General features: G+C 44.6%; 5 protein-coding genes, 1 long non-coding RNA gene, 512 other non-coding genes and 1 pseudogene across 519 annotated transcripts; 1 reads left to right on the top strand and 518 right to left on the bottom strand.

Annotated features, from left to right (window-relative positions):
- Positions 1 to 28,833: 28,833 nt before the first annotated feature.
- Positions 28,834 to 31,930, bottom strand: LOC142777133 (uncharacterized). Its single transcript, XR_012887937.1, has 3 exons — positions 31,502 to 31,930; positions 30,710 to 30,967; positions 28,834 to 30,116 (listed from the first exon to the last, which is right to left on the bottom strand). It is a non-coding gene; the product is annotated as an uncharacterized LOC142777133 (long non-coding RNA).
- Positions 31,931 to 108,439: 76,509 nt separating this feature from the next.
- Positions 108,440 to 118,817, top strand: LOC142775203 (uncharacterized; annotated as a pseudogene).
- A 57,519-nt stretch (positions 118,818 to 176,336) lies between these two features.
- Positions 176,337 to 176,420, bottom strand: TRNAL-CAG (transfer RNA leucine (anticodon CAG)). Its single transcript has one exon. It is a non-coding gene; the product is annotated as a tRNA-Leu (tRNA).
- Positions 176,421 to 176,728: 308 nt separating this feature from the next.
- TRNAL-CAG (transfer RNA leucine (anticodon CAG)) lies at positions 176,729 to 176,812 on the bottom strand. Its single transcript has one exon. It is a non-coding gene; the product is annotated as a tRNA-Leu (tRNA).
- Positions 176,813 to 177,121: 309 nt separating this feature from the next.
- Positions 177,122 to 177,205, bottom strand: TRNAL-CAG (transfer RNA leucine (anticodon CAG)). The gene has a single exon. It is a non-coding gene; the product is annotated as a tRNA-Leu (tRNA).
- Positions 177,206 to 182,735: 5,530 nt separating this feature from the next.
- Positions 182,736 to 182,819, bottom strand: TRNAL-CAG (transfer RNA leucine (anticodon CAG)). The gene has a single exon. It is a non-coding gene; the product is annotated as a tRNA-Leu (tRNA).
- A 309-nt stretch (positions 182,820 to 183,128) lies between these two features.
- On the bottom strand, positions 183,129 to 183,212 carry TRNAL-CAG (transfer RNA leucine (anticodon CAG)). The gene has a single exon. It is a non-coding gene; the product is annotated as a tRNA-Leu (tRNA).
- Positions 183,213 to 183,914: 702 nt separating this feature from the next.
- TRNAL-CAG (transfer RNA leucine (anticodon CAG)) lies at positions 183,915 to 183,998 on the bottom strand. Its single transcript has one exon. It is a non-coding gene; the product is annotated as a tRNA-Leu (tRNA).
- Positions 183,999 to 184,305: 307 nt separating this feature from the next.
- On the bottom strand, positions 184,306 to 184,389 carry TRNAL-CAG (transfer RNA leucine (anticodon CAG)). The gene has a single exon. It is a non-coding gene; the product is annotated as a tRNA-Leu (tRNA).
- Positions 184,390 to 190,297: 5,908 nt separating this feature from the next.
- Positions 190,298 to 190,381, bottom strand: TRNAL-CAG (transfer RNA leucine (anticodon CAG)). Its single transcript has one exon. It is a non-coding gene; the product is annotated as a tRNA-Leu (tRNA).
- Positions 190,382 to 190,689: 308 nt separating this feature from the next.
- TRNAL-CAG (transfer RNA leucine (anticodon CAG)) lies at positions 190,690 to 190,773 on the bottom strand. Its single transcript has one exon. It is a non-coding gene; the product is annotated as a tRNA-Leu (tRNA).
- Positions 190,774 to 196,196: 5,423 nt separating this feature from the next.
- Positions 196,197 to 196,280, bottom strand: TRNAL-CAG (transfer RNA leucine (anticodon CAG)). Its single transcript has one exon. It is a non-coding gene; the product is annotated as a tRNA-Leu (tRNA).
- Positions 196,281 to 203,964: 7,684 nt separating this feature from the next.
- TRNAL-CAG (transfer RNA leucine (anticodon CAG)) lies at positions 203,965 to 204,048 on the bottom strand. The gene has a single exon. It is a non-coding gene; the product is annotated as a tRNA-Leu (tRNA).
- A 309-nt stretch (positions 204,049 to 204,357) lies between these two features.
- TRNAL-CAG (transfer RNA leucine (anticodon CAG)) lies at positions 204,358 to 204,441 on the bottom strand. The gene has a single exon. It is a non-coding gene; the product is annotated as a tRNA-Leu (tRNA).
- Positions 204,442 to 206,321: 1,880 nt separating this feature from the next.
- TRNAL-CAG (transfer RNA leucine (anticodon CAG)) lies at positions 206,322 to 206,405 on the bottom strand. Its single transcript has one exon. It is a non-coding gene; the product is annotated as a tRNA-Leu (tRNA).
- Positions 206,406 to 206,714: 309 nt separating this feature from the next.
- Positions 206,715 to 206,798, bottom strand: TRNAL-CAG (transfer RNA leucine (anticodon CAG)). The gene has a single exon. It is a non-coding gene; the product is annotated as a tRNA-Leu (tRNA).
- Positions 206,799 to 207,501: 703 nt separating this feature from the next.
- On the bottom strand, positions 207,502 to 207,585 carry TRNAL-CAG (transfer RNA leucine (anticodon CAG)). Its single transcript has one exon. It is a non-coding gene; the product is annotated as a tRNA-Leu (tRNA).
- Positions 207,586 to 208,679: 1,094 nt separating this feature from the next.
- Positions 208,680 to 208,763, bottom strand: TRNAL-CAG (transfer RNA leucine (anticodon CAG)). Its single transcript has one exon. It is a non-coding gene; the product is annotated as a tRNA-Leu (tRNA).
- Positions 208,764 to 209,069: 306 nt separating this feature from the next.
- TRNAL-CAG (transfer RNA leucine (anticodon CAG)) lies at positions 209,070 to 209,153 on the bottom strand. Its single transcript has one exon. It is a non-coding gene; the product is annotated as a tRNA-Leu (tRNA).
- Positions 209,154 to 209,856: 703 nt separating this feature from the next.
- TRNAL-CAG (transfer RNA leucine (anticodon CAG)) lies at positions 209,857 to 209,940 on the bottom strand. Its single transcript has one exon. It is a non-coding gene; the product is annotated as a tRNA-Leu (tRNA).
- Positions 209,941 to 210,638: 698 nt separating this feature from the next.
- Positions 210,639 to 210,722, bottom strand: TRNAL-CAG (transfer RNA leucine (anticodon CAG)). The gene has a single exon. It is a non-coding gene; the product is annotated as a tRNA-Leu (tRNA).
- A 310-nt stretch (positions 210,723 to 211,032) lies between these two features.
- Positions 211,033 to 211,116, bottom strand: TRNAL-CAG (transfer RNA leucine (anticodon CAG)). The gene has a single exon. It is a non-coding gene; the product is annotated as a tRNA-Leu (tRNA).
- A 310-nt stretch (positions 211,117 to 211,426) lies between these two features.
- On the bottom strand, positions 211,427 to 211,510 carry TRNAL-CAG (transfer RNA leucine (anticodon CAG)). Its single transcript has one exon. It is a non-coding gene; the product is annotated as a tRNA-Leu (tRNA).
- Positions 211,511 to 215,058: 3,548 nt separating this feature from the next.
- TRNAL-CAG (transfer RNA leucine (anticodon CAG)) lies at positions 215,059 to 215,142 on the bottom strand. Its single transcript has one exon. It is a non-coding gene; the product is annotated as a tRNA-Leu (tRNA).
- Positions 215,143 to 215,451: 309 nt separating this feature from the next.
- TRNAL-CAG (transfer RNA leucine (anticodon CAG)) lies at positions 215,452 to 215,535 on the bottom strand. The gene has a single exon. It is a non-coding gene; the product is annotated as a tRNA-Leu (tRNA).
- Positions 215,536 to 216,630: 1,095 nt separating this feature from the next.
- Positions 216,631 to 216,714, bottom strand: TRNAL-CAG (transfer RNA leucine (anticodon CAG)). The gene has a single exon. It is a non-coding gene; the product is annotated as a tRNA-Leu (tRNA).
- A 1,093-nt stretch (positions 216,715 to 217,807) lies between these two features.
- Positions 217,808 to 217,891, bottom strand: TRNAL-CAG (transfer RNA leucine (anticodon CAG)). Its single transcript has one exon. It is a non-coding gene; the product is annotated as a tRNA-Leu (tRNA).
- Positions 217,892 to 218,197: 306 nt separating this feature from the next.
- On the bottom strand, positions 218,198 to 218,281 carry TRNAL-CAG (transfer RNA leucine (anticodon CAG)). The gene has a single exon. It is a non-coding gene; the product is annotated as a tRNA-Leu (tRNA).
- A 309-nt stretch (positions 218,282 to 218,590) lies between these two features.
- TRNAL-CAG (transfer RNA leucine (anticodon CAG)) lies at positions 218,591 to 218,674 on the bottom strand. Its single transcript has one exon. It is a non-coding gene; the product is annotated as a tRNA-Leu (tRNA).
- Positions 218,675 to 219,380: 706 nt separating this feature from the next.
- Positions 219,381 to 219,464, bottom strand: TRNAL-CAG (transfer RNA leucine (anticodon CAG)). Its single transcript has one exon. It is a non-coding gene; the product is annotated as a tRNA-Leu (tRNA).
- A 309-nt stretch (positions 219,465 to 219,773) lies between these two features.
- On the bottom strand, positions 219,774 to 219,857 carry TRNAL-CAG (transfer RNA leucine (anticodon CAG)). Its single transcript has one exon. It is a non-coding gene; the product is annotated as a tRNA-Leu (tRNA).
- A 698-nt stretch (positions 219,858 to 220,555) lies between these two features.
- TRNAL-CAG (transfer RNA leucine (anticodon CAG)) lies at positions 220,556 to 220,639 on the bottom strand. The gene has a single exon. It is a non-coding gene; the product is annotated as a tRNA-Leu (tRNA).
- A 308-nt stretch (positions 220,640 to 220,947) lies between these two features.
- TRNAL-CAG (transfer RNA leucine (anticodon CAG)) lies at positions 220,948 to 221,031 on the bottom strand. Its single transcript has one exon. It is a non-coding gene; the product is annotated as a tRNA-Leu (tRNA).
- A 310-nt stretch (positions 221,032 to 221,341) lies between these two features.
- TRNAL-CAG (transfer RNA leucine (anticodon CAG)) lies at positions 221,342 to 221,425 on the bottom strand. The gene has a single exon. It is a non-coding gene; the product is annotated as a tRNA-Leu (tRNA).
- Positions 221,426 to 222,520: 1,095 nt separating this feature from the next.
- On the bottom strand, positions 222,521 to 222,604 carry TRNAL-CAG (transfer RNA leucine (anticodon CAG)). Its single transcript has one exon. It is a non-coding gene; the product is annotated as a tRNA-Leu (tRNA).
- Positions 222,605 to 223,309: 705 nt separating this feature from the next.
- Positions 223,310 to 223,393, bottom strand: TRNAL-CAG (transfer RNA leucine (anticodon CAG)). Its single transcript has one exon. It is a non-coding gene; the product is annotated as a tRNA-Leu (tRNA).
- Positions 223,394 to 224,098: 705 nt separating this feature from the next.
- TRNAL-CAG (transfer RNA leucine (anticodon CAG)) lies at positions 224,099 to 224,182 on the bottom strand. Its single transcript has one exon. It is a non-coding gene; the product is annotated as a tRNA-Leu (tRNA).
- A 703-nt stretch (positions 224,183 to 224,885) lies between these two features.
- TRNAL-CAG (transfer RNA leucine (anticodon CAG)) lies at positions 224,886 to 224,969 on the bottom strand. Its single transcript has one exon. It is a non-coding gene; the product is annotated as a tRNA-Leu (tRNA).
- Positions 224,970 to 226,067: 1,098 nt separating this feature from the next.
- TRNAL-CAG (transfer RNA leucine (anticodon CAG)) lies at positions 226,068 to 226,151 on the bottom strand. The gene has a single exon. It is a non-coding gene; the product is annotated as a tRNA-Leu (tRNA).
- Positions 226,152 to 226,461: 310 nt separating this feature from the next.
- On the bottom strand, positions 226,462 to 226,545 carry TRNAL-CAG (transfer RNA leucine (anticodon CAG)). The gene has a single exon. It is a non-coding gene; the product is annotated as a tRNA-Leu (tRNA).
- Positions 226,546 to 226,856: 311 nt separating this feature from the next.
- On the bottom strand, positions 226,857 to 226,940 carry TRNAL-CAG (transfer RNA leucine (anticodon CAG)). Its single transcript has one exon. It is a non-coding gene; the product is annotated as a tRNA-Leu (tRNA).
- A 703-nt stretch (positions 226,941 to 227,643) lies between these two features.
- TRNAL-CAG (transfer RNA leucine (anticodon CAG)) lies at positions 227,644 to 227,727 on the bottom strand. Its single transcript has one exon. It is a non-coding gene; the product is annotated as a tRNA-Leu (tRNA).
- A 705-nt stretch (positions 227,728 to 228,432) lies between these two features.
- Positions 228,433 to 228,516, bottom strand: TRNAL-CAG (transfer RNA leucine (anticodon CAG)). The gene has a single exon. It is a non-coding gene; the product is annotated as a tRNA-Leu (tRNA).
- Positions 228,517 to 228,826: 310 nt separating this feature from the next.
- Positions 228,827 to 228,910, bottom strand: TRNAL-CAG (transfer RNA leucine (anticodon CAG)). The gene has a single exon. It is a non-coding gene; the product is annotated as a tRNA-Leu (tRNA).
- Positions 228,911 to 229,615: 705 nt separating this feature from the next.
- On the bottom strand, positions 229,616 to 229,699 carry TRNAL-CAG (transfer RNA leucine (anticodon CAG)). Its single transcript has one exon. It is a non-coding gene; the product is annotated as a tRNA-Leu (tRNA).
- Positions 229,700 to 230,404: 705 nt separating this feature from the next.
- On the bottom strand, positions 230,405 to 230,488 carry TRNAL-CAG (transfer RNA leucine (anticodon CAG)). Its single transcript has one exon. It is a non-coding gene; the product is annotated as a tRNA-Leu (tRNA).
- Positions 230,489 to 230,799: 311 nt separating this feature from the next.
- Positions 230,800 to 230,883, bottom strand: TRNAL-CAG (transfer RNA leucine (anticodon CAG)). The gene has a single exon. It is a non-coding gene; the product is annotated as a tRNA-Leu (tRNA).
- A 310-nt stretch (positions 230,884 to 231,193) lies between these two features.
- TRNAL-CAG (transfer RNA leucine (anticodon CAG)) lies at positions 231,194 to 231,277 on the bottom strand. Its single transcript has one exon. It is a non-coding gene; the product is annotated as a tRNA-Leu (tRNA).
- Positions 231,278 to 231,980: 703 nt separating this feature from the next.
- Positions 231,981 to 232,064, bottom strand: TRNAL-CAG (transfer RNA leucine (anticodon CAG)). Its single transcript has one exon. It is a non-coding gene; the product is annotated as a tRNA-Leu (tRNA).
- Positions 232,065 to 233,948: 1,884 nt separating this feature from the next.
- TRNAL-CAG (transfer RNA leucine (anticodon CAG)) lies at positions 233,949 to 234,032 on the bottom strand. The gene has a single exon. It is a non-coding gene; the product is annotated as a tRNA-Leu (tRNA).
- A 309-nt stretch (positions 234,033 to 234,341) lies between these two features.
- TRNAL-CAG (transfer RNA leucine (anticodon CAG)) lies at positions 234,342 to 234,425 on the bottom strand. The gene has a single exon. It is a non-coding gene; the product is annotated as a tRNA-Leu (tRNA).
- Positions 234,426 to 234,735: 310 nt separating this feature from the next.
- On the bottom strand, positions 234,736 to 234,819 carry TRNAL-CAG (transfer RNA leucine (anticodon CAG)). Its single transcript has one exon. It is a non-coding gene; the product is annotated as a tRNA-Leu (tRNA).
- A 1,098-nt stretch (positions 234,820 to 235,917) lies between these two features.
- TRNAL-CAG (transfer RNA leucine (anticodon CAG)) lies at positions 235,918 to 236,001 on the bottom strand. Its single transcript has one exon. It is a non-coding gene; the product is annotated as a tRNA-Leu (tRNA).
- A 703-nt stretch (positions 236,002 to 236,704) lies between these two features.
- On the bottom strand, positions 236,705 to 236,788 carry TRNAL-CAG (transfer RNA leucine (anticodon CAG)). Its single transcript has one exon. It is a non-coding gene; the product is annotated as a tRNA-Leu (tRNA).
- Positions 236,789 to 238,281: 1,493 nt separating this feature from the next.
- Positions 238,282 to 238,365, bottom strand: TRNAL-CAG (transfer RNA leucine (anticodon CAG)). The gene has a single exon. It is a non-coding gene; the product is annotated as a tRNA-Leu (tRNA).
- A 705-nt stretch (positions 238,366 to 239,070) lies between these two features.
- On the bottom strand, positions 239,071 to 239,154 carry TRNAL-CAG (transfer RNA leucine (anticodon CAG)). The gene has a single exon. It is a non-coding gene; the product is annotated as a tRNA-Leu (tRNA).
- Positions 239,155 to 239,465: 311 nt separating this feature from the next.
- TRNAL-CAG (transfer RNA leucine (anticodon CAG)) lies at positions 239,466 to 239,549 on the bottom strand. The gene has a single exon. It is a non-coding gene; the product is annotated as a tRNA-Leu (tRNA).
- Positions 239,550 to 239,859: 310 nt separating this feature from the next.
- On the bottom strand, positions 239,860 to 239,943 carry TRNAL-CAG (transfer RNA leucine (anticodon CAG)). The gene has a single exon. It is a non-coding gene; the product is annotated as a tRNA-Leu (tRNA).
- A 703-nt stretch (positions 239,944 to 240,646) lies between these two features.
- Positions 240,647 to 240,730, bottom strand: TRNAL-CAG (transfer RNA leucine (anticodon CAG)). Its single transcript has one exon. It is a non-coding gene; the product is annotated as a tRNA-Leu (tRNA).
- Positions 240,731 to 241,041: 311 nt separating this feature from the next.
- On the bottom strand, positions 241,042 to 241,125 carry TRNAL-CAG (transfer RNA leucine (anticodon CAG)). The gene has a single exon. It is a non-coding gene; the product is annotated as a tRNA-Leu (tRNA).
- Positions 241,126 to 242,614: 1,489 nt separating this feature from the next.
- TRNAL-CAG (transfer RNA leucine (anticodon CAG)) lies at positions 242,615 to 242,698 on the bottom strand. Its single transcript has one exon. It is a non-coding gene; the product is annotated as a tRNA-Leu (tRNA).
- A 309-nt stretch (positions 242,699 to 243,007) lies between these two features.
- TRNAL-CAG (transfer RNA leucine (anticodon CAG)) lies at positions 243,008 to 243,091 on the bottom strand. The gene has a single exon. It is a non-coding gene; the product is annotated as a tRNA-Leu (tRNA).
- A 702-nt stretch (positions 243,092 to 243,793) lies between these two features.
- Positions 243,794 to 243,877, bottom strand: TRNAL-CAG (transfer RNA leucine (anticodon CAG)). Its single transcript has one exon. It is a non-coding gene; the product is annotated as a tRNA-Leu (tRNA).
- A 310-nt stretch (positions 243,878 to 244,187) lies between these two features.
- On the bottom strand, positions 244,188 to 244,271 carry TRNAL-CAG (transfer RNA leucine (anticodon CAG)). The gene has a single exon. It is a non-coding gene; the product is annotated as a tRNA-Leu (tRNA).
- Positions 244,272 to 244,579: 308 nt separating this feature from the next.
- TRNAL-CAG (transfer RNA leucine (anticodon CAG)) lies at positions 244,580 to 244,663 on the bottom strand. Its single transcript has one exon. It is a non-coding gene; the product is annotated as a tRNA-Leu (tRNA).
- A 697-nt stretch (positions 244,664 to 245,360) lies between these two features.
- TRNAL-CAG (transfer RNA leucine (anticodon CAG)) lies at positions 245,361 to 245,444 on the bottom strand. The gene has a single exon. It is a non-coding gene; the product is annotated as a tRNA-Leu (tRNA).
- Positions 245,445 to 246,146: 702 nt separating this feature from the next.
- Positions 246,147 to 246,230, bottom strand: TRNAL-CAG (transfer RNA leucine (anticodon CAG)). The gene has a single exon. It is a non-coding gene; the product is annotated as a tRNA-Leu (tRNA).
- A 309-nt stretch (positions 246,231 to 246,539) lies between these two features.
- TRNAL-CAG (transfer RNA leucine (anticodon CAG)) lies at positions 246,540 to 246,623 on the bottom strand. The gene has a single exon. It is a non-coding gene; the product is annotated as a tRNA-Leu (tRNA).
- Positions 246,624 to 247,325: 702 nt separating this feature from the next.
- Positions 247,326 to 247,409, bottom strand: TRNAL-CAG (transfer RNA leucine (anticodon CAG)). The gene has a single exon. It is a non-coding gene; the product is annotated as a tRNA-Leu (tRNA).
- A 309-nt stretch (positions 247,410 to 247,718) lies between these two features.
- On the bottom strand, positions 247,719 to 247,802 carry TRNAL-CAG (transfer RNA leucine (anticodon CAG)). The gene has a single exon. It is a non-coding gene; the product is annotated as a tRNA-Leu (tRNA).
- Positions 247,803 to 248,110: 308 nt separating this feature from the next.
- On the bottom strand, positions 248,111 to 248,194 carry TRNAL-CAG (transfer RNA leucine (anticodon CAG)). The gene has a single exon. It is a non-coding gene; the product is annotated as a tRNA-Leu (tRNA).
- A 697-nt stretch (positions 248,195 to 248,891) lies between these two features.
- On the bottom strand, positions 248,892 to 248,975 carry TRNAL-CAG (transfer RNA leucine (anticodon CAG)). The gene has a single exon. It is a non-coding gene; the product is annotated as a tRNA-Leu (tRNA).
- Positions 248,976 to 249,285: 310 nt separating this feature from the next.
- On the bottom strand, positions 249,286 to 249,369 carry TRNAL-CAG (transfer RNA leucine (anticodon CAG)). The gene has a single exon. It is a non-coding gene; the product is annotated as a tRNA-Leu (tRNA).
- Positions 249,370 to 249,678: 309 nt separating this feature from the next.
- TRNAL-CAG (transfer RNA leucine (anticodon CAG)) lies at positions 249,679 to 249,762 on the bottom strand. Its single transcript has one exon. It is a non-coding gene; the product is annotated as a tRNA-Leu (tRNA).
- Positions 249,763 to 250,854: 1,092 nt separating this feature from the next.
- TRNAL-CAG (transfer RNA leucine (anticodon CAG)) lies at positions 250,855 to 250,938 on the bottom strand. The gene has a single exon. It is a non-coding gene; the product is annotated as a tRNA-Leu (tRNA).
- A 1,091-nt stretch (positions 250,939 to 252,029) lies between these two features.
- Positions 252,030 to 252,113, bottom strand: TRNAL-CAG (transfer RNA leucine (anticodon CAG)). The gene has a single exon. It is a non-coding gene; the product is annotated as a tRNA-Leu (tRNA).
- Positions 252,114 to 252,423: 310 nt separating this feature from the next.
- Positions 252,424 to 252,507, bottom strand: TRNAL-CAG (transfer RNA leucine (anticodon CAG)). The gene has a single exon. It is a non-coding gene; the product is annotated as a tRNA-Leu (tRNA).
- Positions 252,508 to 253,209: 702 nt separating this feature from the next.
- Positions 253,210 to 253,293, bottom strand: TRNAL-CAG (transfer RNA leucine (anticodon CAG)). Its single transcript has one exon. It is a non-coding gene; the product is annotated as a tRNA-Leu (tRNA).
- Positions 253,294 to 254,779: 1,486 nt separating this feature from the next.
- Positions 254,780 to 254,863, bottom strand: TRNAL-CAG (transfer RNA leucine (anticodon CAG)). Its single transcript has one exon. It is a non-coding gene; the product is annotated as a tRNA-Leu (tRNA).
- A 310-nt stretch (positions 254,864 to 255,173) lies between these two features.
- On the bottom strand, positions 255,174 to 255,257 carry TRNAL-CAG (transfer RNA leucine (anticodon CAG)). Its single transcript has one exon. It is a non-coding gene; the product is annotated as a tRNA-Leu (tRNA).
- Positions 255,258 to 256,735: 1,478 nt separating this feature from the next.
- On the bottom strand, positions 256,736 to 256,819 carry TRNAL-CAG (transfer RNA leucine (anticodon CAG)). Its single transcript has one exon. It is a non-coding gene; the product is annotated as a tRNA-Leu (tRNA).
- A 1,090-nt stretch (positions 256,820 to 257,909) lies between these two features.
- Positions 257,910 to 257,994, bottom strand: TRNAL-CAG (transfer RNA leucine (anticodon CAG)). The gene has a single exon. It is a non-coding gene; the product is annotated as a tRNA-Leu (tRNA).
- A 1,095-nt stretch (positions 257,995 to 259,089) lies between these two features.
- On the bottom strand, positions 259,090 to 259,173 carry TRNAL-CAG (transfer RNA leucine (anticodon CAG)). Its single transcript has one exon. It is a non-coding gene; the product is annotated as a tRNA-Leu (tRNA).
- Positions 259,174 to 259,482: 309 nt separating this feature from the next.
- Positions 259,483 to 259,566, bottom strand: TRNAL-CAG (transfer RNA leucine (anticodon CAG)). The gene has a single exon. It is a non-coding gene; the product is annotated as a tRNA-Leu (tRNA).
- A 1,079-nt stretch (positions 259,567 to 260,645) lies between these two features.
- Positions 260,646 to 260,729, bottom strand: TRNAL-CAG (transfer RNA leucine (anticodon CAG)). Its single transcript has one exon. It is a non-coding gene; the product is annotated as a tRNA-Leu (tRNA).
- A 698-nt stretch (positions 260,730 to 261,427) lies between these two features.
- On the bottom strand, positions 261,428 to 261,511 carry TRNAL-CAG (transfer RNA leucine (anticodon CAG)). Its single transcript has one exon. It is a non-coding gene; the product is annotated as a tRNA-Leu (tRNA).
- Positions 261,512 to 262,208: 697 nt separating this feature from the next.
- TRNAL-CAG (transfer RNA leucine (anticodon CAG)) lies at positions 262,209 to 262,292 on the bottom strand. Its single transcript has one exon. It is a non-coding gene; the product is annotated as a tRNA-Leu (tRNA).
- Positions 262,293 to 262,602: 310 nt separating this feature from the next.
- TRNAL-CAG (transfer RNA leucine (anticodon CAG)) lies at positions 262,603 to 262,686 on the bottom strand. The gene has a single exon. It is a non-coding gene; the product is annotated as a tRNA-Leu (tRNA).
- Positions 262,687 to 262,995: 309 nt separating this feature from the next.
- TRNAL-CAG (transfer RNA leucine (anticodon CAG)) lies at positions 262,996 to 263,079 on the bottom strand. Its single transcript has one exon. It is a non-coding gene; the product is annotated as a tRNA-Leu (tRNA).
- A 1,092-nt stretch (positions 263,080 to 264,171) lies between these two features.
- On the bottom strand, positions 264,172 to 264,255 carry TRNAL-CAG (transfer RNA leucine (anticodon CAG)). Its single transcript has one exon. It is a non-coding gene; the product is annotated as a tRNA-Leu (tRNA).
- Positions 264,256 to 265,347: 1,092 nt separating this feature from the next.
- On the bottom strand, positions 265,348 to 265,431 carry TRNAL-CAG (transfer RNA leucine (anticodon CAG)). The gene has a single exon. It is a non-coding gene; the product is annotated as a tRNA-Leu (tRNA).
- A 310-nt stretch (positions 265,432 to 265,741) lies between these two features.
- TRNAL-CAG (transfer RNA leucine (anticodon CAG)) lies at positions 265,742 to 265,825 on the bottom strand. The gene has a single exon. It is a non-coding gene; the product is annotated as a tRNA-Leu (tRNA).
- A 702-nt stretch (positions 265,826 to 266,527) lies between these two features.
- On the bottom strand, positions 266,528 to 266,611 carry TRNAL-CAG (transfer RNA leucine (anticodon CAG)). The gene has a single exon. It is a non-coding gene; the product is annotated as a tRNA-Leu (tRNA).
- Positions 266,612 to 268,097: 1,486 nt separating this feature from the next.
- Positions 268,098 to 268,181, bottom strand: TRNAL-CAG (transfer RNA leucine (anticodon CAG)). Its single transcript has one exon. It is a non-coding gene; the product is annotated as a tRNA-Leu (tRNA).
- A 310-nt stretch (positions 268,182 to 268,491) lies between these two features.
- Positions 268,492 to 268,575, bottom strand: TRNAL-CAG (transfer RNA leucine (anticodon CAG)). Its single transcript has one exon. It is a non-coding gene; the product is annotated as a tRNA-Leu (tRNA).
- A 2,266-nt stretch (positions 268,576 to 270,841) lies between these two features.
- Positions 270,842 to 270,926, bottom strand: TRNAL-CAG (transfer RNA leucine (anticodon CAG)). The gene has a single exon. It is a non-coding gene; the product is annotated as a tRNA-Leu (tRNA).
- A 1,095-nt stretch (positions 270,927 to 272,021) lies between these two features.
- On the bottom strand, positions 272,022 to 272,105 carry TRNAL-CAG (transfer RNA leucine (anticodon CAG)). The gene has a single exon. It is a non-coding gene; the product is annotated as a tRNA-Leu (tRNA).
- Positions 272,106 to 272,414: 309 nt separating this feature from the next.
- TRNAL-CAG (transfer RNA leucine (anticodon CAG)) lies at positions 272,415 to 272,498 on the bottom strand. Its single transcript has one exon. It is a non-coding gene; the product is annotated as a tRNA-Leu (tRNA).
- Positions 272,499 to 273,577: 1,079 nt separating this feature from the next.
- Positions 273,578 to 273,661, bottom strand: TRNAL-CAG (transfer RNA leucine (anticodon CAG)). Its single transcript has one exon. It is a non-coding gene; the product is annotated as a tRNA-Leu (tRNA).
- Positions 273,662 to 274,359: 698 nt separating this feature from the next.
- TRNAL-CAG (transfer RNA leucine (anticodon CAG)) lies at positions 274,360 to 274,443 on the bottom strand. The gene has a single exon. It is a non-coding gene; the product is annotated as a tRNA-Leu (tRNA).
- Positions 274,444 to 275,144: 701 nt separating this feature from the next.
- TRNAL-CAG (transfer RNA leucine (anticodon CAG)) lies at positions 275,145 to 275,228 on the bottom strand. The gene has a single exon. It is a non-coding gene; the product is annotated as a tRNA-Leu (tRNA).
- A 309-nt stretch (positions 275,229 to 275,537) lies between these two features.
- TRNAL-CAG (transfer RNA leucine (anticodon CAG)) lies at positions 275,538 to 275,621 on the bottom strand. The gene has a single exon. It is a non-coding gene; the product is annotated as a tRNA-Leu (tRNA).
- A 1,089-nt stretch (positions 275,622 to 276,710) lies between these two features.
- Positions 276,711 to 276,794, bottom strand: TRNAL-CAG (transfer RNA leucine (anticodon CAG)). Its single transcript has one exon. It is a non-coding gene; the product is annotated as a tRNA-Leu (tRNA).
- A 308-nt stretch (positions 276,795 to 277,102) lies between these two features.
- TRNAL-CAG (transfer RNA leucine (anticodon CAG)) lies at positions 277,103 to 277,186 on the bottom strand. Its single transcript has one exon. It is a non-coding gene; the product is annotated as a tRNA-Leu (tRNA).
- A 702-nt stretch (positions 277,187 to 277,888) lies between these two features.
- TRNAL-CAG (transfer RNA leucine (anticodon CAG)) lies at positions 277,889 to 277,972 on the bottom strand. The gene has a single exon. It is a non-coding gene; the product is annotated as a tRNA-Leu (tRNA).
- Positions 277,973 to 278,281: 309 nt separating this feature from the next.
- On the bottom strand, positions 278,282 to 278,365 carry TRNAL-CAG (transfer RNA leucine (anticodon CAG)). The gene has a single exon. It is a non-coding gene; the product is annotated as a tRNA-Leu (tRNA).
- A 694-nt stretch (positions 278,366 to 279,059) lies between these two features.
- Positions 279,060 to 279,143, bottom strand: TRNAL-CAG (transfer RNA leucine (anticodon CAG)). Its single transcript has one exon. It is a non-coding gene; the product is annotated as a tRNA-Leu (tRNA).
- Positions 279,144 to 279,846: 703 nt separating this feature from the next.
- TRNAL-CAG (transfer RNA leucine (anticodon CAG)) lies at positions 279,847 to 279,930 on the bottom strand. Its single transcript has one exon. It is a non-coding gene; the product is annotated as a tRNA-Leu (tRNA).
- Positions 279,931 to 280,235: 305 nt separating this feature from the next.
- On the bottom strand, positions 280,236 to 280,319 carry TRNAL-CAG (transfer RNA leucine (anticodon CAG)). The gene has a single exon. It is a non-coding gene; the product is annotated as a tRNA-Leu (tRNA).
- Positions 280,320 to 287,359: 7,040 nt separating this feature from the next.
- TRNAL-CAG (transfer RNA leucine (anticodon CAG)) lies at positions 287,360 to 287,443 on the bottom strand. Its single transcript has one exon. It is a non-coding gene; the product is annotated as a tRNA-Leu (tRNA).
- Positions 287,444 to 287,753: 310 nt separating this feature from the next.
- Positions 287,754 to 287,837, bottom strand: TRNAL-CAG (transfer RNA leucine (anticodon CAG)). The gene has a single exon. It is a non-coding gene; the product is annotated as a tRNA-Leu (tRNA).
- A 694-nt stretch (positions 287,838 to 288,531) lies between these two features.
- TRNAL-CAG (transfer RNA leucine (anticodon CAG)) lies at positions 288,532 to 288,615 on the bottom strand. Its single transcript has one exon. It is a non-coding gene; the product is annotated as a tRNA-Leu (tRNA).
- Positions 288,616 to 289,317: 702 nt separating this feature from the next.
- Positions 289,318 to 289,401, bottom strand: TRNAL-CAG (transfer RNA leucine (anticodon CAG)). The gene has a single exon. It is a non-coding gene; the product is annotated as a tRNA-Leu (tRNA).
- A 305-nt stretch (positions 289,402 to 289,706) lies between these two features.
- On the bottom strand, positions 289,707 to 289,790 carry TRNAL-CAG (transfer RNA leucine (anticodon CAG)). Its single transcript has one exon. It is a non-coding gene; the product is annotated as a tRNA-Leu (tRNA).
- A 306-nt stretch (positions 289,791 to 290,096) lies between these two features.
- On the bottom strand, positions 290,097 to 290,180 carry TRNAQ-UUG (transfer RNA glutamine (anticodon UUG)). Its single transcript has one exon. It is a non-coding gene; the product is annotated as a tRNA-Gln (tRNA).
- Positions 290,181 to 290,487: 307 nt separating this feature from the next.
- TRNAL-CAG (transfer RNA leucine (anticodon CAG)) lies at positions 290,488 to 290,571 on the bottom strand. The gene has a single exon. It is a non-coding gene; the product is annotated as a tRNA-Leu (tRNA).
- Positions 290,572 to 290,880: 309 nt separating this feature from the next.
- TRNAL-CAG (transfer RNA leucine (anticodon CAG)) lies at positions 290,881 to 290,964 on the bottom strand. The gene has a single exon. It is a non-coding gene; the product is annotated as a tRNA-Leu (tRNA).
- A 308-nt stretch (positions 290,965 to 291,272) lies between these two features.
- Positions 291,273 to 291,356, bottom strand: TRNAL-CAG (transfer RNA leucine (anticodon CAG)). Its single transcript has one exon. It is a non-coding gene; the product is annotated as a tRNA-Leu (tRNA).
- A 310-nt stretch (positions 291,357 to 291,666) lies between these two features.
- On the bottom strand, positions 291,667 to 291,750 carry TRNAL-CAG (transfer RNA leucine (anticodon CAG)). The gene has a single exon. It is a non-coding gene; the product is annotated as a tRNA-Leu (tRNA).
- Positions 291,751 to 292,451: 701 nt separating this feature from the next.
- On the bottom strand, positions 292,452 to 292,535 carry TRNAL-CAG (transfer RNA leucine (anticodon CAG)). Its single transcript has one exon. It is a non-coding gene; the product is annotated as a tRNA-Leu (tRNA).
- A 1,096-nt stretch (positions 292,536 to 293,631) lies between these two features.
- TRNAL-CAG (transfer RNA leucine (anticodon CAG)) lies at positions 293,632 to 293,715 on the bottom strand. The gene has a single exon. It is a non-coding gene; the product is annotated as a tRNA-Leu (tRNA).
- Positions 293,716 to 294,025: 310 nt separating this feature from the next.
- On the bottom strand, positions 294,026 to 294,109 carry TRNAL-CAG (transfer RNA leucine (anticodon CAG)). Its single transcript has one exon. It is a non-coding gene; the product is annotated as a tRNA-Leu (tRNA).
- Positions 294,110 to 294,417: 308 nt separating this feature from the next.
- Positions 294,418 to 294,501, bottom strand: TRNAL-CAG (transfer RNA leucine (anticodon CAG)). The gene has a single exon. It is a non-coding gene; the product is annotated as a tRNA-Leu (tRNA).
- A 310-nt stretch (positions 294,502 to 294,811) lies between these two features.
- Positions 294,812 to 294,895, bottom strand: TRNAL-CAG (transfer RNA leucine (anticodon CAG)). Its single transcript has one exon. It is a non-coding gene; the product is annotated as a tRNA-Leu (tRNA).
- Positions 294,896 to 295,994: 1,099 nt separating this feature from the next.
- TRNAL-CAG (transfer RNA leucine (anticodon CAG)) lies at positions 295,995 to 296,078 on the bottom strand. The gene has a single exon. It is a non-coding gene; the product is annotated as a tRNA-Leu (tRNA).
- A 307-nt stretch (positions 296,079 to 296,385) lies between these two features.
- TRNAL-CAG (transfer RNA leucine (anticodon CAG)) lies at positions 296,386 to 296,469 on the bottom strand. Its single transcript has one exon. It is a non-coding gene; the product is annotated as a tRNA-Leu (tRNA).
- A 691-nt stretch (positions 296,470 to 297,160) lies between these two features.
- Positions 297,161 to 297,244, bottom strand: TRNAL-CAG (transfer RNA leucine (anticodon CAG)). The gene has a single exon. It is a non-coding gene; the product is annotated as a tRNA-Leu (tRNA).
- A 692-nt stretch (positions 297,245 to 297,936) lies between these two features.
- On the bottom strand, positions 297,937 to 298,020 carry TRNAL-CAG (transfer RNA leucine (anticodon CAG)). The gene has a single exon. It is a non-coding gene; the product is annotated as a tRNA-Leu (tRNA).
- A 313-nt stretch (positions 298,021 to 298,333) lies between these two features.
- On the bottom strand, positions 298,334 to 298,417 carry TRNAL-CAG (transfer RNA leucine (anticodon CAG)). The gene has a single exon. It is a non-coding gene; the product is annotated as a tRNA-Leu (tRNA).
- A 305-nt stretch (positions 298,418 to 298,722) lies between these two features.
- On the bottom strand, positions 298,723 to 298,806 carry TRNAL-CAG (transfer RNA leucine (anticodon CAG)). The gene has a single exon. It is a non-coding gene; the product is annotated as a tRNA-Leu (tRNA).
- Positions 298,807 to 299,889: 1,083 nt separating this feature from the next.
- TRNAL-CAG (transfer RNA leucine (anticodon CAG)) lies at positions 299,890 to 299,973 on the bottom strand. The gene has a single exon. It is a non-coding gene; the product is annotated as a tRNA-Leu (tRNA).
- Positions 299,974 to 300,276: 303 nt separating this feature from the next.
- On the bottom strand, positions 300,277 to 300,360 carry TRNAL-CAG (transfer RNA leucine (anticodon CAG)). The gene has a single exon. It is a non-coding gene; the product is annotated as a tRNA-Leu (tRNA).
- Positions 300,361 to 300,670: 310 nt separating this feature from the next.
- TRNAL-CAG (transfer RNA leucine (anticodon CAG)) lies at positions 300,671 to 300,754 on the bottom strand. The gene has a single exon. It is a non-coding gene; the product is annotated as a tRNA-Leu (tRNA).
- Positions 300,755 to 301,059: 305 nt separating this feature from the next.
- TRNAL-CAG (transfer RNA leucine (anticodon CAG)) lies at positions 301,060 to 301,143 on the bottom strand. The gene has a single exon. It is a non-coding gene; the product is annotated as a tRNA-Leu (tRNA).
- A 296-nt stretch (positions 301,144 to 301,439) lies between these two features.
- On the bottom strand, positions 301,440 to 301,523 carry TRNAL-CAG (transfer RNA leucine (anticodon CAG)). The gene has a single exon. It is a non-coding gene; the product is annotated as a tRNA-Leu (tRNA).
- Positions 301,524 to 301,830: 307 nt separating this feature from the next.
- On the bottom strand, positions 301,831 to 301,914 carry TRNAL-CAG (transfer RNA leucine (anticodon CAG)). The gene has a single exon. It is a non-coding gene; the product is annotated as a tRNA-Leu (tRNA).
- Positions 301,915 to 302,223: 309 nt separating this feature from the next.
- Positions 302,224 to 302,307, bottom strand: TRNAL-CAG (transfer RNA leucine (anticodon CAG)). The gene has a single exon. It is a non-coding gene; the product is annotated as a tRNA-Leu (tRNA).
- Positions 302,308 to 302,610: 303 nt separating this feature from the next.
- Positions 302,611 to 302,694, bottom strand: TRNAL-CAG (transfer RNA leucine (anticodon CAG)). Its single transcript has one exon. It is a non-coding gene; the product is annotated as a tRNA-Leu (tRNA).
- A 699-nt stretch (positions 302,695 to 303,393) lies between these two features.
- Positions 303,394 to 303,477, bottom strand: TRNAL-CAG (transfer RNA leucine (anticodon CAG)). The gene has a single exon. It is a non-coding gene; the product is annotated as a tRNA-Leu (tRNA).
- Positions 303,478 to 304,560: 1,083 nt separating this feature from the next.
- Positions 304,561 to 304,644, bottom strand: TRNAL-CAG (transfer RNA leucine (anticodon CAG)). Its single transcript has one exon. It is a non-coding gene; the product is annotated as a tRNA-Leu (tRNA).
- Positions 304,645 to 304,952: 308 nt separating this feature from the next.
- Positions 304,953 to 305,035, bottom strand: TRNAL-CAG (transfer RNA leucine (anticodon CAG)). Its single transcript has one exon. It is a non-coding gene; the product is annotated as a tRNA-Leu (tRNA).
- Positions 305,036 to 306,517: 1,482 nt separating this feature from the next.
- TRNAL-UAG (transfer RNA leucine (anticodon UAG)) lies at positions 306,518 to 306,601 on the bottom strand. The gene has a single exon. It is a non-coding gene; the product is annotated as a tRNA-Leu (tRNA).
- Positions 306,602 to 306,898: 297 nt separating this feature from the next.
- On the bottom strand, positions 306,899 to 306,982 carry TRNAL-CAG (transfer RNA leucine (anticodon CAG)). Its single transcript has one exon. It is a non-coding gene; the product is annotated as a tRNA-Leu (tRNA).
- A 308-nt stretch (positions 306,983 to 307,290) lies between these two features.
- TRNAL-CAG (transfer RNA leucine (anticodon CAG)) lies at positions 307,291 to 307,374 on the bottom strand. Its single transcript has one exon. It is a non-coding gene; the product is annotated as a tRNA-Leu (tRNA).
- A 1,082-nt stretch (positions 307,375 to 308,456) lies between these two features.
- On the bottom strand, positions 308,457 to 308,540 carry TRNAL-CAG (transfer RNA leucine (anticodon CAG)). The gene has a single exon. It is a non-coding gene; the product is annotated as a tRNA-Leu (tRNA).
- Positions 308,541 to 308,848: 308 nt separating this feature from the next.
- TRNAL-CAG (transfer RNA leucine (anticodon CAG)) lies at positions 308,849 to 308,931 on the bottom strand. The gene has a single exon. It is a non-coding gene; the product is annotated as a tRNA-Leu (tRNA).
- A 1,482-nt stretch (positions 308,932 to 310,413) lies between these two features.
- On the bottom strand, positions 310,414 to 310,497 carry TRNAL-CAG (transfer RNA leucine (anticodon CAG)). The gene has a single exon. It is a non-coding gene; the product is annotated as a tRNA-Leu (tRNA).
- A 4,970-nt stretch (positions 310,498 to 315,467) lies between these two features.
- On the bottom strand, positions 315,468 to 315,551 carry TRNAL-CAG (transfer RNA leucine (anticodon CAG)). The gene has a single exon. It is a non-coding gene; the product is annotated as a tRNA-Leu (tRNA).
- Positions 315,552 to 317,033: 1,482 nt separating this feature from the next.
- On the bottom strand, positions 317,034 to 317,117 carry TRNAL-CAG (transfer RNA leucine (anticodon CAG)). The gene has a single exon. It is a non-coding gene; the product is annotated as a tRNA-Leu (tRNA).
- Positions 317,118 to 317,414: 297 nt separating this feature from the next.
- TRNAL-CAG (transfer RNA leucine (anticodon CAG)) lies at positions 317,415 to 317,498 on the bottom strand. The gene has a single exon. It is a non-coding gene; the product is annotated as a tRNA-Leu (tRNA).
- A 1,080-nt stretch (positions 317,499 to 318,578) lies between these two features.
- Positions 318,579 to 318,662, bottom strand: TRNAL-CAG (transfer RNA leucine (anticodon CAG)). Its single transcript has one exon. It is a non-coding gene; the product is annotated as a tRNA-Leu (tRNA).
- A 311-nt stretch (positions 318,663 to 318,973) lies between these two features.
- Positions 318,974 to 319,057, bottom strand: TRNAL-CAG (transfer RNA leucine (anticodon CAG)). Its single transcript has one exon. It is a non-coding gene; the product is annotated as a tRNA-Leu (tRNA).
- Positions 319,058 to 319,363: 306 nt separating this feature from the next.
- TRNAL-CAG (transfer RNA leucine (anticodon CAG)) lies at positions 319,364 to 319,447 on the bottom strand. The gene has a single exon. It is a non-coding gene; the product is annotated as a tRNA-Leu (tRNA).
- A 311-nt stretch (positions 319,448 to 319,758) lies between these two features.
- TRNAL-CAG (transfer RNA leucine (anticodon CAG)) lies at positions 319,759 to 319,842 on the bottom strand. Its single transcript has one exon. It is a non-coding gene; the product is annotated as a tRNA-Leu (tRNA).
- A 306-nt stretch (positions 319,843 to 320,148) lies between these two features.
- On the bottom strand, positions 320,149 to 320,232 carry TRNAL-CAG (transfer RNA leucine (anticodon CAG)). The gene has a single exon. It is a non-coding gene; the product is annotated as a tRNA-Leu (tRNA).
- A 310-nt stretch (positions 320,233 to 320,542) lies between these two features.
- On the bottom strand, positions 320,543 to 320,626 carry TRNAL-CAG (transfer RNA leucine (anticodon CAG)). The gene has a single exon. It is a non-coding gene; the product is annotated as a tRNA-Leu (tRNA).
- Positions 320,627 to 320,934: 308 nt separating this feature from the next.
- Positions 320,935 to 321,018, bottom strand: TRNAL-CAG (transfer RNA leucine (anticodon CAG)). The gene has a single exon. It is a non-coding gene; the product is annotated as a tRNA-Leu (tRNA).
- A 310-nt stretch (positions 321,019 to 321,328) lies between these two features.
- TRNAL-CAG (transfer RNA leucine (anticodon CAG)) lies at positions 321,329 to 321,412 on the bottom strand. Its single transcript has one exon. It is a non-coding gene; the product is annotated as a tRNA-Leu (tRNA).
- Positions 321,413 to 322,111: 699 nt separating this feature from the next.
- On the bottom strand, positions 322,112 to 322,195 carry TRNAL-CAG (transfer RNA leucine (anticodon CAG)). The gene has a single exon. It is a non-coding gene; the product is annotated as a tRNA-Leu (tRNA).
- Positions 322,196 to 322,503: 308 nt separating this feature from the next.
- Positions 322,504 to 322,587, bottom strand: TRNAL-CAG (transfer RNA leucine (anticodon CAG)). The gene has a single exon. It is a non-coding gene; the product is annotated as a tRNA-Leu (tRNA).
- Positions 322,588 to 324,062: 1,475 nt separating this feature from the next.
- Positions 324,063 to 324,146, bottom strand: TRNAL-CAG (transfer RNA leucine (anticodon CAG)). Its single transcript has one exon. It is a non-coding gene; the product is annotated as a tRNA-Leu (tRNA).
- Positions 324,147 to 324,455: 309 nt separating this feature from the next.
- TRNAL-CAG (transfer RNA leucine (anticodon CAG)) lies at positions 324,456 to 324,539 on the bottom strand. The gene has a single exon. It is a non-coding gene; the product is annotated as a tRNA-Leu (tRNA).
- A 701-nt stretch (positions 324,540 to 325,240) lies between these two features.
- TRNAL-CAG (transfer RNA leucine (anticodon CAG)) lies at positions 325,241 to 325,324 on the bottom strand. The gene has a single exon. It is a non-coding gene; the product is annotated as a tRNA-Leu (tRNA).
- A 700-nt stretch (positions 325,325 to 326,024) lies between these two features.
- Positions 326,025 to 326,108, bottom strand: TRNAL-CAG (transfer RNA leucine (anticodon CAG)). The gene has a single exon. It is a non-coding gene; the product is annotated as a tRNA-Leu (tRNA).
- A 700-nt stretch (positions 326,109 to 326,808) lies between these two features.
- Positions 326,809 to 326,892, bottom strand: TRNAL-CAG (transfer RNA leucine (anticodon CAG)). The gene has a single exon. It is a non-coding gene; the product is annotated as a tRNA-Leu (tRNA).
- A 1,079-nt stretch (positions 326,893 to 327,971) lies between these two features.
- On the bottom strand, positions 327,972 to 328,055 carry TRNAL-CAG (transfer RNA leucine (anticodon CAG)). The gene has a single exon. It is a non-coding gene; the product is annotated as a tRNA-Leu (tRNA).
- A 309-nt stretch (positions 328,056 to 328,364) lies between these two features.
- TRNAL-CAG (transfer RNA leucine (anticodon CAG)) lies at positions 328,365 to 328,448 on the bottom strand. Its single transcript has one exon. It is a non-coding gene; the product is annotated as a tRNA-Leu (tRNA).
- Positions 328,449 to 328,757: 309 nt separating this feature from the next.
- Positions 328,758 to 328,841, bottom strand: TRNAL-CAG (transfer RNA leucine (anticodon CAG)). Its single transcript has one exon. It is a non-coding gene; the product is annotated as a tRNA-Leu (tRNA).
- A 701-nt stretch (positions 328,842 to 329,542) lies between these two features.
- TRNAL-CAG (transfer RNA leucine (anticodon CAG)) lies at positions 329,543 to 329,626 on the bottom strand. Its single transcript has one exon. It is a non-coding gene; the product is annotated as a tRNA-Leu (tRNA).
- Positions 329,627 to 330,326: 700 nt separating this feature from the next.
- Positions 330,327 to 330,410, bottom strand: TRNAL-CAG (transfer RNA leucine (anticodon CAG)). Its single transcript has one exon. It is a non-coding gene; the product is annotated as a tRNA-Leu (tRNA).
- Positions 330,411 to 331,110: 700 nt separating this feature from the next.
- Positions 331,111 to 331,194, bottom strand: TRNAL-CAG (transfer RNA leucine (anticodon CAG)). Its single transcript has one exon. It is a non-coding gene; the product is annotated as a tRNA-Leu (tRNA).
- A 1,470-nt stretch (positions 331,195 to 332,664) lies between these two features.
- Positions 332,665 to 332,748, bottom strand: TRNAL-CAG (transfer RNA leucine (anticodon CAG)). The gene has a single exon. It is a non-coding gene; the product is annotated as a tRNA-Leu (tRNA).
- Positions 332,749 to 333,439: 691 nt separating this feature from the next.
- TRNAL-CAG (transfer RNA leucine (anticodon CAG)) lies at positions 333,440 to 333,523 on the bottom strand. The gene has a single exon. It is a non-coding gene; the product is annotated as a tRNA-Leu (tRNA).
- Positions 333,524 to 334,223: 700 nt separating this feature from the next.
- TRNAL-CAG (transfer RNA leucine (anticodon CAG)) lies at positions 334,224 to 334,307 on the bottom strand. Its single transcript has one exon. It is a non-coding gene; the product is annotated as a tRNA-Leu (tRNA).
- A 1,475-nt stretch (positions 334,308 to 335,782) lies between these two features.
- On the bottom strand, positions 335,783 to 335,866 carry TRNAL-CAG (transfer RNA leucine (anticodon CAG)). Its single transcript has one exon. It is a non-coding gene; the product is annotated as a tRNA-Leu (tRNA).
- Positions 335,867 to 336,175: 309 nt separating this feature from the next.
- Positions 336,176 to 336,259, bottom strand: TRNAL-CAG (transfer RNA leucine (anticodon CAG)). Its single transcript has one exon. It is a non-coding gene; the product is annotated as a tRNA-Leu (tRNA).
- A 699-nt stretch (positions 336,260 to 336,958) lies between these two features.
- Positions 336,959 to 337,042, bottom strand: TRNAL-CAG (transfer RNA leucine (anticodon CAG)). Its single transcript has one exon. It is a non-coding gene; the product is annotated as a tRNA-Leu (tRNA).
- Positions 337,043 to 338,513: 1,471 nt separating this feature from the next.
- TRNAL-AAG (transfer RNA leucine (anticodon AAG)) lies at positions 338,514 to 338,597 on the bottom strand. The gene has a single exon. It is a non-coding gene; the product is annotated as a tRNA-Leu (tRNA).
- A 1,863-nt stretch (positions 338,598 to 340,460) lies between these two features.
- On the bottom strand, positions 340,461 to 340,544 carry TRNAL-CAG (transfer RNA leucine (anticodon CAG)). The gene has a single exon. It is a non-coding gene; the product is annotated as a tRNA-Leu (tRNA).
- A 1,471-nt stretch (positions 340,545 to 342,015) lies between these two features.
- TRNAL-AAG (transfer RNA leucine (anticodon AAG)) lies at positions 342,016 to 342,099 on the bottom strand. Its single transcript has one exon. It is a non-coding gene; the product is annotated as a tRNA-Leu (tRNA).
- Positions 342,100 to 343,962: 1,863 nt separating this feature from the next.
- Positions 343,963 to 344,046, bottom strand: TRNAL-CAG (transfer RNA leucine (anticodon CAG)). Its single transcript has one exon. It is a non-coding gene; the product is annotated as a tRNA-Leu (tRNA).
- Positions 344,047 to 345,126: 1,080 nt separating this feature from the next.
- Positions 345,127 to 345,210, bottom strand: TRNAL-CAG (transfer RNA leucine (anticodon CAG)). Its single transcript has one exon. It is a non-coding gene; the product is annotated as a tRNA-Leu (tRNA).
- A 697-nt stretch (positions 345,211 to 345,907) lies between these two features.
- TRNAL-CAG (transfer RNA leucine (anticodon CAG)) lies at positions 345,908 to 345,991 on the bottom strand. The gene has a single exon. It is a non-coding gene; the product is annotated as a tRNA-Leu (tRNA).
- A 306-nt stretch (positions 345,992 to 346,297) lies between these two features.
- On the bottom strand, positions 346,298 to 346,381 carry TRNAL-CAG (transfer RNA leucine (anticodon CAG)). The gene has a single exon. It is a non-coding gene; the product is annotated as a tRNA-Leu (tRNA).
- A 302-nt stretch (positions 346,382 to 346,683) lies between these two features.
- TRNAL-CAG (transfer RNA leucine (anticodon CAG)) lies at positions 346,684 to 346,767 on the bottom strand. The gene has a single exon. It is a non-coding gene; the product is annotated as a tRNA-Leu (tRNA).
- Positions 346,768 to 347,075: 308 nt separating this feature from the next.
- TRNAL-CAG (transfer RNA leucine (anticodon CAG)) lies at positions 347,076 to 347,159 on the bottom strand. Its single transcript has one exon. It is a non-coding gene; the product is annotated as a tRNA-Leu (tRNA).
- Positions 347,160 to 347,468: 309 nt separating this feature from the next.
- On the bottom strand, positions 347,469 to 347,552 carry TRNAL-CAG (transfer RNA leucine (anticodon CAG)). The gene has a single exon. It is a non-coding gene; the product is annotated as a tRNA-Leu (tRNA).
- A 1,093-nt stretch (positions 347,553 to 348,645) lies between these two features.
- TRNAL-CAG (transfer RNA leucine (anticodon CAG)) lies at positions 348,646 to 348,729 on the bottom strand. The gene has a single exon. It is a non-coding gene; the product is annotated as a tRNA-Leu (tRNA).
- Positions 348,730 to 349,433: 704 nt separating this feature from the next.
- Positions 349,434 to 349,517, bottom strand: TRNAL-CAG (transfer RNA leucine (anticodon CAG)). Its single transcript has one exon. It is a non-coding gene; the product is annotated as a tRNA-Leu (tRNA).
- A 311-nt stretch (positions 349,518 to 349,828) lies between these two features.
- Positions 349,829 to 349,912, bottom strand: TRNAL-CAG (transfer RNA leucine (anticodon CAG)). The gene has a single exon. It is a non-coding gene; the product is annotated as a tRNA-Leu (tRNA).
- A 1,091-nt stretch (positions 349,913 to 351,003) lies between these two features.
- Positions 351,004 to 351,087, bottom strand: TRNAL-CAG (transfer RNA leucine (anticodon CAG)). The gene has a single exon. It is a non-coding gene; the product is annotated as a tRNA-Leu (tRNA).
- A 5,161-nt stretch (positions 351,088 to 356,248) lies between these two features.
- Positions 356,249 to 356,332, bottom strand: TRNAL-CAG (transfer RNA leucine (anticodon CAG)). Its single transcript has one exon. It is a non-coding gene; the product is annotated as a tRNA-Leu (tRNA).
- Positions 356,333 to 356,633: 301 nt separating this feature from the next.
- Positions 356,634 to 356,717, bottom strand: TRNAL-CAG (transfer RNA leucine (anticodon CAG)). Its single transcript has one exon. It is a non-coding gene; the product is annotated as a tRNA-Leu (tRNA).
- A 302-nt stretch (positions 356,718 to 357,019) lies between these two features.
- TRNAL-CAG (transfer RNA leucine (anticodon CAG)) lies at positions 357,020 to 357,103 on the bottom strand. Its single transcript has one exon. It is a non-coding gene; the product is annotated as a tRNA-Leu (tRNA).
- Positions 357,104 to 357,413: 310 nt separating this feature from the next.
- Positions 357,414 to 357,497, bottom strand: TRNAL-CAG (transfer RNA leucine (anticodon CAG)). The gene has a single exon. It is a non-coding gene; the product is annotated as a tRNA-Leu (tRNA).
- Positions 357,498 to 357,808: 311 nt separating this feature from the next.
- Positions 357,809 to 357,892, bottom strand: TRNAL-CAG (transfer RNA leucine (anticodon CAG)). Its single transcript has one exon. It is a non-coding gene; the product is annotated as a tRNA-Leu (tRNA).
- Positions 357,893 to 358,199: 307 nt separating this feature from the next.
- On the bottom strand, positions 358,200 to 358,283 carry TRNAL-CAG (transfer RNA leucine (anticodon CAG)). The gene has a single exon. It is a non-coding gene; the product is annotated as a tRNA-Leu (tRNA).
- A 309-nt stretch (positions 358,284 to 358,592) lies between these two features.
- Positions 358,593 to 358,676, bottom strand: TRNAL-CAG (transfer RNA leucine (anticodon CAG)). The gene has a single exon. It is a non-coding gene; the product is annotated as a tRNA-Leu (tRNA).
- A 701-nt stretch (positions 358,677 to 359,377) lies between these two features.
- Positions 359,378 to 359,461, bottom strand: TRNAL-CAG (transfer RNA leucine (anticodon CAG)). Its single transcript has one exon. It is a non-coding gene; the product is annotated as a tRNA-Leu (tRNA).
- Positions 359,462 to 359,771: 310 nt separating this feature from the next.
- Positions 359,772 to 359,855, bottom strand: TRNAL-CAG (transfer RNA leucine (anticodon CAG)). Its single transcript has one exon. It is a non-coding gene; the product is annotated as a tRNA-Leu (tRNA).
- Positions 359,856 to 360,163: 308 nt separating this feature from the next.
- TRNAL-CAG (transfer RNA leucine (anticodon CAG)) lies at positions 360,164 to 360,247 on the bottom strand. The gene has a single exon. It is a non-coding gene; the product is annotated as a tRNA-Leu (tRNA).
- Positions 360,248 to 360,554: 307 nt separating this feature from the next.
- Positions 360,555 to 360,638, bottom strand: TRNAL-CAG (transfer RNA leucine (anticodon CAG)). Its single transcript has one exon. It is a non-coding gene; the product is annotated as a tRNA-Leu (tRNA).
- A 309-nt stretch (positions 360,639 to 360,947) lies between these two features.
- On the bottom strand, positions 360,948 to 361,031 carry TRNAL-UAG (transfer RNA leucine (anticodon UAG)). Its single transcript has one exon. It is a non-coding gene; the product is annotated as a tRNA-Leu (tRNA).
- A 698-nt stretch (positions 361,032 to 361,729) lies between these two features.
- TRNAL-CAG (transfer RNA leucine (anticodon CAG)) lies at positions 361,730 to 361,813 on the bottom strand. The gene has a single exon. It is a non-coding gene; the product is annotated as a tRNA-Leu (tRNA).
- Positions 361,814 to 362,121: 308 nt separating this feature from the next.
- Positions 362,122 to 362,205, bottom strand: TRNAL-CAG (transfer RNA leucine (anticodon CAG)). Its single transcript has one exon. It is a non-coding gene; the product is annotated as a tRNA-Leu (tRNA).
- A 310-nt stretch (positions 362,206 to 362,515) lies between these two features.
- TRNAL-CAG (transfer RNA leucine (anticodon CAG)) lies at positions 362,516 to 362,599 on the bottom strand. Its single transcript has one exon. It is a non-coding gene; the product is annotated as a tRNA-Leu (tRNA).
- Positions 362,600 to 362,907: 308 nt separating this feature from the next.
- TRNAL-CAG (transfer RNA leucine (anticodon CAG)) lies at positions 362,908 to 362,991 on the bottom strand. The gene has a single exon. It is a non-coding gene; the product is annotated as a tRNA-Leu (tRNA).
- Positions 362,992 to 363,301: 310 nt separating this feature from the next.
- Positions 363,302 to 363,385, bottom strand: TRNAL-CAG (transfer RNA leucine (anticodon CAG)). Its single transcript has one exon. It is a non-coding gene; the product is annotated as a tRNA-Leu (tRNA).
- A 310-nt stretch (positions 363,386 to 363,695) lies between these two features.
- On the bottom strand, positions 363,696 to 363,779 carry TRNAL-CAG (transfer RNA leucine (anticodon CAG)). The gene has a single exon. It is a non-coding gene; the product is annotated as a tRNA-Leu (tRNA).
- A 311-nt stretch (positions 363,780 to 364,090) lies between these two features.
- TRNAL-CAG (transfer RNA leucine (anticodon CAG)) lies at positions 364,091 to 364,174 on the bottom strand. Its single transcript has one exon. It is a non-coding gene; the product is annotated as a tRNA-Leu (tRNA).
- Positions 364,175 to 364,481: 307 nt separating this feature from the next.
- TRNAL-CAG (transfer RNA leucine (anticodon CAG)) lies at positions 364,482 to 364,565 on the bottom strand. The gene has a single exon. It is a non-coding gene; the product is annotated as a tRNA-Leu (tRNA).
- A 5,367-nt stretch (positions 364,566 to 369,932) lies between these two features.
- Positions 369,933 to 370,016, bottom strand: TRNAL-CAG (transfer RNA leucine (anticodon CAG)). Its single transcript has one exon. It is a non-coding gene; the product is annotated as a tRNA-Leu (tRNA).
- A 1,094-nt stretch (positions 370,017 to 371,110) lies between these two features.
- Positions 371,111 to 371,194, bottom strand: TRNAL-CAG (transfer RNA leucine (anticodon CAG)). Its single transcript has one exon. It is a non-coding gene; the product is annotated as a tRNA-Leu (tRNA).
- A 307-nt stretch (positions 371,195 to 371,501) lies between these two features.
- TRNAL-CAG (transfer RNA leucine (anticodon CAG)) lies at positions 371,502 to 371,587 on the bottom strand. The gene has a single exon. It is a non-coding gene; the product is annotated as a tRNA-Leu (tRNA).
- Positions 371,588 to 371,897: 310 nt separating this feature from the next.
- On the bottom strand, positions 371,898 to 371,981 carry TRNAL-CAG (transfer RNA leucine (anticodon CAG)). The gene has a single exon. It is a non-coding gene; the product is annotated as a tRNA-Leu (tRNA).
- A 699-nt stretch (positions 371,982 to 372,680) lies between these two features.
- On the bottom strand, positions 372,681 to 372,764 carry TRNAL-CAG (transfer RNA leucine (anticodon CAG)). Its single transcript has one exon. It is a non-coding gene; the product is annotated as a tRNA-Leu (tRNA).
- A 309-nt stretch (positions 372,765 to 373,073) lies between these two features.
- TRNAL-CAG (transfer RNA leucine (anticodon CAG)) lies at positions 373,074 to 373,157 on the bottom strand. Its single transcript has one exon. It is a non-coding gene; the product is annotated as a tRNA-Leu (tRNA).
- A 307-nt stretch (positions 373,158 to 373,464) lies between these two features.
- TRNAL-CAG (transfer RNA leucine (anticodon CAG)) lies at positions 373,465 to 373,548 on the bottom strand. Its single transcript has one exon. It is a non-coding gene; the product is annotated as a tRNA-Leu (tRNA).
- Positions 373,549 to 373,855: 307 nt separating this feature from the next.
- On the bottom strand, positions 373,856 to 373,939 carry TRNAL-CAG (transfer RNA leucine (anticodon CAG)). Its single transcript has one exon. It is a non-coding gene; the product is annotated as a tRNA-Leu (tRNA).
- A 306-nt stretch (positions 373,940 to 374,245) lies between these two features.
- On the bottom strand, positions 374,246 to 374,329 carry TRNAL-CAG (transfer RNA leucine (anticodon CAG)). Its single transcript has one exon. It is a non-coding gene; the product is annotated as a tRNA-Leu (tRNA).
- Positions 374,330 to 374,636: 307 nt separating this feature from the next.
- Positions 374,637 to 374,720, bottom strand: TRNAL-CAG (transfer RNA leucine (anticodon CAG)). Its single transcript has one exon. It is a non-coding gene; the product is annotated as a tRNA-Leu (tRNA).
- A 306-nt stretch (positions 374,721 to 375,026) lies between these two features.
- Positions 375,027 to 375,110, bottom strand: TRNAL-CAG (transfer RNA leucine (anticodon CAG)). Its single transcript has one exon. It is a non-coding gene; the product is annotated as a tRNA-Leu (tRNA).
- A 699-nt stretch (positions 375,111 to 375,809) lies between these two features.
- TRNAL-CAG (transfer RNA leucine (anticodon CAG)) lies at positions 375,810 to 375,893 on the bottom strand. Its single transcript has one exon. It is a non-coding gene; the product is annotated as a tRNA-Leu (tRNA).
- Positions 375,894 to 381,044: 5,151 nt separating this feature from the next.
- Positions 381,045 to 381,128, bottom strand: TRNAL-CAG (transfer RNA leucine (anticodon CAG)). The gene has a single exon. It is a non-coding gene; the product is annotated as a tRNA-Leu (tRNA).
- Positions 381,129 to 381,438: 310 nt separating this feature from the next.
- Positions 381,439 to 381,522, bottom strand: TRNAL-CAG (transfer RNA leucine (anticodon CAG)). The gene has a single exon. It is a non-coding gene; the product is annotated as a tRNA-Leu (tRNA).
- A 310-nt stretch (positions 381,523 to 381,832) lies between these two features.
- TRNAL-CAG (transfer RNA leucine (anticodon CAG)) lies at positions 381,833 to 381,916 on the bottom strand. Its single transcript has one exon. It is a non-coding gene; the product is annotated as a tRNA-Leu (tRNA).
- A 306-nt stretch (positions 381,917 to 382,222) lies between these two features.
- TRNAL-CAG (transfer RNA leucine (anticodon CAG)) lies at positions 382,223 to 382,306 on the bottom strand. The gene has a single exon. It is a non-coding gene; the product is annotated as a tRNA-Leu (tRNA).
- A 310-nt stretch (positions 382,307 to 382,616) lies between these two features.
- TRNAL-CAG (transfer RNA leucine (anticodon CAG)) lies at positions 382,617 to 382,700 on the bottom strand. The gene has a single exon. It is a non-coding gene; the product is annotated as a tRNA-Leu (tRNA).
- A 306-nt stretch (positions 382,701 to 383,006) lies between these two features.
- Positions 383,007 to 383,090, bottom strand: TRNAL-CAG (transfer RNA leucine (anticodon CAG)). Its single transcript has one exon. It is a non-coding gene; the product is annotated as a tRNA-Leu (tRNA).
- A 697-nt stretch (positions 383,091 to 383,787) lies between these two features.
- On the bottom strand, positions 383,788 to 383,871 carry TRNAL-CAG (transfer RNA leucine (anticodon CAG)). Its single transcript has one exon. It is a non-coding gene; the product is annotated as a tRNA-Leu (tRNA).
- A 699-nt stretch (positions 383,872 to 384,570) lies between these two features.
- On the bottom strand, positions 384,571 to 384,654 carry TRNAL-CAG (transfer RNA leucine (anticodon CAG)). The gene has a single exon. It is a non-coding gene; the product is annotated as a tRNA-Leu (tRNA).
- A 307-nt stretch (positions 384,655 to 384,961) lies between these two features.
- TRNAL-CAG (transfer RNA leucine (anticodon CAG)) lies at positions 384,962 to 385,045 on the bottom strand. The gene has a single exon. It is a non-coding gene; the product is annotated as a tRNA-Leu (tRNA).
- A 310-nt stretch (positions 385,046 to 385,355) lies between these two features.
- Positions 385,356 to 385,439, bottom strand: TRNAL-CAG (transfer RNA leucine (anticodon CAG)). The gene has a single exon. It is a non-coding gene; the product is annotated as a tRNA-Leu (tRNA).
- Positions 385,440 to 385,745: 306 nt separating this feature from the next.
- TRNAL-CAG (transfer RNA leucine (anticodon CAG)) lies at positions 385,746 to 385,829 on the bottom strand. The gene has a single exon. It is a non-coding gene; the product is annotated as a tRNA-Leu (tRNA).
- A 309-nt stretch (positions 385,830 to 386,138) lies between these two features.
- TRNAL-CAG (transfer RNA leucine (anticodon CAG)) lies at positions 386,139 to 386,222 on the bottom strand. Its single transcript has one exon. It is a non-coding gene; the product is annotated as a tRNA-Leu (tRNA).
- Positions 386,223 to 386,532: 310 nt separating this feature from the next.
- TRNAL-CAG (transfer RNA leucine (anticodon CAG)) lies at positions 386,533 to 386,616 on the bottom strand. Its single transcript has one exon. It is a non-coding gene; the product is annotated as a tRNA-Leu (tRNA).
- A 308-nt stretch (positions 386,617 to 386,924) lies between these two features.
- On the bottom strand, positions 386,925 to 387,008 carry TRNAL-CAG (transfer RNA leucine (anticodon CAG)). The gene has a single exon. It is a non-coding gene; the product is annotated as a tRNA-Leu (tRNA).
- A 310-nt stretch (positions 387,009 to 387,318) lies between these two features.
- Positions 387,319 to 387,402, bottom strand: TRNAL-CAG (transfer RNA leucine (anticodon CAG)). Its single transcript has one exon. It is a non-coding gene; the product is annotated as a tRNA-Leu (tRNA).
- Positions 387,403 to 387,707: 305 nt separating this feature from the next.
- Positions 387,708 to 387,791, bottom strand: TRNAL-CAG (transfer RNA leucine (anticodon CAG)). Its single transcript has one exon. It is a non-coding gene; the product is annotated as a tRNA-Leu (tRNA).
- Positions 387,792 to 388,872: 1,081 nt separating this feature from the next.
- On the bottom strand, positions 388,873 to 388,956 carry TRNAL-CAG (transfer RNA leucine (anticodon CAG)). Its single transcript has one exon. It is a non-coding gene; the product is annotated as a tRNA-Leu (tRNA).
- A 303-nt stretch (positions 388,957 to 389,259) lies between these two features.
- On the bottom strand, positions 389,260 to 389,343 carry TRNAL-CAG (transfer RNA leucine (anticodon CAG)). Its single transcript has one exon. It is a non-coding gene; the product is annotated as a tRNA-Leu (tRNA).
- Positions 389,344 to 389,653: 310 nt separating this feature from the next.
- TRNAL-CAG (transfer RNA leucine (anticodon CAG)) lies at positions 389,654 to 389,737 on the bottom strand. Its single transcript has one exon. It is a non-coding gene; the product is annotated as a tRNA-Leu (tRNA).
- A 305-nt stretch (positions 389,738 to 390,042) lies between these two features.
- TRNAL-CAG (transfer RNA leucine (anticodon CAG)) lies at positions 390,043 to 390,126 on the bottom strand. The gene has a single exon. It is a non-coding gene; the product is annotated as a tRNA-Leu (tRNA).
- Positions 390,127 to 391,992: 1,866 nt separating this feature from the next.
- On the bottom strand, positions 391,993 to 392,076 carry TRNAL-CAG (transfer RNA leucine (anticodon CAG)). Its single transcript has one exon. It is a non-coding gene; the product is annotated as a tRNA-Leu (tRNA).
- A 696-nt stretch (positions 392,077 to 392,772) lies between these two features.
- On the bottom strand, positions 392,773 to 392,856 carry TRNAL-CAG (transfer RNA leucine (anticodon CAG)). Its single transcript has one exon. It is a non-coding gene; the product is annotated as a tRNA-Leu (tRNA).
- A 309-nt stretch (positions 392,857 to 393,165) lies between these two features.
- TRNAL-CAG (transfer RNA leucine (anticodon CAG)) lies at positions 393,166 to 393,249 on the bottom strand. Its single transcript has one exon. It is a non-coding gene; the product is annotated as a tRNA-Leu (tRNA).
- Positions 393,250 to 393,944: 695 nt separating this feature from the next.
- On the bottom strand, positions 393,945 to 394,028 carry TRNAL-CAG (transfer RNA leucine (anticodon CAG)). Its single transcript has one exon. It is a non-coding gene; the product is annotated as a tRNA-Leu (tRNA).
- A 309-nt stretch (positions 394,029 to 394,337) lies between these two features.
- TRNAL-CAG (transfer RNA leucine (anticodon CAG)) lies at positions 394,338 to 394,421 on the bottom strand. The gene has a single exon. It is a non-coding gene; the product is annotated as a tRNA-Leu (tRNA).
- A 303-nt stretch (positions 394,422 to 394,724) lies between these two features.
- On the bottom strand, positions 394,725 to 394,808 carry TRNAL-CAG (transfer RNA leucine (anticodon CAG)). Its single transcript has one exon. It is a non-coding gene; the product is annotated as a tRNA-Leu (tRNA).
- Positions 394,809 to 395,507: 699 nt separating this feature from the next.
- TRNAL-CAG (transfer RNA leucine (anticodon CAG)) lies at positions 395,508 to 395,591 on the bottom strand. Its single transcript has one exon. It is a non-coding gene; the product is annotated as a tRNA-Leu (tRNA).
- Positions 395,592 to 396,674: 1,083 nt separating this feature from the next.
- On the bottom strand, positions 396,675 to 396,758 carry TRNAL-CAG (transfer RNA leucine (anticodon CAG)). The gene has a single exon. It is a non-coding gene; the product is annotated as a tRNA-Leu (tRNA).
- A 308-nt stretch (positions 396,759 to 397,066) lies between these two features.
- TRNAL-CAG (transfer RNA leucine (anticodon CAG)) lies at positions 397,067 to 397,149 on the bottom strand. Its single transcript has one exon. It is a non-coding gene; the product is annotated as a tRNA-Leu (tRNA).
- A 1,482-nt stretch (positions 397,150 to 398,631) lies between these two features.
- On the bottom strand, positions 398,632 to 398,715 carry TRNAL-UAG (transfer RNA leucine (anticodon UAG)). The gene has a single exon. It is a non-coding gene; the product is annotated as a tRNA-Leu (tRNA).
- Positions 398,716 to 399,012: 297 nt separating this feature from the next.
- TRNAL-CAG (transfer RNA leucine (anticodon CAG)) lies at positions 399,013 to 399,096 on the bottom strand. Its single transcript has one exon. It is a non-coding gene; the product is annotated as a tRNA-Leu (tRNA).
- Positions 399,097 to 399,404: 308 nt separating this feature from the next.
- On the bottom strand, positions 399,405 to 399,488 carry TRNAL-CAG (transfer RNA leucine (anticodon CAG)). Its single transcript has one exon. It is a non-coding gene; the product is annotated as a tRNA-Leu (tRNA).
- A 1,082-nt stretch (positions 399,489 to 400,570) lies between these two features.
- On the bottom strand, positions 400,571 to 400,654 carry TRNAL-CAG (transfer RNA leucine (anticodon CAG)). Its single transcript has one exon. It is a non-coding gene; the product is annotated as a tRNA-Leu (tRNA).
- Positions 400,655 to 400,962: 308 nt separating this feature from the next.
- Positions 400,963 to 401,045, bottom strand: TRNAL-CAG (transfer RNA leucine (anticodon CAG)). The gene has a single exon. It is a non-coding gene; the product is annotated as a tRNA-Leu (tRNA).
- Positions 401,046 to 402,527: 1,482 nt separating this feature from the next.
- Positions 402,528 to 402,611, bottom strand: TRNAL-CAG (transfer RNA leucine (anticodon CAG)). The gene has a single exon. It is a non-coding gene; the product is annotated as a tRNA-Leu (tRNA).
- A 298-nt stretch (positions 402,612 to 402,909) lies between these two features.
- Positions 402,910 to 402,993, bottom strand: TRNAL-CAG (transfer RNA leucine (anticodon CAG)). Its single transcript has one exon. It is a non-coding gene; the product is annotated as a tRNA-Leu (tRNA).
- Positions 402,994 to 404,476: 1,483 nt separating this feature from the next.
- On the bottom strand, positions 404,477 to 404,560 carry TRNAL-CAG (transfer RNA leucine (anticodon CAG)). Its single transcript has one exon. It is a non-coding gene; the product is annotated as a tRNA-Leu (tRNA).
- Positions 404,561 to 404,857: 297 nt separating this feature from the next.
- TRNAL-CAG (transfer RNA leucine (anticodon CAG)) lies at positions 404,858 to 404,941 on the bottom strand. The gene has a single exon. It is a non-coding gene; the product is annotated as a tRNA-Leu (tRNA).
- A 1,080-nt stretch (positions 404,942 to 406,021) lies between these two features.
- On the bottom strand, positions 406,022 to 406,105 carry TRNAL-CAG (transfer RNA leucine (anticodon CAG)). The gene has a single exon. It is a non-coding gene; the product is annotated as a tRNA-Leu (tRNA).
- Positions 406,106 to 406,416: 311 nt separating this feature from the next.
- Positions 406,417 to 406,500, bottom strand: TRNAL-CAG (transfer RNA leucine (anticodon CAG)). The gene has a single exon. It is a non-coding gene; the product is annotated as a tRNA-Leu (tRNA).
- A 306-nt stretch (positions 406,501 to 406,806) lies between these two features.
- TRNAL-CAG (transfer RNA leucine (anticodon CAG)) lies at positions 406,807 to 406,890 on the bottom strand. The gene has a single exon. It is a non-coding gene; the product is annotated as a tRNA-Leu (tRNA).
- Positions 406,891 to 407,201: 311 nt separating this feature from the next.
- Positions 407,202 to 407,285, bottom strand: TRNAL-CAG (transfer RNA leucine (anticodon CAG)). Its single transcript has one exon. It is a non-coding gene; the product is annotated as a tRNA-Leu (tRNA).
- Positions 407,286 to 407,591: 306 nt separating this feature from the next.
- Positions 407,592 to 407,675, bottom strand: TRNAL-CAG (transfer RNA leucine (anticodon CAG)). Its single transcript has one exon. It is a non-coding gene; the product is annotated as a tRNA-Leu (tRNA).
- Positions 407,676 to 407,985: 310 nt separating this feature from the next.
- On the bottom strand, positions 407,986 to 408,069 carry TRNAL-CAG (transfer RNA leucine (anticodon CAG)). The gene has a single exon. It is a non-coding gene; the product is annotated as a tRNA-Leu (tRNA).
- A 306-nt stretch (positions 408,070 to 408,375) lies between these two features.
- TRNAL-CAG (transfer RNA leucine (anticodon CAG)) lies at positions 408,376 to 408,459 on the bottom strand. The gene has a single exon. It is a non-coding gene; the product is annotated as a tRNA-Leu (tRNA).
- A 310-nt stretch (positions 408,460 to 408,769) lies between these two features.
- Positions 408,770 to 408,853, bottom strand: TRNAL-CAG (transfer RNA leucine (anticodon CAG)). The gene has a single exon. It is a non-coding gene; the product is annotated as a tRNA-Leu (tRNA).
- Positions 408,854 to 409,552: 699 nt separating this feature from the next.
- Positions 409,553 to 409,636, bottom strand: TRNAL-CAG (transfer RNA leucine (anticodon CAG)). Its single transcript has one exon. It is a non-coding gene; the product is annotated as a tRNA-Leu (tRNA).
- A 308-nt stretch (positions 409,637 to 409,944) lies between these two features.
- Positions 409,945 to 410,028, bottom strand: TRNAL-CAG (transfer RNA leucine (anticodon CAG)). The gene has a single exon. It is a non-coding gene; the product is annotated as a tRNA-Leu (tRNA).
- A 1,475-nt stretch (positions 410,029 to 411,503) lies between these two features.
- TRNAL-CAG (transfer RNA leucine (anticodon CAG)) lies at positions 411,504 to 411,587 on the bottom strand. The gene has a single exon. It is a non-coding gene; the product is annotated as a tRNA-Leu (tRNA).
- A 309-nt stretch (positions 411,588 to 411,896) lies between these two features.
- TRNAL-CAG (transfer RNA leucine (anticodon CAG)) lies at positions 411,897 to 411,980 on the bottom strand. Its single transcript has one exon. It is a non-coding gene; the product is annotated as a tRNA-Leu (tRNA).
- A 701-nt stretch (positions 411,981 to 412,681) lies between these two features.
- On the bottom strand, positions 412,682 to 412,765 carry TRNAL-CAG (transfer RNA leucine (anticodon CAG)). Its single transcript has one exon. It is a non-coding gene; the product is annotated as a tRNA-Leu (tRNA).
- Positions 412,766 to 413,465: 700 nt separating this feature from the next.
- TRNAL-CAG (transfer RNA leucine (anticodon CAG)) lies at positions 413,466 to 413,549 on the bottom strand. Its single transcript has one exon. It is a non-coding gene; the product is annotated as a tRNA-Leu (tRNA).
- Positions 413,550 to 414,249: 700 nt separating this feature from the next.
- Positions 414,250 to 414,333, bottom strand: TRNAL-CAG (transfer RNA leucine (anticodon CAG)). Its single transcript has one exon. It is a non-coding gene; the product is annotated as a tRNA-Leu (tRNA).
- A 1,079-nt stretch (positions 414,334 to 415,412) lies between these two features.
- TRNAL-CAG (transfer RNA leucine (anticodon CAG)) lies at positions 415,413 to 415,496 on the bottom strand. The gene has a single exon. It is a non-coding gene; the product is annotated as a tRNA-Leu (tRNA).
- Positions 415,497 to 415,805: 309 nt separating this feature from the next.
- TRNAL-CAG (transfer RNA leucine (anticodon CAG)) lies at positions 415,806 to 415,889 on the bottom strand. The gene has a single exon. It is a non-coding gene; the product is annotated as a tRNA-Leu (tRNA).
- Positions 415,890 to 416,198: 309 nt separating this feature from the next.
- Positions 416,199 to 416,282, bottom strand: TRNAL-CAG (transfer RNA leucine (anticodon CAG)). Its single transcript has one exon. It is a non-coding gene; the product is annotated as a tRNA-Leu (tRNA).
- A 701-nt stretch (positions 416,283 to 416,983) lies between these two features.
- TRNAL-CAG (transfer RNA leucine (anticodon CAG)) lies at positions 416,984 to 417,067 on the bottom strand. The gene has a single exon. It is a non-coding gene; the product is annotated as a tRNA-Leu (tRNA).
- A 700-nt stretch (positions 417,068 to 417,767) lies between these two features.
- Positions 417,768 to 417,851, bottom strand: TRNAL-CAG (transfer RNA leucine (anticodon CAG)). Its single transcript has one exon. It is a non-coding gene; the product is annotated as a tRNA-Leu (tRNA).
- Positions 417,852 to 418,551: 700 nt separating this feature from the next.
- Positions 418,552 to 418,635, bottom strand: TRNAL-CAG (transfer RNA leucine (anticodon CAG)). Its single transcript has one exon. It is a non-coding gene; the product is annotated as a tRNA-Leu (tRNA).
- A 1,470-nt stretch (positions 418,636 to 420,105) lies between these two features.
- On the bottom strand, positions 420,106 to 420,189 carry TRNAL-CAG (transfer RNA leucine (anticodon CAG)). The gene has a single exon. It is a non-coding gene; the product is annotated as a tRNA-Leu (tRNA).
- Positions 420,190 to 420,498: 309 nt separating this feature from the next.
- TRNAL-CAG (transfer RNA leucine (anticodon CAG)) lies at positions 420,499 to 420,582 on the bottom strand. Its single transcript has one exon. It is a non-coding gene; the product is annotated as a tRNA-Leu (tRNA).
- Positions 420,583 to 421,285: 703 nt separating this feature from the next.
- TRNAL-CAG (transfer RNA leucine (anticodon CAG)) lies at positions 421,286 to 421,369 on the bottom strand. The gene has a single exon. It is a non-coding gene; the product is annotated as a tRNA-Leu (tRNA).
- Positions 421,370 to 422,056: 687 nt separating this feature from the next.
- TRNAL-CAG (transfer RNA leucine (anticodon CAG)) lies at positions 422,057 to 422,140 on the bottom strand. Its single transcript has one exon. It is a non-coding gene; the product is annotated as a tRNA-Leu (tRNA).
- Positions 422,141 to 422,841: 701 nt separating this feature from the next.
- Positions 422,842 to 422,925, bottom strand: TRNAL-CAG (transfer RNA leucine (anticodon CAG)). Its single transcript has one exon. It is a non-coding gene; the product is annotated as a tRNA-Leu (tRNA).
- Positions 422,926 to 424,400: 1,475 nt separating this feature from the next.
- Positions 424,401 to 424,484, bottom strand: TRNAL-CAG (transfer RNA leucine (anticodon CAG)). The gene has a single exon. It is a non-coding gene; the product is annotated as a tRNA-Leu (tRNA).
- A 309-nt stretch (positions 424,485 to 424,793) lies between these two features.
- On the bottom strand, positions 424,794 to 424,877 carry TRNAL-CAG (transfer RNA leucine (anticodon CAG)). The gene has a single exon. It is a non-coding gene; the product is annotated as a tRNA-Leu (tRNA).
- Positions 424,878 to 425,576: 699 nt separating this feature from the next.
- TRNAL-CAG (transfer RNA leucine (anticodon CAG)) lies at positions 425,577 to 425,660 on the bottom strand. The gene has a single exon. It is a non-coding gene; the product is annotated as a tRNA-Leu (tRNA).
- A 1,471-nt stretch (positions 425,661 to 427,131) lies between these two features.
- On the bottom strand, positions 427,132 to 427,215 carry TRNAL-AAG (transfer RNA leucine (anticodon AAG)). Its single transcript has one exon. It is a non-coding gene; the product is annotated as a tRNA-Leu (tRNA).
- Positions 427,216 to 429,468: 2,253 nt separating this feature from the next.
- Positions 429,469 to 429,552, bottom strand: TRNAL-CAG (transfer RNA leucine (anticodon CAG)). The gene has a single exon. It is a non-coding gene; the product is annotated as a tRNA-Leu (tRNA).
- Positions 429,553 to 430,632: 1,080 nt separating this feature from the next.
- Positions 430,633 to 430,716, bottom strand: TRNAL-CAG (transfer RNA leucine (anticodon CAG)). The gene has a single exon. It is a non-coding gene; the product is annotated as a tRNA-Leu (tRNA).
- Positions 430,717 to 434,713: 3,997 nt separating this feature from the next.
- On the bottom strand, positions 434,714 to 435,950 carry LOC119186875 (uncharacterized). Its single transcript, XM_037435246.2, has one exon. The coding sequence runs from the start codon at positions 435,899 to 435,901 to the stop codon at positions 434,714 to 434,716; it is 1,188 nt and encodes a 395-aa protein (XP_037291143.2). The 5' UTR covers positions 435,902 to 435,950.
- A 308-nt stretch (positions 435,951 to 436,258) lies between these two features.
- TRNAL-CAG (transfer RNA leucine (anticodon CAG)) lies at positions 436,259 to 436,342 on the bottom strand. Its single transcript has one exon. It is a non-coding gene; the product is annotated as a tRNA-Leu (tRNA).
- Positions 436,343 to 436,648: 306 nt separating this feature from the next.
- Positions 436,649 to 436,732, bottom strand: TRNAL-CAG (transfer RNA leucine (anticodon CAG)). Its single transcript has one exon. It is a non-coding gene; the product is annotated as a tRNA-Leu (tRNA).
- Positions 436,733 to 437,034: 302 nt separating this feature from the next.
- Positions 437,035 to 437,118, bottom strand: TRNAL-CAG (transfer RNA leucine (anticodon CAG)). The gene has a single exon. It is a non-coding gene; the product is annotated as a tRNA-Leu (tRNA).
- Positions 437,119 to 437,426: 308 nt separating this feature from the next.
- Positions 437,427 to 437,510, bottom strand: TRNAL-CAG (transfer RNA leucine (anticodon CAG)). Its single transcript has one exon. It is a non-coding gene; the product is annotated as a tRNA-Leu (tRNA).
- Positions 437,511 to 437,819: 309 nt separating this feature from the next.
- On the bottom strand, positions 437,820 to 437,903 carry TRNAL-CAG (transfer RNA leucine (anticodon CAG)). The gene has a single exon. It is a non-coding gene; the product is annotated as a tRNA-Leu (tRNA).
- A 1,093-nt stretch (positions 437,904 to 438,996) lies between these two features.
- TRNAL-CAG (transfer RNA leucine (anticodon CAG)) lies at positions 438,997 to 439,080 on the bottom strand. Its single transcript has one exon. It is a non-coding gene; the product is annotated as a tRNA-Leu (tRNA).
- Positions 439,081 to 439,784: 704 nt separating this feature from the next.
- Positions 439,785 to 439,868, bottom strand: TRNAL-CAG (transfer RNA leucine (anticodon CAG)). The gene has a single exon. It is a non-coding gene; the product is annotated as a tRNA-Leu (tRNA).
- A 311-nt stretch (positions 439,869 to 440,179) lies between these two features.
- Positions 440,180 to 440,263, bottom strand: TRNAL-CAG (transfer RNA leucine (anticodon CAG)). Its single transcript has one exon. It is a non-coding gene; the product is annotated as a tRNA-Leu (tRNA).
- A 1,091-nt stretch (positions 440,264 to 441,354) lies between these two features.
- Positions 441,355 to 441,438, bottom strand: TRNAL-CAG (transfer RNA leucine (anticodon CAG)). Its single transcript has one exon. It is a non-coding gene; the product is annotated as a tRNA-Leu (tRNA).
- Positions 441,439 to 446,599: 5,161 nt separating this feature from the next.
- On the bottom strand, positions 446,600 to 446,683 carry TRNAL-CAG (transfer RNA leucine (anticodon CAG)). The gene has a single exon. It is a non-coding gene; the product is annotated as a tRNA-Leu (tRNA).
- A 301-nt stretch (positions 446,684 to 446,984) lies between these two features.
- TRNAL-CAG (transfer RNA leucine (anticodon CAG)) lies at positions 446,985 to 447,068 on the bottom strand. The gene has a single exon. It is a non-coding gene; the product is annotated as a tRNA-Leu (tRNA).
- Positions 447,069 to 447,370: 302 nt separating this feature from the next.
- Positions 447,371 to 447,454, bottom strand: TRNAL-CAG (transfer RNA leucine (anticodon CAG)). Its single transcript has one exon. It is a non-coding gene; the product is annotated as a tRNA-Leu (tRNA).
- Positions 447,455 to 447,764: 310 nt separating this feature from the next.
- TRNAL-CAG (transfer RNA leucine (anticodon CAG)) lies at positions 447,765 to 447,848 on the bottom strand. Its single transcript has one exon. It is a non-coding gene; the product is annotated as a tRNA-Leu (tRNA).
- A 311-nt stretch (positions 447,849 to 448,159) lies between these two features.
- On the bottom strand, positions 448,160 to 448,243 carry TRNAL-CAG (transfer RNA leucine (anticodon CAG)). Its single transcript has one exon. It is a non-coding gene; the product is annotated as a tRNA-Leu (tRNA).
- Positions 448,244 to 448,550: 307 nt separating this feature from the next.
- TRNAL-CAG (transfer RNA leucine (anticodon CAG)) lies at positions 448,551 to 448,634 on the bottom strand. Its single transcript has one exon. It is a non-coding gene; the product is annotated as a tRNA-Leu (tRNA).
- A 309-nt stretch (positions 448,635 to 448,943) lies between these two features.
- TRNAL-CAG (transfer RNA leucine (anticodon CAG)) lies at positions 448,944 to 449,027 on the bottom strand. Its single transcript has one exon. It is a non-coding gene; the product is annotated as a tRNA-Leu (tRNA).
- Positions 449,028 to 449,728: 701 nt separating this feature from the next.
- TRNAL-CAG (transfer RNA leucine (anticodon CAG)) lies at positions 449,729 to 449,812 on the bottom strand. Its single transcript has one exon. It is a non-coding gene; the product is annotated as a tRNA-Leu (tRNA).
- A 310-nt stretch (positions 449,813 to 450,122) lies between these two features.
- Positions 450,123 to 450,206, bottom strand: TRNAL-CAG (transfer RNA leucine (anticodon CAG)). The gene has a single exon. It is a non-coding gene; the product is annotated as a tRNA-Leu (tRNA).
- A 308-nt stretch (positions 450,207 to 450,514) lies between these two features.
- Positions 450,515 to 450,598, bottom strand: TRNAL-CAG (transfer RNA leucine (anticodon CAG)). Its single transcript has one exon. It is a non-coding gene; the product is annotated as a tRNA-Leu (tRNA).
- Positions 450,599 to 450,905: 307 nt separating this feature from the next.
- TRNAL-CAG (transfer RNA leucine (anticodon CAG)) lies at positions 450,906 to 450,989 on the bottom strand. The gene has a single exon. It is a non-coding gene; the product is annotated as a tRNA-Leu (tRNA).
- Positions 450,990 to 451,298: 309 nt separating this feature from the next.
- Positions 451,299 to 451,382, bottom strand: TRNAL-UAG (transfer RNA leucine (anticodon UAG)). Its single transcript has one exon. It is a non-coding gene; the product is annotated as a tRNA-Leu (tRNA).
- Positions 451,383 to 452,080: 698 nt separating this feature from the next.
- Positions 452,081 to 452,164, bottom strand: TRNAL-CAG (transfer RNA leucine (anticodon CAG)). Its single transcript has one exon. It is a non-coding gene; the product is annotated as a tRNA-Leu (tRNA).
- Positions 452,165 to 452,472: 308 nt separating this feature from the next.
- On the bottom strand, positions 452,473 to 452,556 carry TRNAL-CAG (transfer RNA leucine (anticodon CAG)). The gene has a single exon. It is a non-coding gene; the product is annotated as a tRNA-Leu (tRNA).
- A 310-nt stretch (positions 452,557 to 452,866) lies between these two features.
- TRNAL-CAG (transfer RNA leucine (anticodon CAG)) lies at positions 452,867 to 452,950 on the bottom strand. The gene has a single exon. It is a non-coding gene; the product is annotated as a tRNA-Leu (tRNA).
- Positions 452,951 to 453,258: 308 nt separating this feature from the next.
- Positions 453,259 to 453,342, bottom strand: TRNAL-CAG (transfer RNA leucine (anticodon CAG)). Its single transcript has one exon. It is a non-coding gene; the product is annotated as a tRNA-Leu (tRNA).
- Positions 453,343 to 453,652: 310 nt separating this feature from the next.
- Positions 453,653 to 453,736, bottom strand: TRNAL-CAG (transfer RNA leucine (anticodon CAG)). Its single transcript has one exon. It is a non-coding gene; the product is annotated as a tRNA-Leu (tRNA).
- A 310-nt stretch (positions 453,737 to 454,046) lies between these two features.
- Positions 454,047 to 454,130, bottom strand: TRNAL-CAG (transfer RNA leucine (anticodon CAG)). The gene has a single exon. It is a non-coding gene; the product is annotated as a tRNA-Leu (tRNA).
- Positions 454,131 to 454,441: 311 nt separating this feature from the next.
- On the bottom strand, positions 454,442 to 454,525 carry TRNAL-CAG (transfer RNA leucine (anticodon CAG)). The gene has a single exon. It is a non-coding gene; the product is annotated as a tRNA-Leu (tRNA).
- Positions 454,526 to 454,832: 307 nt separating this feature from the next.
- On the bottom strand, positions 454,833 to 454,916 carry TRNAL-CAG (transfer RNA leucine (anticodon CAG)). Its single transcript has one exon. It is a non-coding gene; the product is annotated as a tRNA-Leu (tRNA).
- Positions 454,917 to 460,277: 5,361 nt separating this feature from the next.
- On the bottom strand, positions 460,278 to 460,361 carry TRNAL-CAG (transfer RNA leucine (anticodon CAG)). The gene has a single exon. It is a non-coding gene; the product is annotated as a tRNA-Leu (tRNA).
- Positions 460,362 to 461,455: 1,094 nt separating this feature from the next.
- On the bottom strand, positions 461,456 to 461,539 carry TRNAL-CAG (transfer RNA leucine (anticodon CAG)). Its single transcript has one exon. It is a non-coding gene; the product is annotated as a tRNA-Leu (tRNA).
- Positions 461,540 to 461,847: 308 nt separating this feature from the next.
- TRNAL-CAG (transfer RNA leucine (anticodon CAG)) lies at positions 461,848 to 461,933 on the bottom strand. Its single transcript has one exon. It is a non-coding gene; the product is annotated as a tRNA-Leu (tRNA).
- A 310-nt stretch (positions 461,934 to 462,243) lies between these two features.
- On the bottom strand, positions 462,244 to 462,327 carry TRNAL-CAG (transfer RNA leucine (anticodon CAG)). Its single transcript has one exon. It is a non-coding gene; the product is annotated as a tRNA-Leu (tRNA).
- A 699-nt stretch (positions 462,328 to 463,026) lies between these two features.
- On the bottom strand, positions 463,027 to 463,110 carry TRNAL-CAG (transfer RNA leucine (anticodon CAG)). The gene has a single exon. It is a non-coding gene; the product is annotated as a tRNA-Leu (tRNA).
- A 305-nt stretch (positions 463,111 to 463,415) lies between these two features.
- TRNAL-CAG (transfer RNA leucine (anticodon CAG)) lies at positions 463,416 to 463,499 on the bottom strand. Its single transcript has one exon. It is a non-coding gene; the product is annotated as a tRNA-Leu (tRNA).
- A 307-nt stretch (positions 463,500 to 463,806) lies between these two features.
- On the bottom strand, positions 463,807 to 463,890 carry TRNAL-CAG (transfer RNA leucine (anticodon CAG)). Its single transcript has one exon. It is a non-coding gene; the product is annotated as a tRNA-Leu (tRNA).
- Positions 463,891 to 464,197: 307 nt separating this feature from the next.
- TRNAL-CAG (transfer RNA leucine (anticodon CAG)) lies at positions 464,198 to 464,281 on the bottom strand. The gene has a single exon. It is a non-coding gene; the product is annotated as a tRNA-Leu (tRNA).
- A 697-nt stretch (positions 464,282 to 464,978) lies between these two features.
- On the bottom strand, positions 464,979 to 465,062 carry TRNAL-CAG (transfer RNA leucine (anticodon CAG)). The gene has a single exon. It is a non-coding gene; the product is annotated as a tRNA-Leu (tRNA).
- A 306-nt stretch (positions 465,063 to 465,368) lies between these two features.
- TRNAL-CAG (transfer RNA leucine (anticodon CAG)) lies at positions 465,369 to 465,452 on the bottom strand. The gene has a single exon. It is a non-coding gene; the product is annotated as a tRNA-Leu (tRNA).
- A 699-nt stretch (positions 465,453 to 466,151) lies between these two features.
- On the bottom strand, positions 466,152 to 466,235 carry TRNAL-CAG (transfer RNA leucine (anticodon CAG)). Its single transcript has one exon. It is a non-coding gene; the product is annotated as a tRNA-Leu (tRNA).
- A 307-nt stretch (positions 466,236 to 466,542) lies between these two features.
- TRNAL-CAG (transfer RNA leucine (anticodon CAG)) lies at positions 466,543 to 466,626 on the bottom strand. The gene has a single exon. It is a non-coding gene; the product is annotated as a tRNA-Leu (tRNA).
- Positions 466,627 to 466,936: 310 nt separating this feature from the next.
- On the bottom strand, positions 466,937 to 467,020 carry TRNAL-CAG (transfer RNA leucine (anticodon CAG)). Its single transcript has one exon. It is a non-coding gene; the product is annotated as a tRNA-Leu (tRNA).
- A 306-nt stretch (positions 467,021 to 467,326) lies between these two features.
- Positions 467,327 to 467,410, bottom strand: TRNAL-CAG (transfer RNA leucine (anticodon CAG)). The gene has a single exon. It is a non-coding gene; the product is annotated as a tRNA-Leu (tRNA).
- A 310-nt stretch (positions 467,411 to 467,720) lies between these two features.
- Positions 467,721 to 467,804, bottom strand: TRNAL-CAG (transfer RNA leucine (anticodon CAG)). Its single transcript has one exon. It is a non-coding gene; the product is annotated as a tRNA-Leu (tRNA).
- A 306-nt stretch (positions 467,805 to 468,110) lies between these two features.
- Positions 468,111 to 468,194, bottom strand: TRNAL-CAG (transfer RNA leucine (anticodon CAG)). Its single transcript has one exon. It is a non-coding gene; the product is annotated as a tRNA-Leu (tRNA).
- A 307-nt stretch (positions 468,195 to 468,501) lies between these two features.
- On the bottom strand, positions 468,502 to 468,585 carry TRNAL-CAG (transfer RNA leucine (anticodon CAG)). Its single transcript has one exon. It is a non-coding gene; the product is annotated as a tRNA-Leu (tRNA).
- Positions 468,586 to 468,891: 306 nt separating this feature from the next.
- TRNAL-CAG (transfer RNA leucine (anticodon CAG)) lies at positions 468,892 to 468,975 on the bottom strand. Its single transcript has one exon. It is a non-coding gene; the product is annotated as a tRNA-Leu (tRNA).
- Positions 468,976 to 469,282: 307 nt separating this feature from the next.
- Positions 469,283 to 469,366, bottom strand: TRNAL-CAG (transfer RNA leucine (anticodon CAG)). Its single transcript has one exon. It is a non-coding gene; the product is annotated as a tRNA-Leu (tRNA).
- A 306-nt stretch (positions 469,367 to 469,672) lies between these two features.
- Positions 469,673 to 469,756, bottom strand: TRNAL-CAG (transfer RNA leucine (anticodon CAG)). Its single transcript has one exon. It is a non-coding gene; the product is annotated as a tRNA-Leu (tRNA).
- A 699-nt stretch (positions 469,757 to 470,455) lies between these two features.
- TRNAL-CAG (transfer RNA leucine (anticodon CAG)) lies at positions 470,456 to 470,539 on the bottom strand. Its single transcript has one exon. It is a non-coding gene; the product is annotated as a tRNA-Leu (tRNA).
- Positions 470,540 to 470,846: 307 nt separating this feature from the next.
- TRNAL-CAG (transfer RNA leucine (anticodon CAG)) lies at positions 470,847 to 470,930 on the bottom strand. The gene has a single exon. It is a non-coding gene; the product is annotated as a tRNA-Leu (tRNA).
- Positions 470,931 to 476,077: 5,147 nt separating this feature from the next.
- Positions 476,078 to 476,161, bottom strand: TRNAL-CAG (transfer RNA leucine (anticodon CAG)). Its single transcript has one exon. It is a non-coding gene; the product is annotated as a tRNA-Leu (tRNA).
- A 306-nt stretch (positions 476,162 to 476,467) lies between these two features.
- Positions 476,468 to 476,551, bottom strand: TRNAL-CAG (transfer RNA leucine (anticodon CAG)). The gene has a single exon. It is a non-coding gene; the product is annotated as a tRNA-Leu (tRNA).
- A 310-nt stretch (positions 476,552 to 476,861) lies between these two features.
- Positions 476,862 to 476,945, bottom strand: TRNAL-CAG (transfer RNA leucine (anticodon CAG)). The gene has a single exon. It is a non-coding gene; the product is annotated as a tRNA-Leu (tRNA).
- A 307-nt stretch (positions 476,946 to 477,252) lies between these two features.
- TRNAL-CAG (transfer RNA leucine (anticodon CAG)) lies at positions 477,253 to 477,336 on the bottom strand. The gene has a single exon. It is a non-coding gene; the product is annotated as a tRNA-Leu (tRNA).
- A 309-nt stretch (positions 477,337 to 477,645) lies between these two features.
- On the bottom strand, positions 477,646 to 477,729 carry TRNAL-CAG (transfer RNA leucine (anticodon CAG)). Its single transcript has one exon. It is a non-coding gene; the product is annotated as a tRNA-Leu (tRNA).
- A 699-nt stretch (positions 477,730 to 478,428) lies between these two features.
- On the bottom strand, positions 478,429 to 478,512 carry TRNAL-CAG (transfer RNA leucine (anticodon CAG)). Its single transcript has one exon. It is a non-coding gene; the product is annotated as a tRNA-Leu (tRNA).
- Positions 478,513 to 478,820: 308 nt separating this feature from the next.
- TRNAL-CAG (transfer RNA leucine (anticodon CAG)) lies at positions 478,821 to 478,904 on the bottom strand. Its single transcript has one exon. It is a non-coding gene; the product is annotated as a tRNA-Leu (tRNA).
- Positions 478,905 to 479,212: 308 nt separating this feature from the next.
- TRNAL-CAG (transfer RNA leucine (anticodon CAG)) lies at positions 479,213 to 479,296 on the bottom strand. Its single transcript has one exon. It is a non-coding gene; the product is annotated as a tRNA-Leu (tRNA).
- Positions 479,297 to 479,995: 699 nt separating this feature from the next.
- On the bottom strand, positions 479,996 to 480,079 carry TRNAL-CAG (transfer RNA leucine (anticodon CAG)). Its single transcript has one exon. It is a non-coding gene; the product is annotated as a tRNA-Leu (tRNA).
- Positions 480,080 to 480,387: 308 nt separating this feature from the next.
- Positions 480,388 to 480,471, bottom strand: TRNAL-CAG (transfer RNA leucine (anticodon CAG)). Its single transcript has one exon. It is a non-coding gene; the product is annotated as a tRNA-Leu (tRNA).
- A 306-nt stretch (positions 480,472 to 480,777) lies between these two features.
- Positions 480,778 to 480,861, bottom strand: TRNAL-CAG (transfer RNA leucine (anticodon CAG)). Its single transcript has one exon. It is a non-coding gene; the product is annotated as a tRNA-Leu (tRNA).
- Positions 480,862 to 481,171: 310 nt separating this feature from the next.
- TRNAL-CAG (transfer RNA leucine (anticodon CAG)) lies at positions 481,172 to 481,255 on the bottom strand. Its single transcript has one exon. It is a non-coding gene; the product is annotated as a tRNA-Leu (tRNA).
- Positions 481,256 to 481,562: 307 nt separating this feature from the next.
- TRNAL-CAG (transfer RNA leucine (anticodon CAG)) lies at positions 481,563 to 481,646 on the bottom strand. Its single transcript has one exon. It is a non-coding gene; the product is annotated as a tRNA-Leu (tRNA).
- Positions 481,647 to 481,956: 310 nt separating this feature from the next.
- Positions 481,957 to 482,040, bottom strand: TRNAL-CAG (transfer RNA leucine (anticodon CAG)). The gene has a single exon. It is a non-coding gene; the product is annotated as a tRNA-Leu (tRNA).
- Positions 482,041 to 482,345: 305 nt separating this feature from the next.
- On the bottom strand, positions 482,346 to 482,429 carry TRNAL-CAG (transfer RNA leucine (anticodon CAG)). Its single transcript has one exon. It is a non-coding gene; the product is annotated as a tRNA-Leu (tRNA).
- A 309-nt stretch (positions 482,430 to 482,738) lies between these two features.
- Positions 482,739 to 482,822, bottom strand: TRNAL-CAG (transfer RNA leucine (anticodon CAG)). The gene has a single exon. It is a non-coding gene; the product is annotated as a tRNA-Leu (tRNA).
- Positions 482,823 to 483,913: 1,091 nt separating this feature from the next.
- On the bottom strand, positions 483,914 to 483,997 carry TRNAL-CAG (transfer RNA leucine (anticodon CAG)). The gene has a single exon. It is a non-coding gene; the product is annotated as a tRNA-Leu (tRNA).
- Positions 483,998 to 484,697: 700 nt separating this feature from the next.
- On the bottom strand, positions 484,698 to 484,783 carry TRNAP-AGG (transfer RNA proline (anticodon AGG)). The gene has a single exon. It is a non-coding gene; the product is annotated as a tRNA-Pro (tRNA).
- A 310-nt stretch (positions 484,784 to 485,093) lies between these two features.
- On the bottom strand, positions 485,094 to 485,176 carry TRNAL-CAG (transfer RNA leucine (anticodon CAG)). Its single transcript has one exon. It is a non-coding gene; the product is annotated as a tRNA-Leu (tRNA).
- A 308-nt stretch (positions 485,177 to 485,484) lies between these two features.
- TRNAL-CAG (transfer RNA leucine (anticodon CAG)) lies at positions 485,485 to 485,568 on the bottom strand. The gene has a single exon. It is a non-coding gene; the product is annotated as a tRNA-Leu (tRNA).
- A 307-nt stretch (positions 485,569 to 485,875) lies between these two features.
- On the bottom strand, positions 485,876 to 485,959 carry TRNAL-CAG (transfer RNA leucine (anticodon CAG)). The gene has a single exon. It is a non-coding gene; the product is annotated as a tRNA-Leu (tRNA).
- A 307-nt stretch (positions 485,960 to 486,266) lies between these two features.
- Positions 486,267 to 486,350, bottom strand: TRNAL-CAG (transfer RNA leucine (anticodon CAG)). The gene has a single exon. It is a non-coding gene; the product is annotated as a tRNA-Leu (tRNA).
- A 307-nt stretch (positions 486,351 to 486,657) lies between these two features.
- TRNAR-CCG (transfer RNA arginine (anticodon CCG)) lies at positions 486,658 to 486,741 on the bottom strand. The gene has a single exon. It is a non-coding gene; the product is annotated as a tRNA-Arg (tRNA).
- A 1,483-nt stretch (positions 486,742 to 488,224) lies between these two features.
- Positions 488,225 to 488,310, bottom strand: TRNAL-CAG (transfer RNA leucine (anticodon CAG)). Its single transcript has one exon. It is a non-coding gene; the product is annotated as a tRNA-Leu (tRNA).
- A 308-nt stretch (positions 488,311 to 488,618) lies between these two features.
- TRNAL-CAG (transfer RNA leucine (anticodon CAG)) lies at positions 488,619 to 488,702 on the bottom strand. The gene has a single exon. It is a non-coding gene; the product is annotated as a tRNA-Leu (tRNA).
- Positions 488,703 to 489,012: 310 nt separating this feature from the next.
- Positions 489,013 to 489,096, bottom strand: TRNAL-CAG (transfer RNA leucine (anticodon CAG)). The gene has a single exon. It is a non-coding gene; the product is annotated as a tRNA-Leu (tRNA).
- Positions 489,097 to 489,797: 701 nt separating this feature from the next.
- On the bottom strand, positions 489,798 to 489,881 carry TRNAL-CAG (transfer RNA leucine (anticodon CAG)). The gene has a single exon. It is a non-coding gene; the product is annotated as a tRNA-Leu (tRNA).
- A 310-nt stretch (positions 489,882 to 490,191) lies between these two features.
- On the bottom strand, positions 490,192 to 490,275 carry TRNAL-CAG (transfer RNA leucine (anticodon CAG)). Its single transcript has one exon. It is a non-coding gene; the product is annotated as a tRNA-Leu (tRNA).
- A 701-nt stretch (positions 490,276 to 490,976) lies between these two features.
- TRNAL-CAG (transfer RNA leucine (anticodon CAG)) lies at positions 490,977 to 491,060 on the bottom strand. Its single transcript has one exon. It is a non-coding gene; the product is annotated as a tRNA-Leu (tRNA).
- Positions 491,061 to 491,760: 700 nt separating this feature from the next.
- TRNAL-CAG (transfer RNA leucine (anticodon CAG)) lies at positions 491,761 to 491,846 on the bottom strand. Its single transcript has one exon. It is a non-coding gene; the product is annotated as a tRNA-Leu (tRNA).
- Positions 491,847 to 492,152: 306 nt separating this feature from the next.
- TRNAL-CAG (transfer RNA leucine (anticodon CAG)) lies at positions 492,153 to 492,238 on the bottom strand. The gene has a single exon. It is a non-coding gene; the product is annotated as a tRNA-Leu (tRNA).
- A 306-nt stretch (positions 492,239 to 492,544) lies between these two features.
- TRNAL-CAG (transfer RNA leucine (anticodon CAG)) lies at positions 492,545 to 492,630 on the bottom strand. The gene has a single exon. It is a non-coding gene; the product is annotated as a tRNA-Leu (tRNA).
- Positions 492,631 to 492,937: 307 nt separating this feature from the next.
- On the bottom strand, positions 492,938 to 493,021 carry TRNAL-CAG (transfer RNA leucine (anticodon CAG)). Its single transcript has one exon. It is a non-coding gene; the product is annotated as a tRNA-Leu (tRNA).
- Positions 493,022 to 493,721: 700 nt separating this feature from the next.
- TRNAL-CAG (transfer RNA leucine (anticodon CAG)) lies at positions 493,722 to 493,805 on the bottom strand. The gene has a single exon. It is a non-coding gene; the product is annotated as a tRNA-Leu (tRNA).
- Positions 493,806 to 494,506: 701 nt separating this feature from the next.
- Positions 494,507 to 494,590, bottom strand: TRNAL-CAG (transfer RNA leucine (anticodon CAG)). The gene has a single exon. It is a non-coding gene; the product is annotated as a tRNA-Leu (tRNA).
- Positions 494,591 to 494,900: 310 nt separating this feature from the next.
- TRNAL-CAG (transfer RNA leucine (anticodon CAG)) lies at positions 494,901 to 494,984 on the bottom strand. Its single transcript has one exon. It is a non-coding gene; the product is annotated as a tRNA-Leu (tRNA).
- A 307-nt stretch (positions 494,985 to 495,291) lies between these two features.
- Positions 495,292 to 495,375, bottom strand: TRNAL-CAG (transfer RNA leucine (anticodon CAG)). The gene has a single exon. It is a non-coding gene; the product is annotated as a tRNA-Leu (tRNA).
- Positions 495,376 to 496,076: 701 nt separating this feature from the next.
- TRNAL-CAG (transfer RNA leucine (anticodon CAG)) lies at positions 496,077 to 496,160 on the bottom strand. The gene has a single exon. It is a non-coding gene; the product is annotated as a tRNA-Leu (tRNA).
- A 1,484-nt stretch (positions 496,161 to 497,644) lies between these two features.
- On the bottom strand, positions 497,645 to 497,728 carry TRNAL-CAG (transfer RNA leucine (anticodon CAG)). Its single transcript has one exon. It is a non-coding gene; the product is annotated as a tRNA-Leu (tRNA).
- A 5,142-nt stretch (positions 497,729 to 502,870) lies between these two features.
- TRNAL-CAG (transfer RNA leucine (anticodon CAG)) lies at positions 502,871 to 502,954 on the bottom strand. The gene has a single exon. It is a non-coding gene; the product is annotated as a tRNA-Leu (tRNA).
- A 309-nt stretch (positions 502,955 to 503,263) lies between these two features.
- Positions 503,264 to 503,347, bottom strand: TRNAL-CAG (transfer RNA leucine (anticodon CAG)). The gene has a single exon. It is a non-coding gene; the product is annotated as a tRNA-Leu (tRNA).
- A 704-nt stretch (positions 503,348 to 504,051) lies between these two features.
- TRNAL-CAG (transfer RNA leucine (anticodon CAG)) lies at positions 504,052 to 504,135 on the bottom strand. The gene has a single exon. It is a non-coding gene; the product is annotated as a tRNA-Leu (tRNA).
- Positions 504,136 to 504,836: 701 nt separating this feature from the next.
- Positions 504,837 to 504,922, bottom strand: TRNAL-CAG (transfer RNA leucine (anticodon CAG)). Its single transcript has one exon. It is a non-coding gene; the product is annotated as a tRNA-Leu (tRNA).
- Positions 504,923 to 505,228: 306 nt separating this feature from the next.
- TRNAL-CAG (transfer RNA leucine (anticodon CAG)) lies at positions 505,229 to 505,314 on the bottom strand. The gene has a single exon. It is a non-coding gene; the product is annotated as a tRNA-Leu (tRNA).
- A 308-nt stretch (positions 505,315 to 505,622) lies between these two features.
- TRNAL-CAG (transfer RNA leucine (anticodon CAG)) lies at positions 505,623 to 505,706 on the bottom strand. The gene has a single exon. It is a non-coding gene; the product is annotated as a tRNA-Leu (tRNA).
- Positions 505,707 to 506,410: 704 nt separating this feature from the next.
- On the bottom strand, positions 506,411 to 506,494 carry TRNAL-CAG (transfer RNA leucine (anticodon CAG)). The gene has a single exon. It is a non-coding gene; the product is annotated as a tRNA-Leu (tRNA).
- Positions 506,495 to 506,800: 306 nt separating this feature from the next.
- On the bottom strand, positions 506,801 to 506,886 carry TRNAL-CAG (transfer RNA leucine (anticodon CAG)). The gene has a single exon. It is a non-coding gene; the product is annotated as a tRNA-Leu (tRNA).
- Positions 506,887 to 507,192: 306 nt separating this feature from the next.
- TRNAL-CAG (transfer RNA leucine (anticodon CAG)) lies at positions 507,193 to 507,278 on the bottom strand. Its single transcript has one exon. It is a non-coding gene; the product is annotated as a tRNA-Leu (tRNA).
- A 308-nt stretch (positions 507,279 to 507,586) lies between these two features.
- TRNAL-CAG (transfer RNA leucine (anticodon CAG)) lies at positions 507,587 to 507,670 on the bottom strand. The gene has a single exon. It is a non-coding gene; the product is annotated as a tRNA-Leu (tRNA).
- A 310-nt stretch (positions 507,671 to 507,980) lies between these two features.
- Positions 507,981 to 508,064, bottom strand: TRNAL-CAG (transfer RNA leucine (anticodon CAG)). The gene has a single exon. It is a non-coding gene; the product is annotated as a tRNA-Leu (tRNA).
- A 308-nt stretch (positions 508,065 to 508,372) lies between these two features.
- On the bottom strand, positions 508,373 to 508,458 carry TRNAL-CAG (transfer RNA leucine (anticodon CAG)). Its single transcript has one exon. It is a non-coding gene; the product is annotated as a tRNA-Leu (tRNA).
- Positions 508,459 to 508,766: 308 nt separating this feature from the next.
- On the bottom strand, positions 508,767 to 508,850 carry TRNAL-CAG (transfer RNA leucine (anticodon CAG)). Its single transcript has one exon. It is a non-coding gene; the product is annotated as a tRNA-Leu (tRNA).
- A 1,089-nt stretch (positions 508,851 to 509,939) lies between these two features.
- Positions 509,940 to 510,023, bottom strand: TRNAL-CAG (transfer RNA leucine (anticodon CAG)). Its single transcript has one exon. It is a non-coding gene; the product is annotated as a tRNA-Leu (tRNA).
- A 701-nt stretch (positions 510,024 to 510,724) lies between these two features.
- TRNAL-CAG (transfer RNA leucine (anticodon CAG)) lies at positions 510,725 to 510,808 on the bottom strand. Its single transcript has one exon. It is a non-coding gene; the product is annotated as a tRNA-Leu (tRNA).
- A 308-nt stretch (positions 510,809 to 511,116) lies between these two features.
- On the bottom strand, positions 511,117 to 511,200 carry TRNAL-CAG (transfer RNA leucine (anticodon CAG)). The gene has a single exon. It is a non-coding gene; the product is annotated as a tRNA-Leu (tRNA).
- Positions 511,201 to 511,507: 307 nt separating this feature from the next.
- On the bottom strand, positions 511,508 to 511,591 carry TRNAL-CAG (transfer RNA leucine (anticodon CAG)). Its single transcript has one exon. It is a non-coding gene; the product is annotated as a tRNA-Leu (tRNA).
- A 1,090-nt stretch (positions 511,592 to 512,681) lies between these two features.
- TRNAL-CAG (transfer RNA leucine (anticodon CAG)) lies at positions 512,682 to 512,765 on the bottom strand. Its single transcript has one exon. It is a non-coding gene; the product is annotated as a tRNA-Leu (tRNA).
- Positions 512,766 to 513,072: 307 nt separating this feature from the next.
- Positions 513,073 to 513,156, bottom strand: TRNAL-CAG (transfer RNA leucine (anticodon CAG)). Its single transcript has one exon. It is a non-coding gene; the product is annotated as a tRNA-Leu (tRNA).
- A 1,089-nt stretch (positions 513,157 to 514,245) lies between these two features.
- Positions 514,246 to 514,329, bottom strand: TRNAL-CAG (transfer RNA leucine (anticodon CAG)). Its single transcript has one exon. It is a non-coding gene; the product is annotated as a tRNA-Leu (tRNA).
- Positions 514,330 to 514,637: 308 nt separating this feature from the next.
- On the bottom strand, positions 514,638 to 514,721 carry TRNAL-CAG (transfer RNA leucine (anticodon CAG)). The gene has a single exon. It is a non-coding gene; the product is annotated as a tRNA-Leu (tRNA).
- Positions 514,722 to 515,028: 307 nt separating this feature from the next.
- Positions 515,029 to 515,112, bottom strand: TRNAL-CAG (transfer RNA leucine (anticodon CAG)). The gene has a single exon. It is a non-coding gene; the product is annotated as a tRNA-Leu (tRNA).
- A 1,090-nt stretch (positions 515,113 to 516,202) lies between these two features.
- On the bottom strand, positions 516,203 to 516,286 carry TRNAL-CAG (transfer RNA leucine (anticodon CAG)). The gene has a single exon. It is a non-coding gene; the product is annotated as a tRNA-Leu (tRNA).
- Positions 516,287 to 516,987: 701 nt separating this feature from the next.
- On the bottom strand, positions 516,988 to 517,071 carry TRNAL-CAG (transfer RNA leucine (anticodon CAG)). Its single transcript has one exon. It is a non-coding gene; the product is annotated as a tRNA-Leu (tRNA).
- Positions 517,072 to 518,555: 1,484 nt separating this feature from the next.
- On the bottom strand, positions 518,556 to 518,639 carry TRNAL-CAG (transfer RNA leucine (anticodon CAG)). The gene has a single exon. It is a non-coding gene; the product is annotated as a tRNA-Leu (tRNA).
- Positions 518,640 to 519,339: 700 nt separating this feature from the next.
- Positions 519,340 to 519,423, bottom strand: TRNAL-CAG (transfer RNA leucine (anticodon CAG)). Its single transcript has one exon. It is a non-coding gene; the product is annotated as a tRNA-Leu (tRNA).
- A 1,090-nt stretch (positions 519,424 to 520,513) lies between these two features.
- Positions 520,514 to 520,597, bottom strand: TRNAL-CAG (transfer RNA leucine (anticodon CAG)). Its single transcript has one exon. It is a non-coding gene; the product is annotated as a tRNA-Leu (tRNA).
- A 308-nt stretch (positions 520,598 to 520,905) lies between these two features.
- On the bottom strand, positions 520,906 to 520,989 carry TRNAL-CAG (transfer RNA leucine (anticodon CAG)). The gene has a single exon. It is a non-coding gene; the product is annotated as a tRNA-Leu (tRNA).
- Positions 520,990 to 521,296: 307 nt separating this feature from the next.
- TRNAL-CAG (transfer RNA leucine (anticodon CAG)) lies at positions 521,297 to 521,380 on the bottom strand. The gene has a single exon. It is a non-coding gene; the product is annotated as a tRNA-Leu (tRNA).
- A 1,482-nt stretch (positions 521,381 to 522,862) lies between these two features.
- TRNAL-CAG (transfer RNA leucine (anticodon CAG)) lies at positions 522,863 to 522,946 on the bottom strand. The gene has a single exon. It is a non-coding gene; the product is annotated as a tRNA-Leu (tRNA).
- A 1,480-nt stretch (positions 522,947 to 524,426) lies between these two features.
- Positions 524,427 to 524,510, bottom strand: TRNAL-CAG (transfer RNA leucine (anticodon CAG)). Its single transcript has one exon. It is a non-coding gene; the product is annotated as a tRNA-Leu (tRNA).
- A 702-nt stretch (positions 524,511 to 525,212) lies between these two features.
- On the bottom strand, positions 525,213 to 525,296 carry TRNAL-CAG (transfer RNA leucine (anticodon CAG)). The gene has a single exon. It is a non-coding gene; the product is annotated as a tRNA-Leu (tRNA).
- Positions 525,297 to 525,604: 308 nt separating this feature from the next.
- On the bottom strand, positions 525,605 to 525,688 carry TRNAL-CAG (transfer RNA leucine (anticodon CAG)). Its single transcript has one exon. It is a non-coding gene; the product is annotated as a tRNA-Leu (tRNA).
- Positions 525,689 to 526,388: 700 nt separating this feature from the next.
- On the bottom strand, positions 526,389 to 526,472 carry TRNAL-CAG (transfer RNA leucine (anticodon CAG)). The gene has a single exon. It is a non-coding gene; the product is annotated as a tRNA-Leu (tRNA).
- Positions 526,473 to 526,781: 309 nt separating this feature from the next.
- Positions 526,782 to 526,865, bottom strand: TRNAL-CAG (transfer RNA leucine (anticodon CAG)). Its single transcript has one exon. It is a non-coding gene; the product is annotated as a tRNA-Leu (tRNA).
- A 307-nt stretch (positions 526,866 to 527,172) lies between these two features.
- On the bottom strand, positions 527,173 to 527,256 carry TRNAL-CAG (transfer RNA leucine (anticodon CAG)). The gene has a single exon. It is a non-coding gene; the product is annotated as a tRNA-Leu (tRNA).
- A 1,094-nt stretch (positions 527,257 to 528,350) lies between these two features.
- On the bottom strand, positions 528,351 to 528,434 carry TRNAL-CAG (transfer RNA leucine (anticodon CAG)). The gene has a single exon. It is a non-coding gene; the product is annotated as a tRNA-Leu (tRNA).
- A 309-nt stretch (positions 528,435 to 528,743) lies between these two features.
- Positions 528,744 to 528,827, bottom strand: TRNAL-GAG (transfer RNA leucine (anticodon GAG)). Its single transcript has one exon. It is a non-coding gene; the product is annotated as a tRNA-Leu (tRNA).
- A 1,083-nt stretch (positions 528,828 to 529,910) lies between these two features.
- TRNAL-CAG (transfer RNA leucine (anticodon CAG)) lies at positions 529,911 to 529,994 on the bottom strand. Its single transcript has one exon. It is a non-coding gene; the product is annotated as a tRNA-Leu (tRNA).
- A 697-nt stretch (positions 529,995 to 530,691) lies between these two features.
- TRNAL-CAG (transfer RNA leucine (anticodon CAG)) lies at positions 530,692 to 530,775 on the bottom strand. The gene has a single exon. It is a non-coding gene; the product is annotated as a tRNA-Leu (tRNA).
- Positions 530,776 to 531,860: 1,085 nt separating this feature from the next.
- TRNAL-CAG (transfer RNA leucine (anticodon CAG)) lies at positions 531,861 to 531,944 on the bottom strand. The gene has a single exon. It is a non-coding gene; the product is annotated as a tRNA-Leu (tRNA).
- A 698-nt stretch (positions 531,945 to 532,642) lies between these two features.
- Positions 532,643 to 532,726, bottom strand: TRNAL-CAG (transfer RNA leucine (anticodon CAG)). The gene has a single exon. It is a non-coding gene; the product is annotated as a tRNA-Leu (tRNA).
- Positions 532,727 to 533,422: 696 nt separating this feature from the next.
- On the bottom strand, positions 533,423 to 533,506 carry TRNAL-CAG (transfer RNA leucine (anticodon CAG)). The gene has a single exon. It is a non-coding gene; the product is annotated as a tRNA-Leu (tRNA).
- A 691-nt stretch (positions 533,507 to 534,197) lies between these two features.
- TRNAL-CAG (transfer RNA leucine (anticodon CAG)) lies at positions 534,198 to 534,281 on the bottom strand. The gene has a single exon. It is a non-coding gene; the product is annotated as a tRNA-Leu (tRNA).
- Positions 534,282 to 534,590: 309 nt separating this feature from the next.
- TRNAL-CAG (transfer RNA leucine (anticodon CAG)) lies at positions 534,591 to 534,674 on the bottom strand. The gene has a single exon. It is a non-coding gene; the product is annotated as a tRNA-Leu (tRNA).
- A 309-nt stretch (positions 534,675 to 534,983) lies between these two features.
- Positions 534,984 to 535,067, bottom strand: TRNAL-CAG (transfer RNA leucine (anticodon CAG)). Its single transcript has one exon. It is a non-coding gene; the product is annotated as a tRNA-Leu (tRNA).
- Positions 535,068 to 536,160: 1,093 nt separating this feature from the next.
- TRNAL-CAG (transfer RNA leucine (anticodon CAG)) lies at positions 536,161 to 536,244 on the bottom strand. Its single transcript has one exon. It is a non-coding gene; the product is annotated as a tRNA-Leu (tRNA).
- Positions 536,245 to 536,552: 308 nt separating this feature from the next.
- On the bottom strand, positions 536,553 to 536,636 carry TRNAL-CAG (transfer RNA leucine (anticodon CAG)). Its single transcript has one exon. It is a non-coding gene; the product is annotated as a tRNA-Leu (tRNA).
- A 310-nt stretch (positions 536,637 to 536,946) lies between these two features.
- Positions 536,947 to 537,030, bottom strand: TRNAL-CAG (transfer RNA leucine (anticodon CAG)). Its single transcript has one exon. It is a non-coding gene; the product is annotated as a tRNA-Leu (tRNA).
- A 696-nt stretch (positions 537,031 to 537,726) lies between these two features.
- TRNAL-CAG (transfer RNA leucine (anticodon CAG)) lies at positions 537,727 to 537,810 on the bottom strand. The gene has a single exon. It is a non-coding gene; the product is annotated as a tRNA-Leu (tRNA).
- A 690-nt stretch (positions 537,811 to 538,500) lies between these two features.
- TRNAL-CAG (transfer RNA leucine (anticodon CAG)) lies at positions 538,501 to 538,584 on the bottom strand. The gene has a single exon. It is a non-coding gene; the product is annotated as a tRNA-Leu (tRNA).
- Positions 538,585 to 538,893: 309 nt separating this feature from the next.
- TRNAL-CAG (transfer RNA leucine (anticodon CAG)) lies at positions 538,894 to 538,977 on the bottom strand. The gene has a single exon. It is a non-coding gene; the product is annotated as a tRNA-Leu (tRNA).
- A 308-nt stretch (positions 538,978 to 539,285) lies between these two features.
- TRNAL-CAG (transfer RNA leucine (anticodon CAG)) lies at positions 539,286 to 539,369 on the bottom strand. Its single transcript has one exon. It is a non-coding gene; the product is annotated as a tRNA-Leu (tRNA).
- Positions 539,370 to 540,460: 1,091 nt separating this feature from the next.
- On the bottom strand, positions 540,461 to 540,544 carry TRNAL-CAG (transfer RNA leucine (anticodon CAG)). The gene has a single exon. It is a non-coding gene; the product is annotated as a tRNA-Leu (tRNA).
- A 308-nt stretch (positions 540,545 to 540,852) lies between these two features.
- TRNAL-CAG (transfer RNA leucine (anticodon CAG)) lies at positions 540,853 to 540,936 on the bottom strand. The gene has a single exon. It is a non-coding gene; the product is annotated as a tRNA-Leu (tRNA).
- Positions 540,937 to 541,636: 700 nt separating this feature from the next.
- On the bottom strand, positions 541,637 to 541,720 carry TRNAL-CAG (transfer RNA leucine (anticodon CAG)). Its single transcript has one exon. It is a non-coding gene; the product is annotated as a tRNA-Leu (tRNA).
- A 307-nt stretch (positions 541,721 to 542,027) lies between these two features.
- Positions 542,028 to 542,111, bottom strand: TRNAL-CAG (transfer RNA leucine (anticodon CAG)). The gene has a single exon. It is a non-coding gene; the product is annotated as a tRNA-Leu (tRNA).
- A 309-nt stretch (positions 542,112 to 542,420) lies between these two features.
- Positions 542,421 to 542,504, bottom strand: TRNAL-CAG (transfer RNA leucine (anticodon CAG)). Its single transcript has one exon. It is a non-coding gene; the product is annotated as a tRNA-Leu (tRNA).
- A 308-nt stretch (positions 542,505 to 542,812) lies between these two features.
- TRNAL-CAG (transfer RNA leucine (anticodon CAG)) lies at positions 542,813 to 542,896 on the bottom strand. Its single transcript has one exon. It is a non-coding gene; the product is annotated as a tRNA-Leu (tRNA).
- Positions 542,897 to 543,204: 308 nt separating this feature from the next.
- Positions 543,205 to 543,288, bottom strand: TRNAL-CAG (transfer RNA leucine (anticodon CAG)). Its single transcript has one exon. It is a non-coding gene; the product is annotated as a tRNA-Leu (tRNA).
- A 307-nt stretch (positions 543,289 to 543,595) lies between these two features.
- Positions 543,596 to 543,679, bottom strand: TRNAL-CAG (transfer RNA leucine (anticodon CAG)). Its single transcript has one exon. It is a non-coding gene; the product is annotated as a tRNA-Leu (tRNA).
- A 1,484-nt stretch (positions 543,680 to 545,163) lies between these two features.
- On the bottom strand, positions 545,164 to 545,247 carry TRNAL-CAG (transfer RNA leucine (anticodon CAG)). Its single transcript has one exon. It is a non-coding gene; the product is annotated as a tRNA-Leu (tRNA).
- Positions 545,248 to 545,555: 308 nt separating this feature from the next.
- On the bottom strand, positions 545,556 to 545,639 carry TRNAL-CAG (transfer RNA leucine (anticodon CAG)). The gene has a single exon. It is a non-coding gene; the product is annotated as a tRNA-Leu (tRNA).
- Positions 545,640 to 545,948: 309 nt separating this feature from the next.
- On the bottom strand, positions 545,949 to 546,032 carry TRNAL-CAG (transfer RNA leucine (anticodon CAG)). The gene has a single exon. It is a non-coding gene; the product is annotated as a tRNA-Leu (tRNA).
- A 691-nt stretch (positions 546,033 to 546,723) lies between these two features.
- Positions 546,724 to 546,807, bottom strand: TRNAL-CAG (transfer RNA leucine (anticodon CAG)). The gene has a single exon. It is a non-coding gene; the product is annotated as a tRNA-Leu (tRNA).
- Positions 546,808 to 547,507: 700 nt separating this feature from the next.
- On the bottom strand, positions 547,508 to 547,591 carry TRNAL-CAG (transfer RNA leucine (anticodon CAG)). Its single transcript has one exon. It is a non-coding gene; the product is annotated as a tRNA-Leu (tRNA).
- A 310-nt stretch (positions 547,592 to 547,901) lies between these two features.
- TRNAL-CAG (transfer RNA leucine (anticodon CAG)) lies at positions 547,902 to 547,985 on the bottom strand. Its single transcript has one exon. It is a non-coding gene; the product is annotated as a tRNA-Leu (tRNA).
- Positions 547,986 to 548,292: 307 nt separating this feature from the next.
- TRNAL-CAG (transfer RNA leucine (anticodon CAG)) lies at positions 548,293 to 548,376 on the bottom strand. The gene has a single exon. It is a non-coding gene; the product is annotated as a tRNA-Leu (tRNA).
- Positions 548,377 to 549,857: 1,481 nt separating this feature from the next.
- TRNAL-CAG (transfer RNA leucine (anticodon CAG)) lies at positions 549,858 to 549,941 on the bottom strand. The gene has a single exon. It is a non-coding gene; the product is annotated as a tRNA-Leu (tRNA).
- Positions 549,942 to 551,034: 1,093 nt separating this feature from the next.
- TRNAL-CAG (transfer RNA leucine (anticodon CAG)) lies at positions 551,035 to 551,118 on the bottom strand. The gene has a single exon. It is a non-coding gene; the product is annotated as a tRNA-Leu (tRNA).
- Positions 551,119 to 551,426: 308 nt separating this feature from the next.
- On the bottom strand, positions 551,427 to 551,510 carry TRNAL-CAG (transfer RNA leucine (anticodon CAG)). The gene has a single exon. It is a non-coding gene; the product is annotated as a tRNA-Leu (tRNA).
- A 310-nt stretch (positions 551,511 to 551,820) lies between these two features.
- Positions 551,821 to 551,904, bottom strand: TRNAL-CAG (transfer RNA leucine (anticodon CAG)). Its single transcript has one exon. It is a non-coding gene; the product is annotated as a tRNA-Leu (tRNA).
- Positions 551,905 to 552,211: 307 nt separating this feature from the next.
- On the bottom strand, positions 552,212 to 552,295 carry TRNAL-CAG (transfer RNA leucine (anticodon CAG)). The gene has a single exon. It is a non-coding gene; the product is annotated as a tRNA-Leu (tRNA).
- Positions 552,296 to 552,994: 699 nt separating this feature from the next.
- On the bottom strand, positions 552,995 to 553,078 carry TRNAL-CAG (transfer RNA leucine (anticodon CAG)). Its single transcript has one exon. It is a non-coding gene; the product is annotated as a tRNA-Leu (tRNA).
- Positions 553,079 to 553,388: 310 nt separating this feature from the next.
- On the bottom strand, positions 553,389 to 553,472 carry TRNAL-CAG (transfer RNA leucine (anticodon CAG)). The gene has a single exon. It is a non-coding gene; the product is annotated as a tRNA-Leu (tRNA).
- A 310-nt stretch (positions 553,473 to 553,782) lies between these two features.
- TRNAL-CAG (transfer RNA leucine (anticodon CAG)) lies at positions 553,783 to 553,866 on the bottom strand. Its single transcript has one exon. It is a non-coding gene; the product is annotated as a tRNA-Leu (tRNA).
- Positions 553,867 to 554,569: 703 nt separating this feature from the next.
- TRNAL-CAG (transfer RNA leucine (anticodon CAG)) lies at positions 554,570 to 554,653 on the bottom strand. Its single transcript has one exon. It is a non-coding gene; the product is annotated as a tRNA-Leu (tRNA).
- A 307-nt stretch (positions 554,654 to 554,960) lies between these two features.
- On the bottom strand, positions 554,961 to 555,044 carry TRNAL-CAG (transfer RNA leucine (anticodon CAG)). Its single transcript has one exon. It is a non-coding gene; the product is annotated as a tRNA-Leu (tRNA).
- A 310-nt stretch (positions 555,045 to 555,354) lies between these two features.
- On the bottom strand, positions 555,355 to 555,438 carry TRNAL-CAG (transfer RNA leucine (anticodon CAG)). The gene has a single exon. It is a non-coding gene; the product is annotated as a tRNA-Leu (tRNA).
- Positions 555,439 to 555,745: 307 nt separating this feature from the next.
- On the bottom strand, positions 555,746 to 555,829 carry TRNAL-CAG (transfer RNA leucine (anticodon CAG)). The gene has a single exon. It is a non-coding gene; the product is annotated as a tRNA-Leu (tRNA).
- Positions 555,830 to 556,528: 699 nt separating this feature from the next.
- On the bottom strand, positions 556,529 to 556,612 carry TRNAL-CAG (transfer RNA leucine (anticodon CAG)). The gene has a single exon. It is a non-coding gene; the product is annotated as a tRNA-Leu (tRNA).
- A 310-nt stretch (positions 556,613 to 556,922) lies between these two features.
- TRNAL-CAG (transfer RNA leucine (anticodon CAG)) lies at positions 556,923 to 557,006 on the bottom strand. Its single transcript has one exon. It is a non-coding gene; the product is annotated as a tRNA-Leu (tRNA).
- A 310-nt stretch (positions 557,007 to 557,316) lies between these two features.
- Positions 557,317 to 557,400, bottom strand: TRNAL-CAG (transfer RNA leucine (anticodon CAG)). The gene has a single exon. It is a non-coding gene; the product is annotated as a tRNA-Leu (tRNA).
- Positions 557,401 to 558,103: 703 nt separating this feature from the next.
- On the bottom strand, positions 558,104 to 558,187 carry TRNAL-CAG (transfer RNA leucine (anticodon CAG)). Its single transcript has one exon. It is a non-coding gene; the product is annotated as a tRNA-Leu (tRNA).
- Positions 558,188 to 559,670: 1,483 nt separating this feature from the next.
- TRNAL-CAG (transfer RNA leucine (anticodon CAG)) lies at positions 559,671 to 559,754 on the bottom strand. The gene has a single exon. It is a non-coding gene; the product is annotated as a tRNA-Leu (tRNA).
- Positions 559,755 to 560,852: 1,098 nt separating this feature from the next.
- TRNAL-CAG (transfer RNA leucine (anticodon CAG)) lies at positions 560,853 to 560,936 on the bottom strand. The gene has a single exon. It is a non-coding gene; the product is annotated as a tRNA-Leu (tRNA).
- Positions 560,937 to 562,423: 1,487 nt separating this feature from the next.
- TRNAL-CAG (transfer RNA leucine (anticodon CAG)) lies at positions 562,424 to 562,507 on the bottom strand. Its single transcript has one exon. It is a non-coding gene; the product is annotated as a tRNA-Leu (tRNA).
- A 308-nt stretch (positions 562,508 to 562,815) lies between these two features.
- Positions 562,816 to 562,899, bottom strand: TRNAL-CAG (transfer RNA leucine (anticodon CAG)). Its single transcript has one exon. It is a non-coding gene; the product is annotated as a tRNA-Leu (tRNA).
- A 1,098-nt stretch (positions 562,900 to 563,997) lies between these two features.
- On the bottom strand, positions 563,998 to 564,081 carry TRNAL-CAG (transfer RNA leucine (anticodon CAG)). The gene has a single exon. It is a non-coding gene; the product is annotated as a tRNA-Leu (tRNA).
- A 705-nt stretch (positions 564,082 to 564,786) lies between these two features.
- On the bottom strand, positions 564,787 to 564,870 carry TRNAL-CAG (transfer RNA leucine (anticodon CAG)). The gene has a single exon. It is a non-coding gene; the product is annotated as a tRNA-Leu (tRNA).
- A 308-nt stretch (positions 564,871 to 565,178) lies between these two features.
- TRNAL-CAG (transfer RNA leucine (anticodon CAG)) lies at positions 565,179 to 565,262 on the bottom strand. Its single transcript has one exon. It is a non-coding gene; the product is annotated as a tRNA-Leu (tRNA).
- A 307-nt stretch (positions 565,263 to 565,569) lies between these two features.
- On the bottom strand, positions 565,570 to 565,653 carry TRNAL-CAG (transfer RNA leucine (anticodon CAG)). Its single transcript has one exon. It is a non-coding gene; the product is annotated as a tRNA-Leu (tRNA).
- Positions 565,654 to 566,741: 1,088 nt separating this feature from the next.
- TRNAL-CAG (transfer RNA leucine (anticodon CAG)) lies at positions 566,742 to 566,825 on the bottom strand. Its single transcript has one exon. It is a non-coding gene; the product is annotated as a tRNA-Leu (tRNA).
- A 1,090-nt stretch (positions 566,826 to 567,915) lies between these two features.
- TRNAL-CAG (transfer RNA leucine (anticodon CAG)) lies at positions 567,916 to 567,999 on the bottom strand. The gene has a single exon. It is a non-coding gene; the product is annotated as a tRNA-Leu (tRNA).
- Positions 568,000 to 568,308: 309 nt separating this feature from the next.
- Positions 568,309 to 568,392, bottom strand: TRNAL-CAG (transfer RNA leucine (anticodon CAG)). Its single transcript has one exon. It is a non-coding gene; the product is annotated as a tRNA-Leu (tRNA).
- Positions 568,393 to 569,095: 703 nt separating this feature from the next.
- TRNAL-CAG (transfer RNA leucine (anticodon CAG)) lies at positions 569,096 to 569,179 on the bottom strand. Its single transcript has one exon. It is a non-coding gene; the product is annotated as a tRNA-Leu (tRNA).
- Positions 569,180 to 570,663: 1,484 nt separating this feature from the next.
- TRNAL-CAG (transfer RNA leucine (anticodon CAG)) lies at positions 570,664 to 570,747 on the bottom strand. Its single transcript has one exon. It is a non-coding gene; the product is annotated as a tRNA-Leu (tRNA).
- A 308-nt stretch (positions 570,748 to 571,055) lies between these two features.
- On the bottom strand, positions 571,056 to 571,139 carry TRNAL-CAG (transfer RNA leucine (anticodon CAG)). Its single transcript has one exon. It is a non-coding gene; the product is annotated as a tRNA-Leu (tRNA).
- Positions 571,140 to 572,237: 1,098 nt separating this feature from the next.
- On the bottom strand, positions 572,238 to 572,321 carry TRNAL-CAG (transfer RNA leucine (anticodon CAG)). The gene has a single exon. It is a non-coding gene; the product is annotated as a tRNA-Leu (tRNA).
- Positions 572,322 to 574,987: 2,666 nt separating this feature from the next.
- TRNAL-CAG (transfer RNA leucine (anticodon CAG)) lies at positions 574,988 to 575,071 on the bottom strand. The gene has a single exon. It is a non-coding gene; the product is annotated as a tRNA-Leu (tRNA).
- A 1,487-nt stretch (positions 575,072 to 576,558) lies between these two features.
- On the bottom strand, positions 576,559 to 576,642 carry TRNAL-CAG (transfer RNA leucine (anticodon CAG)). Its single transcript has one exon. It is a non-coding gene; the product is annotated as a tRNA-Leu (tRNA).
- A 308-nt stretch (positions 576,643 to 576,950) lies between these two features.
- TRNAL-CAG (transfer RNA leucine (anticodon CAG)) lies at positions 576,951 to 577,034 on the bottom strand. Its single transcript has one exon. It is a non-coding gene; the product is annotated as a tRNA-Leu (tRNA).
- A 307-nt stretch (positions 577,035 to 577,341) lies between these two features.
- Positions 577,342 to 577,425, bottom strand: TRNAL-CAG (transfer RNA leucine (anticodon CAG)). Its single transcript has one exon. It is a non-coding gene; the product is annotated as a tRNA-Leu (tRNA).
- Positions 577,426 to 578,513: 1,088 nt separating this feature from the next.
- TRNAL-CAG (transfer RNA leucine (anticodon CAG)) lies at positions 578,514 to 578,597 on the bottom strand. The gene has a single exon. It is a non-coding gene; the product is annotated as a tRNA-Leu (tRNA).
- A 1,090-nt stretch (positions 578,598 to 579,687) lies between these two features.
- On the bottom strand, positions 579,688 to 579,771 carry TRNAL-CAG (transfer RNA leucine (anticodon CAG)). Its single transcript has one exon. It is a non-coding gene; the product is annotated as a tRNA-Leu (tRNA).
- A 308-nt stretch (positions 579,772 to 580,079) lies between these two features.
- Positions 580,080 to 580,163, bottom strand: TRNAL-CAG (transfer RNA leucine (anticodon CAG)). Its single transcript has one exon. It is a non-coding gene; the product is annotated as a tRNA-Leu (tRNA).
- Positions 580,164 to 582,030: 1,867 nt separating this feature from the next.
- TRNAL-CAG (transfer RNA leucine (anticodon CAG)) lies at positions 582,031 to 582,114 on the bottom strand. Its single transcript has one exon. It is a non-coding gene; the product is annotated as a tRNA-Leu (tRNA).
- A 309-nt stretch (positions 582,115 to 582,423) lies between these two features.
- On the bottom strand, positions 582,424 to 582,507 carry TRNAL-CAG (transfer RNA leucine (anticodon CAG)). The gene has a single exon. It is a non-coding gene; the product is annotated as a tRNA-Leu (tRNA).
- A 1,482-nt stretch (positions 582,508 to 583,989) lies between these two features.
- On the bottom strand, positions 583,990 to 584,073 carry TRNAL-CAA (transfer RNA leucine (anticodon CAA)). The gene has a single exon. It is a non-coding gene; the product is annotated as a tRNA-Leu (tRNA).
- A 308-nt stretch (positions 584,074 to 584,381) lies between these two features.
- TRNAL-CAG (transfer RNA leucine (anticodon CAG)) lies at positions 584,382 to 584,465 on the bottom strand. The gene has a single exon. It is a non-coding gene; the product is annotated as a tRNA-Leu (tRNA).
- A 1,099-nt stretch (positions 584,466 to 585,564) lies between these two features.
- Positions 585,565 to 585,648, bottom strand: TRNAL-CAG (transfer RNA leucine (anticodon CAG)). The gene has a single exon. It is a non-coding gene; the product is annotated as a tRNA-Leu (tRNA).
- Positions 585,649 to 586,742: 1,094 nt separating this feature from the next.
- Positions 586,743 to 586,826, bottom strand: TRNAL-CAG (transfer RNA leucine (anticodon CAG)). The gene has a single exon. It is a non-coding gene; the product is annotated as a tRNA-Leu (tRNA).
- A 1,083-nt stretch (positions 586,827 to 587,909) lies between these two features.
- Positions 587,910 to 587,993, bottom strand: TRNAL-CAG (transfer RNA leucine (anticodon CAG)). Its single transcript has one exon. It is a non-coding gene; the product is annotated as a tRNA-Leu (tRNA).
- Positions 587,994 to 588,697: 704 nt separating this feature from the next.
- On the bottom strand, positions 588,698 to 588,781 carry TRNAL-CAG (transfer RNA leucine (anticodon CAG)). Its single transcript has one exon. It is a non-coding gene; the product is annotated as a tRNA-Leu (tRNA).
- Positions 588,782 to 589,482: 701 nt separating this feature from the next.
- Positions 589,483 to 589,571, bottom strand: TRNAL-CAG (transfer RNA leucine (anticodon CAG)). The gene has a single exon. It is a non-coding gene; the product is annotated as a tRNA-Leu (tRNA).
- A 698-nt stretch (positions 589,572 to 590,269) lies between these two features.
- On the bottom strand, positions 590,270 to 590,353 carry TRNAL-CAG (transfer RNA leucine (anticodon CAG)). The gene has a single exon. It is a non-coding gene; the product is annotated as a tRNA-Leu (tRNA).
- Positions 590,354 to 591,832: 1,479 nt separating this feature from the next.
- Positions 591,833 to 591,916, bottom strand: TRNAL-CAG (transfer RNA leucine (anticodon CAG)). The gene has a single exon. It is a non-coding gene; the product is annotated as a tRNA-Leu (tRNA).
- Positions 591,917 to 592,999: 1,083 nt separating this feature from the next.
- Positions 593,000 to 593,083, bottom strand: TRNAL-CAG (transfer RNA leucine (anticodon CAG)). The gene has a single exon. It is a non-coding gene; the product is annotated as a tRNA-Leu (tRNA).
- Positions 593,084 to 593,784: 701 nt separating this feature from the next.
- TRNAL-CAG (transfer RNA leucine (anticodon CAG)) lies at positions 593,785 to 593,873 on the bottom strand. The gene has a single exon. It is a non-coding gene; the product is annotated as a tRNA-Leu (tRNA).
- A 697-nt stretch (positions 593,874 to 594,570) lies between these two features.
- Positions 594,571 to 594,654, bottom strand: TRNAL-CAG (transfer RNA leucine (anticodon CAG)). The gene has a single exon. It is a non-coding gene; the product is annotated as a tRNA-Leu (tRNA).
- Positions 594,655 to 595,740: 1,086 nt separating this feature from the next.
- TRNAL-CAG (transfer RNA leucine (anticodon CAG)) lies at positions 595,741 to 595,824 on the bottom strand. Its single transcript has one exon. It is a non-coding gene; the product is annotated as a tRNA-Leu (tRNA).
- Positions 595,825 to 596,134: 310 nt separating this feature from the next.
- On the bottom strand, positions 596,135 to 596,218 carry TRNAL-CAG (transfer RNA leucine (anticodon CAG)). The gene has a single exon. It is a non-coding gene; the product is annotated as a tRNA-Leu (tRNA).
- Positions 596,219 to 596,528: 310 nt separating this feature from the next.
- TRNAL-CAG (transfer RNA leucine (anticodon CAG)) lies at positions 596,529 to 596,612 on the bottom strand. The gene has a single exon. It is a non-coding gene; the product is annotated as a tRNA-Leu (tRNA).
- Positions 596,613 to 596,921: 309 nt separating this feature from the next.
- TRNAL-CAG (transfer RNA leucine (anticodon CAG)) lies at positions 596,922 to 597,005 on the bottom strand. The gene has a single exon. It is a non-coding gene; the product is annotated as a tRNA-Leu (tRNA).
- Positions 597,006 to 597,707: 702 nt separating this feature from the next.
- Positions 597,708 to 597,794, bottom strand: TRNAL-CAG (transfer RNA leucine (anticodon CAG)). Its single transcript has one exon. It is a non-coding gene; the product is annotated as a tRNA-Leu (tRNA).
- A 309-nt stretch (positions 597,795 to 598,103) lies between these two features.
- Positions 598,104 to 598,187, bottom strand: TRNAL-CAG (transfer RNA leucine (anticodon CAG)). The gene has a single exon. It is a non-coding gene; the product is annotated as a tRNA-Leu (tRNA).
- Positions 598,188 to 598,496: 309 nt separating this feature from the next.
- On the bottom strand, positions 598,497 to 598,580 carry TRNAL-CAG (transfer RNA leucine (anticodon CAG)). Its single transcript has one exon. It is a non-coding gene; the product is annotated as a tRNA-Leu (tRNA).
- A 308-nt stretch (positions 598,581 to 598,888) lies between these two features.
- On the bottom strand, positions 598,889 to 598,975 carry TRNAL-CAG (transfer RNA leucine (anticodon CAG)). The gene has a single exon. It is a non-coding gene; the product is annotated as a tRNA-Leu (tRNA).
- Positions 598,976 to 599,281: 306 nt separating this feature from the next.
- Positions 599,282 to 599,365, bottom strand: TRNAL-CAG (transfer RNA leucine (anticodon CAG)). Its single transcript has one exon. It is a non-coding gene; the product is annotated as a tRNA-Leu (tRNA).
- A 309-nt stretch (positions 599,366 to 599,674) lies between these two features.
- On the bottom strand, positions 599,675 to 599,758 carry TRNAL-CAG (transfer RNA leucine (anticodon CAG)). Its single transcript has one exon. It is a non-coding gene; the product is annotated as a tRNA-Leu (tRNA).
- A 306-nt stretch (positions 599,759 to 600,064) lies between these two features.
- TRNAL-CAG (transfer RNA leucine (anticodon CAG)) lies at positions 600,065 to 600,148 on the bottom strand. Its single transcript has one exon. It is a non-coding gene; the product is annotated as a tRNA-Leu (tRNA).
- A 5,320-nt stretch (positions 600,149 to 605,468) lies between these two features.
- On the bottom strand, positions 605,469 to 799,328 carry LOC119162279 (nose resistant to fluoxetine protein 6). Of its 2 annotated transcripts, XM_075878888.1 has the most exons (15): positions 798,893 to 799,322; positions 777,839 to 778,047; positions 775,854 to 775,971; positions 775,212 to 775,299; positions 775,017 to 775,114; positions 772,424 to 772,600; positions 758,153 to 758,246; positions 757,952 to 758,053; positions 753,503 to 753,668; positions 753,292 to 753,374; positions 748,460 to 748,582; positions 707,919 to 708,039; positions 618,498 to 618,684; positions 613,482 to 613,624; positions 605,469 to 606,565 (listed from the first exon to the last, which is right to left on the bottom strand). In XM_075878888.1, the coding sequence occupies exons 1-15, from the start codon at positions 799,164 to 799,166 to the stop codon at positions 606,371 to 606,373; spliced, it is 2,178 nt and encodes a 725-aa protein (XP_075735003.1). In that variant the 5' UTR covers positions 799,167 to 799,322; the 3' UTR covers positions 605,469 to 606,370. The 2 variants fall into 2 exon arrangements, with proteins under 2 accessions (XP_075735003.1, XP_075735004.1); XM_075878889.1 differs by lacking the exons at positions 605,469 to 606,565; positions 613,482 to 613,624 and adding an exon at positions 617,113 to 617,476 and having other exon boundaries at positions 798,893 to 799,328.
- Positions 607,021 to 608,624, bottom strand: LOC142776046 (dnaJ homolog subfamily B member 6-like). Its single transcript, XM_075878890.1, has one exon. It carries the CDS (start codon positions 608,491 to 608,493, stop codon positions 607,393 to 607,395), a length of 1,101 nt encoding a protein of 366 aa, XP_075735005.1. The 5' UTR covers positions 608,494 to 608,624; the 3' UTR covers positions 607,021 to 607,392.
- A 12,071-nt stretch (positions 799,329 to 811,399) lies between the features above and the next one.
- On the bottom strand, positions 811,400 to 864,424 carry LOC119161616 (nose resistant to fluoxetine protein 6). Its single transcript, XM_037414185.2, has 15 exons — positions 863,887 to 864,424; positions 851,883 to 852,091; positions 844,094 to 844,214; positions 841,209 to 841,296; positions 839,281 to 839,375; positions 835,514 to 835,690; positions 832,899 to 832,992; positions 832,691 to 832,792; positions 830,378 to 830,543; positions 824,051 to 824,133; positions 821,923 to 822,045; positions 820,626 to 820,746; positions 818,944 to 819,130; positions 814,300 to 814,442; positions 811,400 to 812,276 (listed from the first exon to the last, which is right to left on the bottom strand). Exons 1-15 carry the CDS (start codon positions 864,137 to 864,139, stop codon positions 812,055 to 812,057), a joined length of 2,184 nt encoding a protein of 727 aa, XP_037270082.2. The 5' UTR covers positions 864,140 to 864,424; the 3' UTR covers positions 811,400 to 812,054.
- Positions 864,425 to 903,020: 38,596 nt separating this feature from the next.
- LOC119162280 (nose resistant to fluoxetine protein 6) lies at positions 903,021 to 966,284 on the bottom strand. Its single transcript, XM_037414735.2, has 15 exons — positions 965,491 to 966,284; positions 934,599 to 934,810; positions 929,352 to 929,466; positions 926,459 to 926,546; positions 925,994 to 926,091; positions 919,898 to 920,077; positions 918,845 to 918,938; positions 918,641 to 918,736; positions 917,637 to 917,802; positions 913,969 to 914,048; positions 913,487 to 913,609; positions 912,888 to 913,008; positions 907,870 to 908,062; positions 904,881 to 905,023; positions 903,021 to 903,866 (listed from the first exon to the last, which is right to left on the bottom strand). Exons 1-15 carry the CDS (start codon positions 965,882 to 965,884, stop codon positions 903,588 to 903,590), a joined length of 2,382 nt encoding a protein of 793 aa, XP_037270632.2. The 5' UTR covers positions 965,885 to 966,284; the 3' UTR covers positions 903,021 to 903,587.
- Positions 966,285 to 1,109,606: the final 143,322 nt, after the last annotated feature.

Here is a 1,109,606-nt window from a genome sequence, read left to right on the forward strand (position 1 = left end):
TGAAGCACGTGCACTGTAGCGCTGCAAGCACGCTTGCATTTTCTCGGAGGATTGAATTCGTCCCTTCTAAATGCAACAATTGCAATATGTGTCGTTGACTCGTCGCTAACCCGTAAGTTTCATCGTCCGCAGCTGCTACCAACTAGGCAGCTAGCCCCTTATAACATCCACATAAATTGCTTACCTGGCTACCATGTTTCGTCGGGTGCACGCCGTCAGCTTTCAGCATCCCCATCAGCTCGCTTGTGCCGTCCACGAAACCGTAGCCGTTCTTGTGGCACAGCGCCTGCAAAATGGCATTCGTCTCCCCGGCATCCGTGTTGAACGCCTCCAATTCTCCGACAGACAGCGCCCACTGGCACTTGCGCAAACTCGCTTGTCTCGGCAGAATTGCAGACACTAGAACACGGATTGACATCAAGAATTCTGGAGATCAGTGATCGAAACCTGGCAATCAGCACGAGGGGTTCTTCACCGACATTGTTAGTGCCAACGTGAAGAACGACCACGTGCACATCTGCCAGAGAATGAGCAATTAAAGAGAACAATTTCTCGATCCGCACACCGCTGAATGAGCGAACCTCGACATGTGTCCTGGAGCTCAATGTGAAAGACCCTGCGAGGTACTTCAACATTGAGTCTCCGGCAACGAGTGCACGGGTGATGTTAGGGTTGGCTTTTCAGCAGCCGCACACGAACACTTCAAGCACACTTAGACAGAGAAATAAATGCGAACAATCTACAACGCGAAAAGTGCAACAAAATCGACAGGCACAACTAGAAGATCACATGCAATCTCCAACACGATACGGTAGCAGAATCGGCCGGCTGTCAACGGTTAGAATGGTCCGCACAGTCAACCGCACAACCAACGCCGACTGCGTTGACACAACTGACCACCACTGAACAACGAGGGCAGTAGGTCCGTTCGATTCACCTGCACCAATTCGAACCAGTTCACGACTGTGCACGCAAAGTTCAGAAATTGTGCAGCGTGAGTTCAGCGGTGCAGGCACAGCGCGACCCCCGAAACGAATGACGGTGAGCCAACAGTTTACGCCGTACAGCTAACACTGAACGATGGCGAACCACACATGTGGACAGTTTATGAGGCGCAAACATAATGGCGAAACACACCGCGTTTGTAGAGGCGGGTATGAAGCCTAAGCCACCTACGCTAAAGTGCTGCATCGTCTGCTCAGCTGCACATGCGGCTGCACCAAGCCAGCACCATCAGTGTAGGTGGTGCAGGAAAATCTTGAACCAGTGCTGCCCCTCTTCTGCACCTTTTGAAACGAATGACAGAGTTAAAAGGTCGTCAATGCTGCACCGCTGAAACGAATGACAAAGTGCAGCACCCTGCGAACTGGTTCACGTGGTGCAGGTGAATCGAACGGACCTAGTGCTAGGGAACAAAGTTCCGAAATAAGAGCTTTTGCCGGTATGCTTTCTGCGTGCGCGCCAAAGGCGGGCGCAAGGCAGTATGGGAAGGCGAAGCGCAAGCCGCTGCAGGGCTTCGGCCGAAGTTTTGTCTGCTCGACTTGCACCCTTGCTTGCAGCGCGTGGGAGCGTGTTGCGCTGTTGCAGCGCGTGCATGCGAACACGTTGTTGCAAGACTAACGCGGGTTTGTGAGTACGCAACGTACACATACCGATAAATCCACCGACAATAGACAGGATGCAGTATATTTGGTTCCTAAATGGGTGATCAAAAACTCCTTAAACAGGAATGGCTGTGCAGCTGGGCTGGGTCGTCCGGTGCTTCCTTAGTAATTTTTCATGGCAAATTCTGGTATCTAAGCGGCGTCTGCATTAAAGAAAAAGCAGCGTTAGGTGTCAGTGAAAATTCCAGGTATGAGCTAGCCGGAGGACGTTTGCACCTTTATGTTTTCCTTGCGGCACACAGCCCTTGCAGGAGCGAAACAGGCTATCAATACAGAGTTTCAGTGCGGCGGCTCCAAGTGGCTTGCGTATATGAGCCGTTGCGTTCTTCTGTATTCTCCACAGGTGCGGCGGTGAGTTCAAAGAAACGCAATAGCGTGCGCGTGCTACAGGCAGCTAGGGGTACCCGACAATAAAACGCGCATGTGCACGCACGCGTGCGCCCGTGTGGATGCGGATGCTGCTGTCGGGCACACACACACACACACACACACACACACACACACACACACACATATATATATATATATATATATATATATATATCATTGCCTTTCACTGTGTTTAAACTTTGCGCACCAGCAGATGGATGTGAAGAATCATTGTGGCTAACAGCGCCAAGACTCATTCATAGAGTATAAGTGGACATGGCGCAATGCCCAGTGCTTTATAAGCGCTGTGCCATGTCCTATCGTGTAGCTCGACAAAAGAAATACTGAACGCTGCATGTAACAGCAACGCGCGTCCTCGCGTCATGAAAGCATGCATACAGTTCCAAGTGCATAAAGGAACGAATTAACGCACATGTGAAGAGCAATACGAAAAGCTCTTTCACAGCATGCAGATTATGAATTATGAACAAAAAGGCGTCATACACAAACAGCCTTCTTGTGATTGGTTAAACCGAAGAAAGGTAATTCATATTTATTTTACCGTTGCTGTTTTACAAATGTGAGTAAAGATATACAGGCGAAGCATTTCTTCTATCTATCTATCTATCTATCTATCTATCTATCTATCTATCTATCTATCTATCTATCTATCTATCTATCTATCTATCTATCTATCTATCTATCTATCTATCTATCTATCTATCTATCTATCTATCTATCTATCTATCTATCTATCTATCTATCTATCTATCTATCTATCTATCTATCTGTCTGTCTGTCTGTCTGTCTGTCTGTCTGTCTGTCTGTCTGTCTATCTATCTATCTATCTATCTATCTATCTATCTATCTATCTATCTATCTATCTATCTATCTATCTATCTATCTATCTATCTATCTATCTATCTATCTATCTATCTAGCCGCTCACGTCTGGGTGCTCTCGTGATCACCTCCTTAACTTGGCGTGAACCAAAATTAGTATGGGAGAGTTCTATAGTTTGACGAATACGACACGCCGGTGAAGACATGAATAAGGTCACAATCCTGTTACGCGCGTCGTCAAACGCTTCCTGCTGAACAGTGACACATACCCGCGGGCGGCTATGTGCCCCAAGTAATTGACACTTAATTTTTTGCATCTACCCAGGAATGACGAGAACACACGTGGAAAATTTTGACGCGTGAGCATTGAGAAATTATGAACCATTCCCCCGAAGAGAACCCTGCTGGGATGCGAAGCAGCAGTGGTGCTCACGTCGTTGACCCAGTTGAAACGGGCGTCGACGCGGGTGCTGGAAGAACGGCTGGAAGCGAACTCGGTGTATTGTTTACTCGAGTAAACGTTTGTTTGAAACGCAAAGACATGGGAGGCGGGTTGGGTTTCGTGTAAGTTTCATCGCAGATAACGAGCTAAAAAAGTGTTTCCAATCGACGTGCGGTCGAGCGTTGCGGGTGGTGAAGAGGGTGAAGTGGGAGAGATGTGTGTTATGAGTGGCTGGAGGAGCCGGCAGCTGCTGCGGGTGAGACGTCAACGCGCAGCTGCGACTTGACTTACTTGGCAGCGCTCCAATACCTGCGGCGAGAGAAACGCGCTGCGGTGCGTTCGCACGGACGTACGTACGGCGTTAAACACGTGAGTCAGAGATGCTTTGCATCTAAAAAGCCTTACATCGGCAGCGCTGACCCGACGAATGCAAAGAATAAATGTCGCGGTCCCATCAGAAATCGAACCCAAGCATTCTGCGCGGCACTCAAGCATATTCTACAACAAAGCCACGCCAGATCTCGGATCTACTTTTCAAATAGCTTAATACCTTAATATGGTCATGAAACGTTAATAGTGGTTGCAGTGGTGGCAATCCAGCTTTATAAACATTACATATGTACTCCTATGATGCAGCTGTGATATCGGGTTGACGTCAATTGTTGCTAGGTGCCATGCACTGAAGTTGATTTATGCAGCAGCGTCCAGGGCTACCATTCTCACTAGCACCAGCACTTCATACCAGCTTATTGATTCTGGTGTTCCTAATGCTCAAGTTCATGTTTACATCATTGCACAAGTGCAAACAACTGGTTATATAAACACTTGGAAATCTTCAATGTATGTCTGTGTGTGGAACATTTGGACGTATATTTGGCATAATTTCATGACGTGCCGCTATAAAAAAATCACAACATGGTCACGCTAAGCATGCCTCCGCATGCTTCGCATAATGTCGATTCCGGAGCTACGTGGAATATGCTGAATTTTTCAGAAGTATCCTTGGGCAAGACATACTTTCGGCACGAATCTTGATATAAGTATGTGTCAGTTTTTTACAAGAAAATGTCCCTCTTAGAAATGCTGATTACCATATTTTTAATTGTATAGTCAGTGTACTTAACATTTTAGGCAGTACTCTCTTTTATATTCATACAAAACACAGCTGTAGTGTATGGCTCATAGTTGAGGAAAATGCTGGCAAAGCACAACTTGCACTTTTGCAGTTAAGACGACATAACTTAAGGGCCCACTGAACGTTTGTGTTATGCATGGTGTACTACTAAGTTATTACCGTTACTTCGTGCGATCAGGCTGACATTATGATCTATGCATGATACAGCTCCTCAGCTGCACGATAGTGATTTTCATTGCAAAGCTGTTTTCTGGCACGACAGGCATGAGAATTTTGGGAGAGGATGTGAAACGAGCATGTACGATAAATCTGAGTGCGCCGTCAATTCAGTCGATCTGTGTATAGGAGCGAAAATTTAGCCAGGTAACGGTAAAAAAGTGACGCACAGGGAAAAAACGAGGAGCCCTCAAAAATGAGGGCGAGAGAAGTTCAGTGTGCGTGTGCCTCCTTCTTTCTCTCTTTTCTTCTCTCTTTCTCTTTGAGAGCTCGCCTTTTTTTTCTTGCTCTGTTCCCTGTTTTATCTTTCCTCTTTGTTTTTTTTTCTGCCTTTGGATGCATCACTTTCTACATTCTTTCCTTTCAGGTGAAAATACTCCATGGTTTTAGTTCACTTTAACTGAAACCATGGCTGTATACAGCTGGGACTAAGTACAAGCCAACACATTAGCAACATGTTCCAGTTGGTCCCAGCATGAACCACTCGAGACTGAAAATGAAACCAGCTGGCCTGGAAATGGAATCAGCTGAAATCATTTGTTTTAATGAAACCAGTTGGTGTGAATTATTATTATTATTATTATATTATTATTATTATTATCTTCCTTATGGCCATTCTCTTCATCCCAGAATAGCTGTAGTGCAAGGCAAATAAGTGATAAGGGCTCATTGCCTTCATGATGGTTTTTTTTGTACATCTAATGCTGACAACATTTACAGTTCATTGTATGCCAGTACAAGTTTCATTTCAAAAAGGCACAGAGTATTTCAAGCAGTGCAAACAACTAAAAACAGTTTTTGTAAAGCACAGGACATATGCACAACCAAATATTGCTGTGTGCTGCATCGAAGTTTAAACGGGCTCGCACTCCCTTACCTCCTATTGCCTAGCACCTCTCTGCCAGAGGAGAACATGGCACCGCAATTTATAGAAAGGCATAAAGCTACTCTGAAAAGGTCTAACTGCTTTGCCTCTTACTGTCATCACCTGATCTTTTGGAGATAAGTTAAGGTTGCATGAAAAACAGGTAGCCGTGCATCAGTCATTCCCTAATACGTACCTCCTCCAAAAATCCAAAACATCCCAGGGATGTCCTGAAATTACGAAAATATTCTTGTCCTGTAGGGTGTGCCACAAGACTGGCTGATATATCTGAGTCCATTAAATGCAGTTAAATATGTAGGTCTTTGTAAGGACATTATAAATACTGCCTTGAACAGTGTAACAGTGAAATACAGATTTAATCAGTAAACTGCAAATCAAGTGCAGTGTTATCAAAGCAATAATAATAATAATAATAATAATAATAATAATAATAATGAACATATTACTAACATGATTATAATAGTATTGTGGGGTTTCCACATACAAAGTAACTAATTGCAAGGATTAAAAGGGGGTGCACAGGAAGGCAATGAGGTATATTTATAACAAATTCAATCTAACGAATTCTCCTACTGAGTTGCAAACGAAAGCTGGTCTATTAACACTACAAGGTAGGGCAAAATAGCAAAACTAAAGATTTTGTTTCAATTATTTCATAGTGACATAAACATCGACACGTCAAAAGTAATTTTTTCTGTCATTTTAAGTTAACACCTTACAGGCACTCACAAACACATAATAAATACTCTTTTAAATTAAGTTGCTATAAATATTCATACTTCCCCCAAACCATAAAAGAATGCAAACCAAATAAGTCATTTTGGTACTGATGCCTCATCTTTCACTGTGTCCTTAGATATGGTACAAGCATCACGCATAACCTAGAGGAGAGAAAACAAAGAAAGGAAGGCAGTATTTGCCGAACATTATAATAGACAGCGCTTTCATAAGAATTACATAGAAACTGCAGTTGGGTAAAGATAACTAGATGGCGCTCTACCCCTACTCTCAGATTGGCTGCATGGGGGGCTGTGCCTGGATATGCATAAAACGAGCGGATCTCTCAGTCTCCTTTATAGTCACCATACGTAGTGGATCGTTGGTGGGGCATGAACGAAGCAGAGTGGCGGGCACGTTAAAGACGCTTGCGCTCGGCTCCTTTGGCACACGTCTCATCGGTGTTACCCATGCGTCATCTGCATTCTCAAACGCGATTGAACGCATAGACGCATACATGGACGGTCACTTCCCCCCACTCATCATCAATCATTCCATGAATATGCTGTAATTTTTTTAATTTTCTTTTTTTCTTCTGAAATTTAAAAATTTATTATTATTTTTCATCATTTTAACTTGCACATATGTTGTAATACCACTACTATTATTATATTCTAACAAAGCTTATTCAGCAGCTAAGTACCTCTATATCACCCTACATTTCATACAACACTACGCAGCATAGATTTAAAACTACGCTTCAAAGTTAGACTCCACTTATTTACTCGTAAATTGTGCCATTCTCTTGATGGAGTGATTCATAGACTGAATTATTTTAGAGTTTTCTAACACATTTCACAAGGTCAGTCATAAACATTTACTTTAAAATTAAGCCATCTGGACCTTGGCACTACCGAACAAAGTTTAGTACTTTGAATGCTTTGCATGAAATCGAACTCACTTTGTGCTCAGCTAAGCCCAGCTTATTTCTTATTTTAACTGCCGATGCCCCTTCCTTGCTATCATCTAAATTTCGTCATGATTTGCTGATAATAGTGTTGTCATTTGTGAAATTACTAACAGAAACTATTTGTACCACATGTTATAGATATATTGTTAAAAAAATAGGCTGGAATTAATCTGAAACTCCCGCACTAACTATAAAGTTAGTGCGGGATAAATACCATATTCTTTCGTCACGATCGTAAAAATTCACGTGGCGGAGGCATACTCATCGCCACTAAAAAAGAACTATCATGCTCTCTAATCAACACATCTTCACAACTAGAATCATTATGGGTAATATGCCGTGCCCCTCCCGAAGCAATAATACTTGGCGTATGCTATAGGCCCCCTCGAACTGACCCAGACTTCCCCCGCAAACTTAATGAAATCTTATCCCAGCTAACTAATAAACACCCTAACGCACGTGTTCTGCTTTATGGGGATTTTAACTTTCCCTCCATTAATTGGCTCAATCAGGTTTCATCACACTCGGGAAATACTGAAGCAAGAGAATTCGTCGATGTTTGCCTCAACTTAAATCTCATCCAACAGGTAACCGAACTAACGCACGTCACTAGTGAATCCTCAAACATTTTAGACCTGGTATTAACAAATAGCCCCGAAAGCTTAAAATCTATTGCATACTTACGTGAAATCAGCGATCACAAAGTCATCTATACCATATTTAACTTCACCCCAAAATTACGCTACATTTTCCGCAAAACGATTCACTTGTATGATGAGGGTAATTATGAATTAATTAATCGTGAATTACGAGATTTCCTACCATAATTCGAACTCAATCTCGGTTCCTGTTCTCTCAATGACAGCTGGCTAATGCTTAAGGACAAGATAACTGACTTGACTAATGAATTCATCCCCACAGTGAGCTTCACTGCCAATAAAAATAAACCATGGTTTTCCACAAGTTTGAAAACACTTGAAAATAAAAAAAGCGCCTCTTCCGAGCTGCGAAGTTTAATGGTAATGCGTGCGCTTGGGGCAAGTACTATGCTGCGGAAGGTGCTTATTATGCTGAAATTAGAAAAGCGAAACAGACATTCTATCACAATGATTTATCTAAAATTCTGAAATCTAACCCTAGAAAATTCTCGGAAATCATAAACCTGCAACTAACACGAGACATCACGCTTACAAACGATAAAAATGAAGACGTAAGCGACACTGTTTGTGCCAATATCTTTAACACCGCGTTCTCATCAGTGTTCACTAAAGAAGCCAACGTACCGTTTCTTACGCCACCTACTACGACATTACCAGCGATGGCCCCTGTTGTGTTATCCGTTAGTGGCATTTCATCACTCATTGACAAATTAAAACTTTCATCATCAGCTGGCGTAGACAATATTAACTCTAAATTGTTAAAAAATACTAAGGAAATTATTGCAGTGTACTTTTCGATGATGTTCTCATTGTCACTCGAAACAGGAATTTTACCAGACGACTGGAAGAAGGGAAAGGTCATTCCAGTCCACAAATCAGGTAACAGACAGTCCCCCCTAAATTATTGACCCATCTCTCTAACAAGCGTCCCCTGCAAAATCATGGAACATATCATATATTCACACATCATGAACTTTCTTGACACCAACAATTTTTTCATTCTTCCCAGCACGGATTTCATAAATCATTATCCTGTGAATCCCAACTTGCTATATTTATTCATGATATACACTCTTCTCTCGACCATCACTTTCAGACCGATTCAATTTTTCTCGACTTCGCAAAAGCCTTTGATAAGGTACCGCACAAACGCCTACTGTTAAAACTTTCCCAGCTGAACCTGCACCCCAACATTCTTGCATGGACCACACAATTTCTTACTAACCGCTCTCAGTTCGTCTTCATTAAAAATACCCGTTTTAGCTCCCTCCCAGTAACATCCGGCGTCCCCCAACCCGGCGTCCAAGAGGGGTGCGAGGTGTACTCGCACCCCTCTTGTTCCTAATATATATTAATGATCTTCCTGTTCATGTATCTTCCCATATCCGTTTATTTGCCAACGACTGTGTCATCTATCGCACAGTTACTAACACATCTGATCAAGCTACACTCCAACAGTATCTGGATCTCGTGCAACAGTGGTGTGATCTCTAGGTAATGAAGGTTAACCCTACTAAATGCAAACTCGCCTCATTTCAACGCCAGCGTAATCCTTTATCATTCTCATACCTAATCTCTAATTCCGCTATCGAACAAGTTCAGTCATAAATACCTAGGCGTCACCTTAACATCTGACCTTTCCTGAAACACTCACATAAACAACATCATATCATCCGCGAACAGACCCTTCGGTTTCCTAAAGCGTCATTTGCGTCACGCACCACTAGACATAAAACTTCTGGCTTACAAATCGCTCATCAGACCTAAAATAGAATATGCAGCGCCCATCTGGAGCCCGCACCAGATATACCTAATAAACGAAATAGAATCTGTACGAAATCGTGCCACTAGGATCATTCACTCTTCATATTCATACGAAATAAGCATATCATCCCTAAAACATAACATTGATATTGATAATATTTCTGGGCATCACCGCATCGCCAGCCTCTGTTTGTTTCACAAGTTCTTTCACTGTTCCCTCAATAAAGCACCTTACATTATCCCACCAACGCGCATATCTCACCGTACAACCCATTCTTATTCAATCGCATGCGCACGCGCTCGCACTACTACTTTTGCTGCCTCATTTTTTCTTCGCACAGCAGTGGACTGGAATGGCCTTCCCCGTGACATCGCAGCCATCACGTGTTCATCAACGTTTGCGCAAAACATAAATACATATTGCTTGTCAGAAGATCACTCTCTGTAACCTCCATTTGTTAACCTACCCCTTATGTATTACCCCCTCACCGGGGTCTTAAAGATAATAAAGTGAAGTGAAGTGAAAGTTAGCAATGCTAACCACATGCTTGGCTTGTTCCAGAAATGTCGCACCACTCCTTCCTTTCTTAATGTTAACGTACAATCAAACCAAAACATGCGCACGCATGTGCCTTTAACACATTTTGTAAACAGATTTGTCCAATGCCTATGAACAAGCCTTACCAATGCCTTTTGGCCTGTTTGACACTTCAGGGACTTCGATGCACTGTAGGGGCACAAGAAAGCTTGTGGGTCTTAAAAGTGACTTGTTTCAAGACTTTGCAATATGATGGTTGATTGAAAGTGATAAAATACTGAAGTTGATAAATGAGTTAGTTGGGGTGTCTTGTATAATAATATGCATACTCTGTGAAAAAGAAGCAAGCATGCAAATTACTAAATTCATAATGAAAACATAATGACATCAGTGCAATATTGGTTGTTGTGGTAACTCACCTGCAGTTTGATCGTAATTATGGAATTATCATCATCATCATCAGCCTGACTACGTCCACTGCAGGACAAAGGCCTCTCCCATGTTCCGCCAGTTAACCCGGTCCTGTGCTTGCTGCTGCCAATTTATACCCGCAAACTTCTTAATCTCGTCTGCCCACCTAACCTTCTGTCTCCCCCTAACCCGCTTCCCTTCTCTGGGAATCCAGGTAGTTACGCTTAATGACCAGCGGTTATCCTGTCTACGCGCTACATGCCCGGCCCATGTCCATTTCCTCTTCTTTATTTCAACTATGATATCCTTAACCCCCGTTTGTAGTTATCCCCGTTTAAAATTATGGAATATGAATGTTTAACTATCTTGAGTTTTAATGAACTGGCATTTAGTTTGTGAATAACAGTATGCTAAAGAGCATGTACATATTCTTGTTTGGTTGTACAACAACAGCGTTAGGATATATTTTTAAAGAATGAGTGGTAAAAAATTTGTTGCACAAGCCAAGAACATTATTAGCATTGCTCATTTTGTAGCCAGCCTGGACATTCGAGAATAATTTAACAGATATCTGCCCAGCCAAGTATTTAAGATTACCAAGGATGTTTCAAGGGATGACTACATAATAATTGCACCTGCATGCACGAGCTCGGGTCTCTCAAGTTTCATGCATGTGCTTCGTCATGGCAGAGCATGGTGCAAATACACCCAATGGTTGTCGGCCACTGTTTGGTACACAAGTTGTGCAGCAAAACGAATTTGAAATAAAATTTAACACAAAGTGTTTCATTGCTATTTTCCAGTTGTTGTATTAATTCCATCGCAATATAAAAATAAGTACATCAAATACTGGCTGTATCTCCCTTTGCAGCTATGATAAGGACTCCTAGAAATTTTAAAAGCAGGAATCGAGTATCTGGCGAAAACATCAAGCCCTTAAAATCTACAGAAAAGTTAAGAAAGGGTAAGTTACAATTGTATAGGTAGCAAAATTACTTTCCTAGAGCGAAGCAGCCAGCTGCACTAGATAAGCTGTCATGTTTAATGGGTATAACCTGCCAGGGATGAAACTTATGATACTTTTACACATTCTCTCTTTATTTCAGTGCACTTAACATTTTAAATTTTATTAAACTAGTAAAAAATGTTTTGTTCTACAAATAATGGCGACTGAATCAAATAGAACAGTATTCAACATGGTGCGTGAAATCGTAGAATATTTTGCACACTCTTCGAATTTGGCAGTTGCAGAATTTCCCTGGGACGCATACTTCTCCATATGGGCTTTACATGTTTTCTAGAGAAAGCTTCTGGGCCATCATCGTGAAATAATTTTTTTAATTAAGCCATCATAGCAAGTGTGGTACTTCATTTGTTTTTTGCAAAGCAGTTGTAGGGTTCACATATCTCCATTTTCAAGAAATATGAAGTGAAAATGAAAGTATAGTTAGGCAGCTAACTGAATGATATAATGACCCGTATGGACTATGACCACTGGAAGGGTGGAGCGTGTGTTGTTACACGTGAACTTACAGGCTGTTAAGGGTTGATAGACAAATATGGCTGATTGTGTGTAAGTATTAGGGCATGTCAGTTCAGATTAAATATCAGACAAAGATTACAGGCAGCAGTCCTGATAGATGTGAACTGTTTGAAGCAGTTCAAGCTGGAAAAGAATTGGTGTATTTAATTGTGACACATTTGTTGAAACTTTGAAAACCAGGAAGATTTCTCGAGCAGGCAATGTTAAGTGATGTTTTTGATGACTGTGACTTTGCACACTGTCACTCTTCACATGTGTCTGTTTCCTTATATATTTTCTACCAAAGCCACAAACAAAGATAGATGGCAGTTAACTCGCGTCCTGCTCCCTTTCTTATGCAAGTGTCATTCTGCACTTTATTACCTTAGAAGTACTTGCTGCTAGGCAGGTTGGTATAACATTATTAGGGAAAATTCTAGACGATGCGAATGTGTGGTGCAGTGTAAATATTTTCTGTAGTTCAGCTGCGACCGATGCTCTTTTGCTGTGCTTTTTCATTTTTCCAGTGGTGCTTAGGCATCTATAATTTTCCCCCTTAGCTTAATTACCTCCCTGAAGCTATGCATTATCTTGCCCAATAACAACCATTGTTAAACTATTGTATGTGGCATTGTTGATGCAAAATGACCTTAGAGTATATGCTAAAGCTCCTGCAGGATCACCGGCTGAATGTGACAACCAGTTCACCATTTATAGGACCCGAAGTATTGACATTTTCAATATATCTGTTTGCACAGTGCTTCATTGGAGTCATGCAAGCTTAAAATATGGTGCTCCCACAGAGAAATTTTTCTTCCTGTGCTGTGACCAACGGGAAAACTATGTAGAGAATAATGAAAAGAGATCACAACTAGGCTTAGCTGTGTGATGTCTGCCTCAATAAAAATGTAATAAATTAATGCAAGTGTGCTTATATCAACATGGTGTTGCCAGTTTATTACTACATTTGATATGAATCTCTGCTCGCTCCACCATGGTGTTCCTAAGGGTGTACACAGTCTTAACTCTGAGACAGCATTGCCAGAACTAATTTCACTGTCACAATCTTGAACAGGTGTGCAACAAGCATGCGCCAGTGCAGAGAACACAAGAGAAGTGGTCACTGCTTGCATGTTCAAGGTCGTATGCATGCACACCGGACTATGATTTTGCAGTGTCTTACATTTTGAGTGGAGTATACATCGTGATGGCGGGAGCCATCTCTGTGGTCACCAGCTAGACAGTCACAATGTGCATATTGTTGCTTCAGACAACTGTTTAGGACAAAAAAAAGGCACCGTACAAAAAAATATTTTTAGGCTAATGTAAGAGCATGTGGTGAGGAGACTCTGAAAAGGTATATGGTGTGTCATCTTGCAATAGAAAAGCAACATTTATACCTAGTTTATGTTAGTAGGAGTCTGCTAAACATTGGCCATACAAGCTTGTGGCTAGAAAAGATGATGTCCAGAAGATGCACTCCTGAAATGTTAACCTGCATCGTCCTCCCTTGCCCTTCTTGGTGCACTGGAATTTTTGCCCTATAGGTACTAATTCCTTGAGTGGGTACTCTTGAAGGGCTTCTGAATAAGCTCACTCTTACCACCTGCTTTACCCAAGGGCAAATCCTACTGTTGGAACTTGTTTGCTTGGCAGAAATTTTTAACAGGAAAAGAAGCTTCACTCGTTACACAAATAAAGCTACAGCATTGCAAGATTACTATGATGTTACGTACACAGACCTCCCACATACAACTAACTAAAATGTCACCAATTACCTCTATGGTGAGCCTGATTATGCCTTAAGACAGCATGTAAGTTTCTTGATCCTATACTTTTTAATCAGTACATGAACCTTGAAAAAACAAGATCATAACGTGCAGTCCGTAAAACCAGTGCTTATGAACTGCAATGATGCCATCGAAAGCATCAGCGAAAGTAAATTCACCCTGCTGGAAAGCAAATTCTGCATGAAGCCTGTAAATGTACTGTTAACAAAGTCTTCTCGACAACTTCATTATGTCTATTTCTGCGATTTGCATAATCCTGTTTCATACATACCTTGCTGTTCACCCTATAATTATTGACCTCTGAGTGTTACTCAAGTAACCATGCTCATTTAACATACCTGCAAGCCTCAGTGCTAACCTAATGAAATTGGAGACTTTAATAAAGTAATGCTCTCTAATGCTCACCCCTTCAAAAAAAGTTTTTAGCAGCCCCTGAAAACCTATTCTTTAAAAATTTGATTATCAGAGATGCGATGTAGCTCCACACCTGATTGATATGTGGGGTTTAACGTCCCAAAACCACTATATGATTATGAGAGACGCCGTAGTGGAGGGCTCCGGAAATTTGGACCACCTGGGGTTCTTTAACGTGCACACAAATCTGAGCACACGGGCCTACAACATTTCCGCCTCCATCGAAAATGCAGCCGCCGCAGCCGGGATTCGAACGCGCGCCCTGCGGGTCAGCAGCCGAGTACCTTAGCCACTAGATTCACCGCGGCGGGGCTGTATCTCCACACCTGATGACAGACATTTGTCCAATTACAGCCACAATATAACAACAAGCAGCCTTTGTAAGATGCGTGAACACGTGCCATCATCTCAGGCCAACATGTTTCCTGAAACCAGCTTGCTCTTAGTTAAGCGACAGAATGGTTTTCATAAATCATTTTCTTGCTAAGCTCAACTTGCCCCATGACAAACTGTGTGTTTAATTTTACACCATTTTTGGGGAGCTATTTTTCTTAATAACTAAAGAAAGCCCGATAAAGTGAAGCATGAGCTTTTAAAAGGATATTTGCGAAACATGCACAATCGTCTCCAATACCTAGCCTGAGTATATATTTCACTAATAATGATCATTTTCATTTTAGAGCACATATCTGATGGCACAAAATCTAGAGTACCAAGGAGTCTGTCACAGGTATTTTTCACTTCTTTATTAGGGGCCATGCAACAATTTTAAATTATTCCTGCGATATACTAGAAGTTTACTGCAGTGTGAATCACTTGCCACAATTAAAAAAATAATTATGGGGGGGGGGAACATATGGACTCTTTACAAAGGTTGAAGTTGGTGCTGATGCCGTCTACCGCATGACCAGTAATGAGACAAAGCACGGCGCATCGCATTAGGCCTAATAGCAGTGCTACGCTTCCATTTCACACACACGCGCGCATAATGTATGCTTTACTGCAATACACTGCAAACAGTTCACCCCATGACACTGCTGTATTGCGGCAATGTTAACTTTTAAAAAGACCTTTACGGGTTAGCAATTGAAGCTCGACAATGCTCCCAGCAATGAAATTTCTATTTTATTACATTTTTTTTATTTTTATACACTTGCCTAAACTAGTGTTACCAGCCGTCCCGAATTTCGCTGGACTGTCCAAGACTTTGCCCGTGCGGTCCCAGTCGGGACAAATGTCCCCGATTTTTTCCGGACTGTTCAGTAAATGAAAAAAAAGAAACGTTTTGCGTTATAAAAGGCATGCCAAGTAACGAGCGTCCGTCTGATCACATAGACAAAAAAATGTTGCTGTGGTTAGCTGCAAGGAACTTTAAACACTTCAGCTGAACTTTAGCGTCAACTTTTACTATAGCATTCTAGAGCGAGAGGAAGTGTCACGAAGAGCACATAGCAAAATTCAGTGCCACATCAAGAGACCAACGCAATGAAGAGAAGAAATAACGGATTTGTTTGGAAGGCACCGCAACAAAGAAAACTAATTTCGTCGCCCACACACAACTACCTTCACTGTTGGTTACCCCAATCTAAACACACACTGCTAAGCAAACAAATTGCCATCATGTGCGACTGCTTAATAAAGCCACTCGCAGAAGAACGTTCTCTAATTCCAACTTGTGCATTCCGTATCTATCTCGCGCACTTACGCAAGAACAAGCTTCAATGAAAGCGTTGGCACAGTATATACTTCCTCCCAAGTGACACCAGCTGTTTGATCGGTCCTTAAGCAACACGCATGCACCTACCATACATCCGCGTAGTACATGCATCAGACCAACATTCACAAATCGCGTTCCAAAGACCTTTATTTTATGCTCGTTGTCATTGCTTGTAGATTTGGTGGCAAACACTTCGGGCTGGTAGGTGTTAATTCTCTGCTTCGGGCGAATGACGTTAACTTCTCGATAAGCACGGATAAGAAGCTCCTGAACACGGCGACATCACAGGAATTAAGAAAAGCGGCAGCCACTTGCGTATGAATCACTTTCTAACAACAGAAAGCGACCACGACCCCACGGGCAGAGGCGCTTCTCGCCATTTCAAACAGATTACAGTCCAATCCAACACCAACATCGGAGAAAAAAACTTCATGACTAGAATGCGATGAACCCGCCACAGACTGTGTCACAAGCTAGTGAGGAACTCTACCTGAACCACAGAATAAAGAACGCCCAAATCACCTGAAAAATGTTTTCCAACACACCGATTCTAACGCCATCTATTCATACACTTTAAGCCAAGTCAAGCCGGTTTTAAGCGGCTATTGGGTGAACCGAACCCTTTTGCCTCGAAAAGGTTCGTGCCACCGGGGGAACCGAAACACTTCCGTTTTTATTGAAAGCTAGTACATTGTTGCCACTTAATTAGTTTTTTTGGGGCTAGATTTGGCAGTTGTTCGAAATTTCACAAAAGTTATTGAATTCAATTATTGAATTCTCGTTTTCGCGGGACACACAGAGGCAATCATTTAGATTGGAATTTTCGTAGATGCAATTGAATAGAATAATCATGGAAAAGAACAAGGAAAATATGGTAACAAGAAAATAAATGCTGAGAAACAGCCCAGTAGAAAAAACGAAGACAAACAGCAAGCATCTGGTCGAAAAAAGAGGCCAGGAGGCCTGTACAGAGAAAGAGGGCCAGACACTAACCTTAGTAGAAGATCAGGGACGGAAAAACTTCAACACACCCGACTCAGACTATGAAGACGGTTGGTGGTCGTCAGACGAGGACACTCCAGAAACTTGGGAAAAGCTCACAAATGATACAGAACCCAACTGGAAAACCCGGACAAAAAAGAAAGATGAAAGGAGAGACAAAGATTCTCTAGGTGAAACCAGGGAACCACAGTCCCAGTGGGATTCGATGCAGTAGAGGACAGATCATAAAGAATACAAAAAAGACAAAGAAGATGGAGGAATAGACCAAGATCCCACAAGGAAAAGGTCATTGGTAAAACAAATGCTAAATACGCTGGCCAAAATTGACAAATCCTTTATGAAGGCCCTCTTGGAATTGGCCGCTGCAGAACAAGGAAAAGAACAGCTATTGGACAGTATTCTTACACACTTTTCTAAGATAAAAAACCTAGCCTTGGAAGCTACCCATGAGGTAGCAAGCAAGATTAGAAGGGAACCGAGAAAAGGAGCAAAACACAAGTGCAACGAGCCCATCATATGCGGACGTCCTCACAGGAAAGACAAGTACAGCAAGGGAGGGTAACCAAACCCCCGATGCTCCCCAAAGCGAGAATAGGGAGAGAAAAAAATCAAGTAACTAAAATTGCTCCTTTAGTATCATCGCATACTCTAAATTCAGCTGAAGTACAGACAGTACTAAAAAAACTGGTCGACCACAGGAGATCGGGTTAACCGACCCAGATATCCGTGTTGGGAAGCAAGGAGTGGTGGTTACGACCACTTCAAAAGAAGGACTAAAAATCCTAGAGAAGTTTATTGGACATGACCCCGAACTACGAACCAAAGTGAAGACACAGAGACCAAAAATGAAAAGACCGGAATTGAAGATTATTGAAATAGACGAAGAACACACTTCTCAAAAAATAATGCGGAAGCTCATTTCCCAGAACGGATTAACCTGCAGAGAAGAAGATTTAAAAATGGTAACCTCATGGAAGGGAAAAGTTGCTAAAACGATCATCTTAAGTTTGGAAAAGAAAGCCTGGGAACAACTACAACACAAGCAGTGGGTTAGTATAGAGTGTAACAGATGTCGAATCTTCGACAATACGTTTGTGCCTAGGTGCACCTACTGAACAAAATACGGACACACCCAGAAATGGTGTCAGGCTAGAACACCCCGATGTACCGAATGTAACGGCAGCCACCATTACCGAATGTGCATGTCCGAGGAGTATAAATGTAATGCTCGCCAACAGGAAGGGTTCGAACCCGAGATGATATCACACTCCATGATGTCAAATAACTGCCATATGTACAGGGGCAGAAGGAAGCGAGAACTCTATAGAATTGTTCACCAATTAGATTTAACAGAAGACAAAGCAGCCAGGGCTGTTTCCCATTCTAACTCAGTTTGTTACGTCGCTTTTCACTCTGTTAAAAAAATATGGCCAGAACAAAATCAAACTCCTTGGAAAATTTTGAAATCATACAGATAAACTTAGCAAGATCATATAAAGCCAACCAAAATTTAAGTGATTTTCAGCTACAAAAAACCATCATATTTCGTTAATTCAAGAACCATACTTCTGAAAGGAAAAAATATCCCGTTTCCGATAAAAGACAAAATCATAGCCCATAACGACAGTTTAAAAGTCGGCATAATTTCCCATTCAAACTTAATATATTTCCATTACAGATAGAACAAGATTTGGTAGCGAAATTATTAATTAAAATAAATAATATTATTCAAAAACACATATACAGAATATAATATTAGCAGGAAATTTTAATGCGAATAGCCATAGCTGGGGAGGAGACAAATTAAACGTTATATTTATGCATGTATGTATGCATAATGGTGGATTCCCAGCGACGATTTTGTCACTCAAGGAAAAAAAAGCAGTCCAAAACAGGAAAACACCGAGGCTTTACGGAGAGTAATATAACGTCCACCAAATCTTCCGATCTCTATGAGCCCATCATCCGTGAACAAATCCCCCAAAAAGAAAAAAAGGGGTTCAACCAAACCAAACCAACCATGAAGGCCCTGATTTCCAGGAGCTCCCAGTTGGTAAAACAATGGATGTCGCTGAGTGGCCAGGTGAAATCCGAAGGCTTCGGCCGCCAAGTAGACTGCATACAACCAGTCTTCAAAATGGAGACTGCCAGTTGGTAAGACACATGATGTGGCTGAGTAGCCAGGTGAAATCCGAAGGCTTTGCACATCAATTGGACTCCATACAACCAGTCTTCAAAATGAGACCAAATCCCGCAGTGGGACATAGGCCGCATATCTCGCACTGGTGGATATCGAGAACCTCAAGACGCCTAATACCAGTGGCATGTTCGTAGCTGGGAATTCGCTAGAGAAAACAAAACGAGAATGAAAAAAAAATAATAAGGATAAACCATTTCACTTGGACGGCCTTGGTCTAACGCAAACTAACAATGTCACAACAACAGGATCCTTGTGTCTAAAAAGGAAAAAAAATGTCCTGTAAAAAACTCAGACAAAAACAGGATGAAAGAAAAGAGAGAAAGCAAACAAAACAAAAAAAGAAAAGAAAAAAAGAAAAAAAAACGAAGAGAATTACAAGACAAAATAAATAGAGGAAAAAAAGGGGGAATAAAACAACACAGAGTGTATGAATTTTTTAATTCACATCAATTCCGTACTTATAGTGTAAATGAAATCAAACGTCAAATGTAAGGGCCTGAGCAGTGGTGAGGAAACCGTAGTGAGGGGAAAAAAGGGATCAACACAGTTGAAGAAGCGAGGAGGACCCCATGGAAAAGACATCAAGCGAAGACTACAAAGTGGTACAAGAAGCCTAAGGAACAAGGAGAGGACAACAGAAGAATAATTGTCAGTCAAGACGAAACAAGACAAAAGTAGTATGTAAATTAGTTTACACTAAGCGGACAAAAAAGAATCATTGTCAGTCAAGACGAAGATTGCACGTAGAATGGAAATTAGTTTATGGTATAATTACAAAATAAATTCCCTGATTTTCCCGGTACGCTCCCTTGGCTGCCGTTCCCCTAGTGGTAGTCATCCCTTTCTTTTATTCTTTTCTTTGATTTTATCAAAAAGTTTCTTTGACATGTCTTGTCCTATTTTAAAATTTTAATTCTGCAGCCTGCGATACTTCGGTGCAGCAGGCAGGGCTTAACACTTTATGTTATTTTAGGTAATTTCGAATTGCCCAACACCACTCTCTGTCTCTGTCTCTGAAGCTTTATCAAGAGTGCAAACATCAGAGACTTGTACGTACTCATGCAGCGATGCTACGGATGTTCCCTTCGCGACGTGCTGCAGCTCATTTCCAAAGTTAGTTAATAGGACATACGCACATCCATCACGAAGGCTCACCAGACCTCTTGCCACGCATGGTCCTTTTGCTAGTAGCAGTTTGATGTTTCCGTCTGCTAATCTGTCACAGTCACGGAGAACTTCACTCTTCACAAGAACGGTCAAATTGGAACGTGCCGGCACGGTTACATCTTCGTCCACAATGCGGAGAGGTAGAACGATTGGTTTCTCCATATGACAGATGGCGACGGCATTCTCCATAGAAAACGAAACCCGGGTCTCTTGCAAGTCGATGACTGCATTGTTTGTTTGCAAGTAGTCCATGTCTATAATCAGTTCACGGTAACATTCAGGAAGCACAATAAAGCTGCTGAGATACATGAATCCTCTTATTCCTATCCTTGCGGTGCATAACCCCACGGGACTAACTAAGTGCCCTCCAGTGGTACGTATCTGAGGTCCGGTCCATTCAGTCATCACTTTCTTCAGCTTCTTTGCGAGAGCATTACTGACAACGGGATAGTCTGCACCAGTGTCTATTAGCGCAATAGCCTCGACGTCGTCAATCGTGACTAATATCTCAGAGGTAACGTCGCTACTAATTGTCCGTCGTTGAGTAACTGCCGCCGTCCTGTCGGGCTAACAATGGAGGGTCTTCAGTTGTCAGTATATCAGCGGCCTACCTCCAGAGGTCGCTGGCTCTAGCTTTCCCGCCACGGGCTAGGTGAACGTGGTTTTCGGCGATTTGATGACGGACGAGGACTCGGCGATAGATAGGGCATCGGTGCTGTCGAACGTGACTCACATTGTTGCATGTCTTGAGGTGAATAGCGTGAAGACAAGTACTCTTCGATTTCGTAGGGTTGTTCACCGTTCCGCGGGCTTGTGCATCGACTGGAAAAACACGCAGCCCCGCTCGACGATACTGGCACTCCTGGTAAAGGTGACCTGCTTCTCCGCAGTGGTAGCAGAGGGGCCGCCGGTCTACAGTGCGCCAAACAACGCTCTTACGTGGTCTTGCTTCCGACATTGGTAGCGGCGTACTCGGAGAAAACGTCGGAGGCATCACAGCAGTCGTATCCGTCCGATTGATGCGTCCGAGGTCCAGTCGTACAACTTGCGCGTACGACAACTGAGACGGAGGCTCCGGTTGTGCGCGCTGTACACCTGAGGTTGTCGTTGAAGAACCGCTTGCCGCACTTCTTCGCGCACAACGTCGGCAAGCGAGGACATCGCTGGATGACCTTGAGTCATTAGTTTTTTCTGAAGTTCTTCCCTTATGACAGCCCTCACCATTTCACGCAAGAGGTCAATGTTACTCGTGAGGGTTGTCGACGCCGCGCCTACAGATGAGACGCTTACGTCCCTGTTGTATTGGCGAGCGCGCTGCTGCAGGGCCTTTTCTATCATTGTAGTCTTTGATCTGAACTCAGCAAAAGAGCGGGGGGGATTACGCACCAGGCTTTCAAAAACCTCCTCCTTCACTCCACGCATCAGGTGGCGCAACTTCGTTTCCTCAGCTATGTACGGGTCGGCCAAGCGGAACAGTCGGGACATGCCTTCAATGTACATGGCGACGCTCTCGTAGTTCCGTTCGTTTCGCGTCTCAATAGCGGCTTTTGCCTTTTCTTTGCAGTCCGTGTTTGGCTACGTAGCAAGAAACTCTTTTCGAAAGTCGTCCCACGACAACAAGGACGCTTCGTGGTTTTCGAACCCCGTACGCGCAGAATCTTGCAGTGCCACGTAGACGTACTGAAGTTTGCCGTCTTCATCCCAACGGTTCAGTGTAGCGACGCGTTCGAACCCGTCGAGCCAGTCCTCGGAATCCTCGAAAATATCACGATGGGAGACCTCTGGTATTCGGGGCGGGTCCATGACGATATCAGATGGGAATGAAGTCGCTTGGGCGGCAATTCCAGGGGTTCCCGAACTTACGGCCCCCACAGGTCTCGAAGAATCGAAGAGGGCCCCAAACTCGGGCTGCTCACCTCGTTGGCGGCGACTCGTGCATTGGTGTACGGGAGTCAACTGCGCTGGCTCCAACCTTCGGGGTTCTGGGCTGTGTTCGCTAACCTGAGATGGGCTTGGAATCATACCCACAAACCTCCACTATTTTGTAACGAACAAATACAACGCCGGAAGCTAAAACAACTATTTATTTATGATGAACTTCTGCCGGTCAACTAAATACACAAAGGTTGTCCTGAGCTCGCTAGTGAAAAACCTTGCCAACATCTTCTTTGTGCGTCTCGCGGCGTGCCGCTCCTTCGAAAAACCACCAGCCTTCTTTTTCCTGCGCGTGGTGTGGTGACGCGTGCAGCCAGCGTTGCATGGCGCGTTTAGCTTGGCGCGTTTAGCTTGTCAGTTGGTGTGGCAGAATTCATAAGGGCACGAAGCGGCGCAAGATTTCCGTTAGTGCCTAAAAAACATGCGGCAATATTGTCAAGGACGTGCTGACAGTCGGATATGTTCGTCGTGTGGCTCCTGTGAGACACTAAAACACGTCCTTTTAAGGTGACCTAAATTCGTTGTACAGAGAGCACTACTGAAAAAAACAAACTATGGACTCATTGGACCTAGATGCATGACCCTTGACGATTTCTTGTTCCCAGGAGGATGCACTTCTAGGCGTGACCAGGTTCGCAGAGCCCTCTTAATTCCTTAACGAAAAGGGACTTGGCGTCACGTTGATATACATTCGTCCTGTTACTATTTTTTGCACGTGTGCTTTTCTGCTCTCTTTTTTGACTGTTTTTTTCTTTCCTTTTTTCTTCACTTATTTCCTTTATGCCTCCTCTTTCTGAAGAAGCAGGCAGGCGTTGCGACCCTATAGGGGGCAGTTGTCAGCCTTTTTCCTTCTTATTTCTGGTGTCGTGTTTTCTATGTACTCAAACCAAATAATTCGCAATTCTGCCCCGTCATTTGATATTTAATAAATTCGTCGACTCTCTGTGCGAATGTAGTTGTGCACTTTTTCGCCTCCTGAAGTAACTACCAGAAATTACCTGAAAATCCTTGTGAAAGCAGTAAAATATTCCCTATACTCGCTGAAACTCTCGGTGGAGTAAAAAAATACTACCCTCCCTACGTTCGAAAACTCAGTTAGCATGAGAGTAAACTTTTTTCGACTTGTATTTGGTTAAAAAAACAGAAATGGTAGCGCTAGAGAACAAGCGGTTTGCCTAATGATGATATATAGGTTATAATGGCTCAAGGGCCATACTTGGCCAAAGAGCGCCATGAAAAATGCTGATAAATCAGAAGGATGCAAGATTTGACGCAATACATACAGGATATGAACTATGATACTGTTTTGTGGCTGTAAAGGGGCCTAAAATTCCACGCACTGAAGTGGGTTGAAACATACAAGTATTTAAAATCATGTCAGTGACGTGAAATGTATGTAGCGGAAGTAAAAGTCAATGTTCTTGGTGATAAAACTGGATTGAGGAGACGAGATTAGCACGAATGCCTCGTCAATGTATGCCCTTGAGCCCAAGGGCAGCGAGGCAGGTTCTGTCTTTAATGGAACCAGCGCAGCCTCGGCCTCTGTACAGAGGTCGTGCTACAGATCACCTAGAAATATAAAGTGAAAGCTATCTATATCTTTTAAAAACATGAACAGTGATTCAAGCCTAAAAAGAGGATCTCTATCGATGAACATAACTGGATGTAATGTAAGGTGCTGTCAGTAGGGTAATAAAAAGTGCTTTTTTAGAGAGTCTAGCTCATTGCACTGAACAAGTGTATGAAAAACCGTAAGCGGCTCCCCACATCTGTCACAGATGGGCTGGTCGCCGCCAGACAACAAATATGCTTGTGTGCTGTTTGTGTGACCTATTTGTAATCTTGTGAGCGTTACTTGTGTGTAGCGTGATCTGGATACTGGTGGCCAATTCCCAAATCTTGGTTTCATTACATGTAATTTGTTTTGTGTTTGTCTATCCCATAGCCGCTGCCAACACGCCCTGAGCTCCCGTTGAAGGAAGGGCTTCAGGTCAAGCGCATAAACAGCTACAGATGTATTGGTAGCAGCGTTGTTTTGGGCATATTCAGCAAGTTTTTCCGCCAAGACATTAAACCCGATCTCACGGTCTCCTGGCACCCAGCACACTACTACATGTTGTTTGAGTACGTAGATCGTGCACAAAAGACTGTAAAGTGGCACAAGGACAGGGGGCCGAATTCACAAAGCTTTCTCTTTGGCTACGCATTTTCTTAGCCAAACATTCTCTTATCTGGAGGGATTACTATAGCGTGGGTATGAATTTAACTTATTTGGCACTTAAGAGGGCAAAAAGGACACACGATAGCCGATGAAACGACAAGGAAAGAAAGAAGTGTGTGCCGATAATATCAAGGTAGCATGCAAAGCGTCTAGCATCGAGAGTATACGATGATAGCCAATGATTTGCTGCATCTAAGTTTCAGTTCCGCGAGCGTCTGCTACAGCGCTTACGTGATGCCGCGTACGTTGTAATAGGCGTTTTGGCGGGCTGTGCAAAGCCAAGCACTCGCCTTTCATCAACGACTGTAGCTAAAAACGAAATTGCTCGATGGCCTTAAGTTATCGAGCAATCCATGCACTATCTCGCCAAGTACAAGTAAACAACACTCCAGGTGCACCACATAAATGAAACTACACATAAATCGATGCATGCAATGTTTGAAAATGTGCCTCGAATGTCTTCCCCTATTTAACGCGACCAGTTACATTCGATTTCATTGAAGCTGCGCTGCTACTTAACTGATTCGGTGCAATCTAGCACGGTATAGTGGTGAACGTAAGGGTGTTTTGTAGCTAGAGTCAAAGGTAGCCTTGTTAATATTCTTATTACAAGACACATGAGTGACTTTGGTGCCTGCAGACGAATTGTGTGGAAATAGATAACAGCAGTAATCAAATGAAATTGTGAGCGCAATTTCGGTGGTTCCATGCACCGCAGCATTTTTATAAAGCCGGAATGCGAGAACGTGCATACGCTTACGCTTAGGTATATGTCTACGTGAAATGAGGGAGACTTGTCGGGAGGTGTCTCAGTGCTAATGCTTTTCACAAAACACGGTGCAAATATTTCGTCCAGCGTTGTTTGAGTGCGAAAACAAAGCAAGGGACGTGTATACGAGTCTTGAGGTCGAGAGACATTATCACACGTGCGAAAAGGATGAAAAGAGAGAGAGAGAGACTCTCTTTTCGGCTTCGCCAAAGCTTGAAATTGATAGATAATAAAGACAATTTTCTGGCCCAGCAGACGTCAGGGAAAGTCTCCGCAAAGCAGCGTCAGATGCTCGGAGAGCATAAAAAAGTGGAGTACGCGTTATATGGGAGTGACAGCCACTCAGAAAGCGAGATGAAGTGTGACTGTCCTTAGATGTGAGAATCAATGCTAATTAGGAGAGTTGAGTGAATGAGCCAGAACTTTCCTAAATAACAATAATGGAAGCAAACTGAGCGTTCATCTAGTGAAAGTGACACTAGTGACAGTTAACTCATAATAGTTGATTAGCGTTGTCACAGGCCGATATATATTTTTATTTTCTTATTTATATTTGGCAAACTATGAGAAGGTAGCCTACGTTAGAGCCGGCTATCCCAACGTCATGACAGTAATGTACAAGAATAAATAGCGCACGGTTATACAGTCACACGTGGCGGTTTCTATCTTCTAGTAACCTTGGGCAAACGCATTCTATTTTTTCTATTTTTGACAAAGTTTCGCCGGACGTTTTTGCATTTGGCTTCATTCGAAAGAATGACGATATATCAGCAATAGGGCGAATGCAAGCACTGCTGCAGTGTACGAGCGGTTACAGCGCTCAACTACAATCTAGGAGGTACTTGGTTCGATTCGCAGAATCACTGAGCACTTTTTTTTTCAAGAGCTTGCCCGGCCTGACGTTATGCGTGGTGGCGGGTACTAATTTTTTGAGAAGTAGGCTTTCGTACTTGCTTCTTTCACTCCCCTTTTGACCCAAAAGCGCTGTACTGTGCTCCTTCAAAAATTAAACAATTCCGGGTTCATAATTTTCTCCTCCATCCTCTCTTATCGCAAAAGTGTCCAGTGCTGAAATACCAATATCATACCTGGTATATTACTTTTCACGTGTTTGGATATTCGACCAGCAATAAGTCTTCACGGTGTTTAGAAGAAAATCTACACATGCAGTGAGCTAACTGCTTGCAGCCAAGTTGACTGCCTTTGTAGGGACACGCTTTCATGCTAATTTGGTGGGCATCATCACATGCAGCAAGACCAAAGAGCACGGACAGTTAGAGCTGACGCAAACAGAGTGATTAGTTTGTGTCTTCTCTCCCGCTATTTGTCATGCTGCACGCTTCAGTGTAATGTCGCTGTCAATGGTTAAAATGAACCATAGCAGTTAATCGAGTTCTGCTGAGAGGGTCCCCTATTGTCCAGAATGGAACAGAACAATGGCAATTTGATTTGTGTGATAAAGAGATACCCTGCTTTTGGTTACTAGAATAAATTTCTAAACTGAAGTTTATTTTTATTAACAACAGTTCCAGTGCTTATGAAAGGTGCATGGACAAAATTCGTGTATTCAGCTTGACTAGGTTTGTGACCTTAATTGTAATTGCGAACCGGTATCACAGTATGCATAAATATCACACACATATACAACCACGGCGGATAGCTTGCTTATTCTGATTAAAATTGAAAGGTTGAAATCGACATATTCAACCAACGCAATGTGTAAGAGATATGCCATGTAGAGTAGCTATGCTCTAAACTAATCTTCGCAGGTTCGTTCCATTTTACCCAATTTCTTGCCGATGACTGTAGGTTGGTAAATGAAACAACTTCTTCGAACACACATATTCTGTGTAAGGTTACATTTATTTTTATGCAGTACAAAACAAATTGAAATGTATAATGGCTCAAAAGAGAAATAACTAGAAACAAATTCAGCCAAATCATTACCAAACTTACTCACCAATGATAAACGGATTCTCATTTAAAAGATACATACATACATACATACATACATACATACATACATACATACATACATACATACATACATACATACATACATACATACATATATGCACACACACATATACATATGTACACCCATACATACATACACTCAGGTGTAAATATTAAAATGAATGGCTATAAAACAACAATTCTAATACACTCATCTTGAATATACTACAGAAAGTAACTTACGAGAGAAATCCACCGGCACAGTTATGTCTGAACACGGTGTTTCTCGAACCATCTCGCAAAAGCTTGATGCATAGTTTTCCGCTGCTGCCCAGTGACAAGCAGTTTTTATAAAATACACAAGAATAAAGCCCTTGACAATGTCATGCTAAAGAAAAGGGCTGTGCATCAATATTTTGTACATGTCTGCAATATCACTCTGTTTATTTACATAGCTTGGCTCATTCACAACCGACTAACAAAGCATGTTAGAACACTTGGGCTGAAAGTTGGCACAGCGCGAGTAAATTCCAGACAATACATGAATAATACAATTATAAGCTGCTAAGATCCTTGGTGCAAACAGTGTTTATATTGACAGCTATAGGTGCCATTTCGTTTCCCAAAAACACTTCTCAAAAGTAGAATCAACTTTATTTAGCTAAAAGTTTCTATTCTGGCGCGTCGTGGTGGCTCAACGGTGGAAGTGACTCTTTCGGCCAAGAAAACAAAGACCAATTATTTTTCCAGTTCGTAAATTCACCCCATGCTAACATTGAGGCAGCTGGTAGGAGTGCTTTTGGAGAGAGGAAACCACCACATTCCCACCAGTTGTGACCTTGGATAGCTACTTCACTTGGACAAAAATGATGAAAAACACTCCTCAAGAAGACTTCAAAGTTTGCACATCAACACAGTTCCCATACAGCTGTCTATTATTCTGCTTGAAAAATATTCAGTTTACTGGTGGGCAAAGACTGTACACTATGTGAGGTGATGCTCCAGTGCACTGCATGTATGTCTTGCTCCTGGCCTCAACTGCGATGTTACTCAGCACATATGTGTAAAATAACAACTAATACTATGCCACTGCAAAGTAATTATGCGTCATTTGCATGAAACAGGGACCACAATAAAAGAACATAACAACATTTGCCTTCACAAAGTTCAAAAAATGTAAATAAATTTCCACAGAGTTTTCACAGTTCATCTGAGGATAGTAATATTGGTTGTAAACACATTCTTACTTCCACTAACAAACTATTTTAAGATGCCAGATTCAATATTAGAGTATACCAGCACTTTTATAGGGCTAAACAATTTTACAGGCACCTAGAAAAACACAAGTGAATGCATGCAATAGCTAAATATAAAAATAAATACTTTTATTTCTAGTCTGAGTAGAGCTGCATAGATGATAAGTCACTTGCAATACATTATGACCAAACCTATCCGAGCAAAGTATACATTTAAAAAGTTACACTTACACAGTAGATAAGTAGGCTATTGAAGGACGGAAAGCAGTGGGATAATACCCAAGCACTAAAATCTACTGTTAAGATATACTAGGAGTAGTGATGATCCTCTTCCTTCCAAATAAAATAATCCACATAGATTCACTTCCCAGAGCTTATACACTCATGGCATCATTGGTGCTATACAAATGAGTGTACGCTGAAGGATTACATCGACTAAGTACATGATTACTGCATCCATGGCTTTACTTCTTGTACTACAAAGAACGCAAACACAGTTACCATTGGCGACCATGGATGCTGTGATTTCTGGCATGTAAATGTAGAGGCACGCAGGCACTTAACACACATGTTAAAAGCTTCAGCTCAAAAATATTTGCCCACTAACACTACAGCAGCCGTTAAATTAGTGTCATAGTTTGGTATCTTCCATGCAAAATTTAAATAACTTCGAATGCAAGCAAATGAACTGCTGAATAATGCATTGCTAAGAAGTTAAGCAGCAGCTGCTCCTGACATCACAATGTGCTCTTTCTGCTGTTGTAAACTTTGAGCAGGAGAACAGTCACTGGCAGTCTCTTTATACTTGTTGGTCTTCTGTGCTCTGTTCTTGATACACTGTACATGACCGTGGAACACCGAACCCCTTGTTACTGCTGGAACTTAGAAAAATACAGATCATTGTTACAACCATGCTACATGCAAGAGTGTATAGTTGTCAATTATGTGCTCATATTTACAGATATTGTATTTTCAGAAGCCAATGACAAGCCTCAACACACACACGCACAAGCAGTGAAGACTGAAAATATATTTATTATGATACAAGAGCAAAACTACAATGTTATAGATGAAGGCATGAAACTTCTGACAGGCATAAAAAGCCAATAGAGTTTCTTCTATTTCGACTTTAGACTAGGTGCGAGAAGTAGACCACAAATAAGTTCACTGAGAAACACAAGTTAGACTGCATTACAACACAACAGCCAATGTTGATAACTTTAAGGCTATCTAACATAGCCAGCTCACCATACTGCATATAGGAGCGAATGGGCAGTCTAGAAGACACAAAGAACTTGTGGATTATGAGTGTGCTTGTTGCTGACATCTATTATTCTAAATGAAGAAAACCTTTCAAAAATGCACTTCATCAAGGGAAATAATCATACGCAACAAACACGACGGGCTCCTACAGGTGCCACCAACACTTACCATTATTGTTGATACCAGTGTCTTGCCGGATGGATATGCTGCGTCCTGCACAGAACACCAAAGGAGCGCTCCATGACTTGGATTGCATGTGTGCTAGCTTCATCGCTCTGCTGCTGAAATAGGCTAGCCACAGACAGATCAATGAGAAGCCATGGCTTTGAAACACACTGAACGTCACCTTTAGAGATCAACAATGCATACTTAGGTCAGGTACAGTTTGTAGAAAAATATATATCACTATGCAATCGTGGTGAACATGTTCAGCTGAAACACAAGCAACAGCACTGAGAGAGAAAAAGCTACATTAAGTAAAAGATGCAGTTACTGGCCCTATGTCATCTGAGGCTTCTTCAATAGGTCTTTCTCCTTGCAAGTTGTGAACAGCCAGGCAATTTGCACCCACTTGCTATTTCCTTCCAGTGCACTTGATCCACAGAGGGAGTCACAAGCTCGAGAGCTCAATAAGGAATCAAAGTATTTGTGCTCGTTTCAAAGCACAGGCTTTTGAGTCTCAGATTATTGGAGTTTCATTCATAAGCTACAGGCTTTCAGCTTTCAACATTCTCAATTATCTTGCAATTTAGTTCTATAAATGTTGAATAAGAATTATGTGTAAGAACATTACAGGTATCCACTGAAAGCAACCATGCTTGGGTTTTCAATTTGTGCACAGTAAGTGGTGTTCACGTAATCGTATGTACTAAAGAAAAACTAACCTTGCAGCCAGCCGTTAGGCAGTTTTGTGCCCTTGAAGCTCCCAAGCAGATCGCAGTCCTTCCAGATGAGGCTGCCATGCATGTTTCCACGCCACATCCGCTGAATGATAACAGTCCCAGCAGTGACATAGGCTTGCACAGTTAGGGAGAACGTGTCCTTCCTATTTTCGTACAGGTGCTCCAAGTAATGATGAGGATTGATGTGCCAGAATGTGCAACCGATGCATCACAGGACCTTAACAAACCAATCTCTGCGATCTGTGAAGAGCCAAAAACGAGATATTTAAAAACAATCATCAAAAGCACTCACTTCTAATACTTATTTGAGGAAGCTATCACTTCGTTAAAGTAACCAAAATCTGCTATAATCACTTTGAAATAAACTGAAGCGTCGTGTAAAATTTACATATCGCATTATATATGTCCTACTGAAGTATAGTACTACCACAGTGGTAATCCTCTATAGAACTAATTTTCTAAAATAACATAAATTTTTTAAGTGCAACCTGGCTCCTGAAAAATAAATTCACATTAACTTTCCAACTATCAAACGTGGTCAATCGACAGGCCCAACCTCATAATCAAACAAGAGCTAACTTGTATCAAATCACAAAAAACTTTTGATGTATTTTCTCCATAATATATGTATGTATATAACAGTAGTAGCAAAATTTTCAAGCTTCAACTTACCATAGAAAAACATTACATCTGATGGGCTTAAAAACTTGCACGCGTTATAGAACTGCGTGAATTATAGTACCGGTGAAATTTAGTTCTGCAAGGTGAACTCACCGATGGCAGCATTTAGTAGCCGTCGGTGTCATGAGGAACCAAGTACGGCCAACAGGCAAAGGGCATCTGCAGGCTGGAAGCTGCCAATGACAGCAATGAAGGGCTGGTCAGGCGTGCACGTTCACTGATAAAGTGTAAGAACTGGCCATGACCGGCTGTTGTCAAGGCTCTAGTGCGTACAAAACGATGGCCAGAGGAGCTCGGAAACCTGTAGTTATGCGATATTGGCCTACAACTTCATCCAAAGCAAGGCACCGGTGAAATCTTTGCTTTTTCTGGGGGCCGGAGGGAAGCTTGACGTTCACGGGCTCTCGCTGCCACATAGAACTCTCAATTTGTTACCGAAGAACAGTCTAGGCGCGCTTCCAAAGTAACACGATCCACAACAGAATGTAGCATCTCGCAGTTTTGGTTGATCACATCACAGCGCTAGGATCAGAGCATGCTACAGGGGATTTGCCTTCGCAACGCTATTATTCTCAGGTCAAGTGGTCGCTGCGTCGCACAAAATACATGTCAGTGGCTCGCTCTACCTTTGAATGATGTTCGTGCGCCAAGTTAAATGGCTGGTAATTGACGCAGGAATGAATGCAGCCAAGGTTTGCTCCAGAATCGTGAGAATTTGCATATTTTCGGTGTCATACGAAGTTACTAGGGTCATTTCATTCCGATTGCTTGCCATTTTATCACGGTCCATATCGGTGTCTGAACAGTGAAGGTGAAGATGCATCATTTGGTTGTAGTTTCATGCGTAATCACGCGCACCCCTAATACGCTTTGGTTTACAAAGTACGCTTTGTTCCAGATCGTTCCAAAGTGTATCAACAGCTGTATTTCAGAGATCACTACCATTGGACAGTTAGAGCCAATGAAAGTACACTAGAGCACAAACTTTATGAAACACTCACTGAAAACTTCCTCTCATTTTTATTTCCAATAGCGTGCAAAGAATGTGCTCCAATTAACCTCTTTGGTGGTAATTTCCACCAATGAGGCAAGGATCTCGAGTCGCTCTTTTAATTGGATGAGATGGGGCGCAACACAACAACATAACAAATAAGGCAGATCCTATGCCATGCCGCGTTCGAATGCACCGACCATTCACGTATCACATTGGTTTTCATCCAACCACAAATCTTTACATGCGTAGTTTTATGCCGTTGACGCCCAATATAATTCTTCAATTACTGCGACTTCGACATATTGGACGATGGTGGTTGTCAACGCCATCCACTGCGTACAAGGGAAACAACACGCGAAGCTCAAAGCGCCGAAAGAAATGAAAACGCACCAGCAGTCATCAGGCAGCCCTTAATGGGCGTGAATTAACTCAAAACCAGCCAGGGCACCAAAGTATACCGCCGCGGCAGCAGGTTCTAAGTGGCCACATTGTTCCTAAGAGTGGTCCGGACCACTCTTAGAATTTTCTTTCAGCCATGCTGTTTTTACGCACAATTTCGCTTCGTGAATCCACTTACGAGCACTTTTCGGTGACGTAAGCAAACATAGCAACTGCATCACCATCGCTGACATGTTCCCGGGCAGTCACAGCGCGCTTTATTTGCAGCGGCCGATGTGACAACGATGGCCTCTTACGACGTTTTTTCGTTTCGTGAATCGACTTACGCAACAAAATTTCTCTTGCGCAAAAATGTTTTCGTAAGTGAGTTTTGTGAATCCGGCCCAGGGTTTTTATGTTTTTGCAGAGATTTTAAAGATTTTACGACGCTCAAGGAGTCTGTGTATATAACTGCGCGTTGTAATTTTGACTCCTGAATGCGCTTCACAGCCAAAAGTATCACATAAGCTTCTGCAGTAAAGATGCTTGAATAAGGGTCCAGAACACCCGAATCACAAAAATATGGACCAACGGCAGCATAAGACAGACCAATACAAGACTTTGAAGCATCTGTAAAATATTCAGGACAAGAGTATTTCAGCTGCAATTCGAGAAAGTATGCACGTATATGTGCAAGAACAGCGTGTTTAGTTATTTCAACGAAGGATAAATCACAGTCAACGAGCTGCCACTGCCATGGCAGTGGATATGTTGCAGGAGCCATTAGACAGTCTTCAAAAAGCGGTACCCCGGTTTCTTCAGTTAGGCCCCTCACGCAACGTGAGAAGGGTGGTCTCACCGAGGGACAGTTGTCAAAAAGAACATAATTGGACAAATCACTAGTTGTGGTGTTTGTGGGGTGTTCCTCATGCAAAATTATTTTCAAATAATACCAAAAGAACACATGGAATCTCTGAAGTTGGAGAAACCACTCAATGGACTCTACATAGAGACTTTCTACAGGGCTGGTGCGAAAAGCACCCGTTGAAAGGCGTATGCCAAGATTATGTACAGGATTCAGAATCTTCAATGCACTCGGTGTAGCAGACTGGTAGATTATGGCTCCATAGTCTAGGCGTGTGCGAATAGGGCTTTTATATATGTTCATCAGGCACTTCCTGTCACTTCCCCATGTTGTGCGTGATAGCACTTTGAGGATGTTCATTGTTTTCAGGCACTTGTTTTTTATGAATTGATGTGCATTATAAATGTGAGCTTCGAGTCCGAGATTAAACCTAGAAATTTTTGCTCAGCGTCTACAGGTATTCGATGCACAAGCAGCCCAATTTCAGGATTTAGGCGGATGCCTCTATTCCTAGAAAAAAGAACACCGGAGCTCTTTTGTGGTTTGTCCTTAATCCGTTATTATCTGCCCATTTAGCCACCTTGTTTAATCTAAGCTGGACCTGCTGCTCACAAATTCCTAAATTGCAAGACCTAAATCATATCTGGATGTCATCGACATATGTGCAATAGAACATGTTTCGTGAGATGCAAACGTTCAGAGAGTTCATTTTAATGATGAAAAGCGTGCAGCTAAGTACGCCACCTTAAATTATGGTACCCCATTTTCCTGTATGAATAATTGTGACAGGGCATTTCCAACCCAAACCCGGAACTTCCGGTTAGTCAATAGCTTTCATTACATTTAACATCCTACCTCGTATGCCTAAGTGCGACAGGTCTCTAAGTATTTCGAAAGGCAACGTGGTGTCTTAAGCTTTCTTCATAGCTAGGAATACCGAGAGGAAAAATTGTCTGTGGACAAATGTCTCGCAAATCTGACTCTATACGGTTTAGATGGTCGGTTGTGGATCGGCCTTCTCGAAATCCGCACTGGTTCAGGTCAAGCAAATTGTTTTTTTCGAGGAAATGTAATAAACAGCAGTTTACCATTTTTTCGAAGACTTTACATGGGCAACTTGTTAGTGCGATTTGTCTAAACTAGACACACTGGATAGCTCCTTTCGCGGTTTCTAGATTGGAATTATAATGGCCTCTTTCCACGCATCCGGAATCTCGGCAGAAGTTTATATAGTGTTGTAGAGGTGGAGGAGGGTGTTCTGTGTGTCAGCAAGTTCTTGATTGATATGTGGAGTTTAACGTCCCAAAACCACCATATGATCATGAGAGACGCCGTGGTAGAGGGCTCCGGAAATCGCGACCACCTGGGGTTCTTTAACCTGCGCCCAAATCAGAGCACATGGGCCTACAACATTTCCGCCTCCATCGGAAATGCAGCCGCCGCAGCTGGGATTCGATCCCGTGACCTGCGGCTCAACAGCCGAGTACCTTAGCCACTAGACCACCGTGGCGGGGCATGTGGAAAGTTCTTCAGCATTTGGTACATAACACGGTCAGAACCTGGGGCACATTCATTGCAGGAGTGTAGTGCTCTTTGCAGCTCAACCATGTTGAATGGATCGTTGAATGCCTCATTTTTGGTGCATTTCCTATCTAATTTATTGCTTTACATAGTTGCTTTGTGACGTTGAAACAAGTCGGAGTAGTGCAGAGAGCTCGAAATGAGTCGAAAATGTGCACCCAGAATGTTTGCTTGATCTTTCAGGCTGTTGCCATCAGTGTTTGCTAAAGGAAGAGACTGTGTTGTTTGGCCTCGTATCCTATTTACCTTGTTGCAGGCCTTAGCCTTATCTGTATAAGAGTTAATGCCCAATGAAAAATTGCGCCAGCTGTCCCTTCGTGCCTGTCGACGTGTTCGCTGACCTTGAGACTTAATCTGTTTAAAGTTCATAAAATTCTCAGCAGTGGGGGAGTCGCGCAGTAGTCCCCACGCTTTGTTTTGTTTTAGGGGCGAAGCTCCTTAGGGCGTGGGCTGTGCGTCCCCTGTAGCCTGTATGTAGCCACCTCTAGTTTAGTTCTTGCAGTGTTCACTAGATGGCGGTACCGTCCCCTGTATGTAGCCACCTCTAGTTTAGTTCTTGCAGTGTTCACTAGATGGCAGTACCGTCTCCTGTATGTAGCCACCTCTCGTTTAGTTGTTGTAGTGTTTACTAGATGGTGGTACTTGTAGCTGATGATGAAAAGATGCAAGATGTTATAAACTAGAAAGCGGTACTTGTAGTTGATGAAAGACGCGAGATCTTATAAAATAGGAATGATGTCACATATGGCGCGTGTCATTGGTTGAAGGCATTCGTTCGATTTAGTGCGGCGACGTACGCTAGGGGGAGCGATGTAATAAAATCGAGTGGGCAAAATTTACAGATGATTCATGATTTACCAGGTTTACCTCCGGAGCTTCGCCCACTCATCATCATTCACTTCGTGGATATGGCGGAATTTTTTTCCGAGCTTTCCGACAAACTTCATTCCACCATGGCACACAACGTTTGGCAGCAATACCACTTGACTGAGGAATACATTTCAAAGCAGCGTCCATAATAAAATCGGTAAAAAACGGAACAGTAGCATAAATTTATAATAATGACATCTCATGCCACGAGATACTTGTAAAAGGTATAAACTGCTCCCAATCTTCTGCTTCGATTTTCCACTTGGGAGCAAACGGGGGAGAATAATTTTCTATTGTTCTTAAGAGAATGGGCAAGTGGTTGCTAACGTAGGGGTCTTTTATAACGTCCCAGTTAAAATCGGGTAAAATGGTGGGTGAAACAATGCTGAGATCTATGCATAAATATCTTTTATTAGCAAGGCTTAAAAATGTTGCCTCCTTCTTATTGAGCAGACATGCACCAGCAGACATCAGGAACTGCTCACTCATACGGCCTCGGGCATCAGAGCGAGGATCGGCCCACAGGCCGGTATGTGCTTTGAAATTGCCAAGGACAAGGTGTATGGCTTTGGCAACTCATGAATAAATGACTGAAATTCATGCTTGTTTTGCTGGTAGTGGGGTGGGATGTAATGTGAACAGATGGTTATGAGCTTGTTGAAGAGGACGGTTCAGCCAGCCACTGCCTCCAAGGGCGTTTGCAGCTGCAGAGTCTGACAAGGTACGGTTTCGTCTATTATGATAGCAACGCCACCTGAGGATGCGAGAACATCTTGGTGGTCTTTGCGGAAGATGACATATTGTCGGAAAAAAGTGTGTGAATGTTTTAAGTGCGTTTCGTGTACACACAGCACTTTTGGTGTGTGTTTGTAAAGTTCTTGGACATCATCAAGGTTCCTAAAAAGACCCCTGACGTTCGATTGCATAATTTTAGTACTCATACTAAAAAAAATCTAGTGCTGTGTGTGCAAAAGAAAGGCATTTACTTGGGCTCTTTACAGGCCCCGTAACGCGCAACTTGTCCTTTTTGGAGCGGTCGACAAGGTCGCGCCGCTTCTTAGGCGCTCGATGCACTATCGAGATAACTGAAGTGTCCATTGCCTCTTCTTAGGTGCCGGACACGCGCTCTTGTGAGCAAGACAATGTCTGTGAAAGTCTCGCCTCTGAAGACGAGACCTTTGCGCCTTTCGTCTCGGGTGCCGATGGCGATTTCTTAGAGTCTAGACTCTGCCGGCTGTTTCTAGCACAAACAGGGGCTGGAATGGCTGGGGCAGTCTGGACTGCCGCCGCTGTAGGAATGTTCGAAAACCCTGCACTTTCGCTGTGCATTGAGCAGGCTCACATCAATATCTCGCTTTTAGGCAGCAACCCTGGAGTAATCAGACTTTGGTGCTGTTTGGGTACAGCAGACTGAACTACAGTCACCCCGGGAGCAGTTGCCCCAAGTGACAGCTCGTTGTGTGCGGGCTGTGCAGGTGGTGATAGCTGCTGCGACGCTGCCCCCCGACGCACCGCATCAGCATAAGATCTGTTGTAGAAAGGAGAGACCCTCTTCTGGGCTTCCTTGAACAATATATTTTCCTTGACTTTAAGATTGATTATTTTTTCCTTTCTTCCAGTTGGGACACGAACGCGAATATGCGGCGTGTTCCCCGTCACAATTTACGCGGTGAGGCGTAGTAACACAGTTATCAGATGGGCGTCATGGCTACCACATCTGGCACAAGTTTCTGGACCACGGCAGTTCTGCGAGCCATGACGAAATCGTTGACATTTATAACACCGTTTTGGATTGGGAATGTAGGGAAGGACAGAGAGTTTATGTAGTCTGTGTCTATCTATACATGAAGGCAATGTGCTGGATGGGAAAGTGAGTACTACATGTTCGGTAGGCATTTCTTTGTCGCGTATGATGACGATTCGTTTCCCATCCATGACATTTTGCTCTTTCCAGTCTTCAAGCAGTTCCTGTTCAGACATTTCAAGAAGGTCTGCTTCTGAAACAACTCCGCGTGAGGTGTTCATTGATCAATGAGGTGAAATGGATTCTGGGATACTACGAAAGGCTTCGAAACTGCCAAGTTTTTCATAGTGGTGTTTTTCAGGTAGCTCAAGGAGAAGGTCTCCGCTAGCCATCTTTGTCATCTTGTATCTTGGGCCAAAGACATCAGTCAGAGATTTGGCAACAAGAAATGGAGATATGGAATTTGGCTTGTTTTGTAGGATTTTCGCTGTGCACAACATGGAATTTGGGAAAGCATTGTCTGGGTTGGCTGAAAACTGATAATTCATCGGTGCCTCTCCTCTTAAGCGGGAGACAATCTAGGAGATGGGGAAGTGCAGGTGTTCCCATAGTAGTGTACTTTTTTCGGCAGCAATGGTGACCACCCATCATGGAGCCCAACCAGGGGACGGTGAAGCACTTAATAGCATAGGGCTACAGACGCCAGCCGTACATAGCAACTATAACCAGATATAACTACTCAAGGTTGAGTAACCACACAAGGTTAACCCTTGCCACCAGGAAAAATTGGAAGTAAACAGAAGGGATAAGTAGACAGGAAAGTATAAAAAGTGAGAGATAAAAACGAAGCATTAGGGGAGAGAGATAGGAAAAGGCGACTGCCGATATCGCCTAGGTGGGTCAGCCCAGGGGTTCCCTCTACGTGAAGCCGAGACCAAAGGGGTGTGTTGCCTCTGCCGGGGGGCCTTAAAGGTTCAAGCACCCAGCGTCGGCTCAGCCCCCAGGATCGCCTTTTCCCCGGACACGGCAAAGCAACGCACGGGTAGGCGTGGGGGGGAGTCTAAACTTGCCCGCTAGCTCGGGTACGTGGTGTCGCTACGCACCAAACGTCTACTTACGCACACGCCCCTGCGGGGAAGTGGTTTGCCTAGATTTTAGTTTATTTCAGGTTATTTAGTTTAGTGTGTGTAGTGGAGAAAGATAGTGTGCCTTCAGCGTTGACTGGAATGACTGCATTTAGTTGTAAGACGCACCAACATCACTTCGATCACTAGACAAGGCCCTTTTGAGAAAAGAGCGCAATTTTAAAACAACGAAGTAACAAATGGGACACTTGTTAGTTCGCACTCATATCTGTACCTGTGATTACATTTTGTGCGTCGTTTTTGTTTAAACAGCACGTTAAGTGTGGCGCAGTGAACGTTAGTGGGCTCGGATCATGTGTGTGTTTTCGTGCGTCAGTTGTGCGTAAGCAGCACGCTGCACATTTCGTTCTGCTTGCCGTTGTCAGAATACATTCTAAGTTTTTGCTATCGCATACGCCGCTTGGCCCTTGCGGTAAAGCTGTGACATTTTCTCAATGTCCAGAGTACCAAATATTTAAACTTGCTAGTTCGTTTGGAATTTCTTTTACCAAGAGTCATATTCTAATATTATTTTAAAGATAAAAGAATAGCACATGTGGACTGCATTGAGGACTGCATATGTACACTCGGGGCGTTGATAAACGAGTTTTTCTATTGCACCACTAATTATCCTTCACCAGTCTTGGTAAACTGTTCAGCGGTGAAATAGGAGTAAGTTACCACAATTGAATAAACGATAGTGCGACGACGACGACGGCAAAAAGACCAAGATGGTGCAATCGTGAGGTAAAAACACATCGACAACTACAGCACAATTATTGGGTGCTCGTGGTGTGCGAATGCAAGAAACCTATGAATTCATGAATGGTTCCGTATTATACTGAAACGACAGTTTTTGTATTCAAATTGTTCGAACTTGCCAACTTTAAAAACTTGTGATGCGTTGTTAGAGGGTAAAAGTCACAAAATGTTTTAATAATGTAGGCAGCATTGTGAGAAATGATGAATTAGACAAGGAGGTGGTAAGTTTTTTCCGAGCTGTAGGGCGAAAAAAATTTTAATCTAGCCGCAATAGCACCACTGAACGCCGCCATTGTGGTCTGCCCAAAAACCACTATTCCCAGTCTTCAAGTTTGCCACTTCTCCTAGCTCCGTCCGACTGAATTAATATCGTGAAATTTTGGCAGCAATATACATTCCCTAACACTTTTAGGTGAAAGCCTGCTGCCCATAAGCGACTTTAAGACGTAAAAAGAAGAAATAAGCGTGGTGCCTTTACTCTTTCTCTCTGTGGAGAACACCTCCGCAGCACCGCCCAAGAGAAGGGGGAATGGGAAACAAAGGGACAGAAGAAAAAAATATTGGCCCCGTATCTGCATATTGTCACGTGGGTCCTGCGAGAAAAATGAAGACGACAGTGCATACGCGCATGTGCACGCTTTTATGCAGAACGCAACACGAGAAAGACGAGGAATTTTCTGGTGCGCGGTAAATAAAAAGACCGACCCGCTGCTGTTTTCTCAGCGTCTTTAAATACGACCTCTGTCTTCACGTCACGACACTGGTGGAGGTGCTGGGGCCTGCAACCTGATGCAGGAAAGCGTTGCTCGGGACCGTCCACCCAGTCCGGAGCCTCAACATCTTGTTACGACTCCAGTACACCGATTCAGCCGGCGCCTACTAGGCCTAAGTTCAAAACTCTTGACTGCATCTCCTCTTACCAACATGCCGGCCCCTTCAACGTCTGCGAATCTTCCTCTGGCCCAGATGACTCTTCCTTACCAGAGAACTTTTGAGCCCCCTCGTGTTCCCGAAGTCTTCCGTGGAGAACCGTATGAAGATGTCGAGGACTGGCTCGACCAGTTCGAGCGGACCACTGTGGTGAATTGATGAAGCGCGCAATAAAAACTTGGCCGTGCCTACTTCACAGTGGAAAATAGCACTTGCACCTGGTACGAGAACAAGGAGCTTACCTTCCAAACCTGGGACAATTTCCGCCAAACGCTTCTTGAGACCTCCCTGAGTATGGAACGACGGGATCTCGCACAACAGATGATTGAAGCCCGCGTGCAAAAGCCGAACGAAATCGTCGCTATGTTCGCTGTGAATATGGCCCATTTATTTCGCCGCGCTGACCTTGACATGCCCGAGGCGAGGAGAGTTCGTCACCTGATGCGGGGAGTTGAGGAACCACTTTTCGCCAGCCTTGTACGAAATCCGCCAACAGTGGATGAATTTATCAAAGAGGCGACTGTAATCGAGCGGGCGCTCCGGCAACGATGGCGCCACTTTGACCGCCTGCCCGACCAAATGCCTGTTGGTGCAACCGCTCAAAACGCTGCCGTTTCCGAAAGCTCTCTACGGCAAATGATTAGGCAAATCCGGCGGGACGAGCTGCGGGCCATCGGCCTTCCGTCTACCAAGTCTCCAGTTGCTTCTGTTGCGGAAATTGTGCACCACGAACTACGGCAAGCTTTGCATTACTGGCGCCACCACCTGAACCAAGTCCATTGACCTATTCTGATGCCGTCCGCCATCATCTGCCTGCCCCAGAAGAAGCACCCTTTCAGCCACGGTCCGTTACCTTGCCTGGGTGGGAGTGGGAACCTCTGCGACGACCACCAGTACGCCGGATTAACCATGCCACATCTCGCGCTACTATCGTCATCAAGAAGCCCGGTTTGGAAACTTTTATCGTCGCGCTTCATTTTATTTTGAAGACCCTCATGACCATGGTGCTGATACCCTGCCGACCAACCAAGCGTCTTCACCAAGTCGTCACTGGCGGTCTCTTTCACCTGCACGAGGTCGCACTTCCCCGAATCAGCAAAGCTACGCTGACGCCATCAGAAACCGCTCCCCAAGCTTGTGCCAGGAAAACTAACTGCCGCGACCTCCGGGAGCAAGGTTGCCAATCGCCGAAACGTCAAAAAGGTCCCCTTGCTTCTACACAAAGACGACATGACGACGGTGATGATGAAGACGACGACAACCACGAGTATTAATGCCGATGAATTTGTACGTGCCGGCCTCAGCGTTATTATAGATGGACAATACGCAACAGTACTGGTTGACACTGGTGCTGACTTCTCTATTATGCGAAAGGAGCTCACCGACCGCTTTGAGAAGATCAAGACGACGTGGAGTGGGCCGAGCATAAAGAGTGCTGGTGGACAGCTTATGACGCCGAGCCTGCTCGGCTTGTAATCGGTGATTCGAGCTTCGTCGCCACTTTTGTCATTTTACAGCACTGTTGTAAAGAGCTGATTTAGGGTAAGAATTTTCTGCGAGAGTATGCTGCTGTCATCAACATTCCAGAACGTATCGTCACCTTTTTGCGCCCATTCTTACGTCAGTGCCACCACTGAACAACAACTGCAACGTTTACGTGTAGCTGATGATGTGATGCTCTTGCCGAGATCTTGCTGCCTTGTGTCGGTGTTATGTGAACGGCTGTGCCGCAGTGAGGTGATAGTGGTTTGAATAGACACGCTGTTGCTAACGCAAGGTATTTCAATAGCGAGAGGCGTTCTGGCACTAACTGATGGGCGGGCAGAAGTGCTCCTCACCAACCTCAGCAACGAGCGCCGTCACATCCAGAAGAGCACCGCTATTGCCTACGATGTAAACCAAGCCAGAGATTGCTTCGCTTTGCAGTCGGACGATGCGACCGTCCCTGCCTCGACACCTTTGTCTGTCAATATTTGCTCTACTTTGTCACCCTCGGATAAACAGCGCCTACTAGAGTTGCTGCACCAGTTCAAAATTATTTTTCGTGCACGTCAAAAGTCAAGCAAACACTACTAAGCCAGCACCGAATTGTTGTTGAAAAAAATACGAGGCAGACCCGACAAAACCCATACCGTGTGGCTCCGAAAGAATGCGAGGAGATCCAAAAGCAATTTAAGAAGGTGCTCCAAGATGACGTATTACAGCCTTCTAAAAGCCCCTGGGCATCCCCTGTGGTAATGGTTAAAACGAATGACGGCAGCTTGCGTTTCTGTATAGGTTACCGCAAGTTAAACCAAGTAACGAAGAAAGACGTCTACCCACTGCTACGCAAAAATGACTCTCTTGATCGGCTGCGGCATGAACACTATTTTTCATCCATTGACTTGCGAAGTGACTATTGTCAAATAAAGGTCGACAAGAGAGACCGTGAGAAAACTGCCTTCCTGACGCCCGACTGTCTTTATGAACCTAAAGTGCTTCCATTCGGGTCATGCTCAGCGTCAGCCACTTTTCAGCGTTTAATGGACACTGTTATCAGGACTGAAGTGGCAAACATGCTTGGTCTATCTAGACGACGTTATTGTCTTCACAGCTACATTCGAGGAACACCTAAGTCTATTATTCGCAGTTCTACAAACTATACGTTCGGCTGGCCTGATTTTAAAACCAGATAAGTGCCATTTCGGTTTTAGCGAACTTCACTTTTTAGGTCACGTGGTCAGCCACTTAGGTGTTCGACCTTACCCGGGCAAAATCGACGCTCTCGCTAAGTTTCCCGCACTGCATGACAAAAGAGCAGTGAGACGCTTCTTAGGCCTCTGCGCTTATTACCGACGATTCATCGCCAACTTTTCGTCTATTTCGGCGCCATTGACGCGGCTTACACGAGAGGATGTCCCCTTTCTTTGGGGCGAAAAGGAAGAAACTGCATTGAACAAATTACGCCAACGCCTCCAAACACCTCCGGTTCATGCGCACTTTGACCAGGAAGCGCCAACAGCACTTCACACCGATGCAAGCAATGCAGGCCTGAGCGCCGTACTGATACAATGGCAAGATAATTCCGAAAAAGTGATAGCCTATGCCAGCAGAGCTCTCTCTCTCGCACGGAAAAGAATTACTCGACTACTGAGAAAGATCGCCTCGTCGTGGTCTTGGCGGTTCTCAAATTTCCACCGTATCTGTATGGCCGCTCATTCAAGGTCGTCAGTGATTACCACTTGCTTTGCTGGCTAACTAACGTAGACCCATCTGGCCGTTTGCACGCTGGAGCCTTCGGCTTCAAGAGTTTCACATGACGATAATTTATAAATCAGGGAAGAAGCACACCGACGCAGACTCTCTCTCAGTCACCCGTCGAGCCTGCCGCTAATGATAACGAGTCTATGGACGCCGCATGCCATGATAAAGTCCCCTACAGTCATCTCGGCTACACTCGAACATTGTCCCGTCTGTAAAAGAGTTACTGCTGGCCGAATCTACCTGCTGCTGTAAAACATCATGTCCAAACCTGTGCCGATTGTCAAAGGCGCAAAGCACCCCCGAAAGGCCGGCAGGCTTATTACATTCCATCCAAGTACCAGCAAAGCCGTTCGCCCAAATCGGAATAGATTTTCTGGGCCCAATCTCAAATTCTAGCACAGGGAACAGATAGATTATTGTCGCCACAGATTACTTGTCTCGCTATGCAGAAACTAAAGCCATGCCGAGGGCCACAGCAGCAGAAGCGGCTCATTTCTTCAAGAAAACGTCGTACTTAGGCGCGGTGCTCCAACAATTCTCATCACGGATAGAGGAACTGCGTTCATTGCTGAAGCTTTGGAGTCTCTTCTCAGGCTTAGCGGTACAGCTCACCGGAGAACAAAGGCGTACCACCCACAAACGAACAGAATAAAAGAACGGCTTGATAAGATCCTTGCAGACCTGCTCTGCATATATGTCGACACAGAACACAAGAACTGGGATGAAATCTTGCCTTATGTGATCTTCGCTTAAAATACCGCCCGGCAGGAATCTACTGAAATGACGCCGTTTAGTTTAATACAAGGGCGCGAAGTCACTACAACGCTGGACGCTATGCTGCCGCACGAGTGTGACGACACTCATGCCGACGCCGAAGAATTCAGTAAGCTTGCCAAAAAAGCCCAACAGCTAGCCCGCGTGTGTATTTGTCACCAGCAACGCAAAGATGCGAAACGGTACGACCTACGACATAAATTGGTAACCTACACACCAGGCGACGAGTCTGGATCGCAATACGTCGACGGGGACTGTCAGAGAAGCTAATACGACGATACTTCGGCCCATATCGGGTCACCCGACGATTGAACGACATCAACTACGAAGTTATTCCAGATGGCGATTGTAGTTCCAGTCGCTGAAACCGCTCACCCGAGATCATGCATGTCATACGGATGAAACCCTACTTGTCCAGCTAACTCTCGTTTGTCCTTTGGGTGGCGGTGCATATGGTCGTTTTTGAAAAGGGGCAAATGTCACGTGCGTCCTGCCAGAGAGACAAAGGTGACAGTGCATACACGCATCTGCACGCTTTTATGCAGAACGCAACAACGAGAAAGACGAGGAACTCTTTGGCGCGCAGTAAATAAAAAGACCACCGACCCACTGCTGCTTTTTTAGCGTATTCAAATACGTCCTCTGTCTTCACGTCGCGCCAATATTTCACCGATTTGATTGATATGTGGGGTTTAACGTCCCAAAACCACTATATGATTATGGGAGACGCCGTAGAGGAGGGCTCCGGAAGTTTTGACCACCTGGGGTTCTTTAACGTGCACCCAAATCTGAGCACACGGGCCTACAACATTTCCGCCTCCATGGGAAATGCAGCCGCCGCAGTCGGGATTTGAACCCGCAACCTGTGGGTCAGCAGCCGAGTACCTTAGTCACTAGACCACCGTGGCGGGGCAATATTTCAATGCAAAAGTTGTCGAAAAACGATAGTCTTGCGTGTGCAGAGAGTGAACAAAAAGTTTTGTTGATGTTCTACGCGAGAAAATCGTTGAATTGTATTCTGGAAGTGCTGCGTTAGAGTTCCTCGATCTATGCAGCGAAGGTGAACGAGCGCATCGAGGCACGTTAGACACGAGCGCTTCGAAAACTTAAGAAGGCATTCGCGCTCACGGAGAAAGATGCGTGCCAGTCTCGGAGGCGATAATGTGCAGAACGCAGAGTGAGGGACAGGTGCCACTAAGGTGTCTTAGCAAAGCGTTGGAAACACTTGCCTTTTCGAGCATCGCGTTGCATTGTCAGCGCAGCGTGAAAATGCTACATTCCTTAGAATTACTTGTGTGAGCCTTCTCTAGTATAAAGACACACAAAACATCGACTTGTCTTTATGGTGGTTCAGATATGCGCAATAATTGATTTTCAATTGACAATCGGAAAAGTACGAATGCTGAAACTTTAGCAAAATTGGTAGATGCTGCGGATGAGTTTGGCCGTTTAAGGTGCCGTTTGGAGCATTGTTACCACTGATTTGATTGATTGATATGTGGGGTGTATAGTCCCAAAACCACCATTTGATTATGAGAGACACGAATTGTTACCACGGACAGACAAATGTACAGACAGATAGACATACAGACAGACAGATCAAAATTTTGACGTCGAAGGTCCCCAAGAAAGCTATATCGTCTTTAAAAAGTAAGGGTTGAGGAAAAAGGGGCATTTGATTTGCCCCACGTAAGCGCGCAAGAACACTCATGCGCCACACGCCGTCGACGAAGAAGACCATCGAGAAAGCCGGGAGTACAGTGATGTACACGTTTTAACACGGGCCAGAGGAAGAGAGGGGCCCACCAAACTCAAGGTGTAAGTCCAGCTGGCCTCGTTGGAAGCGCCCCTTCAAAGGCTAATCCATCGATTTGAGAGTGCCGTAGGCAAGCAGAGCCGCCACACACACATATCGAGTGATAGGGAATCCCCTGGTACAGTCAAGTATCGCACAAAGTGCTTGAGCAAGTCCAGCCCACATTGCGTCCTTCGGGTCGATGGCCGGAGCCGGATGAGTCGATGCCGCCACCAGCGACAGCATCGCGAAAGGAGTGACTTATCACGACCACCACGCTGCCACGCATGTCGTTGATTTGGACAGCAGCCCTGGCTTTCTGCAACGCTTGGCGGCACGTCACGAGGCCATCCGAAGAGGCAGTGATAACGGCGGCGTTGCGTTTAATCTGCCAGGAAGGGCAGCGTGGTTCGTCCGATGAGTGGTTTCCGCCGCAGGTAATGCCGCGTGGCGACGTCGTGGAGCACGTTCTCTTGTGATGCCTGCCACCACAACAGAGGCAGCGCTCTTCTCACGAGCAGGTCGTCATGGCGCGACCGAAGCAACCGCAGCGGCAGCACTGAAGGGGCCGTGGCTGGTGAAAGTGGTCTCCTAAGGTTGTACAGGAACACTAGCGGTGGAGCGGTGGTGCCCTCAAAGGTGAGAGCGAGACTGCCGCCTCACCGCACACAGGAGACGACAAGAACGACAGAGACCAGATTGCTCATGATGACGTCCATGTCGAGGTTTGCGTCTACGTTGAAGACAGTTCCGACGCTGGTGTTATTGGCGAGAAGTTTCTTTCTTACGTGGACCTCGCAGATCCGCCTGACATGGAGAAGAGGGGCTGGGTCCGCGAAAGGTTGAATGTCCCCTCCGACGAGCTTGCGTCGATAATTGACGGGCACGCACCGGGTGGACGGGAAGCCCAAAAATTGCCCGCAGCTTCCCTCGGGGGAACACTGAGGAGGATGCGGACCATATAATTGGTTAACGGGGTGTTAAAGTGCGACTTACTTGGGTCGATGGCTAAATTGGTTAACGTGGTTGTGAAATGGGTGTATAATTGCGACTTACTTGGGTCAATGGCTAAATTGGTTAACGTGGTTGTAGGAGGGGGTGTTAAATGAGTGAACACGTACACACGTATGCGAAAGGGCGGCGCTGGTCGAAGGGACGTCGATCATTGTGTTTGTGGATTCGTTGGAATTCATTTCACCGCGACCTTGGACGTCGACGCGCCGTACAAACCAACCGACGAGCGGCAACTGAGCGAGCGAGCGCCGACCTTGAGTATATATACAGCACGACGGCGCATGCACTGTCAGCTGTTGAATGTTCTCGAAGCGCGACGCCACATGCGCGTCCACTGGAGAATCAGGATAATTGTAGATGTCGAACGCGGTGTGTAGAGGAGGAAGGGTGCACAGATGGTGGAGGAGTGAAGCGCGCGCGGTGTGTAGAGGAGGAAGGGATGCACAGATGGTGGAAGAGTGGGCGACGGCGCGACGGCGCATGCGCGCGCGTCAGCTGTCGAATGTTCGAGAAGCGGTGCGGACGGCGCACTACAATGCGCGAGTATAAGATGCTCCGCATCTAAAAGAAAGGCCACGATGGCATCGCGGGTTGCCGTCAGAAGATTGGTCCTCTTACCATCAAAGTGAAATAAGGTGATTCCACCGTGATCTCCCACTGTTGCAAGAAGGGCCGGAAGCTTTGGCACGGGCGCGTTGCTGTTAAGCCAGAGCCCGCCTGTGGCGTGGTGCCACCACTCTTTTCTACTGTTGCAGAAGAGGACAGGGGTTGTGTAGGGTACCACTGGGGTGTCTGCATCTGCTTGTAGGGCGAGTGGGGTAAAGGTGTGGAAGCGGGAACTGAGGCCCCCGACCTCTTCCCACGCCCTATCCAAGGTGTTGGACATCCTCGAGGATGGCGTGCGATGTTCCTATGAAGAACTGGAGATAGACAATGATTTTACCTCGATGTTTTTGCGAGAAGTTCGTCTCTCGCTGGAAGCCACAGTCGTGGCAAGGGAGGAGGAAGAACAGGCTGTTGCTTTACCCTTGTTAGAAGCCTCGTATCGGGTGGTAGGGACATGGCTGCCGTTCTGCTGAAGCCGGGGTTTGTGTTTGGAACGTGCAGGTTTCGGCTGTCCCTGCTGCTGCTAGGCGAACGCCACTGTCGCGGAAATGGCTTCCTGTTGATTCGCTTTGCGGTGGCCTTTCGGTGTCACTGGTAGCCCTTAAAAGGACTGCGTGCAAAAGAACATGAAGTTTCCATAGTCGGGAGTGTAAAAAACACGTCCGCTTGCTTCTACTTTCACTCGCAGGAAAAACACTTGCTGCCGACATGGTAAGGCATTACGTAACACACTCGACGAGCAGACTTCTTACAAGACAACGAGCTGCAGCTGCGAAAGACAAGCATCGAGTTATCTTGACGTTCTGGGTGAAACAAATTGTTAAGATCGGCGCTTGAGTGAAGGAGGAAGGTGTGTTCGTGGTTCTGCGAACAAGTTGCCGAAAGGAAGCGGGCCTGCTGACAGCCGTCCAAATATGGGTATTGTCCTCCCCGCCGGCAACCGAGGCCCATGCAGTGGCGATGCCGCGCTAGCCGCACACGCGCTCCGCACAACCGCACAACCGCACCGCCCAAACGGGCCAGAGCGGCCGTCTCTGTGACGTCAGGATGAGTGGTTTTCAACTCTTGAAAGCCGCCAGCCGGCTTGCATGGATAGCATGTCGTTAGCTACTGTGAAAAACAGCCTTGACGGCGGTCCGGTCGGCTCGCTTGGCAAACATTGCGCCTGCTGAAGCGGGCGCTGCAGCGTCACAAAAAAAAACAGCTCATTTTATCGTTGTAGTCATCGCAAGCACTGCGAGACTCCCGGGGAGATATCGGTAGCCAGCCAGTGTTCACTACCCCGTCAGCACGTGCGATCCACAGCGGGAACGAAGAAACAAGCGCAGTGTACAAAGTGTGCAGATGTGAGTATCGTCGTTTTGTGTGTCCTGGGTTGTACCGTCAATCTTACAAGTGTAATCGCAAGGAACTTAGATCTCCGTGATGTAATCATCCACCTTTCTAGAGCAGGATATGCGTTCAGTGCGCGCCGAAGTACAGAGTTTGTAATCATCACAACAAGTGTTCGCGCCGGGTTTCTTCTGTGTGCGTCGTTTGCCGTAGCAAAAGGTATGCGTATATTTTGAACGCTTGCGAGCATTAGCTTCTGCTACGATGAAGAAGGGCGAGTTTTATTGCCTGTCATTGTTGTCATTCGTAATGTGCAACACTCTGCGAGTGCTGTTAGTATGTTGCGCTCTGGTGTAGTTCAGTGGAACTCGTCACATTTGAGCGATCCTGTTCAGTGCTGTGAAGTGTGCTCATGAAATGGAAACCGTGAATTATTTACGAGTGTACACCTTAGTTTCCGATTCGTGTAGTTGCGTGCATGTGGTCTGAAGAGGGGCTTGTATACAAGGCATTTTTGTGTATGTGCATGTAGCCCCCTCCCCCCCCCACACTTTTTTTAAGGTACGCATTATGATCAACTGTCTATGAGTGCGTGAAATGAGGTATTGTAGACCGAACTTAGACCAAGTGTAAGTTTTGCAATAGAATAGTGTTTGACAGTAGCTGTCAATACAGTGCCAATAATTTTGTCAAGATTGCATTGATTGATTTGTGAGATTTAACGTCCTAAAACCAACATATGATTATGAGAGACGCCGTAGTGGAGGGCTCCGGAAAATTTGACCACCCGGGGTTTTTAACGTGCAGCCTAATCTGAGCACAAGGGCCTACAACATTTCCGCCTCCATCGGAAGTGTAGCCGCCGCAGCCGGGATTGGATCCCGCGATTTGCGGGTCAGCAGCCGAGTACATTAGCCACTGGACAACCGTGGTGGGGCTGTCAAGATCGCAGGAAGTCATGCTACATTACTTGAACACCATCCCAACTCATATAACATGCGATGGTTATCTGCTTGAATCAAGCATTTAAAGTATGGTTAAACAATATTTTCAATATCCTGCCGAAATGCCGACGTCTGTTTTGTTAAACATGTCTCTGCCATCCCGAAAAGTATTGTCTGTAGCAAAGTATTTCAAGCACAAGTCAGATCAAGAAAACTTCAAGCAACAAAAATGCCTATTACTCTTAGCTCAGTGTTTGTAGTCTGTTCTTAGCCAATAGTGCAAAGAAATTGAAAAACGTACGCCTTCTCTCGAAAATAGGACGCCGTGTCTCAATCGGCTAAAATATTGTATCAATGAATTACATGAATACGAGGACAATTCATCAGTTTGGTCGGTTTCAGATATTTTGATATTAACTCAATGTAGCCGAAGGAACTTGTCGGCAATCCTGTAGACTGATCACCTTTCGTGGGCAGTTGCTGAGGCTTTTTGGGTAAATGAAAGTAGCATTATCTTCCAAGTGGGGTACAACAAATAAATTCAGCTCTTTGTGCATGTTTTTCCGGGGGAGGTGTTGCAAAGCTTTCTGGAAAAGGCTGGAGCTATTCCGTTCTGTGAAGGTGGGTGACCAGCCAAGCTGTGTCGCACAAGGGTTTTGTCTGCTTGCGTTTTATATTTATGCATATATTACATTTTTTCAATTTTTAGCATTTGCTTCTTTAAAGCAGTTTCACCTCAGTTTATGTAATCTAGAAGTGCAACGTGCAGTTTATTTACTTATGTACGCATAAATTTTCTTGCTAAATATTTTGCCATTCACCATTTTTTGTTTATTGTTTTATGAACCAGTAGCGAGTGGTAATGTTTGCCCCTATTTCTGTGATACATACCCACTAGAAGCTTTATATAGACTAGGTATAGATTAGTCACAGTACAGTCATACTTAATACTTTCATGGTTGCACTCACGTCAGTCGATCTGTCTAGTGCGTAAGCTGCCGTTTGAACTCAGTCTGAAAGCACGCAGTCTCTTAATTCAAAATGTGAATCTAGGAACAGTTGATGACGATAATTTTATGTTGAATATGTAAGTTTTCGTGGAGTTGCGTGGACTTGTACAGTAGAACCTCACTGATACTTTCTCGCTTACTATGATTTCTCAGCTGATTGATATGTGTCGTTTAAAGGCCAACTTCAGCGATTTTTAAACCATGTCAAGGTTATGGCGTTTTCATGTTTTTGAGACACTCTTGTTAAGAGCCCGATAGCCGAAACGCTCAGGAAATTTGAAAATACTGTTTAATAAGCAAAAATGTGCAATATCGAAACCGAAACCCAACCGAGCGCCCTACTGCGTATGACAAACTATTTGGTAGAGCCGGAGGCCATATACTGGTTCCACCGGCGTGGAGTATGAAAACTGAAAGCCTGTCCAGCGAAGCACAGGCCAAGCACCACAGAGGAAGGAAGAAAGCATTTCCGTGCTATACCCGTACCAAACATCACCGCCGTCATCTTGTGGAAAGCCCAACAAACGCTGTAGCGGCCAAAGTAGTGATGCCATCGGCTGCGTCACTACCGTTGACATGCCAAACATGACGTCATACAGACAGAGTTGTCAATATTTCTGACAAAGGAGGTGAACTTTTAGAGACAATTTTTAAATGATATGCAAACAATCAGCGCATCACTCAAACCTGTGATTTTGCATAAGGGACTAAAACGCGCGAAGGAACATACCCAGCGAAATTCATTGAGATTCATTGACCTCGAAAAATCGCCGTAGTGGGGATTCATTGACCGAAAAAATCGCCGGAGACGCCATAGTGGAGGGATCTGAAAATTTCGTCCACCTGGGGTTCTTTAACGTGCACCCAAATCAGCACACGGGCCTACAACATTTTCAACTCCACTGAAAATGCAGCCGCCGCAGCCTGGATTCGATCCCGCGACCTGCTGGTCAGCAGCCGAGTACCTTAGTCGCTAGAACACTGCGACGGGGCGATGATTTCCGGCTGCTACTCTCGCAATTGTAAAAATAAATTACACCACTTTGGATCATAAGTATTCTCAGATCCTGCGTTTATTCTACGCATTTTTCAGAAACGAATGAACAACGTTTTAGTGTGTATTGGTTGTCTACACCATGGATGCACTACATTATTAAAGATGTGAAACATGATTCCAACATTGTGACTTGGGTGACATTGAGGCAGTGTAATCACGCGGATATTAACATGTTTTGATGAGATAATGGTGTCGCTTGAATGTTGTTGGGTCTGTGTGCATCAATAACGAAGTAACAGCACGTAATGTACTGATATCACTGACGTAACACCAGAGCTCGCATCCCATTGTGTCGGTACTGCAACATGGCTGTTTTTGGGTTAGCAGTGCCAGCCATTCATAGCCTTGCTTTAAAGAACATTGGGAATGCTTGAGTGCAATGTGATAGCATTAGCAGCACCTAGTTCACTGTATTCACGTTTGCTTGTCATTTTCGATTTCTTTATGGACACGTGAACCATGCTGTGAATGGTGGAAAATTAGCGAGCATCGTGGAATATTGGCCGCTGTAAACTCTCTCAGGGTGCCAATTGCAACTGCAGCTGCAAAGTACATACTATGTGTCTGTAAAGGAAATTGTGCTCATGTGTAGCTGTGAATTTTTTGATGCTGTGATTGTTGACGACGAATTATAGCTGGACACTTTGTAACGGTCAGTCTTGCTATGACATTTTGGTGACCGATAAATAATTGGGAATTTCTTGAAGGGAACCTGAAACAGTTTTGGTGATTTTGTACAAAGACATTGGACGGGTAGATTAAGTCTGAAGTATTATTTAGAGACCAATTTGAGCGCTATGCGTAAACCGTAACTTATTACTACACTTTAACGCTGTAAAATGCTGAAAAACTGTGCAGATCGTTGCAACTTGGTCAAATGCCTTTTAAACCGCCCATTCACAGAGCAACATGCTCTGCCGAAAGCACGTCAGCAGCCACGTCAGCATGGCTGCTCATCTGATTGGCTGTCATGGGCGTTTCTCTTGTTATCTTATTTCTGCAATGCGATCTTATTTCCCCAATGTGCAGAATTAAGATCGACCAGCAGGGTGGCAGCACCTGTCAGAGCAAATAGCAACCACTTCGTGGTCCTTGTTTCTGTTGCCAGACGGCGTGCGTGCTGCCAGGCGCACCATGTGATAGCCTCCGAGACTGCACGTAACATGTCGGTGTGCCATCTTGGAGGTCTAGACTGGTAAAAGTTCAAAATGTCGAGCACGCTCATGAAAGCTCTGCGATTGCTAGCGTGCCTCACGAGTTGAGGTGGCCAGGCATAGGTGCGAAAGAGGGTATGATATGATTGTCTGTAGCGGTAGTAGTACACTGCGTGTCACAGAATTTTTGGTGATAATGGTTTGATGATGCTATAACCTAAACACTGAAAAAATTTCAAAGTACCGTTTCGGGTTCTCTTTATTAGGAGTTCGCCGAGTTGAATAAGTGTTGAAGTACAAGAATAGGTAGGGCTACATAGAGGCATGAATGAAGAATAGAGATTCAGGTGGGGGAGTGGCCCACGAGCAGAGTCGAAGGGGCAGACACTTGATCCTTTACGAGCTCGAAAAGGAGGAGGTCGTGGTAAAAATGAACGGAGAAGAGGGATGTGTAAATTTTGTAAGCGCTAAATGCACGTACGTGAGACCAGTGAAGGATACAGGACAAGCGGCTCGTTCGTTTTACGTACGTGCTTTTAGCGCTTACAAAAGTTATGGATCGATACCAACTAGCCCAAACACAGTGCCTTCTCAGACAAGGAGGAAGTGGAGAATTCCAAAGAAGTGTGCGGCATGTGTAAGATGCTGCAAATGATGGTTGTGTCATCTTTGTATCTTTTTTGTTACATCGATTTTTTTCTGAGGTCAATCTTTCAACCAACTGTGAAATCATAGAGCCTTTTTGGAGGCTCTATGGTTATTTATTTATTTATTGCATACCTGCATTGCCGCATTGGGCATTACATCAGGGGGGCTACATACAAGAACAAACAAAGCAAACACACTCACAAAGCGTGGTAAAATACGTCATTATTAAAATGTTTGCAACATCAGGCGAGAGAGCATTCCATCCTCCAATGGCTCGTGGAAACAAAGAATACCTGAACACGTCACACTTAAAAGGAAAATTGCGAACATTCATTGCATGGTTGCGTCTCGATGAGATGTAAGTGGGTAACTTAATAAGGTATACAGCATGAATGATATACAGCAGAATGGTATACAGCATGAAAATTTCAGTCTAAGGTGTTTCCACTGATCTTGAATAACCTGCCATGATAACTTACGTGTGCTTTCCGTCATGCTTATTGTTCTGTAACTTTTGAGTACAAACCGAACCACCTTATTTTGCACCCTTTCAAGCTCCTCCATGAGGTACACTGTGTGCGGACCCCAACAAACAAAACCATAATCAAGTATACTGCAAACATACTGGAAATACAATTGCTCTTTCAATTTATGTAGTAACTGTCTTGAATTATGGTGAAGAAAACGAAGTGCTTTTATTGCTTTATTCTTAATGCGCCGAATGTGTCTCTTCCACCTTAAATCAGACGTTATAAAAATACCTAGATATTTATATTCTTCAGCTTTATTTAGGGTCATATTAATCAGCATATATGGGCAAGACTAGAATATTCGTTTGCTTGAAAAGGTGACGGGAACACACTTTTGAATATTTAAGAACATGTCTCATTGATCACACGATTATCCACGGTGTCTAAATCAACCTGCAGTAAAGTTATATTGCAACAAATGTAGCAGCCTCACAACAACGATGTTTTATTTACACGGTTTATTAAGGGCGAACTTGTGCCCAAAGTGAACGACGCACAGCAATCAAGAAGATCCAAGGGCGGTAGTCCTCGTGAGCCTCTGCCTCGAGCACCCTCGTTCTCTTCTTCTTCACGCGCGTTGGCTGTTCGGCGGAGTACCGGGCGCATGCAGGGCCGGCTCGTGCATTGCGGCTGGCTTCATCGCTCGTGGCTAGCCGTGCCGTTGGCGTTTCTCTGGTGCCCAACGTCCGCGTTGCGCGGAGCAATGGTAATTTTCTGTGGCATTATCCCCCCTCTCAAGAGGCATCGCCCCGATGCTTTCGATGATAATGTATGCAGCGTTTCCGTCTCGGAAGGTTTGTAAGAGGGAAATGGTTGTCAGCAAGCAAGTGGGGTGGCTAGACTTCGTACCGGTCGTAGTACGGTTTCATGCACACAATGTGTACACACTTGGTGGGATCGCGTCGTTTAGAATGCCCATGTCCTGTAGGCTTGACTTAATAAACGAGGTCGCTGAGTCGCTGTACTACCTTGTAAGGACCGAAATATCGACAAATGAGTTTTTCAGACAGGCCTCGTTGTCGTACTGGGGTCCATATCCACACTTTGTCACCAACTTCATACAGTGTTTCACGTCTTCCTCGGTTGTAGCGGTCGGCATCGATTCCTTGTTGGTGACATATTCGGTACCTTGCTAATTGGCGGGCCTCCTCCGCTCTCTCTATATAGTTATCGAGATCAGAAGGGTAGTCATCTTGATCTATAGGTAACATAGCGTCCAGTGTTGTGGTAACTACACGACCACAAACTAGTTGAAACGGGGTAATCTTGGTATTCTCTTGTACGGCGGTGTTATAGGTGAAGGTGACGTATGGTAAAATTTCGTCCTATTTTCGTGTTCGACGTCTACATACATAGATATCATGTCAGCTAGAGTTCTGTTAAGGCGTTCAGTCAGGCCGTTGCTTTGAAGGTGATATGCGGTAGTTTTCCTGTGAACAGTGTGGGTCATGTTCAGCAGGCATTCCATGAGTTCCGCCGTGAAAGCCGGTCGGCGATCGGTGATTACAACAGTTGGAGCGCCATGACGTAGCAGTATGCTCTGTACAAAGAATTTGGCGACCTCAGCTGCCGTTCCTCGATGCAAGGAGTCTGTTTCCGCGTATCTCGTTAAATAATTGGGCGCTACAACGATCTACTTCTTGCCAAGTAAAGACGTCTGGAATGGTCCAAGGAGGTCCATTCCAGCTTGTTGGAAGAGTGCTTTCGGTGGGTCTATCGGGTGCAGGAGGCCGGCTGGCTCAGCACGAGGCGCTTTCGTCTTTGGCACTCGCGGCATGTTCTGACATAGCGCTGTACTGAAGACAATAGCTTGGGCCAATAATAGTGCTGACTGATTCGTGCAAGCGTTCGAGTGAGTGACCCCCAAATGTCCAGACGTAGGCTCATCGTGGCACGCTTGTAATATTTCTTGCCGCATAGTTGCGGGAACGACAAGCAGAAACTTTTCACGGTTGGGCTTAAAGTTTCTCTTGTAGAGGACATTTCCTCGAAGGCAGAACGATGCGAGGCTTCGTGAAAATATACGAGGTACTTGTACGTCAGCTCCTTTCAGGTGTTTGATGAGTGGGAGAAATTCTTTGTCCGCATGTTGAATTTCAGCTATCTGAGAAGTCTCAACAACAGCCACGAATGGAAAGTCCTCTTCATCTGATAGTGCTGTGTCTGCAGGTGCCCGTGACAAACAGTCGGCTTCGGTATGCTTCCTGCCAGATCAGTATACCACAGTTATGTCAAATTCTTGCAGTCTGAGGCTCCACCTTCCTAGTCACCCGGACGGGTCCTTGAGGTTGGCGAGCCAGCAAAGGGTATGGTGATCGCTGACTGCCTTGAATGGTCTACCATACAAGTAAGGCCGAAACTTACTGATGGCCCAGATTACGGCAAGGCATTCTTTCTCTGTGGCCGAATAATTGGTCTCCGCCTCTGTTAGAGCCCGGCTGGCGTATGCTATCACCTTTTCTTCGTCATTCTGCCTCTGTATTAGGATGCATCCTAGGCCGATGTTGCTGGCGTCTGTGTGTATTTCCGTGTCAGCTGTTTCATCGAAATGAGAAAGGATTGGGGGCTCTTGCAACCGTTTTCTTAATTCGTTGAAGGCACTTTGTTGCTCTGTTTTCCACTGGAAAGGTACATCTTTTCTCGTAAGTTTGATCAAGGGTTCTGCAATCTGCGAAAAATTTTTGACAAATCATCGGTAGTAAGCGCAGAGACCAAGGAATCTGCGTACTGACTTTTTTTGTCTGCTGGCACCAGGAACCTTGCAACGGCGGCTGTCTTTTCGGGATCATGGTGCACACCGTGGGCGCTGACAACGTGCCCAAGGAATCGAAGCTCTTCGAAACCGAATTGGCACTTCTCTGGCTTGATGGTTAAATCTGCCGAACGGATTGCTTCTAACACTGTTCGCAGGCGCTTGATATGCTCCTCGAATGTAGCGGCGAAGATGACCACGTCGTCAAGGTACACTAAGCAACACTGCCACTTCAATCCGGAAAGTACAGTGTCCATCATGCGTTGGAACGTTGCCGGCGCACAACAGAGACCAAAAGGGAGAGCCTTGAATTCATAGAGTCCGTCCGGGGTAACAAAAGCAGTCTTCTCGCGATCATGTTCATCAACTTCGATCTGCCAGTATCCACTTTTCAGATCTAATGATGAAAAGAACTTGGCACACCGAAGTCTGTCTAATGTGTCGTCAATACGCGGGAGGGGATATACGTCCCGTTTAGTCACAGCATTTAATTTCCGATAGTCGACGCAAAACCTTAGCGTGTTATCCTTCTTCTTGACAAGTACTACAGGAGATGCCCACGGACTGCTAGAAGGTTGAATAACATCATCTTCAAGCATCTCCTGTACTTGATTCTTGATGACTTCCCTTTCTTTTGGTGAAACGTGGTACGGGTGCTGGCGTACCAGCCTGGTTGTCTCGTCTGTTACGATCCTGTGTTTTGCAGTGGTTGTGCGTCGTACCTTTGAACTATTGGAGAAACAGCTGCCAAATTCCTGTACAAGGTCGTATAGCTGTTGACGTTGGATCACTGAAAGATTGGGATTTACGGATATTTCGTCGCAGACATCAGATGTTAATTTCATATCCATTGACGTTGTTTCAAGTCTGCATATTTCTGCGGCTTCACAAACCTCATGAAGAAAGGCTATGGCTGTCCCCTTTGCGATGTGCTGGAATTCGTTCCCAAAATTTGTCAGGAGGACGTCTGCGTACCCGTTTCGTAGCTGGATAATCCCTCGTGCCACACAAACACCTCTTTTCAGGAAAACATCCGTGTTGCTGTCTGCCACATCTTCGTAGTCACCAAACGTATCATTTCTGACTAGAACCACTACACTGCTCTGCGGCGGTACAGTCACATCATCATCGACGATGCGCAGTAGAGTGGTGTATTGCTCGCCTGCTCGAGCTACCTTTATAACTTGTTCCGTCGAAAATGATACGCTGGACCTCTGCAAATTAATAATGGCACCATTTGCTTGCAGAAAATCCATTCCGAGTATAACGTCTCTCGAACATACGGGCAGGACAACAAAGTCACCAACGTAAGTGAAACCTCGTATCTCAACTCTTGCGGCGCATCTGCCGAGAGGCGTAATAAGGTGACCGCCTGCGTACGCACTTGAGGTCCACTCCATTCGGTCAGAACTTTCTTGAGGCCCTTCGCTAAATTGTAGCTTATCACAGAGTAATCCGCACCGGTATCGATTAAAGCCATGAGCTCTAGCCTGTCAATTACCAACGGCAAGTCTGAAGTTATCTTCTCATTACTGCACCTCTTTACCTGGAGACAGTCGTCCTCGTCGTCACGCTGGTGTCGCAGTGGAGGATCTTCGTATTTCGGATCATCAGCGGCCTCGCCTTCACAGGTCGCCCACTTCAGTTCCCCGGGTTTGGACTAGGCGAACAATGCCTAGGTGCGTTTGGAAAGGAACGTGGGCTTGGCGAGCGCTGACGTAGAGGGGATGGTGACCGCGGTTGGTGACGACGATGCAAGTCGAAGCTCTGACGTGAGCACAGGTATTCCTCGATGTCGGACGGCCTTTCGCCGTTTCGCGGACACAGTGCGTTGACCGCAAATCCTCGAAGAACAGCTTGACGTTATCGGCAAAACCGGTAAAGATGGCCAGCCTCTCCACAGTGGAAGCACAGGGGCCTACGTTCCGCATCTCGCCATACATCGCTTTTCCGAGGTCTTGTCTATGTCGGAAGAGATGCGCTGCGAGTTGCCTCTATGATATGGCGCGGGCTACGTGTTGTCGGTGCGTAAGTACCAGTTGTCTCGATAGGTGCACAGTGGACAGCAGGCCGCCTGAGCATCTCAGAATAAGTTACCGCGCGTCGTGTCGGTGGTGCATTCCTTTTCGGCTCCCATATGGCCTGTCGAATTGCTTCTCGGACAACATCCGCAATAGACAGTTCCGGTGAAGCGGGTGGCTGCAGCTTGCGTAGTTCCTCCCTGACAACTGACCAGACGAGCTCCCGCAGAGTGTCAAGGTTATCGACAACGTTTGCCGAGAAGACCCGTGCTGATGTACAGGCTACGTCACGATTGTATTGCCGGGCTCTCTGCTGCAGCGTCATTTCTATTGTTGTTGCTTCCGACCGAAACTCAGCAACAGTGCGTGGCGGATTGCGAACGAGTCCCGCGAACAGCTCTTGTTTTACCCCATGCATGAGATGACGCACCTTCTTGTCTTGAGTCATGTTGGGATCAGCTCGCTTGAACAGGCGGGACATGTCTTCTATGTACATAGCGACAGTCTCATTTGTGCGTTGATTCCGTGCACGAAGAGCTGCTTCTGCCTTTTCCCGGCGATCATTGTTTTGCCAAACGTACACAGTAGCTGCCGCCGGAACTCTTCCCAGGACGTCAAAGATGCGTCGTGGTTTTCGTACCACACTCGCGCTGCGTCTTCCAAAGAGACGTATACGTTGCGCAACTTGCCTGCTTCGTTCCATTGGTTTATGTTCGCCACCCTCTCGAAATGATCCAGCCAGTCTTCGGCGTCCTCGAACGGGTCACGATGGAACACCTTCGGTATGACGGGCTGGCTGACAATGAGCTGTGATGGTGCAACTTGGTTAGTCATGGTGGTGGCGTTTCTTGTTTCCATCGCTGATGCCCTTGGCACAAGGGGAAGTGGTCCAAATTCTGGTGAATCCCCTCGAATACGGCGACTGATCCGTTGGTACACCGGCGTAAGCTCTATGGCTTGCGGATGGTCAGGGCTTGGACTTCGCTTTTTCGTGGGGGTTGGAATCATCTACCCATCACCTCCAACAGAAAATGTAACGAATGTAGCAGCCTGACAACAACGATGTTCTATTTACACGGTTTATTAAAAGCGAACTTGTGCCCAAAGTGAACGACGCACAGCAATCAAGAAGATTCAAAGGCTGTAGTCCTCGTGAGCCTCTGCCTCGAGCACCCTCGTTCTCTTCTTCTTCACGCGCATTGGCTGTTCAGCGGAGTACCGGGCGCATGCAGGGCTGGCTCGTGCATTGCGGCTGGCTTCGTCGCTCGTAGTCGTGCCGTTAGCGTTTCTCCGGTTCCCAACGTCCGCGTTGCGCGGAGCAATGGTAACTTCCTGTGGCAATATCACTATTTATGTCAAACTTTATAAATCACACAGTCATTCGCAGCATTCTAATTGAAGATTTGGTGGCATTTATAATATTATTAAAAATCAAAACTGGACCCAGAACTTATCACAGCGGAATACCTGAAGTTACTTGAGCATATACAAATGAGAAACAATTGAGCACGACAGACTGCCGCTTTGCACGAAGATACTCAGCAACCCATGCGACAACACTATCATCTAACTTGTATGATTGCAGTTTTGAGATGAGAAGATTCTGCGCAACTACATGAAATGCTTGTCTAAAATCAAGGAATATGCAGTCTATTATTTGTGTTACCTATCGCTGAAGCCAGATCGTACCAAATTCAACTAGTTAAGTGGAGCAAGAAAACCTTTGTCAAACACAATACTGACAAGAAATTGGAAGGTCGTTTTTCTCTAAATGTGACATAATCGAAGTATAAATTACGTGCTCCATTACATGTTATACTTGTCAAGGACACCGGCCTCTAATTAACAACAGGCATTTCTCGATCCACTTTTGTGAATCGGTGCAATACGTGTCAGCTTCCTATCGTGGGGTAATGAAGCATCTGATAAATATTTTTGAAACAAACAAGAAAAGTAGGAACACAATATTACAGAACAACTTTTAAGGATAGCTGCCGGAATTTTAAAGAATAGCTGCTGAGGTCCGGCAGAAGTTCCAGTCTGCTTCGGAGGAGATGTCTCTCTAACTGGCTCAGTGACTTCAACGTGTTGGTCTGAGGAAGTGCTTGCCCTGTTGAGTACTCGGTTCCTTCTCAGAATGCTGTCTTCTTCTGAACTTCATACGACCTGTCATCAGTTCTAATTATTGTCTTCGGCACAATTATCTGATTTTGTTGTTTGAACTGGCAAATGACTGACCCTCTCTAAAGCTTTGTGCATCCTTCGCTTGTCTGTGATGATAGCTCTTGTGTTTTTGCCTCTTCTGCATTTTTATTTCACTCACATTGACTGTTTCGGGTTGCAGTATCTATGAAGCTGTTGGCACAGTCATTTCAGCGTGGCAACTCATTAACACTTGTGCTGGATCCAATTCTGTTCTTGATGTGGTTTGTTTTGTTAATAAACAAAGGCCATTTTTGGGTCTGAGTGGCTTCTATGTGCTTTTTTTAAACAGCATTTTCGCCCTGATGACGGCTGGTTCAGCCCTTCCATTTGCACTTGGGTAACCCGAGTATCACGGTTTGTTTTTGAAGTTCCACCTCTTCGACGTTTTTGAATTCTTTGCTGGTGAATGGCAGATTATTGTCACTTATCGGAATTCATGATACTCAGTACATTGCAAAGGCAGTCCTTAGCTTCAGTATCAATTGGTTTGAGGTGATCTATTTGACTTCGTCAACTTCTCAAATGTTTCTGTAATAAATGACTAATCAAAACATTCTTTTTCTAGAATTTGAACGTGTCGCATCCCACCCGGTGGCATGGATACCTTGGTTCTGTATGGAGTCAAATAGTGTGTTTGCTGGGCTTGTGCGTACTTTTAGCATATTTCACACTTCATGATGAAGTGTTTCGATTCTGTGTTCATTCCTGGCCGGAAGACACACTCGCAAGCGCTTTGCAGATAGCTCTCAATTCCAAAATAAGCTTTCTATATTTTCACTTTGCTTTTACCTCACAGAAACATTACATTTATTCGGCATAATTCTTTGATAACCAGGTCATCCTCAACAAACCTAATTCTTACAAATTACTTTTGCAGAAAACACTATTTCTGTGTGTTGAGTATAAGCGCATGCCTTTTGTGACAGTCATGCACACGTGCGCCAGATTGGGGGCAACGCCCCTCGGCATAGAATGTATATATGAGAGCGCTATCGTTCAATAAACGTTCTTTCGACGCACATGACCCGTGCAAGCCACATGGTGTCAGAAGTGGTCGGACCGCAGCCGATACACGCAGCCGGCGAACGAACAGCGGACGCGTAGCAAGCCAACAGGGGCGGCTCGAAGGTCCCAACCAGCTACAAGCATGCAGAACGGGGAACAGCGCCAGCAGGCCAGCGGACCAGTCACCACGCTATTGCCACCGCCGAAAGCCCTGGACACCACAGGAGACGTATGGCGAAGCTGGAAGACATGGCGGCAAGAGTTCGAGCTCTTCGCAACGGCAACATACCTGAACCAGCAACCGAAAGAGGTACAGGCAGCCACCTTTCTTATGATTATCGGAGAGGACGCACGCAAGACGTACAGCACTCTTGATTTTGCAACTGACGAAGAGAAGTCGGACGTAGAAGTACTGAAAATGAAGTTTGAGGCATTTTACAAACCAGCTCTAAACTTAGCCTACCATGAGTTCCGCTTTGGAAAGTGCGACCAAAAGGACGGTGAAAGTTTCAATGACTGGCTGACAGACCTCAGAGTGCTAGCAAAAAGCTGCGAGTTTGGGCAGCTTGAAGAGCGTATGCTGAGAAGCCGTATTATTCTCGGAATTAGAGATAAAAAGCTGCAAGAAAAGCTAATCTCCGAAAATGCTTCTTTCACGAAGACCGTAGAAATGTGTCGCTCTCGTGAACATGGCAAAGAACAGTGTGAAGAGATACAGGCGCGCCCGAAAAGCGATTACGCAGCCGAGATGAACGCGCTATCTGAAGCGAAAGGTCAGCGTTGTACAAAGTGCGCAAAGGTTCATCAGACCGACCGTGTGTGCCCAGCAAAGGGACGCACGTGCAGGAAATGCGGTGGCAGAAATCACTTTGCGATAGCCTGCAAGAAGATGCAAAAAAGATTTCATTCGAAAGAGCACGCAGTAGCATCTGTCGATGCAGAAGAAGGCGATTTCTGGTTAGAAACGCTATCGCATGCCCGTGGGAAAGACGACCGCTGGACGGCTACCGTTGAGATAGAAGGAAAGCCTATTTTTTGCAAGTTAGACACAGGCGCAACATGCTCGGTTATAGCACGCAGCCAGCTGCAGAAAATAACAAACAAGCAGCCACTTGATTGCAACGTTGTTTTAAACACATTTTTTGGCTTCCAGAAAAAAGCGACGAAACAAGTTCGTCTTGAAGTGGCAACGAGAGAAAGCAAGATTCTGACAGAGTTTTTCGTCGTGGATGACGAAATCGCCGTGACCTTGAGCGGTACAGTTGCCGAAGAGCTTGGCTTGCTCCAACGTGTCTGCTCTGTCGACCAAATAGAGCTTTACGGCACTGCCAAGCCTTACGAAGACGTGTTTGAAGGTCTGGGTCAACTGGAGGGTATTGTCTACCATCTAAAGCTCAAGCCCGGGTCCCAGGGAGTAGTGAAACCAGCACGGCGGATTCCAATAGCATTGCAAAGCAAGGTGAAAGCTGAGCTCGACCGCATGGAGACTGCTGGAGTCATCGTGAAAGTGACCGAGCCGACAGAGTGGGCCAGCAACATGGTCGTTGTTACAAAAGGAGAGAAGGTACGCATTTGTCTTGATCCTTCCGACCTAAACAAAGCTCTGCTTCGCGAGCACTATCCAATGCCAACATTGGAAGACATAGCACCTTCGATAAGTGGGGCCCAGTACTTTACAACTTTGGACGCAGCCTCCGGTTTCTGGCAAATCAAGCTGGATAAAGAAAGCTCTAAGATTTGCACTATGTGCACTCCATACGGCCGTTATAGATTTTTGCGCATGCCCTTTGGAATCTCGTCGGCGCCGGAAATATTTCAGCGGGCCATGCACCGCGTGCTAGAAGGCCTCGAAGGCGTAGCGGTTGTCATGGACGACATTCTAGTGTGGGGCCGATCAAGAGAGCAGCATGATGCAAACCTTGAACACGTCCTACGACGTTGCCGAGAGTACAAACTGAAATTGAACAGAAAGAAATGCCGTTTTTTACAGGAGTCCGTCCGGTACTTGGGACACATTTTGACGCGCGACGGCCTGAGCCTGGATCCACAGCGGCTAGAAGACATCTTGCAAGTCCAGACGCCAAGCAACCAGAAAGAGCTGCAGACGTTCCTGGGCATGGTAAATTTTGTCTCTCGCTTTATTCCGAATATGTCGGACCTAACAGCACCACTTCGAGAATTACTAAAGAAGAATGTCGCGTGGCTTTGGGAGGACCGCCAAGATGCAAGCTTCAAGGCTCTGAAGGAAGCGCTTGCGACAGCCCCTGTACTAAGCTACTACGAGAAGGGGAAACCAATCAGGCTGTCGGTAGATGCCAGTCAGAACGGAGTTGGCGCAGTGATCATACAGGACGGGCATCCACTAGCGTATTCGTCGCGTTCCTTGACAGAAACACAGCAAAGGTACGCCCAGATCGAAAAGGAGATGCTGGCAATTGTCCACGGCTGTGAAAGATTCCGCGACTATCTTTTCGGGCAGCCTGAAGTTGTGGTAGAATCCGATCACAAGCCACTAGAAATTATATTTAAGAAGCCGTATTGCCAATGTCCTCTAAGGCTTCAGCGCATGCGCCTCAGCTTGCAGAGGTACCCGATAGTCGTCAAATACACACCTGGAAAACAGCTGTTTGTTGCTGACGCTTTATCACGGTCCCCGAGCCAAGCAATATTGAAAGAACAGTGCCTGAATTATCAGTTGAACACCATTGCTTGCCTGCAGGTTTCAGACAGACGGCTGAGCCAAGTTCTACAAGAGACCGACCAGGACCCTGTGATGGTGAAACTTCGACAGTACGCAAGCAGTCAGTGGCCGGAGAGCAAAGCTGACGTCAGCAGCGAGCTACGATGCTACTGGAGCTTCCGCGACGAGCTGCATACGCAAGATGGCCTTGTATTCAGGAGCAACCGCCTCATCATTCCGGCCAAGATGCGCAGCGAAGTTCTTGCCTGCCTTCATGCAGCGCATGGGGGAGCAGAAAAAATGAAAGCACGTGCTCGAGCTGTACTTTTTTGGCCTTCTATAAACAGCGATCTAGAGGAAGTTGCTCGACGCTGTGAGACCTGCCAAAAGCACAAGCCACGAAATCGGCGCTTGCCATTGATGAACCATGAAATTCCTAGCCTACCCTGGGAAGTTGTGGGAGCCGACATATGCTATCACAATGCTACCGAGTACTTGGTGGTTGTTGACTTTTATTCTTTCTTTTTCGAAATCAGGCCCGTGAAGACGACAGCCGACAAGGTGATTGCTGCCTTCGCAGACATATTCGCCACTCATGGCTTCCCGCAGCGCCTATGCACGGACAATGGACCGCCATTCAGCAGCCAGGACTTTCGTGAATTTGTCGGTAAGATTAGCTTGCACCATGTTCGCTCCAGCCCCTATCACCCTCGATCAAACGGAATGGCTGAACGTGCGGTGCAAGAAGCCAAAAAATTGCTGAAGAGGTATCGGTACGGCACAGTGGATTTTTGTGCTGCATTGCTTGAATGGAGAAACACTCCTCGCGATTCCTATTTGAAATCTCCAATGCAGAGACTCATGGGCCGAAATGCGAGGACGCTGCTGCCAGTCACGGAAACCCACCTGCGACCGCAGACCATACCGCCAGAGGAGGTTCAACGGCGGCTCCACGTCATCAGAAGTAGACAACGTTCCTACTACAACAGGGGTACAAGGCCGCTACCAGGACTTCCTGAGGGCTCCCGCGTCACAGTGTACAACGTACCATCAAAGACCTGGTCCCCTGCTACGGTTATCAAGCCTGCCAACAGTCCAAGAGCCTACATTGTTGAGACCGAAGATGGACTCCAGTTGCAGCGCACCAGAGAACATCTCCGTCTGGCCCCCACTCCACTGGTGCCCCCCACACAAGAACATCAAGCTGACGTGGGCCCCGCCGAGCCACAACTACGCAGAAGCGAACGCAATCGCCGGCCACCGCAAAGATACCCCATGCCGGAACTTTAGTCTTTTTGTTTGTTTAAGAAGGGAGATGTGACAGTCATGCACACGTGCGCCAGATTGGGGGCAACGCCCCTCGGCATAGAATGTATATATGAGAGCGCTATCGTTCAATAAACGTTCTTTCGACGCACATGACCCGTGCAAGCCACACCTTTGGTTAGTTCATGTTTGTTTTGTGGCTAGCCTGAAAAAAAGATTCACTTTAGTCTTGGCAGTAAGTCATCACACTCACTCACTGCTAGTTTTTTTCTTTTCTGAGGTTTCCTTTCTCACAGGGACGTATTGCACGACGTGGATGTTCTCAAGTGTTTTTGTTGAAAATAAAAGCCCTGTCAGCCAAGATTACTTCATTTCCAGGTGTGTGCTCAATCGCGATGTTGTGTCTCTGCATCTGAAAGATCATAATTTGCAGTCATCTTAGAACTATACACAATAGTTTCTTCAGGATTGCTTGCTTAAGTGGCTAAAAATTGCTCCATATTTTTCTTTTCCGAATGTATACTGATGAAACTTTTTAAGGCAAAGACAATGGCCAGCATTCCCTTTCTCTTTGTGCATTAACGAACTTGCATCGTTGTTAGTGCTCTGCTGACGAAGGAGATTTGCTGTCCACATTAAAGAAGAGCTACTCCTGGTCCAAAATCGCTCAAATCACATTGAATTTCTAGTTGCTTTCATCATTCAAAACAAGTCTAGAACTGAAGCTCTTGTCACGGACTCTGGCCTTTCTGATTGCTTCCTCCTACAGTTTCCCCGTCTGCTATGGTGCATCATTGAAAGCGAGTTTACTCAGAAGCCCCAATACGCGTGAGAATTTAGGTAGAAATCCCAGGAGGTTGTTCATTATAGCTCAGAAGCTCTTAACTACATGGAATACATTGTCTTTGGCATCTGCTGAATCGCCTTGACTTTATTTGGATCAACTTGGTTCTCCATTGCTAACATGTGTCCTAAGAAAATGACTCATCTGGTTAGAACTTGTGTTTTAATCCTTGTTGACAAAGATCACAATTTGTCGGCATCTCTGAAGTAGGTTCTTCAACTTCTTGTCGTGGCCCATTTGAGCATAATTTTTCACTCTCATCCATTCCGAGGACACAATCTTTTGGAATATTTTGCTGCTTAGCGCGAGACCACAGGGCAGTTGGGGCCATCGGTAACAATTTTTCAGAGTTGGGAAGGTGGTCAGCAAGCTTGTTTCGCCATAGTTAGCCCCTCTTGAAAATCCAATCTTGAGAAAACTTTGGCTTTAGCAAGATCTAGTAGATCATCAACAGCGGACAATGCGTGACATGCTCCTTGTAGAGTTTCGGGCACTTGTGGACAGATACTCGCATCCCCTCTTTTTGTTGCAAAAACAACCCACTTAACCCATCGTGTTGACTTTGATGTTGACACAATCAATTAGGTGAATGATGAATAACGCTTTTAATGACACCTCTGTTATTTAGGTTCATGAACATTTGTCCCAGATGCATTTTAATGTTGTGACTCGCACCATACAACTCGTTATTGCAATCGGGAGCAGACCAGACTTACTTATCAAATGAACAGTTCCCGGGAGTGCTCTTAAAGTGTCTCCATGGGCATCAGGGTACTTCTATACTATCTGAGGGGGAGGGCAGAGACAACAATTGAGTTCGGTCATGGGGGCACAGAGGAGGGAAGTTATGTGTTGTGTTGGGATAGGTTTTCTTTTAGGAGGGGCTCGAGTGCCACCCCTACTGCACTGGTTTTGCCGAAGGTTACAGCCTACAGTAATCAGGCCCATTTTATTAGCTCTTGTTCATTTAATCAGAGGAGTGAGGTCTTCTCTGAAGCCTACAATCTCGCTGTTCGTTTGCTGTGGTGACTTCTAGTTGAGTGTTGCTCTAGTATTGCACTTCACTTCAGTTCCACATTCGAAGTGTCATTGTGTATGGTTCTAGTCGCTATGCAATAAATTGTCTAGCTCGGATGACGTGAACAGTTTGTTCGCTGTCCATTTCAAGCTTTACTGATTTTTCATTCACTGTAAACAACGTGTGGTTTAAGCTTGGTTGGCTGCTTCGAATTGTCAAGATGGTTTCGTCCTCACCATCTACTGCGAGGTCTATCTACTTTGCCAATTTTACAAACTGCCGTGAAGCGATTTCGTTCCTTATACTTGCTGCATACCCTGTTTAAATGCTTGCATTTGAATTGCAGTTGCTTCATGAGCTCAATACAACTTTTCAGCCTTCCTAGTATCGGATCGTATCTTTAGAATATCTCCACGAGCGGTTTATTCGTAGATGCTATAGACGATTTAGTCAGGACCTTTTCCTTGTTCATTTACCGAGCGCGCAGTCATGCTCCTGGAGCTTCAAATAAGATATGATCTCAAACAGCTCTTCAGCCCTCTGTATGCGAGTTTTGAAGAAGTACCGTGAGTGCTACTTCCATTTGCTTTTGTAATGCTCGTCGAGAAGGCTGACGACTTCAGTATAGTTAAACTCCGGGTTAGGGTTGAGTCCGAAGTGTTGAATATATATCAAATAGTGAGAAGTCTCCAACAGTCAAAAGTGCTACTTGCTCATCAGATGACGCTCTGGCTGTGTTAGCCTTGAGATATAACGTGAAGCTCTGCTTGAAAGCTCGCCGTTGTCCCACAGCGTCGCCCCTGGAGTCAAATGTCGCTGGTGGGTGCAAGAATCATCCCCATGGCTGATGCATTGACCTTAGAAATGGTTATGTTTTGCTGCCATGAATTAATTTAGTGGCCGATAAAGCAGTGGGATTTCGTCAAGGAGGATTATTTAATAAGCATTGGCGTACATTAATGGGTGTGGCTACATGATGGTATGAATTCTGAGTGGACAGTTTCGAGGTGGATGAGCAGCCGGCTTGCCGGAGGATCACACAACACTTGATATTTTGTGAGCTCGAAGTTCATGGAAGATGAGGAAGTGAAAAGATGAGGAAGAGCAGAATTTCGAAGGAGCCCGCATTAGACAGTGCCCGCGATGGTTGCACTATCTCTAGATTCTTCGTGTAACTACTCTGGCACCTCTAAATGACCTACATTTGAACTTTTTGCTCTAAGTTGGGAGCATTTTTTTGGCTTAGGTTCAGGCGTGTTATAAGAAAGGTGATTTGCATTCTCCCTCAAAGTTACTTTTTCCGTATAGCTTTTTGTTGGGGTTTCGTGCGACACCTTGGTCTTACTACAAATAATGAATTGCCAGATAGGTTGGAAAGAAAGGATATTACAACATGCATACTGACAAGTAAGTATGAGCATGACGTGTACACTGCCCCCCTCAACAAAGTATCAATACCCACTTTATGTTGCTTTCATTGCAGTAAGTTACAATTGCCATGATTTGACAGGCTATGTCACTTAAAATCTCGTGCCTGGGACACAGCTAAGATTTTATTTTGAGGAAATCAGGAGTGGCAGGAAAGTATAATAACTATGTACGTACATGTATGAGTGTACATGATCTCACACGTTCAAACTGAATCATTTTAGGTGTTTTGAACCTATTATTTAGCTGCGTTCAAAGTCTCTACCATAAGCAGTATTGAAAGGAACGAGCATTACTTGTGAATTGTAGATTTGCGTGTAGTATGTGAACGCACAATCAATTAACATTCAGCACAATGACTTGGCTGCTTTATTTTATTACAGAATTCTTAAATCCTTTTTATAGTGCTCACTAGGCTGTTTTCGGACGAGAACCGGCGCATTCAGCATGGTATGGCCGATGGCCACTGGGCTGTTTTCATTATAGTTGCTTATATGAATAGCTTACTGCAAAACATGCTCACAGTATCACATTTGCACAGAACATATTCTGCACTGTTTTAGAGGGGTGCACAAAATTATGTGTGGCCAAAATGTGTGCCCAAATGTGTGCCAAATTATGTGCCCAAAATTACAACCGAAAAGTGACATGACATGTTTTTATTCGTACCCTATCTTTATTCTGTGCAAGCAGCTAATAACTACATTGTGTAATGCTACCATTATCGTCTTTTATTGGAGGATGCAAAAGTTGTTCAGACAAAATTATTGAATTGATTACCAATACCTTGCAGCAGGTTGCTCTTAGTATGACAGCACATGTGGCTTGATGTTCTACTCTACCTCATCTGCTGCAAGCTTTTATTCTTTCATTCATTTAAGCAGCTTGCTAGAAAGAATGTAGGTGTGCTAAAAGATAAACCTTTTGTTCTATGACACCACTGAACCCTTCCAAAGTTTTATCAGTGTGTTATCTTGTGTAGTTTGGAATAAAATACAAGTACTGGGCAGGTGTGCACGTCATTGCATTTCTTTTTCTTCTTTTAGTAGGTGCTGGCCTTTGACACTATCACTGTGCTGTACATTGCCTAATTGAAATGTAGTGGCAGATGGTCTGCCATCAGGACCTTGTTTTGTAGGTTTTGGTGGCCTTTCAGCTCTTGTAAAACTTTAGAGAAACTCAAACGCATGAATGAATTTTTACTATGAATCACCACGGTGAAAAGAAGAAATACAACAGGTGGATTCCCTTCTACTGTGTTATTTGTTCTCATAGTGGTGATGTCAAAAGGCAATCAATAAAATTGTCATGAAATTTCCGGGAGGATGCTGTGATAGTCTGGTTTGAGGTAAGGGAGGAGAATCAGCAAGATTTAAATTTACTGCAATTAAAAAACGTTTTTATCAATAACGTAGTTTTTTGAAGTAGTAGTTCAATGTGAAAACACCTAGGGACAGAGTATTTCACGTATTACAAAGGTAGTAAGACTGTAGATAATCATTTTCTTGGGCTGTTTACGAGACTTGAGCCACTTCTGATCTGCTTTATGGCAACAGTCTGTTACAGACCGGCACAATTTCTCATCATACTGACTCTAGAAGGGCTTGTAATTTGCTGATGGTGCTCAGTGTTATAGAAGCAATATGGAAGACACTTGAAAATATTAGCAAGAATAATTAGTTATGTCCTGCTAAATTTAGGTTTCTGCCCCAGGTGACAAAGAAATGACTCAATGGTCTAGTAAAGAACGATTGATATATAATTTTGGGCTGATATGACAAAAACATCAGCATGCCAATGCTCCATCTCACCTCTAGACGCCATAAAATGTCCACCCTGTTGTCATTAGAAAGAGGCCATGTATACACAACTTATGCATAATAGGGCAAGGCAGACAACGTTGCTGCATTCCAGTGTCATAGCCAGGGCTTTGTACAACGGGCTCATGCCACTCCCTCTCTTCGAATGTTTCACCGTAGTATACAGTGCACGAAATAATGCTCGATCACATCTACAGACCGGACTCCACTTAAGATCATAGTAATGCCCCTCCTTCAATTTTTCAGTGCAGTCCAACACACACACACACACACACACACACACACACACACACACACACACACACACACACACACACACACACACACACACACACACACACACACACACACACACACACACACACACACACACACACACACACACACACACACACACACACACACACACACACACACACACACACACACACACACACACACACACACACACACACACACACACACACACACACACACACACACACACACACACACACACACACACACACACACACACACACACACACACACACACACACACACACACACACATCTGCCTAAGCTCCTGTGTAGCCCACACACATTTTGGTGTTTGCTTCAGCGTTGTCAATCGGTGCCATGACCATGTGTGTGCAAAACGTGAAGACACACATTACATGCACATAAAGCATAGCAGGACAAGCGTACTACGGAAAAATAAATTGCTGAAGTTCAAACACTTTCTCCCCAGTCCGAATTCAGGATAATATGGCAGATTTTGCAAAACAGTCGATACTGGTTAACTTGGAACCCAGAACAGTAGACGCCATGAATTTTATCACAAGTTGCTCTCAGACAGATAGTAAAAGCCAAATCCATGCCTTTTGCCAGTAGAATGGTCTTGCACAGCACATTACACTACGTTGTGGGGCTGTTCCTAATTATACTGCCAGAGTCAAAGTGAGCATCAGTGTTCTCTTTGGCCACTGAGGGATGGGATGAACAAGTTTTGTATCTTCCGAAGCCTTACACATTTCATCATATTAACAGTTTCAGCAAGGTTTCTTTGCAAGAACCTTAGAGTTCATAAATTTCAGAAGCCACAAATGATTTGAATTTACTGATAGGGTTGTGCCCCAAAAAGATTGTCAGCCGAAAATGTTTCTCAGAAGGACATGTTTTGCACACCACGACATATCATAGATGCAAACATAGCCTTAGATGCAAACCATAGACTGCATTTGGCAGTCCGTGCTAGCTAGCGAAACCAGAGGAATTGAGGCTCCCCAGAAGATTTGATGTAGTGAAGACGCTGTAGTAGAGGGCTCCGGAAATTTCGACCACCCGGGGTTCTTTAGCGTGCACCTAAATCTGAGCGCATGGGCCTACAACATTTCCGCCTCCATCGAAAATGCAGCTGCCGCAGCCGGGATTCAATCCCGCGACCTGCGCGTCAGCTGCCGAGTACCTTAGCCACCAGACTACCGCGGCGGGACAGGCTCCCCAGAGGAGACAGATATAGAGTGATAATGAGAAAAAGATTTACCGCCGAGTAAGCACAAAAATGCGTTAATGAACAAAATTGATGGTTTCATTGGCGTCCAAAAAAAGGCATTTCATCCAAACACGCCTTTCACTAAACTCAAGCGGGGGGAAAGGGAGCTGAAGCACTAAATGTTTGTTACAGAACATCCATGGAACATTCAAGTGGGTGGAGACATCTAGGATGCTGGCACTACCCTCCCAAATTAAACCCTGGGTATGTCATCAGTGTTAGTCCATGAAGCAGTGAGGATGTATCGGGATATGTAATGATCCATATCGCCAATGGGATAAGATGTTGAGGGGAGCAACAGGAGTGTAGAATTTAATAGGTTCTAGCAAAGAAACTAAAACCTTCAGATGAGTTAATACAACAGCGCTGTTGGTGGTGTCATTTTGAACGCCAACAAAAAATGTGGACATGTGTTTTGACTGCAACAAGGTATCTTGCGAGCAGTGTATACAAACAGTATGTATGATTCATATTTGCATGCTTTTAAAAACAAGCTACGACATTTCTCATAATACATGGCTACTTCATATACACATACATTTAATGTCAGTTTTAATGAATATATCCCCATGGTAAACCTTTACTTCTCGGCTGAAACTTCAATCACTTCATATTTGCAGAGCTCTTTGTGACACGTTATAGAGCAAACGTGAATTTGTAAAGAGCAATGCAAACAGTGCGTCAACAAGCCGCTCACAATTATATAAACCTGCGCTCCATTATAAACATCACTGACCAGTCAAATTACAGAACTCCTTCGACTAATTGTAGATGCCATCGCGGAATTGCAGCGTGCAACGCCTTTGCTTTTCTCCGTTGTAATACAAAGCGTTTGTGCGTGTTGGCGCACGCATTCCTTCTAGCTATAGACGAGAGCTCGCCTATCTCGAACACAGGCGCCTTCGGCGGTACACCCTCGCTCCCAGAGACGCCATAATTTGCTTGCAACTGCCAAGGCGCGCCTCGCTAGCATGAAATTCAGTGGCTCTGGGAGTTTAAAATGCAAAAAAGCGCCTGTTCATGCTGCGCCTGCTTGAAAAATGACATCTGGGTACCACTGCGCTATCATTTCATGCGACAACAACAAGAACAAGAGGAAGAGTTTGCTGAGCACTGCCTGTGAAGTTCACAGCACATCGCGGGAATCGTGCCGATGTGCTGTTTTGCGACTGCGCAGATTTCCGTCCACAACGAAAAACGCCGAGCTCCACCGCCTTAGGTTACAGTCGCAATCAGCAGGAATAACTACGAGCCATGTGAAGTGTACGAGTAAGTAAACTAATTGTGTTTATTCAAGCGTGACTCCAGCTGTTTCACTTTACAGCAGACTTTTGCGTGCAGTATGCCTGTAGTATGAGGCACAAAGCTGTTGCCGTACTCTTTCGTAGGCCGCATGTTAATAATAGGATATACGTATTACGACTCACGCGTAGAAGCACGTACCACGGGTGTTTAGTACAACCGTAACGGCCTTCCATGGCGATGCGTGAACGGCGCGGAAAGCTTGACTTGACGCGGTCTAACTGCGACATGCCTTGACTGTCCCTAGGCGAATCTACTTGTGCTTTCGGCCGGCGTCACCACCGCATTTTAAAATCTTGTTCTGGCTGGCACTTTTGCACCGCGCGTGTGTTACGAGTACCCGGCAGGACTGGTAATTGATACACAAGGGGCGCATGAGCTAATTTGAAACCAGATTCTAGCCCTACATTGACGCCGCCTTACAGCACAAATTCTGCCTTGTCACAGCCAAGGCACGCCACAGTTCGACTGAGTCAAAAGCAACGCTTTCCGCTGTTCGCGTTTCTTTCAAGCGCAATAATACGTACCTGATGAAGCAGCTTCCGTAGTTTGCAATGCACGTGCTGCAGAGATTCCGCACTGTCGAGGAAGGTCTCCTCGACAATCACACGACATCAGCATAAACTTCCAGCAGAGCAACAGCGCGAAACATGCTTACAGCTGTCGCGCCAAATGCAACTCGAGCGATACGACTTGTAGGCAGTAACGACGACAACAACAAGAAAAGTGGAGCGCGTAATATTCCTCGAACACAGATAACTACGGCGACACAACACATGCGACCGAAACACGCGTTGTGAAAATGCAAAAGCCTCGATTTCATAATAAACGTGGCGGCTTGAACCGACGGGTTCAACAACTTGTCTGCGTGGTCTAGTGTTGGTGATAGTTGGCGACCTAGAAAACTGAAGCTCCGAGGAATGCTTGCCAGCCTCAACAGTCGTCGCTTCACCAAACCAGAGGGCGCATCAGAGCCGCTCCTGCAGCTAGCTCTTGTGTTGAATTTTGGCGCCAGGTCACCACAGAACACTTACCTGTTTAAAGAACGGAAACTCTCTTTGGGCTGTATCAAAATAACGCGCAAATACGTAGCGGCGGCGTACTGAACTGGAATACCATGAGGCGAGATGGCGCTGGTAGTACTATCATCACCAATAAACCGGCTCAATTTTTGCTGCAGCTTGGGGCTCATGGCTGGTTCGCGCTTCCTCTGGTATTTTTTTTTTTCGTTGCTAAATTGCGCTTCGCGTCTGGAATTATTGTCAAGTGACCTAACTGGCCTCGACTGGAAAAACAACGTCAATCAAGTAAGGTTTGCATTGTTTTTTGCGAGTGAAAGCCGGTAAAACCAAAGTATATGGTTGGAACAAGTTACGCATATATATCGAAAGCTTTCAACCCATGTCTAAAGACTCTTGATATCAAACAAGCATATGCATACAACTGAACATCGAGATCGCTGAATGAGCATCGCTGTCATTGTGTTGGGGCGCTCGAGTTTAATTAATAGCGTGGCTTCCCGACAAAGGTCCAATTCTGCCGTCAGATGCGGCACTTGCCCTGCAGTGTTGATCTTGAATTGATGTCAGTGCATATGATGTGGAATTGGGAAAGCAACTTGCACATTGCTGATAGATAGCTCGAAAAGTGAGAGCAACGTAGTTTTGCTAAGTTTTTAAACAAGCAAGTGCGGATGCATGCAGTTCTGAATCTTTTTCGCCCTGCAATGCTACAATAAGTTCATCACAATTGTTTAATGATGCGTCGTGTTGGCAGGGTAGGCACAAGTTTCAACTATAAGCCATGAGCCCATATCATAGGTAATATCTATTTAGGTGATGGGTCTAAAATTTCAGGCTTGTTACATTTATTGTTAGAGTTATGTTACACAGTTACTACAGCTAGAGTTTCTCGTCGCAAGTCTTGACTGGTATGCTGAGTATGCAGCAAACATGTATGCTAAAGGAAGAGAGGTATGAGGTGTGTGCTTACAGGTGAAAAGACCCAATTCTAAAAAAATAAGCTTAGGCACGCATTGTACATTTTTGTCGCTTGTAGATCTTTCTTGATGCTGTTACTGTGTACTAAACAACTGCTCAACTCTGAGCGCATTCTCTTTTTTGCATAGACTTTGCGATATAACTGTACCACTCTCTTGCAAGCAAGCACTCCTCAAATCAATTGGGGGTACATGATGTGAATCTGTCCAAATACTGCATCAATAAAGGTCACATTTATTATACGCTTGTTATTGTGTTTTCTTTTTCAGTATACTTGAAAGCTTAAGTTATTTTCTACCTGCTACTTTTAGAGGTTTGGACTTGATAAAAGTACTACCTTGCAGTGTGGCTGTGGATAAGTGAAGATCAATAATGTTTCAACTACTTGTGAGATTTCCTAGACTTTTTATTACAGTATGCAGACAATTTCACTTCGTAGTGTTAGACACTATAGCTATGACAACTTCATTTAAACAGACGCAAATGTGCTCCAATAAATATAGGACGTTTCTCTGCTATATGTGAAAAACCACCACCATATTAAATGAACACAATCTTGCTCATCACGACATTTCTCACGTATTTGAGGAAGCTTAGCTGCAAGTGCTCATCACCTTTATGATTTATTATTTTTGGAGCCCATTGAACATATGTGCAAAGCTAAAGCAATTGAGTGCAGCCTTATGAGCTTTGGCGTATCTTTTTTGTAAACTTGTATGAGCTAAACACGGTCAATTAAGACAAAACAGTGCTGGGTGTAGTTGGTAAAATGTCACAAGGCACAACTAAATGTCGCAAAACCTGTTAATGCCCTTCACTGTGGGGGTGTTAATTTTGTAATGCAGTTATTAATTTCTGACAACTCACATGCCAACTATGAAGTGATCATGAGTCTTACAGTAGTTGGCCAATTTTGATTGATTCTGGCTTCCAGGGGTTAAAACGAATGACGTTGTAGCCTCACAGGAGACAAGATTGCTTGTCGAAACATTTGCTCTGACACCACATGTTCACAGATTTTTCATATTTTCAAGCTTCCATCTTTTAAGGGTCAATTGAGTTCACCTGCACCAAAGGGAAGTGGTTCACAGCTGTGCACGAGAAGTTCAGAGCTTGTGCAGCAGGAGTTCAGCAGTGCCGCATCCCAAGTGAATTACAAGGAGGAATCCTTGTTTTGTTCGGTTAATTTAATGAGATGCTAACATCTTGGCAAAACACGCCGCGTTTGTAGATGTGGGAATGGCACCTACGTCCATGTAATATTGTTTGTTAAGCTGGGCGTGCGGCTGCACCAAACCAGCGCCATCATAGTAGGAGGTACAGAAAAGTAATGAACTAGATTTATTGCTGTACCTCTCCTGCGCTTTTTGAAACGAAAGACACGGTTCAGAAGATGCCATTGCTGCACCACTGAAACGAATGGTGAGGTGCATCACTTTGTAAAATAGATCATGTGGTGCAGGCGAATCGAACAAACCCTTAAGCACACAAGCGTGTTAGTGTTTCACCCCTTCGAAATATGGATACTGTAGCTGGAATCAAACCTGTGTTCTTAAGCTCAGCAGTGCCACACAATCTAATAGTTTTACAGTTTATACCATATTGAAGTTCAGATTCTATGCTTTTGGCCAATCTACAGCACCCCTCTACGATATGCGCGGCAAAACATTCACAAATTAATACAGGGTTCGAGATGACCTGTTGTAGTGGACGTTCAGATGTTTCAACCTGCTTGCAGAGTGGGCAAGCGGGGATAGTCATCCTGTCGTTGCATGGCAGTCTGGAAAAACAAGTAAAATCAACAGATATCAATGCATCGAATCAATGCATAATCAATGCAAAAAAGTTCCCAAAGTCAACGAATAAACTGAGGTAACTAGTAAACAGCAGTACTTAACACATATATATAATGGTACCTCATAACACGTGTATCACTCAGAGCTTCTGCTTCACAAGGCATGGCACGTAGCAGGTTCCTTGCCCATTGTACACAGCTGCTTCCATGTCAGGTGGGCCAGGAGGCTATGGCAGAAACAGAAGTATTTCTGATTTATGTGCCGCTTTCTTTGTGACACTATAGCAAAACAAAACCCATAATTATGTGATGTTTTTGAAATTCAACTGCGGTAAACTATCAACTCGTAGGTTTTGTGAACTAATATATGGGCTTGCGACAAAGACACACGTGAGGCGACAGTGATGTATCTGCTTTCTTTCAACGCAAATGTCTGGTTTTTGTTATGTGGCGACTGAATTTCAGAATTAACTATTGAGTCAGCGACTCGTTCCCACGTGAAGCCACGCCGCAAGTAACGTGTTTTTCCGCTGACGGATTCAGACGTAAATCAATTTTCAACTTTAATATTGCAATGCGCAGCCACCGTTGACGCCTACACAGTTATTGACAAAAAAAAACTACATGTGTTGAAATGAACCACCTAGCCCAGCAAGCAACCGTCCTTAAAGAACTGAAGTGGTTTATACTCACCGGCCCGGGCTTGCAACGGGTGTTCATCCGATGAAAGCATCAACGGTCGCTTCGTTCCGCTGGAGTCACTTGAATTCCCTTCGCGAAAGCATTTGAATAAGTCAAAATAAACAGAACGAGAAAGAGTGTGTCGGTCGGCAGAGCCTCGAAATATTTGCAGCGAAACAAAACAGTGTGAGACACATCCGAAAGTACCGCGAGCCGTTACCTGCCGTCGCATTCGTTGGCCGCCTTCCTCCATGTTTTTTTCCTTCCTCCGTGTCCGTCGTATATTTTGAAATAAGGATATCGATGTCGATAGGCTGCTGCTGACCTCGAGTCAGCTGGAGGAAAAACTATTACAAGAAATTGATGACGCAGCACATGTTTAAGAAAAACTACTTGCTATAAGAAAAACTTGTTTTTAATGTGTAGCGGTGGGCAAAGATGTGGTATTTGATCATTTTAGAATTGAAACTTGGCCGCGACGAGGGTGCCCCTACAAGAAAGTGCAACAGCGCGAGTGGCGAGACAGGTTAGTAGATTCACTTTGGGTGTTTGAAGCAGAAACGCGCCACGGTTGATTTTTTCGCCCCCTGCAAGTGATCACTTGAACTTTAGAGTTTCCGAAGCCCGGGGCCGCCATTTTGCTCCCCTTTTGCGGGTGGTAGGGGTCCCACCTCGTGCGGAGCAGGCGCAGGTTCGCGGCTAGAGCGTGGAACGGCTTGAAGTGTACAACGAGACGACCGAAATTGTTTCGGTCGAGACAATAGAGGATTTTAGTCTGTCCGGCGCACCGCTATACGGAAAAGAAGTTTGCGGATACCGGTTTACCGTGTCTGAACTGCGCATGCGCGTGCCTTACTGGCGTTTACCGGACACGCTCAAACGCCCAAGCACCCGACATGCTTCAAAGGTTGCCATTACCGGCTTCCCTTTCCTTTGAGCCGAGTCAAGTTGAGCCAAACGAAAACGTAAAATAACAAGATGGCTACTTTAAGGCCTGCTACCACCATGGCCCCGTGGACACGCTACTCGCCTATCGACGATAAAATTATCCTTGAAGAAGTTCTTGCGCTGAACCCGTTCGAGAATGCTTCACGGTGGCACACGATCACTGAAAGAGTGTCAATGCTACTGCGGCGGGCACTTAAATAACGAAGTGTGAAAGAGCACGTTGACCTTCTCCTGGCCCACTTCCTACGGAATGACGCGAAAAACAGAAAAAAGTAAGTAGATCGTATATTTCACGTTATCTTCAAGCCACCACGTTGTGGCCAAACTTTGTAAACGTGATTGTTTGCTTGACTAGATCGGGAACACAAGAAGAAAGAATACGCGGCAATCGACGTACTTCTCCAGCACGTGGCTGACCTCGCCGCCGAATACTCGTATCGGCCACCACGGTCGGCTGTTACGAAGCACCGTGCGAAGTACACTCCAGCTTCCGCATCAGAAACCACGCCAGAGTCTGCGTCGGGGTCCACTGCTAAGCGGGTCAGACCTACCGTGCTGGCCAGTTGGGACGACCGCCACATCGCCGCGCTGGAGTTCTATGCTGCTGAATTAGCAGCGGAGACAAGCAACCAATCTGGTGAAAATCTCGCTGCAATCCCCCCCTTTTTTCTTTTTGTTTCATAAGGTGTGGAGAAGGAAGCTCTGAAACATTGGCACTCATCTGCATCGTTCAATTAAATTAACTTGTACAATTCGAGGCCAAATATACTCTGTATTGGTTGACCCATATGATACATGTGAGTTAACATTATTATTCACACTTAATTCTGTCAATGTGTGACTTTATGAAAGTTTTTATTCCAGTTGATATGCACGAGATAATTGCTATTTTCACCTGATAAAGTTTTTGGAGTGAATTCCACGATGACACCATTATTACGGTCGCTACGAATGCCCCTCAATTATCTGATAATCCGTCTTCTTAACTACTTCAAAAGGAACAACAACCTATTGTTATGGCACCAATCTTTTAGCACAATGGGAACCCTAATAGTCAGAGTGTCTAATCACAGAATAGTAACAAGTAAAATGCTGTGAAACATGTGTAATAATTTGTTTCTATCTCCGGTGAATTTGCGGTTGGAGATGCACGTGACAACACATGCCTCAAACAGTGAGCGCAAGAGTGAATCGTGTCCGAGCAAGGCAGTACACTGCGCATGTGCACACTCTATGCGCTTACGCAGCAGCTTAACAAGGTGCACTGGCTGCTCAAAAGGCAGCACCGCTTTTCACCGTGCAGCTCCTTTTGCCTAGTAAATAAAACACAGAATAGAGCAGGCTTTGTTATACGTGCTGTAATTTTGATGATGGCATGCATGACAGCATGGGAATATGCAACTGCATACAGCAGCAAATCAGGAATCTAGCAGCGAGGGGCTTCTGGGCTGTAGGACATACCTGTTTTTGGTTGCTTTTAAAAAATGTTCAAAATATAAATCCTACCTACAATGCGAAAAGGCTGCTGTAATCTGTCACTGTTTTCATGTTTGTTTTTTATTTCTGCTTGGATGTAGTCACACATTTCTACCGGTTGTCAGTCCCATCAAGTAATTGCATTCACAAATTTGCAAACGATGTGCTGCAACAATGCTTTCTAGCGTTTAGGGTCACTGGTGTTGTTCAGGCTGATTGAAAGCAAATATGCACCTATTCCAGAGTGAAATGTTAAGGAACTTGTGTAACTAACATCCTTAAAGAGGCACTGGTTTTTGATTTCATGTGTTTTAATATTTTCCATCTGTACAAGGTGACACAGTGACCCCAGTGGCTTCACTGCTGCGTAGCATCTATGCAAGGGAGAATGAAGATACTGCAAATGATGTCGACGATCCAGGCACACGCTGTCATTTTGACTGGCCCTCATCAGCTGAGGCACATTGTATGTAAAATATTCAAGTTTCAACATAATTCACTATAACAAAGAATTGGTGAGGCATTTATACACATTTTTGCCAGCATACTCTTGCAAACCTGTAAAAGCCGTTGTTAGGTAAAACTGCCTTCACTTATTTTGCTCAGCAGTGTTCCTGTGCATGTGGACAGCGTGATCATCTGCCACATTTTCTGCATTGTTCTTATCATCTATATAGCTTACCGCATAACACTGTTTTGTTTTTGCTGTTGTTGGTTGAGCATATGCAGCCATACCATCTGGTAGCACTGAATGGATATTTTTAATGAATAGATGGCCTCGCTTTCTGTTGTGATAACTTCCCCAGACACCAGTGGCAATAGCTGGAATGGCGAATATTTTTTTCTACGTTGTTTAATTAATACTTCAGCAATCCTACTGGTGCAGGTGTTTTGTTGCTTCGTGTCACCCTGCTTAATGCAATGAGCCACTTAAAGGTTTACTTGAAATTATGTCATTACTTTGAAGAATCACACGTGTGCCCATAATGGGGTCAATTTTTCTAGCTCCCAACATGAGCGCAGCTGGCATTGCTGATGAGCGGACCCACACGCCAGCAACAACTGTTGATGAGCCAGCAACAACTGTTGATGGGCCCTCAACAACTGTTGATGAGCCAGCAACAACTGTTGATGGGCCCTCAACAACTGTTGATGGGTCCTCAACAGAAGTTCGTGGCAGCCATGCACTATCACCAGGTATATTATTATTGTTGTTTCCTTGTCATGTTTTTAATAGAAATTATTAGTGGGTTTTCATGTGCCACGTAAAATTTACCGTTTTCTTTGGTTGGGAGCACAGCTGATAGCATGATGAATACTTGGGCAAGTATACTGGTGTAAATGTGTTGCTTTTCGTAATGTTGCCTATTGTAACAAGCCAATAGGCTTACTTAAAATTATGTCATCACTTTTAAGAGTCCCGATGGGACTTCCCAAGCCACTCATAACCGTACACCATTGCGAAGTACATCATTTTGTGAACTTTATATCTCTGTTTGTTATGTTTTCAATAGCTACAATTTGTGGGATTTCGCTTGCAAAACACACTATATGAGCATAAGGTGTGTTGTAATGTACGCACTCGGCATTATTATTTACGACTTTCAGTTCTTTTATGTCAACCTCAGTAAAGTACACGAATGCCATTGCATTTCGCACACATTGAAATGAAGCCACAGCGGCCGAGATTTCAACCTACAACCTTGGATTAGCAGTTCAACAACTAAGCTTGTTTCATGTTTTGTTTGTTCTCTTATAAAGAAAACAGACAGTATTTGCTATGAGCATGCCACTGCTGCCGGTATGAATATCAGCATTTAATGATTCATAATACCATTCATAAAACATGACTGTCTGTTGACATATGGATACTTTTTGTCAGCTTGTGCAGAAATTATATTCGATGTGCCATAATGTGAGGTCATACAGAGACACAAGTATTCAATGCCATTTGGACATATTTTACAGCAATATTTTAGACACTTCCATTATTATCAGATGTCCATTATTATCAGACGTCTAATGATGGAAGTGCATTTTTACTTCTTGAAGTATACTTTGGAGCAGCCATAGGTGTTTTCGGAGAAGAAAAAAAACTGGTAGTTGAGAGCAGCCATTGGTGTTTTAGAAGATATTAAATTTGCCATACATTAGAACGAGTTCGGAGCATTGTCGAATAAGCTCTGAAGTATTATTTCTGAATAAACATATTTAACAGACAACAGTCATTGTAAATTAAATGTATCGTACAATAGCAGATTGTCCAAAATATGCTGTGCAATAAGCTGCAATTTAATATACTACCATGTGTGTCAGATATGAAATCAAACTGGAAAAGCTGAGCACCACATTTTAGAAGTAACCGCAGTCCCATATAACTGTTGCCAAATAAGCAGTAGATAATCGGCATCAGATAAAAGCAGTCCTGCTCATTTTCAAATTTCACCATAGTAGCCGGCATGTCTAGCTGAGAAAAAACAACAACATACGAGCTGTATGGTTCATATGCCAATTCTTGTCGCACATATGAGATCAGAACCAATAACGCTGCACACTAGTAACACACTGGAATGGTAGTACGCAGATTCTTTTTAGTTTCTTTAAGACTTGTGTGTCGGTGAAACAGTAAAAGTTCAGCATTCTCATACTCTCAGTGTCATCTCAGAGCAGGTTTGAAGCAATTAGTAACAAAGAATACTCTTCGGAGCAGCATTTTTCTTTTGGAGCAGTTTGGAGCAATTGAAGCAGTACTTCCATCACTGCGTGTCATCAAGCAAGCTGTGGTTTATGCAATAAACAATACTAGACTCCTCAAACATAGGCTGATTATGTGGTTATAATTAAAATTCACGTGACAAATCAATTTCAATTAGTGTCTGAAGTGCACATTTTCAGCGGCAGTAGACATAAAGCAATAAATATGACAATCTTGTGCATTTTCAGAGCTTTCAACAAATGTGCCACAGCCACTGCCTAGAGGCAGTGCACGAGCACAACTGGCTGCATCAACAGAACAGACCCCTCGACGACGCACACCACTAAGAGGTACATAACAAAGTTTTTGCTCTATCCAAATGAACCTAGAGCTTAAAGGGCTTGTCTGCCATGATGGCACCCAGGAAAGAATTCATTTCATCACAGCAAAGTAATATGTGCCATTGTGCAATCACAGCACCCACCAACTTTGACTTTACTACATTGTGGTTTTGAGCTCAAGTACAAATATGGATGCAACAGTAAATTTTTGAAGTCCAGAGTAATATTTCATATCTTATGGGCATATTATTCAGAAGCATAAAGCGGCCTTATCTTACTAAGTAGATCATGTATAACTTATTCACTATAGAAGTCCCAAGGCTGTCGAGAGAGCTAATGTTTGGTGCACTTTCTGTCGCATAGCTTGTTGCTCAGACATAAAGCCTTGCCATTTTCCACGGGATTGTAGAGCTGGCTAAAGTTTCTGAATTTTAATCTGGTGCTGCCAGCATAGCAGAACACAAAAATGTTTAAACTGATTTCAGAAATATAATGAGAATTTCAGTAATAAAGCCCGTTCAACTGAAATGTTTGCTATTCAGATATGTTCAACCGAAACATTTTTGCACGAGACAGATAGAAAAACCAATAGGAATTTACTAAAAGCATAAATAATTCTTAGATGTTTGTAAAAATTATGTTTGTAAATCTGAGTGTTTACTGTATATGGTACTGAGACCCCAGCAAGAGTGCTCGTCTTCTTCAGTTGATGCTAGATTGTTAATGCTTTTCAGGGGGCTACTTGGTTTGCAAGCACAGTAACGAAAGAACAGTGCAAGAAAACAGGGACACACTGGGCACACAGATGAGCACTGGCTCACACCTGATTTTTATTTGCCGCAGTGCATAAATATATATTCCATACACATGAAAATAAAAAGCTGTTCAACAACTCTTGCACTCGTCCGCTCATAGTGAACGCTTATTCACCCAAACAATGCAAATCTAGATATTCCTTTTTTTCTTTAATGACACCATGCTAACACAAGCACCTTCCTTTTTTTTTCAATGTGTGTAGCATCGATGATTAATGTAGTCACCTTGTCTGACGAGCGGCTAAGCACTGTCGTATCTTCCAAGTGAAAAATGCTTCACAATCTCGGCAATGCAACCAGGATGTATGCAGAATTTTATTTCAGTATGTGTCTGTTTGGGGGCGGGGATGAGTCACCACCTAAATCTGAAGGGCTGACCAGGCAGGCAAAGTTTTTGCTAAATGAGGGTTGTATCAACTGATTTCAGGAGCCAATCTTTCAATTTGCTTGACAATTAGAGTGGCGAAAATTTCATTCAGTATCCCTTTAGGTACTTCGGTATGTCAAGTTCAATGTTTCTTGTTTACATATTTTTGCAGCAGGGAGAAGCCAAAATGAGGCAACGCTGCCGTTTTTGGAGGCCAGGTATGATCCAGACGTAGAAATGCGCCTCCTCAGCTACCAGATCGACAGAAGAAAGCTGTACCTGAAAATTCGCCAGCACAAAGACAACATGAAGCTGCTACACCAGTGGCATGCCGACGACGTCAGATTAAGGGAAGCGGAAATGGAAATGAGAAGGATGGAAATGGTGGCAGTACTTGAAGAGAGGCGGGATAACGCAGCATACCAAGCATCTCAACTTGACTTAATCGAAAGACTCATTGAGGGAAAAAAAGAATAAATTATAATATCAATAGTGTGATTGCTAAAAACGAGGCAGTATTCATTTCTTCAAAGTTGCTATGTATTGAAGAAGTCCCTCCAATGACACTTCAAAAACCTGCAACCAATAGAAGTCACTGTCGGGGTCAGAAAGTGGTTATGACTACCTTATCTTAATATGATATGTGGTGTTTAACGTCCCAAAACCACCATATGATTATGAGAGACGCTGTAGTGGAAGGCTCTAAAAATTTCGACCACCTGGTGCTCTTTAGTGTGCACCCATATCTCGACACACGGGCCTACAGCATTTTAGTCATCATCGAAAATGCAGCCCCCACAGCCAGGATTCGATCCCGCGACATGCGGGGCAGCAGCCGAGTACCTTAGCCACTAGACCACTACGGCGGGACACGACGACCTTATGTTTATTCTGCGTCATGTCTCCTATCTTTCTCTGAGCTCCAGAAATATTATAATATATTGTGCACTATAATTCCTGAATTGTTGGTGCTGCTGTGGGTAATGGTATGCGTTCAAGCTATTTCATGTTGTCACAGGAATCGTCATTTGTAAAGTTGCAACGTGCGCCTCCGAAACTCTCTCTTTGGTAGCCATACAAACTAAAACGAAAACAATAGCTCTAGGTCCGTTCGATTTACCTGCACCACTTGAAATCGGTTGACGGCTGTGGACGCAAAGTTCAGAAATAGTGCAGTGCGAGTTCAGTAGTGCTGGCACAGCGCAACGCCTGAAACGAATCACGAGGTGCCGACAAGTTGCAGGCTTTATTTCTGTTCGCTGAATTCACATCGTTCAGCTAACACTGTACGATGACGAACTGCACATGAGGACATGCCTACACGATCCCTACAGGATCACTTGTAAAACATAACATTCTATTAATGAAAATAAAATGTTATACTTTTTGAACTGACACATACAAAAGCCTCTCTGTAAGCTGGCTGTGCAATCCAATTTTATTGTGATAGTTAAAAAAATGCACATATCTTGAAATGGCTGTACACGTTGGCTGGATTTCATATAAAATTTATCCTGCAACCTTCGTATGTTTGTAGATGGTTGTGTCATCTACCGCAAAATAACCAGCACTTTTGATCAAGCAGCACTACAGAATGACCTTAATGAAGTATTAACCTGGTGTGACCATTGGCTTATGACCCTTAATCCTAACAAATGCAAATTAGTTTCCTTCCACCGCCGCAAAAGCCCACTCCAATTTTCCTATGAAATTGCTAACATGCCAGTCGAAACAGCCGTATCCTATAAGTATCTTGGTGTAACATTAACCCCTGATCTTTCCTGGCGAACGCATATCACTAACATGATTTCATCAGCCAACCGATCATTAGGATTTCTAAAACGTCACCTACGTCACTCACCGTATCACGTTCGTCTTGTGGCCTATCAGTAGCTAATCCGGTCCAAACTAGAATACGCATCACCCATCTGGAGCCCTCACCAAGTTTATCTGATCAACGCTATCGAAGCAGTTCAAAATCGTGCCGCTCGCTTCATTCATTCTTCTTATTCTTACGATGTCAGTGTTTCATCCCTTAAAAATGAATCCGGTCTATTAAGTCTTTCCCTTCGCCGCAGAATTGCTACGTTGTCACTGTATCACAAGTTGTATCACAGCTCACTCCACCAACCACCTTACATCGCTCCCGCCGCACGCATTTCTCCCCGCACTGGCCATCCACTTCAAGTCTTCCGACCCCGATCTGGCACCTCAACATTTTCTGCATCATTTCTCTGCCGCGCCGCCAAAGAATGGAATGACCTTCCCCACGATGTTGTTTCAATCACCTGTCCATCACGTTTTATTCAAAGTGTGTCAATGCATCTGCAATGTTAACCTGTGGCTTTTGTATCTTTGTTGTACAACCCACCCCTTATGTAACACCCCCCCCCCCCCCTGTGGGGTCTTTAAGGAAATAAAGTGAAGTGAAGTGAAGTGAAAAAAGGTCCGACAAAAAAAAAAAGAACGAGACTAAGTGGGCAACTGTTTTGCTGACATCATCCCACACACATCCTCTATCCATGCGGCCAGTTCGGACTTAACACCGATCACACCAGTTGTGAGTGCAGTGCCATAAGTGAACACATGCAACTGTGTTATGAAAACAAAAATGTAATGTAAAAACTGAACTGAGGCTCAACATAAAGTTTCTTGTGAATTTTAAAAAAATCTTCTATTAAAACATGTCGAACAGTAAGTGAGGTTTATAGAGATGAAACGTCTCATGTATGTGTGTTTGAATGGCGTAAGTGGCTTTCAGGGGAAAGTAAGTGTGGAAGATGAACATTCTGTGGGCCCAAGGTCAACGATTGCAGATCCAAACATTTACAATGTTTCCGGGTGATCTGTGGTGACCGGAGATTAAGTGTTCATGCAGCAGTTGTTACAGGAAAAGCTTTTCAACGCATTTTAAAGGAGCAGTGCCACCCAATGTCAAACTTTAGATGTGGCGTTCATTCGATTCTATTTATATTTTGAGCGCAAAGAGCGTCCGAAGGCTGAATGGCGCATTCAAGGCCACGAGACATCGACAGTATTTTGTAGTGTTCAGCGAGCTCGTAGGCCATGCCTCAGGCACTGAGCGACTTCGAGCGAGCAGCGATGATGTCATGTCTGGCAACGGCTTCACGTGCTTTGTTTTGCTCTGTTCACTCGGCGCGTTCGTGTGACTTCTGCGTTTTCGTGATGCCACTTCGGGTGACTTATCATGGTGCTGTGAGCGTCGTTTTGGTAATTTCAAGCTACGATCATTGCGAGGTAACATTCACGCAGCGTTCGTATGTCTTACCAGCCAGCGTAGCCCAAACATGCGTTGCCAGCTGCCTCATCACTGCTCGGTCCAGCATTGTATGCAGAATTACAGCTCAGAAGAGGACAGAACTGAGAATGATTTGCCATGCCACGATTCCATATTCCTCAATTTTCTATCGTTGCTAGTGAATGTTGATGATGGAGGTGAGAACAATGGAGGTGGAAAAGGCATGCCTATACATGTGCACGCTGAGCAGAGGAAACGTCAACGGAAACTGGCACCCACACATGTCCACCCACCCACTGATGCCGTCCTATTATTTCCTTTTTTAGCCACTAGGTTTTGGGTTTTGGCACTGCAGTGCTGCCGTCACACTTAAGAACTCGACCACATGGTACAGCTCTATGCCAATGAGAACTGTCCATGATCTATGATTAAACAAAGCATTATGGTACCTATATATATAGTAATGGCGAAAGCACAATCAGAAATAGGTGCAATAGCCAGAAGAGCATCACACCCACTTTATTCGCTTAATTGAAAAGAAAAGGGAACCTATCTTTAGCTCAGTTGATGAGATTCAGTCAAAATATAGAATCCCCTGAAGGGCCTCCCGAAAACCTCATCGCAAAACTATCACCAGCCATAATAGCACTGTATGCAGAAGTGCGTGAATGCTGAAGGGGAATACTTTGAAGGTGATAATGTTAAGGAAGACTGTTTTTGCAAGTACAAGAAATTATTGTGCACTCTCATGTTATTCTTTTTTTTTCAGACTTTGTAGCCACTTTAAATCATGACATGATCATTAAAGCTACTACAGGTCGAACCCCGCTACAACTAAACTGACAGGGCATGGAAAAAATTTTGTTGTAGTGAAATAAAAAATATATATAGCTGATCTGAGCTAGCAGAACAAGGAAACGTTTATTCTCAATACTTAAAAAAATGCCCGCTGCTTTCTATTCTTTCCCAGCAGCGACACGACATGTTTCTCACCCTTGTATAGTGAGGCCATGCTCAAAAGCACGCTGAAACAACACCTGAAACCACCTTAGTGAACGAACCAAACAGTCGCATTAGCACATTAACACCAGCGGCTGTCCGCCATGAAAAGTATCCGACAACGCCGATATAGAGGCAGGGTATCGTGGAGCGGCGCCTTTTGCATTATTCTATACCATCTTCTCATCCATCACTCGCAGCTAGCTGATTTGTTGATAATGCAGACGAACAGCCGCTCTGATTAGTTACCACACTGGCCAAGCACCAACATAACGATAAGCATCGGAATCGGAAAAGGCATCGTTCCGAGGTTGCACCCAGCAGCTGCGCGAAGGAAACCATGAACTGAGCTTCAGCTTCGGATTGTCTGCGGCCCTAAAGCAAACCAGTAGCGAAAGTAGGGCTAGAGTGTACTAGCAGGGCAGTCTCATTACCACAGCCATCGAGCAATGGCGGCGCCCATGTTGCTGAACAGCCGCGGTCCTTGTGGTGCCAACATGTGTTTTAGACTTCGTTAACGAATTTTCAGGCTCTGAATATGCATCGAAATGTTAAAGATTGGGTTTGCTGCATAGCAATAAGTATCTGAGCCTCGAATTGCATCGTAAAATTTCAATAAAGCGGTACAATCGAAGAAAAAGTGTTCGTTGTGGTGACTATATTTATGCCTTGACTCCTATGGACTGCTGATGGGGAATCGTGAATTTTTTGTTGAAGCGGCGTTCGTCGTAGTGGAGTTTGACTGTACAAGATACTGTCATGATAATAGAATGAAAGTCAATGAAGTCGCGGTTATCAACAAGCCAGTTAAAATAGAGTCGAACGTCTTGGTTCTCTTCTACTAGCTGCCAAAAACAAAACTCGGCTACGCACAAATAGCAAACTGCCTTGCACAACAGACAGGAATCTATTGTATGCTGATGTCAGTGTGCTATGCTGGCATCTCAAATGGCACAAGGTATTCTCTGAGGGTGGGCGGAGTAATATCAAAATATGTAGACACTTGGCGGCCATACATGCAAGTACGGCAGTTTAAGAACAATGTTGCAACTATGTACATCCGACCCACCTTCTGCCGAGTCATTTTCTGGCCTTTATAAAAATCAACGAAGGCAAAGTCTGCAACGACTCTGCCGAAGCCTCACTCAACGGGCTGCCGCACTGAGCTCATGCGCTTATTGAAGTTAACCTCATGGGGACGCAAATAAGCACCCCCAAAAGGCTTGTAGAGCAGTGGCCGGAGTGGGTAGGCGGGGTCTCCATATATTACATATGTGCGGCCTTGAGTCACTGTCTCCAAGTTGCGGTAGAGGGCAGTCTCCTTTAGGATACCTGCGGAAAAAAACTGCTTAACAATACTGGACATTATATGGGATAATCAGCCATGGTATCCTGCTACAGAAACAGTAGACGAGCTTGCAGAGAAGAATGAGTGGTTCAACAGTGTTATTAAACTAGTGCCACCAAATTTAGTGTAGTAAAGAAAACTTGCTGAACTGCCAGTTGCAGATTTCCTCTGCTAGTTTTGGAGCTATCTTTGGACTGTACCAGCTGCTTAACCACACCTGTGCTCCATCATGGTGGTTTGTTCAGTTAACGCTTACAGACACAGGACAGTGAAGAGCATGGCAAGGTGAAAAAAAAACTGTGACCATGAGACAAAGAGGGAAGCAGCAGATATCCTGCTGTGTTCTCAAGATATGACTGAATATGTGAAATTGAAAAGGGTAGAGGGCTGTTGACCTCTAAGTGATTTTTCATGGCAGTGTGATCTTACTGGAAGACAGCAACTAGTCACTTGCTAGCAGCAGATCGACATTAAAAAAATAAATGTATATAAGGAGAGGTTGGTGCCAATGCATGGCGCCGGCTACTCCTCTTGCATAAAAGTCGACATCGCACATTTTGTAGCAAACACAAGGCTATACATATGTACATAGCACAACACTTACACATTGAGTGCACGTTTTTCAACACTGAGAGTCTGCACCACACAGAAATGTGTCCACACCACACTGAGTTTGTAAAAACACAAGTAATCACGCCAATTTAAGTGTTCACACAAAAACTGAAAGTTCAATAAAATGTCTAAGGTGATTTTGTCGCTCAAATACTGAACTGTTTTCAGCAAGGTTTTCCCAAAAATATTGTAGTAAAACACAAAAATACTGTTTGAAACATTCCGCGGTTAAAAGTGAAGTTTATTTATTTTTCGTTTAGTAATTTTGAGCTATTTCTGATCCAGAAAGTAAACGACTGCACGCGCTGCAGTGGCTTGTAGCTTTCTTTTTGGCCATCAGTTGCTTGTAATGCACATTAGCTACGATAAGACAGAAATCTTCCCGTGACCTTGACAGTGACTTGGGCAATTTAGGCGGCACCCAGAACGTAGACTTCACATACTCAGAGTAACTGCGCTGACTAGTTGACATGATGTTCATTGCAGTGAGGCATGCTAATGCTCTGCGATAAAAACTTTCAAATCAAAGAAAATATTTTGGATGTGTTCGCTTACCCCAGTGTGTGGGAAGCGTTAAATTGACTGCATAACAATGAAAGCGAAAATGTCTCAAATCATGTTAGTACACTTTTATGCTGCATACCAAGAAATAAAAAAAATGTCACTTGCAGGACATCCACAATTGTGTCACTGCTCCTTTAAGACACCTTGTCAAGTGTCAAGGGCAAGAAGTCGTTGGAGCAGAATAAGCCAATAAAAGATGGAAAATTTCAACTGCTTTAAGCCTAGTGAAGAAATAACATTACTAGTTGAACGTTTGTCTTTGCAAGGTTGGTAATAACTAGGAGCGTGCATAGTGAAATGTAGAAATGAACAAATACACATTGAATAGTGATCATACCTTATTCATGCCTAATTGAATAGAGTACTATTCAAATAGTAGTCGAACAGAAAGGCACCCATTTCCAAGCCAATCGTAGAGTGCCACAACCCATAATTCCAAGCAAATATCCACACTTTAATGAATGAACATCGCCATAATATTTGACCACTAAAATATACCATTATGTGAACTGACAGTTTACATACAGCAGTAGACAGCCTTTGAAGTATTTTTTTCATTTGTATGATGAACATAGAAGTTACATCAACATTGAACGAGGTACTTTCCCACCAGCTCTTCAATAACATCTCTTATCATGAATGTTATGGTAATGAATTGAGGTTACACTTTCTTCAGCAAAGCTGAAGTTTAAAGCAAAAACTTGATATTGCGGTGATGACTGAAGTCTTGGTAGTCCCGTAAAGGTGTGAAATTAATGTATATTCACAATGCAATCATTTAAAAGAGAGTTTTGATCTTTTGCTCTTCTAAAGCTTTGTTGCTTTAAGATTTCGCCATTGGTTATTTGCAATTATTGTAGTTTGAATAAACTCCAAATATTCATTCGATTAAAACACTAAATCGAACAAAACACTGTTTAATTTGTCATTTAGAATTTTTGAATAGTCAAACACCCTTATAATAATAAATGAGGGCAGACACAAATGGAGAAACGGGTACAAATGTGCCGTCTGAAATAAAGGTGTCTGTTCGAGCTGGTACAACATCATTTCATGATGAATTAACTTACCAAAACAGAAGTGTTAAGCATCAAGTGGGTACAATTATATGAAGTAGCATGCTTTTGAAATTAGGCTACATGAATTTTCTATCATAGAGGTGCATGCTACCTTGCCAGGACATGCCAATGTGTTTCATTAACAACATAGTATTCCATAGGGCATTTCAGTTAGTCTGGTACCTTTGCAGGAGAAATAAGAGAAAAGTTCACATACCAGCATCATGACGACGGCCGGGAAAGGCCCATCCAACTGACAGGTTATGTCATTTACGCACATCAATGCCTGAAACTTCAAAGCATGATAGCGTTTGTGCCCAGAAAAATAGTCTTCTTGTCTAGGTGATGGTCGATAAATTCGTCTAGCTGTTCCGTCAATAAATTCCTAGCAATTTTTCAATGGGGCACCTTTCCTGTGCACAGCCTGAAAAAGGAAATGGCAGCTGCAGAAAGCAACACATAGCACGACGTTCCAAGATCAAAATAAGTATAAGCTAAACTTTTCGCAGTAAATAAAGCTGCTTAAGGTGTAGTAGCTCTACCTGACAGGACGTGTGTTTGGCACTAACTCGATGCTTTGCATCACTGCAACAGGAATTAAGATCTCTCTCCCACAAAAAAAAAATTCAATGACACATACATGAAGAATTTTCCTTATCACATTATCAATCATAAGTGGTTCATGTGAATCTGTCATAATTATTCATTGATAGCAATTGCTAACACCTTTTATGCTGGTAGTTGGCGTCAAGTACTGTGTCTGTTGAAGTAATGGAGTCAACTGCATGCAAAAGTAGGTTGCCGACACAGAACAGCCAGTTATATAGAGCAATGGTGCCAACCTTGGAAGGCAGGCCGCTCATCGGCACAACACTGATATTTTTTAGTTTGAATGGAACTCGTGTTTTTGTGAACACTGATTAAATAAAGCTGTAAATAAAATTAGAAATAGTCTCGTTGGGTAGAAAAGTCTGAGAAATATGTCAAATGGCATTGGTACAGCAAGAAAGAAAACTGATTTATAAGGCATTGTTACAGTACAATTGTTCTCACACTGAAAACATCATGAGGTTTTTCTGGGAGCAGTAATGATAATGAGGAGGCAAAATAATGAAGGAGTAGGTGTCTGGTTCACAGAAATAACTGCTTTACAGTGTTGGGAATAAAGGGGATGTCTCCTGTGCTTTTTTTTGAAGCACGCTAGGAAATAATAATGGAACTGACGACAAATTCACGTATTAAAATGATGCGGCAAAATATTACTTAGGAGATGGTGATGTTGCTACGACATTGGTGGGGTTGAGGGGCGATTAAATGTGCTTGGTGTGCTATGAATATAGAAAGCCAGAGCCTTATTTTCCCTTCATAATGACGAGTTCGATTTGATTGATTTAATGTCCCAGAACCTCGATATGATTATCGTGGTTATCAATCTTTTGTCCAAATATCCTGCTTCAGATATCATGGCAAAGCTTGATTTGATTGATATGTGGAGTTTAACGTCACAAAATCACTATATGATTATGAGACACGCCGTAGTGGAGGGCTCCGAAAATTTCGACCACCTGGGGTTCTTTACTGTGCACCCAAACCTGAGCGCACATGCTTACAACATTTCCGCCTCCATCGGAAATGCAGCCGCCGCAGCCGGGATTCAATCCCGCGACCTGCGTGCGGGTCAGCAGCCGAGTACCTTAGCCACTAGACCACCACGGCGGGGCACGAATTACATTTATTGACCTCTACCGAAACACAGAGCTGTAGTGCGGCGAAGCATAAACATAGCGCTAAAGGCAGTCATGCAGTGCAATAGCAACAGCATGCCTTCTTACCTGAGAAAACAGCTCCAGTGATTGCAGATTGAGCCACCTGTGCACTGTAAGGTCCGCAAGGAGGTGCGCGAAGTAGTAGTCTATGTGGGCTAACACTTTAGACATCACACTTGATATTACGGAACTGTGGCGCCTAAAGAAGAGCTCCAGCTCCCAGAGACGATTAGGGTAGGCTAGACGCCGCAACGCCATGCACAGCGCCTCGCGACCAGACACTCGAACCTGTTGAGCGCTCACGACCTCTCCGGGAATCAGCAAGGCTTCCATCAAATCTTCCAGGTCTCCTTTTTGAAACCTGAACGAGCGGTAGAATGTAGTGAAGTCCATTCCGTCCAAATCGACAAGGCCGTTTATCTGGAGGTCACGGCGCGGTGCAGTTCGGAGCAAATACATATTCTCGATTTCTTTCCATCGCAAAGTTCGCAGGAGCAGTCGGTCGGGAAACACGCTGTACGGCATCGTTGATGCAGACACGACAACAGCAAATCACCGACACTTCGACGGGATCAATGGATCGCTGCGACCGATGCACAAAGGAGCACACAAAAAGTAGGCATGAGTCGCATGACGCTTGTGTCAGCAACTCGTGATGCCGATTCTGATGCCGATCACAGTGATGCTGATGTTTTCTTCATAGTTAGGTTCAAATCATAGCGCAATTAAAGAAAACAAACATAAAGTTCCGTTTTGTAACGGAGAAATTTATTGGCATTGCCCTATGTTTTTTTATTTTCAAATTTAGTCAGTAATTGCGAAGACTTTCTACTTTGCGCACACGCACATGCGGCGGCCACAGCCGCGAAGGCGTTGCAAGCATTTTTTTGGGCGTATTTTGGGCGGTACGGTCTGAAAGTACAAAAAGCTCTTTTCAGCGCTACCCGCATTGACGCCCTCCGGCAACCCAGTATACGCAAAAACGTACCGGAGTGCCGGACATACCAAAATCCTCTATTTTCCTTGCAGAGTGGGTGGTGACAGCATGAATTTCAGTCAGCCCCACAAAATAAGCGTGGCGAGCGTGGGTCCTTTGATGGGTAGCACCGGGAGGGTGGTGCGGCGGTAGTACGAGCGTAGGAGGCAGCACCAAGCGGCCTTCTCACTCAAAGCAGGAGACAACTTGGCGCCGGAGGGGGAGTGTGATGGCCATGACAATGTAAAATACGTTGACCAGAGCGGGTGTGTTCAGCACCGTTGAAAGTGACGTCACAGATGTGTGTCTGGTGCTTCGGCAGAAAAGTTTAATGTCATTCCCCATCTAAAGGTGACGGGAAAAGGACCTGATAACACGCCGGAATGGGCTCCTGAGAGAGCCTTCGAAGAGATTGTCACGGTGTGGAACAAAATCTTCTTCTAGATGTTTGTGATGTGGCGAAAAATACTCGCTTCTAAATATTGTAAAATAAACCTGCGTACAGTTTTCTTCATCAGTCTCAACATGTTTCGCGTCTTTTTTTCCCAGTCCGCGGTGCCGATAACGGCATTGTTCCAACAATTCAACAACGAATAGTAGTGATCGGATTCTGCTCAAAACCTTGGTTTCAACAACCTTTTTCATCCCCGCCTGAGCTTTTCTGCACTTAACGCTTTCTCGCATGACCTTCGGTATCGACGCACCTTCCACCAAGGGACGACTTGCAATTACCTGAGCATGTGACGTCACGAAGTTTCAATTTACATGATGAATAAAATTGTCACGTCGTACAACGACGCCATACAAAGTCGTAACTAGAGTTTGCAAACGAACGGCTCCGTTCAACGAGACACTCGAGCCTTTCGACTTAGAAAGCCTAAACATCGTTCAAAACTCTCCGACTGGACTCGCCTGCGCACATGTAGCCACTGCGTCTTCCAATCGGTCCGACGCTCTCGCCGTGCGTGCTACGTCGACGTGCGCTTTTTGCTCTTGGCCTGTTAAAGAAGGCACTGCTTTACAGCTTAAGAAATCGTCGCTGCAAAGTTTTGTGGTCGCACACATTGTGTCTTCTAAGATCGGCATTGTTCACTTTGACTTCCATTTATGGCTTCCGAATTCATTACTTTGGAAGCCGTAAACGCTAGTTTTTAGTGATAAAACGAAAGGCGCAAGGACTGCGAAGATCAAGCGCCTTCCATTGACAGTTATCTCCGACTTTCAAAAACACCTCGCACCGGCTTTTCGGACCAGCCGTTTAACATCAGTAACTTCAATAATGAGGATTTGAATTCCCGCCTCACTGTGATATTGCTATAGTTAGAATGCACACATATATATATATATATTTATGTGTGTGTGTGTGTGTGTGTGTGTGTGTGACGTAAGGAGGTATGCAGCAATAGCTAGTACAGGCCGAGAAGGAAGATGCGCTTTTAAATAAACAAGGCGTATGAGCCCCATTACAAAAGCTAGGAATAGAAGTCAATCTACCAGTACTTTTGTAACTGGGCGGCACTTAATTTGGTTACAGCCACAGGGATATATGCTCAACCATGTTTGATTACATCAATTCAACTAAAAGATTACCGTGTTAGTGAACCCTAACCTTTTCAGATCTTTAGTTTATAATTCGTAGCGATGTCTGTCAAGAACAAGGGATGTTTTGACCGCTTGCTCAGCAAACATTTTTGTTTATTGGCAGTATTATCTCTAGATTTCTCAGATTGGCTTTAATTTCATTTTAGTTTCATTTAAGTATCCTGCCGCCCGGTTCTTGGCCCATCCCCTTCTGTGGGTGAGCACCATCCATCTGAGATCATCAGAATGAGCATCAGCCAGGCCACGTTTCCCATTCATCATAGTGTCACACGAGTCAACGGGATTGAGACCTGCCTGCCTCTTCATCAGTCGCTCATCATCGACGCAATTTCCTACAAGACGCCTTGACCCTACATTTGCTCCCGAAGCATCTCCTACCAAGACACAACGACCAGAACCATGATAAATTCATCGGCCGACCTTGACATCCCCAAGTACACCGGAGTAGCAGACAATGAACCCGTGCAGAACTGGTTCTACATGTTTGAGCTCCACGCTACCGCTGCATCATGGTCGGAACGGGAAATGATGGCCAACTTCACTGACTACCTCTCCGGTGAGACATTTGAGTTTTACCTGACACACATATTAGAAAACGACGAATTATGGCAAAAGATCAGAGAAGAGATGATTGTCCGTTTTAAAGACTATGACAAGGACTTCCTCATTCCCGACCATCTTCGCACAACCACACTTGGTCGTCACATCCCACGCTCATTTCTCAAGGAAAATAGCTTTCCACCAGGTTTCTCTTCGCGAAAGCCAATATTTTCAAATTCGCCGCTCTAGCACACGACACAAGACGTTGCTTACCCATCTGATGCACTACATTCTTCGTCTCGCGTACGTGGTCCACCACCCGGTTTTCTATCACGCGGCTCCGTAAGCGCTCCTGACGCTCACCGTTTGCCTCATAAGGACGACGTGTTCACAATAGACGAGCTGCCGCACTGGGAAAATACCCTGTCGAGCCATGCTCCTTACACACGCGTTCATGGATCACCGTCTGGTACATACACACTCGACAGTCGAAGCAACGCCGAAGGCTCAGACACATCGAACGACGCACGCTGCCATGTGCAAGAACCTCTTGTAGTGAACAGAGTAGAAGATGATTTTGAAGAACTTTGTACCAACTTGGAAGCATTATCTTCATTGCCCGAACTGCATGACAATAGCCCTCAGACTAAAAGCTGCCGACCGTACACCACATCAAGTTGTCAAGAAAACCAGCGTGATGTTCAAGCAGGGCTTCCACCGCAATTCGTTCCACAGCAACATCAGCAACGCCAGCAAAAGCAAGTCCAAGAATCGCAAACACTCCAACGAATACAGCAACAAGGACGACAACGCAAAGCAAGCCTCTTAAAACAAATTCAAGACGGGAGGCATCTTCGCATAAGATATCGGCGCCAGAAACGCATTTGGCACAAGAGATCAAGACTGCGCCTAAGATTACAGCTCCGAAACATCAGAAAACACCGAGCAAGACAAGTGGTCAACAGTTCTACCTCACAGAGATTCAGGCACCATCCTATTAGCTAACGACAACGAGCACGCACACAGAAAAGACAGCGACGCCTACGAAAACCGATCTACCGAACCTGCAAGGCCTTCCAACGTCGTCCACTCATCGCAATAATGGCAGCAATTTCATCAGTTTCTACGCTCAGGGCATACTTATGTTTCCCCGAACGCAACAGCCAGCCTCGCCCACCAGAGTACTCGCTGACCGAACTGCTACCATCTCCCGCGAATTCGTTGTGCCAGTTTACGTAACCGCCTTGTGACATGGAACTATTTCATGTTTGGTCATTTTCCGCTTAAAGACTCGGATTCTTTTTTTTGTTGCTTATAACACGCGCATACTTTCGGGGGGAGGGGGAATCCTGTGACGTAAGAGGGTATGCAGCGATGACTATTATATATATATATATATATATATATATATATATATATATATATATATATATATATATATATATATATATATATATATGTGTGTGTGTGTGTGTGTGTGTGTGTGTGTGTGTGTGTCGTGAGCAACATGACTGGAACACTCGAGTGCGTGTGTCGCACAGCTCGAACCGTGGCGGGGGCGACACTCTTATGGCAAAGAGAGAGAAATAACATTTATACATCCTGCGTGTAGTAAGTCCCCGGCCTCACAGGGCACGGATGTACCCTATCTTAAGATTACGGCTATTAGAGTCCGATAATCTCAGAGCCTAGACCTCGAGGATGTTGTGCTCCGGCTAGGCGACAGTTACTCGGGTGCCTCCGCGCCCGTTAGACGGGTCGTCGGCTCCTTTTCTCCGTTGCTTCGCCAAACCCCCTCAAGCCGCTGGATGGTTCTTCGTTGCGTCTTTAGGCCTTCGGAGCGAATCCACGCTATCACCTTTTCGGGATGGCAACGAGTGCTTAACAGCGCAAACGGGAAGAAGGGATAGAAGATACGAGACAGAGCGCTGACATCTCATCAGCGCGGTGTGATGGCGCTTTAAAACAGAAAAACCAAACAAGGAGAAAGGGATTGTAAAACAAAAGAGCGAAAAATTAAGATGTGGAACAAGAGATAAAAGCGTAGAGAGGTTACCGAGCGCAGAAAGCCAGGAATAAGTTAGGCGACGAGGTCAGAAGTGCCGTAAGAGGAAGAACACACACAAAAAAAATTAGGGAACTTTAAAGCTTCGCCTTCAGGAGTTGAACGCGATAGCGATATCCTGATCCTAGTGCATAGTTCGAACACTTGGTGCATGAAACCTTTTAGAATTTCGTATGCACCCACTATACGTTGACTCAAAAAAATAGGAGCCGTAGCGTGTGCGCCTTTTGTAGTGGGGTACCGGCATTTAACCACGGAGCCATTATGATAATCACATTTTGACGCCCATTGGCAGTGGACGCTTGTACCACGCATTACTACTGCAATATTCCATGTTGGATTGTGAAGCACGTGTACAGTACGCGTGTGTTTGTGAAGTATGAAAGCTACTTTCACTGCATTTCCAACGGAGGAAGATTTTCACTATTTTCACAGCAGAGACGTGGCCGTGGTGATAGAACATCCGCTTGCCATACAAATGACCCGGGCTCGATTTAGATCGTTCTTAATTTTTTGGTCACGCATAGGATGATTTTTCGCTCACAACCAGCGACGCCGATGCCGGCCTTTCAGCGAAATGAGCACTTTAACGCTATCGCGTTAAAATGAGGTGGAATAAAAAAAATTGGCGACGCTTTTTGCGCGAATGGCTGTCACTCCCAGCTCGACCATTTTTATGACGCGTGTAATATACCACGCAAATAGCAGCTTGATATTGTAGCATCTGCTTGTGTGCAGCAAAGAGAGGTACCACTTCTTAAAATTACATTACGCTACATCTTGATTTTGTGCGTGACACGCACAATTGACTGCAAAAGTAGTATTTTGCACCGAGCTGCCACGCTGACCTTGTCACATCCGCCGAATAATCGTTAGCCGCCCACCATACACCAATTAGGTGCAGTATTTAAATTTTTGTTTACCTATACGAGCGTGACGGATTTAAACAGGACATAAATTCTTCCATACGTAGCCGCCTACGCAGAGGCACTCTCCCGATTGTCTCCATAACTTCGTAGATGCGAAAAACGGCATAGAACGGCATCAATGTATGACGAGCGTGGTTCACAGGTCACGATATCAGTAACGGGGCTTGTTCGTCACACGTCATGAAACGCTTTCCACCAGTCACCCCACAGCACATACCCGTATGCCAAGAGCATAAGGGTATGCACCACAGGTGTATCACCCAGTATATCAAACCCGAGTTTGAAAATACTACGATAACGGGAGGGAGCGCCCGGTGACGGGAACTCGGTTAGCGTCAACGTCCAGGAGTGAAAAATCCCCGTGAAAGCGAAAACAAGGATGACTGCTTCAGCCGAAATCGAACGCTGACCTTCTGGGTCACATTACGCCGCAATGCAACACAAGTGCCGCAAAGCAACATAAAATATTAGGCTCTCTTTTATATATAATTTTCATTAACGATCTGCCAAGTTATGTCCTGTTGAAATCCGCATGTATGCTGATGATTGTGTTTTGTATCATACGATTAAAACTTCTCATGATCACATCATCCTTAACGATTCATTTGCTTTATTTCAATCATAGTGTGACACTTGGCAAATGCAAATAAACTTCCGAAAAACGGTATTCATGTAATTTTTCAAGCGTTCTTCCCCCTCTACATTTACCAATTTGCTTAATGGTTGCCCTCTCGGAATTGTTTCACAATTCAAATATCTAGGTCTCCTTTTCACTCAGGATTTATATTGGTCTCAACACATTGATTTCATGTGCAACCGTGCGCTTAGAAAATTAGGCTGCCTACAACGCACTTTGCGTTCAGCACCTCTCAGCATACGACTCCTTGCTTGTGAAACACTGGTTCGTCCAATATTGGAATATGCATCTGTTGTGTACCCACACAAGATTTCGGACATCAATAAAATAGAATCTCTTCAGAAGAAAGCTGTTCGCTTCATTTATTGTCACTTTGACAGGTATTTTTCACCAAGTTCCCATCTTCCTATCTTACAGCTTACCAGTCTCTCTTCCCGTCTATACGTTGAATGTTTGAAGTTTCTTTATACCTTAATTAATCCCCCACGGTTCCCTCTACTCAGCAAATATATAGCACACGCTAGACCAACGACCACCCGAAATTACCATGAGTTAAACATGTCTACTTTCATTCATCGTACGGTGGCGTTCAAATATAGTTTTTTTGTTCATTCTATTGAATTGTGAAATTCTTTGCCTAGTTACGTTCGATCTTTATCACTGGCTGAATTTTTATTGCATATGACTAACCACTGATCTAGAGCGCACTTGTTATGCTCTTCTATGTATGTATTTGCGCACTCCTGCGATAGCCCTGCGGGGCTGCAGTATGTTGAAATATATAAAAAAATAAATAAGTGTTTTAATGTGCCTATGAAGACGACCGCTTATACAGGCGGGACGCTGAACTATGTCAAAAGGCCAGCGACGAGGTAAGGAACACGCGCTGGATTACCAACTCGCTCAGCGCTCCGTTCTTCTATGGACCTCTTCGATGTTTGTAAACAGGAGTAGGTGCCGTCGACATGCGGAGGCACTTGTAGCGACGTCACAGCGACTACGCGCCACGAAGTTGCTACAAGCGCCTCACTATGTCGACGGCACCTGGCCATGTGAACAAACATGATTGATTGATTTGTGAGGTTTAACGTCCCAAAACCACCATACGATTATGAGAGACGCCGTAGTGGAGGGCTCCGGAAATTTTGACCACCTGGGGTTTTTTAACGTGCACCCAAATCTGAGCACACGGGCCTACAACATTTTCGCCTCCATCGGAAATGCAGCCGCCGCAGCCGGAATTTGAACCCGCGACCTGCGGGTCAGCAGCCGAGTACCTTAGCCACTAGACAACCGCGGCGGGGCATCTAAACAAACATGGATTGGCTTAATATTACACACACACACACACACACACACACACACACACACACACACACACATATATATATATATATATATATATATATATATATATATATATATATATATATGTTGCTGTCATGTCGGAACAGCGCTTATTTTGATCGCAGTGCTCACTATCCGCTACAATGTATTAAACCTTTGATATGCACCTCTATGACTACGCGAACAATATAGCCAAGTGCGTGCTAAAAAAATGCACTGACGATTGCTACTTAACGACCGTTTTTGTAATTTGCAAGTGCTCTCTGCACTTCAGATTTTCCAGAGTAATGGCGGCACCTGTCGTGCTGACGCGGTTCCAGTTAAACGTGCTGGGGCTTGGCTATTACGTTTAAATCAGGAGAGCCGAGCACATTTTTTCCACGTCATAGCGTAAGCTATATGTGCTAGAACAGGCTGTTTGCAGTAAGTGACTAGCCGCCATTTGTTGTTCAAGCTGATTAGCAGAATAGACAACTTTACAATTCCTAAAAGGGTTTATTACGCCCACCATGGCGCCGATACCCATCATCGCACTGAATGTGCATTCGCTGCAATACAACTTGCGATTGTTATAGCATCAATGAAGACGTTACGTCAGAGCATCCATGAGCTACACCAGGGTAGTCAACGTGCTTGGCTAAGCCATCATATGCGCGACAATTCAATTTGCATAAAGACGTTGAACTCTTGGCAAAGAGCCAAAGCTTCGCCATAGGCTGCAACTGGCAGGCTCTTCGCATAAAAATGACTGTAGGACTTTTTAAATGCGGAGCATTTCTTAGTCGCACGATGTCACGCATAGTGCGTCGGCGGCGATGTCCACAGCCACCCCTACCCCTGCGCATGCTCGCGCCTCGCGTATCGTACCGTATGCTCGCGTCTCGTGGCAACTTTTTGCTCCCCCTCTCTCGCCTCGCAAGGCCGACGCCAGGCAGCCTCTGCTGTGAATACCGACTGCGCGAGCTGCACAACCTTTCACTGGCCACGCCGTAGGTAGCACATCAGCATCCCACCACTCGTTGAAGGCAACGCTTCTCCTTCATTCAATAAATTAGAATGATAAACACGGAATGACAACTAGGCATTCTCAGATCCTACCCAATCACGCAGCACTCAAACGAAAGCCTCCACCCCCCTCTGCGATGCATTTACTCGAGTTCGCCACGTGGGAAGACACAGGCGGCTTTTCTTTGTTTCCTTCGTTACATATTATATCTAATTTTTGCATATTGCTTGGAAGCTAGTGCGCATGTAAGGTTCTCCACATTTTTTCTCGTACTCAGCGTTCTCATTCTCGACGGGGATGAAGATCAAAAGCAAAAGCATAACGGGCCAGCGGAGGCCATTGCAGCATGTTATAAGAAAAAGCTGCGAAGTTAGCTGAACGAATTAACGGGAAAGATTGAAATGTCTGTATCAACGTCGCGTTAAAGAGGAATTCCGATGCATTTTCGACCATAGTGAGCTAATGTGGTTTTAAAATAGTATTGGCCGTCGTTCAACAGCTAAGGTTGTTCATTTCGCCGTGACACTTGTCAATAATTTTAATTAGGCTATGAAGAATCAATAAAGAAAACAAACAAACATGGAGCTGCTCAGCCCTCCATGGTGGGTATCGAATGGCATCACGAAATCCGCTGCACACCTCTAAGCCCATGGTGTAAACAGTTCACGTGCCTCTGCTGACGCGCGTAAAGCAAGTTGGCGATGTTATTCGGTGCGGAATCTAACTGTGCGAGTTTCTAACATCAGCGATGATTTCAGCTACTATCCATCTGAGAGTGAAAGCATCGTTCATTGTTTTCGGCCCGCCATTGCTTGACGCAGCTGACTTGCCCCACATACATTGAATATTAGTACGAGACCCCATGTCAATTATCACTAACACGCTGTGCAGCTGACAAAACTGAAATGTGCTCGCCTCGTCGTCGCCTGCCAGAAGAAAGCGCGCGGTGCATCTGTGGGCTGGGGACGCGGGCTTTTCAAAAAGAGCAGGCTCTTACGTTACATACATATGGTTGCCCGCGTTTACAAATGCGATTCTTGAATTGGCTACCGGTTTTTAAAATTTGTTTTCAAAAACATTACATCACTTACGGTTGTATAGTTTGGCGCATATCACCACGCTCCTGATAAGAGTACATGTTTGTAGTTTTATAAAAATCGGATCATACTGTAAAATGGCTGCAGTTATCCTTTAAGAGCAAAACGAAAGTAATAAAATAAGCAAATCCATGGAGTTAACGATGATGAGTGGGGAGAAGTGCCCATCCGTCCGTCTGTCTGTTTGTTCGTCCGTGCGTTCGTCCGTGCATTCGTGCGTTCGTCCTTCTGTCCGTGCGTCCATCAGGGCATCCGTGGGTCCGCCAGGGAATCCGTTCGTTCGTCTGCCTATCAGTCTGATATTACCGGTTACGCCTGAAGCAGGACAAGGTTAGACTAAAAGGAGCTTCGCCCCTAAAGGTATGGCTGCCAACTGCTTTTGCGAATGCGGCAGCTGTTGATCTAGGAGGCACAGTGCTGCCCAACGACTCAAACTCATATAGACCAACAAATTTCGGGCATGCATTTTTCAAATATTTTTACGCCTTTGGCAGGACGAGAAGATGGGACTATATTGTGGTAACTTTATACTTTACAGCAATTACGCTGTATAAAAATTCATCGGACGTACAGCGTGGCCAACAAAATGTCACCTCTGTGGTTAACCTCTCTGTTATTGCCATCTCTTACCGTGGAGGGCAAATGCTGTGATTTTGGGTTTCTCTCTCTCACAGACACCACCCAAGTCATGTTTTTACCCTGCCCCTCCTCTCTGCAAAGCTTATCCGACCCTCTCCCTTGGTTTCAAAAGGTTAGAGCCCATATTTTGCTTTCTATTCGCTACAACGTCAAGAAAATTATTCACGGGTGGCGTGGCTGAGTTCACAAATTACCACGCCCCTTTCTTGCTTTTGTTTCATATATTCGAGTTTCACCTGTGAGAGCTGTTAGCCCGCCTCTCGATTGTACAGCGCAACTGATCAATGTGGCACAGGAAAGACACAAACACAACAAAGCCCTGTATAGCGCTTCTTTGTGTGTGTATATCTTGTGTCTCGTCAATCACCTGCGCTAAATAATCTACTCGTGGGCTTTAGCAACACGTGTAGTCTTAACCTTGTTAGTCCGCGCCTAAATATTCCTGAGCTTAACAAGTGTCCGAGACTATTGTGTTAAGATCACGCGTAGGACGCAAATGTTCAGGTTGCTTTTTCGTGGTTCTTTTTCGAGAGCTTTCGCAATCACCAGCGACAACGCGAGAACCCTGGATGCAGCATCTATGAATACCGACGTGCCTTGCCACAGAAGGATAATCGACGGCCGACGCTTCTTCGCCGCTATCAGAGCTGTAGTGACACGTATCCCGAAGGAGTACGGCCACTAGCGTGGGTCCGGTCTTAGCGAGCCACGGGGAACGCGTTAACCGTCGCCGGGGCGATAACACGGTACTGCTCAAGGTCGCAACGCTTTATTGTCTTTGGCATCACCAAACGCAGTACAGCCCGTTGCAAAGGCACGGAGGGAAAGCAAATGGGCTTATCCACGCCTCTGGCGTAAAAGTATTACACAGGGTGCCACTAGTACGTCTCCGTGGTAAAGATGATTCACGGAGACACCGGGACCAAGGCCTGGTTGCTCGAGCGAAGGCAAAGGCGCTCGCGCCGGCATCGGAAGGAGACGGGTCGCGCATTTGTATTATGCAGTAGGCTCAACGCATGGCAACCGCAGCGGCGCGCTATTGGTCACACTCTCGCAGGGACGCCGCCGCGACGTGCGCCTAGCAACGGCCGCCGCGCCTCATGACGAAATACTCTCGTTTTCGGAGTGCGCCCTGAAGGAATCTCTCATGGCCGTTCCTTTTAGTACAAGATGGGAAGAAAAGGCTTGCGCTGTTTTGTTGAATGCACTCGCGCCCCCATGGAATTTTTGTCTCCGCCTGTGCACCGTGGACTGCTCTCGCGTTGACTGAGGAAGAGGCGGTTGGCGTGGCGTCGGACTACTTTGTGGTCTAGTGTGAATTTTTCGTGCGCGTGAATTTTTTTGTAGCGTTAGCTACACTGGCCTCGCTGAGCCAATTTCGCGTGGCACTGGTCTGCACATGCGCAATGATACTCCGCCGCCGCCGGCCTACGCGGCTCGCCGCCGGTGTGCGCGCTATTCGATGCGCTGCGCAGACGATCAGTGGTGTCACGCATCGGATCCGCCACCTCCCTCGCACTCGGCCGCGGCTGCGCGCGACTCACCGCCGCCGGTGTGCGCTTTCCAGAGGAGTGCCGTCATAGCCTTGGTAGACATTTGGAACGCCGACGCGCGCGCCTTCCCTGTGCAGTCGCCATCTGACACTGCGCTGGAGCCGCTTGATAGCGCCTCTGACTGGCGTTTGCTACTGTGGAATAGCCATGGAGAAGGACAGTGCAAATGCTGCTCAACGGTGCAGTAGAGCGGAGAAGCTTAACTAATCGGATCCCGAAGTACTTGCCTGGCAAAATAGATATACATGTGCCACATAATACATATACAGTGTGGGTGTCATTGGAACAGCTGTAAGCATGATATCAGGAAAGATAAGAATAATCAGCTGAACCTTTGCTAACGCTACGTATATCTTGGCATAGCGGAGCTAAGCCACTGCCATTTTTTTAATTGCGTGAACATTTGTGTTGACGCCTGCGCCTTTTTGCGCCCTTAGCCCTTCAGGAAGAAGTGATCTGCCGTTGTGTCCTACTGTGCGATTTTTTTTTACAGTGAACACGCTTGGCTTTTAAGTATACCTGTTGCCGCCAGTGTCCTGAGCCCTCGCCTTGTCGCTAGACGCGATCGCCTTTGTGTTAAACTGCTCGCCTCCCCCCCTCTTTTTTTTAATTTAGCGGTGCGGAAATGCTTTTGTGACCGCGCGTTCCAAGACGCAATCGCCGTGATCGCAGTGTGTTGTACGGCTATGGCCAGTGAAAGCAGCGCATGTGAGACATCGGCGCACAGCGCGATCGAATGCGTCAAAGAAAATGAGAGCTCATCGCCTGACGTCGACGTGCTTCGAGAAAACATCACCGATGAACGTCACGCCCGCAGCTGGGTAGAAGACTACGGCTTGAAGACGAATACGTCACGGGTTGTAGACTTCGTCAAGCCAACAGCGAAGTGGTGAAAGGTAATGCAAAATTGATGTTATAACATCAAAATAACTTACAACGTCGTCTCTGGTGATTAAACTTCATGTTTTGGGGATAATGTCTAATGATGCGCCATCTGAATGGTTGCAGACAACGTGCAGATGATCGGTACGAGAGGGCTAGACTCCGCTCATTCAGGGACATTTCTCAATTATATAGAAATAACGAAACATGTATTCCCACCTCCTAGCCGCAAACTGGATTCCCTTCAGGTGATTCACCGGAGATGCCTTCAACCCAAAACTTAATGCGCTTACAAGTGTCCTTGCATAGGGGGGCAGAATAGAGTGCATTTTTCTTTTTCTCAGAAACACTACAAAAAAGAACGAAAACTCAAACAAACGTGGTACAACATGGCCGTGTTTTCGCAATTACATCCCCGAGGCAAAACGTATCTTCTATAATAATAGAGGAGCCACATGAAAGAATATACCCTGGGACTGTGAAATAGTTGAGAAAAAGTTGTATGACCCCCCCCCCCCCCAAGATGAACTACAGGCACAGTAGAAACTGCAGTGACTAGCTTAGATCCCCAATACCAACTTTTAACATTGTGCCGATTCTAGGAAGCATTTATAAGAGTGTCTCTCGACTCCCCCCGGTTTGGCTAATACAAAAGTAATTCATTAGCAAAATATTTCGTAAAATTGTCTCACTCACCAATTACTGTGCCAGAAAACTAATTGATTAAATCTCCTTTTCTTGGAATTGTAAGAGCATCAAATGTTTACCATAAAGTTCCAGCTTGCACAAGTAAGAGCTGATGGTCACGATAAATTAAAATGCTTTACAACTGTGATCTCTTGTTCAAATTTCAAGTGTTGTGGCAAGCCTCTAAGATGTGTCCACGATAGCTAGTAGCTTTGCAGCAGGATTAGCATTTTCCGTGATTTATTTATTCTAATGATGACATTGCAGTCACTGAACAAGTGTAAATGAAAACACACGAGAGACACCCTAAGATCTGTAAGAGCCCCTTGATTACTACTAGGAACCTGTACTAGTCCCAAAACATCTCTCATTTGTTTTCGCCTAAACTTGTTGAGTGACTGGAACTTTATTATCATGTTTCCTCACCACTTGAACTGTCGTCAAAATCTAACCTACAAGCTGAAAATGTCTGAAATGTGCGTCGGTCATGCATAAAGTGAATTTAAAGAGTGCGTTTTTGGCAGGTTTGTTGAGTTAATCCTTTCATATGCCACCCGTGAAAAACTGCCTGTAAATGCGTCAAATTGTCACAACAAAATTTCAAGGCTTTCTATATTCTATTGCAACAACAATAATTTTATAATAGATTGATTTAGGCATTTCATAGCAGTTAATTGAAATTGATCTTTAATGAAACATCTACTTATTCTAAAGACATTTATATTTGATTCTTGCATACATGGAATGAAATCTCAGACTAGAAATATACTGGACATTGGTTTCTCATTTAGTGATATTGAGAGAAGGAAAAAGATATTTAAAAGTGGCTCCAGCGAAGCGCTGCATTGAACGAATCGTCGACTATGGTAGTGCTTCCGGAAAAGTGATAATATGCATTAGTAGGGTGAAAACTGAAGTTAAATACAAGTTTATTAGGGAGGAGGTTGATTAATTCATCTAAACCTCATTTTATCTTGCACTTTTTTAGCCCCTAGTTCACACAACTAGCAAAAACAAGTAATGTACACAATTGTAAACAAAGCGTCTAAAAGGGTTAAACACATTGCAAGGAGATTTGTGCAGGTACCTAGTAAGCGCTCAAGTAACTGGTGTATTCTTCCTTTGATCAAATGGCATTTTAAAGCAAAACAGACCCCTTTTGTTGCTGCTAATGTCACTGAAATTCTAAATATATACAGCTTTGCAGGATGGTGTTCCACAAAGTATGGCGCTGCAAAGAGGCAAAGCGTGAAGAATCATCTGGGGAGGCTGCAGCACACTGCCCAGCAAACATTGACCTAAAAATAAAGAAGGTCAACAGAAATACAAAGCGTAATGATGCCTTCCTACGTGGAGAAAAGCCACCGTCAGCTGTGATAAAGCTCTTTCATCACAAAAACCACAGCCACAGCACTGTAGCAGCAGACGCACTTTCTCGTCTTACTCCAACGATGCAGACCAGAGAGAGCTTTTTGGCATATTTTTACAACGGCATATCACCAGCTGAAGCCATCAGGCTTCACGAGAGCAAACTGTTTGTGCAAGAAGATGGGTATGCCCTTGTTGCCAACTCTGCAGTGAACCCATTGCCTCCTGCCATACACTACTGGCACAGGCTCTGGAGAGAAAACTTTGGAAAGGATGTAGACCCCCTCTTAAAGATCGCCGAGAAGATGCGACTCTATGCTAAACATGGTGAGTTGACTATTACAGCACTGCACTTGTCCCATAGGTTCCATACCTGCTGCAGCTGTCTAGTGGTTATGGTGCTTGACTGCCAACCCAAAGGTCACAGAATTGAATCCTGGCTGGGGCGTTGCATTTCAATGGAGCCAAGATGCTAGAGACCTGTCTGCTTAGATTTAGGTGTGCACTTAAGAACGCCAGGTGGGCAAAATTACGGTTGTCTCCATATATAGCGTCAAGATCATATCGTGGTTTCGAGACATAAATCATTATAAATGATTATTATTATTATTATTATTATTATTATTATTATTATTATTATTATTATTATTATTATTATTATTATTATTATTATTATTATTATTATTATTAATATAATTGTTATTATTATTATAGAATTGCATTACTAAAGGCTACTAAAATCCTAAGCCCTAATTTGCATGAATGTTTTGGAAGACTTCCAATTACAACAGATCTTGAAACCCATTTTCTAGAATGTTGTGTCAGTGCAGCACTTGATTCACAGATTTTGGACACTTCTAAAGCACTAAGAGAGCTGCAGAGGTACCAGACATAGCATTTTCAGTCACAAAAGATAATACATCCAATATAATAACAGTTCAGTAAAATTTACAATATTAACATGAGACATTCATGTAATATTGTGGCCAATGTTTCAAAGGGAATCCACACAGGTTCCTAGAATGAAAAGTGATACATGACGCAGTTGCATATAGTAGAAGAAGCACCATTATTGCCACTACTCACAAGCTCTAGATGACGCCCAATGCAAGCAAAAATGTTCAGCATCGAGTAATGGCGAAATGAGCTACTTTCTTTCGCAAAGGGTAATAATGTCATCACCAGGGCGCTGTAACAATGAGTAGCTGTTGCCGGATGACATGCCATAATTTTGCTTGTAACAAACATGAGAAGCACGCAATATCGGAGCACAAAGATCTCTTTATGAAAAAAAAATATTCAGTCCCACAGCGAAGACGGTTTGAATACTACAACATGCCTCTATACTAATTGCATACTAGGTGTCACTTAGTAAAAATGCTTGCCTGTTTATGAAACTTCAAGTGACGAATAGCTGAACAAAGTGAAACAAGTTCTGACTGTTTATTTTGCTCCACAATATTCATTTCCAGCTTAAGTTACTAAATTTTAAAGTGTTAAGAACACTGGATAATAAATTTGTGGCAAAACAGGAAATGAGTACGACATCCCAGAGCTTCATTTTTACAAAACAACTGAGTACCACACAATTTTTTCCATCCATCGCTTGGGCTAACTGCATCTCAGGTTACAAAGCTGCAGGCGGTGCTCCTCTGACTATTACTCATCAATGTTCTACAGTTAGCATTTGGAACTATATGTGGGCTATTAATGGCTTGTCACCGAACATTGGGGTCAACAACAGCTCAATGGTCACAGCACGCTACAGCTGCACCCTGCAGTGCTTAATTACAGCATTCACATGGTGTGGATGAGATTCTATCTCGCATCGTATACAACTTTTTAAAATTATACCATAAAAGCTGTCGTCAAATAAGTGGATCTGGCGCCCCTGCAGCCCAATGTAACACGCACTTTTTCATGAAAATAAATACAAAGGTCATATAAATCAATATTTTCATAACTAATTATTTAATCAGGAAATTCAAGTCTTCAAAAAATATGTCTTCCTGTGTTCTCCCTCACTCAACCCTTTTTCCGATGCTTGCTTGTATACCAATGTAAAAAGAATTCTTTCCATTGACTGTGCTTCAGTCATGTACCAGTTGCTGTACCTCTTCATGCGAATATTACTTCTTTCTCCCCAATTTTTCTTTGGAAGCATTGAGGCAACATGCACAGGTCTAAAACGCATAGAGCGAATGGCCTTCTTTTCACCCGTAAGTCATTAGTATCTGTAATTGTTGTGCAGGCAACGTTAGAGTGAGGACCATCATTCTGCAACATTACTCTGCAGACAGCATTCTCAACTACCTAGTTTTGATAAGAGGTATTCAATGAGCTCTTCCTGCCAGGCAGCGCCAGAGCAGGCGCTGCCATAGCCATGGTCTGTCAGCGTTCTGGGTTATGACAGCATGTTATTTGGTGGCGGTGCACATCACTAACCCATTTTCCTATGGAAATATCAGCAAATTACACACTGCCGAGAACTTTGGTTGTGGAATGACAATGTTTATGCGCGAAAGCACAAATATGGCGACTTCCGTGCTAGGACTCCTTGCATATGACGTCATATGATTACCTCCTTTATGCAAGAATAAGAGAGTGTTTTAGTAGATAAAAGGTACTATAGTTGAAACCCTTTATAAGAGACACTCATATAAGAGACAAATGGGCATAAGAGACACCAGTGTGCCTAAAGCAAAATACGGATTGACAGAAAAAATGCATACGTGGTAATCTGCTTATAAGAAACAAGAATTGCTGCCCGGAGAATGCCACTTATAAAGGGGTTTAGCAGTACTAGGCATGGTATCTGGAGAAAAAGTCAGTATTATGTAACAATAATTGTATCTCAGCAAAAGACGAAATCTGATACTTTTGCAGATGGTTGCTCACGATTCTGTAACCACATTTGTATCTTATCAAAAGGCGGAATCTGATACTTTTGCAGACGGTTACTCACAAGACTGATCCATTTAGTCATTTGACCACTGCATCTCGTTGTCCTTGTTTTTTTTACACTTGGTGGTTGGCCATGCTTACACCCCACAGCCTTAAAAACAATTGTTTTAGGAGTCATCGCTAGCAATTCACAGCATGCGATTCCCTGATACAGCTCTTGTATAAGCCACTGTGGTAACCATTTCGATGACACTACGAAGCTGCGGCACACCATAAACAGTGCGATTGCATCATCCACAGGTTACGTCCACAGATACTTAGTGACTTGCCTGCTGTGACTGCAGCAATAGTACCTTGCTGTTCAAATTGGATGCTTTCGACCTAAGAGAGGATGTGGCCGGCTGGTATTTTACTATAGAGCACCAGTGCTAGACTAAAATTTTTTTGTAAAATGACCATATAGAGGCGTCCTGTTCAGCAGTGAAGTGCGTTTACAGGAGTGAAATAGCAAGGTGGAAGAGTAGAATAACAATCATGGGTCACGCTATGTGAACTGCACAAGTTTTCTCAACTATCACAACGTGCTCATCGGTAATTCTTCAGTATCATTTGCCATAGCACAAACAAATAGACATAAAGCTTCAAAGATATGTAGTGGGTACCTCACTTCTTTGTAATATATTGAATAACTGCGCAGCGGGTGCTTCCCTAATTGAAAAAAAATATAATGATTTATGGTGTAGTAAGTCCCCTGTAAGTTCACTGGTAGTTACACCAAGAGAGGTTACAACGGGTTCTAGAAAGGCTGCTCTTCCAGCTTTTACTGTGACTGAGCTACACGTGTTGTGCATGCCTGGTTCCTTTTTATATACTTTTTAGAACATTAATAGTAAGGATGCTGCAAGCTTAAAAAACAGTCACAAAATTTCCTCAGCTTCGCACAAAAGTTATATCACACAAATTTATGCCTCACAATTGGCAGCTTATTACATATTTTCAAAAGTTTTGAAGATATAATTTACGTTCGATTAGTTACATTTTTTAACGCACGCAAGGTAATTACAATGAGTCAGTATGGCTTCCAAAAGAATAAATCCACTTAACAAGCACTCTTGTATATCAAAGATAAAATAAAAACTAATATTGAAGACAGAAACTATACGCTTGGTCTATTTTTAGATCTAAAGAAGGCATTTGATTCTATAGATCACAAAATTTTGTTACAGAAGTTAGAGAAGTACGGAATTAGGGGTGTTGCAAGTCGGTTGCTGATAAGCTATTTAAATAATCGTCAACAGTTCGTACGTATGCAGGATGTTTCGTCTAGTTATCTAACGCTTGAACGAGGCGTCCCTCAGGGCTTTAAGCTAGGTCCGTTATTATTCATAATTTTTGTAAATGATATAGTTAATATACCTGATTCCCCAGAACTAATAATGTACGCCGACGACACCAATCTATTTTTTAAATCATGGGACCTGAATGAATTAGAATACAGTGTGAATCACTAGCTTGTATCACTAGCTTGCTGGATGAATCGAAATAAATTCAATTAAACACTGAAAAAACAAAATACATTATATTCAGGTCACGCAATACTCCCATCGATAAGGAAATAACCATTACTTATGCAGGAATGAAACTGCAGAAAGAGACATACCAGAAGTGTCTTGGAGTGATGTTTAATGGAGAGTTAAGCTGGAACGCGCATATTAGCCAACTATGTGTAGACTTATCAAAAAGCATTGGCGTTATGTACAAAATTTCTAAACTGATTCCCCTATGGCTGAAACAACAGCTATACAATTGCCTTTTTTATTCTATGCTGTGCTATGGAGCTCTGGTGTGGGGAACAACTACGAAAACTAACTACAAGAAACTTGTACTTTTACAAAAAAAAGGGGTTCTCCGCATATACTGCAAACACCAAGGAAATTACGCAAACTTGAGGACAGCACCTTTATTTAAAAGATATCATATGCTTTGTGCCGATCAAGTCTATTATATGAAAATATTGCAAATCATATACAGCAAAAAACTGTAAGAGCCAACGAAGGAGCTAGACAACAGACTTATCCTACCGCCAAATCTTACGCCGTCCACAACGAACAAGAACAAATTATGGTAAACAAACTTTTACCCCTCAAACAACTTGCATATTAAACAAATTAGAACATAAGGTTAATTTTGATTGTACAGAAAAAGCATTTAAGGTACAAGTGAAAGAAGTGCTAATGCAGGAAAACATAATTTTTGATGGATCCTAAAAAATACTGATGTTAGAAATGGTAGTAGTCGGGTGATGGAAATCTTGTACTGTATGTATTTTATTAACTATAAAATATAATGGTATGTATCACATGTCTCTAATGTTCTAGTCTGATTCCTTCCTGAGTGATTGTTATTTAAGTATGTTATGTAGTAAGTATGTTACAAGATTTGTATAATCAGTCAGATTCAATGTAACATGATATTTTTTGTCAGCTATTCTTTGCTCTGTTGCTTCTTTTGTTCAAGAAGGACTGATGACGCGAAAGCTGTCTTTTTTATTTTTATTTTTTGATGTACGACCTGTGTACAAGGGTGTTGGGTCCTCTGTCAGGCTATATGCCTTTAGCCCCAACATCCTTTTGTTTCTTGTGTCTTGTACAAGAAAACAATAAAAACAAATTTCGAAAATTAAAAATTGAAATTGAAATATTTCAGTTAGAGTTACCGAACATAATAGCTGGTGCTCACAGGCAATACATTTGTCAACTGTCACTAATGTGGGCTGTCGTTTCATGTTTACACATGATAAGTTTAGTACTTTGGATCTATAAGTTTACGTCACATAAAGTTTGATTTATGGCCTTGTTTTGTTCAGCACTAACAAACTGAAATCACTACTCTGTTCTTGTGCACATAAATATGATGACATATAGCCTTGGGTTCAGTTTTTGTCGACACACAGATCTCTGCTCTAATCCATGTGTTTACTTCTATGTAGAGAATATGTTGCAGTGTTGTTTCTTTTTCTTCAAGTTTGAACCCTTTCAAAAAAAAATCCGCCATATCCACGAAGTGAATGATGATGAGTGGGCGAAGCTCCGGAGGTAAACCTGGTAAACCATGAATCCTCTGTACATTTTGCCCACTCGATTTTATTACATCGCTCCCCCTAGCGTACGTCGCCGCACTAAATCGAACGATTGCCTTCAACCAATGACACGCGCCATATGTGACATTATTCCTATTTTATAAGATCTCGCGTCTTTCATCAACTACAAGTACCGCTTTCTAGTTTATAACTTGTTGCATCTTTTCATCATCAGCTACAAGTACCACCATCTAGTAAACACTACAAGAACTGAACGAGAGGTGGCTACATACAGGAGACGGTACCGCCATCTAGTGAACACTGCAAGAACTAAACTAGAGGTGGTTACATACAGGGGACGGTACCGCCATCTAGTGAACACTGCAAGAACTAAACTAGAGGTGGCTACATACAGGCTACAGGGGACGCACAGCCCACGCCCTAAGGAGCTTCGCCGCTAAAACATTTTTGCATTTCTTTACTCGTTGCAGGGCTTGATGTGAAACTGGGCCACTCAGAGGATGGCCAGTATTGGGTGGTTTCGGTTGCAACACCGATCATGAGACGGGCACAGCAATTAAATGTAGCAAAATAAATTATTTTTATTGATTCGACATCATCGTGTGACACATTACGAAGCACCGTGATTGTTCTTCTAGCAGCCACGAATGCGTCTGCCGTACCCATCGCGGTATTAATTCATAATTCGCAGTCAGCCCAAGGCCATTGCACGGCCTTTACGCTTCTGAAGGACAGCTTCCTAATCTGCTTTGGAGGGCTCAGTGTAAGTTGCTTAGCAGATAAAAACTCCCAAGTTTGGATTCTTGTCAGCGTTCAAAATCGTGCAGGCTTTGGTGTAAAAGAACAGCAACCATGTGTACCTTAGTAGTTTACGACTAGACACCAGATCTTTACGCACTGCAAAAGAGTGTTTTATGTGCTAAAGATAAACAGAAAAAACAATTTTTATGTGTTGGAAATAGGCAGGCAAAACATTTTTTACTCCCCCATGTCGTAAATCCATACCAGGACATCCCAATCTTTATCTAGGACAGTAAATAAAAAAAATGTCGCACCATGTCAGCGCACTTGTTTGAGGTAGCCAGCACATCCCATTTCACCCCTGCTAGTGGCAGTTTTCCATAACCTGGTTTACCTAGAAGATTAGCTTAAACACCATGGAGTTCGAAACAGTCAATGTTGCCTGGACCTGAATAACAGTCTTAAAATGCACTCTAAAGTGAAATTTGGGGTTAAATAGTTATTATATAGGTGCCAATTGTGAATATAAGCATTGATAGCCACTTATCGGTAGTCAGTCACAAATGCCGAAAATTGGCACTTATACACCTTGTCAATGAAGGCTTTCCGGGTGCGGCATAAGACCCTCTAGGCTGTTGTTAACAAGCGTGACCCCTAAAAATTGCAGGACTGAAGCTGTGGTGTCGGGTTTAGTGGTCCAGTGCAAACAGGCAGTATAAAAGCATTTATCAACGTCTTATGCATGCTCATATATCAGAAGTGGTGCGATAGGAACACAGGGAACAAAAAAGGAATTAGCCTGAAATACGGTCTCTACTTAAGACCTCTAGTATAAAGATAATTTAAAAGCATTGTGCTTTTGCTATAAGCTTCTATGATATGTTTTCATATTTGGTTAATACGTATTTTTATCAAGTATTGCACACTTACTTTTCGGAACTTAAACAGTGATTCGAAGTAAGTCTCTACATTATGCTGTGTTGTGTTTCAATGTCACTAGAATATACAGCATAATCTTTCCTTCATTACATATTTGACAAAGTTTTACTTGTGTGTATTTTGCATTACGGGCCCACTCAGCCACCAGAAATAAATACCACACAACAGCACACAAAATTTAAACAAATAAAGGGAGTAAATTAGGATGATGCAAATGAAGTCAACAGGATAGGATTGTCCTGTCTCGAATAGCCCGCTCTTCATTTTAAAATTATGTTTCGCCACCTAGCCCAAAGAGTACTCATGAAAAAAGAAAATGTGTTGGAAAACATTCACAAAATTTCTTGGGCGATTTTCACCAAATGATGGCCTCGTGTGAGAGCCTATTGCAATTACTTAGTCAGCTGTTCTAAACGATTTCTTGCTTACTTGCAGTGTCCTGAAGCCTTCATGACTGATAACTCGGCAGCAGAAAAGGGAGCCTTGAAAGCAGTTTGGTCGCAAGGAAAGCAGCAGCTTTGCTTTTTTCATGTTGCACAAGGTGAATGGAGGTGGTCGATGGCAGTTCGAAATAACATAAGTGGAGAGCAGAGGAGGCATTTTATGTCAGCAATTTAGAAGGTTAGTATCTATGTTCAGTTTTGTTTTTACACAACATTCTTGTAAACATATGTTTTCTGCCAACAACTATACTCATACATGACTACATTGAGTTTCATACAATACCATATTTACTTGCACAATTGTGGCACTTTTTTGCCGGAAAATTGATGCAAAATTAGGAGGTATATATTAGGAGGAGCTATACAAATTAGGAGGTATTATATATATATATATATATATATATATATATATATATATATATATATATATATATATATATATATGAAAGTGAATGCGCTTTCACATAACAACTGTTTATTCTGCCGACGTTTTGACGGGAGCCCCGTCTTTTTCAAGGCATTATTATGCCTTGAAAAAGACGGGGCTCTCGTCGAAACGTCGGCAGAATAAATAGTTATGTGAAATCACATCTACTTTCATGTTTATAACCTTGCGGCAACCGAAGTTATTCTTCTGCACATAGGTTGTATATATATATATATATATATATATATATATATATATATATATATATATATATATATATATATATATATATATATATATGCTGTGGGAAAATTCAGTGGGTCTGGTACGTATAAGAAAAGAAGCTGGTACACGTACGAGAAAGCAAGCAGTTCCTTTGCATTTACGTTTCGGCCGTGGCACGGCCTTTACGGTTTAAAAATACAGTTTAAAAAATACTATGAGGTGAAAAAAATGTGCATTCACGTCGTCGCGCTATAGGTTTTTAAAGCCCCTATGTCGCATCAGCCTCCACAAAACTGCAGTCGGCGCATGTACTAAAGGCGAACATTATCCGAACACACTCTTCGTTGACGGCGGAGAATGTACACACCTGAATTATTTTTACTACATTGTGGTCTGTACTAGGAGAGGAGCACCAACAGAATTTGAAAAGTGCTAGCATTTTAATGTCAACAAAACTGTCCACACATTTATAGCCCTCTCATGTAAGAGATCTCTTTAAACGAACAAAGAAAAACAAAGCAAACTCTTAGGCAGGATTGGGTTCGAACATCAGCCCCCACGCTCCAAATGCAAGTGCCTTACCAACAGCCTATGCGCGCTCATGCTAGCAGAATATGAATATATGTATAACCGACTATGGGAATTAGTTGTACCCATGGTCCAAAGCAATGGTAAAAGAGCACTTTCTAATAAGACATTAATGAATTTTATAAAAGTGGAATAAAAGACCTGTGTGTGAAATCATATAAATTCAGCATGGAAAATGGCACAAATAAGGAAAATTTACACTATAAAATTTGATGCTGCGGAACTTGATTCTGTGCTTCTTGGGGACACGTTTCAAAAACCTATTCATGACCCTGACAGAAAATAGAAACAAGATAACAGATGGCATGCTGAGGCTGCCGAAAATAACATTATAGGGAAGGCTGCAACCATGTAAAGAAACTCTACGCTTACACATCACATACGCAAGTCTTGGAAAAGATTGTGAGCAGAATTTTTTAGAGACTAAATAAATGTGTTTTAGGATCATCTAAATATATATTAATATTTTTTGGAACACTACGGAAATGATTATGTATATAGGTAGTTGCACTGAACATATGCCCTGACTTACTTTTTGCACATCATGTATGCGGACAGCCCCAAAAGGCTAGAAGAGGCTATGAACAACCTCGAAGAGAGCTGTACTACTGAATACAGCAGCAAGAAAGTGAGGTACGTGCAAACTTCCACACTAAAGTAAATCAATTGTGTGTGTAAGGTTGATGCATCACTGAACTCTGCATAGCAATTTACACCCGCCCCGCCGCGGTGGTCTAGTGGCTAAGGTACTCGGCTGCTGACCCGCAGGTCGCGGGTTCAAATCTTGGCTGTGGCGGCTGCATTTCCGATGGAGGCGGAAATGTTGTAGGCCCGTGTGCTCAGATTTTGGTGCACTTTAAAGAACCCCAGCTGGTCGAAATTTCCGGAGCCCTCCACTACGGCGTCTCTCATAATCATATGGTGGTTTTGGGACGTTAAACCCCACAAATCAATCAATCATTAGCAAGCTACACCCAACTGGCTTAGTGGAAAGTAATGGGGCCCTGTTTGGAACTCATGGCAGAAAAGGACTGCATGAACTCATTTGTACAGAAGTGTAGAATAGCTACTGCCTTGTGCAGGTGTACAAATTGCAGGAATTGACGATCTGACTGAAAAATCTATGCACATTGTTTTAGCTTCTGCTTATGAAGCTGTACACATGATAATGATTTGCTGTGGATTTTTATATGCAAAGCAGCTTAGGGTTGAGCTCAATCCGACGTGCCGTGAGACCACCCTTACTAGACATGTGCGTCCGCCCACATCTTTCTTCTCTATGCATCCCTCCCCTTGATGTTTACACTACCTTTGTGCATGCTCCCCCTCTCCTACGCTCCCCCTCTCCTGCTTTGCAACACCGATGCAGGCAGTGCCTGCTAGTGAGTTTCTTGATTGAAAAAATCACATGCTTGCCCTGCACAACTATTCAAGGGCCATCCCATATATACAGCCACTGGTGCTCCAAGTTAGTGCCAGTGGGAGATTTCTCCAGTGTGTTGTTGAACAATAAAAATTTAACGTGTGCGTGTTAACGGTAAATGCGGACTGCAGGTCATTTATGCAGTTGAAGTATTCTGTCTCTCATTACTTATTAGGAGCAATTGGCATGTTCTAGTAGGAAAGCCCCATTTAATACTGCATGCTTTGCGCCTCCTCAGGTTTCTCTCCCGTACAATGACGCCACGAGTGCCACCACCAACGTCGCCACCAGTGTAAGCCTAGAGCCCGCTGCTTCGCATCTACACGATTCCCTTTAGTGGGAGATGGTGTAATTTTTGTCTTTATAGCAATATTTGTACAGTCCAATGAGTAAGTGTAGCAAGCAAATTTACTGACTGTGGCAAAAGTGGTTTTAAGGCAAACCCTTCATTGTGCGTGCGGCGCACGGAGCAATGGGGGCGGTTTTATTTTCTTATTTTTTGGGGGGGCGGGAAGGGGGGGGGGTCATGGGGCATTTTTTTACTGGCTCGCAGCTGGAAAGCAAACCTTTTCTCGCAAGTGATCTCCAACAGCTGTATTGAAAATTCATATGCGCACAGCCAATCTACAAACATCGCTAACTAAAGGCAATCAGGAAGTGCCATTTATGGTGGCTTGCCCAACTGCAGTAGCATTTTGCATGTTCAATGTTGAAAATTTGTGTACTGCTGCAACGCATTTTTCAGCATGAGGTAAATATAAGATATATACAATGGAACAGAGAATTTACAAAATATCTCTGTGACTTAACCAATTTGACTGAAAAAACTAGTGGCTTGACAAGGTTTACTGCTGGATACTTTCGTGAGTGAGGTAGTTCTCGCTACATTTTATGAGAAGTGAACTTAGTGTAAAAATACTGTGTGCCAACTGGCCCCAGTTATGATTTATTTAATATTATTCAATTCAAGAAGTGCTGACATGAATTTATAGTATTTTCTGGTTTTTTAAATACAAACACTTGTGTTGAGAACCCCAAAAAGAGTGTCAAAGTAACTGAGAATGCATTGAATTTATTTTAATACTGCAACTACTGCAACCTCAAAACAGGGATTTTGATTGCGGCAACGTGAGGGCAGCTTTGCATGGGCTTGTCAACAGAAGTCGTCAAAAAAGACTGCGGCTCGCAACATAGTAGCAGCAGCTGTCATTCTGCTGTCATATGCACATGTTCACCTAAAGGATGAATAAGATGTCATCCAAAGACTCTGACAGCGATTTCTGCTATTAAACTGCATGCAGGACACAGGTTTTGCAAACTCAGTAACTGTGCTGTTCTGTGGTAATGTCCACTGCAGAGGGACTGGCTTAGAGATGCTGGGCAATAAATACTTAGAAATCAAATTTAAATATTTCATTCATGTTGCCTGGCTCTGGTGTGCGAAGAGTGTTAATACGCCATAGAAATGAAAAATGTTTCTTTTCGGTGTCTGAAAATTGTGTCGGTACTCCTTTATGGCATGCAATTGTGAATGAATATGTGTTTTTGCTCCTTAAATTATGAGGTCTATGTTGATAAAAAAGGTATCTTCAGTGTTCTTAAAAAGTACTGAAGTGTGTGACTGGGAAACTATTGAAAAAATACCGTGCTTCCAGTATTTGAAAACCTAATGTTTGATGCTATACCTATAATATGACGGTTGTTATAGGATGTGGACAACAGCCTTGAAGCGCTGATTGAGCAGTTACGGCGAGTTCATGCAGAGCAGAAAAGCTATGCAGCCTACAGAAGGGACCTCCTCAGTGACACTAAACGCCTCCGAAGACTCCAGGAGCAGAAGCGCGGTGTTGGTGCTATGATGGCAATGGACGCTGCTTTAGGACTGGAGTTACTTCGCGGACAATATATTAAAATGCAGCCGACAGCAATTTCAAGACGACGTCCAGGACTAACTAGAGGCTCCAAGCGAGTAGCCGCAGGACGACCAGAGAGTGGCCCTTCACCCAAGCAGGCAAAGAAGAGGCGCCATGTGCTGCAGCACAGTGTGAGCCAGATAATTCCCCATCTAAAGCTGCATGGCTATGACCATTGAAGTGATGACCTAGTGGCTACCTAGTGACTACTCGGGGCAGAAGATTGAGTGTGTGTGTGTGTGCGATGGTGCGTGCGTGTGGCATTCCTGGCTGAGGCTCGATGTTCCCATGGATGCATACGGTCATGTTCATGATTTGACAAGACAGCAGCCCATGGTCCAATCTTTCAGGGATATTACATCTTGCAGATCATATACAGTAGACTCTCATTGAATTGAACCTGAAGGGACTGGGAAAATGTGTTCCATTTAACAGGAGTTCTGTTTACTGAAAGGTGAAATGGGTTGCAGCATTCCAGTATGAAACCGATCATAACAAAGAAAGTTGTGACATTTAAGCAGCAGTTCGGTTTTCACATATTTCCGTTTACTGAGAGTCTACTGTATGCTAGAAAAGACAGAAAATCAGGCATGAAGGCAACCCCAGTACAAGTGCAACATCTTTCCCACCAGCTTACGAAAGAAGCCGATCAATTGGCAAGCCTCTCAGTCCTGTTTTTCAACTATTTCAACAGCCTTCTTTTTTTCAACTACTCTACCTGCGGGGGTATTTTGCCAAAACAGTTGAGAAATTTCTTCACTAGGTTGCCGTCCTGGTAAAGGAGTTCTGCCACCTTATGATTGATGCCCACAGGATTAGCAATCTCTGGAGAGCTGTAACAGACGCCCTGACGGCAGCTCAATAGCAGCATGGTGTTTTATGCGCAATTGCTGGTTGCTTCCCACTGGCTAGGGTTACTCCTCTAGATGGCTCATCAGGCTTGCCAATTACCATTCCAAATGCCTGCTGATTCAGAGTTCTCTACCATATGTCCTGGCTGCTTCTTTCCTTGCACCAATTGATTGTGCACCAGTTCATTGGGGAGCCTATTGCCCCTCAATGAACTTGTGCTGTAACTTGGGCACTAAGAGAGATGCTGTCATACCTTCTCTTCTGATTCAAACAGCCACTTCCACACCTCGTTCAATTCCTAGGCTAATTTAGCACTTCTGACTTGTGCTCCTTCACCAAGTATGCTTGAGCAGCGTTCCTAATAATTTTCAAGCTTATAGTTTAATTTCTTACGATGTTGTCGCCCTTCAGAAAACAGGCATTGAAATTCATTCAGCTCGGTCAACCCATTTTCTTCTCGCACGACGTCGATCGGGGCTTGGCCATCCAGTGATTCTACTCACTCTATGTTATAGTAAGCATCAAATTGATGTGGAGCAGCGCCTTTCTTCTAGATGAGCTGCCTGCAGCTAGTGTACAATCTGGTTTTCATGTGGGGCTTCTCTTCTGAGAATGTAGACGCCATCACACATCATGGTGTTCAGAAGCTTCGCTCAGTGTTGTAGAGCCAAAAAGCTTCCCTCTTCAGACCGTCACTGCTGTTAGAGGGACCCTGATTTCTTTTTTTAGCGTTTAGGCATAATCAAACCATTCACACCACGAATTCAACAACACACCGTGTATTAAGGCCACTACGGACAATTATATCATACCCTTCATTTCACCTGTGCTTGTTAGACGTGCTGGCATCACACAACTCTCATGAGCACACTCGAGGGTTTGAGCTTCGCCCAGTTTAGACCTCCAAGATTGCACCCCGACAAGTTGCTCGTAATCTCGAAGGCTGTCACACAGTGCGCCCAGCAGCATGCACGCCGTCTTGGAAGAGACGAAGATCGCGAAGTGATCGATACCTGCTCCGAGAGTTGCTGTCACAATACAAGCCCATTCTATTTCCCCGCATTCCACAGCCAATCAGATCAGCAACCTGGGTGATGTCACTTTACTATAGCATGTCGTTCTGTGAATGGGCAGTTGAAAATGCGTTTTGAGGAGTCACAGCTGTCTGCAGTGCTTCACCAATTTAAAGCGATCTAATAAATTACACAGTTTATGCAGTGAGCTGAAATCCGCCTGTAAATGACTTAGGATTGGTCTACTGGCCCAATGTGTTTGTACAAAATCGTAAGAACTGTTTAAGGGTCTCTCTTAACTTTCCTTGCTACAGCTGTCTTGTACTTAGTTTTAATTGAATATACATCTTAGTGAGAGTAATCCAGCTTAGAGTAATCTTCTATGTCACACATACTTAAGGCATGGAGACCTTTGTACCTCAAGCAAGAGACCTTTCCTTCGCAGTTGCGCACCCTGTGGCCTTTATTTGTACATATGCTACAAGGACACTGTCAGCACTTGCTTATTTTGTGTCAGGCAAGTAGCAGTTTGACATGCTTCTGTTGAGTGCTGCCTTGATGTACAGAATCTACGAATCTCTGCAACATATTGAAGATTTCTGATGGAGTTTGTCAGTGAACAGATGAAGTAGGTTGGTCCCAGCTGTGATTTCGAGCTGGCTAGCTTGTCGCATGCTGATCACCACTGTCTCGTCTGTTGCTATTGCTGTATTCGCTCTTCTCCAGACTTTCCAGTTCGACTGAAAAAGCTTCAGAAGTCCGTATAGTTCCTAAGCATAAGCAGCGTTGTCCGAATACAACTGCTAGCTATTGCAGCACTCGTACGGCAACACTTTGGGGTAGTGCCCTGAGTATGATGCTGCAGAGCATCACTGAAAACTATGACCAATGTACACCTATTGACTTCAGCTCTCGGTTGTTAATGAGCACGTTGTCCTACTGTCAGAGGGCTGTGTTATCAGACAGTCAAACAGAAGTCCACTGATGCAATCTTCCAAAGTATTATTGTTGTTGGCACATCTTATCACCGAAGCTCTTCAGTAGCGTCTTGACAGTGTCCTTGTAATATGCTTCAGTCATTGGAAGACCAGTCACTAATCGAGCAGCACCTTTCAAGAACAGTCACATATATTAGATTTTTTCCGCCGTGGTCCAATTGTCGTTGTTATAAACAATGTGGACAAATAGTTCCCAGAACTCAATTCAGTTACACACATCTTCAGAGCAAGGCAATGTTGTAGCACGGCTGCCATCCTATCTAATGGTACATCACAGCATATAGGTGTATGTGTAGCAGACATACATTCCTCTTCTGCTTGTGTACTTGAGAAATGGCTCCCCTGCTTAGGAGATCGGCAATAATTTGGTTGTTGTGTTCGTACACTAGGACTGTATCATACTGTGCTTGGAAGTATTTATTCATGCCATGAAGAAATTCTCCAATTAGCCATTGATCTTCTTCAGATATTAGTTTTAAGCCATTTGTGAATGAATTCTAGCTGCTCATGTGTTGCAGACTGAAGGATCGTTGTGACATGCACCTCGCCTTGAGCTTGTCCAAAACATTCAGCCAACTCGTATATCTTCTATTTCCGTACCAACTCTTCCGGATATGCTGTCACCGGTGTCACTCAATGATATGGACTCTCTCAATTGCATCGATGTAGTTATGAGAGTCTCGGAAAAACATCACTACTCTCAACCTGGTTCAATTTGACCATTCTGTGCACACTGAGCTACATACGGTTGCAAATGACAAAAGTAATTGTGATAGTCATGATATGATAGCCATCTCCCATCAACCCCTGAGTGCAATTATCTCATGACAGAGTGTGTTTAAAAAATAAAAAAGGGGGAAAGGAGCAAGACGGGAAGATGGAAGCTTGCATTCTACCAAACACATAATGCTGCAATTTACTGCTAATTGCTTAAATTAGTCTTGACAAATATTTTGACTGATTCATCCTACTACCTACCAACTATTGGCACTACTCTCCACTATGGAAACCTCTTTTATGCGAACATTTTTGTAGGACACTCAGAATCAGAGCAGGCAAAATCATCTACAATAATACCTTTTGCCTATCTCTACCACGTATTCTATATTTTTATTATATAGGAACATAGCATGAGAGCACTAAACACATTCTTTGACCACTATAACAAGTTTCAATCTAGTAATAAATTCACTATTCACGTTCTTCTAGTGAAATTAACTTCCTAGACACGATGACATCTATTAAAAGAAGAAAATGAGAGACGAGGTTTTATTAATTTTTGTATTGGTGTTTGCGGTTTTATTTGTATAAGATTATTTGACATTATTCATACATGATTGTCTGCCATTTATGCTGATTTGCCGACGTGCGAACGGAATTGGGACTTTGCCAAGCTCTTAAACGTTTAGTCCTATACTCCTCCTAATCAAAAAAAAATTAAATGTTTGATTGATACACATCACATAAAATACAGATTTACTGTTACTGGTTGAAACGTTAAAGATCGAATGTTCATTGTCACAAGCGGTACGTTCGCAAAACAGGACAAGCTGTTAATGTTAGATTCAATAGGCATCGCATGGACCAAGGGAGAGAATAACCAAAAGCAGTGACTCAACATTTTAATGTAGCAGTTCACGACTTCAACTGTATACCTCAAACTTTACATCCTACAAGCTACTAGTCCCCAAGATATAGAAAATGTGCAGTCACACCATATTAAAAAGTTTATTACACTCTGACAACCATATTTCAAAGACACATGTACATTCCCTCCCGCCCCTCTTTTTTCGTGGAATAGCTTCTTCCCTAATATGTCGTGCAACCTCGGGTGTCATTTAAATACACCAGTGTGTTCACGATGCCTGTCTATGCCACTGGATGGATCTAGGTGTCCAATGATGTCCGTTTTCTGTAGCCAAACCGTGTGGCCACACAAGTCATGTGACTCATGTAATGCTTGCCAATAACCCCCTTTTCCCTTCCTTTAAAGATGTGGTAAAATAAATGTTGGACAACATTCTCTAGTATCGGCAGAGTTTCGTCTGCGTGTTGCCACTCTACACACCGTCTCATTGCTAGGCCTCTCCATCGGCCTGCCACAGGTAAAACCATACTACCTGGCAATACAACAGTTATGACCAACTCAATTCATCATTGTAGTCTGTCATCGTCTCCTTGTACCTCTTCCCCCACTTTTTTGCCATTGCCTTCTCCTCCTGCTTTGCTTAGATTGCGGGAGAGGGAATGAAGCCTACACACATAAGCGCTAAGGGAATCTGTTACAGCACTCACACTTTGTCAACCATTTTCTCATTACAGAGAGTGGGCAACACGGATATTTGGGCAAATTGGTTTCAATTCATTTTTAAGAGGGTGCATTAACAAGAGGACGTAGAAACAACGAGACAAACACTGATTCTATTTGGTCGGTTGCGAAAAGCTAACCACTTTTATATGGAAGACACTTCACTGCAGTCACTGAACACGTGACATGCTGGCTGACATTTTTGAAAAACGTATTCAGGCAGTTCGGTCAATGAGCTGTGCATGCAAACATTTTTGTACTCATTTATATATTCTATCATGTAGATTGCTTACTCGAACATCGTCAATAACCTTGATGATGCTGATGAAGAACACGAAGCATTCTATTATGTCTGTATTTGACTTGATTTATGAAGTGAAAGAACAACATGGTCCATTAACGCCAAAAATTATTAACCACACAAACCATCATCGAATGAAGACTGTGTTGACACTGTGCTCCATCAGTGCACTCCATACCACTGCTATTTCAGACTTCAAGAGCCTGACTTTGTCACTGCTATGCCTGAACCCTTGCATAGAAGCAACCTCACCGAGCTTCCCGATATGTCCACAGCTGAGGCCCTCTTCTATTCCTACTTTTTATTAACGACCTACCTAGTTCCCTTAATCATACTAACTGTCTTCTTTACGCCAATGACACTACTATTTTTACATCCCAGAAAACAACTGCTGAACTTGAAAGTAGCTTAAACTCCGATCTCTGTAAAATTTATCAATGGTGTGTTAACAATCATCTTTATATGAATCCCTCTAAAACTACATTTGTGGTGTTTTCATCCGCACAGAACACATTTCCCTCACCAGTTTCCGTATCTCTTAACAACCATATTATTTCCGTATCGGATCATGTGAAGTCCTTAGGCGTAATACTAGACAAGCATTTGAAATATAACTATCATGTACTCTCAATATTAAAAAAAGCTTCTTTTGGCATTCATGTTCTCATTAAAGCCCGCCCTTATTTTCAGTCACGCATTATTTTATGATTATACTATGCATATATTCATAGCCATCTTTCCTATTGCATTTCATCCTGGGGTAATACATATGCCAGTCACCTAGAGCCCCTTCTACATCTTCAGAAATGGGCACTACGTCTGATCGCCTTCGCTCCATTTCAATCGCCTTCTACGCCACTCTTTATTTATTTTTCCGTGCTTCCAATTAATCTTCTATTCACTCTAAAGTTAGCTATATTGATGTACCGCCTCATTTATCATGGTCTATGTGTTTCAGGGCTATCCACACAACACCTTGTCAATACTAATAACACCAGGTTTTCAGCCTGTCACAATTTCCTTCTCCCTAAAGTGCGTAGCAATTATGGAAAACTAACTCTTAAATTTACAGGTGTATCCGTATGGAACAACATACCACTTGAAATAAAGTTATGTCCCACATTCTATTCGTTTCGCAAAATGTTTAAAGAGTACCTAATCACAAAACGTGTTTTCTAAACTCTGCCGTCGTGCCTTACTCCTAATTTTAGTATTTTTTTTACTCACTATACCACTGGCTGTTACACAGAACTTTTTTTGCCTTGTTGTTATGAAATTTTAACCATTCTTTGTTTAATTCGTACAAAGTGTTTTTCACTACTTGCTGCATTGTTATCGCACTTGACTTATTCTCTAACGGAGGTCCCCCCGACAGTTTTCTAACTTCGGGACCTCCTCTGTACTGTAGAATTTTATTCATGTAATGTATGCATTCCTGAAATAAAGTTTGATTGATTGATTGATTGATTGATTGATTGAACATATTAGGTGGCGATGAGCAGTGCATGTGCTAGACTGTCTGCAATAGCTCCAGCTTGAGTTGCCTGGATAGGAACCATGTTCCTAGAAGGCATCTCTGTGGTTAATCCAAGGCACGTTCATCTTAGCACTGGGGCTCTGTCCCGATGTTCACCGGGATCTATGGTAAAAACGTCGCTGCACAGCTGACGTGCCGTGGGTTAGTGAGTGTGTTGTCGCTGCGTGAACAGATACTAGACTGGAGCATGTTTTATATGTTTCTGCATGTGCAACGTGCCTGGCAGTTCCATTCTGCATTCACATTGAAGCCTCTATCTTTTGGTGAAATTTTTCTTGTGTGTAAAAGACACAAGCCCACATCATTACCACAATCACAGACCTGAATTCTTTTCACAATATATATATATATATATATATATATATATATATATATATATATATATATATATATATATATTGTAATTTGACAACAAAAGTCTGCTCGAAATAAGCACTTTGTGTTTTTATGTTGAAGAGCTTCGCCATTTCGTCATTCCCATAACACACAGAACCAGTTTCTCGCGCAACTTTCAGCATACATGTGATGCAATCAAAGACTGCATGAGAGATCACCGAGCGCCATCTTCTTCCATATATTGTGCATCTGTGACGCCCAATAGCAATAATGTCCAAAAAGGTGACAAGTGTTTTTATGTGGGCTTTCTATTTACATCAGATTATATTTGACTGAGGGTTGCAGCTCATTACATATTTGCCCTAGGCATGGAGAATAAGTACTTGTGATACTTTTGCTGTTCCTTTGTCTAAAACAGTTGATCTAATTTGAGTAATAGTTCACTCGCATTACTAAGTGAAGTGCCGAGACATCTGAAGGCTTGTCAGTCTTTGTTATAAGTTCTGACGTTTCATACAACACTTTGTAATATGGCTTTCCCCATCTCGCACATCGTGTAGAACTTCGCATTTTCATGGAGCAAAGTTACTCGCACACTTCAGCATGCTTGGTAATTAATTCATAACGCCACCGAATTCGGTACTTTTTGAAACATCACTTGCCTCAACCCTTTTGAAGTAGCTCAAATGATACGAGCTACAGTATCCGCAGCAGCGCAAACACCATTACTGCGGATTTTTTTCTTTTTTTTGCTATGTGTAAACAGCATGCCTTTGCATAAGTGTGTGTGTGTGTGTGTGTGTGCGCGTGTGCGTGTGTGTGTGTGCGTGTGCGTGTGCGTGTGCGTGTGCGTGTGCGTGTGTGTGTGTGTGTGTGTGTGTGTGTGTGTGTGTGTGTGTGTGTGTGTGTGTGTGTGTGTGTGTGTGTGTGTGTGATCATGCTGCTCGACCAATAGGCGCCAAAAACTGCGGCAACTAATGCAGCGCACCCATCAGAAAAGTTTTCTGATGCTGTTGCGAGTAAAATATGGTCACCTGGTACAAGATGCAACTTACGAAAGCACCTGCACGAGTCCCTTGAGAAAAGAGCTACTACTGAACTGCAAACACATCACAAGGTAACATGTTACGCAGTACCAAAATCGGGTTTTCATCTAGTTCTGCAACAGACAGTAGTACCCGCACTTATTTCAAACACATTGGCGAGAATTAATCGTGGTTTTCTAAAGGAATCAGTTAGCAGCGCTATTTTTAGGTGACGCAACAGGGTCAGCTAACACGTTTTTAATGATCATTACAATTTTTGTGGGAAAGCGTTCAGATTTTTTGGCACCCCTAACAGCTTTCGTGTGGCACAAGGCTGACGTCCATCGTGTAACTTGTTTTATAAGAAACGGAGTTAATTCTGCACATTAAATACGTCTGGAACGTGCCCGAGAATTCTGCAGTCTGCCGCCTTTGTCGTTATTCGAGAAACAGGGCAGTAGTTGGTTACTGATAGCAAAACAAGCACAAACCTGTACTCCTGGTTTCGCGACTGGTTGGGGCTCTCTCCATGGTCCAAAATCAGCTTGTACAAACACTTTTTTATTTTCACACTCGTGCTAAACATTACCTGGTTATCAGAAGGGTATTTCTGCACCATAAATCATGAAACAACAGCAAATTTGTATGTGCAAACGCCACATGAGTCTTCCGCAACTGTACGCAGATGCCGTATTTACATACTGCCATCATTTTCTGTACTTTGCTGTTGATGTCGATGATGATGCCAACGCTTTTATTTTCAGACTTTCAAACTTTTTAACTGCTAACGTTCACAATAATCTCTAAAATTATAAAACGTCTTATTTTATTAGTTAATACTGTTCGTAATTTTGTGTAGCATTTCAAAATTGTATACGTAACATAAAAAAAGTTTGTTTTTTTACACTTACACAAGCTTTGGAGACAAAATTCGAGTCACGATAAATCAACACAAAAACAACATGGGCGCCTTCAAATGGTGCGTTCCCAGTGCGTGGTTGCTTGTTTTACAGACCTCCGTGTTTTGTAATGTCTATGGCGCCTACTGCCATTGACAACGCGTGTTTTCTAGCTCTGCCACGACTAACGGCGAAAAGCGAAAAGGCTCTAGCGTTGATAAAGACGTCCTGCGAAATAGCGGCTTAGTCAGGTTACTGTAGTCAGGTCGTCTGCAGCTCAGTGGAGTACGTCTTCAGCCACTTTCACTGTCACTGCCCTGCGTATATTTTATGCGTGCATTTTGGTTGTGCCTTCACATTTTTCTTCTAGCTGCTTTGATGCTACCATGTTTTTTTTCTTTTTCCTGCTGTTTCTGCTATTTTCGCATTGTGGTTATGTAACTCTTTTTTTCTTATTCAACAACGTTGTTAGCTCAACAAATTTTATTTTAGGCATTCATTTTGTCAACTTCATGTGTTGCCTCTATTACGCTCTTTCTAGTTGGGAAGAATTTAGTTCGCATCTTACCTGTGTGCACCATTGCTGCTACAGAAACCATTCCATTTCATTCGTTCTCGCTATGTCGTTATAATTTTGCTTTTCTGATTGATTGATTGACATGTGGGGTTTAACGTCCCAAAACCACCATAAGATTATGAGAGACGCCGTAGTGGAGGGCTCCGGAAATTTCGATAACCTGTGGTTCTTTAACGTGCACCTAAATCTAAGTACACGGGCCTACAACATTTCCGCCTCAATCGGAAATGCAGCCGCCACAGCCGGGATTCGATCCCGCGACCTGCGGGTCAGCAGCCGAGTACCTTAGCCACTAGACCACCGAGGTGGGGCTTTCCGTTTTCTAGTACATCTGTTCTGTTCTGTTTCAACTGTTTTGCTGTGGAGAGGTTGAGGTGCCTATTGCCTCAGCTACTCCATATCACAAAGTTCTGCAGCGAAAAATAAAATAATAATACAGAACGGTGCCCAAAAATTAACAATACGGAAAAGAAAAAAACATAATAGCACACTGAAACCAGTTCAAATATCATGCCAATACACAGTTTTCTTCACGCAGTTCACACAGTCATAAACTACTTACACGCACAACTTACTAATGTTATGTCAGTATATACATGACCACATTTTACATAATACCCATCTCTGGCTGTCAGTCATAGGCGCTTGTCCAGTCCGGTCTCCACTAAAAAGTCTGTCAGGAAGATTATTGCCTTTTTCTGGAGATGCATCTCAGGCAACGGTCCAAGTAGTTTATTGTGAGGGGCCGTCTGTCCAAACTTGCTAACTTGTTCTTTAATTTTTCTCTTTCATTCGCGTATTTAACGCATTCCAAAACAATATGGAGAACATTTTCTTCTGCATGACCACAATGGCATTCCGGTGAGTTGGATCGATGTATCTTGTGGAGGAAGCTGTTTGTGTATGCTACTTCCAATCTAAGTCGGTGGATCAATGTCTCTAGGTGTCGTGGGAGGTCTGTCGCTATGAAAAATTTTCTGTGTGGATCAACTTCATAGAGTAGCGTTTCCTTTGATTTAGGGCTCTCAAACCACTTCTCCATCGAACAAAGGTTAGCTCCTTGCGATATAAAATATCGAATATCCGCCCCAGACATAGGGATTGCGCAAGCCCGTCCTTCCTTCAATACTTTCTTCGCGAGACTATCAGCATCTTCATTTCCCTTTATTCCAATGTGGCTGGGTGTCCATTGGAATACGATGTTGTGACCCTGCGATGAGGCATATTCCACAGTTTCTGCGATACATTGTGCTATTTCACCATTTTTGTAAGGTGATCTTACATTTCTATCAGTGCATATCACCCATTTTCGTGGCTCAGGATTCTTGCAGATAAGCTTAACTGCTTCAAAGATAGCCACCAATTCTGCTGTCGTCGATGAAGTTTTGTGCGATAATTTGTACATCTTCTTTTTCTGAATTTCGGGTATAAAGTCCACACAGGCTGACGCTTCTTCTGTGCATGACCCGTCTGTATACATCTTCGTTTTTTCATTATGCATTAGATGAAGCTGATGAAGTACCAATTGTGCCGCTACTAGAAGTGCCATGTCTGCTTTCTTCTCTATGCCGTCCATTTCAAGGATAACGTTGAGAAGTGGCAGCGTCCAAGGTGGTTTTGAAGGTTTCCATTGTTCAAATTCTGGTACTACTGCTTGAAATGATGATATAGTATCCTGTAGTCTCGTTGCCGTCCTTTGTGTTAGTGCATCAGATAAAAGATGACTTTCTTGTTGCGTGAAAATTCTAAATAAATTTCGGGATGTTTCTTTAGTTTGGAGTACTGCCAAAGGTGGCTCTCGAGCCTCCGCATACACTAAAGCACTGGAAGTTGACCATGGTAAACCCAGACATACCCTCAAGCTCCTTGCCAATAACAAGTGAAGTCTCCTTTCGGTGGAGTCTGGGAGTCTGTGCAGCAGAGGCAGTGAGTAAGTTACGATGGTGCGTATTCAGGCAACATGTAGGGCTAATAACAACTCTGTAGTACCACCCCATTTGGCTCCGCAGAGATACCGGAGGATTCGAATGGCCTGATTCACTTTTTGTTCCAGGGACTGGACATGAGGCGACCATGTTAGTCTCCGGTCTAAAACGACTCCTAAGAATTTATGAGTTTTAATCATTTGAATAGGCTGATTCTAGTACATCGTACTATTTTTTAAGGGCTATCCTGGATTCATGCTAGTCGATCTCGGCAAATAGTTCTTGCCCTAATTTTACTCAAGTGTGCCAGTTTCTTAGTGGTTATAACAAATAACTTTTATCTTAGTCGGCATGGCTTCAGAAAAGGTTATTCGTGTGACACTGAGTTATTTAGGTTCACGACTAATATTAACTTCAATCTAGACACAAACGATCGAACCAATTGCCTCTTCTTTGATTTTGCTGTGCGTTTAATACTCAAACTAATTACCACTTAATTTATGCGTTGTCTGTCCTTTGTATTCCTTTATTACCACCATCTTGGCTACAAAAACTTTCATTCTTGGTGGTCAGCTACATGTCGTCTAATGTTTTCGACATCGCCTGCTGTCTTGCCCAAGGCAGTGTGCTCAGTCGGTTACTCTTTCTAATATACAATAAAGGGGCCCTGCAACACTTTTGAAATGGATGTCACTGTTGGCTCATGATGCCTCACAAATCACATGCCAAAATATTTTTTAAAATATGGCAATTACAAGCGGAGTTCAAGAAATTTGTTGAATACTTCAAGCGCTTTCTCCTTTCGTACAAACGAGTGCACTGAATGCAACTTGGAAATGGACACAAGGGGGCAAAAAGATGCACATTTTGTCAGCACATGTCATGACTTTGAGCACTTTCCTTTTTTCTTAAAACGCATGGCTACTTTCAGGGTGAGCACTAGCGCTGGCACATGGCAGCAGTTGAAGCGGCCACAGTATTTGCATATCCTATGATGCTCAAATCAGTCAATGGCTGTGGACTCGGGTATGACACAGTAATCCAGGTATAAGGCATCACCTGTAGAGAGATGAGGGAGCAATTGCTGGCCGACTTTGAGAAATAATTGTGAATTTTAGACTGCATGCTGCGCTCTAACATTTGGCTCATGTGCTCTTGGGAGCTGCGACTACTGATCAGCAGTGTTTTCTGACAATGCCAAAAATTGTGTTGCAGGGCCCCTTTAAGGACTTACCCGCTGACCTTTCATCCTGGATTTAGTTACATAACAAGTCTATCACCTATAGCAGTATTAATTTATGGGCTAGTTTTTCCTCTTTTTTGATGCTCATTTCATTTCTCAAATTACCTTAACCTGATGTTCAGGTAAAGTGAAACTCGGCAGAACTCACTCATTGTACGATTACCAATATCATTATTTCAGCTGCCCCTTTATACAAATAAATATCTTTGTGTTTAGCTTTCATCAGATTTATCCTATACTACGACGTGTAGCAGCTATCTCAGCAAAAGCTTCTCAATCTGCAGGTTACCTCCACAGAAACTTGTGCAATGCATTTTCTAATGTATATGCATTATCATATTTTATCTTTACCCACATTTAGAATATGCTTCATCTACAAGGTCACCATAACGACGTTTTCTAGTTCATATGTTGGAAGCCGTTACAAATAGGGCAGGCAGATTCACCTACAATAAAACATGACGTCATGACATCATAGAGTTTCCTAAATATACACTAGAGTGAACTCTGGCGCTAATTTTTATGGGAACTACAATGCATGGCGAATCAGCGAGCAAGGAATGATGCATTGTACACGGATTCGTCTAATCTTCATACTTCTGGATTCGTGTGTATTCGTGTGGCTTGGAGCTGTTTCCTCACAAAACAACAATCAGCAAATATTCAGTGATGGCACTTCACCACCTTGTTCTTCTAGGCTTACCATTTCAAATCAGGCCGTTAAGTTATAAAAAAGTTTGTTCTTTTCTTTGAAACAAAACCAAAACCAGCAATAAATGAAGCCACAAGTGGGGTTCGCCACCCGCAAGTACGAAGAGTAGGCAAATCTGTGTACTACCCATCATTCCCAGAGCTGCTGAACGATCACAGTGCCAGAGTCCCCTCTAGTTAATTTTAGTAAACTATGCATGACATGGCCCAGCCACATCACTGCTCTTATATGTCTCTTTCATGGTAGAGTATTGTGATTAATTTCAGTGCTGCTTTATCCTCCCGTGTACACGTCTTGGCACATTCACAGCACACTTATTCGCATGTGCAATCATGGTTACACGCAGGCATTTAAGTCGTCATTACAACCTAGGCTATTCCATATTTGAATCACAGCCTTTTGAATCACATTGAATTTAACGGCAATTGTAAAATTTTAGACTTTCTGTGATAATCTTGTTTCATTACATGTTAGTATTGTGTAACATTGTTGCCCCTTGCCATTTGTAGTCTTTGTTTTACTGTTTTTTCTTGTATTTTTTATCTGTTTTTCAGTTACTGATATCGGCGTGTAAGGTATTTTGAATAAATAAATAAACTGGCTCTTGGTCTTTTCACATTGAGGGCTACCCTCACCAGCCTATGATAATTACATTCTACCTTGACCCTAACTTCTCTTATGTGCATTGCCTGGGTCCCAGTATCATATAAAATCTACCACTCTGTTTCTCTGTGAGGACTTTCCATATCCTCTTCCAATTTATGTGATTTCAGAAAAAGGTGTTCATTATGCGGAGTTCATTTCATTCTTCTAATATGTGTATTATTTAAGGGTGTGGGAATATTCATTTTTAGAATTATAATTGAGTGCTTTGATTCGACTTTCAAATACAGTAAAAATATCTAAAAGGTCTAAACACAGGCTCATTGTGCAACTCTGTTAGGGCGGTGTCCCTAAAATTAATGCCAAAGTCATTACAGTAGGCTTTAAAACTTACACCGATACCCTGGTTTGAAAGCCAGCACATGTTTACCTTCAATGAGATTATGGCATTCCTGCATGTCGTGGCTCCAGCAAAAAAGGCAGGGAACATACGGGAAGACTGTTGTATTGCAAGCAAAAAAAAAAGTGAGATCTTCTAGTCAAGAAACTGAAAATTACTTCACCGAGCTTGTGTGCACTTTATACAGGTATTACGAAAATTGCTTTCTGATACGTTCCCATCTGCTGAGGTGGCCAGCGATCGCAAGTTTTTGGCTGCTGGAAACACGATGAGATTACGACGAGAGCCTGAAGCCTTGTAATGAGACATGAATTTTGTTTCTTCATGACAATGTGTTCAACAACAGTTGCTCACCGTATTGTGTGCTCGAGGACATGAGCAAATTTAATTTTCTTAGTTATTTCCTTTAATTGTCAATAAAACCTTTAGTATTTGATTTGATATTTTCGCCACTATATGACACTGCTTGATCCAAGATGAAGTCCTAGTATCAACACTAAATTTAATATTGTAGCTCATCACCTCGCCTTTCTGTTTCCTATCTTCACACTGAAGTCTTTCATGACTATGGTGTACTGAGTATGGTTCTCTTGCATTGCATATTCAATATACTTGCCTATTACTGCTTCTTCAGAGTAAAGGCCAAACAGAGGAGCAAACGCCTGCACCACTTTAAGTTTATATCTTATTTAGCTGGATGACTATGGTTGCCGGCCCTTCGCAGACGATATGCAATTCTTGAATGTTTCCGGCAATGTTTTCGTGAACTAGAAACGCCATGCCGCACTGTTTTATCGGAAAGCCCTCTGTAGCAGTGTGCCCATTAGTGCTGTGTGTGCCTTTCCAGTTCTAATATCTCTGAGGTCAATTATATTCCATTCGAAGTTTTCCAAATCTTGAAATAACTGTGCTAATCTAACTGCACTTGAGAAGGTCCTTGTGTTCAACATTGTGCAGGACAGATAACCACAGGTCAGTTAGCGCTACAGTATGGATACCAAGGGATGAATGCCATAGGCAAGGATGGCAGCGGGTTCATAAAGTCACAAAATTTGAAAGTTCACTCACACAAAATGAAACCAGCTCCCATAGAATAGGGTTAGTTGCATAATATGGGCAGAAGCCTTTGACCTAGAGTGCACATGAAAGAATAACCCAAAAATGATGAATGGCGATGATTTGCTGGAATCTAGTGCTAATATGGAGGGATGCAACAAGACGTATGAATTGTGTTAAAAATGCCAGGCGTGCACAGAAGACGGAGCACAGTCACAACAAAAACTAGAAGAGCGGCCTGTCAGAGCCTTTCAAAACACTCATTGGGTAACTACTACAAGCAAAGATGCATGATACCCACTAGGGCACTAATAGTGAAACTTCTTGGGTAGTAGGCCGACATTCACTATGCTATTTTCGTCATTTTTTCTGAGAAGCGTGTATCCGCTGAACACTTGCAAGAAATTTTGAGCAAATTGTTCACGCAGTGGCTGAGGACGATGAGAAATAATGGGTGAAGTGGGTATGTGCCACAGTTAATAGGGGAACAAGAAAAAAACTTTTGTAATTGGTTGGAGTATTCGATGACCCACTCGTTACACTATTCGCGTTGTGCAGCGACTGGTTGTTCTTTTGCTGTTTTAAAACGCTTTGTAAGTCGTATTAACGCGATTGCTTTTCCGACATTAAGCCTGCCTAATGCAAGTTTGCCAACAAGTCCCATGCACCGGTGTGGCTCAGTGGTACAATACTGGGCTGGCACCCAGCGGACGCGGGTTCGAGCCCCACTGTGTCATTCGTGCTAGGTTTAATTTTGAGCGATGTGGTTAAGGACACCGGCGGCGGTGGCGTACAACTGCACGTAACCCGAGTTGTGATGACATAACAGCTTTCGCTGTAAAAAAATATTGAACTTTCCTGATAGCTCACCAACTACCACAAGGAGCGGGCTGCAGCTACTAATTCCACATAGTGCCAGGTTTCACCAAAGCTGTCATTAGCCCCGTTTCACTCTGACCTTTGGTTTGCACGCTACAGCCGCTAAAGTAAGTACATGAGCTAGCTTTTTTTGAATTAGTGCCCAAATGGCAAAAAGCTCGAAGAACAGCGCGCGCGCGCGCGTGTGTGTGTGTGTGTGTGTGCGCGCGCGTGTGTGTGTGTGTGCGTGTGCGTGTGTGTGTGCAGTACAGCTAAATTTTGGGAAAACTTTCACATAAAGATTTGGTTGCTTCGTCAAGCATACGGGGAGCATTATAGGAGTTGTACTCAGTGCTATGAGTGGTTCAAGCATTCTGATAATGACAGAATGTAGATCGATAACGATGCCAAGCCTGGACGACCTTGTACATAAACAGATAATGACCACATTGAGAGTTAGTATAGTGATTTGAGGATAGCTCTATTGATTGTTGGAGAAATTGCTGACGAAGTAGGTGTTAGAATAGGTTAATGTCATGAAATTTCACTTTATTTTCTTTATTCCAAACATAAACTACATTGACAGATGGCATTTCTAAACCATACAGAAGGTCCTGGACAATACAAGAAGATACTTGTAGGCCATCAGTGCGTTCCAGGAAGCTTCCCGAAAATAGAAGAAAGGATAGGAACACTGTATTGCCAGTAGAGGGGAGTAGTTTGAGGGAAGCAATGCTTAAAGTGTTGTACCACAAGCAGTGAAGATGTTAGTGAAAAACGTTATTTTTTCTAACACACCTCGTATATGCATGAAACTTGTGGGAGTCGTTTCAAGTTTCATGAGTGCTCGTACACATGTGGGTATAAACAAAATGGCAGCTACCTTGGGTCAGAAAAACGAATTGAAATTTTCCAATTTTCTGAAGCACTTGGTTCAGAAAAATGTGACTGTGTCAAGGAGTTACAAGTGTGTGGCAAAATATGTGGTACTTGAAATAAAACATGTTAATCTTGATAATTATGCTCCTTAGATGATTGGAACCAAGCCACTCAGGGGAATTCGCCAAGACTCGAACAGATGATTTGATCTTGAGTACCTGAATTCATGCTAAAAATTATGGCATCTGGTAAAATGAACAGTTATTTTTAATTACTGAATTGTCGAATTTGATTAGACATCAAGAAACAGAAAAACGCATGCAACAAATCTGTGTTTTTGCAACGTAAGAATACGCTCTACGCAATAATATTGAGGAGAAGCGAGATGCAGTACACACTGAAAAGGCAATATATGCATTTTGTTGATGCTTTAGCTGATGACGAAATTATGGCTGAGCCATCTGTAATGGTTGGGCAGCTTTGATCACCCACCTGTTAAGTAACTTGCCTTTTATGGCACCTTGTCTTATTCTTCTAGCACACTATGTAACCTGTGTTGATCTGGTTCCTTACCTTATACGACACATGATTTGGATATTTTTGAAAAGTAGCTTCAAGCACCAACATGGCCCAGTGGTCCACGCTGGTGCTTGAAAACACTTGACTTGAAAACACTTGAAAACACTTGACTGCCTCGTGGAGTGCCCAGGTTAAAATCCCACACAATCGTAAACGTTTCTTTCCTTATTGTGCATGCCAGCGGTAGACAGCTATGCAAAAAATATTAGCTGTTGTCATGATCTCATAACTTTTTTTTAAAATCATGAGCAATTTATGAAGCATAAAATTCAAGTTTTTGACGCAGTTTCCACAGAATTGTGTATATTCTTGTCAAAGGGTGCCAGTATGGGATTCCCAAATGATAGAAGCACAATGGCATGCCAAGTTGCCGCATTATTTCATGCTTCATTTTTCAAAGGAGGTAATATGAATCTTGTAAACATTTTTGATGGCTTCGTGCTTTGTTTTCTCCATTTGTTGTCATTAGTACCATTAATATTGCGATATTGGAAGTGCAAGTTGCATTCCCTCCTCACAAATTTGTAACTCGTGAGGTATAAGCTTTTGAGGGTTTTGATTGTTTGTTAGGAGTACTACCAACTATCAAAAATATGCGTAGTTGTGATTGTTGCTGCACTGGTGTATAAATACATGACGTGAAACAATGCACAAAGCAAGGTAGTGCTAAGAAGTTGGAGCTCATTAGCATAAAGTGTCCTCCTTCGTGGAGCATGTTAGGCCGACCCAAACGAGAGGCATGATACTGCAGGTGACAGGAAAAGACATTGGTGACAGTACACGATCTGATGCACTCTACACTAAATGAAGTGCATACACATGCAGCGAGTGCTTTGATAAATCTTGTGCTACATTATTTAAAGCGCTCTGAAATGGCAATAACGGTTCACTATTCATATACTGTGATCAGTGAGGGTGGTGATTTGGGCTAGTTGGTGTGTTAGCATGACAATTGATGGTAGCGCAAACAAAGAACATCGACAAAAGAAGCCACATTCAAAACAACACAGTGCTATGCGTTTTCTAAAATGTGCCTTCTTTTACCGATATGTTTTGTCTGCAATGATGATAAATCACTGACAATTAACAGACTAGTGTAGTGAAAGATATAGCAATGTATATCACAAGACTACTGTTTCCTTCGACTAACTGCTAAAGCCAACACTGTATCAATTGTAAGAGTACAATAAAAATGAAATTGTTTTTCGTTGACTGGAGCTCTTTCGAAAGTTAAAAAATAATGAAGAGCTGCACATGAGGAACAGAGGTGGTTAAACATGAAGAAAAAATACAGAAAAGAACTCGGGAAGGAAAGTTAAGGATATTTCACACATTGTGGGAATCAATTTCATGCAAAGTAGTCCATAATGATGATGCCTATGATGCATCATTTGGCATTGAGCCAAGTGTCATTGCATGAATGAATGTGTTTTGATAAATATAGCAGTTTTATGCTCATCAAAGACTTACCAAGCACGTTAACTACACAAGAGTTCAAAGGGTAACTTATGGTCTGACACATTGGCACTAATCTTACAGCACAACCGCCAGTTTCATGACAACAAAGTGCATGCTATGGTACGACAATGTGAAGATTGTTCATTAGCATATTCCTACTTGGTCGCGCAACACTTTAATGTAGCTTGCCGAGTCATATGAAACGTTTCTTAGACTTACAAAAGTGGAGGACACCCTGGAACCACAATTGGCATTAACCCAACATGACAGCTGTATTTTAAGTACACATATCTCAAGTTTACTACCTTTTAATTAGACTACAGTGCCGGCCCTAAAGCCATAGTTAACATTACATTGATATGATGCGTGCATAGAATCTTTTTTCGAAAAGCCATTTCAAGACATGCCGTGGTTCTGGGGTAAAATACTTGACTGCTGCGCAGAATACCCGATTTTGATGCCTACTAGTAGCCCAATTGTTATTCTTTGTATTATTTTAGTCAATGCTGCCATTGCCAGATTTTATTAATGCTCTCACATTTACATTGCCAATATTTATAAACTGTCATCAGGTGCGACGCATACCCAGTGTACCGGCATATGCTACCTGTGACTGGAAAAAAGGGTTTCATGACGTACATAACAGGACACCCATTGTCCTGTTATGGACTGATGGGGCTGCCAACACCATTAATCCCTTTAAAGACTAACGGCACCGAGTCTAACAGTTGGTCACCTCAGGAGACGAACATTTAGTCTACACATTTACACCTTAGTGAGTAACCATTAGTCCCACAGTTCACCCCAAAGGACTAACATTTAGTCCTCACATTCGCACCTTATAGAGCAACTGTTAGTCTACACATTTACACCTTACCGGGCAACCGTTAGTCCTCAATTGCACCTTGCCGGACAAACGGTTGATCCGCTCAAATACTCCAATCGGATGAACTTTTGTCCCCAGTTCAAACATAGTTTTTTTGTTTATTTTCCACCAGGCCTAATACTTTTTTCGCCTGTTTTTCTGCGCAGTGAGCAACAAATTCCGCAGAAAAGAACACGCGAAAAAGTAGTTAGCCACCTATGTGTAACTGCTTTCACAGTCACGGCAACAACGAAAGACAAAAGTGAGACATCGAAATCTTTTATTTTTCTACATACACATGAAGTTTCCCCATTCTTTAAAGTGAATTCACGGTGAAGTGTACAACTCCAGTCTCGTTGTCAAATCTTGTTCACTCCTTGGGGAGCTCCTACGATGGAAGCGATAGAAGGCAGGCATTGCAGACACCAGTGCACGTAGCCTCCTGCCTGTTGTGTTCCCATGGCTGCACGTACAATAATATAGTAAAAATAGTAAGGCACACGTCAAAGAAGATCAAGATGCCCGCATATGACAAGTGCGTGCACGTTAATATAAAAACAAGTGTTAAACATGACACACAAATAACTTTACCTTGACATCTCGCACAGTCATTCTGAAGCTGCTCTGACGAAAGAGATGGATGACGGGCATCGCAGACGTCAGCGTACAGTCTTCTGCATGGTGTGTGCCCACGGCTGCACAATAACTATGTAAAATAGTGAGTCACACGTGACAGAGGATGAATACAAATGCATAAGAGAAATACGTGCAAGGTGAAATGAAAACATATGCGAGATATGACATGCTAATAATTTCACCGTGATGTCACACATCGTCAAATACTCATTTTGATCCCCGTAGTGCAACAGCTTAAGAGCGGCAGCCGCAGTCACAACTCCGCGAACCACCGTGCCGCTAACAAGTCGGCGAGTGCTAAGCGAGCGACGTCGTTCAGCTCGAGCAAGCGAACGCGAGACCAAACACGGCACTGAACGTGGAGTGTCTGCCGCCAGCGAACTTCGGACAGGATAGCGAGCGTACGCTTGGCCGCCGCCACGAACAGCGCCGAGCTGGTTTGGAGCTAGCGCCGAAGAAATCGATGGTAATGCGTCCCTTTTCCACAAACTCGAGCGAGTGCAGCGCGCGAACGCGAGTCTGCCACCACGGCCAGCGGACAGCTCCGAGCTGACTGCAACCGGCTGGCGGGAAAGCCAACTGTAATGGCGACCGATTTTCAGTGAGTTCAGACGCTAGCGAAATCCCCGCCAGCCCGTGCTAGTGCATTTACAGCGTGCGACACACTACAACCAAGCTCTTTACGAGAACCCGCAAGGTGTTTTCGATCGACGACTCCGAACACAGCGACGAGGTCTCAGCCCAATATTGTCAGCACGGAGCTCATCGCGGCGGCGAAGACAGGCGAGCACTTGATGAGCGAGCGTACGGGAGGCCGACGGCAATGGTGGACTGAGCTCAGGCGAACTGAAGACGCTGAAGCTGACCTTCGCGATGCATTTCGAGCGTGCGATATACAACATGACTGAGCCGTTGCCGGCGAGCGCGATCGATATCGCACACGCGACAAGTAGAGTAGAATAAAAAGGGATAACCTACTTGCCTTGGAGTCCAGCGCTGTTTACTGCCCCGAGTCGGACTGAAGTATATATATAATGAAGTGTTGTTTTGTTCGGCCGCCATATTGGCCTTCCCAACTGTTGCTGTCGTGTGTCGGTCGTGACTATCTTGAAACCAGAGATACAGCGTGGCGTGGTGACCTGTCCAGGCTTGCTCCAGACTTCATGGATGCAGCGAAACGCTAAATAAGCAGCCCACGCTCATCCAAGCGTACACACAAGGGCAAGGTTCCTTTTGGCGTTGCATAAATGGTTGCCAGACTGTTAGGATGGTTGTTGCCAGATTGCCGCTAAATTTGGCTAAAAAGTTTTTTTTGTAGTTGTGGCTTTTCCGTTAGAGTTTAGTGCTATCCGCGGTGCATTTCTTGGCTGAAAATTTTTTCCTGTATTTGTGGCTTCTTGGTTAGAGTTTGGTGCTATCCGCGGTGCATTTCTTGGCTGAAAATTTTTCTCCTGTAGTTGTGGTTGTGGCTTCTCCGTAAGAATTTGGTGCTATCCGCGGTGAATTTCACGAGTGCATGAGCGACGCTGGCCGTTTTAATTAACGGAATGAACCGAGCCTAGCAGAAGTCGAGCGTGGTGCTGCCGTGCAATGAAGAGGCCGTTCTAATTCCGTTTTAATTAACGGAATGAACCGCGCATTACAGAATTCGTTTTATTTACGGATTGAACCGCGCCTAGCAGAAGTCGAGCGCGGCGCTGCTGCGCAATTAAGAGGCCGTTTTAATTCCGTTTTAATTAACGGAACGAACCGCGCATTACAGAATTCGTTTTATTTACGGAATGAACCGCGCCTAGCAGAAGTCGAGCGTGGCGCTGCTGCGCAATTAAGAGGTCGTTTTAATTAACGGAATGAACCGCGCCTAGCAGAAGTCGAGCGCGGCACTGGTGCGCAATTAAGAGGTCGTTTTAATTAACGGAATGAACCGCTCATTACAGAAGTCGAGGCGCGTTCCTTGCTGTGTGCGCAGCTGTGCGATTAAGATATCGCGTCTCAGTATTAGGGATTACGGGGAAAACTGAATAGAGTCGCAGGAGGTGACGCGCTGCCTCCCTCCCCCCTTAGTTTTCTTTTTTTTCTCTCTCAGCTGATCGTGTCACGTCGACCGCGCGCTACGACGGGGGACGCTACGCTTCCCCTAGCTGTGTCAGCACAAGACATATCGTTCGGACTCGTATATACATGATGAATAAGCGTTCCAAGGCTGGTTAATCGGGGTGCGTTGGATACGCTACAGCTATGTACGCCTGGAAGGCTGCTTTATCGAAGCAGATGGAGCGAATTAAGCGCGACTTGTGCGTACCTGTAAATGGGACCCGGCCGACGAGCCGCCGTCGCTTACAGCCCCCCCCCCCCACAATAAGCACAAATTGTCTCTCAGCTCAAGAGCGCAGTATAAAACAATACGGTGGGTACATAGGAATAAAATGGCATAATATGTCTCACTACACGCTCATCACTCACGATATGGCAGGGATCCCTAAACGGGATATCGGCGAGCGATCACCTCCATTAATCGAAGAAAAGGGTCTTTCACGTTGAGACGTGCAACGACCAAGTACGTCTCGAGAGGCAAAAAAAAGAAGCCTTGCCCCTGTCTACCCTGCATCGCGAGTGTCCCGCGGAGCTGGGACAGCTAGCTGTTTCCTGCAACCATTGTACCTGAAGTGTGGATCTGCTCGTTTTTTTTGCAGGGGCGATTGTACGTGACGACTTACTGCGTCCTGGGTCACCATAATTAAGCCGAGGTCCTTGCGAATTCCCATCACTCGGATGTCGGCGGCCGCTTCTGTGCTGTTCCCGACTGTCTGCAGGTCGAACTGCCGCTCGAAGTGATGGCGTCTTCGACAGTCCAATAACGCGACGGCTCCTGAAATGGTAACAATGTATTTTGAACAACTAACGTTACGGCATTTCATAAGGATCACGATCCTAAAGCTTAGGGATTGCGACCGAGATAGGGAGCACCAAATCAGGAAATTTAAGAGGTTTACGTGAGCAAGTTAGGCCATGTCTCGACGCCCAAAGCACCGAGGTGGAGTACGTGCCCTGGGTGGTGTACTGTTTACGTTATACGTGGGTCACATCACGTAGCATCACGTAACGTCGTTCGCACTCCCGCTCAAGTCACCGTTGCTGTGGAGAAGGAGGGGCACCGAAGTGGAGTACGTGACCTAGGTGTTGTACGATTCAAGGCGTCTTCGCCTATCCCGTGTTTTAACACATATGCTCGCGTCGGCGCCGTGACCCACCCCCTCTTTCTCCGCAGACACTCGCGTCGCGTCGGGTCGGCGCCATGTCAACCAACGTTAGAGGTCCAAAAAGGTTTTTTATGTTTTTTTTTCAGGCGTCTTTGCCCATCCCGTCTTTCTCCGCAGGTGCTCGCGTGGCGTTAGGGCAGTGGCCCATCCACTCTTTCTCCGCAGATGCTCGCGCCACGTCGGCGCCGTGACCCACCCCCTCTTCCCCGCTGATGCTGCATCACCTGGGCGCCCTGTCAACGTTAATGCGCTCTATCTCCCTTTCACCTCATGACCCTTATAAAATGCCGTAACGTTAGCCATGCAAGCTACACTTTAATTTATTTATTTATTTTATTTATTTAGGAATACTGCAGGCCTTAATAGGCCCAGGCAGGAGGGGAAAAGTACGAACAAAAGTACAAAGTCTGCAAATATCAAGAATATATACAAGTAGGATCTATACTTACAAAGTAGTAGGATCTATACTATACAAAGCAACAACAAGGTGAATCTACTAACAAGTAAATGAGCACTAAAAGAAATGTGATACAAAGAAAAATAATATACAATATGAGAAGATAAACAATACAGAACTATCTAATCAAAGTACAAAGGAGTTAGTAAAATACTGGATCACTGTATTGAAAGAGGAAGGGCTAGATCTAAGATGAAATGGATGCGATAGAGTCGGTGTTGCTGAGTGTACTAAGAGATAGGCTGTTCCAGTCGGCTACTGTTCGAGGAAAAAAGGAAAACTTAAAGATGTTGGTTCTGGTATTGTAAGGCGTTAATGTGGCAGAGTGGCGATGTCTTGTTCGGCGAGCAGTGAGAGGCTTTATGTAAGGTTCAGGAGAAAGAGACAATTTATTTTTATACAGTAAGAATAGAAATTTAAGCCTGTGAATTTTTCTTCTTAGTTGCAAGGACTGAATGTTGTGTTGGGCCATTAGGTCACTTGGAGAGTCACTGGTGCGATATTTGGAGAAGATGAATCTTACTGCTTTACGTTGGATCCTTTCTAGCGCATCGATGTTAGTTTTAGTGTAAGGATCCCATACGATAGCTGCATATTCAAGCTTAGGACGGACAAGAGAGGTATAAGCGGTTAGACGGGTACCGGGAGGAGCATGTTTTAATTTGTGTCTGAGGTAGCAGAGTTTTTTGAAGGCTGAGTCGCAAAGGTGAGAGATGTGGGAGTTCCAACTGAGATTATTAGTTATGATGACACCCAGGTACTTATATTCATCAACCTCTGTAAGAGGCATGGATGCAAGATTATACGTAAACGAAAGTTTATTAATTTTTTTGGTGATTTTTATAAATACTGTTTTATCAATATTAAGCTGCATGTCCCAGCGTTCGCACCATGTTAAAATTTTTTGAAGGTTAGAGTTTAGGGTGATTTGGTCTTGCTGGCAGGTAATTTCATTAAAGAGTAAGCAGTCATCAGCGAATAATTTTATCTGTACAGGTTCAGTAATAGAGTCAACTATGTCATTAATGTATATATTAAACAATAAAGGTCCAAGAACACTTCCTTGGGGAACTCCAGAAGTAACAGCAAGGTCACTCGAACAGCAATTATCAATTGCAACGAATTGCCTACGGTTAGTGAGGTAAGCAGAAATCCAATTTACTAGGTATGAGGGAACGTCCAGATGAACAAGTTTTTCGATTAGTTTCGCGTGTGACACGAGATCAAACGCCTTCCTAAAATCCAGAAATATGATGTCAGTTTGTCCTGATTTGTCGACAACGCTAGCGAGACTGTGAATTACAGTAGTTAATTGGGTTACAGTGGAGAGGCCCTTCCTAAATCCATGCTGCATAGGAGTTAAAATAGCTCGATCATCAAGAAACCTAGTGATTTCGTTAGCAATAATGTGTTCTAAAAGTTTACAACAAGAGGAGGTTAGTGATATGGGGCGGTAGTTTTGAACTAATGATGGATCGCCTTTCTTTAGGATAGGAATGACACAAGCAGATAGCCAGTCGTTCGGAAGCACTGCTGAAGATAGTGATGCACGAAAGATGATAACAAGAAAACGCGATAGCATTTCGGCGTATCTGTGAAGAAACACGTTTGGTAAGTTGTCAGGCCCGGGTGATGATTTTGTTTTTATATTCAACAGCATAGAAAAGACGCCAGGCAAAGAAACAAAACTAAGGTCATCCTTCACCAATGTGTGATTCAGGCAACGGGGAACAGGCGAGTTTGAAAATATACTATTAAAATAAGCATTGAAGTGAACAGCGATCTCTTGTTTAGCGACGACAGGATTGCCCTCGTGCATAATATGGTCAACTGGTTTACTTTTTTTGCTGAGAAAGCTCCAAAACTTGCTGGGAGCAGTTCGGATGAAGTTAGGCAGGGTAAATTGAAAATAACGAAGTTTAGCTGCCCTAACAGCCTCGTTTAATTTAGCTTGGCATGGTACGATTTCGTCACGAGAAATACCCCGTCGTCTCAGACGTTTGACTTTTCTCTTCGCATGCACTATCTCACGCGTCATCCAGGGAGTAGGTTTGGATGTTTTTTTAGTTCTGCTTGGAATAAAGTTGTCGATACAGTGTATACAAATATTCTTAAATTCATCCCAAAGTTTAGCAGCGTCATGTCCCCCAAAAGCACTCAGACTATCATCAAGGTAATCTAGTACGCTCTCATCATTGGCACGTGAATAATCCTTTACAGAAACAGTTTTACAACTAGTAGACTTGGGAAGATCGATGGTACAGGAAAAAGCCACAAGTTCGTGATCAGAAATGCCTTGTTCAACAGAAACAGAAAACTCTTGAAAAGTCTGGCTAATAAATATGAGGTCAAGTATTGAAGCAGAAGCAGAGCTAATTCGTGTAGGCTCAGTAACCACTTGCTGTAAGTTATGCATCAAAATAATGTCACGCAAATGTTCATTGTTTACGCTCACATCAGCGCTATATGTACCGCGAATCCAGTCAATGCCCGGTAGATTGAAATCACCTATTAAAAAAATTTTATTGTGTACAAAAGATGCCATGTGTTCATGCAGATCTTGAAGAAATAGCGGAGGGGAATCAGGGGCTCGATAAACAGCAAATAATAGAAAAGATGTATTACGGCATAAAATTTTTAAAGAAAGCGTTTCAAGATTAGCTGTCTGACGTAGGAGAACTGCGGTGATATCTTGCCTCACCAAGACAGCAACACCACCACCCCTTGTATGCCTATCGCGACGGAAAGCACGGTAATCAGAGGGAAAAACGTCCGTATCATCTATTTCGTCATGCAACCAAGTTTCCGTGATGACGACCACGTGTGGGTTATGCCCAAGAATAACCGCTTCAAGCTTATCAGTTTTATTAAGAACACTTCGTGCATTAATGTTCAAAATTCGGAAATCACGAGGTGGAGGAAGTCAGTCCTTTTTTGAAGTGCTACGATAGTTATGAATTTTAACCCTGCTGTTGGTGGGATCGCTCCATATAAAGTAATCGTTATCGACTCGCAGTTTCTCGTCTATCAAAGCGACTTTCTTGCCATCTTTTTTTTCTGCTTTCGCACTGTCCCATAGCAATTTACGTTTTCTGAGTGTTTCACGCGAGTAATCGTTTTGTACGGAAAAGCTTGTCCCTTTTAGCTTGTAGGCGTTTTTTAGAACATCACGTTTTTCATTAAAGTTTTGAAAAAAAATGATAACTGGTCTTTGTTTACCCGGCTTTCCTAGACGATGGATTCTTCCAATCGAACTACAATTTACATTTAATTTCTCGGAAAATATATCGGTAACAACTTTTTGCTTAAGCTCAGTTTCCGTTTCACCGGCTTCCTCTTGAAGACCGAAGATCAACAGATTAGAACGCCTACTCCTGTCTTCTAAGTCCACAATTTTGGATTCTAGAGATTTTACGGTCCGTTCAAGATCATCTACACGAGCAGCACGTTTTTCTAATTCAGTGAACCGACGGCCCCAATCAGCGAAAATCTTTTCCATGTTATTTTGCTGTGTTCTAAGAGCCGCCACATCTTTAACCAATTTGGTTTGTCCTACCAGTAGTTCTTGCAGCATTTTTTCTATGTCGGGACCTGGATTTGTCTCAACATCACCGCACAATAGAAGCAAGCATGCACAGTACATTTCGTAAGCGATACTAGCACAACGCCGTGGGCACGGCAAGACCAAAAGGCAGCGGTAATCGCTCTTGAACGAAGCAGAGTAATAACTAACCTGCATTAAGCAGAGAAATGGCTTGTGAGGCCACATGCCCGCAGCTGGTCCGCCGTGCCCACTGAAGGTGTGCAGTTTCAGTCGTCCTTTTATAGAGTTGTCGACCGATGTCACATGACGTGCAGGTGGCGCTGGGGTTGACGTGGGTGTGACCAAGGCTGGCATGAGAAGAAAGGTTCCTTGATAAGCCTCCGTCGGTGATCCCGTGTTAAGAAACCACGTGGAAGGAACAGGCACGTTTTGACAGCTTGTAGATCTGGTAGAACAGAAGTTTGGATGATACGTCGCTCCGGTCAAACCAAAAACGAGCACCTGCATTAAGCAGAGAAATGGCTTGTGAGGCCACATGCCCGCAGCTGGTCCGCCGTGCCCACTGAAGGTGTGCAGTTTCAGTCGTCCTTTTATAGAGTTGTCGACCGATGTCACATGACGTGCAGGTGGCACTGGGGTTGACGTGGGTGTGACCAAGGCTGGCATGAGAAGAAAGGTTCCTTGATAAGCCTCCGTCGGTGATCCCGTGTTAAGAAACCACGTGGAAGGAACAGGCACGTTTTGACAGCTTGTAGATCCGGTAGAACAGAAGTTTGGATTACCAGTTCAGGAACTTTTACCAGTTCCTCCTGAACTTTTTTTTACCAGTTCCTCCTGAACCAGTTCCTCCTGAACTCCTCCTGAGTTCTTCCTGAACTTTTACCAGTTCAGGAAGCGTCTCGTCATGGCCACGCCACGGATAGACCCCAACATTGTCGAAATCGCCGACATCATAAGGTACCATAGCTGAGACGTCATAGCTGAGAGAAAAAAAAAGAAAAGTAAGGGGGGAGGGGGGCCGCGCATCACCTCCTGCGACTCTATTCAGTTTTCTCCGTCATCCCTAATACTGAGACGCGATATCTTAATCGCACAGCTGCGCACACAGCAAAATAACGCGCCTAGACTTCTGCTAGGCTCGGTTCATTCCGTTAATTAAAACGAATTCTGTAATGCGCGGTTCATTCCGTTAATTAAAATGCCTCTTAATTGCGCAGCAGCGCCGCGCTCGACTTCTGCTAGGCGCGGTTCATTCTGTTAATTAAATTGGCCTCTTAATTGCGCAGCAGCGTCGCGCTCGACTAGTGCTAGGCTCGGTTCATTCCGTTAATTAAAACAGCCAGCGTCGCTCATGCACTCGCGAAATGCACCGCGGATAGCACCAAATTCTCACGAAAAAGCCACAACTACAGGAGAAAAATTTTCAGCCAAGAAATGCACCACGATTAGCACTAAACTCTTACGGAGAAGCCACAACTACAGGAGAAAACTTTTCAGCCAAGAAATGCACCGCGGATAGCACCAATTTCTTACGAAGAAGCCACAACTAAAGGAGAAAACTTTTCCGCCAAATTTAGCGGCAGTCTCGCAACAACCACCCCGAAGTCTGGCAAGAGATTTATGCAACGCCAAAAGGAACTTTGCCCACACAAGCACCACGTCGTAATTCTTAGATCGCCGAATCCAGGCGGCCGTGGTCGAGCACTCCGAGCGCGACGCTTCGCGACCGCCGCCGGCACGGGCCGCCGGCGAAATACGGGGAAAGACTGAGCCAGCAGAGAAGGAGGACATGTGTTCTGTGGGGAAGGAGGGGTGGCCACCTTGGCAACGCTTTTCGCACTGCCTGCAATGCCCGGGCGGGTTCATTCCAGCAGAGACTAAGTGGTTTCGCGCCGCACGCTTCCCTCTGTGGTTGCTCCTCAACGATCCATTCGTTTATCGCGCACATCTATAGGGCTCCATTACTCCTTTTTTGGGTAATTTTGCCTTAGAGTGTGTTCGTAATACTACTAATGATACACCGCTTCAAACAATCTTCATCCCGATAGAAATTCACTTTTCTTCGTGTCACATAAGTACTAATTCGTTTGTCCCTTGAAAGCACGGTGTAAAAATAACTGAGGGGCTTAAATGCCCCGCAAGAAGGTGCGCGCAGATTTTGTTCATCGATGACCTTCGAACTCTATGTGGGAGTTAACGTCCCAAAACCACCATAAGATTATGAGAGACGCCTTAGTGGAAAGCTCCAGAAGTTTCGACTACCTGGGGATCTTTACCATGCAACCAAATATGAGCAGATGGGCCTATACAGCATTTCCACCTCCATCGAAAATGCAGCCACCGCAGCCGGGATTCTATCTCGTCACCTGCGGGTCAGCAGCCGAGTACCTTTTTAGCCACTTGACCACCGCGGCGCGGCTCACCAATGGTCTTGAGCTACGAGTAGTTGCTGTGGCGCAAGTTGAGATGGGGCTAATGAATGGGGCGCCATGTATTCGCGCAGCACTTATTCTGGAATTGTTGTGCGAAAGAACGTCTTAGTGAAAGCTTTGTGTGCATGTGATTTAGAAACGCTTCCCTGTGCCTGTGAGCCCTGCCAGTGCATTTGTTCAGCTGATTCACGCTTTCCGATTCAGTGCATGTACTCAGCATATGATTCCGAATTCGGGTCAGTGAGCGTATCGCTGGCTGCGCCTCGAAATGGGCAAGAGGTGTTTTGTTCAAAATGCAAGTAGGTGTAAGGAATTTGCACGAAGCGTGTGTCACTTTTCAAGGCTGTGCGTGAACCAAAGCGCTTAGATAAGTGGCGACGGACAATTCCGAAAGCTGATGCAGCCTTGCGGCCTATTGACGCGAATCGTTTCCCGGAAGAAGTGATCCCTGCATCATATCACGCAGAATACAAGGGAACCGTCCTGTTGCGCGCACCGAAAAAACCTACGCTCACTGCAAATGCTGAGGTGCCATTTTTCCGGGCTGTCGAAAATACCTGACCATGCAGGAAAAAACGAGGAAAGCTCGGGAAACAGCTGGCTTTACTGCGGACTTCTTGGAAACGGCGGAGGCGACAAGGTTCGACTACATCTGAAGTACCTAACACGACCGCTGAATGGACGCCAAATTTATTAAACGTATAGAAATGATTTTTCTACACAGCATGGTGATGATGAATCAGCAGGCACGCATGCAAAAGGTAGCGCGTTGACTTCAGCAGGGACGGGCCTTTTCCACGGAAAGAGGAGCATGCTTCTCAACACGACACAGTGTTCGCCTATGCATTACCGACTTGGTTCATCACGCCAGAAAAGTAATTTGTTGTTTCAAAATGAGATGCCACATTTGAGTAGCCCCATCTCTGCCTATCTTTACCAATGAAAATTAAATTTAGAATAACCAGTGAACAGAAATCATTGTACATACTGATTTCTATGATGCGGCCATCGTGATTATTAGTTTGCCATGCTTGATGTCGTCAAACCAGATTTGCTCGTTTTTTGGAGGCCTCTAGCACTTCATCGTCACCGTCTTGCAACATTGCAGGTGCACTTCCGACCACGGTACTTACGACACAACAAAGTTTACTTAGTACGGCGAAGGCCTTAGATATTCTTAGATGCCTCATCAAACGCGGAATATAATTGACGGCGTCCCGCGTCAGTGACGTAAGGGTCGAGCTGTACAAAATATACTGCGTCAGGTAGTGCACTCGTTTCCACTGTCTCATAAGCCCTTCATAAAGTTAAAGTCTGCGCGCCCTCATAAAATAGCGAAAATTACGACTGATGCCACTGACCCAGTAGTGCCGACATGGGTGTGGTACGAATTAACCCGTGCAGGGTTGACTTTCGGTACTCAGTGAAGTTTTCACACCTTACCATACTGCTTACGCTGCTAGAGGCCGAAATATGCGTGATGTTAACGACAATAGTGCCAAGGGTAGCGTGTCGATTTAGGATCCTAATAGAATGCATGTAAGTTTCGCGATACACTGGTTGAAAGTTTTTTGACGAAGCTTTCTGTTCATGAAGCTGAGCAACCAAAACGTAACAGCGATATCCGCACACATACACACGCAAACATAGCCTTCCTAATAGCTAGCGCTCCTTTTCCCTCGGGCAGCTATCCTTTTTTGCGAACCCCTCCAATTTCCTGTCACAGAAAACGCTGATTTTTTTGTTCTGAAACAAAGATGCCGACACTGACACCGCCGACCCCAGAATTTGAACGAAATGAGCTTATTAATGCAACCGCTCTCCACAGGCCAACGTTTGCTGCTGTCGGTTCATTTATAAGACAAAAAAGCTGTGAGCAAAAAGCTGCCTATACAATTCGGAAACAAAATCCGTTACAGCAGTCGGTGTATTATTTATTGACATTCAGGTATATCGAGCGTAATAAAGCAGATACGCTCCGCAGCAATAACCTTTGAACGTTTTCAGGTGCTGTTGTCTTCTACACGCTGATCGAGTCGCTCTCCAGTGAGCACCATCTGCCGCATCAAATGAAAACAACAAATGCGGCAAAAACAATCTAGTCACCGCTTCGGGCGCAGTGTTATCACCTAACTTATTCTTACACCGTGCTTAAAAGAGAGAAAAATTTTCGCACGATATGCACAAATGCGAACTGCTACGTGCCACCGCCAGTTTACCGTATCCAGAGAAAGTTTCAGCTTTCAACAAATAATTAAAAAAAATCAGGTGCTAGGCATGTTGAATTGGCATGGTATTGTTCCAAACCTTACATAGCACGTCAGATGGCATTTTTATTGGAAATATATCAACAGTGCCTGCTAGTTTTGGCCGTCACCGCAATATATATATATATATATATATATATATATATATATATATATATATATATATTTATTTAATTTATATTTATATATATATATATATATATATATATATGGGGGAGGATGCGCTAGCCTACTCTTCTTGCGGAGCGAACATAGCCTTTCCCTTCGGGGTCGTCTGCGCGCGCTTATCTCGTGAGAGAACAACGGGGGGGGGGGGGGGGCGCTTATTGTTGCCACACAATCATCGCGGCAACGAACAGCGTGTGAGTTGTGCCCCCAAAGCTGGCGGGAGCGCCTACAGGCTGCACTCTCAACACGAAAAAAACTATGCTAAATGTGTACCTGGAGAGACCGTGTTCTCTTAAGGCGCGTTTACACTAAAGAGACACGTCACCGATTTTTCGTCGGCCGACTGTCTTTGGGAGTTCCTTTTGTCTTGTCACATTTACACTAGAACAACACAAAAAGTCCTCCGATGGTCTCTGGACGATTCCATGCATGTGTTCACAGCCTTTCATTGGCCAATCTTGTAGTCACACTGGAGGCACACGCAGCGACACCGAGTAAACTTGTACAACTGCGTCTAATTTTCAGGCATGCTCCCTGCTCTGCCATTATCTCTCTCCGGCTAAGCCGCGAAGCCCCCGCCATAATCCACTGAGTCGAGAGATGGGGGCCGGAGATACACAAAAAGGGCGCGGAGACTTCCTTTGGGGCGCGCAAAATGCCTATTCAAACGCCATAAAAGCCTTGATGGGGGCGTAGTTTTCCCCCCAAGATTTCTCACTTCCTGGTTGTTTGAAGAGATGACATGAGCAAATTTTAACTCAACCACAGATCTCCCGACGACGGGTCTGCCGATGCGTTTTACTAGATTGCGCTGTGTCCTTACGTTACACTACGACGACAGGCTGTCTTTTGAGTCGTCGTCGGCGGCCTAGTGTGAGCATGGGATCTGGCGACTTCGTCGGTGGGCAACTACTCGTCGGCGAATGGTCTGCGTCTGCCTCGTGTTTTTGTCGGGGTTGTGTCAGTGTGGTGTCACTCTTGCGCAAACGCGCATTTACACCAGCGTTTTGTAGAGTTACGTGAGATCATTTGCTAGCCTTGCTTCGTAAAACATTAGAATATGTTGCGGTCGCAGCCATTTCTTCACGCCCCGCCGTGGTGGTCTAGTGGCTAAGGTACTTGGCTGCAGACCCGCAGGTCACGGGTTCGAATCCTGGCTGCGGCGGCTGCATTTCCGATGGAGGCGGAAATGTCGGCCCGTGTGCTCAGATTTGGGTGCACGTTAAAGAACCCCAGGTGGTCAAAACTTCCGGAGCCCTCCACTACGGCGTCTCTCATAATCATATGGTGGTTTTGGGACGGTAAACCCCACAAATCAAATCAGTCATTTCTTCACCCTTTTGACGAAACTGACTTTTTAGATTCCGCTAATGTTCAGTAAATAGGGAGTTTTACAATAGCGCACCAGGAGCCCTTGCGTTGTGATTGCTGCCACTGCGCGGACGTCATAATGCGAGTCTGCGTTCGCGGCCCACGCGCAGTAAATTCGAAATAGCGTGTGACCAACTCGGCCCGCAAACGGTGGTTTCGAGGCTACGGTGTCGCTTCGATTGAGGGTTGCAGTTTGCAGCAGGACAAACGCTATTCTAAAACTCATATGGCGCCCGCTACGCCCGCAGCGCTTGCAAATGGTATTCTAAAACTGCCTAATAAAGATTGCTTAACTAACTTATGAAATAGTAAATCTAGCAAAAGTATTCAGTCCAAAAGTTGTAGTGCGTCTTCATACTCAATGGATCTTCGAATCCGCCCTAGTATTGAACCGCCCATAGCATTTGAACCCCCGTCTCCTGCCTACCAGCCCAGCATTCTAACATTGAGGCAAGCCGGTGCTTTGAAACGGCGTGTAGAACTGGCCTTAGGCAGGCTTGATGTCTTGAAAACAATAGAGCTAATATGGGTAACAACGCGTTTTATGACAACAAAGGAACAACCAGGTGCCACACAATGTGAAACGAGTTACGAGTGTCGTCGAATGCTCCATTCCCCTACAAAAGCTTTATACTTACAAGCCATACTCTCCCGAACGGTCTCGCCACCTTCAGATCAACAATGCTATGTCACGCAGAAAACACGCGCGATGTTCATGACCTTCCTCGAGTGACGGCTCGATAGAAGACGAAGGTGTGTGTGGCGTGGCGGCTTAGTTAACTACGTGCACGGTGCTTTCCGAAAAATACCCAGATGTTACTAACGGACACTGCCATGCTGCGCCACCTGCCGTCAGCGTGGTGTCGAGGCTCTCGCGCCTGTCGCGCTTCGCCCTATTTTGCTATCAGTGTTCTCCCTAGGTATGAAGCGCCGCGTCGGCATCGCCACTCGTTTTTTTGGACTGAAATGATTGATGGAACACCCGAGCGTCTGTTGCGCCCCACACAGCGTTGTCTGAACAAACGTTTTCTTTCATGAATTTGCTTGTCGAGCATAATTGGTATTGCAAATTAAAAATGCCTGCACTACGAGGCCGCCATAGTGCCTATTCGTGCTGACCGCACTGTGCTGTTGAGACTAAAATTGCCGCTCGTGCACGTGGTCTTCGCCAGTTCGCGTTCCGTAGGACAAATAACCTCGCCTCTTTTAGGAAGACGAACCCTAACATTCATATGGGTTTGACCAGGAGATCTAAGTCGACAGTAGCACGAGTTGTAAAAGCTATTCGAAACAAAGGAAGTATAGCGGACGATCCTCACAAGAGACGGCAGACGGTAACGGAAGCAGATGTGGGAATTATTGACACGGCTGCCGACTGCGGGCACAATCCGAAGAAGCCTCATAGAAGCGCCGATAAGAAGCATCGGAGCACAGTAGTCTTTTCACCGTGAAGACCTCAAACAACCATCCTAGTATTTTACGAAACAAGTGACGATGGTGACGCGGCGTTTTAGTGCCCGCAGCGAGTGCGAAAGACTTATGACGCAGCATTAAGAGGAACTTAGCGGCGACTCACTGTTTCTCTTGATGCAGTGTGCGTGTCTTCCTTTCTGTGGTGTCATCTTGCGCTGTAAAATAAGGAAGCTAGAAACCAACTAGTCCAACAAATTTCTTTGCGTAAAATAAACCATGGTGCGAAACAGCATGGACGTTAGCGAGACGTGGCGGCACCATCGCCTACGTCGTTAATAAGTTGGTTGTTAGTTGGGGGTCATTGGTGTTGCATTATTAGGGAGTTTTAGAATAGCACACCGTTACTCACTGTGGTGTGGTCGCTGCTACTGCGCATGCGTCATAACGCGAGTCGCCGTTCACACTTCCAGTCCACCTGCTGAAAATTAGAAATAGCGTGTGGCCCGCAAAGTGCTGGGGTCGAGGCTATGGTGTACCTATTTGCCATGGTGTAGCTAATATGTGTTGTAGCACTGGTGTCGAGGCTATGGGCAAACGCTATTCTAACTCTCATATGACGTCCGCTATAACCACAATACCTGCGAACGCTATTTAAAACTATATCATCTAGGGGCGTGCAGCGCTAAAATGACGTGCACAAACGACATATAGGTGCGTGAAGCGCCTTTCGATTGTCCCCGTCGCCCTTGAGTGCTTGCCACCCCTCAGAGCGTTATAGTCTGTCCGGCACACCGCTATACGCCAAATTCTGTGCGTGTACCAAAACGCGTGATGTGAATTCCGCATACGTGCGCTCGATGAACATGGCCATGCCACCGACAGCAATTGCCGTTCAGCTCAAATCTATCAAGAGGCCGTCGTGTTCACTGTAGCTTGTTAGCTCCCAATTGATTTGCTATAGATTCATGTCCTTAAGCTCCGACAGCTAAGTACTCGCGTCGATTCGTCACTCTTTTCCAGAGACCTATTCAAATAATCAATGCTGCCCAAATGGAAACGTAACACAGATACTGGTCAACAGTTACGGATGAAGCTGCCGGCTTACCTCGAGCAGCGGCGGCCGTCCAGCAGTAACAGAATGAGGATGGGTAGTGGTCTCCGGAGGCTCCCAGCAAAACGGTGTCGCGGAAACTGAGTCTTGAACAGACTGCACTAGCATCCAAAGGCTCGAAAGTAGAGCCAGTAAATGCAGCGCACGGCGGCCTGTCGTGGAACACCAGAAGTGATATGCGCCTCAACCTTATCCCGCTTACGGCACGAATTGCGCTTATCATACAGCTGCGTCATTCAGCTGGATTGAAGGCGCGTGGCCCTTCAGAGGACACTTTTTGGGCGGGTATTTTAGGCACAGAACCATTCTTTTTTCGCGGAGATGAAAAAGCATGAGCCCGTAAAGTACAGCAGGCAAGGCATAGACCCAGGCGTTGTGTTAAGATAATATTTAGGTAAAACGGGAACGCGATCAACTACATATGATTGAATTGCTAGGATTGTCAACCGCGCACAGCGAATATCTATCGATTGGGCAACACAGCTTGCAAAACTGAAAAGGAGTTGTCTGAGTGCCACTATGGGGGAAGAGGCGTGGGGGTGCAGGGCGAACGAAATCATAGGCGTGCGGCGCCAGTTGCATTGTGGCATGGCATGACTTGATCCGATGCGCGTGGAATATTTAAGACGAGAGAACGAGGGACCCGCTTTAAATTCCCTCCAGGGACGTATAGCCAGGGGGTGACGCACCGAGCCCATGCCCCATTTTTCTACCATAGCATAGAGAGAGGGAAATGATTATTTTACGAAGGTGCCACACTCCCCCGAAAAACAATGGCTGGCTACGCCCCTGTTCTCTACTATAACAGCCACAGAAGAGTATTTGGCGAATCAGGGTCGATGATACCTTCGCGATTTATTGCAACGCGTCTCTCATTTTTTATTATGTCTGCTCTAAAGTTTATGGAGCCCGGTAGGCTATCCTGCACTGGTGTAGAGGTAGGGGGAAACGAGTTAGAGACGAGGAGAGAAAAGCCACTGCTGTTATCAGTGTAATAACAGTTCCGCGCTTGACATCAGATACGATGTATCAATCGAGTAGGGGAAATAAATCAGTGCTTATGTTGCTTTATGCAACCTGGGGAGCTATTATCGTGGTGTTTAATGCTTGGATATGTCGAATTAGGTCTCCCCTGGTATGCTGGACCGCATCGCCAGCTTGCAGTCTTTCTTCCGCAACGAGATTTTGACGCCACGCAGCTTTCACAACTCTCGACACAAATGAGAAAGACGGAATGCGCTTCGCTACAACCAATGCTGCTCCCAGGGATCCGCTTTTAGACGCACATCTGTGAGGCCATGCATAGACAAATCACGCGGCCGCCCGCCCTTGGAAATTCGGTTCGCATTCCACGCATCGCGTTAACACGTTGATACGCTCGTAAAGTCTTGTCAAGTTCGTTTAGGAGTCCTGTTGCTCTACATTTCGTCCACTTAGTTTCCTTTTACGTTGACAATGTGCTGACAGATTTGGTGCGCCGATGTGGTCAAGCGTGCTATGACGTCACGACTCGCCGTTTTTTTTTTTTTTTTGGCGTAACCGAACGCGTTTCGGCGAATCGGACGCGCCCAAGGACTGGGCACCGCGAAAATAGCTCCCTTGTATGCGTGGTCGCATCCACCCAAAATCTTGTCGATAGTGAAGCCTAGGTGAGGGGGGGGGGAATTCGATAATTGGTGAGGATATAGGTTTTTCCCTTGAATTCCGAAAAAAAAAAACTATGTTCCCCGAAAGGGCGAAGCAGGGAATGCAATGACAAGACGTTGTAGTGTTATAGCAAACTATTGTGCATTGTAACATTATAACGTGTTTTTATATGGTTAGCAGTCAACTCCTTTCGTTAATCCGATATTGCATAAGTACAAAAAGCTGGTGTATGGGAATACGGTCTTTTCAAAAAAAAAAAACAAAAGAAAAGCGGTGATCTTCCAGTTTGCTTATTAGTGGTCATAGCACGAAGCGGTCAGGTGATAGCGCGTATAAGAGTACACGAGCCGCTTGCTGATCGCTGCCGTGATAGAATACACGCCAGCACTCACGGCTGCGTTCTTATTAACCTCAGAGAAGTTGGAGTGGTGCTGCCTGGTGGGATGCTTGCATGACATCACGGCACAGACTCTTCGAATCTAGCAGTGGCGCGCGTATACATAAGACATGCTCGCTTCATACGCCGTTGCGCTGCCAGCGTTTGCTCTTTACTTGTCTCACGCTTAAAGTAAGTGAAGAAAGCAGCATCGCTGATGTGCCTGGTAAAACAATGAACTAAATGCTTTTTTTCCAGTAAAATTGCCAACGTTGTCTGCGCGCCAGCGTACAGGCTTTGATGAGGTTTGTTATGGTGTCGCGCTGCTTACCTCGAAGATGGGTTCGATTCTCGGCCACGTTAGACGCACACAGTAAGGAGTGAATCGCAAGACAATGCATGTGCAGTAAATTAAAAAAAATGCGAGGTGGCCACAATTACTTTGCAGCCTGTCTCGCAATCATGTCACGCTTCTGAAACATATACGACAGAGTGCTTGCATTTCAAGTTGCGTTGTTCCCAGGCGATTGAAAAAAGATCTAATTCTTACGCTTCCACAATTGATATTTGTATCGAAATCATGAGAGTAACTGCTGGCAGCATTTTATTTTTCCTGTGGTTGCGTGCTTAAGTTAGTATCGAGTGTCGCAAAATATCTCGAATGCGCTCGCCCGAGAATGCCGCCGCTGTTGTGTTAGATTTTCTTGTGTGTACAGTTGCTCATATTTGATCACGTTGTTTAGCTTCACGTTTTTTGTCAATAATTTCGGTGCTCCGCGTCACTACAAACACCATTTGGGTTTAACTACAGAAACTGCTACTGATTTCAGATCGTGTCTACTTGCAACGTTGTAGCAATTGCACCGTCAAGCTTGTAAGTACCAGTTTAGACAGCCATTAGATAAACTTTTAACTTTTCAAACGATTAATTACTCCTGAGAAGCATCAATCTGTATATTGCCATGACGTGCGAGAGCAATAGTTTCTTCATTGAGGCAAATGACTTTTCATTATCACGTGCGCTATGAAGGGGAGTGCGCCACCGAAAAAGTTTATTTCGACTTTCTGGCGTTTGTTCTGCAAACGATTGTTAATTTCTGTCAGCAATGCTCCTACGCGAAGTAAACATTACCGTTTATGATGTGGCGGTAGATCGAGTCAGCTGTTTGCGTAAATCAGGATATGCGACTACATAATGCTGGTGACTGTTGAGAAGAAATCTGCGTACATTAAATCCGAGAATAAGCACGTCTCAGAAGTGCGGAAACCATTGAGTGGGCCGCAGCTTTACTTTTTTTCTCCTTATTATAAGTGATTGTGTATGACAGCTGATTCATCTAAAGTCCCCTGCATCCCAACGCGGAATTCTGTCTAATGAGCTACATTACTTGCAGATTCAGATATAACGTGAAGGGTAAGTCGCAATGGTTTGAGTAAACAGAAAACAACGAAATTCCATTCGTAAGACTTTGACACACTTGTTTATTCGTGTATTCTTTGCGAAGTTTTAACGAAGTAATACCCATTAAGCGCAAATAGTTTCAGCATGAATTTCGTCGAGTACGTGCATAGTGAAAACAAATAATGTTTCACTGTCCTACTCCTTCATTTTCGAAGGGGATTCATACTTGCTGCAGCCAAGTTAACTTTTAATCGCAATAATTACCTTTACTTTTTACTTCTACAGATATACTGCTCGAAACAAAGACATCACCATCGTATCGCTGAAGAGCAGGTATACGGCGGGCTCGGAAAGAAGCGACCGTCGGCATGCGTTGGTGCCAAAGCAGGAGAATCCTTGCCGTGACGTCACTTCGCCGCGACTGCAGTGACGCCAGTGCTCGTTCTCGAGGCGAATATTCAAAGTTCACAATTGCGGCTCGAGCCACGTAGCTCCCCTACCCTGGCGTCCCATCATACTCCTTCGTTCAGCGAAAGATAGGCACGATTTCCTTTCTAGTTCAGCAGCAATCAATTGCGGGTTTCACATGTGGTGTGATGATATCGCATGCGCCCTACGTGTGATGGAGTAGGGCAGCTTGTTTCATCTATCTTTCAGCCATGTTCCTGGATAGTACTCACGAGGAACCCGCGGATACATCATGCAATGTTCCCAAAAAGTTGTTGATTGATAGTTTACACGGAACATGGCACGAACCTGAAAATCTATAAGGAATATCCACATAATCGTTACCCCAATAAAAAGTATACAAAAACGAGGAGCTGTTGCGTGTACGAATATACCCGATGAGCGAAGCTCCTTAGAAATTCGAAGCAAAGAACTACGCGCCTGCTCACGCGGATTCACGCCGCTGTCTATTGTGAAGGTGGTAGGGTGGAGAAAGCGTCTGCTGAGCTTGGTGGCGAGAATGACAGAACGAGTGAGTGTGCGTGGCGCAGCACACGCTCTCTGCTGCCACGCCGGAACACGCCGGTAGCGCGCACGTGTTGTTTTGCTCGGCGGTGTTCCCTGCGTTGGGAGCTTCGCCCGGCGCGACGGCAGAGTACCGGCCTAACACAGAGTACCCGCTCCTACAGCCACCATGGAGCGAAACTGAAGTAAGTGCTGCATTTAGTCTCAGCAACCAACAGTTAGTCTGCGGAGGGATTAACTGCAAGACGCGGGTGCCGTGTGCAAATTCAGAGGGGAATGGTGAGGCCATAGGGAGCAACGTTTATTCCCATTGAACTTTCCGGCACTGTGGCGGCCTTGAAGCAAGGATCAGCATAGGCGTAAGCAAATAGTTCTCTAGAGAAATCAGCTGTTAACAGTTTAATTTATTGTATATGATCGTGACTACTACGGCTTCTACAACAGCAGTAAAGTAAAATTGCTTATATAGCATCAAAAGAAGCGAGTGTGTAAGACCCCTCTTCCCCTAAAAACACAATATGAGTGCTGGCACTCTAGCTGTATCAATGTGCGGCGTCGTGTTCTCGGCAAGCTAACCGCAGTTGGTGTAGCGGCGTGTTCTGAATGTGTTGTCGTTATGTGGTTGTGATTGCTGTGAGTGCCCCTCTAATCTTTGTTTTCTCTGTTTCTTCCCTCCTCCCGAAAGAGTGAGCAGGCGTTGTGCCCCTTTAGGTGGCAGTTACCATTTCGCTCTCTCCCTCTTTCCTCTGTGTCCTTGTGTATCAATGTATGCAAATCAAATAAATAAATAGACAAAGTTGCTGTTTCTTGTGGTGCAATGAATCACAATTGCGCTGCAAGGGTAAACGTGAATCACTACTGGAATGAAGTTGTAGCACCGTGGTTAGAATTGGTTGCGCGGCAGTTAGTTAACTTTCACCTACTTTGTGCCGTAAGCTTGGGGAGGAATGTCAGCTGTTGGCAGGCAGAATTGCTTAGATGGCATTCAGTAGAAGTGTGTCCGACTGGATTTGCCGGGACCTCACAGACAGTACAGCGCAGTATGGTACCCCGCGTAGTTCAGTAGCGCCAAACACGGCCGAAGGTTTCGAGTTCCTGTTAACTCAGGAAAAAGAAACCGACCCCCACGGAGACAACAGGGATTAAAAACGTCATTGTGACGACGCCCTAATTTCCTCACGGGGAAGAAAGGTAATAGCTCACTAAAAACGAGGACACAAGGAAGGCACACACACATACATATAGCGCTATGCATGTGTGTGTGTTTGTGTGTGTGTGTGTGCGTGTGTGTGCGCCTTACTTGTGTCCTCGTTTTTAGTGCGCTATTACCTCTCTTCATCATGGTATATCAACATGCCCAGATGTCTACCTTGGTGCCTCACGATACTGGCAGTCGGCGCATCAATATGCCTCTTCCGGGACCCAGCGCGGCTCGGCAACTCCCCACGTCGTTTCAGCTGAAGCCCTGCCTCATGCAATGTTCACGCACGCCGTTTCGAGGCACGCGCGTTGCGATGACGTGGAGGTCACCGACAACCTTTTGCCACGGTCCGGCTTAGTTCTGGTGGCTCTCAGAAGCGGGCGAGTTTTCGCCACGTTAGAGCATTGCTGATGGCAATACATGAGGGCAATCGGGCGCCTGGTCGGAAATTTGGTGTGTATTGTCACAGTGGCATGTCTTCGACTGCTCCTGCAGTAATTCTTGCAAATGAGCTCGTAAGTGGAGCCACGGATGTAGTCGGCGATCTGCCCATAAAAACGGAGCCAGCCAAAGTCCCGGTGAGATGTCGAGTAGAGAGCGGGCACGGTTAACAGAAGCGTCTATTTACATTATATACAGGTTCAAGGTAGCGTGATACTACAATGTTTTTTGTAGTATGACTCGAGCGTCTCTGCGCTCGTGTTTTTGAAGTCCATGCCTTCCCAGGATTCCTTGCAGGGAAAACAATGAAACCCAGGATGGTGCAATCAAATTTTCCTGTTCACCTCCGGCCCCGAAACGGGTTGGTGAAACACCGCCTTTTATAACCCACGGAAAGAGGGGAGAGGCACGCGCAGTTCGCAGCATGGTGAGGGAGAAAACACTGCACAAACATCGCGCCAGGCGCATGACAGGCATTGCGCCATACTCCCGACCGGGCTGCAGAAATTAAGTGCATTTCTCCTCTTCTAACCACTACCACCCCCACCAGCACAGCGCGAAGATGTTGGGTTCTGTGTACAAATCAAGTCCGTAATTCGTTGCACGGAGGAGTCAATGGCGCCAGGCAAGCCGCGGTTTGTAGAAACGGTGGCATGGTGGCACCACAGAGAACTTGAGAATGCACTCGAACATGGACCTCAGTCGCTTGGTCCATTGTCCGTGGCACTCTTACGAGCAATGACGTACAAAGATAACCATCCCTTTTAAGCCATTTTGATTGTAAGCAGCCCTTCATAGGCTGTCAGTCAGGTGGGTGTGTTCACGCCAAGTAAGTTCAGGGGAGAAGTTCAGGTAAGTTCAGGTAAGTTCAGGGGAGAAGTTTGCGCCACGAAATTCCAAGCACGGTTAGCGTGTCGTTGTCGATTTTGGTTTATCTCTGGGAGCACTGTCCAACAACTGTCTCACGTCTAAGAGGCGCCATGCCAGGGAGGCCGATCATAACAGCCCATCCACCGTCACAGGAGGTCTCGAAGGGGATGCAGCACTGAAGCACTCCACAGAGAACATAGGCTTCCTAATTTGAATTCGTTGACGTAGGCAGAACCCCATTTTCGGACCTGGATAAAGGCTTGCTAGCGCCGGAAATGAACTAAGCAAAACCCGAGGAACAACAAACGGAGAGCACTGAACTGACCTCGAGAATTGCCAGGTTGGATTCTCAGATAAAAATTCCCTCAAAAGTTTTGTATTCTACATTTCCTCGTGAAAATCATGAATCAGCTCATAAAGCCAAGAAACACAGACCTACTAAGTGCAAGGGGCGTAAAACCTACTTGGCATTACACTGGAAAGACACGGCTGAGCCCATCAGCGTTGCAATTCTCACGCCCTTTCTTGTACCTTACATCGAAGGCGTGTTCCTGCAGTGGAAGGTTCCAGCGAAGCAACCTGCCATTCTTGGCAGACATGTTACGCAGCCAGGTCAGCGGGCAATGGTCTGTTTCTATGAGGAACCACGACGACCCTGCAAAATAGCTCTGCAGTTTTTGCACAGCCCATACAAAACAGGCGCATTCCTTCTCCGATGTGCTGTACGCCCGCTCATGCTTCGTTAGCTTTCGGCTCACGAATAATACCGGATGCTCTTCATCATTATCGCTTTTCTAACTGAGCACTGAACCCATCCCTCAATCACTTGCATCACACTGCAGAATGAACGGTCGTTCGTAGACTGGAGCTCTTAAGAGCGGTTTGTCGATCAGTGGTTGTTTGAGCGTGACGAACGACTTTTCTTTTTCGTCATTCCATGCTACCATCACTGGCTCATTCTTTCGCAGACTGTCGGTGAGAGGGCTAGTGATCTCGGAGAAGTTACGTATGAAGTGCTGGTAATAGCCAGTTGACCCTTAGAACGAACGAACGAACGAACGAACGAACGAACGAACGTCAGTCTTAGTTAGGGGCCTTGGATACTATGAATCGCTGCTACTTTTATCTCAGGGGGACGCCTGTATCCGCGGACAACCACATGTCCCAAGTAACTGACCTCAGATTTACCTAGCTGGCATTCTCGCCCTTGAGAGTTAAGCCGGCTGCTCGCAATCGTCCGAGAACGTCCCTGAGGTGACTCAGGTGTTCCTCCCAGCTGTGAGAAAATACAGCTATGTCGTCTAAATAGGGGAGAGGGTAAGCTTGCGTGCCTTCCAAGACGCGGTTCATGAGTCGGGAGAAACAGAACGGCGCGTTTTTCAAGTCGTATGTAAGGACAAGAGGTCGAAACGTACCCATGGGTGAGGTAAACGCGGCATATCGACTAGCTCGCTTGGTCAACGACACCTGCCAGTAGCCCCTAGTCAAGTCTAGTGTAGAAACATATTCAGGACTGCTAATTGTTTTCACTCGTTCCTCCAAATTAGGAATTGGATAATTCTGATCACGCGTAATGGCGTCTCGGCGGCGATAGTCAATGCAAGGTCTTGGGTTTTTCCCGTGAGCCTCTACCAGTATGAGCGGTGACACATACTCACTTTTGGACGGAACAATCAATCCCCATTATAACATACGGTGCAGCTCGCTTCTTAAAATTTCTTTTTGTCTAGAGGAAACTCGGTACGGTCTGCATTGGACTGGCTCATTCAAAGTCAGTTAAATATCATGCTCGATGAAGGTAGTCCTTTCCGGCCAGTCGGCGAAACATTCCTCAAATTGCCATAGAAGCTCTTTAAGCTGACTCTGCTTATCTGCGTCAAGATCAGAGCCCTGCGTTATCTTTTCCAAGACCTTCGCAAGCGAAACTGCAGAGGGGGGAATCAAATAGACAAACTCAGTTTCCACTTACTCGGGAGCGTTTAGAACGAGCTTAACTATAGCTTCGCGCCTTCTATAAGGCTTCATCAAGTTCGTATGATATATTCTGAACTATTTGTGTCTGCCTTGTAGTCTAACCACATAGTTTGTGTCAGACAGCTTTGTTACAACTTCAGCTGGTCCTTCCCACAGAACGTCTAGTTTGTTGTTTCGTGACGCTGTTAATAGGAGTACCTTGTCGCCCTCACGAAATACCCATTTTCTCGCGTTTATGTCATAGTTCAACTTTGCTTTGCTCTACGCGGCTTTCATGTTTGCCTCTAACAGTTCTTGACAGGATTCCAGACGCTGCAGTAGTTTCAATACGTACTGGACCACTGTTGAGTTCTCTTTACGCCCTTGCCATGCCTCACAACGTCTGAAAGGGTGAACAAAGTGACCTCCCGTATACAAGTTTCGCAGGGCTGAACCCAGTGGTTTCATGAGATACTGACCTCAAGGCAAACATAGTGGCTGCCAAACAAGCTTCCCAATCCTTTTGTTCGTAGCACAATGCTCTTAGCACTTTCTTTAAGACGGCATGCCATGCTTCAACACTATTGCTCTGCGGATGCCTTACAGAACTGTGTAATGTTAATGCCACAACTTTCGAGGAAAGTAGTAGTAAGAGCACTTGTAAAAACACTCCCCTGGTCACTTAAGCTCCGAAGCGAGGAGTCGCTTTCTAGTTCCGCAACTATCTTGTCTCTATCCACTTTTAATAGATCTAAAAAACCTTTCGAATGCGGCAATACCAAGGCACTTTCTTGTTGCTCTGCAATCATCGTTTCCCGAGACTCTAAGACTTCGCCACCCTCACACTGGCCGCGACATTCAGCTTGCGCATCACTTGAGCTTTCTTCTCCATGAATATCGTTGCGCTTCATCTAGGTATGGAAAAAAAGTAGGGATAATGCTTCGGCAGCTTTTGTGACACGGCGGCCTCTGTCACGAGCAGTCGGAAGGGTTCCTCAACCTCGACTCGTGCTATCGGCAGGCATACACTGTTTTCCTCGATTACTTGTTGGATCCACGCGCACTCGCCAGCAAAGTTTTCAGGTCTCACGTAGGATGGATGTAAAATGTCCATAGTTCCGGCAGAGCCACGCAGTACTTGACATGGCTTTTCGTTGACTGTTAGCCCGTAAAAGATATATAGCTATAAAAGATATTTATATATACAGATAATAGCTCTAATATATCATCGCTGTTGTCAGAAAAAGAAAAAAAACTGCTTTGGGCTTTTGGCAGCCTGTTGAAACATGACCATGGAGGCTCTTTGCACCTGTAACAAACGATTGGCTCTTTTGCTTCAAATGCCTTCTCTTTCTTTTTCCTGTTTCTTAAGCCACTTGTGCCAGTTTCAGTCTTGGCAGCTGCACCTATCTGTGGTTCTACCTTTACTGCTTCGGCACCCCAACTTTGAAAGGGTTGCTTCCTGGCGTCTGTGCGAAATTGTGACAAAGGCTTATTGCGTGCTCTTTCGAACTCGCGACGTGCAGCGAACTCATCCGCTAACTCTGCAGTTCGTTCCAAGTCCCCCTCGCCTATTCTGCCGTGCACCTACAGGTGCATTCCGGGGCTTAGTGCGCTGTAGAACTGTTCCAGACAAATAACCTCAACTACCCTTTTGTGGTTTTCGAATGCCTTCTCCCCCTTTAACCACTGAACTAAATCAGCGTTGAGTTTGTAGCTGAATTCCTGAAACAATTCATTCGATTTCTTAGCACCTTCCCGAAAACGGTGGTGGAAGGCGTCGGTGGAAAGGCGGTATTTCTTCAACAAGGCCGTTTTTACTTTATCATAGTCACCAGTATCCTCTTTCTTTAGCCTCGCGATTATTGCGGCCGCTCCGCAAGGTAGAACACTCAGAAGTCTCTGGGGCCAAGTTTCCAGCAGAAATTCACGGCTTTCACAGAGCCTTTCAAAGTTCACTAGAAGCAGCCCTATGTCATCATTGACCTTGTAAGGTTCCGTGAAACCTTTCATCTTTTCAGCTGGAGGTCTCCAGTTATTCGCGTTATTTGTTGCCTGTGACTCTTTCAAAGTCAAACGCCTTGATTAATTTTTCCTGTCCTCCTCGGCCTGTTTTCTGCCTCCTTTCGGCCTCTTTCTGCCTTTGTTCTACAACTTCCCCACACTCCTCAATTTCGTCGTCCTCAATCGTCGCCCCGAATCAGCTGTGGCTTTCTCTCTCCATTCTGCACCTCAATTTCCAGCTCTTCACACAGTAGCAACAGGTCTGGTTGCTTTAGGTTCTTCACCAACCTAATGGTCTTCACCCGTTTGGAGTTTCTTACCCACCGGGACATTAGGAAGGGAATAAGTGGAGCCTACACACACGGTAAAATTTACTGCCGGGTTTAGAATATGAAAGCTAAAATTTGGTGAATAGCTGTGACGTCTCGTAGCGGTACAACGAAGCCTATACGCAGAGAAGATTAGACGCAGTTTAGAAAAATTAAAAAGCTAAAACCTGGCAAATCTCAAAGAAAGTCTATCACTCACCATATCGCTGAGGCCTGAGTCAAGTATGGGACCTACCGTCACTGTCGACCAGTTGATGTAGTCGGGGGTCTGCCCATAAGACCGGAGTCAGCCAAAGTTCTAGAGAAATGTAGAGAAGAGAGCCAGTGCGGTTAACAGGAGCGTTTATTTACATTATATACCGGTTCAAAGTAGCGTGATACTACAATGTTTTTTTTGCAGCATCCCTCGAGCGTCTCTGCGCTCGTGTTTTTTAAGCCCGTGTCTTCCCAAGATCCCTTGCAGGGGAAGCATTGAAATGCAGGATGGTCCAATCAAATTGTCCTCTTCACCACCGCCCTCGAAATGGGAGGGTGAAACACCGCATCTTTCCCGACTCAGGGAAAGAGGGGAGAGGCACGCACAGTTTGTACCATGGTGAGGAATAAAACACTGCACAAACATCGCACCAGATGCACGACACAGCACAGCGCAAATATGTTGGGTTCTGTGTAGAAATCAAGTCCGTAATTCGTTGCAGTGAGGAGTCAATGGCGCCAGGCAAGCCGCGGTTTGTAGAAACGGTGGCATGGCGGCACCACAGAGAACTTGAGAACGCACTCGAACATGAAACCTCAGTGACTTAAATGTAAAAATTCGACAGAAGTCTGTCTGGTTGGGTATGAAACTGGGAGATGATTTAGACCCCAACCAAAAGTTTTGAATAAGCCTGACGTTTCGAAACCGACTTAGTTCTTTCCTCAGGGGCGACTGCGGAGGCTACGTAGCAGTGGCGTCTTGAAAGCACTCACGGGGCGAATAATGACCCCCCACCCTCTCTCTCTCTCGTTTTGCCATGGAGCGCAGTCCGTGTGTATACACTGGGGAAGAGAGAGTGGTTGATGTTATGGGCTGTCCTCTGTATGTGCCGCGAGTCAAGTAACAACCTTCTCCTCCAGTTCGGCTCACTTTCAAGGATGGCCGTCGCTTCGAAATTTATCTGGTGATCCAATGTCTCAGTAAGTTCGGCGACTGCGCTGCGCTCTTTGTAGAACTTCCGCACATTGTTCCGCACATCCGCACAGCCCATAACACTATAAACAAAAATAAGCCGAGATGGAGTTTCTCTAGCGCATGCCCCGAAGGGGGTTTTATTAACACCGTCCGGAGGGAGTGAAAACTTCACTTCCCAGGAGGAGGGGGTTTTGGATAGATTTAGGGGAAATTTTTTAACATCCACTGGGGAATTTTTTAAGGTCAGTGTGGGAGTAAACTTTTACATCCACTGAGAAAAAAAAATCACGTCCGCAGCCATACCATGCGCAAGCGTATCTAAAAAAAAAGAATGTCTTTGAACAACCTGGTGATAAGTGACTTTGTGGTGGTTTCATGATTGACATCCAGTGTGTAGTTAGTAAAGGAAATTACGAATATCATCACGGTTTTTCTAGCAGTCAGCGTCTTCTAACCTGTCTGGAACTGGGCACGTCACAGTGTGATATAATACCGCGTTTACTCGAGTGTGGCGCGAGTCTTTTTTTTCTTCTTTCAGGCTTTTCTACTAATGTCGACCATGTTATACCGAGTAGCAAAGTTCAAATTTTTTAGGGGCGAAGCTCCTTAGGGCGTGGGCTGTGCGTCCCCTGTATGTAGCCACCTCTAGTTTAGTTCTTGCAGTGTTCACTAGATGGCGGTACCGTCCCCTGTATGTAGCCACCTCTAGTTTAGTTCTTGCAGTGTTCACTAGATGGCGGTACCGTCTCCTGTATGTAGCCACCTCTCGTTTAGTTCTTGTAGTGTTTACTAGATGGTGGTACTTGTAGCTGATGATGAAAAGATGCAAGATGTTATAAACTAGAAAGCGGTACTTGTAGTTGATGAAAGACGCGAGATCTTATAAAATAGGAATAATGTCACATATGGCGCGTGTCATTGGTTGAAGGCAATCGTTCGATTTAGTGCGGCGACGTACGCTAGGGGGAGCGATGTAATAAAATTGAGTAGGCAAAATGTACAGAGGATTCATGGTTTACCAGGTTTACCTCCGGAGCTTCGCCCACTCATCATCATTCACTTCGTGTATATGTTTCTTTAGTATCTCTAACTTTTTTCTTCCTTGACGTAATAAAGTGTCACCCTTCACGTTAGAATCATGGTCATGTTATAATCAGATAAATACGGTTTGTGTAATATACGGCGCGATGCTTATGAAACCTAATTTTTCTTGTGCTTTCTTTAGCTTTTCAAGGCAAGTTTTAATAAAATATATACTTAGGATATTTTTTAGCACCAACCGTTGTGCATTGGGGAAAATCGACGCCGGCGGGAGTCAACTATTTACAAGCTCTGGATTATTTTTTCTTGTTATTAATATCTTTTTGTGGTTGTCACATTTGTGATTACAGCAATACGTCTACTCTAAATGCTTCTTGTTCTTCATCCGACAATCGTGCATGGCGGCATGGTTCACATTTGTATTTGTTTGTACGCCCAAATGATTCCGGCTGCGCTCGACAGGGCGGCACTCTATGTCCGCAGAAACTTAAGCGCTGGTTCCTCATAAAACGGTGAAAGCGGCTGGCTAAGCGCGGAGCCTGCCATGATTTTCAGGTAGTCGGTTACATTCTGTTATTTGCGTTTGCCCAATCGCAAACACACAAAATGCAGCGCAATCGATTCATCACGTACGATAATCATGCTACATTCTAAAAAAAGGGCAGACCATTGCATGGCAAAGCAAGGTATAGAAGTGGTATTTATGGTATCAGATCCAGCTTTCTTGGACAATAGCATTTAGTTCGCCTGTGTTCCACCACGTGCTGCAAGACATTGATCCTTCTGAATCTCTCGTGATGTCAAGAAATTTATCGCGGCAAGAAAGGATAAAAACTAAAAAAAGATCAAGACGAGGCTTGGTTTGCCGCCGTTCGTCGCCGACAGCGGCAGAGATAAGACCGGCGAGTTGTAACGTTACAGAGGCTAGTCAATCTCCGATGCTACCAGAGCGAATTGTTCTACGCATCAGAAAAAAAAATACGCTGTCTGACGGCACCAAAAATTTTGAAAGCGCAGCCAAGCGTATTATTCTTTTCTTGTTTTTTTTACAACATCAGCAATATGCCCACCGTTTATCCGGTTCGTGACGTAGAGAAGAAGTCATGACTCATGATTATGCTGGCACGGCGGGGACGTCAAGTAAAATTGAAAATGGCTGTGCTTAGCTAAAGCAAAGTAACCACAGGCAAGCTTTACAAAACCGTGTTGAGCATTGTAAAACCTAAAATTAGCTACGTATGACAAAGCTATTGGGATCACACTCTAATAAACCCTATTTAAGCTGAGCTGATATGCTTGTAGCCATGCTGCACAAAGTAAGATGTGTGTAGCTTAGTCTAATACTAATTAACACTGAGCCGATGTATAGTGCTAAGTCGTTTGAAAACCAAGCTAAGCTTAGTTTAACAAAAGATGTGACCAAATCAAGATCAAGCTTCCAATATGCAAATTAGGCCAATCCCTTATTTAGGTAAATAGTGTACTGCGCGGTGTGATTATGAAGCAATTCTCAATAGAACCCAATAGATACCTAGCCAATACTCGTGAATCGCAATATAATCACGTGAACATTTTGTGCGTGGGCCTGTGAGCGTACGTCTGGCTCTGGCTGGTCAAGCGTTGACCAGCCAGTGCTAACTAGCTTTGCTCTGCCCTAGCCTTGCAGGACTCCGCGAAAGCTGAGCAAATTTTTACCGCATCGAAAGGCTTCGCCGATGGCAGATCTTCAAGGAGTTGGCGTACATTTATTATGACCTAACATTTAAGTGGTAGCATTTGGCAATGTTGAGTTCTAGGTTACTTAGCTTGTACTGTAGGTTAATTTGCCGTGCGTGTGTTTTTCAAGCGTTTTTCTACTACTTAGCCTTCTCTGGCGAAAAAGAAAGAGGACATACATGCTATAATAATTATTGGGGGTCTTGCGTCCGAAAACGCGATATGAATTCGAAAGAGGCTGTAGCGAAGGGTGCGATAGTTCGATGACAAGGGGTTAACGTGCTTCTCAATCTGAGCACACAGGACTTTAGAAGATTTCGTTCATCGAAATGTGGTTGCCACGTCGGAGAGTCGGTCCCGCGAACACCGTGTTAACTAATGTATGGCTTAAAGTAGAAAGTACGGAGGCTGTGGCCACATTTTTTGATGAAGGTGACAATGCTTGAGGCTCATGTGCTTAAACAAGGTGCCCGATAAAGAACCTCACGTGGTCGAAATTTTGGGAGACCTACACTGCGGCATCTATTATAATATTATGGTAATTTTGGGAAGTTAAACCCCAGCAGTTACTATTGTTATTGAAGTAAAAATCATCGTTCTGGAACGATGAAAAATTTTTGTGCCGATAGGTATTCACATTTATCTGTATTATGGTTCCTAAATGTCTGTACCGGTACGCCCAGCCACCTAGCTAATAAACAATAGTCATTACACAGACAGCTGAAGCAAAACATAAGTGTCAGAAGTGGGATTCGAACCCACGCTCGGAAGACCGGACTGCGACCTGAACGCAGCGTCTTGGACCGCTCGGCCATCCTGACATGCGGTTTCGCTGCTTTTGTCGAGAAATAAAACTTATGACTGAAGCTATTTAAAAAAAGAACAGGTATTGCGCGCGATAGAAGCAGTAAATGACATCACAAGGCTATTTTAAAAAGTGGCCTATCAAGCGCGCTGGAGCTTTTGTCGCGAAAAAAGTGAAAGTAATGAACGCTGTGGAAAAGAATTTTTGTGCCAATAGGTATTCACATTTATCTCTATTATGACTCTTTAATGTCTGTACCGGTACGCCCAGCCACCTAGCTAATAAACAATAGTCATTACTCACACAGCTGAAGCAAAACATAAGTGTCAAAAGGGGGATTCGAACCCACGCCCGGAAGACCGGACTGCGACCTGAACGCAGCGCCTTGGATCGCTCGGCCATCCTGACGTGCAGTTCGGCTGCTTTTGTCGAGAAATGAAACATTACTGAAGTTTATTTAAAAAAAAGAACAGGTATTGCGCGCGATAGAAGAAGTAATTGACATCACATGGCTATTTTCAAAAGTGGCATATCAAGCGCGCTGGAATTTTTTTCGCGAAAAAAAGTGAGAGTAATGAACGCTGTGGAAAAAAGTTTTTGTGCCGATAGGTATTCACATTTATCTGTATTATGACTCCTAAATGTCTGTACCGGCACGCTCAGCCACCTAGCTAATAAACAATAGTCATTACTCACACAGCTGAAGCAAAACATAATTGTCGGAAGTGGGATTCGAACGCACGCCCGGAAGTCCGGACTGCGACCTGAACGCAGCGCCTTGGACCGCTCGGCCATCCTGACATGCGGTTCGGCTGCTTTTGTCGACAAATAAAACATATTGTTACGAGTGACTGTGTTTATTTACAGATGAGGTGAAAAGGCGTTGTGAAATAGCAGCGTACTTCTGAGAGAGGCCAAGAACGCTTCCACCCAACCACACAGTCCAGGCGCCGCGCCACTACTCTTCTTCTTCCGCGCCCCGTAGGCTCGCGCATCTTCGTTTCATTTCCCCCGGCGGCAGACGAAGCTCGCGGAGCGAGTTAAACAGGCCTATGAGGGTACTGTTTGAGGCGGGCTACGTGAACAACTTGCGTAGTGCGCGAACGCCGGTTATTGGCTGTGACTCGGGCGACAACGTAATTCACGTCACTGAGACGAGTGACTATCACGAATGGGCCGGAATAGTTTGCTGGAAACTTCCGGTACAATCCTTTTCTATGAACAGGAGTCCACAGCCACACGTAGTCACCAGGACAAAACTCTACGGGGATATGCTTGGCATCGTAGCGACTCCTAATGTGTTCTTGCGAAGACAATGTTCGAAGGCGCTCTAGTTGACGTGCTTCTTCAGCGCGACACAACGTCTGAGCGATGGGCAGATCTTCCTGATGCGAGAGAGGTAATAGAGTGTCCAGAAAACTCTGTGAATTTCGTGCGTAAAGCAGAAAGAAGGGCGAATGTCCAGTCACTTCATGCTTGGCGGTGTTGTACGCGTAAGTAACAAACGGTAAGACGGCGTCCCAGTTCCCGTGGTCAGCATCAACGTACATCGATAACATATTCGTTAGAGTTTAGTTGGTTCTCTCAGTAAGACCGTTAGTTTCGAATGTTAAGGAGTGGAGTGGCGATAAGAGGAGTCACAGAGGCGCGAAATTTCTTCAACCACATCGGCCATAAATTGTCGTCCACGGTCACTGATGACAACCCGTGGAGCACCGTGACGCAGTATGATCCGTTGTAACAGAAAAACAGAAAAGAAGAAACAGCGGCTGCTGTGCCCGATATCGGTGCGTCCGTTTCCGTATAACGCGTTAAATATACCACGCACACTATAACATATCGGTGGCCCGATGGGGTCTTAAGAAGGGGTCCGAGGAAGTCAATGCCGACTTTTTCAAAGGGGGATGTCGGTGGAGGGATGGGCTGCAAATAACCTGCCGGGGCAGTGGTGGATGGCTTGTGGTGCTGACATATAGCGCAGCTGGTGAAGTACTGTTTTGTGGTCTTCCACATTTTCGGCCAGTAGAACCTCTCACGTAGTCGATGCCGAGTACGTGTGAAACCGAGATGACCGGATGTTATGTCATCGTGCGCAGAACGAAGGACGACCGGGCGCAGGTTTTCCGGATCCACTAGAAGCAACGAGAGGCCATCGGCTGAATAGTTTTTTTTATACAGCAAGCTATTTGAAATTTTAAAGTGCTTGTCGACGGAGTTATGTGCAGCTTCGAGCAAAGGTTTCAGAGTAGGGCCGCGCTGCTGCTCACGTTTGAAGCTGCTGGTGTCTGGGAAGTCGGACGAGATAGAAACTAAATAGTCATCAATGTCATTGTCGTCAGCATTGGTGTGTACTGAAGGAAGGCGGGATAAGCAGTCGGCATCTGTGTGACATCGTCCACTCTTATAGGTAACAGAAAAGCTGTACTCTTGGAGGCGCAACGCCCAACGAGCCAGCCGGCCAGATGGCTCACGAAGTCCCACAAGCCAGCATAGTGAGTGGTGATCGGTCACTATTGTGAACTCGCGGCCATGTAGATACGGTCGGAACTTCTGAATGGCGAAGACGACTGCTAAGCACTCGAGCTCGGTGACGGTGTAGTTTGTTTCTGCTCTGGTCAGTGTCCGACTGGCATATGCTACGACGTGCTGGCGACTGTTGCAGAGTTGGACCAGCACAGCACCAACACCTAGCCCACTAGCATCAGTATGAAGTTCAGTCAAAGCATCAGGATCAAAATGCTTTAGGATGGGTCCTGAAGTCAATAAAAACTTCAGCTGTTGAAATGCAGCCTCACATTTATCATCCCACAAGTACGGTGAGTCTTTATGAAGAAGGGACGTCAGTGGGGAGGCAAGTTGTGCGAAGTTCTTAATAAATCGGCGGAAATATGAGCACAGACCCAGAAAACTTCGCAGGTCCTTCAGTGTTTGTGGTGGTTCAAAGTTGGGAACCACTGCAATCTTCTGTGGGTCTGGTCGCACGCCTTCTTTATCCACGAGAAAGCCTAATACGAGGGCTTGACGTTCTCCAAAATGACACTTCTTTGAGTTTAAAACAAGGCCAGCTTCTCGTAAGCATTCAAACACAAGCGACAAGCGGTGGTTATGCTCTTGAAAAGTCTTGCCGTAGATAATCACGTCATCTAAATAGCACATGCAAATTTCCCATTTTAGTCCACGGAGTACTGTATCCATAAATCTCTCGAATGTCGCAGGAGCATTGCACAAACCAAATGGCATAACGTTGAACTCAAAGAGACCATCTGGTGTTACGAAGGCCGTCTTATCTTTATCTGAGGGATGCATAGGAATTTGCCTATACACAGAACGCAAGTCAACAGAAGAAAAATAGGAAGCAGAATGCAGGCAGTCCATGGCGTCATCTATACGGGGCAAAGGGTAGACGTATTTTTTGTGATGGCATTTAGGCGACAATAGTCTACGCAGAATCTCCATGAATTATCTTTTTTCCTCACTAGAATGACAGGAGCTGCCCATGAACTACACGATTCTTGTATGACACCCTTCTATAGCATGTCTTCAACTTGCTCAGCGATGACTTTCCTTGCGGAAGGCGAGACACGATAGGGCTTCTGGCGTATTGGTGGTGCTTGGCCTGTATAGATGCGGTGTTGCGTACGTGAAGACAGTGGCGTAACGGTAGACGTCTCGTCTTGGGCGAAGTCAAAGACTGAGGCGTAGCGTGTGATTACCTCCTGCAGCAGCGACCGTTCAGTTGGTGAAAGTGACTTGTTAATCATACGGTCAATGCTGGCAGAATAGTCGCGGCACGAGTTGGCCGTGGGGTTTCTTCACATCCACCGACAGTTGGAGTGACCGTATGGTAAGAGTTCTTTGCTCTTGAAAGCTTGCCAATTTAAGTCCTGCAGGCAGATATATGGGCTGCGCGGAAACGTTCACAGTCCACAAATCGGCACAGCCATCGACGATGAGCACGAGGCAACGAGGCACAATAACGTTTTTCTTAAGGGCGTTACTGAAGTTTGGCTCGGCCAAACCATAGTAAGAACCAGCACAAGAACGCGAAGAGTTTACAAGCACAAACATTGCGGTATATGGGGCCAAGCAGACGTCTTCAGACACGGCAAATACTTCCAAGCAGTCATCAACGGTATCTTTTGTCAATGGAGGCGGCAACACGGGACGAAAAATAATCCCACCACTACCACAATCTAGAGTTGTACCACATTCCCGCAAAAAATCTTTACCTAGAATTAAGTCACGGGTCGCTCGTGCTAGCACCGTTAGTTCAGCTCGAAACGTTTGATTTCCTATAGAAAGTAAAACAGAACAAACTCATACCGGGCTCAACGTTTCTCCCCCTACGCCGCGGAACGTAGCACTCCGAGTCCAAGCAAACATTACTTTCGTCCCTACGCGATTTTTAAAAGACATGCTCATTATGGAAACGGCAGCACCGGTATCAACTAGGGCAACAGTACTCACAATGTCTACAAAAACACTCACTTTGTTCTCAACCATTACAACACAAGGGGGTCTTGCGGAAAATGATTTTGCGGCCTCGCCCCCATTGGTCCCACCAGTTAGTTTCCCAGCGGTGGTTGGTGGCGTCCCCGAGCGGCGACGCGGAGACGGGGATCGCTGTTGGCGTGCGGGTGGTGGGGTAACGCTGCGGTCGGAGCAAGGCGAGTCAGCACGTGCTGCTTGCTGTTCGAAAGAGCCATGAAACGGTCGAGACTCGCCAGCAGGTACATAGGGCGTGTACACGTTGAATCGTGGAGCTCACTGCTGGCGACGGTAGCAGTACCTAGCGATGTGTCCAGGTAGCCCACAGTTGTAGCAAGTACGGGTGTCGCGCCTAGTCGTCCCCAGCGCAGTAAACCTTGTCGGTTGATAAAAGCCGGGCGATGGTGGTCGAGGAGTAAATCGCTGTGACGCAGCTTGCCTGCGTTCCTGGTTTCCGAGTGGTCGTTCACTCCTCCGTTCGAACCGATTGGTGTATTTCGGGCAAGGCTCAAAGTAGCTCTGTCGCATCCGAGGTACTAGTGGTTCACGGGGCCGTTGGTCGAATGCACACTAATGGCAGACACCAGCGGTGTCCACAGCTTGCAGTTGAACAAGTTCTTCCTTAACCACTAGTCTTATAAGAGAAGAGATGTCGTCCTGCGATGGAAGGTTGACACTTGCAATCGTGGGCACATTCTCAAGACGTCCAAATTTCGGTAGGACTCTCCTCCTCTTTAGCGCTTCAAGCGCTCGGCAGTGTCTCCTTAGGTTGGAAGGTGTGTGTAAGTCTTCCTTAGTGATAAGGAAATTGTACACGTCTTCCGAGATTCCCTTGAGCAGATGACCTACCTTATCTTCATCACACATGGTCGCACTCACGATTCCGCAAAGCTTCAAGACGGCCTCGATGTAGGTGGTGCATGTTTCACCAGGTAACTGAGCTCTGCGTGAAAGCGTTTGATCCGCCTGCTTGACCTTAGCTGTTGAGTCACCAAAACACCTCTTGAGCTCGTCCACGAAAATGTCCCATGTGGTCAATGCACTCTCATGGTTGTCGAACCAAAGAGACGCGGTGCCGACAAGAAAAAACACCAAGTTCTCGAGCTGCTTAGCAGTGCTCCAGCGGTTGCTGCGACTCACTCAATGGTAGTGCTTGAGCCAGTCGTCAACATCGTCATCCGGCTGCCCCGCAAAGGTCCTCGGCTGACGTTCCGGCATGCCGCAGCGATCTTGTCCTGGCGGGTGAGCGTGTTGCTCATCAGCAACGAGGTTGCTATGGCCTGCTCCTGCGTCCTCCATGTCTGGTAGCTGCGGTGGCAAGCCTGCCAAGCGTCTGCTCCGTCACAAAATCGGTAGAGCTGGGTCATCCAGATCGATGTACCCCCCACCTTCCACCAAACTGTTACGAGTGACTGTGTTTATTTACAGATGAGGTGAAAAGGCGTTGTGAAATAGCAGCGTACTTCTGAGACAGGCCAAGAACGCTTCCACCCAACCACACAGTCCAGGCGCCGAGCCACTACTCTTCTTCTTCTTCCGCGCGCCGTAGGCTCGCGCATCTTCGTTTCAATATGACTAACGTTTATTTGGAAAAAGAACAGGTATTGCGCGCGATAGAAGGAGTAATTGACATCACATGGCTATTTTCAAAAGTGGCCTATCAAGCGCACTGGCATTTTCGTCGCGAAAAAAAGTGAAAGTAATGAACGCTGTGGAAAAAAATTTTTGTGCCGATAGGTATTCACATTCATCGGTATTATGACTTAAATGTCTGTACCGGTACACCCAGCCACCTAGCTAATAAACAATAGTCATTACTCACACAGCTGAAGCAAAACATAAGTGTCAGAAGTGGGATTCGAACCCACGCCCGGAAGATCGGACTGCGACCTGAACGCAACGCCTTGGACCGCTAGGCCATCCTAACATGCGGTTTGGCTGCTTTTGTCGAGAAATAAAACATATGACTAAAGCTATTTAAAAAAGAACAGGTATTGCGCGCGATAGAAGCAGTAAACGACATCACAAGGCTATTTTCAAAAGTGGCCTATCAAGCGCGCTGGAGTTTTGGTCGCGAAAAAAAAGTGAAAGTAATGAACGCTGTGGAAAAAAATTTTTGTGCCGATAGGTATTCACATTTATCTGTATTATGACTCCTAAATGTCTGTACCGGTACGCCCAGCCACCTAGCTAATAAACAATAGTCATTACTCACACAGCTGAAGCAAAACATAAGTGTCAGAAGTGGGATTCGAACCCACGCCCGGAAGACCGGACTTCGACCTGAACGCAGCGCCGTGGACCGCTCGGCAATCCTGACATGCAGTTCGGCTGCTTTTGTCGAGAAAAAAAAACATAACTGAAGTTTATTTATAAAAAGAACAGGTATTGCCCGCGATAGAAGGAGTAAATGACATCACATGGCTATTTAGAAAAGTGGCTTATCAAGCGCGCTGGAATTTTCGTCGTGAAAAAAAGTGAAAGTAATGAACGCTGTGGAAAGGAATTTTTATACCGATAGGTATTCACATTTCTCTGTATTATGACTACTAAATCTCTGTACCGGTACGGCCAGCCACCTAGCTAATAAACAATAGTCATTACTCACACAGCTGAAGCAAAACATAACTGTCAGATGTGGAATTCAAACCCACGCCCGGAAGTCCGGACTGCGACCTGAACGCAGCGCCTTGGACCGCTCGGCCATCCTGACATGCGGTTTGGCTGCTTTTGTCGAGAAATAAAACATATGAATAAAGTTTATTTGAAAAAAGAACAGGTATCGCGCGCGATAGAAGGAGTAAATGACATCACATGGCTATTTTCAAAAGTGGCCTTCAAGCGCACTGGCATTTTCGTCGTGAAAGAAAGTGAAAGTAATGAACGCTGTGGAAAAGAATTTTTATACCGATAGGTGTACACATTTATCTGTAATATGACTCCTAAATGTCTGTACCGGTACACCCAGCCACCTAGCTAATAAACAATAGTAATTACACAGAAACCTGAAGCAAAACGTAAGTGTCAGAAGTGGGATACGAACCCACGCCCGGAAGACCGGACTGCGACCTGAACGCAGGGCCTTGGACCGCTATGCCATCCTGACGTGCGGTTTGGCTGCTTTTGTCGAGAAATAAAACATATGACTGAAGCTATTTAAAAAAGAACAGGTATTGCGCGCGATAGAAGCAGTAAATGACATCACAAGGCTCTTTTAAAAAGTGGCCTATCAAGCGCGCTGGAGCTTTTGTCGCGAAAAAAGTGAAAGTAATGAACGCTGTGGAAAAGAATTTTTGTGCCAATAGGTATTCACATTTATCTGTATTATGACTCCTAAATGTCTGTACCGGTACGCCCAGCCACCTAGCTAATAAACAATAGTCATTACTCACACAGCTGAAGCAAAACATAAGTGTCAGAAGTGGGATTCGAACCAACGCCCGCAAGTCCGGACTGCGACCTGAACGCAGCGCCTTGGACCGCTCAGCCATCCTGACATGCGGTTCGGCTGCTTTTGTAGAGAAATAAAACATATTGTTACGAGTGACTGTGTTTATTTACAGATGAGGTGAAAAGGCGTTGTGAAATAGCAGCGTACTTCTGAGAGAGGCCAAGAACGCTTCCACCCAACCACACAGTCCAGGCGCCGCGCCACTACTCTTCTTCTTCTTCCGCGACGCGTAGGCTCACGCATCTTCGTTTCATTTCCTCCGGCGGTAGACGAAGCTCGCGGAGCGAGTTAAACAGGCCTATGATGGTACTGTTGGAGGTGGGCTACGTGAACAACTTGCGTAGTGCGCGAACGCCGGTTATTGGCTGTGACTCGGGCGACAACGTAATTCACGTCACTGAGACGAGTGGCTATCACGAATGGGCCGGAATAGTTTGCTAGAAACTTCCGATACAGTCCTTTTCTACGAACAGGAGTCCACAGCCACACGTAGTCACCAGGAGAAAACTCTACGGGGATATGCTTGGCATCGTAGCGACTCTTAATGTGTTCTTGCGAAGACAATGTTCGAAGGCGCGCTAGTTGACGTGCTTCTTCAGCGCGACACAACGTCTGAGCGATGGACAGATCTTGCTGATGCGAGAAAGGTAATAGAGTGTCCAGAAAACTCTGTGGATTTCATGCGTAAAGCAGAAAGAAGGGCGATTGTCCGGTCACTTCATGCTTGGCGGTGTTGTACGCGTAAGTAACAAACGGTAAGACGACGTCCCAGTTCCTGTGGTCAGCATCAACGTACATCGATAACATATTCGTGAGAGTTCGATTCGTTCTCTCAGTAAGACCGTCAGTTTGCGGATGGTAAGGAGTGGAGTGGCGATAAGAGGAGTCACAGGGGCGCAAAATTTCTTCAACCACATCGGTCATAAATTGTCGTCCACGGTCACTGATGACAACCCGTGGAGCACCGTGACGCAGTATGACCCGTTGTAAAAGAAAAGAAGAAACAGCGGCTGCTGTGGCCGATGTCGGTGCGTCCGTTTCCGTATAGCGCGTTAAATAATCCACGCACATTATAACATATCGGTGACCCGATGAGGTCTTGGGAAGGGGTCCGAGCAAGTCAATGCCGACTTTTTCAAAGGGGGTTGTCGGTGGAGGGATGGGCTGCAAATAACCTGCCGGGGCAGTGGTGGATGGCTTGTGGCGCTGACATATAGCGCAGCTGGTGACGTACTGTTTGTGGTCTTCCACATTTTCGGCCAGTAAAACCTCTCACGTAGTCGATGCTGCGTACGTGTGAAACCGAGATGACCGGATGTTATGTCATCGTGCGCAGAACGAAGGACGACCGGGCGCAGGCTTTTCGGCACCACTAGAAGCAACGGGAGGCCATCGGCTGAATAGTTTCTTTTATACAGCAAGCCATTTGAAATTTTAAAGTGCTTGTCGACGGAGTTATGTGCAGCTTCGAGCAGAGGTTTCAGAGTAGGGTCGCGCTGCTGCTCACGTTTGAAGCTGCTTGTATCTGGGAAGTCGGACGAGACAGAGACTAAATAGTCATCAATGTCATTGTCGTCAGCATTGGTGTGTACTGAAGGAAGGCGGGATAAGCAGTCGGCATCTGTGTGACATCGTCCGCTCTTATATATAACAGAAAAGTTGTACTCTTGGAGGCGCAACGCCCAACGAGCCAGCCGGCCAGATAGCTCACGAAGTCCCACAAGCCAGCATAGTGAGTGGTGATCGGTCACTATTGTGAACTCGCGGCCATGTAGGTACGGTCGAAACTTCTGAATGGCGAAGACGACTGCTAAGCACTCGAGCTCGGTGACGGTGTAGTTTGTCTCTGCTCTGGTCAGTGTCCGACTGGCATATGCTACGACGTGCTGGCGACTGTTGCAGAGTTGGACCAGCACAGCACAAACACCTAGCCCACTAGCATCAGTATGAAGTTCAGTCAAAGCATCAGGATCAAAATGCTTTAGGATGGGTCCTGAAGTCAATAAAAACTTCAGCTGTTGAAATGCAGCCTCACATTTATCATCCCACAAGTACGGTGAGTCTTTATGAAGAAGGGACGTCCGTGGGGAGGCAAGTTGTGCGAAGTTCTTAATGAATTGGCGGAAATATGAGCACAGACCCAGAAAACTTCGCAGGTCCTTCAGTGTTTGTGGTGGTTCAAAGTTGCGAACCTCTGCGGTCTTCTGTGGGTCTGGTCGCACGCCTTCTTTATCCACGAGAAAGCCTAATACGAGGGCTTGACGTTCTCCAAAATGACACTTCTTTGAGTTTAAAACAAGGCCAGCTTCTCGTAAGCATTCAAACACAAGCGACAAGCGGTGGTTATGCTCTTGAAAAGTCTTGCCGTAGATAATCACGTCATCTAAATAGCACATGCAAATTTCCCATTTTAGTCCACGGAGTACTGTATCCATAAATCTCTCGAATGTCGCTGGAGCATTGCACAAAACAAACGGCATAACGTTGAACTCAAAGAGACCGTCTGGTGTTACGAAGGCCGTCTTATCTTTATCTGAGGGATGCATAGGAATTTGCCTTTACCCAGAACGCAAGTCAACAGAAGAAAAATAGGAGGCAGAATGCAGGCAGTCCACGGCGTCATCTATACGGGGCAAACAGAGACGTCTTTTTTTGTGATGGCATTTAGGCGACGATAGTCTACGCATAATCTCCATGAATTATCTTTTTTCCTCACTAGAATGACAGGAGCTGCCCATGAACTACACGATTCTTGTATGACGCCCTTCTATAGCATGTCTTCAACTTGCTCAGCGATGACTTTCCTTTCGGAAGGCGAGACACGATAGGGCTTCTGGCGTATTGGTGGTGCTTGGCCTGTATAGATGCGGTGTTGCGTACGTGAAGACAGTGGCGTATCGGTAGACGTCTTGTCTTGGGCAAAGTCAAAGACTGAGGCGTAGCGTGTGATCACCTCCTGCAGCAGCGACCGTTCAGTTGATGAAAGTGACTTGTTAATCATACGGTCAATGCTGGCAGAATAGTCGCGGCACGAGTTGGCGTGGGGTTTCTTCACCTCCACCGACAGTTGGAGCGACCGTATGGTAAGAGTACTTTGCTCTTGAAAGCTTGCCAATTTAAGTTCTGCAGGCAGATATATGGGCTGAGCGGAAACGTTCACAGTCCACAAATCGGCACAGCCATCGACGATGAGCACGAGGCAACGAGGCACAATAACGTTTTTCTTAAGGGCGTTACTGAAGTTCGGCTCGGCTAAACCATAGTAAGAACCAGCACAAGAACGCGAAGAGTTTACACGCACAAACATTGCGGTATGTGGGGCCAAACAGACGTCTTCAGACACGGCAAACACTTCCAAGCAGTCATCAACGGTATCTTTTGTCAATGGAGGCGGCAACACGGGACAAAAAATAAACCCACCACTACCACAATCTAGAGTTGCACCACATTCCCGCAAAAAATCTATACCTAGAATGACGTCATGGGTCGCTCGTGCAAGCACCGTTATTTCAGCTCGAAACGTTTGATTTCCTATAGAAAGTAAAACAGAACAAACTCCAACCGGGCTCAACGTTTCTCCCCCTACGCCGCGGAACGTAGCGCTCCGATTCCAAGCAAACATTACTTTCGTCCCTAGGCTATTTTTAAAAGACATGCTCATTATGGAAACGGCAGCACCGGTATCAACTAGGGCAACAGTACTCACAATGTCTACAAAAACACTTACTTTGTTCTCAACCATCACAACAGAAGGGGGTCTTGCGGAAAATGATTTTGCGGCCTCACCCCCATTGGTCGCACCAGTTAGTTTCCCAGCGGTGGTTGGTGGCGTCTCAGAGCGGCGACGCGGAGACGGGGATCGCTGTTGGCGTGCGGGTGGTGGGGTAACGCTGCGGTCGGAGCAAGGCGAGTCAGCACGTGCTGCTTGCTGTTCGAAAGAGCCATGAAACGGTCGAGACTCGCCAGCAGGTACATAGGGCGTGTACACGTTGAATCGTGGAGCTCGCTGCTGGCGACGGTAGCAGTACCTAGCGATGTGTCCAGGTAGCCCACAGTTGTAGCAAGTTCGGGTGTCGCGCCTAGTCGTCCCCGGCGAAGTAAACCTCGTCGGTTGATAAAAGCCGGGCGATGGTGGTCGAGGAGTAAATCGCTGTGACGTAGCTTGCCTGCGTTCCTGGTTTCCGAGTGGTCATTCACTCCTCCGTTCGAACCGATCGGTGTAATTCGGGCGAGGCTAAAGTAGCTCTGTCGCATCCGAGGTACTAGTGGTTCACGGGGCCGTTGGTCGAATGCACACTGATGGCAGACACCAGCGGTGTCCACAGCTTGCTGTTGAACAAGTTCTTCCTTAACAAATCATCTTATAAGAGAAGAGATGTCGTCCTGCGATGGAAGGTTGACACTTGCAATCGTGGGCACATTCTCAAGACGTCCAAATTTCGGTAGGACTCTCCTCCTCTTTAGCGCTTCAAACGCTCGGGAGTGTCTCCTTAGGTTGGAAGGTGTGTGTAAGTCTTCCTTAGTGATAAGGAAATTGTACACGTCTTCCGCGATTCCCTTGAGCAGATGACCTACCTTATCTTCGTCACACATGGTCGCACTCACGATTCCGAAAAGCTTCAAGACGGCCTCGATGTAGGTGGTGCATGTATCGCCAGGTAACTGAGCTCTGCGTGAAAGCGTTTGCTCTGCCTGCTTGACCTTAGCTGTTGAGTCACCAAAACACCTCTGCAGCTCGTCCACGAATATGTCCCATGTGGTCAATGCACTCTCATGGTTGTCAAACCAAAGAGACGCGGTGCCGACGAGAAAAAACACCACGTTCTTGAGCTGCTTAGCAGTGCTCCAGCGGTTGCTGCGACTCACTCTTTGGTAGTGCTTGAGCCAGTCGTCAACATCGTCATCCGGCTGCCCCGAAAAGGTCCTCGGCTGACGTTCCGGCATGCCGCAGCGATCTTGTCCTGGCGGGTGAGCATGTTGCTCATCAGCAACGAGGTTGTTATGGCCTGCTTCCGCGTCCTTCATGTCTGGTAGCTGCGGTGGCAAGCCTGCCAAGCGTCTGCTCCGTCGCAAAATCGGTAGAGCTGGGTCGTCTAGATCGATGTACCCGGCACCTTCCACCAAACTGTTACGAGTGACTGTGTTTATTTACAGATGAGGAGAAAAGGCGTTGTGAAATGGCAGCGTACTTCTGAGACAGGCCAAGAACGCTTCCACCCAACCACACAGTCCAGGCGCCGCGCCACTACTCTTCTTCTTCTTCCGCGCCCCATAGGCTCGCGCATCTTCGTTTCAATATCACTAAAGTTTATTTGAAAAAAGAACAGGTATTGCGCGCGATAGAAGGAGTAATTGACATCACATGGCTAATTTAAAAAGTGGCCTATCAAGCGCACTGGCATTTTCGTCGCGAAAAAAGTGAGAGTAATGAACGCTGTGGAAAAAAAATTTTGTGCCGATAGGTATTCACATTTATCTCTAATAGGACTCCTAAATGTCTGTACCGGTACTCCCAGCCACCTAGCTAATAAACAATAGTCATTACTCACACAGCTGAAGCAATACATAAGCGGGATTCGAACCCACGCCCGGATGCCCGGACTGCGACCTGAACGCAGCGCCTTAGACCGCTCGGCCATCCTGATATGCGGTTCGGCTGCTTTTGTCGAGAAATAAAACATATGACTAAAGTTTAGTGAAAAAAAAAACAGGTATTGCGCGTGATAGAAGGAGTAATTGACATCACATGGCTATTTTCAAAAGTGGCCAATCAAGCGCGCTTGAATTTTCGTCGCCAAAAAAATGAAAGTAATGAACGCCGCGGAAAAGAAATTTTGTGCCGATAGGTATACACATTTATCTGTATTATGACTCCTAAATGTCTGTACCGGTACGCCCAGCAACCTTGCTAATAAACAATAGTTATTACTCACACAGCTGAAGCAAAACATAAGTGTCAGAAGTGGGATTCTAACCTACGCCTGGAAGCCCGGACTGCGACCTGAACGCAGCGCCTTGGACCGCTCGGCCATCCTGACGTGCGGTTTGGCTGCTTTTGTCGAGAAATAAAACATATGACGAAAGCTATTTAAAAAAGAACAGGTATTGCGCGCGATAGAAGCAGTAAATGACATCACAAGGCTATTTTAAAAAGTGGCCTATCAAGCGCGCTGGAGTTTTCGTCGCAAAAAAAGTGAAAGTAATGAACGCTGTGGAAAAAACAATTTTGTGCCGATAGGTATTCACATTTATCTGTATTATGACTCCTAAATATCTGTACCGGCACGCCCAGCCACCTAGCTAATAAACAATAGTCATTACTCACACAGCTGAAGCAAAACATAACTGTCAGAAGTGGGATTCGAACCCACGCCCGGAAGTCCGGACTGCGACCTGATCGCAGCGCCTTGGACCACTCGGCCATCCTGACATGCGGTTCGTCTGCTTTGTCGAGAAATAAGACATATGACTAAAATTTATTTGAAAAAAGAACAGGTATTGCGCGCGATAGAAGGAGTAATTGACATCACATGGCTATTTTCAAAAGTGGCTTTCAAGCGCACTGGCATTTTCGTCACGAAAAAAAGTGAATGTAATGAACGCTGTGGCAAAGAATTTTTGTGCCGACAGGCATACACATTTATTTTTTTTATTTATTTATTTAGGAATACTGCAGGCCTTAATAGGCCCAGGCAGGAGGGGAAAAGTACGAACAAAAGTACAAAGTCTGCAAATATCAAGAATATATACAAGTAGGATCTATACAAAGCAACAACAAAGTGAATCTACTAACAAGTAAATGAGCACTAAAAGAAATGTGATACAAAGAAAAATAATATACAATATGAGAAGATAAACAATACAGAACTATCTAATCAATGTACAAAGGAGTTAGTAAAATACTGGATCACTGTATTGAAAGAGGAAGGGCTAGATCTAAGATGAAATGGATGCGATAGAGTCTGTGTTGCTGAGTGTACTAAGAGGAAGGCTGTTCCAGTCGGCTACTGTTCGAGGAAAAAAGGAATACTTAAAGGTGTTGGTTCTGGTATTGTAAGGCGTTAATGTGGCAGAGTGGCGATGTCTTGTTCGGCGAGCAGTGAGAGGCTTTATGTAAGGTTCAGGAGAAAGAGAGAATTAATTTTTATACAGTAAGAATAGAAATTTAAGCCTGTGAATTTTTCTTCTTAGTTGCAAGGACTGAATGTTGTGTTGGGCCATTAGGTCACTTGGAGAGTCACTGGTGCGATATTTGGAGAAGATGAATCTTACTGCTTTACGTTGGATCCTTTCTAGCGCATCGATGTTAGTTTTAGTGTAAGGATCCCATACGATAGCTGCATATTCAAGCTTAGGACGGACAAGAGAGGTATAAGTGGTTAGACGGGTCTCGGGAGGAGCATGTTTTAATTTGTGTCTGAGGTAACAGAGTTTTTTGAAGGCTGAGTCGCAAAGGTGAGAGATGTGGGAGTTCCAACTGAGGTTATTAGTTATGATGACACCCAAGTACTTATATTCATCAACCTCTGTAAGAGGCATGGATGCAAGATTATACGTAAACGAAAGTTTATTAATTTTTTTGGTGATTTTCATAAATACTGTTTTATCAATATTAAGCTGCATGTCCCAGCGTTCGCACCATGTAAAAATTTTTTGAAGGTTAGAGTTTAGGGTGATTTGGTCTTGCTGGCAGGTAATTTCATTAAAGAGTAAGCAGTCATCAGCGAATAATTTTATCTGTACAGGTTCAGTAATAGAGTCAACTATGTCATTAATGTATATATTAAACAATAAAGGTCCAAGAACACTTCCTTGGGGAACTCCAGAAGTAACAGCAAGGTCACTCGAACAGCAATTATCAATTGCAACAAATTGCCTACGGTTAGTGAGGTAAGCAGAAATCCAATTTACTAGGTATGAGGGAACGTCCAAATGAACAAGTTTTTCGATTAGTTTCGCGTGTGACACGAGATCAAACGCCTTCCTAAAATCCAGAAATATGATGTCAGTTTGTCCTGATTTGTCGACAACGCTAGCGAGACTGTGAATTACAGTAGTTAATTGGGTTACAGTGGAGAGGCCCTTCCTAAATCCATGCTGCATAGGAGTTAAAATAGCTCGATCATCAAGAAACCTAGTGATTTCGTTAGCAATAATGTGTTCTAAAAGTTTACAACAAGAGGAGGTTAGTGATATGGGGCGGTAGTTTTGAACTAATGATGGATCGCCTTTCTTTAGGATAGGAATGACACGAGCAGATAGCCAGTCGTTCGGAAGCACTGCTGAAGATAGTGATGCACGAAAGATGATAACAAGAAAACGCGATAGCATTTCGGCGTATCTGTGAAGAAACACGTTTGGTAAGTTGTCAGGCCCGGGTGATGATTTTGTTTTTATATTCAACAGCATAGAAAAGACGCCAGGCAAAGAAACAAAACTAAAGTCATCCTTCACCAATGTGTGATTCAGGCAACGGGGAACAGGCGAGTTAGAAAATATACTAATAAAATAAGCATTGAAGTGAACAGCGATCTCTTGTTTAGCGACGACAGGATTGCCCTCGTGCATAATATGGTCAACTGGTTTACTTTTTTTGCTGAGAAAGCTCCAAAACTTGCTGGGAGCAGTTCGGATGAAGTTAGGCAGAGTAAATTGAAAGTAACAAAGTTTAGCTGCCCTAACAGCCTCGTTTAATTTAGCTTGGCATGGTACAATTTCGTCACGAGAAATACCCCGTCGTCTCAGACGTTTGACTTTTCTCTTCGCATGCACTATCTCACGCGTCATCAAGGGAGTAGGTTTGGATGTTTTTTTAGTTCTGCTTGGAATAAAGTTGTCGATACAGTGCATACAAATATTCTTAAATTCGTCCCAAAGTTTAGCAGCGTCATGTCCCCCAAAAGCACTCAGACTATCATCAAGGTAATCTAGTACGCTCTCATCATTGGCACGTGAATAATCCTTTACAGAAACAGTTTTACAACTAGTAGACTTGGGAAGATCGATGGTACAGGAAAAAGCCACAAGCTCGTGATCAGAAATGCCTTGTTCAACAGAAACAGAAAACTCTTGAAAAGTCTGGCTAATAAATATGAGGTCAAGTATTGAAGCAGAAGCAGCGCTAATTCGTGTAGGCTCAGTAACCACTTGCTGTAAGTTATGCATCAAAATAATGTCACGCAAATGGTCATTGTTTACGCTCACATCAGCGCTATATGTACCGCGAATCCAGTCAGTGCCCGGTAGATTGAAATCACCTATTAAAAAAATTTATTGTGTACAAAAGATGCCATGTGTTCATGCAGATCTTGAAGAAATAGCGGAGGGGAATCAGGGGCTCGATAAACAGCAAATAATAGAAAAGATGTATTACGGCAAAAATTTTTAAAGAAAGCGTTTCAAGATTAGCTGTCTGACGTAGGAGAACTGCGGTGATATCTTGCCTCACCAAGACAGCAACACCACCACCCCTTGTATGCCTATCGCGACGGAAAGCACGGTAATCAGAGGGAAAAACGTCCGTATCATCTATTTCGTCATGCAACCAAGTTTCCGTGATGACGACCACGTGTGGGTTATGCCCAAGAATAACCGCTTCAAGCTTATCAGTTTTATTAAGAACACTTCGTGCATTAATGTTCAAAATTCGGAAATCACGAGGTGGAGGAAGTCAGTCCTTTTTTGAAGTGCTACGATAGTTATGAATTTTAACCCTGCTGTTGGTGGGATCGCTCCATATAAAGTAATCGTTATCGACTCGCAGTTTCTCGTCTATCAAAGCGACTTTCTTGCCATCTTTTTTTTCTGCTTTCGCACTGTCCCATAGCAATTTACGTTTTCTGAGTGTTTCACGCGAGTAATCGTTTTGTACGGAAAAGCTTGTCCCTTTTAGCTTGTAGGCGTTTTTTAGAACATCACGTTTTTCATTAAAGTTTTGAAAAAAAAATGATAACTGGTCTTTGTTTACCCGGCTTCCCTAGACGATGGATTCTTCCAATCGAACTACAATTTACATTTAATTTCTCGGAAAATATATCGGTAACAACTTTTTGCTTAAGCTCAGTTTCCGTTTCACCGGCTTCCTCTTGAAGACCGAAGATCAACAGATTAGAACGCCTACTCCTGTCTTCTAAGTCCACAATTTTGGATTCTAGAGATTTTACGGTCCGTTCAAGATCATCTACACGAGCAGCACGTTTTTCTAATTCAGTGAACCGACGGCCCCAATCAGCGAAAATCTTTTCCATGTTATTTTGCTGTGTTATAAGAGCCGCCACGTCTTTAACAAATTTGGTTTGTCCTACCAGTAGTTCTTGCAGCATTTTTTCTATGTCGGGACCTAGATTTGTCTCAACATCACCGCACAATAGAAGCAAGCATGCACAGTACATTTCGTAAGCGATACTGGCACAACGCCGTGGGCACGGCAAGACCAAAAGGCAGCGGTAATCGCTCTTGAACGAAGCAGAGTAATAACTAACCTGCATTAAGCAGAGAAAAGGCTTGTGAGGCCACATGCCCGCAGCTGGTCCGCCGTGCCCACTGAAGGTGTGCAGTTTCAGTCGTCCTTTTATAGAGTTGTCGACCGATGTCACATGACGTGCAGGTGGCGCTGGGGTTGACGTGGGTGTGACCAAGGCTGACATGAGAAGAAAGGTTCCTTGATAAGCCTCCGTCGGTGATCCCGTGTTAAGAAACCACGTGGAAGGAACAGGCACGTTTTGACAGCTTGTAGATCCGGTAGAACAGAAGTTTGGATGATACGTCGCTCCGGTCAAACCAAAAACGAGCACCTGCATTAAGCAGAGAAAAGGCTTGCGAGGCCACATGCCCGCAGCTGGTCCGCCGTGCCCGCCGTGCCCACATGCGGTTTGGCTGCTTTTGTCGAGAAAGAAAACATATGACTAAAGCTATTTAAAAACGAACAGGTATTGCACGCGATAGAAGCAGTAAATGACATCACATTTATCTTTTATCATTTATCTGTATTATGACTCCTAAATGTCCGTACCAGTACGCCCAGCCACCTAGCTAATAAACAATAGTCATTACTCACACTTCTGAAGCAAAACATAAGTGCCAGAAGTGGGATTCGAACCTACGCCCGGAAGCCCGGACTGCGACCTGAACGCAGTGCCTTGGACAGCTCGGCCATCCTTACGGGCGGTTTGGCTGCTTTTGTCGAGAAATAAAACTTATGAATAAAATTTATTTAAAAAAACAACAGGTATTGCGCGCGATAGAAGGAGTAAATGACATCACATGGCTATTTTCAAAAGTGGCCTATCAAGCGCGCTGGAATTTTCGTCGCGAAAAAAAGTGAAAGTGATGAACGCTGTGGAAAAAAATTTTTGTGCCGATAGGTATTACATTTATCTGTATTATGACTCCTAAATATCTGCACCGGCACTCCCAGCCACCTAGCTAATAAACAATAGTCATTACTCACACAGCTGAAGCAAAACATAAGTGGGATTCGAACCTACGCCCGGAAGCCCGGACTGCGACCTGAACGCAGCGCCTTGGACCGCTCTGCCATCCTTACGAGCGGTTTGGCTGCTTTTGTCGAGAAATAAAACATATGACCTAAATTTATTTAAATAAAGAACAGGTATTGCACGCGATAGAAGGAGTAAATGACATCGCATGGCTATTTTCAAAAGTGGCCTATCAAGCGCGCTGGAGTTTTGGTCGCGAAAAAAAGTGAAAGTAATGAACGCTATGGAAAAAAAATTGTGCCGATAGGTATTCACAATTATCTGTAATATGACTCCTAAATGTCTGTACCGGTACATCCAGCCACCTAGCTGATAAACAATAGTCATTACTCACACAGCTGAAGCAAAACATAACTGTCAGAAGTGGGATTCTAACCCATGCCCAGAAGTCCGGACTGCGACCTGAACGCAGCGCCTTGGACCGCTCGGCCATCCTGACATGCGGTTCGGCTGCTTTTGTCGAGAAAGAAAACATATGACTAAAGTTTATTGAAAAAAAGAACAGGTATTGCGCGCGATAGAAGGAGTAATTGACATCACATGGCTATTTTCAAAAGTGGCCAATCAAGCGCGCTGGAATTTCGTCGCCAAAAAAATGAAAGTAATGAACGCCGCGGAAAAAAAATTTTGTGCCGATAAGTATACACATTTATCTGTATTATGACTCCTAAATGTCTGTACCGGTACGCCCAGCAACCTTGCTAATAAACAATAGTCATTACTCACACAGCTGAAGCAAAACATAAGTGTCAGAAGTGGGATTCGAACCCACGCCCTGAAGACCGGACATCGACCTGAACGCAGCGCCTTGGACCGCTCCACCATCCCGACATGCGGTTCGGCTGCTTTTGTTGAGAAATAAAACATATGACTAAAGTTTATTGAAAAAAGAACAGGTATTGCGCGCGATAGAAGGAGTAATTGACATCACAAGGCTATTTTCAAAAGTGGCCTATCAAGCGCGCTGGAGTTTTGGTCGCAAAAAAAAAGTGAAAGTATTGAACGCTGTGGAAAATAATTTTTGTGCCAATAGGTATTCACATTTATCTGTATTATTACTCCTAAATTCTGCACTGGTACGCCCAGCCACCTAGCTAATAAACAATAGTCATTACTCACACAGCTGAAGCAAAGCATAAGTGCCAGAATTGGGATTCGAACCCACGCCTAGATGCCCGGACTGCGACCTGACATTTTGGCAGTGGCGGTCGTGGCAGCAGGAAGTCGAGTCCACTGAGCAACGTTCTTCCTTTGCGCAGGTGCTCACTTGTGCATATCTTGACAGTTGTCTGGTTCGGCTCTTCGGGCTATCGGGATATTCTCTGGATTTCTCGACCCGTCTACTTGGAATATCTGGTCAAGCAACGTCACTACCCTGTCGCTACAGCCACAAAGATCGAAGTTTCTGCGCAAGCACGGACTGCGAGGACACCTACCGGAGACACTACTTAGGCTCAACACTGTGGTCGTGTAGCCACATTTTGGCAGTGGCGGTCGTGGCAGCAGGAAGTCGAGTCCACTGAGCAACGTTCTTCCTTTGCGCAGGTGCTGACCCTTGCATATCGTGACAGTTGTCTGGTTCGGCTCTTCGGGCTATCGGGATATTCTCTGGATTTCTCGACCCGTCTACTTGGAATATCTTGTCAAGCAACGTCACTACCCTGTCGCTACAGCCACAAAGAACGAACTTTCTGCGCAAGCACGGACTGCGAGGACACCTACCGGAGACACTACTTAGGCTCAACACTGTGCTCGTGTAGCCACATTTTGGCAGTGGCGGTCGTGGCAGCAGGAAGTAGAGTCCACTGAGCAACGTTCTTCCTTTGCGCAGGTTGGTTGTGCATTAATTGCACCGCTGATTTTTGCTTCTACTTTTATTGTCGCGACTGCTGCTGCCAGTGGTTATTGTGCTGTAGTCACTGTTACGTTTATATGATGCTGTCAAATGCTGAGCTGTCACGCGAAGTGCAACAGCTTCGAGCCGAAATTGAACAGCTTCATGAAAGTGTCTCTGCCATCAGCACTTTTTATGAAGAAATGAAAAAGAAGCATGAGCTCACCTCAGCCGAAAACAAGTCTCTTCAAAAATCAAATGATGAACTGGCTGCTAAACTGGCTGACTTGGAACAGCGTTCGCGACTTAAAAACGTTGAGATAAAGGGTGTGCCATTAAAAAAGGGGGAGGATTGCGCCACCATTCTTCAGAAAATGGGTGATGTATTTGACTGTCCCATAAAAAAGGATGATATCAACGCTGTGCATCGCGTGCCAGCAAAAAAGGACACTAACATAATCGCGAGGTTTTGTTCTCGGGTCAAGAAGGATGAATTTTTGCGCAAAGCACGCAGGGCACGTCGAACAACCGAGTCACTCGGTTTTGCTCAGTCACAAGGTGCGAATGTGTACGTTAATGACCACCTCACACCCAACAACAAAAGATTGTTTGCACAAGCGCTCTCACTAAAGAGAGAAAAGCAATGGAAGTTTCTGTGGGTAGACAATGGTCGCATCAAGGTGCAAAAAACTGAGGACAGCCGAGTTCACGTCATCGCCAGCGTGCAGGACCTCTCAGTAATGAGAGAATAGCCACTGTTAATGACCAAAGCGACTGTTACCTAAAGAGAAAGATGGCAGACAAAGATTATGTGACACTCGAAAAATTAGGCGCATTACTTTCCACGAAAAAGAATGGCTCTTCCTTCCTTCATCTCAACGCACAATATGCACGAAATAAAAAAGACCAAATAACCGCCCTTATTTCAACTATACGCTCTGAACCTCATGTTCTTATGATGACGGAAACAAGGTACAGGGATGAATCTGAGGTTCTAAGATCACCCGGCTATGAAACCTTCTTTTTGAATCGCCCAACAAAATAGGAGGTGGTGTTTTGATATGGCTAAAAACTCGGTAAAATGTAGGCTGGTTCACGAGTTTTCGCATGTCACTAATGATTATGAAATATTGACTGTACAAAGTGACGGTTTTGTTTATGGTGTGTTATACCACCCTCCTAGTGGTAACAAGTCGAACTTCTTAGTATTATTAGATACATACTTGCGTTGGGTTGGAGACACTGGTAGTACACTAGTTCTTGCAGGTGATCTCAATATCGACGTTGCAAAGCCATCAGAAAGTCAGTTAGAACTTTGTCAAGTTATTGAATCCAATGGGTTTTCTAATGTTATCACCATCCCAACCCACATTTACAAAAGCACTGCGACATTAATAGATATGTTCATTACTAACATAGAAGCTTCGAAATGTTTGTCTGGCGTACTGAGCGCACCCATCAGTGACCATCTTCCTATCTTTATACTGATAAACGAAACCGTAAACTGTGCGCCAGCCCAACTCAGAGAACCGATAGTTATTCAAGATATTAATGAATATACACTGGCTGCATTTCGCAAGGAGATATCGTTAACCGATTGGTCAGGCCTGTATTGCGAGCAAGAACCTGAATCCGCCTATGATATTTTCCATGACAAACTGGTAAGGGTGTACAAGAAATGCTTTCCGTACAAACAGCTCAAGCATACGCGCAAAGCCAAAAAACCGTGGCTGACTAAAAGTTGTCTTAATGAAATAAAACGCAAAAATAAATTGTTCGAAAACTTCCTGAAAAACAGGAACGAAGAAACGCTTAAACGTTTCAAAGCCCAGTGAAATAAAGTAAACAGCCTGTTGCGTTACAAAAAGAGAACGTACTTAAACAGCATCTTCAACAAAGATGTAATGAATAAACAAGACTTGGCTTGGTCTAGACTAAACAAATTTCTTGGCCGTAACGGTGATGACTTCAGGCCTACTGAGCTTGTGATAGACGGTGACGTTATTTGTAAGGATGATTTAGCAAACTTATTCAATGACTATTTTTTATCTCTAGCAAAGGAACAGTACAATTCAGCTTGTACCACATATTTGTCTGACAGTATCTCTGAGAGCGCGTTCTTGGCGCCAACAACAGCTGGTGAACTTTCACATGCTTTTTCGTCTGTGAAAAACAGCACGTGTTGTGACGCATATGACATACAGATTAAGCCTATCAAACACGTATTAGATATCATTGCTGAATTATTAGAGCATATCTTTAATCTTGCTTTTTCCACCGGAATTCTGCCACAAAAGTTACAAGTTGCAAAAGTGGTTGTGCTGTACAAAGGAGGAGATAAAAATGCACTAAACAATTACCGACCGATATCTATACTTCCAGTAATTTCAAAAGTTCTGGAAAAACTAATTCAAAAGCGTATGGTTTCTTTCCTAGATAAGCACCACATCATCACTCCTTCGCAGTTTGGTTTTATCAAAGGCCGTACGACTGAACTTGCTCTTTTAGAACAGAAAGAATTTATACTAAATGCTTTTGAACGCGAACTACACACTTTAGGCATCTTCGTAGACTATTCAAAGGCGTTCGACACAATAAATCACATTACGCTGCTAAAGAAATGGGCACACTATGGATTTCGAGGTGTTTTTTTACAACTCATTGAATCATACCTAATGTATCGGCAGCAGGAAGTAGTCGTCGGCAATTGTACCTCCAATTTACTAAAAATTTCAGCGGGTGTACCACAAGGTTGCATATTAGGGCCTCTGCTTTTTTGTATATACATAATTGATATTGTGAAAACTGACACGTCTGTAAAATGTATTATATACGCTGATGATACAGCCTTGCTTCTTACTGCTGAAAATTATACAAACTTAATTAATGACGCAAATGAGGTACTGGCGAAGTTGACCACGTGGACATGCGTTATCTGTTTAAAACTTAACACATCAAAAACAAAAGCTGTATATATCAGGCCGAAAAATAAACAAACCCCTTGTCATGTCCCATTAAAACTTGGCAGTTCAGAACTTGAGATAGTACGGCGTATTAAGTGTCTGGGAATAATTTTCGATCAACACATGTCTTGGAACGCACACACTGAAAAACTATATGGCACTATATCAAGGATTTCGGGCATACTATCCCGGGGGCGTTTCTCGCTACCTAAGGCAGTTAAACTTCTCATCTATAAATCCCTGTTTTTATTTCACGTCAACTACTGTCATCTGGTTTGGGGTACGACAACTCTTACAAATATCCGCAAACTGCACGTCATACAGAAAAGGGCTGTTCGTGCCGTTGCAAATGCTCCATATCGCAGTCACACCACTCCCATATTTCACGACATCAAGCTGCTACCTCTACCTGAATACTAGCGCGCAATAGTTGTGAAACGCTACCAGGCAGGATTAAAACGCGACAACCTTTTAGGAACCATTGCCAACCTAAACCACCGCAAAGTTCTTTATAACACGCGTTTCAATCACACATGGCTTATCCCGCGCACGCGCACTAACTACGGCAAAGAAATGCTGCGCTTCCTCCTGCCGTTTCACTTGAATGCCATATCGTCTTCCATTTGAGTGACTGTTCTGATTGTAAGTGTAGTAAGCGTATGGGCACATACCCCATATTTTTTTTTTACTTTGGTGCTAATCTTGCGATCTTCTTTTCTTGCATCGTTGCACTCTCTTATTGATATCGTAGGTGTAAGAAAATAATTACAGTCATTTCTTTGAGTTTATTACTTTTCAATCTTCATGCTCTATTATGCTTATGCTTTATTATGCTTATGCTTATTATACTTTATGCTTTATGCTTGCTCAAATTTTTGTACATTGTCACTGCAATAAAAGTATTGCCTATGCTGCCCATTTCTAAGGGGTCGTGGTCCCAGTCAAGCCCATTAGAGGCTTTTTGACCACGGCCCTCAGCATCCCGAATGTTGAAAAATAAATGAAGTTCAAAGTTCAAACACAGCGCCTTGGACCACTCGGCCATCCTGACATGCGGTTCGGCTGCTTTTGTCGAGAAATAAAACATATGACTAAAGTTTATTGAAAAAAAGAACAGGTATTGCGCGCGATAGAAGGAGTAATTGACATCACATGGCTATTTTCAAAAGTGGCCTATCAAGCGCCCTGGAGTTTTGGTCGCGAAAAAAAAGTGAAAGTAGTGAACGCTGTGGAAAAAAATTTTTGTGCCGATAGGTATTCACATTTATCTGTATTATGACTCCTAAATTTCTGTACCGGTACGCCCAACCACCTAGCTAATAAACAATAGTCATTACTCACACAGCTGAAGCAAAACATAACTGTCAGAAGTGGGATTCTAACCCATGCCCGGAAGTCCGGACTGCGACCTGAACGCAGCGCCTTGGACCGCTTTGCCATCCTGACATGCGGTTCGGCTGCTTTTGTAGAGAAATAAAACATATCACTAAAGTTTATTTGAAAAAAGAACAGGTATTGCGCGCAATAGAAGGAGTAATTGATATGACATGGCTATTTTCAAAAGTGGCCTATCAAGCGCACTGGAATTATCATCGCGAAAAAAAGTGAAAGTAATAAACGCTGTGGAAAAAAAATTTTGTGCCGATAGGTATTCACATTTATCTGTATTATGACTCCTAAATTTCTGTACCGGTACGCCCAGCCACCTAGCTAATAAACAATAGTCATTAATCACACAGCTGAAGCAAAACATAACTGTCAGAAGTGGGATTCTAACCCATGCCAGGAAGTCCGGACTGCGACCTGAACGGAGCGCCTTGGACCGCTTGGCCATCCTGACATGCGGTTCGGCTGCTTTTGTAGAGAAATAAAACATATGACTAAAGTTTATTTGAAAAAAGAACAGGTATTGCGCGCAATAGAAGGAGTAATTGATATCACATGGCTATTTTCAAAAGTGGCCTATCAAGTGCACTGGCATTTTCGTCACAAAAAAAGTGAAAGTAATGAATGCTGTGGAAAAGAAAATTTGTGCCGATAGGTATACACATTTATCTGTATTATGACCCCTAAATGTCTGTACCGGTACGCCCAGCCACCTAGCTAATTAACAATAGTCATTACTCACACAGCTGAAGCAAAACATAGGTGTCAGAAGTGGGATTCGAACCCACGCCCTGAAGACCGGACTGCGACTGAACGCAGCGCCTTGGACCGCTCGGCCATCCTGACATGCGGTTTGGCTGCTTATGTCGAGAAATAAAAGATAAAACTAAAGTTTATTGAAAAAACGAACAGGTATTGCGCGCGATAGAAGCAGTAAATGACATCACATGGCTATTTTTAAAAGTGGCCTATCAAGCACGCTGGAATTTTCGTAGCCGAAAAAGTGAAAGTAATGAACGCTGTGGCAAAGAATTTTTGTGCCGACAGGTATACACATTGATCTGTATTATGACTCCTAAATGTCTGTACCAGTACGCCAAGCCACCTAGCTAATAAACAATAGTCATTACTCACACAGTTAAAGCAAAACATAGGTGTCAGAAGTGGGATTCGAACCGACGCCCTGAAGACCGGACTGCGACTGAACGCAGCGCCTTGGACAGCTCGGCCATCCTGACATGCGGTTTGGCTGCTTTTGTAGAGAAATAAAACATATGACTAAAGTTTATTTGAAAAAAGAACAGGAATTGCGCGCAATAGAAGGAGTAATTGATATCACATGGCTATTTTCAAAGGTGGCCTTCAAGCGCACTGGCATTTTCGTCGTGAAAAAAAGTGAAAGTAATGAACGCTGTGGCAAAGAACTTTTGTGCCGACAGGTATACACATTTATCTGTATTATGACTCCTAAATGTCTGTACCAGTACGCCCAGCCACCTAGCTAATAAACAATAGTCATTACTCACACAGCTGAAGCAAAACATAGGTGTCAGAAGTGGGATTCGAACCCACGCCCTGAAGACCGGACTGCGACTGAACGCAGCGCCTTGGACCGCTCGGCCATCCTGACATGCGGTTTGGCTGCTTTTGTCGAGAAATAAAAGATAAAACTAAAGTTTATTTAAAAAACGAACAGGTATTGCGCGCGATAGAAGCAGTAAATGACATCACATGGCTGTTTTTATAAGTGGCCTATCAAGCGCGCTGGAATTTTCGTCGCCCAAAAAATTGAAAGTAACGAACGCCGTGGGAAAGAATTTTTGTGCCGATAGGTATTCACATTTATCTGTGTTATGACTCCTAAATGTCTGTACCGGTAAGCCCAGCCACCTAGCTAATAAACAATAGTCATTACTCACACAGCTCAAGCAAATCATAAGTGTCAGAAGTGGGATTCAAACCCACGCCCGGAAGACCGGTCTGAGACCTGAACGCAGTGCCTTGGACCGCTCGGCCATCCTGACTTGCGGTTCGGCTGCTTTGTCGAGAAATAAAACATATGACTAAAGTTTATTTATAAAAATAACAGGTATTGCACGCGATAGAAGGAGTAAATGACATCACATGGCTATTTAGAAAAGTGGCCTATCAAGCGCGCTAAAATTTTCGTCGTGAAAAAAAGTGAAAGTAATGAATGCTGTGGCAAAGAATTTTTTTACCGATAGGTATTCACATTTCTCTGTATTATGACTCCTAAATGTCTGTACCGGTACGGCCAGCCACCTAGCTAATAAACAATAGTCATTACTCACACAGCTGAAGCAAAACATAACTGTCAGAAGTGGGATTCGAACCCACGCCCGGAAGTCCGGACTACTACCTGAACGCAGCGCCTTGGACCGCTCAGCCATCCTGACATGCGGTTCGTCTGGCTTTGTCGAGAAATAAAACATATGACTAAAATTTATTTGAAAAAAGAATAGGTATTGCGCGCGATAGAAGGAGTAATTGACATCACAGGGCTATTTTCAAATGTGGCCTTCAAGCGCACTGGCATTTTCGTCGTGAAAAAAAAGTGAAAGTAATGAACGCTGTGGCAAAGAATTTTTGTTCCGACAGGTATACACATTTATCTGTATTATGACTCCTAAATGTCTGTACCAGTACGTCCAGCCACCTAGCTAATAAACAATAGTCAATACTCACACAGCTGAATTAAAACATAGGTGTCAGAAGTGGGATTCGAACCCACGCCCTGAAAACCGGACTGCGACTGAACGCAGCGCCTTGGACTGCTCGGCCATCCTGACATGCGGTTCGCCTGCTTTTGTCGAAATATAAAACATATGACTAAAATTTATTTGAAAAAAGAACAGGTATTGCGCGCGATAGAAGGAGTAATTGACATCACATGGCTATTTTCAAAAGTGGCCTTCAAGCGCACTGGCATTTTCGTCGTGAAAAAAAGTGAAAGTAATGAACGCAGTGGCAAAGAACTTTTGTGCCGACAGGTATACACATTTATCTGTATTATGACTCCTAAATGTCTGTACCAGTACGCCCAGCCACCTAGCTAATAAACAATAGTCATTACTCACACAGCTGAATTAAAACATAGGTGTCAGAAGTGGGATTCGAACCCACGCCCTGAAGACCGGACTGCGACTGAACGCAGCGCCTTGGACCGCTCGGCCATCCTGACATGCGGTTTGGCTGCTTTTGTCGAGAAATAAACGATAAAACTAAAGTTTATTTAAAAAACGAACAGGTATTGCGTGCGATAGAAGCAGTAAATGACATCACATGGCTATTTTTAAAAGTGGCCTATCAAGCGCGCTGGAATTTTCGTCGCCAAAAAAATTGAAAATAATGAACGCCGTGGGAAAGAATTTTTGTGCCGACAGGTATACACATTGATCTGTATTATGACTCCTAAATGTCTGTACCAGTACGCCAAGCCACCTAGCTAATAAACAATAGTCATTACTCACACAGTTAAAGCAAAACATAGGTGTCAGAAGTGGGATTCGAACCGACGCCCTGAAGACCGGACTGCGACTGAACGCAGCGCCTTGGACAGCTCGGCCATCCTGACATGCGGTTTGGCTGCTTTTGTAGAGAAATAAAACATATGACTAAAGTTTATTTGAAAAAAGAACAGGAATTGCGCGCAATAGAAGGAGTAATTGATATCACATGGCTATTTTCAAAGGTGGCCTTCAAGCGCACTGGCATTTTCGTCGTGAAAAAAAGTGAAAGTAATGAACGCTGTGGCAAAGAACTTTTGTGCCGACAGGTATACACATTTATCTGTATTATGACTCCTAAATGTCTGTACCAGTACGCCCAGCCACCTAGCTAATAAACAATAGTCATTACTCACACAGCTGAAGCAAAACATAGGTGTCAGAAGTGGGATTTGAACCCACGCCCTGAAGACCGGACTGCGACTGAACGCAGCGCCTTGGACCGCTCGGCCATCCTGACATGCGGTTTGGCTGCTTTTGTCGAGAAATAAAAGATAAAACTAAAGTTTATTTAAAAAACGAACAGGTATTGCGCGCGATAGAAGCAGTAAATGACATCACATGGCTGTTTTTATAAGTGGCCTATCAAGCGCGCTGGAATTTTCGTCGCCCAAAAAATTGAAAGTAATGAACGCCGTGGGAAAGAATTTTTGTGCCGATAGGTATTCACATTTATCTGTGTTATGACTCCTAAATGTCTGTACCGGTAAGCCCAGCCACCTAGCTAATAAACAATAGTCATTACTCACACAGCTCAAGCAAATCATAAGTGTCAGAAGTGGGATTCAAACCCACGCCCGGAAGACCGGTCTGAGACCTGAACGCAGTGCCTTGGACCGCTCGGCCATCCTGACTTGCGGTTCGGCTGCTTTGTCGAGAAATAAAACATATGACTAAAGTTTATTTATAAAAATAACAGGTATTGCACGCGATAGAAGGAGTAAATGACATCACATGGCTATTTAGAAAAGTGGCCTATCAAGCGCGCTAAAATTTTCGTCGTGAAAAAAAGTGAAAGTAATGAATGCTGTGGCAAAGAATTTTTTTACCGATAGGTATTCACATTTCTCTGTATTATGACTCCTAAATGTCTGTACCGGTACGGCCAGCCACCTAGCTAATAAACAATAGTCATTACTCACACAGCTGAAGCAAAACATAACTGTCAGAAGTGGGATTCGAACCCACGCCCGGAAGTCCGGACTACTACCTGAACGCAGCGCCTTGGACCGCTCAGCCATCCTGACATGCGGTTCGTCTGGCTTTGTCGAGAAATAAAACATATGACTAAAATTTATTTGAAAAAAGAATAGGTATTGCGCGCGATAGAAGAAGTAATTGACATCACAGGGCTATTTTCAAAAGTGGCCTTCAAGCGCACTGGCATTTTCGTCGTGAAAAAAAAAGTGAAAGTAATGAACGCTGTGGCAAAGAATTTTTGTTCCGACAGGTATACACATTTATCTGTATTATGACTCCTAAATGTCTGTACCAGTACGCCCAGCCACCTAGCTAATAAACAATAGTCAATACTCACACAGCTGAATTAAAACATAGGTGTCAGAAGTGGGATTGGAACCCACGCCCTGAAAACCGGACTGCGACTGAACGCAGCGCTTTGGACTGCTCGGCCATCCTGACATGCGGTTCGCCTGCTTTTGTCGAAATATAAAACATATGACTAAAATTTATTTGAAAAAAGAACAGGTATTGCGCGCGATAGAAGGAGTAATTGACATCACATGGCTATTTTCAAAAGTGGCCTTCAAGCGCACTGGCATTTTCGTCGTGAAAAAAAGTGAAAGTAATGAACGCAGTGGCAAAGAACTTTTGTGCCGACAGGTATTCACATTTATCTGTGTTATGACTCCTAAATGTCATTACCGGTAAGCCCAGCCACCTAGCTAATAAACAATAGTCAATACTCACACAGCTGAAGCAAATCATAGGTGTCAGAAGTGGGATTCAAACCCACGCCCGGAAGACCGGTCTGAGACCTGAACGCAGCGCCTTGGACCGCTCGGCCATCCTGACTTGCGGTTCGGCTGCTTTGTCGAGAAAAAAATTATATGACTAAAGTTTATTTATAAAAAGAACAGGTATTGCACGCGATAGAAGGAGTAAATGACATCACATGGCTATTTATAAAAGTGGCCTATCAAGCGCGCTAAAATTTTCGTCGTGAAAAAACTGAATGTAATGAATGCTGTGGAAAAGAATTTTTATACCGATAGGTATTCACATTTCTCTGTATTATGACTCCTAAATGTCTGTACCGGTACAGCCAGCCACCTAGCTAATAAACAGTAGTCATTACTCACACAGCTGAAGCAAAACATAACTGTGAGAAGTGGGATTCGAACCCACGCCCGGAAGTCCGGACTGCTACCTGAACGCAGCGCCTTGGACTGCTCGGCCATGCTGACATGCGGTTCGTCTGCTTTTGTCGAGAAATAAAACATATGACTAAAATTTATTTGAAAAAAGAATAGGTATTGCGCGCGATAGAAGGAGTAATTGACATCACAGGGCTATTTTCAAAAGTGGCCTTCAAGCGCGCTGGAATTTTCGTCGCGAAAAAAAGAGAAACTGATGAACGCTGTGGAAAAAAATTTTTGTGCCGATAGTTATTAACATTTATCTGTATTATGACTCCTAAATGTCTGTACCGGTACGTCCAGCCACCTAGCTAATAAACAGTAGTCATTACTCACACAGCTGAAGCAAAACATAGGAGTCAGAAGTGGGATTCGAACCCACGCCCTGAAGACCGGACTGCGACTGAACGCAGCGCTTTGGACCGCTCGGCCATCCTGATATGCGGTTTGGCTGTTTTAGTCGAGAAATAAAATATAAAACTAAAGTTTATTTAAAAAAAGAACAGGTATTGCGCGCGATAGAAGGAGTAAATGCCATCACATGGCTCTTTACAAAAGTGGCCTTTCAAGCGCGCTGGAATTTTCGTCGCGAAAAAAAGTGAAACTGATGAACGCTGTGGAAAAAAATTTTTGTGCCGATAGTTATTAACATTTATCTGTATTATGACTCCTAAATGTCTGTACCGGTACGCCCAGCCACCTAGCTAATAAACAATAGTCATTACTCACACAGCTGAAGCAAAACATAAGTGTCAGAAGTGGGATTCGAACCCACGCCCGGAAGACCGGACTGCGACCTGAACGCAGCGCCTTGGACCGCTCGGCCATCCTGACATGCGGTTTGGCTGCTTTTGTCGAGAAATAAAACTTATGACTAAAGCTATTTAAAAACGAACAGGTATTGCGTGCGATAGAAGCAGTAATTGACATCACATGGCTATTTTCAAAAGTGGCCTATCAAGCGCGCCGGAATTTTCGTCGCCAAAAAATGAAAGTAATGAACGCCACGCAAAAGAAATTTTGTGCCGATAGGTGTACCCATTTATCTGTATTATGACTCCTAAATGTTTGTACCGGTACGCCCAGCAACCTTGCTAATAAACAATAGTCATTACTCACACAGCTGACGCAAAACATAAGTGTCAGAAGTGGGATTCGAACCCACGCCCGGAAGACTGGACTGCGACCTGAACGCAGCGCCTTGGACCGCTCGGCCATCCCGACATGCGGTTTGGCGGCTTTTGTCGAGAAATAAAACATATGACTAAAGTTTATTTAAAAAAAGAACAGGTATTGCTCGCGATAGAAGCAGTAAATGATATCACATGGCTATTTTCAAAACTGGCCTATCAAGCGCGCTGGAGTTTTCGTCGCGAAAAAAAGTAAAAATAATGAACGCTGTGGAAAAGTATTTTTGTGCCGAAAGGTACTCACATTTATCTGTATTATGACTCCTAAATGTCTGTACCGGTACGCCCAACCACCTAGCTAATAAACAATAGTCATTACTCACACAGCTGAAACAAAACATAACTGTCAGAAGTGGGATTCGAACCCACGCCTGGATGCCCGGACTGCGACTGAACGCAGCGCTTTGGACCGCTCGGCCATCCTGATATGCGGTTTGGCTGTTTTAGTCGAGAAATAAAATATAAAACTAAAGTTTATTTAAAAAAAGAACAGGTATTGCGCGCGATAGAAGGAGTAAATGACATGACATGGCTATTTTCAAAACTGGCCTATCAAGCGCGTTGGAGTTTTCGTCGCGAAAAAATGTGAAAGTAATGAACGCTGTGGAAAAAGAAATTTGTGCCGATAGGTATTCACATTTATCTGTATTATGACTCCTAAATGTCTGTACCGGCACGCCCAGCCACATAGCTAATAAACAATAGTCATTACTCACACAGCTGAAGCAAAACATAACTGTCAGAAGTGGGATTCGAACCCACGCCTGGATGCCCGGACGGCGACCTGAACGCAGCGCCTTGGACCGCTCGGCCATCCTGACATGCGGTTTGGCTGCTTTTGTCAAGAAAAAAAAACATATGACTAAAGTTTATTAAAAAAAGAACAGGTATTGCGCGCGATAGAAGGAGTAATTGACATCACATGGCTATTTTAAAAAGTGGCCTATCAAGCGCGCTGAAACTTTCGTCGCCAAAAAATGAAAGTAATGATCGCCGCGGAAAAGAAATTTTGTGCCGATAGGTATACACATTTATCTGTATTATGACTCCTAAATGTCTGTACCAGTACGCCCAGCAATCTTGCTAATAAACAATAGTCATTACTCACACAGCTGAAGCAAAACATAGGTGTCAGAAGTGGGATTCGAACCCACGCCTGGAAGACCGGACTGCGACCTGAATGCAGAGCTGTGGACCGCTTGGCAATCCTGACATGCAGTTTGGCTGCTTTTGTCGAGAAATAAAACATGACTGATTTTATTAAAAAAAGAACAGGTATTTCGCGCGATAGAAGGAGTAATTGACATCACATGGCTATTTTCAAAAGTGGCATATCAAGCGCACTGGCATTTTTGTCGCGAAAAAAAGTGAAAGTAATGAACACCGTGGAAAAGAATTTTTGTGCCGATAGGTATACACATTTATCTGTATTATGACTCCTAAATGTCTGTACCGGTACGCCCAGCCACCTAGCTAATAAACAATAGTCATTACTCACGCAGCTGAAGCAAAACATAAGTGTCAGAAGTGGGATTCGAAACCACGCCCGGAAGACCGGTCTGAGACCTGAACGCAGCACCTTGGACCGCTCGGCCATCCTGACTTGCGGTTCGGCTGCTTTTGTCGAGAAATAAAACATATGACTAAAGTTTATTTATAAAAAGGACAGGTATTGCACGCGATAGAAGGAGTAAATGACATCACATGGCTATTTTCAAAATTGGCCTATCAAGCGCGCTGGAATTTTCGTCGTGAAAAAAAGTGAAAGTATTGAACGCTGTGGAAAAGAATTTTTATGCCGATAGGTATTCACATTTCTCTGTATTATGACTCCTAAATGTCTGTAACGGCACGCCCAGCCACCTAGCTAATAAACAATAGTCATTACTCACACAGCTTAAGGAAAACAAAACTGTCAGAAGTGGGATTTGAATCCACGCCCGGAAGTCGGGACTGCGACCTGAACGCAGCGCCTTGGACCGCTCGGCCATCCTGACATGCGGTTCGGCTGCTTTTGTAGAGAAATAAAAGATATGAATAAAGTTTCTTTGAAAAAAGAACAGGTATTGCGCGCGATAGAAGGAGTAATTGACATCACTTGGCTATTTTCAAAAGTGGCCTATCAAGCGCACTGGAATTTTTGTCGCAAAAAAAAGTAAAAGGAATGAACAACGTGGAAAAAATTTTTTGTGCCGATAGGTATACACATTCATCTGTATTATGACTCCTAAATGTCTGTACCGGTACGCCCAGCCACCTAGCTAATAAACAATAGTCATTACTCACACAGCTGTAGCAAAACATAAGTGTCAGAAGTGGGCTTCGAACCCACGCCCGGAAGACCGGACTGAAACCTGAACGCAGCGCCTTGGACCGCTCGGCCACCCTGACTTGTGGTCCGGCTGCTTTTGTCGAGAAATAAAACATATGACTAAAGTTTATTTATAAAAAGAACAGGTATTGCACGCGATAAAAGGAGTAAAGACATCACATGGCTATTTTCAAAAGTGGCCTATCAAGCGCGCCGGAATTTTCGTCGCGAGAAAAAGTGAAAGTAATGAACGCTGTGGAAAAAATATTTTTGTGCCGATAGGTATACACATTTATCTGTATTATGACTCCTAAATGTCTGTACCGGTACGCCCAGCCACCTAGCTAATAAACAATAGTCATTACTCACTCAGCTGAAGCAAAACATAGGTGTCAGAAGTGGGATTCGAACCCACGCCCTGAAGACCGGACTGCGACTGAACGCAGCGCCTTGGACCGCTCGGCCATCCTGACATGCGGTTTGGCTGCTTATGTCGAGAAATAAAAGATAAAACTAAAGTTTATTGAAAAAACGAACAGGTATTGCGCGCGATAGAAGCAGTAAATGACATCACATGGCTATTTTTAAAAGTGGCCTATCAAGCGCGCTGGAATTTTCGTAGCCGAAAAAGTGAAAGTAATGAACGCTGTGGCAAAGAATTTTTTTGCCGACAGGTATACACATTGATCTGTATTATGACTCCTAAATGTCTGTACCAGTACGCCAAGCCACCTAGCTAATAAACAATAGTCATTACTCACACAGTTAAAGCAAAACATAGGGTTCAGAAGTGGGATTCGAACCGACGCCCTGAAGACCGGACTGCGACTGAACGCAGCGCCTTGGACAGCTCGGCCATCCTGACATGCGATTTGGCTGCTTTTGTAGAGAAATAAAACATATGACTAAAGTTTATTTGAAAAAAGAACAGGAATTGCGCGCAATAGAAGGAGTAATTGATATCACATGGCTATTTTCAAAGGTGGCCTTCAAGCGCACTGGCATTTTCGTCGTGAAAAAAAGTGAAAGTAATGAACGCTGTGGCAAAGAACTTTTGTGCCGACAGGTACACTGTAAGCAAAAACTATCCGAGTTTGGGGTTTTTCCGGCTCATGACCTCTGAAAACTCTCTCGCGTTTAAAATTACTAGCTCGCGTAGGAGTAAAAGATGGTACATGACATAGTTTTACCACCACCTCTCAGGTAAGTAGTAAAAGGATGTCAAAATCCAGTTTTACCACTTAGGGAGTTTTCTATCACGTGATTTTTAACCTGCGTTTCAGAGTTTATTACCACGTGACTGCAAGGTGCAGCTGCTTCGGCGGCTTTTGCCCCATTCCCCCCTTGTGACGCTCTCAGTGAATACTGCAGGTACGCGAAGCCCACAGATGTTTTTCTTTGTTTTTTTTGTTGTTTTTTTTTTGCATCGCCGTGCCTCTGGACTGACCTCGAGTCAGCGCACTTTTACTGGAACTGGGGGCAGCATAAGCACAACAAGCGAGAACAGCATTCTTTGAACGAAAAAAAAAAGACGGAGTGGGGGGGGGGCCTCCCAAAAGAGAAAAAAAGAAAGAAAACCTGCTGTGGAAAGTTGTCCTGCATATTTTCGCAAATTGTTGCTTTTGCTCGGCGGTGGCTTTGGAGACAGACAGTGCAAGAAGCTCGGTATCTGTGTGTCTGGTTGGGCTGATGGATCTCACGTGTTTCCTACATCATCGAGCGACCGTGCTCTTCCGAGTGCCTCCGAACCTGCACGTCGCGGATATCTCCAGTTCGCGGGTATCTCCAGATCTGCCAGTGGTAACAAAATCAATCTGGTGTCCTCGTCCGTGCTTGCCTGCTGGAGAAGCAATAAGCAAAATGCTTCGCTCTGTCGTCGGCACCGAGCCGCGGCCACCAGTGACCAGTGGGAGTGTGTCGCCGGGGCAGGTGAAAGAAGCATCGCATATATTTTGTTCCACAGTAGGCGATGTCTGCACGAGTAAAGTGCTGCCCGAAATGCCCACCTCATGCACCAACTGTTCTCAAACATGTAGCACGAAGCCGATAAGAGGCAGACGGAACCAACAAGCGGCGGCCGGTGAGCACGAAGAAAACCCGGACCTGCCCGGATGGTGGTCTTTCGTTGGAAGTATGCATACACCGCCCCGTCTCCGCAAGATAGCGGTCACGTGTTCATCTGTGTCTGAAATGACGACGAAATTCGCACAGGATATGTGTTCTGTGATCGCCAGCTGTGTTTCATCGGATAGCCGTGCTCCTCGAAAAGGCCTAGAACGCCGTCGGTAACAAGCTTGTGTGCAGGCGTGCACCGCTCCTCTACGCCCGTTGTGATGAATACGTGCTGCTACTGTGTTTGTGCACCGTCGCTCAATTAAAATCATTGAGCTACCATGGTTTGTGTTTACTTAGGTATATTTTATCGACTTGTGCATCAGCAGTGCTAACACGCGTGGGGCAAAGAGCCCGGTGTGCCAAGCAATTATTGGATAATCAAAAAGGTGAGATCGTGTAGATTTATAATAAAAGGTTGGTGTGACATTCAGTGCCCTGCAGCCCACCTGAAGCTTACGCTTGCACCTTCAAGCATTGTTGTTAATCGATGGAAAAAAAGAGCTCTCCTACCGGTACTACTTGGCCGGTCAAAAAGTCGTGCCTATATATATACCGGATTGTCGAAGTGTATACATAGTCGAGTAACGCGTGTAGTCTGTTCTGGTGGTGTATTATTCTACATTTGTTGTGTGTGCGTGTTTGTCTGTATGTGAATCTATGTGTCACCAATTCTGCCGTTCAATAAATTCAATCAGTTCTGCTATTCAATAAATTTGTCGTCTCTGGCCGAATGCACCCGTCAATTTTTATTTTTTTTTACCACCAGAAATAACTCCCAGTAATCACCTCAAAAACCTTGTGAAGGTAGTAAAAATTTACTCCCTCTATACTCGCTGAAAACCTCACTGGGGTAAATATTTACTACTCTCCCTACGTTCAAAAACTCAGTTAACACGAGAGTAAATTTTTACCTCGGTAGTAGGTGGTAAAAAAACCCAGGAAAGGTAGTGCGCTAGAGGACAAATGGTTTACCCAGTTTTTGAGGTTATTTCAGGTCATTTTTGTTTAGTGTGTATACACATTTATCTGTATTATGACTCCTAAATGTCTGTACCAGTACGCCCAGCCACCTAGCTAATAAACAATAGTCATTACTCACACAGCTGAAGCAAAACATAGGTGTCAGAAGTGGGATTCGAACCCACGCCCTGAAGACCGGACTGCGACTGAACGCAGCGCCTTGGACCGCTCGGCCATCCTGACATGCGGTTTGGCTGCTTTTGTCGAGAAATAAAAGATAAAACTAAAGTTTATTTAAAAAACGAACAGGTATTGCGCGCGATAGAAGCAGTAAATGACATCACATGGCTGTTTTTATAAGTGGCCTATCAAGCGCGCTGGAATTTTCGTCGCCCAAAAAATTGAAAGTAATGAACGCCTTGGGAAAGAATTTTTGTGCCGATAGGTATTCACATTTATCTGTGTTATGACTCCTAAATGTCTGTACCGGTAAGCCCAGCCACCTAGCTAATAAACAATAGTCATTACTCACACAGCTCAAGCAAATCATAAGTGTCAGAAGTGGGATTCAAACCCACGCCCGGAAGACCGGTCTGAGACCTGAACGCAGTGCCTTGGACCGCTCGGCCATCCTGACTTGCGGTTCGGCTGCTTTGTCGAGAAATAAAACATATGACTAAAGTTTATTTATAAAAATAACAGGTATTGCACGCGATAGAAGGAGTAAATGACATCACATGGCTATTTAGAAAAGTGGCCTATCAAGCGCGCTAAAATTTTCGTCGTGAAAAAAAGTGAAAGTAATGAATGCTGTGGCAAAGAATTTTTTTACCGATAGGTATTCACATTTCTCTGTATTATGACTCCTAAATGTCTGTACCGGTACGGCCAGCCACCTAGCTAATAAACAATAGTCATTACTCACACAGCTGAAGCAAAACATAACTGTCAGAAGTGGGATTCGAACCCACGCCCGGAAGTCCGGACTACTACCTGAACGCAGCGCCTTGGACCGCTCAGCCATCCTGACATGCGGTTCGTCTGGCTTTGTCGAGAAATAAAACATATGACTAAAATTTATTTGAAAAAAGAATAGGTATTGCGCGCGATAGAAGGAGTAATTGACATCACAGGGCTATTTTCAAAAGTGGCCTTCAAGCGCACTGGCATTTTCGTCGTGAAAAAAAAGTGAAAGTAATGAACGCTGTGGCAAAGAATTTTTGTTCCGACAGGTATACACATTTATCTGTATTATGACTCCTAAATGTCTGTACCAGTACGCCCAGCCACCTAGCTAATAAACAATAGTCAATACTCACACAGCTGAATTAAAACATAGGTGTCAGAAGTGGGATTCGAACCCACGCCCTGAAAACCGGACTGCGACTGAACGCAGCGCCTTGGACTGCTCGGCCATCCTGACATGCGGTTCGCCTGCTTTTGTCGAAATATAAAACATATGACTAAAACTTATTTGAAAAAAGAACAGGTATTGCGCGCGATAGAAGGAGTAATTGACATCACATGGCTATTTTCAAAAGTGGCCTTCAAGCGCACTGGCATTTTCGTCGTGAAAAAAAGTGAAAGTAATGAACGCAGTGGCAAAGAACTTTTGTGCCGACAGGTATACACATTTATCTGTATTATGACTCCTAAATGTCTGTACCAGTACGCCCAGCCACCTAGCTAATAAACAATAGTCATTACTCACACAGCTGAATTAAAACATAGGTGTCAGAAGTGGGATTCGAACCCACGCCCTGAAGACCGGACTGCGACTGAACGCAGCGCCTTAGACCGCTCGGCCATCCTGACATGCGGTTTGGCTGCTTTTGTCGAGAAATAAACGATAAAACTAAAGTTTATTTAAAAAACGAACAGGTATTGCGTGCGATAGAAGCAGTAAATGACATCACATGGCTATTTTTAAAAGTGGCCTATCAAGCGCGCTGGAATTTTCGTCGCCAAAAAAATTGAAAATAATGAACGCCGTGGGAAAGAATTTTTGTGCCGATAGGTATTCACATTTATCTGTGTTATGACTCCTATATGTCATTACCGGTAAGCCCAGCCACCTAGCTAATAAACAATAGTCAATACTCACACAGCTGAAGCAAATCATAGGTGTCAGAAGTGGGATTCAAACCCACGCCCGGAAGACCGGTCTGAGACCTGAACGCAGCGCCTTGGACCGCTCGGCCATCCTGACTTGCGGTTCGGCTGCTTTGTCGAGAAAAAAATTATATGACTAAAGTTTATTTATAAAAAGAACAGGTATTGCACGCGATAGAAGGAGTAAATGACATCACATGGCTATTTATAAAAGTGGCCTATCAAGCGCGCTAAAATTTTCGTCGTGAAAAAACTGAATGTAATGAATGCTGTGGAAAAGAATTTTTATACAGATAGGTATTCACATTTCTCTGTATTATGACTCCTAAATGTCTGTACCGGTACAGCCAGCCACCTAGCTAATAAACAGTAGTCATTACTCACACAGCTGAAGCAAAACATAACTGTGAGAAATGGGATTCGAACCCACGCCCGGAAGTCCGGACTGCTACCTGAACGCAGCGCCTTGGACTGCTCGGCCATGCTGACATGCGGTTCGTCTGCTTTTGTCGAGAAATAAAACATATGACTAAAATTTATTTGAAAAAAGAATAGGTATTGCGCGCGATAGAAGGAGTAATTGACATCACAGGGCTATTTTCAAAAGTGGCCTTCAAGCGCGCTGGAATTTTCGTCGCGAAAAATGTGAAACTGATGAACGCTGTGGAAAAAAATTTTTGTGCCGATAGTTATTAACATTTATCTGTATTATGACTCCTAAATGTCTGTACCGGTACGTCCAGCCACCTATGTAATAAACAGTAGTCATTACTCACACAGCTGAAGCAAAACATAGGAGTCAGAAGTGGGATTCGAACCCACGCCCTGAAGACCGGACTGCGACTGAACGCAGCGCTTTGGACCGCTCGGCCATCCTGATATGCGGTTTGGCTGCTTTAGTCGAGAAATAAAATATAAAACTAAAGTTTATTTAAAAAAAGAACAGGTATTGCGCGCGATAGAAGGAGTAAATGCCATCACATGGCTCTTTACAAAAGTGGCCTTTCAAGCGCGCTGGAATTTTCGTCGCGAAAAAAAGTGAAACTGATGAACGCTGTGGAAAAAAATTTTTGTGCCGATAGTTATTAACATTTATCTGTATTATGACTCCTAAATGTCTGTACCGGTACGCCCAGCCACCTAGCTAATAAACAATAGTCATTACTCACACAGCTGAAGCAAAACATAAGTGTCAGAAGTGGGATTCGAACCCACGCCCGGAAGACTGGACTGCGACCTGAACGCAGCGCCTTGGACCGCTCGGCCATCCTGACATGCGGTTTGGCTGCTTTTGTCGAGAAATAAAACTTATGACTAAAGCTATTTAAAAACGAACAGGTATTGCGTGCGATAGAAGCAGTAATTGACATCACATGGCTATTTTCAAAAGTGGCCTATCAAGTGCGCCGGAATTTTCGTCGCCAAAAAATGAAAGTAATGAACGCCGCGCAAAAGAAATTTTGTGCCGATAGGTATACCCATTTATCTGTATTATGACTCCTAAATGTTTGTACCGGTACGCCCAGCAACCTTGCTAATAAACAATAGTCATTACTCACACAGCTGACGCAAAACATAAGTGTCAGAAGTGGGATTCGAACCCACGCCCGGAAGACCGGACTGCGACCTGAACGCAGCGCCTTGGACCGCTCGGCCATCCCGACATGCGGTTTGGCGGCTTTTGTCGAGAAATAAAACATATGACTAAAGTTTATTTAAAAAAAGAACAGGTATTGCTCGCGATAGAAGCAGTAAATGATATCACATGGCTATTTTCAAAACTGGCCTATCAAGCGCGCTGGAGTTTTCGTCGCGAAAAAAGTAAAAATAATGAACGCTGTGGAAAAGTATTTTTGTGCCGAAAGGTACTCACATTTATCTGTATTATGACTCCTAAATGTCTGTACCGGTACGCCCAACCACCTAGCTAATAAACAATAGTCATTACTCACACAGCTGAAACAAAACCTAAGTGTCAGAAGTGGGATTCGAACCCACGCCCGGAAGACCGGACTGCGACCTGAACGCAGCGCCTTGGACCGCTTAGCCATCCTGACATTCGGTTCGGCTGATTTTGTAGAGAAATAAAACATATGACTAAAGCTATTTAAAAAAAGAACAGGTATTGCGCGCGATAGAAGGAGTAAATGCCATCACATGGCTCTTTTCAAAAGTGGCCTATCAAGCGCGCTGGAGTTTTGGTCGCGAAAAAAATTGAAAGTGATGAACGCTGTGGAAAAAAATTTTTTGTGCCGATAGGTATTAATATTTATCTGTATTATGACTCCTAAATGTCTGTACCGGTACGCCCAGCAACCTTGCTAATAAACAATAGTCATTCCTCACACAGCGGAAGCAAAGCATAAGTGCCAGAGTCGGGATTCGAACCCGCGACCGGATGCCCGGACTGCGACCTCAACGCTGCGCCATGGACCGCTTGGCCATACTGACATGCGGTTCGGCTGCTTTTGTCGAGAAATAAAACATATGACTAAATTTTATTGAAAAAAAGAACAGGTGTTGCGCGCGATAGAAGGAGTAATTGACATCACAAGGCTATTTTCAAAAGTGGCCTATCAAGCGCGCTGGATTTTTCGTCCCCCCCAAAAAAATGAAAGTAATGAACGCCGCGGAAAATAAATTTTGTGCCGATAGGTATACACATTTATCTGTATTATGACTCCTAAATGTCTGTACCGGTACGCCCAGCAACCTTGCTAATGAACAATAGTCATTACTCACACAGCTGAAGCAAAACATAAGTGTCAGAAGTGGGATTCAAACCCACGCCCGGAAGACCGGACTGCGACCTGAACGCAGCGCCTTGGACCGCTCGGCCATCCTGACATGCGGTTTGGCTGCTTTTGTCGAGAAATAAAACATATGACTAAAGTTTATTTTAAAAAAAACAGGTATTGCTCGCGATAGAAGGAGTAAATGACATGACATGGCTATTTTCAAAACTGGCCTATCAAGCGCGTTGGAGTTTTCGTCGCGAAAAAATGTGAAAGTAATGAACGCTGTGGAAAAAAAAATTTGTGCCGATAGGTATTCACATTTATCTGTATTATGACTCCTAAATGTCTGTACCGGCACGCCCAGCCACATAGCTAATAAACAATAGTCATTACTCACACAGCTGAAGCAAAACATAACTGTCAGAAGTGGGATTCGAACCCACGCCTGGATGCCCGGACTGCGACCTGAACGCCGCGCCTTGGACCGCTCGGCCATCCTGACATGCGGTTTGGCTGCTTTTGTCAAGAAAAAAAAACATATGACTAAAGTTTATTAAAAAAAGAACAGGTATTGCGCGCGATAGAAGGAGTAATTGACATCACATGGCTATTTTAAAAAGTGGCCTATCAAGCGCGCTGAAACTTTCGTCGCCAAAAAATGAAAGTAATGATCGCCGCGGAAAAGAAATTTTGTGCCGATAGGTATACACATTTATCTGTATTATGACTCCTAAATGTCTGTACCAGTACGCCCAGCAATCTTGCTAATAAACAATAGTCATTACTCACACAGCTGAAGCAAAACATAGGTGTCAGAAGTGGGATTCGAACCCACGCCCGGAAGACCGGACTGCGACCTGAATGCAGAGCTGTGGACCGCTTGGCAATCCTGACATGCAGTTTGGCTGCTTTTGTCGAGAAATAAAACATGACTGATTTTATTAAAAAAAGAACAGGTATTGCGCGCGATAGAAGGAGTAATTGACATCACATGGCTATTTTCAAAAGTGGCATATCAAGCGCACTGGCATTTTTGTCGCGAAAAAAAGTGAAAGTAATGAACACCGTGGAAAACAATTTTTGTGCCGATAGGTATTCACAATTATCTGTATTATGACTTCTAAATGTCTGTACCGGCACGCCCAGCCACCTAGCTAATAAACAATAGTCATTACTCCCACAGCTGAAGCAAAACATAACTGTCAGAAGTGGGATTCGAACCCACGCCCGGAAGTCCGGACTGCGACCTGAACGCAGCGCCTTGGACCGCTCGGCCATCCTGACATGCGCTTCGGCTGCTTTTGTAGAGAAATAAAACATATGAATGAAGTTTATTTGAAAAAATAACAGATATTGCGCGCAATAGAAGGAGTAATTGACATCACAAGCTATTTTCAAAAGTGGCCCATCAAGCGCACTGGCATTTTGTCGCGAAAAAAAGTCAAAGTAATGAACACTGTGGAAAAGAATTTTTGTGCCGATAGGTATACACATTTATCTGTATTATGACTCCTAAATGTCTGTACCGGTACGCCCAGCCACCTAGCTAATAAACAATAGTCATTACTCACGCAGCTGAAGCAAAACATAAGTGTCAGAAGTGGGATTCGAAACCACGCCCGGAAGACCGGTCTGAGACCTGAACGCAGCACCTTGGACCGCTCGGCCATCCTGACTTGCGGTTCGGCTGCTTTTGTCGAGAAATAAAACATATGACTAAAGTTTATTTATAAAAAGGACAGGTATTGCACGCGATAGAAGGAGTAAATGACATCACATGGCTATTTTCAAAATTGGCCTATCAAGCGCGCTGGAATTTTCGTCGTGAAAAAAAGTGAAAGTATTGAACGCTGTGGAAAAGAATTTTTATGCCGATAGGTATTCACATTTCTCTGTATTATGACTCCTAAATGTCTGTAACGGCACGCCCAGCCACCTAGCTAATAAACAATAGTCATTACTCACACAGCTTAAGGAAAACAAAACTGTCAGAAGTGGGATTTGAATCCACGCCCGGAAGTCGGGACTGCGACCTGAACGCAGCGCCTTGGACCGCTCGGCCATCCTGACATGCGGTTCGGCTGCTTTTGTAGAGAAATAAAAGATATGAATAAAGTTTCTTTGAAAAAAGAACAGGTATTGCGCGCGATAGAAGGAGTAATTGACATCACTTGGCTATTTTCAAAAGTGGCCTATCAAGCGCACTGGAATTTTTGTCGCAAAAAAAAGTAAAAGGAATGAACACCGTGGAAAAAATTTTTTGTGCCGATAGGTATACACATTCATCTGTATTATGACTCCTAAATGTCTGTACCGGTACGCCCAGCCACCTAGCTAATAAACAATAGTCATTACTCACTCAGCTGAAGCAAAACATAGGTGTCAGAAGTGGGATTCGAACCCACGCACTGAAGACCGGACTGCGACTGAACGCAGCGCCTTGGACCGCTCGGTCATCCTGACATGCGGTTTGGCTCCTTTTGTCGAGAAATAAAAGATAAAACTAAAGTTTATTTAAAAACGAACAGGTATTGCGCGCGATAGAAGCAGTAAATGACATCACATGGCTATTTTTAAAAGTGGCCTATCAAGCGCGCTATAATTTTCGTCGCCAAAAAAGTGAAAGTAATGAACGCTGTGGCAAAGAATTTTTGTGCCGACAGGTAGACACATTTATCTGTATTATGAATCCTAAATGTCTGTACCAGTACGCCCAGCCACCTAGCTAATAAACAATAGTCATTACTCACACAGCTGAGGCGAAACATAGGTGTCAGAAGTGGGATTCGAACCCACGCCCTGAAGACCGGACTGCGACTGAACGCAGCGCCTTGGACCGCTCGGGCACCCTGACATGCGGTTTGGCTGCTTTTGTAGAGAAATAAAACATATGACTAAAGTTTATTTATAAAAAAAAACAGGTATTGCACGCGATAGAAGGAGTAAATGACATCACATGGCTATTTTCAAAAGTGGCCTATCAAGCGCGCTGGAATTTTTGTCGTGAAAAAAAGTGAAACTAATGAACGCTGTGGAAAAGAAGTTTTATGCCTATAGGTATTCACATTTCTCTGTATTATGACGCCTAAATATCTGTAACGGCCCGCCCAGCCACCTAGCTAAGAAACAATAGTCATTACTCACACAGCTGAAGGAAAACATAACTGTCAGAAGTGGGATTTGAATCCACGCCCGGAAGTCCGGACTGCGACCTGAACGCAGCGCGTTGGACCGCTCGGCCATCCTGACATGCGGTTCGGCTGCTTTTGTAGAGAAATAAAAGATATGAATAAAGTTTCTTTGAAAAAAAGAACAGGTATTGCGCGCGATAGAAGGAGTAATTGACATCACATGGCTATTTTCAAAAGTGGCCTATTAAGCGCACTGGCATTTTTATCGCGAAAAAAAGTGAAAGTAATGAACACCGTGGAAAACAATTTTTGTGCCGCCAGGTATACACATTTATCTGTATTATGACTCCTAAATGTCTGTACCGGTACGCCCAGCCACCTAGCTAATAAACAATAGTCATTACTCACACAGCTGAAGCAAAACATAACTGTCAGAAGTGGGATTCTAACCCATGCACGGAAGTCCGGACTGCGACCTGAACGGAGCGCCTTGGACCGCTTGGCCATCCTGTCAAGCGGTTCGGCTGCTTTTGTCGAGAAATAAAACATATGACTAAAGTTTATTTATAAAAAAAACAGGTATTGCACGCGATAGAAGGAGTAAATGACATCACATGGCTATTTTCAAAAGTGGCCTATCAAGCGCGCTGGAATTTTTCTCGTGAAAAAAAGTGAAACTAATGAACTCTGTGGAAAAGAAGTTTTATGCCTATAGGTATTCACATTTCTCTGTATTATGACGCCTAAATATCTGTAACGGCACGCCCAGCCACCTAACTAAGAAACAATAGTCATTACTCACACAGCTGAAGGAAAACATAACGGTCAGAAGTGGGATTTGAATCCACGCCCGGAAGTCCGGACTGCGACCTGAACGCAGCGCCTTGGACCGCTCGGCCATCCTGACATGCGGTTCGGCTGCTTTTGTAGAGAAATAAAAGATATGAATAAAGTTTCTTTGAAAAAAGAACAGGTATTGCGCGCGATAGAAGGAGTAATTGACATCACATGGCTATTTTCAAAAGTGGCCAATTAAGCGCACTGGCATTTTTGTCCCGAAAAAAAGTGAAAGTATTGAACACCGTGGAAAACATTTTTTGTGCCGACAGGTATACACATTCATCTGTATTATGACTCCTAAATGTCTGCACCGGTACGCCCAGCCACCTAGCTAATAAACAATAGTCATTACTCACACAGCTGAAGCAAAACATAAGTGTCAGAAGTGGGCTTCGAACCCACGCCCGGAAGACCGGACTGAGACCTGAACGCAGCGCCTTGGACCTCTCGGCCATCGCGACTTGTGGTTCGGCTGCTTTTGTCGAGAAATAAAACATATGATTAAAGTTTATTTATAAAAAGAACAGGTATTGCACGCGATAAAAGGAGTAAATGACATCACATGGCTATTTTCAAAAGTGGCCTATCAAGCGCGCTGGAATTTTCGTCGCGAAAAAAAGTGAAAGTAATGAACGCTGTGGAAAAAATATTTTTGTGCCGATAGGTATTCACAATTATCTGTATTATGACTTCTAAATGTCTGTACAGGCACGCCCAGCCACCTGGCTAATAAACAATAGTCATTACTCACACAGCTGAAGCAAAACATAACTGTCAGAAGTGGGCTTCGAACCCACGCCCGGAAGACCGGACTGAGACCTGAACGCAGCGCCTTGGACCGCTCGGCCATCCTGACATGCGCTTCGGCTGCTTTTGTAGAGAAATAAAACATATGAATAAAGTTTATTTGAAAAAAGAACAGATATAGCGCGCGATAGAAGGAGTAATTGACATCACATGGCTATTTTCAAAAGTGGCCTATCAAGCGCACTGGCATTTTTGTCGCGAAAACAAGTGAAAGTAATGAACACCGTGAAAAACAATTTTTGTGCCGACAGGTATACACATTCATCTGTATTATGACTCCTAAATGTCTGCACCGGTACGCCCAGCCACCTAGCTAATAAACAATAGTCATTACTCACACAGCTGAATCAAAACATAAGTGTCAGAAGTGGGCTTCGAACCCACGCCCGGAAGACCGGACTAAGACCTGAACGCAGCACCTTGGACCGCTCGGCCATCCTGACTTGCGGTTCGGCTGCTTTTGTCGAGAAATAAAACATATGACTAAAGTTTATTGAAAAAAGAACAGGTATTGCGCGCAATAGAAGGAGTAATTGATATCACATGGCTATTTTCAAAAGTGGCCTATCAAGCGCACTGGCATTTTTGTCGCAAAGAAAAGTGAAACTAATGAACGCTGTGAAAAAGAAGTTTTATGCCTATAGGTCTTCACATTTCTCTGTATTATGACGCCTAAATATCTGTAACGGCACGCCCAGCCACCTAGCTAAGAAACAATAGTCATTACTCACACAGCTGAAGGAAAACATAACTGTCAGAAGTGGGATTTGAATCCACGCCCGGAAGTCCGGACTGCGACCTGAACGCAGCGCCTTGGACCGCTAGGCCATCCTGACATGCGGTTTTGGCTGCTTTTGTCGAGAAATAAAACATATGACTAAAGTTTATTTATAAAAAGAACAGGTATTGCACGCGATAGAAGGAGTAATTTACATCACATGGCTATTTTTAAAAGTGGCCTATTAAGCGCACTGGCATTTTTGTCGCGAAAAAAGTGAAAGTAATGAACACCATGGAAAACAATTTTTGTGCCGACAGGTATACACATTCATCTGTATTATGACTCCTAAATGTCGGCACCGGTACGCCCAGCCACCTAGCTAATAAACAATAGTCATTACTCACACAGCTGAAGCAAAACATAAGTGTCAGAAGTGGGCTTCGAACCCACGCCCGGAAGACCGGACTGAGACCTGAACGCAGCGTCTTGGACCGCTCGGCCATCCCGACTTGTGGTTCGGCTGCTTTTGTCGAGAAATAAAACATATGACTAAAGTTTATTTATAAAAAGAACAGGTATTGCACGCGATAAAAGGAGTAAATGACATCACATTGCTATTTTCAAAAGTGGCCTATCAAGCGCGCTGGAATTTTCGTCGCGAAAAAAAGTGAAAGTAATGAACGCTGTGGAAAAAATATTTTTGTGCCGATAGGTAGTCACAATTATCTGTATTATGACTTCTAAATGTCTGTACAGGCACGCCCAGCCACCTGGCAAATAAACAATAGTCATTACTCACACAGCTGAAGCAAAACATAACTGTCAGAAGTGGGATTCAAATCCACGCCCGGAAGTCTGGTCTGAGACCTGAACGCAGCACCTTGGACCGCTCGGCCATCCTGACTTGCGGTTCGGCTGCTTTTGTCGAGAAATAAAACATATGACTAAAGTTTATTTGAAAAAAGAACAGGTATTGCGCGCAATAGAAGGAGTAATTGATATCACATGGCTATTTTCAAAATTGGCCTGACAAGCGCACTGGCATTTTCGTCGCAAAAAAAGTGAAAGTAATGAATGCTGTGGAAAAGAAATTTTGTGCCGATAGGTATACACATTTATCTGTATTATGACTCCTAAATGTCTGTACCGGTACGCCCAGCCACCTAGCTAATAAACAATAGTCATTACTCACACAGCTGAAGCAAAACATAACTGTCAGAAGTGGGATTCTAACCCATGCCCGGAAGTCCGGACTGCGACCTGAACGCAGCGCCTTGGACCGCTCGGCCATCCTGACATGCGGTTCGGCTGCTTTTGTAGAGAAATAAAAGATATAAATAAAGTTTCTTTGAAAAAAGAACAGGTATTGCGCGCGATAGAAGGAGTAATTGACATCACATGGCTATTTTCAAAAGTGGTCAATTAAGCGCACTGGCATTTTTGTCGCGAAAAAAAGTGAAAGTAATGAACACCGTGGAAAACATTTTTTGTGCCGACAGGTATACACATTCATCTGTATTATGACTCCTAAATGTCTGCACCGGTACGCCCAGCCACCTAGCTAATAAACAATAGTCATTACTCACCCAGCTGAAGCAAAACATAAGTGTCAGAAGTGGGCTTCGAACCCACGCCCGGAAGACCGGACTGAGACCTGAACGCAGCGCCTTGGACCTCTCGGCCATCCCGACTTGTGGTTTGGCTGCTTTTGTCGAGAAATAAAACATATGACTAAAGTTTATTTATAAAAAGAACAGGTATTGCACGCGATAAAAGGAGTAAATGACATCACAAGGCTATTTTCAAAAGTGGCCTATCAAGCGCGCTGGAATTTTCGTCGCGAAAAAAAGTGAAAGTAATGAACGCTGTGGAAAAAATAATTTTGTGCCGATAGGTATTCACAATTATCTGTATTATGACTTCTAAATGTCTGTACAGGCACGCCCAGCCACCTGGCTAATAAACAATAGTCATTACTCACACAGCTGAAGCAAAACATAACTGTCAGAAGTGGGCTTCGAACCCACGCCCGGAAGACCGGACTGAGACCTGAACGCAGCGCCTTGGACCGCTCGGCCATCCTGACATGCGCTTCGGCTGCTTTTGTAGAGAAATAAAACATATGAATAAAGTTTATTTGAAAAAAGAACAGATATAGCGCGCGATAGAAGGAGTAATTGACATCACATGGCTATTTTCAAAAGTGGCCTATCAAGCGCACTGGCATTTTTGTCGCGAAAACAAGTGAAAGTAATGAACACCGTGAAAAACAATTTTTGTGCCGACAGGTATACACATTCATCTGTATTATGACTCCTAAATGTCTGCACCGGTACGCCCAGCCACCTAGCTAATAAACAATAGTCATTACTCACACAGCTGAAGCAAAACATAAGTGTCAGAAGTGGGCTTCGAACCCACGCCCGGAAGACCGGACTAAGACCTGAACGCAGCACCTTGGACCGCTCGGCCATCCTGACTTGCGGTTCGGCTGCTTTTGTCGAGAAATAAAACATATGACTAAAGTTTATTGAAAAAAGAACAGGTATTGCGCGCAATAGAAGGAGTAATTGATATCACATGGCTATTTTCAAAAGTGGCCTATCAAGCGCACTGGCATTTTTGTCGCAAAGAAAAGTGAAACTAATGAACGCTGTGGAAAAGAAGTTTTATGCCTATAGGTCTTCACATTTCTCTGTATTATGACGCCTAAATATCTGTAACGGCACGCCCAGCCACCTAGCTAAGAAACAATAGTCATTACTCACACAGCTGAAGGAAAACATAACTGTCAGAAGTGGGATTTGAATCCACGCCCGGAAGTCCGGTCTGCGACCTGAACGCAGCGCCTTGGACCGCTCGGCCATCCTGACATGCGGTTTTGGCTGCTTTTGTCGAGAAATAAAACATATGACTAAAGTTTATTTATAAAAAGAACAGGTATTGCACGCGATAGAAGGAGTAATTTACATCACATGGCTATTTTTAAAAGTGGCCTATTAAGCGCACTGGCATTTTTGTCGCGAAAAAAGTGAAAGTAATGAACACCATGGAGAACAATTTTTGTGCCGACAGGTATACACATTCATCTGTATTATGACTCCTAAATGTCTGCACCGGTACGCCCAGCCACCTAGCTAATAAACAATAGTCATTACTCACACAGCTGAAGCAAAACATAAGTGTCAGAAGTGGGCTTCGAACCCACGCCCGGAAGACCGGACTGAGACCTGAACGCAGCGTCTTGGACCGCTCGGCCATCCCGACTTGTGGTTCAGCTGCTTTTGTCGAGAAATAAAACATATGACTAAAGTTTATTTATAAAAAGAACAGGTATTGCACGCGATAAAAGGAGTAAATGACATCACATTGCTATTTTCAAAAGTGGCCTATCAAGCGCGCTGGAGTTTTCGTCGCGAAAAAAAGTGAAAGTAATGAACGCTGTGGAAAAAATATTTTTGTGCCGATAGGTAGTCACAATTATCTGTATTATGACTTCTAAATGTCTGTACAGGCACGCCCAGCCACCTGGCAAATAAACAATAGTCATTACTCACACAGCTGAAGCAAAACATAACTGTCAGAAGTGGGATTTGAATCCACGCCCGGAAGTCCGAACTGCGACCTGAACGCAGCGCCTTGGACCGCTCGGCCATCCTGACATGCGGTTCGGCTGCTTTTGTAGAGAAATAAAAGATATGAATAAAGTTTCTTTGAAAAAAGAACAGGTATTGCGCGCGATAGAAGGAGTAATTGACATCACATGGCTATTTTCAAAAGTGGCCAATTAAGCGCACTGGCATTTTTGTCGCGAAAAAAAGTGAAAGTAATGAACACTGTGGAAAACATTTTTTGTGCCGACAGGTATACACATTCATCTGTATTATGACTCCTAAATGTCTGCACCGGTACGCCCAGCCACCTGGCTAATCAACAATAGTCATTACTCACACAGCTGAAGCAAAACATAACTGTCAGAAGTGGGATTCGAACCCACGCCCGGAAGTCCGGACTGCGACCTGAACGCAGCGCCTTGGACCGCTCGGCCATCCTGATATGCGCTTCGGCTGCTTTTGTAGAGAAATAAAACATATGACTAAAGTTTATTTGAAAAAAAAAACAGGTATTGCGCGCAATAGAAGGAGTAATTGATATCACATGGCTATTTTCAAAATTGGCCTGACAAGCGCACTGGCATTTTCGTCGCAAAAAAAAGTGAAAGTAATGAATGCTGTGGAAAAAAAATTTTGTGCCAATAGGTATACACATTTATCTGTATTATGACTCCTAAATGTCTGTACCGGTACGCCCAGCCACCTAGCTAATAAACAATAGTCATTACTCACACAGCTGAAGCAAAACATAACTGTCAGAAGTGGGATTCTAACCCATGACCGGAAGTCCGGACTGCGACTGAACGGAGCGCCTTGGACCGCTTGGACATCCTGACAAGCGGTTGGGCTGCTTTTGTCGAGAAATAAAACATATGACTAAAGTTTATTTATAAAAAGAACAGGTATTGCACGCGATAAAAGGAGTAAATTACATCACATGGCTATTTTCAAAAGTGGCCTATCAAGCGCGCTGGAATTTTCGTCGCGAAAAAAAGTGAAAGTAATGAACGCTGTGGAAAAAATATTTTTGTGCCGATAGGTATTCACAATTATCTGTATTATGACTTCTAAATGTCTGTACCGGCACGCACAGCCACCTAGCTAATAAACAATAGTCATTACTCACACAGCTGAAGCAAAACATAACTGTCAGAAGTGGGATTCGAACCCACGCCCGGAAGTCCGGACTGCGACCTGAGCGTAGCGCCTTGGACCGCTCGGCCATCCTGACATGCGCTTCGGCTGCTTTTGTAGAGGAATAAAAGATATGAATAAAGTTTCTTTGAAAAAAGAACAGGTATTGCGCGCGATAGAAGGAGTAATTGACATCACATGGCTATTTAAAAAAGTGGCCTATTAAGCGCACTGGCATTTTTGTCGCGAAAAAAAGTGAAAGTAATGAACACCGTGGAAAACAATTTTTGTGCCCACAGGTATACACATTCATCTGTATTATGACTCCTAAATGTCCGCACCGGTACGCCCAGCCACCTAGCTAATAAACAATAGTCATTACTCACACAGCTGAAGCAAAACATAAGTGTCAGAAGTGGGCTTCGAACCCACGCCCGCAAGACCGGACTGAGACCTGAACGCAGCGCCTTGGACCGCTCCGCCATCCTGACTTGTCGTTCGGCTGCTTTTGTCGAGAAAAAAAACAAAAGACTAAAGTTTATTTATAAAAAGAACAGGTATTGCACGCGATAAATGGAGTAAATGACATCACACGGCTATTTTCCAAAGTGGCCTATCAAGCGCGCTGGAATTTTCGTCGCGAAAAAAAGTGAAAGTAATGAACGCTGTGGAAAAAATCTTTTCGTGCCGATAGGTATTCACAATTATCTGTATTATGACTTCTAAATGTCTGTACAGGCACGCCCAGCCACCTGGCTAATAAACAATAGTCATTACTCACACAGCTGAAGCAAAACATAACTGTCAGAAGTGGGATTCGAACCCACGCCCGGAAGTCCGGACTGTGACCTGAACGCAGCCCCTTGGACCGCTCGGCCATCCTGACATGCGCTTCGGCTGCTTTTGTAGAGAAATAAAACATATGAATAAAGTTTATTTGAAAAAAGAACAGATAATGCGCGCGATAGAAGGAGTAATTGACATCACATGGCTATTTTCAAAAGTGGCCTATCAAGCGCACTGGCATTTTTGTCGCGAAAAAAGGTGAAAGTAATGAACGCTGTGGAAAAAATATTTTTGTGCCGATAGGTATTCACAATTATCTGTATTATGACTCCTAAATGTCTGTACCGGTACGCCCAGCCACCTAGCTAATAAACAATAGTCATTACTCACACAGCTGAAGCAAAACATAAGTGTCAGAAGTGGGCTTCGAACCCACGCCCGGAAGACCGGACTGAGACCTGAACGCAGCGCCTTGGACCGCTCGGCCATCCTGATTTGTGGTTCGGCTGCTTTTGTCGAGAAATAAAACATATGACTAAAGTTTATTTATAAAAAGAACAGGTATTGCACGCGATAAAAGGAGTAAATGACATCACATGGCTATTTTCAAAAGTGGCCTATCAAGCGCGCTGGAATTTTCGTCGCGAAAAAAAGTGAAAGTAATGAACGCTGTGGAAAAGAAGTTTTATGCCTATAGGTATTCACATTTCTCTGTATTATGGCGCCTAAATATCTGTAACGGCACGCCCAGCCACCTAGCTAAGAAACAATAGTCATTAATCACACAGCTGAAGGAAAACATAACTGTCAGAAGTGGGATTTGAATCCACGCCCGGAAGTCCGGACTGCGACCTGAACGCAGCGCCTTGGACCGCTCAGCCATCCTGACATGCGGTTCGGCTGCTTTTGTAGAGAAATAAAAGATATGAATAAAGTTTCTTTGAAAAAAGAACAGGTATTGCGCGCGATAGAAGGAGTAATTAACATCACATGGCTATTTTCAAAAGTGGCCTATGAAGCGCACTGGCATTTTTGTCGCGAAAAAAAGTGAAAGTAATGAACACCGTGGAAAATAATTTTTGTGCCGACAGGTATACACATTCATCTGTATTATGACTCCTAAATGTCTGCACCGGTACGCCCAGCCACCTAGCTAAGAAACAATAGTCATTACTCACACAGCTGAAGGAAAACATAACTGTCAGAAGTGGGATTTGAATCCACGCCCAGAAGTCCGGACTGCGAGCTGAACGCAGCGCCTTGGACCGCTCAGCCATCCTGACATGCGCTTCGGCTGCTTTTGTAGAGAAATAAAACATATGAATAAAGTTTATTTGAAAAAAGAACAGATATTGCGCGCGATAAAAGGAGTAATTGACATCACATGGCTATTTTTAAAAGTGGCCCATCAAGCGTACTGGCATTTTGTCGCGAAAAAAAGTCAAAGTAATGAACACTGTGGAAAAGACTTTTTGTGCCGATAGGTATACACATTTATCTGTATTATGACTCCTAAATGTCTGTACCGGTACGCCCAGCCACCTAGCTAATAAACAATAGTCATTACTCACACAGCTGAAGCAAAACATAGGTGTCAGAAGTGGGATTCGAACCCACGCCCGGAAGACCGGTCTGAGACCTGAACGCAGCACCTTGGACCGCTCGGCCATCCTGACTTGCGGTTCGGCTGCTTTTGTCGAGAAATAAAACATATGACTAAAGTTTATTTATAAAAAGAACAGGTATTGCACGCGATAAAAGGAGTAAATGACATCACATGGCTATTTTCAAAAGTGGCCTATCAAGCGCGCTGGAATTTTCGTCGCGAAAAAAAGTGAAGGTAATGAACGCTGTGGAAAAAATATTTTTGTGCCGATAGGTATTCACAATTATCTGCATTATGACTCCTAAATGTCTGTACCGGCACGCCCAGCCACCTAGCTAATAAACAACAGTCATTACTCACACAGCTGAAGCAAAACATAACTGTTAGTAGTGGGATTCGAACCCACGCCCGGAAGACCGGTCTGAGACCTGAACGCAGCACCTTGGACCGCTCGGCCATCCTGACTTGCGGTTCGGCTGCTTTTGTCGAGAAATAAAACATATGACTAAAGTTTATTTATAAAAAGAACAGGTATTGCACGCGATAAAAGGAGTAAATGACATCACATGGCTATTTTCAAAAGTGGCCTATCAAGCGCGCTGGAATTTTTATCGCGAAAAAAAGTGAAGGTAATGAACGCTGTGGAAAAAATATTTTTGTGCCGATAGGTTTCACAATTATCTGCATTATGACTCCTAAATGTCTCTACCGGCACGCCCAGCCACCTAGCTAATAAACAACAGTCATTACTCACACAGCTGAAGCAAATCATAAGTGTCAGAAGTGGGATCGAACCCACGCCCGGAAGTCCGGACTGCTACCTTAACGCAGCGCCTTGGACCGCTCGGCGATCCTGACTTGCGCTTCGGCTGCTTTGTCGAGAAATAAAACATATGACTAAAGTTTATTTATAAAAAAAACGGGTATTGCACGCGATAGAAGGAGTAAGTGACATCACATGGCTATTTAGAAAAGTGGCCTATCAAGCGCGCTAAAATTTTCGTCGTGAAAAAAGTGAAAGTAATGAATGCTGTGGAAAAGAATTTTTATACCGATAGGTATTCACATTTCTCTGTATTATGACTCCTAAATGTCTGTACCGGTACGGCCAGCCACCTAGCTAATAAACGATAGTCATTACTCACACAGCTGAAGCAAAACATAACTGTCAGAAGTGGGATTCGAACCCACGCCCTGAAGACCGGACTGCGACTGAACGCAGCGCCTTGGACCGCTCGGCCATCCTGATATGCGGTTTCGCTGCTTTTGTCGAGAAATAAAAGATAAAACAAAAGTTTATTTAAAAAAAGAACAGGTATTGCGCGCGATAGAAGGAGTAAATGCCATCACATGGCTCTTTTCAAAAGTGGCCTATCAAGCGCGCTGGAGTTTTGGTCGCGAAAAAAAGTGAAACTGATGAACGCTGTGGAAAAACAATTTTTGTGCCGATAGGTATTCACATTTCTCTGTATTATGACTCCTAATTGACTGTACCGGTTCACCCAGCCACCTAGCTAATAAACAATAGTCATTACTCACAGAGCTGAAGCAAAACATAGGTGTCAGAAGTGGGATTCGAACCCACGCCCTGAAGACCGGACTGCGACTGAACGCAGCGCCATGGACCGCTCGGCCATCCTGACATGCGGTTGGGCTGCTTTTGTAGAGAAATAAAACATATGACTAAAGTTTATTTGAAAAAAGAACAGGTATTGCGCGCAATAGAACGAGTAATTGATATCACACGGCTATTTTCAAAACTGGCCTATCAAGCGCGCTGGAATTTTCGTCGCGAAAAAAAGTGAAAGTAATGAACGCTGTGGAAAAAATATTTTTGTGCCGATAGGTATTCACAATTATCTGTTATATGACTTCTAAATGTCTGTACCGGCCCGCCCAGCCACCTAGCTAATAAACAATAGTCATTACTCACACAGCTGAAGCAAAACATAACTGTCAGAAGTGGGATTCGAACCCACGCCCGGAAGTCCGGACTGCGACCTGAACGCAGCGCCTTGGACCGCTCGGCCATCCTGACATGCGCTTCGGCTGCTTTTGTAGAGAAATAAAACATATGAATAAAGTTTCTTTGAAAAAAGAACAGATATTGCGCGCGATAGAAGGAGTAATTGACATCACATGGCTATTTTCAAAAGTGGCCCATCAAGCGTACTGACATTTTGTCGCGAAAAAAAGTCAAAGTAATGAACACTGTGGAAAAGACTTTTTGTGCCGATAGGTATACACATTTATCTGTATTATGACTCCTAAATGTCTGTACCGGTACGCCCAGCCACCTAGCTATTAAACAATAGTCATTACTCACACAGCTGAAGCAAAACATAAGTGTCAGAAGTGGGATTCGAAACCACGCCCGGAAGACCGGTCTGAGACCTGAACACAGCACCTTGGACCACTCGGCCATCCTGACTTGCGGTTCGGCTGCTTTTGTCGAGAAATAAAACATATGACTAAAGTTTATTTATAAAAAGAACAGGTATTGCACGCGAGAGAAGGAGTAAATGACATCACATGGCTATTTTCAAAATTGGCCTATCAAGCGCGCTGGAATTTTTGTCGTGAAAAAAAGTGAAAGTAATGAACGCTGTGGAAAAGAATTTTTATGCCGATAGGTATTCACATTTCTCTGTATTATGACTCCTAAATGACTGTACCGGTTCGCCCAGCCACCTAGCTAATAAACAATAGTCATTACTCACAGAGCTGAAGCAAAACATAGGTGTCAGAAGTGGGATTCGAACCCACGCCCGGAAGTCCGGACTGCGACCTGAACGCAGCGCCTTGGACCGCTCGGCCATCCTGACATGCGGTTTTGGCTGCTTTTGTCGAGAAATAAAACATATGACTAAAGTTTATTTATAAAAAGAACAGGTATTGCACGCGATAGAAGGAGTAATTTACATCACATGGCTATTTTTAAAAGTGGCCTATTAAGCGCACTGGCATTTTTGTCGCGAAAAAAGTGAAAGTAATGAACACCATGGAAAACAATTTTTGTGCCGACAGGTATACACATTCATCTGTATTATGACTCCTAAATGTCGGCACCGGTACGCCCAGCCACCTAGCTAATAAACAATAGTCATTACTCACACAGCTGAAGCAAAACATAAGTGTCAGAAGTGGGCTTCGAACCCACGCCCGGAAGACCGGACTGAGACCTGAACGCAGCGTCTTGGACCGCTCGGCCATCCCGACTTGTGGTTCGGCTGCTTTTGTCGAGAAATAAAACATATGACTAAAGTTTATTTATAAAAAGAACAGGTATTGCACGCGATAAAAGGAGTAAATGACATCACATTGCTATTTTCAAAAGTGGCCTATCAAGCGCGCTGGAATTTTCGTCGCGAAAAAAAGTGAAAGTAATGAACGCTGTGGAAAAAATATTTTTGTGCCGATAGGTAGTCACAATTATCTGTATTATGACTTCTAAATGTCTGTACAGGCACGCCCAGCCACCTGGCAAATAAACAATAGTCATTACTCACACAGCTGAAGCAAAACATAACTGTCAGAAGTGGGATTCAAATCCACGCCCGGAAGTCTGGTCTGAGACCTGAACGCCGCACCTTGGACCGCTCGGCCATCCTGACTTGCGGTTCGGCTGCTTTTGTCGAGAAATAAAACATATGACTAAAGTTTATTTGAAAAAAGAACAGGTATTGCGCGCAATAGAAGGAGTAATTGATATCACATGGCTATTTTCAAAATTGGCCTGACAAGCGCACTGGCATTTTCGTCGCAAAAAAAGTGAAAGTAATGAATGCTGTGGAAAAGAAATTTTGTGCCGATAGGTATACACATTTATCTGTATTATGACTCCTAAATGTCTGTACCGGTACGCCCAGCCACCTAGCTAATAAACAATAGTCATTACTCACACAGCTGAAGCAAAACATAACTGTCAGAAGTGGGATTCTAACCCACGCCCGGAAGACCGGACTGAGACCTGAACGCAGCGCCTTGGACCGCTCGGCCATCCTGACATGCGCTTCGGCTGCTTTTGTAGAGAAATAAAACATATGAATAAAGTTTATTTGAAAAAAGAACAGATATAGCGCGCGATAGAAGGAGTAATTGACATCACATGGCTATTTTCAAAAGTGGCCTATCAAGCGCACTGGCATTTTTGTCGCGAAAACAAGTGAAAGTAATGAACACCGTGAAAAACAATTTTTGTGCCGACAGGTATACACATTCATCTGTATTATGACTCCTAAATGTCTGCACCGGTACGCCCAGCCACCTAGCTAATAAACAATAGTCATTACTCACACAGCTGAAGCAAAACATAAGTGTCAGAAGTGGGCTTCGAACCCACGCCCGGAAGACCGGACTAAGACCTGAACGCAGCACCTTGGACCGCTCGGCCATCCTGACTTGCGGTTCGGCTGCTTTTGTCGAGAAATAAAACATATGACTAAAGTTTATTGAAAAAAGAACAGGTATTGCGCGCAATAGAAGGAGTAATTGATATCACATGGCTATTTTCAAAAGTGGCCTATCAAGCGCACTGGCATTTTTGTCGCAAAGAAAAGTGAAACTAATGAACGCTGTGGAAAAGAAGTTTTATGCCTATAGGTCTTCACATTTCTCTGTATTATGACGCCTAAATATCTGTAACGGCACGCCCAGCCACCTAGCTAAGAAACAATAGTCATTACTCACACAGCTGAAGGAAAACATAACTGTCAGAAGTGGGATTTGAATCCACGCCCGGAAGTCCGGACTGCGACCTGAACGCAGCGCCTTGGACCGCTCGGCCATCCTGACATGCGGTTTTGGCTGCTTTTGTCGAGAAATAAAACATATGACTAAAGTTTATTTATAAAAAGAACAGGTATTGCACGCGATAGAAGGAGTAATTTACATCACATGGCTATTTTTAAAAGTGGCCTATTAAGCGCACTGGCATTTTTGTCGCGAAAAAAGTGAAAGTAATGAACACCATGGAGAACAATTTTTGTGCCGACAGGTATACACATTCATCTGTATTATGACTCCTAAATGTCTGCACCGGTACGCCCAGCCACCTAGCTAATAAACAATAGTCATTACTCACACAGCTGAAGCAAAACATAAGTGTCAGAAGTGGGCTTCGAACCCACGCCCGGAAGACCGGACTGAGACCTGAACGCAGCGTCTTGGACCGCTCGGCCATCCCGACTTGTGGTTCGGCTGCTTTTGTCGAGAAATAAAACATATGACTAAAGTTTATTTATAAAAAGAACAGGTATTGCACGCGATAAAAGGAGTAAATGACATCACATTGCTATTTTCAAAAGTGGCCTATCAAGCGCGCTGGAGTTTTCGTCGCGAAAAAAAGTGAAAGTAATGAACGCTGTGGAAAAAATATTTTTGTGCCGATAGGTAGTCACAATTATCTGTATTATGACTTCTAAATGTCTGTACAGGCACGCCCAGCCACCTGGCAAATAAACAATAGTCATTACTCACACAGCTGAAGCAAAACATAACTGTCAGAAGTGGGATTCAAATCCACGCCCGTAAGTCTGGTCTGAGACCTGAACGCAGCACCTTGGACCGCTCGGCCATCCTGACTTGCGGTTCGGCTGCTTTTGTCGAGAAATAAAACATATGACTAAAGTTTATTTGAAAAAAGAACAGGTATTGCGCGCAATAGAAGGAGTAATTGATATCACATGGCTATTTTCAAAATTGGCCTGACAAGCGCACTGGCATTTTCGTCGCAAAAAAAAGTGAAAGTAATGAATGCTGTGGAAAAGAAATTTTGTGCCGATAGGTATACACATTTATCTCTATTATGACTCCTAAATGTCTGTACCGGTACGCCAAGCCACCTAGCTAATAAACAATAGTCATTACTCACACAGCTGAAGCAAAACATAACTGTCAGAAGTGGGATTCTAACCCATGCCCGGAAGTCCGGACTGCGACCTGAACGGAGCGCCTTGGACCGCTTGGACATCCTGACAAGCGGTTGGGCGGCTTTTGTCGAGAAATAAAACATATGACTAAAGTTTATTTATAAAAAAAACAGGTATTGCACGCGATAGAAGGAGTAAATGACATCACATGGCTATTTTCAAAAGTGGCCTATCAAGCGCGCTGGAATTTTTGTCGTGAAAAAAAGTGAAACTAATGAACGCTGTGGAAAAGAAGTTTTATGCCTATAGGTATTCACATTTCTCTGTATTATGACGCCTAAATATCTGTAACGGCACGCCCAGCCACCTAGCTAAGAAACAATAGTCATTACTCACACAGCTGAAGGAAAACATAACTGTCAGAAGTGGGATTCGAACCCACGCCCGGAAGTCCGGACTGCGACCTGAGCGTAGCGCCTTGGACCGCTCGGCCATCCTGACATGCGCTTCGGCTGCTTTTGTAGAGGAATAAAAGATATGAATAAAGTTTCTTTGAAAAAAGAACAGGTATTGCGCGCGATAGAAGGAGTAATTGACATCACATGGCTATTTAAAAAAGTGGCCTATTAAGCGCACTGGCATTTTTGTCGCGAAAAAAAGTGAAAGTAATGAACACCGTGGAAAACAATTTTTGTGCCCACAGGTATACACATTCATCTGTATTATGACTCCTAAATGTCTGCACCGGTACGCCCAGCCACCTAGCTAATAAACAATAGTCATTACTCACACAGCTGAAGCAAAACATAAGTGTCAGAAGTGGGCTTCGAACCCACGCCCGCAAGACCGGACTGAGACCTGAACGCAGCGCCTTGGACCGCTCCGCCATCCTGACTTGTCGTTCGGCTGCTTTTGTCGAGAAAAAAAACAAAAGACTAAAGTTTATTTATAAAAAGAACAGGTATTGCACGCGATAAATGGAGTAAATGACATCACACGGCTATTTTCCAAAGTGGCCTATCAAGCGCGCTGGAATTTTCGTCGCGAAAAAAAGTGAAAGTAATGAACGCTGTGGAAAAAATATTTTCGTGCCGATAGGTATTCACAATTATCTGTATTATGACTTCTAAATGTCTGTACAGGCACGCCCAGCCACCTGGCTAATAAACAATAGTCATTACTCACACAGCTGAAGCAAAACATAACTGTCAGAAGTGGGATTCGAACCCACGCCCGGAAGTCCGGACTGTGACCTGAACGCAGCCCCTTGGACCGCTCGGCCATCCTGACATGCGCTTCGGCTGCTTTTGTAGAGAAATAAAACATATGAATAAAGTTTATTTGAAAAAAGAACAGATTATGCGCGCGATAGAAGGAGTAATTGACATCACATGGCTATTTTCAAAAGTGGCCTATCAAGCGCACTGGCATTTTTGTCGCGAAAAAAGGTGAAAGTAATGAACGCTGTGGAAAAAATATTTTTGTACCGATAGGTATTCACAATTATCTGTATTATGACTCCTAAATGTCTGTACCGGTACGCCCAGCCACCTAGCTAATAAACAATAGTCATTACTCACACAGCTGAAGCAAAACATAAGTGTCAGAAGTGGGCTTCGAACCCACGCCCGGAAGACCGGACTGAGACCTGAACGCAGCGCCTTGGACCGCTCGGCCATCCTGATTTGTGGTTCGGCTGCTTTTGTCGAGAAATAAAACATATGACTAAAGTTTATTTATAAAAAGAACAGGTATTGCACGCGATAAAAGGAGTAAATGACATCACATGGCTATTTTCAAAAGTGGCCTATCAAGCGCGCTGGAATTTTCGTCGCGAAAAAAAGTGAAAGTAATGAACGCTGTGGAAAAGAAGTTTTATGCCTATAGGTATTCACATTTCTCTGTATTATGGCGCCTAAATATCTGTAACGGCACGCCCAGCCACCTAGCTAAGAAACAATAGTCATTAATCACACAGCTGAAGGAAAACATAACTGTCAGAAGTGGGATTTGAATCCACGCCCGGAAGTCCGGACTGCGACCTGAACGCAGCGCCTTGGACCGCTCAGCCATCCTGACATGCGGTTCGGCTGCTTTTGTAGAGAAATAAAAGATATGAATAAAGTTTCTTTGAAAAAAGAACAGCTACTGCGCGCGATAGAAGGAGTAATTAACATCACATGGCTATTTTCAAAAGTGGCCTATGAAGCGCACTGGCATTTTTGTCGCGAAAAAAAGTGAAAGTAATGAACACCGTGGAAAATAATTTTTGTGCCGACAGGTATACACATTCATCTGTATTATGACTCCTAAATGTCTGCACCGGTACGCCCAGCCACCTAGCTAAGAAACAATAGTCATTACTCACACAGCTGAAGGAAAACATAACTGTCAGAAGTGGGATTTGAATCCACGCCCAGAAGTCCGGACTGCGAGCTGAACGCAGCGCCTTGGACCGCTCAGCCATCCTGACATGCGCTTCGGCTGCTTTTGTAGAGAAATAAAACATATGAATAAAGTTTATTTGAAAAAAGAACAGATATTGCGCGCGATAAAAGGAGTAATTGACATCACATGGCTATTTTTAAAAGTGGCCCATCAAGCGTACTGGCATTTTGTCGCGAAAAAAAGTCAAAGTAATGAACACTGTGGAAAAGACTTTTTGTGCCGATAGGTATACACATTTATCTGTATTATGACTCCTAAATGTCTGTACCGGTACGCCCAGCCACCTAGCTAATAAACAATAGTCATTACTCACACAGCTGAAGCAAAACATAGGTGTCAGAAGTGGGATTCGAACCCACGCCCGGAAGACCGGTCTGAGACCTGAACGCAGCACCTTGGACCGCTCGGCCATCCTGACTTGCGGTTCGGCTGCTTTTGTCGAGAAATAAAACATATGACTAAAGTTTATTTATAAAAAGAACAGGTATTGCACGCGATAAAAGGAGTAAATGACATCACATGGCTATTTTCAAAAGTGGCCTATCAAGCGCGCTGGAATTTTCGTCGCGAAAAAAAGTGAAGGTAATGAACGCTGTGGAAAAAATATTTTTGTGCCGATAGGTATTCACAATTATCTGCATTATGACTCCTAAATGTCTGTACCGGCACGCCCAGCCACATAGCTAATAAACAACAGTCATTACTCACACAGCTGAAGCAAAACATAACTGTTAGAAGTGGGATTCGAACCCACGCCCGGAAGACCGGTCTGAGACCTGAACGCAGCACCTTGGACCGCTCGGCCATCCTGACTTGCGGTTCGGCTGCTTTTGTCGAGAAATAAAACATATGACTAAAGTTTATTTATAAAAAGAACAGGTATTGCACGCGATAAAAGGAGTAAATGACATCACATGGCTATTTTCAAAAGTGGCCTATCAAGCGCGCTGGAATTTTTGTCGCGAAAAAAAGTGAAGGTAATGAACGCTGTGGAAAAAATATTTTTGTGCCGATAGGTTTCACAATTATCTGCATTATGACTCCTAAATGTCTCTACCGGCACGCCCAGCCACCTAGCTAATAAACAACAGTCATTACTCACACAGCTGAAGCAAATCATAAGTGTCAGAAGTGGGATCGAACCCACGCCCGGAAGTCCGGACTGCTACCTTAACGCAGCGCCTTGGACCGCTCGGCGATCCTGACTTGCGCTTCGGCTGCTTTGTCGAGAAATAAAACATATGACTAAAGTTTATTTATAAAAAAAACGGGTATTGCACGCGATAGAAGGAGTAAATGACATCACATGGCTATTTAGAAAAGTGGCCTATCAAGCGCGCTAAAATTTTCGTCGTGAAAAAAGTGAAAGTAATGAATGCTGTGGAAAAGAATTTTTATACCGATAGGTATTCACATTTCTCTGTATTATGACTCCTAAATGTCTGTACCGGTACGGCCAGCCACCTAGCTAATAAACGATAGTCATTACTCACACAGCTGAAGCAAGACATAACTGTCAGAAGTGGGATTCGAACCCACGCCCTGAAGACCGGACTGCGACTGAACGCAGCGCCTTGGACCGCTCGGCCATCCTGATATGCGGTTTCGCTGCTTTTGTCGAGAAATAAAAGATAAAACAAAAGTTTATTTAAAAAAAGAACAGGTATTGCGCGCGATAGAAGGAGTAAATGCCATCACATGGCTCTTTTCAAAAGTGGCCTATCAAGCGCGCTGGAGTTTTGGTCGCGAAAAAAAGTGAAACTGATGAACGCTGTGGAAAAACAATTTTTGTGCCGATAGGTATTCACATTTCTCTGTATTATGACTCCTAATTGACTGTACCGGTTCACCCAGCCACCTAGCTAATAAACAATAGTCATTACTCACAGAGCTGAAGCAAAACATAGGTGTCAGAAGTGGGATTCGAACCCACGCCCTGAAGACCGGACTGCGACTGAACGCAGCGCCATGGACCGCTCGGCCATCCTGACATGCGGTTGGGCTGCTTTTGTAGAGAAATAAAACATATGACTAAAGTTTATTTGAAAAAAGAACAGGTATTGCGCGCAATAGAACGAGTAATTGATATCACACGGCTATTTTCAAAACTGGCCTATCAAGCGCGCTGGAATTTTCGTCGCGAAAAAAAGTGAAAGTAATGAACGCTGTGGAAAAAATATTTTTGTGCCGATAGGTATTCACAATTATCTGTTATATGACTTCTAAATGTCTGTACCGGCCCGCCCAGCCACCTAGCTAATAAACAATAGTCATTACTCACACAGCTGAAGCAAAACATAACTGTCAGAAGTGGGATTCGAACCCACGCCCGGAAGTCCGGACTGCGACCTGAACGCAGCGCCTTGGACCGCTCGGCCATCCTGACATGCGCTTCGGCTGCTTTTGTAGAGAAATAAAACATATGAATAAAGTTTATTTGAAAAAAGAACAGATATTGCGCGCGATAGAAGGAGTAATTGACATCACATGGCTATTTTCAAAAGTGGCCCATCAAGCGTACTGACATTTTGTCGCGAAAAAAAGTCAAAGTAATGAACACTGTGGAAAAGACTTTTTGTGCCGATAGGTATACACATTTATCTGTATTATGACTCCTAAATGTCTGTACCGGTACGCCCAGCCACCTAGCTATTAAACAATAGTCATTACTCACACAGCTGAAGCAAAACATAAGTGTCAGAAGTGGGATTCGAAACCACGCCCGGAAGACCGGTCTGAGACCTGAACACAGCACCTTGGACCACTCGGCCATCCTGACTTGCGGTTCGGCTGCTTTTGTCGAGAAATAAAACATATGACTAAAGTTTATTTATAAAAAGAACAGGTATTGCACGCGATAGAAGGAGTAAATGACATCACATGGCTATTTTCAAAATTGGCCTATCAAGCGCGCTGGAATTTTTGTCGTGAAAAAAAGTGAAAGTAATGAACGCTGTGGAAAAGAATTTTTATGCCGATAGGTATTCACATTTCTCTGTATTATGACTCCTAAATGACTGTACCGGTTCGCCCAGCCACCTAGCTAATAAACAATAGTCATTACTCACAGAGCTGAAGCAAAACATAGGTGTCAGAAGTGGGATTCGAACCCACGCCCTGAAGACCGGACTGCGACTGAACGCAGCGCCATGGACCGCTCGGCCATCCTGACATGCGGTTGGGCTGCTTTTGTAGAGAAATAAAACATATGACTAAAGTTTATTTGAAAAAAGAACAGGTATTGCGCGCAATAGAACGAGTAATTGATATCACACGGCTATTTTCAAAACTGGCCTATCAAGCGCACTGGCATTTTCGTCGCCAAAAAAGTGAAAGTAATGAATGCTGTGGAAAAGAAATTTTGTGCCGATAGGTATACACATTTATCTGTATTATGACTCAGGAATGTCTGTACCGGTACGCCCAGCCACCTAGCTAATAAACAATAGTCATTACTCACACAGCTGAAGCAAATCATAAGTGTCAGAAGTGGGATTCAAACCCACGCCCGGAAGACCGGTCTGAGACCTGAACGCAGCGCCTTGGACCGCTCGGCCATCCTGACTTGCGCTTCGGCTGCTTTGTCGAGAAATAAAACATATGACTAAAGTTTATTTATAAAAAGAACAGGTATTGCACGCGATAGAAGGAGTAAATGACATCACATGGCTATTTTCAAAAGTGGCCTATCAAGCGCGCTGGAATTTTCGTCGCGAAAAAAAGTGAAGGTAATGAACGCTGTGGAAAAAATATTTTTGTGCCGATAGGTATTAACATTTATCTATATTATGACTTCTTAATGTATGTACCGGTACGCCCAGCCACCTAGCTAATAAACAATAGTCATTACTCACACAGCTGAAGCAAAACATGAGTGTCAGAAGTGGGATTCGAACCCACGCCCGGAAGACCGGACTGCGACCTGAACGCAGCGCCTTGGACCGCTCGGCCATCCTGACATGCGGGTTGGCAGCTTTCGTCGAGAAATAAAACATATGACTAAAGCTATTTAAAAACGAACAGGTATTGAGCGCGATAGAAGCAGTAAATGACATCACATGGCTATTTTTAAAAGTGGCCTATCAAGCGCGCTGGAATTTTCGTCGCGAAAAAAAGTGAAAGTAATGAACGCCGCGGAAAATAAATTTTGTGCCGATAGGTATACACATTTATCTGTATTATGACTCCTAAATGTCTGTACCGGTACGCCCAGCAACCTTGTTAATGAACAATAGTCATTACTCACACAGCTGAAGCAAAACATAAGTGTCAGAAGTGGGATTCAAACCCACGCCCGGATGCCCGGACTGCGGCCTGAACACAACGCCTTGGACCGCTCGGCCATCCTGACATGCGGTTTGGCTGCTTTTGTCGAGAAAAAAAACATATGACTAAAGTTTATTGAAAAAAAGAACAGGTATTTCGCGCGATAGAAGGAGTAACTGACATCACATGGCTATTTTAAAAAGTGGCCTATCAAGCGCGCTAAAATTTTCGTCGCCAAAAAATGAAAGTAATGAACGCCGCGGAAAAGAAATTTTGTGCCGTTAGGTATACACATTTATCTGTATTATGACTCCTAAATGTCTGTACCGGTACGCCCAGCAATCTTGCTAATAAACAATAGTCATTACTCACACAGCTGAAGCAAAACATAGGTGTCAGAAGTGGGATTCGAACCCACGCCCGGAAGACCAGACTGCGACCTGAACGCAGACCTGTGGACCGCTTGGCAATCCTGACATGCAGTTCGGCTGCTTTTGTCGAGAAATAAAACATGACAGATTTTATTAAAAAAAGAACAGGTATTGCGCGCGATAGAAGGAGTAATTGACATAAAATGGCTATTTTCAAAAGTGGCCTATCAAGCGCTGGAATTTTCGTCGCGAAAAAAAGTGAAAGTAATGAACGCTGTGGAAAAAAACTTTTTGTGCCGATAGGTATACACATTTATCTGTATTATGACTCCTAAATATCATTAACGGCATGCCCAGCCACCTAGCTAAGAAACAATAGTCATTACTCACACAGCTGAAGGAAAACATAACTGTCAGAAGTGGGATTTGAATCCACGCCCGGAAGACCGGTCTGAGACCTGAACGCAGCACCTTGGACCGCTCGGCCATCCTGACTTGCGGTTCGGCTGCTTTTGTCGAGAAATAAAACATATGACTAAAGTTTATTTATAAAAAGAACAGGTATTGCACGCGATAAAAGGAGTAAATGACATCACATGGCTATTTTCAAAAGTGGCCTATCAAGCGCGCTGGAATTTTCGTCGCGAAAAAAAGTGAAGGAAATGAACGCTGTGGAAAAAATATTTTTGTGCCGATAGGTATTCACAATTATCTGCATTATGACTCCTAAGTGTCTCTACCGGCACGCCCAGCCACCTAGCTAATAAACAACAGTCATTACTCACACAGCTGAAGCAAATCATAAGTGTCAGAAGTGGGATCGAACCCACGCCCGGAAGTCCGGACTGCTACCTTAACGCAGCGCCTTGGACCGCTCGGCGATCCTGACTTGCGCTTCGGCTGCTTTGTCGAGAAATAAAACATATGACTAAAGTTTATTTATAAAAAAAACGGGTATTGCACGCGATAGAAGGAGTAAATGACGTCACATGGCTATTTAGAAAAGTGGCCTATCAAGCGCGCTAAAATTTTCGTCGTGAAAAAAGTGAAAGTAATGAATGCTGTGGAAAAGAATTTTTATACCGATAGGTATTCACAATTATCTGTATTATGACTTCTAAATGTCTGTACCGGCCCGCCCAGCCACCTAGCTAATAAACAATAGTCATTACTCGCACAGCTGAAGCAAAACATAACTGTCAGAAGTGGGATTCGAACCCACGCCCGGAAGTCTGGACTGCGACCTGAACGCAGCGCCTTGGACCGCTCGGCCATCCTGACATGCGCTTCGGCTGCTTTTGTAGAGAAATAAAACATATGAATAAAGTTTATTTGAAAAAAGAACAGATATTGCGCGCGATAGAAGGAGTAATTGACATCACATGGCTATTTTCAAAAGTGGCCCATCAAGCGTACTGACATTTTGTCGCGAAAAAAAGTCAAAGTAATGAACACTGTGGAAAAGACTTTTTGTGCCGATAGGTATACACATTTATTTGTATTATGACTCCTAAATGTCTGTACCGGTACGCCCAGCCACCTAGCTATTAAACAATAGTCATTACTCACACAGCTGAAGCAAAACATAAGTGTCAGAAGTGGGATTCGAAACCACGCCCGGAAGACCGGTCTGAGACCTGAACACAGCACCTTGGACCACTCGGCCATCCTGACTTGCGGTTCGGCTGCTTTTGTCGAGAAATAAAACATATGACTAAAGTTTATTTATAAAAAGAACAGGTATTGCACGCGATAGAAGGAGTAAATGACATCACATGGCTATTTTCAAAATTGGCCTATCAAGCGCGCTGGAATTTTTGTCGTGAAAAAAAGTGAAAGTAATGAACGCTGTGGAAAAGAATTTTTATGCCGATAGGTATTCACATTTCTCTGTATTATGACTCCTAAATGACTGTACCGGTTCGCCCAGCCACCTAGCTAATAAACAATAGTCATTACTCACAGAGCTTAAGCAAAACATAGGTGTCAGAAGTGGGATTCGAACCCACGCCCTGAAGACCGGACTGCGACTGAACGCAGCGCCATGGACCGCTCGGCCATCCTGACATGCGGTTGGGCTGCTTTTGTAGAGAAATAAAACATATGACTAAAGTTTATTTGAAAAAAGAACAGGTATTGCGCGCAATAGAACGAGTAATTGATATCACACGGCTATTTTCAAAACTGGCCTATCAAGCGCACTGGCATTTTCGTCGCCAAAAAAGTGAAAGTAATGAATGCTGTGGAAAAGAAATTTTGTGCCGATAGGTATACACATTTATCTGTATTATGACTCAGGAATGTCTGTACCGGTACGCCCAGCCACCTAGCTAATAAACAATAGTCATTACTCACACAGCTGAAGCAAATCATAAGTGTCAGAAGTGGGATTCAAACCCACGCCCGGAAGACCGGTCTGAGACCTGAACGCAGCGCCTTGGACCGCTCGGCCATCCTGACTTGCGCTTCGGCTGCTTTGTCGAGAAATAAAACATATGACTAAAGTTTATTTATAAAAAGAACAGGTATTGCACGCGATAAAGGAGTTAATGACATCACATGGCTATTTTCAAAAGTGGCCTATCAAGCGCGCTGGAATTTTCGTCGCGAAAAAAAGTGAAGGTAATGAACGCTGTGGAAAAAATATTTTTGTGCCGATAGGTATTAACATTTCTCTGTATTATGACTTCTTAATGTATGTACCGGTACGCCCAGCCACCTAGCTAATAAACAATAGTCATTACTCACACAGCTGAAGCAAAACATGAGTGTCAGAAGTGGGATTCGAACCCAGGCCCGGAAGACCGGACTGCGACCTGAACGCAGCGCCTTGGACCGCTCGGCCATCCTGACATGCGGGTTGGCTGCTTTCGTCGAGAAATAAAACATATGACTAAAGCTATTTAAAAACGAACAGGTATTGAGCGCGATAGAAGCAGTAAATGACATCACATGGCTATTTTTAAAAGTGGCCTATCAAGCGCGCTGGAATTTTCGTCGCGAAAAAAAGTGAAAGTAATGAACGCCGCGGAAAATAAATTTTGTGCCGATAGGTATACACATTTATCTGTATTATGACTCCTAAATGTCTGTACCGGTACGCCCAGCAACCTTGCTAATGAACAATAGTCATTACTCACACAGCTGAAGCAAAACATAAGTGTCAGAAGTGGGATTCAAACCCACGCCCGGATGCCCGGACTGCGGCCTGAACACAGCGCCTTGGACCGCTCGGCCATCCTGACATGCGGTTTGGCTGCTTTTGTCGAGAAAAAAAACATATGACTAAAGTTTATTGAAAAAAAGAACAGGTATTTCGCGCGATAGAAGGAGTAACTGACATCACATGGCTATTTTAAAAAGTGGCCTATCAAGCGCGCTGAAATTTTCGTCGCCAAAAAATGAAAGTAATGAACGCCGCGGAAAAGAAATTTTGTGCCGATAGGTATACACATTTATCTGTATTATGACTCCTAAATGTCTGTACCGGTACGCCCAGCAATCTTGCTAATAAACAATAGTCATTACTCACACAGCTGAAGCAAAACATAGATGTCAGAAGTGGGATTCGAACCCACGCCCGGAAGACCAGACTGCGACCTGAACGCAGAGCTGTGGACCGCTTGGCAATCCTGACATGCAGTTCGGCTGCTTTTGTCGAGAAATAAAACATGACAGATTTTATTAAAAAAAGAACATGTATTGCGCGCGATAGAAGGAGTAATTGACATAAAATGGCTATTTTCAAAAGTGGCCTATCAAGCGCTGGAATTTTCGTCGCGAAAAAAAGTGAAAGTAAGGAACGCTGTGGAAAAAAACTTTTTGTGCCGATAGGTATACACATTTATCTGTATTATGACTCCTAAATATCATTAACGGCATGCCCAGCCACCTAGCTAAGAAACAATAGTCATTACTCACACAGCTGAAGGAAAACATAACTGTCAGAAGTGGGATTTGAATCCACGCCCGGAAGTCCGGACTGCGACCTGAACGCAGCGCCTTGGACAGCTCGGCCATCCTGACATGCGGTTCGGCTGCTTTTGTAGAGAAATAAAAGATATGAATAAAGTTTCTTTGAAAAAAGAACAGGTATTGCGCGCGATAGAAGGAGTAATTGACATCACATGGCTATTTTGAAAAGTGGCCTATCAAGCGCGCTGGAATTTTCGTCGCAATAAAAATTGAAAGTAATGAACGCTGTGGAAAAGAATTTTTATGCCGATAGGTATTCACATTTCTCTGTATTATGACTCCTAAATGTCTGTACCGGTACGCCCAGCCACCTAGCTAATAAACAATAGTCATGACTCACACAGCTGAAGCAAAACATAACTGTCAGAAGTGGGATTCGAACCCTCGCACGGAAGTCCGGACTGCGACCTGAACGCAGCGCCTTGGACCGCTTGGCCATCCTGACATGCGGTTCGTCTTCTTTTGTCGAGAAATAAAACATATGACTAAAGTTTATTTGAAAAAAGAACAGGTATTGCGCGCGATAGAAGGAGTAATTGACATCACATGGCTATTTTCAAAAGTGGCCTTCAAGCGCGCTGGAATTTTCGTCGCGAAAAAAATTGAAAGTAATGAACGCTGTGGAAAAGAAATTTTGTGCTGATAGGTATTCACATTTATCTGTATTAAGACTCCTAAATGTCTGTACCGGTACGCCCAGCCACCTAGCTAATAAACAATAGTCATTACTCACACAGCTGAAGCAAAACATAGGTGTCAGCAGTGGCATTCGAACCCACGCCCGGAAGACCGGACTGCGACCTGAACGCAGCGCCTTGGACCGCTCGGCCATCCTGACATGCGGTTCGGCTGCTTTTGTCGAGAAATAAAACATATGACTAAAGCTTTTTAAAAAAGAACAGGTAAATCGCGCGATAGAAGGAATAATTCACATTACACGGCTATTTTCAAAAGTGGCCTTCAAGCGCACTGGCAAATTCGTCGCGAAAAAAATTGAAAGTAATGAATGCTGCGGAAAATAATTTTTGTGCTGACAGGTATACACGATTATCTGTATTATGACTCCTAAATGTCTGTACCGTTACGCCCAGCTACCTAGCTAATAAACAATAGTCATTACTCACACAGCTGAAGCAAAGCATAAGTGCCAGAATTGGGATGCGAACACACGCCCGGATCCCCGGACTGCGACCTGAACGCAGCGCCTTGGACCGCTCGGCCATCCTGACATGCGGTTCGGCTGCTTTTGTCGAGAAATAAAACATATGACTAAAGTTTATTTGAAAAAAGAACAGGTATTGCGCGCGATACAAGGAGTAAATGACATCACATGGCTGTTTTGAAAAGTGGCCTATCAAGCGCGCTGGAATTTTCGTCGCCAAAAAAATGAAAGTAATGAACGCCGCGGAAAAAAATTTTGTGCCGATAGCTATACACATTTATCTGTATTATGACTCCTAAATGTCTGTACCGGTACGCCCAGCCACCTAGCTAATAAACAATAGTCATTACTCACACAGCTGAAGCAAAACATAACTGTCAGAAGTGGGATTCGAATATACGCCCGGAAGTCCGGACTGCGACCTGAACGCAGCGCCTTGGACCGCTCGGCCATCCTGACATGCGGTTCGGCTGCTTTTGTCGAGAAATAAAACATATGACTAAAGTTTATTGAAAAAAAAGAACAGGTATTGCGCACAATAGAAGGAGTAATTGACATCACATGGCTATATTCAGAAGTGGCCTATCAAGCGCGTTGGAATTTTCGTCGCCAGAAAATGAAAGTAATGAACGCCGCGGAAAATAAATTTTGTGCCGATAGGTGTACACATTTATCTGTATTATGACTCCTAAATGTCTGTACCGGTACGCCCAGCAACCTTGCTAATCAACAATAGTCATTACTCACACAGCTGAAGCAAAACATAAGTGTCAGAAGTGGGATTCGAACCCACGCCCGTAAGACCGGACTGCGACCTGAACGCAGCGCCTTGGACCGCTCGGCCATCCTGACATGCGGTTCGGCTGCTTTTGTCGAGAAATAAAAGATATAACTAAAGTTTATTTAAAAAAAAGAACAGGTGTTGCGCGCGATAGAAGGAGTAAATGCCATCACATGGCTATTTTCAAAAGTGGCCTATCAAGCGCGCTGGAGTTTTGGTCGCGAAAAAAAGTGAAAGTAATGAACGCTGTGGAAAGAAATTTTTGTGCCGATAGGTATTCACATTTATCTGTAATATGACTCCTAAATGTCTGTACCGGTACGCCCAGCCACCTAACTAATAAACAATAGTCAATACTCACACAGCTGAAGCGAAACATAAGTGTCAGCAGTGGCATTCGAACCCACGCCCGGAAGACCGGACTGCGAACTGAACGCAGCGGCTTGGACCGCTCGGTCATCCTGACATGCGGTTTGGCTGCTTTTGTCAAGAAATAAAACATATGACTAAAGCTTTTTAAAAAAGAACAGGTAAATCGCGCGATAGAAGGAATAATTCACATTACACGGCTATTTTCAAAAGTGGCCTTCAAGCGCACTGGCAAATTCGTCGCGAAAAAAATTGAAAGTAATGAATGCTGCGGAAAATAATTTTTGTGCCGACAGGTATACACGATTATCTGTATTATGACTCCTGAATGTTACCGTTACGCCCAGCTACCTAGCTAATAAACAATAGTCATTACTCACACAGCTGAAGCAAAGCATAAGTGCCAGAATTGGGATGCGAACCCACGCCCGGATGCCCGGACTGCGACCTGAACGCAGCGCCTTGGACCGCTCGGCCATCCTGACATGCGGTTCGGCTGCTTTTGTCGAGAAATAAAACATATGACTAAAGTTTATTTGAAAAAAGAACAGGTATTGCGCGCGATACAAGGAGTAAATGACATCACATGGCTGTTTTGAAAAGTGGCCTATCAAGCGCGCTGGAATTTTCGTCGCCAAAAAAATGAAAGTAATGAACGCCGCGGAAAAACATTTTGTGCCGATAGCTATACACATTTATCTGTATTATGACTCCTAAATGTCTGTACCGGTACGCCCAGCCACCTAGCTAATAAACAATAGTCATTACTCACACAGCTGAAGCAAAACATAAGTGTCAGAAGTGGGATTCGAACCCACGCCCGTAAGACCGGACTGCGACCTGAACGCAGCGCCTTGGACCGCTTGGCCATCCTGACATGCGGTTTGGCTGATTTTGTCGAGAAATAAAACATTTGACTAATGTTTATTTAAAAAAAGAACAGGTATTGCTCGCGATAGAAGGAGTAAATGACATCACATGGCTATTTTCAAAACTGGCCTATCAAGCGCGCTAGAGTTTTCGTCGCGAAAAATAGTGAAAGTAATGAGCGCTGTGGAAAAGAAATTTTGTGCCGATATGTATTCACATTTATCTGTATTATGACTCCTAAATGTCTGTACCGGCACGCCCAGCCACCTAGCTATTAAACAATAGTCATTACTCACACAGCTTAAGCAAAACATAACTGTCAGAAGTGGGAGTCGAACCCACGCCCGGAAGTCCGGACTGCGACCTGAACGCAGCGCCTTGGGCCGCTCGGCCATCCTGACATGCGGTTCGGCTGCTTTTGTCGAGAAATAAAAGATATAACTAAAGTTTATTTAAAAAAAAGAACAGGTATTGCGCGCGATAGAAGGAGTGAATGCCATCACATGGATATTTTCAAAAGTGGCCTATGAAGCGCGCTGGAGTTTTGGTCGCGAAAAAAAGTGAAAGTAATGAACGCTGTGGAAAAAAAATTTTTGTGCCGACAGCTATACACATTTATCTGTATTATGACTCCTAAATGTCTGTACCGGTACGCCCAGCCACCTAGCTAATAAACAATAGTCATTACTCACACAGCTGAAGCAAAGCATAAGTGCCAGAATTGGGATGCGAACACACGCCCGGATGCCCGGACTGTGACCTGAACGCAGCGCCTTTGACCGCTCGGCCATCCTGACATGCGGTTTGGCTGCTTTTGTCGAGAAATAAAACATATGACTAAAGTTTATTTAAAAAAAGAACAGGTATAGCGCGCGATAGAAGGAGTAAATGCCATGACATGGCTATTTTCAAAAGTGGCCTATCAAGCGCGCTGGAGTTTTGGTCGCGAAAAAAAGTGAAATGAACGCTGTGGAAAAAACTTTTTGTGCCGATAGGTATTCACAATAATCTGTAATATGACTCCTGAATGTCTGTACTGGTACGCCCAGCCACCTCGCTAATAAACAATAGTCATTACTCACACAGGTGAAGCAAAACATAAGTGTCAGAAGTGGGATTCGAACCCACGCCCGTAAGACCGGACTGCGACCTGAACGCAGCGCCTTGGACCGCTCGGCCATCCTGACATGCGGTTCGGCTGCTTTTGTCGAGAAATAAAAGATATAACTAAAGTTTATTTAAAAAAAAGAACAGGTGTTGCGCGCGATAGAAGGAGTAAATGCCATCACATGGCTATTTTCAAAAGTGGCCTATCAAGCGCGCTGGAGTTTTGGTCGCGAAAAAAAGTGAAAGTAATGAACGCTGTGGAAAAAAAATTTTGTGCCGATAGGTATTCACATTTATCTGTAATATGACTCCTAAATGTCTGTACCGGTACGCCCAGCCACCTAGCTAATAAACAATAGTCAATACTCACACAGCTGAAGCGAAACATAAGTGTCAGCAGTGGCATTCGAACCCACGCCCGGAAGACCGGACTGCGAACTGAACGCAGCGGCTTGGACCGCTCAGTCATCCTGACATGCGGTTTGGCTGCTTTTGTCGAGAAATAAAACATATGACTAAAGCTTTTTAAAAAAGAACAGGTAAATCACGCGATAGAAGGAATAATTCACATTACACGGCTATTTTCAAAAGTGGCCTTCAAGCGCACTGGCAAATTCGTCGCGAAAAAAATTGAAAGTAATGAATGCTGCGGAAAATAATTTTTGTGCCGACAGGTATACACGATTATCTGTATTATGACTCCTAAATGTCTGTACCGTTACGCCCAGCTACCTAGCTAATAAACAATAGTCATTACTCACACAGCTGAAGCAAAGCATAAGTGCCAGAATTGGGATGCGAACCCACGCCCGGATGCCCGGACTGCGACCTGAACGCAGCACCTTGGACCGCTCGGCCATCCTGTTATGCGGTTCGGCTGCTTTTGTCGAGAAATAAAACATATGACTAAAGTTTATTTGAAAAAAGAACAGGTATTGCGCGCGATACAAGGAGTAATTGACATCACATGGCTGTTTTGAAAAGTGGCCTATCAAGCGCGCTGGAATTTTCGTCGCCAAAAAAATGAAAGTAATGAACGCCGCGGAAAAACATTTTGTGCCGATAGCTATACACATTTATCTGTATTATGACTCCTAAATGTCTGTACCGGTACGCCCAGCCACCTAGCTAATAAACAATAGTCATTACTCACACCACTGAAGCAAAACATAACTGTGAGAAGTGGGATTCGAACATACGCCCGGAAGTCCGGACTGCGACCTGAGCGCAGCGCCTTGGACCGCTCGGCCATCCTGACATGCGGTTCGGCTGCTTTTGTCGAGAAATAAAACATATGACTAAAGTTTATTGAAAAAAAGAACAGGTATTGCGCACAATAGAAGGAGTAATTGACATCACATGGCTATATTCAGAAGTGGCCTATCAAGCGCGTTGGAATTTTCGTCGCCAAAAAATGAAAGTAATGAACGCCGCGGAAAATAAATTTTGTGCCGATAGGTGTACACATTTATCTGTATTATGACTCCTAAATGTCTGTACCGGTACGCCCAGCAACCTTGCTAATAAACAATAGTCATTACTCACACAGCTGAAGCAAAACATAAGTGTCAGAATTGGGATTCGAACCCACGCCCGTAAGACCGGACTGCGACCTGAACGCAGCGCCTTGGACCGCTTGGCCATCCTGACATGCGTTTTGGCTGCTTTTGTCGAGAAATAAAACATTTGACTAATGTTTATTTAAAAAAAGAACAGGTATTGCTCGCGATAGAAGGAGTAAATGACATCACATGGCTATTTTCAAAACTGGCCTATCAAGCGCGCTAGAGTTTTCGTCGCGAAAAATAGTGAAAGTAATGAGCGCTGTGGAAAAGAAATTTTGTGCCGATATGTATTCACATTTATCTGTATTATGACTCCTAAATGTCTGTACCGGCACGCCCAGCCACCTAGCTATTAAACAATAGTCATTACTCACACAGCTTAAGCAAAACATAACTGTCAGAAGTGGGAGTCGAACCCACGCCCGGAAGTCCGGACTGCGACCTGAACGCAGCGCCTTGGGCCGCTCGGCCATCCTGACATGCGGTTCGGCTGCTTTTGTCGAGAAATAAAAGATATAACTAAAGTTTATTTAAAAAAAAGAACAGGTATTGCGCGCGATAGAAGGAGTGAATGCCATCACATGGATATTTTCAAAAGTGGCCTATGAAGCGCGCTGGAGTTTTGGTCGCGAAAAAAAGTGAAAGTAATGAACGCTGTGGAAAAAAAATTTTTGTGCCGACAGCTATACACATTTATCTGTATTATGACTCCTAAATGTCTGTACCGGTACGCCCAGCCACCTAGCTAATAAACAATAGTCATTACTCACACAGCTGAAGCAAAGCATAAGTGCCAGAATTGGGATGCGAACACACGCCCGGATGCCCGGACTGCGACCTGAACGCAGCGGCTTGGACCGCTCGGTCATCCTGACATGCGGTTTGGCTTCTTTTGTCGAGAAATAAAACATATGACTAAAGCTTTTTAAAAAAGAACAGGTATTGCGCGCGATAGAAGGAATAATTCACATTACACGGCTATTTTCAAAAGTGGCCTATCAAGCGCGCTGGAGTTTTGGTCGCGAAAAAAAGTGAAATGAACGCTGTGGAAAAAACTTTTTGTGCCGATAGGTATTCACAATAATCTGTAATATGACTCCTGAATGTCTGTACTGGTACGCCCAGCCACCTAGCTAATAAACAATAGTCATTACTCACACAGCTGAAGCAAAACATAAGTGTCAGCAGTGGCATTCGAACCCACGCCCGGAAGACCGGACTGCGACCTGAACGCAGCGGCTTGGACCGCTCGGTCATCCTGACATGCGGTTTGGCTTCTTTTCGTCGAGAAATAAAACATATGACTAAAGCTTTTTAAAAAAGAACAGGTATTGCGCGCGATAGAAGGAATAATTCACATTACACGGCTATTTTCAAAAGTGGCCTATCAAGCGCGCTGGAGTTTTGGTCGCGAAAAAAAGTGAAATGAACGCTGTGGAAAAAACTTTTTGTGCCGATAGGTATTCACAATAATCTGTAATATGACTCCTGAATGTCTGTACTGGTACGCCCAGCCACCTAGCTAATAAACAATAGTCATTACTCACACAGCTGAAGCAAAACATAAGTGTCAGCAGTGGCATTCGAACCCACGCCCGGAAGACCGGACTGCGACCTGAACGCAGCGGCTTGGACCGCTCGGTCATCCTGACATGCGGTTTGGCTTCTTTTCGTCGAGAAATAAAACATATGACTAAAGCTTTTTAAAAAAGAACAGGTATTGCGCGCGATAGAAGGAATAATTCACATTACACGGCTATTTTCAAAAGTGGCCTATCAAGCGCGCTGGAGTTTTGGTCGCGAAAAAAAGTGAAATGAACGCTGTGGAAAAAACTTTTTGTGCCGATAGGTATTCACAATAATCTGTAATATGACTCCTGAATGTCTGTACTGGTACGCCCAGCCACCTAGCTAATAAACAATAGTCATTACTCACACAGCTGAAGCAAAACATAAGTGTCAGCAGTGGCATTCGAACCCACGCCCGGAAGTCCGGACTGCGACCTGAACGCAGCGCCTTGGACCGCTCGGCCATCCTGACATGCGGTTCGGCTGCTTTTGTCGAGAAATAAAACATATGACTAAAGTTTTTTTAAAAAAAGAACAGGTATAGCGCGCGATAAAAGGAGTAAATGCCATGACATGGCTATTTTCAAAAGTGGCCTATCAAGCGCGCTGGAGTTTTGGTCGCGAAAAAAAGTGAAATGAACGCTGTGGAAAAAACTTTTTGTGCCGATAGGTATTCACAATTATCTGTAATATGACTCCTAAATGTCTGTACTGGTACGCCCAGCCACCTAGCTAATAAACAATAGTCATTACTCACACAGCTGAAGCAAAGCATAAGTGCCAGAATTGGGATGCGAACCCACGCCCGGATGCCCGGACTGCGACCTGAACGCAGCGCCTTGGACCGCTCGGCCATCCTGACATGCGGTTCGGCTGCTTTTGTCGAGAAATAAAACATATGACTAAAATTTATTGAAAAAAAGAACAGGTATTGCGCGCGATAGAAGGAGCAATTGACATCACATGGCTGTTTTGAAAAGTGGCCTATCAAGCGCGCTGGAATTTTTGTCGCCAAAAAAATGAAAGTAATGAACGCCGCGGAAAAACATTTTGTGCCGATAGGTATACACATTTATCTGTATTATGACTCCTAAATGTCTGTACCGGTACGCCCAGCCACCTAGCTAATAAACAATAGTAATTACTCACACAGCTGAAGCAAAACATAACTGTCAGAAGTGGGATTCGAACATACGCCTGGAAGTCCTGACTGCGAACTGAACGCAGCGCCTTGGACCGCTCGGTCATCCTGACATGCGGTTCGGCTGCTTTTGTCGAGAACTAAAACATATGACTAAAGTTTATTGAAAAAAAGAACAGGTATTGCGCACAATAGAAGGAGTAATTGACATCACATGGTTATATTCAGAAGTGGCCTATCAAGCGCGTTGGAATTTTCGTCGCCAAAAAATGAAAGTAATGAACGCCGCGGAAAATAAATTTTGTGCCGATAGGTGTACACATTTATCTGTATTATGACTCCTAAATGTCTGTACCGGTACGCCCAGCAAGCTTGCTAATAAACAATAGTCATTACTCACACAGCGGAAGCAAAACATAAGTGTCAGAAGTGGGATTCGAACCCCTCGCCCGTAAGACCGGACTGCGACCTGAACGCAGCGCCTTGGACCGCTCGGCCATCCTGACATGCAGTTCGGCTGCTTTTGTCGAGAAATAAAACATATGACTAAAATTTATTGAAAAAAAGAACAGGTATTGCGCGCGATAGAAGGAGTAATTGACATCACATGGCTGTTTTGAAAAGTGGCCTATCAAGCGCGCTGGAATTTTTGTCGCCAAAAAAATGAAAGTAATGAACGCCGCGGAAAAACATTTTGTGCCGATAGGTATACACATTTATCTGTATTATGACTCCTAAATGTCTGTACCGGTACGCCCAGCCACCTAGCTAATAAACAATAGTCATTACTCACACAGCTGAAGCAAAACATAACTGTCAGCAGTGGGATTCGAACATACGCCCGGAAGTCCGGACTGCGACCTGAACGCAGCGCCTTGGACCGCTCGGCCATCCTGACATGCGGTTCGGCTGCTTTTGTCGAGAAATAAAACATATGACTAAAGTTTATTGAAAAAAAAGAACAGGTATTGCGCACAATAGAAGGAGTAATTGACATTACATGGCTATATTCAGAAGTGGCCTATCAAGCGCGTTGGAATTGTCGTCGCCAAAAAATGAAAGTAATGAACGCCGCGGAAAATAATTTTTGTGCCGACAGTTATACACATTTATCTGTAATATGACTCCTAAATGTCTGTACCGGTACGCCCAGCCACCTAGCTAATAAACAATAGTCATTACACACACAGCTGAAGCAAAGCATAAGTGCCAGAATTGGGATGCGAACCCACGCCCGGATGCCCGGACTGCGACCTGAATGCAGCGCCTTGGACCGCTCGGCCATCCTGACATGCGGTTCGGCTGCTTTTGTCGAGAAATAAAACATATGACTAATCTTTATTTAAAAAAAGAACAGGTATTGTTCGCGATAGAAGAGGTAAATGACATCACATGGCTATTTTCAAAACTGGCCTATCAAGCGCGCTAGAGTTTTCGTCGCGAAAAAAAGTGAAAGTATTGAGTGCTGTGGAAAAGAAATTTTGTGCCGATATGTATTCACATTTATCTGTATTATGACTCCTAAATGTCTGTACCGGCACGCCCAGCCACCTAGCTAATAAACAATAGTCATTACTCACACAGCTTAAGCAAAACATAACTGTCAGAAGTGGGACTCGAACCCACGCCCGGAAGTCCGGACTGCGACCTGAACGCAGTGCCTTGGACCGCTCGGCCATCCTGACATGCGGTTCGGCTGCTTTTGTCGAGAAATAAAACATATGACTAAAGTTTATTTGAAAAAAGAACAGGTATTGCGCGCGATACAAGGAATAAATGCCATCACAAGGCTCTTTTCAAAAGTGGCCTATCAGGCGCGCTGGAGTTTTGGTCACGAAAAAAGTGAAAGTGATGAACGCTGCGGAAAATAAATTTTGAGCCGATAGGTGTACACATTTATCTGTATTATGACTCCTAAATGTCTGTACCGGTACGCCCAGCAACCTTGCTAATAAACAATAGTCATTACTCACACAGCTGAAGCAAAACATAAGTGTCAGAAGTGGGATTCGAACCCACGCCCGGAAGACCGGACTGCGACCTGAACGCAGCGCCTTGGACCGCTCGGCCATCCTAACGGTTTGGCTGCTTTTGTCGAGAAATAAAACATATGACTAAAGCTATTTAAAAAGAACAGGTATTGCGCGCGATAGAAGCAGTAAATGACATCACATGGCTATTTTCAAAAGTGGCCTATCAAGCGCACTGGAATTTTCGTCGCGAAAAAAAGTGAAAGTAATGAACGCCGTGGGAAAGAATTTTTGTGCCGATAGGTATACACAATTCTCTGTATTATGACTCCTAAATTCTTTACCGGTACGCCCAGCCACCTAGGTAATAAACAATAGTCATTACTCACAAAGCTGAAGCAAAATATAAGTGTCAGAATGGGACTCGAACCCACGCCCGGAAGACCGGACTGCGACCTGAACGCAGCGGCTTGGACCGCTCGGTCATCCTGACATGCGGTTTGGCTACTTTTGTCGAGAAATAAAACATATGACTAAAGCTTTTTAAAAAAGAACAGGTATTGCGCGCGATAGAAGGAATAATTCATATTACACGGCTATTTTCAAAAGCGGCCTTCAAGCGCACTGGCATTTTCGTCGCGAAAAAAAGTGAAATGAACGCTGTGGAAAAAACTTTTTGTGCCGATAGGTATTCACAATAATCTGTAATATGACTCCTAAATGTCTGTACTGGTACGCCCAGCCACCTAGCTAATAAACAATAGTCATTACTCACACAGCTGAAGCAAAACATAAGTGTCAGCAGTGGCATTCGAACCCACGCCCGGAAGACCGGACTGCGACCTGAACGCAGCGGCTTGGACCGCTCGGTCATCCTGACATGCGGTTTGGCTACTTTTGTCGAGAAATAAAACATATGACTAAAGCTTTTTAAAAAAGAACAGGTATTGCGCGCGATAGAAGGAATAATTCACATTACACGGCTATTTTCAAAAGTGGCCTTCAAGCGCACTGGCATTTTCGTCGCGAAAAAAATTGAAAGTAATGAACGCTGCGGAAAATAATTTTTGTGCCGACAGGTATACACATTTATCTGTAATATGACTCCTAAATGTCTGTACCGGTACGCCCAGCCACCTAGCTAATAAACAATAGTCATTACTCACACAACTGAAGCAAAACATAACTGTCAGAAGTGGGATTCGAACATACGCCCGGAAGTCCGGACTGCGACCTGAACGCAGCGCCTTGGACCGCTCGGCCATCCTGACATGCGGTTCAGCTGCTTTTGTCGAGAAATAAAACATATGACTAAAGTTTATTTAAAAAAAGAACAGGTATAGCGCGCGATAGAAGGAGTAAATGCCATGACATGGCTATTTTCAAAAGTGGCCTATCAAGCGCGCTGGAGTTTTGGTCGCGAAAAAAAGTGAAATGAACGCTGTGGAAAAAACTTTTTGTGCCGATAGGTATTCACAATTATCTGTAATATGACTCCTAAATGTCTGTACTGGTACGCCCAGCCACCTAGCTAATAACCAATAGTCATTACTCACACAGCTGAAGCAAAGCATAAGTGCCAGAATTGGGATGCGAACCCACGCCCGGATGCCCGGACTGCGACCTGAACGCAGCGCCTTGGACCGCTCGGCCATCCTGACATGCGGTTCGGCTGCTTTTGTCGAGAAATAAAACATATGACTAAAATTTATTGAAAAAAAGAACAGGTATTGCGCGCGATAGAAGGAGCAATTGACATCACATGGCTGTTTTGAAAAGTGGCCTATCAAGCGCGCTGGAATTTTTGTCGCCAAAAAAATGAAAGTAATGAACGCCGCGGAAAAACATTTTGTGCCGATAGGTATACACATTTATCTGTATTATGACTCCTAAATGTCTGTACCGGTACGCCCAGCCACCTAGCTAATAAACAATAGTCATTACTCACACAGCTGAAGCAAAACATAACTGTCAGAAGTGGGATTCGAACATACGCCCGGAAGTCCGGACTGCGACCTGAACGCAGCGCCTTGGACCGCTCGGCCATCCTGACATGCGGTTCGGCTGCTTTTGTCGAGAAATAAAACATATGACTAATGTTTATTGAAAAAAAGAACAGGTATTGCGCACAATAGAAGGAGTAATTGACATTACATGGCTATATTCAGAAGTGGCCTATCAAGCGCGTTGGAATTTTCGTCACCAAAAAATGAAAGTAATGAACGCCGCGGAAAATAATTTTTGTGCCGACAGTTATACACATTTATCTGTATTATGACTCCTAAATGTCTGTACCGGTACGCCCAACAATCTTGCTAATAAACAATAGTCATTACTCACACAGCTGAAGCAAAACATAGATGTCAGAAGTGGGATTCGAACCCACGCCCGGAAGACCAGACTGCGACCTGAACGCAGAGCTGTGGACCGCTTGGCAATCCTGACATGCAGTTCGGCTGCTTTTGTCGAGAAATAAAACATGACAGATTTTATTAAAAAAAGAACATGTATTGCGCGCGATAGAAGGAGTAATTGACATAAAATGGCTATTTTCAAAAGTGGCCTATCAAGCGCTGGAATTTTCGTCGCGAAAAAAAGTGAAAGTAAGGAACGCTGTGGAAAAAAACTTTTTGTGCCGATAGGTATACACATTTATCTGTATTATGACTCCTAAATATCATTAACGGCATGCCCAGCCACCTAGCTAAGAAACAATAGTCATTACTCACACAGCTGAAGGAAAACATAACTGTCAGAAGTGGGATTTGAATCCACGCCCGGAAGTCCGGACTGCGACCTGAACGCAGCGCCTTGGACAGCTCGGCCATCCTGACATGCGGTTCGGCTGCTTTTGTAGAGAAATAAAAGATATGAATAAAGTTTCTTTGAAAAAAGAACAGGTATTGCGCGCGATAGAAGGAGTAATTGACATCACATGGCTATTTTGAAAAGTGGCCTATCAAGCGCGCTGGAATTTTCGTCGCAATAAAAATTGAAAGTAATGAACGCTGTGGAAAAGAATTTTTATGCCGATAGGTATTCACATTTCTCTGTATTATGACTCCTAAATGTCTGTACCGGTACGCCCAGCCACCTAGCTAATAAACAATAGTCATGACTCACACAGCTGAAGCAAAACATAACTGTCAGAAGTGGGATTCGAACCCTCGCACGGAAGTCCGGACTGCGACCTGAACGCAGCGCCTTGGACCGCTTGGCCATCCTGACATGCGGTTCGTCTTCTTTTGTCGAGAAATAAAACATATGACTAAAGTTTATTTGAAAAAAGAACAGGTATTGCGCGCGATAGAAGGAGTAATTGACATCACATGGCTATTTTCAAAAGTGGCCTTCAAGCGCGCTGGAATTTTCGTCGCGAAAAAAATTGAAAGTAATGAACGCTGTGGAAAAGAAATTTTGTGCTGATAGGTATTCACATTTATCTGTATTAAGACTCCTAAATGTCTGTACCGGTACGCCCAGCCACCTAGCTAATAAACAATAGTCATTACTCACACAGCTGAAGCAAAACATAGGTGTCAGCAGTGGCATTCGAACCCACGCCCGGAAGACCGGACTGCGACCTGAACGCAGCGCCTTGGACCGCTCGGCCATCCTGACATGCGGTTCGGCTGCTTTTGTCGAGAAATAAAACATATGACTAAAGCTTTTTAAAAAAGAACAGGTAAATCGCGCGATAGAAGGAATAATTCACATTACACGGCTATTTTCAAAAGTGGCCTTCAAGCGCACTGGCAAATTCGTCGCGAAAAAAATTGAAAGTAATGAATGCTGCGGAAAATAATTTTTGTGCTGACAGGTATACACGATTATCTGTATTATGACTCCTAAATGTCTGTACCGTTACGCCCAGCTACCTAGCTAATAAACAATAGTCATTACTCACACAGCTGAAGCAAAGCATAAGTGCCAGAATTGGGATGCGAACCCACGCCCGGATCCCCGGACTGCGACCTGAACGCAGCGCCTTGGACCGCTCGGCCATCCTGACATGCGGTTCGGCTGCTTTTGTCGAGAAATAAAACATATGACTAAAGTTTATTTGAAAAAAGAACAGGTATTGCGCGCGATACAAGGAGTAAATGACATCACATGGCTGTTTTGAAAAGTGGCCTATCAAGCGCGCTGGAATTTTCGTCGCCAAAAAAATGAAAGTAATGAACGCCGCGGAAAAAAATTTTGTGCCGATAGCTATACACATTTATCTGTATTATGACTCCTAAATGTCTGTACCGGTACGCCCAGCCACCTAGCTAATAAACAATAGTCATTACTCACACAGCTGAAGCAAAACATAACTGTCAGAAGTGGGATTCGAATATACGCCCGGAAGTCCGGACTGCGACCTGAACGCAGCGCCTTGGACCGCTCGGCCATCCTGACATGCGGTTCGGCTGCTTTTGTCGAGAAATAAAACATATGACTAAAGTTTATTGAAAAAAAAGAACAGGTATTGCGCACAATAGAAGGAGTAATTGACATCACATGGCTATATTCAGAAGTGGCCTATCAAGCGCGTTGGAATTTTCGTCGCCAGAAAATGAAAGTAATGAACGCCGCGGAAAATAAATTTTGTGCCGATAGGTGTACACATTTATCTGTATTATGACTCCTAAATGTCTGTACCGGTACGCCCAGCAACCTTGCTAATCAACAATAGTCATTACTCACACAGCTGAAGCAAAACATAAGTGTCAGAAGTGGGATTCGAACCCACGCCCGTAAGACCGGACTGCGACCTGAACGCAGCGCCTTGGACCGCTCGGCCATCCTGACATGCGGTTCGGCTGCTTTTGTCGAGAAATAAAAGATATAACTAAAGTTTATTTAAAAAAAAGAACAGGTGTTGCGCGCGATAGAAGGAGTAAATGCCATCACATGGCTATTTTCAAAAGTGGCCTATCAAGCGCGCTGGAGTTTTGGTCGCGAAAAAAAGTGAAAGTAATGAACGCTGTGGAAAGAAATTTTTGTGCCGATAGGTATTCACATTTATCTGTAATATGACTCCTAAATGTCTGTACCGGTACGCCCAGCCACCTAACTAATAAACAATAGTCAATACTCACACAGCTGAAGCGAAACATAAGTGTCAGCAGTGGCATTCGAACCCACGCCCGGAAGACCGGACTGCGAACTGAACGCAGCGGCTTGGACCGCTCGGTCATCCTGACATGCGGTTTGGCTGCTTTTGTCGAGAAATAAAACATATGACTAAAGCTTTTTAAAAAAAGAACAGGTAAATCGCGCGATAGAAGGAATAATTCACATTACACGGCTATTTTCAAAAGTGGCCTTCAAGCGCACTGGCAAATTCGTCGCGAAAAAAATTGAAAGTAATGAATGCTGCGGAAAATAATTTTTGTGCCGACAGGTATGCACGATTATCTGTATTATGACTCCTGAATGTTACCGTTACGCCCAGCTACCTAGCTAATAAACAATAGTCATTACTCACACAGCTGAAGCAAAGCATAAGTGCCAGAATTGGGATGCGAACCCACGCCCGGATGCCCGGACTGCGACCTGAACGCAGCGCCTTGGACCGCTCGGCCATCCTGACATGCGGTTCGGCTGCTTTTGTCGAGAAATAAAACCTATGACTAAAGTTTATTTGAAAAAAGAACAGGTATTGCGCGCGATACAAGGAGTAAATGACATCACATGGCTGTTTTGAAAAGTGGCCTATCAAGCGCGCTGGAATTTTCGTCGCCAAAAAAATGAAAGTAATGAACGCCGCGGAAAAACATTTTGTGCCGATAGCTATACACATTTATCTGTATTATGACTCCTAAATGTCTGTACCGGTACGCCCAGCCACCTAGCTAATAAACAATAGTCATTACTCACACAGCTGAAGCAAAACATAAGTGTCAGAAGTGGGATTCGAACCCACGCCCGTAAGACCGGACTGCGACCTGAACGCAGCGCCTTGGACCGCTTGGCCATCCTGACATGCGGTTTGGCTGATTTTGTCGAGAAATAAAACATTTGACTAATGTTTATTTAAAAAAAGAACAGGTATTGCTCGCGATAGAAGGAGTAAATGACATCACATGGCTATTTTCAAAACTGGCCTATCAAGCGCGCTAGAGTTTTCGTCGCGAAAAATAGTGAAAGTAATGAGCGCTGTGGAAAAGAAATTTTGTGCCGATATGTATTCACATTTATCTGTATTATGACTCCTAAATGTCTGTACCGGCACGCCCAGCCACCTAGCTATTAAACAATAGTCATTACTCACACAGCTTAAGCAAAACATAACTGTCAGAAGTGGGAGTCGAACCCACGCCCGGAAGTCCGGACTGCGACCTGAACGCAGCGCCTTGGGCCGCTCGGCCATCCTGACATGCGGTTCGGCTGCTTTTGTCGAGAAATAAAAGATATAACTAAAGTTTATTTAAAAAAAAGAACAGGTATTGCGCGCGATAGAAGGAGTGAATGCCATCACATGGATATTTTCAAAAGTGGCCTATGAAGCGCGCTGGAGTTTTGGTCGCGAAAAAAAGTGAAAGTAATGAACGCTGTGGAAAAAAAATTTTTGTGCCGACAGCTATACACATTTATCTGTATTATGACTCCTAAATGTCTGTACCGGTACGCCCAGCCACCTAGCTAATAAACAATAGTCATTACTCACACAGCTGAAGCAAAGCATAAGTGCCAGAATTGGGATGCGAACACACGCCCGGATGCCCGGACTGTGACCTGAACGCAGCGCCTTTGACCGCTCGGCCATCCTGACATGCGGTTTGGCTGCTTTTGTCGAGAAATAAAACATATGACTAAAGTTTATTTAAAAAAAGAACAGGTATAGCGCGCGATAGAAGGAGTAAATGCCATGACATGGCTATTTTCAAAAGTGGCCTATCAAGCGCGCTGGAGTTTTGGTCGCGAAAAAAAGTGAAATGAACGCTGTGGAAAAAACTTTTTGTGCCGATAGGTATTCACAATAATCTGTAATATGACTCCTGAATGTCTGTACTGGTACGCCCAGCCACCTCGCTAATAAACAATAGTCATTACTCACACAGCTGAAGCAAAACATAAGTGTCAGAAGTGGGATTCGAACCCACGCCCGTAAGACCGGACTGCGACCTGAACGCAGCGCCTTGGACCGCTCGGCCATCCTGACATGCGGTTCGGCTGCTTTTGTCGAGAAATAAAAGATATAACTAAAGTTTATTTAAAAAAAAGAACAGGTGTTGCGCGCGATAGAAGGAGTAAATGCCATCACATGGCTATTTTCAAAAGTGGCCTATCAAGCGCGCTGGAGTTTTGGTCGCGAAAAAAAGTGAAAGTAATGAACGCTGTGGAAAAAAAATTTTGTGCCGATAGGTATTCACATTTATCTGTAATATGACTCCTAAATGTCTGTACCGGTACGCCCAGCCACCTAGCTAATAAACAATAGTCAATACTCACACAGCTGAAGCGAAACATAAGTGTCAGCAGTGGCATTCGAACCCACGCCCGGAAGACCGGACTGCGAACTGAACGCAGCGGCTTGGACCGCTCAGTCATCCTGACATGCGGTTTGGCTGCTTTTGTCGAGAAATAAAACATATGACTAAAGCTTTTTAAAAAAGAACAGGTAAATCACGCGATAGAAGGAATAATTCACATTACACGGCTATTTTCAAAAGTGGCCTTCAAGCGCACTGGCAAATTCGTCGCGAAAAAAATTGAAAGTAATGAATGCTGCGGAAAATAATTTTTGTGCCGACAGGTATACACGATTATCTGTATTATGACTCCTAAATGTCTGTACCGTTACGCCCAGCTACCTAGCTAATAAACAATAGTCATTACTCACACAGCTGAAGCAAAGCATAAGTGCCAGAATTGGGATGCGAACCCACGCCCGGATGCCCGGACTGCGACCTGAACGCAGCACCTTGGACCGCTCGGCCATCCTGTTATGCGGTTCGGCTGCTTTTGTCGAGAAATAAAACATATGACTAAAGTTTATTTGAAAAAAGAACAGGTATTGCGCGCGATACAAGGAGTAATTGACATCACATGGCTGTTTTGAAAAGTGGCCTATCAAGCGCGCTGGAATTTTCGTCGCCAAAAAAATGAAAGTAATGAACGCCGCGGAAAAACATTTTGTGCCGATAGCTATACACATTTATCTGTATTATGACTCCTAAATGTCTGTACCGGTACGCCCAGCCACCTAGCTAATAAACAATAGTCATTACTCACACCACTGAAGCAAAACATAACTGTGAGAAGTGGGATTCGAACATACGCCCGGAAGTCCGGACTGCGACCTGAGCGCAGCGCCTTGGACCGCTCGGCCATCCTGACATGCGGTTCGGCTGCTTTTGTCGAGAAATAAAACATATGACTAAAGTTTATTGAAAAAAAGAACAGGTATTGCGCACAATAGAAGGAGTAATTGACATCACATGGCTATATTCAGAAGTGGCCTATCAAGCGCGTTGGAATTTTCGTCGCCAAAAAATGAAAGTAATGAACGCCGCGGAAAATAAATTTTGTGCCGATAGGTGTACACATTTATCTGTATTATGACTCCTAAATGTCTGTACCGGTACGCCCAGCAACCTTGCTAATAAACAATAGTCATTACTCACACAGCTGAAGCAAAACATAAGTGTCAGAATTGGGATTCGAACCCACGCCCGTAAGACCGGACTGCGACCTGAACGCAGCGCCTTGGACCGCTTGGCCATCCTGACATGCGTTTTGGCTGCTTTTGTCGAGAAATAAAACATTTGACTAATGTTTATTTAAAAAAAGAACAGGTATTGCTCGCGATAGAAGGAGTAAATGACATCACATGGCTATTTTCAAAACTGGCCTATCAAGCGCGCTAGAGTTTTCGTCGCGAAAAATAGTGAAAGTAATGAGCGCTGTGGAAAAGAAATTTTGTGCCGATATGTATTCACATTTATCTGTATTATGACTCCTAAATGTCTGTACCGGCACGCCCAGCCACCTAGCTATTAAACAATAGTCATTACTCACACAGCTTAAGCAAAACATAACTGTCAGAAGTGGGAGTCGAACCCACGCCCGGAAGTCCGGACTGCGACCTGAACGCAGCGCCTTGGGCCGCTCGGCCATCCTGACATGCGGTTCGGCTGCTTTTGTCGAGAAATAAAAGATATAACTAAAGTTTATTTAAAAAAAAGAACAGGTATTGCGCGCGATAGAAGGAGTGAATGCCATCACATGGATATTTTCAAAAGTGGCCTATGAAGCGCGCTGGAGTTTTGGTCGCGAAAAAAAGTGAAAGTAATGAACGCTGTGGAAAAAAAATTTTTGTGCCGACAGCTATACACATTTATCTGTATTATGACTCCTAAATGTCTGTACCGGTACGCCCAGCCACCTAGCTAATAAACAATAGTCATTACTCACACAGCTGAAGCAAAGCATAAGTGCCAGAATTGGGATGCGAACACACGCCCGGATGCCCGGACTGCGACCTGAACGCAGCGGCTTGGACCGCTCGGTCATCCTGACATGCGGTTTGGCTTCTTTTGTCGAGAAATAAAACATATGACTAAAGCTTTTTAAAAAAGAACAGGTATTGCGCGCGATAGAAGGAATAATTCACATTACACGGCTATTTTCAAAAGTGGCCTATCAAGCGCGCTGGAGTTTTGGTCGCGAAAAAAAGTGAAATGAACGCTGTGGAAAAAACTTTTTGTGCCGATAGGTATTCACAATAATCTGTAATATGACTCCTGAATGTCTGTACTGGTACGCCCAGCCACCTAGCTAATAAACAATAGTCATTACTCACACAGCTGAAGCAAAACATAAGTGTCAGCAGTGGCATTCGAACCCACGCCCGGAAGACCGGACTGCGACCTGAACGCAGCGGCTTGGACCGCTCGGTCATCCTGACATGCGGTTTGGCTTCTTTTCGTCGAGAAATAAAACATATGACTAAAGCTTTTTAAAAAAGAACAGGTATTGCGCGCGATAGAAGGAATAATTCACATTACACGGCTATTTTCAAAAGTGGCCTTCAAGCGCACTGGCATTTTCGTCGCGAAAAAAATTGAAAGTAATGAACGCTGCGGAAAATAATTTTTGTGCCGACAGGTATACACATTTATCTGTAATATGACTCCTAAATGTCTGTACCGGTACGCCCAGCCACCTAGCTAATAAACAATAGTCATTACTCACACAACTGAAGCAAAACATAACTGCCAGAAGTGGGATTCGAACATACGCCCGGAAGTCCGGACTGCGACCTGAACGCAGCGCCTTGGACCGCTCGGCCATCCTGACATGCGGTTCGGCTGCTTTTGTCGAGAAATAAAACATATGACTAAAGTTTTTTTAAAAAAAGAACAGGTATAGCGCGCGATAAAAGGAGTAAATGCCATGACATGGCTATTTTCAAAAGTGGCCTATCAAGCGCGCTGGAGTTTTGGTCGCGAAAAAAAGTGAAATGAACGCTGTGGAAAAAACTTTTTGTGCCGATAGGTATTCACAATTATCTGTAATATGACTCCTAAATGTCTGTACTGGTACGCCCAGCCACCTAGCTAATAAACAATAGTCATTACTCACACAGCTGAAGCAAAGCATAAGTGCCAGAATTGGGATGCGAACCCACGCCCGGATGCCCGGACTGCGACCTGAACGCAGCGCCTTGGACCGCTCGGCCATCCTGACATGCGGTTCGGCTGCTTTTGTCGAGAAATAAAACATATGACTAAAATTTATTGAAAAAAAGAACAGGTATTGCGCGCGATAGAAGGAGCAATTGACATCACATGGCTGTTTTGAAAAGTGGCCTATCAAGCGCGCTGGAATTTTTGTCGCCAAAAAAATGAAAGTAAAGAACGCCGCGGAAAAACATTTTGTGCCGATAGGTATACACATTTATCTGTATTATGACTCCTAAATGTCTGTACCGGTACGCCCAGCCACCTAGCTAATAAACAATAGTAATTACTCACACAGCTGAAGCAAAACATAACTGTCAGAAGTGGGATTCGAACATACGCCTGGAAGTCCGGACTGCGAACTGAACGCAGCGCCTTGGACCGCTCGGTCATCCTGACATGCGGTTCGGCTGCTTTTGTCGAGAAATAAAACATATGACTAAAGTTTATTGAAAAAAAGAACAGGTATTGCGCACAATAGAAGGAGTAATTGACATCACATGGTTATATTCAGAAGTGGCCTATCAAGCGCGTTGGAATTTTCGTCGCCAAAAAATGAAAGTAATGAACGCCGCGGAAAATAAATTTTGTGCCGATAGGTGTACACATTTATCTGTATTATGACTCCTAAATGTCTGTACCGGTACGCCCAGCAAGCTTGCTAATAAACAATAGTCATTACTCACACAGCGGAAGCAAAACATAAGTGTCAGAAGTGGGATTCGAACCCCTCGCCCGTAAGACCGGACTGCGACCTGAACGCAGCGCCTTGGACCGCTCGGCCATCCTGACATGCGGTTCGGCTGCTTTTGTCGAGAAATAAAACATATGACTAAAATTTATTGAAAAAAAGAACAGGTATTGCGCGCGATAGAAGGAGTAATTGACATCACATGGCTGTTTTGAAAAGTGGCCTATCAAGCGCGCTGGAATTTTTGTCGCCAAAAAAATGAAAGTAATGAACGCCGCGGAAAAACATTTTGTGCCGATAGGTATACACATTTATCTGTATTATGACTCCTAAATGTCTGTACCGGTACGCCCAGCCACCTAGCTAATAAACAATAGTCATTACTCACACAGCTGAAGCAAAACATAACTGTCAGCAGTGGGATTCGAACATACGCCCGGAAGTCCGGACTGCGACCTGAACGCAGCGCCTTGGACCGCTCGGCCATCCTGACATGCGGTTCGGCTGCTTTTGTCGAGAAATAAAACATATGACTAAAGTTTATTGAAAAAAAAGAACAGGTATTGCGCACAATAGAAGGAGTAATTGACATTACATGGCTATATTCAGAAGTGGCCTATCAAGCGCGTTGGAATTGTCGTCGCCAAAAAATGAAAGTAATGAACGCCGCGGAAAATAATTTTTGTGCCGACAGTTATACACATTTATCTGTAATATGACTCCTAAATGTCTGTACCGGTACGCCCAGCCACCTAGCTAATAAACAATAGTCATTACACACACAGCTGAAGCAAAGCATAAGTGCCAGAATTGGGATGCGAACCCACGCCCGGATGCCCGGACTGCGACCTGAATGCAGCGCCTTGGACCGCTCGGCCATCCTGACATGCGGTTCGGCTGCTTTTGTCGAGAAATAAAACATATGACTAATCTTTATTTAAAAAAAGAACAGGTATTGTTCGCGATAGAAGAGGTAAATGACATCACATGGCTATTTTCAAAACTGGCCTATCAAGCGCGCTAGAGTTTTCGTCGCGAAAAAAAGTGAAAGTATTGAGTGCTGTGGAAAAGAAATTTTGTGCCGATATGTATTCACATTTATCTGTATTATGACTCCTAAATGTCTGTACCGGCACGCCCAGCCACCTAGCTAATAAACAATAGTCATTACTCACACAGCTTAAGCAAAACATAACTGTCAGAAGTGGGACTCGAACCCACGCCCGGAAGTCCGGACTGCGACCTGAACGCAGTGCCTTGGACCGCTCGGCCATCCTGACATGCGGTTCGGCTGCTTTTGTCGAGAAATAAAACATATGACTAAAGTTTATTTGAAAAAAGAACAGGTATTGCGCGCGATACAAGGAATAAATGCCATCACAAGGCTCTTTTCAAAAGTGGCCTATCAGGCGCGCTGGAGTTTTGGTCACGAAAAAAGTGAAAGTGATGAACGCTGCGGAAAATAAATTTTGAGCCGATAGGTGTACACATTTATCTGTATTATGACTCCTAAATGTCTGTACCTGTACGCCCAGCAACCTTGCTAATAAACAATAGTCATTACTCACACAGCTGAAGCAAAACATAAGTGTCAGAAGTGGGATTCGAACCCACGCCCGGAAGACCGGACTGCGACCTGAACGCAGCGCCTTGGACCGCTCGGCCATCCTAACGGTTTGGCTGCTTTTGTCGAGAAATAAAACATATGACTAAAGCTATTTAAAAAGAACAGGTATTGCGCGCGATAGAAGCAGTAAATGACATCACATGGCTATTTTCAAAAGTGGCCTATCAAGCGCACTGGAATTTTCGTCGCGAAAAAAAGTGAAAGTAATGAACGCCGTGGGAAAGAATTTTTGTGCCGATAGGTATACACAATTCTCTGTATTATGACTCCTAAATTCTTTACCGGTACGCCCAGCCACCTAGGTAATAAACAATAGTCATTACTCACAAAGCTGAAGCAAAATATAAGTGTCAGAATGGGACTCGAACCCACGCCCGGAAGACCGGACTGCGACCTGAACGCAGCGGCTTGGACCGCTCGGTCATCCTGACATGCGGTTTGGCTACTTTTGTCGAGAAATAAAACATATGACTAAAGCTTTTTAAAAAAGAACAGGTATTGCGCGCGATAGAAGGAATAATTCACATTACACGGCTATTTTCAAAAGCGGCCTTCAAGCGCACTGGCATTTTCGTCGCGAAAAAAAGTGAAATGAACGCTGTGGAAAAAACTTTTTGTGCCGATAGGTATTCACAATAATCTGTAATATGACTCCTAAATGTCTGTACTGGTACGCCCAGCCACCTAGCTAATAAACAATAGTCATTACTCACAGAGCTGAAGCAAAACATAAGTGTCAGCAGTGGCATTCGAACCCACGCCCGGAAGACCGGACTGCGACCTGAACGCAGCGGCTTGGACCGCTCGGTCATCCTGACATGCGGTTTGGCTACTTTTGTCGAGAAATAAAACATATGACTAAAGCTTTTTAAAAAAGAACAGGTATTGCGCGCGATAGAAGGAATAATTCACATTACACGGCTATTTTCAAAAGTGGCCTTCAAGCGCACTGGCATTTTCGTCGCGAAAAAAATTGAAAGTAATGAACGCTGCGGAAAATAATTTTTGTGCCGACAGGTATACACATTTATCTGTAATATGACTCCTAAATGTCTGTACCGGTACGCCCAGCCACCTAGCTAATAAACAATAGTCATTACTCACACAACTGAAGCAAAACATAACTGTCAGAAGTGGGATTCGAACATACGCCCGGAAGTCCGGACTGCGACCTGAACGCAGCGCCTTGGACCGCTCGGCCATCCTGACATGCGGTTCAGCTGCTTTTGTCGAGAAATAAAACATATGACTAAAGTTTATTTAAAAAAAGAACAGGTATAGCGCGCGATAGAAGGAGTAAATGCCATGACATGGCTATTTTCAAAAGTGGCCTATCAAGCGCGCTGGAGTTTTGGTCGCGAAAAAAAGTGAAATGAACGCTGTGGAAAAAACTTTTTGTGCCGATAGGTATTCACAATTATCTGTAATATGACTCCTAAATGTCTGTACTGGTACGCCCAGCCACCTAGCTAATAAACAATAGTCATTACTCACACAGCTGAAGCAAAGCATAAGTGCCAGAATTGGGATGCGAACCCACGCCCGGATGCCCGGACTGCGACCTGAACGCAGCGCCTTGGACCGCTCGGCCATCCTGACATGCGGTTCGGCTGCTTTTGTCGAGAAATAAAACATATGACTAAAATTTATTGAAAAAAAGAACAGGTATTGCGCGCGATAGAAGGAGCAATTGACATCACATGGCTGTTTTGAAAAGTGGCCTATCAAGCGCGCTGGAATTTTTGTCGCCAAAAAAATGAAAGTAATGAACGCCGCGGAAAAACATTTTGTGCCGATAGGTATACACATTTATCTGTATTATGACTCCTAAATGTCTGTACCGGTACGCCCAGCCACCTAGCTAATAAACAATAGTCATTACTCACACAGCTGAAGCAAAACATAACTGTCAGAAGTGGGATTCGAACATACGCCCGGAAGTCCGGACTGCGACCTGAACGCAGCGCCTTGGACCGCTCGGCCATCCTGACATGCGGTTCGGCTGCTTTTGTCGAGAAATAAAACATATGACTAAAGTTTATTGAAAAAAAGAACAGGTATTGCGCACAATAGAAGGAGTAATTGACATTACATGGCTATATTCAGAAGTGGCCTATCAAGCGCGTTGGAATTTTCGTCACCAAAAAATGAAAGTAATGAACGCCGCGGAAAATAATTTTTGTGCCGACAGTTATACACATTTATCTGTAATATGACTCTAAATGTCTGTACCGGTACGCCCAGCCACCTAGCTAATAAACAATAGTCATTACTCACACAGCTGAAGCAAAGCATAAGTGCCAGAATTGGGATGCGAACCCACGCCTGGATGCCCGGACTGCGACCTGAACGCAGCGCCTTGGACCGCTCGGCCATCCTGACATGCGGTTCGGCTGCTTTTGTCGAGAAATAAAACATATGACTAATCTTTATTTAAAAAAAGAACAGGTATTGCTCGCGATAGAAGAGGTAAATGACATCACATGGCTATTTTCAAAACTGGCCTATCAAGCGCGCTAGAGTTTTCGTCGCGAAAAAAAGTGAAAGTAATGAGCGCTGTGGAAAAGAAATTTTGTGCCGATATGTATTCACATTTATCTGTATTATGACTCCTAAATGTCTGTACCGGCACGCCCAGCCACCTAGCTAATAAACAATAGTCATTACTCACACAGCTTAAGCAAAACATAACTGTCAGAAGTGGGACTCGAACCCACGCCCGGAAGTCCGGACTGCGACCTGAACGCAGCGCCTTGGACCGCTCGGCCATCCTGACATGCGGTTCGGCTGCTTTTGTCGAGAAATAAAACATATGACTAAAGTTTATTTGAAAAAAGAACAGGTATTGCGCGCGATACAAGGAATAAATGCCATCACAAGGCTCTTTTCAAAAGTGGCCTATCAAGCGCGCTGGAGTTTTGGTCGCGAAAAAAGTGAAAGTGATGAACGCTGCGGAAAATAAATTTTGAGCCGATAGGTGTACACATTTATCTGTATTATGACTCCTAAATGTCTGTACCGGTACGCCCAGCAACCTTGCTAATAAACAATAGTCATTACTCACACAGCTGAAGCAAAACAAAAGTGTCAGAAGTGGGATTCGAACCCACGCCCGGAAGACCGGACTGCGACCTGAACGCAGCGCCTTGGACCGCTCGGCCATCCTGACATGCGGTTCAGCTGCTTTTGTCGAGAAATAAAACATATGACTAAAGTTTATTTAAAAAAAGAACAGGTATAGCGCGCGATAGAAGGAGTAAATGCCATGACATGGCTATTTTCAAAAGTGGCCTATCAAGCGCGCTGGAGTTTTGGTCGCGAAAAAAAGTGAAATGAACGCTGTGGAAAAAACTTTTTGTGCCGATAGGTATTCACAATTATCTGTAATATGACTCCTAAATGTCTGTACTGGTACGCCCAGCCACCTAGCTAATAAACAATAGTCATTACTCACACAGCTGAAGCAAAGCATAAGTGCCAGAATTGGGATGCGAACCCACGCCCGGATGCCCGGACTGCGACCTGAACGCAGCGCCTTGGACCGCTCGGCCATCCTGACATGCGGTTCGGCTGCTTTTGTCGAGAAATAAAACATATGACTAAAATTTATTGAAAAAAAGAACAGGTATTGCGCGCGATAGAAGGAGCAATTGACATCACATGGCTGTTTTGAAAAGTGGCCTATCAAGCGCGCTGGAATTTTTGTCGCCAAAAAAATGAAAGTAATGAACGCCGCGGAAAAACATTTTGTGCCGATAGGTATACACATTTATCTGTATTATGACTCCTAAAGTCTGTACCGGTACGCCCAGCCACCTAGCTAATAAACAATAGTCATTACTCACACAGCTGAAGCAAAACATAACTGTCAGAAGTGGGATTCGAGCATACGCCCGGAAGTCCGGACTGCGACCTGAACGCAGCGCCTTGGACCGCTCGGCCATCCTGACATGCGGTTCGGCTGCTTTTGTCGAGAAATAAAACATATGACTAAAGTTTATTGAAAAAAAGAACAGGTATTGCGCACAATAGAAGGAGTAATTGACATCACATGGCTATATTCAGAAGTGGCCTATCAAGCGCGTTGGAATTTTCGTCGCCAAAAAATGAAAGTAATGAACGCCGCGGAAAATAAATTTTGTGCCGATAGGTGTACACATTTATCTGTATTATGACTCCTAAATGTCTGTACCAGTACGCCCAGCAACCTTGCTAATAAACAATAGTCATTACTCACACAGCGGAAGCAAAACATAAGTGTCAGAAGTGGGATTCGAACCCACGCCCGTAAGACCGGACTGCGACCTGAACGCAGCGCCTTGGACCGCTCGGCCATCCTGACATGCGGTTCGGCTGCTTTTGTCAAGAAATAAAACATATGACTAAAATTTATTGAAAAAAAGAACAGGTATTGCGCGCAATAGAAGGAGTAATTGACATCACATGGCTGTTTTGAAAAGTGGCCTATCAAGCGCGCTGGAATTTTTGTCGCCAAAAAAATGAAAGTAATGAACGCCGCGGAAAAACATTTTGTGCCGATAGGTATACACATTTATCTGTATTATGACTCCTAAATGTCTGTACCGGTACGCCCAGCCACCTAGCTAATAAACAATAGTCATTACTCACACAGCTGAAGCAAAACATAACTGTCAGAAGTGGGATTCGAACATACGCCCGGAAGTCCGGACTGCGACCTGAACGCAGCGCCTTGGACCGCTCGGCCATCCTGACATGCGGTTCGGCTGCTTTTGTCGAGAAATAAAACATATGACTAAAGTTTATTGAAAAAAAGAACAGGTATTGCGCACAATAGAAGGAGTAATTGACATTACATGGCTATATTCAGAAGTGGCCTATCAAGCGCGTTGGAATTTTCGTCGCCAAAAAATGAAAGTAATGAACGACGCGGAAAATAATTTTTGTGCCGACAGTTATACACATTTATCTGTAATATGACTCCTAAATGTCTGTACCGGTACGCCCAGCCACCTAGCTAATAAACAATAGTCATTACTCACACAGCTGAAGCAAAGCATAAGTGCCAGAATTGGGATGCGAACCCACGCCTGGATGCCCGGACTGCGACCTGAACGCAGCGCCTTGGACCGCTCGGCCATCCTGACATGCGGTTCGGCTGCTTTTGTCGAGAAATAAAACATATGACTAATCTTTATTTAAAAAAAGAACAGGTATTGCTCGCGATAGAAGAGGTAAATGACATCACATGGCTATTTTCAAAACTGGCCTATCAAGCGCGCTAGAGTTTTCGTCGCGAAAAAAAGTGAAAGTAATGAGCGCTGTGGAAAAGAAATTTTGTGCCGATATGTATTCACATTTATCTGTATTATGACTCCTAAATGTCTGTACCGGCACGCCCAGCCACCTAGCTAATAAACAATAGTCATTACTCACACAGCTTAAGCAAAACATAACTGTCAGAAGTGGGACTCGAACCCACGCCCGGAAGTCCGGACTGCGACCTGAACGCAGCGCCTTGGACCGCTCGGCCATCCTGACATGCGGTTCGGCTGCTTTTGTCGAGAAATAAAACATATGACTAAAGTTTATTTGAAAAAAGAACAGGTATTGCGCGCGATACAAGGAATAAATGCCATCACAAGGCTCTTTTCAAAAGTGGCCTATCAAGCGCGCTGGAGTTTTGGTCGCGAAAAAAGTGAAAGTGATGAACGCTGCGGAAAATAAATTTTGAGCCGATAGGTGTACACATTTATCTGTATTATGACTCCTAAATGTCTGTACCGGTACGCCCAGCAACCTTGCTAATAAACAATAGTCATTACTCACACAGCTGAAGCAAAACATAAGTGTCAGAAGTGGGATTCGAACCCACGCCCGGAAGACCGGACTGCGACCTGAACGCAGCGCCTTGGACCGCTCGGCCATCCTAACGGTTTGGCTGCTTTTGTCGAGAAATAAAACATATGACTAAAGCTATTTAAAAAAGAACAGGTATTGCGCGCGATAGAAGCAGTAAATGACATCACATGGCTATTTTCAAAAGTGGCCTATCAAGCGCACTGGAATTTTCGTCGCGAAAAAAAGTGAAAGTAATGAACGCCGTGGGAAAGAATTTTTGTGCCGATAGGTATACACAATTCTCTGTATTATGACTCCTAAATTCTTTACCGGTACGCCCAGCCACCTAGGTAATAAACAATAGTCATTACTCACACAGCTGAAGCAAAACATAAGTGTCAGAATGGGACTCGAACCCACGCCCGGAAGTCCGGTCTGCGACCTGAACGCAGCGCCTTGGACCGCTCGGCCATCATTACATGCGGTTTGGCTGCATTTGTCGAGAATTAAAACACGACTGAAGTTTATTTAAAAAAAGAACAGGTATTGCGCGCGATAGAAGGAGTAATTGATATCACATGGATATTTTCAAAAGTGCCCTATCAAGCGCGCTGGAATGTTCGTCGAAAAAAAAGTGAAAGTAATGAACGCTGTGGAAAAAAAAAATTTGTGCCGATAGGTATTCACATTTATCTGTATTATGACTCTTAAAAGTCTGTACCGGCACTCCCAGCCACCTAGCTAATAAACAATAGTCATTACTCACACAGCTGAAGCAAAACATAACTGTCAGAAGTGGGACTCGAACCCACGCCCAGAAGTCCGGACTGCGACCTGAACACAGCGCCTTGGACCGCTCGGCCATCCTGACATGCGGTACAGCTGCTTTTGTCGAGAAATAAAAGATATAACTAAAGTTTATTTAAAAAAAAGAACAGGTATTGCGCGCGATAGAAGGAGTAAATGCCATCACATGGCTATTTTCAAAAGTGGCCTATCAAGCGCGCTGGAGTTTTGGTCGCGAAAAAAAGTGAAAGTAATGAACGCTGTGGAAAAAAATTTTTGTGCCGATAGGTATTCACATTTATCTGTATTATGACTCCTAATAGTCTCTACCGGTACGCCCAGCCACCTAGCTAATAAACAATAGTCATTACTCACACAGCTGAAGCAAAGCATAGGTGCCAGAATTGGGATGCGAACCCACGCCCGGATGCCCGGACTGCGACCTGAACGCAGCGCCTTGGACCGCTCGGCCATCCTGACATGCGGTTCGGCTGCTTTTGTCGAGAAATAAAACATTATGACTAAAGTTTATTGAAAAAAAAAACAGGTATTGCGCGCGATAGAAGGAGTAATTGACATCACATGGCTGTTTTCAAAAGTGGCCTATCAAGCGCGCTGGAATTTTCGTGGCCAAAAAAATGAAAGTAGTGAACGCCGCGGAAAAAATTTTGTTCCGATAGGTATACACATTTATCTGTATTATGACTCCTAAATGTCTGTACCGGTACGCCCAGCCACCTAGCTAATAAACAATAGTCATTACTCACACAGCTGAAGGAAAATATAACTGTCAGAAGTGGGATTCGAACCCACGCCCGGAAGTCCGGACTGCGACCTGAACGCAGCGCCTTGGACCGCTCGGCCATCCTGACATGCGGTTCGGCTGCTTTTGTCGAGAAATAAAACATATGACTAAAGTTTATTGAAAAAAAAGAACAGGTATTGCGCACGATAGAAGGAGTAATTGACATTACATGGCTATTTTCAGAAGTGGCCTATCAGGCGCGTTGGAATTTTCATCGCCAAAAATTGAAAGTAATGAACGCCGCGGAAAAGAAATTTTGTGCCGATAGGTATACACATCTGTATTATGACTCCTAAATGTCTGTACCGGTACGCCCAGCAACCTTGCTAATAAACAATAGTCATTACTCACACAGCTGAAGCAAAACATAAGTGTCAGAAGTGGGATTCGAACCCACGCCCGGAAGACCGGACTGCGACCTGAACGCAGCGCCGTGGACCGCTCGGCAACCCTGACATGCGGTTCGGCTGCTTTTGTCGAGAAATAAAACATGACTGAAGTTTATTTAAAGAAAGAACAGGTATTGCGTGCGATAGAAGAAGTAATTGACATCACATGGATATTTTCAAAAGTGGCCTTCAAGCACACTGGCATTTTCGTCGCCAAAAAAATGAAAGTAATGAATGCCGCGGCAAAGAAATTTTGTGCCGATAGGTATACACATTTTTCTGTATTATGACTCCTAAATTTCTGTACCGCTACGCCAAACCACCTAGCTAATAAACAATAGTCATTACTCACACAGCTGAAGCAAAACATAACTGTCAGAAGTGGGATTCTCACCCATGCCCGGAAGTCCGGACTGCGACCTGAACGCAGCGCCTTGGACCGCTTTGCCATCCTGACGTGCGGTTTGGCTGCTTTTGTCGAGAAATAAAACATATGACGAAAGCTATTTAAAAAAGAACAGGTATTGCGCGCGATAGAAGCAGTAAATGACATCACAAGGCTATTTTAAAAAGTTGCCTATCAAGCGCGCTGGAGTTTTCGTCGCCAAAAAAATGAAAGTTATGAACGCCGCGGAAAAACATTTTGTGCCGATAGGTATACACATTTATCTGTATTATGACTCCTAAATGTCTGTACCGGTACGCCCAGCCACCTAGCTAATAAACAATAGTCATTACTCACACAGCTGAAGCAAAACATAACTGTCAGAAGTGGGATTCGAACATACGCCCGGAAGTCCGGACTGTGACCTGAACGCAGCGCCTTGGACCGCTCGGCCATCCTGACATGCGGTTCGGCTGCTTTTGTCGAGAAATAAAGCATATTGTAACGAACAAATACAGTGCCGGAAGCTAAAACAGCTATTTATTAATGGCGAACTTGTGCCCGTCAACTAAACACACAAAGGTCGTGAGCTCACTGGTCAAAACCTCGTCAACTTCTCTTGCGTCTCGCCTCGAGCTGCTCCTCGAAAAACCAGCAGCGTTCCTTGTCCCGCGCGTGATGTGGAGACACCTGCAGCCAGCGTTGCATGGCACGTTGGCGCGTTTAGCTTGGCGCGTTTGGCTTGTCAGTTGGTGTGGCAGCTCCTCGAAAAACCACCAGCGTTCCTTGTCCAGCGCGTGATGTGGAGACACCTGCAGCCAGCGTTGCATGGCGCGTTGGCGCGTTTAGCTTGGCGCGTTTGGCTTGTCAGTTGGTGTGGCAGAATTCATAAGAGCAGGAAGCGGGGCAAGACTTCGGTAGGTGCCTAACAACATGCGGCATTAGTCCCCCTCCCGAAACGCATCGTCCCGATGCGTACGCTGACGTCGAACAGTTTTGTAAAGGAGTATTTATCTGATGTTTGAGCACATATATCAGTTGTCTCGTTCAGTGCCTTTCGTAGTACGGTTTCATTCGTACTACATGTACGACTTCTGGGCGATTCCTGCGTCGGGTTGAGCACACTTGCCCTTCAGGAATTACTTCGTAGTTTAGCGTGCCTAACTGGCGAAGTGCTTTGTAAGGGCCGAAATAGCGCCGCATCAGTTTTTCCGATAGGCCAGGTGCGCGTATAGGTGTCCACACCCACACTTTGTCTCCGGGGTTGTACTGTACGTCTTTCCGCTTCAGATTATAGCGACTTGCATCGGAGCCTTGTTGCAAAATGATACGATGTCTTGCCAATTGCCGTGCCTCTTCTGCCCTTTCTATGTAGTCACTGATGTGTGGGTCACTCTCATTCGAATCGTTGATAGGTAACATCGCGTCTAAGGTCGTTGTGACCGTCCGACCATAAACAAGTTGAAATGGCGTGAAGTGTGTCGTTTCTTGTACTGCGGTATTATACGCAAATGTTGCATAAGGCAAAATACTGTCCCATGTCTGGTGCTCAACATCCACATACATCGAGATCATGTCGGCGAGAGTTCTATTGAGCCTTTCGGTTAATCCGTTTTGTGCGGATGGTATGCTGTAGTCCTTCTATGATCGGTGTGGGTGAGCTTCATAACAGACTGCATCAAACGGGCAGTAAATGCTGTTCCTTTGTCTGTAATGACAACCTGTGGTGCGCCATGTCGAAGTACAATCTGAGTGACGAAAAACTGGGCTACTTCGTTCGCCATTCCTTTCGCGAGAGGTGATGTCTCAGCATATCGAGTCATGTAGTCTGTTGCTACCACAATCCAGCGCTTTCCCGATGAAGAGAGAGGAAATGGACCAAGCAAATCCATTCCCACTTGCTGAAATGGCCCTTTTGGTGGCTCTATTGGTTGCAACAGACCCGCTGGTTTCGATGGTGGTATTTTACGTCTCTGGCAATCGCGGCATGACTTAACATAATGGTGCACCGAATCCCTTAATTTCGGCCAATAATACTTGCGGCGAATTCTGGCCAAAGTGCGACTACTACCCATATGGCCAGCCGATGAGTCGTCGTGACACGCTTCTAAGATTTCTGCTCGCAGTGATGATGGTACAAGAAGCAGAAACGTCTCACCGGTGTTTACGAAGTTGCGCTTGTATAGGACGTCGTTCCGGAGGACATAGGATGTCAAACCACGGACGAAAACTCGTGGTACCTCAATTTCGTGACCCTCCAAGTATTGGATAAGCGGGCGTAGTTCCGGGTCCTCTCGCTGAAGACGAGCCATGTCCGACACATTCAGAACTCCAAGAAATGGGATGTCTTGTTCTTGGTCAGATGATGGAGACTCAACAGGTGCGCGAGACAGGCAATCCGCGTCATTGTGCTTGAGACCGGACTTGTAGACCACAGTGATGTCGTGTTCCTGCAGACGCAGGCTCCATCTAGCAAGTCTTCCTGAAGGGTCCTTGATGTTTGCCAGCCAACACAATGAATGATGATCACTGATTGCTCGAAACGGTCTGCCGTAGAGGTATGGGCGAAACTTGCTGATGGCCCATATAATTGCGAGACACTCTTTCTCTGTCGCTGAGTAATTAGACTCAGCATTCGATAGAGTGCGGCTCGCGTAAGCAATGACCTTTTCTTCTCCATTCTGCCACTGAACGAGGATGGCACCGAGGCCAACGTTACTCGCGTCGGTATGTATGTCTGTATCGGCCTCTTCGTCAAAATGTGCAAGTATTGGAGGAGACTGCAAACGGCGTCGCAACTCTGAGAAAGCCGCTTCTTGTTCCTCCCGCCAAGAGAATGGTACACTTTCTTTCGTTAGCCGTGTCAAAGGCTCAGCGATTTTAGCAAAGTTTTCAACAAAGCGTCTGTAGTAGGCACATAGTCCCAGGAATCGTCTGACGGCCTTTTTGTCTTGCGGTTTCGGAAATTTTTCAACTGCTGCAATCTTTTCCGGGTCTGGGCGGATGCCTTCCGCACTAACTATGTGCCCGAGGAACCGAAGCTGACGAAATCCAATGTGACACTTTTGCGGTTTGATGGTCAGTGCTGCCACGCGAATGGCATCCAGTACCATTCTCAATCGGTGGATGTGCTGCTCGAAGGTTGAAGAAAAAACCACTACATCGTCGAGGTAGACGAGACACGATTGCCACTTGAGTCCGGAGAGCACAGTGTCCATCATCCTCTGGAAGGTAGCGGGAGCAGAGCACAAACCGAAAGGGAGCACTTTGAACTCGTATAGTCCGTCTGGGGTCACAAACGCCGTCTTCTCGCGATCTCGTTCGTCCACCTCGATCTGCCAATATCCACTTTTTAAGTCCAATGATGAAAAGAAATGAGCATTGCGTAACTTATCCAAGGCATCATCGATCCGTGGAAGGGGGTAAACATCGCGCTTTGTGACTTGGTTCAGCTTTCTGTAGTCAACGCAAAACCGCAGAGTGTTGTCCTTCTTTTTGACTAGCACTACCGGTGATGCCCACGGACTGTTGGATGGCTGGATTACATCATCGTTGAGAATTTCCTGCACTTGGTTCTTGATGGCTTCCCTTTCTTTTGGCGCTACTCGGTATGGGCGCTGATGCACAGGTCTCACGTGTTCTTCGACCACGATACGGTGCTTTGCGGCGGGAGTACGTCCGACTTTCGACGAGGTGGAGAAGCACTCGGCGAACTCTGTGATGAGGTCAGCAATCTGTTGCTTCTGAGATGACGAGAGCTCTCTGTCAATGTCTACTGACTGGAGTACGTTATCTACTGTCTCTGAAGCTTTGTCAAGAGGGCAAACATCTGAGACTTGCACGTACTCATGCAGCGATGCTACGGATGTTCCCTTCGCAACATGCTGCAGCTCATTTCGAAAGTTAGTTAATAGGACATACGCACATCCATCACGAAGGCTCACCAGGCCTCTTGCCACGCATAGTCCTTTTTCTAGTAGCAGTCCGATGTTTCCGTCAGCTAATCCGTCACAGTCACGAAGAACTTCACTCCTCACAAGAACGGTCACACTGGAACGTGGCGGCACGGTTACATCTTCGTCCACAATGCGGAGAGGTAGAACGATTGGTTTCTCCGCATGACAGAAGGCGATGGCATTCTCCGTAGAAAAGGAAACCTGGGAATCTTGCAAGTCAATGACTGCATTGTTTGTTTGCAAAAAGTCCATGCCTATAATCAGTTCCCGGGAGCACTCAGGAAGCACAATAAAGCTGCCGACATACACAAATCCTCTTATTCCTATCCTTGCGGTGCATAACCCCACGGGGCTAACTAGGTGCCCTCCAGCGGTACGTATCTGAGGTCCGGTCCACTCAGTCATCACCTTCTTAAGCTTCTTTGCGAGAGCATTACTGACAACGGAATAGTCTGCACCAGTGTCTGTTAGCGCAACGGCCTCGACGTCGTCGATCGTGACTAATATCTCGGAGGTAACGTCGCTACTACTGCACTTGACCGTCGTTGCGTAACTGCCACCGTCCTGTCGGGCTAACAATGGAGGGTCTTCAGTTGTCAGTATATCAGCGGCCTCACCTCCAGAGGTCGCTGGCTCTAGTTTTCCCGCCGCGGGCTAGGTGAACGTGATCTTCGGAGATTTGATGACGGACGAGGACTCGGCGACCGATAGCGCATCGGTGCTGTCGAACGCGACTCCCGTTGTTGCGTGTCTTGAGGGGAATAGCGTGAAGACAAGTATTCTTCGATTTCGTAGGGCTGTTCACCGTTCCGTGGGCATGGTGAATTGACTGGAAAACCACGCAGTCCCGCTCGACGATACTGGCACGCCCGGTAAAGGTGACCTGCTTCTCCGCAGTGGTAGCAAAGGGGCCGCCGGTCTACAGTGCGCCATACATCGCTCTTACGTGGTCTTGCTTCCGGCGTTGGTAGCGGCGTACTCGGAGAAAACGTCGGAGGCATCACAGCAGTCGCAGCCGTCCGATTCATGCGTCCGAGGTCCTGTCGTACAGCTTGCGCGTACGACAACTGAGGCGGAGGCTCCGGTTGTGCGCGCTGTAGAACCTGAGGTTGTGGTTGTAGAAACGCTTGCCGCACTTCTTCGCGCACAACGTCGGCAAGTGAGGACATCGCTGGATGAGCTTGAGTCATTTGTATTTTCTGAAGTTCTTCCCTTACGACAGCCCTCACCATTTCACGCAAGAGATCAATGTTACTCGTGAGGGTTGTCGACGCCGCGCTAACAGATGAGACGCTTACGTCCCGGTTGTATTGGCGCGCGCGCTGCTGCAGGGTCTTTTCTATCATGGTTGCCTCTGATCTGAACTCAGCAAGAGAGCGCGGTGGATTACGCACCAGGCCTGCGAAAAGCTCCTCCTTCACTCCACGCATCAGGTGCCGCAACTTCTTTTCCTCAGCCATGTTCGGGTCGGCCCGGCGGAACAGCCGAGACATGTCTTCAATGTACATGGCGACGCTCTCGTTGTTCCGTTGGTTTCGCGTCTGAAGAGCGGCCTCTGCCTTTTCTTTGCGGTCCGTGTTTGGGTACGTAGCAAGAAACTCTCTTCGAAAGTCGTCCCACGATAATAAGGACGCTTCGTGGTTTTCGAACCACGTACGTGCAGAATCTTGCAGTGCCACGTAGACGTAGCGAAGTTTCCTGTCTTCGTTCCAACCGTTCAGTCTGGCAACGCGTTCGAAACCGTCGAGCCAGTCCTCGGAATCCTCGAAAATATCACCATGAAATACCTCTCGTATGTGGGGTGGGTCCATGACGATATGCGATGGAAGTGAACTCGCTTGGGTGGCCATTGCAGGGGCTCCGGAACTTACGTCCTCCGCTGGTCTCGAAGAATCGAAGAGGGCACCAAACTCGGGCTGCTCACCTCGTAGCCGACGACTCGTTCGTTGGTGTACGGGAGTCAACAGCGCTGGCTCCAACATTCGGGGTTCTGGGCTATGTTCCCTATGCTGAGATGGGCTTGGAATCATTACCCCGCACCTCCACCAGTTTGTAACGAACAAATACAGTGCCGGAAGCTAAAACAGCTATTTATTAATGGCGAACTTGTGCCCGTCAACTAAACACACAAAGGTCGTGAGCTCACTGGTCAAAACCTCGTCAACTTCTCTTGCGTCTCGCCTCGAGCTGCTCCCCGAAAAACCACCAGCGTTCCTTGTCCCGCGCGTGATGTGGAGACACCTGCAGCCAGCGTTGCATGGCGCGTTGGCGCGTTTAGCTTGGCGCGTTTGGCTTGTCAGTTGGTGTGGCAGCTCCTCGAAAAACCACCAGCGTTCCTTGTCCAGCGCGTGATGTGGAGACACCTGCAGCCAGCGTTGCATGGCGCGTTGGCGCGTTTAGCTTGGCGCGTTTGGCTTGTCAGTTGGTGTGGCAGAATTCATAAGAGCAGGAAGCGGGGCAAGACTTCGGTAGGTGCCTAACAACATGCGGCAATATGACTAAAGTTTATTGAAAAAAAGAACAGGTATTGCGCACAATAGAAGGAGTAATTGACATCACATGGCTATATTCAGAAGTGGCCTATCAAGCGCGTTGGAATTTTCGTCGCCAAAAAGTGAAAGTAATGAACGCCGCGGAAAATAAATTTTGTGCCGATAGGTGTACACATTTATCTGTATTATGACTCCTAAATGTCTGTACCGGTACGCCCAGCAACCTTGCTAATAAACAATAGTCATTACTCACACAGCTGAAGCAAAACATAAGTGTCAGAAGCGGGATTCGAACCCACGCCCGTAAGACCGGACTGCGACCTGAACGCAGCGCCTTGGACCACTCGGCCATCCTGACATACGGTTTGGCTGCTTTTGTCGAGAAATAAAACATATGACTAATCTTTATTTAAAAAAAGAACAGGTATTGCTCGCGATAGAAGGAGTAAATGACATCACATGGCTATTTTCAAAACTGGCCTATCAAGCGCGCTAGAGTTTTCGTCGCGAAAAAAAGTGAAAGTAATGAGCGCTGTGGAAAAGAAATTTTGTGCCGATATGTATTCACATTTATCTGTATTATGACTCCTAAATGTCTGTACCGGCACGCCCAGCCACCTAGCTAATAAACAATAGTCATTGCTCACACAGCTTAAGCAAAACATAACTGTCAAAAGTGGGACTCGAACCCACGCCCGGAAGTCCGGACTGCGACCTGAACGCAGCGCCTTGGACCGCTCGGCCATCCTAACGGTTTGGCTGCTTGTGTCGAGAAATAAAACATATGACTAAAGCTATTTAAAAAAGAACAGGTATTGCGCGCGATAGAAGCAGTAAATGACATCACATGGATATTTTCAAAAGTGGCCTATCAAGCGCGCTGGAATTTTCGTCGCGAAAAAAAGTGAAAGTAATGAACGCTGTGGGAAAGAATTTTTGTGCCGATAGGTATACACAATTCTCTGTATTATGACTCCTAAATTCTTTACCGGTACGCCCAGCCACCTAGGTAATAAACAATAGTCATTACTCACACAGCTGAAGCAAATGATAAGTGTCAGAATGGGACTCGAACCCACGCCCGGAAGTCCGGTCTGCGACCTGAACGCAGCGCCTTGGACCGCTCGGCCATCATTACATGCGGTTTGGCTGCATTTGTCGAGAAATAAAACACGACTGAAGTTTATTTAAAAAAAGAACAGGTATTGCGCGCGATAGAAGGAGTAATTGATATCACATGGATATTTTCAAAAGTGCCCTATCAAGCGCGCTGGAATGTTCGTCGAAAAAAAAGTGAAAGTAATGAACGCTGTGGAAAAAAAAATTTTGTGCCGATAGGTATTCACATTTATCTGTATTATGACTCTTAAAAGTCTGTACCGGCACTCCCAGCCACCTAGCTAATAAACAATAGTCATTACTCACACAGCTGAAGCAAAACGTAACTGTCAGAAGTGGGACTCGAACCCACGCCCGGAAGTCCGGACTGCGACCTGAACGCAGCGCCTTGGACCGCTCGGCCATCCTGACATGCGGTACAGCTGCTTTTGTCGAGAAATAAAAGATATAACTAAAGTTTATTTAAAAAAAAAGAACAGGTATTGCGCGCGATAGAAGGAGTAAATGCCATCACATGGCTATTTTCAAAAGTGGCGTATCAAGCGCGCTGAAGTTTTGGTCGCGAAAAAAAGTGAAAGTAATGAACGCTGTGGAAAAAAATTTTTGTGCCGATAGGTATTCACATTTATCTGTATTATGACTCCTAAATGTCTCTACCGGTACGCCCAGCCACCTAGCTAATAAACAATAGTCATTACTCACACAGCTGAAGCAAAGCATAAGTGGCAGAATTGGGATGCGAACCCACGCCCGGATGCCCGGACTGCGACCTGAACGCAGCGCCTTGGACCGCTCAGCCATCCTGACATGCGGTTCGGCTGCTTTTGTCGAGAAATAAAACATATGACTAAAGTTTATTGAAAAAAAGAACAGGTATTGCGCGCGATAGAAGGAGTAATTGACATCACATGGCTGTTTTCAAAAGTGGCCTATCGAGCGCGCTGGAATTTTCGTGGCCAAAAAATGAAAGTAGTGAACGCCGCGGAAAAAATTTTGTGCCGATAGGTATACACATTTATCTGTATTATGACTCCTAAATGTCTGTACCGGTACGCCCAGCCACCTAGCTAATAAACAATAGTCATTACTCACACAGCTGAAGCAAAACATAACTGTCAGAAGTGGGATTCGAACCCACGCCCGGAAGTCCGGACTGCGACCTGAACGCAGCGCCTTGGACCGCTCGGCCAACCTGACGTGCGGTTCGGCTGCTTTTGTCGAGAAATAAAACATATGACTAAAGTTTATTGAAAAAAAAGAACAGATATTGCGCACGATAGAAGGAGTAATTGACATCACATGGCTATTTTCAGAAGTGGCCTATCAGGCGCGTTGGAATTTTCGTCGCCAAAAATTGAAAGTAATGAACGCCGCGGAAAAGAAATTTTGTGCCGATAGGTATACACATCTGTATTATGACTCCTAAATGTCTGTACCGGTACGCCCAGCAACCTTGCTAATAAACAATAGTCATTACTCACACAGCTGAAGCAAAACATAAGTGTCAGAAGTGGGATTCGAACCCACGCCCGGAAGACCGGACTGCGACCTGAACGCAGCGCCGTGGACCGCTCGGCAACCCTGACATGCGGTTCGGCTGCTTTTGTCGAGAAATAAAACATGACTGAAGTTTATTTAAAGAAAGAACAGGTATTGCGTGCGATAGAAGAAGTAATTGACATCACATGGATATTTTCAAAAGTGGCCTTCAAGCGCACTGGCATTTTCGTCGCCAAAAAATTGAAAGTAATGAACGCCGCGGCAAAGAAATTTTGTGCCGATAGGTATACACATTTTTCTGTATTATGACTCCTAAATGTCTGTACCAGTGCGCCCAGCCACCTAGCTAATAAACAATAGTCATTACTCACACAGCTGAAGCAAAACATAGGTGTCAGAAGTGGGATTCAAACCCACGCCCGGCAGACCGGACTGCGACCAAAACGCAGCGCCGTGGACCGCTCGGCAACCCTGACATGCAGTTCGGCTGCTTTTGTCGAGAAATAAAACATGACTGAAGTTTATTTAAAGAAAGAACAGGTATTGCGTGCGATAGAAGAAGTAATTGACATCACATGGATATTTTCAAAAGTGCCCTATCAAGCGCGCTGGAATTTTCGTCGCAAAAAAAGTGAAAGTAATGAACGCTGCGGAAAATAATTTTTGTGCCGACAGGTACACACATTTATCTGTAATATGACTCCTAAATGTCTGTACCGGTACGCCCAGCCACCTAGCTAATAAACAATAGTCATTACTCACACAGCTGAAGCAAAGCATAAGTGCCAGAATTGGGATTCGAACCCACGCCCAGAAGACCGGACTGCGACCTGAACGCAGCGCCTTGGACCGCTCGGCCATCCTGACATGCGGTTCGGCTGCTTTTGTCGATAAATAAAACATATGACTAAAGTTTATTGAAAAAAAAGAAAAGGTATTGCGCACGATAGAAGGAGTAATTGACATCACATGGCTATTTTCAGAAGTGGCCTATCAAGCGCGTTGGAATTTTCGTCGCCAAAAATTGAAAGTAATGAACGCCTCGGAAAAGAAATTTTGTGCCGATAGGTATACACATTTATCTGTATTATGACTCCTAAATGTCTGTACCAGTACGCCCAGCAACCTTGCTAATAAACAATAATCATTACTCACACAGCTGAAGCAAAACATAAGTGTCAGAAGTGGGATTCGAACCCACGCCCGTAAGTCCGGACTGCGACCTGAACGCAGCGCCTTCGACCGCTCGGCCATCCTGACATGCGATTCGGCTGCTTTTGTCGATAAATAAAACATATGACTAAAGTTTATTGAAAAAAAAAACAGGTATTGCGCACGATAGAAGGAGTAATTGACATCACATGGCTATTTTCAGAAGTGGCCTATCAAGCGCGTTGGAATTTTCGTCGCCAAAAATTGAAAGTAATGAACGCCTCGGAAAAGAAATTTTGTGCCGATAGGTATACACATTTATCTGTATTATGACTCCTAAATGTCTGTACCGGTACGCCCAGCAACCTTGCTAATAAACAATAATCATTACTCACACAGCTGAAGCAAAACATAAGTGTCAGAAGTGGGATTCGAACCAACGCCCGTAAGACCGGACTGCGACCTGAACGCAGCGCCTTGGACCGCTCGGCCATCCTGACATGTGGTTTGGCTGCTTTTGTCGAGAAATAAAACATATGACTAATGTTTATTTAAAAAAAGAACAGGTATTGCTCGCGATAGAAAGAGTAAATGACATCACATGGCTATTTTCAAAACTGGCCTATCAAGCGCGCTAGAGCTTTCGTCGCGAAAAAAAGTGAAAGTAATGAGCGCTGTGGAAAAGAAATTTTGTGCCGATATGTATTCACATTTATCTGTATTATTACTCCTAAATGTCTGTACCGGTACGCCCAGCCACCCAGCTAATAAACAGTAGTCATTACTCACACAGCTGAAGCAAAACATAACTGTCAGAAGTGGGATTCGAACCCACGCCCGTAAGTCCGGACTGCGACCTGAACGCAGCGCCTTCGACCGCTCGGCCATCCTGACATGCGGCTCGGCTGCTTTTGTCGATAAATAAAACATATGACTAAAGTTTATTGAAAAAAAGAACAGGTATTGCGCACGATAGAAGGAGTATTTGACATCACATGGCTATTTTCAGAAGTGGCCTATCCAGCGCGTTGGAATTTTCGTCGCCAAAAATTGAAAGTAATGAACGCCTTGGAAAAGAAATTTTGTGCCGATAGGTATACACATTTATCTGTATTATGACTCCTAAATGTCTGTACCGGTACGCCCAGCAACCTTGCTAATAAACAATAATCATTACTCACACAGCTGAAGCAAAACATAAGTGTGAGATGTGGGATTCGAACCCACGCCCGTAAGACCGGACTGCGACCTGAACGCAGCGCCTTGAACCGCTCGGCCATCCTGACATGTGGTTTGGCTGCTTTTGTCGAGAAATAAAACATATGACTAATGTTCATTTAAAAAAAGAACAGGTATTGCTCGCGATAGAAGGAGTAAATGACATCACATGGCTATTTTCAAAACTGGCCTATCAAGCGCGCTAGAGTTTTCGTCGCGAAAAAAGTGAAAGTAATGAGCGCTGTGGAAAAGAAATTTTGTGGCGATATGTATTCACATTTATCAGTATTATTACTCCTAAATGTCTGTACCGGTACGCCCAGCCACCTAGCTAATAAACAATAGTCATTACTCACACAGCTGAAGCAAAACATAGGTGTCAGAAGTGGGATTCGAACCCACGCCCGGAAGACCGGACTGCGACCTGAACGCAGCGCCTTGGACCGCTCGGCCATCCTGACATGCGGTTCGGCTGCTTTTGTCGATAAATAAAACATATGACTAAAATTTATTGAAAAAAAGAACAGGTATTGCGCGCGATAGAAGGAGTAATTGACATCACATGGCTGTTTTCAAAAGTGGCCTATCAAGCGCGCTGGAATTTTGGTCGCGAAAAAAAGTGAAAGTAATGAACGCTGTGGAAAAAAAATTTTTGTGCCGATAGGTATTCACATTTATCTGTAATATGACTCCTAAATGTCTGTACCGGTACGCCCAGCCACCTAGCTAATAAACAATAGTCATTACTCACACAGCTGAAGCAAAACATAAGTGTCAGCAGTGGGATTCGAACCCACGCCAGGAAGACCGGACTGCGACCTGAACGCAGCAGCGCCTTGGACGCTCGGTCATCCTGACATGCGGTTTGGCTGCTTTTGTCGAGAAATAAAACATATGACTAAAGCTTTTTAAAAAAGAACAGGTATTGCGCGCGATAGAAAGAATAATTCACATCACACGGCTATTTTCAAAAGAGGCCTTCAAGCGCACTGGCATTTTCGTCGCGAAAAAAATTGAAAGTAATGAATGCTGCGGAAAATAATCTTTGTGCCGACAGGTATACACATTTATCTGTATTATGACTCCTAAATGTCTGTACCGGTACGCCCAGCCACCTAGCTATTAAACAATAGTCATTACTCACACAGCTGAAGCGAAGCATAGGTGCCAGAATTTGATGCGAACCCACGCCCGGATGCCCCGACTGCGACCTGAACGCAGCGCCTTGGACCGCTCGGCCATCCTGACATGCGGTTCGACTGCTTTTGTCGAGAAATAAAACATATGACTAAAGTTTATTGAAAAAAAGAACAGGTATTGCGCGCGATAGAAGGAGTAATTGACATCACATGGCTCTTTTCAAAAGTGGCCTATCAAGCGCGCTGGAATTTTCGTGGCCAAAAAAAATGAAAGTAATGAACGCCGCGGAAAAACATTTTTGTGCCGATAGGTATTCACATTTATCTGTATTATGACTCTTAAAGTCTGTACCGGTACGCCCAGCCACCTAGCTAATAAACAATAGTCATTACTCACACAGCTGAAGCAAAACATAACTGTCAGAAGTGGGACTCGAACCCACGCCCGGAAGTCCGGACTGCGACCTGAACGCTGCGCCTTGGACCGCTCGGCCATCCTGACATGCGGTTCGGCTGCTTTTGTCAAGAAAGAAAAGATATAACTAAAGTTTATTTAAAAAAAGAACAGGTATTGCGCGCGATAGAAGGAGTAAATGCCATCACATTGCTATTTTCAAAAGTGGCTTATCAAGCGCGCTGGAGTTTTGGTCGCGAAAAAAATTGAAAGTAATGAACGCTGCGGAAAATAATTTTTGTGCCGACAGGTACACACATTTATATGTATTATGACTCCTAAATGTCTGTACCAGTACGCCCAGCGACCCAGCTAATAAACAATAGTCATTACTCACACAGCTGAAGCAAAACATAACTGTCAGAAGTGGGATTCGAACCCACGCCCGTAAGTCCGGACTGCGACCTGAACGCAGCGCCTCCGACCGCTCGGCCATCCTGACATGCGGTTCGGCTGCTTTTGTCGATAAATAAAACATATGACTAAAGTTTATTGAAAAAAAGAACAGGTATTGCGCACGATAGAAGGAGTAATTGACATCACATGGCTATTTTCAGAAGTGGCCTATTAAGCGCGTTGGAATTTTCGTCGCCAAAAATTGAAAGTAATGAACGCCTCGGAAAAGAAATTTTGTGCCGATAGGTATACACATTTATCTGTATTATGACTCCTAAATGTCTGTACCGGTACGCCCAGCAACCTTGCTAATAAACAATAATCATTACTCACACAGCTGAAGCAAAACATAAGTGTCAGAAGTGGGATTCGAACCCACGCCCGTAAGACCGGACTGCGACCTGAACGCAGCGCCTTGGACCGCTCGGCCATCCTGACATGTGGTTTGGCCGCTTTTGTCGAGAAATAAAACATATCACTAATGTTTATTTAAGAAAAGAACAGGTATTGCTCGCGATAGAAGGAGTAAATGACATCACATGGCTATTTTTAAAACTGGCCTATCAAGCGCGCTAGAGTTTTCGTCGCGAAAAAAAGTGAAAGTAATGAGCGCTGTGGAAAAGAAATTTTGTGCCGATATGTATTCACATTTATCTGTATTATTACTCCTAAATGTCTGTACCGGTACGCCCAGCCACCTAGCTAATAAACAATAGTCATTACTCACACAGATGAAGCAAAACATAGGTGTCAGAAGTGGGAATCGAACCCACGCCCGGAAGACCGGACTGCGACCTGAACGCAGCGCCTTGGACCGCTCGGCCATCCTGACATGCGGTTCGGCTGCTTTTGTCGATAAATAAAACATATGACTAAAGTTTATTGAAAAAAAAAGAACAGGTATTGCGCGCGATAGAAGGAGTAATTGACATCACATGGCTGTTTTCAAAAGTGGCCTATCAAGCGCACTGGAATTTTGGTCGCGAAAAAAAGTGAAAGTAATGAACGCTGTGGAAAAAAAATTTTTGTGCCGATAGGTATTCACATTTATCTGTAATATGGCTCCTAAATGTCTGTACCGGTACGCCCAGCCACCTAGCTAGTAAACAATAGTCATTACTCACACAGCTGAAGCAAAACATAAGTGTCAGCAGTGGGATTCGAACCCACGCCAGGAAGACCGGACTGCGACCTGAACGCAGCAGCGCCTTGGACCGCTCGGTCATCCTGACATGCGGTTTGGCTGCTTTTGTCGAGAAATAAAACATATGACTAAAGCTTTTTAAAAAAGAACAGGTATTGTGCGCGATAGAAAGAATAATTCACATCACACGGCTAATTTCAAAAGTGGCCTTCAAGGGCACTGGCATTTTCGTCGCGAAAAAAATTGAAAGTAATGAATGCTGCGGAAAATAATTTTTGTGCCGACAGGTATACACATTTATCTGTATTATGACACCTAAATGTCTGTACCGGTACGCCCAGCCACCTAGCTAATAAACAATAGTCATTACTCACACAGCTGAAGCAAAGCATAGGTGCCAGAATTGGGATGCGAACCCACGCCCGGATGCCCCGACTGCGACCTGAACGCAGCGCCTTGGACCGCTCGGCCATCCTGACATGCGGTTCAACTGCTTTTGTCGAGAAATAAAACATATGACTAAAGTTTATTGAAAAAAAGAACAGGTATTGCGCGCGATAGAAGGAGTAATTGACATCACATGGCTGTTTTCAAAAGTGGCCTATCAAGCGCTGGAATTTTCGTGGCCAAAAAAAATGAAAGTAATGAACGCCGCGGAAAAACATTTTTGTGCCGATAGGTATTCACATTTATCTGTATTATGACTCCTAAAAGTCTGTACCGGCACGCCCAGCCACCTAGCTAATAAACAATAGTCATTACTCACACAGCTGAAGCAAAACATAACTGTCAGAAGTGGGACTCGAACCCACGCCCGGAAGTCCGGACTGCGACCTGAACGCAGCGCCTTGGACCGCTCGGCCATCCTGACATGCGGTTCGGCTGCTTTTGTCGAGAAATAAAACATATGACTAAAGTTTATTTAAAAAAAGAACAGGTATTGCGCGCGATAGAAGGAGTAATTGACATCACATGGCTGTTTTCAAAAGTGGCCTATCAAGCGCGCTGAATTTTCGTCGCAAAAAAAGTGAAAGTAATGAACGCTGTGGAAAAAATTTTTGTGCCGAAAGGTATTCACATTTATCTGTATTATGACTCCTAAATGTCTGTACCGGCACGCCCAGCCACCTAGCTAATAAACAATAGTCATTACCCACACAGCTGAAGCAAAACATAACTGTCAGAAGTGGGACTCGAACCCACGCCCGGAAGTCAGGACTGCGACCTGAACGCAGCGCCTTGGACTACTCGGCCATCCTGACATGCGGTTCGGCTGCTTTTGTCGTGAAATAAAAGATATGACTAAAGCTTAAAAAAAAAGAACAGGTATTGCGCGCAATAGAAGGAATAATTGACATCACACGGCTATTTTCAAAAGTGGCCTTCAAGCGCATTGGCATTTTCGTCGCGAAAAAAATTGAAAGTAATGAACGCTGCGGAAATTAATTTTTGGTATACACATTTATCTGTATTATGACTCCTAATCGTCTGTACCGGTACGCCCAGCCACCTAGCTAATTAACAATAGTCATTACTCACACAGCTGAAGCAAAACATAAGTGTCAGAAGTGGGATTCGTACCCACGCCCTGAAGACCGGACTGCGACCTGAACGCAGTGCCCTGGACCGCTCCGCCATCCTGACATGCGGTTTGGCTGCTTTTGTCGAGAAATATAACATATGACTAAAGTTTATGGAAAAAAAGAACAGGTGTTGCGTGCGATAGAAGGAGTAATTGACATCACATAGCTATTTTCAAAAGTGGCCTATCAAGCGCACTGGAATTTCCGTCGCCAAAAAAATGAAAGTAATGAACGCCGCGGCAAACTAATTTTGTGCCGATAGGTATACACAATTTTCTGTATTATGACTCCTAAATGTCTGTACCGGTGCGCCCAGCCACCTAGCTAATAAACAATAGTCATTACTCACATAGCTGAAGCAAAACATAACTGTCAGAAGTGGGATTCGAACCCACGCCCGGAAGTCCGGACTGCGACCTGAACGCAGCGCCTTGGACCACTCGGCCATCCTGACATGCGGTATTTTGTCGTGAAATAAAAGATATGACTAAAGCTTAAAAAAAAGAACAGGTATTGCGCGCAATAGAAGCAGTAAATGACATCACATGGCTTTTTTCAAAAGTGGCCTATCAAGCGCGCTGGAATTTTCGTCGCGAAAAAAAGTGAAAGTAATGAACGCCGTGGGAAAGAATTTTCGTGCCGATAGGTATACACAATTCTCTGTATTATGACTCCTAAATGTCTGTACCGGTACGCCCAGCCACCTAGCTAATAAACAATAGTCATTACTCACACAGCTGAAGCAAAACATAACTGTCAGAAGTGGGACTCGAACCCACGCCCGGAAGTCCGGACTGCGACCTGAACGCGCCTTGGACCGCTCGGCCATCCTGACATGCGGTTCGGCTGCTTTTGTCGAGAAATAAAAGATATAACTGAAGTTTATTTAAAACAAGAACAGGTATTGCGCGCGATAGAAGGAGTGAATGCCATCACATGGATATTTTCAAAAGTGGCCTATCAAGCGCGCTGGAATTTTCGTCGCCAAAAAAATGAAAGTAATGAACGCTGTGGAAAAAAAAATTTTTGTGCCGAGAGGTATTCACATTTATCTGTATTATGACTCCTAAATGTCTGTACCGGCACGCCCAGCCACCTAGCTAATAAACAATAGTCATTACTCACACAGCTGAAGCAAAATATAACTGTCAGAAGTGGGACTCGAACCCACGCCCGGAAGTCCGGACTGCGACCTGAACGCAGCGCCTTGGACCGCTCGGCCATCCTGACATGCGGTTCGGCTACATTTGTCGAGAAATAAAAGATGTAACTAAAGTTTATTTAAAAAAAAGAACAGGTATTGCGCGCGATAGAAGGAGTAAATGCCATCTCATGGCTATTTTCAAAAGTGGCCTATCAAGCGCGCTGGAGTTTTGGTCGCGAAAAAAAGTGAAAGTAATGAACGCTCTGGAAAAATTTTTTTTTGTGCCGATAGGTATTCACATTTATCTGTAATATGACTCCTAAATGTCTGTACCGGTACGCCCAGCCACCTAGCTAATAAACAATAGTCATTACTCACACAGCTGAAGCAAAACATAGGTGTCAGAAGTGGGATTCGAACCCACGCCCGGAAGACCGGACTGCGACCTGAACGCAGCGCCGTGGACCGCTCGGCAACCCTGACATGCAGTTCGGCTGCTTTTGTCGAGAAATAAAACCTGACTGAAGTTTATTTAAAAAAAGAACAGCTATTGCGTGCGATAGAAGAAGTAATTGACATCACTAGGATATTTTCAAAAGTGCCCTATAAGCGCGCTGGAATTTTCGTCGCAAAAGAAGTGAAAGTAATGAACGCTGTGGAAAAAATTTTTGTGCCGAAAGTTATTCACATTTATCTGTATTATAACTCCTAAATGTCTGTACCGGCACGCCCAGCCACCTAGCTAATAAACAATAGTCATTACCCACACAGCTGAAGCAAAACATAACTGTCAGAAGTGGGACTCGAACCCACGCCCGGAAGTCAGGACTGCGACCTGAACGCAGCGCCTTGGACCACTCGGCCATCCTGACATGCGGTTCGGCAGCTTTTGTCGTGAAATAAAAGATATGACTAAAGCTTAAAAAAAGAACAGGTATTGCGCGCAATAGAAGGAATAATTGACATCACACGGCTATTTTCAAAAGTGGCCTTCAAGCGCACTGGCATTTTCGTCGCGAAAAAAATTGAAAGTAATGAACGCTGCGGAAATTAATTTTTGGTTTACACATTTATCTGTATTATGACTCCTAATCGTCTGTACCGGTACGCCCAGCCACCTAGCTAATAAACAATAGTCATTACTCACACAGCTGAAGCAAAACATAAGTGTCAGAAGTGGGATTCGAACCAACGCCCGGAAGTCCGGACTGCGACCAGAACGCGCCTTGGACCGCTCGGCCATCCTGACATGCGGTTCGGCTGCTTTTGTCGAGAAATAAAAGATATAACTGAAGTTTATTTAAAAAAAAGAACAGGTATTGCGCGCGATAGAAGCAGTAAATGACATCACATGGCTATTTTCAAAAGTGGCCTATCAAGCGCGCTGGAATTTTCGTCGCGCAAAAAAGTGAAAGTAATGAACGTTGTGGGAAAGAATTTTTGTGCCGATAGGTATTCACAATTCTCTGTATTATGACTCTTAAAGTCTGTACCGGTACGCCCAGCCACCAAGCTAATAAACAATAGTCATTACTCACACAGCTGAAGCAAAGCATAAGTGCCAGAATGGGGATGCGAACCCACGCGCGGATGCCCGGACTGCGACCTGAACGCAGCGCCTAGGACCGCTCGGCCATCCTGACATGCGGTTCGGCTGCTTTTGTCGAGAATTAAAACATATGACTAAAGTTTATTTGAAAAAAGAACAGGCATTGCGTGCGGTACAAGGAGTAAATGCCATCACATGGCTCTTTTCAAAAGTGGCCTATCAAGCGCGCTGGAGTTTTGGTCGCGAAAAAAAGTGAAAGTAATGAACGCTCTGGAAAAATTTTTTTTTGTGCCGATAGGTATTCACATTTATCTGTAATATGACTCCTAAATGTCTGTACCGGTACGCCCAGCCACCTAGCTAATAAACAATAGTCAATACTCACACAGCTGAAGCAAAACAGAAGTGTCAGAAGTGGGATTCGAACCCACGCCCGGAAGACCGGACTGCGACCTGAACGCAGCGCCTTGGACCGCCCGGCCATCCTAACGGTTCGGCTGCTTTTGTCGAGAAATAAAACATATGACTAAAGCTTTTTAAAAAAGAACAGGTATTGCGCGCGATAGAAAGAACAATTAACATCACACGGCTATTTTCAAAAGTGGCCTTCAAGCGCACTGCCATTTTCGTCGCGAAAAAAATTGAAAGTAATGAACGCTGCGGAAAATAATTTTTGTGTCGACAGGTATACACATTCATCTGTATTATGACTCCTAAATGTCTGTACCGGTACGCCCAGCCACCTAGCTAATAAACAATAGTCATTACTCACACAGCTGAAGCAAAACATAACTGTCAGAAGTGGGATTCGATCCCACGCCCGTAAGTCCGGACTGCGACCTGAACGCAGCGCCTTGGACCGCTCGGCCATCCTGACATGCGGTTCGGCTGCTTTTGTCGAGAAATAAAACATATGACTAAAGTTTATTGAAAAAAAGAACAGGTATTGCTCGCGATAGAAGGAGTAAATGACATCACATGGCTATTTTCAAAACTGGCCTATCAAGCGCGCTAGAGTTTTCGTCGCGAAAAAAAGTGAAAGTAATGAGCGCTGTGGAAAAGAAATTTTGTGCCGATATGTATTCACATTTATCTGTATTATTACTCCTAAATGTCTGTACCGGTACGCCCAGCCACCTAGCTAATAAACAATAGTCATTACTCACACAGCTGAAGCAAAACATAGGTGTCAAAAGTGGGATTCGAACCCACGCCCGGAAGACCGGACTGCGACCTGAACGCAGCGCCGTGGACCGCTCGGCAACCCTGACATGCAGTTCGGCTGCTTTTGTCGAGAAATAAAACCTGACTGAAGTTTATTTAAAAAAAGAACAGCTATTGCGTGCGATAGAAGAAGTAATTGACATCACATGGATATTTTCAAAAGTGCCCTATAAGCGCGCTGGAATTTTCGTCGCAAAAAAAGTGAAAGTAATGAACGCTGTGGAAAAAATTTTTGTGCCGAAAGGTATTCACATTTATCTGTATTATGACTCCTAAATGTCTGTACCGGCACGCCCAGCCACCTAGCTAATAAACAATAGTCATTACCAACACAGCTGAAGCAAAACATAACTGTCAGAAGTGGGACTCGAACCCACGCCCGGAAGTCAGGACTGCGACCTGAACGCAGCGCCTTGGACCACTCGGCCATCCTGACATGCGGTTCGGCTGCTTTTGTCGTGAAATAAAAGATATGACTAAAGCTTAAAAAAAAGAACAGGTATTGCGCACAATAGAAGGAATAATTGACATCACACGGCAATTTCAAAAGTGGCCTACAAGCGCACTGGCATTTTCGTCGCGAAAATTGTGAAAGTAATGAACGCTGTGGAAAAAAAAATTTTTGTGCCGACATTTATCTGTAATATGACTCCTAAATGTCTGTACCGGTACGCCCAGCCACCTAGCTAATAAACAATAGTCATTACTCACACAGCTGAAGCAAAACGTAAGTGTCAGCAGTGGGATTCGAACCCACGCCCGGAAGACCGGACTGCGACCTGAACGCAGTGCCTTGGACCGCTCGGTCATCCTGACATGCGGTTTGGCTGCTTTTGTCGAGAAATAAAACATATGACTAAAGCTTTTTAAAAAAGAACAGGTATTGCGCGCGATAGAAAGAACAATTAACATCACACGGCTATTTTCAAAAGTGGCCTTCAAGCGCACTGCCATTTTCGTCGCGAAAAAAATTGAAAGTAATGAACGCTGCGGAAAATAATTTTTGTGTCGACAGGTATACACATTCATCTGTACTATGACTCCTAAATGTCTGTACCGGTACGCCCAGCCACCTAGCTAATAAACAATAGTCATTACTCACATAGCTGAAGCAAAACATAACTGTCAGAAGTGGGATTCGAACCCACGCCCGGAAGTCCGGACTGCGACCTGAACGCAGTTCCTTAGACCGGTCGGCCATCCTGACATGCGGTTTGGCTGCTTTTGTCGAGAAATAAAACATGACTGAAGTTTATTTAAAAAAAGAACAGGTATTGCGCGCGATAGAAGGAGTAATTGACATCACATGGATATTTTCAAAAGTGCCCTATCAAGCGCGCAGGAATTTTCGTCACAAAAAAAGTGAAAGTATTGAACGCTGTGGAAAAAAAAATTTTTTTGCCGATAGGTATTCACATTTATCTGTATTATGACTCCTAAATGTCTGTACCGGCACGCCCAGCCACCTAGCTAATAAACAATAGTCATTACTCACACAGCTGAAGCAAAATATAACTGTCAGAAGTGGGACTCGAACCCACGCCCGGAAGTCCGGACTGCGACCTGAACGCAGCGCCTTGGACCGCTCGGCCATCCTGACATGCGGTTCGGCTACTTTTGTCGAGAAATAAAAGATATAACTAAAGTTTATTTAAAAAAAAGAACAGGTATTGCGCGCGATAGAAGGAGTAAATGCCATCACATGGCTATTTTCAAAAGTGGCCTATCAAGCGCGCTGGAGTTTTGGTCGCGAAAAAAAGTGAAAGTAATGAACGCTCTGGAAAAAAAAATTTTTGTGCCGACATTTATCTGTAATATGACTCCTAAATGTCTGTACCGGTACGCCCAGCCACCTAGCTAATAAACAATAGTCATTACTCACACAGCTGAAGCAAAACGTAAGTGTCAGCAGTGGGATTCGAACCCACGCCCGGAAGACCGGACTGCGACCTGAACGCAGTGCCTTGGACCGCTCGGTCATCCTGACATGCGGTTTGGCTGCTTTTGTCGAGAAATAAAACATATGACTAAAGCTTTTTAAAAAAGAACAGGTATTGCGCGCGATAGAAAGAACAATTAACATCACACGGCTATTTTCAAAAGTGGCCTTCAAGCGCACTGCCATTTTCGTCGCGAAAAAAATTGAAAGTAATGAACGCTGCGGAAAATAATTTTTGTGTCGACAGGTATACACATTCATCTGTACTATGACTCCTAAATGTCTGTACCGGTACGCCCAGCCACCTAGCTAATAAACAATAGTCATTACTCACACAGCTGAAGCAAAACATAACTGTCAGAAGTGGGATTCAATCCCACGCCCGTAAGTCCGGACTGCGACCTGAACGCCGCGCCTTGGACCGCTCGGCCACCCTAACATGCGGCTCGGCTGCTTTTGTCGAGAAATAAAACATATGACTAAAGTTTATTGAAAAAATGAACAGGTATTGCGCACGATAGAAGGAGTAATTGACATCACATGGCTATTTTCAGAAGGGGCCTATCAAGCGCGTTGCAATTTTCGTCGCTAAAAATTGAAAGTAATGAACGCCGCGGAAAAGAAATTTTGTGCCGATAGGTATACACATTTATCTGTATTATGAGTTCTAAATGTCTGTACCGGTACGCCCAGCAACCTTGCTAATAAACAATAGTCATTACTCACACAGCTGAAGCAAAACATAAGTGTCAGAAGTGGGATTCGAACCCTCGCCCGTAAGACCGGACTGCGACCTGAACGCAGCGCCTTGGACCGCTCGGCCATCCTGACATGCGGTTCGGCTGCTTTTGTCGTGAAATAAAAGATATGACTAACGCTTAAAAAAAAAGAACAGGTATTGCGCGCAACAGAAGGAATAATTGACATCACACGGCTATTTTCAAAAGTGGCCTTCAAGCACACTGGCATTTTCGTCGCGAAAAAAATTGAAAGTAATGAACGCTACGGAAATTAAATTTTGGTATACAAATTTATCTGTATTATGACTCCTAATCGTCTGTACCGGTACGCCCAGCCACCTAGCTAATTAACAATAGTCATTACTCACACAGCTGAAGCAAAACATAAGTGTCAGAAGTGGGATTCGAACCAACGCCCTGAAGTCCGGACTGCAACCTGAACGCAGTGCCTCGGTCCGCTCGGTCATCCTGACATGCGGTTTGGCTGCTTGTGTCGAGAAATAAAAGATATGACTGAAGTTTATTTAAAAAAAGAACAGGAATTGCGCGCGATAGAAGCAGTAAATGACATCACATGGCTATTTTCAAAAGTGGCCTTCAAGCGCACTGGCATTTTCGTCGCGAAAAATGTGAAAGTAATGAACGCTGTGGAAAAGAATTTTTGTGCCGACAGGTTCACACATTTATCTGTATTATGACTCCTAAATGTCTGTACCGGTACACCCAGCCACCTAGCTAATAAACAATAGTCATTACTCACACAGCTGAAGCAAAACATAAGTGTCAGAAGTGGGATTCGTACCCACGCCCTGAAGACCGGACTGCGACCTTAACGCAGTGCCCTGGGCCGCTCCGCCATCCTGACATGCGGTTTGGCTGCTTTTGTCGAGAAATAAAACATATGACTAAAGTTTATGGAAAAAAAGAACAGGTGTTGCGTGCAATAGAAGGAGTTATTGACATCACATAGCTATTTTCAAAAGTGGCCTATCAAGCGCGCTGGAATTTTCGTCGCCAAAAAAATGAAAGTAATGAACGCCGCGGCAAAGAAATTTTGTGCCGATAGGTATACACATTTGTCTGTATTATGACTCCTAAATGTCTGTACCGGTGCGCCCAGCCACCTTGCTAATAAGCAATAGTCATTACTCACATAGCTGAAGCAAAACATAACTGTCAGAAGTGGGATTCGAACCCACGCCCGGAAATCCGGACTGCGACCTGAACGCAGCGCCTTAGACCGCTCGGCCATCCTGACATGCGGTTCGGCTGCTTTTGTCGAGAAATAAAACATATGACTAAACCTATTTAAAAAAGAACAGGTATTGCGCGCGTTAGAAGCAGTAAATGACATCACATGTCTATTTTCAAAAGTGGCCTATCAAGCGCGCTGGAATTTTCGTCGCGAAAAAAAGTGAAAGTAATGAACGCCTTGGGAAAGAATTTTCGTGCCGATAGGTATACACAATTCTCTGTATTATGACTCCTAAATGTCTGTACCGGTACGCCCAGCCACCTAGCTAATAAACAATAGTCATTACTCACACAGCTGAAGCAAAACTTGAGTGTCAAAGTGGGATTCGAACCCACGCCCTGAAGACCGGACTGCGACCTGAACGCAGTGCCTTGGACCACTCGGCCATCCTGACATGCGGTTTGGCTGCTTCTGTCGAGAAATAAAAGATATGACTAAAGTTTATTTAAAAAAAGAACAGGTATAGCGCACGATAGAAGGAGTAAATGCCATCACATGGCTATTTTCAAAAGTGGCCTATCAAGCGCGCTGGAGTTTTGGTCGCGAAAAAAAGTGAAATGAACGCTGTGGAAAAATATTTTTGTGCCGATAGGTATTCACATTTATCTGTATTATGACTCTTAAAGTCTGTACCGGTACGCCCAGCCACCTAGCTAATAAACAATAGTCATTACTCACACAGCTGAAGCAAAGCATAAGTGCCAGAATTGGGATGCGAACCCACGCCCGGATGCCCGGACTGCGACCTGAACGCAGCGCCTTGGACCGCTGGGCCATCCTGACATGAGGTTCGGCTGCTTTTGTCGAGAAATAAAACATATGACTAAAATTTATTGAAAAAAAGAACAAGTATTGCGCGCGATAGAAGGAGTAATTGATATCACATGGCTCTTTTCAAAAGTGGCCTATCAAGCGCGCTGGAGTTTTGGTTGCGAAAAAAGTGAAAGTGATGAACGCTGTGGAAAAAAAATTTTTGTGCCGATAGGTATTAAAATTTATCTGTAATATGACTACTAAATGTCTGTACCAGTACGCCCAGCCACCTAGCTAATAAACAATAGTCATTACTCACACAGCTGAAGCAAAGCATAAGTGCCAGAATTGGGATGCCAACCCAGGCCCGGATGCCCGGACTGCGACCTGAACGCAGCGCCTTGGACCGCTCGGCCATCCTGACATGCGGTTCGGCTGCTTTTGTCGAGAAATAAAACATTTGACTAAAATTTATTGAAAAAAAGAACAGGTATTGCGCACGATAGAAGGAGTAATTGACATCACATGGCTATTTTCAGAAGTGGCCTATCAAGCGCGTTGGAATTTTCGTCGCCAAAAATTGAAAGTAATGAACGCCGCGGAAAAGAAATTTTGTGCCGATAGGTATACACATTTATCTGTATTATGACTCCTAATTGTCTGTACCGGTACGCCCAGCAACCTTGCTAATAAACAATAGTCATTACTCACACAGCTGAAGCAAAACATAAGTGGCAGAAGTGGGATTCGAACCCACGCCCGTAAGACCGGACTGCGACCTGAACGCAGCGCCTTGGACCGCACGGCCATCCTGACCTGCGGTTTGGCTGCTTTTGTCGAGAAATAAAACATATGACTAATGTTTATTTAAAAAAGAACAGGTATTGCGTGCGATAGAAGAAGTAATTGACATCACATGGATATTTTCAAAAGTGCCCTATAGGCGCGCTGGAATTTTCGTCGCAAAAAAATTGAAAGTAATGAACGCTGTGGAAAAAAATTTTTTTGCCGATAGGTATTCACATTTATCTGTATTATGACTCCTAAATGTCTGTTCTTGCACGCCCAGCCACCTAGCTAATAAACAATAGTCATTACTCACACAGCTGAAGCAAAACATAACGGTCAGAAGTGGGACTCGAACCCACGCCCGGAAGTCCGGACTGAGACCTAAACGCAGCGCCTTGGACCGCTCGGCCATCCTGACATGCGGTTCGGCTGCTTTTGTCGTGAAATAAAAGATATGACTAAAGCTTAAAAAAAAGAACAGGTATTGCGCGCAATAGAAGGAATAATTGACATCACACGGCTATTTTCAAAAGTGGCCTTCAAGCGCACTGACATTTTCGTCGCGAAAAAAATTGAAAGTAATGAACGCTGCGGAAATTAATTTTTGGTTTACACATTTTTCTGTATTATGACTCCTAATCGTCTGTACCGGTACGCCCAGCCACCTAGCTAATAAACAATAGTCATTACTCACACAGCTGAAGCAAAATATAACTGTCAGAAGTGGGATTCAAACCCACGCCCCTAAGTCCGGACTGCGACCTGAACGCAGCGCCTTGGACCGCTCGGCCATCCTGACATGCAGTTTGGCTGCTTTTGTCGAGAAATAAAACATATGACTAAAGTTTATTGAAAAAATGAACAGGTATTGCGCACGATAGAAGGAGTAATTGACATCACATGGCTATTTTCAGAAGGGGCCTATCAAGCGCGTTGCAATTTTCGTCGCTAAAAATTGAAAGTAATGAACGCCGCGGAAAAGAAATTTTGTGCCGATAGGTATACACATTTATCTGTATTATGAGTTCTAAATGTCTGTACCGGTACGCCCAGCAACCTTGCTAATAAACAATAGTCATTACTCACACAGCTGAAGCAAAACATAAGTGTCAGAAGTGGGATTCGAACCCTCGCCCGTAAGACCGGACTGCGACCTGAACGCAGCGCCTTGGACCGCTCGGCCATCCTGACATGCGGTTCGGCTGCTTTTGTCGTGAAATAAAAGATATGACTAAAGCTTAAAAAAAAGAACAGGTATTGCGCGCAATAGAAGGAATAATTGACATCACACGGCTATTTTCAAAAGTGGCCTTCAAGCACACTGGCATTTTCGTCGCGAAAAAAATTGAAAGTAATGAACGCTACGGAAATTAAATTTTGGTATACAAATTTATCTGTATTATGACTCCTAATCGTCTGTACCGGTACGCCCAGCCACCTAGCTAATAAACAATAGTCATTACTCACACAGCTGAAGCAAAACATAAGTGTCAGAAGTGGGATTCGAACCAACGCCCTGAAGTCCGGACTGCAACCTGAACGCAGTGCCTCGGTCCGCTCGGTCATCCTGACATGCGGTTTGGCTGCTTGTGTCGAGAAATAAAAGATATGACTGAAGTTTATTTAAAAAAAGAACAGGAATTGCGCGCGATAGAAGCAGTAAATGACATCACATGGCTATTTTCAAAAGTGGCCTTCAAGCGCACTGGCATTTTCGTCGCGAAAAATGTGAAAGTAATGAACGCTGTGGAAAAGAATTTTTGTGCCGACAGGTTCACACATTTATCTGTATTATGACTCCTAAATGTCTGTACCGGTACACCCAGCCACCTAGCTAATAAACAATAGTCATTACTCACACAGCTGAAGCAAAACATAAGTGTCAGAAGTGGGATTCGTACCCACGCCCTGAAGACCGGACTGCGACCTTAACGCAGTGCCCTGGGCCGCTCCGCCATCCTGACATGCGGTTTGGCTGCTTTTGTCGAGAAATAAAACATATGACTAAAGTTTATGGAAAAAAAGAACAGGTGTTGCGTGCAATAGAAGGAGTTATTGACATCACATAGCTATTTTCAAAAGTGGCCTATCAAGCGCGCTGGAATTTTCGTCGCCAAAAAAATGAAAGTAATGAACGCCGCGGCAAAGAAATTTTGTGCCGATAGGTATACACATTTGTCTGTATTATGACTCCTAAATGTCTGTACCGGTGCGCCCAGCCACCTTGCTAATAAGCAATAGTCATTACTCACATAGCTGAAGCAAAACATAACTGTCAGAAGTGGGATTCGAACCCACGCCCGGAAATCCGGACTGCGACCTGAACGCAGCGCCTTAGACCGCTCGGCCATCCTGACATGCGGTTCGGCTGCTTTTGTCGAGAAATAAAACATATGACTAAACCTATTTAAAAAAGAACAGGTATTGCGCGCGTTAGAAGCAGTAAATGACATCACATGTCTATTTTCAAAAGTGGCCTATCAAGCGCGCTGGAATTTTCGTCGCGAAAAAAAGTGAAAGTAATGAACGCCTTGGGAAAGAATTTTCGTGCCGATAGGTATACACAATTCTCTGTATTATGACTCCTAAATGTCTGTACCGGTACGCCCAGCCACCTAGCTAATAAACAATAGTCATTACTCACACAGCTGAAGCAAAACTTGAGTGTCAAAGTGGGATTCGAACCCACGCCCTGAAGACCGGACTGCGACCTGAACGCAGTGCCTTGGACCACTCGGCCATCCTGACATGCGGTTTGGCTGCTTCTGTCGAGAAATAAAAGATATGACTAAAGTTTATTTAAAAAAAGAACAGGTATAGCGCACGATAGAAGGAGTAAATGCCATCACATGGCTATTTTCAAAAGTGGCCTATCAAGCGCGCTGGAGTTTTGGTCGCGAAAAAAAGTGAAATGAACGCTGTGGAAAAATATTTTTGTGCCGATAGGTATTCACATTTATCTGTATTATGACTCTTAAAGTCTGTACCGGTACGCCCAGCCACCTAGCTAATAAACAATAGTCATTACTCACACAGCTGAAGCAAAGCATAAGTGCCAGAATTGGGATGCGAACCCACGCCCGGATGCCCGGACTGCAACCTGAACGCAGCGCCTTGGACCGCTGGGCCATCCTGACATGAGGTTCGGCTGCTTTTGTCGAGAAATAAAACATATGACTAAAATTTATTGAAAAAAAGAACAAGTATTGCGCGCGATAGAAGGAGTAATTGATATCACATGGCTCTTTTCAAAAGTGGCCTATCAAGCGCGCTGGAGTTTTGGTTGCGAAAAAAGTGAAAGTGATGAACGCTGTGGAAAAAAAATTTTTGTGCCGATAGGTATTAACATTTATCTGTAATATGACTACTAAATGTCTGTACCAGTACGCCCAGCCACCTAGCTAATAAACAATAGTCATTACTCACACAGCTGAAGCAAAGCATAAGTGCCAGAATTGGGATGCCAACCCAGGCCCGGATGCCCGGACTGCGACCTGAACGCAGCGCCTTGGACCGCTCGGCCATCCTGACATGCGGTTCGGCTGCTTTTGTCGAGAAATAAAACATTTGACTAAAATTTATTGAAAAAAAGAACAGGTATTGCGCACGATAGAAGGAGTAATTGACATCACAAGGCTATTTTCAGAAGTGGCCTATCAAGCGCGTTGGAATTTTCGTCGCCAAAAATTGAAAGTAATGAACGCCGCGGAAAAGAAATTTTGTGCCGATAGGTATACACATTTATCTGTATTATGACTCCTAATTGTCTGTACCGGTACGCCCAGCAACCTTGCTAATAAACAATAGTCATTACTCACACAGCTGAAGCAAAACATAAGTGGCAAAAGTGGGATTCGAACCCACGCCCGTAAGACCGGACTGCGACCTGAACGCAGCGCCTTGGACCGCACGGAAATCCTGACATGCGGTTTGGCTGCTTTTGTCGAGAAATAAAACATATGACTAATGTTTATTTAAAAAAGAACAGGTATTGCGTGCGATAGAAGAAGTAATTGACATCACATGGATATTTTCAAAAGTGCCCTATAGGCGCGCTGGAATTTTCGTCGCAAAAAAATTGAAAGTAATGAACGCTGTGGAAAAAAATTTTTTTGCCGATAGGTATTCACATTTATCTGTATTATGACTCCTAAATGTCTGTTCTTGCACGCCCAGCCACCTAGCTAATAAACAATAGTCATTACTCACACAGCTGAAGCAAAACATAACGGTCAGAAGTGGGACTCGAACCCACGCCCGGAAGTCCGGACTGAGACCTGAACGCAGCGCCTTGGACCGCTCGGCCATCCTGACATGCGGTTCGGCTGCTTTTGTCGTGAAATAAAAGATATGACTAAAGCTTAAAAAAAAGAACAGGTATTGCGCGCAATAGAAGGAATAATTGACATCACACGGCTATTTTCAAAAGTGGCCTTCAAGCGCACTGACATTTTCGTCGCGAAAAAAATTGAAAGTAATGAACGCTGCGGAAATTAATTTTTGGTTTACACATTTTTCTGTATTATTTATTTATTTATTTATTTATTTTATTTATTTATTTACCCTCAGGGCCAAATGGCATTACAGAGGGGGGTGGGTTATTTACAATAAAATATTGAATTTAACAAAAAAAGCAGTGAATACGGTTAAATCGTACAAATAAATTTGGAAGAGCACAATGTTTGTTAATATGCTGTATAATAATACATGTTAGGTAATACAACAACAAGCCTAAATATACAATGTTAGCTGTTGCAACAAAACACAAAAAAAGAACTTATTACACAATGTTAGCTAAAGCATCACGGAACAAATTGTTATCAGTAATAGCAACAATGTCACCGGGAAGTCTGTTCCACTCCTTTGATGTGCGAGGCAAAAAAGAATTGAAAAAAGTTTTTGTGTTGCATGAAGGGATGCCTACTTTGTGATGGTGGTCAATGCGGTGGGAAATGTGCTGTGGGCGAAGTAGTAGTTGGGCATGCAAGATGGGATGATGGTAGATCTTGTGAAATAGAGTTAGACGGGAGACTTTTCTGCGAGATGCTAAGGAAGGAAGTGCAAGTGAAGTTTTCATGGTTGAAATGCTAGCGGTTCTGTTATAATTGGACAATATAAAACGAACGGAGTTATTCTGAACAAGTTCAAGGGAAGTTACCAGGTTATTATAGGTAGGGTCCCACACGGTTGTAGCATATTCTAGTTTAGAGCGTATTAGTGTTTTATAAAGTAGCAGTTTTAAACCATGTGGAGCGTTAAAAAAGTTACGTCGTAAATAGCCAAGCATGCGGTTAGCATTGATAATGATGTATTCAATATGAGTTGTCCAGTTGAGGTTAGTTGTTATGTGAACTCCAAGATACTTATAAGAGTTAACAGAATCCAAAGGAATGTTATTAAGATAGTAAATAGGTGAAGTAGTGCAACTTCTTGATACACGCATGATTTTACACTTTTTAATGTTTAGGTCCATTAGCCATTTATCACACCAGTTAGATATAGCGTTAAGGTCAGACTGCAATATATTAATGTCATTATCGGTAGTAATTTCTCGAAAAATAACACAGTCGTCAGCAAATAGATGAATTTTTGATGATACAACTGATGACAGGTCATTAATATAAATGAGAAACAACAAGGGACCTAAGACGGACCCTTGCGGAACGCCAGAATGAACTTCGCGAAATGGAGAATTATGACAGTTGGCAGTAACGAATTGTGATCTGTTAGTGAGAAAGCATTCAATCCACATTAGTAGGTTACCGTCAAGGTTTAGTTGGTGTAGTTTGTAAAGTAGAAGTCTATGGCAAACCTTGTCAAAAGCTTTTGAAAAATCTAAAAAAATACAGTCAGCATGGGATGATTTATCAAGGATCTGATGTAAGTGATGAGTGAATGATATTAGCTGTGTTTCACATGAATATGTTTTACGGAAGCCATGTTGTGCTGACGTGAAAAATGAATTTGATTCTAAAAAATTGACTATGTTTGTAAATATTATATGCTCGAGCATTTTACAACAAATACTGGTTAAAGAAATGGGACGATAATTATTCGAACAGTGTTTATTACCAGATTTATGGAGTGGAACGACTTTTCCGATTTTCCATTGACTAGGAATAGTAGAAGTATCTAGTGACTGTTGAAAAATTTTAGTAACTATAATGGAACTATAAGCGCTAGTATTTTTTAAAAATTTTGTGTTAATACCATCATAACCAGGAGATGAATCGTTCTTAAGTGATTCAATGAGACGTACAACTCCAGGAGTTTCGATAATCACGGATGACATGGGTGAATAATTGTGCAAGGTTGCGCTAGGTAAATCATTATGGCTATCTACGGAGAAGTTTTGGATAAAAGAATCGTTGAGAACAGAAGCGCAAAGGGCTTCACTAATTTCGTTACCGGATGAATCGATCAAGGAAATATGATTGTCAGATAGGGGGTTAATAACTCGCCAGAATTTTTTTGCATTTGTTTGTAACATAGACGGCAGGACTTGAGTGAGGAAGTTGTCTTTAGCGGATTTTAGTGCAGATATGTAGATGGATGATGCAGATTTGTAGGCAGCCCAGCGTGGGTGGTTAGTGGGTAAACATCTTGCTGCACGATAAAAACGTTTCTTTCGGTTAGATAAGCGTTTGATGTACGCGTTGTACCATGGCGCACGTGCGTTAGTTGTGATAGTACGGCAAGGGATATACTTATTGGTTAGTTGTTCAACTTCATCTGCAAACATATCCCAGTTACACTGCACTGAACGGGTATCAAAACTGCTTAGAAATATGTCTAGAAAAGTTGCTAGTTCACTGTTTATCTTGTCAAAGTTGGCTTTTTTATAGTCCCGTATCTTTTTCTTTTTTTTATCTCTATTAGGACAGGGTGCATTAAATGAAAATGAAAGTAAAGAATGGTCACTGATACCTGGTGCGTAGGTTATAGCGGTAACAAAGTCTGGTCGGTTTGTTAGTATCAGATCAAGAATGCTAGCACTGTTAGTAGTTGCCCTAGTCGGTAAGGCCACTACTTGCGTCAGGGAAAACGTTGAACATAGGTTAATGAATTCATTTGGTTGCGGCGAAGACGGTAAAGAGTAGGGTGCGTATGCGTTCCACATTATACTAGGAAAGTTAAAATCTCCGAGGAGAAACAGGGGATGTGATGGAAATCGTGTGCAAACTATATTAATTGCGTCGTGAAGTTCATCGACAAATGTTGAAGGTGAAGAGGGAGAACGATAGCATACACCTAATATTATCTTATGGTGTCCAATGGTTACTATAGCCCAGACTAGCTCTAGTTCAGTGTTAATATGAATACAGGAAGAAGGAGTGTCTTTTGAGACTGCCAGAAGAACGCCGCCTCCCCTGCGCACTGTCCGATCACAACGGTACATGTGAAAATTGGTTGCGTCATCAAAGATTTCTTGATCGCGGACATGCGCATGGAGCCAAGTTTCAGTCAATGCAACTATTTTTGCGCTACATGTATCAATAGCTGATGATAAAGAATTATATTTATTTAGTACACTTCTAACGTTAGAAAAAACGACAGATACCTGAAGATTTGATTTGTGGTCACCTCCCCTCGCGCAACCCTATGTAGTCGTGTTCACAGAAGAAGAAGCTCTCGCATTATTGACATAATTGGTACGTTTTTTCACCTCTAGAACTTTGTCGCACTCGGGAAAATACATGTAACATTTGTTATTTAGTAGTAACTTGTTGTAACGCAGCTTAAGTGGTGAAGAACCGGCCTGAGCTTTCCCAAAGTCAATAAGTTTTTTACGTGCCTGCCTCGTTGCCACAGAGAAATCGTCGCTTACTGAAATATTCTTATCTTTTAGTTGATTGCGCAGTGACAGCACTTTCTCTTTCGTTTTGAAGTCAGTGAACTTGGCGACGATGGGGCGGCACTTAGTGGGTGAAGGGTTACCCAAACGGTGCACCCTTTGAAATGACTCGCTGGAAAAACTGTCAAGAATAGCAGAAATAGAATTCGTCAATTTCGCCTCGGTTTCTTGCCACGTTTCTCTAGAGTCTGGAACACCATGAAAGATTAAATTGTCCCTTCTGGACCTGTCCTCTAGCTCGGTTAGTCTAGATTGCACGTGGTTATTCTCGTCGGTTAGTTCTTCTACGGCTTTTTGCACACTTGCTAATTCTTCAGTCATAGTATCCAGTTTGATCGATTTTTCTTCCAATTCGTCAAGCCGCTTCCGGATACCAGTAATTTCAACGTGAATGTTTTTTTGTCCGGCTTTAATTGCTTTTACATCAATAGCAAGCTCAGACTGACACTGTGAGCTCTGTAACGAACGCGAGTGCACGTCTTTCAACATATGGAATAAGACATTCATTTGTTCGGCAGGGTTTTCGGGTAACTCATGAAATTCTTGTTGTGTTGTGGCACGGGTATTGGGTCCAGGGTTAGTCTCAATGTCGCCGGAACAAAGCAAGGTGTGAGCCATTGAAAAACATTCACACAGAGTCTCGCACAACACCCGTGGGCACGGGAACAGCAGTAGACAGCGGTTGTCAGATTTTTTAGCGTGTAGTAAAGGAGTACACACCTGCATGGTGAAGAAATAGCGGCTTAGAGCTGTGCAGAGACCACTGCTCTCGTGCCCACTGAAGGCGGTGTCCAGGTGTTGCTTCTTAAAACTGTCGGTGGCGATTGCTGCTGTCGTCGATGGGGCTGGTGGATCCTCAAAGAGCACCCAAGGGGCGTCAGAGCTCGGCATGTGTTGATCGGCTACGCTGACGAGGTACATTGTCGGTAGCGGCGCACCTACATGCGCCAAGCCAGCAGAGCAAATTGATAACCACGGCAGGATGTTCGCAAAGAAGGCCTGCATGGTGAAGAAATAGCGGCTTAGAGCTGTGCAGAGACCACTGCTCTCGTGCCCACTGAAGGCGGTGTCCAGGTGTTGCTTCTTAAAACTGTCGGTGGCGATTGCTGCTGTCGTCGATGGGGCTGGTGGATCCTCAAAGAGCACCCAAGGGGCGTCAGAGCTCGGCATGTGTTGATCGGCTACGCTGACGAGGTACATTGTCGGTAGCGGCGCACCTACATGCGCCAAGCCAGCAGAGCAAATTGATAACCACGGCAGGATGTTCGCAAAGAAGGCCTGCATGGTGAAGAAATAGCGGCTTAGAGCTGTGCAGAGACCACTGCTCTCGTGCCCACTCATTATGACTCCTAATCGTCTGTACCGGTACGCCCAGCCACCTAGCTAATAAACAATAGTCATTACTCACACAGCTGAAGCAAAATATAACTGTCAGAAGTGGGATTCAAACCCACGCCCCTAAGTCCGGACTGCGACCTGAACGCAGCGCCTTGGACCGCTCGGCCATCCTGACATGCAGTTCGGCTGCTTTTGTCGAGAAATAAAACATATGACTAAAGTTTATTGAAAAAAAAACAGGTATTGCGCACGATAGAAGGAGTAATTGACATCACATGGCTATTTTCAGAAGTGGCCTATCAAGCGCATTGGAATTTTCGTCGCCAAAAATTGAAAGTAATGAACGCCGCGGAAAAGAAATTTTGTGCCGATAGGTATACACATTTATCTGTATTATGACTCCTAAATGTCTGTACCGGTACGCCCAGCAACCTTGCTAATAAACAATAGTCATTACTCACACAGCTGAAGCAAAACATAAGTGGCAGAAGTGGGATTCGAACCCACGCCCGTAAGACCGGACTGCGACCTGAACGCAGCGCCTTGGACCGCACGGCCATCCTGACATGCGGTTTGGCTGCTTTTGTCGAGAAATAAAACATATGACTAATGTTTATTTAAAAAAGAACAGGTATTGCGTGCGATAGAAGAAGTAATTGACATCACATGGATATTTTCAAAAGTGCCCTATAGGCGCGCTGGAGTTTTGGTTGCGAAAAAAGTGAAAGTGATGAACGCTGTGGAAAAAAAATTTTTGTGCCGATAGGTATTAACATTTATCTGTAATATGACTACTAAATGTCTGTACCAGTACGCCCAGCCACCTAGCTAATAAACAATAGTCATTACTCACACAGCTGAAGCAAAGCATAAGTGCCAGAATTGGGATGCCAACCCAGGCCCGGATGCCCGGACTGCGACCTGAACGCAGCGCCTTGGACCGCTCGGCCATCCTGACATGCGGTTCGGCTGCTTTTGTCGAGAAATAAAACATTTGACTAAAATTTATTGAAAAAAAGAACAGGTATTGCGCACGATAGAAGGAGTAATTGACATCACAAGGCTATTTTCAGAAGTGGCCTATCAAGCGCGTTGGAATTTTCGTCGCCAAAAATTGAAAGTAATGAACGCCGCGGAAAAGAAATTTTGTGCCGATAGGTATACACATTTATCTGTATTATGACTCCTAATTGTCTGTACCGGTACGCCCAGCAACCTTGCTAATAAACAATAGTCATTACTCACACAGCTGAAGCAAAACATAAGTGGCAAAAGTGGGATTCGAACCCACGCCCGTAAGACCGGACTGCGACCTGAACGCAGCGCCTTGGACCGCACGGCCATCCTGACATGCGGTTTGGCTGCTTTTGTCGAGAAATAAAACATATGACTAATGTTTATTTAAAAAAGAACAGGTATTGCGTGCGATAGAAGAAGTAATTGACATCACATGGATATTTTCAAAAGTGCCCTATAGGCGCGCTGGAATTTTCGTCGCAAAAAAATTGAAAGTAATGAACGCTGTGGAAAAAAATTTTTTTGCCGATAGGTATTCACATTTATCTGTATTATGACTCCTAAATGTCTGTTCTTGCACGCCCAGCCACCTAGCTAATAAACAATAGTCATTACTCACACAGCTGAAGCAAAACATAACGGTCAGAAGTGGGACTCGAACCCACGTCCGGAAGTCCGGACTGAGACCTGAACGCAGCGCCTTGGACCGCTCGGCCATCCTGACATGCGGTTCGGCTGCTTTTGTCGTGAAATAAAAGATATGACTAAAGCTTAAAAAAAAGAACAGGTATTGCGCGCAATAGAAGGAATAATTGACATCACACGGCTATTTTCAAAAGTGGCCTTCAAGCGCACTGACATTTTCGTCGCGAAAAAAATTGAAAGTAATGAACGCTGCGGAAATTAATTTTTGGTTTACACATTTTTCTGTATTATGACTCCTAATCGTCTGTACCGGTACGCCCAGCCACCTAGCTAATAAACAATAGTCATTACTCACACAGCTGAAGCAAAATATAACTGTCAGAAGTGGGATTCAAACCCACGCCCCTAAGTCCGGACTGCGACCTGAACGCAGCGCCTTGGACCGCTCGGCCATCCTGACATGCAGTTCGGCTGCTTTTGTCGAGAAATAAAACATATGACTAAAGTTTATTGAAAAAAAAACAGGTGTTGCGCACGATAGAAGGAGTAATTGACATCACATGGCTATTTTCAGAAGTGGCCTATCAAGCGCATTGGAATTTTCGTCGCCAAAAATTGAAAGTAATGAACGCCGCGGAAAAGAAATTTTGTGCCGATAGGTATACACATTTATCTGTATTATGACTCCTAAATGTCTGTACCGGTACGCCCAGCAACCTTGCTAATAAACAATAGTCATTACTCACACAGCTGAAGCAAAACATAAGTGGCAGAAGTGGGATTCGAACCCACGCCCGTAAGACCGGACTGCGACCTGAACGCAGCGCCTTGGACCGCACGGCCATCCTGACATGCGGTTTGGCTGCTTTTGTCGAGAAATAAAACATATGACTAATGTTTATTTAAAAAAGAACAGGTATTGCGTGCGATAGAAGAAGTAATTGACATCACATGGATATTTTCAAAAGTGCCCTATAGGCGCGCTGGAATTTTCGTCGCAAAAAAATTGAAAGTAATGAACGCTGCGGAAATTAATTTTTGGTATACACATTTTTCTGTATTATGACTCCTAATCGTCTGTACCGGTACGCCCAGCCACCTAGCTAATAAACAATAGTCATTACTCACACAGCTGAAGCAAAATATAAGTGTCAGAAGTGGGATTCGAACCAACGCCCTGAAGTCCGGACTGCGACCTGAACGCAGTGCCTTGGACCGCTCGGTCATCCTGACATGCGGTTTGGCTGCTTTTGTCGAGAAATAAAAGATATGACTGAAGTTTATTTAAAAAAAGAACAGGTATTGCGCGCGATAGAAACAGTAAATGACATCACATGGCTATTTTCAAAAGTAGCCTTCAAGCGCACTGGCATTTTTGTCGCGAAAAATGTGAAAGTATTGAACGCTGTGGAAAAGATTTTTGTGCCGACAGGTAAACACATTTATCTGTATTATGACTCCTAAATGTCTGTACCGGTGCGCCAAGCCACCTAGCTAATAAACAATAGTCAATACTCACATAGCTGAAGAAAAACATAACTGTCAGAAGTGGGATTCGAACCCACGCCCGGAAGTCCGGACTGCGACCTGAACGCAGCGCCTTTGACCGCTCGGCCATCCTGACATGCGGTTCGGCTGCTTTTGTCGAGAAATAAAACATATGACTAAAGTTTATTTTAAAAAAAGAACAGGTATTGCGAGCGATACAAGGAGTAAATGCCATCACATGGCTCTTTTCAAAAGTGGCCTATCAAGCACGCTGGAGTTTTGGTCGCGAAAAAAGTGAAAGTGATGAACGCTGTGGAAAAAAATTTTTTGTGCCGATAGGTATTAATATTTATCTGTAATAAGACTACTAAATGTCTGTACCAGTACGCCAAGCCACCTAGCTAATAAACAATAGTCATTTCTCACACAGCTGAAGCAAAACGTAAGTGTCAGAAGTGGGATTCGAACCCACGGCCGGAAGACCGGACTGCGACCTGAACGCAGTGCCTTGGACCGCTCGGCCATCCTGACATGCCGTTTGGCTGCTTTTGTCGAGAAATAAAAGATATGACTAATGTTTATTTAAAAAAAGAACAGGTATAGCGCGCGATAGAAGGAGTAAATGCCATCACATGGCTATTTTCAAAAGTGGCCTATCAAGCGCACTGGAGTTTTGGTCACGAAAAAAAGTGAAATGAACGCTGTGGAAAAATATTTTTGTGCCGATAGATGTACACATTTATCTGTATTATGACTCCTACATATCTGTACCGGTACGCCCAGCAACCTTGCTAATAAACAATAGTCATTACTCACACAGCTGAAGCAAAACATAAGTGTCAGAATTGGGATTCGAACCCACGCCCGTAAGACCGGACTGCGACCTGAACGCAGCGCCTTGGACCCCTCGGCCATCCTGACATGCGGTTCGGCTGCTTTTGTCGAGAAATAAAAGATATAACTGAAGTTTATTTAAAAAAAAGAACAGGTATTGCGCGCGATAGAAGGAGTGAATGCCATCACATGGATATTTTCAAATGTGGCCTATCAAGCGCGCTGGAGTTTTGGTCGCGAAAAAAGTGAAAGTAATGAACGCTGTGGAAAAAAATTTTTTGTGCCGATAGGTATTAATATTTATCTGTAATAAGACTACTAAATGTCTGTACCAGTACGCCCAGCCACCTAGCTAATAAACAATAGTCATTTCTCACACAGCTGAAGCAAAACGTAAGTGTCAGAAGTGGGATTCGAACCCACGGCCGGAAGACCGGACTGCGACCTGAACGCAGTGCCTTGGACCGCTCGGCCATCCTGACATGCCGTTTGGCTGCTTTTGTCGAGAAATAAAATATATGACTAAAGTTTATTTAAAAAAAGAACAGGTATAGCGCGCGATAGAAGGAGTAAATGCCATCACATGGCTATTTTCAAAAGTGGCCTATCAAGCGCACTGGAGTTTTGGTCACGAAAAAAAGTGAAATGAACGCTGTGGAAAAATATTTTTGTGCCGATAGATGTACACATTTATCTGTATTATGACTCCTAAATATCTGTACCGGTACGCCCAGCAACCTTGCTAATAAACAATAGTCATTACTCACACAGCTGAAGCAGAACATAAGTGTCAGAATTGGGATTCGAACCCACGCCCGTAAGACCGGACTGCGACCTGAACGCAGCGCCTTGGACAACTCGGCCATCCTGACATGCGGTTTGGCTGCTTTTGTCGAGAAATAAAACATATGACTAATGTTTATTTAAAAAAAGAACAGGTATTGCTCGCGATAGAAGGAGTAAATGACATCACATGGCTATTTTCAAAACTGGCCTATCAAGCGCGCTAGAGTTTTCGTCGCGAAAAAAAGTGAAAGTAATGAGCGCTGTGGAAAAGAAATTTTGTGCCGATACGTATTCACATTTATCTGTATTATGACTCCTAAATGTCTGTACCGGCACGCCCAGCCACCTAGCTAATAAACAATAGTCATTACTCACACAGCTGAAGCAAAACATAACTGTCAGAAGTGGGACTCAAACCCACGCCCGGAAGTCCGGACTGCGACCTGAACGCAGCGCCTTGGACCCCACGGCCATCCTGACATGCGGTTCGGCTGCTTTTGTCGAGAAATAAAAGATATAACTGAAGTTTATTTAAAAAAAAGAACAGGTATTGCGCGCGATAGAAGGAGTGAATGCCATCACATGGATATTTACAAATGTGGCCTATCAAGCGCGCTGGAGTTTTGGTCGCGAAAAAAGTGAAAGTGATGAACGCTGTGGAAAAAAAAAAATTTTTGTGGGTATTCACATTTATCTGTAATATGACTCCTAAATGTGTGTACCGATACGCCCAGCCACCTAGCTAATAAACAATAGTCATTACTCACACAGCTGAAGCAAAACGTAAGTGTCAGCAGTGGGATTCGAACCCACGCCCGGAAGACCGGACTGCGACCTGAACGCAGCGCCTTGGACCGCTCGGCCATCCTGACATGCGGTTTGGCTGCTTTAGTCGAGAAATAAAACGTATGACTAAAGCTTTTTAAAAAAAGAACAGGTATTGCGCGCAATAGAAGGAATAATTGACATCACGCGGCTATTTTCAAAAGTGGCCTTCAAGCGCACTGGCACTTTCGTCGCGAAAAAAAAATTGAAAGTATAGAACGCTGCGGAAATTCATTTTTGTGCCGACAGGTATACACATTTATCTGTATTATGACTCCTAAATGTCTGTACTGGTACGCCCAGCCACCTAGCTAATAAACAATAGTCATTACTCACACAGCTGAAGCAAAACATAAGTGTCAGGAGTGGGATTCAAACCCACGCCCCTAAGTCCGGACTGCGACCTGAACGCAGCGCCTTGGACCGCTTGGCCATCCTGACATGCGGTTCGGCTGCTTTTGTTGAGAAATAAAACATATGACTAAAGTTTATTGAAAAAAAGAACAGGTATTGCGCACGATAGAAGGAGTAATTGACATCACATGGCTATTTTCAGAAGTGGCCTATCAAGCGCGTTGGAATTTTCGTCGCCAAAAATTGAAAGTAATGAACGCCGCGGAAAAGAAATTTTGTGCCGATAGGTATACACATTTATCTGTATTATGACTCCTAAATGTCTGTACCGGTACGCCCAGCAACCTTGCTAATAAGCAATAGTCATTACTCACACAGCTGAAGCAAAACATAAGTGGCAGAAGTGGGATTCGAACCCACGCCCGTAAGACCGGACTGCGACCTGAACGCAGCGCCTTGGACCGCACGGCCATCCTGACATGCGGTTTGGCTGCTTTTGTCGAGAAATAAAACATATGACTAATGTTTATTTAAAAAAAGAACAGGTATTGCGTGCGATAGAAGAAGTAATTGACATCACATGGATATTTTCAAAAGTGCCCTATAGGCGCGCTGGAATTTTCGTCGCAAAAAAATTGAAAGTAATGAACGCTGTGGGAAAGAATTTTCGTGCCGATAGGTATACACAATTCTCTGTATTATGACTCCTAAATTTTGTACCGGTACGCCCAGCCACCTAGGTAATAAAGAATAGTCATTACTCACACAGCTGAAGCAAAACATAAGTGTCAGGAGTGGGATTCAAACCCACGCCCCTAAGTCCGGACTGCGACCTGAACGCAGCGCCTTGGACCGCTCGGCCATCCTGACATGCGGTTCGGCTGCTTTTGTTGAGAAATAAAACATATGACTAAAGTTTATTGAAAAAAAGAACAGGTATTGCGCACGATAGAAGGAGTAATTGACATCACATGGCTATTTTCAGAAGTGGCCTATCAAGCGCGTTGGAATTTTCGTCGCCAAAAATTGAAAGTAATGAACGCCGCGGAAAAGAAATTTTGTGGCGATTTGTATTCACATTTATCTGTATTATGACTCCTAAATGTCTGTTCTTGCACGCCCAGCCACCTAGCTAATAAACAATAGTCATTACTCACACAGCTGAAGCAAAACATAACGGTCAGAAGTGGGACTCGAACCCACGCCCGGAAGTCCGGACTGAGACCTGAACGCAGCGCCTTGGACCGCTCGGCCATCCTGACATGCGGTTCGGCTGCTTTTGTCGTGAAATAAAAGATATGACTAAAGCTTAAAAAAAAGAACAGGTATTGCGCGCAATAGAAGGAATAATTGACATCACACGGCTATTTTCAAAAGTGGCCTTCAAGCGCACTGGCATTTTCGTCGCGAAAAAAATTGAAAGTAATGAACGCTGCGGAAATTAATTTTTGGTATTCACATTTATCTGTATTATGACTCCTAATCGTCTGTACCGGTACGCCCAGCCACCTAGCTAATAAACAATAGTCATTACTCACACAGCTGAAGCAAAATATAAGTGTCAGAAGTGGGATTCGAACCAACGCCCTGAAGTCCGGACTGCGACCTGAACGCAGTGCCTTGGACCGCTCGGTCATCCTGACATGCGGTTTGGCTGCTTTTGTCGAGAAAAAAAAGATATGACTGAAGTTTATTTAAAAAAAGAACAGGTATTGCGCGCGATAGAAGCAGTAAATGACATCACATGGCTATTTTTAAAAGTAGCCTTCAAGCGCACTGGCATTTTCGTCGCGAAAAATGTGAAAGTATTGAACGCTGTGGAAAAGATTTTTGTGCCGACAGGTAAACACATTTATCTGTATTATGACCCCTAAATGTCTGTACCGGTACACCCAGCCACCTAGCTAATAAACAATAGTCATTTCTCACACAGCTGAAGCAAAACATAAGTGTCAGAAGTGGGATTCGTACCCACGCCCTGAAGACCGGACTGCAACCTGAACGCAGTGCCCTGGACCGCTCCGCCATCCTGACATGCGGTTTGGCTGCTTTTGTCGAGAATAAAAACATATGACTAAAGTTTATGGAAAAAAAGAACAGGTGTTGCGTGCGATAGAAGGAGTAATTGACATCACATAGCTATTTTCAAAAGTGGCCTATCAAGCGCGCTGGAATTTTCGTCGCCAAAAAAAATGAAAGTAATGAACGCCGCGGCAAAGAAATTTTGTGCCGATAGGTATACACATTTTTCTGTATTATGACTCCTAAATGTCTGTACCGGTGCGCCAAGCCACCTAGCTAATAAACAATAGTCATTACTCACATAGCTGAAGCAAAGCTAAAGTGCCAGAATTGGGATGCGAACCCACGCCCGGATGCCCGGACTGCGACCTGAACGCAGCGCCTTGGACCGCTCGGCCATCCTGACATGCAGTTCGGCTGCTTTTGTCGAGAAATAAAACATATGACTAAAATTTATTGAAAAAAAGAACAGGTATTGCGCGCGATAGAAGGAGTAATTGATATCACACGGCTATTTTCAAAAGTGGCCTTCAAGCGCACTGGCACTTTCGTCGCGAAAAAAATTGAAAGTAATGAACGCTGCGGAAATTCATTTTTGTGCCGACAGGTATACACATTTATCTGTATTATGACTCCTGAATGTCTGTTCCGGTACGCCCAGCCACCTAGCTAATAAACAATAGTCATTACTCACACAGCTGAAGCAAAACATAACTGTCAGAAGTGGGATTCGAACCCACGCCCGGAAGTCCGGACTGCGACCTGAACGCAGCGCCTTGGACCGCTCGGCCATCCTGACATGCGGTTCGGCTGCTTTTGTCGAGAAATAAAACATATGACTATAGTTTATTGAAAAAAAGAACACGTATTGCGCACAATAGAAGGAGTAATTGACATCACATGGCTATTTTCAGAAGTGGCCTATCAAGCGCGTTGGAATTTTCGTCGCCAAAAAAATGAAAGTAATGAACGCCGCGGAAAATAAATTTTGTGCCGATAGGTTTACACATTTATCTGTATTATGACTCCTAAATGTGTGTACCGGTACGCCCAGCAACCTTGCTAATAAACTATAGTCATTACTCACACAGCTGAAGCAAAACGTAAGTGTCAGAAGTGGGATTCGAACCCACGCCCGTAAGACCGGACTGCGACCTGAACACAGCACCTTGGACCGCTCGGCCATCCTGACATGCGGTTTGGCTGCTTTTGTCGAGAAATAAAACATATGACTAATGTTTATTTGAAAAAACAACAGGTATTGCTCGCGATAGAAGGAGTAAATGACATCACATGGCTATTTTCAAAACTGGCCTATCAAGCGCGCTAGAGTTTTGGTCGCGAAAAAAGTGAAAGTGATGAACGCTGTGGAAAAAAAAATTTTGTGCCGATAGGTATTAACATTTATCTGTAATATGACTACTAAATGTCTGTACCAGTACGCCCAGCCACCTAGCTAATAAACAATAGTCATTACTCACATAGCTGAAGCAAAGCTAAAGTGCCAGAATTGGGATGCGAACCCACGCCCGGATGCCCGGACTGCGACCTGAACGCAGCGCCTTGGACCGCTCGGCCATCCTGACATGCAGTTCGGCTGCTTTTGTCGAGAAATAAAACATATGACTAAAATTTACTGAAAAAAAGAACAGGTATTGCGCGCGATAGAAGCAGTAAATGACATCACATGGCTATTTTTAAAAGTAGCCTTCAAGCGCACTGGCATTTTCGTCGCGAAAAATGTGAAAGTATTGAACGCTGTGGAAAAGATTTTTGTGCCGACAGGTAAACACATTTATCTGTATTATGACCCCTAAATGTCTGTACCGGTACGCCCAGCCACCTAGCTAATAAACAATAGTCATTACTCACACAGCTGAAGCAAAACATAACTGTCAGAAGTGGGATTCAAACCCACGCCCCTAAGTCCGGACTGCGACCTGAACGCAGCGCCTTGGACCGCTCGGCCATCCTGACATGCGGTTCGGCTGCTTTTGTCGAGAAATAAAACATATGACTAAAGTTTATTGAAAAAAAGAACACGTATTGCGCACAATAGAAGGAGTAATTGACATCACATGGCTATTTTCAGAAGTGGCCTATCAAGCGCGTTGGAATTTTCGTCGCCAAAAAAATGAAAGTAATGAACGCCGCGGAAAATAAATTTTGTGCCGATAGGTATACACATTTTTCTGTATTATGACTCCTAAATGTCTGTACCGGTGCGCCAAGCCACCTAGCTAATAAACAATAGTCATTACTCACATAGCTGAAGCAAAGCTAAAGTGCCAGAATTGGGATGCGAACCCACGCCCGGATGCCCGGACTGCGACCTGAACGCAGCGCCTTGGACCGCTCGGCCATCCTGACATGCAGTTCGGCTGCTTTTGTCGAGAAATAAAACATATGACTAAAATTTACTGAAAAAAAGAACAGGTATTGCGCGCGATAGAAGGAGTAATTGACATCACATGGCTGTTTTCAAAAGTGGCCTATCAAGCGCGCAGGAATTTTCGTCGCCAAAAAATGAAAGTAATGAACGCCGCGGAAAAAAATTTTGTGCCGATAGGTATACATATTTATCTGTATTATGACTCCTAAATGTCTGTACCGGTACGCCCAGCCACCTAGCTAATAAACAATAGTCATTACTCACACAGCTGAAGCAAAACATAACTGTCAGAAGTGGGATTCAAACCCACGCCCCTAAGTCCGGACTGCGACCTGAACGCAGCGCCTTGGACCGCTCGGCCATCCTGACATGCGGTTCGGCTGCTTTTGTCGAGAAATAAAACATATGACTAAAGTTTATTGAAAAAAAGAACAGGTATTGCGCACGATAGAAGGAGTAATTGACATCACATGGCTATTTTCAGAAGTGGCCTATCAAGCGCGTTGGAATTTTCGTCGCCAAAAATTGAAAGTAATGAACGCCGCGGAAAAGAAATTTTGTGCCGATAGGTATACACATTAATCTGTATTATGACTCCTAAATGTCTGTACCGGTACGCCCAGCAACCTTGCTAATAAGCAATAGTCATTACTCACACAGCTGAAGCAAAACATAAGTGGCAGAAGTGGGATTCGAACCCACGCCCGTAAGACCGGACTGCGACCTGAACGCAGCGCCTGGGACCGCACGGCCATCCTGACATGCGGTTTGGCTGCTTTTGTCGAGAAATAAAACATATGACTAATGTTTATTTAAAAAAAGAACAGGTATTGCGTGCGATAGAAGAAGTAATTGACATCACATGGATATTTTCAAAATTTCCCTATAGGCGCGCTGGAATTTTCGTCGCAAAAAAATTGAAAGTAATGAACGCTGTGGAAAAAAATTTTTTTGCCGATAGGTATTCACATTTATCTGTATTATGACTCCTAAATGTCTGTTCTTGCACGCCCAACCACCTAGCTAATAAACAATAGTCATTACTCACACAGCTGAAGCAAAACATAACGGTCAGAAGTGGGACTCGAACCCACGCCCGGAAGTCCGGACTGAGACCTGAACGCAGCGCCTTGGACCGCTCGGCCATCCTGACATGCGGTTCGGCTGCTTTTGTCGTGAAATAAAAGATATGACTAAAGCTTAAAAAAAGAACAGGTATTGCGCGCAATACAAGGAATAATTGACATCACACGGCTATTTTCAAAAGTGGCCTTCAAGCGCACTGGCATTTTCGTCGCGAAAAAAATTGAAAGTAATGAACGCTGCGGAAATCAATTTTTGGTATACACATTTTTCTGTATTATGACTCCTAATCGTCTGTACCGGTACGCCCAGCCACCTAGCTAATAAACAATAGTCATTACTCACACAGCTGAAGCAAAATATAAGTGTCAGAAGTGGGATTCGAACCAACGCCCTGAAGTCCGGACTGCGACCTGAACGCAGTGCCTTGGACCGCTCGGTCATCCTGACATGCGGTTTGGCTGCTTTTGTCGAGAAATAAAAGATATGACTGAAGTTTATTTAAAAAAAGAACAGGTATTGCGCGCGATAGAAGCAGTAAATGACATCACATGGCTATTTTCAAAAGTAGCCTTCAAGCGCACTGGTATTTTCGTCGCGAAAAATGTGAAATTATTGAACGCTGTGGAAAAGATTTTTGTGCCGACAGGTAAACACATTTATCTGTATTATGACTCCTAAATGTCTGTACCGGTACACCCAGCCACCTAGCTAATAAACAATAGTCATTACTCACACAGCTGAAGCAAAACATAAGTGAAGGAAGTGGGATTCGTACCCACGCCCTGAAGACCGGACTGCGACCTGAACGCAGTGCCTTGGACCGCTCGGCCATCCTGACATGCGGTTCGGCTGCTTTTGTCGAGAAATAAAACATATGACTAAAGTTTATTGAAAAAAAGAACAGGTATTGCGCACGATAGAAGGAGTAATTGACATCACATGGCTATTTTCAGAAGTGGCCTATCAAGCGCGTTGGAATTTTCGTCGCCAAAAATTGAAAGTAATGAACGCCGCGGAAAAGAAATTTTGTGCCGATAGGTATACACATTTATCTGTATTATGACTCCTAAATGTCTGTACCGGTACGCCCAGCAACCTTGCTAATAAGCAATAGTCATTACTCACACAGCTGAAGCAAAACATAAGTGGCAGAAGTGGGATTCGAACCCACGCCCGTAAGACCGGACTGCGACCTGAACGCAGCGCCTTGGACCGCTCGGCCATCCTGACATGCAGTTCGGCTGCTTTTGTCGAGAAATAAAACATATGACTAAAATTTATTGAAAAAAAGAACAGGTATTGCGCGCGATAGAAGGAGTAATTGATATCACACGGCTATTTTCAAAAGTGGCCTTCAAGCACACTGGCACTTTCGTCGCGAAAAAAATTGAAAGTAATGAACGCTGCGGAAATTCATTTTTGTGCCGACAGGCATACACATTTATCTGTATTATGACTCCTGAATGTCTGTTCCGGTACGCCCAGCCACCTAGCTAATAAACAATAGTCATTACTCACACAGCTGAAGCAAAACATAACTGTCAGAAGTGGGATTCGAACCCACGCCCGGAAGTCCGGACTGCGACCTGAACGCAGCGCCTTGGACCGCTCGGCCATCCTGACATGCGGTTCGGCTGCTTTTGTCGAGAAATAAAACATATGACTATAGTTTATTGAAAAAAAGAACACGTATTGCGCACAATAGAAGGAGTAATTGACATCACATGGCTATTTTCAGAAGTGGCCTATCAAGCGCGTTGGAATTTTCGTCGCCAAAAAAATGAAAGTAATGAACGCCGCGGAAAATAAATTTTGTGCCGATAGGTTTACACATTTATCTGTATTATGACTCCTAAATGTGTGTACCGGTACGCCCAGCAACCTTGCTAATAAACTATAGTCATTACTCACACAGCTGAAGCAAAACGTAAGTGTCAGAAGTGGGATTCGAACCCACGCCCGTAAGACCGGACTGCGACCTGAACACAGCACCTTGGACCGCTCTGCCATCCTGACATGCGGTTTGGCTGCTTTTGTCGAGAAATAAAACATATGACTAATGTTTATTTGAAAAAACAACAGGTATTGCTCGCGATAGAAGGAGTAAATGACATCACATGGCTATTTTCAAAACTGGCCTATCAAGCGCGCTAGAGTTTTGGTCGCGAAAAAAGTGAAAGTGATGAACGCTGTGGAAAAAAAAATTTTGTGCCGATAGGTATTAACATTTATCTGTAATATGACTACTAAATGTCTGTACCAGTACGCCCAGCCACCTAGCTAATAAACAATAGTCATTACTCACATAGCTGAAGCAAAGCTAAAGTGCCAGAATTGGGATGCGAACCCACGCCCGGATGCCCGGACTGCGACCTGAACGCAGCGCCTTGGACCGCTCGGCCATCCTGACATGCAGTTCGGCTGCTTTTGTCGAGAAATAAAACATATGACTAAAATTTACTGAAAAAAAGAACAGGTATTGCGCGCGATAGAAGCAGTAAATGACATCACATGGCTATTTTTAAAAGTAGCCTTCAAGCGCACTGGCATTTTCGTCGCGAAAAATGTGAAAGTATTGAACGCTGTGGAAAAGATTTTTGTGCCGACAGGTAAACACATTTATCTGTATTATGACCCCTAAATGTCTGTACCGGTACGCCCAGCCACCTAGCTAATAAACAATAGTCATTACTCACACAGCTGAAGCAAAACATAACTGTCAGAAGTGGGATTCAAACCCACGCCCCTAAGTCCGGACTGCGACCTGAACGCAGCGCCTTGGACCGCTCGGCCATCCTGACATGCGGTTCGGCTGCTTTTGTCGAGAAATAAAACATATGACTAAAGTTTATTGAAAAAAAGAACACGTATTGCGCACAATAGAAGGAGTAATTGACATCACATGGCTATTTTCAGAAGTGGCCTATCAAGCGCGTTGGAATTTTCGTCGCCAAAAAAATGAAAGTAATGAACGCCGCGGAAAATAAATTTTGTGCCGATAGGTATACACATTTTTCTGTATTATGACTCCTAAATGTCTGTACCGGTGCGCCAAGCCACCTAGCTAATAAACAATAGTCATTACTCACATAGCTGAAGCAAAGCTAAAGTGCCAGAATTGGGATGCGAACCCACGCCCGGATGCCCGGACTGCGACCTGAACGCAGCGCCTTGGACCGCTCGGCCATCCTGACATGCAGTTCGGCTGCTTTTGTCGAGAAATAAAACATATGACTAAAATTTACTGAAAAAAAGAACAGGTATTGCGCGCGATAGAAGGAGTAATTGACATCACATGGCTGTTTTCAAAAGTGGCCTATCAAGCGCGCAGGAATTTTCGTCGCCAAAAAATGAAAGTAATGAACGCCGCGGAAAAAAATTTTGTGCCGATAGGTATACATATTTATCTGTATTATGACTCCTAAATGTCTGTACCGGTACGCCCAGCCACCTAGCTAATAAACAATAGTCATTACTCACACAGCTGAAGCAAAACATAACTGTCAGAAGTGGGATTCAAACCCACGCCCCTAAGTCCGGACTGCGACCTGAACGCAGCGCCTTGGACCGCTCGGCCATCCTGACATGCGGTTCGGCTGCTTTTGTCGAGAAATAAAACATATGACTAAAGTTTATTGAAAAAAAGAACAGGTATTGCGCACGATAGAAGGAGTAATTGACATCACATGGCTATTTTCAGAAGTGGCCTATCAAGCGCGTTGGAATTTTCGTCGCCAAAAATTGAAAGTAATGAACGCCGCGGAAAAGAAATTTTGTGCCGATAGGTATACACATTAATCTGTATTATGACTCCTAAATGTCTGTACCGGTACGCCCAGCAACCTTGCTAATAAGCAATAGTCATTACTCACACAGCTGAAGCAAAACATAAGTGGCAGAAGTGGGATTCGAACCCACGCCCGTAAGACCGGACTGCGACCTGAACGCAGCGCCTGGGACCGCACGGCCATCCTGACATGCGGTTTGGCTGCTTTTGTCGAGAAATAAAACATATGACTAATGTTTATTTAAAAAAAGAACAGGTATTGCGTGCGATAGAAGAAGTAATTGACATCACATGGATATTTTCAAAATTTCCCTATAGGCGCGCTGGAATTTTCGTCGCAAAAAAATTGAAAGTAATGAACGCTGTGGAAAAAAATTTTTTTGCCGATAGGTATTCACATTTATCTGTATTATGACTCCTAAATGTCTGTTCTTGCACGCCCAACCACCTAGCTAATAAACAATAGTCATTACTCACACAGCTGAAGCAAAACATAACGGTCAGAAGTGGGACTCGAACCCACGCCCGGAAGTCCGGACTGAGACCTGAACGCAGCGCCTTGGACCGCTCGGCCATCCTGACATGCGGTTCGGCTGCTTTTGTCGTGAAATAAAAGATATGACTAAAGCTTAAAAAAAGAACAGGTATTGCGCGCAATACAAGGAATAATTGACATCACACGGCTATTTTCAAAAGTGGCCTTCAAGCGCACTGGCATTTTCGTCGCGAAAAAAATTGAAAGTAATGAACGCTGCGGAAATCAATTTTTGGTATACACATTTTTCTGTATTATGACTCCTAATCGTCTGTACCGGTACGCCCAGCCACCTAGCTAATAAACAATAGTCATTACTCACACAGCTGAAGCAAAATATAAGTGTCAGAAGTGGGATTCGAACCAACGCCCTGAAGTCCGGACTGCGACCTGAACGCAGTGCCTTGGACCGCTCGGTCATCCTGACATGCGGTTTGGCTGCTTTTGTCGAGAAATAAAAGATATGACTGAAGTTTATTTAAAAAAAGAACAGGTATTGCGCGCGATAGAAGCAGTAAATGACATCACATGGCTATTTTCAAAAGTAGCCTTCAAGCGCACTGGTATTTTCGTCGCGAAAAATGTGAAAGTATTGAACGCTGTGGAAAAGATTTTTGTGCCGACAGGTAAACACATTTATCTGTATTATGACTCCTAAATGTCTGTACCGGTACACCCAGCCACCTAGCTAATAAACAATAGTCATTACTCACACAGCTGAAGCAAAACATAAGTGAAGGAAGTGGGATTCGTACCCACGCCCTGAAGACCGGACTGCGACCTGAACGCAGTGCCTTGGACCGCTCGGCCATCCTGACATGCGGTTCGGCTGCTTTTGTCGAGAAATAAAACATATGACTAAAGTTTATTGAAAAAAAGAACAGGTATTGCGCACGATAGAAGGAGTAATTGACATCACATGGCTATTTTCAGAAGTGGCCTATCAAGCGCGTTGGAATTTTCGTCGCCAAAAATTGAAAGTAATGAACGCCGCGGAAAAGAAATTTTGTGCCGATAGGTATACACATTTATCTGTATTATGACTCCTAAATGTCTGTACCGGTACGCCCAGCAACCTTGCTAATAAGCAATAGTCATTACTCACACAGCTGAAGCAAAACATAAGTGGCAGAAGTGGGACTCGAACCCACGCCCGTAAGACCGGACTGCGACCTGAACGCAGCGCCTTGGACCGCACGGCCATCCTGACATGCGGTTTGGCTGCTTTTGTCGAGAAATAAAACATATGACTAATGTTTATTTAAAAAAAGAACAGGTATTGCGTGCGATAGAAGAAGTAATTGACATCACATGGATATTTTCAAAAGTGCCCTATAGGCGCGCTGGAATTTTCGTCGCAAAAAAATGAAAGTAATGAACGCTGTGGAAAAAAATTTTTTTGCCGATAGGTATTCACATTTATCTGTGTTATGACTCCTAAATGTCTGTTCTTGCACGCCCAGCCACCTAGCTAATAAACAATAGTCATTACTCACACAGCTGAAGCAAAACATAACTGTCAGAAGTGGGATTCGAACCCACGCCCGGAAGTCCGGACTGCGACCTGAACGCAGCGCCTTGGACCGCTCGGCCAAGCTGACATGCGGTTCGGCTGCTTTTGTCGAGAAATAAAACATATGACTATAGTTTATTGAAAAAAAGAACACGTATTGCGCACAATAGAAGGAATAATTGACATCACACGGCTATTTTCAAAAGTGGCCTTCAAGCGCACTGGCATTTTCGTCGCGAAAAAAATTGAAAGTAATGAACGCTGCGGAAATCAATTTTTGGTATACACATTTTTCTGTATTATGACTCCTAATCGTCTGTACCGGTACGCCCAGCCACCTAGCTAATAAACAATAGTCATTACTCACACAGCTGAAGCAAAATATAAGTGTCAGAAGTGGGATTCGAACCAACGCCCTGAAGTCCGGACTGCGACCTGAACGCAGTGCCTTGGACCGCTCGGTCATCCTGACATGCGGTTTGGCTGCTTTTGTCGAGAAATAAAAGATATGACTGAAGTTTATTTAAAAAAAGCACAGGTATTGCGCGCGATAGAAGCAGTAAATGACATCACATGGCTATTTTCAAAAGTAGCCTTCAAGCGCACTGGTATTTTCGTCCCGAAAAATGTGAAAGTATTGAACGCTGTGGAAAAGATTTTTGTGCCGACAGGTAAACACATTTATCTGTATTATGACTCCTAAATGTCTGTACCGGTACACCCAGCCACCTAGCTAATAAACAATAGTCATTACTCACACAGCTGAAGCAAAACATAAGTGTCAGAAGTGGGATTCGTACCCACGCCCTGAAGACCGGACTGCGACCTGAACGCAGTGCCTTGGACCGCTCGGCCATCCTGACATGCGGTTCGGCTGCTTTTGTCGAGAAATAAAACATATGACTAAAGTTTATTGAAAAAAAGAACAGGTATTGCGCACGATAGAAGGAGTAATTGACATCACATGGCTATTTTCAGAAGTGGCCTATCAAGCGCGTTTGAATTTTCGTCGCCAAAAATTGAAAGTAATGAACGCCGCGGAAAAGAAATTTTGTGCCGATAGGTATACACATTTATCTGTATTATGACTCCTAAATGTCTGTACCGGTACGCCCAGCAACCTTGCTAATAAGCAATAGTCATTACTCACACAGCTGAAGCAAAACATAAGTGGCAGAAGTGGGATTCGAACCCACGCCCGTAAGACCGGACTGCGACCTGAACGCAGCGCCTTGGACCGCACGGCCATCCTGACATGCGGTTTGGCTGCTTTTGTCGAGAAATAAAACATATGACTAATGTTTATTTAAAAAAAGAACAGGTATTGCGTGCGATAGAAGAAGTAATTGACATCACATGGATATTTTCAAAAGTGCCCTATAGGCGCGCTGGAATTTTCGTCGCAAAAAAAATGAAAGTAATGAACGCTGTGGAAAAAAATTTTTTTGCCGATAGGTATTCACATTTATCTGTATTATGACTCCTAAATGTCTGTTCTTGCACGCCCAGCCACCTAGCTAATAAACAATAGTCATTACTCATACAGCTGAAGCAAAACATAACGGTCAGAAGTGGGACTCGAACCCACGCCCGGAAGTCCGGACTGAGACCTGAACGCAGCGCCTTGGACCGCTCGGCCATCCTGACATGCGGTTCGGCTGCTTTTGTCGTGAAATAAAAGATATGACTAAAGCTTAAAAAAAAGAACAGGTATTGCGCGCAATAGAAGGAATAATTGACATCACACGGCTATTTTCAAAAGTGGCCTTCAAGCGCACTGGCATTTTCGTCGCGAAAAAAATTGAAAGTAATGAACGCTGCGGAAATAAATTTTTGGTATACACATTTTTCTGTATTATGACTACTAATCGTCTGTACCGGTACGCCCAGCCACCTAGCTAATAAACAATAGTCATTACTCACACAGCTGAAGCAAAATATAAGTGTCAGAAGTGGGATTCGAACCAACGCCCTGAAGTCCGGACTGCGACCTGAACGCAGTGCCTTGGACCGCTCGGTCATCCTGACATGCGGTTTGGCTGCTTTTGTCGAGAAATAAAAGATATGACTGAAGTTTATTTAAAAAAAGAACAGGTATTGCGCGCGATAGAAGCAGTAAATGACATCACATGGCTATTTTCAAAAGTAGCCTTCAAGCGCACTGGCATTTTCGTCGCGAAAAATGTGAAAGTATTGAACGCTGTGGAAAAGATTTTTGTGCCGATAGGTATACACATTTTTCTTTATTATGACTCCTAAATGTCTGTACCGGTGCGCCAAGCCACCTAGCTAATAATTAATAGTCATTACTCACATAGCTGAAGCAAAGCTAAAGTGCCAGAATTGGGATGCGAACCCACGCCCGGATGCCCGGACTGCGACCTGAACACAGCGCCTTGGACCGCTCGGCCATCCTGACATGCGGTTTGGCTGCTTTTGTCGAGAAATAAAACATATGACTAATGTTTATTTAAAAAAACAACAGGTATTGCTCGCGATAGAAGGAGTGAATGACATCACATGGCTATTTTCAAAACTGGCCTATCAAGCGCGCTAGAGTTTTGGTCGCGAAAAAAGTGAAAGTGATGAACGCTGTGGAAAAAAAATTTTTGTGCCGATAGGTATTAACATTTATCTGTAATATGACTACTAAATGTCTGTACCAGTACGCCCAGCCACCTAGCTAATAAACAATAGTCATTACTCACATAGCTGAAACAAAGCATAAGTGCCAGAATTGGGATGCCAACCCAGACCCGGATGCCCGGACTGCGACCTGAACGCAGCGCCTTGGACCGCTCGGCCATCCTGACATGCGGTTCGGCTGCTTTTGTCGAGAAATAAAACATATGACTAAAATTTATTGAAAAAAAGAACAGGTATTGCGCGCGATAGAAGGAGTAATTGATATCACACGGCTATTTTCAAAAGTGGCCTTCAAGCGCACTGGCACTTTCGTCGCGAAAAAAATTGAAAGTAATGAACGCTGCGGAAATTCATTTTTGTGCCGACAGGTATACACATTTATCTGTATTATGACTCCTGAATGTCTGTTCCGGTACGCCCAGCCACCTAGCTAATAAACAATAGTCATTACTCACACAGCTGAAGCAAAACATAACTGTCAGAAGTGGGATTCGAACCCACGCCCGGAAGTCCGGACTGCGACCTGAACGCAGCGCCTTGGACCGCTCGGCCATCCTGACATGCGGTTCGGCTGCTTTTGTCGAGAAATAAAACATATGACTATAGTTTATTGAAAAAAAGAACACGTATTGCGCACAATAGAAGGAGTAATTGACATCACATGGCTATTTTCAGATGTGGCCTATCAAGCGCGTTGGAATTTTCGTCGCCAAAAAAATGAAAGTAATGAACGCCGCGGAAAATAAATTTTGTGCCGATAGGTTTACACATTTATCTGTATTATGACTCCTAAATGTGTGTACCGGTACGCCCAGCAACCTTGCTAATAAACTATAGTCATTACTCACACAGCTGAAGCAAAACGTAAGTGTCAGAAGTGGGATTCGAACCCACGCCCGTAAGACCGGACTGCGACCTGAACACAGCGCCTTGGACCGCTCGGCCATCCTGACATGCGGTTTGGCTGCTTTTGTCGAGAAATAAAACATATGACTAAAGTTTATTGAAAAAAAGAACAGGTATTGCGCACGATAGAAGGAGTAATTGACATCACATGGCTATTTTCAGAAGTGGCCTATCAAGCGCGCAGGAATTTTCGTCGCCAAAAAATGAAAGTAATGAACGCCGCGGAAAAAAATTTTGTGCCGACAGGTATACACATTTATCTGTATTATGACTCTTAAATGTCTGTACCGGTACGCCCAGCAACCTTGCTAATAAGCAATAGTCATTACTCACACAGCTGAAGCAAAACATAAGTGGCAGAAGTGGGATTCGAACCCACGCCCGTAAGACCGGACTGCGACCTGAACGCAGCGCCTGGGACCGCACGGCCATCCTGACATGCGGTTTGGCTGCTTTTGTCGAGAAATAAAACATATGACTAATGTTTATTTAAAAAAAGAACAGGTATTGCGTGCGATAGAAGAAGTATTTGACATCACATGGATATTTTCAAAATTTCCCTATAGGCGCGCTGGAATTTTCGTCGCAAAAAAATTGAAAGTAATGAACGCTGTAGAAAAAAATTTTTTTGCCGATAGGTATTCACATTTATCTGTATTATGACTCCTAAATGTCTGTTCTTGCACGCCCAACCACCTAGCTAATAAACAATAGTCATTACTCACACAGCTGAAGCAAAACATAACGGTCAGAAGTGGGACTCGAACCCACGCGCGGAAGTCCGGACTGAGACCTGAACGCAGCGCCTTGGACCGCTCGGCCATCCTGACATGCGGTTCGGCTGCTTTTGTCGTGAAATAAAAGATATGACTAAAGCTTAAAAAAAGAACAGGTATTGCGCGCAATAGAAGGAATAATTGACATCACACGGCTATTTTCAAAAGTGGCCTTCAAGCGCACTGGCATTTTCGTCGCGAAAAAAATTGAAAGTAATGAACGCTGCGGAAATCAATTTTTGGTATACACATTTTTCTGTATTATGACTCCTAATCGTCTGTACCGGTACGCCCAGCCACCTAGCTAATAAACAATAGTCATTACTCACACAGCTGAAGCAAAATGTAAGTGTCAGAAGTGGGATTCGAACCAACGCCCTGAAGTCCGGACTGCGACCTGAACGCAGTGCCTTGGACCGCTCGGTCATCCTGACATGCGGTTTGGCTGCTTTTGTCGAGAAATAAAAGATATGACTGAAGTTTATTTAAAAAAAGAACAGGTATTGCGCGCGATAGAAGCAGTAAATGACATCACATGGCTATTTTCAAAAGTAGCCTTCAAGCGCACTGGTATTTTCGTCGCGAAAAATGTGAAAGTATTGAACGCTGTGGAAAAGATTTTTGTGCCGACAGGTAAACACATTTATCTGTATTATGACTCCTAAATGTCTGTACCGGTACACCCAGCCACCTAGCTAATAAAAAATAGTCATTACTCACACAGCTGAAGCAAAACATAAGTGAAGGAAGTGGGATTCGTACCCACGCCCTGAAGACCGGACTGCGACCTGAACGCAGTGCCTTGGACCGCTCGGCCATCCTGACATGCGGTTCGGCTGCTTTTGTCGAGAAATAAAACATATGACTAAAGTTTATTGAAAAAAAGAACAGGTATTGCGCACGATAGAAGGAGTAATTGACATCACATGGCTATTTTCAGAAGTGGCCTATCAAGCGCGTTGGAATTTTCGTCGCCAAAAATTGAAAGTAATGAACGCCGCGGAAAAGAAATTTTGTGCCGATAGGTATACACATTTATCTGTATTATGACTCCTAAATGTCTGTACCGGTACGCCCAGCAACCTTGCTAATAAGCAATAGTCATTACTCACACAGCTGAAGCAAAACATAAGTGGCAGAAGTGGGATTCGAACCCACGCCCGTAAGACCGGACTGCGACCTGAACGCAGCGCCTTGGACCGCAAGGCCATCCTGACATGCGGTTTGGCTGCTTTTGTCGAGAAATAAAACATATGACTAATGTTTATTTAAAAAAAGAACAGGTATTGCGTGCGATAGAAGAAGTAATTGACATCACATGGATATTTTCAAAAGTGCCCTATAGGCGCGCTGGAATTTTCGTCGCAAAAAAAATGAAAGTAATGAACGCTGTGGAAAAAAATTTTTTTGCCGATAGGTATTCACATTTATCTGTATTATGACTCCTAAATGTCTGTTCTTGCACGCCCAGCCACCTAGCTAATAAACAATAGTCATTACTCATACAGCTGAAGCAAAACATAACGGTCAGAAGTGGGACTCGAACCCACGCCCGGAAGTCCGGACTGAGACCTTAACGCAGCGCCTTGGACCGCTCGGCCATCCTGACATGCGGTTCGGCTGCTTTTGTCGTGAAATAAAAGATATGACTAAAGCTTAAAAAAAAGAACAGGTATTGCGCGCAATAGAAGGAATAATTGACATCACACGGCTATTTTCAAAAGTGGCCTTCAAGCGCACTGGCATTTTCGTCGCGAAAAAAATTGAAAGTAATGAACGCTGCGGAAATAAATTTTTGGTATACACATTTTTCTGTATTATGACTACTAATCGTCTGTACCGGTACGCCCAGCCACCTAGCTAATAAACAATAGTCATTACTCACACAGCTGAAGCAAAATATAAGTGTCAGAAGTGGGATTCGAACCGACGCCCTGAAGTCCGGACTGCGACCTGAACGCAGTGCCTTGGACCGCTCGGTCATCCTGACATGCGGTTTGGCTGCTTTTGTCGAGAAATAAAAGATATGACTGAAGTTTATTTAAAAAAAGAACAGGTATTGCGCGCGATAGAAGCAGTAAATGACATCACATGGCTATTTTCAAAAGTAGCCTTCAAGCGCACTGGCATTTTCGTCGCGAAAAATGTGAAAGTATTGAACGCTGTGGAAAAGATTTTTGTGCCGACAGGTAAACACATTTATCTGTATTATGACCCCTAAATGTCTGTACCGGTACACCCAGCCACCTAGCTAATAAACAATAGTCATTTCTCACACAGCTGAAGCAAAACATAAGTGTCAGAAGTGGGATTCGTACCCACGCCCTGAAGACCGGACTGCAACCTGAACGCAGTGCCCTGGACCGCTCCGCCATCCTGACATGCGGTTTGGCTGCTTTTGTCGAGAATAAAAACATATGACTAAAGTTTATGGAAAAAAAGAACAGGTGTTGCGTGCGATAGAAGGAGTAATTGACATCACATAGCTATTTTCAAAAGTGGCCTATCAAGCGCGCTGGAATTTTCGTCGCCAAAAAAATGAAAGTAATGAACGCCGCGGCAAAGAAATTTTGTGCCGATAGGTATACACATTTTTCTGTATTATGACTCCTAAATGTCTGTACCGGTGCGCCAAGCCACCTAGCTAATAATTAATAGTCATTACTCACATAGCTGAAGCAAAGCTAAAGTGCCAGAATTGGGATGCGAACCCACGCCCGGATGCCAGGACAGCGACCTGAACGCAGCGCCTTGGACCGCTCGGCCATCCTGACATGCGGTTCGGCTGCTTTTGTCGAGAAATAAAACATATGACTAAAATTTATTGAAAAAAAGAACAGGTATTGCGCGCGATAGAAGGAGTAATTGACATCACATGGCTGTTTTCAAAAGTGGCCTATCAAGCGCGCAGGAATTTTCGTCGCCAAAAAATGAAAGTAATGAACGCCGCGGAAAAAAATTTTGTGCCGATAGGTATACATATTTATCTGTATTATGACTCCTAAATGTCTGTACCGGTACGCCCAGCCACCTAGCTAATAAACAATAGTCATTACTCACACAGCTGAAGCAAAACATAAGTGGCAGAAGTGGGATTCTAACCCACGCCCGTAAGACCGGACTGCGACCTGAACGCAGCGCCTGGGACCGCACGGCCATCCTGACATGCGGTTTGGCTGCTTTTGTCGAGAAATAAAACATATGACTAATGTTTATTTAAAAAAAAAACAGGTATTGCGTGCGATAGAAGAAGTAATTGACATCACATGGATATTTTCAAAATTTCCCTATAGGCGCGGTGGAATTTTCGTCGCAAAAAAATTGAAAGTAAAGAACGCTGTGGAAAAAAATTTTTTGCCGATAGGTATTCACATTTATCTGTATTATGACTCCTAAATGTCTGTTCTTGCACGCCCAGCCACCTAGCTAATAAACAATAGTCATTACTCACACAGCTGAAGCAAAACATAACGGTCAGAAGTGGGACTCGAACCCACGCCCGGAATTCCTGACTGAGACCTGAACGCAGCGCCTTGGACCGCTCGGCCATCCTGACATGCGGTTCGGCTGCTTTTGTCGTGAAATAAAAGATATGACTAAAGCTTAAAAAAAGAACAGGTATTGCGCGCAATAGAAGGAATAATTGACATCACACGGCTATTTTCAAAAGTGGCCTTCAAGCGCACTGGCATTTTCGTCGCGAAAAAAATTGAAAGTAATGAACGCTGCGGAAATCAATTTTTGGTATACACATTTTTCTGTATTATGACTCCTAATCGTCTGTACCGGTACGCCCAGCCACCTAGCTAATAAACAATAGTCATTACTCACACAGCTGAAGCAAAATGTAAGTGTCAGAAGTGGGATTCGAACCAACGCCCTGAAGTCCGGACTGCGACCTGAACGCAGTGCCTTGGACCGCTCGGTCATCCTGACATGCGGTTTGGCTGCTTTTGTCGAGAAATAAAAGATATGACTGAAGTTTATTTAAAAAAAGAACAGGTATTGCGCGCGATAGAAGCAGTAAATGACATCACATGGCTATTTTCAAAAGTAGCCTTCAAGCGCACTGGTATTTTCGTCGCGAAAAATGTGAAAGTATTGAACGCTGTGGAAAAGATTTTTGTGCCGACAGGTAAACACATTTATCTGTATTATGACTCCTAAATGTCTGTACCGGTACACCCAGCCACCTAGCTAATAAAAAATAGTCATTACTCACACAGCTGAAGCAAAACATAAGTGAAGGAAGTGGGATTCGTACCCACGCCCTGAAGACCGGACTGCGACCTGAACGCAGTGCCTTGGACCGCTCGGCCATCCTGACATGCGGTTCGGCTGCTTTTGTCGAGAAATAAAACATATGACTAAAGTTTATTGAAAAAAAGAACAGGTATTGCGCACGATAGAAGGAGTAATTGACATCACATGGCTATTTTCAGAAGTGGCCTATCAAGCGCGTTGGAATTTTCGTCGCCAAAAATTGAAAGTAATGAACGCCGCGGAAAAGAAATTTTGTGCCGATAGGTATACACATTTATCTGTATTATGACTCCTAAATGTCTGTACCGGTACGCCCAGCAACCTTGCTAATAAGCAATAGTCATTACTCACACAGCTGAAGCAAAACATAAGTGGCAGAAGTGGGATTCGAACCCACGCCCGTAAGACCGGACTGCGACCTGAACGCAGCGCCTTGGACCGCAAGGCCATCCTGACATGCGGTTTGGCTGCTTTTGTCGAGAAATAAAACATATGACTAATGTTTATTTAAAAAAAGAACAGGTATTGCGTGCGATAGAAGAAGTAATTGACATCACATGGATATTTTCAAAAGTGCCCTATAGGCGCGCTGGAATTTTCGTCGCAAAAAAAATGAAAGTAATGAACGCTGTGGAAAAAAATTTTTTTGCCGATAGGTATTCACATTTATCTGTATTATGACTCCTAAATGTCTGTTCTTGCACGCCCAGCCACCTAGCTAATAAACAATAGTCATTACTCATACAGCTGAAGCAAAACATAACGGTCAGAAGTGGGACTCGAACCCACGCCCGGAAGTCCGGACTGAGACCTTAACGCAGCGCCTTGGACCGCTCGGCCATCCTGACATGCGGTTCGGCTGCTTTTGTCGTGAAATAAAAGATATGACTAAAGCTTAAAAAAAAGAACAGGTATTGCGCGCAATAGAAGGAATAATTGACATCACACGGCTATTTTCAAAAGTGGCCTTCAAGCGCACTGGCATTTTCGTCGCGAAAAAAATTGAAAGTAATGAACGCTGCGGAAATAAATTTTTGGTATACACATTTTTCTGTATTATGACTACTAATCGTCTGTACCGGTACGCCCAGCCACCTAGCTAATAAACAATAGTCATTACTCACACAGCTGAAGCAAAATATAAGTGTCAGAAGTGGGATTCGAACCGACGCCCTGAAGTCCGGACTGCGACCTGAACGCAGTGCCTTGGACCGCTCGGTCATCCTGACATGCGGTTTGGCTGCTTTTGTCGAGAAATAAAAGATATGACTGAAGTTTATTTAAAAAAAGAACAGGTATTGCGCGCGATAGAAGCAGTAAATGACATCACATGGCTATTTTCAAAAGTAGCCTTCAAGCGCACTGGCATTTTCGTCGCGAAAAATGTGAAAGTATTGAACGCTGTGGAAAAGATTTTTGTGCCGACAGGTAAACACATTTATCTGTATTATGACCCCTAAATGTCTGTACCGGTACACCCAGCCACCTAGCTAATAAACAATAGTCATTTCTCACACAGCTGAAGCAAAACATAAGTGTCAGAAGTGGGATTCGTACCCACGCCCTGAAGACCGGACTGCAACCTGAACGCAGTGCCCTGGACCGCTCCGCCATCCTGACATGCGGTTTGGCTGCTTTTGTCGAGAATAAAAACATATGACTAAAGTTTATGGAAAAAAAGAACAGGTGTTGCGTGCGATAGAAGGAGTAATTGACATCACATAGCTATTTTCAAAAGTGGCCTATCAAGCGCGCTGGAATTTTCGTCGCCAAAAAAATGAAAGTAATGAACGCCGCGGCAAAGAAATTTTGTGCCGATAGGTATACACATTTTTCTGTATTATGACTCCTAAATGTCTGTACCGGTGCGCCAAGCCACCTAGCTAATAATTAATAGTCATTACTCACATAGCTGAAGCAAAGCTAAAGTGCCAGAATTGGGATGCGAACCCACGCCCGGATGCCAGGACAGCGACCTGAACGCAGCGCCTTGGACCGCTCGGCCATCCTGACATGCGGTTCGGCTGCTTTTGTCGAGAAATAAAACATATGACTAAAATTTATTGAAAAAAAGAACAGGTATTGCGCGCGATAGAAGGAGTAATTGACATCACATGGCTGTTTTCAAAAGTGGCCTATCAAGCGCGCAGGAATTTTCGTCGCCAAAAAATGAAAGTAATGAACGCCGCGGAAAAAAATTTTGTGCCGATAGGTATACATATTTATCTGTATTATGACTCCTAAATGTCTGTACCGGTACGCCCAGCCACCTAGCTAATAAACAATAGTCATTACTCACACAGCTGAAGCAAAACATAAGTGGCAGAAGTGGGATTCTAACCCACGCCCGTAAGACCGGACTGCGACCTGAACGCAGCGCCTGGGACCGCACGGCCATCCTGACATGCGGTTTGGCTGCTTTTGTCGAGAAATAAAACATATGACTAATGTTTATTTAAAAAAAAAACAGGTATTGCGTGCGATAGAAGAAGTAATTGACATCACATGGATATTTTCAAAATTTCCCTATAGGCGCGGTGGAATTTTCGTCGCAAAAAAATTGAAAGTAAAGAACGCTGTGGAAAAAAATTTTTTGCCGATAGGTATTCACATTTATCTGTATTATGACTCCTAAATGTCTGTTCTTGCACGCCCAGCCACCTAGCTAATAAACAATAGTCATTACTCACACAGCTGAAGCAAAACATAACGGTCAGAAGTGGGACTCGAACCCACGCCCGGAATTCCTGACTGAGACCTGAACGCAGCGCCTTGGACCGCTCGGCCATCCTGACATGCGGTTCGGCTGCTTTTGTCGTGAAATAAAAGATATGACTAAAGCTTAAAAAAAGAACAGGTATTGCGCGCAATAGAAGGAATAATTGACATCACACGGCTATTTTCAAAAGTGGCCTTCAAGCGCACTGGCATTTTCGTCGCGAAAAAAATTGAAAGTAATGAACGCTGCGGAAATCAATTTTTGGTATACACATTTTTCTGTATTATGACTCCTAATCGTCTGTACCGGTACGCCCAGCCACCTAGCTAATAAACAATAGTCATTACTCACACAGCTGAAGCAAAATATAAGTGTCAGAAGTGGGATTCGAACCAACGCCCTGAAGTCCGGACTGCGACCTGAACGCAGTGCCTTGGACCGCTCGGTCATCCTGACATGCGGTTTGGCTGCTTTTGTCGAGAAATAAAAGATATGACTGAAGTTTATTTAAAAAAAGAACAGGTATTGCGCGCGATAGAAGCAGTAAATGACATCACATGGCTATTTTCAGAAGTGGCCTATCAAGCGCGTTGGAATTTTCGTCGCCAGAAATTGAAAGTAATGAACGCCGCGGAAAAGAAATTTTGTGCCGACAGGTAAACACATTTATCTGTATTATGACTCCTAAATGTCTGTACCGGTACACCCAGCCACCTAGCTAATAAACAATAGTCAATACTCACACAGCAGAAGCAAAACATAAGTGTCAGAAGTGGGATTCGTACCCACGCCCTGAAGACCGGACTGCGACCTGAACGCAGTGCCCTGGACCGCTCCGCCATCCTGACATGCGGTTTGGCTGCTTTTGTCGAGAATAAAAACATATGACAAAATTTATGGAAAAAAAGAACAGGTGTTGCGTGCGATAGAAGGAGTAATTGACATCACACGGCTATTTTCAAAAGTGGCCTATCAAGCGCGCTGGAATTTTCGTCGCCAAAAAAATGAAAGTAATGAACGCCGCGGCAAAGAAATTTTGTGCCGATAGGTATACACATTTTTCTGTATTATGACTCCTAAATGTCTGTACCGGTGCGCCAAGCCACCTAGCTAATGAACAATAGTCATTACTCACATAGCTGAAGCAAAACATAACTGTCAGAAGTGGGATTCGAACCCACGCCCGGAAGTCCGGACTGCGACCTGAACGCAGCGCCTTAGACCGCTCGGCCATCCTGACATGCAGTTCGGCTGCTTTTGTCGAGAAATAAAACATATGACTAAAGTTTATTTTAAAAAAAGAACAGGTATTGCGCGCGATACAAGGAGTAAATGCCATCACATGGCTCTTTTCAAAAGTGGCCTATCAAGCACGCTGGAATTTTGGTCGCGAAAAAAGTGAAAGTGATGAACGCTGTGGAAAAAAATTTTTTGTGCCGATAGGTATTAATATTTATCTGTAATAAGACTACTAAATGTCTGTACCAGTACGCCCAGCCACCTATCTAATAAACAATAGTCATTACTCACACAGCTGAAGCAAAACATAAGTGTCAGAAGTCGGATTCGAACCCACGGCCGGAAGACCGGACTGCGACCTGAACGCAGCGCCTTGGACTTCTCGGCCATCCTAACGGTTTGGCTGCTTTTGTCGAGAAATAAAACATGACTAAAGCTATTTAAAAAAGAACAGGTATTGAACGCGTTAGAAGCAGTAAATGACATCACATGGCTATTTTCAAAAGTGGCCTATCAAGCGCGTTGGAATTTTCGTCGCGAAAAAAATTGAAAGTAATAAACGCCGTGGGAAAGAATTTTCGTGCCGATAGGTATACACAATTCTCTGTATTATGACTCCTAAATGTCTGTACCGGTACGCCCAGCCATCTAGCTCATAAACAATAGTCATTACTCACACAGCTGAAGCAAAAGTTGAGTGTCAGAAGTGGGATTCGAACCCACGCCCTGAAGACCGGACTGCGACCTGAACGCAGTGCCTTGGACCGCTCGGCCATCCTGACATGCCGTTTGGCTGCTTTTGTCGAGAAATAAAAGATATGACTAAAGTTTATTTAAAAAAAGAACAGGTATAGCGCGCGATAGAAGGAGTAAATGCCATCACATGGCTATTTTCAAAAGTGGCCTATCAAGCGCACTGGAGTTTTGGTCACGAAAAATAGTGAAATGAACGCTGTGGAAAAATATTTTTGTGCCGATAGGTATTAATATTTATCTGTAATAAGACTACTAAATGTCTGTACCAGTACGCCCAGCCACCTAGCTAATAAACAATAGTCATTACTCACACAGCTGAAGCAAAACATAAGTGTCAGAAGTGGGATTCGAACCCACGGCCGGAAGACCGGACTGCGACCTGAACGCAGCGCCTTGGACCGCTCGGCCATCGTAACGGTTTGGCTGCTTTTGTCGAGAAATAAAACATGACTAAAGCTATTTAAAAAAGAACAGGTATTGCGCGCGTTAGAAGCAGTAAATGACATCACATGGCTATTTTCAAAAGTGGCCTATCAAGCGCGTTGGAATTTTCGTCGCGAAAAAAAGTGAAAGTAATGAGCGCTGTGGAAAAGAAATTTTGTGCCGATACGTATTCACATTTATCTGTAATATGACTCCTAAATGTCTGTACCGATACGCCCAGCCACCTAGCTAATAAACAATAGTCATTACTCACACAGCTGAAGCAAAACGTAAGTGTCAGCAGTGGGATTCGAACACACGCCCGGAAGACCGGACTGCGACCTGAACGCAGCGCCTTGGACCGCTCGGCCATCCTGACATGCGGTTTGGCTGCTTTTGTCGAGAAATAAAACGTATGACTAAAGCTTTTTTAAAAAAGAACAGGTATTGCGCGCAATAGAAAGAATAATTGACATCACACGGCTATTTTCAAAAGTGGCCTTCAAGCGCACTGGCACTTTCTTCGCGAAAAAAATTGAACGTAATGAACGCTGCGGAAATTCATTTTTGTGCCGACAGGTATACACATTTATCTGTATTATGACTCCTAAATGTCTGTACCGGTACGCCCAGCCACCTAGCTAATAAACAATAGTCATTACTCACACAGCTGAAGCAAAACATAAGTGTCAGAAGTGGGATTCGAACCCACGCCCTGAAGACCGGACTGCGACCTGAACGCAGCGCCTTGGACCGCTCGGCCATTCTGACGTGCAGTTTGGCTGCTTTTGTCGAGAAATAAAAGATATGACTGAAGTTTATTTAAAAAAAGAACAGGTATTGCGCGCGATAGAAGCAGTAAATGACATCACATGGCTATTTTCAAAAGTGGCCTATCAAGCGCGCTGGAAGTTTCGTCGCGAAAAAAAGTGAAAGTAATGAACGTTGTGGAAAAGAATTTTTGTGCCGATAGGTATTCACAATTCTCTGTATTAAGACTCTTAAAGTCTGTACCGGTACGCCCAGCCACCTAGCTAATAAACAATAGTCATTACTCACACAGCTGAAGCCAAATATAAGTGTCAGAAGTGGGATTCGAACCCACGCCCCGAAGACCGGACTGCGACCTGAATGCAGAGCCTTGGACCGCTCGGCCATCCTGACATGCGGTTTGGCTGCTTTTGTCGAGAAATAAAACATACGACTAAAGTTTATTTAAAAAGAGAACAGGTATTGCTCGCCATAGATGTGTAAATGACATCACATGGCTATTTTCAAAACTGGCCTATCAAGCGCGCTGGAGTTTTCGTCGCGAAAAAAAGTGAAAGTAATGAACGCTGTGGAAAAGAATTTTTGTGCCGATAGGTGTTGAAATTTATCTGTATTATGACTCCTAAATGTCTGTACCGGTACGCCCAGCCACCTAGCTGATAAACAATAGTCATTACTCACACAGCTGAAGCAAAGCATAAGTGCCATAATTGGGATTCGAACCCACGCCCGGAAGTCCGGAATGCGACCTGAACGCAGCGCCTTGGACCGCTCGGCCATCCTGACACGCGGTTTGGCTGCTTTTGTCGAGAAATAAAACATATGACTAAAGTTTATTTAAAAAGAGAACAGGTATTGCGGGCCATAGATGTGTAAATGACATCACATGGCTATTTTCAAAACTGGCCTATCAAGCGCGCTGGAGTTTTCGTCGCGAAAAAAAGTGAAAGTAGTAATGCTGCAGAAAAGAATTTTTGTGCCGATAGGTGTTGAAATTTATCTGTATTATGACTCCTAAATGTTTGTACCGGTACGCCGAGCCACCTAGCTGATAAACAATAGTCATTACTCACACAGCTGAAGCAAAGCATAAGTGCCATAATTGGGATTCGAACCCACGCCCGGAAGTCCGGAATGCGACCTGAACGCAGCGCCTTGGACCGCTCGGCCATCCTGACATGCGGTTCAGCTGCTTTTGTCGAGAAATAAAACATATGACTAAAGTTTATTGAAAAAAAGAACAGGTATTGCGCACGATAGAAGGAGTAATTGACATCACATGGCTATTTTCAGAAGTGGCCAATCAAGCGCGTTGAAATTTTCGTCGCCAAATAATGAAAGTAATGAACGCCGCGGAAAAAAAAATTTGTGCCGATAGGTATACACATTTATCTCTATTATGACTCCTAAATGTGTGTACCGGTACGCCCAGCAACATGGCTAGTAAAATATAGTCATTACTCACAAAGCTGAAGCAAAACATAAGTGTCAGAAGTGGGACTCGAACCCACGCCCGTAAGTCCGCACTGCGACCTGAACGCAGCGCCTTGGACCGCTCGGCCATCCTGACAAGCGGTTCAGCTGCATTTGTCGAGAAATAAAAGATATAACTAAAGTTTATTTAAAAAAAGAACAGGTATTTCGCGCGATAGAAGGAATAAATGCCATCACATGGCTATTTTCAAAAGTGGCCTATCAAGCGCGCTGGAGTTTTGGTCGCGAAAAAAAGTGAAAGTAATAAACGCCGTGGGAAAGAATTTTCGTGCCGATAGGTATACACAATTCTCTGTATTATGACTCCTAAATATCTGTACCGGTACGCCCAGCAACCTTGCTAATAAACAATAGTCATTACTCACACAGCTGAAGCAAAACATAAGTGTCAGAATTGGGATTGGAACCCACGCGCGTAAGACCGGACTGCGACCTGAACGGTGCGCCTTGGACCACTCGGCCTTCCTGACATGCGGTTTGGCTGCTTTTGTCGAGAAATAAAACATATGACTAATGTTTATTTAAAAAAAGAACAGGTATTGCTCGCGATAGAAGGAGTAAATGACATCACATGGCTATTTTCAAAACTGGCCTATCAAGCGCGCTAGAGTTTTCGTCGCGAAAAAAAGTGAAAGTAATGAGCGCTGTGGAAAAGAAATTTTGTGCCGATACGTATTCACATTTATCTGTATTATGACTCCTAAATGTCTGTACCGGCACGCCCAGCCACCTAGCTTATAAACAATAGTCATTACTCACACAGCTGAAGCAAAACATAACTGTCAGAAGTGGGACTCAAATCCACGCCCGGAAGTCCGGACTGCGACCTGAACGCAGCGCCTTGGACCCCTCGGCCATCCTGACATGCGGTTCGGCTGCTTTTGTCGAGAAATAAAAGATATAACTGAAGTTTATTTAAAAAAAAGAACAGGTATTGCGCGCGATAGAAGGAGTGAATGCCATCACATGGATATTTTCAAATGTGGCCTATCAAGCGCGCTGGAGTTTTGGTCGCGAAAAAAGTGAAAGTAATGAACGCTGTGGAAAAAAAATTTTTGTGCCGATAGGTATTCACATTTATCTGTAATATGACTCCTAAATGTCTGTACCGATACGCCCAGCCACCTAGCTAATAAACAATAGTCATTACTCACACAGCTGAAGCAAAACGTAAGTGTCAGCAGTGGGATTCGAACCCACGCCCGGAAGACCGGACTGCGACCTGAACGCAGCGCCTTGGACCGCTCGGCCATCCTGACATGCGGTTTGGCTGCTTTTGTCGAGAAATAAAACGTATGACTAAAGCTTTTTAAAAAAGAACAGGTATTGCGCGCAATAGAAAGAATAATTGACATCACACGGCTATTTTCAAAAGTGGCCTTCAAGCGCACTGGCACTTTCTTCGCGAAAAAAATTGAAAGTAATGAACGCTGCGGAAATTCATTTTTGTGCCGACAGGTATACACATTTATCTGTATTATGACTCCTAAATGTCTGTACCGGTACGCCCAGCCACCTAGCTGATAAACAATAGTCATTACTCACACAGCTGAAGCAAAGCTTAAGTGCCATAATTGGGATTCGAACCCACGCCCGGAAGTCCGGAATGCGACCTGAACGCAGCGCCTTGGACCGCTCGGCCATCCTGACACGCGGTTTGGCTGCTTTTGTCGAGAAATAAAACATATGACTAAAGTTTATTTAAAAAGAGAACAGGTATTGCGGGCCATAGATGTGTAAATGACATCACATGGCTATTTTCAAAACTGGCCTATCAAGCGCGCTGGAGTTTTCGTCGCGAAAAAAAGTGAAAGTAGTAACGCTGCGGAAAAGAATTTTTGTGCCGATAGGTGTTGAAATTTATCTGTATTATGACTCCTAAATGTCTGTACCGGTACGCCCAGCCACCTAGCTGATAAACAATAGTCATTACTCACACAGCTGAAGCAAAGCATAAGTGCCGTAATTGGGATTCGAACCCACGCCCGGAAGTCCGGAATGCGACCTGAACGCAGCGCCTTGGACCGCTCGGCCATCCTGACATGCGGTTCAGCTGCTTTTGTCGAGAAATAAAACATATGACTAAAGTTTATTGAAAAAAAGAACAGGTATTGCGCACGATAGAAGGAGTAATTGACATCACATGGCTATTTTCAGAAGTGGCCTATCAAGCGCGTTGAAATTTTCGTCGCCAAATAATGAAAGTAATGAACGCCGCGGAAAAAAAATTTTGTGCCGATAGGTATACACATTTATCTCTATTATGACTCCTAAATGTGTGTACCGGTACGCCCAGCAACCTTGCTAATAAAATATAGTAATTACTCACACAGCTGAAGCAAAACATAAGTGTCAGAAGTGGGACTCGAACCCACGCCCGTAAGTCCGCACTGCGACCTGAACGCAGCGCCTTGGACCGCTCGGCCATCCTGACTTTTTTTTTTTTCTTTATTGCCTGTTTTCGGCTCACGTAAACAATATACATATTAACTGATACACAACACAATCCAAAACATTGTAAAAACCGTGGCTCAAATGATGTGGCCACGCATCTGTTAAAATGTTTTTATCGTCGATAGTAATTCGACGCGCGGCAACCATTCTGGGGGAAATTCCTCCAACTTTTGTTCATCCACAAAATTTCTTATATACTCTTTGAAGTACTGGGTGGGTGCTCGTGCATCTACATCAAAGTGCATGGCTGCCATCCTGGATTTCCAAATGCTATGAAGAGCCATAAGCATTATCATATCATATGGGGTACCATCGTCACTTTGTATTTGCAAATAGCGGATGCCATATGCATCAATGGGGAAATCTTTTTTGATCGTGCGCTGGAGCACGTCCCAAAGAAAAACAGCATCCCAGCAGTCAATGAATACATGCTCAATTGTCTCCTCCTTTCTGCATATTATGCAATGCGTGCCCCAAGGAACGTAAAACCCCTTTGCAGCCATCCAGGTTTTGACGGTCAGCGTACCGGTATGTAATTTAAAAAAGAAATTCTTAGCACCTGGCGATATTTTCATCGCCTTGACGCGCTTTAGTACAGTGTGGCCATGGCATACATTGTAAAGGGACCGATACAAAGGCACTGGTAAAAACACATCACGTAGGTCCTTGTACAACTTTCTTCGTCGGACTTGACTCAAGTATTCAAGTGAAAACCGCACTGACAGAAACCTACAAGAAAGTACAACTTCGCGGAGAAAGCCATAAACACCACCAGGTACGCTGCAGGTTGATACAACCATGTTAGGCAAGTGTTGCCCCAGGCGAAGTTGACAGACAGTGCGAAGGAATGGGTTGTCGACGTCTCTAAAGAAACAAAATCGATTGACTACCTGTCTTAAAAACAAATGCGACAAGCCGAGTCCTCCATTTCGCACTCGAAGAAATAAATTGGTCCGACTCGATCTTTCCCAAGACGATTCCCACACAAAGACAGCGAACACACGGTGAAATTTTTGGATGTTTACCCTTGAACAATGTAAGACTTGTAAGATATACCAAATTTTACTCACTAAGAATATGTTGCAAATTGTGGCTTTAGAAAACATAGACCAGTTCCAGCCATTCCACTTGTTCACTCTTTCCCGCAGGTTATCCACTTGGCTCCTCCAGTACGAGTCGCTGTCTTTGTAGCATTCGAGGGGGGCACCCAAGTATTTCACCGGTGTCGTAACAAACCTTATGCTGGCAAAACTGTCTGGGGTTTCTGCCCAGTCACCGTGCCAAAAGCCAAGGCATTTTCCCCAGTTTACAGCGCTGCCACTTGCAACACAGAAGTTAGTAACGCATTTGACAGCATCTGCTATGCTGTCAGAGTCCGCGCAAAAAATGGCAATATCGTCTGCATACGCCAACAGTCGGACTTCAACCTCGTGCAGCTTAAACCCACGAACACAGTCATTCTTTATGACACTCAAACAAAAGGACTCTATGTACAAACAAAACAATAGTGGTGAGAGAGGACAACCCTGACGGACCGAACGCTTGACTGGGATGCGCTTCCCCACCACCTTGTTAACGATTAGCCGCGTTGAGCAGTCTCGGTACGCCATGACAACCCCCTCTTTGATTATTTTCCCTAAATTCACATAATCTAGGATGCACAGCAGAATTTCATGAGGCACCCTGTCAAAAGCCTTCTCGAGGTCGATTTGCAGCATTGCGATTCGCGCACCAATAGCGTCGCAACATTCGAGGATGCTCCGGGCTGCGTTTATATTCGTGAGGATAGTTCGACCTTTAATGCCGCACGTCTGATGCGGCCCCACGAGCTCCGTAATGACTGTTTGCAACCTTTTAGCTAGGATTTTCATGAATATCTTGTAATCTCCATTAGTGAGGCAGATTGGGCGGTAAGAATTTACTTTGCGCAGTGCAACGGGGTCTTCCGATTTTGGTATAAGAACAGTGTGAGATGATGAAAAAGACGGGGGTAATATTTTCAGCTCGAATGCCTCATTATAAACGTCGGCTAAGACTGGTGTTATTTCAAACTTAAAACACTTATAAAAGGCGGAAGTCAGACCATCAGGGCCAGGCGATTTCCCGGGATGCATACTTTCAATAGCACTGTTAACTTCCTCTTCCGAAATGGGTTCCTCCAATAATTCTTTTGCATTATTGTCAAGCTTTGGCATCAGCGGTAAAAAATCTTTTTTAAAACGATCGACATCAACTGAGCTGGCGGCAAATAAACCATTGAAGTGCTCAAAGAAAGCACGCTCGATAACATCTGCGACATCGCTGACCTCACCCTCGTGTTCAATTTCTGTTATCTGATTACGACGCGCATGCCACTTTTCTGAGCCCAACGCCCTTTTTGACGGTGCTTCTGCCGTTATCAGTCGCTCGGCTCTTGCCCGAACCATAGCACCGCGGTATCTTTCGACATCAAACCGCTCAATTTTACTTTTCAACGCGCGAATATCTTCAAGAAACATGCCGGGCATTCTACATTCTTCGAGGAGCAATTTTTCCAGGTTTCTGCGCATGAGCTTTTCTTCTGCTCCTTTTTCTCTGCTTATAGCGCTCGAGCGTTCCAAAGCCTTCAATTTAACGACCTGCTTGAAGTTCTCCCATTTTTCTCTAAACGTCTTTTTACTGCGAACTTTCATTTTTTCAACTTCCGTCATTACTTCCTCCATAAATTTTTCATCACTCAGCAGATTCGAATTCGATTTCCATAGTTGCCACTCGAAGGCCCTTTTCGTTTCTTTCGTGCTAGCTACTACAAAGCTAACCAAGCAGTGGTCACTAAATGAAACGGCGTTAACACGGTATGCCTTGCAAATCGGTACCAATTCTACACTCACGTACGCCCTATCTAGTCGGGCATGGCTGGCTGCCTGAAAGTGGGTGTACTGCATAGTCCGGCCACCACCGAGACATTCAGCCACATCCTCCAAACCATGTTCTCTTACCATATCGCTTAAGACAGCCGTACTTGCATCCCTGTAAGGTCGTTCGCTAGTTTTGTCTTTGGCTGAAAGGACGCAGTTGAAATCGCCAATAATGATTAGGAGCCTATTACATTTGGTATACTGCTTCAGTCGTTCGAAAAATATGCGTCTTTCGTCAGTGACAGTCGGTGCGTACAAGCATATTACGCGCCATTCCAATCCCGAAAACAAAAGATCACAAACAATGAGCCGACCAGACGGACATGACGTTGACGCTTCTACTTTAGCACCCAGACTCTGTCTGACGAACAAAACGCAACCAGAAGAAGTCCCTATGGCATGGCTAACTACAACAGAATACCGCGGCAAGAATTGGCGCACCATGCCCCCAGTTTCATCGTCACCATGGACTTTAGTCTCTTGGACTGCCAGCATGTCAAGGTCGAGGTCACTTACTAGCCGATAAAGTTGACATTGTTTTCTCCGTGAGGCCAGGCCACGCACATTTAAAGTGGCCACACGGATTGAATTTTCTATTTGCACCATTGTAAGGCTACGAAAAACCCAGGGGCATGGCGCTTACCTTACAACTGCAATTCCTTCCTGAACGCCTTGTCCCAGTACAGTCCTTAAGTTGGCGAAGGCGGCGTTTCCGCCGTCTTGCGCTCCGACGAAATGTTTGGCCGTGGCCGGATGGTAGGCCGCCGAGCGGGAGTCGTCTTGGCGGGTGGTTCGTCCGGCGAGGCAGCAGTGGTGCCCTTCTCTTTTTTCCCTTCGTCACGGGGACGCTTCCCCGTCACAGTGCCACTGTCGCTTTCAATCCCAGTCATCGGTTCAGCCTCAGAGGGGGTCTCGTCTGCTGAGCCAAGACACGTGTCGCCGGTGCTGCTTGCATCCACCTTTTCACTACTTTCGCCTACGCCTTCATATGGAAGCCCGGCGTCGGGCTTACCTGGTGCTTCACACACGCCCTCTTCTTGACGGCATGACGACCCATCTTCCACAGCACAGCTCGGGTTAACTCCTGCTGTTTCTTCCGAGTCTGCTTCGTCCATGAGGTGCTCCAGTGCATCACTTTCCTCGCTGGTCCAGTCACACTGGCATATGTCTTCGCGCAGTCGGCGTCTTCGTGGCCGAAGCGGCGACAACGACTGCAGCGGGGTACTCGGCAGTCGCGACGTATGTGACCGGTACTCTTGCACCGTAGGCACAATGGTGCACGGCCTGGAACGACAACGAGAGTCAGCTCTCCGGCAATCTTGAGCTGGTGCGGAATGTCATCCACCTTGACGTCGGAGTGCAGCTTTAGTCCCACAGACCGCGTCGTTGAGCCCTTTTCTGTGATGCCCGGAGCTCGCCACTTCTCCCGTTTCACTTCGAACACTTTCCCATAGAGAGTCAAGGCAACACGCACGTCTTCGTCGGTCACGCCGTACAGCAACCAGTGAAGCTTCAAGCTAACCTCGCGGTTATTTGGGTCAATGAGCAAACATGGGCGATCCTTTACCTTCACATCGATGGCGGAGAGCAACTTCCGAGCAGCCTCAGCACTCGTCAGTGTCACAGCCCATACGTGGTTCATTTGATACGCCCCCAACGCCAAAACGTCGTCGAGCGCACCAAGCTTGGCCAAAGTGTCCCGGTAATCTTCCACGCGGTAAGGCCGGGCTCTCGGGTCACCATGCATGAAAACGGTATTCGCAGCGATGCGTCCGGAAGGCAGATTGGGCAAAATCACCTGATAATCGTCGGCGCTAGGCGCAAAAACCCTGTCACCGCGGCCCGGTCGGGCCGCTGATACCGCTCCGTCGGAGCCGAACATTCCGCGACCGTATCGCTCCAAAGCTGGAAGTGGAATCCTCGGCCATCCTGACAAGCGGTTCAGCTGCATTTGTCGAGAAATAAAAGATATAACTAAAGTTTATTTAAAAAAAAGAACAGGTATTGCTCGCGATAGAAGGAGTAAATTACATCACATGGCTATTTTCAAAACTGGCCTATCAAGTGCGCTGGAATTTTCGTCGCGAAAAAAAGTGAAAGTAATGAACGTTTTGGAAAAATGTTTTGTGCCGATAGGTATTCACATTTTTCTGTATTATGAGTCTTAAATGTCTGTACCGGTACGCCCAGCCACCTAGCTAATAAACAATAGTCATTACTCACACAGCGGAAGCAAATTATAAGTGCCAGAATTGGGAATCGAACCCACGCCCGGATGCCCGGACTGCGACCTGAACGCAGTGCCTTGGACCGCTTGGCCATCCTGACATGCCGTTTGGCTGCTTTTGTCGAGAAATAAAAGATATGACTAAAGTTTATTTAAAAAAAGAACAGGTATAGCGCGCGATAGAAGGAGTAAATGCCATCACATGGCTATTTTCAAAAGTGGCCTATCAAGCGCACTGGAGTTTTGGTCACGAAAAAAAGTGAAATGAACGCTGTGGAAAAATATTTTTGTGCGGTATTAATATTTATCTGTAATAAGACTACTAAATGTCTGTACCAGTACGCCCAGCCACCTAGCTAATAAACAATAGTCATTACTCACACAGCTGAAGCAAAACATAAGTGTCAGAAGTGGGATTCGAACCCACGGCCGGAAGACCGGACTGCGACCTGAACGCAGCGCCTTGGACCGCTCGGCCATCGTAACGGTTTGGCTGCTTTTGTCGAGAAATAAAACATGACTAAAGCTATTTAAAAAAGAACAGGTATTGCGCGCGTTAGAAGCAGTAAATGACATCACATGGCTATTTTCAAAAGTGGCCTATCAAGCGCGTTGGAATTTTCGTCGCGAAAAAAAGTGAAAGTAATAAACGCCGTGGGAAAGAATTTTCGTGCCGATAGGTATACACAATTCTCTGTATTATGACTCCTAAATATCTGTACCAGTACGCCCAGCAACCTTGCTAATAAACAATAGTCATTACTCACACAGCTGAAGCAAAACATAAGTGTCAGAATTGGGATTCGAACCCACGCCCGTAAAACCGGACTGCGACCTGAACGCAGCGCCTTGGACCACTCGGCCATCCTGACATGCGGTTTGGCTGCTTTTGTCGAGAAATAAAACATATGACTAATGTTTATTTAAAAAAAGAACAGGTATTGCTCGCGATAGAAGGAGTAAATGACATCACATGGCTATTTTCAAAACTGGCCTATCAAGCGCGCTAGAGTTTTCGTCGCGAAAAAAAGTGAAAGTAATGAGCGCTGTGGAAAAGAAATTTTGTGCCGATACGTATTCACATTTATCTGTATTACGACTCCTAAATGTCTGTACCAGCACGCCCAGCCACCTAGCTTATAAACAATAGTCATTACTCACACAGCTGAAGCAAAACATAACTGTCAGAAGTGGGACTCAAACCCACGCCCGGAAGTCCGGACTGCGACCTGAACGCAGCGCCTTGGACCCCTCGGCCATCCTGACATGCGGTTCGGCAGCTTTTGTCGAGAAATAAAAGATATAACTGAAGTTTATTTAAAAAAAAGAACAGGTATTGCGCGCGATAGAAGGAGTGAATGCCATCACATGGATATTTTCAAATGTGGCCTATCAAGCGCGCTGGAGTTTTGGTCGCGGAAAAAGTGAAAGTAATGAACGCTGTGGAAAAAAAATTTTTGTGCCGATAGGTATTCACATTTATCTGTAATATGACTCCTAAATGTCTGTACCGATGCGCCCAGCCACCTAGCTAATAAACAATAGTCATTACTCACACAGCTGAAGCAAAACGTAAGTGTCAGCAGTGGGATTCGAACCCACGCCCGGAAGACCGGACTGCGACCTGAACGCAGCGCCTTGGACCGCTCGGCCATCCTGACATGCGGTTTGGCTGCTTTTGTCGAGAAATAAAACGTATGACTAAAGCTTTTTAAAAAAGAACAGGTATTGCGCGCAATAGAAAGAATAATTGACATCACACGGCTATTTTCAAAAGTGGCCTTCAAGCGCACTGGCACTTTCGTCGCGAAAAAAATTGAAAGTAATGAACGCTGCGGAAATTCATTTTTGTGCCGACAGGTATACACATTTATCTGTATTATGACTCCTAAATGTCTGTACCGGTACGCCCAGCCACCTAGCTAATAAACAATAGTCATTACTCACACAGCTGAAGCAAAACATAAGTGTCAGAAGTGGGATTCGAACCCACGCACTGAAGACCGGACTGCGACCTGAACGCAGCGCCTTGGACCGCTCGGCCATTCTGACATGCAGTTTGGCTGCTTTTGTCGAGAAATAAAAGATATGACTGAAGTTTATTCAAAAAAAGAACAGGTATTGCGCGCGATAGAAGCAGTAAATGACATCACATGGCTATTTTCAAAAGTGGCCTATCAAGCGCGCTGGAAGTTTCGTCGCGAAAAAAAGTGAAAGTAATGAACGTTGTGGAAAAGAATTTTTGTGCCGATAGGTATTCACAATTCTCTGTATTATGACTCTTAAAGTCTGTACCGGTACGCCCAGCCACCTAGCTAATAAACAATAGTCATTACTCACACAGCTGAAGCCAAACATAAGTGTCAGCAGTGGGATTCGAACCCACGCCCCGAAGACCGGACTGCGACCTGAATGCAGAGCCTTGGACCGCTCGGCCATCCTGACATGCGGTTTGGCTGCTTTTGTCGAGAAATAAAACATATGACTAAAGTTTATTTAGAAAAAGAACAGGTATTGCTCGCCATAGATGTGTAAATGACATCACATGGCTATTTTCAAAACTGGCCTATCAAGCGCGCTGGAGTTTTCGTCGCGAAAAAAAGTGAAAGTAATGAACACTGTGGAAAAGAATTTTTGTGCCGATAGGTGTTGAAATTTATCTGTATTATGACTCCTAAATGTCTGTACCGGTACGCCCAGCCACCTAGCTGATAAACAATAGTCATTACTCACACAGCTGAAGCAAAGCATAAGTGCCATAATTGGGATTCGAACCCACGCCCGGAAGTCCGGAATGCGACCTGAACGCAGCGCCTTGGACCGCTCGGCCATCCTGACTTGCGGTTTGGCTGCTTTTGTCAAGAAATAAAAGATATGACTAAAGTTTATTTAAAAAAAGAACAGGTATTGCGCGCGATAGAAGGAGTAATTGACATCACATGGCTATTTTCAAAAGTGGCCTATCAAGCGCGCTGGAATTTTCGTCGCCAAAAAATGAAAGTAATGAACGCCGTGGAAAAGAAATTTTGTGCCGATAGGTATACACATTTATTTGTATTATGACTCCTAAATGTCTGTACCGGTACGCCCAGCAACCTTGCTAATAAACAATAGTCATTACTCACACAGCTGAAGCAAAACATAAGTGTCAGAAGTGGGATTCGAACCCACGCCCGGAAGACCGGACTGCGACCTGAACGCAGCGCCTTGGATCGCTCGGCCATCCTGACATGCGGTTTGGCTGCTTTTGTCGAGAAATAAAACATATTACTAAAGTTTATTTAAAAGAAGAACCGGCATTGCTCGCGATAGAAGGAGTAAATGACATCGCATGGCTGTTTTCAAAACTGGCCTATCAAGCGCGCTGGAGTTTTCGTCGCGAAAAAAAGTGAAAGTATTGAACGCTGTGGAAAAGAATTTTTGTGCCGATAGGTATTCACATTTGTCTGTATTATGACTCCTAAATGTCTGTACCGGTATGCTCAGCCACCTAGCTAATAAACAATAGTCATTACTCACACAGCTGAAGCAAAACATAGGTGTCAGAAGTGGGATTCGAACCCACGCCCGGGAGACTGGACTGCGACCTGAACGCAGCGCCGTGGACCGCTCGGCCATCCTGACATGCAGCTCGGATGCTTTTGTCGAGAAATAAAACATAACTGAAGTTTATTTAAAAAAAAGAACAGGTATTGCTCGCGATAGAAGGAGTAAATTACATCACATGGCTATTTTCAAAACTGGCCTATCAAGTGCGCTGGAATTTTCGTCGCGAAAAAAAGTGAAAGTATTGAACGTTTTGGAAAAATGTTTTGTGCCGATAGGTATTCACATTTTTCTGTATTATGAGTCTTAAATGTCTGTACCGGTACGCCCAGCCACCTAGCTAATAAACAATAGTCATTACTCACACAGCGGAAGCAAAGCATAAGTGCCAGAATTGGGAATCGAACCCACGCCCGGATGCCCGGACTGCGACCTGAACGCAGCGCCTAGGACCGCTCGGCCATTCTGACATGCGGTTTGGCAGCTTTTGTCGAGAAATAAAACATATGACTAAAGCTATTTAACAAAGAACAGGTATTGCGCGCGATAGAAGCAGTAAATGACATCACAAGGCTATTTTAAAAAGTGGCCTATCAACCGCACTGGAGTTTTCGTCGCGAAAAAAAGTGAAAGTAATGAACGCTGTGGAAAAGAATTTTTGTGCCGAAAGATTTCACATTTATCTGTATTATGACTCCTAAATGTCTGTACCGATACGCCCAGCCACCTAGCTAATAAACAATAGTCATTACTCACACAGCTGAAGCAAAACATAAGTGTCAGAAGTGGGATTTGAACCCACGCCCGGGAGACAGGACTGCGACCTGAACGCAGCGCCTTGGACCGCTCGGCCATCCTGACATGCGGTTTGGCTGCTTTTGTCGAGAAATAAAACATATGACTAAAGTTTATTTAAAAAAAGAACAGGTATTGCTCGCGATAGAAGGAGTAAATTACATCACATGGCTTATTTAAAAACTGGCCTATCAAGCGCGCTGGAGTTTTCGTCGCGAAAAAAAGTGAAAGTAATGAACGCTGTGGAAAAGAATTTTGTGCCGATAGGTATTCACATTTATCTGTATTATGACTCCTAAATGTCTGTGCCGGTACGCCCAGCCACCTAGCTAATAAACAATAGTCATTACTCACACAGCTGAAGCAAAACATCGGTGTCAGAAGTGGGATTCGAACCCACGCCTGGAAGACCGGACTGCGACCTAAACGCAGCGCCTTTGACCGCTCGGCCATCCTGACAAGCGGTTCAGCTGCATTTGTCGAGAAATAAAAGATATAACTAAAGTTTATTTAAAAAAAAGAACAGGTATTTCGCGCGATACAAGGAATAAATGCCATCACATGGCTATTTTCAAAAGTGGCCTATCAAGCGCGCTGGAGTTTTGGTCGCGAAAAAAAGTGAAATGAACGCTGTGGAAAAAAATTTTTGTGCCGATAGGTATTCACATTTATCTGTATTATGACTCCTAAATGTCTGTACCGGTACGCCCAGCAACCTTGCTAATAAACAATAGTCATTACTCATACAGCTGAAGCAAAACATAAGTGTCAGAAGTGGGATTCGAACTCACGCCCGGAAGACCGGAATGCGACCTGAATGCAGCGCCTTGGACCGCTCGGCCATCCTGACATGCGGTTTGGCTGCTTTTGTCGAGAAATATACGTATGTCTAAAGTTTATTTAAAAAAAGAACAGGTATTGCTCGCGATAGAATGAGTAAATGACATCACATGGCTATTTTCAAAACTGGCCTATCAAGCGCGCTGGAGTTTTCGTCGCCAAAAAAATGAAAGTAATGAACGCCGCGGAAAAAAAATTTGTACCGATAGGTATACACATTTATCTGTATTATGACTCCTAAATGTCTCTACCGGTACGCCAAGCCACCTAGCTAATAAACAATAGTCATTACTCACACAGCTGAAGCAAAACATAACTGTCAGAAGTGGGATTCGAACCCACGCCCGGAAGTCTGGACTGCGACCTGAACACAGCGCCTTGGACCGCTCGGCCATCCTGACATGCGGTTCGGCCGCTTTTGTCGAGAAATAAAACATATGAGTAAAGTTTATTGAAAAAAAGAACAGGTATTGCGCGTGATAGAAGGAGTAATTGACATCACATGGCTATTTTCAAAAGTGGCCTATCAAGCGCGCTGGAATTTTCGTCGCCAAAAAATGAAAGTAATGAACGCCGCGGAAAAGAAATTTTGTGCCGATAGGTATACACATTTATTTGTATTATGACTCCTAAATGTCTGTACCGGTACGCCCAGCAACCTTGCTAATAAACAATAGTCATTACTCACACAGCTGAAGCAAAACATAAGTGTCAGAAGTGGGATTCGAACCCACGCCCGGAAGACCGGACTGCGACCTGAACGCAGCGCCTTGGATCGCTCGGCCATCTTGACATGCGGTTTGGCTGCTTTTGTCGAGAAATAAAACATATCACTAAAGTTTATTTATAGGAAGAACAGGCATTGCTCGCGATAGAAGGAGTAAATGACATCACATGGCTGTTTTCAAAACTGGCCTATCAAGCGCGCTGGAGTTTTCGTCGCGAAAAAAAGTGAAAGTATTGAACGCTTTAGAAAAGAATTTTTGTGCCGATAGGTATTCACATTTGTCTGTATTATGACTCCTAAATGTCTGTACCGGTATGCTCAGCCACCTAGCTAATAAACAATAGTCATTACTCACACAGCTGAAGCAAAACATAGGTGTCAGAAGTGGGATTCGAACCCACGCCCGGAAGACTGGACTGCGACCTGAACGCAGCGCCGTGGACCGCTCGGCCATCCTGACATGCAGCTCGGATGCTTTTGTCGAGAAATAAAACATAACTGAAGTTTATTTAAAAAAAAGAACAGGTATTGCTCGCGATAGAAGGAGTAAATTACATCACATGGCTATTTTCAAAACTGGCCTATCAAGTGCGCTGGAATTTTCGTCGCGAAAAAAAGTGAAAGTAATGAACGTTTTGGAAAATTGTTTTGTGCCGATAGGTATTCACATTTTTCTGTATTATGAGTCTTAAATGCCTGTACCGGTACGCCCAGCCACCTAGCTAATAAACAATAGTCATTACTCACACAGCGGAAGCAAATTATAAGTGCCAGAATTGGGAATCGAACCCACGCCCGGATGCCCGGACTGCGACCTGAACGCAGTGCCTTGGACCGCTTGGCCATCCTGACATGCCGTTTGGCTGCTTTTGTCGAGAAATAAAAGATGTGACTAAAGTTTATTTAAAAAAAGAACAGGTATAGCGCGCGATAGAAGGAGTAAATGCCATCACATGGCTATTTTCAAAATTGGCCTATCAAGCGCGTTGGAATTTTCGTCGCGAAAAAAAGTGAAAGTAATAAACGCCGTGGGAAAGAATTTTCGTGCCGATAGGTATACACAATTCTCTGTATTATGACTCCTAAATATCTGTACCAGTACGCCCAGCAACCTTGCTAATAAACAATAGTCATTACTCACACAGCTGAAGCAAAACATAAGTGTCAGAATTGGGATTCGAACCCACGCCCGTAAGACCGGACTGCGACCTGAACGCAGCGCCTTGGACCACTCGGCCATCCTGACATGCGGTTTGGCTGCTTTTGTCGAGAAATAAAACATATGACTAATGTTTATTTAAAAAAAGAACAGGTATTGCTCGCGATAGAAGGAGTAAATGACATCACATGGCTATTTTCAAAACTGGCCTATCAAGCGCGCTAGAGTTTTCGTCGCGAAAAAAAGTGAAAGTAATGAGCGCTGTGGAAAAGAAATTTTGTGCCGATACGTATTCACATTTATCTGTATTATCACTCCTAAATGTCTGTACCGGCACGCCCAGCCACCTAGCTTATAAACAATAGTCATTACTCACACAGCTGAAGCAAAACATAACTGTCAGAAGTGGGACTCAAACCCACGCCCGGAAGTCCGGACTGCGACCTGAACGCAGCGCCTTGGACCCCTCGGCCATCCTGACATGCGGTTCGGCTGCTTTTGTCGAGAAATAAAAGATATAACTGAAGTTTATTTAAAAAAAAGAACAGGTATTGCGCGCGATAGAAGGAGTGAATGCCATCACATGGATATTTTCAAATGTGGCCTATCAAGCGCGCTGGAGTTTTGGTCGCGAAAAAAGTGAAAGTAATGAACGCTGTGGAAAAAAAATTTTTGTGCCGATAGGTATTCACATTTATCTGTAATATGACTCCTAAATGTCTGTACCGATGCGCCCAGCCACCTAGCTAATAAACAATAGTCATTACTCACACAGCTGAAGCAAAACATAAGTGTCCGCAGTGGGATTCGAACCCACGCCCGGAAGACCGGACTGCGACCTGAACGCAGCGCCTTGGACCGCTCGGCCATCCTGACATGCGGTTTGGCTGCTTTTGTCGAGAAATAAAACGTATGACTAAAGCTTTTTAAAAAAGAACAGGTATTGCGCGCAATAGAAAGAATAATTGACATCACACGGCTATTTTCAAAAGTGGCCTTCAAGCGCACTGGCACTTTCGTCGCGAAAAAAATTGAAAGTAATGAACGCTGCGGAAATTCATTTTTGTGCCGACAGGTATACACATTTATCTGTATTATGACTCCTAAATGTCTGTACCGGTACGCCCAGCCACCTAGCTAATAAACAATAGTCATTACTCACACAGCTGAAGCAAAACATAAGTGTCAGAAGTGGGATTCGAACCCACGCCCTGAAGACCGGACTGCGACCTGAACGCAGCGCCTTGGACCGCTCGGCCATTCTGTTTTTTTTTTTTTTTTTTTTCTTTATTGCCGGCTTCGCACAAAAGAAATACAATTTACGATCACTTTTAAACGAGTTTAAAAAAACACCAGCCTGGCTGTGACTGGTTTCATTTAAAACTGCTTCATTGTAGCCAACACATTCAACAACGACACCCATTCAGGTCTTTCTTCTCTGGAAGATAACACGTCTCTTATGTATACAATACTTTCCGTGAAGTATTCATGCGCACATCGGGCATCTTTATCTACGTGTCTTACTGCCATTCTAGTTCGCCACACGCTGTGAAGCACAAGCAACATAAACATATCATAAGGCACACCATCCTCATTTTCTACAGCCAAGAATCTAATACCGTGTGGTGTGATAGGCAAGTCCTTTTTCAAGGTACGCTGCAGAATGTCCCACAGAAAAACAGCATCCCAGCAATCAAGAAAAATGTGGTTGACAGTCTCGGGTTTCTTACAGATAAGGCAGTCCATCGACCACGGAACAAAGAAACCCTTTTCCTGCAACCATGGTTTTACGGGCAATGTTCCGCTGTGCAGCTGAAAAAAAAATGTCTTTGCACTTGCGCGTACGGTCATCATTTTCACTCTCTTCAATACGTCACGTTCAGCACCAACCTGGTATACTGATCTGTAGATAGGCTGAGGCAGCATTACGTCACGTAAATCTCTGTAAAGACGTTTTCTCTTTACAACAGATAAATATTCCATTGAAAATCTCACTTTCAGTATTTCATATGCCATTATAACTTCTCTTAAATATCCACGTAGGTTACATTTCACAGACATACTTGATACCACATAATCAGGAATCTTATTAGAAAGTACAATTTGTAGAAATGTTCTCACAAACGGGTTACATTGGTCGCGTAAAAAAATATATCTGGACACAATTTGCTTGAGGAAGAGGTGAGCCAATCCTAAACCACCATTTCTTAGTGAATGAAATAAGTTTGTTCGACTCGTACGCTCCCAAACCGACCCCCAAACAAACACAGCTAAGACTCGATGCAATTTCTGCACATTTGCTCTTGACATAAATAGGAACTGCAGAACATACCATACTTTGCAAACAATGAACCAATTGCATGCAGTCGCTCTAGAAAACATAGAAAGTTCCCTACCACCCCAGTTTCTTGTCTTCTCACGAGTGCTCTCACATATCTCTTTCCAGTAATCATCCGTGTTTTTGTAATGCTGGAGGGGTACTCCGAGATACTTCGTCGGTACAAGTGACCAGTTCATATTTGCAAAGTTTTGTGGGGTGGTCTCCCAAGAACCATGCCACAAGCCTAGGCATTTGTCCCAGTTTACTGCACTGCCTGTCATCTTGCAAAAATAGGCCACATGACGTATCACTTCACTGACACTTTCCTTATCGCTACAAAACACGGCAATATCGTCGGCATATGTTAGCATTTTAACTTCACTGTTCATTAGCTGATACCCTTTTATTGTTTCATTGCTAATAATCTTCATGCAGAAAGGTTCCATATATATTGCAAATAATAAAGCCGAAATGGGATCACCTTGCCGCACACCGTTTGTCACTTGAAAGCTTTCAGTAAGTCGCCCATTAATTACAAGACTCGTAAAGCACTCTCTATAGGCCATTTTTACCCCTTCCAAAATGACAGACCCTACATTAACATATTCTAGTATCAAAAAAAGGATATCATGATTTACACGGTCAAAGGCTTTTTCCAGATCTAATTGCAACATTGCAACCTTGCTACCAAACACATCGCAACTCTCCAGCACGCTTCTCGCTACATGAACATTTGTATTTATTGTGCGTCCTTTTATACCACAAGTCTGGTGTGGTCCAACTAGTATTTTCATCATCCTTTGCAACCTGCCTGCAAGAACCTTCATAAACACTTTATAGTCTGTGTTGGCTAAACTGATTGGTCGGTACGACTTGACGGACAATAATTTTTTGGGGTCGTCAGTTTTCGGTATGAGTATTACGTGCGTCTTTTTAAATGAGCCGGGCAGAACCTTTAATCTTATAGCCTCCGTGAAGACACGATGTAAGGCAACAGAAATAACACCTTTAAAAGTCTTGTACAATGCGGCACCAAATCCATCAGGTCCCGGTGCTTTGCCAGCCGCTAGGTCGTCAATAGCCTTTTCTATTTCGGACACTTCAATCGCTATCTCCAGCTGCTCTCTCTCGTTATCAGAGAGCTTTGGTATCAAATGCAGAAACTGATCCTCAAACCCTTCCTCTGCCTTCACTTTTCGGCCAAGTAAGCCTCGGAAATATTCAACAAATACTTGCTCAATTGCTGTCGCTTCACGTACAATACCGCTATCAGTTGCAATCGCTTTGATTTCATTTCGCTTGGCGTATCTTTTTTCATCCCCAAGTGCACGCTTTGTTGGTGTTTCGCCGAGAGATAATTTTTCTGCACGTGCCCTTATCACCGCACCTCTATATTCTTCAATGTCAATTGCCTCCAATTGGTTTTTTAACTGCCTTATTTCTTTTGTGTACTTTCCTGGCATTTTACTTTCTAGGCTCAATGCAAAGTCTAACTGACATTGCAAATCTTTTTCTTTTTCCTTTTTGGCTCTATGTAACACACCGGATCTTTCTATGGCTTTCATCTTTGTTACCTCCTTAAAACGCTCCCAGGCTTCAATCACGTTCGCTTGAGGCTCGGCTAACATTTGGTTAATGGAATCCTGCACAGCTTCAACGAACAATTCATCTTTTAATAATAAGTCGTTTAATTTCCACACGTCCCAGTTAAAGCGTGTCTTCTTCTTTTTATACCCTATAGTGAACATTACTAAACTGTGGTCACTGAAAGACACACTTTTTACTTCATAATTCGAACATACTCGCATTAACTCTACTGACACATAGGCTCTGTCTAGCCTCGCATGGCTTTCGTTCTGAAAGTGTGTGAAGTGCTCTTCTGCAGAGAACACATCACCAACATCTTCGAGATGACAATCTTGTACAATAGTGCAGAGTAGCGCTGCACTTTGGTCTTTTATGGCTGCTTTTTTTGCTCTGTCCTGAGGGTTGCAAACACAATTAAAGTCGCCGAGCATAATGACAATCCTGCCACAGCTAAGAAAAGTCTGTAAATTCTCAAACAATAATTTACGTTCAACTTCTTTGTTCGGTGCGTAAACACAGACAACTCGCCATTTTTTATTATTATATGTAAAATCGCAAACTATGAATCTCCCAGTACTAGACACAGTTACAGTCTCCTCAACTATACCAATAGAATTTTTAAGGAACAGTGCACAACCCGCCGACATTCCAACGGCATGAGACACACACACATCATACCGGGCTCTAAAAGGGGACACCATTCGGTCAGTCTGATCTTGCCCTTCAACTTTTGTTTCCTGAATGGCAATAACATCGAGATCACATTCAAGCATCAAACGACTTAATTGATACTGCCTTCGTCGAGCGGCAAGTCCCCTGACATTGAGAGTCGCAACTCTCAATTCTGCTTCGACGCTCATAGCCATTAGGACGTGAATGGCCGTCCCGGCCACATGGTTCTCACCTCTGATGCTCCTTTATCACCATCAGGTCCAAGGTTCGATATGGTCTGATAGGTCCCCTTTCTTTTGATCACAAAAGTAGAGCGCCACGCACGTTTCACGCAGCACATTATGCACACTTCACCACTGCGCTCCATTTGTTGGTGCTTCCGCCGGGTCAATACTTGTGTCACTTAATCCAGACCCCCACCTTACGGGGGCTTTTGATCTGCAGGGGGCCCCGCTGAAGGCCCCTTCTGTTGATGATCTGTCAGTCGCTGATGCAATGTCTGCTGATTCGGCACTGGTTGCTGCTGCGGCGGTTGTGTCTGTTGCACCTGGGTTGGTGGGAGGTTCTCGGCTATTCGACGTTCGCTGAGGATGTTAGGTGCCGGTCTACGGCGCACGTTCATCGCCTTGGCCGGTGGTTGTTCCACTTCTTTCGTTGTAGCAGCCTTCTCGCCTTCCGCGTCTTCCCTGGGCCTTTTACATGTATTTGACGTGTCCATGTTTTCCGACATTTCTTCCTGTGCTGCAAGCGCCGTTATATCTTGTGTGTTCCTCGTGGATTGCACGTCTTTTGTAGAACCCTTGTCTTTGTTAAGCGTCGTCTCAGCACCTGTGGGGCGTGGCGTAAGGGGCGTCAACTTGGGTTTCGGTTCCTCCCGACGCGCCCCTATCAGCTCTTCTGCTTCAGCCTCGTCCATGTGATGCTCGGAAAGTTCTTCGCCCCCCGCGGGCCCTGCTACACTTGCATATGTTCTCATACAGCCGCTCTCATTATGCCCAAAACGCCGACACACTGTACAACGTGGGGCTCGGCAATCCCTCCTAATATGACCTGTTCCGCGGCAACGCAGGCATAGCGGTGCTCTTCCCGCGACGACAACTAGCGTGAGGTCTCCGGCAATCCGCAACTGATGTGGGAGGTCATCCACCGTGAGGCCAGCTTTGAGCCTGATGCTCACCACTCGCGTCGAAGAGCCTTTGTCCGTGCATCCATACACGCGCCAGCGCTCTCGCACTATTTCGTTCACCTTGCCATAAGGAGCCAACGCTGCCCTCACCTCGTCGTCAGGAACGTTAAACAATAGCCAGTGTATCTTCAGCTTCGTATCCTGGTGGTTAGGGTCGATAGTGATACAGCGCTGGTTCTTCACCACAATGTCCCCAGCATCGAGTATTCTCTTCTTGCCCTCCTCGTCCTTGAAAGTGATGGCCCAAACATGATTCATTTGGTACGCCCCCAAGGCAGCAACCTCGGGAAGCAAAGCCAAACGAATAAGAGCGTCCCTGAAATCCTCAACGCGATACGGCCGCGCCTTGATATCGGCGTGCAAAAAGACAGTATGCAGCGTTGAATCATTTGATGGCAGTCGGGGCAAAATAATCTGATAATCCTGTGACGATTCGTCCATGTTCCTGGTACCACGACCGAGCTGGGCCGTTGATGCCGCTCCGATATCGCCGGAGCTCATGCCGCCACGTCCGTACACTACGGTGCCCGGAAGTGGAATCGACGCTCGGCCATTCTGACATGCAGTTTGGCTGCTTTTGTCGAGAAATAAAAGATATGACTGAAGTTTATTCAAAAAAAGAACAGGTATTGCGCGCGATAGAAGCAGTAAATGACATCACATGGCTATTTTCAAAAGTGGCCTATCAAGCGCGCTGGAAGTTTCGTCGCGAAAAAAAGTGAAAGTAATGAACGTTGTGGAAAAGAATTTTTGTGCCGATAGGTATTCACAATTCTCTGTATTATGACTCTTAAAGTCTGTACCGGTACGCCCAGCCACCTAGCTAATAAACAATAGTCATTACTCACACAGCTGAAGCCAAACATAAGTGTCAGCAGTGGGATTCGAACCCACGCCCCGAAGACCGGACTGCGACCTGAATGCAGAGCCTTGGACCGCTCGGCCATCCTGACATGCGGTTTGGCTGCTTTTGTCGAGAAATAAAACATATGACTAAAGTTTATTTAGAAAAAGAACAGGTATTGCTCGCCATAGATGTGTAAATGACATCACATGGCTATTTTCAAAACTGGCCTATCAAGCGCGCTGGAGTTTTCGTCGCGAAAAAAAGTGAAAGTAATGAACGCTGTGGAAAAGAATTTTTGTGCCGATAGGTGTTGAAATTTATCTGTATTATGACTCCTAAATGTCTGTACCGGTACGCCCAGCCACCTAGCTGATAAACAATAGTCATTACTCACACACCTGAAGCAAAGCATAAGTGCCATAATTGGGATTCGAACCCACGCCCGGAAGTCCGGAATGCGACCTGAACGCAGCGCCTTGGACCGCTCGGCCATCCTGACATGCGGTTTGGCTGCTTTTGTCGAGAAACAAAACATATGACTAAAGTTTATTTAAAAAGAGAACAGGTATTGCTCGCCATAGATGTGTAAATGACATCACATGGCTATTTTCAAAACTGGCCTATCAAGCGCGCTGGAGTTTTCGTCGCGAAAAAAAGTGAAAGTAATGAACGCTGTGAAAAAGAATTTTTGTGCCGATAGGTGTTGAAATTTATCTGTATTATGACTCATATAGGTCTGTACCGGTACGCCCAGCCACCTAGCTGATAAACAATAGTCATTACTAACACAGCTGAAGCAAAGCACAAGTGCCATAATTGGGATTCGAACCCACGCCCGGAAGTCCGGAATGCGACCTGAACGCAGCGCCTTGGACCGCTCGGCCATCCTGACATGCGGTTCAGCTGCTTTTGTCGAGAAATAAAACGTATGACTAAAGTTTATTGAAAAAAAGAACAGGTATTGCGCACGATAGAAGGAGTAATTGACATCACATGGCTATTTTCAGAAGTGGCCTACCAAGCGCGTTGAAATTTTCGTCGCCAAATAATGAAAGTAATGAACGCCGCGGAAAAGAAATTTTGTGCCGATAGGTATTCACATTTGTCTGTATTATGACTCCTAAATGTCTGTACCGGTATGCTCAGCCACCTAGCTAATAAACAATAGTCATTACTCACACAGCTGAAGCAAAACATAGGTGTCAGAAGTGGGATTCGAACCCACGCCCGGAAGACTGGACTGCGACCTGAACGCAGCGCCGTGGACCGCTCGGCCATCCTGACATGCAGCTCGGATGCTTTTGTCGAGAAATCAAACATAACTGAAGTTTATTTAAAAAAAAAGAACAGGTATTGCTCGCGATAGAAGGAGGAAATGACATCACATGGCTGTTTTCAAAACTGGCCTATCAAGCGCGCTGGAGTTTTCGTCGCGAAAAAAGTGAAAGTATTGAACGCTGTGGAAAAGAATTTTTGTGCCGATAGGTATTCACATTTGTCTGTATTATGACTCCTAAATGTCTGTACCGGTATGCTCAGCCACCTAGCTAATAAACAATAGTCATTACTCACACAGCTGAAGCAAAACATAAGTCTCAAAAGTGGGATTCGAACCCACGCCCGGAAGACCGGACTGCGACCTGAACGCAGCGCCTTGGATCGCTCGGCCATCCTGACATGCGGTTTGGCTGCTTTTGTCGAGAAAACAAAAATATTACTAAAGTTTATTTAAAAGAAGAACAGGCATTGCTCGCGATAGAAGGAGGAAATGACATCACATGGCTGTTTTCAAAACTGGCCTATCAAGCGCGCTGGAGTTTTCGTCGCGAAAAAAAGTGAAAGTATTGAACGCTGTGGAAAAGAATTTTTGTGCCGATAGGTATTCACATTTGTCTGTATTATGACTCCTAAATGTCTGTACCGGTATGCTCAGCCACCTAGCTAATAAACAATAGTCATTACTCACACAGCTGAAGCAAAACATAGGTGTCAGAAGTGGGATTCGAACCCACGCCCGGAAGACTGGACTGCGACCTGAACGCAGCGCCGTGGACCGCTCGGCCATCCTGACATGCAGCTCGGATGCTTTTGTCGAGAAATCAAACATACCTGAAGTTTATTTAAAAAAAAGAACAGGTATTGCTCGCGATAGAAGGAGTAAATTACATCACATGGCTATTTTCAAAACTGGCCTATCAAGTGCGCTGGAATTTTCGTCGCGAAAAAAAGTGAAAGTAATGAACGTTTTGGAAAAATGTTTTGTGCCGATAGGTATTCACATTTTTCTGTATTATGAGTCTTAAATGTCTGTACCGGTACGCCCAGCCACCTAGCTAATAAACAATAGTCATTACTCACACAGCGGAAGCAAATCATAAGTGCCAGAATTGGGAATCGAAGCCACGCCCGGATGCCCGGACTGCGACCTGAACGCAGCGCCTAGGACCGCTCGGCCATTCTGACATGCGGTTTGGCTGCTTTTGTCGAGAAATAAAACATATGACTAAAGCAATTTAACAAAGAACAGGTATTTCGCGCGATAGAAGCAGTAAATGACATCACAAGGCTATTTTAAAAAGTGGCCTATCAACCGCACTGAAGTTTTCGTCGCGAAAAAAAGTGAAAGTAATGAACGCTGTGGAAAAGAATTTTTGTGCCGAAAGATTTCACATTTATCTGTATTATGACTCCTAAATGTCTGTACCGGTACGCCCAGCCACCTAGCTAATAAACAATAGTCAATACTCACACAGCTGAAGCAAAACATAAGTGTCAGAAGTGGGATTTGAACCCACGCCCGGAAGACAGGACTGCGACCTGAACGCAGCGCCTTGGACCGCTCGGCCATCCTGACATGCGGTTTGGCTGCTTTTGTCGAGAAATAAAACATATGACTAAAGCTTATTTAAAAAAAGAACAGGTATTGCTCGCGATAGAAGGAGTAAATTACATCACATGGCTTATTTAAAAACTGGCCTATCAAGCGCGCTGGAGTTTTCGTCGCGAAAAAAAGTGAAAGTAGTGAACGCTGTGGAAAAGAATTTTGTGCCGAAATGTATTCACATTTATCTGTATTATGACTCCTAATTATCTGTGCCGGTACGCCCAGCCACCTAGCTAATAAACAATAGTCATTACTCACACGGCTGAAGCAAAACATAGGTGTCAGCAGTGGGATTCGAACCCACGCCCGGAAGACCGGACTGCGACCTGAACGCAGCGCCGTGGACTGCTCGGCCATCCTGACATGCAGTTCGGCTGCTTTTGTCGAGAAATAAAACATGACTGAAGTTTATTTAAAAAAAGAACAGGTATTGCGCGCAATAGAAGGAGTAATTGACATCACATTGCTATTTTCAAAAGTGGCCTATCAAGCGCGCTGGAATTTTCGTCGCGAAAAAAAGTGAAAGTAATGAACGTTTTGGAAAAATGTTTTGTGCCGATAGGTATTCACATTTTTCTGTATTATGACTCTTAAATGTCTGTACCGGTACGCCCAGCCACCTAGCTAATAAACTATAGTCATTACTCACACAGCGGAAGCAAAGCATAAGTGCCAGAATTGGGAATCGAACCCACGCCCGGATGCCCGGACTGCGACCTGAACGCAGCGCCTAGGACCGCTCGGCCATTCTGACATGCGGTTTGGCTGCTTTTGTCGAGAAATAAAATATATGACTAAAGCTATTTAACAAAGAACAGGTATTGCGCGCGATAGAAGCAGTAAATGATATCACAAGGCTATTTTAAAAAGTGGCCTATCAACCGCACTGGAGTTTTCGTCACGAAAAAAGTGAAAGTAATGAACGCCGCGGAAAAGAAATTTTGTGCCGATAGGTATACACATTTATCTGTATTATGACTCCTAAATGTCTGTACCGGTACGCCCAGCCACCTAGCTAATAAACAATAGTCATTATTCACACAGCTGAAGCAAAGCATAAGTGCCAGAATCGGGATTCGAACCCACGCCCGGAATCCAGGACTGCGACCTGAACACAGTGCCTTGGACCACTCGGCCATTCTGACATGCGGTTTGGCTGCTGTTGTCGAGAAATAAAACATATGACTAAAGCTATTTAAAAAGAAGAGGTATTGCACGCGATAGAACCAGTAAATGACATCACAAGGCTATTTTCAAAACTGGCCTATCAAGCGCGCTGGAGTTTTCGTCGTGAAAAAAAGTGAAAGTGATGAACGCTGTGGAAAAAAATTTTGTGCCGATAGGTATTCACATTTCTCTGTATTATGACTCCTAAATGTCTGTACCGGTACTCCCAGCAACCTAGCTAATAAACAATAGTCATTACACACACCGCTGAAGCAAAGCAAAAGTGCCAGAATTGGGATTCGAACCCACGCCCGGATGCCCGGACTGCGACCTGAACGCAGCGCTTTGGACCGCCCAGCCATCCTGACATGCGGTTTGGCTACTTTTGTCGAGAAATAAAACATATGACTAAAGCTATTCAAAAAAGAACAGGTATTGCGCGCGATAGAAGCAGTAAATGACATCACATGGCTATTTTAAAAAGTGGCCTATCAACCGCACTGGAGTTTTCGTCACGAAAAAAGTGAAAGTAATGAACGCCGCGGAAAAGAAATTTTGTGCCGATAGGTATACACAATTATCTGTATTATGACTCCTAAATGTCTGTACCGGTACGCCCAGCCACCTAGCTAATAAACAATAGTCATTACTCACACAGCTGACGCAAAACATAGGTGTCAGAAGTGGGATTCGAACCCACGCCCGGAAGACCGGACTGCTACCTGAACGCAGCGCCGTGGACCGCTCGGCCATCCTGACATGCAGTTCGGGTGCTGTTGTCGAGAAATAAAACATATGACTAAAGCTATTTAAAAAGAACAGGTATTGCACGCGATAGAAGCAGTAAATGACATCACAAGGCTATTTTAAAAAGTGGCCTATCAACCGCACTGGAGTTTTCGTCACGAAAAAAGTGAAAGTAATGAACGCCGCGGAAAAGAAATTTTGTGCCGATAGGTATACACATTTATCTGTATTATGACTCCTAAATGTCTGTACCGGTACGCCCAGCCACCTAGCTAATAAACAATAGTCATTATTCACACAGCTGAAGCAAAGCATAAGTGCCAGAATCGGGATTCGAACCCACGCCTGGAATCCAGGACTGCGACCTGAACACAGTGCCTTGGACCACTCGGCCATTCTGACATGCGGTTTGGCTGCTGTTGTCGAGAAATAAAACATATGACTATAGCTATTTGAAAAAGAACAGGTATTGCGCGCGATAGAAGCAGTAAATGACATCACAAGGCTATTTTCAAAACTGGGCTATAAAGTGCGCTGGAGTTTTCGTCGCGAAAAAAAGTGAAAGTAATGAACGCTGTGGAAAAGAATTTTTGTGCCGATAGGTATTCACATTTATCTGTATTATGACTCCTAAATGTCTGTACCGGTACGCCCAGCCACCTAGCTAATAAACAATAGTCATTACTCACACAGCTGAAGCAAAGCATAAGTGCCAGAATTAGGATTCGAACCCACGCCCGGATGCCCGGACTGCGACCTGAACGCAGCGCCTAGAACCGCTCGGCCATTCTGACATGCGGTTTGGCTGCTTTTGTCGAGAAATAAAACATATGACTAAAGCTATTCAAAAAAGAACAGGTATTGCGCGCGATAGAAGCAGTAAATGACATCACATGGCTATTTTAAAAAGTGGCCTATCAACCGCACTGGAGTTTTCGTCACGAAAAAAGTGAAAGTAATGAACGCCGCGGAAAAGAAATTTTGTGCCGATAGGTATACACAATTATCTGTATTATGACTCCTAAATGTCTGTACCGGTACGCCCAGCCACCTAGCTAATAAACAATAGTCATTACTCACACAGCTGACGCAAAACATAGGTGTCAGAAGTGGGATTCGAACCCACGCCCGGAAGACCGGACTGCGACCTGAACGCAGCGCCGTGGACCGCTCGGCCATCCTGACTTTTTTTTTTTTTTTTTTTCTTTATTGCTTTTTAATAACCACAAGCAAAGGAAATACATACAAAATATGTACACTTACTAAAACACCAGCTTCAACTTGGCCAGTGCACTTGGTTTAAAAAGGCTTCACAGAAGCCAATTGGTCGAGCACAGGTAACCACTCGGGGGGTTCAGGCAGCGCTTTAAACACGTCTCGTGTATACAGCATACTCTCAACAAAATAGTCTCTCGCTGAACGTGCGTCTACACGCATATGTCGAACATCCATTCTTGTCCTCCACACACTATGCATGCAAAGCAACATTAACATGTCACTCGGCACTTCCCCTGCAGCTGCACACGGAAGAAAACGGATTCCAAAAGCGTTGATAGGTAGTTCTTTTTTTATAGTCCGTTGTAGTACGTCCCACAAGAACACAGCATCATGGCAGTCGAGAAAGATATGATTTATCGTTTCTGGTTTGCCGCAGATTAGACAGTTGACGGACCACGGTACAAAAAGCCCTTTACTTTTTAGCCATGGCAGTACAGGGAGAGTGCCGGTATGCACTTGAAAGAAGAATGTTTTGACAGAGGGTCTGACCGGCATTCTCTTAACACGTTTAAACACGTCACGCTCAGAACCTAGCCTGCACGAAGCTCGGTAGACGGGCACTGGCAGGAAGACATCAAGAAGGTCACGATACAGTTTCTTTTTAGTCACGTCGGACAAGTATTCGTACGAAAATCTTTCCTTGAGCAGGCGTGTAGCTGTAACTACTTCTCGCAAATAAGGACTGAGTGGTCCAGCTTCGAAGGAAAAAGATGACACGACGAAATCAGATAAGGGGGTCTGCAGTCTTGCTTGGATCACAGTTCTCAAGAAATTGTCAGTTTGATCTCGAGCGAACATGAATCTGCTCACCAACTGCTTAAAAAACAAATGCAAAAGCCCCAGACCACCATATTTTACCCTATGAAATAAATTGCACCGGCTCGTGCGCTCCCACTGCGACCCCCATATAAAGGTCGCGAATACTCGGTGCATTTTCTGGACCGAAGTGCGGGTCATGGTTAACACTTGTAATACATAAAACACTTTTGCAATCAGAAATACATTGCACACGGACGCTTTTGCAAACATTGATAAATTGCGACCTCCCCACTTATCAGTACAATTTTTAATGCGTTGACGTTCCTCAGACCAATACTCCGTAGCATTGCGGTAGTGATCCAAAGGCACACCGAGGTACTTTCCGGGCATGATTTTCCAATTCATGTTACAGTAAACTTCGGGTGTGCTTTGCCACTGGCCATGCCAAACGCCTAGACATTTTGGCCAACTAATTGCGCTGTCCGTTGCTGCACAGAATTCCCTAGCTATTCGTACAACTTCTTGCACACTTTCTTTGTCACTGCAAAACACTGCGACGTCATCAGCATAGGCTAAAATTCTAATTCCACTGGTCAGAAACGTATACCCTCTTATACTTGGTGATGCAAGTATTCGTAAACAGAAGGGCTCTAAGTAAAGCGCGAAAAGGAGTGGCGACAAGGCACACCCTTGCTTCACGCTCGAGCGCACAGGAATTGAAGCACTTACTTCTTTGTTGATTACTAAATTAGCCCTGCAGTCATGATACACCATTCTAACGCCTTCTGTAATGACAGTTCCTACATTCACATGTTCCAGCAATAAAAACAAAATTTCATGTACGACTTTATCGAACGCTTTGTGCAGGTCTAGCTGAATCATGGCCACGCGGTCATTATTTGCATCACAGCATTCTAGAATACTTCTGGTTACGTGTATATTTGTGAATATGGTTCTGCCCTTAATCCCACATGTCTGATGCGGGCCGACAAGGGATGTGACAACACTTTGGAGCCGTCTTGCTAGGACCTTCGTGTATATTTTATAGTCAGTGTTGCTCAAACTGATAGGTCGGTAGGATTCCACTGAAAGTAGCTTTGCGGGGTCATCAGTTTTGGGGATTAATACTACGTGTGCTGTCCTAAATGAATGAGGTGTTTGCTGCTTGTCGTAGCATTCTCTGATCACTCGGTGTAATGCCAGTGCCATTTCTGTCTTAAAAAATTTGTATATGGCAGCACCAAGCCCATCCGGCCCTGGTGACTTGCCGTTACCCAGGTTATCTATAGCTGATTCAATTTCTGCCACAGTGATTTCTACTTCCAGTAGCTCCCGCTCAGAGTCTTCCAATCTCGGCATAAGGGTCAGAAAGTCCTCTTTGAATCGTTCGGGGTCATTGATTGTATGGCTAAGGAGTTGCGTATAAAACTCGACAAAGGCGTGCTTTATCTGTTCGCGGTCCCGGGTAATGTAATTGCGGTATCGAATTTCATTTATCTCTTTGTTTGCTGCATGTTTCTTTTCTTCACTGAGCACCCGCTTAGTGGGCGTTTCACCCATCCACAGCCGTTCAGTGCGAGCCCTTATCATTGCTCCGCGGTACTTTTCGTCGTCGATGAATTCGAGCTTTGCTTTCGCCTCCTTTATTTCTTTCTTAAATTTTCCCGGCACTTCATTTTCTACGCTTAACATGTAGTCTAGTTCGCTTTGTAACTGCCTCTCTTGTTGCCTTTCCCGATTACGTAATACACAGGCTCTTTCAATCGCTATCATCTTTATATCACACTTCATTTGCTCCCACACAGCTATGAAGTTATTGGTCTCCAAACGAAGAGCATTTGAAAGACATTCTTTGGTTTTTGTGACAAATATTTCATCTTGCAGCAGCTTTTCATTAAATTTCCATAGAAACCAATTAAACTTCGCAGCCTTACGTTTTTCGCCAATGTTGACCTTGACCAGACAATGATCACTAAAACTAAGATGTTGAATTTGATAAGATGAGCATAGTGGCACCAACTTTGCCGACAAATATATTCTGTCTAACCTCGCGTGCGAATGACCTTGAAAGTGCGTATATCCTACTTCACCCTCTCGCGTCATTACATAACCGACATCTTCCAGCCCTGTCTCGTTCACTATTTTATTCAACAGCTCAGCGCTTCTATCGCGCACATTGAAGCTCGTTGTCTTATCCTCAGCTCTACAGACACAATTGAAGTCCCCTAGAACCACAACATTTCTTTCCGTTTTCAAGAATCCTTCAATCGCTCTGAAAAAAAATTCCCGTTCGTGCGATCTATTCGGTGCATAAACACACACAACGCGCCAAGGCATTCCAGAAACACTGAAGTCGCACACAACCAGCCTACCGCTATCGCAGGTAGACACATTTTCAACAACCGCGATACTACTACGTATGAAAACGACACAGCCTCCTGACCGCCCAACAGCATGACAAACGCAGACATTGTACCTAGAGCGAAAAACTTGAACCATTTGCTCCGTTTGTTCTTCACTTTCCATTTTAGTTTCTTGTACAGCCAGGAGGTCTATGTCGTTTTCTAACAAAATGCGACTAATCTGGCATTGTCTCCTGCGCGAACACAGGCCTCTTGAGTTCAACGTCGCGATGCAAATACCAGTTTTAAAGTTAGTCGCCATTTCTTGAAGGTTGTTTCGTCAGGTGTCATACTCACGTCGCAACAGTGGTTGCGTGTGCTCAGCGTAGAAAGCCTCGGAACGTCTCCTCCGCTACGGCGGGGCCGACGTTTGAGTGCCCCTACGGTCAGGAGACAGGTTTGGTCGTGGTTTAAAGGTAGGCCGACGACCAGTCGCCGTCTTTGTTGGAGGTTCATTGATGGCCGACGTGTCAACATTTCCGGTACGGTCAGGTGTTTCACGAGCTCGCTTAAAAGCGATAGCACCGGCCTTGGTCATCTCGGCGTCCGTTGCTTCCGGGCCGCCCTCTCGCGCAGCTGAAGATGACTTGCTCGCTGCTGTAGCGTCGTTCTCTACTGCTGCCGTGTCTAAATTCGTTCCTGGCGCACCAGAGTGCTTGTCGCCTTTATTGGTAGATTCCAGTGCGGCCCCAGAAGACTGTTCAGGGGGCGTGGCAGGGCCTTCCGTATAACCGTCTTCCCTGCTCGCTTCTTCGGCATCCACGGCATCCATCAGGTGTTCAGACACTTCGTCTGTTTGGCCTGGGCCCGCAATGCTGGCGTACGACCTCACACAGTGGGCGTCATCGTGGCCATAGCGACGACAGACCCCACAGCGCGGCACGCGGCAATCCCGTCGAATGTGTCCGATAGCCCGGCATCGGAGGCATAGCGGTGCTCTGCCAGGAATTACGACGAGCGCCATATCCTCCGCAACTCGCAGTTGGTGTGGCAGGTCGTCCACGGACACGCCCGCGTGTAGCCTCAGCGTGACCGACCGCGTGGTTGAACCTTTATCATTGCAACCCTGCACCTTCCATTTATCTCTGCTTATCTCGGTCACTTTTCCGTAGGGCGTTAAGGCGACTCGCACAGCCTCGTCCGGCACGCCATGAAGAAGCCAGTACAACTTCAGCCGCACACCTCGATCACGGGGGTCAACCACCATACAGCGATGGTCCTTTAGATCAAAAGACTCCGCCGCCAGCATCTTCTTTTTACCCTCATCATCCTTGAACGTCACTGCCCATACATGATTCATTTGGTATGCCCCTAGGGCAACCACTTCCGGCAGCAGCGAAAGACGAGCAAGGCTGTCTCGGACATGCTCCACTCGATATGGCCTGGCTTTCAAGTTTCCGTGCAAAAAAACCGTGTGCAAAACGGAATCACCTGAAGGCAGCTGAGGCAGAACAACCTGGAAATCTTCGCCTGGCTTTTCGGTACACCTGATACCGCGGCCCACACGGGCCGCTGAAACCGCCCCTACGCGGGAGCACATGATAAACACGTCCGTTCACTGTCGTGGCCGGAAGTGGAATCTCGGCCATCCTAACGGTTTGGCTGCTTTTGTCGAGAAATAAAACATGACTAAAGCTATTTAAAAAAGAACAGGTATTGCGCGCGTTAGAAGCAGTAAATGACATCACATGGCTATTTTCAAAAGTGGCCTATCAAGCGCGTTGGAATTTTCGTCGCGAAAAAAATTGAAAGTAATAAACGCCGTGGGAAAGAATTTTCGTGCCGATAGGTATACACAATTCTCTGTATTATGACTCCTAAATGTCTGTACCGGTACGCCCAGCCATCTAACTAATAAACAATAGTCATTACTCACACAGCTGAAGCAAAACATAGGTGTCAGAAGTGGGATTCGAACCCACGCCCGGAAGACCGGACTGTGACCTGAACGCAGCGCCTTGGACCGCTCGGCCACACTGACATGTGGTTTCGCTGCTTTGGTCGAGAAATAAAACATATGACTAAAGTTTATTTAAAAAAAGAACAGGTATTGCTCGCGATAGAAAGAGTAAATGCCATCACATGGCTCTTTTCAAAAGTGGCTTATCAAGCGCGCTGGAGTTTTGGTCGCGAAAAAAAGTGAAAGTGATGAACGCTGTGGAAAAGAATTTTTGTGCCGATAGGTATACACATTTATCTGTATTATGACCCCTAAATGTCTGTACCGGTACGCCCAGCCACCTAGCTAATAAACAATAGTCATTACTCACACAGCTGAAGCAAAACATAGGTGTCAGAAGTGGGATTCGAACCCACGCCCGGAAGACCGGACTGCGACCTGAACGCAGCGCCTTGGACCGCTCGGCCACCCTGACATGCGGTTTCGCTCCTTTGGTCGAGAAATAAAACATATGACTAAAGTTTATTTAAAAAAAGAACAAGTATTGCTCGCGATAAGAGGAGTAAATTACATCACAGGGCTATTTTCAAAACTGGCCTATAAAGTGCGCTGGAGTTTTCGTCGCGAAAAAAAGTGAAAGTAATGAACGCTGTGGAAAATAATTTTAGTGCCGATAGGTATTCACATTTTTCTGTATTATGACTCCTAAATGTCTGTACCGGTACGCCCAGCGACCTAGCTAATAAACAATAGTCATTACTCACACAGCTGATGCAAAACATAGGTGTCAGAAGTGGGTTTCGAACCCACGCCCGGAAGACCCGACTGCGACCTGAACGCAGCGCCGTGGACCGCTCGGCCATCCTGACATGCAGTTCGGGTGCTGTTGTCGAGAAATAAAACATATGACTAAAGCTATTTAAAAGAACAGGTATTGCACGCGATAGAAGCAGTAAATGACATCACATGGCTATTTTCAAAACTGGCCTATCAAGCGCGCTGGAGTTTTTGTCGCGAAAAAAAGTGAAAGTAATGAACGCTGTGGAAAAGAATTTTTGTGCCGATAGGTATTCACATATATCTGTATTATGACTCCTAAATGTCTGTACCGGTACGCCCAGCCACCTAGCTAATAAACAATAGTCATTACTCACACAGCTGAAGCAAAACATAGGTGTCAGAAGTGGGATTCGAACCCACGCCCGGAAGACCGGACTGCGACCTGAACGCAGCGCCTTGGACCGCTCGGCCACCCTGACATGCGGTTTCGCTGCTTTGGTCGAGAAATAAAACATATGACTAAAGTTTATTTAAAAAAAGAACAGGTATTGCTCGCGATAGAAGGAGTAAATTACATAACAGGGCTATTTTCAAAACTGGCCTATAAAGTGCGCTGGAGTTTTTGTCGCGAAAAAAAGTGAAAGTAATGAACGCTGTGGAAAAGAATTTTTGTGCCGATAGGTATTCACATTTATCTGTATTATGACTCCTAAATGTCTGTACCGGTACGCCCAGCCACCTAGCTAATAAACAATAGTCATTACTCACACAGCTGACGCAAAACATAGGTGTCAGAAGTGGGATTCGAACCCACGCCCGGAAGACCGGACTGCGACCTGAACGCAGCGCCGTGGACCGCTCGGCCATCCTGACATGCAGTTCGGCTGCTTTTGTCGAGAAAGAAAACATGACTGAAATTTATTTAAAAAAGAACAGGTATTGCGCGCAATAGAAGGAGTAATTGACATCACATTGCTATTTTCAAAAGTGGCCTATCAAGCGCGCTGGAATTTTCGTCGCGAAAAAAAGTGAAAGTAATGAACGTTTTGGAAAAATGTTTTGTGCCGATAGGTATTCACATTTTTCTGTATTATGACTCTTAAATGTCTGTACCGGTACGCCCAGCCACCTAGCTAATAAACTATAGTCATTACTCACACAGCGGAAGCAAAGCATAAGTGCCAGAATTGGGAATCGAACCCACGCCCGGATGCCCGGACTGCGACCTGAACGCAGCGCCTAGGACCGCTCGGCCATTCTGACATGCGGTTTGGCTGCTTTTGTCGAGAAATAAAACATATGACTAAAGCTATTTAACAAAGAACAGGTATTGCGCGCGATAGAAGCAGTAAATGATATCACAAGGCTATTTTAAAAAGTGGCCTATCAACCGCACTGGAGTTTTCGTCACGAAAAAAGTGAAAGTAATGAACGCCGCGGAAAAGAAATTTTGTGCCGATAGGTATACACATTTATCTGTATTATGACTCCTAAATGTCTGTACCGGTACGCCCAGCCACCTAGCTAATAAACAATAGTCATTACTCACACAGCTGAAGCAAAGCATAAGTGCCAGAATTAGGATTCGAACCCACGCCCGGATGCCCGGACTGCGACCTGAACGCAGCGCCTAGAACCGCTCGGCCATTCTGACATGCGGTTTGGCTGCTTTTGTCGAGAAATAAAACATATGACTAAAGCTATTTAAAAAGAACAGGTATTGCACGCGATAGAAGCAGTAAATGACATCACAAGGCTATTTTAAAAAGTGGCCTATCAACCGCACTGGAGTTTTCGTCACGAAAAAAGTGAAAGTAATGAACGCCGCGGAAAAGAAATTTTGTGCCGATAGGTATACACATTTATCTGTATTATGACTCCTAAATGTCTGTACCGGTACGCCCAGCCACCTAGCTAATAAACAATAGTCATTATTCACACAGCTGAAGCAAAGCATAAGTGCCAGAATCGGGATTCGAACCCACGCCTGGAATCCAGGACTGCGACCTGAACACAGTGCCTTGGACCACTCGGCCATTCTGACATGCGGTTTGGCTGCTGTTGTCGAGAAATAAAACATATGACTATAGCTATTTGAAAAAGAACAGGTATTGCGCGCGATAGAAGCAGTAAATGACATCACAAGGCTATTTTCAAAACTGGGCTATAAAGTGCGCTGGAGTTTTCGTCGCGAAAAAAAGTGAAAGTAATGAACGCTGTGGAAAAGAATTTTTGTGCCGATAGGTATTCACATTTATCTGTATTATGACTCCTAAATGTCTGTACCGGTACGCCCAGCCACCTAGCTAATAAACAATAGTCATTACTCACACAGCTGAAGCAAAGCATAAGTGCCAGAATTAGGATTCGAACCCACGCCCGGATGCCCGGACTGCGACCTGAACGCAGCGCCTAGAACCGCTCGGCCATTCTGACATGCGGTTTGGCTGCTTTTGTCGAGAAATAAAACATATGACTAAAGCTATTCAAAAAAGAACAGGTATTGCGCGCGATAGAAGCAGTAAATGACATCACATGGCTATTTTAAAAAGTGGCCTATCAACCGCACTGGAGTTTTCGTCACGAAAAAAGTGAAAGTAATGAACGCCGCGGAAAAGAAATTTTGTGCCGATAGGTATACACAATTATCTGTATTATGACTCCTAAATGTCTGTACCGGTACGCCCAGCCACCTAGCTAATAAACAATAGTCATTACTCACACAGCTGACGCAAAACATAGGTGTCAGAAGTGGGATTCGAACCCACGCCCGGAAGACCGGACTGCGACCTGAACGCAGCGCCGTGGACCGCTCGGCCATCCTGACATGCAGTTCGGGTGCTGTTGTCGAGAAATAAAACATATGACTAAAGCTATTTAAAAAGAACAGGTATTGCACGCGATAGAAGCAGTAAATGACATCACATGGCTATTTTCAAAACTGGCCTATCAAGCGCGCTGGAGTTTTCGTCGCGAAAAAAAGTGAAAGTAATGAACGCTGTGGAAAAGAATTTTTGTGCCGATAGGTATACACATTTATCTGTATTATGACCCCTAAATGTCTGTACCGGTACGCCCAGCCACCTAGCTAATAAACAATAGTCATTACTCACACAGCTGAAGCAAAACATAGGTGTCAGAAGTGGGATTCGAACCCACGCCCGGAAGACCGGACTGCGACCTGAACGCAGCGCCTTGGACCGCTCGGCCACCCTGACATGCGGTTTCGCTCCTTTGGTCGAGAAATAAAACATATGACTAAAGTTTATTTAAAAAAAGAACAAGTATTGCTCGCGATAAGAGGAGTAAATTACATCACAGGGCTATTTTCAAAACTGGCCTATAAAGTGCGCTGGAGTTTTCGTCGCGAAAAAAAGTGAAAGTAATGAACGCTGTGGAAAAGAATTTTAGTGCCGATAGGTATTCACATTTTTCTGTATTATGACTCCTAAATGTCTGTACCGGTACGCCCAGCGACCTAGCTAATAAACAATAGTCATTACTCACACAGCTGATGCAAAACATAGGTGTCAGAAGTGGGTTTCGAACCCACGCCCGGAAGACCCGACTGCGACCTGAACGCAGCGCCGTGGACCGCTCGGCCATCCTGACATGCAGTTCGGGTGCTGTTGTCGAGAAATAAAACATATGACTAAAGCTATTTAAAAGAACAGGTATTGCACGCGATAGAAGCAGTAAATGACATCACATGGCTATTTTCAAAACTGGCCTATCAAGCGCGCTGGAGTTTTTGTCGCGAAAAAAAGTGAAAGTAATGAACGCTGTGGAAAAGAATTTTTGTGCCGATAGGTATTCACATATATCTGTATTATGACTCCTAAATGTCTGTACCGGTACGCCCAGCCACCTAGCTAATAAACAATAGTCATTACTCACACAGCTGAAGCAAAACATAGGTGTCAGAAGTGGGATTCGAACCCACGCCCGGAAGACCGGACTGCGACCTGAACGCAGCGCCTTGGACCGCTCGGCCACCCTGACATGCGGTTTCGCTGCTTTGGTCGAGAAATAAAACATATGACTAAAGTTTATTTAAAAAAAGAACAGGTATTGCGCGCGATAGAAGGAGTAATTGACATCACATGGCTCTTTTCAAAAGTGGCCTATCAAGCGCGCTGGAATTTTCGTGGCCAAAAAAAATGAAAGTAATGAACGCCGCGGAAAAACATTTTTGTGCCGATAGGTATTCACATTTATCTGTATTATGACTCTTAAAGTCTGTACCGGTACGCCCAGCCACCTAGCTAATAAACAATAGTCATTACTCACACAGCTGAAGCAAAACATAACTGTCAGAAGTGGGACTCGAACCCACGCCCGGAAGTCCGGACTGCGACCTGAACGCTGCGCCTTGGACCGCTCGGCCATCCTGACATGCGGTTCGGCTGCTTTTGTCAAGAAAGAAAAGATATAACTAAAGTTTATTTAAAAAAAGAACAGGTATTGCGCGCGATAGAAGGAGTAAATGCCATCACATTGCTATTTTCAAAAGTGGCTTATCAAGCGCGCTGGAGTTTTGGTCGCGAAAAAAATTGAAAGTAATGAACGCTGCGGAAAATAATTTTTGTGCCGACAGGTACACACATTTATATGTATTATGACTCCTAAATGTCTGTACCAGTACGCCCAGCGACCCAGCTAATAAACAATAGTCATTACTCACACAGCTGAAGCAAAACATAACTGTCAGAAGTGGGATTCGAACCCACGCCCGTAAGTCCGGACTGCGACCTGAACGCAGCGCCTCCGACCGCTCGGCCATCCTGACATGCGGTTCGGCTGCTTTTGTCGATAAATAAAACATATGACTAAAGTTTATTGAAAAAAAGAACAGGTATTGCGCACGATAGAAGGAGTAATTGACATCACATGGCTATTTTCAGAAGTGGCCTATTAAGCGCGTTGGAATTTTCGTCGCCAAAAATTGAAAGTAATGAACGCCTCGGAAAAGAAATTTTGTGCCGATAGGTATACACATTTATCTGTATTATGACTCCTAAATGTCTGTACCGGTACGCCCAGCAACCTTGCTAATAAACAATAATCATTACTCACACAGCTGAAGCAAAACATAAGTGTCAGAAGTGGGATTCGAACCCACGCCCGTAAGACCGGACTGCGACCTGAACGCAGCGCCTTGGACCGCTCGGCCATCCTGACATGTGGTTTGGCCGCTTTTGTCGAGAAATAAAACATATCACTAATGTTTATTTAAGAAAAGAACAGGTATTGCTCGCGATAGAAGGAGTAAATGACATCACATGGCTATTTTTAAAACTGGCCTATCAAGCGCGCTAGAGTTTTCGTCGCGAAAAAAAGTGAAAGTAATGAGCGCTGTGGAAAAGAAATTTTGTGCCGATATGTATTCACATTTATCTGTATTATTACTCCTAAATGTCTGTACCGGTACGCCCAGCCACCTAGCTAATAAACAATAGTCATTACTCACACAGCTGAAGCAAAACATAGGTGTCAGAAGTGGGATTCGAACCCACGCCCGGAAGACCGGACTGCGACCTGAACGCAGCGCCGTGGACCGCTCGGCAACCCTGACATGCAGTTCGGCTGCTTTTGTCGAGAAATAAAACCTGACTGAAGTTTATTTAAAAAAAGAACAGCTATTGCGTGCGATAGAAGAAGTAATTGACATCACTAGGATATTTTCAAAAGTGCCCTATAAGCGCGCTGGAATTTTCGTCGCAAAAGAAGTGAAAGTAATGAACGCTGTGGAAAAAATTTTTGTGCCGAAAGTTATTCACATTTATCTGTATTATAACTCCTAAATGTCTGTACCGGCACGCCCAGCCACCTAGCTAATAAACAATAGTCATTACCCACACAGCTGAAGCAAAACATAACTGTCAGAAGTGGGACTCGAACCCACGCCCGGAAGTCAGGACTGCGACCTGAACGCAGCGCCTTGGACCACTCGGCCATCCTGACATGCGGTTCGGCAGCTTTTGTCGTGAAATAAAAGATATGACTAAAGCTTAAAAAAAGAACAGGTATTGCGCGCAATAGAAGGAATAATTGACATCACACGGCTATTTTCAAAAGTGGCCTTCAAGCGCACTGGCATTTTCGTCGCGAAAAAAATTGAAAGTAATGAACGCTGCGGAAATTAATTTTTGGTTTACACATTTATCTGTATTATGACTCCTAATCGTCTGTACCGGTACGCCCAGCCACCTAGCTAATAAACAATAGTCATTACTCACACAGCTGAAGCAAAACATAAGTGTCAGAAGTGGGATTCGAACCAACGCCCGGAAGTCCGGACTGCGACCAGAACGCGCCTTGGACCGCTCGGCCATCCTGACATGCGGTTCGGCTGCTTTTGTCGAGAAATAAAAGATATAACTGAAGTTTATTTAAAAAAAAGAACAGGTATTGCGCGCGATAGAAGCAGTAAATGACATCACATGGCTATTTTCAAAAGTGGCCTATCAAGCGCGCTGGAATTTTCGTCGCGCAAAAAAGTGAAAGTAATGAACGTTGTGGGAAAGAATTTTTGTGCCGATAGGTATTCACAATTCTCTGTATTATGACTCTTAAAGTCTGTACCGGTACGCCCAGCCACCAAGCTAATAAACAATAGTCATTACTCACACAGCTGAAGCAAAGCATAAGTGCCAGAATGGGGATGCGAACCCACGCGCGGATGCCCGGACTGCGACCTGAACGCAGCGCCTAGGACCGCTCGGCCATCCTGACATGCGGTTCGGCTGCTTTTGTCGAGAATTAAAACATATGACTAAAGTTTATTTGAAAAAAGAACAGGCATTGCGTGCGGTACAACGAGTAAATGCCATCACATGGCTCTTTTCAAAAGTGGCCTATCAAGCGCGCTGGAGTTTTGGTCGCGAAAAAAGTGAAAGTGATGAACGCTGTGGAAAAAAAATTTTTGTGCCGATTGGTATTAACATTTATCTGTAATATGACTACTAAATGTCTGTACCAGTACGCCCAGCCACCTAGCTAATAAACAATAGTCAATACTCACACAGCTGAAGCAAAACAGAAGTGTCAGAAGTGGGATTCGAACCCACGCCCGGAAGACCGGACTGCGACCTGAACGCAGCGCCTTGGACCGCCCGGCCATCCTAACGGTTCGGCTGCTTTTGTCGAGAAATAAAACATATGACTAAAGCTTTTTAAAAAAGAACAGGTATTGCGCGCGATAGAAAGAACAATTAACATCACACGGCTATTTTCAAAAGTGGCCTTCAAGCGCACTGCCATTTTCGTCGCGAAAAAAATTGAAAGTAATGAACGCTGCGGAAAATAATTTTTGTGTCGACAGGTATACACATTCATCTGTATTATGACTCCTAAATGTCTGTACCGGTACGCCCAGCCACCTAGCTAATAAACAATAGTCATTACTCACACAGCTGAAGCAAAACATAACTGTCAGAAGTGGGATTCGATCCCACGCCCGTAAGTCCGGACTGCGACCTGAACGCAGCGCCTTGGACCGCTCGGCCATCCTGACATGCGGTTCGGCTGCTTTTGTCGAGAAATAAAACATATGACTAAAGTTTATTGAAAAAAAGAACAGGTATTGCTCGCGATAGAAGGAGTAAATGACATCACATGGCTATTTTCAAAACTGGCCTATCAAGCGCGCTAGAGTTTTCGTCGCGAAAAAAAGTGAAAGTAATGAGCGCTGTGGAAAAGAAATTTTGTGCCGATATGTATTCACATTTATCTGTATTATTACTCCTAAATGTCTGTACCGGTACGCCCAGCCACCTAGCTAATAAACAATAGTCATTACTCACACAGCTGAAGCAAAACATAGGTGTCAAAAGTGGGATTCGAACCCACGCCCGGAAGACCGGACTGCGACCTGAACGCAGCGCCGTGGACCGCTCGGCAACCCTGACATGCAGTTCGGCTGCTTTTGTCGAGAAATAAAACCTGACTGAAGTTTATTTAAAAAAAGAACAGCTATTGCGTGCGATAGAAGAAGTAATTGACATCACATGGATATTTTCAAAAGTGCCCTATAAGCGCGCTGGAATTTTCGTCGCAAAAAAAGTGAAAGTAATGAACGCTGTGGAAAAAATTTTTGTGCCGAAAGGTATTCACATTTATCTGTATTATGACTCCTAAATGTCTGTACCGGCACGCCCAGCCACCTAGCTAATAAACAATAGTCATTACCAACACAGCTGAAGCAAAACATAACTGTCAGAAGTGGGACTCGAACCCACGCCCGGAAGTCAGGACTGCGACCTGAACGCAGCGCCTTGGACCACTCGGCCATCCTGACATGCGGTTCGGCTGCTTTTGTCGTGAAATAAAAGATATGACTAAAGCTTAAAAAAAAAGAACAGGTATTGCGCACAATAGAAGGAATAATTGACATCACACGGCAATTTCAAAAGTGGCCACAAGCGCACTGGCATTTTCGTCGCGAAAATTGTGAAAGTAATGAACGCTGTGGAAAAGAATTTTTGTGCCGACAGGTATACACATTTATCTGTATTATGACTCCTAAATGTCTGTACCGGTACACCCAGCCACCTAGCTAATAAACAATAGTCATTACTCACACAGCTGAAGCAAAACATAAGTGTCAGAAGTGGGATTCGTACCCACGCCCTGAAGACCGAACTGCGACCTGAACGCAGTGCCCTGGACCGCTCCGCCATCCTGACATGCGGTTTGGCTGCTTTTGTCGAGAAATATAACATATGACTAAAGTTTATGGAAAAAAAGAACAGGTGTTGCGTGCGATAGAAGGAGTAATTGACATCACATAGCTATTTTCAAAAGTGGCCTATCAAGCGCACTGGAATTTCCGTCGCCAAAAAAATGAAAGTAATGAACGCCGCAGCAAACAAATTTTGTGCCGATAGGTATACACAATTTTCTGTATTATGACTCTAAAATTCTGTACCGGTACGCCCAGCCACCTAGGTAATAAGCAATAGTCATTACTCACACAGCTGAAGCAAAACATAAGTGTCAGAAGTGGGACTCGAACCCACGCCCGGAAGTCCGGTCTGCGACCTGAACGCAGCGCCTTGGACCGCTCGACCAACATTACATGCGGTTTGGCTGCATTTGTCGAGAATTAAAACATGACTGAAGTTTATTTAAAAAAAAGAACAGGTATTGCGCGCAATAGAAGGAATAATTGACATCAAACGGCTGTTTTCAAAAGTGGCCTTCAAGCGCACTGGCATTTTCGTTGCGAAAAAAATTGAAAGTAAGGAACGCTGCGGAAAATAATTTTTGTGCCGACAGGTATACACAATTATCTGTATTATGACTCCTAAATTTCTGTACCGGTACGCCCAGCCACCTAGCTACTAAACAATAGTCATTACTCACACAGCTGAAGTAAAGCATAAGTGCCAGATTTGGGATGCGAACCCACGCCCGGATGCCCGGACTGCGACCTGAACGCAGCGCCTTGGACCGCTCGGCCATCCTGTCATGCAGTTCGGCTGCTTTTGTCGAGAAATAAAACATATGACTAAAGTTTATTGAAAAAAAGAACAGGTATTGCGCGCGATAGAAGGAGTAATTGACATCCCAAGGCTGTTTTCAAAAGTGGCCTATCAAGCGCGCTGGAATTTTCGTCGCCAAAAAAATGAAAGTAATGAACGCCGCGGAAAAAAATTGTGCCGATAGGTATACACATTTATCTGTTTTATGACTCCTAAATGTCTGTACCGGTACGCCCAGCCACCTAGCTAATGAACAATAGTCATTACTCACACAGCTGAAGCAAAACATGTCAGAAGTGGGATTCGTACCCACGCCCTGAAGACCGGACTGCGACCTGAACGCAGTGCCCTGGACCGCTCCGCCATCCTGACATGCGGTTTGGCTGGTTTTGTCGAGAAATAAAACATATGACTAAAGCTATTTAAAAAAGAACAGGTATTGCGCGCGTTAGAAGCAGTAAATGACATCACATGGCTATTTTCAAAAGTGGCCTATCAAGCGCGCTGGAATTTTCGTCGCGAAAAAAAGTGAAAGTAATGAACGCCGTGGGAAAGAATTTTCGTGCCGATAGGTATACACAATTCTCTGTATTATGACTCCTAAATGTCTGTACCGGTACGCCCAGCCACCTAGCTAATAAACAATAGTCATTACTCACACAGCTGAAGCAAAGCTTGAGTGTCAGAAGTGGGATTCGAACCCACGCCCTGAAGACCGGACTGCGACCTGAACGCAGTGCCTTGGACCGCTCTGCCATCCTGACATGCAGTTTGGCTGCTTTTGTCGGGAAATAAAAGATATGACTAAAGTTTATTTAAAAAAAGAACAGGTATAGCGCGCGATAGAAGGAGTAAATGCCATCACATGGCTATTTTCAAAGTGGCCTATCAAGCGCGCTGGAGTTTTGGTCGCGAAAAAAAGTGAAATGAACGCTGTGGAAAAACATTTTTGTGCTGATAGGTATTCACATTTATCTGTATTATGACTCTTAAAGTCTGTACCGGTACGCCCAGCCACCTAGCTAATAAACAATAGTCATTACTCACACAGCTGAAGCAAACCATAAGTGCCAGAATTGGGATGCGAACCCACGCCCGGAAGTCCGGACTGCGACCTGAACGCAGCGCCTAGGACCGCTCGGCCACCCTCACATGCAGTTCGGCTGCTTTTGTCGAGAAATAAAACATATGACTAAAGTTTATTGAAAAAAAGAACAGGTATTGCGCGCGATAGAAGGAGTAAATGCCATTACATGGCTATTTTCAAAAGTGGCCTATCAAGCGCGCTGGAGTTTTGGTCGCGAAAAAGTGAAAGTAATGAACGCTGTGGAAAAAATGTTTTGTGCCGATAGGTATTCACATTTATCTGTAATATGACTCCTAAATGTCTGTACCGGTACGCCCAGCCACCTAGCTAATAAACAATAGTCATTACCCACACAGCTGAAGCAAAACATAAGTGTCAGCAGTGGGATTCGAACCCACGCCCGGAAGACCGGACTGCGACCTGAACGCAGCGGCTTGGACCGCTCGGCCATCCTGACATGCGGTTTGGCTGCTTTTGTCGAGAAATAAAACATGACTGAAGTTTATTTAAAAAAAGAACAGGTATTGCGCGCGATAGAAGGAGTAATTGACATCACATGGATATTTTCAAAAGTGCCCTATCAAGCGCGCAGGAATTTTCGTCACAAAAAAAGTGAAAGTAATGAACGCTGTGGAAAAAAAAATTTTTGTGCCGATAGGTATTCACATTTATCTGTATTATGACTCCTAAATGTCTGTACCGGCACGCCCAGCCACCTAGCTAATAAACAATAGTCATTACTCACACAGCTGAAGCAAAATATAACTGTCAGAAGTGGGACTCGAACCCACGCCCGGAAGTCCGGACTGCGACCTGAACGCAGCGCCTTGGACCGCTCGGCCATCCTGTCATGCAGTTCGGCTGCTTTTGTCGAGAAATAAAACATATGACTAAAGTTTATTGAAAAAAAGAACAGGTATTGCGCGCGATAGAAGGAGTAATTGACATCCCAAGGCTGTTTTCAAAAGTGGCCTATCAAGCGCGCTGGAATTTTCGTCGCCAAAAAAATGAAAGTAATGAACGCCGCGGAAAAAAATTGTGCCGATAGGTATACACATTTATCTGTTTTATGACTCCTAAATGTCTGTACCGGTACGCCCAGCCACCTAGCTAATGAACAATAGTCATTACTCACACAGCTGAAGCAAAACATGTCAGAAGTGGGATTCGTACCCACGCCCTGAAGACCGGACTGCGACCTGAACGCAGTGCTCTGGACCGCTCCGCCATCCTGACATGCGGTTTGGTTGCTTTTGTCGAGAAATATAACATATGACTAAAGTTTATGGAAAAAAAGAACAGGTGTTGCGTGCGATAGAAGGAGTAATTGACATCACATAGCTATTTTCAAAAGTGGCCTATCAAGCGCACTGGAATTTCTGTCGCCAAAAAAATGAAAGTAATGAACGCCGCGGCAAACAAATTTTGTGCCGATAGGTATACACAATTTTCTGTATTATGACTCCTAAATGTCTGTACCGGTGCGCCCAGCCACCTAGCTAATAAACAATAGTCATTACTCACATAGCTGAAGCAAAACATAACTGTCAGAAGTGGGATTCGAACCCACGCCCGGAAGTCCGGACTGCGACCTGAACGCAGTTCCTTAGACCGGTCGGCCATCCTGACATGCGGTTTGGCTGCTTTTGTCGAGAAATAAAACATGACTGAAGTTTATTTAAAAAAAGAACAGGTATTGCGCGCGATAGAAGGAGTAATTGACATCACATGGATATTTTCAAAAGTGCCCTATCAAGCGCGCAGGAATTTTCGTCACAAAAAAAGTGAAAGTATTGAACGCTGTGGAAAAAAAAATTTTTGTGCCGATAGGTATTCACATTTATCTGTATTATGACTCCTAAATGTCTGTACCGGCACGCCCAGCCACCTAGCTAATAAACAATAGTCATTACTCACACAGCTGAAGCAAAATATAACTGTCAGAAGTGGGACTCGAACCCACGCCCGGAAGTCCGGACTGCGACCTGAACGCAGCGCCTTGGACCGCTCGGCCATCCTGACATGCGGTTCGGCTACTTTTGTCGAGAAATAAAAGATATAACTAAAGTTTATTTAAAAAAAAGAACAGGTATTGCGCGCGATAGAAGGAGTAAATGCCATCACATGGCTATTTTCAAAAGTGGCCTATCAAGCGCGCTGGAGTTTTGGTCGCGAAAAAAAGTGAAAGTAATGAACGCTCTGGAAAAAAAAATTTTTGTGCCGACATTTATCTGTAATATGACTCCTAAATGTCTGTACCGGTACGCCCAGCCACCTAGCTAATAAACAATAGTCATTACTCACACAGCTGAAGCAAAACGTAAGTGTCAGCAGTGGGATTCGAACCCACGCCCGGAAGACCGGACTGCGACCTGAACGCAGTGCCTTGGACCGCTCGGTCATCCTGACATGCGGTTTGGCTGCTTTTGTCGAGAAATAAAACATATGACTAAAGCTTTTTAAAAAAGAACAGGTATTGCGCGCGATAGAAAGAACAATTAACATCACACGGCTATTTTCAAAAGTGGCCTTCAAGCGCACTGCCATTTTCGTCGCGAAAAAAATTGAAAGTAATGAACGCTGCGGAAAATAATTTTTGTGTCGACAGGTATACACATTCATCTGTACTATGACTCCTAAATGTCTGTACCGGTACGCCCAGCCACCTAGCTAATAAACAATAGTCATTACTCACACAGCTGAAGCAAAACATAACTGTCAGAAGTGGGATTCAATCCCACGCCCGTAAGTCCGGACTGCGACCTGAACGCCGCGCCTTGGACCGCTCGGCCACCCTAACATGCGGCTCGGCTGCTTTTGTCGAGAAATAAAACATATGACTAAAGTTTATTGAAAAAATGAACAGGTATTGCGCACGATAGAAGGAGTAATTGACATCACATGGCTATTTTCAGAAGGGGCCTATCAAGCGCGTTGCAATTTTCGTCGCTAAAAATTGAAAGTAATGAACGCCGCGGAAAAGAAATTTTGTGCCGATAGGTATACACATTTATCTGTATTATGAGTTCTAAATGTCTGTACCGGTACGCCCAGCAACCTTGCTAATAAACAATAGTCATTACTCACACAGCTGAAGCAAAACATAAGTGTCAGAAGTGGGATTCGAACCCTCGCCCGTAAGACCGGACTGCGACCTGAACGCAGCGCCTTGGACCGCTCGGCCATCCTGACATGCGGTTCGGCTGCTTTTGTCGTGAAATAAAAGATATGACTAACGCTTAAAAAAAAAGAACAGGTATTGCGCGCAACAGAAGGAATAATTGACATCACACGGCTATTTTCAAAAGTGGCCTTCAAGCACACTGGCATTTTCGTCGCGAAAAAAATTGAAAGTAATGAACGCTACGGAAATTAAATTTTGGTATACAAATTTATCTGTAATATGACTCCTAATCGTCTGTACCGGTACGCCCAGCCACCTAGCTAATTAACAATAGTCATTACTCACACAGCTGAAGCAAAACATAAGTGTCAGAAGTGGGATTCGAACCAACGCCCTGAAGTCCGGACTGCAACCTGAACGCAGTGCCTCGGTCCGCTCGGTCATCCTGACATGCGGTTTGGCTGCTTGTGTCGAGAAATAAAAGATATGACTGAAGTTTATTTAAAAAAAGAACAGGAATTGCGCGCGATAGAAGCAGTAAATGACATCACATGGCTATTTTCAAAAGTGGCCTTCAAGCGCACTGGCATTTTCGTCGCGAAAAATGTGAAAGTAATGAACGCTGTGGAAAAGAATTTTTGTGCCGACAGGTTCACACATTTATCTGTATTATGACTCCTAAATGTCTGTACCGGTACACCCAGCCACCTAGCTAATAAACAATAGTCATTACTCACACAGCTGAAGCAAAACATAAGTGTCAGAAGTGGGATTCGTACCCACGCCCTGAAGACCGGACTGCGACCTTAACGCAGTGCCCTGGGCCGCTCCGCCATCCTGACATGCGGTTTGGCTGCTTTTGTCGAGAAATAAAACATATGACTAAAGTTTATGGAAAAAAAGAACAGGTGTTGCGTGCAATAGAAGGAGTTATTGACATCACATAGCTATTTTCAAAAGTGGCCTATCAAGCGCGCTGGAATTTTCGTCGCCAAAAAAATGAAAGTAATGAACGCCGCGGCAAAGAAATTTTGTGCCGATAGGTATACACATTTGTCTGTATTATGACTCCTAAATGTCTGTACCGGTGCGCCCAGCCACCTTGCTAATAAGCAATAGTCATTACTCACATAGCTGAAGCAAAACATAACTGTCAGAAGTGGGATTCGAACCCACGCCCGGAAATCCGGACTGCGACCTGAACGCAGCGCCTTAGACCGCTCGGCCATCCTGACATGCGGTTCGGCTGCTTTTGTCGAGAAATAAAACATATGACTAAACCTATTTAAAAAAGAACAGGTATTGCGCGCGTTAGAAGCAGTAAATGACATCACATGTCTATTTTCAAAAGTGGCCTATCAAGCGCGCTGGAATTTTCGTCGCGAAAAAAAGTGAAAGTAATGAACGCCTTGGGAAAGAATTTTCGTGCCGATAGGTATACACAATTCTCTGTATTATGACTCCTAAATGTCTGTACCGGTACGCCCAGCCACCTAGCTAATAAACAATAGTCATTACTCACACAGCTGAAGCAAAACTTGAGTGTCAAAGTGGGATTCGAACCCACGCCCTGAAGACCGGACTGCGACCTGAACGCAGTGCCTTGGACCACTCGGCCATCCTGACATGCGGTTTGGCTGCTTCTGTCGAGAAATAAAAGATATGACTAAAGTTTATTTAAAAAAAGAACAGGTATAGCGCACGATAGAAGGAGTAAATGCCATCACATGGCTATTTTCAAAAGTGGCCTATCAAGCGCGCTGGAGTTTTGGTCGCGAAAAAAAGTGAAATGAACGCTGTGGAAAAATATTTTTGTGCCGATAGGTATTCACATTTATCTGTATTATGACTCTTAAAGTCTGTACCGGTACGCCCAGCCACCTAGCTAATAAACAATAGTCATTACTCACACAGCTGAAGCAAAGCATAAGTGCCAGAATTGGGATGCGAACCCACGCCCGGATGCCCGGACTGCGACCTGAACGCAGCGCCTTGGACCGCTGGGCCATCCTGACATGAGGTTCGGCTGCTTTTGTCGAGAAATAAAACATATGACTAAAATTTATTGAAAAAAAGAACAAGTATTGCGCGCGATAGAAGGAGTAATTGATATCACATGGCTCTTTTCAAAAGTGGCCTATCAAGCGCGCTGGAGTTTTGGTTGCGAAAAAAGTGAAAGTGATGAACGCTGTGGAAAAAAAATTTTTGTGCCGATAGGTATTAAAATTTATCTGTAATATGACTACTAAATGTCTGTACCAGTACGCCCAGCCACCTAGCTAATAAACAATAGTCATTACTCACACAGCTGAAGCAAAGCATAAGTGCCAGAATTGGGATGCCAACCCAGGCCCGGATGCCCGGACTGCGACCTGAACGCAGCGCCTTGGACCGCTCGGCCATCCTGACATGCGGTTCGGCTGCTTTTGTCGAGAAATAAAACATTTGACTAAAATTTATTGAAAAAAAGAACAGGTATTGCGCACGATAGAAGGAGTAATTGACATCACATGGCTATTTTCAGAAGTGGCCTATCAAGCGCGTTGGAATTTTCGTCGCCAAAAATTGAAAGTAATGAACGCCGCGGAAAAGAAATTTTGTGCCGATAGGTATACACATTTATCTGTATTATGACTCCTAATTGTCTGTACCGGTACGCCCAGCAACCTTGCTAATAAACAATAGTCATTACTCACACAGCTGAAGCAAAACATAAGTGGCAGAAGTGGGATTCGAACCCACGCCCGTAAGACCGGACTGCGACCTGAACGCAGCGCCTTGGACCGCACGGCCATCCTGACCTGCGGTTTGGCTGCTTTTGTCGAGAAATAAAACATATGACTAATGTTTATTTAAAAAAGAACAGGTATTGCGTGCGATAGAAGAAGTAATTGACATCACATGGATATTTTCAAAAGTGCCCTATAGGCGCGCTGGAATTTTCGTCGCAAAAAAATTGAAAGTAATGAACGCTGTGGAAAAAAATTTTTTTGCCGATAGGTATTCACATTTATCTGTATTATGACTCCTAAATGTCTGTTCTTGCACGCCCAGCCACCTAGCTAATAAACAATAGTCATTACTCACACAGCTGAAGCAAAACATAACGGTCAGAAGTGGGACTCGAACCCACGCCCGGAAGTCCGGACTGAGACCTAAACGCAGCGCCTTGGACCGCTCGGCCATCCTGACATGCGGTTCGGCTGCTTTTGTCGTGAAATAAAAGATATGACTAAAGCTTAAAAAAAAGAACAGGTATTGCGCGCAATAGAAGGAATAATTGACATCACACGGCTATTTTCAAAAGTGGCCTTCAAGCGCACTGACATTTTCGTCGCGAAAAAAATTGAAAGTAATGAACGCTGCGGAAATTAATTTTTGGTTTACACATTTTTCTGTATTATGACTCCTAATCGTCTGTACCGGTACGCCCAGCCACCTAGCTAATAAACAATAGTCATTACTCACACAGCTGAAGCAAAATATAACTGTCAGAAGTGGGATTCAAACCCACGCCCCTAAGTCCGGACTGCGACCTGAACGCAGCGCCTTGGACCGCTCGGCCATCCTGACATGCAGTTTGGCTGCTTTTGTCGAGAAATAAAACATATGACTAAAGTTTATTGAAAAAATGAACAGGTATTGCGCACGATAGAAGGAGTAATTGACATCACATGGCTATTTTCAGAAGGGGCCTATCAAGCGCGTTGCAATTTTCGTCGCTAAAAATTGAAAGTAATGAACGCCGCGGAAAAGAAATTTTGTGCCGATAGGTATACACATTTATCTGTATTATGAGTTCTAAATGTCTGTACCGGTACGCCCAGCAACCTTGCTAATAAACAATAGTCATTACTCACACAGCTGAAGCAAAACATAAGTGTCAGAAGTGGGATTCGAACCCTCGCCCGTAAGACCGGACTGCGACCTGAACGCAGCGCCTTGGACCGCTCGGCCATCCTGACATGCGGTTCGGCTGCTTTTGTCGTGAAATAAAAGATATGACTAAAGCTTAAAAAAAAGAACAGGTATTGCGCGCAATAGAAGGAATAATTGACATCACACGGCTATTTTCAAAAGTGGCCTTCAAGCACACTGGCATTTTCGTCGCGAAAAAAATTGAAAGTAATGAACGCTACGGAAATTAAATTTTGGTATACAAATTTATCTGTATTATGACTCCTAATCGTCTGTACCGGTACGCCCAGCCACCTAGCTAATAAACAATAGTCATTACTCACACAGCTGAAGCAAAACATAAGTGTCAGAAGTGGGATTCGAACCAACGCCCTGAAGTCCGGACTGCAACCTGAACGCAGTGCCTCGGTCCGCTCGGTCATCCTGACATGCGGTTTGGCTGCTTGTGTCGAGAAATAAAAGATATGACTGAAGTTTATTTAAAAAAAGAACAGGAATTGCGCGCGATAGAAGCAGTAAATGACATCACATGGCTATTTTCAAAAGTGGCCTTCAAGCGCACTGGCATTTTCGTCGCGAAAAATGTGAAAGTAATGAACGCTGTGGAAAAGAATTTTTGTGCCGACAGGTTCACACATTTATCTGTATTATGACTCCTAAATGTCTGTACCGGTACACCCAGCCACCTAGCTAATAAACAATAGTCATTACTCACACAGCTGAAGCAAAACATAAGTGTCAGAAGTGGGATTCGTACCCACGCCCTGAAGACCGGACTGCGACCTTAACGCAGTGCCCTGGGCCGCTCCGCCATCCTGACATGCGGTTTGGCTGCTTTTGTCGAGAAATAAAACATATGACTAAAGTTTATGGAAAAAAAGAACAGGTGTTGCGTGCAATAGAAGGAGTTATTGACATCACATAGCTATTTTCAAAAGTGGCCTATCAAGCGCGCTGGAATTTTCGTCGCCAAAAAAATGAAAGTAATGAACGCCGCGGCAAAGAAATTTTGTGCCGATAGGTATACACATTTGTCTGTATTATGACTCCTAAATGTCTGTACCGGTGCGCCCAGCCACCTTGCTAATAAGCAATAGTCATTACTCACATAGCTGAAGCAAAACATAACTGTCAGAAGTGGGATTCGAACCCACGCCCGGAAATCCGGACTGCGACCTGAACGCAGCGCCTTAGACCGCTCGGCCATCCTGACATGCGGTTCGGCTGCTTTTGTCGAGAAATAAAACATATGACTAAACCTATTTAAAAAAGAACAGGTATTGCGCGCGTTAGAAGCAGTAAATGACATCACATGTCTATTTTCAAAAGTGGCCTATCAAGCGCGCTGGAATTTTCGTCGCGAAAAAAAGTGAAAGTAATGAACGCCTTGGGAAAGAATTTTCGTGCCGATAGGTATACACAATTCTCTGTATTATGACTCCTAAATGTCTGTACCGGTACGCCCAGCCACCTAGCTAATAAACAATAGTCATTACTCACACAGCTGAAGCAAAACTTGAGTGTCAAAGTGGGATTCGAACCCACGCCCTGAAGACCGGACTGCGACCTGAACGCAGTGCCTTGGACCACTCGGCCATCCTGACATGCGGTTTGGCTGCTTCTGTCGAGAAATAAAAGATATGACTAAAGTTTATTTAAAAAAAGAACAGGTATAGCGCACGATAGAAGGAGTAAATGCCATCACATGGCTATTTTCAAAAGTGGCCTATCAAGCGCGCTGGAGTTTTGGTCGCGAAAAAAAGTGAAATGAACGCTGTGGAAAAATATTTTTGTGCCGATAGGTATTCACATTTATCTGTATTATGACTCTTAAAGTCTGTACCGGTACGCCCAGCCACCTAGCTAATAAACAATAGTCATTACTCACACAGCTGAAGCAAAGCATAAGTGCCAGAATTGGGATGCGAACCCACGCCCGGATGCCCGGACTGCGACCTGAACGCAGCGCCTTGGACCGCTGGGCCATCCTGACATGAGGTTCGGCTGCTTTTGTCGAGAAATAAAACATATGACTAAAATTTATTGAAAAAAAGAACAAGTATTGCGCGCGATAGAAGGAGTAATTGATATCACATGGCTCTTTTCAAAAGTGGCCTATCAAGCGCGCTGGAGTTTTGGTTGCGAAAAAAGTGAAAGTGATGAACGCTGTGGAAAAAAAATTTTTGTGCCGATAGGTATTAACATTTATCTGTAATATGACTACTAAATGTCTGTACCAGTACGCCCAGCCACCTAGCTAATAAACAATAGTCATTACTCACACAGCTGAAGCAAAGCATAAGTGCCAGAATTGGGATGCCAACCCAGGCCCGGATGCCCGGACTGCGACCTGAACGCAGCGCCTTGGACCGCTCGGCCATCCTGACATGCGGTTCGGCTGCTTTTGTCGAGAAATAAAACATTTGACTAAAATTTATTGAAAAAAAGAACAGGTATTGCGCACGATAGAAGGAGTAATTGACATCACAAGGCTATTTTCAGAAGTGGCCTATCAAGCGCGTTGGAATTTTCGTCGCCAAAAATTGAAAGTAATGAACGCCGCGGAAAAGAAATTTTGTGCCGATAGGTATACACATTTATCTGTATTATGACTCCTAATTGTCTGTACCGGTACGCCCAGCAACCTTGCTAATAAACAATAGTCATTACTCACACAGCTGAAGCAAAACATAAGTGGCAAAAGTGGGATTCGAACCCACGCCCGTAAGACCGGACTGCGACCTGAACGCAGCGCCTTGGACCGCACGGAAATCCTGACATGCGGTTTGGCTGCTTTTGTCGAGAAATAAAACATATGACTAATGTTTATTTAAAAAAGAACAGGTATTGCGTGCGATAGAAGAAGTAATTGACATCACATGGATATTTTCAAAAGTGCCCTATAGGCGCGCTGGAATTTTCGTCGCAAAAAAATTGAAAGTAATGAACGCTGTGGAAAAAAATTTTTTTGCCGATAGGTATTCACATTTATCTGTATTATGACTCCTAAATGTCTGTTCTTGCACGCCCAGCCACCTAGCTAATAAACAATAGTCATTACTCACACAGCTGAAGCAAAACATAACGGTCAGAAGTGGGACTCGAACCCACGCCCGGAAGTCCGGACTGAGACCTGAACGCAGCGCCTTGGACCGCTCGGCCATCCTGACATGCGGTTCGGCTGCTTTTGTCGTGAAATAAAAGATATGACTAAAGCTTAAAAAAAAAGAACAGGTATTGCGCGCAATAGAAGGAATAATTGACATCACACGGCTATTTTCAAAAGTGGCCTTCAAGCGCACTGACATTTTCGTCGCGAAAAAAATTGAAAGTAATGAACGCTGCGGAAATTAATTTTTGGTTTACACATTTTTCTGTATTATGACTCCTAATCGTCTGTACCGGTACGCCCAGCCACCTAGCTAATAAACAATAGTCATTACTCACACAGCTGAAGCAAAATATAACTGTCAGAAGTGGGATTCAAACCCACGCCCCTAAGTCCGGACTGCGACCTGAACGCAGCGCCTTGGACCGCTCGGCCATCCTGACATGCAGTTCGGCTGCTTTTGTCGAGAAATAAAACATATGACTAAAGTTTATTGAAAAAAAAAACAGGTATTGCGCACGATAGAAGGAGTAATTGACATCACATGGCTATTTTCAGAAGTGGCCTATCAAGCGCATTGGAATTTTCGTCGCCAAAAATTGAAAGTAATGAACGCCGCGGAAAAGAAATTTTGTGCCGATAGGTATACACATTTATCTGTATTATGACTCCTAAATGTCTGTACCGGTACGCCCAGCAACCTTGCTAATAAACAATAGTCATTACTCACACAGCTGAAGCAAAACATAAGTGGCAGAAGTGGGATTCGAACCCACGCCCGTAAGACCGGACTGCGACCTGAACGCAGCGCCTTGGACCGCACGGCCATCCTGACATGCGGTTTGGCTGCTTTTGTCGAGAAATAAAACATATGACTAATGTTTATTTAAAAAAGAACACGTATTGCGTGCGATAGAAGAAGTAATTGACATCACATGGATATTTTCAAAAGTGCCCTATAGGCGCGCTGGAGTTTTGGTTGCGAAAAAAGTGAAAGTGATGAACGCTGTGGAAAAAAAATTTTTGTGCCGATAGGTATTAACATTTATCTGTAATATGACTACTAAATGTCTGTACCAGTACGCCCAGCCACCTAGCTAATAAACAATAGTCATTACTCACACAGCTGAAGCAAAGCATAAGTGCCAGAATTGGGATGCCAACCCAGGCCCGGATGCCCGGACTGCGACCTGAACGCAGCGCCTTGGACCGCTCGGCCATCCTGACATGCGGTTCGGCTGCTTTTGTCGAGAAATAAAACATTTGACTAAAATTTATTGAAAAAAAGAACAGGTATTGCGCACGATAGAAGGAGTAATTGACATCACAAGGCTATTTTCAGAAGTGGCCTATCAAGCGCGTTGGAATTTTCGTCGCCAAAAATTGAAAGTAATGAACGCCGCGGAAAAGAAATTTTGTGCCGATAGGTATACACATTTATCTGTATTATGACTCCTAATTGTCTGTACCGGTACGCCCAGCAACCTTGCTAATAAACAATAGTCATTACTCACACAGCTGAAGCAAAACATAAGTGGCAAAAGTGGGATTCGAACCCACGCCCGTAAGACCGGACTGCGACCTGAACGCAGCGCCTTGGACCGCACGGCCATCCTGACATGCGGTTTGGCTGCTTTTGTCGAGAAATAAAACATATGACTAATGTTTATTTAAAAAAGAACAGGTATTGCGTGCGATAGAAGAAGTAATTGACATCACATGGATATTTTCAAAAGTGCCCTATAGGCGCGCTGGAATTTTCGTCGCAAAAAAATTGAAAGTAATGAACGCTGTGGAAAAAAATTTTTTTGCCGATAGGTATTCACATTTATCTGTATTATGACTCCTAAATGTCTGTTCTTGCACGCCCAGCCACCTAGCTAATAAACAATAGTCATTACTCACACAGCTGAAGCAAAACATAACGGTCAGAAGTGGGACTCGAACCCACGTCCGGAAGTCCGGACTGAGACCTGAACGCAGCGCCTTGGACCGCTCGGCCATCCTGACATGCGGTTCGGCTGCTTTTGTCGTGAAATAAAAGATATGACTAAAGCTTAAAAAAAAGAACAGGTATTGCGCGCAATAGAAGGAATAATTGACATCACACGGCTATTTTCAAAAGTGGCCTTCAAGCGCACTGACATTTTCGTCGCGAAAAAAATTGAAAGTAATGAACGCTGCGGAAATTAATTTTTGGTTTACACATTTTTCTGTATTATGACTCCTAATCGTCTGTACCGGTACGCCCAGCCACCTAGCTAATAAACAATAGTCATTACTCACACAGCTGAAGCAAAATATAACTGTCAGAAGTGGGATTCAAACCCACGCCCCTAAGTCCGGACTGCGACCTGAACGCAGCGCCTTGGACCGCTCGGCCATCCTGACATGCAGTTCGGCTGCTTTTGTCGAGAAATAAAACATATGACTAAAGTTTATTGAAAAAAAAACAGGTGTTGCGCACGATAGAAGGAGTAATTGACATCACATGGCTATTTTCAGAAGTGGCCTATCAAGCGCATTGGAATTTTCGTCGCCAAAAATTGAAAGTAATGAACGCCGCGGAAAAGAAATTTTGTGCCGATAGGTATACACATTTATCTGTATTATGACTCCTAAATGTCTGTACCGGTACGCCCAGCAACCTTGCTAATAAACAATAGTCATTACTCACACAGCTGAAGCAAAACATAAGTGGCAGAAGTGGGATTCGAACCCACGCCCGTAAGACCGGACTGCGACCTGAACGCAGCGCCTTGGACCGCACGGCCATCCTGACATGCGGTTTGGCTGCTTTTGTCGAGAAATAAAACATATGACTAATGTTTATTTAAAAAAGAACAGGTATTGCGTGCGATAGAAGAAGTAATTGACATCACATGGATATTTTCAAAAGTGCCCTATAGGCGCGCTGGAATTTTCGTCGCAAAAAAATTGAAAGTAATGAACGCTGCGGAAATTAATTTTTGGTATACACATTTTTCTGTATTATGACTCCTAATCGTCTGTACCGGTACGCCCAGCCACCTAGCTAATAAACAATAGTCATTACTCACACAGCTGAAGCAAAATATAAGTGTCAGAAGTGGGATTCGAACCAACGCCCTGAAGTCCGGACTGCGACCTGAACGCAGTGCCTTGGACCGCTCGGTCATCCTGACATGCGGTTTGGCTGCTTTTGTCGAGAAATAAAAGATATGACTGAAGTTTATTTAAAAAAAGAACAGGTATTGCGCGCGATAGAAGCAGTAAATGACATCACATGGCTATTTTCAAAAGTAGCCTTCAAGCGCACTGGCATTTTTGTCGCGAAAAATGTGAAAGTATTGAACGCTGTGGAAAAGATTTTTGTGCCGACAGGTAAACACATTTATCTGTATTATGACTCCTAAATGTCTGTACCGGTGCGCCAAGCCACCTAGCTAATAAACAATAGTCAATACTCACATAGCTGAAGAAAAACATAACTGTCAGAAGTGGGATTCGAACCCACGCCCGGAAGTCCGGACTGCGACCTGAACGCAGCGCCTTAGACCGCTCGGCCATCCTGACATGCGGTTCGGCTGCTTTTGTCGAGAAATAAAACATATGACTAAAGTTTATTTTAAAAAAAGAACAGGTATTGCGAGCGATACAAGGAGTAAATGCCATCACATGGCTCTTTTCAAAAGTGGCCTATCAAGCACGCTGGAGTTTTGGTCGCGAAAAAAGTGAAAGTGATGAACGCTGTGGAAAAAAATTTTTTGTGCCGATAGGTATTAATATTTATCTGTAATAAGACTACTAAATGTCTGTACCAGTACGCCAAGCCACCTAGCTAATAAACAATAGTCATTTCTCACACAGCTGAAGCAAAACGTAAGTGTCAGAAGTGGGATTCGAACCCACGGCCGGAAGACCGGACTGCGACCTGAACGCAGTGCCTTGGACCGCTCGGCCATCCTGACATGCCGTTTGGCTGCTTTTGTCGAGAAATAAAAGATATGACTAATGTTTATTTAAAAAAAGAACAGGTATAGCGCGCGATAGAAGGAGTAAATGCCATCACATGGCTATTTTCAAAAGTGGCCTATCAAGCGCACTGGAGTTTTGGTCACGAAAAAAAGTGAAATGAACGCTGTGGAAAAATATTTTTGTGCCGATAGATGTACACATTTATCTGTATTATGACTCCTACATATCTGTACCGGTACGCCCAGCAACCTTGCTAATAAACAATAGTCATTACTCACACAGCTGAAGCAAAACATAAGTGTCAGAATTGGGATTCGAACCCACGCCCGTAAGACCGGACTGCGACCTGAACGCAGCGCCTTGGACCCCTCGGCCATCCTGACATGCGGTTCGGCTGCTTTTGTCGAGAAATAAAAGATATAACTGAAGTTTATTTAAAAAAAAGAACAGGTATTGCGCGCGATAGAAGGAGTGAATGCCATCACATGGATATTTTCAAATGTGGCCTATCAAGCGCGCTGGAGTTTTGGTCGCGAAAAAAGTGAAAGTAATGAACGCTGTGGAAAAAAATTTTTTGTGCCGATAGGTATTAATATTTATCTGTAATAAGACTACTAAATGTCTGTACCAGTACGCCCAGCCACCTAGCTAATAAACAATAGTCATTTCTCACACAGCTGAAGCAAAACGTAAGTGTCAGAAGTGGGATTCGAACCCACGGCCGGAAGACCGGACTGCGACCTGAACGCAGTGCCTTGGACCGCTCGGCCATCCTGACATGCCGTTTGGCTGCTTTTGTCGAGAAATAAAATATATGACTAAAGTTTATTTAAAAAAAGAACAGGTATAGCGCGCGATAGAAGGAGTAAATGCCATCACATGGCTATTTTCAAAAGTGGCCTATCAAGCGCACTGGAGTTTTGGTCACGAAAAAAAGTGAAATGAACGCTGTGGAAAAATATTTTTGTGCCGATAGATGTACACATTTATCTGTATTATGACTCCTAAATATCTGTACCGGTACGCCCAGCAACCTTGCTAATAAACAATAGTCATTACTCACACAGCTGAAGCAGAACATAAGTGTCAGAATTGGGATTCGAACCCACGCCCGTAAGACCGGACTGCGACCTGAACGCAGCGCCTTGGACAACTCGGCCATCCTGACATGCGGTTTGGCTGCTTTTGTCGAGAAATAAAACATATGACTAATGTTTATTTAAAAAAAGAACAGGTATTGCTCGCGATAGAAGGAGTAAATGACATCACATGGCTATTTTCAAAACTGGCCTATCAAGCGCGCTAGAGTTTTCGTCGCGAAAAAAAGTGAAAGTAATGAGCGCTGTGGAAAAGAAATTTTGTGCCGATACGTATTCACATTTATCTGTATTATGACTCCTAAATGTCTGTACCGGCACGCCCAGCCACCTAGCTAATAAACAATAGTCATTACTCACACAGCTGAAGCAAAACATAACTGTCAGAAGTGGGACTCAAACCCACGCCCGGAAGTCCGGACTGCGACCTGAACGCAGCGCCTTGGACCCCTCGGCCATCCTGACATGCGGTTCGGCTGCTTTTGTCGAGAAATAAAAGATATAACTGAAGTTTATTTAAAAAAAGAACAGGTATTGCGCGCGATAGAAGGAGTGAATGCCATCACATGGATATTTACAAATGTGGCCTATCAAGCGCGCTGGAGTTTTGGTCGCGAAAAAAGTGAAAGTGATGAACGCTGTGGAAAAAAAAAATTTTTGTGGGTATTCACATTTATCTGTAATATGACTCCTAAATGTGTGTACCGATACGCCCAGCCACCTAGCTAATAAACAATAGTCATTACTCACACAGCTGAAGCAAAACGTAAGTGTCAGCAGTGGGATTCGAACCCACGCCCGGAAGACCGGACTGCGACCTGAACGCAGCGCCTTGGACCGCTCGGCCATCCTGACATGCGGTTTGGCTGCTTTAGTCGAGAAATAAAACGTATGACTAAAGCTTTTTAAAAAAAGAACAGGTATTGCGCGCAATAGAAGGAATAATTGACATCACGCGGCTATTTTCAAAAGTGGCCTTCAAGCGCACTGGCACTTTCGTCGCGAAAAAAAAATTGAAAGTATAGAACGCTGCGGAAATTCATTTTTGTGCCGACAGGTATACACATTTATCTGTATTATGACTCCTAAATGTCTGTACTGGTACGCCCAGCCACCTAGCTAATAAACAATAGTCATTACTCACACAGCTGAAGCAAAACATAAGTGTCAGGAGTGGGATTCAAACCCACGCCCCTAAGTCCGGACTGCGACCTGAACGCAGCGCCTTGGACCGCTTGGCCATCCTGACATGCGGTTCGGCTGCTTTTGTTGAGAAATAAAACATATGACTAAAGTTTATTGAAAAAAAGAACAGGTATTGCGCACGATAGAAGGAGTAATTGACATCACATGGCTATTTTCAGAAGTGGCCTATCAAGCGCGTTGGAATTTTCGTCGCCAAAAATTGAAAGTAATGAACGCCGCGGAAAAGAAATTTTGTGCCGATAGGTATACACATTTATCTGTATTATGACTCCTAAATGTCTGTACCGGTACGCCCAGCAACCTTGCTAATAAGCAATAGTCATTACTCACACAGCTGAAGCAAAACATAAGTGGCAGAAGTGGGATTCGAACCCACGCCCGTAAGACCGGACTGCGACCTGAACGCAGCGCCTTGGACCGCACGGCCATCCTGACATGCGGTTTGGCTGCTTTTGTCGAGAAATAAAACATATGACTAATGTTTATTTAAAAAAAGAACAGGTATTGCGTGCGATAGAAGAAGTAATTGACATCACATGGATATTTTCAAAAGTGCCCTATAGGCGCGCTGGAATTTTCGTCGCAAAAAAATTGAAAGTAATGAACGCTGTGGGAAAGAATTTTCGTGCCGATAGGTATACACAATTCTCTGTATTATGACTCCTAAATTTTGTACCGGTACGCCCAGCCACCTAGGTAATAAAGAATAGTCATTACTCACACAGCTGAAGCAAAACATAAGTGTCAGGAGTGGGATTCAAACCCACGCCCCTAAGTCCGGACTGCGACCTGAACGCAGCGCCTTGGACCGCTCGGCCATCCTGACATGCGGTTCGGCTGCTTTTGTTGAGAAATAAAACATATGACTAAAGTTTATTGAAAAAAAGAACAGGTATTGCGCACGATAGAAGGAGTAATTGACATCACATGGCTATTTTCAGAAGTGGCCTATCAAGCGCGTTGGAATTTTCGTCGCCAAAAATTGAAAGTAATGAACGCCGCGGAAAAGAAATTTTGTGGCGATTTGTATTCACATTTATCTGTATTATGACTCCTAAATGTCTGTTCTTGCACGCCCAGCCACCTAGCTAATAAACAATAGTCATTACTCACACAGCTGAAGCAAAACATAACGGTCAGAAGTGGGACTCGAACCCACGCCCGGAAGTCCGGACTGAGACCTGAACGCAGCGCCTTGGACCGCTCGGCCATCCTGACATGCGGTTCGGCTGCTTTTGTCGTGAAATAAAAGATATGACTAAAGCTTAAAAAAAAGAACAGGTATTGCGCGCAATAGAAGGAATAATTGACATCACACGGCTATTTTCAAAAGTGGCCTTCAAGCGCACTGGCATTTTCGTCGCGAAAAAAATTGAAAGTAATGAACGCTGCGGAAATTAATTTTTGGTATTCACATTTATCTGTATTATGACTCCTAATCGTCTGTACCGGTACGCCCAGCCACCTAGCTAATAAACAATAGTCATTACTCACACAGCTGAAGCAAAATATAAGTGTCAGAAGTGGGATTCGAACCAACGCCCTGAAGTCCGGACTGCGACCTGAACGCAGTGCCTTGGACCGCTCGGTCATCCTGACATGCGGTTTGGCTGCTTTTGTCGAGAAAAAAAAGATATGACTGAAGTTTATTTAAAAAAAGAACAGGTATTGCGCGCGATAGAAGCAGTAAATGACATCACATGGCTATTTTTAAAAGTAGCCTTCAAGCGCACTGGCATTTTCGTCGCGAAAACTGTGAAAGTATTGAACGCTGTGGAAAAGATTTTTGTGCCGACAGGTAAACACATTTATCTGTATTATGACCCCTAAATGTCTGTACCGGTACACCCAGCCACCTAGCTAATAAACAATAGTCATTTCTCACACAGCTGAAGCAAAACATAAGTGTCAGAAGTGGGATTCGTACCCACGCCCTGAAGACCGGACTGCAACCTGAACGCAGTGCCCTGGACCGCTCCGCCATCCTGACATGCGGTTTGGCTGCTTTTGTCGAGAATAAAAACATATGACTAAAGTTTATGGAAAAAAAGAACAGGTGTTGCGTGCGATAGAAGGAGTAATTGACATCACATAGCTATTTTCAAAAGTGGCCTATCAAGCGCGCTGGAATTTTCGTCGCCAAAAAAAATGAAAGTAATGAACGCCGCGGCAAAGAAATTTTGTGCCGATAGGTATACACATTTTTCTGTATTATGACTCCTAAATGTCTGTACCGGTGCGCCAAGCCACCTAGCTAATAAACAATAGTCATTACTCACATAGCTGAAGCAAAGCTAAAGTGCCAGAATTGGGATGCGAACCCACGCCCGGATGCCCGGACTGCGACCTGAACGCAGCGCCTTGGACCGCTCGGCCATCCTGACATGCAGTTCGGCTGCTTTTGTCGAGAAATAAAACATATGACTAAAATTTATTGAAAAAAAGAACAGGTATTGCGCGCGATAGAAGGAGTAATTGATATCACACGGCTATTTTCAAAAGTGGCCTTCAAGCGCACTGGCACTTTCGTCGCGAAAAAAATTGAAAGTAATGAACGCTGCGGAAATTCATTTTTGTGCCGACAGGTATACACATTTATCTGTATTATGACTCCTGAATGTCTGTTCCGGTACGCCCAGCCACCTAGCTAATAAACAATAGTCATTACTCACACAGCTGAAGCAAAACATAACTGTCAGAAGTGGGATTCGAACCCACGCCCGGAAGTCCGGACTGCGACCTGAACGCAGCGCCTTGGACCGCTCGGCCATCCTGACATGCGGTTCGGCTGCTTTTGTCGAGAAATAAAACATATGACTATAGTTTATTGAAAAAAAGAACACGTATTGCGCACAATAGAAGGAGTAATTGACATCACATGGCTATTTTCAGAAGTGGCCTATCAAGCGCGTTGGAATTTTCGTCGCCAAAAAAATGAAAGTAATGAACGCCGCGGAAAATAAGTTTTGTGCCGATAGGTTTACACATTTATCTGTATTATGACTCCTAAATGTGTGTACCGGTACGCCCAGCAACCTTGCTAATAAACTATAGTCATTACTCACACAGCTGAAGCAAAACGTAAGTGTCAGAAGTGGGATTCGAACCCACGCCCGTAAGACCGGACTGCGACCTGAACACAGCACCTTGGACCGCTCGGCCATCCTGACATGCGGTTTGGCTGCTTTTGTCGAGAAATAAAACATATGACTAATGTTTATTTGAAAAAACAACAGGTATTGCTCGCGATAGAAGGAGTAAATGACATCACATGGCTATTTTCAAAACTGGCCTATCAAGCGCGCTAGAGTTTTGGTCGCGAAAAAAGTGAAAGTGATGAACGCTGTGGAAAAAAAAATTTTGTGCCGATAGGTATTAACATTTATCTGTAATATGACTACTAAATGTCTGTACCAGTACGCCCAGCCACCTAGCTAATAAACAATAGTCATTACTCACATAGCTGAAGCAAAGCTAAAGTGCCAGAATTGGGATGCGAACCCACGCCCGGATGCCCGGACTGCGACCTGAACGCAGCGCCTTGGACCGCTCGGCCATCCTGACATGCAGTTCGGCTGCTTTTGTCGAGAAATAAAACATATGACTAAAATTTACTGAAAAAAAGAACAGGTATTGCGCGCGATAGAAGCAGTAAATGACATCACATGGCTATTTTTAAAAGTAGCCTTCAAGCGCACTGGCATTTTCGTCGCGAAAAATGTGAAAGTATTGAACGCTGTGGAAAAGATTTTTGTGCCGACAGGTAAACACATTTATCTGTATTATGACCCCTAAATGTCTGTACCGGTACGCCCAGCCACCTAGCTAATAAACAATAGTCATTACTCACACAGCTGAAGCAAAACATAACTGTCAGAAGTGGGATTCAAACCCACGCCCCTAAGTCCGGACTGCGACCTGAACGCAGCGCCTTGGACCGCTCGGCCATCCTGACATGCGGTTCGGCTGCTTTTGTCGAGAAATAAAACATATGACTAAAGTTTATTGAAAAAAAGAACACGTATTGCGCACAATAGAAGGAGTAATTGACATCACATGGCTATTTTCAGAAGTGGCCTATCAAGCGCGTTGGAATTTTCGTCGCCAAAAAAATGAAAGTAATGAACGCCGCGGAAAATAAATTTTGTGCCGATAGGTATACACATTTTTCTGTATTATGACTCCTAAATGTCTGTACCGGTGCGCCAAGCCACCTAGCTAATAAACAATAGTCATTACTCACATAGCTGAAGCAAAGCTAAAGTGCCAGAATTGGGATGCGAACCCACGCCCGGATGCCCGGACTGCGACCTGAACGCAGCGCCTTGGACCGCTCGGCCATCCTGACATGCAGTTCGGCTGCTTTTGTCGAGAAATAAAACATATGACTAAAATTTACTGAAAAAAAGAACAGGTATTGCGCGCGATAGAAGGAGTAATTGACATCACATGGCTGTTTTCAAAAGTGGCCTATCAAGCGCGCAGGAATTTTCGTCGCCAAAAAATGAAAGTAATGAACGCCGCGGAAAAAAATTTTGTGCCGATAGGTATACATATTTATCTGTATTATGACTCCTAAATGTCTGTACCGGTACGCCCAGCCACCTAGCTAATAAACAATAGTCATTACTCACACAGCTGAAGCAAAACATAACTGTCAGAAGTGGGATTCAAACCCACGCCCCTAAGTCCGGACTGCGACCTGAACGCAGCGCCTTGGACCGCTCGGCCATCCTGACATGCGGTTCGGCTGCTTTTGTCGAGAAATAAAACATATGACTAAAGTTTATTGAAAAAAAGAACAGGTATTGCGCACGATAGAAGGAGTAATTGACATCACATGGCTATTTTCAGAAGTGGCCTATCAAGCGCGTTGGAATTTTCGTCGCCAAAAATTGAAAGTAATGAACGCCGCGGAAAAGAAATTTTGTGCCGATAGGTATACACATTAATCTGTATTATGACTCCTAAATGTCTGTACCGGTACGCCCAGCAACCTTGCTAATAAGCAATAGTCATTACTCACACAGCTGAAGCAAAACATAAGTGGCAGAAGTGGGATTCGAACCCACGCCCGTAAGACCGGACTGCGACCTGAACGCAGCGCCTGGGACCGCACGGCCATCCTGACATGCGGTTTGGCTGCTTTTGTCGAGAAATAAAACATATGACTAATGTTTATTTAAAAAAAGAACAGGTATTGCGTGCGATAGAAGAAGTAATTGACATCACATGGATATTTTCAAAATTTCCCTATAGGCGCGCTGGAATTTTCGTCGCAAAAAAATTGAAAGTAATGAACGCTGTGGAAAAAAATTTTTTTGCCGATAGGTATTCACATTTATCTGTATTATGACTCCTAAATGTCTGTTCTTGCACGCCCAACCACCTAGCTAATAAACAATAGTCATTACTCACACAGCTGAAGCAAAACATAACGGTCAGAAGTGGGACTCGAACCCACGCCCGGAAGTCCGGACTGAGACCTGAACGCAGCGCCTTGGACCGCTCGGCCATCCTGACATGCGGTTCGGCTGCTTTTGTCGTGAAATAAAAGATATGACTAAAGCTTAAAAAAAGAACAGGTATTGCGCGCAATACAAGGAATAATTGACATCACACGGCTATTTTCAAAAGTGGCCTTCAAGCGCACTGGCATTTTCGTCGCGAAAAAAATTGAAAGTAATGAACGCTGCGGAAATCAATTTTTGGTATACACATTTTTCTGTATTATGACTCCTAATCATCTGTACCGGTACGCCCAGCCACCTAGCTAATAAACAATAGTCATTACTCACACAGCTGAAGCAAAATATAAGTGTCAGAAGTGGGATTCGAACCAACGCCCTGAAGTCCGGACTGCGACCTGAACGCAGTGCCTTGGACCGCTCGGTCATCCTGACATGCGGTTTGGCTGCTTTTGTCGAGAAATAAAAGATATGACTGAAGTTTATTTAAAAAAAGAACAGGTATTGCGCGCGATAGAAGCAGTAAATGACATCACATGGCTATTTTCAAAAGTAGCCTTCAAGCGCACTGGTATTTTCGTCGCGAAAAATGTGAAAGTATTGAACGCTGTGGAAAAGATTTTTGTGCCGACAGGTAAACACATTTATCTGTATTATGACTCCTAAATGTCTGTACCGGTACACCCAGCCACCTAGCTAATAAACAATAGTCATTACTCACACAGCTGAAGCAAAACATAAGTGAAGGAAGTGGGATTCGTACCCACGCCCTGAAGACCGGACTGCGACCTGAACGCAGTGCCTTGGACCGCTCGGCCATCCTGACATGCGGTTCGGCTGCTTTTGTCGAGAAATAAAACATATGACTAAAGTTTATTGAAAAAAAGAACAGGTATTGCGCACGATAGAAGGAGTAATTGACATCACATGGCTATTTTCAGAAGTGGCCTATCAAGCGCGTTGGAATTTTCGTCGCCAAAAATTGAAAGTAATGAACGCCGCGGAAAAGAAATTTTGTGCCGATAGGTATACACATTTATCTGTATTATGACTCCTAAATGTCTGTACCGGTACGCCCAGCAACCTTGCTAATAAGCAATAGTCATTACTCACACAGCTGAAGCAAAACATAAGTGGCAGAAGTGGGATTCGAACCCACGCCCGTAAGACCGGACTGCGACCTGAACGCAGCGCCTTGGACCGCTCGGCCATCCTGACATGCAGTTCGGCTGCTTTTGTCGAGAAATAAAACATATGACTAAAATTTATTGAAAAAAAGAACAGGTATTGCGCGCGATAGAAGGAGTAATTGATATCACACGGCTATTTTCAAAAGTGGCCTTCAAGCGCACTGGCACTTTCGTCGCGAAAAAAATTGAAAGTAATGAACGCTGCGGAAATTCATTTTTGTGCCGACAGGTATACACATTTATCTGTATTATGACTCCTGAATGTCTGTTCCGGTACGCCCAGCCACCTAGCTAATAAACAATAGTCATTACTCACACAGCTGAAGCAAAACATAACTGTCAGAAGTGGGATTCGAACCCACGCCCGGAAGTCCGGACTGCGACCTGAACGCAGCGCCTTGGACCGCTCGGCCATCCTGACATGCGGTTCGGCTGCTTTTGTCGAGAAATAAAACATATGACTATAGTTTATTGAAAAAAAGAACACGTATTGCGCACAATAGAAGGAGTAATTGACATCACATGGCTATTTTCAGAAGTGGCCTATCAAGCGCGTTGGAATTTTCGTCGCCAAAAAAATGAAAGTAATGAACGCCGCGGAAAATAAATTTTGTGCCGATAGGTTTACACATTTATCTGTATTATGACTCCTAAATGTGTGTACCGGTACGCCCAGCAACCTTGCTAATAAACTATAGTCATTACTCACACAGCTGAAGCAAAACGTAAGTGTCAGAAGTGGGATTCGAACCCACGCCCGTAAGACCGGACTGCGACCTGAACACAGCACCTTGGACCGCTCTGCCATCCTGACATGCGGTTTGGCTGCTTTTGTCGAGAAATAAAACATATGACTAATGTTTATTTGAAAAAACAACAGGTATTGCTCGCGATAGAAGGAGTAAATGACATCACATGGCTATTTTCAAAACTGGCCTATCAAGCGCGCTAGAGTTTTGGTCGCGAAAAAAGTGAAAGTGATGAACGCTGTGGAAAAAAAAATTTTGTGCCGATAGGTATTAACATTTATCTGTAATATGACTACTAAATGTCTGTACCAGTACGCCCAGCCACCTAGCTAATAAACAATAGTCATTACTCACATAGCTGAAGCAAAGCTAAAGTGCCAGAATTGGGATGCGAACCCACGCCCGGATGCCCGGACTGCGACCTGAACGCAGCGCCTTGGACCGCTCGGCCATCCTGACATGCAGTTCGGCTGCTTTTGTCGAGAAATAAAACATATGACTAAAATTTACTGAAAAAAAGAACAGGTATTGCGCGCGATAGAAGCAGTAAATGACATCACATGGCTATTTTTAAAAGTAGCCTTCTAGCGCACTGGCATTTTCGTCGCGAAAAATGTGAAAGTATTGAACGCTGTGGAAAAGATTTTTGTGCCGACAGGTAAACACATTTATCTGTATTATGACCCCTAAATGTCTGTACCGGTACGCCCAGCCACCTAGCTAATAAACAATAGTCATTACTCACACAGCTGAAGCAAAACATAACTGTCAGAAGTGGGATTCAAACCCACGCCCCTAAGTCCGGACTGCGACCTGAACGCAGCGCCTTGGACCGCTCGGCCATCCTGACATGCGGTTCGGCTGCTTTTGTCGAGAAATAAAACATATGACTAAAGTTTATTGAAAAAAAGAACACGTATTGCGCACAATAGAAGGAGTAATTGACATCACATGGCTATTTTCAGAAGTGGCCTATCAAGCGCGTTGGAATTTTCGTCGCCAAAAAAATGAAAGTAATGAACGCCGCGGAAAATAAATTTTGTGCCGATAGGTATACACATTTTTCTGTATTATGACTCCTAAATGTCTGTACCGGTGCGCCAAGCCACCTAGCTAATAAACAATAGTCATTACTCACATAGCTGAAGCAAAGCTAAAGTGCCAGAATTGGGATGCGAACCCACGCCCGGATGCCCGGACTGCGACCTGAACGCAGCGCCTTGGACCGCTCGGCCATCCTGACATGCAGTTCGGCTGCTTTTGTCGAGAAATAAAACATATGACTAAAATTTACTGAAAAAAAGAACAGGTATTGCGCGCGATAGAAGGAGTAATTGACATCACATGGCTGTTTTCAAAAGTGGCCTATCAAGCGCGCAGGAATTTTCGTCGCCAAAAAATGAAAGTAATGAACGCCGCGGAAAAAAATTTTGTGCCGATAGGTATACATATTTATCTGTATTATGACTCCTAAATGTCTGTACCGGTACGCCCAGCCACCTAGCTAATAAACAATAGTCATTACTCACACAGCTGAAGCAAAACATAACTGTCAGAAGTGGGATTCAAACCCACGCCCCTAAGTCCGGACTGCGACCTGAACGCAGCGCCTTGGACCGCTCGGCCATCCTGACATGCGGTTCGGCTGCTTTTGTCGAGAAATAAAACATATGACTAAAGTTTATTGAAAAAAAGAACAGGTATTGCGCACGATAGAAGGAGTAATTGACATCACATGGCTATTTTCAGAAGTGGCCTATCAAGCGCGTTGGAATTTTCGTCGCCAAAAATTGAAAGTAATGAACGCCGCGGAAAAGAAATTTTGTGCCGATAGGTATACACATTAATCTGTATTATGACTCCTAAATGTCTGTACCGGTACGCCCAGCAACCTTGCTAATAAGCAATAGTCATTACTCACACAGCTGAAGCAAAACATAAGTGGCAGAAGTGGGATTCGAACCCACGCCCGTAAGACCGGACTGCGACCTGAACGCAGCGCCTGGGACCGCACGGCCATCCTGACATGCGGTTTGGCTGCTTTTGTCGAGAAATAAAACATATGACTAATGTTTATTTAAAAAAAGAACAGGTATTGCGTGCGATAGAAGAAGTAATTGACATCACATGGATATTTTCAAAATTTCCCTATAGGCGCGCTGGAATTTTCGTCGCAAAAAAATTGAAAGTAATGAACGCTGTGGAAAAAAATTTTTTTGCCGATAGGTATTCACATTTATCTGTATTATGACTCCTAAATGTCTGTTCTTGCACGCCCAACCACCTAGCTAATAAACAATAGTCATTACTCACACAGCTGAAGCAAAACATAACGGTCAGAAGTGGGACTCGAACCCACGCCCGGAAGTCCGGACTGAGACCTGAACGCAGCGCCTTGGACCGCTCGGCCATCCTGACATGCGGTTCGGCTGCTTTTGTCGTGAAATAAAAGATATGACTAAAGCTTAAAAAAAGAACAGGTATTGCGCGCAATACAAGGAATAATTGACATCACACGGCTATTTTCAAAAGTGGCCTTCAAGCGCACTGGCATTTTCGTCGCGAAAAAAATTGAAAGTAATGAACGCTGCGGAAATCAATTTTTGGTATACACATTTTTCTGTATTATGACTCCTAATCGTCTGTACCGGTACGCCCAGCCACCTAGCTAATAAACAATAGTCATTACTCACACAGCTGAAGCAAAATATAAGTGTCAGAAGTGGGATTCGAACCAACGCCCTGAAGTCCGGACTGCGACCTGAACGCAGTGCCTTGGACCGCTCGGTCATCCTGACATGCGGTTTGGCTGCTTTTGTCGAGAAATAAAAGATATGACTGAAGTTTATTTAAAAAAAGAACAGGTATTGCGCGCGATAGAAGCAGTAAATGACATCACATGGCTATTTTCAAAAGTAGCCTTCAAGCGCACTGGTATTTTCGTCGCGAAAAATGTGAAAGTATTGAACGCTGTGGAAAAGATTTTTGTGCCGACAGGTAAACACATTTATCTGTATTATGACTCCTAAATGTCTGTACCGGTACACCCAGCCACCTAGCTAATAAACAATAGTCATTACTCACACAGCTGAAGCAAAACATAAGTGAAGGAAGTGGGATTCGTACCCACGCCCTGAAGACCGGACTGCGACCTGAACGCAGTGCCTTGGACCGCTCGGCCATCCTGACATGCGGTTCGGCTGCTTTTGTCGAGAAATAAAACATATGACTAAAGTTTATATAAAAAAAGAACAGGTATTGCGCACGATAGAAGGAGTAATTGACATCACATGGCTATTTTCAGAAGTGGCCTATCAAGCGCGTTGGAATTTTCGTCGCCAAAAATTGAAAGTAATGAACGCCGCGGAAAAGAAATTTTGTGCCGATAGGTATACACATTTATCTGTATTATGACTCCTAAATGTCTGTACCGGTACGCCCAGCAACCTTGCTAATAAGCAATAGTCATTACTCACACAGCTGAAGCAAAACATAAGTGGCAGAAGTGGGATTCGAACCCACGCCCGTAAGACCGGACTGCGACCTGAACGCAGCGCCTTGGACCGCACGGCCATCCTGACATGCGGTTTGGCTGCTTTTGTCGAGAAATAAAACATATGACTAATGTTTATTTAAAAAAAGAACAGGTATTGCGTGCGATAGAAGAAGTAATTGACATCACATGGATATTTTCAAAAGTGCCCTATAGGCGCGCTGGAATTTTCGTCGCAAAAAAATGAAAGTAATGAACGCTGTGGAAAAAAATTTTTTTGCCGATAGGTATTCACATTTATCTGTGTTATGACTCCTAAATGTCTGTTCTTGCACGCCCAGCCACCTAGCTAATAAACAATAGTCATTACTCACACAGCTGAAGCAAAACATAACTGTCAGAAGTGGGATTCGAACCCACGCCCGGAAGTCCGGACTGCGACCTGAACGCAGCGCCTTGGACCGCTCGGCCAAGCTGACATGCGGTTCGGCTGCTTTTGTCGAGAAATAAAACATATGACTATAGTTTATTGAAAAAAAGAACACGTATTGCGCACAATAGAAGGAGTAATTGACATCACATGGCTATTTTCAGAAGTGGCCTATCAAGCGCGTTGGAATTTTCGTCGCCAAAAAAATGAAAGTAATGAACGCCGCGGAAAATAAATTTTGTGCCGATAGGTTTACACATTTATCTGTATTATGACTCCTAAATGTGTGTACCGGTACGCCCAGCAACCTTGCTAATAAACTATAGTCATTACTCACACAGCTGAAGCAAAACGTAAGTGTCAGAAGTGGGATTCGAACCCACGCCCGTAAGACCGCACTGCGACCTGAACACAGCGCCTTGGACCGCTCGGCCATCCTGACATGCGGTTTGGCTGCTTTTGTCGAGAAATAAAACATATGACTAATGTTTATTTAAAAAAACAACAGGTATTGCTCGCGATAGAAGGAGTAAATGACATCACATGGCTATTTTCAAAACTGGCCTATCAAGCGCGCTAGAGTTTTGGTCGCGAAAAAAGTGAAAGTGATGAACGCTGTGGAAAAAAAAAATTTTGTGCCGATAGGTATTAACATTTATCTGTAATATGACTACTAAATGTCTGTACCAGTACGCCCAGCCACCTAGCTAATAAACAATAGTCATTACTCACATAGCTGAAGCAAAGCATAAGTGCCAGAATTGGGATGCCAACCCAGGCCCGGATGCCCGGACTGCGACCTGAACGCAGCGCCTTGGACCGCTCGGCCATCCTGACATGCGGTTCGGCTGCTTATGTCGAGAAATAAAACATATGACTAAAATTTATTGAAAAAAAGAACAGGTATTGCGTGCAATAGAAGAAGTAATTGACATCACATGGATATTTTCAAAATTTCCCTATAGGCGCGCTGGAATTTTCGTCGCAAAAAAATTGAAAGTAATGAATGCTGTGGAAAAAAATTTTTTTGCCGATAGGTATTCACATTTATCTGTATTATGACTCCTAAATGTCTGTTCTTGCACGCCCAGCCACCTAGCTAATAAACAACAGTCATTACTCACACAGCTGAAGCAAAACATAACGGTCAGAAGTGGGACTCGAACCCACGCCCGGAATTCCGGACTGAGACCTGAACGCAGCGCCTTGGACCGCTCGGCCATCCTGACATGCGGTTCGGCTGCTTTTGTCGTGAAATAAAAGATATGACTAAAGCTTAAAAAAAGAACAGGTATTGCGCGCAATAGAAGGAATAATTGACATCACACGGCTATTTTCAAAAGTGGCCTTCAAGCGCACTGGCATTTTCGTCGCGAAAAAAATTGAAAGTAATGAACGCTGCGGAAATCAATTTTTGGTATACACATTTTTCTGTATTATGACTCCTAATCGTCTGTACCGGTACGCCCAGCCACCTAGCTAATAAACAATAGTCATTACTCACACAGCTGAAGCAAAATATAAGTGTCAGAAGTGGGATTCGAACCAACGCCCTGAAGTCCGGACTGCGACCTGAACGCAGTGCCTTGGACCGCTCGGTCATCCTGACATGCGGTTTGGCTGCTTTTGTCGAGAAATAAAAGATATGACTGAAGTTTATTTAAAAAAAGCACAGGTATTGCGCGCGATAGAAGCAGTAAATGACATCACATGGCTATTTTCAAAAGTAGCCTTCAAGCGCACTGGTATTTTCGTCCCGAAAAATGTGAAAGTATTGAACGCTGTGGAAAAGATTTTTGTGCCGACAGGTAAACACATTTATCTGTATTATGACTCCTAAATGTCTGTACCGGTACACCCAGCCACCTAGCTAATAAACAATAGTCATTACTCACACAGCTGAAGCAAAACATAAGTGTCAGAAGTGGGATTCGTACCCACGCCCTGAAGACCGGACTGCGACCTGAACGCAGTGCCTTGGACCGCTCGGCCATCCTGACATGCGGTTCGGCTGCTTTTGTCGAGAAATAAAACATATGACTAAAGTTTATTGAAAAAAAGAACAGGTATTGCGCACGATAGAAGGAGTAATTGACATCACATGGCTATTTTCAGAAGTGGCCTATCAAGCGCGTTGGAATTTTCGTCGCCAAAAATTGAAAGTAATGAACGCCGCGGAAAAGAAATTTTGTGCCGATAGGTATACACATTTATCTGTATTATGACTCCTAAATGTCTGTACCGGTACGCCCAGCAACCTTGCTAATAAGCAATAGTCATTACTCACACAGCTGAAGCAAAACATAAGTGGCAGAAGTGGGATTCGAACCCACGCCCGTAAGACCGGACTGCGACCTGAACGCAGCGCCTTGGACCGCACGGCCATCCTGACATGCGGTTTGGCTGCTTTTGTCGAGAAATAAAACATATGACTAATGTTTATTTAAAAAAAGAACAGGTATTGCGTGCGATAGAAGAAGTAATTGACATCACATGGATATTTTCAAAAGTGCCCTATAGGCGCGCTGGAATTTTCGTCGCAAAAAAAATGAAAGTAATGAACGCTGTGGAAAAAAATTTTTTTTGCCGATAGGTATTCACATTTATCTGTATTATGACTCCTAAATGTCTGTTCTTGCACGCCCAGCCACCTAGCTAATAAACAATAGTCATTACTCATACAGCTGAAGCAAAACATAACGGTCAGAAGTGGGACTCGAACCCACGCCCGGAAGTCCAGACTGAGACCTGAACGCAGCGCCTTGGACCGCTCGGCCATCCTGACATGCGGTTCGGCTGCTTTTGTCGTGAAATAAAAGATATGACTAAAGCTTAAAAAAAAGAACAGGTATTGCGCGCAATAGAAGGAATAATTGACATCACACGGCTATTTTCAAAAGTGGCCTTCAAGCGCACTGGCATTTTCGTCGCGAAAAAAATTGAAAGTAATGAACGCTGCGGAAATAAATTTTTGGTATACACATTTTTCTGTATTATGACTACTAATCGTCTGTACCGGTACGCCCAGCCACCTAGCTAATAAACAATAGTCATTACTCACACAGCTGAAGCAAAATATAAGTGTCAGAAGTGGGATTCGAACCAACGCCCTGAAGTCCGGACTGCGACCTGAACGCAGTGCCTTGGACCGCTCGGTCATCCTGACATGCGGTTTGGCTGCTTTTGTCGAGAAATAAAAGATATGACTGAAGTTTATTTAAAAAAAGAACAGGTATTGCGCGCGATAGAAGCAGTAAATGACATCACATGGCTATTTTCAAAAGTAGCCTTCAAGCGCACTGGCATTTTCGTCGCGAAAAATGTGAAAGTATTGAACGCTGTGGAAAAGATTTTTGTGCCGATAGGTATACACATTTTTCTTTATTATGACTCCTAAATGTCTGTACCGGTGCGCCAAGCCACCTAGCTAATAATTAATAGTCATTACTCACATAGCTGAAGCAAAGCTAAAGTGCCAGAATTGGGATGCGAACCCACGCCCGGATGCCCGGACTGCGACCTGAACACAGCGCCTTGGACCGCTCGGCCATCCTGACATGCGGTTTGGCTGCTTTTGTCGAGAAATAAAACATATGACTAATGTTTATTTAAAAAAACAACAGGTATTGCTCGCGATAGAAGGAGTGAATGACATCACATGGCTATTTTCAAAACTGGCCTATCAAGCGCGCTAGAGTTTTGGTCGCGAAAAAAGTGAAAGTGATGAACGCTGTGGAAAAAAAATTTTTGTGCCGATAGGTATTAACATTTATCTGTAATATGACTACTAAATGTCTGTACCAGTACGCCCAGCCACCTAGCTAATAAACAATAGTCATTACTCACATAGCTGAAACAAAGCATAAGTGCCAGAATTGGGATGCCAACCCAGACCCGGATGCCCGGACTGCGACCTGAACGCAGCGCCTTGGACCGCTCGGCCATCCTGACATGCGGTTCGGCTGCTTTTGTCGAGAAATAAAACATATGACTAAAATTTATTGAAAAAAAGAACAGGTATTGCGCGCGATAGAAGGAGTAATTGATATCACACGGCTATTTTCAAAAGTGGCCTTCAAGCGCACTGGCACTTTCGTCGCGAAAAAAATTGAAAGTAATGAACGCTGCGGAAATTCATTTTTGTGCCGACAGGTATACACATTTATCTGTATTATGACTCCTGAATGTCTGTTCCGGTACGCCCAGCCACCTAGCTAATAAACAATAGTCATTACTCACACAGCTGAAGCAAAACATAACTGTCAGAAGTGGGATTCGAACCCACGCCCGGAAGTCCGGACTGCGACCTGAACGCAGCGCCTTGGACCGCTCGGCCATCCTGACATGCGGTTCGGCTGCTTTTGTCGAGAAATAAAACATATGACTATAGTTTATTGAAAAAAAGAACACGTATTGCGCACAATAGAAGGAGTAATTGACATCACATGGCTATTTTCAGATGTGGCCTATCAAGCGCGTTGGAATTTTCGTCGCCAAAAAAATGAAAGTAATGAACGCCGCGGAAAATAAATTTTGTGCCGATAGGTTTACACATTTATCTGTATTATGACTCCTAAATGTGTGTACCGGTACGCCCAGCAACCTTGCTAATAAACTATAGTCATTACTCACACAGCTGAAGCAAAACGTAAGTGTCAGAAGTGGGATTCGAACCCACGCCCGTAAGACCGGACTGCGACCTGAACACAGCGCCTTGGACCGCTCGGCCATCCTGACATGCGGTTTGGCTGCTTTTGTCGAGAAATAAAACATATGACTAAAGTTTATTGAAAAAAAGAACAGGTATTGCGCACGATAGAAGGAGTAATTGACATCACATGGCTATTTTCAGAAGTGGCCTATCAAGCGCGCAGGAATTTTCGTCGCCAAAAAATGAAAGTAATGAACGCCGCGGAAAAAAATTTTGTGCCGACAGGTATACACATTTATCTGTATTATGACTCTTAAATGTCTGTACCGGTACGCCCAGCAACCTTGCTAATAAGCAATAGTCATTACTCACACAGCTGAAGCAAAACATAAGTGGCAGAAGTGGGATTCGAACCCACGCCCGTAAGACCGGACTGCGACCTGAACGCAGCGCCTGGGACCGCACGGCCATCCTGACATGCGGTTTGGCTGCTTTTGTCGAGAAATAAAACATATGACTAATGTTTATTTAAAAAAAGAACAGGTATTGCGTGCGATAGAAGAAGTATTTGACATCACATGGATATTTTCAAAATTTCCCTATAGGCGCGCTGGAATTTTCGTCGCAAAAAAATTGAAAGTAATGAACGCTGTGGAAAAAAATTTTTTTGCCGATAGGTATTCACATTTATCTGTATTATGACTCCTAAATGTCTGTTCTTGCACGCCCAACCACCTAGCTAATAAACAATAGTCATTACTCACACAGCTGAAGCAAAACATAACGGTCAGAAGTGGGACTCGAACCCACGCCCGGAAGTCCGGACTGAGACCTGAACGCAGCGCCTTGGACCGCTCGGCCATCCTGACATGCGGTTCGGCTGCTTTTGTCGTGAAATAAAAGATATGACTAAAGCTTAAAAAAAGAACAGGTATTGCGCGCAATAGAAGGAATAATTGACATCACACGGCTATTTTCAAAAGTGGCCTTCAAGCGCACTGGCATTTTCGTCGCGAAAAAAATTGAAAGTAATGAACGCTGCGGAAATCAATTTTTGGTATACACATTTTTCTGTATTATGACTCCTAATCGTCTGTACCGGTACGCCCAGCCACCTAGCTAATAAACAATAGTCATTACTCACACAGCTGAAGCAAAATGTAAGTGTCAGAAGTGGGATTCGAACCAACGCCCTGAAGTCCGGACTGCGACCTGAACGCAGTGCCTTGGACCGCTCGGTCATCCTGACATGCGGTTTGGCTGCTTTTGTCGAGAAATAAAAGATATGACTGAAGTTTATTTAAAAAAAGAACAGGTATTGCGCGCGATAGAAGCAGTAAATGACATCACATGGCTATTTTCAAAAGTAGCCTTCAAGCGCACTGGTATTTTCGTCGCGAAAAATGTGAAAGTATTGAACGCTGTGGAAAAGATTTTTGTGCCGACAGGTAAACACATTTATCTGTATTATGACTCCTAAATGTCTGTACCGGTACACCCAGCCACCTAGCTAATAAAAAATAGTCATTACTCACACAGCTGAAGCAAAACATAAGTGAAGGAAGTGGGATTCGTACCCACGCCCTGAAGACCGGACTGCGACCTGAACGCAGTGCCTTGGACCGCTCGGCCATCCTGACATGCGGTTCGGCTGCTTTTGTCGAGAAATAAAACATATGACTAAAGTTTATTGAAAAAAAGAACAGGTATTGCGCACGATAGAAGGAGTAATTGACATCACATGGCTATTTTCAGAAGTGGCCTATCAAGCGCGTTGGAATTTTCGTCGCCAAAAATTGAAAGTAATGAACGCCGCGGAAAAGAAATTTTGTGCCGATAGGTATACACATTTATCTGTATTATGACTCCTAAATGTCTGTACCGGTACGCCCAGCAACCTTGCTAATAAGCAATAGTCATTACTCACACAGCTGAAGCAAAACATAAGTGGCAGAAGTGGGATTCGAACCCACGCCCGTAAGACCGGACTGCGACCTGAACGCAGCGCCTTGGACCGCAAGGCCATCCTGACATGCGGTTTGGCTGCTTTTGTCGAGAAATAAAACATATGACTAATGTTTATTTAAAAAAAGAACAGGTATTGCGTGCGATAGAAGAAGTAATTGACATCACATGGATATTTTCAAAAGTGCCCTATAGGCGCGCTGGAATTTTCGTCGCAAAAAAAATGAAAGTAATGAACGCTGTGGAAAAAAATTTTTTTGCCGATAGGTATTCACATTTATCTGTATTATGACTCCTAAATGTCTGTTCTTGCACGCCCAGCCACCTAGCTAATAAACAATAGTCATTACTCATACAGCTGAAGCAAAACATAACGGTCAGAAGTGGGACTCGAACCCACGCCCGGAAGTCCGGACTGAGACCTTAACGCAGCGCCTTGGACCGCTCGGCCATCCTGACATGCGGTTCAGCTGCTTTTGTCGTGAAATAAAAGATATGACTAAAGCTTAAAAAAAAGAACAGGTATTGCGCGCAATAGAAGGAATAATTGACATCACACGGCTATTTTCAAAAGTGGCCTTCAAGCGCACTGGCATTTTCGTCGCGAAAAAAATTGAAAGTAATGAACGCTGCGGAAATAAATTTTTGGTATACACATTTTTCTGTATTATGACTACTAATCGTCTGTACCGGTACGCCCAGCCACCTAGCTAATAAACAATAGTCATTACTCACACAGCTGAAGCAAAATATAAGTGTCAGAAGTGGGATTCGAACCGACGCCCTGAAGTCCGGACTGCGACCTGAACGCAGTGCCTTGGACCGCTCGGTCATCCTGACATGCGGTTTGGCTGCTTTTGTCGAGAAATAAAAGATATGACTGAAGTTTATTTAAAAAAAGAACAGGTATTGCGCGCGATAGAAGCAGTAAATGACATCACATGGCTATTTTCAAAAGTAGCCTTCAAGCGCACTGGCATTTTCGTCGCGAAAAATGTGAAAGTATTGAACGCTGTGGAAAAGATTTTTGTGCCGACAGGTAAACACATTTATCTGTATTATGACCCCTAAATGTCTGTACCGGTACACCCAGCCACCTAGCTAATAAACAATAGTCATTTCTCACACAGCTGAAGCAAAACATAAGTGTCAGAAGTGGGATTCGTACCCACGCCCTGAAGACCGGACTGCAACCTGAACGCAGTGCCCTGGACCGCTCCGCCATCCTGACATGCGGTTTGGCTGCTTTTGTCGAGAATAAAAACATATGACTAAAGTTTATGGAAAAAAAGAACAGGTGTTGCGTGCGATAGAAGGAGTAATTGACATCACATAGCTATTTTCAAAAGTGGCCTATCAAGCGCGCTGGAATTTTCGTCGCCAAAAAAATGAAAGTAATGAACGCCGCGGCAAAGAAATTTTGTGCCGATAGGTATACACATTTTTCTGTATTATGACTCCTAAATGTCTGTACCGGTGCGCCAAGCCACCTAGCTAATAATTAATAGTCATTACTCACATAGCTGAAGCAAAGCTAAAGTGCCAGAATTGGGATGCGAACCCACGCCCGGATGCCAGGACAGCGACCTGAACGCAGCGCCTTGGACCGCTCGGCCATCCTGACATGCGGTTCGGCTGCTTTTGTCGAGAAATAAAACATATGACTAAAATTTATTGAAAAAAAGAACAGGTATTGCGCGCGATAGAAGGAGTAATTGACATCACATGGCTGTTTTCAAAAGTGGCCTATCAAGCGCGCAGGAATTTTCGTCGCCAAAAAATGAAAGTAATGAACGCCGCGGAAAAAAATTTTGTGCCGATAGGTATACATATTTATCTGTATTATGACTCCTAAATGTCTGTACCGGTACGCCCAGCCACCTAGCTAATAAACAATAGTCATTACTCACACAGCTGAAGCAAAACATAACTGTCAGAAGTGGGATTCAAACCCACGCCCCTAAGTCCGGACTGCGACCTGAACGCAGCGCCTGGGACCGCACGGCCATCCTGACATGCGGTTCGGCTGCTTTTGTCGAGAAATAAAACATATGACTAAATTTATTGAAAAAAAGAACAGGTATTGCGCACGATAGAAGGAGTAATTGACATCACATGGCTATTTTCAGAAGTGGCCTATCAAGCGCGTTGGAATTTTCGTCGCCAAAAATTGAAAGTAATGAACGCCGCGGAAAAGAAATTTTGTGCCGATAGATATACACATTTATCTGTATTATGACTCCTAAATGTCTGTACCGGTACGCCCAGCAACCTTGCTAATAAGCAATAGTCATTACTCACACAGCTGAAGCAAAACATAAGTGGCAGAAGTGGGATTCTAACCCACGCCCGTAAGACCGGACTGCGACCTGAACGCAGCGCCTGGGACCGCACGGCCATCCTGACATGCGGTTTGGCTGCTTTTGTCGAGAAATAAAACATATGACTAATGTTTATTTAAAAAAAAACAGGTATTGCGTGCGATAGAAGAAGTAATTGACATCACATGGATATTTTCAAAATTTCCCTATAGGCGCGGTGGAATTTTCGTCGCAAAAAAATTGAAAGTAAAGAACGCTGTGGAAAAAAATTTTTTGCCGATAGGTATTCACATTTATCTGTATTATGACTCCTAAATGTCTGTTCTTGCACGCCCAGCCACCTAGCTAATAAACAATAGTCATTACTCACACAGCTGAAGCAAAACATAACGGTCAGAAGTGGGACTCGAACCCACGCCCGGAATTCCTGACTGAGACCTGAACGCAGCGCCTTGGACCGCTCGGCCATCCTGACATGCGGTTCGGCTGCTTTTGTCGTGAAATAAAAGATATGACTAAAGCTTAAAAAAAGAACAGGTATTGCGCGCAATAGAAGGAATAATTGACATCACACGGCTATTTTCAAAAGTGGCCTTCAAGCGCACTGGCATTTTCGTCGCGAAAAAAATTGAAAGTAATGAACGCTGCGGAAATCAATTTTTGGTATACACATTTTTCTGTATTATGACTCCTAATCGTCTGTACCGGTACGCCCAGCCACCTAGCTAATAAACAATAGTCATTACTCACACAGCTGAAGCAAAATATAAGTGTCAGAAGTGGGATTCGAACCAACGCCCTGAAGTCCGGACTGCGACCTGAACGCAGTGCCTTGGACCGCTCGGTCATCCTGACATGCGGTTTGGCTGCTTTTGTCGAGAAATAAAAGATATGACTGAAGTTTATTTAAAAAAAGAACAGGTATTGCGCGCGATAGAAGCAGTAAATGACATCACATGGCTATTTTCAGAAGTGGCCTATCAAGCGCGTTGGAATTTTCGTCGCCAGAAATTGAAAGTAATGAACGCCGCGGAAAAGAAATTTTGTGCCGACAGGTAAACACATTTATCTGTATTATGACTCCTAAATGTCTGTACCGGTACACCCAGCCACCTAGCTAATAAACAATAGTCAATACTCACACAGCAGAAGCAAAACATAAGTGTCAGAAGTGGGATTCGTACCCACGCCCTGAAGACCGGACTGCGACCTGAACGCAGTGCCCTGGACCGCTCCGCCATCCTGACATGCGGTTTGGCTGCTTTTGTCGAGAATAAAAACATATGACAAAATTTATGGAAAAAAAGAACAGGTGTTGCGTGCGATAGAAGGAGTAATTGACATCACACGGCTATTTTCAAAAGTGGCCTATCAAGCGCGCTGGAATTTTCGTCGCCAAAAAAATGAAAGTAATGAACGCCGCGGCAAAGAAATTTTGTGCCGATAGGTATACACATTTTTCTGTATTATGACTCCTAAATGTCTGTACCGGTGCGCCAAGCCACCTAGCTAATGAACAATAGTCATTACTCACATAGCTGAAGCAAAACATAACTGTCAGAAGTGGGATTCGAACCCACGCCCGGAAGTCCGGACTGCGACCTGAACGCAGCGCCTTAGACCGCTCGGCCATCCTGACATGCAGTTCGGCTGCTTTTGTCGAGAAATAAAACATATGACTAAAGTTTATTTTAAAAAAAGAACAGGTATTGCGCGCGATACAAGGAGTAAATGCCATCACATGGCTCTTTTCAAAAGTGGCCTATCAAGCACGCTGGAATTTTGGTCGCGAAAAAAGTGAAAGTGATGAACGCTGTGGAAAAAAATTTTTTGTGCCGATAGGTATTAATATTTATCTGTAATAAGACTACTAAATGTCTGTACCAGTACGCCCAGCCACCTATCTAATAAACAATAGTCATTACTCACACAGCTGAAGCAAAACATAAGTGTCAGAAGTCGGATTCGAACCCACGGCCGGAAGACCGGACTGCGACCTGAACGCAGCGCCTTGGACTTCTCGGCCATCCTAACTTTTTTTTTTTTTTTCTTTATTGCCTTTTAATAACCACAAGCAAAGGAAATACATACAAAATATGTACACTTACTAAAACACCAGCTTCAACTTGGCCAGTGCACTTGGTTTAAAAAGGCTTCACAGAAGCCAATTGGTCGAGCACAGGTAACCACTCGGGGGGTTCAGGCAGCGCTTTAAACACGTCTCGTGTATACAGCATACTCTCAACAAAATAGTCTCTCGCTGAACGTGCGTCTACACGCATATGTCGAACATCCATTCTTGTCCTCCACACACTATGCATGCAAAGCAACATTAACATGTCACTCGGCACTTCCCCTGCAGCTGCACACGGAAGAAAACGGATTCCAAAAGCGTTGATAGGTAGTTCTTTTTTTATAGTCCGTTGTAGTACGTCCCACAAGAACACAGCATCATGGCAGTCGAGAAAGATATGATTTATCGTTTCTGGTTTGCCGCAGATTAGACAGTTGACGGACCACGGTACAAAAAGCCCTTTACTTTTTAGCCATGGCAGTACAGGGAGAGTGCCGGTATGCACTTGAAAGAAGAATGTTTTGACAGAGGGTCTGACCGGCATTCTCTTAACACGTTTAAACACGTCACGCTCAGAACCTAGCCTGCACGAAGCTCGGTAGACGGGCACTGGCAGGAAGACATCAAGAAGGTCACGATACAGTTTCTTTTTAGTCACGTCGGACAAGTATTCGTACGAAAATCTTTCCTTGAGCAGGCGTGTAGCTGTAACTACTTCTCGCAAATAAGGACTGAGTGGTCCAGCTTCGAAGGAAAAAGATGACACGACGAAATCAGATAAGGGGGTCTGCAGTCTTGCTTGGATCACAGTTCTCAAGAAATTGTCAGTTTGATCTCGAGCGAACATGAATCTGCTCACCAACTGCTTAAAAAACAAATGCAAAAGCCCCAGACCACCACATTTTACCCTATGAAATAAATTGCACCGGCTCGTGCGCTCCCACTGCGACCCCCATATAAAGGTCGCGAATACTCGGTGCATTTTCTGGACCGAAGTGCGGGTCATGGTTAACACTTGTAATACATAAAACACTTTTGCAATCAGAAATACATTGCACACGGACGCTTTTGCAAACATTGATAAATTGCGACCTCCCCACTTATCAGTACAATTTTTAATGCGTTGACGTTCCTCAGACCAATACTCCGTAGCATTGCGGTAGTGATCCAAAGGCACACCGAGGTACTTTCCGGGCATGATTTTCCAATTCATGTTACAGTAAACTTCGGGTGTGCTTTGCCACTGGCCATGCCAAACGCCTAGACATTTTGGCCAACTGATTGCGCTGCCCGTTGCTGCACAGAATTCCCTAGCTATTCGTACAACTTCTTGCACACTTTCTTTGTCACTGCAAAACACTGCGACGTCATCAGCATAGGCTAAAATTCTAATTCCACTGGTCAGAAACGTATACCCTCTTATACTTGGTGATGCAAGTATTCGTAAACAGAAGGGCTCTAAGTAAAGCGCGAAAAGGAGTGGCGACAAGGCACAACCTTGCTTCACGCTCGAGCGCACAGGAATTGAAGCACTTACTTCTTTGTTGATTACTAAATTAGCCCTGCAGTCATGATACACCATTCTAACGCCTTCTGTAATGACAGTTCCTACATTCACATGTTCCAGCAATAAAAACAAAATTTCATGTACGACTTTATCGAACGCTTTGTGCAGGTCTAGCTGAATCATGGCCACGCGGTCATTATTTGCATCACAGCATTCTAGAATACTTCTGGTTACGTGTATATTTGTGAATATGGTTCTGCCCTTAATCCCACATGTCTGATGCGGGCCGACAAGGGATGTGACAACACTTTGGAGCCGTCTTGCTAGGACCTTCGTGTATATTTTATAGTCAGTGTTGCTCAAACTGATAGGTCGGTAGGATTCCACTGAAAGTAGCTTTGCGGGGTCATCAGTTTTGGGGATTAATACTACGTGTGCTGTCCTAAATGAATGAGGTGTTTGCTGCTTGTCGTAGCATTCTCTGATCACTCGGTGTAATGCCAGTGCCATTTCTGTCTTAAAAAATTTGTATATGGCAGCACCAAGCCCATCCGGCCCTGGTGACTTGCCGTTACCCAGGTTATCTATAGCTGATTCAATTTCTGCCACAGTGATTTCTACTTCCAGTAGCTCCCGCTCAGAGTCTTCCAATCTCGGCATAAGGGTCAGAAAGTCCTCTTTGAATCGTTCGGGGTCATTGATTGTATGGCTAAGGAGTTGCGTATAAAACTCGACAAAGGCGTGCTTTATCTGTTCGCGGTCCCGGGTAATGTAATTGCGGTATCGAATTTCATTTATCTCTTTGTTTGCTGCATGTTTCTTTTCTTCACTGAGCACCCGCTTAGTGGGCGTTTCACCCATCCACAGCCGTTCAGTGCGAGCCCTTATCATTGCTCCGCGGTACTTTTCGTCGTCGATGAATTCGAGCTTTGCTTTCGCCTCCTTTATTTCTTTCTTAAATTTTCCCGGCACTTCATTTTCTACGCTTAACATGTAGTCTAGTTCGCTTTGTAACTGCCTCTCTTGTTGCCTTTCCCGATTACGTAATACACAGGCTCTTTCAATCGCTATCATCTTTATATCACACTTCATTTGCTCCCACACAGCTATGAAGTTATTGGTCTCCAAACGAAGAGCATTTGAAAGACATTCTTTGGTTTTTGTGACAAATATTTCATCTTGCAGCAGCTTTTCATTAAATTTCCATAGAAACCAATTAAACTTCGCAGCCTTACGTTTTTCGCCAATGTTGACCTTGACCAGACAATGATCACTAAAACTAAGATGTTGAATTTGATAAGATGAGCATAGTGGCACCAACTTTGCCGACAAATATATTCTGTCTAACCTCGCGTGCGAATGACCTTGAAAGTGCGTATATCCTACTTCACCCTCTCGCGTCATTACATAACCGACATCTTCCAGCCCTGTCTCGTTCACTATTTTATTCAACAGCTCAGCGCTTCTATCGCGCACATTGAAGCTCGTTGTCTTATCCTCAGCTCTACAGACACAATTGAAGTCCCCTAGAACCACAACATTTCTTTCCGTTTTCAAGAATCCTTCAATCGCTCTGAAAAAAAATTCCCGTTCGTGCGATCTATTCGGTGCATAAACACACACAACGCGCCAAGGCATTCCAGAAACACTGAAGTCGCACACAACCAGCCTACCGCTATCGCAGGTAGACACATTTTCAACAACCGCGATACTACTACGTATGAAAACGACACAGCCTCCTGACCGCCCAACAGCATGACAAACGCAGACATTGTACCTAGAGCGAAAAACTTGAACCATTTGCTCCGTTTGTTCTTCACTTTCCATTTTAGTTTCTTGTACAGCCAGGAGGTCTATGTCGTTTTCTAACAAAATGCGACTAATCTGGCATTGTCTCCTGCGCGAACACAGGCCTCTTGAGTTCAACGTCGCGATGCAAATACCAGTTTTAAAGTTAGTCGCCATTTCTTGAAGGTTGTTTCGTCAGGTGTCATACTCACGTCGCAACAGTGGTTGCGTGTGCTCAGCGTAGAAAGCCTCGGAACGTCTCCTCCGCTACGGCGGGGCCGACGTTTGAGTGCCCCTACGGTCAGGAGACAGGTTTGGTCGTGGTTTAAAGGTAGGCCGACGACCAGACGCCGTCTTTGTTGGAGGTTCATTGATGGCCGACGTGTCAACATTTCCGGTACGGTCAGGTGTTTCACGAGCTCGCTTAAAAGCGATAGCACCGGCCTTGGTCATCTCGGCGTCCGTTGCTTCCGGGCCGCCCTCTCGCGCAGCTGAAGATGACTTGCTCGCTGCTGTAGCGTCGTTCTCTACTGCTGCCGTGTCTAAATTCGTTCCTGGCGCACCAGAGTGCTTGTCGCCTTTATTGGTAGATTCCAGTGCGGCCCCAGAAGACTGTTCAGGGGGCGTGGCAGGGCCTTCCGTATAACCGTCTTCCCTGCTCGCTTCTTCGGCATCCACGGCATCCATCAGGTGTTCAGACACTTCGTCTGTTTGGCCTGGGCCCGCAATGCTGGCGTACGACCTCACACAGTGGGCGTCATCGTGGCCATAGCGACGACAGACCCCACAGCGCGGCACGCGGCAATCCCGTCGAATGTGACCGATAGCCCGGCATCGGAGGCATAGCGGTGCTCTGCCAGGAATTACGACGAGCGCCATATCCTCCGCAACTCGCAGTTGGTGTGGCAGGTCGTCCACGGACACGCCCGCGTGTAGCCTCAGCGTGACCGACCGCGTGGTTGAACCTTTATCATTGCAACCCTGCACCTTCCATTTATCTCTGCTTATCTCGGTCACTTTTCCGTAGGGCGTTAAGGCGACTCGCACAGCCTCGTCCGGCACGCCATGAAGAAGCCAGTACAACTTCAGCCGCACACCTCGATCACGGGGGTCAACCACCATACAGCGATGGTCCTTTAGATCAAAAGACTCCGCCGCCAGCATCTTCTTTTTACCCTCATCATCCTTGAACGTCACTGCCCATACATGATTCATTTGGTATGCCCCTAGGGCAACCACTTCCGGCAGCAGCGAAAGACGAGCAAGGCTGTCTCGGACATGCTCCACTCGATATGGCCTGGCTTTCAAGTTTCCGTGCAAAAAAACCGTGTGCAAAACGGAATCACCTGAAGGCAGCTGAGGCAGAACAACCTGGAAATCTTCGCCTGGCTTTTCGGTACACCTGATACCGCGGCCCACACGGGCCGCTGAAACCGCCCCTACGCGGGAGCACATGATAAACACGTCCGTTCACTGTCGTGGCCGGAAGTGGAATCTCGGCCATCCTAACGGTTTGGCTGCTTTTGTCGAGAAATAAAACATGACTAAAGCTATTTAAAAAAGAACAGGTATTGCGCGCGTTAGAAGCAGTAAATGACATCACATGGCTATTTTCAAAAGTGGCCTATCAAGCGCGTTGGAATTTTCGTCGCGAAAAAAATTGAAAGTAATAAACGCCGTGGGAAAGAATTTTCGTGCCGATAGGTATACACAATTCTCTGTATTATGACTCCTAAATGTCTGTACCGGTACGCCCAGCCATCTAGCTCATAAACAATAGTCATTACTCACACAGCTGAAGCAAAAGTTGAGTGTCAGAAGTGGGATTCGAACCCACGCCCTGAAGACCGGACTGCGACCTGAACGCAGTGCCTTGGACCGCTCGGCCATCCTGACATGCCGTTTGGCTGCTTTTGTCGAGAAATAAAAGATATGACTAAAGTTTATTTAAAAAAAGAACAGGTATAGCGCGCGATAGAAGGAGTAAATGCCATCACATGGCTATTTTCAAAAGTGGCCTATCAAGCGCACTGGAGTTTTGGTCACGAAAAATAGTGAAATGAACGCTGTGGAAAAATATTTTTGTGCCGATAGGTATTAATATTTATCTGTAATAAGACTACTAAATGTCTGTACCAGTACGCCCAGCCACCTAGCTAATAAACAATAGTCATTACTCACACAGCTGAAGCAAAACATAAGTGTCAGAAGTGGGATTCGAACCCACGGCCGGAAGACCGGACTGCGACCTGAACGCAGCGCCTTGGACCGCTCGGCCATCGTAACGGTTTGGCTGCTTTTGTCGAGAAATAAAACATGACTAAAGCTATTTAAAAAAGAACAGGTATTGCGCGCGTTAGAAGCAGTAAATGACATCACATGGCTATTTTCAAAAGTGGCCTATCAAGCGCGTTGGAATTTTCGTCGCGAAAAAAAGTGAAAGTAATGAGCGCTGTGGAAAAGAAATTTTGTGCCGATACGTATTCACATTTATCTGTAATATGACTCCTAAATGTCTGTACCGATACGCCCAGCCACCTAGCTAATAAACAATAGTCATTACTCACACAGCTGAAGCAAAACGTAAGTGTCAGCAGTGGGATTCGAACACACGCCCGGAAGACCGGACTGCGACCTGAACGCAGCGCCTTGGACCGCTCGGCCATCCTGACATGCGGTTTGGCTGCTTTTGTCGAGAAATAAAACGTATGACTAAAGCTTTTTTAAAAAAGAACAGGTATTGCGCGCAATAGAAAGAATAATTGACATCACACGGCTATTTTCAAAAGTGGCCTTCAAGCGCACTGGCACTTTCTTCGCGAAAAAAATTGAACGTAATGAACGCTGCGGAAATTCATTTTTGTGCCGACAGGTATACACATTTATCTGTATTATGACTCCTAAATGTCTGTACCGGTACGCCCAGCCACCTAGCTAATAAACAATAGTCATTACTCACACAGCTGAAGCAAAACATAAGTGTCAGAAGTGGGATTCGAACCCACGCCCTGAAGACCGGACTGCGACCTGAACGCAGCGCCTTGGACCGCTCGGCCATTCTGACGTGCAGTTTGGCTGCTTTTGTCGAGAAATAAAAGATATGACTGAAGTTTATTTAAAAAAAGAACAGGTATTGCGCGCGATAGAAGCAGTAAATGACATCACATGGCTATTTTCAAAAGTGGCCTATCAAGCGCGCTGGAAGTTTCGTCGCGAAAAAAAGTGAAAGTAATGAACGTTGTGGAAAAGAATTTTTGTGCCGATAGGTATTCACAATTCTCTGTATTAAGACTCTTAAAGTCTGTACCGGTACGCCCAGCCACCTAGCTAATAAACAATAGTCATTACTCACACAGCTGAAGCCAAATATAAGTGTCAGAAGTGGGATTCGAACCCACGCCCCGAAGACCGGACTGCGACCTGAATGCAGAGCCTTGGACCGCTCGGCCATCCTGACATGCGGTTTGGCTGCTTTTGTCGAGAAATAAAACATACGACTAAAGTTTATTTAAAAAGAGAACAGGTATTGCTCGCCATAGATGTGTAAATGACATCACATGGCTATTTTCAAAACTGGCCTATCAAGCGCGCTGGAGTTTTCGTCGCGAAAAAAAGTGAAAGTAATGAACGCTGTGGAAAAGAATTTTTGTGCCGATAGGTGTTGAAATTTATCTGTATTATGACTCCTAAATGTCTGTACCGGTACGCCCAGCCACCTAGCTGATAAACAATAGTCATTACTCACACAGCTGAAGCAAAGCATAAGTGCCATAATTGGGATTCGAACCCACGCCCGGAAGTCCGGAATGCGACCTGAACGCAGCGCCTTGGACCGCTCGGCCATCCTGACACGCGGTTTGGCTGCTTTTGTCGAGAAATAAAACATATGACTAAAGTTTATTTAAAAAGAGAACAGGTATTGCGGGCCATAGATGTGTAAATGACATCACATGGCTATTTTCAAAACTGGCCTATCAAGCGCGCTGGAGTTTTCGTCGCGAAAAAAAGTGAAAGTAGTAATGCTGCGGAAAAGAATTTTTGTGCCGATAGGTGTTGAAATTTATCTGTATTATGACTCCTAAATGTTTGTACCGGTACGCCGAGCCACCTAGCTGATAAACAATAGTCATTACTCACACAGCTGAAGCAAAGCATAAGTGCCATAATTGGGATTCGAACCCACGCCCGGAAGTCCGGAATGCGACCTGAACGCAGCGCCTTGGACCGCTCGGCCATCCTGACATGCGGTTCAGCTGCTTTTGTCGAGAAATAAAACATATGACTAAAGTTTATTGAAAAAAAGAACAGGTATTGCGCACGATAGAAGGAGTAATTGACATCACATGGCTATTTTCAGAAGTGGCCAATCAAGCGCGTTGAAATTTTCGTCGCCAAATAATGAAAGTAATGAACGCCGCGGAAAAAAAAATTTGTGCCGATAGGTATACACATTTATCTCTATTATGACTCCTAAATGTGTGTACCGGTACGCCCAGCAACATGGCTAGTAAAATATAGTCATTACTCACAAAGCTGAAGCAAAACATAAGTGTCAGAAGTGGGACTCGAACCCACGCCCGTAAGTCCGCACTGCGACCTGAACGCAGCGCCTTGGACCGCTCGGCCATCCTGACAAGCGGTTCAGCTGCATTTGTCGAGAAATAAAAGATATAACTAAAGTTTATTTAAAAAAAGAACAGGTATTTCGCGCGATAGAAGGAATAAATGCCATCACATGGCTATTTTCAAAAGTGGCCTATCAAGCGCGCTGGAGTTTTGGTCGCGAAAAAAAGTGAAAGTAATAAACGCCGTGGGAAAGAATTTTCGTGCCGATAGGTATACACAATTCTCTGTATTATGACTCCTAAATATCTGTACCGGTACGCCCAGCAACCTTGCTAATAAACAATAGTCATTACTCACACAGCTGAAGCAAAACATAAGTGTCAGAATTGGGATTGGAACCCACGCGCGTAAGACCGGACTGCGACCTGAACGGTGCGCCTTGGACCACTCGGCCTTCCTGACATGCGGTTTGGCTGCTTTTGTCGAGAAATAAAACATATGACTAATGTTTATTTAAAAAAAGAACAGGTATTGCTCGCGATAGAAGGAGTAAATGACATCACATGGCTATTTTCAAAACTGGCCTATCAAGCGCGCTAGAGTTTTCGTCGCGAAAAAAAGTGAAAGTAATGAGCGCTGTGGAAAAGAAATTTTGTGCCGATACGTATTCACATTTATCTGTATTATGACTCCTAAATGTCTGTACCGGCACGCCCAGCCACCTAGCTTATAAACAATAGTCATTACTCACACAGCTGAAGCAAAACATAACTGTCAGAAGTGGGACTCAAATCCACGCCCGGAAGTCCGGACTGCGACCTGAACGCAGCGCCTTGGACCCCTCGGCCATCCTGACATGCGGTTCGGCTGCTTTTGTCGAGAAATAAAAGATATAACTGAAGTTTATTTAAAAAAAAGAACAGGTATTGCGCGCGATAGAAGGAGTGAATGCCATCACATGGATATTTTCAAATGTGGCCTATCAAGCGCGCTGGAGTTTTGGTCGCGAAAAAAGTGAAAGTAATGAACGCTGTGGAAAAAAAAATTTTGTGCCGATAGGTATTCACATTTATCTGTAATATGACTCCTAAATGTCTGTACCGATACGCCCAGCCACCTAGCTAATAAACAATAGTCATTACTCACACAGCTGAAGCAAAACGTAAGTGTCAGCAGTGGGATTCGAACCCACGCCCGGAAGACCGGACTGCGACCTGAACGCAGCGCCTTGGACCGCTCGGCCATCCTGACATGCGGTTTGGCTGCTTTTGTCGAGAAATAAAACGTATGACTAAAGCTTTTTAAAAAAGAACAGGTATTGCGCGCAATAGAAAGAATAATTGACATCACACGGCTATTTTCAAAAGTGGCCTTCAAGCGCACTGGCACTTTCTTCGCGAAAAAAATTGAAAGTAATGAACGCTGCGGAAATTCATTTTTGTGCCGACAGGTATACACATTTATCTGTATTATGACTCCTAAATGTCTGTACCGGTACGCCCAGCCACCTAGCTGATAAACAATAGTCATTACTCACACAGCTGAAGCAAAGCATAAGTGCCATAATTGGGATTCGAACCCACGCCCGGAAGTCCGGAATGCGACCTGAACGCAGCGCCTTGGACCGCTCGGCCATCCTGACACGCGGTTTGGCTGCTTTTGTCGAGAAATAAAACATATGACTAAAGTTTATTTAAAAAGAGAACAGGTATTGCGGGCCATAGATGTGTAAATGACATCACATGGCTATTTTCAAAACTGGCCTATCAAGCGCGCTGGAGTTTTCGTCGCGAAAAAAAGTGAAAGTAGTAACGCTGCGGAAAAGAATTTTTGTGCCGATAGGTGTTGAAATTTATCTGTATTATGACTCCTAAATGTCTGTACCGGTACGCCCAGCCACCTAGCTGATAAACAATAGTCATTACTCACACAGCTGAAGCAAAGCATAAGTGCCGTAATTGGGATTCGAACCCACGCCCGGAAGTCCGGAATGCGACCTGAACGCAGCGCCTTGGACCGCTCGGCCATCCTGACATGCGGTTCAGCTGCTTTTGTCGAGAAATAAAACATATGACTAAAGTTTATTGAAAAAAAGAACAGGTATTGCGCACGATAGAAGGAGTAATTGACATCACATGGCTATTTTCAGAAGTGGCCTATCAAGCGCGTTGAAATTTTCGTCGCCAAATAATGAAAGTAATGAACGCCGCGGAAAAAAAATTTTGTGCCGATAGGTATACACATTTATCTCTATTATGACTCCTAAATGTGTGTACCGGTACGCCCAGCAACCTTGCTAATAAAATATAGTAATTACTCACACAGCTGAAGCAAAACATAAGTGTCAGAAGTGGGACTCGAACCCACGCCCGTAAGTCCGCACTGCGACCTGAACGCAGCGCCTTGGACCGCTCGGCCATCCTGACTTTTTTTTTTTTCTTTATTGCCTGTTTTCGGCTCACGTAAACAATATACATATTAACTGATACACAACACAATCCAAAACATTGTAAAAACCGTGGCTCAAATGATGTGGCCACGCATCTGTTAAAATGTTTTTATCGTCGATAGTAATTCGACGCGCGGCAACCATTCTGGGGGAAATTCCTCCAACTTTTGTTCATCCACAAAATTTCTTATATACTCTTTGAAGTACTGGGTGGGTGCTCGTGCATCTACATCAAAGTGCATGGCTGCCATCCTGGATTTCCAAATGCTATGAAGAGCCATAAGCATTATCATATCATATGGGGTACCATCGTCACTTTGTATTTGCAAATAGCGGATGCCATATGCATCAATGGGGAAATCTTTTTTGATCGTGCGCTGGAGCACGTCCCAAAGAAAAACAGCATCCCAGCAGTCAATGAATACATGCTCAATTGTCTCCTCCTTTCTGCATATTATGCAATGCGTGCCCCAAGGAACGTAAAACCCCTTTGCAGCCATCCAGGTTTTGACGGTCAGCGTACCGGTATGTAATTTAAAAAAGAAATTCTTAGCACCTGGCGATATTTTCATCGCCTTGACGCGCTTTAGTACAGTGTGGCCATGGCATACATTGTAAAGGGACCGATACAAAGGCACTGGTAAAAACACATCACGTAGGTCCTTGTACAACTTTCTTCGTCGGACTTGACTCAAGTATTCAAGTGAAAACCGCACTGACAGAAACCTACAAGAAAGTACAACTTCGCGGAGAAAGCCATAAACACCACCAGGTACGCTGCAGGTTGATACAACCATGTTAGGCAAGTGTTGCCCCAGGCGAAGTTGACAGACAGTGCGAAGGAATGGGTTGTCGACGTCTCTAAAGAAACAAAATCGATTGACTACCTGTCTTAAAAACAAATGCGACAAGCCGAGTCCTCCATTTCGCACTCGAAGAAATAAATTGGTCCGACTCGATCTTTCCCAAGACGATTCCCACACAAAGACAGCGAACACACGGTGAAATTTTTGGATGTTTACCCTTGAACAATGTAAGACTTGTAAGATATACCAAATTTTATTCACTAAGAATATGTTGCAAATTGTGGCTTTAGAAAACATAGACCAGTTCCAGCCATTCCACTTGTTCACTCTTTCCCGCAGGTTATCCACTTGGCTCCTCCAGTACGAGTCGCTGTCTTTGTAGCATTCGAGGGGGGCACCCAAGTATTTCACCGGTGTCGTAACAAACCTTATGCTGGCAAAACTGTCTGGGGTTTCTGCCCAGTCACCGTGCCAAAAGCCAAGGCATTTTCCCCAGTTTACAGCGCTGCCACTTGCAACACAGAAGTTAGTAACGCATTTGACAGCATCTGCTATGCTGTCAGAGTCCGCGCAAAAAATGGCAATATCGTCTGCATACGCCAACAGTCGGACTTCAACCTCGTGCAGCTTAAACCCACGAACACAGTCATTCTTTATGACACTCAAACAAAAGGACTCTATGTACAAACAAAACAATAGTGGTGAGAGAGGACAACCCTGACGGACCGAACGCTTGACTGGGATGCGCTTCCCCACCACCTTGTTAACGATTAGCCGCGTTGAGCAGTCTCGGTACGCCATGACAACCCCCTCTTTGATTATTTTCCCTAAATTCACATAATCTAGGATGCACAGCAGAATTTCATGAGGCACCCTGTCAAAAGCCTTCTCGAGGTCGATTTGCAGCATTGCGATTCGCGCACCAATAGCGTCGCAACATTCGAGGATGCTCCGGGCTGCGTGTATATTCGTGAGGATAGTTCGACCTTTAATGCCGCACGTCTGATGCGGCCCCACGAGCTCCGTAATGACTGTTTGCAACCTTTTAGCTAGGATTTTCATGAATATCTTGTAATCTCCATTAGTGAGGCAGATTGGGCGGTAAGAATTTACTTTGCGCAGTGCAACGGGGTCTTCCGATTTTGGTATAAGAACAGTGTGAGATGATGAAAAGGACGGGGGTAATATTTTCAGCTCGAATGCCTCATTATAAACGTCGGCTAAGACTGGTGTTATTTCAAACTTAAAACACTTATAAAAGGCGGAAGTCAGACCATCAGGGCCAGGCGATTTCCCGGGATGCATACTTTCAATAGCACTGTTAACTTCCTCTTCCGAAATGGGTTCCTCCAATAATTCTTTTGCATTATTGTCAAGCTTTGGCATCAGCGGTAAAAAATCTTTTTTAAAACGATCGACATCAACTGAGCTGGCGGCAAATAAACCATTGAAGTGCTCAAAGAAAGCACGCTCGATAACATCTGCGACATCGCTGACCTCACCCTCGTGTTCAATTTCTGTTATCTGATTACGACGCGCATGCCACTTTTCTGAGCCCAACGCCCTTTTTGACGGTGCTTCTGCCGTTATCAGTCGCTCGGCTCTTGCCCGAACCATAGCACCGCGGTATCTTTCGACATCAAACCGCTCAATTTTACTTTTCAACGCGCGAATATCTTCAAGAAACATGCCGGGCATTCTACATTCTTCGAGGAGCAATTTTTCCAGGTTTCTGCGCATGAGCTTTTCTTCTGCTCCTTTTTCTCTGCTTATAGCGCTCGAGCGTTCCAAAGCCTTCAATTTAACGACCTGCTTGAAGTTCTCCCATTTTTCTCTAAACGTCTTTTTACTGCGAACTTTCATTTTTTCAACTTCCGTCATTACTTCCTCCATAAATTTTTCATCACTCAGCAGATTCGAATTCGATTTCCATAGTTGCCACTCGAAGGCCCTTTTCGTTTCTTTCGTGCTAGCTACTACAAAGCTAACCAAGCAGTGGTCACTAAATGAAACGGCGTTAACACGGTATGCCTTGCAAATCGGTACCAATTCTACACTCACGTACGCCCTATCTAGTCGGGCATGGCTGGCTGCCTGAAAGTGGGTGTACTGCATAGTCCGGCCACCACCGAGACATTCAGCCACATCCTCCAAACCATGTTCTCTTACCATATCGCTTAAGACAGCCGTACTTGCATCCCTGTAAGGTCGTTCGCTAGTTTTGTCTTTGGCTGAAAGGACGCAGTTGAAATCGCCAATAATGATTAGGAGCCTATTACATTTGGTATACTGCTTCAGTCGTTCGAAAAATATGCGTCTTTCGTCAGTGACAGTCGGTGCGTACAAGCATATTACGCGCCATTCCAATCCCGAAAACAAAAGATCACAAACAATGAGCCGACCAGACGGACATGACGTTGACGCTTCTACTTTAGCACCCAGACTCTGTCTGACGAACAAAACGCAACCAGAAGAAGTCCCTATGGCATGGCTAACTACAACAGAATACCGCGGCAAGAATTGGCGCACCATGCCCCCAGTTTCATCGTCACCATGGACTTTAGTCTCTTGGACTGCCAGCATGTCAAGGTCGAGGTCACTTACTAGCCGATAAAGTTGACATTGTTTTCTCCGTGAGGCCAGGCCACGCACATTTAAAGTGGCCACACGGATTGAATTTTCTATTTGCACCATTGTAAGGCTACGAAAAACCCAGGGGCATGGCGCTTACCTTACAACTGCAATTCCTTCCTGAACGCCTTGTCCCAGTACAGTCCTTAAGTTGGCGAAGGCGGCGTTTCCGCCGTCTTGCGCTCCGACGAAATGTTTGGCCGTGGCCGGATGGTAGGCCGCCGAGCGGGAGTCGTCTTGGCGGGTGGTTCGTCCGGCGAGGCAGCAGTGGTGCCCTTCTCTTTTTTCCCTTCGTCACGGGGACGCTTCCCCGTCACAGTGCCACTGTCGCTTTCAATCCCAGTCATCGGTTCAGCCTCAGAGGGGGTCTCGTCTGCTGAGCCAAGACACGTGTCGCCGGTGCTGCTTGCATCCACCTTTTCACTACTTTCGCCTACGCCTTCATATGGAAGCCCGGCGTCGGGCTTACCTGGTGCTTCACACACGCCCTCTTCTTGACGGCATGACGACCCATCTTCCACAGCACAGCTCGGGTTAACTCCTGCTGTTTCTTCCGAGTCTGCTTCGTCCATGAGGTGCTCCAGTGCATCACTTTCCTCGCTGGTCCAGTCACACTGGCATATGTCTTCGCGCAGTCGGCGTCTTCGTGGCCGAAGCGGCGACAACGACTGCAGCGGGGTACTCGGCAGTCGCGACGTATGTGACCGGTACTCTTGCACCGTAGGCACAATGGTGCACGGCCTGGAACGACAACGAGAGTCAGCTCTCCGGCAATCTTGAGCTGGTGCGGAATGTCATCCACCTTGACGTCGGAGTGCAGCTTTAGTCCCACAGACCGCGTCGTTGAGCCCTTTTCTGTGATGCCCGGAGCTCGCCACTTCTCCCGTTTCACTTCGAACACTTTCCCATAGAGAGTCAAGGCAACACGCACGTCTTCGTCGGTCACGCCGTACAGCAACCAGTGAAGCTTCAAGCTAACCTCGCGGTTATTTGGGTCAATGAGCAAACATGGGCGATCCTTTACCTTCACATCGATGGCGGAGAGCAACTTCCGAGCAGCCTCAGCACTCGTCAGTGTCACAGCCCATACGTGGTTCATTTGATACGCCCCCAACGCCAAAACGTCGTCGAGCGCACCAAGCTTGGCCAAAGTGTCCCGGTAATCTTCCACGCGGTAAGGCCGGGCTCTCGGGTCACCATGCATGAAAACGGTATTCGCAGCGATGCGTCCGGAAGGCAGATTGGGCAAAATCACCTGATAATCGTCGGCGCTAGGCGCAAAAACCCTGTCACCGCGGCCCGGTCGGGCCGCTGATACCGCTCCGTCGGAGCCGAACATTCCGCGACCGTATCGCTCCAAAGCTGGAAGTGGAATCCTCGGCCATCCTGACAAGCGGTTCAGCTGCATTTGTCGAGAAATAAAAGATATAACTAAAGTTTATTTAAAAAAAAGAACAGGTATTGCTCGCGATAGAAGGAGTAAATTACATCACATGGCTATTTTCAAAACTGGCCTATCAAGTGCGCTGGAATTTTCGTCGCGAAAAAAAGTGAAAGTAATGAACGTTTTGGAAAAATGTTTTGTGCCGATAGGTATTCACATTTTTCTGTATTATGAGTCTTAAATGTCTGTACCGGTACGCCCAGCCACCTAGCTAATAAACAATAGTCATTACTCACACAGCGGAAGCAAATTATAAGTGCCAGAATTGGGAATCGAACCCACGCCCGGATGCCCGGACTGCGACCTGAACGCAGTGCCTTGGACCGCTTGGCCATCCTGACATGCCGTTTGGCTGCTTTTGTCGAGAAATAAAAGATATGACTAAAGTTTATTTAAAAAAAGAACAGGTATAGCGCGCGATAGAAGGAGTAAATGCCATCACATGGCTATTTTCAAAAGTGGCCTATCAAGCGCACTGGAGTTTTGGTCACGAAAAAAAGTGAAATGAACGCTGTGGAAAAATATTTTTGTGCGGTATTAATATTTATCTGTAATAAGACTACTAAATGTCTGTACCAGTACGCCCAGCCACCTAGCTAATAAACAATAGTCATTACTCACACAGCTGAAGCAAAACATAAGTGTCAGAAGTGGGATTCGAACCCACGGCCGGAAGACCGGACTGCGACCTGAACGCAGCGCCTTGGACCGCTCGGCCATCGTAACGGTTTGGCTGCTTTTGTCGAGAAATAAAACATGACTAAAGCTATTTAAAAAAGAACAGGTATTGCGCGCGTTAGAAGCAGTAAATGACATCACATGGCTATTTTCAAAAGTGGCCTATCAAGCGCGTTGGAATTTTCGTCGCGAAAAAAAGTGAAAGTAATAAACGCCGTGGGAAAGAATTTTCGTGCCGATAGGTATACACAATTCTCTGTATTATGACTCCTAAATATCTGTACCAGTACGCCCAGCAACCTTGCTAATAAACAATAGTCATTACTCACACAGCTGAAGCAAAACATAAGTGTCAGAATTGGGATTCGAACCCACGCCCGTAAAACCGGACTGCGACCTGAACGCAGCGCCTTGGACCACTCGGCCATCCTGACATGCGGTTTGGCTGCTTTTGTCGAGAAATAAAACATATGACTAATGTTTATTTAAAAAAAGAACAGGTATTGCTCGCGATAGAAGGAGTAAATGACATCACATGGCTATTTTCAAAACTGGCCTATCAAGCGCGCTAGAGTTTTCGTCGCGAAAAAAAGTGAAAGTAATGAGCGCTGTGGAAAAGAAATTTTGTGCCGATACGTATTCACATTTATCTGTATTACGACTCCTAAATGTCTGTACCAGCACGCCCAGCCACCTAGCTTATAAACAATAGTCATTACTCACACAGCTGAAGCAAAACATAACTGTCAGAAGTGGGACTCAAACCCACGCCCGGAAGTCCGGACTGCGACCTGAACGCAGCGCCTTGGACCCCTCGGCCATCCTGACATGCGGTTCGGCAGCTTTTGTCGAGAAATAAAAGATATAACTGAAGTTTATTTAAAAAAAAGAACAGGTATTGCGCGCGATAGAAGGAGTGAATGCCATCACATGGATATTTTCAAATGTGGCCTATCAAGCGCGCTGGAGTTTTGGTCGCGGAAAAAGTGAAAGTAATGAACGCTGTGGAAAAAAAATTTTTGTGCCGATAGGTATTCACATTTATCTGTAATATGACTCCTAAATGTCTGTACCGATGCGCCCAGCCACCTAGCTAATAAACAATAGTCATTACTCACACAGCTGAAGCAAAACGTAAGTGTCAGCAGTGGGATTCGAACCCACGCCCGGAAGACCGGACTGCGACCTGAACGCAGCGCCTTGGACCGCTCGGCCATCCTGACATGCGGTTTGGCTGCTTTTGTCGAGAAATAAAACGTATGACTAAAGCTTTTTAAAAAAGAACAGGTATTGCGCGCAATAGAAAGAATAATTGACATCACACGGCTATTTTCAAAAGTGGCCTTCAAGCGCACTGGCACTTTCGTCGCGAAAAAAATTGAAAGTAATGAACGCTGCGGAAATTCATTTTTGTGCCGACAGGTATACACATTTATCTGTATTATGACTCCTAAATGTCTGTACCGGTACGCCCAGCCACCTAGCTAATAAACAATAGTCATTACTCACACAGCTGAAGCAAAACATAAGTGTCAGAAGTGGGATTCGAACCCACGCCCTGAAGACCGGACTGCGACCTGAACGCAGCGCCTTGGACCGCTCGGCCATTCTGACATGCAGTTTGGCTGCTTTTGTCGAGAAATAAAAGATATGACTGAAGTTTATTCAAAAAAAGAACAGGTATTGCGCGCGATAGAAGCAGTAAATGACATCACATGGCTATTTTCAAAAGTGGCCTATCAAGCGCGCTGGAAGTTTCGTCGCGAAAAAAAGTGAAAGTAATGAACGTTGTGGAAAAGAATTTTTGTGCCGATAGGTATTCACAATTCTCTGTATTATGACTCTTAAAGTCTGTACCGGTACGCCCAGCCACCTAGCTAATAAACAATAGTCATTACTCACACAGCTGAAGCCAAACATAAGTGTCAGCAGTGGGATTCGAACCCACGCCCCGAAGACCGGACTGCGACCTGAATGCAGAGCCTTGGACCGCTCGGCCATCCTGACATGCGGTTTGGCTGCTTTTGTCGAGAAATAAAACATATGACTAAAGTTTATTTAGAAAAAGAACAGGTATTGCTCGCCATAGATGTGTAAATGACATCACATGGCTATTTTCAAAACTGGCCTATCAAGCGCGCTGGAGTTTTCGTCGCGAAAAAAAGTGAAAGTAATGAACACTGTGGAAAAGAATTTTTGTGCCGATAGGTGTTGAAATTTATCTGTATTATGACTCCTAAATGTCTGTACCGGTACGCCCAGCCACCTAGCTGATAAACAATAGTCATTACTCACACAGCTGAAGCAAAGCATAAGTGCCATAATTGGGATTCGAACCCACGCCCGGAAGTCCGGAATGCGACCTGAACGCAGCGCCTTGGACCGCTCGGCCATCCTGACTTGCGGTTTGGCTGCTTTTGTCAAGAAATAAAAGATATGACTAAAGTTTATTTAAAAAAAGAACAGGTATTGCGCGCGATAGAAGGAGTAATTGACATCACATGGCTATTTTCAAAAGTGGCCTATCAAGCGCGCTGGAATTTTCGTCGCCAAAAAATGAAAGTAATGAACGCCGTGGAAAAGAAATTTTGTGCCGATAGGTATACACATTTATTTGTATTATGACTCCTAAATGTCTGTACCGGTACGCCCAGCAACCTTGCTAATAAACAATAGTCATTACTCACACAGCTGAAGCAAAACATAAGTGTCAGAAGTGGGATTCGAACCCACGCCCGGAAGACCGGACTGCGACCTGAACGCAGCGCCTTGGATCGCTCGGCCATCCTGACATGCGGTTTGGCTGCTTTTGTCGAGAAATAAAACATATTACTAAAGTTTATTTAAAAGAAGAACCGGCATTGCTCGCGATAGAAGGAGTAAATGACATCGCATGGCTGTTTTCAAAACTGGCCTATCAAGCGCGCTGGAGTTTTCGTCGCGAAAAAAAGTGAAAGTATTGAACGCTGTGGAAAAGAATTTTTGTGCCGATAGGTATTCACATTTGTCTGTATTATGACTCCTAAATGTCTGTACCGGTATGCTCAGCCACCTAGCTAATAAACAATAGTCATTACTCACACAGCTGAAGCAAAACATAGGTGTCAGAAGTGGGATTCGAACCCACGCCCGGGAGACTGGACTGCGACCTGAACGCAGCGCCGTGGACCGCTCGGCCATCCTGACATGCAGCTCGGATGCTTTTGTCGAGAAATAAAACATAACTGAAGTTTATTTAAAAAAAAGAACAGGTATTGCTCGCGATAGAAGGAGTAAATTACATCACATGGCTATTTTCAAAACTGGCCTATCAAGTGCGCTGGAATTTTCGTCGCGAAAAAAAGTGAAAGTATTGAACGTTTTGGAAAAATGTTTTGTGCCGATAGGTATTCACATTTTTCTGTATTATGAGTCTTAAATGTCTGTACCGGTACGCCCAGCCACCTAGCTAATAAACAATAGTCATTACTCACACAGCGGAAGCAAAGCATAAGTGCCAGAATTGGGAATCGAACCCACGCCCGGATGCCCGGACTGCGACCTGAACGCAGCGCCTAGGACCGCTCGGCCATTCTGACATGCGGTTTGGCAGCTTTTGTCGAGAAATAAAACATATGACTAAAGCTATTTAACAAAGAACAGGTATTGCGCGCGATAGAAGCAGTAAATGACATCACAAGGCTATTTTAAAAAGTGGCCTATCAACCGCACTGGAGTTTTCGTCGCGAAAAAAAGTGAAAGTAATGAACGCTGTGGAAAAGAATTTTTGTGCCGAAAGATTTCACATTTATCTGTATTATGACTCCTAAATGTCTGTACCGATACGCCCAGCCACCTAGCTAATAAACAATAGTCATTACTCACACAGCTGAAGCAAAACATAAGTGTCAGAAGTGGGATTTGAACCCACGCCCGGGAGACAGGACTGCGACCTGAACGCAGCGCCTTGGACCGCTCGGCCATCCTGACATGCGGTTTGGCTGCTTTTGTCGAGAAATAAAACATATGACTAAAGTTTATTTAAAAAAAGAACAGGTATTGCTCGCGATAGAAGGAGTAAATTACATCACATGGCTTATTTAAAAACTGGCCTATCAAGCGCGCTGGAGTTTTCGTCGCGAAAAAAAGTGAAAGTAATGAACGCTGTGGAAAAGAATTTTGTGCCGATAGGTATTCACATTTATCTGTATTATGACTCCTAAATGTCTGTGCCGGTACGCCCAGCCACCTAGCTAATAAACAATAGTCATTACTCACACAGCTGAAGCAAAACATAGGTGTCAGAAGTGGGATTCGAACCCACGCCTGGAAGACCGGACTGCGACCTAAACGCAGCGCCTTTGACCGCTCGGCCATCCTGACAAGCGGTTCAGCTGCATTTGTCGAGAAATAAAAGATATAACTAAAGTTTATTTAAAAAAAAGAACAGGTATTTCGCGCGATACAAGGAATAAATGCCATCACATGGCTATTTTCAAAAGTGGCCTATCAAGCGCGCTGGAGTTTTGGTCGCGAAAAAAAGTGAAATGAACGCTGTGGAAAAAAATTTTTGTGCCGATAGGTATTCACATTTATCTGTATTATGACTCCTAAATGTCTGTACCGGTACGCCCAGCAACCTTGCTAATAAACAATAGTCATTACTCATACAGCTGAAGCAAAACATAAGTGTCAGAAGTGGGATTCGAACTCACGCCCGGAAGACCGGAATGCGACCTGAATGCAGCGCCTTGGACCGCTCGGCCATCCTGACATGCGGTTTGGCTGCTTTTGTCGAGAAATATACGTATGTCTAAAGTTTATTTAAAAAAAGAACAGGTATTGCTCGCGATAGAATGAGTAAATGACATCACATGGCTATTTTCAAAACTGGCCTATCAAGCGCGCTGGAGTTTTCGTCGCCAAAAAAATGAAAGTAATGAACGCCGCGGAAAAAAAATTTGTACCGATAGGTATACACATTTATCTGTATTATGACTCCTAAATGTCTCTACCGGTACGCCAAGCCACCTAGCTAATAAACAATAGTCATTACTCACACAGCTGAAGCAAAACATAACTGTCAGAAGTGGGATTCGAACCCACGCCCGGAAGTCTGGACTGCGACCTGAACACAGCGCCTTGGACCGCTCGGCCATCCTGACATGCGGTTCGGCCGCTTTTGTCGAGAAATAAAACATATGACTAAAGTTTATTGAAAAAAAGAACAGGTATTGCGCGTGATAGAAGGAGTAATTGACATCACATGGCTATTTTCAAAAGTGGCCTATCAAGCGCGCTGGAATTTTCGTCGCCAAAAAATGAAAGTAATGAACGCCGCGGAAAAGAAATTTTGTGCCGATAGGTATACACATTTATTTGTATTATGACTCCTAAATGTCTGTACCGGTACGCCCAGCAACCTTGCTAATAAACAATAGTCATTACTCACACAGCTGAAGCAAAACATAAGTGTCAGAAGTGGGATTCGAACCCACGCCCGGAAGACCGGACTGCGACCTGAACGCAGCGCCTTGGATCGCTCGGCCATCCTGACATGCGGTTTGGCTGCTTTTGTCGAGAAATAAAACATATCACTAAAGTTTATTTATAGGAAGAACAGGCATTGCTCGCGATAGAAGGAGTAAATGACATCACATGGCTGTTTTCAAAACTGGCCTATCAAGCGCGCTGGAGTTTTCGTCGCGAAAAAAAGTGAAAGTATTGAACGCTTTAGAAAAGAATTTTTGTGCCGATAGGTATTCACATTTGTCTGTATTATGACTCCTAAATGTCTGTACCGGTATGCTCAGCCACCTAGCTAATAAACAATAGTCATTACTCACACAGCTGAAGCAAAACATAGGTGTCAGAAGTGGGATTCGAACCCACGCCCGGAAGACTGGACTGCGACCTGAACGCAGCGCCGTGGACCGCTCGGCCATCCTGACATGCAGCTCGGATGCTTTTGTCGAGAAATAAAACATAACTGAAGTTTATTTAAAAAAAAGAACAGGTATTGCTCGCGATAGAAGGAGTAAATTACATCACATGGCTATTTTCAAAACTGGCCTATCAAGTGCGCTGGAATTTTCGTCGCGAAAAAAAGTGAAAGTAATGAACGTTTTGGAAAATTGTTTTGTGCCGATAGGTATTCACATTTTTCTGTATTATGAGTCTTAAATGCCTGTACCGGTACGCCCAGCCACCTAGCTAATAAACAATAGTCATTACTCACACAGCGGAAGCAAATTATAAGTGCCAGAATTGGGAATCGAACCCACGCCCGGATGCCCGGACTGCGACCTGAACGCAGTGCCTTGGACCGCTTGGCCATCCTGACATGCCGTTTGGCTGCTTTTGTCGAGAAATAAAAGATGTGACTAAAGTTTATTTAAAAAAAGAACAGGTATAGCGCGCGATAGAAGGAGTAAATGCCATCACATGGCTATTTTCAAAATTGGCCTATCAAGCGCGTTGGAATTTTCGTCGCGAAAAAAAGTGAAAGTAATAAACGCCGTGGGAAAGAATTTTCGTGCCGATAGGTATACACAATTCTCTGTATTATGACTCCTAAATATCTGTACCAGTACGCCCAGCAACCTTGCTAATAAACAATAGTCATTACTCACACAGCTGAAGCAAAACATAAGTGTCAGAATTGGGATTCGAACCCACGCCCGTAAGACCGGACTGCGACCTGAACGCAGCGCCTTGGACCACTCGGCCATCCTGACATGCGGTTTGGCTGCTTTTGTCGAGAAATAAAACATATGACTAATGTTTATTTAAAAAAAGAACAGGTATTGCTCGCGATAGAAGGAGTAAATGACATCACATGGCTATTTTCAAAACTGGCCTATCAAGCGCGCTAGAGTTTTCGTCGCGAAAAAAAGTGAAAGTAATGAGCGCTGTGGAAAAGAAATTTTGTGCCGATACGTATTCACATTTATCTGTATTATCACTCCTAAATGTCTGTACCGGCACGCCCAGCCACCTAGCTTATAAACAATAGTCATTACTCACACAGCTGAAGCAAAACATAACTGTCAGAAGTGGGACTCAAACCCACGCCCGGAAGTCCGGACTGCGACCTGAACGCAGCGCCTTGGACCCCTCGGCCATCCTGACATGCGGTTCGGCTGCTTTTGTCGAGAAATAAAAGATATAACTGAAGTTTATTTAAAAAAAAGAACAGGTATTGCGCGCGATAGAAGGAGTGAATGCCATCACATGGATATTTTCAAATGTGGCCTATCAAGCGCGCTGGAGTTTTGGTCGCGAAAAAAGTGAAAGTAATGAACGCTGTGGAAAAAAAATTTTTGTGCCGATAGGTATTCACATTTATCTGTAATATGACTCCTAAATGTCTGTACCGATGCGCCCAGCCACCTAGCTAATAAACAATAGTCATTACTCACACAGCTGAAGCAAAACATAAGTGTCCGCAGTGGGATTCGAACCCACGCCCGGAAGACCGGACTGCGACCTGAACGCAGCGCCTTGGACCGCTCGGCCATCCTGACATGCGGTTTGGCTGCTTTTGTCGAGAAATAAAACGTATGACTAAAGCTTTTTAAAAAAGAACAGGTATTGCGCGCAATAGAAAGAATAATTGACATCACACGGCTATTTTCAAAAGTGGCCTTCAAGCGCACTGGCACTTTCGTCGCGAAAAAAATTGAAAGTAATGAACGCTGCGGAAATTCATTTTTGTGCCGACAGGTATACACATTTATCTGTATTATGACTCCTAAATGTCTGTACCGGTACGCCCAGCCACCTAGCTAATAAACAATAGTCATTACTCACACAGCTGAAGCAAAACATAAGTGTCAGAAGTGGGATTCGAACCCACGCCCTGAAGACCGGACTGCGACCTGAACGCAGCGCCTTGGACCGCTCGGCCATTCTGTTTTTTTTTTTTTCTTTATTGCCGGCTTCGCACAAAAGAAATACAATTTACGATCACTTTTAAACGAGTTTAAAAAAAACACCAGCCTGGCTGTGACTGGTTTCATTTAAAACTGCTTCATTGTAGCCAACACATTCAACAACGACACCCATTCAGGTCTTTCTTCTCTGGAAGATAACACGTCTCTTATGTATACAATACTTTCCGTGAAGTATTCATGCGCACATCGGGCATCTTTATCTACGTGTCTTACTGCCATTCTAGTTCGCCACACGCTGTGAAGCACAAGCAACATAAACATATCATAAGGCACACCATCCTCATTTTCTACAGCCAAGAATCTAATACCGTGTGGTGTGATAGGCAAGTCCTTTTTCAAGGTACGCTGCAGAATGTCCCACAGAAAAACAGCATCCCAGCAATCAAGAAAAATGTGGTTGACAGTCTCGGGTTTCTTACAGATAAGGCAGTCCATCGACCACGGAACAAAGAAACCCTTTTCCTGCAACCATGGTTTTACGGGCAATGTTCCGCTGTGCAGCTGAAAAAAAAATGTCTTTGCACTTGCGCGTACGGTCATCATTTTCACTCTCTTCAATACGTCACGTTCAGCACCAACCTGGTATACTGATCTGTAGATAGGCTGAGGCAGCATTACGTCACGTAAATCTCTGTAAAGACGTTTTCTCTTTACAACAGATAAATATTCCATTGAAAATCTCACTTTCAGTATTTCATATGCCATTATAACTTCTCTTAAATATCCACGTAGGTTACATTTCACAGACATACTTGATACCACATAATCAGGAATCTTATTAGAAAGTACAATTTGTAGAAATGTTCTCACAAACGGGTTACATTGGTCGCGTAAAAAAATATATCTGGACACAATTTGCTTGAGGAAGAGGTGAGCCAATCCTAAACCACCATTTCTTAGTGAATGAAATAAGTTTGTTCGACTCGTACGCTCCCAAACCGACCCCCAAACAAACACAGCTAAGACTCGATGCAATTTCTGCACATTTGCTCTTGACATAAATAGGAACTGCAGAACATACCATACTTTGCAAACAATGAACCAATTGCATGCAGTCGCTCTAGAAAACATAGAAAGTTCCCTACCACCCCAGTTTCTTGTCTTCTCACGAGTGCTCTCACATATCTCTTTCCAGTAATCATCCGTGTTTTTGTAATGCTGGAGGGGTACTCCGAGATACTTCGTCGGTACAAGTGACCAGTTCATATTTGCAAAGTTTTGTGGGGTGGTCTCCCAAGAACCATGCCACAAGCCTAGGCATTTGTCCCAGTTTACTGCACTGCCTGTCATCTTGCAAAAATAGGCCACATGACGTATCACTTCACTGACACTTTCCTTATCGCTACAAAACACGGCAATATCGTCGGCATATGTTAGCATTTTAACTTCACTGTTCATTAGCTGATACCCTTTTATTGTTTCATTGCTAATAATCTTCATGCAGAAAGGTTCCATATATATTGCAAATAATAAAGCCGAAATGGGATCACCTTGCCGCACACCGTTTGTCACTTGAAAGCTTTCAGTAAGTCGCCCATTAATTACAAGACTCGTAAAGCACTCTCTATAGGCCATTTTTACCCCTTCCAAAATGACAGACCCTACATTAACATATTCTAGTATCAAAAAAAGGATATCATGATTTACACGGTCAAAGGCTTTTTCCAGATCTAATTGCAACATTGCAACCTTGCTACCAAACACATCGCAACTCTCCAGCACGCTTCTCGCTACATGAACATTTGTATTTATTGTGCGTCCTTTTATACCACAAGTCTGGTGTGGTCCAACTAGTATTTTCATCATCCTTTGCAACCTGCCTGCAAGAACCTTCATAAACACTTTATAGTCTGTGTTGGCTAAACTGATTGGTCGGTACGACTTGACGGACAATAATTTTTTGGGGTCGTCAGTTTTCGGTATGAGTATTACGTGCGTCTTTTTAAATGAGCCGGGCAGAACCTTTAATCTTATAGCCTCCGTGAAGACACGATGTAAGGCAACAGAAATAACACCTTTAAAAGTCTTGTACAATGCGGCACCAAATCCATCAGGTCCCGGTGCTTTGCCAGCCGCTAGGTCGTCAATAGCCTTTTCTATTTCGGACACTTCAATCGCTATCTCCAGCTGCTCTCTCTCGTTATCAGAGAGCTTTGGTATCAAATGCAGAAACTGATCCTCAAACCCTTCCTCTGCCTTCACTTTTCGGCCAAGTAAGCCTCGGAAATATTCAACAAATACTTGCTCAATTGCTGTCGCTTCACGTACAATACCGCTATCAGTTGCAATCGCTTTGATTTCATTTCGCTTGGCGTATCTTTTTTCATCCCCAAGTGCACGCTTTGTTGGTGTTTCGCCGAGAGATAATTTTTCTGCACGTGCCTTTATCACCGCACCTCTATATTCTTCAATGTCAATTGCCTCCAATTGGTTTTTTAACTGCCTTATTTCTTTTGTGTACTTTCCTGGCATTTTACTTTCTAGGCTCAATGCAAAGTCTAACTGACATTGCAAATCTTTTTCTTTTTCCTTTTTGGCTCTATGTAACACACCGGATCTTTCTATGGCTTTCATCTTTGTTACCTCCTTAAAACGCTCCCAGGCTTCAATCACGTTCGCTTGAGGCTCGGCTAACATTTGGTTAATGGAATCCTGCACAGCTTCAACGAACAATTCATCTTTTAATAATAAGTCGTTTAATTTCCACACGTCCCAGTTAAAGCGTGTCTTCTTCTTTTTATACCCTATAGTGAACATTACTAAACTGTGGTCACTGAAAGACACACTTTTTACTTCATAATTCGAACATACTCGCATTAACTCTACTGACACATAGGCTCTGTCTAGCCTCGCATGGCTTTCGTTCTGAAAGTGTGTGAAGTGCTCTTCTGCAGAGAGCACATCACCAACATCTTCGAGATGACAATCTTGTACAATAGTGCAGAGTAGCGCTGCACTTTGGTCTTTTATGGCTGCTTTTTTTGCTCTGTCCTGAGGGTTGCAAACACAATTAAAGTCGCCGAGCATAATGACAATCCTGCCACAGCTAAGAAAAGTCTGTAAATTCTCAAACAATAATTTACGTTCAACTTCTTTGTTCGGTGCGTAAACACAGACAACTCGCCATTTTTTATTATTATATGTAAAATCGCAAACTATGAATCTCCCAGTACTAGACACAGTTACAGTCTCCTCAACTATACCAATAGAATTTTTAAGGAACAGTGCACAACCCGCCGACATTCCAACGGCATGAGACACACACACATCATACCGGGCTCTAAAAGGGGACACCATTCGGTCAGTCTGATCTTGCCCTTCAACTTTTGTTTCCTGAATGGCAATAACATCGAGATCACATTCAAGCATCAAACGACTTAATTGATACTGCCTTCGTCGAGCGGCAAGTCCCCTGACATTGAGAGTCGCAACTCTCAATTCTGCTTCGACGCTCATAGCCATTAGGACGTGAATGGCCGTCCCGGCCACATGGTTCTCACCTCTGATGCTCCTTTATCACCATCAGGTCCAAGGTTCGATATGGTCTGATAGGTCCCCTTTCTTTTGATCACAAAAGTAGAGCGCCACGCACGTTTCACGCAGCACATTATGCACACTTCACCACTGCGCTCCATTTGTTGGTGCTTCCGCCGGGTCAATACTTGTGTCACTTAATCCAGACCCCCACCTTACGGGGGCTTTTGATCTGCAGGGGGCCCCGCTGAAGGCCCCTTCTGTTGATGATCTGTCAGTCGCTGATGCAATGTCTGCTGATTCGGCACTGGTTGCTGCTGCGGCGGTTGTGTCTGTTGCACCTGGGTTGGTGGGAGGTTCTCGGCTATTCGACGTTCGCTGAGGATGTTAGGTGCCGGTCTACGGCGCACGTTCATCGCCTTGGCCGGTGGTTGTTCCACTTCTTTCGTTGTAGCAGCCTTCTCGCCTTCCGCGTCTTCCCTGGGCCTTTTACATGTATTTGACGTGTCCATGTTTTCCGACATTTCTTCCTGTGCTGCAAGCGCCGTTATATCTTGTGTGTTCCTCGTGGATTGCACGTCTTTTGTAGAACCCTTGTCTTTGTTAAGCGTCGTCTCAGCACCTGTGGGGCGTGGCGTAAGGGGCGTCAACTTGGGTTTCGGTTCCTCCCGACGCGCCCCTATCAGCTCTTCTGCTTCAGCCTCGTCCATGTGATGCTCGGAAAGTTCTTCGCCCCCCGCGGGCCCTGCTACACTTGCATATGTTCTCATACAGCCGCTCTCATTATGCCCAAAACGCCGACACACTGTACAACGTGGGGCTCGGCAATCCCTCCTAATATGACCTGTTCCGCGGCAACGCAGGCATAGCGGTGCTCTTCCCGCGACGACAACTAGCGTGAGGTCTCCGGCAATCCGCAACTGATGTGGGAGGTCATCCACCGTGAGGCCAGCTTTGAGCCTGATGCTCACCACTCGCGTCGAAGAGCCTTTGTCCGTGCATCCATACACGCGCCAGCGCTCTCGCACTATTTCGTTCACCTTGCCATAAGGAGCCAACGCTGCCCTCACCTCGTCGTCAGGAACGTTAAACAATAGCCAGTGTATCTTCAGCTTCGTATCCTGGTGGTTAGGGTCGATAGTGATACAGCGCTGGTTCTTCACCACAATGTCCCCAGCATCGAGTATTCTCTTCTTGCCCTCCTCGTCCTTGAAAGTGATGGCCCAAACATGATTCATTTGGTACGCCCCCAAGGCAGCAACCTCGGGAAGCAAAGCCAAACGAATAAGAGCGTCCCTGAAATCCTCAACGCGATACGGCCGCGCCTTGATATCGGCGTGCAAAAAGACAGTATGCAGCGTTGAATCATTTGATGGCAGTCGGGGCAAAATAATCTGATAATCCTGTGACGATTCGTCCATGTTCCTGGTACCACGACCGAGCTGGGCCGTTGATGCCGCTCCGATATCGCCGGAGCTCATGCCGCCACGTCCGTACACTACGGTGCCCGGAAGTGGAATCGACGCTCGGCCATTCTGACATGCAGTTTGGCTGCTTTTGTCGAGAAATAAAAGATATGACTGAAGTTTATTCAAAAAAAGAACAGGTATTGCGCGCGATAGAAGCAGTAAATGACATCACATGGCTATTTTCAAAAGTGGCCTATCAAGCGCGCTGGAAGTTTCGTCGCGAAAAAAAGTGAAAGTAATGAACGTTGTGGAAAAGAATTTTTGTGCCGATAGGTATTCACAATTCTCTGTATTATGACTCTTAAAGTCTGTACCGGTACGCCCAGCCACCTAGCTAATAAACAATAGTCATTACTCACACAGCTGAAGCCAAACATAAGTGTCAGCAGTGGGATTCGAACCCACGCCCCGAAGACCGGACTGCGACCTGAATGCAGAGCCTTGGACCGCTCGGCCATCCTGACATGCGGTTTGGCTGCTTTTGTCGAGAAATAAAACATATGACTAAAGTTTATTTAGAAAAAGAACAGGTATTGCTCGCCATAGATGTGTAAATGACATCACATGGCTATTTTCAAAACTGGCCTATCAAGCGCGCTGGAGTTTTCGTCGCGAAAAAAAGTGAAAGTAATGAACGCTGTGGAAAAGAATTTTTGTGCCGATAGGTGTTGAAATTTATCTGTATTATGACTCCTAAATGTCTGTACCGGTACGCCCAGCCACCTAGCTGATAAACAATAGTCATTACTCACACACCTGAAGCAAAGCATAAGTGCCATAATTGGGATTCGAACCCACGCCCGGAAGTCCGGAATGCGACCTGAACGCAGCGCCTTGGACCGCTCGGCCATCCTGACATGCGGTTTGGCTGCTTTTGTCGAGAAACAAAACATATGACTAAAGTTTATTTAAAAAGAGAACAGGTATTGCTCGCCATAGATGTGTAAATGACATCACATGGCTATTTTCAAAACTGGCCTATCAAGCGCGCTGGAGTTTTCGTCGCGAAAAAAAGTGAAAGTAATGAACGCTGTGAAAAAGAATTTTTGTGCCGATAGGTGTTGAAATTTATCTGTATTATGACTCATATAGGTCTGTACCGGTACGCCCAGCCACCTAGCTGATAAACAATAGTCATTACTAACACAGCTGAAGCAAAGCACAAGTGCCATAATTGGGATTCGAACCCACGCCCGGAAGTCCGGAATGCGACCTGAACGCAGCGCCTTGGACCGCTCGGCCATCCTGACATGCGGTTCAGCTGCTTTTGTCGAGAAATAAAACGTATGACTAAAGTTTATTGAAAAAAAGAACAGGTATTGCGCACGATAGAAGGAGTAATTGACATCACATGGCTATTTTCAGAAGTGGCCTACCAAGCGCGTTGAAATTTTCGTCGCCAAATAATGAAAGTAATGAACGCCGCGGAAAAGAAATTTTGTGCCGATAGGTATTCACATTTGTCTGTATTATGACTCCTAAATGTCTGTACCGGTATGCTCAGCCACCTAGCTAATAAACAATAGTCATTACTCACACAGCTGAAGCAAAACATAGGTGTCAGAAGTGGGATTCGAACCCACGCCCGGAAGACTGGACTGCGACCTGAACGCAGCGCCGTGGACCGCTCGGCCATCCTGACATGCAGCTCGGATGCTTTTGTCGAGAAATCAAACATAACTGAAGTTTATTTAAAAAAAAAGAACAGGTATTGCTCGCGATAGAAGGAGGAAATGACATCACATGGCTGTTTTCAAAACTGGCCTATCAAGCGCGCTGGAGTTTTCGTCGCGAAAAAAAGTGAAAGTATTGAACGCTGTGGAAAAGAATTTTTGTGCCGATAGGTATTCACATTTGTCTGTATTATGACTCCTAAATGTCTGTACCGGTATGCTCAGCCACCTAGCTAATAAACAATAGTCATTACTCACACAGCTGAAGCAAAACATAAGTCTCAAAAGTGGGATTCGAACCCACGCCCGGAAGACCGGACTGCGACCTGAACGCAGCGCCTTGGATCGCTCGGCCATCCTGACATGCGGTTTGGCTGCTTTTGTCGAGAAAACAAAAATATTACTAAAGTTTATTTAAAAGAAGAACAGGCATTGCTCGCGATAGAAGGAGGAAATGACATCACATGGCTGTTTTCAAAACTGGCCTATCAAGCGCGCTGGAGTTTTCGTCGCGAAAAAAAGTGAAAGTATTGAACGCTGTGGAAAAGAATTTTTGTGCCGATAGGTATTCACATTTGTCTGTATTATGACTCCTAAATGTCTGTACCGGTATGCTCAGCCACCTAGCTAATAAACAATAGTCATTACTCACACAGCTGAAGCAAAACATAGGTGTCAGAAGTGGGATTCGAACCCACGCCCGGAAGACTGGACTGCGACCTGAACGCAGCGCCGTGGACCGCTCGGCCATCCTGACATGCAGCTCGGATGCTTTTGTCGAGAAATCAAACATACCTGAAGTTTATTTAAAAAAAAGAACAGGTATTGCTCGCGATAGAAGGAGTAAATTACATCACATGGCTATTTTCAAAACTGGCCTATCAAGTGCGCTGGAATTTTCGTCGCGAAAAAAAGTGAAAGTAATGAACGTTTTGGAAAAATGTTTTGTGCCGATAGGTATTCACATTTTTCTGTATTATGAGTCTTAAATGTCTGTACCGGTACGCCCAGCCACCTAGCTAATAAACAATAGTCATTACTCACACAGCGGAAGCAAATCATAAGTGCCAAAATTGGGAATCGAAGCCACGCCCGGATGCCCGGACTGCGACCTGAACGCAGCGCCTAGGACCGCTCGGCCATTCTGACATGCGGTTTGGCTGCTTTTGTCGAGAAATAAAACATATGACTAAAGCAATTTAACAAAGAACAGGTATTTCGCGCGATAGAAGCAGTAAATGACATCACAAGGCTATTTTAAAAAGTGGCCTATCAAGCGCACTGAAGTTTTCGTCGCGAAAAAAAGTGAAAGTAATGAACGCTGTGGAAAAGAATTTTTGTGCCGAAAGATTTCACATTTATCTGTATTATGACTCCTAAATGTCTGTACCGGTACGCCCAGCCACCTAGCTAATAAACAATAGTCAATACTCACACAGCTGAAGCAAAACATAAGTGTCAGAAGTGGGATTTGAACCCACGCCCGGAAGACAGGACTGCGACCTGAACGCAGCGCCTTGGACCGCTCGGCCATCCTGACATGCGGTTTGGCTGCTTTTGTCGAGAAATAAAACATATGACTAAAGCTTATTTAAAAAAAGAACAGGTATTGCTCGCGATAGAAGGAGTAAATTACATCACATGGCTTATTTAAAAACTGGCCTATCAAGCGCGCTGGAGTTTTCGTCGCGAAAAAAAGTGAAAGTAATGAACGCTGTGGAAAAGAATTTTGTGCCGAAATGTATTCACATCTGTATTATGACTCCTAATTATCTGTGCCGGTACGCCCAGCCACCTAGCTAATAAACAATAGTCATTACTCACACGGCTGAAGCAAAACATAGGTGTCAGCAGTGGGATTCGAACCCACGCCCGGAAGACCGGACTGCGACCTGAACGCAGCGCCGTGGACTGCTCGGCCATCCTGACATGCAGTTCGGCTGCTTTTGTCGAGAAATAAAACATGACTGAAGTTTATTTAAAAAAAGAACAGGTATTGCGCGCAATAGAAGGAGTAATTGACATCACATTGCTATTTTCAAAAGTGGCCTATCAAGCGCGCTGGAATTTTCGTCGCGAAAAAAAGTGAAAGTAATGAACGTTTTGGAAAAATGTTTTGTGCCGATAGGTATTCACATTTTTCTGTATTATGACTCTTAAATGTCTGTACCGGTACGCCCAGCCACCTAGCTAATAAACTATAGTCATTACTCACACAGCGGAAGCAAAGCATAAGTGCCAGAATTGGGAATCGAACCCACGCCCGGATGCCCGGACTGCGACCTGAACGCAGCGCCTAGGACCGCTCGGCCATTCTGACATGCGGTTTGGCTGCTTTTGTCGAGAAATAAAACATATGACTAAAGCTATTTAACAAAGAACAGGTATTGCGCGCGATAGAAGCAGTAAATGATATCACAAGGCTATTTTAAAAAGTGGCCTATCAACCGCACTGGAGTTTTCGTCACGAAAAAAGTGAAAGTAATGAACGGGGCGGAAAAGAAATTTTGTGCCGATAGGTATACACATTTATCTGTATTATGACTCCTAAATGTCTGTACCGGTACGCCCAGCCACCTAGCTAATAAACAATAGTCATTATTCACACAGCTGAAGCAAAGCATAAGTGCCAGAATCGGGATTCGAACCCACGCCCGGAATCCAGGACTGCGACCTGAACACAGTGCCTTGGACCACTCGGCCATTCTGACATGCGGTTTGGCTGCTGTTGTCGAGAAATAAAACATATGACTAAAGCTATTTAAAAAGAAGAGGTATTGCACGCGATAGAACCAGTAAATGACATCACAAGGCTATTTTCAAAACTGGCCTATCAAGCGCGCTGGAGTTTTCGTCGTGAAAAAAAGTGAAAGTGATGAACGCTGTGGAAAAAAATTTTGTGCCGATAGGTATTCACATTTCTCTGTATTATGACTCCTAAATGTCTGTACCGGTACTCCCAGCAACCTAGCTAATAAACAATAGTCATTACACACACCGCTGAAGCAAAGCAAAAGTGCCAGAATTGAGATTCGAACCCACGCCCGGATGCCCGGACTGCGACCTGAACGCAGCGCTTTGGACCGCCCAGCCATCCTGACATGCGGTTTGGCTACTTTTGTCGAGAAATAAAACATATGACTAAAGCTATTCAAAAAAGAACAGGTATTGCGCGCGATAGAAGCAGTAAATGACATCACATGGCTATTTTAAAAAGTGGCCTATCAACCGCACTGGAGTTTTCGTCACGAAAAAAGTGAAAGTAATGAACGCCGCGGAAAAGAAATTTTGTGCCGATAGGTATACACAATTATCTGTATTATGACTCCTAAATGTCTGTACCGGTACGCCCAGCCACCTAGCTAATAAACAATAGTCATTACTCACACAGCTGACGCAAAACATAGGTGTCAGAAGTGGGATTCGAACCCACGCCCGGAAGACCGGACTGCGACCTGAACGCAGCGCCGTGGACCGCTCGGCCATCCTGACATGCAGTTCGGGTGCTGTTGTCGAGAAATAAAACATATGACTAAAGCTATTTAAAAAGAACAGGTATTGCACGCGATAGAAGCAGTAAATGACATCACAAGGCTATTTTAAAAAGTGGCCTATCAACCGCACTGGAGTTTTCGTCACGAAAAAAGTGAAAGTAATGAACGCCGCGGAAAAGAAATTTTGTGCCGATAGGTATACACATTTATCTGTATTATGACTCCTAAATGTCTGTACCGGTACGCCCAGCCACCTAGCTAATAAACAATAGTCATTATTCACACAGCTGAAGCAAAGCATAAGTGCCAGAATCGGGATTCGAACCCACGCCTGGAATCCAGGACTGCGACCTGAACACAGTGCCTTGGACCACTCGGCCATTCTGACATGCGGTTTGGCTGCTGTTGTCGAGAAATAAAACATATGACTATAGCTATTTGAAAAAGAACAGGTATTGCGCGCGATAGAAGCAGTAAATGACATCACAAGGCTATTTTCAAAACTGGGCTATAAAGTGCGCTGGAGTTTTCGTCGCGAAAAAAAGTGAAAGTAATGAACGCTGTGGAAAAAAATTTTTGTGCCGATAGGTATTCACATTTATCTGTATTATGACTCCTAAATGTCTGTACCGGTACGCCCAGCCACCTAGCTAATAAACAATAGTCATTACTCACACAGCTGAAGCAAAGCATAAGTGCCAGAATTAGGATTCGAACCCACGCCCGGATGCCCGGACTGCGACCTGAACGCAGCGCCTAGAACCGCTCGGCCATTCTGACATGCGGTTTGGCTGCTTTTGTCGAGAAATAAAACATATGACTAAAGCTATTCAAAAAAGAACAGGTATCGCGCGCGATAGAAGCAGTAAATGACATCACATGGCTATTTTAAAAAGTGGCCTATCAACCGCACTGGAGTTTTCGTCACGAAAAAAGTGAAAGTAATGAACGCCGCGGAAAAGAAATTTTGTGCCGATAGGTATACACAATTATCTGTATTATGACTCCTAAATGTCTGTACCGGTACGCCCAGCCACCTAGCTAATAAACAATAGTCATTACTCACACAGCTGACGCAAAACATAGGTGTCAGAAGTGGGATTCGAACCCACGCCCGGAAGACCGGACTGCGACCTGAACGCAGCGCCGTGGACCGCTCGGCCATCCTGACATGCAGTTCGGGTGCTGTTGTCGAGAAATAAAACATATGACTAAAGCTATTTAAAAAGAACAGGTATTGCACGCGATAGAAGCAGTAAATGACATCACATGGCTATTTTCAAAACTGGCCTATCAAGCGCGCTGGAGTTTTCGTCGCGAAAAAAAGTGAAAGTAATGAACGCTGTGGAAAAGAATTTTTGTGCCGATAGGTATACACATTTATCTGTATTATGACCCCTAAATGTCTGTACCGGTACGCCCAGCCACCTAGCTAATAAACAATAGTCATTACTCACACAGCTGAAGCAAAACATAGGTGTCAGAAGTGGGATTCGAACCCACGCCCGGAAGACCGGACTGCGACCTGAACGCAGCGCCTTGGACCGCTCGGCCACCCTGACATGCGGTTTCGCTCCTTTGGTCGAGAAATAAAACATATGACTAAAGTTTATTTAAAAAAAGAACAAGTATTGCTCGCGATAAGAGGAGTAAATTACATCACAGGGCTATTTTCAAAACTGGCCTATAAAGTGCGCTGGAGTTTTCGTCGCGAAAAAAAGTGAAAGTAATGAACGCTGTGGAAAAGAATTTTAGTGCCGATAGGTATTCACATTTTTCTGTATTATGACTCCTAAATGTCTGTACCGGTACGCCCAGCGACCTAGCTAATAAACAATAGTCATTACTCACACAGCTGATGCAAAACATAGGTGTCAGAAGTGGGTTTCGAACCCACGCCCGGAAGACCCGACTGCGACCTGAACGCAGCGCCGTGGACCGCTCGGCCATCCTGACATGCAGTTCGGGTGCTGTTGTCGAGAAATAAAACATATGACTAAAGCTATTTAAAAGAACAGGTATTGCACGCGATAGAAGCAGTAAATGACATCACATGGCTATTTTCAAAACTGGCCTATCAAGCGCGCTGGAGTTTTTGTCGCGAAAAAAAGTGAAAGTAATGAACGCTGTGGAAAAGAATTTTTGTGCCGATAGGTATTCACATATATCTGTATTATGACTCCTAAATGTCTGTACCGGTACGCCCAGCCACCTAGCTAATAAACAATAGTCATTACTCACACAGCTGAAGCAAAACATAGGTGTCAGAAGTGGGATTCGAACCCACGCCCGGAAGACCGGACTGCGACCTGAACGCAGCGCCTTGGACCGCTCGGCCACCCTGACATGCGGTTTCGCTGCTTTGGTCGAGAAATAAAACATATGACTAAAGTTTATTTAAAAAAAGAACAGGTATTGCTCGCGATAGAAGGAGTAAATTACATAACAGGGCTATTTTCAAAACTGGCCTATAAAGTGCGCTGGAGTTTTTGTCGCGAAAAAAAGTGAAAGTAATGAACGCTGTGGAAAAGAATTTTTGTGCCGATAGGTATTCACATTTATCTGTATTATGACTCCTAAATGTCTGTACCGGTACGCCCAGCCACCTAGCTAATAAACAATAGTCATTACTCACACAGCTGACGCAAAACATAGGTGTCAGAAGTGGGATTCGAACCCACGCCCGGAAGACCGGACTGCGACCTGAACGCAGCGCCGTGGACCGCTCGGCCATCCTGACATGCAGTTCGGCTGCTTTTGTCGAGAAAGAAAACATGACTGAAATTTATTTAAAAAAGAACAGGTATTGCGCGCAATAGAAGGAGTAATTGACATCACATTGCTATTTTCAAAAGTGGCCTATCAAGCGCGCTGGAATTTTCGTCGCGAAAAAAAGTGAAAGTAATGAACGTTTTGGAAAAATGTTTTGTGCCGATAGGTATTCACATTTTTCTGTATTATGACTCTTAAATGTCTGTACCGGTACGCCCAGCCACCTAGCTAATAAACTATAGTCATTACTCACACAGCGGAAGCAAAGCATAAGTGCCAGAATTGGGAATCGAACCCACGCCCGGATGCCCGGACTGCGACCTGAACGCAGCGCCTAGGACCGCTCGGCCATTCTGACATGCGGTTTGGCTGCTTTTGTCGAGAAATAAAACATATGACTAAAGCTATTTAACAAAGAACAGGTATTGCGCGCGATAGAAGCAGTAAATGATATCACAAGGCTATTTTAAAAAGTGGCCTATCAACCGCACTGGAGTTTTCGTCACGAAAAAAGTGAAAGTAATGAACGCCGCGGAAAAGAAATTTTGTGCCGATAGGTATACACATTTATCTGTATTATGACTCCTAAATGTCTGTACCGGTACGCCCAGCCACCTAGCTAATAAACAATAGTCATTATTCACACAGCTGAAGCAAAGCATAAGTGCCAGAATCGGGATTCGAACCCACGCCCGGAATCCAGGACTGCGACCTGAACACAGTGCCTTGGACCACTCGGCCATTCTGACATGCGGTTTGGCTGCTGTTGTCGAGAAATAAAACATATGACTAAAGCTATTTAAAAAGAAGAGGTATTGCACGCGATAGAACCAGTAAATGACATCACAAGGCTATTTTCAAAACTGGCCTATCAAGCGCGCTGGAGTTTTCGTCGTGAAAAAAAGTGAAAGTGATGAACGCTGTGGAAAAAAATTTTGTGCCGATAGGTATTCACATTTCTCTGTATTATGACTCCTAAATGTCTGTACCGGTACTCCCAGCAACCTAGCTAATAAACAATAGTCATTACACACACCGCTGAAGCAAAGCAAAAGTGCCAGAATTGGGATTCGAACCCACGCCCGGATGCCCGGACTGCGACCTGAACGCAGCGCTTTGGACCGCCCAGCCATCCTGACATGCGGTTTGGCTACTTTTGTCGAGAAATAAAACATATGACTAAAGCTATTCAAAAAAGAACAGGTATTGCGCACGATAGAAGCAGTAAATGACATCACATGGCTATTTTAAAAAGTGGCCTATCAACCGCACTGGAGTTTTCGTCACGAAAAAAGTGAAAGTAATGAACGCCGCGGAAAAGAAATTTTGTGCCGATAGGTATACACAATTATCTGTATTATGACTCCTAAATGTCTGTACCGGTACGCCCAGCCACCTAGCTAATAAACAATAGTCATTACTCACACAGCTGACGCAAAACATAGGTGTCAGAAGTGGGATTCGAACCCACGCCCGGAAGACCGGACTGCGACCTGAACGCAGCGCCGTGGACCGCTCGGCCATCCTGACATGCAGTTCGGGTGCTGTTGTCGAGAAATAAAACATATGACTAAAGCTATTTAAAAAGAACAGGTATTGCACGCGATAGAAGCAGTAAATGACATCACAAGGCTATTTTAAAAAGTGGCCTATCAACCGCACTGGAGTTTTCGTCACGAAAAAAGTGAAAGTAATGAACGCCGCGGAAAAGAAATTTTGTGCCGATAGGTATACACATTTATCTGTATTATGACTCCTAAATGTCTGTACCGGTACGCCCAGCCACCTAGCTAATAAACAATAGTCATTATTCACACAGCTGAAGCAAAGCATAAGTGCCAGAATCGGGATTCGAACCCACGCCTGGAATCCAGGACTGCGACCTGAACACAGTGCCTTGGACCACTCGGCCATTCTGACATGCGGTTTGGCTGCTGTTGTCGAGAAATAAAACATATGACTATAGCTATTTGAAAAAGAACAGGTATTGCGCGCGATAGAAGCAGTAATTGACATCACAAGGCTATTTTCAAAACTGGGCTATAAAGTGCGCTGGAGTTTTCGTCGCGAAAAAAAGTGAAAGTAATGAACGCTGTGGAAAAGAATTTTTGTGCCGATAGGTATTCACATTTATCTGTATTATGACTCCTAAATGTCTGTACCGGTACGCCCAGCCACCTAGCTAATAAACAATAGTCATTACTCACACAGCTGAAGCAAAGCATAAGTGCCAGAATTAGGATTCGAACCCACGCCCGGATGCCCGGACTGCGACCTGAACGCAGCGCCTAGAACCGCTCGGCCATTCTGACATGCGGTTTGGCTGCTTTTGTCGAGAAATAAAACATATGACTAAAGCTATTCAAAAAAGAACAGGTATTGCGCGCGATAGAAGCAGTAAATGACATCACATGGCTATTTTAAAAAGTGGCCTATCAACCGCACTGGAGTTTTCGTCACGAAAAAAGTGAAAGTAATGAACGCCGCGGAAAAGAAATTTTGTGCCGATAGGTATACACAATTATCTGTATTATGACTCCTAAATGTCTGTACCGGTACGCCCAGCCACCTAGCTAATAAACAATAGTCATTACTCACACAGCTGACGCAAAACATAGGTGTCAGAAGTGGGATTCGAACCCACGCCCGGAAGACCGGACTGCGACCTGAACGCAGCGCCGTGGACCGCTCGGCCATCCTGACATGCAGTTCGGGTGCTGTTGTCGAGAAATAAAACATATGACTAAAGCTATTTAAAAAGAACAGGTATTGCACGCGATAGAAGCAGTAAATGACATCACATGGCTATTTTCAAAACTGGCCTATCAAGCGCGCTGGAGTTTTCGTCGCGAAAAAAAGTGAAAGTAATGAACGCTGTGGAAAAGAATTTTTGTGCCGATAGGTATACACATTTATCTGTATTATGACCCCTAAATGTCTGTACCGGTACGCCCAGCCACCTAGCTAATAAACAATAGTCATTACTCACACAGCTGAAGCAAAACATAGGTGTCAGAAGTGGGATTCGAACCCACGCCCGGAAGACCGGACTGCGACCTGAACGCAGCGCCTTGGACCGCTCGGCCACCCTGACTTTTTTTTTTTTTTTCTTTATTGCCTTTTAATAACCACAAGCAAAGGAAATACATACAAAATATGTACACTTACTAAAACACCAGCTTCAACTTGGCCAGTGCATTTGGTTTAAAAAGGCTTCACAGAAGCCAATTGGTCGAGCACAGGTAACCACTCGGGGGGTTCAGGCAGCGCTTTAAACACGTCTCGTGTATACAGCATACTCTCAACAAAATAGTCTCTCGCTGAACGTGCGTCTACACGCATATGTCGAACATCCATTCTTGTCCTCCACACACTATGCATGCAAAGCAACATTAACATGTCACTCGGCACTTCCCCTGCAGCTGCACACGGAAGAAAACGGATTCCAAAAGCGTTGATAGGTAGTTCTTTTTTTATAGTCCGTTGTAGTACGTCCCACAAGAACACAGCATCATGGCAGTCGAGAAAGATATGATTTATCGTTTCTGGTTTGCCGCAGATTAGACAGTTGACGGACCACGGTACAAAAAGCCCTTTACTTTTTAGCCATGGCAGTACAGGGAGAGTGCCGGTATGCACTTGAAAGAAGAATGTTTTGACAGAGGGTCTGACCGGCATTCTCTTAACACGTTTAAACACGTCACGCTCAGAACCTAGCCTGCACGAAGCTCGGTAGACGGGCACTGGCAGGAAGACATCAAGAAGGTCACGATACAGTTTCTTTTTAGTCACGTCGGACAAGTATTCGTACGAAAATCTTTCCTTGAGCAGGCGTGTAGCTGTAACTACTTCTCGCAAATAAGGACTGAGTGGTCCAGCTTCGAAGGAAAAAGATGACACGACGAAATCAGATAAGGGGGTCTGCAGTCTTGCTTGGATCACAGTTCTCAAGAAATTGTCAGTTTGATCTCGAGCGAACATGAATCTGCTCACCAACTGCTTAAAAAACAAATGCAAAAGCCCCAGACCACCATATTTTACCCTATGAAATAAATTGCACCGGCTCGTGCGCTCCCACTGCGACCCCCATATAAAGGTCGCGAATACTCGGTGCATTTTCTGGACCGAAGTGCGGGTCATGGTTAACACTTGTAATACATAAAACACTTTTGCAATCAGAAATACATTGCACACGGACGCTTTTGCAAACATTGATAAATTGCGACCTCCCCACTTATCAGTACAATTTTTAATGCGTTGACGTTCCTCAGACCAATACTCCGTAGCATTGCGGTAGTGATCCAAAGGCACACCGAGGTACTTTCCGGGCATGATTTTCCAATTCATGTTACAGTAAACTTCGGGTGTGCTTTGCCACTGGCCATGCCAAACGCCTAGACATTTTGGCCAACTGATTGCGCTGCCCGTTGCTGCACAGAATTCCCTAGCTATTCGTACAACTTCTTGCACACTTTCTTTGTCACTGCAAAACACTGCGACGTCATCAGCATAGGCTAAAATTCTAATTCCACTGGTCAGAAACGTATACCCTCTTATACTTGGTGATGCAAGTATTCGTAAACAGAAGGGCTCTAAGTAAAGCGCGAAAAGGAGTGGCGACAAGGCACAACCTTGCTTCACGCTCGAGCGCACAGGAATTGAAGCACTTACTTCTTTGTTGATTACTAAATTAGCCCTGCAGTCATGATACACCATTCTAACGCCTTCTGTAATGACAGTTCCTACATTCACATGTTCCAGCAATAAAAACAAAATTTCATGTACGACTTTATCGAACGCTTTGTGCAGGTCTAGCTGAATCATGGCCACGCGGTCATTATTTGCATCACAGCATTCTAGAATACTTCTGGTTACGTGTATATTTGTGAATATGGTTCTGCCCTTAATCCCACATGTCTGATGCGGGCCGACAAGGGATGTGACAACACTTTGGAGCCGTCTTGCTAGGACCTTCGTGTATATTTTATAGTCAGTGTTGCTCAAACTGATAGGTCGGTAGGATTCCACTGAAAGTAGCTTTGCGGGGTCATCAGTTTTGGGGATTAATACTACGTGTGCTGTCCTAAATGAATGAGGTGTTTGCTGCTTGTCGTAGCATTCTCTGATCACTCGGTGTAATGCCAGTGCCATTTCTGTCTTAAAAAATTTGTATATGGCAGCACCAAGCCCATCCGGCCCTGGTGACTTGCCGTTACCCAGGTTATCTATAGCTGATTCAATTTCTGCCACAGTGATTTCTACTTCCAGTAGCTCCCGCTCAGAGTCTTCCAATCTCGGCATAAGGGTCAGAAAGTCCTCTTTGAATCGTTCGGGGTCATTGATTGTATGGCTAAGGAGTTGCGTATAAAACTCGACAAAGGCGTGCTTTATCTGTTCGCGGTCCCGGGTAATGTAATTGCGGTATCGAATTTCATTTATCTCTTTGTTTGCTGCATGTTTCTTTTCTTCACTGAGCACCCGCTTAGTGGGCGTTTCACCCATCCACAGCCGTTCAGTGCGAGCCCTTATCATTGCTCCGCGGTACTTTTCGTCGTCGATGAATTCGAGCTTTGCTTTCGCCTCCTTTATTTCTTTCTTAAATTTTCCCGGCACTTCATTTTCTACGCTTAACATGTAGTCTAGTTCGCTTTGTAACTGCCTCTCTTGTTGCCTTTCCCGATTACGTAATACACAGGCTCTTTCAATCGCTATCATCTTTATATCACACTTCATTTGCTCCCACACAGCTATGAAGTTATTGGTCTCCAAACGAAGAGCATTTGAAAGACATTCTTTGGTTTTTGTGACAAATATTTCATCTTGCAGCAGCTTTTCATTAAATTTCCATAGAAACCAATTAAACTTCGCAGCCTTACGTTTTTCGCCAATGTTGACCTTGACCAGACAATGATCACTAAAACTAAGATGTTGAATTTGATAAGATGAGCATAGTGGCACCAACTTTGCCGACAAATATATTCTGTCTAACCTCGCGTGCGAATGACCTTGAAAGTGCGTATATCCTACTTCACCCTCTCGCGTCATTACATAACCGACATCTTCCAGCCCTGTCTCGTTCACTATTTTATTCAACAGCTCAGCGCTTCTATCGCGCACATTGAAGCTCGTTGTCTTATCCTCAGCTCTACAGACACAATTGAAGTCCCCTAGAACCACAACATTTCTTTCCGTTTTCAAGAATCCTTCAATCGCTCTGAAAAAAACTTCCCGTTCGTGCGATCTATTCGGTGCATAAACACACACAACGCGCCAAGGCATTCCAGAAACACTGAAGTCGCACACAACCAGCCTACCGCTATCGCAGGTAGACACATTTTCAACAACCGCGATACTACTACGTATGAAAACGACACAGCCTCCTGACCGCCCAACAGCATGACAAACGCAGACATTGTACCTAGAGCGAAAAACTTGAACCATTTGCTCCGTTTGTTCTTCACTTTCCATTTTAGTTTCTTGTACAGCCAGGAGGTCTATGTCGTTTTCTAACAAAATGCGACTAATCTGGCATTGTCTCCTGCGCGAACACAGGCCTCTTGAGTTCAACGTCGCGATGCAAATACCAGTTTTAAAGTTAGTCGCCATTTCTTGAAGGTTGTTTCGTCAGGTGTCATACTCACGTCGCAACAGTGGTTGCGTGTGCTCAGCGTAGAAAGCCTCGGAACGTCTCCTCCGCTACGGCGGGGCCGACGTTTGAGTGCCCCTACGGTCAGGAGACAGGTTTGGTCGTGGTTTAAAGGTAGGCCGACGACCAGTCGCCGTCTTTGTTGGAGGTTCATTGATGGCCGACGTGTCAACATTTCCGGTACGGTCAGGTGTTTCACGAGCTCGCTTAAAAGCGATAGCACCGGCCTTGGTCATCTCGGCGTCCGTTGCTTCCGGGCCGCCCTCTCGCGCAGCTGAAGATGACTTGCTCGCTGCTGTAGCGTCGTTCTCTACTGCTGCCGTGTCTAAATTCGTTCCTGGCGCACCAGAGTGCTTGTCGCCTTTATTGGTAGATTCCAGTGCGGCCCCAGAAGACTGTTCAGGGGGCGTGGCAGGGCCTTCCGTATAACCGTCTTCCCTGCTCGCTTCTTCGGCATCCACGGCATCCATCAGGTGTTCAGACACTTCGTCTGTTTGGCCTGGGCCCGCAATGCTGGCGTACGACCTCACACAGTGGGCGTCATCGTGGCCATAGCGACGACAGACCCCACAGCGCGGCACGCGGCAATCCCGTCGAATGTGTCCGATAGCCCGGCATCGGAGGCATAGCGGTGCTCTGCCAGGAATTACGACGAGCGCCATATCCTCCGCAACTCGCAGTTGGTGTGGCAGGTCGTCCACGGACACGCCCGCGTGTAGCCTCAGCGTGACCGACCGCGTGGTTGAACCTTTATCATTGCAACCCTGCACCTTCCATTTATCTCTGCTTATCTCGGTCACTTTTCCGTAGGGCGTTAAGGCGACTCGCACAGCCTCGTCCGGCACGCCATGAAGAAGCCAGTACAACTTCAGCCGCACACCTCGATCACGGGGGTCAACCACCATACAGCGATGGTCCTTTAGATCAAAAGACTCCGCCGCCAGCATCTTCTTTTTACCCTCATCATCCTTGAACGTCACTGCCCATACATGATTCATTTGGTATGCCCCTAGGGCAACCACTTCCGGCAGCAGCGAAAGACGAGCAAGGCTGTCTCGGACATGCTCCACTCGATATGGCCTGGCTTTCAAGTTTCCGTGCAAAAAAACCGTGTGCAAAACGGAATCACCTGAAGGCAGCTGAGGCAGAACAACCTGGAAATCTTCGCCTGGCTTTTCGGTACACCTGATACCGCGGCCCACACGGGCCGCTGAAACCGCCCCTACGCGGGAGCACATGATAAACACGTCCGTTCACTGTCGTGGCCGGAAGTGGAATCTCGGCCATCCTAACGGTTTGGCTGCTTTTGTCGAGAAATAAAACATGACTAAAGCTATTTAAAAAAGAACAGGTATTGCGCGCGTTAGAAGCAGTAAATGACATCACATGGCTATTTTCAAAAGTGGCCTATCAAGCGCGTTGGAATTTTCGTCGCGAAAAAAATTGAAAGTAATAAACGCCGTGGGAAAGAATTTTCGTGCCGATAGGTATACACAATTCTCTGTATTATGACTCCTAAATGTCTGTACCGGTACGCCCAGCCATCTAGCTAATAAACAATAGTCATTACTCACACAGCTGATGCAAAACATAGGTGTCAGAAGTGGGTTTCGAACCCACGCCCGGAAGACCCGACTGCGACCTGAACGCAGCGCCGTGGACCGCTCGGCCATCCTGACATGCAGTTCGGGTGCTGTTGTCGAGAAATAAAACATATGACTAAAGCTATTTAAAAGAACAGGTATTGCACGCGATAGAAGCAGTAAATGACATCACATGGCTATTTTCAAAACTGGCCTATCAAGCGCGCTGGAGTTTTTGTCGCGAAAAAAAGTGAAAGTAATGAACGCTGTGGAAAAGAATTTTTGTGCCGATAGGTATTCACATATATCTGTATTATGACTCCTAAATGTCTGTACCGGTACGCCCAGCCACCTAGCTAATAAACAATAGTCATTACTCACACAGCTGAAGCAAAACATAGGTGTCAGAAGTGGGATTCGAACCCACGCCCGGAAGACCGGACTGCGACCTGAACGCAGCGCCTTGGACCGCTCGGCCACCCTGACATGCGGTTTCGCTGCTTTGGTCGAGAAATAAAACATATGACTAAAGTTTATTTAAAAAAAGAACAGGTATTGCTCGCGATAGAAGGAGTAAATTACATAACAGGGCTATTTTCAAAACTGGCCTATAAAGTGCGCTGGAGTTTTTGTCGCGAAAAAAAGTGAAAGTAATGAACGCTGTGGAAAAGAATTTTTGTGCCGATAGGTATTCACATTTATCTGTATTATGACTCCTAAATGTCTGTACCGGTACGCCCAGCCACCTAGCTAATAAACAATAGTCATTACTCACACAGCTGACGCAAAACATAGGTGTCAGAAGTGGGATTCGAACCCACGCCCGGAAGACCGGACTGCGACCTGAACGCAGCGCCGTGGACCGCTCGGCCATCCTGACATGCAGTTCGGCTGCTTTTGTCGAGAAAGAAAACATGACTGAAATTTATTTAAAAAAGAACAGGTATTGCGCGCGATAGAAGGAGTAATTGACATCACATGGCTATTTTCAAAAGTGGCCTATCAAGCGCGCTGGAATTTTCCGTCACGAAAAAAGTGAAAGTAATGAACGCCGCGGAAAAGAAAGTTTGTGCTGATAGGTATACACATTTATCTGTATTATGACTCCTAAATGTCTGTAACGGTACGCCCAGCAACCTTGCTAATAAACAATAGTCATTACTCACACAGCTGAAGCAAAACATAAGTGTCAGAAGTGGGATTCGAACCCACGCCCGGAAGACCGGACTGCGACCTGAACGCAGCGCCTTGGACCGCTCGGCCATTCTGACATGCGGTTTGGCTGCTTTTGTCGAGAAATAAGAGATATGACTGAAGTTTTTTTGAAAAAAGAACAGGTATTGCTCGCGATAGAAGGAGTAAATTACATCACATGGCTCTTTACAAAAGTGGCCTATCAAGTGCGCTGGAGCTTTCGTCGCGAAAAAAAGTGAAAGTAATGAACGCTGTGGAAAAGAATTTTTGTTCCGATAGATTTCACATTTATCTGTATTATGACTCCTAAATGTCTGTACCGGTACGCCCAGCCACCTAGCTAATAAACAATTGTCATTACTCACACAGCTGAAGCAAAACATAGGTGTCAGAAGTGGGATTCGAACCCACGCCCGGAAGACCGGACTGCGACCTGAACGCAGCGCCGTGGACCGCTCGGCCATCCTGACATGCAGTTCGGCTGCTTTTGTCGAGAAATAAAACAAAACTGAAGTTTATTTAAAAAAAAGAACAGGTATTGCGCGCGATAGAAGGAGTAATTGACATCACATGGCTATTTTCAAAAGTGGCCTATCAAGCGCGCTGGAATTTTCGTCGCGAAAAAAAGTGAAAGTAATGAACGTTTTGGAAAAATGTTTTGTGCCGATAGGTATTCACATTTTTCTGTATTATGACACTTAAATGTCTGTACCGGTACGCCCAGCCACCTAACTAATAAACAATAGTCATTACTCACACAGCGGAAGCAAAGCATAAGTGCCAGAATTGAGAATCGAACCCACGCCCGGATGCCCGGACTGCGACCTGAACGCAGCGCCTAGGACCGCTCGGCCATTCTGACATGCGGTTTGGCTGCTTTTGTCGAGAAATAAAACATATGACTAAAGCTATTTATCAAAGAACAGATATTGCGCGCGAGAGAAGCAGTAAATGACATCACAAGGCTATTTTAAAGAGTGGCCTATCAACCGCACTGGAGTTTCCGTCACGAAAAAAGTGAAAGTAATGAACGCCGCGGAAAAGAAATTTTGTGCCGATAGGTATACACATTTATCTGTATTATGACTCCTAAATGTCTGTACCGGTACGCCCAGCCACCTAGCTAATAAATAATAGTCATTACTCACACAGCTGAAGCAAAGCATAAGTGCCAGAATTGGGATTCGAACCCACGCCCGGAATCCAGGACTGCGACCTGAACACAGCGCCTTGGACCGCTCGGTCATCCTGGCATGCGGTTTGCCTTCTGTTGTCGAGAAATAAAACATATGACTAAAGCTATTTAAAAAAGAACAGGTATTGCACGCGATAGAAGCTGTAAATGACATCACAAGGCTATTTTGAAAACTGGCCTATCAAGCGCGCTGGAGTTTTCGTCGCGAAAAAAAGTGAAAGTAATGAACGCTGTGGAAAAGAATTTTTGTGCCGATAGGTATTCACATTTATCTGTATTATGACTCCTAAATGTCTGTACCGGTACGCCCAGCCACCTAGCTAATAAACAATAGTCATTACTCACACAGCTGATGCAAAACATAGGTGTCAGAAGTGGGTTTCGAACCCACGCCCGGAAGACCGGACTGCGACCTGAACGCAGCGCCGTGGACCGCTCCGCCATCCTGACATGCAGTTCGGCTGCTTTTGTCGAGAAATAAAACATGACTGAAGTTTATTTAAAAAAAGAACAGGTATTGCGCGCGATAGAAAGAGTAAATGCCATCACATGGCTCTTTTCAAAAGTGGCCTATCAAGCGCGCTGGAGTTTTGGTCGCGAAAAAAAGTGAAAGTAATGAACGCTGTGGAAAAAAAATTTTGTGCCGATAAGTATTCACATTTCTCTGTATAATGACTCCTAAATGTCTGTACCGGTACGCCCAGCCACCTAGCTAATAAACAATAGTCATTATTCACACAGCTGAAGCAAAGCATAAGTGCCAGAATCGGGATTCGAACCCACGCCCGGAATCCAGGACTGCGACCTGAACACAGTGCCTTGGACCACTCGGCCATTCTGACATGCGGTTTGGCTGCTGTTGTCGAGAAATAATACATATGACTAAAGCTATTTAAAAAGAAGAGGTATTGCACGCGATAGAACCAGTAAATGACATCACAAGGCTATTTTCAAAACTGGCCTATCAAGCGCGCTGGAGTTTTCGTCGTGAAAAAAAGTGAAAGTGATGAACGCTGTGGAAAAAAATTTTGTGCCGATAGGTATTCACATTTCTCTGTATTATGACTTCTAAATGTCTGTACCGGCACTCCCAGCAACCTAGCTAATAAACAATAGTCATTACACACACCGCTGAAGCAAAGCAAAAGTGCCAGAGTTGGGATTCGAACCCAGGTCCGGATGCCCGGACTGCGACCTGAACGCAGCGCTTTGGACCGCCCGGCCATCCTGACATGCGGTTTGGCTACTTTTGTCGAGAAATAAAACATATGAATAAAGTTTATTTAAAAAAGAACAGGTGTTGCTCGCGATAGAAGGAGTAATCGATATCACATGGCTATTTTCAAAACTGGCCTATCAAGCGCGCTGGAGTTTTCGTCGCGAAAAAAAGTGAAAGTAATGAACGCTGTGGAAAAGAATTTTTGTGCTGATAGGTATTCACATTTCTCTGTATTATGACTCCTAAATGTCTGTACCGGTACGCCCAGCCACCTAGCTAATAAACAATAGTCATTACTCACACAGCTGAAGCAAAGCATAAGTGCCAGAATTGGGATTCGAACCCACGCCCGGATGCCCGGACTGCGACCTGAACGCAGCGCTTTGGACCGCCCAGCCATCCTGACATGCGGTTTGGCTACTTTTGTCGAGAAATAAAACATATGACTATAGCTATTTGAAAAAGAACAGGTATTGCGCGCGATAGAAGCAGTAAATGACATCACAAGGCTATTTTCAAAACTGGGCTATAAAGTGCGCTGGAGTTTTCGTCGCGAAAAAAAGTGAAAGTAATGAACGCTGTGGAAAAGAATTTTTGTGCCGATAGGTATACACAATTATCTGTATTATGACTCCTAAATGTCTGTACCGGTACGCCCAGCCACCTAGCTAATAAACAATAGTCATTACTCACACAGCTGACGCAAAACATAGGTGTCAGAAGTGGGATTCGAACCCACGCCCGGAAGACCGGACTGCGACCTGAACGCAGCGCCGTGGACCGCTCGGCCATTCTGACATGCGGTTTGGCTGCTGTTGTCGAGAAATAATACATATGACTAAAGCTATTTAAAAAGAAGAGGTATTGCACGCGATAGAACCAGTAAATGACATCACAAGGCTATTTTCAAAACTGGCCTATCAAGCGCGCTGGAGTTTTCGTCGTGAAAAAAAGTGAAAGTGATGAACGCTGTGGAAAAAAATTTTGTGCCGATAGGTATACACATTTATCTGTATTATGACTCCTAAATGTCTGTACCGGTACGCCCAGCCACCTAGCTAATAAACAATAGTCATTACTCACACAGCTGAAGCAAAACATAGGTGTCAGAAGTGGGATTCGAACCCACGCCCGGAAGACCGGACTGCGACCTGAACGCAGCGCCTTGGACCGCTCGGCCACCCTGACATGCGGTTTCGCTCCTTTGGTCGAGAAATAAAACATATGACTAAAGTTTATTTAAAAAAAGAACAAGTATTGCTCGCGATAGAAGGAGTAAATTACATCACAGGGCTATTTTCAAAACTGGCCTATAAAGTGCGCTGGAGTTATCGTCGCGAAAAAAAGTGAAAGTAATGAACGCTGTGGAAAAGAATTTTAGTGCCGATAGGTATTCACATTTTTCTGTATTATGACTCCTAAATGTCTGTACCGGTACGCCCAGCGACCTAGCTAATAAACAATAGTCATTACTCACACAGCTGATGCAAAACATAGGTGTCAGAAGTGGGTTTCGAACCCACGCCCGGAAGACCGGACTGCGACCTGAACGCAGCGCCGTGGACCGCTCGGCCATCCTGACATGCAGTTCGGGTGCTGTTGTCTAGAAATAAAACATATGACTAAAGCTATTTAAAAAGAACAGGTATTGCACGCGATAGAAGCAGTAAATGACATCACATGGCTATTTTCAAAACTGGCCTATCAAGCGCGCTGGAGTTTTCGTCGCGAAAAAAAGTGAAAGTAATGAACGCTGTGGAAAAGAATTTTTGTGCCGATAGGTATTCACATATATCTGTATTATGACTCCTAAATGTCTGTACCGGTACGCCCAGCCACCTAGCTAATAAACAATAGTCATTACTCACACAGCTGAAGCAAAACATAGGTGTCAGAAGTGGGATTCGAACCCACGCCCGGAAGACCGGACTGCGACCTGAACGCAGCGCCTTGGACCGCTCGGCCACCCTGACATGCGGTTTCGCTGCTTTGGTCGAGAAATAAAACATATGACTAAAGTTTATTTAAAAAAAGAACAGGTATTGCTCGCGATAGAAGGAGTAAATTACATAACAGGGCTATTTTCAAAACTGGCCTATAAAGTGCGCTGGAGTTTTTGTCGCGAAAAAAAGTGAAAGTAATGAACGCTGTGGAAAAGAATTTTTGTGCCGATAGGTATTCACATTTATCTGTATTATGACTCCTAAATGTCTGTACCGGTACGCCCAGCCACCTAGCTAATAAACAATAGTCATTACTCACACAGCTGACGCAAAACATAGGTGTCAGAAGTGGGATTCGAACCCACGCCCGGAAGACCGGACTGCGACCTGAACGCAGCGCCGTGGACCGCTCGGCCATCCTGACATGCAGTTCGGCTGCTTTTGTCGAGAAAGAAAACATGACTGAAATTTATTTAAAAAAGAACAGGTATTGCGCGCGATAGAAGGAGTAATTGACATCACATGGCTATTTTCAAAAGTGGCCTATCAAGCGCGCTGGAATTTTCCGTCACGAAAAATTGAAAGTAATGAACGCCGCGGAAAAGAAAGTTGTGCTGATAGGTATACACATTTATCTGTATTATGACTCCTAAATGTCTGTAACGGTACGCCCAGCAACCTTGCTAATGAACAATAGTCATTACTCACACAGCTGAAGCAAAACATAAGTGTCAGAAGTGGGATTCGAACCCACGCCCGGAAGACCGGACTGCGACCTGAACGCAGCGCCTTGGACCGCTCGGCCATTCTGACATGCGGTTTGGCTGCTTTTGTCGAGAAATAAGAGATATGACTGAAGTTTTTTTGAAAAAAGAACAGGTATTGCTCGCGATAGAAGGAGTAAATTACATCACATGGCTCTTTTCAAAAGTGGCCTATCAAGTGCGCTGGAGTTTTCGTCGCGAAAAAAAGTGAAAGTAATGAACGCTGTGGAAAAGAATTTTTGTGCCGATAGATTTCACATTTATCTGTATTATGACTCCTAAATGTCTGTACCGGTACGCCCAGCCACCTAGCTAATAAACAATTGTCATTACTCACACAGCTGAAGCAAAACATAGGTGTCAGAAGTGGGATTCGAACCCACGCCCGGAAGACCGGACTGCGACCTGAACGCAGCGCCGTGGACCGCTCGGCCATCCTGACATGCAGTTCGGCTGCTTTTGTCGAGAAATAAAACAAAACTGAAGTTTATTTAAAAAAAAGAACAGGTATTGCGCGCGATAGAAGGAGTAATTGACATCACATGGCTATTTTCAAAAGTGGCCTATCAAGCGCGCTGGAATTTTCGTCGCGAAAAAAAGTGAAAGTAATGAACGTTTTGGAAAAATGTTTTGTGCCGATAGGTATTCACATTTTTCTGTATTATGACACTTAAATGTCTGTACCGGTACGCCCAGCCACCTAGCTAATAAACAATAGTCATTACTCACACAGCGGAAGCAAAGCATAAGTGCCAGAATTGAGAATCGAACCCACGCCCGGATGCCCGGACTGCGACCTGAACGCAGCGCCTAGGACCGCTCGGCCATTCTGACATGCGGTTTGGCTGCTTTTGTCGAGAAATAAAACATATGACTAAAGCTATTTATCAAAGAACAGATATTGCGCGCGATAGAAGCAGTAAATGACATCACAAGGCTATTTTAAAGAGTGGCCTATCAACCGCACTGGAGTTTCCGTCACGAAAAAAGTGAAAGTAATGAACGCCGCGGAAAAGAAATTTTGTGCCGATAGGTATACACATTTATCTGTATTATGACTCCTAAATGTCTGTACCGGTACGCCCAGCCACCTAGCTAATAAATAATAGTCATTACTCACACAGCTGAAGCAAAGCATAAGTGCCAGAATTGGGATTCGAACCCACGCCCGGAATCCAGGACTGCGACCTGAACACAGCGCCTTGGACCGCTCGGTCATCCTGACATGCGGTTTGCCTTCTGTTGTCGAGAAATAAAACATATGACTAAAGCTATTTAAAAAAGAACAGGTATTGCACGCGATAGAAGCAGTAAATGACATCACAAGGCTATTTTGAAAACTGGCCTATCAAGCGCGCTGGAGTTTTCGTCGCGAAAAAAAGTGAAAGTAATGAACGCTGTGGAAAAGAATTTTTGTGCCGATAGGTATTCACATTTATCTGTATTATGACTCCTAAATGTCTGTACCGGTACGCCCAGCCACCTAGCTAATAAACAATAGTCATTACTCACACAGCTGATGCAAAACATAGGTGTCAGAAGTGGGTTTCGAACCCACGCCCGGAAGACCGGACTGCGACCTGAACGCAGCGCCGTGGACCGCTCCGCCATCCTGACATGCAGTTCGGCTGCTTTTGTCGAGAAATAAAACATGACTGAAGTTTATTTAAAAAAAGAACAGGTATTGCGCGCGATAGAAAGAGTAAATGCCATCACATGGCTCTTTTCAAAAGTGGCCTATCAAGCGCGCTGGAGTTTTGGTCGCGAAAAAAAGTGAAAGTAATGAACGCTGTGGAAAAAAAATTTTGTGCCGATAAGTATTCACATTTCTCTGTATAATGACTCCTAAATGTCTGTACCGGTACGCCCAGCAACCTAGCTAATAAACAATAGTCATTAATCACACCGCAGAAGCAAAGCAAAAGTGCCAGAGTTGGGATTCGAACCCACGCCCGGATGCCCGGACTGCGACTTGAACGCAGCGCTTTGGACCGCCCGGCCATCCTGACATGCGGTTTGGCTACTTTTGTCGAGAAATAAAACATATGACTAAAGTTTATTTAAAAAAAGAACAGGTATTGCTCGCGATAGAAGGAGTAATCGATATCACATGGCTATTTTCAAAACTGGCCTATCAAGCGCGCTGGAGTTTTCGTCGCGAAAAAAAGGGAAAGTAATGAACGCTGTGGAAAAGAATTTTTGTGCTGATAGGTATTCACATTTCTCTGTATTATGACTCCTAAATGTCTGTACCGGTACGCCCAGCCACTTAGCTAATAAACAATAGTCATTACTCACACAGCTGAAGCAAAGCATAAGTGCCAGAATTGGGATTCGAACCCACGCCCGGATGCCCAGACTGCGATCCTAACGCAGCGCCTTGGACCGCTCGGCCATCCAGACATGCGGTTTCACTGCTTTGGTCGAGAAATAAAACATATGACTAAAGTTCATTTAAGAAAAGAACAGGTATTGCTCGCGATAGAAGGAGTAAATTACATCACAGGGCTATTTTCAAAACTGGCCTATCAAGCGCGCTGGAGTTTTCGTCGCGAAAAAAAGTGAAAGTAATGAACGCTGTGGAAAAGAATTTTTGTGCCGATGGGTATTCACATTTATCTGTATTATGACTCCCAAATATCTGTACCGGTACGCCCAGCCACCTAGCTAATAAACAATAGTCATTACTCACACAGCTGAAGCAAAACGTAGGTGTCAGAAGTGGGATTCGAACCACGCCCGGAAGACCGGACTGCGACCTGAACACAGCGCCTTGGACCGCTCGGCCACCCTGACATGCGGTTTAGCTGCTTTGGTCGAGAAATAAAACATATGACTAAAGTTTATTTAAAAAAAGAACAGGTATTGCTCGCGATAGAAGGAGTAAAAAACATCACAGGGCTTTTTTCAAAACTGGCCTATAAAGTGCGCAGGAGTTTTCGTCGCGAAAAAGTGAAAGTAATCAACGCTGTGGAAAAGAATTTTTGTGCCGATAGGTATTCACATTTATCTGTATTATGACTCCTAAATGTCTGTACCGGTACGCCCAGCCACCTAGCTAATAAACAATAGTCATTACTCACACAGCTGAAGCAAAGCATAAGTGCCAGAATTGGGAATCGAACCCACGCCCGGATGCCCGGACTGCGACCTGAACGCAGCGCCTAGAACCGCTCGGCCATTCTGACATGCGGTTTGGCTGCTTTTGTCGAGAAATAAAAGATATGACTAAAGCTATTCAAAAAAAAACAGGTATTGCGCGCGATAGAAGCAGTAAATGACATCACAAGGCTATTTTAAAAAGTGGCCTATCAACCGCACTGGAGTTTTCTTCACGAAAAAAGTGAAAGTAATGAACGCCGCGGAAAAGAAATTTTGTGCCGATAGGTATACACATTTATCTGTACTATGACTCCTAAATGTCTGTACCGGTACGCCCAGCCACCTAGCTAATAAACAATAGTCATTACTCACACAGCTGACGCAAAACATAGGTGTCAGAAGTGGGATTCGAACCCACGCCCGGAAGACCGGACTGCGACCTGAACGCAGCGCCGTGGACCGCTCGGCCATCCTGACATGCTGTTCGGCTGCTTTTGTCGAGAAATAAAACAAGACTGAAGTTTATTTAAAAAAAAAACAGGTATTGCGCGCGATAGAAGGAGTAATTGACATCACATGGCTATTTTCAAAAGTGGCCTATCAAGCGCGCTGGAATTTTCGTCGCGAAAAAAAGTGAAAGTAATGAACGTTTTGGAAAAATGTTTTGTGCCGACAGGTATTCACATTTTTCTGTATTATGACTCTTAAATGTCTGTACCGGTACGCCCAGCCACCTAGCTAATAAACAATAGTCATTACTCACACAGCGGAAGCAAAGCATAAGTGCCAGAATTGGGAATCGAACCCACGCCCGGATGCCCGGACTGCGACCTGAACGCAGCGCCGTGGACCGCTCGGCCATCCTGACATGCAGTTCGGCTGCTTTTGTCGAGAAATAAAACAAGACTGAAGTTTATTTAAAAAAAGAACAGGTATTGCGCGCGATAGAAGGAGTAATTGACATCACATGGCTATTTTCAAAAGTGGCCTATCAAGCGCGCTGGAATTTTCGTCGCGAAAAAAAGTGAAAGTAATGAACGTTTTGGAAAAATGTTTTGTGCCGATAGGTATTCACATTTTTCTGTATTATGACTCATAAATGTCTGTACCGGTACGCCCAGCCACCTAGCTAATAAACAATAGTCATTACTCACACAGCGGAAGAAAAACATAAGTGCCAGAATTGGGAATCGAACCCACGCCCGGATGCCCGGACTGCGACCGGAACGCAGCGCCTAGGACCGCTCGGCCATTCTGACATGCGGTTTGGCTGCTTTTGTCGAGAAATAAAACATATGACTAAAGCTATTTAACAAAGAACAGGTATTGCGCGCGATAGAAGCAGTAAATGACATCACAAGGCTATTTTAAAAAGTGGCCTGTCAACCGCACTGGAGTTTCCGTCACGAAAAAAGTGAAAGTAATGAACGCCGCGGAAAAGAAATTTTGTGCCGATAGGTATACACATTTATCTGTATTATGACTCCTAAATGTCTGTACCGGTACGCCCAGCCACCTAGCTAATAAACAATAGTCATTACTCACACAGCTGAAGCAAAGCATAAGTGCCAGAATTGGGATTCGGACCCACGCCCGGAATCCAGGACTGCTACCTGAACACAGCGCCTTCGACCGCTCGGCCATCCTGACATGCGGTTTGGCTGCTGTTGTCGAGAAATAAAACATATGACTAAAGCTATTTAAAAAAAGAACAGGTATTGCACGCGATAGAAGGAGTAAATTACATCACAGGGCTATTTTCAAAACTGGCCTATCAAGCGCGCTGGAGTTTTCGTCGCGAAAAAAAGTGAAAGTAATGAACGCCGCGGAAAAGAAATATTGTGCCGATAGGTATACACATTTATATGTATTATGACTCCTAAATGTCTGTACCGGTACGCCCAGCCACCTAGCTAATAAACAATAGTCATTACTCACACAGCTGAAGCAAAGCATAAGTGCCAGAATTGGGATTCGAACCCACGCCCGGATGCCCGGACTGCAACCTGAACGCAGCGCCTTGGACCGCTCGGCCATCCAGACATGCGGTTTGGCTGCTTTTGTCGAGAAATAAAACATATGACTAAAGCTATTTAAAAAAGAACAGGTATTGCGCGCGATAGAAAGAGTAAATGCCATCACATGGCTCTTTTCAAAAGTGGCCTATCAAGCGCGCTGGAGATTTGGTCGCGAAAAAAAGTGAAAGTGATGAACGCTGTGGAAAAAAAATTTTGTGCCGATAGGTATTCACATTTCTCTGTATAATGACTCCTAAATGTCTGTACCGGTACGCCCAGCAACCTAGCTAATAAACAATAGTCATTATTCACACCGCTGAAGCAAAGCAAAAGTGCCAGAGTTGGGATTTGAACCCACGCCCGGATGCCCGGACTGCGACCTGAACGCAGCGCTTTGGACCGCCCGGCCATCCTGACATGCGGTTTGGCTACTTTTGTCGAGAAATAAAACATATGACTAAAGTTTATTTAAAAAAAGAACAGGTATTGCTCGCGATAGAAGGAGTAATCGATATCACATGGCTATTTTCAAAACTGGTCTATCAAGCGCGCTGGAGTTTTCGTCGCGAAAAAAGTGAAAGTAATGAACGCCGCGGAAAAGAAATTTTGTGCCGATAGGTATACACATTTATCTGTATTATGACTCCTAAATGTCTGTACCGTTACGCCCAGCCACCTAGCTAATAAACAATAGTCATTACTCACACAGCTGAAGCAAAGCATAAGTGCCAGAATTGGGATTCGAACCCACGCCCGGATGCCCGGACTGCGACCTGAACGCAGCGCCTTGGACCGCTCGGCCATCCAGACATGCGGTTTGGCTGCTTTTGTCGAGAAATAAAACATATGACTAAAGCTATTTAAAAAAGAACAGGTATTGCGCGCGATAGAAGCAGTAAATGACATCACAAGGCTATTTTCAAAACTGGCCTATCAAGCGCGCTGGAGTTTTCGTCGCGAAAAATAGTGAAAGTAATGAACGCTGTGGAAAAGAATTTTTGTGCCGATAGGTATACACATTTATCTGTATTATGACTCCTAAATGTCTGTACCGGTACGCCCAGCCACCTAGCTAATAAACAATAGTCATTACTCACACAGCTGAAGCGAAACATAGGTGTGAGAAGTGGGATTCGAACCCACGCCCGGAAGACCGGACTGCGACCTGAACGCAGCGCCTTGGACCGCTCGGCCACACTGACATGCGGTTTCGCTGCTTTGGTCGAGAAATAAAACATATGACTAAAGTTTATTTAAAAAAAGAACAGGTATTGCTCGCGATAGAAGGAGTAAATTACATCACAGGGCTATTTTCAAAACTGGCCTATCAAGCGCGCTGGAGTTTTCGTCGCGAAAAAAAGTGAAAGTAATGAACACCGCGGAAAAGAAATTTTGTGCCGATAGGTATACACATTTATCTGTATTATGACTCCTAAATGTCTGTACCGGTACGCCCAGCCACCTAGCTAATAAACAATAGTCATTACTCACACAGCTGAAGCAAAACATAGGTGTCAGAAGTGGGATTCGAACCCACGCCCGGAAGACCGGACTGCGACCTGAACGCAGCACCTTGGACCGCTCGGCCACACTGACATGCGGTTTCGCTGCTTTGGTCGAGAAATAAAACATATGACTAAAGTTTATTTAAAAAAAGAACAGGTATTGCTCGCGATAGAAGGAGTAAATTACATCACAGGGCTATTTTCAAAACTGGCCTATCAAGCGCGCTGGAGTTTTCGTCGCGAAAAAAAGTGAAAGTAATGAATGCTGTGGAAAAGAATTTTTGTGCTGATAGGTATTCACATTTCTCTGTATTATGACTCCTAAATGTCTGTACCGGTATGCCCAGCCACCTAGCTAATAAACAATAGTCATTACTCACACAGCTGAAGCAAAGCATAAGTGCCAGAATTGGGATTCGAACCCACGCCCGCATGCCCGGACGGCGACCTGAACGCAGCGCCTTGGACCGCTCGGCCATCCAGACATGCGGTTTGGCTGCTTTTGTCGAGAAATAAAACATATGACTAAAGCTATTTAAAATGAACAGGTATTGCGCGCGATAGAAGCAGTAAATGACATCACAAGGTTATTTTCAAAACTGGCCTATCAAGCGCGCTGGAGGTTTAGTCGCGAAAAAAATTGAAAGTAATGAACGCTGTGGAAAAGAATTTTTGTGCCGATAGGTATACACATTTATCTGTATTATGACTCCTAAATGTCTGTACAGGTACGCCCAGCCACCTAGCTAATAAACAATAGTCATTACTCACACAGCTGAAGCAAAACATAGGTGTCAGAAGTGGGATTCGAACCCACGCCCGGAAGACCAGACTGCGAGCTGAACGCAGCGCCTTGGACCGCTCGGCCACACTGACATGCGGTTTCGCTGCTTTGGTCGAGAAATAAAACATATGGCTAAAGTTTATTTAAAAAAAGAACAGGTATTGCTCGCGATAGAAGGAGTAAATTACATCACAGGGCTATTTTCAAAACTGGCCTATCAAGCGCGCTGGAGTTTTCGTCGCGAAAAAAAGTGAAAGTAATGAACGCTGTGAAAAAGAATTTTTGTGCCGATAGGTATACACATTTATCTCTATTATGACTCCTAAATGTCTGTACCGGTACGCCCAGCCACCTAGCTAATAAACAATAGTCATTACTCACACAGCTGAAGCAAAACATAGGTGTCAGAAGTGGGATTCGAACCCACGCCCGGAAGACCGGACTGCGACCTGAACGCAGCGCCTTGGACCGCTCGGCCACCCTGACATGCGGTTTAGCTGCTTTGGTCGAGAAATAAAACATATGACTAAAGTTTATTTAAAAAAAGAACAGGTATTGCTCGCGATAGAAGGAGTAAAAAACATCACAGGGCTATTTCCAAACTGACCTATCAACCGCACTGGAGTTTCCGTCACGAAAAAAAGTGAAAGTAATGAACGCTGTGGAAAAGAATTTTTGTGCCGATAGGTATTCACATTTATCCGTATTATGACTCCTAAATGTCTGTACCGGTACGCCCAGCCACCTAGCTAATAAACAATAGTCATTACTGACACAGCTGAAGCAAAGCATAAGTGCCAGAATTGGAATTCGAATCCACGCCCGGAATCCAGGACTGCTACCTGAACACAGCGCCTTCGACCGCTCGGCCATCCTGACATGCGGTTTGGCTGCTGTTGTCGAGAAATAAAACATATGACTAAAGCTATTTAAAAAAGAACAGGTATTGCACGCGATAGAAGCAGTAAATGACATCACAAGGCTATTTTCAAAACTGGCCTATCAAGCGCGCTGGAGGTTTCGTCGCGAAAAAAAGTGAAAGTAATGAACGCTGTGGAAAAGAATTTTTGTGCCGATAGGTATTCACATTTATCTGTATTATGACTCCTAAATGTCTGTACCGGTACGCCCAACCACCTAGCTAATAAACAATAGTCATTACTCACACAGCTGATGCAAAACATAGGTGTCAGAAGTGGGTTTCGAACCCACGCCCGGAAGACCGGACTGCGACCTGAACGCAGCGCCGTGGACCGCTCCGCCATCCTGACATGCAGTTCGGCTGCTTTTGTCGAGAAATAAAACATGACTGAAGTTTATTTAAAAAAAGAACAGGTATTGCGCGCGATAGAAAGAGTAAATGCCATCACATGGCTCTTTTCAAAAGTGGCCTATCAAGCGCGCTGGAGTTTTGGTCGCGAAAAAAAGTGAAAGTGATGAACGCTGTGGAAAAAAAATTTTGTGCCGATAGGTATTCACATTTCTCTGTATAATGACTCCTAAATGTCTGTACCGGTACGCCCAGCAACCTAGCTAATAAACAATAGTCATTAATCACACCGCTGAAGCAAAGCAAAAGTGCCAGAGTTGGGATTCGAACCCCCGCCCGGATGCCCGGACTGCGACCTGAACGCAGCGCTTTGGACCGCCCGGCCATCCTGACATGCGGTTTGGATACTTTTGTCGAGAAATAAAACATATGACTAAAGTTTATTTCAAAAAAGAACAGGTATTGCTCGCGATAGAAGGAGTAATCGATATCACATGGCTATTTTCAAAACTGGCCTATCAAGCGCGCTGGAGTTTTCGTCGCGAAAAAAAGTGAAAGTAATGAACGCCGCGGAAAAGAAATTTTGTGCCGATAGGTATACACATTTATCTGTATTATGACTCCTAAATGTCTGTACCGGTACGCCCAGCCACCTAGCTAATAAACAATAGTCATTACTCACACAGCTGAAGCAAAGCATAAGTGCCAGAATTGGGATTCGAACCCACGCCCGGATGCCCGGACTGCGACCTGAACGCAGCGCCTTGGACCGCTCGGCCATCCAGACATGCGGTTTGGCTGCTTTTGTCGAGAAATAAAACATATGACTAAAGCTATTTAAAAAAGAAGAGGTTTTGCGCGCGATAAAAGCAGTAAATGACATCACAAGGCTATTTTCAAAACTGGCCTATCAAGCGCGCTGGAGTTTTCGTCGCGAAAAAAAGTAAAAGTAATGAACGCTGTGGAAAAGAATTTTTGTGCTGATAGGTATTCACATTTCTCTGTATTATGACTCCTAAATGTCTGTACCGGTACGCCCAGCCACCTAGCTAATAAACAATAGTCATTACTCACACAGCTGAAGCAAAGCATAAGTGCCAGAATTGGGATTCGAACCCACGCCCGGATGCCCGGACTGCGACCTGAACGCAGCGCCTTGGACCGCTCGGCCATCCAGACATGCGGTTTGGCTGCTTTTGTCGAGAAATAAAACATATGACTAAAGCTATTTAAAAAAGAACAGGTATTGCGCGCGATAGAAGCAGTAAATGACATCACAAGGCTATTTTCAAAACTGGCCTATCAAGCGCGCTGGAGTTTTCGTCGCGAAAAAAAGTGAAAGTAATGAACGCTGTGGAAAAGAATTTTCGTGCCGATAGGTGTACACATTTATCTGTATTATGACTCCTAAATGTCTGTACCGGTACGCCCAGCCACCTAGCTAATAAACAATAGTCATTACTCACACAGCTGAAGCAAAACATAGGTGTCAGAAGTGGGATTCGAACCCACGCCCGGAAGACCGGACTGCGACCTGAACGCAGCGCCTTGGACCGCTCGGCCACTGACATGCGGTTTCGCTGCTTTGGTCGAGAAATAAAACATATCACTAAAGTTTATTTAAAAAAAAACAGGTATTGCTCACGATAAAAGGAGTAAATTACATCACAGGGCTATTTTCAAAACTGGCCTATTAAGCGCGCTGGAGTTTTTGTCGCGAAAAAAAGTGAAAGTAATGAACGCTGTGGAAAAGAATTTTTGTGCCGATAGGTATACACATTTATCTGTATTATGACTCCTAAATGTCTGTACCGGTACGCCCAGCCACCTAGCTAATAAACAATAGTCAATACTCACACAGCTGAAGAAAAACATAGGTGTCAGAAGTGGGATTCGAACCCACGCCCGGAAGACCGGACTGCGACCTGAACGCAGCGCCTTGGACCGCTCGGCCAACCTGACATGCGGTTTAGCTGCTTTGGTCGAGAAATAAAACATATCACTAAAGTTTATTTAAAAAAACAGGTATTGCTCACGATAGAAGGAGTAAATTACATCACAGGGCTATTTTCAAAACTGGCCTATCAAGCGCGCTGGAGTTTTGGTCGCGAAAAAAAGTGAAAGTGATGAACGCTGTGGAAAAAAAATTTTGTGTCGATAGGTATTCACATTTCTCTGTATAATGACTCCTAAATGTCTGTACCGGTACGCCCAGCAACCTAGCTAATAAACAATAGTCATTAATCACACCGCTGAAGCAAAGCAAAAGTGCCAGAGTTGGGATTCGAACCCACGCCCGGATGCCCGGACTGCGACCTGAACGCAGCGCTTTGGACCGCCCGGCCATCCTGACATGCGGTTTGGATACCTTTGTCGAGAAATAAAACATATGACTAAAGTTTATTTCAAAAAAGAACAGGTATTGCTCGCGATAGAAGGAGTAATCGATATCACATGGCTATTTTCAAAACTGGCCTATCAAGCGCACTGGAGTTTCCGTCACGAAAAAAGTGAAAGTAATGAACGCCGTGGAAAAGAAATTTTGTGCCGATAGGTATACACATTCATCTGTATTATGACTCCTAAATGTCTGTACCGGTACGCCAAGCCACCTAGCTAATAAACAATAGTCATTACTCACACAGCTGACGCAAAACAAAGGTGTCAGAAGTGGGATTCGAACCCACGCCCGGAAGACCGGACTGCGACCTGAACGCAGCGCCGTGGACCGCTCGGCCATCCTGACATGCAGTTCGGCTGCTTTTGTCGAGAAATAAAACAAGACTGAAGTTTATTTAAAAAAAGAACAGGTATTGCGCGCGATAGAAGGAGTAAATTACATCACAGGGCTATTTTCAAAACTGGCCTATCAAGCGCGCTGGAGTTTTGGTCGCGAAAAAAAGTGAAAGTGACGAACGCTGTGGAAAAAAAATTTTGTGCCGATAGGTATTCACATTTCTCTGTATAATGACTCCTAAATGTCTGTACCGGTACGCCCAGCAACCTAGCTAATAAACAATAGTCATTAATCACACCGCTGAAGCAAAGCAAAAGTGCCAGAGTTGGGATTCGAACCCACGCCCGGATGCCCGGACTGCGACCTGAACGCAGCGCTTTGGACCGCCCGGCCATCCTGACATGCGGTTTGGATACTTTTGTCGAGAAATAAAACATATGACTAAAGTTTATTTCAAAAAAGAACAGGTATTGCTCGCGATAGAAGGAGTAATCGATATCACATGGCTATTTTCAAAAGTGGCCTATCAAGCGCGCTGGAATTTTCGTCGCGAAAAAAAGTGAAAGTAATGAACGTTTTGGAAAAACGTTTTGTGCCGATAGGCATTCACATTTTTCTGTATTATGACTCTTAAATGTCTGTACCGGTACGCCCAGCCACCTAGCTAATAAACAATAGTCATTACTCACACAGCTGAAGAAAAACATAGGTGTCAGAAGTGGGATTCGAACCCAGGCCCGGAAGACCGGACTGCGACCTGAACGCAGCGCCTTGGACCGCTCGGCCAACCTGACATGCGGTTTGGCTGCTTTGGTCGAGAAATAAAACATATGACTAAAGTTTATTTAAAACAAGAACAGGTATTGCTCGCGATAGAAGGAGTAAAAAACATCACAGGGCTATTTTCAAAACTGGCCTATAAAGTGCGCAGGAGTTTTCGTCGCGAAAAAAAGTGAAAGTAATGAACGCTGTGGAAAAGAATTTTTGTGCCGATAGGTATTCACAATTCTCTGTATTATGACTCCTAAATGTCTGTACCGGTACGCCCAGCCACCTAGCTAATAAACAATAGTCATTACTCACACAGCTGAAGAAAAGCATAAGTGCCAGAATTGGGAATCGAACCCACGCCCGGATGCCCGGACTGCGACCTGAACGCAGCGCCTAGAACCGCTCGGCCATTCTGACATGCGGTTTGGCTGCTTTTGTCGAGAAATAAAACATATGACTAAAGCTATTCAAAAAAGAACAGGTATTGCGCGCGATAGAAGCAGTAAATGACATCACTAGGCTATTTTAAAAAGTGGCCTATCAACCGCACTGGAGTTTCCGTCACGAAAAAAGTGAAAGTAATGAACGCCGTGGAAAAGAAATTTTGTGCCGATAGGTATACACATTTATCTGTATTATGACTCCTAAATGTCTGTACCGGTACGCCAAGCCACCTAGCTAATAAACAATAGTCATTACTCACACAGCTGACGCAAAACATAGGTGTCAGAAGTGGGATTCGAACCCACGCCCGGAAGACCGGACTGCGACCTGAACGCAGCGCCTTGGACCGCTCGGCCAACCTGACATGCGGTTTAGCTGCTTTGGTCGAGAAATAAAACATATGACTAAAGTTTATTTAAAACAAGAACAGGTATTGCTCGCGATAGAAGGAGTAAAAAAAATCACAGGGCTATTTTCAAAACTGGCCTATAAAGTGCGCAGGAGTTTTCGTCGCGAAAAAAAGTGAAAGTAATGAACGCTGTGGAAAAGAATTTTTGTGCCGATAGGTATTCACATTTATCTGTATTATGACTCCTAAATGTCTGTACCGTTACGCCCAGCCACCTAGCTAATAAACAATAGTCATTACTCACACAGCTGAAGAAAAGCATAAGTGCCAGAATTGGGAATCGAACCCACGCCCGGATGCCCGGACTGCGACCTGAACGCAGCGCCTAGAACAGCTCGGCCATTCTGAGATGCGGTTTGGCTGCTTTTGTCGAGAAATAAAACATATGACTAAAGCTATTCAAAAAAGAACAGGTATTGCGCGCGATAGAAGCAGTAAATGACATCACAAGGCTATTTTAAAAAGTGGCCTATCAACCGCACTGGAGTTTCCGTCACGAAAAAAGTGAAAGTAATGAACGCCGTGGAAAAGAAATTTTGTGCCGATAGGTGTACACATTTATCTGTATTATAACTCCTAAATGTCTGTACCGGTACGCCAAGCCACCTAGCTAATAAAAAATAGTCATTACTCACACAGCTGACGCAAAACATAGGTGTCAGAAGTGGGATTCGAACCCACGCCCGGAAGACCGGACTGCGACCTGAACGCAGCGCCGTGGACCACTCGGCCATCCTGACATGCAGTTCGGCTGCTTTTGTCGAGAAATAAAACAAGACTGAAGTTTATTTAAAAAAAGAACAGGTATTGCGCGCGATAGAAGGAGTAATTGACATCACATGGCTATTTTCAAAAGTGGCCTATCAAGCGCGCTGGAATTTTCGTCGCGAAAAAAAGTGAAAGTAATGAACGATTTGGAAAAACGTTTTGTGCCGATAGGTATTCACATTTTTCTGTATTATGACTCTTAAATGTCTGTACCGGTACGCCCAGCCACCTAGCTAATAAACAATAGTCATTACTCACACAGCGGAAGCAAAGCATAAGTGCCAGAATTGGGAATCGAACCCACGCCCGGATGCCCGGACTGCGACCTGAACGCAGCGCCTAGGACCGCTCGGCCATTCTTACATGCGGTTTGGCTGCTTTTGTCGAGAAATAAAACATATGACTAAAGTTTATTTAAAAAAAGAACAGGTATTGCTCGCGATAGAAGGAGTAATCGATATCACATGGCTATTTTCAAAACTGGCCTATCAAGCGCGCTGGAGTTTTCGTCGCGAAAAAAAGTGAAAGTAATGAACGCTGTGGAAAAGAATTTTTGTGCTGATAGGTATTCACATTTCTCTGTATTATGACTCCTAAATGTCTGTACCGGTACGCCCAGCCACCTAGCTAATAAACAATAGTCATTACTCACACAGCTGAAGCAAAGCATAAGTGCCAGAATTGGGATTCGAACCCACGCTCGGATGCCCGGACTGCGACCTGAACGCAGCGCCTTGGACCGCTCGGCCATCCAGACATGCGGTTTGGCTGCTTTTGTCGAGAAATAAAACATATGACTAAAGCTATTTAACAAAGAACAGGTATTGCGCGCGATAGAAGCAGTAAATGACAACACAAGGCTATTTTAAAAAGTGGCCTATCAACCGCACTGGAGATTCCGTCACGAAAAAAGTGAAAGTAATGAACGCTGCGGAAAAGAAATTCTGTGCCGATAGGTATACACATTTATCTGTATTATGACTCCTAAATGTCTGTACCGGTACGCCCAGCCACCTATCTAATAAACAATAGTCATTACTCACACAGCTGAAGCAAAGCATAAGTGCCAGGTTTGGGATTCGAACCCACGCCCGGAATCCAGGACTGCGACCTGAACACAGCGCCTTGGACCGCTCGGCCATCATGACATGCGGTTTGGCTGCTGTTGTCGAGAAATAAAACATATGACTAAAGCTATTTAAAAAAGAACAGGTATTGCACGCGATAGAAGCAGTAAATTACATCACAAGGCTATTTTCAAAACTGGCCTATCAAGCGCGCTAGAGTTTTCGTCGCGAAAAAAAGTGAAAGTAATGAACGCTGTGGAAAAGAATTTTTGTGCCGATAGGTATTCACATTTATCTGTATTATGACTCCTAAATGTCTGTACCGGTACGCCCAGCCACCTAGCTAATAAACAATAGTCATTACTCACACAGCTGATGCAAAACCTAGGTGTCAGAAGTGGGTTTCGAACCCACGCCCGGAAGACCGGACTGCGACCTGAACGCAGCGCCGTGGACCGCTCCGCCATCCTGACTTTTTTTTTTCTTTATTGCCTTTTAATAACCACAAGCAAAGGAAATACATACAAAATATGTACACTTACTAAAACACCAGCTTCAACTTGGCCAGTGCACTTGGTTTAAAAAGGCTTCACAGAAGCCAATTGGTCGAGCACAGGTAACCACTCGGGGGGTTCAGGCAGCGCTTTAAACACGTCTCGTGTATACAGCATACTCTCAACAAAATAGTCTCTCGCTGAACGTGCGTCTACACGCATATGTCGAACATCCATTCTTGTCCTCCACACACTATGCATGCAAAGCAACATTAACATGTCACTCGGCACTTCCCCTGCAGCTGCACACGGAAGAAAACGGATTCCAAAAGCGTTGATAGGTAGTTCTTTTTTTATAGTCCGTTGTAGTACGTCCCACAAGAACACAGCATCATGGCAGTCGAGAAAGATATGATTTATCGTTTCTGGTTTGCCGCAGATTAGACAGTTGACGGACCACGGTACAAAAAGCCCTTTACTTTTTAGCCATGGCAGTACAGGGAGAGTGCCGGTATGCACTTGAAAGAAGAATGTTTTGACAGAGGGTCTGACCGGCATTCTCTTAACACGTTTAAACACGTCACGCTCAGAACCTAGCCTGCACGAAGCTCGGTAGACGGGCACTGGCAGGAAGACATCAAGAAGGTCACGATACAGTTTCTTTTTAGTCACGTCGGACAAGTATTCGTACGAAAATCTTTCCTTGAGCAGGCGTGTAGCTGTAACTACTTCTCGCAAATAAGGACTGAGTGGTCCAGCTTCGAAGGAAAAAGATGACACGACGAAATCAGATAAGGGGGTCTGCAGTCTTGCTTGGATCACAGTTCTCAAGAAATTGTCAGTTTGATCTCGAGCGAACATGAATCTGCTCACCAACTGCTTAAAAAACAAATGCAAAAGCCCCAGACCACCATATTTTACCCTATGAAATAAATTGCACCGGCTCGTGCGCTCCCACTGCGACCCCCATATAAAGGTCGCGAATACTCGGTGCATTTTCTGGACCGAAGTGCGGGTCATGGTTAACACTTGTAATACATAAAACACTTTTGCAATCAGAAATACATTGCACACGGACGCTTTTGCAAACATTGATAAATTGCGACCTCCCCACTTATCAGTACAATTTTTAATGCGTTGACGTTCCTCAGACCAATACTCCGTAGCATTGCGGTAGTGATCCAAAGGCACACCGAGGTACTTTCCGGGCATGATTTTCCAATTCATGTTACAGTAAACTTCGGGTGTGCTTTGCCACTGGCCATGCCAAACGCCTAGACATTTTGGCCAACTAATTGCGCTGCCCGTTGCTGCACAGAATTCCCTAGCTATTCGTACAACTTCTTGCACACTTTCTTTGTCACTGCAAAACACTGCGACGTCATCAGCATAGGCTAAAATTCTAACTCCACTGGTCAGAAACGTATACCCTCTTATACTTGGTGATGCAAGTATTCGTAAACAGAAGGGCTCTAAGTAAAGCGCGAAAAGGAGTGGCGACAAGGCACAACCTTGCTTCACGCTCGAGCGCACAGGAATTGAAGCACTTACTTCTTTGTTGATTACTAAATTAGCCCTGCAGTCATGATACACCATTCTAACGCCTTCTGTAATGACAGTTCCTACATTCACATGTTCCAGCAATAAAAACAAAATTTCATGTACGACTTTATCGAACGCTTTGTGCAGGTCTAGCTGAATCATGGCCACGCGGTCATTATTTGCATCACAGCATTCTAGAATACTTCTGGTTACGTGTATATTTGTGAATATGGTTCTGCCCTTAATCCCACATGTCTGATGCGGGCCGACAAGGGATGTGACAACACTTTGGAGCCGTCTTGCTAGGACCTTCGTGTATATTTTATAGTCAGTGTTGCTCAAACTGATAGGTCGGTAGGATTCCACTGAAAGTAGCTTTGCGGGGTCATCAGTTTTGGGGATTAATACTACGTGTGCTGTCCTAAATGAATGAGGTGTTTGCTGCTTGTCGTAGCATTCTCTGATCACTCGGTGTAATGCCAGTGCCATTTCTGTCTTAAAAAATTTGTATATGGCAGCACCAAGCCCATCCGGCCCTGGTGACTTGCCGTTACCCAGGTTATCTATAGCTGATTCAATTTCTGCCACAGTGATTTCTACTTCCAGTAGCTCCCGCTCAGAGTCTTCCAATCTCGGCATAAGGGTCAGAAAGTCCTCTTTGAATCGTTCGGGGTCATTGATTGTATGGCTAAGGAGTTGCGTATAAAACTCGACAAAGGCGTGCTTTATCTGTTCGCGGTCCCGGGTAATGTAATTGCGGTATCGAATTTCATTTATCTCTTTGTTTGCTGCATGTTTCTTTTCTTCACTGAGCACCCGCTTAGTGGGCGTTTCACCCATCCACAGCCGTTCAGTGCGAGCCCTTATCATTGCTCCGCGGTACTTTTCGTCGTCGATGAATTCGAGCTTTGCTTTCGCCTCCTTTATTTCTTTCTTAAATTTTCCCGGCACTTCATTTTCTACGCTTAACATGTAGTCTAGTTCGCTTTGTAACTGCCTCTCTTGTTGCCTTTCCCGATTACGTAATACACAGGCTCTTTCAATCGCTATCATCTTTATATCACACTTCATTTGCTCCCACACAGCTATGAAGTTATTGGTCTCCAAACGAAGAGCATTTGAAAGACATTCTTTGGTTTTTTTGACAAATATTTCATCTTGCAGCAGCTTTTCATTAAATTTCCATAGAAACCAATTAAACTTCGCAGCCTTACGTTTTTCGCCAATGTTGACCTTGACCAGACAATGATCACTAAAACTAAGATGTTGAATTTGATAAGATGAGCATAGTGGCACCAACTTTGCCGACAAATATATTCTGTCTAACCTCGCGTGCGAATGACCTTGAAAGTGCGTATATCCTACTTCACCCTCTCGCGTCATTACATAACCGACATCTTCCAGCCCTGTCTCGTTCACTATTTTATTCAACAGCTCAGCGCTTCTATCGCGCACATTGAAGCTCGTTGTCTTATCCTCAGCTCTACAGACACAATTGAAGTCCCCTAGAACCACAACATTTCTTTCCGTTTTCAAGAATCCTTCAATCGCTCTGAAAAAAAATTCCCGTTCGTGCGATCTATTCGGTGCATAAACACACACAACGCGCCAAGGCATTCCAGAAACACTGAAGTCGCACACAACCAGCCTACCGCTATCGCAGGTAGACACATTTTCAACAACCGCGATACTACTACGTATGAAAACGACACAGCCTCCTGACCGCCCAACAGCATGACAAACGCAGACATTGTACCTAGAGCGAAAAACTTGAACCATTTGCTCCGTTTGTTCTTCACTTTCCATTTTAGTTTCTTGTACAGCCAGGAGGTCTATGTCGTTTTCTAACAAAATGCGACTAATCTGGCATTGTCTCCTGCGCGAACACAGGCCTCTTGAGTTCAACGTCGCGATGCAAATACCAGTTTTAAAGTTAGTCGCCATTTCTTGAAGGTTGTTTCGTCAGGTGTCATACTCACGTCGCAACAGTGGTTGCGTGTGCTCAGCGTAGAAAGCCTCGGAACGTCTCCTCCGCTACGGCGGGGCCGACGTTTGAGTGCCCCTACGGTCAGGAGACAGGTTTGGTCGTGGTTTAAAGGTAGGCCGACGACCAGTCGCCGTCTTTGTTGGAGGTTCATTGATGGCCGACGTGTCAACATTTCCGGTACGGTCAGGTGTTTCACGAGCTCGCTTAAAAGCGATAGCACCGGCCTTGGTCATCTCGGCGTCCGTTGCTTCCGGGCCGCCCTCTCGCGCAGCTGAAGATGACTTGCTCGCTGCTGTAGCGTCGTTCTCTACTGCTGCCGTGTCTAAATTCGTTCCTGGCGCACCAGAGTGCTTGTCGCCTTTATTGGTAGATTCCAGTGCGGCCCCAGAAGACTGTTCAGGGGGCGTGGCAGGGCCTTCCGTATAACCGTCTTCCCTGCTCGCTTCTTCGGCATCCACGGCATCCATCAGGTGTTCAGACACTTCGTCTGTTTGGCCTGGGCCCGCAATGCTGGCGTACGACCTCACACAGTGGGCGTCATCGTGGCCATAGCGACGACAGACCCCACAGCGCGGCACGCGGCAATCCCGTCGAATGTGTCCGATAGCCCGGCATCGGAGGCATAGCGGTGCTCTGCCAGGAATTACGACGAGCGCCATATCCTCCGCAACTCGCAGTTGGTGTGGCAGGTCGTCCACGGACACGCCCGCGTGTAGCCTCAGCGTGACCGACCGCGTGGTTGAACCTTTATCATTGCAACCCTGCACCTTCCATTTATCTCTGCTTATCTCGGTCACTTTTCCGTAGGGCGTTAAGGCGACTCGCACAGCCTCGTCCGGCACGCCATGAAGAAGCCAGTACAACTTCAGCCGCACACCTCGATCACGGGGGTCAACCACCATACAGCGATGGTCCTTTAGATCAAAAGACTCCGCCGCCAGCATCTTCTTTTTACCCTCATCATCCTTGAACGTCACTGCCCATACATGATTCATTTGGTATGCCCCTAGGGCAACCACTTCCGGCAGCAGCGAAAGACGAGCAAGGCTGTCTCGGACATGCTCCACTCGATATGGCCTGGCTTTCAAGTTTCCGTGCAAAAAAACCGTGTGCAAAACGGAATCACCTGAAGGCAGCTGAGGCAGAACAACCTGGAAATCTTCGCCTGGCTTTTCGGTACACCTGATACCGCGGCCCACACGGGCCGCTGAAACCGCCCCTACGCGGGAGCACATGATAAACACGTCCGTTCACTGTCGTGGCCGGAAGTGGAATCTCGGCCATCCTAACGGTTTGGCTGCTTTTGTCGAGAAATAAAACATGACTAAAGCTATTTAAAAAAGAACAGGTATTGCGCGCGTTAGAAGCAGTAAATGACATCACATGGCTATTTTCAAAAGTGGCCTATCAAGCGCGTTGGAATTTTCGTCGCGAAAAAAATTGAAAGTAATAAACGCCGTGGGAAAGAATTTTCGTGCCGATAGGTATACACAATTCTCTGTATTATGACTCCTAAATGTCTGTACCGGTACGCCCAGCCATCTAACTAATAAACAATAGTCATTACTCACACAGCTGAAGCAAAACATAGGTGTCAGAAGTGGGATTCGAACCCACGCCCGGAAGACCGGACTGTGACCTGAACGCAGCGCCTTGGACCGCTCGGCCACACTGACATGTGGTTTCGCTGCTTTGGTCGAGAAATAAAACATATGACTAAAGTTTATTTAAAAAAAGAACAGGTATTGCTCGCGATAGAAAGAGTAAATGCCATCACATGGCTCTTTTCAAAAGTGGCTTATCAAGCGCGCTGGAGTTTTGGTCGCGAAAAAAAGTGAAAGTGATGAACGCTGTGGAAAAAAATTTTGTGCCGATAGGTATTAATATTTATCTGTAATAAGACTACTAAATGTCTGTACCAGTACGCCCAGCCACCTAGCTAATAAACAATAGTCATTACTCACACAGCTGAAGCAAAACATAAGTGTCAGAAGTGGGATTCGAACCCACGGCCGGAAGACCGGACTGCGACCTGAACGCAGTGCCTTGGACCGCTCGGCCATCCTGACATGCAGTTCGGCTGCATTTGTCGAGAAATAAAACATGACTGAAGTTTATTTAAAAAAAAGAACAGGTATTGCGCGCGATAGAAAGAGTAAATGCCATCACATGGCTCTTTTCAAAAGTGGCCTATCAAGCGCGCTGGAGTTTTGGTCGCGAAAAAAAGTGAAAGTGATGAACGCTGTGGAAAAAAAATTTTGTGCCGATAGGTATTCACATTTCTCTGTGTAATGACTCCTAAATGTCTGTACCGGTACGCCCAGCAACCTAGCTAATAAACAATAGTCATTAGTCACACCGCGGATGCAAAGCAAAAGTGCCAGAGTTGGGATTCGAACCCACGCCCGGATGCCCGGACTGCGACCTGAACGCAGCGCTTTGGACCGCCCGGCCATCCTGACTTGCGGTTTGGCTACTTTTGTCGAGAAATAAAACTTATGACTAAAGTTTATTTAAAAAAAAGAACAGGTATTGCTCGCGATAGAAGGAGTAATCGATATCACATGGCTATTTTCAAAACTGGCCTATCAAGCGCGCTGGAGTTTTCGTCGCGAAAAAAAGTGAAAGTAATGAACGCTGTGGAAAAGAATTTTTGTGCTGATAGGTATTCACATTTCTCTGTATTATGACTCCTAAATGTCTGTACCGGTACGCCCAGCCACCTAACTAATAAACAATAGTCATTACTCACACAGCTGAAGCAAAACATAGGTGTCAGAAGTGGGATTCGAACCCACGCCCGGAAGACCGGACTGTGACCTGAACGCAGCGCCTTGGACCGCTCGGCCACACTGACATGTGGTTTCGCTGCTTTGGTCGAGAAATAAAACATATGACTAAAGTTTATTTAAAAAAAGAACAGGTATTGCTCGCGATAGAAAGAGTAAATGCCATCACATGGCTCTTTTCAAAAGTGGCTTATCAAGCGCGCTGGAGTTTTGGTCGCGAAAAAAAGTGAAAGTGATGAACGCTGTGGAAAAAAATTTTGTGCCGATAGGTATTCACATTTCTCTCTATAATGACTCCTAAATGTCTGTACCGGTACGCCCAGCAACCTAGCTAATAAACAATAGTCATTAATCATACCGCTGAAGCAAAGCAAAAGTGCCAGAGTTGGGATTCGAACCCACGCCCGGATGCCCGGACTGCGACCTGAACGCAGCGCTTTGGACCGCCCGGCCATCCTGACATGCGGTTTGGCTACTTTTGTCGAGAAATAAAACATATGACTAAAGTTTATTTAAAAAAAGAACAGGTATTGCTCGCGATAGAAGGAGTAATCGATATCACATGGCTATTTTCAAAACTGGCCTATCAAGCGCGCTGGAGTTTTCGTCGCGAAAAAAAGTGAAAGTAATGAACGCCGCGGAAAAGAAATTTTGTGCCGATAGGTATACACATTTATCTGTATTATGCCTCCTAAATGTCTGTACCGGTACGCCCAGCCACCTAGCTAATAAACAATAGTCATTACTCACACAGCTGAAGCAAAGCATAAGTGCCAGAATTGGGATTCGAACCCACGTCCGGATGCCCGGACTGCGACCTGAACGCAGCGCCTTGGACCGCTCGGCCATCCAGACATGCGGTTTGGCTGCTTTTGTCGAGAAATAAAACATATGACTAAAGCTATTTAAAAAAGAACAGGTATTGCGCGCGATAGAAGCAGTAAATGACATCACAAGGCTATTTTCAAAACTGGCCTATCAAGCGCGCTGGAGTTTTCGTCGCGAAAAAAAGTGAAAGTAATGAACGCTGTGGAAAAGAATTTTTGTGCTGATAGGTATTCACATTTCTCTGTATTATGACTCCTAAATGTCTGTACCGGTACGCCCAGCCACCTAGCTAATAAACAATAGTCATTACTCACACAGCTGAAGCAAAGCATAAGTGCCAGAATTGGGATTCGAACCCACGCCCGGATGCCCGGACTGCGACCTGAACGCAGCGCCTTGGACCGCTCGGCCATCCAGACATGCGGTTTGGCTGCTTTTGTCGAGAAATAAAACATATGACTAAAGCTATTTAAAAAAGAACAGGTATTGCGCGCGATAGAAGCAGTAAATGACATCACAAGGCTATTTTCAAAACTGGCCTATCAAGCGCGCTGGAGTTTTCGTCGCGAAAAAAAGTGAAAGTAATGAACGCTGTGGAAAAGAATTTTCGTGCCGATAGGTATACACATTTATCTGTATTATGACTCCTAAATGTCTGTACCGGTACGCCCAGCCACCTAGCTAATAAACAATAGTCATTACTCACACAGCTGAAGCAAAACATAGGTGTCAGAAGTGGGATTCGAACCCACGCCCGGAAGACCGGACTGCGACCTGAACGCAGCGCCTTGGACCGCTCGGCCACACTGACATGCGGTTTCGCTGCTTTGGTCGAGAAATAAAACATATGACTAAAGTTTATTTTAAAAAAAAACAGGTATTGCTCACGATAGAAGGAGTAAATTACATCACAGGGCTATTTTCAAAACTGGCCTATCAAGCGCGCTGGAGTTTTCGTCGCGAAAAAAAGTGAAAGTAATGAACGCTGTGGAAAAGAATTTTTGTGCCGATAGGTATACACATTTATCTGTATTATGACTCCTAAATGTCTGTACCGGTACGCCCAGCCACCTAGCTAATAAACAATAGTCATTACTCACACAGCTGAAGAAAAACATAGGTGTCAGAAGTGGGATTCGAACCCACGCCCAGAAGACCGGACTGCGACCTGAATGCAGCGCCTTGGACCGCTCGGCCAACCTGACATGCGGTTTAGCTGCTTTGGTCGAGAAATAAAACATATGACTAAAGTTTATTTAAAACAAGAACAGGTATTTCTCGCGATAGAAGGAGTAAAAAACATCACAGGGCTATTTTCAAAACTGGCCTATAAAGTGCGCAGGAGTTTTCGTCGCGAAAAAAAGTGAAAGTAATGAACGCTGTGGAAAAGAATTTTTGTGCCGATAGGTATTCACATTTATCTGTATTATGACTCCTAAATGTCTGTACCGGTACGCCCAGCCACCTAGCTCATAAACAATAGTCATTACTCACACAGCTGAAGCAAAGCATAGGTGCCAGAATTGGGATTCGAACCCACGCCCGGATGCCCGGACTGCGACCTGAACGCAGCGCCTTGGACCGCTCGGCCATCCAGACATGCGGTTTGGCTGCTTTTGTCGAGAAATAAAACATATGACTAAAGCTATTTAAAAAAGAACAGGTATTGCGCGCGATAGAAGCAGTAAATGACATCACAAGGCTATTTTCAAAACTGGCCTATCAAGCGCGCTGGAGTTTTCGTCGCGAAAAAAAGTGAAAGTAATGAACGCTGTGGAAAAGAATTTTTGTGCTGATAGGTATTCACATTTCTCTGTATTATGACTCCTAAATGTCTGTACCGGTACGCCCAGCCACCTAGCTAATAAACAATAGTCATTACTCACACAGCTGAAGCAAAGCATAAGTGCCAGAATTGGGATTCGAACCCACGCCCGGATGCCCGGACTGCGACCTGAACGCAGCGCCTTGGACCGCTCGGCCATCCAGACATGCGGTTTGGCTGCTTTTGTCGAGAAATAAAACATATGACTAAAGCTATTTAAAAAAGAACAGGTATTGCGCGCGATAGAAGCAGTAAATGACATCACAAGGCTATTTTCAAAACTGGCCTATCAAGCGCGCTGGAGTTTTCGTCGCGAAAAAAAGTGGAAGTAATGAACGCTGTGGAAAAGAATTTTTGTGCTGATAGGTATTCACATTTCTCTGTGTTATGACTCCTAAATGTCTGTACCGGTACGCCCAGCCACCTAGCTAATAAACAATAGTCATTACTCACACAGCTGAAGCAAAGCATAAGTGCCAGAATTGGGATTCGAACCCACGCCCGGATGCCCGGACTGCGACCTGAACGCAGCGCCTTGGACCGCTCGGCCATCCAGACATGCGGTTTGGCTGCTTTTGTCGAGAAATAAAACATATGACTAAAGCTATTTAAAAAAGAACAGGTATTGCGCGCGACAGAAGCAGTAAATGACATCACAAGGCTATTTTCAAAACTGGCCTATCAAGCGCGCTGGAGTTTTCGTCGCGAAAAAAAGTGAAAGTAATGAACGCTGTGGAAAAGTATTTTCGTGCCGATAGGTATACACATTTATCTGTATTATGACTCCTAAATGTCTGTACCGGTACGCCCAGCCACCTAGCTAATAAACAATAGTCATTACTCACACAGCTGAAGCAAAACATAGGTGTCAGAAGTGGGATTCGAACCCACGCCCGGAAGACCGGACTGCGACCTGAACGCAGCGCCTTGGACCGCTCGGCCACACTGACATGCGGTTTCGCTGCTTTGGTCGAGAAATAAAACATATGACTAAAGTTTATTTTAAAAAAAAACAGGTATTGCTCACGATAGAAGGAGTAAATTACATCACAGGGCTATTTTCAAAACTGGCCTATCAAGCGCGCTGGAGTTTTCGTCGCGAAAAAAAGTGAAAGTAATTAACGCTGTGGAAAAGAATTTTTGTGCCGATAGGTATACACATTTATCTGTATTATGACTCCTAAATGTCTGTACCGGTACGCCCAGCCACCTAGCTAATAAACAATAGTCATTACTCACACAGCTGAAGAAAAACATAGGTGTCAGAAGTGGGATTCGAACCCACGCCCAGATGACCGGACTGCGACCTGAACGCAGCGCCTTGGACCGCTCGGCCAACCTGACATGCGGTTTAGCTGCTTTGGTCGAGAAATAAAACATATGACTAAAGTTTATTTAAAACAAGAACAGGTATTTCTCGCGATAGAAGGAGTAAAAAACATCACAGGGCTATTTTCAAAACTGGCCTATAAAGTGCGCAGGAGTTTTCGTCGCGAAAAAAAGTGAAAGTAATGAACGCTGTGGAAAAGAATTTTTGTGCCGATAGGTATTCACATTTATCTGTATTATGACTCCTAAATGTCTGTACCGGTACGCCCAGCCACCTAGCTAATAAACAATAGTCATTACTCACACAGCTGAAGCAAAGCATAAGTGCCAGAATTGGGATTCGAACCCACGCCCGGATGCCCGGACTGCGACCTGAACGCAGCGCCTTGGACCGCTCGGCCATCCAGACATGCGGTTTGGCTGCTTTTGTCGAGAAATAAAACATATGACTAAAGCTATTTAAAAAAGAACAGGTATTGCGCGCGATAGAAGCAGTAAATGACATCACAAGGCTATTTTCAAAACTGGCCTATCAAGCGCGCTGGAGTTTTCGTCGCGAAAAAAAGTGAAAGTAATGAACGCTGTGGAAAAGAATTTTTGTGCTGATAGGTATTCACATTTCTCTGTATTATGACTCCTAAATGTCTGTACCGGTACGCCCAGCCACCTAGCTAATAAACAATAGTCATTACTCACACAGCTGAAGCAAAACATAGGTGTCAGAAGTGGGATTCGAACCCACGCCCGGATGCCCGGACTGCGACCTGAACGCAGCGCCGTGGACCGCTCGGCCATCCTGACATGCAGTTCGGCTGCTTTTGTCGAGAAATAAAACAAGACTGAAGTTTATTTAAAAAAAGAACAGGTATTGCGCGCGATAGAAGGAGTAATTGACATCACATGGCTATTTTCAAAAGTGGCCTATCAAGCGCGCTGGAATTTTCGTCGCGAAAAAAAGTGAAAGTAATGAACGTTTTGGAAAAACGTTTTGTGCCGATAGGTATTCACATTTTTCTGTATTATGACTCTTAAATGTCTGTACCGGTATGCCCAGCCACCTAGCTAATAAACAATAGTCATTACTCACACAGCGGAAGCAAAGCATAAGTGCCAGAATTGGGAATCGAACCCACGCCGGATGCCCGGACTGCGACCTGAACGCAGCGCCTAGGACCGCTCGGCCATTCTTACATGCGGTTTGGCTGCTTTTGTCGAGAAATAAAACATATGACTAAAGCTATTTAACAAAGAACAGGTATTGCGCGCGATAGAAGCAGTAAATGACATCACAAGGCTATTTTAAAAAGTGGCCTATCAACCGCACTGGAGATTCTGTCACGAAAAAAGTGAAAGTAATGAACGCCGCGGAAAAGAAATTTTGTGCCGATAGGTATACACATTTATCTGTATTATGACTCCTAAATGTCTGTGCCGGTACGCCCAGCCACCTAGCTAATAAACAATAGTCATTACTCACACAGCTGAAGCAAAGCATAAGTGCCAGATTTGGGATTCGAACCCACGCCCGGAATCCAGGACGGCGACCTGAACACAGCGCCTTGTACCGCTCGGCCATCCTGACATGCGGTTTGGCTGCTGTTGTCGAGAAATAAATTATATGACTAAAGCTATTTAAAAAAGAACAGGTATTGCACGCGATAGAAGCAGTAAATTACATCACAAGGCAATTTTCAAAAGTGGCCTATCAAGCGCGCTAGAGTTTTCGTCGCGAAAAAAAGTGAAAGTAATGAACGCTGTGGAAAAGAATTTTTGTGCCGATAGGTATTCACATTTATCTGTATTATGACTCCTAAATGTCTGTACCGGTACGCCCAGCCACCTAGCTAATAAACAATAGTCATTACTCACACAGCTGATGCAAAACCTAGGTGTCAGAAGTGGGTTTCGAACCCACGCCCGGAAGACCGGACTGCGACCTGAACGCAGCGCCGTGGACCGCTCCGCCATCCTGACATGCAGTTCGGCTGCATTTGTCGAGAAATAAAACATGACTGAAGTTTATTTAAAAAAAGAACAGGTATTGCGCGCGATAGAAAGAGTAAATGCCATCACATGGCTCTTTTCAAAAGTGGCCTATCAAGCGCGCTGGAGTTTTGGTCGCGAAAAAAAGTGAAAGTGATGAACGCTGTGGAAAAAAATTTTGTGCCGATAGGTATTCACATTTGTCTGTATAATGACTCCTAAATGTCTGTACCGGTACGCCCAGCAACCTAGCTAATAAACAATGGTCATTAGTCACACCGCGGATGCAAAGCAAAAGTGCCAGAGTTGGGATTCGAACCCACGCCCGGATGCCCGGACTGCGACCTGAACGCAGCGCTTTGGACCGCCCGGCCATCCTGACATGCGGTTTGGCTACTTTTGTCGAGAAATAAAACTTATGACTAAAGTTTATTTAAAAAAAGAACAGGTATTGCTCGCGATAGAAGGAGTAATCGATATCACATGGCTATTTTCAAAACTGGCCTATCAAGCGCGCTGGAGTTTTCGTCGCGAAAAAAAGTGAAAGTAATGAACGCTGTGGAAAAGAATTTTTGTGCCGATAGATATTCACATTTATCTGTATTATGACTCCTAAATGTCTGTACCGGTACGCCCAGCCACCTAGCTAATAAAAAATAGTCATTACTCACACAGCTGATGCAAAACCTAGGTGTCAGAAGTGGGTTTCGAACCCACGCCCGGAAGACCGGACTGCGACCTGAACGCAGCGCCGTGGACCGCTCCGCCATCCTGACATGCAGTTAGGCTGCATTTGTCGAGAAATAAAACATGACTGAAGTTTATTTAAAAAAAGAACAGGTATTGCGCGCGATAGAAAGAGTAAATGCCATCACAGGGCTATTTTCAAAACTGGCCTATCAAGCGCGCTGGAGTTTTCGTCGCGAAAAAAAGTGAAAGTAATGAACGCTGTGGAAAAGAATTTTTGTGCCGATAGGTATACACATTTATCTGTATTATGACTCCTGAATGTCTGTACCGGTACGCCCAGCCACCTAGCTAATAAACAATAGTCATTACTCACACAGCTGAAGCAAAACGTAGGTGTCAGAAGTGGGATTCGAACCCACGCCCGGATGCCCGGACTGCGACCTGAACGCAGCGCCTAGAACCGCTCGGCCATTCTGACATGCGGTTTGGCTGCTTTTGTCGAGAAATAAAACATATGACTAAAGCTATTCAAAAAAGAACAGGTATTGCGCGCGATAGAAGCAGTAAATGACATCACAAGGCTATTTTAAAAAGTGGCCTATCAACCGCACTGGAGTTTCCGTCACGAAAAATGTGAAAGTAATGAACGCCGCAGAAAAGAAATTTTGTGCCGATAGGTATACACATTTATTTGTATTATGACTCATAAATGTCTGTACCGGTACGCCCAGCCACCTAGCTAATAAACAATAGTCATTACTCACACAGCTGACGCAAAACATAGGTGTCAGAAGTGGGATTCGAACCCACGCCCGGAAGACTGGACTGCGACCTGAACGCAGCGCCGTGGACCGCTCGGCCATCCTGACATGCAGCTCGGCTGCTTTTGTCGAGAAATAAAACAAGACTGAAGTTTATTTAAAAAAAAGAACAGGTATTGCGCGCGATAGAAGGAGTAATTGACATCACATGGCTATTTTAAAAAGTGGCCTATCAACCGCACTGGAGTTTCCGTCACGAAAAAAGTGAAAGTAATGAACGCCGCGGAAAAGAAATTTTGTGCCGATAGGTATACACATTTATCTGTATTATGACTCCTAAATGTCTGTACCGGTACGCCCAGCCACCTAGCTAATAAACAATAGTCATTTTCACACAGCTGAAGCAAAGCATAAGTTCCAGAATTGGGATTCGAACCCACGCCCGGAATCCAGGACTGCGACCTGAACACAGCGCCTTGGACCGCCCGGCCATCCTGACATGCGGTTTGGCTGCTGTTGTCGAGAAATAAAACATATGACTAAAGCTATTTAAAAAAGAACAGGAATTGCACGCGATAGAAGCTGTAAATGACATCACAAGGCTATATTCAAAACTGGCCTATCAAGCGCGCTGGAGTTTTCGTCGCGAAAAAAAGTGAAAGTAATGAACGCTGTGGAAAAGAATTTTTGTGCCGATAGGTATTCACATTTATCTGTATTATGACTCCTAAATGTCTGTACCGTTACGCCCAGCCACCTAGCTAATAAACAATAGTCATTACTCACACAGCTGATGCAAAACATAGGTGTCAGAAGTGGGTTTCGAACCCACGCCCGGAAGACCGGACTGCGACCTGAACGCAGTGCCGCGGACCGCTCCGCCATCCTGACATGCAGTTCGGCTGCTTTTGTCGAGAAATAAAACATGACTGAAGTTTATTTAAAAAAGAACAGGTATTGCGCGCGATAGAAAGAGTAAATGCCATCACATGGCTCTTTTCAAAAGTGGCCTATCAAGCGCGCTGGAGTTTTTGTCGCGAAAAAAAGTGAAAGTAATGAACGCTGTGGAAAAAAAATTTTGTGCCGATAGGAATACACATTTATCTGTATTATGACTCCTAAATGTCTGTACCGGTACGCCAAGCCACCTAGCTAATAAACAATAGTCATTACTCACACAGCTGACGCAAAACATAGGTGTCAGAAGTGGGATTTGAACCCACGCCCGGAAGACCGGACTGCGACCTGAACGCAGCGCCGTGGACCGCTCGGATATCCTGACTTGCAGTTCGGCTGCTTTTGTCGAGAAATAAAACAAGACTGAAGTTTATTTAAAAAAAGAACAGGTATTGCGCGCGATAGAAGGAGTAATTGACATCACATGGCTATTTTCAAAAGTGGCCTATCAAGCGCGCTGGAATTTTCGTCGCGAAAAAAAGTGAAAGTAATGAACGTTTTGGAAAAATGTTTTGTGCCGATAGGTATTCACATTTTTCTGTATTATGACTCTTAAATGTCTGTACCGGTACGCCCAGCCACCTAGCTAAAAAACAATAGTCATTACTCACACAGCGGAAGCAAAGCATAAGTGCCAGAATTGGGAATCGAACCCACGCCCGGATGCCCGGACTGCGACCTGAACGCAGCGCCGTGGACCGCTCGGCCATCCTGACATGCAGTTCGGCTGCTTTTGTCGAGAAATAAAACAAGACTGAAGTTTATTTAAAAAAAGAACAGGTATTGCGCGCGATAGAAGGAGTAATTGACATCACATGGCTATTTTCAAAAGTGGCCTATCAAGCGCGCTGGAATTTTCGTCGCGAAAAAAAGTGAAAGTAATGAACGTTTAGGAAAAACGTTTTGTGCCGATAGGTATTCACATTTTTCTGTATTATGACTCTTAAATGTCTGTACCGGTACGCCCAGCCACCTAGCTAATAAACAATAGTCATTACTCACACAGCGGAAGCAAAGCATAAGTGCCAGACTTGGGAATCGAACCCACGCCGGATGCCCGGACTGCGACCTGAACGCAGCGCCTAGGACCGCTCGGCCATTCTTACATGCGGTTTGGCTGCTTTTGTCGAGAAATAAAACATATGACTAAAGCTTTTTAACAAAGAACAGGTATTTCGCGCGATAGAAGCAGTAAATGACATCACAAGGCTATTTTAAAAAGTGGCCTATCAACCGCACTGGAGATTCCGTCACGAAAAAAGTGAAAGTAATGAACGCCGCGGAAAAGGAATTTTGTGCCGATAGGTATACACATTTATCTGTATTATGACTCCTAAATGTCTGTACCGGTACGCCCAGCCACCTAGCTAATAAACAATAGTCATTACTCACACAGCTGAAGCAAAGCATAAGTGCCAGATTTGGGATTCGAACCCACGCCCGGAATCCAGGACGGCGACCTGAACACAGCGCCTTGGACCGCTCGGCCATCCTGACATGCGGTTTGGCTGCTGTTGTCGAGAAATAAAACATATGACTAAAGCTATTTAAAAAAGAACAGGTATTGCTCGCGATAGAAGGAGTAATCGATATCACATGGCTATTTTCAAAACTGGCCTATCAAGCGCGCTGGAGTTTTCGTCGCGAAAAAAAGTGAAAGTAATGAACGCTGTGGAAAAGAATTTTTGTGCCGATAGATATTCACATTTATCTGTATTATGACTCCTAAATGTCTGTACCGGTACGCCCAGCCACCTAGCTAATAAAAAATAGTCATTACTCACACAGCTGATGCAAAACCTAGGTGTCAGAAGTGGGTTTCGAACCCACGCCCGGAAGACCGGACTGCGACCTGAACGCAGCGCCGTGGACCGCTCCGCCATCCTGACATGCAGTTAGGCTGCATTTGTCGAGAAATAAAACATGACTGAAGTTTATTTAAAAAAAGAACAGGTATTGCGCGCGATAGAAAGAGTAAATGCCATCACAGGGCTATTTTCAAAACTGGCCTATCAAGCGCGCTGGAGTTTTCGTCGCGAAAAAAAGTGAAAGTAATGAACGCTGTGGAAAAGAATTTTTGTGCCGATAGGTATACACATTTATCTGTATTATGACTCCTTAATGTCTGTACCGGTACGCCCAGCCACCTAGCTAATAAACAATAGTCATTACTCACACAGCTGAAGCAAAACGTAGGTGTCAGAAGTGGGATTCGAACCCACGCCCGGATGCCCGGACTGCGACCTGAACGCAGCGCCTAGAACCGCTTGGCCATTCTGACATGCGGTTTGGCTGCTTTTGTCGAGAAATAAAACATATGACTAAAGCTTTTTAACAAAGAACAGGTATTTCGCGCGATAGAAGCAGTAAATGACATCACAAGGCTATTTTAAAAAGTGGCCTATCAACCGCACTGGAGTTTCCGTCACGAAAAATGTGAAAGTAATGAACGCCGCAGAAAAGAAATTTTGTGCCGATAGGTATACACATTTATCTGTATTATGACTCCTAAATGTCTGTACCGGTACGCCCAGCCACCTAGCTAATAAACAATAGTCATTACTCACACAGCTGACGCAAAACATAGGTGTCAGAAGTGGGATTCGAACCCACGCCCGCAAGACTGGACTGCGACCTGAACGCAGCGCCGTGGACCGCTCGGCCATCCTGACATGCAGCTCGGCTGCTTTTGTCGAGAAATAAAACAAGACTGAAGTTTATTTAAAAAAAGAACAGGTATTGCGCGCGATAGAAGGAGTAATTGACATCACATGGCTATTTTAAAAAGTGGCCTATCAACCGCACTGGAGTTTCCGTCACGAAAAAAGTGAAAGTAATGAACGCCGCGGAAAAGAAATTTTGTGCCGATAGGTATACACATTTATCTGTATTATGACTCCTAAATGTCTGTACCGGTACGCCCAGCCACCTAACTAATAAACAATAGTCATTTTCACACAGCTGAAGCAAAGCATAAGTTCCAGAATTAGGATTCGAACCCACGCCCGGAATCCAGGACTGCGACCTGAACACAGCGCCTTGGACCGCCCGGCCATCCTGACATGCGGTTTGGCTGCTGTTGTCGAGAAATAAAACATATGACTAAAGCTATTTAAAAAAGAACAGGAATTGCACGCGATAGAAGCTGTAAATGACATCACAAGGCTATATTCAAAACTGGCCTATCAAGCGCGCTGGAGTTTTCGTCGCGAAAAAAAGTGAAAGTAATGAACGCTGTGGAAAAGAATTTTTGTGCCGATAGGTATTCACATTTATCTGTATTATGACTCCTAAATGTCTGTACCGTTACGCCCAGCCACCTAGCTAATAAACAATAGTCATTACTCACACAGCTGATGCAAAACATAGGTGTCAGAAGTGGGTTTCGAACCCACGCCCGGAAGACCGGACTGCGACCTGAACACAGCGCCGCGGACCACTCCGCCATCCTGACATGCAGTTCGGCTGCTTTTGTCGAGAAATAAAACATGACTGAAGTTTATTTAAAAAAGAACAGGTATTGCGCGCGATAGAAAGAGTAAATGCCATCACATGGCTCTTTTCAAAAGTGGCCTATCAAGCGCGCTGGAGTTTTTGTCGCGAAAAAAAGTGAAAGTAATGAACGCTGTGGAAAAAAAAATTTTGTGCCGATAGGAATACACATTTATCTGTATTATGACTCCTAAATGTCTGTACCGGTACGCCAAGCCACCTAGCTAATAAACAATAGTCATTACTCACACAGCTGACGCAAAACATAGGTGTCAGAAGTGGGATTTGAACCCACGCCCGGAAGACCGGACTGCGACCTGAACGCAGCGCCGTGGACCGCTCGGCCATCCTGACATGCAGTTCGGCTGCTTTTGTCGAGAAATAAAACAAGACTGAAGTTTATTTAAAAAAAATAACAGGTATTGCGCGCGATAGAAGGAGTAATTGACATCACATGGCTATTTTCAAAAGTGGCCTATCAAGCGCGCTGGAATTTTCGTCGCGAAAAAAAGTGAAAGTAATGAACGTTTTGGAAAAATGTTTTGTGCCGATAGGTATTCACATTTTTCTGTATTATGACTCTTAAATGTCTGTACCGGTACGCCCAGCCACCTAGCTAAAAAACAATAGTCATTACTCACACAGCTGATGCAAAACATAGGTGTCAGAAGTGGGTTTCGAACCCACGCCCGGAAGACCGGACTGCGACCTGAACGCAGCGCCGCGGACCGCTCCGCCATCCTGACATGCAGATCGGCTGCATTTGTCGAGAAATAAAACATGACTGAAGTTTATTTAAAAAAGAACAGGTATTGCGCGCGATAGAAAGAGTAAATGCCATCACATGGCTCTTTTCAAAAGTGGCCTATCAAGCGCGCTGGAGTTTTTGTCGCGAAAAAAAGTGAAAGTAATGAACGCTGTGGAAAAAAAAAATTTTGTGCCGATAGGAATACACATTTATCTGTATTATGACTCCTAAATGTCTGTACCGGTACGCCAAGCCACCTAGCTAATAAACAATAGTCATTACTCACACAGCTGACGCAAAACATAGGTGTCAGAAGTGGGATTTGAACCCACGCCCGGAAGACCGGACTGCGACCTGAACGCAGCGCCGTGGACCGCTCGGCCATCCTGACATGCAGTTCGGCTGCTTTTGTCGAGAAATAAAACAAGACTGAAGTTTATTTAAAAAAAAGAACAGGTATTGCGCGCGATAGAAGGAGTAATTGACATCACATGGCTATTTTCAAAAGTGGCCTATCAAGCGCGCTGGAATTTTCGTCGCGAAAAAAAGTGAAAGTAATGAACGTTTTGGAAAAATGTTTTGTGCCGATAGGTATTCACATTTTTCTGTATTATGACTCTTAAATGTCTGTACCGGTACGCCCAGCCACCTAGCTAATAAACAATAGTCATTACTCACACAGCGGAAGCAAAGCATAAGTGCCAGACTTGGGAATCGAACCCACGCCGGATGCCCGGACTGCGACCTGAACGCAGCGCCTAGGACCGCTCGGCCTTTCTTACATGCGGTTTGGCTGCTTTTGTCGAGAAATAAAACAAGACTGAAGTTTATTTAAAAAAAAGAACAGGTATTGCGCGCGATAGAAGGAGTAATTGACATCACATGGCTATTTTAAAAAGTGGCCTATCAACCGCACTGGAGTTTCCGTCACGAAAAAAGTGAAAGTAATGAACGCCGCGGAAAAGAAATTTTGTGCCGATAGGTATACACATTTATCTGTATTATGACTCCTAAATGTCTGTACCGGTACGCCCAGCCACCTAGCTAATAAACAATAGTCATTTTCACACAGCTGAAGCAAAGCATAAGTTCCAGAATTAGGATTCGAACCCACGCCCGGAATCCAGGACTGCGACCTGAACACAGCGCCTTGGACCGCCCGGCCATCCTGACATGCGGTTTGGCTGCTGTTGTCGAGAAATAAAACATATGACTAAAGCTATTTAAAAAAGAACAGGAATTGCACGCGATAGAAGCTGTAAATGACATCACAAGGCTATATTCAAAACTGGCCTATCAAGCGCGCTGGAGTTTTCGTCGCGAAAAAAAGTGAAAGTAATGAACGCTGTGGAAAAGAATTTTTGTGCCGATAGGTATTCACATTTATCTGTATTATGACTCCTAAATGTCTGTACCGTTACGCCCAGCCACCTAGCTAATAAACAATAGTCATTACTCACACAGCTGATGCAAAACATAGGTGTCAGAAGTGGGTTTCGAACCCACGCCCGGAAGACCGGACTGCGACCTGAACGCAGCGCCGCGGACCGCTCCGCCATCCTGACATGCAGTTCGGCTGCTTTTGTCGAGAAATAAAACATGACTGAAGTTTATTTAAAAAAGAACAGGTATTGCGCGCGATAGAAAGAGTAAATGCCATCACATGGCTCTTTTCAAAAGTGGCCTATCAAGCGCGCTGGAGTTTTTGTCGCGAAAAAAAGTGAAAGTAATGAACGCTGTGGAAAAAAAAAAATTTTGTGCCGATAGGAATAGACATTTATCTGTATTATGACTCCTAAATGTCTGTACCGGTACGCCAAGCCACCTAGCTAATAAACAATAGTCATTACTCACACAGCTGACGCAAAACATAGGTGTCAGAAGTGGGATTTGTACCCACGCCCGGAAGACCGGACTGCGACCTGAACGCAGCGCCGTGGACCGCTCGGCCATCCTGACATGCAGTTCGGCTGCTTTTGTCGAGAAATAAAACAAGACTGAAGTTTATTTAAAAAAAAGAACAGGTATTGCGCGCGATAGAAGGAGTAATTGACATCACATGGCTATTTTCAAAAGTGGCCTATCAAGCGCGCTGGAATTTTCGTCGCGAAAAAAAGTGAAAGTAATGAACGTTTTGGAAAAATGTTTTGTGCCGATAGGTATTCACATTTTTCTGTATTATGACTCTTAAATGTCTGTACCGGTACGCCCAGCCACCTAGCTAAAAAACAATAGTCATTACTCACACAGCTGATGCAAAACATAGGTGTCAGAAGTGGGTTTCGAACCCACGCCCGGAAGACCGGACTGCGACCTGAACGCAGCGCCGCGGACCGCTCCGCCATCCTGACATGCAGTTCGGCTGCTTTTGTCGAGAAATAAAACATGACTGAAGTTTATTTAAAAAAGAACAGGTATTGCGCGCGATAGAAAGAGTAAATGCCATCACATGGCTCTTTTCAAAAGTGGCCTATCAAGCGCGCTGGAGTTTTTGTCGCGAAAAAAAGTGAAAGTAATGAACGCTGTGGAAAAAAAAATTTTGTGCCGATAGGAATACACATTTATCTGTATTATGACTCCTAAATGTCTGTACCGGTACGCCAAGCCACCTAGCTAATAAACAATAGTCATTACTCACACAGCTGACGCAAAACATAGGTGTCAGAAGTGGGATTTGAACCCACGCCCGGAAGACCGGACTGCGACCTGAACGCAGCGCCGTGGACCGCTCGGCCATCCTGACATGCAGTTCGGCTGCTTTTGTCGAGAAATAAAACAAGACTGAAGTTTATTTAAAAAAAAGAACAGGTATTGCGCGCGATAGAAGGAGTAATTGACATCACATGGCTATTTTCAAAAGTGGCCTATCAAGCGCGCTGGAATTTTCGTCGCGAAAAAAAGTGAAAGTAATGAACGTTTTGGAAAAATGTTTTGTGCCGATAGGTATTCACATTTTTCTGTATTATGACTCTTAAATGTCTGTACCGGTACGCCCAGCCACCTAGCTAATAAACAATAGTCATTACTCACACAGCGGAAGCAAAGCATAAGTGCCAGACTTGGGAATCGAACCCACGCCGGATGCCCGGACTGCGACCTGAACGCAGCGCCTAGGACCGCTCGGCCATTCTTACATGCGGTTTGGCTGCTTTTGTCGAGAAATAAAACATATGACTAAAGCTTTTTAACAAAGAACAGGTATTTCGCGCGATAGAAGAAGTAAATGACATCACAAGGCTATTTTAAAAAGTGGCCTATCAACCGCACTGGAGATTCCGTCACGAAAAAAGTGAAAGTAATGAACGCCGCGGAAAAGAAATTTTGTGCCGATAGGTATACACATTTATCTGTATTATGACTCCTAAATGTCTGTACCGGTACGCCCAGCCACCTAGCTAATAAACAATAGTCATTACTCACACAGCTGAAGCAAAGCATAAGTGCCAGATTTGGGATTCGAACCCACGCCCGGAATCCAGGACGGCGACCTGAACACAGCGCCTTGGACCGCTCGGCCATCCTGACATGCGGTTTGGCTGCTGTTGTCGAGAAATAAAACATATGACTAAAGCTATTTAAAAAAGAACAGGTATTGCTCGCGATAGAAGGAGTAATCGATATCACATGGCTATTTTCAAAACTGGCCTATCAAGCGCGCTGGAGTTTTCGTCGCGAAAAAAAGTGAAAGTAATGAACGCTGTGGAAAAGAATTTTTGTGCCGATAGATATTCACATTTATCTGTATTATGACTCCTAAATGTCTGTACCGGTACGCCCAGCCACCTAGCTAATAAAAAATAGTCATTACTCACACAGCTGATGCAAAACCTAGGTGTCAGAAGTGGGTTTCGAACCCACGCCCGGAAGACCGGACTGCGACCTGAACGCAGCGCCGTGGACCGCTCCGCCATCCTGACATGCAGTTAGGCTGCATTTGTCGAGAAATAAAACATGACTGAAGTTTATTTAAAAAAAGAACAGGTATTGCGCACGATAGAAAGAGTAAATGCCATCACAGGGCTATTTTCAAAACTGGCCTATCAAGCGCGCTGGAGTTTTCGTCGCGAAAAAAAGTGAAAGTAATGAACGCTGTGGAAAAGAATTTTTGTGCCGATAGGTATACACATTTATCTGTATTATGACTCCTGAATGTCTGTACCGGTACGCCCAGCCACCTAGCTAATAAACAATAGTCATTACTCACACAGCTGAAGCAAAACGTAGGTGTCAGAAGTGGGATTCGAACCCACGCCCGGATGCCCGGACTGCGACCTGAACGCAGCGCCTAGAACCGCTCGGCCATTCTGACATGCGGTTTAGCTGCTTTTGTCGAGAAATAAAACATATGACTAAAGCTATTCAAAAAAGAACAGGTATTGCGCGCGATAGAAGCAGTAAATGACATCACAAGGCTATTTTAAAAAGTGGCCTATCAACCGCACTGGAGTTTCCGTCACGAAAAATGTGAAAGTAATGAACGCCGCAGAAAAGAAATTTTGTGCCGATAGGTATACACATTTATCTGTATTATGACTCCTAAATGTCTGTACCGGTACGCCCAGCCACCTAGCTAATAAACAATAGTCATTACTCACACAGCTGACGCAAAACATAGGTGTCAGAAGTGGGATTCGAACCCACGCCCGGAAGACTGGACTGCGACCTGAACGCAGCGCCGTGGACCGCTCGGCCATCCTGACATGCAGCTCGGCTGCTTTTGTCGAGAAATAAAACAAGACTGAAGTTTATTTAAAAAAAAGAACAGGTATTGCGCGCGATAGAAGGAGTAATTGACATCACATGGCTATTTTCAAAAGTGGCCTATCATGCACGCTGGAATTTTCGTCGCGAAAAAAAGTGAAAGTAATGAACGTTTTGGAAAAATGTTTTGTGCCGATAGGTATTCACATTTTTCTGTATTATGACTCTTAAATGTCTGTACCGGTACGCCCAGCCACCTAGCTAATAAACAATAGTCATTACTCACACAGCGGAAGCAAAGCATAAGTGCGAGAATTGGGAATCGAACCCACGCCCGGATGCCCGGACTGCAACCTGAACGCAGCGCCTAGGACGGCTCGGCCATTCTGACATGCGGTTTGGCTGCTTTTGTCGAGAAATAAAACATATGACTAAAGCTATTTAACAAAGAACAGGTATTGCGCGCGATAGAAGCAGTAAATGACATCACAAGGCTATTTTAAAAAGTGGCCTATCAACCGCACTGGAGTTTCCGTCACGAAAAAAGTGAAAGTAATGAACGCCGCGGAAAAGAAATTTTGTGCCGATAGGTATACACATTTATCTGTATTATGACTCCTAAATGTCTGTACCGGTACGCCCAGCCACCTAGCTAATAAACAATAGTCATTTTCACACAGCTGAAGCAAAGCATAAGTTCCAGAATTGGGATTCGAACCCACGCCCGGAATCCAGGACTGCGACCTGAACACAGCGCCTTGGACCGCCCGGCCAACCTGACATGCGGTTTGGCTGCTGTTGTCGAGAAATAAAACATATGACTAAAGCTATTTAAAAAAGAACAGGAATTGCACGCGATAGAAGCTGTAAATGACATCACAAGGCTATATTCAAAACTGGCCTATCAAGCGCGCTGGAGTTTTCGTCGCGAAAAAAAGTGAAAGTAATGAACGCTGTGGAAAAGAATTTTTGTGCCGATAGGTATTCACATTTATCTGTATTATGACTCCTAAATGTCTGTACCGTTACGCCCAGCCACCTAGCTAATAAACAATAGTCATTACTCACACAGCTGATGCAAAACATAGGTGTCAGAAGTGGGTTTCGAACCCACGCCCGGAAGACCGGACTGCGACCTGAACGCAGCGCCGCGGACCGCTCCGCCATCCTGACATGCAGTTCGGCTGCTTTTGTCGAGAAATAAAACATGACTGAAGTTTATTTAAAAAAGAACAGGTATTGCGCGCGATAGAAAGAGTAAATGCCATCACATGGCTCTTTTCAAAAGTGGCCTATCAAGCGCGCTGGAGTTTTTGTCGCGAAAAAAAGTGAAAGTGATGAACGCTGTGGAAAAAAAAATTTTGTGCCGATAGGAATACACATTTATCTGTATTATGACTCCTAAATGTCTGTACCGGTACGCCAAGCCACCTAGCTAATAAACAATAGTCATTACTCACACAGCTGACGCAAAACATAGGTGTCAGAAGTGGGATTTGAACCCACGCCCGGAAGACCGGACTGCGACCTGAACGCAGCGCCGTGGACCGCTCGGCCATCCTGACATGCAGTTCGGCTGCTTTTGTCGAGAAATAAAACAAGACTGAAGTTTATTTAAAAAAAGAACAGGTATTGCGCGCGATAGAAGGAGTAATTGACATCACATGGCTATTTTCAAAAGTGGCCTATCAAGCGCGCTGGAATTTTCGTCGCGAAAAAAAGTGAAAGTAATGAACGTTTTGGAAAAATGTTTTGTGCCGATAGGTATTCACATTTTTCTGTATTATGACTCTTAAATGTCTGTACCGGTACGCCCAGCCACCTAGCTAAAAAACAATTGTCATTACTCACACAGCGGAAGCAAAGCATAAGTGCTAGAATTGGGAATCGAACCCACGCCCGGATGCCCGGACTGCGACCTGAACGCAGCGCCGTGGACCGCTCGGCCATCCTGACATGCAGTTCGGCTGCTTTTGTCGAGAAATAAAACAAGACTGAAGTTTATTTAAAAAAAGAACAGGTATTGCGCGCGATAGAAGGAGTAATTGACATCACATGGCTATTTTCAAAAGTGGCCTATCAAGCGCGCTGGAATTTTCGTCGCGAAAAAAAGTGAAAGTAATGAACGTTTAGGAAAAACGTTTTGTGCCGATAGGTATTCACATTTTTCTGTATTATGACTCTTAAATGTCTGTACCGGTACGCCCAGCCACCTAGCTAACAAACAATAGTCATTACTCACACAGCGGAAGCAAAGCATAAGTGCCAGACTTGGGAATCGAACCCACGCCGGATGCCCGGACTGCGACCTGAACGCAGCGCCTAGGACCGCTCGGCCATTCTTACATGCGGTTTGGCTGCTTTTGTCGAGAAATAAAACATATGACTAAAGCTTTTTAACAAAGAACAGGTATTTCGCGCGATAGAAGCAGTAAATGACATCACAAGGCTATTTTAAAAAGTGGCCTATCAACCGCACTGGAGATTCCGTCCCGAATAAAGTGAAAGTAATGAACGCCGCGGAAAAGAAATTTTGTGCCGATAGGTATACACATTTATCTGTATTATGACTCCTAAATGTCTGTACCGGTACGCCCAGCCACCTAGCTAATAAACAATAGTCATTACTCACACAGCTGAAGCAAAGCATAAGTGCCAGATTTGGGATTCGAACCCACGCCCGGAATCCAGGACGGCGACCTGAACACAGCGCCTTGGACCGCTCGGCCATCCTGACATGCGGTTTGGCTGCTGTTGTCGAGAAATAAAACATATGACTAAAGCTATTTAAAAAAGAACAGGTATTGCACGCGATAGAAGCAGTAAATTACATCACAAGGCTATTTTCAAAACTGGCCTATCAAGCGCGCTAGAGTTTTCGTCGCGAAAAAAAGTGAAAGTAATGAACGCTGTGGAAAAGAATTTTTGTGCCGATAGGTATTCACATTTATCTGTATTATGACTCCTAAATGTCTGTACCGGTACGCCCAGCCACCTAGCTAATAAACAATAGTCATTACTCACACAGCTGATGCAAAACCTAGGTGTCAGAAGTGGGTTTCGAACCCACGCCCGGAAGACCGGACTGCGACCTGAACGCAGCGCCGTGGACCACTCCGCCATCCTGACATGCAGTTCGGCTGCATTTGTCGAGAAATAAAACATGACTGAAGTTTATTTAAAAAAAGAACAGGTATTGCGCGCGATAGAAAGAGTAAATGCCATCACATGGCTCTTTTCAAAAGTGGCCTATCAAGCGCGCTGGAGTTTTGGTCGCGAAAAAAAGTGAAAGTGATGAACGCTGTGGAAAAAAAATTTTGTGCCGATAGGTATTCACATTTCTCTGTATAATGACTCCTAAATGTCTGTACCGGTACGCCCAGCAACCTAGCTAATAAACAATAGTCATTAGTCACACCGCGGATGCAAAGCAAAAGTGCCAGAGTTGGGATTCGAACCCACGCCCGGATGCCCGGACTGCGACCTGAACGCAGCGCTTTGGACCGCCCGGCCATCCTGACATGCGGTTTGGCTACTTTTGTCGAGAAATAAAACTTATGAGTAAAGTTTATTTAAAAAAATAACAGGTATTGCTCGCGATAGAAGGAGTAATCGATATCACATGGCTATTTTCAAAACTGGCCTATCAAGCGCGCTGGAGTTTTCGTCGCGAAAAATAGTGAAAGTAATGAACGCTGTGGAAAAGAATTTTTGTGCCGATAGGTATACACATTTATCTGTATTATGACTCCTAAATGTCTGTACCGGTACGCCCAGCCACCTAGCTAATAAACAATAGTCATTACTCACACAGCTGAAGCGAAACATAAGTGTCAGAAGTGGGATTCAAACCCACGCCCGGAAGACCGGTCTGAGACCTGAACGCAGTGCCTTGGACCGCTCGGCCATCCTGACTTGCGGTTCGGCTGCTTTGTCGAGAAATAAAACATATGACTAAAGTTTATTTATAAAAATAACAGGTATTGCACGCGATAGAAGGAGTAAATGACATCAGAAGGCTTTTTTAAAAAGTGGCCTATCAACCATGCTGGAGTTTTCGTCACGAAAAAAGTGAAAGTAATGAACGCTGTGGAAAAGAATTTTTGTGCCGCAAGGTATTCACATTTATCTGTATTATGACTCCTAAAGGTCTGTACCGGTACGCCCAGCCACCTAGCTAATAAACAATAGTCATTACTCACACAGCTGAAGGAAAGCATAAGTGCCAGAATTGGGATTCGAACCCACGCCCAGATGCCTGGACTGCGACCTGAACGCAGCGCCTTGGACCGCTCGGCCATCCTGACATATGGTTCGGCTGCTTTTGTCGAGAAATAAAACATATGACTAAAATTTATTGAAAAAAAGAACAGGTGTTGCGCGCGATAGAAGGAGTAATTGAAATCACATGGCTATTTTCAAAAGTGGCCTATCAAGCGCGCTGGAATTTTCGTCGCTAAAAAAATGAATGTAATGAACGCCGCGGAAAAGAAATTTTGTGCCAATAGGGATACACAGTTATCTGTTATATGACTCCTAATTGTCTGTACCAGTACGCCCAGCCACCTAGCTAATAAACAATAGTCATTACTCACACAGCTGAAGCAAAGCATAATTGCCAGAATTGGGATTCGAACCCACGCCCGGATGCCCGGACTGCGACCTGAACGCCGAGCCTTGGACCGCTCGGCCATCCAGACATGCGGTTTGGCTGCTTTTGTCGAGAACTAAAACATATGACTAAACCTATTTAAAAAAGAACAGGTATTGCGAGCGATAGAAGAAGTAAATGACATCACAAGGCTATTTTAAAAAGTGGCCTATCAACCGTGCTGGAGTTTTCGTCACGAAAAAAGTGAAACTAATGAACGCTGTGGTAAAAAAATTTTACGCCGATAGGTATTCACATTTCTCTGTATTATGACTCTTAAATGCCTGTACCGGTACGCCCAGCCACCTAGCTAATAAACAATAGTCATTACTAACACAGCTGAAGGAAAGCATAAGTGCCAGAATTGGGATTCGAACCCACGCCCAGATGCCTGGACTGCGACCTGAACGCAGCGCCTTGGACCACTTGGCCATCCTGACATGCAGTTCGGCTGCTTTTGTCGAGAAATAAAACATGACTGAAGTTTATTTAAAAAAAGAACAGGTATTGCGCGCGATAAAAGGAGTAAATGCCATCACATGGCTCTTTTCAAAAGTGGCCTATCAAGCGCACTGGGGTTTTGGTCGCAAAAAAAATTGAAAGTGATGAACGCTGTGGAAAAAAAAATTTTGTGCCGATAGGTATTCACATTTCTCTGTATTATGACTCCTAAATGTCTGTACCGGTACGCCCAGCCACCTAGCTAATAAACAATTTTCATTACTCACACAGCTGAAGCAAAACATAGGTGTCAGAAGTGGGATTCGAACCCACGCCCGGGTGCCCGGACTGCGACCTGAACGCAGCGCCTTGGACCGCTCGGCCATCCTGACATGCGGTTTGGCTGCTTTTGTCGAGAAATAAAACATGACTGAAGTTTATTTAAAAAAAGAACAGATATTGCGCACGATAGAAGGAGTAATTGACATCACATGGCTATTTTCAAAAGTGGCCTATCAAGCGCGCTGGGATTTTCGTCGCCAAGAAAATGAAAGTAATGAACGCCGCGGAAAAGAAATATTGTGCCCATAGGTACACACAGTTATCTGTATTATGACTCCTAAATGTCTGTACCGGTACGCCCAGCAACCTAGCTAATAAACAATAGTCATTACTCACACAGCTGAAGCAAAGCATTAGTGCCAGAATTGGGATTCGAACCCAAGCCTGGATGCCCGGACTGCGACCTGAACGCAGCGCCTTGGACCGCTCGGCCATCCTGATATGCGGTTTGGCTGCTTTTGGCGAGAAATAAAACATATGACTAACGTTTATTTAAAAAAAGAACAGGTATTGCTCGCGATAGAAGGAGTAAATGACATCACATGGCTATTTTCAAAACTGGCCTATCAAGCGCGCTGGAGTTTTCGTCGCGAAAAAAAGTGAAAGTAATGAACGCCGCGGAAAAGAAATTTTGTGCCAATAGGTATACACAGTTATCTGTATTATGAATCCTAAATGTCTGTACCGGTACGCCCAGCAACCTAGCTAATAAACAATAGTCATTACTCACACAGCTGAAGCAAAGCATAAGTGCCAGAATGGGGATTCGAACCCACGCCCGGATGCCCGGACTGCGACCTGAACGCAGCGCCGTGGACCGCTCGGCATTCCTGACATGCGGTTCGGCTGCTTTTGTCGAGAAATAACACATATGACTAAAGCTATTTAAAAAAGAACAGGTATTGCGCGCGATAGAAGCAGTAAATGACATCACAAGGCTATTTTAAAAAGTGGCCTATCAACCGCGCTGGCGTTTTCGTCACGAAAAAAGTGAAAGTAATGAACGCTGTGGAAAAGAATTTTTGTGCCGTAAGGTATTCACATTTCTCTGTATTATGACTCCTAAATGTCTGTACCGGTACGCCCAGCAACCTAGCTAATAAACAATAGTCATCACTCACACAGCTGAAGCAAAGCATAGGTGCCAGAACTGGGATTCGAACCCACGCCTGGATGCCCGGACTGCGACCTGAACGCAGCGCCTTGGACCGCTCGGCCATCATGATATGCGGTTTGGCTGCTTTTGTCGAGAAATAAAACATATGACTAATGTTTATTTAAAAAAAGAACAGGTATTGCTCGCGATAGAAGGAGTAAATGACATCACAAGGCTATTTTAAAAAGTGGCCTATCAACCGCGCTGGAGTTTTCGTCACGAAAAAAGTGAAAGTAATGAAGGCTGTGGTAAAAAAATTTTATGCCGATAGGTATTCACATTTCTCTGTATTATGACTCTTAAATGCCTGTACCGGTACGCCCAGCCACCCAGCTAATAAACAATAGTCATTACTATCACAGCTGAAGGAAAGCATAAGTGCCAGAATTGGGATTCGAACCCACGCCCAGATGCCTGGACTGCGACCTGAACGCAGCGCCTAGGACCGCTCGGCCATCCTGACATGCGGTTCGGCTGCTTTTGTCGAGAAATAAAACATATGACTAAATTTATTGAAAAAAAAGAACAGGTGTTGCGCGTGATAGAAGGAGTAATTGAAATCACATGGCTATTTTCAAAAGTGGCCTATCAAGCGCGCTGGAATTTTCGTCGCCAAAAAAATGAAAGTAATGAACGCCGCGGAAAAGAAATTTTGTGCCAATAGGTATGCACAGTTATCTGTATTATGACTCCTAAATGTCTGTACCGGTACGCCCAGCAACCTTGCTAATGAACAATAGTCATTACTCACACATCTGAAGCAAAACATAAGTGTCAGAAGTGGGATTCGAACCCACGCCCGGAAGACCGGACTGCAACCTCAAAGCAGCGCCTTAGACCGCTCGGCCATCCTGACATGCAGTTCGGCTGCTTTGTCGAGAAATAAAACATGACTGAAGTTTATTTTAAAAAAAACAGGTATTGCGCGCGATAGAAGGAGTAATTGACATCACATAGCTATTTTCAAAAGTGGCCTATCAAGCGCGTTGGAATTTTCGTCGCCAAAAAAATGAAAGTAATGAACGCCGCGGAAAAGAAATTTTGTGCCAATAGGTATACACAGTTATCTGTATTATGAATCCTAAATGTCTGTACCGGTACGCCCAGCAACCTAGCTAATAAACAATAGTCATTACTCACGCAGCTGAAGCAAAGCATAAGTGCCAGAATGGGGATTCGAACCCACGCCCGGATGCCCGGACTGCGACCTGAACGCAGCGCCGTGGACCGCTCGGCCATCCTGACATGCGGTTCGGCTGCTTTTGTCGAGAAATAACACATATGACTAAAGTTTATTGAAAAAAATAACAGGTGTTGCGCGCGATAGAAGGAGTAATTGACATCACATGGCTATTTTCAAAAGTGGCCTATCAAGCGCGCTGGAATTTTCGTCGCCAAAAAAATTAAAGTAATGAACGCCGCGGAAAAGAAATTTTGTGTTAATAGGTATACACAGTTATCTGTATTATGACTCCTAAATGTCTGTACCAGTACGCCCAGCCACCTAGCTAATAAACAATAGTCATTACTCACACAGCTGAAGCAAAGCATAATTGCCAGAATTGGGATTCGAACCCACGCCCGGACTGCGACCTGAACGCCGCGCTTTAGACCGCTCGGCCATCCTGACATGAGGTTTGGCTGCTTTTGTCGAGAATTAAAACTCATGACTAAAGCTATTTAAAAAAGAACAGGTATTGCTCGCGATAGAAGGAGTAAATGCCATCACATGGCTTTTTTCAAAAATGGCCTATCAAGCGCGCTGGAGTTTTTGTCGCGAAAAAAAGTGAAAGTGATGAACGCTGTGGAAAAAAAATTTTTGTGCCGAAAGGTATTCACATATCTCTGTATTATGACTCCTGAATGTCTGTACCGGTACGCCCAGCCACCTAGCTGATAAACAATTTTCATTACTCTCACATCTGAAGCAAAACATAATTGTCAGAAGTGGGATTCGAACCCACGCCCGGAATACCGGACTGCAACCTGAACGCAGCGCCTTGGACCGCTCGGCCATCCTGACATGCAGTTCGGCTGCTTTGTCGAGAAATAAAACATGACTGAAGTTTATTTTAAAAAAAAACAGGTATTGCGCGCGATAGAAGGAGTAATTGACATCACATAGCTATTTTCAAAAGTGGCCTATCAAGCGCGTTGGAATTTTCGTTGCCAAAAAAATGAAAGTAATGAACGCCGCGGAAAAGAAATTTTGTGCCAATAGGTATACACAGTTATCTGTATTATGAATCCTAAATGTCTGTACCGGTACGCCCAGCAACCTAGCTAATAAACAATAGTCATTACTCACGCAGCTGAAGCAAAGCATAAGTGCCAGAATGGGGATTCGAACCCACGCCCGGATGCCCGGACTGCGACCTGAACGCAGCGCCGTGGACCGCTCGGCCATCCTGACATGCGGTTCGGCTGCTTTTGTCGAGAAATAACACATATGACTAAAGCTATTTAAAAAAGAACAGGTATTGCGCGCGATAGAAGCAGTAAATGACATCACAAGGCTATTTTAAAAAGTGGCCTATCAACCGCGCTGGAGTTTTCGTCACGAAAAAAGTGAAGGTAATGAACGCTGTGGAAAAGAATTTTTGTGCCGTAAGGTATTCACATTTATCTGTATTATGACTCCTAAATGTCTGTACCGGTACGCCCAGCCACCTAGCTAATAAACAATAGTCATTACTCACACAGCTGAAGGAAAGCATAAGTGCCAGAATTGGGATTCGAACCCACGCCCAGATGCCTGGACTGCGACCTGAACGCAGCGCCTTGTACCGCTCGGCCATCCTGACATGCGGTTCGGCTGCTTTTGTCGAGAAATAAAACATATTACTAAAGTTTATAGAAAAAAATAACAGGTGTTGCGCGCGATAGAAGGAGTAATTGACATCACATGGCTATTTTCAAAAGTGGCCTATCAAGCGCGCTGGAATTTTCGTCGCCAAAAAAATTAAAGTAATGAACGCCGCGGAAAAGAAATTTTGTGCCAATAGGTATACATAGTTATCTGTATTATGACTCCTAAATGTCTGTACCAGTACGCCCAGCCACCTAGCTAATAAACAATAGTCATTACTCACACAGCTGAAGCAAAGCATAATTGCCAGAATTGGGATTCGAACCCACGCCCGGACTGCGACCTGAACGCCGCGCTTTAGACCGCTCGGCCATCCTGACATGAGGTTTGGCTGCTTTTGTCGAGAAGTAAAACTTATGACTAAAGCTATTTAAAAAAGAACAGGTATTGCGAGCGATAGAAGCAGTAAATGACATCACAAGGCTATTTTAAAAAGTGGCCTATCAACCGTGCTGGAGTTTTCGTCACGAAAAAAGTGAAAGTAATGAACGCTGTGGTAAAAAAATTTTACGCCGATAGGTATTCACATTTCTCTGTATTATGACTCTTAAATGCCTGTGCCGGTACGCCCAGCCACCTAGCTAATAAACAATAGTCATTACTATCACAGCTGAAGGAAAGCATAAGTGCCAGAATTGGGATTCGAACCCACGCCCAGATGCCTGGACTGCGACCTGAAAGCAGCGCCTTGGACCGCTCGGCCATCCTGATATGCGGTTCGGCTGCTTTTGTCGAGAAATAAAACATATGACTAAATTTATTGAAAAAAAGAACAGGTGTTGCGCGCGATAGAAGGAGTAATTGACATCACATGGCTATTTTCAAAAGTGGCCTATCAAGCGCGCTGGAATTTTCGTCGCGAAAAAAAGTGAAAGTAATGAACGCCGTGGGAAAGAATTTTTGTGCCGATAGGTATTCACATTTCTCTGTATTATGACTCCTAAATGTCTGTACCGGTACGTCCAGCAACCTAGCTAATAAACAATAGTCATTACTCACACAGCTGAAGCAAAACTTAGGTGTCAGAAGTGGGATTCGAAGCCACGCCCGGAAGACCGGACTGCGACCTGAACGCAGCGCCGTGGACCACTTGGCCATCCTGACATGCACTTCGGCTGCTTTTGTCGAGAAATAAAACATGACTGAAGTGTATTTAAAAAAAGAACAGGTATTGCGCGCGATAAAAGGAGTAAATGCTATCACATGGCTCTTTTCAAAAGTGGCCTATCAAGCGCGCTGGAGTTTTCGTCGCGAAAAAAAGTGAAAGTAAATAACGCTGTGGAAAAGAATTTTTGTGCCGATAGGTATTCACATTTATCTGTATTATGACTCCTAAATGTCTGTACCGGTACGCCAGCCACCTAGATAATAAACAATAGTCATTACTCACACAGCTGAAGCAAAACATAGGTGTCAGAAGTGGGATTTGAACCCCCGCCCGGAAGACCGGACTGCGACCTGAACGCAGCACCGTGGACCGCTCGGCCACCCTGACGTGCAGTTCGGCTGCTTTTGTCGAGAAATAAAACATGACTGAAGTTTATTTAAAAAAAACAGGTAATGCGCGCGATAGAAGGAGTAAATGCCATCACATGGCTTTTTTCAAAAGTGGCCTATCAAGCGCGCTAGAGTTTTTGTCGCGAAAAAAAGTGAAAGTGATGAACGCTGTGGAAAAAAAATTTTTGTGCCGAAAGGTATTCACATATCTCTGTATTATGACTCCTAAATGTCTGTACCGGTACGCCCAGCCACCTAGCTGATAAACAATTTTCATTACTCACACATCTGAAGCAAAACATAAGTGTCAGAAGTGGGATTCGAACCCACGCCCGGAAGACCGGACTGCAACCTGAACGCAGCGCCTTGGACCGCTCGGCCATCCTGACATGCAGTTCGGCTGCTTTGTCGAGAAATAAAACATGACTGAAGTTTATTTAAAAAAAAACAGGTATTGCGCGCGATAGAAGGAGTAATTGACATCACATAGCTATTTTCAGAAGTGGCCTATCAAGCGCGTTGGAATTTTCGTCGCCAAAAAAATGAAAGTAATGAACGCCGCAGAAAAGAAATTTTGTGCCAATAGGTATACACAGTTATCTGTATTATGAATCCTAAATGTCTGTACCGGTACGCCCAGCAACCTAGCTAATAAACAATAGTCATTACTCACGCAGCTGAAGCAAAGCATAAGTGCCAGAATGGGGATTCAAACCCACGCCCGGATGCCCGGACTGCGACCTGAACGCAGCGCCGTGGACCGCTCGGCCATCCTGACATGCGGTTCGGCTGCTTTTGGCGAGAAATAACACATATGACTAAAGCTATTTAAAAAAGAACAGGTATTGCGCGCGATAGAAGCAGTAAATGACATCACAAGGCTATTTTAAAAAGTGGCCTATCAACCGCGCTGGAGTTTTCGTCACGAAAAAAGTGAAGGTAATGAACGCTGTGGAAAAGAATTTTTGTGCCGTAAGGTATTCACATTTATCTGTATTATGACTCCTAAATGTCTGTACCGGTACGCCCAGCCACCTAGCTAATAAACAATAGTCATTACTCACACAGCTGAAGGAAAGCATAAGTGCCAGAATTGGGATTCGAACCCACGCCCAGATGCCTGGACTGCGACCTGAACGCAGCGCCTTGGACCGCTCGGCCATCCTGACTTGCGGTTCGGCTGCTTTTGTCGAGAAATAAAACATATGACTAAAGTTTATTGAAAAAAATAACAGGTGTTGCGCGCGATAGAAGGAGTAATTGACATCACATGGCTATTTTCAAAAGTGGCCTATCAAGCGCGCTGGAATTTTCGTCGCCAAAAAAATTATGTAATGAACGCCGCGGAAAAGAAATTTTGTGCCAATAGGTATACACAGTTATCTGTATTATGACTCCTAAATGTGTGTACCAGTACGCCCAGCCACCTAGCTAATAAACAATAGTCATTACTCACACAGCTGAAGCAAAGCATAATTGCCAGAATTGGGATTCGAACCCACGCCCGGACTGCGACCTGAACGCCGCGCTTTAGACCGCTCGGCCATCCTGACATGAGGTTTGGCTGCTTTTGTCGAGAAATAAAACTTATGACTAAAGCTATTTAAAAAAGAACAGGTATTGCGAGCGATAGAAGCAGTAAATGACATCACAAGGCTATTTTAAAAAGTGGCCTATCAACCGTGCTGGAGTTTTCGTCACGAAAAAAGTGAAAGTAATGAACGCTGTGGTAAAAAAATTTTACGCCGATAGGTATTCACATTTCTCTGTATTATGACTCTTAAATGCCTGTACCGGTACGCCCAGCCACCTAGCTAATAAACAATAGTCATTACTATCACAGCTGAAGGAAAGCATAAGTGCCAGAATTGGGATTCGAACCCACGCCCGGATGCCTGGACTGCGACCTGAACGCAGCGCCTTGGACCGCTCGGCCATCCTGACATGCGGTTCGGCTGCTTTTGTCGAGAAATAAAACATATGACTAAATTTATTGAAAAAAAGAACAGGTGTTGCGCGCGATAGAAGGAGTAATTGACATCACATGGCTATTTTCAAAAGTGGCCTATCAAGCGCGCTGGAATTTTCGTCGAGAAAAAAAGTGAAAGTAATGAACGCCGTGGGAAAGAATTTTTGTGCCGATAGGTATTCACATTTCTCTGTATTATGACTCCTAAATGTCTGTACCGGTACGTCCAGCAACCTAGCTAATAAACAATAGTCATTACTCACACAGCTGAAGCAAAATTTAGGTGTCAGAAGTGCGATTCGAACCCACGCCCGGGTGCCCGGACTGCGACCTGAACGCAGCGCCTTGGACCGCTCGGCCATCCTGACATGCAGTTCGGCTGCTTTTGTCGAGAAATAAAACATGACTGAAGTTTATTTAAAAAAAGAACAGGTATTGCGCGCGATAAAAGGAGTAAATGCCATCACATGGCTCTTTTCAAAAGTGGCCTATCAAGCGCGCTGGGGTTTTGGTCGCGAAAAAAATTGGAAGTGATGAACGCTGTGGAAAAAAAATTTTTGTGCCGATAGATATTCACATTTCTTTGTATTATGACTCCTAAATGTCTGTACCGGTACGCCCAGCCACCTAGCTAATAAACAATTTTCATTACTCACACAGCTGAAGCAAAACATAGTTGTCAGAAGTGGGATTCGAACCCACGCCCGGGTGCCCGGACTGCGACCTGAACGCAGCGCCTTGGACCGCTCGGCCATCCTGATATGCAGTTTGGCTGCTTTTGTCGAGAAATAAAACATATGACTAACGTTTATTTAAAAAAAGAACAGGTATTGCTCGCGATAGAAGGAGTAAATGACATCACATGGCTATTTTCAAAACTGGCCTATCAAGCGCGCTGGAGTTTTCGTCGCGAAAAAAAGTGAAAGTAATGAACGCCGCGGAAAAGAAATTTTGTGCCAATAGGTATACACAGTTATCTGTATTATGAATCCTAAATGTCTGTACCGGTACGCCCAGCAACCTAGCTAATAAACAATAGTCATTACTCACAAAGCTGAAGCAAAGCATAAGTGCCAGAATGGGGATTCGAACCCACGCCCGGATGCCCGGACTGCGACCTGAACGCAGCGCCGTGGACCGCTCGGCCATCCTGACATGCGGTTCGGCTGCTTTTGTCGAGAAATAACACATATGACTAAAGCTATTTAAAAAGAACAGGTATTGCGCGCGATAGAAGCAGTAAATGACATCACAAGGCTATTTTAAAAAGTGGCCTATCAACCGCGCTGGAGTTTTCGTCACGAAAAAAGTGAAAGTAATGAACGCTGTGGAAAAGAATTTTTGTGCCGATAGGTATTCACATTTCTCTGTATTATGACTCCTTAATGTCTGTACCGGTACGCCCAGCAACCTAGCTAAGAAACAATAGTCATTACTCACACAGCTGAAGCAAAGCATAGGTGTCAGAATTGGGATTCGAACCCACGCCTAGATGCCCGGACTGCGACCTGAACGCAGCGCCTTGGACCGCTCGGCCATCCTGATATGCGGTTTGGCTGCTTTTGTCGAGAAATAAAACATATGACTAACGTTTATTTAAAAAAAGAACAGGTATTGCTCGCGATAGAAGGAGTAAATGACATCACAAGGCTATTTTAAAAAGTGGCCTATCAACCGCGCTGGAGTTTTCGTCACGAAAAAAGTGAAAGTAATGAACGCTGTGGTAAAAAAATTTTATGCCGATAGGTATTCACATTTCTCTGTATTATGACTCTTAAATGCCTGTACCGGTACGCCCAGCCACCTAGCTAATAAACAATAGTCATTACTATCACAGCTGAAGGAAACCATAAGTGCCAGAATTGGGATTCGAACCCACGCCCAGATGCCTGGACTGCGACCTGAACGCAGCGCCTAGGACCGCTCGGCCATCCTGACATGCGGTTCGGTTGCTTTTGTCGAGAAATAAAACATATGACTAAATTTATTGAAAAAAAGAACAGGTGTTGCGCGTGATAGAAGGAGTAATTGAAATCACATGGCTATTTTCAAAAGTGGCCTATCAAGCGCGCTGGAATTTTCTTCGCCAAAAAAATGAAAGTAATGAACGCCGCGGAAAAGAAATTTTGTGCCAATAGGTATGCACAGTTATCTGTATTATGACTCCTATATGTCTGTACCGGTACGCCCAGCAACCTTGTTAATGAACAATAGTCATTACTCACACAGCTGAAGCAAAACATAAGTGTCAGAAGTGGGATTCGAACCCACGCCCGGAAGACCGGACTGCGACCTGAACGCAGCGCCATGGACCGCTTGGCCATCCTGACATGCGGTTTGGCTGCTTTTGTCGAGAAATAAAAGATATGACTAAAGTTTATTCAAAAAAAAGAACAGGTATTGCGCGCGATAGAAGCAGTAAATGACATCACAAGGCTATTTTAAAAAGTGGCCGATCAACCGCGCTGGAGTTTTCGTCACGAAAAAAGTGAAAGTAATGAACGCTGTGAAAAAGAATTTTTGTGCCGATAGGTATTCACATATCTCTGTATTATGACTCCTAAATGTCTGTACCGGTACGCCCAGCCACCTAGCTGATAAACAATTTTCATTACTCACACATCTGAAGCAAAACATAAGTGTCAGAAGTGGGATTCGAACCCACGCCCGGAAGACCGGACTGCAACCTGAACGCAGCGCCTTGGACCGCTCGGCCATCCTGACATGCAGTTCGGCTGCTTTGTCGAGAAATAAAACATGACTGAAGTTTATTTTAAAAAAAACAGGTATTGCGCGCGATAGAAGGAGTAATTGACATCACATAGCTATTTTCAAAAGTGGCCTATCAAGCGCGTTGGAATTTTCGTCGCCAAAAAAATGAAAGTAATGAACGCCGCGGAAAAGAAATTTTGTGCCAATAGGTATACACAGTTATCTGTATTATGAATCCTAAATGTCTGTACCGGTACGCCCAGCAACCTAGCTAATAAACAATAGTCATTACTCACGCAGCTGAAGCAAAGCATAAGTGCCAGAATGGGGATTCAAACCCACGCCCGGATGCCCGGACTGCGACCTGAACGCAGCGCCGTGGACCGCTCGGCCATCCTGACATGCGGTTCGGCTGCTTTTGGCGAGAAATAACACATATGACTAAAGCTATTTAAAAAAGAACAGGTATTGCGCGCGATAGAAGCAGTAAATGACATCACAAGGCTATTTTAAAAAGTGGCCTATCAACCGCGCTGGAGTTTTCGTCACGAAAAAAGTGAAGGTAATGAACGCTGTGGAAAAGAATTTTTGTGCCGTAAGGTATTCACATTTATCTGTATTATGACTCCTAAATGTCTGTACCGGTACGCCCAGCCGCCTAGCTAATAAACAATAGTCATTACTCACACAGCTGAAGGAAAGCATAAGTGACAGAATTGGGATTCGAACCCACGCCCAGATGCCTGGACTGCGACCTGAACGCAGCGCCTTGGACCGCTCGGCCATCCTGACTTGCGGTTCGGCTGCTTTTGTCGAGAAATAAAACATATGACTAAAGTTTATTGAAAAAAATAACAGGTGTTGCGCGCGATAGAAGGAGTAATTGACATCACATGGCTATTTTCAAAAGTGGCCTATCAAGCGCGCTGGAATTTTCGTCGCCAAAAAATTATGTAATGAACGCCGCGGAAAAGAAATTTTGTGCCAATAGGTATACACAGTTATCTGTATTATGACTCCTAAATGTGTGTACCAGTACGCCCAGCCACCTAGCTAATAAACAATAGTCATTACTCACACAGCTGAAGCAAAGCATAATTGCCAGAATTGGGATTCGAACTCACGCCCGGACTGCGACCTGAACGCCGCGCTTTAGACCGCTCGGCCATCCTGACATGAGGTTTGGCTGCTTTTGTCGAGAAATAAAACTTATGACTAAAGCTATTTAAAAAAGAACAGGTATTGCGAGCGATAGAAGCAGTAAATGACATCACAAGGCTATTTTAAAAAGTGGCCTATCAACCGTGCTGGAGTTTTCGTCACGAAAAAAGTGAAAGTAATGAACGCTGTGGTAAAAAAATTTTACGCCGATAGGTATTCACATTTCTCTGTATTATGACTCTTAAATGCCTGTACCGGTACGCCCAGCCACCTAGCTAATAAACAATAGTCATTACTATCACAGCTGAAGGAAAGCATAAGTGCCAGAATTGGGATTCGAACCCACGCCCGGATGCCTGGACTGCGACCTGAACGCAGCGCCTTGGACCGCTCGGCCATCCTGACATGCGGTTCGGCTGCTTTTGTCGAGAAATAAAACATATGACTAAATTTATTGAAAAAAAGAACAGGTGTTGCGCGCGATAGAAGGAGTAATTGACATCACATGGCTATTTTCAAAAGTGGCCTATCAAGCGCGCTGGAATTTTCGTCGAGAAAAAAAGTGAAAGTAATGAACGCCGTGGGAAAGAATTTTTGTGCCGATAGGTATTCACATTTCTCTGTATTATGACTCCTAAATGTCTGTACCGGTACGTCCAGCAACCTAGCTAATAAACAATAGTCATTACTCACACAGCTGAAGCAAAACTTAGGTGTCAGAAGTGGGATTCGAACCCACGCCCGGGTGCCCGGACTGCGACCTGAACGCAGCGCCTTGGACCGCTCGGCCATCCTGACATGCAGTTCGGCTGCTTTTGTCGAGAAATAAAACATGACTGAAGTTTATTTAAAAAAGAACAGGTATTGCGCGCGATAAAAGGAGTAAATGCCATCACATGGCTCTTTTCAAAAGTGGCCTATCAAGCGCGCTGGGGTTTTGGTCGCGAAAAAAATTGAAAGTGATGAACGCTGTGGAAAAAAAATTTTTGTGCCGATAGGTATTCACATTTCTTTGTATTATGACTCTTAAATATCTGTACCGGTACGCCCAGCCACCTAGCTAATAAACAATTTTCATTACTCACACAGCTGAAGCAAAACATAGTTATCAGAAGTGGGATTCGAACCCACGCCCGGGTGCCCGGACTGCGACCTGAACGCAGCGCCTTGGACCGCTCGGCCATCCTGATATGCAGTTTGGCTGCTTTTGTCGAGAAATAAAACATATGACTAACGTTTATTTAAAAAAAGAACAGGTATTGCTCGCGATAGAAGGAGTAAATGACATCACATGGCTATTTTCAAAACTGGCCTATCAAGCGCGCTGGAGTTTTCGTCGCGAAAAAAAGTGAAAGTAATGAACGCCGCGGAAAAGAAATTTTGTGCCAATAGGTATACACAGTTATCTGTATTATGAATCCTAAATGTCTGTACCGGTACGCCCAGCAACCTAGCTAAAAAACAATAGTCATTACTCACAAAGCTGAAGCAAAGCATAAGTGCCAGAATGGGGATTCGAACCCACGCCCGGATGCCCGGACTGCGACCTGAACGCAGCGCCGTGGACCGCTCGGCCATCCTGACATGCGGTTCGGCTGCTTTTGTCGAGAAATAACACATATGACTAAAGCTATTTAAAAAGAACAGGTATTGCGCGCGATAGAAGCAGTAAATGACATCACAAGGCTATTTTAAAAAGTGGCCTATCAACCGCGCTGGAGTTTTCGTCACGAAAAAAGTGAAAGTAATGAACGCTGTGGAAAAGAATTTTTGTGCCGTAAGGTATTCACATTTATCTGTATTATGACTCCTAAATGTCTGTACCGGTACGCCCAGCCACCTAGCTAATAAACAATAGTCATTACTCACACAGCTGAAGGAAAGCATAATTGCCAGAATTGGGATTCGAACCCACGCCCGGATGCCCGGACTGCGACCTGAACGCCGCGCCTTAGACCGCTCGGCCATCCTGTCATGCGGTTTGGCTGCTTTTGTCGAGAAATAAAACTTATGACTAAAGCTATTTAAAAAAGAACAGGTATTGCGCGCGATAGAAGCAGTAAATGACATCACAAGGCTATTTTAAAAAGTGGCCTATCAAGCGCGCTGGAGTTTTCGTCACGAAAAAAGTGAAAGTAATGAACGCTGTGGTAAAAAAATTTTATGCCGATAGGTATTCACATTTCTCTGTATTATGACTCTTAAATGCCTGTACCGGTACGCCCAGCCACCTAGCTAATAAACAATAGTCATTACTATCACAGCTGAAGGAAACCATAAGTGCCAGAATTGGGATTCGAACCCACGCCCAGATGCCTGGACTGCGACCTGAACGCAGCGCCTAGGACCGCTCGGCCATCCTGACATGCGGTTCGGTTGCTTTTGTCGAGAAATAAAACATATGACTAAATTTATTGAAAAAAAGAACAGGTGTTGCGCGTGATAGAAGGAGTAATTGAAATCACATGGCTATTTTCAAAAGTGGCCTATCAAGCGCGCTGGAATTTTCTTCGCCAAAAAAATGAAAGTAATGAACGCCGCGGAAAAGAAATTTTGTGCCAATAGGTATGCACAGTTATCTGTATTATGACTCCTATATGTCTGTACCGGTACGCCCAGCAACCTTGTTAATGAACAATAGTCATTACTCACACAGCTGAAGCAAAACATAAGTGTCAGAAGTGGGATTCGAACCCACGCCCGGAAGACCGGACTGCGACCTGAACGCAGCGCCATGGACCGCTTGGCCATCCTGACATGCGGTTTGGCTGCTTTTGTCGAGAAATAAAAGATATGACTAAAGTTTATTCAAAAAAAAGAACAGGTATTGCGCGCGATAGAAGCAGTAAATGACATCACAAGGCTATTTTAAAAAGTGGCCGATCAACCGCGCTGGAGTTTTCGTCACGAAAAAAGTGAAAGTAATGAACGCTGTGAAAAAGAATTTTTGTGCCGATAGGTATTCAAATTTCTCTGTATTATGACTCCTAAATGTCTGTACCGGTACGCCCAGCAACCTTGCTAATACACAATAGTCATTACTCACACAGCTGAAGCAAAACATAAGTGTCAGAAGAAGGATTTGAACCCACGCCCGGATGACCGGACTGCGACCTGAACGCAGCGCCCATGACCGCTCGGCCATCCTGACATGCAGTTCGGCTGCTTTGTCGAGAAATAAAACATGACTGAAGTTTAATTAAAAAAAGAACAGGTATTGCGCGCGATAGAAGGAGTAATTGACATCACATCGCTATTTTCAAAAGTGGCCTATCAAGCGCGCTGGAATTTTCGTCGCCAAAAAAATGAAAGTATTGAACGCCGCGGAAAAGAAATTTTGTGCCAATAGGTATTCACATTTCTCTGTATTATGACTCCTAAATGTCTGTACCGGTACGCCCAGCCACCTGGCTAAGAAAAAATATTCATTACTCACACAGCTGAAGCAAAACATAGGTGTCAGAAGTGGGATCCGAACCCACGCCCGGAAGACCGGACTGCGACCTGAACGCAGCGCCGTGGACCGCTTGGCCATCCTAACATGCCGTTCGGCTGCTTTTGTCGAGAAATAACACATATGACTAAAGCTATTTAAAAAAGAACAGGTATTGCGCGCGATAGAAGCAGTAAATGACATCACAAGGCTATTTTAAAAAGTGGCCTATCAACCGCGCTGGAGTTTTCGTCACGAAAAAAGTGAAGGTAATGAACGCTGTGGAAAAGAATTTTTGTGCCGTAAGGTATTCACATTTATCTGTATTATGACTCCTAAATGTCTGTACCGGTACGCCCAGCCACCTAGCTAATAAACAATAGTCATTACTCACACAGCTGAAGGAAAGCATAAATGCCAGAATTGGGATTCGAACCCACGCCCAGATGCCTGGACTGCGACCTGAACGCAGCGCCTTTGACCGCTCGGCCATCCTGACATGCGGTTCGGCTGCTTTTGTCGAGAAATAAAACATATGACTAAAGTTTATTGAAATAAATAACAGGTGTTGCGCGCGATAGAAGGAGTAATTGACATCACATGGCTATTTTCAAAAGTGGCCTATCAAGCGTGCTGGAATTTTCATCGCCAAAAAAATGAAAGTAATGAACGCCGCGGAAAAGAAATTTTGTGCCAATAGGTATGCACAGTTATCTGTATTATGACTCCTAAATGTCTGTACCGGTATGCCCAGCAACCTTGCTAATGAACAATAGTCATTACTCACACAGATGAAGCAAAACATATGTGTCAGAAGTGGGATTCGAACCCACGCCCGGAAGACCGGACTGCGACCTGAACGCAGCGCTTTAGACTGCTCGGCCATCGTGACATGAGGTTTGGCTGCTTTTGTCAAGAAATAAAACTTATGACTAAAGCTATTTAAAAAAGAACAGGTATTGCGAGCGATAGAAGCAGTAAATGACATCACAAGGCTATTTTAAAAAGTGGCCTATCAACCGTGCTGGAGTTTTCGTCAGGAAAAAAGTGAAAGTAATGAACGCTGTGGTAAAAAAAATTTTACGCCGATAGGTATTCACATTTCTCTGTATTATGACTCTTAAATGCCTGTACCGGTACGCCCAGCCACCTAGCTAATAAACAATAGTCATTACTCACACAGCTGAAGGAAAGCATAAGTGCCAGAATTGGGATTCGAACCCACGCCCAGATGCCTGGACTGCGACCTGAACGCAGCGCCTTGGACCGCTCGGCCATCCTGACATGCAGTTCGGCTGCTTTTGTCGAGAAATAAAACAAGACTGAAGTTTATTTAAAAAAAGAACAGGTATTGCGCGCGATAAAAGGAGTAAATGCCATCACATGGCTCTTTTCAAAAGTGGCCTATCAAGCGCGCTGGGGTTTTGGTCGCGAAAAAAATTGAAAGTGATGAACGCTGTGGAAAAAAATTTTTCTGCCGAAAGGTATTCACATTTCTTTGTATTAAGACTCCTAAATGTCTGTACCGGTATGCCCAGCCACCTAGCTAATAAACAATTTTCATTACTCACACAGCTGAATCAAAACATAGTTGTCAGAAGTGGGATTCGAACCCACGCCCGGGTGCCCGGACTGCGACCTGAACGCAGCGCCTTGGACCGCTCGGCCATCCTGACATGCGGTTTGGCTGCTTTTGTCGAGAAATAAAACATGACTGAAGTTTATTTAAAAAAAGAACAGGTATTGCGCACGATAGAAGGAGTAATTGACATCACATGGCTATTTTCAAAAGTGGCCTATAAAGCGCGCTGGAATTTTCGTCGCCAAGAAAATGAAAGTAATGAACGCCGCGGAAAAGAAATATTGTGCCCATAGGTATACACAGTTATCTGTATTATGACTCCTAAATATCTGTACCGGTACGCCCAGCAACCTAGCTAATAAACAATAGTCATTACTCACACAGCTGAAGCAAAGCATAAGTGCCAGAATTGGGATTCGAACCCAAGCCTGGATGCCCGGACTGCGACCTGAACGCAGCGCCTTGGACCGCTCGGCCATCCTGATATGCAGTTTGGCTGCTTTTGTCGAGAAATAAAACATATGACTAACGTTTATTTAAAAAAAGAACAGGTATTGCTCGCGATAGAAAGAGTAAATGACATCACATGGCTATTTTCAAAACTGGCCTATCAAGCGCGCTGGAGTTTTCGTCGCGAAAAAAAGTGAAAGTAATGAACGCCGCGGAAAAGAAATTTTGTGCCAATAGGTATACACAGTTATCTGTATTATGAATCCTAAATGTCTGTACCGGTACGCCCAGCAACCTAGCTAATAAACAATAGTCATTACTTACACAGCTGAAGCAAAGCATAAGTGCCAGAATGGGGATTCGAACCCACGCCCGGATGCCCGGACTGCGACCTGAACGCAGCGCCGTGGACCGCTCGGCCATCCTGACATGCGGTTCGGCTGCTTTTGTCGAGAAATAACACATATGACTAAAGCTATTTAAAAAGAACAGGCATTGCGCGCGATAGAAGCAGTAAATGACATCACAAGGCTATTTTAAAAAGTGGCCTATCAACCGCGCTGGAGTTTTCGTCACGAAAAAAGTGAAAGTAATGAACGCTGTGGAAAAGAATTTTTGTGCCGTAAGGTATTCACATTTATCTGTATTATGACTCCTAAATGTCTTTACCGGTACGCCCAGCCACCTAGCTAATAAACAATAGTCATTACTCACACAGCTGAAGGAAAGCATAATTGCCAGAATTGGGATTCCAACCCACGCCCGGATGCCCGGACTGCGACCTGAACGCCGCGCCTTAGACCGCTCGGCCATCCTGACATGCGGTTTGGCTGCTTTTGTCGAGAAATAAAACTTATGACTAAAGCTATTTAAAAAAGTACAGGTATTGCGCGCGATAGAAGCAGTAAATCACATCACAAGGCTATTTTAAAAAGTGGCCTATCAAGCGCGCTGGAGTTCTCGTCACGAAAAAAGTGAAAGTAATGAACGCTGTGGAAAAAAATTTTTGTGCCGATAGGTATTCACATTTCTCTGTATTATGACTCCTAAATGTCTGTACCGGTACGCCCAGCAACCTAGCTAAGAAACAATAGTCATTACTCACACAGCTGAAGCAAAGCATAGGTGCCAGAATTGGGATTCGAACCCACGCCTGGATGCCCGGACTGCGACCTGAACGCAGCGCCTTGGAACGCTCGGCCATCCTGATATGCGGTTCGGCTGCTTTTGTCGAGAAATAAAACATATGACTAACGTTTATTTAAAAAAAGAACAGGTATTGCTCGCGATAGAAGGAGTAAATGACAACACAAGGCTATTTTAAAAAGTGGCCTATCAACCGCGCTGGAGTTTTCGTCACGAAAAAAGTGAAAGTAATGAACGCTGTGGTAAAAAAATTTTATGCCGATAGGTATTCACATTTCTCTGTATTATGACTCTTAAATGCCTGTACCGGTACGCCCAGCCACCTAGCTAATAAACAATAGTCATTACTATCACAGCAGAAGGAAACCATAAGTGCCAGAATTGGGATTCGAACCCACGCCCAGATGCCTGGACTGCGACCTGAACGCAGCGCCTAGGACCGCTCGGCCATCCTGACATGCGGTTCGGCTGCTTTTGTCGAGAAATAAAACATATGACTAAATTTATTGAAAAAAAGAACAGGTGTTGCGCGTGATAGAAGGAGTAATTGAAATCACATGGCTATTTTCAAAAGTGGCCTATCAAGCGCTCTGGAATTTTCGTCGCCAAAAAAATGAAAGTAATGAACGCCGCGGAAAAGAAATTTTGTGCCAATAGGTATGCACAAATATCTGTATTATGACTCCTAAATGTCTGTACCGGTACGCCCAGCAACCTTGCTAATGAACAATAGTCATTACTCACACAGATGAAGCAAAACATATGTGTCAGAAGTGGGATTCGAACCCACGCCCGGAAGACCGGACTGCGACCTGAACGCAGCGCCATGGACCGCTCTGCCATCCTGACATGCGGTTTGGCTGCTTTTGTCGAGAAATAAAAGTTATGACTAAAGTTTATTCAAAAAAAGAACAGATATTGCGCGCGATAGAAGCAGTAAATGACATCACATCGCTATTTTCAAAAGTGGCCTATCAAGCGCGCTGGAATTTTCGTCGCCAAAAAAATGAAAGTATTGAACGCCGCGGAAAAAAAATTTTGTGCCAATAGGTATTCACATTTCTCTGTATTATGACTCCTAAATGTCTGTACCGGTACGCCCAGCCACCTAGCTAATAAACAATATTCATTACTCACACAGCTGAAGCAAAACATAGGTGTCAGAAGTGGGATCCGAACCCACGCCCGGAAGACCGGACTGCGACCTGAACGCAGCGCCGTGGACCGCTCGGCCATCCTAACATGCCGTTCGGCTGCTTTTGTCGAGAAATAACACATATGACTAAAGCTATTTAAAAAAGAACAGGTATTGCGCGCGATAGAAGCAGTAAATGACATCACAAGGCTATTTTAAAAAGTGGCCTATCAAGCGCGCTGGAATTTTCGTCGCCAAAAAAAATTAAAGTAATGAACGCCGCGGAAAAGAAATTTTGTGCCAATAGGTATACACAGTTATCTGTATTATGACTCCTAAATGTCTGTACCAGTACGACCAGCCACCTAGCTAATAAACAATAGTCATTACTCACACAGCTGAAGCAAAGCATAATTGCCAGAATTGGGATTCGAACCCACGCCCGGACTGCGACCTGAACGCCGCGCTTTAGACCGCTCGGCCATCCTGACATGCGGTTTGGCTGCTTTTGTCGAGAAATAAAACATGACTGAAGTTTATTTAAAAAAAGAACAGGTATTGCGCACGATAGAAGGAGTAATTGACATCACATGGCTATTTTCAAAAGTGGCCTATCAAGCGCGCTGGAATTTTCGTCGCCAAGAAAATGAAAGTAATGAACGCCGCGGAAAAGAAATATTGTGCCCATAGGTATACACAGTTATCTGTATTATGACTCCTAAATGTCTGTACCGGTACGCCCAGCAACCTAGCTAATAAACAATAGTCATTACTCACACAGCTGAAGCAAAGCATAAGTGCCAGAATCGGGATTCGAACCCAAGCCTGGATGCCCGGACTGCGACCTGAACGCAGCGCCTTGGACCGCTCGGCCATCCTGATATGCGGTTTGGCTGCTTTTGTCGAGAAATAAAACATATCACTAACGTTTATTTAAAAAAAGAACAGGTATTGGTCGCGATAGAAGGAGTAAATGACATCACATGGCTATTTTCAAAACTGGCCTATCAAGCGCGCTGGAGTTTTCGTCGCGAAAAAAAGTGAAAGTAATGAACGCCGCGGAAAAGAAATTTTGTGCCAATAGGTATACACAGTTATCTGTACTATGAATCCTAAATGTCTGTACCGGTACGCCCAGCAACCTAGCTAATAAACAATAGTCATTACTCACACAGCTGAAGCAAAGCATAAATGCCAGAATGGGGATTCGAACCCACGCCCGGATGCCCGGACTGCGACCTGAACGCAGCGCCGTGGACCGCTCGGCCATCCTGACATGCGGTTCGGCTGCTTTTGTCGAGAAATAACACATATGACTAAAGCTATTTAAAAAGAACAGGTATTGCGCGCGATAGAAGCAGTAAATGACATCACAAGGCTATTTTAAAAAGTGGCCTATCAACCGCGCTGGAGTTTTCGTCACGAAAAAAGTGAAAGTAATGAACGCTGTGGGAAAGAATTTTTGTGCCGTAAGGTATTCACATTTATCTGTATTATGACTCCTAAATGTCTGTACCGGTACGCCCAGCCACCTAGCTAATAAACAATAGTCATTACTCACACAGCTGAAGGAAAGCATAATTGCCAGAATTGGGATTCGAACCCACGCCTGGATGCCCGGACTGCGACCTGAACGCAGCGCCTTGGACCGCTCGGCCATCCTGATACGCGGTTTGGCTGCTTTTGTCGAGAAATAAAACATATGACTAACGTTTATTTAAAAAAAGAACAGGTATTGCTCGCGATAGAAGGAGTAATTGAAATCACATGGCTATTTTCAAAAGTGGCCTATCAACCGCGCTGGAGTTTTCGTCACGTAAAAAAGTGAAAGTAATGAACGCTGTGGAAAAGAATTTTTGTGCCGATAGGTATTCACATTTCTCTGTATTATGACTCCTAAATGTCTGTACCGGTACGCCCAGCAACCTTGCTAATACACAATAGTCATTACTCACACAGCTGAAGCAAAACATAAGTGTCAGAAATAGGATTTGAACCCACGCCCGGAAGACCGGACTGCGACCTGAACGCAGCGCCTTGGACCGCTCGGCCATCCTGACATGCAGTTCGGCTGCTTTTGTCGAGAAATAAAACATGACTGAAGTTTAATTAAAAAAAGAACAGGTATTGCGCGCGATAGAAGGAGTAATTGACATCACATCGCTATTTTCAAAAGTGGCCTATCAAGCGCGCTGGAATTTTCGTCGCCAAAAAAATGAAAGTATTGAACGCCGCGGAAAAGAAATTTTGTGCCAATAGGTATTCACATTTCTCTGTATTATGACTCCTAAATGTCTGTACCGGTACGCCCAGCCACCTAGCTAATAAACAATATTCATTACTCACACAGCTGAAGCAAAACATAGGTGTCAGAAGTGGGATCCGAACCCACGCCCGGAAGACCGGACTGCGACCTGAACGCAGCGCCTTGGACAGCTCGGCCATCCTGACATCCAGTTCGGCTGCTTTTGTCGAGAAATAAAACATGACTGAAGTTTAATTAAAAAAAACAGGTATTGCGCGTGATAGAAGGAGTAATTGACATCACATCGCTATTTTCAAAAGTGGCCTATCAAGCGCGCTGGATATTTCGTCGCGCAAAAAATGAAAGTAATGAACGCCGCGGGAAAGAATTTTTGTGCCGTAAGGTATTCACATTTATCTGTATTATGACTCCTAAATGTCTGTACCGGTACGCCCAGCCACCTAGCTAATAAACAATAGTCATTACTCACACAGCTGAAGGAAAGCATAAGTGCCAGAATTGAGATTCGAACCCACGCCCAGATGCCTGGACTGCGACCTGAACGCAGCGCCTTGGACCGCTCGGCCATCCTGACATGCGGTTCGGCTGCTTTGTCGAGAAATAAAACATATGACCAAAGTTGATTGAAAAAAATAACAGGTGTTGCGCGCGATAGAAGGAGTAATTGACATCACATGGCTATTTTCAAAAGTGGCCTATCAAGCGCGCTGGAATTTTCGTCGCCAAAAAAATGAAAGTAATGAACGCCGCGGAAAAGAAATTTTGTGCCAATAGGTATACACATTTATCTGTATTATGACTCCTAAATGTCTGTACCGGTACGCCCAGCCACCTAGCTAATAAACAATAGTCATTACTCACACAGCTGAAGCAAAGCATAATTGCCAGAATTGGGATTCGAACCCACGCCCGGATGCCCGGACTGCGACTTGAACGCCGCGCCGTAGACCGCTCGGCCATCCTGACATGCGGATTGGCTGCTTTTGTCGAGAAATAAAACTTATGACTAAAGCTATTTAAAAAAGAACAGGTATTGCGCGCGATAGAAGCAGTAAATGACATCACAAGGCTATTTTAAAAAGTGGCCTATCAAGCGCGCTGGAGTTTTCGTCACGAAAAAAGTGAAAGTAATGAACGCTGTGGAAAACAATTTTTTGTGCCGATAGGTATTCACATTTCTCTGTATTATGACTCCCTAATGCCTGTACCGGTACGCCCAGCCACCTAGCTAATAAACAATAGTCATTACTCACACAGCTGAAGGAAAGCATAAGTGCCAGAATTGGGATTCGAACCCACGCCCAGATGCCTGGACTGCGACCTGAACGCAGCGCCTTGGAGCGCTCGGCCATCCTGACATGCGGTTCGGCTGCTTTGTCGAGAAATAAAACATGACTGAAGTTTATTTAAAAAAAGAACAGGTATTGCGCGCGATAGAAGGAGTAAATGCCAACACATGGCTGTTTTCAAAAGTGGCCTATCAAGCGCGCTGGAGATTTCGTCGCGAAAAAAATTGAAAGTGATAAACGCGGTGGAAAAAAAATTTTTGTGCTGATAGGTATTCACATTTCTCTCTATTATGACTCCTAAATGTCTGTACCGGTACGCCCAGCCACCTAGCTAATAAACAATTTTCATTACTCACACAGCTGAAGCAAAACATAGGTGTCAGAAGTGGGATTCGAACCTACGCCCGCAAGGCCGGACTGCGACCTGAACGCAGCGCCTTGGACCGCTCGGCCATCCTGACATGCAGTCTGCGGCTTTTGTCGAGAAATAAAAAATGACTGAAGTTTATTTAAAAAAAGGACAGGTATTGCGCGCGATAAAAGGAGTAATTGACATCACATGGCTATTTTCAAAAGTGGCCTATCAAGCGCGCTGGAATTTTCGTCGCCAAAAAAATGAAAGTAATGAACGCCGCGGAAAACAAATTTTGTGCCAATAGGTATACACAGTTATCTGTATTATGACTCCTAAATGTCTGTACTGGTACGCCAAGCAACCTAGCTTATAAACAATAGTCATTACTCACACAGCTGAAGCAAAGCATAAGTGCCAGAATTCGGATTCGAACCCACGCCTAGATGCGCGGACTGCGACCTGAACGCAGCGCCTTGGACCGCTCGGCCATCGTGACATGCGTTTTGGCTGCTTTTGTCGAGAAATAAAACATATGACTAAACTTTATTTAAAAAAAGAACAGGTATTGCTCGCGATAGAAGGAGAGAATGACATCACATGGCTATTTTCAAAACTGGCCTATCAAGCGGGCTGGAGTTTTCGTCGCGAAAAAAAGTGAAAGTAATGAACGATGTGGAAAAGAATTTTTGTGCCGATAGGTATTCACATTTATCTGTATTATGACTCCTAAATGTCTGTACCGGTACGCCCAGCCACCTTGCTAATAAACAATAGTCATTACTCACACAGCTGAAGCAAAACATAAGTGTCAAAAGTGGGATTCGAACCCACGCCCGGAAGACCGGACAGCGACCTAACGCAGCGCCGTGGACCGCTCGGCCATCCTGACATGCTGTTCCGCTGCTTTTGTCGAGAAATAAAACATAACTGAAGCTTATTGAAAAAAAAGAACAGGTATTGCGCGCGATAGAAGAAGTAATTGTTATCACATGGCTATTTTCAAAAGTGGCCTATCAAGCGCACTGGAATTTTCGTCGCGAAAAAAAGTGAAAGCAATGAACGCTGTGGAAAAAAAATTTTTGTGCCGATAGGTATTCACATTTCTCTGTATTATGACTTCTAAATGTCTGTACCGGTACACGCAGCCACCTAGCTAATAAACAATAGTCATTACTCACACAGCTGAAGCAAAACATAGGTGTCAGAAGTGGGATTCGAACCCACGCCCGAAAGACCGGACTGCGACCTGAACGCAGCGACTTGGACCGCTCGGCCATCCTGACAAGCGGTTTGGCTGCTTTTGTCGAGAAATAAAACATATGACTAAAGTTTATTTAAAAAAAGAACAGGTATTGCTCGCGATAGAAGGAGTAATTGACATCACATGGCTAATTTCAAAAGTGGCCTACCAAGCGCGCTGGATTTTCGTCGCCAAAAAAATGAAAGTAATGAACGCCGCGGAAAAGAAATTTTGTGCCAATAGGTATACACAGTTATCTGTATTATGACTCCTAAATGTCTGTACCGGTACGCTCAGCAACCTAGCTAATAAACAATAGTCATTACTCACACAGCTGAAGCAAAGCATAAGTGCCAGAATTGGGATTCGAACCCACGCCTGGATGCCCGGACTGCGACCTGAACGCAGCGCCTTGGACCACTCGGCCATCCTGATATGCAGTTCGGCTGCTTTTGTCGAGAAATAAAACATATGACTAAAGTTTATTTAAAAAAGAACTGGTATTGCTCGCGATAGAAGGAGTAAATGCCATCACATGGCTCTTTTCAAAAGTTGTCTATCAAGCGCGCTGGAGTTTTGGTCGCGAAAAAAATTTAAAGTGATGAACGCTGTGGAAAAAAAAATTTTGTGCCGATAGGTATTCACATTTCTCTGTATTATAACTCCTAAATGTCTGTACCGGAACGCCCAGCCACCTAGCTAATGAACCATTTTAATTACTCACACAGCTGAAGAAAAACATAGGTGTCAGAAGTGGGATTCGAACCCACACCCGGGTGCCCGGACTGCGACCTGAACGCAGCGCCTTGGACCGCTCGGCCATACTGACATGCGGTTTGGCTGCTTTTGTCGAGAAATAAAACATGGCTGAAGTTTATTTCAAAAAAGAACAGGTATTGCGCACGATAGAAGGAGTAATTGACATCACATGGCTATTTTCGAAAGTGGCCTATCAAGAGCGCTGGAATTTTCGTTCCCAAGAAAATGAAAGTATTGAACGCCGCGGAAGAGAAATATTGTGCCCATAGGTATACACAGTTATCTGTATTATGACTCCTAAATGTCTGTACCGGTACGTCCAGCAACCTAGCTAATAAACAATAGTCATTACTCACACAGCTGAAGCAAGGCATAAGTGCCAGAATTGGGATTCGAACCCAAGCCTGGATGCCCGGACTGCGACCTGAACGCAGCGCCTTGGACCGCTCGGCCATCCTGATATGCGGTTTGGCTGCTTTTGTCGAGAAATAAAACATATGACTAACGTTTATTTAAAAAAAGAACAGGTATTGCTCGCGATAAAAGGAGTAAATGACATCACATGGCTATTTTCAAAACTGGCCTATCAAGCGCGCTGGAGTTTTCGTCGCGAAAAAAAGTGAAAGTAATGAACGCCGCGGAAAAGAAATTTTGTGCCAATAGGTATACACAGTTATCTGTATTATGAATCCTAAATGTCTGTACCGGTACGCCCAGCAACCTAGCTAATAAACAATGGTCATTACTCACACAGCTGAAGCAAAGCATAAGTGCCAGAATGGGGATTCGAACCCACGCCCGGATGCCTGGACTGCGACCTGAACGCAGCGCCGTGGACCGCTCGGCCATCCTGACATGCGGTTCGGCTGCTTTTGTCGAGAAAAACACATATGACTAAAGCTATTTAAAAAGAACAGGTATTGCTCGCGATAGAAGCAGTAAATGACATCACAAGGCTATTTTAAAAAGTGGCCTATCAACCGCGCTGGAGTTTTCGTCACGAAAAACGTGAAAGTAATGAACGCTGTGGAAAAGAATTTTTGTGCCGAAAGGTATTCACATTTATCTGTATTATGACTCCTAAATGTCTGTACCGGTACGCCAAGCCACCTAGCTAATAAACAATAGTCATTACTCACACAGCTGAAGGAAAGCATAAGTGCCAGAATTGGGATTCGAACCCACGCCTAGATGCCTGGACTGTGACCTGAACGCAGCGCCTTGGACCACTCGGCCATCCTGACATGCGGTTCGGCTGCTTTTGTCGAGAAATAAAACATATGACCAAAGTTTATTGAAAAAAAGAACAGGTGTTGCGCGCGATAGAAGGAGTAATTGACATCACATGGCTATTTTCAAATGTGGCCTATCAAGCGCGCTGGAATTTTCGTCGTGAAAAAAATTGAAAGTAATGAACGCCGTGGGAAAAACTTTTTGTGCCGATAGGTATTCACATTTCTCTGTATTATGACTTCTAAATATCTGTACCGGTACGCCCAGCCACCTAGCTAATAAACAATAGTCATTACTCACACAGCTGAAGCAAAACATAGGTGTCAGAAGTGGGATCCGAACCCACGCCCGGAAGACCGGACTGCGACCTGAACGCAGCGCCTTGAACCGCTAGGCCAAACTGACATGCGGTTCTGCTGCTTTTGTCGAGAAATAAAACATATGACTAAAGTTTATTTAAAAAAAGAACAGGTATTGCTCGCGATAGAAGTATAATTGACATCACATGGCTATTTTGAAATCTGGCCTATCAAGCGCGCTGGAGTTTTCGTCGCGAAAAAAATTGAAAGTGATTAACGCTGTGGAAAAAAAATTTTTGTGCCGATAGGTATTCACATTTCTCTGTATTATGACTCCTAAATGTCTGTACCGGTACGCCCAGCCACCTAGCTAATAAACAATAGTCATTACTCACACAGCTGAAGCAAAACATAGGTGTCAGAAGTGGGATCCAAACCCACGCCCGGAAGACCGGACTGCGACCTGAACGCAGCGCCTTGGACCGCTAGGCCATCCTGACATGCGGTTCAGCTGCTTTTGTCGAAAAATAAAACATATGACTAAAGTTTATTTAAAAAAAGAACAGGTATTGCTCGCGATAGAAGGAGTAATTGACATCACATGGCTATTTTCAAATCTGGCCTATCAAGCGCGCTGGAGTTTTCGTCGCGAAAAAAATTGAAAGTGATTAACGCTGTGGAAAAAAAATTTTTGTGCCGATAGGTATTCACATTTCTCTGTATTATGACTCCTAAATGTCTGTACCGGTACGCCCAGCCACCTAGCTAATAAACAATAGTCATTACTCACACAGCTGAAGCAAAACATAGGTGTCAGAAGTGGGATTCGAAGCCACGCCCGGAGGACCGGACTGCGACCTGAATGCAGCGCCGTGGACCACTCGGCCATCCTGACATGCAGTTCGGCTGCTTTTGTCGAGAAATAAATCATGACTGAAGTTTATTTAAAAAAAGAACAGGTATTGCGCGCGATAGAAGGAGTAAATGCCATCACATGGCTCTTTTCAAAAGTTGTCTATCAAGCGCGCTGGAGTTTTGGTCGCGAAAAAAATTTAAAGTGATGAACGCTGTGGAAAAAAAATTTTGTGCCGATAGGTATTCACATTTCTCTGTATTATAACTCCTAAATGTCTGTACCGGTACGCCCAGCCACCTAGCTAATGAACCATTTTAATTACTCACACAGCTGAAGAAAAACATAGGTGTCAGAAGTGGGATTCGAACCCACGCCCGGGTGCCCGGACTGCGACCTGAACGCAGCGCCTTGGATCGCTCGGCCATCCTGACATGCGGTTTGGCTGCTTTTGTCGAGAAATAAAACATGACTGAAGTTTTATTTAAAAAAAGAACAGGTATTGCGCACGATAGAAGGAGTAATTGACATCACATGGCTAATTTCAAAAGTGGCCTACCAAGCGCGCTGGATTTTCGTCGCCAAAAAAATGAAAGTAATGAACGCCGCGGAAAAGAAATTTTGTGCCAATAGGTATACACAGTTATCTGTATTATGACTCCTAAATGTCTGTACCGGTACGCTCAGCAACCTAGCTAATAAACAATAGTCATTACTCACACAGCTGAAGCAAAGCATAAGTGCCAGAATTGGGATTCGAACCCACGCCTGGATGCCCGGACTGCGACCTGAACGCAGCGCCTTGGACCACTCGGCCATCCTGATATGCAGTTCGGCTGCTTTTGTCGAGAAATAAAACATATGACTAAAGTTTATTTAAAAAAGAACTGGTATTGCTCGCGATAGAAGGAGTAAATGCCATCACATGGCTCTTTTCAAAAGTTGTCTATCAAGCGCGCTGGAGTTTTGGTCGCGAAAAAAATTTAAAGTGATGAACGCTGTGGAAAAAAAAATTTTGTGCCGATAGGTATTCACATTTCTCTGTATTATAACTCCTAAATGTCTGTACCGGAACGCCCAGCCACCTAGCTAATGAACCATTTTAATTACTCACACAGCTGAAGAAAAACATAGGTGTCAGAAGTGGGATTCGAACCCACACCCGGGTGCCCGGACTGCGACCTGAACGCAGCGCCTTGGACCGCTCGGCCATACTGACATGCGGTTTGGCTGCTTTTGTCGAGAAATAAAACATGGCTGAAGTTTATTTCAAAAAAGAACAGGTATTGCGCACGATAGAAGGAGTAATTGACATCACATGGCTATTTTCGAAAGTGGCCTATCAAGAGCGCTGGAATTTTCGTTCCCAAGAAAATGAAAGTATTGAACGCCGCGGAAGAGAAATATTGTGCCCATAGGTATACACAGTTATCTGTATTATGACTCCTAAATGTCTGTACCGGTACGTCCAGCAACCTAGCTAATAAACAATAGTCATTACTCACACAGCTGAAGCAAGGCATAAGTGCCAGAATTGGGATTCGAACCCAAGCCTGGATGCCCGGACTGCGACCTGAACGCAGCGCCTTGGACCGCTCGGCCATCCTGATATGCGGTTTGGCTGCTTTTGTCGAGAAATAAAACATATGACTAACGTTTATTTAAAAAAAGAACAGGTATTGCTCGCGATAAAAGGAGTAAATGACATCACATGGCTATTTTCAAAACTGGCCTATCAAGCGCGCTGGAGTTTTCGTCGCGAAAAAAAGTGAAAGTAATGAACGCCGCGGAAAAGAAATTTTGTGCCAATAGGTATACACAGTTATCTGTATTATGAATCCTAAATGTCTGTACCGGTACGCCCAGCAACCTAGCTAATAAACAATGGTCATTACTCACACAGCTGAAGCAAAGCATAAGTGCCAGAATGGGGATTCGAACCCACGCCCGGATGCCTGGACTGCGACCTGAACGCAGCGCCGTGGACCGCTCGGCCATCCTGACATGCGGTTCGGCTGCTTTTGTCGAGAAAAACACATATGACTAAAGCTATTTAAAAAGAACAGGTATTGCTCGCGATAGAAGCAGTAAATGACATCACAAGGCTATTTTAAAAAGTGGCCTATCAACCGCGCTGGAGTTTTCGTCACGAAAAACGTGAAAGTAATGAACGCTGTGGAAAAGAATTTTTGTGCCGAAAGGTATTCACATTTATCTGTATTATGACTCCTAAATGTCTGTACCGGTACGCCAAGCCACCTAGCTAATAAACAATAGTCATTACTCACACAGCTGAAGGAAAGCATAAGTGCCAGAATTGGGATTCGAACCCACGCCTAGATGCCTGGACTGTGACCTGAACGCAGCGCCTTGGACCACTCGGCCATCCTGACATGCGGTTCGGCTGCTTTTGTCGAGAAATAAAACATATGACCAAAGTTTATTGAAAAAAAGAACAGGTGTTGCGCGCGATAGAAGGAGTAATTGACATCACATGGCTATTTTCAAATGTGGCCTATCAAGCGCGCTGGAATTTTCGTCGTGAAAAAAATTGAAAGTAATGAACGCCGTGGGAAAAACTTTTTGTGCCGATAGGTATTCACATTTCTCTGTATTATGACTTCTAAATATCTGTACCGGTACGCCCAGCCACCTAGCTAATAAACAATAGTCATTACTCACACAGCTGAAGCAAAACATAGGTGTCAGAAGTGGGATCCGAACCCACGCCCGGAAGACCGGACTGCGACCTGAACGCAGCGCCTTGAACCGCTAGGCCAAACTGACATGCGGTTCTGCTGCTTTTGTCGAGAAATAAAACATATGACTAAAGTTTATTTAAAAAAAGAACAGGTATTGCTCGCGATAGAAGTATAATTGACATCACATGGCTATTTTGAAATCTGGCCTATCAAGCGCGCTGGAGTTTTCGTCGCGAAAAAAATTGAAAGTGATTAACGCTGTGGAAAAAAAATTTTTGTGCCGATAGGTATTCACATTTCTCTGTATTATGACTCCTAAATGTCTGTACCGGTACGCCCAGCCACCTAGCTAATAAACAATAGTCATTACTCACACAGCTGAAGCAAAACATAGGTGTCAGAAGTGGGATCCAAACCCACGCCCGGAAGACCGGACTGCGACCTGAACGCAGCGCCTTGGACCGCTAGGCCATCCTGACATGCGGTTCAGCTGCTTTTGTCGAAAAATAAAACATATGACTAAAGTTTATTTAAAAAAAGAACAGGTATTGCTCGCGATAGAAGGAGTAATTGACATCACATGGCTATTTTCAAATCTGGCCTATCAAGCGCGCTGGAGTTTTCGTCGCGAAAAAAATTGAAAGTGATTAACGCTGTGGAAAAAAAATTTTTGTGCCGATAGGTATTCACATTTCTCTGTATTATGACTCCTAAATGTCTGTACCGGTACGCCCAGCCACCTAGCTAATAAACAATAGTCATTACTCACACAGCTGAAGCAAAACATAGGTGTCAGAAGTGGGATTCGAAGCCACGCCCGGAGGACCGGACTGCGACCTGAATGCAGCGCCGTGGACCACTCGGCCATCCTGACATGCAGTTCGGCTGCTTTTGTCGAGAAATAAATCATGACTGAAGTTTATTTAAAAAAAGAACAGGTATTGCGCGCGATAGAAGGAGTAAATGCCATCACATGGCTCTTTTCAAAAGTTGTCTATCAAGCGCGCTGGAGTTTTGGTCGCGAAAAAAATTTAAAGTGATGAACGCTGTGGAAAAAAAATTTTGTGCCGATAGGTATTCACATTTCTCTGTATTATAACTCCTAAATGTCTGTACCGGTACGCCCAGCCACCTAGCTAATGAACCATTTTAATTACTCACACAGCTGAAGAAAAACATAGGTGTCAGAAGTGGGATTCGAACCCACGCCCGGGTGCCCGGACTGCGACCTGAACGCAGCGCCTTGGATCGCTCGGCCATCCTGACATGCGGTTTGGCTGCTTTTGTCGAGAAATAAAACATGACTGAAGTTTTATTTAAAAAAAGAACAGGTATTGCGCACGATAGAAGGAGTAATTGACATCACATGGCTATTTTCAAAAGTGGCCTATCAAGCGCGCTGGAATTTTCGTCGCCAAGAAAATGAAAGTAATGAACGCCGCGGAAGAGAAATATTGTGCCCATAGGTATACACAGTTATCTGTTTTATGACTCCTAAATGTCTGTACCGGTACGTCCAGCAACCTAGCTAATAAACAATAGTCATTACTCACACAGCTGAAGCAAAGCATAAGTGCCAGAATTGGGATTCGAACCCAAGCCTGGATGCCCGGAATGCGACCTGAACGCAGCGCCTTGGACCGCTCGGCCATCCTGATATGCGGTTTGGCTGCTTTTGTCGAGAAATAAAACATATGACTAACGTTTATTTAAAAAAAGAACAGGTATTGCTCGCGATAGAAGGAGTAAATGACATCACATGGCTATTTTAGAAACTGGCCTATCAAGCGCGCTGGAGTTTTCGTCGCGAAAAAAAGTGAAAGTAATGAACGCCGCGGAAAACAAATTTTGTGCCAATAGGAATACACAGTTATCTGTATTATGAATCCTAAATGTCTATACCGGTACGCCCAGCAACCTAGCTAATAAACAATAGTCATTACTCACACAGCTGAAGCAAAGCATAAGTTCCAGAATGGGGATTCGAACCCACGCCCGGATGCCCGGACTGCGACCTGAACGCAGCGCCGTGGACCGCTCGGCCATCCTGACATGCGGTTCGGCTGCTTTTGTCGAGAAAAACACATATGACTAAAGCTATTTAAAAAAGAACAGGTATTGCGCGCGATAGAAGCAGTAAATGACATCACAAGGCTATTTTAAAAAGTGGCCTATCAACCGCGCTGGAGTTTTCGTCACGAAAAAAGTGAAAGTAATGAACGCTGTGGAAAAGAATTTCTGTGCCGTAAGGTATTCACATTTATCTGTATTATGACTCCTAAATGTCTGTACCGGTACGCCCAGCCACCTAGCTAATAAACAATAGTCATTACTCACACAGCTGAAGGAAAGCATAATTGCCAGAATTGGGATTCGAACCCACGCCCGGATGCCCGGACTGCGACCTGAACGCCGCGCCTTAGACCGCTCGGCCATCCTGACATGCGGTTTGGCTGCTTTTGTCAAGAAATAAAACTTATGACTAAAGCTATTTAAAAAAGAACAGGTATTGCGCGCGATAGAAGCAGTAAATGACATCACAAGGCTATTTTAAAAAGTGGCCTATCAAGCGCGCTGGAGTTTTCGTCACGAAAAAAGTGAAAGTAATGAACGCTGTGGAAAAAAAATTTTGTGCCAATAGGTATGCACAGTTATCTGTATTATGACTCCTAAATGTCTGTACCGGTACGCCCAGCAACCTTGCTAATGAACAGTAGTCATTACTCACACAGCTGAAGCAAAACATAAGTGTCAGAAGTGGGATTCGAACCCACGCCCGGAAGACCGGACTGCGACCTGAACGCAGCGCCATGGACCGCTCGGCCATCCTGACATGCGGTTTGGCTGCTTTTGTCGAGAAATAAAAGATATGACTAAAGTTTATTAAAAAAAAGAACAGGTATTGCGCGCGATAGAAGCAGTAAATGACATCACAAGGCTATTTTAAAAAGTGGCCTATCAACCGCGCTGGAGTTTTCGTCACGAAAAAAGTGAAAGTAATGAACGCTGTGGAAAAGAATTTTTGTGCCGTAAGGTATTCACATTTATCTGTATTATGACTCCTAAATGTCTGTACCGGTACGCCAAGCCACCTAGCTAATAAACAATAGTCATTACTCACACAGCTGAGGGAAAGCATAAGTGCCGGAATTGGGATTCGAACCCCCACCTAGATGCCTGGACTGTGACCTGAACGTAGCGCCTTGGGCCACTCGGCCATCCTGACATGCGGTTCGGCTGCTTTTGTCGAGAAATAAAACATATGACCAAAGTTTATTGAAAAAAAGAACAGGTGTTGCGCGCGATAGAAGGAGTAATTGACATCACATGGCTATTTTCAAATGTGGCCTATCAAGCGCGCTGGAATTTTCGTCGTGAAAAAAAGTGAAAGTAATGAACGCCGTGGGAAAAACTTTTTGTGCCGATAGGTATTCACATTTCTCTGTATTATGACTCCTAAATATCTGTACCGGTACGCCCAGCCACCTAGCTAATAAACAATAGTCATTACTCACACAGCTGAAGCAAAAGATAGGTGTCAGAAGTGAGATCCGAACCCACGCCCGGAAGACCGGACTGCGACCTGAACGCAGCGCCTTGGACCGCTAGCCCATCCTGACATGCGGTTCAGCTGCTTTTGTCGAGAAATAAAACATATGACTAAAGTTTATTTAAAAAAAGAACAGGTATCGCTCGCGATAGAAGGAGTAATTGACATCACATGGCTATTTTCAAATCTGGCCTATCAAGCGCGCTGGAGTTTTCGTCGCGAAAAAAATTGAAAGTGATTAACGCTGTGGAAAAAAAATTTTTGTGCCGATAGGTATTCACATTTCTCTGTATTATGACTCCTAATTGTCTGTACCGGTACGCCCAGCCACCTAGGTAATAAACAATAGTCATTACTCACACAGCTGAAGCAAAACATAGGTGTCAGAAGTGGGATCCGAACCCACGCCCGGAAGACCGGACTGCGACCTGAACGCAGCGCCTTGGACCGCTAGGCCATCCTGACATGCGGTTCAGCTGCTTTTGTCGAGAAATAAAACATATGACTAAAGTTTACTTAAAAAAAGAACAAGTATTGCTCGCGATAGAAGGAGTAATTGACATCACATGGCTATTTTCAAATCTGGCCTATCAAGCGCGCTGGAGTTTTCGTCGCGAAAAAAATTGAAAGTGATTAACGCTGTGGAAAAAAAAATTTTGTGCCAATAGGTATACACAGTTATCTGTATTATGAATCCTAAATGTCTGTACCGGTACGCCCAGCAACCTAGCTAATAAACAATAGTCATTACTCACACTGCTGAAGCAAAGCATAAGTGCCACAATGGGGATTCGAACCCACGCCCGGATGCCCGGACTGCGACCTGAACGCAGCGCCGTGGACCGCTCGGCCATCCTGACATGCGGTTTGGCTGCTTTTGTCGAGAAATAAAACATATGACTAACGTTTATTTAAAAAAAGAACAGGTATTGCTCGCGATAGAAGGAGTAAATGACATCACATGGCTATTTTAGAAACTGGCCTATCAAGCGCGCTGGAGTTTTCGTCGCGAAAAAAAGTGAAAGTAATGAACGCCGCGGAAAACAAATTTTGTGCCAATAGGAATACACAGTTATCTGTATTATGAATCCTAAATGTCTATACCGGTACGCCCAGCAACCTAGCTAATAAACAATAGTCATTACTCACACAGCTGAAGCAAAGCATAAGTTCCAGAATGGGGATTCGAACCCACGCCCGGATGCCCGGACTGCGACCTGAACGCAGCGCCGTGGACCGCTCGGTCATCCTGACATGCGGTTCGGCTGCTTTTGTCGAGAAAAACACATATGACTAAAGCTATTTAAAAAAGAACAGGTATTGCGCGCGATAGAAGCAGTAAATGACATCACAAGGCTATTTTAAAAAGTGGCCTATCAACCGCGCTGGAGTTTTCGTCACGAAAAAAGTGAAAGTAATGAACGCTGTGGAAAAGAATTTCTGTGCCGTAAGGTATTCACATTTATCTGTATTATGACTCCTAAATGTCTGTACCGGTACGCCCAGCCACCTAGCTAATAAACAATAGTCATTACTCACACAGCTGAAGGAAAGCATAATTGCCAGAATTGGGATTCGAACCCACGCCCGGATGCCCGGACTGCGACCTGAACGCCGCGCCTTAGACCGCTCGGCCATCCTGACATGCGGTTTGGCTGCTTTTGTCAAGAAATAAAACTTATGACTAAAGCTATTTAAAAAAGAACAGGTATTGCGCGCGATAGAAGCAGTAAATGACATCACAAGGCTATTTTAAAAATTGGCCTATCAAGCGCGCTGGAGTTTTCGTCACGAAAAAAGTGAAAGTAATGAACGCTGTGGAAAAAAAATTTTTGTGCCGATAGGTATTCACATTTCTCTGTATTATGACTCTTAAATGCCTGTACCGGTACGCCCAGCCACCTAGCTAATAAACAATAGTCATTACTATCACAGCTGAAGGAAAGCATAAGTGCCAGAATTGGGATTCGAACCCACGCCCAGATGCCTGGACTGCGACCTGAACGCAGCGCCTAGGACCGCTCGGCCATCCTGACATGCGGTTCGGCTGCTTTTGTCGAGAAATAAAACATATGACTAAATTTATTGAAAAAAAGAACAGGTGTTGCGCGTGATAAAAGGAGTAATTGAAATCACATGGCTATTTTCAAAAGTGGCCTATCAAGCGCGCTGGAATTTTCGTCGCCAAAAAAATGAAAGTAATGAACGCCGCGGAAAAGAAATTTTGTGCCAATAGGTATGCACAGTTATCTGTATTATGACTCCTAAATGTCTGTACCGGTACGCCCAGCAACCTTGCTAATGAACAGTAGTCATTACTCACACAGCTGAAGCAAAACACAAGTGTCAGAAGTGGGATTCGAACCCACGCCCGGAAGACCGGACTGCGACCTGAACGCAGCGCCATGGACCGCTCGGCCATCCTGACATGCGGTTTGGCTGCTTTTGTCGAGAAATAAAAGATATGACTAAAGTTTATTCAAAAAAAGAACAGGTATTGCGCGCGATAGAAGCAGTAAATGACATCACAAGGCTATTTTAAAAAGTGGCCTATCAACCGCGCTGGAGTTTTCGTCACGAAAAAAGTGAAAGTAATGAACGCTGTGGAAAAGAATTTTTGTGCCGTAAGGTATTCACATTTATCTGTATTATGACTCCTAAATGTCTGTACCGGTACGCCAAGCCACCTAGCTAATAAACAATAGTCATTACTCACACAGCTGAGGGAAAGCATAAGTGCCGGAATTGGGATTCGAACCCCCACCTAGATGCCTGGACTGTGACCTGAACGTAGCGCCTTGGACCACTCGGCCATCCTGACATGCGGTTCGGCTGCTTTTGTCGAGAAATAAAACATATGACCAAAGTTTATTGAAAAAAAGAACAGGTGTTGCGCGCGATAGAAGGAGTAATTGACATCACATGGCTATTTTCAAATGTGGCCTATCAAGCGCGCTGGAATTTTCGTCGTGAAAAAAAGTGAAAGTAATGAACGCCGTGGGAAAAACTTTTTGTGCCGATAGGTATTCACATTTCTCTGTATTATGACTCCTAAATATCTGTACCGGTACGCCCAGCCACCTAGCTAATAAACAATAGTCATTACTCACACAGCTGAAGCAAAAGATAGGTGTCAGAAGTGAGATCCGAACCCACGCCCGGAAGACCGGACTGCGACCTGAACGCAGCGCCTTGGACCGCTAGCCCATCCTGACATGCGGTTCAGCTGCTTTTGTCGAGAAATAAAACATATGACTAAAGTTTATTTAAAAAAAGAACAGGTATCGCTCGCGATAGAAGGAGTAATTGACATCACATGGCTATTTTCAAATCTGGCCTATCAAGCGCGCTGGAGTTTTCGTCGCGAAAAAAATTGAAAGTGATTAACGCTGTGGAAAAAAAATTTTTGTGCCGATAGGTATTCACATTTCTCTGTATTATGACTCCTAATTGTCTGTACCGGTACGCCCAGCCACCTAGGTAATAAACAATAGTCATTACTCACACAGCTGAAGCAAAACATAGGTGTCAGAAGTGGGATCCGAACCCACGCCCGGAAGACCGGACTGCGACCTGAACGCAGCGCCTTGGACCGCTAGGCCATCCTGACATGCGGTTCAGCTGCTTTTGTCGAGAAATAAAACATATGACTAAAGTTTACTTAAAAAAAGAACAGGTATTGCTCGCGATAGAAGGAGTAATTGACATCACATGGCTATTTTCAAATCTGGCCTATCAAGCGCGCTGGAGTTTTCGTCGCGAAAAAAATTGAAAGTGATTAACGCTGTGGAAAAAAAAATTTTGTGCCAATAGGTATACACAGTTATCTGTATTATGAATCCTAAATGTCTGTACCGGTACGCCCAGCAACCTAGCTAATAAACAATAGTCATTACTCACACAGCTGAAGGAAAGCATAAGTGCCAGAATTGGGATTCGAACCCACACCCAGATGCCTGAATTGCGACCTGAACGCAGCGCCTTGGACCCCTCGGCCATCCTGACATGCGGTTCGGCTGCTTTTGTCGAGAAATAAAAGATATGACTAAAGTTTATTCAAAAAAAGAACAGGTAATGCGCGCGATAGAAGGAGTAAATGCCAGCATATGGCTATTTTCAAAAGTGGCCTATCAAGCGCGCTGGAATTTTCATCGCGAAGAAAAGTGAAAGTAATGAACGCCGTGGGAAAAAATTTTTGTGCCGATAGGTATTAACATTTCTCTGTATTATGACTCCTAAATATCTGTACTGGTACGCCCAGCCACCTAGCTAATAAACAATAGTCATTACTCACACTGCTGAAGCAAAACATAGGTGTCAGAAGTGGGATCCGAACCCACGCCCGGAAGACCGGACTGCGACCTGAACGCAGCACCTTGGACCGCTCGGCCATCCTGACATGCGGTTTGGCTGCTTTTGTCGAGAAATAAAAGATATGACTAAAGTTTATTAAAAAAAGAACAGGTATTGCGCGCCATAGAAGGAGTAAATGCCATCTTATGGCTATTTTCAAAAGTGGCCTATCAAGCGCGCTGGAATTTTCGTCGTGAAAAAAAGTGAAAGTAATGAACGCCGTGGGTAAGAATTTTTGTGCCGATAGGTATTCACATTTCTCTGTATTATGACTCCTAAATGTCTGTACCGGTACGCCCAGCCACCTAAATAATAAACAATAGTCATTACTCACACAGCTGAAGCAAAACATAATGTCAGAAGTAGGATTTGAACCCACGCCCGGAAGACCGGACTGCGACCTGAACGCAGCGCCTTGGACCGCTCGGCCATCCTGACATGCAGTTCGGCTGCTTTTGTCGAGAAATAAAACATGACTGAAGTTTAATTAAAAAAAAGAACAGGTATTGCGCGCGATAGAAGGAGTAATTGACATCACATCGCTATTTTCAAAAGTGGCCTATCAAGCGCGCTGGAATTTTCGTCGCAAAAAAATGAAAGTATTGAACGCCGCGGAAAAGAAATTTTGTGCCAATAGGTATTCACATTTCTCTGTATTATGACTCCTAAATGTCTGTACCGGTACGCCCAGCCACCTAGCTAATAAACAATATTCATTACTCACACAGCTGAAGCAAAACATAGGTGTCAGAAGTGGGATCCGAACCCACGCCCGGAAGACCGGACTGCGACCTGAACGCAGCGCCTTGGACAGCTCGGCCATCCTGACATGCGCTTCGGCTGCTTTTGTCGAGAAATGAAACATATGACTAAAGTTTATTTAAAAAAAGAACAGGTATTGCTCGATATAGAAGGAGTAATTGACATCACATGGCTATTTTCAAAACTGGCCTATCAAGCGCGCTGGAGTTTTGGTCGCGAAAAAAATTGAAAGTGATGAACGCTGTGGAAAAAAATGTTTGTGCCGATAGGTATTCACATTTCTCTCTATTATGACTCCTAAATGTCTGTACCGGTACGCCCAGCCACCTAGCTAATAAACAATAGTCATTACTCACACAGCTGACAGAAAGCATAAGTGCCAGAATTGGGATTCGAACCCATGCCCAGATGCCTGGACTGCGACCTGAACGCAGCGGACCGCTCGGTCATCCTGACATGCGGTTCGGCTGCTTTGTCGAGAAATAAAACATATGACTAAAGTTTATTGAAAAAAATAACAGGTGTTGCGCGCGATAGAAGGAGTAATTGACATCACATGGCTATTTTCAAAAGTGGCCTATCAAGCGCGCTGGAATTTTCGTCGCCAAAAAAATGAAAGTAATGAACGCCGCGGAAAAGAAATTTTGTGCCAATAGGTATACACAGTTATCTGTATTATGACTCCTAAATGTCTGTACCAGTACGCCCAGCCACCTAGCTAATAAACAATAGTCATTACTCACACAGCTGAAGCAAAGCATAATTGCCAGATTTGGGATTTGAACCCACGCCCGGATGCCCGGACTGCGACCTGAACGCCGCGCCGTAGACCGCTCGGCCATCCTGACATGCGGTTTGGCTGCTTTTGTCGAGAAATAAAACTTATGACTAAAGCTATTTAAAAAAGAACAGGTATTGCGCGCATAGAAGCAGTAAATGAAATCACAAGGCTATTTTAAAAAGTGGCCTATCAAGCGCGCTGGAGTTTTCGTCACAAAAAATGTCAAAGTAATGAACGCTGTGGAAAAAAATTTTTTGTGCCGATAGGTATTCACATTTCTCTGTATTATGACTCCTAAATGTCTGTACCGGTACGCCCAGCCCCCTAGCTAATAAACAATTTTCATTACTCGCACAGCTGAAGCAAAACATAGGTGTCAGAAGTGGGATTCGAACCCACGCCCGCAAGGCCGGACTGCGAACTGAACGCAGCGCCTTGGACCGCTCGGCCATCCTGGCATGCAGTTTGCGGCTTTTGTCGAGAAATAAAAAATGACTGAAGTTTATTTAAAAAAAGGACAGGTATTGCGCGCGATAAAAGGAGTAATTGACATCACATGGCTATTTTCAAAAGTGGCCTATCAAGCGCGCTGGAATTTTCGTCGCCAAAAAAATGAAAGTAATGAACGCCGCGGAAAACAAATTTTGTGCCAATAGGTATACACAGTTATCTGTATTATGACTCCTAAAGTCTGTACCGGTACGCCCAGCAACCTAGCTAATAAACAATAGTCATTACTCACACAGCTGAAGGAAAGCATAATTGCCAGAATGGGGATTCGAACCCACGCCCGGATGCCCGGACTGCGACCTGAACGCCGCGCCTTAGACCGCTCGGCCATCCTGACATGCGGTTTGGCTGCTTTTGTCGAGAAATAAAACTTATGACTAAAGCTATTTAAAAAAGAACAGGTATTGCGCGCGATAGAAGCAGTAAATGACATCACAAGGCTATTTTAAAAAGTGGCCTATCAACCGCGCTGGAGTTTTCGTCACGAAAAAAGTGAAAGTAATGAACGCTGTGGAAAAGATTTTTTGTGCCGTAAGGTATTCACATTTTTCTGTATTATGACTCCTAAATGTCTGTACCGGTACGCCAAGCCACCTAGCTAATAAACAATAGTCATTACTCACACAGCTGAAGGAAAGCATAAGTGCCAGAATTGGGATTCGAACCCACACCCAGATGCCTGAATTGCGACCTGAACGCAGCGCCTTGGACCCCTCGGCCATCCTGACATGCGGTTCGGCTGCTTTTGTCGAGAAATAAAAGATATGACTAAAGTTTATTCAAAAAAAGAACAGGTAATGCGCGCGATAGAAGGAGTAAATGCAAGCATATGGCTATTTTCAAAAGTGGCCTATCAAGCGCGCTGGAATTTTCGTCGCGAAGAAAAGTGAAAGTAATGAACGCCGTGGGAAAAAATTTTTGTGCCGATAGGTATTCACATTTCTCTGTATTATGACTCCTAAATATCTGTACTGGTACGCCCAGCCACCTAGCTAATAAACAATAGTCATTACTCACACTGCTGAAGCAAAACATAGGTGTCAGAAGTGGGATCCGAACCCACGCCCGGAAGACCGGACTGCGACCTGAACGCAGCACCTTGGACCGCTCGGCCATCCTGACATGCGGTTTGGCTGCTTTTGTCGAGAAATAAAAGATATGACTAAAGTTTATTAAAAAAGAACAGGCATTGCGCGCCATAGAAGGAGTAAATGCCATCTTATGGCTATTTTCAAAAGTGGCCTATCAAGCGCGCTGGAGTTTTCGTCGCGAAAAAAATTGAAAGTGATTAACGCTGTGGAAAAAAAATTTTTGTGCCGATAGGTATTCACATTTCTCTGTATTATGACTCCTAAATGTCTGTACCGGTACGCCCAGCCACCTAGCTAATAAACAATAGTCATTACTCACACAGCTGAAGCAAAACATAGGTGTCAGAAGTGGGATCCAAACCCACGCCCGGAAGACCGGACTGCGACCTGAACGCAGCGCCTTGGACCGCTAGGCCATCCTGACATGCGGTTCAGCTGCTTTTGTCGAGAAATAAAACATATGACTAAAGTTTATTTAAAAAAAGAACAGGTATTGCTCGCGATAGAAGGAGTAATTGACATCACATGGCTATTTTCAAATCTGGCCTATCAAGCGCGCTGGAGTTTTCGTCGCGAAAAAAATTGAAAGTGATTAACGCTGTGGAAAAAAAATTTTTGTGCCGATAGGTATTCACATTTCTCTGTATTATGACTCCTAAATGTCTGTACCGGTACGCCCAGCCACCTAGCTAATAAACAATAGTCATTACTCACACAGCTGAAGCAAAACATAGGTGTCAGAAGTGGGATTCGAAGCCACGCCCGGAGGACCGGACTGCGACCTGAATGCAGCGCCGTGGACCACTCGGCCATCCTGACATGCAGTTCGGCTGCTTTTGTCGAGAAATAAATCATGACTGAAGTTTATTTAAAAAAAGAACAGGTATTGCGCGCGATAGAAGGAGTAAATGCCATCACATGGCTCTTTTCAAAAGTTGTCTATCAAGCGCGCTGGAGTTTTGGTCGCGAAAAAAATTTAAAGTGATGAACGCTGTGGAAAAAAAATTTTGTGCCGATAGGTATTCACATTTCTCTGTATTATAACTCCTAAATGTCTGTACCGGTACGCCCAGCCACCTAGCTAATGAACCATTTTAATTACTCACACAGCTGAAGAAAAACATAGGTGTCAGAAGTGGGATTCGAACCCACGCCCGGGTGCCCGGACTGCGACCTGAACGCAGCGCCTTGGATCGCTCGGCCATCCTGACATGCGGTTTGGCTGCTTTTGTCGAGAAATAAAACATGACTGAAGTTTTATTTAAAAAAAGAACAGGTATTGCGCACGATAGAAGGAGTAATTGACATCACATGGCTATTTTCAAAAGTGGCCTATCAAGCGCGCTGGAATTTTCGTCGCCAAGAAAATGAAAGTAATGAACGCCGCGGAAGAGAAATATTGTGCCCATAGGTATACACAGTTATCTGTATTATGACTCCTAAATGTCTGTACCGGTACGTCCAGCAACCTAGCTAATAAACAATAGTCATTACTCACACAGCTGAAGCAAAGCATAAGTGCCAGAATTGGGATTCGAACCCAAGCCTGGATGCCCGGAATGCGACCTGAACGCAGCGCCTTGGACCGCTCGGCCATCCTGATATGCGGTTTGGCTGCTTTTGTCGAGAAATAAAACATATGACTAACGTTTATTTAAAAAAAGAACAGGTATTGCTCGCGATAGAAGGAGTAAATGACATCACATGGCTATTTTAGAAACTGGCCTATCAAGCGCGCTGGAGTTTTCGTCGCGAAAAAAAGTGAAAGTAATGAACGCCGCGGAAAACAAATTTTGTGCCAATAGGAATACACAGTTATCTGTATTATGAATCCTAAATGTCTATACCGGTACGCCCAGCAACCTAGCTAATAAACAATAGTCATTACTCACACAGCTGAAGCAAAGCATAAGTTCCAGAATGGGGATTCGAACCCACGCCCGGATGCCCGGACTGCGACCTGAACGCAGCGCCGTGGACCGCTCGGCCATCCTGACATGCGGTTCGGCTGCTTTTGTCGAGAAAAACACATATGACTAAAGCTATTTAAAAAAGAACAGGTATTGCGCGCGATAGAAGCAGTAAATGACATCACAAGGCTATTTTAAAAAGTGGCCTATCAACCGCGCTGGAGTTTTCGTCACGAAAAAAGTGAAAGTAATGAACGCTGTGGAAAAGAATTTCTGTGCCGTAAGGTATTCACATTTATCTGTATTATGACTCCTAAATGTCTGTACCGGTACGCCCAGCCACCTAGCTAATAAACAATAGTCATTACTCACACAGCTGAAGGAAAGCATAATTGCCAGAATTGGGATTCGAACCCACGCCCGGATGCCCGGACTGCGACCTGAACGCCGCGCCTTAGACCGCTCGGCCATCCTGACATGCGGTTTGGCTGCTTTTGTTAAGAAATAAAACTTATGACTAAAGCTATTTAAAAAAGAACAGGTATTGCGCGCGATAGAAGCAGTAAATGACATCACAAGGCTATTTTAAAAAGTGGCCTATCAAGCGCGCTGGAGTTTTCGTCACGAAAAAAGTGAAAGTAATGAACGCTGTGGAAAAAAAGTTTTTGTGCCGATAGGTATTCACATTTCTCTGTATTATGACTCTTAAATGCCTGTACCGGTACGCCCAGCCACCTAGCTAATAAACAATAGTCATTACTATCACAGCTGAAGGAAAGCATAAGTGCCAGAATTGGGATTCGAACCCACGCCCAGATGCCTGGACTGCGACCTGAACGCAGCGCCTAGGACCGCTCGGCCATCCTGACATGCGGTTCGGCTGCTTTTGTCGAGAAATAAAACATATGACTAAATTTATTGAAAAAAAGAACAGGTGTTGCGCGTGATAAAAGGAGTAATTGAAATCACATGGCTATTTTCAAAAGTGGCCTATCAAGCGCGCTGGAATTTTCGTCGCCAAAAAAATGAAAGTAATGAACGCCGCGGAAAAGAAATTTTGTGCCAATAGGTATGCACAGTTATCTGTATTATGACTCCTAAATGTCTGTACCGGTACGCCCAGCAACCTTGCTAATGAACAGTAGTCATTACTCACACAGCTGAAGCAAAACATAAGTGTCAGAAGTGGGATTCAAACCCACGCCCGGAAGACCGGACTGCGACCTGAACGCAGCGCCATGGACCGCTCGGCCATCCTGACATGCGGTTTGGCTGCTTTTGTCGAGAAATAAAAGATATGACTAAAGTTTATTCAAAAAAAGAACAGGTATTGCGCGCGATAGAAGCAGTAAATGACATCACAAGGCTATTTTAAAAAGTGGCCTATCAACCGCGCTGGAGTTTTCGTCACGAAAAAAGTGAAAGTAATGAACGCTGTGGAAAAGAATTTTTGTGCCGTAAGGTATTCACATTTATCTGTATTATGACTCCTAAATGTCTGTACCGGTACGCCAAGCCACCTAGCTAATAAACAATAGTCATTACTCACACAGCTGAGGGAAAGCATAAGTGCCGGAATTGGGATTCGAACCCCCACCTAGATGCCTGGACTGTGACCTGAACGTAGCGCCTTGGACCACTCGGCCATCCTGACATGCGGTTCGGCTGCTTTTGTCGAGAAATAAAACATATGACCAAAGTTTATTGAAAAAAAGAACAGGTGTTGCGCGCGATAGAAGGAGTAATTGACATCACATGGCTATTTTCAAATGTGGCCTATCAAGCGCGCTGGAATTTTCGTCGTGAAAAAAAGTGAAAGTAATGAACGCCGTGGGAAAAACTTTTTGTGCCGATAGGTATTCACATTTCTCTGTATTATGACTCCTAAATATCTGTACCGGTACGCCCAGCCACCTAGCTAATAAACAATAGTCATTACTCACACAGCTGAAGCAAAAGATAGGTGTCAGAAGTGAGATCCGAACCCACGCCCGGAAGACCGGACTGCGACCTGAACGCAGCGCCTTGGACCGCTAGCCCATCCTGACATGCGGTTCAGCTGCTTTTGTCGAGAAATAAAACATATGACTAAAGTTTATTTAAAAAAAGAACAGGTATCGCTCGCGATAGAAGGAGTAATTGACATCACATGGCTATTTTCAAATCTGGCCTATCAAGCGCGCTGGAGTTTTCGTCGCGAAAAAAATTGAAAGTGATTAACGCTGTGGAAAAAAAATTTTTGTGCCGATAGGTATTCACATTTCTCTGTATTATGACTCCTAATTGTCTGTACCGGTACGCCCAGCCACCTAGGTAATAAACAATAGTCATTACTCACACAGCTGAAGCAAAACATAGGTGTCAGAAGTGGGATCCGAACCCACGCCCGGAAGACCGGACTGCGACCTGAACGCAGCGCCTTGGACCGCTAGGCCATCCTGACATGCGGTTCAGCTGCTTTTGTCGAGAAATAAAACATATGACTAAAGTTTACTTAAAAAAAGAACAGGTATTGCTCGCGATAGAAGGAGTAATTGACATCACATGGCTATTTTCAAATCTGGCCTATCAAGCGCGCTGGAGTTTTCGTCGCGAAAAAAATTGAAAGTGATTAACGCTGTGGAAAAAAAAATTTTGTGCCAATAGGTATACACAGTTATCTGTATTATGAATCCTAAATGTCTGTACCGGTACGCCCAGCAACCTAGCTAATAAACAATAGTCATTACTCACACTGCTGAAGCAAAGCATAAGTGCCACAATGGGGATTCGAACCCACGCCCGGATGCCCGGACTGCGACCTGAACGCAGCGCCGTGGACCGCTCGGCCATCCTGACATGCGGTTTGGCTGCTTTTGTCGAGAAATAAAACATATGACTAACGTTTATTTAAAAAAAGAACAGGTATTGCTCGCGATAGAAGGAGTAAATGACATCACATGGCTATTTTAGAAACTGGCCTATCAAGCGCGCTGGAGTTTTCGTCGCGAAAAAAAGTGAAAGTAATGAACGCCGCGGAAAACAAATTTTGTGCCAATAGGAATACACAGTTATCTGTATTATGAATCCTAAATGTCTATACCGGTACGCCCAGCAACCTAGCTAATAAACAATAGTCATTACTCACACAGCTGAAGCAAAGCATAAGTTCCAGAATGGGGATTCGAACCCACGCCCGGATGCCCGGACTGCGACCTGAACGCAGCGCCGTGGACCGCTCGGTCATCCTGACATGCGGTTCGGCTGCTTTTGTCGAGAAAAACACATATGACTAAAGCTATTTAAAAAAGAACAGGTATTGCGCGCGATAGAAGCAGTAAATGACATCACAAGGCTATTTTAAAAAGTGGCCTATCAACCGCGCTGGAGTTTTCGTCACGAAAAAAGTGAAAGTAATGAACGCTGTGGAAAAGAATTTCTGTGCCGTAAGGTATTCACATTTATCTGTATTATGACTCCTAAATGTCTGTACCGGTACGCCCAGCCACCTAGCTAATAAACAATAGTCATTACTCACACAGCTGAAGGAAAGCATAATTGCCAGAATTGGGATTCGAACCCACGCCCGGATGCCCGGACTGCGACCTGAACGCCGCGCCTTAGACCGCTCGGCCATCCTGACATGCGGTTTGGCTGCTTTTGTCAAGAAATAAAACTTATGACTAAAGCTATTTAAAAAAGAACAGGTATTGCGCGCGATAGAAGCAGTAAATGACATCACAAGGCTATTTTAAAAAGTGGCCTATCAAGCGCGCTGGAATTTTCGTCGCCAAAAAAATGAAAGTAATGAACGCCGCGGAAAAGAATTTCTGTGCCGTAAGGTATTCACATTTATCTGTATTATGACTCCTAAATGTCTGTACCGGTACGCCCAGCCACCTAGCTAATAAACAATAGTCCTTACTCACACAGCTGAAGGAAAGCATAATTGCCAGAATTGGGATTCGAACCCACGCCCGGATGCCCGGACTGCGACCTGAACGCCGCGCCTTAGACCGCTCGGCCATCCTGACATGCGGTTTGGCTGCTTTTGTCAAGAAATAAAACTTATGACTAAAGCTATTTAAAAAAGAACAGGTATTGCGCGCGATAGAAGCAGTAAATGACATCACAAGGCTATTTTAAAAAGTGGCCTATCAACCGCGCTGGAGTTTTCGTCACGAAAAAAGTGAAAGTAATGAACGCTGTGGAAAAGAATTTCTGTGCCGATAGGTATTCACATTTCTCTGTATTATGACTCTTAAATGCCTGTACCGGTACGCCCAGCCACCTAGCTAATAAACAATAGTCATTACTATCACAGCTGAAGGAAAGCATAAGTGCCAGAATTGGGATTCGAACCCCCACCTAGATGCCTGGACTGTGACCTGAACGTAGCGCCTTGGACCACTCGGCCATCCTGACATGCGGTTCGGCTGCTTTTGTCGAGAAATAAAACATATGACCAAAGTTTATTGAAAAAAAGAACAGGTGTTGCGCGCGATAGAAGGAGTAATTGACATCACATGGCTATTTTCAAATGTGGCCTATCAAGCGCGCTGGAATTTTCGTCGTGAAAAAAAGTGAAAGTAATGAACGCCGTGGGAAAAAATTTTTGTGCCGATAGGTATTCACATTTCTCTGTATTATGACTCCTAAATATCTGTACCGGTACGCCCAGCCACCTAGCTAATAAACAATAGTCATTACTCACACAGCTGAAGCAAAAGATAGGTGTCAGAAGTGAGATCCGAACCCACGCCCGGAAGACCGGACTGCGACCTGAACGCAGCGCCTTGGACCGCTAGCCCATCCTGACATGCGGTTCAGCTGCTTTTGTCGAGAAATAAAACATATGACTAAAGTTTATTTAAAAAAAGAACAGGTATCGCTCGCGATAGAAGGAGTAATTGACATCACATGGCTATTTTCAAATCTGGCCTATCAAGCGCGCTGGAGTTTTCGTCGCGAAAAAAATTGAAAGTGATTAACGCTGTGGAAAAAAAATTTTTGTGCCGATAGGTATTCACATTTCTCTGTATTATGACTCCTAATTGTCTGTACCGGTACGCCCAGCCACCTAGGTAATAAACAATAGTCATTACTCACACAGCTGAAGCAAAACATAGGTGTCAGAAGTGGGATCCGAACCCATGCCCGGAAGACCGGACTGCGACCTGAACGCAGCGCCTTGGACCGCTAGGCCATCCTGACATGCGGTTCAGCTGCTTTTGTCGAGAAATAAAACATATGACTAAAGTTTACTTAAAAAAAGAACAGGTATTGCTCGCGATAGAAGGAGTAATTGACATCACATGGCTATTTTCAAATCTGGCCTATCAAGCGCGCTGGAGTTTTCGTCGCGAAAAAAATTGAAAGTGATTAACGCTGTGGAAAAAAAAATTTTGTGCCAATAGGTATACACAGTTATCTGTATTATGAATCCTAAATGTCTGTACCGGTACGCCCAGCAACCTAGCTAATAAACAATAGTCATTACTCACACTGCTGAAGCAAAGCATAAGTGCCACAATGGGGATTCGAACCCACGCCCGGATGCCCGGACTGCGACCTGAACGCAGCGCCGTGGACCGCTCGGCCATCCTGACATGCGGTTCGGCTGCTTTTGTCGAGAAATAACACATATGACTAAAGCTATTTAAAAAAGAACAGGTATTGCGCGCGATAGAAGCAGTAAATGACATCACAAGGCTATTTTAAAAAGTGGCCTATCAACCGCGCAGGAGTTTTCGTCACGAAAAAAGTGAAAGTAATGAACGCTGTGGAAAAGAATTTTTGTACCGTAAGGTATTCACATTTATCTGTATTATGACTCCTAAATGTCTGTAGCGGTACGCCCAGCCACCTAGCTAATAAACAATAGTCATTACTCACACAGCTGAAGGAAAGCATAATTGCCAGAATTGGGATTCGAACCCACGCCCGGATGCCCGGACTGCGACCTGAACGCCGCGCCTTAGACCGCTCGGCCATCCTGACATGCGGTTTGGCTGCTTTTGTCGAGAAATAAAACTTATGACTAAAGCTATTTAAAAAAGAACAGGTATTGCGCGCGATAGAAGCAGTAAATGACATCACAAGGCTATTTTAAAAAGTGGCCTATCAACCGCGCTGGAGTTTTCGTCACGAAAAAAGTGAAAGTAATGAACGCTGTGGAAAAGATTTTTTGTGCCGTAAGGTATTCACATTTATCTGTATTATGACTCCTAAATGTCTGTACCGGTACGCCAAGCCACCTAGCTAATAAACAATAGTCATTACTCACACAGCTGAAGGAAAGCATAAGTGCCAGAATTGGGATTCGAACCCACACCCAGATGCCTGAATTGCGACCTGAACGCAGCGCCTTGGACCCCTCGGCCATCCTGACATGCGGTTCGGCTGCTTTTGTCGAGAAATAAAAGATATGACTAAAGTTTATTCAAAAAAAGAACAGGTAATGCGCGCGATAGAAGGAGTAAATGCCAGCATATGGCTATTTTCAAAAGTGGCCTATCAAGCGCGCTGGAATTTTCGTCGCGAAGAAAAGTGAAAGTAATGAACGCCGTGGGAAAAAATTTTTGTGCCGATAGGTATTAACATTTCTCTGTATTATGACTCCTAAATATCTGTACTGGTACGCCCAGCCACCTAGCTAATAAACAATAATCATTACTCACACTGCTGAAGCAAAACATAGGTGTCAGAAGTGGGATCCGAACCCACGCCCGGAAGACCGGACTGCGACCTGAACGCAGCACCTTGGACCGCTCGGCCATCCTGACATGCGGTTTGGCTGCTTTTGTCGAGAAATAAAAGATATGACTAAAGTTTATTAAAAAAAGAACAGGTATTGCGCGCCATAGAAGGAGTAAATGCCATCTTATGGCTATTTTCAAAAGTGGCCTATCAAGCGCGCTGGAATTTTCGTCGTGAAAAAAAGTGAAAGTAATGAACGCCGTGGGTAAGAATTTTTGTGCCGATAGGTATTCACATTTCTCTGTATTATGACTCCTAAATGTCTGTACCGGTACGCCCAGCCACCTAGCTAATAAACAATAGTCATTACTCACACAGCTGAAGCAAAACATAATGTCAGAAGTAGGATTTGAACCCACGCCCGGAAGACCGGACTGCGACCTGAACGCAGCGCCTTGGACCGCTCGGCCATCCTGACATGCAGTTCGGCTGCTTTTGTCGAGAAATAAAACATGACTGAAGTTTAATTAAAAAAAAGAACAGGTATTGCGCGCGATAGAAGGAGTAATTGACACCACATCGCTATTTTCAAAAGTGGCCTATCAAGCGCGCTGGAATTTTCGTCGCAAAAAAATGAAAGTATTGAACGCCGCGGAAAAGAAATTTTGTGCCAATAGGTATTCACATTTCTCTGTATTATGACTCCTAAATGTCTGTACCGGTACGCCCAGCCACCTAGCTAATAAACAATATTCATTACTCACACAGCTGAAGCAAAACATAGGTGTCAGAAGTGGGATCCGAACCCACGCCCGGAAGACCGGACTGCGACCTGAACGCAGCGCCTTGGACAGCTCGGCCATCCTGACATGCGCTTCGGCTGCTTTTGTCGAGAAATGAAACATATGACTAAAGTTTATTTAAAAAAAGAACAGGTATTGCTCGATATAGAAGGAGTAATTGACATCACATGGCTATTTTCAAAACTGGCCTATCAAGCGCGCTGGAGTTTTGGTCGCGAAAAAAATTGAAAGTGATGAACGCTGTGGAAAAAAATGTTTGTGCCGATAGGTATTCACATTTCTCTCTATTATGACTCCTAAATGTCTGTACCGGTACGCCCAGCCACCTAGCTAATAAACAATAGTCATTACTCACACAGCTGAAGGAAAGCATAAGTGCCAGAATTGGGATTCGAACCCATGCCCAGATGCCTGGACTGCGACCTGAACGCAGCGGACCGCTCGGTCATCCAGACATGCGGTTCGGCTGCTTTGTCGAGAAATAAAACATATGACTAAAGTTTATTGAAAAAAATAACAGGTGTTGCGCGCGATAGAAGGAGTAATTGACATCACATGGCTATTTTCAAAAGTGGCCTATCAAGCGCGCTGGAATTTTCGTCGCCAAAAAAATGAAAGTAATGAACGCCGCGGAAAAGAAATTTTGTGCCAATAGGTATACACAGTTATCTGTATTATGACTCCTAAATGTCTGTACCAGTACGCCCAGCCACCTAGCTAATAAACAATAGTCATTACTCACACAGCTGAAGCAAAGCATAATTGCCAGATTTGGGATTTGAACCCACGCCCGGATGCCCGGACTGCGACCTGAACGCCGCGCCGTAGACCGCTCGGCCATCCTGACATGCGGTTTGGCTGCTTTTGTCGAGAAATAAAACTTATGACTAAAGCTATTTAAAAAAGAACAGGTATTGCGCGCATAGAAGCAGTAAATGACATCACAAGGCTATTTTAAAAAGTGGCCTATCAAGCGCGCTGGAGTTTTCGTCACAAAAAATGTCAAAGTAATGAACGCTGTGGAAAAAAATTTTTTGTGCCGATAGGTATTCACATTTCTCTGTATTATGACTCCTAAATGTCTGTACCGGTACGCCCAGCCCCCTAGCTAATAAACAATTTTCATTACTCACACAGCTGAAGCAAAACATAGGTGTCAGAAGTGGGATTCGAACCCACGCCCGCAAGGCCGGACTGCGAACTGAACGCAGCGCCTTGGACCGCTCGGCCATCCTGACATGCAGTTTGCGGCTTTTGTCGAGAAATAAAAAATGACTGAAGTTTATTTAAAAAAAGGACAGGTATTGCGCGCGATAAAAGGAGTAATTGACATCACATGGCTATTTTCAAAAGTGGCCTATCAAGCGCGCTGGAATTTTCGTCGCCAAAAAAATGAAAGTAATGAACGCCGCGGAAAACAAATTTTGTGCCAATAGGTATACACAGTTATCTGTATTATGACTCCTAAAGTCTGTACCGGTACGCCCAGCAACCTAGCTAATAAACAATAGTCATTACTCACACAGCTGAAGGAAAGCATAATTGCCAGAATGGGGATTCGAACCCACGCCCGGATGCCCGGACTGCGACCTGAACGCCGCGCCTTAGACCGCTCGGCCATCCTGACATGCGGTTTGGCTGCTTTTGTCGAGAAATAAAACTTATGACTAAAGCTATTTAAAAAAGAACAGGTATTGCGCGCGATAGAAGCAGTAAATGACATCACAAGGCTATTTTAAAAAGTGGCCTATCAACCGCGCTGGAGTTTTCGTCACGAAAAAAGTGAAAGTAATGAACGCTGTGGAAAAGATTTTTTGTGCCGTAAGGTATTCACATTTTTCTGTATTATGACTCCTAAATGTCTGTACCGGTACGCCAAGCCACCTAGCTAATAAACAATAGTCATTACTCACACAGCTGAAGGAAAGCATAAGTGCCAGAATTGGGATTCGAACCCACACCCAGATGCCTGAATTGCGACCTGAACGCAGCGCCTTGGACCCCTCGGCCATCCTGACATGCGGTTCGGCTGCTTTTGTCGAGAAATAAAAGATATGACTAAAGTTTATTCAAAAAAAGAACAGGTAATGCGCGCGATAGAAGGAGTAAATGCAAGCATATGGCTATTTTCAAAAGTGGCCTATCAAGCGCGCTGGAATTTTCGTCGCGAAGAAAAGTGAAAGTAATGAACGCCGTGGGAAAAAATTTTTGTGCCGATAGGTATTCACATTTCTCTGTATTATGACTCCTAAATATCTGTACTGGTACGCCCAGCCACCTAGCTAATAAACAATAGTCATTACTCACACTGCTGAAGCAAAACATAGGTGTCAGAAGTGGGATCCGAACCCACGCCCGGAAGACCGGACTGCGACCTGAACGCAGCACCTTGGACCGCTCGGCCATCCTGACATGCGGTTTGGCTGCTTTTGTCGAGAAATAAAAGATATGACTAAAGTTTATTAAAAAAAGAACAGGCATTGCGCGCCATAGAAGGAGTAAATGCCATCTTATGGCTATTTTCAAAAGTGGCCTATCAAGCGCGCTGGAATTTTCGTCGTGAAAAAAAGTGAAAGTAATGAACGCCGCGGGTAAGAATTTTTGTGCCGATAGGTATTCACATTTCTCTGTATTATGACTCCTAAATGTCTGTACCGGTACGCCCAGCCACCTAGCTAATAAACAATAGTCATTACTCACACAGCTGAAGCAAAACATAATGTCAGAAGTAGGATTTGAACCCACGCCCGGAAGACCGGACTGCGACCTGAACGCAGCGCCTTGGACCGCTCGGCCATCCTGACATGCAGTTCGGCTGCTTTTGTCGAGAAATAAAACATGACTGAAGTTTAATTAAAAAAAAGAACAGGTATTGCGCGCGATAGAAGGAGTAATTGACATCACATCGCTATTTTCAAAAGTGGCCTATCAAGCGCGCTGGAATTTTCGTCGCCAAAAAAATGAAAGTAATGAACGCTGCGGAAAACAAATTTTGTGCGAATAGGTATACACAGTTATCTGTATTATGACTCCTAAATGTCTGTACCGGTACGCCCAGAAACCTAGCTAATAAACAATAGTCATTACTCACACAGCTGAAGCAAAGCATAAGTGCCAGAATTCGGATTCGAACCCACGCCTGGATGCGCGGACTGCGACCTGAACGCAGCGCCTTGGACCGCTCGGCCATCCTGACATGCGGTTTGGCTGCTTTTGTCGAGAAATAAAACATATGACTAAAGTTTATTTAAAAAAAGAACAGGTATTGCGCGCATAGAAGCAGTAAATGACATCACAAGGCTATTTTAAAAAGTGGCCTATCAACCGCGCTGGAGTTTTCGTCACGAAAAAAGTGAAAGTAATGAACGCTGTGGAAAAGAATTTTTGTGCCGTAAGGTATTCACATTTATCTGTATTATGACTCTAAATGTCTGTACCGGTACGCCCAGCCACCTAGCTAATAAACAATAGTCATTACTCACACAGCTGAGGGAAAGCATAAGTGCCAGAATTGGGATTCGAACCCATGCCCAGATGCCTGGACTGCGACCTGAACGCAGCGGACCGCTCGGCCATCCTTACATGCGGTTCGGCTGCCTTGTCGAGAAATAAAACATATGACTAAAGTTTATTGAAAAAAAGAACAGGTATTGCGCGCGATAGAAGGAGTAATTGTTATCACATGGCTATTTTCAAAAGTGGCCTATCAAGCGCGCTGGAATTTTCGTCGCCAAAAAAATGAAAGTAATGAACGCCGCGGAAAAGAAATTTTGTGCCAATAGGTATACACAGTTATCTGTATTATGACTCCTAAATGTCTGTACCAGTACGCCCAGCCACCTAGCTAATAAACAATAGTCATTACTCACACAGCTGAAGCAAAGCATAATTGCCAGATTTGGGATTTGAACCCACGCCCGGATGCCCGGACTGCGACCTGAACGCCGCGCCGTAGACCGCTCGGCCATCCTGACATGCGGTTTGGCTGCTTTTGTCGAGAAATAAAACTTATGACTAAAGCTATTTAAAAAGAACAGGTATTGCGCGCATAGAAGCAGTAAATGACATCACAAGGCTATTTTAAAAAGTGGCCTATCAAGCGCGCTGGAGTTTTCGTCACGAAAAATGTGAAAGTAATGAACGCTGTGGAAAAAAATTTTTTGTGCCGATAGGTATTCACATTTCTCTGTATTATGACTCCTAAATGTCTGTACCGGTACGCCCAGCATTCTTGCTAATAAACTATAGTCATTACTCACACAGCTAAAGCAAAACATAGGTTTCAAAAGTGGGATTCGAACCAACGCCCGGAAGACCGGACTGCGACCTGAACGCAGCGCCGTGCACCGCTCGGCCACCTGACATGTGGTTCCGCTGCTTTTGTCAAGAAATAAAACATAACTGAAGATTATTTAAAAAAAGAACAGGTATTGCGCGCGATAGAAGGAGTAATTGTTATCACATGGCTATTTTCAAAAGTGGCCTATCAAGCGCACTGGAATTTTCGTCGCGAAAAAAAGTGAAAGTAATGAACGCTGTGGAAAAAAATTTTTGTGCCGATAGGTATTCACATTTCTCTGTATTATGACTCCTAAATGTCTGTACCGGTACGCCCAGCCACCTAGCTAATAAACAATAGTCATTACACACACAGCTGCAGCAAAACATAGGTGTCAGAAGTGGGATTCGAAGCCACGCCCTGAAGACCGGACTGCGACCTGAACGCAGCGCCGTGGACCACTCGGCCATTCTGACATGCTGTTCGGCTGCTTTTGTCGAGAAATAAAACATGACTGAAGTTTATTTAAAAAAAGAACAGGTATTGCGCGCGATAGAAGGAGTAAATGCCAACACATGGCTCTTTTCAAAAGTGGCCTATCAAGAGCGCTGGAGATTTGGTCGCGAAAAAAATTGAAAGTGATGAACTTTGTGGAAAAAAAATTTTTGTGCCGATAGGTATTCACATTTCTCTCTATTATGACTCCTAAATGTCTGTACCGGTACGCCCAGCCCCCTAGCTAATAAACAATTTTCATTACTCACACAGCTGAAGCAAAACATAGGTGTCAGAAGTGGGATTCGAACCCACGCCCGCAATGCCGGACTGCGACCTGAACGCAGCGCCTTGGACCGCTCGGCCATCCTGACATGCAGTTTGCGGCTTTTGTCGAGAAATAAAAAATGACTGAAGTTTATTTAAAAAAAGGACAGGTATTGCGCGCGATAAAAGGAGTAATTGACATCACATGGCTATTTTCAAAAGTGGCCTATCAAGCGCGCTGGAATTTTCGTCGCCAAAAAAATGAAAGTAATGAACGCCGCGGAAAACAAATTTTGTGCCAATAGGTATACACAGTTATCTGTATTATGACTCCTAAATGTCTGTACCGGTACGCCCAGCCACCTAGCTAATAAACAATAGTCATTACTCACACAGCTGAGGGAAAGCATAAGTGCCAGAATTGGGATTCGAACCCATGCCCAGATGCCTGGACTGCGACCTGAACGCAGCGGACCGCTCGGCCATCCTTACATGCGGTTCGGCTGCCTTGTCGAGAAATAAAACATATGACTAAAGTTTATTGAAAAAAAGAACAGGTATTGCGCGCGATAGAAGGAGTAATTGTTATCACATGGCTATTTTCAAAAGTGGCCTATCAAGCGCGCTGAGTTTTCGTCGACAAAAAAATGAAAGTAATGAACGCCGCGGAAAAGAAATTTTGTGCCAATAGGTATACACAGTTATCTGTATTATGACTCCTAAATGTCTGTACCAGTACGCCCAGCCACCTAGCTAATAAACAATAGTCATTACTCACACAGCTGAAGCACAGCATAATTGCCAGATTTGGGATTTGAACCCACGCCCGGATGCCCGGACTGCGACCTGAACGCCGCGCCGTAGACCGCTCGGCCATCCTGACATGCGGTTTGGCTGCTTTTGTCGAGAAATAAAACTTATGACTAAAGCTATTTAAAAAAGAACAGGTATTGCGCGCATAGAAGCAGTAAATGACATCACAAGGCTATTTTAAAAAGTGGCCTATCAAGCGCGCTGGAGTTTTCGTCACGAAAAATGTGAAAGTAATGAACGCTGTGGAAAAAAATTTTTTGTGCCGATAGGTATTCACATTTCTCTGTATTATGACTCCTAAATGTCTGTACCGGTACGCCCAGCATTCTTGCTAATAAACTATAGTCATTACTCACACAGCTAAAGCAAAACATAGGTTTCAAAAGTGGGATTCGAACCAACGCCCGGAAGACCGGACTGCGACCTGAACGCAGCGCCGTGCACCGCTCGGCCACCTGACATGTGGTTCCGCTGCTTTTGTCGAGAAATAAAACATAACTGAAGATTATTTAAAAAAAGAACAGGTATTGCGCGCGATAGAAGGAGTAATTGTTATCACATGGCTATTTTCAAAAGTGGCCTATCAAGCGCACTGGAATTTTCGTCGCGAAAAAAAGTGAAAGTAATGAACGCTGTGGAAAAAAATTTTTAAATTTTTGTGCCGATAGGTATTCACATTTCTCTGTATTATGACTCCTAAATGTTTCTACCGGTACGCCCAGCCACCTAGCTAATAAACAATAGTCATTACTCACACAGCTAAAGCAAAGCATAAGTGCCAGAAGTGGGATTCAAACCCACGCCCGGATGCCCGGACTGCGCCTTGAACGCAGCGCCTTGGACCGCTCGGCCATCCTGACATGCGGTTCGGCTGCTTTTGTCGAGAAATAAAACATCACTGAAGTTTATTTAAAAAAAGAACAAGTATTGCGCGCGATAGAAGGAGTAATTGACATCACATGGCTATTTTCAAAAGTGGCCTATCAAGCGCGCTGGAATTTTTGTCGTGAAAAAAAGTGAAAGTAATGAACGCCACGGAAAAGAAATTTTGTGCCATTAGGTATACACAGTTATCTGTATTATGACTCCTAAATGTCTGTACCGGTTCGCCCAGCAACCTTGCTAATAAACAATAGTCATTACTCACTCAGCTGAAGCAAAACATAGGTGTCAGAAGTGGGATTCGAACCCACGCCCGGATGCCCGGACTGCGCCCTGAACGCAGCGCCTTGGACCGCTCAGCCATCCTGACATGTGGTTCGGCTGGTTTTGTCGAGAAATAAATCATATGACTAATGTTTATTGAAAAAAAGAACAGGTGTTGCGCGCGATAGAAAGAGTAATTGACATCACATGGCTATTTTCAAAAGTGGCCTATCAAGCGCGCTGGAATTTTCGTCGTGAAAAAAAGTGAAAGTAATGAACGCTGTGGAAAAGAATTTTTATGCCGATAGGTATTCACAATTTTCTGTATTATGACTCCTAAATGTTTCTACCGGTACGCCCAGCCACCTAGCTAATAAACAATAGTCATTACTCACACAGCTAAAGCAAAGCATAAGTGCCAGAAGTGCGATTCAAACCCACGCCCGGATGCCCGGACTGCGCCCTGAACGCAGCGCCTTGGACCGCTCGGCCGCCATCCTGACATGCGGTTCGACTGCTTTTGTCGAAAAATAAACGTATGACTAATGTTTATTGAAAAAAAGAACAGGTGTTGCGCGCGATAGAAGGAGTAATTGACATCACATGGCTATTTTCAAAAGTGGCCTATCAAGCGCGCTGGAATTTTTGTCGTGAGAAAAAGTGAAAGTAATGAACGCCGCGGAAAAGAAATTTTGTGCCATTAGGTATACACAGTTATCTGTAATATGACTCCTAAATGTCTGTACCGGTTCGCCCAGCAACCTTGCTAATAAACAATAGTCATTACTCACTCAGCTGAAGCAAAGCACAAGTGCCTGAATTAGGATTCGAACCCACGCCCGGATGCCCAGACTGCGTCCTGAACGCAGCGCCTTGGACCGCTCGGCCATCCTGACATGCGGTTTGGCTGCTTTTGTCGAGAAATAAAACATATGACTAAAGTTTATTGAAAAAAGAACGGGTATTGCGCGCGATAGAAGGAGTAATTGACATCAAATGGTTATTTTCAAAAGTGGCCTATCAAGCGCGCTGGAATTTTCGTCGTGAAAAAAAGTGAAAGTAATGAACGCCACGGAAAAGAAATTTTGTGCCATTAGGTATACACAGTTATCTGTATTATGACTCCTAAATGTCTGTACCGGTTCGCCCAGCAACCTTGCTAATAAACAATAGTCATTACTCACTCAGCTGAAGCAAAACATAGGTGTCAGAAGTGGGATTCGAACCCACGCCCGGAAGACCGGACTGCGACCTGAACGCAGCGCCTTGGACCGCTCGGCCATCCTGACATGCGTTTTGGCTGCTTTTGTCGAGAAATAAAAGATATGACTAAAGTTTATTTAAAAAAAGAACGGGTATTGCACGCGATTGAAGGAGTAAATGCCATCATATGGCTATTTTCAAAAGTGGCCTATCAAGCGCGCTGGAATTTTCGTCACGAAAAAAAGTGAAAGTAATGAACACTGTGGGAAAGAATTTTTGTGACGATAGGTATTCACAATTCTCTGTATTATGACTCCTAAATTCAGTGCCAGTACGCCCAGCCACCCAGTTAATAAACAATAGCCATTAATCACACAGCTGAAGCAAAGCGTAAGTGCCGAAATTGGGATTCGAACCCACGCCCGGATGCCCGGACTGCGCCCTGAACGCAGCGCCTTGGACCGCTCGGCCATCCTGACATGCGGTTCGGCTGCTTTTGTCGAGAAATAAAGCATATGACTAATGTTTATTGAAAAAAAGAACAGGTGTTGCGCGTGATAGAATGAGTAATTGACATCACAAGGCTATTTTAAAAAGTGGCCTATCAACCGCGCTTGAGTTTTCGTCACGAAAAAAGTCAAAGTAATGAACGCTGTGGAAAAGAATTTTTATGCCGATAGGTATTCACATTTTTCTGTATTATGACTCCTAAATATCTGTACCGGTACGCCCAGCCACCTAGCTAATAAACAATAGTCATTACTCACACAGCTAAAGCAAAGCATAAGTGCCAGACTTGGGATTCGAACCCACGCCCGGAAGACCGGACTGCGAATTTAACGCAGCGCCTTGGGCCGCTCGGCCATCCTGACATGCGGTTCGGCTGCTTTTGTCAAGAAATAAAACATCACTGAAGTTTATTTAAAAAAAGAACAAGTAATGCGCGCTATAGAAGGAGTAATTGACATCACATGGCTATTTTCAAAAGTGGCCTATCAAGCGCGCTGGAATTTTCGTCGTGAAAAAAAGTGAAAGTAATGAACGCCGCGGAAAAGAAATTTTGTGCCATTAGGTATACACAGTTATCTGTAATATGACTCCTAAATGTCTGTACCGGTTCGCCCAGCAACCTTGCTAATAAACAATAGTCATTACTCACTCAGCTGAAGCAAAACATAGGTGTCAGAAGTGGGATTCGACCCCACGCCCGGATGCCCGGACTGCGCCCTGAACGCAGCGCCTTGGACCGCTCGGCCATCCTGACATGCGGTTCGGCTGCTTTTGTCGAGAAATAAAACATATGACTAATGTTTATTCAAAAAAAGAACAGGTGTTGCGCGCGATAGAAGGAGTAATTAACATCACATGGCTATTTTCAAAAGTGGCCTATCAAGCGCGCTGGAATTTTCGTCGTGAAAAAAAGTGGAAGTATTGAACGCTGTGGAAAAGAATTTTTATGCCGATAGGTATTCACAATTTTCTGTATTATGACTCCTAAATGTTTCTACCGGTACGCCCAGCCACCTAGCTAATAAACAATAGTCATTACTCACACAGCTAAAGCAAAGCATAAGTGCCTGATGTGGGATTCAAACCCACGCCCGGATGCCCGGACTGCGCCTTGAACGCAGCGCCTTGGACCGCTCGGCCATCCTGACATGCGGTTCGGCTGCTTTTGTCGAGAAATAAAACATATGACTAATGTTTGTTGTAAAAAAGAACAGGTGTTGCGCGCGATAGAAGGAGTAATTGACATCACATGGCTATTTTCAAAAGTGGCCTATCAAGCGCGCTGGAATTTTCGTCGTGAGAAAAAGTGAAAGTAATGAACGCTGTGGAAAAGAATTTTTATGCCGATAGGTATTCACATTTTTCTGTGTTATGACTCCTAAATGTTTCTACCGGTACGCCCAGCCACTTAGCTAATAAACAATAGTCATTACTCACACAGCTGAAGCAAAACATAGGTGTCAGAAGTGGGATTCGAACCCACGCCCGGAAGACCGGACTGCGACCTGAACGCAGCGCCGTGGACCGCTCGGCCATTGCAGTTCGGCTGCTTTTGTCGAGAAATAAAACATAAGACTAAAGTTTATTTGAAAAAAGAACCGGTATTGCGCGCGATAGAAGGAGTAATTGACATCACATGGCTATTTTCAAAAGTGGCCTTCAAGCGCACTGGCATTTTCGTCAAATTGAAAGTAATGAACGCAGTGGAAAAGAATTTTTGTGCCATTAGGTATACACAGTTATCTGTAATATGACTCCTAAATGTCTGTACCGGTTCGCCCAGCAACCTTGCTAATAAACAATAGTCATTACTCACTCAGCTGAAGCAAAACATAGGTGTCAGAAGTGGGATTCGACCCCACGCCCGGATGCCCGGACTGCGCCCTGAACGCAGCGCCTTGGACCGCTCGGCCATCCTGACATGCGGTTCGGCTGCTTTTGTCGAGAAATAAAACATATGACTAATGTTTATTCAAAAAAAGAACAGGTGTTGCGCGCGATAGAAGGAGTAATTAACATCACATGGCTATTTTCAAAAGTGGCCTATCAAGCGCGCTGGAATTTTCGTCGTGAAAAAAAGTGGAAGTATTGAACGCTGTGGAAAAGAATTTTTATGCCGATAGGTATTCACAATTTTCTGTATTATGACTCCTAAATGTTTCTACCGGTACGCCCAGCCACCTAGCTAATAAACAATAGTCATTACTCACACAGCTAAAGCAAAGCATAAGTGCCTGATGTGGGATTCAAACCCACGCCCGGATGCCCGGACTGCGCCTTGAACGCAGCGCCTTGGACCGCTCGGCCATCCTGACATGCGGTTCGGCTGCTTTTGTCGAGAAATAAAACATATGACTAATGTTTGTTGTAAAAAAGAACAGGTGTTGCGCGCGATAGAAGGAGTAATTGACATCACATGGCTATTTTCAAAAGTGGCCTATCAAGCGCGCTGGAATTTTCGTCGTGAGAAAAAGTGAAAGTAATGAACGCTGTGGAAAAGAATTTTTATGCCGATAGGTATTCACATTTTTCTGTGTTATGACTCCTAAATGTTTCTACCGGTACGCCCAGCCACTTAGCTAATAAACAATAGTCATTACTCACACAGCTGAAGCAAAACATAGGTGTCAGAAGTGGGATTCGAACCCACGCCCTGAAGACCGGACTGCCACCTGAACGCAGTGCCTTTGACCGCTCTGCCATCCTGACTTGCGGTTTGGCTGCTTTTGTCGAGAAATAAAAGATATGACTAAAGTTTATTTAAAAAAAGGACGGGTATTGCACGCGATAGAAGGAGTAAACTCCATCATATGGCTATTTTCAAAAGTGGCCTATATAGCGCGCTGGAATTTTCGTCACGAAAAAAAGTGGAAGTAATGAACGCTGTGGGAAAGAGTTTTTGTGACGATAGGTATTCACAATTCTCTGTATTATGACTCCTAAATTCAGTGCCAGTACGCCCAGCCACCCAGTTAATAAACAATAGCCATTAATCACACAGCTGAAGCAAAGCGTAAGTGCCGGAATTGGGATTCGAACCCACGCCCGGATGCCCGGACTGCGCCCTGAACGCAGCGCCTTCGACCGCTCGGCCATCCTGACATGCGGTTCGGCTGCTTTTGTCGAGAAATAAAACATATGACTAATGTTTATTGAAAAAAGAACAGGTGTTGCGCGTGATAGAATGAGTAATTGACATCACAAGGCTATTTTCAAAAGTAGCCTATCAACCGCGCTGGAGTTTTCGTCACAAAAAAAGTGAAAGTAATGAACGCTGCGGAAAAGAATTTTTATGCCGATAGGTATTCACATTTTTCTGTATTATGACTCCTAAATGTCTGTACCGGTTCGCCCAGCAACCTTGCTAATAAACCATAGTCATTACTCACTCAGCTGAAGCAAAACATAGGTGTCAGAAGTGGGATTCGAACCCACGCCCGGATGCCCGGACTGCGCCCTGAACGCAGCGCAGCGCCTTGGACCGCTCGGCCATCCTGACATGCAGTTCGGCTGCTTTTGTCGAGAAATAAAACATGACTGAAGTTTATCTCAAAAAAACAGGTATTGCGCGCGATAGAAGGAGTAATTTACATCACATGGCTATTTTCGAAAGTGGCCTATCAAGCGCGCTGGAATTTTCGTCGCGAAAAAAATGAAAGTGATGAACGTTGTGGAAAAACATTTTTGTGCCGATAGGCATTCACATTTCTCTGTATTAAGACTCCTAAATGTCTGTACCGGTACGCTCAGCCACCTAGCTAATAAACAATAGTCATTACTCACACAGCTAAAGCAAAGCATAAGTTCCAGACTTGGGATTCGAACCCACGCCCGGAAGACCGGACTGCGACCTGAACGCAGCGCCTTGTACCGCTCGGCCATCCTCACATGCAGTTCGGCTGCTTTTGTCGAGAAATAAAACATCACTGAAGTTTATTTAAAAAAAAGAACAAGTATTGCGCGCGATAGAAGGAGTAATTGACATCACAAGGCTAATTTCAAAAGTGGCCTGTCAAGCGCGCTGAAATTTTCGTCGTGAAAAAAAGTGAAAGTAATGAACGCTGATGAAAAGAATTTTTATGCCGATAGGTATTCACATTTTTCTGTATTATGACTCCTAAATGTTTGTACCGGTACGCCCAGCCACCTAGCTAATAAACGATAGTCATTACTCACACAGCTAAAGCAAAGCATAAGTGCCAGAATTGGGATTCGAACCCACGCCCGGATGCCCGGACTGCGTCCTGAACGCAGCGCCTTGGACCGCTCGGCCATCCTGACATGCGGTTCGGCTGCTTTTGTCGAGAAATAAACGTATGACTAAAGTTTATTTGAAAAAAGAACAGCTATTGGGCGCGATAGAAGGAGTAATTGACATCACATGGCTATTTTCAAAAGTGGCCTTCAAGCGCACTGGCATTTTCGTCAAATTGAAAGTAATGAACGCAGTGGAAAAGAATTTTTGTGCCGAAAGGTAAACACATTTATCTGTATTATGACACCTAAATATCTGTACCGGTACGCCCAGCCACCTAGCTAATAAACAATAGTCATTACTCACACAGCTAAAGCAAAGCATAAGTGCCAGACTTGGGATTCGAACCCACGCCCTGAAGACCGGACTGCCACCTGAACGCAGTGCCTTTGCCCGCTCGGCCATCCTGACTTGCGGTTTGGCTGCTTGTGTCGAGAAATAAAAGATATGACGAAAGGTTATTTAAAAAAAGAACAGGTACTGCACGCGATAGAAGGAGTAAATGCCATCATATGGCTATTTTCAAAAGTGGCCTATCAAGCGCGCTGGAATTTTCGTCACGAAAAAAAGTGAAAGTATAGAACGCTGTGGGAAAGAGTGTTTGTGACGATAGGTATTCACAATTCTCTGTATTATGACTCCTAAATTCAGTGCCAGTACGCCCAGCCACCCAGTTAATAAACAATAGCCATTATTCACACAGCTGAAGCAAAGCGTAAGTGCCGAAATTGGGATTCGAACCCACGCCCGGATGCCCGGACTGCGCCCTGAACGCAGCGCCTTGGACCGCTCGGCCATCCTGACATGCGGTTCGGCTGCTTTTGTCGAGAAATAAAACATATGACTAATGTTTATTGAAAAAAAGAACAGGTGTTGCGCGTGATAGAATGAGTAATTGACATCAAAAGGCTATTTTAAAAAGTGGCCTATCAACCGCGCTGGAGTTTTCGTCACGAAAAAAGTCAAAGTAATGAACGCTGTGGAAAAGAATTTTTATGCCGATAGGTATTCACATTTTTCTGTATTATGACTCCTAAATATCTGTACCGGTACGCCCAGCCACCTAGCTAATAAACAATAGTCATTACTCACACAGCTAAAGCAAAGCATAAGTGCCAGACTTGGGATTTGAACCCACGCCCGGAAGACCGGACTGCGACCTTAACGCAGCGCCTTGGGCCGCTCGGCCATCCTGACATGCGGTTCGGCTGCTTTTGTCAAGAAATAAAACATCACTGAAGTTTATTTAAAAAAAGAACAAGTATTGCGCGCGATAGAAGGAGTAATTGACATCACATGGCTATTTTCAAAAGTGGCCTATCAAGCGCGCTGGAATTTTCGTCGTGAAAAAAAGTGAAAGTAATGAACGCCGCGGAAAAGAAATTTTGTGCCATTAGGTATACACAGTTATCTGTAATATGACTCCTAAATGTCTGTACCGGTTCGCCCAGCAACCTTGCTAATAAACAATAGTCATTACTCACTCAGCTGAAGCAAAACATAGGTGTCAGAAGTGGGATTCGACCCCACGCCCGGATGCCCGGACTGCGCCCTGAACGCAGCGCCTTGGACCGCTCGGCCATCCTGACATGCGGTTCGGCTGCTTTTGTCGAGAAATAAAACATATGACTAATGTTTATTGAAAAAAAGAACAGGTGTTGCGCGCGATAGAAGGAGTAATTGACATCACATGGCTATTTTCAAAAGTGGCCTATCAAGCGCGCTGGAATTTTCGTCGTGAAAAAAAGTGGAAGTATTGAACGCTGTGGAAAAGAATTTTTATGCCGATAGGTATTCACAATTTTCTGTATTATGACTCCTAAATGTTTCTACCGGTACGCCCAGCCACCTAGCTAATAAACAATAGTCATTACTCACACAGCTAAAGCAAAGCATAAGTGCCTGAAGTGGGATTCAAACCCACGCCCGGATGCCCGGACTGCGCCTTGAACGCAGCGCCTTGGACCGCTCGGCCATCCTGACATGCGGTTCGGCTGCTTTTGTCGAGAAATAAAACATATGACTAATGTTTGTTGTAAAAAAGAACAGGTGTTGCGCGCGATAGAAGGAGTAATTGACATCACATGGCTATTTTCAAAAGTGGCCTATCAAGCGCGCTGGAATTTTCGTCGTGAGAAAAAGTGAAAGTAATGAACGCAGTGGAAAAGAATTTTTATGCCGATAGGTATTCACATTTTTCTGTGTTATGACTCCTAAATGTTTCTACCGGTACGCCCAGCCACTTAGCTAATAAACAATAGTCATTACTCACACAGCTGAAGCAAAACATAGGTGTCAGAAGTGGGATTCGAACCCACGCCCGGAAGACCGGACTGCGACCTGAACGCAGCGCCGTGGACCGCTCGGCCATTGCAGTTCGGCTGCTTTTGTCGAGAAATAAAACATAAGACTAAAGTTTATTTGAAAAAAGAACCGGTATTGCGCGCGATAGAAGGAGTAATTGACATCACATGGCTATTTTCAAAAGTGGCCTTCAAGCGCACTGGCATTTTCGTCAAATTGAAAGTAATGAACGCAGTGGAAAAGAATTTTTGTGCCGACAGGTATACACATTTATCTGTATTATGACGCCTAAATATCTGTACCGGTACGCCCAGCCACCTAGCTAATAAACAAAAGTCATTACTCACACAGCTGAAGCAAAACATAGGTGTCAGAAGTGGGATTCGAACCCACGCCCTGAAGACCGGACTGCCACCTGAACGCAGTGCCTTTGACCGCTCTGCCATCCTGACTTGCGGTTTGGCTGCTTTTGTCGAGAAATAAAAGATATGACTAAAGTTTATTTAAAAAAAGAACGGGTATTGCACGCGATAGAAGGAGTAAACTCCATCATATGGCTATTTTCAAAAGTGGCCTATATAGCGCGCTGGAATTTTCGTCACGAAAAAAAGTGGAAGTAATGAACGCTGTGGGAAAGAGTTTTTGTGACGATAGGTATTCACAATTCTCTGTATTATGACTCCTAAATTCAGTGCCAGTACGCCCAGCCACCCAGTTAATAAACAATAGCCATTAATCACACAGCTGAAGCAAAGCGTAAGTGCCGGAATTGGGATTCGAACCCACGCCCGGATGCCCGGACTGCGCCCTGAACCCAGCGCCTTCGACCGCTCGGCCATCCTGACATGCGGTTCGGCTGCTTTTGTCGAGAATTAAAACATATGACTAATGTTTATTGAAAAAAGAACAGGTGCTGCGCGTGATAGAATGAGTAATTGACATCACAAGGCTATTTTCAAAAGTAGCCTATCAACCGCGCTGGAGTTTTCGTCACAAAAAAAGTGAAAGTAATGAACGCTGCGGAAAAGAATTTTTATGCCGATAGGTATTCACATTTTTCTGTATTATGACTCCTAAATGTCTGTACCGGTTCGCCCAGCAACCTTGCTAATAAACCATAGTCATTACTCACTCAGCTGAAGCAAAACATAGGTGTCAGAAGTGGGATTCGAACCCACGCCCGGATGCCCGGACTGCGCCCTGAACGCAGCGCAGCGCCTTGAACCGCTCGGCCATCCTGACATGCAGTTCGGCTGCTTTTGTCGAGAAATAAAACATGACTGAAGTTTATCTCAAAAAAACAGGTATTGCGCGCGATAGAAGGAGTAATTTACATCACATGGCTATTTTCGAAAGTGGCCTATCAAGCGCGCTGGAATTTTCGTCGCGAAAAAAATGAAAGTGATGAACGTTGTGGAAAAACATTTTTGTGCCGATAGGTATTCACATTTCTCTGTATTAAGACTCCTAAATGTCTGTACCGGTACGCTCAGCCACCTAGCTAATAAACAATAGTCATTACTCACACAGCTAAAGCAAAGCATAAGTTCCAGACTTGGGATTCGAACCCACGCCCGGAAGACCGGACTGCGACCTGAACGCAGCGTCTTGTACCGCTCGGCCATCCTCACATGCAGTTCGGCTGCTTTTGTCGAGAAATAAAACATCACTGAAGTTTATTTAAAAAAAGAACAGGTATTGCGCGCGATAGAAGGAGTAATTGACATCACATGGCTAATTTCAAAAGTGGCCTGTCAAGCGCGCTGAAATTTTCGTCGTGAAAAAAAGTGAAAGTAATGAACGCTGATGAAAAGAATTTTTATGCCGATAGGTATTCACATTTTTCTGTATTATGACTCCTAAATATTTGTACCGGTACGCCCAGCCACCTAGCTAATAAACAATAGTCATTACTCACACAGCTAAAGCAAAGCATAAGTGCCAGAATTGGGATTCGAACCCACGCCCGGATGCCCGGACTGCGTCCTGAACGCAGCGCCTTCGACCGCTCGGCCATCCTGACATGCGGTTCGGCTGCTTTTGTCGAGAAATAAACGTATGACTAAAGTTTATTTGAAAAAAGAACAGCTATTGGGCGCGATAGAAGGAGTAATTGACATCACATGGCTATTTTCAAAAGTGGCCTTCAAGCGCACTGGCATTTTCGTCAAATTGAAAGTAATGAACGCAGTGGAAAAGAATTTTTGTGCCGAAAGGTAAACAAATTTATCTGTATTATGACACCTAAATATCTGTACCGGTACGCCCAGCCACCTAGCTAATAAACAATAGTCATTACTCACACAGCTAAAGCAAAACATAAGTGCCAGACTTGGGATTCGAACCCACGCCCTGAAGACCGGACTGCCACCTGAACGCAGTGCCTTTGACCGCTCGGCCATCCTGACTTGCGGTTTGGCTGCTTGTGTCGAGAAATAAAAGATATGACGAAAGGTAATTTAAAAAAAGAACAGGTACTGCACGCGATAGAAGGAGTAAATGCCATCATATGGCTATTTTCAAAAGTGGCCTATCAAGCGCGCTGGAATTTTCGCCACGAAAAAAAGTGAAAGTATAGAACGCTGTGGGAAAGAGTGTTTGTGACGATAGGTATTCACAATTCTCTGTATTATGACTCCTAAATTCAGTGCCAGTACGCCCAGCCACCCAGTTAATAAACAATAGCCATTAATCACACAGCTGAAGCAAAGCGTAAGTGCCAGAATTGGGATTCGAACCCACGCCAGGATGCCCGGACTGCGCCCTGAACGCAGTGCCTTGGACCGCTCGGCCATCCTGACATGCGGTTCGGCTGCTTTTGTCGAGAAATAAAACATATGACTAATATTTATTGAAAAAAGAACAGGTGTTGCGCGCGATAGAAGGAGTAAGTGACATCACAAGGCTATTTTGAAAAGTGGCCTATCAAGCGCGCTGGAATTTTCGTCGCCAAAAAATTGAAAGTAATGAACGCCGCGGAAAAGAAATTTTGTGCCGATAGGTATACACATTTATCTGTATTATGACTCCTAAATGTCTGTACCGGTACGCCTAGCAACCTTGCTAATAAACAATAGTCATTACTCACACAGCTGAAGCAAAACACAAGTGTCAGAAGTGGGATTCGAACCCACGCCCGGAAGACCGGACTGCGACCTGAACGCAGCGCCATTAACCGCTGGGCCATCCTCACATGCGGTTTGGCTACTTTTGTCGAGAAAAAAAACATATGAATAAAGTTTATTTAAAAAAAGAACAGGTATTGCTCGCGATAGAAGGAGTAAATGACATCACATGGCTATTTTCAAAACTGGCCTATCAAGCGCGCTGGAGTTTTCGTCGCGAAAAAAAGTGAAAGTATTGAACGCTGTGGAAAAGAATTTTTGTGCCGAACGGTATTCACATTTATCTGTATTATGACTCCTAAATGTCCATACCGGTACGCCCAGCCACCTAGCTAATAAACAATAGTCATTACTCACACAGCTGAAGCAAAACATAAGTGTCAAAAGGGGGATTCAAACCCACGCCCGGAAGACCGGACTGCGACCTGAACGCAGCGCCTTGGACCGCTCGGCCATCATGACATGCGGTTTGGCTGCTTTTGTCGAGAAATAAAACTTATGACTAAAGTTTATTTAAAAAAAGAACAGGTATTGCTCGCGATAGAAGGAGTAAATGACATCACATGGCTATTTTCAAAATGTGCCTATCAAGCGCGCTGGAATTTTCGTCACGAAAAAAAGTGAAAGTAATGAACGCTGTGGGAAAGAATTTTTGTGACGATAGGTATTCACAATTCTCTGTATTATGACTCCTAAATGTCTGTACCGGTACGCCCAGCCACCTAGCGAATAAACAATATTCATTACTCACACAGCTGAAGCAAAGCATAAGTGTCAGAAGTGGGATTCGAACCCACACCCGGAAGACCGGACTACGACCTGAACGCAGCGTCTTGGACCGCTCGGCCATCCTGACATGCAGTTCGGCTGCTTTTGTCTAGAAATTAAACATGACTGAAGTTTATTTTAAAAAAATTTAAGGTATTGCGCGCTATAGAAGGAGTAATTGACATCACATGGCTATTTTCAAAAGTGGCCTATCAAGCGCGCTGGAATTTTCGTCGTGAAAAAAAGTGAAAGTAATGAACGCTGTGGAAAAGAATTTTTATGCCGATAGGTATTGACATTTCTCTGTATTATGACTCCTAAATGTCTGTACCGGTACGCCCAGACACCTAGCTAATAAACAATAGTCATTACTCACACAGCTGAAGCAAAACATAACTGTCAGAAGTGGGATTCGAACCCACGCCCGGAAGACCGGACTGCGACCTGAACGCAGCGCCTTGGACCTTTCGGCCATCCTGACATTCGGTTTGGCTGCTTTTGTCGAGAAATAAAACATATGACTAAAGCTATTTAAAAAAAGAACAGGTATTGCTCGCGGTAGAAGGAGTAAATGACATCACATGGCTATTTTCAAAATGGGCCTATCAAGCGCGCTGGAATTTTCGTCACGAAAAAAAGTGAAAGTAATGAACGCTGTGGGAAAGAATTTTTGTGACGATAGGTATTCACAATTCTCTGTATTATGACTCCTAAATGTCTGTACCGGTACGCCCAGCCACCTAGCGAATAAACAATATTCATTACTCACACAGCTGAAGCAAAGCATAAGTGTCAGAAGTGGGATTCGAACCCACACCCGGAAGACCGGACTACGACCTGAACGCAGCGTCTTGGACCGCACGGCCATCCTGACATGCAGTTCGGCTGCTTTTGTCTAGAAATTAAACATGACTGAAGTTTATTTAAAAAAAATTTAAGGTATTGCGCGCGATAGATGGAGTAATTGACATCACATGGCTATTTTCAAAAGTGGCCTATCAAGCGCGCTGGAATTTTCGTCGTGAAAAAAAGTGAAAGTAATGAACGCTGTGGAAAAGAATTTTTATGCCGATAGGTATTCACATTTCTCTGTATTATGACTCCTAAATGTCCATACCGGTACGCCCAGCCACCTAGCTAATAAACAATAGTCATTACTCACACAGCTGAAGCAAAACATAAGTGTCAAAAGGGGGATTCAAACCCACGCCCGGAAGACCGGACTGCGACCTGAACGCAGCAGCGCCTTGGACCGCTCGGCCATCCTGACATGCAGTTTGGCTGCTTTTGTCGAGAAATAAAACATATGACTAAAGCTATTTAAAAAAAGAACAGGTATTGCTTGCGATAGAAGGAGTAAATGACATCACATGGCTATATTCAAAACTGGCCTATCAAGCGCGCTGGAGTTTTCGTCGCGAAAAAAAGTGAAAGTAATGAACGCTGTGGAAAAGAATTTTCGTGCCAATAGGTATTCACATTTATCTGTATTATGACTCCTAAATGTCTGTACCGGTACGCCCAGGCACCTAGCTATTAAACAATAGTCATTACTCACACAGCTGAAGCAAAACACAGGTGACAGAAGTGGGATTCGAACCCACGCCCGGAAAACCGGACTGCGACCTGAACGCAACGCCTTGGCCCGCTCGGCCATCCTGACATGCGGTTTGGCTGCTTTTGTCGAGAAATAAAACATATGACTAAAGTTTATTTAAAAAAGAACAGGTATTGCTCGCGATAGAAGGAGTAAATGACATCACATGGCTATATTCAAAACTGGCCTATCAAGCGCGCTGGAGTTTTCGTCGCGAAAAAAAGTGAAAGTAATGAACGCTGTGGAAAAGAATTTTCGTGCCAATAGGTATTCACATTTATCTGTATTATGACTCCTAAATGTCTGTACCGGTACGCCCAGGCACCTAGCTATTAAACAATAGTCATTACTCACACAGCTGAAGCAAAACACAGGTGACAGAAGTGGGATTCGAACCCACGCCCGGAAAACCGGACTGCGACCTGAACGCAACGCCTTGGCCCGCTCGGCCATCCTGACATGCAGTTCGGCTGCATTTGTCGAGAAATAAAATATGACTGAAGTTTATTTAAAAAAAGAACAGGTATTGCGCGCGATAGAAGGAGTAATTGACATAACATGGCTATTTTCAAAAGTGGCCTATCAAGCCCGCTGGAATTTTCGTCGCAAAAAAAAATGAAAGTAATGAACGCCGCGGAAAAGAATTTTTGTGCCCATAGGTATACACAGTTATCTGTATTATGACTCCTAAATGTCTGTACCGGTACGCCCAGCAACCTTGCTAATAAACAATAGCCATTACTCACACAGCTGAAGCAAAACATAAGTGTCAGAAGTGGGATTTGAACCCACGCCCGGAAGACCGGACTGCGACCTGAACGCAGCAGCGCCTTGGACCGCTCGGCCATCCTGACATGCAGTTTGGCTGCTTTTGTCGAGAAATAAAACATATGACTAAAGCTATTTAAAAAAGAACAGGTATTGCGCTCGACAGAAGCAGTAAATGACATCACAAGGCTATTTTAAAAACTGGCCTATCAACCGCGCTGGAGTTTTCGTCGCGAAAAAAGTGAAAGTAATGAACGCTGTGGAAAAGAATTTTGTGCCGATAGGTATTCACATTTATCTGTATTATGACTCCTAAATATCTGTACCGGTACGCCCAGCAACCTTGCTAATAAACAATAGTCATTACTCACACAGCTGAAGCAAAACATAAATGTCAGAAGTGGGATTCGAACCCACGCCCGGAAGACCGGACTGCGACCTGAACGCAGCGTCTTGGACCGCTCGGCCATCCTGACATGCGGTTAGGCTGCTTTTGTCGAGAAATAAAACATATGACTAAAGTTTATTTAAAAAAGAACAGGTATTGCTCGCGATAGAAGGAGTAAATGACATCACATTGCTATATTCAAAACTGGCCTATCAAGCGCGCTGGAGTTTTCGTCGCGAAAAAAAGTGAAAGTAATGAACGCTGTGGAAAAGAATTTTTGTGCCGATAGGTATTCACATTTATCTGTATTATGACTCCCAAATGTCTGTACCGGTACGCCCAGCCACCTAGCTAATAAACAATAGTCATTACTCACACAGCTGAAGCTAAACATATATGTCAGAAGTGGCATTCGAACCCACGCCCAGAAGACCGGACTGCGACCTGAACGCAGCGCCTTGGACCGCTCGGCCATCCAGACATGCGATTTGGCTGCTTTGTCGAGAAATAAAACATATGACTAAAGCTATTTAAAAAAGAACAGGTATTGCGCGCGATAGAAGCAGTAAATGACATCACAAGGCTATTTTAAATGTGGCCTATCAACCGCGCTGGAGTTTTCGTCACGAAAAAAGTTAAAGCAATGAACGCTGTGAAAAAGACTTTTCGTGCATATTAGGTATTCACATTTATCTGTATTATGACTCCTAAATGTCTGTACCGGTACGCCCAGGCACCTAGCTAATAAGCCATAGTCATTACTCACACAGCTGAAGCAAAACGTAAGTGACAGAAGTGGGGTTCGATCCCACGCCCGGAAAACCGGACTGCGACCTGAACGCAGCGCCTTGGACCGCTCGGCCATCCTGACATGCGGTTTGGCTGCTTTTGTCGAGAAATAAAACATATGACTTAAATTTATTTAAAAAAAAGAACAGGTATTTCTCGCGATAGAAGGAGTAAATGACATCACAAGGCTATTTTCAAAACTGGCCTATCAAGCGCGCTGGAGTTTTCGTCGAGAAAAAAAGTGAAAGTAATTAACGCTGTGGAAAAGAATTTTTGTGCCGATAGGTATTCACAATTCTCTGTATTATGACTCCTAAATTCAGTGCCAGTACGCCCAGCCACCCAGTTAATAAACAATAGCCATTAATCACACAGCTGAAGCAAAGCGTAAGTGCCAGAATTGGGATTCGAACCCACGCCAGGATGCCCGGACTGCGCCCTGAACGCAGTGCCTTGGACCGCTCGGCCATCCTGACATGCGGTTCGGCTGCTTTTGTCGAGAAATAAAACATGTGACTAATATTTATTGAAAAAAAGAACAGGTATTGCGCGCGATAGAAGCAGTAAATAACATCACAAGGCTATTTTTAGAAGTGGCCTATCAAGTGCGCTGGAGTTTTTGTCGCGAAAAAAAGTGAAAGTAATGAACGCTGTGGAAAAGAATTTTCGTGCCAATAGGTATTTACAATTATTTGTATTATGACTCCTAAAAGTCTGTACCGGTACGCCCAGGCACCTAGCTATTAAACAATAGTCATTACTCACACAGCTGAAGCAAAACTCAGGTGACTGAAGTGGGACTCGAACCCACGCCCGGAAAACCGGACTGCGACTTAAACGCTGCGCCTTGGACCGCTCGGCCATCCTGACATGCGGTTTCGCTGCTTTTGTCGAGAAATAAAACATATGACTAAAGCCATTTAAAAAAAAGAACAGGTATTGCGCGCGATAGAAGGAGTAAATGACATCAGATGGCTATTTTCCAAAGTGGCCTATCAAGCGCGCTGGAATTTTCGTCGCGAAAAAAAGTGAAAATAATGAACGCTGTGGAAAAGGATTTTTGTACCGATAGGTATTCACAATTTCTCTGTATTATGACTCCTAAATGTCTGTACCGGTACGCCCAGCCACCTAGCTAATAAACAATAATCATTACTCCACACAGCTGCCCCGCCGCGTTGGTCTAGTGGCTAAGGTACTCTGCTGCTGACCCGCAAGTCGCGGGTTCAAATCTCGGCTGCGGCGGCTGCATTTCCGATGGAGGCGGTAATGTTGTAGGCCCGTGTGCTCAAATTTGGGTGCAGGTTAAAGAACTCCAGGCGGTCGAAATTCCCGGAGCCCTCCACTACGGCGTCTCTCATAATCGAATGGTTGTTTTGGGATGTTAAACCCCACAAATCAATCAATACCCACACAGCTGAAGCAAAACATAAGTGTCAGAAGTGGGATTCAAACCCATGCCGGAAGCCCGGACTGAGCCCTGAAAGCAGCGCCTTGGACCGCTCGGCCATCCTGACATGCGGTTCGGCTGCTTTTGTCGAGAAATAACTCATATGACTAAAGTTTATTTAAAAAAAGAACAGGTATTGTGCGCGATAGAAGCAGTAAATGACATCACAAGGCTATTTTAAATGTGGCCTATCAACCGCGCTGGAGTTTTCGTCGCGAAAAAAGTGAAAGTAATGAACGCTGTGGAAAAGACTTTTCGTGCCAATAGGTATTCACATTTATCTGTATTATGACTCCTAAATGTCTGTACCGGTACGCCCAGCCACCTAGCTACTAAACAATAGGCATTACTCACACAGCTGAAGCACAACATAGGTGTAGGAAGTGGGATTCGAACCCACGCCTGAAGCCCGGACTGCGCCCTGAACGCAGCGCCTTGGACCGCTCGGCCATCCTGACATTCGGTTAGGCTGCTTTGTCAAGAAATAAAACATATGAGTAAAGTTTATCTAAAAAAAGAACAGGTATTGCGCGCGATAGAAGGAGTAAATGACATCACAAGGCTATTTTAAAAAGTGGCCTATCAAGCGCGCTGGAGTTTTCGTCGCGAAAAAATTTGAAAGTAATGAATGCTGTGGAAAAGAATTTTTGTGCCAAGAGGTATTCACATTTATCTGATAACAGATATAGGATCTTCGCGTCCGTTTATTATACTTTGAAAGTTAGCCAGAATAACAGACACACTTGATTTGAAAGACATCACGTCATCTCATGAAGTCCTATTGTGTCGCGGTCTTCGGGCTGTTACGAAGCCGTCCAGGTGGGCTCTCACGAGTTATTTTCTTAACGCTATCTGTTTGATAGTCGTAGATGTAATATTCTTTGTTAACATGCAGCTTCTTACACCTGAGTTGATAAGCAGGTGATTGCGCCAAAGATTTGGCGAAATCGGCAAGTTTATTTTTAACCTCTCGTGTTGCCGGTGAAAAATATTCGTTCACAGAAATGATTTTTGACCTTTGGTCACCGCGCGACAACCAGACAGAGTTCTTAGCCTTGAAAAAAAAAACAAAATTTCACAATCACAGGAGGGCACTTCGGCGGTGAACACCTACTCATTCGGTGGGCACGCTCAACAACGTCAGGCGTAACTTCTCGGCCGTGGGCTGAAGAAAGCACTGCGAGTGTTTTTTTTTACTCTGTGTCCTGCCATGATTCTTTTTGATCGGCAATACCATAAAAAGTTAAATTATTTCGCCGGGCTCTGTCTTCCAAGTGGTCCAGACGAGACTGGGTACTGTGTAGATGATTCGCTAATTGGTCGACAGTGCTCTCAACAGCCGCAAGGCCTTCTTCAAGGTTATTTATGATAACAACGTTTGCTTCCAAGGCCTCAAGACGTTCGAAAATTTTACCGTGCTTTACCTCAATACTCAGTTGACAAGCTTTGATATTCTTAACATCGGCCTTTAAATAAACCAGCCCTTCAGCAAGGTCAGATGTCTCAGGTCTAGTTTTTCCGAGCATCTCCGTAATAGTGGTTAACAGGTCTGTCTCATTCCCAGCGTTAGAACAAATGTTCTTGGGGCCTGGATTACATTCAACATCACCCGATAGAAGCAGCAGAAGCGTTTCAGCCTACTCGCGCATAATTGCACAAAACATTTGCGAGCTCGGAAACAGGAGAAGACATAAATTACTGCTCTTGTTTGCGTACAGCGGAGAATGACTGCAAACATGTGGGCTGAAGAAGAGATAAAGAGCCATTCCACTGCGTGTGCTGATTCCGTGCACACTGAAGGTGAAGGTCTCTTGAGGGTTGCTTCACGGCTTGCGTTGTTATCGTTGACCATGGCGCTGGCACGTCTGCGAAGAGCGCAGTAACAGACAGGGGGTAGTCGAAAGAAGCACCGATGTAATCGCCAGGACAAACCGCACATGCAGTTTCGTAGTACGTGTCGTTCTTGACTGATTCGCAAATATATTGGCAAATTGATCCTTTGATTTGGATGCAGTTGAGATTACAGTAAGTAAACACGATACTGATATTGCCATTGTGCTACCAAAACACAATGGAAACTGAGATGAGTAAAAAGTAGACGATGACAACTCAGGCACTTTCACTGTGAAAGAGGCGAGTAGTGAATGTAGGTCGGCTAATTGAAGCCCTATTTATTTCACACGCACCTTATTATTTCACACGCACCTTATTTAAGTGAAAGGACCAGGGCACCCAGTTATTTAGCGCGTAACTGCGCTTCGGTTGACCCCCTCATAAATATTCGTGTAATATAGTAATAACTTATGAGTCAGAATAAGAGAGCAATACGATTCAACGACGATAATTAGTCCAGTTTTCCCCCATACAGCTCTCTAGAGGAAAGGAGGAATACTAGAATATCTCTGTATTTTTGAAATCGAGGTATTTAGCACTGAGGCGAAACAGACCGAAATTAAAAAAAGTAATACTGCCACAGACGAATCGATAGCATTTTACAATTACCAATCAGGAAAATGCAGCAGTTGCCAAGCTTTTCTTCGCAAATTGGACCAAAATAAATGCAGTAACACTAAGAATAATACTTTCCTTCAGTTCAGCTAGAAGATCTTGGCGGTGATTCTTGTTTGTAAGCGGAAAAAAAACATGCGCATGCTGAAATCTCGTGCGCCTTACTGTATGTCATTTTCTGAAGCATCGCCGAAACCCTCACTCAATGCGCCCTCTCGCGGTTGCCGTATGCGCGAGGTGATACTCGTTGGTTTTGCTTGGGAGCGCGGCGATTGGGACAGCCGCAAGGAAAGATGTGGTACGCCCGCCATGTTAGAGGCCATGCTGTTGGTGATAGAATGTTGTCTCTCTGGTGTGCTCAAAAAAATTGACTACCACGACAGCAGTAGCTCACGACGGACGATGCACAGTACACGCTGAGACCTATAGGGTGGCTCGGCCCTAGCAGACCATACAAAAGCTTCATTTCGGGGCATCGCCTATATTTTGTTCTGGTAGTTTCGGCTATCCGCATTTAAAACAACGCAATAAGCAATAATATGTACACCTATGACTCCGCAAGCTGCACTCTAGCGTTGTTCGAATACGCCTACGACCATCACTTATAATATGCCCATCAAGGCAGGGTTGCGCGCACTACGTTCACACAAAGCATGTCTCCGTCTAACGAGAGTACCCACGTTTTGCTTGGCTAAGAGCTGCTCTTTGCATGCCAGTGCGTTCGGTGTGCCTGTTAAGGCCATAATACGCGCAAAACTACTGAATTTATACAATGAACTCGATCCACTTCGTAAGGTTTGGATAAAAGATCATAGTCTCACCTAACGGTTGTCTGCTGACAGCAGCGCATGAAATATATTTCGACGATGGGCGGAATCCGCTCCATTTTTTTATTACTGCATTCATTCAAATAATCAAGCTAGGCCTTAGACGCCCGCTAAAAAAAGAAGAAAAAGAATATATCGTAGATGTCTTGCGCACACGCTTTTTCATATTTTTTTCAAATATCGGCATAACTTCTAAAGTTACGAGGCATGCCCTAGTAGTGTCCCCGATCTATTCTCACATCCTCGGTTTTTTAGCCTGACTATAAGTAAATTGTGGCTTTTGCACATCGACTCCATTGACATGCCACCGCCGTGACTTCGAATCGAGCCCCCGTCCTCGATCTTGGCTGACTGATACCTCACCTATTAAGCTACTACGGCCGAATACCTGTAATGAGGAAATATATTTGACATTAATGTCTAATGAAAACATTGAATTTTATTTTGTGTTGTGGACGAATAACGTGTGATTATGTTTCTTAGAAATTTTAGATTTTTGTTGGTATGTAAATAAAAGTCTAAAAATAAATAAATACTCGTGGAGACACATGCATTAGAACAACCTATCGCAACCTCAGCATGCGCTGTTCAGTACTTGAAAAAAAATGGTCGTAATATTTATTTTGTTCTAGAACTACCACAAGCCCGTTTTATTTGCCTTGAAATGTCAATACTCCATAACATACACAGCCTAGAAGATGTAGAAAAAGGTTCCTCTGGAGCCACAGAGTTTAACTAAACAGAGACAAATGCAAGAACGTTAAATGACACAGCACAGCTGATCACTCTGTAATATGCAATAAGTTGAGAAGTGGAAAGTGTGCAGCAGTAGTTGACTCGTATGCGTTAATGCGCTTTAGAGTATGCGTTAATGCGCCAGAGCTAGGAATTTAATTGCGAACTTCATTTACCAAGGTTGCTTTGACACAACAATTTGTTCACTGCCTGAACCGCGGTAGTTATTGGTGATCCTCCAATAACAGAAATGCCCGTAATTGATAAGATTCCTAATCGTACGTCTCTGTGGAAGAGAAGAAAGTTGCAAGCTGTAGTCATGCAAACATACACTTTAGCGTGCATACGTGCACTTGAATATTGTAGAATGTACCATGCAAACGGTCTCATTTTGGCTTCTGTGAATCACGCAGATGAATCTCGTGTCCTTGGTTCGTATTACTATATACTGACGAACTGGTGATTGAGGCCTCTGCACTCTGTGTAGCACATACTGTAGTTGTTCGGCTAACGAGCTTTCTCTCGGTCCAGGATACCCGTTTGCGTGCCAAGAGGAGTTCAGTATGTGGCTTTGACAGAAGTCTTAAGTTTTTATTTTTGATACACTTCTTTCAAGTCCGTAGTCTCATGATTACGAGTACCACGCCACCGCGGCGAGAGAATCGATTGAAATAAAGGCACGCGCTATGCCTTAACAGTGAGCAATTGGTTCAAGTGGAGTTGAATTTCGACGGATAACTGCGTCCCTTTGGGATATCAAGTTTCTTACAAGCTCGAACAATAGTCACACGGTCGACTTCTGGATGATGTCCACGTTTGAGCTAAAGGGCTTTCCGTTGACGGGTGTCGCTGCTATAGTGTCGCCGGTGTCTCCTTCGCGCAGCAGCTTCTCGAGTCGCACAGTGGGTGCCTCGACGCACACTTGCAGCAGGTATGCAAACACCACGCTCAGCAAGAACACTCCCAAGGCGGTAGTCAGCTGCGGCCAGCGAAAGAACAGGAAAGAGTTACTGAGATTACACAATTTCAGACGGCGCGTTTGCTTTACGACCGCTAAAATCCAACAATACTAGTACAATACAAGTGAACTAAACAAGACAAGTCCTTTTCCATGGTATACGATAGGAAACTCTAGACGAGGTTTGTGTCACCAGTGCGTAGAAAAGCATACTTAACTGTACCATAACAATCAGAAATGATATAAGTACATAAAGTTTAATAAAAAAAAGCGGAGCAACGATCCACTGCACTACTTATCTAATCGCGAAATATCGTTGAACAGTGACTGTCGTTGGAGCCATCGTTCCGACAAGAAAACCAGCCTTCGTCAGTGCTGAAAGGCAGTGCAGCCTCCATCAATGCTTTGATGGAACTTGAAAAGGCGAACATTTACACACACACAAAAAAAAACTCAAGCGTTGGCCGATACATTCAGATGACTCGTGGACAGTGAACACACACGAAGTTTCAGTCTCTTAGCAAAAAAACTTTATTGTAAATAATTGTTTGCTGGTTAGTTTAAGGTAAATAATTTTTGTTTCAGCAGACGAAGAAAGTAGAAGCTAGCGGGTTTGGTTTTAAGCACCACATAGGGCACCTTTCAGCGAACGTTCAAAGATTTGCATGGTCGGCAGGCTATTGTAATTTGAACTGTTCTGTCATGGAGCTCGTGCACTGTCTTTAGAGCGTGTGTGAGCTCAGGTGCATCGCTGAGCGCCTACTGCTTGTTCGCATTGTCTCATTTTTTTCTTGCCTCAAGAAGACTTGTTAGCAGTCCCTCCATTTGTACAACAGTTCGCTTAACAACTAGGATTTTCTGCATCTCGACTTGTCGTGCCGCGAGGAATTCGAAGATGCTGTACAGCTTGACGTATCAGGTGTGTCCTTCCTAGCCACCGGTAGTCTTCTGCTCTCTTTGCCTCCCTTGTGGATTTTGCTAGAGTGACTTTTGCTCCTGCCGCCTTTGCTCGAGGCCTTCGATGGAGACGGAGCACTGCAGGAAACGCTAGCCTTGCTACCAAAACTCATCTTGGGACTGCTACATCCTGCGGGTGCTCTGCTTTGAGTCCGCGAGGGTCGTGTTGTTGCCGAGCTTGGCTGTGCTGACATCCCGCATCCGTACAGTGACGACTGCGAGAATTCAGGCACGTCTCTGCGTTGCTGATGGTAGGGCGGCTCTCTGGAGGAGACTGGTGGCGCTTCTTCCGCCGCCCCATACACTCCTTGCCCGGGGCCTTCGACAGTGCGTGAGATCAGCTGGCCATCCTCGAAGCAGAGCACGGTCTTCACGCCGTCCTGTATGATGGTACGCGTCTCGATGCGCTTACCATTCACGTAGCGAACCGAAGTCAGCTCCTGCGTCGGCATGGTCCCGAAGCCCGCCGAGACGCCTCCCATGCCAGCGGTAGGCATGCGCTGCCCGAACAGCAAGTCGTCTAAATCGATGATGAAGCCCGACCGAAAGAGGCTCCCGAAGTTTTGCTGATAGAAAGGAAAACCACCGGTGAACACCGTGGCACCGCGCTGGCCGCCATGAAATCCCCGGAACAGGTCTCGAAAAGGGTCCGACGAGCCGAAGAACTCGCGGAATAACTCCTCGGGGTCGCGAAATGTGAACGCGAAGGCACCTGTGCTGTGGTATGCGTTGCCACCACGGGAGCTCCCGTAGTCTGCATGGCGGTCGGCATCGTGTCCTCCGTGGCCGTAGATGTCATACTGGCGCCGCCTGGACTCGTCGGATAGCACTTCGTAGGCTTCCGAGATTTCCTTGAAGCGGGCTTCAGCCTCGGCCTTGTTGTCGGGGTTCTTGTCGGGATGCCACCTGAGCGCTAGCCGCCGGTACGCCCTACGGATGTCCTCCGGGGACGCGTTGCGCGGCACCTCGAGCAGGTTGTAGTAGTCGCTCATGGCTGAACGGAGGCACGAAAGTCGATGCAGATGAAGCAGCACAATTTCGGAAAGGCCCTGCTAAGTATCTTCGATTTTGGACACTGCCGATATGGCGACGGCCGCCCACGAGACCGGTGCAATGGCGCTGCTGCTTCCCTACTTCTTCTTTTTATTCAAACGAAGAAGACGAGGCGTGAGAGCCGCAAGCGAATATGTGCAAATATGGAGGAATCAAATCAAAACAAATTATGTAAGCAAATATTTGCCGCTAAATTACCATAGAATCTCACCACCAAATAAGCAGCTCAATTTTTAAAGTAATAAACTATAGTTCTTTGTGTATAGACCCTAATTTTTTACTTTACACATGCGCATAAGGATTTGGTGGGTATAACCGCAGAGCAGATGCTTGATTGAACTTTGTGGTAATAGGAGTATATCGTGTTTTGGAACAATGTGAATAAAGATAATTTGCATTGGGTGAAAAGTAAAAAAAGAGCAAGCAAAAAATACTCGCTCAACTCCTCTTCGCAGGGGGCGCAGTAATGAGGCACCTTCCTGATCGTTTAAAAAAAGATATATAGTGGGTATGCGCCACGATCAATAGGTGAAGAACAAGAACAACAACAAGTTCCATTAAGAATTTCCTTGTTTGAAGAGTTTTATGAGCACCCCCACATAAAAGATGAGAAAATGTTTCAAAAGCTGTGAACTATGTGCACAACCAGACCACTCCATCATTAGGGCGAAGAGCAGCAGCTGTCTTTATCGTCTTGCCTTGCACACCCGAATGCTCGTAACGGTTTAGAGCTAGAAACATAAGCTACAGTTCAAATATCCTCAATGATATTGTATCCAACGCTTACAGATTGCATCACAGCAATCGTTGTGTGGATTGCATTCAAGTGTTAACACCGAAAATAAAAAAAAGCAATAAACCGAACTAGCTCTTTCAGCTGAAATACCTCGTATACGCATTTGGGTCAGCGTTCCTCGTAAGCAAGAAGAAGACGAAATTAGCACCCCACCCGTGCTTCACATACCTCGTATACAAATCGGTCTCATACACCGACATTTCCGCAACGATTTTACAGCGAAAGCTGTTGTGAGATCAAGCCAACAGCTGTTTTTGGCAACGTAGTTGTCAGCCGTTGCCACCGCAGCCCGTAACCACAATCGCGCAGAAGAGAAAAAGAAATATCCGCAGTATAAAGGGATTTTGCCCGTGATCTCGGCGGTGCTGTCGAATATATTACCACAAATCCACGCTGGCTCTTGAAACTCTTCAGCAAAGAGACCTTATACAGGTGTCATATCGGGCAAGAAATCGTTTGGACACAAAGATGCATAGCACGGTAGAAGAGCGAATGGCAACCAGGCATCACACGACGCGAACTGTGCAGCGAATGTGTGGTTTAATGCTCACCCCCCATCATAAAGGGATCAGCAAAAACTCTTCATCGTCATTAGCCACAGCTTCAACAAAATGAATATAATGTCTTACAAATGTGCACCCGGTGACTGGCTTCACAGAATAAAGAACAACACACTAAACAAAAATGTCCTGAAATAATCTCAAAAACTGGGCAAACCACTTGTCCTCTAGCGCGCTACCTTTCCTGGATTTTTTTCCCACCTACCTTCGAAGTAAAAATTTACTCTCGTGCTAACTTAATCTTTGAACGCAGGAAGGATAGTAATTATTTACCCCAGTGAGGTTTTGAGTGAGTATGGAGAGAGTAAATTTTTACTGCCTTCACAGGGTTTTCGAGGGGATTTCTGGGAGTTATTTCTGGTGGTAAAAAAATAAAAATTGACGGGTGGATTCGCCCAGAGTCGACAAATTCATTAAATATCAAATGACGGCAGAATTGAAGACACGTAGATTCACATACAGACAAACACGCACGCACAACAAATGCAGAACAAAACACCAATCAAACAGACTGCACACGTTACTCGACTGCACTTTGACAACCCCGTATATATAGGCATGACTTTTTGACCGGCCATGTAGTACCGGTAGGAGAGCTCTGTTTTTTGCATCAATTAACAAGAACGGTTGAAGGTGCAAGCGTAAACTTGAGGTGAGCTGCAGGCCGCTGAATGTCACACCAATCTTTTATTATAAATCTACTCGATCTCACTTTTTTGACAATCTAGTAATAAGTTGGCACACCGGGCTCTTGGTCCCACACGTGATAGCACTGCTGATGCGCAAGTCCATAAAATATACCTAAGTACGCACAAATCATGGCAGCCTAATAATTTTCTTTGAGTGACGGTGCACAAACACAGTAGCAGCGCATATTCATGACAACGGGCGTAGAAGAGCGGTGCACGCCTGCATACAAGCTTCGTACCGACGGCGTCATAGGCCTTTTCTAGAAGCACGGCTATGCGATGAAAGACAGCTGGCGATCACAAAACACATATCCTGTGCGAATTCGATATGTGGGGTTTAACGTCCCAAAACCACCATATGAATATGAGAGACGCCGTAGTGGAGGGCTCCGGAAATTTCGACCACCTGGGGTTCTTTAACGTGCACCGAAATCTGAGCCCACGGGCCTACACCATTTGCGCCTCCATCGGAAATGCAGCCGCCGCTGTGCAAATTTCGTCGTCATTTCACACACAAATGAACACGCGTGCGCTATCTTAGGGGGACGTGGCGATGTATGTATTTCCAACGAAAGAGACGGACCACCATCTGGGTTTTCTTCGTGCTCACCGGCAGCCGCTTGTTGGTTACGGGGACGGGGCGATGTATGTACTTCCAACGAAAGAGACGGACCACCATCTGGGTTTTCTTCGTGCTCACCGGCAGCCGCTTGTTGGTTCCGTCTGCCTCATATCGGCTTCGCACTACATGTTTGTGTACAGTTGGTGCATGAGGCGGGCAATTCGGGCAGCACTTTACTCCAGCAGACATCGCCTTCTGTGGAACAAAATATATGTGATAATTCTTTCACCTGCCCCGGTGACACACTCCCACTGGTCACTGGCGGCCACAGCTCGGTACCGACGACATAGTGAAGCGCCTTGCCTATCGCTTCTCCAGGAAGCAACCAAGGACGATGACACCAGATTGATTTTGTTAGCACTGGCAGATTGTCGCGATTCGACATGGAAGCGAAGTATCCGCGACGTGCGGGTTCGGAGGCGCTCGGAAGTGCACGGTCGCTCGATTATGTAGGAAACACGTGAGCTCCATCAGCCCAACCAGACACACAAATCCCGAGATTCTTGCACCGTATGTCTCCAGGGCCACAGCAGAGCAAAAGCGAACAATTTGCGAAAATATGCAGGACAACTTTCCGCAGCAGGTTTTCTGGGTACCCTCCGCCCCCCCCCCCTTTTTTTTTTCATTCACAGAATGCGGTCCTCGCTCTTTGTGCCTATGCTGCTTCCAGTTCGTGGTTAAGTGCGTTGAATCGAGGTCAGTCATGAAACACGACGATGCAAAAAAAAAAAAATCTGTGGTCCTCACGTACTTTCCGGATTCACTGGGAGCGTCATTAGGGGGGTATGGGGCAAAAGCCGCCGAAACAGCTGCACCTTGCAGTCACATGGTTATAAACTCTGAAGCGCAGGTTCAAAGTCACGTGATAGAAAAATTCCTGCATGGTAAAACTGGATTTTGACATCCTTTTACTACGTGCATCAGAGGTGGTGGTAAAACTATGCCATGTATCATCTTTAACTCCAACACGAGGTAGCGATTTTAAACGCGAGAGAGTTTTCAGAGGTCATGAGCCACAAAAACCCCAAACTCGGATAGTTTTTGCTTACAGTGAACGACATAGTAGGGGCATCGTGCTACCTAAACAGATGTATGATGTATCACGTATACCGAATATCTATCAGGTGTGCTTGTATTAAATGCCTTAAGACGGGATCTAGAAAAGTCGCTTTTCTACCTTTCGTTGTGACTGAGCGGTACGTTCCGCGCAGGCTTTGTGTTTTTCTTTCTTCGGCTTGGATAGCTCAATTTATATATCAGTTGTTTCACCCCTTGCTACGAGGAAGGATTCGTATCATGCCCATGCTAATGTTAAAAATAACAAGTTTTACTAACAAACTACCTAAAAACAAGAAATCTGCAGGGAGCGCCGGCCTTCTTGTGATTCCTACTTTGCTGTATAACGCTTATTGTCACTGACAATAAAAAATATGTGGCGTTTAACATCCACAAATAGTCATATGATTATGAAAGACGCTGAAGCAGAGGGCTTCGGAAATTTCGACCACCTGGGATTCTTTAACGTGCTCCTAAATTTAATTACACGGGTCGCACACATTTTTGGCTTCACTGAAAATGCAGGTGCTGTACCCGGGATTCAATCGCGCAACCTTCGGGTTAGCAGTCGAGTGCCATGACCTCTATATAGGCCACCACGTCAGGGCCACCTGTTGTCAAAGAGTCACGCACAAGGTGGTGAACAGCGCATGTTTCAAAGATTTCAAGTAACCATAAAACGGTGATTGCACTGGAGAGATGGTGGTGGGGACAATATGGTGGTGGCGGATGTATGTAATTAGTGACAAAATAACCCATTATGTTAATTACACTTAGAGACATTAGGCATATATCAGCCTACCTATACTCGTGAAGTTAAATTAGGCGATTTGTAACAGTCATATGACTTTCTGAATATACGTGCGTGAAAGCGCCGCCAGTTGCCCAAGTGCAAGCGTGGGTGCGCTCTCCTAAAACAGACGTCGCAGCCGACTTCACCGATTGGCGGGCAGTCACGACGAGGCACCGATCAGCTCGGCGGCTCCGTTAGCGTCGTGCGGCTTGTGGAACAGTAGAGCGCACGCCTGGTGTCGCTATATTCGTGATTGTTCGACGCACGTTGAAGTAAGCAGCATCGTTTGTATGCAAAGACGTGGCTAGGCACGCGCCTCAGACCACGGTTGCCGTTCTGCGAACACAATTTTCTCCTGCGGTACGCCGACATAGTACGTAAATCGTATTTTTACCTCGCAGTTTCACTTACCTGAAAGAACTCGTCCGTGTTGATGTAGCTCCTCAGGCGAAGCATGCGCGTTATGTAGAGCAGCACGTGTATTAGGTAGATCTCATAAGTCAGCCTCGAGAGCGGCAAGAAAAACCTCCAAGACAGCATATTGTTCAGGATACCTGCGTCATGAAAATCGATACCGCAAACACTGGGGTAAACACTTTTAGATGCGTACGTCATCTGCTTATAATGGCACAGACTAAATAACTGACAGTTGGTATGAATGCGCTTAATGGAAATTTAATTTCGTGCATTTGTTCTATTTTGACACCAGTGCATTACTCACGTTTGTGCTTCTTTACAAAAAAAATGAAATAAAACATCGCCACTAGAACACTTCATGTTGCACTTGTGAAGAAACCCAGTACGACGCCCAAAGTGATGACGTGCTCATATGTCACCGTTCCCGCTTTGTTTTCGGCAGCACCACACGATTATCGACCGAATGAAGTTCTCCCGCTATTTTCCATGTGCTCTCAATTATAATCATTGCCGTCGTTTTTACATTGCAATGCTTGTTTTCTACGCAGACAATCGTGGCAAGAACAAGCTCGAATGTACGTATAATAACTAATGTTTATCGGTTTTCTACACCACAGAGCTATAGTTTACCCGGCCCTCAACCCTTTGGTTTTTTCTTTTTATCCAAATGTTTATTCCTAGACACCATGCCGTACTATATCAATTGGTAATTGTGATATATTTGTATACCAGTCGCTGAGTTCTAGTTGCCTTTTGTTTTTTGCTTCAACACATCACATATATACATATACTTGTAAAGGCTCTTTCAGACCTGCTACTAGGGGTGCGATGCGTTATGGCCTGCCTGAGCTTCTCGGGTAGACGAGTTTGCTTTGAGCTCGCTTTGCGGCGGCTATGGCATGAAGACAGTGTGGAGTGCGTGATAGCAGCGTTGAAAAAAATGGCTACAGGAACGCGCGTGGCGTTGAAAATGCATGTGGGACACTTGTGGTGGTTATCAAAGAAACACCGCATGCAAATACGCAAGCGCCGCCACTCAGTGAACAAGTTTACAGTGCAGCGACATCAGCGGGATTGTAGCGTTATCTTTTTGCCAACTCAACACGTGCCTCCCACATGCTAGTTCGTGGGTGCACGTCTTCTTTCGGACAAGTTCTTTCGTTCCACCTGTAGCATGGAAATTTACACTTTAGAATGCAGCCAGGGCGCACCCGCAGCACTTTCGTGATTTTCTTTTTGCTACTATCAAATATTGCAGATAAATATAAGGACAGGTGGTCACCAGGGGCACTCGCATAATGTCGGCAACGCAGCTGTGATTGGCAACGTCGTGAGCGCGGTGAAATTGAATGCGAGACATCGTAGCCGCAAGTTAATATCACTTTTACTTCTGTGTGCGTGTGTGCATATTCTGCGCGATAAAGCTGATAGATAAATCGTGCCACTCGACATGAGCACTGCAAATTGGCAAGAGCAAACGTGGTGGGCATACGTTATCTCCGCCTCGGGCGTCTCCCAATCAAACTGATCAACGCGTGAACTTGAATATGAACTCGTTGATTCTGAGAAATCCCGAGTTCAACTCGGCACTGTGAAGGTGCTAGTGTGACTGTCAAGCGTTTGCTGCCGTGAGCGCTAAGCGGCAGCTTTTTTCCACATAAAATAATTAGGTGAGCTTACAGTACTTGTGCAAGGCTGGAGCCATGGAGAAGCTTGTGATAAACTACATTTTTGCAGCGTTTTAGTTGGTCGTCTACTCACGTGTGTGATCGGCTTCGAAGTGAAGACCACACCAGCTTTTTCTCAAGTTTCATTGAACTAATTGACTGAGGCTTAATGACCATTACACTGAGCTGTCTTGTCTTCAATGGTAAGGCTTCAATTGAAATGCAATTATCTCGGGTGCAATTAGCAAGGCATTGGACAGTATGAAGCTATTAAGCATAATCTTGATTAGCAGGATACTGATTGTCATAATATTAGTAAGAACTAATTAGCATGATTTAGCGTGCTCAAAATTAACGCCGCCTTAGTTACCATAGTTAAATTAGCTAATCAGCTAGCATGCATTAGTCAGCCCGGTTCAAGCGTTAATGGCTTCATCAGTACGGTCTTCTTAAAATGTGGCGTAATTACCGGGACCTTACCATGACTTGGCGTAATTAACTTGGTCATAGCATGTCCTGGTCTAACTGGCGAAGTATACGGTTCAGCCAAATTGCTAATTCGGTGGCCACACGTGCTCGGGTACCACCACGGGATAACAACAAAGACGACGCACACCGGCTTAGCAGCGCACTTGAATGTACGCTGACTCGTGGCCTCGCTAGAATGTACAGACCGGCACGTGACCTCGGAAGCAGCTGCGGTTGCGATGTTGTAAGACGCTCGGCCAGTACTGATCTCAGAGGCCATCGTGCAGATTTTTCTAAAACAGACATAGTGCAAGTAATAAAAGCTTCAAAATAAATTTAAACACCCCTGCCTCTGAAAAATTTCATCACAAAAATTTCTGACACTTTTATTGCACGGGTGCATATCTGGACTCAGTGGAACGACAAGCAAATGAAAGATGATGCTTCTGGTTTGAGAACACCGCACAACTTAGTAGATTGTCCTTGAAGCGGTGACTGGTGCTATCGTAACCAATGAAAGGCAGCGCTTTCAACGGTGAATTTGACTATCGCGTACTGCTGGCTCGTTAATAAAAAAGTGTCTCCAGAGCTCGGTAATGTCCCAAAATTTGCAGAACTCGACCGATCCTGCATAGAGCCGTAGCATCATTCGCGCGACCAAGTACGTCGTGAAACAGTTGGCATGATTGAAGGTTCGGCGAGTCGGTTCATATAAATTGCTTGAAAATTCGCGGAAAGATGGTCACAAATGAAAATCGATTAACATGGGACGACGCACTACTGACAACTGATTTTGTTTATTCCTAACGCACATTCATATAACGCAATATAATAATCCCCTGTTATGATGGCCAACTAAAGATAGTTACCTGAAGCAGCCCGTCATCTGCTGGTAGGTGTCGTTGTTAGAACTGTTGTGACCGGTCTTTGTAGGCACCGCAGATCAGGTATGAATATGTCGAGGCAGCAGGAAGTTGGACTTAACAAAGGATTTATTTACGTTATGTACATAGCAAGAACTCTCTGGCCCAAAGCTCTACATCGAAAAAGCTCCCTAAGCAGCCCTCGAGCGCTGCTTGAAATCTTGTTTCCCCAGATCTCTAGATCGGGGAACTGGTCCACACTGCACTGTCTAATAACATATCCCACAGCACTCACGAGTGTCATTATGCTGGCACCACTCCCAACATGCACACATACACAACCAAAACACGTGTATTGTTCCGGTGAAGCTGTCTCATCCAGCGAATCTTGCTTCCAGCAAGTGGGGTGTGATGAGTCCGTCATCTCACCGCTGGAGCTGACCACCCATGCTGTCGAATAGCGATCGAAGGCCAGAATCCTCCGAGGGCATGTGCCTGAAGATCTGGCGCTGACTTGAGCGCCGGCGGCCTATCAGTCAGAAACGCACAGCGTGGTGGTCCGACGTCCATCTTCGGCAGAAACTCGGCATTCTGGCTTTTCCTGGGGCACAAAGCCGCCACGAGCCGCATTTATGCGGCAGCCCCAGCGACAGCAGTGCTCTGTCGAGTAATTGTAACCACGCACCGCCCAGTACACGAAGAACAGCAGGACGCCTTCACGCTACTCCTTATTGCCACAAAGTGAGGCGGCTGCCTTTATTCTGTCCCGGCGACAGCAGCAACTAGTGAATCGCCGATCGCAACAGAACCCTATCCCTGCTTCATGTAAACTGATGCAGGGGTGGCATATGCACCCCAAACTATCTTGCCTGATGTGAAAGGACCCGGTAATTTCTTTCCAAGTTTTCGCTTGGTGCTTGTAAACCACTGTGGTTTTTTCGAACAGAGGCCTGCAGCCGCTCTTCTTGCAGTCCTTGCAGTGCACGACCAACTGCGTGAAAAACCTGCTAATCAAGGAGCTGTGTGTGTTGAGGCACCATCCGATCACCTCTGAACTAGTCAAGCGCGCAAGAAAATGACGTCAGGTTATCTTACGGGGCAATGGTAATGCGAACATACTTTAATTGTTTGCGGTAACGGGTAAAGGTTGTACGCAGGTGGGAACTTTGGTCGCATTGAATTGCTTCTTTGTTGCCAGTCGTAAACGGGCATGCACTACCAGGGCTAGCCGCAGGTGTGAATGAGTCTTAAGAGTAGCTCGGTAGCTACCTTCTACTGGTTGAATAAGTGGATATGGCGTTGCGTTGCTAAGTACGAAATAGAGAATCCTTGCCATTTCTTGGGCTTCGTTGAAGCGCTGCAAAAAGACATGGACGCCCGAAAAAAGAATGTACTGCGACACACAGCACTCGTACTAATGTTCCTGGTGTGAATGTCTCTTTCCACGCAACGAAGAAATGATACACTGTCAATAAGGTTACGTAATCAACCTTATTAACAGGCTCCTCGCCAAGGCGTTAGCATTTTGAGTGGAGAAAAATACAAAAAACTTGATGTGCATACAGTCAGCTAGAAGCTACAAGGAACCCAAAGCAACCCAATTTAATCCACCGTAACCAAACTACGGCCTATACCGTTTACGAATGCCGTAATTTGAGCGTGTATATTGGATAGATTGGACACCTAAGTTGAGCACTAATAGTTGCACGGTTAGTTTTGCATGGTTTAACAGCCCAAATCGGCACACGTGCTATGAAAACCGCTCAGACTCGATGAATAATTTCAATGACATAGCAATTTTACCAAGAACGAAGAGCCCGCTGCACTGCACTTTTGCGTCCTGCCCCATTGAAGCGTGGCTACTTGACCGACTATCAAACTTTGCCATCTATTGCTGGGTAGCCGTAAGCCGCTGTGATAGCCATTGATCCTATTGGGTGGGCTGCGCCCAAATCAGGCCCGAAATCGTGTGTGGTGTGTACAAGGTATTGTATAACACTTTGCGTACATACCACCACGACCCGTGGCGCAGGCGTACGACGGCCAGAAGAAGGCGAGTGCCCAGAGGAGCCGGTGGAATCCTCCGTAGAGAGCATTGGTCACGGCGTCTGGCAGATGACCTTGATTCCAAGGGAATGAGACGAACAAGACGCCGCAGGCCAGGGCTAACGATACCAGCCACAGGCCCATCTCCACTTTCTGGAATGATGCAAATTCAAACAATGGGCGTCTTTGCGATACCATTGTTCTGGGTAGGTATTTCTCTATATTACAGAGCTTATTCAGATATGACTCACATGAAGTGTTTCGCACTAGTTTTTATGCAAGCAGTTTGTTAAAGTGCTACGCACATGTGTTTTGTTAGCCTTATAGCAGTACTAGTTAGTTTTTTATTGGCATTTATCACCTACCCTATGGTTGCTGGACCGTTAAAGGCTGTCTAAGAGGTACGATTGAGGTCTCACTATGGAGAAGTTTCGCTTTCTCAGGGAACGGAGTAGCAATATGCTGACATATGGACATAGGCATATGAAGGAAACAGATAATGAAACCGTCACCATGGTAGTACATGGTTACGTGGCTTGGCTGTTGACCCGAATGTCACAGTTTCGATATAAGCTCCGTCACAGTGGTTACAATTTGCTTGAGGCGAAATTATATAGTGGTCTGTGAACTGAGATTTAGAAAAAAAAATTGCCCGCAGCTTCCCTCGGGAGAACACTAAGGAGGATGCGGAGCATATAATTGGTTAACGGGGTGTTAAAGTGCGACTTACTTGGGTCGATGGCTACATTGGTTAACGTGGTTGTGAAAGGGGGTGTTAAATTGCGACTTACTTGGGTCGATGGCTAAATTGGTTAGCGTGGTTGTAGGAGGGGGTGTTAAATGAGTGAACACGTACACATGTATGCGAAAGGGCGGCGCTGGTCGAAGGGACGTCGATCATTGTGTTTGTGGATTCGTTGGAATTCATTTCACCGCGACCTTGGACGTCGACGCGCCGTACAAACCAACCGACGAGCGGCAACTGAGCGAGCGAGCGCCGACCTTGAGTATATATACAGCGCGACGGCGCATGCGCTGTCAGCTGTCGAATGTTGTCGAAGGAGAAGCGCGCGCGCGGCACAGATGGCGACGGCGCGACGGCGCATGCGCTGTCAGCTGTCGAATGTTCTCGAAGGAGAAGTGCGCGCGCGGCACAGATGGTGGGCGACGGCGCGACGGCGCATGCGCGCGCGTCAGCTGTCGAATGTTCGAGAAGCGGTGCGGACGGCGCGGACGGCGCACTACAAGGCGCGAGTATAAGATGCTTCCGCATCTAAAAAACGTTAAAGTACAGAGAGAGGTCAGAGTTATTCAATCAAATGAGTTGTGACACTGCGTTCCGAAACCCGCACACGCCACTGGCCGGCCTAGCGGGATTGAGCAGATCGTCGCGCCCCCTGAGAGCAACGATACAAAACACTGCATTGGCACTTGTGCGTTCGCTTCTTTTTAGGCTGCTCAACACCGGGTGCAACAGTGAGTGGCGTCGCCGCCTCAATAACTGACCTTGGCTTGCACGGCGCCCGCCGCCACTATGAGCTGTTTTCGATCTGCAAAAGCATAATCAAAGCCGGATCAAAGCGTCAAGTTTTATTTCGTCGAAGGTGGTGCTTGCAATTTTGTGCTACGATGGTTCTAACGCTGCGCCCTGACTATTTCTATTACTCATCGTTTGCTCGTTTGAAAATGTGCGCTTGAGGTCCATTGCTCACGGGAAGTTTGACGAATCCTTTCAACTGTGCCACTCTGTGGTTCACGATGTGTCTCACTAACACGACGTGAGTGACGGTCGCACAAACGAGACATAGATACGGTAGAGTGCAAACAAAAGCACAACAGTACCGATCAGTACTTACCGCGAATTGGTCGCTTTGTCATGCACGCCGCGGTCAAATTCTACTAATCGCGAAATCAATGAGACACTGGCTGTGATACCATATAAATATAAAAGCCCAACGACAAGAAAGTGGGAACATTGAACATTGCTATTTACTTGCAACTAGAACTGCAAGCGCTCTTTTCAGGTGCGATGTTCATAGAGTCTTTTCAAAGGCACCAGCGTTTTCTGCTCGTGCAACGTCGTCAGCTGCCGTTGACAGACTTACAGGGTGGATCCACCTGGATCCACGCTGCATTCCGCTTGCATCACGCCTTTCCACTCACTATTTTGCCGAAATGTAAACATCATGGGCTCTCCACACGAATCTGATAAACTACCGACTTCGCTGCACCGTCCATTCACGGTGTGCTAGCTGTGTAGCACACGAACACGCCACTTGTACAAACGTTACTTCTAGCGCAATGCTGAAAACAAGAAAAAAGGACAGATCACCAAGAGAACAAGCAGCTCTTCTGTCCTTTATCACGTCTCCACTACTGCGACAAAGTAAAACGTTCAGCACCCTTACGCACCAACTCACCTAAGAATAAGTTATAGGCGCTGCCAAGCTGTTTGGCAGAATGCGGTGGTGCTCACTATCTTGCTAAACGCGAAAACACAAAATATTGCGTTTTCTTGTTAGCTTTGTTGTCAAGAGCAAGCGCTGTATTCTACTCACATCCGCCATTTCGGCCAATGCCATGTTTGGATTTTCATACATCGAGCCTATGGGGAGCTTCGGAACTCGTATGATTGAATAACTCTGGTCGAAATGTCCTGATCCCTCAACTACGGTGCGCCTCTTAGCAATATCGTGGTTTTGGCACATAAACCTTCATCAAATATAATGCAATATTACAGCTAAAAAGCATTAGGGGTGTTAACCGAAGTGATGAAACTGATGTTTAGTAATACTCAAATGAAAATATCAATTAAAAATGCCTGTGATGTGCACCAGCCAGACAACTTTCGAATTACGTAGAGATTCTTAAAGGGAAAAAGAAGAAAGAAGCACGGCGTTGTTACTCTCTATATATATAGAGGACATGAAGGAAGGGAAAAATTTCCTTCCTCCATGATGGAGGATGCCTCTAAAACGCCATGCGGGGATGGTGAGGGTGAGTCAAAGGAGGAGGAGGATTACGCGTGCGATGCTGTACCGACTTAGCTGCATTCTCCCGTCCACCTTTTTTGTTATTTCTCTATGACCTTCAGAGTGTCAACCGGCGCCCCTCATCACCATGGTGGCGATTGTGAAATATTTTTTTTTGGCAGATGATGTGATAGAGCATGTGTTCTTTTTACGAATTGGCAGCTGACATATATACATTTGCATGTTAGTTATTAGCATCCTACATGCTCAATATTGTTGCTCACAATAAATTAAACAAAAAGGATTGGGAATGGATTGAAAGGCATGTTTCTTTTTTAGTTTTAACATGAAAGTTTATTATGCCGCGTCCACAATGGTTCTACTGACCTATTTCTGTCACGGATACGACGTACAACAGACTAACATATTGCAAAGAAAAAAAGACTAGAATAAAAAGCTCCATTCTTGAGCGTCAAAACTACAACTACTCGCTTCTCAGTTCGGGGCGCGAATTGCAAAACCAATCAGTAAGAGGTATGTGGCAAATCCCGTTGGTGACCCTCAGAGCTCGATAACTTCAGTGCGCTTTCGTCGTCACTAGTGAGATGGCGCGAATGGTGCGGGGAACTTAAACATGCAGGAAGAAAAAAAAAAAGGGGGAGCATTACGTCACATCAGTGAAGGCATGTGAAGTCCACCATGTCGGCCCAGGACGTCATAAAACGTCAGAGCGTGTGGTTCGTTGTAGTACTCTCGGCGCTGTTTTGTTTTTGAACCTCCTGTCTCAGCCCGTCGCTCTGCGCCGAACAAGCACGTTTCCATAAAAAGCTACCAGGTGCCATGCCCCAAAGTCTCGGTAAGTGTCATTGCTTGTGTAATCTCACCGCAGAAGGTCACGTGTTGGGCTGACACAGCTGGCTTCAAAACGGGTTGGCTTATCAACACTGGCGGCATGGCGTAATGCTGCTTCCTTTCTTTTTCCTTTTCCATGAAGGTAAAGTCTTTTGATTGTGGAATGTTGCAAAACGAGAAAACTCTCCACCGCTAACGCGTTTTCTCCTCGATTCTCCTCGCCCGCCGGCTGCATAGGCATGGTGCCATTTTTCGCCGAAGATCTCACGGACGCACCGAGAAATTTAATGAAGACCTGGAATTTCGGGTGACTTGTATGCCCTAGTGATGTAAAAACATCCGAAATGATGATAACACGATTGAGAACACCTGAATGAACGTTTGTAAAAAGACGCTTCTTTCAATACTGGTGTAAATTAGGCTTGCTAACTTAAAAGAACCTTCATTACCTTGTGTTCGTGTTTGCGCACCCTGTTTCTTTAACATGAGTAGCAACCATCTCAGCTCTTTGACAGTCTTTGCAGATGATTTTTTTTTTGCAAATGACAACTTTTTTCAAGTTTGCATCTGATATGGTATTGACTGCAGTGCGACTGTCTATGCTTGAATTTTAAAACATGATAGTGTTTATGTCAGGGTCCACCAAGACTTAAGTGACGCTTTTTCGTCCCGAATAAGACGCTAATGAAAGCGTGTCACCAAACTAGAAAGAAAAAAAGCTTTTAGAAAAAATTACACCATCTCTCGCTAAAGGGAACCGTGTGTAGATGCGAAGCAGCGGGCGCTGAAGCTTATACAGGAGGCGACGGCACGCTGGCGCTATTTGCGGCGTTCTGCAGGAGAGAAACGAAGGGAGGTGCAAAAGACGCAGTGAGGAACCGGTATTTTCTACTGGAACATGTAAATCGCGGCTAATGAGCATTAAAGGAAAGACGACACCCATTAGACACAGAGACCTACAGTCCACTTTTAATAACGCGCACGCTGAGAATGTCTATTGTTAAACAACCTGGGACAAGATCATGGATGTTTTCGACTCTTCGGTCATAGTAATCACCGTCACAGAGTGATGTGGAAGCAAGGTAAAGACAGGAGCAGCATCACGGGCAAACTATAACTAGATTTCAGCCGACGCCACCATCGGGGCTGCCGTTGCAGAGATAGCCTCCAACCCGGCCGCCGCGCCGATTCATCCATGGTCTAACACAATGAAGACTGCAGCGGCTTCGGCCGAGGCTGGCGTGCACCACCAGACCCGCTGCTGTCAGTAAGTTGTGAATGCTGAGGGTACTGCTGATAGATATCCGCGGAAGCCTTTCCTGGCGACTGCCCAAGCTACCGTGGGAACAAAAACAGAGGCTGTGATGTCCTCGGGGGACCACGAGACGAGTGCATCCTGCCGCGTGGCCCACTCTGGCTCTAACTTAACCACGCTCTACATGAAAGAGCATCCGCATAAACCGGCGTTCAAGCAGTGCTGGCCTGCTGTGATCAGCCCTGCCATGAGACCTCCAGGTAGAGCACAGCAGCGTACAGTAGGGCGCAATCTCTGTTCTTTAACAAGTTTCCCCTGAGCGACGAGCACGATGCACTTCCACACCAGCAGCACTCTCTCAGCATTGAGGTGCTCGTCGGCTCTAACAGGCTTCACGTCAGCCCAACTACGTCTACGGTTGGCGACACCGAGCTCCCGCTGGTCGAAGATGGCCTCAACCGTGGATGTCGTGCTTTTTTCTACTTATATGTTTCTTAATTCGTCCAAAGACCGAGGTGGTGGCGTTGGTGTTGTCTTTCATAAAAAACACATACCCTAAATAAATATGACTAAGAAAGGCCTGTTTACTTCAAAAGTTGTTTTATGTGTTATGCTATATTGCCCTCAATGAGGTTGCGTTTAGAGGTTTTTTATACATTTGAGTCCGTGATAAATTTTACTCAAGACCATCAACTGGAGGTTATTTTTGGGAAAATGTAAATATAAAAATGCCTAATACATATCTAACTCTAAAGAAGTCAGATATCCTGCTGAAAGACAATGGATTGTGTGACCTCTACAAAGACCAATACGTATTATCATCTGTAGACTCTGCTTGGCCTCTTCATCAAGAACACTATCCTTAATTGAAGCTGGAATTTTTATTTTCAATTTCAGTGACCAGGAACAACATTTCTTTTTTATTTACCAAACGTGCATAGTGAACGAGAAAAGGTCGTTTTAAATTATAGAGTCTGTAACATAAAATACAAAAGTTAAGAAACGTACTTTGAAAAATCTTGGGGAGTGAGGTACTTAATAGGGACCCGAAGAGAGCATGCTATCGCTTTTTCTAAACTTTTTTCAAAATTACAAGACATTCTTCACTGCAAGGAAGCAACAAAGACAGGAACACCATGAAAAGGAAATGCAGGAATGCTACCTGTCAAGGAGGACTAATGTGCTACCCTCCACAGAGACAGGGGGTGGGGAAGGTGCGAAGAGAGATATCGAGGGAGAGTTATGACTCTAAAGTATGACTTTGCGTGCTTTTCGGTAAAATAATAAAACATGGACGACGTCCTCGGCAAGCATACATTACGCATCAACTCCTAATTAAGTGAAAAAAGAAAAACTAGCTGTATCATCAATTCATTAAAACAAAGAACCTGTAAGTTACCTTACGGTTTTAAAACGCTTTGAAATTGTGTTAAAAAAGACCTTCAAAAAGAAAGGTGGGGTTACTATAACAAGCAGTTTGCTTGTACTAAAGAATGCGCGGATGCTTTCTAGGATAAGCTAATTATAATATTGCACATAAAGATTGTTCCGAGCTCAATTCTATAAAAATAGTTCGGGTAAAGTATCGGTGCAAGCTCTATAGGTAATACATTTATTGAGTACTTCTTGAACCTTTCCAGCCATTTACTTACGTGTAACAACTTTAGTGGTGTCTAACCAGTAAAAGAGACCATTTTTCTTGATCTGTTATTTGCTAATGTGGTTATGCAAATCTTCAAACAACTGAACAAAAATTAGGAGACACTAAAGCTTTGCCTTTAGAAGTTTAACGCAATGGCAACATCCTGCTCGTAGTGCGTAGTTCAAACCCTGACTGCATGAAGCTTTTCTAAATTCTGCTATGCATCCACTGTACACGGCCTTAAGGGAATAAGAGGAGTAGCGTGTGTGCCTTTTGTAGTGGGGTACCGTCGTTTCCATTATGAGAATCACATATTTTGACGCCCGCTGGCAATGAACGCTTGTACAACACATTATTACTGCAATATTTCATAATGCATTGTGAAGTCAGGACGCGTGTGTTCGTGAGGCATGAAAGCGACTTTCACTGCATTTGGAAGCAGAGAAATTTCTTTTCACTGTTTTCACAAGCACGTATCTGACCGTGTGGTAGAACATTTGCTTGCCAAGGAAACGACGAGAGTTTGATCTCCACTCAAACCCAAAGAAATCTGGTTCAGTCTCCACTCTGATCCAGGATTTTTATCTTTATTTACTTTTTTTACATCATTCTCAATTGTTTTGTGTCATGCAAAACATGGTGATTTTTCGCTCACAATCAACGACGCTGACAATGGAATTTTCGCGAAACGAGCTCTTTAACGCTATTGCGTTAATACGACCCAACGAGATATTGATGATCTTCAACTGCAACCTTTAAAATACGTTTTCAACATGATCTTGCCTTGTTTACCATACATTTTAAATTTGTACTTTGCTAAAGCAGTGATCCCTTCTAGAATGCAAATTTGTTGCGTATCTGTGATTTCCAGGAGAGGCGACGAGATCGACTTGGGTAACTACTGGCCCATATGTATGCTTTAGGTGTTTTTCTGAAATATATGAAAAAAATTATGCCTGGTTATATGAACTTGAAGGACAACCTCAAATCTTGAGAAATGCTCCGTACGAATTTCATGAACGTTTTCCAAAAAAATCTGCGCTTGTAGAACAAAGATATTACATGTTAAAAGGCTTGAAGAAAACCAAACTCTAATTGGAGTTTTGTTTAGTCTGCAAAAGAACTTGACCTCCTTGATCCCATTCTATTAATTTAAAAAATCAGCTGTTAGGGTTTCATGGGCACGAATAAGATTTACTGAAACCCTACTTAAAAATTGGACGCAGGCAATAAATATTGGTGAATCACATTAGAGAAGGAGGAATTTCAATGCGGAGTTACACATAAAAAGTATATTGTTATGCGGTAGATGCGCTGTACTAAGAAGATGTAGCAGAAGAATTGAGAATAGTTAAGAAGATATCTTAGTAGTTTCTTCTATCTCCCTGAGTGGGTATGAACCATACGTTCAAACAAACGAACAAATAAACAAAGTTTGGTCTGGTATAGGCTTACCATCCTAGCCTTCCATGCCCGAAAGGCCAACTGTGGACAGAGTGGAAACTATCCGAGCAGTTTTCTCTTTATGTCGCTTTTTTGTTGTTATCTATAATTACTATATAAAACACCTCAAAATTGACATAAGCAATTTTTTGCCAGTCCCCATGAGTGGGTATGAGCCTTGGTAGAGGTATCATCGTCATTATCATCATATGCAACACGGATTCTCACGACTCGGCCAATCCCGTGCGTTGGATACAAGCCATGAGATGGGGAGAAGAAGGGGGACACGTCAGCGGGATCCAACCGTGTCCTTTCGCTGCTTCCTTCTACAGAAAAATGACGAGGGTCGCCCTTCACACTCAGATCGTGTCTGTGTCCCTCAGAAGCCAACTCGATCACAGTAAGGAGTACTGTGGATTGCTTACCTGCTCTTGGTTTTTTTGGTGTTTGGCTGTTTTCGGCGCCTGGGTGGATGGCTGTTTTCTTTGGCTGTTTTCGGCGCCTGGGCAATGGCCGCAAACTTCCCGAGGTTTGCGGCCATTGCGGGTGGTGCTGACGTAAGCTCAGCTGACTGATGCCTGACCCGTCTCTTGGCCAGGGAAACTCTGCCTGGTCGGCAACTCTGACTAATGGTAATTTACGCAATGGCCTTTTCTTGCGCAGTGGGCTCAGCAACGTTCTGGTGGCTCTGGTCCTTACAAATGGGCATTATATTCGCACCTAAAACCCAAAAAGCATCCAGGAGGAGCAACGGAAGGTGACTGAACACTTCCCATTCATCACCGAGGTGCCAAAAATTGGTCGTGGAGGGATTCTGTGCTGTTTCCTTTATCAAACCTTCGTATCAGATCTGCTCGTTCGCCTTTCTCCAGGTGAGCTCTTTTGTTCCTCCTCACGTGGCCTGTGTGAAATGTTTGGTTCATGGAGTCGACTTGAACCTCTCTCCGCCTGAAATTCTAGAGACGTTTTTTGTAGTAGGCGCGGTAGCAGTCTTCCGTTCTTCACTTAGCGTCGACAGCAGAAAGGTCCCAACCAAGTCGGTGATAGTTACATTGCAAGTAGTTCTAGACCAACAGTAATCAAAGCGTTGCCACTGATATATCGGGTCGAAGTGCTATCTTTTTGTCCACTGCAGTGCCATAAATGCTGGGGTATGGCGCATAGCTATAAAAGGATACCGCTAAGTAGAGCGGCGTGAAATGCGTGCAGGACAACACACCGCTAATTGATGCACAGTTCAAGAAAGGTCTTGCTGTCTCTACGGTGGCTTTCACCCAGCCGATCATGGTACATGCTTTGCGAGAGCTCAGGAGATCCAGCTTATAGAAATAATTGAACAATCCCGTTGTTCATGACGCGAATCTCGAATTTTCATCACAGAGCACTCTCACGGGTACGCTGGTGCTACGATTCGTAATAACCATGTCACAAATTTATCACTCTCAGAAGTGATAGCCTCGGCCGTTGAGAAAACATTGTTAGTTAAGGCAAAGATGTTCCGGGTATTCGCAACTTCTGTTTGGAGAAAGGAAGATCAGCTCAGACAGGAGTCTGAAATCGAGGCGCGTTTCAAAGCGCTGGAAGTTGAGGCGCGTCATAAAACGCTAGACGAAAAGATCGCGCCAGAAAGGGGCCCGCGTATTCCTGAATACACTCAGGTAGAGCTTGTTTAGAGTGAGGCCTTGGCTGGTCGGAAGGTCAAAGTGGTCTTCGAAGACGCTCCTTGTGAGGATGGGGTGGGCCCCAGCAGTCCTAATGAGCTCATTAAGGAGCTCGAAACGTTCATCATGCCTCGAGAGGTTGTTCTGAGATCATCAAAAGTGGTCATTGTTAGCGGTAGTGGCTGATTAGAGCAAGAACGCGATGCATCAGGAGTGCAGCGATGCCAGCGGAGAGGGCCCAGTGAATTATCTCATGAGCGTTGATAAAGATTATCAGACCCGACGTGATGATTGCATCGAGAGAAAGGAGGCACGCAAACATCGCCTAAAGAGAAGCGAAGGCGTTTGGCACTGCGTAAGCCGTCCCGAAAAAGAAGAAAGAGAGTGCCATCAGTTCGCTTGGGGAGACGTCAGTTGCGGCGTTCATTGAGGCGCAAGCGGCTAGTCAGGTGCAAAGGGGGAAAATGTGGTGCGTCACCCCAACGAAAGACGTGATTCAGTTCATCAACTTAGGGAAAGTGACTATGCCCGAAGGGTCAACGCCGAAAGAACGAAATGGCTAAATACCGCGTCGTGGCGAGCACAGAAACAGTGCCCCTGTTTTCCATTTGTTTTTCGCGTCCCTGTAACAATCCGGAGGAGATCCGGCCGAAGTGCCGAATGAGTTGTGACAGCAGGACAGAGGTTAGCGTTCACGAATTTTGTAGCCTCTGGCGTGCTCGAAAACCACCGGGACCATGACCCCATTATGTGCTATTCAAAAGAATCTAGTTGAAAAGAGGGGAACAGCCCGATTGAGTAACATTCGTACGGCCGTGCTAAGTATGGTTATTCAGTGTTACTTTGTAGATGCAGATTTCAGTCATTTTATATTTGTATAGGTTACCAGAGGTGGTGTAAAGTTTTCAGAAAGAAAACAGCATAACTATAGGCTGCAATTGAACATTGAAGTGATTTATTCATTACTACAAAAACGTGCGTAAATTGAAAAAACAACAACAAATGTGTTGTTCTAGTGTTTCTTAGGTTCAGTGAAATATTGTAAGCCTTCACTATGTAATGTGAATAAGCCATGAATGGGCACTTGAACGAAGGAGTTGTTAGAATAGGGCGAAAAATTTCAGAAAATAATGAAGCTTGGCGCGACACGGTGGAGTTATCGTTATTCGCTATGGGAATCGAGAAACTCATGCATATGTTGAGAGGTGCATTTGATGTGTATGGCACATAGTTTTTTTTTTCATTGTACACGGTTTGTTGCAACGTCATGTAAGAATGAGCATTTAGACAAATTGTGAGTGATTACCCGTTTGGTTAATAGTGCCGGGCATTTTGCAGCACTGTTGGAATGAAAGTATGTGAAGCGCTCAGGAGAGCCCAGTAGTTTTTACTCAGAGGCTTTAGCATAGGCAAGTAGCTTTAACGGAACTAACCTGCTGCTAGGCAGTGTTTGTTGTTTTACTTTGAAGAATACTTGATCGAGTGATCAGACGAGCAGATCGTTAAGCTTTCCCTAAACGCTGAGGTAGACCGTGGACTATAGTTCACAGCGTAGGCTAAAGTGTCCCTGGAACGATTTTTCAGCATTGTGAGAAAACGCTGCCAATCGGTAGTAGATGCTCCCGGCAACACGCAAGCCAATTATTATAGCGTAGCACGCGGCCTGGAATCCACACTAAATGATCAAAATCAGCTGAAAATAGCTTTCTCTTCTCTCAGCAAATCACGAAATATGCCCAAAAGTTACACGTAGCAAGAACATCTACCAGCCATTGGCTGTCTTGAACATGGCGTGCTCGTTTATTACAGAGATCGCCGCGGACGCTGATACTTGTCCACGCGTGCGCGTGCGATTACGCTGACAAAGCCGCGCATTGGAAAGAAGAAAACGAAAAAAAAGTGCTCAAGGTCACGAGGCGCGTGTGAAGTTCTTCTGTGGCCTTGCCATTCTTCCTTGCCGAGCTTTCAGCGCCTTCGTCGGAAGAGAGAAGAGAGAATGTGATATGCCTCCCAACCTCAGCCAGGGGGGCGCTGCGCCGCACACGTTTCGCCGCCTTTCTAGCAAAAGGTGGTAGCTCAGTACCCCCCCCCCCACCTTTTTTTTACCTGCACGTTCTCAGCACATTCACGCCTTGTTATCTGGTCGCCATGCGCGTGCACCGTCACCTCAGCCTGTGACTTGCTCCGAAGTTTTAAATAGAATGTAACAACGATTTCATGCTGTGGATCTCTCGAGAATCGAGAGCGATTTATTGATAACCTTTGCGTGACCAAGCTAGTCGAACACGAGCCCCGCCGCGGTGGTCTAGTGGCTACGGTACTCGGCTGCTGACCCGCAGGTTCGGGTTCGAATCCCGGCTGCGGCGGCTGCATTTCCGATGGAGGCGGAAATGTTGTAGGCCCGTGTGCTCAGATTTGGGCGCACGTTAAAGAACCCCATGTGGTCGAAATTTCCGTAGCTCTCCACTACGGCGTCTCTCATAATCATATGGTGGTTTTGGGACGTTAAACCCCACATATCAATCAATCAATCACGATGTCTTTAAGCGAGTGCTATATATAGATGGGCATGTCGATCGTGAACAGCCGCCTTTCTATGACAATAAAAGTGAGGTGACAGTGCGAATTCTATATGTATGTTACCGAGAAAACACGCATTTGCAGCGGCAGTCGTGTCTTCTCGGAGTTGACGGCAAACCAATACCACGCTTTCGCGCGCGTTTGTATATAGCGTGCGGATTTCGACTAAGTAGACGCCAAGTATGTAATGTGGCTTTAAATCAATTCTATATATGACCACCAGTGTGAAGGGACCCAAATTATGTGTGCTTTCTTTAGTTCCTGGCGCCACTGCAATACGCAGTGTTCAGTTACTTAAAAGTTTCACTTTTGCTGAGGTTTTCATCGGATGTTAACAACGTCGTTTCGTGAGTTCAATGCCACTTTGAACTTTTTTACAACTCCTTCGAAAGCATAATGATGCGCACAAAAAGTATTTTATGTTTACTTCAACCACGCATGTTTCCTGCTGCGCATGTTTCATTTCGGATTTATCACGCCGCGTGTTCACTGATTCGAATGCCACTTTGGTTGTTTTGACAGCTCACTTGATCCTCGTCATAATATACCATACCCACTAGAATCTAGCATATTTTTTGTTTCGCCGAGATTTTCCCCTGGTAACCACGCCTAATTTTTTGAAACCATCGAAAATTTTTTTGCTGACTTGGTTGTTTTTCCAGTTCGCTTTCATAGCGGCAGCTGTATATGGCCCACAGCTCGGGCGAATGCAAGGATATAATATTTTACGTGCAAAAACCATGCTATAATTTGAAGTCACGCCATGGCGTCAAACACTAGATTGTTTCCGGCCCCCTGAAGTTTTTCAACGTGCACCTAAATCTATTTGAACAGTAAGGCGCGATGGCGACAACAGAGAGAAGTTGCACGCACACCGAGTGCCACTTCTGTTTACATTGAGCGTCATCCCACCGTACGCTTCAAATATGCAATACCAACACGCCCTGTCTGCCATTTTTGCACGTAAATCAAACTACAATGTTACTACGTTGCGCTTCCATGGAAATGCAGCTTGCGTATTCGGAAATCGAATTCGTGACTTTGAAATAGCATCGCTACACCTCAGCCTGCTCAGTGGGTGTTGCTTGAAAGATCTGTACAAATAAACGTGCAGCGGGAACATTCAGCATAAATCTGTCGACACTGAGCGGCGACAAGAAGTCTACAGCCATCAGGTGAATAAAACATTTGCATGGGTCACGGTACGGTATTTTAACAGTGCTGTGTAAACAATCAAGCTCAGACAGTTTCGCATTACAAATGGTTGTCTCGAAAAGATGGTGCCCCATCTGAAAATGCACAGCAGTTGTGTATTTGCTGTAGCTTCAGTGTGCAAACGCACTTACTTTCCATATGTTGTCCAGCCATAAAGGTTCTCCTTGTTAATAGTTGGTAATACTGTACACGACAAAAAATTCCTCAAAGTTACAAGATCACGGAAGTATCGACGAATTGCTATATTCCACTCTTGGTACCTTTGCTTCTCGCACTACTTGCATAGAAAACAGTAGAACTTCACGGGTTTTCAGCTCTTCGACATTTTAAAAGTTTTGCAGCGAGTCACAGTGCAGCAGGAGTGCATTTCTGTTTTCCAGTATGATGAAGCAGCGGCGCCCATAGCGTTTAAAATGCGGAATAAAAGCCACAAGAAACAAGTTTTTCGTGCGAGCAATGGAAAAACCAAGCAAGCACAGCCCGTCCGAGCGACTGGAGCTTTGCCCTCACTCCGCTAGGGTGGTGAATGGCACATCGCAAACTTGAGCCTGTAGAAGCAGATGTAGAGCGGTTGTAGAAGCGGATGGAGAAGAGGCTGATGCGAAGTGTAGGCAGTGTGAGGTCGAGGAAAAAATGGAGAAAATGATGGTTGCCCAAAGTGAACTGCTGGTGAGAACGATGAGCTCGAGACTGCGTTGGCGACAGAGCAAGAAAAAACGAGGGCAATGGGAGAAAGACTGAAGTCCACCGAGGAAGCACTAGCGAAGCTGAACAAAGAAGCGGCCTACGGAGAGAACAGTAGAGGACCGGCAACCAGAATGGTGGAGAAGAAAGAGCAAGCAAGTTTGGAAAAAACAGGTTTAGCCGGTTCAACTGTCGCAAGGCCCAGCTTCAGCGAGGTAGTGGTGGGGCTGGGAGGGGAGAAAGCAGCCGGCGTCACAGGTGAAAGTAGCCTCCAGGTGCAGGACGCTCCAGCTGAAAAGTCACAGCATGTGATAATCGCCGGAGACTCGAATTTAAATCGATGCACAGAAGCCATCAAAGAGAGGGTAAGAGGTGACAAGATGGTTGCAGTAGGGGCGTTCCCAGGACGCAAGCTGGAAGCAGTCATGAGGCAAGCGAGCACAAAACTCAAAACTACAGCTGATAGACGAAACCTCCTGATAATTTGAGGTGGTTTAAATGATGTCTTAAATGAAGATACAGCAGGACTAGCAGCAACACTGGCGAAAGGCGTCGATGACATGGGCGCCACTTCTCCTAAGGTACAGGTAGTGATATGCACGATACCGGAGGTACCAGTGCGTGATAGCAACCTGCAAAGAGTGGTTGTCAACGCAAACCAAGAGATATGGCGGATGAGTCGAGAGAAAGGCTTTGAGGTGGTGGAAATAAACAGAGAGGTGCATAGGTGGGGTGGTTTTCAACGAGACAGAATTCACTTCGATGGGTGGCTAGGTCATGAGGTGGGCTGGCGACTTGCAGGACGCGCAGTAGCTTTTTTGGGGGGCAAGCGAGCCCTTCGAGGTGCAGGATAGCTAGTAACGAGGAAAACAACCAGGGAGACTCTTCGACAGGTGTTATGGACAGATACGATTCCAAAGTGGCACCAATGTCTAAGATAGGTAGAGTCCGGGGCATAAATAGACGTAGCCACGAGCGCCGAGCCCATTCAGACATAGGGTATATTAACATGCAGGGTGGTAGGAACAGGCTGAAGTGGGAAGAAATAGAATAACAGCTAAGGGAAGAAAGGCCGATGGTATATGGTTTTGTAGAAACAGATCTCAGGGACATGGAACAACCTCCGAACAATCCGGACTACGCGTGGGAATATTGTAGTAGAACAGAAGGCAGCAGAAAGGGGGGTGGTATTGGGGCATTTATTCATAAAAGTACAGACTGGCAAAGGGTCAAGCAGGAGTGCAAAAAACATTTCTGGCTAAAAGGGAAAGTGGCAGGTCAAATGACACTCCTTGATTTTGTATACTTGTGGACGGGAGCAAAGGCCATAGAGGAAAACCAGGCAATGGTAGAGTGTATATCAAAGGACATTCAGGAGTTAGGAAGAGAGTGCGAGATAATTATACTAGGAGACATGAATTCGCACATAGAAGATATAGATAGGTATACCGACTCGACAGGCAAAATGATCATGGATATGTGTGAAAGGCTTGTTTTGATCATTTGCAACAGTACCGAGAAGTGTGAAGGGCAAATAACATGGGAGGTAGGAAGGCTGCAGTCGACGATAGATTATGCACTGATGTCACATAAGATGTATGATAAGCTCAGGGGAATGCACATAGATGAAGGTGGCTCCGGAAGTCTGGGTAGTGATCACAAACGTATCAAACTAAGTTTTGGAAGAGCAGTGAAAGTGAGAAGGAGACAAGATGAGCAACTACAGGAAAATTCTTATTCAGAAAGGCAAATTGAAATAGCCACTAAACAAATTGAGAAAGTAATCACGGAGGATAATAAGACAGTGTGGACATACACAAATCTAATTAGACTCTTTGAGCTAGAGCTTGCTAAGACGCGTAACAAGTCACCCCGGAAAAGAAGACACAAACCCAAACGTTGGTGGGATGAGGAAGTTAAGAGAGCCATAGCAAAACGTCAGGAAGCCTCTAGGGAACACAGACATGCTAAACAGCGGGGTGAACTGAATGATGATGTTGAAAGAAAATGGGAAACCTTTCTAAGCTGTAGAAGGGATGCATCCCTTCTGATCAATGAAAAGATTAGAAGGAAGGGAGCTCAGTGGCTGGCAGAAGTACATAAAAAAGATAGAAAGGCAGCTGCGAAATTTTGGAACCATCTAAACTCCCTAAGAAATGAGACGAGCCTAGAGCAGAGATTTATAACTACAGCCCAAGGTGCTAGGCTAGAAGACACGAAGCTATTGAATATATAAGAACAAAAGTAACAGAAAAATTTCAACAAAGAAGTACTTTATGCACCACAATAGACAAGGACGAATCAAGTGGTGCAAGGGCTCCATTTTCACAACGAGAGTGGGAAAGGGCTGAGAAAAGGGTTCCGAGTAGTACATCAACAGGATGGCGTTCCAATTATGCTGATAAAGACATTAGGTCCGAAGTCTAAGCAGGCTTTGAGAGAGGCAGTGAGCAAAATAATAATCGATGGTGAAGTTCCCGATGGATGGAAACTTAGCAGGATGAGCATGATCTATAAAGGAAAGGGGGACAAAGCTGACATAAACAACTACCGTCATATAACAGTGACATCAGTGGTCTACAGGCTGGCGCTGCAGATTATAAAGGAGAGACTGCAGGCATGGATAGAAGATGAGGGGGTGCTGGGGGAACTGCAGAATGGGTTTCGGAAACACAGGAGGTTGGAAGACAATCTGTTCTCCCTCACGCAGTGCATCAAAATAGTAGAAAAGGAACACAGGCCCCTGTGGCTTGCATTCTTGGATATCAAGGGAGCGTACGATAGCGTGGTTCAAGAGGAATTGTGGGGAATACTGGACACACTAGGCGTGGAACATGTAGTCACTAATCTTTAAAGGGTATCTATAAAGGTAACAAGGTAATTATAAAGTGGGAAAAACAGGTATCCAAGCCTGCAGAGGTAAAACGGGGGCTTAGGCAGGGGTGCCCCCTGTCACCCTTATTATTCATGATGTACCTACAAGGATTAGAGGCAAAATTAGAAGGAAGTGGGCTGGGCTTCAACCTCTCTTTAGTCAAACAAGGAAAACTTATTGATCAGGCACTACCAGCATTAATGTACGCAGATGATATAGTGCTAATGGCCAACAACAAGGAAGATTTGCAGAGATTGATGGACATCTGCAGTAATGAGAAGATAGGTTAGATTTTAGATTCAGTAAGGAAAAATCAGCAGTCATGATTTTCAATGACAACGAAGGTAGTGAGCTTAGAATACCGGAGGTCACGCTAGAGATAACATATAAATTCAAATATCTGGGCTTATGGATAAGCAATGGGACCGAGTACCTGAGGGAACACGAAATATACGTGACGACTAAAGGTAACAGGAATGCAGCAGTGATGAAAAATAGGGCACTGTGGAATTACAATAGGTATGATGTGTTGAGAGGAATATGGAAAGGGGTCATGGTTCCTGGGCTGACGTTCGGCAATGCGGTCTTGTGCATGAGATCAGAAGTTCAAGCAAGATTAGAAATTAAGCAACGTGGAATAGGTAGGCTTGCTTTAGGAGCTCACGGGAATACACTAAATCAGGGAGTACAAGGTGATATCGGATGGACATCATTTGAGGGCAGGGAAGCTAGCAGCAAGATAAAATTTGAGAAGCGATTGAGAGAAATGAAGGAAGAGCGTTGGTCTAGGAAGGTTTTCAGCTACTTGTACATGAAGAATGTCGATACAAAATGGAGGCAGCGAACCAGGAAGTTGACTGGTAAATACTTAGAAAACAGCAGGTGGCCAAACCAAAAAGAAGTATCGGTTAAGAAGAAAGTGAAGGAAACGGAAACTGACATGTGGAAAATGGGCATGATTAAGAAGTCCGCACTAGAGATTTATCGAACTTTTAAGCAAGAAATTGCCAAGGAAAGGATCTATGATAATACTCGGGGTAGTTCTCTACTGTTTGAGGCAAGGACGGGAGTACTGCGAATCAAGACATATCGGGCCAAATACGAAGGGGTAGACACAGTATGCAGTACGTGTGGAGAGGAAGAAGAAACTGCCGAACACTTGATAATGTTCTGTAAAGGGCTTTACCCTATAGTTCAGGATGATGGCGCAGAGTTTTTCAGAGCACTGGGGTTTAGGGACCGGGAGGGCAAACTAGACTTTAAGCAAGTAGACTTAAGTACAAGGAGGTTATCTGATTGGTGGCTAAAGTCAAGGCACAAGTGAAAATTAAACTCTTCACTGCAAAGCACGAATCCTCAAACTCACCTTTGTAGGAAAAAAATAAATATAGTTTTGGGTTAATTAGGTATTACGGCTTGGTGGCGCTAGCCACCGCCCGATCTAAAGGGTACAGCCATATCCATCCATCCACCCATCCATCCTGTCTTCCTTAATGCTGCATGCGACAAACATTTGTAACTCCATTCGCACTGTACAGATTCTTAAAATCATTGCGGTGTTGAATTTGTGAGGCAATAAACTCTTCCAGTAAATTCATTCCATGGTTACTTGAAGAAGTGTTTCAGGGCCCCTTTAAGGCTTCCGGAGGGCTGGCGAGCTTGATGTCTATGCAGGAGACAATTATTAGCGGCCTATAAAGCAGCCGAACACAAATAGGGAACGTTGGGACAATTTTGGCGATGACTGATTCCAGTGCAAACCAACACTTTCGCGAGGGAAAGGGGACAGGCCTAGCTCATTCGGGCGTCAGCGAGCATATATATGTATATACATATATATATATATATATTGTAGTGTAGAAAAGGGAGACAGCATCTAGTCGAAGCAGCTAGAAGACAACTACGACGAAGAGCTGAGCTCGTGAAAGTGACTGACGCCCCTAAAACCAGGCAGTTGGTTTTAGTCAATAAACCCTTATAATTTGGCCTAAGTGCTGGGGTAGTCTTCGAAGCTTGAACTGCGAAGTGTCACCTAACCCACTGTGCCAGCAATGCTGTAATAACCCTCCAATCAGGGTGCCTCCCAAGTTCGCGCCTCTACACGTCCTGGCGTGCGGCCACTGCGTTACCCACCGATCTTCAGCGGCACTGAAGGCCAAGACGTTGAGGAGTGAGGCTACTTACCACAAGGTGAGCGCAGTGAACAAGTGAAATGATGCGGCTAAGCTGACTCATATAAGCTTTTACTTGTCCGGCGTCGTTAGTATCTGGTTGCGCAATCACGAAGCCGACATTGCCAGCTGGGATTCGTTCAAGACATCCTTTTCGCAAGTCTTTGACCACCCTGCTGTGCAAAAGCTCCGCGCAGAACAACGACTTCGTGAGCACGCTCAACAGCCAGAAGAGACCTTTACCAGCTACATTGAAGACGTTGTTGACTTGTGCAAGCGGTTAAGCCCAGCGATGCTTGAAGTCGGCAAAATCAAACAAATCCTCAAGGACATATGCAATAACGCATTTCAAATGTTGCTGGCGAAGGACCCACAAACCATAGCCAATCTCGTCAGCTTGTGCCAGAGCTTTGACGAATTGCGCAAGCAGCGCGCCCTAACGTAGCACTCTCTGGAACAACGTGCCTCGATCGCGGTCTTGACTCTCGGAGACCAGAATGGAATGTTGGCTTGCATAAAGCAGTTCGTGCATGAGGAGGTCACTCGGCAGCTCTCCATTTTATCGAGCACGCCCGAACCAGCACAAACGCATCCTCTGGCCCCGGTCATAAGGCACTTCATGCAAGATGCGGTAGCTGACGTCTTGCCTTTCGCTCATTTACCACCTCTGGAGGCCGCACTTTTGACGCATGCGCAAGGCGTTGCAGCCAGAGCCTCTCGACAGCCCACTTATGCTACCTCACCGGTACCTGTTTGGTCATATAGGGCTCCGTTCAGCCGGCCAATCGCGGCGTTTCCGAATCCGTGGCGCACCGCAGACAACCGCCCGATTTGCTATTCTTGGAGCTACGCAGGACATGTGGACATGTGGCCGCCACCACCCTCTCATTCACAGTGACACCATCCAAAGATTGTTGCACGACTCTCGGCGCTTTAACGACACAGCACTTCAACAAGGACCCTCTTCACCGGACCGCCCCCTCTTAGTCACTCACCGATATCCATCTCCCCGACGTCGCTCCCTGTCACCTATGCACGGTCAACCCTGCCCTTCAGGTGCGGAAAACTAAATGTCGCAGTTCCCGAGGCACGAACTGCATTGTCGTCGAAGGAATCAAGTCCTCGCATATCTCCGACAAACCTCATCGACGTTTTTGTTGATGGTTACCGAACCCTTGCGCTTGTGGACACTGGTGCTGCGGTTTCAGTATTTGATTTAAAACTTTGCCGGCTGCTTCGGAAGATTACCACAACGCCATAGCGATTGTCCTTTTGTGCTCACCATATTCGACCATCAGCTGCCTGTATCGCCCACGTTCTCATGCAAGATGTTTTGTGTACCGTTCAATTTCTTGTGCTACAGGCGTGTACTCATCATGTGATCCTCAGCTGAGATTTTCTGTCTCTTAATTATGGGGTTATCGACTGCGCTTGTGCTGAAGTGGCCTTGTCCGCGTTTTGTGCCTCGTCTCCGGAACTTGCGTTGAACAAGCTATTTTTCGCCGACGACATCGACATTCCACCGACTAGCGCAGCCTTTGTTCCCGTGTCTTGTGGCGATGTGTCTAAGCTTGCAGTGTTGTTTAGGCCTTCCCAAACATTTCAAATTCGCAAGTGCCTCGTGTTGCCATTTGCTGTTCTAGACATTTCTGCGGGCGCTACCAATTTGGTTCTCACGAATCCCTTGCCGTCTCCCACAACCTTGCGTCGCCGAGAATGTATTGGAACATTGCAAAACTTAGACGTTTCCACCATCTTCGGCCTGGACGGTGAAAGTGATTTGCAGCCTAATGCACTGACGCCATCTGCCTGTTCACCTGTTTACGAAAACAGGTTGGCCCCTCAATTGATGGCGAACTTGAAAATACCACACCGCGAGAAGCTTCTAGAACTTCACCAGTTTCACGGCTTATTCGATAGCCAGCAGACATCCTTAGGCCGAACGCGCACCGTTATCCATCACATTAACACCGGCTCCAAGCGCCTCTGTGCAGCGTACCTGCCATGTATCTCCTGTTGAGCGTCGTGTGACCACCGAGCAAGTGGCCGACATGCTTCAACGTGGCGTCATTCGGTCGTCCAGCAGCCCCTGGTCTTCACCTGTGATACTTGTGAGGAAAAAAGATGGCTCGATTCGTTTCTGCGTCGATTGCCGCCGTTTAAACAAAGGTACGCTTAAAGACGTACACCCTTTGCCGCGCATCGATGATGCCCTGGGGTGCCTGCAAGGCGCCGAATTCTTCTCATCATCAGACCTACAGTCAGGTTATTGGCAGGTCTCCATGGCACCTTCAGATTGCCCAAAAACAGCTTTTGTGACGCCTGAAGGGCCATACGATTTTTATATATGCCCTTCGGCCTTTGTAATGCGCCGGCAACATTTGAAAAGATGATGGATAGCGTCTTGCGTGGGCTAAAATGGAAGAGATGCATATGTCACTTGGATGATGTCGTTGTTTTTTCTCCTGATTTAGATAGCCACCTCCATCGTCTCAGCGAAGTCTTGAGCTGCCTCACAAGCGCATGCTTTCAACTAAGCATCAACAAGTGCCACTTTGGAGCTCGTAAGCTCACAATACTTGGCCACATTGTCTCAAAACATGGCGTCCTCCCAGACCCAGAGAAGCTTCGTGCTGTCACTGAGTTCCCGAAGCCTACAACTGTGAAAGCGCTTCACAGCTTTGTCAGACTATGCTCATACTTTCGCCCCTTTGTGAAGAAATTTGCTTCAATAATTGCACCACTGACACAGCTGATCATTCGCGATGGACATCTTTCTGATTGGTCGCATGCATGCGATGATGGATTTGCAACATTACGCCATCTCCTTACTTCAACACCTATTTTACAACCAAGCGAGGTGCACAACCAAGCGAGGTGTACACGCATGCCAGTGGCATAAGACTTGGCACTGTCCTTGCTCAACGCAAGCTTGGCTTCTCAGAGTATGTGGTTCCGTATGCCAGTCGCACCCTGACAAAAGCAGAGCACAAATACTCGGTTTCCAAAAAGGATTGTTTGGCAATTGTTTGGGTATTACAAAACTTTTGTCCTTATTTATACGGACGCCCATTTGATGTCATTACAGATCATCATTCCCTCTGTTGGCTCGCTTCATTGAAGAATCCTTCGGGCCGGCTTGGACGTTGGGCGCTGCGTTTACAGGAACTTGATATTCACGTTATTTACTGCTCAGGCTGAAAGCGTACCGACGCAGACGCTCGTTCTAGTTCACCCCTTCGTTCAGCCGTTCCACCTGTTTCTTTTGCCGAAGCTACCACCGAGAGCATCGATACCGCTGACATGCCTTCGCAACAACGCAAGGACCCTTGGATAGCCTCGCTCATCGACGTTCTCTCCTCGTCTTCGATGACACCACGCTAGCGTCTACCTCGTGCACTACGTCGGCAACTTCCCTCTTATGCGATACGGGATGCCATGTTGTACCGTCGCAACTATCAGCCGGGTGGTAGGAAATGGCTTCTTGCTATACCTCGCCATTTGCGCTCCAACATGTGCGCGTACTTCCACGCATACCCTAAAAACGCCCACGCTGGTGTTTTGAAAACATACGACCGGCATCGCCAGCGATTTTTCTGACGTGGAATGAACTCGTACGTTTGCAAGTACATACGTTCCTGCAATGAGTGTCAGTGACGGAAAACAACTTCCATGCCTCTGGCGAATCACAACCATTGCCGTGTCCAGCACGGTTGTGTCATAGAATTGGCATCGACCTCTACGGCCCACTACCTTGTACTCTCGCTGAAATCACTAAATTATTGGGGCCGGTGACCATCTAACCCGTTACGCTGAAACCGCCGCCTTACCAGCCGCTGCTGTTCGTGATGTCACCTTGTTTATCTTCCGTAACTTTGTTATTTGCCATGGCGCGTCACGTGAGGTGCTTTGTGACCGTGGGGGTGCGTTTCCATTGCAAGTCGTCCAGGAGCTTCTCAAAGAGTGCAATATTATTCGTCGCACCACTACCAGCGATGACGCACAGACAAACGGTTTGACGGAGTGCTGTAACGGCACGCTCAGTGATATGCTATCAATGGACATATCTTCCGACCATTGTTTTTGGCACTTGGTGCTCCCTTTTGTGACGTATGCGTATAATATGGCTACGCAAGCAACTACTGTGTTTTCACCTTTTTTTCTACTGTACTGACGTGAGCCCTCGTCTGCGCTTTTCACGATACTTATACTTACCGCCCAGATGCTTCAAAATACCGCGCAGCCTCCGAACTTGTTCAGTGTGCCGAAGAAAGCCGCCAATTAGCGCATTCACAAGGTCTTCAAAAAAAAAACGACTCGACCAAGACAAGCCTGCTCACAGATTCCCTGTAGACTCATTTTTATGGCTTTCGGTTCGAATCCAGTCGCCCGGCCTCTCCGAAAAGTTCACACCCAAGTACAATGATCCGTACCGCATCGTTCAATGCACATCACCAGTCAAGTACGTCATGAAACCAGTGACACCTGTCGATGACAGACGATGCCGTGGTCGTGAGAAAGTCAACATCAGCCGCTTAAAACCTATGAGCTTCTTTTGCTTGCTTCGCCGTGAGTCGCCAGGATGGCTCCTCTTCACTACCGGGGCAAATGTAGTGGGGAAGAAGAAGAGAGAAAGTATCTAGTCGGAGCAGCTAGAAGACGACTACGAAGAAGAGCCGAGCTCGTGACAGTGAATGACGCCGCTTAAACCAAGCATATATACTTATATATATATATATATATATATATATATATATATATATATATATATATATATATATATATATATATATATATATATATATATATATATATATATATATATATATATATATATTAAAATAGAGGTGTTGTACATCGAGAAAGATTCAGACCTAGCTTGTCGAAAGGTGCTTTATAAGGCAGATCTAGCTACTGGCAAGCGACGTGCGCGACACAGCTACCGAACATCATCACCTTCTTCAGTAAGAGCAGAGTGTCCATCATTCAGATTCATTACAATTACTCCCCGTGAAATAAGTAGTCATCCTGGTGACCTATGAAGAAGTAAACACGGGATGGTCATAGCAGTGCTTAAGTCTCGTCATGTGGACAATTTCCTGACCACGACAACGTTGGTCAGAAGATGACTCCAGTGGCTCGATGGGGTAGTTCACTGGTGACGTTTTTTGTAGTATACAATATGGGCCATGATACTTTGGGACCAACTTCGTAGAAAGGCCACGTGTACCAGAAGAGACATGTAGCCAGATGAGCGAATCTGGATCGTAGGAAGTAGTGTTAATTCATGTGTCATTGTGGTGCTTTTGGCGTCCTTGGTCTTCTGTTGTGAATAATATTGCCAGTTGGTGGCATTCTTCAGCGTAAGTAGTGGATTGAGACAGAGTCGTGAACTCTGAGGAGTCAGATTTGTACGAAAAAATGGTGTCCATAGTGCAGGAAGGTTCGCGTCCGTAAAGAAGGAAAAAAGGAGAGAACCCAGTACTGCTTTGAATGGCGGTATTTATAATAGTCGAATGTGACAAACGGAAGCACTTGGTCCCAATTTGAGAGGTCTTATGAAAGTACACAGACAGCATGTCACCGAGGGTGTGGTTGAAGCGATCTGTCATTTCATTTGTCTTGGGATGATAGGCGCTTGTAGTGTGGTGAACGACGTGGCACTCACGCAGCAATGCTGTGATGACGTCTGACAAGAATATGCGACCACGATTACTCAGTAACTCTTGAGGTGCTCAATGGCTTAATACGAGGTTGTGAAGAACGAAAGTCGCAACGTCTTTTGCTGTAGACAAAAATAGGGATGAAGTTTTGGCATACCGCGTGAGGTGGTCGACAGCAGCTATGATCCAGTGGTTACCATCTGCAGTGTTAGGAAGGGGACCATAGATATCGATGCCGACACGATCGAACGGTCGGGAGGGGCACGGTAAAGATAATAAGGTACCGCTGGCGTGATGAGGAGGAGTCTTTCGTCTCTGGTACGTCGAGCAAGGCCGAACGTACTGTCGAATAAAACGGTACATGTCACGCCAATATTATCGGAGCCGTATGCGAGAATAAGTCTTCAGGAAACCTGCGTGGCCATATTGGGGGTTGTCATGAAACGTGAAACCAATTTCGGATCACAGATGACGTGGAATCACGAGTAGTCACTGACATCCACCGGGTGCGCATTCGCGTCGGTACAGCACGTCGTCGGGAGTGGTGAAGTGCTTGAGTTGCCGACGCAACGTGCACGTAGGGGGAGAAGCCATCCGCCCAGACAGGATATCTAGAATCGAAGCAACCCAAGGGTCCTTGCATTGCTCAGATGGCATGTCGGCGATGGTGACTGCCGTGGCATCCCAGATACGACTTTCATACCAGGCAAGGTCAGGGGGTAGGCGGCGACGTGAGGAGGCGGCGCAGTTTATTGAAAAAATTTTCACAGGTGGCAGACCAGGCCGAAATGTTCCTAGAGCCGGCGAGGAGCTTGGTCAAAGGAGCGATGATCATCGCGAAATTGCGGACGAATTCCGGAAGTAGGGGCAAAAGCCTATGAAGCTTCGGAGCTGTTTCGTGCTGGTTGGTTTGGGAAACGCTGAAACGGCTGTATTTTCGCAGGGTCAGGAAGAATACCGTTCTTCGAAACCACGTGGCCAAGGATCGTAATCTTTCGAGTGGCAACATGGCACTTCTTCAGATTCACCTGCAGCCCCGCGGCAAATAGACAAGCGAGGACGTTCTCGAGGTGGGTTAAATGTGTTGTTCAGTTGAAAAGAGGGCAATCAGTTGAAAAGACGACCATGTAACCTAATAACAAAAACAAACGTTCAATTTGAGGCCTCGAAAAATAGCGTCCATCATTCGCTCGAAAGTAGCTGGCGCGTTGCAGAGCCCGAAGGGCATGACTGTGAATTCGTGCAGCCCGTCGGGCGTAATGGATTCTCTTTTTTCGCGGTCGACCTCTGCCATGAGTAACTGCCAGTATCCAGAGCGCAGATCTAAAGAGGAGAAAAATTTGGCTCCTTGTAGACAGTCCAAGGCATCGTCGATGCGTGGCAGCGGATAGACATCCATGCGCGTGATTCGGTTGGGACGTCGGTAGTCCACGAAGAACCTGATAAATCCGTCCTTTTTTTTTCACCAGCACAACTGGAGAGGTCCAGGGACTACTTGACGGTACGAGTACGCCACGTTTCAGCATATTGTCGACCTGTTCATTGATGACACGGCGTTCGGCAGTTGACACACGACATGAGCACTGTCGTAATGGTGTCTTTTGACCGGTATCCATGAGGTGAACAGATGACGCTCGACCTAAAGAAGGCTGACTGTGACCAAAGGAGGCTTGAAAACGCTGGAGGAGCTTGATCAGCCATTCCTGCTGCCCAGGCGTGAGGCGGCAATCAATGAATTTGCGGATTACATCCACAGGGTCTTTGGCGTCAGTTGCTGGTGTAATGGCACAAGTCGATAGAAATGGTTTGTCTGGATACATGTTTTCTAAAATACAATCTAAAGTCTCGAGGCTTCCCAGATGGTTGCCACGTAGCCGGATGTATGGACTAGCAGAGACTTTGCACGCATAAAGTACCGCGGAACCGTTGTAAAAGTCGATGACAGCAAACAGAAGGACGATGGTTTGGTGGTGCGCACTAGCTATATATGGTTGGAGCAGGAGCGTCGAGTTAGTGGCATCAGGGGAAAACACAGGCATTAGGGCGGCGGACAAAGTCGCGATGCGGACATCAGCTGCGGCAAACACTTTTGAAAGACTGTGGTGGTCAATATCAAGGCACAGATTCGTCAACGTAAGTTCAGCACGAGCGCAGTCGACGAGGGCGTGATGGGTAGCAAGAAAATTCCATCCTAGTATGACTTCGTAAGATAAACGTGGAAGAACAACAAACTTGATGGCGTACCAAACATCTTGAATGAGAACACTTGCTGTGCACTGAGCCGTCGGCGCGATGAAATAGGAGTTGGCTGTACGCAGGGCATGATTCGTAAGCGGCGTTGTAACTTTTCTCAAATCTCGAGACAGTTTTTCACTAATCACAGAAACGACGGTGCCTGTGTCAACAAGAGCACGTACAGCGACACCTTCTACTAGCACATCAATTCCATTGGGTAGACAAAGAGGAGGTCTTGGAGAGTTCGACGACGACACATTTCTTGCCCCCGGGACTGCGGTTGTCAGTTTTCCTCTCGAGTGGGGCTCGTGTAACGAAACATCGGGGAGACAGACTGGCCACGGGGCTGTAATGACCAGCGAGAGTCGAGAGGGCGTCGTGGGTACAACGAGCCAGCGATAGGGGAAGATGGTCGCTGGGGATTCTGCGCAGCCTGGTAATTTGCGAAATTCCCTCAGTCCGCAGGCTGGAAGTTGCCATGGCGGCAGTAGATGCTATATGTCCCACAAACCCGCATGCAAAACAGATGGGGCGATTATTGAATGTGCGCCATGGGTTAACGACAGAAGGTGCAGGGGGCGAGTATGATGGGGTACCGTGTATGTAGGCAGCGTAGTAGGTTAGGAGGACCTGGTGCCCCGGTATGCGCCACAGACAGGTGGGGCTGGTGGTCTAGCAACGACGGCAGCGTAGGTCAGCAGCGTCGGGACAGATGGTGATGAAGACAGTACCTGCATGACCTGTGTCTCAATGACGTTGCGTAGACGTGGTTCAAACGAGGTTGCTGGCTCGGATGCTTCAGTCACAAGAAAAAGTTGACGCGCAACTTCTTCACCGATGAATTTTTTGATGTGGGGCAGTAAGACGGTTTGATCAGCAGCGACGTCATGCACGAGAGTGGAAACTTCAGCTGTATCTTCAGCGGGCCTGCGCGTCGAGAAACGCTGCTTACGCAACTCGTCGTACTCCCGACAGAGCTGGACTACGTCGGTAACAGTCTGTGGGTTCCTAGCGACGAGCACCTGGAAGGTATCATCGTCAAATCCTTTGATGATGTGCTTCATTTTGTCTTGTTCCGCTAGAGATGCGTCGACGCGCTTACGAAGAGACAAGACATCATCATCATTTATTGAACCCTTAAAGGCCCCTTGCGGGGAAATACATAAGGGGGAGGCAAAACACAATTCAACAGATGCATGATTCTCAATGGTACAAAGCATAATCCGAAGTGAACTACATGATAAAAAAATCATTGTCAACAGAAGGAAAAATATATATATACGTGGAAGAAAACGGCAACAATTGTAAATTAACTAACATATCAAGTGATTTGTGATTAGCTGTTTAAATTTTAAGGGGTTTTGTTCGTACACTATGGATTCAGGCAGGTTATTCCAGTCTTAAATGGCAGTAGGTAAGAATGATTCATTGAAAGCGTTAGTTGAACCATGTAAGCGCTGTAAACTTAGGGAGGTAAAGAGGCGACGCAATGAACGGGCGGGAGGTAGAAGAACGGAATTGCGTTGTGACGGGAAATTATAGTATAGTTTGTGCAGAAGGCAGAGCCGAGTGACTTTGCGGTGAATTTCTAGAGGAGGGAGGTTGAAGGATAGTTTGATACTGGTAATACTTAAGCGAGAACTGTATTGTGAGGTGATGAATCTGGCAGCGTGTTTTTGAATTGCTTCTAATGCGTCGATTAGGTAATTTTGGTGAGGGTTCGAAATAGCAGAAGCATATTCAAGTTTAGTACGCGTGAAGGTTTCGTAAGCTAATTTTCGGATTTGCGGTGGGCAGGGCGTAAGCGATCTTTTAATGTAGCCAAGTGATTTTGCTGAAGCGGTGACTAGTTGTTCTATGTGCTCGGACCATGTTAGTTTACTTGTTACTATTGCGCCAAGATAACGATAGGAGTCGACCTGGGCTAAGGATTGGAAGTTCACAGAATAATGGAAGGAAAAGTTAGTGCGCTTACGCGAAACTTGCATGAATTTAAATTTTTGTGTATTAAGCTGCATTAGCCACCGCGAACACCAATTATGTATGTTAGATAAGTCATTCTGCAGTGTAATTTGGTCAGTGCAACATGAGATGCGACGGTAAAGCACACAATCGTCTGCAAAAAGGCAGATGGTGGATGAAATTTTGTCTGGAATATCATTAATAAAGATTATAAAGAAAAAAGGCCCAAGACCGGAACCTTGCGGTACACCGGAAACTACATCAATGCGGGTTGATTCATTATTCGCGACAACAGTATACTGAACACGACTGGTTAAAAATTTTTTAATCCGAGATAGGGCTAAGGGGTCTATACTGAGAGAAGAAAGTTTACTTATTAGACGGCGGTGGGGAACACGGTTGAAAGCTTTGGAAAAGTCGAGGTATATTACGTCTGTTTGAAAAGAAGAGTCTAGGTTAAAATGAAGGTCAGTAGAAAATTCGTACAGCTGTGTCTCACACGACAGTGCACGCCGGAACCCGTGCTGGTTAGAAAAAAAAGAAGGAATTTCGCTCCAGATGAGTTGCAATGTGAGAGTAGATTACGTGTTCTAGCAGCTTGCAGGCAATGCATGTTAACGAAATAGGACGATAGTTTGAGGGGTCTGAAGGGCTTCCTGATTTAGGCACGGGGGTGATTTTACTTATCTTCCAGTCTTTAGGAATAAAACCAGTGTCAAGGTATTGGTTAAAAATAAATTGTAGGATAAGACTGGATATTATTTTTGTGCTTTTCAGAATTTTAGGGGGTATATTGTCTGGGCCAGGGGAACTCGAGAATTTAAGGTTGTCGACTAGATTTGCTACTCCTTCGCTTGTAACAAAAATGCGTGGCATCTGCGGGAAGTCTCTGGGCGGTAAGGACAAGGACGGAACCTCGGTGGAGGGTTCATGCGTGAATATAGATGAAAAATGAGAATTCATGATTTCGGCAGAGTCAGTGGCGGAAACGGCCGAACCATCGGGATTAGTAAATGAGAAGTTTTGAGCAGCGTTGTTTTTAGGAGACAAATACTTCCAAAATTTTTGTGGGTTGTCGCGCAAGATGCCGAGGAGATCATGACCGAAGAATTGCCTTTTTGCATTTTTTAACAGTGAAGTGTACTCGCGCAAATATGTGTGATACTTTCAACTTTTAACAGGGGATTTCGATAACTTGGCTTCTCTGCATAGGCGTTTTTTTTTTCTTTTTTGACAGCCTCCTCAAGGAATTAGAGTACCATGGTCTTTCGGCATCCCCGCGGATACAGATTATAGGTACATGTCTGTCAATTAAGGACAGCAATTTTTTTAAATAACACCCAGTTTTGTTCGACTGTTCGCAAAGCAGCACAATGAAAAAACGTTTCATAGAAATCTGCCAGTTCTTCACTAATTTTGGAAAAATTGGCTTTGTTATAATCGCGGATGTACTTATTGAGAAGTGGTCGGGTAGGAATAGGAATGCCCCGCCGTGGTGGTCTAGTGGCTAAGGTACTCGGCTGCTGACTCGCAGGTCGCGGGATCAAATCCCGGCTGCGGCGGCTGCATTTCCGATGGAGGCGGAAATGTTGTAGGCCCGTGTGCTCAAATTTGGGTGCACATTAAAGAACCCCAGGTGGTCTAAATTTCCGGAGCCCTCCACTACGGCGTCTCCCATAATAATATGGTGGTTTTGGGACGTTAAACCCCAGATATCAATCAATGAATTAGGAGTAGGAATAGAAAGGCCAATTAATAAAACTTTATGGTCACTGATACCATCTACGCATTGAACTGAGTTTACAAGATCGGGAGTTGAGACCAAAAATAAATCGAGTATGTTGGTACCACGAGTGGGCATAGTAACCATTTGGGCAAAATTAAACATAAGGCACAAATGTAGAAAGTTTCTTGAAAGGGGTGAGTGAGCAGCTAGGTGAACCCAATCAATGTCTAAGAAATTGAAGTCGCCACACAACAAGAAGTTCTAACGGGGAAAGTGAGAAGTTAGGTCTAAGACAACAGAGTAGAGTTCTTGTGTAAAATTATCGTCAGAGTCGGGGGCTCGATAACATGTGATTAGTACTGTTTTATGGTTGAAAAAGTTAAATTTACGCACAGGATTTCATGACGGCATTCTGCATCAATTCCGGAAGAAGGCAAACTAGGCTCTACAAGCGCCACAACCACGCCTCCGCGGCGACCCAGCCTATCTTGCCTGTGAATACAGTATGAAGATTTTGCGGAAAGTAGTTCGTCATCCTGAATATCCGGGTTAAGCCAAGATTCAGTAAATATCGCGAGATCAGCACTGTTATCTTCCAGTAGAGCTTCAACGGTTTCTCTTTTGGGCAGGTAGCTCCGGACGTAAGTAAGCTTTACAGTTGCGTTATGGAAAGCTGAAATGGTTGTGAAGGGCTTGCTTGGAACGTTAGCATGGGAGAGAGGGGACTTGTGAGCACGTGGAAATTGCTATGTGGTTAGTTCAACAACGAAATCGGTCATTGCATTGTAGGTGTATTGTTTCTTATCAATTGTCAGTTTGTCAAAGCTGATTTTAAAGGTTGCGTTACTTTGCTGCCCAAAAGAGTATAACTTTTGCCTTGCGAGGCGCACGCGTGCTGAATAGTCTTCCCGTAAAAAAAAGGTTGTTTCCTTCAGTTTCCGTGAAGACTGGAGGATTCTAGATTTATCTTTGAAGTGCGCAAACTTCACGATAATTGGGCGCATTTTTTCAGCGCAGTAGTGACCGAGCCGGTGCGCACGCTCTAAAGCTGCGTCGGTGATGATTATTTCGAGGTTCGTGGCGCAAAAAAAAATTATTTTTGCTTCAGATTCGGCCCAAGTTTCTCTATTTTTGTCTTTAATTCCGAAGAACAATAGATTCGATCGGCGTAGGTGGTTTTCAGCGTCATCACATTTGTCAGCGAATTGTTTTACCCCAGAAGAAAGAGAAGCGATCTCGGAGGGAGAGGGGGGGGTTCGAGGGGTGGGCTTTTGCACTGGTTTATGTCGAATTTTTTTCAACCTCATCTAGACGCGACGAGAGGTTGCCGACAAGATTTTTGATGTTAACATGAGGCAAGCGGATAGTTGCAAGTTCGTCCCGAATGGTAGTTTGCGTAAGTTTGAAACAGGATACCTTTTCTGCAAGGCTTTCTAATGTTTCCGGGGGTCCCGGGTTCATCTCAACATCACCCGACAGAATTAGAAGTATACTAATAAGGTGACACGTTGCACAATATTCAAAAAGGGATTCTCACACAGTTTTGCGGCAGAAGTCAAGCACTTCAGTGGGGCACGACACCGCTAACAAAAAAGGATCGTTAGAACGAATACAGAAGGCGCGGGGTACGTAACCAACCTGCATGAAGAACGACAATTTAAGGCCATGCTCGCCGCGGTAGCGTGCCCCAACTGGCTACGAAGGAAGGGGGGCTTTTGTAGTCGTGCAGATAAAACCACCGCGCTGATTGTGGCTTGTGGTTGCCAAACCAGGTAGCGGGGTGAGTCTAGAATCGGCGGGAAGGGCCAGAAGTTATCGCGGGTGTCCGCGTTGACGGATTCGAAGACGGGCCTAGTCGGCTGTGGGACGAGGCGAAACGGGCATGCTTCGGTGTTGACGAGGTTTAAGGGCAAGGTTGCTGACCATGACAGGAGCTGCATGAAGAACAACAATTTGAAGGCCATGCTCGCAGCGGTAGCGTGCCCCAACTGGCTACGGAGGGAGGAGGGCTTTTGTAGTCGGGCAGATAAATCCGCCGCGCTGATTGTGGCTTGTGGTTGCCAAACCAGGTAGCGGGGTGAGTCCAGAATCGGCGGGAAGGACCAGAAGTTATCGCGGGTGTTCGCGTTGACGGATTCGAAGACGGGCCTTGTCGGCTGTGGGACGAGGCGAAACGGGCATGCTTCGGTGTTGACGAGGTTTAAGGGCAAGGTGGCTGACCATGACAGGAGCTGCATGCAGAACGACAATTTGAAGGCCATGCTCGCAGTGGTAGCGTTGCCCAACTGGCTACGGAGGGAGGAGGGCTTTTGTAGTCGGGCAGATAAATCCGCCGCGCTGATTGTGGCTTGTGGTTGCCAAACCAGGTAGTGGGGTGAGTCCAGAATCGGCGGGAAGGGCCAGAAGTTATCGCGGGTGTCCGCGTTGACGGATTGGAAGACGGGCCTAGTCGGCTGTGGGACGAGGCGAAACGGGCATGTTTCGGTGTTGACGAGGTTTAAGGGCAAGGTGGCGGACCATGACAGGAACTGCATGAAGAACGAAAATTTGAAGGCCATGCTCGCAGCGGTAACGTGCCCCCAGTTACATCGGTTTTACAGTTTTACAGTTACATCTTTTACAGTTAGAGTTTACAGTTACAGTGTACAGTTTTACAACTACATCTTCGATGTAACTTGTAAAGGTCTCGTCCCTGCGCTGGACTCGACCACACAGACGCTGTTTCGCACAAAGCCGGCGCACGGTGAGACCACCGAAGACCGCGGCGATGGTGGTCTTGAAGGCGGACCAGTTTGTCATTCGCCTTCGTGATTCTTGAACCAGTGGCTGGCCACATCAGCGAGGTAAAAGCACACGTTCGTGAGCTGGTCGCAGGTGTTCCATTTGTTGAAAGTGCAAAGCTTACGATTTCGTACTCGATCAGCCAGTCCTAGACGTCATGTTCGTTGTTGCCGCAAAAAATTGGTGGTTCGCGTCGCCGAGGAACGCCATTACAGAAGACTGTCGTTGGTGGGGCAGCTTGAGAAGGGACAGGAGCAGTCATGGTGAACGGTTTGGGTAGCACCAGATTGCAGATTTCCAGGCTGATAGAAACCCCGGCTATGTATATATATTGAGATAGAGGTGTTCTACGTCGAGAAAGGTTGAGACGTAGCTTGGCAAAAAGTGCTTTATGAGGCAGATCTGGCAACCGGCGAGTGGCTTGCGAGAGCCACAGCCACCGATCATCATCGCCTTCTTCAGTAATAGCAGAGCGTCCATCTGAATATATATATATATATATATATATATATATATATATATATATATATATATATATATATATATATATATAAGGGAAAGAAGCGTATACTTAAGGGCTCGTTTTTCCATGTTTTGAATAAGTAATAGTTAGATATAAAGACAATAATGCCAAGGAAAGTATACGGTAAGTTATTAAAGCGAAGCGTCGAGTTAGTGGCACCAGGGGAAAACACAGGCACTAGGACGGCGGACAAAGGCGCGATGCGGACATCAGCTGCGGCAAACACTTTATATATATATATATATATATATATATATATATATATATATATATATATACATATATATAGGAGTGAAAGCTTCGTGGATGCACTCGCACATTTATATGAATTTGCATACACAGAGGTGACGCAACGCGCTTTCTTAGATACGCTACCATGAGGTTCAATTACATTTCAACAGGTCGATAATGGCAGCCTTAGCCCACCTTCCGCGTTCTAATATGCGATGCTCATCTTGCTATCACGCCTCTTTCTATGAGTATGCTTTGGTAGTTAAAAGTTAGAGATACTACAATAGTTTCTTTATTAAAGTTATCATAGATGTTTGACGTCGGGATGAAGATCCACTAAGCGTGAACGAGGATATATCCACCTTGAACGGCGCTATAGCTGCCGAACACCAAACCATGATTGATTTGTTTGGTGCGAAGGGATTAACGTTCCAAAACCACCATATGATTACGAAAGACGCCGTAGTGGAGGACTCTGGAAATTTGGACCAGCTGGCGTTTTTTAACGTGCCCCATATATGAGCCCACGGGCCTACATTTTCGCCTCCATCGAAAATGCAGCCGCCGCAGTCGCGATTCGATCCCGCGACCTGCGGGTCAGCAGCCGAGTACTTTAGCCACTAGACCACCGCGGCAGGGCTAAACACCAAATCATACATTCGGCAAACCCTCCTTTATCAATGTACAGTACACAATTATTATCCCTGTAAATGCACGTTTTACTTTCGTGTTATAAGCGAATTCCCATGATGGAAAGATCTACTAAGCTTTTCCAACGAATGATTGCTGCTATATTTTTCATAATAAGTAATACACTTTCTTGCATATATTCATGCTATTTCGTGTTATAATATATCTTGTTTGCCAATAGTCTGCACACTGTTTCTAGGGCGTGTATTTATTAGTAATATTGCTATTGTTAAAGTACTGTTGTTAATTTATCACAAACTTTTCAACCCTTCTCTTTTAAAGTGTATACCTTGTATTGTTAGGGGCGTAGTACATTGTTTGCACTCATTGTATTTGCATTAACGTTTCTTAAGGGGCCCCCAAGCACCTGCATAAATACGCCAATATAAATGGTATTAACAAAGCTTTCCTTTCAAAGAACAAATTGTGGACCAATATAAGGTTAAAATATCTCTCGTTGCTTCCTTTCGAGAGGGTCGTTAGCTGTACATGATTGGTGCAAACAGTTTATGTCATACACAGAGCACCAGCTTCTTACGTGAAGCAACAAATGGCGCAAAGATGATCCATCGCGTAATGACCACTTCTGCACGACCACGTAAAAAATAAGAAGATAAGCTACTTTCTATACGGCATATTCTTTGCCGTTGGCTCATCGTCATTTGAAATTTTCTCTGCGCCACGAAATCACCTGCTTGTTACATGACGTCACGAAGACGGGGAGCATCTCCTTCTAAATGTAATTCAAGTTGGCTAGCTGCCAATCACATAAGTGGCGGCTACCTATAGCAGCTGCCGAGATGGATTATGAGTATAAAATATAGTACCACTTGCAGCATAACGATATTTAGTAGTTTGTGCCCGTATACATATCTGTGAGCTCATAATTTCTGAAAGAGGAATAGAGAGAAATAAGCAGCGCGGCATGCGTGTGCTTATTTGCTGTCAAATATGTATTTTGAGCTGTAAAACACAATCCAAGTTGCGTGAAAACGAACTAACCCGACTCCCAACAAAGCCACCGTAGTGCTAAAAACCACGGCTTTTCACCTTTTTCCTGGTTGGGTGGATCAAGCTGTGAGGAAAGCTTAAAGTCAAGCTTCCTACTGAGCTCGAGTCCACTGCTCTAATCGTAGATACTTTGCAAGCTGCCACTATGGCTCCAAGTTACCATAAGCAAGGCTGATCAGGTTTATCAGAGACTAAAGCAGAAACAAGCTTTGGTGTTCAGTACGAAATAACTTAAACAACAATTAATTTAAAAGCGATTCATCACACTAATCGGTTAGCAACAACTTCGACAGAGCAGCAGTGATAACATATACTTTTTGAAGAAAATTATTTTCCGAAAGCACCAAAAGCAAATGCTTCGACCGGTCTTCAAAACGTTTGCTCATTCCCATCCGTAACTGCATCAACAAGTCGCAGCAGAAAAAATGTATGAACAAGTGATGTAATATTATAGGGCCCCTGTTCGGCGCTTGTGGGCTCTGCACTACAGCACAATTAGACGCGAAATCGTCGCATAGGTGACCCACACCACAAAGAACCTACAAGAAAAATCATCTCAGCAAACCTTTTCGCAAAATTTCACATTTCTGTAACATTCCCTCGTTATATTTTCATTCTCCCGTAAGAACACAATTGAGTGATTACTGTTGTGACGAAAACTTTGCCTTACTTGTTGGTTTCCCCAGCGTACAGCCACGAGTGACCACAGTCGAAAGTTGGGGGGCTCAGCTCCCCAACCTTCGGACTGATGCTGTCGGCGGGACAGAAACGATGACAGTGCTGAGTAATGAAAGGAAGGAAGCAACTTTCTTAAGCCTAAAGGCAGCATTGATCAGCCATACGGTTTTGGGAGCTCCTGTTTATGACCGAGAATACCCGGTCTAGTGCGATGGAGTTGATCGGGGCCTAGGTGCCGTTTTAGGTTACAAGGACGACAGTGGTAACGAGCATGCAGCGCTCTACTTGAGCCAGAAATTGGGCTTTTGTGAGATGGCGTACTGCGCTTCAGAAAAGAGTGCGTTTTTTATTCATCAGTTGCAGTGCTATCTCGGAAGTGCAAAATTTACAGTACAGAGAGACCATTGTCTTCTTACGTGGCTGCAAACCGCGACATCGAAGAACAGTCACATTTTGAGGTGAAGCTTGGTTGTTCAGCAATACAATTTTGACATTAGTTAAAAAAAGACCACATTGAATGGAAACGCTGACGCGCTCAGACGCTCTTTTTAAGCAATCCAAGGGTTCTCTTGACAATGTCTCAAAATTGATAATTGAATTTTTTTCGTGCAACGTATTGTGTGAATGAGTAATGTAGCACGTTTGGTTTTTCAGCTTGATTGAGTCCTGAGAGTTTTGAGTGTGAGATTTACGTTTAAAGTTATTAATGAAAATTGGTTTGTCACCCCTGTTTAGCTTTGGTTTGTTTGGAGGGTCCGAGTGCTTTATTGTGCAGGTGGTCGAGGTTCAGAGACGCTTTCAAAGTTTTCGGCAATTACGCAGACAATGCGACAAGCGATGGCTAGTTTCTGGCATTCAACTGTGGAGACTTTCATCGTTCCTTCGTGCAGCAGTGCTGACTATACCTGTTGCTCTCCTTGGCTCATCTGGCGAGAGGGAGGCTGTTGTGACTCTCGTCAGTGGGCGCCATGCTTGCCATGAGAATCATAGCCGGGCCACGTTCCCACGTTAGGAAGCCCCAGTGCTCTTTTCTCAGAACGAGCGTCCAGCAGCGGGAAGAAACAAAGGGATTATAATGTGGCAACTTCGACTGTCCGTGAGCCAAATCCTTACATGGCTTGTTTGGAGAGATGACGAGGCATGCAGACTGTCTTCGCAGGTCGTGTCGAAGTGATTAAAAGTCGCCAATTCCTTGCTGTCTTTCCAGAGAAATATGGCAGCAGCAACCCGACCGCCAACTTGTCTCGTGAAGCACCCCACTTCTTTCTGTTCAGTGAAACTGACCGGAGGAGCATTGCGTCAGGAGGTGCGATTACTATTCGGTGACTGTGTATTATTGACTGATGCCCTAGTGAGCGGTGTTATGTGTGTGATTGGCGCTTCAATCAAGGAAGAGAAGCCTTACATGGCTTAAAACGACGCTGCAAACTGCGGGACGTTGCTCTGAACCATGTTTTAATTGTTCATGCACCACGCTCGTGGTTTGCGGAGCTCGTAACCTCTTATGCTGTGAATATTTGTAAATAGTGCCAGTAAACCTGTTTGTTTTTTGTTTATTCAACTTGTCAACATCACTTATTCTACCCCGAGTTGCTCCACGCTACCGCAGGAGTCGGGGTTCGACGTACCCGGCCTGACGTCTCGGCTACCCACGTCAGCGGGAAAGCGTTGGGTGAGAACTCGGTCCGCAATATCACCTAAATGCCATTTTGAAAGAACACGTGGCAAGATTAGAATTAAAAATTGTATTAGCAACTCATGCCTCAGTTTAGGCAGAAAAGGCAGGAGTCGGAATTTAATCTTCAGGGTTGGATTGGTCTTGTTAAATTTGTTGATTTGATTTTACACCTATTTATCAAGCAGAAATACTTGATATTGTCCTAGAATTACGGAAATCTCTCAATACATAACACATGGTATCATTCTTACCTGTCTATGTCTGTGTGTACTTCATTAACTGCGCCTATTATGTACCATGCTTCGGAAGTGTTTTACGGCCTTGCCTGAAGACAATTAGGAGTCCTTCGCTTACTGTGAATACCAGGGCATAAAGGTTTAACCCTCAAAGAATATGCAGATGTGCTTGCAGTTGCCTAACATTATTGTCCCATAATTTTTACAATGCCGACGCTAGCGTTTACTGTCATGGCACGCTTTGAAAAATTTCTGACATTAGACATTTTTTAATAGTCTCACTTGGCAACATCTGATATTTCTCAGATAAGTACTCCTGGAAAAATCAATGGTGCTCCTCTAGAAGGGCGGAGATATCAATTACGAGACTACGATGCCGAGTCCGTCCACTTATTATTTATCTGCCCAGGTCTGGTCATGTACAGTCCCCCTATGCCTCTACTGCAACGAGAGTGAATCTCTGCATCATTTCCTCTTAACATGCAGGTTATTTTCAAAAAAAGTCTTAGAAGGACCTCTCCGTAGGTTGGCTTTGACTTTATCCCTTTCGTTGGCCTTTCCTCTGAAGCAAATTAAAAGGGATTTAGTCACAAGAGCGTTTGCGAGTCCGTGTGTGATTTTCTGAAGAAAACAATACGAATATAAGGTGAAGCTTAGGCATAAATCCACTTCCCACCATACTAGCTTGTGAAGGTTTCTATTTCACTACCTCTATTTATTATATTTCTACTCCATGGTTTACCAATTTGTTCTTTGTTAAAACATCTATATCTAAACATACTGTCTGGTCAAACGATTCCGTCTCAAATATGAGGTACCGTCCGTTTCATGGACAATCCCTTGTGGTGGGTTGCGCCCAGACTCTGAGGACCGACCGACCGACCGACCGACCGACCGACCGACCGACCGACCGACCGACCGACCGACCGACCGACCAACCGACCGACCACCAACCGTTGACCAACTGACTGACTGACTGACTGATCGACCGACCGACCAGCCAACGAGCCAACCAGCCAGCCTGCCAACCAATCAGCCAACAAACCTACCTACCTACCCACCTACCTACCTACCTACCTACCTACCCACCTACCTACCTACCTACCTACCTACCTACCTACCTACCTACCTACCTACCTACCTACCTACCTACCTACCTACCTGTCGATGCTGTCAATGATGCTAGTGTCAATGCATAAAAAACGCGTCTTTGAAAAAATTATTTATGCTATTCTAAAACTTTGTTTCGGAAATTCATAATTTATGCCGGCAATACGAGCATGTTCTTTTCTGGTAAGGATTCAAACGCCCTAATTGAAACCACAAATCATACATTAGAGGAACTACAAAGATGGCGCGAAACATGGATAAAGTTTGAACGTTGAGAAAATAAACGTCGCTTTATTTAGAGCAAGGAATGATAAAATAGTTCAGTCAACTTAATGAATTTCCTTTAGCTACACCTTGTGAGAAATCTTTCATATCTTTAGATGTTTGGCTGTCTTGTTGAACGAATAAACCTCCTGGAATGGTCACGTTAGTTGCATCACCTCTAAGTTATCTCAAGTAACAGCGTCAGTTTCTTAAATAAGCAAGTTCTTTTGTAAAGCATCATTATTTTATGTTAATTGCGTTTTGAGTCTGGATTTATTTGCTGACAACACATTTTCTGGTAATAAATAAAAAAAACTACTTGAAGACTGTATGAATCCTGCAAAAAATGAAACTAGGTTTGTTTCATATGTCGCTAGACTACAGCATAATGAAGAGATTTTCACAAATATAAAATACTTCCGGGTTCCAAAACTAAATAAATATCGTTTATCTATAGCCTTAACTTAAAATAATAATTTAAAACACAATTTTTTGCGACAGATTTTGTTCAAAATTTTCTGGAATTGCCAATGCCCCCACACGACATGGAAAACTGGTGAATGGTGTGTTCAGACATAAGAAAAAAAAACGATAGGGTTGGCAATTACCAGGAAACCTTTTCTGTTGACCACCCACAATCCACAACTTTAACATAATTTATGCAGAAATAACATAATTATAGAAAACAATACATAAAAAGTAATTTCTGAATGTTTTTACGAAGATGCCTAATATTCCTAAAGTGATGCATTGTCTCTTGTTAGAATAAAATATTTACATATTGTGATGGCGGCAGTTTTCAGAAAATGACCATCTTTTCTGCTTACTTTTTAATTGAAATCTTACTTTGCCACCTTTATTTTGTGTATCCATAACAGAAACCGCGAATCTCAATTATTATATTCTTGTTCTGATGTTGTTCCTTTTTGTTGCATTTGTTTTCATTGTTCAAGCTTATAATGCATAACCGCTTAGCACAGTGTAAAGTCTTTATTTATGGCTTCTTTCCATTCGCCTGATACACCGCCAAGGAGTTTGTTGTACGTATTCAAGGTGTTGTCGAACTATCGAAAATAGTTCTAACCGTGGGCTTCTCAGATAGTACGTTTATTTTTGTTTGCTGGCGAAAATAAACTGAATTTAAATAAAAGGTCAGCTTACCCACCACATGCTATGCCAATGCTCCTGGACATCAATAAGTGCAACAGCGTTGTGCAGTTTCTACTATGACCTATAGCTGTATGCGGCGGTGAACAACAGATGGCTAACCATGTGCACCGTCGTCGTACCATCGCCTTTCATAGCTGAGACTGCGTCAAGAGTGATGCGCTCCTGCTAGATACATGGCGCCGACGGGTCGGGTTCGCGTGTCGGGTTCGCGGCTCTGAACAGTATCTTTACATCGTGAACCTTCCCTGCTGTGGTAATAACAGAGCCGCTTACCTAAGCCCCACTGGTTCCGGACGGTTCTTCACTTTGGCGACCAGGACTTCTGACGCACCCTTTCGTTCCTTAACCTGAACATTCTTGCTTATATGCTCTCAATATTCTTATTCTGGTTTTATTTTTGAGGCAGGTGCGAGTAATTTGTAGAGTCATCATTGTCGTAATTCATCATCATTATTTTCAACTATGGCGCCACACCTCTCACGCAGCTGAAGACGCGAGCCCGGCAGAACGAGCTCACTCTCCTGGACGCTCGCAGCCGCCGCCACCTCACTTCGGCTGTTTTTGTGCCAAAGGTAGCAGGGTGCAGATTTCAGTGGAAAGAGAAGAATCTCTCACGCAAGAGTACAGAGACTGGAAGATTGGGGCCTGTTTCTTCGGACAGAACGTCTAACGTCGAGTACTTGCTCCAGAGCGAGGATGAAGATAACGAGTGGGCAGTGAAGCACAGCTCGCCGCCCTGTCGTAATCTGCTCTAACGTCAAACGACCCACCACGAGGGTTCCAATTGTGGCAGTGAGGAGTACTCGGTTGCCGCCTATCAATGGTACCCAAAAAACTGTATGACTGGAACACGATCATGGATTTGCCATCTCTTCGACCATAGCAGTCGCCGGCGCAGAGCGATGCGGAAGCAAGGCAATAACTGGCACAGCATCGAGGGCGCTCATCTACAACTGCTCCTGGTGGATGCACGATCACCAAGGCGCAACGACGGTTCGAGTAAGGACACCTGCAGTAACACGGCCCTGAAAAGCTGTGCCAAGGTGTACACCGACACCACCGTGAATGCTGCCATCGGAGAGGTAGCCTCCAACGAGGCTGCCGCTGCCATGCATCTAAGGTCTACAACAATTAGAGCATCAAGGGCTGCGACCGATATTGGCCTAAATGGTGCCACCGCTGCAGAACCCGGAGTTGTCGGTCAGTTATTGAGTGCTGACGCAACTACTGGTTGCAATCAATGGGGGGCCATTCTTGGTGACCACTCAAGCTATAGTAAGACAAAGATTGATGTTGTTATATACTATGGGGATGACGAGATGGGTTACTCTGGCCGTGTGGCCCGCTAGGATGTCGATTTCAACGCACTATACATGTAAAGGTATCCCCAGAAGCTAGTTCTCAAGCAGCGTTCGCCAACCGAGACCAGCACTGCCTTGGGAATTCCCGGTTGAGCACATCAGTGCAGAAGAGGGAACTTGCGGTACTTCTACGAGTTCCCACTGAGCGACGAGCATGATGCATTGCGACCCGAGCAGCCCTTACTAGCATGAAGGCGCTTGTCGACTCTAACTGGCTTCACATCACATTGACTGCGTCGAAGGTTCGGGCACCGAGTTCAGGCTGGTCGAAGATGCCGTCAGTCGTATATGTAGTACTTTTTTCAACCTATACTTTCTCAAATTAGTCTATAGCAAAAATAGTGCAGTTGGTGCTTGGTTCCACAAAGAACATATCTCTGAAATAAAGATGACATTGTAATGCCTGTTTGCTTCTAAAGGTGTTTCTATGTTGCATTAGAATGCTTTGAAAAGTTTTTATATGTTTGATTCCGCCATAACTTTTACTCGATACCATCAGCGAAAGCTTTCTTTTGGGGGAAATGTAAATACGAAATTGCTTAGTACAGATTCCACAGTCAAAAAGTTAGATATCCAGCTGAAAGACAGTAAATTGTGTGGCCTATACAAAGACCAACAAATATTAATGCTCATCTCTCAACTCTGCTTGGCCTCTTCATCACAACCACAATCCTTAAAGTAGGAATATTTATTTCCGATTTGAGTGACCAGGGAGTGCCTTTTTTCTTTACAAAATATACATAGTAAACAAAAAACTTTGTTTTATACATTGTAGTCAATAACTTAAACAATATTCAAAATTTGAGAAACGTACTTTGAAAATCTTGGGGAGTGAGATATTTAATGAGGACTCGAACAGAGCCTGTGAATGCTTTTTGTAAACATTTTTTTTTTCAAATTACAAGACATGCTTCACTGCAAGGAAGGAAGGAAGGAACATTAAGAAAAGAAAATGCAGAGAAGTTAACCTGTCAAGGAGTAATGGTGTGTAACCCTACACTGTACCATGGCGTGGGGCAGTAGCAAAGATGGAGATCGACATGTAGTTATGACTCTAGAGTATGACTTTATGAGCTTTGCTGCAAAATTTTTAAAACATAATCGACGTCCTCGGAAAGCATACATTCCACGTGAACGCCTAATTAGGTTAAAATATAAAAACAAGTTGTACAATCACTTTATTAAAACAAGAGAGCTAAATCACCTTAAGGATTTAAAACATTTTGAAACTGTTTTAATAAAGACCTTTAAAACGAAAGAGAGAGTCATTATAAGAAGGAGTTTGTTCTAAAGAACGTGCGGATACGTTGTGGGAGAATCTAAATCATCTCATTACACGGAAAGATTGATGCGTGCCTAACTGTATGAAAATAGGCCATAGAGAAGCATAGAAAAAAGCTCTATAGGTAATGCATTTATTGAGTACTTTCTGAACCTTTCTAGTATTTGAAGCACGTGTAAGAACTTTAGTGGTATCAAACCAGTAAAATAGACAATTTTTCTTGATACATTAAGTGATGATGAAATCATGTAAATTTTCGAACAACTCAATACTACAACCCAACAAGATAGTGATGATCTGCAACTGCAACCAACTAAATTTGTGTTCGACATTATGTCGCACCTGTTAACGAACATTTCCAATTTAAGCTTTGCTAAAGCAGTCTTTCCTTCTAGAAGGCAAATTCCTCGCATATCTGATTTTCAAGAAAGGTGACTAGAACGACTTGGGTAACTTGAGGCACATATATTTACGACATATATTTACATTCAGTATTTTTCTAAAATGTTTAGAAGAATTTATACAGGGTTAGGTAAATTTGAGAGTAAACCTCACAACTTCACAAATGCTCAGTATGGTTTCGTAAACATCTTCAAAGAGAATGTGCGCTTCTAGAACAAAAAAAATATGTTGAGAAGGCTTGAACAAAATCAAATATTATTTAGCTTTTCGTTCATTTTACAAAATAATTCAACCTGCTTGATCACTCATCGCTTGTACTTCATCGTTTTTCACACCACGTCGCGTACAGATTTTGATGCTGTGCATCATAAGGTACATCACATCTGCAGACTTTTCCTGAGGTTTCACCATGATCAACGTCCAGGTACTTATCGATTTACCGACAGTCAATTCTTTTAGCCCTGTAATGCTGCTTTCATGCACTAATGATTCGGGAAAGCTTTTAAGAAAAAAAATTACCCAGCGTAATCTCACGAAATTGCAAACGAAAAAAGGTTGTCCTTCCGTACATACCACTAAAGTGCAATTAGCGAATAACTTCTAGTTGCGCTACAATTCGCTTGTCAAGAATCAACCATACTATTTAAACGAATACACAAGATTTTCTCGGGAAAAGCATCCAGCCGGCCAATTAAAACTAATTGGGTTGTACAGTATAAAGACGTTGTCATCATTAAGTGACTGAAGTGCAATTATCGAAAAGTTAGGCATTGCTCAGTAATAATTTTTTGAAAAGCTCCTTCTTGGCGTTACGCCCAGCGCTTCCCTTTGGGGTCGGCTCCCCCGCACTAGTCGATGTCCCAGATTGCTGGACATGATTAGGTTAAATGAGAAAAACAAGTTGTATCATCACTTTAATAAAACAAAAGACCTAAATGAACTTATGGTTCTCAAAACGTTTTGAAGTCACTTTAACAGAGACCTTCATAATGAAAGATGGGGTCACTATAACAAGCGATTTGCTTGTACTAAAGTGCACGCGGATACGTTGTGAGATAAGCTGAACCATCTGATTACACATAAAGATTGTGCAGAGCTTAACTGTGAAAAAATAGGTCGTGTAGAAGTATGGAAGCAAGCTCTATAGGAAATGCTTTTATTGAGTACTTTGTGAACTTTTCTAATATTTGAATATGTGTAACGACTTTAGTGGTATGAAACTAGCTAAAGAGACCATTTTGCTTGATCCAGTAAATAATAAAATTATGCAAATCTTCGAACAACTCAATATTACGACCCAACTAGACATTGATGATCTTTGACTGCAAGCTTATTTCTCTTGATTTTTCAAAAGGCTTTGATCGCGTTTCAGATAAAAAATAAATACTAAAATTTGTACACACATTAGGTGAAGGTTCCATAAGTGGATGAATAAGAACCTACCTCTCGAACCAAACGCAATTTGTACAAATTACCCGCACCAATTCTAATCTCACTAAGGTCCCCTCTAGAGTCCTCAAAGGTAGCGTTTTGTCTCCTGCACTCTTTCTCATCTTTGTCAATGATTTACCTACTGAAATCCCTTTAAACATAAGACATTTTACTGACGACTGCATACTATACAAAAAATTACTTCTTTAGTTCACCATATTACTTTATTAATATTCTAAAAACAGTTTCCGCATGGTGTGTCAACTGTCAACTGACTAAATTAAAAAAAAATTCTTTTGCGAGTAACAAGAAAACACCACGTAGAAGAGTTTCCTTACACCATAAATGATGTCCCACTAATCCTCATTTTCCAGCACAAATAACTTAATATACCAATAACTTCTGACTTTAGATAGGATTGCCATGTCAATACTATTACCTCAACGGCATTTAAGCGGCTCTTCTTTCTTAAATGATGCTTCCATAGAGCACACCGTGACACTGAATTACTAGCTTATAATTCAATCATTAGATCAGTGTTAGAATATGCTGCTCCGGCGTGGTTTCCATCAGCCAGTAAATCAATATACAATATAGTGGGAATATAAATAAAACTAATTATACTCGTTGTTAATAAATATAAGCTCAGAGACTCTCCCAGTGCTTTGATCAAGTCGGGCGGATTACATACAACTGTAAACCGCGCTACGCAGGCACTATTCAAATTGCTTCATCATAACAAAGTAAATATAAAAATTCTAAATACATTTCTAATGCAGATGCAAGAATACCTAGACTAAAGCATTCATACAACCTAAATGAATACCGTTTTTGCTGTAATTGTTATAAATACTCTTCTTCCCGCTAGCCATAAGACAGGGGAACAACTTACCTTCCACTATCACCAATACCTACTCAGAAACCACTTCACAATCACTACTTGAAAAATACTTGCATGACTCACAAACATATAACTACCAACATTTTGCACCATTCTTTAACAATTGATTTTACCCTAAGTATTTGTACCCACATGCCACTAACCACCATTGCAAACTATCCTTTTCTGTACTTTTTTCGTTAACATTATGCACGTGTGACTGATTGTATAACATAATCATAACTATATTGATGTGTTATACCACGTCAGTGCTTTCAAATTCGCTTTTACAGTTTTATATATACGTTTTGCACGTGTGGTTTTTATTGATGATTACATTGCCATTTGCAAAAAAACTGTTCTGTTATTTTAGCTGAATTCTCCTTCAATATTTAAAAAAACTTTGTTATACTATTAATTTGTGCCCTTCTTGCAATAATCCCTAATGGGCATGGCAGTATGTACTAAAGAAACTCCGTTTTTGACTTGATAGTGTTCTGGTTTACGTACATTTTCAATTTGTGCTTTGCTAAAGCAGTCTTCCCTTCTAGAATGCGAATTCGCCACCTATCAGTGATTCTCAAAGAAAGCGACAAGAACGAGTTGGGTAACTACAGGTACATATGTTTACTATCAGTGTTTTTCTGTAGAGTTTAGAAAAATGTATGCCCGGTTAAGTAAGTTTGAGAAAAAAACCTCACAACTTCGAAAATGTTCAGTATGGTTTCCGTGAAGATGTTACAAGAGAATCTGCGCCTCTAGAACGAAAAAATATATGTTGGAAAGGCTTGAAATTCAAATAATAATTGACCTTTCGTTAATTTTACAACAGAATTCGACCTTCTTGATCACACTCAATAATAAAAAAATACATTTTTGGGGTTTCGCTGTCACAGAGAAGATTTAATTCAATACAACCTATATATTCAAGGCAGATATCCAACAATGATGGCGTCGCATAAGAAATAGAGGAAGTTAAAATCGGAGTTCCACAAATAAGTATATTACGTGGTTGATTCGCCAGACTAAGAAGAGGAAGAAGAAGAATTGAGGGGAGTGAAAGAAGAAGAGGTCCTGGATAACATTTAGTTGATTCCGCTTGCTTCAAACTTGGATAAAATGTTTGAAAAAAAAAACTCTTCATAGCAAGCTCAGTGAATTTATTGCTCGTTATAGTATTCTTTCATTAAGGCTGATGTGATTTAGACAGGGTTTTCCTATATAGTCGGCTCATGTTAATTTGGAAAACTGAATTCAACTTGCAAAAGTATCTGGTGATATTTCTGTGTTAGTCATATTAGATATTAAAAAAGGCTACGATAATGTTGAGCACAGTATATTTATTTCCAGATTAGTGAGCTGTGATGTGCCCAATTTGATTATATCTTGGGTTCAGGAGTTTCTCTTCCAGAGAGAATTCTTTTGTTGCCACAAGGGAATTACTTCTGCCTCTTATAAGCAATGATGATAGTTCTACCAGCGCCATTTCTAGGTCGGATAAGTTAGTTCACAACGCCACCGCTATCTTTATTTTCGTTGAACTGTCAAAGGTACAGTTTCCCATCATTAATTGTTAACATGGATGGATGGATGGATGCTATGAGCGTCCCCTTTATAACGGGGTGGTGACAAGTATGCCACCAGGCTCGACAAAAAAAAAATCTTTTTTTTTATGTTGGCCTAATGCCTCAACTTCGATAAATTCTATCTTAATGGAAAAAAGGTAAATTTTCAGCTTAAGTTCTCTGCCATTTACGGCACACTGTCCATATTTTATTTTTCCAATATTTATTTTTGTCCTTTCTCTCTAATTTTCTGCCACCAATACTCTAACCGTCTCTTACTTATTTCAATCGCGGGTGTGTTCAGCTTTCCATTGTTGTCCCTAAAACCCAAGGCTTCCTGTAGGCTCGTGCCCAAACGTACACCTGGGTGGATATCTCCACATTCAATCAGAACATGCTCCGCCGTTTCCTTATCTTTCCCGCAGCATGTGCATTGTTCTTCTTCTTTACTGAATCTTGCTTTATAACTACGCGTTCTAAGGCAACCCGATCTCGCTTCAAACAGTAAAGCGCTTCCCCTTGAATTATCGTAAAATCCCTCCCTCCTTATTTCATTTTTGCCCTTTCGGTAGTTACTCAAAGCCGGTTTTTTCTCCATAGCTGCCATCCAGTAAATCCTCTCCGCCTCCCTGACTTTTCCCTTAACGCTCTTTGTTGACATATGGCTCACAATACCAGCCGTATATTTACCAGTGAGTCTTCTAGTTCTTTTTCTCCACTGTGTGTCCACGCTCTTCCTATACAAATAACGGAACACCTTCTCTGCCCATCTACTCTCCTTCATATTTCTTAGCCTTTCTTCGAACCTTATTTTGCTCTGCGCTTCCCTCGCCTCAAAACCTGCCCACCCCATATCGCCCTTTACCGCCTCGTTTGTCGTCTTCCCGTGAGCACCCAACGCGAGGCGTCCCACAGTCCTTTGATTTACATCCATTCCCGATTGCACCTCTGCCCTCATGCACACCACTGAGTTCCCAAAAGTAAGCCCTGGAACCATTACACCCTTCCACAGACCTCGAAGCACCTCATACCTATTGTATCCCCACAACGCTCTGTGCTTCATTATTGCCGCATTCCTCTTTCCTTTTGCTGCCGAGGCTTTTTCCTGTACCTCCATGTATCTATCACTCTCATTTACCCATACTCCAAGGTACTTGTATTCACTTACCCTCGGTATTTCTTGGCCTTGTATGGACACCGTCTGATCACAGGGATCATTGAATACCATCAATCCACACTTCGTTACACTGAATCCTAGTCCAAGAGCTTCACCTTCCCTTCCGCATATATTCGCCAGCTGCTGTATATCATCTCGACTGTCCGCAAATAAGACGATATCGTCCGCATAAAATAAACCTGGAAGCTTCTGCTCAATCATCATGCCGCCCTGTTTGTGTGACAGATTAAAACCAATGTTGCTACCTTCTAGCGCTTTTTCCATACTCACCATGTACAGCATGAATAACAGCGGAGACAAAGGACATCCCTGCCTCAGACCCCTGCTAACCTCAACGTTCTCTTTGCTACGCATTCCTTCCCACTCTATGCAAACTGTATTTTCTCGGTATATCTCCCTCAAAAGCTGTATACAGTCGTCGCCCATGCCCATTCCTTTCAATATATCCCACAAAATTTCCTGATTAACGTTGTCGTATGCCCCAGTGATGTCTAGAAAAGCCACGTACAAGGGCCTATTCTCTATTTTAGATATTTCTATACACTGAGTGAGAACAAACAGGTTATCGTCTAACCGCCTGTCGACTCGAAATCCGTTCTGAAGTTCTCCCAAAATATCGTTATGTTCGGCCCATGTTTCTATTTTCATTTTTACTGCTTGCATCGCCATCCTGTATAGTACCGATGTAATGGTTAGTGGTCTATACGAGCGAATCTTGTCCTTTTCTCCCTTGCCTTTATAGATTAAGTTCATTCTACTTTGTCGCCAACTGTCCGGTATTTGTCCGTCCTTTAAGCTTTTTTCTACTGCTTTTAACAATGCTTCTTTAGTGTTATGTCCTAGTTCGTTAATGAGGCTAACGGGAATCCCATCTAAACCCGCGGCAGTGCGCTTTGGAATTTTTCCTTCGGCCTTTTTCCAGTTGAAATTATCAAGTACTAGCTCTTCCTCTGTTGCTTTCTCCGCCACACTTTTACTCACCGGGGAGATCCCCTGGACGCTCTTTTGAAACGAATCGGCTGTTACCTTTTGGATGTAACCTAGCGCTTCGTACCCTTCCAATTGATTTCCTCCTTCATCTAGAATATGTTGTTGCGTTGTGACAGACTTCCTACCTAGCGCCTTTATGTGGCTCCAAAAAATCCTAGGCGCGGCCTCCTTTTTTTCGTGTATCTCTGTCATCCAGCGTTCACTTTCACCTTTAATTTTTGCCTCTACCAATTTCTGTACAAGTGATTTTTTCTCTAAATATATTTCCCATATTTTTTTGACTTCGTCCTGCGGCCGCTTCTCCTTTTTTGCCTTTCTATGCTCCCGTGATGCTTCGCGTCGCTTCTCGATCGCCTCCCGGATTTCCTTGTTCCACCAACTTTTTGGCTTCCTTTTTCCTTTCCAGCAAACAGTTTTCTTCTCTTTCCCTATCTCCTTCGTCATTAGATGTAACAGCTCACTATACTCCCAGTCCTTGCCTGGTATTTCGCCAACTTCTTCCTCGACTCTTGCGGCTATATTTATTATTTGTTTGTCATTTAAATACGAGCTGCCAGACTTTGATTCCATGCTCATATTTTCAGTTTCGTATCCCATTTGTAATGTTATTCGTTTATGATCACTACCCAAGCTGTTAATGCCTTCCTCGTCTATCCTCATTTCTGTCAGTTTGTGGTAAATTCCTTCAGTCATGAGACAATAATCAATACTTGATTGCTTGTTTCCGACTTCCCATGTGATCTGGCCGTCACATTTAGGCCCCGTGTTAACTATCTCCAGACTATGTTGCTCGCAAAGATCTAGTAATAACTTCCCATTGGTGTCTGAATATCCGTCAAGGTCATGTATGTGGGCATTCATGTCCCCTAGAAGGATGATTTCGGCCCCATTACCAAATTCCTTAATATCCGCACTCATGCAATCCACTATCTCCTGATTCTTTTCTCTGCAGTTATTCCCCGTCCACAAGTAGGCTACCCCTAGCCACGTTTCCTTTCCACCTACTGTGCCCAGAACCCAGAGGTGCTCTGAACACGTCTGTTTCACTCTAACCCATTTGGCTCCGCGGTGAATTAGCATTCCTACACCCCCACCTTTCCTTTCCGATATGGTCCTGTTACACCCTTCCCAAACCTTAAGGCTATATGAGGCTAACGCTAACCTATATGAGGCTAACGCTAACGCTATAAACGCTAACATATAGGCGTTTTGTGCGCCCCCTACGGCCATCGTTGGAACTTGAGAGTCTCTGGGGCCGTTCCGCACTTACAGATAAACGTGGTGAGTGACACCATGTGGGTGTTGTGCGTAGTGAATGACCCGTTGTTGGTTCTATCGAAGTCGTTTGGCGGAGTGAATTCCTCAGACCACTTTCTGAAGTGATGTTTAAAAAAACCATCTTAACGTCGAGGATTTTTCACTGGACGTAGATGGTTGTCAGTGGGCTGAGAGTGACAGCGACGATGAACTATCAGCTGCTAGTTCATGAGCAGAGAGTTGCACTTCACGTACCATCATGCGTTAATGTTTTCTTCATGCTCTTAAGTCGCTTTCATTGTATTTATTGTGTAATATCCATCAGCGAGGTCAAAATAAAAGCACTGATTGATATGTGAAGTTTAACATCCTAAAACCACAATATGATTATGAGAGACATCGTAGTGGAGGACTCCGGAAATTTCGACCACCTGGGGTTGTTTAACGTGCACCTAAATCTGAGCACACGGGCCTGCAACATTTCCGCCTCCATTGGAAGTGCAGCCGCCGCAGCCGGGATACGATCCCGCGACCTGCGGGTCAGCAGCCGAGTACCTTAGCCACTAGACTACTGTGGCGGGGGCGAAATAAAAGCATACTTTTTCTTGTGCATTGAACGTATCCCAATTACAGTGGAGATTACAAAGCGCCGCATGCCGTCAACACACTACAGCTTGACCAGCGAAACGAAATCGTTAGAGCAATGAAATGTGCTGTTACGACTACAGTCCACGCTTTCTCCTACACTTCACTGGTGCCGTCCGAACGACGTTGTAGTTCGACAAATGTTAGCAATTGTGACGTTGTGAAAAGCGTACGCGCGTATTCATTTCGATATCCTTGTTTCGGTCGCGCTGATGAAACCTGCAACATGCAAGTGCAGAGAATCGCGCACTGTTAGTAACTGATCATGGCTGGGACATAAGTGATACTTAGTGGCAAGTTAAAGGCTTGTGTTTCATTGAAGAAGCACCTACATAATTGTTACAGCGCAAGTACTGACGGCGTCATATGTTTGCAAACTATCACTACGTTAAACATTGCTTCCTGTGCAGCCGCGATGGTGCACTAATCGCTAGTGGCCTACTACCGCGGCGTATCCGCCACACAGGCTCTGCACAAGTTATCTCGGAGTGACGTTCAGTTCAAACGCGAATTCTGGTTCACGCAGTTTTCTGTAGCTCGCACAGGATTACGCAAAGCATCGTTGATACACAGTAGATCAGCTGCCACGACCACCCTTTGCACTGTGGCGAGAAATGAGGTAGCGAATATTCAGCAGTTCATATTGGTTAGGCAAGTACTTTGGTTCAATATAGATTCACTTGACGATCAAGAGTTAATCCGGTGAAAGCGGCACGGGTAGTACGTCCGTGAGTCCTATCTTTTCTATTGCGAGCTCACGGGTTGATCATCTTTCCGCAGCCATCTTGGATTGCATGGCGCACCACCTATAAGCCATGGGAATTGCGAAGTGTTCCTGGCGTCGACATCAACATGACTCCAGCAGAGGTCCTAGAGATGTTTTCTGAGGCTGGTGCCATGGCAGTTTATAGGTGCAGACGAGTAGTAGAAAAGAATAATATCCTAACAGAGTCTGTGATCGTCCCACTTCCGGGTCAAATCACCCCACTGAAATCAAGGCGTGGCCTCTAATATGCAGAGTGGAACAGCTTTCACTTAATCCCCTCCAGTGTCAACAATGTGAGCGCTATGGGCACACCCTAAAATGATGGAGGTCAGCTCCCAGATGCCGAAGCTGTGGGGAGGCGCATAACGGAAATTAATCCACTATTTTTGACAAAAAGTGTTGTCTTTGTCATGAAGCGCAATGCGCAGATAATGCGAATTGCTCAGCCAAAGCACGTGGGATTGCAATTCTGGAAGTTGTTGATCGGAGATGATGCTCACAGAATGACGCCGTCGCTGAAATTCAGGCTATAACCCAGGGTTATGCTGGTGATGAAGCCCAACATAATGCAACTTTGGAAGCCTCTCTTTCAGTGTTCATTGCGGAAATGATCTAAAAAGCAATGAAGAAAGCTATAAATCGCCTGGCTACCACCGTTTGTGAATCCTTCTCTAAAAATCTAGCCAATAGGCTGACACAAGTATATAGATCGCCGAGTGATATTGGTAATGCTTCACAGGATGCTGGTGTTACTCTCCCGCCAAGTGAAGCAGAATCAGAGTCACCTCCTTCCAATGTGCAGGTTGCAGGGCCCTCTCGTACAGACAATCAGAGGATAAGTGATCACATACTAGAGAATGGTCAGAATTCAGAGGATATGGACATGGACATCAAATCCCTAAAGGACACTCCATCCCCTGTCTTCAAACATGTTGGCTCTTCAAAACATTCAAATATAACAAAAATACCAGAAGGACAACTTATCAAAGAGCGATTTTTTAAAGAAAGTATTTCAGACAAGGTTGTTGCTGAAACAATTCTGTTAAATTTATAGGTTCTCTCAAAACTCTTCATTACAACGGCCGATCTATTCATTCAGCTAGAACAGATTTATTGTATTTGTCTTGTAAATTCACTCCAGATGTCACTGCAAGAAACTTGGCAGTCAGCACATTATTTGCTTTGCTTACCTAGTTTTCGGTTTTTCCACCTAGATCTTCCATCCAAAGGTGGAGGTTTAGCGGCCTTTGTCAATACTAAAATTAGTTCAAAGGTCTAAATTTCGTGCCAACATATATCCCCCCAATGCAAAATTTTCGCTTTATACATTACCTTGCCTGAATGCCCGGCCTTTTTTCTAGTAAATGCCTACTTTCTTGTGGGCGTACAAGACACGCAATGTTTAGACATGGCTGTTAAGTTGTGGTGCAAAGAAAAAATTATGGTCAGAGATTTTAATTCTCACCACACTAGTTGGGATTTGAAGATGTTGAATGTGAAAAACATTTGTGGGACTGGTCTACAGAACATAATTTATCATGCCTCAACGTTAGAACTCCCACATTTATCCGAGACCAATCCCGCTGTGTCCTATATTTAAGCTTTATAAGCTCGGGTATTCCTAACGTATCTTGTACTACCCTATACTGCGCTAGGAACAGCGACCATTTACCAGTACTGTTTGAAATTACTTGCCCCTATATTCATCATTTTTTCAAGGTCGAACCTTTATAAATCTTCCTAATTGAAGAATGACCTAAAAGTTGCTTTGGCTTTTCCCACTGGAGACAACGATGACACTTAAGCCATAAAATTAAGCGCGGTAAATAAAAGAAAGTTCGAAAAGCAGAATTTTGTATTGGTCTGCTAAGAGGTGTGCCTGGAAGCCAATGGTGGAATTACGATTGCTCTCGTTATCAGACACGACGACAAGCAGCCTGGAAGCAGCTAATTCGTTATCAGTGCTTCAAAAACTGGGCGTATTACAAATATTTTGCAGCTACGTTTAAACGCACAGTGGCTCAAGCTAAAGAATCCTATAACAAAGGACATTTCGACTTTCTTTCCAAACCTATAAAAAAAGGATTAATTTCATACATGATATCATGCAAAATCCTACCGTTTCTAGCAAACTCTGATTATGAAAGGTTATCTCGGAAGAAACGGCAAATTTTTTAGATTTATTCAGTAGAGGTCTAGCAAACAGACTTTCTTCGACTTATGCAATGAATTGACAAAAATTTTTCTTAAAGACTGACTACGACAAAGTGATATTGTCTGAAGTCTCAAGCGCAACTAGCATTTTACCTTCGTCAGGTGCTGGTCCTGACAGTATAACAGTTCCCATGATTAGAATTTACTTCAAATTATGACCCGGTCACGTATTAACCTTATAAACTATTCATTAAGCAATGTCTGGGTATACCAGGACTGGAAAATAGCCAGAGTAGTTCCCATATTAAAAAAAACGATGGTCAGGTTTTAACATCGCCAATATCAGACCCATCTCTCTACATCTCACCTGGTTAAAATTATAAAGAGGGTTTTAAGTAACAGAATAAATGTTTGTATGGCTGTCAAGCTAATATTGAAGGCAAACGAAATTGGTTTTCATAGCAAGTACTCAATTCGGTGTGCTCATGCCGACTTAGACAGCCGAATACAGCTTGCCCGAAAAAGACGGCACTACGCGGTGATAGTAACACTACACATCGCTTAAGCTGATAATCACGTCGAGCATTTAATTTTATTGAATGCATTAAAAGACAAACTTTTCACGATATGTTGTTGAGTGGGTAGCAGAGTTTCTAAAATCAAGGGAATTTTATTGTGCAAAGGATAGATGCCGCTCATCCAAATTCAAACAGCAACGCGGAGTTAATCAAGGGGCGGACCTATCTCCGCTATTAATAAATATTCCGTTGAGCTCTAATCCCATTGAACGAGATATCACTACATTTATGCAGACAATATCGTGTTCTCCGCTGCAGACAGTGACATTGATCCTTTCCATAAAGAATTGCGAAGGTATACGTATTTCCTCGAACTTTGGCTGCAGGCAATTCGATTGTCTCTAAACATCAGTAAAAGTGCTCTCCTGGTGTTTCTACTAGAAGACTCTCTTCATATTTCTGTATTATATAAACAGGAACCAATTCCACAAGTCGAGTCTATCGAATATTCGGGCATTATTCAAAATGAAACTTAACTGCAGCCCTCACATAGAATATATTGTGGCAAAGGCACAACGAGCTTCAGGCTTAATGCGCAGGTCGAGTAACAAGAAATATGGGTTACGTAGACACGCCTTATTATTGATGTACAAAACGTACATGCGCCCTATATTGAATTTCGGTGCCTGATATTTTCGGTTGGCCATGCGCACATAACAAAACCTTTAGTTCTGTTGCAGCGAGAAGCGCTACGTTTGTGTTTGAGACTCCCGAGCTACATCGCTATTAATGTAATATATCAGGAAGCCCGCATACGAACTATTCTTTGCCGATTCTGTATCCTGACTGTACAAACATTGTTAAAATTTTATAGCTTATCCGCTAGACAATCTGAATATGCTTTTATTAGTGACCCTGGCGCCTTCTTTCTTGCTCAGTGGTCCGCTTTGGTGCTCCCCAGGTTAATTTTGTACAAAAAAAAACTTGAAAGCATAAAGGTTGATATCAGATCGGTAATTGGAACTAAAGCATAAAATCACAATGTTACGAAAGAATATAATGGAATTTTCCCGCCACTATACAAGTTTCAAACTTTGAGTTTTTCGAACAACAGGTTAGAAGATTACATAGCTCATGCAGATATAAAGAATATAATAGCTATAGACGCTTCTATGGATAAAGAAGAGGCAGCAGTAGGAATTCCGTCTGGGTCATCCTCAGTAAGGCTGCCAGACTTCACTCCAGTTTTCGAAGCTGAGCTCTTGGCTATTAGTTTGGTGCTGCGAAAACTGCCTTAAAACGCAGACAGTGTTATCATCATTACAGATTCTCTTTCGGTGTGTACTGCTGTAACAGCTTCAGAACAATCCAGTGCCCTAGTGACGATGCACTTATTAGTTCCACACCAACTGAAGCTCCTGAAGTTAGTATGGGTCCCAGGCCGCTGTAGCATATTGTTGAATAAAATGCCTGATTCATTAGCCGAGCGGCAATTGATGGCCCTGTGATCTCGGAACTCCCAGAAATAGAACACATATGGTCCTTCAGATATACAAGTTAAGCCATTTATACGGATATGATGAAAATAATTACTGAATGAATGAACTATCAGCACCTAAGATATCTCTGAAAACCTCAGCGCATTCAGTCTAGAAAGTTAGACGTTATTTTAACCAATGTTTTATTTCTTTTTCCCTTATTAGGCTTTTATTTACACAGAGCTGCTCTGGCGATACATCCCCAGTTGCCATTCTGCGAAGAAAAAGAAGCAATAGAGCATTACTTTATTTCATATAGGAACTATACATTATATGGAAAATATTTATAGTGATTCTGTTTTCAACAGTAGGTCTAAATTTAACTGGAGATAATGTTCTCAGTTTTGGCACCTCTGACTAAGAATCTAAGCGAATGTCAATAGAACGCCAGCTTAAATATAATCTTGACGAATACTTGTGACATGATTGATCATGTGAATAGAAGTCGCTCATTCATTGGGTTTTGACCAGGTCAGGTAAGCTCAACTGTCTTGTCTACTCAAAATTTCTTTTTTATAATACCGTATAAGCTCTCTTTTTCTTTTATGAATTCATCTTTGTTTTATTACTTCTTTAGTTTATATACACATATATATATATATTATTTTATCACTTTTGTTCTTTTAAAAACAGGCTCTCAGTGTATCACATACAGGCTACTAAAAGCTTTCATGGTCAATCCCAATCCCCTAGAGTGGGTATGTGCCAGTACTTACAGGCAACGAACAAACAAAGTTTGCCTGCGTTTGCCTGCTCTAAGGGTTTGGCCAAGAATTAAATAGTTCTGACTGAAATTTCTTCTTGATAGGCGTTCCGCTAGGGTGCTATTCCATTAGCGAGTGTGTTTGTTCTCGGATAGTAAGGCCAGACAGATGCCGTTTTCTTCACCTGGACCAGGGGCTTTTCTCTGGTCTGCTTCTCTTCCTCCTCAAGAATCACCAGTCGACTTAGTTCTACGCAATGACGTCTCATCACTGTATGCGGCCTTAGTCCGAAGCAACGAAGGTATCATAGGGAGGAAGAATCCAAAAGTGATTCAGACGGAGCTGCGAGCCGCTACAGCCAACTATCAAAGCGTCACAGGGGTCGCAAATTTCGGCAAGGGAGGCATTCTCTGCTTCTCGTCTGACCAGCTATGTGTTCGAGACTTACTAAAATGTTCGGTGTTCGCTACCAACCCCGTGAGCGCATTCATTACACTTTACCTAGCTTGCACCAAAGGCCTCGTTCTTGGCCTCGATGTCAACTTCGCTCCAACTGAGATACTAGGTATGTTTTCCGAAGCAGGCATGATAGCGGTTTATAGATGTAGTTGAGTTGTGGATAAGACCAAAGTCCCAACTGAATCCGTGATTGTTACATTCGCCGGGTCGAGTCACCCAACCGAAATCAAGGCGTGGCCTTTAATATACAGAGTGGAGCCGCTATCACCTCGTCGCCTACAGTGTATAAAGTTTTGACGCTATGGGCACACAGTGAAAGGTCAGGTGAGTACCTAAATGCAAACTGTGTGGTGAGACGCACACCTCCCGTGACTGTAGTAGTAATGAATGCAAGTGCTGTTTTCGCCATGAAGTACACTGTGCTGATTATCTAAATTGCCCGGCCAAGTCACGTGAAATCCCAATTATGAAAAGTGTAGACAGCGTACGATGCTTCGGAAAGGATGCCATCACCGAAATTCAAGCCATAACTCGAGGGTACACCGATGCTGCAGTCCACCATAACACAGAAATGGAAGCATCGCATCCCCTGTCCATTGCAGACAAGATCAAAAAGGCTGTGGATAAGGCTATGGAACGCCTTGCTACCACCCTCGGTGAGGTTCTGTCGCATATAATGAATAACTAAACGGCACAAGTTTATAGAGCACAGATACATATAAGTACGGCTTAACAAAATGCTAAGTCAGCGCACCCGACAAGTGATCCAGAATCTGAGATAACTACGTCGAATGCACAGTCTGTAGGGCCTTCTGGAGAAAGGCATTCAGAGGCAAAGCGAGGGCATAGAGGAAGTTTCTTAAGAAGTTTTTCAGGATACACATAATATGTACATCGACCTCAAATGCCGAAAGCGTTCTAGATCCACTGTCTCGAAAACATCTGGCTCGCCGAAACATGTAAAAAGCAAAAAATACCAGAAGGACAATATTTCTAATACCGATTTTATAAAGTAAGGTGTTTGAGTTAAGGTCGTTGTTGACGCAATTCTCACGAAATTATAGGGTCTCTTAAATTATACATTGGAATTGCCGATCTATTCACTCAGTTATAACATATCTATTGTACTTGTCTTCCAAATTCGATCCCTATAATAATGCATTGGAAGAAACTTGGCTTTCCACACAACACTTGCTTCAACTACCCGACTTCCAATCTTTTCGACTAGACCATTCATTCAAAAGTGGAGGTTTAGCGTTTTTTTATAAGCAGTAAAATAAGTTTAAAAGTTAAAATCTCATACAAATGTATGTTTTCTGAATGCAAAATTTTCGCCTTAGATTTTACCTTGTCAATGTACTTCTACTTTTCTGTGGGCGTACAAGCCACGCCATCGTTATAAATGGCTGCTAACTCAAGTTGTATAGAAGAAATTCTAGTTGGCGATTTCAGCTCTCATCATACATGCTAGGATTTTAGAATGAATCAATGTGACCAACGCTTGTGGGACTGTTTTCTAGACAACCATTTATTGTGCCTCAACGCTAGAACTCCATTTATTCGAGGTCGTTCACGCTGCGCCTTAGATTTAAGTTTTGTAAGCTTGGTTATTGCTAGTACGTCATGGACAGCCCTTGATTGCGCCTCCAGCATTGACCACTTTCCTGTATAGTTCGAGATTGCTTGTTTCTTTAAACCATCATGTTTCCATACCCGAATCTTTATAAATTCTTCAAAGTTTACACATGACCTAAAAGGTGCTTAGAATTTCCCTCTTAAGACGACAATGACACGAAATATATGAAATTAGGCCCAGTAATTAAAGTGCATTAAGAAAACTGAATTCGCTGTTGAATTTGTGAAGAGAGTATTCTGTAGCCTATGGTGAAATTCCGACTGCTCACGTCATGAAAGATGATGACAGGCAGCTTGGAAAAAGCTAACTCATAATCACTTCCTAAAAATTGGTCACATTATAAATTTCTTGCCACTGGATTTTAACGCACAGGGGCCCACGCTAAAAAAAGTATGACCAGAGACATTTCGACTTTCTTTAGAAACCTAAAAATAGGAAATATTAATTTCAGTATATGCGATCTCGCAAAATCCCGCCGCCTACAGTAAATACTGATTATGAAAGGCTACCATCGGAATAACGGCGAACTCTTCAGTGTCAATTGGCAGAAGTCTAGAAATTAGGTTTTCTTTGACCATGGCATTCTACCAGAAAACATCTAGCATAAACGCTGACTTAGCAAAGGTCATGCTGTCTGAAGCATCAAAAGTCATTCGACATTTACCCTCATCACCAGCTTGTGTCCTGATGAAATTACAGTTACAATGATTAAAATTTTAATTAAGCTATCATCTGATGACGTCCTCAATCTTTTAAACTACTCTTTAAAGAACGCCTGGATACCGTATGACTGGAAAATAGCTAAGGTAAGTTCATTACTACAAAAGCAAGGATTAGGTTTAACATAGAATTTATCAGATCCATCTTACTATTGTTCAACATGGTCAGACTCATAAGTAGGGTTCTAAATGGTTGAATAAATGTTTGGATTACGAATAAGTGAATATTAAAACCAAACCAAATAGGCTTTCTCAGTGAAAGCTTAATTTGGTGTGCCCATGTGGATTTATTAAGTCGAATACAGCTTGCTCTTAAAAGAAAACAATACTCCGCATTAGCAACTCTCGACATAGCTGAAGCATATAACCGAGTGGAGCACTTCATACTACTGCACACTCTGCAGAGCCTAAATTTTTCTCATTATATTATTCTCATTATAATATTAAGTGGATTGCAGAATTCGTAAAATCAAGAGCATTGTATTGCGTGAAGAATTGATGCTAGTTACATAATTCAAACAAAAACATAAAGTTCCCCGAAGCCCTCCTATCTCCAGTATTATCATATATACTAATGAGCTCTATTCAATCTGACCAGAATGTGAACGTCAACATTTCGCGCATGATATCGCGTACTTTGCAGCAGACAGCGACATTTACTCATTGCACCAAAAATGCCAAAGATATAATATTACTCTATTGGTTGCAGTCGATTTCATTATCTACAAACATTAGTAAAAGTGCGCTCTTGGTGTTTTGCATAGCAGAGTATATTTCAATTTCTGTACTATATAACAAAGGACCTATTTCACAAGTGGGTTCAGTCAAGTACTTCGGAAAGATTTATATTGGAGAAGTTAACTGGAGCTCACACATAGAACACATATCAGCAAAGACACAATGGGTGTTAGGTTTATTAGCAGGCCAAGTAACAGAAAATACAGGTTTCGCAGAAACACGATGTTAATGATATATCAAATGTACATGTATGACCGCTATTAGAATTCGGTTGCGTATTATTGAGGGCCGTGGATTATAAATTGAAACCTCGAGTAATGTTAGAGTGAGAAGCCCATCAAATATGCCTGAGACTTTTTTGGTTCGTGGTGTTTATAGTATTGTATCAGGGAGCACACTTGCCAACACTCCTCTGTCGATTCAGCATCCTAACGGTGCAAGCCTTCTTAAAGTTCTACAGTTTACCGTCTAGAAAATCAAAGTATGCCTTTATTGCGACCCAATGTCCTGCTTTCTTGCTCATTGGCCTCAATTTCATACACCTCAAATATTTTTATTTAAAAAAAACTGGATTGCATAAATGTACATATTTTCCAATTGAAACGATCCGTATGCGATGTCTCATAATTTTTATGCTTTCGTAATAATCTTACGGAAATATATGGAAAATATATAGGAAACATATATATTCTTACGGAAACATGCGGAATTATTGGACATCACATACGGAACGTTTCAGTAGAGATATTGCAACTCATTTTTGAACCCTCAACATTAGGATAAAGTGTGATGAAATCTTCCCCCAAAAGCCAAGTTGCATTCTCTAAAATTTTGAGCAATACAATAAAAGATTACCTGGTGCATGCAGATACAAATAATGAAGTAGCCACCAATGCTTCTTTGAGTAATGAAAAGGCAGGCATGGTAATTGCCTCTGAGTTCCTCAACTGGTCTTTCTCAGTGAGGCTTCCAGATTTCACTGCTATATTTAAAGCCGAGCTAGTAGCCATTATTCCAGCACTTCAAAAACTTCCTTCCACTGAAGCCAGTGCAATCATCCTAACAGATTCACTTTAGGTGTGTGAAACTCTGACAACCTCAGAACAATCTCGTGCCCTAGCAGTGTTCCACAGATGAGCACCGCCGCAAATAAAACTCCTGAAATTATTTTGGGCGCCCGGTCACTGTGGGTTACAATTAAATGAACTGGCAGATGCTTTGGCGCGAACATCACTTCGTGGACCTATATTTCCGGTACTTCCAGAGTTGGAATACTTAGTGGGTTTTTGATATAGAAAATTCGATATTTTACACATAGGTTGGAAAATATCACAATGTGGACAGATTATCAGCAACTCAAGATTGCATGGAAACCTCGGTGAAATAAGTAAAAAAAACTTCAAGTTATTTTCTCCAGATTTTGCTGCCGTGTCCCTCCTCCATTAAATTTTTATATATGCACAGCTGGTCTGACACTCTCCCCCATTTGTTCGTTATGCGAATAATCGGACACCTTTGAACATTATTTTGTCTAATGTCGTTAATACACAGTAATTTGAAAAAGACTTCTAGCTATTTCGTTTGCGAAGCTACGTTTAAGTTTAACTACAGAAGCTGTTGTAAATTTTGGGGCCTCATTTTGGAAAAATTACACAAAGAAGTATTTGACGCATTGTGTTATTTCATTTACGCCACTAAATGTATTTCAACATAATGCCCACTTTAACAAATACTCAAAAAAAGAAAAGAAGACGGAAAGTTATGTTTAAAATGTGGATGAATATGAAACATACATTCCAAATTATTCAGGCATGGCAAACTCTGCTGTCTGGTCGGCTCCCAAAATCAAGGTATAGTTAGTTTATCAGTGGTTACTTGTTTTTTCTCACTCTATGAATATTTCGTTTTTTTAACGTCTTCTTTATTCTACATTTGTTTTAGTAAGCAATGGTTCACTTACCGCCCTTAAGATACTATATGTTTTTTTGCCAATCCCCTAGAGTGGTAGTGGGTATGCCTGTGATATAAAGCGCTACAAACAAACAAACAAACAAACAAACAAACAAAGTTCATTCATTCAAATGAAGAATCTCGAAGTGGTCCAGGCGCAGCATAGAGCTGCTACATCTCACTTCCACAGCATCACAGAGGTTCGCCAGTTTGGCAGAGGCGGTATTCTATGCTTTTCATCTGATCAGCTATGTGTCCAATACCTTCTAATGTGCTCGATGTTCACGACAAATCCTACGAACGCCTTCATTTCTCCACATCGGGTATGTATGAAAGATATCTTTCGCAGCGTTGATGCTAATATGACCCCTTCTGAGGTATTAGAGATGTTTGCCGACGCTTGTGCGATCTCTGTTTACAAGTGTGCACGTATCGTAGAGAAAAAGAAGATGCCGATTGAGTCTGTAATTGTAACCTTTGCTGGAGCGAGTCTCTCAAGCGAAATCAAGGTGTGGCCACTAATATACAGAGTGGAACCGCTATCACTGCGACCACTTCAAGGAGCGAAGGGCTGGCGATATTATCGCACTGTATACGTCTCTGCCATACGCCATTCTGCCACCTCACCAAGATACTTTTGGAATGGTCGTTTGCAATCCTAGCTCATGCCCTCTCACCTTAAGAGCTCACGAAACACTGGGCTATGTTTTTCCTGTTGATGACAACGTTATTGTACGTATTGAGTCCCACGACCCTGGCCAGCAACTTCAACTGAACGCTGTTACTCCTCTTTTTACGCAGGATGACTACTTCTCGGATATCTTCAATCGCTCCATCGACAGCAAGCTTCCTCCGGATCAATGGGACCAGCTAATAACCCTTCTGCATGAATTACGAGATTCATTTGACCTTCCTCAAAAGGCACTGAGTCAAACGAACACCATCGCTTACACATTCTACACTGGAACGCACCCTCCTTTGCGGCCACGCCCCTACAGCGTATCACCTAAGGAACGAAGTGTAATTGCAAAGCAGGTTGACGATATGCTTCAGCGAGGTGTCATCAAGCCATCTTCTAGCCCTTGGTCTTTACCTGTTGTGCTAGTGAAGAAAAAAGACGGTTCGATTAGATTTTGTGTCGACTACCAGCGACTGAACAAAATTACACGGAAAGATGTACACCCTTTTCCCCGCTTCGACGACGCTATCGATTGCCTACAAGGTGCGGAACTGTTTTCTTCATTGGACTTACGTTCCGATGGCAGAGTGTGACCGTCCTAAAACAGCGTGCGTTACGCCGGATGGCCTATACGAATTCACAGTTATGCCATTCGGTCTGTGCAATGCACCTGCAACGTTTGAACGAATGATGGACAGTGTTTCACGCGGCCTTAAATGGCAGATATGCTTATGTTACCTTAATGATGTTATAGTATTTTCTCCTGATTTCTCTACCCACGTCGATCGTTCGCGCACAATTCTTCAGTGCATTACTAAAGCAAACTTCCAGCTTAACCTAAAGAAGTGCCGCTTCGGGCCTCGCGAACTTACTATACTTGGTCATGCTGTGTCAAAGGATGGAATTCGCCCCGACCCGGACAAACTTCGAGCCGTAACCGGCTTTCCGAAGCCGACTTCACTCAAAGAACTTAGGAGCTTGGTAGGCTTGTGCTCGTATTTTCACCGTTTCGTCCACAACTTTGCATCAATAATAGCCCAACTTACAAAACTACTGAATGGTCCAGCTAATCTTTCTAAGTGGACTCCGGCATGTGACGAAGCCTTCCTTTCACGGTGCCGCCAGCTTACGTCACCACCAATTCTACGCCATTACAACCCAATTGCCCGCACTGAAGTGCACACAGACGCCAGTAGCGTTGGCCTGGGTGCAATACTCGCGCAACGAAAGCCCCATATTCCAGAGTACGTCGTTACATATGCAAGTCGCGCACTCACGAAAGCGGAAATGAACAACTCAGTCTCTGAGAAAGAATGCCTCGCAATCGTTTTGGCGTTAAGCAAGTTTCGTCCTTACTTGCATAGACAGTATTTCGACGTTGTGACAGACCACCACGCACTTTTTTGGTTGCGCGTCGCTAAAATATCCTTCAGGTCGCCTTGGACGTTGGGCTCTTCGCCTACAAGAATTCAACATTCGTGTCGTCTACTGCTCAGGACGAAAGCACTCTGATGCGGACGCCCTCTCACGATCACCAGTGAGATCAAGCGCAGACCAACATTCGGACGCTAACTTCCCCATCACTCCCATCTTCGTCTCAAGCACGTCATCTGAACAGCGGAAAGACCTATGGATAACATCTCTCCTTAACATTCTTTCCGACTCTTCAACGTCTGCGTACCCACGCGCTCTTCGCCGCCAAGCCAGACATTTCGAGATACGGGACGTGCAACTATACCGCAGAAACTACCACGCGGATGGTCATAAATGGCTTTTGGTTATAACACGCCACATGCAATCTGATGTCTGTGCGTATTTTCATGCCGACCCACAACATGCTCACGCTGGTGTGTTGAAAACATATCACCGGATCCGCCAGCATTACTACTGGCGTGGTATGTACACCTTTGTACAAAACTACATTCGGTCCTTTTCTATATTTGTCACAGAACGAGCGCTAAAAAGAGAGCGCGCCGCCAAATCCTTGCGACAACGGGCGGTAGAAACGCCGCGAGGTAAAAAGAAAAAAAAAAAGAAAGCAAACATCCAAGGCTCCCGGGCGCGCGCTCTCCCCGCAGAAGCACGGCTTCGCAGACGAACCTCCTCACCCCACAGCGGCGGCCGGGCAAGCGCTAGAAATTTCCAGAACGAAGGAGGCGTGGCTACGCCGAGCTGAGTCACCCGACGCGGAGGGCTGACAAACCGTCTCGCCTCTCTCCAGCCTTCGCTGCGTATCGCGCCGACGAAAGGACGAGAAAATTCTGGAAAGTGGCGCGGAAGGTATTTAATCGAGCGGCCGAGACGACAGAACAGGTGGTGACGGAAGTTAACGCCAGAGCGCGTAGGAATTCCGCCGTGGAGTCGGCGAAGGTTCTGCCCGTAGTGACAGAACAGGAGGAGACGGAAGTGAGCGCCAGAGTGCGTAGAGAGTCCGCCGTGTAGTCGGCGAAGTTTGTGGTCCGTAGGGACGGCTCGAGCTACAGGCAAGAGCGTGGGTTTACCGCTATCGAGCGAAGACGCGGGCAACAGCTGCGTGTGTGAAGCCGACGGGTTCCGGCGAAGAAGTTGAAGTTTGAAGAGTGGCCAATTGAAGACGGGAGGTTTCCTGGAAGAGAAACTCCAGAGAGCTGCGGAACGACAACAACGCTGGACTTTGAGTGAGTGATTCTCGGAAGAGTATCATTCAGACTTTTGTTCCAAGGACTTTGGACTGAATAGGTTTTCTATCTCTTTAGTCCTTAAGTGTCTTGGTTGTTCAATGCATGTGACTGCATCGTAGTGCGTATTGTTGTCTGTGTCCGTTGTTTCAAGTGTGGTTGATTGTACTGTGTAGTACATTGTCTGTTTGGTGACGTATTGTATGTAACTATTGTGGAGTGTGCATACGTGTGTATTGTTTTTGATCTGCCGTTAATGAGAATATAATTTTGTTTGTTTATCATCTCTCGGCTCTGTCTTGTTCTTTGGGCCACAGCCGGCGTCCGCTGGCGCACCAATAAGGACCACTTCTAAATTGTCCACGCTTTCGTGGTGCGGTTCGGGGGGCCGATACTTCGGCTCTTGGAATTAGCCCGGCGATCGCCTCCCTAATAAACGGGACAGGTGTGACAATTAATCTGGCGTCCGCGAAACAGGACCTTTTGGTGCACAGTGTGTCCAAAGTAGTGAGAAAGAGCCTCGAGTTGTTGATAGTGCTATCGGAACGATTTTGTGTGTTGTTTAGTGTTCTCGTTAACGAGTGCAGGAGAGTGTTCCGATAGACTATTTAGGCAGATACTTTTTGCACGCGGCAAGGTTTTAGTTGCGAGTTGCGGGACACAATGGATCTCGAAAAGTTAGTTGCTCTTGGTGAAAAGATGGGTCTTTCTGGCGCCGAACTACGGAAGTGGGTCACCCAGAAGGAAAAAGAAGAAAAAGAGAGAGCCAAAGAAGAAAAAGCAGCCGAGCTGGAAAGAGAGAGGTTGGCGGCAGAGAGGGCCAAGGAAGAAAAGGCAGCTGAGTTGGAGAGAGAAAGGCTGGCCGCTGAAAGGGCGAGAGAAGAAAGAGAAGCAAAGGAGCGACAGCTGAAAGAAGAAAGAGAGGCAAAAGAGCGACAGCTGAAGGAAGAAAGAGAGCAGCAATTGAAGTTGGAGCTGGAGAGAGAGAGGTTGGCAGCTGAAAGGGCGAAAGAAGAAAGAGAGGAAAGGGAACGGCAGCGACAGCACGAGATAGAACTCGAGCGGCTCCGTTTGCAACAGCGAAGTGAAACTCCGGTCCAAGCTAGAGTGGAAAGCAGCGAACGAGAGGATCACGGCTTCCGCTTGAACCCAAGCAAGCTGCTCGTAGCGTTTGATGAAAGGAAGGACGACCTAGACGCGTACCTCCACCGATTTGAGACGATTGCGAAGAGCCAGAATTGGCCGGAACATCAATGGGCAACTGCTTTGAGTACTTGCTTGAGTGGTGAAGCGCTCAGTGTGTACGGTAGGCTGACGCCGACCGATGCAGCCAACTATGCAAAGGTGAAAGCTGCTTTGTTGAAGCGATTTAGATTCACTGTGGAAGGGTTCCGGGACAGATTTCGGACAGGAAAGCCAGCTGATGGTGAGACGGCTACGCAGTATGCCGCCCGACTTTGCCATTATTTCGACAGATGGATTGAACTTTCAGGGACAGCACAGGAGTACGATGAGCTTAGAGAACTGTTAATTAAAGAACAATTTCTTACTAGTTGCCACCCAAGCCTGTCGCTGTATTTGAAAGAGAGGAAGGCGGAGTCATTTGAAGGAATGCTTGAATTGGCTGATCAATTCTTAGAAGCGCAAGGAGGAACTAATTTGGCCAAGGTCAAGAAGGATTGTCCCGAGGATTCGAAGAAATTGGCTACTGAAGAAAAGAAGCGTGTACCAGAGAGCATGCAGCGATGTTTTCTGTGTAACCGAGTGGGTCATCGCGCGAAAAACTGTCGAACGATCTTTACGAGCCCTACGGTTGTAAAATGTTTTAAGTGTGGTCAGACTGGGCACAAAGCAGACGCTTGTCGGAACGGAGTGAGTCAAACTCACCAGGTATCTTGTGTGCAAGCGGCACCGAAATCTGATAATAATGCCGTCACCGATGGATTCGTAGAGTTGAAGAATGGGGAGAAAATTCCTATTGTGGGGGCTGTAATGTCAAAACAGCCAACCGGTGTTATGAAGGGAATGCCAACGCTTCCTGGAAAGATTGCAGGCAAGAAGATTACGGTTCTAAGAGACACCGGTAGCTCCACGGTTATCGTGAGAAGAAATTTGGTACGGGAAAGAGAGTTGACAGGCAGAACGAAACCGGTTTGCCTAATTGACCGTACGGTCCGGATGCTTCCCGAAGCAGAAATTGAGGTTGAAACCCCGTACTTCAGCGGGAAGGTTACTGCGTTATGCATGACGACCCCCCTGTATGACCTTGTCATCGGAAACATCGACGGGGCGCGAGGGCCAAGTGATCCAGAATGTTTGGGAGAAGACCCGAAAATAGAGCCCTCGCCAACACAGCGGCCGCGAGATACAGTGGAGGAACATCCCGTGACGGGTCTCACTAGAGCCCAAGGGGAAGCTGCGGCGCAAGAGACAGCGAAGGAGAAGACGATCGTGTCGAATCAGTTCACGGGCCGAGCAACCGGACTTACGTCGGCACGCCCTCAACCGACCGACAGTGTAAAGGAGACGGAGTTGGCCAGTCGGGAAAAATGTAGAAGTATGATCAAGCGGGTAAATAAACAGACAGGACCCGTCGAATGGAATGACGCGTTAACGGTGTCGGAAGAGACAACGATGGCTGAGACGACGCCTCAGATATCGTCGTTGGAAAGGGCTCGCCGAAAGGGAACGTGGAAAAACAAGAAGTCGAGCGAGCACCGCAAGAAAGGGCGCAAGCGCTGTTCGAAGTACTCAAGATAGGTGCTGAGGTGGAATCAGATTGTGTTTGGCAGGGTTGAGTGCCATATGTTGTGTTATTGTTCTTGTTATCCTGTGTCTCAAGTGTATGTCGAGCGAGTCAGTGTTCTGTGCGATGATGTGATGTAAAGTGTGGTATAATTGTTGTATCGACAGAACTTTGTACGTTTGTATTGTTTGGAATGTGGGATGAAGTGTTGTAGGCATGTACCTGTGGCTATATTTCATGTGTTGTGGAATTGAACTACAATGTAAGATTGTATTGCGTGATCTATTGTGAATGTGAAGTGTTATGAGCGACTGATGGTGTTACAGTCTGTGAGAGTGTGTGGTGACTTTCCGCGCTCGTTTGTGTGGTTTTGAATATTATGAGATAATATTCTTAAAGTGGGGGGCAGTGTCACAGAACGAGCGCTAAAAAGAGAGCGCGCCGCCAAATCCTTGCGACAACGGGCGGTAGAAACGCCGCGAGGTAAAAAGAAAAAAAAAAGAAAGCAAACATCCAAGGCTCCCGGGCGCGCGCTCTCCCCGCAGAAGCACGGCTTCGCAGACGAACCTCCTCACCCCACAGCGGCGGCCGGGCAAGCGCTAGAAATTTCCAGAACGAAGGAGGCGTGGCTACGCCGAGCTGAGTCACCCGACGCGGAGGGCTGACAAACCGTCTCGCCTCTCTCCAGCCTTCGCTGCGTATCGCGCCGACGAAAGGACGAGAAAATTCTGGAAAGTGGCGCGGAAGGTATTTAATCGAGCGGCCGAGACGACAGAACAGGTGGTGACGGAAGTTAACGCCAGAGCGCGTAGGAATTCCGCCGTGGAGTCGGCGAAGGTTCTGCCCGTAGTGACAGAACAGGAGGAGACGGAAGTGAGCGCCAGAGTGCGTAGAGAGTCCGCCGTGTAGTCGGCGAAGTTTGTGGTCCGTAGGGACGGCTCGAGCTACAGGCAAGAGCGTGGGTTTACCGCTATCGAGCGAAGACGCGGGCAACAGCTGCGTGTGTGAAGCCGACGGGTTCCGGCGAAGAAGTTGAAGTTTGAAGAGTGGCCAATTGAAGACGGGAGGTTTCCTGGAAGAGAAACTCCAGAGAGCTGCGGAACGACAACAACGCTGGACTTTGAGTGAGTGATTCTCGGAAGAGTATCATTCAGACTTTTGTTCCAAGGACTTTGGACTGAATAGGTTTTCTATCTCTTTAGTCCTTAAGTGTCTTGGTTGTTCAATGCATGTGACTGCATCGTAGTGCGTATTGTTGTCTGTGTCCGTTGTTTCAAGTGTGGTTGATTGTACTGTGTAGTACATTGTCTGTTTGGTGACGTATTGTATGTAACTATTGTGGAGTGTGCATACGTGTGTATTGTTTTTGATCTGCCGTTAATGAGAATATAATTTTGTTTGTTTATCATCTCTCGGCTCTGTCTTGTTCTTTGGGCCACAGCCGGCGTCCGCTGGCGCACCAATAAGGACCACTTCTAAATTGTCCACGCTTTCGTGGTGCGGTTCGGGGGGCCGATACTTCGGCTCTTGGAATTAGCCCGGCGATCGCCTCCCTAATAAACGGGACAGGTGTGACAATATTCCAAAGACGAAAGACAGCGGCCCATTCACTTGGATTATTACAGACTCTACCGTGTCCAGTGCTCCCTTTCGACAGCGTTGGAATTGATCTATATGGTCCCCTTCCGTACACTGCCGCTGAAAATTGATGAATCATTGTCGCCGTCGACCATCTGACGAGGTATGCTGAAACAGCTCCACTACCTAAGGCTGGTGCACGTGACGTAGCTAATTTCATCTTGCGACGCTTCATACTGCGTCACGGGGCACCACGTGAACTACTGAGTGATCGAGGGCGCGTCTTTTTATCGGAAGTAGTACAACTCCTTCGGGCATGCCGCATGGTTCACCGCACCTCTACAGCCTACCTCCCACAGGCCAACGGTCTAACTGAGCACTTCAACCGAACGCTAGGAGACATGCTCGCCATGTATGTCGATTCCGACCAATCGAGCTAGGATATCATTCTCTCATTTGTGACTTATGCGCACAACACCGCGACGCAGTCAACCACAGGCTTGTCGCCTTTCTTTCTTCTATATGGGCGTGAGGCATTGTCCACCCTTGACACCATTTTTCCGTATCGTAACGACGTCTCAGGGTTCAACCCTCTTTCTTAAACTGTGCACCACGCTGAAGAGTGTCATCAGTTGGCCCGATCATTCACCTCGAACAAGCAAGCATTTGAAAAAGACCACCACGACTATGACCAGAAAGTCGAGACTTTTGCCGTGTGCTCACTCGTCTGGCTTTGACTGCCCTTGCACTCTCCAGGTATGTCCTCCAAGTTTGCTCCCAAGTTTCACGGCCCTTATCGCGTCGTTGAACGTCGATCTCATGTCACATAGGTGATGGAGCCGGTCACGCCATCTACAGACAGACAATGCCTTGGTCGTGAGACTGTCCACATGTGTCGTCTCAAGCCCTATCACGACCCACTCCTACTCTCGTCACCTTGACTTGCCAGGATGGCTCGTCTTCGTCGCCGGGGTATTGTAGAGAGGAAGAAGATTATGTGCCGCAGTAGGTCACGCCTTTAGCGAGAGGAGCCGAGCACGAGCCATGGCCCCGAGCACTGCGATTCCTGTGTCGGTTGCTACCGCCCGTTTGCCGTATCAATAGACATGCTGTACAAGTACTACTTATGCCAATAAACCCCGTTTCACTAACGACAGCGCAACAGTGGTGCGTGGCACGACTGCGCTGTGCGTTGCGCTAAAAACATCACAATCAATTGTGTTGGCGTATCTATCGCATGAGCATAGAAGGGTCATAAAGGCTGAACAGATATCGCGCTTTGAAAGGAGCGAAAAACGAATAATAAACTTGGCAGTAACCACTGATAAACTCTACCTGCTCCTCAGTCCACTGAGACTCAGTCCACTGGGTCTTGCGGTTGTAAATTGTAACAAAAACAGCGTCTTTGCCATTATCGCAGTGGCAATTGTTACAGGCAGCAGTTGTTCGTGTTTATCAAATATGCATATTTTACTAGCAGGCGCAGATCCCGTCCATTTCGAGTAAGCGACAAAGAAAACTGAAGTTAAACAGTGACTTTGTGAGTTAACTACTTCTTTAACACGAAGTTTTCACCTGTCGGCGTTGCGCAGGGTGGCCAGTTATGAATCTGGGAGTCGCAGGTTCGATTCTGCGCTGTCGCACCTTTTTTTACGGGTGCTTTCTACATCGTTTTTAATACAATTGTTTTTACTATTTCTTTAGTGACAGCTCGTCACAGTGGTTCTGACGCTGCTTCGCGCTCCAGCATTGCCAGCTGGAGCGCGCCATCCACCATCTGCTCCATCATACGCCTCCATACACCATGTGCCACCAACATTTCCAGCACCATAATCCACCATTTCTATGGTGGACGTTTTTTCAATAGGGTGTAAGTAAAATTCTGTTCAATTTATCGCCCAGTGACGTCACTAACGTTGTAAACTACTCCTTAATAAAACTCATGGGTACCGCAGGATTGGAGGATAGCGAAGGTCATTCCTACACTAAAAAGCCAGGATTAGAATTTACAGTCGGTACTATCAGACCCATCTCTCTAACATGTAAGATGGTCAAACTAATAGAGAGGGTCCTACATGGCAGGTTAAGTAAGCGGACGACAGACAACTTAGTATTACAACCGAACTAAATAAGTTTTCGTGGTGACTGCTCTCTGTGGTGTAGCCATGCGGATTTAGAGAGCCGATTTGAGCTTGCTAGAAAAAAAAAAGGATAGGCTGCATCAGTAACGCTTGACATAGGCAAAGCTTATGACAGTATAGAGCACTTTATTTTCATGAATAAGCTAAGGAGATAACGCTTTCCACAATATTTTATTGGGTGGATATTGGGTGAATAGCAGAAATTTTAAAAACAAAAGAAGTCTTATGCGTCAAGGATTTCTCATGTAAATTGAAACAAACACGAAGAGTTCCCTAAGAAGCAGTTTTATCTGGAGTATTATTCAAGTTCTTATTGAGCACAATTCCAACAAAACAGGAGGTTACTGTCTACATTTATGCTGATGACATCGCGTTCTTCGCTGACGACTATGATATTCACTCACTACAGCTTACATTGCAAAGATACATTATTATGTTAGAAATTTGTCTGCAGTCGATTGCATTGTCATTAAATGTCAGCAAAAGTGTGCTCTTGGTGTTTCCGTTTGTAGCATCAATTACATTTTTAATGCTATATAAAAAGGAACCCATTCAGCAAGTAAACTCTATAAAGTATTTGGGAATCAATTATAACAAAATGCTTAACTGAAGTGCACACATAGAGTATATAACTGCCAAGGCACAACGGGCCTCAGACTTGCTGCATTGCTGTGTAACCGTAAATACGGGTTACGGAGGCACACCTTGATAATGTTGTACATGATTTAGACGCGTCCTATCTTGGAATTTGCATGCATACTATTCTCGGGTCGCCCTGCTTTTATAACAAAACCTCTGGTTGTCTTGGAGTCAGAAGCAATGAGAATGTTTCCGGGACTTCCCAGGTTTGTGGCTATAATTCTACTGAATCAAAACAGGTGCCTGCCTACTCTACTTTACCGATTTCACATTCTGACAGTAGAGGAATTTTTAATGTTTTATAGATTACCGGCAAGAAGTTCTCAATATGCTTTTATCTCAAACCAGGACCCCTTATTTTTTGCTCATTGGCCATGGTTTTACACATCCCAGATAATATTTGTACAAAAAAAACTACAAAATATCAATGTGAATATTAGAAATATATTAGAGAATAATGACTCGAATTGTAATCTTATACTTGAATGTGATATTATCCCCCCAAAAAAACCAATTTCCAGTCTCTCAAATTTATGAAATATTATATTAGTGAATTACCTAAAGCATACAGAAACAAATATAATACCACTGATGCTTCAGTGAATAATCAAAAGGCAGGTGTAGGCATTGTCTCTGGTTTACTTGACTGGTCTTCTCAGCGAGAGTGCCCGAATTTACTCGTTTTTGAATCTGAGCTCGTGGCCGTTATTTTAACAGTTGAAAAACTTTCGTTGAATCAAAACAACGCCGTCATAATGACATATTCGCTTTTAGTTTGTGTAGCTTTAACAGCTTTGAGAACTCTCCAATTCTAAAGACATTCCGAACATTAGTACTCCCGCCATTGGGACACCAGAGGTTACTACGGATTTCAGGACACTGCGGATTAAATATAAATGAACTGGCCCATTCCTTAGTATGAGCCACGCTTGATGCCCCAATATTATCTGTATTGCCAGAATCGAATATATTACCTCGAGAAGATATAGGAAATTGGGGGATCTAAAAGAACCCTGACACTTTTTGAGCATGGTTAAAAAGCGCTGCCCACCGGTAGTAGAGGCTCCCGACAACACGTGAGCCAAATATTATAGTACAGCACGTGCCCTGGAAATCACAATAACTCATCCGCAAACTAAAAACAGCTTTCCATTCTCTCGACAAATCATGAAAAATAAGGCCAGTATGCCCATCCATCAGCCATAGGCTGATTTGAACACGATGTGCTTGGTAATTCCAGAACTAGCCGTGAGAGGCCGTCCCTTGTCCACGCATGCGCATGGCATTGCACTGAAAAACCCACGTATTCGAAGGGAAAAAACAAAAGACGTGCTCAAGGTCAGGAGGGGCGCATGAGGTTTCTTGTTTGCCCTTCCCATCTCTCGCTGCTTAGCTTCCAGCGCTTTCGTCAGGACGAGAGCAGGGAAAATACGATTGCAGTATGTGACAAATCTTTGTAACTCTGCTCATACTGAACGGATTCTTAAAATTCTTGGGGTGTTGAATTTGTGAGCCAATAAGCTCTTCTGGTGAATTTATGTCACGGTTATTCAAAAAGGTGTTTCAGGGCCCTTTTAAGCTTCGCTTTCGGGAGTTTAGCGCGATAGCGAAATCCGGCCCCAAGTGCGCCCTTCAACGGGTAAGTGAATACTTACTACTATATTTTGTCTCTCTCTCTCGCACACACACACACACACACACTCACACACACACGTATCTCTAATGATGCAGTGACTATGCAGTGTGGCCACTTCCCTCTGCCTTAAAGAGTCTCACAATGCCTCACAGACGGCAGCACATTATCTAGCATTTGATGTTTGCTTGATCAATGCAACGCCTCTTCTACGCCTCTAGAATGGCATGATATGTTTGCCGCTAGATGAACATAATTGTCCATTTGTATATCTGTTTGAAAGCTCATTTGTGTTTTTAACGGTGATGGCTGTGCTATCCCGGCCTTTCTCGACGTAGTTGGATGGCCTCTCAAATGCGCCTACAAATCGCCCAATGTGCTCGCTTTCATCGTGACACCAGTCGAACGAAATGCGTTAAGGAGACTTTTTTCACTACATGACAATTATGTAGCGTTTCTTTTCCGCGGAATCTGCAATTAGCATCATGGCATCGTGGTAGAACATCTGCATGCCACGCGAACACCTGGGTTCAATCCTCAACGAGACCGAAAATTCAATTATTTCTTTTATTTGCTTATTTCTCAATTTTTCGCTCACGGATGCTTTTACGCTCACAACCAACGATGCCGACGCCAGCAGCGGACTTTCTGCGACACAAGCTCTCTAACGCTATCACGTTAAAATAAGCAATATGCACGGATATGACAGAAACAATAACTACATGAGAACAATATAACCACCTAGAGTTTCTATGGTGGCCTCAGTGGATTAGGATTAAGACGTTGTAGGTAGCTGGCGGATCTAGCCTTGCATAATTTGCACGTGATTTCCCAGCCCGGTTTTCTCTTTGCTAATTTTATGTAATGTCCTTTCGATTGTTGGTTTTTTAACTATAAGCACAAGCAGGCTTAATAAAAATCACGCATAGCGTGACGTAAGCCTGCATAAGCCGGCAGCCTGTGTGCTATCCCACATGCAGTAGTGTGCCGGTACTCTATTTCACTGCACCATACTCAAAAAATTGCCACTCATCACTAGTCATATGTGAGGTCTGTAGCATTGAAAATTTTCAAAATAAGTCGCGACACCTGTTTCCTGAAGATCGAGTAACCACGTGGGAACACAATATTAGTCACGCTGTCACATGGCGAGCCTAAATGTTGCAGTTACTCAGATAAACCTTGGCGTTCCTTCTTAAGCTCATGACACAATACTATTCTATATCACCGTTTTCCTTGTACTTCGAGCACAAGGGCGTCACGAAGAGTCTGATCTTGTGAAGCCATACTGGTGTACGGGCTGATCTCGTTCGGATGCGATGAAGCAAGCAGGCCTCTTCCATTGATAGCCCCTTTTTTGCACATGGCTTGTGAGGCGTCAGCCACGAATGGAAGCGCTTATTGACAGCTTCTCGTAAAAGACGCTCACTGTCTTTGGGAGCCTTCTTCGTTGGTGTAAGCTCCAGAGCACTCCGGGCAAGTCTGTCACCCACCACATTACTAGATTTAGATGCCGTATCTCCCCTCTAAACCTATATCTACACAAAGTTAATGAGGTAATATTACCCCTCTGTGCATTCTGTTGAGAAATAGAATCGATTGTGCATTAATTATCTTGTCGCCGGTACTCATACTTAGAAAAAGACTTCTAGTTAATCTCTTTCTTAAAATAGGCATTAGATTGACGGCAGAAACTGTACTGAATCTTGGTGCCTCAGTTTTGGGACATTTCCACAGGGATGCTTTAAATGCCGTTTGTGATTTTATTCAGGCATCCAAACGTATCCTATTGTAATCCCCAATCAAAAAATTATTATCGTGTATCACCAAGAGTGTTTATTCTGAATATCTAGGTGAAGGAATCGCAGCTGTATGGTCATCTCTTCACCTTAAATCTCGAAATTTCTTAAATTGACTTTTCTATTTCTTCCCTTTTCCATTTTGTTTTTGTGGTTTTTCTTACATTAGTTATATTAAAATTTAAATGCATTATTACACATAGTTGTAATGCTCACATAAAAAGGACACTTCGCTTTCTTGGCCAATCCCCCTGAGTAGATGTGAGCCATAATTTCAAGGAAACATACAAAAAACAAAGTTTGGTCTGGTATGGACTCGCCATCCTAGCCTTTTGTATCTTCAAACACGAATTTGGAACAGAGTGGTAACAATCCTAGCACTTTGTTCTCTCTTAGGTACGTTTCCGTGCTCTGATGTTATCAATTATTATTACATAAAATACCTAAACTATGAATATAATCAATTCTTCGCCAGTCCCCAGTAGAGGTATGAGGCTTGTTAGAGGTATCATCATCATCATCATAATATCTAACAACGGATTCGCATACGACTCTGTAAATCCCGGGGGTATGACCCATGAGATGAGGAGAAGGAAAAGAAGAAGGAAGACGAGGACCAAGTCAGCGCGTTTCGCCTGATTCTTGGTTGATCCCCCTTTGTGGGTGTGCACCAGTATTATAAAGATTATCATCATCATTATCATCATTATAAATTGCGTCCCTTCGATGCAGCAAGTGTTAATTTACTAATGAGCACTGTTCCACGTAAAGAGTATATAGCAACTGATGTTTTTGCAGACGATATCGCGGTTTTTGCAATGGCAAATAACATTCAGACCTTATATGAACGGCTGCAGACTTATTTTAATATATTGGAGAGCTGACTTGATGGTAACTGCTTTCTACTTAATCCGAGGAAATGTACCCTCCTTGTTTTTCCGCTGCAATAACCTGTGCACTTCTCTCTGTCTTACCATCATGAGGATATTATACCACAGGTGGAATTTGTTAAATACGTTGGAGTAATTTACCACACATCGCTTAACTGGCGACCTCATATCGAATATATCGCCGGAAAAGGTGTGTGGGCCATCGGAATATTTACGTAGGCTAAGCAACTACCGCATAGGTGTGAGACGAGACACGTTGGTAATGATATATCACATGTACGTTCGTCCCATTTTGAAATTTTGTTGTTTAGTTTTCTCTGGAATTCCAGTTTACAAGTTGCGGCCTGTGTTTCTTGTGGAAAGAGAAGCTTTGCGCTTATGCCTTGGCCTGCCCAAAACAGTTGCTAACAATGTGTTGTATGTCGAATCGAGGGTCCCTCGCTTTGATGTAGAAATTCGCCTTCTGACTGTTCAGGCATTCTTAAGAATTTATGAATGACCATTAGGACATTCTGAAACAGCCTTTATTTCCACCCCGGATACATTTTTTGGTGCTAGATGGCCGGGATTTCACACCCCACAAATTATATTTGTGCAAAATTTACTGCAGCCTCTAAACGTACGTATATGCGACATTATGCCAAGTCGTGATAATTCATACTCTGTGGAAATCTGATTTGACGCCATTTTTTCTAATAATGCCAAATTACTTCCACTTATTATTTTGGATTGTTTACTATAAGATCACGTGCGCAATATTACAACGAACGTTTTTATTGCTACAGACGTATCGCAATATGACGAAAAGTCTGGGGTTGGTATGTTCAACCCGATTTTATATTTGATTTATTTCCTTCGACTACCCGATTTCGTACCCGTTTTTGTGGCTAAATTTATGGCAGTAGTGCTCGCCTTACGCAAGTTACATAGAGCAATTACATCAGCTGTCATAATAACAAATTCCCTATCTCTCTGTGCGGCACTCTCTATTAGTGCTGATAATCAAGTAACAAAGGCGTTCCGTGCCCGCGCATTTGAGAAAAGTACGATTAGTTTCGGTGCCTGGACATAAAGGTTTATTTCTAAATGTAATAGCTGACGCCTTAGCTAAGTCATCAATTTGCGAAACGATTCTACCGCACTCTCCATCATTCGCTTATGTGACCGCTTCTCCATTCCGCAGACGTACACTAATGGAAGTCTTTAGAGGTACAGCACTAACAAACTCTACAGAATATCGACATTTATTATATCCCTGGCGAAGAAACTTTTGCCGCACTCGTAAACAAGAAGTAGCTATCACAAGGCTGCGTTACCGGGTACCAAATCTAAATGTTTAAAAACAAAGGTCTGCTCAGACACCTTCGCTACTATGCGCGTTCTGTGATGAACTGGCAACAATAGATCATTTCTTTTTGACCTGCAGGCGGTTTAACACATCATGGACTTATCTGTGCCGGTCATTTTATCTTTTGGAGCTTCCATTTCTGAGTTCTCTAATGCGACAATATGCGCGGCCGCCCAGGAATATGCTGATGAAACTAATAGGTTGACTAATTAATTTGTTTCATTATCCTAACATGTCCACAAAATTATATACACATAAAAATTGGAATATTGCTCTATTCTAAGAATAAATTCGTTTATGTAAATAATTGTATGCATTACATTAGGCACCACACTTTCTTAGGCTATCGGTAATCTTTCGATTATACCTCCATTATTAAAAATCTGATGAGTAATTTTTTAAAACCACTCGATTCTTGGCCAATCCCCCATATTGGGTATGCGCCACGATAAATAGGTGAGCAAGAACAACAACAACAAGTGTCGCATACGACACCTGAGTTTGACGTCATGGACCGCGCCCAAAGTGACCCCGAAGTTTGCGGAGCTAAAACCTCCAGAACCCGACATCTCCGCACAATGGTTCGGCGGTCGCAAATCGCTTGCACACCCTGTGCCTCAGCCAAGGCGCCTCTTCCTGACTGCCGCTCAGGAAGAGTCAAACATGATCCGCGCATTGGCCTACTGTTGCATAGAGGAGGATAGCCACGAATAACATTGAATTGTATGCATGGACCCTGTGAATGTTTCACCTCTGAGGTCGTTCAAGAAGTTCGCCGACCGTGTCTCATCGAACCTGGACGCCTAACGCGGCATCTACTTCGTCCTGTTGCTCTTTCCCCATGTGTTAGTGACGATTGGACGTTGGTACCGGCCATCGTCGTGGTGGTGCTGGTCTGCGCTGCGCTCATCTTGATGAGAAAAGTACCAAAGTGACGTTCTGGGCCACCGAGACTGCCATGGTTGGGGGCGGGAATCACAGGCTTGTGGTAGCCGCTGCGGTGGCGCTACTGTTCCTGTAAATTGTGGACATATGGACCACAGTAAACATGTCTTTCGGAGCGATCGCGGCCATTGGTTTCTATCACGCTTTTGTGCACACCGGGCCTGGAGTCACCGCAGAGAAGTGGCGAAGCCTCGATATTGCGTCCTTTCAAAAAAATTATTATTGACACATTGAAAGCCTACTTTGCGAAATTCATACATTAGGCCAGCAATATGAGCATGTTCTTCACCGGTAACAACTTAGGTGTCATAATATACACCACGAATTACGCATTAGAGGAACTACATAGATGACGCGAAAGATGGACTATGTATGATTGTTGAGAAAAGAAACGTTGCTTTATTTAGAGCAAGGAATAATAACAAAATAGTTCAGCCAAATCTACAATTTAGCTTTAACTACTGCATATGAGAAATCTTTCTATGTTTTAGAAGTGTGCGTGTCCTGTTTAATAAATCGATGTCCTGGAAAGAACACGTTAATTACATCATCTCCAAGCGATTTCAACTAACGTGTCCGTTTCTGGAGTATGCATGCTCTTGCCTAAAGTTGATTTTAAATGAATAGCGTTTTGCGTGTCTATTTGTTTACATCAAATTTATTTTGCAGTAAGAAAAAAACGACTTGAGGAAGCTATGTATTCTGCAAAATATTATTAGGAATGATGCATATGTTGCTGGACTAAAGCATACTAAAGAGCTTTTTCACAAGCCTGAAATTTTCTTCGTTCAAAAATCATATGAATATAGTTTATCTGTAACCCTCAAACTTGAAATATTAACAGAAAGCACATCCTTCTTGCACAAGGTTTTCTTCTATAGTTTGTTGAAACGCGAACACATCCGTACAATTCAGAAAACCAAATAAATTGTTCCTTAAGATGTACGAAAAACAGCTGGGTCGGCAATTACTAGAGGAGCTCTTTCTGCGACCACTGATGGTCTATAACATTTAAATAGACTATGCAAAAACACAATTAGAGAAAACGTTTCAGAAAAAAAGGAAATTTTGAATATTTTTACGAAGGTGCTCCAGATTTCTAAACTGCATTGTTTCTTGTTTGAATTAAATATTTACAGATTGTAGTGACGTAACTTTTTAAAAACATGTCTATTTCTATTGCGTACTTTTCAAATAAAGTCTTAGTTTTCAACCTTTCAAGTTTTGTGTCCGTGACAGAAACTGTGAATTCCTATTATTATATTCTTGTTTGGATGTTGTTTGTTATTGTTGCATTTGTTTTTTATTGTTTAAACTGATAATTTATAACCGCTGTGCACAGTGTGAATTTGTTTGTCTATGGCTTATTTTCATGCACCTGTGACACCGGCAAGGTGTTTGTTGTACGTGTCCAAGGTGTTGTTGAACTATCGAAAGATAGCTTTTAAAGTAGGTTTGTTTGCTATCACGTTTTTATTTGGCTGGTGAAAATAACTTCAATTCAATGAAAACGTCAGCCTATGCACCACTTGATATGCCAACTATCCCGGACATCAATCTGTTCAGCAACGTTGCGCTGTTTTTACTGCGAGCTATAGTTCCGCGCGGCGGTGAACAAGAGAGGGCTGGCCATGTGTGCCGCCGTCGTGCCCCAGCCCTCCATAGCCGAGCCGAGACTGCCTCAAAAGCGATGTCCTCCTGCGTGCATGACACTTGGTGAGAACCACACATCTACCGCTGAATTTCACGTCACACGTCATCGGTTCTCTGACAGGTTCACTACTCCAGACAGCATCTCTACACCATGAGCCTTTCCGCTGTTGCATTAGCAGAGCCGCACACCAGAGTCCTACTGGTTTTGATGGTTCTTCGCATTGACGGTCTGCACAACTCCAGGTTTTTAAGCAAGAGTTTCCAGGTTTTTTGACCTGAAAACTCTTGCTTATATTCTGGTTTCATTTTCGCAAGAGGGGTGAGTAATTTGTAGCGTTAACATAATCGTAATTCATCATCATGATTTTCTAACTATCACGCCAGGCTCTCGCGCAGCTGGAAGCGCGAGCCAGGTAGAACGCGCTCACGCTCCTGGACGCTCGCAGCCGCCGCCGCTTTGCTCCGGACGCATCCGTGCCAAGGTAGCAGGCTGCCGATTTAGGTGTAAAGGGAGAAATCTCTCAACCAAGAGTACAGAGACCAGAGGATTGTGGCTTGTTTCATTGAAGATAACGTCGAGTTCCTGCTTCAGAGCGTGAATGAAGATGACGAGCAGGCGGTGAAGCACCACTCGCTGGCCTGTGGTAATCTGCTTTGACGTCAAATGATCCACCAAGAGAGGTCAGATTTCGGCAGTGAGGAGCGCTCAGCAGCCGCCTGTCAACGGTACTCAAGAAACAGCATGACCTGGAACAAGATCATGGATATTGTCGACACTTCGGCCGTAGCGATCGCTGGCACAGAGATTTGCGGAAGGGATGCGATGACGGGAGTTCACGACAGTTCGAGTAAGGACACCTGCAGAGGCAAGGCAAGGCCCTGGCAAGCGGTGACCAGGTGTCCGCCAACAACACCGTGCCATCGGAGAGATAGCGTCTAGCGCAGCCGCCGTTGCGATGCGTCCATGGTATATAACAATTAAGGTAGCAACGGCTGTGGCCGAGACCGGCGTAAATGGTGCCACTGCTACCGGGCTCTATGCTGTTGGTCACTTGTCGAGTGCTGAGGCTACTCGATCCTGACGGAAATTTGTGCGGCAGGCCTTGTCTGGTGACCACTCAAGCTATCCTGGGACAAAGATGGATGCTGTGATGTCCTCGGGGGACCACGACACGGGTGACTCCTGCAGTGCGGCCTGCTCAGACACGACTTCTCAGCAATCTACATATAAGGGCATCCCCCGAATCCGGTGCTCAAGCAGCGCTGGCCAGTGGAAACCAGCGCTGCCTTGGGACCTACCGTCAAGCACATCAGCGCACAAGCTACACTCGGTGTCTTTTTACACGTTCCCACTTAGCGATGAACACGAGGCACTGTGACCCCAGAGCAGCCCTCCCTCAGCATGTAGGCGCTCATCAGCTATAACAGGGTTCACATCACCTCGACAACGTCCCTGGTTGGCGGCACCAACCTCCGGCTGGTCGAAGGTGCCACCACCGCGCGGATACGTTGCGGGATAAGCTACACCGGCTCATTGCACATAAAAATAGAGCCGAGCTTAACTCTATGAATATAGGTTGTGTATAAGTATCAGAGTAATCTCTATAGATAAATCTAGGCAAGCACACTTGCCTAGTATCCACTACGACTTTATTTATAATAAATTCTCTGTAGTAGGCCAGCATTCGCTATGCTATTTTCGTAATTCTTCTGAGAAGCATTGTATTCGCTATATGCTTGCAAGGAATTTTGTGTCAATTGTTCTTGCAGTGTATGACCATGATGAGGAATTATACCTGAGGTGGGTATGCGCCACAGATATTGGGTGATCAAAAACAAGCTTTTGTAAAGGTTGAAACATTGTACAACCCACTCGTTACGCTATTCACATTGTGGAACGCCTCGTTGTTCTTTTGCTGTTCCAAAACGCTTTATTACTCATATTAACACGATTCATTCAGTGACATCAAGCCTGCCTAAGGCAAGTTTGCGAAGAATTCCCAATCACCGACGTGGCTGAGTGGCATAATACTGGACTGGCACGTAATAGACCTGAGTTCAAACTCTACTGTGTCCTGGGTACTGCGGTTCTTTTTTTTATTTCGCGGAAGTGATAACAAACACCGGTGTTGGTGGACTACTACGGCACTGCGCGTCACACGAGTTTTGATCTCATAACAGATTTTGCTGTAAAAAAAATAAAGTTTTTTTAATGTATGTAAGGAGAGGTTGAAGATAAAGTTACTATAACAAGCAGTTTGCTTGTACTAAAGAATGCGCGGATACGTTGTGGGAGAAGCTAAACCATCTCATTTCACAATAAAGATTGGGCCGAGCCTAACCCTGTAAAACAGGTCGTTTAGAAGTGTCGGAACAACCTGCATAAGTAATCCATTTATTGAGTACTTCGTGAACTTTTCCAACAATCTAATTACGTGTATTGACTTCAGTTGTATCAAACCAGTAAAATAGACCATTTTTCTTGATCCAGTAAATGATAATGAGATTATGCAATTCTTCAAACAAGTGTCTAATATGACCCAGCGAAATATTGATGATCTTCAACTGCAACTTCTAAAATCTATTTTTACATTATCTTGCCCTGGTAACGCACATTTTTGTTCGTGCTTTGTTGAAGCAGTCTTTCCTTCTAAAATGCAAGTTCGTCGCCTATCTGTGATTTTCAAAAAAGGCGTCAAGAACGACTTCGGTTACTAGAAGCCCATGGATATGTTCAATTTCACAGTTTTTCTAAATTGTTTGAAAAGCTATACTCTCGGTGAAGCAAATTTGAGAGAAAACATCACATCTTGACAAATAATCAATATTGTTTCTGTGAACATCTTTTAAGACAATCTGTGCTTCTAGAACGAAAAGTAATATACGTAAAAGACTTGAAGAAAATCAAACAATATTTGGCGTTTCGTTCAATTATAAAAATGAATCGACTTTTTTGATCACACTCTAATAATAAAAAAAATCAGCTTTTAGAGTTTTGTTGGCACGTAGAATATTTACTGAAATCTAAACTTAAAAATTAATGCAGGCGTTCTACATTGATTGCTTCACATCAGAGATGGAGGACGTTCAATGCGGACTTCCACAAAAAAGTATATTGTTACGTGGTGGATGTGCCGGTCTAATAAGAGGAAAAAGGAGAATGGAGGAGAGTGAAAGAAGAGCATCTCTCAGTGGTTTGGTCAGGTATGTACTAGCCACCCTAGTCTTCTATACCCCAAACGGCAACTGTGTTCAGAGTGTAAGATTTCTAGCACTTTTTTCTGTTTTAAGTACGTTATCTTTGTTTTTATCAATATACAATATATGAAATGCCTAAATGTTTTCTACGGATTATTCTTGGCCAGTCGCCATAAGTGGGTATGAGCCATGGTAAGGGGTATCATCATTATCATCATATCCAACAATGGATTCGCATACAACGCGGTCAATCCCGGGAATTGCCTATGAGCCTTGAGATATTTTTAGCAAGGGAAACAATTGCGACCAAGACACTTTGTTAGTTTGTAGCCTGAAATCCGTGGCACATACGCACTCGGGAGGGTTGGCCAAGAAAACATATAGTATCGTACGGACCGAAACTTCACTATCGCTTACCAGAGAAAAAGATGTGCAGGAAGGAAGGCATTATCAAAAAATTCAGAGTGTGAGAAAAGAGAAAGTAGTGACTAAGTAATAACTTTCACTTGATTTTGAGAGCCAACCAGACAATCGAGTTTGCCAAACCCGATTGATTTGGCATAGTGAACTTTCGTCCAAACTCAGTATATGGTTCAGAGCAGATTTCTCGTGGCGAAGCAAAGCCTAGTTCCTTGCATCGCGAGGATGATCACCACCGTCTTCGTAACTTTTCCCTGGAGGAACACGCCTTCACCGCTGGACGTTTTACAAATAAAATTTGTACAAAACAAATTACAATGCAGAGATGTCAGCAAAAGTATGACCTGCAATGGTGCTGGTGTCTAGCTGGCAAGCTTTACCAGCAGCAAAAAAAAAAACGTCTTTTCCCGGGCTCTCCATTTATCCCCCCGGCCTCGTTGCCCGTGGCCCTCGTCGACACCGGCCAGGCAGTTTCATGGAAGGAGAAGGGTAGGCAGAAGAGGCTGCAGGGCGCCGTTTCTCGGGAACGCGTCAAGCGAGCGCGGAAGGGATTGCCCCGCTGAGCCGGTTCCGTTTCTCGGGAAGACATGTTACCAAGAAGGAAGGGGGCGGGGGATGTTACGCCGAGCGTGACCTTACAGGGATGTATGTCTCATATTTATTCACATTCTAAAAACTACCTCCTGACTCCGTTTATTGAGTATTTTTAAAGTGCGCATTATGTGTAAATACGTTTATTGTATTGAATGAAATTACTCACCGCATCAAATACATCTCTCTGGCATTATCCCAAAACAAAGTCACCAAAATTTAGAACAGTTTCTGTGCTTAAACTTAAACCTAGCTTCACAAACGAAATAGCTAGTAGTATTTTCATAATTACTGCGTAGTTACGACATAATACAAAATAATGTTCAATAGTTTCTGATTCTTCTCAGAACGGACATAGGGGGGGGGGGGAGAGTCGGACTAGCTTTCTGTAAATAAAAATTTGATAAGGAGACATGGCACAGGATTCTGGAGATAGCTTGAAGTTTTTTCGACTGAAAATTTGTCTCTTTTGTAATATTTTCTAAGCTATCTGTAAAAATAGTGACTTTTCCTTATCGAACCCCTGCTAGGTATTCTAACCCAGGAAGTACTGATATTACTGGTCCATCAAATATTTTTCGCGCCAAAGCATCTGCCTGCTCATTTATTTGTAACCGACTGTGAACTTAGACCCACACTAATTTCAGGAGTTTTAGTATCAACGGTGCTAATGTGCGCAACGAATCGAGGGCTCTAGGTTGTTCTGACGTTGTCAGAGCTACACACACCGAAAGTGAATCTGTAAAAATGATTTCCTTGGTTTCGGTAATTGCTAAAATAATGATTCTAGCTTGACTTCAAATATAGGAGTGAAATATGAAAGCCCCACTGAAAAAGGCCAGCCATGGAAATCAGAGGCTATTCTTAAGCCTGCCTTTTCATTGCTGACAGAAGCATCTGTGCTCTTATATTATGTGAGTCTGCATGTACCAGGTAATATTTTAATCTATTGTTCAAAATCTAAGTATTTGCAACTTTGGCTTGTGGGGGGAAGATTTCATCATACTCTATCTTAATATTGAGGGTCGAGGAATTAGTTTCAGTTACCGTTTTAATGTCTAGATTTATGCAATCCAGGATCTTTTTAGCAAAAAATATCTGAGTTGTACGAAATTGCGGCCATTGAGCAAGAAACAAGAAGTCAGGGTCACTGATAAAGGCGTACGTACTCTGATCTTTGAGAAGGTAAGCTGTAAAGCTTTAAGAAGGTTTGAACTGTTAGGATGCGAAATCAATAAAGGAGTGTTGGCAAGCGCGCTTCTTCATACATTACATCGATCGTCACGAACCTGTGAAGTCCCAGAAATATTCACAGAGCTTCTCGCTCTAACATTATTTGAGGTTTCACTTAATAACCAGCTGCCCCCGAAAACAATAGGAACCCGAATTCCAATATTGGTTCATGTACGTTTTATATGCTATTAGCATCTTGTCTCGGTGCAGCCCGTATTTTCTGTTATTAGCCTGTGTAATAAACCTAAAGCCCATTGCACCTTTGCTGCAATATATTTTATGTGTGGGCTCCACCTAAGCTTTTCATTAAAAATAATTCTTAAGTACTTGACTGAATCTACTTGTGGAATAGGTTCTGGATTATATAATACTGAAATTGAAATTGAATCTGCTATAGAAAAGATGAAAAGTGCACCTTTACTGATATTTAGTTTTAGTGAAATTGACAGCCACCAAATTACTCTAGTATTATATATCTTTGCAACGGATACTCCAATGAGATTGTCGACTTCTTCTCCGGCCCCGAGGAGGTAAAGTCAAACACCATCCCCCTTTGAACCAAGCAAAGGGGGAAAAACACGCCCAGTTCATTGTACGGTCAGGAGAAGTACACACATTACTCTTATGCGACAGCATGGCACATTTAGCATAGTGTGATGACGAGAAATCCCACGCGCAGATTCGATCCATCGGTGTGGCAAGGTTCACATTTGACTCATCAATAGCTGCTAGCTCCCGGGCAGGCCACGAAGACACAAATGCACCAATGAATGTGGGAAACGTCCTCGTGAACGTAGGCCAGACGCTCGGTTAATTGTTTGGTGTTGTTTGACGGCCGAAGGCACGCAGATATCGCCCCTTTGGGGCAGAGTATCGGTCAGGCGTGTCTAAAGGTTTTTTGGCGAACCAGCCGACGACCCTGCAGAATTCACCGTACAACTACTGTGTTGACGCCGCTTCGAAGTGTCACTTTACGTTGATAACGACTATTGCCGGTCGACCACCAAGGCAGCGGCACAACAGTATCTGGCTGGTGCCTATTGAACAGATCCGTCAATTCACTCCTAGCTCCTTGTATACTTTTGAAATAATCCAAATACTCAACTTCAAATGTGGATATCACGAAACATGCTTTTTAGAGCTTATGTTATTTTTTCTAATCGACCACATTATCTAGAATCGTAGTTTTCGGCTAGTATTTATACAACGTAATAGAAAATATACTGAATCAGATTTACAGTCATGTGAGGAAGTGCTTTCAGCCACACGACATCTATAAACACGAGATTAAAATTTATGCTGTAGCTTTCTTTCCCTCGCTCTCGTGGCGAAACAATGCGCAATACGTTGTCAACTACACCTGAGAAAGCACGTTTCAGTTTCGTGTTATACCGATTCCAATGACATGTATTTTTTTCTTTTTGTTAGGCTAAATGATATGAAGCTAAGAGATAACGAAGATCAGAAAAGCATACGAGTCTTTATTTCAAGTCATAGAGTGGTGTAGTAAATACGAGAGGAAAGTAGAATGAAGATGAACGAAAGAGCAGCTCGCCGGCCGAGGTGGCCAATCCCAGAACCTAATATCAAAATAAAGCTACAAAGCACAACATCCAGTCTTATAATGAATACATGTGACAGCTATAATTGCCAGTGAGTGTGGAACTTGATGCTTGAGCAGCGGCGAAGTCTCACAGTCACATGAAAATTTGTGGTTGAGTAGGTCTTGTTAGAATACTGTAGCATGCGGGACTTACCGGCTTTATTGTGACGTTTTTGTACTGTGATGCTACGTAGCCGCACATGACTCCGGCAATGTACGGGCCAGCATGCGTGAAGGGCCGGAAGTAGATGAGCTCCAGCGTGTCTTTTACTCTTCTGGGTGCAATGAAAGAAAAGAAATGACTAAACGAGCATTTTTCGCGCAACACGAGCATGCGTATACTTACTATCAAGAGGTAATGTTGGGCATCAAACTGATTACGCGCAATTTATAAGAACACACTTCTTTGCAAATAGTCAGAGGACCCTTATTTTCGCTTACAATTATACGCAACGTGGATGAAACATAGAAAGTACTGCACCCTATCGCTTAATACTGTATAGACTCTGTGTGTTCAAACCAATCCTATTGTTTCGTACATGTTTGTGGCACCCGCAATTTTATCGGGAAAATATCTTTTCTAAATTAGGATGTTTCACTTTGTTATTCAAGCAGCCATCGATGGTACCCTGCAAATCATTCCTAAAGAAGGCTTTATGAAAGCGTGATATACAAGTGAGCTAATGCTTTAGAATTAGTGAGTGAGTCAGTGAGTGAATGAAGAAAATATTATTTGGTACATCAAAACTTGACAAAACGCGCACCCGACTAATCCTACAACGGAACCGACAAGTCTAACCTGCCGGCTCAATCACGGGCACGCTGCACGGTCAGGATTTGGTCTTTGAAGACGGATCTCCGCAAGAGTGTGTCCCACTCTTGCTTGTTGAACGTCGGGCCCAGCGAGTCGCACTCCCAAAGCACATGAGACAAAGCAGCAACCCCGACACATGCCGTGCAAGAACTATTCGTGTAAATTTCTGGATAGATACTACTATGGAACGCAGGCTTAGGGTAAGAGTTGGTTTGCAGACGTCTGAGTGTGACCACCTGCAGTCTAATATTTAGCTTGGTGGCGGGAAGAGCCTTCTCTTTTTTAAAAGAATTTTGTTATCTGAATGTGCGTGCTAGGCACGTCCTTGTGTCAAAGAGCAAAGTCACTCTATCCGAAGGCAGCGCCGTCAGTAAAGCCACGCGCAGCCGCGTGGGCATACTCGTTAAGGTTCAGAGGAACCCACTTAATAGCATCGACGTGAGCAGGGAACCAGAAGATGCTGTGTCTGGCGCTGTCACTGTTCATAACGCCTCTAAGAATATGAACTACCTGCCGCGCTACCCGGCCTTTCTGAAATGCCCTGACGGCTGTTTTGTAGTCGCTATACATGCTGTCTTTCTGACTGTCTTCCATGGCGAGTGCAATGGCCGCTTGCTCGACCACATCGGGGTCCATCATCTGAATCGACGCACAGTCGATGATTCTCCCTTATTTCTCTGGGTAATTATGTGTTACCAGACAAATTCTTACCGGGGGCGAGTTCGCGTTCTTTTAGAATCCGCGTTTCGGCCTGTGTGGTAGAGATCCGAAATAGCTAGGCCCGTTCCTGAGCCTCGCCTATCTCCTCCATGATGTTGCGTATACCAAGCCGAAGGAGGTCCTCCATGTGCGTTCTGACGTGCAGCCCGAGGGCTCTCTAGACGATTTTTTGAATGAGGGCATTGAGCTTTTCACGCACTGCGCTGGCCAGTTGTGCATGGCCACCATGTAAGTGAACAGAAGCAGCACAAAGGCGTTGATTAGCCAAAGCAGGTTGTCCTCCTTGATACCCTGACATCTAGAGTATAAAGTTGGGCATGTTGGTAAGACATAATTAATCGACGTAGCGCGTTTTGAAACATAGGACAAGGGAAGGGACAGAAGGGAGCGCTTCTGTCCTTCCCTTGTCCTAAGTTTCAAAACACGCTACGTCGATTAAGCCTGACATCTGTTCGTGACTCTTCGAAGGAGGCGAAAAGATTTCTCAGTTTTTGCAGTGATCTTGCGCAACGCAGTGCCATTGCCGCCCCGTGATTCGATAAACATACCTAGGACTCTAATGGTGTCGACCCTGGGAATGTGGTCACCACTCCACGTGAACAGGTGAATGTCACTTTCAGAGACCAGCGTCCAACCCTTGGGACTGCCCCCTTTTTTCAAAGCAGGAGTTCGGACTTCGTCGGGGAACACCTGAGTCCAGTAGGCAGGAGGTACTGTTGTGTTACGCCTACGCCTTCTTGCATGACACTTTATACTTGCCCTTCACTACCTCCGGTGCACGAGATCGTGATGTCGTCGGCGTGAATATTGTGGCTGAAAGTTTTGACTTGAACCAGTTTTCTCGAAAGGCCGACCATGCAGATGTTGAACAGATGGACAAAATGACCGAGCTTTGCGGTTTACCCTGCGGGCTCAGCAGCATCTCCTTAGAGACATAGCCACCAATCCGCAGTTTCGCTTTCCTTCCGTTCAAGAACAAACGGACGTAGTTATACAGTTTGGGGCATAGCTCGACATCCGTGGCGAAGCCAGGATGCAGGAGTGGAGAGCACTGTCGAACGCCTTCTCGAGGTCGACTCCGAGCAAGACCCTGGCTCCCTGGTACTGATGTCAATTATTGGATGCTTGATCAACTTCATGGCATCCTGCGTCGACAAGCCCCGCTGAAAAGCCAGCCATGTTGTGCGTATAGACGTTGTCTTCCAGATATCGACTTAATTGGTTAAGGACGACGCGCTCCGCCACTTTCCCAACGCAGAAAATAAGAGAGATTGGTCGCAGCTTATTATTATTCAGAGTTTTGCCTGATTTAGGGATCAGGACGGTCATGGCGATCTTCCAGTTTTCTGGAACGTTGCCATTTCTCCACGTCTCGCTAATCATCTCTGTGAGTTATTCGACTAAACCACCACCAAGACTCTACAGCATCTTATTGGTGATGCCATCGGGACCTGGCGTGGACTTGTAATTAAGTGCAAAAATTACTTGCCTGGGTTCCACCATCGTGAAGTTTTCGTTCAACTCCGGACGGGCCGGGCAGACGCAGCAGATGATGTTTAACGTCCCAAAACCACCATATGATTGAGAGACGCCGTAGTGGAGGCCTCCGGCAATATCGACCACCTGGGGTTCTTTAACGTGCACCCAAACCTCTCCATCGGCGATGCAGCCGCTGCAGCCGAGATTCGATCCCGTGACCTGCGGGTCAGCAGCCGCGTACCTTAGCCACTACACCACCGCGGCGGTGCTCTGATTCGACCTTGCATTGTCCTCATTGAGAAAATGTTTGAGCAAGCGCAGGGACTTGCCATTACGCATCTGGCCATCGATTGAGTCACGGGACTCGTCCCATCGTTGCTTGCAGAGGATTTGACAGCGATCCTTGATAGTGTTGTCGAACTCCGAGATTTTTTTCTTTTTAGGATTCGGTTCGATTTATGTGCCTTCCATCGGAGAGCAGTGCATGCTTGGCTTCAATCAGATGAGCTAGTCTGCTATCCATCATCTCTACCTCAAAGGTCGGTGGCGATTTTCTTGGTGGGTAAGTCCGTATTGCGTTTAAATAAAGAGGGTGCGAGCCGTATCTCTCATACTTTACTAAACAAAGTATGCATGTAAACAGCAACGGTTAACGTGTAGTTATTGCATAGCAGTTAACATTGTTGCAAGTGGTGTGTAGTTTACGAACGAGCGCCAAGACGAGCTCCCGAAGCCCGCAAACAGGCTTGGGCGCCTTTAATTTTCATATATAGCGCTCCATCTTCCCGGTAGCTTCGTCAATCGTTGCGCCACACCGACGTCACTATACGCGACATGGCCCCAGATTTCACTTCGAAAAGAACGCAGTGGGAGTTGGCAGGCGCAACAGCTGCGGTTGCAAGCTTGGCTTCACCAAACTGTTGCATGATCGAGTACTCCAAAAGTAACAAAAACAAAACAACTATGTCGTTATATATAGGCCGCCGACACGCCATAGAATGAGAGGTGACTTCAATCATGATACGATGTAAAATCTGGGCAGCAGTGCGTGTCAACGCTGAGGAAGTTAGGCTGAGAAAGAGACAACGGTTTCGGCAGACATTCGCTTAGACTGTCGCTACTAGATTTCGAGCAAAAACGCTCACAAAATCTCTCTTGCGTGTAGTAAAAGCACAATCAGATAGCACAGGTGGGGAAGTAAATAAAAAAACCAAGCAAGCACCAACTATATGAATTTCCCCACCTCTGAAACACGTTTTAAACGGAGGCAGTAACTATATAATAACAGAAAGAACCAGCACTAGTGCAGAAGCTCTCTTGTGTATTGACTGCTACTTGAAGAAGACACTCTTGCGATATATATATATATATATATATATATATATATATATATATATTGTAACAGACTAGAAAAAGGTAAAGAAGAGAAGCAGAGGAAGACGAAGAGTCTTGGCACGATCGCAGTGTGCTGCCGCAAATGAGCATCGTTCACCTCCTGTAAATAAAACCATCTTATCACAGCTCGCTGTTACAGTTGTGGTGGAGGTGCTGGATAATCGACACCCGAAGACGGAAGGTGAACCGCAAGTTCTTCGACGGAGCCGTCGCGCTGCTGGACTTCCACCGAATCCATCTGGGCTGGACATGTCCCACAACACAAATCAACAGCGACCCCTCTCGACTTCTGCGCCGACCAGTTCGGCTCCACAACTGAGAGATGCTCGTCCCTTTGCCGGCAGACCAGTCGAGGCTTGGCTCATCCATTACAAACGGGTGAGCGCCGCTAACAGATGGGATGCCGCTTCTCAGCTTTTGTACGTCGCGTTCTTTCTGACGGATACTGCATTAATGTGGTACGAGAATCGGGAGGAAACGCTAACGACGTGGGACAGATTTCTTTCTGAAATCAAAGAGCGTTTCGGCGACCCAACAACGATAAAGAAAAGAGCAGGACAGACGCTAATGCAACGCGCTCAAGTGCCAGGTGAAACTTGCACGACCTACATTGAGGAAGTCATAAAGCTATGTAGGACCATTGACTCCGGAATGTCTGAGGAAAACAAAGTCGGGCACATTCTAAAAGGAATCGCCGAGGATGTTTACGGTTTCCTCATCGCGAAAGACACCTCGACATCTGTCACCGATGTCATTCGTCATTGCCGCAATTTCGAGCATTTAAAGACGACGAACATCACGCCAAAGTTTGGCAGGCTACCCAATGTGACGACCATCGCAAGCATAGACAGCAACCAGGCGCTTGATCTTGGAACAACAATCCGGCAGATAGTACGTGAAGAACTCGGCCTGTACGCGCAAGTGGCAAACCACCCAAGCACTCATCCCCCCTATCAGCCACCAGAGTTCGAGCGAAACGTTGCTTCATTCTCCTCGCACCGAGTGGCGGAGGGCTTTGAAGATTCTGATGCCACACCTCAGTATCAGCCACGTCTATACGATAGAGGCCCTGCCTATGACGCACGATCACGACGAGCACAGCCACATTCTTATACTCAGGGCTCTCAGCCGGACTACGTCCCGCTGCGGCAAGGAGAGTACCAACCCTACTACCAAGATGTGACTTACAACGAATACAATGAATTCCAGAGAGTGGCAGAAACCCGTTCTTTGCGTGATAACGAACTTCCTCGCCGACAGCAGCGGCCGAGGATTCGTTCCAATGAATATGGTATAAACCGTGACCCTCCAGTGTGCTACAACTGTGGTTTTACTGAGCATATTGCTCGGTATTGCCGCCAACAACGCCGCCAATCACGAAGGACACCAGCCATGTCTTCACCACCAAGACCCAGTGAGTGCTTCATATGACCTGCGGACAACCGACTTGTTTCCAAGGGACCGTTTTTCGCGCGAGACCAGACGCAGTTATTCGCCAGCATCCGAGCGGAGTTTGACACCACCATCCAACCGTCCTCGTCGCTCGCCGTCTCCTCTGCGTCGTTCTTCTGCGCCGCCGGGAAACTAGCATCCGCGACCAATGGAGGTGAGGTCGCCGGACGGTCTTTTCAAGATATACCTCTGCCTATTGTTATGATCAAAAACAAAGTGAATGTGTTGATTGATGGAATACCGACGATGGCGTTAGTTGACACTGGGGCGACTGTGTCTGTGATGAGCCTACCCTTCAGAAACCGCTTAGGTTGCAACGTTATGTTTTCATGGGACGATACAATCACCTTTCGTGGTGTAGGCGGCGAGTGGCTTAATCCTCTTGGTGTATGTGCTGTCAGTGTTTCATTGGCTGGAAAAGTATTTGTATCAGAATTTCTGGTTCTATCTCGTTGTTCGCACGATGTCATTCTTGGTATCAATTTCCTGGAGCAATGCGGTGCTTCCGTTGACTGTGGTAGTGGGGAAATATCACTAAACAATTCGTTTCTACCGTCGCTTTCCGAAGAAGACTACCGTGGCGAAGACAGGAACACACTTAGTGTGATTGATGAAGTGATAGCACCATCTTGGTGCCTGACACCCGTTCGAGTCTCTTCCACGGCGGTTGATGATGCTTGTGTTGACCTCGTAGTGGGGCCTCTACGCAAGAACTGTTTTAAGAAGGACATACTTGTGCCTTGTTCTGTTGTGTGCATGACAAAAGGAGTAGCAACATTGTGGGCGCTGAACTGTTCTGCCACGCCGGTTGTGCTTCCTCGCGGGATGAAGATAGCTCTCTTTAATGAAGCCTGATGCAACTCGATAGCAGCAATAGCTACGGACCTCCCCACCTCTTCCTCTGCTTGTGATATTCCCCATAATGAAGATCTAATGCTCGCTATGATCAGCAAGACTCTCAGTACGACGGAACAGCAAGCGCTGGTGCAGGTCCTTTCCCGGCATGTTGCTGCTTTCGACTTCAAACATAGAGATGCACCCCTTCAGTTACCCTCGTCCCGCGCTCGTCACAGAATAGACACTGGCTCTGCACACCCCATCCGCCAAAAGCCCTACCGAGTGTCATCCTCTGAGCGCAAAGTTATCGCCGAACAAGTAAAGGACATGCTGAACAAAGAGGTCGTGCAAGAGTCATCCAGCCCGTGGGCAGCCCCGGTAATTCTTGTCAGGAAAAAGGATGCTTCCTGGAGATTCTGCGTAGATTACAGGCGTCTAAACACTGTGACGAAGAAAGATGTATATCCCTTACCACAGATTGATGACGTCATAGATTGCTTGCATGCCGCTTCCTATTTTTCAACGCTTGATTTGCGGTCAGGTTATTGGCAAATACCTATGGAACCCGGCGACGAAGAAAAGACTGCTTTCATAACTCCGAATGGCCTATTTGAATTTAATGTCATGACTTTTGTCCTTTGTAATGCTCCAGCCACCTTTGAAAGATTTATGGACACAGTATTACGTGGTCTAAAATGGGAGATATGCATGTGCTACCTAGACGATGTTGTGATCTTTGGCCGTACGTTTGAAGAACATAACAACCGTCTCAGTCTTGTTCTCGACTGCATCGAAAAAGCCGGGCTGGTTCTGAATTCTAAAAAAATGTCGCTTTGGCGAACGCCAAACTCTCGTGCTGGGGCACTTGGTCGACAAGGATGGCGTCAGACCTGATCCTCGCAAGATAGAAGCAGTGAGCTCTTTTAAATCACCGCAGTCCGCACGAGAATTTCGCTCAATTGTCGGCCTATGCTCATATTTACGTCGTTTTGTTCCACGATTTGCGGAGATCGTGTATCCGCTAACAAACGTCTTGCGACAGGATGTAGCCTTCAACTGGACACCAGAGTGTGACGCCACATTCGCACAACTTAAGTTTGTACTAACGTCAGCACCACTGTTGCGTCACTTCGATCCATCTTGCCCGACTGAGGTCCACACGGACGCTAGTGGTATCGGTGTAGGCGCGGTGCTTGTACGACGCCACAATGGTGCAGAGGATGTCGTGGCATATGCCAGCCGTTGCCTGAGCAAATCAGAACGCAATTACACAGTTACGGAACAGGAATGTCTGGCAGCTGTTTTCGCTGTACAGAAGTTTCGTTGTTATCTTTACAAGAGGCCATTTAAGATAATTACCGATCACCATTCGTTATGCTGGCTGGTTGGTTTGCGTGACCCCTCTGGCCGCCTCGCACGTTGGGCGCTGTGACTTCAGGAATACGACTTTACGGTGTCGTACAAGAGTGGTCGTCGTCACGCTGACGCAGACTGCCTTTCCCTGATTCCTCTTGCGACTACTGACTGCGATGCTGAGAATTTTGACGACTGCCTTGCTGCTGTTACAAGCACGTTCCCCAACGCGGCTGATTTCCAGAGAGAACAACGCAATGATCTCAACTTGGATCCTCTTTTTGCCGCCGCACGTGCCTCCCAACACAGCGGTCGCTTTACTGTCCGAGACAAGTTGCTCTATAAAACTAACTACTCCTGACCTAGAGCACGTTTTTTTTAGTTGTCCCCGAGAGCCTTCGCTTCGATGTTCTACGTGCCATGCATGACGATGCGACGTCCGGTCACTTCGGCTTCATTAGAACGCTGAACCGCACGCAGGAACGCTTTTACTGGCCCAAGATGTACGAAACGACGAAGCGTTACGTCACTAGCTGCGAGACTTGCCAACGTCACAAGCGCCCGGCCACCGCTACACCAGGTCCCCTTCAGCCGTTAACACCACCCAGTACACCTCTTGAACAAGTAGGAATTGACATTATGGGTCCATTTCCGTTATCTAACAATAAGAAGCGTTGGATAATCGTCTGCGTAGATCATCTCACGCGGTATGCCGAAACCCCAGCTATTCCCTCTTCTACCGCTGCATCCGTGGAGGACTTCTTGCTTCACTCCGTGGTCCTTCGCCATGGCCCACCGCGTGTTATTATCAGCGACCGTGGCCGCCAGTTCACTGCCGATGCCGCTGAAGAATTACTACGCATCTGCACGACACAGTTCCGTCATTCCACACCGTATCACCCACAGACGAATGGCCTCGTTGAACGGACAAACAGAACGCTGACCAACATGCTTGCCATGTACGTTTCTTCCAATTACAAGAACTGGGATGAAGTGCTGCCTTTTATCACGTACGCGTACAACACGACAAAACATGAAACAACGAACTTCAGCCCATTTTATCTGTTGTACGCCAGGTTGCCACTAAGCCCTCGAGACACTTTCTTACCCTTCATTCTACACAATGACGACTCTGTATCAAACACCCTGTGCCTCGCGGAAGAAGCCCGTCGAATCGCTCGACCTTTTTCTAGTCTGTTACAATATATATATATATATATATATATATATATATATATATATATATATATATATATATATTGTCACGTTACACTCGACAAACTAGATAAAAATGGGCTCGTTTAGTCGACTACCCAAGCAGCGGCACAGAGAGATCGTCTTTGTCTTCTTTTACTCTTCGATCTCACCGAAGCAAACCATGTGGCATAGTCCCCCCCTTTGAAAGCATCGACTCGATGCTCGTAAATAAAAAAAATGAAGGTATACACACGCAGATATAGAGAACCAAAAGAGGGAGAGTGCCACTACTCGCCGCGCAAATGAGGAAGTTTCGCCAACGCTTGCGCCAAGCGCAAAAAGAAAAGGCATAAAAACACTGGAGAACACAAACAGCAGCAGCAACGCAAAGTCATGGCATGCCGTAGCACGTAAAACCACAAAGGCTACTGTGTGAAGTAGGGCTTCAGCCGAACGACATGCACGGTTTCGGGCCGAAGCTGTCGACGAGAAGACGCTGCGCCGTCCGGAAATACCTCGTAGGTAACATCTATGACTCGTCTAACAACCTTGTACGGTCAAAAATGACGGCTTAGGAGTTTTTCGGATAAGCCTGGTCGCCGGACAGGAATCCACACCCACACTCGGTCCCCAAGGTGGTAGGTGACATTTCGATGGCGGAGGTTGTAACGTAGTGCGTCTGCCTATTGTTGGTGACTGGAGCTAGCTGACGAGCTTCTTCGGCGTATTGAGTGTATTGCTCAGTATCTTGAGCAAGTTCATTGCTTTGGTCGCACGGAAGCATAGCATTGAGCATGGTTCGCACGTTGCGTCCGTAAACAAGTCGGAAAGGCGGAAATCGCGTTGTTTCTTGCGTTGCCGTATTGTAAGCAAACGTGATGTATGGAAAAATCTCGTCCCAGGTTTTGTGTTGTACGTCCACGTACATTGACAGCATGTCCCCTATGGTCTTGTTAAGCCTCTCTGTCAGTCCATTGGATTGCGGATGATAAGCCGTTGTTTTTTGATGACTTGTGCAGCTCAGTTTAAAAATGTCCTCCATCATTCGTGCTGTAAACGACGTCCCTCTGTCCGTAATCATGCATGACGGGGCACCATGCCGTAGGACGATTTGGTGCACGAAGAACTGCACGACTTCAGAGGCCGTGTCACGGGGTAACGCTTTTGTTTCAGCATAACGCGTAAGATAATCTGTCGCAACTATAATCCATTTGTTCCCAGAGGACGACAAAGGGAAGGGCCCGACAAGGTCCATTCCCACAAGGTCAAACGGTGTCCGTGGTGGTGCGATCTGCTGGAGTAGGCCGGTGGGTTTCACAGGCGGAGTCTTGCGGCGCTGGCACTCACGGCAGCCTTTCACATATCGATGTACACTAGTTAATAGTCGCGGCCAGCAATATTGTTGGCGTACTCGGGCGAGAGTTCACAAATAGCCCAAATGTCCTGACGTGGGCTCGTCGTGGCACGCAAGGAGGATCTCATCACGCATGTCGGTAGGAACAACGAGTAGGAAGGCTTTGTCGCTAGCACGGGCGTTTTTCTTTTAAAGAATGCCTCTTCTTAGACAAAAAAAGGACAGTTCGCAAGCAATGTGTTGAGGAACCTGAGAGTTGCGGCCTTCCAGGCAATCAATGACTGGGCGTAATTCGTCGTCTGTCCGCTGCTTTGACATAAATTCGGAGTCGCTAACTGCTCCGAGAAAGGCATCTTCATCTTCGGAGCCCCTGACAGCGTTCCCCACAGGTGCTCGAGAAAGGGCGTTGGACTATTCGTGTTTGCGCCCTGACCTGTACACAATCGTAATATCAAACTCCTGCAAACGCAAACTCCACCGTGCGAGACGGCTGGATGGATCTCTGAGATTTGCCAGCCAGCAGAGCGAGTGGTGGTTAGTCACCACTTTGAAGGGACGACCTTAGAGGTAAGGCCGAAATTTGGTCGTCGCCCACACGACTGCGAGGCATTCTTTTTCTGACGTAGAATAGTTGGTCTCGGCTCGAGAAAGAGTACGACTGGCGTAAGCTATCACATGCTCAACGCCGCTGTGTTGTTGTACAAGGACAGCGCCAAGCCCGACGTTGCTGGCATCTGTATGAATTTCTGTAGCAGCATCGCCGTCAAAATGGGCAAGAACAGGGGCTGTTTGCATTCTGTGCCGTAACTCTGGGAACGCTGTATCTTGTTCTGCGCCCCAAGTAAAGGGTACGTCATCTCGGGTGAGTCGCGTAAGAGGTTCAGCTATCTTCGAGAAGTTGGCGATAAATCGGCGATAATACGCGCATAAGCCGAGGAAACGGCGTACTGCTCTTTTATCTGATGGAACAGGGAAGGCGGCGACAGCAGCAGTTTTGTCTGGATCAGGCCGCACTCCATCCGCACTAATGACATGTCCCAGAAATTTCAGCTCTTCATAGCCGAAATGGCATTTTTGGGGTTTCAGTGTGAGTTCAGCTGTGCGAATGGCTTCCAGAAACTTTCTCAGACGCTTCAGATGTTCTACAAAGCTCTCGGAAAAGATGATCACATCATCGAGGTAGACAAGGCAGCTTTGCCACTTTAAGCCAGCGAGAGCTGTGTCCATCATCCTCTGAAAAGTGGCTGGTGCAGAACAGAGGCCGAAGGGAAGAACTCGGAATTCGTAAAGTCCTTCTGGAGTCACAAACGCAGTTTTTTCTCGGTCTCGTTCATCCACTTCATTTCGCCAATAGCCACTCTTTAGATCGATGGACGAAAAATACTTCGCATGTCGTAACCTGTCGAGGGAGTCGTCGACCCGTGGAAGCGGGTAGACGTCCTTTTTTGTGACGCTATTAAGCTTCCTGTAGTCAATACAGAATCGCAGTGTTCCGTCTTTTTTCTTTACTAGAACGACTGACGAGTACCAAGTGCTGCTGGATGGTTGAATAATCGCGTCATCGAGCATCTCTTTTACTTGTGTCTGAATAGCCTCGCGTTCTTTGGCAGAAACGCGATAAGGCTGCTGCCGGATGGGGCGGATGTCATCGTCGATAATAATTCGATGCTCCGTGAGGTGTGTTTGACGGACTTTAGAAGAAGAGGCGAAGCAAGATCGAAACTCCCTTAAAAGGTCATAAAGTGCAGCCTTTCTCTCGTCTGACAGCGTCGAATTAATGTCGATGCGGTCTAGAAATTCCTCATTCTCATGCGTTTCCTCGGACGCGAAGCATTCCGTTACGTCGGCAACAGGGTCTCCATAAGCTAGGGTGCTTCCGCGGAAAAGATACCGGTGCTCATAATTGAAGTTCGTAGCTAGTACCGTTGACTGTCCGTCACGGACGCGCACAACACTTCGGGCAGCGCATACACCTTGGAGCAGCAGAAGTGATAAGTTGCTTTCAGCCACCACGTCGCCGTCTTGGAAGTCTTCACAAGTGACTTCGATGGGAACAGTTGCTCGAGGTGGCAGCGTCAGTTTGTCGTCAGCAACACGCAGCGCAGGTCTACGGCAGTTATCAGCATCTCGATCTGTTGCGCCTTGAGTCGAGAAGGTCACGATGCGCTCACGGAGATTTATGATGGCACCGTATTCCCGAAGGAAGTCCATGCCGATAATCAGCTGACGCGAACAGTCGCGAAGAACGAGGCGGCTGAGCACAAATGTTGAGGCACGAATTTTCACTCTTGCGGTACAGCGACCCAGCGGTGTTACAACGTGTCCTCCAGCTGTTCGAGTTGGCGTTCCATTCCACGGCGTGATAACTTTCCTGAGATCTTTCGCCGGCCTTCCGCTGATGATCGAATAGTCTGCACCAGTGTCTACCAATGCACTGACCTGAAGACCGTCAACCAGCACAGGTATGTCGAGTGACACGCGGTCACTAGGTTCAGATGTGGATGTCGGCGTTTCTTCGGCACTGCAATTATTCTCTGACGAAATGCCTTCGGCGTTGCCTGCAAGCGTCGATGGGAGGTCTTCCGCACTTTGAGTCCTAGCGACCTTGCCCCCGAAAGCCGCTGCCTTCAGTTTTCCTGACAAGGGCTCGGGGAGCGTTCCCGTTCCATCCCCCCGAAACGTGGCCCAGTGGCTGCGGGTCTCCTCGGAGATGGTGACCGCGATTGCTGTCGTGTAAAGGGTGCACGGTGTTGCGCGAGATACTCTTCGATATCCCTTGGCCTTTGACCAATTCGCGGACGAGGGGAATGGACGGAAAATCCGCGCAGTCCAAGTTGCCGGTATGGGCATTCGCGGTAAATGTGACCAGCCTCACCGCAATGATAGCAGAGGGGTCGTCTGTCTGGCGTAAGCCAGAGATCAGACTTGCGCGTCGGTGCACGGCGACTATCGATGTCCAAATCAGCGTGCGCTGACTGAATCGCGACTGACGGCATCATTGTCTGGATCGGGACGTATGGCATTGTCTGGATCGGGACGTGCGGCACTGTGTGGATCGGGACGTGTGGCACTGGCTGGATCGGGACTCCTTGACCCAAAAGAGGAGTGGCAGGTCGCAAGGCTTCTGCGTACGTACAACGGCGGCTGCCAGTAGACACAGGAGCCGTTTCCGGATCAACTGACGTGGGCGGAAAACGATGGGCGTGCAACACCTGCTGGACCTCGTCGCGGATAACACTGGTGATAAAACCAACATCGATTTGCCTTGTCCCGTACATCTTTTCCATTTCTTCCCGGACGACAGATCGAATGATCTCGCGAATCCATTCGGGGCTCTTGCTCTCAGGGGTGGCGAAAATTTCGGGAGTTGAGGCAGCATTCACTTGACAGTCAAACAGAGCAGACCGTTGGTGCAGTACTCGCTCCATTGTTGCCGCTTCAGTAAGGAACTCAGCAACACTTTTAGGGGGACTACGCACCAAACCAGCAAAAAGTTGTTCCTTCACACCACGCATGAGGTGGCGCAACTTTTTTTCTTCTGCCATAGCAGGATCCACTCGCTTGAAAAGCCGTGTCATGTCCTCAACGTACATCGAGACGGTCTCGTTGGGCATCTGGATGCGTAATTGTAGTGCACGCTCCGCCCATTCGCGGTGGTCGGGACTCCTGTAGGTCTCCAGGAGGCGACGCTGGAACTCGCGCCAAGATGTCAGAACATCATCCCTGTTCAAAAACCACGTCTTGGCACCGTCTTTTAGGCAAGTGTACACGTTCCGGAGCTTCGCGGCATCATCCCAGTAATTGATCGCTGCGACACGTTCGAACTCACTCAGCCAGTCATCAACATCTTCATGCTGCTCTCTGTGAAAGCGGCTAGGCCTTAGCGGGTTCTGGACGGTGCAGTAGATTGGCTTGGAAGGTGTCGGAGCTTGCATGGGATCCTGTGTCGAAGTCATAGTCGCTGCGTCAGTGGTTGGTGTCTCAGGCGGTAGGCCTCGTTTGCGGCGGCTTACTCTATGAACAGGAGTGTCCACGAGTGCAGGGCTTGTGTTCCGGCTGCTGGACGGGGTCTTGGACATCGGGTGGATCGTGAGACGTTGTACCCCGCACCTCCACCAGTCTTGTCACGTTACTCTCGACAAAATTGATAAAAATGGGCTCGTTTAGTCGACTACCCAAGCAGCAGCTCAGACAGATCGTCTTTGTCTTCTTTCACTCTTCGATCTCACCCAAGCAAACCGTGTGGCAATATATATATATATATATATATATATATATATATATATATATATATATATATATAAATATGTACAGCGCCGGTGTCCCAGATAACTTGAGCTAAGTATTTGAAAATGAAAGACACTTCAGAGGCTAATTGAACCAAACGCGTACTACTCCAACTAGCCTGTAGGTACTCAGGCTATTTTTTATTTCTCCCCATAATAATTTTTTATTATTTCTGCATTATTTAGTTTTTAGTTATGGACTGGAAACCCAAAGCATGAACACTGAGATGTAGGACACTTTCAGAAACCACCGTACAAATTGTTTTCTGTACGATATTTTTCCGCGTTGTAAAGAAAATGCATGAGGTTGGAAAAAAAAGCCGTGTGACGGACCGCGAGCGCACTGCTCTAGTGCTGTTGTAGGCTTTATATATATATTGTTCAGCGCCACTCGACTTCACACAGCCAGATTTCCCGGCAGCGTCTCGGCGCCTGCACAAGCACTACGTAGACGTGGACTCCGAGCCGTGAGCGCACGTACGCTCGGCGTGGTTTCCATGAAGCGTTGCTTCGACGATCATTCAAAAAGAACAAAAGTGAGCTCGTGTGCCGGGAACGCGTAGCAACGCATCGCCAGCGAAGAGAGCGAGCCGAGACACGAGTGGCGTTGGACGTAGCCGATCGAGCACCGGCAACGAATCCCGTTTCCTTCTACATGTAACCACTGCCGATTCACTTGTAACTTTAGTACAATACAGATTTCTTAAAAATGAAGCCCTGCCTCAACTCCATCGTTCGCCCATCGCTGACATGGCGCAGCCGACAACAGCATACGAATCGACCAAGCTGCATGCGGAAGGGGAAACTACGCCCCGAGAATGAGCGACACCATGCCGTACATCTTCACGGGACTCAGAAGCGAGCATCATCGAAAGTGTGCTCACGACCCTAGATAGCAGCATGATGGCCAACGCTATGAAAAAGCAACTCGTCGACGAGCTGAATATACGAAGTCTACTATGTTCCGGACGAAAGGACGATGAGATCGCACGACTTATCTACAACACCACTCGCCAAGCTCTGGAGCCGACAGACTCGTCAATGAACGAGCAGGCTGCCTACGACGATGACAGGCCGGCGCACCTGGAGATGCTGTCCGCCGACAATGCGAGGCTTCGTGCAGAACCGAACAGTCTGTGAGTTCAGCTAAACCATGCGACTACGAGTGAACAACGTGAGACTGCATACAACGCAAGTCACAATGTTTGAATTCCAACGAAACGGGTGACAACTCCAACCCACGGGCTGCACATTTCCGTTTCTGCGAACACAACGATGTCCTCGGGTTGGACGTGGTTACCGTCACTGAATGACAGCACCAACCAAGACGCGGCACGCCTTGCCGTGCCGACCATTTCAACGCACGAGGGAGAACCATCCATGGCCCAGATCGTTGCAGCGCTTGTGAACACGCAGGTTCTGCTCACCAACACGCTGTCGAGATGTACACCGACGACGAGCCCGATCCAGATTCATTCCACAAGCAATACGTCATCCTCAATCACCCTGTTCGATGGGACGCCGCAACAAAGTGCCCACGAATGGATTAGACAAGTGGAGACAATCGTAGCGCTCGCCCACTGGACGCCATCGCTCACATTGGTGACAGCAGCAAGCTTCCTGGTGGAATCCGCGAGGATTGGTACAGTTCCTACGGCTTGCAGCATGACAACTGAGAGCAATGGAAGGAAGCGTTAATTCCCCGATTCAAATGGAAGCTGACAATGCAGGAGTTCTTGAAACTGCCTTCATAGCCGCCTTCAGAGCCACGAGACCATTGTCGAGTACATGTACCCAAAGAACGCCATTCTGAACAAGACGCCATACCATTTGGCGGAGAAAAAACGAATTTCCCTCATTCTCAGCGGCATCAAAGACGACACATGGGCGAACCCACTGGCAGCACAACTGTGTGGCACAGTGACTGAACTTATTGACAGAGCGGCTTTGCTCGACACGACGCGTCACATGACCGTGTGTGCCGAGAATAATAAGAAGCCGCTTCCGTCTACAAGCCGTGGTCAGGGTTTGAACGAGTGGGTGCCAGCCAACAGCTGTGCCCACTTGCCAATGGCCGACTCGCGCAGAAATTTTTTGGAAGCTCCGCGCCCACGGCCTCTCCCTGATAAATGGTGTTCTAAGTGCAGCGACATCGATCACCTGTTCCGTGATTGTAGCAAGCCGAAAACGCCAGCAACGATCGGAGTGGACGAGAAACGAGCGAAGAGGGACAAAAGCAGCCACGGAACAGGGACTACGTCATTTAGGCAAGCGAACAGTTTTTTTTGCAATCGACGGGTGGCATATACCAATAATGTCTGGTAATGCTAACAACCCAACCGTCCGCGTGTGCATTGACAGTGGCGCCAACGTATCTATCATGAATGCCAATACTTCGACTGACGACATTTTCACGCACGCATGGGTATCGCGCGAAGACATTCAAGTTCTCAACCGTAGCATACGTCCGACTCTCGCAGCGACGCTTGATGTTACACTGGGCACCACGAATGTGTGACTCGAAGACATCGCGGTAACACAACCGCCCAGTGGCATCGACCTGATTCTGGGATCGGGCTGGTGACGAGTCGTGAACGTCGACGTAGCGTTTCACATGTCCAACGATGTGACTATTGTCCCAGTCGAGCCCACCAGAAAACCTTCATCGTTCAAAGTGCCACCCCCGAAACAAGGCACGCCACACCGCACCGTGGAAGCGCTTATCGCGACATTCTGCCGGCAACCGGGTGAGATCGTTTCCAAAGACGAAGGGTTCATGCGTCTCAACACGAAATGTCCCGCACCCGACGAAGACTTCACGAGTCTACTTAAAGATGCCACACGGAGGATATTAAAGATGCCACAGAGGCAGAGATGGAACAACTTCTTTCAAATCTGTTAATACATCACCCAGCGTTTACCTCCAAAGGCGACACTTTGGGCATGCGTCCTCACACTGAACACAGCATCGAACTCAGAGATGATATACCCGTGTCATCGAGACCATGCAGTTGCTCACCGGCTGACCGCAACTTCATCCATGAACAGGTGAATCACTACCTCCCCAAAGGTATCATAAGGCTGAGCGAAAGCGAATACGGTGCTTCAACGATAGTCGTCGACCAACCGCATCACCCGACAACTCCACAAAGAAGAGTACACAACTGTCGCAAGCTCAACGAGAAAACCATCAACCCTTCTTATCCCATGCCTGTTATGAAAGACGTGATTGACGTTGTCATGCGTGACAGATCGGCTTACTTCACTGTGTTGGACGTGAAAACGGTATTTTCGACGATACAAATGAAGCCGTACGATGTCCACAAGACTGCACTGTCACTCCATATAGAAAGTAGGAATACCTCCAAATGGCCTTTCAGTTTTTCAAGGCCCCTCAGACCATGCAAAGAGTCGTGCGTCGCACGTTCGATAGCTTACCTAAAACATCTACATGTATAAAAGATGTCGGGCAGGGAGCCACAACAGTGAGGAAGGTGTTGGATTTGCTGAACGAAGCACTAAAGAGAGTCGTGATCAACGGCTAGTGGATCTACGGAAATGCCAAGTGATTCAAGACAAAGCATCTTTCCTGGGTTACATGATCTTCGGCGAAGGACGAGCACTGGACGAATGCAGAGTTGCCGCTGTCGAGAAGTGCGAGCCGCATCACAACGCAAAGAAGCTGTACTCCTTCCTGCAGTTAGCTAACCACTATGGAAAGTTTATACCGGAGTTTGCTAAAGTCACGCACAAGCTACGGCAGCTTTCGGCGAAGGACATTCCTCTCGTCGGACCGACGCTCACGAAGGAATCGTCAACGCCGTAAAACACGCCCTAAAGAACCCGCCAATTTTGACAAGCTTCCGCCCAAACTGCCTTACTAATGTTCTCGTCGACGCTTCGGAAACGAGGCTGGGTGCAGTGCTTTCTCAAACTCAAGACGGAAAGAAGCGAATCATAGAGTATGCCATCAGATCACTAAACGAGCACGATCGTGGTCTACACTCTAACATGGTCGAGTGCATGGCGCTCCACTGGGCGATGATTGAGAAATTTTAGGTCTACCTGAGAACAGGCCCTTATTTCACAGTGTTCACAGACAACTTCAGCAAGCCATACCTTGTTCAGAAGGGAGCCAGCAACCACAGAATTGCAAGGTGGACGCTCGGCTTAGCAGAGTACACCTTGGACGTCAAACACAATCCAGGACGCCAGAACTCTTCTGCTGACGTGCTCTCGAGGCAGTTATAATCTGCGGAAGCTTTAGACCAGGAAAGTTTTGACCCGAGACCTCCACTGCTACGCAGTAGTGATCAGCAAACACAGTCGCATACGCGAGTTTATAGGGAGGGATACTGATTGCAAAATATTTTGCGAGGAGGCCAAGCTCAAATCTTCAGATTACGAGATCGAAAAAGACATACTGGGGAAGAAATTTCTCGAGGAAGGGCGGGTTCGTCAGAGGGTGATCATTCCCGCTGCCCTCCGAAGCTGTGTGATGATCGTTTTCCACAACAACGGCCACTTAGGCGTCGTGAAGACAAGAGATCTGACCCAGTGAAAGTACTGGTGGCCATCAAGGAGAAAGGACATACGCGAGTATGTTGACTCCTGCCACACGTGCCAAACTATCAACACCCGCAAGACACGGAATGAAGGTTGCCTCAACCCACACAATATCCCTGCTAAGCCAAACATAGTGATATCCCTGGATCACATGGGTCCTCTAAACGAGAACGGAGACCACATCCTCGTGTGTATTTATCACGCAACGAGATACATTGATGCCGTGACCGTACCGAGCACCTCGTCGACGCACCATCTTGGCTTCATGACAAACCAGTAGATTCTGGGATTTGGAGTTCCCAGCGTCATTATTACGGACCATTCCAAGGGATTTGTGAACAAGAAAACGAACCAATTCCATCACAGACTGGGAATAACTCATCAGAACTTCCCACCGTACTGGCCACAATCAAACGAACTGATTGAGCGAATGGTCGGTACATTGAAGAAGGTGCTACGCAAGATGCTAAAGAACAAGGACAAATGGCAGAAGGAACTACCCCGAGTGACGCTAACAATCAACGCCACGAAGCATCGTCACAGCGGCCACAGACCGTTTCGACTCATGCATGGCTACGAGCCAAAACTGCTAGGAGAGCTCAACCTCGCCTCGGTCGAGGGAGACATCGACGAGTCTCATATACTGCACGAATTGGACGGCGAAGGGACGCACGGAAAGGAGAGTCCGCGCAAAACAACGGTCCGATACGGCGAGAAGCGGCGAGCTCCGAGGTCAACATCAGGGGACCTTGTCCTGCTCGAGTTGAGCGCTCTAGGCGCATTAGTTCCTCGCTATGAAGGTCCGTTCCAGATAACGGCTCTTATTGGAAGGAACGGGACTGAGATCGAGAGAGTACCCCGAACACCGGGCAAGATCAACCAAAAAATCGTCAACGTGGAGCAGCTTCGTAGATATAAGGAACTGCTCCTAGAAGTTACGGAACCATCGCCATTGAACGACACGTGCGCCGCGCGCAATTTTCGGGAGCGCCGTGTCAGCGCCACTCGACTTCACACAGCCTGATTCTCAGCCAGCGTCTCTGCGCCCGTACAAGAAACGCCACACTACATAAACCTGGACTCTGTGCCCTGAGCGCGTCCACTCGGCGCGGTTGCCATGAAGCATTGCTTCAACGATTATTCAAAAAGAACAAAAGTCAGCTCGTGAGCTGGTGATGCATAGCAACGCATTGCCAGCGAAGAGAGCGAGCCGATATACGAGTGGCGTTGGACGTAGCCAATCGAACTCCAGCAACGAATCCTGTTTCCTTCTACATGTAACCACTGGCAATTCACTTGAAACTTTAGTACAATACAGTTTTATTCTTTAAAATCGAACCGTGCCTTAACTCCAACATTCGTCCATCGCTGACAATACATATTGTCACGGGGTCGTGACGCGGACGAATGGAGCACACTGCGAGCCAAATGAACTGTTTATTTGGGCAAACCTGTACCCAGTAAATGAAAGCCGGACTACAGTAGCAGTGTTGGACTGATACAAAGAGAAGTTTATTAACTTCAAACTATAAAAAACTCTTTACATCATTTTATACATACAGTGCTCGTTTAGACACCCCTCTTTTGCACTAAGGGGCATACAAACTCCATTATCCATAGAGGAAACTAGCGGCACATACACAGATATATATATATATATATATATATATATATATATATATATATATATATATACAAGTTTGTGCTAAACTATGCATACATTCATAAAAAAACCACAAATATATATTTACAATCATATATATATATATATATATATATATATATATATATATATATATATATATATATTTACAATACTTCGACTGGCGCTATACATACACTTGTAACACAATTTTTTGGGGAGAAGGGGTTAGTAGGGGATTATGGGGGTACGGAGTTTCGCACCTCTGACGAAAAAAAACTTTGTGTGCCAGCGGCGAAGGAACTGGTCCTCCCAGCCAGCTTCCAGTTGCTTGGCCAAGTACTGCACTATTTTCTGCCTGATCATGGCTAGTGCTGGGTAGGCCGCTCTCACTGGGGTGTTCTTTACCTCAGCAAGGCACCGGCGTTTCCAAATCACAAAGAGTGTGATGGCAATTACCAGCCTTACGAAGCAGCCCCTATTCCTTTCGAGGGCCGGGGGTGGGCGGATGCTGAAGCACCTCGCAACCAGGCGCCATACCGACTTGGCCGCCCCGCATTCTAACAACGCGTGGGAGATCGTTTCCTCAGCGCGGTAATTAGGACACTGGCTATTCGGCGTGATGCCGAACCGGTGCAGGCGATGTCTCGTGGGCAAAACTTGCCACTTGCGCTTCCACTCGAAGTCATGTACTTCGCACGGTCGGTACTTATTGCTTGTTTGTTTGCATATTCCTAGGCTTTTGATCTGCTTCTTTTCTTCTTCGGACAACTGGTTTTCTGTTATCGCTTCGACGATTCGGGCGGGTGAGCCCTTGTCAATGTCGCAGTTCGGAGCTTCTTTTTCTATGATCTTTGTCGTAGTTGCCGCCATCCTGTAAAAGTGTGAGGGCGCTTCTGGGCGTGGGCCAGTGTGTTTGTGGTTTTTTAGATAGTGCGTGATGGTGCTTGTCCAGTAGTTGATTAGATTCTTCCCAACGCAACTCGCTGCGTAATAAAGCATGCGGGTAATCTTGAGGGCCACTATCTGGCTGGTCATTTGTACGTGTGGAAGGCTGGGGCCACCTTTGTCCTCGGGTAGTTGAAGGAGGTGTCGCTTGACTGGTGCCGGTTTCCCTTTCCATAGCAAATAGATGATCACGGCGTTCAGATGGCTCGCGGTTTTCCTAGGAATCACCGCTACCCTACTGGCGTAGAACGCAAACGCGCAAACGGTGGTCGTTGCTGCCAGCGTTTTTTCACGTAACGTGAGGTTTAGGAGGCGAATGAGGTCGGCTGCCTGCTTTGCCCTCTCGAGGGCTCTTTGCCACGTGACTGGTGCCACCCCTTCACTGGAGAAGTAGATTCCCAGTACTTTAACGATGGACACCACTTCGATGTTTCCTAGGGCTTCTCTGGGGAAAGTTCCATATAGCATGGCCTTGCTCTTGTCCGCATTTATCGCTGCTCCGGATGCCTGCGCGTATCTTGTGAACGTCACACTGAAGGCTTGGAGGCTGCTTTCATCCCGAACAAACAGGGAAATGTCGTCCGCGCATGCCAGCACTTTCACTTGCTCCTGGCCCATCAGTGGGAAGCCCCGAATGCCTTCATGCGCAATAACACTTGTGATCAGCGGCTCGCACGACATGACAAAAAAGGTCGGGCCCAATGGGCATCCTTGCCATATGCCTCTGCTATACTTGAATGCCGGCGTTGCGACTCCGTTTATCACAACGGTGCAGGTTAGGTCCTCGTACAAAGATTTTGCCAGTTTTATAAAACTTGCCGGTAAGCCAAACTCCTGCATCACGTCGAAGAGGTAATGGTGTCGTACCCTGTCAAAAGCTTTAGCCTGGTCTACGGAAATGAAAACACCATGGAAACCTCTTGTCATCGCGTATTCGAAAGAGTCACGGATCACTGTGAGGTTCGCAAAAAGCGACCTTCCTGGAATCGCGCACGTTTGGTACGAGCTAATGATGTCCGGTAACAGGAGCTTGAGTCTGTTGTTCAGTATAGTGGCTACCAGCTTGTAATCGGTGTTCAAAAGCGTGATTGGACGCCACGCCGTGGGCTCGTTTGGTTGTGCCCCCTCTTTCTGTAGTAGGACAGTTTTACCAACTCCGAAGGAGTCGGGTTTCTTAAAGGACCTGAAGATTGCATTCAGCATCGCGAGCAAGGGTACTTCGAGAACTTCGAGAAAACTCACATAGAAGGCTGCAGTCAGACCATCAGCACCTGGGGCAGAATTGGGGGTCATGCTTCTTATGGCTTCGCGAAGCTCTTCAGCGCTAAGGGTTGCTGGCTCCTCCTCCTCCTTAATTCGTTGCAGATGTTTGCAAAGTTCTTTGACATGGTCGGGTCCCCGATTGGTGTCTATTGGTTCGGTGTCTTGGAACTGTATGCTGAAGTACTTTCTGAAGATGTTCTCAATTTCTGCTGGCTCTTCAGTTACAGAACCGTCTAAGCGCTTTGCCTCCGTAATTTGCAAACAGCCATTTCCACGTACTTCCCTCACATCAACTCCGGTCGCAATGCCCAACAGTCTATGCTCACTTCTAGGTCGCCTCATGGTATCTCTGAGGAGTTGGTTGTATTGCTCCTCGAGCGAGGTCAGGTACTCTGTTGTACATGAGGTCAACGTGTCGGCTGCCCTAATGATCTGCATTCGGCGAAGAAGTTCTTTCATCGTTTGTGTATGACGTCTTTTTCTGGCTTTGCCTTCTTTTTGTAACAGGGCCTTCCATTCTTCCTTAATTTTATCCCACAGAGGGGGGTAATATGTCCGGCATTTTCTACTGATGCGCTGATGGCAGCTTTCAAGTTTTCTATGCAAGTCTCATCTCTCAGCAGCTCAGCATCTATTCTCCAGCTATTGTTATCAAAGTGCGGGCCGGGGGATCCCTTTACCATCGTGACGAGCGGGGCGTCATCCGTCTTCTCTTTCAGGTTGGCCGGGAGCGCGAGTACTTCGCATTCTTCAACCAAAGGGAGGAGGAGGTCCGGAAAGTACATCCGGTCTATTCTACTTCCTGCTGATCTAGAGGTACGGGTTGCTACGAATCGGTCTTTATGGAGGTGTACCCATATGTCCGAGAGGTTTAGGTGCCGAAGGGTTTTCACCAACTCTTTTGCATTGTAGATTGATCTTCCTTGGCTTGGCCCCCTCACGTCCCGGTTAGAATCTACCACGCAATTAAAATCACCGACCAGTACGTGGAGAATGGGCTCTAGGAGGAGTTCGTGCATCTCTTGAAAGAAGTTATTCGTATCTTTTCTTGTCACGGGGGCATAGACGTTCACAATGCGTATCTTTTTGCCTTCGATGAAATTGTCAATCATTATGTACCGGCCATTCACCCCGAAAATGCAATAGGATTTTGATCGAAATTTGCTTGATACGAATATTACTCCGACCCCGCATGCTCTCGTGGTCGCCAGAGAGAAAAAGGCGTCGGTCTGATGATCTCGGCGGAAATTAACCACATCCAGCGGCGTTCGGAAATTCGCCTCTTGAATAAAGAGGAGGTCTATGTTCTGGTTCCTAGCGAAACCTAGGATCGCTGATTGTTTCGCCCTATCTCTAAACACTCGGATATTCCACGTAGCCAATTTCAAAAAGGCCATCAAAAACCTTAAAAAGAAGAAAACAAAATGCGGGAAGTATCGAGCTAGCAAGCAGCGTGGCCGTCATCCGCCGATTGGGCGCGATGCCAAGCGCTGGAGGGGAGAAGGAAAGAAAGGTGAGCGAATGCACCGAGCAAGATAGGCGACAGCCGCGTGCTGACAGAAAGGGGCGAGGAGGGTGCTGCACCAGAAGGAGAAGGGAAGGCAAGTGGGACGTAGTGCGGCCAGAGCGAATGAGAGTAAGGGAAAAGGGCCGTGAAGCCGACAGGGCAGGTGCGCCGCTTCAGTGACGTGCGTCTCGGGGCTTGGGGGGTGGTTCCCCTTTGCTTACACCGTCTTTCTCAAGCTTCTGAGCCTTAGCGTGTGGTGGAGCATCGCTATCACTGTTTTGACCTGCTGGCCCGGGTCTACGCTGCCGCGCCTCCTTGCTGGCTGCCTTCTCACCCAGATACCGCTTATCGTCATGAGGGCGTCTTCGTGAGCGCGAGCGAGCTCTCTGCTCTAGCCCAGTGGCCATGTGTCCAGTTTTCGCGTCCGATTTCCGGCTTGGGCGTGCCGAATGGGAGGCGGGGGAGGAAGTCGATGCAGCATGGTCGCATTCGCTGTCACCGGGTAGAAAGTAATACCCTTTACTTTTTATGGGGGCGTTGTCGCCGGCTGGGTCTCGGGTACCGGCCTCCAAGGCCAGGCTGGTCACTAGGGCCCGGACGTTGACGGGTGTGTGGGATACAGCGAGGAGAGCCTCTTCCTGCTCGTTGGACTCGGGGGTCGCTTCAGCCGCGGTCAGCGAATTCCCACAGTCATCCCGGCTCGCCGAGGGTGGAGGCGGCTTAGGGGGGGATGATTGCGACGAACCCGTCTCGATATCGCTCGACTTTGTTTCGGTCGACCTGGTGGTAGTCTCGTCAAAACTCCCGGGCCTCTCCCCCTCACTGGCGGACGGATCGCCCATGCCACTGCCTGAAGTCAGATCGGAAGTCGTGGTCCCCGGAAGGGGATCCCCCCTCGGTTGTGCGGGATGCGGACTTGGACGTAAGGACCTGCATACGCGACGAGTTGCTCGGGCAGAGGCGGGGCCGCTTGACTGAGAGTGTGACGAAGCGGATTCAGATAGCGAGGGGAAGCCGCGGGCGGCCGAAGCGTATGAGCGCTTACGAAAGCACTCGCGTGTTCCGTGGTGACCCCCGCAACGTTTACAGTCTGCCGAGCAGCCCTCAGTATCGTGGCCGAAGGTGCCGCACCGCTTACAGTACGCCGTGGTGCACGCAGTCGCCATATGCCCAACTTCACCTCAACGCACGCACACCCGGCGCATGTCTCTGTACTCGCACATGACTTTGTGCCCCGCAATAATGATGAAGTTGGGGACTGGGCGGCACATCTCAATTTTAACTACACGTACCCTGTTTAACTTGGTCTGGCGAGTGGCTAGGGTGGCGAACGTAATGCCCTTCACTTTACCAAACTGGGCTAAGGCGTTGCTAAGGGCCTCGTCTGATAGAAAAGCGGGGTAACGGTAAACGTTCACATATGTAACCGGCGGCCCGACGGCCTCTACTGGCACCCTCGCCCCGTTCACTTCAAATCCTTCCGCCACCATTAGCCTCGTCGCCTGGCCAGCATTGCGGGTGCATACAAGAAACTTTGCGCCCCCCATATGTTGCAGTACTAATACGCTGTCGTCACCAGCTGTCTCTTCAATTGCGTCAATTAACTCATCGACAGAGATATCGCCCTCGGGCGCGGAAAACATGAAACAATTCTCCCTCACCAGGAGCTCAAATGGCGTGGCCATTCTGGTGGGCGGACCCCGCAAGCCGCCGGTTGGGCGTGGCTTGTGGGTGACTTGTAACGTGCACTCGAGCTGCACTCTGGTAGGACGTGGCTCAGCCTAGGTGGGCGCCGCGCAGGTCTCGGTGGTACCAGGTGGACCGTAGGGGGACTCCGGGACGGCGGGTGTGAACCGGGGACCTTGCACCTCCTCCTGGCATGGGGTAGGCGGGCTTCAGGCAGCAAGGCCCGAGACCCAGGGGCGGTGGTCGCGCGTACAAGACGCCGGTGCCACGTAGACTTCTTTTGCAAACTTGAACCTCTGGGGTCGACGTCCGCGTGACGTGACCCCGGGTCTCGCACGAGGACTCGAGAAGAGACAGCTAGATCGGCGAACGGAGCGTCGGCCCTCGATCAACTACTGACAAGCGGCGAAGTGCGTCGGCATTTATACTCTTGCCATCGAATGTTCCAGCATTATTGCTGGCGGTGACGTAAATTCCGGAATAATCTCTACAGTTCACGGAGTGGGCGTGATCTTATCGAAATGATCTACTACAGTCCTGAAGCTTCTCGTAAACTGCAGGCACGGTTTGCGCTGAGATTGTGTAGTGTATTTGGGGCGATAAGAAAATTTGATGAGGAATGGAACGTCGCAATATATATATATATATATATATATATATATATATATTTATGTATATATATATATATATATATTGCTAGGGGCGCCACAAATGAACATATTAGGAAATATGGCGATGTTTAGTGCTAGATCGTGCAGACTGGGCTCCATATTGTATGCCTGCCTGTTTATCTAAAGTAAAATTATTTTTCAGACGACTTCTTCTTGTAACATTTTGGTGGACAGTTCGGGTCTTCTCACAGTCAACATCCACGACGATTCTACGCAGCGGACGTTCCTTGGCTGCCTGTGCGATGACTGATGAAGACGTGAACGACGATTCTTGGGAGACTACCCCAACCGTCCTTCGTTCAACTACGCAGCACCCAACTGCACCGCATCCAGCCGCTACTAACCGCACCGTCATCTTGACCCAAACGCATGACCCAGGCATCTTTTCGGGCAGTGACAGTACTGACGTGAAGGAATGGCTTCAGCTGTACGAACGGGTGAGCGCTCTGTAAAACTGGAATCCGATGCTCACGTTGGCCAATATTATTTTCTACCTTGATGGCACAGCTAAAGTTTGGTTTTCCAACCACGAAGAGGAAATCACGAATTGAGACATCTGCGAACAGAAACTCATCGATCTCTTCGGCAAGCCCATTGGGCGGCGTCCTGCTGCACAGAAAGACCTAGCTTGCCGACTCCAGTCCTGCACCGAGTCATACATTATATACATACAACATGTGCTCGCCCTCTGCCGGAAGGTTGACGACAAGATACCGGAATCTGAAAAAGTCGCGCACATCCTCAAAGGAATCGCCGATGACGCCTTCACACTTCTCGTGTTTCGAAACTCATCGACCATAGACGACGTTAATAATGAATGCCAACGCTTCGAAGACGCTAAACGTCGTCGTATCAATCCACACTTTTCACGTCTTCCCAACACGGCTGCAACATCTACCTGCGAGGATGCCCGTCTGCCACCAGCCTTCTGCTTCCGACAATATTGTGCGCATCGTGTGCCACGAAAATAAAGCAGCATCTCCCCTGTCTGACCAAGTCCGGGCCCCCGACTACCCTCGCGCCACGTTTTCTTTGATCAAGAGTGATGTGCGCCAGGAACTAGCCAACGCCGTACTTCAGACGCTATGCTCCGTTGACCAACCTGACTACCGACTGCCCAGTGCACTTAACATGTTTTGCGGACCGAGTACGCCGAGTTCCGGTAACCGCCCACGTTACCGGAACTCGGCAGAATGGCAAACTTCCGATGACAGCCCGATCTGCTTTAACTGTAGACGAGTCAGCCATAATTCACGTTATTGCCGCACTTCCTGGAATCGGCAGCCATGGTCGCATTATGCCAACACCCGACGCCCACCTGCTGGTTCTCGGATTCCGAACCACGTGGAACAAGACGATGCTTCGCCATTTAGGACCGGCCAACCGAACCGTTCCCCGCCGCCCTCTGTACGCATGTCCCGCTCAACTAACCAATGGCGCTCTCCCGCACCCTCCTACCACCAGCCCTCGGAAAACTGACGGGCGCAGCTCCTAGAAGTGAGCCTGCTTCGACGACCCGACCCGAAATTCTTATACACACGATATCCGCGCACAACAGCTATTAAAGTGAATGTTGACGGTACTTCTGTGGCAGCACTCATTGACACCGGCGCTCACATATGAGGCATGAACTCCATCCAGCCTTTGTGCTCGACTCAAGAAAGTGTTCACTCCTGCTCCAATCACTGTTGTCCGAGTCACTGATGGTGCAACACCAGCGGTCACTGAGATGAGTGCCACCCGCGTCACTGTTGCTGGACGTCATATCACACTCTAAGGCAAAAGTACTCGGAAAAGGAGTAACGGAGCCCAATAGGCGCACGCGATGAACGGATAGACCACTGAGGAGCAACCAAAAACGGAAGCGTGCCGCGTGCAAACCACTTAGTCTCCAAACACGCACCAAAAGGATTAACCACCCGGGAAATGCAGGCAGTGCACAAAGCGTTGCCAAGGTCACTACCATCCTCCTCCTCTCCTGGCTCAGTTTTTCCCCGTATTTTGCTGGCGACGGTTGGCGTTGCGTCGCGCTCGGAGTGCTCGACCATGGCCGCCTGGATTCTACCATCTAGAAATCATGACGTGGTGCTTACATGGACGCTTGGATGAGCGTGCGCTGCTGCTTTTACTTTTCGCCCCACCCATGAATTCTGGAGAAGGTCTTGACACGTCACCACGCCGCGCTGTAACACACGACAGCAACACTTGGGAAGGCCAATATGGTAGCCGAGAAGACAGCACGCCTATCGGATACATTACTTCAGTCCGACTCAGCGCAGAAATCAGCGCCGGATTCTTTCGCAAGTAGGTGATGCAAGTAGGTGATCCAGGGATTAATTCTACTCTACTTGTGGCCTGTGCGATACGGATCGTGCTTGCAGGCAACGGGCTTGGTCGTCTTGTATATCGCACGCACAAAATGCACCGTGAAGGTTAGCTTGACCGTCTGCAGTTCGCCTGTGCTTTGCGACCGCCAGGAAATTGGCCACCATTGCCGCTGGCCTCCCGTTCGCTCGCTCATCAAGTGCTCGCCTGTCTTCGCCGCCGCGATGAGCGGCGGGCTCACGATATAGGGCTGAGACATCGTCGCTGTGTTGGGAGTCGTCGAAAACGCCTTGCGGCTTCTCGTAACGAGCTTGCTTGTAGTATTTCGCGCGCTGTAAGTGCACCAGCACGGGCTGGCGGGGCTTACGCTAGCATCGGAACTCGGTGAAAATTGGTCGCCTTTCAGTTGACTTCCCCGTCAGTCGGTCGCAAGCAGCTCGGAGCCGTCCGTTGGTCGCGGCGGTGGACTCACGTTTACGCGCTGCACTTGCTCGAGTTTGTGGAAAAGGGCCGTATTACCGTCGATTTCTTCGGCGCTAGCTCCCAACCAGCTCGGCGCTGTTCGTAGTGGCGGCCAAGCGTACGCTTGCTTTCCTGTTCGAAGTAAGCTGGCGGCAGACACTCCGCGTGCAGCGCCGTGTTTGGTCTCGCGTTCGCTTGCTCGAGCTGAACGACGTCGCTCAATTAGAACTCACCGACTTGTTGGCGGCTCGGTGGTTCGCAGAGTTGTGGCTACGGCCGCCGCTCTTAAGCTGTTGCACTACGGGGATCGAAATAAGTCTTTAACGATGTGTGACATCACGGTGAAATTATTAGCATGTCAAATCTCACGTATGTTTTTATTTCACCTTGCACGTATTTCTCATATGCATTCATTTTCATCCTCTGTCACGTGTGACTCACTATTTTACATACTTGTGCAGCCGTGGGCCCACACTGTTCTGAAGGCTGTGTGCGCTGGCGTCTGCGATGCCTGTCATATATCTCTTTCGTCAGAGCAGCTTCAGAAGTGCTGTACGAGATGTGAAGGTAAAGTTATTTGTGTGTCATATTTTACATGCATGCTTTTGTATGAACGTGCACGTACTTGTCATATGCGTGCGTCTTCATCTTCTGTCACGCGTGTCTAACTATTTTTACAATCTTATTGAACGTACAGCCGCAGGAACACAACAGGCAGAAGGCTGCGTGCGCTGTCGTCTGCAATGCCTGTCATCTATCGCTTTCGTCGGAGGAGCTTCCAAAGGAGTGAACAAGATGTGACAACGAGACTGCACTTGTACCCTTTACCACGAATTCATTTAAAAGAATGGGTAAACTTTATGTGTATGTAGAAAAAAAATGTTTGAACTGGGGAGAAAAAGTTCACCCGATCGGATTATTTGAGTGGATCAATCGTTTGTCCGGCGAGGTGCAACTGTAAGGACTAACAGTTGTCCAGTAAGGTGTGAAGGTGGGTATTAACAGTTGCCCTAAAAGGTGCAAATGTGAGGAATAAATGTTAGTCCTTTGAGGTGATTTGTGGGACTAACGGTTACTCACTAGGGTGTAAACGTGAGGATTAAATGTTCATCCCTTGAACTCGCCTATGGGGACTGTTGGACCCGGTGTCGTTAGTCCTTAAAGGAATGAATGGTTCTGGCTGCCCCATTAGTCCCCAAAAAGACGAACCACACGCCTTTTTAGCACACTTTTGCCTTAGAGTGCACTATTCCTTTTTACGTACTGGACTACTGCCCACATGACATCATTTTGAGACTCGATTTTCTGTCGTAGCATACCGCCCTAATTGACTGCTCTGCTGGTGTTGCTCAGCTCATTTTACGCCACGCCGTTGACCCCCCTGATCCTGCGCCGCCAAAGCTATGCTCCATCGACTTTATTCGCATATCTTGTCGAGCTGTGACGTATATCGCCGTCTCTTCTGATCCACCTGTGGCTGACGTTGATTATGTCATTTCACCTAATCCTACAGTCCTGTGTTCGCTCAATGTGCGTTCCCCCACACCATCATCAAAATCAAGGACAACGTGGCATGTCTTCCCATTGTGAACTTGGACTTTGCTCTGAAGTGCTGCCACGAAGGATATCCCTTGCAACCCTTGCCCCGGCCGGCGACTTCGACATATCCGCCTTAGCAGAGAATACACCGTGGTCTGCCAGTATTCATTTGGGCAGTACACTAGACTGCATAACTAATATGATTGCCTCTGATCTCCCGGTCGACCATGTGTCTGCGATTCGTGGCCTTCTTGCGTCGTATCAAGACGTCTTTGATCTTTCTGACCAACCCCTAGGTCAAACGACCTTTATAAGGCATCGGATCAACACCGGCGATGCAAATACAGTACACCGGTGACCCTATTGGTTTCCTCAACCGAGCACCACGTGATCCAGCAAGAAGTCGACAAAATGCTTACCCGAGACATCATTGAACCGTCTTCAACTCCTAGGGCTTCGCCCGTTGTCCTTGTGAGAACGAAGGATAACAGCTGGCGCTTCTGTGTCGACTACAGAAATCTTAACAAAGTTTTAAAAAAAGACGTGTATTCTCTGCCACGAATAGATGACGCTCTTGACGGCCTTAGTGGAGTAAATTAGTTCTCTTCCATCGACCTTCGTTCCGCGTACTGGCAAATAATAATTGAAGATCTGGACCGTGAAAAGACAGCATTTATAGCTCCCCATGGGATATATCATTTCAAAGTAATGCCATTCGGCTTATGCATTGCCCCGGCTACATTCGAACGAAGGACGGACGCCCTTCTTCATGGTTTCAAGTGGTCAATCTGCTTATGTTACCTTGATGACGTCATTGTTTTTCGCCAACTTTTGAAACGCACCTGGAGCGTCTCTCAACAATTCTTTCAGTTTTCCGCAAAGCAGGGCTCACACTAAACTCGTCAAACTGTCGATTCGGCCGCCGGCAGCTCACTGTCTTTAGACACCTTGTCGATTCTTCTGGTGTCCGTCCCGATCCTGAGAAACTTAGCACCGTAGAGGATTTCTCTGTGATTTCTCTGTGACATCTGTGAACGACGTTGGAAGCTTTGTTGGCTTTTGATCTTACTTTCGTACATTTGTGCAGAATTTCGCTGACGTCGCACGCCCGCCCACTCACGGAACTACTAAAAAATGACGCTTTGGTGTGGGGACCTGAACAAATCAGAGCGTTCGTTGAACTGACGACCAGACTTACAATGCCACCGATTCTCGGCCACCTTGGCATGTGCGCTCCAGTGGAAGTGCGTACCGTCGCCAGTGGCCACGGAATCGGAGCCATTTCGGCACAACGACCGCACGGCTGTGAGCACATTACTGCATACGCTAGCCGTCTTTTCCCGCCAGAAGAACCAAATTATTCCATCACGGAACACGACTGCCTCCCACTCATCTGGGCAGTGGCTAAATTTCGGCCTTATTTGTATGGACGCCCGTTCTCAGTTGTCAGTGATCATCACACCTTATGCTGGTTGTCGTCCTTAAAAGATCCTAATGGACGTCTAGGCTGGTGGGCTCTACGGCTATAGCAATATTCCTCACGGTTTTCTACAAATCAGGCAGCACCCACGAGGACGCTGATTGCTTGTCGCGTCATCCAATAGACCCAGAAGACCTTTCTGAGAGCGACGAGTCAACTTACGTTTTGGCACTTTCCGCGTCCAGCAACATCGGAGATAAGCAATGCCGTGATCCTCACCTCAGAGATATAATCCTTCGGCTCGGTGGTCCCACAACTCCTCCGCCTCTCCATATGTTTCTGCTCCAAGATGGCGTAATATATCACTACAGCATGCATCCTGACTGACCTGAGCTGCTGTTAGTCATACCACAACATATTCGTCAGACTGCCCTTGCACAGTTGCAAGATATTCCGACAGCCGGTCACCTGGGAATTTCAAGAACTTATGACTGCGTTTGACGTTGCTTTTTTTGGTCCGGTATTTACTGATCCGTCTGCCGTTACGTTGCCTCATGCAAATCCTGTCAACACCACAAAAAAAACCAGCAACCCTTCCAGCGGAACGCCTTCAGCCCATTCAGGTCCCATCCGAACCATCTTACAGGGTAGGTCTTGACTTACTAGTACCGTTGCCTTTATCGGCCAGCGGAAACAAGTGGATAGCAGTCGCCACGGATTACACCACTCGATATCCACTCGGTATCACGCGGGCTGTTCCTAACAGTTGTGCGACCGACGTCACTGACTTCCTCGTAGAAGACGTCATAGTACACCACGGCGCTCCTCGGCGCTCTACATATTACACTCTTGCGCTACAAAGCACAAGTTAACAACGGCGTATGACCTTCAAACCAATGGGCTCATAGAGCGGCTAAATAGAACTATCACGGACATGCTCCCCATGTACGTTTCTCCCGACCATCGTGACAGGGACTTCACCCTCCAAATTTGGACATTTGCCTTTAATACGTCTGGGCATGGTACTGCGGGTTCCTCGCCCTTTTTTCCTCCTGTACGAAGGAGAACCCACGTTGCCTTTTGACACGCTCCTTTCTGCCCTTAGCCACACGCCAGAATATGCCCTAGATGTGATCTCTAGAGCTCTAGATGCACGTGAGATTGCTCGCCTGCGTCTGGGCAATTCGCAGAAACGACAATGACTGGTCTACAACGCGTGCCATCCTGATGTCCACTTCAGTCGTGGAGACACAGTCCTTCTGGGGATGCTGTCACGGCGAGTTGACCAGTTCGAAAAGTTGACCTCACCGTACTCGGGTCCGTACCGTGTGGTGCGCCAAGTCACCGACGTGACATATAAAATTGAACCTCTTGACGCCACCAGCGCGCGATCGTGTTCTGACGTTGTTCACGTCACACCAGTGAAGCGATATTACTCGGACAAACCAAGCATCAAGACGGTGCCCTCACTGCCGGTGGTGATGCTACGGGGCGCCACAAAGAAGTATAATAGGAAAGAGAACGATGTTTAGTGTGAGCTCGTGCAGACTGGCTCGATATTGTATGCCTGTTGCCTGCCTGTTGTATGCCTGTTGTATGCCGATATTGCTTGCCTGTTTATTTAAAGTAGAAGTGTTATATATATATATATATATATATATATGTATATATATATATATATATATATATATATATATACATATATATATATATTGTTATGGCGTTTATTAGCCGGCACACAGCGAGTCTACACAATGGCGACAGTAACGGCCAAAACACGGGGTCTCCGCGCGAGCGGCGTTCTCTTTGGGCAGACCCACTAGAAAGCACATAAGAGTTCGACCCACTTCAGTGTTCGGCGGCTTCTGTACAATTACCCCGGGGTCGAAGAGGGAGCCGCCTGGCGACCTAACAGCTTGTCACTACGAGCGGGTCATAGTAAGCCTTCAGACGCTCCACGTTGACTATGTCGCGCCCGCGGCGGCGCATGTCCGAAGATTGTTCAATTGGCTCGATAAGATAGTTGACCGGAGATGTGCGCTCGATCACACGGTAGGGACCTTCATATTTCGGGAGTAGTTTGGAAGAAAGGCCAGCTACAGAGGTCGGGATTGAGAGCCATACAAGGGAACCAGGAAGGAAGGTGGGCTCAGAAGTGGCGGAGCCATCACGAATACTCTTCTGCCGCTCTTGCTCATGCGTCGTAAAAGTCTTGGAAAGCTCGCGACACTCTTCAGCAAGCCTGGCGGTCTCGGAAATAGGTGTACACTCAGATGGATTCGGCGTGTACGGGAGTATCGTGTCGATGGTGTGTGACGGGTGCCTTCCGTACAGCAAAAAGAAAGGTGAAAAACCAGTCGTGCTCTGAGGGGCGGTGTTGTAGGCGTAAGTGACGAAGGGCAGTATGGTATCCCAATTCGTGTGGTTGGCGGCGACGTACATCGACAGCATGTCGCCGAGGGTGCGGTTAAAGCGTTCGGTCAGACCATTCGTCTGCGGGTGGTAAGCAGTAGTTTTGCGATGGACAGAATGGCACTCAGTGAGAATGGCATCGACGACTTCTGACAAGAAGACACGGCCTCGATCGCTGAGAAGCTCCTGGGGTGGACCATGGCGCAATATAAATCGATGTAGTAGGAAGGACGCAACATCACGCGCAGTAGCCGCAGGGAGAGCGGCGGTTTCGGCGTATCGCGTTAAATGATCTACGGCGACGATGGCCCAGCGGTTGCCAGTGGACGTCAGAGGAAGTGGTCCGTACAAATCGATACCTATGCGCCCAAACGGACGGTCAGGGCAAGGTAGCGGTTGCAGACCGGCTGGTGACATGTGTGCGGACGGTTTGCGGCGTTGGCAAGTGAGACAGGAGCGAACGAACTGCTGGACGTAGCGGTACATCCCGCGCCAGAAGTAGCGTTGTCTAATGCGATGGTAGGTTTTGAATACCCCAGAGTGCGCGCACTGTGGATCAGAATGGAAGGATTCACATATCTCCGACCGCAGACTGCGGGGTATCACGAGTAGCCACTGCCGGCCATCGGCGTCGTAATTGCGTCGGTGTAGGAGGCCGTCACGAATGGCGAAATGGTGAGCTCGACGACGCAAGGCACGCGTGGATGGCGTTGCGGACGGATCAGAGAGCAAGTCGATCAGTTGGGCGATCCAATTATCCTTTCGCTGTTCGGTAGCGATGATGTCAACATCAATGGCAGAAACAACAACCGAGGATACTGAGCAGAGCACGTTAGCTTCAGGCAGAGGGGAGCGCGAGAGGGCGTCGGCGTCAGCATGCTGGCGTCCGTTGCGGTAGAGGACGCGGATGTCGTAGTCTTGTAAGCGAAGAGCCCAACGGGCGAGGCGGCCTGAGGGATCCTTGAATGATGACAGCCAGCATAGTGCATGATGGTCAGTGACGACATCGAATGGGCGACCATACAAATAAGGTCGAAACTTTGTAAGAGCCCAGACGATTGCCAGGCACTCTTTTTCCGTGACGGTGTAGTTTGTCTCGGCTCTTGTGAGCGTACGGCTTGCATATGCCACAACATAATCAGGGAACCCGGGTTTGCGCTGCGCCAGGACAGCGCCGAGGCCTACACCACTGGCGTCCGTGTGCACTTCTGTTGGGGCCGTAGGGTCATAGTGGCGGAGAATGGGAGGAGACGTCAACAAGTGGCGGAGCTTGAAGAACGCGTTGTCGCACTCTGACGACCACGAATTGAGGGGCCCGTTACTTCCGAGGAGCTTCGTCAGCGGTGATATAATCGTGGCGAAGTTTCGTATAAAGCGTCGGAAGTATGAGCACAGGCCCACGAAACTACGCAGTTCTTTGACGGACGCAGGTTTTGGGAATTCGGCCACGGCCCGAAGCTTGGCTGGGTCAGGAAGAATGCCATCCTTGGACACGACGTACCCCAGGATGGTGAGTTGGCGTGCTGCAAAGCGGCACTTCTTCAGATTTAGTTGCAAGCCGGCATTGCTCACACGTGCGAAAACTTCTTTTAGACGTTGGAGATGGGTGGAGAAATCTGGAGCGAAGACAACAACGTCATCGAGGTAACACAAGCACGTGTGCCATTTCAAGTTGCGCAGTACGGTGTCCATCATGCGCTCAAATGTCGCAGGTGCATTACACAGACCAAACGGCATGACGTTGAATTCGTACAAGCCGTCGGGTGTGATGAAGGCAGTCTTCGGTCGAGCGTCATCAGCCAGGGGTACTTGCCAGTACCCCGAGCGCAGATCGAGAGAAGAAAAAAATTTGGCTCCGTGAAGGCTGTCAATTGCGTCGTCGATGCGCGGCAGTGGGTAGACATCCTTGCGAGTGATCTTATTGAGCCGTCTGTAGTCCACACAGAACCGCACAGAACCATCTTTCTTCGCAACAAGAACAACAGGAGACGCCCATGGACTGTCCGAGGGCCGAATGACGTCGCGTCGGAGCATATCGTCAACCTGCTCGTTAATTTGCCGGCGTTCAGCAGGCGACACGCGGTATGGACGTTGCCGTAATGGTGGATGGGCACCAGTGTCAATACGATGCGTAACAGTGGACGCGCGACCGAGAGAACTTCGCCCGACATCGAAAGAAGAACGGCATTCTTGCAACAGGTCTAGAAGCTGGGAACGCTGCACTGACGTAAGGTTGTCATCAATGAATGGGCCAAATACATCAGGAGATGATGGGTCAGAAGTAGAAACAGCACTGATGGTACGTGAATCGGGACAACGCGAGTCTTCGGGTACGTCCAGGACTTGTGCGTCGTCGACTGCTTCCACTCTGCCGAGACATTCCCCTTGAACCAAGGTAACAGTGTACGGGGATGGGTTGGTCACAAAAATAGCGGCGTTGCCTTGGGTGATTTGCACGGTCGCGAAAGGTACTAGCAACCCTTTCCTCCTGGAAGCACGGTAGGATGGCGAAACAAGTGCAATTGTGTCGGAGAGACCGGTGCAGTAGACCGATACGCCCATCGTCGAGCTTGGAGGCACTATAGTATCGTCTTTCACAAGAATCTTGTTCAGTGTCGAGGGACCGTCTTCTGGCGTCAAATGCGAGAAGGGCGAGAGTTCAATTTCGGCGGCGGCACAATGAATGACGGCGTCGTTGCGGGAGAGAAAATCCCATCCCAAGATGACGTCATGAGAGCATGCAGGAATGATGATGAATTGGGCGACATACAGAACGTCCTGAACGACAACGCGAGCTGTGCAGCCTGCTGTAGGATTAATACGATGTGAGCTAGCGGTACGAAGGGACAGTCCAGAAATCGGCGTCGTCACTTTTCGAAGCAAGCGGCAAAGGTTTTCGCTCATAACTGATACCGCAGCTCCAGTGTCAATAAGAGCAGATGCATGAACACCGTCCACAAGCACGTCAATGACATTAGATGGGCGGCTCTGAGGGCTTTCACAATGCGATAGCGTCGCAGTCCTTGCCTCTGGGACTGCGACGACTAGTTTTCCCGCTCATGAGCAGAAGAACTTGGCCGCATGGGGGACAGAGACCGACGTCGTGGAGACGGCGACCTTCGAGCAGACGGACCTGGGCGAGACGACAGTGGCACAGACGGCAGTTCCTCGTTATACGAACGGCTAAGGTGGCCAGCAACAGGAGAAGTGGGAGCCGGCTGTAGTCGAGAGCAATAACGGGCTACGTGACCGGCGTAACCGCAAGCAAAGCAGATGGGCCGGTTGTCGGGTGTGCGCCATCGGTTTGCCGGGGTGGGTCTCGCCAGGAACGGTGTCTGGAAAGGCTGCATGGTGGGCTGAAAATGAGGCTGAGGGGTTGCGCCAACATATGCAGCCGGCATACCCGCTGCAAAGGACGGAGGTCGTGCGGCAGCTTCGGCGTAGGTCACTGGTGCAGGTGCTTGAACGACTGGAGGTGGCCTTGCGACCACTTGGGCGTAACTTGGGGGTGCAGGGGCCGGAAGTTGTTGTGGGTGGTACGCAGGCATGACCTCCGCTATTTCCTGCTCAATCGCTCGGCGGATGGGTGGAAGAATGGTAGGGGCCGATTGTTGAGCAGCCGATGGGTGGGCAAAGGGCAGGAGAGAGAACTGCCGCGCGATTTCCTCACGTATGAAGGACTTGAGATCTGCCAGCAGTGCCACCTGATCACAGCTCGCTTCCAAGCCTGCAAGCCCTGCATCTCGTGATGTGGAGCGACGGGTCATCGAACGCTGCCGGCGGAGCTCCTCCTAGCTCTGGCACAGCCTGATGACCTCAGCTACTGTGCCTGGGTTTTTGGCAAGCAGCATTGTGAAGGCATCATCGTCAATGCCCTTCATGACGTTCCGGATCTTGTCTGATTCGGACATGCTGTCGTTCGACTTCTTGCACAAATCCAGGACATCTTCAATGTAACTGGTGAATGACTCACCGGCCTGCTGAGCGCGTTCGCGTAAGCGCTGCTCGGCTTGCAGCGTGCGAACGGCAGGGCGGCCAAAAACGTTGGTGATAGCAGTCTTGAAACCGGACCAGGTTGCAAACTCGGACGCGTGGTTGGTGTACCACAAACTTGCAACGCCCGCAAGGTAGAACACCAAGTTTGTCAACTTGCCGTCCTCGTCCCATTTGTTGGGGACGCTTACGCGCTCGTAAATGGCGAGCCAGTCCTCCACGTCAGTGCCATCGGCGCCCGTGAAGATGGGTGGATCGCGGATCCTGGGGACACCGGGACATGGGGGTGGCATGGGAGGAGGCGTTTGCTGAGAGGCGTCGTGGGACATTGTAGATTGCAGCGTACGTGAGCGTAGTTCCAAGGGCATCGAAGGGGATCGTAGCACTCTCCACCAATTTGTTATGGCGTTTATTAGCCGGCACACAGCGAGTCTACACAATGGCGACAGTAACGGCCAAAACACGGGGTCTCCGCGCGAGCGGCGTTCTCTTTGGGCAGACCCACTAGAAAGCACATAAGAGTTCGACCCACTTCGGTGTTCGGCGGCTTCTGTACAATATATATATATATATATATATGTCCTTATTATCTCGTGCTATCTTCTTATTTGGTGCGTCAATGTTGCGCTTATCCACAGAAGGAGATATTGCACTCGCATTACTGTTATTCGGCAGATCATGGACGCGAACTAGATTCGCGTTAACTCGGTTTCGCGTTAACATTTCATTGTACTTAGTGTTTACATTATATGACGTATTATGCCAAGTGATACTACGTACAATTTATACTTAAAAGATATTGGAAGTTTTCTTGTGCCAATTTAAGCGCGGACTAATTGCCGTAACTTTTGTGGAAGACAGAGAACATGAAGAGGGGGGACGCGTTTGACAAAAGAATTACCGAATCAGACACACTCTTATTACTATAATTGTGCCAGTTCCTAGCCCATGTTATTTTTTCTATATATTCGATTGCCTTTGCTTTGTAAGGATGTTTTATTTCCACATTTGTTGAGCTGTATCCACCGGAATAACAGTAAAGTCATCATAGTGGGTATGAGTCACCAATAGAAAAATACACTGCGGACTGTACGCTGTAGACAGTCTTGTTCTCAGTGTCGATTCAATTTCACGTACTGGTCGGTGTAGACACAGACTAATTAAGGGCCAGATTCAAGCTTACAGACACTTTGTTAGCAAATAAACTGTATAGTGCGCAAGAAACAAAGAAATTACAATTGTGGGAAACCATCATTGGGGGAAACTATCACCCCTTGTTCTGACAACGCGCGTCGTTACCGGAATATTGTCACCTGTCCAAGAGACATCCATGGTGGCAGCGTCCTATAAGCGAGATAAATGAATGGCACTCACCTCATGTCATTGGACCCGCTCGTGAAAGCGTAGAACAGGTCCCACGAGTAGACCTGAACGCAAGTCATAAGGCAGAACACAGTGGCCGTTAGAGCTCCGGTGATGGTGGCCGCTGTCGGATGCCTGTAGAGAACAGTGAATGTGTTGCCCTAAAAGGTTAACGTGTATGTTGTGGCACGTTTGGAGATGAAAAGTGCACCTCAAATTTTCAAAACGAATGCCAAAATTTTGCAAACGGCTCTTGCGAGATACGAAAAGAACGATAAAGTATGTCAAAACAAACGCCGGAGCACAACTAAGAATTAAACTTATGTTGTGTAGAGAAAGTATATTATACAGGAGGATCCCGTCTGCCCGAAATCTCCCTGCAGTGTCGTAATTTCAAAGTGCACTTTGTTTTTAAAGAAATAATGAGCAGTGCAGATACGGGACGAAGCAAATGAAACACACGTGGATAGGCACTGACGGCCAACTGGGGATTTATTCAAAGAAACCATCATAGACACATGAAAAAGAACAAGATGTGAACATAGAATATGCAAAACTTTCAATCATGAAAGTTTCATCAGGTATAGCGGATTTCAATGTCTAATAAGTCAAGACTGTTCTGTTTTAACTGTATTGCTGTGGAGAGGTTGAGGTGCCTATTGCCTCGGCTACTCCATATAACAAAGTTCTGCAGCGAAAAATAAAATAGTAATACAGAACGGTACCTAAAACTTAACAATACGGAAAAGAAAAAAACATAATAGCACACTGAAACCAGTTCAAATATCATACCAATACACAGTTTTCTTCACGCAGTTCACACAGTCATACACTACTTACACGCACACCTTACTAATCTAATGTCAGTGCATACATGACCACATTTTATATAATACCCATCTCTGGCTGTCAGTCATGGGCGCTTGTCCAGTCCGGTCTCCACTTAAAAGTCTGTCAGGAAGATTATTGCCTTTTTCTGGAGATGCATCTGAGGCCATGGTCCAAGTAGTTTCTTCATTGTGAGGGGCCATCTGTCCAAACTTTCTAATTTGTTTTTCAATTTTTCTCTTTCATTCGCGTATTTAACGCACTCCAAAAGAATATGGCGAACATTTTCTTCTGCATGACCACAATGGCATTCCGGTGAGTTGGATCGATGTATCTTGTGCAGGAAGCTGTTTGTGTATGCTACTTCCAATCTAAGTTGGTGGATCAATGTCTCTAGGTGTCGTGGGAGGTCTGTCGCTATGGAAAATTTTCTGTGTGGATCAACTTCATGAGGTACCGTTTCCTTTGATTTAGGGCTCTCAAACCACTTCTCCCTCGAACAATGGTTAGGTCCTTGCGATATAAAATGTCGAATATCTACCCCAGACATAGGGATTGCGCAATCCCGTCCTTCCTTCAATGCTTTTTTCGCGGGACTATCAGCATCTTCATTTCCCTTTATTCCAATGTGGCTGGGTATCCATTGGAATACAATGTTGTGACCCTGCGATGAGTCATAATCCACAGTTTCTGCGATACATTGTGCTATTTTGCCATTTTTGTAAGGTGATCTCACATTTCTGATTAGCTGAAGAGCAGGTTTGCTATCAGTGCATATCACCCATTTTCGTGGCTCAGGATTCTCGCAGATAAGCTTAACTGCTTCAGAGATAGCCACCAATTCTGCTGTCGTTGATGAAGATTTGTGCGATAATTTTTACATCTTTTTCTGAATTTTAGGTATAAAGATTGCACAGGCTGACGCTTCTTCTGTGCATGATCCGTCTGTATATATCTTCGTTTTTTTCATTATGCATTACATGAAGCTGATGAAGTACCAACTGTGCGGCTACTAGAGGTGCCATGTCTGCTTTCTTTTCTACGCCGTCTATTTCACGGATAACGTTGAGAAGTGGCAGCGTCCAAGGTGGTTTTGAAGGTTTCCATTGTGTAAATTCTGGTACTACTGCTTGAAATGATGATATAGTATCCTGTAGTCTCGTTGCCATCCTTTCTGTTAGTGCACCAGATAAAAAATGACTTTCATGTTACGTGAAAATTCTAAATAAATTTCGAGATGTTTCTTTAGTTCGGAGTACTGCCAAAGGTGGCTTTCGAGCCTCCGCATACACTAAAGTACTGGAAGTTGACCGTGGTAAACCCAGACATACCCTCAAGCTCCTTGCCAATAACAAGTGAAGTCTCCTTTCGGTGGAGGCTGGGAGTCCGTGCAGCAGAGGCAGTGAGTAAGTTACGATGGGGCGTATCCAGGCAACATGTAGGGCTAATAATGACTCGGTAGTACCACCCCTTTGGCCCCGCAGAGATGCTGGAGGATTCGAATGGCCTGATTCACTTTTTGTTCCAGGGACTGGACATGAGGCGACCATGTTAGTCTCCGGTCTAAAATGACTTCCAAGAATTTATGAGTTTTAACCATTTCAATAGGCTGATTTTGCAGAATAATCTGGAAATTTTCAGGTCTTTTTAATGTAAACAGAAAGAAGTGTGGCTGTTTTAACCAGACTCTGTGCCATACCTCTTTTTTTAGAAAACGGTCTACATAATCCAATCCTTCTTGTAGAGTTTGTTGTACACCCAAAAACGATGGACCAGACGTCCATATACTTATATCATCAGCATATACTGAACATCTGATGTTAGGTGGAAGATTATATGGGAGCTGCGCCATGACTGCAATAAAGAGAGTAGGGCTTAGCACGCTGCCCTGTGGCACTCCTTGGTTGACGACATGTTCGGACGTTGGGCCCTCCTGCGTAACTTCAAAAATTTTCCCGTGCTTCAGGAAGTCAGCGATCTAACGCAGTATCTTGCCCTTGAAGCCCTGTAACGCCAGGCCTTCCAGAACGTGAACGTGACTCACTGTGTTGTATGCTCGGTGGACATCAAGGAATACAGCGACAGTAATATTTCCTTGCGTTCGTTGGTTTTCCACATCTGTGACCAAATGCAGAATGCTGTCCATTGTGCATCTTTCTCTTCTGAAGCCGGCTATGCTTTCTGGTAGTAGTTTTTTTTATGTCTTGCCACCATAAAATTCGTTCATTGATAACTTTTTCCATCAGTTTTGAAAAACAACTTGTCAAACTAACCGGCCTAAACGAGTCCAACTGCATAGGGCTCTTCCCTGGCTTTAGCAACGGTACTACTTTTGATATCTTCCAACTTTCCGGAACTTTTTCTTCTTGCCAACTTTTATTATCGATGCCAACAGGTGTAATTTTCCTTTTTTGCATAAGTTAGCAAAAGCAGCGTATGTAACTCCATCTGTTCTTGGTGAACTTGTTCGTTTTACTGAAGACAGCACATATTGGAGCTCCTCTGGTGTGAAGCTGTCATCCAGATTTGTGGAACTGATCGCAGAGAACTCTGTTACAACCGCCGAAGCTGATTCTGCTAAGGATTTATATTCGCTAGTTTGGGTGGTCTCTCTGTTTCTCAGTATAAGATCGCAAAATTCTTCGGCAATCACACGTTCGCTAAATCCTCGAGACAGCGCTAGAGCCTGTAGTGGTCTCGAGTGGACTACTGGCTGTCGGAGGGCGTGTACCATGTTCCACAGTTGAGGCGCCGAGGTAAATAGAGAAAGTGAGGCACATAAATCTTGCCACCTTTTGGTTGAAAGCTTCTGCAGTTGGTTATGCATTGCAGAATGTACTTTCTGTGCAACCTTGAAATCTTCTAAATTACCCGACCTGCGATATCTTCTTTCAGATCGGCGTCGTATTGCCTGAAGCCTCTCATACTCATAGGTCAAGACGTGGTACGCTGGTACACATGTCCCCCTTTTCGCCTATAACATAGGCCTCAAATACTTCTCTAGCACGCCTGTCACGATATATCGTTTAAAAAGGGTATCGTAAGACAGGCTGGTGGTGCATCTGTGATTGGTGCAATTTGCCGCGAAATAACTTACAACGCTATTTTTTATTAGCATGTTCTCACAACTAATCATTCATGCACCACCCACTCTTTCCCACGTACACGCTTCTTGCTATCTTGCAATCCAGGTCAGTTCAGCGCTACCTTGAGTGTCATAAAAATTACCAACTCGCTCAGTTTGCTGTCATCATTTGAGTAATGAATAGAACCTGGGCTTCTGGACAGTGCTCGGGGAACGAGCAGAAAATACCAACTGCCTCCTTTCGTCCCTTCTCCTAAAATGCAAAGCATATTTATGGGCGTCTGTCAGTAAAGCAACTCATTTTTCTGACATTGTCTAGACGCCCATTAAATATCACATTGTGGAAACTCATATATTCTTGTGTTAAAGAATAGGCTGGCATGGGTCACGATAGCAGGGTCATATTACGACTGGCACTAGGCTCGTAGTGAACAGTCGCACATCGAGACAGAGCATCCATATATCATAAATTGAATAGGTGCCCGAGCAAATTTCGAAATATTGGCTTCCTCTTCAATTGGCTTGAAGCCAGGTGACTTCCCTTTCTTCCCCCACCACTTTTTGGCTTTATTTACATTAATGACACACCTGCTTTCAAAATTTCAAAAAATGGCAATACTGTTATAAAGAGCTAACAGCAAAGTTTTTAGAAAGTTTGATGTAAGTTGTAGAAGACAAGAAACAGCGAGACTAATTTGTTCCTTTCGGGGAACTACAGTGGGAAGGCCTGATCTGATTGCGTAGTGTTACACTTACAGCCTGCTTCTTTTTGAAGGGACAAGAAGTAAATCCTGATGGGACAATCAGTAACTTTTGATATCTTTTCATAGATTCTTTACCTACTGCATGTTAACGCACGCTGACTGTCAGTCGCGTTTGTATCATAAACGTTTTTGCTAACTCCCAAGCTAGAGGAAACAAGATCACTTACTTGATAAACAGTAGCGCGAGAGGAAATGCGACGACTAGGAATATTTGAAGTTCTGCGCTGATGTACCACATGTGTTTCAAGCACTGTAAAAGGGTAAAAAAGCATTAATAAAAGTGGGGAGTTGTTTAGGCGTCGCAGCAAACTTCTGGCCCTAAGGCACGACGCGACTGCTCTGTAAATGTGGAAGAAACAAAAACGTGAAATGTCATACCACGTCCTCTGAGTTATCGAAGTTATTCGCCTGCAATAGCACGATCCACCATTTGCTGTAGCAGCCGTGTATGTACTGCCTGTACGCGTCGTTTGACCCTGGACCGTAGGCGAAGAGTGGTAGCAGAAAAGCCACAAGTATTGTCACCATAGCAGGCACTACCAACCTGCGCAGTAGCATGCATAGGTATTTAGGCGAGGAGATAAGCCGCCAAAGAAATCTTCTCACAATGATGCACATATACGTTTGTGTTGATAATGATATGTGGGGTTTAACGTTACAAAGCCACCATATGTATATGAGAGACGCCGTAGTGGAGGGCTCCGGAAATTTCGACCACCTGCGGTTCTTGAACATGCACCCAAATCTGAGCACACGGCCTGCAGCTTTCTCGCCTACATTGAAAATGTAGCCGCTGCTCCAGGGAGTCAATCCCGCGACCTACGGGTCAGCAGCCGAATATTTCAGCCACTACACTACCGAGGCAGGGCCACATATCCGTTTGTTAAGGGGGAAAATAGCGAAATAGAAAAAAAGTTTTACTTAGTGCCATAAGTCGGAAAAAAAGCAATTCCCTTAAGAAATATATGTTATGTTGTGAGCTCACTCGTACTCCGACTCACCAAAAGCTTCCTCAGTCGGTCTGACTCGCACTCAGACTCAGTAAAACTTTTTTCTATTGGACTCACTTGGACCTAAACTGAGTGAGTGAGACACTAACACTGAAAGCTTAGTGCGAGTGAAGATGAGTCTGAGTCAGTCGACTCTTGAGTGAGTTTGGCGACCTATGCGCAGTCTACTCATATGAGCGTTATAAGCAAGACGGCACTGCAGGACCTAATACACAGGAATGAAGACTCTTATTAATGAAGGTGGTTCTCGACAGCTGCAGCTTTGTTGGTTAGCAGCCATGTGACTGGCTGTGACAGCAGAAGTGTTACCAATTTAGCTAATTTTTAGCAAGACCTAGCCTCTCTATGACTCGGCTAGCCACGAAAAATTATATTTAGCTATGAGTAGCTAGTTTAGCTTTTTATTCAATATTTAGCTCGTAATCCTGGTATTTTATCTAATACTTCTTTAAGTGTTTAACAAATATTTCAAGGAAATCACAGGACATGAAAAAATGACCCTTTCCGCCGATGTAAATGATGATTTTTCATCTGCTCTAGTCTTTTTTAATTTGCATCAAAATGTCGCACAAAATATACAAGGCGACACGAGCTTGCCAAGTCATTGAACTCAGAAAATGGCACAACAGCATCATATTCAGCGGAAAATGATGACATCTCCAAATGGCAGATATTGGGTGTGTTCCAATACTCACCATAGACGGCTAAATAGACACCTAAGTGGACAGCGGCCATCTTAAGTCTCATTCCAATTCTCACGTAGGCGCTAAAATGACAGCTTAGAGAAGACGGCTTCATAGGCATATACGATGCAGGTGTAGTGCCTACAATAATGCAGGCTATTTTGCTCTAAAGGCAAGATGACGGCTGAGCAAATTGCTCGAATTGTTCACATCTCACCAGAATAGTCGTCTGCACAAAAACAGACGCTTCTCCAGACGCTCAATGTGAGTAACTTTCAATTTTTTGTTAGATTTTACCACGAAATAAGCTAAAAACTAACAGTTACGTTTATTTATTTTAGCTGTCCCTTCTAGACGCGACGTGGCACCTGATCACGTAGAAGCCATTCAGACGTGTTCCATTTCTTCGCGGAGGAAGGAAGGGAAGGAGAGGGCATGCCCAGCAGGCGCGCTACGTGAAAAATGTGGAGAAAATTATGTCATGGCGGCCATATTCTCTGGGCACAATGGCGACGTTGTTATGGTTGCATGTTGAGCAGCGTAGCTTGTCTGACAGTGAGCGGCGGCGGTGGCGGTTGCATGTGTGCCTCCATAGGTCTCGTACTGAGCCGTTGCAGACAATATCTGTGTTCTGTGCTGCGTTATTAGTTACGCAGTGTTCTCCCGGCAGTTGTTAAACTCCTAGCAACGTTTATAAACACATTTGTTAGCCACGGGGACTGAACAGTTCATAAAACGAGCGCATATCCATGTACCCTGGGGCCGATGACATGGATGAAATACTCGAAGTGTTCCGCGAAATTGCATTTAGGCACCATGACGAAACGGAACCACAACGAACACGTTGGAGCTAGGTCAATGATGTTTGTGCATTTTTCGTGCTTGTGACAACGAATTATACTTTTGGCCACCAAGACTCAACGAGGACCATGTGCACATAGGCAGTTTCGCGTTTGGTATGTGTACAATAATAACTTTCATGTGCGTATTAAAACACCTTATCTGTTTCGCTTGCTATACTCGCCCTCAGCATTGTTCTCTTGCCGTTAGAGTTACCACGTTCAAGTGTCTCTTACACCGTGCTTAAAATCACCGCAGTTGCACAATGCTGACGCCGGTGAGTTTTACGTGGAGCACGGGCACGGTGACTGGGCGCCGCGTTGGCCGCTTGAGAGACGGAATGCAACCGCAGAAGGTGGTCCACGGCCTACCCACGGCTGTGTTACAGTGCATTAATTAATGACGTGAAAACACTAACGTTACACTCACCGCTGTCAGTGCATTCAGCGCGCCTTCTATCGTGCTGGCTTCGTTGTCAGCGAGCTGTTCCTTACTCTTAACACTCGGATGAAATCATTTTGCCAACGGTGTGGCAATGGCCTAGCGTGTTAAGCGCTGTTCCGGTGGTTTAGGTTTACCTCCACGCGCGTGCTGTGCAGTGTATGTGGTTGTCGTGCCGGAGAGAGAGTCGCACCTTCTTAGAATTCTGGTGCAAACAAAAGAGAAGAATAGGCCAAGTCAATATGGCCAACACAATGAGCGACGTCAGACCATCTCCTCAGTTGTTTTCTTCCTCCATGCAATTCTCATACAACAAAGATTTGGTGCTGTCTTATTGGCTGTTTGCGTAGACTGTCTACCATGCTTTCTTAGAATTGGATCACAGCCATCATCGAATATTTGCATGCACCACAATACTTATGGCTGTTTACCACCGCAGGTTTATACCTGCACTGCCCTTTCAGAAATTTTGAGAGCGACTGCTTTCTGCGTTTTTTTACATTATGCTAGTGCGTATTCTAAATCATTTTCGTGTACTGTACATACGTAAACTCTATTTATCACACTGGTAACCAGCCAGAACGCGCAAGGTAAATATTGTTTGACGAATAAAGAATATGAATCTTAAAAAAAGTTAGGGGATCGCAAATAAATTCGTTTTCGTGACACAAGAGTTTCAAGCAAAAAAAAAAATCTTTCACGCAGTGATGAGCAGTTTCGATATTCCTGTAAAAGTTTCACATAGTGTTGCTTCACCTGCATGCGCTTTGACTGGCAGGCATCTTGGTATTTCACTAATCAAAACAGCAAACAGTATCCTTGTTGCTCCAAGACGTTGCTGTATTGGTGCTTTCTTCTTAGCAATTGTTATTCATAAATAATTCGAAAAATATATTTGGTTGTTCAATTATGTCCTATTGATTTTTTACTCGAATTTGATTGATTGATATGTCGTGTTTAACGTCCGAAAACCACCATATCATTATGAGAGACGTCGTAGTGGAGGACTCCGGAAATTTCGAACCCCAGTGGTTCTTTAACGTGCACTCAAATCTAAGCACACGGGCTTACAACATTTCCACCTCCATTGGAAACGCAGCCGCCGCAGTCGGTATTTTCTCCCGCCACCTGCGGGTCAGCAGCCGAGCACCTTAGCCTCTAGACCACCGCGGTGAGGCAATTATTCACATTTTCGAGTATTTGCTCACCCCTAATGTTTACAGAGATCTGTGCATATGCAGCTCGTCTTTGATTAGCGCGGTAGCCTGTACGCCTTTCTAAAGACCACAACTGCCATAATTTATTAGAATGCACTGAATACGCTTTTCTTTTCCTACATATATTCTGTGTAGCTGCGTTCAGGAAGATGTCACTTGATAGTTCTATTCAAACTGGATAACACAACCGCGAGTAAATTCGTTGCCATCTTAGAATACGGCTAAAATGCTTGAAACTTTAACTTAGCTACTTTTTCATCTCCTTGCTAGATTTTTTAGCGACTTCTAGGTACTTTCACGCTGCCATCTATAGCTATTTTTGTCCTCCTATATTTGGCAACACTGGAGAGCACGTATTCTGATTTTCGAAGTCGATCAAGTTTTTTGCGGTGTAATTGTCATACGAAACGGTGCTGTGACGCGCGCTTTCTGATCAAATAAATTTTCTATGTTTGAATAGGATTTTTCCATCTTCTTGAGTAGCATATAGTTACCGGGCGTTATTTTAAACATATATTTTCAAACTGTGAGAAAACTATGGAGAAGAGCTGCAAAGTGCCGCAATAAAAAAAGTTAACACTGAAAAAATTGACTTACACAGACGAATAGCAGCATTGATTTGAAAGGTACGCGTACCTGATATATCGTTGCGATGTTCGCACAATGTAAATGAGAAATGGGTTCGTTCTTGCAAGAGCTTCACGAGATGCCGCGGTGACGTACGCCAGCAGGAACCCACTGCGTTGTAAAAAACAAAGACGTATTTGAAGTGTTGGGGTGTTATATATGTATATCCTAAATATCGTAATAACCAACACAAAAAGTAAAAATAGTCACCTTAAAAAGAAGAAAACTGTGACGCTGAGGAATGCGTTAGTGATAAACTGGAATGTAAAGTTCTCCGTCATGGAATCCATTGCGAAAACCGCATCTAAGTAAAAGAAAAGACTGGTGAGTAGGCTGATGGGTTGCACGGCAGCGTTCTGATTGAACTAGTAAAGATGGTAACTACATTCTATGTAGGATCTGTAAGTGTCATATATTTTTTGATGCGAAAGATTTTTTATCCTACTACAGACACTTTTTGCACATCCATTCATCCATGCATCCGTCTATCCATCCATCCATGTGTCCATCCACCCGTCCATTCATCCATTCATCTATCCATCCATCCATCTATCCATCCATCCATCCATGCGTCCGTTCATCCGTCTATCTAGCCGCCTACGTCAGGGTGCCATCGGGATCACCCTCTTAACTTAAGTAAACCAAAAGTAGTATGTGTGTGTGAGATGGCTTGGTGAATATGGCTCTCTGGTGATGACATAAATACAGAGACAATATCGTCCTGTATATCGTCAAATCCTTGCCACCAGACACGTGTGACACATACCCATAAACCATAAGTGGGTATGTATGTGCCACAAGTATGTGATACGTACCAAGAGTATTTGACAGTTTATATCTACCCAGAAACGGCGAGAACAGACATTGGTAACTTTAACACGAGAGCTTTGAGAAAAATCGGACATTGGCCACGTTTACCAAACGAACGCGATGAATAAATGTCAGGGTCCCAGCAGGGATCAACCCCAAGCATTCTGCCTGGAAATCAGGTATTCTGCCACAGAGCCACACCAGGTCTTGGAACTGCTTGTGGAATCGTCCGTACTGTTCGTGATAACGTCAGTGGGTGGTGGTTGCAGTGCTGAATATATCACTCTTGGACCATATATATATATATATATTGCCACAAGGCAGTAGTGGGATTGGGGCATAAAGCGGTAGAGGGTCCCTGGCTACAAGAGAAGACTACGAAGTGAATAGAGACTGGTTCCAGCCCGCCAGTGCGCCAGGCATTGTCATCGCGTGTAATCGTTGTAAATATCTGTAAATATACGTTTTCTTGTAAGATTATTGGTGGAGGTGCGGGGTACGCCTACCTGGCTTTTCCGGCAAACCAACACGGAACTTCGGAGTGGTCGCCACCTTCATTTTTCTGCAATGGCTCAACAGGCCCACCCACAAGAGCAACAGCAGCCGCAGCTGCAGCCTGCTGCAGCAGCAGCAGCAGCACCAGCAGCACCAGCACCAGCACCAGCAGCACCAGCACCAGCACCAGCAGCACCAGCACCAGCAGCAGCAGCTGCCTCCTCTGATTCTCCTGCCTCCACGAGACCCCGGAACCTTCTCGGGCACAGGCAAGGACAAGGTGAATGTTGAAGATTGGGTCGCTTTGTACGAGCGCGTGAGCGAATACTATAGGTGGGACCCTACGTTGATGCTGGCCAACGTTGTATTTTACTTGCGGGATACGGCGCTCACCTGGTATGAGACGCATGAGTCGGAGTTGACCAGCTGGGACGTTTGCAAACTGAAGCTTCTCGAGTTATTCAGCAGGCCATTTGGGCGACAGCAGGCCGCGAGGAAAGACCTGGAATGTCGCGTGCAGACATCGACAGAATCGTATGTATCTTACATACAGGACGTATCGGGCCTCTGTCGAAAGGTGGACGAGAACATGAGCGAAACTGACAAAATCGCTCACATATTGAAGGGAATTGCCGATGACGCGTTCAATCTGTTGATCGTTAAAGATTGCGCCACCGTCGACGCGGTTGTGAAGGAGTGTCAGTGCTTCGAGCACGCCAAGAACCGTCGCATAACCCGCCAGTTTGCGCGTCTGCCTAATACTGCAGCCACTTCGACCTGTGAAGACAGCCCCAAGTTCACGCAAGCTACATCGTCCGAAAATGTCACCCGAATCGTTCGTCGCGAACTCGAAGCAATGGCTCCTGCAGCCATCGCCTCTGACGGTCCTCAAGACAACGCATCCACCGTCTCCCTCATCCAAGCCGTCGTTCGCCAAGAAATAGCAAATCTCGGCATCACACCTGTTTGCGCTGTTCGCACCACCGAGAGCTCGGCTTCTGTTAACCAGATTCCGGTGTACCCTTCACGCTACCCTTCCCGCTACCGGAACCCTGCTGAATGGAGAACGTCGGATGATAGACCAATCTGCTTTCACTGCTCTCGCGCCGGCCACATTGCACGCTACTGTCGCAATCGTTGGTCATCCAATTCATCTTGGAACACTGGGACATGGCGTCGCTTTGAAGGCAGTTCTCGCCGCTTTTCTACTCCGTACGATCCACAGCCTGCTCCTACTAACGTTCAGGGCCGAAGGTTCAGCCGGTCGCCATCACCCCAAGGCCGCCGATCTCTCTCGCCGATGATTTCTCGATCCAGGTCCCCTGCACGACCTGGGCCCTCAACCTCGGGAAACTAGACCATGCAGCTCCCGGAGGTGACGCTGCATTAACGACCCATTCTGCAAATCCTCTGTTGACGATTCCTACACGCCGCAATATTTTGGACCTTTTGGTGGATGACGTTACCGTTACAGCCCTGATAGACACTGGTGCACAAATTTCAGTCATGAGCGCTGCTCTCTGTACTAAACTGCGAAAAGTGATCACGCCTCCTATTAAGTGTGCAGTAATGCTTGCCGATGGGAGCACATCTGCCGTTCTCGGCATGTGTACCTCTCGCGTATGTATTGCTGGGCGCCAGACCGTCGTATTGTTCACCGTGCTTGAGCAGTGCCCACATGACGTGATTCTTGGCCTCGACTTTCTCTCTGTGCACTCCGCCCTTATCGACTGCTCGACAGGTCTTCTTCAGTTGGAACTGCCTTTTGACGCCGCTGTTGCCCATGACGCTCAAAGTCGCCTTTGTGCCACCGAGTTCTTGCATCTTCCGCCGCAAGCCGCGACTTACGTGCAGCTCGTGTGTGATCCGCCTGTGCGCGATGGTAAATATGTCGTTTCACCTATTACCGACGTTGTGCTAAAGCACTCCATTGCTGTCCCGCACACCGTGGTGAGAGTATGCCACAATCAGACCCATCTGTCACTTTTGAACTTTGGTTTCTCCACGCATGTGCTGCCTGCTGGTATTAAACTAGGCGTCATGTCGTCGCTGCAAGAGTGTGATATTTCTGAACTGTCGGCTCAGCAACCTGCTCCGCATGTCAACTTGCTCACTGCGCCCAACCTGTCAAGCATTGACATTGCCAAAATGATAGCGCCAGATCTTTCGCCCTCCGAAGCACAAGACCTCCACCGTCTGTTGACATCCTATGCGGACATATTCGATCTTGACAACCGCCCTTTAGGCCAGACATCAGTTGTGACCCATCACATCAACACCGGCGATGCCAACCCAATTCATCGCCGCCCTTACCGCGTCTCCGCCACCGAACGCTCTGTCATCCAGAAAGAGGTCGAGAAAATGCTCGCCAAAGGCGTCGTCGAACACTCATCTAGTCCGTGGGCATCCCCGGTAGTGCTTGTCAAGAAGAAGGACAACACATGGCGGTTTTGCGTCGACTATAGACATCTCAACAAGGTCACTAAGAAGGACGTTTACCCTTTACCAAGAATAGATGACGCCCTTGATTGCCTTCATGGCGCAAAGTTTTTCTCCTCCATTGACCTTCGATCTGGTTATTGGCAGATCGCTGTTGACCCACGGGACCGAGAAAAAACAGCATTTGTAACCCCCGATGGGTTATATCAATTTAAAGTAATGCCATTTGGGCTTTGTAATGCGCCGGCCACCTTTGAGCGCATGATGGACTCCCTTCTGCGCGGCTTCAAATGGTTCACTTGCTTATGCTACTTGGATGATATAATTGTTTTTTCACCGACGTTCGCAAGCCATCTAGAGCGACTGTCCAGTATTCTCCAAGTATTTCGCAACGCTGGTCTCCAGCTGAACTCTTCCAAATGCCGTTTCGGCCGTCGCGAAATAACTGTACTTGGTCACCTCGTTAACGCATCTGGGGTACAGCCCGATCCGGACAAAATTCGCGCATTGACTCAATTTCCCGTGCCCTCTTCTCATAAGGATGTCCGGAGCTTCCTTGGTTTGTGCTCCTATTTTCACCGCTTCATCCGAAATTTCGCCGATATTGCGCGGCCTCTCACCGAGCTTCTTAAAAAAGACGTCCCATTTACTTGGAATTCGCCTCAGAGTGCTGCATTTTCGGCGCTCATTGCAGCCCTCACGACTACGCCAATATTAGCCCACTTCGATCAGACTGCCCCGACAGAAGTTCGTACGGACGCGAGTGGCCACGGAATTGGTGCTGTTTTAGCTCAGCGTCAGCATGGACGTGACTGTGTCATCGCCTACGCCAGCCGCCTTTTATCCCCTGCCGAGAGGAACTATTCAATCACCGAAAGAGAGTGTCTTGCTCTTGTTTGGGCTATCGCTAAATTTCGCCCGTACCTCTTCGGCCGCAGTTTTACTGTTGTAACTGATCACCATGCACTCTGCTGGCTTTCCTCGCTAAAGGATCCCACGGGACGTCTCGGTCGTTGGTCTCTACGCCTCCAAGAATACACCTTCTCGGTCGTGTATAAATCTGGTCACCTCCATCAAGACGCCGACTGCCTGTCACGGTATCCAGTGGATCCACCAGACGCCACAGAGAGAACTACGGAGGCTTGCGTCTTATCAATATCAGACTTTTTTGATATCGCTTCTGAGCAACGCCGCGACCCGGATTTACTTCCCATCATAGAAAGCCTGAGTTCCGCTACTCCACCCACTTCTCTGAACTTGTATTTCCTTCATGAAGGAGTTCTCTACCGCCACAACATGCGCCCTAACGGCCCTGACCGCCTTCTCGTCGTGCCTTCCCATTTGCGTGTAGATGTTCTCCGACAGCTTCACGATGAACCTGCCGCTGGTCACCTGGGAGTCACTCGCACTTATGATCGCGTCCGGCGCCGTTTTTTCTGGCCACGCCTATATCGCTCTGTGCAAAAGTATGTTGCCAGCTGCGACCTTTGTCAACGTCGAAAACGACCAACATCGCTTCCAGCTGGCCTTCTTAACCCTATTGAGATCCCTGCTGAACCATTCTACCGCGTAGGGCTCGACCTTCTCGGGCCATTTCCCACTTCTGCATCCGGGAACAAATGGGTTGCCGTGGCGACCGACTACGCGACACGTTATGCGATCACCCACGCTCTTCCAACCAGCTGCGCTACCGATGTCGCCGATTTTCTGCTACATGACATCATATTGCATCACGGCGCTCCTCGACAGCTCGTTACTGACCAAGGCCGATACTTTTTATCTCGCGTCGTCCAGGATATCGTACGTTCCTGTTCCACGAACCACAAGTTCACAACGACATACCATCCACAAACTAATGGACTTACAGAGCGCCTGAATCGCACTATCACGGACATGTTGTCAATGTATGTTTCTCCAGACCACCGTGACTGGGACGCAACGTTACCCTACGTCACCTTCGCTTACAACTCCTCCAGACATGACACCGCAGGCTATTCCCCGTTCTACCTTCTTTATGGACGGGAACCCTCTCTGCCTCTTGATACACTCCTTCCCGCTGGTTCAAGCTCCCCTGTCACATACGTCCGCGATGCCATAGAGCGAGCCGACGCAGCACGACAGATTGCCCGAGAACGACTCATGCTTTCTCAAGCCTCTCAGAAAGATCGATACGATCGTCACCACCGTGAAGTTTCGTATGCACCAGGTTCTCTCGTACTCTTGTGGACCCCATGTCGTCACATCGGCCTCTCCGAAAAACTTTTATTTCGCTATGACGGACCATACAAAGTCCTTCGCAAGATCAGCAACCTCACCTACGAGATACAGCGAGTCGTCGACGAAGCGCACTCAATGCCACCACCATCCACTGTTGTGCACGTCGTAAGACTGAAGCCTTATGAGTCACCCAACACTCCCCTTTCGTGACAAGCGCCGGGTCGGCGCTTTAACGCCGCGGGGTAGTGCCACAAGGCAGTAGTGGGATTGGGGCATAAAGCGGTAGAGGGTCCCTGGCTAAAAGAGAAGACTACGAAGTGAATAGAGACTGGTTCCACCCCGCCAGTGCGCCAGGCATTGTCATCGCGTGTAATCGCTGTAAATGTCTGTAAATATACGTTTTCTTGTAAGAATATATATATATATATATATATATATATATATATATATATATATCTATATATATATATATATATATATATATGTATATAAATTGTGAAGAAGAAAACGCATCGTTGGCAAACAACATCGCCACCGCTTGGGTACTGGGTGCTTGGCTTCGCTCGCTCGGCTCGTGCTGATCATCGCCGGCATCTGCTCGACCGTTGCTGTTGTCCGATCGTGTTTCATCGTAGGACCACCGTCGCAACAGTCGCCAATAAACCCTTTTTCAATTGGTGGAGGGTGCTGACATTCCCCGTCGCCTGAACCTGGGTGCTGCCATTCGCCGTCGCCTCAACCTGGAGCTGCGCAACCGAACGCTACCTACCATCATGGCTACCAACAACGCGCAACCTGGCTCTTCCACTCCATCCCCCAGCAACCCCGGCGTTCTTCGTTTGCGAGAGCCCAAAGTCTTTAGCGGAGCTGATGAGACTGACGTGGAAGACTGGTTCGCTAACTACGAACTGGTAAGCGCAAACAACAAGTGGGATGACGCGGACAAATTGACTTACGTCATCTTTTACCTCACTGACGTAGCCGAAATGTGGTATAACAACCACAAAAACGACATTACGACGTGGTCCATCTTCAAAACGTTGTTCGCTGACGTTTTTGGCCGACCCGCTGTCCGCAAGTCCAGAGCCGAACAACGCTTGCGGACTCGCGCACAAAAACCAACGGAATCTTTCACAAGCTACATTGAAGACATCATTGGACTTTGCAACCGACTGAACACCACCATGCCCGAGTCGGAGAAGATTCAACACATCCTCAAAGGGATAAATGACGGTGCATATCAGCTGCTCCTCGCCCGTAATCCTGCCACCGTTGCGGAACTTGTTACTTTGTGTCAAAGTTTCGACGAGTTGAGCAAGCAGCGCGCCCTGACTCGGCCATTTTCCTCACACGCCGACTCGCTCTCCAGTCTCACTTCCGTTCCCGACCGCGCACCAACCCTGCAAGAGATTAAAGACTTCGTGCGTGAAGAAGTAGCTCGGCAACTGTCGTTGATTCCCTTCACGCATCAGCCGCCGTCCCCTCGTCTGCCCTCACCACTCCGCGACGTTATTGCCGAAGAGGTAGCTCAGGCTGTTCCCGTCGCTGCCCACCAGCAGCCTGTGGCCGTGACTGTTCCCCATGCGCCGGCTATGCAGCCCGTGGCCGCGCCTCTTACTTATGCCCAGGTGGTACGCAGCAGACCCCGCCAGCAGCTTTTGCCACCCATGCCTGCAGTTGCTCCCCACTCTACCCCTCTTTCGACACCTTGGGCTGCACCGCGAGTCAGCAATTCCTGGCGCACTGCTGACAATCGACCAATCTGCTACGCCTGCGGTACTCCAGGACACGTGGCACGATATTGTCGTCGTCGTTTCCAATCGCAACACAACGCTACTTGGCCGTTACCGTATGATCCGCCGCCCACGCACCTACCTGCTCCCTATCCTTCACCGCAGTATGGCTACACTAATCTTCCCGGGTCTCAGTCACCCCAGCGCCCAGCTCCGACTCACTCTTCCCGCTCGCCGTCTCCTCGCAGGCGATCTCTGTCCCCAATGCGTCCCCGACCCGCTTCTTCCAACCGGGAAAACTGAACGCCGCAGTTCCAGAGGCAAGAACTGCGCCGTCATCGAAATGCCCAAGTCCTCGCACTTCACCTGCTAACGTCGTCGCCATATCTGTTGATGGTGTTTCTACATTTGCCCTCATCGACACAGGTGCTGCCGTTTCTGTTATAGCCGCCCAGCTCTGCCGCTCCCTACGCAAAGTGACCACGCCGCTCTCTGGACTATCGCTTCGTACGGCTAGCGCACAGCCAGTCAGACCTCTCGGCACCTGTACAGCCCGCATTTTCATCCAAGGCTCTATGTACGTTGTCGAGTTCATCGTCCTTTCGGTGTGCTCGCATGACGTTATCCTCGGGTGGGACTTCCTGTCACAACATCATGCCGTCATCGACTGCGCACGCGCTGAAGTTCAATTTTCGCACCTGTATGACGAACCTTTGCACGAAACTCTTGAGCGGTCTCCAAAACTCGTCGTACGTGAAGACACTGAAATTCCGCCAGCCTCTCTTGCCGTTGTCCCTGTTTGCTGCGATGACCATAACGACGCTACAGTAATGTTTACACCTTCCGACATTTTCATGAGCCGCAGAGCCGTTTCCTTGCCTTTCGCTACACTCGACGTCACTGCGGGCCGAACCAATATTTTCGTCCACAACCCCCTTTCTGCACCGCTTACGCTACTTGCCGGCGAATGTCTCGGTCGAGTGGAGTACCTCGATTCCTCTTTATTCCTTAACATGCCAGACGAATCGTGCAGTAGCGCCTCGACCGAACTTCATGCCCTTTCCCCACTGGAATGCTCATCGAGTGACACCTTCTCGAGTTCCATCGCCGACACCTTAAGTGCCCATGAACGCGCCGAGCTTCTTAATCTTCTCCAGCACTTCGCGAATTCATTCGACGTTTCTCAGCCGCAATTGGGTCGGACTTCCGCAGTGCACCACTACATTGACACTGGTTCGCACCAGCCATTGCGTCAAAGACCGTACCGTGTCTCTGCAGCAGAACGTCACGTCATCAACGACCAGGTCGAAGAAATGCTACGCCGTCGCGTTATTCAACCATCGCACAGTCCTTGGGCATCTCCTGTCGTTCTAGTTCGAAAGAAGGATGGATCGATTCGATTTTGCGTCGACTACCGGCGATTAAACAAGGTGACGCGGAAAGACGTCTATCCATTACCGCGCATCGACGACGCCCTTGACAGCCTCCAAGGAGCCGAATTCTTCTCCTCCTTAGACCTACGATCTGGATACTGGCAGGTTCCTATGGCAGAAGCTGATCGCCAGAAAACTGCGTTCATTACACCAGATGGCCTGTACGAATTTAACGTAATGCCATTTGGGCTTTGTAATGCTCCTGCCACGTTTGAACGACTCATGGACAACACACTGCGTGGACTGAAGTGGTCTGTGTGTCTATGCTACCTCGACGACATTGTCGTTTTCTCTCCCGATTTTCCTACACATCTGCGTCGGCTCCAACTGGTGCTGACGTGTTTAACCAACGCTGGGCTCCAACTGAACCTTAAAAAGTGCCGCTTCGCCGCGCGAGAGCTGTCCATCTTAGGGCACATCGTGTCCAAGGATGGTGTTCGACCCGACCCTGCAAAACTGCGAGCAGTCGCTGAGTTCCCGAAACCTACTACACTGAAAGAATTACGCAGTTTTGTCGGACTATGCTCGTACTTCCGGCGCTTCGTGCGAAATTTTGCGTCGATCATGTCACCACTGACCAACCTCCTACGCGGTGATGCAGACCTTTCATCCTGGTCTTCTGACTGCGACGTCGCGTTTGCCACGCTCCGTAGTCTGCTAACATCTCCTCCAATTCTTCGGCATTTCGACCCAACAGCTGCAACGGAAGTTCACACAGACGCTAGTGGGGTTGGTCTAGGCGCCGTCCTCGCCCAACGCAAGCCGGGCTACTCCGAATACGTCGTCGCTTATGCGAGTCGCACACTTACTAAAGCTGAGGCCAATTACAGCGTCACTGAAAAAGAGTGCTTGGCGCTAGTGTGGGCGCTTCGCAAGTTCCGCCCTTATTTGTACGGTCGCCGATTCGACCTGGTAACGGACCACCATGCACTTTGTTGGCTCGCCACATTGAAAGATCCTTCTGGCCGCCTAGCTCGGTGGGCACTGCAAATCCAGGAGTACGACATTCGTGTCATCTATCGCAGCGGACGCAAGCATTCTGACGCCGACGCCCTGTCGCGTTCGCCTTTACCTCCCGACTCGGCCTGCGAAACCACTGGTACCAACTCCGTCGCATCTCTCGACCTCGACTCTTTTACCGGTGAACAACACAAGGACCCGTGGATCGCTTCCCTTTTTAACTGTCTCTCTGGATCGTCAACCACTGCGGTACCACGATCTCTCCGACGTCAAGCTGCTCATTTCGCGATTCGTGATCGGCTGCTACACCGACGCAACTACGCCCCCGAAGGTCGTAAGTGGCTCTTGGTTGTCCCGCGCAGCTTGCGATCACACATCTGCGCCTCCTTTCACGACGATCCCCAATGTGGTCATGCCGGAGTTTTCAAAACTTACGAACGCATTCGCCATCGCTTCTACTGGCGCGGAATGTATAATTTCGTTCGAAAATTCGTTATGGGCTGCCCTGACTGTCAACGCCGCAAATCACCGCCTTTCCACTCGTCCGGTGCGCTTCAACCGCTCCCGTGCCCTGCCAAACCTTTCGATCGGATCGGAATTGATCTCTATGGCCCTCTACCGACAACATCAGATGAAAATCGGTGGATCATAGTCGCTGTGGACCATTTAACACGCTACGCTGAGACCGCCGCCCTTCCAAGTGCCACTGCGCGGGACGTAGCATCCTTCATCCTTCATCGCTTCATACTAAGACATGGTGCACCTCGAGAGCTACTAAGCGACCGAGGTCGAGCCTTCCTATCAGAAGTCGTCACGTCTCTGCTTTCTCAATGCCATGTTGTTCATCGCAAGACCACTGCATACCACCCGCAAACTAACGGGCTCACGGAAAGATTTAACCGCACCCTTGGCGATATGCTCGCCATGTATGTGACATCCGATCATACTAACTGGGATCGCATTCTTCCATTCATCACGTTCGCATATAACACCGCGGCACAGTCTACCACTGGATTTTCACCTTTCTTTCTTCTTTATGGACGCGAACCATCCCACACCATCGACACTCTCCTTCCATACCATCCTGACGCATCCGAATGCCCATCTGTGTCCGAAGCTGCCCGTAATGCGGAAGAGTGCCGTGAACTCGCACGCACCTTTACGTCGCAAGAACAACAGCGCCAGAAAGAAAACAACGCCGACTCTTCACAAAGCCCCAGCTATTCCTCGGGATCACTTGTATGGCTGGCTGTTCCTTACCAAAGCCCCGGCATATCCTCAAAACTCGTTCCAAAGTACGAGGGCCCATACCGCGTTTTGGAGCAAACCTCGCCGGTGAATTTTCTCATCGAGCCACTTTCCCCATCTGACGACATGCGCCGGCGTGGACGTGACATCGTCCACATCGCCCGCCTTAAGCCATATCATAGCCCTCTGCCTCCAGACTCTTAGGTCGCCAGGATGGCTCTTTTTCGGCGGGGGCAAATTGTGAAGAAGAAAACGCATCGTTGGCAAACAACATCGCCACCGCTTGGGTACTGGGTGCTTGGCTTCGCTCGCTCGGCTCGTGCTGATCATCGCCGGCATCTGCTCGACCGTTGCTGTTGTCCGATCGTGTTTCATCGTAGGACCACCGTCGCAACAGTCGCCAATAAACCCTTTTTCAATATATATATATATATATATATATATATATATATATATATATATATATATATATATATATATATATATATATATATATATATATATATATATATATATATATATATATATAATACAGCTATCATGTTGGGTTATTGTTAATTGTAATTAAGCGCCATCTACTAACGTTCATTTATGAAGCGGTGTCGGCGGCGGCGGCTACCATCCTCGCGGGCACAAGCGGTACATGTTAGACTACCAGTTCAGGTGTTGCCTACAGTATATATATGTGGCTGTTGGCATCGTTACGCAACTGCAAACTGGTTATATAAAACATGTGTGACGGTTCACCTCATGGCTGTGCGTACAACATTATTACATGTCTTTAGCGTCATTTCGTAATGTTTTGCTCAATGAAAGATTACAACACAGTCACTTTACTCCGCAAGCCTCGCATAACAATAATTTCCAAAGGTACGTGGGATCTAGCGTATTTTTTTTTTTTGAAGACATCGCTAGCTTCAGCCTGCACTAAACGTTTTTACGTGACATTTAAAAAAATATGTGTAGGCTTTAAATTTGATTGGTAAAGCTTGAAACATTATCACTCTGCTAAATGAAACATATTTCTAATGACTGTGGACATTCTCGATACCACGTGGGCACTTCTCCTCCTAGTATTGTAGCTCCATGGAACTATAAGCGTTATGCCTTCACACGGCACGAGTTCGGCGTGATTTACGCGGACTGAATAATAATTATCAATCGATACCTGACGTACTATTTTAGGCATGACAAAATGGCTCAGAAGCTATACCAATAACGGTATATTTGTTCTTTGGACAGAATTGAATGCAGTGTAGATCCTAGCAAATAAGAACCAGCTTAGTTTCTGTTTCAGGGCCGAGAGAGTAGCTGTGGGCTGATCTATGGCTATAGAATTGATTAAGATATGCTTTCTTGCTTCGGTTTGAACACCTCGTTAGGTTAGGCCTGAGTTAGGTTTATGGCACTGAAATAGTCGTGTACTAGTGCCAAATACGCTTCTATATGGCTCGGTTTCCACTGACCATGGTCCGCCGCAGTGGTCTAGTGGCTAAGCTACTCAGCTGTTGCCCCGCAGGTCACGAGATCAAATCTAGGCGGCGGGGGCTGCACTTTCGATGGACTCGAACTTATGGTAGGTCTGTGTGCTGAGAGATGGGTGCACGGTAAGGAACCCCTGGTGGTCGACATTTCCGGAACACTCCACAACGGTGTCTCTCATAATCATATGATGGATTTGGGACGTTAAATCCTACATAATAACCAATCCACTGACCGTGAAAAGTGCGCAGTCGTAACATCTGCGCACCCTATCGCACGACAAAAATTAGATGCCTTCGTCCCATGACCTATTATTATGTTACGTGCCGCACGATGCTTCATGATCAAATTCTCGTCTTCGCACCGCAGTGCTTGTTACTATTTGTAATACTCTTTCCTCATTACGTTGATTTAATTCGTGAAGTTTAAGACGAGGGTGAGAATTTATATTTTCAACAAGTTACCGTCTCAAGTATACATAAAATACGAATTGAAATGCTACGGCTATTTCAAATTAACAAAAAGCAATACTCTCAGTTTGCAATACATGGGGCCTGCAAAAATGTTTCCTCTAGAGCCCTTTCAGGTGTTAGAAGGTAATGAAGACATGCGTATTCAACACGTAGAGCCTAAGCATAAACCTGACGAGCATTTCCAAACTGTGTTATTTTTAAATGTTCAGATCTCGCATTCACAAAAACGAATTAAGCTCAATATCCTCGTAAGAGAATGCTTGAGCCAATTCTGATGACGGATAGTAGATGAGAGCTTCGTGAATGCAGCCTCTGACGTAGCTGCAGTCTACTTATAGCCACCACTACGTCTTCCTACTTCGGTTGGTGTGCATGCGAGTCAGCCGTTCATCTGTTGCGAGTGTACTGAACTTCGCACTGCTCAGGGCTCCAATATAGCCAGGGCTTATTCACGCTTAAAAAATGACTCAATAGGTCACAAAGAAGAACGCAGTTATGAAATTCATTTTGGTTTCCCTGATAGTTTCAGCTATATACTTACCTTGAGGTGGAAAAAACAGAAATAATTGCAAAAGCAACCTATGATTTATATATTACGTACATCTCAATTCCTAATAAAAATAACGGAAGCCAGACTTGATTATTTTAAACAATTTTAAAAGTAAGCACTATTACCAGTTCTTACGCAATACAGAGAGTGAAAAAAATGTTTCAGCTTAGCCGCTGTGATAAATCTTAGACGACTTAGTTTTTGCATAGAAGCGCTCATTTGACGAAAGCGCGATTTAGGGCTAAAGAAAAGGATGCACGAGAGAGTACCGGACAAGTGCTTGTCTATTCGTTCATAGTGTGTTCGTACTTTTAGCTCTAAAAGCAAGATGTTTTAACTACTCAACTATATGCATATCAACGAGTTCTTGTTAAGTGGTGTCCAATGAACCATGCAATTTTTTGTGTAGTGCTAAGAGATAAAAAGAGAAATAAGCCTGTTGCAACTTTTCTATTATTTTGACAGGATATTGGTTCATAATATCGGGAAACATTGCCATTGCCATCAAGAAGGGTGTCCTAATTTCAAACAGCGCAGTGACTGTGGAAACTCTACAACAGTATCTTTTTTTTTCCCCACATAATATGTTCACGCGTATGAGAAGTGTAAAAAGTCACTTGAAAGAGGCAAAATAAACTCACGGAAATATCCCATCGGCAGAATGATGTAGGCGTGTCCGAGTACCACCCAAAATGTCATGATAACTTTCAAGCCACATATAAATTTCAACGCTTCGTTTTGTGGCTTCACTGTCGTTCTTAGGAGGATCTTGGTGTTCGTTATCGCCGAGAAGACCAAGATAACACGCCTTACGTTGGCTGAAAAAACAACAAAAAGTGGGTCCACAAACGTAGTGTGTGATTCGTCAAGAAAGCAATGCTCCCTGCTTTATGCCTGTATATCAGAGTACACCATGTATCGGTAGGTTTTATACATTATACGTATACATTAGATGACTTCTTAGCAGAGCGCATCAAAAGCTTTCCTTATACGTTTAAGGTGTGAAGCGCTATGCAGGGAAGCTTTTTCGGCAAAAAAGTTTTTGAGAGAATTTTGTAATGATGGAGACAGAAGTAACTTAAATGTCCGAAACAAACTGTGTGATGAAATCTGCGCAACAAAGGTTTGCTCTCTCTGCTTAATACACAACCTTGATTGGGCGTTATTCTCATACAAATGTTGAACTAGATTTTAAGATGCTGAATCACTCTATGGTGCCTTCTGTCACATCAAAATAAAGGGCACCTTCGGTTTTGTTACAACACGCGCTTTGGATTGTTTATTTGCTTTTCTTGAGGGTGCCTGCCGTTTCCTCATGCGTTTGACGGAAATTACCGAGTTGTTATTGCGTCACGATGGTTGTTTCATGAATGGTAGGCTCCAGACGTGTCCGACACCATTCTCATGGCATGCCGAGTTCTTCTGACGAGAGCTAACGGGCTTTGTTTAAATATTCAGTTTTCTATTGGCGTATTGCATCAGTGTAACATTTCTGAAATAACCTTGTCCCCATGTTATCTATGTACAACGTTTGCACGTTTGTATTGCCCGAACATGGCGGGGCCCTTTAGGAAAATTTATGAAAAGATATTTTCGCAGTTTGTTTTTAATACGAGTTGAGTTTGATGTATTGATTTACATGAAACACATCCGTGCAGGAATCAAGAGCGTCAGCAATTTATTTACTAATGGCTTTGAGATGATTGCTGTCTGTTAGAGAAAGTATTTTCTGGAGAAATATCAAAACAGAGAAACAGTGCACTCGAATGAAATGAATGTTACGCGCCTTATGTTCCTTATTTCAAATTAAATTTGCAGAAGCACAACAACTGATAAGCAACTGTTTCTTCAAACCACACGAATGCCACATGCTCTTCATAATTTTGCAGTTTATGAATGGCAGCGCATGCCAGTGCAGCTAAAAAGCTAATCTCATGCTTTTTTCCGGAACTTTATTAGCATATGTGGTGTAGGCACTTAGAGCCAGGGATGTTTTTTTTTGTGAGATGATGTTGAAGTGCATTTAGAAAAAAAAGAGACATATTAATTGGCTAGACGAGCAATGCAGGAACTGATCAAATTTCAAGAGCACACCTCACAAAGATGACTTGTGAGATGACTGCATCATCTAAACTTTTTTCTGTGTGCAGCCAAAGTTTACTCAACTAGTACTGCGTGGTTAGCCTCCCTGCCTTTCTTTTGCATTTCTCTCTCTCTCTCTCTATGCTCGAACGAATTATTAATTTCCAAAAAGGGTTTCTTATTAAACTAAAACTAGAAAAAGAACTGCGACACTCTTTCATGAGACGCGAATGTCGTTGACGTGATGCGTGCAATCTTGTCCAAAACAATATTTCGAGCTTCTTTGATCGATACTAAGTATTGAACTGCATACGGTACTATGTATATACACCACTGCCTGAAAAAAAACATCCTGAAGCATATTCAGAGTCTGTAAGCATTATTCTGCTGGGTATTTTAAGTGCGCATCACTTTAAGGAGCTGGCCTGTCGTATGCTGTTTTATGCTTTCGTATGTTGTGAGTATATTATGCTGTCGTATTCACTTGGAGTAACGCAGGCAGAACCACGCATATCGTAGCCAGCCCTAGCGTATCAGCGTGCTGTTGCTCCCAAGAGAAGTTTTTTTGCTCTTGTTCTTCAATCACCTTGACGATGATATTAATTGCAGACATTACTGATATAGCTATGGAAACAGACGACATATACCACGTATAAAGATTGAAACAGGCAGCAAGCAAAGATTAGAAAGAGAGAAAAAAATATTGAAACGAAAGTAGAAATAATCAAACTAAAGAGAAAAAACACAAAATAAACTGGAAAAGAGAGCAAGAAAGAAGGCGAGAATGAAAGAAAGACAAAACTGAAAAGAAAAAAACAAAGAGCTCCGCACTTTTTTTTTTTTTGGTTCAGCATCCCCACAGGGCGGAGCTGCCTTGATCTCCATTTATCGCCTAGCATAAAAGATTGTGAGCCGAGTTAGAAAAATCAAGTGAGTGTTGAAACCACTGGGCATAACATGTTCGACAAATTAAATATTGGGGTGCTCACCTAAAGCAAAACGCCAACCAATATTAGTCTTATTTACTTTTTTAGTCGTTACTAATCAATTAACACTTAAGAACATAAAAACGTCGTTTGTACCATACAGATGCCTTCTGTTATTTTGAGGGTGTATATAAGTTAGCCAAATGGAAAGAAAAAACACATTTACCTCCTCGTTTTATCCTAAAAGCATGAAGGTCGGCTTGATGAAGCCATTCCAGCGTGGTGCCCACACCAACCAGAACACCTAAAAGACAGAGCACTGCTCTGCGACACGTGCACAGGAGCCGTCTTAGTATGTCCCATTTAGAGCTGAGTTGATCAATCGCATGCGTCACATCGCGAACATATCCACATCACTTACATGGAAAACGCTTGAACTGAGTTCACCACCTTGGTGTCGTCAGTACTGCAGGAAGTCACTGTGGCGTTACCTCCGTACTCGTTTATCACTGAAACATGTATGATCACGGTGTTGAATGAATACTTGTAAATATACATAGTGATTCTGACACGTCTAATAGGCAGACACACCAAGAAATGCCAAACTGGTATCGGAGGAACACAGGTAAACGTTGATGTATCGGGCGTAAGTGCTGAAAGCTTATCATTAACACGAATATACGAATAAACGGAACGTGCATGAGCAAAGAACATGCGATGTCGCAGGCGGTTGCTGCAAGCATGTAGCAGTCTAAAAATTTTATGCTCTAACACAGTTCAATAAAGGACAGAATGCGAGACGCGCTTTGGACAAGAACTAGAACAGCGTTCTTTCAAGGAACATCTGGGTCAAACTAACACACCTGCTTCATTGCCTGCTGCCTGCTTTCCCCTCGCGTAATATGCATTAGTTATTTATTGTTACATATATAGCCCCCTTTGGCGAAATTGGTCTTCAGCTTATGCCCAGTGAAAGTGTCAGTACATTATGCATAGCTGTAGCATTGGTTACTTAGTCTATTCATATACGCAACAGCACCCCTACAGGGGCGCATATTCTCACGTGAGCGAACCACAAAGGTGAGGTCCTGCCTCGTGCACATCGAGGGTGCACAGAGTCCTCCTAGGGTGTGTACGCCCTTTCGATGCGGTGATGAGGCCGTCAGGGGGTTGAGGCGACCCTGCGCATTCAGCATGTCAGGTCCAATTATCGGAGTGAAACCGACGGCTGCAAGTACTTGACTGTCCAGAAGATGAGTCCCAAACTTTTAGAGCAACCCATTCGCAAGAGCTGCGCAAGGTCACTCAGAGGCTGTCATCATTGCCTTGTTTGCTGGCCTATCGAGTGTCTTGCATTTTTACAAAAAGTTCTCGCGTAGGTGGCTTTATGAATCACTGCAAATACTCAGCTAGTTAAGCTTAATGATGCAAATTTTCCTTTTATATGGGGTTATGAGCAGAACATTTATCAAAATAAAAACTATATTTAACTCACTCATAGCGTGAGTTTAATTCGCACATATGGGGGCTCTGTTGTAGAACCATAACTCAGACATGGAGCTTTTTTCCATTCAGTAGACCACCAGAAACCTCTCTGTGAATTTGCGCAAGTAAATCACCTATGAATGATTTGGACTTGGAGTAGTTAGAGGAGAGACCTGAAAGTCTAATGCGCAAAAAGCTTGGTTTCTAGTTGAGTAATAAATTAGTTCTAATATTTGATAACTGTAAAACTGGGATAACTGTAATTGAAAAAATAGTACCTAATAATGAAAAATAGAGGATTTTTAAATTCCGTCTTTTGTGCAGCTGTAATGAGAAAGAACGACAACAATCGAGCACTTGTTCACCTGAAATCGCAAATAAATAAACAAAGTAATTTTATAAATATTGTTACGTGAAATGTGCATCGCTCCTGACGCCGTGTGCCTTTATTCGAATTACGTAAAAGTAAGTTCTGGCCTGACGCAGTACACAGACCACCCTCCCGGCACTCCTGGTACGTTTAGTTTAGGTATCTTCGGTCTCGTGGTCTGAAAATTTCACAATGAATAGCTCAAACTACGCGCCAGAATATTGATTAAAAAAATTGGCTCCCCATGTAATGTAACGTAGAACAACTTCGCCAAATAAACAGCCACCGTGAAACTCAAAATGACATGTTTATTAATTTCTTTTGCTAATTAGCCATTTTGGAGTAATGTAACTAGTGGCAAAATATTTCCTCCTGAACCTGACATTGGCTGCGAAGACGCAAGCGCCTCAGTATTCCAGTTTTTAAAGAAAAAAGTATATTGCTTCAAAAACATTCTCTCTCTCTCTATATATATATATATATATATATATATTCACCCACTTTTTTTTACTTACATTACTTTGGTTCTAATAACTTCCCCTATACATTCCTTCGCATTATTGTCTGTTAGATCTCATTAATATTGTGTCAAAACACAGAAGAACGAGCCCTTAGGTATACACTTCTTTCCCTTATTCATTAGCGAGGGTCTCGTACTGGCAGACTTGGTGTCATTAGGTTGTATACGAGGGAGTGTTGGTCATCTGCCCGCTTGTATTAAGTTCACGTGCTACGTGACGCCAAACAGGCTCATAAAAGGGTGTTCCACACTCGCCGCCTGGCTACAGGGGGCGCTGACTGACACTCTCACGTTTAAATTCACATATAAACCCAAAAAAGGGAATGGGCGGATCGCCGCCGTGATAGCTCAGTGGTTAGAGCATCGAAAGCGTTATTCGAAGGTCGTAGGTTCGTTTCCTGCTCACGGCAGTTTATTTTTTCACCCACTTTTCTTTCTTATTTACATTACAAAGGTTCTAACAACTTCCCCTATACATTCCTTGGCATTATTGTCTGTTAGATCTCAATAATATTGTGTCAAAACACAGAAAAACGAAACGTTAGGTATACACTTCTTTCTCTTGTATATGCTCGTCTCAAGAAAGGGCCTCTCTGGTGCCATTGCGCTCAAAGGAATCTGCTCCAGCTTTCAAATAGTTTTCTTGTTCACTGCACGCATTCACGATTCATACCTGTAGTTCATCGATCTCGTTGAAGGACTCGATGAAGCGCCTGTAGTAGCCACTAGGCAGGGCAAACACCACGGAGCAGTACTGGCCCTTGAAGTAGAGCTCACCGTCAGGTGAACGCACCCGAGTGCGAAGGCACTGCTCATAGCCTCCCATTGCCACGTAAGTGCCTTCCAGGGCGTTGGGTGCGTACATAGCATTGGACATGGCCACTGCACGGGACGGCACGTTTTCAGCCACGCCGTATGGACAGGTCATACGACTCTTCATATCCTACTCCTTTGTATCTTCGTATAAATAAAAGTTGCTTCACAAAGACATTTCAACACTGAAAGATATGTATACATGAGTTGCGCGTACGTCACATCCTGGAACAACAGCGCCGAGAACCTCCACGTTTGTCAACATATGCAGCTGTCTGGAAGCGTAGTCGGGAGTTTTGCAGTGGCGAGATCAGGTCTTCGGTCACACTACTAGCTTCACCATGACTATTTGTACCATATTTGAATGCTCAACAAGAAGATGAACTTCTGCTTATAAAGGCAAGGCCCTGAAAGGCCATGCGCACGCGTTAGAATATTTAGTTTTGTTGCTATTTTTACATGAGTGCGCGCGAACAATGATACATCCGAAAAGCGCCGTATCGCTTGGCTAGTGTGTAATAACCAAGAATATCCTAATAAATACATCCCTGTCTGCAGCCGTCACAGCTTTTTCGAGTTACGTCCAGGTTTACCCAGCTTAGTAGCGTGATTGCTTCGCTTCTCCAGAATGCTACCTAGATTCTCAGCGATGTACAGATGACTTCGTCTTCTAGATTAACCGCGTCTCATATTGTTAGATACGTTTGACGGCGCAACGTATGTGAACGTGCCTTCTTTCACAGAAAAACCTGCGAATTTATTTAGCGATGCGAACCGTGACTGGGCACCGAGACCGCTGGGTTACAGCCATTATGACGGGACTACTGCCGCAGCACGTGTGCGTTTTCACCACTCTGAAGAGCGACGTACGAACAGGCGGGATGCAGTTGCAGCTGGCCCGCCATCCACGCAGTCTAAAACATCACTCGAACTGCCTTAGACGCAGAACAAGACCTTAATGAACCATCAGTAGTAGATACTGTCTAAGACCACGCGTCTTGAGAGTGACGAAGTTTTACTTCGACCGTAACGAGAAAGAGCGTCGTAATGAACCTCGCTTAGAACAACGACAAGCTGTGATAGAAGCTAGTTTGCTGCTGGCCTCTACACTTATCCGCTGGTGAGGCAGCTGTAGCCGTTCAGGGACTTGCAGACTTTCATTGTTGCAACGTTAGATCACCTGTTGAAAGCACCAAATAGTTCACGATGTCACTGTGTGTGTAACGGAAGGCAGTAGATCGAGGTTCGGTGTAGCATCCTCATCACTTCGCAGTTTGTACGGATGGATGCCATCGCACATTTCAATATTTGCTCGGTAACGTACATGAGTCACTCCCACAACCTCTTCGAAGTACGATGGGCAAAGCGCGTGCACTTTTTTTTGTCATATCGCTTGATTGACGCCGACAAGCTCCGATGCGGCGCTAAGCGGCACACGCGGCCTAACTCAATGTGGACAAACGTGGGGGTCGCTCACTTTGCTAGCTGGTAGTGGTGTCAGGTGCAACCCATGTATCGTTTAGTGCTAAAGCTCTTCGAGAAAGGCAGTCTCTAAATAATAACTGCTGAGCGTTCACGTGCGAAAACTCCGATATGATTGTCAGATGGTTTCCGTATAATTTTAACCACCTGGGATTTCGTAGCGTACACCAAAATGTTACTCGGGCTTCTGCTACTTCGCCCCAATTGAAATGCTACAGGACCGTGTGCCTGCCGAGATTGAAACAACACCGTGTTTAGGCAGCAACAAAAGTACAGCACTCACGGATTTAAATAGGACAATTTAGTGTTAAGTAACGTAAGCACTTTCGCTTCCGCCATCTTCAGTTCGGGTCATCTCGGCGGAATTCAGACTCTAACGCATAGATCATAATTGACATCCTCTTGAGAAACCTGATTTTTCGCGACATGACGTTGTTATTGCGAGTGACTGCACATACCAGTAGTTCAATATACTAAAAAAAAATATGATGTCTCGTTTGAATCCAGGAAAACTGTACGCAATCCGCAAGCTTTCGGTAAACCGCACATCTAGATTCTAAAGTAATTATCGTAACGCGTTTTTTACTGTTACAAGATTTGTCTTGAAGCCCCTTTCACACATGAGAACTCGAAGACAATGATGTCACCTTTGCAAACCAGTACGGTTTAAAGACATTTCGAGGGCTACGTATGTTGTTGATGTGAATGTTCTTTCCATGACCTCCTCTATAAACTTACGACCTGCTCACGCCACTACTCCCCCTGTCGCCACGTTTGGTTTTGCTTGTTAATTTTTTTAGGTCTCAAAGGTGCCGCAGCACGCCATGGCGCCACAACTAACCCTCATCACTGCAGCCGCCAAAACACTATGCTGCCTGGTGCATGCGTGCGTTGACTCTTTTTTGTGTAATTTGAAGATTAGCGCTTGTTAGGATAATTGTTCAGAACTCGGGAGCGCTAGGCTACGACATGTACAGCACCATTCACATAATGGTGTACTGCTGCGTTCCTTTCTACAACTCGAGTGGCCAGCGGTCAACTGGGATATCGTTTCACGAGTTTCCCGTCACTTACCCCCGTATTCTAGAACGTCCCTTCACTCAACGCTCCACCTTCACTTGAGAAAGCTGATGGGAGCCCCGTCTCTAGTCACGACAAGTCACTGCACATCAGCGATAATCTGCTGCGATTCTTCAGTAGCGCAGCACCATTTTCAGCCGAGTGGCGGCACAGTGTTCGATTCTGTCAAGTGAAGGGTGAAAGTCGAGTCGAGGAGCGTTTGTAAATACGGGGTTTAGATTACAGAGCGCCAATGCTAAAAGCTCGTGGAATAGAACAGGGACAGCTCAAAGTGATGTAGCCAGTTTGAACGCATAGTTTAGATTGTTACTCGCGTTTCTAAAGAACATTATTCCCTTTACGGAAACGAAGCTAGACAAAAGCTGTTGTTTTTTTTTCTGCTCCAGTGATAAAAGCTTAATGACATCGCCGGTGAGACACACACGTAAACACCAGCGGCGCTCGAACAGTGGCAATAACTACAACAAACTGCTGTAGGTAACGACATAGCGGTAATCCGCCGATTTTATCGCCCGCTTCCGTCGATTGTTAGACGTTTGACAGATGTTCACACAACTACTCCCTTCTATTGTTATTTGTGGACAGTATTATTGAAGGACGATATGCTGCAGGACATGAAAACTTACACAGGTCATGGCATGCGTTGTTAATACCATATGCGTCTTTATTTGCGTCGCCGAAACAATGATTTCAGATAGCAACTTGTTATAATATTGCAGTCTTTCCCACGTACGAATTATTTCAGCACCTTCTAGACAGTGATTAGGTGGGGCGCACTGCGCAAAACTAACGGGGGCTGTGTCGCATATCACTCGCGTTCGCCTGCGCTTAGACGGGGACACAAAAGCGCTCACGCAGATTGAGTTCCTGTGATGAAAATCCGGAACCAACCACCATGGTGCTTTTGTCACAGCTAGAATGCTCCTTCGATTCGTTGAATCTGTGGGTTGCTCGATCAACACGTTGTATATAAGATAAAAAAATTTCTGAAACGTGCTCACACGACTGCACCACTACGGCAGCACATCGTCTGCTGTAAGGGTAAGTCGTGGCGGCACCTGGTGGAATCTCCGGTTTTTACGTGCCAATTTTCGGACCCGCACGCCTGCTTAGGGATGGTGCCGGTGAGCAGGTCGTAAGGTTCTTGAGGAGGTAGTGGTTTCTTTCCCACAGGACCCCCTTTGATTATGGGCGCTAAGCGGTTACAATGCGCATGCATTATGAGTAAAAGATACGTGCGGCACACAGTGCGTTAGCTTAAGTCTTAAGTGAATCAGAGGAGATATCAGCTCACGTTTTAAACATAAATGTACTGGCATGTCCGCCAGCAAGTTGACAATAACTATTTGTTGTTAATTGGCTTTCACTACATTTCAGTATTTTCAGTATTTTCATTCTTGTTTCATTCGGTTTTCGCACACAAAGTCTGTCAGGAATGCTCGGCGCAAACTACCGCTGATTGTTTCAGAAGATTCGCGATTATTGTAGACCGTTCTGTTAAGATTGCGCGTAAGACATGAACACTAAAGATTTTTGTACAGCTTGCGCAAAATTAAATGTAGCGTAACTTTCATAAAAGCCCATGTATCCAGTAGCTGGCAGCTCGTTGCCACCTTCGCCATCTACGTATGAAGGGGACAACTAACACTAAAAAAAAATAAGATGTGACGTCACAATCATAAGCGGTAACGCGATGTCGTGTAGTTGCCCTACATTGCGCAAAATAGAAATATTTGTCAAGTGATGACCTTTTACGTGCCGTTATAAATAGGCAATTTTATTGCACCTTAAGGATCGCTAATTGCGCACGCAAAGAAAACAAAGACCAACAAGAAAGATTACTGAAGAAACGTTGTTTTATTAGTCAAATTATGTACTTGCAATATACACCGAGAACTTGGCAGATGAAATGGTGACACAACTATTTACGAGCACGATAGCAGTACAGTTCGAAAACTCACGTTGCCCAATCGTGAAAAACCACTGCAGTGAGACAGAAGCCTTGATAATACTGCTTCGGCAGCCATCTAACACAGCCTCTCGTTTTTAAACGTGTCGCATTCACCGTCAGCAAAGCGAGGACACGCCGGCCGTGCGCCAGAAAAGGCAGTCGGCAGTCAAAGAAACGGCTATCTACTCACTCTGTGAGCTAGTTCAGCTCTGAAATGTCATGGTGGTAAACAGCACATAAGCTAATAAATAAACTATGAAATGTACCCATTAAACAACCTATCATGAGTTAGCGATACCTCATTGACCCGGTAATGCGCCGAATTAAACATAAGCTCTGATAGCAGATTGACGGATTCGCGCCACAGAACACGACACTCCCCTCTCCGAAATATGGCAATTGACTGAAAATTAAGGCAATTACCCATTTATCCAGGTGTCAAATGAACCGATGTTGGACCTAAAGTCTCCTCTCTTCGTCTTCGTCACGATCCCGTGATATCTGCTGGAGGTGCTTCCCGGCCCATGTACCGAACACCCTCCCCCCTTCCATCTTTGAGCCGAGCCCCGCGCCGTCAAGGCGACATTAACGCCAACACTGAGCAATGAGCCAGCTACTGGCAGCAAGGACTCCCGCCGGAGTACTGGCTTCTTTTTTAACCGACCCGGAGTACTAAGACCCTGACCTACACCACAGTGATAATGACAGCCCCCATGCCATCAACACTGATTGTGCTCCTTCAATCTAAAGGAACCACCTATTTCCCGCGGAATGCTGGAAGACCTGGAAACATGGATCGAGACATACTACCGTGTCACAGCCTTAAACAGCTAGGACCTCGAATAAAAACTGCGCCGCGTCGCCTGTATCTAGAAGACGCTGCAAAGGCGTGGTTTGAGAACCGAGGATCTGCGCTACGAACCTGGGATCTTGAGATTTCGGGTGACGTTCCCGAGCACCAAGAAACGTGCCGCTACTATCTTGGAGACACGCGTGCAACTCCCTGGCGACAACGTTACCATCTTCGAAGAGATGACCTGGCTGTGCCACCACACCGACTTCGCCATAGATGAGAACAAGAAGCTCCGGTTCCTCATGCGAGGTGTGAAGGAAGAGTTGTTCACGGGACTTGTGTGCAACCCGCCAAAGACTGTAGGTGATTTTCTCACCAAAGCTACGACAATTAAGAAGGCACTTCAGATGCGCGCAAGGCAGTTTAGCCGCCACTCTTGAACAGCCAACTACTCCGAAGCCAATGCCCCCGGCACAGGCAGCCTGCGCAAGACCATTCTAGAGATTGTGCTAGGGGAGCGGCGCAGCCACCTTTGCCGCAGCCTCAAGTCGATTCGAAGAACTTCGCGAGGTACTTCGCGAAGAACTTCGACAGTCTCCGGAGTTCCCGAAGCACTATTGCCTGAGCCAAAAGCTACTTCACCTCTACGATCGTCCAAGGCCACGTCAGAGTGCTGCACCAACACAATTCTGCGGCCAGACCCCACTGCCACCGAATCCATACCATCCCCCTGCCGCTCAATGTACGCTTCAAGGCAGACTGACGAATAGCGTGCCACTTGCCACTGGTCCCGTTAATGGCTTGTTATTAGAGATGAAATCACTGAGCTAATTCCTAGAGCCGATTTATCAGACCTTGAACTACACTACCAAAGAATGGGCAATTTAGATTTGATCCTCTTTGGCATGCCAGCATTCACCGGCTGTGGTACAAAGAACGAGTCAGAGCCGAGAGTTTATAACAAACAAAAATATATTATCAAAAACGACAAGGCAAAACAGCCCACAAACATGCGCACTCGGCAATAATATAGTACAATACGTCACCGATAAAACAACGGGCTACACAATACAACCAGATACACTCAAAACAACGCACGCAGACAACAACACGTGCTACAATGAAATTCCATGCATTAACCAACTAAGGCGTTTAGAGACGAAAATGTCCGTCAAATGAATTCAGCTCAAAGTTATTCGAACAAATTTTGAATGCTTCTCTTCAAGGCAACAATGACTCAAAGTCCAGCGCTGGTTGTCGCCCTGCTTGAGGTTTCTCCTCCAGGAAACTCTCGCGACATCAAACTTTCGCACTTCAATTATGATTGATATGTGGGGTTTAACATCCCAAAACCACCATAAGATTATGAGAGACGCCATAGTGGAGGGCTCCGGAAATTTCGACCATCTGGGGTTTCTTAACGTGCACGCAAATCTGAGAACATGGGCCTACAACATTTCCGCCTTCATCGGCACACTTCAATAACAACACTTCTTCACCGGTAACTCGTCGGCCGCTCCCGCGCTGCCACTGCACAACACGTCATTGCCTACTGGCGGTAAAGACACTCTGCTTGTAGCACAAGCCTTCGCACACTGGCGCAAAAACACTCTTCATCTCCTGCTTTATCACTGAATACATAAGCACTTCGCCAGACGGCGGCAAACTCCCATCATCTCCTTTTTGTAACACAAGCCTTCACACGCTGGCAGAAAAACACCTTTCACCTTCAGGTTTGTCACTGAAGACAAAAGTACTTCGCCTGACGGCGGCAAGCTATCTTCATCTCCTGCTGCGGCTCCCTCCACTGCTGGCTTATATGCACTCACCCTGGGTTCTTGAAGGTTCTAGTCGTTTCGTCGGCGTGGCGCACAGTTAAGGCTGTGGAAAGGGTGGGACCTTTCTCATAACGTGATGCAACTCTGCGTCACCACGCCCTTTCCTGCGATATTTTTTGAGAGATCGCTCGGCGGCAGATGCGAGGAGGTCGGTTGGAATAGCGGCGCTTGCGAGGACTAGACACGGTACGCCCGAGGAGTCTTTTGAAGCTTATTTTGTTCTTTTATGCTGGTTTTTGTCGCATCTGAACGGCGCCTGGTATTGTCGCCATCGCTAGAATTTGGAGGCGCGTGCTTTCATGAGTGCTCGTTTGTGACACTAAAGCCCCTAGAACATTGTAAAGTAGCGACACTCTCCTTCTCTCTCTTTTCTCCTTGGTCTGCTCTCCTGCACCACCTGCATTGCTGCTGCGTAGCAGACGCCCTTTTGCAGGGGGAGCGCTTGCTTTTCTAGCAGCGCTCTGAGAGTATTCGCGCCAGCCACCTGACTCATCCTAAACTTTGCCCCGCCGCGGCGGTCTAGGGGCTGAGGTACTCGGCTGCTGATCCGCAGGCCGCGAGATCAAATCCCGGCTGCGGCGGCTGCATTTCCACTGGAGGCGAAAATGCTGTAGGCCCGTGTGCTCAGATTTGGGTGCACGTTAAAAACCCCAGGTGGTCGAAATTTCCGGAGCCCTCCACTACGGCATCTCTCATAATCATAGGGTGGTTTGGGGACGTTAAACCCCACATATAAATCAATCAATCATTCTAAATTTATATAAACGAGTGTAACGTTGTCTCTCAGTAATGCAGTATAGGGTATAGAATATTGTAGCGATGCTCAAGCACACAGACGCGCCAAACAATTGGCTCTATTAGGGTTAACCAGAGAACACAACTGACGCCGCGAGTCATTCGCGCACCAAAGTAGCCGGTCAGCTGTCTTCTTCCTCAGCGCGAGAAGTGCTACGCGTGGCGCATACCAGCCGGGTCCGACGAGGTGCTGGAGCTACGATGGTCTCTGCGTGGCACAAGAATACTATGCACATGTGTGCCTTGTGCGCATGGTGACGGGTGCTTCAGTTCAATGGGGGTAAGATGTGGGGGCAACTTGTGCAGAGAGCACTCACAGTGACTGTAAGTGGAAACACCAGCTCGCATTGACGCATGACGCGGGACGGCGATATCGTGGACAAACAATTTTATCGTTTGGTAAGACATCTATGACCTTCAGGTAATAACGGACCAGAAGGTGCACCACGTTTATATTTTATATTTTCGAAAAACTGTGGTTCTTTAGTTCGGTGGTCAGATGCACCCACCATATTCCGCGAATGCGTCTCGTGGGCGCATTTGACATACGAACTATATTGCTGAAAGAACAAGCCCGGGAATGAGCGAACTAGCGTGCCGACGTAAGCGATTTTTTTGTGAGAGCTCCAGTCGCGCATATAATCCTTGACGAGGAATTGCTTGTAAACCATAGCGCGAATGGCCCGAACATCTGGGGTGCAGATACCCCCTGTAAAGTTGTTTGCGCTACGTGGCCCATGTGTGTCACGCAGAAGCCGTATTTTAGTGTCACAACTATTCAGCGGTAGGTGGCGTTGTGCTCGTGATCACCACCATCATCGTGATGGTTGTTAGATCGGCAGCGCCGGTGGTGACTCGTGGCGGCAAGCCTGGGTGGCAGCCCAGGAGAAGGAATCGAGCCTCTCTTTTTCGCGTGGCGTTTGACACGAATGGTTCTCTCTCGCGGTGTGTCTCTGGTGCACGGCACCGCGGGCCGTCTGCCGAGGGCCCCGCATGGTGAGCCAAGCGTTTGCCGTCTTGTGTATGGTATGTTGTTGAGCGTATGGTAATATTGTGTCATGTTGTTTTAGCGTGTTGATCCCAATTGATGTATATAATCAGGCTGACGATGTCGTCGTCCAAAAGTAGTAAAAATAAAAGTGTTTATGTTTGGTTGGTTTTGACCCCGTCTGCTGTGTCCGTTCACTCCAAGAGCGTGGCGCTCTCAATTTCGAGACCCCACAACGTGAGGTTCTTAAACGAGACACACACCCAATGACTCGGTAGATCATGCACGCTTTGCATAGCTGCCCTCGCATCACAAGTCCCCTGGATGATTGCACAACGTAACAGAGCCAGAGAAAGAAATTTCTTCGGAAATATATATGCACGCGAAAAAAACTAACCATCTTTTCATAAAGAGAACCATGTGGGTGCGAATCAGCAGGGATATGGTTCACTTGAGCGTGAGGCGGTCTACTTTATTGTGAGCTTGTGCACGCGCTAACGTTGACTTTGACGGAAGCGTTCATGTTGGCGGTCATCGCGGTGTTGCGCAGGTGCGAAACCTGGGGAAGCTCAAAGCACGCAGCAATGAACCGGTGTTTCTTATACTAGAACATGTCAATGGCTGCTATTGCGCAATGAGGGAGAAGACACCGACTGGGCACAAAGACCTGCAGTCCACTTTTAGCAAATGCGCACGCTGCGAATTTCTATTGTTCAACAAGGCACAGGAGGAATCTCCCATCGGCACTACCTTAGAGGTCAAGATCCAGTGTCTATATATACGGGATGGCCAGTGAATGGTTGTGCAGCGCGAGCAGTTAGTTTTTAAAGACGATAGTCTTTCTTGGGAACCTTCAACGCAAAAAGCTTTGTCTGTCTGTCTGTCTGTCTGTCTGTCTGTCTGTCTGTCTGTCTGTCTGTCTGGACATTTGTCTGTTTGTCTGCTCTTATTGGTACCCTAAGCGGCCCTAAAGGATACCCCAAACGGCCGACTCCATCTGTAGCACCCACCAATATTGCTCAAGATTCAGCGTTCATAGTTGTGCGATCGTAAATTAAAAATCATTTATTGCACATATCTGAGGTACTGTAACAACACACCAATATTTTGTATGGGTGTCTTTTTACAAAAAAAGGCATACATAAGTAATTCTAAGGACCATAAAGTTTATCGCGCTGCGCTTACCATGCAACGCTCGCACGAAAAGGCGACTGTTTCCAATGCTTTGCTAAGATGACACAGTTCTGTCACCTAGCCGTCGCCTTGCGTTCTGCACCTTATTTTCTCCAAGACGGGCGCGCACGCCGCGTGCTTCGTTTTCCAACATAACTGGCAGATAGCACTGATGTCTTTCGTGTGACTTGACGATGTGCTCGTTCGTCTCTGCTGAACGCTCGAGGCACTTAACGCAGTGCCTCCAGAATACCATTCACCAATTTTCTTGCGCGGAACATTTAATAAACGTTTTGTTTACTCACTCCAGATGCAAGACTGTTGTCTTTCGACGACATTTGCAGTATAACATGCCGATACAGGGCCATTTTTTTATCCAGAAGGTTGCTGTGACCATCTCTTTTGTCACAAATCGTTGCGCTTAACTAGCGGTATCATTAAGAGCTGTTGGCCATGACTAGACTGATTGTGCCTTCAGAAGGCGCATCAGCCATTGATGGCAAAGAACAGTGACGTCAATATTGCCAGAAAATTATTTCACAACACAATGCTCATGGTAGGAAACGCGCGGATCCCCAAATTCGGTGTGCTCTACACTAGTGCACCCGTGCTTCGACAGAAAACAAGATAGTCGAGAGTGACTGTAAACTAACGAACGCTGCGAGTGGTCCCACGTCACGACATCTGGCCAATACCGACGCAGCGCCAGCCACGGAGAGGTCGGGGGAGAAAGAAATAGAAGAAAGGCGTGCCTTTAACGACATACGTTGGTACTTTACGAAGTTTTAGGGGCCACATGTGACACCCCTGACCACCGCCATCTATGCTACCACAGCGGTGAAGCCAGCCACACCTACTGCTGCTGCCAGTACCGCCAGATGAGACTGCGTAGTTTCGCTATCGACGCGCCGGCTTCAGAGCTAAGTGAAAAACCACGCGACATAGCCGACTACCTGGCTAGAGCGCAAACGACACCACGGGCACCTCCTCGTTCAACATCACCCGGTTGCTACATGTTGTCGCACAATCAGAAGTACACTAGCACAAACCAGGGCCGTTCGCCTAGTTCACATCAGGAAAACTAAGGGCAGCAACCAATGGAGGTGTGGTTGCTGTACGGCGAAATACTGAAGATCCTCCGCCGCCGACGACGACGCTGCGACGACACTTGGCGAACATGCTGCATTCCGAACAGACCATTAACATCAAAACTTAGCTACCGGAAGAAGGCCAGTAGAGGTCAAGTGAAAGCAATAGAGCAAACCCATGTGTAGCCGTCATCTGTTGGACTGTTCGGCATCAATAAGAAGACAGCCAGGAAAGCTTGAGAAGATCCCGAAGTCCGAAGCCCTGGAGGTCATATAAGAATGCCGGCTGGAGCCTGCGCAGGAAGTCACCATCAATAATCAGACATGTTCTACGAGATTTGTAGTCCTTCAACATTGTTCCAGAGATGGGATACTTACAATAGACTTCCTAAGTCAACACTGCGCTGTCATCTAGCGGAGGCCTGAGTCAATAGCTCTAATCTCAGTAAACATGCTGCCGAACCCACAACGCCAAGCAAGCACGCATTTAATGTTGTGGAAGACAACGTCACCGTTCCGCCTTGCTTAAGTGTAATCGTTTCTGTCGGCAACGGAGCACCAACAGACTTTGAAGCTGTCATCGTCATTTTTTAGCCGCCAGATTTGCATTGCAAAAGGCATCGCCGAGCTTAGATATGGGAAAACGAAGGTAATTGTGACAAACTTCAGCCATAAATACCGGTACCTAGACATTTGTACGACGATCGCCTACATGGAAGAATTCGTTAGTGCCAGCGATGCTTTCACCCTCTCCAATACTTCGGAACCTGCCTCTACGAATCGACGTTATCAACTTGATCTCGACGTAAACCCGAGCCATATGTCGGCGACCTCACTCGTGAGTCACTAACTTGGACTCACTCAGACTCAGATCAAGCCATGGGTCTCAGTCTTAGTGAGTCCGGGTAAGTAATATTTTTGTGAGTTTGAGTTTGAGTGAGTTTGGTTGAAGAAAATTTTCGTGAGTGCAAGTCCGAGTAAGCGCTGCTCAAAAAAAGTTTGCTGAGTTTGAGTCCAAGTGCGTCCACAACACAAAATATATTCCTTAATTGAGTCTGAGTGAGTTTCACTTTCTTTTGCTGGCTTAAAGTTTTATCTAGTGATCTGCAGCACTACCATTAGCCCTACATGGATTCGCATTTATACTTACGTCTACTCACATGTTTTTCAAAGAAGTGTCCTTCATACACCATTTCATTATTTATAATTTAAACGCGTCAATTACCTTGTGGGGGGTGCTTTATCTTCTCCCACCAACTTTTCTAGGGCATTTCTTCATTATATCTGATGATGCCATCTCTTCCAAAAAATAACCTTACTAGTTTGGAAGCTTTGAAAACTCTTTTTCGGAGACGCTATGCCAAACGACACCACGAAGAGCACTGGATACGTGAGATGTTGGCGTTCAAGAGCTTTGACATCATGATTGAAGAAGTTAATTCTTGGCTAACAGACTCATGAGTTAACTCACTCGGACTCACTCCGACTCGATTGAGTCGTGAGTCTGAGTGAGTCCAGGTGAGTAATTTTTTGGTAAGTTTGAGTCTGAGTGAGCCCGGCTAAAGATAATGTTCGTGAGTGTAAGTCTTGGGGAGTTCGGCTCAAGAACATTTTCGCTAGTCTGAGTGTGAGTCAGCCCAAAGCTGTAAACATATTTCATGATTGAGCCTGAGTGAGCTCCACACGTTTTCCGGACCTATGACCCAAGCCTTCCGAAGCAAAAGCAAGAGCAGCTCAATACTCCGCTAATGCAATTCGAGGACTGCTTCATGCCATCACCAAGATTTAGACAGACTCCAGTCGCAAAACATCATACCATAATTGAAGAATGTACCCGACCAATTCACCAGCGCCCTTATCGAGAACGCAAAGTCATGAAGAAACAAATCGACGAAATGTCAAGGGACGACATAATACAGCCGTCGAAGAGTCCCTGCACGTCTCACGAGGTGATAGTGAAAAAGAAAGATAGAAAAAACCTTGCGCTTCAGCGTCAACTATGGTGGCCTATACAAAGTCCCACAGGACGTGTATCCCCTCCCCCGGATAGATGACGCCCTGGATCGAATGTACAACGCTAAGTACTTTTCGTTGATGGACATCAAGACAAGTTACTGGCAAACTGAAGTCGACAAGATAGACCACAAAAAGACTGCCAGTACAACACCAGAAGATCTGCTTGAGTTCAAGATGATGCCTTTCGGTGTTTGCTCGGCTCCCGCTGCCTTACAATACGTTATAAATACAGTACTGAGGGCACATAAGTGGCAGACTTGTGTACCTCGAAATCATCGTGTCTTTCTCAAACTTCGACGAACACCTCTGGCGGCTTGAAGCAGTACTGCAAGCAATCGAGACCTCCGAAGTCACACTGAAGCCAGAAAAGTGCCGCTTCGCATACGAGCACATTTTGTTGCTGGGCCACGCCATCAGCAAGTCCGGAGTTCTCCCCGACCCGCGGAAAACAGCTTCCATCACCGCCTTCCCGACGCCCACCGACAAGAAGGCCATGCGTTGGTTTTTCGGCCTGTGCACCAATTACAGGCGGTTCATTAAAAACGGTGGCCCCAATACGGAGCCACTCTCTAACCTTGCAAGGAGCGACGTGGAGTTCAAGAGAGAAATGCCACAGGAAAAATTATTTCACGAGATAAAATGACGTCGCCGATACGAATGCGCAGACACGGAAATCCACACCAACGCAAGCAGCGTAGGGCTCGGAACTGTCCTAGGGCAGAAGATTGATTGATTTAAAAGGGTTATCAGTTATGCGAGCCGGTCGTTATCTTAGGCGGAAGCCAACTACTCCACAAAAGAAAAAGGAGCGTCTCGCCATCATCTAGGCTACAACGAAGTTTCACACCTCCCTCTACGGCAGGCATTTCAGAGTTGTGAGCGCCCACTACACCTTGTGTTGGCTAGCTAACTTGAAAGACCCTTCAGGTTGCCTCGCACGGTGGAGCATCAGATTTCAAGAATTTCGCGTGACCATCGTTTACAAATCCGGAAGAAGATACACTGACGCAGACCACTTCTCTCATGGCCCATTCGATACAGCAGCCCCCGACGACCTGGATGACGGCTGCTTCTTGGAAACAATAACTGCCGACGACTTCGCCGTGTTACAGCAGTTGACCCGGAACTCAGGAGCCTTGGGGAATACCTCTAGGGTAACAGCGCGACTGTTTCGAAGGTTTCAAGAGAGGACTAGAGTCGTTCTTCCTGCAAAACGGAATTCTACTAAAGAAGTTCTCGCCCCTTAGAGCCAAACACCTTCTCGTGCTGCTTTTAGCATTGGGACCAGAAGTCATTCAAGCCCTACACGACGGCCCGACGGCTGGACACCTTGGTGTTTATCGTACACTCGCAAGAATGCAGAAGGAGTACTACTGGCCGTGACTAGCCGCCGATGTCGCTCGTTATGTCAGGACCTACCGAGATTATCAGTGACGAAAGACACCGCTGACAAGGCCAGCCGAACTTCTCCAGCCTATCGAGCCACCTCACTGACTGTTCCAGCAAATCGCCATGGACTTTCCGGGGCTATTCTCGACGTTGAATTCCAGGAACAAATGGATCATTGTAGCTACTGAAGATCTTACGTGCTACGCCAGGACAAGGGCCCTGCGCCAAGGCAGTGCCACCGAGGTAGCAAAGTTCTTCGCCGAGAACATTGTACTGCGTCGCGGAGCTCCAGAAGTTCTCATTACTGACAGAAATAGGATCTTTACGACGTAGGTACAGCCAGACAAGTCACCGCCAGACCACCGCCTACCATTCACAGACCAATTGCCTCACTGAGCGTCCTAATAAGGCCATCACTAATATGCTGGCCTTGTATGTCGACGTCAAACACAAGACGCGGGATGCAATATTCCGCACGTGACTTTCGCGTATAGCAATGCCGTCCAAGAAACGACGCAAACGACGCCGTACAAGCTGGTGTATAGAAGGAAGCCGGCCACAATGCTCGACGCTACATTAGCCAACGCCAGCGACAAAGAAAACATCGATGTGACTGTCTACAGTCAGCGCACTGAAAAAGCTCGACAACTCGTTTCCTTCCGCATCAAAAATCAACAGACGACTGACAGCCACCGCTACAATCTTCCGTTAAGTTTCATGAAATACTAGCCGGGTGACCATGCTTGTGAGTGGATACGACGATGGGGACTCAGTGAAAAATTTCTGCGACGGTACTTTGGATCGTACAGCGGAGTTAGGCGCCTCGGTACACCTGACTACGAGGCTGTCCCCGATGACATCACGAACTCTCAACGCCAGCGTGCGCGACTTCAAGTTGTTTATGTCATGCGCCTCGAACCATTTCTTGCGCGTGAAGGAAACTATGAACTGCATCATTTGTTTTTGTTTGTGTAATATTGTACTTCATTGTTCGTAGGTATCTAATAATGTACTTTATTGCTTTGTTATGCCGGCTGCGGTGGCGGCATTTTCGATAGAGGCGAAAATGCTGTAGGCCCGTGTGCTCAAATTTGGTTGCACGTTAAAGAACCCTAGGTGGTTGGAATTTCCGGAGCCCTCCACTACGGCGTCTTTTATAGTGATTTTGGTACGTTATACTCCCGTATATCAATCAATCAATCCTGCTTTGTTGCGAGTATTTTTCCCCGTGTTCTGTTTTAGGTATCGGGACGATGATTTTTCAAAGAGTGGGCAATGTCATGCGGGTTCCTTATTTTCACTCTTGTTTCATTCGGTTTTCGCCTACAAAACCTGCCAAGAATGGTCAGCATAAGCTGCACCTTGTTGTTCGAGAAGGTTCACAATTATTGTAGATTGTTGTGTTAAGATTGCACATAAGGTACCAACACTCTAGATTATTCGAGAGCTTGCGTGTCGATCAATGATGAGGATGAAATATTCGATGGCACATGTATAAATGCCGACGTGCTTCACCGCTTGTTAGTTGATCGACAGCCGACGTTCTATTCAACACTATCAGTGCCAGTGTGTACCGCTGTAAGAGACGTTCCGTTTAACAGCCACAAGTTACGTACTACAAACAAATTGATGTTGGACCTACAATCCTCTCTCTTCGTCCCCATCACGACCCAATGAGAATATGATGTTTAGACCATGTGCACAGAAGAATGAAAAATGAGTCTCGTATTTTTTCGTATGCTTGTTGTAATCATTTTCGCAGACTCTCCCCGTGTGAGCCTATAAATACATATAAATTGTTACTTTTTTGAGACAGCGGCACCATCCTTGACGAGGATTACAGCAGCGTCAAGTTGAACCAAAACCACCAAGTTATTTTAGAAACGATGACCGAACATCGTGAATTATTTCCCTTGAAACAATGTCAAAGTAAGTGAAATAATAATTTAATCATAAGTTTGTTTGAAAATATCAGAAACGCTTATAGAAGAGGGATTTTTCATAAAGCAAGGTAGTGGCCGTATAGTTCTTAAAATGAAACTTAACAGCGAAAAAAAACAATACCTTATGGAGAACGCAAGGAAACCATACCAAGCATTTCTTTCGAGTTGTCTACTTTCTGTCTCAGCCTTACTTTCCTCACTGTTTAATCAAACTGCTCTAGTCTTTTATTCTTTTTCTCATATATTTCACAACATTCTTGCAGTATTATGTACATTCTTGTTTTAGTTGATCCTTAACAAGGAAAGAACAACAAATGTAGGGAAAAAAACTGACCCGCTGTTCATGTTTCAGGTTCTGGAGTGAACAGGCTATAAACGGTAAGCAGAAGAACACATGAAGCGAACACAGGTGGAATTTTCGAGAACAAATGATCACACTGAAAAAAAAGGATTTTTTCTAGTAACCGGATCGAGGCTAGTGTCTTTGAGATAGCTGCATCCAAACGATATGATGACGTGATGTGCGCTATAAGAACCACGAAAATGGCGTGCTGCTCTAAATGAAGACAAACGCGCCCTTCAGCAACGCTTATTTCAAAAAGACGAGACAAGCCAAGCTCTCTAATGAGAAGGCGCGTGCTTACAGCAGGGCTCCTTGTAGTGTCATTTTTAGGCACTTAGTTGTTTAGCGTGCTTTTCTAGGCATCTCCAAAATCTAACATTTTGCAAAACTTGCCACATTGACTAGCTCTGATTCACCCACAAAGCCATAACAGCTTCCTGAATCTTTCTACAATACCCTCAAAGCTGTATCGAAACAACACGTCGAATATTATAGCATATTTCACGGGAACTGGGCACGTGCATCCCAAGGCAAGCCCTGAATTTGCTAATTGGAAATGGTCAGCATGTGTACATGAAATAAAATTATTCTTCCACTCTCTCGGTTGCGTTTTGCACCGCCACCGTCGACGCATGAAATTTCATCACCAGATGCTCACAAGATTGCCTTGCTAGTGCTTGACGGACTGTATACGTGATGCGAAAACATAAGCTGCACGTGGACGCCAGGCCAATTCATCTCGTGAATCTTTATTGATATGTGGGGTTTAACGTCCCAAAGCCACCATATGATTATGAGAGACGCCGTAGTGGAGGGCTCCAGAAATTTTGACCACCTGGGGTTCTTTAACTTACGCCCAAATCTGAGCACACGGGCCTACAACATTTCCGCCTCCATCGGAAATGCAGCCGCCACAGCCGGGAATCGAAATCTCGTGACTCTTGTGTCAGCACATATGTGATGTTCATATTGCATATTAAACAGTTCTTCCTTCGTCTAGTGAGCTGCAAATGCACTTGTATTTGTTGCTCTATTATTATTTTTAGTGAAAATTGACAATGTTGAGTTTTCATGGTTATTTTTGAAAGTTCGCAATAATTTTACAAAGCCAAATACAAGACATATACCTTGCAGGCCTTTATATAGCATTTCGCGCAAGTGAACATTAGATTAAATGTTTTTCATCACAAGTAAGAGTTTGCGTACGCTGCGCAGATTATACCACCAGCACTAACGGCATCAACAACCACAACAACGAGCTCCTCAGGAAGTGTTGCGCCTATTGCGCAGGGGCATCAGTTACTGCGCGAGCACCCACATTGTGCTACGTGCATCTAGCGACATGCTATGGAGTAACTGGTACTGCTATTCAAGTCGAATCACTGACATATTGATGACTGGACCCTCCGTATAACGCCAGTTCACTAAGCCACCAGTAGTGACGTCATCCCCACTACCATCCTTAGGGAGAACCTGACTGGTGGATTCGACTTGCGGAATTCCGTAGGCCCTGTTGTGTAGGCCATAACATGGCCGAAGGCAGGTATCATTAAGCATAGGACTTTGGGGGGTTCCAATATTGCAATAGCCAGCTCTTTGTGAAAATAATCGTTGGCTTTCCAAATACCGGTAGCATGAGTAATTCATTTACAAGCTTCCGAATTGTCCGCATATGTAATAAGGTGTCGATGTCTGGGATCTTCCTAGCTGTGAATGCATGTTGCTTTCATGCTTTATTTGTTACGCTCTCGCCCATTCTCCGGCTTTCCTACCCGTCTACCCGTTGCTTTTCTTCAGGCAGGTTCTAAGCAAACTTATATTTTGTTTTTTTTTTACAGATGAGGATGCGTTTGCTATTTGATAATAGTTGTTGGTTTCTCTCTCACATGACCATTTTCTCGACTTGGGAATTTTAAACGCTCGAACACACCTAGCTTAGTGCTCCAAAACCTGGAATAGTTTCTGTATCTTCGCTCAGAAAGCTTGTTTTGCATAGTATTACAGTGTTTGTTGACACACCATTCAAGAACGAGGTGGGTTTGGCCGCATTTATGTTCCCACGTGACTTTTGAATCTTTTCAACTTCGAAAGAGATTGCATTGTCACAATTTCACTCCTGACCGAACATTATGAATGAATTCGAGCGCAGAACAAAGTCTGCAGACGGAGCAACAACTTTGTCAATGACATTGGTATAAGTGGTTTTATTTCTCTCCCGAGTGATTGTGGGTCCCTGCCAAACTGAATAAGCAGAATTCATATGTGCTGTGTATCTGTACTCTGCAAACACCCTCAAAAGCCCTCATAAGCTGCAGTGTGTTGACGTTAACAACAATTTTCTGCTGGCGTTTACGAATTCATAGGCAACTGTTTTGTAGTGCGATAGAAGTTTACAGCATAGACGTCACAGAATCTAACGTATAAATGAACGGTTCCCATGCTGGTCTCACAACGGTAACGCCACAGGTGCACACATAAGCAGCAAAATTGTAAACCACACAATAAAGACAGGACGGAAGCTGGAACGAAGACGTACGCAGGTGTTTCTGTGTTTGTCCTGTGTTCTTTGAGAAGTATAAACTTTTGCTGAATTATGAACCGGTGAGCACGACAACATTCCTTGCTTCACTACAAGAGCAGGCGAGGTCAATTGAATGAGTATAGTGTTGGCTATGGGTTATTGCTATGCACTAGCAGGATTCACGACGTACTGTTCCTCTGATATCCCATTATGATTTGATGACGCTTCAACTGCATGCATATCACAGCTTGAAATCAACGCTAATGTTTCTTCGAATGGGACGAGGTGACGGCAGGCACTGCTCTGGAAACAGGATGAAGTAATACAATGGTATTCGTCTTATCTGAAGAGTCATTTCATTTCTTTCTAGTCGTGTACCAACCAGTTCAGTCCGGCACGCAACTGCACGCTTAGCGGCTGTGAAGAAATGTGCAAAACCCGCAGTTCAGCTCATGAAAATATCATCACTCTTTCTGAGTAACACTGACGGGTATTCACACACCGTTTATTATTTATCTATGAAACAGATGGACAAAAAAGAGTCATGTAGGTGTAGTTAATCGTATGTTGGTTGCACTGCTGACATGTCGAAAAAATACAGTTTTATTGCATGCATACACCTATACACTCACTGAGAAGGCCTGTGCAAATGCACCGGACCACCACACTGGCCTCGGTTTTCGAATGTTACAGTCGCTTTGCGACGAAGACGAAATGTTTGGGTAATATGGGACAAGTTTACGCTAGCAAAGTGAAGCGTTAGAAACAGGGAAACGGGTTGATATTAGAGACTCGACGTGTCCTTCTTGTCTTATGCTAGGTTTCTCTCGGCGTAGAAATAGTAGAGCCGAATCGCAGCCGGTAACAATCCATTCAAAAACACCCAAACTATAGCGCCAGAGCTAACGTGCAAAGCTGGATGTAGCACCCCTGGTCCATGTGTGGGCCTTTCGTTTCTTATATTCGGCTCGCGCGGTGGGCAAACTTGGTCCGGTGGTTTCGCGGACTGTCTCTGTCATTTGACGCAGCTCATATGCAACGGCACGTGATAAGCGACGGTGCGAATTGGTTTTTGCGGACACCCGCTGTTTTACCACGAGCTCTTGGAGGTTAGCTCTTGAAGAGGAATAAAGAAGGGTCCTGTCAAGTGTTTTTGTAACGAAAACAGAAAGGGTGGTAGATTGTGACGGGAGCACGAAGAGATAGTCGAAAAAGAATAATGTGAGTGCTCGATATCGACGCTCGTGGCACGAGGCGCATTTCTGTGTTCAGCTGCTGGCTAGAGGGGTAGCAAGACACCTTGTGCTCTAAACGTGCAAACTATATAGTTGCTAGTTTCTTTTCCATTTGCACTGAGCATCTCTTCAGATTGCGTCAACGAGTGCCTTCATGTAATATGTACGCTATACCATTAAGGGCACGTGCACAAGAAGTGTCTTTCAGGCGCAAAGAAACAGAAAATAATCGAAGGACATTACGCACCGTTTCTTTCAACGGCTGTGTCGTATACCTACTCCTTATGGCCCAAGCTTTCTGTTGACGAAGAGCCACGAAGGTCTTGAGCATGCTTGTCGAGCAGCTGGTTGACACCTCGGGTCTCGTCACGATGTCCATAACGAGCGGGAGCAGTTTTTCCGCCGCCACCTTAAGTACGTCGCTAAGATCGTCCTCGTAGTTGCGCGTGGCTGACTCGACGTCCTGCGCCCAGACTGGCACTGAGAGCAACGATAGAGCACGCGTGAGCACGGCCAGCGTTGACAACCACGCCGCGCACGGCTTACGACCCATAGTCACCGGTGCGCGTGAGAGGCGCCGAGAAGATTCTCCGGTGAAAAGGACTCGACGCGAGTCCTTTGAGAGCTGCGATGACGCCCCGAGAAGGGGAGGTAGTGTCGGGCCCGGCAGCTGTGGCTGGTAACGCGACACGCCGCAAACAACCCTCCAGCCCGCCGTGTGCCCCCGGCTTGTCTGCGAAGATGCGTGTGCGAAGTTTTCACGTAGTTTTTCCGCCCATTCAGCGTGAAAGGGTATACAATGGACACGAAATAAATGGCGCCACATTCTCGTTTCCGGCGATTTCTTTCAAGTCCACGGCAAGTTTCCGACCGAGAAGTAGTACCGAGAAGTAGTAGTCAATTATATGCCTCTGATTTTTCAGCGGTTTTATCCTAGCCCGACAATACGGTCCAGTACGTCATCCCGACCACTCTGTTGGTCACGTTCCAAACGACAAGCTTCGTTCCCAGTGCTGCACGCAATCGAGGAATTAGTACAACTTTTTTGCTCGAGGAAATCGAGTGTACCGTCGTCACTGTGCACATTGAATTTTATTACGTGTGATGTTCGCTCAGCTACTCAATGCGTGTCGAACTGTGGGATGACTACACCGAAACGTGCGAACGCATAATTTCAATGTTTCACTAAGAGCACGCCTGCCGCTTTTGCCGTCTTAATTTGTCTTATCAAAAACAATGAACCCTCCTTCGTAGTTGATTTCATCATCTTTGCATTGCGTATAAGTATTCTTTTGACATCGGCGCGCAACGAAAGTGATGTAGCTTGAGGATTAAATGTTTGGAGTTGTGTCGTATCATTCACATCATTTTCCCTCCGCGAAGCTGTCGCGAAATGCTACTATAATATTTCACTTCAATTTTCTTTTTATTTTTGCGAAAATGATGCTAATGAGCACCGGTAAATAAAAGTGAAGGGCGATCGTAGGAAGTTGTTCAGTAGCTGACGTGCTTTTTAGTGTGCAACACAGGGCGCGCGTGGTTCATGCACAATCAGTTCAGTTTACAATAATGCTCTTACCAAAAAGAACTAAGAACAGAAAAAGGAATCCCGACTACATACTACTGCTCTTTTTTTTTTTTGGGGGGGGGGGGGGTAGGGGCTTTTTGGTATTATAAAGTTAGAGTGATGCTTAGGGCTGCTTTAGAATTAGTGAAATAACTTTCCAGGGAAGTATTCAACCCATACAAGAATCCTGTATTCAAACAAGCAAGAGCAAGTGAAAGATGGAGGCTTGAAGCGATGAGAAGTGATTGAACAACTGAAGAATGTAACTGGAGCAAACGCTTCTCAAAGTACACTTGACTACATCAGAGAACTTGACTACATCAGAGAACTCTGATGCCTTGATTGCAGCATACCTTATTGGATGGAACATATGAACCCGACTTGCCGTAGAGCATCATGCATTATGAATGATGATGAATGAGCGAGCGAGGATAATGGTAGTTGTGCCTTTGTTCTGATTGCCATATTCTCGGGATGATTGCAGCTTTCCAAGATCTGAAACAGAGGAAAGATGCCAGCATATTGAGCAGTGATGGTAGGTACAGAGTAATGAAACATTGTTGGTGTGCAGTTACACTGAGTTAATATTTTTTATTTGATAAGTTCGCTTTAAGGCACTCATGATGTGTATGTAGTTACGTTGTGCAGACTCTTTTTTTAATGGTCCGGGTAAAAAAAAATCACATACTATGTCAAGGTTTATGGCGAAACAAGCTTCTGTATACCGCTCTCAAATAATCACGAAAGTATCGTTACGTTAGCTAGGATGTCACCGTAGGAACATTTGCTGTATTCGACACTTGTTAGAGATAATGGGTCAGGGCCTTGGTAGCTGGTATGTGTAGCTTTTTATCACATTAAGTGGTAATATATGCTTTTTGTGTCCTGTGCCACCGCTGCGAAAACACTGTACAATTGCAGCTGGATGTCAGTGCTGCCAAAGACAGTGCCGTCTGCTTTCAGCTTTCATTACTCAAGGACATGTGAAAGAAGACCTCTGGAAAAATAAATGTCGCCTGAGCGTGGAAAAGACGGGCTGGGGGAAAGAAAGGGGAGGAGGAGTGTTACCAGTGCATTCCTCAACAATTTGAACACACTTCAGCCTTCGTTTTTTGTGGTGTCCACATTACTATTCACAATGCAATATTTATTCTCACGCGCAACACTACAGCATTGCTCGCTGTATGATGCAGGCATAGCATCTACCATTTTCGTACAGTCGCCCCGATATTCGAACGATATAGTGCTGCTGTGTTCTAAAGCTATGACATTAGCATAGGCTGAATCACTGTTGCTGTTGCTCACAAATAGATGCCCGGTATTTATACAAGAAACTAAAGTAACGGGGCTTGACAGCTGAAGTCTTCACCGGAAAGTGAAAGACGCCGTAGCAGGGGGCTCCAGTTTGATTTATACACCAACAGTTGTTCTTTACCCTGCACCCAAAGTGCACTAAGTGGGTTGTTTTGCATTCCGTCTCTGTGGTAATGCAGTAGTTTGGGGTCGGTAATCTTAGGCTCGATACAGTGATCAAAAACAGTACGCTATAGCTATACTAAACAACCACTGTGGCTCGTTATTTATAGCAGTTGCAGAGGAAGAATTGGTGTTCGAGACTTACTCGTACTGCGCAGTTAAGTCTATTGGCGACATTCTAAAGCATATTTAAAAGGAAGGCTTCACGTGTACATGTCAGAAAAATGGAGGGTGGTCTCTCTTTTACAGTAATCGCGTATGACACGACAATCAAATGCTAGAGGCATAGTTGCGACTTTTGTCGATGGGGAAAAATATAATATGCAGAGTATGCATTGCTCTCGGAAGGTCATGACACTCTGACATGGATGCAGCCTCGTTGTCGCCGCATCTTTCCTCATCCTGATGTCTGTCATTGACGACCATCGGTAACCGCTTGTGGCAGCTGAAACGGTTGATTTAGGGGCTGGACTCAGCGGGTGCATCCGAGATTTCCTTTTCACAGCACGAACCTACAAGAAATTTCGTACAGACTTTCTTGTCTCTGCAAACAGGTGAATATCAGATTTTCCTTTCACAGGCCTTTGTCTACTTTGCGGCATCCCGCATATCTGATTTGCAGCATGCGATAACGTGCGTACAGTCCTAATCACGCCTATCCGGAGTGGTCGAGTTGACGAGTTAGAGCTCTGGCATTGTCTGCCTTTGCTATAGTTCGCTCTAGCTGTGGGCTGCTATTCATGCTTGTATTACATGGCTGTCCCAACTGAGCGTGCGGTGTGACTCGCTGTGGTATTTCGCGGCATCGGTCTTTCATATATTAAAAAACGCAAATAAATTGACCGACTGGTTACTTTAGACAAATGTGATTTATACTGTGCACCCAAGTGGCAGGAACATAGTTAAGAGTGACAAGACATATAACTAGAATTGAAGACAAACAGCAGCAGTCTGTAAAAGCTGTAGCCAAAGCAAATGCAAAACAGGTCCTCAACTAAGGCTTCAATTTCGAAAAAATAGTTTGAGGCGATTAGTGCTTCCGTTAGTCATGGAAATGTGCAGGTAACATTCATTGTGGTATTGGGCGGATGAACCAGAGCATTCATAAGTTGGAGGAATAATAATGAGAGTGGTACGTGAAAATTATGAAAAAAGGCAGGCCTGATGTGCAGAGCCTGCCATGTTAAGGAGTAAAGATGCAACGGTGCTTCTTTTGGTTACAGCCTCTCGCCGATGCCCCCTTTTACGATGAACCAAAATCTGAAATCTCCAAACTCAAGACGTCAGTTAAAGTGCTTAAAAACGATTCATTCTATTTGTTCAGCTTATGTCTTCTGTGATGCAGCCTAATAGTTGCAATGGTGCAACTTAAAGGTCAGTAACGCGACAAAATATATTTGATAGAAGGGACTGGAAAAGGAATTAGAATACGTACACTCTTTATTTAATGTTTTGAGAACGTTCGCTTACGGTTATACTGGTGAGTTATAAGTACAACGTGAACACTCAGAAAAGCTTACTATGTATACAGTGCCACCCACTGTAAAAACTGTAGAAACAGCGTAGTTGGGTTCTCCTGTGGTTCCCTCGGAATTTTTTGTAACATTTTGTGCTTTCGTGTGGGCACCTGCGATTACATTGTTTGTAGAGTATAGATGCACGTAAAAGGATGTGTGATAGCCCGTGCCCTACCCTACCCTGCTACAGTGTCCTTCGTCCCGGCGTGGACGCTTGAGATGCCCTTCCCAGTTTCACTGTGCGGCTACCGCGTCGTCCACGGCCCGGAGCTACTGTATATGCTACCATTAGGTAGCAGACATGCGCATAGGTCCACCATCTTGCCCGTTAAGACGTCAACGTTATGAAGGAAAGCCACCTCTTCCCAATGTAGGAAGCTGCGCGGCTCAGTGCATGGTTCTGCGCTTTTTCTCGCTCATTCATTACCGCTCCGCTGGCGGAAGGACTTTCGCTTTGAAAAAAAAAAGAAAATCTTGAGAAATAATACCTTTGAATACCTTCAGGTAGTACTGGTGCTATAGTTGTTCAATGGAGGTCACCATAGAAAGTAATACTACTCTTTTAAAAAAGCGAAAAGAAACTCTTCACCTAATTGATCGAGAATAATGCACACGATTTCCGACAAATTAAGCTCGGCAAATCGCTAATTTCACGTAGTTTTTAGCATAGCGTTTTAAGCGATTAAGCAGCTGGCTCGGTAGAATAATTGATGGAGCCACGATTGATTGATATGTTGGGTTTAGCGTCCCAAAACCATCATATGATTATGAGAGACGCCGTAGTTGAGGGTTCGGAAAATTTGGACCACCTGGGGTTCTTTAACTTGCATTCAACACTGAGCACACGGGCCTACAGCATTTCCGCCTCCATTGAAAATGAAGCCGCCGCAGCCGGGATTCAGTCATGTGACCAGCGGGTCAGCAGCCGAGTACCTTAGCCACTAGACCACCGTGGCCGAGCATTGATGAAACCATGTTTTACAAATAACGCAAGCAAACGTAAATTTTCGGTGTATATACGTAGCTTTGGCATAAAGAGAACACTCGGTCAGGCTTTGAATTCAATGCCGCACAGTGCCCGGACGGAATTATGCTGTTTTGAGAGTCCTGCAAGGTGCATATTCAAATATTCACTTGCTCACAATTTTATCGCTTCATCCCATTCGATGTATGTCAAGGAGCGCACGCAAATGGAAACATACCATGTGTGTTATCGTCTACATAGTCGCAGTAATATTGCAATGAGATTCGTAACCATACTTTATAACACTATATCACTAAGACATGGCGCCTATTGTGATGTGCATTCTTGAACGTACTGTAACTCTGGAATAAATGGTGGCCGTGAGTTCGAGCAGAGTCACCGCCTTGCTGCAACTGACCGAAACGGTGAAGTGTGGATTGCTCCATGCGTCGTCTGCTAGCCATGGCGTGTTTTATGTGCACACACGTTATGCATGTTCTCAAAGTGTAGTTTGTCCGGTCATGTCTGTGCGAGTGTAACTGTTTCTACGTATGCCTGAAACAACGTACGAAAGCATTTGGTGTTGCTCGGCTGCTAATGAATTGTAGTAAGATCGGCGAGTGCAACTTTCTAGAGTGCTGTTACTGTCGTCGTACCCTCCAATCACCAGAATAATTTCATAGTGGGTGCCGCCTTCGTTTCAAGCACATCACAAAATGCTCTTGGCATCCTCCCAAATATGGGTACCAGTAAGTTCTGTGTGAATGCAGACTCGGCTGTAAAAAAAAAAAAAACAGGTTCTAGGCCACGTACTTGCGCACTGTTGGTAGGTGTACAACTACGGCCCTGTAGATTATCGATCATGCGAAGAGCCTTAGTTTCGTTTATCTGGCCATGATACCACTACATAAAAATATTACTATTACATGAGCCGTTACACAATTGTTTTTAAACTCTAGTTAAATCAGAGTTACCGTGCGCAACCGTATGCTTAGATTTAAGAACGCTTTAAAAAGCCCAGACGTTAAAAATTATTTCAGACGGCATGCCTTCTATAAAATGTCGTATAATTTAACTGAAAATTTCATGTTTTTTACATTGTTTTGAACATTTGTGTGGCATTGTTGGTGACTGACGAAAGGCAGTGGTAATTTTTTTGTTTGAAAAAAAGAAAAACATTCTTGTCTCATAAACCAGGCTTTTGTTGTAGCCCCGTCACGCACGTAATTTTATTGGTGAAAGCTTTCTGCTGAACTGTTATATAAGAGTTTTAGGGGTGAAGAACGTGTGCGTAAACGTGGTAAAAGCAGGGTAGCGCAAAGCGCCGTCAGGCATTATGCGTTTCTGGCTAGACTTATTGACTGTCCAACATTTTGAACAACACGAGAGAAAAAAATTCTATCCATACAAGGTGCGAACGCTGGTACTGAACGAATCACATAGATATGCAGCTTTCTACGATCTTTCTCTCTTTTTTTGTAGTATTCAGATGACGAAGATGTGAATGAGTCGTTCAGTCATATTATAGCAGTGCGTAGCAGGCGGAACACAAGCTAACCACGTGCAAACAACACCGCAAAGGCTTGAATTAGTGCGAAAGTGCGCGAAGGAGTCACCCAGGGGAGCATCTCTATGAAAGGCAGAATGCGCTTTACTCGCGGGTAATGTTAACGTTGCATAGGCATCGTGCGGTAATTCGTAAGAGAACAGCGTCGACATTAACAGTAAAGTGTAGTCATCGCATTTTATCCGCCGACAATCGGCCTAAAGAGCACGCAACGAATCGCCACTGCGTGTGCTTGTATACGCACCGTCGACAGCCTATCCACAGTTGCGCGGGGCCGGTGCTGCCACCTATAGCCCGATCTCACCGTGAATTGAACTGCAGACACATTCGTTCTGCAGTAACAATTTTGACGACTTACGGATGCACTGTCTTAAGCAATATCAGAGTTGTAATGTCAATTTTGTGTTTATTCGACTACTTGCAATGTATTGAACCGAAATTGTCGTATACAATTGCCAGAGCGAGCATGTAGCGTCATAATCATTTTTGATCATGCCAACTACGTTACTTGCAGTGTAGGTTTTTTTTTTTTTTTGCTGGCACGTGTTTGAAAATGCAGAGTTTATTTTGAGCTTCGAAAATACATGATAGTAAGAGCAGAACGCGGTCGTCGACAACTCAGCCCAGTATAGCTAGCTTAGCGAGTTGCAGATTTGGCACTTCCACTTTTTGTCACGGTCACCTTGGACTTGTCACATGAAATGGAGAAGAAAGCCTTTCCGTTTTTTTTTTTTGTTGATTCGTGCAGTGTAGATCGCAGCATCCTGTCATCGTCGCAACTTCACAGCATTGAGTCACGGCGCTGTGCCGCACAAGCACCACTAACACTGACGCTCAAAAAAAAAACGGAGGACAACACAAGACAGCAACCACAACCCCAACGAAGTACATCCGTACTCAGCCTGGTCCCCTCGCCGGACTGCCGGGGCAGCGTTGGTGTGGGTGCCAATGGCGCACGGTCACCAGCACTTGAGTGACTGTGAAGTTTGGCTTTTCTCAAAAGAGTGCTTTTTGTGCACGTGAGCGTGCTTGGCGAATGGGGGCGCGTGTGGTAAGTTCTATCAGAGGCCAAACTCTGCCACCTAAATTAGCATGTACAGTTTCTCTACCGAGGCCGAGGCAGGAATGCCATCTGTACGTGTCTCTGGCAGCCGGAGCGTGGCACGCGACACGGGCACTCACCTGGCGTCAGGCCCAGCCGTAGGACAGGTCCGCTCGTACAGAAGCGGAAAAGGCAAATGCCGCGCAAGTAAATCTTAGACCATTTTGGCGATTCCGTTCCTTTCTACGCGCATTTGTTTCACCCTCTTCCCACGTTGGCCTATTTTAACCGATTTATAGATTAATTCAGAGATTTCTTGATTGATTCATGCATACACAAAGAGTTGTAACGCCTCATATTATACAGGTTTTGTGAGAAGTGCCGTAGTGAAAAGCTCCGGTTTTTGGTTTTTCCTTGTTAGTATTCTTAAGATCTACTCATAGCACGTACGGTGCTTTAGCGCATCGCGTGTTACCCCACCAGAATGCATCCGCCGTAGTCGGGAATCGAATCAGTAAGCTCGTCGAATTAGCACAGGCACTGGTAAACCAGGGTGAGTACGCATATCTCTCTCACCTCCCGCTCACCCCTTTGTTTTTACCGATGTCATCCAAACAGGTGTCGAAAATTTACTTTATGAGACTGCACTAAAAAAAAAGAGGAGCGTAATATTCTTACGTATCAAGGCAATAGAATCGAGCAGTGGAAAGCAGCACTAGGAAGAAGGATAAAGTTTATTTTTCATATATTGTGGGGTATCCCTATGAAGGCGAAATTAGACCACTGTTTGATTCGTTCACTTCTTGCAAAGTAGTAAACGTTCTGTCAGCGAAATGCCCATTGCGATTTTTCACCTTGCGTCAATATGAAATTAAGAATTTTCGTCAGTACAAGCTATTATTGCAAAACAGAAGAGATGCCGTCAGGGCTTTATGACTGCCTCAGATTTTGACTCGGGGAAGTGTTTTGAGGACCAATGTTTTCCCCCCTTGCCACACGTTGCGATGACACATTGCCACTTCAAGCGCAAATGTTGTGGTAAGTCAGTCAATGATTGCTTTCTGCGAAGCGCTTATTGTGCCTAGTGTTTCATCTTACCGGTCATACAAATTATCCCAAAATGCACTGTAACACTAATGTACTGACTCAGCGGAGCTGCTTTAAGAGGCAGGCGTCACGTAGACAGAAGTCAAGCTACATAAATGACCAAGTATAAAAAATTCACAATTAAACTCCTTAACTAATATATATCGTAGAGTATTTATTTTGGTAAATGAGGTCTGGTATATCCCTGGGCACATGCACTAAGAACGAATTCTGAGACGAATACCAGATTTGATATAAAGGTGGACAGACTATCAGCCAAACTGTACAATAGTTCCAGTTATTTCACTCATAAAACATTTCGTACATTGTGGGTTCAATTGCACTGGAGCTCCAATGCGTTCAGTCTAATCTTCCGGGAAGCCTATTTTTACTTTAAAGGAGTGCTTACAAAAACAAAAAAAGTTGGCAGATCCCACGTACTGTGGATATCCATTATAGGCGAAGCATGAATGAGGAAGGTTGATATGTCACTTTAAAGTCAGCACAACGTTACGATGTTGATGTAAATTATGCCGTACATGGCTTAGAAGCCATATATATCATAATTGGACGTGTTATTTACCTTCATCGTCTATTCACGTCACGTGGCACCTAATTTGGTATATGTGGAGCTAGCGAAACAGCCACAAGCACACTATCAACGTAGCATGCAACCATGTTTAACATGACCCGCATATCATTATTATAATGATCAAACGTGTAATTTACCTTCGTCGTATTTTCACGTCACGTGATGTCAGATTTGGTACGTGTGGAGCTAGTCAAACAGCCGTGAGCGTGCTGTGAACGTAGCTTTTAGTCATGTTTTACATGGCGCGCATGTCATGATTATCACGTTTGTGCGTCGTCCCTTCACGTCACATAATACCGAATTTGGTCTATGTAAAGCTTGTGAAACGGCCGCGAGCACATCGTGAGCGTGGTATGCTGTCATGTTCTTGCATGATATACGCATGTCATATCATGTTTGCACCAGTCAGATACCTCCTTAATTCATTGACGCCAAGTAAAACCAAGTCTCGTATATGCTGATATTGATATGGTTGATAGATATGTGAGGTTCATCGCCCCAAAACCAACGTATAATTATATGATTATGAGATCCGCCGTAGTGGAGGGCTCCGGAAATTTCGACCACCTGCGGTTCTCTTGACTGCACCCAAATATGAGCACACGGGATTACAGCAATTTCACCTCTGTTAAAAATGCAGCCGCCGCAGCCCGGATTCAATCCCGCGACGTATACGGGTCAGCAGCCGAGTACCTTCGCCGCTAGACCACCGCACGGGGCACTTAGGTATATGTGAAGCTAGCGATGCGACCACGAATACATTATGAGCGTAGCATATAGTGATGTTTTACATGCCACGCGTGTGATGATTATCGTCTTTGCACCAGTCATATACCTTTGTCATTCATTGACGTCCGGTAGTACGAAATTTGGTATATGTGAAGCTAGCAAAACGACTGCGAGCGTACCATGAGCGTGGTGTATAGTCATGACTTACATAACATGCATGCCATGATTTTCTCGTTAGAGTCTGTGACTTATGTTCACCATGCAGTCATGTCATACCATACAAGTTTTGCAATATGCCATGTGAATGAAACCACCGCAAGAGCAGCGAGACCATGAAATGTATATCATGACGCACATGACATACATGTCATGATTTTTGTGTTATGACTAGTCACTTATGATTGTCGTACCGCCATGTTATTCCATACCAATTTATGTATTGATAACATTATCGAAACAGCCAGGAGAGCTAAAAGTCGTAGGCGAATAGATAGATAGATAGATAGATAGATAGATAGATAGATAGATAGATAGATAGATAGATAGATAGATAGATAGATAGATAGATAGATAGATAGATAGATAGATAGATAGATAGATAGATAGATAGATAGATAGATAGATAGATAGATAGATAGATAGATAGATAGATAGATAGATAGATAGATAGATAGATAGATAGATATATAGATAGATAGATAGATAGATAGATAGATAGATAGATAGATAATCTCCAAGTCGCTGAAGTTCGCTAACAAATGCTTAGCATATGATATTTTAAAAGCGAGATAGACTATGGAATAGATTTGTGTGAATACAATCGTCAATAGATGCCAACAAATAAAGCTTAAAAATATTTAAAAACAATTCCAAAGTGCGTGTCGCCGCACCACAATCGAAATGCCCGTTTGATTTTCGTGTAAGCAGCCAACTTCCACTTGCGTCACGAGCTTGTGTTGGCTTAATTATATTTTGTACCATTAGTACAAAATAAAATTAGAAAAACCTTGTTGATAAATAAAACGTGTTCGTGTGTGTGTGTGTGTGTGTGTGTGTGTGTGTGTGTGTGTGTGTGTGTGTGTGTGTGTGTGTGCAACGGAAACAGTGTGCTCGTCTTATTGCGATGTAAATAAAAGTAGAATTTCTCTAAATACCACGAGCGATGAAAAACATGCTATATGATGTGGGCATATGGGCGACCATGACAAGGGACAAAGACATGTACTGCATTAGAGAGTAGAACTGGACATATTTGAAGCTGCGCTCCTGTGGACACTCCACAACATTTATGCGAAAACAAGGCTTCAAAATAAATATGATCAGGAGAAGGAAACCTAATATCGCGGAAATATGCCCGTGTGAAATAGCAAAAAAAAACTAATTAACAAGCAATGTGAGCCACTGCATTAACGCGTCTACAGCACTTCAACTCCCTTTTCTGTATTAAAAAAACTCCTTATGACTGCCCTGATAACTGTTCTCTCAAACCGACTAACTGGTCATGGTCGGAGTGCTGTTTGAAGGGACAATGAATGATTGCCCGGAGCCCTGTGTTTGAGGTGGACCTGTTTCCTAGGCTGAACGTGAAAGAGGCAGTCCGGCGAGGCATGGGTCATGGCCTTGTCCGCCATTCTATGCACAAGCGCAGGAACACGTAGAACACAGTGGTTCGAAAATGCACTTTCCTTAACGAGAACAATGGTGAGTGATCCCGCCCCTCACCAAAAGTACAGTATTATTTTATCCATTATCTTTCGTTTAGATCGCAACACTTCCTTAAAACTTTCTAAATTGTCATGAATATTCCACCACACTTATTTTAAGAGCAACAGAGGAGGCCGCGTAAATTGAATAGCAGCGTCGAACACGTTAGGAAGATGTTTGACACACTCGTTTTGACACTTATGTGAAAGACCATGGCATGTCTTCGATCCATGTGCGTCCGATGTTTCAACGCGTATTGCGCCCCTTTAGGAGGGACGTGTTTATATTCTGTTTCACTTGCTACTTTTCTGGTAGTACACCAGTCTAATATCTTGCAGGAACTGCCATGTCCGCATACTCGAAGCACCACACTAGCTAGTTTGTAATTCTCGACGCTGAAGAGTGACACACTAATCTTTTATTGTGTACACTGAATAATGTATTAGTGCGTCAGCATCACACTGCTGTACAGTGCAACACGCTGTATAGGGTCCTTTATTCTGTCTCTACGGGGTGAAATTCTTTTTAAGAACAACACGTAGTGCATCGCGCATATTTTTTATTAACGCATTTGCATAAACAACAATCAGTACACCATAATAAAAACAACCTACTTACAAACATTCTTCAGCGGAAATCGCTTAAGTGAACTAGAGGTAACGCGCGTTCGTAAAAAATAGCCCCCACACGAAAAGTTAACTGGACGCATCCTTCTGGCTTTTGTAAATATTTCAGCACATAGTTGCCGTGCACGTGCCAGACGTGCCTTCATTGCATTCAATGTGTGGCTTACATAGGATAACTGTAGTGTTTTACGTGCCACATTTACAATATGATCATGGTGTGCGCATTAGTGGAGGTGTTTGAAATAATTTTGACCATTAGAGATGCTTTAACGTGCACCTAAATCTTAGAACACGGGTGTTCTTTGCATTCGGCTCCCATTGAAATGCGGCCGCCCTGGCCGGAAATTAAACTCATGCCCTTGAGCTCAGCAGTGCGATGCCGTACCTGATAAGTGTGACTTTGCAAGTCTATGTACAACAAACTATATCCGTTAAGTCACTGACTCCGTGGAACAACTGCTGAATGGCCGTGGCACTTGTTTGCAGTTGGCTGGTATATTGCCAAGTTGACAGCTCAGCGCGGGTCTAGTTATGGCGCTTTACGTCGCCATAATATATTGAAAAGGAATGCCTAGAGAATACTGCTCTTGGGTTCGTCCTTGCCTTTAGCATACTCAAAGCCATTCGCATGCTCGACGCCATTCGCGTTCTTTAAGATAGCTGGTGGCGCATCTTCCTCCGATTTTCGCTCGAACAAGATTTTCTCAAGTTGAAAGACGGGAGCCTCGATGAGTATGTGCAGAACGTAGGCGAACACGATGCTCAGAGCGAACACGCCCAGCGCAACGTTGAGCTGTAAGGAAAAGAGAATAGTGTTGTCGGACACAGGTGGCCTTTTCACCCTCATTGCGACAATGAATATACGTACACTCTCGGCTGGATTTCGCCGCCGGCGTCGCTGTCTTTCACCGTATATGTATACGTATCTATGCACGGTGTTCCACGTAACTTAAGCCAGAGTTTAAAAAATATGCCGGAACACGTAATTACGACGTGACCAAAAGCATGTTACCGTTGCCTGGAGTTAGTCAGACAATTTTTTGTGTTCTCAAATATTCTTTAATTAGATATGTTAATTGACTTACTTTTCAAGAAACGAAGATAGAAAAAAAATTCAATGAGAAAGCTGTACATCGGTTTTCGAAACATCTGATTACACAATTTTGAACTTTATATCTGTTAGGTATTAGTGTTTTTCTGCTAATTGCGAAGCCCGCGAAATACAAAACAATACGTAACGACCCTTAAGTGAGGGTTAACCGTATGACCAATAAATAAATATATACCACGTTACAAACCCACTCGCTCGTCAGTGCACATGATGATCTTGGTGCTCCCTAAGGTTCCTCGTTTGATCGACACGCTTCCCTCGCACCGGTTCATGACGGTGATAAGTAGTCACAGTGGTTATTGTTTTTGTGACCGATTGCAAAACGTAGTCATTGTAAAGTCACCACTATTGTTGCGGCCCTGCCGAGACAACAAAATGGGGCAAATTCTACGGTCATTCGTACGCGGAACGTTAGGTAGCGCAAGAATCATTGCGCGCACTGGCGCAAGAGCGGGTTTGTCCCGTCGTGTTTTTTCATTTCGCGGGCATTCGTAATTAGCAGAAAAACCCTAATACCTAACAGATTTAAAGTTTAAAACTGTCTAATCAGACGTTTTGCAAACCGATGTGCAACTTTCTACTTGAAGTTTTTATCTATCTTTGTTTTTTGAAAAGTTAGTTAATTAGGCATGTCTAATTAAACATTATTTGAGAACACAATAATAGTCTGACTAACTCCAGGCAAGAGTGAGCAACAAGCATTTGGTCACGTCGCAAATACATGTTCTGGCATATTTTTAAACTTTGGCTCAAGTTACGTGGGCACCCTGCATATGTAAAAACGCAAGAAAAAAATAGTTGAGAAAAAATACTCCCGTGCGCGGAACCGAACGTCCGACTACTTGCTTGTGAGTGTGAGGCGTTAGCCATTGAGTCATGAAGGGGCACCTCCTTCAAACTTGAAATGGCAAGCTATTTGTATGTACCACTTACCGCTGGCGAAGGTCATCTGAAGGTAAGTATCGTGTTTTCAGCAGTACTAGCGAGATGGTGCAATGAGCGCATGTCACCAGATTGTCACGACGACGCGGCACGTGCTATCATATCTCTCGTGTACTTTGCCCCGCGGTGAGAGGGAGATGAACGCTGAGGCCTGTGCGCGCTCATCTCGCAGGGGGGGGGGGGGGGGAGATCATACGCCTTGGGCTTTCACCGGAACTATTCTGTTGCAGTTACCGCCCACAGAAAGGTCATTGTACTCGTTGCACAGTCTTCGTTTGCGAAAATTCGCGACTTTCAGACACAGAGAAAATACAACTGAGACACTTATTTGCTTTAATCTGTACCTGTGAGTACGTTTCATGCGTCATTTGTGCGTGAGAAACGAGGGGCACGTCTCTAGGTGCTTGCCATTCTTCGCGTAACCTTCCAATTGGTTGCTCTTGCGTTCATTGCTTCGCCTTTTCGGCAAAGTTGTGACTTTTTACTTCCGCAAATTAAAATATAATGTACCCTTATAGTATGAAAATCAGAGAGCTGCTTACGTAATGACAAAGCTAACATATTAACTATAATTTCTGGCCTACTTTTGGCAGTGCGTATTACTGGTTATTAAAAATTAAATGGTGAAGGGAAGAGGCGGAAGGAGGCAAATAATGTCATGTTTGTTCTTCCCACGGCTTTAGAAGCAGTTCTCTTTCCGAAAGCAAATTGACACAATATCAATTACTGTGACTTTGTTTCGTTTTTTATTTATATTTCTCACCTGGAAGAACTCATCGGTGTTAACGTATGTCCGGAGACGAATCATGCGGGCGATGTAGATGAGAACGTGAACAAGGTAGATGCTGAATGTCAACCTTGACAGCGGGATGAAAAACTTCCACGAGAACATCTTGTTCAGCCAGCCTGCATTGAAAAGGACGAATAAGTGGAGACGCAAATTAACGGACAGGTATCAACTCCGCACCGAGACAGGAGCAGCGCCTCGCAATCATTCACCTAACACGAGCAAAATATGTCTGCTCTTTGTCATAAAGCAGTTTATTAACAGATCAGTGCATAAATTCACAATAATTTGCTATGACAACAGTGGTCTAATTTGTTTTTCTTCAGGAAATAGAGCTGGGAAGGGTGATTTTTTAAAATTCTCATTGTGACAGCAAACTCTCATTTCCGGTGATTGTTGCTGTTGTAGAATCGTGTGGGCTACGCGCAGACCCGTAGCCAGGCATTTATCGGGGAGCTTGGGGGGGGGGAGGGAAAGGGGGTTGGCTCACATACTCAAGGCCTTGATTTTTTCCGAAAAACATTCCAAAATTTCGGGGGCGTAGAGAGTGGGTCCGGGCCCTTCATGCACCCTCCAGGCCACGTACCATCATGTCGGCGCGAAACGCCAACACTACAGAGCTAAGTGGAATACTCCTTCTTGATGCCCACTATTCTTGCAGTGCAGGCACAACTTTTTAATTTGTTGAATAGACTCTCAAGTCAAAACAAAGTGAGAACGACTATAGTCTAGTTTCGAAGTGCTGCGAGTGGTAGTAGTCGTGCAGCGCGGCGTGGCTAGCCTGATGGCAGATTATTGGACACATGGATGCTTGCCCCTTTGAAAAATAAATTATTTTAATCATCATCATCTTCTTTTTCATCATCATTGTCATCATGATCTCCGTCATCATGTTTGTGCAAGACAGCTTTGCTGCCGGGTGTAAGGAACACATTATCAATAAGTGCGCCTTCTAAGAATTGGCGTTGCATCAACGCCACGTCACGGGATATCGGTGTCCCCATCCATGCTGACTGCCAAACGAACTACGAATGCTGCGTAATGATACGTTGAATTCTGCATTAGAAATGTCCGCCGAATTCATTATGGTCGAGGCTACTCATGTTGCGTTTTCGTGTGCATAAATTTGAAGCCAATTTCGCCAACGATGACGAATTGTTAGGCGAGAGGACACTGAGCTGCGTAAGGCTCCGTGTTTTCGTATAAATATGAAAAGATAGGATAAATTTGCCGGTAATTTTTTATAATTCAAATTTACCTAATAAACTCCGAAATTAATGGCTAATAAGCCCTACCCTATTATATATCTAAAGGGCATGTTCTAAGTGGTCATTAATACATCGGCCGGTCTGCCAATGTCAACGTTACATCACGTTAACAGTATCTCTTACAGGAATGTAGAAAGTTGGACGAGTTGATGATAATTCATGATTGCTTATGAAGAAGCACACGACGACAAGCTTGTCGTCGTGCGATGCTTCATAAGTTCTCACTCTATTTCTTATAAGCACCTCACCCTTCACACCTTTAACAGAGCGCGTTTCGTGAACAGAGCAAGAAACCTCAACGTATGTAAGGTGACGTGTTGGAATATTGACACTTAAACAAGACTGAACTACAAATTTGGGAGAATTGGGGGATTTACGAAAAATTAACGGCGATAAACGTCGTATTCCCGCCATGAAATAAGCTCCTAAAAACACTCCCCGAATTTCAACTGAATAATAAACTCCGAAAACACGGAACACTATACCTATGAGTATGGGAGCCTACACGCATTGCATTTTCAATTATTAGAGTTGTTCTACATTTGTACCAGCGCAGCTGTTCAAGCCACCCGCTAGCCCAAGCAGAAAACTATCCTCGTCATGAAAGGCACGCACTCTTCTTCTCGTTTCGCTCGCAGAATGCGTGCGCCGAATCGTACGGCGTAGAATGTGTTCACTCTGATTCGAGAGAGCAAGGCCGAAAGAGTTAAAAAGAAAAAAATTCTTGGCCACGAAAATGTGTTGGCAAAGCGGCATTTGAACCAGCATACCAGTGGTGCGAAACCATGCACAAAACCACTCAGCTATCAAGGCACGCGCCTTTTAGTTATGTACAGAAAGGGGGTTGTAAAAGAAAAAAAAAAAGGTGATGAGGAGAGATAGGGAGAGAGTGATGATTTGTGGGGTTTAACGTCCCAAAACCACCATATGATTATGAGAGACGCCGTAGTGGAGGACTCCGGAAATTTTGACCACCTGGGGTTCTTTAACGTGCACCCAAATCTGAGCACACGGGCCTACGACATTTCCGCCTCCATCGGAAATGCAGCCGCCGCAGCCGGGATTTGAACCCGCGACCTGCGGGTCGACAGGGAGAGAGTAAAACAAAGCGTAGAATAAAAAAAAGAGAGAAAGTGAGAATTGATTAGAAAGAAAGAGAAGAAACACGGGAAAAGAAATGAAAAAAAAAGAGCGAGAGAAAGAAATGGAAAGAATGAAGATGCGAGGAGTATACTCCTAGCATCAGGAGTATACTCCGATGTATATATGCATCGAAGCGGAAGTAAGTTAGGTAAGAAAAAGAAAGAAAAACATAAAGAGCGAGAAAAAAAGAAAAATACACGAGAGAAATGAGAAGGAAAGTCATGAAGAAAGATGTTGAAATGGGAAGAAAAAAAGCAAAAAAGAACAGAGATATAGGAAAAAAAACAAAAAGAGTGAAAGGCAGAGAAAAATAAAAAAAAGCGCATATATATCAGCACTTACTTTAGCTTTCGCACCTCTGGTGCGAAGATGCCTCAATTTTTGTTCCCGCTTGAAATTGCCGTGATAGTGGATCAGAAAACGGTGGACATTGCACAAGCTACCTTATTCATTATTGTCTCTTTGGCGTTGTTACTCCTGGATTTCACCTAGAAGAGTTCACCTAACTCCATAGTTGACTCATGCTAAAATAAAATCTAAAGTGGTAGACATGATGCTATAACCCCTGGGAAATACTACTGCAAGAAGTTAGGTGTCATTCAAATTGAGATCTCTTAAGTAGTTACGTATTTTAATATCTAATACGGAAGCGGTAGAAGGGTGCTCTGGCTAACGTTGCTTTGAAGCATATATCATAATACCATTACATTTTTTTTATTTTTACATATTGTCACCCATTCTTCGTACATGGTCGATAATCATCCGGGTATTGCCAGCTGATTATGGTGAGAAATAAATCCTTGTATTGCACCTTGGTGGTAGTCGCGAATCTTTCAGTTCGTAACTAAACGTTAGTTATAGCGCGAGAACAAAACGACGACAAAGACGAGCGCTCGTGTCCTTCGTGTCCTTCTTGTGTATGTGTCGTCGTTTCGTTCTCGCGCTTTAACTATCGTCATGCCATACCAACTAGCCCAAGCTGCCACACTTCTAAGTAACTGAACGTTTCACTTCATAACCCGCCTTCGCTGGTTTCATCACGCAGGGTTGGCTGCCTTTAGTTTTTCCGAGCAGTTTAAGCATATATGAGAACCTCCTTGAGAACACAGGCCTGATTTCTAAAATTGCATGCAGATTTACCCTCTATAATGGCCTTGCTCATGAACTTCCATACGACTGCAGCATTATACTTGGCGCTAGATAAAATAGCATCACCACTTGCTAGCGTTCAATAACGTTCGGGCGGCATTCATGGCCACTCCATTTCATTGAGCAAGGTTGCGCTGTTTAGTCAGGGAACAACGCCTAATAAAAAATTACTACAAAGTAATGACAAATACATTTATATAGAATGTACCGGATAATCATTGAAAGGTGGGAGAATTGGCGTATAATGTGTTCTTACAACTAATTACACACATTTGTTATGCTTATATACTTTAAATACCAGAGCAATTTTTCGTGTGTGCTGATTGCAATCTCTTACCATAATTGAAGCATCGTCAGTATTAGGCACAGTTTTCAGGCAGCCATTCGTTTTGATGTCAAAGGAAGAAATCACGTTCAGTGATTGCTCATGAATGTGTGAAGATTTACTCACAAGCGATTTACATGCCTTTCACAAAGAACTGTCTATATACTTGATGGTGTGTTGATTCGGAAGAAAAATTCGAGTTTTTAGATGAGTGCTTCTCCTGTTTACTTTTTTATTGTTTTGTTGCCCTGCACAGGCCTGAAAAAAACGAAAATTTGAATGCGTGCAGTAGATATGAGTGATGTTGCTATTTGCTCCTTCGAAAGGTGACCAATCAACGCGAGCAGCCTACGTCCAGACAATTTATGCGGTGATTCTTGTCGTTTCAGTGTGCTTGTTTCCTTCAGAATGCGTCGTTCGGCCTTTTTGTATAACTCATAGAGAGGGTCACACGAAGCATGGGAAGTTGTTTTTGAAACATGTCCACATAAATTAGCTACCCGTTGTTGAATTTCACCTAGTGAATATTAAGTTATCGTAAGTGCTACAATCGCAGACTCCAACACAGACGTTTGGCTTTCCCAGTTTGTCCTTTTCTGAAGGCGTAAATTTTCTTGAGTGGATAGTTTAATCACCGTTACCTTGAAGAATAATCTAAAGGCATATTGACTATCAGTGAGGATCTTCTGAAGATGACACAGGTCTTAGTTGTGAGCTATGAAGGAGTGCTCTTACCACCTCTTCCAGTTGCGCAAGCGTACGTTGGCCAGCAGAATGCGATAGCCCAGGAGATTCGATGAAAGCCGGCATAAATCGAGTTGGACAAGTCCTCAGGAAGCATGCCTTGGTTCCAGGGTACCGTGACGAACATCACCGCACAGGCAAGAACAAGGGACAGGCACCACAAGACAGCCTGCAGCATCTGAGCACCCACACATGTGTTGAACATGAGAAGCAACTTTACGCGAAACGGAGAGCTTTGAATACAACAATGATTATCATGTTGTAGCCATTTTGGTAAAATTTTGTTGTGTGCTATACGTGAAACAGCTGAAGCTATATAGCGTATTTGTTTCACTCTTTCCAGCGCACTAAGGAGGCGCGCTTCACTTCTGAATCAGCTCCATTGGTGCCTCTCAGGTAATCTCATTGTACAAGGCTCAGCACAGATTTAGAGCGGCCTCTCCGCTTTTCTCGGAAGCGCGTATCTTGGCACTTTTCTTTTTGGCGGTTGACAAAACGCGAGTGCGCGTGCGCACGATGTTCAAGCCGGTACCATAATAATTGCATATAATGTTGTGCACTCTCTTTCTCTCTCAGCCGAGGATGGTTGTCGGCTCGGAATCTTTGACACCGTGATACCTGACTGAATACATCTCTGCTCATGCCCCAAGAAGTTAAAATCTGAAATAAACATTATACCATTCTGCAGCCACCTGGTCACGAGAAATTCAAGTGGGTAGACACCAAATGGAGAGTAAGCAACACTCAGCTAAAGCTGTATAAATATCATGTTTCAACAGTGATACCGGCTTAAGAACCCATGACCCGAATCGTCCAATGCTACAAGTGATTGCAAGATAACATTTCGTCCTATCCCACAGTTCCACATGTTATTGGCAAAGCCGGTTTGCAGCGTTACGAAAAAAAAAATTATGAATCCGCACACAGGACTTGACTTGAAAAATGAGGTAGCGGGCAAAGCCGAATCGCATATTTCTCTGCGCAGGGGCGTTCAAGGCTTGTAGTATTCAGACCAATTTCAAAGTTTTAAACTGCGATGAGGCAACACTTGACGGTACACTTATCATTGCTTTTCAAGGGAGCTGATACGAGGCGGACGAACCCCCTCTATGTGTTAACTGCGGGGACGCTTTTGCCAGCTGACGAAAAAATTTAGCACTATGTCAAGGATGGCATTGTGATTTTCTCACCCTTACGTGTAGACAACGACGCAGCAAACGTGAACCTATGCAAATGTGAGCAGTATTTAGGTATTCACATATTCCCGACACATGAACAATAACTACAGCAAAAACTTAATTATGTGTGGTTATGTGGGGTATGGCTAACACCGGATCACAACAAAATTACAGTAATTATTTTTTTCAGGCAATTTCGATGAACTATTTGGGTTCACCACAGTTGATAACAATTCTTCGTCGCAGCTTGCTGGCTAGCATGCTAGATCCTGAGCAGTACACTATAATTACAATATTGCAAAATACTCGGCATAGTTTTAATATTTGAAGTGCAAATGATGATTTAGCAATCAATCTATGTGGCTACCTTAACGCTATGGGTCAACAATAATTCATAACAAATTATTGGTGCTTTTCTTTTTCTCGCAAGCTAGACACGATTGCGCGTAACAGTGCTTCTGTATGTAGATTATGTGAACAAAGTCACGGACGTACCAAGTGGATGTGCTTATTCTTATGTTGACTTGCAGCGTAGCCACAGAGAATACCAACGATGTATGTGGCCACATGAGTGAATGGCCGGATGTAAACGTATAGAAGCGTCCTCTGCATTTTCCTGAGGAGGAATAAGAAATATATTTCTCTCAGTAACGCCTATCATTACATGAACATGCAGAAACGAGTGCTAAAAGGGTAGAGTGAAAGGTACATTAGTCATGCAGTGCTTCATCAGAGGACCAACTAACAGTCGGCATAAAAATGCAACCATGACGCAATAAATTGTATTATTAGGTGAGAGAAAGATATACACTGTTTATCAGCAGTTGGTTGTGATAACTGGGCCTAATCGGACGTTATGGCAATGCGCTGGATGCTATATGCTGCTCCGCACAGCCAGTGTTTCATCGTTAGAATTTTTGAAAGCGTTCACTAGTGTAACCGCCGACATAGAATCGAATGATATTTTGGGATATACAGTGGTCTGAGGTTAGACACATCGCAGCGGTCATTGTGGGTGTAGAGGGTTGAAAGAGGTGTAGTGGATGCATTAAAGATATTGGGAAGAAGCATGCGAGTCTTCATCCTCGTTGTTTGTTTGTTTGTTTGTTTTTTTGCCCTTGCAGCGTCCACAAGCGCCCTTTCTCTCTCTCTCGCGTTTTCTTCCATATTGAATACCGCGGCCCCATCTCCAGTTTTGTCACGAACACTGCGGCACTGATCTCCTTTCTTGGGTCACCGACTTTTTCTTGCTGCGCGTTTCAAGAGAAAATTTTGTGTGCTCTACTTTTCACGTGAGCATACAAGTTGCTCTCGCTATGTGTCGCTGCAACAGGGTTGTCACCCCGCCGCGGTGGTCTAGTGGCTAAGGTATACTCGGTCGCTGAACCGCAGCTCGTGGGATAGAATCGTGGCTGCATTTGCTGCACTTTCGATGGAGGCGAAAATGCTGTAGGCCTATGTGTTCAGATTTGGGTGCAGGTTAAAGATCCCCACGTATTCGAAATTTCCGGAGCCCACTACTACGGCGTCTTTCAGAATGTAGTGGTGGCTTTTGAACGTTAGACCCCACATTTCAAATAATCAAATCAATCAAGCAACAGACTTCGATACACGTCAGAATGTTATCATCATTCCAACAATTTTTCCGCCCCAATGAGGGGCAAAAAAGAGAAACTGATTTGATGTGTACAATCTGTAGTCAGTGTTCGCGTTCTCAGCTATTAACAATTCAGTCTAACAACTCGTTTATGTGAACATTTCGAAGCAGGGCGATGCATTTCACTTTACTTACCTCATGTCATTCGATCCGCCGTTTAAAGCGTAGAAGAGGTTCCACGAGTGTGTCTGAAGGCACGTCATGATGCAGAAGGCCACGGCGACGATGACGCCTATAACTTGAGACGTCTTTGGGTACCTGATTCACGCAGAATAAACGAGAATCATAAGTGCTTGTCGGTAAAAGGTCAGTGTGTAGCTACAGTGGAAGTGCAACTCATCGACAATTCATCGTTGCGTGTGTCGGAAAGAAGGTCACTTGTTATAGTGCTTGTGTCATGCTTTGGTTAATTTAGTGCTAATAATAATCATTTTAGCGCTTTATTTAGAGCTTTGATTATTGAAATATCAGTACATATAGGCTTCGTCTCACTTAGAGAGTTGCATTTGATTACCGTGATGACATAACATGCCTTTCTCAACAATTGAGCAACAGCTGGCAGTTTAATATAATATATTTACGTCATAATGAACAGCCTTTCTCATCAATTGAGCAACAGCTGCCAGTTTAATATAATATATTTACGTCATAATGAACAACCATTTAGGTGATCCTGGGGAAAAATTAATCACGTGAAAACCTACTGATCGTAAATGTTCGAGTAGTTGAGCTCTATGCTTTGTTGATGGGGCGTTACTCTGTCATTTTCTGTATTTGCAGAAACGCTAGTTTGAAAATGCACTTGCTATTTCTCCTAGTACGCAATTTACTTGCAGCGGCAAGCATATGATGCATGCGGCGTTTTTCTCAACTCTCAAATGACATAATTCCTTTATATGGGCCTTCTTGAGCTTCGTTATTGATCGTACGGTGTGATGTTTTTATTTTTTCACAAATACTAATGATTCGTTCAACAATTTGCAGTGACTTTACTTTTGAAACATAAATACTACCATAGCTATAAAACGGCTGATGTCAGCATGCATGCTGACATCTCATGAGATTTTGCTATACAAGGATGCATTATGCTTTTAAAGTAAGCATTATCTACGCGCTTTTGATCAAGAACAAGCAAAATGTTCTTCAAATCAAGAATGGAGAAAATATCTAGACAATCTCCTATATTATCACCTTATTTCTAGCAAATAATTTCTTTCTACAAATGCTTGAGGTTTTGGCTCAAGTCTTTGTAGGTGTCATATACTGTTTTTTCATAATTGAATTTCACTGTCACAGGGACTGTTTTCTATACAAGATTGTTACTGTGTTGTCCACTGCTGACTCTGCTGTCAATCATTATTCTCAAGCTGGCAGGGTCCCATTGCACTTTGGTCATTTTGCTCATAAGCAGGCCAGAGCGCACTCGTGGACACATAGGCTCTTGCGGCGTATTCTGAAAATGACCTGCTTGCTAATTTACTCTAACAAGTACGCAGCGTGGCCCGCTAAGATCAAGCCAAGGTGGAGTAGCCAAAAATTCACTTAGTTTTTTAGGGTGTGCCACATATAATAATTTTGTTACACAGTGGTGTGGCGCAGCGGTTGTGACCGCTGTGTCACACTAAGTGCGAGGCGGTATTTAAAAAGCGCTTAGAACTGAAACCTCAAATTCGAGGGCATTTTTATTGATGATGTGAAATCTTCATGGAGTGTTACTACCTACACGATGCTCATAGGATACCACCTAATTTAAGTATGAGTCAGTGTTATGCATTTTGAAAAACACAAACGCTGCACTATTACTCTCTTACGGGATGTTATATTTTATAATACAAGGTTACCATCATGACTATAATTTTTTTAATTCTCTACCACATACACAATACAATGGCTGATCTTTGTATGAGTGTGGGTGTTCTTTTTGTCAAATACGAGTTATGTGTTTCACAGTGCATGTAACGAGGACGAACAAAGAAGAGACACACTAAGTTCATTCTCGTTTCGTACGATGTGAAACATTGAAATATGCTGGACCTACTAGCCCAACGCTCAACCATAGTCGCATACGTGAGCGTCCCATAAAATCATCATTGTTTTTATATAACAAAGCACTTTATGCAATTATGTCGTGGAAGTGGTGCAGTACAACGTGTTTTTGCGACTTATTATATAATAGGCCTTCTTCCCAAACGCAATACACAGCCACTTATGGTAATGGTTTCTTTTCGATCAACGTATTTGCTATTTACATTTTCTTACTCACTTGAGAAGTAGAAGAGTCAGCGGAAAGGCGATGAACATGAATATTTGCAGGTCTGTGCTGACATACCACAAATGCTGGAGGCACTGTAATTGAGAAGAATAAAATTCTGTTTCTACATAAAGGCATACAAAAACTTTCAGATTTCTTCACATATCTTGCTGTCGCAATACCAAAGAGCCACCTAACTTGAAATAAATAAACTAAAGTTGCTGTCAACAGACGCACTAGCCAAACATTTCTGATAGAAAAAAAAACATCATATAAATATGGGACACAGATTGATGCTGCAGAAAAAGAGCGTGTATAAATGGGATGCATTTCGAGGCACTTACGAGGCGCAAAACATTTCTTTCCTTCGATAGACAGCCCACGGGAACAAGCTACTAAGCCATTAGAGCATCAGAAAGCCAGCGGGTGTCTCAAACTGTTGAGGTGTCGTTAACAGTAACGGGGAAATACTAGCTGGCAGGCCCCGATGAAAAACTTTTAAGTTACCTTACATGGAGCGCTGGAAAGTGTTGGAACTTGGTCTCAATTATTGTGAACGGTTCCACTTAATAACGCTGTAATGTTATGAATATGAAAAATATTTTCCGCGTGGCATTTTCCTTAGCCCTTGAGCATTATTTTTCTGCCAATAATTCTTACAACCCCCTACCATGAGCGCAATACATCTAATAAAAGACTGGCTTCACAGCATTGGCTTGAGTTCCGCAGTGCTGAGCTATATGGAAGATTCCGTCGAGCAGCAGCCTGCCACACACGTTCCGGAAGACGCATGCAGTCAGCTAGGTAACATTTTTGGTGTAAAATGCTGCGCTTGTACGAAGACAAAATTTAAAACTAGTCACAAGGAAGCTATCTGTGTTTGATATTTGCAGAATGAACCTCCTGTTTTCCCTTTCGGATAAGTGCACTGTCGCCGTACTTCCCCTTTGAAGTACGGTTACATTTTCGTTGTTTTGGGTGCTGTTCACTGGAACTGAGCATATTAGGCTCAAGATCTTCAGGAATGTCCCAATGACACTCAAAGCTTGAGGATAATGTGTCTGAGGAACAATGAGCAGTAAGCTTCTTGTCTCATCGCTGCATTGCCTGCATTACATACTCAACATACACACTGTATACATTGCTTTCGTGGTCTTTTTTGTCCCCCTTTTTTTTACCACATGTGTGTTTCAAAACCACCCCGGTAATAAAAAAATTGTTTTACCCAAGTTTTGTAAATTTCAAGAATGTCTATAAGACAGCACTGAAACCTTTTCGGACGAATAATTTCGTCCATACTGCGATGCATCACAGCTAACAGCGAAGAGTTTTTTTGGATCGTAAAAACCGAGTACTGGGCTTGTGAGCAAGTTCTCTTGAAACCAAACAGCAAGCCAGTATTGTGCAAGGCTCGACCAGTGCCATTTGCGCTGAAGCAAGCTGTGTCTGCGGAGCTGGACTCCTTAGAGCGTGCTGGGATATTAAAAATGGTCACCAGAAGCGATTGGGCAACTCCTTTAGTGGTGGTACTAAAAGATGGAGGAGCAAAAGTACGGCTGTGTGGCGACTACAAGGTCACAGTGAACCCTGCGCTACTGACTGAGCACTACCCTCTGCCTCCACCAGAAGACTTATTCGCAACTTTAGCAGGCTCTAAAGTATTCTGCGTTCTTGACCTTGCTTCCGCTTATCAGCAAGTGGAGCTTGACGAAGATGCCAAAGGTATTTAACGGTAAACGCACAGCAAGGCCTATGCCAATACCAGCGGCTCCCTTAAGGCATCGCAAGTGCTCCTGCCTTATTCCAGTCACTCATGGACAGGATCCTCAAGGGCGTCACTCAAGTAGAATGTGACATCGATGATGTCATCATAGGAGGGTCAAGTATTGATGACTGTCGGCTGAAGCTGGAAGAAGTATTGACCCAGCTACGCGATCACAATGTGACGCTGCGCATGAAAAAATGCAAGCTCTTTTGCAGCGAAGTTCGCTACCTGGGCCACGGAATTTCAGCGGAGGGAATCAGGCCACTTGGGTCAAAAGTCAGAGCGATAAAGAATGCACCCGAGCCCACAAATGCAACGGAGTTAAAGTCTTTTCTTGGAATGGTAACACTCTACTCAAAGTTCCTGTCCAACTTGGCAACCAGAGCTGCGCTGCTGTATGAGCTTCTGGGGAAAGAAAAGCGTTGGAATTGGACGAAAAAATGGGCTCTCGCGTTTCAAGAAACGAAGAGCTTGCTCACGACAAGCCCAGTACTCGGTTTTTACAATCAAAAAACCCCTTGGCTGTTAGTTGTGATGCATCGCAGTATCGGCTCGGCGCAGTTCTCTTCCACAGACTTCCAAATGGCACAGAAAAACCCGTCGCTTTCGCCTCCAGAACACTGTCGCAAGCTGAACGTTGCTATGCCCAGATCGAGCGATAATAGTTGGCGATCATTTTTGCCCTCAAGAAATTTTATTGCTATCTATATGGGTGGACGTTCATGTTGTTTACAGACCACCAACCGCTGATAGGCATCTTAGGGCCAGGAAAACAAGTTCCATCTTTAGCGGCCGCTCGCATGCAACGATGGGCTTTAACTTCGGCGTATTATCGTTACGACTTGAGATATAGAAACGGATCTGAAAGGGAAGTTGCAGATCCACTGTCGAGATTGCCTATTTCAAGTGCAACCAAGACGGAGGAGACAGATACTCTCGCTGTTTTTGAAACAACGGCACTGACTGCTAAGGACGTCGCTGAAGCAAGCAGGTATGACCACACGCTTAGCAAGGTTATTCAATATACTTTGGAAGGATGGCCAGTGCAAGTGGAAGATGCAGAGCTCGTACCGTACTACAATAGGCGTTTGGAACGTCACGCGGTAGGCGTTATCACATTCTTTCCCCCAATCTGGTAGATTGGGGGAAGGAGTGTGATAACGGAGGGCGTCGGTCACCGTCATGCTGAAAAACGGATTTCGGCATGACGGTGACAGACGCCCCTGTATCTATTTGCATCTTGAAGGCTCGTCCTTCAATCCTGACACTGACAGTAGGCAGACTTATTGATTTTTATACTGTGTATTTTTATACTGTATATATGTCCTAAGGCTGCTGCCGTCCTCTCCTGGAGCATTGACTTGCTGTGCTGTCGCACCAGCCGCCACCGCCGCCTCAGCAGCCGCTTGTTTGCGCTGCATCCACTTCGCCTTCACCCAGGGTTTCTCTAGTTTTGCCTTCCTGCAATAGATCTTGGCGCGCTTCCTCGCCGGCTCTGCAGGGAGCTCCACGGTCACGGCTACGTTCATGGAGTCCAAGACAGCGGGCCAGAAAAAGTACGAGAAGTTGTCCTTCCCCAACTGGTAGAGAATCAGAACACAGTCCGGCACGTTCATGTTGACCATTTGCACTCACGCAGTTATTTCAAGTATCCAGGAGCAAACATCGGTACAGAGGCCCTGACACGACCCTCTACCGAGGACTCTGCAGGTAATCGGGAGGCTCCCACCACGCCCCAGCAGGTGCATCCGGAGGCGAACACGGCAGATCAACTTCCCGATGACACAACAATGGTGGTCCCGCCGCCAACAGGGGGGCAGAAATCGCCCCTGCCTGTGGCTCACGACGACCTTCCTCAGACGCCAGCGGAAGAGCCTTCTCACTCTCCACCAGCCCTGCGCAGAAGCCAGCGTACACGGAAAGAGCCAGACCGATACGTGCCTCACGATTTCCGTCACTGAAGATAAATAAACAATCTTGGGGGAAGGAATGTGATAACGCCTACTGCGTGACGTTCCACTTCGTCATCAGCTGCGCTGACGCGGCAGCGGATAAGCAACCGCATGCCTATAAAAGCGTGGCCCAAGAATAAACCAGGGGATTCCTTGTTCTGCAACTGACACTGTTGTTTCTTTGAGTACGGCAGCTTGGCTGCCTAACTCTACTACACTGTATCTATTTGCATCTTGAAGGCTCGTCCTTCAATCCTGACAGTGACAAAGTAGGCAGATTTATTGATTTTTATACTGTATATTTCTTGCTCTTCATCCGAATCCTCTGCCGGACTATCGATTGCATTCAGTGCCTTTGTTCTGCCGGGGCGCTGCCTACACATTGTTCGCAAGTGACCTTGCTCCCCGCAATTATGGCACTTATGCGCCTTTATGCGCCTGCACCATACCCACAGGCAACATTATGTTGGATATTTGAGGCGGAAATGCTGTAGGCCCGTGTACTCAGATTTGGGTGCACGTTAAAGAAGCCCCGGTGGTCGAAATTTCCGGAGCCCTCCACTACGGGGTCTCTCATAATCATATAGTGGTTTCGGGACGTTAAACCCCACATATCAATCAACGACGACGACGCCGCGACGGAGCTTTCCGAACACAACGCCAAACAAGCAAAGCCCTGACGGCGAAAGCTCACTTACCGAAGGTGGCCTGACGACGCAACATGGAAGCAGCGGAACAAGCCGACGCAGCATATGGTGGTTTTGGGACGTTAAAACCCACAAATCAATCAATCATATGGTGGTTTTGGGACGTTAAACCCCACAAATCAATCAATCAATCAGCATCATGTTGGATAGGCGTTTTGTCAACAAGAATCTCACTGGCGAAAAATTTACTGGGGTGTGTGTGTGGTGGCAGAAATCGTAGCTCCGAAAAATAGACTGGTGTTGTGATGCGGTCGCACCACTCAGGAAGTTACAAGGGAACAAGAAAGGGCTGGGTTGGCAGCAACGTTTTGAGGAAATCTTAGGCACTTTTCTTTTCCATATGTGGTAGCACTCGTGCAAACTTCGTTCAAGTGGCAGTATTCCAGAATAGCAATTGTTGTGGCGAAACATTCTTCACATTTTTTACTACGGGTAGCTGACGAGGAATTGAAAAGTATTTTTTGCAGCGAAGATTTCGTTGTTGCGGGCTTCGTTAAAGCGATATTTGGTTGTATTTACTCACAATCTTCGTAAGTGCTTTTTCTGTAGCAGTAGACATCCTAATTGTGACAAGAGACATCATTTGCATCGGTAAATAAAGAAATCAAACTAATTAATGCTTTAATTTGTAGTGATAGGTGGTCGAGTCGAATGTCGAACAATTGAAGTCCTATCTGCAAACAGTCCTGTGCAGCTTGCAGATTTAAAAAAAAAAAGCCGCCTATAGTAAGTATTGCAGATTAATGTACTTAGACTATTTTCAGCGGTGAAACCAAAACAAAATGCGCAGATAAGCTCCATTGGCAGACGTCCAGAATGACATCATTGCTTACGACAACGATTGCAGTGGTGTTAGTTATTCTGCATATAATAAAGCTTGCGCGCCGTGTATGCTCTAATCGGAAGCACTGCCGGCACAACCGCGAAGCAAAGTTCATGGAAGTTTAATGTAAGGACTCTCACTCATTTTTGACGTCCCAATCAATCAATCAATCAAACAGTTTATTATCATGTCATAAAAGGATGTTACAGGGAGTAAAATATACAGACGAGGGTCCCAAAGTACAAGACTGCAACGGGACCCAAAACCACCATATGATTATGAGAGACACCGTAGTGGAGGGCTCCGGAAACTTCGATCACCTAGGGCTCTTTAACGTGCCCCAAATCTTAGCACACGAGCCTGCAGCATTTACGCCTCCATCGAAAATGAAGCCGCCGCCGCAGCTGGGATTCGATCCCTCGACTGCGAGTCAGCAGCTTAGTACCTTAGCCACTAGACCACCGCGGCGGGGCTTTTCAGAATAGTATGACCGTTGGGATGTCCCACGTTTCAATTCCGGTTTTACCAGCAGACTTGGTCAGATTACATCACTCGATTAAAACTACTAGGTTCCTCTTCTTGAAAATCTTAGAGCAGCAACGACCTCTTTGCAGGAAGGGTTACTAATCTCTCATTTCACCTAACGGTCTACTCTAATAATAAAAAGTTAATTATTTATTTATTTATTAGGTGTCGTATTTGATTGCTTTATTCATGCTAAGATGTTCAAAGTCACAAAAAACAATAAGGAAGGCAGTGAGTAAACACTGCAGTTTGCTTATTTCTTTGTATTTGCGCACATACATTTTGAAACACCCTATGTATTATCAATGGTATTGTGGGAATGACAATTTACCCCATTTTTTTTCTAGAAAATTGTTAAAGACTTCTAAGAGCACTAACCTAAAGAAACTTGTGTAGAAAGAAATGACACGTACGAATTTGTACAGGCAACGTTTTCATCGGCGTGCCACTCCCTTTACGCCCTCTACACCCTCATTTCACCTGGGTTATCAGATAAAACTGAAGACAAAGTTTATTTCATGGCAGCAAAAGTGAAGAAAAAGAAGCAATTATGAGGCTCGTGCTTACCAGCTGGCCCTCCTCGACGAAGTTCTGTGCTTGCACAATCAGCCTCCACCAGTTGTGGTAGCAACTCCTAATGTGCTGGTTGTAGGCGTCCTCGTCAGCCGGCCCCGATCCCGTGAGAGGGAGCAATAGACCCGTCACCAGCACCACCAAAGTTGGAATGGTCAACCTGTGCAACTATACTTCGATGAGAGGCATCTTATTCTCGCAAGAATATGTCAGTGGTATACGTGAGCTGCCAAATTCACATTAACCTTTAAAAACAGCTTATATGTAGTAGTTGCATATATGCAGATTGGCTTCGCGGCATGCCCTCCGAAATATCAACAGCTCACGGTCATGAGACCTTGATGTTTAAGGAGAAACCAGGCGCGTGGCATTAGGATAAAATATTTGAGCTGAATAGTAAAAACCATAGTGCGAAAAAAAACCAGGACAAGACGAGAAAGCAGGGTGTTGCTAACTTACAACTGCTGAACATAGAGAAAGTACGAAATTTATATTTATATATCACGACACCACTATCGGATATTAGTTTGACGGTAAGACCCACAGAAATCAGAGTCATCAGGGCGTCCACAAAAGAACCCCTTCACGACCCCTTCGTATTGTTTTTTTCATGCCATTTTTTGCTCTTCAAGCCGTGATCGTGGTCACACAACGTTACATATTATTGTTATAAGACTGCCTAATCAAGCTTCACTAGCTAGTGGTCAGTACTGCTATAAAAAAACCGTTACTTATATTGTATTGCAAATGCCGTCTTTTTGATGCGTATTGCAGCAGAATTGTTATGACCGGAGATTACCGTATGTTGTAGATTAAAAGAAAATCATGATAATCATGAACAAGAACGCGCTCAATGACCGCCCAAGCCTTCTGCACAGATGGTTAACAAAAAAACCTGCAAAGTGCCTACGGGCCTTGCTGTGGCTCAGCCTTGTGCCACTCTAAGCAAGCTGCATTAATTTTTTTACGGTTAAGAAGCAGCTAAGTTTCCGTGCACACACAAACACATGCACACACACACGCACACACAAAATGCAAGAACGGAATCGTCCCAAAAACAAATGCTACCAAATATTCATGCTGGACATATCTTGGAGACGTATTTAAACTGCGCGAAGAAGACAACAAGTTAGAAACATACAACACGTGCGCACACGAGGTGCATCTGTGCACGTGTTTTATGCTTCTAACTTGTTGCCTTTTTGCGCAGTTTAAATATGCCTTGAATATTGATGATCTAACTAGCCCAACAACAAGCATTACTGGTGCACATATAATCAGCCAATGTATCCTGTCAATTATGAAGCGTACACCGAACAACAAGCTTCTTTAACTTGGCCTCCATCCCTTAGCATTTTGTTCTGTTTCTAGTCTGTTCTACCTGACGCCAAATTCATATCACCACCGACGGAGGCACGAAAGAGAAACTGCAGCATTTGCTGAACAGCCCTCTTTTGTAGTTGTTCCAAGCCCAACTAAAACCCTCTCACTCAACTTTAACGGAGGGGGAGAACTAGGGGGAAAACTGTTTTTCGAGTGATCCACTTCCTCTTGCTTGCCTTGCGATGGCTCGCAACAATCTTCGACGTTGGCAATTGAGTCTTAAATACAACGCATCTTCAGTGAAGAAGTGGCTCTCTGAGCGCTTGTCGCGTATGTGCTCGAATGGCTCTACCACCATTGCACTTTCACTGAAAATATTCAGTAAAAGCAAGTGCACCTGCTCTCGCTTGTGGCAACAGTTATCTAAAGCCAGAATTATTGACAAACAGCCATTTTGTGTTCTGTTCGGGACGGGCACTCTCCAGCTGTTACGAAAAATAAATGTTTTGTTTAGCGTATTGATGCACTGCTAAATGCGCACAAGTCTCTCTGACGTGGGAGTTGTCCCGGATTTACAACTTTGCATGGCAGAGAGGCGATAGTGGCACTACCCGAACATCTCATACCAATGGCGACTAAGGTGTATGAAGTCATTGCATTTTGCTGTTCCTAATCGCAAAAAAAAACATTCCTTAGAAGTCAAATACTAATCGTTACACCACTCAGGCGTTACTAAGACAGCACAACATTGTTCTTCCAAACGAAGGAAAGTTTTCATGACAGCACTTGTTGCCTTTAAATTAAACAATACTTTGTACCGTTATACTTCGGGAGCAAAGTAAAGTGCCCCAAAAAATGACAAACACAACTAATTGTGAAGTGCACATGAATAAGTTTTTGTTTAACCAGAAAAGAAATCTTGATACTGCCATTTCCGAGTGAGAAGTGAGGTTTTCAAACATGATATGAAGCAAGGCACCTTACCTGATGTAACGGCGAACTCCTCGACTTATGTAAACGAGTAGCAGGTTATTATTCAGGACAGATGACCGCGATTCTGTTACCAGATACGAAAGTAGAAAGCCGCTGAAAAAAAACACGTCATAAGTAAATAACTGAGGCCATGTGGGTTGCCTGCTTGTATCAAACGTCCATATTGCAATACTAGGACACACACATCCACAGTCCTTACCTAATGAAGAAAAATGTTGTAACGCTGAGGAAGGCATTGATTATAAACTGGAACGTGAAATTCCATGTCATGTACTCCATGGTGTAAACCGAATCTGAAAGTAGCCCCCATGAATCACAGGTATTATGCGTAGTCCTCAATGCCCTATATCTATACAGTTATTTTAAAATGCTACAGCCTCCTGCAAATCTTTGCAGGAGTGGCGGGCATTTTTATAAACAAACACACTGTGCACAAGATTTGACATAAGATCAAAGTAAAAAGAAACAAGCATCAATACTATCGTGGCAAAACTTCAAATGTTGATATATATATATATATATATATGTGTGTGTGGGGGGGGGGGGGGAGGGGGGCGTAAACGAATGTTGTCCCTTTCGATGCCTAGACTTCACCTGTGTCAGCGCAAAGCTATTCACACTATCACTGCGCTGGGGACTTCTTTTTTCGTGAATAAATATTTGCTTAGCTTTTTCAAAGCCAACACCTGTAACTGTCAGTCAGTCAAGAACTTTAATATATGGTCCTGAGGAGTTTAAGCCACCAGGGTGCCCACGTGGGACATCCTAGCAGCCGCTACCGTAGGCGACGCCCGAGTCGGGGCGGGAACGTGGTGGCGTTCCGCCAGTTCTTGGGCCCTCTGGACTGCCTTAAGTTGGTTTCGGAGATTGGGGCTCCTGAGTGCCTCCTCCCAGTCGGACTCACTGGTGAGAGGTCCCTAAGCCACCTTTTAATGGCTCCGCATCACTAGGATATTCTCTTTAGCTCATCAGCATCTACTTTGGCAGTGCTGCACGCGAGGCGCAGGGCAATCACCGTAACCTGTCAGTTATTGCCATGGCACTCACTCATAGAGGGCACATTCGATGATTCTGATAAGGCGGTCTTATGTTCGTCGTATTTCCTATTTGCATGCGTATCTATAACGCAGCAGTTTTAACAGCGCTGCTTACTTTTTCCGAATCAAAGAAATGAGAAATGTGGCTTCGCATATTCAAGAATCCAGATTCTGTTGGCTGGTCCAACGGGTAGAGATTATGGATAGGGCCAGCGGAGCCCTGGAGTAGGGGTCCAACCATTTAGAATGCTCCGCGTTATGCGCAAATAAAGTGTCTTTCTCTCTCTCTCTGTTGTACCTTTGTCCTGCAGCCTGCTCTAACTTTATGGCCCCGTTTTCAAACAAACGCAAGTAAACCAACGGATGAGTTAGAGATGAGCTAGGACGCTTTACTTCGCTGGTTTGTACTTTGTATCAGGCCGAGCACGCTTGAAGAGCACTCAGAAAAAAATCACTACAAAGTTCAAAACGCTGCTCATCAACTTCGTATGCATGAATCTCGAGGTCACAAAGAGAGATTCAGAGTTAGGTGTCTTTCTGAATAATAAATGTGAATTAAGGCACCTAAGCATGTACTACATGTTAAACTTCGTACACAAAGGAAAGAATGAGCTGTGCTACCCACTTTTTGAAGTGACGTATATGGTGCATGCTATTTGTATATAAACGCAATCGTATGAGTCACTTTAGTAAGACCATCACTTATTGTGCCAAAGGTCCCACAAAAGCTGTTCTAGTTTTCTAATCTATTTCTTAAGCTACCTGAACATGCTACATCAAGATCTTTGGGCGTTGAGAGATCCTGTAGGACGTGCGCAAAAAGTTGTGATTTAGTGACTGCGAAATTAAAGTACATTATGCAAAGTAAACTTCTTTGGGGGCGTGCACTGAAAAAATCCGAAAACTCTAAATTTTTCGAGCATTAGAGCAGGACAACACTTGTCGGGTAAATATAAAGGTTCGAAAGATAAAATTCACCACAACGTGACGCCGCACCACTTCTAATCTCCCCACTTTTCAGGACAAGCTTCGTAAGATGAATAGATTTTGAAGCTTGTCCTCATAATACGTGGCATAAGTTTGAATAATTAGCAGCTTCGAAATCATCTGGCTAGTATATCTTTGAAACAGTGCCACAATGGTCGACGTGTATGCGAGAGAGAATAGGAAAACAAACCATAGCACTGGCTCATGACTGAATGTTTATTAAAAGCACATGAAAGAAAACGACTACTACTCCCCTAACCCCCACATGACCTCATTACAGCAAAACAAAGATACAAGAAGCCACCATTGCACTTTTTAATATGAAAAAAAAAGCCGAAAACAGAGCAACTGTAGTTTCTAAGACAAGGAATTTTGAGGTACTGTACTATATATGAAAACAAGCTCGCTATAATGTAGGCCAATGGAAGGTATGCTAATACACTGCTCACCTTTTTTTGTGGTAATATAAACCACAGCTACTTTTCGTGTGAAAAAACCGCGATGTAGTGACAGTGCCTTAGCTTCATAAGAAATAAGTGTTAAATGGCACATCGCAATTGGCATTACTTTTCATTCAAGCGCGCGGTTAATTTGTGTCAAAAAAGTTACCTAACTTCTGAGTGCTCTATATATACTTTTCGTATAGTATAATGTCATCCCAAAAAAAAACATGACAGTGCCAAACACAGTTGCGCTCAAAATAAAGTGCATGTTCCAGACATTTTAGTTTACCGGTGGATATTACTATACATTGCTCACGGCTCTCGCCTGCCAGCAAAAATTCACTCACGAAAGAATCCAGTTGGTACAAGTATGTAGGCATGGCCGAGTACAACCCAGAATGCCATGATGACTTTCAAGCCAGCCATAAATCCGAGCGCTTTTCGCTCTGGCTTTATTTCCGTCCGTAGCAGGTACCATGTATTTGTGATAGCTGAGAAGGACAAGATGACTCTGAGAGGCCCACCTGTTTGAAACGGGAATAGATAAGGAAAACAAACATATAGTGACATAAACACTGCCAAAAAACCGTACACTGTTTGCATCTACGTCTTGATAAGTTATGAAAAGTAATTTTTATTGTTTCAGACAAAAAAAGAAACATTAGAGAGCCCTGTAGCTGACGTGAATATCTTTAGGGTCAAACGTGTAAGCTTACTTGCACATTTTTTGCTGGCTGCAAGCTACGTTTGAACGTTCGAAGTCTCTGCACACTAATAAAACAGGAAATAATATTAGACTATGCCATATGCTAGTGTGCTCCAAATAATTCGCAATGTTTTCAGTAGGGCTTAAAAATGGCTTTTTTTTACAACCCTCGGTAGGTATTTCGAACGCTACGCATGTGCTATGACAGCTCCAGGCATTGACTAATTATCCTAAATACGGACCAACCTGCAGTGCGTGAATGTTTTTCATTGTGGCCTAACTGGTACCCTTCGCATATGTGCATACTGCAGATGTGCATTTAGCATTTTTTGTATTAATCGTACATCTTATGCATTCTTTATACTTAGCATTAAAGATAGTAAGCAATAATAACTGCGTGTATTTACAAGTGCCTAGCATACATTGCTTTCTCAGCGGCATCACATTACTAGCTAGAAGATGGTGAAGCTAATGAACTTTTTCAATACTAACCAGAGAGCATGTTTCAGTATATTAAACTGGGAAATAACTAAAGCGCCTATAGTGCCAGATGCTTCGCAGATGCCGGAATGTATCATGCCGTAATTGTGATGGTATTATGTAAAACTTAGACAAACTATAGTTTTATTGATTATGCTAGAATGACAGTTTCGTGCTAAGTTATGGCACACGTATGTGGAAACTGAAGGGTACAAAATACTGGGTAGAACCTATCAATTATTCCTCGAAATTATATGACTGATAACCGGAACAGTATGTGCTATAACAAAGTGCGCGCATAAATTATTCAGTTTGCAGTTAAAGTAGAAGGCGCTTGCGCAGAAGCTTTGATATTTGATGCGTGTGTGCATGCGCTCGCTCGCTCATGTTTCATTCATGCCTCTATGTATACATTGGTGTGACGTGCAATTACAACGGCAATTACTTGAAGTGATTAGCATTAGTATTCATTCATGTAACATGACTATGCTGTGGTCACAGTTTTATTGTTCGCCTTAAATGGTATGTGCTTTTTATCAACTCGTATACTATCTTGTTATGTATTACACAGAGCACATACAAACCAAATAGGCATATATTTATCTTCGCGTGATCTCCTGGTGTTAGTACGTTTTCTAAGTTGCTAGTAAGTTGTTACTGTTGACTAGCTAACGAGGTAGTGTTTTTCACTAACTTGCATTTCACTACCTTCACTTACTAAGAAATGAGTGCATTTTGGGACTAGTAAATGATTAGTATTTAGTGTAATAAATGTAGCAATTTTTTATTTTAAAAAGTATTAAGCTAGCATATATAACTGTCGTATTGCTTCGATTGAAACGTGATGAAGCCAGTCTGTTTCACCACACGAGCCACAGAACAAAATACCAGGTGACAGTTTGAATAAGTCTTTTTTCCGCCTTTTTGATATACATATTCCAGATCATGTCAACCCCCAATAAATAAGGAACACCTCTTATATATAGTGTCCAAAACATAAAAAATACCTTCTTTAGATATTCGGAAATATTGCGAAAACACTCCATTATACTAGAAGCCAACATTCAATAGCACGCAGTTTGCACATCTTTTCTTGTTTTTGATAAATTTACGGGAAATGAAAACATCGACAGCTAAGACATACTTTAAAGGGACAGACAACTGGTACATTTTTCGCGACCCCCCTTTTTTTTGACAGTGCCACAGAACGCTCCCCTTTGACGTCTTTGTAGCTGCAGTAGTTAATATCAAAAGCACCTAGTTATTTTACAAGCAGCATTTTTCGATCTGTAAGGCTCTAAACATAGCTGTACCTTTCTTCCGGCAACGCTGAGGATTGATAGTGAAGCCACCAGCATTTATAGTGATTTGTGACAGCTGTCATTGTTTTCATTTAGCTGGAATTCTAATATACTATGCACACCTATTTTTATTTCGAGTTTTTGCACAATTTTAGGCAGTGACAAGTTGTTACAATGAGATGATGTGGCATTATGCACCTCCCCTGTATATGTATCGGAACGTGTACGCCTACGCAAAAGGCTGCCTGCGCCTGTGTCATGGGCTGTTTGTCCCAGCGTCGTTATTCTCTCTATATACGAGCCATGCCAAGTCACCGAAAACGTCACTACGCATATGCACCACCATGCTGAGCAGCAGTGCACCTCACCACACTTAATAATGACGCAGGCCTATAGATACATTTTCATGGAGTATTAGCATTTGATATAAAAAACCAACAATATTTTAATACTAACAAAAAACGAAAAACATCATTGACGACGTAGAGCCATCAATGGTCATGTGGTCATGTACATCGTATCATTCATTCTCCTGTCACCAGATGTTCCACAGTTAATTTTTCGCGACTTTCAATGAAGAAATAAAAATATGAATCTATCCCTCGCGGGGAAAAAACAGGTTTGGATTCAGTCTATGCGATGGACAATCTTTCCATCAGTAGAACCATCTCATTCCATGTTCTAGGAAATGTCGGTCACTTTAGAAATGATTCAAGGGGGTCAAAAACTGAGGATAATGGAATCAGTTTGGCGGCTAACTTTTACATGTAACAGAAATATAGACTTCTTTAATGAAGGACACAAAATGAAAGAATATCCTAAAGTATTACCTTAATAACAGATATGACACTTTTATCACTGTTACGCAAACAGATAAGAGAGAGAGAGAGATGAATCGAGTACAAATGTAGGAGCATACACTGAATATTGTCGTGGGTGATGATGTTCACGAAGGCTGCAGTAGGTACGTCCCGCATGAAACTGCTTATTTTGCCAAACTTATGACCCCGAAACTGAAGCTGAAGCTGCAGCAAGCAATGTATGTACGCTGCACACTGATATCGGTTGACGATCTGTACACAAAGCGTCGACCATCGAAAGTCTCATCTGTGGAGAGGCGTGTCGGCATATAACGCGGCATCGAACATTCGAGCGTTATCACAGGTAGCCGCTTTTGTTTGAGAATGAACTCAGCTATTATTGTTTCCGTGCTCAAGCGAAACAGATGATCCTAAAATACTCTGGAGTAATCTCGCATATTCTGGTATGGTTTTCACAAGGCAGTATGCACACGTGCAATGAGCCGGCCACAAAAAGCATAGAAATAAAGGGGAGCGTGCGTGTGTGCATGCGCGCGCGCGCGCGCGATCGTATATGTGTGTGTGTGTGTGCGTGTGCGTGTGTGTGTGTGTGTGTGTGTGTGTGTGCATGCGCGTGCGTGCGTGCGTGCGTGCGTGTGTTTGTGTGTGTGTGCGTGTGTGTGTGTGTGTGTGTGTGTGTGTGTGTGTGTGTGTGTGTGTGTGTGTGTGTGTGTGTGTGTGTGTGTCAATATTGCAAATGTCGATCGCGGAGCACCTCAGTGCGCCCACCGACAACTACAACAGGAAAAGGAAAGGAGTATACTTACGAGTTGGGGATTTTTTCTTGGGACATCTTTTCCTAATTATCAACTCAGTTCCTGTGCCGACTAAGACTAGCAGTAGCAGAAAACCAAGGATCGATCTGTAAGAAAACAATGAGTGGAAAGATGGCTGCTATTATGAAATATCAACTCAAGAAACTGCATGTATATTCGTCTAAAGTGTAGCTTTAGCTACAGTGTGAAGGCACAATGTGACAATGTTTGACGAACACTAGGAATCTATTCGACGAGACAGCGTATGACAGAATCACGGGTACTATGTGTAAAAAACATACATCAAATAGCCATATATCACCGTATTTAAAAGGCTTACTAGGTATAACATTTTTACAAAAAATGTCATATTATTAACCATGTCATCAGTAGACCTTTCTTTTTCAGTGACGGTAACATTAACAAATGGATCGCTTAAGTAGATGAAGGATTCCTCGACCTTCCCTCGCGTAGGCAGCGCACTCCGATTATTCAAAACTTCTAAAAAACTATGTGAGGTACAGAAGCCATAATTATGTTATATCTATGAGAGGAGTTCTTGGCACCTTATAGAAGTTACTCCTCTCACCCGGGGTATACGATAAAAGAACACTCTGGGAAGGCCGCACCCATAGCCATACAAAAATGTCCAACTTGACTGAGTGTGTATTGTTTCCCTCGCGGCAAGCTAAAACACAAAACCTGAGCCAAGTGCAGCACATGCGAGAAATAGAGATATAGAGAACAACGCGCTATGAAATACTCGATAACGTAAAAGCATAGGATGTACAATCAACTTGCCAAAGCACATCTCACGGATCGCAGGGAATGGTTTGCCATAATTGCTGCCTGCATGTTGACACGCGTGTCTGAATCAGTATACATGAAAAGCGTAAACATCGAACGCCTTGCAAATTTTTTTAAAGTCTCTAATAATTTTTCACTATTCTAGTTTCTTCAGTAAATTCTATAATTGCATGCACGGCCTGTATTTGTGATGCCTGTATTTATTGCCCACGCTACCTAAGCATGCGTCCAACGACGTAGTTAACACGGCAGGTTTCGGCTTCAGACTGAGTATTCGCTACAATGCAAATGAAAGTGTTCTATGTATTCAGAAGATTGAACACATAAAAATAGGGCAACCTGTGTTTATTAACCTGCATAAAACGCATTTTGTGTTGGCGGTATTGAGCCGTAGTCGATATATTACTGATGTTTTGGACGGCTGACCATGAAGAGGCGTGGTGAGTTTCATTAGCGGATCTTTAAACCGAATAATATCGAGCTCTTAGCTTTTTTATCACACCAAGCTTTTCTCGTATTCCGGGCTTATATATTGGTAGTTGTGCAATGCTCATTCCTTTCTCCCTACAAAATTAAATAGAGGAGTGAGGTGTCACGTTTCTCGCGTGCTGAAGCATCTGTGGCATGATTTTCGTCAATACAAAATAGTTTGGTACCCCTTCGAATACACTATGAGGCAGCTTTTTTTTTTATTAGCACTGGTGTCAGCCTTCTTTTATCCTGTATAGTAAATGACCACTCGCAATAAATATATCATCTATTTTTGAAAAAAAATTAGTTGGATAATATTTGAAAACCTATATTGATGTCTTATTTCTGCGAATAATTTCAGGAAGTGCAAAATTAGGTTGCGAATCTGTTTCTTAGTGTCATACAGTATATGCCGTTGCCTTTAGCCGCTTTCTGTTGGTGTCTTCCTTATTGACATTTGTATAAACGGTAGTGTGCATGTAATATGCACGAAAAAAAATAAAATGTAAGGACTCATTTTATATTGTGGATTCAAGTGCAAGATCGACGTCACTGAGATTAACAAGGCACTTGCTGTTTTAGCTCTATTTATAACTGCGAGCATTCAGTAAAAACATACGCTTGGAAACAAAGCAGCCAACCGAGAATTGATCGGTACCTACAAGCAAATGATATGGGCTGTGCTCAGCGTCTTCGGATCTTCTGTCCGGCATGAAGTCACTGTTGCGTTTCCACCATAAAGGGTCAATACTGAGGGAAAAAAAGAATAAAATTGTTGAATCTTTCACTAAGCCGCGCAAGTCCTGAAACTGTGAACCTGGATGATTCTCAAACTAGTCTGGTTGCTTCTATAGGTTGTATATTTGCCTCAGCTATGAGTGGTGGTAGTTATTTTTCCAAGCTGCTTCTATAGGTCGTTGCTAGGCTTTATCTAGGTGATGCTCAGTGGCGTAGCCAGGGAGTGGCACACCATGCCCATCTACACCCCCCCGCTCCCCGAAAAAACATTTTCTGCCTAGGCCCCTAGTATTTCTGAGTCGTTTTTTACTGTAACAAATAACTAGCCAGATACAGCACCCTTGCTGTGGGCCGGCTGTTCTATTCGGTCCTTCGTCTTCCTCCAACACGCCCAAGCTCCCCGTGCGCCCAAAGCCCGGTATCCTTCTTCATCATCCCACTCGTTCATAATTGCGAGCGCGCGAACTGCCGAGAATGTCTCCGGTGGGCGGCACAGGCTGATCCAGAGTAGCCGATGTCTTGTCACGCTTTAACTTCATCTGGAAGCGTGGCGGTTCGGGCAGGTTGGTATGATATGACGATTGTTAGAAAGCGAGAACAGAACAACGATAAAGGGGCAAAAAGAATACGAACGCTAACTTCCATGTTAGTATTCGTCTCTTTTTGTCCCTTTGACGTTGTTCTGTTCTTGCGCTATAACAATCGTTAATATTCATCTGAAAGTTTTTCAAAGATGATTCGGGTGGGCGGCACTGGCTGTTCGGCCGAGGCCGGACGCGGAAACACTGTGTCTTGGCACGCTGTGACTGGCATTGTTGCCTTGATCGGTCGCAGTGTCACTGTATACTATGGACATTGGCATTCGCTCGCACCTTGGTTGATGAATACTCGAGAGTGCGAAACTGACTGTGCCTCGGTGGTCTTCCTTTGCGACTCTACAACTCGGTTTAGAGATTAAGTGGGTGACAGTGGGTGTGATGGAGTAGTCGTTGCTTGCCCAATCGACAATTTAGAGGACTAGTTGTGAGTAGTGGGATTCACCTAATTGCCACACAGATTACGGCTGCCTTGAACCCCATTGATGTTAAAAATCATTTGATTGGATGGGCTGAAAATTCATAATTTCCAAGTGTTTCTATAGTGCTGTGTTGAAGTTATCTTTAGCAGCGATATACCTATAATGATAAACCGAATTGACACGACTATTAGAAACTATCAAAGACGAGTCAGGCATAACGTCTAGACACGAACTGAAAAAAAAACTTGCATGCGCTTGCATGTGTAACCATTTGACGAGATAAAAAGTGGACCATGTATCTATCCGATCGGGTGAACAAACAATAGTAGCGCAAGTCATCAAGCCATCAACCATGGGTATCGGCAACTATTTGAGAGGTGCTTAAAATTTCTTGAAGTTTTTTTTTGGTACACTCGACTTTAGATATTGTTGCACATATTTAACTCCTGCCGAGTGGCGTATACACAGCTGAATGTCCAGCAGTCTTTTCATTCTGGCAGGTTGCGTTTAAATTTATAATTGCGAGCAATTTTTCTCCGTGGCTAAGAGAGTTTGGGCAAAAACATGGCAAAAGCTTTGCTGTCATACAATTTTTATAAAAATATCATTATTGTTAAAGGGAACACTTTATATTTCAAAAAACCAAATGCATGTATTCCCAAACTTTTGTCTCGTAATAGTCGGTGGTCTGAACCACTTGATATTCTTCCGTCAGCCTTTAGCCATCAATGTGTATAAGCCACATTGGCCCGCTTCACACTTACGTATTAGCCGAGATTTTGACTTAGTAAAATAAAGGATTCCTGGTGTTAACGTATGGTTTGAGCCTCGTGTCATATAAATAAGTTTTGTGGGTGGGTGAGCAGATGAGCCGCAAGAATTTTTGTAGAAATATGCATGACAAATGTTTGTCACTTTGATTAAAATCTGGTAATAAGCGAAGTAACATGGCACTAGTTTTGTGGAGAGGTCATCGAGCAGCATAACTACATAAGTATCAAAGGTTTTCTAACAATGCACGCTCTCTTTGTGGTGGTTACGAAGACGCTTTGGAAAGTTTGCGAAGAGGAGAGCCCCCGACTGCTTGGCGAGCCGTAGCTGACAGCGCTATATGGCCTAACGAACACGCTCTCTTGACGAGTGGAGCACCAGTAAACGGGGTTCTTGAAGCAGGGTGGGCTCAACATCACATAAAAGGCTGAGTATCCGCTGAAGATCCACGTTTTACATTCTGCAGCTGTATGCTGGAGGTGCATGTTCCTTTATCTATTTGAGAATTTTCTTGTGCTCATCACAAACAGCAATGAAACATGATTTTATGGCTGACTCAAGTAACCAAATGACTTCATTAATTCAGAAATGCTGTGTGCGTGTTTAAAATTAAAAAAAAACGTCCACAGTCTTCTGTACGACTCGGAACTGAAGACGCCGAGCGGTGCTGGCGAAGATGATTTGATGAGCATCAGTTCATAAAGCATTCTTATTTCTGTTTATGATATGAAATCATTTGTCTGAAATATGCTGGCGCAGTCACGCAGAGGTTCATTGCAACGCTGTATTCCAAGAAAGCTTGACCCACATAATAATTTTTGTATACGCCTCACCTTAACTAAAACAAAACAGTCTATTTGGTCTCACCTGTCTCACCTTAATTAAAACAAAATTGTCTATTGGTTGTGCTGGTGTCTCTAGGAAAAAAAAACTTGTTTCCGCTGGACACACAGTCAGTTGACATCTCGCGCAGCGAAACAGTCGTGCAAGCAACGTTGAAGTTCCGGGAATACAACTTACTCGATCTGATCATGAAAGTCATGTCCTGTTCAGTGCACGTTGAGGGCGTGCAGAGGGCACCTCTCGTGTCGACACTCTGAAATTCATCGGCTGAAGTTGCTGTCAGAGGATTCTTCCGGCCCTGCGATAGTGAGGTACAAACTATGAGAATCTAATGGTTGTGCGATAACAGGCAACATCGACATCTCTTGTAATCGCGGAAGCTCGTCATCCGCCATTCTCCGTAATATGAGCAGTTAAACTTCTCGCCACTTTTTCCGTATGTCAACTCAGCACGAGACGCATACACTGAACCTCGAACTTACAGGAAGAAATACATGTAAGCTACACGATATTGTTCAGGAACATAAAACATTTTTACCGAGATATTACATAAGCAGAGTAGATATAATTTTCCCTCCTTGGTCGCTACCAAGGCCAAAAAAAAATCGCAGATCCTACGTACACTGGAAATCGATGATATGCGAAGCACGTTTGGCTGATATGTGGGGTATAACGTCCCAAAACGACCATATGATCACCATTGATTTGTGGGGTTTAACGTCCCCAAACCACCATATTATTATGAGAGATGCCGTAGTGGAGGGCTCCAGTAATTTCGACCACCTGGGGTTCTTTACCGTACACCCAAATCTGAGCACACGGGCCTACAACATTTCCGTCTCCATCGGAAATGCAGCTGCCATAGCCGGGATTTGAACCCGCGACCTGCGGATCAGCAGCCGAGTGCCTTGTAGCCATTAGACCACCGCGGTGGACCCATATGATAACCAGAAACGCCGCAGTGAAGGGCTCCGAAAAGTTCGACCACCTGTGGTTCTTTAACGTGCTCCCAAATCCGAGCAGATGGGCCTACAGTAGTTTCGCCTTCATCGGAAATGCCGCTGCCGCAGCCGGGATTTCATCCCGCGACTTGCGGCTCAGCAGCCGAATAGCTTAGCCACTAGACCACCGCGGCGAGTGTATGCGAAGCACAAATGAGAAAGGTTGATATGTCACTTTAGAATCAGCACACCGTTATGAGGTGTACGTAAACCAGGCCGTACATGACTTTCATGTAATAATTTTTATGCTTGCACATGGTATTTTTGTTTGCCATCAATTCACCTCGCGTAATGTCAAATTCAGTATATGTGAAGCTAGCGCAACGGCCGCAAGCGAGCTATAAGTTTTGCATGTATTCATGTTTTACGTGACACGCATATCATGATTATTATGTTTGGACGGGTCATTTACTTTCGCCGTCCATTCACGTCACGTAATACCAAATTTGGTGTAGTGAAGCTAGCGAAACAACCGCGAGCGCATCATGAGCGTGGTATGTAGTCATGTTTTTACATGACACGCATGTCATGATTTCCACGTGAGGCCTAGAGAGCTAAACGTCGTAAGCGGATAGATAGATAGATAGATGGATAGATAGATAGATAGATAGATAGATAGATAGATAGATAGATAGATAGATAGATAGATAGATAGATAGATAGATAGATAGATAGATAGATAGATAGATAGATAGATAGATAGATAGATAGATAGATAGATAGATAGATAGATAGATAGATAGATAGATAGATACGGTTGAAATCGCCGAAGTTCGATAAGAAATGCTTCGCATTCAAAATACAGTTGTTGGTTGAGGGAATAATATCTAAAAGAACACGTTCGTGACAGTAGGGCAACAACTCGCACTAATGATGATTTATTCCGTATATCCGCCGTGTATTCTCGTGTATACAGATGGTTCTTGTCATACGAATTCCTCCTGTTCTGCTTTTGTCCTTCCATACTTGGTAACAAAGCAGACATATATATTATGTCATGTGACGTTGTCTATTGCTACCGAACTGTTTGCAATTCTATCTGCATTGCGCTTTGTAGCGTCCGAAAAAAAGGTACGAAAATGGGTCATTTTTAGCGATTCCCATGCCACTCTAGCGTCACTGCAAAGTGATAACAAACTCTTTCCAAACGCTCCCTTGATATATGAGACCTTTAAAAAAACACGCGAAAGAAGGAGGAATGAACCACGTGATCACATTTCAATGGATACCAGGTCACTGCAGGATTCCAGGAAACACTGCTGCGGACGCCGTGGTCAATAGAGCCCGCAAGAACGAAGAGAGAATTAGTCTGCGAATTTCACGCACTCAAATTTGTCTACTCCTGAGACAGATAGTCCAAAGCGTTACCAAAGGCAAAGGGTTCGAAGAAAAGTCCGAAAGTTCAGACTTAAATTTTTAGACCCTTGCATAAAACTATGCAATCTATCAGAGTTAAAAAAATCGAGATTTGAAACATTGGTCCACCGCCTACGGTTCAATACAGCATTTACGCGACATTTACAACACGGGATAAAGCTTGCGACTAGTACAGAGTGTTCCTGCAACCCTGACGAAGATGGACACCACCTTCTTCCGTAGTGTCCGAAATATTAGACACAAAAAAAACCATTACGACGAAGTTTGCAACTCCTAGACTGGAGGCCGTTCACACTGACGAAAATACTAGGTCCATGGCCACTTGCAGGGCTTCAGAAAAGAGCGCTTGTCGCCTTCATGAAGTTTCTTGAAGAGTCAAATATTTCATGAAAGTATTGACATACCGTTTCCTGAAAATATGGACCTACCGTATGCGATGTCGCTTTCATTCAATAGCGAATGTGTAATAGTTAGATAGCGTGTTTCATGTGTCGAATTATTTTTCTCAGTGTGAACTGACCTTGTGTGTGGAATTTGTGTACATATGAACCTATCAGGTTAATCTGAACTGCCAGGTGATGTGAACTGACCTTGTATGTGGAACCTGTGTACATATAAACCTATTAGGCATATCTGAACTGTTATGTGATGTGAACTCATCTTGAGCGTGGAACCTGTGTTCATATCAACTAATTAGGCGTATCTGAACTGTCATGTGATGTGAACTCACCTTGTATGTGGAACTCGTATACATACGAACCTATTAGCTATATGTGAACTGAACTGTGACGTTTGGGTATTGTGTACTCTCACCACGTATGTTATACTATCTTGCATTTGAGCCCTTATGGTTCATCTTAGGCTCGTCGTTTCTACTAAGAGAAAAGAAGTACCCGGAGCCAACGTCATAGCACCAACCTCTCCTATTTTACCATTTAATTCAGAAAAGAACATGGAAGATGCAATTTATACATACAACATTAATGGTTTCCCATTCTGTCCTGGTAATGCAAATAATATTGCAGAGGTTTCATAAAGCTTCACATTATTTAAAGCACGCATTCTCATGGTCACTGCTTGTGATTTATGATATTCCCGAAAAAAAAAGAAATATTACCACATTGGTGATATACCCAAACTAATGTGCCTTTGTATTTTTGTGCTGCGACAATCATAAATTCCCTATGGAGGTTCCTTGAATGGTGGTATTTAATCATTAACATCATCTTTTTCATGCAATATACGGGAAAATACAGAGAGTTCGCAAGCCCTTTTTCATTATTCTTTTCAAAGCGCAAAACATCCACAGTATGGGCGATTTGTGTTGGGAACAATACAGCCAATAGCTGCACTGAAATTTTAAACCCTGTTTTGAAATAATCATAAAAAATCAAGCTTTCTGTGTCAAGTAATCTGAGAACTTCTTTTACGCGCACACAAGTATGGCCGTTCAAACGAGACATAAATATCTGTGTACATGCATTTAGCAAGGTTCATGGCATATGGAATACTTCTTTCAGAAAAATATTAAATGCTGTACTGTAACATTACTCGTATTATTGTTGTGACTTCATAGTTGTTACCCGCCGCATTAGTTTCACAAGCGAAGTGTCGCGCTGCTAAGCTCGAAGACGCGGTCCCAGACCTCAGTGGTGGCCTCCCAATGGGGCCGAAATGCAAGAACGCACGTTTACTTAGTATCAGATGCAACTTTCGACGGTGGTCTAGTGGTTAGTTGCTCGACTGCTGAGCCGAAAGTCGTGCGATAAGATCCCGGCCACAGCGGCCGCATTTTCGATGGAGGTTAAATGCTCGAGGTTAGTGCATCTAGATTCAACTGCACGTTAAGAACACTAGGTGGTCAAAATTTCCGGAGCCCTCCACTGCAAAAAAAAAGGCAAGGTGAAAGATTGGTGTGACCAAATAGGAAGGACCTGAGCGGGGTTCCTCATCGTCATATTGAGGTTTTGCGTCGAAAAATGCCAACCAATGATGATGATAATAATAATAATAATAATAATAATAATAATAATAATAATAATAATAATAATAATAATGCAATTTATTATTATTATTATTATTATTATTATTATTATTATTATTATTATTATTATTATTATTATTATTATTATTATTATTATTATTATTATTATTATTATTATTATTATTATTATTATTATTATTATTATTATTATTATTATTATTATTATTATTATTACGTTTAGGTGCGTCTTAAATATTCCAAGCTGTTTAAGCTGATGCTGCAGGGCACCCCTCCGTCATGCCCCGTATTATCGTGCCTTTTATCTAAAAAACAACAAGAGCTAATTTACACACGATGAGGGAAACATCACTCGAAGACGGGTCCTGATTACCAAAAAAGAAGATCTTATTGTGCATGCGCAAATATATCACTTAAGAAAAGGAACGGGACAGAGGAAAGGAGGTAGAAAGGAAGGTAAATCGCATGGGAATTAAAACTTGAGCAAGTTGGTACGTATTTGTCTTCATTTTAGCAGCACACTGGTGGACGAGGACTAAAAAGAAAGTATGTTCACAACCACGGCCGGGCTAGACCGCACCTGCGTGTGCTTCTTTCCTTGCGGCCTTCTCATCCGCCCCGAATACAACGGGAGAGTTTCTGAGTATGTTTCGTTACCCGTCGGCGGTAGGAGCGCAGCGACCCTGACATTGCATTTTCTGCGCCGCGCACACGGCACAAGAAAATTCGTCTATGTGGAACCGTGCAATAAAGCTTCTCGACGAAGAGGGAGAGGAATTATTTAAAAAAATCGAGTATAGATGGAGGATCGTCTACTAAAAGAAAACTAATTTACCAGATGGCTTGCCGCTTAATGTAGGTATGTATGTGCTCATAGATAATACAAGCTGAAACTGGGTGAAAATCCCGAAGAATCGGCTAATGAGAGGCATAATTCAGAAGACATAAAGCACTGGCAATGATCAGAGAGATGGAAGAACAATACTGCACCTGTTTGCAATCAGAGAACACTAAACACCTTTGGCCTTTGGTCTCGTCGGACAACGACGTCGCAATTAATTAAGGGAGGTCGCTCAACGATTGACGTGCGTGCCTACCTTTTTACAGCTATTTTCTATTTTTCTTCATTTTTCCAAATACACATGAAGTGTTTTCAGGGGTAATAGCTGCTGTCTGCAGTCTGACTACTCTTTTAAACATGTACGTGTGTTGTATATCAATTGGCTAAAAACTGCGTTAAGGAGAAAGATTTTTTTTTTAAAAGGAGAGAGAGGGCCTTTGCTGCTGCATAACGTCTTCAGACGGCGCGCACAGAGAGTGGTTGTGTGCATTGTCAAGGTGTTAGCACCACCTGGAAATATTGATTCCGGAGACCCCAAGCATTTTGCATTCCTTTGTTCTGCACGCCACGTCCATTAAGAACGCGAACAAAGTACGCAGCTGCTTACGCTCGCAAGCCGCTTGCCCCGGAGCTAAAACTGCAGTGCAAATGAGTGCTTTGCTATCTTTCTAGTTCGTAGAACATATTTAAAAATAGAAATTAACAACATTACAAGTTTTGGTCCCGTAAGCAGCTGTATTTCTGAAAAATCTGTCTAAATTCTCTTGTTGCCTATTGCTACAAGCAGGTTGTTGTGAATTGCCTTTTATCTCTAGTGTAGCTTGCTTTATTTTGGAGTTTACCCCCCCCCCCCGGCTGCATTTCATTCGGTGCTTTGTCAGTGTTCAGTCTACAGTAATTTTTTGAGTCGAGAAGGCATTCGCGCAACCTTCAGTGCGCGCATTATGCACATGAATTTATATTAGCAGCGTGAAGGTGTATTGCTGGGTTCCGTCTCGGCCGCTCGATCACTGTGGTTCCGTATCGCAAGTCCCGTTCGGGCAAAACACCCGGTGTCCCTTATCACCAATTCTCAAACAATACTGAGCTGTGCGGCAAGTGCCAAAGGATATTGTGAGAGAAACCTCATCATCAAGGACCAGTCTGAATTGACAATCGTATGCAGCAGACATTTGCGCGGTGAAGACTATGTGCCTGCGTTCCTCAACAGAAAACTTATTCCTGACTGCGCGCGTGCCTACTCTTTTCGAGAACTATATTTCCTACACAATTTAAGGTGCATAAAAGCCTCGCAAAGATCCTGATTTACGAGTTTCGCCCCTAGGTCAAGCATCAAGGAAGCGAAAAGCGGAGACCAACGAAACAGATCAAGATGTTGCAACTTCACAAGACGCTTTCACTGAACAAGAAGCAGCGAGAGTTTGCACGAAAAAATGAACAGCAACGCTCATCGGGTGGGCCGATACCAGAATATGATGGGACGACTGCACTCCCAAGTGTCCTACCATCGTTCCAAATGCGAGAAATTGCAGTGATTGCTGAAAGAAGAAAAAAATGCGTCCCGATATTATCACGGAAGCAAGGACCAAGCATGCGTTAAGAAAATCGCAGCAGATGCACAGAAAGGGGAGAAAAGGGGCGTTTTTTTTTTGCATCAAATAGAATGTGACGTAAGAAAGCGCTCAACGTACCCATACGATATTGCAAGGGGTGTGGTATGCCATTTTCTATCGCAAAGAAGCTACGATCATGCGCGCACTTCAGGGCTTGTGACACTGCCAGCAAAGTGCACACTTCAGATGTGTATAGGTTCAAGCCGAGCATCATCAGGTATGCGCAATGCCATAAATAATTTGTGCGTCCTAAATGATTAGGCAACTTGCTTTTCAACGCGTGGTGAGTGGAGAAGCGCGCCCGAAATCATGTGTTCGCGTGTTGTACGGAGCGGCGGAACATGGCAGGGTCGCAACGCCTCTTCAAAGGAGTGGTGAGAGGCATGTACTACACCCGATGCGAAGGCCGTAAGAAGGGAGCGCGCAGATGCAGTTCGACCTGCCGTGGCACTACACGGGCGCCTGTGTTGTGCACATTCTTTCTTCTTAGTCCTCATCCGCCAGTGCGCTGCTAAAATTAGGATAAAAAAAGATCGTTGTAGTTGCACGTGGTACTGGCGATAAAATTAAGCAGAGCGAACGTATTGTGAAAATCTGTTTCATGCGAAGCAGTGAGCAAGTAGCTGTATATATGCTGAATGTTTTGGCAATATTATGGCTTTACCTCATAAATACAGCCCCCCCCCCCCCTCCCTCATCCCACCAAGAAAAGGTATAAACTGTCAAACACTAGCTCACTCATAAAACATGACTGATGGCAGGCAACAAAACATGTGATACAGCTCTGGCCTGTCCACTTATCACCAGGCAGAAGCAGATGTAATATTATTGCGGTTGCAGCTCTAAGCGTGTCAGTCGGCTTGGAAAAAAAAATCACAGAAACCATGAAAACCAATAGGTGGAGAAGGGGCACACAAGAAGAAGCATTGGTTGCAAATAATTTATATGTGCGTTTGCTCGTATTTAGGTGCACAAAAATGCATAACAACGCTGAATATACCTCAGACCAACTTCTCGTGCAAAGAAATAGCTTTTATACATACAAGTCAGGTAATTGCATATTACGTCGTACATGTTCAACTTTGGCTGCTTTAAATAGTCCCGTGCTTGAAATTAAAGGAACGTCACTTACAGTCAACTCTCCAATCTCATGGAAGCGTTTGATAAATGTCTCGAAGTATGCTGGTGGCAGCTTGTAGAACAGCGAACAGTACTGGCCCTTGAAATCCAGCTCACCGTCGGCCAGATAAACGCGCGTGCGCAAGCACTGGTCGTAACCTCCCATGGCCACGTACGTGCCCTCCAGTGGGTTGCTGGACAGCATGGCATTCGAGAGAATCACTGTGAAAATGATGAGTGGTTGTTTTGTAAGCTGGTATGGAATCGTAATGAAAACTTGATGGTGAAAAATATTATACGATGAAATAGAAAGAGAACATTGGTAGTGCCATTTCACAGCATCATGAAAGTCAGCTTCGTCTATGACTTTCATGACGTTTCATTATAATGACACGGTGATTTACTTGTGTGGCTATGCTAATGTTAAGCGCATCTCACAGTTAATCTCGACTATATCTGTATTACTAATACGTACGTGAAAGGGTCATCCGCCCTCTTGTTTTACTGTATCAATTGAAATCGATGTTGCTTTCAAGATTGACCAAACTGAGAAGATTTGTTGTGACGGCACTAACAAGGTAAAATAAATTAGTAATTGTTTATCCGTGAAGATACATTATCACTGTTGTCGTTGAGGCTTGGCTGGGATCATATGGATGCGAGGCCGTATTGTAGTTACCACTGTCCAGAACAGGTAACGGCCGAATATTGCATGTAGTAAACAAAAGTGCAACATATTAGACAAAAGATAATACTGTTGTTTGTGGAATGCGCAATAATTTCGGTGCCAATTTTTCTGTGGCAATGTGCAGAGACGCCGTCTATAACAATAAAAGAAGTTTGTATTTGATGTCAATGCTGTACTGTCCAAACAGTCTTCCTGTAACATTTAAAATATACTCTTTCGTATACTGCTTTTCTTCACAAAAACATTACAATTACTTTTACTAACATCGCCTATACGCCTCTCGGCATCACTGTCTGTGAGTTCTCATTATATTGTGTCGAACAAAGAAAAAAGACGCACTCTAATTTACACTTCTTTTTTCACTCTCAGAAAAGGGCATATTTGAGGCGTGCTTCTGTCGTGCAACAATAAATTTCAGCTATTTATTGTTCCGATCTTTACGTTATCACGGCGCCCCCGGCAATTACAGACCAATAACGGCGCGCATGCTGTCAGTGTAACATAATATTCTTCATGTAAATGTAGCAAGCGCAAAGTTTTTGAGAATAGTAGGCATAAGCAAAACATATCGATTATTGTTGCATGTAAGATGCTAAAACAATTTTGTTTAGTATTGGTGAATTTAAAGATAGTTTGGTGTCTGTGCGTGGAGCCGGGTACCTCTCATCAATTCGCGATAGTTTTCGTCACAAGTTAACAACAAACACAAAAATTGCCAAGTAAACTCGGGAACAAATATTCGAATCCTCAAAATGTCAACGCTTCAAGTAAATGTTCACGTAAGAGGCGAGTACGCGGAACAAAGACTTTGACATAAGTAAAACACAACCGACGTTTGGTTCTTGTAAATAAGATTATTCTTTATTATGGAACAGTAAGAGTAACAATCATGTACGCATTCACAAATGCCATGTAACCGCAAAACTACAAGAAACATATAATTAAGCGTACCTCGTATTTTAAAGCCTGTATACATGCTCGAATAGCGTTTCTGGTCAGCGTGCTAGAACATTTCATGATTATATCACATTTTGGGATTCATTTTCTAAGTAATATCATAGTGCCTCTTCGATTTCTGTGAAGCTATCTTTTTGAGAGTGTTAATAACGCTTGCAACTTAGTCAACAAAAGCACTAGGACAAAGCAATAAGCAATATGCATGCACTCTCTTTACTCAATAAGGTGCGACAATAATCCAATACGGCAAATTCTGTCACAAAACATGTATCCATGATATTCAAACGAACGTGTCTATTTGGCTCTTTAAACTTTTTTTTTCATTTAATTGATGTTAACATATTCAGAGAGTCACTTATGGCTTTCTGCGTAATTCAAATACTTTGCGTTGCTTCCATCTCCCTTTGCATTGCTACCATCTATATTATATGCGAAAAAAAATCAGAACGCTTCCTGACGCTGCGCCTCGAATGGTATGCAGATGACGTTAATACTATACGAACAGTAAGCTTATAGTGTGTTGTACTCGTCAGACTAACAGGCGAGAATCTAAAAGGGGCGTTATAAAACGGGCCTTGTGAACGCAGCATGTATTTCAAGCTGGAAGCAGCTGTAGAAGCCTTGTGAACAATATGTTAATTTTTATGTACTTTACGAGCTATGCAGTCCTCGTGATCGAAATTTTCATCGCCATATAGATTTTTCTTCAGGTGTACTCTAAAGGGGAAATCCTACGCGTTTGTGTCTGATATTGGTGTCTCGGCTGGCGCAAATTTGCGCGTTTAACTCGGGAGTTTCCCAGATAAGTGAGCGAGCGCTTGAGCGGCTTTTATGCTAAGTACGGACGCAGGAGCGTAACATGAATGCGGGTTCGTGGCATCAATTATTCAGGGGGCGAGCTCTTGTTTTCTCTCCAAGGCCTTTGTAGTCACTCAATTTTTTTTTCTGACGTTCGTGATGACCCTGGGAATGCCACTTCGCATGAAATAGTGCATGACGTTGCAAAACAAATTATCTCGTGCGGCAATTGCATATAAGGAAATACGTAGCGCATTGTTTACCCTCTCACCCGTACACAAGCATCCAGCGTCGATAACTGGAACTTCGTCGAGCGGGAAAGAACAGACAGGTACGGTCACACACGTGCCTCCACGTCACGTACTTGTGCCCTCATCTTGAAGTGTACAGATACCGGATGTGACCGTTAGCGATTTCTTCTATTCATAGCTGCTGCCAAAGGGTTTCAACGCAAATGCCAGCCTACAGAGTAGCATGGCGGCCACTACATGCCCCCTTTCTTTTTTTTTTTTTGGGGGGGGGGGGTAATGCATGTTCTACGTTTCTGCTCGCAAGTTTTAATTGTTAGTGAAACTTCTGGTTACGTTGACTCTCAATCTATGAGTTAACCTAAGGTCACACACGATGATATTACCATGGCAGTTAAAATTAATTACAGCTGAAGCAGAAACTATCTGTTGGTACAGAAACATGTCAGTGGTGACAAGCGCAGAGTTGAGCTCGAACTGGTCATGATTCAGTACTACCAGCTATACGACAATAATGCTTCCTGTGCATGCCACATTAAAAAAAATGTAGAAGTTTTGGGTGCTGTCCGCCCAGACGCATCGAGCTGCGCAGGCCCCGCTTTCTTGACATATTGTTTTGTATGGCAATTTCTGTGATCGTTGGTGCACTCCGAAAAGGAAAGCACCTGGCCCTGTCCTTCACATTTATAAAATATTTTACGAGAAGCATGGCATCACTTGGCACGGACGCTCTCTCATAATTTCTCATGAAGGAAATGTTTTACACTTAGAAAATAATGAGCCATCTTCTCCCTACTGATTTAAGTGTCTAACATAGACCTACATACATGAGAAGCTATATTTTTCTACCATGAAAGCACCGACGATTATTTGTTTATACATGCTGACACGTTTCGTTTTATGGCACGCAGGGTCGTTGTCTGTGTTAACAGTGCCACATGCTCATGAATGGTAAATGTAACAATTAACGAAATATTGTAGTTCAAGATATCTGCTTTAGAGGGTTTTAAACCACATTGTTAGCTTGGTAGGCTGCGTAAAAGTGGCGTATAGGTATTTAGACTGTATTAGTTACTCGCGAATGTAGTGGGCTTAAAGAATACTCCATAAAAGCATTACGCACATAAATACAAACCTGCCAGATACACTTTCTTTATTGCCTTTAAATACAAACCGAGGCAAGTTCGCTTCGCCTGTGAACAAGTGTCACTGCAGCATCTTCTGGTTAAAATTCGTGCATCGGATGTCGTGCACGTATAAGTCGCTATGCATAAAGATATTGCAGAATAGCTAAAACATATTTTATGGGACATTTATTAACCTTGGTTTGCATTCACAACCAGTGTTGTGGAAGTCTTGGGGTTTTCTGTTATGAGGGTGTTTATGAAGGACACAATGTCGGGATTTTTTTAAAGAAGATAGTCTTTCTTGGGGTAATTCGACGCAAATAGTTTGGTCTGTCTGTACATTTGTCTGTTTGTCTGCCATAACGATACTCCAAACGGCACCAAACGATACCGGCCTACCCCATCCGCACCACCCACGAATATTGCTACAGTTTGAGCGTTCATACTTTTGCGATTATCAGATAAAAAGCAATTATTGCGCATATCCGAGGCACCATAACAACATGTCAATATTTTGCATGTGTGGCTTTATACTAGAGAAGGCATACATAAGTAACTATAAGGACCATAGCGTTTATCACGCTGCGCTGACAATGCAATGCGACGCTCAAAAACCAAGTGTTTCCAACGCGTTCCTAAGACGACATGGTGGTGGCACCTACCCATCGCCTTGCGTTCTACAACTTATCGCCCACAAGACGCGTGCGCATGCCTTCCTTCGTTTTGAAGATAACTGCCAGATAGCGGCCGTGTCTAACGTGCCTCGATGCGCTCTTTCGCCATGGCTACACGGATCGAGATTCCCTAACGCAGCGCCTCCAGATACACTTCACCAATTTCCTCGCACAGAACATCAAACAAACGTTTTTTTTTTCACTCTCTCCAGACGGAAAATTATCGTCTTTCAACGACATTTGCAGCGAAACATGCAGATACGAAGCCGATTTTCTTCCTCCTATACAAAACTAATGAATGCTGTTACTGGTTGTGTGTCAGCAGGATTACGCTGTTTTTATTTACCCCACTTGTGAAACCACCTGTCTTAGCAGAATGGACACACCATATAACGTGTCCGGCCCTGTACCGTCATACCATTCAGCGCATTGTCACTGCGCCATGACCGAAATGCTCATGTGTGCTGATGTACGCTTTGAGGTGAACGTAACTTTATTTTATTTGTCTTGAAGCAAAATAAATATATTTCCTCATTCAATTTTATTAAAGTCACGTTCGCCGCTAATTCGTACATTAAAGCAAGCATACACCTATGCGGAGAGGTAATTCGATGCATTCACCACTCGAATTTGGCGAGGCACGAGTCCTTGAGTTCTCGAAATTCCCCGAGACCAGGCGTATTTACGACGTATATGTCACCTTGAAGGCGACAAAAAGTGCGACATAAAAAGTCATGACGTCCGAGTCACCACGCAGTGCCCTTGGAGCAGCTCTGTTTGTGCTTTGGACCACGCGAACACAAGGTCTGTGAAAAATAGCTGAACTTCGTAAAGCGACGAGCCGTGGTTTTGCCAGCCACGCCACTCAAGCATACCACGCCTCGAACTTTGGACGGCAGTCCAAGTCGGGTGTAGAATCGGTGTCTCCATTTTGCGTGCGCCATTCTTTCGCGCGTGAAGGCCGGCATTGTCAGATGGAACGCAAGATTTCCGCATCGGGTTTCGTTTCCTTTGACGGCGGGAACTACTGAACGAGTGGAAACAATGTGAAATCCTAGATCTCTCTCCTTCAGAATTGTCCTTAGGGCGAAACCTTCTACTTCAAGCGCTTCACGCAAGAACCAGAAAACAAACAACCAAGAACAACAGGGGCCTTCTTCGAAGGCACACACACAGTACCGCGCACGTTGCGTGACAATCCAAAAAGCTACGTTAACTGACGCGGCACACCTACGCCCTAATACATTCCCATGGATTCTGCGGGGAAATAGCTGTTGTTGTTAAACATTAGTTAGTAGTTGCTGTTGCCGTTTCTTTGAAGTGATTGGTAATATTCATTTACATTTCTCTATGCAAATATCTTGTAGTGTTGAAACCACGCTTGCTTACCAGTACGACAACGTTATAATTCAAGCCCTTGCAGTTTTGACGGCAAGAAAGTTCACAAAATTTCCGCATGAATATTTATGTCGTGTTTTTGTTGACATGCTTAACTATGCATATGCTCCAGGATGTGTTAACCTCGATCATGCCTAAATTGAATACCATTTGATCGGCATGTTAGAATGCGTACGAGTGTACAACGTACGATCAAACCAGAGGGAAGAGAAGGAAACTGCACATAGAAATAAAAAAAGAATGAAACGGTGTCTAATGAAGAAGAAAGGGGGTGAAAGCGTGACAAGCTGGCAGGAAATGTGAGCGTGCACGGGCTAAACACCATATTTGAACGCTCATTTTACACAAAATAAGACCTTCAAAGCTGTAGTGCTACAGCACCTATTTTACATTCTTTGACGCCGTGGCATAGCCAAAGGGATCATTTAACGAAAAGGCCAGTGACTTCGCTGATGTGTTTTTCAATAAATAAATGTGCGTGAGATCGAATAAAGTGAAAAGGGAGGAAAACCAACGAGAAAAATATTCTGCGAATTTTTGGTGAGGTACCAAAAAATAGATAAAAGTGAATGCAAGTCCGCAACGATGATTACTTTTTTACCTTATATTTAGGGCTCCATGCTTGCAGATTTGATTTCTTTTAAACCTCAGGGGGCGTTTTTCGCAATTTTTCTCAGGGGAAATTTGGCAATTATTGGAGAATATTTGTCGTAAGTGTCCAATTATCTAAAACTGCATGTGATTTTTAGTCACATTACAAGTCATTGAATTAGATTACTTCTAATTTTGTTTCAATGAAAAGGAGTTCCAAGGTTGCCGATCAATTTTTCCCATTTCTTTATTTTTTTCACCTCCTGTTAATTTGCCTGGCTAATAAGGCTGTTCATTTGTTGATTTCTACTGTTGTAAACTCGCAAAAGTGCACATATGGGGGAGCAGGAAGTTTAGGTAGTCAAGCTGCTTCTCAGTTCTTTCTCCAAGCCTCGCTCATCTTCTTGAAAAAAAAAATGAATAGTCTAATATTTTTACTGTTATTATTCTGTATACTCTGAACTCTTAGACAAAATTATACCTTAACATGAAAACTTGCGAATAGAGTGAGTTTCTTGTTAGATTACTGAAACGTTTGAATGCTCGAACACATATACACACAAACGGAGATACTTGAGGACATAACAGCTACCTTTGTTAGTATTACCGCATGAAACGTTGTTGCAATAGACGCAGGCATACTTAACTTGGTTGCTGCCACTAATGGAGGTCCGCTCCTTTAGATTGATGATTCTTAACTTTAAAAAGTGCCCTTCGAACGTTAAAATTTTTTTATATTCATAGTTTATTAGATAAATTCAAATTTTTGAAGATTTCGCCTGCCCCACCACGGTGGTCCAGTGGCTAAGGCACTCGGCTGCTGACCCGCAGGTCGCGGGTTCGAATGCCGGCTGCGGCGGCTGCATTTTCGATGGAGGTGGAAATGTTGTAGGCCTGTGTGCTCAGATTTGGGTGCACGTTGAAGAACCCCAGGTGGTCGAAATTCCGGAGCCCTCCACTACAGCGTCTCTCATAATCATGTGGTGGTTTTGGGACATTAAACCCTCCGTATCAATCCAAGATTTCGCCAGCAATTTTTTCTTTAATTTTTCCGGGTTTATCCAAAAACACAGAGCTCTGGCTATATTTCATTTCTGTTGGAAAGTTTTGGAAACAATAAAAATTGTTGGAATTTTACGTCCAAAAAGCACGATATAATTCAGGGGAAGCATTAATGGAGGGCTCCGGAAATCGCGACCGCCTAAGGGGTCCTTTAACGTACACCTAAATTGAATTGATTGATTGATTTATATGTGGGGTTTAACGTCCCAAAACCACCATTTGATTATGAGAGACGCCGTAGTGGAGGGCTCCGGAAATTTCGACCACCTGGGGTTCTTTAACGTGCACCCAAATCTGAGCACACGGGCCTACAACATTTCCGCCTCCATCGGAAATGCAGCCGCCGCAGCCGACACCTAAATCGAAGTACACGGGTACTCGCCTTCATTGAAAATGTGCCTACGGCGGCTGGTACTAAATTCCGCGCCCTTCGATTCAACAGTCGTGCTTCATATACACTGAACCACTATGGCAGGTAGCTGTAAAAAGAGGAGGAGAGCGTGAGAGAGATAGAGAGCAATATACAGTGTGATATGAAAGTCAGCTGGTTGTTCGAAATAATAGATTTTACATTGATTTGGGTGCTTTTTGGGGACGAGAGTAAAAAATGAAACTTTGGAATTGTGGTTTCCTAAGGGTGAAAGTGGCCTTCTGAATATGCATGACCAGTAATGACATATCAGGGTCTCAAGATACGGGGCAAAAATTTTATAAGGATGTGACGATAGCCTTTTGATTATCTGGCTGAATACGTGGGTTTGGTGATTGTACCAAGATAACATGTTCAGAGAAAGCTTCAAAAGTAACATTGATAAAAGCTCCAGCCATGCCATGATTGGCAAGCCCACGCACACCGCGATTCAGTGCGGACCACATAGTTTATAGTTTGAGTGATCCGAGCAGAACTTCAGCTTCTGAGGTCACTCTCAATTGAGACAACTTAGGCCAGGGTTCACGAAACTGGTGTAAATAAGTATAATCTCCTAGACTTTCGCAGTGCTTCTTTTGTTATCATGAGCATAGTAGGCTTGAGATTATAGGAGGACAGAGGCAATAAAAAAATCTGCAGTCACCAGACGTAACAGATGTAGAACAACTAATCAAGACTAGTAAAGTATAACTAGAAAAAATCTAGCTAAGCTGAATGAACAAATAAATCTGCTGGTAGGCCATATTATCTCTAAACTCTCTCCTCAATATCATGATGGTCACTAGAAAAATGGAGGCCTGCCTTTGTAAATATAATGTGGTTCTTTCAAATATCGCTGCTCTTTCGATATTCCTACTTTTGATGTAACGATGGGATGGTTTTAAAAGCGTGCAGAGCTATTCTTTTCTGATTTGGTGCTATCCTTTGATTTCTCGGTAAAGCGAGTGACGGTGTCATAGGGAGCCGCGTATTCGACATATTTTCATTGAGATAATAACACTGCTTAGCCACGATCATTTAAAGACTACTACTAGAAGCAGGATAATCGTCAAGTGTAATCCTTTTTTCTTCTTTCGTCGATAACCTTTAAGATTACGAGGTGCTGATTGCACTGTCCTTGACAAGCGCCTGTTGCCGAAAGTGTCGCACAAATAGGCTTTTTTACACACTTCCTAACGCCATGTCAACGATTGCAAGTCATTCCTGTCCGGTAACCTCGATGTGTCTGTAAACACTGAAGCTAGCCATCAACACCTCGTGTTTGTGGAGGATTGGAGACATTCCTCATGAATATACGCATTAAAATGTTGATGCCGGTAGCCACCCTTGTTCATGAAACCCACTCCTTTCGCGTCGTATGCGGAAATCTTTCTCACGCCTGTTACTCTCACACTTCTTCACGAACGCACGTGCCCCTTGCCGTGGGTTAATGTTGTTCCGTATGCTGGCACTCGTCCATGACCTGCAGCTATGCCATCCGCCTTTAGAGTCTTTTACGAACGCCTTAAAGAGTTCATATTAAAATGGTTTACATCTGGGTTGGATGGTGCTCTTGCATGTCGAGTGGTTGCAGCAATTTAAAAACGGACGGACGAAGGTATAAGAAACACGAAGACACCGCTGCATATTCGAGTTTCTTTACTTCGTCCGTGCGTTTCAATATTGCTGCAATCACTCAAAATGACAGTTCAAATTGAGTGCGAACTGCCCCGAAGCATCCGGTACAGCATTGCGGTGTCGTAGCTGAGGAATCTAAAAAAATTTGCTGTGCGTGGGAACAAGGAGAAACGACTGCACGCAATATGTAATATGACCTGTCTAATCAATATTTTCTTTGCGCTAACAGACAACTTTTAAATATCAAACTGTGGAGCGTGTCTCGGCCTGAATTAGGGACGTAACAGAAGAACAGAATATAATAATAGAAGCCTTTACTTCAGTCCCGGAAGCCATACGCGTTTGGGGGCTCTGATAAGCCGTCAATTATAAAGGAGAGTTTTTTGGACGTATTGCACGCATTCCAATGACCCTCCTAGAAAAGCGCCCACCATATCGACTTTTGGCTGTGTAGTTTTTTTACGTTTGATTTGTCCCATGAAATGTTCCTGTTGTTCATGGGTCGAATTCACAAAGTTTTTCACTTTCAGGAGTTTTTTTTTTTTTTTGCTAGTGGAATATTTTTAGTGAAATGCTTTTTTTTACTCCGGTTTTCATGTCCAATATTGAATAACGGTAATGTAAGATGTGGCTAGACTGCGAAGAGATCGCGGAAAGTTTTCTCTCCATTGCAGTACTTTTAATATGGTTAAATGAAGTCGAAAATGCTTTAGGCTCATATTCTTAGATTTAAGATCACGTTAAAGAATTTCAGGTGGTCGAAATATCTGGAGCCCTGTACTACGTCGTCTCAAAATCATATCGTGGTTTTGCGATCTTGAATTCCAATAATTGTTAATAATACGTTTAATACTGTGGCATGAGGACCCACGCATATCATTATACCCGCAAATAAAAGAATTCGGTGAAGATTTTGTTCCTTTATTATCAACGTATATGTACTTGAGACAAGAAAAATAAAAATCAGAAAAAAAACAAGAAGAAAGATTTATTGGAAGATTACAACAGCGAAGAAGCTTTTTTTTAGCAATTTAGATGTTTTCCGCGTGGACATTGCTTTCGAAGGGAGTTTCATTGGGCATACTAGTAGTGCTTGCTATAAAAGCACCTCAATACCTGTATTTAGATTTGGATAAAGTACCCCCAAAGGGGTAAGTATCATCTATGCTCCCGCAACTAGCGTGCCTCATTGTCACATCATAATTTCGGCACATAAAACCCTATACTTCGTTTTTATGAAAACCATTAACTCTCTTAACTCTCGAAGAAAGTACGCAGTAACAGCCCCAACGAAAACAGCAAACTAGAGGAGGAAGAAGACACGTACACGCATATGAGTATTTTCTGCCAATATGAACCAACTAGCCCGAAAGTACACGTCGATTAAATTAACGCGTCTAACTGGGAAACGTGTAGCTATGCTTATCAGTGCACAACTAAAACAAACTCGCCTCGTACATGTGACGCGCCGCAGCAGCTGCGTTAGAACACGAACTCACATAGCTTCCGTATTGCAGGGTAGAGAGGTTGACGAGTTGGTAATGAAGCAAATATACCTTCGACCTAGCGTTAATGACAGTTTTGCTTGCCTTCAGCTTTCAGCCTTCACCACCAGCAAGGTAGAAGGTGGTGTGTTCTACTGTCTTTATCAATCGTGCTGTATCGAGGAACTTTCACGTGCATCTGCTATCGCGGTCACAGTGAAATTAAGAAGCGATCCTGCCAGGTAGCTTAGAGCCCAGCACGTGAGAACCCAGATATAGAGTAAACTTCTTCAGCGGGTAAGCCGCTTCGCTTCAAGTTGGCGTACAGAGGGCGGACAATCACCGTGGTTGATTTTTCTTTTATGCCGTCTACGTAACGTCGTTGTTCAGGGTCTAACGTTTTACATTTGAATACTCAATGTACCGAAGACCTGTTGCGTAACGTGTAGAGCTGAGGCGCCACAGTCGTGCCACTTGGTGCTCCAGAACCAGTTGCATGAACTTCGTTCAAAATGGTGAGGTCCAAGTTACGAGGGAAGTTCAACTCAGTTTGGTGGACACAAACGTAAAGCATGTTCAGGCGTGGAGAAAGAAATGACAGCTTGGGCTGTCCGTTCTTTCTCGTGCGTGCTGTGAATTTTCACTTATCCTACGCATGTTATTCTACCGAACTAGAATGTTTCTCAAGTAAACAGGAACAAAAAGAAGAACGCGTTTTTTTTAAGTAGTAACAACGAGAACACGCAGGACAAACAGGTCACAACAAAACGCAGGATTAAATTGATCAACAGTGGACGAAAAAATCAGAGGCTTAGCTTGGAACCAACGTTCCGACAGGAGATATGAAATATGTCCACAGTGCTGCTTCTCTTGTTCTCCCGCTGTTCTCCACACACAGAGAATAATGCCCAAAAACACACACGTTCAAACAGACGTTACTCACTTCGGTACGCCCATGCTTTCTGTTGCCGCAATCCAGAGAAGGTTTTCAGTAGACTCGATGAGCAGTCCACGGAGAGCTCGGGACTCGTCACGAGTTCCGAGACAATGGGGAAGAACTTTTTGATCACTACCTGTGCGATATCTCGCAGGTCCGCCTCGTAGCTCCTAGTGGCACTCTCTTGACTCGACACACAGAGTACGAGAATGCTGCAAGCGAGCGCCCTCGTGGTGACGCTCTTCAGTGAAGCACACATGTTGTATTGTTGAACTTTTTACTCTAAAGGGTAAATAAATAAACGAAGTGTTCGAAAATAATACTCGAGCACGATGAATGGGGAGGCTGGTTCGTGAGCGATTGCTTTTATCCACGTCGTCTCTCGCGAAGTGCAGCGTCCGCGGTGTGGGCTGCGTGCGAACACGTGCAGATCACGGCGACAGCGGCATAAGTTTAGCCCTGGCCTGTTTGTGCGTCAGGGCGCGGACAGCTATGACGGTGCTGTGATTCCTCGCTTTCCAAAGTATCCGCTTTCACGCGCGCACCCTCCGCTTAATTGGTTTGAGCCGCTAGCCTCATGACTTTGTAGAGAGTCGCCTTTAACAGCGTCAGGCTGTTTGAGAGGGTTTTCATTCCAACTAGCGCTCAGAGCCATGGTAGTAGGCGCTCCACGGAGTGGACGCACCGCCACTTTCACTCTTGGCGCGCTTGCCGAACGCGGTGCTTTTCGTATCACCTTGACCAACTCTCGCCGCGAAGCTGCGAATGATTGCGTAATGGCGGATTTTCGTAAGCGGTCAAGTGTGGTCAAAGCAATTACTCCCTCTCCCCTCAATATCTCGTGTTTTACCACTTTCTTAATACATGGATGAATGAGGTATTCACTTATCGGTAGGCTGAGAATGATATTTTGAATGCAAAAAGAAATTTCATTAAAGAATTCTGGCAAAGAGAAAAAAACAATAGTGACAAAAAGAGCACACACTCTGTCGAAGAGACGTACGTTACTTGTAGTGTTGTATAATGTCACTTACAAAATCAGCGCATGTAAGGTTACGTCGTGGTGTATGCATGATTAAAAAGAAAATAAAGGTCGTCGTGTACAACATTGGTGCTGCTGACTACCTTATCATGTCTTAGTCTGAAAACAACGTCACGATAATAAGATCACTAAAGGTCTTATATATTGCATACTGCGTTTCTTCGTTTATTTTGCAGAGAGCATTTGTAATGACGGATAAAAATATGATCAGAACAATTCTACTGAAACAGCCCATCAGGTGTCGGTCTCCCATCCGAAAGAACAACGAAATCTGAGCGCCAACATTTCCGATGGAGGCGGAAATAGTGTAGGCCCGTGTGCTCAGATTTGGGCGCACGTTAAAGAACCCCAGGTGGACAAAATTTACGGAGCCCTTCACTACGGCGTCTCTCATAATTATATGGTGGTTTTGGGACGTTAAACCCCACATATCATCAATCTGAGCGCCAAAGCCTGAGGCAAATGCAAGTTGAATAACGTAGTTCTGTCTTTTCACTCAGTAGATGCCTACGGGCTCTATCTTGCTAATAAGTGGCCCATTTATATAAAGATCTGGTGTGAAAAACTGTTCCTTACGCCCTCAGTCATTCCTATTTTATCATTGTTCAAAGTCAGAAGAAAACAGTACAGTTGGAGCCGTAACAAATTGTTTCATATTTAAGCAATTCAAGCTGATCTGCGTTTCGACAAACAAGGTCACTAAAGCTACGGATAATGTTTTGTGCGCCAAGAACAAAATTTACGAATACTCATCTCTCTATTTCTCTGTGCTTCTTGATGATATAGGAGTGGGGAGGGAAATCAGCGGCTTCAAGTAAGCCATAAACGCTGCTCAAGGACCCCTGCATAAGATCATTACCATTTTCAAAATCGTTTTTTTTTTCAGAAGTAGATTGTTGCATTATTTTCAAGGGTCGGGGGACGAGACACCAATTGGAAAAGTCATTTGCTCACCATAAAGGCATGCACGTACAGGCTTCAACGAACCACCATGTCTCTTAAAGTGGCAGCAAGGACACGGGCCGGTGACATGGATATACCGAACTAGAAGCTTTGTAAAGGCACTCAATATTTGAAATTTGCTTCACAATGCCTTAGACGCATTGAGAAAATTTTACGAAATCATTTCTTGCATCACTAAGCCGCAAGCTTTCAATGCTTCCAACGCCTCGCCTGGATTTAGTGCTACTTGCGGTGCAGTTGTCACGGCAGTGGACGCACTGAACACGAAAGGAGATAGAAACAGCAGTTCATTGTTGGTGTATGGTTGACTTTGTGAGATGGTACACGCACACGGAAGGCGACAAGACAACGCTTGCGGTCCTTTCAGGTTCTCGTCTCAGTTTTCCTTTGTAAGCCATCTCAGAAGTGAAATCGTGCGCTTTCAATGGTGCCATTCCATGAGGCCCCTGTCTAAGCAAAGCCTAACGTACTTCTGATCGTCTTTTTTTTTATCGTACGCTAGCGAAAGGTAAATCTGCGTTGAACATGCAAAAGTCAGCAGCGATCACGCACGATCGACTTCATAAGCCCCATTGCTAGCTGATCCATTAACCGTTAGAGACGCTACGCTTCACACAAACGAGAGCACGTCGCACCCATGCGTAAGGAGCAGGTTTACATCATCCAAAATCCTGGAGAGCAGGGAACAGAACGTTCCCTTCACCATCCGCACGGCGCGCTGGAGAGGTCAATCGAAACACAAGCCCTCGCACTACCGCGCAGCGGCATTCAGCGTACCATTGGTTCTTTGCACTCACCCCTCTCCCTTCTTACGCGCACCACGCATACACGCGCACATTTACTACGCTTACTTTCAGTAGCCCATAGAGCAAGACCGTACTCACGAGAGAGGGGAAAAAAAAAGAAGCTGAGCGGGGCTGCCCGGCCACCGAAGGTCGCGTTTAACGCCGCGTCTGTGTTTTCATTTGAGCGCAGAGAACGGAACGCTTAAGGTAGCGAGCTATTAGAACACGGATTTTCGCGCATAAGCGTTCGACCTCATTATGAGGGATGCAACAGGCCAGGCTCGGATGCCAAAGAAGCTTTTGTGAACGTAAACCACCCGAGACAGCTGGCTCTCTCGATAAGCATGTTGCGAAGAGCAATTATAATAGGGCAAAACAAAGGAAAATAAAGAGAATCCCTGGAGCGTTGTTGGCATAGAAGGCACTCGGTAATGACTCGGAAAGAAACGCGCGGCTTTCCCCGACTCCTGTAAAAGCCAGGACTCACGCGATCCGCTGATTACTCGGGAAGTGGCTACGTAGCTACGTGCTGGAAGCGAACTGTTTTGTTTTCAAAGAAAAAAAAGGTGGGAGAGCTGAGCTATGAATATCTTGGAAATACATTTTTGGTTACGGAACGGGTTTCAGTGTAATGAGATTATATAATCACATAATGCTATTCCAGACAAGAGAAAGACTTACAACACACACGCGCGCTTAATCTACGTTAACAGAGAGCAGGAGACATTCGGCCGCCTTCCTCTAGATTTCCTACTTAGGCTACTTGCCCGCTATCAGTAGTATATTTGCGTATATATAAGCTCACGTATATGCTGCCTACAATACAGCGCCACTGATTCGAAATAATTTTGATTACAAACATATAGTTATCAATTATGAAACTGGATGTGGCATTTTACGTTCCGCGCTCGTTGCACCAAAACCTGATGTTTAAGGGTAATATTGCGACTCCCTTATTCTTGAACAAAAAGCTACATCCTTCTCTTTCAAATGTGGTGGATGCAGTGCTTAATTTATGGTGAAATTTATATTCGCACTTGTATATTACTGCTGATTCTAATGCATGGTGACTTCGCGTTGACAGCGCTCTACGAATAAGTTGTGAATCTGTAGAAGATGCCGCTGCAACTTAAGCTGATATTACTCGTATATTCAGCGAGGATATCAAGTCTCAGATGATTTCTTTGCGTTATCTTAATTGTGATGGATAAGAAAACTATGGCGTTAGTTTCAGGGATTGCATAGACATCATTTTTAACCTTTTTTTTCTATCAAGCCGTGAGCACCATATTTGTAAAGACCCATAACCGAGACCAGAGGAACGATCCTAGCTAGAAAACATGCAAAATGGAAGAGCATATATCCTCGTCTGTAAACTCAGTGCACGTAGGGTTCTTCACCTGCTCACTGCAGTACATACACAATATTATTGAGGTGTCTGGAGTGATATTAACAATACTAATAGGTGGGTTGTAACGTCCCAAAACCACAATATAATGATGAGAGACGCCATAGTGGAGGGCTTCGAAAGTTTCGACCATCTGGTGTTTTTAACGTGCAGTCATAATGCACAGCGTGTACACGGGTCTCTACTGTTTCACCTCTATCGAAATGTGACCACCGCGGTCAGAATCGAACCTACGACCTTCAGGTCTGCCGCTGAGCATCCTAGCCACTGATCCACCGAGGAAGACCAAGTGTTTGAAATGAAAAAGCTTCATTCGAAAGGAAGTAGATGGGGTTGTGCCAAGATTCGAAAAAAATCGGACCGAATAGTGTTATATTGATTCACGTTGTCCCACAGTATGCGTGATTCGATTTGAATACTGAAGCCCCGCCGCGGTGGTCTAGTGGCTAAGGTACTCGGCTACTGACCCGCAGGTCGCGGGTTGGAATCCCGGCTGCGGCGGCTGCACTTCCGATGAAGGCGGAAATGTTGTAGGCCCGTGTGCTCAGATTTGGGTGCACGTTAAAGAACCCCAGGTGGTCGAAATTTCCGGATCCCTCCACTACGGCGTCTCTCATAATCATATGGTGGTTTTGGGACGTTAAACCCCACATATCAATCAATCAATCGATTTGAATACTGAATCGAATCGAACAATAATCTATTCGATCAGTACTAAGATTAAATCATGCATATTGTGAGGCAACCTCAGGCAGATTCTTCTTTTATTGACACTTGAGCCTGAGAACCATTGCTCAGCCCAAGGCGAAGATGAGGTGAATTTGCAGGGGATAAGATGAAGCGTACGAAGAATCTCACGCTAATTTTCTGGTCCATGGAAGCTGCCAGCCTGATGTCGCTTAGACTGGGTAGAGACGTCGAACGAAAGGCCTTACGACGCAAGACGAGGACTATACCTCAGAAAATGGCAGAGAGGTTCGGTAGAAACCTCAACAAAAGTGACACATAGTCTACAGGAGATGTTTGACATTAAAAACTGAGGATACAAGGAGTCGTGACTGAAACTTCTCGCACAATCCAGGAACACGAGTTGGCGTACAAAGGCGCACATTCGTCGCCAGATGGAAAGACACGCCGTTATGGGAGCTTTCATATCGCTGCTTGCGATCGTGCCGACTAGCTTCTGTACTGAGCCGAGCAAGTTGCCAGCATTTTCCAAGTCTCCAAATCAGCTGTTCGGGTAGTCAGTACTATTAAAGAATGATGCGTCTATCGTGAATGTCCCCGAATGACCGTAAGCGAGGTGTAATGGTGGATAGCCAGTAGTGCCTTGGACGGTGGTATTGTGAGAACACGTGACGAATGGCAAGATGGTCCCAGTTGTCGTGAGCCGGCTCTATATACAAGGATAACATGTCATTAGCGTGTGGTCGAATAACTCTGTTTTTCATAGGTTTGAGGGTGGTATGCTCACGCTGTCTTGTAAACTGTGTCACAAGTGGTTAACCCTTAATTGACAGTGAAGAGAAAAGTCTTGCCGCTATCGCTAACCCTGATGTGGGCTGCACCATGACGCAAGACAGTGTCTTCAAGGGAGAAGGAGGTCATGTCAGAGGCAGAGCTCGAGTGCAGAGCAGTGGTTTCTGCGTACTGCGTGAGATGCCCAACCACTGTCACAATTCAGCTGTATACTTCAGACATTACGGGAAGGGTCCGACTATGTTTATTTTAATAGGGCGAGATGTTTTTCTGTACATGGTATTGCTTGTAACAAGCAAGCAGGAGGTGGAATCAGACACTTGCGCCATTGAAAGATAGTGTGCAACAAGAGACGTACTTAGCAACCAGTGAGGGGTGGCCAGGCTAGAAAAAGCGGCTACTAAGGCGGGTATATGATTTATAGAGTTTTTAGTGGCCAGCAGAAGGTCGTTGTGAAAAGCCTCAAAGACCTGCACCTGTGGCAATAGTGGAACGGAAATTCACCGGCGTCCATCTTCATTGTGAACGTACCAGTGCAGTACGTTGTTTTGAAGTTTGAATTGCCTGAACTGTCGGCGCAACCTTGCCTTAGGTGGTGGATGTTTCCCGCCGAGGCGTTGAACAATGCGATGGCAGTATGGTTCTTGCTATTCTCAAGAAGTCAGCTAAGTGTAAAGATTCTAAGACAGTTAACCACTAATTTTGATAACATAAGTGGATGCTTAGCCTCAACATTGGACGTGCAATCAAGAGGCTTGTTCAGAGAAGATGGCAGTGGAAGAGGGTAATGAGAGACAGTGTCAGCATCTTGGGGTTTTTTCCGCAGATTTGTAAACAATGACAAATATGTACTCTTTCTACCGGAGCACCCAGCGGCCGAGGCGTTTGGACAAATTTCTTAATGATGACAACCAACATAACGTGTGATGGTCTATAATTACGCTAAAGAGACGTCCGTAAAGATATGGGCGTAGTCGTAGTGCTCCAAGAAGTCGTCAACGTCATGTCTACGCAGGCTTGCGGGTACTGGTGGATCCTTTTGAGGGGTGGTTACCAAGAAGGAAGGGAATCCCATTGGGGCAGCTGTCGGATATGCGCCAGCGTTGGAACTCTTGTCTTGTGTCATTGCTGAGTTCTGTTGGCATAGACGGTGACCTGAAAGAACACCAGGGGTGTATTGGAGGGGAAGTCGTAGAGCAACCGGTAGATCGAAAGGACTGAGGGACCATTCACCACTCGAAGACAACGTTCAGGCGGCAAGACTATTTTTTATCGACACATGAGCTCGAGCTTTACAGCTCAGACCCAAGCCGTGATCATGAGTATTTACAGGTGATAAGGTAAAACGAACGAATAATTCTCACGATAGCCAAAATACCGAATATTTTCGAATAGCTTTCGTATAATCAGCAACGATGACAAATTCTCGAAGGAATGAAATAAGGAAACAGCGAGGGCTAGATTTCTTGTTTTCATCAAGTAATTACTCGGATACATGCAGTTAATGTAATACCAAAAATATCGATGCCCTATTAATTATAGTAGCATGAGTGTGTTTTGCTTATAACTCTAGTTTCATCGAAGCAACAGAGTCAGCAATCCACCATCTTCGCTATGAAATTCATGATGCTGTGAATTCCTGAATGTTGCCTAATATATAATCAGCTTCACTGTTGACGAATACTTTGAATACTGTAGTCAATGGTACCCTTCAGCCTGCAGTTAAAAATATTTTGAAGCCTCTATATTTGCGGCGAAGTATATGTAAATGTAGAATTTTTTTAGTTTACAAGTAATCAAGAGGTTTCTTAGTTGAGTTTGTAAATAATTGTTTCAAATAAAATGTGCAATTCCTCGGATGTTTTCAAAATGGCCACCTTATGTCCACTCTAAAAATTATCCTCTTACTATCCAAAAACTGTTCAAATAATATTCAACTTGTATTCATATTTTATTTAATAGCATCACCATTTGACTAGTATGCAAATCGGTTCAGAACATCACTATTTGCACTCGGCTAAAACCAAAATATTGGAAGACCTTCATTACTGCTGATGCGATCCGGTTATAGTTAGCATTGGTGAGCCCACAGATTCCATGACGAGATATACAAGGGCTCTAGAGAAAGTGGAAGCTTTAATACTGTCATTTATGCCCACGCTGCTACCACAGTAACACTAATCAGAATCGCTGAATCAGCTCACTGAATCAGAACGGTCCCCCTCTGGATAACTTCGGTAAGGTGCTGGGCTGCTTACTAGAAGGTCGAGGGTTCAATACCAGACGCGGCAATCGCATTTTGATCGAGGCGAAAAGCCAGACGCCCGTATAATATGCGATGTTAGTGCACGGTAAAAAAAAGTCAGACGGTCGTGATTTCGGGAGTCCTCTACTACGGTGACTCTCATAAACGGATCGTAGTTTTGCGACGTAAAACCCCAGTTATTATTATTATTATTATTATTATTATTATTATTATTAATATTATTATTATTATTATTATTATTATTATTATTATTATTATTATTATTATTATTATTATTATTATTATTATTATTATTATTATTATTATTATTATTATTATTATTATTATTATTATTATTATTATTATTATTATTATTATTATTATTATTATTATTATTATTATATTTTTATAATATTATCATTATTACGAAGCATCCAAACAATCTCTTAGCAAGCTGAAGTGTCCACATCTACCTTGCATTCATTTTCTTTTGTGCCCCATGGCAAAAAAAAAAACAAGAACTTGAAATAACATAGTTTTCACACAAAAACGAGGTGCAGTCCGGACATTAAAGGCAGCTCTCAAGAGCATTTAAAGGAAGGTTTCGAGGCTTATTCAAAGTGGTGGAGTGTTTTGAATTTGAAAATGGCAGATGACAATTAGTTATATAAATATAGTAGCATTGCGCGATACGCGCAAGAAAAAAATCACTTTTTTTCAACTATCACATCAATCAATGGTCAAACTTTATCGGAAGTCACTAAACACAAATATATAGCACTAATACTCACATTACACCTAAAACGGAATGAACACATTGAATATATCAAAAAAGGGTGATGAAAAACCTTGGTGACTCGTGAAGGAGGCTTGTGAATGCCACACCGCACATCAAACATCTCGCATACAAAACTTTTTTAGATCAGTATTAGAATACGCAGCTGCAGTGTGGCATCCCTTTATTGAGTCCAACAATAACAAACAAGAAATGATCCAAAGAAAGTCTGCTCGATTTGCATTTAATTGATATAGTTGGCCCACATCCCCTTCACTTTTTTCATTGATGCGGAGCTCAAAAAACTACACGATAGCAGATGAATGGAGAGGCTGTGGCTTTTCTATTTCCCTGCGGCTTTTCTATTTCCCTTTTTATAACAAAACTGGAATTAGCAAAACAGTGCATATTAGCCAAACAACTGAATGGGCTGTGCGCGCGTATCATTCAGTGAAAGTTGTAGATAGAAAGTTGTAGATTGCGTTAACTGCACAAATACATTCAAGTGTTCCTATTTTTTCAGAACTACCCGTGGATGTAATGACCTATCACCCGATGTTGCAGTGTACAACAGTTGATTGATTGATATGTGGGGTTTAACGTCCCAAAACCACCATATGTATATGAGAGACGCCGTAGTGGAGGGCTCCGGAAATTTCGACCAGCTGGGGTTCTTTAACGTGCACCGAAATCTGAGCACACGGACCTACAACATTTCCGCCTCGATCGGAAATGCAGCCGCCACCGCCGGAATTCGAACCCGCGATCTGCGGGTCAGCAGCCAAGTACCCTAGCCACTATATATAGAACACCACGGTGGGGTAGTGTACAACAGTTGATTTATTTCTAAATTCTCCCAACAACTATTACCAAATTGTTTTTTTTTCATTGTATGATCAAGCACTTACAAAAATATACGTAATACTTCCATTTGTTTCTGTACTTTTCAGTGACCGAAACTATGCTATTTGTTGGCATGTTCTTTTTTTTTGCTTTTCCGCTAATTGCTACAAAATGTTGAATCGTGCGCTTTTTTTTGTTGTATATCATGTTTTCTCAATTATTACCGATGCCACTATTTGTGATGCTAAGTATGTTGTTTGTGCTGTAAAGATATCTGTATGCCCATTCCTGCTTAACAGCTGGTGAACAGTCCAGCAGTATGTAATAAATAAAAGATACAAAATTTACGTACTGGAGTGTACGTAGAAAATGACAAATGTGCCTATGAACAATTTTCAAAAATAAGGTACCAGAGTTTCAGTATCAGTCTTACTTGAAAATTGGGAGTAGATGAACCATTCCTTCTGGTTGTGCTTGCGGTGCTGAGGCTTCCTTCATATCATTGTTACAGAGAGTGTTCAATGAAAGTGGTATCTGAAACTGATGGCAGTGGTATCGGATGCAACAGTATCTGATAACGCACTGGCTATGCTTTTTTTTAATTCACCAGGATAACCAATAAACTTTTTCACTGTGCCTCTATAGCCAGCTTTACATTGTTCTAAAGAAAGATTTATGGGCTACATTCAATGAAATAGGAACGCTTCTTTAGAACTCGGCTTTTCTTTTTAGGTAAACAGCCCTCAATGGGAGACGCATTATGAAGAAGGCTCTTTTCGGCTCAGACAACAAACGGGACAGTGTGTCGTTACTTTAGAGCATTCGCATTGCAAGCCTCTGTCTAAGACGATCGATATCCTCGCCTTCCAGCTGACCAGGCAAACTGCTTCTGGGATAACAGTACAGAAGATTATGGCATTTATTTAACCCATAGACAAAAAGAACGGCGCAAAGAACCATAGGTCTCTACTTACAAGCCTTGTATCGACTATAGAGTTTACGGAAAAAAACCAGAGCAGACTCTGGCATCGTTCAGCAACCATGGGAATAATGGGTAGTAGGATTTGCCTAGCCTTCGTACTTGCGGGTCGCGAATCGCAGTTGTGGCTTCGTTTAATTCCATGTTTCGGTTGTGTTTCGAAGGAAAGAACAAAGCCTTTTGAACTTCGTGACCCGATTGTAAATAATAAGCTTAAATAAATAAGGTGATGCAGTGCAGGCGCTGCACAATGCCGATGGTCATTTCGTGAGAAAACAGCTCCAAATTACGCGAACACGCAGGGAGCCAGAAGTGCGTATTAGACAATTCCGTGTACTAACCATCATTGTAACGCTCGCTGATGCGCTATTCGTCGCAGCTCTCATAGACACTGGTACCAGAGTTCTCTCTATAGTGTGTATTTAGGAAACTCAATGGTACCGGCGGCATGTGGCGAGTCGTTGTCTAACAGATCGCTCTTTGCTCATGTAGGTGGGCTGAAAGTCGGGCGCAGGAATGCGTAATGCAGCTCTATTGTGCAGCTGAAACGGCTGCCATGTGTGTTCTTACCCATGAAACTTTCACCACGCTCGCGTTTATGAACTTGAAACCGGTCAGCCAAAGAGTAGCACAAAAGTTCAAATGGACACTTCCATAGGCCCCTGCGGCTGATTTGGGTTCGCAGTGCACCAAACGGGTGTGGTAAAACTTTCCAGCCTCAGAGTTGGCAGACCGCAGAAAAGATTGTCTCGAAGGCCATTTTGCAGTAACTAGAAATACTATACAGCCTCCGAGAACACTTCTGCGTGCATGTGCATCGCAAAGGACATTTTAATTTTTTAAACGCATCGTTTACACGCATCGGCGAGCTTTATGTCAGCTGAACCACTAGAGCGGCAAACACATGATGCCAATGTGTGGCTATGCCAACATTTGAAATAAAACATGAGAGTCATTTGAGGAAAGAATGAATGAATAAACTTTATTCAAAGTGCAGCAGTTTTCAGCGGGTGAGGTGGGGGAAGAGAGGATTAAATACCGTTCCACCCCACCGTCCATCGATTATGATGGCGGTTTCTCAGTCCTTGGACCCGGGTGGCATCTTCAGCTTGCTGGACGGCCCAAAGCTGGTCGGCCAGATGGAGCGAATTTTTTGTCAAGTAATATTTTTGGTAAACACATGTCCACTTTGTTAATGTTTCATAAACGCAGGCATGAAGAGAGGTTCATTGCACTGCAAAACGCGAAAATACAATTGCCATATCATGATTATTAGTTGCACACAATAAGGAGGCGGAAATGTTGTAGGCCCGTGTGCTCAGATTTGGGTGCACGTTAAAGAACACCAGGTGGTCGAAATTTGCGGAGCCCTCCACTACGGCGTCTCTCATAATCATATGCTGGTTTAAACCCCGAAAATCAATCAATCGAACAATCAGTTGCACACAATAAATACACATATAGGCAACAATATAACAAGAACCGCAGCAGAATAAAACTGCAATAAATGCACACAACTACAAATACAGTGCACAACGCGACGAAGCAGTATTTGCCTCAGCACTTGACTCCGGCATGAACCGAAAAAAGAAAAGAAGAATGTTGGCTACGTTTTTTTGCCCACCTTCGCACTAATTTTCTCCTGCACACTTTACATCTCTCTTTCATGCAAAACACCACAAGCACTTGTCGCAGCAAAAGCGACGCCGTTTTAGGCATCATGCAAGCCGTTAACGAGGCAGGAGTGTTTACTCAAACATTACATCCTAGCTTTAGCTAGCAAACCTTTTTCTAGATTCACCTCTTCTCTTCTTGCGCTCGTTCGAGATTCAAGCAATTTGCGAATGACACAGATAATGATACTGAGCATAGCTGCACTTTTCACAAAATCTCACTCATGCAGTGACTTCGAATACATGTAGCGGCACAAAGAAAACCTAAGAACGTGAGCGGCGACTCAATTTCTTGAGCGAAGAAAGAATTTTCTCGCAAACGTACTGCGAAGCATTCCAGACAGCTTTCTTTCGAGTGAAGCAGTCCACGAAAACAGTACGAGAAGTTAATAATAAAATATCTGGGGTTTTACATAACAGTCCACGATGTGATTATGAGGCCCAAGGGAAAGAACTACCGAAATTATGACTCCCTGGTGGTCCTCTACAGCTTCACTTCCATCTAATTGTGAGCATTGTGGTTGGTACCTACACCTTTCGGGTCACCAGCTGCCACTCTCCGTAGCCTCTCTGCCATCGCGGTGGTATATCTACAATGTCTTTACAGCCCCCATAGTCTTCCATGGAAAAAAAAAAGGAAATAAAATTTTAATTAGTAGTAATTCAAGGCAGTGAGCTACATATACGCAATCTCTCTAACGTTATTCACCGCAGCTCTCTACAAGGGGTTTTCCGAGCGTTGGATTGCGAACAGAATTGGATAACAGTTATTAGATAGTAAAGATAGTATAATAAACTGCGGTTCACTGGAGATATTTGCCATGTTGAGTAACTCGGGCAAACTATTGCAAATGATAATTACTGAATTCGACATGGAAAGCAGAACTGTGGGAGCGAAAGTATTATACTGAAAACTAAAGTAATGTTAAGCAGCCTTGAAACAAAACAGTGGTTTGCGATACCCATAAAGACACTATTAGTAGTGAAGGAATACGTCCAGTTAGGAAAGGCTGTGATCACAGATGCGAACCTTGAGAATAAAATAATAGATGAATTAGAATGTTGTGATGTACTATTGACACTTATTCTGAGATAATGAATGGCAGTTTACGACTATATTTCAAGAGAAGAGGTTTTAACTGCTGTATTTTACCGGTACTTACTTATACTGGAAGAAACATGAAGGTTTACGAAAAGGCGAAGAGCGTTGAGCCTAAATTCAGTGTGAGGCCACGTGGCACGAAAATATATATGATAGGTGTAAACTGATCATGGGCAACAAGATAGCAGAATGGGGGAGAGAACAAATTAGTGTTAAGAATGACTTAGCCAAAATTAAAAATGCAGCGAGAAGGCCAGACACTTGGTGGCCATTAAAAGAGATGTTAACAGAAGGCAAGCGTGAAAACGGGAGGCAGAACGTTAATTGGCCAGATAACATTCATAAGCTTCCGGGGTGTAACGTGGGCGCAGTATGCACAAAAACGGACTGATTGGAGAAAAATGAGAGCGGCATGTACCCTACAATTGGCATAGTCATGTTGCTCGAGACGTTGATGATGACGACCGCCCACTTGTGAAACAAAAATGCGCAAGTTTGATTATATGATTGGTACACTGTTGCAAATCTTTTTTTTTTATTAACCGCATCGTTACCGCGACAAAAAGCGTGTCAAGAGATCAATAAGGTTATAGCCTTAGCGTTTTTGGTGAGTGTAATATTTAATTAGATTTCATTCATTCATTCATTCAACTCAAATGCACTCGAGTGCCTTCGCATTCTAGAAGAAAGTGGAGTACATATGTGCAACAATAAGATGAATACTAACGTTTAAGCGAACACTTTCACTTACATATAAAGGTTGGCTGCCGGATATTGTACGATTTTCGATCGTGAGCTTGTCTACGTGAAGAGATAGAAATTACTAGTAACACAAAAATTGAAAGGCATAGTAGGCTAACTAACAAAAACTCACTAGTGTTTTGTTCCTAAGTAAATGAATTATCGCCACCATTTCCATTTGCAAAATTTAGCCGTGGATTTCGCAATGTGGATCCGCCTGGAGCGAATTCCTATGATGCCACCAGTTTTGATATATTAATTTTAGAACATCGCAGAAAGACACATTGTTATTCAATTTTTTTTTCTTAAGAAAACGTCATTTCACGTATTGAAGCCCGAAATTCAGTGACGGCATTGTTCAATACGACTCCATACAGACCTCGAGCAGCTTATTAACTTCACCTGTCGAAATAGTGAAAAAAAAAGAAACAAAGAAAGAGAAGAACGGTGCAATCGCCAAATTTTGGCGTGGTGTACGGCTTGCTGAACAAGGTCACACGTAGGGACATCTATCTCTTGCGTCGTATAGACGATGCCAAGACCACCGGCATCAAGGATCGTATATATAGTTTTTTGTTTGTTCGTTGGACCAGGGCTCCGACTACACGCCGTCCTGATGGCTATACTTGACCACTCCAGGACAGCTTTTGTTACACCCATTGGCTTACATAAATTTATTGACACGTGATTCATGCTGTTCAACGCACTTGCAACATTTAGACTCATGATCGATATATTCTTCGTGGCTTCAAGTGGCAGATGAATCTTTGCTACCTCGATGGTATTGCGATCTTTTTCATGCGACTTCGGGATACATATCTATACAAAAGCTCGAAGCTATCGTCACTAGTCTCAGCTGCAGTGTCCTTGGCGAATTAATGCGTTTTATTCAGGGCCCTGTCTACGTCCGAGATGGCGTACTTCTGGATACCACTACACTTCGTGCTGTTTCTGCATTTCCTAAACTCACAATGAAATGCGTTCGCAGCTTTCTGTGAATTTACGTTTATTTTACACGCTTCATTCGCACCTTCCCCCCAACTCAAGCACCTTTTTCTGACCTCCACAACGGCCGTGACCTATTAGCGCGGTCACCACATGTGGCGATGCATACAGCAAACCCCACTGCATTCTTGCGTCGCCTTCAATCTTGCGAAATATTGATAAAGCTCGCCTTTAAGTGAGAGACAGACAGAGTGAACATTATTTTCACAGGAAAGCAGACAGCGCCACAAATGAAACAAACCACTGGGGGTGGCGACTATGGCACTGTGCTTGCCCAGCACAAACGTGAGTGTCGATTTGGGTGCACGTTAAAGAACCCCAGGTGGTCTAAATTTCCGGAGCCCTCCACTACGGCGTCTCTCATAATCATATAGTGGTTTTGGGACGTTAAATCCCACATATCAATCAATCAAACGTGAGTGTGGCGAGTCAGTCGTGCCATATGTGCATCTACGAAAGCACGCGCGAAAATACATATGTGTGGTTTAGCCCCGAACCCTATACCTCCACCCCCCCCCCCCCCCCTACATCGAAGAAAAGTTCCAACTAGGGTGCTCGTTTACAATCAACATCATAAGATTTAACGCGAAGTTGAATCCACAACAAATGCAAATTTCTGCTATATAAGTGCTTAATGCTTGTAATCGAGCTGGTGACTGTTTAGGTCGGAACGCCAAGTGCCGTATGGAACATTTATTCTGAAATCACATTCCCAGACAAAACAGAATTTCAGCTTCATCGAACATATCGCGTCCCGCAACCTTTTGCTGTTGGTAGTACATGTGCGACGCGTTCCCACTCACCGCCACCGACATGACTGTGGAGCGAAGCAGAAATTCCTGTATTGCTTCCCATGTGGATTTATTTCGTGAAGCAATGCTTCCTACCATCCTTAAAAAAGTAAGCCATCCAAGACACTGTTTCAATCTTCGCGACAGTTGTGCTATAATCGCAACTGCCTCAGTGACGGACGCAAGTGACTCTTCTTCCGTGCCATCAACGTTAAGACATATGCGCCTTCAACGCTGACTCCCAGTGTCAGCTTTGAATGTACCGCTGCGGCCACCTGTGGCGGAGCTGAAGGGGGGGGGGGGGGGGTTCGAAACCCATCCTACACCAAATGTTTTCAATTTCGCTTGCGTATATATACACTAGCACATGCAAAAGCGCTCACAAACATACATATACTATGGTTGAGCCCCCCCTCCCCCCTTTCACTAAAACATTTGTGGCCACGCCCCTGTTCTCTACCGCTACAAGTGTTGCGTCGTGCGCTGCGCCGTAAGAATCTCCCTTACCATTTCCTCGTTTCGTAACGAGCACGGACGCCCTTACAGACCTTTGCACTACGCCGGTGATCATTCGTATGTTTCTCCTCGCTCCTGCCACCACAAAATAGATAATTGTTGGCATCGATCACACGCTATAGGCAGAGACTTCACCACCACCATCTGCAACGGCTATAGCAATGCGCATGGTTTCCGTTCAAGGGGGGGGGGGGGGGTCATCGCAGTTCCACCCTCTCTATTCATACAATGCATTAGGCAGATTTTGTGCCTCCCTCCCTTAGGTGACTGTAAGAGGGCGGCCCGTCCCTTAATGAATGTATGGTGCAGATTTTGCGCCCTCCACTTTGTTGTCTGAAGGGGGCACGCCACATCTTTCTCCAGCACAACGCAATGCGAGAGCCACTCATTGGCCGAAGGACGTGAATTTTTGTCTGGCGTTGTCAATCAGTTCTGGACATGCAAGGTCTTTCAACAGACCACCACATTTTACAATCACGAAACGAATGGTTTAACAGAAATATCTAATCGAACATCACATAATAAGTTGACGATGCACGTCACTACCGATTACTAGGACTGGAACCATGTGATTCTCGACTGTTGGAGGACTCGAGCCCTTCAGTACGTTATGCACAATAGCCCCATTCTACGCTTATGTGAGTGAGTCCATGGCAGTTTACCAAGCTGGGAAGCGTTGAAGAAGGTCGCCAGAGAACCTGATCTCCCGCCGCTGCTGGTAAGCAGCGTTAAATACACCATCGAGATGTCTTGAAGCCTTTTAGCATCGCATGTCCATGACTGAGTTATATGGCTGAGAACTCCTTGAGCAAGCCCCGGTTGTCAAGCGCCTTGAGTTTTCTTCTATCATAGTAATCGAGAGACGTGAAACTGCGTATATCTAACTGCAAAAACCTTACAACCATTCGCTGTGTCACGGTGTTCTGCCTGCAATTCTCCAGGATGGCTCGGTTACGGAAAATAACAGTGCCACTGCTTCCGCAGCAGAGAACACTGCTCAAGTAATAAAAAAATGATTCAGCAACACACACTTTGTGCTGGTTCTGCCATTGCTGGTCAGTCTATACTAGTATACAGTGCAAGTTCAATACGCCGAATTATATTATAAATATCTTCCACTATGCTTTCCTTCAATTCACGATATGTTGTTTTACTGATTCTGCAGTTTACTGAACAGGCCCCTGGTTCCCCTTCCTTTGTTATGTAAATAATGAATAGCATAATAAGAAATAAATAGTACAACAAGGGAAACACAGTTGCTTCATTTTTAAATACAAAACTGGCACTGCAGCAAATATTCTGGGTGCAGCACTTTAGCGAAAAAAGAACAATCAACTAAATCTTCAGCAACCACGCACAAGCAATATTAATTGCTGGAGCATTACGTGCCAAAACTACGATATGCTAATGAGGTGTGCCATGGAAGAGGACTGAACTAGAAAAACCATGTCCTACAGATTACAGCACGTGCTGAGCGCATAGCGGGCGTCTCTCATTCTCTGTTGCGGCAGAAGAGGGTGCCTGAAATTTCGATAATCTTTGGTTATTTCACGTGAATTTACAGCGATGTTATTTCACGTAATTTTACACCTATATAGTGACGCCATAGTTCACGCATCCAAATCTAAGCACTCTAGGATTTTCGCCTACTTAGAAATGCTAGAGCCGTGGTCACGATCAAACCCGTGTCCTTCGGCTGGGCAGTGGAGCACCAAAACCACCGATAGAAATTCTGTAAAAAAAAAGAAAAGTAAATAGTAAAAAAACATGTCTAGGATTCTAACCCGCACCCCACCGTACTGACCGCGCGCGAGCTATACTAGCTCGCTCGCTCGCTCAACCAAATCGACCCTATAACGTCAGCCCTGCGCGCGGCGATAAGAATGGTGTTATGAAGATACTGCGGTCCAAGACGCGAGTCGAAGACGTGACTGTGTTGTAGAGAACTGCATTTTGAAACGTATTTTTTGTTACGCAGAAACGTGATTGTGGGCTCAAATGAGAGCTTAGTCTTCATACTGCCCAGATCTCCCAGAAATTTGCAGGTTTCAGCCTAGTTTTTTTTTTCAGACGGCCTTTTTTTGGGCCAAAAAGCAAGGTGCAATTTCAGTAGGTCCCATTGGGTCCCATTGTGTCAACTGTTTTCATCGTGGCAACAAAATCGGATGTCCCAAATTTAACGATGCTGCATTTGGGATGTGCAGCACAGCTCCTGCAATTTGTCCCTTTCAAAAGTTTTAGAAGTTTCGCCTTTACGATTTTTTATCGTCGAAAAATTACCCCGTCTCATCGAAACAGTGAGAGCTTTCAGCCATGGCCGCTAGGAGCGCTGATCAGTCAGTGTGCTACCCTTAGGTAGCAGAGTTGCGCCTAGGTCCGCTATCTTGCCGACTGAGACATGTACGTCATGCAGAAAAGCCTCCCCTTCTGACAGCAGCACTCGTGTTCCCACGGCCGAGTTCATTGGCATCATCTCGGCGTCCGTAAAAGAAATGCCACACGAGCCCAGAGTGCGTCCGCTCGCTCTGTTGCCATGTGGCGTTGATTAGAGGAACATTAAAAAAGAACAAAACTGAGCTCGTGAGCCGGGAACGCGTAGCGATGCATCGCCAGAGAGAGGAGAGTGAGCCGAGAACGAGTGGCGTCGGACGCATCCGAGTGAGCTCCTGCATCAAACCGCGTTTCCTTCTACATGTAGTGACCACGGATTAACTTGTAACTTGGATATAACGTAGTTTAAATTTTTAAATCGAACCTTGTGTTAACCTAATATTTCGGACATCACTGAGACCTTCCTAATGTAGGAGCTGACGCAGCTCTGCGGCTCCCTGCTTTTTATCACTCATTCATAACCTGTCGTTGGCGCAATGACTTTCACTTGGAAGAAAAAACTGTGAAAACTCTAATAAATATTGGTCTTAGACATTACTAATACTAAAGCTTGTTCGATGGAAGTCACCATGGAGAGATATTTTTGTTTGAAATAGCAAACAAGAAAGCCTTGACATAATTTGTCGAGAATCGTGTACACGATTTCCGACAACTTAAGTTCCACAAATCGCTTGTTTCACGTATTTTTTTGCCGCAAAACAATTACTAGAGCTGTCCTTCGGTGTTTTACAAATAGCACAAGCAAACGAAAATTTTTAGCATATCTATACGTAGTTGTCGCATCCTGTGATTGTAACAACTACGCAGCACTGAGTCACGGCACAGCACAGAACCTCTAACACTGACGTCCACTAAAAAAAGACAACATAAGACACAATCACAACACCAGTGAAGTAGTACTCATCGTTATCTCCTCGCCGGACTGCTCGGGCAGATGGCGCAACTCTACTACTTAAAGGTGGCATGTAGCTTAATTCTAAGTGGCCTTGAAGGCTGGATATGCTGCATCTGAGACATGCCAGCCGGTAATCAATTAGAAATGACGGTTGTCCTAAATGTACCTCGTTTTATTAACGCGAACGCCTTATGTGCCGCATCAGACGCTGGCCTTGATAAGGCGTCATGAGGTATGAAATCTAATGGCGGCGCACAATGGGTAACAAAAACCAGGGTTTGTGATTCCCAACGGGCCTCCTCTTCTGGGCTGCACATGCATATTATAGTGTTCACCCGTTAGGGGCGGAATTGAACCAAAACACTTTGCGTTGCAGTCAAGCAAACTACCACATAGCTATTACCAGCACTTGAAACTTATTCGGTAAAAGACCCTATACAGGCGTCATATCGGCCAAGGAGTAAATATAAAAGATTTCCTAATGCCTGGCAGAACTATAGAGGCGCAACCGGCGTCAGACTCCATGAATTGTGTTACGAGTATGTAACTGCGCTACCACTATGGAGGGCTCAGCCATAATTATTCATAGTCATCGTAAGCCCCCTCATCAAGATAGCGCACAGTGACGAAGTGGCCACATTGCATTGATAATTGATATGTGGGGTTTAACATCTTTAAACCACCGTATGATTATGAGAGACACCGTAGTGGAGTGCTCCGGAAATTTCGACCACCTGGGGTTCTTTACCGTGCACCCAAATCTGAGCACACGGGCCTACAACATTTCCGCCTCCATCGGAAATGCAGCCGTCGCAGCCGGGATTCAATCCCGCGACCTGCGGGTCAGCAGCCAAGTATCTTAGCCACTGGATCATCATGGCAGGGTGCCCACATTGCCTTACATATGCGTATTGGATCCTTCGCTACTTCGCCAAATGGCGATAAATTATGGCGTACTACATGTCTTTCGCCCACGAGTCCTCTTACGTGAATGCATAACGGATTCTGTGAGTTATTTTTCAAAATATGCGTGTAGTTTAGAGACTGCAGTCACAGGACGAGTAAAAAAGTGTAACGAAATATTTGCAGCACGCGATTACGAAACTTAAGGTGGTTGTATTTTATTTACACCAGGCAGAAATGTCATGAAATCATGCAAATCAGTGAATGAGGTTCACTTTGAAATACCAATAATTCTTGCGTTTATGCGTAGCATTACAGTTTACCTGCTTGCGTTGCTCAGGGCTCATTCGCAAAATGAAAATGAAAGTGAGAGAGTGAGATAGAAAGAGAGAGCGGCACTGTAAACAGAGAGATGATGGCGACCTTACATCCTGCAGTGCGATGTTCAAGGATGAAGAGTGCATTGGTTGCCTTTTACTGTCCTGAAAAATGTTCTGTCTTAGAGAATATGTCACAGGGAATGTTCATCAATGTACTCTAGTGAAATGTTCCCGGATTTAAAACCACCTCGTACAAATAAAGATAACGGCAAACTTTGTCTAATGCGTTAACCAGTTACAGTTGCAGAGAGCTTCGCCTTTTTTTTATTTGCGCAGTTGGTCCTATCATGACTTCACCAAAGAAAAAGTTGTGCAATACAACATACTTTTTTTCGTTTCAAACTTTTATGTAGAGTCATCAGTAAAAACATTTCGAATGCTCCGCAGTGTGTCCTGAAACAGTTCTATTGCCGCCTGCGCCGCATATCGTTTGGTTCTGTCGCCGAGATGTTACGCATGCGTGCCTACATACTAACCAAGATACCTTGGTATTATCTCTGCAACAACGCCCAGCGCTTCGTGGCTCGCATAAGTCAAGCCAGTCCAAGCAAGTCACCCTGTAGAGCATTAGAGGTAAGCTTGCTGGAGACTGCATATCTCAGCTGAACGTTCCTGTGGTTGCATTGTGATGATTATTACGAGGAGCCGTGAATACCAACAAAAAATCCTTTGTATGATAGCTTTGTTGTCTTGCCATACTTCAGGGGATGCTGTGCACGTCGCATCAGAACGCTTTTCGGATAACCTCGCTTCTAGGAGCTTGAAACTTAAATGTCATTCAAAAATACATGGCTCGCAATAGAAGCTGAGCAAAGGGAAAACGCGTAGTGAGGTCGAGGCGAAGAAAAGAACCTGATAACAACGTTCACGTCATTCCGTATTTTTTGGTTGTTTTTTATAGTTTCCGGTTTTCTTTTCTTTTGTTTTCCTCAAAAATCCATGACTTCAGAGAAGTAAGCCGAGATGTTCCAGCTGAGATCAGTATACATCACACGATACCACACGCTACCGTTTGCACGCGCTCATTACTTTGTGCCAGTGCAGCTTTATTCAGGCATTTGCCACTATTTGATTAATTATGGCGTTCAAAGCAGAATAAAAATATTACAGCGACAATGACGGATGGGAATAATAATACGTGTGGCCACCTTTTTTTTGCGTTGCTCAACACCAACGCGTATTCTCCTTACTCCACTTTGCAAAACTGATGTTAGGAGCTAGCTAGCCTTTAGTCAAGCATGGTTTTTTTTTTATCCAGTATATGAAACACGTCCAAAAACTATCCGTTCATTGTTTTCGAGAGAGAAGGCAACACCGTATACAAAAAAGGAAAGCAAGAAAAAAATCCAAATAGTGAGAAATGATGGATCCTTTAATTGCCCCCATTATCGCGGGGCTTAGCCACGAGCTCCTTTCATCCAAGGATAATGGAATTCAGTAGGGCTTGACAAGGTCACTCAGATCGGAAAGAACGATTATGTACGCCTGAGAGAGGAGTCATGTTTTTGCCGCTTGCATTGCGCCGTTGAGTTAAGCTGCTTTAGAGCGACATTTGAAGGAAGCCAAACGTTGCTGTTATACGCAACCTTTTGTATTCACGGTCGCGCCGACGACCGTCGTTGCACGTACTCGAAAATAGAGATAGGAATAAAGAAACTGGTGCCTTCCTCGAACACGTCATTGGACATGCACAAATCTTCAATGAGCACAACATAATGCGCAGTTATCGCTTTCAGCAATTTATTTTATGCGCACGTTGCTGCCCTCGCCTGATCTGTATCTATTTGCTCCCTGTTTGTGCGTGCTCGTCTTCTCCTTTGTGCGATCGTATTACCATACATTCATGGTCTTTGGTGACGTCAGGATGTGTGGCCGCGGATATTTTCTCGCAGTTGTCGTAAGAGCATTCAGTGCCTTGTACCTTGTGCTGAAGGTCACTCTTGAGCGAATCAACGACGTGGTTATAGTTACGTGCAGCCTTTGGGGCTTGGGAGGTATATTAGCCCAGGAGGAGAACAATTGACGTTTGATGTTGCAATAGATGGAGCAACATGTGAAAACAAATTGGGCATTCGATTATTGAGTGAACACACTTTCGCGTGCGTGCTTCGCTGCGAGTTGTCAAGATTCATAAAAGAATGAGGTTAATGGAATCTGCTTCGGAAAGAGACGAAATAAAGGAGAGCAATAATTTTCCTGCTCCCACGAAATTTACTTTACTTACGGGGAGCGTGACTGCCTTGATTACGTTGTATACACGGGAGATGCACAGCATTTGGCACACTGTAGTTACAATGAGACACTTGGTGGAATTTCCTACAACTATGTCTCAACAGCTCATATTAAATGTTGGCGCGTCAGAGTTTACTCCAGATCATTGACGTCGTATGTCTATTTATTTTCTCTGTATCTGTGCGAAACAGTAAAAGTTTTAAAAGACGCCATTAAGAAGTGTACAGACTAGCTATACACATAGTAAAATGATACGCACAAAGAGGAGCGAGTCAACGATACTTCGCAGTCATTTTTTGCTTCTTATTGCTAAGCTTACGCCTAACTTTTCCTTAAGAGGCTTGAAAACTAATACTAACTGGGACTTCAGTTCAGCCTATTAAAATTACCACTAGTGAAGGTGTGGTTCCTGTTAGACATTAAGATTATTAGAACATTGCTTTCAGCAAAACTTCAAAGATATTTGTGAAGCTGGAATGAAACAAAGCTTTATATTTATTGCACCTATTTATGTTCATTCGGCACAAGCCTGTAATTAAGATATTTCATTTTAGACGTTGTATACGAACTGTGCTTTCAAGTCGTGATAACAAAAACAATATATAATAAGTAAAAAATATGTATGCTGATAAAAATCGTAATGTGTTTTTGTTTTCTAATAAGATCATTGATTCAAACTAAGGCAGCTTCACAGTATAGTGGTGCCAGCCTGAAGGAAGTGCCGAGATTTTGTTCATGCGTTTCTTAATATCTTTTTCTTTTTTGTCAACTTATTTCTACTTTTGTCTTTCACTCTACTTTTACTATTTCTCACTCTTTTTATCTCTCTTTCACTTCCGTTTCTTTCTCTCCACATTTCTCACTTCCTCTGTCTATCTCTTTTAGACCCTCTGTATATTTTTTTCCTTCTGTTTCTCTCTTTGTTTTACTTTTTTAGTCCTTTTTATTCTCTCGTAATCTACATTTGTCTCCCTGTGTTCATTTTTTTCAGTCTTTATTCTTTTCCCTTCTCAATAGTTCTCTTTTTCTCTTTCTCCCTATTAGTTCTCTCCCCAATTAAGTTATTTCATTTCACTCCGAACAAACCAGCAAACACTATGGGAGCAAACCACAATATGTGGAAGAGGATGAAGATGAAAAAGACGACAAAAAGAGCGCGTGCCAGTGCATGATGATAATAGTGTCATGTTTGCTCCGCGTATACGGTAGGTTGGCTTGGACAGATTTATTTTAAAATGAAATTTTGTCATAGCAAGAGAAGTGGCTATCCGCTATGAAAAGTCTCGACGTCGGAGATCAACTTTGGACTGTGTAGAGTGCCCATGACGGGATGGTGGGGCTTTTCCTGACTGACCCTAATTGAGAGCGTCCCGCTGCGCGTTGATTCGTGCACCTCAAGACTAACAATAATGTTTCGCTATCATTACTTTATCAGCAGCAAGATGAGGAAAGGCATAATCTTCCTTTGGTGACAAAAAAAGTCACAGCTTTGCCGCAAAGGCGAAGCCATGAAGGCGATAGCAACAAATTGGAAGGTCACGCGCAAAATGGAGAGCAGATCAACACTTGTCCCACGTTTCTCACGCACAAATGACGCAGAAAACGTACTCTCCTATACAGATGAACGCGAATAAGCGTCTGAATTGTTACTGAGACGCTTATGTGCAATGATTGCAGTGACATTTGTGCGCCCGGTAACTACAACAGAATACGTTTAAGACGTACGATCCTCGCCACTGCAAAGTAAGGGCGCGCGATCCAGCTACACCTCCTTATTCTCTACGCAGGCCAAGGTACGCGTGAGAAATTAGAGCCGCTGCGTGCTCACTGCGCCATCTTGATGATAATCCTGAAAACACGATAGCTCCCCCCCCCCCTAGATGCCTGCCAACAGAGGTAAGTGGTAGATATAAATAGCTTGCTGCTTGAACGTTGAAGAAGGTACCCCACAGTGGCTCAGAGGTAACACCTCGCATTTACGACGCGGAGGTCCCACGCTCTAATCCGTGCGCCAGAGTAGTTTTTCTGCATTTGTTTGTTTCTTGCATTTTCATGTCTATATATACATATAATATATATATATATATATAAATATATATATATATATATATATATATACATACGGTGCGTGACATCGACGCTGACGCTAAGGCCGCGGCGGCAAAATCCAGCTTGTGAGTTTCCATATAATTGCTATCGCAATAAAAAGTTCACTCATTAGCGATGTGGCATATTGTTGCTCTTGCCCGATAAACCAAGAGCTGCGCATCTATCAGATGTGCTTCTTGCCAGGAGGCGCTGCCACGTGCCGACCCCGGATGGCACGCAGAGATAGATTGTGATCGCGTTTCGAGATGCTCGCTCACGACGCACATCGATGTGGCTTTTTTTCCCACTTTGTCTTTACACGCCTCCCCGTGGTTCGAATCCCGGCTGCGGCGGCTGCATTTCCGATGGAGGCGGAAATGTTGTAGGCCCGTGTACTCAGATTTGGGTGCACGTTAAAGAACCCCAGGTGGTCGAAATTTCCGGAGCCCTCCACTACGGTGTCTCTCATAATCATCAGTGGTTTTGGGACGTTAAACCCCACATATCAATTACACGCCTCCCTTCATCTGCACCAGAGTAACTTCCAGTCACTCGTCGGCATAAAACAGAATACAAATCGCTAAAAGCCTGCGACAAATCTTAGTAAATTCGCTCGTTCCTGTCGGGTTAAAAAACGCAGTGACAGGTTCGTGAGACAATAGGCTTGTCAAAGTCTGTTGTTTATGGCTGGAAACATAGTGGTTAATAGTTTATATAGGCGGCTAGATAGATAGATAGATAGATAGATAGATAGATAGATAGATAGATAGATAGATAGATAGATAGATAGATAGATAGATAGATAGATAGATAGATAGATAGATAGATAGATAGATAGATAGATAGATAGATAGATAGATAGATAGATAGATAGATAGATAGATAGATAGATAGATAGATAGATAGATAGATAGATAGATAGATAGATGCGCTCAAAGTGGCCGAAGTTTGCTAAGCAATGCTTCCCATTTAAAAGTGGTACCAAGTTCCTTTAAACCGATTTACTTTACATCACCTGTGACCTATCACGGTGTTAACAAAGTTCTATTGAATGCTCCTCGAGACAAATTGGAGAACTTTGTGTGACGTTGATGAAGTAAAGAGCCTATGCAACATAAGTTCTCGCTACAACAACCAACGCCTTCTCGGGCCCATCGCCTTAGATTACGGAGATGCAAGAAGCGCCTTCACGAAGAAGCACACGTCAGCGTATATTGCTGAGGACTCGTTCATGTTATTTACCGGCCAAGCTACCAGAGTTCGACCCTTAGACCAAACTCGGTCTGCATGTCTTTCATGCTCATAAAGTTATTACTGCATTACCGCAGTTGAAGCCAACCCACGGTAATGAGCGAGGGCGGTTTTGATTTGCCCGTTCAAATAAAAGTCAATCTTTCTTTCTTTCTTTCTTTCTTTCTTTCTTTCTTCCTTTATTTCTTTCTTTCTTTCTCTCTTTCTTTCCTTCTTTCTTTTTCCAGCCACATATTCTCGCGTTAGTACAGCAAAACAGGTGGGCGTCTGATTGATAAAAATTGTAGTAAACATTTTAACGAATATAGACACAAAAAGTTGGGAGGTATAACGCGGCAGCACAAAGCACAATACCGGGTTGATTGGAGGATAATGGGAGAAGGCTTTTCCCTGCAGTGGGCGTAGTCAGGCTGATGATCATGATGATGATGTTCGTGTCAGGTAATGTACAGGGCTACTGTCTGCTGTGTACCCAAATTATGACAAAGTGTTCATTATTTTTTCTTTGCTTTCTTTTTCTTTTTTCTGGCTACCGGGCTATTTTTTGCACTGGCTGCTGCTATCATGTACAGAAGGGTCAACTATTAAAGGGAACAGCAGAGCGTGAGTCGTCTCCTCGGCGCCACCGCCAGCTGGCTGCAGCAACTAGTTTTGCGCATGAGCAGCGAGCACTCTAGGCGGGGCTGGTTTGTCGTCTGCTACGGTTGCGGCCGCGCTCTGGACTGGCACGAAGCGTGGCCGATGTCGAAAAATCATCAAAATAGTCGCCTTTTTTCGAGCTAGAAGGAAAATGACGAGAATAATTTTTATACAGATAAATGTCACCTGACGCATTAGCCGAATGCTGTCTTTCGTTCGTCTTCTTTTAAGGTAAAGAATCACGCGCTTCGAGAAATATTTCTAGGTTGGCGTCGATTCCGGTAATTCTACGATGGCTCGGGTACCACACGTCGAGAGGCAGCGCATTGTTGAACTGTGGCTAGTAAATTAAGTCAACGTGATAATTCGAAATTAACGCACAGGACACTCAAAACAGTAAACTGCTTTAATCAAGCATACAAGGTTTTTATACAAGTTTCGTACTCAACCAGACCGACTTCTCTCGAATGTTTACCTTCAAGGTCGACCAAAGGATAAAGGACACTTCTCGGAAGCCTCCTCGGAATAAGGGCACCCTATATAAATATATATATATATATATATATATATATATATTGTAACGGATATAACAACCTCGCAACCGGGACGTCCTATTTACAAGGTTTAATAAGGGCGAACTTGTGCCCAAAGCCAGAAGAACTACACAGTAGCTGGGAGAAAGCAGCGAACGCTCGTCGTCCTCCTCTTCTCTTCTTTTCCGCTGCTCGGTAGCAGCTCGTGCACAGGCTGGGCCGGCTCGTGCCTTCCGGCGGGCTTCATGAGTCGTAGCGATGCCGTCAGCGTTCCTCTTTTAACAACGTCTGCGTTGTACTGCGCCTTAACAATTCCTCGTGGCATTATCCCCCCTCTCAAGCGGCATCGCCCCGATGCTTGCGATGAGGCTGTTTTTTTTTTTTTTTTGTGTGTGCAAGTTTGTAAAAATGAGGTTGCAGTACGTCAAGGTATTGGGGTGGCTAGGTTTGGAATCGGTCGTAGTACGGTTTCATCCGTACAATGTGTACACGCTCCGTGGGATTGCGTCGCCTCGAATGCAGGTGGCCTGCAGGCTTGACTTCGTAGACGAGGTCATTGTGTCGCTGTACGATCTCGTAGGGGCCAAAATACCGTGAAATGAGTTTTTCGGAGAGGCCTCGTCGTCGTACTGGAGTCCATATCCACACTTTGTCGCCAACGTCATATCGCGTGTCAAGTCTTCCTCGGTTGTAGCGGTCGGCATCGATGCGGTGTTGGTGGCGTATTCGGTATCTTGCTAACTGGCGGGCTTCTTCCGCTCTTTGTAGAAAGTCGTCAAGATCGGGGGGGTAGTCATCTTGGTCTATTGGTAACATAGCATCCAGTGTTGTGGTAACAGCACGACCGTAAACTAGTTCAAATGGGGTGATTTTGGTGGTCTCTTGCACAGCCGTATTGTAGGCGAAAGTGACGTATGGTAAAATTTCGTCCCACTTTTTGTGCTCGACATCCACATACATGGATATCATGTCCGCTAAAGTTCTGTTAAGGCGTTCGGTCAGGCCATTGCATTGAGGATGATATGCAGTGGTTTTCCTATGAACAGTGTGAGTCATGTTGAGCAGGCACTTCAAAAGTTGCGCCGTGAAAGCCGTTCCGCGATCGGTGATTACAACCGTTGGAGCGCCATGTCGCAGGACTATTTTGTGTACGAAGAATTGGGCCACTTCTGCTGCCGTTCCTCGTTCCAAAGAGTCTGTTTCGGCGTATCTAGTTAAATAATCAGTGGCCACAACGATCCATTTCTTGCCGAGTAAAGATGTCGGGAAGGGTCCAAGGAGGTCCATTCCAACTTGGCGGAAAGGCGCTTTGGGTGGATCTATAGGTTGTAGAAGGCCCGCTGGTTTAGAACGTGGTGTTTTTCGTCTTTGGCACTCGCGGCATGTTTTGACGTAGTGTTGCACTGAAGCTAGTAGCTTGGGCCAATAATAATGGAGACTGATCCTTGCAAGCGTTCGCGTCACACCCAAATGTCCAGATGTGGGCTCATCGTGACACGCTCGAAGTATTTCTTGTCGCATAGTTGCTGGAACGACAAGCAGGAACTTTTCGCGGTTGGGCTTGAAGTTTCTCTTGTAGAGAACGTTTCCTCGGAGGCAGAACAATGCGAGGCTTCGAGAAAATATACGGGGTACTTGTACGTCAATTCCTTGCAGGTGTTCGATAAGCGGGAGTAATTCTTTGTCTGTACGTTGGAGTTCGGCTATTTGAGTGGTCTCGACAATTCCTACGAACGGAAAGTCGTCTCCTTCTGATAGTGGTGTGTCTGTAGGAGCCCGTGACAAACAGTCGGCATCGGTATGTTTTTTGCCAGATCGGTATACGACGGTTATATCGTATTCTTGCAGTCTGAGGCTCCACCTTGCTAGTCGTCCAGATGGTTCCTTTATGTTCGCCAGCCAGCAAAGCGCATGGTGATCGCTGACTGCCTTGAATGGTCTACCATATAGGTACGGCCGAAATTTACTGATGGCCCAGACGACGGCAAGGCATTCTTTTTCCGTGGCCGAATAGTTTGTCTCTGCTTTTGTTAGAGTCCGACTGGCATAAGCTATCACTTTTTCTTCACCTTTCTGCCACTGTATTAGAACGCATCCAAGGCCGATGTTACTGGCATCTGTGTGTATTTCCGTGTCGGCTGTCTCATCAAAGTGAGAAAGAATCGGGGGGTTTTCTAACCTCTTTCTCAATTCGTTGAAGGCGCTTTGTTGCTCGTTTTGCCACTGGAAAGGCACATCTTCTCTCGTAAGTCTCGTTAAGGGTTCTGCGATCTTTGAAAAATTTCTCACAAATCGTCTATAGTACGCACATAGACCTAGAAATCTCCGTACTGACTTTTTGTCTGTTGGCACCGGAAACCTTGCGACGGCGGCCGTCTTATCAGGATCAGGGCGAACACCTTGGGCGCTGACGACATGCCCAAGAAAACGAAGCTCTTCGAAAGCTAATCGGCACTTCTCTGGCTTGATTGTCAAATCTGCCGAACGGATTGCCTCTAACACTGACCGAAGGCGCTTGATGTGCTCCTCAAATGTAGCCGCGAAGATGACCACGTCGTCTAGGTACACTAGGCAACACTGCCACTTCAATCCGGAAAGCACAGTGTCCATCATGCGTTGGAACGTTGCCGGCGCACAACAGAGACCAAACGGGAGAGCCTTAAATTCGTAAAGTCCGTCCGGGGTAACAAAAGCAGTCTTTTCGCGATCACGTTCATCAACCTCGATCTGCCAGTATCCACTTTTCAGATCTAGTGATGAGAAGAACTTGGCACACCGAAGTCGATCTAACGTGTCGTCGATGCGTGGAAGGGGATATACATCCCGTTTAGTCACAGCATTCAGTTTCCTGTAGTCGACACAAAACCGTAGCGTGTTATCCTTCTTCTTGACAAGCACCACGGGAGATGACCACGGGCTGTTAGAAGGCTGGATAACATCATCTTCAAGCATTTCTCGTACCTGCTTCTTGATGACTTCCCTTTCCTTAGGGGAAACACGATACGGGTGCTGGCATACCGGCCTGGTTGTCTCGTCCGTTATGATCCTGTGTTTTGTAATGCTCGTGCGCCGTACCTTTGAACTGTTGGAGAAACAGCTGCCAAATTCCCGCACGAGGTCGTATAGCTGTTGACGTTGAATCTCTGAAAGATTAGGATTTACGTATATTGTGTCGCAGGCATCAGATGGAAGTTTCACATTCGGTGACGTCGTTTCAAGACTGCATATTTCTGTCACTTCACAGAACTCATGAAGAAACGCTATTGCCGTCCCTTTTGCGATGTGCTGGAATTCGTTACCGAAATTCGTCAAGAGGATGTCTGTGCACCCGTTTCGCAGCTGGATAATCCCTCGTGCCACACAAACGCCTCTTTTCAAGAAAACATCCACGTTGCTCTCCGCCACACCCTCGTAGTCGCTGAATGCATCATTATGCACGAGAACCATTATACTGCTCCGTGGCGGTACAGTCACATCATCGTCGACGACGCGCAGTGGAGTGGTACATCGTTCATCTGATCGTGCTACCTTTAAAGCTTGCTCCGTCGAAAAGGACACGCTCGACCTCTGTAAATTGATAATCGCACCATTAGCTTGTAGGAAATCCATTCCCAGTATCACTTCCCTCGAGCACACAGGCAGGACGACAAAGTCACCGACGTAAGTGAAGCCCCGTATCATGACCCTTGCGGTACATCGGCCGGAAGGGGTTATGAGGTGACCACCTGCAGTACGTACTTGAGGTCCACCCCATTCGGTCAGAACTTTCTTGAGTCGCTTCGCTAATTCGTAACTTATCACAGAATAATCCGCACCAGTATCGATCAAAGCATTGAGCTCTAGTCCGTCAATCACCAACGGCAAGTCTGAAGTAATTTTCTCTGTACTGCACTCCTTTACCTGGAAACAGTCGTCGTTATCAGGCTCGTACCGCAGTGGAGGATCTTCACATCCCAAGTCGCCAGCGGCCTCGCCTCCACAGGTCGCCCTCTTCAGTTTCCCGGATTTGGGCTAGGCGAACGCTGCCTAGACGTGCTTGGGAAGGGACGTGGGCTAGACGAGCGGTAGCGCATAGGGGATGGTGAGCGTGGTTGATGACGACGAGGCGGGTCAAATTCCCGACGTGAGCATAGGTATTCTTCAATCTCGGAAGGTCTTTCGCCGTTTCGCGGACACGGTGCATTGATGGCGAATCCCCTAAGACCAGCTTGACGATATCGGCAGAATCGGTACAGGTGGCCAGCCTCTCCACAGTGGAAACACAAGGGCCTACGTGTGGCATCTCGCCACACATCGCTCTTCCGTGGCATCATCTCTCTCGCACGAGGTGGAGTGCGTGTTGCCTCTACGATTTCAGGCGGGCTGCGCATTGTCTGCACATAAGTACTTGGTGTCTCGATCGGCGAACAGTGCAGAGTAGGTCGCCTGAGCACCTCGGAGTACGTTACCGCCCGTCGTGTCGCCGGCACATCACTCCGCGGCTCCCGCATGGCCTGTCGAATTTCGTCTCGGACAACTTCAGCAAGAGACAGCTCGGGGGTGACATCAGGTGACTGCAGTTTCCTTAATTCTTCCCTGACAACAGACCGGACGAGCTCGCGCAATGTGTCAAGATTATCCACGACGCCTGCTGAGTAGACTCCTGCGGATGCACCGGCTACGTCGCGGTTGTACTGTCGGGCTCTCTGCTGAAGCGTCGTTTCGATGGTTGTTGCTTCCGACCGAAACTCAGCAACAGTACGGGGCGGATTGCGGATGAGTCCCGCGAACAATTCTTGCTTTACCCCGTGCATGAGGTGGCGCACTTTCTTGTCTTCCGTCATGCCAGGATCAGCTCGCTTGAAAAGGCGGGACATGTCTTCGATGTACATCGCGACAGTTTCGTTCGTTCGTTGAATCCGTGTGCGGAGAGCTGCTTCCGCCTTTTCCCGGCGATCACTGTTGGCGAACGTACTCAGTAGCTGCCGCCGAAACTCTTGCCACGACGTCAGAGATGCCTCGTGGTTTTCGTACCACACTCGTGCAGAGTCTTCCAACGCAATGTAGACGTTACGCAGCTTGCCTTCCTCGTTCCACTGATTTAGATTTCCCACTCTCTCGAAATGCTCTAACCAGTCTTCGGCGTCCTCGTATGGGTCACCATGAAACACCTTTGGGATGACCGGTTGGCTTACGATGAGTTGTGCCGGCGTAACTTGGCTCGTCATGGTGGTGGCGGCGCTTGTCTCCGTCACCGATGCCCTTGATACAGAAGGGAGTGGCCCAAATTCTGGCAACTCTCCTCGGATACGGCGGCTGACTCGTTGGTGCACCGGTGTAAGCTCCACTGGTTGCGGCTGGTCAGTGCTTGGACTTCGCTCTTGCGTGGGGCTCGGAATCATGTACCCAGCACCTCCACCAGAAAATGTAACGGATATAACAACCTCGCAACCGGGACGTCCTATTTACAAGGTTTAATAAGGGCGAACTTGTGCCCAAAGCCAGAAGAACTACACAGTAGCTGGGAGAAAGCAGCGAACGCTCGTCGTCCTCCTCTTCTCTTCTTTTCCGCTGCTCGGTAGCAGCTCGTGCACAGGCTGGGCCGGCTCGTGCCTTCCGGCGGGCTTCATGAGTCGTAGCGATGCCGTCAGCGTTCCTCTTTTAACAACGTCTGCGTTGTACTGCGCCTTAACAATTCCTCGTGGCAATATATATACATATATATATATATATATACATATATATATATATATATATATATATATATATATATATATATATATATATATATAAATATATATATATATATATATGTGTGTGTGTGTGTGTATAGGGTGCCCTTATTATGCTTGATAATCAGATTATGCTCTAAAGCTAACGTATCTTTATTGAGCACAGTGTAAAGTTCGGCTTTTGCAAGTGTAGCTATCTGGGGTTGTTTTACGTGCTAGTAAATCTCACTGCGTGTCCTCACATTTGGCGTCCATTGAAATGCGTCCATCACGACAGCGAATAGAAAACTTGCCCTCACCCTTAGCAGAAAAACGCCATAGCCGCTACGTCACCGCGGTGGGTCATTAAATGAGGCATAAACCGAATTTAACACTTCGCTTTATTGGAAATGGCGAAAGTACGCTCTGTCTGGCTCTTTTTCTCTCTTTTATCTGTAACACCCCACTCGTAATGTATAGAAGGCTCAACTTTGCTGGAATTTGCGAATTAAAATATGAAGTCAATCGTATGTGTCCTTTTTGAGAGACACATCGGGTGCGGTGAAGTGGAGTTACCTTGCTTTCAAAGTAGAACTTTCGCCAGTATACTGCTGTGTTGTGTACTTTCGACGTTCGCGTAACTTTCCCAATCACCTGCAACTTTCGGCGTGCCCATGTCACAATTTAGTCCGAAAACGCATTTACCCATTTGTGTTGCAATTACAGATCTATAATTTACGCTCACGAAGTTGGTTATACCTCGTGTTATGCATTCCCCTTAATTTTTTTTTCGTTCCTTTTTTTTTCTTTTGTTGAGGCAGCGCTGTATACTTCTACTGAGACAATTTTATGAAGCTAAAATAGGGAGTCGGTGTCGGCTGGTATATTTTTCGTTCCTAAAGCTTTCGCGCCTCGTTCGGAGCCAATGATAATCGCGTGAAGCCATCGCTAGAAGGTTGAGTTACCAAATTTTAAAAAAAATGTTTCCATTCCACATTCATGCAAGATCCCTGTATTAAGCAAGATACGCTCGCGCAACGTGTTCACCGACTTTTAAAACTGCATCGGTACCTGCTGTCTTTTGCCTTCGTGATGTTTTGGCTGGATCACCGGCTCCGTGGTCCCACATAAGCATGATGCTTTTGCTATTGCAGAAATACAATAAAGCCTAGCCTAAAACACCGCCGTAACGTCATCCTAAGGCAAGCGAGTCACACAAAACTAAAGAAAGTCTGATAACTAATAAAACCTCTGAGCTGGATGACCGATTATAGAACGACCTTCAGCTGCATAGAATAAGGCTCCTGTAAAGCCACCGGCACAACGAGAATATTGAAGCAATTGCATATGCAAGACGTGGTTAATCAGCTAACGTTGGGTCTTAATAGGTTCAACGAGACACGAAAAAATGTCACCGTTATAGTCGGCTTTTGCTTTTTCTTCTTCCTACAACCACATTTCCCTAGAGAGCGCAGGCGTATATACCGCATTATCAATGTACCTGAAGTACTAATCAATAGCCTTTTGATTCAAGCAGTTTCTAACCTCACTTCTCAAATCCTGGTTGTCCAGAGGGCCCACGCGAAGACGGTGAGGTTTAACCTGACCATCCCCGAGTGGGCCTTGCAAGGTGACGCCGAGTTAACTCGCGTGTATTGTGGACCAAATAAAGTTATTTCACTCACTGCACACTAGGGCATGAGATGTGTATTTAAATAGTAGACAAGCAACACAAAAATTGTTTCATCCCATGCAGGAGTAAACAATCTGAAAACTGGCTTTATTACGTTATTTTTGCCACAAAATGCCTCCAAAATGGTTCGCAGTGTTTTTAATAAGGGAATTTATGCAACCTTCACTTCAGATGTTGAAGGTCGGTGTGCGCCGACGTGGTCGATGGATGGATGGATGAACTTAATTGAGTTCTTCTGAACGTGCTTTAGCACGTTGCGGCATGGTCGATATCAAATTTAAATGCAAAGCAACGTGTTCAAAGCAGGAAATCTGCGTTGGAAACAAATCGTCAATGACTTTGGAATAAAGATTGCCTTTTCGTATGTATGATTGGAATAAACAGTACCTGATAGGTTGGAAGATAATTCACTTGGTAATGTGGTATTATTGTTTCTGACGTCGATGGTCCACCTGCTTCTGTTGATAGTCAGATAAGAGTTCGTGGGGCTGGTGTTGTTGAAATCTTCTACGATGATGATGGTATGCAGAGAGCAGGTCAGCTGTCATGGCTGCGCTCGAGCGCAACAGCAACGTACTAGCGGTGCCAGAGAGTCACCACACAGACTGCTATTCGCCTTTTTGGTCGGTCTTAACACGGCAGCACGTTTTGCTTCCCAGGAAAAAAAAAAACTTGCGGTCTCTTCAATTATCGCTGTCTACATAACACTGAAGCAGATGTGTTTTTCAAATCGTAGCAACGCAAGAAACGAATTCTTTTCCGCTTTCAGGTAAAAGGAAGCCCCTTAACGTTAAGGACGAACTCTTAAAATGTATTCGGCGTAGCTAAAAAAAGGTATTTCAAGTAATAAACCAGACATAGGGCGAAAAGTACTGAAAATGAGCGTGCTACTCGCTAAGGTGTTTGTACCCTGCAAATGCTATTATAGGGTGTGCCGGTGCGAAAAACCCAAAGCCGTTCAATACCTGTGTTTGTAAACAGTGGAAGGGTCGATACCATGTGCGTATAGAGTGTGAGAGAACTCGCTTGTATATACCTTCGCCGTTTTGATAAAGCAGCTGCTCTTGTATTTTGATTTGCATCTGTGGATAATTTTAACGCAATAAGCTTGCGTCGCGGAAGTTCGGGTGTCGTCGTCGGCGTCGTTGGTTGGGAGTGAAAAGCCACCATTTTTCGTGAGTTCGCCCTTAATATCGCCAACACAGCTTCTAAAGCCGTGTTGCCTAGACTATGCTGTTATGTCAAGCCATGTGAACATTGCGGGTATAAAGTTTTCCACCAATTTCTATATTATTGTTATAGTGACAATCACACCTCTTGTGGATAGCTTCCAATGATGCGTACCAGTTACAGCTTACCTAAGTTCGCACGATAAGGGAAAGAATACGTTTTCATTTTCGTTCGTGGGTAATCAAGGTTCTGTGCAAATAGGTGTTCGAAAGAAAGTAGAGAAAAAGAATAACAACAACGATGGCACCAACAAACTATGAAATAGAAGGTGACATACTTGCTTCTCCTGCTGTTTTACACTCGTCGTGACTTAAACAGTTCTCACGTGAAAGACTGTACGCGCGATAATGACTTAAACCGAGCTTGTCGCTGAATTTTCAGTGTACACAGTTCACAACGTATAATACACGTCGGTCACACACTCGTGGCACAGATCCTGTGCCCTGCCACGATATGCGTTCCTTTTACTTCTAGTCAAGGTCCCAGAGAAACAGTCACAGCGAAAGCTGGAACGGTGGCTTTTTCAGAGATTAAAAAAATATTTGACTTACTTTTACAAGCACACTTCTAGAGCACCCACTTCGCCATTAGTCATAATTTTTGCTTTGTAGGGAGACATCTACTATGCCATTCTTCGGGATCCATCGGAGAATCGTGGTACTGGTTACACACTTGGAAAAATTTTGCGAATTTTTTTATGCTGTGGCTGACAACGATCAAAAATTATTCCTGAACCTTTTGTGATATGTTGGATCATTCGATGACCCACTCGTTACGCACTTCTCATTGTGGTCTGCGAAGTTGTTCCTTTGATGTAATCAAACGCTTTATAACTCATAACCACGTGATTCCTTTCCGGACATCGAGTCTGCCTAAAGACAGTTTGCAACAGAGTTTCTAGAACTGGCGTAGCTCAGTGGTAGAAAACTGTGCTGACGCGCAAAGAACCCTTGTTCTAGTCTCATTGTGTCCTTGGGGTTTTTATTTAGTTGTTTTCGTATTTTGAGCAATAGGGGTTACGGACACCAGCAGCGGCGGACAACTACGGTGCACGCGACCATTGTTGTGATCTCATAACAGCAACCTCCGTAAGTAAAGTGAGCAGAGGTGTTGGGCTAGTTGGTTTTTCATGACTGAGAAAAATTGCGCTACAATTGCTGCGGAAAACGAAGGCAGGAAGGAGACCAAAACGAATTGTTCTCTTTCCGGGAAGCCTTCATTCTTCTAAGTTCTTTCAATAAAGTTCAGTTGATTGTTTGCGCTTTTACTGTCCAGTTCTTTTTTGTCTCTTTCCTAACTTCGTTTTCCGCAACAATTGTAGCGCAATTTTTCTCAGTCACTTCTGCTTAAAAGTCCGTCGTGGTAATAAGAACGAAGTTAGTTCGAATTTCGCTGAAAATATTAGAAAACACTTATTAAACTTTTACCGTTGACTGGCATCTTTGGAATCTTGAGTAGATGTGCGAAAACAATTGATTTTTTTTTCTATTTTTTATAAAACTCACAAAGCGCTAAAGGTTTCTGAACGCAGTGATCTAGACTAAAATTGTCTATAGAAAGTCACTATAGAACGGTCACATTTAACATGCTGATCTAAGGAGGTAAGACACAGCAGTCTTTCACAAAGGTTACCCTTTAAGCCTCTATGAAGCCCCTTTCTTTGGCAAGTAGGTAGGATAGCCGCTGGTCATTGAGGGTAACTGACTGGATTCCAAGAGAAGGCAAACACGTGAGGGGGAGCTAGAAAAGAAAATTAGCTTGAAAGAAGAGATTAAGAAGCTTGCAGATTTATAGGAATGCGTGTAGGATGAAGCATACGAAAATTGCATTAGATTTCCTGAACTTCATCTTGCACAGAATGTGTGCAACTTTTTAGTAAATTCCACTACAACATTTTCCGCACTAATTACAGTTATACTGTAGAGTATTATGTATTAGAACGGCTCACTCTATCTGTTACTTCATATATACAAAACTTCATTTGGGCCTTGTTGGTACAAATTGTTGAGGTTAAAGCAGCAGATCAAACACAAGACGTCCCACAAACAGTAGACACGGTACACACAAGCGATGACTATTAACTACTTTATTTTTGCGGCAATGAAGCAGTTATTATAGCATCACCAATTCGCTTCAGAAAGTTCCTGGAAAACGTGGTGTTCCTCTGGTTCTGTGTGCGCCGAACAAATTTGTTAAACTATACTGCCACGACTGTGTTGTGAGCTGAGGAGGATGCCAAATCCAGCACTGTGTTTCCTAAGTCCCGTCAGCTGTTTACGTGCATGATTTAACCAATCCTGCTATTGTGTGGGAAGACCTACGTCGTTAAAATGAGGAGATGAGTCAAGGAGAGGTTCAGAGAACATGTGTAATAATGTTAACAAGGATGCTGATAAAGGACGTTGTGGTTCGTATCCTTCCTGCAATTGCGAGGCACGATTTGAGAACACTTCGATCCTAGGCAGAAACTATAATATGAGCATGCGCAGCTGGCTTTAGAAGCTTATCACATTATGAAAAGAGATGGACTTTCAATCAGCGTACATCTTTGTCTCTGCATTCATCGAAATACGAATTACTGTGCTCGCGTGTCAAACACACGGATTTCACCACTGTTCACTTTTGATTAGATCTATTGTTGTATGCGCATGCGCGATAAGACTGCCTTGAGTGTGTATGTGCATTGACATCTGAATTTATAAGGCATTTCATAGTCAGTGCTTGTACGAACGTTTTTTTTTTTGTCGCCTTTTGTGTTTGCCCTGCTACTCGAACTTAAGGAATTTCTTACTGTTTTCTTTTATTTTTACATCAGCACTAATCGCACTAACTATAACTTTGCTATACTAAGGAAATAAAATGGCACCGTTCAGGTACAGAAGAACATTTATGTACAAAACGAGATGACGTATACAAACATCTTCGTGCAGACATTGTCGATTCCAAGTGAACATCTTCTCGACTGCCCATTTCATAGTGCGCACAACACATGAGCGTGCAACTAACCGTGGCAGACTGGGGTGGCAGAAATATAAATAAAACTTGCTCACGGAGCACTGGTCAAATAACGTCCTATATTTCGAGACGCCACTTCACTCGGCTCTCATAAAATGTTCGCACCCTCTTAGTGACGGAACATGGCTGGCAACGTCGGATGCCTTAATGAGCCATTCTTAGCACATGTCGTAGTTGATGTCGTTGCGCTTCTTTATCTCGCATGCGAACATCAGTAAAAAGTACAAGCTTTTTATAAGTAGGCGCCACCTTATACAAGACGTACCTGCTTTTACAGACCGCTGAGACCTCCTAAGAATGAACCCACCACTCAATAAATTGGTATGATTCGTATTGGCCGCTCCTCTCTATCTAAGCGTTCTGGTTGCTAAGTTTTCGCATCTATTTGGCATGTTTGAAAGCTGGTGTTAGCGGGACATGTCAGAGATGACTCCTCTGGGTGCATTCTGCGGCCGCACCGTTCCTCGTGGGTGCAGCCAAGCTAGTCGGGACTTCGCACAGGCCGGAGCTCGTTTGCTGATCCGCAGCCTTGGGAACCACCACGGTCAGGCCCGCTGCGGTACCCGGAGAGCCTCTTCGTGGGTTTCCGATGCCTCCCAGCAGCGTGCGCTCAAGCGTCGCCACGGGAGCTTCGCAGAACAGGTACAGCAGGTAGGCGCAAATGTACGACGCCATCACCACCGCCAGGTAGTTCATCGTCTTTAGAAAGGAGTGACGGTGAGGATTCACATGAACGGGATGTGGTGTATTAGGCTGAGGCAACACAAACATCACACATATATGTAGAAACAGTGTTCCGTTTATTTTTCACTTCGGATGTCAATATAGGTCAATACTTGTAAGTCTTAAAGAAGCACTGACATGTTTTTCAGGCTCCGCAATAAGACATCTTTTGCTTCCTTAGCGTGCGGTATTGACTTTTTCTAAAGACAGGAGTGGGAAAACGCGTATAAAATATTTTAGTTTAATTTTAAACTTTTCGTCACCCAGCATCTGCAAACCAGCCACGAGTTAACACAGTTCACTGGGTTCGCGAACTCTGAATCCTGCACGAGGCTTATAAGTCGCTCGATGGACATCTGCCTCATTTTCGAACAACGGCTAGTGTGCTCGGCTGCTGATCTAAAGGTCACGGATTCGATCCCGGCCACGGCCGTCGCATTTCAATTGAAGCAAGATGGTGCTATGTCCCTGTACGTTAAAGAACACCAGTTGGTCAAAATTTTCGGAGCCCTTCACTACGGCGTCTTTTATAATCATATCGGGGTTCTAGAACGTAAACGCCAGATATTATGACAATTGCCTTATTGTTATAGTTTACGTGCACCAAGGGCAAATTATTTCAGACAGCAGAGCTCCTCTTTTAGTCGGTTACGAGTTTATGTCCCAACGTGATTCAGACCCACGACAGATTGCGCTGAAATGCAACTGTGAAACTAAGCTTTCTATGGCAAAGCAGAAAGCGTTTTTCTTTTTTAAGGAAATGACACTAAATATATTCGATGTCTTCTGAGGCACTCTGAGACTGTTTTAAGGTTATTGACAACACTTTTTATTCACAATAAAAAAACTAGATACCTAAAGTTTGTACCAATGCTCTTTCAAGGTACACGTCGTATATGACTCAGCAAAGGGAATGACCTCACGCTTAGGTTAGCATTTAGTGGGCCCTCTTTCCTGTGGTTCTCTGCAAAGTAACGTGAAATATCGCACCTTAACCATATAGGTGTAGGCGACTCTCTCCCGGTTGGTCATCATCTGTGCCAGCAAAATGACCACGTGTGACAGGAATGCTCCGTACGACAGCCGGCTTAGAGGCACGAGCGCCCGCCACGACAGCAGCGACATCACGATGCCTGCACGAAGCAAACTTGGCAGTGAACGAACTACACACATGCTGGCCCCATCAGAACAACCAGCTCGCGGTCGGCAATAGCAGTTTTTACGTCAGTAAAGCTGCTACTTCTTATTTCTCTCTTATATTGGAACGTTGAAACCAATGAAATGTATTTCTCACAAGTTTTCAACTAGACTTTCGCACAACAACGATAACAAAAAAAATGCTTCCTTCAAAGGAACTAAGCACATCGACTGGCAGACAGCTCCCCACACAGAACGTGATAGTGTTCACTCCAACATTTTCTCAGTAACCTGCCGAGTATATCAGCTTTGTTCATTTCCTGTAAAAACACGCCTCGCCAAGCATCGGTATCCCTACACGTTAGTACAGGCTGTCGAATCAGTTTAATGTGGTTCCACTCATTCCTATTTTAACCATCCACTTCGCGTTCCACGTATCGTATGAATGAAAGCAGCTCCGATTTATTATCTCTTACAGTTCACATGAGGTATTTTTGAGCCCCGCCGCGGTGGTCTAGTAGCTAAGGTACTCGGCTGCTGACCCGCAGGTCGCGGGCTCGAATCCCGGCTGCGGCGGCTGCATTTCCGATGAAGGCGGAAATGTTGTAGGCCCGTGTGCTCAGATTTGGGTGCACGTTGAAGAACCCCAGGTGGTCTAAATTTCCGGAGCCCTCCACTACGGCGTCTCTCATAATCATATGGTGGTTTTGGGACGTTAAACCCCACATATCAATCAATCGCTTTCTACCCCTTACCGCCTCCGAGACGGACGCGGACGCCACGTGCTTCATTTTTCAAGATAACTGCTACGCAGCGCTCATGTCTTACGTGTGACGTAACTTGATGCGCTCGTTCGCCTCCGCTTCAGGCTGAAGGCACTCTAACGCAGCGCCTCCCGAATACCATTCACCGACTTGCTTGAGCAGGACATAAAATAAACGTTTTGTTAACTCTCTCCAGACGCAAGACTATCGTCTCTTGACGAAATTTGCAGTTTAACACGCAGATACGGGGCTAAGTTTTTTCACTTGCTTTATTAGTTTTTTTTTTTTTGAGTGACGCAGATCACCACATGCGAAGCGGCGCCGATCGTTACCGGGGCCTCCATAGGCAACACGCTGACACAATAACCACCCGTGCTGGTTGGCCCGTGAAGACCCATCAAAAAAAAGAAGGTTCAGGCACGGGAAGGGGGAGTTCACTAGGGGTTAAAGTTTTATGCAGGCTAAATGTAAAAATGCTCGGGTACTTAAAATTATGTACATTTCAAAGAAATTGATATGCACAAAACTTATTGAGTAAAGTACTTTATTGGTGACTTGAATTATTTATGTGCGTGCAACTGCAGCATGCCTCATAACCAAACTCTGTTATTCGAACACAGAACCCCTCAAATTAATATTTATGACTATATGACACTTCTAAACAAATTTGAATAAACATTTTATATGAAAGATGACAAGAGAAAGTGGCCGTTGTGAACTTCTTTGCAATTGAATGCTTTAAATTGCTGGGTAAAATAATAACAATAAAGCTGAAGGAAACTGCAGTAAAACGCTTACATAAAATTAACAGTGAGGCATACTTAAGTGCTACATACTACGTAACGTTGAACTATGCAACTCCGTCCGATTTATATAGAAAAATAATGCAATTTCTTTTGGAAAGCCTTGAGCAGGGCAAGTGACGGAGGACGTCTGTATAATACATTGACACGCAGAGGATATTGTTCGTTTAACATTGTCATTGAAACCAAATGAAGAAAAAAGTTACGCATTCACACATGATGAAAAGAACGAATCGTCAACAAGGCACACCTGCGAAAGCAAAAATTTTTACACCTCTCTATAAATTTTATAAGTTCTGTAAAAATTATGAGTGTGGTGACGGCTGTGTAACTGAATAAAACTCATTTTTAGTCAGTAAATTAAAGCGTAATCAATGCATTGCTCTGCACGCCAAAGGAAACTTTCTTCTCTTCTATTTCAAACCAGGTCATGGGGCTAAAATGTTCTTGGATAATATCCGGCGACAATAAAAAAAGCGATTGTCCGCAGTGGTTATTGAAAAATAATGGAGGATAGAATACTGCTATGTGGGGTTTAACGTCCCAACACCACTATATGATTATGAGAGACGCCGTAGTGGAGGGCTCCGGAAATTTCGACCACCTGGGGTTCTTTAACGTGCACTCAAATCTGAGCACACGGGCCTACAACATTTCCGCCTCCATCGGAAATGCAGCCGCCGCGGCCGGGATTTGAACCCGCGACGTGCGGGTCAGCAGCCGACTACCTTAGCCACTAGACCACCGCGGCGGGGCAACCAAAATAACTAAGAGGTATGAATTTCCAGGTATGAATCACACACTGCACCAGTTCATATCGGCATGTGTCTGTTCATTCTTACAGAAACATATTCAGTATTCATTCGCATGATCGCATGCCGTGAGCACGCACACTGATCAAGTGCAGTGATTATCCACAACAGCGTTTATAGGTTTTTGTGTCTGTCAACTGTCTCCTTTAGGGGTGCCCGTCCTAAAGCCTCTCAGACAATACTTTATATCCTGGATCACTACCCTGCCTCTTTCACAATCACTTTTCTCTCCCTCTTTCTTTCTCTTTACTGTTTATTGAAGGGCAAGCACTTAACAGTGGGGATGATTTTCGTGCGAACTAGTTGAATTTCTCAGTGTGAGACACAGAACATGCCAATAGCGTGCGCTCTACAACCATATCATCAAATTCGTCGACAATTCTTGTCGGAAAGACACCAATCCTAACGTAGAGACGTGCAAGAGCCCTACTCCCGAGACTACTAGATGCGCGTGCGTACGTACCTCCACGGCCTGTGGCGCAAGCGAGCACAAGCCAGGCGACGCCCAGTGTCCAGGCGACGCGGTGAAGGGCGGCGAAGAGCAAGCACTCGGGTCGCTCGATGGAGTAGGTGTGGTCCGTGTACCACTTGTGCGGTGCGAACACAATGGCGAGGTTGCACGCAGTCGCCGCACACCAGCACAGTGCCTGCACAGGCTGTGGTCCAGCGACATGGCCATGCGGTTCGTGTGAGCAGCTGTAAGGGGCTATGGCTTCGCTTCAGAGCTACTTTTGTGACAACAATCGTAACACAGAAGCCGTTCAGAAAATCGTTCTCTGTCTGGCGAACATAAAAACTCGGTCAAGCGTGCACCACAGGATTTGGGAAGCACCACTATCGAGTAAAAACAGAGGCCAATTTCTTCGCGAGGAGAAACTTCATCGGTCAAGGAAAAAACTGTCATTATAAGCGCAATAACTCGTCCGGCATGCGCTCTTCGCCCTCTTCTTCCTCCTCTGCTTGGGTCCCTGAACGAACGCGCGTATGTTCTGAGCTACGGTCACGCGGATATTTCTTTGTCATTGAGGAATTCAACAGTCAGCCTGAAAGAATATCTAGTATTTTTTTTATTCTTTCAATATTTTATTACTAATAATTCATAATAACATTTGTTATCTTAGTTACTTCAAGCTTGTTTAAGTAAAATACTAATGAAATACTTATAATATTCATCTATTACTCGGCCTATGCCCCTGCATTGGGTATGAGCCATGAGAGCAAGAGAAGAAGAATAGCCTATCAATTTATCTGTCCTGGGATTCAATTACTCATACGCGCAGAACAAAGAGTACAAAAAAGGAAGTCAGAGAGCAGCAGCACGCATACATTCTTCCGCTTAATATAAGACTATCCTGCCGCCCGGTTCTTGGCCGATCCCCCTTTGTGGGCGAGTGCCAGCGAAGCAAAAGGCTTATCATCATCATCATCATATATGACATTCGTAGACGCAGCAGTGACACTAGGCATATAAACGGCGTTGCATGTTTAAACAAAATTGCTGAACTTGTTTAAAAGCAAGAAAAAGTAAAGAAAAAACATTTTATGCAAGTTTGCGCGGCATTGTACAGTTATTACGCATAGCTCAGTGAAAACGCCTCCTTCACCTGCCAAAGATAACAAAAGTGCTCTGGAAATAGTTTTGCACGCTGCTGATGCAGTGCATCTTCACAGCTGACTACCCACCAGTCAATGAAAAGTGCCTCTATAAATACTTCTCATACATCAAAGCTATTATATGCTTACACCAAGCAATAGCCAACATCCTGAAACATATTACAACCATAAAAACTTAAAAGCTGCAATTCGTTTAGCTCGTTCAAAACACGCGTCACCAAACTTTTGAAATTTACAAACAGAGCATGGAAAGTGCATACGCCGAAGAATATGCACGTTCATAAACGTGTAACTGCACAAAATATGGACGGGGCTTTCTGTTAACGTGGTATCGAAAAGGAAAACACACTTTACAAGGGAAATTGTTTACGTAAATGTTTTAAGATAACCAAAATGAAAAGGTAGGTCAAGTAATAAAATGAAAATAATAAAGAATTTAAGAACAGCCATCGACTCTCATCTTTTTGCCACTTAAGATCTTCACAAAAGCTTTGAATAAAGTGCTATAGATGGCACAAATTCAAGCCTAGCTAAACAAATGCTCTGCTACTCTAGCTAGAGTTTACTTAAGAGTGCTTCATAGAATGTTGCTCACTTAAGAAGAAATGATCAACAAATAAAAGCAGAGAAGAGGAAATAAAGCGAGATGAAGGTAATTGAAAGAGAGGGAGGTTAACTAGAGGAAATATTCGATGGGTCACCGTTTACTTGCGCGCGGGATAGATAGCATCTTAATAGGTCAAATGCAACAGCCGAAAATGCATTATATTCTTGCGATAAATTCAATAAAAGTACGAATCAGTAGAAAATTGACTTCTCGAGAAAAACCGCATATTCGAAGATTTTCAAAGTACACAATATGACGTGTTTTTTTTTCTCTCAAACGAAGGTAGATAAATTTTAATACTCGCCCTATTAAAGAACTAATAGAGTCATTAATGAATTTGCCTAATACGACTGGAAGGCGAGAGCCGTCTTCTTCCTTTTCTTCTCACTCGATGTACTGTTCAGCCTTCACCCCTCTCCGAATACTTTTTGCACCTAAGTTGATTTAGCACTGCCTCCGAAAATGATTGCAGATTTGATTGATTTATTGATTTGTGGGCTTTAACTTCCAGAAACCCTCATATGATTATGAGAGATGCCATAGTGGAGGGCTCCGGAAATGTCGACCACCTGTGGTGCTTAAATCTGAGCACAAGGGCCTACAGCATTTTCGCCTCCATCTAAAATGCAGCCACCGCAGCCGGGATTCAATCCCACGACCTGCGGGTCAGCAGTCGAGTACTTTAGTCACTAGACCACCGCGGCAGAGCACGCCTACAGAATCGTAGCTGTTGCAAGGTTTCTGCACCTTACCCACGATTTACATGACCTCCGTGATCAACCCACCTTTCACCAAGCTTCGATGTCGAGTAATGACTTCGTTTTTTGACGTCACGCTATGAGGCGTCACAAAGACGTTGCATTGGCAATCTGTCGAGACTCGTGGAGAAGCAATCACGGGATGATTTTTTGCATCTTTGTTGGCGCCGCCCACGCGGGACGCCGAGGCCGCCGACTGTCAATGTTCGCGTTTGATGGCGAATTTCGGGCTTTCGTCGCCAAAAAATGTAACGGTTGCTCATGCACCACAAAGCACCTAACTAGAATGTGTTACCCAGCTCGTAGTTTTCGTATTCGTAACTTCACAATGAAGGTGCAACAAATACTCGTCAGAAGGAGCCAAAGGGGTCGCATGCGGTGAGAGATGCAACGGCTGTCTAACGCAGAAGTCTCAAACACGCGGCCCACCGATCTCTCACTAGCGGCCCGCGGCTCGCATATGATTCTCTTTGTCTGATATTAAAAAAAATATCAGTATGTTTATGAGCTACAGAGACATGACTAGTATGTAATCAGCGTTGTTTTTTTTTTTGTGAGGCACACCTTGTGGTCACTATAGTCGATACATTAACCATAAAACGAAACTTGGGGGATGTGTTGTTGAAATCCTGGTTATGAATCCCGTTAAGCGATAACTCATATATGATATGAGTTAAAAAAACAAAAAAATAATTATATGAGAAGGCCCATTCAAGTGGCAACGCTAGCTGACATTGTGTGCAAGCTATATTCACTGTCGTGACGCTTTGGCCCTTGCAGGAGTATGGTTTAACGACTGCAGCCCGGTAGCTTAGTTGCCTTAATATTTTTTTTTCGCTTGTTGGCACATATTTACTGAAATTCAAAAAGACGAATACTGTAAAGGAAGAAAAATTAAGGACAAAACAGAAAAGGCGTCACTCGCAACTACCTTCAAAGTCGTAACATCAGCGACATATATAACTGTAGCAACCATGCTTCCTGCTTTGTCTTTAAAGGCCAAATCCGGCGATTTTTCGACCATGTCGAGGTAATGGTGTTTTTATGTTCATGACACTCTTGTCACGAGCCCAATAGCTAAAATGCTCAGGAAGTTTGAAAATAGTTTTTAATAAGCCAAAATGAGCGAAACAAAAACCAAAACCGGACCGGGCACCCTGTATGCGTATGACGTACTATTTGGTAAGAACTGGAGGCGGTATGCTGGTCCTGAGGGCACGTAGTATAAAAACTGTGAAAGTCAAACCAGCGAAGCGCCGGCCAAACACTATAGATGAAGGAAGAAAGCTTTCCCGTGCTATACACGTGCCAAAGACCGACGCCGTTGTTTGTGGACCGCACAATAAATGCTGTAGTGGCCGAAGTAGCGATGCCATCGGCTGCGTCACTTCGGTTGACATGCCAAACATCACGTCACACAGTGTTGCCAATAATTCTGGAAAGCGAGGTGAGTTTTTTGAGGCATTCTTTCAAATTCATTTCCAAACGAACAACGCATCTCTCAAGCCTGTAATTTAGCATAAATGACGAAAATGTACAAACGAACGTACGCAGTGATTTTCATTGAGATCCATTGACCTCGAAAATTGCTGGAGTTGGCCTCTAACTGTTCGGCCTCGGTTCCACGCGCAATATTGTATTTAGGTTAGCTTAGGAGAGTTTGAGACCCCTGTTTCTATGGGATCTCTGGGTTCGCCTTGTGCAATGGGGAGTGTTAACAAACAAGTACACCTACGATAGGCAAACTCGGTGTAATCCCACTGGGCCGGTTACTCAAAAAATATGTATTTATTTAGTAAGGTGAAAGCCTTAGGTGCCTTGCAGGCCATGAGCCTGAACTAAACTATCAAAAAAGTGTAGTCTAAGTGTGTGGCTGTACGCACTATGTATTTATCACTGTATCAAAGTCATCACCCAGTATATCGAGTAGCACATCAGGCGAAAAGCCAGATAAACATCTCCAGCTCTCCATTAAAATTAATCTTTCTTTTACGTGCCTCACCAAACACAAAAACTGACCGCTGCAGTCAGTGGCGGCGTTGAAACGAGTGATAAAAAAACTTTTATCCTGAGTCACACACATTGCAAATGTTGCAGTTATTATGACATCACTATGACGTCAGTTAACGTGTCATAACAATACGTCATGACATGACATCATCGTTTATTTAAACGGGTGCCTATCCCTGAGGCACTAGACAGCTCGGTAAAGTGTGGAAGAATACATGCAGTGCCTGAGATCTCAGAGGCAGTGCTAAACACGTAAGGAGCAAAAAGCTTCTCAGTGGGTGAAGCTGGGGAGAGCGGGGTGGCTGGATGAATACAATCGAGTGAGAAGAAAAAGATGAATGTGGGTTTCGCCTTCGAGTAATCTTACGCAAATGCATAAAGAACAGAGTGAATTTTAATGAATTAATTGACAAGTGAAAGTGAAAATTATGAAGGCAATGGTTTAAAAAAACTTAACCTCACTTATAAGGTTTGTGACCAGTACTTGTTTACCTTGGAAAGCTTCATCTTCGGGGCGACGTAGATGTAGTAGCCCAGCAGAATGCCGATACAGAAGGAGCCGATGTGAGCGAATGGCTTGAAGTAGATTTGGTTAGCAGTTCCAATGGTGTAACTGCATGCAATTGCGAGAATTGGAAACTCCGGCTGTGTTTTTATTTGCTTTACAGTGTTTCTCTGCTTTCGGTTTTGTTTTAATATTTGTAAGTGAGGGCTTCGAGCTTGTACATACCACTCGCTGTTTTTTTCTTTTATTTTCTTTTCGTCGCGCACCATTTGAGACGTTTATCACACTTTTAAACTGCTACTAAAATAATTATCAAACACAAAAAAGAATAACAGCTACTATGCAACTTTGTCGAATGTGGAACTCGCAATATTTGAACGCGATTGTTCGAAAGATTGACAACACTATATTCAAGCTGGTAATTGAATTTCAAGTGTTCTATCTATACGCTAATTGATGTATTTACGCGTTAACGAGCTGATACTTCATGACCATGCTAATCCAAACTCATCATTGACCGAGTAGCTGTGCAGTTGGGCTTGGTGCTGTGAAAAAAAAATATATTGTAAAGAATAACCATGCGAACCTGACATCCGTATGGGTGAAGATCACAGCGGGCTGATAGTTGTTCAAATAACTTACAACACCAGTGTAAGCGGACGACACTACCGTTAGTAATGCTGCCAAAAGTGCTCCTAGGTATGGTCGTCTGAAATGAAAAAAAAAAATAACTGATTGGATATACGACGCATGAGTACCTTGCTCTCGCTAATGGTGCATTTCACTTCAAGTCTCGGAACACTCAAACAACACTTCAAGGAACGCCTAAGGAAGCATTTACGGCTTACATAGTCAGCACAAGTGGACAATAATCATACAATAATCATGCACAAAAAAAGCTCTTTGAGGTGTTCTCGTAAAAAAAACAGATTTAAAAGAATGTTTCACTCCCTTACGACCATAGTGAGTGCACTCTGTATCAAAAAAAAATGTAGTATGCCATATGTTTAGGCGTACATACCGGTTGCTTACGTGCGGCCAATTTTAAATTGAATTTATTTCTCTTACCGAATCATAAGCAGAGGGATGAATAGCAAGGCTACGTAGAGCTGAAAGTCTATGTTGATGTACCACAGGTGTCCCAGGCACTAGAACCAAATAAACAAAACAGATAACTATTTCAATACAAATAATAGGAGTCAAGCGCATTTCACTTTAGATGCACAGTTTAACACTGAATGGAAATGGCGAAAACTTCTACTTCCGAGCGCTGTTCGACGTTTGATCTTTTCTTTCATTTAATTAGCTCATGATTCTGCTTCTTCCTGATGCAACGTGGTTTCTTTTTCTTTTCTGAAGGGCCTCACTATATTGAGCTATTTTTATTGCAAATTTATGCTAACCAGATAATAATTGGCGCCAATAATCTGGACATTCAATTTCATAATTTCTTGTGTCGACATCAACCAATGAGCTCAGAAAAAGCCATCTGAATAAAATATTTGTTAAATGACCTACAGCTCCATCCGATGCTGACGTTTTGCAAAGCGTTTCTGAAAAAATATGCTCGTTTTTCCTTGCTTTTATTCTTTTAAATCGTGAAAACAATGCATGGGAAATAATTTCCAAAACTTGATCTGTCATGCCACTCATATCATGTTTATTCTAACAAAACTAAACCTACAAGGAAATGCACACTGTTCATGTTCGTGAGAAACATCATAGCATAAGTACACGGTATAAGTTATGTAGCTGAAGCTGTTCTCGAAAAATTAACACTACAAAAAAAAGAAATATGAAGAGAAAGCTGCATCTACATAAAAGAAACTAGTTACAATTAGAACGTTCTTCTTTTGTTTTTTGAAGAAGTGGTGCGGAAAACCGGGCATATCGCTGATTTCAAAAGGGATTCTGGAATTCGGTTATAATCTCTCGTAAGATTCTTTTCATTACGTTATATTTTAAGCACTCGTGTTCCCAGATTTGAATGAAGGTCTATAATATTAGTATTAATGTTTATAAAAATGAGAAATTTATGAATAATCTTTCCGAAAGGTACCCTGTTGTAACGAGAAACAGCAGTGGTGCGCTTGGCGTTGACCCGGTTGAAAACACGACTACGCATGTTCTAGAAGAGCAGTTTGAAGCAAAACTCGGTGTAGCGTTTACTCGAGTAAACGTTTGTTTGAGACGCAAGCACACGGGAGGCGGTACGCGTTGAAGATGCTTGCACTCGGCTTCCTTGGCTCGCGTCTCGTCGGTGTTACCCGCATGCCGTTTCTATTCTCGAGTGAAGTTGTTCTTGACTCGCACCTCGTTGGTGTCACTGATCTTCCACTGCTGACGCTTGCGTTCGGCTACCCTAGCTCGCGCCTCCTCGGCTTTGACACGACCGGCTTCGCTAACCCTCGCAATGTCGGCGAAAGCTGGCAAAAGTACACGCACACTAGCGGGAAGCATGGCGCGACGGCGTCTCACCCGTCGGCGCGGTCACGTGGCAAGCAGCGACCCGCGTTCCCCATTGTCGGCACCGCAAGATTCTCGAGCCGGCTAGCGGCTTTTTGCCGACAGATGGAGGGACGCAGCGCGGGTGGGATCATGTCCATGTGAGGAGTAGACTCGAGCATTGTAAGCAGTAGAAAAGGTGCACAGAGAGAGAGAGAGCTCACACCCGGCGAGCGCGTGGCAGGGAGGCAGAAAGACGTCTTCGCGCACTGCTAGGAGGGCGTGAGCTACTTGGCACCATTCCAACACCTGCGGAAAGGGGAGTGGTGCGAACGGAGGGACAGCGTTACACAGGCTAGTCAAAGGGCTGCTTCGCCTCTAATATAAAAGCGCTGTTACGGGCTTACAAGACTAACTCGCAATGCTTTTGATATTCATTAATGGATCGCAGCACAGCTGCTGGTACACCCCGCGCCATGCATCAGCACTGTTGCGAATATGAATGGCTCTGGGAATGTAGACAACCGCTTAAAGCGCGCCGAAGCACTGGTAAAATATTTCGAATATCTCGCGAAGCTAGCATTCTAGTACATGTATATATGGGAAATAAAGGTATCCTCAATAGGCATATCTCACTGAAGCAACATTAGGGGTGGTTACGAATTGGGTGGTCAGATTTATTAATTTCGCGTGTGTTCATGTGGCATCACTATCACGTCACTAAAATTTTAATGCAGTATTTCACGTCTCACCTATCTTCGCTGCCTCACCAGCCTATCTCTCTACCCCAAAATATTGTTCAGCTCTCTTCATCAACCACCTTACTTTTCACCCGCAGGGCGCACATCTAGCAGCCTAGGTCACTCGCACCAAGTCTTGCGTCGACGTGCGCAAACAACTACTTTTCAATCCTCATCCTTTTTCATTGCGATATCAATTACAGGGACACTGTCGGCTGGATTTCGCCGCCTGCGTCGACGTAGGTGTCGCTGTGACTCACCATATACGTATACGTATATATATGAAAACGCAAGAAAGAAAAAAATACCAGAAAGAGACTCCAGTGCGCGGAATCGAACTTCGCACCTCTGAAACGTTAGAGCAAGACGCTAACTACTGAGCCACAGAGGAGCACGTTCTTCAACGTTCCAACAGCAAGCTATTTAGGCCTACTGCTTACCGCTGGCGGCGAGTATCTCATAGTAGGGAGAACAATCGTGTTCTCAGCATTAGCAGCAAGATAGCGCAATTGAACACGCGTCGCCACATCGTCACGACACGGCGCTGCTCGCTCTAATCTCTCACGCGTACTTTGCCCCGCCGAGAGGAGGGGCTGGACGCTCCCTCGCGCACCCTTATGTCACAGTGGGGAGGATCGTATGTCTTGGCTGGCCTTTGACTTCAACTCACCGGAATGATTCTGTTGTAGTTACAGGGCGCACAAAGTTCACTTCAACCGTTGCACAGTGTTCTTTTGCAAAAAGGGTGTGCTTTTCAGACACAGCGAAGAAACAACTGAGACGCTTATTCGCGTTCATGTGTACCTGTGAGTACGCTTCGTGCGTTATTTGGTCGTGTGAAACGCGGGGCACGTTTTGGTCGGCCTGCCATTCCGCGCGTGGCTTTCCATATGGTTGCTATCACGTTCATTGCGTAGCCTTTGCGGCAAAGCTGTGACTAATTTCAAATTGCCTCAGACTGGAACGACCTCCCGGAAGAAATAACTGCCATCACCTCCATCCCTCTTTCTACAACGCTGGACAGAATATCTTAAAACTAACAATGCACAAAAAAGAACGTTGGAACACATGATGTTCATGGCGCGTTATCACGATGAATACTTGGTTGTTAGGTAAATTCTGTTTTCTTTTATTTTTCATTTCTCTTATTTGTCAGATACTGCTCAAGTATATATTGCGAGGTTCCAGCAAATAAATCTTGTTGTAAGTCAGTGCTGCTGTCTGTCTCCTTTTTTTCTTGTCTCTCGTTATTGGCGCTGTTTTTTATGTGAATCATGTCATGCCAACTCGCCCAAGCAACCACCTTAGCATAAAGAGGGTTACAGTGAGGTACTAACCAAATTTTATACTATTATATATATTGTACTGTAGAAAGAACATTTGTCTATTTGTTCTTCATGTATCCACCCTTTACGTAATACTTCCTTGGGGTGGGGGGAGGGTCTTCAAGTATTTAAACTCAATTGAATTCAATACTACACAGAATAATAACGTAAAGGACCATATTTCTTAAAGTTCTGATGGCTTTGTGCACACAACCCACTGACTCACCATCTGGAGAAAAGGGGAGAAATTGTTGGTGTGCAGCAACACAGTCCACCATCTACGCTGACAGGTGTCCAAAAACGTAGCCTTGTAATCGTTGAGCACGGGACCATCAGCCATAAGAGGTAGAAGAAGCCAGACTCCTACCACAAACATGGCAGGCACTGTCAGCCTGCAAGGCATTGCGTTACGTGTTCTTATCCACACCTATAGATGGTATACCTCACCAGTAATAGGCGAATGAGGCAACTTACTATAACACAGGTGAAAAGCCTACAGATTAACTTTTCGTCAATACATACCGGCCATAAGCAATGCTTTATCCAGTGAACTGTCCTCTTTTAACACTTCCGGGTTCACATGCACAGAAGCACCCGATAAAATTTACACATGGCCCACGTTAAGCAAAGGTTGAATATTCGGTCCCTATGGCAGGCAAATCTTTTCACCCAATTTAATCTCTTCAATGTATAATATACTAGAATGCAGTCTACAAACAATGACCACCCGACTTTGACCGCTGCAGCTTTGTGGACCGCACCACTGTTCTCTACCAGACTTTATACATGAAGAAAACTTCTATGTTGATTTTTTATTCAAAAATTTATCATGCCTTGGGGTATACTTTGGCAGACTCCCTATCACTTGCATAGCTTCACTGTCTGTATGTTATCATCATGATAATCACTTGAAATTTCTGCACCACAGTCAGAAATGACCAATCCTTCACACACTTATAACTTTTGTACACATATAGCGTTACTCGCTGATATCTGGGCATGCACATAAGAGCGCTAGCCGAACCTGTTCATAACAAGCTCACTCAAACCATGATGAAGACATTCAACAAAAAGCTAAATAACTCGCTGAGAATCCTGAGTAAAACCTGACTTCCAAATAAAGAAAACATATTGCACGGCTGAGCTGATCAGTGATACTAAATATTCAAGGGCAAGCATATTTGACCTCAGCCCACTTGATAACGCATCTTCATAAAGCTGTGGACCTACCTTATGTAGCGACGAAGAATAATCAGCGGCACCCAAAAAATTAGCCTCGTTTTTTTCCTTAACGATTTCTGTACATTGTACGACAGCAAAAAACCACTGAAAGAAAATGGGAAAATTAACAAAATGCATGAATCACGTTTTAAAAACTTCTTCAGAATGCTCTGGTTTTCGAAGTACGTTGGCCGGGAGAAGTTGAATACATACCTGATGAATAGAAACGTTTCAACTGAAGGGAAAGCATTTGCTATAAGTGTGGTCAAGAAATCTTCCACGAGATCCACGACGTTCATTAGAGACCCTAGCGGGAAGGAAGTAGGAAAAAAAATGCTAGAACGCTTTGTTTTCGCCAATCTTAACAAAGCTTACACGACTTGTCTTTCAAAGAAGTAGTTTCAGTGCATAGGTGTGTACACGCCAAGCCCACACACACGCACAGACGCGAGCACGCACGCACGCACGCATGCGCACGAACACAGACGCTAATACGCCCGCCTGCATACACACACGCACGCTAAAATTGCACACAATCCTCACACACTTCAGGTTACTCCTCTCAAATTATTCGTGGCAGATATGATCAGTAGCATATCTTCCATGATTTAATTATCATTCGATAATTAGATCACGGGTTGTTGCAGTGAAAACTGCGCAGTAGATTATGGGAGATGCTTCAGTGGAGGACTTTTAATTAATATTGGGAAGTTGGTGTTCTTCATTATGCACACAACTCACCGGTACACCAAAATTTTTTTTTTCATCTAGCTGGGAATACACATGTCCTTCGTTTGGACCCAGAAACGCGAGCTGGTATATTGGATCCGTGACTTCGCCTTCAGCTCCACGACGCCAGAGCAACTGTATGAGTTAGTATTGCGAAGGGTCATTGGCATCGTCGATAGGTATCTTCGTTCTTCGCACGTGCCAGACGGCTCATAATGATTCGTTGTAGAATGGACTTAGTGCGGACAAAAGAACAGATCGTTTGCATTGTTCGTTCCTCTTCTCTGGTTCGTTGGCTCACTTTCTTCTACGATGAACACCTGCCAATTAACTCCCCTTATTTTCGTTCGGAGCTCCATAACTACCGTTTTGCTCATCAATATTCATGCGAAATTTATAGAACACAGCGTTGAAGCTTATCCTTTCTACATCGCTCTATTATGTGCGAGGAAATTCTTAAAAAAGTACATTCAATTGAAATAGCGACCACTAAAAACTTTTCTTTTCTCTATGTACAACGTTCAAAGGAAGTGTTACCAGTGGCGGTTGGGTCTGCGATGAGAAAAGCATGGCCTAGCATCACCCACGTTGAGCTGTAGAACCGTAGTCCGTGCACAAACATCAGCTTTGAGTCAGCGGGGTCGCTTGGGTCCGTCTTGAGCAATTTCTCGGTATTAGAAATGATCGAGAAACCCAAGATCACATTGCGCATAATACCTGTTGTTTAGGAGGAAGGACAAAAACGAATCTGCATTCTCAAATAGCTCAAAAAAAAGGGGGGGGACGAGCAAAAAATTTGTTTTCTTACAGATTTGAAAAGCGCTTCGTGAGTATGAAACAAATACTTCACCTAAGTTATAGGAATACAAGTTCAAACACTCCCCGTTTCTTCATGCGTGTTTTGCAACTAAATGTTCCTCCGCCTCTGCCGACAGAGACCAGAACAAAGTCAAGTCAACGGTGTTGGCTCTCAATAAGCAGCTCCGTGTATATGATTCTTCTAAACGCTGCACCCAAGAACGGTGCTTCGGGTATAATTGCCTAGGTGTAACTGTCTGAAAAAGAAAGTAGGAACAATCATATATGGCCCATGTGACAAAAAATGTGCATCAATAATTTTGTCTCGTATGTATACTTACGAATGAGTTTCATTCGTAGTCTTTAAATACACTCAATAGAGAAACCACCGGAAAAAAATTTTTATTTGTTATCGAAAAAATTTCGTTGCAATAAAAAAAATACGCACACCAGTAGCAGTATGCCAAACCCCTCGGCAATATGCGCCTTTTTTCTGCTTTTCGGGGCTTCGGCGTTGACCATGAACTTTTCTGAAGCGTCAAAAACTGACAAGTTTTTTTTTATTTTGATAGCAATTATATGGACAATCTCGGTTGCTTTTGTGTCGTCATTCACCGTATTTGTATACGTATCTATATATATGAAAATGCAAGAAACAAAAACTATTCTACTAAAAGACTACGACGTGAAGAATCGAACATCGGACCTCTGAATTGTGAGTGCGAGGCGTCAGCCACTTAGCCGCGATGGAGCACCATCCTAAACGTTCAAACGGCAAGCTATTTACCTTTACCACTTACCACTGGTAATGGGCATCTCGTGGGCAACTATCGTGTTTTCAGCATTACCAGCGAGATGGCGCAATGAGTACGCGTCGTCAAATCGTCACGACGCAGCGACACGCTCTTTCATCTCCCACGCGTAGAGTTTCCAAAATATACGCTGGAGAGAACTCTGATGCTAGGTTCTATGGGAGACGCAATACGTAGTGCATCAGAGAAAATGGGAATTATGGGTATGACATGAATTTGCCTAGTCTTCGTACTTTACGTTCGTTCTGGCTTCGCCTGGCTTGAAGCTGCTTTATCATGAAACGACAATCGGCAAATGTTCGGCAGTTACGCTTCACCACCTTATTTTTTTAGGCTTACCACTCTGAATCGGGTCACGAAGTGAAAAACTGTATGTTCTTCCTTTCGAAAGAGAACCAGAACACAGCAATAAACAAAGTCACAAGTGCGTTCACCGAACGCAAGCAAGAAGACTAGGCGAATCCATGTCATAACCATTATTCTCCGGGTCGCTCAACGATCGCAGCCCCACAGTCCCCTCTACTTCACTTTAGAACACTCTATGCTTCTACGCGTACGTTGCCCCGCAAAGAGGGGGCACGGTGGACGCTCACGCGTGTGCTAGCTTATGTCGCGGTGGAGACCATCTTACGCTTTCGCTGGCCTTGGGATTTTGCCGGAACAATTTTGTTGTAGTTACCGGGTGCACAAATGTCCCTGAAATCGTTGCACAGTCTCCGTTTGCGAAAAGGGCGCGCTTTCAAAACACAGCGAAGTAACAACTGAGACGCTCATTTACGTTCATCTGTACCTATGAGTACGTTTCCTGCATAACTTGTGCGTGAGAAACGCGGGGCACGTTTCGATCTGCTTACCATTCTGCGCGTGACCTTCCCATTTTTGCTATCTCATTCATTATTTCGCTTTGCGGTAAAGCTAGGACTATTTTTTTAGGGCGGCAGCTTTTCAACAGGCCAAACATCGCAGCACATAAGCAAAGCGCGAGACATTCAGATACACATGGGAGCAAGCAGATATAGAATCTACAGCGTGTGTCTTGCCATTACGTTACTTTCGTGGGTATCTTACTTTAAAACACTTTAACGGCGTGTGCCGAAGTAGTTGCTAGCAGTGACTTTAGCAAAAAGAACTGTTCTCGGCGAAGAAATTATTGTTGATTTATCATGCGGTGAGGCACATGCGCTCACCCTTGACAAGTTCTTGTACTTTGTACCCTACGTTCGATTCACCCAAACTCAACATGCTCAAAAATCTCTATTAGGCCTCTACAAGGCAGCTCTAAACCTCCCTGTCACTACCTTTACCACTAAGCTCTTTGCCACAGGCCTTTTTCATCCATTACGTTCTCTTATTTCTCTACACCACGACTCTCAGACTGCCCGTCTTTCTCTCACTCGTCAAGGCCCATGATTGTTGGCCCAAGTGAGTATCCCTCACATTCCCGTTTCCGTTCCCACCTTGTCTTCTGCCGCTAGCACCCCTGCTTCTAACCTTCACATTCTTCCCCTCCCATCCAATATATCTCCCGTTCTTCACGCCAGCCGGCCTCATGCGACAGGACAACATCGTTGCCCTCCTCTCCCTACACAGGGAGTTGCCTACACGGATGCCTCATACATGGCTCCTCGGAGCTTCTGTGGCTACGGTACCTACCATCCACACTTTTCAGTACCTGACACGCACACCAGCAGGCCATACTTGCACCCGATGTTACGTTTGGCCAAGCAATTCATCTGGGCAGACGCCATTGTGCGTAAGCCGGTCTGCAAGGGGGGCTTTTAACCCCATCGGCACCCAGTCTGCAAGACGTTGTCCGGTAGACGTTCCGGGAAACATTCGTGTCCTAACGAAAGCTTCGCGAGGCAAGCCTTTTGTTAAACGGGCTCGTACTGCCGGGTAATGGCGCCACTGGGGCAGGCCTCCTTAAGACTTGGCTTTTGTCATCTACGCGAGGCCATCTCAGCGCACCGACAGCCCGGAAGCGTGGGAACGCGTCGAAGAAGCCATTCACTGGAATCGAGCGTTGGGACTGCCTGAAGCTGAAAGCAGCGTGGACCACTGCTGACCGTCGAGTTAGCGGCCATCTCCCCAGAGGAGCTCAACTTTCTCTCTCCGGACTCTACCTCCTTGCCCTGTGGTGCCTTTAAAGCGTGGGCCAGGTGCGTGTTTGTGTGGTGCGTTCCTGTTACCATTGGACCATTTCGCCCAGCCGAGTGGTGCAATATCTGCACCCTTTCTGGTGGGTTGACCACACAGACTTCGTCCCTTACTTTGGGGCAAGAGTGATCATCGCCTCCTTCGGACAGCGGTGACGGCGGGCTATAAAAGCTGAATCTTGAGCGGAATCTTGTACGAAATCATGAGCAGAACCTCTGTTGTACATATTGCGGGATTTTCTGAATCCCTGTACAGTTCCTCTCCTTCTTCAATAATGTAAATAAATTTTTCGTTCCACTTCTTACGAACGCGTGTCCCCACTGGCGAAGATTAGCTATGCGGACGACGGCGGGGTGCCAGCTGCCCTAAAGAGATACCCGCCATACCTTCTACCATCGACCTCCTTCCTACCCTTAACACCGCCAAATGCACTTTCGCTCGAGGTCCTTATATATTGCACCGGGCACCATTCAATCCCTGGCCCACACCTTCGGAAGGCAGTGAGAGCTCCACGAATAACGATGGGCAGATATTCTTGCATCACACTATCAAGGAGGTATATACATCCAGCTCCGGCTAGACAAGCGTCTCTACTCTCCCCCTCATTCATCACTCACTGCGCTCGAGGCTCGAACTCTACGACACCTCCAAATGAATTGCCTGATAACCCCCTCTCGCCTTTTCTTTTATAATAATAGGTCTAACCCCTGCTGTCCCAATCGGCCCTCCCCATATGCCGACCTGCCACACTGCCTGTTTTACTGTCCAACTGCTCAGCAATCCCGCTATTACCCGCCCCCATCCCTTTCCATCACCTCCTGGCACGACTGGATCGGCGCCGAACGGGAAGAACAGCGTTGACTGGTCGCACAAGTGGTCGAAATGCTCTGCCTGTAAATTGTGGCTGAATAAAAGTCTATTACTACTACTGCTATCATGCGACCGAATGTAAACAGTATTGGTCGCACCGACGCTTCTTGGCGAAAACGTGTGTGCCCGACTTTTTGAAATAAATAGTGCTGCAATTTTACAACTTCCGAATTCCCAATTAGTTCATGTCAAGAAAAAAAGAGGTTGAAGATGACTACCTAAAAAGTTTCGCAAATTTTGAGAGTGTTTTATAAAGCCTCTTTGCTGTGGAGACGGGGCAAATGCATTGAACTCTCTGAGTGTTTTCCGAGGAATCCTGATTTCTTCGTTGCTGCAGCGGAAAATTTCATTCGTGAAGGCTTTCGTTATTCAAGGGTTCAACGGTTCTGACTGTGAAAATCACTTAATCAGTGAATAGAATTACTCAGGAACGCCAGGAGGAGCATCCCCCATATAGATATATATCATTATTTGTGACCACTAAATAGCAGTGCATAAACATGACACAAAAATATAGTATTTACAAACAGGGCTAAAACTGAGCGCTTTCTGTGTCTAATGTTGTTTTAGCGCGAGCTAATATTATCAAACTATCGATCGGCCGTCTGCCTGTGAACGGATTGAAATAATTGCAGTAAATGGTGCTGTAATTCATAAATAAATATAAATCAACGTATCGTGAAAGGTAGGCCTTTCACATTTCTGAGCACTAGCTAGAGAATTCCTGCGAGGTACAGAAGAGTACTCCATTACGCGCTCATGTGCAGCGACAGCGCCCCCTAAGTGTAATTGCGAGTGAACGGTGTCTGTTGTACAAAGACTAAACACAAACAAAACTTTGAGCGCGCTGTACTAAATCCTTCGTAGAAAGGCTATCTCCAGAAGATAAAAGTTACATTGCAAGACTAATTTGAATCAGGACATTCGTAGGAAATCCACTGCTCATGCTACCATGGACCATTCATTGCAAGATTGTCCAGCTCATGCATACTGTAGTAAAGAAGGCTTACAGCCAAGTTCCCACATGAGCTGAAAAAACCTCGGAGAGCGTGCGGTGAACAAGTGCAACAAGCCTGGATGGCTCTGTGTAATTCTGCCAAAGATGTGAACGTGGAAACAAGTAGCTGCCATACTCGATGTGGGGAAAACCACCAAGAATCTTAAAACAACTGTCGGCACTGATGGCTTAGTGGCACTAGGCCAACAGTAAACGTTTTTTTTTTTACATTTTGCCTGATACAAGACCTTAAGAAGTAACGCCTAAAGCTTGGTCTATTATACTCGTGCTCTAAAGCAGTGTGGCTGTTGAATATTTAATTCGAGAAACAGCGTGGGAAATCTCAGTGTAAGGCACAATGCCTTCCCAAGTGGCGTTTCTCCTTCCGTTTTTCGAAATTAACTCAAGGCTGGTGAATAAAGCATAAAAAGCACAAAATATTGAGTATTTTTATCTATTCTTTAAGACAGTGATCATAAAATCAACAAGAACAGACGCAAATAGCAATTTTAAAAATGGAAAAAAAAAGAAAGAAGATCCAGAATAAACGCGGGAAGTCTGTAGTAATTTTTCGAGTAGGTACACAGTTATTGTACTCTGTTTTCTTTCCAGTGTTAATGTAGATTTGAATTGTAACCATTTTCAGTTCAAGAACACAAATACTCATTGCCCACTTTGTTGTCTAGTTTTTTTTTGCGATATAGTGAAGATAGACAAGCTCTAGGAGAGATAATGTAAATTTGATAACGGCTCACACTTGGGCTTGCATGGCCTCAGTTTAAAGGATACTGGAAGTTATTCAGAATGGCGTTCACACTGTAGCGGGCGTAAATCAGTGCTTATATGAGCAGTAATCGGGATGAAAGCTTGGCTACAATAGAGGAACCAACTTGAGATACATATCACGCGGGAAATATAAAGTATGAATAAAAGAAAAACAAACAAATATTTATTCTATTAGTGACTTTGCAGCCAAGGCATGTAATTTTTATCCCAGACCTTTTCTTTTTCCGTGCTTTTTCTTGAGAACAGTCCGCAATGCAGCATCAACCATTGTGCCAGCCACCACCAAAACTACAGCAGTGACCAGGGTGTACCTAAAAAAAAGAAATAATATTAAGCACACTAGCCGCAGCATGCCCATACTGACTTATATTTGTGAAGTTCATGATGTCAACTAACACGCCAATCACTTCCTAAAAACGCACGCTTCTTCTTCTGAATTTACGTTATAAAGATAAAAATTTGATTTACGTGCATAACTGCCGATAGATTACCCATATAGGTTTAGGATGCAAAACGAAATGTAGCAGCACTAAGGCAACGACCTCGTACAGTCTAGTAAACAGGCCCCAAAAAATGTTAGCTAACTTTAACTTTGCTCTAACTAGTGCAGTTCACACTTGGAACTTTTATGCGAGTAAGTTCCTTTTCTAAAAGAAGCTGTGCGCACGCGAAACTCACAGTATGCCAGCCTGCCAACCGAGGATCTTGGAATCACCCTTAGCCTTGCAGCCTCGTACGCGGACCTTCATTCCTATTTTCTTGCCGACTGAAAAAAAAGAAAAGAAAACAAGTGTCTATGAGGCGCTCATTCTTGGAAGCACGTAGAGTGCACGAGGAAAGTCTTCACAAGATAGCTATGCCTATACCGTGCAGGCCAGCAGTTCTTTCCGCCATTGGGCAACGCACATGGCTAAGTTCTGCCGACAGCGTGTAGCAAGCTTGTCACTTGTTTGTCTGGTTTATGTGTAATTACTGGGTCCAGCTTTGGCTTCGTATATAAAACACTCTTGCAACACCTGTTGCCGGAACAGAGGGCAGACAAATAGTTTATGCCCTTGACTAAACCTACGTTACCTCGAAACTGTTTGTGCGAGAACGCCAACCACTTATCACGAGAAGCTAATGCCTTTCTTGGCATCAAGGTCTCCTTCCTACGTCTTTCACTGCTTGCCGCATTTTGAACTTGGTTGAACAGTGGTACACAGTGAATTTCTCGTGTGCTTCGTTCATTCTTCTAAATAATGGAAGACCCATGAGCTTCGCCTTTAAAGGAGACCTGAAGCACATTTTTAAGTAACCATAGAATGGATTCATTAAAGAGCCTATTGCCTCACGAAATCAACACCGCAAAAATTATAAGAATCCGTCCAGCACTAGTGGAGGTACAAATACTTATCGCACGTTGCGATCTCATCCTCTCTTCTCTCGTACCGACAAAAGCGGTGCAAGATAAGAAGGGAGTGATGGCATGGCATAGGAAATACATCACGCACCTCATGACCTTGAGCATTTTTTCTATTTTTTTTTCGAATACACTACTATTTCTGTGTGATCACGTGCACACGCGCCGACAAGTCGTGGCCTCTCGCTGTGATACCTGATTTGACCGATCACGTCATGTTAAAACCAGCCAATTGCTGATAAATGACCTGCTACGAGTGGTTTTGGGGTTTCCTCCGTCATTTGTCGAGTGAAGAGAAAGCAAAACTTAGCTTACTCTGATCATTTATTGTGCATTCCAGGCCGTGTTCTGTGATATATTATTCGACTCGCGTGTTCTAGGGAGTCTCTACAACTGATCGGCAGTGTTTTCTGACCGAGGTGGAAAAGTGTTGCAGCGCCGCTTAATAGCAATATTCTGTTCCCAGTGCGTATTTCAAACAGAGTATGAAATCTTTTAGAACTTGTTATGCGCCGACTACGTAGCCTTCAGAGTCCAGTAGCGTGTGTGCATGCCTTTTGTAGAGGGCGACGGTCCTTAAACAATGAAATCATGATAATTTCTTGTTCTGACGCCCGATCTGACGCGTGTCCCAGGCGTTACGGCAGTGTTTCATGTTGTATTGTGACACATGTGCACAGGATGTGTGTGTTTGTAAAGCATCCGTTACCTTCACTTTATTTTGAAGCCGATGAAGTGTTGTTCACTGTATTTGCAAACGGAGGCGTGGCTGTGGCTGTGTGGTAGAACACCCGCTTGCCATGGAAATGACCAGGGTTCGATTCCCACTCAGACCCGGATTTTTGTTATATATTTTATTTTCATCTTTTTTCATTTTTCGGTGACTCAGAAATGATTAATTTTCTCTCAGAACCGCTGACGCCGATACCAGAATTTCTGCGAAACGAGCTCTTTAACGCTATCGCGTTAAAATTCGTGCCGTTGATTAGCCTTTTAAACGCGAGGGCACAAATCAAGGTCCAAAATGTTATTTTATTGGGCTAACATTAAATTCCGTTAAATGATCAAAAATCATAGAAAGATCAGCGAAAGAACCTACATGAGGAGTTTTACCTTGCGTGCACGTAATTTTTCATCTGACATCAACCTTCTTTTTGTAGAATGTATTGCGAATACGGCTCAATTTTAAAACAGTGCATATGTGCCATGGGTAATTGAAATCATCCATAGCCGACGAGACATCAGCAAGTATGACCTTTCTTGTTTTTTGCCATGTGCTCAAAAATTCAAGACGCCAGATCATGTTCAATGTTTATGTACAAGAAAACAAGGGGGGAGACAAAGGGGCGCTCGCGTTTACAAAAGCTTTTGCATTTGAATTGATTCGTGAAAAATATTTCTCTCCAATCTTGACACTGAACACGCCACATGCGAACGCGATCGATAAGTGGCCAAAGCTCTCGCAAAGAAAAAAAGCTTTGTGAATTGGGGTCAGGCCTTTTTACATTGTATATAATAAAATGGGTATTTGGTTGTCAGCTGCAAGTTGTGCGAGACCTGTGTTATTCGCTTTCTCTTTTGAAGGTGCTTTGCCTAGCAAGTGTTACCCTGTGTAACTGCAACTTTCAGTACCTTTACACATCACTAATGTAAATTGCAAGGCATGGCTATAATGGGAGACTGTGGCGTTCCTGACGGGGTGGTCGGATAGGTGTATTTATTAATTAATTCGCAACTTTCTTGAAGCCTTCTTCATTGCACTTCCTTTGGTGCGTCTCTAATAAATGCGGGAAATAAACTCCCACACAAACACTGAATGCAACTACTTGATTCAGTTCGGTGCTGATCAAGACTGAGAAAATAAAAATAATTATTTTTTTGAAAAAAAAATCACTACTTTCCTTTATCTTCGGCTCATTTCTTTTCACCCAAAAAAACAGTTTATTGAAGTGTATTTGTCTTATTATTATACATGCCTTTAGAGTTGCACTTATGGCTTCAACAAAAGTTCTCTGACGCCTCCCTTGACTCAAATGTATGCCCGACTTGTCGAACACGTTAATTGAGGCTACCAAAAATGTCAGTCCGTGGCTTGTCTTTCTCTCTCTCTCTCTCTCTCTCTCTCTCTCACTCTTTTTCCCGAAAGCCTGTGAATACAGATCTACGTACGTGTGTTCATAATGTATGCGAGGTCCCCCGCAGAACAGGTAGACGGAATGCAGGCCGACTGTCGGACGCCGTGGGCCATCTTGTTCTTAATCCAGTTCAGTGGGTTCTTGTAGTCCTGCGTGAAAGGCTTCATTTTAGACTGTACAAGAATTAATACAGAGGTTGCTGCCCTTTTCAAAACAATCAGATGAAAGTGCCAAAATATATGGCCCGTATTTAAAGAGACTGATTTGTGCTAGAATTGTTCCTAAACGAACATTTAAATCGATGCTGACGGTCATATAATATCACTGGCGAAGGCAGCGGGCTAAAAGCACGAAAGACTGAAAAGAAGTAATAATATTACGTGCGCCACAATAGCTTAACTACAAAGTGTTTTTGTCCGAAGTGCTCGTCTTCAACTGCCCAAACGGCTTCGCTAACGATATGCTCAGCATCACGATTAGCTGAAATTTTATTTTACGGGCAGTTCTACATTAAGCATTTTTGTTAATACGGGCCCTGCTTTTTTCTTAGATGAGAACTGCAGGCTTGAGTGCATGTGTATGAAACCCGTTCACATATTATAAAAAAATTAAATATATCTTCTCTGTCAAGAACAGCGAACCATTTCCGCGACTTGGCCACCAGCTTATTTGAAGAAGTAATGCATCAGTGCAATGTTTATAAATTATTGCTCACACCATGTCCAGTGCCGCATGGTCATGGTACTTGAAGAGGCCGTGCAAAACTTATTCAAGTAGCCATGAAATTGATTCACTAAATTAACTTATTGCCTAAGCAACTGACCACCATAAAATTTTTAGAATCCGTCTAGTAAGAGTGGAGTTACAAAGATTAGTCGCACGCAGCAACTGCATTCTCTCTTCACTCGTCCCAACAAAAGCGCCGGAAGCTAAGCAAAGAGGAATGGAATGGGGAAAGAAAATACGCACTCGCGCCTAGTGACCTTGAGTACTTTTGTCTCTCTTTTAGGGGCAAAGCTTCTCTTAGTCTAACCTTGTCACTGGTCACGCATAACCGAGAAAAGAGACGAGGAACAAAAAGAAGAGAAAAAAGAATGACCATTTCTCGTCTCAGTTCGTAGATGGCGTTACTCTGACGCCACTCTCCGAAGTGTCGCAACTCTCCGATTGGCTGCTTCGCGTGCTTTGCCTGAGTGCGAGGAAAACAAGTGCCTCTCTCAGTCCCTGGATAGTCGCCGTACGTGGCGGATTGTTAGTGGGGCATGAACGAAACAGAGCGACGGGCGCGTTGAAGACGCTTGCACTCGGCTTTCTTGTCTCGCGTCTCGTCAGTGTTACCCGCGTGCCGTCTGCATTCTCGAACGCGATCGAATGCAAGGACGCATGCACGGGCGTATGAAGGGGCGGACGCTTCGTCCCACTTATCATCATTCACTCTGTGGATATGCTGTGATTTTTTTTTATTAGAACACGTGGATTTTCAGTGTGGCTTTTCAGCACGGCTTTTCAGTCTCACGCGTGGACAGCTCATGGCCTCCTCCGGCGGTCCCAGTAACTCCGGAACTTGTCATTCTAAGATGCTACATACTGACTTTTCAGTATGTAGCATCAATATTCGATAAAACAAAAAGTGATTTACCTGATTTCGAGAACTTATTGTAAATTACAGGCCACATGCTGCCCTGTATTATTTTCCCTACGTGTTCTAGGAAGCTTCGACTACCGAACAGCGCTTTTTGACAATATACTCAATAAGTGTTACAGGGCCTTTTTAAGCAATAATGTGTCACTGCCATAGCTGCTAAATGCGAACACAAGGTTCTTTTTATTGCTAAATTTTGATAACTCTACTCTTTCAGAATCAGCTTTTTACATGTTACGGAATGTAGGAATTTGATTGTAAAAAGCATAGAATTTCTTCTTCTGATGACTTTGTTTGGCGATTGAGGTTCACTAAAGAGACGTTTGCATCGTTGGACGATAACTGCGAGACACAAGGCGCGTCTACGAGCTGCTACGACGCAGTCTGAACACTAAACAATCATTCTCAATTCTTTTTCCAATTTTAGAAAAACAACAGTATTTGTTTAGTTCTTATGACCTATGAATAGTCGCAGATTATTGGCAAACTGCGCGAATGTACATATTTATTTTTTAGACGTGATACACACAGATGTTCGCACACAAATAAGACGCCAGCTACGTTTTAATTCTTAAAGGTGTCTAATATAACAAAGTTCACGTAGGGTCCAACTCTCCAAGCGTAACAAGTCCACAGCACATACATTACACAATTTAGCATAACAGGAGATAACATTAACAAAACAACGTATTGAACAATCATATATATGTGCACATAGGGGATGTTAAAAAAATTGAAGAGCGCCCACTGCGTACAGTCAACAATCACATAATTGCCTGAATGTATATTTAGAGTGCCATGTAATACATAACACATAATTATTAACAGCTGTCCTGGTGTGTAGTGATCATTGGAACGATTTTATAGCTATGATGTTTTATTTTATATCAAACGTCACGGAACATTACACCTGTGCTCCTGCAAGCAAAAATGATCAAATGTCCTAATATTGTTTGCACGTATTGTATAATTTTACTTACTGAGTCAGATAGCCAAAAGCAGTGCATGGTGACTACAACCACGGCAAAGTTAAGCACAATTGTTGGCAGCACTTTTGAAGACATCTAAGTGGGAATCCAGAAGAAATAGATATGAACAGAGCATATAGCGTCAAACAGGATAACCGCTGGCCATGAAGGGAGATTCCAAAAGAAGGCCGAAAGTTAGGTGGGTTGATAGGATTAAGAAGTTTGTGGGTAGAACATAGCCGCTGCAAGCACAGGGCACCGGGTTCATTGGCGAAACGTGGGCGTAGTAAGGCGGAGGCTGCGACTGCTGCTGCTGCTGCTGATGATGATGATGATGATGATGATGATGATGATGATGATGATGATGATTATGATGATGATGATCATGATGATCATGATGATTATGATGACGACGACTACAATTAATTTAGCAAGTAGACTGGATGAGAAGTATTCCCTAGGTGCACGGACGACGAAGGAAATGTACGACTGAAGTCTGTGTCTTATCGAAACGTTTGTAAGGCAGTGCCGCAGGGTGTTGCAACACAGCAGGCGTCAATGTACACAAAACTTACCGCGGAGAAAAAAAATCTTTTTTTTTTCTTTAAGGTAGCAATGCGACTTGTAAAGGTGTTATTTCCTCCTCCACAGCCTGTGACTATAAGGAAGAGGAAGCGCAAACGCCGACACATGTGCTGTCTCGAGATGTGGTGTTGCTCGTTAGCTAATTCTATAAAGCTGTCCTTCACGGAAAACAAGACAAGTAAGCCAACAAGCTTTCTTGCAGTTTGAGAATCATTAAGGAGGCTCCAACTTGGAGGAGCTCCAAGCACATGCACGCGTTCGTGGTAATGGGGGCAGCGCACGCAAGAACACCAATTAAAGAAAGCTGAGTCGTGATTGCAAACGGGGTGTTTTCCTGTGACAATTATGTCGATAATAACCTACCGCGTGCCGATTCACGCACGGTCACTTCGCTTGCGTCTTTGTTTTTATTGCGGACGCTGACAGAAAGAAAACAAAACTAAAGAGCTGAGACAACGGAACAGAGAAGTAAAAACAGTTCTGCGGGTCACATGGTCCGGCTGATTTCTTGACGGTACTATACGGCAGTCACGGTTGTAAACTGCGAACTGTAGCGGACGTGAAACCACACGTCGAATAACGACCATGTAGCGTCCTTTAATGAGGGGGACCCGTTGGCAGTCACGCGGCCCAGTATGGCCAAGTAACGCCATCCATTTGTTCCCGTACGACGCGCGTGCCATTGTTCTGTAAGTAGAAGAAAATATGAGAGGCTCGTGTTTTGCTTCACTGCTTATAGGTGTTTCCTCCAAATACATCGCGCTGGTGACCAAGGATATTCGCCTAAATTAGACAGTGGCTTGATAATACACAACAGCACTTCGTCTAATGAAAATTTGATCCTCTAAGTAACGAGGACCAAAAAGACAGCATTTCAACGTATCGGGTATACGAGCAAGCACTAGAATATGCAGCCCTGTTTGCTGCAGATAGGTCATTCTTATTCAGGATTATGCACCACTGTGCAACATTTGAACCTTTCATATTGTCTCTATTTCTAGCGTGTATGCGTTTAGTTATTTCGCATGCATATGGCCTACAGCAATGTACAGCAAAATATTGCGCTTCCGATCGTGCATTAAGGCCGAGCTCATTAGTAGGATGCAAGGAAACCTGCTGCATTTTCTAAGAAATTACAAAGCAAATCGTGAGATCAGATATCTTGTACCATAGTATTCATTGTGTAGCCTCAAATATCAGCTGCAAAACAAGCACCGACCTCGGATACGCCGGGTGACAAAATGTACTTCCACAACACTTGGCGTGTGTACAGTATACGTTTAAGATGACAGTCTATCGTGATGAAGTATAAGTGGAAGCTCCTTGTGTAGCATTGGTTTTAAAGTTTCGTAAGTATAGGACCAAGTCGTGTGTGGTAACACTACATATACACATGTCGTGTACTTAATTCTATTTATAAGAATTGCTTGAAAAACTGCAAACACGCTGCTGCAGTTCTCCGGCGTGGTGCCTGTACCAAAGTGCGCTTGCACCATTATGGCGGGCACGGTTCCCACTGTTAGAGCTGTCCAGTATTGAGAACAGCGTGTCCTTATGAGCCATTCCACACAGTTTCATTGCTTCAGCCATCGCGGTGTGATGTGAAAACAATAACTCGCAACAAGACGTATAATATCGTCTACCACGTCACACTCCATTCGCTGCAGTCGACAGGTGTGTGCATAACAGAGACCTGTGCTAGTGCTTGTGTTCAGAAACGTGACTGTACTACAGTACCAGTAGCTACTAAAAAATGCATAGCAAGCCTAAATGAAGAATATGAACCCTTTAATTGTTTAGCCATTATGAAGGTGAAGAAAGGTATAGGTCATTTGATGTTTTACAAACAAAAATGAGAGAAAATAAATGTCACAGCTTGACCTGACGTATGATACTGATGGATGCCAGAAAAAATTGGAAGCCAGAAATCAATAGTGTACTTTATAACATCTCTTGAGTCAGTTAAACTTTTGCAAAGCTCAAGAAAAAATATTTTTTGTTGAAACCAGAAGTGTATCAACTCCATGAAGGTTCCCACCGAGGCCATCCACTATACTCCATCGCAAACTGTTCTAGAAGCACTGACCCTGAGGTATCCTTTTTCCTGGAACCTGGCCACCATTTTTGCGACGAACGTGTTGTTCTTGAAGTTCATGTAGACGGTGCAGAAACGGCCGGTGAAGTCTCGCTCACCATACATGTTGTCTACGGTGGTAGCGAGGCATTCGTCGAAGTTGCCCAAGTCTCCAAGTGTGCCCATCAGGAGACCCGACGCCACTTTTCCCGAGGCGTCCAGCACTGCGTTGGCGGAAGGTGAAGGACACAAATATAAAATGGCGCACATTTCTTTCATATGATCTTTAGTTTAAGAAAAAGGGTTGCATGGATCTTCTTCTGGCTGTGTAATAAAGTAAAGTTTAGATTGTAGATGCACAGATGGAAAAACTTGTATACAGGAGATATAATTGCATTGTTTAACAATTCCAGTCTTACTAATCAACTCCTTAGTAATTCTTGAAAAGGCAGAAGATTCAGTTGCTCTTTTTATATTGCCAAAAAGAGCACCTCAATAGACCCAAGAGCACTTGCAAGCTGACTTATTGGAAGCGGTGTGCCCCATACGGCCCCCTTTCCCACTACCCAGCCCAATAAAAAAAGTCCTGGCACCGCCAATGGTCGGTTTCTCTGTATCTTGAACCTTGAGGTACATGAACCAGTGCTTTTCGTCCTGTTAGTGAAGTTTACTTCGGGGACGAACAGCCGGATTCTTATAGAAAGCTCACGCGCACGGCGCTCAGAAGGCCACTCAGAGGGCGGCACAACTCCGAGCAAAAACACATAACAAGGCGTCAGGGAGTGTCACTCGAGAGAGGTACGAAGAACTGGGTCTTTCGTCTTGCGTGTGGCTCAACCTAGACGGGAAAGCTCCCTTTGCAACCTTCAGCCGCTGTTTCGCTCGTAAAGCGTCTATAAGGAGACACAAAAGAAATAGACGTGCCACCCACACACACACACGCATATATATATATATATATATATATATATATATATATATATATATATATATATATATATATATATATATATATATATATATATATATATATATATATATATACATATATATATATATATATATATATATATATATATATATATATATATATATATATATATATATATATTTATATATGGGGGGAGGGGGAGGGGGAAGAAGGAGGGGGGAGGAATGAATAATTGTGCTCCACCGCACTGGTTGCGAGCAGCCGGCCACGCAACCGGTGCCTTCGATTCAAGTGAATTTCACCATTTTCCGTTTTGCAGTGCAATGCTTCTTACGCTGTCTTGTGGCTCATCATTGTTTCGCTGCGTGTTGTGGGATTCCCTCAACAAAGTACGGAAGGTTATATTTTTTCCAGCAATAAATTGTTCATTTTTCGTGGCCGAGAATAATCGGCTAGATAAAATAAAAATAAAAGGATTTAAACTGTCATTCAGCAATATGCGTGACACCTTACTAATGTAAATTAGAAAGAGTGCGTCCACCGCGGTGGAGCCGTGCTCACGGTGCTCGGTTGCCAAATCGAAAGTCATGGTTAAGATTCTGGCCACGGTGGTCGCAATTCCATAGAGGCCAATTTTCAGAGGCCCGATTATTGTGCGATGTGAATGGATGTGGATAAATACATTGTTCAGAACTTCCGGAGCCGTCCTTTACGGCAGCTATCAATGCAATCCTAATGCATTGCGATTCAATTCTATTGCTTTAGTAGCCAAAATCACGGTGTCATTATGAGGCATGCGCTAGACACGTGGAATAATTGTGGCCAACATATATTGAGAAATAACCGAATACAGAAAACTGACACAGCTGATGCGTGTTATCATAAAGGGTTACCGCAGTTGGCAGTCGATACTATTTCATTGCCGCGTATTCAGCACCAGATTTTTTTTCACTCTCTCTCTCCCTGCTTTTCCTGGATTATTCTCGCATTAGGTTTAGCTAAGCTACCAGTTCCGATAATCCATCTACATCCATGGTCACTTGATACGGCAAAGAAACTCCATGGTTATGCTGCAACGTGTATGCCTCGTATTGCGCTGCATGTAACTGTACCGAGACAGGACACCCCGGATACGTGTGCGGCGCGCAAGAAACTGAATTTCACACGTATACTGTTACGCAAACCACGCGTACACACGCAGATTCCTCCAGATTGGCCTTGCGAGGAGTGAAACAGGATAGCGAAAGTGCGCCGCTTGCATCTTCCTGCAACCCTCAGTGCGAGAGCGGTTACGCTGAATGGCTGCCTCAACGTGACTGTGGTTAGCTGTAGCGGATTCGTGCGTTCCCTGTTGAGTGACTTTGAATTGGCTCAAGATCGCAGATAGGGCCACACTTCACGGTCGCGCTCACTAGAGCGGAAACACCATAAGGACGCTACTTGTGAAAGTAGCGACGTCGCCGTAAGAAGGCTGATGGATTCTATCAGCACTTGACGTCCCGTGCACACGTGCACGCACACGCCTGTTTTTCCAGGCAAGTCCTGCGTGGCCTAAATAAAAGATTAGGCGTCCGTTCCCACGACCACATATCTAGTATGAAAGACAAAAAAATAAATAAATATTTATAAGTTTATAATTTATATATCAGTGCAATTAAGAAATAAGAGATTCCGCAGTGCTGTAGATATTATCATTCTCGTGAATTTGTCGCGTTTACTGGCTTCGCTGGATGCCAGTCCTTTCCTCGTATCACTGTTTTCGTTTCACCTTAAGCGAAAAAAAATTGGGCCAAAATAAAAAAAGACCACGTGTTTGAGGCTCTTATATTGTCGGGATCTCAAATGATATCGTCGTGGGCCTTAGCTGTTGTGGGCTTTTTTCCCTTTTTATATGCAACTTGTACTTTCTATTTTTTTTTTGGTGTTCATATTAACGCTGTGAAGCATAAAGTAGATGTTATCAATAGACAAACGTTACGACTGTCTTGTTAGAGCGCACACTCTACGCTGTTCCTGATTGCACTCAAGTCAGTGACACTGTTATTTCAGAATTTGTTGTGGTAATTTTATTGTCAATATATCGGTTTTATTGATTTTTTAATAAACACAACAAACTTTGTGGCACTGCCAAAAGAGTAAAAGAAAAATGAAGCTACTAATAGGGATGAACTTGTTTGAGGAATGACGAACTTTCATGTTAGCGTGAAAGCAAGACGGCTCGCAAATTTCTTGGCTCCGTAAGCCGCATTGATCACCATTTATAAAACGCTCTGTTAAGTTAAAGTTTTGAATGATCGTTTCATTCTGAGAGCAGTAATGTCCCCATTTCTATTCGATCAACAAAAATCAGGTCTAAAGCTCAATAATCAACTTCCTGTCTGAATGTGCAGCTGCCACACAGAATCGAAACAAACTGCTAATATAATAATTCAGCCAGCCGTAGCAGTGAGTGTAGTGAAAGTTAGCATATCAACGATATGAGATATTTCGCGGATAAATACGCCTATAGAAAAAATGTACAACTGTCACGATTTAGCGACATGTAAAAAAAAATCTGTGTCTTCTGTTGCTGCAGATCTATGGAATAAACAAATGGCCACTGTTTAAAAACTACTTGCGCCACGTGACAGCACTGAATGCAACGTCATACCGTGTATACATACAGCGAAATGACTCAACCTTATTTAGTGAAAAGCTTCACTTTTATAAATCAACGAACCCCAGAGGTGCTACCTTACACGACTATTGTACCGTTATTTTTTATGCCTGTTGTCACGAAAGAAGAGGGGCTCATTCTATGCGAGTATATAGGAACTGCTCGAACTCAGCGCATACTTCACCACCTGACAAATGATGCAAACGCTTTCAGTGGTCCACTGTTTAAGTGGTGGTATTCCGACATGGTGCTTCTATATGTTGACAGAATTTTACAGCATGGAGTTGGAAATTGAAGAATACAGTACTTCGATATCATACAGTCCTTCAATATCACTGAAGAGGATCTGCTAAGAAATTAGAGTCTCTCCCGTGCGTTCTTCACTGAACCAAAATAAAGTTTTTATCATCATCATGGCGCCCGTAGCATGGCGCACGCGAACGCTGTCCCTAGAAAGATGCCTTCCGAATATAACAGGGCCCGGCGCAAAGCTCAGGCTGTAGCTCTCATAAAAGCCTTCGCCCACGCACCTGGGGCCACATTTGTTGGCGCAGATCAATACTCTCATGGCACACTTTTTGTGGCTGTTACCACTTGCGATGGAGTACTTCACTACGCAACCAGCGTCTCTACTGCCACTGCCGAGATGGCTGAAGAAGTGGCCATTCCCCTTGCTACTCTAGGCACCACATGTCACACAATACTGTGTGACTCTGGCTCTGCGATCACTAACGCAAAGGCCGTATCTCCCCTCAAGCGCTTCGCATCCTCTGTCAGGCACCACACTCTAAACAGCATGATCTCCCTGACATGGATTTCCGCCCACGCAGGCCCGATCCATTCACCTTTCCTCAACCTGATTGAGGTCACTCACTCTATTGCGCGAGTCCTCGTCAACCGCGCAACTAGAGACGAGTTGGACACTAAGGATAGTCCAAATACAGTGATATTCTGCAGTCCATTTACCTCGGACACCGAGGCTTCCCCTCGCCTTACTCCAAGCTCTGCCGGACGCACGCCGCCACTCTGCATCTACTGCAAACCAAGACGTAACCCTCACCTGCCAGCCTCTACCTCATATTACCGGACGTTTACACTACTCCCGAATGCCGGTGCTGTGGCTATCACCCGGCTATGCTCCCGCATATGCTGTGGGAGTGCCTGGCACAGTACACACACACTAACACCACGACCCTCCCGTCGAGGCTGCGCGAGCAGGAGGAGGAGAAAAGTTTTACTTAAACAGAGGAGTGAGGCTCTGCATCCGGATCACCGCCTTCGATGCACAAGCACGGGCGACCGAGTATGTCCATAAGGCGGCGTCGAAGCAAGCCCATGACTGCCCCTCGTGGGAGGCCACTTGCGGTCACCTAATCTCGCGGCCCCCTAAACTTGCTGTTTTTTTTAATCAAGTTCATTCCTTCCCATCATTATAATCACCCCATCGCAACAATCTGTCTTTTCTAGAATATCTATATAACAGTGTGACATGGGAGCTGTCTCTGATATATGCACTGATTGTTCTGATAACGCACAAAACTTGATGCGCATTTATGAGAGGTCACTACATCACACTTTCTGTCTCCTTACAGTTATGATGGAAGGAAAAGTGTGAGAAGTGGAAACATTAATTATAAGGGAAGCTTAGGGAAGTGATTTATTTGTGAATTTCAAGTGCTACGTCCCATAGCCGTAGTCTGACAACGCAGGGGGTAGGGGTGGGATTATTTGTCATAGATAAGATTTTCTAAACTATAACATACAGTTTTGAACGCCGTCCGAAAGCTTAGTACAGACGCGTCTTTACATTCTGTCTCTATAAGTCTATGACCACTGCTGGTAGATATCGGACACCGAATTCTTGATGATTTGATGATTGATTTGTGGGGTTTAACGTCCCAAAACCACAATATGATTATGAGAGACGCCGTAGTGGAGGGCTCCGGAAATTTCGACCACCTGGGGTTCTTTAACGTGTACCCAAGTCTGAGCACACGGGCCGACAACATTTCCGCCTCCATTGGAAATGCAGTCACTGCAGCCGGGATTTGAACCCGCGACGTGCGGGTCAGCAGCCGAGTACTTTAGCCACTAGACCACTGCGGCGGGACAGCAATATAACGCCAATATATATATATATATATATATATATATATATATATATATATATATATATATATATATATATATATATATATATATATATATATATAAGGGAAAGAAGTGTATACCTAAGGGCTCGTTTTTGCGTGTTTTGACACAATATTAATGAGATCTAACAGACAATACTGCCAGGGAATGTATAGGAAAAGTTATTGGAACCAATTTAAAGTAAATAAGAAGGAAAAAAAGTGGGTGAAAAAAAATATATATATAACATGACAGTTTGTGTGTGAAGAAATAACTTTTTAGAAAATTGAGTTTCGGTTTCCTTTGCCAAGCAGGCAACATCGCTCCTCAGTGTATACCAGGGACCGTCGTGACCTTTCATAATTCTTAGTCACATCCGTAAAACTCCTCACTTTACCTCCCCGAGCCTCCTTCATGATTATAACAATTGTGGCTTTGTCATATGGTGGATTATTATGGAAGCAATACATGATTTTTCGCAAATTTAAGTGCGAAATGTTAAGCGTATAGTCTGGCAGCTGCTAGTCACGTATTGACATTACACATCAACCATACCCTAGATTGATATAAATGTGGGGTTTAACGTCCCGAACTCACAATATGATTCTGAGAGGCGCCGCAGTGGAAAGTTCCGGAAATTTCAATTACCTGGTGTTTTTTAACGCGCATCCAAATCTTAGCACATGTGCCTACAGCATTTTCGCCTCCATCAAAAATGCAGCCGCTGCAGCCTGAATTCAATCCCGCGACCTGCAGGTCACCAGCCCAGTACCTTAGCCACTCCGCGGCACTCCGCGTATCACCGCGGCAGAGCTCATTCACTAGATATGTTGCATAGTAGCCTGGCTTCTAGTGTGTGCATTCAGAGAACTGGCACTGTATCTATTGAGCACAACCCCGCCCTTCAAGGAGAATTCTTTCTTGGCTTGCTATTTCAACCTTATAAACGCATTCACTTTTTATTTGTCTCCTAGCGTGGGAAAAGAGCGGAATCTCTCGAACATATTATAATCCACTCGAGGCGTTCATTTTCAAACACGATTACGAACATTCTGACCCGACGTTCGTGACACCTTACTTGCTTTTGTTTCTTATCTCCTTCAGCAGGAATGCCTTACGACCTATGTGAGAGTGTTTTTCCATCGTCCTGCAATAAACCTCAGCATTTATGAAGTGTGCAAGGGATCGTGTTGATATTCTTACGCGTATATTCATAACCACCGATTTCAACACGCTCCTCCCTCCCTTCGTCCTCCGCTTCTGGATATGTCCCCATTCCTGAGAATTAGATAGCTCAAACTTCCCTCTCACTCTCTTCAACTTTATTTATTCAACTATGTATTTTTGGTTTGCTTTTCAACTTTCGGGCGAAATCCGTTTTCGTGGAGCAAGATAACTTTCGACCATAGTTTCGTTCACACCCACGATGCTCCTTATAATCATCAGTAGCGGAACACCTCCGACGGCCTCGTCACAATTACCACAAGCGCGTTGCAACCACGCGCACCGCTATAGAAACAAGGGCACCCGATAAGATGCCGCAGCGGGACATGCCTCCTTCGAGGCAGCACTCTGCACCACATTTTGTTGGCTGTATACGCGTTACAATCGCCTCGGGAAAGTCTTCGATCACGTGATAGTCTTGAAGACACTCTGCCCGGAAGGACGACAGGTGTGTAAAGTGCATATATCGGACGCGGTCCACGCATGGAGAGGGTCCGTGTGGCACTGGTTCTCTGCGCCAACGAGAAGTGGGCTATTTTCGAGGCCTGATGTCGTCCTTCGGAGCGTTTCGCACCGCCGAGTGGAGGCCGCCGCTCGGCTGCTCTGATGGTGCATAATGAACTTCACGTGCCGGTGCTTTCGGGTGCCTCTTGGTGCCGCTCTTATTCACCAGTCCTCTTTCTTTTCCTCTTCCAACTCAGAGCTCACGTGCGCCCGCGTGTGCTCGCTTTTGGAAGAGTGCGGCTTGTCAGTATACCGCTGATATTTTGTTTTCTTGTGGGATTTAAAGCATAGCACTGACTCAGTGTCACTTCCTAGACGGTTTGTTGGAAGCGCCATGGTGGGTGCTGTATGCGCGCGCAGTGAAATACTGTTAATGCGTTTGGTCACGACAAGCTCTATTTGAATCCTTCTAAGGGCGTCATGCTTTTTCCTTTTTATCTGTGCCGCCATGACGCAGTTTATACAAGGAAGCTGCATTTGATGCTTGGAAACACACTCGCCGTCACTGAAGTTCTTTTCGCTTAGGAAGTCTATCCTTTCTGAAGGTGCTTGTTTTTTTTTAAATTTCAGTTCTCTTTTGCAATAGTCCTTGGTATAGCAATGCCTTAAACACATTTCTGATTGATATGTGGGGTTCAACGTCCCCAAACCACCATATGGTTATGAGAGACGCCGTAGTGAAGGGCTCCGGAAATTTCGACCGCCTGGGGTTCTTTACCGTGCACCCAAATCTCAGCACATGGGCCTACAGCATTTCCGCTTATCGGAAATGCTGCCGCCGCAGCCAAGATTCAATCCCGCGACCTACGGGTCAGAAGCCAAAACCTTAGCCACCAGACCACCGCGTCGAGGCTTAAACACAACTCTGGCATGGGTGCTTTCGCGCAGCGCATCACCGGGAGTAATGACCGTGGTAACTTCGCCAAACACCTTGCATCCTTCTTTTCCTTCGGGTTCGTTGACGCAACAGCAATATATAGGACAAGCATCTTATGCTAGTTCAACTGGGCAATTTCATGGCCTATTCCTTTAAGTGATCTCTTCAAAAAGTACTGATTTCACAGAGGTCATACAGCCAATCAACTTAATCATTACGCAAAGGCTTCTTTCTGATCACGCACATTCCTTGTCATATTGAGGTTAAGACTTGCGTGTAATACACACAGTAGTCACAAAGAATAAACTTTATTGTGACAACAATTATTAATTTAAAAATATTGTTTATTTCGCAAAGACACCATGTGTAGGTTACACTGGGCCACAGTTGCACTTCAATATCTTTTCATAGAGCAGCAGACGTTCCCCTGTAAAACGAAACGGTGCAATGAATTCCTAAGATAGTTTGGGAAAGCAGTAACATTAGGAGGCAAATGTGAGCTTGTCTGTGTTTCTTTTATTCTCTGTATGTGTTTTTTGTATCTGTACATTTGATTTACTGAGACCAAGTTGTTCGCGTTTTTTTCTCCCTCCTTCATTATTCTATGAAAGACAGCAGGCTTCAGAGATTCCTTCAGTATGAACTCATGTATAGTGCAACGGCGTCTCTGTCTTTTCGAGTTTTCAGTTGTGAAGGATTTCTTAGAGACTTAAACTCACTTTGTACGTATCTATCTATCTATCTATCTATCTATCTATCTATCTATCTATCTATCTATGTATCTATCTATCTATCTATCTATCTATCTATCTATCTATCTATCTATGTATGTATCTACCTATCTATCTATCTATCTATCTATCTATCTATCTATCTATCTATCTATCTATCTATTTATCTGCCTACGTCTGGGGGCCCTTGTGACCACCTCTTTTATGCAAACCAAAATTGGCAGTGGCCGCACTTTCGGTGGAGGTGAAAATGCTTGGGGCCCGTGTGCTAAGATTTAAGTGCACGATAAAGAACCCCAGGTGGCTGAAATTTTCAAAACCGAAAACACTGAAATTTTCGGAACCCCGAAATTTCGGTGTCTCTCATAATCATATGGTAGTTTCAGGGCATTAAACCCAAACAACAAAATTTATATCTACCCGCGAACGGTGACAACAGTCATTGGCCATTTAAATGTGAGAACGTTAAGAAAAACAGGTTTCGGCAGCGTTCACCCCCCGAATGTAAAGAACAAAACTTGGGATTCCAGATCGAGCCCTATCATTCAGCATGGCAGTCCACTATTCTGCCACACAGCAATGCCAGGTCTGTAAACTACTCTGAAAAAAAAAAGCAATGCAGTCGTAATGTCCCTACAACGTCAGTTCTGGTTGCAGTCTGGGATATATGATGATATAAGAAAGCAGTAAGCTTTGCATGTGCACCTCTATCATAAGTACAGGTGTCATATCAGGTTGACGTCTCTAGTGGTGCCAGTGTTGACGTGGATTTTAAAGTAGCAAAATAAATATTATGGTCGGGTACAACTTTAGAAGGCAGGGGATTTTTTCCTCTATCAATAGGCGCGCACTTCAGGTTAAGTCATGAGCCGGACAGCCGGGGCCCTGCCGACTGATATTATGCTGCCTTCGTTGTTCCCAGCTCAGCGCGCAAACGACTGATCATTGGCAGCAGTGTGATAAGATAGCTGACCATCTAGCTTCCCGAATGAGCGTTTCGAGCTCGCCAACGATAATCAGGGAACAATAGTGTTTCCATTAAGATATGTCAACATTGAATATGGGCATGTGCCATCCGGCATGTGCTGTATCAAATCCATTATTACAGTTATATCAAAACCCTCGTAACGATACACATCTTGTTTATACCGACAAATAAGCGTTTTAGAATCAGTCACAATTTTTGAGCGCGACTACTTCTTTAGTCGTGGAGTGAATTGGCTGCTGCGCTTCGGTCATCTGGGCGGGACCTCTCTTATCTTCTGAAGTTGTACCCAACTATACATTTTTATTGCACTGATTCAGCATGCTATATTCAAGTGGTGCTCGACCCCGGAGGATTACTCTCAGAAAATTTACGCATATAATATTCACATCATCGCTCAGTAAAGTGCATTTAGTTTCGATAATACTGATGTCTTTGCAGTGCTTGTGTGCAAATGTTACGTCAAATCATAAGTAAACTTTTAAGCGCCAATGTAAACAACAATAATATTATCTAGGTTGCACATCGCAAAACCACAATATGACTATGAAATATGCCGTAGTGGAGGGCTCCGGAAATTTCGACCACCTGTTTTTTTTTTTTTTTTTACCGTGCACTGGAATCTGAGCACACGGGCCTCCAGCATTAATCGCCTTCATAGAAAATGTAGCCGACACAGCGGGAATTCGATCTTGCGATCTTCGGGTTAGCAGCCGAGTGCCTTAGCCAGTAGACAACCACGGCGGGGCAAGGGTGGCTGATAAGTTGGGCCAATAAGTTTAGGCCTCCAGAGGCAGGCCTGCTCTTTTTCAACGTTATTTCACCGTAATTGCGCGGGTACAATGAATCAAACGTAGGCAACGCAATTCAACAAACACATATTTAAAAACGAGTCATTGACTGACGTATCGATTCTAGCCCTCCTGAGATGAGACAATGCTTGTGGCATGTGTTTGACATTACGATGTTGTTCTGTTAATACCAGTCACATGAACAGCGTCACAGCGGCTATTATCACATTTTTGTTGTGTCGCTAGTAAAATAAGGTGTCGGGCAATTGTAAGTTGAACATGTCACCTATTAGACATTCATCTGCTCTGTTGAAAAGATCAGCGGGGTTCAGGCAACCTGAACCAGATATTTTTTTCGGCTTCTCCTTTGCCCATTGTTATTTTTCACATTTTGGGGGACACCTTGCATTCCACCTGACTGCGGTTCTCTAGCTCCTGTTTTAGCAACACATTCAGGCCGACTCCGTTTCAAGAGAGCTATAAATAAGCTGCCTGTTTAAAAGCACACGAAATGCAGTATTGTTTTGTGAGACAACCACTGATCTTATTCGAGTCCTTTTCGCCACCATCATTGTTCTTTATTCTTACTTAAAGAAGGCCTCTCCCAAATATTTCCAGTTCTTGCTATGCTGTGCACGCTGATTTCCTTTACTACCTGTGAAATTCGTCACCCCATCTATCTTCCATTTTCTAGTGCGTTTCCAGTCACTTGGTATACAATTAGTCATCTTCACCTGCCACCAGTTGTCAATCCTGCTCATAACGTAGCCCGCCAATGTCACTTTTTTTTTCGCTTAACGTCAGCAATAATGGCTACCTCTGTCTTTTCTTTTATCCACTCTGCAGTCTTCCGGCCTCTTAATCCTACGCTTATACACCAAAAATGTCATTAAATAGGGTTTCCTGCGATCAGTAAAAATTCAGAATGAACATGATATTGTGCCATTAAAATTTCCAAGAAAACAATAAACAAAACAAATGTCTATTACGTCAATTTCTTTTCATGTTTTTGGTAATTACACAAAATATATTCTTGTCTGGAATACCAGCCTTGTAAAAGCCAGCCGGCATTTTCATTATCCTGCGACTTCCTTTTCAATGCAACCATGGCTCTGAACTTCAGTGTTAATTTATACCGAAGCGAGCTCTCCCCTCCCCTATTGCGTATGGCCACCACCACCATCACGCGCACAGTATAATTCCTTTACAAGCAGAATTGTTGGCAACTATTATTTCGCGCATCCCGATGTAGCAAACGAATTTTATGCCATCATGCCAACCGCGTTCCTTTGCGGTCCTCAAGTTTTTCTGAATTCCCTGTTATCCTCCAAATTTAGGCCCTGTTAGTACTGGCACTATTCAATATTCTAATTTAACACTTCGTCATTTTTTTTCTTTGCTTCCGTCTCTCATTTCCTCAATCTCTACTTCATCTTCCTTTCCTCTGCCTCTTCTTGAAAAAGTGAGCAGAGGATGGGCTTCTGCAGGTGGCAGTTGCCAGATTGCTCTCTCCCTCTTTCCTCTGTACTTGTGTATCTATATTGCCACGTTCCATTTCCCAAGTTTTTGTTATCGTCCCAAAACACCACACGATTTTCAGCGCAAACCGCGCCTGCAGTTTTCGAGAAGGTGCGAACGGTACAGATTGTGCGAACACTGTGCGAACGGTAGAGATTGTTCTGGAACCTACGCCACCGCCAGCGATAACGCTAGAACATTCGACGGCAAGAGTATAAATGCCGACGCGCTTCGCCGCTTGTCCGTTGTTGATCGAAGGCCGACACTCCGTTCGCCGCTATCAGTCCGAGACTGCTATCTGTGCGAGACTGCTGCTGTAGTCGGACTTTCCGTTTACCGCGCACAGGTTCGCCCAAATAAACAGTTAAATCCCAACACGAAGACTCCTGTCTTCGGCCACGTCACGACCCCGTGACATCTGGTGGAGGTGCTGCTTCGTTCATGTACCGGACGCCCCCGTCAAGCCGTGAACCCAGCCCACGTCGCGGAGAAGACACAGACGCCAACCAGGAGCAGCGAAAGAGCCGCCGACAGCAAGGCCTACCACCGGAGTACGGGCTTCTACAAGACAAGGCGCGGAAGACCAAGGCCATGACCGCGACTGTAGCGACAATGACAACCGCAGCGTCCCAGCCCACGATGGTCATGCATCAACCCAGGGAACCACCAATTTTCCATGGGTCATCGTTCGAAGACCCGGAGTCCTGGCTAGAAGCATACGACCATGTGGCCGCCTTCAACCACTGGGACCATGACGAAAAGCTGCGTCGTGTGTTCTTCTATTTGGAAGACACCGCAAGGACCTGGCTCGAAAATCGGGAGTCCACGCTTCGAACGTGGGATGTTTTCTGCGGCGCATTCCTGCAAACGTTCGCGAGTGTCGCTCGCAAAGAGAGGGCCGCTGCTTTATTAGAGACCCGGGTTCAGCTACCAAATGAAATTGTCACCATTTTCACAGAAGAAATGACCCGACTATTCCGTCACGCTGACCCAGACATGCCTGAGGAGAAAAAAGTTCGTTTCCTCATGCGAGGGGCCAAACAGGAGCTCTTCGCGGGACTGATGAGAAACCCACCGAAAACCATCCAAGAATTTGTAGCCGAAGCGACCACTATCGAAAAGACCCTGGACATGCGCACCAGAGAGTATAATCGTCGCCTGACCGCAGACTGCGCTGCTGATCAAGAACGTAACTCCGGAGACCTGCGTGAAACGATCCGAGCAATTGTGCGGGAAGAGCTGCGCAAGCTGTTGCCTTCGGCGCAGCCTCAAGTGGATTCAATCACCGACGTTGTGCGAGAAGAAGTTCGGCAATCGCTTCAAATTCCCCACGCACCGCTGCCCGAGCCTGAAGCTATGAGCTACGCCGCTGCACTGCGCCACAACGCTCCTCCCCGTCCACGCCAAAACGCCACCCCATCGCACTTCCGTCGACACACGCCACCGCCGCCACCACCCCCACCGACGTCATACCGTTCTCCAGCGGCCCAGCACAGTGCACCGAGGAAGACTGACGTCTGGCGTACCCCTGACCATCGCCCGCTCTGCTACCACTGCGGCAAGGCCGGACACACATACCGCCGTTGCCAGTACCGACAGATGGGACTGCGTGGCTTCGCCGTCAATGCACCGCGTCCACAGCCAGGAGAACGACCACGTGACATCGCCGACTACCTGACAGGAACTCGGTGGACACCACGAAGCCTTTCGCGTTCGCCGTCGCCCAGCCGCCGCACGTCACCGCACCACCGGCAGTACTCTGGCCCAACGCGGGGCCGGTCTCCTAGCCCGTATCCGGGAAACTACGGGGAACCGGTGGAGGTGCGGTTGCTGTGCGACGAACTACCGAAGATCCTCCGACGACGACGACACCGCGACGGAGCTTTCCGAACACAACGCCCACCAGGCAAAGCTCTGACGGCGAAAGCTCACTTACCGAAGGTGGCCTGACGACGCAACATGGAAGCAGCAGAACAAGCCGACGCAGCCGTGACCCGACGCCAAGCCCTAACTGTAATGCAAGACGGCGAACTAGCGACCTCGACGTTCTTATCGACGGCCACAGTGTGACCGCTCTCGTCGATACGGGAGCCGACTATTCTGTCATCAGTGGGTCGTTCGCCGCGAAGTTAAAGAAAGTTAGGACAGCTTGGAAAGGCCCCGAAATCCGCACAGCCGGAGGTCATCTCGTAACGCCTGCAGGAATCTGCACAGCGAGAGTGACAATTAACGGCCGTATTTATCCTACAGACTTCGTAGTCCTACAGCGTTGTTCGAGAGATGTCATCCTTGGCATGGACTTCCTATGCCTCCATGGTGCTGTCATCAACCTAAAAACAAAGTCTATAATGTTATCCACAGAAGAAGCACTACCACCGCGCACGCCATCAAAACACCATGCCTTGAATGTGCTGGAAGAGCAAGTCACCATTCCGCCTCGCTCAAGTGTCATTATTTCAGTCGGCGCTCTTAAATCACCTGACTTGGAAGGCGTCGTTGAAGGCAGTCAGAATCTGTTGGTAACCCGAAATATTTGTGTCGCAAGAGGAATTGCAAAGCTGCGGGGAGGCAAAGCAACGGTTATGCTCACGAATTTCAGCAATGAGTACAAACATGTGAACAAAGGAACAACGGTCGCATACATCAAAGAAATTGTCGAAGCCACCAGTGCTTTCGCCCTCGCCGATTCTGCGGACCCTGCTCAAAGGAACCATGCCCCTCCCATAGCTTTCGACGTCAATCCCAGACTTCCGAACGATAAGCAAGAACAACTCAAGGCCCTGCTCCTGCAATACGAAGAATGCTTTTCGTCGTCATCGAAAATTCGGCAGACCCCAATCACGAAACATCGCATCATAACCGAAGAAAATGCCAGACCACTCCGTCAGAGTCCGTACACGGTTTCGACGCGAGAACGTGAGGCCATGAAGAGACAAGTTGACGAAATGCTGCGGGATGACATTATCCAGCCGTCCAAGAGTCCATGGGCATCCCCGTGGTGTTAGTGAAGAAAAAGGATGGGACCCTACGTTTCTGCGTCAATTATCGCCGCCTGAACAAAATCACAAAAAAGGACGTGTATCCTCTCCCACGAATAGACGACGCACTTGATCGGCTCCATAACGCCAAGTACTTTTCGTCAATGGACCTCAAGACTGGCTATTGGCAAATCGAAGTAGACGAAAGAGACCGAGAGAAGACGGCGTTTTTAACACCGGACGGCCTCTTCGAGTTTAAGGTGATGCCCTTCGGCCTTTGCTCAGTGCCTGCAACTTTTCAACGCGTTATGGATACAGTACTGGCAGGATTGAAGTGGCAGACTTGCCTTGTGTACTTGGACGACGTCGTCGTGTTTTCCTCGAGTTTCGACGAGCATCTTCGGCGCCTTGAAGCTGTGCTTCAAGCCAAGACTTCCGGACTCACACTGAAGCCAGAAAAGTGCATTTTTGCGTATGAGGAGCTCTTGTTTCTGGGGCACGTTATCAGCAAGTCTGAAGTTCGTCCCGATCCAGGGAAAATAGCCGCCATCGCCGACTTCCCGCCGCCCACTGACAAGAAAGCCGTACGCCGATTTCTGGGCCTGTGCGCCTATTATAGGCGGTTCGTGAAAAACTTCGCCCGAATCGCCGATCCTCTCACTAACCTTACCAAGGCCGACGTAGAGTTCAAGTGGGAAACACCACTGGAACACGCTTTCCAGGAGCTTAAACATCGCCTCCAGACGCCTCCGTTACTTGCCCATTTCGACAAATTCACCGAGACAGAAATACATACTGACGCAAGCAGCGTAGGTCTTGGCGCCGTTCTTGTGCAGAGGGCTGACAGATTTGAAAGGGTTATTAGTTACGCCAGCCGATCGCTATCCAAAGCAGAAGCAAATTATTCCACAACAGAAAAGGAGTGCCTCGCCATTATCTGGGCTACGTCGAAATTTCGCCCCTACCTCTACGGCACCCCCTTCAAAGTTGTGAGCGACCACCACGCCTTGTGTTGGCTAGCCACCTTGAAGGACCCTTCAGGTCGCCTCGCGCGATGGAGCCTGAGACTTCAAGAATATGACATTACTATCATTTACAAGTCCGGCAAAAAACACTCCGACGCCGACTGTCTCTCTCGTGCGCCTGTCGACCAAGCGCTACCCGACGACCCGGGTGACGACCCCTTCTTGGGAACGATAACTACCGATGACTTCGCTGAACGACAGCGGGCCGACCCGGAACTTAAGGCCCAAATAGAATACCTCGAAGGCAGGACCGCCGAAGTCCCGAAGGTATTCAAGCGCGCACTTGCGTCGTTCTTTCTATGAAACGGTCTGCTACAAACGAAAAACTTTTCACCGCTTCGAGCTAAGTACATCCTTGTGGTGCCTTCAGCTCTGCGACCTAAACTCCTGCAGGTCCTGCACGACGATCCGACGGCAGGGCACCTCGGTGTTTCTCGCACGCTCGCGAGGATACAAGAAAGGTACTACTGGGCACGTCTTACCACCGACGTCACTCGTTATGTGAGGACATGCCGGGACTGTCAGCGACGCAAGACACCGCCGACAAGGCCAGCGGGACTTCTGCAGCCAATTGATCCACCTTGCCGACCTTTCCAGCAGATTGGTATGGACCTACTGGGCCGTTTCCGACGTCGGCTTTCGGAAACAAGTGGATCGTGGTTGCTACCGACTGCCTCACCCGCTACGCCGAGACAAAAGCCCTGCCAAAAGGCAGTGCATCCGAGGTAGCTAAGTTCTTCGTCGAAAATATCGTCCTACGTCACGGCGCCCCGGAGGTCCTTATCACCGACAGAGGAACGGCATTCACTGCCGACTTAACTCAAGCGATCTTGGCATACAGGCAAACAAACCACCGCCGGACGACAGCGTACCACTCACAGACCGACGGCCTCACCGAGCGGCTTAACAAGACGATCGCCGACATGCTGTCAATGTACGTAGATGTCGAACACAAGACGTGGGACGCCCTTTTTCCGTATGTGGCCTTCGCATACAACACGGCGGTGCAGGAGACGACGCAGATATCTCCATACAAATTGGTCTACGGAAGGAGCCCGGCAACGACGCTCGATGCCATGTTACCCAACGCCACCGACGAAGAAAACCTCGATGTGAACGAGTACCTTCAACGCGGCGAAGAAGCCCGACAACTTGCGCGTCTCCGTATTAAGAATCAACAGACGACCGACAGCCACCGTTACAATCTTCGACGACGCTTCGTGGAATACCAGCCCGGTGAACGTGTTTGGGTGTGGACGCCGATACGCCGACGTGGACTAAGCGAAAAGCTTCTGCGACGGTACTCCGGACCGTACAGGGTGGTTCGACGTCTCGGCCCACTTGATTACGAGGTTGTCCCCGACGGCACCACGAACTCTCAACGACGCCGATCGCGACCTGAAGTCATCCATGTCGCGCGCCTCAAGCCGTTTCATGCGCGTTAACACACTGAAACAGGGTTTTTTTTGTAATATTGTTGTATCATAATTTATTCATTGTACTTTCTTGCTATATTATTGTACCTTCATCTTTAGTTAAAGCATCGGGACGATGCCCTTTTTTCAGAGGGGGACAATGCCACGTTCTATTTCCCAAGTTTTTGTGATCGTCCCAAAACACCACACGATTCTCAGCGCAAACCGCGCCTGCAGTTTTCGAAAAGGTTCCGGACTGTAGTAGATCATTTCGATAAGATCAGCCCACTGTGCGAACGGTACAGATTGTTCTGGAACCTACGCCAGCGATAACGCTAGAACATACGACGGCAAGAGTATAAATGCCGACGCGCTTGGCCGCTTGTCAATTGTTGATCGAAGGCCGACACTCCGTTCGCCGCTATCAGTCCGAGACTGCTATCTGTGCGAGACTGCTGCTGTAATTGGACTTTCTGTTTACCGGGCACAGGTTCGCCCAAATAAACAGTTAAATCCCAACACGAAGTCTCCTGTCTTCGGCCACATCACGACCCCGTGACAATATACTCTAATCAAAGAAATAAATAAATAGAGAGGAAATTAGGATTCAGTGCATGTTTGAAACATTGTTTTGAGTTATGGCCTGATACAGCTGGCAAATGGGAAGCGACAAAATGGAAGAAAAGCGTTTGAAATCTGTTAAGTAGCTATGAAAACAGATATCTTAGTTCCGTAATCTCATCGTTACAGCGTATAAGCGGACGTACTTAGAACGTCAATTTCCATATTACGTGATCATTTGACATCGCTCTTGAGAGTTCTACAAAAGTCTTATTTGGACGCAGGTAAATGGCATATTTCAGAGGGGATGAGAAATTGCTTGACAGAGTGTCGTTGGAGTCACTGTTTGGACGAGGCTTGCCTTGATTAAGGCAGTGATTGCTAGACAGTTGCTACACTGACGAAGACAATCCCTCTTGCCGAGAAGTTGGCTGCAGCGGCAATCTCCAACTATTTTTCATCCGTTTGGTACTCCATCTTTCCTCATGGGTCTTGCTCACATTTTAAAGTTATGCTTTGTAACTATACACCAAATTATTCCACTTTATATAAAACATTCACCGCTATTTACAAAACTACATGATAGCTTTTTGGTTCCTTGTTATAACATGGTGGACTTGACAGTATTCTTTTTTTATTATTGTTACAGCTTTTAACCGTTTTTGTAGAAAAATTGATATCCTGAATGAAAGAAAAGTCTACTTCATAGTGTCACTAGTCTTTAACATTTTTTAATGTGAGAAGTGTAGTAAAATTGGATGCCCTGGTGAATTTAAAAAATTACTTCACCGTTTTCATACATTTAGATAGGACAACAAAAACATGAGGTCCGTCTGCGCGGGTTACTGTGGTTACATCACGTTCCATGCATGTCCGACCACAGATACTGCTTGCATCTAAAACAGTCAGCTTCTCACGCCTTTTATTCGAAACTGGTGCCTTCCCCTTAAAGATGTCTGCTTTAACGACCGTAGCAGCTGTTAAAGAAGCTAAGGGCTAGAATGTCGAGGAGTTTGTGCTGTCAAAAAGGGAATAAAAAGTTAAAGGAGATACCAAGCCAACTTAACTGCTTCAGAGTTAATTGTGAATTATGCTTTCAAATATTATGTATATGATATTTTGTACCATTCCCCACCCTGATCGTTTATGACCGACCTTTGCAGCCGAAAACAGAGCGAGCGTGAAATGATAAACACTGGACGTTCACATTGCCACCTCATTTATATTCGGCGTCGTGCCTATTTCGGCAAAAGGGGTAGGTGCAAAATTACCCCTTCGGCACCTCTTCCTGCCAACGCCACGCCATTGAGCCACTATTACAATTTAGCTCAGGTTATATTGCTCATGCAGTTCCTTGCTTACAGCTCTCAATCGAAAGACACAGAAGTTATGAATGATGTTACTTGCATTGCACCGGGATCAACATACCTCTACAGTTCTAGTGTAACGAAACATGCGCAGCACCTCACCCGTTTCGCGTTTTTACGGCACACATGAACACGCGATAGTATAAATTCTAACTTTGGAACTCGGAAAGAGGCTACCACGCTAAACAAGATCCCCACAACACGCCCTACCACGGTTTGAGTGTAGCTATAAACTGCTTATCCATGGGGTAGAAAGCAGCACGACATGTCCATTGTAAGAGAGAACTTCAATTAATACGATCTAATGCAGCCTATGATAATCGTCAAATGAGCATTGAGCCTGACAGTGCCAGAGTTCTTCAATACTTTTACTGGTCGTGAAGCTTCACCGTTACTCTATGGGAGAGCTTTGTGCACTGCGAGCGCCGGCCGCATGGGGGCGTTGCATCACCGCGCGGGCCCCTGTGGCTAGCATTTTTGGATATCAAGGGAGCGTACGATAGTGTGGTTCAAGAGGAATTGTGGGGAATACTGGACACACTAGGCGTGGAACATGTAGTCACAAATCTTTTAAAGGGTATCTATAAAGGTAACAAGGTAGTTATAAAGTGGGAAAAACAGGTATTCAAGCCTGCAGAGGTAAAACGGGGGCTTAGGCAGGGGTGCCCCCTGTCACCCTTATTATTCATGATGTACCTAGAAGGATTAGAGGCAAAATTAGAGGGAAGTGGGCTGGGCTTCAACCTCTCTTTAGTCAAACAAGGAAAACTTATTGATCAGGTACTACCAGCATTAATGTACGCAGATGATATAGTGCTAATGGCCAACAACAAGGAAGATTTGCAGAGATTGATGGACATCTGCGGTAATGAGGGAGATAGGTTCGATTTTAGATTCAGTAAGGAAAAATCAGCAGTCATGATTTTCAATGACAACGAAGGTAGTGAGCTTAGAATACAGGAGGTCACGCTAGAGATAACAGATAAATACAAATATCTGGGCGTATGGATAAGCAATGGGACCGAGCATCTGAGGGAACACGAAATATACGTGACGACTAAAGGTAACAGGAATGCAGCAGTCATGAAAAATAGCAGTCATGTGGAATTACAATAGGTATGATGTTGTGAGAGGAATATGGAAAGGGGTCATGGTTCATGGGCTGACGTTCGGCAATGCGGTCTTGTGCATGAGATCAGAAGTTCAAGCAAGATTAGAAATTAAGCAACGTGGAATAGGCAGGCTTGCTTTAGGAGCTCACGGGAATACACCAAATCAGGGAGTACAAATTGATATGGGATAGACATCATTTGAGGGCAGGGAAGCTAGCAGCAAGATAAAATTTGAGAAGCGATTGAGAGAAATGGGGGAAGAGCGTTGGGCTAGGAAGGTTTTCAGCTACTTGTACATGAAGAATGTGGATACAAAATGGAGGAAGCGAACCAGGAAGTTGACTGGTAAATATTTAGAAAACAGCAGGTGGCCAAACCAAAAAGAACTATCGGTTAAGAAGAAAGTGAAGCAAACGGAGACTGACATGTGGAGAATTGGCATGATTAAGAAGTCCGCACTAGAGATCTATCAAACTTTTAAGCAGGAAATTGCCAGGGAAAGGATCTATGATAATACTCGGGGTAGCTCTCTACTGTTTGAGACCAGGACGGGAGTACTGCGAGCCAAGACATATCGGGCCAAATACGAAGGGGTAGACAGAGTATGCAGTGCGTGTGGAGAGGAAGAAGAAACTGCCGAACACTTGATAATGTTCTGTAAAGGGCTTCACCATATAGTTCAGGATGATGGCGCAGAGTTTTTCAAAGCACTGGGGTTTAGGGACCGGGAGGGCAAAATAAACTTTAAGCGGGTAGACTTAACTAGAAGGAGGTTATCTGATTGGTGGCTAAAGTCAAGGCACGAGTGAAAATTAAACTCTTCACTGCAAAGTACGAATCCCCAAACTCACTTTTTAGGGAAAAAATAAATATAGTTTTTGGTTCATTAGGTATTACGGCTTGGTGGCGCTAGCCACCGCCCGATCTAAAGGGTGCAGCCATATCCATCCATCCATCCATCCATCCGGCATCAGGCAGACCGGAGGGAAGCTGGCTGCTGTTGCCGCTATGGGGTCAATTCAAATTATTGTAACGTATCGTCTCTCAGTGTTCCCCGTTTGACTACTATTGTGCCTAGAGTGTTGTTCCTGAATATTGGGAAGGATGCCGTATACTTGCTGTGTACCTGGTTATTGATCCGGTTAAAAAACATATGACGAAAAAGTCTCGATGTTCTTGCTGCCTACAGACAATGAAAAGCCGGAAAATTGTAAGTCCGCAATGCCGCGACAAGATACTGGTGGTTTCACAATTGTTTCCACTGATGTGCGCGTGGGAGAAAAACACTTCGATGAGAGTGACAACGTCCGCATGCACCAGTGGCTAATCGGAGGTGTTGTTGTGAAGTCAATGCGACGTTTCGAAACATTTGGTGACGCTGTGCCGAAGATTTTCCACGAGCTCACGGCGTACTTGTATAGTCTCAAAAGATGCAGAGCTCGCCCGCCTACCAAGCGTCAACTGGAAGCATCAGCTCAGCTGGATACTGTGGCAGCATCGACACTGCATGAGCCCTTTTGACATAGCTGCATTGGATAATGACGCGCATTTAGTGAAGGCGAGCACACCGGCCGCCTCTTCTTAGTTTCATGCCAGTTGGTGATAGAAGTACGGTGAGTGAAATGTTCACCCTTTTCGTTTATACAAACACTAAGAAGACAAAAAGTGTAGAGGTGATATTCCAAACAGGCGGAGCCACATGCAGCTCCTGACAGCTTCCAAAATTCAAAGCGCACATCCGTTGCAGGGAACAGAGACTTCAGCGCTACCAATAGAAGTTGTCTACGGTGACGGTGCAAAAGAAGTTGCACCAAAATGCTGTACAAAACTCGCGCAAGCTGCAAAAGCGTAAAACGTCAATTTTCACTATCAGTGCTGCATGAGCACAAGAAGATAACTTTTTGCGTCACATGTTGACACCACCGGCGTAGGACGCAGTCCTTCAACTTTCACGTTGGGGGAGGCATGTAAGGCTTTCACCATAACAGTGAAAACAATAAAAAAAGAGCTGCGAAAACACAACATAGGCAAGCTACAGAGCCGAGTAAAGAATTGGGAAACTATATTGCATCGCCAACCGAACAAACGTCATATGAAGTAGTGTTTGATCCCCGTCACTTGCTAAATTAAAAGGACTGATTCATTCAAAGTGGCTGTGTAAATACGAGGATATATATATATATATATATATATATATATTATATATATATATATATATATATATATATATATATATATATATATATATATATATATATATATATATATACAGGGTGTCCCACATATATTGAGCCAAGAATTTGAAAGTGAAAGGCACTTCGGAAGTGAATTCAACCAAGCGCTTGCTACTATAACAAGCCTGTAGGTATCAGGGTATTTTTTATTTCTCCCCATACTAATTAATATTATATATGTTTTACCTAATTTTTCAATTATGGGCTGGATTTATTGATTGATATGTGGAGTTAACGCCCCAAAACCACCAAATGATTATTAGAGACGCCGTAGTGGAGGGCTCCGGAAATTTTGACCACCTAGGGTTCTTTAACGTGCCCCCAAATCTGAGCACACGGGGCTACAACATTTCCACCTCCATGGGAAATGCAGCCGCCGCAGCGAGGATTCAATCCCGCGACATGCGGGTGAAATTATGGGCTGGAAACCCAAAATATAAACACTGACATGTCGAGCGCTTTCAGAAACCACTGACAAAATTATTGCCAGTACGATACCTTTTGCGCTGTTATTTTTACTCGTTGTAAAGAAAGCCTATAGCAGCAGTATAGCAGTGTGCTCGCAGTCCATTACATGGCTTCTTTTCACATTTCACGGGCTTTCTTTACAACGAGCGAAAATAACAGCGCGAGACGTATCATGCAGGAAACAATTTAGTCGGTGGTTTCTGAAAGTGCTCTACACCTCGTGTTGATATTTTTGGTTTCCAGTCCATAAATATAAATTACGTATTTATGAAATAATAATAATTAGTATGGGGAGAAATAAAAAATAACCTGACTAACTACAAGCTAGTGTGAGTAGTATGCGTTTGATTTTTTCAATGGGCCAAACGTACTCGGGAAGAGAAGAAACACAACTTAGCGGTTGTCTTAATTTTATTACTAACGGTTTTGACCGATGGATGACTGAGTTGTTCGCAAACCTTGACGAAGAGTGGTCCACCGGTCAAAACCGTTGGTAATAAAATTAAGACAACCGCTAAGTTGTGTTTCTTTTCTTCCTTTATATATAAATATATATATATATATATATATATATATATATATATATATATATATATATATATATATATATATATATATATATATAAAGGAAGAAAAGAAACACAACTTAGCGGTTGTCTTAATTATCATCGTATGAAGACACTGAGTGTTTCTATAGCCTGAAAAGTTAGATATGCACTGCAAAAAGTTGCAGGAACTGCACTTCCGCGACACTTTAAGAACCACCAGAATTGTGAGGACAATGTTGATAGATCGCACAAGTTTTCACTATAATAACTTCTTCACGAAAAAAAACGCATGCTTTTATAGCGGTAGCATATATTACAGTAGAACCAGCATGCCGTCGAATCTCTAGCCTCAGGGCCTCATTAGACGCTGAATTTCACTGTATGAGAGCATTCTCGAATTTTCTTGAAGCTAACAGCACTCTGAAGACGTACTGAACCTCCACGGCTACATTTAATAACGTTTCATAGCTCCATCGCGTGCCGTACAATTGCAGCGCCACGGCCACTCCAATGCTTCGCCGTGGGCGAGGGCACCCGTAGCAGTTGCTCTTATTCCTAATCAAACTTTCGATGAAGCTTCAAGACCAGTAACAGTATTCAATCACTCTCACAGGGCCTTCAGCGCCCTGTATTTGCGAACGTACAAGCAAGATGTTTGCACCACCACCACCCCCTCCCCACAAAAAAAAAGAAAACTATCGTGCTTTTTTTTCTGAACAAACAGTGTGTTTGCTCATTCTTCAATGCCTAAGCTGCCAACGCTTTGCCTCTGAGACCATGGCAATCCTGGCCTTCCTTCCAGATACTGACCTAAATAGGGCGCTGTAAATATAGGTTTGCGTGTTAGCATTCGTTAATGTTTACTGTGCGTGTGTCCTTGGGTGCGCATGGCTGCCAGAGTGCGTAGCCTGTGCCCATTACTTCCGTAAAACGTTTCATTTGAATAAGTTTGATAGACATATGCCACGCCATCTCACAATCGGTTAAAAACGTTCAGCCTTCAAAGAGAAAAAGCGTTCAGACAATTTTTCGCACAAATATATTTCCTCTTTCTTTCTTTCTGTTTCTTTCTTTCTTTCTGTTTCTTTCTTTCTTTCTTTCTTTCTTTCTTTTTTTCTCTTTTTTGTGTTTTGGCAAGCGTATTTGTTAAATCATAACAGTCTGCTACATGGTTCTGAGACTACATAGCACAGTATCGTCGGAGCGCATGCATCGTTTGCCAGCTGTAACCATCACGTCCGCTTTTTTTTTACATCTGCCGAAGTCTAGCTAGTAAGCATGAGCGTAACTAGTTGTTTAATAATGTGTACATACGCACAACGGCCGCCGAGGAGGTACAATGGTTGTCGTGCTCAACCGCTGACCCGTAATGCACGGGTTCGATCTCGGTCGTGGCGGTTGCTTTGTGATGCAAACAGTAATGTAGAGGCCTGGTTAATTAGGGTTAGATGCATGCTAATGGCCGAAATTTTCGAAGCCTACCACTACGGTATCACTGCTGACTGAAACGCGGTTATAAGCACGTTCATATTTTTTTTCCTTTGTAATCTTTCCGCCAGCCCCGCCGCGGTCATCTGCTCGGCTGCTGACCCGCAGGACACGCTATCGAATTCCGGCTATGGCGACTGACTGTATTTACGATGGAGACGAAAATGCTCTAGACCCGTGTGCCCAGATTTGGGTGCCCGTTAAGGAACCCCTAGTGTTCGAAATTTCCGGGTCCCTCCACTACAGCGTTTCTCATAATCATATGGTGATTTAGGGACGTTAAACCTCAAATATCAATCAATGATTCTCTCCGCTACTTTTCGGTATTCCACAAAACTTATTTGTAATAATAATGTAGTTTGGCGCATAAACCCGAGAAATCATAACGTTGTTTGGCTCATAAACTCGAGTACGCGCGATGTAGCACCTAACTTGCGGAATGCGTGACAGATAAACCATTGCTGTTCACAATAATAGATATAGCGGGGAATGCAGATAACTTTTATTTCCCCTGCGGTTATTTATTGAGTTCCTATATCCAATGACGGCGTTTTTTTCTTTCTGGCTTGTTCCTTTCATTTCATCCTTTTCGAAATTCGGCCGAGATCGAATGCTGCACTTGGCACTCAGCAGTGCAACACCAATCCCGGCAGCTATAGACTGCCATGAGCTGCGGTTTATTGATGCAATTAATAGAGAATATGATTATGGTATAACAAATAACGTCACTATATCGACGTCCCCACGGTGCAGAATTCAATGAGAATAGGCGTATCTAGTGTTCTTATATCCTTGTGGTATGAGGAGTAAGTGATATAAGGCTCATGTCATTTCAATGTACGCTGCCTAAAAGCGCGACATATGCTTTGCCGCACTTTTCACGATTGCAGGATGATATCTAACGTTTACCCAAAACCCGAGAAATGATATGAATACATCATCTCATTGTGTGTGTTTGTGGCCCTGCTTCTTGTCGGGCTGCTCTCCTCTGCAGGCTACATATTTATGGTGCTTAAGCAAAGAAGCCATATTGTGAATTAGCTTCTGAGACGTTTGGAGTTCTTGTGTCAATTATGATTAAGCTATTTGTTTAATTAAAAAAATAACAAAATAATTCATTTTAACATCTTGGGAATCGTACCTGGGAATTGACGTTATGCGAAGCATACAGAGGGAAGGTGAGCGTGTTGCAATTTTTTTTTTATTGAGTGACATGTCATGAAATGACGCTAAATATATGTACAAATGTTGCACGCCCAGACATATGCTGAATGTTCGCACATGTTTATATAACCAGTTGCTTGCACTTGTGCAACGATGTCATCAGGAACATGCGTATTAGCAACACCAGAAGCTGATATGAAGGGCTGATGCTCGCGAAGATGCTAGCCCTGGACACTTCTGCATAAATCAACTTAAGCACATAGCAACTAACCACAATTGACGTTAACCCGACGTGTCGGCTGTATCAAAGGAGTGCATATGTAATGTTTCTCAAATTGGGTAGGCAGCATTGTAACTACTATTGGCGTTTCACGAAGATTAGCGTCTATTTAAAAAGTAGTTCTGAGACCTGGCGTATATTGCTCTGTGGTATAGAATGCTTGACTGCCATGCGGAATGCTTGGGTTCTATTCCTGCTGGGACCCTGGAATTTATTATTTGCATTCGTCGGGGGGTCGGCGCTGCCTGTAAGGTTTTTCTTAACACTGACATTTAGTCTATGCCTTCGTTGGGTCGACGCTACCGATGTCGGGTATTTCTTAACGCTATCGCGTTCAAATTGCCCATGTGTGTTCTCATCGTTCCTCGGTAAATACTAAGTGTCAATCACCTGTGGCACACACCCGCATACTAGCGGCACATACCCACCCGTGGGTATGTGCCACAGTCTGGCGGGAAGTTTTTGACGACGTACGCGACGGGATTGTGACATTATTCATGTATTGACCAGCGCGTCATATTTGTCAATCCATCTTACCCTTCCATGCTAATTTTGGTTCTCGCCAAGTTAAGGGGATGACCACGAGAGCACCCAAACGTAAGAGGCTAGATAAATAGATACGCTAAAAGTCGTCGAAGTTCGCTAAGAAATGCTTCGTATTTTAAATAGATATAAAAAGATGTTTTTAGCGTAATAGTGACAACCGTATGAGCACCGACAACGTACACCTATGTTCATGAGAATGCGGCATCCACGGCCATAAACTGAACCCATGACTTCGTGCTCAGTATCAAAATGGGAATTAAAACGATTGGCATAGGCATAAGGAAGAGATAATCCTCCTCTCCCCATGCCCGCTCTATTTTTTAAAGTTTCGGATGGATATATATTTACACACATACATACAAGCACACGAATGAACATACATAAATGTTCATTGAACCCCCCACAGTGACCACACAGCGGTCACAAGAGATAGGAGTTAATTTAGAGGAAATTTCATATAATCTCGTCGATACAATCTGTAAGGCCACGAGAAAAGGAAATTTTTCTTCCACAAACCTAGTTAAACAAAGCAAGCTCAAAGACGTGTTAAAATAGACGTACTCGGCGGCAAACTCAACACTCAAGGTTCATGTGGCGTCGATTGATTCTGTCACGCATAACAGGTCACAAGGAGAAGCGACATTCGGAGCCACATGAGCCGCAGTCAACGTACTTTTATTCGTCATTTAGCGCTGGACTTTTTTTTTCTTGTTCAGAGTCTGTAACACTGTTCTTCAATGATAAGAATAAATAATAATAAACGGACGTTTTTTTTTCATTCAACTGAACATTTGAAATGAGGCTCTGAAGTGCGTCCGTCATTGCAGTATGTTCGTCGGCTGTTGATACGTCATTTTAGATATTGCACTCGAAAGCAAAGCTACGGTTTTCAGAAACATCTGTTTAAATCTACTGCTTCAATATTACGTTTCCAGCAAAGGAAATAAACAAAAACACTTATCATACCACTGTGGTATGCTGAATGACATAAGGGGGATTGCACTGCACTTTTTTCTATCTTTTCTCAGTAGTTTTGTTTGTTTTTTCAGAGTTTGTCTAAAACTCTTGAAATACTTGCCACTTTTCCTAATAGTTCATGATGGTAAGAACTTATCTGCACATGTTCGTTTCAATTTGTTCAATTTATGTGGAACCATTATCAACAACAATAGCGAAAAGGGCGAATAAAGCAAGAAGAAATAGTCATAATTATTGGATGAATTTAGGTAAAATATTAAGCTAGCTGAAAAGGTTAGGCTAAATAAATTAGACATTTGTCTCACCTAAATGCTTACAACTAGTTCCTTTTAAAACATTATTTGCGTGATGCTATGTATTATTTGAGCGTAACGATTTTCACTTAGTTTTAGTTTCGCAGCTTAGAACTCAGAGGTACTACAGAAGCTAAGTAACCTCTGAATGATTATGGCACACGTAAGCAGCGCCAGCCAAGACACTTCACAATTCTGAAGTACTGAATTTCACGCCAATAAAAAATATAGAGAGAGTGAGAGAGAGAGAAGGACTAAAGCAAAACGAAAACAGCCAACTTCCACAGCTTTATCCTTGTGAGTTCACGTAGAGCAGTAAGCTGTCTTATAGAGGGAGTGAAAGCTTAAAAGTTAAGGTGCAGTTACAGTACGCGTTGATCCGTAGGCAGTGCCTCTAAACCGGAGTGGTTACCTATTTGTTCATGCTGCAGTAATATTTCACTGACAAGCGTACAGATTCGGTCCTGTCAAGACATCCTGCAGCGAGTTCAGTCACTACAACATGAAAGCGCGTACCATTATACGCGAAATAAGATTTCTCGTGGCACGTATATGTAGAGTCAATTGGATACCCTCATAACTTTTGCACATTAAACCAGAGCAGTTTGTTTCGTGAGCAAGCTGCTTCCGGAAAACCATGTGTCCACACGGTATCATGTTACTAATCATAGTAATGAAGCAGTACAATGAAGGAATATATGGGGTGTCATGTAGGTGTATATGACAATGACGTATTACCGCCGGGAGTAAACAGGACAGTAAATTGACCGAACTCTACAATTTAGCGCAAGAAATATCATATCATACAGTCAGTGCATAGAGAAACCCGATCAATAGTGTTACCGCAGCAGCTACTAAGGCCATCGTACACTCTGTGCAACATGCAACAACTACTCTATTATCCATTGCTAACACGCAAACATGCCACACAGTCGGCCAAGAAACAAAGCAGAACAGTAAATTTGCCCAAGCTAACTGTACCATACAAGGTAGTGTTTCCTAACTTTTGTTAACAATGACGAAAGTCTGCTAGTGCTGGATTGTGTTGTCATATATCGCCTAAATAGCGACCTTCCAAATGCTAACACAGTTTCTGACAACTCCCCAATAGAAAACTTCCGCTGCTGCTTTTGTTCACTACAAATTGGCAATTATCCTATACGTGGCACAGCACTTGACCGAACACATGCGCTATGGGGTATCTTTGAAACAGTTTATTAAGCCAAGAAAAGGGCATTAAAGATAGCTGGGCCATTTGCGTTTTACGCCATGTTAAAGAGTGTTGAGTGGGCTATATATTTGCATGTTTCTTTTTAAAACTTTATGGATACGGTGAGGTAAACTGTTCTAGAAGAGAAATTTTCTAGCGTTGGTTTTTCTGGAAATACCTCGCAACCTGATTTTAAGAGAGACAGCAGGGCTACTATGTTACGAAGCAGAAATACCCCGATTGGCGCTTTTCTTCAATAATGAACATAAAAACGTTTTCGACGCAGACGCTGATGTTGTGCGTACCTCCTTGTCTAATAACATTCCAGCACCTTATTTGATGACGTGAAGTAGCACTGTTTCCAAATGTTCTACGAAAACCAAAAAATGTACACGCAATTTTCATTAGATTTCTAAACACCGTAAGGCTACATACAGACAGCACAGTCACTTGCAACTTTCAAAAAAATTCTGCAAGTCATTTACTTTTTATACAATGCTCCAAGAAGATTTCAAAAGCATTGATCAAAAGGCAGGCACGAAACTTTTTGAAGTGCAACAGCTTTCGCATGTGACTGAGTTTATAGCGAATATGTGGCCTTGACACATCAAGTCGGCCAGAACTGCCCCGAAGCTGTGCGGGGCCTTGTATTCTTATGTGGTAATGGTCAATTTAGCCACAGAAAAGGCCGCCTTGAGCCCGTTCTGTGGCTAAGATATGAAGCCTAGCTTACACACTACGACGTTCCGTTCAGCTCATTTCGCACTGCTTAAAAGGAGCCAGTTTCGCACCCTCACGTTCTATTGAGAGAACTATTCGTGTCGCACCACACCACTGCCTTCAGTGCCCACACGAAGACGAAATAGAATATAGTCAGAATTTGTACTCACTGCGTATCGCCCACGGTTCCAGGCGGCGGAAGGCTAAGGCCATCTTGAGCAGGCTTTGCGAGCACTCACCCGAGACAGCGGGGTCAAAGCCGAACTTTGTTACCATGGGCAATGCTTTTCTGTAGGCGGCGTCTATAGTGTCCTGTACGAGGGCCTCGACGTCCGCTGCCGGCTCGTCGACCGAATTGCCATCAGCACCGTCCCTGCTCTCTGATGACATTGAAGATGCGACACCCTGGGAAGATAGCGTCGATGTCGCCGACTCCCCGTCAGTAGGCTGGCCGACGACGCCAGATGGGCTCGGCAACGCCTGTTGCGAGAGACCGTTGATGGCCTGCTGCGACGTTGCACTCTTGACCAAAATCGCGGCAACGACAAGGGCCCAGAACATCATGCTTTGAAATAAATGGTAGCCACTAGCATCCAACGATGGTTGGCGATGTGAGTTGTGGCTGTGCACGCGTTTAGCTTTGTTTAGATAGGGTTCTGGAGTGGGCTTCTGTGCGGAATATAAGGGCTGATGCTGAAGAGACGCACGTTAAAGATGGAAGTTTTCGACTGCGATGTGGAGAAGTGTGAGGGTAGGAGCAGCTAGCAACGAAAAGTGAAAAGCAGGGTGCTACTTAGCGACACGACGGAGCACCAGCAGGGGAGCACCTCATGTTAGTGCGACAGGTGCCGGCATAACTGCAGCATCATGCCATCAACTGAGCGCACACTTGGAAGAACCGCGCACAGCATTCACTGACTCGCGCGCTCGTGGTGCCAGGATCAGTGATCGCGAGGCATGCCGGTGCGGGCGCGGGCGCCGAAATTTCGGAAGCGAACCGCCTTTTTCCGAAAGAGGGGAAGCAGATGCGCCCTGGCACAGTTTCTCTCGCAGCCGCTTTCCTCGCGACTTCGTCCAGGAAAGAGGAGGAGGAGGAGAAAGTGGTCCCCCGAAATGCCACCCGCCATTTAAACATGGTGCCTAGAAAGGAAAAGTTCGCTTTCAATGCTATACCTATAATGATCAATAATCCTGCATATTTTAGCAATCGATACACTGAGCTTAGAAATGATTTTGGTTGTTTCCTTGCATATCCCGGAAAGATGCTCGTCCAACGATCGTATACCAGCACGCACGACGAACTTGCAGCTCATTCGTTTTAATGCTGAGGCATTTTGTCGTTTCCTTAGCCAGTTCCTATCCGAGAAGATATAGATCCCACTAGGAATCATACGTTGATGGGAAACTAGGCACATATTGCTTGAATATAAAACAGAAGACAAAAAGTAATTATTTCGGACAAAAAAGCACAGAATGTTAATCATTGCTTGTCCTGTCCTCTCTGGTTTGCGTTATTTCTAGCGCTCCGTCATACACTTAAGCGCTTTCTCGTTTGAGTGGGCAAACGTATAGAAGTGTGTCACGTGAATTGAAACGTCAATTACTATTTCGCTCGGGCCCAAAAAAAAGTACGTATTAGATGAAGGAGTGCTCAAAATCATTGACCCAAGACTACAGTTTTGTTTATTGCGACCATATTGGCTAGGACCAGTGAAAAACGCAATGAGAACCCCTCCACTAAAACGCTTCCCACAGAAATATGGTGGGGTAGTAGATGGCGCTCTCTTGAGACTGTTCTCGAAGCTGTTATGCGTTCAGATCAAGGGCGCAACACGTTGGCCTCGAACGTGGGCCACTGGCTCTTTTCTTATCCGGGCCCTTGTCATCTGCTGGTCGCACTTTTCTTTTCACATTTTTGTATAGTGCCTGCTCAGAAGTCAGGCATGCTGTTTTCGGAGCGTATGCTACATGCCCGTGTGGACGTTCTACAAAACGGCCTCCACTCAAATGCGTGTCCGTGACGAGAGGAGTGACCAGGGAGACGCCCATCCCTGGTCGGAAATGGAGCGCATGCGTTCCCTACACGGATGCGCACAAAGGGCGGCTCACAACGCCGACGAGGCGTTCTCTTGCGGTGGTGAGCCCGCACACACAGGGACAGCCGATGCTGCAGTGGTCAGTCTGTAATGCTCGCTGCGCAGAAATTACGTTACCTTCTTTCTCTGTTTTCGTCAGCTTGGGAATCAGCGCAGCTAGAGTGGCGCGTCTCGTGCTTCGCAGTGTATAGTACGCAACTTGGCAGGTGGCGGACACGCGTTTTCCGCGCCACCGAAGCGTAACCTCGCGGAAAATCCGTAATCGTCACGCCGGCACGCGTTTCGCATGCCTCTTTTCGCATGCTTCAATCTCACGTTTTTTTTTCTTTCTACCTCTCCCACATCAACCTCTCTTCTTTCATCTTTTTCTTTTGCAAACGCCTCACTACTGCCCTCACCAGAAAGCGCAGGGAAGTGTTTGACTCAAGCACACAACCTGACGTTCACGTGTAGCTTTCGTTATGCTTGTAAGTGTCTATTTTTTCATGTGCATGTATAAAGAGTACATAGCGGGTGAGGCACCAACTCCAACTTTATGCGCGTGAAAAGGGAAAGCTCGTACTCTTTTCGCGTCTCGCGTCGCAGAACAAGTCCATATTTCATCTTCCTGGTACGGTCCCGTTCAAATATAGAGAGAAGAGAAAAGGAAGATAAACAAGCAAGATAAAAGCAAGTAAACGGAGATGCCGGACGCGCATACTTGGCTCTGCCTATAGGTTTGTCACCTATAAACCCGTCACTTCCCAAAGCGCTGCTTTAGCAACGCCGGTTTGCTGTACGTGCTCTTCCGAACATCACCGCGTTGCTGTTTTCTTTTTTTGGCCTCGCAAGTGACTTCAGTCGTTTTATTGATGTTCGTAGTACAGAATTGCAGCGCAGTAATGCATTGCCATGCAAGCGTGTGACACGTTGCTGAAAGGAAAAAAGAAAAAAAGTGTAGCAATAGGACCAAGTGGAAGTAGCTTTCGTAAAGACGAATGTTAATGTTACGTGAATAAATTTTGTAATCGCAAGTCGAATTTTATTTATACACACGGGCTAAGGATGGCTTGGGGTAAGGACGACCTTTGAGCTGCAAAAAATAGCACAGCGAATGCTGGTGTACTACCCAAAAGTTTTAATTATTAATGCCGTAATGGGTATCAAGCAAGCGTGTTTGCAGCAGTTACCCAATGAGTGCTTAGAAGTGGCTCTGAAAAGCCGCTCTTCGAGCTTTTGCTGTGACTGTGCTGCGCCTTCCGCGCAGGCCTGGTGTTTTTTTTTTTATTATTATTATTGATAGCAGCAACGTTCATCTCGTGTAGATATTCAATATTTGTTTCGTAAAACAGCCTCATGCATAGGTACACGCATGCTATGTACATAGTTTATAACGATGACACAGCCTCATTTTCCATCTTGAAGGCGTATTGAGCTGAAACAAATTTTCCGCAATTACGCAGCAAACCTGAAAGAAATGAGTGCGTATCCATGGAAAAAGTAGGCATTTGCGCGAGAACGTTAATATTTCTGTCTTCATTTCTCCGAACCACCGCAAAATTTTGTGTTTTCAGCTTTTCTATATGCGACGGTCATGACCAGAGGCCGCATCCGAAACCGCAACGCTCGGAGCTCCCCGGCAGTTCCTGCTGAGCGGACATGCGTTCTTAACGAGCCCTTATGCGCCAAACAGGTACTGCTGCTCTTGTGAGGTCAGCCATCAAGTTATACGCAGGACGAATACGATGCTTCATATACTCCACTCTCCCACGTTCCGGCCAAGTATACACAATTTCGCGTTAGACGTCTCTCGGTTCTTACTCGAATCAGACTGGGAACACCGGCTTTGCAAAGTCTGCTGCAGTTTCTGTGTTCTTGCACTGCATTCCTGCGGCACATCCGCTATGGTCTGTCACTTGGTACACTGTATGGCACACTTACATAGGACGATGCAAGGAAGCTCAGACGAAGCTTCCACAAGCAGTTGGTTGTCAATAATTTATTAATAAAAGGCGCATTCAAAATCAAGCGCTGTAGTTTCAAGTTACTTGTTTGAATATGTTTGTCACATATGTATACAATGATCTTCTAACTGAAGGCGTACCAAGAGCTATATGCCATCTACTAGGACGAAAATATTTACATATTTATGTTCATATATAAGCTCCAGGGCCTATAGGGAGAACGCAGCTAAAGCGGATGCTTGGGTGTGTTGGTGCGACATGGTGGAAACAAAAAGAGTGCGAGATACCGAGCATGAGAAGAAAGGAGGACACAAGTAACAGCACCGACTTACAACAAAGTTCATTCGTCAACAACCCGCAATATACATTTGCGCAGTCTCAAACCAAACAAGAAAGGAGCAATGATAAACAATGATAAAGACAATGATAAACTATCATAATTTGGAACTGCGCAAATCTGTATTGTGGGGTGTTGACAAATAAACTTTGTTGTAAATCGGCGCTGTTATTTGTGTCCTTCCTTTTTCTCTTGATCCGTCTCTCGTGCTCTTTGTTTCTTCTAGGCACAACGAGCATTTCTACGAGAAAAATGGGCACATTTATCAATGCAACAAAAATTAGCGTTTTAATATTCACTTGGCATTGTTACTCACCAACAACTGCAATTGCCGTGCGCGGAGAACACGTTCGTCTTTGTCACAAGATGCGACGGTGGCATTTACATGATAATAGTTTACAATGGCAAGTGGTGTGTCCTTCCGCACGAAGCACCATGTTTTGCATGCTGTTGCGCGGCACCATGTGCCGCAGTTACGTTATGTTGGACCACATAAAATAAACTCAGATTGACAGAAAGGTGAGTGTTCGCGTTACTATATTGCATAATATTTTGGGAAAGTTTACGCCCAAGCCTCCACATCACGTCGTAGCTATAAGGGGGAAGGTCCTAAATAATTTTGACTCAACAACGTTGCTTGTAGGTCGAGTTGGAGCATGTCATTCATAATGGTATTGGGCACAGACACTGGGCAACTGACAAGCGAAGGGGTGCGTCTATGTCCTCTTGCTTGTCTGTTGCCTAGTGTTTGCGCCCATTACCATGATGAATAATCTTTACCCCTTGGGACTGTTTGATGGGTCACTAACTATAAGTACATCAGTATATCAACATTTTACCCGTGCTAAAATGCAGCTGCCAGGGCCAGAATCTTACTCGTGACCTCAAACTGAACAGCGCAATTCTGCCATGGTCATTAAACGACAGTGTCGTTCAAACCATTGTATTAGCATCACCATTGCAATATATATTTTTTTCTTTCTTTATTGCCTTCTTGACTACAGGTCAAGCTAATATGACAATCACTATCACACGTGTTTCATACGTGACAACACGTCAAACAAAGATATTACATCTTCATTACAGTCGATAGTCTTATACACATCTGGCACTTTTATAACAGCTTCCACGAAACACTCATTAACGGATAGACCTCTCACATCACAGTGTCTGTACGATAGCATGCTACGCCAAACCGAATGAAGACCAAGTACAAATATAACATCCAATAATACATCACATTGCGTCACATAGCTTTGCATTAGAACAGGTTGCTTGCAAAAGCATAAAAAATCATGCTTTCATAAAAGCTGCCGCGTCTCCAAATAGCACACATTTGCAGCCTCTGACTAGGGCTTATGCCTTGTATAAGCACTCTTCCTTGGTCGTAATTAGGTGACGGCTATTTTAAGGCAGAGAATTTTTAGGGGGATCCAAATTTTCCTGTTTTCTTCATACCGTATGACAGTGTAAAACTTACATAGACACACTGAGAACGTTCTAAGATGACTAAACTCTACGAAAAGAAATACATGGTAAAGAATTGAAATATAATGGCTATCCTGCCCAACACGGTTTCATTAACTACCCCGTATGTGCACATGTAGTCGAACAAGCTAACCACTAATTGTGTTTACTTACCTTACTTACCACTGAAAGTGTTATGATGAGCAAACAAAGTGACGCACACAATTCTTTATAAAAGCTGCCGCGTCTCCAAATAAAAGCTGCCGCGTCTCCAAATAGCACACATTTGCAGCCTCTGACTAGGGCTTATGCCTTGTATAAGCACTCTTCCTTGGTCGTAATTAGGTGACGGCTATTTTAAGGCAGAGAATTTTTAGGGGGATCCAAATTTTCCTGTTTTCTTCATACCGTATGACAGTGTAAAACTTACATAGACACACTGAGAACGTTCTAAGATGACTAAACTCTACGAAAAGAAATACATGGTAAAGAATTGAAATATAATGGCTATCCTGCCCAACACGGTTTCATTAACTACCCCGTATGTGCACATGTAGTCGAACAAGCTAACCACTAATTGTGTTTACTTACCTTACTTACCACTGAAAGTGTTATGATGAGCAAACAAAGTGACGCACACAATTCTTTATAAAAGCTGCCGCGTCTACAAATAAAAGCTGCCGCGTCTCCAAATAGCACACATTTGCAGCCTCTGACTAGGGCTTATGCCTTGTATAAGCACTCTTCCTTGGTCGTAATTAGGTGACGGCTATTTTAAGGCAGAGAATTTTTAGGGGGATCCAAATTTTCCTGTTTTCTTCATACCGTATGACAGTGTAAAACTTACATAGACACACTGAGAACGTTTTAAGATGACTAAACTCTACGAAAAGAAATACATGGTAAAGAATTGAAATATAATGGCTATCCCGCCCAACACGGTTTCATTAACTACCCCGTATGTGCACATGTAGTCGAACTAGCTAACCACTAAATGTGTTTACTTACCTTACTTACCACTGAAACTGTTATGATGAGCAAACAAAGTGACGCACACAATTCTATAAGCCAGTGATGCGCCTCGAGGCAGCGGTTACTTTGTAATAATATGTACTCTGTAACGCCTTAGTAAACGAAATAATACTGTAACGAAACAATGTTATCTGGTGTTTTACGTCCCAAAACCACGACATGATTATAAGAGACGCCGTAGTGGAGGGCTCTGGAAAGGTGTTCGTAATGTGCACTGACATCGCACAACACAGGTCTCTACCATTTCGCCTTCATTGGAATGTGACCGCCATTGCCTAGATCCAACCCGCGACCTTTGGGAGCCGAGCACCTTAGTCACTGTCCAACTGAGGCAGACTACCATAATAAATGTGCACGACATTATCTGTAAGGCGTTATGTGAACTCTCTTGACGCTAACGATGAAGAAGAATTGGTAAGCTTTTTGTAATAGCTTGGAAGTATACAACGATACACTCATTGCACAATTCCCGCTACGCTTGTGAAATACCTGGTTGTTGTTTTGCTCATCTACCAAGCTATATATCTCAAAATTTGCCAGATATGTAGCCTTACATTGGTCTTCAAGTGGAGGAGTTTTAAGCAGTGGCATTTCTCTGTGTTATAACACTGGACTTCCATAAGCAGTGGCATCGCTCTGTGTTACAATACTGGATTTCGAAGCAGATAGCATGGCTTCGAATCCAGTCCAATCCTGAATGTTCATTTGTCATTTCATTTTCTTCACTTCATTCTGCATGATAGCTGTTACGAACACCGACGGTGGTGGACAACTACGCCGCCTGAATAGGCTGCTGCGGAGATCACATAACAGCTTTCACTGTAGAATCATTCACCGAAATCTTAAGCATTAAATTCCCACCACACAGCAAGACAAACTGCGACCAATGCGAGAAGTATGTATACCCTCCAGCACTCGTATTTTCTTTGCAGTAATAGGCCAATAAAACTAATCATTGTGTCTGGCGTAAAGTAACTGATGTTTAAGCTGTTCGGTTGTGAGCAAATAAATGTCAACCCCCGCCCCACACACAAGCTGATAAAGTTCATAAAAGCAGCACCTCTATAAAGCTATCATAAAAGGCACACTTTTGCCCCGCCGCGATAGTCTAGTGGCTAAGGTACTCGGCTGCTGACCCGCAGGTTGCGGGATTGAATCGCGGCTGCGGCAGCTGCATTTCCGAAGGAGGTGTAAACGTTTAGGCCCGTGTGCTCAGAGTTGGGTGCAGGTTAAAGAACCCCAGGCGGTCAAAGTTTCCGGAGCTCTCGACTACGGCGTCTCTCATAATCTTAAGGTTGTCTTGGGACGTTAAAGCCGCATGAAAATCATATCAATCAAAATGCACACTTCTGTACGTGGTTGCAGCTACACCAGAGTGAATTGTGTGTGTCTATAGCGTCGAGTGCCTGAAACGCTTGCTCTCGAGCGATACGCTTGTTCCCACACACACGTGAGATGGACCAAAGCTGGTCACTTTGACTTAATACTTTTGATAGTCGATCGCTATTAGGTGGCTTTGTTTTGGGTACTTCGCTAAGAGAAAACTAGGCAGCGTTAACTCGAGGGTATCGGGATTGCTGCGTCCTGTGCGTAGGTAAAGCAAGGACGATGGAGGCTTCAAGTCAAAGCAATGAACAGCATATATTTTAAACACGGTGTACGGCAGGGTCGGCCCAGGGTGAGACGGCTACGCAGCGACCATCAATCCGGGCAGGAGCAATCGGTCAGCGAGGGTGACAGTCTCAATCCTTCGTAATAGCCAAGGCGTCTCTCCCTGAGGCAGCACGCAAGTTGGTATATTGAAGACCGCAAGTGGGCCATGCGCACCGCCACTGCGTAACACGTGGCGCTATCTCTTGTTAGCCGGTGCACGTGCCCCCCCCCCCTCTCGAGAAAGGGGCTGGGGACCGAAAGCCTGCAGGGAATGTCCGACTGCAGGTACCTTGTGGCGAGACAAAAACAATAACGTTTTCCATCTTGCTACCAACGGAAAAATTGGAGTCTTGCGCCAAACACTTAGGTGAACATAAGAGCCCAAGAAAAAAAAATCATGAAAGAAGGAAACGATGCGCCATCTTCCCACACCATTGTTGCTACGTTACCAAGGACGCAGATTGTATCACTTGCTGGGCGTTGTTGATGAATGGGTGGTCAAGCTCCGGTGAGGAGTGCCTGCCTGGATATTTAGCAGCTGAATCTTGCGCAAAAAAAAGGTTTGACATTCAAGACATGAATAGGACCATACACTTAATTAGTCATGTAATCTTTCAACATGTACGAAAGCTTGTATTTCCGGGTTATTATATAAGGCCCGTCCCGCCTGTTTGCTACGTAAGCAGAAAACCCTTTCGAAGCGTCACCGAGGTGGTGTGTTCGTTATTCGTGACACCACGTCACGAAGGTCAAATTTAAGGTTCTTCCGACGTTTATCATATTGTCCGACCGGTTCTATGCGGGATACATCGAGATGCAGTCTGGCTTGTACTTCGTCCGTCAGCCAGTGCCTCAAGTCATTGGCAAACCTTACATAAGGCCTCCCAGTAGTGTCTGTACTGTCAGAGCATTGTCCCGCGGAAAACTCGATCATTTGCCCAGGCTAAGTTGCGCAGGAGGGAAAGCTGCTGACAGATTCACTGTAGCTCGAATCACAAGTGCTATTTCTTCCAGTTTCAGATCCCAGTCCTTGTGACGCTTGGTATGCGCGACAAGCATAGATTTAAGATTTCGGTTTACCCTTTCTGTGATGTTGGCTTGCGGGTGATACACAGACGTGCGCTTGTGACAAATTCCCGGGGTGTCACAGAAATCCGTGAACACCTTGCTGGTGAAGTACGTTGCGTCGTCCGTGATCAGCTGGGTAGGGAGTTCGAACCTGGTGAAGGTTTTGAGAAGGCAGTCCCATACTTTCTGCGTAGTCAGCTTGTGCAAACGAAACAATTCAACCCATTTCGCGAAATTGTCAGTGACGAGTAGGCACTGGTTTCGCCGCGGACTGATGGGAAACAGACTCATTACGTGAAACCCTACAATTTGCCAAGGTGACGGACTCTAAACTGATTGCGTTGGTCCTAGCGGTAAACCACCCCGTGGTTTTCCTCTTTGACAAACTGGACCAGAACGCGCGTGTAACACATCCTGTTTCATGCCTGGTCATGTTACTATGCGACGCAGCTTCTCGTAAGTTTTCTTCCCTGAAGAGTGACCAGCTAAGGCACTGTCATGGTAGTACGCTATGAAAGATTTGCGAAGTTTGCGAGTAATAACAATTCGCAATGGGGATTCCACATACCATCGTCAACCTGGGAAAAATACAGGAGCACGAGGCCTCCTACGCCAAGCAGGTAGCAGTCTCTCCTTGTCGTTTTCTGTCTCAGCTGGATCCCGGCCCGCAAGCTTTTCCGAGACTTTACGACAGAAGCCATCACTCTGCTGCACTGCAAGAAGTTCCTCTTTAGTCACCAAAGTACCCCAACTGGAATGGATAGTTTCAGATGGTATCGTCACCACCCACACACTGTTTTCAGCTCTACTAGGGAGCAACTGTATTAGTGCTACCCTTCTTGTACTCAATGACACAATCGTAGCACTGCGACGTAAGCGCCCATCGGGCCAGTAATCCAGAGAGCTTAGGTGGCCGTTTACGCTAAGACAGTGCTTGATGATCTGTTTGAATAATAAACTGAGCGGCATCAGAAAACATGTAAAATTTCTTTAACGCAAAAATGCTGGCCAGACATTTCTTCTCGGTTACCGAGTAGTTCCGTTCCGCACTGGTCAAAGTGTGGCTTGCGAAAACAACGGGTCTCAAAGCACCAGCGCACTCCTGTAGAAGTACTGCGTACACCATAATCACTTGCATCGTTCTGCAGCAAAAAAAGGCTTGTTTATATCTGTAAGCTGAAGGGAGGCATTGTTGGTCATCACCCTCAAAAGTGTGTCCAAAGCTGCTTGTTGCTGGCTGATCCAGAGCCACTTAGTCAATTTCTTCAGCTAAAACTACCAGAAACTTTTGCAAACTTGCAGTGTTTCAGGGTGGCGAAAAATCTGCAATTGCGCGGAGCTTATCTCGGTTTGGCTTTAGCACACCATTCTCAACGACAAACCCAAGCAGGTTGATCGTCTTAATAGCGAGCTGCAATTTTCCGGGATGAACTGTTACACCAGCTGCTGACATGCACTGTAGAACCTTATGCAGGTGTTCAAGATGCTCTTCAAACGTGCGCGAAGACACCGTTACATTACCAAGGTGCCAAATTAAACTTTGCATCGCCCAAAGCCATATACTCATGCGCTGAAGGATATGGCTCGGACTGTTAAAAAGACCAAAAGGCATATGCACAAACTGAAAGAAACCTCTATGGCATGTGAATGCCACTTTCAGAATATCATCAGTGTGAACTTCCAATTTGCAGGTACCCATGAGATCAATCTATAGTGGTGAAGAACTTCGTGTTTCCAACCGCATAGGTTATGCTCAATATTGCTGGCACAAGAATTTTTCACCATGACAACGTTGAGCTTGCAGCGGCTGCATTTCCTATGGAGGCGGAAATGTTGTAGGTCCGTGTGCTCAGATTTGGGTGCACGTTAAAGAACCCCAGGTGGTCGAAATTTCCGGAGCCCTCCACTACGGCGTCTGTTATAATCATTTAGTGGTTTTGGGACGTGAAACCCCACACATCAATCTATTAACGTTGAGCTTGCGGTAATCCACACAAAGGCGTGCCGTTATACCGTCTTTCTTTGGTGCCAGTACAACTGCGAAGACCCACAAACTTTTCGAGGGTTCCACGACTACGGTGTCGAGCATCTCGTCCAGTGCTTTATCGAGAAGGGCTCGCTTGTGCTGGCTCAGCAGTCTCGAATTACAATGCCAAGGCTGGGCGTCACCAGTGTTGAAGCGATGCACTAGGACGTCGGTCCTCCCGGGACGTTCTCTGAACATTCCCGAGAACGGTTTAAGCACACCCTCCAACTGCTTCCGTTGGTGTTCTGTGCCAGTGAAGTTCCTCAGGGGCTGTACGATGGCTTGCGACCGGGTTGTTTGCGGGGCTCCCACGTCTTTCATGCCACCTGGTATCGGCATTGGGTATACTCCGGAAAGGGTGTTGCCTCAGACTGTCTGTCAAGACGGCAGCCTCTTGCCGGAAAGTCCCCTTGTCTGAAAGAAAATGAACCCCTTGAACCCCTTGTCTGCAAGAAAATCTCGGCTGAGAAGCATTGGCACTGATAGACCAGGCAAACAAACAAATCGCTAGCATTTTGTTTTTCCATTTAAGCTTATCCGCAAGCCAACGCTACGTTCAGCGTTTGATACATTGTTTGATGCTATTCTGAAATTAAAAATTGTGTTCCAAAGCTTCACCTTTTTAGCTTTACACTGTTCCAGCAACACGTCACCGATTAAAAATATTCTCGCGCGAGTATCAAAAAGGACCGGTATGATAATACGAAGCGCTTTAACGTTCACTGTAGTTTCTGGCGACTGAACCTGTGCCATGCGGCAAACAGTGAGAACGATGACTGACTCGCCAGCTTGTTATTCGTCTGCGCGTACCGGGCAGCGTTATATGCTCCTGACATTGATGTCTGTGGGCTGTGACATGCTGCCAATGTTTAATGTCGCCAGCCGCAGAAGTTTCCCGAATGACCTGTATTCACGTTACGGCACGCAAAATATTGCCGCCCCACATGACGAGTTTGACCACAGTGGTAGCATACGACTTCGCATGTCTGCGTTGGCCAGTTAGTCTATCACTGAAATCACGCTTTTCGTCACAGTGGCCCCTGGAGTACTCATTACAGGAGCGCCTATAGCAGTTGGCTCACGCAGTACTTGTGAACCCAGCACGTCGGGACTTGGGGTCCGGCCGACCATGCTCTCGTGCTCGAGTAAGGTGCGAGGGCTCTGAACTATGAAGCTGCTCCGCGTACACTTGCTCCCAGGAACAGCTGACCCCAGATACAGTATTGAATGGGACCTCGCGCCGCCCTTGCTCATATACGAAGGGGTCCAGGGCGCGGGAGGAGACAGCCGTGACAGCACCTGGGCTCGTCAGGTCACATGAGGTGGCACTTCAAGCCAGTGACGGCTCAAGAGCAGATGGAGGCGATGGTGGTGGCACGTAAGTGCTCTGAACTAACAGGGTAAAACACACCATAAGCCTCCTGTGCGAGATTCTGAATGGTTGGAATGTCCGCCCGTATGACGTGAATCTGGGATGAATCTGTCAAATGACCCAAACGACTTTGTCCTTTTCCGGGGCAGTCGGTGCTGCTCTGCGATGTAATTCTTGCATCGCCCGGACGTACTGAAGCAAACTTTCGTACGGACGCTGGGTTCTTCATTCAAGCTAACGCTGGACTCGCTGCTCGTAACCAGGGGAAAAACTTTTTCTCGGAAGTGCTTTTCAAAACCTGCCCAGGTGCCTCCACCATCGTCCAGCGGCATCCCGTAAAGCCAGCGGCCGGTTCGAGCCATCGCGTATGATTCCGAGGCACCAGTAGCTCTAGCATAGCTGTTTACTTCTTCTAGAAAGTCAGCTACTAATTTTGGGTGCTCGTAGCCCGTACACGTGGGCAGCTTGACCTGCGGTCGGAGCTGTGGCTCACTTAGATTGTTGTGATCCATGGCCAGACTGCTCACAAGGTCTATGGTTATGTTTCACAACTCAGTGACACGCTGAAATGTGTCCAACTACTGGGCCAGCTGCTGTTTCACGGGCTGGAGAAGCGAGTCCTCCTAGTCACCGGTGGTCACGATCATTGCGTATCGAAGCTGTATCCCGTCTGCCTGAGCCATGGGGGGGACAAAAATACCGCACTAAGAAAACACACGCATAAAACAATGTTCCTGCTCTTGCAACGCAGAAACTCGAAAATCAAAACAAGAGGACCAAACCTACGTCCACCGTACCATACCAACGGGCGGGAGCAAAAACCACGTTGGGTGCCAACTGTGGGTATCGGGCTTGCTGCGTCCCGTCCGTAGGTAAAGCAAGGACGACAGAGGCTTCATGTCAAAGCAAAGAACAATATTTATTCAACTGAACATGATATACGACAGGTTCGACCCAGTGCGAGACTGCTAAGCAGCGACCCTCATTCCTGGCAGGAGCAATCAGCCAGCGCGAGTGAAAGTCTCTGTCCTTTTTGGCAGCCAAGTCGACTCTACATGGGGCAGCACGCAGGCTGGCTATCTCTTGATAGCCGGTGCACGTGGCTTCCAGAAACTGTAATGGTAGTTAGATCATATTTACGAGGTGCTGAATGGCACGCATGGCTTTAGTAATGCCTCAGCGTAGTGTATACTTGTAGATACTAACCTCTTTTTCTTCGTCAAAATTGTCATGATTTGTAATCACTTGTTGCTTTCATAGACTGCTTTGTTCAGTGCAGAGAAGTAGGCTGAAGAAACCAAGCTGAACCTTTTTAGCCAGCAACGGCGAACTCTGTAGTTCCTTGGGACCCGAATAAAAATTGTTGACCGACCGACCGACCGACCGACCGACCGACCGACCGACCGACCGACCGACCGACCGACGGATGGAAGGACGGACTGACAGACGGACTGACTGGCTGACTGACTGACTGACTGACTTACTGCAGTTGTGTTGCCTTCATTCATCATATAAGTACTTTTTAGGGGCGAAGCACCTGAGGGTTGAGCTTTGTCCTTTCGTTGGCGTGAGAGATAATGTCCGTTGTCCTGGCTTGGACGAGCTGGGAGCGCCGGCTGCGAGCACGCCAATCGTAAGTAAAAGAAGAGAATGATGATCGTGGGTGCACAAGGGGACACGCTGTCTCTTTCGCTGAGTCGCCCCAAGTGCTATAAAACACGCTTGCTCCCGGCTCTCTCTCTCTCTCTCACAGTCATGTAGTGCACGTCACTGAGAAAGAAAGAATGTACGGGGGTTAGTGATCCTCCGGAGCTTTGCCCACTCGCCATCATTCACTTCGTGGATATGCTGTAATTTTTAGTCAATATTAGTCATGAATGTTTTCCTTACGTTTGTTTTACGGTAATGCTGCATGCTGTAAATGTTGAAGGGCCTGCCAGTCTCTGCATTCCTTTCCCCATATTACCGAAGACATTTCCCATTAGTAAATATTATGCCGAAAAATAACGAAGGAAACAAAACTACTGCAGTGGTATTATTATTATTATTATTATTATTATTATTATTATTATTATTATTATTATTATTATTATTATTATTTTACGCCCCTACATCTGCAGAAAGAAAATAATAACTTTTATAAACGCATTTTTAGCTATTTTGTTCCGTTTATTTCTGTAAATAGGGCCACGATTTATGCGCCTTCTGATTTCAAACAGAGAGACCATGCGAGGGAGATGCGAAAGAACATGCGCCGTCAACAGAAGCGACGCATTCTACTTTTCACGAAACAAGGAAATTCAGGTTGGTGTGGAAGAAAAAAGAATGAGCTTGCTTGGAAACAGGGCAAGCGTGGGCCTTATGTGTGCATTCTGAGCTAGAAGGAAGAGCGCTAAGACGTGTTTGTGCGGCAGCGAGAGTGAAAAGACGCGGCTAAATCTGCAATCCTTCATGCACCCGAGGCTCACTCTATCGTCCGGCTACAGTTTCTTGTTCAGTATAAGAGGAACCCAGACGGTTCCCTTTAATTTGTCTTCAGGTTAGAAAGGCCCTAATAGTTCTTCTAGTTTATTTAGGTCCTTACTAAATAGGACCCGCACAAGTTGCCTCTCTGCCCTGAAACACTCAAACGCCATTTGCTAGTGTGTAAAAAAGAAAAACAAAACCGGGAAAAAACTGGGAATATTGTTATAAGTTTGGCTAAGTAAAACACTTCGCAGCACAAATGCTCATTGCTCAATATTTTACAAGCCTAGCATCGAAAGGTAAAAGTTCACAATTTTTTAAATGTATTACTAGCATAATAACCAATGTAAATAGAATAGCAAATAAAAATTATGTGGATAAGTCATGAGCTCTAGTGTAGGACCTAAAGGATGCGTACGAGTGTATATTATGAAGCGATGATGACAACTCTTTGCTCAAGGCTTGTCAACCTTGTTTTAAAGGTAAGTTCTCTTTTGGCGAATTCATACTGTTTTCGATGTTGGCCTAGCCGGCGCTTGTGGCGGGTAACGTGACGAAAGCAAATAGCAGAGCCACTGAAACCAGCCAATCAATGCAACATATTGAGCAGGAGTTCGTCGTAGAAATGTCACCGTGGGCGGCGGAGCACAAAGAAAAACAAAATTAAGGCCTAAACATGCAACGCTGAAAAAGAAAACATTATTTCCACAATAGTAACGTGCCATTATGTCAAATTATATAACAATGTAAACGCCAATATCGGTAAATGTAACACATATACCATGAATGTCCACTTTGATTGACACATGTTCTTCATTTTTGTGTTATTTGTTTTTTTTTACTTCAGAGAGTGAAGGAAACCCTTACAAAAAATTGCGACAGCAAAGCCGCGTCGCCTCTATATGGTATGGCAGTGACTGACGTTACAATTTTATGCACATATTCACGCTATGAATCCCTAGTGTTTGAATATTAACAAAAAACTGTGAAATGAAATATTTCTGGGCTACGTAGACTTATCGTACTTTACTTACCTGTTTAGCACTTGACTGACACAATGTATTTCAGCATCACAATATTTCTTTTCGTCACGGTTATTTAGTTTAAAAAAAATATATAACAGAATCCAAACTCTGTATGCTTCGGAAGTACGCTGTGTGAGTTTAAGAATGTTTGTTGGGAGCAGCAATAAATAAAATCAAGGCTCGACGTATACGTATAGGACTAAAGTAACAGTATACAGTAAGCGTTCCTGTATTACTGGAGAGAAAAAAAAGAAAGAAAGAAAGAAAGAAAGAAAGAAAAAAGGAAACAAAGAAAGAAAGAAAGAAAAAAGAAAGCAAGAAAGAAAGAAAGAAAGAAAGAAAGAAAGAAAGAAAGAAAGAAAGAAAGAAAGAAAGAAAGAAAGAAAGAAAGAAAGAAAGAACAGCTATTTCTGCCGTGATGGGACGTGCTTAACTCTGCCTGTCTCGCGAACAACATCGCACCTTCATAATTACGATAGCTGCAAACAGCAGTTCGGACACGACAAGATCTATTACATAATGGCGGGAAGCAGAGCGGGCCATCGGATTAAGATAGCGATCGCTCGTGCGTACTCAGCGGCTAGAGGCGTATTACGAGCGTCGGAAAGATCGTTGTCTCAGGCACGTGCCAGCGTCCATTTTCCCTCCATTCATTTTCATCTCTCATTTTCTCAATGGGGCTGTTATATCGCTCTTCTTTCTTTCCTCGATTATAATATCCCACGCTTACTTGGGCGATAAAATTAGGCTCATTCAATGAGACCGTGCGCGCGTAATAGCGGTCTTCTCATTGCTTGCTACGAGTTTAGATTTCGCTTGTTTTGTTTCGTAGGTTGCGCTGTCTGCTAAAAGCGATTCGCGCACCGATGCACCGCTAATAAGACACGCAGCAATGGTTGTGTGCTAGAAATGAGCGCAATAGAAAAATTAAATTATCTTTTATACAGAATGGGGCCAAGGAGAAGCGCTTTTTACATTAGTTAACCTTTTCAACCTGTCCTTAAAAGGTTTAGCGTTTGCAACAAGACTTTTCTGTGGGATTCGCTTCAGGCCTTTCAGTTGTGGGATTCACTTCAGTTCCGCAGATAATAGTGAAGAAAAGATAAATTCTTGCCGTCTCTGTTTTTGAGCATCGAAACACACGGATGCAGAGGTTCTAATTTAAATAACTGTATATAGATGTATTCAATGAACAGCGCATATGAAATTATAGAAGAATATGACAACACGGACCGTGCTTTCACAAAAAAACAGAGATATACATGATATTGCAAGAAATCTGTCCACAATTCTAAAACATCTTGCAAATGCGATATCTGTTCGATGCCTTTGGATTTACTTTTTTGAAGCCACAGGCATTTTAAGATGGCCAAAGAAATCACTGAGGATATTATTGGGAAAATTAAATAATCATTTTTTTTATATATTGAAGTAAGGCACTCAAGTTAAAAGGCGGTACTGAAGTCATTAATTGAAAAACCCATTGCAGCTTCGAGATTCCGAACCATCAACGGACTTCCTTGTGTGGGGCTTGCAATTACAGCACGTATGGCACGCACAGGTTCACACACGTCTAACAACGTCTCCACTGTAATCGTTGTATTGATAAGGGACGTCACTTTAGACATCTACTGTGCAATGGTTTCATCGCGTTCTGCCATCTGAAAGAACCGCCTAACTACACTATTTAAAAGTTATTCAATTTACCTTCATAATTACTGTCTCAAATAGTGTCGCCAACCATGTTCAGATGTCTGCACTACAGATAAAGCAATTTCGAGAGCAGTGAGCAAACAACACCTTTCCCTAATTTTTAAGCATTTCGCACACATTTCTTGAAACACCCTGCATTAAAAAAACATGAATCGATAGTGATGGCAAAGGTCATAATCACAAAGCAGCGCAATCAAAATCGCGAGTTTTCAAACGTAGAAATCGGGAGGAGCTGCAGCGGACTGGCAACAATACATCGCTTGCTGAATTCCAGGAACACTACAGATAACTCAAAACAGCTGGAAAATCAAACAATAATCAAAATAAGAAATGGGCAAGTATAATCAAGCAAGCATGCTGATCCCGAAAATATAGGTAGAGATAACAACCAAAATGAAGACAGAGTAAAAAAAGAGAAAGATAAGTTTAAAAGGCGGGATGTCTGAGAATAACTGAAAATATAGACTGTTGAAAATATAGACTGTTTTGCCATGCATAAAAAATAAGGGTGAAAATACAAATATTTTCACTCAAACACGTTGTCGGTGGCTTTTGCTCAATGACTTGCATTATGGTAAGAGGTGCGATTAGATTATTAGCTGATATTTTGTCTTATGAACACTTTAGCTCAGGTTCATTTAATTTTTATAATCCTTTTTCAGTTCATAAGGCAAAAAAATCAGAATTAAAAAGAGACACGGACCCAGATGCGTGCTGACAAAAGGGAAACATGCTATCTAAATCTCATGGGCTGACTGAACCTGGTATTGGAAAACGGTGCGCGCTCTATAATAAAAACACGACAGCATTCGTACGTACAGCAGGGGGAGTGCAGGGGATATTTCTTCACATATATAATATTTGCACATCTGCATAAGGTGACCAGTTTTCTGACCTTTAAGAACAAAACATCAATGCCGACAAAACCCACTCAATTCGCAATGTTTAACAAAGCAGCATTTGCGTTGTCGTCTTCTCGTGTCCTGTTGTCCAAGCTGTTTAATGAGTATGTCGAACGTCTTCCAATTAGCCGAAATTGCCACTCTTGTACGGTAGGATATTTTCGTCTCTTTTTTGCTAAATAAGCTCCAGTTTGTACTTCAGCTATAGCCGGACCCAAACTGAAATTCTCTCTCCATGAGCGAAATTGAAGTAATCTATTTGATAGCACATCATTTATGTCTGCAAGCTCTAAGGAAAGCAACTAATAATGAAGCAGAAACACCTAATCATAAGCTTCACCGCGCACAGGAAACACGGATTCCCGGGGAGTTCTTAGCTAGCCTTATTTTAAGAATGCGTCAGGTTGCGGCTGAATGAATTGAATATTTCTTTCATATTTGTGTGTGTGGGGGGGGGGGGGGTAGGTGGGTACGTTGATGCGTGAGCGTTTAGGCGAATGTGATATGGAAGATCTTGTTTGTTTTCGCTCACTTCTAATACACATAGAAGTGTAACTTCAATTGGGCCTAAAAAGGTGGAGAACGTTTTTGCGCCTCACGCCTGATTTAATCTTGAAAGCGCCGTAAAAATCAGATATATGGCTTTTACTACGTCTTCTGTAACCAAGAGAGGGGTTAATCTGGTGGGAGTGCCGATGTCGTTTGATCCGGCTGCCTTTATCGTATCGTGGCTCTGCTCTGAAGGCAGTGGAAGCGATTCCAAAGTAAAGTATAGCGGGCGTGTTGGTTGAGCACAGCGTTGTTTCGATGGACGTGGTGTAAAATAAGTGTGGTGTGACCACATCAAGAGTTGAATGGCCGTCGTGGATCGGTAAATGTGTCCCACGCTCCAGTAGCTTGCTCAATAGTACAACCTAAAAGAAAAGACAACGTACATATCAGCTGTTATGGCACACGTGTGATGATTGATGGTGGATGTAATAACCAGTGCGACATCAACAATACCTTATATTTTATTCGAAGACGTGGAGAGTACTATGAGATAGAGGTGCCGTACATTCTCAATATCTTTTGCAGAGGAAAAAAGTGCCACACTATATGTTTAATTTAACTGACTTTATTAACTGAAGCGAATGCTTGTAATTGCATCGTGTGTATACACATTCGTTATGTTGGCGAAGCTCAGGCACAAAGCCGGAGCCTAATGCCAACTAACACTCTTTCCTAGAGCGAAATATGCATGAATGAAAACGTCCGCCATTTTAGTGGGTCATATATGATACAAAGTTAGAGCCAAGGTTTGCAGAAACTCAGTGAAACTGTCCAGGCCTCTGCCCTTTGATCACGTTATTCCAGCAATAAGGTCAAGCATTGTTGCAGTGTTGAAACTGGCGCAAGAAATAGAGAAGAGAAACTGCGAAATAAAAATGAAAAGAAAAAAGTATCGTTGAACTTGCGGGACATTTCTGAAACATATCAAGAAACTCAAAGATAGCTTGTTTCATCACCATTATAATCATCATCATAACTACTCCCACTGCAGGGCAAAGGCTTCTCCCATGTTCGCCAAATCAACCTATTTCAGTGCTTTCTGCTTCCATGTTATACTTGCAAACTTCTTATCGTTGAGAGGCAGCTAATATATACCTACCTCTTGAGGGTTAGTGGCATATTACCATTCATAATTTTAGAATGCTAGCCGAATGTGCTCCACCCCTTGTTTAGTCAATCTCTATTCACCTGTAGTAGTGTTAAGCTTTCGGAATAAGTAACGTGCGTTGTGAATGCAGCATAAGGCCGAAATGTTCTGATTGCTGCCTCTTACTGCACGTATACTCGATTGGTTAATGGCATACCACACAAAATCATTTAACGAAGAGTTGCGCAATTCACTATTAATTTCTCACAAGACACAACAGAAGTTGCAAGACACAAAATTCTTTCTCTCTTTTGCAATGAAACTTTCTGCGCCGGCACTTCGAAATCCGTGAACCGTAACTATAGGCCTGCTTTATTTAAAATATACTTCACACCTCTAAATAGACTGCGAACATCTGTTCATACTTGAAGAAAAGCCAGCCATTAACGGGAAATGAGAAAGTAGCAGACGCAGACGCACAAACCACTGGAGCACTGCGGTGTGTGCCTCTTTCTCGTGTCCCGTGAATTTGGTGGCTTTTCGTCAAGTAACATGAACCAACTGGCCCAGATTTCAACACTTCTTCTGTTGATGCCGACGAAAGGGCAATGTGTTGAACATTGAAAATGGGCTTATATACGGAAGGAGGTGCTTCTCGTTATATCAGTAAATGGATATGTCTGCTGTTCTTGCACAGCTTATTTTATCTAACAGAGTATACTCGAAATATAGAGTATAAGACAAAGATGACTTTGCCATAACCATTTTACGCCACCTTAGGTAAACTTTGATAAATTGAATGCCAGCACCAACCCTGCTCGAACGGTTTGCTTGGAATTGCCACAACGTCTAACCGTACAAAAGTAATCCATACGAATGTGCATGTTCGTCTGAATGCACACGTGACTTTGTTCTCTGCCGTTGTTAATTAATTAGCACTTTTCAACCATACAGAATCACAAATTAAAGGCGACGTGGCCTAGCCCGTACATTTTGCCGCAGTGGATCAGAGCGGCGTTCAGTCGGAACTTCCGGACTCGGCACCAGAATTCGTACGCGAACTGCAAAGGGAAAAGAAACAACCTTAATTGAGCGCTGTTATACATAGACCTGGCGAGACTGCGGGCGAAATGCATCGAGAGCGCCTTGCAGGCAGTGGCGGTGGCGACCGGCCGCTTCGCGCGTAAATCCAGCGCACGCCGCTCAACCCCCGGATGATCGCTTCGCGTTCTGCGCCCACAAGACGTATGTAGCACACGCTACGAAACCAGCTCGCCGCTGACGCTGTAGGACCAACAGGAAAACGATTAGGCCGGCCCTGGCGCACAAGCCAGTTCGATTTCGTTCGGGGCTGCCGGGGGGCGCGTGTAAGCGAGAGCATCGAACACTTAGCTTCGGAGCCAGTGCAGTAGAGCAAGGCCGCGGCTGCCGTAGCCACCAGGACGCTGGTCCGCCCGGCAGCGGGACGCCCCGCGACTGGTGGGACTCTCTTCGCTACCTGTGTGCCGTCACTGGCAGCTGTAAGGTGGTCGTGTCTCCGCGCAGTTATTTCGGGGAGGCTGATTGATTCGCGCCGACGGCCGTAGCGAAACATTCCCGCTTGGCTTATTCCGTCAGTGTACACACTTCTGCGTAAAGCTTGGCGCGAGTAAACAGCTCTCCATTTGTCACTGACCTCGGGCAAGGACCTGCTCTTGTTTCGTTCATAATAACCAGGGAACACAAACGACAGATTAGTGTAATTTGTGGACATTCGTTGCATAGGGGTTGGAAATCAGATTCTGGCGTTGTGAAAGAATGGTCTGTTTTTTAGAGGGGGGGGGGGGTGGAGGGGGGTGAGCCCGGGCTTCGACATGCCGTTAACATTTTTACAGCACGCTTTAAGTTAGCAAGCAAGAAATCTTTTCACATTCATTCTTTCTGCCTTTATGGTCTGCACCAACCTTAAAAGGTACGCATTGGTGTTAAAAGATTCTCCTGAAGATGGCCTAAAGCTTTGCTACATAAACAACTTGCACCACCCGTAGATGGTTAAACAAACCCACTTGCACAGACGCTCAGTTGATCACGACATTGCGAAAAAAAGATGAGATATATTGCGTATCATCGCAGCAATGGGATATTGTTTTTACAGAAGAAAGAAAATGGGTGAAGCTGTAAGTCAGGGCATTCGCTTCCCTTGTAAGATCTGTGGGTCTAAGTTTCAAAAAAGCGCAACCGTACTTATCCCACAAATGCGTGTTCCTGAATCCATGGTCTTTAAAAAATGCCTAATAATTAGCAGACTACTACATGTTGACGCTGCCCGGCATGGAAAAGTTGTAATGGCGAAATTGTTACTTTTTACGCGATTCATTGTTGTGGTGAAGTATTTATATTATTCCCAGTTCAACGTTCTTAATGATTCAAAGAATTTCGATATGAAAAACCTACAAATGCTTCTTTTTAAACGCCACGAGAATTGTGAGAGAAGTCAAAAGATCTTCCACCACATGCGTTTCTGATAACAACACACCTTCTTTGGTAGGTTGTAATTGTCGTCAGATCCAATGGCATGTGTTTCCGAAGTGCGCCTTCTCGTATTATGCATGTGTTTGGATGACACGTATACTTTGAAGACATTGTTGAATGAGCTACAGTCATTGAATGCCCAAAGTACAGAAAAAAAAACCAGGCCTGCGCGGAACGCGCAGCGCTGTTACAGCGAAAGCTGCAAAAACGGCCTTTAAAAGCCCCTTTTTTAACTCTCTTTGGGTTGCTGCTGCAAGCGCACTTGTAAGATACCCACTACGGCATTATTCATTGTGCAGTAGGCAGGCATTGACTATGCCATCCTACGTCATTCTTTGGAAAGACATGGTAATCATTGCACACTTGAGAGAAAATCGGTGCATTTTTTTTCTTGTGACGTGGCTGATGGCGCTGAAGAATGATGCCAGAGGCCTTTGAATCTCCCCAAGTGGGTATGCGCCACAGTTAATAGATGAACAAGAACAAGCTTTTGTAAATGGTTGGAGCATTCGACAACCCCTTCTTTACTCAATTCACAATATGTGACACATGGTTGTTCTTTTGCCGTTCTTAAACACTTTAATACTCGTTTGACGCGATGATAGTAAAAAGACTTGAAGGATAAAAAAAAGGAAGAAGGACAACAGTAAGATCCACAACGCCGCTAACAATCTGTCTCCAAGACCACTTATTTGCAAGAAGCGCAACAATACGCTCTCAATACCTTGCGTGCTGAGGATGGTCTCGGCCATTGTCCTAATACCCTTTCTTTCGACCATTGGCGATCTTCTAGTCTATCTAGAGCTTTCGACAGTTCTTTTTTTGGCGCACTGAAGCGATGACACTCGCAGGTGGAAAACGTCTCCGCGCATCCACAGTTGTCCCACGTCGGGCTGCTGGCAATTCCCATTCGAAAAGAAAAAGCATCCGTAAAGGCCACCCCAATCCACAGACAGCACAAAAGTGTCTCATCAGCTCTGGTTATTCCTGATGGAAGACGGAGCTGTAGGTGTGGGTCCAGTTTATGAAGGCGGACATTGGTAAATGCAACACATTAAAATCAGCACAACGTTACGAGGCAAACGTAAATTATGCCAACTAACCAACTCTCTCCTATTTTATTACAAAACAAAATGCAGAACTATCTACCTAAAGCCAAAAGTGTTTCTCCAAAACACTTTTTGCAAAAAAAATTTAAGCACCGCAAGCCTCATTTGCATCTTTTTGGAAAGTTCAAAACCATAGCTCGTATAATACGTTCTTGAAAAATCCATTTGTCCTAAATTAGGTAAAAAAAATTTTTACCTTTAAAACAATGGTAGCTGTGTTACTTTAAACAAGTTTTACGAGCGTTCGTTGACTTTTATATGGCCTTAAATATGGAGAACTTAGTCCATACCAGCGATTTATTCATAGAAATAGAACTTTACGGGAAATGTGATAGTTGACATTAGCATTTTCTCAGAATGTTTTACTGTATAGAAAAAATTATGTCAGGCGTGAACAGTGCGAAAATAAGTTTACAGGGGGCGACAATGTTGCAAAAATGTTCAACTTTGCACATGTTCGGCAGTGAATTGAGGCAGTCGCACTAAAGAGATGCCCTATAGCAGCATCGGTAGTAACTTCCATTGGCTATGAAGTCATAAAGTTTCAATTATTTATTTAGGTTTTAAGCAAGCAACATATTTTTAAATTTGTGTGTTACCACTCTCGGGGTTTGGACGTGTTTATAGCCATTCAATGAAGAAATAATGACAACACCAGGGAACAACAAGCATCATCGCAGAGTAAAGCACCACGAGATCGGCGCTCGGGCTCCACCATCTTCCTCGTCCTGTCGCTATCTCGAATCTTCCACCTGCCCGTTATGTTCGCCCAATAAATATCTTTACATTTGTTGGATCGTGCTGGACCACATCGCCCGCACCCTGCAACTCCGATCCCGCACCCTGCCGTCGACCATGCAAGCTGGCGCTGCCCAAACAATACCTCTCGTGGCCGCTATACTTGCCCGGCCTGGTTCACCAGCGAGACCTCCAGATCTTTGCGGGTACCGAACACCAGGATGTCGAGGAATGGCTGTCATCATACGAGAAAGTCAATGGGCACAACAAGTGGGATGACGCTGCTAAGTTGGGCACTGTCAATTTTTGTCTCACCAACATGGCCAAGCTGTGGTATACGAACCACGAAACTGAGTTCGCGAATTGGTCCGCCTTCAATGAGGCAATATGTGCTGTTTTTGGTCGCCCTGCCTTACGAAAGCTACGCGCCGAACAACGTCTGTGCATACGGGCACAGGAGCCAGGTGAAACTTTCACCTCGTATATAGAAAATGTCATTGATCTCTGCCGCCGTGTCGATGCTTCCACGAGCAAGAGTGCAAAGATACAACACAATATGAATAGCGTCGACGATGACGTTTTCAACACAATAGCGTCGACGATGACGTTTTCCAGATGCTTCTCACGAAGTCTCCTAGCTCTGTGGCCGAAGTCGTGACTTTGTGTCAGAGCTACGATGAAGTGCGGAGGCAAGAAGCTCAGACGCGACGCTCATTCCAGACAATCCAACCAGTGACCGCACTGGACGCCATGATTGACGAGACAAACCTTCTCGCACAAATGAAAGACTTCGTACGAGAGGAAGTGGCTCGGCAGCTTTCTCTACTGCTTTTCCTCAATGCCAGGAGCTCTCGCAGCAACAGCCACTGCGACATCCACCACCATTGGCTGCCATGCTCCAACATGTGGTCCCGGAGCAAATTTCCGAGGCTATGACAGTGCCCTTTCAGCAGCACCCCGTCACCGCGCCTCTTACTTACGCTGGGGCACTAAAGCGGCAGCAGCTACACTAGCCCCCGCCGTTCCAGGGACTGCCGCGTACCTCAGCCCCTGCTCAGCCATCCCCCGCCTGGGTTCCTCCCATTGCTACCACAGCCTTAACTCAGCCGTCCGCCGCATGGGCTGCTCCCCTCGTAGCGAATACTTGGAGAACGCGCGATAACCAGCCCATCTGTTTTGCGTGCGGCGGTCCTGGCCATATCGCCCGATACTGCCGTCATCGCGTGCCGGGATACACAGACGCCCGGTCACAGAACAGCTTCATGGACCTTCCTCCATCTCGTCTGGAAAATTGGGATCCTCAGTAAAGCTAGTCTTCACGAGAATGTCCACGTACTATGTCTGGTCGCTCACTTTCACCCCGTCGTCGCTCCCTTTCACCCATGCGTCATCGGCCAGCTCCTGAACACGAGGGAAACTAACCGTCGCAGATAAAGAGGCAAGAACTGCGCTTCAAAATGCTCAAGTCCTCGGAAATCACCGTCAAATATTGTCAAAGTTTTTGTAGAAGGTACTCGAGCATATGCTCTTGTAGATACTGGTGCTGCCGTTTCCGTGATAGACGCTAAACTTTGCCGCAAGCTCCGAAAAGTGACTTCGCCTCTTGATATGATGTCCCTGCAAACAGCGAATGGAGACCCGGCTCTGCCTGTAGCGGCCTGTACTGTCCGACTGATCATCGCGAAGGACCACTACACTGTTGAGTTTATTGTCCTTTCGTCATGCTCACACGACATCATACTTGGATGGGATTTTTCATCACGTAACCATGCACGTCGCTATTGAGTGCAAGATTGGAACTTGATTTTTTCCCGTTTTACGACCAACCAACCAACCGCATTCAGCCTGCCGTACACAAATTCGTCGTCAAAGGAGGCACTGAAATTTCTCCGACAGCAGCTGTGTTGCCCCCCGTGTTCTATGACGGCATTAGGGAAGAAGCTGCATTCTTTGAACCATCAACCCTCTTCCTTAGTCGAAGAACACTTCATCTGCCTTATTCAACCCTCTCCATTTCTGAAGGAAACAGTGCTCTTTGCCTCATCAATCCCCTTCCGTATCCCGTCAAACTGTTTCAAGGTGAATCGCTTGGACACGTGCATGCCATTGATAAAGGACAATTTTTACCATGCCGCCAGATTGTGCCGCCAGATCAGTGCCCTCAACCCTTCCAATGTACCAATTTCCTAGCTTTTCGATTCGTCTATAGCCGACGGACTATCGCCATCTGAATGCTTTGAGCTTCTTCAGCTGCTCTACCAGTTCCGTGAATCCTTTGACGTTGCTCAACCTACCCTTAGCCGAACTCCCAGTTTTTTTTCACTGCATTGACAAAGGTTCAAAAGCGCTAGTACGACAGTAACAATGAGCCCTAGCAGTAAATAGAAGCTTCATGGACGTGGAGATAATCCGGACAACGTAACCAACTTTGTCCTTGCTTATTTAAATTTTTTACAGGCTGGTATAACGCTTACTTAATGAAAAACGCAAGAACTACTTGACAGCATTTAGCCACGCGCAGCCGTTCACTGGCGCTCAGTGTATACTAGATATGCTTACGCAGCACCGGGAAGTAGTAACAATGTGTGCAACATGCCGCGACCTATATGCTAACATTCGGAACTTTAAAGAGCACGATGAAGAAAATGATCAATTGAAGTGAAAAACAAAAACGAAAAACGCCAGGCCTGCGCGGAAGGCGCAGCACAGTCCCAGTGAAAGCTAGAAGAGCAGCCTTTCAAAGTCTTTTCTAAACACTTCTTGGGATGCTACAAGCACACGGCTGGGTCCCCTACACGACATAAATAATCACAAATTTTGTGTAGTAGGCCAGCATTCTCTATGCTATCCTTCAACATTCTTTGTAGAAGCTTGATATTCGCTACACACTTGTTAGGAATTTTGTGCGATTTTTCATGCCGTGGCTGACGATGATGAAGAAATATGCCTGAAGTGGGTATGCGCGATAGGTAATAGGTAATCAAGAACAAGTTTTATGATGTGTTGGAGCGTTTTACAAAATACTCGTTGCACATTTCCTATTGTGTGACGCCTGGGTGTTCCTTTGATTATCCGAAGAGCTTTATTACTCATAATATACCACGATTCCTTTCCCAACAGCAAGCCTCCCTAGGCCAGTTTAAGACTGCGTTCCACGCAACAGCGTGGCTTAGTGGTAGAATACTGGGCGTGCACGCAGCGTATACCTGAGTTCAAATCGTATTGTGTCAATAATGTTTTCTGTTTACCAAGCACTTTTTTTTTGTTCCATACTGGTTACGGACTCCGCCGGCGGACAACTACGGTGCCGCGCATGACCCGTGTTCTGATCCTATAACAGCTTTCACTGTAAAAAAGGGTGTGCTGCTTGGCAACTAAGTTGCAGTTATGCACCAACTTATGGTCACTGGTGCCAAATTGTCAATTATCTGCGATTATGTTGGTCCTAACTGCAACTTGTCCGTGATGCAAAACATTTTTATTTTAGTTATATTTAGATCAATTTCTTAATCGTGCTACTTTTCATAATCCAGTGTCTTCCTCATAAATTGAACTGCTTTTGAATCATAGACAAGTCACAGTTATGGACAAAATAATCGTATATAATTGTCCAATGGGCACCAGTGACCATATGTTGCTGCATGACTGCGACTTAGCTGCCAAGCAGCACATCCTTTTTTTTTCACTTTGATTGATCCTTTCCTTCATCGTGCTCTTCCTACTTCTAAATGTTAGCATATAGATAGCGGCGTGTAGCACACATTGGTACTACTTCCCGGTGCTGACCCGCCACGCTGGTCTAATGGCTAAGGTACTCGGCTGCTGACCCCCAGGTCGTGGGATCGAATCCTGGCTGCGGCGGCTGCATTTCCGATGGAGGCGGAAATGTTGTAGGCCCGTGTGCTCAGATTTAGGTGCACGTTAATGAACCCCAGGTGGTATAAATTTCCGGAGCCCTCCACTACGGCGTCTCTCATAATCATATGGTGTTCTTGAGACGTTAAATTTCACATATCTATCTTCCCGGTGCTGCGTAAGCAAATATAAACGCAGGCTGCCAGCGGACGGTAGCACGTGGCTATATGCTGTCTACTAGATCTCGCGTTTCTCGTTAACTAAGGCTAACACTAGCTTATAATTTTTATATAAGCATGGCCAAAGTTTATTACGTTGTCTAGATGATTCGCGCGTGTGTGCAGCTTGCACTTACTGCTAGAACGCATTGTTACGACTATAAACACGTCTGAAGTGTGGTAACACACAAATTCAAAAATATTTGTTTCGCCTAAAACAAAACTTATTTGATCAAACTTTCTGAGTGAATAGCCAATAAAGGTTTGTTACTAAATCTGCTAGTGAGCATATTTTTAGTGGGAACACCTGAATTTGGAATTTACGCGTTAACATGTGCAAATGTGAACCTTTTTTTAACTTTGTCACCACCTGTACACTTTTTTTTGTATGGTATATGCCATAATTACTTTTTTCATATACGGTAAAACATTCTGGCATTATCGTAATGTCAGCTATATATATATATATATATATATATATATATATATATATATATATATATATATATATATATATATATATATATATATATATGGGACATTCATTTTTGAAATGGGTCAAACGTACTTAGGAAGACATGACACACAGCTTAGTGGTTGTCTTACTTTTATATCTAATGGTTTCAACCAGCAATCCGGTCGAAACCGTTTGAAATATTTGGAAATATTAAGATTAATATAAATATTATTGTTAATATAATTACAAGTAATAACTATATATACTAATATTTTAATATTAACAATACTATCATAATAGGATTTATATTATTCCTAATATATATTATAAATATTAAGAATATGATTATTATTACGAAATAGCAATACTAGGATTAAGGCAACCGCTAAGTTGTGTCTCATCTCTTACATACATACATACATACATACATACATACATACATACATACATACATACATACATACATACATACATACATACATACATACATACATACATACATACATACATACATGCATACATATAGATACATACACGCGTATAGATAGATAGATAGATAGATAGATAGATAGATAGATAGATAGATAGATAGATAGATAGATAGATAGATAGATAGATAGATAGATAGATAGATAGATAGATAGATAGATAGACAGACAGATAGATAGATAGATAGATAGATAGATAGATAGATAGATAGATAGATAGATAGATAGATAGATAGATAGATAGATATGTTCGCTCTGAGAGATATTCAAGGAAACGTTTTTGTTACAATCACAAGAAAAGAACAATACAATCATCACTGCTCGCCCTAAAAAATAAATACTAGAACAGCAAGAGGCTGGGCAAGTTATTTTTCGTATCCTTTGCTTGAAAACTATCAGTTCGTGATTATTTGTTGGTGATCTTCGTCTTAGCATAATTACAGAAAATAAGAGTGTACTTATGATATTTGAATATTGAATGTCAACATAAGATTCTGCATTAGATAGGGGGTGGGGAAGTGGAGTGTGCCGGTACGTTGTGTTGCTTTCAATGCGTTACGTTTAGAACCTTTTCAGTATCTTCGTCATCATTTTCATGCATGTATATGTGCGGCTCACAAAATAATGAGCTAGCAGACTGATTTTTTCGTTCCTCAACTGGTTCGAAAGGTGGGGTGGGGGAGGAGTACGTGGGCCTCAGCAAAGCACGCCTATAATTCAACATATACATAAGTAGAAAAAGGAGCTGCACGTCTATATTTTGTTATCTTAAAATCACAAATATCTCGCCACACAACTGTTAATGTTGTGCGAATGAGACTTCCATATGACGAGCATGACTTCCCTTTTAGGGCATCAATGTCACCGCCATGCCGTGCTACCGCCATGCACTTCTACCAATATACGCAAGAGTACTGGTCCGCGTCATACATTTCCACTTTGCTCCGCGGCTGTGTTCGCAAGTTGTTAATTGACCTTGTCTTCCTTATTGAGCCCAACTCAATGAGTTGGTGCTCCACCATATCTCTTCGCCTTGAAGTTGCGGGCAGACAACGCCATGCCTACATATCGTTTTAACTGCCTTGATCCTCACAGCACGTGTCCTCTAGGGCAGCTACTGGTCTCGTGTTACTAAAGGGAATTCTGTTGTTTTTCTTTCTGTCGATCGCGATGGAATACATTACTTCCTGCACATGGTCGTTCATAATAAATTCCATTCGTTTGTATAGAGAGCAAGTAGTTGCCTTTGTTTCTGTAGAAAACACACTCGTTTGTACAGAGAAATTTGTTCGCATAGAGCAACGGTCTCAAACACGCCGCCCACAGCCGCACACGCCGTCCTGTTGCTAGCGACCCAGGGCCCGCTTATGACTGTCATCGTGCGACATTTTAATAAATATTTTCAATAAGTGTATCTATGAGCAAGCCTTGCATGACCAGTCCTAAACACTTTTTTTCGTGGGGCACCCCTGTGGTTACTACATGTTCATACATAATTGTGACACAAAATTGAGTGTCTGCATTTATATTTTTGTAACTTCGTAGATCAAGATTGGTATCGACATGTTCTTTATATTTTGGCGCAATATGTTCTTCAGAAATGACCCATATAATATATATGTGAAGGGCTTCTGAAATAGCAAAGTTAGCTTGAATAATTACAAACTACACCCCCTCGCTCTTCCCTTCTTGAATATCATGGCCCTGGCAGAACTAAACTTTAAGCCTTGTGACCCGGTAGTTGAGATTAGTTAAATGCCCCTGATATAAAGCGGAATTGCAGCCATCAGGACAACGCACGGGGGCAGAACTTGCTTGTGGATCGTCGATGTCTTCCATAGAGCACCCGTGTACATCAATGAAGGAATGAAAGAAATGAATATTGTCTGCTAGTTCTCATTGATACCTTATACATAGAGTGTTCCGAGCGCGTCCAACAGATTTGAAGACAAACTTGACTTGTCGGTCTCTCCTGAACTTGCCAGCCATTATGCCTGTCTTTAAAGCTTTAAAGAGCTCGTTTTCTAGAAACTCAGGTGTCCACGTTATTGGTTCAAAACGAAAATGAGCGTTTCCCCTGACTAAGGAATAAAGAAATATGCAAATAAAATAAATAACAAATATCTTCGGTTTGAGTGTAAAACAAACTCAGGTCTCTCACGGCCCCGCCGCGGTAGTCTAGTGGCTAAGGTACTTGGCTGCTGACCCGGCTGCGGCAGCTGCATTTTCAATTGAGGCGAACATGCTGTAGGCCCATGTGCTCAGATTTGGGTGCCCGTTAAAAAACCTCAGGTGGTCGAAATTTCTGCAACGGCGTTTCTAATAATCATATGGTGATTTTAGGACGTTAAACTCCTCATATCAATCATTCAAGTTGTTGCCATCACCTGAACCTGCTTCGAAAAAAAAATACTCTATACAAATATTCTAGAAAGAAGAGTTCCTTCAACATGTGTATAATTGCGTGGCAGAAGCGTATACTTGGTCCAGGCGTCAAAAAAATTTTATTTACGCAATTCATGGGTGTTTGAGCCCACCCATTACAAAACGTTCAGAAATGTTTTTGTCATCACTACCAGCAAAAGCATCAGCTATACGGGTCCATACTGGGCCCTTCACTCATTCGCAAAAAGAATGTGGTCAACGACGCAAAAAAAACAGCACGAAACTCACGACCGTCAAAGAGACGGACAAACCGCTGATTTACCACACGTTTCGCATACACGGCCCCTTCTCTTCATGCAGGTTTGCATACCGGATCTACTTCTTTTGAACCTCCCTGCCTTTCTGGGTGTCTCATCTCTTTTTTCTGCGGGCTGAATTACGAACAAAGGCCTTTTTTAATTCATTCCTTGCAACAGAGTACCGCTTGGAGATTTCTCGATTTGCTTTTAACTATGAGATGAAGGACATCAGCCAGAAACTTCAACAGAGCTTGAACCAGAAGCTTTGTAAACTCAGTATACTTGCAGAGGCTGAGTTCCTAAAGGTACTAGCGCAAGAAAAGTTACCAACATAGAGAGAACAACCCCACGGGCACCTGCCTAAAATTGATCTGTTGGGTTGTCTTAGACGAGCAAGAAAATTACGTGCAAACAAATATTGAGTCCAGTTGCGAGTTGGTGGTCATGTAAGACACAGAGTTGGCGCCAAAAACCAGCTGTGAATTTCTGCCCGCAGGGTCTGGTCCTCATTGCGTCTTGTCCTTCCAGTGTTCTAATGGTTCAGTACGTATTGTCCGTCTGAATAAGAGAGCTGAGTGTATTAGGCAATAAACAAGTTTTAAGGACAACATGGTCGAAATCAAAAAGAAATGGTCAAGGGCAGGGTTCCTAGCGCAAAAGCAAGATAACCGCTGGTCGTTAGGGATAACAGACTGAGAAAGATAGATAGATAGATAGATAGATAGATAGATAGATAGATAGATAGATAGATAGATAGATAGATAGATAGATAGATAGATAGATAGATAGATAGATAGATAGATAGATAGATAGATAGATAGATAGATAGATAGATAGATAGATAGATAGATAGATAGATAGATAGATAGATAGATAGATAGATGAAAGGAAAAGCAAGGAGGTTAACCAGACACCCGTCTGGTTTGCTACCCTAAACTGAGAAAAAAATGAAGGGTATAAAAGAGATAGGAGAAACGGGAGAATGGTACACATAATCCCGAGCACACTTGAAGAAGAACACACTGCTTAAAGGTGGTCGCTCAGATTGGTTGTGTTCAGGTACTGCAGCAGCACTTTAGTCTGGATTCTATGAAATAAGAAGCAAGTGAACTGGAAATTAAACCTTCATGTTGCCTAAAGTTCCTTAATATACCTTCTGTTGAAATACTTTGCTGCACAAAATCACTTTGGTGAGTGTTGTACCATGTTTACCGATACGCTAGAGGTATAGCCTATCGACTAGAATATAATCTTTCTTTGCCTTTTCAGAAATGCTCGTGTCTGCAAATAACTATATCATGAAAATTGAGTGCTTCGGTGAATTCAGTTTATGACGAAATATAGCATGACTGAGTGTACTTTAACTGTACATTGATTTTAGCTGTGTTAGCAACTAATTGTGGTAAAATATGCTGCAACGTATTCTAACACTGCATAGGGTTACTGCATGTGAGGGGCCGCAGATATAGTGGCTCTATCCTGCACAGTGCTAAAGGAAGTGGAAGAAAATATGCGCAATAGTTTCTTTTTGATTGACAATTATGCAAGTATGAACCCTGAAACTTGAGCAATATTGGTGGGCGCTGCGGTTGGGGTTGGATTTTGGCCGTTTCGGATATCGTTTCAGTGGACAAAAATACAAGTCCAATGACAGACAGACAGACAGACAGACAGACAGACAGACAGACAGACAGACAGACAGACAGACAGACAGACAGACAGACAGACAGACAGACAGACAGACAGACAGACAGACAGACAGACAGACAGACAGACAGACAGACAGACAGACAGACAGACAGACAGACCAAACGTTTTGCGTCCAAAGTCTCGAAGAAAGACAATCGTCTTTAAAAGAAAGAACGTGGAGCAGGCTGCGACACTAAGGCTACTGTTTCTCCAGCCCTGGCTCTGAAAGTAGCGCATCCGCAACATAACTTTGAAGGCGCCCGTACGCCAAGCGCCAGAATTATGATATTTAGTATACGTACGCTGGCGTTGGTGAGAAAAGGACGCGTTTTTCACCGCGGCACGTCCATTTCATTGCGCGCTGAAAAAAAAGGCAAAAAGAGAGAATGAAAAAAAAGAGAGATCGTAAACCATTGCCTGCGTCGCGCTTGCAACTGGGTCATATTACACAAAAACGGGGCCATAGGCGGACTTTCATTTTTTGACAGCAGTCACCCTCTGGTGGGAGACACTGCAGATATTCATCATCGAGGACAAGGAAACAATCTACAGCGTTGCTCGAACCTTTCTATAGATGGCGATGCACTCGCTAAACTAGCAAAATATGTGTGAAGAAGTCGATTTCCTTCCTCCATGGAAAAAGTAGAGAAAAAGGCGAAAAGCTGTTGGAACAGAAATTAGCAATGAGAATGAGAAACGGCGCTAAGCATTCAGGGGGCATAAACAAGAGAAAGAGGTGCAGTGATCGTTGAACGATGTCAACACAATATGGAAAACTTGTCTAGGGAAAAAATCTGATGGCTAAACTTTAGGTAGAAGCAATGATGAAAGGTGAAGGCAATCATTGGGTGTCAGAATTTCAGGAGTATGCCACGACTAGGTTATTTTGGGACCGCATTAACCCATCAGAGAGAGAAAGAAACGATAGGGAAAGGCAGGGAGGTTAACCAAGCTAAGATCAGCTGGCTACACGTGAGAGGAAAGGGCGAATGATAGATGAGATAGAAAAGAAAAAAGAAAAAAATGAACGCTTAGTGAGAACACACAACACAAACACGCGCTGGTAGGACGTGTTTTCAAGCACAGTATATATGTTGTTGGTGAAGAAAATAAATGAAATGGGCAGGTAGGAGCTGATGTTACATTCGGAAAGTATACCCACTGAAAGGTGAAGGAAGCCCACCGGGATGAAAAGCTAGTTCCTGAGAATTTTGACCTTTTAGAGCGGAGGGGAGGAGTTAATGGAGGTCTGATGCACATTGGGGATCAATGTTATGCGAATGAGACAACAGTTAAAGAACTGCCTCTGGCGCTTTTATTTCTTTTTGAGCCAAGTGTTACGAGGTGCATCGACAACTTAGTGAAAACTGAGATGTTCCTTAGCACGCAATAAAGTTTGTTCACTGACTGACTGCGTGCATGGCAGATGCTTACAAGGCCCATTCACTACACTGTGATGCCAAAAGGGCACTTTATAGTACGACGTAAAAAGTTGTAACTCGCGCTGAAGCACCGACACAAGATTCATCGTAAGTAAATACACGCTCTGGCTCTTCGACGAGCATATCGTAAGCAGCGCTCGTTGGCGTAATCTTGTGAGGTTGAGAAACGCTTTACTATATGTATCAGAGTCATAGTTGTATATAGGTAATATTTATTACTTTGCTGTGAGAACGGATGACCAAGGCGACACAACTTTAGCAAACATAAGTCAGCACTATAGGCAACACTAACTGACAGTTAGCTAACGTGATTCTGGGCTAGACAGCGATTAACCAACATTAGGCACTATTACACAAACTAACCGTCAGTGAGCCTACTAATGTTGCTTTTATGCGAGTAAATACGTGACTTATCAGGAAGAGTGTGTCCTGTTATCATTTCGTCATTTTTATTGAGATTATTCCAGCTAAAAAATTGCCTATGGTGATCTAGTCAATTTTTTCATTCGTATCATGACATGCGTGCCATGTGTATTCTATAGATGTGAAGAGATGTCATTTATCTCCCGATATATCTTCCATTACTGCATGCTTGACATGCGCGTATGTAAATATTGATATATCTATACGACTCTAGCCGTCAGTTGGGCAAGCTGCATTCGTTTTCACAGTGTTGAAGAGAGTAATCTTTATGCCATATATATGTAACGAGCACTAATTTATGTTATGACACGCATATTACCATATCCAATCTGAAGGCATTGCTGGGATGGTATCTTCTAATTTACGTCATTCATGTAGTACCATACGTGAAATGTATGGCATGCCACCAATATCATGGCATTCGTTTATTGCTGCATCTTTCTGATACATGCACGGTTTGTGATAACGGCGGCTTCACAACGTATGAACCATGTCGTTTGTGTCATTCATGCCATTACCTACAGATTACATTTGGCACGCATATATACACACATGCCATGCCACGAGCATTCTGGCAAGATAATAAGTTGAACGCCATGACATCACGATTACAGCTTGTCATATAGACCCCTTTCATAATTCGCAAGTGCGCTTCTCAGCACTGCATATTTTCCCTACCAGTGATGGCAACTGTCACTCAAATTGAGACCAGGTACTATAGCTAAACACGCTGGGGCTCATCTATTACACGCATTATTGTCGAGATAGCTAAATCTACATTTTCGATGTCTTAGTGGAAGTAAACTGCGCTTGAACACTGTTTGCAGAAAGTGACTAGCCGCCATTAGTAGCGCAACTTGCATAGCAGGAAAGCTAGCTTTACAATTATGAAAAGGGTTTATAAGGATGCAGTACATTAAATGCATGTCATGTTGGGGCCTGTCATTTATATTCTAGTACACTCATCCCATACCACGTAAATTTTGGCATTTTCGAAGTGAACGGCGTTATAAAGAGTATGAAGAATAAGAAGAAAGGCGTTATTTCTACTTGAAAAAAATCTAAAAAGTTATGACTTACATGATAACCATTAGCCAATATAACACAGGTACTCCCTAATTTAGTTAAGAGGTTTTACAAGCCAAAACCCCGATAGGAGGCACACCGTAGTAAGGAACTACAGATTTACTTCACCTCCGGGGTTTCATTACGTGTCTTTAAAGTAAAGTACATGGATATCGCACTCACTATGAACTGCAATATATGTGCCAGAAAACTACTTATTGAAATGCGCAGAATTTTACCTACATAATGACGGCGCGTACATACACGCTGCTTTGCATGGTGAAGTGTAGAGGGTAAAGAGAAGCTTTGGGGCAGGAAGCAGGCCGGAAGGAAGAACGACAACATAGAAGGCAAGGAGGCGAGCCAGGCACATAGCCAGCTAGCTACCCTACCCTGGAGGAGTGGGAAAGTAGTGTATAAAGATGAGAGAAAGATGCAGGAGGCAGGGTAAGAGAAATATAAGCAGGTTAATGTATAACCGTGATAGGCTCATGGATGAATCGATGGATTCATGGATGGAAGAACTTTAGTTGTGGTCCTCAGAAACCCGACTAGCACGCAGTGTTCATGTTGATGTGAAATAAATATAATGTGGTTGATATTAGCAGATTGTACCTTATCAATAGAGTTTATTTAGGAACAAAAATAAATTTCACAGCTTCATGCTGATTTGAAGGATAAAACATAAGCCAATTCAGGAGCATGATTAAAAACTTTTTTGAGAATGTCCGACGGTATTTAGCGGGGTGGGGCGACAAACAACTCAGCCTAGGTGACAGCCTCGAGTCCTCGAACACGGGCGGCTTTCTGGGCGTGCCGTGCGGCCCACATTTGATCGGTGAAGTTGTGACCAGTGATGGCAATTAGAGCATTTTTCCTACATTTGGCAGCTGTTTTATTCTGACGAGCAAAAAGTTTGTCTGGTGGGAGTGGATTTTTTTAAGAGAGTTCTTCATACACAAAGATTTCTGCTTGATGCCTCACGCAATACATTGATTCAGAATCGTCCTGCGACAACTAATTTTTGTGTATTCTTAAAGATGCGAAAATTGTTTAAAAAACTACAGCAGAATAGGAGGGCTCCTAGACACTTGCTGCGCCCGCCTCAGACCAAAAAAATTTGTGCGGCTTCACAGCAGCGATCACGTTTCTTTAGACATCTCCACGAATTTCAAGCACTTGAAAATCTTTATACGGATGCTGACACAAAAATGTTTGCTCGTTTTTTTTTGCGAATGCTTTACTGGGTGCCTGTTATGACACGGCACGTCGTTTGCTGCAGTGTGGGACAGATAAATACAAGCTCCTCATTACCGACCACTCTACGTTTTGGTTTGAGAGACTGCCAAAGGCGACAAGCCGCAAGGGGAACTGTCATCACGTAGCGTGTCCAACGCTTCACCACGTCAGCACACAGAACCGTGTTACACTTCCGCACGAGAAGTCCTTTCGAACAGGGATTGGGAACGCATTGTCGCCAACGAAAAAACTTTCAACGCGTGCGCTGTTGCCACGGACTGGCGAGCAGCCACCGAAAAGTAGTCCGCTGGCGCAAGCGCAGAGAAAGAGAAATAGGGGCTATGGCGTCATCATAACTAGTACCAGCTGTATGCAGCGTAGTGACGTCGGGGAAGCACTGCGGTGACCGTGTTACTTTCAAGGGTGTTGATGCCGCGAAGTGCGCGGAAAAGCACTGAATCGCACACGCGAATTTCGAAATTAACATAAAGTGCCTTCCAGGCCGTGTTCGCTGTTGATACCTTGCGGGTGATGATCACCAGGATGAAGGAGCAAGACAAAGTGTTGCTGTAGCTGAGTGTTTGCCGTTCATCTTCAGACTTTTCACCTATTTTCGCATTTATACGGGGAACATATTTCCCTTTTTTCGGCGGCGATGGAAGTGGACTCATCTGCACGCCCTCCCGATTTGCCGGCGACAGCGCCGGCAGCCTCAAGGAAGCGAAACTGCCTTTCCAGTGACAGCGAGGCTACCTTCATTGACACTGCCGAGAGCGCCGACAGCTCCGACGACGAATACATGACCGTCATGAGCCAGAAAGCAAAGCGGAGGATGCTCAGGGCATCCGTGGACGCATCTGCTGTGAAGGTCCCGCAAAGCCCGCCGAGATACACCGTCCTATTTTCGCCTACGCAACCATCCATCAACATGAGACTACTGAACAGGCAAGTTGTGTCTTCAGAGCTCGAGGCACTGTTACCGAACAGTATTAAGGATATCAGAGTAAATCCCTGGAAAAATGTTGTAGCAGTGGACGTCGCTCAAGCGTCAGCGTAGATTCACTGAGCAAAGTCACGGTCCTCGGCGGCATGACTGTTCACACTATCATTCCGCTAGGAAATCAGACAACTACAGGCGTCATATATGACATCGATGTGACCATCTCGAACGAAGATATGCCGATTCTTATTAAGCCTGCTGACGATTAGCCCCAAATACTACAGTTGTGCCATCTAGGAAAGTCGAGATGTGTGAAGATAGACTTTAAGAGTGATTGCCTGCCGACACATGTTAAGGTGGGTCATTTCCGACATGCTGTGCGGCCATTTGTCCCTAAGCCGCTTCAGTGCCGAAAAGGTCAGAAATTTCGTCATGTGAGCGCCATCAGTGGAAATCCAACAACATGTTCTCGTTGTGGTGCATCACACTCTGCCGACAACTGTAAGGCTAATAACTATAATTGCCCGAATTACCAAGGGCCCCACGACGCCACATCAAAAGAGTGTCCGAAAATAAGGCAGGAAATTTCGGTTTCGAAGAAAATGATGAGGGACCGTTCGACTCACCGAGAAGCGGTTGCTGTCGTCAGGCGACATCGGTCTCGTCGCAGACGCTCATCTAGAAAGCCTGCCCACAGTATCAAGCCTTCTGTAAAGCCTCCTTTCGTTGAATCGGCCTCAACACCACCCGCCGGACAGAAGGAACACGTGCACTGAGAATGCTGCCCCTGAAAAGGATGCTCTGGAAGAAGCATGGCCATCACTTCTAAGGATAACCCCTGCAGAAAAACTGGAACGTGCACCGGTAGCACCACTTCCTGCATCTCGCCAAGATCAGGCGACAGAGCTTGACCCTGCAATTTTGACGATGATCAAGTCTCTCATCAATGTCATTCGCACGCTTATAGGCAACACGAACACGCCTACAGCATGATGCGCAGTGCAAGTATTGGATGCCCTGAGTCCAGTGCTTGCCAACTTTGCATAAACAAAATGGCTCGTTCACTGCCTTCATTCAGAGACAAAGTACGTAGTGCGACAGTTTTACAGTGGAATGCCAGAGGACTTAAATCACGGGTCTCATGTTTTCGACAGTACGTTTCCCGCAACAGATTTCCTATATTAGTAATATGTGAACCAAATTTGTCAAAAGCGATAAAGCTTTGTGGCTACGAAGCCTTTACTTCATCGACTTGTGGTGAGCCCAGCAAAGTAATTATATATATATCCGCGCAGAATTAACCTACGTTCCACATTTGGTGCTACCCCATAACGAACATCAATACGTATGCCTCCGCGTTGCAAAGAAGAAGGTAGCCTTCTCGCTTATCGGCGCATAAATCTTCCTATCTGGTCAGTTCGATGATGAAAAACTACATGACATCTTGACCGCTACGACTGGACCCTGTATTGTTATTGGTGATTTCAATGCTCATCACTTGCTTTAGGAAAGCACAAAGATTGATTCCAAATGCCGGAAACTTGCTGAATCGCCTCACGCCACGAACTTAACGTTATGAATGACGGCAGTCCAACGTAGTTGCGTGGTTCGATATGTAGCAGTTGCTTGGATCTTGCATTGGTGTCACGGCGATTCACCCAACAAGTGCGATGGTTCACTCATATTGAGAGTCATGGCAGTGATCATATTCCAACGTATCTGAAGTCACAGGTTTTGTAACTTTCTCCTCATCAACTAACAGAAGAGTTAATTGGACAATGTACGAGACAAAGGTGGAAGAGGCATGCGATGGTAGCGCGTGCGGCCTCGACGAGGTAATGAAAAATGTCATGGAAGAGGTGACGTGTGCCTTTAAGTACACATCAAAGCATACAGAATTTGATATAGAACTGGAACGACTACGAACGATTTGTAGGCGGGCCGACAGAAGGTACAGGCGCACTAATTCGATTCATGACCTCAGAGACGCTCGACGTCTACAAAAGAAAATCCAACGTCGAATGGACAAGCTGGAGGACCAAAGGTGGAAGGAATTTTGTGAATCACTCGATCCTCGCAAGCCTATGTCCCATATATGGAGGACGGTGCGTGGCCTTGGTTCGACTCCACAACGACGTCCATTCAGCACATTGGCTCTCTGTCAAGGCCGCCTGCAGGTTGACGTTGCTGAAGATTTATGCGTCAGGATTGCGGGCAATGTAGTTATCATGAGTGACGAAGTTCTCGGGGATGTTCCTGTAGCACAAATTTCTGAACTGAATATGCTTTTCTCACTCGAGAAACTGGATGCAGCTCTAGCCACCTGCAGACGTTCATCGTCACCTGGGCCGGACGGTATTACATACGCTGCTTTATGCCATCTTGGAAGACGCGGCCGAGACCAGCTACTAAAATGCTACAACCAGTCATGGAACGATAGCGTCGTTCCAGAAAGGTGGAAATCCAGCCGCTTGGTACCATCCTCAAACCTGGAAAGTCGTCGCTTGATCTGGCATCACATCGACCCACTGTATTATCCAGCTGCGTGGGGAAAATAATGGAAAGAATAGTTCTGACACGCCTCGAGTGGTACCTTGAACGTTCTAATATATACCCAGAGGCCATGGCTGGTTTTTGAAGAGGCCGCTCTTGTATTGATGATGTCATCAACCTCGTAACCTCTCTGCAACAACAGAAATACCTCAAGCGCATCTCGGTTGCAATGTTCCTAGATGTAAAAAGTGAATACGACAACGTAACGCGCGATATCATTATAGATGCCTTGGCAAACATTGGAATCGGTGGAGAAATGTTTCGATGGATTCGGAGCTACCTACAGAGAAGATCCTTCTTCGTGCTTACTGCGGAAGGCCGCACCATTGATCATTACACCACTCGTGACGTTCTACAAGGCGGGATTCTCAGCCCTACGCTGTTTAACCTCACGATCATTGGCCTTGTACAAAGTCTACCTCGATCAGTCAATCTCTCTACATACGCTGATGGTATATGTATCTGGGCTTCAGCAGTGACACGACCCCAGGTACGCGCATGACTCCAAAAAGCAGCCAGAATAACGTCGACGTATCTCCATGCTCGAGGCCTCACAATTTCCACCGAGAAGGGCGCCTTAGTCCCTTTTACCCGCAAGCCCATGATCTATTATCCTGTTTCCATCGACAACGTGAACCTTTCGTATACGAGACGTCATCGATTCCTGGGCGTCATTATCGATGGAGATCTCTCGTGGAGTGCTCACATCCCACACTTGAAGAAGAGGCTCAGCTCTATCATACACGTGATGAGATTTCTCCCTGATAAAACGTGGGGCACATCAGTGTCATCTATGCTTAAGCTGTACATAGCGCTTTTCTTGAGATATTTGTGGTGTAGCACGCCCGTGCTTTCTAACGCCGGAAAAACTGACATCAGGGTCCTGCAAAGTAATCAAGGCCAAGTCCTCCGCACATGCTTGGGGCTACCTCGGTGCGCTAATATGTTAGCAACAATCGGTATTGCTAAAGACCATCCGATCACAACATATATAACTGTCGACACACTCCGGACATCTTAACATAACATCTTAATACATAAGAAAGGAGATGACAAGGACTTGAAGAATTACAGGCCGATTCGCTTGCTCTCTGTAGTATACAAGCTATTTACAAAGGTAATTGCTAACAGAATAAAGAAAACCTTAGAATTCAATCAACCAAAGGAACAAGCAGGATTTCGAACAGGCTACTCAACAATCGACCATATTCATACTATCAATCAGGTAATAGAGAAATGCTCAGAATATAACCAAGCACTATACATAGCCTTCATAGATTACGAGAAGGCGTTTGATTCAGTAGAAATATCAGCCGTAATGCAGACACTGCGGAATCAGGGTGTCGATGAAGTATATATAAACGTCCTGGAAGAAATCTACAGCGGATCAACTACTACCATAGTGCTTCATAAAGAAAGCAACAGAATACCTATCAAGAAGGGTGTAAGGCAGGGGGACACAATCTCCCCAATGCTATTTACCGCGTGCATACAGGAGGTTTTCAGAAGCCTAGAATGGGAACAGTTAGGGATAAGAGTTAATTGAGAGTACATTAGTAACCTGTGCTTCGCCGATGACATTGCATTGCTGAGTAACTCAGGGGACGAATTGCAACTCATGATTACGGAGTTAGACAAAGAGAGCAGAAATGTGGGTCTTAAAATGAATCTGCAGAAAAAAAAGTAATGTACAACAACCTCGGAAAAGAGCAGCGCTTCGAGATAGGTAATAGTGCACTTCAAGTTGTAGAAGAATATGTCTACTTAGGGCAGAGAATAACCGCGCAGCCAAACCACGAGATTGAAGTAACAGAAGAATAAGAATGGGGTGGAGCACATTTGGCAAGCACTCTCAGATTATGATAGGTAGATTGCCACCATCCCTCAAGAGGAAGGTATATAACAGCTGTATCTTGCCGGTACTTAGCTATGGAGCAGAAACCTGGAGACTTACAAAGAGGGTTCAGCTTAAATTGAGGACGACGCAGCGAGCAATGGAAAGAAAAATGGTAGGTGTAACCTTAAGAGACAAGAAGAGAGCAGAGTGGATTAGGGAACAAACTGGGGTTAAGGATATCATAGCTGAAATAAAGAAGAGGAAATGGACATGGGCTGGGCATGTAGCGCGTAGACAGGATAACCACTGGTCGTTAAGGGTAACTAACTGGATTCCAAGAGAAGGCAAGCGGGTTAGGGGGAGACAGAAGGTTAGGTGGGCAGATGAGATTAAGGAGTTTGCGGGTATAAATTGGCAGCAGCAAGCACAGGACCGGGTTAACTGACGGAACATGGGAGAGGCCTTTGTCCTGCAGTGGACGTACTCAGGCTGATGATGATGATGATGATGATGATGACACTCCGGACACATATTCGTCACATATCCAGAGTGCCTAACCACCACCTTGCTAGCTTGCCACTAGAAAGGCCAAAGGCAGCGTTTTCCAAAGTTGTTGCGGCTAACCAGAATTCCATCTCGTGGAGATTCCCGCCCGCAACCATACCACTATCTCCAGCGTGGTGCATGAAAAGACCCACTGTGCACCTTGAAGTGCCGGGTATATCTAAAAAGGCAAGCCTGTCATCTGCAGCCCTCAAGCAGATCTCACTGGACCTTTTGCATTTGTCATATGCTAACTGAATGCATGTTTACACGGACGGTTTGGTCTCGGGAAGTTCGACAGGTGCCTGTGTCATACCATCTCGATCAATCACCGTCGAATCCAGGAAATCACACGTCACGACATCTACGGGATCCGACCTCGCCGCTCTTCGAGCCGCTGTGGAGTTTGTTGTGCAAGAATCCCCTAGTAGATGGGCCATATTCTGCGACTCCAAGGCAGCCCTTCAATGCGTGCGAAGTCTACGACACGGAAACTACCACCAGATGGTGTATCGTATTAATGAAATTTGTCATCGCGCTGCTGATCAAGGACACGACATTGTTTTACAATGGTTGCCGGGCCACTGTGGCATCAGTGGTAATCACCTCGCTGACGACGCTGCCCGATGTGCCCGCGATGGAGCGCCCACACTGTTAATACCCTTGTCAAGAGTAGACGCCGCTAGAGAACTTCGTCACATCGCGCATAATGCCACGCTTGCGCACTAGAATTCTCCCCTTAACTCCAGTCATTGCCCTAAGAACCTAAAGTCATTACTCCAGAAACAACTGCCATCCAAGATTTTTCGACGTGACGCTACAATGCTGGGCCAGCTGTGGACTGGGGTAGCGTTTACTAAGTCATTCAGCCATCGCATTGGCCGGGCAGATTCATCCATGTGTGAAAGTTGCAACTGTATAGAGACTTTTGAGCATCTCTTGTGCCACTGTGCCCAATTTGATGAAGATCGCCGGACTCTCCAGCGTGCCTTGAATAGACTCGATGACCAGCCATTTAATGAAGCAAAGATCTTAGGAGCCTGGCTGCGCAGCACATCAGCACAGAAAGCCACACGAGTCCTCCTGAGATACTTGAATGCAACTTCATTGAGGGACCGCCTGTGAAACTCGGCATTCTATGTGTGATGTGACATATGTCTATCCTTCTCTCTTTTTTTTACCCTCTTCCCCTCCCCATGTGTAGGGTAGCAAATTAGACGTATAGTCTAGTTAACCTCCCTACCTTTCCGACATTTCTTCTCTCTCTTCTCTCTCTTGCGGGTGATGTTCACAGTAATCGATCCTACAGGTGATCTCGCCCGCTAAAGTTTGTGTCAGAACCATTTTAATGTGCACAAAATCCTAGTACGTGGGCCTCTAGTATTATCACCAACATCGAAAGCGCCACCTTTACTACCGGGATCGAATCTGCTTCTCCTGTGTCAGCAGATGAAGACAATATTATCCCTTTACCACTGCGTCGGCCACTCGTCTGAGTTTTGTTAAATATTTCAGTCATAAACACTTTTCTATTCCGGAGTTGTAATAGTAAAAACATGTTAGTTTTCAGAAATATTGTACCAAACAAAGAAAATGAGCCTTCACTTTTATATTTTTATGTATATACTGTTGCGACGGAGGGACTTCGTCAGGACTCGGAGCCATCGAAGAGTCTGGGTGAAGACAAACCGAGGAGCCGGTGCTGAAAACTAGAACGTTTATTTACAGTATCCACAAGATTGGGTAGAGTGATACTACATGACAAAAAGTAAAAAAAATCTCGTGCGTTTCTGCGCTCGCATTTTATATCCTTCTTCTTACCAGGATTCCCTGCAAGGGAACATAATTGAGTCACGGAATCTCCAATGGTATCATCGTCTTCCACTCCGTCCACGAAGAGGCAAAGTCCCAAACCACTCCCAGGAAAATTGGAAAGGCACGAACAGTTCGTCACACAGGGAGGGGGCAGTGCACATAATACGCTAGTTGACAGCACGGCACAACTGTCACTGTGCGATGACCTGAAACCGCTGCGCACAAAGTTCACCCATCTGGCTGGCAAGGTTCAAGGTTGACTCATCAAGGAGGCGGTTGCCGCCTTGCCAGGGTATGGACGCCCGATGCGCTACATTCATGTACCACCTGGCCAGAGGGTGCGTGCCCATAAAGTTCAGGCCTTTCACGAAAATTACTAAATGAGTAACGTGCCCCTTTTGTCGCAGTATGGAGGATTTGGTTCACATGTTCTCTCAGTGTGCACTACCGGCCACCCTCCATCAAAGGATGGCTAGCTTGTTTGGTCACCCCGGTGTTCCTTTCCTTTCAACACCGTTCGTTTTCTGCATCCCCTGTCAGAACAAGCGGTTAAGCAGTACGTGCTTCTGCTCGTTGAGTGCTCCTACCAAGTTTGGGCAGCACGGTGTTGTGCCGTTTTTGGTGGTAGGTGACCCGGACTTCTCGAAGTACCTGCAAAAGTACAGAAGGAGATTTCGTCCTCTACCAAGAGTGGCAGCGCTTAGGTGCAAAAAAAAGTTTTACGAAACATGGAACTGCCCGGCAGTGATTTTCAGTCAGTCAGGAGGGCAGATAATCATTAAGTTTTAATGATGGCGTTCTTTAGAGTCCCACGACTTGACCTAGTGAGCTGGTCGCCCCGAGTTTAGTTTGTGTGGTCGTTCGCCTGGTTTTTGCGTGCGCTACGGTGATCTTAACGCCTTGTCGGGCTTTACCCGCAAAGTCCGTGTTGGACCCTTCGGCGTGCTCGGTGACTCTAATCGTCGAGGTGGAGGGGGACTCCCTTTCTCGTGAAGGGCTAAGCCGGCTTTTAGCCGTGCTGCTTAACCAGGGTACATCGGGTTTGCGTGCAGCGGCATTCGCTTCTGCACCAAACAGCAGTCCCGTAGTCCCCAAGGGACGGATTGTGTCTCGCTGGACCTTAGCGGTAAGGAGACGGGTCATGACCCTAACATGCACCCCTTGCCCACCTTGCAGGGTACGTCCGCTTTGTGTGTCGTGATTGAGTTACCGCATCGAAGGGTAGCCCCTATGTTAGGCCTCCCTGGCTTGTACGCTGGGAGGCAGGCCGCGTCTGTTTTGCACCTGGCGCTGAGCGGCGGCCCCCTTGCAGAGTATGGCCGTCTGCCCGAAACAAAAACTTCCCTCTCACACGGCCCTGGGGGGGAGGACATGCCGGGACAGACGTATGGATGATAATTAGTTGATGAGTTACGCGAGACTCTGAGACAAAGGGCCTCCGGGCACCACGTCTCCTTCCTATATGAAAACAGCAGCGAGTGGCCGTGGCTGTGCTGTCGCTTTCTGTATACCTCAGGAAGCGCGGCAAAGTTAAAGTCCTTCCACGCGTCCAAGCGGGGCCAAAACATGGGCGCCGATCACGACATCGCGTCCACCACCAGAAAAAGGACTCGTACATGGGCAGCCAAACGCTGCCCCTCGAAGAGGCGTCGCAGCGCAGCAGCTCTGGAACGCCTGCGATTCAGGTTTTCTTACCGCCCAAGTGGGGTCAGCAGGTCTGTCACTGGTGCTGTCCGTTGAGAGGGTGCCCGAAGGGTCCAAGGCTGAGACTCTCATTAGTGATCAAATCCACAAAATACCCAAGCAGCGACATGGCGGCACACAACCCCTCCTGATATATGCCAGGCTCCTGAGCTCTTTGCTTGACTCTTATAACTGAACCCAATGTAAGCAGAGCAGCAGCAACCCTATAGGATTGAAGGAATTGCCCTAAACAAAACCATAAGACAACACCCCTAACATTTTCAAGAATTTTTCCTTAATTCCATCTCATACAAGATGCAACTCACCTACCTAGCTTCGACGCAAATGGTGAGTGAGATCGGGAAACTCATCTAACAAATATCTCTTTCTCAATGCCTGGCCTCAACAGACTAAGTGTAGAGGCATACAAAGCCGTAAACATGTTAAAACAAACGAAAATAAACACGGTATGACAAAACAAAATAAAGCACTTGCTGTCATAATCTGAAGGCGCTTGCTCCTTATCACAAGAAGCCTCTTCTGAGAGCATTGCTTCTTCGCACTCTCTCACGAACAAACCCCTAATGTCTAACAAATAAGTGGTATCTCAAAGAGAGGCTTTTACTCCGCCTTCTTTGTTCAAACAGCTCGCCAACAGTTAGTTAACTTCAAGGTCAAACAGTGATGTATTAGGAAACCAAAAGCAAACAACTAGATAACTTTATGTTTGCTTTTTCGATGACGAGAAAATTACAACTTAAAATATTTTACGTACTTCTTGCTCATCGGCAAATGAACAAACTTTATAAAAAGGCAATCTTCTAGCGATACCAATGCAATCCTTTTTTGTGGTTCTTCGAGGACGTCTCCCAACGAGCCCATTTCAGACGACCTCTAGGGAGACGTGCATTCCATGATTTTCGAGGCGCCACAGTTGGACGGAGGGACAAAGGGCTAACCTGTTCGGCGCACTCAGTGGTGGTGACCCTTGTTCTGCGGAACCCATAGAGTTTCATACAATAATACTTATAGGGGAATCAGGCGCTAGTGTCTACGCGAGCTCCTTCAGCAGTGCATGTACCCCAATGAGAATTATGGGAAGTACAGGCTTTAAATCAGCTTCGGATGGATTACATTCTTGAGATTGGCGACGTTTCTTTTCTGATTGTAAAATTATATATTATGAATTTATATTTAATTGAAACTTGCATCAATTATTTGTACGCAAACTTTATTGCAAAACGTTTTTCTGACCAGATGGCAGAAGTTTTAATGAATTATTTTTTACAATAATCTAAGACATACATACATGTTTTTTTCTCGAAAGTACGTATTATTTATTTATGTAAATAACAGTACAGTAATAAATAGAAGCACATCGTTTCGTCTTCTGCGACACTAGATGCGTCTTTGCCAGTTGTCTGCCCCCCACGCATCTCTGGTTTTGTTGTGAAGTTGAGTCAGCGGAGCGTACGGTGCATCTACTTAGCTTCGTCGCCACTTTGCAGCCGATTTAAAACGAGTTTAGGCAAGACGCGCGAATGGAAAACATGATCTGGAGGCAATATCCTGCACTGGAATGAGGCGCTACATGTACGCGCAGCGGTGAGTGCACGACGCTTCGTTTAAACTGTCAAATAGAACTCGCAAATCTCCAACCTCACAGCAAATCAAGAAATCTAGTGGTCGTCAGGCTCTTCAAACAATAAAAGCACTGCGTCAGCCTTTTTCACCACACCCTACTACCCGCACTGCGCGAAGAACGAAACTGAAACTTTAGGAAAAAGTCCGTAGAAAGTTCGCAGGCAAACCTTATCCCATCTGAAACCTCTGCTTCCCATAATTCCCATGGAGGTACATGATCACAGCGCCAGATTTCTCCCTTGGTATTATTGTAGGAAACTCTATGGCGTAACCCAAATGACACACGGGCATACCGATGTTTTCGTTTCCTAAATGTACGCCTGCCTTTCAAGCGGTCACCCTTTCGCCAAGGTGGGGGACGGCTTTTGTCATTACTCTGGTCTACGTACCCTCTCGCATTGTTTCCCCGACTAAACGCATAGCTTCCTCGATTAGTCTGCCCCGAAGGAGATGAGAGCGGGCGGCCACGTCAGCATGTCAATTTCTTTGAAATTATTTGGTTCATGGTGCGCTTCCCACCCAATCTCAATCCCAGCGGAACCCTCGACCCAAGACTTCCAGCGTGCTTTTGCGGGATCACCGGCCTGACCTTCAATCGTTTCTCGTTGGGCCTTTTTCCGATCTGTGTCCTAACATTGTGCTTAATGTGCTGAGGTCCCAAGGCATGGTGCTTGCGTTTAGCAAACCTCAGCCCGCTTGTGGCAACTTCGTCCTTTCGCTCTCACCTTACGTTTTCGCCGGCGCCTTTTTCTTTCGGAGCGGCAAGGAACGCTCTCATGCTCAGTACTAGCGCTCACAAGCACGCTGCTTTTGACATCGTCTAAAATTTCAGGCAGCTTAACTAGCTTATCCTCCGCATTAAAAGGTATCTGCGCTTCTGCCACAAGGGAGAATCCTACACTTTCTAAGCTGCCGGCTCGCCTTCCACGTGTCTGGATCCATCTCTGTCGGGGATATCCCCTTTTCTCGCCCCTTCGTATTCGGCCTCCTGCTCTTTTTGACGAGCTTTCATCTTGCGCCATGCGAAGCGCCTCTTCCTCTCGTGTTTTCTGAGACTCTAATGTGTCGTCACCCGCACATTTGTCGTGTCCAGCCACCGGATTATTAGCTCTTTCTATTACCGGAGTTCCGCGGCAGTCCCCCAAAGAGAGAACACTCTTACGCCTTAAGCAGCCGATGGCAATGTGACCAAGCTCTTGGCAATGGTAGCATACGACTGGCTTTGTAGCCTTGCAAGCCTTCTGTCTCTCTTTTGCGTTGCGAAGCACATCTGGTCATATCGCCCTTCGGCGAACTTCATACAGCACTGCGTGAAAAGCTGCATGGCGACTCGCCTCGCTTTCCAACTCCCGCTGTCTTCTTGCTTTGCACAATATTTCTAACGTTCGCATCCTCATACTATGTTATTCTTTTTCCTGTTCTCGTTTTCACTTGTCCGGAATATCCTCCCACATCTCCTCGATCTCCTCGTCATCTCTGCTGCTTGCTTCAATTGCTTCGATGACCTCAGCTTTTTAGGTATTTTGCACAATAAGTCCCGCGCTCCCAGCATATCGCGTCTAGGTTTGATATGTGCAACTATCTCCAAGCTATGGCTGCTACTTTTTTGCCGACAAGTTTTTCAAGAAATAGTGTTGAAGCAAGGTTCCCATGAACAGGCTTCTAACTCCCTTGTTACATGGAAGAACCAAGTTAAGCCTGGCAACTCTCATTAAGAAAAGATCGTGAATTCACCAAGCCAGAGTAGAATTTCTGCGCAGATCATTCCGCTGCTGCCATCCCTGTTGTGTCTGGGGAAATTTGTCGAGATCTGGAGCCATTAAAGGGTGCGGGCGAAGGGGAATCGAGGAGCTGGGGCTGAAAACTGAAAAATTGAACGTTTATTTACAGTATTTACAAGATTATGTAGCGTGATACTGCATTAAAACAGGAAAATCACTCTCGAGTGTCTCCGCGCTTGCGTTTTATATTATTCGTATTCCCGGAATTCCCTGCAAAGGAAAACAATCGAGTCTAGGACCCTCCAATGGGATCGTCGTCTTCCACCCTGCCCACGAAAAGGCAAAGTCACACACCCCTCACGGGAATAGGAAAGGCACGCACAGTTCGCCACACAGAAGGCAGGGGGGGGGGGCAGTACACACTATACGCTAGGGGACAGCATGGTACAACTGGCACGGGGCGATGACCTGGAATCCTTATGCACAGAGTTGACCCATCCGGTTGGCAAGGTTCAAGGTTGACTCATCAAGGAGGCCTTGCTGCCGGGCCGGCCATGGTGTGCACGAAATGAAGACTCGAAAGGCCTTTGGAATGCGAGAAACATCACCGAAGATGGTTATCTCGCACACGGATCATTGTCAGGTGCATTCCGACGACTCCAGCAACGCAGAGGGGACCAGTCTGTCTAGACAGCCCTTTCAAGGTGATCCGTCGGTTGAGTGGACCCGAAGCGCTTGAGGCGAGCCAACTGACCTAAAGAATTCGCTGTGCTGTCGCTTTTTGAACACCTCAGGAAGCGTGGCAAAGTCAAAATCCTTCCACGCGTCCAAGCGGTGCCAAGACACGGGGACCAATCACAACAGAACTCATTGATATATGGCACGACCAAATGAAGAAGGATAAAAAAGCTCTAGAATGGTAATTTAATCATGTTCGAAACAGCTCGAAAATTGCACATCTCATTTGAAAGAAATATTCCGAAGTTTTCACAAGGAAAAGTTTCATTTATTCTTAACCGACAAAGCATGATGCCACAAGCTGAAGCAAGGCCGTATAAAGCAGCAACTAGAGCTTCAGCAATATTTATAACGCAGGTGGAAATACAGCAGTAAATACAACTTTAATTAGGTACATTGCCGACAAGTTTTAAACAAAACTGGGGTAAAATATTAAATACTATCTCATGAGCCTGCATTATCAATAATGTCATGACCACATGATGAAGATAGTGCATAAATGACTGTGTCAATTCGGTCACCCTGATGTTTCAAGTTGGAACGTGATCATCCTGTGATCAATTAAGCATTGATGATTTTGTAAAGCCATGGGCAACATGCATCTTGATTATTCGCTGATTAAAGAAAGAAAAGTTACCGCTCCCAGTTCCTACGTTTCGTTCTTTCGAGGCTTTTTCATCTGTCCTTATTAGTAGTAAAATATTTAAGAAACTATACCGTATTTTAACATGCAATATTTAATTTCGTGTTCAAGTGCGAAGAGGATGCATGACAATTGTGGAGCGAAAAATTTCGATGAGCTTCGTGGACGTTTGCATCATCACAAAGGCCTCTCCTATGTTCCGCCAGCCAACTCAGTTCTGCGCTTGCTGCTGCCTTTTTATACCCACAAACATCTTAATCTCATCTGCCCACCTAACTTTCTGTCCCCCCCCCCCTAACCGGCTTGCCTTCTCTGGGAATCCAGTCAGTTGCCCTAATGAACAGCGGTTGTCCTGTCTACGCGCTACATGCCCGGGCCATGTCTATTTCCTCTTCTTGATTTCAACTATGTCATCCTCAATTCCGGTTTGTTCCCTGATTCACTCTGCTATCATCTTGTCTCTTAAGATTACATCTATCATTTTTCTTTCCATCGCTTGCTGCGTCGTCCTCAATTTAAGCGGAACCATCTTTGTAAGTCTCCAGGTTCCTGCTCCGTAGCTAAGTACCGGCAAAATACAGCTGTTATATACCTTCCTCTTGAGGAATAGTGGCAATCTACCTGTCATAATTTGAGAGTGCTTGCCAAATGTGCTCCCCCCATTTTTATTCTTCTGTTACTTCAATCTCGTGGTTCGGCTCCGCGGTTATTACCTGCCCTAAGTAGACATAGTCTTCTACAACTTGAAGTGCACTATTACCTATCTCGAAGCGCTGCTCTTTTTCGAGGTTGTTGTACATTACTTTTTTTTCTGTAGATTCATTTTAAGACCCACCTTTCTGCTCTCTTTGTCTAACTCCGTAATCATGAGTTGCAATTCGTCCCCTGAGTTACTCAGCAATGCAATGTCATCGGCGAAGCGCAGGTTACTAATGTACTCTCAATTAACTCTTATCTCTAACTGTTCCCATTCTAGGCCTCTAAAAACCTTCTGTAAGCACGTGGTAAATAGCATTGACTAGCTTGTATCTCCCTGCCTTACACACTTCTTGATTGGCATTTTGTTGCTTTCTTTATGGAGCACTATGGTAGCAGTTGATCCCCCTGTAGATTTCTTCCAGGATGTTTATATAGCCTTTGTCGACGCCCTAATTTCGCAGTGTCTGCATGACAGGTGATATTACTCAATCGCACACTTTCTCGTAATCTATGAAGGCTATGTATAGTGGTTGGTTGTATTCTGGGCATTTTTCTATTACATGATTGATAGTATGAATGTGGTCTATTGTTGAGTAGACTGTTCGAAATCCTGCTTGTTCCTTTGGTTTATTGAATGATAATAGTTTCTTAACTCTGTTAGCAATTACATTTGTAAATATTGTCAACAGCTTGTATAGGACGGAGGGCAAGCTGATCGGTCTGTAATTCTTCAAGTCCTTGTCACCTCCTTTCATATGTATTAAGATTATGTTAGCATTCTTCGAAGATTCTGGCACTTTTCTCGTCATAAAACACCTCGTATACAGGGTGGCTAGTTTTTCTAGCACAAGCTTTCCTTCATCTTTCAGCAGATCTAATGTTACCTGGTCCTCTCCAGCAGCTTTGTCTCTTTGCATTTCTTCTAAGGCTTTTCTGACATCTATTATTACTGGTGGGATGTCATCTTGAATACTGCTAGTTCATATATTGAAGTCCTAGGTGTGTCGGCTACTGTGCAGATCTCTGTAAAACTGCTCCGCTATTTTTACTTTCATATTCACATTGGTAGTTACATTGTCTCCCTTGTCTCTTAGTGCATACATCTGGTTTTTGCCTATCACAAGTTTCCTCTTCACTGCTTTGACGCTTCCTCCGTTCTACAGAACGTGTTAAATTTTTTTTCATCTTACAACTTACATTTTCACATCTTACAATTTTTACCTTCTTACAACGAATATCTTACGCCTAATAATCAATTTCGTGAGCTCTGCCAATTCTATTTGGTCTGTTGTACTTGACACGTTCATGCTTTCATGCTTCCTAATGAGGTTCATGGTCTCGTGGGACAGCTTACCTGTGTCCTGTCTAAGTACCACACCTCTAATTTCCACCGCATACTGCGTAATGATACTCGTCAGATTATTATTGATTGTGTCAATACTAAGACTGGTTTCCTCGATAAGAGCCGAGTACCTCTCTGAAGCGAGACTCTCAATTCCTGTACTTTCCTTCTGAGTGCTAGCTCATTGATTGGCTTCTTGCGTATCCATTTCTGTCATTCCTTCTTCATGTCTAGCCGAATTTGAGACCGTATCATACTATGATCATTGAATCATACCTTGCCAAGCACGTCCACATCCTGCACGATGTCTGGATGTGCACTCAGTAAAAAGTCTATTTCAATCTTATTTTCGCCATTAGGGCTCCTCCATGTCCACTTACGGTTCCCTCGTTTTCAGTAGAAGGTGTTCAAGATCCGTAAGGTATTACGTTCTGCGAATTCTACTGATAATTCTCCTATGGCATTTCTAGTGCCGATGCCATAATCGCCTAATGCCTGGTTTCCTGCTTGCATCTTCCCTACCTTGGCATAGAAGTTGCCCATCAATATAGTATACTGTGTTTTTACCTTATTCATTGTTCATTCTACGTCTTCACAGAACCTTCCAACTGACGCGTCATCATGGCTGGATGTAGGCGCATAAGCCTCCACCACCTTCATCTTGTATCTCCTATTGAGTTTAATAACGACACCTACTGCCTTTTAATTAATGTTAAAGTATTCCTCCATGTTGCCAGCTATATTTCTCTGGATAAGGAGCCCCACGTCTAGTTCTCTTCTGCCAGCCAGCCCACGATAGCAAAGAACGTGCCCGTTCTGTAGCACTGTAGAGGCCTCATATGTTCTCCTAACCTCACTGAGCCCTATTACATCCCATTTAACACCCTCTAGCTCTTCGAATGATACAGCTAGACTTGCCTCACTGGATAAGGTTTTAGCGTTAAACCTTGCCAAATTCAGGTTTCAATGGCGGCCTGCCCGGACCCCTGAGATTCTTAGCACCCTCTGCTGAATTGCAGATCGGACCGCCGCCGTGGTCAGTTGCTTCACAGCCGCTGAGGACAGAAGGTCGTGAGTTAATTGACGTGTGCATGTGGGAGGTAGTAGCCAAATACTGCACCAGGGCGGCCAATCCTTGTCTGGTGAGGGAGTGCGTTACCGGTGGTGGTCACCGGTAAGGCCGCATTCCAGGCCTCTTAATGCAGTTCTATCACCATGCCGATTTCTTTTCAATACAGTTGGGAACTGCGTGGCGTCGGGATTCAAAGTTTCAAAGTTTCAAAGTTTCAAAGTTTATTTGCAGGAAAGAAAAAAAAATACAAAAACTTCCCTGCGGGAGGCAAAGACTAAAGGCTAAATAGCCTGACGAGGTCTTGACCTCCTGATACAGTCTGCATCAGTGCCATATTACACATATTCACACATCAGTAACATACATATACAAATAAGTGACATTATACATATCTTATTTAGTTACATAGCTTATTTCTACATGATATACATTCAGAATATGTTTTACATAAACAGGAAACAATTTTGGTATCAAACGATTCTGTTTAAGTATCATTGTTCACAGTAAGAAAAAAATCAACTCAGTATACAAGTATTCCTAAATATAAAAGCCTATGGATCTACTATGTCTTTAGTCAAAAGAAGAAAGGATTTATGATGACATTTAAATTGTTTAGTTTTCAGAGTAAAGTCTATATTCGATTCGTGAAGGTTTAGCAATTGTATGATCTTATAATCAATAGCCTGCTTGCCATAGTTCGTGCGTGTTTTCTTAGTTTTGCGGGTAGAATTTCTGAAGCCATATGTTGTTGATACAGTGCGTGGAAAGGAATCCTGTAGTTTATGTTTGTGGATGTGTTGCATCAGTTTAAGATTATATACTTTCCTAGCAGATAGAATTCCATGTTTAAGAAAAAGCGGCTGAGTGTCTAAGTCCTTGGGGTGACCTTTATATTTTTCTATTACACGGAGCGCGCGCTTTTGCAAGATTAATATTCGATCGTAATTGGTCTTAGTTGTTGTTCCCCATACAAGCATTCCGTATAGAAGCTTGGAGTAAAACATGCTATAATATAATGATTTACATAACCATGAAGGGAGGAGGAAAGCAATTTTACTCAATTGATTTGTGGGGTTTAACGTCCCAAAACCACCATATGATTATGAGAGACGCCGTAGTGGAGGACTCCGGAAATTTTGACCACCTGGGGTTCTTTAACGTGCACCCAAATCTGAGCACACGGGCCTACGACATTTCCGCCTCCATCGGAAATGCAGCCGCCGCAGCCGGGATTTGAACCCGCGACCTGCGGGTCAGCAGCCGAGTACCTTAGCCACTAGACCACCGCGGCGGGGCAATTTTACTCAAGCACCCTACAGAACGAGCTAGATCTACCAAGAGACTATTTACGTGCGGTGTCCATGTTAAGTGCTCATGAAACCAGACTCCAAGGAATTTTTGTGTGCTGACTTGTTCGAGTCGCTGATTGTCAAACAAGATTACTATATTATCACTGATGTGCTTGTTAATGGGCCTGAACATAATAAATTTTGTTTTTTGTGTGTTTAATTTTAGTTTGTTTTTTGTTAGCCAGCCTGAAAGTTTCGAGAGATATACATTTGTCGAATATACATTAAAACCATGAACCTCTTGCCCGCGAGGCGGATGCTCTAACCACTACACAATTTGTGCTAACCACTACGCCATCACTGCTGAACACACATGTCTAAATAGCACTTAAGGCTTCGTACCTCTCGTTCCAGGGTGGCACATATCCAGACACATATTCAGTACGAAGGCCTTTGTGGCCCTTCCCAAAAATAAAAAAATTGCAAAAGGACGTGATATTGTTGTGTTAAACATGAAGGAACAGCAAAAAGTAGAAAACTTAGCCTCTTACATTTGATATTCAATTTCGCCCTACGACATCATGTCCCTCTGTATGTGTCAACTCACATTATAGAGAAAAAAAAACTGATTGCCCCGCCGCGGTGGTCTAGTGGCTAAGGTACTCGGCTGCTGACCCGCAGATCGCGGGTTCGATTCCCGGCTGCGGCGGCTGCATTTCCGATGGAGGCGGAAATGCTGTAGGCCCGTGTACTCAGATTTGGGTGCACGTTAAAGAACCCCAGGTGGTCAAAATTTCCGGAGCCCTCCACTACGGCGTCTCTCATAATCAAATGGTGGTTTTGGGACGTTAAACCCCACAAATCAATCAATCAGAAAAAAACTGATTTTCGAACTCAAGCACGATAGAACTGAATCCATAACAAACGAAACAGTTTAGTTTAAAGGATTTGCTTGTTTTGGTGACGATTTTTGACGTAGCGCTGGTTTATATACTTTGGCTCAGTTTGATTGAGATTGATACAGGATTTAGCCTTCTTTTTATTAAAAACTATCTTTCTGTGTTCGCGTTATAATCGTAAGTTGCCCCACTTCGATTGCAACTGTTTGAAGATATTTAGGCGCGCTTTATGTTCCCATGAATTTCATTTCAGTTTGAGTTTCTGCATTTCGCTCTTTAATACACACACAAAAACATACAAGATGTTTCAGCTAAAAGCACCAAGCAATAAAAATTAAAAATGAGTGCTACGCGTTTCCAGCAAGCGCAGTATTGTTCTTAGCTGTATGTTGGACGTAAGAATATTTCGATCGCTAAGCACAATATTCAAGAAAGATTGCTTAATAAAGTTTTTAAATACTGACTCTAGTGCAAAAAACCTTCAATACAAGACTTGTAGCTCTTATCCAGCAATAACAAAATTTTCAAGTTATGGTACCATAACCACTCTGGTTAATTTTTTCCATGGTTTTTTTTTTCAAAATGCGGGAAATTCAGAGAATACCAGGTGATTTCCGCCTAACACGCGGCGCTTTGAGTGCCCTCAAATGTAAGTTGAACGAATTAGCTAAGGCTTCTCACGCACGAAGGTTGCTTAAACAGGCTATTGGTGACTACGATGGACATTAAGCGATTGTTGGATGGCACCATTAAAAAAAGGAGGGTGGACGTAAAAAAAGAAACGAAGAAAAGAACCGTCGACGAAAAAGCGGCTGCCACGTGCATTGAGATACGAGACCGCAGGCAGCATTCAGTGCAGCGCAGACAATTTTTTTTTCTTTTTAGGCCAACAATAAACATGATGGTGGGAGAGAGGGTGACATTTTCATAAACGAAGGATATCAAAAGCACGATGGGAATATGTGGTGCGCAGTTTTTTTAGACACGCTTCGACAAGGGAAAGTCTTACCCCCGTATTCACAAACGCTCCTCGACTCGACTTTCACCTTTCACTTGACAGAGTTGAGCAATGCGCCACCACTCGGCTGAAAATGACGTTACGCTACTCAAAAATAGCAACATTTTTATCACTGATATGCAGTGACTTGCCGTGCCTAGAGAAGGCGCTCCCATCGGCTTTCTCAAGTGAAGGTGAAGCGTCGAGTGAAGGGACGCTCTAGAATACGGGGTTAAGTCTGAAACGATGCTTTTAACTAATGAACAACATTCAAATATGGTTCTCGCCCTCGGCCGAGCAAACAAAAACAGGAGAGAGGCGTGAAGATTATTTCGCGGATGGCACCCAGAAGTTTGGGCAAATAGTTCGACATCGGTGCGAAATTAGGAAACGCTCAAGAAGAAAGCCGCGTTCAAAAAGCAGCGTCATTGCATAAAAGGTGTGACTGAGTCTTTTAAAACAGACATTCTCGCATACAGGGCAGCCCATCCCCACGAAATCGTGCGCGACGTGAGTGCTTAGGCCGACGTTTTCTGCAGTAGTGCTTGGCGCGTGCTCAAGAACGGAGGACTTCTCCCATACCAGGTTCACCTGCATCAGCAGCTGGAAGACAGAAATTTGCTAAGCCGTCTTGACTTCTGCAACTGGGTACTCATACAGGAAGAAGGAAATCCAGGCTTCCTGGAGAACATAATCTGGACCGATGAAGCTCGCTTCTCGCGCAATGTCCAGTAAATTTTCACAATGGTCATTACTGGAGCGCTACAAATACTCACTGGCTGTTGCAGTCACAACAACAGGTGCAGTGTTCTTTCAGTGTTTGGTGCGGCATTTACGGCGGCAAAATTATTCGCCCGGCCTTTTTTTATAGAACACTCACCGCAGAATGCTACATCAGCGAAATACTAAATGGCCCACTGAGTGACTTCTCCTGGGCCTCCTGACTTCCCCTGTGCAAGGGAAAGCCACGGAGTGACTTCCCCTAGCACAGCTTGGAAATATCTGGCTCGAGAAAGACGGAACTCTTCCGCACAGCTGCGCGCGGTCTCGAACGTGGCTTAAGGGAATTTCCCGAGAAATTGATCAGCCGTCTTGGTCATGTTGAGTGGCCCGCAAGATCCCTTGATTTGACTCCGCTAGATTTCTTTGTATAGGGATACATTAAAGACCACGTCTACACCGAAGCAACAACAACACCCACAAGACTGAAACCTAATATATATAGCAGATCTGTGTCGCTCTATTACTCCACGAATGCTACGAAACACAACAAAAAATATGGCGACTCGATGTGGATTGTGTATAGGGCTGATGAAGGGCTGTTTGAGCACGTTATTTAACTGCCCATGACGTCTCAATAAAAGCACTTTGGACTTAGCAATTACGCTGATTTCTTTCCAACACATAACTTTTCTACTGTATGAAGGGGGCCTGCAACGCTTTATGAGCGTGGTCAGGAAACTCTTCCGAGCGGTATATAGAGGCTCCCGACAACAAGTGAGCAAAAGTTCGACATCGGTGCTTCGACATAACACAGCACGTGGCCTGGAATTCACAAGAACTTATCGAATTGAGTTGAAAATCGCTTTCTCTTCTTTCGTCAAATCACAAAATATGCCCCAAAATCACATGTAGCAAGCCCATGTATCAGCCATTGGCTGATTGAACATGGCGCACTCGCTCGTTACAGATATCACCGCGAGAGGCTGCTACTGCCCACGCGTGCGCGCGCGATCACACTGAAAAAGCTGCGCATTTAAAGAAAAAAAGAAAGAAAAGGGGACCAAGGTAACGAGGTGCGCGTGACGTTATTCTGTAACGCTGCCATCCCTCCCTGCTTAGTTTCTTGCGCTTTCGTCAGGACAAGAGAATAGAGGATGCAATTGCAGCATGCGACAAACCTTTATAATTCCACTCGCACCATACGGATTCTTAAAATTTTCGCGGCGTTGAATTCGTGAGGCAATAGGTTTTTTTAGTGAATCTATTGCATTGTTGTATGGCTACTTGAGAATGTGTGGCAGGGTCACTTTAAGAATTAGTTATAAGAGCACATAACACTTTCTTTACCATAGAACACAGAATACGTGAACTGAATAAATTCACGTGCTACATCACGCCAAACAGGCTTATAAAGAATGTTCCACACTCGCTGCCATGGCTACTGGTGGCGGCGCTGACTGATACACCCACGTTCAAATCTACATATATACCCAATAAAGTAACCGGGGGAGTGACCATCGTGGTAGCTCAGTGGTAGAGCATCGAGCGCGTTATTCAAAGGTTGCAGGTTCGGTTCCTGCCCACGGCATGTTATCTTAACGCCCCCTTTTTTTTCTTCACATTTACATTACAATTCTGTCTAATAACTTCCCCTATAAGTTTCTTAGTATTATTGTCTATTATATCTCTCTAATATATATATTTAAATATATATATATATATATATATATATATATATATATATATATATATATATATATATATATATATATATATATATATATATATATATATATATATATATATATAAGAGACACCACTAGCGGTTGTCTTCTTTCATTATTTATAGCTAAACCATCAAAAACACTTTCAAGAACACAAGCATTCAACCACGAAACACAAGAAAAGCTAAAAAAACTTCAAGTAAATGTCCAAAAAGGATAGTCCAAGAGTTTATAAGTCTTGTCAAGATGTTATTTAAATCTAAGCAGCTTGAAAACCTCCTGTAGCTGTGCTAACGCCCGTTAATATACCGCTAGAAAACTTTTTAGCAAGAATTCTAAAAAACGTCTTTGTACATTTTTTAAAGAATCTTTGTAAACGTTTACTATACTTATATAATTAGAAGCCTAGTAAACTTCTTGCCAACATTCTAGAAAAACTTTTGCTAGATCAATTAACACCTTTTTAGACAATTACTTTTGATGCAAACCAGCTTGTTGAGCGTTTCTCGTGGTTAATTTGTTGAATCACGTCAGCGTTTTACAATCGGTGCATTTAGCTGTTCACTCTTGAGAGTGACAAGTAGGGACAGCGGCTTAATTTGGCATCAAATTAATGCTGACACTATTTTAATCAGCAAAATTGGTGCCATATTTGTTGAAAGAATCATTAGTGACTGCCATCTATCATTACGATAATCTGTTTTGCTTTGAGACAAGACGGGCTTTTAAACGTCAAGTCATTACTGTTTCTTGTGTTGCCTTAAACGCATCATACTGCACATCCAAACGTAAATGCAAAATTTCAACAAATATTGTTGCATACTTGTAACCTTTATTATACATAACAATCACTGCACACTTTGTCCCAAAAATTGCATGCTTTATAGTAACTATAATTATACAAAGCTATTGAGGGGCTGGCCAGATACGTGGTTCAGGAACCTGCACACATAAAAAACGCACAAACTGTTCTCTTCGAGCAGACTTCTATCAGTGGGACAAAATTTAACAGGCTAGCTTAGCAAACACTATATAGCGAATATATGAAGGTAGAAAATTTGTTACTGCCAAAAAGCAGCAGTCGAACAATTGAATTTTTTTCACCCAGTGCGCTTAAATTTAGGCATGTTTAGAAGCATGAGTAGTCGAAAATAATGGGTTTCACCACAAATCTGTGTTTAACAAACAAATTGTGCTTTTGGCAACACCCCGAATTCTCATTCCATCCCAAAATACTCGCAAAAAAGATACAGTGAAGTAAAAACGCTGCAATATTCCAGAATGCCTTCTGTCCATTATCATTAACAATGTTAAACGTGGTTAGGTATCACTGTAATATATCACACATGGTTAGGTATTGGCAAAGCTAGGTATGAATAAGTATGACAGTAGAAAATCACTTGATTGCACTTACAGCATTAAATTCGAGAAGATATTTAAATAAGGTTACAAAAACATTGAAACAAAATATTCAGTCAATAATACAGTGAAAACAAAACCATTTATCTGCTACAGCCTTATTGCAATGCAAAAAAGTTCAATTTGAAGTGACTAACTGTAGATTACACGAAAATTGAACATGACATAAAACCTTAGAAAGCAGCACTGACACATTCAGAGACGCGCTTGGTGTTTGTACTAAAATTCAGCCCTAAGAACAGAAAACTGCCTTTAGATATAAGTTACGTGTCTAGGGGGACACAAAGTAAGACAATAATGCTGTCAGCTGCCCCATCAACTAAGAATACCAAAGTTTTGGTGCCTACAATAAGTGGGTATGTTTGCATAGAACAGTTTGTGGCAGTCGTGTTTCTACACACTCCCACTTGGAAAAATGCTTCGAGCATGGTTATGCTTTGCGGTTTTCCATTCGGAAGCTTATTGTGCTTTTTATGATTACGCATGCAAGGCAGTGAGGATCAGCAAAACATTACTCCCTGGTGGAATGAACAGTCAGTGCTTGCTATCACCAGCCGGTAGTAAAAAGGTAACCATTTAATACTTGTCTATGATTTTGACCCACGGTCAGATTATATGCAGCACCTCAGGGAGTAGTAGCTGTGTGCTAGTGCTCACTGTCTTGCATGCATAATGATACAAGCCACAACTAATCTTTTCAGCGGGATATCTGAGCACAGGCATGCCATAGTTATTTGGACCTATGTAGAAATGTGAATGGCTCAAATTTTTAATACGTGCATGGCCACCTGCTGCAGTCACTAATGAGTTCGTTTTTTAATCTTATTCAAGGGCACGGCTGACAGTGACAATTATTGTTGCACGTTGTATTCCCCTGAACACTTAGCTATCTGCAAAGGTGGCTTTTACACACACAACTTACAGCACTGACTTTTTAAAAGAAAAACAAAAGGCTTAATATTGAACATCCTGAACATGTAAGCTACTTGAATACAGCAACCAGGTGGCTCAGTGGAGTTTCCTTTCCATAGGAAACAGAAGCCATGCGCAGCTGCTGTACATTCAGTAGCTAACTTTTCCACGAGCCATCATTGATGAAAGACTTGTCCAGAATTCTTTCACACTCAGTTCGTACGAGGTGCATGCAAAGGCTGCGATGGAAACACCGAAAAACAATTTAGTGACATGTGTCTTTTAGAAAAACTGAAGATTTCAGTATATTTAAAATGTTTTGGAACAATGTATCTCAAAACAAGCGGAATGTACGCAAACTAGAGATGTTACAAGCAAAACTTTCTTGAGGTTCTTGGCGAACAAAGTTGCAACCTTATGAAAGAAAATGCGATTTACACATTGAAGATGTGTCAGAACCATGCTTGAATTGCACTCGTGCATAGTGCGTTGAAAGCAAATTCAATGATACCACAACACATACATGATAGTATGCACTTTCATCAAGTATCCATTGCAAGTAACCTACATTATTGAACACGAATTTGATTTGAAATACTACTAACGTAGCTATTTCCAGGCTGCTCTCACTGGGACGATTATACCTATAATGTAAGAAATTAGTGTCACAAAATACTATTGTGTGCTGACAAATTATGGTCATCAGTTTCAATGATTCTGTTTAGCTAAAAAGGCAGTACTTTTCACTCAAGCATCACAGGCTGTCTCATGAAAAAAAAAACGTGGAAATGCTAAGACATACGAGGCACCCACCTTGAACCACACACCATCCCAATAAAGCATGCAAGCTTCTGCAACAATCTTCGAGAACCAGAATCTTGGAAGCTATTGACCACTATTTAATAAGATTTGATGAAACTGATTTCCGAATTTGTATAATTCATTCAGTGCCAATCGCTTGAAAACTCGCTGTATATATTTATTATTCTCAAATAAATACGACGCCCAATTTTACATTTTAACAGCAATACGCGCATGACTCATGCATGCTTACCATGATTTATAACATTATCACGAGTTCTGAGTGATAAATAAAACATTCATTCTGCACATACCACACATTCCGTCAACATCTGTAGCCCATGCCTAGAAACGTTACTTTATTCAATATACTGTTAAGCTTATCATTAATCAGAAAATTTAATTGGTGGGGGTGCTAGAAACTTTTTTCAATGTTCGTACACGTAAAAGTGTTTAGTAAGGTTTCAACACCAAGGTTGGGCGAAAATATGCAGAAAATATTTAATAAACCAAAACAAAATACAAACATAGCGGAAACGAGCAGAGTAAAATCAATGGGGCTCGAACGCATGGACTAATGACGGAATCAGTGCTCGCACAGTAAGGTACAGCAATTCGGCCACATTTAGCCATGAAATATTTGTTTTAAAATACCGTTCAGGATAAACGAATGGCTTAAAATGCACGGATTCAGGCCCCATAAGGTAACCTATGTTGCTGGTGTATACCGAAAGTTGGGATTTTACTAAACGAGCTGCATGAACACATAAGTGTAAGTGCAACCTTTGCGAGCCCTACTTAACACGATGCAACACGCTGCACATGAACACGCACGAACTCGAGTATCACAGTAGTTTATAAGGGCGAGTGCCGGCGCGGGTGCACACACCAGCATACATTCGGCCACCCACGAGGAAATAAACTTCGCCTATAGTAGTCATAACGTATAACGATACTGTAGCTGTCTAAATGGGACGTACAGCAGATGAAACTGCCTTGGACACGTTCACTTCAATAGCGCACAATATAAACAGGCATCCGCGCCTACAGCTAACAAACGCCCCAGAGTTAATAGACAAAAATAGTGGTCACTCGCGAGCATGGCCCCCGTTCAACACCACTGCCAACACAGGCGGACAGCCAACACAACTCTGCTCAAATATGCCGCCGAATTTCCGCTACGCGTGCATGCTTCACACTTCACACGAAAGAAAAAAGACTTGTCCGCGCTTAACTTCGCACAACTTTGCTTTTACACTGCTGAAGTACAACAGAAACGCTGGGTCCCCACGTAAACAAAAGCTCACTTATCGTGTACACGATAGGGAAAACGTGGTGAACGCAGTGATAACAACGCGCCGACAGCTGCAGTGTGGTACATACCTGGCTAGTGCTCCACGATACGAAGCCACACGTCTTCGCTTGAGTATAGCGCAACTTCGTAATGAGCAGCACTTGCATAACACAAAACACGAACATAAAGAGCAAGCACACTTTTAAAACACGAGAGAAATCGACTCAAACCTGCTTCTTCGTGAGGGAGGTAAACACGTCCAGACAAGTAAAATTGTTCTAGCCTCGCAGGCGCACACCGCATTTGCGCATCTCGATTTATTATTGATGTTTAGAAAGCTCAATTGTAACATTTAAATATGTAAAAAATATTTAAAATATATGCTACATAAATATGAAAAGCGAATATTATTTCGATTTATAAAAAAGAAAGAAACGTGCAGAACACCCTGCATATATTGCATAGACAATCGAGACTTTATCCGCGAATTCTACCAAAGCTCTAGAAAATAACTTTTAGTAAACGTTTTGAAAAAGACTTCTTGTAAAGAACGATTTTTCAACGTCTTCTAAAAACTTCCTGTGAAAAACGTTTATTCAACGTCACATAATATGCCTAGATGTCCGTATACCTTTCTAGTCGTTTCGAGAAATTTACATGACGTTTCGTGTTTCTCGGGCAGACACGTTGTTTGGTTCGTAATAGCACCAAAAACAATTAGTTCAACTGGAATAAAGTTTCACTTGCATAAATTGCAGCAGCATACCAACTTTTCATGTCTGTATCACCATGTGGATCAATATAGCCCAATGTTATGGATGACGCCCCCAAATAACACATTGGTGTTTTGAAATGTACATGATAAAGACAGATTGCGAATTTGAAGGAGCTGAAGAGGTTTGGAAAAGTGAATACAGTAAGCCACCGAAATGTGTAACCCAAGAAATTGACGGGAGCCGCCGAATACAGCACAAAGCTCCGCGAAAAAGAAAATTAAAATTGGGGCTTTGCTTAAGCCAAACTCAATTCTTAAAAAATAAACAGCAGAATTTTGTATAATGCTCGGAAATTATTACTCAGTAGATGAGCTCCAAGCACATGCATGCGTGGGTGTGCATATGTATTTGAATCAACACGTGGAGTAGCTTGGTAAGTCGATAACTACTCTAACATATCCAGGTTTTTAATAGACATTTTCGGCAGGCTGCAGTGCTTGAAAAAAAGAATCTGAAACTGCAAAGGTGGCGCTTCCCGGAGGCGACTGGCGCATACTTGATCGCGCACCTTGGCACCCGCTCCACAGATGGCGGGAGTAATGCTGATACAATGCGGGTGGGAACTGGGTCAGTGAAAACTGGACTACAGTCTATTCTAGTCACTGTAACTGGACCATGTACTACACAAACGCCTACCTCATGCGTACAGATTCCTGGCTAAGCAATCGTCGATGCTGTTGCCCATTGGTGTAGCTAGGGTGTTCAAACCTATCCCCTCTCCCTAAACGCCCGCACAAACATGCTGATAGTAAATGATAGTATAAGGTTCTGCTGTTTGTTTGTTTGCTTGCTTGCTTTTTCAGCTTAAACAGGCAAGTATTCACCTTTTCGGTAGGTGTCAACATAGCAATAGCAGCAGCACGTGTTGCACTTATCACTCGCTAACGCTGCAATAGAAATTTTAGTGCCAGACCAAGGAAAAACTCTTTTTTCTATTTCAGCTAAAAGGAAGACGCTTAAAGTTAACGACTAACTTCTATAATGTTGAGTGTAGCTTAAAAGAAAATGTATTTTAATTGTTTGGCCAGACAAAGGGGAGAAAAGTGTTGAAATTCAGCGGGCTACTCGCTGGAGCATTCGTTCCCCGCTAGTGCCCCTAGGCTACGGTGGTGCACAATACCGGAAGCTGTCCAGCACCTCTGCTTGTAAAAAGTGAAATTGTCTGTAACATTCCAATTCGCAGTGAATGCAACACAATCTGCACTCTCATTCCAGCTGTCTTTTTTTTTAAGAAACCGCCCTGTTTCGTATTTAAGCACTTAATAAACTAGAGCAGAATTACAAGCGTATTCACACTGCCAAATGTTTCTTCAATGTGCCAATTAAGCAGGGCATTTCTACCTTCTAACTATATATATCACCAGAGTCATAGTTATTGAAGCCACTCGCGTGACAGTTCCACTGTGTACTTCCTGTCAAGTGAAAGACCCGCATTTCTTTCCTGCCCCGCCCCATCTTCGAAATTCTAATGAAAAAGTCTTTGTGTTTTACCGAAAAGAATTATTAAAATTATGCCTTTCTTATTCAAAATAGTCAAAGCCCTCGGCAAGTGTCTCCCCCACCCCTCCTTTAAGAAAAAAAATTTCTGGCTACAGGCTCTAAGGCACACACTTGATTGATGCCATGTTTGATCCTGTGAGTGCTGATCTGTTGTAGCCGAACCATTTGTAATGAGTTCATAGCTTTGAGCCATTTTTAAGTAGTTCACGTGGCATGACGCCTAAAGCGATTCTATGTTTGTGACACGCAATATAACATTTGTTAACGCGACTCCTCGCCCGACGTGACGACTGTATAGGGCCTTTTTTATAGTGGTTCAAACCACTGACATGGCTTTGGTAGAATACATGACTGCCAATTGGAATAACGGGGTTCGAACACTGCTTGTTCTTAAGGTCATGTCAAATTTTGTGCGAAGGCCAGCGTCTTATGAGCCTCCAAAATGATTTCGCCCTAATAATTTGGGAATGTCAGGAGAATCTACCTACCTTTTGAACAGTTCGCTATACTAACGCGTACATGTCCGTCTAGAAGTCTTTTCAGAGCTAAATATATACCTAGATGGCAAAGGAATGGGAAAATTGAAAAATTGGTGGCTGATAAACTTACTGTCCATTGTCTACAAGTTATTTACAAAAAATAGCTAATATATTAAGAGGATATTCATGTTCAATCAAATAACTAATGAGGATTTCGTGCTGTCCACGGAGCAAGAATGTTTTACGTGAGCGAACGCCGGAACTATCCGGTGCCGATAATGTTCTGCTTCGCAATGAGCCTTAGAGATGGCACTACAAACTTTGCCCCCGCTTCTCTCCTCCTTCTCGGTGTGGAAGCCCCGTGCGTAGGAAACATGGTGTAAGAATAATCAGGTGTCTACATTGAGTGCACCCGATCGGCCAGATAAGGTTAGGTCTCGCGGGTGCACTCTGCTGTTAGCCATCAGAAGGCGCCGCGGCCAACGTACCCAACGAAGTGGTGCTGGCGCATTGAAATTCCTCGGCCTGCCCAACGTTATCGTTCCCAGAGGCGTCACTAACACTCTAATCGCCAATGAAATTTCTCATTTTTGATTGAAAGATAAAGCTTCGCAAGGTTGAAGGATTCATTAACACCAAAATGCCTTGTGCAGGCTGTGAACGCCGTCAACACGGATCGATCGCGGAGTACTCAAAGCTATGTTCCACTCGCCTGCACTTGTATTTTTGCCTGCTCATAGTATTCTTAGATGCAAAGAAAAAAATAAAGAACAACCTTAGCCAGCGTATTATTTCTCCATCGAAATATTTCCCTGTGGGGAAAAAGACAAGGAAATTCCACGTTCATAGATGCAGGTGCATGTTAAAGAGCCCCGCATGGTCAAAATTAGTCAGAAGCTCGCGACTACGGCGTCCCTCGTAATCAAATCGTGGTTTTGACACGTGAACCTCCAGTAATAATTATTACCCCTCTACCAAAAGAGAATAGTTACTGCCCCAGAAACATATTTCATGCGTATCGCTGCTTTCATTTACGCAGAAAATTGTTGAACTATAGTTGCGCTTGTTTAATGTCAACGCGATATAAATAAATATTTGAAACGCGCAATTATTCTATATCAAGCACACAAGTTTGATGGAGTTGTCCCGCTAAATGTATAAATATTTGAAGCTTGCAAGTATTTCATAAACAGCACACTAAAGCATTGCGATTGTTTATGCCTAGATGTTATTAGGAGAATTCACATATTCATGCCAATGATCGCCAGATTTGGGCGCACGTTAAAGAACCCCAGGTGGTCAAAATTACCGGAGCCCTCCACTACGGCGTCTCTCATAATCATATGGTGGTTTTGGGACGTTAAACCCCACAAATCAATCAATCAATCAATGCCAATGATCGCTTTGAGACGACAGTTTGAAGAGAGGCACACGCTCCGCACAAGTCCGATAGCCAGAACGGCAGTTCAGAATAAAACACGTTCTATCCATTTCGAAAACGTCTCAGCAATTTGAAGTCACCTTCATCAATAAAATAACATTAAACACACGCAAAAAAAACACAGCTTCAAAACAGCGTGGTCACACATGCCAACAAAAATATTGGCATCATGCGCGTTTCTGCCGAACGTGCTGCCGAGACGGCTGACCCCGCTCGTCGTAGTGCCACCTAAGAAGGCACTGGTGAAGATGCTAGATAACTAATAACGGCCCGAACATTATCTGGACGCGCTGGGAATGCGCTTATCAACGCATTGGGAGAGAGTGTAAACACCTCTATATTCTTACACCGTGGTAGGAAAGTAGCGGCGCTCATTTATCGTCGCCACAACTCCCTCGCTACACTGCCACCCTCCTCCTATATCACCCCCTCTTTCGCGGCGTCACTTTATGTGTGTCGCGTGGTTGTTATCGCGCGATAACCCGGTTTTCTCAGATTTGGAAACGGTCACCCACGTGCCGGATGAGCTTTGCAAAATTTTCCAGCAGCCCGCCACGGTCCTCAGTCCGGTGAGCCATCTATCGGCGTGCTGTAACCGAGAACATAATCGGTCCCTCCCCGTCAAGCACTCGCTTTCCGGCGTTCGCTCACCTAAAGTATTCTTGCACCGTGGTATAGCCTACTCAACAATATACCATTTTCGTACTATCAATAAGGTGATAGAAAAATGCGCGGAATACAACCAACCCTTATGCATGGCCTGCATTGATTACAATAAGCATTTTGATTAGATTGAGATATCAGCATCAGACAGGCACCGCGAAATGAGATCATCGATCAAGCCTAAAGGAACATAACTCGAGAAATCTACAAGAGAGAAGGCAGGGAGGTTAACCAGGCACATGCCCGGTTTGCTACCCTACGCTGGGGGAATGGACGAGGGGCATAAAGATGAGAAAGAGAGAGAGGAAAGAGAAGAGAAAGAGAAAAAAAGGATTGTCAGTCAATGGGCTGGCGCGTATGCAGCGGTGGCACTACAAAAAAGGTAAAGGTTGTCACGTAGGCCTGTAGTCCTCGAAAAGCACAAGACAGCTTTGACTGCTTTTTGAGCCGACGAAAGGCGAGGACGGCGTTCCAGTAGCATCGCATAGAGAATGGCCGATCGTCCAAATGTCGCAATGCGTCCGAAAGCTTCTGCCTTTCAGAGGCAAATCGAGGGCAATGGCATATCAGATGGTCGATGTCTTCTTTGGTGCAGCAGGCGTCGCATTCCGCATTGTCGGTCAATCCGATGAGGGTTCTATATGCTTTTTTGAAGGCCACCCCCAACCAAAGGCGACAAAGAAGCGAAACTTCACGTCGCTGGAGTCCGGATGGAGGTCGAAGTTCCAGTCGAGAGTTTATTTGGTAGCGTCTCGTATGTCTTATGCTTGGGATGTTCCACTCTAGCAGACACAGACTACGTGCCAGGTGAAGAAGTTGCTTTGCAGCGTCAATCCTTGACAAAGGAATCACAAGGGTGTGCTCTTCTTGGTGCGATGTGCGAGCCGCGTTGTCTGTGGAATCATTGCCACTGATCCCGCAATGGCCAGGTAGCCACTGAAACTTGACCTCGCGGCCTGTTTCTGTGACGTGGTGAAGAAGCTTGACAACCTCGCAAGTTAACTGTTCATGGCAACCTCGTCGAAGGACTAACTGAAGGACTAACCACTTAAATATCAACACACAGAAAACTAAATACATGGTCTTTCACTCTAGGAAAAAAGAACTCGACTTTGAAGGTTTCAACTTGGTGTTAGATACGGCACTGCTACAGCCAGTTTGCCTCGTTTAAGTACTTAGGGGTCATGTTTGACTCGAACATGAACTGGAAATCGCATATAGAAAAGACATGCTCCAAGATAGCATATGGGTCTCGCACGCTACTAAAAGCCCGTGAATGTTTTGGCGCATCGATTTTACGCATCCTATATTTTGCATTCGTGCACAGTCACTTGAGCTACTGTATAGCATCGTGGGGCAGTACATAAAAACTCACTTGAAATGTATTAGCCACCTGCAAAAGAGGGCAGTCCGGATTATCACATACTCAAACAGGACGGATACAGCAAAACAACTGTTTCAAATGATGCGTGTACTTCCACTGGACTCTGTTCGCGTGTCCAGTGTTGCTGATATAGTGCATGGAATAATAAAACGTGATGACCCATTCCCATTAAGCACCTTTACGGTACCCGCGCGCTGTACAAAAGCTGCAGCGAATAACTGTTTTAATTTACCGGTAGCCAGAAATGCCTACGGTCGAAGGCTCATAGAATTTCACGGCGCTCTCATATGGAATGCGATACCAACTGATATGAAAGAGGCCAGCCATTTTTCATTGGCCATGAAGCATGCACTTCATGCGAACTTTCTAAGTAATACGACTGTATATTCATTTAGTGTTATTAATACTATTATGATTATTATTGTTCTAGTGCTATTATTATTCTGTGCTATAAGTAGCTATGTTCTGCGCTACGTTTTTTTGTATAATTGAATCATGTTTTTTTCCTTTCTATTTTTACACATTGTATCCAGTTTGATGTCCTTTGTCAATGTGTAACCGCTTGCGCAAGTATGTAGGTATGTCACACAATTGGTCCCTCTACTAGCCAGTTAGGCTATGGGACCAAACAATTGTTTGCGAAGTTTTTTGTTACATGGATGTGAAAGTTAAAATTAAAAAAAAAACTGCATGTTCTATAGGGCCGGTTTCGAGTCGGAAAACACAGCCCATTTACTCGGTCTGTGGGATTTGATGTACTCTAGGGCGCCGCGTAAAGCCGCAAGTTCTGCCGCCGTAGACGTAGTGACGTGTGACAGCTTCATTCGCAGAGTGATTCCTCTAGCTGGAATCACCACCGCACTGCCAGAGCCAGACGCCGTGGTTGAACCATCGGTGTATATGTGCACGTGGTTATAGTACACTTCATGCAGGAGGTGCAAGCTTAATTGTTTTAAGGCTGATGAAGGCATATTTGATTTTTTCAGTATTCCTAGAATTGAAAGACGTACTTGCGGACGTTCCAGGCACCACGGAGGATACACCAGTTTCTCAGCAGGCGTAAAACATGACATAAACGACGCACGATGTGCGCAGACAATTGCACTAAATTTCGTGCGGGGCCTCTCAGTAGCGAGGGTTGTCAAGTGGTGGGAAGGATTCCTAGCATGTTGCCTGAGGTACGTACGCATCGTTTCAATGGTTATGTGCGTCGTGATCGAGTAGTCCTGTGCAATGGCAATTGTTTTGGCTGTCGATGCGCAGCGGGGTAAACCAAGGCATATCCCAAGCGCCTGGGCTTGAATATTTTGGATTGTGCGCAGGTTAGTTTTGCACGTGTTAGATATAACAGGTAGGCTGTACCACAGGAATTCAATAAATAATACCTTGTGCAGCTGTAACATAGACCCGACAGACATTCCCCAACTTTTCCCAGCAAGAAACCTGAACAAGAGACAAATGGCGGTCAGCCGCTTTTTCACGTAGTTTACATGTGGGGTCCAAGACAGGTTTCGGTCGATTACGACTCCCAAGAACCTGTGACTCTGGCTGCATGACACCAACTGCCCGTTAATTGATATGCCGTAAGCGGACATTGGTTTTCTGGTGAAAGCCATGACTGCACACTTTCCACTTGAGATTTTGAGCCTTTGTTTGCGTAGGTGTTGCGATGTCACTGCTGCCTTCTGAAGTCGAGCGCGAAGTTGAAGTCGAGTCACACCTGATGTCTACACACAGATGTCATCAGCATAAATGGACAGTCGTGTACTGCTTGGTTGCTTACCAACTAGTCCAATGAGTGTTAGGTTGAAGAGCGTCGGGCTTAGCACTCCGCCTTGCAGGACTCCTCAGCTACAGTAATACTCGGGTGTCAGACCATTCTCTGTCTGCGCATGAAATGATCTATTCTGTAGGTAGCTCTGAACCCACGTATATATCTTGCCACCGAGTCCCACTCCTTCTAATGCGCTGAGAATGGCTTCGTTGGTGACATTGTCGTATGCCCCTTTAACGTCAAGAAATAGAGCAGCAGATAACCGTTTGCAGGCCTTGTGTAGCTCTACATATGTCCCCAAGTCAACTACATTGTCAGAAAGCGACAGAATCCAAATAAAGAGAGTTGGAAGACAGGGAGACCTAAAATCTTCAAATCTGTTGACCGCGTGCTCACAGGAGTTTTTCAAGGCCCTAGATAGTGAAGAGTTAAGGATAAGAGTTAATGGAGAGTATCTCAGTAAATTACGATGAGCTGACGACATTGCATTGATAAAGCACTCAGCGGACGAATTATAACTCATGATTACTTAACTGGACACAGAAAGCAGAAGAGTTCACCTGAACATTAATATGCATAAAACTAAAGTAATGTGCATCAGTCTCGTGCAACAGTCTCGTGCAACAGTCTCTTGCGATAGGTGGCAAGACACCGGAAGTTGTAAAGGAATACGTCTACTTAGGACCATCGGTCGGCAAAAAAGTGGAACTCACTCACTCACTCACTCACTTACTCAAGAAATATATCTTGCGCTTGGAACTCACTCGGACTCAAACTCACCTAAGTTTTACAGCGCCGAAATCACTCGAACTCACACTCGGGAAAATTTTCTGTGACGTGATTCACTCGGACTTCAACTCAACAAAATAACACTCCTTCGGACTCACTCAGACTCAGACTCACGGCTAGACCTGAGTCCAAGTAAGTCCGAGAGAGTCTACTCATGAGTTCACTGACCTATTCATAGGACAGGTAGTAACCGCGGAGCCGAACCATGGGACTGAAATGACTAGAAAAATGAGAACGGGGTTGAGCACATTCGGCAAGCATTCTCAAATCGTGAGTGGTAGCCTACCACTATCCCTTAAGAGGAAGGTACAGAACATCTGCATCTTACCCGTACTTACCTACAAAGCAGAAACCTTGAGGCTTACAAAGAGGGCTAAACGTAATTTGAGGATGACACAGCGAGTAATGGAATAGAAGATGATATGTGTAACCTTAAGAGACAGGAATAGAGCAGATTGGGTTAGGGAACAAACAGGGGTTATGAATGTTCTAGCTGAAATTAAGAAGAAGAAATGGACGTGGGCTGGGAACATAGCGCATAGGCAGGATAACTGCTGGACAGCAAGAGTGACTGTCTGGATTTCAAGAGAAGGTAAACGAGTGAGGGGGAGCCAAGACATTAGTGGCCAGTTGAGATTAAGACGTTTGCAGGTACAACGTGGTAGCCGAAAGCACAGAATCGGGTTGATAGCGTAACATGGGAGAGGCCTTTGCCCTCCACTGCGCGTAGTCAGGCTGAGGATGATGAGGATGGTAATACAATATTTTATAAGCAGTCGTACCTGTACACACAATTTTTCAATTGACGTAGTAGAGTGAAGATTCAGATGAACGGCGAATGCAAAACGGGACACATCGCTAAGGCCTCCCTGTCTCCGTCGTGCTTTCACCATCCGTGTGACTATTTGTAGCTCTGCATGAATAATGCACTACCAACTGGCGCATCACTCTGTCATTTCCATATTTTTAAGCACCATCTTCAGCTGCTGGCTTAGAATTCACTTGTTACGTGAATTGTTTCATAAAATAACAGAATGTATAAGCAGACGCCGCAGTATATATATATATATATATATATATATATATATATATATATAATGCCAAGGAATGTACAGGGGAAGTTATTAGAACCAATGGAATGTAATGTAAATAAGAAGCAAAAAAAGTGGATGAAAAATAACCAGCCGTGAGCAGGAATCGAACCTACGACCTTCGAATAACGCGTTCGATTCTCTAACCACTGAGCTACCACAGCGGCCTTCCCTCCATCCACTTTTTTTTGGGGTTTATATGTGAATTTAGAAGTAGGAGTGACAGTCAGCGCCATCTATAAGCCAAACGACGAGTGTGAAAACACTCTTATGCGCACAATTTGGCGTCACGTAGCACGTGAACGTATTATGAGCGGGCAGCTGATTAATTGTCCCTCTTATACAACCTAAACACAGCAAGTCTGCCAGTACGAGACCCTCGTTCAATGAAATAAGGCAAAGAAGTGTATACGAAAGGGCTCGTTTTTCCGTGTTTTTAACACAATATTAATGAGATCTAACAGACAATAATGCCAAGGAATGTACAAGGGAAGTTACTAGAACCATTGGAATGTGAATAAGAAGAAAGAAAAGTGGATGAAAAAATAACCAGCCGTGAGCAGGAATCGAACTTACCACCTTCGAATAACGCGTTCGATGCTCTAACCACTGAGCTACCACAGCGGCCTTCCCTCCATTCACTTTTTTTAGGTTTATATGTGGATAGGTTGTGTATGTGTTGGTTGTTTATATGTGTTCAGGTTGTGTAAGAGGGACAATTAATCAGCTGCCCGCTCATAATAAGTTCACGTGCTACGTGACGCCAAAACATGCGCATAAGAGTGTTTTCACACTCGTCGTTTGGCTTATAGATGGCGCTGACTGTCACTCCTACTTCTAAATTCACATATAAACCCAAAAAAGTGGATGGAGGGAAGGCTGCTGTGGTAGCTCCGTGGTTAGAGAATCGAACGCGTTATTCGAAGGTCGTAGGTTCGATTCCTGCTTACGGCTGGTTATTTTTTCATCCACTTTTTTTTCTTATTTACATTTCATTGGGTCTAATAACTTCCCCTGTACATTCCTTGGCATTACTGTCTGTTAGATCTCATTAATATTGTGTTAAAAACACGGAAAAACGAGCCCTTAGGTATACACTTCTTTCCCTTATTTCATTGAACGAGGGTCTCGTACTGGCAGACTTGGTGTGTTTAGGTTGTATAAGAGGGACAATTAATCAGCTGCCCGCTCATAATAAGTTCACGTGCTACGTGACGCCAAATCATGCGCATAAGAGTGTTTACACACTCGTCGTTTGGCTTATAGATGGCGCTGACTGTCACTCCTACTTCTAAATTCACATATAAACCAAAAAAAAGCGGATGGAGGGAAGGCCGCTGTGGTAGCTCAGCGGTTAGAGCATCGAACGCGTTATTCGAAGGTCGTAGGTTCGATTTCTGCTCACGGCTAGTTATTTTTTCATCCACTTTTCTTTCTTCTTATTTACATTTCATTGGTTCTAATAACTTCTCCTGTACATTCCTTGGCATTACTGTCTGTTAGATCTCATTAATATTGTGTTAAAAACATGGAAAAACGAGCCCTTAGGTATACACTTCTTTCCCTTATTTCATTGAACGAGGGTCTCGTACTGGCAGACTTGGTGTGTTTAGGTTGTATAAGAGGGACAATTAATCAGCTGCCCGCTCATAATAAGTTCACGTGCTACGTGACGCCAAAACATACGCATAAGAGTGTTTTCACACTCGTTGTTTGGCTTATAGATGGCGCTGACTGTCACTCCTATTTCTAAATTCACATATAAACCCCCCAAAAAAATGGATGGAGGGAAGGCCGCTGTGGTAGCTCAGTGGTTAGAGCATCGAAGGCGTTATTTGAAGGTCGTAGGTTCGGTTCCTGCTCATGGCTGGTTATTTTTTCATCCACTTTTCTTTCTTCTTATTTACATTCCATTGGTTCTAATAACTTCCCCTGTACATTCCTTGGCATTACTGTCTGTTATATTTCATTAATATTGTGTTAAAAACACGGAAAAACGAGCCCTTAGGTATACACTTCTTTCCCTTATATATATATATATATATATATATATATATATATATATATATATATATATATATATATATATATAGTCAGCGAACGAGCATGCATCTGCTGGCTGCATGTACTGTTCAAACCAGGGGGCAGTGCATGGTACCGTAATAAGTGTACGCGCTTGACAGTCTGGCCATGTTCACTGTAAAGCACTATATCAGGTCATTCAAAAGCACCCTTAATTGGGCGCCGCTACATCGGGTTTCTCTTTTCCATTGTTTGTGCTTGTCTGAGTTCGACTTGACCCGAGCTTCGTGATGCTGTCGATCGTTTCATTTCTCTTGGAAAGCAAGTGGCTCGCTTATTCAATCAATTTCTGAGTAATGTTGGTGATACGATAGTTTATGAAATGAAAGTTTACTATAGTGGTGAAAGTTTAGGGTTGGAGCGGTCATAAATGGCCTGCATTCACGATAACACTTCACCCGGTGTACGTAAGTCTGTTGATTAGTTCTCTCTATCTGCTCCCGAAGCCGTGTTGCACATAGCGCGCATTTTTGAACTACTTCCATAAAAATGAAATGTAATCAGTTATTTGCTGCGCCCTCGATGAATTTTTTCCATGTCTTAAAAACTGGGTCGATAGATAACGACAGAGAAATTTTATCCTATTTCTTTTTTTTAATGTCTGAAGCATATAAAACTTCTTACACTCTCCACTCGTCGGAATGCAGCCACTGTGATTTCCTGGTAGGCAGCACACCACCATAGACTGTGGTGGTACGACCATGCCACTGTAATGCCAGATATGATTGATAACAAGCAAATTAAATATAATAGTTAAGGTGGGTTTACAGCTAGGTAATGATGGAATTTGACTGGATAAGGTCTGGGGCGACCTTGGTTCCTTGAAAGCCACATCGAAATGAAACTTTTTGTTTTCTTCATATGGAAGCCTGCACTGGTGTATTATCTCTGCACTGCTCAAACTCGAAGTGAAGAGTTCAATCGCGTCCCGGTCAGCCGCATTTACAAGTGGCTGAAAAGCAATATCACTCACGTAATACACATATCTAGGCCCACGAAAACAACACCTGGTCATCAAAATTAAAGTGGCGAGAATGTGTTTAAGAAATAACTCGTGGTTTTATCAAGTAAAATTTTCTGTCTTTTTTCAGTTCACCAAGCGGCGTTGCTTGATAAGATTTCTAAATCCGATTTGAGATTAGAAATGAAAGTATTCTAATTTGTTATCCAACTGAAAATCCGGCACGTTCTTCATCTTGTTCTACGATGGAGCAGCGGCTAGGGAAGTCTGTACACGTATCTTGATTACTTTGCTCATAACACCTTCTTTGTGTAGAACAGAATGACAAAAATTGAATTCGAAGCAAAATTACAATATGCCTATGTCGAGTCGAGATGTGGTAGAAGAAAATCGCGGTAGATGAGCTTATGGACGCGGATACGTTTTAGTCGATAACAACGGGAACACACGAATATATGTAAACAAATACCGGTACTAATGTTTAGCTCAAACATTACTTTAATATTATTCTCAGAACTGCACCGTTGTTCCTGATATCTGTAAGGAAATTGCTTGGTTTTTTCTGTATTCGCCAAAAAAGGATCGAAGATTAAAGCCATCCGGCGTGACTCTGCTGGAGGTGTCGCACTTCTTGCAGTGCTGCTGCGGAGCACCCGCTACGTCATAAACCATCATTGTCTCAATTAATCAATATTACTCATCATAAGGGCAACTATAAACCTGTAGTTTGAAGTTTGCGCATGTTGTCAAACTTGCCTTTTGTGTACCCGTTCCTTCCAACTGCAACAAACTAGACGTTGTCATATGACAAAGCACTTATAGACTCCCTGCCCCCCCCCCCCCCACACACAGAGAAAACAATCCAGTTAGTTGCCCTCGAAAGGTGTGTCTTATCTGGATATAATTTATATTTTTTGAAAGGTTGCGTAAAAGTACATCACAGTAGCCATATGGCGACAGCAATCAATATTTCTCTGAACTATGGAGTCACCCGCAGCGTGCTAGGGCTAATCACACAGGATTTCCATAAAGTTCAGGAGAATGGCTAGTTGCAACAATGAAGTTGTTGCAATCAATCAATCAACACTTCAACCTGCACGGCTTTGAACTGTCAATGGTTGCATGCATTGCCACATAATACTTGAGTATTTACGCTGCCTGACAAGGAAGCGACCTTATATGAATGCAGGACTGGCCTGTTAAAGAACTGACGGGCACGAATCTGCTCATATGTAAATTTCTGTATGCAATATCCCCCAAAAAATATTCGTTTATCGAATCTAGTAGGCTTCTCTTCTAAAATTTTTAAGCATTGCTCTTTCCAAAGCAATTCTGATCATTTATAAAAATCGAGCTTCACGACGCCTGCTTGTTGCATGCAGTAGTATGTAGTATGAAAAGCAGAGATGCCACGCACAAATGCAAAGGGTATTAAACGTTCCTTTCGGTATTCAACAACAAAACAGCGTTTTGAGGTCGTAGGTGAAAGTTTGACTGAGCACATGACTGTGTACACACACACACACACACACACACACACACACACACACACACACACACACACACACACACACACACACACACACACACACACACACACACACACACACACACACACACACACGCACGCACACACACGCACACACACGCACGCACGCACACACACACACACACACACACACACACACACACACACGCACACACACACACACACACACACACACACAGGCACGCACGGACACACCCGTCATTGAAAACTCGTGCAACGAATGTGACACAGAACGCAGCTGCGGGCCGTACAGGTTTTATCCATCGCGTTTAACTCATTACTCATAATCGCACACTGTATCCATCCAGAATAAGGGGAGAAAACTATAAAAAGCCAAAACAAAATTATCTGATCACTGAGAACAAATGTATTGAGACTGCCTCTATACGGGCATTTAATTATCTTGTTTTCGTTGTCTTACCGAGGCACGCACAATGTGATTCCCGGAAGCGGCGATACACTGTGCCGCTACCGCTGCCACGGCCACGGTTGCTTTTGTGGGGGCTGCGCTCGTTGGCCGCCGCCGTGATCCAATTCAGCGCCACGCCACAGCCGTGCCAAATGGCCCCGGCAATGGTCCCATTCTTCGCGAGACTCGCCGACCGGAAATCACGAACGGTATGCTCTCGCAGCACCCGCTTCCTGGCGAGCATCTGTCTCGGGATTGCAGCGAGAGAATAAAGCATGACGGTCACTTTTTCATCGTTGTGTTCGCCGCACCTTTCCGGGCAACTCCGCCTATATTGCGAAGGTTGCAGGTCAACACAGAAGTCATTTACCGTACACGACTGAAGCTGGTAAATATATAGGTCTGCGTGGTAAGGGGCCCGTATGCAACGCGACTGGCCCATGACAGCACCGTTGTCATAGATTGAGATTGACTACGGAATACAAGTGCAAACGGCAGCTACGAAGTGACAGGAGACGCACGAGTGATCGCCAGATTTGTGACATCCTCAAAAGCGCCGCCAAGCTCTTTCTCGCGAGGGTCCGCACAGTGACCGAGTGGGGCGCTTAAATTGCGTGATATGTGAGGGTGGACCAATCCACGTTGGTTTCGTCTTATACGGTATCCTGTTGATTTATATGTGGTGTTTATGGCCCAAAACCACCATATGAATATGAGAGACACCGTAGTGGAGGTATCCGAAAATTTCGACCACCTGGGGTTTATTAACGTGCACCCAAATCTGAGCACACGAGCCAAGAGCATTTTCGCCACCATCGAAAATGCCGCCCCCGCAGCCGGCTTTTGAAGCCGCGACCAGCGGGTCAGCCACCGAGTATCTTAGCCACTAGACCACCGCGGCGGGGCTATACGGTATCGTGTTAGTGACACAAAAGTGCCCCGAAAAATCCCGTGTGAGAAACAGAGTGGAGAGTGTGTATGTGTCGTCGTGTTTTCAGTCTCATAGCTTCATTGATGGCTCCGTAAGCTGCGCCATTGTTCTATTCAAAATTTATGTTCATAGCATTCGTATGGATAGTTGTTGCTGTCTGCGTTGTTAGGAGTCATTTATGTCATTGTTTGCTTTTCTTGGTTTACAGGAAAGAATAATGATTAAATATTTCATAAATGTTTCTGGCTATTCAGATGCAGGTATTGTTGGTCCTTAGAGATAGACATAAAATTTAATGACAAGCTCAACATTGCAAGCTATGCACCGATGTTTTGTTCAAAGGGTAAATTCTTTTAGCGTCACCTTGAATATGTAGGTAATAATAATAATAATAATAATAATAATAATAATAATAATAATAATAATAATAATAATAATAATAATAATAATAATAATAATAATAATAATAATAATAATAATAATAATAATAATAATAGTTATTATTATTATTATTATTATTATTATTATTATTATTATTATTATTATTATTATTTTATTATTATTATTATTATTATTATTATTATTATTATTATTATTATTATTATTATTATTATTATTATTATTATTATTATTATTATTATTATTATTATTATTATTATTATTATTATTATTATTATTATTATTATTATTATTATTATTATTATTATTATTATTATTATTTGATATAAACACAACAGAACATATTGAAAAGGGAAACATCAGGATGACAACTCCCACTTAAGAGGGGCAACATACCTGCCTACTCTTTTGTAAACAGGGAATGAATGGAAAAAACCTAAACTAAAAGCAAAAGAAGAGTAAAGAAAGCAATTTAATGAAGTGATGATGAAGAGACAGACAGACATAAACAGGACATGGAAAGATTTGTGTTAACAGGAGACCAAATATGTATTCAACAGTGAACCTGTTTTTTCTCGAGGCTTTTATGCTCCGGATCTGTGGTAACGCTGGTGGGCATTGTAAATGGGTATGCGCCAAAGACATTGGATATTTCCATTACTCACTACTGCTCCACAAAAAATCTAGGCAGCAGTTAGCCTAGCGAACGAGTAGGTACCACAGAAATCTTTGCGGCCTATAAGATAACTATCATAGTCATGAATGGTTATGTACCACCCATAAATTTGTTAAATCTCACTAGTACACAAAACTTCCACTAAAAAGAAAAAAGGTAACAGTCAGCCCAACAAATCTCGTGTGCATCACCATAGTCACGCTATGGTCACGTTCATACGAGCGTCGAGTGATGCTTCATGGTTATAAAAAATAGTGGCTGTACTACCACCTCAACGTGTTTAACAAGAGAGCAGAGATACGCCTTATTTGAGCATTTTAAGTGAAGGCTTCATTGTAAGCCTCTACATGAGAGTGGTATGGTCAAGATGCAATAAAACTATACTACCATCTCGAAGCTTAACAAAGCATTTTTAAAAAGATCAAGAATAGAGAAATGCATTAACCTGACCAAGGAAACTCCACCAGCATCAATGTGTCATCAGTGTCCGTAAAATGGAGCTGTTGAACCTTTTTTTTTTCTTTTGCCCAAGCAAGTAGTAAGGACTCGATGGGTCTGGTCGCATTGAGCAGCACAGCTTCTTGGAAATCGGCTATCGCCGAGGGTGGAACACTTTATTGCATTTAGTCGGCAATCCTTCATTAGCAATGACCATTGGGCAACGAATGCAGGGCACTTTAAGATAGGATGTTCAGGACTCTCACAGGAGCAACAAGACGTTCACGTTGGTCTCTCCCCACATCGTTCACGGCGTAAGCGTTCACACACCAACAAAGAGTTACCAAGCATGACAAGGCAAGGTACGACCATGGACACGGGGATATCCGGGTTCTGCATATTCAAACAAGCGTTGTCGGCATCTGCAGAACTTCGGGGCAGTCCCACTAGTTGTGAGCACAAGATGAAGCGAGGTGATTAGCCTCATGGTTTTCAGCAATACACGTGGGAAGGCATCCACTCGAGAATAAGAGACATACCACGGAAATCGATTTTGCCGGGCAGATTTGATGAGGTACTGCATAGGGTCAGCCTCTTTTCTAAATATTATAGGAAAAGCATAACGGAAGTCTACAAGGATGACGACCTTCAATGTATTTCATTCTTCGTGTACGTACTTCAGTGCAACAAAAATCGCTGTCAGTTCCACAGTCACTGAGCATGAATGCGGTCTTTGGTGCTATGCAGGATGGCCTTAGGTTGGCGAAACTCGTATTGTTTCCGAGCTCTTGCGACACCTCCCTCTGAACGAACTAATTGCACGAAAAAGTCAAACCCAGCCCTCAGCATGTGCCGAGTTTTCGCTATAGTTAAAATGGGGTGCGGCGTCTCGTCAAGGGTGGTCGACAAAGTTGGGTGGCGTCTTGAAACTAATGGCTTCTTTCATTTGTCGTTCCACAAAGGGCACAAGTGCACCCACCCAAGATAACTGTCAGAAATTTTAACTAGTGACGCTATTTGAGATATGTACTGTTAAAATTCATTTTCGTGCATGTAATGCCAGTACTAAATATGCTTTAGAATAATTAGAATAATTAGTACTGTAACCTCGAAGATTCACTCCAGCCGAGCACTTTTCAACAGTGCGAGGCGCTAGGATAAGAACAAGTAGTGCTATGATAAGAACAAGATAATTAGGCACATACCAATGCTTACTATGCTACTTGTGAGCATAACGACAACTACGGCACCAATTATTGTAACGTTGATTAAGACTATGCTAATTATTCAGAGTTTCAGAAATTGGTGGGAAACGTCTTGGTAGCTAAGTGTGAGCTGATTGGTATAAATCATGCAAATTGATAACTAATAATTTAATACATCTTCTGTGGATCATGGCAAAATAATGTCAATTTAATTATTTATACCGCGAAATTTTAGATCAAGCTCACTCAGTGCTCACTATGAACTAGACCGAGCAGACGAGCAGGCGTAAATAACTGGTAGAAACTTGGTGATCACAAGCTGCGCTGATGGCTACAGGTTTGCACTGCAATAGTGCAAGCTGACCAAATTTTTATATGCAATGAAGCTGCTTAGCATCAGCCACGTGAAACGCTTCTCGCTCACATAGGTGCTATGAGAGTCACGGGTTGAACTGGGGCCTTTTCATAATTCACGTTCTTTTGAACATGAGTTCGAGTGTCAATCAGTCTGCCTGACAGACGCCCACGACAAGCATCGGGCCCAGCCAACACGTTTGCTACTGCCGAATAGCAGTGCCCGCTCCGCAACGCCAGTGGGCAGCACTATTCATCTATGAGCTGAAACGCAAATACTATGTACAAAGGCACGAATAACTAAATGTTCTTACCAGGCGACTACGCTGTGGCATTCAATTTCATCCCGCTCACGACGCATCACTCACAGCCACGTGGCCGCAATAAAGCAAGCACTCCTGGCGAAATTTGCTGCCAGAAATATTGGTAATTGAGTGTTTGTGGAGACATTGTTTCTACCAACTTGGTGCTTCAGAAAATTATTCACGTGTATATTGTAAATAGCACCAACGTTTCCATTCATATGAATGATGTGAATGCAATGTTAGGAGTGATATTTGCTGCACGAGAGTGCTTCCTTTGCACCCCTGGTCCCTTCAACAGTGAACATTTCTATACCTCAGGTGGAACAAACCTTGCCAGAAATAGGACAAACGCCCACGAACTTGCCTGTGAAAGGTGCGATGCTCAGTTGGCAAAGAGATAGGGAGACAATCGCGGTGACGTCGCTGCACTGTTGAAATGTTTACTGAGGCACGGCACTGATGCGTTTGCACGCGGTGTTTCTTTGACAACCACCGCAAATGACACATGCACTTGTGGCATCATGCACAATCTAGCAGTAATTTTAATAAACGCTGCTTTCACGCGCTCCGCATTGTCTTCCTGTCAAAAACATGGAAGTGTGAGCTTGGAGGAAAAACTCTTGATTCCGAGGGGCCCGGACCTGCTTGCAAAGCACCCCTGATATCAGTCGAAGGGCAACGGAAAGTCGCCCAATTCGTGACTGATCCTACAAATCTTATGATGTGGGTTGGGCCATTCAACTGCGCCATGACCGAATACCAACCAACGAACAAGTTCAGGAAATGAAGACGACAATGCTCGACGCACAAAACAATTGTAATTAATGGAGCCCATTCGTGCACTTCAATAATATGAAAAGTAGCGTTTCAAAAAAATGGTACATCCCACGTTCAGTGGGGGTGAGAAAGGTTGAATTGTCCCATTAAAGTCCGCACAATGTTATGAGGCGGACTCAAATTAGGCCGTATATGAATTCTATGTCATGATTATAATGTTTGCGCATAGCAATTCTGCTCGTCGCCCATTCAAGTCAAGTGATACCAAATTTGGTATATGTCAAGCTAGCGAAACGGCCGCGAGTGCGCTATGAGCGTAGCACATAGTCATATTTTACGTGAGACGCTTGTTATGATGACCATGGCGTGTCATTTACCTTGGTCATCTATTAACGTCACGTAATACAAATTTTGGTATATGTGAAGTTAGCAAAACGACCGTGAGCGCATCATGAGCGTGGCATGCAGCCAGGTTTTTACATGACACGCATGCCATGATTATCATGTTTGCACCAGTCATACACCTTCGTCATCCATTCACATCACGTGATAGCAAATTTTGTACATTTGAAGCTAGCGAAAAGGTGGTGAGCAAGCTAATAGCGTAACATGTTGTCATGTTTTTACATGACACGCGTATCATAACTATCAAGTTTTAATGTGTGATTTACCTTCGTCGTTCATTCACGTCATGTATTACTAAATTTGGTATATTTGAAGCTAGCGCAGCGGCCGCGAGCGCGCTGTGAGTGCAGCATGTAGTCGTGTTTTACGTGACACGCATGTCATGATTATCATGTTTTGATGTATGATTTACCTTCGTCGCCTAATCACGTCACGTATTGCTGAATTTGGTATATTTGAAGCTAGCGAAACGACACACGCGCACTATGAGCGTAGCAGGTAGTGATGTTTTACATGACACGCATATCATGATTTTCACTTTCAGATGTGTCATTTACCTTCGTCGTTCATTCACGTCAAGAAATAACAAATTTGGTATATGTGAAGCTAGCGAAACGACCACAAACGCACTATGAGCGTAGCATGTAGTGATGTTTTACATGACACGCATATCATGATTATCACGTTTGTCCGCGCCATTTATCTTCATCGTCCATTCACGTTACGTAATAACAAATTTGGTATATGTGAAGCTAGCGAAACGACCACACGCGCACTATGAGCGTAGCATGTAGTGATGTTTTACATGACACGCATATCATGATTATCATGTTTGTCCGCGCCATTTATCTTCATCGTCCATTCACGTGACTTAATACCAATTTCGTATATATGAAGCTAGCGAAACGACCACAAGCGCACTATGAGCGTAGCATGTAGTGATGTTTTACATGACACGCATATCATGATTATCATGTTTGTACGCGCCATTTATCTTCATCGTCCATTCACGTCACGTAATAACAAATTTGGTATATATGAAGCTAGCGAAACGACCACAAGCACGCTGTGAGTGTAGTATGTAGTGGTGTTACATGACACGCATATCATGGTTATCATGCTTCGACGTCTCATTTACCTTTGTCATCCATTCACGTCACGTATTACCAAATTTGGTATATGTGAAGCTAGCGAAACGACCACAAGCGCACTATGAGCGTAGCAGGTAGTGATGTTTTACATGACACGCATATCATGATTATCACGTTTGTCCGCGCCATTTATCTTCATCGTCCATTCACGTTACGTAATAACAAATTTGGTATATGTGAAGCTAGCGAAACGACCACAAGCGCACTATGAGCGTAGCATGTAGTGATGTTTTACATAACACGCATATCATGATTATCACGTTTGTCCGCGCCATTTATCTTCATCGTCCATTCACGTTACGTAATAACAAATTTGGTATATGTGAAGCTAGCGAAACGACCACAAGCACGCTGTGAGTGTAGTATGTAGTGGTGTTACATGACACGCATATCATGGTTATCATGCTTCGACGTCTCATTTACCTTTGTCATCCATTCACGTCACGTATTACCAAATTTGGTATATGTGAAGCTAGCGAAACGACCACAAGCGCACTATGAGCGTAGCATGTAGTGATGTTTTACATGACACGCATATCATGATTATCACGTTTGTCCGCGCCATTTATCTTCATCGTCCATTCACGTTACGTAATAACAAATTTGGTATATGTGAAGCTAGCGAAACGACCACAAGCGCACTATGAGCGTAGCATGTAGTGATGTTTTACATGACACGCATATCATGATTATCACGTTTGTCCGCGCCATTTATCTTCATCGTCCATTCACGTTACGTAATAACAAATTTGGTATATATGAAGCTAGCGAAACGACCACAAGCACGCTGTGAGTGTAGTATGTAGTGGTGTTACATGACACGCATATCATGGTTATCATGCTTCGACGTCTCATTTACCTTTGTCATCCATTCACGTCACGTATTACCAAATTTGGTATATGTGAAGCTAGCGAAACGACCACAAGCGCACTATGAGCGTAGCATGTAGTGATGTTTTACATGACACGCATATCATGATTATCACGTTTGTCCGCGCCATTTATCTTCATCGTCCATTCACGTTACGTAATAACAAATTTGGTATATGTGAAGCTAGCGAAACGACCACAAGCACGCTGTGAGTGTAGTATGTAGTGGTGTTACATGACACGCATATCATGGTTATCATGCTTCGACGTCTCATTTACCTTTGTCATCCATTCACGTCACGTATTACCAAATTTGGTATATGTGAAGCTAGCGAAACGACCACAAGCGCACTATGAGCGTAGCATGTAGTGATGTTTTACATGACACGCATATCATGATTATCACGTTTGTCCGCGCCATTTATCTTCATCGTCCATTCACGTTACGTAATAACAAATTTGGTATATGTGAAGCTAGCGAAACGACCACAAGCGCACTATGAGCGTAGCATGTAGTGATGTTTTACATGACACGCATATCATGATTATCACGTTTGTCCGCGCCATTTATCTTCATCGTCCATTCACGTTACGTAATAACAAATTTGGTATATATGAAGCTAGCGAAACGACCACAAGCACGCTGTGAGTGTAGTATGTAGTGGTGTTACATGACACGCATATCATGGTTATCATGCTTCGACGTCTCATTTACCTTTGTCATCCATTCACGTCACGTATTACCAAATTTGGTATATGTGAAGCTAGCGAAACGACCACAAGCGCACTATGAGCGTAGCATGTAGTGATGTTTTACATGACACGCATATCATGATTATCACGTTTGTCCGCGCCATTTATCTTCATCGTCCATTCACGTTACGTAATAACAAATTTGGTATATGTGAAGCTAGCGAAACGACCACAAGCGCACTATGAGCGTAGCATGTAGTGATGTTTTACATGACACGCATATCATGATTATCACGTTTGTCCGCGCCATTTATCTTCATCGTCCATTCACGTTACGTAATAACAAATTTGGTATATATGAAGCTACCGAAACGACCACAAGCACGCTGTGAGTGTAGTATGTAGTGGTGTTACATGACACGCATATCATGGTTATCATGCTTCGACGTCTCATTTACCTTTGTCATCCATTCACGTCACGTATTACCAAATTTGGTATATGTGAAGCTAGCGAAACGACCACAAGCGCACTATGAGCGTAGCATGTAGTGATGTTTTACATGACACGCATATCATGATTATCACGTTTGTCCGCGCCATTTATCTTCATCGTCCATTCACGTTACGTAATAACAAATTTGGTATATGTGAAGCTAGCGAAACGACCACAAGCGCACTATGAGCGTAGCATGTAGTGATGTTTTACATGACACGCATATCATGATTATCACGTTTGTCCGCGCCATTAACTTCATCGTCCATTCACGTTACGTAATAACAAATTTGGTATATGTGAAGCTAGCGAAACGACCACAAGCGCACTATGAGCGTAGCATGTAGTGATGTTTTACATGACACGCATATCATGATTATCATGTTTGTCCGCGCCATTTATCTTCATCGTCCATTCACGTCACGTAATAAAAATTTGGTATATATGAAGCTAGCGAAATGACCACAAGCGCACTATGAGCGTAGCATGTAATGATGTTTTACATGACACGCATATCATGATTATCATGTTTGTCCGCGCCATTTAACTTCATCGTTCATTCACGTCACGTAATAACAAATTTGGTATATGTGAAGCTAGCGAAACGACCTGTGAGTGTAGTATGCAGTGGTGTTACATGACACGCATATCATGGTTATCATGCTTGGACGTCTCATTTACCTTCATCATCCATTCACGTCACGTATTACCAAATTTGGTATATGTGAAGCTAGCGAAACGACCACAAGCGCACTATGAGCGTAGCATGTAGTGATGTTTTACATGACACGCATATCATGACTATCATATTTGGATATGTGATTTACCTTCGTCGTCCATTCACGTCATGTATTACTAAATTTGGTATATTTGAAGCTAGCGCAGCAGCCGCGAGCGCGCTGTGAGTGCAGCATGTAGTCGTGTTTTACGTGACACGCATGTCATGATTATCATGTTTGGATGTACGATTTACCTTCGTCGTCTAATCACGCCACGTATTGCTGAATTTGGTATATTTGAAGCTAGCGCAGCGGCCGCGAGCGCACTGTGAGTGCAGCATGTAGTCGTGTTTTACGTGACACGCATGTCATTATTATCATGTTTTGATGTATGATTTACCTTCGTCGCATAACCACGTCACGTATTGCTGAATTTGGTATATTTGAAGCTAGCGAAACGACACACGCGCACTATGAGCGTAGCAGGTAGTGATGTTTTACATGACACGCATATCATGACTATCATGTTTGGATATGTGATTTACCTTCGTCGTCCATTCACGTCATGTATTACTAAATTTGGTATATTTGAAGCTAGCGCAGCAGCCGCGAGCGCGCTGTGAGTGCAGCATGTAGTCATGTTTTACGTGACACGCATGTCATGATTATCATGTTTGCATGTACGATTTACCTTCGTCGTCTAATCACGCCACGTATTGCTGAATTTGGTATATTTGAAGCAAGCGCAGCGGCCGCGAGCGCGCTGTGAGTGCAGCATGTAGTCGTGTTTTACGTGACACGCATGTCATTATTATCATGTTTTGATGTATGATTTACCTTCGTCGCTTAACCACGTCACGTATTGCTGAATTTGGTATATTTGAAGCTAGCGAAACGACACACGCGCACTATGAGCGTAGCAGGTAGTGATGTTTTACATGACACGCATATCATGACTATCATGTTTGGATATGTGATTTACCTTCGTCGTCCATTCACGTCATGTATTACTAAATTTGGTATATTTGAAGCTAGCGCAGCAGCCGCGAGCGCGCTGTGAGTGCAGCATGTAGTCGTGTTTTACATGACACGCATATCATGATTATCTCGTTTGTCCGCGCCATTTATCTTCATCGTCCATTCACGTCACGTAATAACAAATTTGGTATATGTGAAGCTAGCGAAACGACCACAAACGCACTATGAGCGTAGCATGTAGTGATGTTTTACATGACACGCATATCATGATTATCATGTTTGTCCGCGCCATTTATCTTCATCGTTCATTCACGTCACGTAATAACAAATTTGGTATATGTGAAGCTAGCGAAACGACCACAAGCACGCTGTGAGTGTAGTATGTAGTGGTGTTACATGACACGCATATCATGGTTATCATGCTTGGACGTCTCATTTACCTTCGTCATCCATTCACGTCACGTTTTTCCAAATTTGGTATATGTGAAGCTAACAAAACGACCACAAGCGCACTATGAGCGTAGCAGGTAATGATGTTTTACATGACACGCATATCATGATTTTCACGTTCAGATGTGTCATTTACCTTCGTCGTTCATTCACGTCACGTAATACCAAATTTGGCATATTTGAAGCTAGCGTAACGGCCACGAGTGCACTGTGAGCGTAGCATGTAGTCATGTTTTACATGACACGCATATCCTGCTTATCATGTTTGGACGTCTCATATACCTTCGTCGCCCATTCACGTCACGTATTACCAAATTCGGTACATGTGATGCTAGCGAAACGACCACAAGCGCACTGTGAGTGTAGCATGTAGTCATGATTTTACATGACACGCATGTCATGATTATCATTCTTGTCCATGCCATTTATCTTCCCCGTCTATTCACGTCACGTAATACCAAACTTAGTATATGTGAAGCTAGCGAAACGGCCGCGAGCGCTTTATGAGCTTAGCATAAAGTCACGTTTTACATGATACGCATATGATGATTATCCTGTTTGGATGTGTGATTTAGCTTCGTCGGCTGTTCACGTGACATAATGCCAAATTTAGTATATGTGAAGCTAGCGAAACAGCCGCGATAACATCATAAGCGTGTCATGTAGCCATGTTGTTACATCAAACGCATCTCATGATTACCATGTTTTCACCAGTGATGTCCTTTCGTCATCCATTCACGTCCCGTAATTCCAAACTAGGTATTTGTGAAGCTAGCGAAACGGCCGTGAGCGCACAATGAGCGGGGTGTGTAGTCATGACTTACATGATAGGATATGATTTTCACATTAGGATTTTTCACTTTCGTTCACCATGTAGTGATGTCATACAATAACAGTTTTGAGATATTTCACGTGAACGAAACTGCCACAAGAGCAGCAAGATCATGAACTGTAAATCATGACATTCATGACATAAATATTAGGATTTTCATGTTATGACTAGTCACTTATGCTCGTCATACGTTAATGCTGTGCCATACCAATTTTTGTATCGACACCTTAATTGAAACGGTCAGGAGAGCTAGAAGTCATAGGTAGCTAGATAGATAGATAGATAGATAGACAGATAGATAGATAGATAGATAGATAGATAGATAGATAGATAGATAGATAGATAGATAGATAGATAGATAGATAGATAGATAGATAGATAGATAGATAGATAGATAGATAGATAGATAGATAGATAAGTACGCTCAAAGTAGCCGAAGTTCGCTAAGAAATGGTTCGCATTTAGCATAGAAAGCTAAGAAATGGTTCGCATAGCGCGTTAATCAAGCTGACGGTCCTGCACTGCTGAAATGTTGACCGAGTGGCGGTGCTGACGTGTGCGCACGTGGTGTTTCTCTGATAACCAGCGCAAATGCCCAACACGCGTTTCTGACACCACGCACGTTCCTCTAGCCATTATAATCAACGCTGCTATCACACACTCCGCACTGTCTCGGTGCCATGGCCACCGTAGAGCGAGCTTGGAGCAAAGTTGTCTGCCCGAGAAACTCAGACCACCCTGTACAATACCCCAGGTGCGATCGTTTTAGAGGTTCGCCCAAGTGCGATGGCTATTATTATGTACACGAATGAGCAATCAACAGACGCACTTGCGCATCTACACACAAGACGCAGAGACACGTACGGCCCCTGTGGTCTCACGACCGCACAGCGTTTGCTGTATATACGGCGTGCTCACATTCTCAAAGCACGAAGCCGTTGTAGGCTCTCGGCTGTGGCTTTCTTCAACCTTACGAGTGGAACTTTCCAGTTCGCGAGAGTACAATGGTGTAGGGGTCATCACTGCTTTAAATAGACACACGGCAATTTGAGCTGACGCCATGTGCACACGTTGCAGCCCGTGTTGTCCGTCTTGTTTACCTGCATAGTCTCAAGAGATTGGTTTTTTTTTCCTTCTTTCTATTTCAACTTCGGCAGATTTTCACAGTTTTCCTTCAAGGTGTTTTGTATATTGCACGAATCAAGTTAGTGAACGACTTTGCCTACCTTGAAAGCTACACTATTTGTAGATAGACGCAGTGAAGTGGAGTATAACGGATCACAATATTCTTCCTTTCTTGTTCCAATACCTCTGATCAATACCTTCTTTTTTTGCACTTCCAGCCCATAATATTTACAGCAAAGATAGTGATGGCTTGCATATCCTTAAAAAATAACTGCTTTGGTCTCGTAACTTCATACATTATTGTGACTGTCCTCTGCGGTAAACACTCGCCCTTCTTTCTCGCTAATTATTCCTCCTACGCTCGCGTTTACATTGTGAACCATTCGCATTTTCTCCACTTCACCGCTCATCTATTCTTTCTGCTTACTCTTCGGAACTAGTTCACAAGGAATTTTTTTACACGAACGCAGCCGATGTATATTGCGTCCCACGTCCAGCGGAAGATGTTACGCAATGACAAATGAAACGCACGCGTTTGAAGTATGGATCCGCGTGAAACGTAGTATCTTATTATAGAACAGGCAACGTCCATCCAGCGGTTGACTATCTCCCCTGCACAACGCATCGCGAGCCCCCGCTTTCCTCGTCCGCGTTGGCGGGTCGGGTCGTTCTCGCTTGCACTCGCGACGCTGAGTTCCTTGGAGGCGGTCACGAGCCTGTGCCGTCGGGCTGCCTCCGCTGCCCCGTACGCACACGGCGTCCCGATTCGAAGGGACAAACGGGACCCACGGTCGGTGAGTCACGAACGCACTTGTGCCGTCACGGCGAAGGTGGCACCCGTGCACCAGTTACCGCGGGCGCGACACGCGCGACGCCGCCGTCGTGCTGCCACCGAGAGAAGTGCACGAACGGTCGGGAGCGCGCCCTACGACTGTCATCGCATGAGGTCGCTCACGACCACCGCCGCGGCCTTTTGCCCACGCTGTACATTCTACTTGCGCCTTCTCTCTTCCCATTTAACGCGAAGAGAGAGGGAGGGAGAAAAGAAGCGTTCTGCGTGTTGGTGTGCTGTAGACACTGGTGACATTTAACGTGTAACAAGTTCGTCCTGTTCAAACGTACAGAGCAGTTATCTATGTCGCAGTCATGCTCGCATCATACGGCTGACGACAATTCTGGACAACTCTCAATGGTAAACAATTCTCCATAAACAAAGGGCAGGACATGCTGCATCTATTTAGTCCTCGGTCGTCCAGTTCAATCGAATACTATGTACCAGAGCCTAACCACTACTCCAATGACCTCCTGATATTTTTGAGCATATACGAAGACTAGTGTCCACTTCTTGATACTGTTTTGTCTGTTTATTTTTATGCTCATAAGCCGTAGCAACTCTGTTCTAGGCATCTTTGGCAAGAAGATTTGCCACGTTGTTCGCTCAGTCCATGATGCTTGCTTCGGCTGTAAAACGTGCCCGCATGTAAGAAAAGCTCAGATTTGCTGTATATTCAAACTGGTTGGTCTCAATTCATTTTCTTTTTTTTTCATTTCCTGTGCCGCCTGAGAAGGGAATCCGAAAGCCTGTCGGTTTAAACGGTCGCGTATGCACTTAGACAATGCCGTAGCGAAGTCATTCCCTGCTTGTATACCACGGACACCCAATATAGCTACATTTTATGGGCGCCTCATTCCGTCAGCCTCAGAGGAAAGGGCTTGTTTCGCGAACCTGGCTGTTCGCCGATATGCGGCGAATTTTTTGACGTGATTTTAATCCTCGGTTGCTTCGCTTCATGGCTTACAGGCGGATGTCATGTATGACTAGCTGCCAGGCTAGAGCGCTTTTGAGCACCGGTTGATGAGCTACGCTCTTCGTGAGCTATTTCTTGTCTGATGGGCCTTCAGGAAACGCAACTCCTCGATCCGTTCCATTTAGTTGTTTCCTGATGCCTTACACAATCGCCAAGCGTCACACGCCGCTTCCTCGTCTGTCCCCGTTTGCGTTATACGGACGCGACGAAAATAACATAAAATAAGGAATCAAGAAAGACTGGACAGATGTACGTTGCTTGAGCGCCGCCTCTGCTCCCGGCAAAAACGACGGCCCTATGTTTCGCATGGGCATTAGCGCAGGTGAGTCACCACTGTACGATACCGCCGGCCGTACACTGCAATTTTAGAACAATAAGCGACGTTCTTAGCTCTGCTAACGCGCACATACGAGGCGCTAACCAATGTAGTGGAGACTACTGAGAAGGAAATCCACGAAAGCGGTGCTACACGAATGGGTGTCAGAGACGAGACGCCTCGTGGTTGGGAGCACGAGACTACTCTATAAAGGTGACACAGCATCCTTCATACCACTCTGCTCGAAATCGGTGTTCGCAAGCCAGTTTTTTTTTTGTGCACGACAACTTCGCATGTACTACAGGTAGCTTTTGCATGCGAGTACAAACCTTATCGCGTTTCCCAAACAGTGTCGAGGAATGGGCACATTCAATCCATTCCTATTCTATTCCTGGAAATGAAAACTTGCCACAATTTCATTCCATTCAATTCCTGGGAACAAAAAAACTTTGTTCATACTTACTTCAGGAATGGCCGGGCCGTTCAGTTCCATTCCTGTAATTGCTCTGTGTAGGAAATGCATGTTATTATTTTTATCGAGTTAAAAATGCACGTCTCAAAAATATTATGTCATCACATGAATTAAGAACAGCAAATACAAATAAAACACGTTACCAAAAATGAATGGTAGTACCTTGATGACATATCTCGTGCAGTTTACAGCAAAGTGGCCCATTTGTCTAAAACGCTTGCACAGAAACACGAGCATCGTGCCAGAGTCCATATCATCACAACTTACAGAAGCGGTTTTTCGAATATGCGTTCCAGTGGCCGACGCCGACAGAAATAAACTAAGAAGTGAAGGGTGTGGAAACAGTAGGCAGCCGGCACACCGCCGGGAAGAAAACAATTGGGAGACTATTAAAGGGGCCCTGAAATACTTTTTCAACTGACCTTATAATTAATTCGCTGGAAGACCTCATTGCTTTACAAATTCAACGCCACAAAAAATTTCACAATTCGTCCATGGGGAGTACAATTACAAAGGTTTATAGCATGCTGCAATTGCATTCTCTCTTCTCTCGTCCCGACAAAAGCGCTAGAAGCTAAGCAGGGAAGAATGGCGGGGCAACAGAAAAACGTCACGCGGGCCTCGTGACCTTAAGCACTTTTTTTCTTCCAATGCACGGCTTGTTCAGTGTGATAGCCCGCGCACGCGTGGAAAAGTAGTGGCCTCCAACGGTGATCTCTGCAACGAGCGAGTGCGCCATGTTCTAATCAGCCAATGGCTGAGAGATGGGCTCGCTAAGTGTGATTTTCGAGTATATTACGCTATTTTTCGAGAGAAAAGAAAGCAATTTTCAGCTGGCTTTGATCATTTATTCTGAATTTCAGGTCGCATGCAGCGCTAAATTCTTTGGCTCCCGTGTTTTCGGGAGCCTCTACTACCAATCGGCAGCGTTTTATGACCGTGTTCAAAAAGTGTTTCAGGACCCCTTTAAGACGTCGTCATGTAGTCAGGCTAAATTTTTAAGCAATGTGTGTAACTGACGCCATTGAGTTACGTTTGTGCATGCATATGTATATAGGATAAAATCATGACAGTGACCCGTTATGTTACCTATAGGTGTGATATGGATGATGAGTGAGCATGATTATCTTCAAGGCAAACAGCACAGTGCACCCTTAAAGTCTTCGAAGCCCAAAGGCCGCGAAGCAGGTGCTTTCTTTAATAGGTGTGCCGCAGTCGCAACCTCAACTAGGAGGTGGCACTGCGGGATACCTGTGAAAATAATTTTAAAGTTAATACTTTACCTAAGAAATGCGAGCAGTCATTGCTATGTGAAAAGTGGTTCTCTGTCTATGAACATAGCGAGAGGAAGTGGTCACTGCTAGCGGTGCTTTAATAAAAAATGTTTTTTTTAGCCTCTAGTTCCACGCTTTGCAATAGAACATGAAGGACAGTGAGATGCTTACTGCATCTATCACACAAGGGTGGATTGCCACCGGACAAAAGGTACTTGTGTGCTATGTATGTGTGTTATTCTAGGTCTGCAAAGTGTTATTTCTGTACGACTTGGCATAGATATTGGCAGCCAATTATCAATATGCGGTTTTATACGGTTTAGCTTATTTTGCTGTTCTTCATCCCATAGGCACTGCCGATAAGCTCTGAGCGTCCATTTTAAAAAGGGCTTAAGATCTAGCACATGGAGAACCATGGGTGTTATGGCAGCGTTTTGATGGGCGGATGCAGCTATAGTTGGTCCGCCAACACGTTCGCTTCAATCTCACGGTTCCCTGGCACCCAGAACATTACAACGCGCTCCTTAGTGCTTAAATAGTGCATAAGATTGAGTGTAAAGAAATAAAGATTGGATTAATTGTAATACTTTTTAACAGTTTGCAAAAATTTTACCACGCTTAGAAAAACTGTGCACTCAGTAAAAACTGAGTGGACACGGTGGCATCGCCGTGACAATGACGCCTGACGTACCGCTGTTCATGCAGGTCCTTTGCGCGTGCCTACGCTTCATAACCGGAGGCGCCGCGGAATCTTTTCAAACTGGAAGCGACGAGCTTCGCTACGATGCCGGCCTGCCGCCATCCTTCTGTGTGGGCGGTGATCCCTTCCGGCTTCATGAGGGTGTCTGCAATCAGCAGCTTGGTCACATCGACGATCATTTCGGACAGCCACCCGGGAGCACGATGACGTCAACACGCATGCCCACAAGGGTCCGCCTGTATGCTTTAAATCTGGGACCATCGCCTACCTGCTTCAGTGGACACGGTGGCATCGCCGTGACAATGACGCCTGACGTACCGCTGTTCATGCAGGTCCTTTGCGCGTGCCTACGCTTCATAACCGGAGGCGCCGCGGAATCTTTTCAAACTGGAAGCGACGAGCTTCGCTACGATGCCGGCCTGCCGCCATCCTTCTGTGTGGGCGGTGATCCCTTCCGGCTTCATGAGGGTGTCTGCAATCAGCAGCTTGGTCACATCGACGATCATTTCGGACAGCCACCCGGGAGCACGATGACGTCAACACGCATGCCCACAAGGGTCCGCCTGTATGCTTTAAATCTGGGACCATCGCCTACCTGCTTCAGTGGACACGGTGGCATCGCCGTGACAATGACGCCTGACGTACCGCTGTTCATGCAGGTCCTTTGCGCGTGCCTACGCTTCATAACCGGAGGCGCCGCGGAATCTTTTCAAACTGGAAGCGACGAGCTTCGCTACGATGCCGGCCTGCCGCCATCCTTCTGTGTGGGCGGTGATCCCTTCCGGCTTCATGAGGGTGTCTGCAATCAGCAGCTTGGTCACATCGACGATCATTTCGGACAGCCACCCGGGAGCACGATGACGTCAACACGCATGCCCACAAGGGTCCGCCTGTATGCTTTAAATCTGGGACCATCGCCTACCTGCTTCAGTGGACACGGTGGCATCGCCGTGACAATGACGCCTGACGTACCGCTGTTCATGCAGGTCCTTTGCGCGTGCCTACGCTTCATAACCGGAGGCGCCGCGGAATCTTTTCAAACTGGAAGCGACGAGCTTCGCTACGATGCCGGCCTGCCGCCATCCTTCTGTGTGGGCGGTGATCCCTTCCGGCTTCATGAGGGTGTCTGCAATCAGCAGCTTGGTCACATCGACGATCATTTCGGACAGCCACCCGGGAGCACGATGACGTCAACACGCATGCCCACAAGGGTCCGCCTGTATGCTTTAAATCTGGGACCATCGCCTACCTGCTTCAGTGGACACGGTGGCATCGCCGTGACAATGACGCCTGACGTACCGCTGTTCATGCAGGTCCTTTGCGCGTGCCTACGCTTCATAACCGGAGGCGCCGCGGAATCTTTTCAAACTGGAAGCGACGAGCTTCGCTACGATGCCGGCCTGCCGCCATCCTTCTGTGTGGGCGGTGATCCCTTCCGGCTTCATGAGGGTGTCTGCAATCAGCAGCTTGGTCACATCGACGATCATTTCGGACAGCCACCCGGGAGCACGATGACGTCAACACGCATGCCCACAAGGGTCCGCCTGTATGCTTTAAATCTGGGACCATCGCCTACCTGCTTCAGTGGACACGGTGGCATCGCCGTGACAATGACGCCTGACGTACCGCTGTTCATGCAGGTTGGTGACCGGAAGGATAGCTTCCGTAGCGATTCCATAGCTCTTATAGTGCTGCCGTGTCCACAAGTTTTGGCTGACTGTGTATGTGACTGTTTTTCTATTGTGGGTCTGTTGTTGAGTCTTTCTGGCGATGTCGAGCTGAATCCGGGGCCTATAACGGACGCCGTATGCAAAGAAATGCTCCAGAATCAAAAAGAAATTTTGTCTAAACTAACAGCGGTTCAAGAAAAGCAAAATTCGTTTGAAACTAGAATTCTAGACATGCAAAATCGGCTTCTTGTTATTGAGACTAAGGTGCAAAGCTTAGATGAGACTCGCAGCAGGCTCGCAACTCTTGAAACAATTGTGGCTGAATGTCGTGACAAATCATCTAGTCTGCTTGATCAGGTGGACGATTTGGAAAATCGTTCGAGAAGAAACAACCTTATCATAAGGGGAGTAGCAGAAGATGAGAATGAAAAAGAAGAAACTCTACTAAAAAAAGTAAACGAAGAAATCTTTAGCTCTACCCTAAAGGTAAACATAACGTCTATTGAGAGAATTCATAGGATAGGAAAAAAAAAATTCTGGCAAAACTCGCCCCGTCATCCTTAGGCTGGCAGACTATAGGGATAAAATGAAAGTCTTGCAGAGGTGCTCAAGACTGAAGGATACGGGTTACAGTATCAGCGAGGACTTCTCGAAAAGAGTACAGGGAATAAGAAAAAAACTTTGGGACTCTGCTATCGAAGAAAGAAAGGCAGGAAAGAAGGTAAAACTTGTTTTTGATAAGCTGAAGGTAAACAATACTCTTTACTGCTGGAATGAAGCGCGTGCCGAAAGAAGCAAGCTTGGAAATGATGATGCAACACGTGATAAGTGACAGGCACAGGGACAGAAAGATAATTTTAAAATAATCAATTTAAATGCCCGAAGTGTATCAAATAAATCACATATGCTTGAAGCCTTGGTTATCGATCACGAACCTGATATTGTTTTAATTACGGAAACATGGTTGCACGAAATTATACCTGATACTGAAATCGCTCCACCCGGTTACTCAATGGTTCGGAGGGATCGTGATGGAAGAGGGGGTGGAGTTGCTTTCTTAGTCAAGAAAGGCGTTAATTATAGTTCCCTGGACGCAGCAGATGGTATTGAGGCCGTATGGATTAAAACAAAACTAAATAATCGCACCGTGTTTATAGGTGGGGTCTACAGACCTCCAAATTCCCCTGTTGAGTACATTTTGCAACTAAGAAGATTCATGGACAGCCACTTTAGAGAAAAAGACAATATCATCTTACTAGGTGATTTCAATCTTCCGGCTATTGATTGGCATTCGCATGTGGCCGTCGACTCACATGATGCTTCTTGTGACTTATTTCTCGACTTAATATTCTCTTTCAATTTACATCAGGTTGTAAATGAGTTCACTAGAGTATGTGCAACACGGTCCTCTGTACTTGATTTAATTTTATTATCCAACGCTTTGACTTCATATGTGAATGATTGCCTTGTTGAAGAGGGTTTATCAGACCACAAGATGATTATACTGTCCATGAGCATGTCGTCGTGCACCTCACAGCAGAAATCGGGCATCACTTATCCGAACTTTCAAGCTGCCGATGATGTTAGTGTTTTGGATTTTCTTGAAAGGTCGTTTTGTAACTTCACTGCTATTTATGAATCAAATGGTAGCTCTAACTGCTTGTGGGAATATTTTCATAATATAACAATGGAATGCATTAGGCGGTTTATTCCTAAAAGTTTTAAAAAGTGTAAAAGAAATAACCCTTGGATCACGAGAGATATAATTCATGTCCAACGGAGGATTAAAAGGAAGAGAAAAGCTTGTTCTCGTGATCCAAGTGCCCAGAACAAGACTGCACTTCATAACATGAGGCTTGATCTAAATCGTCTTGTCAAGGAATCTAAGGAAAGATTTTTTAATGTAACATTGAAAAAATTTCTGTACGAAGCACCTAGCAAATTCTGGAGGTATGTAAACCCGTCCGAGAAACAGAATACACCGGTCGATGAAAAAATTGCCCTTGAACGCGCGGAAAATTTCAATTCTTTTTTTTCTTCTGTTTTCACCGAAGATGATGGTACCCTTCCGTCCCTTTCTGACGCTTCCAATCGCCCTCCGGTATCCGACCCGTTAATCAACGAAGAAGGAGTATTAAACCTTCTTCTACACATTGACATTAAGAAATCCGCTGGTCCAGACGGCATTCCGAACGAGTTTCTATATAGATATGCTCAATGGGTCGCAAAGTATCTTACTATAATCTTTCGAACTTCAATTAATCAAGCCTCATTTCCTGTAGCCTGGAAAGAAGCTAAAATAATACCAGTTCACAAAAGTGGGAACACTTCAGAAGTGGGTAACTACAGGCCTATCTCTCTTACGAGTACCTGCTCCAAACTGCTTGAGCATATACTGTGTAAGCATCTCTCTAATTATTTAGACACTCACAATTTATTATCACCTGTGCAACACGGCTTTCGAAGGGGATTATCTACAGTAACGCAGCTTGTTGTTACAGTTCACGATTTTGCGCAGGCAATTAATCGACGGGAACAGATTGATCTAATATTCTTAGATTTCGCCAAAGCCTTCGATAAGGTCTCGCATCCCAAACTCTTACTAAAAGTAAATGAAATATTCAGAAACTCAAATATTACTCAGTGGTTCATTTCTTACCTCCATTCTCGTACACAGTACGTAGAAATAAATAAAATTAAATCGAAGTCCAGACCCGTTATATCCGGTGTGCCTCAAGGCAGTGTTCTGGGGCCTCTTTTATTTCTTATTTTTATAAATGACCTGCCCTCAGATTTGTCTGTTCCCGTGAGATTGTTTGCAGATGACTGCGTTATATATAACAAGATCACATCCCTGAGAGACCAGGTAGACCTGAACAACAACTTAAACAAAATTTTACTATGGTGTAATGAATGGCAGATGGTTCTAAACCCCGTAAAATCAGTTTGCATGAGCATAACAAGAAAAAAGGTACCTCTCAAATATAATTACAATATTGGTTCCCACGATCTAAAAAGGGTAACAGAATATAAATATTTAGGGCTAATATTCACTCCAGATTTGAGGTGGAATACTCACGTAGACGTCACCTGTAGAAAGGCAAACAAAACTCTATGGGGTCTGAGGCGAAGGTTACATGACGCAACACCCGAAGTAAAAAGTCTTGCGTACAAAATGCTAGTACGCCCAATAATTGAATATTGTAAAATAGTATGGGACCCTCATACCACCACTAACCTACATAAACTGGAGAAAGTTCAAAGAATGGCTGCCAGGTTTATATTCAATAAATATCAACGCATGCACTCTGCTTCCGATCTTTGCAACCGTGCAAACCTACAAGCCTTAGAACTTAGAACTAAGTATGACCGTTTGAAATTCCTATTCCTCATTATTCGTAGTCAGGTTAAAATCAACTCATTAGATTTCTTTGAAATTTCTCCAGATCCGCGCTCTAGACACAAACACACTTTATATATACAGCCACCAGCCACCCGAAACGACGCATTTAAATACAGCTTCTTTCCGAGGGCAATTAAAGAATGGAATGAACTACCAAACAAAGTCGCGATGTCTTCCTCTATCACGGCGTTTTCTGCAGCTTTAGAATCGCTTATTTTCTCCGAAATAGATGCGTCATAATTCACGATGTCAATGTATATTGCCTCTCGCTTTGTTAATTGTTGTTTTCTAAGCGCAGAATGCAAGTGCACATGCCTGTGTTTAACTTTGTCTTTTAGTGTAAATACCTGTGTTCGCTGTATGTCTCTATTTTGTAACGTATTTCATGACCATTTCTTTCATTTGTTTTCCACTCCTGTAAAAACCCCAGCTGGGGTTGACAGTATTAATAAACAAACAAACAAACAAACAAACAATATAACTGCATTTTGTAATTTTATTGTTCAGTGTGTTTAACGGTTGCATGTATCGCATAAGCTTCTACTGTGAAAATTCTTGTCTATGAATGCCGAACACCGGCACGCGAAAAGGGTGCATGGCCTGATGGCGGCGTACCTTACACCAGTTTGAGATATTGATGCATCGGGAAAAAAAATGAGGATATGAGTTCTTGTGCTGTAATTCGACGAAGTGTGCATGGATATGTGCAACAGGAGCAAGCTTAGTAACCTCCACGAAATATACATCGCAATCTATACGCTGCCACTGCCACGGTGGCAAGTATATGCAGTGGGAGCCATGATACAGTGGTCAAGAAGTGGCCCACCCGTTTCCTCAGCGAGGCTCCTCACACGGAGTGAGTAGGGCTGTCTCAACAAACGACGGCTGTGGAACAAAGTAGAAGTAGACAAATCATTGATCATGGAATGAGATGGGTGTTTTTTTTTCTGCGTTTATAGAAAAGACATGTAACATTTCTGCAGGTGAGCTATCACCTAATCGATTCGACATACAGACTTTCCACGGGACTAGTGCAAAAAGCACCCGTAGAAAGCCGAATGCTTAAATGATGCACAGGGTCCAGCATCCCAAAGGCGCTTGTGGTCGCAGACTGATAAACGACCCCCCCCCCCCCGTAGTATAGGTGAGTGTGGATGAGGCTTTTATAAATATTGAAAAGTCAATTCTTGTCGCTACCATGTGTAGTGTGTGACAACACTTTATGGATGTTCGTTGACTTCATACACTTGTTTTTCAAGTACTTTATATCAGGTACAAAGGTTAGTTTTGTATCCGGAATCACACCCCAAAATTTTTGCCCCTTTCTTGCAGGTAGACGTTGACCCTGTAGATCAATGTCCGGATCAAGGTGTAGTCCTCGTTTTTTTTTTTTAGAAAATGCGACGAAAGTGCTCTTCTGTGGATTTAGTCTGAAGCCGTTCTCACCTGCCCACTTGGCCACCTTGCTCAAGCAAAGCTGTACTTCCCGTTCATAGGTGGCAAGATCACACGAGTTCATTTGCACATCATCAATATATGTACAATTAAATATAACGGTTGAAATGCACATGCGCAAGCAGTTTATTTTGACAATTAACAGTGTGAAGCTGAGCACTCCTTCTTGGGGCACTCCTGTTTCTTGAACAAATGGTCCTGATAGCGCATTGCCCACTTGAACATGGAAAGTAGGGTTTTAAAAGTAACTTTGTATTATATTGAACATCCTGCCTCGTGCCATCAAGTGTGAGAGGTCCCTCAATATTCTAAACTAGCAGGTAGTGTCGTATGCATTCTTAATATCGAGGAATACGGAAAGAAAAAAATGTTTGTGGGCAAAAGCTTCACGGATGTGGGATTCGATGCGTACAAGATGGTCAGTTGTGGTTTTCAAACAATTTGCACGGAAAACTTTTTAGTGCCATTGGGCGGTAACTCGAAACAGAAGACAGATCCTTACCCTGTTTCAATATAGCGATAATAATAGCTTCTTTCCAAGCAATGGATATCTTGCAAGAGAACCGCGGGGTTTTGTAAGAGAACCGTAGGGTTTTTAACATGGCGTTGTAGAAGCAAAGGAGCGTTATTCATGCTTCAAAAGGGAGGTGTTTCAACACGTCGTAGATTACGTGGTCGGCACCTGGGCAGATTTGTTGCAGCAGTTAAGTGCTGCAGGCAGCTCTGCTAAGCAAAAGGTTTGGCTGTATCCTTCACTTCCCACACTTTTATGTTGTAGTTTTTGTCTTTTTTATTTCACTTTTGTACCTTTGAAAGGTATCAGAGTAGTGCGACACCCCTGATACATGTTGGAAATGTGCGCCCAGGAAGTAAGGCTGCTCGCTCCGCCGCGGTGGCCTAGTAACTAAGGTACCCGGCTGCTGACCCGCAGGTCGCGGGAACGAACCCTGGCTGGCGCGGCTGCAGTTTTGATGGAGGCGAAAATGCTGTAGGCCCGTGTGCTCAGATTTGGGTGCACGTTAAAGAACCCCAGGTGGTCGAAATTTCTGGAGCCCCCCACTACGGCGTCTCTCATAATCATAAGATAGTATTGGTAAGTTAAACCCCACAGATGAAGCAAGCGTGGTCTTCAATGTGTGTTCATTAAAGGAAGCAAAGATACTTTACGTCCATTCATCCTACTAACTCTGTCCCATACTTTTGTCTCACCCGTGTTGGAATTCATGCTCGAGGGGAATTTTTGTCAACTCTCTTATTTAGACTGACGGAGGATTCTCCGGCCTTAAAAGTGAACCAGCTCAAAGTTAATTAAATATTCTGCAGTGAACGAATTGCACAGCAGCCCCCAGGCTGTGTTCTGTTTCTTACGAGCCTTAGGGCACTCCTTATTCTACCACGCAACTCGGCATTGGCGTGTGGCATATTTGGTGTCAGATATACTTTGTGGGGTGGCCTCGATAACACGGGTAGTAAAATAGTGGACAGCTGCATAAATTCACAGGGAAGGCATGTCGCTTCGTAAGATGTTAGTAAGAGACTGAAACTTCTCCCAGTAGGCTGCATTATGCTTCCACTATGGGGCTTGGGGTGGGGATTTGTTTTGTTTCAGTGTTTTCAGTAGCATTGGGTAGTCGTTGCTCCCGTAGGGTTTTTAACCACTTCCCGGCTAAAATCACGTAAAAAGATGGCCAAGATGATGCTAAGATCGATAGAGGAATATGTTTTGTTTTTGAGGCTGAAAAAGTTGGATCTTTTTTTTTTATTTAGTAGGCATGAACCAGTGGAAAAGAGGAAATTTTCTATCCGATGACTTCGAGCGTCGGGGCGAGAGCCACCTCACAAGCTGCTGTGGGAATTGAAATTGCCAAGAACTGGGTGAGATTGTGGTAAATAATTGATGAAAAGCTTGTGTAAAGGCTACTTGGAATATACTGCAGGAAAAGGCTGCGCTGCAAAGTTGAGGATAAAAAGCTGAACTGACACATACAAAGCTCATCTAACAGCTGAAGTTTATTAAAACAAATAGCCAAAAAAAGGGGGTGCATAACAAACAAGAAAGTGGGCACTGCAAGCAACCCACGCATGATGCTACCGGAGTGCTATCTATTCTGTAATACACGTGGTTTTAAGAAACTCTTTTTTTTTGCCTATTTTATTTGTCTTTGTCCTCAACTCAAAAATAAACACATTATTATTATTATTATTATTATTATTATTATTATTATTATTATTATTATTATTATTATTATTATTATTATTATTATTATTATTATTATCTGAAGACGGTATGGTATTGTTAATTTTTATTATTTTATTTTTGCTTGCGCCGGCACGAAGACTTTATATACAGCTGTTTATGGGCACCTTTCATAATTAATTGATTGGTTATTTTTAAACAGTTTTGAGGTTGTATACCAACTTAGCTTTTATTAGAAAGGGGCTTACTAGTTGTCACCTGCTGTACAGATCGTAATGTTGAAACATGAGCTGAACCACTTCGAGAGGCGGGTATTACTTGCATGATGAATTTCGCAACCATGTCACCTAATTGACCTGTGTGGCTTCATACATGTTCACTGACGCGGATAGCTTGTCCACGTTGTGGTATGCTTAATAAACGTATTATATATTTACAAAGATAGCCCTCGAACACAACAGCGCGCTTACAGTGCTTACATATTCTACACAAGTGTGACCAACACCACGACTTACCCTCCCCTGCGCCTTCACCGTGAGTCTTTTGCGAATTAATAACCAAGCGCCTCAGGGACAGCTCGTTCAGGGGTAACTCGTAATGGCTCAGCATTTCTGTGCAGCAATCATCCATTTTTTTATTCATGATAAACATCACCATAACTATTATTGACCGCATAATAAATGAAAACTCTACAAGAACAAAAATAGAAGCAGGGGGCCCGTTTTCTCGATGGCTGCAAGGACATAAAACGCGTACTCGGCGTCCACATTGCTCATGCCGATTTCTCTCTGTTTTCACCCGGGATCCTGCCGAGACCCTCATGAGCAGCGGAGCATTGCTTTCACCCCTCGCGGCTGCGCATTGCTCACAGCACGCGTGCTTTTAATCGCCCACTTTCTTCGACGGGTGTGATTGAACGTCCTCATTTCTCGTTCAAGGCGGGCTAAACGAGAGCGTCATAACACCGTCGGCTCACCGCGTAAGCCCCGTGGGAAGCGAAAGGAAGCGGCGGAGGCGACTGCGGAAAAAAGAAAGCCAGCGGGAATGAAAAACGCGCTCGAAATTGGGGGGCGTGGACTCGGCGGCCTCTCGCCGCGTGCGTTCGTGGGCATTCGCAGCGCGCGCGCGAGCGTTCAGCATGTAACTCGACTTGACGCCCGAAAAACGTGATGGCCCGGCAATATTCACCACTACAAAATTTTGTTTTCTCCGAAGGCGAGAATAATTATCGTGTCTCTCGCTTGATTGGTGCTGCAGGGCCGAGCTACGTGTCCCAAATCTTCCTTTTGTTTTTATATAGGGATGCGATCGCTGAGTGGCTGTTCTTGTTTGGAATGCATGCTTTCGCGAGTAAATGGCTGATTTCGCTGGCAGTTGAATTACCGGCAGCCCGTTTGTATAGCGCTGCAGCTCGTAGCAGTTATCGACTGCGAGATTGCTTTTAGTGCCTCATTCTCACGGAACGAATCTGGGCGAAAGATGCGTGCGTGGCGTTGCTGATCATTTCGTGGTGGCCCATTACAAAACGATATGCCAGATTTACCACCGTTCTCCAAAGCGTTTCACCATATAAGCACACTTGGCCAGTCTGTGAACGTGAATTTAGCTTCCTCGAACGTCCAGCTGTTTTATATGAATTGTCATCTCAGGCCCCGACCCGCACGCAAGACGCCTTTTTAAGATCATTCGAGCCCTTATAGGCAGACTCCACGTGAGAACCGTTTGCCGATTCTATTGTCTTGTTCCCATTCCAGAAACCATCGTATATTGTCTAGGCTAACACTAAGAAGACAGCATCGCGGCCATGTTGTCCGACAAGTAAAACGCGTCTGGGTGGCGTCGACGCCACAAGACGCCACTTCGCGTCGAGAAGATAAAGCTCAGATAAGCAAACGTATATTTGTTTTTAGCTTATTTTGTGTTCAAACCTACAAAAAAATGAACGTTTGTGAAAATTTGAATGGGACTTAGGATGGCCGCCGTCCACCCACGGCGAGTATTGGAACACACCCATATCCGGTCATGATGCGATATCAGGTGAGGATGAGCAGTGTCAATTTTTATGAAAGGGAACACCGGAACGCGTGGCCTGCACACTCCAGCGGCTGCTGGCAACGCGTTCAAGTGGGAACGAGAGCAACCAGTCTCTTTTCGCGTCATCTCACGGCAAGCAAACCAATTCGTTGCTGATATGAAACCAGCGGCAACATTGCAACCCCTCCGCCTGAAGGTGATTACACGAGAGCCGGTAATTGCCTTGAAGGGGGAGGAGTTGCAATCTTGCCATTGTATATCAGCAACGAATGGTTGTTTTGCTTGCCGCGAAATGACGCGAAAAGAGACTGGTTGCTCTCGTTCCCACTTGAACGCGCTGCCAGCAGCCGCTGGAGTGCGCAGGCCACGCGTTCCGGTGTTTCCTTTCACAAAAATTGACACTGTATGTGCTTCATGTGCCTAGAGTTGATGTCAACAAACATTCATTTCTGGTTGAAACTGCCCAAGAACGAAATAAATTAAGATAGAAAACATTTCACGATACGAATTCGCTCACGAGCTTTGTGGAAGGTGTACACCTATGTAGTGTCGATATATACATTTTTAAGTGCATAACTGTACTATATAGCTTCTATACTGCTGTTTTGGGTGTTGTGTTATGCCAATTATAGTTTTCTTTTCAGTTTGAGTTGTGCTGCTTGCAATATTCATTCTGTTTGTATATTTTCTTCCAGTCCTCTAAATATTCGCACCCTGTAACAGCTCGAAGAGGCTCACAGCATTTAAAATAAATAAATATAAATTAAAAATGTACAATATCTTCAGCGTATATATAATATCTCACAGCGTAATTCCCGCGTTACGTGTAGGACACTACTATTTCATTAATAGACGTGATATTAATGAGAAGGTATTACGAAGCTCCTAAATTGACAAAGCTTGTTAGTCTGTTTAACCAAAGTAATGATTCTATTACAATACCTTTTCTTCCACTGAATTGTTGCCTGCATTGCCCTTGAATGAACTTGTGCTCTCTCGTTCGTGCTGTTCGTGACATATAGTTGTTGTTATAGGCGTGTGGAAGAGTCACGATTATAGCAAAAATTAGTGAATTGTGGATTACGAAGGAGACTGTACGCATTATAAAGGGGACGCGTGTGTATTCCTTTTCACAACGTAGCATTGTGACATTTGCCTCGCCCTAAAACTTTAGTGTTACCTTGGCAGCTCTTGCAATTCACACTCCTTCGAAATGAACTCACTGTGGCTGCACGGAGGTCGCATCCGCTTGGCCTCGTGCTTCTGATAACGCCTAACTGGTTCAGCCGTCATGAAGGGCATTTTAGCAAAGGTGCAGCTGGTAGTTAGATAGATAGATAGATAGATAGATAGATAGATAGATAGATAGATAGATAGATAGATAGATAGATAGATAGATAGCAACCAGACAAACATTCGACTGGATATACGTTACGCTATGCAAGTGAAGAACCGTAATGTGAGATAAAGCTGTGAATCATGCGCTTGCGTGCAGTGCCCCATGCATCGTTCAATACGTCTGCAGAAGCTAGTTATCTTCACACAGTGCGAAGGACTTTTAACGACCTCCTGGTAAAATATGGAAGGCATTCTGCTATAGTGTCTGAGTAGGCTCAGTGGGCCACAATTAATTCGAAAGAGCGCATTGGTCATTGTACTATCACATCGAGAGTGAGCTTGGATAGTGGCATGATATTGAAAACTATAGACCCATATTCATTCTGCCGGTATTTTCGAAAGGGTTAGAAAAACTTATGCATCATCAACTGTACCAATGTTTAGTAAAACACAACGTGATTTCTCCAACTCCGTTTGGTTTCAGGAAACATCGATCCACAAAAATTGCAATATTAGATCAAAAAGAGTTTATATTATCTGAATTTAAAAATAAGCATGCCGTTCTCGGTTTTTTTGTCAATTTTAGTAAGACATTTGACAACACTCAGCATTCGACATTGTTTGAAAAGCTTCAATGCTATGGAATTCATGGCCATGCACTATACCTAATAAACAGTGTGCCTTATATATCACAAACAGGTGGTTGAAATAGAGAGAAAGTTCTCAGCTCAGCCTATTACTAAGGCTGTACTTCAGGGAAGCATCTTTAGACCCCTTCTTTTTATAGCCAACATAAATGATTTAGTTCGTATTTATCCAAACGCTAAATGGGTCTTATATGCCGATGATGTCAGCATGTTTGTTTCAGCTAAAGATAGTATCACGGTTGAGAAAAAAAATGAACAGTTTCTTGTAAAACGAAAGTTCTGGTCATGCTGTAATTATTTAAACATGAACAAGAGTGAAACAAAGATGGGACTATTACAACCTAAAAAATAAGCCTGTTAATATAAACCTGCATCTTAGGTATGGCGATACTCATATTGAGCTAGTAAACCGTATAAAAATACTTGCAATTACATTTTTTAGCATTATGCTTTGAAACGAACAGATTGACAGTGTGCTGGGTCAGTTATCTCGTGTAGTGGGTATGCTGTATACTGGAAAAGAGTTCTACCATACAAGGTAAATCTCTTTGTTTTTAAGTCACTTTTAAATTCGCATTTTACTTATTGTTTCTTGGTATAGGGGACTACAATTTACACAAACTTGCAAAATCTATAACTGATGCAAAAGAATTATATTAATATAATTTTCAACTTGTCGTATTTGTTTAAACTAAGATAACACGACAGCTGATATAGGTAGTCACTAACCTGGCATTCAAGCTGTAGAATGGATGTACCACTGAAGAATATGTTTGTGTCATCTGTCTACATTATTAACGGAGGTGAACGTGGGATATCCCACGGGTCATTTATATAAATATGAATACCATAGGGCCAAGTATCGACCCTTGCGGTACTCCTCGTAATATATTTGAGTAAAAATTCTTGAAATACCATCTGTCGATGGTATTTCTACATTTTCCCTGGTCTACATTGCTGCCACCGCTTCAGCTTTAGCCGCCAACCTCTGCCACTCCCTACGGAAAGTGACCACGCAACTCTCTGTACATTCTCAATCTGGTTCCATATATGTTCAAGTTAAAACGTAATCTACATAAATTTATCTGGATCCGAACTGTTAATACGTGGAACGAGACATATAAGTGGATTTTATGTGGAGCGTTCGTTTTGTTTTCTCTATGTTCATTGTTCCTATCTGGAACTCCCTAAAAAGGGGGAGGCAGTGGTGTGTGTTCCAGTTATTGTTCCGCTTAAGTTCCAGTTAAATTTCTAGACATTGCGCTTGTATATGTTTTGCTTGTGTCTTGTTCCACATAACATGCGCTGCAGTAAAGTGTGCATTGCACATCATAAATATGGCGATCTTTGGGCGAAGACACCCTTGTCAAGTACACACATGGCTCACGAAATTGCAGAAACCCAGACTGTACCTGCAAAGCTATCCTACAGCAGTTGACACTTATGAACTGCTAAGAAGGATTTTTAGAGTTGTCATCACACAATAAAAATATCCTTGCTCAACAAGCTGTACGGATAATAAACGATGGAAGCAAAGAATACATATTAGCGAAAACCCGAACTTGCAGGAACCTTTTGTAATATTGTCTGCACCTCTTAACCTTCGTGTGAACCTCCTATTGCTGTCACCAATTACATACGTGCATTACAGCACATCATTGCCCTCTCTTGTGCTTGCCTCAGTTCGCGCTGCTACTGCATCGTGATGCTCACCGAATGACTCTTCTATCTCCGGCTGCTCCCCTGTTTATTGCTTTCTGCGGTGCTGGCGCTGAGGAGGAAAAAAAAGTGTTTTGAAATGAGCCGGTGCATTACTTTCTTAAAAACGGTGCCACACCTGTCCCTGGCTGTATGTACATACTATGTCATGTGCATATGAAACACCGTCATTTCCATATATATATATATATATATATATATATATATATATATATATATATATATATATATATGTATATTGTTATGCCTGCGAGTCCACAGCGAACGGCCGTGCCTCTGAAAAAGGCAATCTGTGTCAAGGCCAGTCCGCCTGACGCGATCAACAACTCAACGGCGCCTCTCTGGCGTGCAAGTGCAGTGAGTCAGCCTCGGCAAGCGACCCGTCGAGTAAACAACTGGCGTCTTCATGTCTGGGGGTCTGATGCATTGCGCGGTGACCTCATTGGAGGATTCGGACCTCGCGACCAGCGGCGCTTCGGGTTGGACGTTTGGGTTGGACCCGGGGCATATAAAAAAAGAAGCCCTGTGGCGCGTCGAGAGAGACCCCTTTTTACAGCGGACCCGTTTGAGAGCAGACCTATGTAGAGAGGAGAGCTCGGCTCTTCGAGTCTCTGTCAGCCCCAGTGCCGAATTTGTAACGCCTCTGTATATATGCTGTACATAAACCTTGTTTAACTCACCGTCGTCTCGTCCGCTCGTCTATCAGCTATTCGCAGAAGCAGTCGCGAGCTGAGAAACCTACGCTACCAAAACGGCTGGTGACCTTCCCGGCGGAGTTCGAAGCAGTGGCGCCTTCGGGACCGTGTTGGCGTCGCCGTCTTTCGAAACAGTGGTTGCAGCGGTGAGATTCGTAGCGCCCTTCGTAACGTCGTCGGAGGTGCGCTTCGCAACAGTGGTTGGCAGCTGCGGGATCGGCCGGCGTCAGCGACATCGATGCAGTGAGTGCCTGATGTTTTCCTCTCAGTTCACCAGACTACTCTAGCTCAGGTTGTAGTAGTCTAGAAAAGGGCTGTGTGAAGCATTGAAGTGAGCTTTGATCGTTTCAAGCCAAGTCGAAGCGCTTTGAAACCAAAGTTGATGCAGAGGGGGTAAACACGGGAGTGTGAAAAATTGCTTGCGCGTCTTGCTAGTAGGCTTATAGTGGGTACGGCAAGTAGATTCTTAACAGGGGCAAACAGCAAGAGGCTAGTGTGAACGATGGAGAACCTTAAAGTGAAGGACCTCATCGAAATTTGTGAGGAACTCGGCATTACTTTGGGCCGTGCGAAACGAAAGCAAGCGATCCTTGAGATCATGAAGGATGGGGGAGTGTCGGCTGAGGAAGTCGATGAGGCCTGGGTGGATATCAAAGCACGCCGCGAGGAGGCCGAAAGGCGAGAAGTTCGTGAACGCGAGGAGGCCGAGAGACAGGAGCGCCTCGAGTTGAAACGAATAGAATTGGCAATCCTACAGTGTTCGCAGGCGCCTAGCGTAGCTTCTCCGACGATTCAGGTCAGTGGTTTTAGAATTCGGGACCAACTGCCACCGTTCGTAGTAGGCGAGGACATGGCGAAGTATCTCGTCAATTTTGAACACGTCTGTGAGCGAAACGCTTTGGAGCGGTCTCTTTGGGTGCGGAACCTGTTAGCTCTTCTTCCCGGCGAAGTGTCCGACACGATAACTTGCTTGTCGAGGGAAGCGTTTGAGAGCTATGACGAGGTTAAGGAAGTGCTCTTAAGACGTTATAAGTTGTCACCCGAGGCTTTCAGGCAAAGGTTCCGGTATGCTAAAAAGGGGAATGAGTCACACGTTGACTTCGTGTTTCGTCTTAAAGCCGATTTATTTGAATGGCTCAAGGGCGAAGGTGTTTATGACGACCGCGATAAAGTGGTGGAATGCGTTGCGTTGGAGCAATTCTACCGCTGCATCGAGGAGGATGTCAAACTTTGGCTGCAGGACAAACTTGGTGAAGTACAGCTAAACAAGGCAGCAGAGTTAGCTGAGGAGTATTATACTCGCCGAAATTTGCATAGGAGGGCAGTGCGCGTTGAAAAAGATGAAAAGAAGGAGGGCTTTTCAAGGAAACCTGATCAATGGAAACCCGCTCCGCACCGTAATTTCAAAAAGGACCCGTCTCTTACGAAGGACACTCTAGGGGAAGGGCAAACAGAAGCGGAAAAATCGAGTGAGGTTTCTAAACAACGCACTGATACCACACGGGCGTTTGATTCACGGAAGCCGCTAGTCTGCTACAACTGCAAAAAGGAAGGGCACATCGCGAGAAACTGTCAGGAAAAGTTTGCCTTCGCAACAATCCGAGAATCAGAAAAAAACATGCGGTTGTTGGAGCCGTATCTCCAAGAAATTAAGGTGAATGAGAAAACGTGCCGAGCACTTAGAGACTCAGCGGCAACCATGGACGTTGTCCATCCTTCATTGGTGTCTCCGGATGACATTACAGGAGAATGCGCGTGGATCAGGCAAGTCGCCGAGGAGCAGAGTGCTCGCTTACCAATCACCACGGTTGTCATGGAAGGCCCGTTCGGTAAGCTTCGCACCGAAGTGGCTGTGTCTGCCGCGCTAAACGATCGTTTTCCTTATCTTTTCTCCAACAACTCAGAGCAGCTTCTCAAAGAGCAGGGCAAATCGTTCTTCCCCAACTTAGCGTGCATGGCCCTCACGCGATCGCAAGCGCGGAAACTTTCGCGGAAGCTTGACCTTGTTCAATGCGGTGAACTCTCAAGTGACCTTGTCGGCGGGTCGACGGAACCCTAGAAAGGAAATTTTCCGCGTGAGTCATGTGAGCAGTCACGCGAGCGGCCCGTCACCGAAGCGACCGGCGCGGTATGCGTAGAGGGAGACGACATGGCGCCATTGAGTCAGAGCGAGAGGGTTGCAACGCTCTCGCCTGTAGCGGAAAGTTGGAGCGAGCTGCCGGGAGTTGATCGAGAGACGCTCATTCGAGAGCAGCGTGAGGACCTCTCGATTGTAGCGCTAGTCGAAAGCCACAAAAACGCGGCACAAGTGCTGTCGAAGGAGCACTACGAGAAATCGGTGAAGAAGCGCGCTTTTGAAGTAGGAAGCCAGGTAATGCTGCTGCAGCCGTCCAAAAGGAACAAACTTGAGGTTCATCGGGAAGGGCCCGCAAAAGTAGTATCGACGCTTTCTGATACCAATTGTGAAGTTAAATTAGGAAGGCGGCCAAACAAAATTTACAACTTGATAAAACCATACGAGCAACGTCAAGCGGTCGTAAATCAGCTGTTGAGTGCTTCAGAGGAAGAGGGAGCAGAAATTTTTAGTTCTAGTGAGGTAATCGAAAGGAAATCGGAGGTAATCTTGGAGCAGTTGAACCTAGAGACTAGGTTAAGCAAAGTCCAAAAGTAGGACCCGAGAAAGATTGTTTCCAAGATTGGAGAGGTGTGTTCGGACTGTCACGGAAACACGACGGTGATCGAACACGATACCGAGCTAACTTGTGAGGAGCCAATCCCTAGCAAGCCGTATCGTTGTTCTCCTGTGGAACGTCGCAAGTATGAGCAGCTCTTGGTACCGCATAGGTATCGTCACCTAAAAGTGGCTGGTTACTGAGATGGAGCATGATGCTCCAATTTCACCACTTTGACGTTCGCTAAAAAAAGGGGGGGGGGGGGAAAGCTTCAAGCTAATGCAGGTGCATTGAGCAGTGCGTTCTGGCTAGTACCTTCTCAACCTTTTGGTTTCTCGCTGGCGATTCGGAGCAAAATTTTGACCTCATCACGACCTGAGCTGAGCGCTCTCGTCCAGTGTGAGCTCAAGGAGTCAACTTTGTTGTATTCTAATTCGTTACGTTGTTGTATGTGTGAAAAATTCAAGTTCTTATTTTAAGAGTCTTGTGTCCCACATGTGCCTCTTGATGTAGAGGGAACGAAATTCCTATAGACACGTAGATAGGTATATGTTGTACTATACTTTGTCTGGTGTTCTGTCGGGTGACCGAGGGCACTTGCTTGTGTCGTGTGTTGTCTGTTGTCGAACCGTTCTTAGCAAGTTGCAGAACCATCGACAAGTGCTGAAGCCAAAGATTGTCAGAAGAGACGAGCGAAGCTGGTCAACGAGTTGTGGCGACAAGCCAGTGGAGCTGGGATCCGTCCTCAAGGATGGGATGTGTTCCCGAGACAAGAGTCTGGAGCTGCATTCTCCCCATGGCCCTGGAGGCGAACCTGGAGGGACCTGGCGAACGAGCGCGCCTGTCATCCGAGCCCCGTGGAAGCAGCTCGACTTTTCGGCGCATTGTCTGGCGGCGGGGGTGCTGTTATGCCTGCGAGTCCACAGCGAACGGCCGTGCCTCTGAAAAAGGCAATCTGTGTCAAGGCCAGTCCGCCTGACGCGATCAACAACTCAACGGCGCCTCTCTGGCGTGCAAGTGCAGTGAGTCAGCCTCGGCAAGCGACCCGTCGAGTAAACAACTGGCGTCTTCATGTCTGGGGGTCTGACGCATTGCGCGGCGACCTCATTGGAGGATTCGGACCTCGCGACCAGCGGCGCTTCGGGTTGGACGTTTGGGTTGGACCCGGGGCATATAAAAAAAGAAGCCCTGCGGCGCGTCGAGAGAGAGCCCTTTTTACAGCGGACCGTTTGAGAGCAGACCTATGTAGAGAGGAGAGCTCGGCTCTTCGAGTCTCTGTCGGCCCCAGTGCCGAATTTGTAACGCCTCTGTATATATGCTGTACATAAACCTTGTTTAACTCACCGTCGTCTCGTCCGCTCGTCTATCAGCTCTGCGCAGAAGCAGTCGCGAGCTGAGAAACCTACGCTACCAAAACGGCTGGTGACCTTCCCGGCGGAGTTCGAAGCAGTGGCGCCTTCGGGACCGTGTTGGCGTCGCCGTCTTTCGAAACAGTGGTTGCAGCGGTGAGATTCGTAGCGCCCTTCGTAACGTCGTCGGAGGTGCGCTTCGCAACAATATATATATATATATATATATAACGGAAACAAGTGTACACTTAAGGGCTCCTTTTTTCGTGTTTTACACAATACTATGAGATCTCATAGTATATATATATAGATATATATATTCGGCGGCTAATATCTTAACACTGGGCACGTGGTCATTTCTGGATATTTCTTAATCAAAACCAAATGAATTATCAAAAAATTTAAATTTTGGTGCTTGCCGAACTAGAGAAACGGCCCCAAGCCAGCTATGTATGTCATACCGTACAAGACATGCATGACTAGATTTTCATGTTATCAGATGTCATTCATGTCTTTCATATGGTTATGTCATGGAATAGTATTTTTATGTATAGCAAGCTAGCGAAACTGTCATCAGCGCGTCAACGAGCGTGGAATGTAAGTCATGCAGCACACTTCACGCACATCATTATTTTCATGTCACCAGCTGTCATTCGTGTCCGTCTTGTGGTCACGCTTCGCACATACTAATTTCAATGTATATGAAGCCAGTGAAACAGCCATGAGCGGCTGCAAGACAAAATGTGCGCTTTTAAACTTCGCGTTTTAACAGCGGCGAAGGTTGCACAGTTTTCACGCCCTCCCGCGGGCTGGCCAGGGGCCGCATCGTCATTCCAATCGTCACCTCTAGCTGCACATGCGCGGCGTACGACGAAGCCGACACTTCAAAGCCACCTTATCACCACGCTGCGGTTTGCCTTGTGACACAAAGTACAGTGAGGCTGCAAGGGATCGCAACGCCAAAAACAAAGCACGTAAACGGGATTGTTCAAACACTTGTTCCGATCGCAGCGCCTCCACCTTTCAGCGTTCGCTCCGCTAGTTCTAAACGTTCTGCTTCACCCACGTAACCAGTGCCAGACACAGAGTATTGCTGGCCATGGCGCGTGCCGCGTCTGATGCGAACTACTAAACATGAAGAAGGTGGGCTGCTGGTCCGTTTGGCGGAAACCGTCACGACGAAGAGGAGTTGCAGAGCTGCTAGGAGGCGCAAACAAAGGTTAGTGCTGTATATTCATCAGCTAGTTACGGCTGCTGTTCCCTGAAAGGGTAGGATATTGCTACGCTGCCCTGTGTATTCAGATGAACTCACGCACTGCTTATGTAGCTGCAGGCGGATTTGAATTTGAATTAAATTGAATTTTATTGGTCACACGTTTTACAAAAAATTTGCCTACACTGCGTGGACCCAGAGCCATAGGCTAGTTTGGGTCGAAAAAAGAAAGATTTTATAAAGGCACTTCGGAAAAGTGTAACTAAGAAAGTTATACAACATCTATAATGAATAAACTAAAGTTTTTACAATTAGTTCGTGGAATATTCCATTTACCAAAGGTTAGTTGTCTAGTAGAACGAGAAGGGGCGGAAAACATCGACACATGAAAAAGGTGGTTGTAATTAATAAATGTGTGTACGCATCTGGCTAGTTTTAATTTCCATAGCTTGTCGAAGGGCAAAATAAGTAATCTGGAAAACAAAGGTTTGCTGGGGTCGTTATACTTGGAATGAGTAATGATTCTTACAGCCCGTTTTTGAAGTCGTCTAACCGGGTCCAGGTAAGTTGTGTACGTGCCGCCCAAAACTCACTGTAATAATAGATATGACAATGAATGAAAGCATAATAAAGCATTCGCAGAGTAGTGGTATTAAAATATTGACGAGCCTGAGTAAGTGCATGGACACCCTGAGGCTAATTCAGAACACACATTTTGAATCTGTATCTGCCAATGTAAGTTGTTAACTATAGTGACACCCAGATATTTAATTGTGGTTACTTGCTCGATGACGAAATTGTCAATTTTTATGTGTACGCCATTAGCATTAATGAATCTTAACCGAGAGCGAAATGTGATGCATTTCGTATTATCGGTATTTATAGATAGTTTATTATTCGATTACCAATGAGCGACTTTTTCCAGTACCATATTGAACTTCGATTCAAGATCAGTTAGATTTTTACCTGTTACTATGACACAAGAATCGTCAGCGTACATCAGTATGTTAGAAGGCTGTAATATCCGCGGAACGTCATTAATATGCAAGGAGAAGAGCAATGGTCCCAGCACCGAGCCCTGGGGAACACGAGTACTCAAGTGGCTCATAGAATACATGAAATGATTAATTACTACAGCCTGTTGACAATCTTTCAGGTAATCTGAAAGAATTTGAAATATGGTCCCACGGAAACCATAATGTAGTAATTTATTTAGTAGTATTCTCTGATCTACGGTTTCAAAGGCTTTTTTGAGGTCCAGAAAGATAACTGTTACTAATTCATTTTCATTCAATGTAGTGTTTATTGATTGAGTAAGGGTCAGAACGGCGGTGGAGGTAGAATAATTTGGTCTAAATCTGTGTTGCCGATGGGAGAGCAAGTTGTATTTCGCAATGAATTTATAGAAACGATTGGCAAGAATTTTTTCGAAGATATTGTTAATTATGCTCAAAACTGAGAATGGTCGATAGTTTGACGGTTGAGAGTGATCGCCACATTTATGTATGGGAATAAACGCATAGAGCCGGAATAACGCATTTGTTTTCAGTGTGCGTAATTGAGTAATTCAAATGACGAAATGATGGCAGTTTCTTCGCTTAACTGCGTGCGGATCACGAGGTAAGAGCGGAAAGGCATATCGAACGAATATGTTAGCTTTGACGTTCACGTTGTCTTAAAGTCTGCGAGGAAATGTGTTCGTGGGTGCAACTTTCCTTTCTCTCGGCGCGTGAAACTTCACCTAGTTTTGGCGAAACGTATTTGGTAAACGGTAATTCGTGTCAGTTTGCGTGTTCGTGGGCCAGAATGTGCTCGACATTTATGACTCCGACCATGCTGCTGGATCGCATGGCAGTTTTCGAGTAATCCGTGTGCCCCCTTACAGTACTAGTTAGTAAGATATTGATGGTCGCTCAGTGGGTGTGAATCTTCGAACCGTGAGACCGGGATCTTTTCGCGCTCGCATGCTAAAACATCCACGCGGATTTGTCTGAGCTTACGTCCTTGGAGCTATTGGTGTTTTTTTTAATTTATCGGCTGTTCGTGCTGTTGTTTTATTCTGATAAGTAACACGAATCCACAGTGCTTGCGAAACCGCGATCCTCGCCCCGAAAATCTTTCTTAGCCATTAGTGCGTTTATGGCCTCACTGCCCAGGTTTGGCTCTATGCGTTTCTGTTATAGTTTCTTGTTTTTTTTTCAGTGAATTTCTATTTTATGCTCACGCCATCCTTCCCTTGCCCTGTTAAGTAGAGAAATGGAAGTGATTATTGGAAGTTTTAGAATAGCGTTAGCTTGCGTTGCAGGCTTTGCGGGTGCCATACGAGATTTAGAATAGCGTTTGGCTTCCCCGCAAAGCCAAATGCATAATGCAAGCTACACCATAGCCTCGACACCAGCGTTTGCGGGCCGAACGCTATTTCGAATTTTCTTCGCGCTGACTAAAAGTGCAAGAATCGGCAGTGAATTCCAAGTTAGTATTTTGTTACCATGTGAAATATCAATTTTGTTTATATAGTAGTTGCGAACTATATGTAGATAGTTTTCACAATTATCAAGTAAATATTTGCGAGATTCTTTTCAACTGGTTGATGTATTTTGTCAGGTAGTGCACTTGTGCAGTCTGCTTCACTCGTGGTTTAAACCAATGGAGCCCCCTAATGCAGATGGAGCTCATGAGTAACGCTAGTTTTAGATTGTTATTGGGTGCATAAAGTACAATTACTCTTTTTCAAATCAATTGGCCAGACGAAAGAATGTTACGCCATGATAAAAACATCAACAATGCATGTAATAGCCATGCAGTTATTATTTGTGAGCATCTTATGTTGCAGCCTAACCGACCAGCAGTTCAAGTATGGCTCATGCAACCATGCGGCGTATTTAGATGGAGGATAAGATTAGAGGTTGGCTTATCTTTGTAACGCTGATTTTGCGCATGCCGCGAAGCTCATTACATTCTGTGACTTGAACAGTGATGTTGATACGTACTGACAACATTAAAATAACACAAATTAAACACATTTGTTATGCTACATAACATATTTGTAACAATTTTATACAGAGCACAGAGTTATTGAATTATCTGGAGAAGCCACTACTATGTGAGGTTATACTGCTATGTTTTTCAATGTTGACTCATGCATTATCAGAACTCATTGACGCAATCTGTGAGTGCAACGAGGAGAATACGGCTGTTTCGAACGAAAAAAGTGAGAAACCTGCAGCAAGTGACCACACTTCCAGTAACCCCATTCCAGGTCCTGACGCTCTCCTTGAACTGAAGGTGAGAATGTCATTTTTCAGAGTCCTTGTTCAAACTTTGCCTGACAACTGACATGTCAGGCAAAAACTTTTAACACTAGTGATAAGGCATTGCTATACCAATCAATGTTCACAAATCTCTTCTATAGAGAAAGTGCCAGCTGACCATATTACCGTTATAAGCAATTACCTGCTCCTTCTTACACCGGTAAACCATTTCTCGGCAGGCAAAGTGACATACAGGTATTGAGGGTTGCACTGGTTGGCGATTGAAGCATTTATGCCTGTTGACTGCAGCTGTGCCAGACATCAAATATAGGAATACCTGTGCTGGTGAGATGCTTACCATCTTTTCACTATGCTACCAATTTTCATTTATGAGTATACATTTTCTGCAGTAGGGTGTAATGGACTTAGCCGTTTTATTTAACTTGAGGAATTTTTTTATGAACGTTACTCGTGTGTGGCCTGTGACGAGCATACAAACATAGCTTATTTTATAATGTATGCTTTACTAATGTGTACTATTCCTCATTTTAAGCTTTCCTTTTCTCCTAGGAAATTGAGGGTATGGTCACAGATTTTTTTTTTTGTTAGGACCTCGGGCAAATAAAAATGCTTTTGGCCGCAAGCGCAGAGAGCCACACCTAGAATGCACAAGATGATTTGCTCTCATACTTCTTAAATCCTGACGTGGTTAGGGTCGCTCATGTTTTTCAAATCGTGTCGGCTCTGAAAAGTTAAGAGTTTTGTTTTGTGAGGCGTGATTTATGTTTATTCAGCAGAGCTCTGTAGTATTTGATAATTGAAAAAGTGAATGGTCATTTATCAGACCAGCTTGTACCTTTAAAAACTAGTGATAAGGCATTGCTATACCAATCAATGTTCAAAGATCTCTTCTAAGTCAAGACGATTATAAAATCAACTTAGCTGCTTGAGCAGTTGTGAAGCTTAATTTCATTTATCATATCGTTCAGCAAAATCAATTCGAAGCTATCCTTGGGCCTGTTTTTTGTTTTCTGGGGGCGACAAAATTTCATAGAATGTGCATTTCTTACAGCTTGCCTTTGAAGCATAAATAAGGTTCGGATACGCAGCGGAGTCTATACAGGCCAAGCTGAGCCAAATGCAAGACATTTTGGACCGGGCAATTTTCATGAGACTTCGACAATTTGTTCTACCCAAGACGCCTGATTCTGCGGTTGTCACTACAGTAAGACAACATTTTCGGATCTTTTCAATAGAAAAGACTGATGTAAAATATGAGGACTGTAGTAATGCGCACAAAATACCCGAAAAAGTATGGAACGGTAAATAATAAACCAGAGTTTTATAATAACGTTTACCTGTTGTATGTGTTAAGCGTCATAAAAGTGGAAAGCACATATTGGTGTAAGGCACACATTTATTTGTTCTGGGAAGGTGTTTGAAGCACTAAGTCCACAAAGATAAATATGTTGTGTGGTAACTGAAAATTCCTCTTGACATGAAAGGCTGATTGATGTTCAGGTCCTTCAACCACGAAAGCATACTGCTTTTTGAAGCAATAAAGCAGCGAGTCCATTCACACTATGTAAACGTTGTCCCATGCTCATAAAATTCTTGTGCTCACTTGTACCTTTTGCTGCTTTGACAGAAAGGAAACCAAGGAATTATAGTGAAATTGATCAGTTCTGTAAAAAGAATATCCCCATGAACACCACAATTTAAAGCCATTGCTTAGTTAAGGCTTTCTGCTTCTCTTTTCCCTAAAGGGACTAAAACATGGCAACAACTCTCCACTAGGCATTTTGAGAGAGAATGACAACTTCAAGATCTCCTGCAAGTAAAACATCGTGGGATTACCACCTGCATAGTCACCTGAGAAAGCAGCCATCCTCCTGTTGACTGTATATTTTATTTTAAACCTGCCATACCTCTACGCTTTTTGTCAGTTTTTGGACTTGTGCAAACAGTTATTGTAATAGCTAAGCCATTTGACATTTGACCATTTTTTGTTGTTTAAGTTAGTCTTTGGTAAAATGCCCAAAAAGGTCAGGCCTAATGATAAAACTTAATGTTCAGCTGCAACACAGAAGTTGTGCCTTCTTTTACAATTTTTTCATCACCAGGCAAAGTGCTGGGCATACGTTTCAGGGCTCGTTTTTCTTTTCTTTTTTTCAAGATATCACTTGTATTTTTCAAGGCTGCATTTGGTTATTCAAAGATTTCTCATTCGTTTTGCAGTCTCATATATTTTTCTGCTTTCTTGTTGACCATTTAAAATGTGTAAGATTGTTCCAGATATATTTGTGGAACTATGTTTTATTAACATATAGACTAGTTTTTATGGTAGTGCTCGGGATGAGTTATGTTGAACTACAACAATGTTGGTCGAGTAACCCGCCAGGAGGGAAAGGCTTTTTCAGGGGCTAAGAAAGTGTTTTGGTTATGATTAGCTTTGCATAATATGTGCAACTGTGATCTGCCAACTGTATTGTTTCTGGTGTTCATGTTTTTGTTTTGTTATTTGCCGCATATTTCTGACAAGCTTTTATGTGAAATCAAGTCATTCTTTATGTTCAGCCGCGGTGGTCTAGTGGCTAAGGTACTCGGCTGCTGACCTGCAGGTCGCAGTATCGAATTCCGGCTGCAGCGGCTGCATTTTCGATGGAGGCGGGAGAGCTGTAGGCCCGTGTGCTCTGATTTGGGCACACGTCAAAGAACCCCAGGTGGTCGAAATTTCCGGAGCCCTCCACTACAGCGCCTCTCATAATCATATGGTGGTTTTGGGACGTTAAACCCCACATATCAATATAACAATCAAGTCATTTTTTTATATTTGCTTTCACTTCTTTTCCTTTTAATAACTCAGTCACTGTATTTTTTGTCTTAATTCAATACTGCAAGCCTGTTATGCCTTTTTGTATAATTCTAATAGTGCTGAATTGTTTTTAAATGGATATGTGTGAACTCAGTAAATAGCAAATGGGTACTTGTGCATTTGATTTACTTTGTTTCTGTGATAAGCCTAAAGTTTATAGTAATATAAATGTTTTTTTCTATAGCAGATGTGAAAGATTATTTGCATGTGCTACACTCATGTTCTGGGCCATTTTTATTATCAACTTTTTAATACAGGGGCGTATTTGTAAATACCACTTAACACCTAGTCTATTTTGTTTTCGGTATATGTCCTCTGTTGACCAGTCATTGTCTATGAACTTTGAAACAAACATTTCTTCAGTGCTGACAATACTCTCACTCAATAAAATTTATTTCTTTTGAAAAGCAGTGTGATAAAATTTCTGTGAATCATGTACTTCATTTCTTTCATATGCAACTAAAGGGTAGAACAGGATCCGGCAGGCAATGTCGAGGTTACCACTCTGCCATTTAAGGTACTTCCAACCTACTTTTGTATAGAACTGTGCTCTATCAGGGGACTGTTGAGAACTGTCTGGGACCACACTGCTGCTAAAATTTCTACTTTCCGATTGTTGATATCACCAGAGGCTACATGTCAAGCCAGCTTGGTATATGACGTATGTTTTACTGACAGGGGAAAGCAAAAATATTGCAGAAGAGTGAACCGCAGAGGTCTTACTAACTCTCTATTAGAACACTGCTTTATATAAAAAGGAGGTCTGAAGGTACCTGAAATGGCGTACTGAATATATCCATCACTATTTTATGTATCTCACCGTTCCGGTAACTAAAACAGCATTTTATTTGGAACAGGGTTCTACATATTATGTGGATCACTGTTCAAGTAACTGTAACATCATTTTTAATTGGAACAAGGCTTCATATATTCTTATGCAGATCACCGTTCCAGTAACTGAAACAGCACTTTTACTTGGAACAAGGTTCCATATATTCTTATGTGAGACAAGGATCCACAAAATTATTTATAAGAATAAGTTGTGCACTGTTCCATCTATTTTTAAAAGTATGTGGAACGGGGTTCCAAATACATAAGTGGAACTTTTCTGCAAAAAAGTTCAAGCTACTAAGTGGATCTTATGTGGAACCAAATTAAGAGTGTACTATCACTTCTAACGCTAGCGCCCAGTCAGTTAGACCTCTCGGTGCCTGTACTGCCACATATTCTTTAAATGCCTTATGTAAGTCGTGGAATTTATCATCCTTTCAGTGTGATCGCATGATGTTATCCTCTGGTGGGACTTTCTGTCACATCATAATGCCGTCATCGACAGCGCCCACGCTGGGATTCAATTTTCGCCCCTGCCTAACGAACCAGTCCACGAAGCTCTTAATCGGCCGCCTAAACTCGTCATGCGTGAGGACATCAACATTCCACCAGCCTCTCTTGCCACCGTTCCTGTTTGCTGCGATGACCTTAAGGATGCAATGGTATTAGTTACATCTTCCGACATTTTCATGAGCCGCAGAGCCGTTCCCCTGCTTTCGGTTCACTTGATGTCACTGCTGGCCGAAGTTATATTTTCGTCAACAATCCCCTTTCCACACCGCTTGCGCTACTTGTCAGCGAACTTTTTGGGCGTGTGCAGCCCCTTGAATCTTCTTTCTTCCTTAACATGCCAGGCCAATCCTGCCGTAGTGACTCGACCGAATTTTACACCCTTTCTCCGCTGTAATGCTCGTCGAGTCACACATTCTTGAGTTCCATCGCCGATACCCTAAGAACTACAGAACGCGCCGAGCTTCTTAGCCACGTCCAGCACTTCGCGAATTCATTCGACGATTCTCAGCCGCAACTGGGTGGCACTTCAGAAGTGCACCACTTCATTGACAACGGCTTGCACCAACATTTGTGTCAAAGACCAACAGCGTCTCTGCAACTGAACGTCACGTCATCAACGAGCAGGTAGAAGAGATGCTACGCCATGGCGTAATTTCACCCTGACGATATATTTATAGCGCGAGAACAGATCGACAACACCGAGACAAGAAGGACGTGAATGAAGGACCTTCTTGTCTCTGTGCCATCGTTCTGATCTCGCGCTATAACTATCACCATGTCATAACAACTAGCCCAAGCTGCCACACTTCTAAATTATTTAAACATCCCACAGTCCTAGGGTATCTTTTGTCATTGTACTTTAAAGAACGACAAATCTATTCCCTTTTGCGTCGACTGCCATCGATTAAGTAAGGTGACGCGGAAAGACGTCTCTCCATTACCGCGCGTCGATGACGCCCTTGACAGCCTTCAAGGAGCTGAATTTTTCTCCTCTTTAGACTTACTTTCTCGCAACGGGCAGGTTCCCATGGCGAAAGCTGATCCCCAGAAAACTGCGTTTATTGCACGAGATAGTCGTTACGAATTTTATGTAATGCCTTTAAGGCTTTGTAATGCTCCTGTCACGTTTGAACGACTCATGGACAACACACTGCGTGGACTCAAGTGGTCTGTGTGTCTATGCTACCTCGTAGACATGGTCGTCTTCTCTCCCAATTTTTCTACCCATCTGCATTGGCTGCGACTGATTCTAACGTGTTTAACAGACGCTGGGCTCCAACTAATCCTCAAAAAGCGCCGCTCGCAACGCGAGAGCTGTCCATCTTTAAGAACATCGTGTCCAAGTATGGTGTTCTACCTGACCCTGCGAAACTTCGTGTAGTCCCCGAGTTCCCGAAACCTGCTACTCTCAAAGAACTGCGCAGTTTTGTCGGACTATGCTCTTACTTCCCGAACTTCGTTTGAAAGTTCGTGTTCTCCTACGCAGTGACGCAGACCTTTCCTCCTGGTCTCCTGACTGCGACATCGCATTGGCCACGCTCCGTCGTATGCTCATACCTCCTCCCATTCTTCGGAATTTCGACCCAACAGCTGCAACAGAAGTTCACACAGGCGCTAACGGGGTTCGTCTTGGCGCTGTCTTCCCCCAACGCTTGCAGGGCTACTCCGAATACATCATCGCTAATGTGAGTCCACACTCACCAAAGCTAAGGCCAATTACAGCGTCACTGAAAAGGAGTGCTTAGCTCTATAGTGTTGGCGCTTTGCAAGTTCCTCCCTTATTTGTACGGTCACCCGTCGACCTGGTAACGGATCACCATGCACTCTGTTGGCTCGCCACATTGAAAGACCCTTCTGGCCGCCTAGCCCGCTGGGCACTGCGAATCCAGGAGTATGACACTTGTGTCGACTATTCCAGTGGACGCAAGCACTCTGACGCAGACGTCTTGTCCTGTTCGCTTTTATTTCCCCACTCGGCCTGTGCAACCATTGGCACCAACTCCGTCGCATCTCTCGACCTTGATTCCTTTTGCTAGTGAACAACACCAGCACCTAGGGATCACTTCTCTTTTTGACTGTCTCTCTAGCTTGTCGACCACTGTGGTCTCGCGATATCTCCGACGTCAAGCTGCTCATTTCGTCATTCTTTATTGGCTTCTACGCCTACGCAACTACGCCCCTGAAGGTCGTAAGTGGCTCTTGGTTGTCCCCTAGAGCTTACGATCACAAATATGCGATTACTTTCGCGATGATTCGCAATGTGGCCATGCCGAAGTCTTCAAAACTTACGAACGTACTCGCCGTGCCTTCTACTGACACGTAATATATAATTTTGTTCGCAAATTTGTTACATGCTGCCCTGACTGCTAGCGCCGTAAATCGCTGCTTTTGCATTCGTCCGGTTTGCTTCAGCCGCTTCCGTGCCCTGCCAAACCTTTCGATCGGGTCGGCATTGATCTCTATGGCCCACAACCGATAACATCAGATGGCAGTCGACGAATCATAGTTGATGCGCACCATTAAACATGCTACTCTGAAACCGCCACCCTTCCGAGTGCCACTGTGCGGGACGTAGCGACTTTCGTCCTCTATCGCTTCATACTTCGACATGTTGCACCTCAGGAGCAACTACAAGACCGAGATCGAGCCTTTCTATCAGAAGCCGTCGCAGCTCTACTTTCCTAATGCCACGTTTTTGTTCGCTAGACCATAGCATAGCACCCCCAGACTAACGGTCTCACAGAAAAAATTAACAGCACCCTCAGCAATATGCTCGTGATGCATGTGACATCTGATTATGCTAACTGGCAACCGAATTCTTCCATTCATCACGTTCGCATACCATACCGTGGCACAGTCTACCACCGGATTTTCACTTTTCTTGCTCCTCTATGAACGCGAACTGTACCACACCATTGACACGCCCCTTCCACACCGTCCTGACACATCCGAATGCCCACCGGCGTCCGAATGTGCCCGACAAGCGGAAGAGTGCCATGAACTCGCACGCACCTTCACGTCACAAGACCAACAACGCCAGAAGAAAAACGATGCCGGCTCTCCACGAAGCCACATATATATTCTCCTGGATCTCTTGCATGGTTGGCTGTTTCTTACCAAACCCCTGCCATTTCCTCAAAACTCGTCCTAATGTACGAGGGCCCTTAGTGCGTTTTCAAGCAAACCTCCCCAGTGAATTTTCCAATTGAGTCAATTTGTCCATCTGTCGACATTCGCCAGCATGAACGTGACATGGTCCACGTGGCCCGCCTTATGCCATAGCACAGCCCTCTTCCTACAGGATCTAAGGTCGCCAGGATGGCTCTTTTTCAGCAGGAGCAAATTGTGAAGAAGAAGATGCATCGCTGGCATGTAGCATCGCCCACGCGTGGGTATACTTGATTCTTGGCTCGTCTCACTCGCCTGGCACTGACCGTCACCGGCATCTGCCTGAACGCTGCTCTGTTCTGATTGCGTTTTGTTTGTGAAGCCGCTGTCGCAGCACACGTCAATAAATAACTTTTCAGTATTCTTAAAACAAACAAAAGTTCCAGGAAGGATTCAAGGGTCATCCCACACGTGTTGCGGAAAGCAACTTTATCATTGTCCTTTGTAATGTAGTCGCTAACTGAACTCTTGAGGGGACCTTGCAGCAAGAAATAAAAGAGGCCCTGTATTCTAGCTCTACAGTTGCAACCACTTGTACAATCTTAAGCCAAAAACTTAGCAAGCCCGTTATAGTTATCCATCTAGGCTGTTCCAACTATATAGGCCGGCAAGCAGTTTTGCTAAAAAATTGCTTTCACTATCCACGGCACGAACACGGCGCTGGAACTGTGAACTGAGCATAGGAAAGGGCGATTCAACCTAATCGAACGTATTTCGCCCGCCTTTTCAGCGTTACATTCTATTCAGTTACTCGTATCAAAAGCGTTATCAACGGGCAACATGTTACATGTTCAGCCTCCTCCTCAATGTAGGCAACATTGTTATACTGATTGTCATCATAATCATCAGCCTACGTCTCCAGGTTTCTGCTCCGTAATTATTTACCGGCAAGATGCAGCTGTTTTATACCTTAATCTTGAGAGATAATGCCAATCTACCTGTCATATAAATCAAGAGTGCTTGCTAAATGTTCTCCACCCCATTCTTATTCGTCTGATTATACACGACATTAAAGTGTGGTTGCAGTGAACGGGAGTCAATGCCGGCTCTGAATTTGTCTCCGGCTGAAGGTTGTTGATGCTGTTTACAACGCCGAAGACAAATGCGGAAATTATGTGCCCATATTTATACACGTCTTTTTTTCACTTCTTTCACTTTGTTTCTCTTTATATCCGAACCTCTCTCTTTGTGCATGTGTGCGCGCATTTTTGCATGTGCGCGGATTTGTTAGCTTCAATCTATCTATCTCACATACATACATACATACATACATACATACATACATACATACATACATACATACATACATACATACATACATACATACATACATACATACATACATACATACATACATACATACATACATACATACATACATACATGTATATAGATAGATAGATAGATAGATAGATAGATAGATAGATAGATAGATAGATAGATAGATAGATAGATAGATAGATAGATAGATAGATAGATAGATAGATAGATAGATAGATAGATGCTAACACATCCGCGCACATGCGAAACTGCGCGCACACATTGACAGAGAGAGGTTTGGACAGAAAGGAGAAACAAAGTGAGAAAAGTAAAAAAAAAAACCGTGTATAAATATGAGCACATAATTTCCGCATTCGTGGTCATCATTGCAAACAGGATCAACAACCATCTGTCAGAGACAAATTCAGAGTTGGTATTGACTCGTGTTGAATGCAGCCGCACTTTGTTATCGTGTACGATCAGAATAACAACGTCGCCCTCATTGAGGGCGAGGCTGAACATCTAACACGTTTCTCGTTGATACACGGAGGTCCGTTCGTCCATTAGTTCGTCCGTCTGTCCTTCTGTCTGTCTCTCTGTCTGTCTACTATCTATCTATCTATCTATCTATCTATCTATTTATCTATCTATCTATCTATCTATCTATCTATCTATCTATCTATCTATCTATCTATCTATCTATCTATCTATTTATCCCTGTCAGTGTCCCTTACCCTTTACGTGATCTGAGAACATTACGTGACAAGGTATTGAAGTTATTTTAACTGATTCTGGGGTCGTTATAAATTGAAGACATTGTAATCTAAAAGAAATCCGAACGGCCCTGAAACAGCAGTCATCGATGCGCTCACCCTATACAGAAACTTAAGCCTAACGCTTCATGTTCTCGTTCGAATGTTTAGTAAGGAGCGCTACCCAGATTTTGTTGTGGCACTGAATGCGTTCACTTCGCGGTACTGAAGAATTTACAAAAATATACGTAATGAGCAAGAACCGTTCTAAACACTCTGCCATTTTCAAACGAACACTTACCCCCGTTTAATTTCTTCACTGCTCTCTTATTTGATTGTTTTTTACTCGTACTCCCGCTGATAATTTACTCCTGCTAGTTGCAGTCTGTGGCAGAAATCGGCTGCACGCGGGCTGCGAGAGACAGTGGAATATATATTTGAATGCTGCCAGAGGCCGCAAAGCTATATATACTTTCCCGTATCCCTGTTCAAGTATACTTTAGAAGCCATAGAGCAGACCAATGGAGCTAGAGACATTTATACGTGGCGCTCATCCGTGTTGATATTGTTGCCTTCCTAAAAGAGGAAAAACTTGCTATATATTTGGTTCCCCGGAAACTCGCGGCCCATTTTGGACGGTAACAAAAATAATAAAAATAATGATAGGGCAGTCGACGACGGTCTAGTCTGTATGTCGTGGCGTTGATGAAGGCACGCGCCTTCGCCGTCGAGCGATGCCACAGCCGCGCTCTTTCTCCAGCGCGTGCAGCGCTTACAGCTCACACGCCCGCCTCGAGGAGAGGAAGCTGATGCGTATCGCGAGAGCGAGTGCAAAAACCCGTATCTTATCGAAGCAAACAACAAAGTGGCGTACAAAAGCAGGAACACGGATGAAGGTTGGTTACTATAAGAGACACTGGCAAAGCGGGATGTATTGCTAGCCGAAGCGGAGGCTCCCGCCTTTTCTTAGACCGGTAGGGAAAGGGGGTGCCATTTTATAGCGCATAACCTTTAGCTGAGCGGAGAAACGCCTCGAGCGCTGGCAAGTAGTGACTCGCTCCCCCATGGTCAAGGTGTTTCTGCTTGCATTTACTATCGCACAGTGCGCTAGGAAAGAATGGTGAGGGCTTCAGAATACGACTTTTTTCTTTACTTTACACGCTTGCTTCAGCGACGGCTTTGTTAGCTACTGGTGCTATCTGTCAAGTCGGTTTTATTGGCGTGTTCAAACATGACTGCAAACGAACGTAGCGCAGTGAAACACCGAAAATAATACTGCAGTAAGTACGGCGCATATAGCCAGAAAGGATATGAAGATGATATCAGGAAAAAACGCCGTTATTTCAACCCTGGCTAACTCTGTAGTCGTCGAAGCCGCTGGGGGCAGTTTCCCGGGGTGTTTTCCGGACCTATCTTTTTTCTGGGCCGATAAGAATCATGCCTCCTCTTGCGTCTTTAACGGACTCTGCGCTGTGATAAACCTGATGGGAGGAAGTTTGAATTCCAGCTGAGCCCTGCTCCTTCGGCTGTTAGGAAGCCGGAGAGAGAAAGAGCAAATGTGTGTGTGCATGTGGCCCCGTGGGGAAGATCGAACTCTGCGTAGCGCGACAGCACTTGTATCTGGGTCAGTCTGCAGCCGGAACTATAGGCACTGGCCTCCAGGTCCACAGCTCTCTTAGCCCAACAACTTATGGACGCGTCTAGTTCACTTCGCGATAAACGACTGGGGATCTCGCTTAAGCATGTAGAATGTAGCCGGGCGTTGAAGTTCAAGTGCAAATTATGGCAAGCATACGTACGTGCACAACGGATTGCGCACACTCACATGACTTCTCTGCAGGAATCTCCTGAACAAGACAACCAAGCTTTTTCTTTTACTCGGGCTCCCTTTCGTTCGAGTCACGGCCCACGTTACGTGCTACTCAGCCGTCACAGAATACAGCTCCCAGTTCTACAACGCCTATTGATACCGCCCGTGGACTGAAAAAAAAACCATAACAACAAGAAGAACCGTGGTGAGTACCACGCACGATAAAGCATCAGTGTATGAGATGTTTGTTGGGCAGTACGAGGTTTCCAAAAATTTCCGTCATATAGAAATTACTTGTAGCCCTTCGCAAACAAAACCAGCGTATTCCAACCGACAAATAAGCCAAGGAAAGTATAGGGGCGATTATTCCTCACTTTAAAAAATATAGTCTAGTGATTATCCCAAAGTAAAACAAATTCCAATGGAAGAGAATGCACCCTTTCGGTCGGTGGAATCTGAACGCACATCCTTCGAATTACCCGGTGCCTTCCATCCCAACTCAATAGGCTTAGCCACCGACGTGTAATATGAAGGTTGGAGGCTTCAGGCCTTACCGAGAGAAGGGCTGCTTTTACATCCAATTTAATTCGCCTCAATCTGTCATAATTACTAGGCTACAGCTAAAACACATTGAATGTCTCCTGTACTTTCACTGGCTTAATTTTCTGTTCGGTTAATGTAGCAACAAAAAAGGGCCTCTACAAGAACTCGCCTCTTTTGTTGTATTTCTTGAGGTTGATCCTTCAAGAATCAAATTTTTTCTTGAATGAAAAATGAAAACCAATATTCGGCTAATGAAGTAGAACTAATTTATAAATTTCAGATTATTTAGTTCAGCACGTATGTTTCAACTGACAAAATTCTGGCTGTTGAGTTCGCAAGGCCTTTAGGAACTAAATGTGGAGATTGATATTCTTTATTCTTCTTAATTCAAAGGTTACCCCGCATTGCCCAAAGGCGTTACAGCAGGGGGTTACAGAAACGACATATTTCTTCATTCTTACAGCACACTTGCATGACAGACAATCCATTCCACTCTTTAACGGTTCTAACAAAAAATGAAGTCGCGAACAGGGGGTTACAGAAACGACTTAAACAATTCTTCGTTCTTACAGCACACTTGCATGGCAGACAATCCATTCCACTTTTTAACAGTTCTAACGAAAAATGAATTCGCGAACAGGTTCGTCCTGGTGCGTGATTCTCCTATTTTAAAAACATGGTCAGTTCTAGATGGATGGTAATGAGGTTCCTTAGAGTTCCTTAAAGGTACGTGAGGTTTAACGTCCCAAAACCACCAAAAGATTAAGAGAGATGCCGTAGTGAAGGGCTGCGGATATTTCGACCACCAGGGTTTCTTTAACGTGCACCCAAATCCCAGCACACAGGCCTTCAGCATTTTCACCTCCACCGAAAACACAGCCGCCACAGCCGGGATTCAATCTCGTGACCTGCGGTTCAGCAGCCGAAAACCTTAGCCACTAGACCACCGAGGCGGGGCAAAATGTGGATGCGTAGCGGCAGATGTGGCAAACGAACGCATGCTATGTTCCTATAGGCGTGAGTGGAGTCTTCCGCAACTCTGCTTACTACCACTCACACAATTTTATTGCAAATTCTAGTTGACACTTCCCTTGTTCTGATGATGAAAGACCGGTTTTATGGGCTTGTTTAAGGCGGCAAGATGGCCAAGTGTTCGTAGAACACGAACTTGTCTATGGACTCGACTATGCCATCCCCATAGGTTGGGAAACAAGGTGCTGCATAGTTAGCCTGCCCATCAGGTTTTTGATTTCAATTTTAACGCGATAGCGTTAAAGAGCTCATTTCACGGAAATTTTGGCGTCAGCGTTGGCGTCGTTGATTGTAAGCGAAAAATGATCATTTCATCACCAAATAATCGAGAGCAATGTAAATAAAATACATGATAAAAAATGCTGGAGCAAAGGGGGGACTAAACCAGGGTTGTTTAGGCCCAGGTGGGGATCAATCCAGGTCGTTTGCGTAGCAAGCGGGTGTTCTACCACGCGGTCATGCCTCTGGTTGGAAAAACACAGAAAAAAAATTCCTATGCTTGGAAATGCAGTGAAAATAGCTTTGATGCTTCACAAACACACGCGTCTTGTATACAAGCTTCCCAATGCAACATGAAATATCGCAGTAATAATGCGTGGTACAGGCGTCCATTGCCAATGGGCGTCAGAATATGTGATTATCATAATGTCTCCGTGGTTGAAAGCCTGTACCACACTACAAAAGGCATGCACGCTACTGCACCTATTTCCTTAAAGCCGCGTAGTGTGTGCATAGTAATTCGAAAAGGTTTCATGCACTAAGTGTTTGAAGTACGCACTAAGAACAGAATCTCACTCTCGCATAAAACTCCTAAAGGCGAAGCTTTAGGGTGGCCTGATTGTTTAAATGCGAAGCATTTCTTGGCGAACTTCGGTGACTTCGAGCGTATCTATCTATCTTTCTATCTAGCCGCTTACGTTTGGGTGCTCTTGTGGTCACTTCCTCAACTTGGCATGAACCAAAATAAGCATAAAAGGCTAAGATGGTATGATGAATATGACGTGCTGGTCAGGACATGAATAATGTCACAATCCCATCGCGTACGTCGTCACACACTTCCCGCCAGACAGTGGCACATATCAATGGGCGGGTATGTGCCACTGGTATGCGGGTATGTGCCACGGGTGATTGACACTTACCATCTACCCAGGAACGATGAGAACACGCATGGGCAATTTTAACGCGCGAGCGTTAAGAAATACCCGACATCGGTAGCGTTGACCCGAGGAATGTAAACAATAAGTGTCAAGGTCCTAGCTGGATTCGAACCCAATCATTCTGCGTGGCAATGAAGCATTTTACCACATACCTACGCCAAGTGTCAGAACTACCTTTCAGACAGACGCTAATCTTTGTGAAACGTCAATAGTGGTTGCAGTGATGCCTACACAATTTTATAAACATAACATATGTACTCCTTTGATACAGCAGTCACGTCAGGTTAACGCCAATTGTGGTTAGTTGCCATACGATGAAGTTGATTTGTGTAGCAGTGTCTAGGGCTAGCATCTTCGGGAGCATCAGCGGTTCATATCTGCTTCTGGTGTTGCTAATACGCATATTCCAGTTGGCATTGTTGCACACGTGTGAACAACTGGTCATACAAACACCTGCAACTCTTCAACTTATGTCTGTGCGTGCAACATTTGTACATATATTTAGCGTCTTTGCATGACGTGCCACTTAATCAAAAAATTGCAACAAGGCCACCTTCCCTACACATTCTTCGCATAACATCGATTTCCAGGTACGCGCACGCGTGTGCTGCCTAATGTGCTGTGTTTATCTCTCTTCCCCCTCTGCTGTCTATCTTTCATCTCCCCCATTCCCCTCCTATGCGCCGCGTAGCAAACCGGCTGCCTATAGGCTGGTTAACCTCTCTGCCGTTCTTTTCCTCCTATTTTTCTTCCTTCCAGGTACGTGGGATCTGCCGAATTTTTTTTTGTATCTTTTGTCTATCTCGGTAACCATGACGCCGACGCACCCTGCCTAAGACGCGACCAACAATAGAAGAAGCTTGCCGAAGACAGCGAGTCAGACCAGAGGCCATGATGCGACAGAATATTCACCTAAGAGTATCCAATACATCAACGCCCATTAATATCTATCACCCCCATGCCCAAGAGCAAGGCTACTCTGCTTTCTTTTTATCCGTGGTGTGGTTAGGACGTAATCAGTTCAATTGTGACGAGGAATGCATCCGGAGATAACACCATATATGCACAACATTTTACCAGCTGCACGACTTTTGTACACTCATATGCAACCAAACCTGCTACCATAGCTCTGATTATATGCACCAAAAACGCCTTGTTGGTAGTTCGTCGTATGTCGAAATGAGAGCCACTCGTGGAGGAATGGCGAATTCAAAAGTGCTATGCTGACCCCCGAGATAACTACACGCAGTGACATATGGTAGTAAAACAAAACAGCATGGACAGGGCGCGGAACATCTTTGTTGTAGCTCATCGGAACTGTCACGGCAATTAATGTCTTATCGTATGTCCTAATACTCGCGTAACTCCATCAGCTGTCATAGATCATAAGCCGCTAAACCATATACTATGCCTGTGCGTTCAGGGTGTTTTCATGGCGGATGAATTCAAAAACTTTTCCAGACTTCTCGTAAATATGTGCAGGGCATTACATTGATCTCTTCATTTGTCGTAAGTGAATGCTGTAACCGACATCCTAGCACTTATGGTATTACGGAACTCTATAGTAATAATATATGGTGTTTTACGTCCCAAAACCACAATGTGGTTAATAAAGACGCTGTAGTGGAGAGATCCAGCAATTTTGATCATCTGGCGTTCTTTAACGCGCACTGACATCACTGAGTACACGGGCTTCTACTATTTTTCGTCTCTAGAAATGCGACGGCCACTGCTGGGATCGAACCCGCGGCCTTCAGGTCAGCAGCTGAGCCCCCTAGCCACTGTTCCACCGAGGCGGACAAGGAGAACCCATGGGTCCATCAGTGCGCCGGCTCTGAGTTTTCATCACTCTATTACCTGATGAACGGAGAGAGACTTCATGAGATCCACAAAAACAGCAATAGCGGTATACTGCGATAGTTTAATTAATGCGAAGACACCCGGAGTCATGGGCGTACGTACGAAGGGGGCAGAGGAAAGGGTGCAGTGCCACACATTGACATAGTAGAGAGGGGGCACTATGACCAACCCTCGCCCCCCCCCCCCCCCCTGATCCTTGCACACCCCTATGCCCGGAACGAAATCCATGGCGACGGCGACACTGGCGTTTTGCCTTTCAAACGGGAGTTCTTCGCAAAATGTAGGTCATTGCACTTCTTCTTTAGGAGAGGCTGAAGTGATAGTTTTACAAATGAATGATATCAAAAATTGTCTTGTGCAGCCAAATTCTAATTGCTATGCAACCACCTCTCCATTTTTTTTCTTCTCGATCCCATATGCTGCTAAGGCCGACAGTCTAGAATTCTTTATGGCAGTGACGACATTTCTTAAGGAAATTATAATTCGTGAACGGCACACTTTCCTCCTTGTAACTGCCCTTTGCTAACATATATCTGGTTTTATTCCCTGCTTTATTTGTGTTTCGGCAGCTTACAAAAAGTGTATCCTTTCGGATATTCGTATCGTTATCGCTTTTAACCCTGTAAGAAGCCTTAGTGAAGAGCTTACACTAGAACAGAACCAATTTTTGGTATCGGTACAGCAGTAACTGTAACTTGCCCCCTCGTGCTTCGTCACAACTACTCTCAACGAATTCCTTCTCTTCCGTCTCGCTCAGACTAGCGCACACACGCGGTTCTCCTACTTTTTCTCGAACAGTCTGGCTTGTTTTCCGTTGTATCGCTCTTACCGCGCTCTGCGCTGTAAAGCAAATAAGAAGAAGATTTACTCGCGAACGAGCGATTGGTGACCTCTCGCGGCTGCATATATGTGTCACGCAATTTCAATAGCAAGATTCCTCCTTAGCCGGTTTGAAACCCAGTATAGACAGCCATTTATTGTGCGCCACAAAGCGGTGGAGGAAAGAAAAACCTCGTCGACCGCCACAAAGGCACACCCAGCTGAGTGGAGCGGGCGCAGCGCTGCTTTAAGCCGCAAGCTCGCCGAGAAGCCTCGAATGCTCGAAGAATGAGCAAAACAAATTGCCGTATAACAGGCCGAAAGGCGTAGCGCTATAGCGACCCCCAGCCGACCCTCGGCGCGCGGAGGGTGGCCGACGGTGCTGACCCGACACGAGCACGCGCGTGGCAACCCCTCCTGACCGTACATTTTTGCTTCGGGTTGCATGAATCAGGCTGTGGAATGAACAATATCAACCCCCCTACCCAACGCTGGCATCGCCAATTGTAGCGCTCGTACAGCGTGTACATGCATGCGTGCTCTGCGAGCGCATATACCTATACACGCGCGCCGGAGTAGGAAATGAGTGCGCGAGCTCGCGTAGCCGTTTCCTGCTTTTTCTCGAGCGGCCGTCACCGCTCGAGAGATTGTTTTACATTTTTTTGCTTGGATGCGGGAATAACGATCTCCGTTCCGGGAAGCTATCCTTGAACGAGGTCTGTATTGAAGAGATGACCGACACCGGCGGAAAGAGAGCTCCTCAGTGGCGGCCATTCTTAATTTAAGCTTTTGGATGGAGATTGAGGAAAGGGCGCGAGAGAGTCGCAGCGGGGGGTCGGCAGTGTCGGTTCGGCTGGCGCCGATGAGTTGCTAAGTGTGTCCCGCGCATGGTGCATACGACGAATAAAAAAGGGGCTGCGGTTAGGATGCGGCTTGAAACGTGATCGTTTGTCGTGATGTAGCGTGGGTCATCATAGTTACACTTCTGAAGGCATATTAAATATAACAAAAATTAGCTTGTAAGCGTGCCATTTTATTGTTTATCCAGAGAAATTCTTCAATAACTTGTTTAGCATCCTGATGGAAATCGCTGACGAAAGTGCAAGATCAGGAGTGTTCTCTTTGACATAGTTACACGATTGCCAGCTTTCAATGGGCGTTATGTTGAATAGAATATTCGCAAAGGGAAGAAAGTATTGAAATTTTCAATGGCCACAACAACAGCTTCGCCGTTAATCAAAAACTGCAGACGTGGTTTCAAGCATCGGTGCATTTTGTAGCCCCTTTTGCGAAAAGATTCAGGTGCCGGGCCTGCGTGACATTACTTTCTTTGCAACTGAGCATGTGATGATACTTCCCAAAGGTTGCGCTAACCTCTGGTTGAGCGACAGCTGTCATGAGAGGGGCTTCGTGAGTGACTAAAAGCAGACAAATGCATATGGAGCAAAAGAATGCTCATGAATAACAATATAAATAAAAGTACCATGAGTGTTGCGCATGCGTGCTCGCAAGCTAGGAAGTCGCTTTACTTTCGCGGCGTTAGAAAGATTAAAAAAATAAAGAATAAAAAAACAGCGTTCTCGTTACTTTTACTTCATTTTTGATTGATTGATATGTGGGGTATAACGTCTCAAAACTATTATATGATTACGAGAGACGCCGCAGTGGAGGGCTCTGGAAATTTAGACCACCTGGGGTTCTTTAACGTGCACCCAAATCTGAGCACACGGGCCTACAACATTTTTGCCTCCATCGGAAATGCAGCCACCGCAGCCGGGATTCGATCCCGCAACCTGCGGGTCAGCAGCTAAGTACCTCAGCGACTGGACCACTGCGGCGGGGCTTATTTCATCTTTGTAAAAGCGTAAAAACCGAGATGAAAAAAAGAGTAGGCTAAAGAAAACGATTCCGTGGAGCTGCAACGCCCACCTAAACATTTGTTTTTTTTTTTTAAATTAACGTTTATGCGACTTGGCTTCTTGGCATCTATCGAGGAGCAAAAGCATTTCTGTGAATATACATGAGGACAATGAAAGCAATCAGGCACTGACTTAATTTGTGAATGTTTTACGCCGATATAAAGTACTTAGTGAAATAGCCACAGCACCGGGTTCGAATCCCGGCTGCGGCGGCTGCATTTCCGATGGAGGCGGAAATGTTGTAGGCCCGTGTGCTCAGATTTGGGTGCACGTTAAAGAACCCCAGGTGGTCTAAATTTCCGGAGCCCTCCACTACGGCGTCTCTCATAATCATGTAGTGGTTTTGGGACGTTAAACCCCACATATCAATCAAATAGCCACAGCACATAGCTTTCGACTTCCAATCGTCTTTTGTGAATGCATAAGGAACATGTAAGTTTGAAATGCGAAGCATTTCTTAGTGAATTTCGGTGACTTTAACCCATGTCTATCTATCTATCTATCTATCTATCTATCTATCTATCTATCTATCTATCTATCTATCTATCTATCTATCTATCTATCTATCTATCTATCTATCTATCTATCTATCTATCTATCTATCTATCTATCTATCTATTTATCTATCTATCTATCTATCTCTCTATCTATCTATCTATCCTTCCACTGGTGAATTTTAGTTCTCCTGGACGTTTGCATCTATACCAACATTGGTCTGGCATAGCATGGCTGTACGACGACCATAAGTGGCTGGAGGTAACATGAAAATCATGACATTTAGGTCATGAATTTCATGATATAAATTTTAGGGTCTTGCTGCTCCTGTCGAGGTTTCGTTCACATGACATATGGCAAAACTGGTGTCGTATGACATGACTACATGGCGAACTTAGGTGACAGGCCCTCACCGTGGTAATTATGGCATGCGTGTCAAGTAAGTCATGACTACACGCCACGCTCGTAGTACACTCGCAGTCGTTTTGCTAGCTTGACACATACCAAATTTGAAATGACGTGACGTGAATAGATGACAGAGGTATATGACTGGCGCAAATATGGTATTCATTACGTGCGTGTCATATCGCAACATGACTACATTGCAGGCTCATGATGTAGTCGCGGCCGTTTCGCGAGCTTCACATACACCAAATTTGGTAGTACGTGACGCAAACGGACGATGATGGCAAATGACACGTCGAAACGTGACAATCATGACAGGCGTGCCATGTGAAACATGCCTACATGCTACGTTCTTAGCGCGCTCCTGGCCGTTTCGCTAGCTTCCCATATACCGAATTTGGTATAACGTGACATGATTGGACGACTGTGCAGAAATGCCGGGCGCACACATAATTATCATGACATGGAAGTCATGTACGGCATAATTTACTTCCGCCTCGTAACGTTGCACTGATTTTAAGGTGACTTCAACCTTCCTCATTGGTGCTTCGCATATCATCGATCCCTACTCTATGTGGGATCTACCAATCTTTAATTAATTTTAGCACTGCTCCACGCACAAACGTACTTTTTTATGTTATTTCAACACTGATTAGGACAAATATGCAAGCAAAATTCGGCACCTGTCATCATTAAACTAACTACAAAAACTCGCCGAGGGGGCATAGCGGCTATGGAGTTCAGCTGCTAAGCACATGTGCACGGCTTCGATTCCTGGTCATGGCGACGGCAATCCAAGAAATTTAGAAGAACCTGTGTATAGTCCGCCGTGGTAGATAAGTGGTTGTGGTGTTCGGCTTTCGACTCTATAGTCACGGGTTGGATCTCAGTCACGGCGATCGCATTTTGATGGAGGCGAAATGTGAGCAGCCCGTGTATACTGTGCGATGTCCGTCCCGTTAAAGACCACCAGATGGTCGATATTTCCGGAGCGCTCTACTAGGGTGTTTCTCGTAATAGTATCGGGGTTTTGGGACGTAAAATTTCACACAATATTATTAAATATCGGGTATTAAATGACCTCGGTTATTGTCTTGCTCGAGAAAGTTGTCAACAAGGCTCAAGCAGTCAGATTGATAGACGTTCTTCTGTACCGAGAGAAACTGATACAGGCGACCATTGGCTATAGGTCCGTTCTGTGTTGAGAACCTTGTGCGAGGTGTACGAAGGGGCAACGTTGGAATGTCGAGCATAAAAAGATGAGGCTTAATAAACAAACAAAATATTTAGGGCCGGGGTCATAATATGGTGGTGTTTCTCACGGATGGTGTTATAATTTAGGACCAGTACCTCAACCTTCCGAATCTTTTCCGTTCTCCTGGACGGCAACGTTAAAAGTAGGGCACAGTTACATAGATGCTGCCTGTTCCGACCCATCGCCTTACTTCAAGCAGCATAAACACTGGGAATTTGGCTTCCGTGGTCAAGCGATCTACCCGTCAACATTCTTAAAATGTACTACACTTGCCTTCCTCCCTCAGAACAGAGCCGTCAGAGAAGGGTCTAGTTTGACTGACAGAAGGCAGCACGATGCCGATTCATTCGAGGTGAGGAGGGCATAACAACTCCTTGCATACCGAAATACCATACTCTCCTAGCGAACGCAAACGCAGTTTCAATGATTACTTAAAGGACGGCAAGGCTAACGAAGTCCTGCCAGCAGGTGACGAAAAACTGGGTCTCTTAAGCAAGAAACAAATTGCAGCACCGTGGTGTGCTCAGCTAGCTGGGAACTTGGAATGGATGCATGGCTAAAGCAAGCGCCAGGAACGACGCCACACAAAGAGAAGAAGGCATGATGAGCACTCTTTATTTATTTGCAATCTTAACCAAAGGCATCAAGACACTATTGATCGCGTTATTTGAGTTATTTAAGCAAATAACTTATTTTACTGCCTCTGAGATGCCTTTAATTTCGTTGGGACATTTCATTGTGCAAAACATTCGTGTCACAATGATGCGTTGATCTATTCACCGCCATAAAATGTGCAGACCAACATTTCGATTTTGTTCATCGACAGCTGGCTCACCTTTGTGGAAGCGTTATGCAGTATGCGTTTTAAGGAAAAGCTGGCACCCTGTATCGTATACCAAGATGGGTAAGTGGACAAGTTGATACTATATTTTTTCTTTTAGCTTAGAGTGCAAATTAGGTCAACGGATTAACGAATACGTACACACACCACACGCGCTCATATCACGACGGTTATTATAGCGGGAGCTCAGAACGACGACAAAGGACAAGAAGATGAGCGTTCCTTTGTGCTCGGCTGCCGACCCGCTGGTCGGGAGATCGAATCTTGGTTCCGGCGTTTGCATTTTTGATGGAGGTGAAAACGCTGTAGGCCCGTGTGGTCTGATATGGGTGCACGTTAAGCAACCCCAGGTGGTCAGGATTTCCCGACTCTTCCACTACGGCGTCTCTCATAATCTTATGGTGGTTATGGGACGTTAAACCCCTCATATCGATGGATCAAGACGAGCGCTCTTTTGTCGTTGTTCTTATCTCGCGTAATAACAAATTTATGAACTGCAAACTAGCCCGAACCACTACGCTCTTATCACACAGGTCATGCCCCGCATGCGTTCCTTCGTCTATGGTTGTTTGATATGCGCTCCACGTTTCCTTTGAATTAGGGCTTCATGCTGTCACATGACGTGGCTACTGACGTGACCCTTAATGACCACCTTACTGAATATACGTTAATCTGAGTGGTGGCGAAAGATCTTTCGCGACCATTACGAACATACCGGACGGGTGCATCAGCTGTTCGGCTACGACATGCGGTAAACAACAGTGTAAGTGTAATCGTAACATGGACAACTATGCTGACCTTGGCCCAACGAGAACAGAGCACTCGTGCAGTCGTCCCCTCTTGTGTGTTGTTCATTTGCGCTCAAATTTATTCCAGAATGAAACAACGCACCCA

Source organism: Rhipicephalus microplus, chromosome X, assembly GCF_043290135.1.
Source record: "Rhipicephalus microplus isolate Deutch F79 chromosome X, USDA_Rmic, whole genome shotgun sequence".
NCBI classification, from domain to species: Eukaryota; Metazoa; Arthropoda; class Arachnida; order Ixodida; family Ixodidae; genus Rhipicephalus; species Rhipicephalus microplus.

Excerpts from the sequence above, each read along its gene's own strand:
- LOC119162280 (XM_037414735.2), bottom strand. The coding sequence starts at position 965,884 with ATGATGTTCTGGGCCCTTGTCGTTGCCGCGATTTTGGTCAAGAGTGCA. Across the intron at positions 920,078-925,993 it reads AAAGCACGGAAAAAGAAAAG|GTATTATGCGCAATGTGATC; the intron begins GTCTGGGATAAA and ends CCTAAACAACAG. Across the intron at positions 914,049-917,636 it reads TCTCCCCTTTTCTCCAGATG|TGCCTGGGACACCTGTGGTA; the intron begins GTGAGTCAGTGG and ends ATTTGGTTCTAG.
- LOC142776046 (XM_075878890.1), bottom strand. The coding sequence starts at position 608,493 with ATGAGCGACTACTACAACCTGCTCGAGGTGCCGCGCAACGCGTCCCCG.
- LOC119161616 (XM_037414185.2), bottom strand. The coding sequence starts at position 864,139 with ATGTGTGCTTCACTGAAGAGCGTCACCACGAGGGCGCTCGCTTGCAGC. Across the intron at positions 835,691-839,280 it reads CAAGAAAAAATCCCCAACTC|GTGGGCCTCTCAGAGTCATC; the intron begins GTAAGTATACTC and ends CGTTTCAAACAG. Across the intron at positions 832,793-832,898 it reads ACAACATTTTTCTTCATTAG|CGGCTTTCTACTTTCGTATC; the intron begins GTAAGGACTGTG and ends GTTTTTTTTCAG.
- LOC119186875 (XM_037435246.2), bottom strand. The coding sequence starts at position 435,901 with ATGTGCTCCCGCGTAGGGGCGGTTTCAGCGGCCCGTGTGGGCCGCGGT.
- LOC119162279 (XM_075878888.1), bottom strand. The coding sequence starts at position 799,166 with ATGGGTCGTAAGCCGTGCGCGGCGTGGTTGTCAACGCTGGCCGTGCTC. Across the intron at positions 758,247-772,423 it reads TCTGCCGATGGGATATTTCC|ATGCGGTTTTCGCAATGGAT; the intron begins GTGAGTTTATTT and ends TCTTTTACTTAG. Across the intron at positions 613,625-618,497 it reads CTGCGCCACGGGTCGTGGTG|GTATCCTGAACAATATGCTG; the intron begins GTATGTACGCAA and ends TTCATGACGCAG.